At 41.1% G+C, this 1,153,433-nt stretch overlaps 2 protein-coding genes across 10 annotated transcripts; one reads left to right on the top strand and one right to left on the bottom strand.

Annotated features, from left to right (window-relative positions):
- Positions 1-189,693: 189,693 nt before the first annotated feature.
- SOX5 (SRY-box transcription factor 5) lies at positions 189,694-737,092 on the top strand. 6 transcript variants are annotated; one of them, XM_073318355.1, is made up of 15 exons: positions 189,694-189,755; positions 427,430-427,661; positions 466,361-466,571; positions 542,702-542,788; positions 558,430-558,602; positions 561,586-561,654; positions 621,828-621,951; positions 634,936-635,021; positions 670,555-670,701; positions 697,905-698,082; positions 703,379-703,551; positions 720,055-720,163; positions 721,039-721,212; positions 729,899-730,115; positions 734,410-737,092. In XM_073318355.1, the coding sequence occupies exons 2-15, from the start codon at positions 427,431-427,433 to the stop codon at positions 734,711-734,713; spliced, it is 2,283 nt and encodes a 760-aa protein (XP_073174456.1). In that variant the 5' UTR covers positions 189,694-189,755; position 427,430; the 3' UTR covers positions 734,714-737,092. The 6 variants fall into 6 exon arrangements, with proteins under 6 accessions (XP_073174456.1, XP_073174470.1, XP_073174463.1 ...); XM_073318369.1 differs by lacking the exon at positions 189,694-189,755 and adding an exon at positions 385,341-385,841 and having other exon boundaries at positions 427,430-427,556; positions 621,831-621,951; XM_073318362.1 differs by lacking the exon at positions 189,694-189,755 and adding an exon at positions 385,341-385,841 and having other exon boundaries at positions 427,430-427,556.
- Positions 737,093-1,077,938: 340,846 nt separating this feature from the next.
- ETNK1 (ethanolamine kinase 1) lies at positions 1,077,939-1,138,250 on the bottom strand. 4 transcript variants are annotated; one of them, XM_073318298.1, is made up of 10 exons: positions 1,137,918-1,138,006; positions 1,136,650-1,136,769; positions 1,135,636-1,135,738; positions 1,106,451-1,106,710; positions 1,105,038-1,105,178; positions 1,104,326-1,104,468; positions 1,096,347-1,096,430; positions 1,091,705-1,091,865; positions 1,086,801-1,086,874; positions 1,077,939-1,085,741 (listed from the first exon to the last, which is right to left on the bottom strand). In XM_073318298.1, exons 4-10 carry the CDS (start codon positions 1,106,654-1,106,656, stop codon positions 1,085,669-1,085,671), a joined length of 882 nt encoding a protein of 293 aa, XP_073174399.1. In that variant the 5' UTR covers positions 1,106,657-1,106,710; positions 1,135,636-1,135,738; positions 1,136,650-1,136,769; positions 1,137,918-1,138,006; the 3' UTR covers positions 1,077,939-1,085,668. The 4 variants fall into 4 exon arrangements, with proteins under 4 accessions (XP_073174399.1, XP_073174408.1, XP_073174416.1 ...); XM_073318307.1 differs by lacking the exon at positions 1,135,636-1,135,738; XM_073318315.1 differs by lacking the exon at positions 1,136,650-1,136,769 and having other exon boundaries at positions 1,137,918-1,138,005.
- Between the last annotated feature and the right edge of the window lie 15,183 nt (positions 1,138,251-1,153,433).

Here is a 1,153,433-nt window from a genome sequence, read left to right as displayed (position 1 = left end):
ATAATAGAGTTCCTGTCAAATTAGAGGTTACAGACTTTTTAACCTATGTCACGGAAAAAACATTAGTTGTTATTACCATAAATATAATCCAAATAAAAATTTAGTTTTTAATACTGTTATGCTGAGGGTTGCATTCCAAGCATATAATTTTATTCATTATACATACTAAAAAAACTGTTGTCTGATGTTAGTCTACCGAAAAAAAAAAAAAAAAAAAAAGAAGAGAGAGATAGTAAAAAGGCTCAACTTTCTTTGGAACACGCATACAGCCTATAGCTCTGGTAACAGACATTCCAATTCAGCCCCATGCTGTCAGAGCAGAGTGAGAATTAGGACTGTGCTGATAAGTGGATTTTTCAGGTTTAATTGATCTGTAAGGAGGTTATTTTCAGATTTTAGTTATCCTGATGTAACCACCTTCCAGAACAGGAAAGGGGATCAGCTAAAAGGGTAACTTAAGAGGAATATATCTGCTCCCCTTTGAAGCTTTACTAGGAGAAGCGTGATGTGGCAAAACTGGATTTCTGCAGAATAATGGAGCCCACAGTGGCGCTAGTTCTTTTGCTGCCAAAGAACTGCTCTGTGAGGAAACTAAGGGTTTGTCTACACAGTGCTTTAGTTCACACCAGAGGGGTGTAAATTTTAGCCTGCACTCACATGTAGCACAAAAACTGGCCTGTGTGGACCTGCTGTCATGAGCAAAAAGTTCCCTAATGCACATTAATGTAGTCTTGCTTCAAACAATTACAGAGAGAAGCAAAAGGAGTAGAATTTATTTAGCATTTTAAAACTTGACTGAGCAGGTTGGCTGCAAAGCAGTCATCAAAGCTGTGTCAAGCGCAGTAGTTTACCAAGCTCCAAACAAATCTTTCCTTTGGTTGTGATTCACTTGGGTTTGTGCCACTTTGGATCAAATTCAGACCTTGTGTAAATGGGTGCACATCTGTTGAATTCAATGAAGGTTGAGCTTTGAATGAAAGCTCCAAGTTTTAGCTGCTTTTGCCTAAAAACCATATATAGGGTGTGTCTACACTTCAGTTTGAAACATGAGGCAGCTAGTCTCCGAGCCTAGGTCCACAGACTTGAGCTTGCGGGGCTCATGCTATAGCACTAAAAACAGCAGCATAGACACTGCAGTTCAGGCTGGAGCTCAGGCTCTGAAACCTGCCCCCTCTTCCTGGGCTTCAGAGCCCAACCTGGGTTCTGAACATCTACATAACTACTTTTAGGCTCTTAGCATGAGCCTGAGTCTGTAGACCTGGGCTTCAGACTTGCTGCTACAGGTTTTAAAACACAGTGTAGACATACCCAGAGTGGCTCATGTTCACAGATAAGAGTCTAGGCCAAGTCTTTTGAATTCATTCTGAGTTCTGAAGTCAGGTGAGTGTTACGTGGTTTAGGTTTTCTAATGAGAGTTTTTAACTCCCCTAGTTAATGTAGTGGGCCTGATGCTGACCATTGAAATGAGTGGAAGTTTTGGTACTAAATTAAATAGAAGCAGGATCAGAACCAATGTGAGCAGAGGTTTTCCCTTCCTTGGTGCCCAATCTTCTTTTCACTAGGAAGTGGGAGTTCTCAGCACTATGCATGAATGGGTCTCTTTAGTTATCTGTGTAGGCCCATTTAAAACGCTGGGACTACTCAGGTGAGTAAAAAGGCTTTAGGAGCAGGACTTTGACTAGCAGAACCAAACCAGATTTAACAATCTTTTATGTGTCACCAGTTGTGTCTGGTTGCGACTGCAGTAGTGCTATCTTCAAGCATTCAGAGATCAGGAATCATGCCACAAAAGAATATGAGATTGACTTGAAAATCATGAGATCTAAAAAAAAAAGTTTTTGTCTTCTGATTTTTGAGCCATTAGGCTTCATGTTTTTAGGCTTTTCTCTGTAATCATGAGGGCTAGAAACTTACTCTTTTTTTAAAATAAAGCTGAGATTCTCAAATACCAACGTAATTCCAGGAGCTGGGGCTTTAAGTAGTACACCAAATATCATGATACTCATGTTGAAATCATGAGAGTTGGCAAGACTAAGCCTGTGCAAGTATGCATCCATCTGTATAAGTGTTTGTCTCTGTTTTTGTTTTAAAGTGCCATATGTTTTTCTTGCACCCCATTCTTGTCTAGGCGCCACACGCTGCCTCATTGACTTATAGGATAACTGAGTGTGGGCCTATGAGAATGCACCTCAAGAGTGGAGGATTGAATATGTCTGATTTATCAGAAACTTGCTGACTCTGACTGTAACATTAATTTAATGTATATGGTACTAACCCTTACAGCACCTGCATTTCCAAGCTGCCAGCCAAATAGAAATTGCATAAATTGTGCAAAAAGCTTTTTTTTTGCAAATTGCATATGACATCTCATCACAGTCGTGATTTTATTCATTCATTTTTATTTTGAGGGAATTGCTTCCCCTTGAATATGTGGCATTAGATGTTCCCTTCTTGAAGCTTGACTGCTAACCAGAAGAATGAGCTAGCCACCCATGTACAGATGCTGTTTTGCCAACATAGGTAGGATTTCAAAGGATGCTTCAACTCCAGCACATCTGTGACTGCCACCAAGGTGCTGAAGTCCACACTGAGCTCAAAAGGACTCTTGTGTACAGAGGGGTAAACATTTTAGAAGTAAAAATATGGATTTTTTAATTTAAAATACATTTTATTTAAAATAAAATAAAAATCAGAATTTTTATACATTATTTGAAACAACTACAATTAGATTTTAAGTTTTTAAGGCTTTTCTGTTTTGTTAGGTTGCATCGAAGCCAGCTGGTTTTCTAACTTGAGTGACCTCACATTCCACAAGCGTACTCATGAATCAAACCAAGGCCATGTATTAAAAGCTCAACTCTGACACTAATTCAAAGGAGAGAAAGTTTTGTACATTGTGGGGGAAGTATATAGCTAAACACTTAGCCCAGATCGATAGCCCTTACTCACACTGAATACAACTTACTCATGCAAGTAGGCCCCTGGAGGACATGGAACCCAGTATACCATTGAAGTCAACAGAACTGCCCATGTGAATAAGTATTACTCAGTGTGGTAAAGGTTGTAGAATTTGGCTCTTAACTAGAAGTAGCAATTGAACAACTTTACACTATTTACATGAGGAGAAATAAAAAAACTTGACAGGAGGAAGCTATATATATTTTCACCACCTGATATTGCCATTACGAGTTTCTTCTGGCAATCATGATCCAGGGATACGGTCACAATGTAACAGGACGTTTTGGTGCAATTTAATAAAAAATACTTCAAAGCATCATCACCAGGTTTCACTAAAAGTTTTGTGTGTCACGATAATGTGGCAAGGCAATGACGTTCCTGGGCCACATCATAGATTTTTGGGATCTGAGAAAAACCTGTAATCAGGTGCTTGTGAAATGAGTGAAACTGGAATGATCACAGAAACATCAGGAGAGGTGATAAGCTTGAGATAGTAGTCTGAATCGCAGTCTGAATCTAAAGGTCTATGACTCTTGTTGCACCGTGGGCAGTATTTGATAGACTAGTATCTTACTACTCTCCAGTGCCTTGCTGCTCTTTATAAAAGAGCAGATTAAAAACAAGCAAACAAAACAACAAACATCTAAGTATTTCCAGGAGTTGAAGCTGTGGTATTGTTTAGATATCACCATGGTTTGGGTTGTTCAGTGAAGGAATTCTTACCTTTGCCAAAGCCATGTGTCTGTCATTTACTTGTCTTGAAATGTGACAGATGGATGTCTCTGGAGATTTGCTTTCCTCTGTTTATCCATGGAAGAATGTGCTTCAGCCCTGATCAGAGCTGAAGAAATAGCTCACTCTTCATGCTCGTTGAATCCTTGGTCTCTTTAACCCAGTGGTTTTAGTTATGTGTATGTGAATAGGACAGACTATCAAATAATTCCACCTAAGTGGCAGTGAAAACAGGTTTTAGTTACTTCTCATCATACTCAAATTTGAATGGGCACAAAGTGGCTCTTTATTGAACATCGATGCACCAAGCCACCATATAAAACAAAGCCCACTACAACTACGATCAGTAAGAATCCAGACTATGGCATCCTAAAGTAGAAAAATTGCCATTTTCAGTGGTTGCGATAGCATTTTTTAAGCGCATTCAGTCATCCAAATGAAATGTTAGAAGTTTGTAAGAGTCCACTGGAAATAAGTTAGCATAAGCTGGTTCAGTCATAGATGTAAAACAATGTTGTTTTGACTCTCTAGTCACACTCACAGTACGTATGGAGCTGCAATTTGCAGACACTGCTCCTTCTCTTTGCTGGTCCAAACCTGATTTTCCACCAAGAACAATACAAGACTTCACCTGTTACATTTCAAATACACAGTAAGAGCTAATGTGAATTTGTCTTAATTGTAATGTTATCTGGCCTGTTCCAAGATATTATCCTTTTCCTGCATCTGCCAACCACTCTCAATACTGCCGTATCAAATGTCTGTGATAAAGTGACCATTTTGGGTATCTGTTTCAGATACAACACTGAACATAACTAAACCAACTCTAGACAATTGTAAACATGTATCATTTATTCTTTCGCAATAACATGGTTTATGTCAACAAGTAAAAGTTCCTTTCAGGTGGATAATAAATTGATAGCAATAATTTATATAAACATTTTTCCCTAACAGTGCTACCTGTTAAAAAGTGCTGTATGGACATTCAGCCAAATCAATGCCTGGTGTAACTTAATTAGCATTTATTTACTTGTTTGCATATTGGTAGCATCCGGGGGCCTTAACTATGGACCAGGACCCCACTGGGCTAGGTGCTGTATATACACAGAACAAACAAATGGTACCTGTTCCAAAGCCAAGGGACAACAGATTGGTACGGTCAGATTGACAAGGGAGTACAAGGAAACTGAGACAATATTGGTCAACATATAGGCAGTGGTCATAGCACCCCAGCTGCCTAACAGTTGTCAGATATCTGGTAGGCATCATGGCAAAGAAGAGTTTGAGAGAAGATTTGAAGGAGGACAATTAGGTTACTTTTAAAATTTAAGTTAGCTAATTAATTAATCCTGACAGCCCCCTTGTGAGTTCAGTGTTATCACCCTCGTTTTACTGGAGGGTGAAGCTGAGACTAAGACGCAACTTGATTAAGGCATCATAGCAGACTGGGATTAGAACTCTGCATTCTGGATGTCCAAGTCTGTGCTCATTTCTCATTCTCTCATTGACTCTTCCAAACTGCTGGGCACAGCCTTTCTATTTTTATTTGTGATTCAGTACTCAAATGGTTTTGGAAATAGCTGTAGAAAGATTAGCCACATCCCTGTAAGACGTCACTTTACCCTCTTCTCTTGGCTGCTTTATATTGACTTTTTGTCTAGCCTGTTTTTCCCTAGACCCCAATTTTTCACACCTTGTTTAGACGTGTGTGTTTACTGGAACGCCACTGTTTTACGTTTCCTACCTCCTTAAGACACAAAGCACTTCAAGAAAGGATTTCCATGTATTATATTTTGTTCTAAAAGCCTTATCTAATACAGACATATTTGCTCATTTTATTTTTTTCTCTATATATAAAAAATTGTTTCAGAACCATTATACATGCAACATTCTGCATCCATAGCCAGGGTTAAGATCTCTGTGAAACTGCACACAATAAAACATTTTCCCTAAGAAAACTTAACAATGTGCTAAATGCTGATGCAGTGTTTCAACACACTTAATTATTTCTTTTTTTCATTGTTTATCATCATTTTGTCAACCTTCCATATCATTCCCCACAATGCTTTGTGCTGGATTTTCTTTGAAAATTCCTTTCCTCTGAACTTACTATGAACTTGTCTGTAACACAGAACCATAAAATGCCACCCCTCTCCCCAAAAAAACCAACAAAAACCAAAACGAGGAACAAAACACACACGCTCTACAAGCGAACTATGTACTTTTAAAGGAACGAAAAATTAAATGCTGTGAAATTATGCAACACCCACTCCTCCACCTCTCTCCCACTAAAAATGGTGATATCGTATAGAGAAATAACTTCTAGTTGCAGGTATAGACTGGAACCTGAGTCCTGATTTAAGTAGAAAGCTAGTGTTTAAACCACAATGACATAGTTTAAATAATGCATGGATAGCACACTTTGTTCTGTGTTCATGCTTTACTGATGGCTATTTTGCTGGTAATATCTAAGTATTGGGATTAAACTTTGTGTGATAGAGGGGGAGGAGGAGGAAGAGAGGGATTGTATTTCTTGAGATATTCTGTGGGAGGAGAAGGATTATGCATGCATCTAATGTAATGAGTGAGAGGATGAAGAATTAGATGCATGCAAACAAGAAGGAGGTGGGAGGATTACTTTTTTTGATGTAGAAGAGGAAGAATTACAATGACTTTAATAGTCAGACATATATTGCCCTGATATTTGTCACATTTTATGTGCTACATGAGGGTTTTGCTTTGGATGGAAGGAGGACATGGATTATTGAGCAGGTGAAGAAGAAAGGAAGTGGTTGGGGGTGCGTGTGATTGATTGCAGTCTGCATTTATATTAGCAGAAGGATTCCAACAAAGAAGTGGAAGAGGATCAGAACGAGGGGGTGGCTAACCAATGTTGCTGTGAAGATTGTCTGTGAGAATAAGAAGGTGTCCTTGCAGGGTCCCTGTAATGGAAATGAGATGGGTGAAGATCAAAGGTTGAGTTTGGAAAGCACCCCCAAGTCTGGATTCTTTATCTGGGGCTTTTTGATCAAGAAGGCTCAGCTGGAAATCTCATAACAGGTTTTCTTGAGAGACTTTGGGTACTTCCTGCCCTCTGTCAGACTAGACATGGCACTTAGCATTTTTTTCTTCTGTAGACCACAGATACTTTACAGAGTTGAGTGAATATCATTACCCCTATATTACAGATGGGGAATCTGGGCACGGAGAGAGGATGTGTTTTTGGCCAAGGTCAAAAAAGATATCTGAATCCGGTTTAGAACCCAAGTCTGTCTGTGCCTAATGCACTCAAGGCCACATCTTGCAGGTGTCAGAATAACAGCTGTGTTAGTCTGTATTGTGTGTGTGTTGGGGGGAGGGGGGTTTGAGAAAACCTGGATTTGTGCTGGAAATGGCCCACCTTGATTATCATACACATTGTAAGGAGAGTGATCACTTTAGATAAGCTATTACCAGCAGGAGAGTGGGATGGGAGAAGGTATTGTTTCATGGTCTCTGTGTATATAATGTCTTTTGCAGTTTCCACAGTATGCATCCGATGAAGTGAGCTGTAGCTCACGAAAGCTTATGCTCAAATAAATTGGTTAGTCTCTAAGGTGCCACAAGTACTCCTTTTCATCTTGTAGGTGGTGGCAGAGGGCCCTGGCTTGAGAAGGGCCCTCACAAAAAAGAAATTTATAGACTCAGACAGGGCTTTTTCAGTCTCTACACCCATTCAATATTCCTGGTACCACTGACTTTGGCTGGGGCCTTTCCAGGTCATGCTGACTGCTGCAGCAGCCTGCTTTAGTCTTACAGTGGCTCTGCTAGCCAGCCTGTCCATGTCTCTGAGCCTCTTCTCCCACCATCCCCAGAGAGCCTGGCCGTACATCTGGCCTTTGCTTTTTCTGTCGTCACCTTTATATTCATTAATAATTTTAACTAAAAGATTTTTCTGGGAAATGGGGGTAGTATTAAATACATTCCTAGTGGTCTCCAATAGTGCTTGAACTGGCCCATAATCCATAGCACTATAAACCCTCCTTATGGTAATGGTTATGTCTGGTTCTGGATGGCTTATGACAGCACAGAGTTCATGTGAAAATCAAAAACATGGGGAGAAGAAAGCATGTGGAAATAACTAAACTTTTTGGAACCTCAACCATGTCCAGATACCTGTCTTCTCCCCGGCCCCTCCTCCCTGAAAAAAGTTCACTTGGAGGAGTGGGTAAAAGTTTAAGTCCATCTGCCCCTGATAGAAATGGTATGATTCGAAAATAAATTAAAATTACAACTCTGCGGTTTCCATGAATGCAACAGGCTCAAACTTTGCTGCACTGAGCTTCTGCTTGATGCTGCTGAGTGGGGGAGGCCAGGGTGGCTCCAAGTCTCTCTTATGCCTCCTGCAATGGAGATACAGCCATGTAAAGTCAGACAGTGATTAATCGGACCTCAGATGCTTAGATCCTCTTTAATATGGAAATCTTGCAATATGTTGTTTATTATTATCAGAAGTTACTATAAACATAATACCCACCTCTCATATAGAACTTTTCATCCATAGATCTCAAAGTGCTTTATGAAGGAGTTCCTTCTCTGTATTTTATAGGCAGGGAAATTGAAACACAGGAAGGGAAGCGATATGCTCACAGTTACATAGCAGGCCAGTGATAGAACTGGGAATTGAACCTGCGTCTCTTGAGTCCTAGTCCAGTGCTCTATCCATTTTGCAGTGTAGAGGTCAAAGCTCAGGGCAAGGCATCTCCATGTTAGGTTCCATACAGGTAGCATAATACATGATTGTTCCTGCTCCCAAAGAGTTTACAGTCTGAATAGACAAGTCAGTCAAAGTGCTCAAGGGGGAAATAGACACAAGGTAGATTAAAAGTTGGCTAACTGATGGGTCTCAAAATGTAATAACAAACAGGGAATCATCAGCAAGTGGGTGTGTTTCCAGTGGGGTCCTGCAAGGATCAGTTCTTGGGCTTACGCTATTTAATGTTTTTTTTTCTTTTTTTTTATTCTTCTTCGAGTGCTTGCTCATGTCCATTCTGTTCTAGGTATGCGCACGCACAGTTGTCGGAGAGTTTTGCCTTAGTGGTATCCGTAGGGTTGACCATACCACCCTCTTGAGTGCCGTGCTCATGTGTTGGTATATTAGGTGCTGCTGACCCTACGCCCTCTCAGTTCCTTCTCACCGCCCATGACGGTTGGTCGGAGCGCCTTGTCTTGCATTGCGAGAGCGTTCATGGTTCTTACAGTCCATTGTTCTGTCTCCTTTGTTAGTTGATATGTACTTAGTTAGACCTTTCAGGTAAGTGTTTAGGAATTAGAGTCCTGGCTCGGACTTCACCTCGGAGCAGGGCATGCCCCATTCACCAGGTTTTAAGCCATGTTCATCGTGCAGCCAGCCAATGCCTGGGAGTGACCCCCACGATAGCTGTTTGAAGTGTTTGTGGGAGTCCCACAGAAAGAATAACTGCAGGATATGCAAAATCTTTCACGCTCGAACTCAGAAGGAGCAGGATATCTGCTTCAGGGCCCACCTCATGGAGGCTGCACTTCATCCTACCTCGGAGCCCTCTTGATGGGACTCCACACCTGGCATGTCGGCATCGGCACGCAGTGCACTACTGGCACCAGAACCCTCCCGGCACCAGTCCCCCTTCGTGGTGCCGAAGAAGCAGTCGAAGTCGCTGCGACCACCAGCACCACAGAAAAAGGGGACATCAGGCCACGTGCCCTCCTTGGAGTTGGTTGGGGGTACCGCTGCGGTCAGACCCCCCTAGTCCAGACAGGGACCCGCCTCTGACTCCTGGGAGAGGCAGGGGGTCCTGGCCTTTAGTCAGGTCATCTGTGCCTGAAGTGGGCCTGGCGGACAAAGAGCAAGCAGGCCGACCAACATCACAGATGCCAAGCCAGGCAACAGATCTAGCCAAGGCCCCGGCCTCTACAGGCAAGCCTGTTATGGGACTGCCCCCTAAAGCAGCAGACCATTCCCCGGTCCCCGGACCGCAGGTTTCAGTCCCCATCTCCGCAGCCCCAGTCTCCGGTTAGAAGACACAGGTTCCTGATGCCAAGGTCTCCGCCTGCAAGGCACAGGACACCTGAGTCACAACACCAATCCCCGTACTCATGGTACCGTCAGGACTCCCGCAAAAGTTTGCCACAGCGCAGGTCACCATCGCCTCAGCAGTCTCCCAGGCATCGATCCCCCTGGTGCAGGATCATTCCTGGTCATTGCACTGGTCTCTGGCTTTCCGGTACCATTCTGTGGGCAGGCACCAGTCCTCACCCTCTCCTTACCGGTCACTGACAAGGGTCAGTTGGCAGACTCAGGCATCTACAGCTCTGCCCTGGTCACCGGAAGGGGTTTGAGTACCTGTCACCCACCCTCCAGCGGGATCCCATGTCATGTCCACTTTCAATGAAAGTGACAGGCAGGGACAGGTGAGTGGCACACTGAAAAATAAAGACTTCCATGCTACCCTCTGTTCCTTGGATCTTCACACCCCTCAGCAGGCTAGAAAGCCTTTCTGTCCCCCGCCACCTCAGCCTCCTTTGAGGTCCTGGGGTGTCCCCCTGTCCAGCTCCTACAGAAAGAAGGACAAAGACAAAGGATTTAAACTGTGTCACCCTTCATCTTCCAGTTCCTTCACCCAGCCTGGTTCTTCCAAAGGTCAAGGAAGCCAGGAGCAGGTGTTTTGAGGATGTGCCTGAGGATGGCACCCCAGTCACTTCCCAGGATCCACTCCCCTGCTCTTTCCTCAACTTCCTGTATCCCTTCTGATCAACCTGGTCATGGCTGACCTCAGACCATTGGGTGCTTGACATAATATCTTTGGGCTACACCCTGAAGTTTGTGGCCCTCCCTCCCTCCCACCATCCCTCTTCAGGATGAGCAACTCCTCGTTCAGGAAGTTGAGAACCTCCTACACATGGGGCAGTAGAGGAGGTCCCTCCAGACTTGAGGGGGAAAGTCTGCTCCTGCTATTTCCTAATTTCCTAATCCCAAAAGCAAAGTGGAGCCTCAGACCCATTCTGGACCTGTGGCCACCTCAACAAGTCTCTCAAGAAGTTAGTTTCTCATAGTCTCTCTGGCCTTCATTACTCCCTCCTTGGATCTGGGAGACTGGTACGCTACCCTCGACTTGAAGGATGCACATTTCCATTTTCCTGGGGCACAGGATTTTCCTCCATTTTGTGTTGGACCACCACCATTTTTAATTCATGGCACTGCCCTTCGGTCTCTCGTCAGCCTCAAGAGTATTTACAAAGTGCATAGCACCAATGGCCACTTAGCTGAGGCGCTGAGGGATACAAATTTATCTGTACCTTGATGACTGGCTAATAAAGGCCTGTTCCTGGGATCAGGTGCAGTGGCATCTCGATCCGGTTTACTCCACATGTCGTAACTTGGGGCTGCTGATAAATGAAAATAAATTGACCTTAATGCCTGTACAATGCATAGAGTTCATTGCAGCAGTCCTCGACTCTGCTCAGGCCAGAGTCTTTCTTCCCGAACCTCAGTTCCAAGCCATGGCGGACCTGATCTCGTGCATGCAAGCCCACCACTCACACATTCCTACGACTGTTGGGCCATGTGGCAGCCTGCACTCACGTGGTCCGGCATGTGCGGCTCTGCCTCAGGCCCTTACAGGCATGGCGGGCATCAGTCTACGTCCCAAACAGGCACAGTATGGACCATGTAGTCAGGGTACCATTCACATGGTGGTGGAATCCTGCATCAGCATTGGAGGGGGTTTCCTTCGCGGTTCCATCCCTGTCAGTTACTCGAGTCTCCGATGCCTTGGACCTGGGGTGGGAAGCCCACCTGGGTGATCTCAGCACACAAGGTTGTTGATCAAACCACAATCACTCCCTATGCATCAACATCAGGGAACTCAGAGCGGTTCACTTGGCCTGCCAAGCCTTCCTACCTCACATAGAAAGCATGGTGTTCCAGGTCCTCACGGACAATATAGTGGCTTTGTTCTATATCAACAAGCAAGGCGAGGCCAGGTCGTCTGCTCTTTGCCAGGAAGCCCTCAGGCTCTGGAACTTCTGTGTACAACACAACATCCATCTCGTAGCTGCACACATACCGCCTTGGGGCCAGGAACGCTTTGGCAGATCGCCTCAGCAGGACCTTCTCGTCTTGCCATGAGTGGTCCCTTCATCCGGAAGTGGCCAGCTTCATCTTCCAGGAGTGAGGAACTCCCCGGAGGGACCTGTTCGCATCCAGGCAGAACAGAAAATGCCACGTTTTCTGCTTGATTCAGGGGATTGTTGGATGCTTTTCTGCTCCCTTGGTCAGGGGCTCTGTTGTATGCCTTTTCTCCAGTGCCACTAATTCAGAGTCCTCATGAAAATCAAGCAGAACAGGGTGAAGGCAATCCTCATAGCACTGGCTTTGGCTGCACTAGCACTGATATGGCATGCTGCTGGATCTCTCGGTGACTGCTCTGTTGTGGCTACCCCTCAGGCCGGACCTGCTGTCCCAAAACCATGGCAGTCTTCTGCATCCGAACCTGGCAGTGCTGCACCTGGCAGGTTGGCTGCTGCATGGTTAAATTCAGGGAAGCAGGAGTGCTCGGCTGTAGAAAGCCCTCCACCAGAGTGACCTTCCTGGCCAAATGGAAGCAGTTTGCTTGCTGGACCTTGGATAAAGGTATTCGGCCTGAGAGGGCCTCGCTGTAGTTGATCCTGGACTACCTTCTGCATCTTAAGCTCCAAGGCCTGTCCGTGTCATCTAATCAAGGTACAATCATCTAATCAAGGTTTTCACCCAGGACATGACTGCAAGCTTCCTCAAAGGCCTCGAGCGTCTCTACCCACATGTCAGGGACCCCATTCACCATGGGACCTGAATCTTGTACTGTCAGAGCTCCAGGGACCTCCCCCTCCTTCAAGCCTCTGCTCTCTGCTGTCCTGGAAGGTCGCATTCCTAGTTGCGATAACATCCGCCCGCTGGGGCTCTGAGATTAGGGCGCTATACGGTCTTCTACAAAGACAAGGTCTAGCTGTGGCCACACCTGGCTTTCCTGCCCAAAGTGGTCTTGCAGTTTCATTTGTGCCAGGACATTTACTTACCTGTCTTTTTTTCCAAAGCTGCATAAGTCGGAGGAGGAGTGTAGATTGCATTCACTAGAAATCAGTGGGACTCTAGTCTTCTTCATTAAAAGGACCAACCCATTCCACAAGTCAATGCAATTGTTCATTGCGGTGGCCGACAGGATGAAAAGTCGTCCAGTGTTCACTCAAAGGTTTCAGAGTTGCAGCCGTGTTAGTCTGTATTCGCAAAAAGAAAAGGAGTACTTGTGGCACCTTAGAGATGCTCCGTTGCATCCGATGAAGTGAGCTTTAGCTCACGAAAGCTTATGCTCAAATAAATTGGTTAGACTCTAAGGTGCCACAAGTACTCCTTTTCTTTTTGTTCACTCAAAGAATTTCTTCCTGCATTCATTCCTGCATTCGGTGCTGTTACAGTCAGGGAAAGGTACTACCTCCAGCGATTTAACCAGGGCGCAAGCCTCCTTGGCAGCTTTCCTAGCCCAAGTGCCTATCCAGGAGATCTGTAGGGCGGCCACCTGGTTGTCCATCCACACGTTCTGTTGACTTGAATTTATGGGCAAGAATATTATGGCTCACCAATGATCTGACCAGGAGATATTTAAGTTCTTGTCCCAATTCAGGCTACAGCGTTAGAGAACACAGATTGTTCAACGTTGTGAGAGGACTCTTGGGTTGTGTGGCAAGGATGCTTATACTGAGGATAATAGCAAATTGTTAAGATCTTTATTACCATGAATGAAAGAATAATAAATGCTATAAAACCCAGAGTCATAAAGAAGTAAAACAGTTCTATGACTCCCGATGGTAACATCTCTATTCTAAAAGGCTACTTAAACTAGCATACTCACATCCTTCCTTGAAGACCTGGTAGTGGGAGACAGAGGACCAGCGTCCTATCTGGCATGCCTAGTGAATTCGAAGGTCCAGGCTTCCCAAGTTGGTAGGGATTAGGTTTGAGTGTTGAGTAGCTAAACTGTATTGCAAAGCTGAGCTGATAGCTTGATAGAAGATAGGAAAGAGTGACCCCTCCAACATGGTTGTTTACCCTTTTATAGGGTCCTGGGACTGCCTTAATCAAGGCCCAACCTACCCAGCCCAAATATTTCCTCACCCAGATAACCTATAGAGTAAGTGTACTCAAAGATCTAACATATTATGACATATATTCATACCTATTAATGTAGATTATCTCATCCCCAAAACAGTTACCCTTGGTTTAATTTATGACTTCCATGTTTGGTAGTGTACGCTCCTGTTACCGGTCTGTTCCAGACCTATGGTAAACAGACCTGGTAAACAGTGGTAAACAGTCTGTTCCAGACCTATGGTAAACATATTCAGTTCTTTGTTCAGTTTCCCATTCAGTTCCCCTCTTGACCAGAAGATATTTAGGTTCTTGTCCCAAATTCACGCTACAATGTTAGAGAACACAGATTGTTCAAAGGTTACAAACAGTCATACTGACTTGCTCTGGCTAATCCTGCAGGATACAGGCCTGTAGGTTCCTTGTGTTATAGCCAACTGTTATGAAGAACCATGAATAACTGTTATGAATGACATATACTGGAATTTGACATAAACAAAACCCAAGAAAATAATATTATCAGTCAAACCAATGAAGAGAAAACATTGTGCAATATAGCAAGCTAGCAAACTGGCCTTATGGGCTACAAATCCCCCCTTTGATGGGGTGATTGCATAAAAACCCCATCACATAGATGAGGGGGTGGACAGTGGATGTATGGAGACAGGTTCCACGTTAATTTCCACCTCTCAGGGTGGAGGTAAGATGTCATAATGATCTGTCTCCTGATATAGCTCTGCCATAGGCATTATGGATACATATTTACCAGCATCTATATCTGTCGGCTGTACAGGCAATTGCTCTCTTTCTTTTAATTTGTTGATCTTACATTGCATATATCCTAAAGTGATGAAAATAATTCCTGTTGCAATACCTTGGACAATAATCCATCCCTTGAGCCCAACTTCTTCCCAGGGCACATCTACTGCCTGATCTCCCCCATCTAATAATTGGACAATAGCTTGTTTAGCCTCATCCGTGTCATTTGTAATTTGAATGAGGTGGGTTTCCTTTGAAATTAATAATTGTTTTAATTGTAGTCCCAGAGGGGGAATATATTCCAAAAATGTTGGAGTGTTTTGGACAGTCAAGTCCTGATAAAAGGGATCAGATAAAATAATGGTAGTGTTTTCAAAGGCGGGAATAGGGGAAATCACTTGGTTTCCAAATGAGGTAAACTGCTTTGGAGTAAAACAGAAATTCATATCTGTGATCTGACACTCCAAGGAACTATATAGGAAAGAAACTAATCTTTCCTGGTTAGTTACTATGCAAAATCGGCCATTTCCAGCATAGGTCACCCTCTCCATAGGAGTCTTCCATCTGGTCAGTTGGACCATGCATGCTGATGATGATTGATTCCGGAGCTCTCCATGCAGTTTACACAAGACAGTATCTGCCTCAAACACATTGTATCTACAGATATACTGAGGCCCCTTTACAGAGCAACAGGCCATTTGTGGAACTTTCCAGGTTTGGGTCAGCGTGTGATAGACTACCAAGGCAGGAACATTGACATGTTCCTTATAGATGCCATTTTCGATGGCATCTATAAGGATGTCCATTGCTTATGGACTGGACTGCAGCCAGTTGCTTATACACATCCTTGTCTGAGTCAAACATAGGCTACAGTTCACGTCCTGTTACTCATTTACCCAGCAGGCCCGGGATGATGCTGGCTTCGGTAGAGCAGTATTGCAGGCTGCTGGAGTGTGAACTCTAAGCTGACCTCCGAGGATACTGCTTGTGAGTCACCTAAAACGGAATCAATATGAGCTACTCGAAGAAGAAAAAATGGTTACCTACCTTTTCATAACTGTTGTTCTTTGAGATGTGTTGCTCATGTCCATGCCATTACCTGCCCTCCTACCCCTCTGTTGGAGTAGCTGGCAAGAAGGATCTGAGAGGGCATGGGGTCGGCAGCGCCTAATGTACCAATGCATGAGTGCAGCACTCAAGAGGGTGCCACAACCGACCCTCTGGATACTGCTAAGGCAAAAATCTGCAACAACTGTGCACGTGGGCATGCATACACCTCGAATGGAATGGACATGAGCAACGCATCTCGAAGAATAAGTTACAAAAAGGTAGGTAACCATTTTTTAATGACGTGGAAGAAAACATAAAATCATCACTGATAAAGTTTGCAGATGACGCACAAATTGGGGGAGTGGTAAATAATCCAGAGGACAAGTCACTGGTACAGACTGATCTGGATCACTTTGTTAGCTGGGTGCAAGCAAACAATATGTGTTTTTAATACAGCTAAATGTAAATATATACATCCAGGTACAAAAGATGTCGGCCATACTTACAGGATGGGGGATTCTATCCTGGGAAGCAGCAACTCTGAAAAAAGATTTGCGGGTCTTGCTGGATAATTTGCTGAACAGGAGCTCCCAGTGCAATGCTATGGTCAAAAGGGCTAATTCAATCCTTGGATGCTTAAACAGGGGAATCTCAACTAGGAGTAGAGGGTTTATTTTACTTCTGTATTTGGCACTGGTATGACCACGGCTGGAATCCTGTGTCCGGTTCTACTGCCCACAGTCCAATAAGGATGTTGATAAATTGGACAGGGTTCAGAGAAGAGCCCTAATGAGAGAGATTAAAAGATGAGAAGATATGCCTTGTAATGATAGATTCAAGGAACTCGATTTAGGTTAACAAAGACAAGGTTAAGAGATGGCTTGATTACAGTCTATAATTACCTACATGGGGAACAAATATTTAATAATGGGCTGTCTCAGTCCAGTAGAGAAAATATAACACAATTCAGACTGTAAATAAGGTAGACCTTTTTAGCAATGAGAGTAATTAACCACTGGAACAACTTAACAAAGTCTGAGGTGGATTCTTCCGACTGACCATCTTCAAATCAAGACTTTGATGTGTTTCTAAAAGATCTGCTCTAAGAATTTTGGGAAGGTTGTATGGTGTGTCTTGTACAGGAGATCAGACTAGATGATCACACTGGTCCTTTCTGGCCTTGGAATCTGTGCGATTCACACAGGGTCATACTGCAGGACAGTGGCAGATGTGGGAACTGAACCCATGTCTCCCAAGTCTCAGTCTAGCGCCCTGTTCGCTGGACCATGCTCCCTCTGTGAGACCGTGTCTTTTCATGTGAAATTTCTGAGCGCTCCTATTAGAGATTGAATTCAGGCTGTGAAGCTTGGAACTGGGTTCAAGTTTGAACCTGAATGTTCCCAAGATTCAGTGTTTGCTTGTGGAGGGATGATGGGTGGAAGGACTCTAGTTTGGGACCATTTCTAATTCCTGGTTTGGTCAGGTTTGTAAAAAATGAAATGAGAGTCGGCTTCCTTTCCTCCCATCAGCATTTGTGAAAGGCAAAAAGCTCTGACGGGCATGCAAATGATGAAAAGGAAACAGTTTACAATATTTTAAAATGTCTGTGAGTTTTGGACAGAGGTTTGGGATGGTTCTTCCTTTATCAGAACTGGCTCATGCCTCCTTAATTGTAACACTTCTGATATGAAGCCCCATTTTGCACCCATCAAGGTTAGTGGGAGCAAGGCTTTCTCTTAATGCAGGAGAGTAACTTTCAGAAAGTTATCAGCAAAAAACAGGGTTTTAATGAATAATTTTTGCAGTTCACAGAGAAGGCGTCTTGATGTTCAGGGCTGAGATGAGTTCATTGGTAGGACAAAAATTGGCATTCACATTTCTCCTGCCTGTGGATTTTGATTTCTGGTGCCATAAATTTTTCCAGCATGATGATTTCCCTCTTCCCCCCACCACTCAAAAAAAATCACAGATGATTTCAATATACTATAGTTAATTACTATATTACAAGCTCTAATTAAATGCTTGAAGTGCCTGCACAATATGATGCCCAAGCCAAGAGGGACACATCCTTGTCCTTAAGTGGATGCATGTTCTTGTCAAGTTAACTTACCCACGTTTTACTCACATGAAATATTCCTTATCTCCTGCTTCTTGACACACGTGACTGATAAATGTTTTAAAGGCACATTTAACATTGATATTTTTGTCATCTGAAATGACAGTGACTTCAGTAATCCCCAGATTTTATTTTACATAAAGCGACACGTTACATGATGGTGAACTCCCCCCGATTTTACTGGAAGCCACACACTGGTAAAAATATATGTTGCCTCAAACTCTTGTCTTTGTGTGGTTCAGACATATGCTTTTAATGTTTCAGCGACTAGGTTAAAACTAAAGAGTGTTAAATATTAAAACACATCTTAGAAATACCCTGGACATGCAGTAGTCAGAGCTAATGTTCCTCTATTAACTATTTAGTTTTCCTGAAACCTTTAATGCACAGGACTTTTTTGTTCTCTTCTATTTTTAAAAATCATGTCATATTAGCAAGAGGATGTAGTGGAAGATAATCAGGAATATTATCAAGACTTTTGCAATTAAAAACATGTTAAATGGGCGTTTATGAAATTTTCTACCCTTGTTATGGAGCTGATAATAGCTCCTCCATATTTTAAACCTTGCATTCAGTTTTTCAGTTTCAAGACCTTTTGTTGTTCATGCAGACAAATGTTGATCATAACCAAATCAGCTTCACTCTTGGTAGAAGCTGAGTATTCAGTGACTAGTAATGCTGTTTTCACATTTAATGAACTGGGAATTTTCATTCTACTTCACTTTAAATATAGTTTCATTATATCTGAGTTCTTCATAAGCTTTGTGTGTTTTCAAAATAGAGACAGTAAAATTCACTAGATTGGACTTTGATTTTGGCTTCATCACTCATGACTGATATGGCTGTCCCAAATGTGTGCAATTAATCCTCTGTATTATCCCACATCATTGTATTTTCTCTTTGACCCTGATTCAGCAAAGTACTTCAGTGCATGCCTGACTTTAAGCGCATGAGTAATGGAGGTCAGTGTCAATAGAAGCATGCTGCAAGTTAGGCACATTCTTAAGAATCTTGCTGAACCTGGGACTATTATGGACACAGTTAAAAAGCTGATGCAACAGTTACAGTATGTTGTATGGCAACAAACAGATGGATTTATGGGTGTACCTATTTGTACATTGTAATTTGAATCTTCATTTGGAAATGGTACAAGGAAGCAATGCAAAGCAGCAAGTATTAAAACTTGGGTATGCCCATGATTAGCAGGAGGAAATACTTTCCTAGTCTCAGAACAGAGCATCTCAGGTTTGGTTTTAAAAAAAAAAAAGTCATATACTTTGACTCTGACCTTTAACTTTTAGTACAAGTCATAAGTAAGCTTTTAAGCTCTCGACTTAAATTGCTGTTCAAAGCTGCCAGAAATTGATTTGTCCATTTCATGATGGTACAAAGTGCTGACCAAAGCAATGAGAAGTTTGTATACTGTAAGGGATTTTAGGCCCTTTTTTTAATTGACTAATTTTACTCGTACTGATATCTGTGCAAGTTTTAGCATTAATTGTAAGGTTTATTCCACACAGGTCAGTCTAAAATACAAGTGTAACCTATGAAGATAATGTTGACAAGAAGATCTTTTTATTATACAGTGCATTTCTTCACAAACTATGTTTCAGGCTATTAGCCAAACAGGCTTACTTTATTCAAATGAGTAGACCACTGAAGTTGATGGTACTTCTCATATGAGTAAGAGAGCAGGATTTGGGAAACCATTTGCAAATTAGGGAACACAGTCTTTTGCCCAAGGAATTTCAGGGTAAACCCCTTTTCTTATTTAAAAAAAGTGTCAGTGGCTCTGCAAAGACAAAATTTTAAAAAATCTGTTTTATAAATTTTAAAAATGTTGCTGTTTTCTTACTCTTTGCATTCTCCTCAGCTCGGAGAAGGAATTACACTCTTTTTCTAGTCAGTTTCTCATGCATGAAAGGAAATTAAAATAAAAGGTATATTATTTCTCTTTCTGTTGGGCCAGATCTTTAGTGGGTGTAAATCAGCATAACTCCATTGACTTCATCAGAGCAATTCCTCCCAGTCTCAACTTTTGCAAGGAATCCGTCACCTTTTACAGAAGGAGAGTTTCTCTTTCATGTTCGTTTGCCACCCAGGTTTATAAAATGATCCCAAATCCTTGTATAGACTGTGAGGGATTGCATCTTTGAACTGCTGAATTGGAAAATCTATTAATGGAAGAGTGAACTTTTCATGTTCTGTCAGATTGGGTCAGGGTGGTATAAACTCGACCCACCAAGTTTTGGTGTAAGAAGGAAGACTTTGTTTCTTTTCTGTTGATAATTTTCATAGTGAAAGCCACAAGGTTTTCTTTTTAAAAGCATGAAATGTGATGATAGAATATAAGAAAAAATTATTAGCATATTTGCTGCTTTATGTTTTTTAAATTAGATAATCTGCTTCCTGTGGAATGTGGTATAATTTGAATTTTTTCAAGCACACAACTATTAGGCAAATAGTTAAAATCATTGTGATCTTCAGAATACGATCTGCACGATCTACAATGGAGCTTGTACTCCCTGCAGGCATGTATGCAGGGCCAGAAGATTTGGATTTGTCTGTTGGCATGTGATACTTTGCTGTCCCATGATTTCTCGGGTAATCTAAAGGCAATCCTGCAAGCTTAATTTGTGTTTAGTCTCATTGAAGTCAAAAGCTGCAATGTCCAGCCTCAAAGAATAGCAAGTTGCATTTCTATGCCTAGCAGTAGTTCTAGATAATTTCTGCATGTTGTTTCTTTCCGATTTAGCATACTCTGTCTTGTGTTTTGTTACTGGAATCTGGTATGACCCAATGGCTAGAAGGGACTATAAAAGGGTATTAGAGAAACAAAGGCTATGTCTACACTGCAATGTAAGCCCAGGGTTCAAGCCTAACCTACTTTCCATCTATACACAAATTGCATTAAACCAGGGCTCAGACCCAGAGTTCCAGGACCCCACAGGAAATGGAGGGTCTGAGTCAAGCTGGGACACTGGGTTCAAGCCCTATTGCATTCCAGTATAGAGAGAGCCCCACTGGACTCATGTTCTGGGAGTCTGCCAAAAGTATTCCACAATCCCACAGTCTGACTTTCATTGTCCTCTGGACAGTCAAGTTTGGTGGACAGTGAAGTTTCCCACACTGCACCATGATGAAAGGATAGAGCTGCCACATTTTGGGAGAGTGCTCAGTTGGGACCCAGGGTTCAATAGTTCCTAAACTGGTGTTACAAATGAATGTAGATGCTCAAGCTCTAGGTTAGTAAACCCAAGGTCTGCTAAGTTGAGTTCTACTAACAGTGGGCTTACACTGCAGTGTAGATATACCCAAAGAGACTAAGGGCCAGAGATTGGGTCCTGCTACAAGTCCTTTGTACCACTCTAGTGACACAAAGCAGCTATAATGCTGTGTCAACCAGATGGTAGAGAACGTCCCCATCATGGAGCAATTCTCAGTGATATAGAGAGACTGTAATACAGGGGTGGCCAGCCTGAGCCTGAGAAGGAGCCAGAATTTACCAGTGACATTGCCAAAGAGCCACAGTAATACATCAGCAACCCCCCATCAGCTCCACCCCCCCGACTCGCTCCCAGCACCTCCCGCCTACTAGCAGCCCTGCCAATCAGTGCCTCCCCCTCCCTGCCCGCACCTCCTGATCAGCTGTTTCGTGGTGTGCTGGAGGCTCGGGGGGGGAGGGGGATGAGCGAGGGCATGGCAAGCTCGGGGAGGGGGTGGGAAGAGGTGGAGTGGGGGCAGGGCCCGTGGCAGAGCAGGGGTTGAGCAGTGAGCACCCCCCGGCACATTGGAAAGTTGGCGCCTGTAGCTCCAGCCCCGGAGTCGGTGCCTATGCAAGGAGCTGCATATTAACTTCTGAAGAGCCGCATGTGGCTCCGGAGCCACAGGTTGGCCACCCCTGCTGAAATGGCTGGTACAATGTGACCCTAAGAGCTCTTTTATGCCAGCTGCCAGCTCTTTTATGCCAATACACTGTTATCAGAATATTTAGCCAAACAGGCATCCCCTTTAAATGTCTTACCTAGGAGTGTGATTGGGGGAAAGGGAGCAAGGCCAAGGTATTCCTGTGCACACGTGGTCTCTCGCTGCTGAAGGAGCCTCTTGGAGGCCATAGGTACAGCAGCCAAGAGGCTACTCTAGTCTGTACCTGGGACCGAGATGGGGTCGAGATTGGGGGAGCACTAACAATATGGTGTAAAGTCACCCTGTCAAACTATAAAATACAGCTCTGAAGCAGTCCACAATTGGGGCTTGAGGACAGCGTTAGTATTGTGATTATATTTTTTAGTAGATGCTTAAGTAGAATGGCAGCTAATCACAAAGGCTTGGTGTAGCTATGTACTCAGAGTAGCACCAGGTCCACCGAAACTTTTTTTCACCATCTGTGGGTGATTAAGTGCAGTTGAGCAGCCTGGCCATACTAATGTTAGTACTCTCAAGGGTCTGACCATCATCACCTGCAATCCAAAGCAGCCCTCTGGTGAGAATTCTTGTTCATACCTTATGGGTGTGTGTGTGTGTGTGTGTGTGTGAGAGAGAGAGAGAGAGTGATTCATGCCCTATTAGGCCTTAGTCGTCATCTGCTCATCATGAAAACCTCAATTACTGTTATACAACTCTGCCCTGTATTTGTTGCCATTAACCATTCTATTGAGGTTAAAACCTGAACACAGCACTTCCCCGACTTTTGAAAGCTAAGCACCCCCTTCAAGAATATGAACCCAGACACACCTACTGTGTATTGTTCAAAGGGCTACACATCTTATTTTTATATATCTTCTACATATCTGTGGCTGGTATCTTCAGGGCATACAACATGCTTTGGGAAACACTGCCCTGAGAATAAATGGGGATGGTTCACTACTCCATTGTGAACTGGGGGTTCCGCTGCACCTTAGGAAAGTTGTCATGCAGTAATTAGTGTCTTTGCTACTGAGCGAACATAGCCAGGTGAAAGAGAAATGTCCTTGGCAGTGCATTGCTGCAGGGTTAAAAAGGGAACAAGTAATAGTGAAAGTGGGATAAGCAACATACGTACAAAGAAAGGACAGTGTAGTCCAAATGAAGGGCTGAGGTGTAGTGTTTATCTAAGATTGGATGGAGAAGTTGGAGGTTCCCAATCCAGATGGATCCTTGGCTACCCCATATCTCCTCCTGCTTGCTAATTATGATGAGTTCTCAGTTACACAGGGAAGTATAGTACCCCAAGGTTATGCTTCCTGCAGTGATGTTGCTGCGCCAGAAAACATGATTGGCCGGCACTGTGATGACAGCATTTCTGGGCGGAGCACAGTAGTGGTTAATTGGCATTTGAGTATTACTGGTGTGACAGTTGGTCCGGGTGGTGGCAGCTTATCAACTTCATTTCTAACATTTAAGTCCATTGATATAAATAAACAGGAGGGTTTCACAAAAATTTAAACAATAGCAACTGATGTGATTTTTCCATCTTGTCAAAACTGTTTCTGCATTTAGTGAGGTGGGTACTAAAATGACAGCCAGCAGACTGAATTTGTAGCTTGATACGCAGAGTAGCTTGAGTACCATCAGAGGCAATAGACACTTCCCCCACTGTGCCCAACCAAAGAACCTCAACCCAGACTTTGACACCACTTCCAGAAGTGAGTTCGCTCTGCCTACCACCTCAGTCCCTAGCCTCTCTACTGAGACTATGAAACAGACGAATGGTATTTGTGATCTGGACATTCAGAAGTGGGTTTAGACCGTCCACTTGTGTCGCATTGGCTGCCAAACGCTATGAGATGGTAACATCTTTCAAGTTGTTTTCAGCCTGGCTTGGATTTGAAACAGCGAAGCATCGAAGATACAGGTGAAAATCACTGTTGTCTTCACCTTGCATATGCTGAGCGAGATTGAAAATCATTGTCAAATAACAGCTGCTTTTCCCTCTCTCTCTCTCTCTCTCTCTCTCAACTATTTATGACATTCTTTTGAAGCGTAACACGTGCAGCCCTGTGGAGCCAATCCTGCCTCTTCTTCTATTTCCTTTCTACTGGTAATCTGGTAACTGACCACTTATCGTACTTATTATCTTTGTAATTGAAACTGTGAAAGTCTGTGGCAGGTAGCAGGCAGATGGTCTCTGTAGAGCTGTCTCTGATTCTCTATGCCTCAACCCATAAAGCACAACCCTCCCCCAACCCCAGGAACAACAACAACCCCAAACAAAAACTAACATCAAAATCCTGATGCTAGAAAGCATTATGACCAACACTCAGCATGAGGGTTGTTGCAACAGATTTTAACACATGTGCTTTAGGCCTCTTGGCACACTTCTTCTTGGGAAGAGGGGAGGGAGCATGCCCCCAAGCAGTTGGTTGGCTTTGCTTGTTTCTATAGCAGCCCAAAGGAGAAAAATCATGTTTAAACACTAATATATTAAAACAACAAAAAACAACAATTACAGGAAAAGGGGTTTTAGTATCATTAATAATAATAAAGAAATTGCATTAAAGATGAATGAGTGTATATTGGAATAATTATGTTTTAAGGTATGTAACATTAAAAGGTACTGAATGGAATATTCACGGTTTTGTAGGAATAGTAATAATGAGATTCCTGTCACCTAATCTTACAATAATTGGGTTATTACTATGCAAATTAAGGTATTACTTAAAAAAAAAATAAGGAGGTAAGACAGATTGTTGAGGCAGCCATTTATCTATCCTTAAAGCTAAGCTGTCAATTCTCTTTAGGCTGAAGATCTTTTTTAAACAATTTGGAGATGCTAATTTCATTATTTTTTCACCCACTTTCCCATTAGAATATATTTTAGTTTTCCCAGGTTGCAAATCAGTAGTGGCTGAGTTTGTACATTTTTAGTCTCTGGTGGAATCCTTTAGGAATAATTAGACCAAATAACTATGTTTATTATCTTTTTTTTCCTCATTCCTTTAAATAAAATAATGGTTTGTGTATCCTGCTAGAGATTTGTACTGGGGGACTGGGGAGGGAGGAGAGAATTAGATAAATCAGTGAATTTAATCCTGTTTTCTGTTCTTGAATTGTCCAACAGCTGCTTATAGATTTCTTGATTTTTATTAGTTATTAGAAAGTATTTGCTGATTAATTATTGGCCTTGGTGATCATTTGTGAGGAGTCCGTTGTGAGTGTTCAGTATGCAAAATTTGAAGTTTGAGTTCTGTTTGGTTAGTTTTGATTGGACACACAGGTTGCATAGAATTGTTTTTGTATCCCTGTTAAGGATAATACTTTGCATCAGATTTCCATGTAAATATTCAGGTTTGAGTTAAAAATTTCTCTGTAATGTCTAATATTTGCTTAAAACTTGCTGTAGATGTGAATATTCCCTAGTACTATCGTGTTAAAATATGTATGGAAAGCCAGAAGAAGGGCACAAACACAGCCATAGGTGAACTCAGTTTGCATGAATATTCACAGAGAGGTCGTGTCCAGATGTGCCTAGACCCTCATTACTTACTGACTCTGTTACTTCAATCCATCCCCATGTGCTGGTTTCCCAAATGATCCCTTATCCAAGCTCTAGACTATGTAGAACTTAAAGTCTGAGAGGTGCCTAGTGCTTACAAGTCCTATAGAACATAGAGTTAATCGACCACCACTGTCATGCCATTCCCCACGGAATACAAGGCAAGATCTGCCTTCTGGACTTTGATGTAATTGTACAAACTTATTCCATCCTGTGCCTCTCTTATCACCACATGATCCCTTGTCACAGGGTAACTGGCCCACTGGCAGAGTCCAGTGCACCTGGACTTATTCCTTGATGCCCAGTTAGGCTTCAGAGATGGCACCTTGGCCTTATAAAGGGAGTTGTTGACAGATGCCTGCAGACACTGCAGGGAGTAAGAAAGCTCCTGCAGGGCCCTGAGTCAGCAGGGGAAGACTCCATAGGTTTCCCCCTCTGGAGAAGGCCAAACTCCAGGCAAAAGGTGCTGGGAGACAGGAAGACAGACCCAAAGGGAGGAGAGGATGGGCCCAGCTCAAACTGGGATGAAGACTTCATAGGTTTGAGTTCTGTTTTACCGGGTTTTGTGCAGGACTTAATAACTTGGACTGCAGAAGGGGAATGCTTTGAATATCTGGCCTGTGTAGACTTTTTAAGGGGCCCTGAGTCAAAGAAACAGAGGCAGGCCTCAGCATAGCCACTCTGGTCAGCTGGGTGGGGAGGTCTACGGGGGGTGTGTGCCATTTGACAGTCCTCCCATCAGCTGGCTCTGAATCTTGGTTCCTTCATCCTTGGTTCACCTCTCCACTGCTGTGGCAGGGGCTGTCTCCAGTCTGACTCTTATCCCTGTTCCTGTACCTCATTTTGCTGTTGGTTTTAAACTTTTCAAATCCTTTCTAAAAATGCACCACATAAGCACCTAGAGGGAGGGGTTGGTTTTTGGGAATGAGCACAGGAGTTCTCATCCCATTCCTGACACTGACTTCCTCTGGCTTTGGGCAAGTGACTTAATCACTCCTTCCCATTTCCCTCCTGTACAACTGGAATATTAATATGTATAGTACGTACCTACCCCAGGCGCAGTGAGATATTAGAGGTAATATTTACATAGCTACCTTATGGGGTGTAATAAAGTTGAATTAACTGGTCAGATAAAGTACATTAAAGTTTTTAAAGTGCTTTGTTTTTATTAATTAAAATACTATATTAATAACAAGATAAATACTCAGCATTAAGGTACTTTTGTAACCCTCTGTATTTTGCAACAGACCGTGAAGCATTTTGTGTGACACTTGTCCTATGAAATCTGCTATGCAGAAATAAAAACAGCAATTGTGAATTGCCTGAGAGGAGAGGGAAAGAAGCCCCTTTATTTGTGTGAAGAAAGGTACTGCCAACCCATGCCTCCGTGTCTCTGGAGCTCCCTGGGACATGGTACTTTCAATAGTGCTCTCAAAAAGGAAAGCCAGGTGAAGGCTTTGAACTGCCATGGTGTCCCTGAACATAAAAACAATTAACCACAAGTATCACCAGCTTAAGTACTAACTGTAGATTTAAGATTAATGTATTAAAATATTCATACCCTATAGTTCTAGAAATGTGATTTTGTGCTTATTGTATTCATTCTCAGAACACTCCTGTGAGATAGGAAATTACTGTTATCCTCATTTTACAGATGGGGAACTGAGAGACTAAGTGACTTGCCCAGACAGGAAGTCTGTGGTGGAGCAGAGAATTGAATCTTGGGTCTCCAGAGTCCCAGGCTAGTCCCCTAACCACTGCACCATCTTTCCTCTCACAAATGAAAGCTGTGCACTTTTGAAGGTGCGTGAGAGTGAAATCTGTGCTAACAGTTAGCTGCTAAAATGTCAATCTTCCATATTAATTGTGCCAGGATACTCCCACTTGTTACAAAAGCCATTGGCTCTTATTAACAGTTTCTGTTGTTCTTGATGTACTGATTCTTCCTTAACTGCTCTGTATCTAACTGAGCCTCTGACCTCACAGTTCATATTCAACCTTGACTACTAGCAATCAAGAAGAATCTCTCTGTATAGCTGGGTGCACCTGAACTAAATAGTTGTGGTCTTGGCTCATTTCCAAACCACGAAAGCACCCTGTGTAACATACTCACCACAATGGAGATCAACAGGATGTCCTGAGGGAAGATGTGCCTGATCTCTTCCTAGCCGGAGTAATATAAAATGGGTAAAGAAGCCTGCATAAAGAAACCTGAACTGTCCTGTTTGCCTCAGTGAGGGGCATGAGTAGGGATGGGTGAACTGGTTCCAGTAAAATAAAATCTAAGTTGCACCTTTTCCCAGAATTCACACTGAAATTTTCTGAAGCTCAAACAAGTTCAATTATTTTTTCAGTGTTTCAGTTTTCTTCACGTGTGTTGTTGATGGGATAAAGCTCAAGTGATAGTGCTAGGAACTTGGGCAAGAAATCTGCAGGATTTCTAACCTGACTGAAAGTAAGGAGAACTGGAAATCTCATGGGAGAGTCTGTACTTTTGAGATTCCAGCCCACTTTTTCCAGGATGAAAAGTTTTAGACCATTTAGATAAGCTTCACATAAGCATCTTAATTTTTGTGTGCCCATCTGAACAAATCCTCTGAACCTTTTTGAGTTTGTCCTTCCCTAGTAGTGAGTGCAGGCTGAGAGGAGAATAGGCTCTTAAGAAAGCTATGAAATATAATATCTTTGATCCTTGAGCAAAATTTCCCTTAAAAAGGGATTATTTTAACCTGAAATGTCAGCAGCTGCCTACTGCATTTTTATAAGTGCTGCCAGTACACTCTATGCTGTGCTAAACATAGGAGAAGACATGGTTACAGTTTAAGTTAGACAGAAACAGCTCAGACATAAAATGTGTGCATGTGCCACGGCATGTACCAATAGCAGCTACGTCATGTTGTCCCATCTTTGCCGGCACTTCAAAAGGGACTCAAAGGCATCCCACTGCAGCCATTGATTGATGGGGTTGTAACATATAAAACAAAGATAATTTCCCTTCCTTATGAAATGGCCATCATTACTTCTGACCTGGGCCTAAGTTTCTCAGAGCCCTCTACAAAATAAGAAATGTGGGGGAAGAGGAACATCATTCAACTCCTGTCCTACCTATGACTGAGTTACTCTCAGTTTCCTGTATCTCAGCCTCCTGTGTTATCCTCTTTACCTGTGACTCCAAAGCTCCCCACCTCCCCAGATATTCCTCTCACCTCTTCATGGACCCTGGTGAACTGATATACATACATCAGGAAATCATCAAAGAGAAATTTTTCAAGGCAGAGAGGAAAGCAAGAGCAGTTAGGGAATATAATTGTTGCTGCTACTGACTGCTGGCACCAGAGTGATGAGTCCAGAGACAGGGAATCAGTACTCTGGCTAACAGGGAGGGGGTGGGATGTGAGAGAGAGAAAAAAAGGGAGATGAGGGGCCCTACATGGCCATCTAGGTTGCATACAAGTATGCTTCACTGCTTCTGCTTTCTGAAAATAGAATTTACTGTTGGCCTCTTAAACTTATTAGTTACCACTGCTGGCTGCAAGTTTTAACTTTTGGTTTTGATCCATTACTGTACTAAACAAACTTTGTCAAAAATCCTAACATCTGGATGGGAGGGGACACATTTTATTTTTAATGTTAAAAGCTGTGAAAGCTTTTCTAAAACAGCTGTAGAGGAGTTTACGCACTGAGCCTACAAAAGCACTTTGTGATCTTTTCTAATGCCTTTGGGTTTAGCTGAAGCTCTTTTTAAAAAAAAAAAAACAACAACTCTAATATTATGGTTTAAAGAAAGGGAAAAACAAAAAGAAAGGACACTGCCCCATCATCTAGAACTCTTACAGGACAGCATGTCCAAAGTTAGAAAAGAAAAGGTTTAAACAATTTTCAATTACGCGAGACAGTCTGAGATGTGATTTTGGCTCAGAAATGACTTGAGAGTGAGACTCGGGAGTCATCAGCACAGAAGTGGCAAATTGAAGCCATCATTCCACTATGCTGTGAAAATACAGAAAGTTTAAAGTGGGTATAATTGCTCAGATACCACTGGGATGGGGACATTAAATATATCTAGTGTTTTTAGATAACCCAGCAAGCGGTAAGAGCACAGTAACATCTGTGGTGGTAGTGTTAGGGGACCCTATAACTATTGGGATACATTTATAATTGACTCAATACCAAGATGAGATGCAGCACTAAAGAAGAGTTGATTTTTATCTTGGTTAATTTTGTTTTTCTTTGAATTCCTTTTCAAATGTTGCCATCTCCCTCTCTCTTTGTCTCTCACTCACTGGTGGCTGTTTGTGCCCTTCAGTCTGATGGCAAGCAGATGGCTCTCTCTACAAATAATGTTCAATGCTGTTCTGTCACTTGGCCACTAAGCAGTGTTGTAACGGAAGGGCAGTTGAACTCACTGTGTGCAAAACATTAACCTATTTGGCCTCTACTGGCATGGGGCTCAGGAATCTGGATTGGTTTATGAACCTGGTTTTCCCAGGGGATAGTGCAACAGACTTGCTGAGCCACCAGGTCAGCTGTTAAAAGCTAATTTTTAAGTGGGTTCAGATCTCTATCCATATGCGGATAACATTTAAGTGGAAGTAATTTTGACTTTTAATCAAACAAAAATCCATGCTACAAAAACAAATGAAGGTCTTATTATAGATTCGTGGTGCTGTGTTTGTGTCTATTCAAGGATAATAATAAGGGGATATATTTCAAATGAAAGAGATGTGTAAAGAGATGGAACAAATGTTAGTGAATTTAAGCCTGAATAAATGAAACTCTGTTATTTAATTATAGCGTCTGAATATAAATGGGTAGCATGGAACAATGTCCTTCCAGCTTCAGATGTGGGAAATTTCATAAAAGTGAAAGTGCACCTCTCTCAGTTTCACGTCACTACATTCTGGGAAATGACCCAGGGAGGACTTTGTCTCCAAGGACATAGGGAGAAGAAGTTGAGCTAGAGCTGTATGATGTGACATTGTAGTTTTGAGGCCAAATCCTTCACATTGGTGGGGGCCTTCAACAAGCTGCTGTGGGCCCTCAACTCCCCCACTTCACAAAATTTGGCATTTCACTTACAGGGGAGTCATGCAGACCTTGACTTCAGTTTCATGTTGTGTGGATTCAAATCCCTTGAGTTTCCTTTTGAGTTCAGGGTTTGAAAAGGCCTCAAAACACAAAACGAAACTCTGCTGAAATCACCACATTTTGCATAGTTTCCACCAAAAACCATATCTCGGCCCAGGGTTTGCTCTAAATTTGGCCTAAATACACCAAAACGTTAGCAAAGCCTTAGTGAAATTTTCTGTAAACTTGGCTGTGGATTCTTCAGATTTCCTTATTCCTAGGCATTCTGATTTCAGGACTGAGATGGTACAGAAACTGCTGGTAATGTTCACCAAAACCTTCAGTGTCTTCTGCATGGAGTTTAAGGTGTTGGTTTTGACCTACAAAATGCTAGCTTGGTCTCAAAACGTTTATCTGAGAGACGTCTTCTATCTCTGTGTGATACTGCCACCATTGGGATAAGCAGTGGAGCTTGAACTAAAACACACGCACACAGTGCAAGATGGAGGAGACTGGGTTCAGGCCGTTTCTAGTGAAGTGCTTGACTCTGAAACATCCCTCCTTTGCCTGACGGAGCCTAGATTTGTCACCCATTAGAACAGGTTGCAAAGTTTGTCTCTGTCATAAATATAAAGGGAAGGGTAACCACCTTTCTGTATACAGTGCTATAAAATCCCTCCTGGCCAGAGGCAAAGACCTTTTACCTGTAAAGGGTTAAGAAGCTCAGGTAACCTGGCTGGCACCTGACCCAAAATGACCAATGAGGGGACAAGATACTTTCAGATCTGGAGCAGGGGAAAAGGCTTTTGTCTGTCTGTGTGATACCTTTGCCGGGAACAGATCAAGGATGCAAACTCCTGTAAAGTTAGTAAGTAACCTAGCTAGAAAATGCATTCCATTTTCTTTGTTTTGGCTTGTGAAATTCGCTTTGCTGGAGGAAATGTGTATTCCTGTTTTTCTGTCTTTTTGTAACTTAAGGTTTTGCCTATAGGGATTCTCTGTGTTTTGAATCTGACTGCCTGTAATATTATCTTCCATTCTGATCTTACAGAGTTGTTCTCTTATCTTTTTTTGTTGTTCTAATAAAGTTCTGTTTTTTAAGAATCTGATTGGGTTTTTTGGGTCTTAAAAATCCAAGGCTGGTCTGTGCTCATCTTGTTTATTCTCAGGCCTCCCCAGGAAAGGGGGTGTAAGAGCTTGGGGGGATATTTTGGGGAAATAGGAACTCCAAGTAGTCCTTTCCCTGATTGTTTGTTTGTTAAATCACTTGGTGGTGGCAGCGTTTTACCTAATCCAAGGGCAAAGACTTTGTGCCTTGGGGAAGTTTTAACCTAAGCTGGTAGAAATAAGCTTAGGGGGTCTTTCATGTGGGTCCCCACATCTGTACCCTAGAGTTCAGAGTGGGGAAGGAACCCTGACAGTCTCTTTACTTGCATTTTTGGGAGGGAATGATTACCAATGGGGTTACTGTCTTTAATGTTGCCATAATCATCTTGGGCTTCAGTTATTGCAGTTTGATATGGGAAGATCATTGGCGTATTATATGCATTTGATGTTAGCATTGTCCTTTTTAATCACTGTAAGAATGCTGAGAGTTTGGGATAGCCACTCCAAGGATATGTCTATGTTCGGAGCTGGGGTGTGATTCCCAGCTTAAGGAGACATATCTGTTCTAATTGTCATCAAGCTAGCATGTTAAGAATAGAACTTAGCAGTGGCAGTGTGAGAAGTGGGAGGGGCTAGCTGCCCCACATACATGTCTACCACCTTGGCCAGGTACTTACTCAGAATGGCTAGCCTCTCCTGCCACTTGTGCCACTGTGGCTATGCTCTATTTCTAATGCACTAGCTAGATCATAGCTAGCATGGGTATGTCTCCTCGAGCTGGAAATTACACCTCTAGTTCAAAGCGTAGCCATTCCCTAAAAGAACTTGAAATAAACAAAGAGAGCTGTGTGTGTGAGTGTGTGTGTGTGTGTGTGTGTGCGCGCGCATGCACGTGCATGTGTCAGCAGTGGTGCTGATAGAGATGCTGTATTTCAGAAGTGATGTAAAACTCATTCCTTAAACACTTGTAGCCATTAAAGATCCTGCAGCACCATTTTCAAGTTGAGGATATTAGCTGTGGTGTGTTGGTAAATTCCAATTCTGGAATTTACATACTGTTTATGTTAATTTCTCCTTTAGTTGCAATTGAGGAAGTTATTCCACTTCCATTTCTTGTTCTAAACTTGAATGTTTTTTTAATTCCATTTATTAGATGTTGTGGTTCACCTTAGAGATGGCTGCATTTGAGGAATGGGGGATGTGCTGTATATGCACAGATGTAACCTATTCAGGGCTCGCCTTACCATGAGGCGAACTGAGGCGGCCGCCTCAGGTACAAAACTGTAGGGGGGTGCCACTAGGACCCAGAGTGTAGAAAATTGTGTCTGCTGCTGGTGCATATGTATTTTCTCTGCTCTAGATACCACAGAGATGGTGGAGTGCTGAGCTGGAGGAAGGAGGGCACAAGAGACATAACAAGCAGGCAGGAGAAAAGGTTAGAGGGAATAACGGAAAGCAGCAGGAGCTGCAGGGAGAGAGAGGAGGAGGAGCCTCTTATGTACCTCTCTAGCTCTCCCAGGAGCCTGGACTGATTAACACCAGGTTCCCAGGGAGCTTCCTGTTTCCTGCTGCCTCCCTGAACTCACTTGAGGAGAACAGGCAATCAACTGAAGTAGTAGGAACTAGTTAGGCCTTTAAGACGCTGATATCTTCCCTCACTCAGGCCCTGCTACCAGCCTGCATATTTGTCCCCTTCAGTTGAGTGTTGAGAGCAAAGAGTGAAAGAAGAAAACGCCCCTCTGGGGCAGCATTCAGAAAAAGAAAGAAAGCAAAGGAAGTTTTTCTATCTAAGCAAGCTCTCCTGAGATACATAGACACAAATGGTCACGGTGAGCCTTCCGGTCCCAGTGAGAATGTGAGTGGTGAGGAGATGCCTGATCTTCCAGTTAGTCAGAGTGCAGATGATCTGGCAGCTGCTGCAGCATCCACATCTCCATCTCAAATGGATGTAACCATGCACATTCCTGAAGAAAAGTGTAGATCAGAGAAGAGTGCGGTGGAGGCGCAAGAAACAGCTGCTGCTGAGTTTAGTTCCTTAAGTCTAGATGATCCAGGACTGTAGACCCACTTGAGCAGTATCCCGAGGGACTTCCTTGTACTGCATGGGCCACAGCAAGTGAAAAACTTCATGTTCCCCAAAGACAATGAAAATAGAAGTTTCCATCCAACACATCACTGGAGTGAAATCCCCAATGGTGACAAAGTGGAGAGGCCATGGCTTATGTACTCAAAACTACAGAATGCTGCATGCTGTTTTTGTTGCAAACTCTTCCAGTCTAATGTTCCAGCCACATTGGGTTCGACAGGAACAAAGGACTGGAAAAATCTGGCTAGAAATCTGGCATGCCGTGAGAAGGCAGCAAATCACCAGAGAGCATTCCAAAGGTGGAAAGAACTTGAGATGAGACTAAGGGTAAAGGCCACCATAGATGATCAGCATCAAGAGAAGATTGCATCAGAGTCTCTTTACTGGCAAAATGTTCTGAAAAGGCTCATTGCCATTGTGAGAATGCTTGCTACCCAAAACCTAGCACTGCATGGCACTTCAGATCAGCTGTATGTGCCAAACAATTGAAGTGTCCTTAAAATTGTGGAGCTGGTGGCTGAGTTTGATGCTGTACTGCAGGAGCATCTAAGCAGAGTCACCACCCAAGAAATGTACACACACCACTACCTAGAATAATCAATTCAAAATGAGATCATACAGTTACTGGCAACAAAAGTCAAACAGAAGATTGTGGCAGATCTGAAGTCAGCAAGATATTACTCTGTTATTCTGGACTGCACACTACCTAGTGAAAATGTCCCTGCAATGGTGACTGTCAAAGCATTTTCTAGAATTTATTGACATTAATTATACTACAGGAGCTGGTATGACAAATGTGCTTCTTAAAAAGCTGGAAGATATGGGAATTGCGATAGCTGACATGAGAGGTCAGGGCTACAATAATGGTGCCAACATGAGAGGAAAGAACAGAGGAGTGCAGACACAGATCTGAGAGTTAAACCCTCGAGCTTTTTTTGTCCCATACAGTTCTCATTCATTGAACTTGGTGGTCAGTGATGCAGCATCAGCTTCTAGTGAGGTTGCTGAATTTTTTAATGTAATTTAAAGCATCTGTGTATTTTTCTCTCTATCAACTCATCAATGGCAAATTTTGAAGCAACATCTGGGAACATCCTCTCTGACACTGAAACCACTGAGTGCCACACAATGGGAAAGTCGAGTGGAGGCAATAAAGCCTATCGAACACCAAATTGGGATGATAGATGATGCATAGTTGCCATTATGGAGACTAATGCTATGACAGAAACTGTTCGTGGGAGAACAGTGGCAGAAGGAAATGAAATCACCAGAAACATACATAACTTCAAATTTCTGTGTGGCTTAGTGTTGTTGTGTCATGACATACTGTTTGAAATAAATGTTGTAAGAGACTCCCAAGGTGTTGACCTTGATATATCTGGAGCAATGAAACAAATGGACAAAGCAAAGTCAAACCTACAGTCTTACCGGTCAGATGGGGGATTTCAAAAAGTTCTGAAGAGTGCACAGAAGTTGGCAGAGGAACTTCACACTGAAGCTATTTTCCCACCCATTCAAGAATACAAGAGTCACCGAAGAAGACATTTTGATTACGAGGCATGGGATAATCCTATAAAAGACCCCAAACAACAATTCAAAGTTGAATTCTTTAACCAGGTGCTAGATTGTGTAATACAGTCAGTTGAAGAAAGTTTAATGCAGCTCAAGGAACACAGCAGTATATTTGGGATGTTGTATGGTATTCCAAAACTCCTCACTATACCTGAAGAAGATCTACACCAGCGATGCAGGGCACTAGAGACAGTGTTGACACATGATGACATGCGCGATATTGATGTGAGTGATTTAGGTGATGAACTGAAATCTCTTTCAAGATACATTTCAGCAGGATCAACTCCAAAGGCTGTTCTGGAATATATGTGCACAAATAAGATGACCACCCTCTTTCCAAATGCTTTTGTTGCTCTGCGCATACTTCTACCATTTCCTGTTACAGGTGCCAGTGGAGAATGCAGCTTCTCCAAGCTGAAGTTAATAAAAACACATCTACGCTCCACGACGACACAGGAGAGGCTGGTCAGCCTTGCAAGCATCTCAATAGAGCATGAGCTGGCCCAGACTGTGGACCTTCAGGAAGCAGTTAAAATCTCTGCAAGTAAGAAGGCACAGAAAGCACCACTTTGATTATTCAAACAGATAAAAATGCCAGTGTTTACTACGCAGACAAGAAAAGTCACATTTGCTGTTCAGGTGTTTGCAAGTTAAGTGTTACTTAACGTTTTTGAACAAGGCATTTTAAGTTGTTAGTTCTCCTTTATTGGGGTAGGTAGCAGAGCAGTACCATGAGAGGAGTAGAAAAGGAAGGAAGAATTGAGATCTTTCAAAGTTTTGGCCCAAGTGAGGGGGCATGTAGGCATCATTTCAGCTCCCCGCGTCAGGTGCCAAAATGTTGTGGGCCGGCCCTGAACCTATTGGTGGGTGCTGCAGAATGAAATGAAGTATATAGCCATGTGTGTGTAATGTATTTATTGGATCTAACCAAGCAAAATTCTGAGGGAAGCTTTTGCTCCTAGGAATTGCCATACTGGAACAGATATGATCTTGGTTAAGGATTGGTGGATTTGGGAGTTGAGGTCCTTCTGCTTTTGCATTTCCTGTGTGACGGTGGAATTCTGTGTAGTGATGCAAGCTCTCCCTACATGCACACCTGAAGGAAAACTTGGAAGTTGCTAAGCAAACAATTTCTAAAGGGTTGTAACAAGACCTAAAGCATATTTCAAGTCTTTCATTATACCTGTCTCTACCCAATTTTTCTGTTTGAAAATGTTAGTATAATTTGTTTCCTACATATAAATCTCTCTAAGCAGTGGTAGTACCTGTGCTCATGCATTCCCAAGTGTGCTTTCTCTTTGTTTCAAGCAGTCTGGGTCAGTCTCCTCCAGGACTGCAATGTATGTTAGGGGCATACTGAAGTTTTCTTTGGCAGTAACTCAGCAGATGATAATATTAGATTCCAAATCAGTGGATTTGAGATTAGAGTTCTTCGATCTGAATCTGACGGGTTTTCTTCAGGGTTTGATGCAAAACCAGAGAAGCCTAAATTGGGCTTGTTGCCTAAAATGGTACAAATCCGATATGAACAGCTCACAAAATTTCTACATCCCAATCCTAAGCATGAGTTGGCCATGGACTGGTTCTGAACAATGCCTCTTGAACCCATCTGTCATTATTTTATTAATGATAACTTACGTTTATATAGCATCTTTCCTCAGAGAAAATACCCAGCTACTTTACAAAATGTGCCCTGACTCTGCAATTAGTCAAGTTTGAATTTGGCTCAGGACTTCTCTTTGGGATCTTGTCCTAAACATAGTACCTCCATCACCACCATGTTTTAGACCCTGATACTGCAAAAACTTTATGCATGTGCTTTACATTAGCATCTGAGTAGTTCCACTGAAGTCAGTGGGAAGAGTGCCACTTTACTGAGTTGCCAGCCACACTTCCTGCAGCACCTTTCTTAAAGATCATCCATCCAAGTATTGTCCCATCCTGACACTATTTTGCTTGTGAGATCTGACAGGATCATAATCCAGGGTGGTACAACTACAGGCATATTCGTGGATGGTCATGTTTTAAAGGTTATGGGTGGAGGAAATTTAATCTCTTTTAAGGAAATTACATTTTGGCCTGAGGTTCCCAAATGTTTATCTTTATAGTAGTAGCAGCACATAAAAGGGGTGAATTAAATTAAGAGTAAAAATGGAACCATTCATGAGTCATGGTGATTCTGAAACAGATATTTATGCAGCTGAGCATAATATGTGTATTCCACAATTTACCACTGCCTGACTCCAGATGCCAAGCACAGCATTGTTCTCATTGCAAGAGTCTGAAATATATGTCTGTGCATAACATTACTCTGGTTTTACAACCACTCACAATTTGACTGATTACAGGAGCTGAGCTGTAGGTATCTCTTACACCACTACCTGTGGTGGGATGTGTTCAAGAAGATGCAGTTTAAGGGAATAGTGCAGTGATTGCTTCTAATATCTTGGAGTGCAGTCTTGCAGAAATTGAGTGTAGTTCTTACTATGATGATTAGTCCCATTGGTTTCAGTATGATGAATGTGTAATAAATGAGCTCTTTGATAACTGGGCTCTTTGATAACTGAAACCCAATTCAGTAAGGTACTTAATCAATGCTTAACTTTAAGCACATGAATAAACTCATTGATTTCAGTGGAATTATTCACATGCTTAAAGTTGCACATAGACTCATAGCTTGCCAAGCCGGAGCTTAAATAAATATGTGATAATTAATGTACTAAGTGCAAAAATAATGAAATTAAAGTTACAATGCAACAGTTTAAAGTTTTCATTGTAATATTAGCTTTATTATTACCTGCATTCATGAGACACCCAGTTCTGGGAAGCTATATATTTAGCTGGATTACTTGTACCCTCAAATACATTATGGGTGAAATCCTTGCTCCCCCTGTAATCAATGGGAATTTGACGTCCGGGGGCCAGGATTTCCCAGAGGTAATGTGAGTGAGTTAAAGTTAGATAAATATTATAACCGAATCGTCTCATATAAAAGATATACAAAATTCTACGTTAATGATACAAAATATTGCAGTAAGGCTGTTGGAAACTAGTGATTTAAATTATTGGCTGCTGTACTATTGTATAGGGGTTAGGCCATTATTGTAGTATTTATCTGTACCTTCACTTCTAAAGCACCCTTTTCTGTAGTACATATTTGCGTACTTTAGAAGAAGAGAACTATAAGTACTGTAATAAGGGCTTGCATACATCTATATATAGTGTGTGTATAGAATACAGAGGTAAATGAATCAGTTACAACAAAGTCATTCAGGAAATAGGACCAAGAGTCACCAGAATCCTTTTAACTGCTGTCCGGATTGAGATTCTTTCGTTTGTCATCTTCAGTCAATATTAGTATATCTTTAGTAGTATAATTATGGTTATTTATAATGGATGTAGTTTTCCTTTAAGCAGTTTAGTTCTAAATGCAGTCCCAAGGAATAAACTTGTGAAATACTTGTCATTACGATAAACAATTTATTAGACTATGAAAAATGGTGATCTGTATTTGGTCATCCATCTCAGAGTAACACAGTATTTTGACCTTTGTAAAAATAAAATACTACTAATCTTATGAGTGCAAATGCTGCACTTTTATAATAGTGTTACTTTACTATAGCGTTCTAAGCTGATACTAGTATTTTTAACAGAACTGTTTTCCATTATGCATAAAAGGGGCCAATCCTGCAACATGCTGAATGCCCTAAATTCCCATTGGAAGTTGTGCAAGGTGGTAAGCACAATCAGTTGAGCCCTGAAGCTTCTGGGAAACAATTAGTGGATGACGCAGCACTTGGTGATGGCGAAAGTGGAGTTGGATTTGAAAGTGCATGCCCCGGAACTGTCATGTCTTTCTATAAATATGCCCTTTTGCAATAAGTCAACTACAGAGGTCAAACCTGTTAATTGCTATCCTCCTTCAGCTCTGTGACATCATGTGTTACAAGCTCAAGTGTTCACCATGTCTCCTGAAACAAGTGTTTTCCCAAGGAAACTATTTAAGATTGTTCCCTGGGAGGCAAACCAGTGCTGCGTGGCCAAGCACACTTGTAATACTGCAGCCAAAACATTAGCAAAATAGAGAGCCCTAAAGAGCAGTATTTATGCTACCCCACCGCAGCAAAATGTTTGAAGCCTTGGGCTACTGTACTGTAAGATGGTTACGCACTGCCTGTGTGCATCAATAACAGCCCAAAGCTTAAAACAATGTTAATAGTTTTATATTGCATACATTTTACATTCGTTTTCATATAGTCGTATCAGCAATTTACAAAAGGAAAATATACATAATCTTTCACTAGTATAAGTTACTATGATGCTCAAGATTAACTGGTTCATATCTGTACATAGCCTTGAAGATGTAGAGTTGACAGTGGGGTTTTCAAAACAGTCTACGGAAATTAGACCCCAAACTCCCATTGAAAGTCAATGGGAGTTGCGTTCCTAACTCATTTAGATGCTTTTGAAAATTTCAACCTATATGACTGTTAAGTGGTGGGGTGGGGGTGTTTTCCACTCTTCTTTACATTGGAAGAGTGATAGGAGTCCAAAGGGTTAAGCCTCAACTTTCCATATAGTCATTTTTCTTGGACTTGTTACCCGGGGTTGCTAGATCTTGCTCCTCTGTGAAAAATATCTGCCTGTTTGGTGACCACTTGATGACTAGGTTTTGTCTGAAAATGCAGGGGGGAGAGAGAAAGCGAGCAATTACTGTGCAGGCACCAGCAAGGGTTAAGCAGCCAAGCCAGCGTGAACAATGGAGATGGGGCAGCTTTAAATGAAATGAGCTGAATATTTCATTCGGCCACTCAGCTGCCTGCTCCAGTTGCCTTCTTTGCTAAAACGAGAGCTTAATCTAAAGTGACAACAACATCAGTTTCTATGTGCTCCAGTCACACAGAACATGACTTCCTTAACATAAACAGTATTTACATGGACCGTCTGAATATAGCAGGGAATCAGGAGCGTGCCCAGCTAAGACACAGGCTACAATGAAGGATGAGTAACAGGCATCTGAGAATTAACGTCAGAAAATGAAAGCCTGACCCTCAGAGGGCATGTCCCTGTTACATTTTAAAGCTGGAAAGCCTTGCACTGGTCACCTCTCTTCCAGTAAAGACTATGTAATTTAAAAGAAAATAGTACCTTTTCAGTTTAGATACTTAACCAAATGTATTACATCTGACCTATTTTTTTACTCTATATGACATAATAGGAAGGATCCCCAGCTGCAATTACCAGAGTCTTTTAAGCAACTGTAACTGATAAACCCCTTTCCCTCCCCCTCACTCCCTTCTCAGAGCAACGGCACTTTTTGTCATGAGGGAGGAGATTCCATTCAGAGGAGGGTGTGATCCTAGCAGAGTCCGGCTTTTGCACTGTCCCAAAGGGTAGGTGGATGATGATGATGGTGAGGTTCTGGGAGGGTGGAAACTGTTCGTACCAATAGATTGTCCATGCAGACTAGTTTAATATGCAACCTGTGGTGCGTAGTCACAGGATGCACTCTCTGGGATGCCACAACCTTAACGCAAAGGAGAGCCAAGGCTCGACAGCTGGAGGGTGCTGCATCTGCCCTGCAGTGTCTGCTAACTTGACTATGTGGCTCCTGCCGTTGTCCGAGGAGAATCCTCTGCCAGGTTCCTGGGGCTTGATGGCCGTCAATCCATATTAGGAGTCTTCTGCCTGTTTGAGCCCTAACCATCCACCCTGCTGCTGGCAAAAGGTGTACACCTAGATTCATCAGTGCCAGATTTGGATACTGGATGTTTAGCCCAGATGAGGACCAATAGGAAAGGTGGAGGTGTCCTCCAAGATGAGGCTCTAGGTTGGGGATTTCCCCTTCCCTTTTGGTCTATGAGTCTCTGTACAGTGCTGAAGAAGCAGATTTATTGAATCCCCTTTAGTTGGTGTGCTCCATGTAGAGAGAGCAAGAGAGAGAGAGCACTCAGCAAGAGTATTTCCAAGATAAGAGCAAGTGTTTATCTCTGTTTCAGAAGTTATGTCATGGCAGATATAATCTGGCTCCCTAATATAGGTGCCAGTAAACTAAAGCTACATAGGTATAAAGGCACATTTTCTCTCTCTCTCTCTTTTCATTGGCTATCCTTCTCAGGAAAAAGCACGCAAAGAACAAATCTTTGCCTGATTTTCCTCTCTTCCTCCTGCAACTTTTAGGCTGTGTTGTTTGGCCAGTAATATCCCAGAATTAGGATCTCTTTCTTAGGCCAGACTTCGCCAGGTTTGCTGCGCTATCCACTGGAGGACTTGTAGATATATATTCTTTTGTGTGCTGAGGGATAGAAAGTCAAGCATTGAAAGAGAAAGGTTCTGCTTTACTAAACAGGCTGTGGCTAACCTACAGGAGAGGAAAGCAAAGGAGCAGGGAGTTGGATGTCATATGATCCTGACAGGTAAAGCCAGGGATAGATTAAGGCAATCAGAGTATGACATGCTGTGGGGACCCTCCCCCAAATGGGATGGTGATGGCAGGCAGCCCCTTTCCATTCCCATGGATGCTGAGGTAGCACCACGGGACTTGCTTGTCCTTGGGAGCAGCATGGAGAGCAGTAGGCGATTTCCCCCCCCCTCCCCGTGCTTACTCCAATAGGGTGTATCTGCATGGATAGGTGGGGCGGGTCTGCTGCACTCCTCTCCAACCACACATGCAATTCTCTGTTTGGGATTGTGTTGGCAGGGCCCCTTGGAGCAGTGGGACGAGGTGGTAGCACCCCATTCAGCTGTGCGGGCAGTTCACTCCTCTCAGAGCTATTGTTTCAGGTTGTCTGCATACTCAGGCAGACATCGCTGCATTGAATACACTCACTCCATGTTTTCAAGGTGTGGGGTTGTTGTGTGTGTGTTGTGTTTTTTTTTTTTTTTTTTTTTTTTTGCAACCATGACAGCTAGAAATGTAACTTTTAAAAAAATAAAAGCTGAAATTCTGGTGTAATTACGTGACTCAGTGGGCTGGGGCCCTAGGCATGGGCCTAGCATACCTATGCCTTAGTCTGGTCCTGAGCTAAACTGGCTGGATAACAGGCTAGGATGCTATGCTATAAGCCCAATCTACAGTTCATATTCATTGTCCCTTGTGTGAGTAGACCTCTTCCTTCCTTCCTTCCATCCTGGTGAAGGAAGAGGATCTTCCTCCTCTAGGCAGACAGTCCTGGGTGTTACTGGGTATGGGTGTATGGGAGGGTTGTGGGTGGTGAGTGCAATCAAGTAGTTCTGCTGGGTTGTGCCACTAGAACTTAGATTAAAAAATATCTTCTTTCTAATCATTTGTCTAGGAGCAGAGCTTAGTTAAATGTACTAGTCCTGAAAGTACTTGTTATTATCTTGCCACGGTGTTTTTCTATTCTGACAAATTGTGATATGTTAGAACTTGACGCATCGCTTTATTTATTAGAGCATATATTTCTGGCTTTTTTGTTACTGAATGATAATTTTTAAGGCTCCAGTAATTCTGGAATTATTAATACTTCAGTAATTTTGGAAAACTTTTAGGACAATTTTTATATTTTTCACGGAGATCTTTTGAGTTCAGTACTACTCTTGCTGAAGACAGAAGTAAAGAGGAGTTACAATGTCTTGATTAAGTCAAATATTTTCTCCTATTAATTTCATTGGGTTGTCATAGCTCGACTGTAATGAGCAAATAGGAATCTCTTCTGATGTCAGCATGAGACTTAAACCTAATAAGAGAGCCTACATTTTCATATTAGGTCATTCTGATTACTGTCTCGCTTTTCCTTTCAACTTCAGTTCCAGCATGAGGTTAAGCAACCAGTATTCTCCTGAACTCCTACCGTTAGAGGTATATTCTTTTATACCATTTGAAATCATCTGTCAGATGCTGTGTAACATTGGTTCAAGCAGTAACAGCTCTTCAGAGAGCAGTCACTAAAATCGGGTCATAACTCAAGTGCAAGGGAAAAAGGCAAGAGAGTAATTAAGATACTTTGATTTTAAAAACAGTATCCCTCACACCACCAGGGCTAGCAAACAACGCTATCCATCAGATGGAATCAACAGACTTCCAGTGGTGCCACAGCATAAGTTTCTTTCCTTGCTGTTTCACGTAGTAGTCCTTAAAATGATCACTTGTCCCTCAGACGAGGCAATAACATACCCCATTTACTAGACAGGCTAGTCCAGTAGTTCACACTTGATCTGATGTTATATGTACTAAAGGAAAGCTTAGCATAGCTCCTGCTCTACTGATCTGGCTAGAAGCAAACTTCGCCTTGCTGGTGCCTATGGATCCCAAGTATCCCTTGCGGCTGGGTGGTGGGATATGAAGTACCTCCCATAGCTCAGATTTTCTTTGGAATACTTGAGTACAAGGTGACCGAACACTTGAGTAATACACTGGTAGCAACGTGAATCATGAATGTATGAAGCTGGGTACACATTTAGCATAATTTACATAGGAACTGGGAGTTTCGATAAGCAGAGTTCCTCATTCTTACCGAGATTCCTCCTCCTAAACCTTCCCCATGATCTGCGTAAGTATTAGGGGATCTACAGGCAGGATGGGTCATCTGTTTAGATTCCTCTTGCCCTCCATACATCTTTCCTGCTCCACTTCTCCCAGTGGCACCTTGATAAACAAGATCATACTTCCAAGAACTTCCTCAGCTGTCACTTGTCCAGAACGTTTAGGGACAAGTACACTGAGGGAGGAGGAGTTTATGTAATTGACTGCAATAACTTGAGCTGGTTTTGTCCTGTGGGCTTGAAGGAAGGGAGAGTCCATTGAGCACAACCTGCCTCATGCTCTCTCCACCCTCAGATCTGGATTCTGGCAGAGGTTTCATAGAGGGGTTACTATAGGGTTGAAGGAGGAAACATATTGTGGAACCGTCTCTACTATGCTTCCCTAGCCCAGATGCATAGGTTTTGGTGTCCTTCACTTGCAAAAGCAGGGCGGAGCACAGATCTGTTTGTAAGGGAGTGGCTCTTTTTATGTTAATAAAATAAGTGACTGTTTAAAAAGCTCCGTTTCCAAGGATAACCATTAGATGTGCATTTATTACATAGCTATTAAACCTTGATGAATATATTTATTTAACATGCACTAATTGTCATATTAAATATAAAGAATTAGATTAAGTAGGCAAGTGCTCATACTTAAATACTGTCTATTACAAGTAGATTTATTGAGGATTAACAACTACATAATAGAACTGTATCTATTTCATGATGGTTAATCCTCAATGAATGTTTTTAATAATTAATTGGCACTTAACTAAGGGATCATGTTCATTGTGGTGGAGTATATGAAGCAATAAAGGGTTTTGGTGGATGATTAAATGCCAAAGGGAATATTTCTATGATATGATTAAATAAAAGAAGATACAGGGGGGAAAAGAACAAATATAAATTGGTATGCAGCTGCTACTGAAATCGGTAGCAAAATTCCCATTACCTTTAGGAGCAGTGGAATTCACGCTATAATCTTTCCTGGGTGAGAGTTTGCAAGTTCAGTTCTGTTGCTTTGGTGTCATTTTCAGGGTGGGGATTAAGTGAATAGTTGCAGGGAGTTTAAATAATGAATAATGGTTAAAGGGGTGTGACCCACGTGAGGAAAGTGACATGATAGGACACAGTGTCAACAAATATTTCAATGTAGCCTAAAAAGCCAATCCATCTGAATTTTCTGGGCTGCAGTTGACTGAAATCCTTATCCGGTGGCATAAAAAGTAACCTAAGAAATGTAAATGAAACAACTATTTGAGAAGTTTTAATGTAAAATAATAGCTATATGAATTTCAGGAACATGTCTGTGCATCAGGAATTGCAGTACCCAGGAGTTACGAGTTTTCATTAAGCTCAATGAATTGCTGTGAATTTTTCATAAAGACAAATACGGAGACAAACAAGAAAAGACAAATACTGTATTTGTTGGCCCTGGAGAAGACAGCAGTCACAACATTCCAGTCTCGATTCCAACTACTAACAACTGGAAAGACTGAGTCAGAGTGGGATTAACCTGTAATCTGTTACTCTTCTCTTCTCCTTGAAATATTACATGGATGAGCAAATTCTGATGTAATTTAACACTAAAGCCTTTATACAAGAATACTCGTGCTCTCTCTCTCTCTCTCTCTCTCTCTCTGTGTGTGTGTGTGTGTGTGTGTGTGTGTGTGTGTGACATTAAAGCACTTGGTCCCTTTAAAAAGAAAGTTATCCATTATGCAATATATATTTTTAAAGTTAAAATAATTGAGTGGTTAGAATAAAGATGTCGAAAATTTTTTGCTAACAATGAAAGATACTGAAAAAGCACAAATACCATTTTGGTTTTTATCAAACTTTATACCATTGTATATTGTTTAAGATCTTTTAAGTTTTACCATCTGAATTCGAGGAACATTTCTTATCCCCCTGCAGAAGTATTAAAAATATGAGGTATATATTTTTTTCATGTGATCTCTATATAAGAACTGGGAGTGGAATATTGCATCTTTCTAGTTCAAGAGCAGCTCATATTTAGTTCCTGACATATTTGTTGTTAAAAAAGTGTTATACTTACCAATTAAAAAGGTGATAGAAAAATTCTTTCTGGTTAGTTGCTAAAGTGATTTGAAACACAGACTCGTGACTACAGTTAATTTGCCATGACTTTTTTGTTTAAGTGCGATTAAGATTTGGTCTTCCAGGTTTTGGACATGTTTGTGTCATTGTTTCACTTCCTGGTGGTTTTGGAGGTGGGAAAGCAAGACTGCTTGCCTTCTTGGTGCTAGCCCGTGGTAGTGCTGTAAGTGCTAACGCCATTAGATGCTGAACAACTAAAACAATGACAATCAGCCCCCTTTCAAATGCATCGAGCTGAACACCCAAAAATGGAGGCACACAAAATCACTCCTCACTTTTGAAAATCTTGGTCTGTGATTGTTTCTCAAAATACATAAATGAGTGTGTGGGAACATGGATGGAAGGGCCAGATCTGGCTGGAGATTATATAGAGGAAAAGGGCAAAGCCAGCCAAAAATCATATAGTGCTCGCTGCGAGCACGCAGAGGCCCTTGGCAGAGGCCCACAAGTTAATGAACACTAAACCCATACTTTTAAGCAAAGAGACCCTGATAGCTGGGATGTCCCCAAAAGTGTTAGGTCTGCGGTATCTTGTGGCATGTGGGTGACTGTCAGCTCTACATACATCCTTGCAGCCTTTTAAAAAACTTGATCGATAGTAGATTAACGTCCTGTGTTGCTCATTTCCAAAAGATGGCAACGCTGACTGCCCACAGGAGTTGACAAACCTCAAGGCAGAGCAGCCTGCCCCTGAAGCTTAGCAGCAGTCACATTGCTGCTGCTGTAGAAGGTGTATGTAGTGATGATATTGCTGATATTGCTGATTTGTTTAGTAGACACAATTAAGAATGGAGAATGAGGATTCATCTGTTGGTTGTCATCCATCAACCAGTATGTTGCCCAAGGCAGTGGGTATATGCCTGTTACTAATTTTACTTTGGATTTTCAACTGCTTAGTTCTTTTCTTTGATTCACTTCATTTGTTGTGAATGTAAACTAAACAAGAAATTTTAAAAAGCACCCTCCCTACCAAATAAAATCCTTTTTGATTTTTGGGAGCAAGTGCTTCACAGCTCCAGCCAATAGCCTGCAGTGTTGTTTGATTTATAGGAGGACTTAAAGGTTGGGGTGGGGGAGGACATGAGTTGGGAAGATCTCTTAGGACAAAGACATAATTTTTGTCTAGAAATCTTTGCTCCCATGATATTTAGTCCTTAAGGTAAGAATGTGAGAGCCACTATGTCATTGAACAGCATTACACAGACCCACCAGAAAATCAGTTGTGATGATCGTATTGAGATGACATGTCACTGCAAATATCATTGTTGTTTTTGCCACTACTGCTGCATTTGAATTTGTGAAGCATCCTAAACTGCACTTCTGCATCTGCCAGTCTTGGAAAGATGGGAAGGAATTTGTGTGGAGGTTTGGGGGAAAGCAGAGTTACAGGGACGGGTGGAGGAGCTTGGAGCTTATTTGAAGTCTTTCAGCAGGGATTTCATGGATTAAAGGCTCAAACCTGAGTTCTAAATTCCCAGGAGCTCAAATCTGAGGAGCCATGCACGTTTGTATCTTTGGGTTATTGACCTTGTATTAAGGTCCAAATCATGTATTCCAAATCATGGCAACCCTGTCATAAATGGTATTTTGCAGTGCAGCAGTTGTCAGTTCTTAGTATTCTCACAAATTTTGTGAGGTGATATTTTCCTGGTTCCCTCTCCCTGGCATGCCCTTTGGTATGGAGTTTTATGGACGCATTCAGGCTATTTGAGGAAGAGGCCTGATGTGCGAATGGCAGTAAGGCAGGCCTGTGTTTTCAAAAGTGTCCACTCGTTTGGAGCGCCTCAAATTTTGGGTGCTCAGCTGGATACACCTGAGTTTGAGGTATTGACCACAGCCCCAGTTAAAGGCAGTGGGAGCTGCTGATGTTCAGCACCTATGAAATACAGGTCCAAGGTATCCATTAAGTTGTGCAACCAGATCTCTGAGACATGTTGGAAAAAGTGAATGTGTGAGGGACTGGTTCAACAGAATTTACTAGCGGTGAGTGTGGATGTGGGAAGACCAAATGTTCTGCTGCTACATTGATTCTCCCTCCCCCCAGGTAACTGTAACTTATAAGCCAAATTCTGCAGTCCTTACTCCATTTTTACTGTGTCCTTGCTCTTTCAAAATTCCCATAAACTTCAGGATGGACTAAAGCATCTTGCCCATAGATTTGGGCTAGCCCAGATTTTGTGACACTGAGGACTACAGTGAAAATTGCCAAGAGATGTGTTTAACTTGCTTATAAATAAGCAATAATTTTAAAATTATAAATCAAATGCTATTTGAGTGTATTTGTACTGTCTTAACACAATTGCTTAACTCCAGTAGCCGTGAAAACCTGCAGCGTTCTGCTTTGTCCTTACCATGCACTTGAAAGGAAGAGGTGTGGGCCTCATTTTGGGTCTCTCTGAATGGCATGTAGCTGTTGTGCAGAACTTCAGGTTTCCTGGTCTTCAATGCAAAGCATGAAAGTACCAAACAGAGCCACTGAACTGGGGAAAAAATTCTTCCTCTGAATGGGTTGGTTAAAATACCCCAACAACCGCAACTTCAGAGGTTATTTACATTACAAATGTGATCCTTCACATCCATCAAGAGCTGAGAATTATGTTGTGACAGCAGCTCCTTTATGAAATTATAGGTTGTGCAAGTGGAGTAAAATTCAAGTCAGTCACCAGGGAGCAGACTCATGAATCTGGATGAGGTCACACCTCTTTAAAGATGCAGTTTGATAAACTGACATCAAAACAAAGGAAATCTTCTAATCCTCTCACAAAAGTGCAATTTGCTAATCCGACCCTGGTGTTAGGCTGGTGTCTTGGTACATAGTGAGTTTGGCAAAGGGGACCAGTCAGAGAGAGCTGGGAATCCTAAGATACCAACTTCGAAACTCCCGTAGCTCAACCAGTGCTCTGTTTAACTTGCTATCTGGGTGACTTTGTTTTTGTAGGTTTCAGAGGAACAGCCGTGTTAGTCTGTATTCGCAAAAAGAAAAGGAGTACTTGTGGCACCTTAGAGTCTCTAAGGTGCCACAAGTACTCCTTTTCTTTTTGTTTTTGTAAATACAATTGCTGATGCATATAGAACATTGTTATTTAACAATTCACCTTGCTTGCTTAAGAAATGCTTGATGCTATCTGTCTACTAAAGAGGGTGGGGTAGATATACCCCAGGTTACGCTAGTGGAAGGCAGAGTATACACCATTGGATGGGCCTCACAGGCAAAAAATGTGCCAAAGAAGAAAGGTGTGGTGGCACAAAGCAGCTACACCCTGTCTTGGAACGGGAGAGGCCAGCACAGCCCTAATAGTGGGCAGCACTGGCAATGGAGGGTGAGTGGTGAGGGCAGCTGGGGAATGCCATTCAAACACATCCCCTCAAACTACTGCTGTTGCTGGGGCTCCTAGATAGCCTCCAGTGGCAACTAAAACTGCCCACCCCTGCAGGAAACACCAATATGAGGTTAGAGAAGCATTGGAAATGCAACCTGACTTCCTTTAAGGTTAAGCCCTCCCCTAGTATCCAGGCTCTGTAGTTCTCAAAGAGAGATGCAATTTTCAGGCTGAGTGTAACTGGACTCAAATAGTGTCTGTTTTTAAAATGGGATGGTAGGATTATTTTATGACATTTATAGTTACTCATGCTAATGCTTACAGCACTGAGATTAGAGATGGAAAAATCCTGTTAGGCCAGGGGTGGCCAAATGTACTGCTTCTTCCAAGCAGCATATGATAATCTTCAGACATTGGAGAGCTGGGCGTTGCCAGGGCTCGGGGCTTCTGCCCTGTGACACAGTGGTGGGGCTAGGAGCTTCACCGGGAGGTGCCTGTTGGTTCTTGGGGCTTCAGCAAGAGCAGGGCTGAAGCCTCTAGAACCGCTCCCTGCTGGACAGAAGCCCCTAACCCCACCACCCCGCTGCAAGGCAGAAGCCCCGAGCTCCCTACTCCTAGTCTGTTAGGTGAAGAATGGGGGACCGTGGGGGGCTCCGTGAACTGCACTTTAACTTTAAAAGAGCCAGATGCAGCTCACGAGTATTAGGCCATCTTGTCGATCCCAGTTACCCATGTGGACTGATGGTCATCACAGAATGCATCTCTGAACTCTCTTGAACATACCATAAGGGTAAACAAAATTCTCATATTCCAGGGCATAAAATGATCCAAGGAAACAGTGCTCCTGCCCCCTGTGTACATCAATCGTCCATTTTCTTGCCTAAAGTCTTAAGTACCAGCCATTCCTGGAGGTAGATTACTAGCCTTTTCAAATCACTGATCTTATCCTGTGTCATGCCTCGTATGTTCCTAAAGTAGGAAGAGGTAATGTTCTAGAACATGATCATGGCTCTGATTGATTTGAAATAAGCAAGAATATTTTTTCTTTTTTTTCCACTGAGTTCTGTGCAGAAGTATCAAAAACTGGAGAGAGATGCCAGAGCCCTGTCTATACATGCCATAGTTAAGATATGGCAATATTTTGAGTACTTCCCGCTAGTTACATCTCTTAGCAAAGTGGTGTTTGTAAATTATTTCTGTGCTCTGTGTGTGTTTCCATTTAACGGGGAGCAAATTATAGTACCTGAGCCAGAGAGGCATATTTCAGTAGGTAAAAGCGCAGTGCTTTATGTAGATATACATTGAAGGTTGCAGGGTCAAATCCTGTTCGATTTGGGGGTAAGAGCGGAAAGGGAGGCAGACAGATAAATCAGTGAAAGGAGCATAAGTAAACCCACATACACACACATATAATACGGGTGGAGGAAAGCTGCTTCTGTTAGCTATGCAGTTGGCAGCAATGTACCCAAAATGAGAGCACTGTCTCTTTAAAAGCAGTAGGGGGTTGGAGTTGAGGGAATGCTCACAGCAGTAAGTATAACACAGCTGTGCTCTGTTTATGCTTAGGCTACAATAAAAAAGCTATAAAATGTGAGATGTCATAGCTCCACTTTGCTTTATTTATACTATTTCCTCTGAGCTCTGTCACACTGCACATTCATCTGCTAAGTTGCAGCAAGACTGGAGATTAAAATATCACAGCTCAAAATAGGAGTCAAGCGGAAGGAGATTCATCATAGCCCTATTAAAAAATATGTAAATACGGGAATGAAGTCATTTTAAAGCTGTATGGCTCTCCTCCTCAGTGGACTGGGGAGAGCAGCGAGAGATCTCTGGAGTGAGTGATGCTCTATGCAAATAACGGATTTATGGGACTCGTTCTATTTTTTCCCCCATCCCACCAAAATACTTTTAAGATTAAAAATATCAATTTGAATTGCAAATTATATCTTTGCTCTATGTATTGAAAAAGGGGGTTTCTTTCTCACCATTGCCTAAACTAATAATGGAAAGAAATACGAATCTCTATTAAAGGGGGCTGGATGAGCAGTGTGCTGATAAACTTGTTACAGTAACTAAGCTTTACCCTTGTGTGGCACTTTTTATCTGAGGATCTTGAGGCACTTTGGAAGCATCATCTCAAACTTCCCAATGCCCTCAAAGGCTTGGGTATCTTCTTACCCATTTTACTGAGTTACCAAGGCTGGGATTTTCAAAATTAGCTTAAGGAACTTGGAGAGGCAAAAGGGGTGAGGTAACATCTTTTATTGGACCAACTTCTGTTGGTGAGGGAGACAAAGGCCCAAGCAAAACAGAGCTGGCCCTCAGTTCTGGGAAAGGCATTTCCAGTGCCATAGGGAAATGCCAGGTGGAACAGATCGTTCAGCACAAGTAGTTAGCAACTGTTGTGAGTGGCCCATTAACACCTCTGCAGTCGCAGGAAAAAAAGAGGGGGTTAGTGGGATGCAGACTGTTGCAATAGTCTCTGTTCAGCGTACGATTCCCAGTGTTTAGCAGAGCATTGAACCCAAGCTCCCAGGCTCATCTCCCGGAAGTGTTCCCGGCCTCCCCTGTCTCCTCATGATATGTGCTAACTACTTGTGCTGAGCAGCCTGTTACTCCCTGAATTTTTCTATGGCGCTGGGAGTCCCTTTCCCGGAGCTGAGGGGGAGCTCTGTGTAGTTCAGGGGCTTGTCTCTTTCACCATGGAAGTTGGTCCAATAATAATATTACCTGACCAACCTTGTTTCTCTAATATCCTGGGACTGACACAGCTACAACTACACTGCATGCAACCTAAGAAAGTTAGGCACCTATCTCCTATTTAATCCATTGTGTTTTGGTTGCCTAATTCCTTGGGCTATTTTGAAAATCCCAGCCAGAGTGGTTACATCAGTTGCTTAAGTTGCTTTCCCCCCCCCACTCTGTTTTAGTTCTCTGGCAGGTGGCGGCAGGTACTTGAAACTCATGGATTTGTATATTTTTAGCCTTGTGTTAAAACCCTGGAACTGTTTATTTACTGAACCCAGTTTTGGAGAAAAGCAGAGGTTGAAGTGTATCTCAGCTCTATAAAGCTGTATTTGAGCTTCGTGTGAGTGGAGTGTGGGGAAATCAAATCCAAAGCAGAGCCAGGGTGTGGGGCTGCTGTACCAACTTCACCTCCTGTGACTGTACAAGGCATGAGAGCCACTGGTCTTGTGACATACTAGGGTACAATCCAGACTAATGAGTAGCTGTGTCACCCCCTGCCCAGCAACTTTGGGTGCCTTACAATGCTTTAGTTGAAGCAACTGCCACCTGGGCAGCTCACAAACAGCCGTCCAGCCACACTTGGGTTACACTCTGGCTATCACTAGCTGTGGTTATACTGCAGGGTGACCCCAACACACCTCCAGTCTTGGATTTTCCCCCAGAAAGGTATGTTCTGTACTGCCCATCCCTCTCCTGGACAATACCAATTATATAAAGTCCATTATTTCTTTAATAGAAATAATATGCACACAACTTGCCACCCCAAATGGAGTTTCCCAGCCACTTCAGTTTAAACACACTGGATTAGCTAAAACGATAATGCAAGTTTATTAACTACAAAGAGAGATTTTTATGTGAGTACAAGTAATGAGCCATAAAAGTGAGAAATGGTTACAAGAAAAATAGATAAAATGTTACTGGTGCCTTATTTAACAAACTATGCTAAATTCAAAGCAGAGTGTTCTCACCATGTGCCTTCAGTAGTTTTATTGACCAAACTTCTTAGGTCAGGACCCCTTCTCCCAGAACCCAAGGAATGCTTCCTTTGTGGCTTCAGGTACTGTCAATGTGATAGGCCGGGAGAGAGAAAGAGGTGTGATGGGGTGTTTGTCCCTCCTTTTCATAGTTTCAGTCCCCATCTTGGAAAACTTTTCCAGCTGGGTACCAGGAGACAAAAAGTCTGTGGGGAAGGATGTTCCTTGCTGCTTTTTTCTCATCTGTTTGAACTTCCTTTATTTCCCTTCTTGCTTGATGACTCTGTTTACTGCTTTCATGCAAATTAATCAGGGCACACATTCTTCTGTTTAAGAGAGACTTGTTTGCCAACCTCAGTTTGGAATATGTGTTAATAAAACCATACAGTGGACTCTTATAACTTCACATACAGTGTTGCCGCATATGGGACATAGTGACTAACAAATTATGAGTTTTCAAGTGATACTTCACAAGACATACTTTGTATAAAGATTATTACAATAGTGTGTAGGATATGGACACGGAGTAGTCTGTCACAGGTCTGCATAAACATCGTGGCTCCTCACCTGGCCTGCCTCCCAACTATAGCTCATTCTAAAGAGACCTTCTCTATGCCCATTCACCTAGCCTGATCTTCTTTCAGTCTCTATTCAGGAATTAAGCAGTGTGGAGAAATTTGCGCCAGTGTGAATTTCACCCAGAGTAAGGGATGGATATTCTATTATACTTTTATTACCAAAAGTGATGGAGAAATGTTCAATTCCTTTTCTTCCTCTCCCATCTCCACATTTTTGTTACTGATTTTCTCTCTTTTTTTTTTTTAATTACAATTGTTTGTTAGCTTTCTTATAGTGAAAGTTAAAAGATTTACAACCTAGAGACTGATTCTCTTTGGATAAACAAAGAAAACCAATACAGCATGAGCAAGAATAGAGCAAACTTTCCCCAATATCACCTGGTCAAAATGCCTCACTCCTGGCTCAGAGGGACCACCTCATTACTCCCGAGGGCATTCTGTGCCAAAAAAATAAAAATTCTGCACACAATATTTCAAAATTCTGCAAATGTTATTTGTCAAATAACTGTGGAGGCTCCAACATGGCATAGGGAAGCACAGGCTACTGGCTGCAAAGAGCTTGGAGATCATTCTGCAGCTCCTACCTGGGACACGGACTCAGTGGTGAGGCTGTACCCAACCCTGACATAGAGCAAGGACTGGGCCCGTCCCTCTCTTGCAGGTTCACCAGGTGTGGGCAGGCAGGCTCAGCAAGGCAGGATTCAAGTGTGGAGGGCCTTTGTGTGGTGGGATCCAGGTGAGGGTTGAGAGGGTTCTGTGTGGGGCAATCTGGGTTCAGGCGGCTCAGTGGAGGATCCGTGTATGGGGTGGATTTGGATGCACAGGGGCTTGTTGGGGGTGTTCTGGGTGCAACAGTAATGGGGCTCTGAACAGGGGTCCAGGTGAAGGAGGTTAGAGCTCAGCAGGGGGATCTGGTATAGGGGGAGTGGGGCTCAGGGGTGGAAATCCAGGTGAAGCTGGTTGGGGCTCGGAGGGGTGGGGATCCGGGTGTGGGTGGTTCGTCGAGGTGGTCCAGGTGCAGGGGAGTGGGGTTCATCGGGGGAGTTCTGAGTGCGGGGGAGTGAGGCTCGGCGGGAGGGTCTGAGTATGAGGGGGTTTGAATGTATGTGGGGTGGGGGAGCAGCTCCCTGTACAGGAATCCCTTCCCCTGCAGCTATGGAGCTTGATAACTCGCCAGCATAACTGGAGAAGCTGATAACATACCAGCATAACCATATCAATGTTGGCCTTACATCAATATGTCTTATCTTAGTATGTTACTTGATTAAACTGTACTCGTGTAAACCCTGTTTTGCCCTGGTGCAGTGGGCCTACACTGATGTGGTTACACTGGTGTGAATTTCCTTTGTGCAGACACAGCCATAATCCAAACAAAGAAGGCTTTTAGCAAGTGTAATCCTCAAAAGTGATCCATGCATTCCTCTCCCAAGCAACCTTATGTCATATTATATTCATCATTTTCCTCCTCCTCCCAAACGGCTTTTGTCATTTCCTCCCATTGTTTTTGTTTTAACCAAATGGCAAGTTCTTTGCAGCAGGGATTCAGAGTAAAATTTTCTCAAGTGCCTAAGTGATTTTTATAAATCTAAATCCCATTTTCGGAAGTGATGTAAGTAGTCAAGAGTCTGACTGGAAGACTCACTTTAGACTTCTAAATCACTTTTGAAAATGCGACTGAAGCTACGTCTACACTGCTCTGCAGTTTTGGCTACAGGGTTGTGAACAGCAGAGTGCACCAAAGTGCTACGCTGTAACTCCTCCCCCATGTGGACACTGTGGATGCAAATGAAAAGATTTCTAGTTTGCATTAATCTAGTCCTATTTGAAGAGGACTGCATTAACGCAAACTAGGAACGTTTTAATTTGTGCCCGCAGAGCCCACATGGGGGAGTTACAGTGCAGCGCATTGGTGCGCTCTGCTATTCAGATGCCGTAGTACAAAGTGCAGGGTAGTGTAGCTTAAGTCCCATTTTCAAAAGTGCTTTGGAGTCCAAAGTGAGTCTTCCACTGAGACTCTTAACTGCCTACATCACTTTTGAAAATGGGATTTAGGCAGTGTAGACAAGCCCATGACTCCTAAGGCACTTAAGTATTTTGAAAAGTTTACCCGCTATCTTTAGTTCTGTAAAGTATCATGTGCAGCTACGGTACTCTCTTTATCACATAAGTAATAATAATAGTGTCTTTTCAGGACGAATACTTGTTTCATTTGGTAATACTTGTTTCCAACCTGGCTGAAACCTGCAAGGTCGTCTTAAATTTCAGGATCCAAATAGATTGAGAAAAACATCCAAACTTCTTTCTTTGTACTTAGGGGAAAAAAAGAAAACCCCAAGAAATAAAACACAAACATCTGTTAAGGTTTAGAATTTAAAAGCACAAATATCAGGAAATTCAAAAAATTAAGTGTCTGACCCATTGCATATATTGGCTAATACCTTCAAAAGTGACCAGTGATTCTGAATGCCGCAACTTTTTTAGTGACCAACCTGGGACACTGGCCTCGTTTTCAGAGAATGGATGCTTAGCACTTTCTGAAAATCAGGATCTTTTACATTTGCTTGAGTTGAGCATCCAAAATCACTAGTCCCTTTTTAAACTCTTGGTTATTGTATTTATAAAGCTAAATGTCTGTCTACATACATAATCTGAAGAATTGCAAATATTCTCTATGCAGGAAACCAAATTTAATGTTGCTGTAGAAACCTGTATGTTTTATTTTCTTGATTAATACACTTAATATTTTAATGCGTTTGACAAAAAAATGTAGGCAGAAGATACTGTTTTACATTAATATAGATAACATATTTTATTACAAAACTCTGAGTCTCTTAATTTTAACAGATTTCAGTTGTCATTGGCTCATTTTAGATATTACCTGCAGCTGCTTCTCTGATTCTTTAGATCTAATTTTATATACTGGCCCTTTTCTCATTATTTTGATGTGTCAAAGAAAGATTCAAGACTCACTGAATTTGTCAGACCACTCTGTTTTATTAGCAAAGCGCTTTGCCAATGCACCCAGATATATGTGAGCCCCCTGTAAAAGCTCAAGCTAACTTATTTATACAGATAAGCCAAAGCCAATTTAACATAGGAGACAAAAGGAAGGAGAAACTGACAAATATACATACATATCTTATTTGCATACTAAGGTTTACCAATCTCCTAGCTCAGTAGGAGCTCTAAGTTAATTAGTTTGAGGACCCATTGTCTCACACTCCTTAATGTTTCTCTTCCTGACAACTATATTTCAACAAACCTTTCAAGCAGCATTTCTTTAATGAATTATAATTTCAATATAATTCATTCTACTTTCACAATCCCTCTTTTTGGTCAAGCTACGCAATGACCAACAATTACTGGGTTCCACATATCAATCGTTCTTTATCTCTTTGTTCATCAGTGATATTTAAAATCATCAAATTAGCACTCTGGTTTGGGGCAGCTATCTGTGTAGCATGTCTGACACAATTTTGGATACAACAAGAAAGTAACTGAAAACATACAAAAATTATTAGGATTCCAAACAGGAGAGTTAGGGCTCCCTGAAACAACCAGTTTCCTATGCCAGAGAAATTGAAAAGGTTATTTAGCCACTTCCATAAAGAACTTGGCTCTTTGTGGGGAAGATATGCAATTTGTTCTAAGTGGCTAGCACGATCTATTACCTCATTGGTGTTGTCTGGTATATACACACAGCAGTCTTTTCCAATGAGAGCACAAGTCCCTCCTTTTGCCGCCAGCACTATGTCCAATGCCTGACGGTTTTGGAGGGCCATCTGTCGGATTGCCCCGTTTCTTTGGCCAGGGCTCTTAAACTTTCTCCGGTTTCATTTGCCATTATTTCAACTACTGCTTGTAATCTTAGGAGCCTTTTTGCATGGTGTATTACTCCCCTTAATGGTATTAAGGAACCGCCAGTGGCCTCTTCCCAGGTTAAGGGGCTTATGTTATTTACATACCATTGGGCATCTGTTAAGTCCCTTCTTTTTCGCCTGAAATTGCGGAGGAGTTCTTGAGGGAAGGTTCCTAGCACTCGGAATTGTGGGAAGAGTCAGGGAGGATAACAGAGTCCTGACCAATTAGCTGGTAGTGTGGTATAAGCTCTGGTCCCACACACCCAGTGATGGCCTATTAAGGCTGGGAAGGGTCGGTTGCACCCATTTGTCGTACAGGTGTTTGCAAAAGAGGAGTAGTATCCCCCAAAGCGTACAGGGTAATTCTCCTTATGAGAAGTGGTGTTATTTGCATGACACTGAAAGATTGTATTGTTTTCACTAAGGTTACTGTAGGGGGAACAGGAGATTGATTTCTCTGTTTGATCCCAGGTTGAGAAAAAATTCATATCTCCATACCCGGCCCGCCACTTTTTAGTTTTGTTTGAATAATCCCATACACCATTGGCCACAACATGCTGAAGGCAATGGCTTTTCACCAGATCCAGCCCTGTCCCATTACACACCCAACACCAATGACCCTTTCCCTCCACCACACTTATCCATTTAGATGCATTTATTCCCACTGCTTCCCAAGTGTCATTGTTTTTCCATATTTTGTTGAACCGACGAGGCCCTCCAGTGAGGTCTGGGGACTTGAGTGGGATAGCCAAGACAGGAACACCAGTTTGAGAGTGGGCTGGGATGTGGCTGCAGACCCAGCAATTAGAAATATTAAGGGTCTGAGCTATCCACACCTGCTGCTGGATAAAAGAATTGTCATCATGGTCTCCCCAGACCGTAAGATACCAGCAGCCGAGGAACAGGCAGAGGTACATGTTGGAGGCAAGGCTCTTCTGGTTCTGACAGCCTTAACTGAGGGAACTGCAGTCATAGTTTTACGCCCACCAGGCAGTAGGCGCTAGGCTCGCTACTGCTTTTTTTTGTTTGTCGTCTGCTTCTGGCAACCCTTACGAGAGCATAGATTGTAAGGTATTGCAGACTGTTCCTCTATGTCTTCTTCTGGAGTCAAAATTGACTCTGCGTTGTCCTGAGGTGATGATTGGTTCTCGGGGGATGGTGCCTTCTTACATTTTGAAGCATGTATCCACGCTGCGATGCCAGATAGTTTAACAGCCATCTGTGTAGTAAGCAGTACCTGATGAGGACCCTTCCACCGGGGCTCCAAGGCATGCTTTCGATGATGGCGCCGTACGTAGACCCAATCTCCTGGCTCAAGGTTGTGGGAAGCGTCAGAGGTGGGTTCCGTGGGCCAGGCGGCTTGAACCTGTGAATGGAAGTGACTTACAGCTTGCATTAGTCCCTTGCAATACTGAAGGAGCGCACTGTGAGTCAAGTTCCAATCTGGAATGGGAGTAATGGTAGTCATAGCTCGCATAGGGTGTCCCATAACAATTTCAAAGGGACTTAATTTATGCCTTTGGGATGGAGTGGATCTCATGTCCATAGGGGCTAATGGTAAGGCTACTGGCCAGCTTAATCCTGTAGAGTCACAAATTTTAGCAAGCTTATTCTTAAGTACACCATTTTGTCTTTCAACTGCACCTGCACTCTGTGGGTGGTAGGGACAGTGCAACAGGTGTTTGATATGCAATATACTGTCCAGGTGTTGAACAAGTTGTCCAGTAAAATGTGTACCCTGATCACTGGACAGAGTAGCAGGAATTCCCTTGGCAGGCATAATATGATTTAACAAACATTTGGCAACAGACAGTGAGTCAGCCTTGCGACAAGGAAAGGCTTCAATCCAACCAGAGAACATACCATAACCAATATAAATTCATATTGTTGACATTTAGGCATTTGTACAAAATCAAGTTGCCAATGCAAGAACGGTGCTTGAGGTAGGCCCCGGAACCCCTGGGCCACTTTTACAGGTTTACCAATATTATGGCTTTGGCAAATGGTACAGGCTGCACAGTGGCGGGCTGCAAAAGAGCTAAAATGGGGGGCCCACCATCCTGCCTTAGTTACAGCAGAGACCATCCCCTCCTTTCCGACATGCGAAACACTGTGTAGCAGGGCGGCCAGAGATGGGTAGAGTGAAAAGGGGGCTACAAAGGTGCCAGCAGGCGAGCGCCAAAGAGAATCGGGATGTAGAGAGCAACCTTGGGCAACCCAGGATTCTTTCTCGGTTTCTGGGGCAGAGTCTTGGAGCAGGGTGAGGTCAGTGAGGGACGGCGGCGGTATAGAAACAGAAAGGGAACCTAGAAATGCTGCTGCCATAGAACCTTCCCCAGATGCATGTTTAGCAGAGGCGTCAGCAAATGCGTTACCCTTAGCAACATCAGTATCCGCCATTGAGGCCAGGGCACTTAACAATAGCTAGGGCAGACGGAAGTAAAACTACATACAGGAGGGCAGCGATGTAGGGCCCATTTTTAATAGGGGTACCGGCAGAGGTAAGGAAACCCTGAGTTTGCCAGAGGGTACCAAAGTCATGTACAACCCCAAAAGCATAGCAGGAGTCAGTGTAAATGGTGGCGGAGCATCCCTCCGCCAAAAAGCAGGCACGGGTGAGGGCAACTAATTCAGCGACTTGTGCTGAGGTTACAGAAGGTAAAGGCGCAGCTTCCAGGGTTTCAGAGAGTGAAACTACAGCGTATCCTGCAAGGAGATGACCTTGGTCGTCTCGAAAACAGGAACCATCAGTAAATAAAACAAGGTCAGAGTTAGGGAGAGGGACATCAGAAAGGTCAGAGCACGGGACAGTGACAGCAGAGACAGTTGCAAGGCAGTCGTGGGGATCACCGTCATTAGACAAAGGAAGGAGAGTGGCAGGGTTTAACTGAGAACAACGCTTTATGGTGATATATGAAGCTGATAGTAGTAAAAGTTCGTACCTGGTAAGGCGGGCAGAGGAGAGGTGGCCTGTGTTACGTTGTAGCAGGAGAGTTTCTACAGAGTGAGGGACCAGGAGGGTAAGAGGAGAGCGGAGAACAAGGGAATCAGACATTTCGACTAGGCACGCTGCAGCAGCCACAGCACGCAGGCAGGGGGGTAAGCCTTGGGCAACAGGGTCTAAAGTGGCAGAGAAATAAGCCACTGGGTGGTTCTTTTCTCCGTGCATCTGAGTGAGAACTCCAAGTGCACACCCAGATTGTTTGTGGCAGAAAACGGTAAAAGGCTTAGAATAGTCAGGCAGCCCTAAGGCGGGGGCAGAAGCCAAACCCTGTTCGAGGGAAACAAAGGCAGAATTGGCCTCGGGAGCCACGGCATGGGGTCAGGCACAGAGAATCGAGTGAGTTCCTGGAGAGGTTTTGCAAGGGAGGCATATTGGGGAATCCACTGTCTGCAAAATCCAGCCATGCCTAAAAACTTCCGGACTTGGCGTGGGGAGCGGGGTCGGGGAAAGCTAAGGATAGCTTGGACGCGGGTGGGAGAAAGTGCACGGGAACCCTGGGAGAGGAGAAAGCCAAGGTATGTGACAGAAGCTTGACAGAGTTGTAGTTTAGAGCGAGAAACTTTGTGACCCTTATTTGCTAGGGCAGTAAAGAGCACAAAAGAGTCAGTTTCAGAGGCAGACAGTGAAGGGGAACAGAGAAGTAGATCATCTACATATTGGACTAGTGTGGACCTGGACGGGAAAACAAGGTCAGCAAGGTCTCGGGCTAATGTTTGGGAAAAATATGATGGGCTTTCAGTATACCCCTGGGGCAGTGTGGTCCATATCTACTGTTGCCCCTTGTAAGAAAAGGCAAACAGGAACTGGGAATCAGGGTGAACCGGGACAGAAAAGAAAGCAGAGCACAAATCAACAAGTAAAATGAGTTGCATCTGGTGGGATAGAAGCCAGAATCGTCACTGGGTTAGGGACAACGGGAAAGGCAGGTATGAAAATGCGGTTAATGGCCTGAAGATCCTGAACAAGCCACCACGATTTACCATCAGCTTTTCAAACTGGGAGGATAGAGGTGTTACGGGGGCTGGAGCAGGGGATAATAATGCCTTGTTCCCTCAGGGTGGTCATGACTGGAGCAATTCCAGCCTCTGCTTCGGGGTTTAAAGGGTATTGAGACAGGCGAGGCAGAGGTTTGGAGGAATCAACAGTAATGCAGACGGGGTCAGTATGTAAACTTCAGACGGGTGGGTTGGCCACAGAGAGGATGGGACCTGTGAAATTAGGTGTTCAAGGGACTGGACCAATGGTCAGCAGGGGACAGGAGTGGAAGGGGGCATTTCAGACAGCAGGGAGGCTACAGAATCACTCAGAGGACTGGGGGATTTGTAAGTAGACACCATCCGGGGAACAGTAGATGGTACAGTCAAGTTTACCTAACAGGTCCCGACCCAAAAGGTTCACCGGAGTGGAATCCGAGAGGAGGAATGCATGGTCCGCGGAAAGGGGACCAACCTGGACTGGTATAGGTTTTGAAAGGGGATTAGGGGTTGGGACTCCCGTAATGCCCACAGCGGATATGTTTTTTTCGGAGCGGGGAACCTCAGGCAGGTCGGCAGTACGAACTGCAGAGAGCGAAGATCCCATATCAACAAGGAAAGGGAGAGAAAGATCATTAATAGTCAAAACACATTCACCCGTGGGAGTGAGAGGTAGTAAAGGAGCTAAAATTTCCTGAGGTTCCCTGTGTTCTGTCATTGCTGTGGGACAAAGTAAGTCTAGGGACTGTCGGGCTGTGCTGACAGGGGGTCTAGCTGGTTGTTTACAGAGCTATTAGGCCAGCGCGGACACTCGTTTTTCCAATGTCCGGGTTGTTTACAGTAATTACAAACACCCCCAAAACCCGAAAATCCAGTTCCACAGCCCCTCCTGTGACCACGTCCCCCTCCTCGGTACTGTTTACCTTGCCCTGAATAATGCTGTATTTGCAGGGCCATTAACTTTTGGGAAGATTGTTCCTCCTTTCCCTTTAGAGTGCAATGGCAATGTTCTGCCACTGATTGCAATTTATCCATGGTTTCAGTTTCCCACCCAACACTTACTTGCTTTAGCATACTGCCAATAGCAGGTAGGAGGCCATTAACAAACGCATGAGCCAGGGCGCCATTCCCATTTTCACCCGGTTGCTGTATACCAGAATGTTGCAGAAAAACATCAGTCAGTCGGGAGCGATAGTCACCCGGACTTTCTCTCTGTCGCTGTTTACAGCAATGTATGGCTGTCCAGTTTGTTTTTGGAGTCCATACTCGAGGGATGGCCTCATGTAGGTTTTTACCTCAGTCTTTACAAATTTTCTGGTATTCAGCGTCAGGACCGGTGTCTGGTAAAGTTGAATGGCACTCACTGATGGGCCAATTGGCTGCTGTGAGACATTTTTCATGCTCGCTAGGGGCTACAAGTAGCTTGCACAGCTGCAGGAGGGCTGCCTCAGAGGGTTCTTAGGTGTCGCACACTAACAAAAACTCCTCTGCAAATGTGGTAGGATTTTCCAGGGGCTTTGGAAAGCCTTTTACAATTGAAAGGAGCTCTGTACGAGTCCAGGGTTTATAGCTCCAAGTGGGACCCTCTTGTTGGCCCCCAGTATGCAGGATTCGGAGGGGAGCCTGGATAGGTTTAGAGCCAGAGCGTAAGCGTTGGGCCCAATCAGTGTCCAGGCTATCTTCGTATGTATGGGGAAAAACAGAGGAGTCATGCAGACTGCAGGGTTTCGGGGGAATGGGGGTTTTTTCTTTACGGGTCTGAGTGGTACCGGAGGAATGAGCCTGGGCGGTTTTGGACGATCCGGACTGGTCTGAACTGGAGACCCCTGGGAGTTGTTGTGACCGCCTATTGATCCGATACAAGGATGCCAGGCCAATTAATGCATCTTCCTCATCGTCATCCCCAGAATTTAACAAGGGGTTTTCTTCGTCCTTTCCCACAATGAGATGGGAGTATGAAGGGGGATGGGATCGATCCTGGTTTTCTCGGAGAACGGGATAAAGGGGAGCGCTCGGTCTGGCAGCAGGAGAGGAGACTTCTAATAAAGCTTTTAATTTATCATTTGAATCTTTGAGAGAGGCAAGTTTTGATTCTGTCCACCTATGATTTGCCTCTTCCCACCACTGCATGAAACAATCAACCTCTCCTTTTGCCAATTTAGTTTTAGGTTGGCCGAGTTTGTCTTTTAAGACGTCTACTTGGTCTTTGTCCCAAGATCCTAACAGTGGCCACTGAATTTTGGGATTCTCCTGAGTTAGCCTAGACCATTTTTCCAGAAATTTACAGGAGTCCGGACCCTTCCTAAAATACATAAAATGAGCCGGCATTCCTTTAGGGAACTGTCCCAACTTAGACGACTGGTTACCCATACAGGAGGACTTTACACAAAAATCACACAAGAAGGAAAGCCGGGTTCGTCAGAGCGATGCCCGGTGCAACACACAAAAGGAGCCCACAGGCTACTGCTTCAGTCGCCCTTACTTTCACACCCAGGGTTTTACCCAAGGCGCTGTGTGGCTGCAATTGTGCAGATTTCGCTAACTCAGACCATGGGGAGAGGAACCCTTTGGTCAGCTGATCCCTGGACGGAGACAGTGCCCAGACTCAAACACACCACAGAGAGGATGGATAGACACAGAGACAAGACAGTCCTCAGTCTGGACAAAACACAGAAATAATGACCTGACCAGATTCCTGATGTCAGATCCCGGGATCCCTACCAGAACAGAGTGGGAACCAACAGGTTCGATGGCGTAGACTTCACTGTGGTCATGCACCCTTCCGTTCTGGCGGAGGACCGCTCAGGCCAAATGCCCAGGTGCCGGCTTGCCACGGCCGTCCTAAGAATGGTCAGGAGTCACACAGCCCCAGTGAAGACGGTTGCCATCTCGGTGGAACCTCCAAATTGTCAGTCAGATTCAAGACTCACTGAATTTGTCAGACCACTCTGTTTATTAGGAAAGCGCTTTGCCAATGCACCCAGATATATGTGAGCCCCCTGCAAAAGCTCGAGCTAACTTATTTGTACAGATAAGCCAAAGCCAATTTAACATAGGAGACAAAAGGAAGCGGAAACTGACAAATATACATACATATCTTATTTGCATACTAACATTTACCAATCTCCTAGCTCAGTAGGAGCTCTAAGTTAATTAGTTTGAGGACCCATTGTCTCACACTCCTTAATGTTTCTCTTCCTGACAACTATATTTCAACAAACCTTTCAAGCAGCATTTCTTTAATGAATTATAATTTCAATATAATTCATTCTACTTTCACAGATGTTACGAGGTAAATCTCCCAAGTATTATGCAGGCTTTAGCAGTACAACTGTGATGACTTCTATGAGAGAGAGAGAGAGAGTGGAATTGTAATTTGAAATTAGCTCCTAAATTTGAAAATCTTAGCCCTGGCAAAAAGTTAATTTAATAATCAAAGATTTCTAACAAACACTTTAACATTATAAAAGTAGTTGATTATGAGAAGCTAATTTCAGATCAAATATATATTGACTGTGTTTATCATTTTAATTCAGTTCCTTACCGCCAATATTGACCATCCCAGTCAATATGACACACAGTAGGTTCTGTAGTTTTGTTTGAACCCAGACAGGAAAGTATTGGGTAGGAAGGCAGTATTGCTACATGTCCTTTTTTCTACACATCATAATTTTAAGCCAAATATTGTATGGATGGGCCACACTGAATAATAAAATACAGGTAATCCAGTAAATCCACTAAGGATTAATATTTACAAAAAATAAGGCTTTCCCAGGTCCAGTGTATCTATTTGGCTAAATATGGAGGATTATTAAGACTAGACAATAGAACAGAGCCAGTAATTTGCTATCAGTTACATTTTAATGGGAGAGTTTCCTCATGCCAATTGGTTGACATTGATGCTTCACAGCCCTAATAGCATTTATTCAGATATATTTAGTAACAGCCTTAATGTTGTCTAGACTGAACATCAGAAGTGCTACTAATGCTGCCCTGATCAATTTTTAAAAAGGGCAAACAAGAAAAAATATCTTTTTGTTTATATTTGCAATCAATTTTTCATTTTTTAAAGAACGCCTTCTTTTCATACAATGTCAATCATGTGAAGGTCCACAGGAAAATAGCTGTGTTTGTTGTTTTTTTACTCAGTTTAGCAATTTATTTTCTTAAAGGAATTAACTAGTTAAGCACGAATTACAGTAGAGCTTCAGAGTTACGAACACCAGAGTTACAAACTGACAAGTCAACCACACACCTCGTTTGGAACCAGAAGTACACAATGAGGTAGCAGCAGAGAGGAAAAAATAAAAGAGCAAATACAGTACAAAATTGTGTTAAATGTAAACTACTAAAAAAGAGAGAGAGAAAGCAAGATTTTTCTTCTGCATAGTAAAGTTTCAAAGCAGTATTAAGTCAATATTCAGTTGTAAACTTTTGAAGTGACCACCATCATGCTTTGTTCAGAGTTACGAACAACCTCCATTTCCAGGGTATTTGTAACTTTGAGATACTACTGTAAGTGCATAATTTTCAAAACGGGTCCTCTGATATAAAAGGATCGTAAGTTGAAAAATACAGAACTAATTTTCTTAAAACATTCTTTTCATTGCAGAGACCATTGAGACATTCTCTGATTATGTGATTGTGAGTTTTCTTACAAACACAATTGTATATAACACTGTGTAGAAAAACCTTATTTGCGAAATAGTATGTGATCATTTTAGTAACGACTGTAAACTCTTTAAGACAGGGATGGTTTGTTGACTACATTTTTTTTAAAGCGTCTAATATCGTGGGGCCCTGATCCTCGACTTGGACCTCAAGGTGTTACTTTAATATAATGCTTCTGTGCTACTATAATGCATACTTCCAGGGGGGCAGAGTTAAGGTTGTGTGTGTCCAAGTTCAGGCCAAATGCACCTGTATTTCCCTCTTGTGGTCCAGCAAGGACACCCACTCTTAGGTTCCCAGCTCCTCAATCATCAACTCTCTTGGGAGGAGACCTGCATGTCTCTCCGTCCTGACCAGGGATTTTCCAGAATGCATAGTTTCCTGCCTATACTGTGTTCCCAGTAAGCCAGACTGCCAACAGTAGGAATCAGTCCTTCAGGCTCAAGGGATTTTTCTGTGGTTACAGATTTGTAACAGGCTTATCTCAGAACAAGCACGCTGACTACACAGATCAGCCTGTTTCTTTATACAGCTTGGGCCTTCAATCTCCAAACTTCATGAACATGTAATCAGCAGACAGTGGTTTTCTCCTCGGGGCATAGCTTCAAAAGCCTGGGTTTTTGAATAACTGGGTGAAGGAATTCACCTCGTCCTACATATTTCCCAGGAAATCCACTTCAGACGTATTGTCCCAAAAGACCATTCTGGTCTGCCACATGGTTCAAAGTAGTCCTTTGATCATCCAGGCCCACAATCATACATAACCTTTGCATTTAATACAATGGACTCCAAAGGTACTGCAATAAGGTTTTCCAAGGATACTCCAGAAAACTGCCACATCTGTCACAGTGTGTTTAACCTTAATTTTCACATTACCTGATATGTAAGTACCTTTTAACTTTAAAATTGAGCAAATGTAGGGTTTTTTTAAAATATATTATATATTTGGATTCAAGTTTAAAACATTTTTTCTTTCCTCTATGGAAATAAAGTCAGGTGAGATGGATGTTTCCAATTATGATTTCTATATTTGCTGGATACAAATTACTGTTTCCCTCCCTGCCCCCCGCCATGAATATTAGGAGAAATTCTGGCTTCATTTAAATTGATGAAAGTTTAGTTTTCTAGGTATTTTCCCCCATTATGTTTTGTTACTTCCACTGAGAAATGGATTGTTGCCTTGTGTTGGTTTTTTATGCATGTAATGAATTTCTCTGATCTGAAATGGAATGCCAATACTTTAGGTAGGGTTTTGAAAGATAACTATGGCTTTTCTTCTTCACATCAACCAATACCAACTACTGTTAATGTGATATGGCCGCAAACCAAATGATGATCTAGATTGTTTTGGGTTGACAGCTTCACTGTGACTCAAACCTTGTATTACGGATTCAAAGTGCAAACCTTGTATTACGGATTCAAAGTGCAAACTCCACCCACTGTACCCATAGGCCCGCTGGGAGTTGATAGCAAATTTCCTACTAGAAAAATTTATTTCCTCTGTTTTTTGAAAGTGGCATGATTTTCTGTTCTGTGAATCCAGTTGCATAAAGTAAGGGCTGTTCTTACAATGGAGAAACTCATTGCCCTAAAGAATTAAAATACCTGTATTAACTTGCTGTCTGGACAGTGTTTTATTATCGGAGCAGAGTCTAGTGTGTACACCGCAAAACAGAAAAGTCTGTTGTCCTTGTAACCCTTAGAACTAGCGGCATTTTGTTACCACTTCTGTTTTTAACTCTAGGTGGATAGTTAACGTACATTGTTTCCTTTGGGCTAGATTGTGCCTTTAAGGCACAGCTCTGCACAGAGGGCTTCCATGTAACTGTACCAGTTCAGAAGGGGGCTAGGCAAGGAATTAATCCTGTGAGAGTCACAATTTCTTCACAGCTCCACCTTTGATTGTGGTGGTACGTAATCAGTAGTAATCTGCTACTGCCCCCTGCCAATTAGTAGATGACTTCCCTCCCACATCAGCTCGGCTGTACTAGGCAGTACGATGGAGGTGGAACCAAAGGCCTCTCCATTGCCAGCCTCGCTCTGCTCACCCTCATAGGAGTGGGGAGGTACCAAGTGCACTCCTGTGCCTGCAGCCAAGATGTGGGGAGGCCAAGCCGGGGAGTGAGTTTGCGGGTCTTATTCCCCGCTTGGTCCCTTACGTTACCATGTAAGAGCTAGACCCAGTGTAACCCTTTGTATTTGTGTCTTGTATTTCAACTTTCTAATTACTTTCATATTTTTATGTATTTTGTCTCTGTTTGCTACCCCACGAAAAAAACAAATTAAAAGAAAAATAAGATCAGAACTAGAAGCTGAGCTGGAAACTATGATCTCAAGGTGGAGTTTAGCATCTGAGTCCATAAGAGAGTCAGTTTTCCATTTTGATATGTTTGCAACTCCCATGATCAAGAGGAGAATGCCCCCCCTTAAGTTTTTGGGGGGTAAGCTTGCTTGCCATGATGAAGATGCTGCAGGCCGTGGTGGAGCAGCCAGCTATAAAACAGACACAATAGATTCTACTGCTGCCTGAAGCTGATCAGCTGCTGCTCCACTATTACCCAGGAGCACCTAAGTTTAAATTAGGAGAGTCTGTACTGAGACCGCACATCGTCTTTTTTTGGACCGTACAGACATGGTTCCATTGAATGTGCTGGCGTGAGCTCTCCAACCAAGCCAGAGGAGTTACAAACTTGGTTCAAGGATATAGCATTTAGTGTTAATGATTTATAAAAGTTAAATGTATTAGATTAATTCAAAATTTTTTTAAATACACAGTCCTGCACAAATTCAGTGGAGAAAATGGAGTAAATGAGGTTACCCACTACTCACCTACAACCCCTGCAGAGACAATGAGTTTACACTTAAATTTACAGCTTCTAAGGATAATGAGAAAGCAGTAGCTACATGACTGTGCCCTGGAGAAAGAAAGAAAATGAAGGATAATGTTCTACTTACTAGCTGGCCAAATGATGACTGTGAGTCAGTGCACTATTAGTCCTACCATGTGCAACAGTTTATTGAGACAGAGAAAGAGAGGCAGAGAATCACATTTACACATTCTCATTAACTAAAACAGGATAGATATGAACTGAGTTTTTCCTTTGGATTTTATTTTGGCCAACGAGCACTGTAGCTATAGGAGGGGGAATTAAGGGAGTGAGTGTAAATCTCAACTGGACTGATATAGCTGGAGAAGTTTTCACTAGCAGCATGGGAGCCTAATGTCACATTGTAAAAATAAATAAATAAAAATACAGCCTCTGTTCTAGTTCAGCAGTCATAAAAAAAAAAAAAAAAAAAGGAAGTAGGTGTTTAAACATTAAGTATTTTCCTGACTTAGTCTTGACTGCAATTCTTCTGTTTATAAAGATGAATAGGAAGGTATATGTAAATAGTAGGAACAGCTTTCCTTTGTGTTAAAAGTGCATTGACTTGATTTCAAGTTACAAGGGTAATATGATGGTTTATTATCTTTTGGGAGCGGGATTATTCAATGTTACTTTATTTTTAATTGTTTTCTTTAAAGAGTAACGACTAAAGTCATTTAAATTACTCTTATTTATTATTTGTATTGCAGTAATGCTTAGAAGCCCTAGTCATTTAATGTTAGCTAAACACTATGGCCCTGATCCAAGGACCAGTGAAGTCAATAGGAGTGTTTCCACTAACTTCAGTGGGGTTTGGATTAGGCCCTATCAGAGCATGGAGCTAGCATGCAGTCAATGATGCCACTCTTCACCCAAGTAGCCACCACAAGTATGTGCTAATCATTGTCACCTGTAATGAAACTTTGTTTTCAAATGTGGGATCATGTTCTGAAGTCCTCACTAATCAAGACTGCCACTGATTTTAGTGCAAGTATAAGCACAGTCTGCGTGAGCAAGTTTAAGCACTAGTGTGATCCTGCAAACACTAACCATTTATTACTTCATTAGGACTGTATTTAGTAGTAAACATGACACCTGCTGGTTCAGGCCTTTCCAGAATAAGGGTTGAGTGGAGCTGGGGAATTATTAAAAATTCAAAAAGCGGTGGGGAAAATTATGAACGTTTTGCAAATGTGTTTTTCCATTTTTTCAACCAGCTGAGAAAGAACTTCAGGATTTGGCCTATATTTTTCAGCATATTTAAAGTCAATAGTGTTGCTTCTTCTACAGATTGCTCATGTTACTTTACTTGTTACTTTAAAAATGATTTTAAAAAATCCTAAAGGCTAGATTGTTACTATTTCTGGCTTGGCTGTGCATTTTCGCTACACAGCTGTGCTAGAGGGACCGGTATCACAGTTCTAGGTCTTCTCCAAAATGCAGCCCCTGCTCACTCCATGAGGGAGTGGATGCAGCCACTGCTCCATTTTCCGAGTGTACTGACCAGCTGAGCTAGTTGGGCATGAAAAGGAAAGTAAATTGCACTCTTTTCAGGGCTGCAGTACCTTACTTCCTCCCGAATGAGTGGGGAGCACAGGAAGAACTGAAAATATCCAAGTCAGTATTCCTTCTGATGCTTTTCCTGGGATGGGATAGTATGTGCCACCCCAGACTCAGGGATGATCCGAAAGGCTCCATCTAAAGATGTTAGCAGGTGGAAAGGCACTCTCTCTATGAGATAGACTGAAAGAATAAAGCCACTGAATGAATTAATGTGCTTTACATGAATATACTTAAAGGAAAAAAGCATGCTGAAAATAATGCTGTATCTCCTAAATGAATACATTTTTAACTACAAATGAAGGCTCTGTCACTGGAGGGTAAAATACAGCTGTCACCTTTCCTGTCAAAGATAAATTCGTGTATTCATAATAAATGAAGAAATCAGTGTGCCTGGCACCAGTTTTATATCACTGTTATACTATGTACCCCAAGGCTGTACCAAATTTAAGATGTTACTACATTATCTAAACTATATTTGAGCATTTGGCACCTTTTTATTTTATAATAATACATAAAAACTCCTTCCCCTGCTTCTTTTTGACTTATGTGTGGATATAACACACTTTAATAGAAACAAGTTTCATTCAGATGAATACTATGTTAGCTGCAGGTAGCAGTAAAAAAAAATTAAACACACATTTATATCATGAGAATATTCACTGTTACATAAGAAGGATATACATTTATAAGAGGTACAAATCCTCATGTTTCAAGGCATGCTAATGGCTAACTGCCTGGGGTCAGGAAGAAATTTCCCGTATGTCAGGTTATTCCATAATTGTTGATTCCCAGATGTTTTATACTTTCTTCTGAAGCATCTGGTTCTGGCTACCGTCAGGATATTAGATTAGACAATCAATTGATTTCCTTTTAACATGGCAATTGTTTACCATTTTTTCTTCTCTTCCTCCATCCCCTCTTTTTTAGTGTAAGCTTATTCATAATACTGTTTCAGGAGATCACATGCAAATATGAGGATCCAGGCAGTGTTACCATCTCAGTGCCCCTCTTTTATGGCTTGTTTGGGGGTGGGAGGGATGTTGCTCTGATCACTCTCATGTTAAAATATATACAATAATGTGTCACAAGCAATAGTGCTTGTGTTATCTTTGCTTGTAATAGCAGGTGGCATCTGAGGAAACTAATTCTGGAATAGCATGAAATATTGTTTCAGTGTTCTGTTTATAATTATTTGACTTTTAAGGAGGGATAAGTATTGTGTATTAAAGAATCCCTGAATAAATTCCTATTTTTCCTGAACAAATAAATGCAGTGATTTTCAAATGAGCCTAAGGGAGTTAGGCACCCAAATTTTGTTGAAAGTAAATGGGAGCTGGGCACCTAACTTCCTTAGGCTCCTTTGAAAATATCAGTCCCAAGCCGTTCTCAGCATAGCCATCTCTAGATTAAGTAGAATGTTAGCTGTACACAGGTACAAGCTAGATATTAGTTTAGCTATCCCCTGGATGCTTCCAGACAATAGCATTTCATTAACAGTAATGATGTGATAGGCAGGCAGAGTTGTAGGAAAGAGATCATTAATAAACATGCGGAGGGGCCAGTGTTCTGTACTAACGTCCTATACCTGGACTAGTAGTAGCTTGACCCCTGATTCATTTCCTGAGCCCCTAGTGTCACACCAGCCTAGGTCCTACTTGACCCTCTTTCTCCAGTTCCCCACTTCACATTACAAAGAGCAATATAGTAGCTCACATAGGGTTCACCTTAGTAGATGGTGTGCACACAATTCAGATCTCCCTTTAATGCTTTAACTTGTTGCATTATAATACTGTGTAAAGCACATATCTCAGTGGGTGAACTTGTTTGGATAAAACAACTCAAACATTTATCCGGTGCTAAAACCTTTATTTGAGGATCAAAGAAGCATGTTTAAAACAAAAAGTCCTCCTTTGTTTTCATTGAAGTACACTCTGCACTTTCTGGATCTGTCCAGAAATGGAAGAAAGAGTGCCAACACAAGGCAAGAACAGCCTATCTTGCAGTGTTTCTGTGTGACCAGAAGCAGAAAGCGATGAAAGTCTCATGAGAGAGCCTGTTCTCACAAGCTTTCTGCCCCTGTTAAGAAGAGGAGCTGAGCATTTGGGAGTGCATCAAAAAGCATCTGGATGATGTTCTGAGCAAAGTCTCAGAAGCTTTGTGATCTTCCTCAGTTGTTACTTTAAAACACGTTTAAGCGAGATGATGCTCCCACACAGTTTGAGTAGCTCTGAAGAAAAGAACCAGACCTTTTTTAAAAAAGCTATATAAGGAGTATGTGATGACTGAAACTAAGCAAGTAACCCTAAAGAAGCTCTGCCTGCTGTTATGGTTCTTCTGAGTGTGCTGTTGCAGGCGACCATGACATGAGCACTAGGTTGGTAACAAGAGGCCAAACAACTTAGGGCAAAGACCAGGACTGGTATAAATTCCTGTGCCTTCATGCATGATCCTGTGGATGGGCCAGGTTTTCCAAACATTATGGTGCTGGGGGTTAGGTTCCTGCTAGTCTCTGCTATTATGGGTTAAATTCCAAGAATTAGTGTTTGCGCCCAATATCGTGTTTTGAAAAATTATTTTATTTTGGATACATTTGTTAATGCTATGGCTAGAGATGGGTGGAGACATTGTCCTGGCCAGTGGCTGGGGACAATTGAGGGGAGTGGACATTAGACTGGACCCAGGAGGCAAGCTTGTGTGTGTGTGGGTGGGTGTCAGGATTGTGCTGGCTGGTCATGATAGCAGTAACAGTAATTGTGGTATAGGTGCCAGCTAATTTGTGGGAGTACCATGACAGCAGGAGTCAATTCTGTTGACAGCTTCCAGTTACTGTACATGAGGCCAAGAAAGAACCTGCATGTTTGGGTGCAGCCAGATGTGCTTTGACTGGCCGTTTTCATTGCTTGGAATTTTATGCTAAACTGTTAATCCAAGGTGACAGGATGGAATGGTGTGTATTCTTTTCTACTGACAGGCCTTTACTGTCAATAGAGCAAAACATAGAGATGGCAAGAAATTATATACAGTAGGATTCTGTCATATTTTTTTCCTAAATCAGATCTTCAGTAAAGCGTAAATAAACGTAACATCAAAAATGGTGATGTTTTTGGGTTGTTGCCATGCTTCCAGGTCATTTCAAGGCCATACTTTAACTTTGAGGAAAGGTTATATTTTCCAGAGTCTCGCTACAGACACCTGTACCCATTTAAGGGTATGCTTTTTACCTAGGCAAATAGCTGAATTTGGAGGAGCCTATTCTTTTGCGCCAGCCATCCCTTTAAAAGCTCATTAATCTCAGTATGCCGAGTCCGGTGGGAAAGTTGTTTCGCCGGTTGACACTGTTTAATGTTAAAGATTTATGATTGTTCCTTGTGTATACACAATAGGCATTTTATACATTAGATTGTTCGTGAAGTAACATGATACATAAATGTTATTGCTATAAATTCTGCACTTGGGCATATATTTTATACCACATAGCCAGTAGGAACATAAGGCCTCTCAAACTATCCTGCTTTGTTGTATCCAGTAGGCTACAATTAGTGAAATTCCATTTATTTCAATGGATTAAATTTGGAAATGTACCAGTAAATGGTGGCCATGTACTGGAGCACCTAAACTTTGCAACACCAAAGACTGTAATGGTAACTTGCTGGGAACCTGAGGCCTGCACTTGATTTACATAAAATGCAATACATTTTCTTATCGCAGCTAAATGTATGCTAATAGTAAGTAGGGTCATATATGTGAACTAGAGAAATAGATGCTAGTATTAACTCATTCTCTATCTATAATCATTATGTGACTTGTGGGGTTGTTTTAATGTACCCATGTTTGTGGTTAATATTTAATGGTGAGAGCTTCAGAGTTCTCTTAGTTGTTGTGATATTTTTTCAGGCATTTTAGGAAATAAGGGAACAAATGCATATTTGTCTGAATAAGGAGAAGCTGATCTGCAGCATTCTGCTGTCCACGAGGCTCACTTTACTAAAGAGATGATGAAGACACAGCTGACACCAGTATGCATTCATGTATCTCTTTCCTTTAGCACAAACCAGGCATGGCATTATCTGATCTTTCCAATGGTTGTTTTAGCACTACATGTGTGTTTCGAACCCTGACTGAAGAACAGGTCAGTAAACTGCAATCAGCAAACACAGATTTCAGGAAATGGGCAATAGCATCTAATAACCAAACATAAAGCTTAGTGAAGGTGGGGATCAAGACAGGTGCGTAATTCCCAGAATGACCAGTTTAATTTTTTCAAAGCTATTTAATACCTTGCCCTTCTAATTATTGTAGCATCAGAGGGAAGTGCTATGTTCTCATTATTTCAGCAGATGCCTTAATTTAAAGACTTTATGACTATATAAAATAGGCTACTGGCTTTTATTAACCGCATGGATTTTTGTCTGCCTCCTGTTTGGCTAAAAAGAAAATCGTGTGACAGACATGATTTTGTGCTGGTCCCTTCAGTATATAGGATGAGAGTCTGCACAAGAGGTCTAGTGCATGGATAAGGCTGCCGTTAATATCTCTAGGCTTATGGGACCCAACTCCAGGTCACCGATATCGAGAGACAGCCAGCTTGCAAATAAACTCCAGCTTGCTGGTGCTCTGACCCCAGATTTCTGGCAAGGAGACAGAAGTGGCACCAACAGAGAGAAGGCTGCTTGTTTCACCTCTCACTTCCACAAGGTTCATCTCACCAAGGGAATGAGGCCCAATGGACTGGTCCCTGCTGATCAGGGTTGGAGAAGAGAGCAATCTAGAGAACCTTGGGATATAAAGAAATCAGGTGGAGGAAAAGGAGGCACTGAGGTGGCTGGAGTGGGTGAGAGGCAGAGGGAGAAAGAGCTGTTGAAAGAAATCGCAGAAGGTAATAAAACAAATATAGGCTGGCTGTGGGAGGAGGAGAGGTAGAAAATATGCCTTTGAGGAAAAAAAACATTCCTGAAGTTAAACAAATTTGAAGATTTCACAATCTGAGGATCATTTTATCCTTAGCCAATAATGTCCCAAACTGTATTGCTTCTGCCCTCCCAAGCCCTTTTAGTATTTGTACCATGAATTGGTAGTACCATCTCCCTAATTAGTGTTGGAATCAGCTTGTATTATAAATCCCTATAGTAGCATCCTTACCATTCTGGTTTGGAAAATTCATTTGGCCAAATTACCACATTTCCTCAGAAAACAGAGGAGAATATCTCAGCAGAGGCTGAAAAAATTGATTGAGTCTGTTTTTAAGTTACAGGTCAATAAAAATGATCCTGTCTCAAATTTTTATGTTTCTTTCTTTCCTCAGAAATGACCTGTCATCCTTCAGATTATCCATTATAGTTAGATCTACTTGAAATCTTAAAGAAAATTCTTTGTAAACAAAAGCAACGTCATTGATTTTGCTCCTGCTGATATCCAGCATTCAAATTGGAGGTGGTGGTGTTGGCGGTGGCAGCAGCAGGGAGAAAGGTAGCGGTACTCTTCCATGGTCTAGCCACAAAATAAGCTGCACTGATTCAAACACTAAAATAATGAGTTGCTCTCAATAGACTATGCAGAAGTAAAAAATATAATCATACTCATTGCCTGGGCTCCATGGGCTTGGCTTCTCCTCAGTGGTTGTTCAGAAGCTTTGCTATGCTCCTAATGCTGCTTTTTTGCCTGAGGGAAGAAATAAGTGGTGTTACTTTCCCCAAGCTGACCCAGTTATGGCACCAAAGTAAGCTGCCACTCAGAGTAAATTGCACAGATCTTCATAAATGTAATACTTCCTCTCCTTTCCTTAGACCTTATCTATGGGAGAAAATTATACTGATTTAACTAAGGCTTGGTCTACACACAAAGTTATATTGATATAACTCAGGCCACGTCTACATTACAAACTTTCACAAAAAGAAAAGGAGTACTTGTGGCACCTTAGAGACTAACCAATTTATTTGAGCATGAGCTTTCGTGAGCTACAGCTCACTTCATCGGATGCATACCGTGGAAACTGCAGCAGACTTTATATACACACAGAGATCATGAAACAATACCTCCTCCCACCCCACTGTCCTGCTGGTAATAGCTTATCTAAAGTGATCATCAAGTTGGGCCATTTCCAGCACAAATCCAGGTTTTCTCACCCTCCACCCCCCCCACACACAAACTCACTCTCCTGCTGGTAATAGCCCATCAAAGTAGAGAGTTGTCACTTTGGATGGACTATTATAATCATAATAAAATTATGATTATTACACTGTGTATCACTGATCCTGTGAGTAATATCACACTGTACAATAACAAGTAAGTGAGTATTTTCACTACTGCTAGACACTCTGCAGCACATGTTGGGAAATAATAAAAATGAATTATTTTCCAAACAATAGAATTTTATTGAGTCATGAAAACACTTAAAAATTCTGTGCAAGTTAAAAGCAAATACACTAAAAACTGCATCTCCCTTTCCTTTTCCTGCTGGGACTCCTGGGCCTTTCTCCTGTCTGCTCCTTCCTTCTCCATACAGACTGCAGTATTCATCCTTCAGACCCTCTCTCTGCTTATGGCCTGACGCAGCACTGATTTGCAGGATCTTACTACATGTGTCATCCCGAGTCCTCTTCTTTCTCCTCTGTATCTGGCTCTGGCGTTCCACAGAAGTGGAGGGAGAACTCCTGAAGGCAGCAGTGGCAGCAGCTACAGATAAAACACCTAGAGGTACCATTGTCAATATAGTCACAATGGAAAGCAATAGTTAAGACTTGGAACACAGAGAGCACATCTGCTGCGGGTGTCCCAAAGCCACCTAGGTCCATATGCTGCTAGCCTGTTTACCGCAATGCTGTCTGCCAAAGTTATTGCCAACTGGCATGGGAAAATGTCCTACTACAGAGGAAGATATAACGCTGCCCTCCCTAGAAACTTTTGCATGGATTGCAGACACCTCCATGAAAAATTCATCAACATCTCTTAGGAGAATTCAAGGGACATCCCTTTGTACATAAATGAACTGCTCTGCATGCCCCTCTGCCTGACTTTACAGGGGAATGAACAGCAGATACTGACTCGACCTCTCATTGTTGCACTGCTACCTCTTCTAGTGTGAGTAAATTAATAAAAAGTCAATAGCTCTGTCCTGCTAAATTGGGATTGCCATCACTGTAATGGGAAATACATTTACACACTTACTTGGGGTTCCTTTCCCTGCATTGTGCTCACCCATGCTTGATTTCTGGGACTGACTGGACGGTAATGGAGTCTTAAACAGGTCCTGACTCATGGCATAGCTGGACCCCACCTTCCCTGGTCATATGACCACCATCCTCCTCTTCCTTTTCCTACTTCTACTTACTGTTCTTGGCTGGGGCCTGTGATTGGGCTCCTCAGAGGCATCCACGGTGATGGTGGGGTCTCCACCAAGTATAGCATGCAGCTCTTTGAAAAAGTGGCAGGCCTGTGACTTGGCACCAGACTATCGACCTCCCTGGCCTTCTGATTTGCTTGTCACAATTCCTTTGCTTTCACGCAGCACTGCTGCTGATCTGCGTTATACTGTGTCTCCTGCATCCTCCATGCAATCTGCTCATTGATGTCCGCACGTCTACAGCTGGTCCATAGCTGTGCCTGCATGGCCTCTTGTCTCCGCAAGCCTAGGAGATCCTATGCCTCCCGTCTACTCCGGGCCAGAGTGCATTTGGAGATTGTAATGAGCATGGCCAACCAGGCAGTTGCACAAAACAATGGGGAGCTGCTAAGTGTGCTCTTCAAGCTGGACAATCAGGAAAAGGCATTTCAAAAATTCGTGGGGTTTTTGGGAGTAGGGGCTTCTGGTCTCCATGATCCCTGGGCAGTAGAGTTCACAATTGTGACCAGAGCAGTCAGTGTCAAGCATTGTGGAGTAGCTGCTGCGATTGGACATCAGTAATGCAGCATCTACACTTGCCCTGCATTGAGCTCAGTCATTGTCAGCTGTGATCTCTCAAAGTCAAGGATGATCTCTTTCACAGATTTTATTTTTCATGGGTCCTTTGGTGACTGAGGAGTCCAATCCTGGAGCCACGGGCTCGTTGGCAGACATTGCGGGTGGTGGACAGGGTTGGGCCGCAATTGCTGCGTGACAGTTGTCTGTCTTTTCTGGCTTTTTCCTGCGACCAGGGCAAGGTGATTTTCTCAAAAGTGGATGTTCCCTCTGTGACAAGTCTTTGCCAGTTATCTCTATCCTGGGCTGCTGTCTCCCAGTCTGTGGTGTCAATGATGTTTATCTTGAGGGTGTCTTTTTAAATCATTTTTTTGGCCTCCCCGTTTCCTTTCTTCTTTGGTGAGTTGGGCATACAGCAGTTGTTTTGGTAAGCATACATCAGGCATGCACACACAGTGCCTGATGGGAACCGCAGCCAATAGGAACTGCCTGGCCATGCCTCCAACTAGCAGCTGAGCGAGGGGGATGTTACCGCTTCCGGGGAGCCCCCAGGTAAGCACCGCCCAGAGCCTGCCTCATCCCATCCTGTGCACCAAGCCCCTGCCCCCTCCTACACCCAAACTCTGCTGCTGCGGGGCAGGGGGAGGTGCGGAGCCAGGTAGGGAGCCTGCCGGCCACGCCAACCCCTCCCCCCCAGCACCAGCAGGAGTCCCAGGCCATGCCCCCCCTTCAAAGACACAGGCCACCCTTCCCTAGCATCCACGGCGCTCCCGGGCAGTGCCCGCCCTCTCCCCCTGGCCAAGTTTTATTCACTGTTATTTTTAGTAAAAGTCATGGACACGTCATGGGCCATGAATTTTTGTTTACTGCCCATGACCTGTCCATGACTTTTACGAAAAATACCCATGACTAACATGTAGTCTTAACCATGATTCAGTGCCGCTTAAGAATAGTGTTGTTATGTCGGCATAACTAGGGGGTTTACATCAATGGGAGACAAATTTAAGTGTCGACATGCACATTTAAGTCACTGCAAGGCAGCTTCCATTGACCTAACTTTGTAATGTAGACAATGCCTCAAAGTGTGATTTTTATACCAATTTAGTTAAACCAGTACAACTTTGCGTGTGGACATTCTTGGGTCAGTTTAAACCTATATCAGTTTAGCGTGCATCTGTATGCTTACAGGAACAACCTCTACTGATACAAACACTTTATAGTAATATAACTTCATCCATATTAGAGGGTTACCCTGATTTAATTGGTGCAAAACTGTGTGTAGTCAAGCTCTAAAAGTGTTTAGAATCTAATTTATTTAAATTGATGCAATCCCCATATGTGGACATTCTTATTTTGGCTTATGAAGGCTTTATGTCACTTTAGAATGAAACAGAAGAGTCCAACTCAGTGATTTATACTGATTTAAGTAAATCTTTTTCTAAAAAGCGATTCAGTTAAATCAGTACTATTTTCTCATGTGGACAAGGTCTTACATGCTTTGATGAGCAGTGAAATACTTTACATTTCAGCATTGTTAACTATTGTGTTTTGGTATATGAGTCAATTCTCATAGTAATGAATGTGGGGATTCACATCTCTCAGAGCTATTGTTTCAATTTCCTGTAAACTCAGGCAGGCATATCTCCATCAATTACACTTCGTTCACATTCTCAAAGTTATCTTTGCAACATTACCAACGTATAGACTTATTTTTGTATGAAAGCTGAGGTTTTGGAACACAGAAGAATAGCTTGGAAAGATGCCAGTATGCCATACAGCTGTGTTCTGGTTAAGTTTGAGTCAGTATCAGATATCAGTAGAGTTTTGACAATGACTTCAGTGGGAGTGAAATCAGGCATTGTATGCAATATTGCCAGGCTCAAGCATTCAGGAGTCAGGCCTCAAAAACTTCTGAGATTGGCTTAAAAATCATGAGTTTTTAAAGTGAGAATACTTTGTGTGTGTGTGTGTGTGTGTGTGTGTTTGTTCTGTTTGCCTTCTGGCATTTGAGCCTGTAGGGAGCATTTCTTTCAAGCTTATAAACTTTTATCTTCAACCGTGAGGGCTAGAGATTTACTTTTAAAAAAATGAAAGCTGAGTTTCTCAACCAGTCACAGAAATCTAGCTAGGGCTTTCAGAAAAACACTACACATCACAAAAACTTGTAATAACATCATGTTGCCCTCTGTTGGCTGTTGCAGCTGAGAAATGATGTAAATAGGGTGGTGTGTAAAAAATAAATACATAAATTAATTGCATCAAAACTGTTTTTAACGGAAAATTGAGTTTTCAACTATGGGAAAAAAATCATGGAAAATTTTGACTTACCAAAAACTGAACACTCAAAAGCAAAAAAAGTTTTCATTTTTTTTATCTGAAAATTGAAAAGTTTAGAATTAGAGATGTTGTAGTCATAGTTCACGTGCCTCATGCCCCCATTCTCCTTCAGGGGTGGAGTTCCCCAGCTAGACTACAACTCCCAGAATGGATTCGGGCAAGAGACTCTCATGATGCACCATGACTCAGAAAGAGGGCAGACCATGGTGCATCTTGGGAGACTAATTCCAATCTGGGAGCCCAGCCCATAGAGAAGAATGGGGGCATAAGGAAATCAAACTACAATTCACTGAGGTGCTGCAGCAGCATTTACTAATTGAAATTTTAAGCTTGCTACTTAAGTTATTCGGTTTTTGACCAACAATTTTTGGTTTTCAATTTTTTTGCCAAATTTATTTGGTTTGGTTTGTCAACATTTTCTATGGGATGGAAAAACAATTTCTGACCAGCTCTAGGCAGAAGGATCCTTGCTATAAACAAACTTCCCTCAGCTCAAGTGCTAGGGGCTTGTATGTTTGGAGCTTATAGAGCCAATTTTCTATACCTACCTGAATGGGCTATGAAAGGTAGTAACCTCTTTGTCATTAAGGTTAAAACCAGGGACCTAATATCAGGCTGACTTTGATTCTGTTTTTAGGGGGGGAAAATAAAAGAAAATGCCATGCCCCATTGGATAACATATCATTTTTACAGACTGTGGTTCTCTTTTAAATGGATATTGAAGTCATTTTCCAGTGAGTATGGTCAGATGGAAACAATCAGTGATCAAGCTAAAAAAGTCAGATATGTCCTAATTATTCTAAATTTCCTTATTTGATGTTTTATGTTTACTAATACTAATGTAATGAGGAAATATTTTCTTATCTCATATAGTCAAAGGGTTCTGAAGTTTTTTTGGCTCTTTGTGGGTACGAGTCGCAATGCATTGTGCTCAAGGGAACAAGTGCCCAGTAGCTTTGTAAGTGCAAAGGCTTATTCACCTTCCTAGTTGAGCTTGAATCATGGCAATAGGTGACTTTGTGAAAGGTCACCTATTAAGGTCAACTGTAATCTGCTCACAAATCATGCTCTGTACTGAGTGGCAGAGCATATTATATAGATGGCAAATTGTTCTTTGAGGCTCTGTACCTTCAAACTGTCACCCATGTTTTATGCTCTTCCATTGCCTTTGGAACACCATAATAGCAACTGTTCTTTATTGAGGTCAGCTTAATTAACTTACAGATGGTTGAAGATTTGCTCTATCTGATTTGTTCGCCTCTGAATGCACCTGCATTACATGGGAATTTGAAAGCTGTGTTTTTCCTTTGTGATTTCCTAGTGACTGATTGTTTTCCCCAGCCTCCAATTTCTTTCTATCATTTGGAGATCAAAATTTACTTTAAATAAATTTGAATTTAAAAATAATAGGAAAACAATATATCTAGTATGTAAAGTGAATCGAGACCCTGATGCACTCAAGAAATGTCATCTTTGCAACCTGCAGAGACACCTTATTTCAATGTATCTGTGATCCAAGTGATTGCCCTATTTGCACAGTCAGATGCTCTAATAAGGAAAAAACAAGTGGCGCAGTGATCATATACCTATTAAGGTGCATGTCTTTTTTTTAATCTGTATTTATAAGTATTTTACTATTTTATAATTTTGGATTTAGTTTTTAAGTTGTATTGTAATACTTTTGTTTTCTGAGCGTTGGCCGGAGGCTAAGTCACTATAGATAAACTATTGGTGACTGGACACCTTATTCAAAGTCACTTTCAAAGTTTTGACACCTCTCAACATGGTACCTAGAAACCATTGCAAAGCTAAATATCAGGTTATATCTACACAGCAAATAAAAACTTGCTACACCAAGTCTCAGAGCTCAGGTCAATTGACTCAGGCTGCAGGGCTAAAAATATCAGTGTAAACATTCAGGCTCGGGTCTGAGACCCTCCCCACTCACTATGTTTCAGAGCCCGGGCTCCAGCCTGAGCCTGAATGTCTGTCTACACTGCTATTTTTAGCCCTGCAGCCTGAATCAATTGACCCAGGTTCTGAGACTCAGCGCTGCAGGATTTTCTCTGCAATATAGACATATACCCGCAAGCTGAAATCCTGAGGTTAGGCAGGAATGCTTGTGAACTTGGCAGATAGGGGGTGTAGGAATTTTTAATGACTATGGATGTTTCTTCCTACATTAGGAGGGAAGGAATCTTTGTAACTTTAACCGGAATACAATGCATATAACATTAGTAGTAATCTGCAATTCCGTAGCACTTTACCAATCAATTCAATCCCCAAGCACAGGTGAATGGATGGAGATGGAATAGCAATCAGGTGGAAAATCTGAATACAACACAACAGTAAAGAGAGGGGAAGATTTTGCTCAAAAACAAGGGTGGGGGAAATTCCCTATTGTTCTATCAAGTGCATTGAGAGGTTTAATGTCCATAGAAAGCAGTCAAGTCTCGTGTCTTGGGAAAGATCCCCACCCTATTTTCTCCCTTCTCATGCAGTAAGCTTCATGGAACTCAGTTGATCTGTGTTGAAAGGATGATATGTTGTGGTTCCAGGGAGTCTGAATGGTTGGTTGGTGTTCCCAGAAATATAAATGGCCTTTCATGGAATGGTATTTGTAACCTGATGCCCAGCAGTCACCATCAGATATTTGTCACTGCCATAAAGAGTCCATTTGTTTTCCAGTACCATGAAAGTAAGTAATGATCACTACTTAGAATCATAGAATATCAGGGTTGGAAGGGACCTCAGGAGGTCATCTAGTCCAACCCCCTGCTCAATGCAGGGCCAATCCCCAAATTTTTGCCCCAGCTCCCTAAATGGCCCCCTCAAGGATTGAACTCACAACCCTGGGTTTAGCAGGCCAATGCTCAAACCACTGAGCCATCCCACCCCTTGGTGGTGGTGGTGGATGTTAAGCTTTAGTCCAGTGTTTCCTTGATTGCTTGACAAGCCCACCTTGGGAGGAGGAGGTGACATCAGACTAGTCCAGGTGGAGAGGGCCATGGGGAAGAGCAGAGGAGCAGTGGTCTGAGTGAAGAAAGCTGCATGACTCTAGGCCCACACCAGCCCCAATACAAATGTTCCTGAAGTTGTGGGTAAAGCAGAGAGGAGCTCCTTGAAAATCACTTTTCTTCCTTTTCCACTTCCGTGGGAGGCACTGACTGTATAGTTGCTCACGTGAACAGCGCTTCAGGTGCTGGCGACAGTCCACCATTCCAAGCTCATCTTATCCCACAGGACACAACTTAGAGGTAGGAGTACTTGTGGCTGAGTCACCAATGGATTCCCACCCACGGCAGAACGTAGCCTTTTGATGAGTATAGAGCAGGGAGCAAATAAAGAGAGAATGATACAGTAAAATAAGAAGGGGAAAAGTCCACCAAAAAGATGAGAAAGAAATAGGACTGAGTGGGTTGAAAAAACAACAATTTATTTCTGTACAAATTTTCAAAGGTAATGATACCATTTTTTTTTTCATTTTAAACTTTGTCATGGAATTTTTTTTCTTTTCATGGATTGATTTTTCGGGGAGGGTTGTTTTTTGTTTTTGTTCAATTTACTTTGAAAGAAAATGAGAAACTTTTGGTTTTCAATTTTTTTGATCATGAACACTTATGTCATAATTGACACCCCACACAACTCACCAGAGGTGGAAGTGAGTAATGCGAGAAGTACTAAATCTTAATTTATAAAACTCCTCTCATCCTCACAAATCCCAGAATACTCTACAAATTTTGTGCATACACTACATAAATTGCTTGACACATTACAAAAACACAGTGACCTCTTGGGTGAAATACAGGAGCTATTTTATGGTGTGCATGGTCTCTGGTCAATAGCATAGGACAAGAAGTGAGGAAGAATAACAAATCCAATTGGAACTGCAGGGAAAACTTTAGGAAGGCAGAATGCAGGTACCTGAATTAAAATTTAGCCAGTGCTCCAGAACCAAGATCCTGACACTTGTGGAAAAATATGGAATTATTAATTATCGTAAGTGGGCAGAAGTTTGTTTCCACATATCATTTGAAAAATGTCACCTTCAGTAGCATGTAGTCCCCTAATAGTAGCATACCAGGAGCCCTTTATATTTTTCCACATCAGAAGAAATAAGGTTAAAATTCAGCACATTTAGGAAGTGGTGCACAAACCCTACCTAAAGAATTAACTATCTCTGTTTGACAGTCCTGTATTTGTATCGAGGAAGTAGTAAGGCACTTATGTTTCCTCTTTCTTTATGGATGTTTTCTTTCACTTTCATTCATGAATTCAAACCCTTCCAGTTAGATAGTGGCATATATTACACTACAACTGTCATGAATACCTTTCTTGGAATTGCTAAAGTAATATGTGCAACCAATAGCAGTGCTACTCCATAGACAGTCAATATTAGGTGGTAGAGAGGTTAGCAGAGCTCTTACCATCCCTGGATGATTCACTGGATTAATTTTCCTCTCATTCAGTCTCTCCTGGCTCTTGAGAGTGATTGAATCTGAAATCTCTATGCTCCTTAGTACAATCTCTCTCTCTAAAACATTTGTTTCTGTTAGTAAGAACAAAATCTCAACCACATCACAAATGCAGCCTTTTCCTGGTATCCATGTTTTTTTTTTTCCCATGATACCTCCGATTAAATCTACAGATCAGTGGAATTATCAAGATACTTCCAGGAGAGTTTCTTTGGGCCATGATTAGAGATTTCTGAAATAAAGAAAAAATGGAAAGAAATCAGTCATCTTGGAATGAAAGTATCAGGTGTTGGAATGGGTGAATTATTGGTACATTTCATGAGTCAAAGTTCCAAAGTTACCATCCATGACTGTAGTAGCTCAAGGTGGTGGGTAGGAACCTGATCCAACCTTCTGAACTGGGCAAACAAATGAGTGGCAAAAAAGGGCTGCTTTGGCAGTTCCCGCTTATGGAAAAAGTGTTTGATTCAGATATCACTTTTCAATGGGGTGAGGGTGTCACTGGCTTGCAGATTGTGTGGCCTGCTTTCTACGATTCAGTCCTTTTGGAAATAAGAAAATGGGGACAGAAAAGAAATCTCTGTTTGGGATTGTGACAGGTTTCAGTCGGTCCTCCAAGGCCCTAGGGGGCGATGGAGAGCTATGGTCCCACTGGCAGGCCTCAGTCACACCTTTCGGGCACTGGGGAATTAGCGGGGAAGGTGTGCCGGCCAGAGTCTGCAGCGCGCCCCTCAGGCAGGGGGGCGCCGGCCCGAGTCTCTAGCACACAGTTCTGCTACCCGAGGCGGGCTGGCCGGGGTAGAGGAACTCAGGCCCACCCAACTCCACTGCGTTCCCGCCCAGGGCCCTGACAGTGGTGGGAGGCGAAGGTCCTGCCGCTCGGTCAGTGGGGGCCATCCGCACCCACTGACCAAACACACCCACCCCACGGTGCAGTTCTGCCCCGGGCTACTTCCTACCCGGTCTCTCAAGCGGGCCTCTCCGGTCCCTCCAGCTCGTCCGGGTATGCCGCTGCTGGCAGCTCCAGCTCCCCCTCTGTGTCGGACTCACGCTGGCCCGTGCTACAGCCGGGCCCCTCCAGGCCCTCTGGGTACTCGGCGGTCGGCAGTCCTGGTCGCCTCAGTCCTTCCTCCCGGTCAGGTTCCTCCTGGCCCAGGGCCTCCCCTGGGTCGGCAGCAGGGTCTGGAGGGAGCAGCCTGTGTCTGTCTCCCTCTCTGGTGCTGCCCTCACTGGGCAAAGGGCCCTTTGTACTTCCTGTCCCACCCCCCCCTTCCGGGGATTGGCGTAAGCTTGGTCTGGCCCCGCCCACTCAGGCTGAGAGGGTGGCTCTTTACCCTCTGGTTCGGAGGGGAGCCACCCTGGCTCCCTACAGGGATGTTGCTGCCATGTGATGGTAATTGGCTGATGGGAGTGTGTGTGGGCGTTTCCTTGAGATTTCCAAGTTGGGGCCACTTCTGCATCAGTATTACTCAGTGGGATCTGTCAAAGTTAATTAGTGATCAGTTTTGTTCTTCATCCAGTCTTGTTGTGGGACAATGGAGAGAGAACAAAACACATGTGTTTGTCGTAATAATTTAGAACAGGCTAAGTGGAGAAACAAAGTGACACGATAAAATATAATGATTTGTTTTCCAACCAGACTATGGATTCATCCTAATTACATCTATAAAGCAAACTTTCAGGACATGAAACTTATTACAAGTTCTCCAGCATATTTCCTTACCCTTGCTCCCATAGGTTTGTTCACAGCAACACCCACTGGAGGTAATGAGCAGTGGCAGCAACATTACAGATTTCCCTGTACTAGAGCCCTAAAACATAGACTGCTATCAGCTAATGCTGTAAGCTCTGTTAGAGAGAGAGAGCGCACAGGACGCCTCTAGCCTTCAACAGTATGTTTTCTGTCAGCCGGCAGTTTGTAATAAAAACTGATGATTTCAAATGTTAAATTTTAAGAAACCTGGTCAAAGCTAGTTGATTTCTGGTTTAGCCAGATAATGCAGTCGGTTATCAGAACCACACAAGGTTTAATTCAATCAGTTTCATGATTTTAGTTCTGAAGTGTTGGTTGGTTGGTTTGTTTTTTAATTCAAGCAAGTAGTAGAGTTGTCACATTGATGAGAGTTCTGACTGTATTAAATAGAAGTGTGAGAGCCTGTTTTTAACAAAAGCCCAGTCCCAGGCATATGAAAATGTGGTATTAAAAGTATAAATATAGGAGGCTTCCAGTGAAGATGAGGAAATGGCACTTGTATGGTCTTCTAATAGGAAGACAGATCAAGAGAATGTGAAAGACCTGAGAGTTGTTGCTATGTGAGCTGGGGTATAATTTAGTGAGCTGACAGGAGGAGTGAAGTATCTCCTCAATATCTGTGTTTGGCAGAAGAGATGAATGCATACATCAGGAAACAATGTTTAAGTGTTTTATTTCCTTATTTCAGCCTGTCAAACTGTCAGCGTAGTTAATGGCCACCAAGAGAGAGTGAGGGAAAAGGAGCCGGGGGAGAGGGAGGAGGAGAAACAGAGAGAAACAAAGGTGCTGTGGAGTCTGAAAGAAAGAAAAACTGGGAAAGCATTTGCAGGATGCTGAGACATAATGGTCACTTGTACACAAATGTCCAAATTCACCCATCTATTGTGACTTCCTTCTTTCCAGTCTCCAGTAAAATTCATAGATAATGAATATCCTAGTGCATGAAAAATAATAACTTTATCTTCTTCTTTTATTTTATTATGGCAGTAGTAAGGCCCCAATTCAACTAAGCCCTGAAGCTTATGCTTCAGTTCCACTGAAGTCAAGTACTTTGCTGAATTGGGCTCTAAGCAGACTAAGGTTGAGTTTACTTTTCTAGGGTTTAATACCTGGTTCTTATACAGTGCTTTTCATCCAGAAATCTTAAAGTGCTTTACAAAGGTTTAAACTCTTGGCTTTTTGCCAGTGGCCTAAAATTTGGTTGACAAACTACCTGCTCATGGGCTTCCTTTTGTTTTGTTTTTTAAACAAACAAACAAATAAATGATTTAAATAAGTCCTCCTTTAAATATACAGCGGGATAAAAGTCTCAGGGCGGAGTTCTTCTTTGACACACCCATGCAACTTCCATTAAAGTTAGTAAGAGTTGCGTACTCATCTGTGAGGGAAATATTATTAATTTGTAGCCAGTTTTATTTTCATTGCCCTGGCATAGAACAAAAGTAATTTTTTTCCCAACATGTCAAAGGACATATGGCTCAATAACCACAGAGAGGGGATAATATGTACTATTTGTGTACTTGGCTGAGAGCTGACGTTTTGTTTTCACTACCTTATTAATCATCCAGATTGGCAGTAAATAGATTTAAGATTCTGTCGTGGAATGTGAAATTTACTTGCACACACTCCTATGAAATACTTTTCAAACAATGCTTCAAAGATAAGCGCAGATAGCATTCATCCAGGAGACACACCTGACTGAGCTAAAGCATTCCAAACTCAGTAGGGAAACGTGTGTGTCAATTATTCTATCCTTATCCTTGGTGAAGAAAAACCTCTGCTTTTATTTAAAAGCTGACACGTCAAGACAGAGGACAGAACATTTACTGCGTGGGGGAGGGGCTGTTTGCACTAAATATTATATTGCATAGTATCTGTTTAAAGGCAAAGTATTAGGCACTTCCTGATTCCGCAGATTGTGCTGTGTGTCCACCATGCTTTTCAGCTTAAGCTATTGTAATATTGCCCAGTTTTGTAAGAGTTGAGCTTCAGTGCCAAGTATGTACTCACTGGTTTCAGGCACGTATGTACTTGGCATAGCTAAGCCATGCCTCCGCTGCGATTACTGTGGCTACACTGTTATTTATACTCACACTAGTTCTCATTGTACATGAACAGGGGAATCACACCCTCTAGCTGATAGTTGAGACCAGGGGTTCCCAACCAGGAATATGTGTACCTCTGGGGTATGCAGAGGTCTTCCAGGGGGTACATCAACTCACGTAGATATTTGCCTAGTTTTACAACAGGCTACATAAAAAGCACTAACCAAGTCAGTATAAATTAAAATTTCATACAGACAATGACTTGTTTATACTGCTCTATATACTATACACTGAAATGTAAGTACAATATTTATATTCCAATTGATTTATTTTATAATTAGATGGTAAAAATGAGAAAGTAAGCAATTTTTAAGTAACAGTGCTGTGACACTTCTGCATTTTTATGTCTGAATTTCTAAGCAAGTAGTTTTTAAGTGGGGTGTAACTTGGGGGTACGCAAGACAAATCAGACTCCCGAAAGGGGTACAGTAGTCTGGAAAGGTTGAGAGCCACTGGCGTAGTTGTAGCATTAAGAAGGGTTTTGAAGGGGGATAATCAGGTAGCTTTGCTGTTGTTTATAAGGTATACCCCTTCAGTGAGAATGGCAGTATGGAAGAAAGCACAAAAATGTTTATTTGGAAATGTAACAAGAGAGTAAGGGAGGTTGGCATTGATAGACAATTGGAATCAGGAGGCGACGTCTTGATTGTGAATGAGAGATTATATGTACAGTATTGGGGACAGGCTGTGAAGGGCCTTGAGAATGAAGATGTTAAGCAGCTTATGCTTGAAGTGATAGAGAAGGGAGAGCGAGTGGAGGAATGCAAAGAGAGGGGTGACTTGGTCAAAGTGACAAGTGAGGAGAATAATCTTTGCAGTAGCATTTTGAATGGATATGAGTGGGGCAAGATTGCATTTGTGAAAGCCAGAGTAGTTGTATATCTTTCTCTGAGTGTTTCTAGTACAAATTTTCACTGGTTACATAACAGGACTGAAGCTTATCTGTCTGGCATTTGAGAAACTCTGGTTTAATACTATTAGAATAGGTTGTTATTTATTTATAGGGATGTATGTTACTGTACAGCTAAATAACACATAAGGCACAATTCTGCTTTCTGTAAATCAGAAGCAAATCCACTCAAGTCAGTGGAATACACTAGTGTAAAAGTAGTAAGAGATCAGAATCAGGCGCATAGACTTTACTTGAGAACTTTCTAATCACACAAAACTGAACACCCTTGCCCTGTTCCTTGCCCCCCCCCATTCCCCGAGGTCCCACCCCCCACTCATTCCATCCCCCCTCCCTCTGTCACTCTCTGTCCCCCACCCTCACTCATTTTCACTGGGCTAGGGTGCAGGAGGGGGTGAGGGTTCCAGCTGGGGGTGCAGGTGGGGCCAGAAATGAGTGGTTCAGGGTACGGGAGGGGACTCTGGACTGGGGCAGAGTGTGGGGTATGGAAGGGGGTGAGGGATCAAGCTGGGGGTGTGGGCTCTGGGGTGGGGCTAGGGTTGGGGTGCAGGAGGGAGTTTGGGGTGCAGGAAAGCGTTTCAGGCTAGAGTTGAGGGGTTCAGACTGCAGGAGCAGGCTCAGGGCTGGGCCAGGAGGTTGGGGTGCGGGCTCTGGGAGGGAGTTTGGGTGCAGGAGGGGGCTTGAGGCTGGGGATGGGGATGGGGTCGTGAGGGGGTGTGAGGTGCAAGCTTTGGGAGGAGGCTGAGGGCTGGGGCAGGGGGTTGGTTGCGTGCTCCGGGAGAGTGTTTGGGGTGCAGACCTGAGGGTGCTGAGGTCTGGGGTTGGGGTGTGGGATGGGGTGCAGGCTCCAGGAGGAAGTTTGGGTGCAGGAGGAGGCTCAGGGCTTCAGCAGTGGTTTGGGGTGCGGGAGGGGTTTTGGGGCACGGGCTTCAGCCAGATGGTGCTTACCTCAGGTGGCTCCCAGTCCATGGTGCAGTGGGACTAAGGCAGGCTCCCTACCTGCCCTTTTTCCACAAGGCTCCCGGAAGCAGCCAGGCAGAGGTGTGGCCAGGCAGATCTGCTTGGTTCGTGCTGCCTGTGCCTGCAGGTGCCGCCCGCCATTGACCAATGGGAGCTATGGAGCTGGCACTTGGAGCAGGGGCAGCGCGTGGAGCTTCCCTGATCGCCCCTGTGCATTGGGAGATGCCAGCCGCTTCCAGAACCCGTGCGGAGCCACTGCCTTACCCCCACAGTGCCGCTGACTGGACTTTGAACTGCCCGGTCAGCAGTGCTCACCAGAGCCGCTAGGGTCCCTTTTCAACAGGAGAAGTATATAGTCATCACCTAACACTTTGATCTAATCAGATATTGCAGGCTAAGTTATTTCAATGAGAGATTTCCAAGAACTCACTATGGAATTCATAATTCAGTAGTTTGTGAACTAAATGAATCACCCAGTACAGTTGGAGGGCACTGACCTCCTGGAGAATCTTTTTTTCAGACAACATGTAAAATCAAATACTGGTCATTTAAAGAGCTGGTCCCAAATACTGGTCATTTAAAGAGCTTATGCCACATCTCAAAAAAGTAGGTGCATTACCCCTGCTGCCTTGCAAATGTCCAGGTTGGCTTAATTATATTCTGAATACCCAAAACATTATCTGCAGTTTTAATAAGGATTTGTATTCTCTCTGTGCTAAACCGTCATAGCTGTGCTATGCAATGTTAGATAGATAGTGTTTCACCCCACAGATGAAATCCCTTTCTGGGATGGACTAAATGACCGGAGTGTATAAGTGGTATCTCCAACTGTTTGGGATGAAAGTTGATGAATAACTATACATTATCTGTGATATAAGATTTATGTAGTGAGAAGGAATACAGAGGTGACCTAGAATTAGAAAATGGAAGTGACATTAAGGTTATATGTTTTGTTCGGTGTTTTTAGAGGGGAAATACAATAGTTTATAGGTTTCAGAGTGGTAGCCGTGTCAGTCTGTATCAGCAAAAAGAACGAGTACTTGTGGCACCTTACAGACTAACAAATTTATTTGGGCATAAGCTTTTGTGGGCTAAAACCCACTTCATCGGATGCATGCAGTGGAAAACACCCATTTTTCATGTTCTCTGTGTGTGTGTGTATATATATATATATATATATATATATATATATATATACAATCTTCCTACTGTATTTTCCACTGAATGCATCTGATGAAGTGGGTTTTAGCCCACGAAAGCTTATGCCTAAATAAATTTGTTAGTCTCTAAAGTGCCACAAGTACAATAGTTTGTGCATCAATGGAGGCTACTTCGCAGTTCTCAAAAGACAGTGTTGCCAGTAAAAACACTAATTGGTAGGGAATAAGTGGTCCCCAACATTCTCATGTGAAAGCTCCGCCAGCGGAGCTCAGGTGACTCCACACGCAAAACTTTTTATGTTTATGACTAAGAATTACTTACATTTTTCATATTATTCATAAGTGAAGGTGTTGGTGTTAGTGCATATAATGATACTTCTACTTCATATAATGAATCTGTACAGTCTGCTACACCCTACCTGAAGTATACAATGGTTGCTATTATTTTCCATACTTCATGTACTCTGTATACCATTGTGTCTGGGGTAATAATTTTATATATATGACACAATGATATACAGGCACACGCACGCATACACATCTATCTATATCTATATATAAATACACCTCTACCCCAATATAATGCTGTCCTCGGGAGCCAAAAAATCTTATCGCATTATAGGTGAAACTGCGTTATATCAAACTTTCTTTGATCCACTGGAGCGCGCAGTCCCGTCCCCCCGGAGCACTGCTTTATCGCATTATACCCAAATTCATGTTATATTGGGTCGTGTTATATCGGGATAGAGGTGTATATAAATAAAAATGTAGCTCATGGAAAGCACCACTGAAGACAGTGGTGTGGAAATAGGAGTCCATTCATGCAGGTCAGCTTGTGGAATTTGGGCCTGTGTCACTAAAACTATGTGTACAAGGCTGATTATTATGACAATGAAATTAATGTAAGTACAAAAGAATTACAAAATGCTACACAGATAGAAGTTAATGGGGGGAAATGGATTATATTGTATTATTTTAGAAATGGAGTGTGATCATATATTTAAAGACTAAGTTGTAATACTTCAGAATTGGGCAGAGTTAAGGGTGTATGTACATACCTGATGTTGGCAATTCTTGATTTTCAAATGCCTAACCATGCAATGCTAATGTTCCATTACCTTATTTTCTTATATGGATTACAGAACAAACTTGTAATAAAAGGCAATTTTAATGATATTTTAATAAATTCCAATTTCTTTATATATTTGGCACTTTCATATTTTGTACCCTGATAATCTAGTTGTTCTCATTAAAAGCAAATGTTTGCTGTCAATGTAAGACTCAGGTACAACCATCTCATCACTTATTTTAATTGATTTTTTTTAAAGGATTTCTTACGGCATTTCTCACAGCAGTACTGTATTGCCAACCCCAAGGATTATAAAACCAAGTCAGCCCCATAACTTCATGATGTTGGCTTAAAATCATCATATTTTAAAATTAATAAATATGGGGTTCTTTTTATTTGCCTTCTGGGTCTTGAGCCTTTATAGTCATGGTTAAGCTTTTATGCACAACCATGAAGGCTGGAATCTTACTTTTTAAAAACAAAAGCTGAGATTCTTACGTAATTATCTGACTCCAAAACCACCATATATTGCAAGGCTTGTGATAAAACAGGAAGTGTTTACAACACTGCTTTTTAAATGGATTCACTAACATTAGTGAATATAGCCTCACAACATCTTTATGAGGCAATGAAATTAGCATCTTTTATTTTACTGCTAAGAACTGTGAGGACATATCTCCATGTTGTGAGGGCCAAGACTATAACAGGGTTCAAAAAAGAACTAGATAAGGTCATGGAGGCTAGGTCCATCAATGGCTATTAGCCAGGATGGGCAGGGATGGTGTCCCTTGCCAGAAGCTGGTGATGGGCGACAGGGGATAGATCACTTGATGATTGCCTGTTCTGTTCATTCCCTCTGAGGCATCTGGAATTGGCCACTGTCGGTAGACCCAGTATGGCTGTTCTTATGTTCATGATTACAGTGGAAAAACAGGATGAACTTTTGCTTTGTATTAAACAGAATTAACCTATGCACAGCTTGTATGGGTAGAAACACATCTGAGTAGGCAAGAAGTAATGAAACCTTCCATGAAGGAGTGGCCTTCCAGTGCCTAGAAGGATGTAAACATAAGATGTGTGTATGAATGGCCATCAAATCTAACTAACTACTGTGAGCACCCTTAAAAATGTCTGCCATTTTGAAAGACTTTACAATTTCGACATAATTCAATAGATGGTCCCTATCCAGAGATATTAAATGGTAGGATCTCAAAACGGTAGAAACATAAAAGCACCACTTTATCTAGGTTTTTATAGTGTGTCCATTACTGAGGCATCTGAACTGCTCACATTCTTCTCTTAATGAACTGAAAACTGTGAAGCAATTAAGCTGTAATAATTCTACACCTAGAAAGGGCTTCAAAGCCTCTGTGTAAGTTTTTTTGGATCCAAGACAGTTCATCAATCCTTGTTTCTGAATTCAGAGACTCTTGAGGCCCTGGCTATAACTCTGTTGGCAGCTGTCTAATATGGCACTTAACAATGTCAATTCGTGACAAATACTTTAATACTATGCCCACATCCCAAAGTTGTTTACATATAGGATTTACAGGTTTATCAGAAAGGCAACTCTTATCATAAGGATATATTCTCTTAAGGATTCAAGAAAAAGGTTGAGGTTGAAGCAGAATATATTTTGATTGCTGAAGTGGATAAACCCAAGATTAATCTTTTGCAATAGGAAAGTATTATTAAAGTATCAATCTCTTTGAAAAAAATCATACATTTAAGTTAGGATGCAAATTCCCTATGCTGTATATTCTGTGATTTCATTTTGGTGCTGAAGACTTGATATGTTTGCATGATAATAGCTTAAAAGTACCTTTGACGGTACTACTTATTGCTTGGATTCCAAGCAGAAGTACCGATGATTCGGCTAGGGCTGCTTTGCCAATGTACTTCAGTCCTTATTTGTATGGTCCCATATTCCACCTGGAAGGCTGTTATCACTCTCACTGCTGCCAGCACTAGGGCCTGACTGTCTTCTTCACCTTGCTGCTGCCCACAATGGTGCCAGAATGACTGTCCCCCATACCCCAAGTTCGCTGATGCCGCCGAAACTGAATCCTAAGCTTTACCAAAACTCCCTGAACTTCTTGCAGCTCCAAAATAAGCACGGCACTCTGATAAGCACTGGATTCTGGAAAGCTTCTAATCAGGCGAGAAATAAAACAGGCTTTCTTGCAGCATTTCAGAACTCCTGGACCTGGTCCCAACAGGAACCCAGTACAGAGACAAACCTAATTTTAAAAAATGATAATAGGTCATCCTTATGTTATTAGTCCACAAAAAGGGTTGGTCTGAGTTTTGCTGAAAGATTTAGGTCAAGTTAGTACTTCAAGTGAATCGGTTTGACCATTCCTATTCTTTAATTGTAACACAAGTATATAGGAGGAGGAAGAATCTGGTATTAGAACAGAAAATGTACTGCAGGATAATGCTAAAACATCAGGACTATTTCATAGTAATTTGGAAGTGCCCTGCCCCACTTTTCCAAATGTACTTTTAGCTGAATAGAAAGGGAGTAAGGAGTCTCACCATATGATGAATTAGGTATGGACTAAATATTCTCTGGGACCTCTTGTGTGACAGATGCCGTACGTTATACCAAATGAAAGCCTGATTCTTTTCCCTTTCAAGGCCAATGGGAGTTTTATCATGGATTTAGTGGAAGGAAGATATGGCCCTAAAGTTGTATTGCTACTATACACCACTAAAATTAGCCAATAATCAGGCTGCTAGGTGACATTATAGTGCCTTAGGGTGGGAAGTGGTCATCTGTAAAATATGCTAAAGATGCAGAATGCTGTCATCATGAATGTTTAAACACTTTCAAATAAATTTTAACCTTTTCCTTTCTCTTTCTCTTTCTGTTTCTCTTTTTCTTTTTACATGCAGCTAATTTTGGCAGTTGTACTTCAGCCACAGCGTTTCACACTCAAAAAGAGAGAGTATGTCACTATATAGGAAAATTAACACCCTCTTTTATTTTTATACTCACTAAAACATACCTTGTTTCTTGCGGTCTTTTGTGCTCTTTGCTCTTCAGGTTTGGGGTGGCTGGTTTTTTCAGATTGCCTGAGATGCCATTATAACATCTTTCTACTTCTTAATCCGCTCACAGTTTTGAGATTCACCAGATCATTTTATTTACTGGTCAGACTTTTGGATATGCTGTTTAAAGCTCTCTCTTAGGGAACAATTTGTGCTTGTAATTGTGGTGCAAGTATTAGCTTCTGATCCCGGATAAGATGTCAGTAATGCCATTTTTTACCTATTTCAAAATCTCTCTTTTCTCTCCAGTGTAACCTTGAACAAATTTAATTTCCTCAGGGCATATTGGGACTTTCTGTTTTTTTGATTGGCCAGCAATTATTGGTAAAGTACATCAGAAGGCAGGCAGTCAGGACTCCTGAGCTCTATTTTCAGCTTTGCTGCTACATCACTTAACGTCTTTGTCTCTCAGTTAACCCATCTAAAATGGTGATGTTAACAGTTACCTAACAAGGTAGCTGGATGGGCAGGGCAGATGTAAGGCTCTTTAAGTCTGTGGAAGTCTTTTCATTGACTTCCATAGGCTTTGGGTTAGGCCCATAATTCATAATATTTGTGGAGCACTTTGAGATCCCTAGATGAAAGGTACTATATACTACAAAATATTATTACTTATACAGAGCTATAGGTGTGCATGGTATTTAATAGATAAGTCCAAATGACAGGTCCCTGATTTGAAGAGTTATCAGTCTAAGGTAAATATAAAACAGCAAGGGAAAAAAAGTAACAATTACTAAACAAAAAGATGAGAAGAAATATGGGAGGACATGAAACAGGCATATTGTTTTATATGCCTACTGTAATTAAAGCAATAGGGGTCTCTTCTCAGGCCCTAAGTCCTATCCTCACTTATCCTTTGCAATGCTCTAAAACTGGGAGACAAAATATCTGATGATCTAACTTAAGTGTTAGACCTAGTGCTACCAATCCCTCAATGGATCAAATCTGCGCTGCTTGTTTGTTTAGCAGACCAGCAGCGTTTGAAAGAATTCCATAGCAAAGATCAGATAACGAGGTTACTCCCTTGGCACTGAGGTCCAGCATGTGACTTTGACTGAAGGATTTGGTGTAAATTAGAGAATTTTAAAAAAAAAAAATTCAAGCTGCTGGAATTTTTTTTAAAATGCCCAAACTTATCCTCTCATTTGGGAGATGCACTGAGAGCATTCTGATGCCATGATCTCCGCCACCCATTCCTAAAATGTAATTGTGTATGTCAGGGTCGGGGGAAATCTGGTCTGTTTTTTGTAATGAAATATATGTGCACACTTGTCAAATAAACTTTGATAGCTTTTTCAGCAAATGAGATGAACCTTTTTAGTGCTTCAGGTCATCCAGGAAATGAGCTTCTTGAGTACAGCCAAGACAACCAGTTGGATATTTGATTCCATTTGTTTAAAGGGGCCAAAACAAGTAGTTCAGGCCTGCAAATGAATAGAAGTGTTTAGAAGTCTTTATGTAATGTGTTCTTTGCTTTTGGACATGGTGAGGGTTTTGTTTTTGTGGTTTTTGCTTGTTTCATCTTTTTGTAAGGGAAACTCTACTGTTTGAAAGGAAGATCGTTAAATATAAGCCAGAAGTGAAAATGACTAGTCTGGTTTCATGGTGCAAGTTGAGTGAAAAAGTAAGAAGCCAACATAGGACCAGGTACTCAGTTGGACCTGATCAGCATAGCTCCATAAATATCAATGAGCTGAGGATCTGGCCTGTAAGGAGATATGGTAAATCAGCAGAAATAAGAAACAGCAGTAACGCTAGCAAGGTCTTTTCACCATGTGTAAATATTAATAACCATAAATTTAAAAAAACCCACATTATCATAAGCAAAACTAATGCATAAAAAATACCTCACCAGCCTGGGGGTCAGTTCGGTTCTCAGTAGAGAGGCCTGCTTTCTCAAAGGTATTTTCCCAAGCCGCCTTCCCCAGCAGCTGAGCAAGGAGAGGGGCAAGAGAAAACAGAGTTAACCCTTTGCTTACGGCGTGCCTGATATTGCCCTGCTCCCTGTCAGAGTTAGCAGCATAAATGATCAAAAGTAAATTATTAACAATTCTTTGCAATAATCTGAGGTGCTAGCCATAAGAGAAGTAAGCGCATCTTGTTAAATATTTATCTTGACAACGTCCCACTAGCTAGATGTTCGTTTTAAAACAGCTGCAGAGACTCAATAGATTCTGGCAGCGATAAAAGGGTTAAGTAATTGTTGGCAGACAGTAGTCATGTAAAACCATAAAGCAGTTCCAGTAGAAGGAGATGTATGTAGGTAGAAAATATCAGACCGAGTGCACACTCTCTGTGGATAATAAAAATTACCCACTTTCTCACAGATGTTGAATCTGGCAGTTTTCCACTGAAAATTTGGATTGCAGATCAACTATCCAAATTATTTTAGTGTCTGTTGAAGAGTGTGTTGGCAGAATTTCTAGGAGAAAAATAGGAAGTCAATTTGAAAACATTAATACTATTTGAATAAAACTCTTAAGCTGATTGTTCCTCAGTTGAACTGCAATAGACATACACCATCAAGTCCTTAGGAGAACTCCAGGTGGAGAAAATGGAGCTGCTGTAAAAAGAAATGCTCAGAACAGAGAGAGATATTTATCTGAGGAATGGTCTGTTCCTTTTTACCTAGATCCTCACCTCACCTTTCCCTCTTTCTAAATTATGAACCACATGGCTAAATGACAAGGGGGATGTGATAGTCTGTTGTGTATTTGAAGGGAGCCAGCACCAAGGAAAGGTGCATGCTCATTGGAGAGAAAAAACCTGAACTACTGATACATCTTATAGGTTTCTGTGTTAACAGTGTCAAATCAGAAAAGGGCATCGTTGCAAACCGTATCATTCCTGGTTTCAGAGTAGCAGCCGTCTTAGTCTGTATTCGCAAAAAGAAAAGGAGGACTTGTGGCACCTTAGAGACGAACCAATTTATTTGAGCATGAGCTTTCGTGAGCTACAGCTCACTTCATCGGATGCATACCGTGGAAAGTACAGAAGATCTTTTTATACACACAAACCATGAAAAAATGGGAGTTTACCACTACAAAAGGTTTTCTCTCCCCCCACCCCACTCTCCTGCTGGTAATAGCTTATCTAAAGTGATCACTCTCCTTACAATGTGTATGATAATCAAGTTGGGCCATTTCCAGCACAAATCCAGGTTTTCTCCCCACCCCCACAAACCCACTCTCCTGCTGGTAATAGCTTATCTAAAGTGATCACTCTCCTTACAATGTGTATGATAATCAAGGTGGGCCATCTCTAGCACAAATCCAGGGTTTAACAAAAACGTCTGGGGGGGGGGGTAGGAAAAAACAAGGGGAAATAGGTTACCTTGCATAATGACTTAGCCACTCCCAGTCTCTATTTAAGCCTAAGTTAATTGTATCCAATTTGCAAATGAATTCCAATTCAACAGTCTCTCGCTGGAGTCTGGTTTTGAAGTTTTTCTGTTGTAATATTGCAACTTTCATGTCTGTAATCGCGTGACCAGAGAGATTGAAGTGTTCTCCGACTGGTTTATGAATGTTATAATTCTTGATGTCTGATTTGTGTCCATTTATCCTTTTACGTAGAGACTGTCCAGTTTGACCAATGTACATGGCAGAGGGGCATTGCTGGCACATGATGGCATATATCACATTGGTGGATGTGCAGGTGAACGAGCCTCTGATAGTGTGGCTGATGTGATTAGGCCCTGTGATGGTGTCCCCTGAATAGATATGTGGGCACAGTTGGCAACGGGCTTTGTTGCAAGGATAGGTTCCTGGGTTTGTGGTTCTGTTGTGTGGTATGTGGTTGCTGGTGAGTATTTGCTTCAGGTTGGGAGGCTGTCTGTAGGCAAGGACTGGCCTGTCTCCCAAGATTTGTGAGAGTGTTGGGTCATCCTTCAGGATAGGTTGTAGATCCTTAATAATGCGTTGGAGGGGTTTTAGTTGGGGGCTGAAGGTGACGGCTAGTGGCGTTCTGTTATTTTCTTTGTTAGGCCTGTCCTGTAATAGGTGACTTCTGGGAACTCTTCTGGCCCTATCAATCTGTTTCTTCACTTCCGCAGGTGGGTATTGTAGTTGTAAGAATGCTTGACAGAGACCTTGTAGGTGTTTGTCTCTGTCTGAGGGGTTGGAGCAAATGCGGTTGTATCGCAGAGCTTGGCTGTAGACAATGGATCGTGTGGTATGGTCAGGGTGAAAGCTGGAGGCATGTAGGTAGGAATAGCGGTCAGTAGGTTTCCAGTATAGGGTGGTGTTTATGTGACCATCGTTTATTAGCACTGTAGTGTCCAGGAAGTGGATCTCTTGTGTGGACTGGACCAGGCTGAGGTTGATGGTGGGATGGAAATTGTTGAAATCATGGTGGAATTCCTCAAGGGCTTCTTTTCCATGGGTCTAGATGATGAAGATGTCATCAATATAGCGCAAGTAGAGTAGGGGCGTTAGGGGACGAGAGCTGAGGAAGCGTTGTTCTAAGTCAGGCATAAAAATGTTGGCATACTGTGGGGGTGTCACTGTGGACAGCTCAATGAAGATCTTTGCTTAATGTGCTGGTGTGGTCAAAGACGTAAACAAGCTGTTAGGTGCACAAAGAACATGAAAGAGAATAATACAAAAAATATTAAAATGCCATTCTATAAGTCTATGGTCACTGCATCTCAAAAAGGATAGTACAGGATTAGAGGGGTTCAGAGAAAGGCAATGAGAATGATAAGGGGCATGGAAAACCTCATATAAATGAAGATTGAATTTGTAGACCCCTAAAAAATTTCAAATGGAAGTATGGAAATCTTAGACATAGTCTGTGGACCCCTAGAGGTTAAAAAACCACTGCTCTAGATTCATAACAAAAGGACAAGGGGACAGTCAATGAAACTAAAGGGCAGCAAAATCAAAATTTATAAAAAAAAGAAATACTTTTTTCATTGAGGCCAATAACTTAATAAAATTTAAAGAGGGATAGGAGTTTGATATGAATAACAAGATTATCCAGAGTTAAATAGTTAATACCAAAAAAATTCTAGAAAGTGTATCAAACCTCAGAGCTTAAACCTATCTATTAAGGACTAGGTTGGGCCTTCCTGGAGAGACAGACTGTCCCACAGGTGCTTACTGTGTGGCTTCCTGTATCTTCCTCTGAAGCATCTGGACTGTCAGAGACTGGAGAGTAGATCATCCATGGACCTGATCCAGTATTGCAAGCCCTGTGTTCCTTTGGTATCATTTAGGAGCAATGGGATGAAGTTAGGAAAAAGATAATATAGGTAGAATATCAGGGAAAACTTCTTAATGGAAAGATCTGTTTGAGACTGCCTGATACCATGGTGATGGGTGTCATATAAGAACCTGAATAGGAAAGAACTGTGGAATTGTCTGCCAAAGGAATTGTGGAAGCTCAGTTGCTTGAGACACTTAAATCTAGAATGGACCAAGGTACTAGGAAAGTATCAGATTTAATTTTTAAATTCTGTGAACTCAATAAAATGGAGAGAGATCCTCCTGTGGACCTCCGTGTCCTATCAAAGTAGTGATCCCACACTGCTTAGTTTACAAAATGTTTCAGACTGCGAGACCATCATGAAGGATTCTTGGGCCTTAGGTTTTCCATATGTCAGGAATCATTAGAATAAGGGTCTGATTCTCTGCTACACCAGTTTTAAGTTGGCATGATTTCATTGATACGAATGAAGTTACATGGTCTAAAACTAGTGTAACAAAGTGGACATTCAGGGCCTAGATACACTAATAAGTAATTTCTGTTTGTAACTCCTATGAATCTCTGATTTTCCTCTCTCCTTTATCTATCTGTCCCTCTCACTAGATTCACAAACATTCAACTGCAAAGCTCAGTCCAGCCTTAGAAAGACATTGTCACAAAACACCATGTAGCTTCCATATACGTGTACTTGAATTCTGTGTGACCAATGGCAATAATGCCCTCCCACAGATGGTGGGACTCGGCATTTAAGATGTATTTTCCCCTAACCAACCTGTAGCTCTTACTTAGAAACTATTAATATTTATCAATTGTATAACAGTGAAGCCTGGAAGCCCCCATGAGGGATCAGAACCCTGTACTAGGCATTGGACCCCGATGCCATGGGTCTTTTATCCCTGTACCCATAGACGCAAAAGCCACTTGCCAAGTCCATGCAATCAGTGATTGTGAGTAAAGAGCTGGTAGCCCAATTCTCTGCTACTTCAGGACTGAGGATGGAAGAAATGAGGACACTGGCGGGGGGAGGGGGTAGGGAATCATGATGTGGCACAGCATTCAGTGGGAGACAGAGGAGGACAAGAAGTGACATATTATGAGGCAACAGAGACACTGCGGGTTTGGGAATACATTGCAGGAGTTGGGAATCACACAGAGGGGACACACACTGGAATACACAGAATAGACAGCAGAGGGGAGATGCAGTAGGAGCTTGCTGAACACACAGGAATTCTCATGGGCAAGGAGCTTGAAGGGGTGGGAGAAAATCTCATACAACTCCAGCTCTAACTGGGAAGAAACCTCCCTCTCAGTGAAGAGGCGGGGACGTAGATGCTCCATCCCATAACAAAGAGAAAATGTTGACGATGACCCCTAAAGATGCCAGAGGTTGGAACAGGCCTGTTGTCCTTCCCCGAAGACTCCAGAAAGGGATGGCATTTGGTAAGGAGCAGAAAGGGGAAATTGCTGATGGGACATTGATGAGAAAGGGAGATGTCATAGTGGCTGGAATTGGGGGTCCAGAAACAGTAAAGTAGCTTTGGGGCTGGGGCCAGAATGGCGGGAAGTTATGTGAAAGACACCTTTGGGGCAAAGAGGAGATGGGGAGACATAAGTGGGGAAAAGTGTAAAGCCCAGTGGACAAAGTGGGCTATGGGCAGTTCAGAGCCATTGTCAAGTGGTGCACACATGATCCGATGGCTGGGAGGTCAGTCAGTATTAGAGGTAGTCTGGGGCAAAGGTTAGAGTTCTTTCAGGGGTTGGTAGCTGGGAGATCCAATCCAAGGGGGATGAGTTGGAGAGATAGGGAGGTCAGGTCAGGTGAAGCAGCAAGGCAAGCGGTCTAGGAAGGACCTGGCAATGGCCTGTTACTTAGGGAGCTTCCTCTTGCTGTTGGGGACTTCATATAGGTATCCAGTGGGAATGCTGTCTGTTCAGCCAATCAGGGACCTGTGGTGTGCCTGGTGTGGAGCTGTAGATATTTAGTATTAAGGCTGCAGGTCAGAGGTGGTGGTCCAGTGTTACCACCATGGTTCAGAGGCTAGGGATGTCATCTAGGGATCCAGCAGGCCTGGGTTCAACAGCGGGTTCCTGACACCACCCCACTCCCTTGGAACAACCTCGTGGCACCACAGGACAGGGTTTATCTGGGTGGGCTCTGTGGAAGGCTCTGACCTTTTCAGGAGCGTGCACGCAATAGGCTGATTCCCAGGACTGCTCTTTCATCCTGTACCCTTCCCAATCAACAAGATACCACATCTTCCCCCTTCATGTCTGGGAATCTAGGGAGGCAAGGTTGGGCAAGGTGGCAAGGCAGGATCAGGCAAGGGAGCAGGGCAACAAGGCTAGTTTAGACTAAACAGCCGGATAGCAAGGCAAACCAGTCTAGGCAGCAACCAGCAGGAAATGCCCTGTTACTCAGACAGCTGCTTCTTCCTGTTGTGGTCTTTATGAAGTCCAGGTATCCAATGGGAATGCTGTCTGTTCAGCCATCAGAAGTTTGGGGTGTTGTGGAGCTGTAAACATTTAGCATTAAGACTGCTGGTCAGGGGCCCGAATTCAGTGTTACCAGCATGATGTGGAATGTAGGGATGCTGTTTAGGGATCTGAGAGCCTGGGTTCAATACTGGGGTCCTCATAAGAAGCAACAATTGCTAAAGGGGCAATTTTTCAAATAAGCTGTGGGGGGTGGGTTGAGGAGCTGCTGAAAGGGTTAATTTAGACTATTTTTCTGTGCCTTTTTCTTTCACTTTTCTAAGAAGAAAATAGCCTAAAACTCAACAGGACAGGCATATGGCCTTTTAGTGGTTGTGGGCCCAGCAATCCTGAGACCCGTGGTTTATTTGGAAGATTTCGTGGTAGAATTTTTATAATGTTTGGTAGCCAAGACTGTATGGCTAACACACACATACTGTAATTTATTTATCTAATTTATCATTTATCTAATATTGTATGTGTTTGTCTATACTCCCTGTTGCTGTGAGCATGCACTACACAGGAATTTGATAAGAGTATGTCTGTTTACACCAGTGGTAAATTTGACCCAGAGTCTGTAGAGTCCTTTCAAAATAACACAACTATTGTAGTTAAGTAAACTAGGCAAAAGGCAAATGAAGATTTTAATGATGACACATCGGGTTTTCTCAGACCTATTTCCTTTTTTGTCCTGACAACATAGGTTATTCTTCTTAAGGAATTCTTTGGGAAGTATCATTGGATATAAAAAGTTGACGGCAGTGTTCTTACATCCACAGTACTGATAGCAGGCATGAGTCTCTTGATACACTTAAGATCAAGCATAAGGTACAGAATGACACTAGCGGAGCTTTTGTGCTTGCAGTCAAGGTTTCTCTTTTTTTTTCTCTTGTTACCAAGGTATAACACAGAAAGAGTATGTGAGACAATTTGGTATGCACACTGTGAGAAATGTCACCTCACTGAAACACCAACTTAACAGTTTGAGACTTTACTAAGAGTACAAGAAATTTAGGTCAGACACACACAAAAAAAAACCTGTTCCTGATCATCCGTGCTCAGTGAGTTACGGGAAAAGGTTTATTTTTCCCCCAAGAGGGACATTTGATGAAATAGCCCTTGGGCCTCCTAACTCATGTCTTCTGTCTTGAAACTGAACAAATCCCAATTCTACCTTACTTGATAAAAGTGAGTTCACCCATAAATTTGAATTTGCACTTGCTGTGTTATCCTATTAATAGGGCCCTACCAAATTCATGGCCATGAAAAATGCATCACGGACGGTGAAATCTGGTAGCCTTGTGCTTTTACCCTATACTATACAGATTTCACGGGCGAGATCAGCGTTTCTCAAACTGGGGGTCCTGACCCAAAAGGGAGTTGCAGGGGGGTCACAAGGTTATTTTAAGGGGGGTCACAGCATTGCCACCCTTACTTCTCCACAGCTTTCAGAGCTGTTGGCCAGGTGCCCAGCTCTGAAGGCAGCACCCCACCAGCAGCAGTGCAGAAGTAAGGGTGGCAATACCATCCCATGCCACCTTACTTCTGTGCTGCTGCCTTCAGAGCTAGGTGGCCAATGAGTGGCGGCTGCTGATTAAGGGCCCAGCTCTGCAGGCAGCAGCGCAGAAGTAAGGGTGGCAATACCATACCATTCCATGCTTACTTCTGCACTGATGCTGGTGGTGGCTCTGCCTTCAGAACTGGGTTCCGGGCCAGCAGCTGCCGCTCTCCAGCTGCCCAGCTCTAAAGGAAGCACCGCCGCCAGCAGCAGTACAGAAGTAAGGGTAGCAGTACCACAAACCCCTCTACGGTAACTTTGCGACCTCCCCACAACTCCTTTTTGGGTCAGGACCCCTACAAATACAACACCGTGAAATTTCAGATTTAAATAGCTGAAATCATGAAATTTACAATTTTAAAAATCGTTTGACCGTGAAATTGACCAATATGGACTGTGAATTTGTTAGGGCCCTGCCTATTAATATAGATCTGCACACAATATGTGGGATGGCGGAGTCAGTTTGAATAAAATAATACTCTTTGCAGTCCCACCCAAGACTTTGCCCCAAGTCTGAACCAAACCAAGACTCATAGACATTAAGGTCAGAAGGGACCATTATGATCATCTAGTCTGACCTGCTGCATAATGCAGGCCACCGAATCTCATCCACCCACTCCTGCAATAAACCTCTCACCTATGTCTGAGCTATTGAAGTCCTCAAATCACGGTTTAAAGACTTCAAGGTGCAGAGAATCCTCCAGCAAATGACCCGTGCCCTGTGCTGCAGAGGAAGGCAAAAAACCCCCAGGGCCTCTTCCAATCTGCCCTGGAAGAAAATTCCTTCCCGACCCCAAATATGGCGATCAGCTGAACCCTGAGCATGTGGGCAAGATTCACCAGCCAGATACCCAGGAAAGAATTCTCTGTAGTAACTTGGATCCCACAATATCTAACATTCCATCACAGGCCGTTGGGCCTATTTACCATGAATAGTTAAAGATCAATTAATTGCCAAAATTATGTTATCCCATCATACCATCTCCTCCATAAACTTATTGAGTTTAATCTTGAAGCCAGATAGGTATTTTGCCCCCACTGCTTTCCTTGGAAGATTGTTCCAGAACTTCACTCTTCTGATGGTTAGAAACATTCATCTAATTTCAAGTCTAAACTTCCTGATGGCCAGTTTATATCCATTTGTTCTTTTGTCCACATTGGTACTGATCTTAAATAATTCCTCTCCCTCACTAACATTTATCCCTCTGATATATTTATAGAGAGCAATCATATCTCCCCTCAGCCTTCTTTTGGTTAGGCTAAACAAGCCAAGCTCCTTGAGTCTCCTTTCACAAGGCAGGTTTTCCATTCCTTGGATCATCCTAGTAGCCCTTCTCTGTACCTTTCCAGTTTGAATTCATCCTTCTTAAACATGGGAGACCAAAACTGCACACAGTGTTCCAGGTGAAGTCTCACCAATGCCTTCTATAATGGTACTAACACCTCCTTATCTCTACTGGAAATACCTCCCCTGAAGCATCCCAAGACTGCATTAGCTTTTTTCACGGCCATATCACATTCGTGCCTCATAGTCATCCTGTGGTCAACCAATACTCCGAGGTCCTTCTCCTCCTCCGTTATTTCTAATGGATGCGTCCCCAGCTTATAACTAAAATTCTTGTTATTAATCCCTAAATGCATGACCTTACACTTCTCACTATTAAATTTCATCCTATTACTATTACTCCAGTTTACAAGGTCATCCAGATTCTCCTGTATGCTATCCCGGTCCTTCTCTGTATTGGCAATACCTCCAAGCTTTGTATCATCTGCAAACTTTTTTAGCACACACCCACTTTTTGTGCTGAGGTCAGTAATAAAAAGATTAAATAAGATTGGTCCCAAAACCGATCCCTGAGGAACTCCACTGGTAACCTCCCTCAGCCCGACAGTTCACCTTTCAGTAGGACCCGCTGTAGTCTCCCCTTTAATTTTCATATTGATCCCCATCTTTTCCAATTTAACTAATAATTCCCCATGTGGAACCGTATCAAATGCCTTACTGAAATCGAGGTAAATTAGATCCACTGCGTTTCCTTTGTCTAAAAAATCTGTTACTTTCTCAAAGAAGGAGATCAGGTTGGTTTGGCACGATCTACCTTTTGTAAAACCATTTTGTATTTTGTCCCATTTACCATGGACCTCAATGTCCTTAACTATTTTCTCCTTCAAAAATTTTTCAAAGACCTTGCATACTACAGATGTCAAACTAACAGGCCTGTAGTTACCCGGATCACTTTTTTTTCCTTTCTTAAAAATAGGAACTATGTTAGCAATTCTCCAGTCATACGGTACAACCCCTGAGTTTACAGATTCATTAAAAATTCTTGCTAATGGGTTTGCAATTTCATGTGCCAATTCCTTTAATATTCTTGGGTGAAGATTATCTGGGCCCCCCGATTTAGTCCCATTAAGCTATTTGAGTTTCACTTCTACCTCAGATATGGTAATATCTACCTCCATATCCTCATTCCCATTTGTCATGCTACCATTATCCCTAAGATACTCATTAGCCTGATTAAAGACTGAGGCAAAGTATTTGTTTAGATATTGGGCCATGCCTAGATTATCCTTAACCTCCTCTCCATCCTCAGTGTTTAGCGGTCCCACTTCTTCTTTCTTTGTTTTCTTCTTATTTATATGGCTTTTATAGAACCTTTTACTATTGGTTTTAATTCCCTTTGCAAAGTCCAACTCTACTTGACTTTTAGCCTGTCTCACTTTATCCCTACATGTTCTGACCTCAATAAGATAGCTTTCCTTGCTGATCCCTCCCATCTTCCACTCCCTGTATGCTTTCTGCTTTTTCTTAATCACCTCTTTGAGATGCTTGCTCATCCAGCTTGGTCTACAACTCCTGCCTATGAATTATTTTCCCTTTCTTGGGATGCAGGCTTCGGATAGCTTCTGCAGCTTTGACTTGAAGTAATCCCAGGCCTCCTCTGCCTTTAGATCCATAAATTCTTCAGTCCAATCCACTTCCCTAGCTAATTTCCTTAATTTTTGAAAGTCAGCCCTTTTGAAATCAAAAACCCTAGTTGCAGATTTATTTTTGTTAATCCTTCCGTTCAGTTTGAACTGAATTAGCTCATGAACACTTGAACCAAGGTTGTCCTCTACAACTATTTCTTCTATGAGGTCCTCACTACTCACCAAAACCAAATCTAAAATGGCATCCCTTCTTGTCAGTTCAGCAACTACTTGATGAAGGAATCCATCAGCTATCGCATCTAGGAAAATCTGAGTCCTATTATTATTACTAGCACTCGTCCTCCAGTCTATATCTGGGAAGTTAAAGTCTCCCATGATCACGCAGTTTCCATTAGTATTTACTTCATTAAAAACATTAAAGAGGGCTCTATCCATATCCAAAGTAGATCCCGGCAGTCTATAGCACACCCCAAGCACTATCACAGGGGAGGCTCCAGTAGTTTTCTTCCCCAATGTAATTTTTACCCAGACAGACTCTATCTTATCCATTCCATCGCTTCTTATTTCTTTACATTCTACCTCATCATTGATATACAATGCTACTCCACCACCTTTACCTTTATTTCTGTCTTTCCTAAACAGCACATACCCTTCAATACCTGTAGCCCAGTCATGACGACTACTCCACCAGGTCTCTGTTACCCCTATAATATCTGGTTTCACTTCCTGCACCAGTAGCTCTAGTTCCTCCATTTTGTTACCTAGGCTCCTCACATTGGTGTACAAACATCTTAATTTTTGCTGTTTGGCCTCGCTCACATTCTGTACCCTATTAGGCACGGTCATTCTACAGCCAGTATAACCTATTAGACTGGTATCCACACTGCCCTTCCTCCTTATGTCCATTCTCCTACCCACGGCTGTATCCTTTCTTAGTTTGTTTTCTTCCCTCTCAATGCTACAATCCGGCGTGGAGATTAGCTGGACATCTCCCCACCATCTCCCCCAAATTCCTAGTTTAAAGCTCTCTTAATCAGTTGTGCCAGCCTCCATCCTAGAAGTCTATTTCCTTCCCTACTCAGATGAAGTCCATCCCGAGAGAATTGTCCTCTGCCCATGAGTGCCTCCCAGTGGCCATACATCCCAAAGCCCTCCTTATAGCACCACTGCCTGAGCCATCTGTTGATAGTCCTAATCTTGTCACACCTTTGTTGCCCTTCTCTAGGAACAGGCAGAATCCCACTGAAGGTCACCTGAGCCTCGATTTCCTTAAGCATCTTCCCCAGCCTGGCATAGTCTCTCTTGATATGTTCCAGTGAGAATATACCGATATCATTTGTTCCCACATGAAGGACAATCAGTGGATTTTTTCCTGCTCCCTTTAGGATCCTCTTCAATCTCAGGTCCACATCCCGTATCTTAGCACCTGGAAGACAGCACACCCTTCTGTTCTCTGGATCAGCTCTGGTTACAGGCCTGTCCATTCTTTTCAGTAAGGAGTCCCCGATCACGTAGACCTGCCTTTTCCTGGTGACAGTGCGATTCTCCAGTCTATCCCCTGTTTCCTCTGGCTGCAAGTTCTTTCCAGTCCTATTCTCCCTTGTAATCCTCTTCAACCCATCCTGTATCCTCCTGGGGCTCATATTTGGTGTAGTCTGCATTGACTCTTCCCCTTTTCCTATAGGACTAGTTGCTCTTCTCTTCTTTCTTGCCCTTCCACCTTCATTGACCACCTGCTGAGCCCCTTCTTCATTTTCCAACTCTGCAAACCTGTTCTTGAGCTCTATTTCTCCTTCACTAGCCCGTCTTTTCCTCTGCCTGGTTCTCTTAGTCACATGCTTCCACTGTCCATTTTCTTCACCCAGTAGTCTCCCCTCAGAGTTCTTTGGTCCTGCTTCCATCTGCAAGTCTGAGCTTTTCCCTTCAGCTGCCTCATGTTTTTGCTCCATAATCCACTCGAACCCCCTTCTAAACTCAACCAGACTTTCCACCTGCATCTCCAGTCCTTGGATCTTTTCTTCCATCAGCTCTATCAGACGGCACTTCATGCAGACAAAACTCTTTCCAGGTACCCCCTCCAGGATCATGTACATACGGCAGCTTCCACATCCAGTCATCTTCATTGTGTCTTCCGCTACATGGGTCACTCCCACTGCTGCCTCTGTATCTGTCATAGCCTTCCCACCTAAATCCTGTTAATCTGGGAAACACAAACTACACCAAAACACCAGCACCCACAGCAAAAACAAACCCCAAACAAGCACCGCAATACAAACACTCCTTACAAATTACCACTCAAACTCGCCTGTTTACAGCTCTGTTTGCTGGCTCCTGTGCCACTGGCTGGCTATCTTTATAGGACCCCTACTCAGAGAAGCCCTGCTCCCTAATCAGGGCTCCACTTCTCTCCCAGCACAAAGCCCCTACAAGCCTCTACACATACAAATAATACAAATTATAGAACATCAGGGTTGGAAGGGACCTCAGGAGGTCATCTAGTCCAACCCCCTGCTCAAAGCAGGACCAATCCCCAACTAAATAAATACAAAACCCTGATTCTGCAATGGGCCCTTGTGCCTGTGTGGACTCCATGGGTCTGCCTATGCGGATCTGATGATAGGATCAGGGCCTGCTTTGGTTTGTTTTGAGGTTCAGAAAAGGACTCAATTTTTTTCAGTGTTTTTCATTTTTCCATTATTACAATTCTGGGCTGTATCTGACACCAGAAGCAGAAGTGATAAGATGGGCCCAGAGTCAAACTCCTAGTTTCAGTGAAGTCTGGATCCAAATCCAAACTTTGTGGTTCCAGCCCACTTCTGGCTAAAGTATTACAGAACAGGGCTATTTCATGCCCAAATGAAAACAGGAAGTTCTGGGAATCTTGAAAGAACCAGTTTTTGTGAGATATTGAGCCTACTTTTGCAAACTGAGTTTTGGATAGTTTGCTTAAGGTTAAGATAAGGATCTGAACCTTTTTAGGTGCTTAACCAAACCAAATTTTGAGGTTCACGCATCTTTAATATAACCAACTCTCCTACTTTCAGACTACACAGTTTTAAAAGTTTGACATTAATTTGTATGTAAATTAGAATGGCTTGATTAGAGAGTTTTCCACAAAGCCAGAAGTAATTACATAGTCCGCCCCAAAACAGAAACTTATCATTTTAGTATAATATGGTTCTTCTGAGACATCTAGCAGGTGGGTTTTATAACAACTCCTAGCCTGCTGAAAGAAGTCTGTAAAACTAAAACTATTCTCCCATGTGAATATAAAATACTTCCCTGCTCCTTTATATACTTCCAATAACTGTTCAGTATTCCAGTTGTTGCTTTCCAGAGCTCTCTGAAATTCAAACATTAAATTGTGAGAGCGAAAGTGAATAAAGAGAGGGCTAAATTCTGCAGTCCATGATCAAATCAGGCTCCTATTGAAGTTAGTGAGAGTTTTGCTCAATTTGATGATCTCAGAATTTAGTGCGTATTCTTGAGGTATAGAGGAAATCTGATATGATAATGATCATATGACACTATTGGGGGCCATTCTTCCATAAATATTCTTTGGGTTTTCTTAACAAATGTTATTCCAGATTTACTTTTGTGGTTCTGTATTTTTGATTCCTGACCGTTCCATTTAAAAAAATATTCTTAAAGTGAAGTTCTTCCTTGAACGATGACTTTATAAAAATGTTATCTTGTGGTTCCATAGTTCAGTGGTAACAGGAATAAAAAGCAGAAAATCTTACATAGGTGCTGATTCTGTAAACAGATGGACAGACGTGAAACATCGCACCCACAGTCGACCCACAGAAGTCAGTGGAGCTCTACATAGATATAAGGTTCTGCACCAGTGCACTGTGTGCAGAAGTGATGTCTTATGCCCCAGTCCTGCAATCTGATTGGGGTGGGTGGATCCTTACATTTGTATGTAGTATCACTGAAGTCAATGGGATGCTGCATGGGCTCAAAGGTCCATCTGTGTGGATTAGAAAGCAAAACCATGGCCTTCAGCAACTACAATTCTAAATAATCTCAGGTTACACAGGTTTCTTTCTTAAGGGGGTACCACTTTTACACATTCACTCTTCAAAATAGGACCACACTTTATTTAAGTGAAAATGGAAAAATATTTATTATAGTTATCCACTCATCCTGGAAAGAAAGATTTTTTTGCCAGATTAGACAATCTGGAATTAGAAACTAAAACTAAGTTTGTACAATTTCTCCTTTTTGTTGTTACAGATTGCAGGGAATTTGAGCAGTTTGTTTAAATATTTATTGGAAAAGTAGCTATTTTGTCTGGAAAACCTCTCCTTAATGAGAGCAATTCCTACTAGTTTTGACAAAGTATATTAGATTTTTCTAAGAACTACAATAACACACTTTTAACAAACTGCATTTCAGAGGAAAGTGTTTTCATATATGTTAATGTACAGAATTAGTCCTAACCTGCCAAGGAGGATTAAAAATATAACACCTTTCAAAGATGCAAATTGACAATTAACAAAACAATAGAGTTCTACGCCTTCCTTTGCAGAGGTGCAAATTAATAATCAGACTGCAATGAAAAGCTGGTGGCTTCTATTTAAAATTTAGTTTCAGATGAAGGCTCCCAAAGGAAGAAGGTGGGGGGGAGATTAATGTGACCAGTTTTGCACTGCAAAAAAAAAAGAGGGGAGGGGGAAAACCAGCCCTACTGTACAGTAGAAACCAGTTTAGCATTCTCTATAATTTGTGTGGGATTAATTGCAACAAAAGTGGGGTAAAATAACTGAACTGATTTGTGGAAAGCAAAATGTAATGGCACCAGCTTTTTCCCGTACACCCAATATGCATTGAGGTGATGCTGATGTGATAAATTGCAAAGCTGCATGATAATTTTTCATGCAACTTTGACTATCGCTCCAGCACTCCGCCCACTAATCCACATCTGTGATGCTTATTCTAACATTCCAAAACCTTCTGAGTAGCTTCAGACAGCCACCATTTTATTTTAAATCTTCCTGTCACACAAACATTTAGCCTTCTTTCCAAATGTGGAATTTCCCTTCAAACCATTCCTGTCTAAGGCCTATGTCTGAGCAAGTTTGAGGGACACTAACAGGTTTTCTAGGCATAAAACTGTTGGGACTTTGGCATCATCTCCTTATCTTGCGGCTCTATATGGCTACAAATGGAAGCCTTATACCACTGGAGGGCCTGGTGATAAGTTATAGAGCCATGTGATGAAATGGAGAGCTGCCAGGATAGCTTTCCTTCAAATAATACTTCAATGAAAAATCAGAAGAAAAGTTCCTAAAAATGCTGTTCTGTTGTCCCACCAGACTTAAATTGTATTTATATTGCACTTGTGTCCATCTCTGATGAACTCCACTCCATAGCCTATGGTGCTCTGGGACTACTACTACTTTACCTCTGTGTAGCTTTAAACAGTTTCATGATGGGTTCTTCTAAAATCCCAAACAATTTGGCAGATAATTGTTTCCTACAAAACTATAGCGGGCCACTTACATTTTTCCGGTCCAGTGTTTCTTGACACATCAAGGCTACAAACTGGAACATTATACCTCTGGACCGCTCTCGCTGTGGGTAAACTAGGCAGCTGCCTAGGCTGGAAGATTTTTTTTTTTCCGCGCGAATGCTCAGTCTTCTCCTGCTGCCCCCAATGCTACCCTCATGGAGCAATCCCTGTCACAGACTTCCTTCCACCGCTGCATAGCCAGAGCCCAACCCTCTAACAGAGCTCCACCCACCACTAGACCATGTAGCCCTGCCCCTTGCACAGAACATTACCCACTTTACCACACAGTCCCTGTGCACTCTGCACAGAGCCCCACCTATTGGACTGTGCAGCCACGCACACTAGATCATAGAGTTCCACCCACTGTACGAGACAGTCCTACCCACTGTATATGGCTTCATCCATGGAGGAGTCGCACTAAAGTTTTGCCTAGGATAGAATATTGTCTTGAGCAGTCTCTGCCTCTGCAAAAGGGACTTTCCTAGCACTGGCTTTCAGCACTGAGACAGTCAGAATTTAAAATTACTACAGTTCTGATTCAGTAAAGCGTGTGCTTAAGCTGCCTTGATTTCAAGGGGTCCTAGGCATATGCTTCCTGAATAGGGATGCTTTCCTGTTTGGGAACTTACCCATTATGCATAGGAAAGCTCTTTTAGGGTACTTTTTAATGTTTTCTAAAATGTATTTGTCTTGATTTTTCCCCTCTTTTTCTGAGGTTTTTAAAATTGGACTCTTGTTACTATGGGAGCTGAATTTTAAAGGTGAAGAGAGAAACAAAAATGTTTAAAATTATAAATGTAAATCAGTAGTTACTCTGTATAACATGTAGCACATGAAGAATATATATAAAAATATGTAGGCTAAGATTTTCAAGGCCAATTAGAGGATTTAGTCACATGACTTCATTAATTTGAATGGGTGTTGTGTAACTAAATGTCCTTGTCAGCTTTGAAAATCTCAACCATAATTGCCTAATTTTAATGAATTTATCTCTTGAAAAGCGTTGAATTGACAGTTGTTGAGAATGAAATCCTATATAGTCGTACTGGGACAGTGGGTACCGTATAGAGGCAGCAGCAGAGTACGTTTGTTTCCTACTACTTTGCTGCGGCACTGAACGGGAGATCCCTCTGTGAGAATGGGGCTGGTTTACTCTCTCTAGTCCATTCAGTCCTTGCATTCTCTGATGAGGTTGAGAATGGACGTGTTGATTTTTGTGATCTGAGTGATTGTCACTTAAAATTGTCCTGCTGCCACCATTCATTTCACCAACACATTTAACTATACAATCCTTTATGTAATGTCTATGGCAATCCTCTATAGTAATGTCGAGGACTGCTTGTAATCACCTTGGCTCCACTCCTCAGACACTTATGCTGTTACGTACCTGCTTAACTTTACCTACATAAGTAGTCTCATTGAGTTCAGTGGATATGTCTATGCTGCAATTAGACACCATGCCAGCTGACTCTGGCTAAGGGGCTGTTTAATTGTGGTGTAGAGGTTCAGGCTCGGTTTGCAGTCTGAGCTTTAGGACCCTGCAAGATGGGTGGGTCCCAGACCTTGGGCTGCAGCCTGAGGTCAGATATCTACACTGCAGTTAAACACCCCCTTAGCTTGAATCAGCTGGCACAGGTCAGCTGCAGGTGTCTAATTGCAGTGTAGACACACCCAGTGTAACTATTCACATGAATAAAGCTAAGCACTGCCATAAGTGCCTGTGGGAATTGAGACAAAGATTTTGAAACAAACCCTGCATTGAAGTTTTTCATTGCAGTGAAATGTAGGTATAAAATAATGACCACAAAAATAGCTTATGTGAGGAGAAGATGGCAGTGGCAAGAGTAACTGATGTATGGTCTTTAGCCCTGAGAAATCTGCTAGACTGAGTGTGATTCCCTGACAGAAGAGCGGTGTGGAGCTTGGATTCTGCAACTATCGATGAAAGAACAGCTTGTGACGTCTTGAGCCTTTACTCTGTGATACACTAGCACCTCTTCTGGATGTCAAGATGTAACTCCTCTTATGTATTTTAAATAACAGGGTTGCATGTAGAACTCTGTTCACTGAAAACCGGTTTGGGCTCCATTTATTATGGGCCAGATCCTGATACGCTTACTCACGTTGAATTGTACCTTATTCCATGATCTGTCTGCTAGAAGTCAATGAGACCATATGAGAAGTAGGGTAAAATTAAGAGTAGGTATTGGCATCTGGTTCTATGTGAAGAATATGTTTTAACCTTTTTCGTTAAAACCTTCTCAAGAAGTTTGACATGTATTTAAAACATATATGGAATAATAGTTTGTAAGTGTATCTTATGGAAAGATTTATATTGATGTGACAGTATGCATCTTATTCTCCTGCCCTGATTGCAAAGGGAGATATACATTTCTGATGAAGAGAGAGGCAGTTTGTTTTTTATTTGATAGTGTCCTACTGTTAACTCACCAGGGCCAACAGCTTTGTTCCTTTTCAGATATTGTGTAGCCTGTAAAATTTCTAATAATTTCTTTCTTTTTCCAGTCTATTCATATTTGCTGTCGGGCAGGGCAAATCAATCTTTTCTAAGTACTCTAATCATAGATCTGGATGTGTTAAGCTTGCTTTTACATAGCCTTTGGTGGTTAGAAAAGGAAAAGGGAGCAAAAAACTAGTCAATATGTCTGAAATGTGATTGAGACCAGAAAGCTTTTTGCTCTCTGCACCTTTACCTTAGTGATGTTTTTTGATTTTGTTGGTAACTTTTATTTTAAGAGGCGATTTTGGCATTTTCTCTGTCTAATTACATTGCTTTGCAAAACCTGTCTTGTGTGCTGTGAATGTTCATTCCCGTAGCTCACATTTTCCCTCTGGTTTTCAATAAATCTCAGAGCACCTTCATAGTCAGACTTCTTTTCTGCTCTTTCTCCCTAGGGTGTTAATTCCCCTCATCCCCCATCTGAATATCTGTAAAATCAGCATTTTTATTCCCCGCCCCCTCGAGCAACTATTGCCATCAACTGTCATTTATATAATGGCTTTAGATATGTTCCATCATATCACATTGACCCCTGTATCTGGTTTGTCATTAATTTCCAGAGATTGGTTCCAGGCTTGAACTAATTCCTTCCCCCGGGGACCTGAGTTAAGTATCCCTTGGAATTCACCTCCTTATTCTTTTGTACATCAGATATTAATCATATCTCCAGCATCACAGGGACACTGAGGCATCCTGGCATGGTTAGAAATGTTCTAATTGTCCTTCGCTGGCTTTCTGCCTGTTACAACTTCAGATTCATGCTTCATGAACTCCAAAGCCCTAAGTAATCTTGCTCCCAACTGCATCTTTGATTCTTCTCCCCTTCTCTTTCGGTGACAGAATAGTATTTTGCCTTCCTTCACTTTTCTGCCTGTTTAACTTCTCCAAATCCCTCTTTGCAGAGTGCCCTGCAAAGTAACAAGTAGATGCTAATATGGCAGTGGAAAAAAATTGTGTGTGAATATGCAATTGAAGATTATGTCATCATGCAAGAGGGCTGTTAAGGTTGTCTAGATGACCTTAAATAAGCATTTTCTACCTACTGAGGGCTTGACTTTGCAATTATGTTCATTTAAGTGCATGTGTATGTCGCAAAAACAAAATTAATATTTCTACATATTTGGGAAACCACCAACTCTTCTCCTACCTTATAGCACATTTCCCAGCTCAATAATAATCTATACATGGGAAGGGGAATCAGCAGTTAAAAGGTTCTTTTACCTTTTATCTCTAAATACAGGAAACATTTGTTGACACCTGTAATTTCTTACCTACTGGTAAAAATATTTTAAGCTGCATCCTTTTTATAGAAGAGCCATTGCTGGAACAAGAAGCTTATGTGCAAAAATATATGGACTACTCCCCTTAAGGCCTGACCTGCATTACCTTTCCAGGACTTCTGTCACAGAGAGACTAGTGAGGTGGCCTCTCTGCAGGTTTTCACAAAGCTACAGTTGGAGTGGAAGTTAGTGTTGTCACTGTTAGTCATGTAGGTTTTTCTGCTAGGTGTATATGCATGACAAGAGTTTGGCCCTACAGACTAGAGAGAAAAATATTGTCCATATACTGTATAAGACTTTCCACTGCCACCAACTATTTTCCCCCAAAAAAGTGTTTTATTTTTAGAGATATATGGAATGCCTGATCTTGCGTCTATTAAAGTGAATAGCCAACACTCATTGATTTCATGAGCAATAGAATCAGATTCTTCTTTTTTCATACATAATTTAAGTTGTTTTTGACTCACTGCCATTTATGTTATCTTTGCAGTATGAAAATATAAATCTCTCTGTCTTTACTGTTATCTGTTTGCTGAACAGAATTTTCATCCCAGTTTCTAGCAGAGCTAAATTTAATAAGACTCTTCAGTGTACTTTCTTGCTTCTGCACCAGCTGTTTTGTCTGCCAGCTGATGGTCAGACACTAAAGTGTACTAACCAATTGTGGGATTTCCCCATCCTTCAGTTGACCTTTGCTGTGTGTGCATTCTGCGTGTTATCACAGTATTAATTCTAATCAGGATCCTGTTGGTCCGTATGCAGTTGCTCTACCAGGTAAGCCAAAGGGAAAAGTCCTTCACTCTCAGCTGGGAGTATGTCTGTGACAACTATGTGCACACATTGCACATACTCCCCAAACAAACACAAACAGTTGGTTTGCAGAATAACCGTTCATTGGGTTCCTTAAATACAGTTCGCTTAAAGGCTCTACATTCAGGTGTGATACACACACCAGGTCTAGACATTCTTAGTGGGCTCTTATCTCTCTTGGAGTCTTTAGTTGTGGTTGAAGATTTTGAGTAAGGAGACAGTTTGATCCAGCAAAAAGGCACTGGACTAGGAGATAGGAAACCTGTGTTCTATTTATGGCTCTATCATTGTCCTTGGGCAAGTCACTTCATTTCTCTGTGCCTCTTACTATGTGTTCATCCGTGCTAGCACAAAGGGCACCTGATTTTAGATGGGGCCTCTGAAATAATCATAATAATAATATAATAAAAAAAGAAGCCACATTATTTGCGGTGGTCTGCTAGGCCAGGCAGCCATCTTCAGAGTCACTCTACTCTTTTATGTCCTCTCTTTTTCCACTTTTTAAAGACTGAATGAGTCCCATCTCCCCACAGCTTCCTTGCATCCCCATCCAGATTTTCAGACCTGGCAAAAAATTATAAAGGTGGAACTGATTCTGAGCATAGGTTTCATGAGGCAAGGGGGTTTATTTTGAACCTTCTTCTGAAGCAGCTAGTGCTTGTCACTGTCAGAGACAGGCTCCTGCACTAGATGAACAATGTGTCTGTATGATAAACCCTATATTCCTGTCTAAAACAATCCCCCATTTTGTTGACATGCACACACAAATAAACAAGATGTCACTAATACGTGTGATAGATACAAGCTCAGATAATATTTTACACCCATTCCATGATTAAGACTAAGCATCCCAGAATCATTATCAGTCTTCTGGGAGAGACTTCTCTCCATGCTGTGCTCTCACTGAGGGAAAAGCCTATCCATTTGTATTGATGATGACCACAGTGAACTCAGGGATTTAATAAGATAAATAATGGGAGGCTTCTCTCATACATATCTGGAAAACAAAAATGAACATTTATGAATGTTAAAATTACTTCGGTTCTAAGCTCTCCCTCAGAAGCATTTTGTAGTCTCATGCAATTAATAGTCTAGATCACTCCTTCGTCATCAATCAGCTTTGTCTCCCTAACTCACAGAATCCAACCTATAGTTGCCCCAGAATTCCAGAATGTGATATTTCTGCAGATGTGACTTAAACATTTGGGCTGATAGCTCAAAAGAACACTTGTGGCTTCTAATCATCCTCTCCACTGGTCCACCATAAGCAAGGTTGATCTTCAATTTGTACAACCTACATGAGCCTGAAAAGTGCCTTTTCCTTTCTGGAAGGACAAACTTTTCATTTCCTTCCCCCATTTATTGCAAATTCCTCACACTGCAGTACATACTGAGAATCAGAACATATTAATCCACTCTCCCTGATCCCAAAGGGGGGAACCAATTAACCCAAATAGAATTTCCAGCTTTCTAAATTATTCTCAGTTATTTTGTAAAGGAATAGCTCCCTTACGTCAAGTATATACTTCAGTAAGCTATGAATATAGTATGGTGTGCCTAACACACCCACCCTGTTACCAGCAACTTTGAAGCTGGATAGAAGAGGGGCTAACTGAATAACTGCTGACTTTGCAGTAACATAGTTAACATCATTTCTTGATCTGTATAACACCCAGGCTATATATTTTGGTGCTCCACTGTGGGAAGGAGAAATAGCTAGATGATTATGTACATTTGACTCTATGGCTGGCAATATTGTGCACCATAAGCACAATGAAAATATCACTGTTAATCAACTATGCCTTCCTTCTGCACAAGATTGGCAGTTTGGAACCCACCATGCTAAATCAGAGTCAGCAGCAGCAACACCCAAAAGGGTCTCAGTGACAACTGCCAGTGTAAAAATAAACAAACACGAGACATCTTACTGCAACACACCGCTAAGTAAACAAACCCAGTACAGAGATTCTATGCCAGGGGTGGGCAAACTTCTTGGCCCGAGGGCCACATCTGGGTATGGAAATTGTATGGCGGGCCATGAATGCTCACAAAATTGGGGTCGGGGTGCAGGAGGGGGTGAGGGCTCTGGCTGGGGGTGCAGGCTCTGGGGTGGGGCCAGAAATGAGGAGTACAGGGTGCAGGAGGGGGCTCCAGGCTAGGGCAGGGGGTTGGGGTGCGGGTGGGGGTGAGGGCTCCAGCTGGAGGTGCAGGCTCTGGGGTGGGGCTGGGAATGAGGGATTTGGGGTCTAGGAGGGTGCTCCAGGCTTGGACTGAGGGGTTTGAAGAGAGGGCGGGGGGGAGGGGTTGGGGTTGGGGTGCGGGAGGGGTCTGGGGTGCAGGCTCCAGGCAGCGCTTACCTCAAGCAGCTCCCGGAAGCAGCGGCTTGTCCCACCTCCGGCTTCTACAGAAAGGCGCGGCCAGGCGGCTCTGCGCACTGCCCTGTCTGCAGGCACCACCCCTGCAGCTCCTATTGGCAGCAGTTCCCAGCAAATGGTAACTGCAGGGGTGGCGCTTTGGGTGGGAGCAGCTGGAGGGGGGACATGCCGCTGTTTCCGGAAGCTGCGCGGAGCAGCCCCCAACCCCGCTCCCCGGCTGGAGCGCAGGAGCCGGGCTAGCCCCAGACCCTGCTCCCCAGCAGGAGGTGGAGGGCTGGATTAAATTGGCTGGTGGGCCAGATGTGGCCCATAGGCTGTAGTTTGCCCACCCCTGCTCTATGCTCGTCACAGCTGTCTTGATGAAATCAATATTACAATAGATCCACAAACTCAAGCATGTAGAGTTATCATAGGGAGACAACCACTGTTGGGAAAAGGGGAGAGACCAGAAAGAGAAAATTCTGCCTACCGTGATAGGCAGCTTCCTTCTAGAAAAGGCTTCTGCTTATTTCCTTTTCTGCCTCCTAGCAAGGAGACTTGGCTTTTATGGTTTCCCAGCAGCAGCAGCCCAGCCATGTGTTTTCTGATCCCCACGGTCCACATTCCAGAATATTGCCCAATACATCCTTAGGGTGGCAAAGACACTAATTTTCACTGCTTCTCCTGTGCCTTAAGCTCCAACCTTGACAGCAGAAGTACAGTGATTTATCTGTATGGGGTGGAGGGGAAGATTGTCAAAGAAAATGTCCACCTGTTAGTTCCTCTTATTATCTGTTCCGCAGTGCTAGACATTCAGTAACTTCCCAGCCAGCAAACACAAATTCCCTTCTTTTTTGTGGACTGCCCTATATGGCTTTGTCTCAAGGCTTGTGCAGCATGTTGGAGCACCACAGAGACGGCATGTACCTGCTGATGGAGGGCAGTGGATTCAGCAAGATATTACTGAGCATGCTCAGTCCATGAGAGAGTGCTCAGTACAAGCCAAGCAGCAACTCTGGGGGGGCATGTGACCCTGTGTGACCCCCCACCCCCCATGCATTGCCTCTGGAGCACCACGCCAGGAGCAGTGTGTGAAAGAATTGTGAGGAATGACTCCTCTGCTGCTCCCTTACTCCAAAAGGGGAATAATCGGTGACTGCTCCATACCAGCGGCTAATTGCTATTGGGCCCCTCCTCCAGCTGCATGCATGTGAGCACCACTCGGATGACCAGTACGTTGAGGTGAATGAGGAGGGCAGTAAAGCCAAAGCCAGTTTTGCCAACTGAAGAGTCTCGGGATATTTTGTGTTTTTCTTAAAGCCTCTGCTCCTGGAGTCCTGTGAATACATGCGAATCTCAGCTTTCATCTTAAAAAATTGTCTGTCTAGCTCTCACAGTTGTGAAGAAAAGTTTGAAACACTGAACCCTAAAGGCTTCTGAAGAAGAAGAAGAAGAATTCATGATTTTGGGGTGTGACTCTTGATTTCCTTTTTTTTTAATGCTCGAGTTGGCAATCCTGCAAGTCTCTGCACAGTCCCTTCCCACCTGATTCGGGGTAGCGGGCACGCAGGTCTGGGGAGGCCATGAAGGAGTGCAAGGTTGTATGTATGTGTGTCTTACTCCCGTGTACATCCACGAGCAGGCATGTCAACCTACAACCTTAGCTGCATGGTTTTCTCTGGTTTGCATTATCATTCAGTAAACACATTACAACACAGGAGCCTTGGATTGCAGCTGTGAGACCTCTGTGTTGCTTCTCCCACCACATCATAAGAACTCCGTACATAAATCACTGCAAGAAGCAAACCCACTGAGGTGACCTTTGATTTACTTACAGCTGGTCTACAGTACTGCAGTAAATCGATCTCACTTACGCAACTTCAGTTGCGTGAATAACGTAACTGAAGTCGATGTAGTTAGATCCACTTACCGGGGTGGCTACACTGTGCTGTATCGATGGGAGAGCATCTCCCATCAACTTCCCTTATGCTTCTCAGGGAAGTGGAGTACACAGATCAATGGTAGATCGACATGGCTGGAATCAATGCAGCGAGTGTCAATTTAGTGGGTCTGGTGAAGACATGCTAAATCAATGGGAGAGCACTCTCCCATCCATTTGTGTACTCCACCTCCCCGAGAAGCTGTTCCATTGACACAGCGCAGTGTAGCCACCGCGGTAAGTGGATCTAACTACGTCAACTTCAATTACCTGGTGCATGTTACTGAAGTTGTGTAAATTAGAGCGATTTACCGCAGTAGTGTAAACCAGCCCTAACACTGGGCAAGGGGAGGGGACCATGTTGTACTAAACTGTACAGTACACTATAGGGAAAGTGTTTGAGGTCTGTTACTTGAAAAATTTTGGATGGCATAAAGATTTGATTTTCTCCTTTCAATATGTTTGCTTATTTGCTTGTGTTGTTATTGCTCTTATATATCACCTTAGCTGGCTAATATGCCTCTTGGATTACAGCTGATGATTGTGAACATCCTGAATTGTAAATGGGCATCCTGGATTGTAAATGAGAACTCAGGTAGAAAATATGTTTTAGTATTCTTTGCCTCATGTATGGCTGTGTTATGTTCATCTTCTTTATTTATGTGAACAAAGCCTAAATCCCCTCTCCATTAAATGTACAAAGCCATTCTGAAGGCATTAAATCAATATCAAGGTTTTATGTTGCTAAAGGAATGTCTATTTTAACAGTCCTGGTATGGTTCAATTGACAGCACTCTGAGCTCTAGAACTGAATTGTGGATTCAGTTCTCAAATACAAGGCCCCTGATTTTCAGAGGCACCCACAGCAGCTGTTGCCTGTAGACGGGGATGTCGGTACGCAGCACTGGTGAAAATCAGGCCCAAAGACTAGAGCTTGAATCTACTGCTGAGCTACATTGCAGCAAGGAGGAAGATTGGAGGAAAAGAGGGACTTGGACATTCTTAGATAGAAGCAAACATCCTTTTCCATCAGCTTTGGATGGTGAGATGGGGTGGACTAGGTCCGGACGCCCCCAGGTGGAGACTTTGCATCCCTACCATACCGTGCCCCAGAAAAGGACAGCAGAGAAGTCTTCCAAGCTGCCTAGAGTGGCTGTGGGAACCAGCCAATTGGGGCCCAGCAGGCTAGTATAAGAAGATCTACAGGACCAGAGTGAGATCAGTTCCTTGCTAGAGCTGGAGGAGTATAGATGGTGTGCCTGAGTGGTCCCCAACCTTTCTGTGGGAATAGCATATTCCTATTCCCAGAAGACTGTGGCGGGTGCCAGACACCCCTGCGCCGAAATGCCGCCGAGAAACGGCAGTGCTTCTCGACAGCATTTCGGCAGGAGGTTCTCCGGCGGTGGCATTTCAGCGGCGCAGTGTCCTGTGGGCACCCACAACTGCCCCGGTGGGTGCCATTGCACCCGCGGGCACCATGCTGGGGATCCCTGTTGTACCTGGATGGCTGATGGAGCTACAGGACTTCAGACACAGCAGTGCTGGCGGGGACATGAAGGAGTTCCAGACTGGCTGCTGGGACTCAACCAGGACAAAGCCCTGAAGTAAGGGCGAAGAAGGTGCTGGAGCCACAGGGAAGTGGCCAGGGGAACTGTAGCAGCAACACAGGTTATTTAAAGGGACGTGCCATATGGCTGCTATCTATAGGGTCCCTGGGCTGGGACCTGGAGTAGAGGGCGGGCCCTCTGAGAAAGTGGCCTGGACTTTGATTCACCCCAGAAGGGGAACTTAACTCTTTTAGTGGCCCTGCTGAAGAGCTGGGGCCAGAAAGGCCGAGAGAGGTGAAGAGTCTCCAGGGAGAGAGCGCTGCAGGATGTGGCCCCCCACCAGGGCCAGGACAGCTTGAAGAGCTGGGACAATTTTTGAGAGAGCCCAGGAGGGGCTGAGAGACCTTTCAAACCAGGGTACTGTGATAGGGCGTGCTGGACTGATTGAGGAGTGAGCCCAGAGATAAGGCTGCAGATAAAGGGACCTTACAGAGGGTGCTGCGATAGACCTGCTGTTGGACTTATAAAACAACCCCCTTTGGGGATATATCGCATACAGACTGTGTGACTTGGCTGGAGGGCTGAGTCACCAAAGACCCACAACAAACAGAGAGAGAGTGCAGGCACACACACTCGGCCAGGGGGCGCTGACAGGAGGTGAGTGCACCTCATTAGAGACCATTTTTCAAATGAAAGTTGATGGCACTTTTCAGAAAGAGCAGGAGACAACGTTCTGTGCCTCAAAAGGGCTAGTTCGTCTGTTGCAGACTGAGTTGAATTCTCAGTGCTGGGAGGCAGCATGCGTAGTGATTAAAGTGCGGGACTGGCAGTCAGGAGAGCTGACCACTGACTCACTGTGTGACTTTGGCCAATTTAACAGCTCTCAGCCTCAGTTACCCCCATCTATATAACAAGCACAATAATATTTACACATCTCTATAGAGTACTTTGTGTTCCATAGGTGCAAGAGTGGCAGTGCAGTGTATCACAGTTACCAAGCTAACTTGACCCTTTAAGTGCTTAGGCCTTGAGCTGTCACTTCTTGAGGTAGAGTCACAGGATTCTCCCACTCTCAGACAGGGACTGCAGCCAGTGCCCATTTAATCAACCATAATTTACCTCAGCAGATCTGACTCATGTCCAGACTTGGCAATTCTGTACCCTCCAAGAGCAATGACAGTGGTGCCCAGTGACCAGGTATTTTTCCTGTTTGTTCTTCCCCAGTCCCCCTAGTAAGCTATATCAGTGCATTCATATAGGAAAATCTTATATCCTAATATACAATAACTTCCTCCAACTGACCAGGTCACAATGTTCATAGAAGTGTCACATCTCAGTATTCTTAGATTGTTACACAGCAACTCCCACAGTATTCATAAAATTATCACGTCTCCGTACTCTTCAATTATTACATAGCTGCTCCATTGCCTACTAGCTCCACTCTGCACTGCTACTGTAACAATTTTTTAAACATAGCTTTTTGTATGTAACTTCCTAACTTTTTCAGGAAAGCAAACTGAGAAACAGAAATTGTCATGTGGAAGCTTGGGTCATCCACATCCAACTTGGGTCATCCATTGGGTTGGGGCCAGTAAATCCACAGCACACACTCCTGCTACTTGAGCTAATAGACAAACAGGTAGAATAGGCTGTTATCCTCTACCTGGACCAGCTACTAGAGGAGTGAGACACAAACACACACACACACATTTTGCTGGTGGGTTCCACAGCTATTTCCTGACAGTAGAAGAATGTGGTGTGGGAATTTGGGATTCAATTCCAGATTCTGGAGGGTAGTGTGCTCAAGCAGTTATAAATCTTTGTCTCTGTGCCCCCAGCCTGTCCCTGTCTCCCTTTGTTCCAGCCATCATCTGGGCTCCTATCCACTGCTGTGCTCTTCTCTCCTCCCACCCTACCTTGCCCCTTGTGTTATGGCTCACATAGAATCATAGAACTGGAAAGGACCTTGAGAGGTCATCTAGTCTAGTCCCCTGCACTCATGGCAGGACTAATTATCTGGACCATTCCTGACAGATGTTTGTCTAACCTGCTTTTAAAAATCTCCAATGATGGAGATTTCACAATCTCCCTAGGCAATTTAGTACAGTGCGTAACCACCCTGACAGTTAGGAAGCTTTTCCTAATGTCTAACCTAAGCCTACCTTGCTGCAATTTAAGCCCATTGCTTCTTGTCCTATCCTCAGAGGTTAAGAAAAAAAAAATTTCTTCCACCTCCTTGTAACAACCTTTCATATACTTGAAAACTGTTATCTTGTCCCCTCTCAGTCTTCTCTTTTCCAGACTAAACAAACCCATCTTTCTCAATCTTCCCTCAGAGGTCATGTTTTCTAGATCTTGAATAATTTTTGTTGCTCTTCTCTGGGCTCTCTCCAGTTTGTCCACATCCTTTCTGAAATGTGGTACCCAGAACTGGACACAATACTCCAGTTGAGGCCTAATCAGAGTGGAGTAGAGCAGAAGAATTACTACTTGTGTCTTCCTTACAACACTCCTGCTAATACATCCCAGAATGTTGTTTGCTTTTTTTGCAACAGCATTACACTGTGGACTCATATTTAGCTTGTGATCCACTATGCCCCCCAGATCCCTTTCCGCAGTACTCCTTCCTAGGCAGTCATTTCCCATTTTGTGTGTGTGCAACTGATTGTTCCTTCCTAAATGGAGTACTTTGCATTTGTCCTTATTGAATTTCATCCTATTTACTTTAGACCACTTCTCCAGTTTGTCCAGATCATTTTGAATTTTAATCCTATCCTCCAAAGCACTTGCAACACCTCCCAGCTTGGTATCATCCGCAAACTTTATAAGTGTACTCTGTATGCCGTTATCTAAATGATTGATGAAGATATTGAACAGAACCAGACCCAGAACTGATCCCTGCGGGACCCCACTCATTATGCCCTTCCAGCATGACTGTGAACCACTGATAACTACTCTCTGGGAACAGTTTTCTAACCAGTTTTGCACCCACCTTATAGTAGCTCCATCTAGGTTGCATTTCCCTAGTTTGTTTATGAGAAGGTCATGCGGGACAGTATCAAAAACTTTACTAAAATCAAGATATACCACGTCTACTGCTTCCCCCCCATATCCACAAGGCTTGTTACCCTGTCAAAGAAAGCAATCAGGTTGGTTTGACAGGATTTGTTTTTGACAAATCCATGCTGACGGTTACTTAACACCTTTATTATCTTCTAGATGTTTGCAAATTGATTGCTTAATTATTTGCTCCATTATCTTGGTGCGTTTGGGTCAGTATGCCTCCTCCTGCTCTGTGCTGTCTGGGAGTAAATGAGGGGCATTGAGAGCACAGGAGAAAGTCTCCTATCTCTCAGTTCTAGTACCTGGTGCCACAGTGGCCGTTGGCAGCTGAGAAGAGCAATTACAAGGAAAGTCCTGCTCATACCCTGCATTCCTGGGATGGAGAAATCTCACTCACTTTGTGTGGATGCACATGGGCTGTATGGTTGGCATGTAGCAGCCATGTGGGGATGGAGCTTGGTCAGTGCAGATGGAATTTACTTGCCACAAACTTCTACTGAGTATGTTTGAGCAGAGATTTTCAACTTGGCCAGATGGGGACTGATTTTCACTGGGGTGGCAAAAGGCATGTCCCTGACACAAGGGTGTCCCCCTGCTAAATTTCAAGTCCTCCTTTCCAAAGGATGGCAGCACTAGAGTTCTTAAGTGAAACAGTTGCAAGAATTTTTGAACACAGGCAAAACATGTTTTCCTCTAAATTTGTTGCAAGAAATGGCCTCACCATTTTAACTTAAACATTCCAATTTTATTCAGCCTGAGGCAGATACCCCTCTGAAAAATTTCAGCCTTGATGGTTAAAGTTTGGCAAAGTTATAAGGTACTGTCAACAGAGTCTTATAATGGAAAGTGTAAGGGCTTGTCCTCATGGATCAGCAGAGCACACTAGAGGGGTGTGATTTTTAAAGTGTGCCACACATTGGTGTGAATTTGCCTGTGTAGACTCTGCCAGCACGAACTATGTTAATGCACATGAGGGAACTTTCGGTTCATGCCAGCAGGGTATACACAGGCCAGTTAATGTGTGGTATGTTGGTGTGCTTTAGATATCACATTCCTCTAATGTAAACAATCCCACAGGTAACCTTAACTATAGGAGTTGCTACCAGCTCGCTCTTGCACTGTGTGTGTGTGTGTGTGTGTGTGTGTATATCTATATCTATATATAATCTTGAGAGAGAGAGAGGGAGAAAATGAGAATGTGCCCATATCAGGGAGGTATTTCTACGGTTTGGCCAATAGTGTTTATCCATATTGTGAAACTCCTATTGTCCTAGAAGGGAGCTATGTGGGGAAAGAATGCAGGCTATTTAACAGAGATCCACTGTGTGGATTGGAGAAAATTCTGCCCTTAATAGAAGGCTCTTGTGGGGATTTAGTGAATTTCCCTGTATTTAACTCTGCCTTTTGCCATGGAGCTAACTACTGTGTCAAATGGTCATCCACAGTTTGCTAGAGAAAGAAATGCCACTTTACATTCAAGGAAGCAGATTTTTATGGTTGCATATGATACAATAGTCACAACAACTGAACAAGCAGGAGAGGTTAAACTACTGCAATAATGTTCACGCCATTGTCGTTCAAAAGGAATTCAAATTAGCAAGCCAATATAAAAGAAAATCAGTCAAGTTTCGGATATGTAAGATACAACCATATTTAGAGGTTCTGATAAGCCTGTTGTATTGCTGATTATATGCTGAATATGTGGAGGGGATTAGCTTCTTTGCCAGTTTTAATGGAGGTGGGGTAGCTAAATTCGATGCCAGGCACTTTCATCACAAGTTGCTTGGAGGTATTCACATTTGCTTATGAAATAGCCCCTCCTGAACTAAGGAGATGGAAATGAAACACTGAAAGGCTTTCTTGAAGTGCTTCCATGTTTCCCAGCTCAGAACATCACATTTGATATTAATATTAGGTACTGAGGCAAAAGTCATCAGGTATAGAAGGGAGGAAATGTGGAAATATTCATTTTCTTGTGTTGTTTCCTCAGGATGCTATTTTGAATCTTTTAAAAAAAATCATGCTTTGCTGATGAGGCTGCTGTAAATCGGGGAAGTGGCAGATTGTAATTGAAGTCCCTGGGCCCTGCCCTAGAAAAGGTTCAATACTGGCAGCATGCATATTGTTTATATGAAAGCAAACAGATGGATATATTTGGTCAAATTCTGTTGGGTTCCTATGTGAACCTTCAGAGTTTTCCTTAATATTTTGAGTGGAATGCTTAAATCTGCATGTAGTTGCACATGATAGATACTTTTGCACCTTTGAGAAGGGAACATTTTCTTACCCTGGGTGTTTTCAAATCATATCTGCTTTCTTTACTGATGAATACAGTACCACAGAGTCAATACAGCTACTGATGAGTGAGCTGGATTTTATTCTGCCTCTCATGACATCAACAGAATTGTCAACTAAGTTCTAATAGCAGAATTGTAGGAGACAGAAAGAACCCAGCTTGACTTTCCTAGACTGATGACCGGTTAGGAGGGGGAAAAGCCCAAATATTTCATTGTAAAAGTGAATAAATATACATAGAATAAATTGAGGAGGAGTTAATTTGGAACCGCCATGTTGTCATTTTTGAGTCACATTTCTAACATTAAATTCACATTAATCATATCAGAGATGAAAGGGAAGCAATAGAGATTCAAAAAATGAGGATGCAGTTGGATCAGAAGGACACAGCTAAAGCCATTTTCTGGAGTATTAAAAATTTTGAGAAAATGTTGGGCTGTTTCCATCAGTAATGTTAGAAAAGTCTGTGTGTTTTGGGAATACTCACGGGGTATGGTGTGTAACATATCTCTAATAATATAGCTCATCTGTCACGTCATGGAAGAAAGCCGGGCGAGACTGAATCATCCTAGCAGTCCATCGTGCAGATGTGCCAGCATCTGCATTATAAACCAGTGGTCATTATTATGTATTGTATATAAAAATATCTAATGTGTCAATGATAGCTTTGTCATTGTTGCATAATATTACTGTTACAAAGATAATACCTCCAGAAGTTGGAACCATGAAGGAAAAAGGGTACTTTTATCAGAAAATTTTAGCTTTTATGCATTTCAGGGGAGTTGTAAAAACAACAGAACAAAACAAAAAATCTGATATTAAATGCATGCAGCTGTGAAGTTTGCAGTTGTGTGAATGATGATTTCTAAAAATATGTTTCTTTGAACCATTAACTGCAGAAATGTTACTGCACTGAGGTTGGGTGTTAGAAGAGCAGGCCTGAAGTTCAGAGGAGAGGGGGAGAGAAGGAAGACCTAATTGTGACAATGTTAACTTTTGTGTTCCCATCACATCCTCTTGGTTTACATTTACACTTTACTCCCCTGGCCAAAAAAAGGCTGTCATGTAGTTTTACAAAAATTAATTCCTTTTTTCACAAGATTTTGATTTGTTGGTACTGATGGGACAGTCTTGAACTCTAACACCAGTGACACAACCTCAGTCAGTTAAACTATGGAAGTCAAATAGTGAATATCTTGCTGTATGCTGGTTAGAATCTACTTGCTAATGTATTTTTAACACTCCTTTCTTCTTCCACCATCCATACCTTGTGTTTGTAAGATGAACGTTCCATGCAGTGTTGTTGTAGCCATATTGGTCCCAAGGTAACGGAGAGAACAGGTGTTTGAGACAAGCTTACACAGAAAAGCTCAAAAGCTTGTCTCTCTGACCAACGGAAGTTAGTCCAATAAAAGATATTACCTCACCCACCTTGTTTCTCTAAGATGAATATTAGCAGAGTGATCTGCATGTCTTCATTTCAATTCTGCAGCAACATCTCATTGCAGTAATATTTGATGTAATAATTTTCCTTTTATTATGGACTTTCTAACTACGTTAATGGAGGTTAGACTGGCCACAGAGACATTCGTGAGAACTACCTATGCAGTGACATTTAAACAATTTATTTGATCTCACTTTAGCTTACCTGCTCATGCCTTTTTTACTCTAGTGTTGACCTTAGGAGAACTTGGTATATAATCACAAGTCTTTCAGTCAAATGCAACTTAACAAAATAGTATTAATATTTGAGTGATGTATTAACCCTTTTGAACACTTTTGCACAGCATATGCTAACAGATGTTTCTATGTGTATGCTTGGGTAACTGCTGTTCAGCAGCTCATGGCTCAGTCTTCAAAAGGTTTGTGCAAGGGCGTGGGAGGAGTGTTCGGGAGGACAAAATGTTGGCTTTGTGATTAACTCAGAGTAGTGTCCCTAAAGGACATCAACGTTGGAGATAAACTCTGATCTTTCACTCTCTTGAGTAGAGTGAAACAGAGCATTACACAGCTGATGCTCTCATCCTTCAGTGTTGGTTTATAGGTGTGGTGAAGCAGGAAGAAGTGGAAGAGAATGATGGGACAGCAGTATGTGTTGTGTTTCAATGCACTCTAGCAATCATTCAAGGAAAAATTGTTGGACACACTGAAGACACCAGCTTTGTGGCTACTGTATTACAGTCAAAATGTGATGGAATAGTTGTGTTGGAGAGGGAGTGCCATTGTCTAAAAAGCTAGAATTATGGCCTTTTTTGTGAAAATAGCATATTTTTACTATGGTTGACAAAGCTTTTTCCATTGTTGACCATGGTTAGGAGTACTGTTACCCATTTGCAAAGTTGTATGGCTAAGAATGATTTTTTTTAAAATTACCACTGGTAGCCATGGTCACTAATCTCCATACAAAGCCATTTGTCAATAATCGAGACTGGCCAGCAGGAAGGAGCATGCTGGGCTAATAATAGGCTGATCACAGCTGACTCTTTGTAACAGTGACCCTTCTACTCAATTTAATCAAATAGACAGCAAAGTCAGCATTACAAATCAAAGTCTCAAGTGGTACTGTGGGTGAGGTAAACTTTGTTATATACCTGGTTTGTTATAGCATAACCAGAATTATTGCCAGCGCTTTCTCACATACCTAAAGAGAACCTTAAGCTTTTGGATTTCTCATACAAAAGTGTAATTCCTGTGTAGATATATATATATTTTAGTTGCAGCCCTAAATTTCACTTATTTCATATGCACACCAGTTACTAATGATTTTAATGGCCAAGAATGACTATTTACTCTGTCCGTATTTACTCAGATTTACTTCCTTGGGCAATGCGTTCTAAGAATTAAACAATAATTATGAAGGTACAAGGTATTTCCTGGGTATCAGTACTGGGAGAGGGCAGTGACTTCAGGTGCAGCCTTTAACATCAGTTGTCCATTAATTCATGAGAAATGCTTGGTGACAGAGTCTTTCCTGTTTTTATGAACTGAAAACTGGGGAGAAAGCTTAGTCTGTCCTTGGCATATTTTTAGAGAATGAAAGGGAATGACTAGCCTGAATGTTAGATTTTCTTCATAATCTTTCAGCATTCCTTCTCAGCTCATATGTATCAGTCATTGGGCCCATGAAACCATGGTAATCATTTGACTGAGTTAAAATACATCTCTTTATGTCCTGTTCCAATTGTCTAAACGTGTGAAAACTTGAGATAGACCAACAAGGCCACTGGTTTTCAAAACATTTTTTCTTTTGCATGGGAGTAATGGAGAAGGTTGGGAATAAACTCTACCAATATTTTTTGAAGGGCACAAATAATGACTAATCATATTGCCCTGACGAAGTGAGGGCCCTTTTGCACAGAACAGTCATACCTTTAATGGTGTTGCTGTAAAACCATTTGAGCTGCAAAAAAATTAAAATAAAAATAGATAAGGAAAGAGCAAGAAATAACTTGAGTTGGCTGAGAAATATTTGCATCTACTACGTGGTCCTGTTTGAAGAGGACTCTATTAACGCAAACTAGGTACCTTTTAGTTTGCAGCGGCACTGTCCACATGGGGCAGTTAGAGTAAAACATTTTGGTGTAATTTGCAATTCACACTCATAGTCTGCACTGCGGAGACAAGACCTAAGACCTGGCCATTACCTCCAAAAAGCCTACAGATCCAGATTACAGCCAGCTCAGTAATTAACCTGTTCAGATGGGACACTGAGCAGATAGTAACTGGTAAATACTTGGGTAGCATCATAGATGGTGCTGGAGGATGCTTGATAGATGTAGACACTCATATAGCAGTTGCTGCATGTTTTGGGCCCTTCAGTGGCCTCTGTGGGAATGCTGTGACAGCAAACTTACCACAAAAGTGCAGAGCTATAGGACCACACTTATACAAACACTGTTGTATGGAAGTGCAACATGGGTGCTGAGGAAGGCTGAAGAACAACAGATTTAAGTTTTCGATTCTCATTGTGTTCCTCAGTTGAGCCATATTAAGAGGAAGGAGAAGATCAGAAATGAGGATATTCTAAGCCAAGCCCAGCCACTGACTCTATCAGCACTGGCTGGATATTGGTGGATTTCTTGGCATGCACGTATTACTAGAATGGAAGACCAATGAATTCTGAAGTGTGTCCCCCAAGGAATGCCACTACATGACTGGTGGTCCAGAAGCTTTGGTGGCATGACAAAATTGCTAGTGAGGGACCTAAACTGAACATCTAGCTAGACCATCTTCTGTAACTAGCCAGAGATTGATCTGGGTAGTGCTTTATCTGCAAGGAGGCCAGGTCCCTTTGGAATTTGCCAGGATGATGATGATAATGACATGACTGTGGAAAGTCTTTGTATGACTGTGGAATGTCTACAATGAAATTACAATATCCCATCCAGTGAAAAGAGAAAACATTGGGCCATTGATGGCACAGAAGCAAAATTACTCTTATTTGCCTACATAACCTACTTGGTTCACTAAGTAACCTACATACACTTGAAGCATGGGATTGGTCCCATTGACTTCACTTGAATTATTTATGTGTTTGTTTGTTTCACGTGTTCACAAATATTTGAAGATTGAGGCCCAAATGTCTGTGCTGGAAAAGTTTCAGGTCTCTTTTCCCTTCCTTGCACTGCCCAATAAAAACCAGAGATACTGACTTAAAAGCTTTATACAGGAAAGCTGTGAGTCCTGATAGAATAAAACAACAAAATAAAAACTGGCCTTCCGTGCTTGTTTGTCCACATCACTCATTAGAACTGAGCAGTGTCTTCATTCATTGTCCATGCACAACATATCTGTGCTTACTATGAGTACTGTACTTCTCTTTCATAGGGACTTAAGTTTTCCATCCAGACTTTCTGCACCGGCGGAGAGCATTCTAGGCTACGATCAGTTTTCCAAAGTCTTTTGGTTTCCTTTTTCCCTGTAACATCAGATCCCCAGACTGAAGACCACCAGAAGACTCTGGGCCTGCTTTACCATTGCCCTGTATAATCCTTTATGCCTCTGCAGACTGAGTGTAAAATGCTACTATTCAAACACAAGAGCATTGTACACCGATGTTGCACAGGTGTGAATGACTACACAAGGTGCAAGGTAACAGGGAGTTGGGTCTTGTATCCTTTGACTAACAAAAATGATACGTAGCGCCTATTTCACTAACATTTCCACAATTAATAGGCTGTGAATATAGATGATTTCACATGGACAAAAATCAGTTAATAATTTCTTTGCATTTACATTTAGAAAAACTCCTAACCTAATGTTTATTTGAAAGTATTTTGTCCTTGCCTTGTTTTGACATGTTTAGCTTCCCTTCAAACTAAAAATTAAAAGAAAATCTTCAGTGGAAATGTGAAATTACAGAAAGCCAAGAGCAGGTGATCGATTATGAAATTCACTATGAATAATCTCAAAGACTGAGCATTCCCCTCTTCCCACTTTTCTTTTGTGTGTGTATGTATGTGTCCTGCTCAGTGTTTACCTACCCTGTGTGTATTTTCTATTTGTCCCGCATCTGGTGTCTGCTCCAGCACCAGCCTGGCTGTTTCAGAGTCAAGAGTACTTTAGCTTTTTCACTATCAAAAGGAAGAGAAAATAAAATATAGATTAAAAACGTGAAAAGGAGGGGGAGAAGGGGAACACTTCCATAGATTTTTCTTAACATGATTTTTTATGTTGATTTTTTGTTGTTTTGTTTGGGCAAGTTTCTTGCCATGTACCTTTGCATTTGCATTTCCTGTTGATTGGCAATTTTTAAACTGTTTATTGTGCTCTTTTGTTTAGCTGTTCAAGAGCTAAAACAAAAGCCACCAGGCCCTGTGAGGGACACATTTGCATGCGGCGAGCGTTGCCCGAGGAAAAAGTAATTGCTAATGCATATTTATGTGGCACAAATTTGCCATTTGTTTATGCATAAAATTATCAATAGTGCAGGGCGGCCCAGCAGTAGAAAATGGTGACCTTTTTAGCTTAATAAATAGAAATCAGCTGTTGTTGTGAAGAGATCAGCCATTTATTCTGTGTTGAGGGACACTGCCGGGAAAATGTAGATTGGTGCTGGCAATATCATTAAATGGAAGGCCAATGACCCTTTCGGTATAGTCTATTATACTTTATCTAATAGGGGATAAATGACTCTGGTTGGCAAATAGATTAAAAAAAAACCCTTCAGACCTCTCTTATATACCTCAACCACATAGATTATGAGCAGGTAGACACTGAGGAGGTAATCTTAGACAAACTTGTTACTGTCATTCTAGAGTGACTCCGTTTTAAAGCAGTATCTTTATGCTAGTCCTTGACCATTTTGATAAGATGGATTTGGATTAAAAAAACCCCACCAACTGTGATTATTCTTTTCATACTGACAGACCTGAATCTGCTGTATTTTGTAGGGCTTTGTGTTGGAGATTGCACCTGCTGCGGTAACTAACAGTTCATCTGTCCAGAAAGCACCATTCTACAAGGTTCCATCGCAATCATATTTTGTGGTCATGAAACTGGAACAGTCAGTTTCAAGGGAGAAGGAAATGAGGTCCCTTCTGAAGACACCAGTGAGTTTTAGGAAGTAGCTGTGACAAGTTTCTCCATTTCCTCCTCCCCCCCCTTCCCCCCCCCCACTTCAATTTTTCATGTGAACTTAGTGCAGGTAAAGGTTTGCCAGATTGCAGATCTAGTGAGTGAAGTCCTTTATCTGCAGCATAGGTACACATGGGAAGTGGCAATGAATGCTTCTTCATGCAGCCCCACTAGTGTGCCTCAACCCTGATAGGCAGCCTTAAGACCCAAGGAGGCAAGAGTGAACAACTATGAGTTCCACAAGTACCTGTAAAAATGTGCAAGTGGAAGAATACCAGAGTTTTCCACATCTCTCTTGTTTTGGTCCATATAGTATATTGTGGGCTTGTTTACATTTGAGATGCTACAGCGGCACACCTGTAGCGCTTTAGTGTAGACACAACCTATGACGATGAGAGGGGATTCTCCTATTGGTGTAGGTAATCCACCTCCCCAAGAGGTAGTAGCTAGGTCCATGGAAGAATTCTTCCATTGACCTAATGCTGTCTACACGAGGATTTAGGGTAGTTTTACTACACTGCTCAGGGGTATGGATTTTTCCTCTTCCATACTTGCAAAGGGTTGCCCTGTTGTTTCATGGTGGGGAAGGGTTGAGTCACTTGGGAACCATGAGCTGTTTGCTTTCTAAACATCAATCAGAACATCACAAAACAGCCACCATCACATTCTGTACTGACACCTTGTTAGTGGTCTCAATAGAGAGGCAAAAGAGTGAACCAAAGGATAGCTTAAATCAGCATTTCACACCTGTAGCAGGGTCCCTTCAGGGAAGGTCAGTGTGGGGAAGCTTGTCCTTTCATTGCCTGTGCCTATTCAATAGAGAGACTAGGGCTGTCAGTTTGGCCTTTTCCCCAACAGCACTACATTCATGTAAAATCTTTTTTTTTTTTTTTAAGTATTTTTAAGCCACAGTATAAGTCTTTGGAGAAATGTCTGGCACTGTTTAAGGTCATTAGCTTTCTTCATGCCCACAACGGTCCTCACCTTATTATGGCACTATTTGGGAAGGAAGCCTCCAGTCTTGTCTGTACCCATGACCAGGGGCGCTGGAACAGAGGGAGCCGGGGGTCATGGCCCCATCACTTTTAAAGGTAAAATTATAAAACAACTCTTTTGAGGCATGCTGAGTAAGTCCAGGCAGCCGAGACTGGGAGGTGACCTACTAGTAAGATTTATTTAGATAAACATTAATAGAAACTATTAAACTTATTGGGCAGAAATAGAAATTGAGGGCCAGATTCTCAATTAATATAAACCAGCATAACTCCATCTGAGGATCTGGTCCTGGATTTATTTGTTTGTTAGTAGTAGTATTTTAATTATTATTGTGATAGTGCATAGAGGTTCCAGTCAGAAATCAGGGCCCCTTTGTGGTAGGCACCGTTCAAACAAATAGACCAAAGACAGTGCCAGAGAGCTCCCAATCTAGATTTATGATGGACCTCGGTAGGTGGACAAACAGACAAATGGAGATTGGGGGATAAGTGACAGAAAAGATGCAGTTGTTTGCATAACTAGTAGTTTTGGTGATCAAAGTATTCATGGGTGGCTTCCAGTCTAACTGGGTAATTTGGACCTACTTGCCACAGTCCTTCTTGTATCCTGAGGCAAGATTTAAAGGCCAGAAGGGACCATCGTGATCATCTAATCTGACCTCTTGCACATTGCAGGCCACAGAACCTCACCCACTCCTCTAATAGACCCATAACCTCTTGCTTGTTACTGTCGTCCTCAAATCATGGTGCAAAGACTTCAAGTTACAGAGAATCCACTCCCTTCTGGAATGCTATTCTGATAGTCAAATTGTAATGCCCTTACTCAGGTTTGGTAAAACCTTACTCTTCAAATAGTCCCACTGACTTCAACAGGCCTTCATGTTGAGTAGAGCTATCACAGTCTTGCCCCAGACCTTCAGGGTTAGAGTGCCTTCTGCAGTGTGGGAGCAGAGTGACTGAGGCCTTGACTACACACAAGTTGCACTGGTTTAACTTAATTGGTATTTAAACTGATATAGCTACAATGGTTCAGACCCTTTTGTGGACACGCTTAATTGGGTTTAGAAGTGGTTTTTTTTTGGTTTTGCTAAACTGGTTCCCAGTTGACTTGTGAAATACGCCTGCTTTAAAATGAAATAAGAGCATACTCATGGCCTTGTGCATTAACTGAATTGTTTAAAATTATGAAGAAAAGTCCTGATTAACCTTGCTTATTATGATGATTGGCAGTTCATGATAGAAATTAATTGAATGAATTAGATGAATATCTTTTTCCTTTTAATTCTGTTTTTAAGGAATGGGCAGGAGATAGTAGTGTACCTTTGCTTTGGGTGTTAGATAAATCTGTTGGTATATTTGATTACCATGCAATGGCATTACAGGCCAGATCCTCATCTGGTATATAGTGGCATAGGTCTATTGACTTCAGTTTCCACCACCTGGAGCATGTGACCCTATGTTAGAATGAATGGAAGGGTCTAATCCTGTCCGCAACCCATTCTCAGCTCTTGTTGCATTCCTGTTGTAGCAGAAAAACATTGGCGGTTCGGCTCAGAGAAGTTAAGGCCCATTGAGGATAAAGGAAGATAATGTGACAAATTCTGTGCTGTCCTGGTTAGCTGGTGGATGTTTCATATGGGTTCTATATGGAGAGAAAAAAATCTGCAGCTTGGCTAGTATTCCTGAATGTGATGACCAGTCCACTACGTGAGCTAAGGAATTTATGCTTTCTAAATTCTTTAAGATATATTACAATTAATTAGTATACAACCCTGAACTTGATGAGAGATTGTCTTCACCATAGGAAGCAGAGCTTGATTTCAGTGAACCTATACTGCTTAACCTCTACTGAGGATATAGCCATTTATTTGTTTGTTTATTTCCTCTTTCAGTATGGACCAGATTTTTATTTGGAAAATCCATACAGATTTTCTTAATAGGAGTCCCTTTCTGTGGTGAAATTTACAAACAAAATATAGGGAGTTCATTCCTGTTTTGCTTACATTACTGCATATTACAGAAAATCAAGGTTGATTTTTCAAGAACTTGTGTGTACATGCATATCTTGGTATGAACTATGGATAGCTCCCATTTTTTGAACTTTATACCCTCTATATTTATATTCCAACTTCTTTTCCTCAGTCTTACTATGTGTCTGCTATATTCATGGAGTATTATGGGAACCATACAGTTGCCAAAATAATCCCATAATGTTAATTTAGTGGAGAAAGTGTCTGCCTTATATTTTAAAGGTATTTCAGATTCTATCAGGGTTTATTTTTTTTATTTAATATCCCTATTGATTTTTCTCCATCAGTATGATTATTAACCTATCCTGGCACTTTTCTAAACCACAAAAACCTGATGCAAAACATGAAGCCAAGTTAGAAAATAATATTGAACCCTTTATATTTATCCACTCTCTTTTCCACTACAAACTAATGAGGTGGAAATATAGTGTCCCCATTTTACAGACAGACAGACGGAGGCACAGAGAAGTTAATTGAATTGCTTATACATAGACACAGGACATCAGTGAGTGATGGAGCTTGAGACAGAACAGAGAACTTCTTGACTGTCAGTCTTTTACTCTTCTCACCTCTGGACCATCCTGAATAGTCCGCTCATAAGAATGTTACAGGCATAAAAATGGAACCACTGAACATCGGTTAGCTGTTCAAAGGGTCAAGAGAAACAGGACAAAATTAGAGCTGTATTGGTTATGATGATGAGAGGGAGTCTCTTTAGTTCTAATAGAGTCTAACTTTCTCTCTCTCTCTCTCTCTCTCAGCTTTTACATGTGAAATATTTTGGGTCACCCATTAATTTACACCAGCGTCTGTTTTGCAAGAAAGAGTTCATGAGCCAAATAGAAAGGAATATGGTGGTGTTAGAGGAACCCACGCTTTTATTTTATGTTTTGGATGCATTTTCCTTTTTAAATCTTACTGTTGATATGCATTTGGTTTTATTTTCTAGCCTTTCTCTTGCTGATGACCGGGTTCCTGCTTGATCCTGTTTACAAGATTCCAAAGGTTGAAAATAATCCCAGCTCCTCAGCATTGGGTAGGAAAACAAAACCATATAAAGACACAGTGCAGTTACTCAGGAGGGTTAGCAGTATGGAAATGTGTGATGCGAGGGAAAACATGGAGGAAATAGTCCGTTATAAGGTTGGCACAATACACATCAGTATAGACATTTTTTCTCACTTAGATATATACACGGTACATATTTTATTAATTAGAGTTTTGATATTGACTCTAGAATTCTTTCTTGGGACAAACTTTTCAAAATAACTTAAAAGTGCCAGTGAAGAGTGTTCATCTGGTAGTCCTGGATGTTATGGTCTTCATTATTTATCCTAACTATAAAACAGGGCAGCTGTAGTCCAGGCTTTTTTGTGCTGCCTGAGCAATGTGCCTCAACTTTCCCTTGAACTGACCACATTTTGGTGTGAGTGGGTTGCACGCTTTTCCTTTCCATTAAATTTATGGCCTCTCCTACCAACACTTACTAGCATGGGTAGTGGACTACCCTTGCATTTGTTGAATTTGGAACAGTAATTATGAATTCTGCAGTATCAGGTGTGCTAAGATAGGTGAAAACTGATTTTCAGGAATCTTGTTTTACCCATATATGATCCTGGTTCAGCAAAGCATTTCTAGTATGGGAGAGGAAGAGCCAGATTAATGTAGGGGCTTTAGGGGCTGCAGCCCAGGGCCTGGGGCTAAGGGGGCCCCCGCTGTGACCCGCTGCTTCTTTTCATCTGATCCGCAGCAAGTCTCCATGCCACGGGCTGGACGCTGGTTCCTGAGCCTCGGCACCCCACACCCGCTCTGGGGCTGGAGCCATGAGCGCTGGCTTGCCGATGTGCCCCTGCGGCCCGTAGGTGAGGGGCATTCAGGAAATCTCTGCACACTGCCTCTGCCCCCAGTGCTGGCTCTGCAGCTCCCATTGGCCAGGTAACATGGCCAATGGGAGCTGCAGGGATGGTGCCTGCGGGCACGGGCAGCATGCACCGCCCAGAGGAGCCTGGCCCCTCTGCCTAGGGGCCGGACATGCCAGCCACTTCGGAGAGCAGAGCAGCGCAGAGCCAGGGCAGGCAGGGATCCAGCCTTAGCCCTTCTGCGCCGCTAATCAGGAGCTGCCCAAGGTAAACGCCTCCTGGCCAGAGCCCGCACCCCCTTCTGCATCCAAACTCCCTCCCAGACCCCGCACCCCCACTTTTACCCCAACCCCCTGTCCCAGCCCTGAGCCCCCTCCTTCACCCAAACTCCCTCCCAGAGCCCGCACCCCAAACTTCCTGCAGCACCCCAACCCCCTGTCCCATCCCTGGCCCCACCCCAGAGCCCACCCCCCCCAGCTGGAGCTGCACCCCCTCCCATACCCCAGCCCTGAGCCCACTCCCCTGCTCCAAACCCCTAGGGGCCCAATAAAATCTAATAGCCCTGGGCCCACAGGAGAGTTAATCTGGTCCTGGGGAAAGGTCACTTCAGTCAGTGGGTTTGCTCACATCCTTAAAGTTAAACATTTGCTGATGTGCTTTGCTGAATTGGAGCTTGAACGCAGAGCATTTTCCAGAACTCTCTGCACTGCTTTAGGATCTTATGAGCTAGTTGTCATTGCTTTTATAGTAGGGGGGCGGAGAGGATATTTAAAATCGCCAGTCTCAGCAAGTAGATAGAAATGTTTCCCAATATATTGCTCTAAAATACAATTATTTTAAGTCTATCCATCTACTCTCTTATTAATTTGGCATGTTGAACAGCTTTTTAATTTTACTTATTTTGTTTCAATTTATAAAATAAAACATAAAGATCATTTTAAAAGATTTTGTGTTAAACTCTGTAAAGTTTTCCATTAACATAGTACTACTAAGAAATTCTGGGCATGTGTGGTAATTTTAGTAAGAACTGATTTGTAAATGTGTTTTAGTTTAAAAAGTCATGAGGGTTTTATTAAAGCCTCAATATTTACAAATAAATAGAAAATGAGAAAACCTTTTTATTTTTGGTCAGTGCAATTCAGTTCCTGTGGTGTTGGCCTGGCAAGTTACACTAGTACAGGTGTTCCCAAAATTAACATGTGAAGAACTTAAGTATATCGTTAACTTTACTACTTTGAATGGAAAGTGTTTGCGGATTGGAGCCTCAGAGTCTGATCCTAAGAAGTGCTGAGCACCTTTTAGAGATGGATGAGTGTCTTCATCTCCCTTTGACTTCAGGAGGAGTTGAAAATGCTGTATACCTCATAGAGTACCGAATTCCTCTAAGGATTGGGCTCCAAGTAACTTGATCTGTTTATCTTCTGCTTTGCACCTTGTAATGTCATTTACGCCTTTGCAAGGTAAGTGTGAAATGCTACCAAATCAGATTTCTTTACTGACCCACAATGGTAGGTATTTTGCACTGGCTTTTCATGTGTTTTTCTCAAGTATAAATGAGCATACAAGATGCAAGGCAGTGAAGAATCAGGCCCACTGTAACTAAGGATTTGGGGCTAGATCCTCAGCTGGTGAAATCAGCATAGTTCCATTGACTGAAATGAGTTGAGGATCTGACACGCAGATCTGGGGGCATGTTTAGAATGTTCCCCTGCAGCATTTGTAACTCAAACAGCAGCATTTGGTGGTGCATGAAAAAGAGAGAGAAACTGACTAAACAGACTAGTTGAGTGAATTGGGGGAATACAAAAACAAATAACATAAATGGTGAAAAGTAAATTAGCTGATGAAATGTCTCTCCATGTCCATGACTGAAGGTGTTACTGGGAACACAGACAAAGAATTTTTTAAATGTGTAGCTTTGATGTTGAAACACACGCCTTTAGAATGTGGATGTGTGTGTTTGTGCTTTTAGTCTGCATGGGGGAAGGAGGGCCTAGTATTCAATCCTTGTCTTGGACAAATCTATAGAAATCAGTGAATGGAAGACTCTAGGATTGAGCCCACTTTCTGGACCGCTCTTCATGTGGTGTAAATCAGCATTATTCCATTGAAGTCAACAGAGCTTTGCCATTTGATACCAGATGAGGATCTGGCCAATGGTGTCTTAAATGGTTGATTTTATTTACAAACGCTTTGTGACTCACTTTTGTCTTTTAACTGCAGATAATGGGTTGTGACCTTTTTTGTTCTGCTTCCTCTTCTTAGTGACTTTATCAAACAAGAAATCACTGTTTTACCAACTAGGGACCATTAATCTAGGCAGCAAAACTTGTTCTTTATAGAAAAAATAAATTCTTCTACATGTTGTTGGAGAATTTCTGAACAATAAAAGATCATCATATAATGGGTGACTGTTTTTTTTGTTGTTTTTTTTTATTAAAGTCCTTCATTCAAACAGCAGTCTCCAGCCTTTGAGAATGAGCCACTTTGTTGACAAATCTGTCATCTAAATTGAACAACAGAAATTAGAACTTTGTGCTGCAGATTTTCACTTTTTATGGTGGGTGGTAGTATCAACAAAAATGTATAATGAATTTCATTGAAGATGATTTTAAAAGGTCTGCCACCTGTAGATAAAAATGTGCATTACTACGCATACATAATTATCAAGACTGAAAGGCCATGGCACGAACCCCTGACCTTTTGAAATCAAAACACTCACTGTAAAGAAAGGAGGCACTGATTTCTCCAGCTATGCAAATATAGGACACTCGTATCTACTCAACTATATCAACACTCTATTCTATATCTAGTTAAAGAGACACTTCAGAATGCTTTGTAGGTCTATGTTTGGCCTTCATTTTTTTCCTTGTTTGGAAAGTTCACATTTTTTAATGTGTAGGGATTTCTTTTTTTAAACTAAACAAGTGCATTATTAAAAATATTCAGTAGCACAACTCTTATGAAACACCCTACAATAATAAACCAGTGTGTGTGTATGAAGAGGAGGGAATAATGTTGTGTATGCACACACATTTCAGCTTCAGGCTTTCCACAAGGTTATTTACAAGCAGGGAGAAAAACAAACAAACCTATCGTAAAAATTATGAAAAATACTTTGATGGTCCTTTTAAAGTCAGTTCACCAAACATTGGTCACACCAAAAGGCTGACAGGCAACTCATAGTTCCCCTATGAACAATCTAAGACCAACGTTGCTGTTTGTAGCTGGGAATGAGAGCTTTTGCTTACAGTACTGGGGAGAAAGACTGAAGGGAAATAAAGGATGTGAACGAAAGACTTTTTGTTTTCATACGAGTGTTTGGAACACCAAGCAAGCAAAGAAGCAGCTATCTTAGCTAAGCTAATGCAATAGAAGACCATTGCACCCAAACTGTCTCAGCAGAACTTCCTGTATAATTAGATTGTAAATCTTCTCAGCTGAGGAAATTTTGCCCAGGGTCAGATTGTCTAAGTAATAATCCATTCGCCTTAAATTAGAAAATTTGAACTGCTGGGATAAGTTATTGCATTTGTTTTGTTTTTTAATTCCTAATATAACTCAGGGAACTAAGTGCAATGTTTCTTTTTTTAATTATGTTTACATCTCTGAACGTTTAATTACCTAGGAAGGCCTTTTTTGTGTATGTTTATTGCCATTTTCCTGGGTAATGATGGCAGAGTTCCTTTCTGGGCAAATTAACACAGTTCTTAATATACTTTAGGAAGTGATACCACAAAATCCTCTGGCCACCACATTCCGTGATATCACTTCCTCTACAAAGCATATGTTAGGAGATTCTGCTGCTCTTTAATCCTGCTGCAGTTTTGTGATGCTGAAGTTTTACTTCAAGCTATGACTCTCTTGTTCTGCAAAGATTAGAAGTGCCACCTTCAGGGTAAGAATTAATGTGCACAGTTTTGCTAATAACTAGTTATACAACATGAAGGCTTCTCTGGTTAAAATTTAATTATTTTATTTGAAAAAGGAAAAGATTAGAAAGTGGATATGTTTATTGAGTTATATAAAAATGATTGTGGGCTAAATTCTTAAGCCAATACTTAGGCAAAATTCCCATTGGGACTTCAGGATTTGGCCGTATGTGAGCAAATAGGGTTAGGATTGCTTCCTTGATTAGGATCCATTAAGGTATGAGCTGATTCTGAGTGGTGGATCTTTATCTATTCCTACCTATAAGCCTAGTTTTATAAAATGATATGTGGCCCTGATTTTCAGAAGGATCTCTCAACTCATTCTCCAGTTTTTAATGGAATGGATATTTGTGGGTACATTTTATAGTTCTTATACATGTGTTAACCTGACTTGAGACAGATGCTGAAGATGCTGTGCATACCCAAGAGTTGCTGAGAATCAGTGAATGATGCCTTGTGGTAGCCCATAGCACCCTGCAGCATCAGGCTATTTTCAAGTGCAAAGTCAAAGGTCACTTCTAGTCATACATCTTTGATGATCTAGAAATAAACAGGTATGTTGAGTAATAGCATTATTGTAACATCCATGATGAATTTTTAACATATGTGTAGGATAAAGAGGAGGATGGGAAGGGCCAAGTAAACCTTAGTATGAAGAAAAACATCAATTATTTTTTAACATTGTGAATGAAATTGTGCTTATCGTGATTTTTTTTATTACTTTTTTATTTAAGCTTTCTCTTCCAATACTGGAAATTCAAATACAACAACATTTTGTTAATGTTCTAGAATAAAAACAAAGAAACTGACTAGGAACAAAAGTTGATGTGTCCCATGTCAGATCTAATATATGAGTGTTCCAGATGAGAAAAATGTGCATTCTAAACAAGCAACCATGGATCTTGAGATGCAGGAGGACTTTTGCTAGCTTACTGCCAATTTCCCATGTTCCGCTCCCCAATAGTTCCTTCAGATGGACAGTCTACAGCGGGTTACAAAATACCAAGGCAAATCACTTGTTTGGTAAAAACAAGAGGGAGCATTAGAACAAGCCCTGAAAATAGGAATATTCTCAATTTTCACAGCCATCGGGTCATCCTTTTACTATCTACAACAGGAACAAATGTATTCTTTATTATTTTTCTCTGTTGCTCTGAAATGCCAGTCAATTTTAAAAAAGGATAATGCTCTAGAAGACGTGAAAAATTCAAGATGTTTGAAAGCCCCTTGAAACTGGTAGTTTGGGAAAACACCAAAGCATTCAGGTGCCCTTGGAAACACACAAGAGCAGGGCAAGTCAGAAGATAAGTGGAGGTCGAAAAATAGTTCAAACAGCCTGCTCTCATTACTGCCATCATAATCCTTATAACAATTCCATTTTTATGTTTTTAAACTGTTCAGTATTATTATTTAACAGCAAGGAATATTGCCTTTGTGTAGGAACTCCAGAAATAAAAGAAATCAGAAATCAGACCTCAAGACTATTTGTGAGGCAGAAATAATCCAGCCATTATTTCTGGTGTAAAAGGTTTGTGAATAGCATGATTTGCCTAGAAGCTGTTTTCCAACCTAATAACTCCCAGAATAATGACCTAAAACTGTTTCCAAGAGGATTAGGGCCCACATAACTATTAGAAACTACAATTTTTTAAAAAATTTAATTTCTGATTCATTGAGAGGTGAGTTTTAATTTAGGTTATAGCTTCTTATTTAGTGGAATAATTTTAAATCTCTCTGAACTCAAAAAGTATTGTAGTAATCCTTTAGAGAAGGACTGTCTGCATTGTATGAGAGAGAGGGAGAGAGAGAGTTAAATATATATATTGCTTATTGTTATAATGATCTCCAAGATGGTCATTAACTAGATTTTTAATCCATTTGGGAGGGTTTTTCTGTTTGTCTGTTGTTTTTTCTTAATCTTCTGTTTCAGCTTGCCTTGGGCAAAAGCCATTCAAAATGGGCTAAATCACAGCTGAATACTTAGCTTGTTGGTTAACCATCACTTGAACAGTCTTCACTGGAGAGGCTATGGAATAGAGAATTTATTATCTTTAATGATGATATTGGTGTGTTTCTAAGGTGTGCATAGGTTTTATGTGTTTTGCTGCTCATTAATTTCCTTCTTTAGTTGGCATGAGTTGTTTTAAATGGAAGGGAGTGAAAGATGCAGGTTCAGAGTGACTAAGGAATGCCTGGTATAAAGGGGCCAGGCATCGATAGTTAGAAGGAGAATACACAGATATACCACTGAAGCCATTTGATAACAACCTGTTCAGTGAATTAATGTTAAATTGGCAAAACCTACCAATCTGTGCATCAAAATGTTAATTTTGAAAGCTCATTGGAAAATCATGTGTATGCATGTTGAAATGTCTATCAAACACCAATTGTTTTTGATCTAGATGAGGCAAACGCATTTAACTCATTGGCTGCTGACAGCTGTTCCAAGAGCGTCTCAGCAGATCTCAGGAAAGGCCTGATTGACCGGGAAGGTACATCAGTTTTCTACTCCATTGGGTGAACTGGGCATCTAACGTGCACTAAAATGTTCTAAGTCTGTCTTAAGATCATATTCATTCTAGGAGGTGTGGTTCAGGACCTACCTCCAGAAAATAACAATAAATAGTTAATAAAAATAATATACCTGAGGAACAAACTTCAGCAAAGGAGGTTGCAATAATTTTCCTATCGTTCAGGTTAGCCTGGCATCTTGGGGGAGGGATAGCTCAGTGGTTTGACCATTGACCTGCTAAACCCAGGGTTGTGAGTTCAGTCCTTGAGGGGACCATCTTGAGGGGGCCATTTAGGGATCTGGGGCAAAAATTGGGGATTGGTCCTGCCTTGAGCAGGAGATTAGACTAGATGACCTCCTGAGGTCACTTCCAACCCTGATATTCTATGATTCTATGAATTTATAGGTAGCTTGCCCAATGCTTTCTGACTGCTGAAGTAATTGGCTGCAAACAATTAATTGTTAAGTATAGGCCCAATTCTGTGTAGTGCGAGATCTATCCTGAAAGATTCTAGTGGGAATTAATGAGTGAAAGGCATTTGGCTTGTTGCAGAACCAGGTCCAGTAGTGGGAAAATCACTTGCGTTGTTGCATCAATTGACAATTCAACGATAGCTAAAAGTCAAGTGGTGTTCGGTGATCAGATTTAGGGCCAAATTCTTATTTCTGATGCATGGTGTACAGAACCCCAAATCTGATGCAGATCCACCTGTAAGGTTTACTGCTGCTATGTGTACTTTAATATGTTTCACATGGCTCCATGAAAAGCTCCCTGTTACTTTACTGAATCACACACTACTAAGCCACATCCAAAGAAGGTAAAGCTGTGAATTAAACTCTTAAATTTCCTGACTCTGAAGGAGTTTTTCAGAGTTTATCTTCTTCACTAGTTAGTAGCTTTGGTGGTTTGAGTATGCATCCGATGAAGTGAGCTGTAGCTCACGAAAGCTTATGCTTAAATAAATTGGTTAGTCTCTAAGGTGCCACAAGTCCTCCTTTTCTTTTTGCAAAAAGAAATGGGAAATTTTTCATGGAAAAAAGCTTCTTCACAACATTCCCTTCACTCTTTGACCCAGGCAGGATGGTCATAATGGGAGAACAGGTTTTCTTTTGATATTTCAGTACTTTAGAATCCAGCTGAAACCAGGAAAATTCATTTTTTTAAAAAGTGGTTTGAGGATCTTTTTAATGTAAATTTTAAATATTAATTTTATCTGATCCGGTTCCAGACTTGAAAAATTCACTCACCCAGGGTGAATACAAATCTTTCTTGGGCACAGGCTATCAATTTCTACAGAACTTGAGGTTTGGGGGTTTTTTTATTTAAAAAATAAAAAGTTTCTAGTCCCTTTGGTTCCAAACGTAACCTTTCAAATGCAAACTGAGTGTGACTGATGCATAGCACCGGTCATTCTCCTGCTGCTCAGGGCTTTGCCAAGCTGCAGGAGAGTGAAAACTGATAAGAGTCTAGTAAGTTTTCTTTCCGGCTGTTCAGAACCCTGTGTGGCTCTCCCTTCTCTGGTGCATCAAACGTAAGCTGTTTTTTTCACTTTTAAAGCGCTTCACAATCAATCCCCACCCTACTTTTCATCTCTCATTCACTATTGAGCTCTTGATGGTTGCTTCTGATGGGCCCATGATGCCAGCTTCCATTGCCAACTTATTAAATTTTCTAATAAGCACTTTTGTGCTTTCTCCCATACTGCACCTTGTGGCTTGGGAGATGTTCCCCATATACATCTGCAAAGCTACCTTATTGTCCTCCTCCAGAGTCCTCCCCAAAACTCTCCTTTGCCATGGCGCCTACAGAAAACATGACAACAGTTAGGCTGTTGGTGCGCGGAGGCCACTGCCTATCATACTGACCGGTATTGTCTCATTGTTTCCTTGTACTCCTCCATCTGTTGTCTCTTGACTTTTACTTAGACTATAAGGTTTTTTGAGGCAAGGGTATAGTTTTTGTTCTCTGTTTATACAGTGCCTAGCATAGTGGGGTACTACTCCATGACTAGAGTTCCTAGGTGCTCCCAGGATACAAATAATTCATCATAAGAAGAAACAAAATACTAGAACAGATACTGGACCTCTTCACTGGGAAGAAATGGAAGCCAGAAAACTAAGGGAGAAACAGAATAGAATCCTAGAGATATACCTTGTTGCAGCAACCAGAATGCAAGGGGAAGGGTATTTTCTATTTCCAACCCCTTCTACAACCCCCAACCACCTTCACTGTAGCCAGGAGGCCCTTGACTGGAAGGGAAGGAACAGAGAAAGGGAATGCTCCTTCTTTCCAGCAGCAACTGGATATTTCCAACTTAAAGGGCAGTTCTGCTCTGAACAATGATAATATGCTTCCTTAACAAATATTACTCAACAAATATGCTCCCTGTGTATCTATTCAGACTCATGTTTTTCACTGTACCTTATTCTCATATACAAGGTTTTGCTCCTTTTAACCCTGCGAAGCCAGTACAACTCTAGAAGAGTAAACTGGACTCTGTTCTCACTTATGCATTGCCAACACAATTTCTAACTAACTGCCAGCTGCAAGCCAAATTTTGTCCTCTGTTATATCCGTGTAATCCCCTGAAAACAACTGTCTTTAGACAGGGAAGAAATTGAAGACAATGAGGAGTGAGTGTAAGTGAGGAAACCGTATGGCCGTCAGAATCTTCATTATTGGTGATTGTGCGGGAACCAGTGAAAACAAAGTTTGGCTTTCAGATCCCAGGTTGAATTTTCAGTGCTGGTAGTTCAGTGCAGAGTCAGAAAAGACTCTTCCCTCCAGCCCCCCGCCAAATCTGCAAACTGAGCACATTTGATCTGGAAGTCAGAAACAGTGAAGGTTGCCAGCCCTTGATGCTGTTTATATACTAGATTTCCCACAGCAACACTCTGTAAGGTCCCTTTGCTCAAGCAGAAAAGAAAATGTTTAGGCCAATATTTTTTAAAATATCTAGTGGGGTTTTTTTTAATGCCTTAATTTTTGAGATCCCAACCTGAGACACCTTGAATAGTCAGAAAGTGCTGAGCAGCGATTGTCAGGAGACAGGCCTGCAGCAGAGCCAGTCTGGGCTTCCTAGTGAGTGCAGCTGTCCTGTAGTAGGTTGCCTGGTTGGCTATGCTGCCTGGTTGGTTAGTTGAGTCAGCAGACTAGCTCTTAAGCCAAGGAGTAGCAGAAGTTCAGTGGCTGTTCAAAGCATTTGCCCATGGCTCTGATAGTTCCTGCTCCTGCTTTTCCCCAGCCTTGTTCCTGCCTTGCCTCACTCCAGATAACTTAGTTGTGACCCTGGGCTCCAACTCCCAGCTGCCTGACACCTGCTCCCGCCACTAGGCCTGATACCTGCTCCAGCCACTAAACATCACTGCCTACATCCCAGTTACTGATGCCCACCCTCTGAAAGGCCAAAGCTCAGGCACCCAACTTCACCAGTCACTTTGGAAAATACTGGTGCAGAAATCTGAAAAATCAACTGAAAACAGAAGTCTGTCAACCCAAACTTCTGTATCAGAATTTCTGCTTCTTTTCACATCATGGAAAGGGTTAATTCTGAGGTACTCTATTGTATTAATGATGGTTGTCTCTTCTCAAAGCCCATTGGGCTCTTTCAGGGGCCTCTCAAAACAATGAGTGCAGTGAGGCTGTTCTGTCTAATTACTCCAAGACAGGGAAGCTAAAGAGGAATTAATGACAGTTGACAAGTGCAATTAATAATTATAGCAAAGCCGGGAGTCATGCAGCAGGCAGATGACAATAACAGGGTAACTGTACATGACAGCTTTCATCCGTTCCCTTCCCCCCCACCCTCTTAATGTGAGCTGCTGTATGCAGCAGGGCCCGCACAACACACTGACAAGAAAAGAGAAGAAACTGCAGTCTGGGCATTAAGTTTAGGCTATTTCTAACCTTCCCATCCTCTCCCCACCCACACTTCTCTCCTAAGGAAAAACATCACAACAGCACAAACTTAGTCACACAAGCTTCTGTTCCCTTTCACTATCAGGTGTTGACAAGGCTACTTAAAATTCATGTTGGTGGATTGGAAGGAGAGGGGGACAGGGAAAGGCAGCAGCAAGCTGGAGTTGAAGTGGGATTTCCATATCAAAGGCCAGGCCTTTGGCTCTGAATGGTAATTAAACTACCCAGATTTCATCTCCTTGGTCAGCTCATGAAAAGGGGGAAAAAAAAATTAGAGAGAAGATTTTTTCATTCCCTTTAGACTACAGTACAGCAAGCAGTAAATTAAATGAAAGTTGAGCTAAAAGGTGCCTAACGCGTCAATCTTTTGCATCTAATAGAATCTATGATGTTTTTGAAGCATTTATGCAGTTCACATCTTCATCTCACTGTGATTACAAAGGATATCATGTCTGCTTACACTTACTGGGCACACAGCTTGGCCTTCTCAGCATTGTAGAAAGACTTCACTTGGCATTACCTTGCTGTTGTGTTATGGCCTTTTGATTAATAATAAAAAAATTAAAAAAAACACCAAAAACATCTCTGTCATTTCTAGCTGACCATCACAGGAACTACAAACTCTGAGAATCAAATAAGTGCAATTTTAATGAGTCTTAGGGAACTTAGGTAATGAAATTCAACAGGCTTTCACCGCTAGTTCACTGGCTCAAACCTCGCCCAGGTGCTGATTGAAAGTTGTTCCCATGTGATAGGTGCTTGGTGGCCTATGTGAAATGTTTTGTCATTTCGGTCTAGTTCCCAATGGACATGTATCCACACCCCATAAAGCACAAATGACACCTCAGTACAAAGGTGGAGGATTGAATGGCTGTGGATTCTGAACTACCTACCCGTCTCTAGAGCTGGTCCCATCCAGGTGACAGCTGAGGTACAGTGAAGTGTGGGGAAGCCTGTGCTGCTCTTATCCATGCTTGTGCAGCTCCACACTCTGGATAAGTAGAGGCTTCTGTGGCTGACTATGGATAAATAAATGGCTTCTGTCTCCTGAGCCACAGTCTGGCCTTTCACAAGCAATAAAATCGCACCCAATGCCAAATAGTTTCACTTCTGTTATTGGTGTCCTCATTTACACTTTGGTTTGTCCTTTTGTCTGTAGCTATCAAACACTTTCCTGAGGCTTTAGAACCTCTACTGTGAATTCCCACCTGTGCAAAGCCAGGGTCCAGCCCTTCCTGTCCACACTGGAGTGGGGTGAGCCCGCTGAATTTCTTACATTCAGGGATCAGACCCATGTAGGTATGCAAGGGAGAGGGGAAAGGCCCTTCTTTCCTCTGCACACCTACCAGGGGCTGGGGTCATTTTAAGCCACAATTTTCCACAAATGCACATTTCTAGTTAAAGGCCACTAGAATGTCCCTTACTCGGCTACCTCAGGTCGTGGGGTTGCTTCACAGTCCATTAAAAACCAATAGGAAGGTTTCTATTGACTTCAGTGGGTATTGGATCAAGTCCCTGGGCTCTAACTCTGTAGACCCGAAGTTCGAACATGTTTTCCTGCTGGTTCAGAAATGAGTGTTGAGCTGTTTCTTTAATATGGCAAAGATATGCCCCCTGACATAACCATTCAGGCTGCTTTGAGAGTCCATATTATTGATGTGGACCTGAGTTGCTGGTTACATTCCTGTTTGTAGTGGCACAACTTTCATGATGGGAGGGTGCAGCACTATTTTCATCGTCCTGTCCCTTCAAATGAAATGAGAAATAACCACAGCAGGATCAAAAAAAATTTAAGAGGGGGGGGAGGGGCAGGGAAATGAAATTATTTTTCCTGGGGTGTATTTTGTTTCTGATATAACACATTTAAAGAACTTAAGAAGAGATGAGCCTGAACTAAAACCCTGAACCCCAAAACACTCTGAACTTCAAGGGATTTCAAATCTGGATTCAGATCTAAATTCTGAAATTGCCTTCTCCTTCCCTTTTCTTTCTTTCTTCTTGCTTTCCCTCCCTCTGTCTCTCTCTCTCTCTCTCTCTAAATCTCTTCCCCTTCTGCCCCTGCACAGCTCAAGTGCATCATTTTCTGCTATTGTGTTTAAAAAAGCTGTGCTGCAGGGGCTCTGAAATGAATAAAAATGGAATCCTCAGTGTGCCCATTGTGCGCTTTCATTTGTTTTTGCTGTATCGATTTATCAGCGGAGGGAAATCACTCGCTGGAAGAGAGGATGCCAGTCAGAATGACATTTATTTCATAGTACAAGGAGGCTCTCCAGCGTGTTTCCATGTAACCCAGATATTGGCGCTGTAAAAGGGCTTGTAACAAGGTTTAGTGCTATGATTAGATCGTGTGGAGCACCTCGCTTTCATAACAACAGGCACTCGGCTGGAGCTAAGGCCTCAGGTTATGGTCAACTTTTTTTTTTTTTTACGATTTCTTTTTTTACATAGACATGCTATTCAGCTCACCACCCCCAAAATATTTCTGTTTCAAAAGCAAAACTCAGTAAACCTATGAAATCCCATTCGGCTTTTATAGGAGGGCTTGAGTTTTCATGTCATCAGCTTTTTTTTTTTTTTTAAGATAAAATACTCACTCGTTAACCTTTGTAGCTTCTTTGTGCTTACTTGCATTTCTAGTGAAATAACCCCTTGATTTTAATTCACCAAAGCAAATCTTCTTTTCTAGCGATTGTGCCTTGCATTTGCTCAAGGCTAACAATTACCCGTAAAACGAAACGTATGCTTCACCCAAAAACTGTAATAGTTTTATACGTGTTGCAAATAAAAATGTGACTCTGCAGACTGACGGTCAGGCATGGAGTCCCTGGTTGGCTGCTGTTCATAAACGCCTGGTGCTGAGGAACACAGGAATTGCCACACTGCCTGAAATCTGAACTCCATCCAAATTCAGTATCCTGTCTCTAACAGATGTTTCATATGAAGGTGCAAGAAATCCTACAGTAGGCATCTGTGGGACATTGATCTGCCCAGGGGAGTCTTCTAACATCTAGTAGTTAGAGAGTGGCATAAGCCCCGCATCATGAGGTTTTATATACTTTTTAAAACTTTTTTTTAGTATTTACTGTTATAACTCTGGGTATTCTTTCCATGGTTGTATTCATTCCTACATCTATATAAATATCTAATCTCTTTTTGGCTCTGGCTAAATTATTGGCTTCAGTGCGTGGCAATGAATTCCATTCATAAGTTGCATGAAAAAGGACTTGTTTAGGAAATGAATCCAATGATCTCTTTGTCTCCCCAATCATAGCTTTATATGAATCCATTCTGCATGGAATTACAGGAAGAACACTTAGGGTTGCCAGGCGTCTGGTTTTCGCTGAAAGTGCGGTTGGCAGCACAGTGGGGCTAAGGCAGGCTCCATGCAGCTCACGGCATGGCTGGCTCCTAGGTGCAGGGACGGCCACAGGGGCTCCATGAGCTGCCCACACCCCGAGCGCTGGCTCCACAGTTCCCATTGGCTGGGAACTGCAGCCAATAGGAGCTGCGGGGGTGGTGCCTGCAGGCATGGGCAGGGCATAGAGCCCCCTGCCCCCTCCACCTAGGAGCCGGACATGTCGGCCTCTTCCAGGAACCGTGCGGAGCCAGGGGAGGCAGGGAGCCTGCGTTAGCCCCTCTGCGCTGCTGACTGGGAGCCGCCTAAGGTAATCGCCACCCAGCTGGAGCCCACACCCCGAACCTTCTCCCGGACCCCAACCCTTGGCCCAGGTCGGAACCCCTCCCAAACCCCCTCCCGCACCCTAACTCCCTCCCCAGAGCCCATACCCCTCACCTCCTCCCTCACTCCAACCCCCCAGTCCCAGCCGTGAGCCCCCCTCCTGCACCCCAAACCCCTCATCCCCAGCCCACACCCCCTGACCCAGCCCTGCGCCTATTCCCACACCCCGAACTCCTCATTTTTGGCCCCACCCTGGAGACCGCACCCCCAGCCAAGAGCCTTCACCGCCTCCCGCAACCCAACTCCCTGCCCAGCCCGGTGAAATTTAGTGAGGGTGGAGTGAGTGGGGAGTGGGTCCTCAGAGAAGGGATAGGGCCGGGGTGAGGCAAGGGTGTTCGGTTTTGTTTGATTAGAAAGTTGGCAACCCTGTCGGAAGAATGGGAAATGGCTTATAAATGGTGCAGGTAGTGAAGCCTTCAGTTAAAAGATTGCCTGATACTGGCCATGATAAAACCCTGTTTTCATTTGTTTATTTCTTTGCCAAACTGTAATACTTTGAGCTGAAATTTTCCATGCTGTGTGTTTGCCTGAGAATTAATTTTTTTTTTTTGAAAATTTCAGCCAGAATGGTTCAGCTGTTTCCAAGCAAGATGAAAGAGGAAAATAAGTTGTTTTGCCTATGTTTAAAAAATTCTTACAACTGCTTTGTTAAGATTAGCTCCTCCATGCTTTGGAACAGGGATTTGAAATTAGGCAGGGAGAGCGGGGGGGAGGTGGGGCATTCTGGTGTCAGGGATATGTCTTTGTTGTCCCTGTGAAAATTCACGCAGATTTGGTCAAGTTAAAAGCCTCTGAAACTCTGCACATGGTCAGAAGAGACGTTTTAGATATTGGCAGCTAAATTTTCTGAAGATTCCGTCTGTGCTGAAAATGCTTCAGCCCAGAGCTGTAGGGGCTGAGTAAGACTTCCTTGCATTTGCTTTTCTTGGGAGCCAGAGGCTGCTGTGGTGTTGGGCAAAGGAATTGAGAGCAAATCCTGTGTACTTAGTGTCTTCCTGCTGTTGCTCAGGCAGCAAGGACAAGAAGGATGAAACAGCCTGACTGGAATGCATAGGGTTAAGGAGTTGTGCCTGGGGAGGGGGGTGGAGTGGGGCCAGTCCTGAGAGAGAGGGAGACTGGTACAAGCAGGGCTGGGAGAATGAGATGAGACTGGGACCAAGTGTTGGGGTGGAGAGCTGGGTCAAAGAGGTTGTGTGGGGGGGGAGGGGGCGGGGGGGGATTGGACATACAGCAAGAGGGAAGGGCAGACTGAGACTGGGATGAGGCACTGCAGGGGTAGGGGAAAGAGTGGGACTGGGGACAGGCTGAAGGGGTTGTGGGCAGAGGGGAGTCATGCTTGTGTGGGACAGGGACATTACAGTCTCTAACCTCTAGAATACACTCTCCTCAGAACCTGGAATAGAACCCATCTTTCCTGAAAAAAAGAAAACGAGTACTTGTGGCACCTTAGAGACTAATACATTTATTTGAGCATAAGCTTTCGTGAGCTACACTTTGAGCTGTAGCTCACGAAAGCTTATGCTCAAATAAATGTATTAGTCTCTAAGGTGCCACAAGTACTCCTTTTCTTTTTGCGGATACAGACTAATGCAGCTGCTACTCTGAAACCTGTCATGTGTCCTGAGTTACATGATTCTTTTCCTGTAAGAAAATACATGTGATCCCCTAGCAAAGTGTCCCATCCCTTTCTAGTGCTGGTCTGTATATTGGATAACAACCTACTATTGCTATCCATTGCTATCAGAGGTCTGTGTGGTAGAACTAAAGATTATAAATCTGCTAATGAACCATGTGGAAGTCAATATGGAATTGATGTTTTTTCAATTTGCTTTTTAAAAAAAAAAACCTAGGCTATTATATTTTTTTTAAAATACCTTTATAAAAGTATGTTAAGGTTGCAAATCCAAACACTCAAAAGTTAGGAAATGCCAGAATTAAGGTTGCCTGTGCAACCTTAACTCGCCCCCTTTGTACATATACATTATGAGACAGTCTTTAATTACATGGACACATACTAGTTTTTTCAGCAGTGCACCTCCTGCATTCAGTGCACAGGCTATATGGTGCTCAAGGAATGAATCAAGATTGTGTAGGGAAGAGGACTGTAGTCTGTAGGACCTCCTGCCTTATTTGTTCCAGAAATTGAAAGGCATAAAGCAAATGAGGCAAGGGACTGCAGAAAGAAAATAGTCTTATGGCTAAAGCAATTGAATGCTGCCCTGGAGAATTGGATTCTACCCTGCCCAGGTTCCCTCTACTTCTATCCCAGAGTTCCTATTTGATGCTGGGCAAGTCACTTACACCAAACTTTTCACAGGTGGTCACTAATTGTGTGTTCCTCCTTTTCTGGGTGGCCAACTTGAGATACCTAGGTTCTGATTTGCTGAAGTGCAGAGCTCTTCTCCGAATAAGTAAACTGCTAAGCTCTCGGAATAATCAGTCCATAGGCATCTTAAATTGGGCACTCAAAATTAGTGTACATTTTGGACACTAATGTCCTTGTGCCTCAGTTCCCCATCTGTAATATGGGAATAATTTTACTTTACCTCATAGTCAAGTTGTGAAGATAAGTTTATTATTGTTTGATGCACTCTCTTACAGTAATGAGCGCCATGGAAAAGCTATGAGGAAATTTAATAATTCTGTCTTCATAGCATGGTGTAACTAGTGTGCAGTCAATAAGACCTGGGGCCATACAGTAAATGCTGAGGACCATGCAAGATATTAAATACCTGTTTATTAAATTAACCCCATCCATTCTATGTTCTGAAGGAGGCAGAGGTCCTGTGGAAAAAATAGTATGCGATCATGTAATTAAAGAATATATCATAATGCCTACTCAGAAGGGGGTTGAATTAAGTTTGCACAAGCAACCTTAATTGTGACATTTCCTAATTTTTGAGTGTTTGATTTTGAGTTAATGTTCTTTTAATCTAGGTGGGTTTTTTGTTTTGTTTTGTTTTCTGTAATATGCAAACAAAATATTTTCCAAGGTATTTACTCTGACTTGTTTATGGTTACATGGTGCACCTGTGGCAGAGCAGAGAATAGAAGCTCTGAATCCTTACTTCCAAGCCTATGCTCCAACTACTGCATTACACTCCTCTCAGCAGAAAATAAGAAGAAAACAAGACCCACAGTGGCAGATCTCTTAACAGAGATAATCAAATATGTGTTCTAATGAGAAAAGGGAAATTTAAAACAGGATTTAAAGACTAACTCTTGTGACTTGGAGTGGGAAGAGGGAGTTTTCAGTACATGTTGCATCCTTAATTAATAGGAGCTCCTTACATTGAGGCATTCATACTTGGTAGCGAAGTACATAACTGTGAGCTCGATTGTTCATCAGCAGGATTTTCAAAAGTGCCTAAATGAGTTAGGCAGCTGCCTTCCAGTGGGAGTTAGACATCTGATTAATTTAGGTGCTTTTAAAAATCATACCCAATATCTCCACTGTGTGAAGATCCACAAAGTACTGACTAAATTCCCGAGGTCAGATTTTCAAACATTCACCTCTCTTTTTGCTGAAAAAACATGCAGATGTAAAATAATTGTAAGTGTAATTTTGAACATGCAGTTAGTAGTGGCCATGACAGAATAATAACATCTAGCTCTTTTACAGTACATTTCATCCGTAGATCTCAAAGTATTTACAAAGAAGGTCAAGATCATTATTGTGATATTACAGATGGGGAAACTGAGGCACAGAGCAGATAGTAGATACTAAGATGTCTAAATTACATAAAATGAACCTGCAAATTGTTGTGGGTGCCAAACTTTTACAATATTTGTGCCTGTACAATTGTGTTGTTTTTTTTTAAAACCCAGAAGTCTAGTAAAACTGGGCTGAAAATTTGGTCCCCCACGTTCTGTCCCAGCATGCACTGAGCTCCATATAAAACCGCTGATGGTCTGTCCTTGACTATGAAAAGCCATGTTTAGGTTGGACTCAGCTAATACAATCTAGCTAAGACCAACCTAACTTGAGGACTTTTCTGAGTCTAACAAACACCTTAGTTCATTTTTAGCTAGTTGAGGGATAGTCCAGGCTAGAGTAAAGTTACAACTGTGGTAGACTAGGTTGTGTTAGTTAAGTTAGTTAAGCTTGACCACTTTTTCTAATCTAGACAAACCTTATTGGTTGTTCTAAAGTCCTGGTCAGGAAGACAGAGACAGCACAAGGGAGAGAGTAATTCTTAACTCTGGAAATTAAATGGGACACAGAATGTGTGGGAATTCTGATTGGATAGCTTGGAGAAGGAGGAGGTAACAGTACTGCTTAATTAACCTAAATAGGCAACTTATGTACTACTACATATAATGTAACAAAGTGCAGGAAAAAGAGCATTGCTGTTACTCACTGTAACAGGCTGGCATTGTTTGCCTGAAATACCCTTCCCTCTGGTCAGGTATTAATTCTGCCAAGAAAGCATGAAGTGGTTTTTTCTGATTCATAGGTGTAGATGAATGTTGGGGGTAGGAGGAGTAGGAATAGGTCTCAGGGTGAGGGGAATAGAATTTTTTGAAATGACAGGCCCTGAGGGAAGGAACTCCTGGAGCAACTAAGTCTATGGGGAGGCTTAGGTTGGGCTAAAGTACTGTAACTGTGTGGGCAGCCAGGCATGAAGAGAAGGCTTATGCTGGGTTTTTCTATGATAATGTTAGGGAATTACCATTTTTGTTAATACAGTATGCTGTAGGAAGGGTGATGCTTTTTAGACTCTGGGCATGAGCAGTTCTACTTGGAGTGGGGTGTGTAGACTCCACCCACATGTAAGAAAAACTATGTTGTTTAAAAAGTGTAGTCATGCAAAAAAATGCTGCAATACCATAAGTTCTAAGACTAGTTAGGTATCTAGAAATATGTGTGTAGTGCATTGGTTTTACATACTTGGTAATGTTATGAAAACTTTTGCAAGTCTCATGACACAAACACACAATTGGATGGTATAATGTGAATAGAGGAACACTCTAGCAAAACCTTATTTAAAATGAAATTATTTTAATCCTGCTTAGGCAAGAAATTACTTTAATCAAGAAAATTGATTTTAATTTAAAAGTGCAGTAGCATTTACAGCCGTATCCAAGTAATCATTTCTCCCCACCGGTGTATCAGAAAATAGCTTCCAAAATGGCTAATATCTAGAATCAATTAGTTCAGTTTAAAATTTTCAAATGTCATTGTTGTAATTTTTTTTAAAGTAAATCTTTCAGGTTGTCTGTCTGAAAAATTTGCATGAAGATTGGTCTAGTTAGAACTTACATTAGAGTTTTCCCACTCACGTTTTCTAGCCCAGAACAGAATGACAAAAGAGCTAAAGAGCAATCATCATTACCATTAAAAATGATACCAGTGATCTCCACACAGTGTCTGAGGTGTTGCAGTTTTCTACCTATATTTTGAATAGGAAATACTACGGTTTCCCAGAGATCACTGGGTTTGTAAACAATGGCATGCCCTCAGCGTATACATGGCATGCATTGCATGCCCCAGGATCAGCTGTGGCCACGGGACAATTTGGAGGGAACATGGGGACAAAATAGGGTTGCCAGTTTCGGTTAGAAGTATTCCTGAAGATTTCATCACGTGACATAATTGTTAGTTAAAGATTAATCTTTGATTCCTGAGGACTCCAAGCCAATTCTGGAGGGTTGGCAACCCTAGGACAAAATGGTATCCTCCACACAGTGTGACCTTGCACGCACCCTGTGTGTGGTGAGGTCATGCCTCATGGAGGATGTCATTTTGTATGCACGTGTACAATTGCATGCCTGATTAAAAATGTCATGGCATGCCACTGTAACTATTAGTAAATTTTGACATTATACTTGTATATTTTGGTAGAGGAATCAAGAACTTTACATGCCACCTTTTAGTGCTTGACTTAGGGTCAGTTTTCAATGCACATGGGTTTATTGATGACCTTACAATTATATAATACTCTTTTCCAAGGAAGGCATTTTGGAAAAGATTTAAAAACTATTTACTACATAATTAGCTATAGACTGGAAATGGCTTTCCTGTTCTACAAAAATTTTCAGAAGTTCCAAAATTTTTCCTATTGCGCTTCAGAACAAAATGGAGACCTTTCAAAAATTTAGAGAGAATTTCTGTAAAAAATTTTGATTTCAACAAATCAGCATTTTCTGGTGAAAAACCATTTTGAAAAATTCCCGAGCAGCACTCTCACATTCTCTCTCTTGCTCATAAACTATTTGTGCATCCTGGAAAGACAGCCAGTTCTGGGGAGGAACTTGGCAGAATCTTAATAGTGCGCAGTAACCACTGCACAAGTTAAGACTGGATGAGTTACAGAATTGAGTATAATAGCCATCCTCTCCAGATGGAACTGTTTGTAATATCCCTCCACCACAGTGAAGGATTGGGAGAAAATGATGGAAAGTATGAAGGTGCAAGTGGTAACTCTTTAATACTTGTAAAATGTTTTGAGAACCTCAGAATCATAGACTAAATCTGAGACTTTAAGGCCAGAAGAGATCACTGCAGTCAGGTGGGTTGCCCCTTTCCATAAAAGGAGGCCTCAGTATTGCCTAGTAATTCCTGCACCAAACCCAAAGAGGTGGAAAGTACTATAGGTTTCACAGTAGAAGCCATCTTAGTCTGTATTCGCAAAAAGAAAAGGAGTACTTGTGGCACCTTAGAGACTAACAAATTTATTTGAGCATGAGCTTTCGTGAACTACAGCTCACTTCATCGGATACATTCAGTAGAAAATACAGTGCGGAGATTTATATACATAGAGAACATGAAACAATGGGTGTTACCATACACACTGTAATGAGAGTGATCACTTAAGGTGAGCTATTACCAGCAAGAGAGCAGGGGGGGAGGGGAGGACTTTTTGTAGTGATAATCAAGGTGGGCCAATTGAAGCAGTTGACAAGAACATCTGAGGAACAGTGGGGGATGGAGGAGGGGAATAAACATGAAGAAATAGTTTTACTTTGTGTAATGACCCATCCACTCCCAGTCTCTATTCAAGCCTAAGTTAATTGTATCCAGTTTGCAAATTAATTCCAATTCAGCAGTCTCTCCTTGGAGTCTGTTTTTCAAGTTTTTTTGTGGAAGAATTGCAACTTTTAGGTCTGTAATCGAGTGACCAAAGAGATTGAAGTGTTCTCCGACTGGTTTTTGAATGTTATAATTCTTGACGTCTGATTTGTGTCCATTTATTCTTTTACCTAGAGACTGTCCAGTTTGACCAATGTACATGGCAGAGGGGCATTGCTGGCACAGGATGGCATATATCACACTGGTAGATGTGCAGGTGAACAAGCCTCTGGTAGTGTGGCTGATGTGATTAGGCCCTATGATGGTGTCCCCTGAATAGACATATGGACACAGTTGGCAACGGGCTTTGTTGGATGGATAGGTTCCTGGGTTAGTGGTTCTGTTGTGTGGTGTGTGGTTGCTGGTGAGTATTTGCTTCAGGTTGGGGGGCTGTCTGTAAGCAAGGACTGGCCTGTCTCCCAAGATCTGTGAGAGTCATGGGTCGTCCTTCAGGATAGGTTGTAGATCCTTGATGATGCCACGGAGAGGTTTCAGTTGGGGGCTGAAGGTGATGGCTAGTGATATTCTGTTATTTTCTTTGTTTGGCCTGTCCTGTAATAAGTGACTTCTGGGTACTCTTCTGGCTCTGTCAATCTGTTTCTCTGTCAAGCTGGAGGCATGTACGTAGGAATAGCGGTCAGTAGGTTTCCGGTATAGGGTGATGTTTATGTGACCATTGCTTATTAGCACCACAGTGTCCAGGAAGTAGATCTCTTGTGTGGACTGGTCCAGGCTGAAGTTGATGGTGGGATGGAAATTGTTGAAATCATGGTGGAATTCCTCAAGGGCTTCTTTTTCATGGGTCCAGATGATTAAGATGTCATCAATGTAGCACAAGTAGAATAGGGGCATTAAGGGACGAGAGCTAAGGAAGTGTTGTTCTAAGTTAGCCATAAAAATGTTGGCATACTGTGGGGCCATGCGGGTACCCATAGCAGTGCCGGAAACCTACTGACCGCTATTCCTACCTACATGCCTCCAGCTTTCATCCAGACCACACCACATGATCCATTGTCTATAGCCAAGCTCTACGATACAACCACATTTGCTCCAACCCCTCAGACAGAGACAAACACCTACAAGATCTCTATCAAGCATTCTTACAACTACAATACCCACCTGCGGAAGTGAAGAAACAGACTGACAGAGCCAGAAGAGTACCCGGAAGTCACCTATTACAGGATAGACCCAACATAGAAAATAACAGAATGTCACTAGCCATCACCTTCAGCCCCCAACTGAAACCTCTCCGTGGCATCATCAAGGATCTACAACCTATCCTGAAGGACGACCCATGACTCTCACAGATCTTGGGAGACAGGCCAGTCCTTGCTTACAGACAGCCCCCCAACCTGAAGCAAATACTCACCAGCAACCACACACCACACAACAGAACCACTAACCCAGGAACCTATCCATCCAACAAAGCCCGTTGCCAACTGTGTCCACATGTCTATTCAGGGGACACCATCATAGGGCCTAATCACATCAGCCACACTACCAGAGGCTTGTTCACCTGCACATCTACCAGTGTGATATATGCCATCATGTGCCAGCAATGCCCCTCTGTCATGTACATTGGTCAAACTGGACAGTCTCTACGTAAAAGAATAAATGGACACAAATCAGACGTCAAGAATTATAACATTCAAAAACCAGTCAGAGAACACTTCAATCTCTTTGGTCACTCGATTACAGACCTAAAAGTTGCAATTCTTCCACAAAAAAACTTGAAAAACAGACTCCAAGGAGAGACTGCTGAATTGGAATTAATTTGCAAACTGGATACAATTAACTTAGGCTTGAATAGAGACTGGGAGTGGATGGGTCATTACACAGAGTAAAACTATTTCCCCATGTTTATTCCCCTCCTCCATCCCCCACTGTTCCTCAGATATTCTTGTCAACTGCTGGAAATGGCTCACCTTGATTATCCCTACAAAAAGTCCTTCCCCCTCTTTGCCCCCCCCACTCTCCTGCTGGTAATAGCTCACCTTAAGTGATCACTCTCGTTACAGTGTGTATGGTAACACGCATTGTTTCATGTTCTCTATGTATATAAATCTTCGCACTGTATTTTCTACTGAATGCATCCAATGAAGTGAGCTGTAGCTCATGAAAGCTTATGCTCAAATAAATTGGTTAGTCTCTAAGGTGCCAAAAGTACTCCTTTTCTTTTTGAAAGTACTATAGGGTAGAAATTATTAATTAGAAATAATAATAGTCACACAAATAATTATTAATTTTAATTGTAATATATTGGGAAGACATGGGAGTGAGAGCCAAATACAACAGAGACACTTTCGGAAGCAAAATTAAACCCATTAGTTGGGAAATCTCGCACTGCTATGTTTGTTCATCACTGAATTTTGCTTTCACTTACAAGTGTGAACTGGCAGATTAGAGACTTCCAAGGGCTCATTCACTGTGAGGTTTTGCAGGTGATTTCAGTTTAATGCAACCAGATAATTGTAGCCCTGGGGCTTGGCTAGGTTGTAAAGCTGCTAATCCAGACAATATTATCCGATCACATGTTGTGCTTATATGAGAGACCTCTGCCTTTAATAGCTCTCCCCATGCTGGTAAGTGTTTTCTAGTTTCAGTAACCCTATAAAAATGAAACACAGGCCAAGATTAAGCTCAGGAACAAGTCACTAGAGTTGTGCAATACTGGGACCCTAATATATGGCACATACATTATATATGGGCTCACCATAGTGCCGTGCATATGTACTTTTCCCTCCTTCTTAATGCTAGGCAAAACCTTTGTACTAGGCACTGACAGGCCTGAAAGGTGAAGTCTTTATTTAGCTATAGGCCAGATGTAGTGAAAGCAGCCATGCTGCTAGCTTTTATAAACAGACTTGTCAATTACCATAACCATTATTTGGCAGAACAACCCTTTATAGTAGAGAGTGGTAATTCACGCTGGGTTGACTCTATTCTGGGCCTCTTTGAGCAACAATTGACATAGGTATTGAATAATGTGTTGGCAATTTTGTGGTATACTGTTCCTTTTACTTAGTGGCCTCCGACTCCGACCAGAATCCCAGAGATGAAAGGCCAGAGCACTAGCTTTGATATGACTCTCAATCCCTCTGGACTTTGTCATATGATGCAATGATAGAAGAAAAGAAGATACTTTCTTTTTAACTCTGTTTTTTGCTGTTGTGGATCTCCTAGGTATCAGTGTTGGGGCAAAACAAATTCCAATTTGAGCTCATACATTTTTCTAACTTAAAGTGTATGTGTGTATTTCCCTTACTTGAGAAAATTAGGAAATCTGGGTAAAGCATCCGGCTGGTGAAATGATCATGAGTTTGGAATGCAGGAACACCTGCGTTGTAGTTACTGTTCTGCCACTGTCTAGTTGGGTGGTCTTTGGTAAGTCACATGTGCTCTTAACTCCATTTTCCAGATAGGGAAATAATAATACTTACCTACAATCATATTGCATTGTGAAGCTTCACTAGCTAATGTTTATACAGTGCTTTGAAGAAATAAGTGTTACATAAATTCAAAACATTACTATTATTCTTTTACACAAACATACAATAGTAGGGCCTGGTGAACTGCTGAATATAAAATGAGAACTAGAACCTGCAGAATTTGGATATGGATCCAAAGTTTGGAGGTGTTTAGATCTGCTTTTGGTCTGGCCATACATCTAAAAAGAACTGACCCTCATCTCTGTGCAAAAGTTGAACATTATTATTAATTTATTTATATGTATGATCATACAGCCTATTGTCTGGGCAGAAGAATTTATGAATCCAAAATGTGCTCATCTGACATGCCTGTAACAGGGAAGCAACAGAGCGTGATCTGCACAGAACACATGATGTTTGAGTTCAATGGTGTTGGAGCCAAGCAAGATTTGTTGTCTCCTTCAACACTAGCTGACAAATGAGATCCTCATTGAATGAGGGCTGGGAGCCTATTTATGAAGATACTTAGAGTCTTAGGCTCCCAAGAGGAGACAGTCTGGGGTTGAGATATCATATGAGTGGGGAATGCAAAGTGAAGGGATGCTCTGAAAGGGTGGATGTTTCGGTGGCATCCACGTTTCATAAACTGCACATGCAACTCATGGCTTTGTCACTATCCCAAGCTCACGCCAATTAACCATGCCATCATGTGTTCTGTGTGTAGGGTAGTCAGTAACGCACCATTGGGCATGTATAGCTGTGTTCTGACGCAGGAGAAGCACCCAAATGTCTCAACACACCTGAAGTGTGTGTGTTGGCTGACTTACCCTGAAGAGAGAGGGTTGCTGGGTATGTCTCAACAAGGGTTTTATTTGTCAACATTATCTGTCCTATTATTTTATTAATATACTTGAAATCAATGAGGACTTCGTCAGTAAATGCTCAAATAAATGCTTCAATAAAAAAACATCACTCAACACTTAAGCTGCTGGAGAAAATGGCTGCACTGGAGCTAATAAATGGCTACCTTGGGGCAGAGCAGAAAAAGCAGTAGCCTGCTTCTGTATCATTCTCCCTTCTTGCTACAAATCACAGGGAGGAAGTAGAAACTCAGGGAGGAAGTAGAAATTCAGAGGTGGTTGCACAGTGGACAGGGCAACTCAGGAGTAGAGGGCAAAAGTGGCTTTAAACCAGTTTTGTGCTTCCTCAATCCTAGGCTATCTGTGCACCGGACAGTCATGCCCCAGTATGAATAGAGTAGATTTATGGCCCCTCTGATTTACACCACCTGCCATTGGTTCCAATAGGCTGGTATGAGTGCTTGCATTTCCAAGGTGTAGTGAAGCCCTGGCCACTCCCCATTTTCTCAGCCCCTGTGCTAGCTGCAAGAAAGGAGTCATTACATCACTGAAGGATCCCCCACATTTTGGTAACAGTTTAGATAATAGTTTTGACAAAAACTGTAAAAAAATTAAAATGTAAAAGGTTCTGTGTGAGACAGAGGCTCGTTAGTTGTTTACTACTGTGTGTCAGCAACTCTTGTCAGGCTTGACCAATTCACTAACTCCTAAATCATTGAGGTCATGGTATTTATCTACGCAGCATGTCATTTAGGGTATCGAACGGACGCTTACATCATTCTGGTCGTCAGAAGCACTGCAAGATGCGTGTACGCGTGTTATCCAAGAAATGGTATAAACGTACAAAAATATGTTTTAACTATGTAACCAGGCAGGGTTGCTAAACAAGTATTTTCCCAGACAAAGGAATGTTGATGTATCTCAGATGTAAATTAAGCAGGATAAACCAGATATGATGGGAAGTCATTTGCATCTGAGGGAGAACAAGTTAAGAGGAGGGTGAGACAGCAGCATGGTGTCAGCACTCTGGGGCACAAGCAATGGGGGAGAAAGATCTTATCTGGGGGTATATTTCTGAAGGATATATCTCAAAGGTTTTCTGGACTATAAGAGAGAGAGGGTAAAGAGGCCCTTTGATTGTCCATCACTGAGGGAGAAAAACGGACAGCACTTTTTGCATCCATGAAAGCTAGTTCCTGGCCTTGGGGGCTAGTGATGCTGAGACATTGCTTTAGGTGAGACAAAGATTTTAGCCTGTTAAAAGTTGTGATTAGTTTCTTGGAAGCATCTTATGTTTTTTGTTTTATTTGTAAGCATCACTGTTTCCCTAATTCTGCTCAATACTCAACTTGAATCTGTAACTCTCTGTTCAGTGAGCTGTAGCTCACGAAAGCTTATGCTCAAATAAATTGGTTAGTCTCTAAGGTGCCGCAAGTACTCCTTTTCTTTTTGCGGATACAGACTAACACGGCCGCTACTTTGAAACCTGATCTCTGTTCTTGGTTAATAGACTTATTTTCTTTTTACTATAAAGTCATCTTCATGCTGTAATGATAAGCGTGTGCCTTCTCAGTGGAATGAAGTAAACTGGTGTGTGAGCTGTCTCTTTGCAGGTAGCAGACTCAACAACTGCTGTGAGTGGGGCTGTGGGGAGTGACAGGGGCTGGACTTTACAGGCCAATGCTTCTGGGAAGTTCAGGAACTGGGGTACTCTGAGGGTATGTCTACACTTTAAAAGTTGTTGCAGTGCTGCTGTAGTGCTTCCGTGTAGATGCCGACTACGATGATAGGAACGTTTCTCCCATCGGCATAGTTATCCACCTCCCCAGGAAGTGGTAGCTAGTTTGGGGGAAGAATGCTTCTGTTGACCTAGTGCTGGCTACACTGAGCGGTTAGGTCGGCTTAACTATGCCGCTCAGGGGTGAGGATTTTCACACCCCTGAGTGACATAATTAAGCCAACTTAATTTTCTAGCATAGTCCAGGCCTCAGTGTAAAACTGCAGGGTAAAGTAATGACGGGCAGAGTCCTGCAAAGTGTGTCTGGGATGTCTAACAGAGTGGGGTGACAGAGAGCTTTAGCACCCAGTTTAGCACTAGCAAATCTCTCTTGCTGAGGTAGGGGGATTGCATTGTGACCTACAGATTTGGATGCTGTGAGAAAGTGGCACATTCTGTTTTTTTGTGAAATTCTTTTTAGAAAAAATGTCACATTTGAATGGAAAAAAATTAATTCAGTATTTTTAACCAGCTCTACTTTATTGTGTATGTTGTGAGTGCAACCTAAGACTCTGATCCTGCCAAGACTTAAGCACATGTATAACTTTCATTGACTTCAGTGAAATTACTGATGTGCGTAAAGTTATACGCATGCTTAAGTCTTTGCCAGATCTGGGCTTGACAAATCATACAAATTTTATGTTGTGGATCAATGTCAAATGTGTAGTTAAAAACCTTCAGGAAAGGCACATTTCTAAACATATGCTGGATTCTTCTTGTGCGTCTCAGGATCTCAGCTGTTTTTGGTGGAAAACACAGAAAGCAATTAGCCTACATCTTGGAGGCTAATAATAACTGAACCTTTGGATAGATTTTGAGATGGGATGATCTTCTGTTTGTGACATCAGCTAAATTAATAAAATAGATTAATTTTAACCCCCTCCCCCACATTTTCTTAATGTAACCATTGTATAGTCAGAGGGTCACAAAAGAATTTAAAACCTGTAAGCTACTGTTTTGTACCCTTGATATCTTCTTCTCTCTCCCCATTTTCACAAAGGTCAGGCTAATTTATTTCCCAATGTTAACAAAATAAAATGTTCTCCCAGGATGAGATCTTGTATGGTCTGTTTTAGCCCAGAATGAATCTCAAGGGCTAAGTTCCTTACTTTACTACCTTGAAAAAAAATTCCAAGTGATTTTCCCCCATGTTATAAATGAAGGTCTAAATAGGACTGCTTGGGTGAATAAGCTGGTCCAAATGCACTCCTGAGGGGCCAGATCTTGAAGTAGATGTTGTCTGTTTTACCACAAGACAGAGTAGCCACACCCACCACTCTGCTAATACACCTGCCTCAACCCTGCCCTGAAGTGACCACCTTTCTAGTTCAGAGCGTAGTTCCATCTTTAGACTTACTTAGCCCTTGTCCTCTTTGCTGAAATCACCCGCAAGGGTGTCACTCTTGTTTGGCTGCTTTTATGATGTGAATGTAGAAAACTGGCCACGTACATAAAAACTCCATAATCATCTGAAGGGACAGTTCACTTGCCGTTTAGCAGTAAAAATACAAGTTCCTAAAACTTAAGCTAAAAGATTACCCTTTGTGCATAAGAGGAAGGAAGGTCCAGTGGTTAGGATGCTGATCTGGATTCAGTTCCCTACTCTGCCACACACTTCCTCGGTGACCTTAGACAAGTCACTTAGCCCCTCAGTCTCTATTCCCCATCTGTAAAACAGGGATAATACCCTCATAGGCGTGTTGCAGCGATCCACAAATTAAAAGGTTCTGAGATGCTGTGATTAACTTAGATACATATTGTAGTCACTAGGGTGATAGATAAATATTTGGGACCAGCCAATAAAGGAAGACATAGCCACACATTTAACTAACATAGTGCATGAATACAAGGCATTGAAATGAGACTACTGGAATTTTAGACACCACATTGGCCTCTGAATGTACATCCAACTTCATAACTATTCAGAGTTTGATCTAAAGTAAACACCAGGTAAAAATTCTCCTTATGATTATATTGCTTTTCTCTAAAACTGGCAAATCTGCTGTTAAATCAGGATTTCTGTGATGTGATCAAAAGCCATCCCTTTCACTGTGATTGGGGGTTGCTTACTGTATGGTGATAGTAATGATTTTTATTGCCTGCTTCCCTGTGACAGAATACACCACTGTATTTACACCCTACACACTAGCGTAATAATCTTTGTACAAGATATGCCTTGTATCACTTTAAAACTCATAATTTTCTCATTAGAATTGTCCTGATAAAATAAGTGTGGCAAAATTGTATATAAAGCTAAAAGATTCTCCTGTATGATGTTATTAACACATGCTCCAAACCCCACAGACCTGCCCAAGCAGAAGTCACGTCTGTCCTAAACAAAGGAAGGAATGTGTGCTTGCCTTAATTTGCATTTAAGCAGTAAATTGAGTAATCAACCAGGAAGGGAAAACAAAAAAAGCTCAAATAGGTGAAAAAAACCAGCAGGAAATGTCTTTCCACACAGACTCTTTGTCTCCTACTTCTCATCTGAAAATGTTTTTTAAGAGGGGGACTGAAACTGTAAAAAGCAAGGGCAAACACCCCAAGACACCCCTCTTTCCCTGCCCATCGTGTTCTCTGCTCCCAAGAAGACAAAAGGAAAATAGCCATTGAACTTAGGGAGATCTGACCTGAAAAGGTTGGTCAGTTAACTTGCTGGAAGCATGTGGTGAGAAATTTCGCTTGACTTTAATATAGTTTGTTAGGCACTAGTAAGCGTTTTGTCTTTATTTTTCTTGTAACTATTTCTGACTTTTATTCCTCATTACTTGTACTCACTTAAAATCTATTTCTTTGTAGTTAATAAACTTGTTTTACTATTTTCTCTAATCCAGCATGTTTAAATTAAAGTGTTTGGGTAACTGTATTTTAAATAACAACATGGTACATTATTCCCCTAAAGAAATAACAGACTTAAAATATTTGTACTGTCCAGGAGAGGGGTGGGCAGTACATTGCATATATTTCTGGGGGAAATCCAGGATTGGAGGTGTGTTGGGGTCACCCTGCAGTATAACCAAGGCTGGTGAGAACCAGGGTGTAATTTACAGCATGCAGTTACACATGCTCAGGGTGTGGCTTGCATGCTGAAAGGAAGTTTGCGAGCAGCCCACGTGGGAGCTACTTCAGTAAGGCTTTGTAAGGAACTGAGGTTATAGGGCAGGGGTGACAGCCCCACACTGGTCTGAATTGTACCCCGGGATGTCACACTCCCCAAAATGGAAATGTTCCTGATTTGGAATGGATTTTAAAACATTTGAGTTCAGTGTTGCATTTTGGGGGAGGGGGGAAATACCACTGGCTCTTGTTAACTATAAGCCTAGAAGGATTTGTCTGTTTCACTGAACTGTAAAACACATGTTGATTCTTCTGAACAGGTGACCCAGAAAAAGAATTCTTTGTCTCTTAGTTTTAAAACAAATAACCATTTTTTACCTTAAATTTTAAAAGAAAAAAACAGACATCAGTTCTCCTGGGTTATATGTAAATAAATCATGCTAATCCAAGGGGCTGTGTCCATCCCAAGGGTTGCTGTCTGGCCTCTCTCCCCTTGAAAGAGGGGTATCTAAATTATGGATTGAGGACTAAATGCAGCGTATGGATACTTTATCCTTGTGAAATGGGGATAAAACTGATCCAACTACAGGTGTCCATTTCTGGTAAATGGAGACAAGGAGCCATTTTTATTCATCTTTCAAGGGAGACAGCTAAAGTTGACTCTGTGTATCTCTTTTTGTTGAAAGATGTAACATGTTCCTACCAGAGGGAATATTCTGTTCACATCAGGTTCCTATACTTTGTGTCATCACCATCATGTTTGTGTATCTGTTGTCTTGTGGGTAGAGCCAGGGACTGGTAGTCTAGTGCTAGGTTCTGTTGCTGAGTTGCTGTATGACCTTAGTCAAGTCACTTAGACTTTCTGTGCCTCGTTCTCCTCCAGGTATAAAATGGGGATAACAGTATTTCTGTGTACAGCGATTTGAGATTCTTGGATGAAAGGTGCAATAGAAGAGCAAGTGGGCCTTGATCTAGATGTGAGGACTGGGACATGGGAAGTCCCACCTACTGGTCAGAGTTAGGAACTGGGGTTGGAGCCAGAGTCAGGAATCAAGCCAAGGGTCAGAGTCAGGGGTAAGGCAAAGTAGCAGGGACCAGGAGCAAGGCAGGAAAGCAGGAACTGGGAGTGGAGGAAGATCTAGAATAAGGAGGGCAGGAACCAGGGTCATGTTGGAAGACAGGTTTCAGGAGTCAATCAGGGTCCAAAATGGCAGCCAGCCAGGAATCCACAGAATAGCTCAGACATCTTCCTATGGCTCCTTCTGACCTAAATGTAGTGTGTCTGAGCCAACTGGTGGGGCTGGATGTCAATCAGGAGCTTTGTGGGGGGAACCTTTGGTGAGCTTGAGCTCTGCTGATCCCCCTCTCCACTGGTTCCAGTGAGCTGTCGCAGTCTGAGCGCTGCCTGGGGACCTTGGGTTCAGTATCTGTGATCCCGCACACCAGAGCCTGTTGAAGTCAGTGGGAGTCTTTCCAGTGACTTCTTTGAGCTTTGCATCAGGCCAATTAAAAGTGGCTTCTGATAAGTTGCCGGTGGTAGTCCCCACAGCCACCTAATTTGGATATCCCTCTTCTATGTTACCCCCACAATTTCTTTGTGTTTTAATATGCAGCTGTGGTGACTGGAGCCTTATCTGTGAGTTATTACACCTGGGAGTCTTAAAAAATAATAATCTATGTGGAGTTGGATTCTTAGAAGTTAAAGATCAGTCTAACCTTTTGGCCTCCTCCGTCCATTTCTTTCAAATCACTTTAAGGAGGAAACATCTCTTCTCCTCCTTCCCCACTGCCCTCCTTGCCCCAGCTACTTTTCCATTCTGCTTGGGAGTAAAACAGTAAAAGTTACATATATTAACACTGCACTCCAACACAATGCTTTTGGGAGTACTCTGTGTGCAAGTCCCTGGCAGCCATAAATTAATTAAAAGTAGACAGGAACCATAGAAAAAGCAAGTTCTCTTCCCCGCCCCCCCCGCTCACCCCTCTCTTCCTTTCTTTCTCTGTGGGTAAATAGCTAATTCCTTTGTTCCTCGCTGCACTATTTCATTTCTGCCATCATTGTCCTCATTGTTCTCTGAAACAGGAGGGGTCTGGGCCAGGAACAGCCAAGGTCTTGGCTAATGACGGGAAGTCTTTAAAGTTTGCACTGCATTTCATCTTCTCTGTGGGAGTTTTAGGACGCATCCAGTGTTTGATCCCCACCGTGCAACTTTGCTTCTAGTTAATTAACAGATCCCCATTACACTCTCTCATCTGCAAGCGCATGGGAGGCCTATCAGGAGGTAATTCAAGGCCAATCTGAGTGATGGCAGGAATTAGAGAAATCAGTTGTTTTAGGGGGCTAATGTTCGGGAATAAAGCTGTCCTTTTGCAGTGGTCTCATTTCAATTTTTGATTTCATTGTATTTTATTTTTCTCATTCCAATCAGGTCCCTTTTTTAATTTTACTTTTGGGGATTTATTTTATTTATTTCTTCATTGAGCTGCCTCTTTGCCCAGCCGGTAGCCTGCATGGAGTGCAGTTTGAGGGCTGCTTAAGACGGAACTGCAGTCTGTTAACAAGATGTTTTCACCTTCCTTTCATTCCCGCCTTTCCCATTCCCACCCAGCCTATTATACAGGTTACAAGTGTCTTAAGGCAACTTTTTAATGCTGAGTAAAACCACCATGGGCCGCCCAGCTGCGGAGCTTTGTCAGGCTTTTGGCTAAATACAACATCTCTCAGGAGTGCAACCTTCTGTTGACTTTGAATGTTTGGAGTTGTCTTATTTTTCTTTCCTCTTCCCCACCCTATGAGCAATGACCCCCTTTAACTAATGAATAAGGAACTGCTCCTGCAGTTGCAATTCTCAGTTCAGCACTTGGCAATGAGAATCAAACTGGGGCTATTTAGTGCAGCGTTAAATGGCCCACCACATTAGCCCCCTGGCATGCTAAGCTATTAGGTTGTTTTACTGTTGTTAAAGTTACATTTGTTAGGTGGAGTTGCTGCCCTTACAGAAACTTGGTAATGTGGAAGAGCAGTAGACCGCCTGCGTATTGTGAATGCAGTGTGTAGATACAGGCCACATAGAGGTTGCCTTTCTGAGCAGGCGTGCATGTCGCTATTACAGTGGCAAACTTTTAGCTTTGTTTTCAGTAACTGAATTAAGTGGGGTCGATTGACCATTACTTTGTAACAGGCTCTAATTGAATCATTAATTGTCATTGTGCCATAGGGAGATGGGTGTATGGGGGCGGGAGTAGGGGCGAAGACGAAGGAGAGAAAAGCTTCCAATCTGGGTAATGGAGGAAGTGGTTTAGTGGTTTGAATTCTGGCTGGGTCAGGACAGCCTTTCACCTTTCTGAGTTCCATTTAGTTCATTGCAAGTGGGTCTTCCAGGCAAGACCTTAGGAGATGAGCTGCCGTCTACTCTGCACAGACATTAAAGCTCCCATAGCTCCTTTTGGAAACGTGTAGGATTGCCCTGGTGTCCGTGGCCAATATTTCTCTTATCTGTCACTTGTTTTGCGGTGATTTCCACCTTCTACTCCAGCAATGGCAATATTTCAGTGGTGCTGAATGTTAATAGTTTGTAAAGCCTTCAGGGGAGAAAAAAGTGATGTATAAATGCAAGGTACTGTTATTTTATTGGTTATCTGATTTAATTCCCTTGAAATGGGTGGTGCAGCCACTTTTGAGGCTTATCGCTGGGAACAGACTGATAGAGTATGGATGTCCTAAGATGCCAGACAGTGATGCTGCTTGGATGAGCCACTGGTTTTAGCGAGAATCCCTCTGCAAGAAGAGCATGCCAGTATTGTATGGTGCTTGTGCTAACCAGCTTGCAGAGTATATTTGGTATTTGGTGCATTGGTAGTGGCTGACTGTGTGTGTGGTGGGAGAGAAGGAAATAGACAAGAAAAACACAGAGTTTTAAAATAAAAATATGGAATGATTTGCTTCAGGCCACATGGACTAAGATGTTGTGACAAAAATAAGGCCAAAACTAATCATGCCTGGTTAGAGTTTTAGTTCAAAAACATATGTATAATCATTCTCATGAGCATTAATTTCACTTACTATTTTCATAGAGAGAAACAAGGTATGTTTCTTAACCAGTTCAGACTCTGATTCTTTAGTCTCCTACTAGCTGAGTTCCCACTGATCTTTCCTAATGTGTGTGTAAAATACTGTGTTCCTTGTGTTGATGTTACAGAACAAGCTGCTTGGCAATTTTTGGCCTAAATATTTTTTTGCCAAAACTGAAACTCTTCATGGAAACATGTGGGTTTCAATGAACAGTCTTTCAGGTCCGGGATGGAATTTCTGCTCAAAATGAGACAGAAACACCCTTCCACATCCCGGAACAGTCAATACCCCAGTAGTTTAGGGCACTCACCATGGATGTGGAGGTCCGGATTCCTGCTCTGCCGTAGTCAGTTTCCCAGGTCCCAGATGAGTGCCCTCACCAAGAAATTATTGGCTATTCTGAGTGGGGTCAGGAGCACATGCTCTCACATTTTTTTTTTTAAATTGATAAGTCTCGATTTTGTTCCACTGCAGAACAAAAACAATCTCAAAACCTCAAACTTTTCACAAAATGGATTTCTTATTTTCCAGCCAGCCCTATTAGAGATGATTTCAGCCTCATATTTTAGAAGCAAATCCAGCCTTTCCCAAAGTCTGAGGATTTTTAAAAATGGGGTTTTGGCTTTTCCCATTATAGGGATATGGGACAGCTATAAATACATAAAAAGAAAAGGAGTACTTGTGGCACCTTAGAGACTAACCAATTTATTTGAGCATAAGCTTTCGTGAGCTACAGCTCATTTCATTGGATGCATACTGTGGAAAATACAGAAGATGTTTTTATACACACAAACCATGAAAAAATGGGTGTTTATCACTACAAAAGGTCTTCTCTCCCCCCACCCCACTCTTCTGCTGGTAATAGCTGGTCTAAAGTGATCACTCTCCTTACAATGTGTATGATAATCAAGGTGGGCCATTTCCAGCACAAATCCAGGGTTTAACAAGAATGTCTGAGGAACGGGGGGGGGGGGGGGGGGAATAGGTTACCTTGCATAATGACTTAGCCACTCCCAGTCTCTATTCAAGCCTAAGTTAATTGTATCCAATTTGCAAATGAATTCCAATTCAGCAGTCTCTCGCTGGAGTCTGGTTTTTAAGTTTTTCTGTTGTAATATCGCAACTTTCATGTCTGTAATCGCGTGACCAGAGAGATTGAAGTGTTCTCCGACTGGTTTATGACTGTTATAATTCTTGACATCTGATTTGTGTCCATTTATTCTTTTACGTAGAGACTGTCCAGTTTGACTAATGTACATGGCAGAGGGGCATTGCTGGCACATGATGGCATATATCACATTGGTAGATGTGCAGGTGAACGAGCCTCTGATAGCGTGGCAGATGTTATTAGGCCCTGTGATGGTGTCCCCTGAATAGATATGTGGGCACAGTTGGCAACGGGCTTTGTTGCAAGGATAGGTTCCTGGGTTAGTGGTTCTGTTGTGTGGTAAGTGGTTGCTGGTGAGTATTCGCTTCAGGTTGGGGGGCTCTCTCTGGTCACGCGATTACAGACATGAAAGTTGCGATATTACAACAGAAGCCTGGAGACAGCAGGAGAGTGGGGTGGGGGGAGAGAAAACCTTTTGTAGTGATAAACACCCATTTTTTCACGGTTTGTGTGTATAAAAACATCTTCTGTATTTTCCACAGTATGCATCCGATGAAGTGAGCTGTAGCTCACGAAAGCTTATGCTCAAATAAATTGGTTAGTCTCTAAGGTGCCACAAGTACTCCTTTTCTTTTTGCGAATACAGACTAACATGGCTGTTACTCTGAAACCTATAAATACATATATTTTTAAGTCCTAAAGGGACCGTTATGATCATCTAGGTTTAACCTAGAGGCAACCCCATGCTCTGGGTGTCCCTAAACCTCTGACTGCTAGAAGCTGAGACTGGATGACAGGGTAGATCACTCGATAAATTGCCCTTTTCCATTCTCTCCCTCTGAAGCATCTGGCACCAACCACTGTCAGAAGACAGGATACTGGGCTAGATGGACCATTGGTCTGACCCAGTATGGCGGTTCTTATGTTCTTAACCTTCTGCATAACACAGCCCATAGAATTCCACCCAATAATTCCTAGATCCAGCCCATCACTTATCTTTTAGAAAGACATCCTATTGTGAAAGATCCAAATGACTTAAAGTTAAGGTGTGGGTGGATCAGTACTTTTGTTAATTCTTTTGCAAAGATAGAAGCCAGTTATGAAATGTATACATTTTCAAAGTTTGGAAGTGTACAAATGCCTGGTTTTGGATTGGGCCCATTTTTAATTCATGTGAATGTAAACTATGACTGTCTAGAGACTAAAAAGTATGTATTCCCAACTGACCTCAAGATTGACTAATCTGTTATCTGAAAGCAACCCCCTGGGAATGGAAAAAAATGAGAAGAAATTTAAACAATTGGTTTCCATTTACTTTTAAAATCAAATAGTGAGGGAGGCAAAAAGAGAATCCCAGCTTGGGTAATAGCGAAACCTTGCTTTGAAGTTCTAACTAAATTGCATTTCTTGTTCTCTGCTGTCGCCTGTAAAACACAGCATAATTGGGCAAGGGATGATTAGTCTATAATTCTGTATGTTCAAATAGCTTTTGGTATTATGAAAACAAAAATCCAAAAGGCCAATATACTGACAGTTAAACAGGCTATGGGGGTAGTAGTGCGGACCTTCACAAGAATAAGATGTGTATTTTATTCAGCTACCCTGCTGAGCCAAATTTTAAATAAATTATACATACAGAGCTGTACTGGAGCTGAGAGATGAAGCTGTTTAAATTTTCCCTGTTATGTGTTTATGGACATCCAGTGGAAACACAGTCTTTGCCAAAGCAGATCAGACAATTGGTCTATTGAATCTGGTACTCTGCCCCTGTAATAGCTAGTACCTGATGCTTCAAAGGATGGTGGAAAAAAACCCTTCTTACATCAGACTGGTTATGCAGTCATATGTATGTGGGAAACAATAAGTTTCTGAACTAATGAAATGATCAAAAATGTCTCCTGCCTTTGCCTTCTCCCTCCCCGCAAAAAAGTGAATCTGTTGCAAGCTTGCAAACTGAAGGCCTGTATTAACTCCAATGGTCCAGTCAATTTACACCAATGGGCTTTGGATCAGATCCTCAGAGCCTGCTCCATCAAAACCAGATCAGGCTCTGTATGTTTCTATTCAAAAACTGCATGATAAAGAGAAATTGAGAAAGAAAAGTGTTGAAAGTATAAATATTGGACAGTTGATAATTCAACCCTTGTCATCGTCAGCCAATAAAATTACTCACTAATTGTAAATCCCCTCACACAAAACACACTGGGCCAAACTCTTATCTCATTTACACCACTACAAACCTGTAGTGATTTCCCAAAAATCAACTGGTTTTCTCTGGAATTACACCAGTGTAAAGAGAAGCAGAATTTGGCCCCACATTCTGCATACCTTTGATTACTTGCTGTCTTATTTATATTTTATTTGGTAGAATAAATACTATCATTTGAACTTATTTTAAAAAAATATATTTCAACATGCCTTAGACAGAAATAGAGGCTAATGTGACTGGCTTTCAAATAGCTTATTACCATTCAAATACTCTGCAGATAAATTATATTAAAAGGAGCGGGGGGGACTGTTTCTGCTTCCGAATCATTCTAAATGGAGACTTAGCTCTAAGTAATCAAAATTGCTTTGGTTGTGCATAGCGGCATTAAAAGCCTTGTCCACTAATTGAGTGAAGCGGCTCCAGTGAAGCAGCCTTGCCCCCTCATTATGCGATCTTGCAAGTGCTGTTTGTCATCGTCGCTTGCCGGTCTCAATCTAACTGTACTGCTGGTGCAAATTAACGGTAATTCGTTATGACACGCTGTGTCCTTCCAGTGAAACAACAATATGAAACTAGTACCACTCCCCACTCCTCCCCTTTCCTCCTCCTCCTCCCCTCACTCCTGGATCTCATTCCCAGTTTTACCAGCAGGAGAGTGAGTTTGTGTGTGTATGGGGGTGGGGGGATGTGAGAAAACCTGGATTTGTGCTGGAAATGGCCCACCTTAATTATGCACATTGTAGGGAGAATGGTCACTTTGGATGAGCTATTACCAGCAGGATAGTGAGTTTGTGTGTGTGGTTTTTGGGAGGGGGGTGAGGGGGTGAGAGAACCTGGATTTGTGCAGGAAATGGCCCAACTTTATTATCATGCACATTGTGTAAAGAGTTGTCACTTTGGATGGGCTATCACCAGCAGGAGAGTGAATCTGTGGGGGGGGGGTGGAGGGTGAGAAAACCTGGATTTGTGCTGGAAATGGCCCACCTGGTGATCACTTTAGATAAGCTATTACCAGCTGGACAATGGGGTGGGAGGAGGTATTTTTTCATATTCTCTGTGTATATATAAAGTCTGCTACAGTTTCCACGGCATGCATCCGATGAAGTGAGCTGTAGCTCACGAAAGCTCATGCTCAAATAAATTGGTTAGTCTCTAAGGTGCCACAAGTCCTCCTTTTCTTATTCCCAGTTCAAGATACCACCCCTGACTTAGCCTTCTAACTGCTCTCTTCTAACTAGTGTGTCAGGGTGTATTGTGGCTTGACTGATGGATAGAACCCAGTGCCCTTTCACTGACACATAAAAAGATGTATCAAACAATAGGCCATTGCTTTCTAGTGGCTCATGCAGGTTCAGTCCTGATGGAGTATGTGGTCTTCAGAGGGAAGCTATGCATGTGTGTATATACATGTGTCACGTGTGTTTATATATATGTGTCCCATGTGTACACTCAGCTCCCATCTTTGACAATCCAAGCACCTGACCTACATACAGTATGTTTGCAGAAATAAAAAAGTTCAGTAGGTAATATTTTAAATGGAAGTGAACAAATATGTTTTGAATTTAAATTTAATAGGACAGATATTGCAAATAAACACAATTGATTAATAAATGTTTTGTACTTATATCCAGAGGAAAAAATGATCTGGTGGTGAAAACAATGGAAAGGGACTTCAGATGTCTGAGTTCAGACTTCTTTAGTGACCTTTTTAGTGACCATGAGCAAATCATTTAATCTCTTTATAATAATAATTAATAACAGTAATAATAATCTCTACCTCCCTTCTTTTGTCTCTGCTATCTTTTTACATTTTAAGCTGTTTAGTGCAGAGATTTACTATGAGTATGTATAGCAGCTAGTACAAGGAAGCCCCAATCTTATGTTGGGTTTCTGGGATCTTCAGCTGGTGTGAGTTGACAGAGCTCCATTTAAGTCATTAATAGAACTGGGTGAAAAGTTTCAGATGAATAGTTTATTTGCTGAAAAAAATGCAGTTTTGGGTCTCCTGAAATGATTTGTGAATTCACCAAATAGTTTCTATCACCCCACCCCTCAAAAAATGAGGTCAGATTCCCAAGGGGACTTACATGTGATTCACATGTGACTTACATGTGATGTAAGGAGGAAGAGCAGGATGTGGTGGTGGTCCCTCTTTATACTAGATAGCCCTACTGAGCTCACCTAGGGTGTGGGAGACCCCAGTTCAAGTCCTTACTTTGCCTGAGTCAGAGCAGGGTTGTGAATTTGCCTTCACATGCTACCGCAATGTAGAAACTTTTTTTCTGAAATGTCAACTTGAAACAGAAGTTTTAATTTTGATGTAGCCTGTGGGGGGACGTGCAGATGTCCAAATACAATCACGTGTGTTCTCTGAGTTCCACTGAGCTTCCTTAGCTTGGCTGCTTCTCAGTGGGGCTTTTTGAACTCTTGTTAGTCTCTTTTGGATTGGTTCCTTCTTGATTGCGGGGGGAAATAAATTGTGGTATCTTCCAAATGTCAACCATCTGTATTACTATATGAGCCCTCATTTTGCTACATTGTACAGAGCTGTGATCCTACCTCTCTTTTCTTACATGAAGAATGAAATAATTTATATGTCAACATTAACTGTCAGCATTGGGCATATGAGTTAATGCTGAGATGAATAAGGCAATTCACAGACCTCTTACAGATATTGTTTGAGGCTCTCTGCAAACTCAAGTGAACATCTCTGCATTGGTTTTCTTTGTAACAATAATATTGTGATGCACTGGACCTCAAAATAGCACCCTGTAACCCCCATATTCATAATTTGTGTATGGTTGTGATATTTCATACAAAGCATGCCATGTAAGATACCATATGAAAGTTCATGATCTGCTGAAACTCAATGTTCTCTCAATATATATATATTGTTCATGTCTATGAAGTTATGAGATTTTACTATAGGATTATTACTGAAACACATGAGTTTGAGAGGTGCTCACTGCTAGCTCTCCAGTGACAACAAAGTGGTGACCCACAGTGACCATCCCAAGCCATTGACCAACAGAGGAATTGTGAACAAGAGATTTAGAATTGTGTAAGAGACAGTTGGTCAAACACCAAACAATGAGGATTCCTCAACTCTGTGACTCAGCAAGGCCCACCAGGACATGCCTGGGCCAGTATTTTCCTTGGGACATCAACTGAGAGTATAAAATAAGAGGCAGTGCCACCAGGAGATCACCTCTCTCCTCCCCCACCTACGCTGAAAGCAACAAGAACACGGGGAAGACAAAGACTTTGAACTGAGGAGACTGGTCCCAGGCTGAGAAGGAAATTCATCCTCTGTATTAAGAACCGTAACCTGGTTTCTCACCAGTGGGGGTGAGAAAAGTTGTTTGATTCGACTCTTGCTTAGTCTGAAAGTTTAGGATTAGAATGCGTGTTTATTTTTTATTTTCTTAGGTAACTATCTCTGACCTTTATGTCTACCACTTATAATCACTTAAAATCTGTTTTTCTGTAGTTAATGAACTTCTTATAATGTTTTATCCTTACCAGTGAGTTTATCTAAAGTGATTGGGGAATCTGCTCAGACTACATGTCCACTATCCTTTGACAAAGTGGTGAACTTAGTTAATGAGCTTGCATTGTTCAAGACAAAGTCTTGCACAATGTAAGATGGTATATTTCTGGGGTGCAAGGCTGGGGGGATTTGCTGATGTTTCCATGTGGCTTGAAAGAGCATTCATTCCACTTAGCTGGGTGTGTCTCTGTATGGTGGTGGCTGAGTGATAACAGCACCTGGAGGGCTTTGCTGCTTGTCACTAGCAAAGCATTGTGAGAGACAGCCCAGGCTGGAGAGGAAAGGGGGCACAGCAGTCCCACAGTTCCAGGTCATATCCCGGGGATTCCACCACAAATATGAAAGCTAAAATTCTGGAGAACAAGAAGTGCTGGCACGTTTTACTGCTGCGTACCAACTGAATCCAAACCCTTTTTCTATTGCAGTGTCTAAAGACTCCAAACAAGCATTAGCATCTCTGCACAAACAACATGACAGTCCGTGCCCCAGAGACCTCATAATGTAAGATTTAGGCAATATGTGAAAGGTGAAAAGAGATAAGCATCCGAGGGAAAGCCTGTGAGTAATGGGACTACATGATCCAGGGACCCTTTGCTGTCAACTGGTAGTGGGCACAGGGGTGCATAAGGTTGTACAGGGATCCCCTGGGTCAGATATCTGCAAACTAGTTCATCAAAGGGTGGCATGTGATGTCTCTGCTGAGAGCTAGTAGCCCACTGGTCATTGCAAAATATATGAACAGTTCATATTTAAAAAGTTATGTATCTACATGGAAAATTATGTTCTAACAGTCTTGGCAAGTCACGTACCTCAGAAATATGAACAGTTCATATTTTAAAAGTTATGTATCTACATGGAAAATTATGTTCTAACAGTCTTGGCAAGTCACATACCTCAGAAATGTTCCTTTCAGGCAGGAGGTCTGGCCTATTGTGTATTGTATTCCTCACACTCTATGCCAATTTCCATAGTTAGCCAGGTGCAAAATTAAGACATGGTGAAATCTACAAGAAAGGAAATCTACAGGAAAAATCAAACAGCAGGAGGTGTCCTGTTCATGAATAAAGACAAAGGATTGTTTTGGTATAGCTTGAAGTGCGAAGCTACACACTAAATCCTTCACCTAGGATGCAACTGACAGCCTGCTTGTCTCATGGAAGGAGGGTCATAGCCAACCTGGCTGTGAAGAGCTGCAAGGATCTGAGGACGACAGTACCCTACAAGACATGAAAGTATCTGGATAATTAAGTTTAGGATCTAGAATGTGTGTTGCAATTTAATTTTACATGTAACCGTTTCTTGACAGTACTTCTACTTGCTATTGCTTGAATCTCTGTGCTTTGTTAAATAAACGTAATGCTTGGTTTTACTATAAACTAGGGCTGTCAAGCGATTAAAAAAATTAATTGCGATTAATTGGTTACAGGTACAATTAAATTGCAACATGAAATATATGCCGAATGCAGGTAGAAAAGAGCATAAGACAGACAATTCCCCCTCCCCCCAGGAGTACAGTCACAAATTTAATTGATGCATTATTTTTTTAATGAGCATCATCAGCATGGAAGCATGTCCTCTGGAATGGTGGCCAAAGCATGAAGGGGCATATGAATGTGTAGCATATCTGGCATGTAAATACCTTGCAGTGCTGGCTACAAAAGTGTCATGCAAATGCCTGTTCTCACTTTCAGGTGACATTGTAAATAAGAAGCAGGCAGCAATATCTCCGGTAAATGTAAACAAAGTTGTTTGTCTTAGCGATTGGCAGAATAAGAAGTAGGACTGAGTGGACTAGTACGCTCTAAAGTTTTACACTGTTTTGTTTTTGAGTGCAGTTATGTAACCAAAAAAAATCTGCATTTGTAAGTTATGCTTTCACAATAAAGAGATTGCACTTCTATACTTGTATAAGGTGAATTGAAAAATACTATTTCTTTTATCATTTTTACAGTGCAAATTTTTGTAATCAGAAATAATAATATAAAGTGAGCACTGTGTAACTTTGTATTCTGTGTTATAATTGAAATCAATATTGAAAATGTAGAAAAATATCCAAAAATATTTAATAAATTTCAATTGGTATTCTATTGTTATAAGTGATTAATCGTGATTAATTTTTTTAATTGCGATTAATTTTTTTTCAGTTTTGCCCTACTATAAACATATCTCTGTGTTAAGCAGAGCAGTGATCTGAGTTGGAACTGGTAAGCTGGAGTGGACTGCTTCTTTGGAAGCAGCGAATCTGTGAATACTGTGAGCATCTAGTGGAACTGGACACTCCAGGGAGATGCTTGGAGGGCTCGAGGATTGGGACGTGCCAATTGCTAACCTATACAGTGACAATGGGACTTGCAAGGCCTAGAGAGGAAAGCTTGTGTTGTCCTTGGCCAGTGGAGTTCGGAGCTGACCCCTGGCAGGTACCTGATCCCTCATGCTCAGGGCAGGTGATGGTGAGGTGCCTCCCAACCCTGGGTACTCCTGGGGAGCATCGCATATTACAGGGTAAAATACTATTGAGCATGAATAGGAGGAGAAAAATCTGGCCCCATGTGAGTAAAAGACTGTCACATACAATTTTTTTCTTTAACAATAATTAAGGTAACTATTGTGTAATAAATTCTGGTGTAATCCTGAAAAATTCTGAGCACTCAGTGAGGTCAACAAGAGTTGTGTGTTCTCTGCAACTCTCCAGCTTGTATTCAACTCTCCCTTTGTATTCAAAAATGTAAATAGAGCACTGCGAAACACAAGTTTCAATTCTCTCTGTGTGTGTGTAAGTAAGTAAGTAAACTGTACTTTTTAAATTGGTTTGCAAGGGGTCTCTCCTACTGAGATTGTTTTGAGTCTCGGAAACCACACAGTTTTCCCTGGCTTTGAACCAAAACCATAGGAAAACACCCCATTTCAAATGGTTTCTTACTGAAACCGTAATTCCTCCCAGGCCTCCAAAGCTTGCTTTGTATCCCCTCATAATCTTCCCACTGCTGTAGCTCATTGGGTGAAACTCTGGTTCACAGTCTGAATGTAATACTTGCTGCTTGCTTCTATAATGTGGTGAACCAGAAGCCAGTACCAAAATTCCCTTCAGCATTGTGGGATTTAGGTCTGATCCACAATGTTAGGATCCAATCTCTAACTAATGTTACTACGTATGAGTGTTCATATTCTCAGTCAAAGATGGGTGAAGAATCTTGCACCCTGCCTTGTTTAGCATTATCTGTTTTCTATGTCTGGTCTATACCAGAAAGTTGCATGGATTAACCTGAGGGGTAAATTTGAACTAATTTAGTTAAACTGCTGCAAACTCCTGTGTGGACACGGTCATATTTTGGTTTGTGTGGCTTTTTCCTCCCAGGTTAACTTAAGTTGGTTGTTAACAGGTTTAATCTAAACTGAAGTAAGAGTGTTTGTATTGGTGTTGCCTGAAGTTGGAAAGACAGTGTAACTTTCCCATATAGACAAGGTCCTACTTGCATGATCACATTTTGTGCTCTCACCAACACCACAAATTTATACAGTTCCTTTGTAGGCACTTCTAAAAACTGACAGTGGTGTTATTTTTCTTGTTGTTGATGAAAGTCTGTAATCAGTGGCTCAGTTTTTTAAAAAATGCCTATTCTTTGAATCATACAAAAAGATCATTAAAATATGAGAGAGTAAAAGCTGAGCTGCATAAACATCAAAGTTAGATCTAAGCCCCCAAATTTGGATCTGGATTTCAGGCATGTTCAGATTTGGAGTTTTGTATCAGCGTACTGCAGAGCTAAGACCCAGCAGAGCATTTCAGATCAAGAATTGTGTTGGGATTTCCAACATTGTTTGATGTGGGTTTATATTTTGACTTGTTCTATTAAGGGTAGCTGAACTTCCTCCAAATTTGGGGCTATTCATATCTGGGGTTTTGATTCAGGCCTCTCTCTAGAGGACAGGCAGTTCAGAGGTATGCACGTGATAGAAACTTTTTGCTTTCAAAGAAGACTTAGTTGCATTATATTTATGTCATGTTTTCTTTTTCATTTCCTCCATGAAACAGCTGATAAGTTGCAAGCACATGTGTCATTATCCAGTGGGTGACTTTGGTCTGGAAACAATTAGATATTTGAAAGACTTGGGCAGAAAGTCAGAAGAACAAGGGATGGGCAATTTGATCCTGATAAAATAAAGACTAAACACCCCTCCATCTTCATTCAATCTCCATCCAAAACTTAAACTGAATCTTTCTCAGTGTTTAAAATATAAATCATTTTCATTTTCAACTATTTGTTTCATCTTCTCTCATTTTTCTTCTTCTTGGTTCCAGACTGGATCAGAAGCAGAAGTACCAAAATACCACAAAAGAGCCTGTGCTTATGAAATTTCCTTAGTTTGGCAGACACCGGTTCACATAATTAGGATCTTGCATTATGATTTAAAATCAGCTAGTCACAGATTTATGAACAAAGAAAAAAGAAACAGTGCTTTAATGTAGCTCCTTCATTGAAGTTTCTGACATATTGTATTGCTTTAAAAAAACTTCAGAAACGATCCTTGGTATCACCTCTTCTACGACGGCATAGTGAGGCTTAATTCATTACTGTATGTAAGGCACTTTGAGATCCATGGATGGCACATCCTACATACAGAATCTTTAACCTTCAATGGAGACAGGTGATATACGCTTGTTCTCATAGGATTTTCCAGACTGGTTTCTCAACAAGTATTGTCCAGGTACATGCTGATAAACATCCAAATGGAACCTTCTGAGGTTCCATCTTTCACTGCTATTCTCAGGATCACAGAACTCAACCCATTAGGTCACATTGTTCCTCCTTTGGCATCCACCCCTCTTGCTATGAAAATGTGCATAATCTACATGCTAATGGTATGTAAGTGGAATTTTTTTCATATACTTTAAAAATGATATAGTAACATTTCAGTGACGTGAGTTAATAGATGAATGTTACATTACAGACATTTATAATATAGTATTTAATGTGTTATACCATTTAACACAGTTCTATAACTAGCAAATAGAAATACAAAACACACATGTACCTTCAATGTGGGAATGTGCCACTTCCCGTTGCAGACTTCCAGAGTCTAATAGAGTACAGTGTTTGGAAATGTTCCCTGATATTCACGTTAAATTTTCCTTACATTTGAAATGGTTTGGGTGGAACCTGTTGCTTTTCAAAACATCTAAATAATGCCCGTTTCTTCTCTAAAAGAAAACCAGTATTTTCTTTTAATCTTTGTTAAAACTATTCCATTTTTGTAATCTTCCTCTTATTTTTTTTTAATACTCTCTTTTTTTCATTCACTGCTTTTAACGAGTTTAGTAGAAGGGATAAGGAACCTATGAGCTGCCCTCAGACACCATTACTAGATCAATCACATGCATCCCTTGGGAACTGGGCCTAGAACCCTGGTCTGTCATTTAAATGAATACAGATCACTATTATGTGAGCTAAAGTAGATCGCTGCTGAGGTGGGTAGTAGTAATTGCCTTATACTTTATCTCTATTGGCTAGCTACAAAAGGGGGACACAGCATATGCATATATGTACATGGCTAGTATGTTCTAGAGGGCCAGATGATTGGCATTGGTGAGGGCAGGATTGGAAATGATAGAATTCTATGGTCGAAATACAGTGCAGGGGGAGATAGGATGGAGCCATTCTTTAATAAAAACAAATGCTTTATGAATAATCCAAAATTCTAGAGTTTAGGACTTTAGAGCAGTGTGAAAGCTGCAGGGAAAAAAAGGTAACAAAGATTAGCCAAATACAGATCTTTAATTTTTACTCCATTTTTTAATTTAAAACTTGGGCAATGTCCCATTAATAGTGACCGTGCCTTAGTGAAAGTACTTCTGAAAAAATTTAGTTTCTGTTTATGAAAGATTGAAACTCTGTTGAAAAGAAACTGGTACTTTCACACTGTCATATACAAAACTCATGATGTGCCTACCAGTGAAGTGTAAAGAAAGCCTCAAGTGTTCATCCAAGAAAAACAGCACATGGATTTTGGTATAAATGTCTCTGGGTTTACCCCTTTTATGGTTTCATATAATCTGTAAGTCTCAAAAAGGAACAGAGAAAAAAATAAGACTGTGAAAGAATATGAAAGTCATGACATCTGTGGTGTTTCTAGATCTTTCAAGAAATATTATTTGAACTAATTTGAGCATACTTTGGAGGGAATTCTTATTACTGATAACTCAGTAAAACATATATTTTATAAATAATTGTGTTCAGAAAATATAAACAGTAGTAAATTAATAGTCTTGATTTAAGGCTCCCTGCTATCTCGCACTAGCTATTACCTCCTACTAATTGACCAATCATTCAATCAGTCTACTTACACAGCATTGTAGTATCTGACTGCCTCCCAGTGTTGGAACACTCAGTACTGCTTGGTTTCTCTTTGGAGTTACTTTGTGCTCTTTGATTCTATTCCGAGTTGCACTGGTGTAGATCCAGAGTTACTCCATTGACTTCAATAGAGTAATTCTGGATTTACATCAGTGCAACTTGGCATGGTTTCTCTCTGGAGTTACTCAGCTCTTTGATTCTATTCTGAGTTGCATTGATGTAGACCCAGAGTTACTCCATTGACTTTAATAGAGGAATTCTGGATTTGTATCAGTCTAAGAGCAGAATCTGGACCTTTGCTTCTAGTTCACCCATCTCTTTTTGTACTTCTTGGATTTTTTTGTTCTTTCTTGCTCTTTTTCTGTGTCCTGCTTTACCTCTCTCCCGTACCTCTTTGGGTGTAATCCAAAGTCCATTAAAATCACTGAGTCTTTCAACTGATTTCAGTTGATTTTGTATCAGGTAAGTTTTTTCCATTTAGACCCTGATTCAGCAAGGTTCCCATGTACATCTCTAACTATGCCCAGTGAGGACTATCTATGTGCTTTAATTTCCACACATGCTGAAGCACCTTGATGAATTGAGGTCCTACTCACTATATTTTCCTTTGTACCTCCTACTCAGAACTAGTTCTTTCTCAGTTTTTTCTTAGTGCAATATTCTCCCCTTCTGTTTGCACTGAAGATCTCTTGCATATTGTGTGCTTCATCCTTAGATATAACTTACTTAATGGCCTGATCCAACTTCTATTGAAGTGAGTGGAAAGAACCCCATTCATTTCCTTGGGATTTGGATCAGGCTCCAGATACACAGAGATCCGCATAATTGATGGGAGATTTGTGGTATGAAAAGTGTGATGTTATGCAGGGTCTGTGTGTTTTTCTCTGTTTCTGCTTGTCTCTCAGATCATGGCATTCTCTCCCCATCTTCCAGAACCCCCGGCTCTGACATCTTGTGTACGCTTGGCTTTTGCAAAAATAAATTCTCTGTGTTGTTACTGCTAGTACATTTCCTCTTTGTAGTAATGGTGGGAGCGCTTGTGTAGGCAAGGAGCTTTTTCATACTATTTTGCATAGGCCTTTTCTCCTTAGGTAGTTTTTTTTAAAACATGGGGCACTACGAGCATGCAAGGAATTTTGCCTTGTTTTCATGGCACAATTGTACATTGATACATTTTCCTTTGTTTTTCTGTTTTTTCCAGTTTTGCAAACAGACGAGAATATAAAGGACAGAAGGAGTGGTGGCGTTTAACGTGGGAGACCCAGCAGGTAAGACTTGTATAACAACAAAGCATTTCCTGCTTTCTGAGTAACCATTTCTGGAATGCTGACTCTTGAATGAGAGGAAGGATGGTCCAATGGTTAGGGCACTAGCCTGGAAGGCCTGAGATTGAAGTTTAATTCCCTATTCCACCTTAGAATTCTGTTTGATCTTGGGCAAGTTACTTAGGCCTGATCTTAACCTAAAACTTAGATTGATCTAGCTATGTGTCTCACTGGTTTGAAAAATTAACCCCCCGAGACACACAGTTAAGCCAACCTACACCCAGGAGTAGCAACTGCTAGGTTGAGGGAAGAATTCTTCTATCAACCTAGCTAACAATCTTCGAGCGGTGGATTTACTGCAGTGTCGGAAAAATCCTTTCAGTCACTATAGCAAGTGTCTACGCTGCAACAGTGTAACTGCAGTGCTTGTAGTGTAGACATACTCTTACTCTGTGGCTCAGTTTCTCATCTGTTAAAAAAAGGGGAGGGGGTAATAGTATTTCTTTACCTCACAGGGTGTGTGTGATTGTATTACACATTAAAAATTGTGAGGTGCTCAAGTACTGTGGTAATAAGGGACATTTAAGTTAACTAAGGTAGATAGACTGGTAATTCCTAGACTGAGGCATAATTCAAATATCTTATCTATGTTGTGTGGGTAATTGGCTTGCTGTTTACATTTTAACAAGTTCCTTGTATCATTTCTATAGTTCACTGCAATAGACTCTTGTCCTGTTCTACATGTTTTTTTAACTAATGTGGAGGAGACAAACCATACAGTCATGATACAGCACTTATCTTTATATTGCACACAAAAAACTATGTTAAAAAAACATTAATAAGATTGTGAAGTCAAGCTCTCAAAAGTTAGGAAATGCCAGAATTAGGGTTGCCTGTGCAGGTACGAACTGTGATATTTTTTTTCAGAGGCTTATAACTCCTCAGATTTGGGTGGATTTTCACACAGATTACAAAAGACACATCCCTGATTTTCAAAAAAAGCCCGCTCCCTTTGCCAAATTTCAGGTTTCTGCTCCAAAGAATAGGGGCACTAGAGCTTCTCAAAGAAAGGGTCTCAAGAATTTTTTAACATAGACAAAACAATTTTTTCCACTAGTCTAGCTTTCAAAAATGACTGAACCGTTTTGGCTGAAATTTTGAAAAAAAATTTCAGGAAGAGGCAGACACACACCATGGAAAATCCTCCCCTCCTGGTTAAAGTTTGACAAAATTATAAGCAACTGAAAGTAGGGTCTTATAAATGATTGTGGTGGGCAATCTTAATAAATAAGTGGTGTTACCACTCCTGCCTATTATACATTTCCTGTGTTTTTTTCTTACTCAGACAAAGGAGGCTTAGGTTTTATCTGTGTAAAGTCTGCAGGATTTGGCCCCGATTTAAAAGACAGTACTTTATATATAAACAGGGTGCAAAGTTAGGAATAGCTGATATGGGCTATGATAGGATATAGAATAAGATGCTGAAATGCTTTCTTCATAGCATATTGTGACAACAGGAATTCCTGATTGCTTTCCCACCTACACCCTTGTAAACATATGTTTGATGTACAGACATCCATGATAAGCAGGCTAGCACTAAAAGTTAATGTTATCACATTTGGAAGCCCTTGTAGTGTCCACCTGTTGTGTCCTGTCAGAAATATAGATTGTAAGCTCTTTTGGTGCTGGGGCTGAATTTTTGTTTCTTGTCCATGCTGGGCCTAACACAATGGTGCTCTGATCCTTTTTTGGGGTTCATAGGCACTATTATTATACAAATAATAAATAACTCCCATGACTGAGATTTCAAAGGCACATAAAGCCAACTTGGTTCCATCCCAAAGTTCAAGGGAAGTTCTTTGTTGACAGAGGAATAAATAATTTCCTAAAGAGAAATAGTTTTGGTCAACAACTATAACAATAAAACTGAACAGTACAAACAAAATAAAATACTAAGCTGTCCAAAGTCAAGTAGCTACAGAACTGTAGAAATAGTTTTCCAACTGCAAAATGTTCAGTGCTGGAACTTTTTGTATTTCAGTGTTTAAAGATTGTTTGTACCCTTATACAAGTTATACATGTAGGTGATGCATTTGTATTTACTTATTTAAGTTTGGAAATGATTCCGAGGAAGCTTGAAATTTCAAAATCACCTACTGTCATCTGGCATCATTTCATACCAGGTTAACATTATCTAACAACGTATGTTGGGTCATACATTTGGTATTGGCGCATAATTTCTGTGTAATTTCAGTTTAGATGTCTGCTAAGAACTGTCAAGCTGCAGAAAAATCTTGAGCTGTCTGTTTCTACAGCTGTTGATCAGACTACCTTCCACACTCAAAAATATTTATAAAATAGCTTTTCAGATTTTCCTTTAAGTGACCATAAACTTGCCCCCCCATACAATTGTTTTTACAATGAGGGATTTATTATCTATCTTGAATTTTGTTATCATTTAATATTTATATTACAATAATGCTCAAGGGCCATAGTCAGAATTGGGTCTCATGTGCACTGTACAAACATACGAAGAGACAATCCCTGCTCCAAAATGCTTACAATCTAAGCCAAGATAAGTGACGTGTGAAGAGCGGAGAAGAGATACTGTCAAATATATACCATTTATATTTATGCACCTGCAGTTCAATTTCACATTCTTTTCTTTGTAGTGTTAAGAAGAGATGGTGGTTTTATTTTTAATGACAGAAGAAAGGAGATGACACTACAGGGAATTTGAACCCTGTGGCTGAAATTGGCTGTATTTCTTTTTCATCAGCCAGACAAAGACTGAAAGGTTTTTTGTTTTTTCTGGGTAGGTCAGGAGGTTCCTCTTAAAGTCATTAAACAAACACGTTTTCTAACCTTTCCCAAATAAGGCATGCATTTTTATGGCCTTTTCCCCGTTATAATTTTGTTATTGAACTAATGGAAACAAGGGACTAATAGCAACAGCATTAGCTGGGTATGGTTGTGCAAGCTTTGCTCGTGTAGCTGGGTTGAGGCGCCTCAGTCCTGGCCTGCAGAATACATTGCTATTCCAGCCTCAGCTCTCTTTTGAGCTGAGTGGCTGATCAACCACATGCATTGGTTTTGTGATGTGAACATAAGATAATTAGAATGTGAGTGCGTGTTGGCTGAGGTTTGACTTTTAGTTTGGTAAATATTAACATTCTCAGATAAATTCTCCTCTGAGGCCAGTGTGATCCCATTGTCTATTACAGATGTATTTTCTGTCATCCTGAAAATTTGGGTCTATGTTGTGTGTGATGGTAGTGGGAGGTGGGTTGGGGGGAATATTACTTCCCCCTCCATCAAGTTCTCAAAGTGAAATCAACTGCTAGACTGGTAATGTGCAAGCTCGCAACATTTCAATGTATTTTGGTGTGCAGGTGTGAGAGAAAGGAAGCCTCCATTCTTGCACATCATTTATTTTTTGTGTCATCCTGAATATTTAGAGTTATGTCTTTAATTTGCATACAGGGCTTTAGAGTCTCTTGTGTTAGTCTCTGTAAAAATCCATGACTGAGCAAGACTTGCCTGCAGCAAATGGTGGAAGGAGTATAGCAATGGGCACCTTTTGTGAGTGTTTGATCCATAGAAAAGGTGGATCTTATTTGTGGCTAGTGTAATGACCCCACATTGATGATGCTGCAGTATTGTAGGTTTTTCCCCCAGAGTGATCCTATATTAGGGCGATTGCTATTGTACCTTTGTGGACTCTTGCTGCAAGAACCTTTCTGTCACCTAAGAGGAGTCCCAGAATCATGTTGTGTCACCAGAAAGATTCAGAGGCAAATTCTCTACCCCATTCCCTTCAGTTTGAACTACCCCAGCTATCAGCCAGTTGGCAAATAGTCTCTTGTATACAACTGCCAGATGATGCATATTAGAGCAGCCCTGAGGCTGCTTTGATATGTGCTTGAGCCTGGGACCAAGCAGAAAATTAGGGAACAATAACAGCAAGAGCTGGACACAGCAGAGAATCTGGACCACATATTCTGTTAAACTTCTTGTTCTGGGAAGCACAGGTTTTGTTCTTAGTTTCTCACCCTGAGATTTCAATACAACAAATACACTGCCGTCCATTACCATGTTGGAAGACTTAAGGCTTGTCTACATGGCAAGCTAGGTGTGAATCTATAGTGCACCTGCTTGCTGTGCAGGAAAGCACATTCTAGGACTTTCACTGTGCTGTAGCAGGGTCCACACAGGATGTTACTGCTTGACAAGCTGGTGTGAGATTCACATTTAGATTTGCTGCCCAGTAACTTTCTGTGTAGAAAGAAAAGGAGTACTAGTGGCACCTTAGAGACTAACCAATTTATTTGAGCATAAGCTTTCATCAGCTACAGCTCACTTAGACAAGCCTTAGCTTTTGGGAATGCCCCTGTTTGTGAGGCAACCTATTGTCTAAAAACTGTCAATCAGTGTAAAGTTTGTGATGGTCAGCCAGCTGTACGAAATATAAGAGCAGAACAGACAACCAGTCAAATGTGAAATCTTCCTGAAAAAAAAATCTTCGGGAAGGGTGAGAGATGACGGCAGTATAAAGGTGGCAGGGAGAGTATTGTATGATAGGTGAGAAATGGTACAACATTAAAAATGATGCAGAACAACAATTCCTTATCTTTGAAATTGGATTTCAATTGCTGACAAGCTCATTCCCCATCAGGGTTGTCAGTGAGCTAATTGTATACAAGCATAGCTGGGTTTTTTTTCTTTTGAAGTTAAGGTCAGACTGTTCCTGACCATTTCCCCACTAGCAAATCTTTGCTTGCTTTCTGGATGATCCTTCACACTTGTTAATAGTCCTTCCGATTTCTTTTTAAAAGCATCTGACAAATCCATGCTGAAGATCAGTCTATCCCTGTACTGCCCCAACCACAGACAAGTGATGTCTAAAAACCTTCTTGTATTTCTTAATCTACTTCTTGCACACAGCTATGCTCTTTGGTAGGAGCATGATTTTCTGTCTGAAAACCAGATAATGGAGAAAATTGATTCAGCAGTCAGTAGCTCAAGCATTTCATTCATACCTTCCTGTGGGAATTCTAGTCACTTCTTCCAGTCCTTGTCTGTTGTATCAAGAATTCTAACCAACCTTTGTAGAGCTGGTCAAATTGAACTCTGTGTAATCTTTCCCTTTGGGAAAACAGAGCAAAATTTACCTGAATTTCTGAAAAGGTTTGCCCTTTTTTTTTTTGGCTTTCCAGCTTAAATGTCTGTTGACTTCTTGTATGTCTTTTCCCATTATTTGGGTCAAAGAATAAAGGAATTCTTCTCCTGGAAGGGGAAAACCTGATGTTTAGAAAAAGACAAGTCAAGAACTATACTTTGTCTTCTGCCTAAATACCACACACATTTTAAAAATGCTGGTTATATACCAAATCTGACAATGTTCCATTTCTATCCTTTATAGTCAACAGAAGGATTGAGGAGCAAATGCATACCTTTAAGCACCTTTGGGCTGATTTTCAGAGGAACACACCAAACTCCCACGAAAGCTGAGGGAGTGTTGTGGGTGTCCTAGCACCTATGAAAATCAGGCTGGTCAAAAATGGTTTAAAAAAAAAAGTTCATTTTTTTTAAACTTTTTTCATGGAAAAAAAGATAAATCATATTTTAAAAATCTCCAGCAACCTCTCTGAAGCTGAGGTACTGGACGGAACATTCCTACTTCGTCTCCTGGGCCTCATACAGTGACCTGTGACCCTGCTTTGGCACCTTCATCACTGCATCCCCCTCTCTGAAGGGCATAAATTGGCTTTTTAAGGGGGGGAGGAGGAACCACCTTATGGATGAAATCAAACAGCTTCTCTTCAGTTCTGAAACATAGAAAACATTCATAGCACTTGCCTCATATTGGTGCTCATGTGAAAAAACTTTTTTTTATTCTTGAATATTGTAAATGCTTTTTAATGAGACATTAAACATATATTGATATAGCTGAGGAGGAGAGAACACATATTTGACAAGAATGATGGGATGATTATACACATTAGTGGCCAAAAATAATCTGATGCCCTTATTCCTGCATACTGAATATGGATTATGCTGAGGGTCTTTTGGAGCCAGGTGTCTGGCACAGTTGTTGTACAACTTCCCCTGAAGGAGGACTTTTACTACTTAGCACTGTTAGCTCACAGTGCATTTTTAGTGTGGTTTCCTCTAAGGGACACAAGATCCACCAGAAAGTTATCTGGATGATTCATAGAATCATAGGGTTAGAAGGGAAGGCCAGTGTAATCTGTTTTAACCCCCTGCCAAGATATTGTATATAAACCATCCAAGACAAATGGCTATCCAGCCTCTTTTTGAAAATCCCCAGTGGATGAGCTTCCACAGCCTCCCTAAGCAGTCTGTTCCATTGCCCCACTATTCTTACAGTTAGGAAGTTTCTTCCGAGATTTAATCTAAATCTGCCATGCTGTAGTTTAAACCTATTGCCTCTTGTCCTGCCTTCTGTGGCAAGAGAGGACAACTTTTCTCCATCTTTTTTATGGCAACCTTCCAAGTATTTGAAGACCGCTATCTGCTGGTTGTTTGCCACACAAACTCACCATAGAGTAGCTAAGACCATTTCCTCATATGGTATATGGAATATCAGTTACTACCATAGGCCCATTTATTCAGGGTTGAGAGAGAGAAAAAGGAGAATATTGTGCAAGGGCTTGCAAAATAATTCTTGGTCATAAGGCTTAGCACAAAGTGAAGCTCCAAAAAAAGGGATTTCAAGTATTTTTTTTTATTGTAAGCACAATTATAAGCTTTCCAGTTTAAATCTGACCCATCATACTGAAATGCTGTCACCAGTATCATTAGCAAGTAAAGTGTTGATAACGTAGTCAAATGCACAGCAGAGTTCTGGCTCTTAAGTGTCTGGACTGACTCCCAATATTAGGAATAGGAGTCAAACTGCCATCACTTCTCCTGTGCTAACAGACACCCCACCATTAGCAGTCTGAAGGCAATTTTAATAAAATACATAGCCCTGCTGAGTTGGTCTTGAAAGATAAATAAGCAATGTGGAAAAGAAGCTTTTGTTTAAAAGTAATTATTTAAACTATGCATTACAGGTAATTTTCCTTTACCAGCAAAGCAAATGCTATCAGAATTTCAATAATGGTTTAGGTTACTTACCTAGATAGCATGATGATGTCATTTTCAGGAGCCTAAAATGCTGTTTTCTTTTCATATCTGTCAAAAATAAGGGTAAATTAGACCAAAATAAACATGTAGACATGGTTTGTATGCAACATATATTTGTGAACCAGTGTTTTGTTTCCCAGTATTTTTATGGTAATATAACAATCTAATAGATAGTTTCATAAACTGCAGGCTTGATTTATGAGCCAAGCTTAAAAAGGTGGGGTGAAGAGCATCTTTTTATTTTTCATTTTGTGTAAACATGCCACATTTCAGCTTTAATAAAAAAGCCGTTCTTTAAAAATGTTTGTTGGTAGTAAACCACAGCAGTGTGGGAACTTTAAAGAGAAAGTGTAAATAGAGCCAAACAGTCCGTGTCTCCACCACGATGTAACTGAGGAAAAAGCTGAGGTGTCTTATTTTATCAAAAGCTTTTATTTTCCAAAAAAAACCCTGCCAACCCTAAATAAAAAGTCAGCTTCTATTCCCCTTTTGTGGTTTCAGCACTGCTCATACAATGCAAAACTTCCAAATGACCACATAATGGTTTATTTTAAGGAATTTAAACAATGCCAGAGAGGAAAAGGAAAGCAAATGCTAAGCTTTTTTTTTTCTTCAGAAAGTAAGTTCTCTGACCTTGAACTAAAAGGATGGGCATTTTGTTACATGTATTATGCTCTGAGCAAAGAAAGATTACAAAGTCCCAGATGTTTAGTTCTGGATTTCAATGTTGTATCAAAGGGCATAATTATCTATTATGAAACTTTAATAGGAGTGGAAGTAAAGCCTAGTAGTTACAGCAGGGGACTGAGAGCTGTGGTCCCTGTGTTCTGTCACTGCCTCTTCCACAGACTCTCACTGTGGGACACTGGTAAAATCACTTCAACAATCACTTCAACTGGGAATTTCAAAGGACCCTAAGAGGATTAGGTGTCCAACTGCCATTTAATGTCATAGGGTTGGATGCCTCATTTTCTTAGGCTTCTTTGAAAATCCTCACCTTAATTCATTCATTATAAAATATGTGTATTAATAATAATTATTAATAACCTTATACTAGTGATAGCAGTGAGGTGTGAGTAGTGGACATGGAGATTCACAAAATACATATAAAACAAGGTCCTTACAGTGATCATAGAACAAGCTCAGGGATTCACCGGTATGTATTCAGTTGCAGGGTCCGCACTTACTTCAGATAGCTACAGAACACTGGATAATATTTGGAATGCAAGAAAACATCAAAAGGAAGAGTGGTTGAATGGTTATGGTGCTAGCCTGTGGTTTGGAAGATCCAAGTACAATTCTCTGCTCTACCACAAACTTCCTTTGTGACCTTGGGCAAGTCACTTAGTCTCTCTGTGACTCAGGTCCCCATTTGTAAAATAGGGATAATAGCACTTGCCTACTTCACAGGCATGTTGGGAGGATAACTACATTAGAGATTATGAGGCACTAAGTATGGCAATGGGGGCCATATAGATACCTTGGATAGATAAGAGATCAGAATAAATAGGTTTTACAAAACAAGGGCATAATAACTCATACCTATCTCTCAGGAGTATTGTGAGGCTTAAATAAGATGTATAAGACTACTGTGAGATCCTCTGTTTGAAGGGGTGATATATACTCTTGGGGGAATTCTGCGCCACTGTGTACGCACAGAATTAATGTGTCCCACAGAATTTTATTTTGTTCTGCAGCAAACACATTCTGCCCCATAAGTGCTGCAGTTCCACCTTTCGCCCACCAGAGACCACTGTGCTGCCAGAACAGCCAACAGCATGAATGAAGCAGGCTGTACTTGTGCCACAGCAGCCTCTGGTGGGCAAAAGGTGGAACTGCAGCACTTATGGGGCAGTGTATTTTTTGGGTGGGGGAGGGGAGAATTCTGTGTATGCACAGTGGCACAGAATTCCTCCAGAAGTAGAAGTTCATCACAACACCTGGCCTGTGGAGCTGGTTGAGGACAGAGTGGAGCACAAAAAACCTGTTCCATACTTCTTCCCCCAACAACCCTCCAGGTTCACTCCAGGGTCCTTCCTTCTCCCTCACCTCCTCCATTACCTGTGACACTCCTAAGCATCTGCACTGCTTCTGATGGGTGCAGGAAATACAATTCCATATTGTAATTTAAATGAATTACTAAAAGTTCTGTATTAATATGCCTAGTAAGGAACCTATTTGTCAAAAAAAATTACCAGAATTTTTTTGGTTTTTTTTTGGTCTGTATTGTTAGACATAATTCCTGACAGATATTTTGAAATAAATTACCAAAATAATTGAAACTGGCATGATTATATCGTGTTAATTTGACAAATGAAGTATGCAGAATTTTGCAGAATTTTTATTTTTTTGGTGCAGATTTCCCCCAGGAGTAGAATTATATGCATTATTAATGTGTCGCCTTTCACACTGAATTTTACTGGTTCACATAATCAACATAGTAATTTAAACTGTGAAAGGTTAAGTTTTGTCAAGTCTTCTGAAGGTTTGACCCATTTTCAAGAAATATTGGTCCTAGATCTATTTTTGTTTTTCTCTCCATTTTGAAAGTAGGTCATTTTTTTGCCCTAAAACCATACCCTACGAATTTCAGCTGCTGTCACTTAAGCCAGCGTTTCTCAAACTGGGGGAATCCCAGGGGGTCATGGTATTGCCACTCTTACTTCTGCGCTGCCTTCAGAGCTGGGTGGCCAGAGAGTGGTGGCTGCTGGCCGGGCGCCCAGCTCTGAAGGCAGTGCCCCCACCAGCGGCAGTACAGAAGTAAGGGTGGCAGGATATGGGGGCAGGTTGTCACAGTTAGGAAGGGGGGTCATCACAGCCTGAAGTATTTTCAAAGGAGAGCCCAGCAAAAGAAGTTTGAGGACCCCTGACTTAATCTGTTGTATCAAAGTGTGACCCTTACTGCCTGATGAGCCAAAGCACTTTGTTGAAACTAGGGTAGCATAGTGATGATTTGGAATGGGCAGGAAGAAATCAAACTGCTATCACTTGACTGCAGTGAGAGCTGAAGTTTTGTCTCCAGCAAGAGACAGGAGCCAAGATCCTGTCTCCCATTTTCTAATTTTAGTAGAACCCTTGGCACCGATCTCACCTAGACAGACTATTGTTGTTTCTGCCCAGCACAATCTGCTGCAACAGTTTCTGTCCAAGTTACTCAACTCACTTTCTCTCCTGCTTTCAGGAAATGGTGTGTCTGGAGAGAGTGAGGGCAGAAGGGACAGACTCCTAATATATTTCACAAGCTAAGTTGTAAAATTTCAAAACATATTTTAATTGGTAAAACAATGCTGCGGTAACCATCTAAATGTTAAGACTTGTTTGGTAGGGATTTTACTGGTGAACACAGTGATTGATTTAGAAAGTCTATTTGGAGTAGATTGTAACAAAGACCCTGTGACAAGGTTTAATGTGCTCTAGAATCTAGCACATAAAAGGGTTCCTGCCTATCACATGGCTGATCTGCGGGCTGGTACAGAGAAGGCCTCCATATGGAAAGGAGGTGTCTTCACTCCTCCCAACTGTCTGAAACTGGAAAGCCTTTGCGTGATTATTACCCAGCAGTTTGAGTGAAATTGTTCTCGTTTTGAATGTTGTTTCTGGAAATAAAGCAAGCTCTGAGGAAAGGGATGTAAAGATACCGTAACTGTGACTTTTATTTTTTTCCTTCCTCATCTGGTGAGCCTGCATGCTGCTTTACAGGCCTGGATTCTGTAGTGTGTTCCATCTGGGCATTATTTGTGTCTATGTAGAGCCCTTTGAACTCATAGTTGGAAAGATTTCAGAGTAACAGCCGTGTTAGTCTGTATTCGCAAAAAGAAAAGGAGTACTCTAAGGTGCCACAAGTACTCCTTTTCTTTTTAGTTGGAAAGATTCACCCGTGTGGCACTCATTGAAGGATAAAGGCCAAAATTATGTAGGGGTTACTTAGTACTTCGTATAGGACTTTCATCCATAGATCTCAAAGGTGAGTAAGTGCTAGAATATTCCTTTTACAGATAGGGAAACTGGGGTATAGATGAGAGTTGTTGAAGGCTGCACAAATTATCACTAGCAGAGCCAGTAAGAGAACTTCTGATTCTTAGTCCTGCACATCATCAACGAGAACCATGCCATAGCTCCTTGATCTGTTTGTGTGTGTGCTTGGGTGGAGCTTTCAAGTACTTTGAATGACATCCCTGAGATTTCACAGCCACCGAGAGCACTACAGCAAGTTAAAAATTATACCCTAACCGAATTGCTATTTTTTAAGTGCTTGGGTCTTGCTTGTCCGAAACACACAACGAGCAACTTATTTTTATTAATGTAAACAATTTATACTTGTTTTATTATAATACATTTTTACACTGAATAAAGTTTGGTACATCCTTTCTATAACTTCAACGTATAGCGTAGAATAATCTGAATTACATATCCTGTATATGTGTAAGTAGTCTCTTTGCAGCTAATAATGTAACTGCTGTTGTGATATTTTTGTCTATATAGTAAAGTGTGTATGTGGGTATGTGTGTGTGTATATATATAGTAAATTTAACAAATCCTACAACATACATTACTACTATTACATTTAATTCTTATTACAGTGCTTCATCATCATAACAATGCAATATAAAATACAAACGGCAAGCTTAATGAAAGTCACTTGTGGGTATTACATAAAGAGCAATCAGGAATATCTTTCTGTCAAATGCCTTTGGCATAATCAGAGAAAAGACAATGGAACAGACAATATGGAAGAGGTGGTGCTTATCATACATTTCAAAAGTCATTTTTTTCCGTTTCCGCTACAAGCCACACTTGCTTCAAGCACGTCCTGTTTGATGGAGGATAAGCTCTGTCTTTTTGGGAGGGTGTTATAGCTTTTATTTATAATTGTGTATGTGTTTAACTGCATGAGGCCATCGGTCAGTAAGAGCTAAGGCCCAGTAGCATTATTTCTATAAGTGGCCAATTTCTGCCCCCCTCATCCTTCCCATCAAGGAAGATGAAACGTCATAATTAAAATAGTGATTTCGCTTAAATAGTATCTTGGGAAGAAAGGAGGGAAAAAAGAAAATAAGTTCTTTAAAATACTGGCAATTTTCCAAATGGCTGTGTTGAAATTTGTACTTGTCAGTTCCTAGCAGAGGTAAAAAGGGGAAAAAATAATTCAGTACAATATTATGTAGCTATGGATTAAATAATTAACGGTGAGCCAGTGTATCCTATTAGCATATTTGAATTCATTATTTCAACTGTTTGGTTTATGAGCCAGTGACTAGTGGTTTTAAGCATTTATTTTGTAGTCAAAACAGAAAAGAAGAGTGATAAGCTTGCCACGCTAGTTTTATATTGTAATAAAAGCCTGGGTCTTTCTGAGTCTACACCAGGGTGTCAACTTGAGATGATCAAATAACACAGAAAGTAATCGGCAAGCATTTTTGTAATTAAAGTTCATGAGTTTAGTTTGCTGTTATTTGTGACATCAAGTTAATCATTTATGAGGATTTGAGGAGCTTCCAGGTATTCATAAAAAAAGACCATGAACCTTAAAAGTTTAATGACTTTTAGCACTCTGTCATTTACCTGAAAAAACTGTCACAACCATCATTACTATTTTCCTTTTGAATGTGTGTTCTATCAAATCATGGATCAGAAACAATATCATGTGACTTTGGTGACCAATCATACCACCCGAATAGTAAACCAGAATGAACAGTTTTTCAACAGCACATATGCTGAAATTTGTTTGTAGGAACTATTCATCAGATATTCATCAATAACACAATACTCAGAGAAAACAAATTAAATCCTTAGACAGGAAAAGGCTAACTTCTGAACATATATTATTTGCAATTAGGACAGGACGGAGACTGTCTCTTACTTTACGTACAGACTGAGCACAGACTGATGAGGTCCTGAACTCAGCTGAGGGCTTGAGATGCTACTGTAGTGCAAATTGATTATTATTATTCTTATTCATTTTTCAGTCAACTCCAATATTAGCTGTCTTTCCTGGTGCGTTCCAGGAGTTCTGTAGATTTGTTTTATTCTTTGTTTTCTTTTTCTGCTTGGGAGGGCTGCAAGTAACGTTGCTGTAGGAAGGGTTGTTGATTCCATAAAGTACTGACTCAAGGTTTTTACCAATGATTGTTGAAGTTCATTAGCTTCAAGAACATTGAGTCATACATGGCCTTTGGCCCTTACTCGGCAAGATACTTGAGCACATACCTAACTTTAAGCACATAAGGAAGAATCCCATTGACTTCAATGGGATTACTCTTGTACTTAGCATTAGAAATGCACTTAAGTGCCTCACTGAATTCTAACATGTCCTAACGTGGTGCTAAGATGCACTCTAATGGTGAGGGTCTTTTGTATGAGACATAAAAATGAGCTTCTTTCACTAAATACCTTTTCTGTCAAAAATGTTGAGGGTTATCCTGGTAAAATTCCAACCTGAGTAGTTCTTCTTTTGCTATCTAAGTTTCTTCTGCAGTTTCAGTTGGATATGGTATTATTTACTTCTTGCCCTAAAAAATAAAATCATGCTGGTGCAGCATTCTGTTAACCATGTGCTGGACTTCACCTCAGAAGGGGCTGCATTTCAGTAGGGGAAAGTGAAGTGATGTGGAGGTGTGTGTGGAGGCAGGGTATGTAGTATATTGTAAAACTGTCAACAGTCCCTCAAAATGACAGGTCCTGTCTCTTGCATAAATGACTGTTTCTCACCATTTTCTCTTTCTCATGTGTTGAGCTGGTATTGGTTTTGAACTGCAGAGTGTGGCTTCCCATTTTTTGTGCAACCAAATGGATGGTCCCAACCCCCGAGAAATAAAATATGGTTATTTTCAATTTCTCCTAGAAAACTGTAGCTGAGGCTCATTTTTATTTTTGAAAATATACAAACCCTTTCCTGATGATCCGTGTATATAAGGGTGATCAAATGGCAGAAAATGGGCAGTTTGTTGATGATATCAGCCCAAAGAATGGCAATTTTCTCCCAGTCATTGGCACTGTGGCAGTCTACACCAGTGGAGGATCAGCCCCAGAGTTTTTATTAATTTATCTTCTGCAGGGTGAGCAGCATAAATGTCTCATCTCAAGGGTTTGGCCTGAGAATGAGGCTTGAGAGGATTGTTCTGAGGACTTCAAGTATTCGTCCAAAATCTCTGGGCTTTTGATGGTGCAGGGGTCATGGGTGCGGCAAGCGCTTCATCAATAACCACATCGTGAATAGAGAAAGGATAAAGAGATGGGGACTGCAAAGAAGTCCTCGTCACCACTTCCCCTCCTGACACCCTGCATTTTGCTGCCTGGATTCACATTAAAGTAGGGCATTTATTATGTTCCTACTTACTCTCTCTCTCTCTCTCTCCTTTGTAGTTGATTTGTCAATTTCTTTTCAAATGGCAGACAGAAACTAGGGGTGTACAGAAAGGTGAAAGAAGTGGGGGAGCAGCTGCAAAGAGAATCTCAGGTGTTTCAATTTTCCATTGTACATAGATAGTGTGATCAGTTGGCTAGAAAGACAATGGATATAAAGAAAAACATGCATGCATGTGCATTTTGGAAAGTGTGTGTGTGTAAAACTATAAACACTACTTCATTTAAAGAAATGAAAAGAAGTGGGCAGTCATAGACTTTATTCACACAACCCTTTCCTTCCCTCTTGCTTCGGGGGCGGAGGGGAGAGGAGGATAATCTGTTTCAAAAACATTTCTCTTACTCTGTGAAATGATTTATAGAATGGGTGTGCTGTACACAAGAACTTTTATTGGCCGCCTTTCCAGTGAATTAGGGCCCTATTCGACAAAAAATTATGTCAACACTGTTTTTGCAGCCATGCCAGTCTTCCGTGGTGCGGAAGTCAAATGTAAATTCTGTCTGAATTGGGCCCTTATAGAAGCAGTGTTCAAACAACCTGTGAAGAGAAGAGAAACCATTCAGACTGTGGGCCTGTGTGTGTGCTTCAAAGTCCTTCGATCATTGCTATAGTTCTCTGAAAGCAAGGTAATAAAACTTCCCATTGACTTGCATTTGTGTGTGTTTTGAGCATATATTTACAGTCTACCATCAGCAGATTAAAAATCAATTAAAATCCATAGAAACAACCAAAATTGTATATTTCTTTTTTGCTGGTAAAGATTTTTCTGAAAGATTTTACATTAATACTCGCTGCTGAGTATTATAGAAGATAATAAACAAGACTCAGTGAAAGTCTGTATGTCTTTAACTTCATGGAATCTCTGCTCAGAATTTGCATGCCCTCACCTGTGAATTTGTGAAATCCACCTGACTGAACCCAAGATATTAAAAACTCTCAGATATTATAGTAATAATGCTGTTATAAGAACCTGGGAAATCAGCACTTAATCTAAATGATGAAATAATAAGTTTAATATCAGTAATTACAATTTAAAACAAACTTTAGTGCCACAAATATACAAAGAAGTTTTGATTTGTACTGAGGCTTTTTCTTAACAAACCTAAAAGATAAACTTAGTATTGTGTTCCATATGACTCTTGTAGAACTCAGAGAGAGGCTGCATGGTCCAGTGGATAGGGTACTGGACTAGGAATCAGGAGACCTGGTGCTGTCACTCACCCATCATGTGACCTTTCTTCGTGTCTGTTTCACCTCTCATCCTCTGTGAGTCTTGTGTATTTAGACTATCAAGTCTTCAGGGCAGGGACTGTCTTACTTATTTGAAGAGTACGTAACACCATGGGATCCCAATCGCTATGGAGGCATCTAGGCAGTACTGTAATACAAATAACTACTAATTATAATCATTATCATTAAAATATTAGTGTTCTATAAGAAGGCTATAAACTCAATTTTTTCACTGTTTTTATCCCTTGTTTATATTTTATATCTCATGAAATTAATAGGTTAACTCTAATAACTAGAGGAGCCATGGCTTTTGTGTGTTACACAAGTGCAATTCTACAATTAACTTGAATGGAACAAAAAACTAGGCTGTTGCATCCCTTTATTAAGCTACTCTTTCAAACAAGGAATTCCCCGCCCCCCAATCTTATTGCAAACTTTTAACATTTCTTAAACAAACACTCTTTTCACAGTGACAAGTGAACAAAGACTCAGACATTGCTGGCAAATAACACATCAGATGTACTTCTGAGTAGGTATTGCTAACCCTAACACAGGAGGTTCCTCAAGCAATAATTATATTGAAATGCCAGTATAACCCTTGTGACAGCGTCGGGCCAGATGGCTACAGGAGAGTGATAGAAGGCAGATATATTAGCCCCAGGCTGAGTAGGTCCCTTTTCCCTGGGTAACGTAACAGGGAAGGTTCCAGAACAATCCGGAACCTTCTGGAGACAATTAAGACAGGCTGATTAGAACACTTGCAGCCAATCAAGAAGCTGCTAGAATCAATTAAGATAGGCTAATCAGGGCACCTGGGTTTAAAAAGGAGCTCACTTCAGTTTGTGGTGTGCGTGTGAGGAGCTGGGAGCAAGAGGCACTAGGAGCTGAGAGTGAGAATGCGGACTGTTGGAGGACTGAGGTGTACAAGCATTAGACACCAGGAGGAAGGTCCTATGGTGAGGATAAAGAAGGTGTTGGGAGGAGACCATGGGGAAGTAGCCCAGGGAGTTGTAGCTGTCGCACAGCTGTTCCAGGAGGCACTCTAGACATCTGCAGTCCACAGGGCCCTGGGCTGGAACCCGGAGTAGAGGGCGGGCCCGGGTTCCCCCCAAATCCTCCCAACTCCTGGTCAGACACAGGAGGAGTTGACCTGGACTGTGGGTTCAAAAAAACGGCCAAGCTGAGGGCTTCCGTGAAGCTCCAAGGGGAGCAAATCCGCCAATAAGCACAAGACCCACCAAGGTAGAGCAGGAACTTTGTTGCACCCTACTTTCCCTTTTATTCCTATATACAGAATCACAGAAATGTAGAGCTGGACAGACTCCCAGAGTTAATCTACTGCATCCCCCCACACTAAGTCGGGTCCAAGTATACCTAGACCATTCCTGACAGATGTTTCTCTAGCCTGTTCTAAAAAAAACCTCTAGTGAGGGGGGTTCCACAACATTTTTGGTAACCCATTCCAGTACTTAACTATCCTGTATAGTTACAAATTTTTCCCCCTTCATATCTGATTTCTTGCCCTACCTGCAGTGGACATAGAGAACAACTGATCACTGTCCTCTTTATAAATAGCCATATTTGAAGACTGTTGTAAGGTTCCCCCTTCAGTCTTCTTTTCTCAAGGCTAAACATGCTCTATTTTTTTCTTTTTTTACCCTTTCTTCACAGGTCAGGTTGTGTCAGCCTTTTATCATTTTTGACAGGTTTCAGAGTAACAGCCGTGTTAGTCTGTATTCGCAAAAAGATCCGATGTATCCGATGAAGTGAGCTGTAACTCACGAAAGCTCATGCTCAAATAAATTGGTTAGTCTCTAAGGTGCCACAAGTACTCCTTTTCTTTTTATCATTTTTGTTGCTCTCCCCTGGACTCTCGCCAATTTGTCCACACCACATCTTTTCTAAAGCGTGGCAACCAGAACTGGACACAGTACTCCAGTGAAGGCCTCACCATTGCCAGTTAGAGTGGAGTTATTATGTCTTGTGTTTTACCTATGACACTGCTGTTAATACATTCCACAATTATATTTGCCTTTTCCCATCCCATATATTCTCAAATGGTCTTGGAGCAAAATTCTGGACCCACTGAAACTGGTGGCAGTAGTCCCATTGATGTCAATAGGACCAGGATTTCAACCTTGGAATGTGAAAGGAAATTTTATGGTGCTTGGCCAGATTCTGATACCCTTCTGTAAGCCAACTAGTACCTTTGGACTCTGATTCAGAAAAGCACTTCTGCACATGCTTAACTTGAGGCATGTGCTTAAATCCTATTGATTTAGTAAACAGGGATGTTTTCCTGATTTGGGTCTTTATTCCATGAATGGTCCCATTGAATAAGACTACTCGTTGAGTGAAATACTACTTAGCATGAGTAAGGATGGCAGAATCTACCCCCATAGTAATTTCTTTCAGAAAAAAAGAAACTAAACTAAACTAATTATGTTTTCAATATTATTTTCTTGAATTTGAGCAGTTGTATTTCAAAGTAAAGTTTTGGTTCCTGAATTTCTGAGTTAGTGTAACATAAAATATTAATGACCTCTTATAGCCATGCTCTCCTGTTTCAGCACTTTCATAGAATATCATTCCTCCTTTTAGATATCTGACATTTCCATTTGTGATAAGTGAGAGGGGGGATACTCCCTTTTGTGGACACCCAGCCAGCCAGTTGGCTATGGAATCCCTCTTGGTGGTGGTTCTCTAATTGCTTTACCTGTAAAGGGTTAACAAGCCCACAGGTAAACGGGGCTTAAAAGGAGTGGGCACCTGATCAAAAGAGCCAATGGGAGGGCTAGAACTTTTTAAAATTGGGAAAAACTTACCCTTGTCTGTGGTGGTGGTGTTCTCTGGGAAAGTGGGGAACAGGGAGCAGTTATGCTGTGAGAAGCTTTAAGCGAGGTATGAAAAACCATCAGATCATAGCTAGAGATTGCTTATCTGAAACCCCAGAAATGTAAGTAAATTAGGGAATGTCTAGGAACCGCAGCCACTGGGAGCTGCGGGGGGCGTGTCTACGAATGGTTAATGTAAACAAAATGTCTCATGGCCCACCAGCGGATTACCCTGATGGGCTGCGTGCCAAAGGTTGCTGACCCCTGTCCTAGTGTATAGTTAGGCGTGGCAGAATTCAGTTTTTATAATTTTGTAGGATAATATCAATGTTTATATTCAAGCATTGTTTTAAGTTTTGTATCCATTTAAATTTTCACAGTTGTGCAAAATTATGGGTTTTAAGCATTTACTTTTATTTTTATCGATTTAAATTTTAACAGTTGCCGAAAATTGTCAGGAGAGGGGGGTGAGGTGCCAGACAATAATTATTTAATGACTGTTGACATTGTGGAAGTCTTTGCCAGAGGATATTGTGAAGGCCAAGACTATAACAGAGTTTAAAAAAAAAAAAAAAAAAAAAACCTAGATAAGTTCATGCAGGATAGGTCCATCCCTGGCTGTTAGACAGGATGTGCAGGGATGCAAAACCATGCTCTGAAGTGTCCATAGCCTCTGTTTGCCAGAAGCTGGGAATGGGCGACAGGGGATGGATCACTTGATGATTACCTGTTCTGTTCATTCCCTCTGGGGCACCTGGCATTGGCTGCTGTTGGAAGATAGGATACTGGACTAAATGGACCATTGGTCTGACCCAGTATGGCCGTTTTTCTGTTTTTATGTTGTTCAAAGAATTAAAGGTTTATAACAGTTAAAACACAAATTGTCATTGTCGTATGTCAAAATATACAAAGTAAATATCCTTAAATCAAACTCTAAGGAGTTCTCAAGCAGCATTTTTCTTACTTTGCCTATCTGTAAATTTTTGTTATAATCAGTAGAAATATTTTATCAGTTTGTGTATATATGGTGAAACTGACAATCACCAGCATTTACCAATAAAAATCTAAACCTTCTAAACCCACAGATAATGCAGTCTCACATCTTCTGTCAAGTCCATAGTCCAGATTCTAAACTTGTATGGGTGTTCCCCCCCACCCCATAACACCAGTTACACCTGTGAGCTCTATGAGGGCCTGATCAATGCCCATGAAATTTAGTGGAAGTCTTCCCATAGATTTCAGTGGCCATTGGATTAGACACTAAAGGAATAAATAATATTATTAAAGATGTGGTCCCTGCCTGGAAGAATTTATTGTCTAAGCATGAACAAAATATAGCAGGTGATGAGAAACAACACAAGAGTAAGTGGAGTGGGAGGACAAGAGTCAGATAAATATGAATATATGGAGGGTTTGATTAGTTCTACATGTGTTCTGGTGAAGTTTGCTGTAGTTTAGAATTAATGATGTTCTTCCTGAGAGTATTCACTTCTTTTGCAGGCATAGTTGGTTGTTTAAGTTAACGTTAGTGTATACTAGTGTACTGCCCTTATGGGGACCACAACATTCATGGGTAGTGGATGTGGATAGGCAGGGGGCACGGAATTGGGGTCTGCCATTTAATATCAGAAGATTGTGTTTTGTGTGATAATCATCTCTCGGGCACAATAAGTCTGACCACTTCTTAGCTAACATGCCCAGTCTTCCTACTAAGCATTGAGAATAATGGTTCCCATATTTTACAGAAATTGAATTCTCTTGCCTCTTTCCCATTTCTTTTTTTACTGCATCATGTAATCAGCCATCTCCCCACAAATCATAGTTTGGGAAGTTCTGAAACTACACTGATGTCACCTTCCACAGTATTGAGTGGCCCCTCTGTGTGACCAGAGGTAATACTAACTGCCCACCAGAGGAGTTAGCCCAGAGTGAGACAGACAGCTAGTAAGGAGTTTGTAGCTGTCCTAGTGTCCTCAGTGATCACCATGAGGGCAGTGCTCCCTATAGCTGTGAACTGGGTTCTCCCCAGAAATCAAAGAACCTATGGCTATGTCTTTTTTTTTTCCTAGACCTCTCTGGATGTCTGGATAATCGTTGATCTCTAGGAAGAATTACAAACAAACTTTCAGTCCCAGAATTTATTATTTTATTTAGTTTACATTTTCAAGGTTATCCACCTAATGAAAAGGAATGGATTTTTTAAAAGTAATTTGAGATTCTACTTGACATTTCTAGGGCAGGAGAGGGAGAATGGCTTGGATTTTACAGACCGGTAAAGTCTCAGATCATAGCTGGAACCAGGGTGAGATATGACTGCAGTCTTATTTGCCAGTGGATTTTAGCAGCTACAGATGGGGCTGAACCAAAATCCCAGATCCAAAGCACTATAAGCTTTGGGGAAAGTTCAGATCCATAGCCAAGCATTACCACTGGCCCTTATCTTTTTAACGAGCCAAACAAAACTACAGATCATTCCCCATCGCAAACTTTGCAGGCTGAGCCCATGTCTACTATTAACCTGCATCGACCACTGACCATACGATTGCTGTGCTGACCCACTCAGCTAGCTGTGATCATTTGAAAGAAATCCATTCACTCTTCTGGTTTTAATTTTCATAATTCAAATTCACAGTGCTGTATATCTATTTGGTTTGGTGTTATACATAAATCAAGGTTATGGGCAAAGGCAGTTCATGAATGAAAAGTTTCAATTTTCTTTTCTTTTTTGGCTGCAACTACTCAAAGAAATCATCATTTGGTCAACTAATATGCCTAAGTATCCTTCAAAAGGGACTATGATATATTAAAGCTGTTCAGACGTCTTCACAAATCATTTTGTTCTACAGCTTTGATCCTGAAATATGTGAAATGATGTCTGATTTATGCGACTGATCCTTCTTTTAGATAGTTAAGTGTTCTTGCTTAATGTTATTAAATAAGTTCAAAGCAGCAAATGGCCATCTTGGGCTGAGGACATTTGAAAAATGGTCTTCTCAGCAAGCTATTTTTACAGTCTGTATGCTTTAGTCATTCTTGCTACTTTGCCTTGTACAATCAGGTTCTGAGACTTCCTTCTTCCACTCATTCCCTTTCTTACAATGCCTTTCTCATCATCTTGATATGCCTTCTCTTGGGCGTTATTCTTTTTGGCATAAAATCCTATTTAGCCCCCAAGATTTTGGAGCTGAATGGGGAAATGGGAAAGCGATCAAGTGGCCTGCCCAAAATGGGAGAAAGTTGAACGTGTGAAAGGGAAAAAGATGGAGCATAAATTGTGTGGCATGACTATGTCTCAGCACAAGTTAGTGGTAGGAGAAGGCTTTCCAAGTGGGTGGCTAAATAAATAAATAAATAAAAAGCAACCTAAAAGCATGAGGAGGCTGCCAGCTTTTGAAGGAAAACCTATCAATATATTATGACTTATTTCTGTTATAGGAGAGGAGAGAGATGGTGGAATCTGGGTCTGGTCGTATAATACTTGTGTGACCCTGGGAGCCCCTCAATGTCAACTGGCAGGGGAACCACCAGACTGTAACTCCTATCCGGCCTGATGCACTCATTACCCCTAAACACTGTTGTCATAATATATATCTAAAATGTGTCATGTAAGGTATTGTATGTAAACTGGTGACATGTTGGTCCCAAGAATCCTTGAATGATGTATGTATGGGTGGTGTACAAAGAATTTTAGATGTATGCTGGAAAAACATGTTCTTAAAATGTGTTTGGGAGGCAAAGCCTACACCCAGCCAGCCCAAGACAAAGGAATGTGTATTTACCTTTCTGACTGCCTTGATTACTGGCAAAACACAATGAAAAAACATTTTACATATACAGTAAACAAAGCCATCAAGCTAAACCATTAGCAGCTTAGAGAGCACACCAGGGAAGAGAGTCTGCACCTCAGGAATCCGTCCTGGCTCTTGAGGCAGAGACAATGGAGAGGGTAAGGTAAGGGGAACAAAGGTAAGGGGAACAAAGGAATCAATACCTTTTGATTCTGTGAATGTTAGGTCCCCTGGCCTGGAGGACTGGAGATGTTGGTAACTTGATGTCAGTAAGAATGCTGCTTAGGCAAAGATTGTAACCTACAAAAATTGTCACTAGAAAGTGTGTTTTGTTTCTGTTTTGTTTGTAACCATACCTCTCTCTTTTTCTCTTGTTTAGTATTGCATTTCCTCTCTGTTCTTTGTTAATAAACATTCTTATTTTATTTAAAAAAAATCTCAGTGCTGTGTATTAAAGTGAAGTGAGAGTCTTCAGCTAACCTTTCAGGCAGATGTGTGCTCTGTCTCTTTGGAGGCAGCAATCCTAATAATTCCTGTGAGTGTCTGGTGAGAGGGACTGGACACTGCAGGGAGACATCTCTGGGGAACTCAGGAGGTGGGGGTTCACTGATTGTTACCTGCAAGGCAAGGTTTAGAGTGGCAGAGTCCTGAAAAGCTTGCTGGGAAGGCAGACAAGCTGATGTGTCAAGGAGATGACACAGCTTAGGAGAAGCAAAGCTCTCACACTTGCTAAAGCAGAGGGGTAACACAGTGTCTCACAGTTCTGGGTGTTCTCAGCAGGACATAACTTGTTCATGTAAGTAGTCTTTATTTGCACAAGTACTCCCAAGTGGGGCTTCTTGTATGAATAAGGGTTTCAGGATCAGGTCCATAGCTAGGGGCAAATTGAGAAAACTACAAATGAAAAATTATTCTAAATTAAGCAGGTCATTTAAAGGGACAGAGTCAAATAGTTTAGACACCAGATTTAGGATTTACCAAACCTAGTATGAACTGTGGAGTCTGATATTTTTGTCAAGTTTCAATGGAGAAATTTGTAATCAAAACATTCCAATGCTAGTTACCTCATTAGCCATCTTTGTGAGCTATGAAATCAGCAGTGAGGCCTTCTCCCTTCCCACAGGATTTTGGGGACTTAAAGTCAGAGTTTTGTTCTTTAAGAATGGTGGTAGTCCTTATCCGTGTAACAAAAAATGTAATAAAAGTAAAGTGATCGCTAGGAAAGAGTTTTCCTAAAGAGCATGTTTTATTCGTGGGCTGGCCCATTCCTATAGATTTCTCTGTTTTGAGGAGGACCTCAGATAGTTTTCAGGGGTGTGTGTGTGTGCCACTTCCACTCATGCTGCTGCTGCTGGCCGAGGCCATTGTTTCTAAAATAAGACTACTCTTTTGCTACCCAAAGGAATAACATTGTACTAGCGAAGGAGAACCAAAGTGAAATTAATTACAGCCTATAAACTACATCCCAACCCTAACCCTGGCCTTGCTTTGTTTCGGTGTTTTGTCTTGCTTGAGGGCGGTATGTCCACTGGTATCACTCTTGAAAGCATTTTAAGGAAAAAGATTAGATGGTAGCAATAAAGGGTAGTAATAATAATAATAATACATTATTTTATTAATAGAGGAAATCAATTAAAAGTATCTCCATTTCCCAACCATTCTTCCCATATCTGCAGATGGATCCCTGAAGAAATCTGGATTAAGATGTATTTTCACTTGTGTTTTATGGAAGACAAGCAGGGAATCTCCAATTACTGTAGTTGCTTTGGTGGCCTTATATGCTTATTGTCTTCTACTCAATGAATTTTTGCTACCTGGTAAGAGGAAGTGTGGCAGGATACTAGCCTAGGATTTGAGAGATCAGGCTTCAAGTCCCTGCTCTGCCAAAGGCTTCCTGTGTGACGTAGGGCAAATAATTTAGCCACTCTGTGCCTGTTTCCATCTGAAAAAGAGTGTAATACTTCCCTACTTCACAGGCTAAAGATTATGAGGCACACACTGTTGTAATGGTGGCCACATAAGAGACCTAAAATAGATAGACTGAGCAAAAGCACCACAAGGGGATGTGGCTAATGTACTTCAAAGAAATAAAACATACCTTCCCCCTCACCAGCCCTTATGCAAAATACTACAGTATTCTATAGTAAAGTTCTTAAACTCTGCAATTTACAGTAGTGTTGTCACAAAGTTTTGGACTGTTTATGTAGAATGTAATGTAGAACTGTCAAAGTAGAATGTACTGGCTTTTTGATGGTGGTGGTGGTTTTTTGCTTAATAAGAAAGGAATTCTTAAATGACAAACTAAAAACACTAGAGACATCTAGAAGTTTTCTTTGTTAGGAAGTTGCAGTTTTGACACCCCCAAGTGAATCTAAACACTGGACTTTTCTCCATATACGGGCAGACCAATATAATTATTAGAGAAGGCTAGAAAGAGAGAGAGCGCGCACACATAGTTTATTTCTCCAGTGTCACATCAATCTGCCCAGTTAAGTGATTGAAGGGGAGAATTGTAGGCTGCAAAAGAAACTGGGCCCTGATTTGTTCAGGGTCACCAGCAGTGGTTTGAAACCATCTTGTTTGCAGATACCTCTTTCATGTTATGAGGCTGTCAGTTGACTGACTTTGTAAGATTTATGGCTTGAAGCTCAAGTGTATGCGTGTGTGTTGGTGGTGGGATGGGCTGTAGGGGGAGAGGTGGGACAGAGATGTTATTGAGCGGACAGTGATCCAAGCCTATTTAAATTGAACTTTTGCAACTTTTTCTCTAGGCCTAGTTAACCTCTTTTTAATTTTTTTTCCACACTGACTAACTCAAGCAGAAGGTGAATCAACAAGTGGTAAAAAGGTTACTCTTATGGAAATAGCTCAGAAACAGAATCATTGAAGTCTTATTGAACACCTAATGATGGTGGGGAAGCCCTTTTCTTTGGTTACTTGTAAGGTCCTGGGTTTAATTTCATAGATTCTTTCAAATTATCTTATTTACTATGATACTGTTGAAGCCATTAGCTGGGTATTTGTGGTGACTATCAGTTTCTTAAAACTTAGGACTCAATATGGAAATATTGTATCATTAAGAAATAGCTTAAAGACATAGCCTATGCTTTACTTAAATTGTATGGTACAAAGCTAACAAAAATAGTTGACTAAAAGAGCATTTAACCTGATTTTGAGTTCCTTTTAATTAGGGACAGGAGATTTTATTTTGCTGAATTTAGAAAGATTTTTTTTAACAAATTCTAGATTTTGTGCAGAAATTAAAAATTTTGAAGTTTAGGTTCTGTTAGACTGGCAAACCATGATTTCACGCAGCTGTTTTGTTTATATAATTCATTTCCCTGGCTATTTTAGAAACAGGGCAAGATTTATTTTCAAACAAGGATCTTGCAGCATCCATATAATTAGAAATACATGGATTTAAAAATATTAAATTTCCCTTGAAAAACAATGGTTTACATTAAAAAACAAGCCCCAAAATATGGGGGTAAAAATAGGATAGCTTTTATGAAATATTAAAAAAAAATGAAACAACACTGGCTTCTGCCACTTGAATGTTAAAAACAGAGGATTGATTTTTAATGAGTTAGCTGCACATTAGAAATATAAATAGACTTCACTATCCTATAGTTATCAGTTTGAAAAGTAAACAATTGCACCTGCCTAATACAGTGTGTGTGCAGGGGTTAGGATCACAACAAGGGCAGTCAGGGCCAAGGGTCAGAGCAGGGACAAAGCTGAGGCTTGGAGTAGCAGAGGAATTTGTAGTCAGGTTCCATGACAGGATGAATACCAAGGGTCAGAGTCCAAGTCAGATGGTGAAGTCTAGATCAAGCCAAGGTGAAAGCTAGGAATTCAGGAGTGGGAATGGTTATGGCAGCTACAGGAGATCGACACTGTTGACTGGATGCTTCCTGGAACACCACTTGGATTTATATAGGGCAAGGAGCCATGAGGCTGCTGTCTGTTAAACACTTGAGGCGGAACTTCCCCAGTCTGTGTTCACTGTGGGCATGGGATGTGGAGTGCAAGCTGGTTACAGCTGCTGCTGGGTGGCGGCCTGGAGATGTCAGCTTTCTGGTAGCTCTTCGGATCTGGATTTTGGCCACGGGCCCTTGCAACAACATATGTGCAATCTACTCCAATTAATTAAGATCTGGAAAATAGAACAGGGTTAAAAACATGCATTTTCTGATCAGTGGGCTAGGAGCAGTGCTTAGAGAAGTTTACTGGTCCTGTAATGGTCTGCCAGAGTCTTTCTATCCAGTTTCATGTACTGGACCTTAAAACATGAGTGTCAGTCAGTTTATTATTTCCCCCCATATTTTAATTGTTGCTGAATGTTACTTGTGTCAAAGTTTTCAGTAGTTCCAGAAAACTAAAAATGAAAGTTAATATTTGTCCATCAGCTCGTTCCCTTCCCTAGCAAAGTTTGAAAAGTGGTTTAGTGCTGTACAGCTGTTCGCTTCAAAAGCAGTTGCCAGTTCCACATTCGAAAGGAGCAACATAGGTGAAATGGTTAAAATATCAGATTTAGGGGAAAGAAAACTAACTCTACTTAGCTTTGAACATGGCAGCAGAAATAGCTTACTATATTAGCCATTGCATGGCATTCAAATGACCTCTCAAGAATTCATCCATGCTACATCTAGGGCTGTGTAAAAGGAAGTCTAATCTATGAAACATTCCGTCCAAACCCAGAAATTCAGCCAATGTGGTTATAAAAAAGAGAAGGAAATGAATCTACCATTCTTTTGGGCAACCATCAAGAAAACACCTGTTCTTTACATTTGTGACACAACTGTATGTACCCGCATCAATTCTTAGCAGATGAATCATTTTTAGTCCTAGCACAATCTGACACATAGCAATACAAATGCAATGCATCATTTCACACAGCACATAGAAGGGTCTTCTTTTCTGTTTGCAGGCAGCTATCCATGAGAATCTGACGACCTCAAACAGATTAGATGAAATAGGCATTTGGGGTATATAAGAGAAATCTAAATGTATTAGCGATTTGCATATTATATTTCCTAATATTCTGCTACAATCTCAGGAAATAGGATAAACTTGTGACCAAGGCACAGGATAGAGACTATGGGGAACTGTCTTCTAGTTCTGCCACAGACATTCTAGGTGGTCTTTGCCAAGTTATTTAATCTTATTTCACTTCAATTTTCCCAGCTGCAAAATCTGAGGCAAATTCTAGTCTCTATACGTTCTTATAGCACACATATTGCTGCAGTATCTCAGCACTTTCCAGTAGTGCATTTAGCATCTGTCACATGTTTGTTTTCTCACCATCTCTGCAGGTGGAGAAATTTTGTGCAGTGGCATCAAAACTTTTGACAACATAAATATTTTTTGTTTTCATCAAAAATATTCAGGTTTTTGTCAAAAAAGTACTTTTTTTGTTTGGGAAGACTTGGGGTTGTTTTGGACAAAAAGCTGACATTTTTTGATTAAAACAGAATTAATTTCATGAAAATTTCAATTTTACCAAAAACCCACATGGGGGTTAAGTAATTTTTTTTTAAATGGGGAAAAAATGCTGATAAATTCTAATTAATAATAACTAAAGAAGCTATTTGGGGATGAGCGAGCGAGAGAGAGAGAGAGAGAGATCCTTGTTCTCGTTTCTGTCTTGCAACTGCAGTATTTGTGGGGAACTTTTCAAATAAACTTACCAAGACAGTTGTGCTTGGCTGTAAGTATGGAGCCATAACTAAATAAATATGATTCTGTGACTCTGGCAAACTTATGTATCTGTTGTCAAGAAGCCTAAAACATAGAGGCTGCCAGATGGGATGGGAAAGATCATTATGTGCCTTAAACATAATATTTTAAGGACAAAGTGCTCAAAAATGACAAAGCCCCTTAACACTATGTGATTATTTTGGGGAATACTTTTTCACTTGATTTAGGCCATTTTTGAAAGCTCCACTGTTCTCTTAAATGGATAATGGCAGGTGGGGTTTTGCTTCTTGCCTTATTTTAAATGCTTTCCGCTGTTCTTTCTCCATCTCACACTTTGGTGAAATTAAAAAGTCTGACTGTTGGGTATTGCCTTTTAGACCTGCTGAAATAGCTCTTCCCACTTGCATCCTTATAGTCTCATTAAGAGGATGCTCACAGCATGCCTGACACCAGTGAATATTTGCAGAGCTCATTTGCCTACATTAGAAACAAAAACCTTAAAAATCCTTCTTGAGTGATAGAAGGCTGAGGGCATTAGGGCCCGTTATCTGGGTCATGTGGTCCTCACAGAAGTTAGGGACCCACAAGGCAAGGTCCAGTGTTCCCCTTGCCATTCAACATGTCCTGTTGAAAAGCCTCTTCAGTATTGCAGGTTTCGTGAGAGTATGCCTATCTCATGACTTTGAGTGAGTGGTTTTAAAGCTAGGGGCTAGTGAAACCATTAAGGAGTAGAAGTGCACAGTGATGGTATTATACCTTACAGTTCAAAGACATGTGTAAAATGATAATGTAATCCTCATTCCAATCTTTTCTAGGGTTACTGGTGTGGGTTAGTATAGCATATTCTCTTACTTGAGTGACATTCTCTTGGCAGGTCCTGTTGAAATATCTAGAATCCCTGGACCAAAACACAAATCCCAGCAGGGATGAATCAACCATTCATCGCTGATGTAGATACTTTGAATTCTATGTGTTTTACTGTGTGGGAGTCTAGGATGAGATTGTCTAAATTGATGAGAGGCCTTCTGCTCTGTGTAGACATTAGTCCATGACTCTTTCTGTAAAAACAGGGTTGTGCCCTGATGACGTCCAAAATTTCCACTACCTCACCCTCCCTATTTGTGATTGTGTTGTATGCTAGTTGTTCACTTGGCTGCCATGCAGTTCAGTGTTGAATTGATTGCTTTGTATAATGGATATAATTTGTAAAGCACATTAGAATTCTTTGAGATTAAATGTGCTGTATAAATCTAAGCTGATACTGATATTCCAGAGTTTTTATTAAGAGAAAAAGGAATTGTAATTAGTTGTATAATGGCATCAAAGGAGATGTCTGTGTTATGTTAATAGAAAAAGTCCTGAATGTTCAGATCAGTTTAAATAAAAACACAAAAATCTGGATGATCAGGCAAACCCATCTAACTCTCTGACCCTATAATTCTGAAAAATTGGGCTGGAAATCTTGAAAGAAAAGTATTTCCCACGAGACTTGTGCAGAGATCCAGTATTCATCTATTCCTTCTTGTCTGAATAGACATACCACGAAAACAGCCTTTCTCAGTACATTTAAGTACTGCTGCTTTTGGTTCTGTCCAGGAAGGCAGAAGTGCACAAGCATTAAAAATGATTTTTTGGAAAAAAACAAACAAACCCTCCAAACAGAAAAGGAGTACTTGTGGCACCTTAGAGACTAACCAATTTATTTGAGCATGAGCTTTCGTGAGCTACAGCTCACTTCATCAGATGTTTACCGTGGAAACTGCAGCAGACTTTATATACACACAGAAATCATGAAACAATACCTCCTCCCACCCCACTGTCCTGCTGGCAATAGCTCATCCAAAGCGATCAACAGGTGGGCTGTTGCTGGAGGTGGCCCACCTGTTGATCGCTTTGGATGAGCTATTGCCAGCAGGACAGTGGGGTGGGAGGAGGTATTGTTTCATGATTTCTGTGTGTATATAAAGTCTGCTGCAGTTTCCACGGTAAACATCTGATGAAGTGAGCTGTAGCTCACGAAAGCTCATGCTCAAATAAATTGGTTAGTCTCTAAGGTGCCACAAGTACTCCTTTTCTTTTTGCGAATACAGACTAACACGGCTGTTCCTCTGAAACCTCCAAACAGAATGATTTCAAGTCTTGAGAGAAAGTTTGGATCAGTGTTTATTTTTCTAAATCGGCTCACCTATCCTAATTGCAGCATACCAGCTTTGGGTTTTCTTTATTATAGGTGGGGCTGCTAGCATCGCCGATTATTAAGCCTGCCTTTTACATCCCATTATTTGCATAAATTCCCTTGTTTTCAGTTACTTATACCTTTACCAAACTTTAACCCTTTGGATTGAAATATTATGTGCTGGCTGCCTGGAAAATTCCAGCCAAAACAGTTAATCTGTTTCCAAGAATGAGGCTAGAGAAAAATATTTTGTTTTGAACATTAGAAAATTCTGGTGACCTTCTCTTTGAACATCTGTGTAGCTCCCCCATGTTTTGGAGCAGAGACTTGACATTTGGCAGGAGAGTGGCTTTCTATACTTTTTGCCATCCTTGTGAAAATCTTTCCAAATTTGGCCAAGATTCATAGATTCCAAGGCCAGAAGGAGCCATTGTGATAATCTAGTCTGACCTCCTGTATAACACAGGCCATAGAACTTCCCCAGAATAAATCCCAGAGCACATCTTTTAGAAAAAATATCCAATCTTGATTTTAAAATTGTCAGTGATGGAGACTCTACCACCACCCTCGGTAAATTGATCCAATAATGTATTACTATATTAAAAATATATTTCTTATTTCCAGTCTGAATTTATCTAGCTTCAGCTGCCAGGCATTGGATCATGTTATACCTTTCTCTGCTAGATTGAAGAGTCCATTATCAAATATTTGATCCCCATGTAGGTATTTACAGGGTGTAATAATAATAAAATCACTCTTTAACTTTCTCTTTGTTAAACTAAATAGATTGAGCTCCTTGAGTCTGCCACTATAAGGCATGTTGTCTAAGCCTTTAATCATTCTCGTGGCTCTTCTCTGAACTCTCTCAAATCTTTTTCAGAGTCCCTGCTTCCCAGGTTACAGTCCCCTATCCTGCAAGTATGGCCTACATTCTTTGTTCCTAAATGTATACATTTACATTTAGCCATATTGAAAAACATATTGTTTTGTTGCACTCAGCTTACAGCGTGATCCAGATCAGTCTGTGTCAGGGACCTGTCCTCTTGATTATTTACCACTTCCTCCAGTTTTTGTGTTCTGCACAAACTTTATCACTGATGATTTTATGTTTTCCTTCAGGTCATTAATAAGAATGTTAAATAGTGTAGGGCCAACAATACTGTGGAACCCTGCTAGAAACAGTCATCCAGTGATGATTCCCTGTTCACAATTATGTTTTGAGCCTGCTTTTAATCCATTTAATGTGTACCATGTTAATTTTATATTATTTTAGTTTTTAATCAAAATGTCATGCAGTACTAAATTAATGCCTTACAGAAGTCTATTATGTCAACACTATTACCTTTATCAATCATACTTGTAATCTTATCAAAAAAAGATATCAAGTTAGTTAGACAAGGATCTATTTTCCACAAACCTATGTTGATTTGCATTAATTACATAACCCTTCTTTTATTCTTTATCAATTAAACCCTATAAGAGCCACTCCATTACTTTGCCTGGGATCAACGTCAGACTGACAGGCCTATAATTACGTCAGTCTCCCATTTACCCTTTTTTAAAATTGGCACAAACATTAGCTTTTTTACAGTCTTGTGGAACTTCCTGAGTGTTCCAAGACTTATTGAAAATCACCATTTACAGTCCAGCGAGGTCCTCATCCAGCTCTTTTAAAACCCTTAGATGCAAGTTATTTGGACCTGCTGATTTAAAAATAGAACTTTACTAACTGCTGTATGCTGAGATAGAATCATAGAACCACAGCACTGAAAGGGACCTCGAGAGGTCTTCTAATCCAGTCCCCTGCACTTACAGCAGGACTAAGTATTATCTAGACCATCCCTGACAGGTGTTTGTCTAACCTACTCTTAAAAATCTCCAATGATGCAGATTCCACAACCTCTAGGCAATTTATTCCAGTGTTTAACCACCCTGAAAGTTAGGAAGTTTTTCCTAATGTCCAACCTAAACCGCTCTTGCTGCAGTTTAAGCCCATTGTTTCTTGTTCTATCCTCAGAGATTAACAAGAACAATTTTTCTGCCTCCTGCTTGTAACAACCTTTTACGTACTTAAAAACTATTATCATGTCCCCTCTCAGTCTTCTCTTCTCCAGACTAAACAAACCCAATTTTTTCATTCTTCCCTCATAGGTGATGTTTTCTAGACCTTTAATCATTTTTGCCGCTCTTCTGTGGACTCTCTCCAATTTGTCCACATCTTTCCTGAAATGTGGCACTCAGAACTGGACTCTAGTTGGGGCCTAATCAGCACGGAATAGAGTGGAAGAATTACTTCTTGTGTCTTGCTTACAACACTCCCGCTAATACACCCCAGAATGATATTTCCTTTCCTTTTTTTTTTTTTTGCAACAGTTTTAGTGTTGACTCATATTTAGCTTATGATCCACTATGACCCCCAGATCCCTTTCTGCAGTGCTCCTTCCTAGGCAGTCATTTCTCATTTTGTATGTGTGCAACAGATTTTTCCTTCCTAAGTGGAGTACTTTGCATTTGTCCTTACTGAAGTTCATCCTGTTTACTTCAGATCATTTCTCCAGTTTGTCCAGATCATTGTGAATTTTAATCCTATCCTCCAAAGCATTTGCAACTCCTCCCATCTTGGTATTGTTAGCAAACTTTATTAGTGTACTCTCAATACCATTATCGAAATTACGGATGAAGATATTGAACAGAAACGGACCCAGAACTGATCCCTGCAGGACCCCACTCCACATGCCACTCTAGCTTGCCTGTGAACCACTGATGATAACTCTCTGGGAACAGGTTTCCAACCAGTTATGAACTGACCTTATCACATGTTTTTGATTAAATTCTCCACCCAGCTGTTTTGGCTCATTTTTTTTTCATCTTTGTGAAACTGGCACTTTTAAAGCACCAAGTATTTATATTACTGGTCTGGACTTTATTCTGCTTCCACATTGTAAGTCTAATCAAGACATAATTAAGCTACCATTAACTTTTAGTTCTATGATCAGTTCCTCTTTATCTGTCAAGACAAAGGTCTAATGTAGATTTTCCTCATGTTGGATGCAACACTTTTTGTGTTAGGAAATGGTCATCCATAATGTTTAGAAACTCCAAGGACTTTTTAGTCTGGCAGCATGAAATCCCCAGCAAGTGTTACTCAAATTGAAGTCCTCCATGATCACGCAGCTTTTTCTCCTACATATTATAGATAGGTGAGTAAGGATCTAGTCATTCTGTTCCCTAGTGTGATTTGGTGGACTGTACCAGACACCAGCTAATACCCCCCTGTGACGGGGCAGAGTGGCCCCGCACTGGTACTGCAGGGGTTAACCCTTCCTTCCTGGCAGAGAAAGCCCCGCCCCGGAAGCCCTGCTGGGCATGCTCCAACTGGAGACTAGGTATAAAAGCCTGCAGAGCTGTTCAGTCTGGGCTGACCACCAGAGGAGGAGGCGGCACACTGACAGCTCCTGAGGAGGGACAGCCAACGCTCCAGGATCCAGCGGCCAGCCAAGCCGTGACGCACCTGGCGTCCCAGACAGACGTCTCAACAGGAGGGGACAGACCGGAGGTCACTCCCCCCCACCCCTCCTGGAGTGGAGAACACGATGTTGAGAGTAGGAAGTGACCCAGGGGAACTTTAGAGACAAGCAGCGTTAAAGCTGCAGTGATGATCAGTGTGTTGCAGGCGGATCCCCACCGAGCCAATAGGCGGGCCTGGGTCCCCCTACCACTCCAGCCATTGGGATTCACTTCCCTGCCTGAGAGGGGGAAGGCTATGGACTTGGGCCACTGGGCCACACTGCCCTGTTACTCGAGGCGAGTTGCATGGACTCTGGCCGTTGGACCACGCTGCCCTGACACTCGGGGCGAGTTGTATGGACTCTGGCCATTAGGGCCTGCTACCCCGACCAAGGGGCAAGCATGGGAAAACCGGCCATTAGGCCACATTGGGATGCCCTTAAAGGGACGGGCGTGGGAACTTAAGTGGGCGAGGCCCTGACACCCCATCCACCTTGCTACAAAGGGGCGCTGTGCTGCTAGACTTGTCACACCCCCTCTTGTGCTTTTTGTGTTAGGACATTAATCTGTAAGCATTCAAGATCATTTTATTCTGAGTTATCAGTGATTTGGAAAGAGGTAATGCCATTTTTGCTCTTGAGGGCTACTTCCCCTCCCCTTTTGCCCACTGCATCCATCCTGAATAGTTTATAGTCATTGATTTTAACATTCCAATCATGGGAATCATGCCATCAGGTTTCAGCAGTACCAGCTAGATGGAATTAATGCTCATCAATTAACATTTCCAATTTCTGTGGTTTGTTCCCTTTGAAAAATTGCAGCTCATACATGCTCTATAGACTTTTTTGATATTAGCAGCTAAAATCTCTGAGGATTCTGGCTTCAGTGAGCATGCTCAAGCCTCTCACACTTCCTAGTTCTGACCTCTGGTAGATGCGCCATCCCCACAGAGCAACTGAGCATGCTCTCTACAGCCTAGGACTACTGGGGCTCACTAGGTTTTTCCCTGTAGTGGCTACTCCATGCACCAGAACTATGAGCAGGGAGTCTCCCCAAAGTCAGACACATTCAGAAATTTTATAAATCCATCTTAAAATATTTTTTGATCTGATCTTAGCCTGTTTATAACACTGTCTTGACTTTATTCTTGACTCATGGTACAGAATCCAAAAGCACTTTACAGACTTAACACACAGGCACATAAAATACACACAGGGCTTGTTTTGCCCTCCAGAAAAAAAGCCACAACCTCTAGGGTGAAACATGAAAACCTTTCAACAGCATATAGCAACACTGCAGTTCAGGACAAGAATTTACATTGATAGAATGCCATTTCTGGAGCTAACATTTGGTCAGAATACCAGGATTACCTCCCCTTTGTGAAAAATGCCAGGAGACTGTAACTGATACAGGAAGGTGGGACTTCAGTTTTCAGTCTCCTCTTGAAAAGACCTTATTAATCCATTGGCCCTGAACCCTTAGCACCCATGAACACCATGCTAAGGAATTAGTTCAGTGTGGACTGATGGCCCTATGCTGCCTGGAAGGGAGTAAAGGAGAGGGAAATAGGGCACAAAGAGTGTCATGGAGGAAGCAGAGCTAATGCAGCATTTTCCCCATCCCCTCAAGCTTCTAGACACCCTCCTGTGCCCACTCCATTCATTTAAGGCTTTGTGGGTTTGGGGGACATCAGAGAGAGAGCCAGGAGACAGCCACTTTGCCAAATGCTCTTCTGAAAACCTACAGATTTACAAATAGGAGTTAGTGCTTCTAAAAGCACCATACACTCCCTTGGTGTCGAAGTGCTGTTAGGAAAGAGAGAGTCTGAGATTTTCAAAAGGTATTGTGGAGCTGCCACCATTTAGGAATAGACTCTAAAATGATTATTTTAAAAGGAACATTACAAGCACAACAATATACAATGTACACACACACACACACATATATATATATAAAACCAATGTAATCCCACAATATATGAAATATAGGCTACATTTAAAAATAAACAGAGAAGAAGATTATTTTGCCCTTAATAGAACTAGAAATACATGCTAAGTGAATCATTTCAAAGTCAGAACTGTTAGCGGCAAAAAACAATCCAAGTATTAAGCAAGTATCTCGTACGGCCTCTAAACAATAAGTGGCCAACCTGATTCATACTGCTGAACGAGTTCCTGGGATTATATGTAGAAAGTTTTTTAAAACACATCACTAATGGTGTGCAGATTCCCAAAGGATCAAGGACTTTTGTTCTGTTTAAATAATTTAATATTTTGATTGATTGTATTAGTTGTAGAGTGAAGCACTAAAATGATGCACAACCTCCACGCATGACAATGTTAGAATGACCTACACATTAATTAAATTTAACAAAACCATTTGAAAGGTTTGGTTATCTAAATGTTGTGGGGAGCTTTTTGTTGTGTGTGAAGCTTTTTTATGGGGGGAAATTGATCTTGGTGGAAACAGCCTTCAATTCTTTTCTTGATGGTCCCTCTGAAACAAGTTTTCAGACCTCCAGATTACTATACATGAAGGTAAAATAATAAATAAGAGTTTAATAGCAGCAAACAACTGCTCTTTTTAAAAAAGCTGTGCAAGCGGTCCTATTGTATTTCAAGGTCAAACATTCATGCTTGTTGTATACACACATGTAGGTGGAAGTGGAAGATGCATCCATTCTCATAGGACTCCTTACCATTTTGATTTGCAACAAAAAGCTGTTCAATAGCTAAATCTTTAGACCTCCCATTAGCTATAGAATTGTTGCAAATTCTTTTCTGTGCTTTACTGAGTCTCTTGAAAGTGTTCGATAGGAGATATTGTGTTGGTCTGCCACCTTGTCTGTGTAGGGTATACGTTGAAAGTGGTGAGGTTTCAGATCACAGGATATATTGTACCACTGTCTGTTTTGTCTATCTGTCTAATCTGTCTTGCCTCCATCACCCATCCACATGATATTTCTGTGTTAACAGAGTTACATAGGCAAAAATCATTTTGTTACATTTTCTCTTTTATTGTGAATTGTGAGAGGAATTTTCAATATGGTCAATGAGATATTAATATTGTTTTGTTAATATCTCCCCACCCCAATAACTGAGTGTGGAATTATGTGAAAATTCAGTATATGAGGTTTCGCATGGTTAGTCTGTGAAAAAGGACAAGGATCTTCTTCTTAATAATGGTACTACTCTTCTAGACTTAAAATAGAGTAAGCAAGAATTTCCGCCCCACCAAGGAATTGTAGCTGAAAGTGGACACATTTAAAGGAACTGAATGGAGCTGAGTGAGCATTTTACAATTCAGAATTCTGGTACTGTTCAAGTAAGCATCCAAGAGATCAGATTAATCTAGATCTTGGCAGTATGGTGGTGGAAATTGCACCAAAAGAAGGCATTTTAGGAAATTTCTGATTCCAGCTGAAAACTGTAAGTGAAAAATATCCTACTGAAAATGTTTCAGAACCACAGCAAGGTTCTGAAATGATAATGACTTAGAGTTTCTTAATTTGTTTTTATTTTATTGTAATCTGAATTAGTTTACCCATCCTCACTACTGATGACCTTGACCAATATATTGCATTTTAATTTACTCAGAGTTCAATCCTGAAGTCCTTACACAGGCAAAACTCTATGGAAGTCAATGGATCACATTCACTGATAGTGTATTGGGCAAAAATCCACTTTAGTCACTGGAGCTGCTCTCGTTTACATCAGCAGTGATTTTGATCCACTGTGTTTTCAGGGGTTAAACAAGCATCAACTTTGTCCATAGTCCAGCCATTCTTGCTCTTGCAGAGCTGTAAATTATGTTGTGAAGTAAGGGATCCACTATTGGCATGAAAAGAAAAGGAGTACTTGTGGCACCTTAGAGACTAACAAATTGTCTCTAAGGTGCCACAAGTACTCCTTTTCTTTTTGCGAATACAGACTAACACGGCTGCTACTCTGAAACCTGTTATTGGCATGAAGTAAGAGAACAATACTGCACATGAGACAAAATATTGGTATATCAGAGTGTTTGAACAGGAACTTGGAAAAACTCAGTGAAGTTTTAGATATTCTGACACTCTAACCTTTTTCAGAAAATGAACATAGTCTCCAAAGCGCAGAATATGTTGAATCAGCAGCCAGCGACGTGACCAGATTGTGATGTAATCTTCAAGAAAACCATATTTGTAATAAGGTTAATTAAATTTGCTGCAAGCTTGTGACAAGCAGGCTGTAAGTTTGCCAGTAAATCTAGTCCTGCATTATAAAACTGAAGGGCGGCACCGGGGGAGGCGGGGGGAGAAGCTTCCCTCCTCCAGAACAAGTAGTGTGCGTTGCCAGAGGACATGCAGACTGGCAACAATAACGAATAGGGTATGAGAGGTTGATCAAGTTTAAATGGGATTTGTCTCTGAACAGAAAGCACATTGTAAGAAATTTCTTTGTCTCCTTGTGATGCTGTTAAATTGAAAGCACGATGGGAGGCTTCAGTAGAAGCAACAAAGGTTGAAATGATAGCCTGCTGTTTGCAGCAAGCATCGTGGTTCCACTGATAGTCCAGACATCTGGTAACAACAGCCACTCCTTGTCAGGTTTTGCCCCACACTGGGCGCCTGAGCATTTTGCACTGTTTAACTCATCAGAGTCTTCTTGCTCAGTGTGCTCTGCATCAAGAATGTTTATGTAATAAAACAGACCTAATTAAACATTTCAAAGGGAAACATTATTTTAACTCTAAATAGATATGATTACAGCTTCCTTTTCTTACGCTTATGCTGAATTTGCACAGGAGTTCTCTTGTTTGATTTCCTTACTGAATGCCGTAGCAAAATTGTTTCAAAGAATTTTCTTTTTTGTTTGAACAGTTTTTACCCCACAACCTCAGTCTGGAAACAAACTAAAAATTCTCAGTCAAATATCTATATATTAAAAACAAACAAGCAAAAAAAAAACCACCCCGATTGTTCAGATATATAGTAATCTTTTCAGGGGAAGTAGGAGAAGCCCTGTCACTTGAAATGTTAAAAAATATTGTGGATTACGCACAAGAAAAAATGCTACTGGGGCAGAGCACTCCTGCACTTGATAAGTGGAGTGGGACTGAGGTATGAGACTCCTTTCTAGCTCTATCTTCTGTGAATCAATTTGTAAGATTATTGGACCTGGAACAAGTTCAGACACTCTGTTATCTCAGCGATGACTGTGATATAAACGCCTAGACAGAGAGAAATTCTATGAACTTCCAGGAAGTCTATTATTAAGCAAGGCCTTTTCCCCCCTCCCTTAAATATATAATCCTTATGTATGTATTTAGTGTAGAACAACAGCATCTGACAAAGATTTGGAACCTCATCTTGCCAGAACAGCAAACACCCAAACGGAGAGAAACAAATAAATGGGAGGATCAGAGAGAACCAGCTAAAGGCAGCAATAATCAGTGAATATTTTGTCAGCTAAGCAAATGCTGTATAACTTTTAGTGTTGTCTGGCTTTTATGACAGAGACAGTCTGCAGATCATATGGGTGAAACAGACTGATGTGATGTAAGAAAACCATCCATTTTGTGTCACCCTTTAGTACATGTTTTTGGATGGAATTTAAATGTTTCTTCAGCTAAAACGCCTTAAAATGCAAGTTTATTTCAGCTTTTCACTTGCTTTCAACCCTCACCCCAGAATTCTATAAATTCTAGTTTAGGTTTAAAGAAAAAAGAAAAAAAAAAAAGACTGGTTCTCATTCAGACTGATTCTCTGCAGGCCTAATTAAAATAGACTTCAATGAGAAGTTTTCTTTTCCTCTTCCACCCCAAGCTTAAGGGCATACTTCTAGATGGAGAGTATATTGTGTTCATTTTGCTATATGAGTGTTTTGGTAGAAGAAGCTGTCTTTCAAACACAGAGTGACTACTACGATGCCTCAGGACTTTGCTGTCACATCAAGGCTGTTTTTCTCCATCCCTCTATGTCTATCTATATCTATATATCATCATCATCAGGTAGCTGATGTTTCTACATCTTACATGGAGACAACTTTTTACTCACCCTAAGAAGTTTCCTCTAAAGTAGGATAGAGCCACAGATGTAAATGAGTCAAATGTATCTTTTATTTTGAAAAAAAGTAACAAGATGAGATAACAACATGGATGGTTCCCCCCCCCCCAAGAACCATGCAGATTAGAAGACATAAATACATCTATATAGATATAAATTGAACTGCAGGAATGGCTGAATAGTTTCCCTTATCATAGGAAAATTGGGGGAAAGAAGGGGAATTATTTTTAAAAATGTTTTAGTCAACTTTAATACTTGTCAAAGTTCCTAGATTAAGAGCACTAGAAAATGCAATCCATTTAGCCAGTTAGTTAGAGGAAGTGGCAGTGCATGGTAAGGTTCACTGCTCCACCAGAGTGTCAATCCTTATGGAGAAGGCCAACTTTTAAAGGTCAGAGGCTTGTTCATTTTCCGTGACCACAGCCCGTTTCCTGAGACCATTAGCACGAGTGCCAGTTAATGCCAAATGTATTGGTGCTTTTTGTGATGTGTACACTTGCCCACTAGGATCAAGACAGAGGTTACAACCTCATTTCATATAGGCCACTGAACAGCCATCGAGGAGGTAGAGTCTTTCAGTCACTGCCAATCTGGGTTAGATTAGAGCTAGCCATCTAGAGGTAAAAGTTTTGTATCACAATCCCCTTAGCTATCCAGTTGCTCACCAAAAGAAGCCCTTTGTCAAGGGTCTCTGCAAAGTTCTCTGAGTAGATGCACACATGTATCCCAGACAGGTGTGTGCAGGCCGTGTGTGCTGGAGCCAGAGACTTGCCTAGCAGTACCCGCAGATGGGCGGCACTTGTGCCTTATATCAGTTGTCTCTCTGCTAGCTATAGGAGGTGGCACTGCCCCAACCATCTTCAGTGCCTTCTCACTGCCCGTCAGCTGGAGTTAGAGCTCTCTGTGGTTGTAGTCTCATAACCTCACATTCATCTTTGTCTTAGGACTTGTATCAATATATAGCGCTACAGGGGCGCAGCTGCACTGCTGTAGCACTTCAGTGAAGATGCTGATAGGCCAACAGGAGAGCTTCTCCCATTGGTGTAGTTAGTCCATGTCCCTGAGAGGAAGGAGCTATATCTCCCATCAACATAGAGCTGTCCACATGGGGGGTTAGGTTGGTATAACTATGTTGCTCAGGATTTTTCACACCCACTGAGCGATGCAGTTGTATCAATATAGGTCTGTAGTGTAGACATGGCCATAGCCTCGTTCATTGTAGATAGCTAGTTAGTTAGTGTATGATGATAAAACAAATTATAGAATATAGTCTTAGCAGTAGTGCTTCCTGGTGCCGCCCTCACTGGGGCTCAAGCATTGTCCTTCATGTGGAATGGCGATTCCCAACAGTGACCTTTGCACATGGTACTTGCTCTGCCTTGGCAAAGCCCTCCTTAAAGAGCGCTGTTCAATATATAAATCGTTCAAAAAAGAGGACTCAGGTGGCACGGGGCCTTCCCTACAAACAGCACCTGCTTGAACAGGCCATGTGGCCTGACCTGATACCAAAGTCTTCCTCAGGCCACAGATTGCCCTCAGGCTCAGCAAGTGCTGCTGCCCCTCATTATGGGGCAGGGACCTCTCCAAAGGGGCACAGGAATCCTTCTCTGTCAGCACCAAAGAAGAGGTCTCCTGAGCACTCCAGGGGTGACTCTTCTGCCTCCCATAAGAAGAGCATGGACCGGCACAGGTCCAACTTCAGTGCATGGGATGGTATGGGTACCTCTGACCCTCACTTGGTACAGAGTAGGGAGGGTAGAAACCCTGTACTTTTGATTCTAGTTCTGGCTCTGGGCATCAGTTGAGTCTGGTACTGCAGGAGCGATGCCAATACCAACTATGTCTGTGATGTTGGCATACGAGGCTGCGGCAGACCTACTCTGCCTTTTGGTGCCATCCTTGCCACTGGTCTGAGACTTTGCAAGGCTGGTACCTGTGATGCCCCCCCCCCCCAGATAGAGCGTGCCACTGAACCCTCAGGCCCCTCAGCACCACACCCAGAAGCTTCCCCCTGGTGGTTGGGATGGACATGGCATCGGAGCTGGTATGGGGGTCTTCGGTCCCAGGGCTTCCTCAGCATCAACACTCCAAATGCTTCTGTGGTAGTTGTCACCACCCTGGACGTCAAGGCATTTAGGCACTCTGGTACTGCTGCTTGTGCCAGGACAGACCTTGCCTGTGGCACCAACTTATCCGGCACCAATGGTACCAGCTCCATCGGAAGGACCGATTCTGACCTCGTTCTGGGCCACGGATGGGCTGGATTGCCTGTTGGCTCCCTCTGGAGTTGCTCGTCCTATATCTCTGAGATCCCAGTGCTCCTCAGCTTCAGATTCGGAGTCCTCCTCCTCTAGCTCCATTTCACCGGCAGAGGTCTGAAGGCCACCGGTGGACCAGTATGGCTACCAGGTTTGGCATGCACCCTAAGGCCAGGATGGAGTTCACTGGCCTGATGCCTATGGCTACTAATGGCCATTCCATGCCAGTGGCCCCTGTAGGCTCAGTGGGAAACTCCTTGCTCCCAAAGGTCCCATTTGTCATCCCGGTCAAAGGCAAGGTCACGTGCCTGTGCAACATTGGTGGCTGCGGATCAGCTACAAGCCCAGGCACCATTGGTTCCCCTTCCTGTGTAGCCACCGGAGATGCTATCCCAGGAGCAGGACTCGACTGTGGCTCAGTCAAGGGCCTTGTCCCCAGATAATGTGGTGCTGCCTGGTTCATCCTCCCCTTCCATCCCAGAGGACTTTAAGGAGTGTAAGGATCTTTTACGCTGAGTTGCCTCATCCTTTGGTATTCAAGCAGAGTTTCTCCAGGAGAATACCCATAAACTCATGGACATTCTCCCCCAGCCCTCTGTTCCTGGGAGATTGGTCCTCCCAATTGATAAGGCTCTCCTTGAACCATTGAGAGCCCTTTGGGGTACATTAACCTCAGGGCCTCCAGTGGCTGAACACTTGGAGAAGTGCCATTTTGTGCCTGTACAGGGAAGTGAAGGGTTCTATTCCCATCTGGCCCCAAACTCCTTGGTGATCATGGTGGTGAATGACAGAGCCCGGCAGGGTAGGTTCAAATCCATCCCCAAAACAGAGGCTTTAAGTAGCTGGACCTTTTGGGCATAAAGATATACACCTCATTGTCATTACAAATGAGGATCGCAAACCAACAGGCTTTGCTGTCCAAATATGACTTTCTCAATTGGTTGGCTATGTCCAAGTTTGAGGACCAGTTGCCTGAGGCCTCTCATGATGCGTTTTGGGGGTTTGTCGCTGAGGGCTGCTTGGTGGCCATGACATCGCCCTCCCTTGATGTGGCAGACACCTTGGCCAGGATGATGGCCTCTGCGATCACTATGAGAGAGACTTCCTGGCTCCAAAACTATGGGATCGCTTTGGATGTCCCGCAAGCAATTGAGAACTTGCCTTTTGATGGCTGGATGTTGTTTTCGGACAAGACTTATGAAACCCTGCATTCCTTTAAGTATTCCAGGGCTACGTTAAGGTCTTTAAGGGTATACATGCCGCCCATGCAGAGACACCATTACAGTGCACAGCAACAATAGCAGTCTAGATGCAGCATACTTTCACCCAGCCCTCCCTTCCTAAGACAGCAAGACTATCCGAGGAAGAGAGACAGGTCTCACAAAAGGAAACACTTGAACTCAGGGCTTGGCTGGTCTGTTCGCCCTCCTTTGGCACCTGTTAATCCATTTTGACTCTTTAGTTCAGAGCACCATTCCAGTTGTTGTTCTTATTGTCCCTCCATGTGTTTGGGGACAGGTTGGCCACTTTTTACAATGTCTGGGTCTTAATTACCTCCAACAGCTGGGTCCTAGACACTGTCAGATCAGGTTACACCGTTCAGTTCCTCTGCACACACGCCTCCCTCCCCACCCTTCTTCAGGGACCCCTCTCGTGCTTTTTAAGCAAGTTAGCTCTCTGCTAACATTGGGTGTGGTGGAGGAAGAACACTGGGGTCACTCTTTCTACTCATATTATTTCCTGATACCAAAATGGAAGGGTGGCATGAGGCCCATCTTCAACCTCTGAGGATTCTTTCATCCTCAATTCATCAAATATGTGAGGTTCCGCATGGTCACTCTCTCAGCTATCATCCCTGCTTTGTCTCAGAACGACTGGTTCATTGCTCTGGACCTTCAGGACTCTTATTTTCATCTGGCCATTCTACCAAGTCTCAGGAAGTTTCTTCATTTCATAGTAGGAGAACATCATTTTCAGTATACCGTTCTCCTGTTGGGCCTCTCTTCTGCCCCCTTAGTCTTCAGCAAATGCATGGGCAATGGTTGTGGTGTACCTCAGGAGGAAGGGAATAATCCATATCTTCCTCTACTCAACAATTGGTTACTGAAGGCACGCTCCAGAGAGGAGGTTCTCACCCACATTAATACCACACAACGTTTACTCAGCCGTTTGGCATTCATTCCAAACACCACAAAGTCAACTTTGGCTGCCACTCCACAAATAGAGGGCTCTGGGACCCTGTTAGACTCCATGAAGTTGAGGGCGTTCTTATTGACCAACCACATCCAGGCGATTCGACAGCTGTGTCTCAGTTGCAAGCACAACTGTCCATGACAGTCCATGGCCTGTTGGGCTATCTTTGGGCATCTTTGTCATCTTCAGATGTGGCTCAGGACAGTTTACTGCCCTGCCTTGCTTTCTCTAGTTTGCCTTCCTCCACCAAGCCTAGAAGCCTAGCTCCCGCAATGTGTGCCCTGTCCGACCAAGCCAGTGGTTACTGACACATCACTTCTGGGTTGGGGAGTGCATCTGGACTCATTGAGGGTGTAGGGGCTGTGGTCAGAGCAAAGAGCCTCACTCCATAACAATGTGTTGGAGCATTGGGTCTTCTGGGTATCAGGCATTCAGTGGTTCACATACTCACAGATGCATTATGTGAACAAACAAGGAGAAGCCCACTCCAGATCACTCTGCCTAGAGGTGATCAACCTTTGGCAGTTCTGCATCAAAGAGAAGATCATCTGATAGCTGTCCACTTACCAGGGGTCCATAATTGTCTCGCGGATCATCTCAGCAGGATTTTTGTCTCCTGCACTCCCTCTCCAACACCTTCCACTATAGCTGGAAGTCAACTCTGCTGAACACCTTCCCTCCTCATTCAATCATTCCCCAGGATCATCCTGATTATATATCCTGTATGGTTGAGACAGTGCTGATTCTTGAACCTCCTTGTTTTGTCAGTTCAGCCTCCCATGCCACTTCCTCTCCTTCCCAATCTCCTCACACAGGACCACGGCCAAACCCTGAATCCGGCAATCAGCTCCCTGCACCTTACGGCATGGCTTCTGCCTGGCTGAATGAGGAGGAAGAATGTTGCATGGAGACTGTCCAACAGATGCTACTTAACAGTAGGAAGGCTTCCTATAGGATGGCCTACTTAGCAAAGTAGAGAGGTTTCTGGTGTGGTTTTTGGCCTACGGAGCCCACTCGCCAGGGACTTCCATCCAGGACATCTTGGAGTACTTGCTACACCTCCAGAAATCAGGCTTGGCTCTCAGTTCTCTGCAAGTGCACTTGGCAGAAATATCCAAGGAAATCTCCTATCCAAGGAAATCTGTTTTCTCTAAAGCCATGGTGATGAGATTTCTGAGGACTTTTCTGCCTGCATCCTGTGTCTGAGAACCAATCCCTCTGTGGGACCTGAATACAGTTTTAGCAGCTCTAATGAGGCTTCCATTTGAGCCTCTTGTATCCTGTCCACTGTTCCACCTGTTTCAGAAAACTATGTTCCTGATAGCCAGGAAGGTGAGTGAATTGCAGGGTCTGATGGCACGGCCTCCTTAGAAGCAGTTATCCAAGGACAAGGCAATGCTGTGGCCATTCCCAAAGTTCTTATCCAAAGTGGTGTCCGTTTCATTTGAACAAGGCGGTGTATTTGCCTATATTTTTCCCTAAGATGCATTCCTCCCTGGAGGAGCAATGCCTCCATACGTTAGACATTGTCTAGCCTCTTATCTGAGCAGGAATGAACAGTTTTGTGCATCGCTTCGCCTCACCTGTTCGAATCATATGCGGACTGCATGAAGGGACAAGCAGTCTCCATGCAAACCATCTCTAGATAGATAATGTCTTCTATCAAGACTGCATATGAGATAATGTCAGCTATGCCTCCTCAGCACCTACTGTTCATTTGACGAGAGCACTGGCAACATCAGTAGCATTCCTCAATGGCATTTCCTTATTGAACATTTGCAGGGCAGCCACATGGTCCTCCATACATACATTTATGGGCCATTATGCGATCACTGCATCTTCCAGAGCAGATGCTAATGTCAGAAGAGTGGTCCTGCAATCCCTGCTCAGCTAGACTCAGAGCCCCACCTTCTACATGGGGTACTGCTTTTGAGTCACCTACCTGGAATACACATCTGCGTCTACTCGAAGAAGAAGAAATGGTTACTGACTGTAACTGTGGTTCTTCAATATGTGATGCAGACACGTATTCCACGACCCACCCTCCATCCCATCTGCAATGGAGTCTTCCCCTGGATGTCCAGTGTGATGGAACTGAGAGGGGCGCCACCTCATATAGCCAGGGGAGGGGCTGCAGACACAAGGCACAAGCACCACCCCTCTATTGATACTGTTAGGCAAAAGTCTCTGGCTCCAGCGTGCAGGGCATGCATACACCTACCTGGAATACACATCTGCATCACATCTTCAAGAATGACAGTTACAGTATGTAACTGTTTCTCTTCGTTTCGGATTTGTCTGTTGTAAAACTCACTAAACAAACATGAAAAGGTCAATACACTTCAAAGAACTGTTTTATTCTTCTCATTTTGTCTGTGGATTGTCTGACTCAAAATGATGAGTGCTTAAAGAGCTACTGCCACGCTCTGTCAAACTTTACGAACTTCAGCAAAACTCTATTTAACCCTCCTGTTCTTTCCATTGTATTTCCTTTCCCAGCATTGCTGAATATTGAGATGCTGTAGTTCCGTATAAACAATCAGCACTCTCTCCCCTCAGTATCTTACTTTTGTAAACTGATTTAAGTGCTAGTGAAAGATACTGATTAGACAAACCTTGGGACCAAAGTTCTCCTCACGGAACGGGCACAGGATGAGCAGTGGCAGAGCAAGCTTCTCCACTGTAGTTCACCGCACCCCAACCTTGACTTGAAGGGTGAGATGGTATTTCAGTTTCCACAATTCTTCATCCCATGACTGAGATTTCCACCCCAGGTGCTATTTTTTATGATGTCTACTTGGAACTAGATTCAGAACACCAATTTATTTCATATTGTAGGTCACCCAGCCAACTTCAGGAGGTAGCAGTTTTGCCTACTGTCAATCTAGGCTGAATTCAAACTCTAAACTGAGAAGTGAAAGGATTAGTATCCCTGTATTGATACTGTCAGCTGCCAACACCTTAATCTCCTCTGCTGTCAGCCTCCTCTTGCCTGACTCAGTCATTGGTGTCACACCATCCATAGTTAGTGGCATCACAGTTGTTACAATGGTGATGAAATTTGATGTCATGAACTCTGGATTGAGTCATTGACTCATTACTCATTAAGGGACAATTACTAATTATGAACTGATGTCCTGGAAATCAACAGCGATGGGACTGATAAACTGAAAATTTAGGACTATGACATTCCAATGTGCAGTCCAAACCAGTGAGGGGCGGTGTCAACACTGCCCTGTAACTTTGGATGCCTCACAATGCTTTGTTGCTGTAGCTGCAACCTGGGCCACTCACAAATAGCCTGCCAGAATGCAGGTCACATTCTGAGTGTCTGTTTATAGCCACAGTGCTGGTCCAGCAACTCTGACTGCAGCAGCCAGTCAGCAACACAGCCGCCACACTCTGACTTCCAGCAGCCTAGGGTACTACTTGCAGAGTGACCACAACACACACACTCCCGAATTTTCTCCCAGAATATGTGTTCTGCACTGTCCAGCCCTCTCCTGGACAGTCCAGATATATTAGGTCCATTCTCCCTTTAAGGGGATCAATACAGTCTGCTACCCTAAATGGAGTTACCCAAACAATTCACAATACTGGATTAGTTTAAATTAAATAATTTTTTTAACTACAGGGGCATAGGTTTTAAGTGAGTACAAATATAAGGCATTAAGGTCAGGACTGGTTACAAGAGAAATAAAGATAAAATGCTTTCAAAACTTCAACTAGACCTAGTTCAAGGTGAAATTCTTACCACAGGTTCTTAGTATCATTGCTGACAAAGTTTCAAGGTAATGATTTGCTCCCAAAGAACATAGGCTCTTTCTTTTGCCTTCTTAGGTAAAAGAGTGAGAGATGGGTAGGGAGAGATAACATGGGGTGTTTTTACCTCTGAGTTTTATAGTTCAGTCACCCGTTGAAATGCATTTTCCTGAGGGTTACCCCTAGATAAAGTTCATTCTGGCTGTGAGGACAGAGACAAAGAGTCTGGTAGTGAAAGAAGTTCCATGCTGTTTGCTAAGATGCAGCTCTGTTTGTTCCTGCCCCCTTCCTTGCCAAAACAATGGCCACTTGATAGGTGATTGCCCATCAACTTTGATGACACCTGCCTAGGTACATGAGCTTGTCCTTTGTCTTTGAGAAACAGGTTTACCCAGTCCCAAGACTTGTCTTGTAAACACGCTTCAGTCATGATTTCAGCTTATGTTTATAACTTTACATGTAATTTTGCTATGTACATTTCACCATGATACGATTGATCAGCAAGTTAATAGTTTTCAAATGATACCTCATAGGATATATTCTGTACAAAGATTATTACAGTGGTGTGTAGGGTGTGAATATAGGAGTGCATTTGGTCACAAGAACCCAATCCAACTCCCACTGAAGTCTATGAGAACCTTTTCATTGACTTCAGTGGGAGCTGGATCTGGGTTTTAATGAGTTTTTGTAAGGTATTATACAGTTTTAGGTTTGTTTTATATCTATCCAGGGGTAAATCTCTTTAACTTCGGGGTAGAACTTGTACAGTGTTTACCTGTTCTTTTTGATACAAAATTATTATTTCAATTACAGTAATGACTCTTTATGTATATTATCTATCCCAAAGCAATTTTAACGTTTGCAAGATGTAGGGATTTTAGTTTTTCAGGGTCAGGATTGCCTTCTATCTCTTGGTGTGCTTTGATGTGTCTGAGTGTATATATTATGTAGACTTCAGGTTTGTTGGTTGTGAATTGAATGTTTGGCGATAACTAGCTTTATTTTTTAGTAATTGAAGTTTTAGATGTGTGGTTGCTTTGTGTGTGCATGCATGCGTGAGCATATGAGAGAGAGAGAGAGAGAGAGAGAGAGAGAGAGAGAGAGACTGTGTGTGGTAGTTTAATTTGAGCAGAGTGTGAGGTCCAGGCAACTGTTGATGAAGTGATCAGGATAAGTAAAGGTATATCCTGTTGGATGGGCACAGTTTACATAACACTTTCGTATACTGAACAACTTAACTTGTGGTCTTATCTAAATGATAAATCATTAGAAATACAAATAAGATGGAATATCAAGGAGAGGCAATAACATATGTAATACAAAAATAACAAAAAGAAAGCATGCGTGCATATAATATGTATTGGCCCAAATTCTGATCATAACCACCCTGGCATGGATTGAGCGTAAAGTTACACTGGAGTTACACTAGATTACCTGGTGTAAGTGAGAGGAGAAGCTGGACCATTTTGTGCAAGTCAGTAAACGAGGGAGCAATTCTTTAGTCTCTGTTCAACCTCCCCAAAACACTACACTATTCTTTAACAATGATCCAAAGCACTACAGCTGACGCTGTCTTAGGCCATTACTCTGTAATGCAGTCATATTGCATATAGTGATAGCAGTCAGTGTCTAGGCTTGCCATCAACACAGCTATGCCAATAATTTACCTCATTGCTGACCAGCCGCACACCCAGCTCTCCCAGCCCTGGGGCCGGCACACAGCTGTGCCAGTGCACTTCACTCTGACTTGCAACTCCCCCACAGCTATAGCAATCCTGAGTCTCCATCCTTAAGTAGAGAGATTGCCAGTTGGGCTGAGTTACAGCATGGCCTGTGGCAGTATTGTGACGAGGGCCAACAAATGTGGGGTGAGGAGGTGCTAGGGCAAGCTTTTCTCTTCTCTCTGTGTTTATAAAACAAAAATCCAGAGCAATTAATCTGAAGATATATATATATATATATGTACATACACATATATAGATATATATATACACACATACACATATACAGAGAGAGAGAGAGAAAACTCTCTTAACTATAGAAGCAGGTTTTAAATACATTAAAATATTTTATCCCACTATTTGTTTTGACCAATTGACCACAATATTAAAAATTCAATCATGGAGCAGCTGACAAGTGCAGTTGCCTAATTTTATTTAAGAGGTTTTTTTTCCTTTTTCCATTTTTCCATCCTGTTAACGCTGCTGCCTGTGCCCAGACAGTAATGGGCTTCTTGTATGCCCACGACTGTTATGATCATGTAAATTTATTGGTGCTTAGAAGAAGCGAGCTATTAAAACATTACAACAACCATTACAGCCAGGCTCGTGTTGGCTTTCGCTCCCAATGAACATATGCTTCCGAGTGAATGCCTAAACTCTTATTTATGGATTTAATTTAATATGCGGAAAGAATTCAAAATTAAATTTTGTGTCTGCCTCCAGAGAGTGTCAGTGTATAATAACATGGTAATTTTTACACATCTTTATGAGAAATGGGAAAATTAATTCTTTCTGACAAGTTGTAATTATTCGACTTGGAACAGTTGCAGCTGAGCAGTTTGCATGCCTGTTGTCTGTTGTTGCGCAGTGTAAGGGGAAAACGTGGAGATGTAGATATATTGTGTGTCTGAGAGTTTCTAATAGCTTATGACATTAGCCCTGTATATTATCAGGGTGCCATTTAAAGGAGTGGGGGTATAATCTGTTACACTGCCTGGAACACACACATTGTTACAGTAGACAGAGCATTAGAAGGTAGGAGGATTATTTCCATCTATCTGAGGCTGGGGAAGGAATTCTGTGGATCTCTTTGCAATTAATAAATTGAAAGCAGCATGATACCTTTTCATAGGCTTTGGACTTAACCTATTAGTATCCCCTTAAATTGCACATAGAGACTTAGGCAAATCTTGTATTTTATCTTCTCTGCTAGGACTGATTCTGTAAGATGTTTTATTGCTCTCAACTCCCGTCAAAGTCAAGGAGATTTGAGGGTGCTCAGCACCTCTCGCAGAAGTGGACTCTCTAAATGTTGTTAGTCTTTCAAAATGAGACAAATAGTTTAATGAGGATGACTTTGTAATAGAACTTAAGTGCTGTTTCAGAGTTTCTTCCAAAAGGTAGAACATGTTCATCAAGCACAAGCCTCAAGCTTCACTGAATGTATTAGATAAAAAGGAAGTTTAGTCAGGTGAGTGAAGTTGTGTTAATGGATCTGAAGGCAAACCTGGGGGTGGTGCTGCATTTTCTGTCCTCCTGGTATGTTACCTTTGGGATAAACAGATACAGAAGGCAATGTTTTGAAAAACATTTGAGCAGACACGCATTATAGGAAATGAAGCTCTGCAATTAAGACAATTTTGTGCTTGTTTTTATACCTCTGTGACTTAAAGTAGCGATGCAGCCGGAAGTGGTTCCGAAGGTGGCACTCACTTCTATAAGACAGTAATGTGTTAGATATTAGGGGACATTCTCCTAATGCCAGCTTTTGATATTTTAAAGACATAGGGTTCCCTCCACCCTCCCAAAAAACCCACTAAATGTGCCACTGTGTCCTGTTATAGTTTGGGTTGTTTCTAAAGCTATGCAAATGATGTAAAACTTTGGCCTGGTCTACACTACAAGGTTAGGTCGATGTAAACTGCCTTGCGTCGACCTAGCTATGGAAGTGCCTTCACTTAAATTTGGCTCCCACCAATGTAAGTGTCTCTCTAGGCTGATTTAGTAAGACCACCTCCCCAAGCAGCGTAAAGTCCCGGTCAATGTACAGTACAGACCTGTTTATGTGCGAATCCACTTAACGTGTGGTAGTGCCATGCCTCCCAGTGCTACCTATTTAACACTCGAGACTCATTAACTTGCGGTACAGGAACTTGCTATGTAGCACTACAGATTTGCTCACTAACTCACTGACATAGAAATTGACAGGAAGTGCGGAGCAGAAATGTGTTGTACGTTTTTACCGATATTGGTAAAGACGTATCACACACACTTAGTCATTGTCATGCTAGAGAGAGATATAATACTGTATATAGTAGTTATATATATATATATATATATATATATATATATATATATATATATATACTACATTAGAAAATTTTAATCATAGACCTAATAAAATGGCAGAGGACAAGTGTCAGCATTCCTACACTGTAGAAGAAAAGCTAGCTGCAATAGATCGAGTAAATAGTGGAGAAATCCAGGCCAAAGTTTCAAAACATATTGGGATTGCCGAATCTACTCTCTGAGGATGGCTAAAAAACTAATCTAAACTGAATGGCTTTGTACAAAACATCGATTCTGCCGCAGGGCTTATGTGAAAACGTGCACAATTCAGCAAAACCCACAATAGACAAAGCCATGCGCACGTGGTTTGCTCAGGAAAGGCTGAAAGGAATGCCGCTAAATGGGCCAATTCTTCAACCCCAAGCGACAAAATTTGGAAATTTAACGGGGGATGAATCATTCCAAGCCAGAAAGGGGTTTATAAGTCATTTTAAAAAGCGTCATGGCATAGTGCAGGTATTGATTTCTGGAGAAAGCCGATCAGCCGATGAATCGGCTGCGAACACGTTTCATCTGTGGTGAATGACAGACTTCATAAGAAAGAAAAAAAATGCAAGCCAGAAAGAGCAGAAAATAACGGTGTGTTTTTTCGAAGTGAATCATAGACACTTTTTCAGCATGGCCCTCTTAACCTGTGGTCCATTAACATGCGGTCATGACAGCTTGACTCCCGATATCCACGCGTAAACAGGTCTGTACTGTAATTAGGTCAATGCAGTGTCTGTGTAGGATGAACTCTGGGAGACCAAAGAAGGGAAGTGAGGTTGAATCTAAGATTCCTCACTGAAGATGTTTCCTCTTATTTAAACCAATTAAGCTCTTGGCTCTGGGGCCTTGGTTGGTTGCAACTGCTGAGGTATCACATGAGGAGAGAAACTGTCTCTATCATCCTGCCTAACTAAATTTCCTCTGATGTTTCACCTGTATGTGGGAATGGTTCTTCACAGGGAGACCCAGCTGTTGTGCATTCTTGCTCTGCACTTCTGTGGCTCCTATCACATACACAAAACCAGCCAGAAACTGGCTCGACGCACTGTTCAAACTTTGTGAATGCACTTTGCTCTAACTATAGAATCTGGTCTACTCTATTTCTGTTATTTGTGTTTTATAAGGAGGTATAATAGGGAGGCTGGCTTCTTCTGCTGTGACCCATCCTTTCTGCAGGTGCTGGAACCCAGCAGTGTATTGCTCATAGATTCCCACTGTCTCACTGTAGCAGGTGAGACCTATTAACTGCCCCCTAGATATAATGGAAGTGAGAGTAATTCTCAAGGAAGAAATTATATGGGCTGAACAGTCCTCAAGCCCTTCCAAGAATGGGGGACAAACCCTGTGCCAGTTTTGGCCCTGTGCAGCAAGTGCAGACTGTGCTTTGAGGTGGGAAGGTGGGAAATGCACCTCATCACAGGGTCTTCAGAAATTTTGTAAAACAGCTGTCCCTATTAAAATCACTATCAGCTCAGATTGCATCTCACTGCCTCTAAAACACAGGTTTTGCAGGACAACTGATCCCCCCAGTGCTCTGAAAGCTTTCAGTAAAAGTGAAATATCTCGCATCACTGAGATCCTGTGAACTGTTGTGGTGTTCCAGTTTGAATGGTGGCTTTATTTAAGTAAGCCAAGCAGAAATTGCTGAGGTGTTCCTGCGTTGGACATTGTTATGACGTTGCTCCAAGGGCTCTGCCTTTAGGGGTACTGTCTCCTCAGTTGACCTCACTCAAGATATATGATATCAGGATTACAATACCCAACCACTTCCAGAGATTTAATCTTGTTTGTGGTGAACAGTTGGTTTCCTTGTGTTATTTAAACACTAATACAGAGGAAACACACAAAAATTCAGTGCAGCTAGTTGCGCATCCTCTCAGCTTGCAGAATGCAGGATCATTGTTAGTCACATTTGTTCTGAAAGGGCTATCCCATAATAACGATCAGTGAAGTCCATTTGACCCTCATCCATACAATTCCTTTAGAAAAAAAGAAAAGTTGTCCATAACTCTGTGACACCTTACACACTATTGTAATTATCTTTCTACAAAGTATGCCTTGTAAGGTATTAACTGAAAACTCATAATTTGGTGGTCATTATCATCCTGATAAAATATGTGTAGCAACATTGTATGTGAACTTATAAGATTCAAATGTATGGTGTTATTAACACATGTTCGAAACTGAGGTTGGCAAACAGGTCTGTCTCAAACAAAGGAATGTGTGCTCTGATTAATTTGCATTTATGCAGCAAACAGAGTCATCAAGCAGGAAGGGAAACAAAGGAAGATCAAACAGGTGAGAAAAAATCAGCAGGGAACATCCTTCCCTGTAAACTTTTTGTCTCCTGGTACCCAGCTGGAAATGTGTTTTCAAGAGGGGGACTGAAATTATAAAAAGGAAGGCCATGGCACCTCTCCCCACCCCCACACACTCTCTCTCTCTCTCTCTCTGCCCATCAATTCACTGCACATGAAGCAACAAAGTAAGCAGACATTGTGGAGAAGGGGTCCTGACTTAAGAGTTTGATCAGTAAAACTGCTGAAAACATGTGGTGAGAATACTTTGCTTTGAATTTAACATAATTTGTTAAATTAGTCAGTTGCATTTTATCTTAATTTTTTTTGTAACCATTTCTGAATTTTATACCTTATTGTTTGTACTCACTTAAAATCTTTGTGATTAATAAACTTGTACTTTTGTTTTATCTAATCTAGTATATTTAAATTGAAGTATTTGGGAAACTCCATTTGGGGTGGCAAGTTGTGTGCATATTTTTTTATTAAAGAAATAGCGGACTTTATATAAACTTGTATTGTCTAGGAGAGGGCTGGGCACTACAAGACATAAATTTCTGTGGGGGAAATCTAAGGCTGGGAGTGTGATGGGGTCACCCTTCAGAATAACTCAGGCTGGTGAGAACCAGAGTGTAACCCAAAGAGAAAAGGAGTACTTGTGGCACTTTAGCGACTAACAATGCTCAAATAAATCTGTTAGTCTCTAAGGTGCCACAAGTACTCCTTTTTTTTTTTTTGCGAATACAGACTAACACGGCTGCTACTCTGAAACCAGTCATAGTGTAACCAAGTTTCACATGCTTGCATGCTGGAAGCAGCCCAGGTGGGGCCCAGGGTCCTTCAGTAAGGCATCATGAGGCACCCAAGGTTACAGGGCAAGAGTGATACAGCTGTTCATTAGTCTAGATTGTACCATGATATGTCAGATCCTCCTTTCCTGCTAGGGAAGGGAGGACGGAAACCTAGAAGTTTCCAAGTTGTTCTGCGAAGTAAACCCTAGACAATCCCACCACAGCCCTAACAGCAAGCATAGTTAAGAGAAGTTTGTTTCTTCCCTGGATATGTGTGAGCAAGAAATAGACAAGGGCTGAGTTGTCAAACATATCAACTAATCCATGGCTGTTGTCTTATTTAAAATTCTCCGTTGGCACCTAATCCATTTTGGAGGGCATTTTGGCACACCTTTCAGCCAACATATTGATTTTGATGATATATTTTCCTTATAGCCAGGGTGTGTGGGTGGACTTCTCCATCTGATTCCTATATGTGCCTTCCTTCTTCTTCCATATCCTCCCAGCCCACATGCTAATCCATCAATCCCACAGTTCTTGAGCCATTCCTATATACACATGATGCTATACAGCAAATTTGTCAAGAATGTTTTCAGATGTTAATCACTTTCTTGCCCAAAATCTTAGCTTACAAATACAAGTCGGCCAACTGGACCCTCTTGGTTGGAATTTTTGTTTTTATTTAAATTATTTGGGGAGAAACAAATCAGTGTTGAATTAAATACGGAGGCCTCATAACAGCTCCATTGAGGTTGCTACTTAAATTTCACAATGATATTTCTTCAGTAGCATCTTTCATCTGATGATCTCGAAGCATCTGCCAAACATTAATGAAGTAAGTCTCCCAACATTCATGTCCTATTTTACAGATGGCAAATTGAAGCCCTTAGTGGTTAAGTGATTTACCCTAGATCACATAGAAAGTTAGTAGCAGAACTAGAAATAGAGCTCTGGTCTCTTAACTTCAATCCCAGGTTTAACAACAAGAGCATCCTCCATCTCCATGATAGAGGAACCTCAGAATTAGTAATTGGTGAATAAAATATTCAGTGGTTTGGGTCAAATAAGCACTTAAACATTTGGATTTTTATTTGAAAGTTATCTGAATTATCCAACTTTTTGAGATAGAAAAACGGGCCTGAAATGTTGTGAGAACGATCTCCTTTATGTGAGATGTGCAGTACTACTGGCTTCCAGTCAGAGAGTCTCTCTACTTCAAAGCACTCCTTTGTGCTATTTTGCCACTCGAGAGGCAGCATGGTTTAGAGAGTTGACCACAGGACTGGGAAGGTTTCTAAACCTGCTTCTACCACTGCTTCATGTTATGTCTTTTGAAAATCACTTTATCTCCATATCAGTTTCCCCTTCTTTGTAAAATAAGTGCTAATACTGCCTCACACACCAGTAAATGGGTCTTAATTAGTTAATTATTATTACAGTGGTTCTGCTTCCAGTTCCAATGGGAGTCAGGAAGTGCAACGAGACATAATATTGTAAGACAACAGCTCAAGGCTATCAAGAATTTCATGGAGCTGCCATTAATATTCAGTCCAGGTTTGTGGAAGCATCCTTTTGGTGTGAACTTATTTAAAGGTGGGACCAAACCAAAATCCTGGATCTTTTCTAGCTCAAACTGGATCTTGATCCTGACCAAAAACCTTAACGAACGTCCCATCTATAGTTTGATTATATTCAAACCTATTCCACCCATCTCTGAGCAAAAGACAGCATTTTTGAGAGCCCTGAAGCATTGCTCAGATAGCATTTCCTTTTTCTGTCTTTTGGTGCTACATATCAGAACGTGATTATAATCATTATATCCCTATCTATATCTTGCTCTCTCTTTTCCTTTTAATTAGGTTGTAAAACAATTAGTTACCACCATGCCTTTTTTTCAAACTCCCCCAGTGAGCCCTGAGCTGTTTGTTCTCTGGGGTTGGGAGGAGGGGACCCTATCTTCTCCCTTTATTTACAACAGGGTGAAGGTCAGATATAAACAGTTTTTGTTCTTGTGCTGTTGCTTTCTTTTGTGACCTATCCTGCATTGTTTGGCTTTTTTCCTCCCCCGTGCTTTGAAGTGCTGCACACCAGGTGTTCCTGTTCTGAATTGCACATGAAAGGACCACATCCCTGGACTAATTAACTAGTAAACTGCACCCGCCTCCCCTGGGTTTAATTGATGCTGCTATTAAAAGGGGAAGCCAGTTCCTCATTCCCCCTGATTTCACACCATAGTCATCTCCTCTTTATCTTCCTAAAAGTGGGGGATAGTCTTGAATTTCTCACTTCTGGGCCACACACCACTTAATGTGTCCCCTCATTCCACAATTAATAAAACAATTATCCTGTATTCAAACAGAATTTTGAAAAATCCTTCACATTCATTTCTTCACTCTTCCTTATTTGTTTCTAATAGTTACAAACTCTCTCTCAGGAATGAAACGTACAGAATGAACCACTTTCTTAAAGGAAGAAGACCCAGTATCTAACTACTAATTACTTCACTTGATTGTCTTGACCCAACAAAAGCACTGGTGTATACCGACATGTTCCATGGTGCACAGTTTCTTTCCTGGGGCAATGTTTCTTATGGTGCAATGAGTAGAAGCTTCATTTTTCTTCATTTATGTCTTATACTAACAGGCTGGTACAAATCTAACTCACTCACTATGCCCGCATGAAAAAATTGCACTGGCTGAGCTAAGTTGGCTTAGAAGTTGATTTAATAAAATTGATGCAACTTCCTTTTGCAGATATTTTTAATTGACTTAAAGGTGCCCACTATTGATTTATCTGAGATTGAAAATAGACATAAGCTAAATTGAAAGAGGGAACTCTTAAATAAAAAAAAGAGCATTCACACAGGGGGGGATTGCACTGATTTAACTAAATTAGTTAAATTAGTACAAGTTTCTCAGGGAGACAAGGCCTTAGTGATCATATAGGACCTGCATTTTTTTGTGTACTCAGGGGTTGACTGGCCAAGTATGCTTGGGATCTTGGCCTGTTGGATAAGACACTCATGTTGTCCTGTTCCTTGCCCTTTTTGAGTAATCAGTGACCATGTGATAGCTTTTGAAATTTAGAGCTAAAATCTCTCATGATTTACCACTAAAAAGCTGGAAATCCCAGTTATTCAGTGGTGTGCAGCCATTTTCTTTTAGCTTGTTGGTTCATGAGATATCAGACTTTAAAATCAATTACTGAGTTTAAACTCGAGCATTCCTGCTGAGGTCTGTGCTTGTAGGATGGCATCTTGACCTCTGACTTAGCAAGTGTTCCTCTCTGTATACCCAGAACTTCCATTCACTTACTCATCAAACAGAAGATCAGTGGGAGTTCAGGTGCGTAAGGAGTGCTGGATCAAGCCACTTGTGTAAGATGGCTTATTAGGCTGAGAGACTATTGGTACAAGCTGGGCAGGAAGACAATTGGTTGGCCAGTGTGTACACACTGAAAATTACAAGACAGAATTGCACTTTGGAATGAAAACAATAATAATTAATACTTAGCTCTTATCTAGCGCTTTTAATTAGTAGATCTCCAAGTGATTTACATCATTAGCCCCATTTTATAGATAGGGAAACTGTGGCACAGAGAGTGGAAATGACTTGCCCAGTGGTCACCTAGCAGACCAGTGTCAGAGCCAAAAAATAGAACCCTGTTCTCCTGAGTTCTATCCACGGGGCCACATTGGAAATCAGACTTCTACTCTGTTCAGACAATATTCTTGCTCATACATTAAACATTCTTGACTGGGTTTATACATCCTGATGATGCCAGAAAGCAGAACTGTCACAGACAGAGAGGAGCAACAGTAGGTTCAGCAAAACTCTGATATTAGGTTGTCTCTACAGTGTGTAGAGACAATATATAATTTATATATAGAATATATAATATTCTACTTTTATATAGAGATTGGCTTCAATTGCAAGATTGATTTCTTGGGGTTTCCCAGAATTAGGAGAAATTTGGGTTGGAGGATTGTTGGGGTTTTTTTGTTTGTTGGGCGGGGAGAGTTGGTTTGTGGAAAATATAAGGCCAGATTCTGAGCTAGTGTAAGGTATGAAACTCCACTGAAGTCACTGAGTAGCTATGCTGATTTATAAAAGCTCAGGATCCGGCCCACATTTTGTGTTACAACATATATAACATTTTATTTTTTTAATATTTCCTGAACTTTTTAAAAACAATCTTTGCTTAATTCCCTTTTAAGAAATTCCCCTTTAAAATACCTTCACCTGGTTTTGCTTATTTTCTAGCAAAGATGTTTTCAGCTCAGGGCAGATATAAATGAAAGCCCTAAAAAGACATTTTATTGCCAAAAAGCACTGGTATAATTCAAAAGCACCTCTTGCAAATCATTTGTGAGTGTCTCATCAAAAGTATAGAATATGATTGTGTTACTACAGATCAGTTCTTTTAAGACCAGTTGTCATAAACTTCCTTAATCCTAGCCATGTTAACCCTTTAATAATGCTTTCTACCCTTCCCTCTGGTGTTCTATAGATTTCCCTGCCCCTCTTCAAAGCTCAGCTTTCTCATTGGTTTTGTGATGAAACTTTATATTTTTGCCTTTTAGAAATACTCAGTCATGTTGAAATACATAATTTAAAAAACAAATGTACTTGGTTACAAACATTACTTTTGGGTTATCAAAACTGAAAGATTTGTAATATCTTATTTACATTTGACTACTAGTACTTTTCTTTCATTCTTCAGAAGAAGGATGAAAAATATTGAGGCCAGAATCTAGTCACAAAATTCTCCTGAGATCTTTCAAAGAACATTTTGGAAGATATGCAAAGGCACATACAAAGCAATGAGCTTGTTTGGTTATCCTTTTGATTTCACCCATCTTGGTCCATGAAATTAGACTGGTCAGTTACTTCATGTCCGTTCAGTTTCAGTTTCCAGCTGTTACAACGATAGAGTCTAGGGTCCCAATACTTGAGGGGAATTTTTAATTTTTTTAAAATAACTTTATACTGACCTAAAAAATAACAATGGAAATGTTTCTACTCATGGACACAAATCAGGCCCTTCCCAGCTCCCATAAATTTACAATTTGGTTGGCAAAGCTAGTTGGCATTGGCTCATTAAAGAGAATTTCCAGGACCATCATTATAGAAAACTTAAGCCTGCTGATGCTAATATTCTAGACATATATATTAAGTTAACATTTTAATTGTATAAAAATAAATAATTTGAATGTATCCTTTCCTCTGCTCCCCTACCAAGCTAGTCTTTAAATGTGTCCTGCATCCTACACTCCTTCCCCCCCATGAAGCTTCTCCTTTGGAATCCTGATGCTGTGACATCACAAGTGGAGCACATGCAGCTCTCAGCTTGCTTTGGCATGAAAGCATTTAACTGATCATTTGAAGTCTTTTTAAAACAAGACCTAAATTAAATATTATCTTAATCAACGATAAAATATATTCTTTCAATTACTTGTTGCTGTGTCTTATTAAAAGAAGTAAATAGTTTCAGTGAGCATGGTTGTAATTGTTTCCTCCTTTGATTTTCATTTCCTTAGTTGTCATCATCTCCCAGCAGCAGCAGCAGCTGTAAAACAGATCTTTCAACAGCCTTGTTAATTGTGTGGAAATTAATCTGATTTTAAAAACCTTATTGATATACCGGTTCGTGTGCCTTCATGTGTACAGGCATATGCTTGTTCACTGCCTACACCCAATACACTTGTCTGCACCTCATTCAATCTATTGTACGGATAGGGTCACTCTCTCTGCTTATCATGAGTACCTACATACTCTCTACAGGGTCAAATCTCATTTCAGCATTCATGTTAAATGCATTTGAGATCTAGATGGAGATATAAAAATGTATCTTAAATATTACACGGTGTGTAGAGACTTCAATCACATTTCACGGGCTGCTACTGACTGGCAGTATAGCCATAAAAAGTAGTGGTCTTCAACCAGTAGGTCTTGCTGCTCTTTACGTACTTCAATTTTGAAACACAGAAGAAAGTAAAGGTCATACATATTACTGTGCTGCCATGGCTGGCAAAATGCTGAGAAGGAGCTGGTAGAACCTTGTGGCTTAGTTGCCCATGCCCTTTGAAGCATTTAGATTGGATTGTTTTGTCTCCAGCTAATGGTCAAATGACTTTAGCAGAACTGACATGAGATTTCACTCTGGATAAGCAAGAAAGGTGTGCCTGATATTGCTCTGTGGCAGGCGTTGGAGGGGTACAAAGAGTGTAAGGTAAGGACCCTTTGTGGTATTAAAAATCTAAAATATGCTTAATGCACTAAATAACTTGCACTTAAAAAAAAGATTACTTTCCACATAATCACAGAGGACACTGAGAATAGCTCTTGTATAACTCATATTTCTGGCAGATGCTACCAATAGAGCAAATGAAAATTTTAGGATTAAATAACAGAAATAAGATGTAGTTTAAACTATATGCAGAGAGATGTCCCTGTCTACTTATGATCATTAAAGATTTTGTAGCACTTTTAGCAAGTGGCAGGATGCTAGTTTTGATGGTTCTTTTTTAAATGTATATTCTATATTAATTTCAAAGTTTATGTTCTGTATACCTTCATTCTGCTACCCACAATGAGACAGTGTTCTTCTCTTCCTGTCATCATGGAGTGGCACACTGGTAAAAACCTGTCTCATTTCAGTGTGTAGTTGAAATGACCCTTGTGCACCATTATGTAAAGTTTGCAAAATGCTTTGGGATTCTTTGGGTTTAATGATATAGACATATAAAATATTGCTACTTTTAAGACAGAAATAACATGTATAATATAGGGTCTAATTTAATGCCCATTATGCTTACTGGAGTTTTTTCAATGACTTAGCAGTTTTTGGGTCAGGTCTTTAAAAAATTTCCTTCTCAAGTAGTCTTTTCAATGCATGTAACTGTCACTGAAATCAAAGGGAACTCGATGTTGCAGAACTTCAGACTTAAACCCTATGCACTTGCATTTTATGGCTGATAATCAGAACCTGTTTAAATGTTGGTTTTTTTTAAAACCAGACATTCAAAAATTGCCTACCATTTTCATTCCAATGGAAGAAAAGGGCTGAATACTTTCTCCTCCTCTTGTGCTGTTAGACAACGTCTGGGTTCTGTGGAAAGAATTTCACATGTTGAATAGGGCCTTGGAGGTCTTGTGCATCCAACTTGGGAATACCGAATAATTAATAATTTATTTATAAACCACCCCTTTATGTAAGTGCTTGGGGTGCTGAACAACAGCACAATATAAACATAATTATGAAGCCACCCACTTCCTGAAATCACATGTTCAAACCCTGGCAGTGTTGACTCAACCTTTTATCCGTCGGAGGCAGATGAATTGAATACCATGCAGTTTACTGTGTTCTCTCTCTTTTGGATCAGATTTATAAACCAAGGTCCTGCCTTTTCTGCATGGCTATCAGGCTGCATGACACTTTTCTTAAAGAAGTTATTTTCCTTAGGGTTTTTTGGGCTAAAATTTCCTCTCCCTTGTGATGATTGGTTTCTGTATCTCAGTGGTGCTAAATTTATTCTTTATATTTGCAAAGTGGAATATTTCAAATGGAGAAGGTTCTGTATTATATATAAAGCATGGTCATCAATTTCAAATTCATTCTTCTTGTAAAAAAATATTCATTCTTATATGACCGCTCATTAAAAATCTGTTCATCTAACTTCCCATAAAAGAACCACAAAAAGCAATAACAGCCCTTTAAGAAGTAGTGGAAGAATTTAGGGCAATTTCAGAGTATTAAACAAACTTGCAGCTGCATTTCAGTGATTGGGGAGAGGATTCCTATATACACAGAAGGCTGGATCTTGTTAAATAGGAATAAATGGTGCGCACTGGTTTGCAGGATTGGGTCTGTGACAGACAGAGCAATTTCCTGCTGTGGCCTTGGGTGACCTTATTGAATTAAGTTTAAGTAGCTTTGTGGTCTATTGTATTGAAAGAATGTTTATGTATTATTGTAGGCCGGCATTGTATGTAACCTCTTAAGGGGGAGGTGAATGCAAATTTCCACCTCCGGCTAAGGAAAAACCCAGCCCATAGAAGCTAGTCTCTGAGGAGGGGACCATAGTCTGTTGATTACCTGTTCCCAGCATCTGAAGATCAAAGGCCCAAGCTGTATAAAGGAAAGATTGAACTATTCATGGTTCTTCTGAGCTGACAAGTTCATAACCCTCTTACCATAAGGAAAACCCTTTTGTGGGATCTGAAAGACTGACTCCTACCACAGGCATTGTTGGAATGGGGTGGGGGGGTGATCTCTAGTAAAGCTTATTAGCATGTGTGTGGGTTCTTCTATTATTTTGAATATGCTTTCACCTTGAGAGAGAATGTGCTTGCTTAGAAAGAGCTGTGTGGTAACTTATAACTGCTGGCAGTTATACTATTCATAAGCCTTTGGAGAGAAAGCAAAGTGCAGATGTTGGCCTGTTTAGGCAGTCTGGCTTGCTGGGAATGTCACATTGTATGCAGGGAACCGTGCAGCCAGGTAAAACCCCAGTCAGGAGGGAGAGAGAGGCAGGTCTCTGGCCAAGAAAGTTGACAGCAGGGAGCTGGGAACCTAGGTAGGTGCGTTTGATAGACCACAGAGGAGAAATATATGTGCAGTTTCCCTACACTGCAACAGGGTCCATCGTCTGTAAAGTGCTTTGGAGGACATTTGGATGAAGGACATTACAGACCTGAAAGCCCACTGAAATCAATGGTAGACTTTCCACTGACTTCAGTGAGCTTTGGACAGTGCTCTACATGAACAGACAATACTATTGTTACTGTATTTTTGAAAGTCTTGGGTGGTAGGGACTACCAAAATACTAAATAGTATTGTTTTCATTTAGATTTGGCACTCATTATTACTAAGCATAGCTCCTTCACTTTCTTTCATAATAATTATTATATTATTCCTTTAGTTACAGTTCCCTCTTCCCCCCACTGTCTCTACGAGTATCCTACATCGTCTTAAAATACTTCTTGCATTATCAGCGCTACTGTGGCATAGTGGATAGCGCACTGGACTGGGATGCAGGAGGTCGGGTTTCTCTTCCCAGGTCGGCTGCTCAGCTGCTGGGTGGTCATGGGCAAGTCACTTCTCTTCTCTGTTTCCCCCTCTAAAGTGAGGATAATGATACTTCCTTTGACAAGCTTTTAGAGATCTGCTGATGACAAGTGACTAAATAAAGAGCTAAGCATTATAATTATACTAATGCTCTTATTCTCTCATAACCGCCTGGTCTCTGTTGTGCTGCAGGCTATCTTAGAGAAAACATTTTTTTAAGTTAAAAAAGAAAAAGTTCCTTTTGGCAACTTTTGCATCCAAATTACCTGAAAACCTGGATTACTCAGGGCACCCAATAAATCTGCTCAGACAACAGCCCTATGAGACAACTAATAGCTTTCAGAGACTAAGCCATTTAGTAGAGGTTGGAAAAGGGTGGAAGTCAAACTCCTTGGACACTTCAAGCTCCTACAGCAAAATAACAGCATGAAACATTTTTCTGTGCAGGAGAAAAACAATGCAAGTGAGTATCAGCTTCTCCCTTGCAAAAGTCTACTTAGTGCCTGTTTGGAACTCCTGGAAATACAAACTGGCCATGAGGGATTTCATCATGAAAGCTGCCGAATGATATCAGCTGAATCGGAGGTCTGATAGTTAAAAGAAATGCTGGGGAACTGTTGTTCCATTGGTCTCCATTCTCCACCGGTCTCCATTGGAGACTAATGGACTAATTGGGCTAAAATACTGTTCAAATGTAGCTGCTGCCCTCTGTGAAACTAAAAGGGGTTACTGAGCCTCTGTTGTAATTTAGTCATTCAACACAGGAAAAATGAAGAATACATTAGTTAAAAATATGCATGGGACGGCTTTGTGACATGTCATCTGCTCAATATTATTTCCCACTAGTTAATGGAGGAACATCATGATCTGGAGGCAGTCCAAACTGCAGAATTGGGATGTGGGTTACAAGATCTCCAGCTGGTCCCATTTTAAAGACCTGAGCCATTTTCAAAAGTTGGATCCAGCTTTAGGTTTGGATTTTGAATATCCCATATCTGGGGGGTGAGGGGCCGGGGGTTGAGGTGTACCTCTACCACAAACTCTTGCTCAAATGTAGAACGTACCAGATGAGGCTGTACAGGATAACCATATAAACACAAACCTCCTGCTGCTTAAAAAAGAAAAATATATTGTGTGCATTCATATGTTTTAGAAGTCCTGAGTGGCCATGTGTTGTCAAAGCCTTTTAGTCCATGGATTACAGGAAGCAAAGTATTCTAGACCATGCAGATTCCTGGTCTCTACAAGAAGGGAAATCCAAGAACAAAAGAGGTAGAGCAGTCTGTAGGGGAAGGCTCTTTTTTGCTGCATTCCTATACCTGCTCCCTCCTGACAGCAGAACTCTTCCAGAGGTTGTGCTATAATTGACTGCACAGTATCTTCAAGCCATGTTTACAGGGATGGACGTGCTTGAGGTGATGTGGGGGGGACAAGGCTTCCCAGAGCAGCTGGTTTCCTTTTGCTGTTTCCTCTCCCCTTAAACTCCACAAGAGTCAGCTCCCCGTGAAGCTTCAATAGAGGGATTCCAATACAATGATTGGGAGCAGGGTCTATGCCACAGAGAGGAGGCTTCTCTTCTTCATCACACACCCCGAAGCTCTTAGAAATTCACTGCATTTCCTTCTGCTGCACTTGTAGAAACAGAGGGGATGATCTTACCCTTAGGGTGAAATTCTGGCCCTACTGAAGTCAACGAATGTTTCACAATTTTTACTTCAGTGTAGCTAGAATTTCTCTCTTGGTTTTGTAGCCCAAGTGTCTCTTAATACACAACTTTACTTTTACTTTAAGAATTTTTTTTTCTACTGGGTATCGCTATACACAATGGCTGGCATTTTCAAAGGAGCCTAGGGGAATAAGGGATCCAACTATTTCAATGGGAACTGGGTACCTAACTCCCATAGGCTCCTTTGGCAAATCCGTGCCAATGTGGGGCAATTGTTATTGCATTACTAACATTGGGTGATGTATCTGAATGTGAATTACCAAGACTGCAGAAAGCAATGGTTTATGGTTAGTGCAGCTTTTTGTGGAAAAAATGAATATGTTAGACTAAATGATGTTGTTTCCAGTTCTGATGAATGAGACTTTTATTTTGAAGGTCAGACACACTATGACACATGCAGCCTTAAAGATAAACGATTTATTCTGATGATTGCGCGTGTTACAATAGCCACAGCTAAGAAAGGTGAATTAATCACGGATTAGATCTGAGAGGTCACTAGAGGAGCAGAGATAAATGGCTAGGAGAGCTAAGAACGATCTAAGATGAGAGAGGCCGGGTACAAGTTCATAGATTCATAGATTTTTAGACCAGAAAAGACCATTGTGAACATCTAGTCCAGCGGCTCTCAACCTTTCCAAACTACTGTACCCCTTTCAGGAGTCTGATTTGTCTTGTGACCCACAATTTTCACCTCACTTAAAAACTACTTGCTTACAAAATCAGACAAATACAAAAGTGTCACAGTGCGCTCTTACTGAAAAATTGCTGACTTTCTCATTTTTACCATATGAATTATAAAATAAATCAATTGGAATATAAATATTGTACTTACATTTCAGTGTATGGTATATAAAATAGTATAAACAGGTCATGGTCTGTATGAAATTTTAGTTTGTACTGATTTTGCTAGTGCTTTTTATGTAGCCTGTTATAAAACTAGGTAAATATCTAGATGAGTTGATACCCCCTGGAAGACCTCAGCGTACTCCCAGGGGGTACATGTGCTCCTGGTTGAGAATCACTGATCTAGTCTGACCTCCTGTATAACACAGGACATAGAACTTCCCCCAAAACAATTCCTTTTAGAAAAACATCCAAAGTTAAAACAGATCATTAAAAACATTTATATTAATAGGACATTTTATGTTCTGCCTATTCAATTTTTACTTCCCAGACATTACCTCAATGGTTCATGGTTCTGCTCTGATGTAATAGAACCTTATAGGTAATCTTTAAGAGAACAGTGTTGCTCTGAGTGGAGGATATAATTTGTGTGTATTCATAAAATAGAATAGAGTAACGTATGCCCTGATAATATTACTAATGTAATGACATACTTCAAAGACAGAGCGTTGAAACTGTATGTATGAAAATATAAGCACAAATGAGGGTGTGTATTAGGTTTGCATATAATGGGCCTGATTCTGTATTCCTTGTTTATCAAAACTCCTATTATTGAAGACAGTTGGAGTTTTGGGTGTATAAACACTGTATGATTGGATCTAATACCTACAAATCTCAGACTGAGAGCAGGGGAAAAGCTTGTAACATTCAGAAGTTGTTTTCAGGGACTAAAGTGTCCACAACTTTTTAATAGTAATGCATAATAGCTGACATGGACTCATTTGTAGGACTATATCCTGTCCTTGCATGATGAGAGAAGGCTTAAAGATAGACCTTTTCCATCTCTAACTGCTCTGTTCCTGTATTATTTGGGTCTGCTATCATGTGCATATTTTAAAGTTTTATTTCTGCAGTTGGAAAAACAAAAACATACAATCTAATAAATACTTACTTAAAGCGAAAGAAAAGAATACTGTACCTACATCGCTCTTTATGTACCATTCTCTTGGCGGTGTTGACAGTGCAAAAAAGTATTTCGAGAGGAAATAGAAAATTCATGGAGGATAGGGGAGGGAAAAACTATAATTAAATAAGGGGATAATATAATAACTATTATTAGTACAAGCGGGAAATGATTTTGAAAAATATTTTTCATAGCAGTGTAAGTCAGCGATAAAGATTATAAGCAATCAGTGCAGGTGCAGCTCAGAGAGTACTAATGAACAAAGGCAACAGACAGCTGAGGACAACTGGTATATAAGCACAATGAAAATCTGTTGGAAACATTTTTGAATCTCTTCTTCTCCTCCTGATTCACCCTTCTCCTGCACGACATTTGTTGTTTTCATTCTTGGCATGTTTCTGTCATTATTTCTGGTTTACTTCATACACAGTACACAACACACACACACACTCGCTCTCTGTCGATTTTGATTTGGTTTAAAACTCCCTCTGTGGCTTGTTCAATAGAGAATATGTTTGTTACACATTACTGTACTCTTGACAAGTTTCGTCAACCTTCTCTTGAACTTTTACCTGTTCTTCAGCTCAGCTAATCTCACTCAGCAGCAAGTGGGTAGCCAGACCAAGTTGTATGATATTTAAATGTTACCATAGTGATGAGTAGTGGACACTGCCATCTTTCTCTTTTTAATTAAAGAACAGATGCAGGGAAGGCTGATCTTGTAGTGACCCTCTTTAAGCTGACATCAACACACTAATTGTTTTCAATTCTTTTCTTTCCTCAGCAGTCTTAGCTTTGTCCTTCCTTCCTATCAAGGTCTTGGCTCCTCTGAAGTTAAAGAAGCAGTAACTCCTTTCAGAGCCTTCCTTCCTTCCAAGCTGATGTTATTTCAGAGAAGTGACTGAGCTCTGTCTCTTGATTGTACAAAGCAGTGAATGCTCCTGCCTGTTATAAGAAGCTCCTGCTTTGCTTATGTTAAAAAGTACCTTAGTGTGAATGTTGTATAGATTTGTTCAAACAATATACAAAAGTAGTATACTTTTAAAACCATCAACATAATTCTGTCTTCCTGTTTGTGGCATGTCAACCAGACCCTTCATATTTAAGAAACTTAATAACTGCTTACCAAAAGAGGCAGCTGTGGATAACAGAACATGAGTTTGGCAGGAAAGCATCTCCTGAGTTCTAATCCTGGCTCAGCCACTGACTTGCAGTCTGTCTTTGGGCAAGTCACTTTAACTTGCAACCTCAGTTTCCCCATCTCTAAAATGGGGGTTAGAATACTTACCTACCCTACCAAGGTGCAGAGAAATAATTACTGTTTCATTATTCTGAATCTGTAAAACATTCTGTAAATAACAGCTATTATCACTACAAAAGGTCGTCCCCGTCCCCGTCCCCCCCCCGTGCTGGTAATAGCTCACCTTTCCTGATCACTCTTGTTACAGTGTGTATGGTAACACCCATTCTTTCATGTTCTCTAAGTATATAAAATCTCCCCACTGTATTTTCCACTACATGCATCCGATGAAGTGAGCTGTAGCTCACGAAAGCTTATGCTCAAATAAATGTGTTAGTCTCTAAGGTGCCACAAGTCCTCCTGTTCTTTTTATGCATACAGACTAACACGGCTGCTACTCTGAAACCTAATAGCTATTATGACAGTGATCAACATTTGTCAGCACTACCACGTGTTGGTATTCTGAGACTGCCATGGTTTTCCTTTGCACTTAGAGTAGAAGGTATCTATGGTAGCCATGTTAATGGCTGGCAAGTACCAGACTTTTTAATAGCTTCTCCTGTACTATCTGCCATTTACAGATCCTTTTAACCCAACTTCAGGGTAGAATGAATAGTCAGCAGTACAATTTAGGCAGGAAAAATACTCATCAACAAGAAACCAGAGATTATTCATCCAATGCAGGTGCAAATAAAAAACAGCTTCAGATATTAGTCTGTATGTATCTGATGCAGACACTTTCACAACATCAGTGAACTGGTGTTTGCCACTGAAAGTGCCTCATTTCTGAAACATAGAGCAATTATCCAGCTACAAAATCCTAAAGATGATCAATGACCAAACCCTTTGTAATGCAGTAAGTTATCCGAGCTGTTTGTACAAAGAGATGAAAGAGGTTGCTTTTCTTGTTTTCTTCTTCTTCTTTTCTCCTTTATCTCTAGGCTTGCTTGAGGTGGTACAAGATCTGTTTCATGCAGGCTTGTGGGGGGTAAGAAAGAATTTATATCCATGAAATACATCATGCTAACATTCACAACACTCAAAAAATCATTATATGACTCTAGGTGCCAAACTATCTGATGAACTGATACTAGCAATTGAGGCCATTGGGCTGTTTTGTATAGATTGCACATTGTTTATTTCTCTGGCATTTTTCTGCAATCATATAAAATATAGAGACATAAGATTTGCCATTCCGGATCAGATCATTTGGTCCATCAAGTCTGGATCATTTGACCCTTCCAGTAAGTATCCTGTCTGTGGGAGTGATCAATTCCTGAAGTTTAAGAGGAAGCCAAAAATTCCTCAAAATGCTACTGGATAATTTTGCAGTGCTGTACATGGAGGGGGAGGAGAAAATCTTTACCATTGCAGTAATCAATTTATACTGAAATGTATGAGATTTCATAATCCTAATCACATATCTACAACTCCTATTGTTTATAAACAGATGAATCACTTTATAAAATACAGTTACAATATGGACTTAGTGATGCACACACACATTTAAATGATTCAGCCCCACTCTGTTTTCCTGCAGTATGAAGTATGCAAAAATTAGATTCTATTAAGAGAAACAATTAAGGCAAGGCAGAGATATTTCACACCTAAGCATAACCAGATTCTGAATAATATTATGTAAAGAGGTACTTAATTATCAGCTTTATCATTATATTAATTCCTTTATCAGTTCAAGCAAGATTGTCCAGCAGAGGTGTTGCAGAGGGAGAGAAAGATGTGTGTTTTTTCTGTGTTTTTTCTAGTAGAGATGGACCTGAGGTATAAAGTATAAATCCTGGTGAACTTTTCCAAAGTATGGAGTGCTTAGAAACCATAGTTATAGTTTGCTGTATTGTAGGATAAGGGCAAACTGCAATGTTCAGCAATCCATCAAAGGGTGTTTGGATTCTCGAATTGTAATTAATTGTTGGGGTTTTGAAATTTTCAGCCTCCAGGGGAAGAGGAGAAGTGCAGTGATTGGCACAACTGAAAAAAAATTGTTGGCCTTCAGCTCATATGCAACCAGTGTGGGCTTTCCTCTCTATCAGATAGACTCCCAATTTATCTGACACTGGCTAGAGAATTACAGATGCTTATGGATTGTTTTTTTTTTTAAAAAACCCACAATCATCATGCAGTCAAATCTAATCGGATTAGATTTATCAAATGATAGCAGTCTGGGACTTCATCTTTTGCATGAACAAGACCACAGCAAAAACTGCTGTGTGTTGTAATGAGGTGAAGAACATAAAACCAACTGTTGTGTGGGGACAAAATACTCAAGATAGGCCAGTGTGCTCTGTCTTAATCTGAGCTCATCCACATTAAGCCTCTTTGGAGAGTGCATATCTACAAGGGCATGGCTCTCTGCACCATTGCCAGAAATGGCTCCCACAGCTGTTCATGGGTTTTGGCTGGCAAGTTACTTGATGCTGGTTGTTTACATCATTATGCACTGTGGTTTAATGATCTTTTTGGGGAGGCTATACGCTGAGGGTAATTCCAGTAAATCAGTAAACTGCCCATGTATTGCCTCTGTACTGGAAGGCTATGTCCACTTGTAAGAAACATGTTAACTGCCAGTGTCAAACTTTCTAACATTGTGGCTTGAGTTGCACATGCAATATTTGGCCCTATCAAACCCTACACTGATATTTCCTCTAGGTTTGAGAATATAAGTGCATAGGAAATTGTGGCACACTCGGTTATTGGAGTTCCAGTTTCTCCCTTTCATTTCCTTTATTATAAGAAGATCACCTCAAAAAGATACAGCAGATGGAGTCTGCATGTCTTGTGTATCATGAAACATTACAGAGTAGTCGTTTTTTTCCACTGCTGTATGGATGCAGATATTACATAGATCCACTGGATAATGTGTGGGGGTGGGCCTGGGGGGGGAAGGACATAGTGACGAATCAGAGTGACTGTGCTGGTGGAAGTCTCCTGCATAAGCACTCAGTTTTTGTCAGTACTTTGAGAGGTCCCTTAAGACAGGATCTCTAAGGTAAAATCATAGCTGTATCGTGGAGTTCCAAGATCACAGAATGACTGTTCAGCGCCATTGGCTAATCACGTTCCCTAGTACTGAAATGGAGTACTTTCCTTTCTCTTAATCTTTGGAAAGAGTGAAAGAAGGGGGAGTGTTGGTTAACCTCAGAAATCATTTTCAGCTCATCGTTCACTGAAAATGTTGCTGTGTATTTATCTGATTAGGAAGAGGAGAAAGATCTTGTGACCAGTCTATAGTATATAGATATACAGGTATAGCAGATGGAGTCTGCATATCTTGTGTATCATGGAGCACTACAGAGTGGTCATTCTTTCCCAGCGCTGTGTGGATGCAAGTACTACTTAGATCAGGAGTGGCCAACCTGTGGCTCCGGAGCCACGTGCGGCTCTTCAGAAGTTAATATGCGGCTCCTTGTGTAGGCACCGACTCCGGGGCAGGAGCTACAGGTGCCAACTTTCCAATGTGCCAGGGGGTGCTCACTACTCAACCCCTGACTCTGCCACAGGCCCTGCCCCCACTCCACCTCTTCCCACCCCTCACCTGAGCATGTTGTGCCCTCGCTCCTTCACCCCCATCCCCCCCAAGCCTCCTGCATGCCAGGAAACAGCTGATCGGGGAGGTTGCCGGTGGGTGGGAGGCGCTGGGAGCAGGGTTGGGGAGCTGTTGGGGGGCTGCTGATGTATTACTGTGGCTCTTTTTGGCAATGTACATTAGTAAATTCTGGCTCCTTCTCAGGCTCACGTTGGCCACCCCTGACTTAGATCCACTGCTTAAAATGTGGGGGTGGCCTGGGGGAAGGACATAGCAACATCAGAGTGTCTGTGGGCAGATCTACTGCAAAAGGCCTGTTTGCTTTGGCTTTATCATCATTTGTATTACAGTACTGCTTAGGCACTCCAATCAGGAACCAGAATCCCATTGTACTGGGCACTGCACAAAAGCGTGATGTCAAGACAGTGTCTCAAAGCTGTAAGGGGGGTGGTTTGGGGTTTTTTGTGTGTCAAACATGATTACTGATTAGCCATGTGGGACAGTAGTAACATTGCTAATTCATTTAATCAATATGTAGTGTATAGGAATACTATCCATTCTAGTCCATCTTTCTTCAGAAAAATCTGTCTTCTGCTATGGCAGAGCTGTGCTTCATTTCCATTTTTCTTTCTTCTTTCATTTTCACGGTCTCTCTGTTAATTGTCAGGGTCTGTTTGATAATCACAGCAGCTAGTAAATGCATTGCATTATTATGTTTCCAAACAAAAACTTTTAAAAAAAAAACAACCCAGACTCTCAAATTTAAATTTTTCTTCTTTTTAAGATTTTTTTTTATTGGGATTGACCCACACAAAAGATTCTGTTCCAAACTCTTGCAAAAGCAAACAATGTAGTATTATATTCTGTTTGCACTGCAGCTGGTTGGTTTTTGTTTGTTTGTTTGTTTTGTCTTTCCACTTCCTACCATGTTCCCATGATGGTGCAGTAATTCCACAACGTTACATAAATTTATCCTATAGTAACATGCAATGATATATTGGAACTCAGTAGATGTGACAGGGTGTACTGTTGTTTTGGTGCCCCCTAGAGGGAATCCCAAAGCTGTGATGCATCCCACCACCCATGGCATCCCTAGCAGGAGGTCCCACTGAGGTAGACAAAGGCCTAGGGCTTCAGGGGTTAATTCCCAGCCAAGGTTCAGAGGCACTACCAACTGGGTGATAATTAGAAACATCTGAGCCTATGTAGGCTCAGCATAAGGAAGGAAGGAAGAATAAATGGATGGATGGATAGATGGAGCTGCGCTGACCAGAAGCTAGGGCAGGGAGGTTTTAGGAGAACTTGGGCACTGCCCTGTGTGGTTTTCTGTGAGGATTTTTAAGTTAAACTATATAGAAAGAAATGCAGCTAGACACTTTTGCCAAGTTAGTGTCAACTTTGAGTACACCACAGCCCCTGCAATAAAACTCTACCCACAGAAGGTGATATTTGTGTACAAACCTGAGCTTCCACTGAATTTTTGCTTTTGGTGTTGTCCCAGCCCTACCAACAGTAGATACAAAAACCATCCCCAAAATAGAAAAGGAGTACTTGTGGCACCTTAGAGACTAACCAATGTATTTGAGCATGAGCTTTCGTGAGCTACAGCTCACTTCATCAGATGCATACTGTGGAAACTGCAGAAGACATTATATGCACAGAGACCATAAAACAATACCTCCTCCCGCCCCACTCTCCTGCTGGTAATAGCTTATCTAAAGTGATCATCAAGTTGGGCCATTTCCAGCACAAATCCAGGTTTTCTCACCCTTCGCCCCCCCCCCCCCCCCCACACACACACACAAACTCACTCTCCTGCTGGTAATAGCCCATCCAAAGTGACCACTCTCTTTAAAATGTGTATGATAATCAAGGTGGGCCATTTCCAGCACAAATCCAGGTTCTCACCCCCCCACCCCCTTTTTTTTTTCAAAAAAACACACACACACAAACTCACTCTCCTGCTGGTAATAGCTCATCCAAAGCGACCACTCTCCCTACAATGTGCATGATAATCAAGGTGGGCCATTTCCAGCTCAAATCCAGGTTCTCACCCCCCCCACAAACTCACTCTTCTGCTGGCAATAGCTCATCCAAACTGACCACTCTCCTTACAATGTGATATATGCCATCATGTGCCAGCAATGCCCCTCTGCCATGTACATTGGTCAAACTGGACAGTCTCTACGTAAAAGAATAAATGGACACAAATCAGATGTCAAGAATTATAACATTCATAAACCAGTCGGAGAACACTTCAATCTCTCTGGTCACGCAATCACAGACATGAAGGTCGCTATCTTACAACAAAAAAACTTCAAATCCAGACTCTAGCGAGAAACTGCTGAATTGGAATTCATTTGCAAATAGAATACTATTAATTTAGGCTTAAATAGAGACTGGGAGTGGCTAAGTCATTATGCAAGGTAACCTATTTCCCCTTGTTTTTCTCTACCCCCCCTCCCCCCGACGTTCTGGTTAAACTTGGATTTATGCTGGAAATGGCCCACCTTGATTATCATGCACATTGTAGGGAGAGTGGTCGCTTTGGATGAGCTATTACCAGCAGGAGAGTGAGTTTGTGTGTGTGTGTTTTTTTGAAAAAAAAGGGGGTGTGGGGGTGAGAAAACCTGGATTTGTGCTGGAAATGGCCCACCTTGATTATCATACACATTTTAAAGAGAGTGGTCACTTTGGATGGGCTATTACCAGCAGGAGAGTGAGTTTGTGTGTGTGTGGGGGTGGGTGGGGCGGAGGGTGAGAGAACCTGGATTTGTGCTGGAAATGGCCCAACTTGATGATCACTTTAGATAAGCTATTACCAGCAGGAGAGTGGGGCGGGAGAAGGTATTGTTTTATGGTCTCTGTGCGTATAATGTCTTCTGCAGTTTCCACAGTATGCATCCGATGAAGTGAGCTGTAGCTCACGAAAGCTCACGCTCAAATAAATTGGTTAGTCTCTAAGGTGCCACAAGTACTCCTTTTCTTTTTGCGAATACAGACTAACACGGCTGTTACTCTGAAACCTGTCATCCCCAAAATCTAATTTCAATCCTCCTCCTCATTTCGTGAAAGTTGTAGAGTGATGAGATTTGAACTGCTTTCACTATGGACTGTAAAATGATTTTAGTACTTTACCTGAGCTGTGGGATGATTGTGGAACACAATTAAAACATGGTTTGATCCTGTCTAACATACAAGATCAGATTGTCTTTAAATGTCGCATAACTAGTTCTGGTTATTTGTATAGTAGATAAAATCTGAGCAAGTGCCACTGTGGCTTAATATTTATTTTGCCTGTTTTAGAGAGGTAGTAGTCTAGGAATATAGCTCTTTGTGGCAGAGCTCATATTGTTTGTCTGCAAAGCACCATGCACACCTGTGTTACTGTATAAACAGTAGATAGTACTGTTAGACAGTTGCGCCCTAAATAAGGCCTCTTGAGCGTCTCTTAAATCCTGTTTTGATGGGCTCAACCAAAGTGGCTTGCTCATAGCCCCTACCTGTGTTATCCAGACATATTTTTCAGATATTTTATTTCATTTCATATATCGCAAACTACCAAGGCAACCTTGTCATTGCAATTTTCACACCCTTTCTTTTCTTTTGTTCTCTGTATCAGCAAAATCTTAACTCTGCAGTCTTTTCTCATAGGTTAATAGTCTGGAACAAACCTAATTTAAGACTCTTACATAATAAAAGAAGGGGAGATTACAGAAAAAGTGGTGGATACGAGCACTGTTATGTGAATCATATCCCACAGGCTCTGCTAGTTCTGAAACATCAACCACAGGCATGTGAGTGGGATAGGGGAACTGACCTCAAAACGACTCACTTAGTCAGTTCAAATGCCTAGCCAAACTTACAAGAGATGGGCCCAAGCCACAAAGTTCAAGTTTGGTTCGTACCACCACCAGAGTATGAAGCACTTCAGATCTGATGTATTGGTTTGGCTTATTTTAAAGATGGGCCAAACCTACAAAATGAAGGCCTGGATTTGAACTTGTTCAGCATTTGGGAGTGTTTGGATCGGAGGTTTGGGTTCGTCCCCTTTTGTAGTTTACTGTAAATGTCAGATGTTGGATCAAAACTCCTCCAAAGTTTGTATTTCAAAGCTTTTGGTTTGGAAATCTTGCACAGGCAGATTGTCTGACAAAATTTCCATTGCTATCTTGTTTCTGAGAGTTGAAATACAGGAAAAGTCTGTTTCATCATAATCAAATACTTTCTACTTGCATTGAAACTTGGAAGTGCTGAGGTGCATAAACATTATATAAACAAAAAGTTAACTCACATTTTTGGACTTCAAGAGTTTCATTCCTATTTTATCTAGTCTAGTTCACTGATCCCTTACTTTAGCTTAGTCACAATTTATGAGATGAGATGCACTGTAGACTCCTGTTAGTCCCACTTGAGTGCACCTTTCAAGAGACAAGCTTTTCTTGCTTCACCTCTTTCAAGTGCAAACATGTGGTCCAACTACTCTTGGACTGGATCTGTGGGTGGCAGCCCGTTTCCCAACCAGGTTAACACAACAGGTGTTTAGCACCTGTAAACTCTTCCTAAAGGGGCTGTGACCAGCAGCCATTTAAAGTGACTCAAAAGCAGCTTCTTCAAAACAATGCATTAGTTATTCATTCAGAGGTACATAGCAAGCAGACTAAAGGGTTAAAATAACAATAGGCCTATAAACCTGATTCTTGCCTAACTTTATTCTTCCCTTGCAAGTTTTGGTTAAGGTCTATTCAGCCCAGAACCCTTGCTCCTGGCCTAGGAGAGACAAACTCCTGGACTGGGAGTAACAGCTAGATAGAGACTGTTGCAGGGGCTGTCTGTCTGTCAGATACTCATTTCCACCCGTTGCTGCTCAACCCCACTTCCTGCCTAGGCCAAGGACTATGAGGTTTTAGTTCCCTTCATTCTAGGTTTGGGCCTTGGAAGAATAAATCTTGCTAGCCTAGCTGGATCCAGGCAGGTGGGCATTCCTCAATTAATAGTGTTCCTGTTTCTTCAAGCAACCCTGATATTTTCTTTGAGGGTACCCTATGTTTGCCTTTGTTTCTCCCAAACAGCCTCCTTTGATTTAATTCCTTGCAGTCAGGCAGGATAATATCAAACAGGTAAACTGTGGTGCATATGGTATTAATTAAAAATACTGCAGATATTGCCCTCATTTCCCACAAAATGTCCCATATTGCTAAGCATCAGTTTTGACACACTTAGAGTCCATGGAACCATAGGTTCAGATCATTGTAAAATGCCCTCACTCCTTCATTTCCTAAGGCAAATAGAGTTTAATACAGTTTATTATTTCATCATCTTCTGGATTAAACCTTAAAAACATACATCTTATCTGGTCTTCATAAGGAAGGCTAGATTTAGGTACACACTTTTATAAGGAAGTGGGTAGTGTTCTGCTGGTGACAGTAGTGGTTTCCTGTGATATGGGCCAGCATTGTGTAATGTATAACGAAGAGAAGTTCAGAAACTTCTTGTAGAATTGTAGCCTTGATTTTCACACTGACTTTAACTTGCCACTGCCTGTAGTCATCTTGTTTGGACACCACATTCAATTTCACTGCAGCAAATTGGTATCACAAATGGAGGACTCTGACCTCATTCAGATTGAGTTTACAGTGAAACTGCCGCTGAGGAATTCCCTTGTCTTTTATCTGTGCACTCACTCATCTCTACCCCCAGTCTCTCCCTCTCTAAATATTCCTAACTCGTTTTTCCTTTCAGCATGCAAAACTGTGTGGCTGCTGATGGCCATGACAAAAGCAAACACTTGTGTGCTGCTGCTGTAATTGCAAAACATGTTGTATAAGACAGGTGTTTAACTGAAGATGGCTATTGGGGAAAATGCATTGGGGAAAAGAATCCTCAGTACTGTTGCAACTACATGAATTTTATTTTACTTCCGACTGGTCATGTTTTATTTCCTTTACTATTCCTCTCTGTTTTACTCTATTGGCCTGTTTTTCCTACTTCTTATTTCTCTATTGACATTAAAGAGCTTTCACAGCTTGTTGTAAATGTTGGAAAACGTTCCATTTCGAGAAACAGTTTCTCTCTTCTCGATTATTTATCTTCTCTTTTCCTCTTTCCTGCATTTTTTCTAGCAATATTTGGATTAAAACAGGTTATTTGCTACTTAAAGACAAACTGTATTTTTAAAATCTTATTTAAAAAAAATCTGTTACTAATGGCACTTTAAGTTATTAAGAATTTTTAAAATCTAATTTTGTTTTTGCCTTTATGCTTCGGTTTATTTTTCACATTTTCTTCCATTTTGAAAGTGTGAAAAAGATTATTTGAACATACCTGAATCTCAAAGTTGCCAAGTTTTGCCTACTTAAGGGTTAATCAGAACTCAACATTGGCTCACTAAGAAGTCATATGCCTTGGTGAACCTTTTGTTAAACTGAATTCAAGTCTTGCATTGTAATAATTTCCAGTATAGGCAAATGTAACAATGCCAACTCACCACCGCAGCACCTCCTGCTGGTCACACTGGGAATTAGCTCTCTTGGACAACCAGGGCAGTTGTCAGTTTTTACTAGCAGTGTCTCACTTGCCATTACTTCCACTTCCTCCACCATCTGGATCCACGTTGCTCCCAGACCACAGCATCCTCTTCTAGACACAGATCTCCAGCTGTGCCCCAGCCTGCTGTCTCCCCCTGCAGTCCTCAGTCCTTCCACTTGCCTCAGTGGCAAACTGCAGTCTCTAGTCTAGCTCCCGGCTTCAGGGACAAACTGCAGCCTGGATTTAGGCCACTCTCCTCATTGACAAGTAGGGGAAAAGTTGGGAGGATCCAGGCCTGCCCACTCCTCTGGGTCCCAACCCAGGAACCCTATAGCTGGCAGCCCCTTACTGCCCCTCCTCCTATTCCTGCTGCCTACTTTCCCTGGGCCACTTCTTCCATAGCCCTAGCACCTTCCCTGCCCTTGCTTCAGGGCCTCAGTCTGGCCATGGTCAGCCAAGAGCTCCCCTGCACTGCAGTATTTCCAGTGCTCCTCAGCAGACAGGCCTTGCCCTCCAGGGAGAGACTACCTTTGCTCTGCTGAGCAGCCCTTTATATATGGGCTGCTCCAGCAAGCCTTCTGTTGATTGACTCTCCCAAGGAGCCCTTTTCTGATTGGCTGGGTTCTGCACAGCCTCTCCAAGGCTGCCTTAACTCTTCCCCTGCCTGTTCTTAACTTTTGTTATGCAAGTTTTTTACATAACTCCGTATGACTTCTGTTGTGTGTGTATGGGATATAGGGAATATAAGCTAGGATACTAACGGACCATTACAGCAGCGGGTAATTAGGTTTTTATGCAAATATATGTACAAAGTATGAGGATAGAAAGACAATTTGTAAAGATATATTTCAATAGAATAAGTTAAATGCTTTTCTTAAATTGTAACCAGGAACCCCGATTCTATCTAAGGCTTTATAATTATAGTAACTTCAGTGGAGTGCCATAGATGTAACTAAAACTTATAGGCGGGGCTTGTGGTGCCATCTATTCGGAAGGTTGCCTGACACTTGCCATTTTAAGACCTGTTTTTAGTTATTTATAACTTTCCAAAATTGTAACCGTTCAGGCTGAAATTTTCCATGCCAGGTGTCTGTCTCAGCCAAAACAGTTCAGGCATTTCCAAGAACAAGGCTAGAGAAAAGTAAATTGTTTTGCCTGTGTTAAAAAGATTCATTTTCTTTGGAGCAGGGACTTCAAATTCGGCAGGGCTGTGTTCTTTGTGTCAGGGATGTGCCTTTTGCTATCCCCCTGAAGATCCACCCAAATTTTGCCAAGTTATACTTCTTCGAAGAAATCTCAATTTTCACATGCTCAGTGGAGACTTTGATTTTGAACAGTTAAAATCTCTAAAGATTCTGCCCTCACTGAGCATGCGCGAGCCTCTCATAGCTCCTGGTGCTGATCAGACCATGCTTTCACCATCCCCTCAGAATAACTGATTATGCTTCATAGGGCTGACTGGAAAAGAAGAATTCTGTTTTGCAAAAGTAGTTGAGGTTTCAGAATATGCCTTTTATTTTCCACATAAGGGCAAAATTTGAGACTTTTCAGAATTATGTGGGGGGAAAAAGAGAGATTTGTACCAGAATAGTCAGTAGTCCAGTGGTTAGGGTAGTGAGCTGGGCTGTGGTAGATTTAGGTTCAGTTCCCTATTCTGCCTGATTAGAAACAGAGGCTTGAAGCTGAGCTAAGGTCTCTCCTGTTGCAGCTGTTCTACTTTGCATAAGTAATTAAATATCCCTTGGGCCAGAAAGCCTGACTCTTTAGCCTGGGGGTTCCACCGCTCACCTGGAATGTGGAAAACCTGGGTTCGACTTCCTGCTCTAAACCAGGTGGAGCAAAGACTTGAATTTGGGTCTCCCATATCCCAGCGGAGTTCCTTAACCACAGGGTGGGGGTGTATCTCATTTTGACCAAAAATTCCATCCTACACCTAAGAAACTTTCCCAACAGGACTTTTGTTGGGAAGCCATGCATTTCTTTGAAAAGTTTCAGTTTCAACAAATTTGCATTTTCCGATAGAAAGTTCCTTACTGGGTCTAATGCTTCATCGCCTCACAGCTCTTACATCTGACCAGATTGCACATGTGCCATTCCCACAAAGCAATTGAGCATGGTCCAGTCCAGGGTGACAGGGATGAAATAGACTTTCCCCATAACCCGTGCTCCAGCTGCTGTGGGCCAGGGTGGAGCAGAGCACCAGAACTAATTGCAGGGAGCCTGGCCTCTCTTTCCTTATGCTCTTAATCACCTCTCTGCTGCTGCCCAGGAAGCATGGAGGAGGAAACCTCCTGAGCTGAAGGCATCAAGGACAAAAGGGTGGCTGAATTAAGGTTGCAAAGGCAAACTTAACTCAGGCATTTCCTAACTTTTGAGTGCTAGACTTTGCAACCTTAATCATTTTCGTTTATTTTTGTGGATGTAATATTTGCTCTTTCATGAAATGCCAATAGCTCTTTTTAGACTTGCTAACGGTTTATAAAACAAAACAGATCTTCAGCAATCTTATTTGTCAAGTGATTTTATTTTGTTGCCAGCTCTTACAACTCTAGTTCAGATATTTCAATGTCATGTAATTTTTTTCTCTCTCTAAATGTCAATTTCCTTGCTTCTGATGATTTGCTTTCAAATATGATGCCTAAAGCACACTCTCAGCCCTTCTGAAAGCATATGACACTTTTCTCTCAATATCACTTGACCATTTGTGGCTGGAAGGACAGTGAAAAACTAAACTGTTCTCATAAAAAATAAAGCATTGCATTTAATATAGTATCTTTATATTTATGTTAAGGTATCCCCTTTGTGTTATTAAAAGGACTCATGGTCTCGTGTTTTCTCTGCAGGGGATCACATTAATTTATATTTATAAGGACTCCCATGATGGATGTGATTCCAAAAGTTATCTAGATTATTGCAAACTAGATAGCAACATTATTCTATATTGCCTAAGCAAGCAGGAAATAAAAGTCCTTCATGATTCCAAAAAGAGACTGACAAACATGTCCTTGAAAGTAATATCTTACTAAGGCAAAAGCATCCGTGTCGGAGGACCCGTACACCTGCATGGAGCCCAACTGACTTCAGCCCAGCTTCATGTGGGTGCAGTGGTCCCCGACTTTAATGAGCCTCTGGGAGCAGGCCTTTAGTACTGAAACACAGACAAATGTATAGGTCTTTTGAAAGTCAAAGGGTTTTTGCAAATTGGCAAGAAAACAAGAAATATTCCCTCAAGGTGTCTCTCACTTCCAAACACAGTGTAGGCGGCATTACAATGATACGTCCCAAGTTCTCTCTCTCATGCACCTCTTGTCAGTGCCATTTTTTGCTGCTAATTTGCATGTGAAGATGCCATAACCTGAGGTACAAAGAAGGAAAGGTTCTACGGCCTGGTTTGCATACACAGTTGTACCAATATAACTGAAAGTGTGGTTTTATACTCATTTAGTTAAACCGGAGCAAATCTTGTGTATGGACACTCTTGTGTTGATTTAGGCCTGGCTTATATTGGTTTAGCTTGTGCCTCTACTATCTAAACAGAAGTAATCAGTTTTAAACTTGTATGAGTCCACACACAAAAGTTGTACTGTTTTAGCTAAACATACGTTACTATATGCTACTTCTGTGCATAGACAAAGGTGTTAGAATGTTTCCATGTTCTTTGGTCTGATGGGTGGGGTAGTGCCTCAGGGTTGTTTTAAACTAAATAATGTTTTCATTTCAGAATGATATTTTTAAGACTCAATAATTTAGGAAGGTCTCTTTTTATCTTTCACTCTGCTTTGCGTTTGTGTAACTTGAAGGCACCTCAGTGACTGTCATGGATGCAAACTGTTGTTGTTGTTGTTTTTCCTACCTTGTTTGAGCTTGGCATCTTCCTAGTCCCTCTCTGACTGTAGTTAGTCACGGCGGGAAGTCACTGAAGCAGCTTTTTAAGCAAAATAGTGTGTTAAGATTTTATTATATTTTTCATAGCCAAGGGGCCAGGTAGCTGACTCCCGAAACAAAGGACAAGTAGAGACTCTCCATGTTGAGTTCAAACCAAGTTTGAAAGGGTGATGAACTTCTAGACTAAATTTCAGTGACTTCACTGGTGACTGTTCTTAGGAACAAATTAAAGGAGATGCAGTTCAATCACTGTCATCTTCCAGTATTTAATCCTTGCTCTGGAACAGGCAGCACTTGTCAGTTAAAATCCCACTTCTCTTGCCACATTCTTTATTTACTGATTGTTCTCCCACTGGGGCTTCTGGAACCTTGCCCCATGGAAAAAGAAGAGAAAAAACAAAACAAAAAAATAAAATTTGCCTTCACTTTAGTTCCATGCATCACCTACATCTGCAACTTTTGGCATTCACAGGAATAATCCTTAAATGGGGCATTTGCTTCTGTGTACCAGAGTGCTTTACATAGGGCCTGACCTAAAGTCCATTGAAGTCAATGGGAAAGACTCTTTTGCACTCCAGCAGTTGCTAGCTCAAGTCTATAGTGCACACTCCCAAAGTAGCAGAATCTGAGGCCTGGTCTACACGACGAGTTTATGTTGGATTTAGCAGTATTAAATCAATTAACCCTGCACCTGTCCACACAACAAAGCCTTTTTTTCGACATAAAGGGCTCTTAAAACTGATTTCTGTACTCCTCCCCAACGAGGGGATTAGTGCTGAAATCGACATTGCTGTTTTGAATTAGCGTTAGTGTGGATGCAATTCAAAGGTATTGGCCTCTGGGAGCTATCCCACAGTGCACCATTGTGACCGCTCTGGACAGCACTCTGAACTTGGATGCTCCGGCCAGGTGTACAGGAAAACTTTTGGGAACTTGGGAATTTTTGAATCCCATTTCCTGTTTGGCCAGGTGAGCTCATCAGCACAGGTAACCATGCAGTCCCAGAATCGAAAAAGAGCTCCAGCATGGACCGAACGGGAGGTACTGGATCTGATTGCTGTATGGGGAGAGGAACCCATGCTATCAGAACTATGTTCCAAAAGGCGAAATGCCAAAACATTTCAAAAAATCTCTGAGGCCATGAGGGACAGAGGCTACAGCAGGGACACAACACAATGCCGCGAGAAACTTAAGGAGGTCTGACAAGCATACCAGAAAACCAAAGAATCAAACAGATGCTGTGGGACAGAGCCCCAGACATGCCGCTTCTACGCTGAGCTGCATGCAATTCTAGGGGGGGCCACCACCACTACCCCATCCCTGTCCGTGGACTCCAATGATGGGGTACTCTCCGCCATGCCTGAGGATTTTGTGGATGGGAAAGATGAGGAGGAGGAGGAGCTTGAGAAGAGCACACAACACACCATTCTCCCCAACAGCCAGGATCTTTTTATCACCCTGACTGAAATACCCTCCCAACCCAACCAAGCTGGAGAAGGGACCTCTGGTGAGTGTACCTTTTTAAATATAATACATGTTATAAACGCAAGCATTTTTTAATGATTAATTAGCCCTGAGGACTTGGGATGCATTTGTGGCCAGTACAGCTATGGGAAAAGTCTGTTAACGTGTCTGGGGATGGAGCGGAAATCCTCCAGGGACATCTTCATGAAGCTCTCCTGGAGGTACTCTAAAAGCCTTTGCAGAAGGTTTCTGGGGAGAGCAGCCTTATTCCGTCCTCTGTGGTACGACACTTTACCACGCCATGCTAGTTGCAAGTAATCTGGTATCATTGCATGACAAAGCCTGGCAGCATATGGTCCCGTTGTTTGCTGACATTCAAGCAACATCCATTCTTTATCTCTGTGTTATCCTCAGGAGAGTGATATCATTCATGGTAACCTGATTGAAATAGGGGAATTTAATTAAGGGGACATTCAGAGGTGGCCATTCCTACTGGGCTGTTTGCCTCTGGTTGAAAAGAAATCTTCCCTGCAGTTAGCCACATGGTGGGAGGGGTGGGGACATTGGCGCTGAGCTGTTCACGTTTGGGTAGCAGGAATCTTCCCTGATACCAGCCACGCGGTGGGGTGAGGGGTAAAGTGATCATCCCAGAGAATTGGATGTGTGGGGGGGTTAGTTTGGTTTCTGCTGCTGCACATTATCAGGAAAACCACAGCACTAAATGGCCAACTCAATGTGCTTTGCTTGGTATGGGAGAGGAGGGCAATGCTTTAATGAAGGTTGCAGAAGCCGAAAGACTATGGCTTACCATGGCCGCCTGCAAGCCGAATTCTGTTGCCCGGCCCTGCGTGTGTGATCTCTAACACCAAAGCCGCAGGCACTCAATATAAGATGCAAAATGCGACCTTGTATGTGAGGTCACAATAGCAGAGTACAGGAAAGCGGCCGATGAACATGAGGAGAGGTGGTGGCAGGAAGATCAGAGGAGGCAGGATGCAACGTTGGGGCTACTGCGGGATCAAACGGACATGCTCTGGCATCTGGTGGAGGTTCATGAACAGCAGCAGGATCACGGACTGCTGCTGCAGCCCCTGTTTAACCACCCTCCTTCCTCCCCAAGTTCCATAGCCTCCTCACCCAGATGCCCAAGAACGGCGGGGGGAGGCTCCCGGCACCCAACCACTCCACCCCAGTGGACAGCCCAAGCAACAGAAGGCTGTCATTCAACAAGTTTTGAAGTGGTCTTTTCCTTCCCTTCTACCCTCCTCCCTCATCCCACCTGGGCTACCTTGTGAGTTATCTCCCTATTTTTATAATCAATTAATAAAGAATATTTTTTTAACGATAGTGACTTTATTTCCTTTACAAGCAAGCTGTGATCGAAGGGGGGAGGGCGGGTGGCTTACAGGGAATTTAGAGGCAACCAAGGGGGAGGGTTTTCATCAAGGAGAAACAAACAGAAGTGTCACACAGTACCCTGGTCAGTCATGAAACTGGTTTTCAAAGCTTCTCTGATGTGCAGCGCTTCCTGCTGTGCTCTTCTAACTGCCCTGGTGTCTGGCTGCGCGTATGCAGCGGCCAGGCGATTTCCCTCAACCTTCCACCCCACCATAAATGTCTTCCCCTTACTCTCACAGAGACTGTGGAGCACACAGCAAGCAGCAATAACAATGGGAATATTCATTTAACTGAGGTCTGAGTGAGTCAGTAAACTGCGCCAGCAACCCTTTAAGCATCCAAATGCACATTCTACCACCATTCTGCACTTGCTCAGCCTATAGTTGAACAGCTCCTTACTACTGTCCAAGGTGCCTGTGTACAGCTTCATGAGCCAGGGCATTAAGAGGTAGGCTGGGTCCCCAAGGATAACTGTAGGCATTTCAACATCCCCAACAGTTATTTTCTGGTCTGGGAAGTAAATCCCTTCCTGCACCCGTTTAAACAGACCAGAGTTCCTGAAGACGCGAGCGTCATGAACCTTTCCCGGCCATCCCACGTTGATGTTGGTGAAACATCCCTTGTGATCCACCAGTGCTTGTAGCACCATTGAAAAGTACCCCTTGCGGTTTATGTACTGGCTGCCCTGGTGGTCCGGTCCCAAGATAGGGATATGCGTTCTGTCTTAGCCCCACCACAGTTAGGGAATCCCATTGCAGCAAAGCCATCTACTATGACCTGCACATTTCCCAGAGTCACTACCTTTGATAGCAGCAGCTCAATGATTACGTTGGCTACTTGCATCACAGCAACTCCAACAGTAGATTTGCCCACTCCAAATTGATTACCGACTGACCGGTAGCTGGCTGGCGTTGCAAGCTTCCACAGAGCTATTGCCACTCGCTTGTGAACTCTGAGGGTTGCTCTCATCTTGGTATTCTTGCGCTTCAGGGCAGGGGAAAGTAAGTAACAAAGTTCCATGAAAGTGCCCTTAAGCATGCAAAAGTTTCGGAGCCACTGGGAATCATCTCAAACCTGCAACACTATGTAGTCGTACCACTCTGTGCTTGTTTCCCGGGCACAGAATTGGCGTTCCATGGCATGAGCCTGCTCCAGTAACACCATGATCTCCAAATTGCCGGGGACTGCGGTTTTAGAGAAATCCATGTTCATGTCCTCATCACCGCACTGCTGTCATCTCCTTGCCTGGTTTTTCAGGTGCTGGTTCTGCATAAACGTCACGATAATACACGAGGTGTTTACAATGGTCATAACTGCTGTGGTGAGCTGAATGGGCTCCATGCTTGTCTGCTCGAGCAGTCCAGGGAAAAGGGCGCAAAATGATTATCTGCCATTGTTTTCACGGAGGGAGGTAGGGTTGACTGATGACATTTACCCATAACCATCTGTGACAATTTTTTGGCCCCATCAGGCAATGGGAGCTCAGCCCAGAATTCCAATGGGCAGCGGGGACTGCGGGAACTGTGGGATAGCTACCCACAGTGCACCGCTCAGAATGTCGATGCTTGCCACGGTACTGTGGATGCACACCGCTGAATTAATGTGCTTAGTGTGGATGCATGCACTCAACTTTATACAATCTGTTCCCAAAAATCGACTTCTGTAAAATCGGAGTACTTTCATAGTGTAGACATGGCCTGAGAGGATGCCAAGTATCTGTACTTGATTCAAAGGCATAGCAGTCCTAGCAAAGGACTGAGAGGCATGTGCAGAAATAGCTTAATTAACCAACATATGTGCAGCTACAGAAGACCACCTAAAATTTTGGCCCAGAGATCACCACTGACTGTACATTTGCATCATAAGTTCAAGCAGCTGGTTTTGTTGCTACATTAACGATGTGTACAATAGATGGCAAAGAATTTGAGGGCAGAGGGGAGATTCTTTAAGGGAAGTCCATGTTTAACCTCTCTCACCTGTCTCCTCCTATTCCCCAACGCCATTTTAAATGAAAAGCACCTTTCCTTGTGTAACAGGAGTTAATATTAGTTTCAACCAAATTAAAGTTTGGGTATCGTAAAAACAGTAGTCTTGCTTAGGGCTGCCCATTTTGGCTTAGTTTGGGCCACATGTAACTGGCTCTGATTTGGGGCATTTTTTACGAATATGTGTGAAATTGAATACAAATCTGGTTCACATTAACTCTTGACTGTGAAAATACTCTGAATATTATCAGATTCAGCAGGAATACATTGAGAATGCTGTTCTCTCAGTCCAGCACTGAACTGTGCTAGGATAGAATGCCTTTCAGCCTGTCAAAACACAACTGGGAGGTCAGGGCTTGGTAGGTGTCAATAATCTATGAGGTTGAGATTATGTATTACAGTGAATGCAGATAGTAAAAAGCAGCTCTTGTTTGTGATGCTCAGATTGTCTGGCTCTGACCATTCCCATTAACATATAGTGCTAGATTGAGCCATCTGGCTTAACCCTATGTAAGGGGTTGACATAGGTTGTGCAGCTCTGGTAGACTTTTTTTCAGATTCCTCCTGCACTTCCTTCTTGTTCTCTGGGAGCGGAAAGAAGGATTAACTTCAGCCTTTGAAAGGAACTTCTCCCATGTGCCCAGCCAGCACTGCTAGCTGGAGCACAGGGGGCCATAGTCGGAACTTCACCCATTCCTGCACTTTCCTTCTCATTGTTTGCACTAGGATTTGGGGGTTGGGGCAAGTCTGCAAAGCATCTGAGCTGCTCCCAAGTTTCTGACCCAAAATGCAGTAACTCTGACACTGATGCATGGGTTAGTGTGGGGTGAGTGAGGCTTCCATTCGTGTACCGCCTCATTACAACAATGTAGATCATGAAACGTGGTGGCAAGCAAGACTGTTAATGCAAGCAGTTGTGTTTTTGTGAATGAGCTTTTTTTGGGAGTCCCGGGAGATGTAAAAATATATTTATGTCACCTGCCCAGTAGGTGTGGCCAAAGGCTTCCTAATGTGGTTTAAGATTAGACACAATTTGTGAGTCCCCTACGTAGAACCTCAGAACAGGATAGCAAATATAGTCTGACTCTTTGAAAACATTGCCTCACTGTTAATTGTGAATAAACAGTATGTCTCTGAAGTAAAACACTTTTTTAAAATTGTCTAAATACGTAATGGTATTTACCGAGCAGAGTGCAGCAGTTCCAAAAGAGCCATTGCGGTCAATGAAGTAAATATGCATTTTAAATATTGTGTAAACATGTATTTGCATGATAGTCTCTCTTATATCAGGTTCTTTTATTCATCACTTACTTAATTTTCTTGAATGATTTCTTTATTTTTTTAAAAGGAAATAAACTCGAAAGTAACATACAGAGACAAGCTTTCAAGGGATTTGCAGTCCTGCCTTTGAATTTGTACCTGTAGTTTGGTGTGGGCTATCAGTTGTATGCAGAAAGCCCCAAATGATATTTGTACATACAAGTCAGGTAGTTGAATGTTCCACTACCCAAGTGGAATGCACTAATACTGTTTGCTCATTCATTTCCTTGTTTTTGTACAGGCGAACTGTAGGGAGCAAGTTTAAACATAATTGACTGGCTTTCAAATTTGGTAGAATTTAGCTAATTCTCACAATTTATGATTCAAGTTAAAATTGTCTCTCTGGATCAGGGCCTATGTCTGAAGGTAGAATTTGGTCCCAAGAGTGAGATGGCTCTTTGTAAAGTTATCTCAAGAGGCCCATTGCAATATTAAATTCTAGTGTTCCTGGACAAAACTGGCTTCTAATCCAAGATCTTGCTCTTTAAGGGCTTGTCTACACTTACCGGGGGTTCGATGAGTGGCGATCGATGCATTGGCGGTAGATTTAGCGGGTCTAGTGAAGACTTGCTAAATCAACCATAGATCGCTCTCCCGACGACTCCTGTACCCCACCGGATCGAGAAGAGTAGGGGGAGTCAACAGGAGAGTGTCTCCCATCAACATTGCGTAGTGTGGACCCCGTGGTAAGTAGATCTAAGCTACGTCGACTTGAGTTACACTACTAATGTGACTCAAATTGCATAGCTTAGATCGCATTTCCTCTGTAGTGTAGACAAGGCCTAATTCTCCACTGGCCTGGAATACCCATGTATTGTGGCTTGGGTGGTGGCCTACGGCGTAGCATCTTTTGGACATGGCTGGAAGTGACATCTGGTTATATATTTTCCATATTGCTTAGGTCTGCGAGCATCAATCAGCATTTCAGTCTCCATTCTAGAGGTGTGAACAGAAGAGAGGAGGAAGTGAAGTGTGTTCCTGTGTAGGAGCACCTCCTATCTGCCAAATCTGTGCCATGAGATTGAGTTTCATTAATGTATGGGGAGAGGAGGTAGAAAGTCTGCAGGAATTTAATGCCATGAAAACACTGAGGCCCAAAACTCAGAAAGGGAGAGGAAAAAGGAACTTAGAGTCTCATGCCTGGTATCCCACTCACAGCAGAAATATTTTGCTAATAAAGAGTTAAAAAAAAAAAGTACTTTAACTATCTGCAGGTCAGGTTTCCCTGCTCCCCTTATTGGGCTATGCTAATTCTGATTAACTGAAAAAAAGATGTGCGTGAGTGTGTTGGGGGGAAATATCAGTGCATTTCCTGTTTATATACAAACCATTTCAGACAGCAGCATATCTCCATTCAGAACACTTTTCATTGTGAAGAATATTACATCTCTATAATTGACCTGAAAATCCCATTCTTAATTAAAATGAAAATCGTTCTGGCACCAACCTCTCCATAGTTTGCAAAATGTGCTCGCTCTCTCTTGCTCTCATTTATTTGAGGGCGAAAAACTTCGGAGAATGTCTTGTCTGAAAGAGCAACATTAACTAACACAAATGTGCAGTATTTGATTTCTGTTTTGTTCGTGGTGGAAGCTGTTAAACTCTTCCAGCCAAAACTAAATTGTGCATGCGAGGTTCATGCATTGTTGTTCAGACAAATGGTAAATTTTATAACATTGTTAATGCCGGACAATAAGATGAGGAATAATAGCTCCTGTTTTATCATTTGTTTCTACTTTGCACTAAATGGTATACACAGTTGTGCATATACTCAGTCATAGCATATTTAATCTTGCAATTTAACCTCTACTTTTATTTAATACCAAACTTGCAAGGACACAAGGAGCTGCCCTCTCAAACAGCACTTACCATTCATAGGGCTTTTTCTTCTTTTTAAAATCTGAACTAAGTTTGAACAACTGTAATGGTGGGAAAATCTATCCAGAGTTCATTCTTTTTTTTTAACAGGGAATTGGCAAACCAGGAAGAATAGACTTTGTCATGTGCAAATATGGTGACCATAAATGGTCCTGGAGGCTTTTTCCATTGTCCTCTGACTTTGCCACGAGAGAAAGCGAGAGAGAGAAAGAAAGACACGTTTGATAGAGTTGTGAAGAATGTTTGAATGGCTATTGGGTGTTGGGCATTGTCTTGCAGTGACCTCAATTCGGTACAGTAGAGACCCTTGAAAGCACTGTCTGAAGTCACAATACCACTATTCTCCTCCATTTAGCAAAAGGGATTAGTTAAAAGGGTGACGTTCCGTGCAGAGAGTTCCAAGTATTTCATGAAACAAAAGGCCCTGAAATGTTTTTGAAGTTATTTTTAATTGAGTTGAACTAATTTAATAAAAGTCTTAAGGAGGAAAAAAAATAAAGGAATGTGATTGTTTTATGATTCCTCACAGATGGAATGGACATTTATAGCATACTTCTTCTTTAGTCTTCAAGAGAACAGTAGTCCCATTTACAGCTACTGTTAGCAATTTAAAACTGCTCCAAAATGAAGTCTTTCAAGAAGTTGACAGCTTATAAATAAATCTGTCTGATAAAATTGAACATAAACTGCATCTGTGGTTAGTTTGCCAAAATTAATTCTACATTTAATTAGAGATAGCAGTCAAACATATTTAATAAAAAACAGCCTTGGAGAGTAAATCAAATGCAGTCAGATTTTACAGATTTTAGCTTGGCATTTTTTCCCCCCAAAGAGTGATGAAATGACCTCACCTCTACGATCCTCAGATATATAGTGGAGAAGGCTAAAAGAGGCCTGGGCAAGCCAATGAAATTACTTGGAAGAAACCCTTAATTACTTGGCTGAGACCACAAGGAGACAACTATTATGCTGTAATTTTTGTTGATTCTATAATTAGGATTTTCAGCAGTGCCAGTGTATTTGCTGCAAACTTTAAAATGAATTAATATGCTAATTATTACCAGAGTTGCAAAATTCAGATCCAGACCTGGATTCTCAATACCACCAAAATTCAGTGGTGTTTGGATTGATCGTTTTAAAGTTAGGTCCCACTGTCACAATTAATTATGAGCATTGTGAGTAACGTTTCAGGGTTACACTTTCAAATCATTGAACCAGAACCATACATGCAAAATTTACATCCACTAATCCATGTTCTTCATATGCAATTCAGACTTTTCTCAAAAAAATATTATTTGAAAAGATCTTCAGCTGTCATGAACTGGTAAAGCTCAACTGACTCAAATGGAACTACATCCATAGTAACAGACTTTTAGAAATAATACAGTTAAATAAGACAGTGGCCCAAATTCATCCCTGCTGTAACTCCAGGGAAGTTAGTGGTGATTTATCATTGAAGAATTTGGTCTATTATGTTTTTTAAAAATAAAAAGTGCTTTTTAAAAACAAACACAAACCTAACTACACCTCAGGCCTCATCTATGAGGGTATTACATCTATGAGGCCTAGATTCAAATAGTTCAAGACAGTTCAACTTACTAAAGAAATCCTGTTTGTTGTTGTTGTGCTTTTTAAAAAATTCCTCAAGCTGGGATCTGGATGGGTTTTTAGATATGATCCATAGGTGCACTATCTGACAATACACAGTGCTCCTTCTAGTGGCTTAAGTTTTTATTTGCATATCCAGTGTCTAAACATGAAGAGTGCAGAACTCCTTTCCTCTCATCCATAGAAATGATTAGTTTACTAAACTTAACTGCAGTTTTCTTTCTTCCTTTTCATCTGTTCAGTATTTTCTGAATAATTAAGTTTTTAGAAAAAATGAACACATAGAGGAAACCATAATAAGTTACATGGGTCAGACATTGCTGGAGGTCAGGATTAAAACCTTATTTAGTTAACCCTGCTAAGGTTCTTGGCAAAAAATACACATGAAAAAGGTTTCATATTTTTCAATTAGAGATCCTAAGGGTTTTTTTGGGGGGGGGGGATGTTGGGAGAGACATAATGTTTGGTAACAAATGCAGGTCTTTTTAAAAACTAGACTGAATCTCCATGTTCCAATATATTTCTATGAATTTGGTCTGGCGATAATATATATCACCGTTCTCTTTAGCCTTCATAATTACTTATTCAAATATTTCCTACTTAAGGCTTATCTTTTTAATGTAATGTTCAAAAGTCCTATGTGAAGGTCATTAAGACTTAAAATTGCCATTTTGAAGCCAAGCTAGAGATTTCATTCTTCACTTAACACAGAGTTGGGAGTTTGGTCTATTATGGGAGGGGGGAGCAGGAGTGTAATATCACTTACTTTAAAATGTCTTTATAAGTATATCACTTCCATGTAGAAATTAGCTATTGGTTTTAATTCCATCAGATGCTTGGATCTGATGTGGAATTTTGAAGAAATGGGAGGCTTTGATGTTTTATTTAATATTTTTTTAAAAGGTGGGACTTTCTTGAGAACTAAGCATACATATTGATTTTGTGTACCACAAGGATTATTATTTCTTTCTTGTCACCAAAGTCCATGCAATCCAATCTGGGAATGATTTGATTTTCTTTTTAAAATCTCACCTACAGTAACTGGGGTTTTTTTTTTGGTTTTTTTTTTTTAAGGGTTCATTTCAGATAAATGAAGGATCAGGAAATCCTTGTGTGAAAAACTCAAAACGGAAAAACTCCATCGTAGAGTGGGGAATATATAGATTATGTGGATTCCTGCAGGAAAATATGAATTTGCAATGAGAATGAATGAGTCTTCAAAGGTTTGAAGGCTCATTTCAGATGAACATCCAAAAGTTTGGATGATTATCAAATCACATCTAGATTTAACTGAACTTCTTGTTTAGGAGTGTGGCTGGAAATCTCACAGAACAGGAGTTTTCCCAAGATTTCTGTAACTTGCTAATTGTACCTAGGCTGGAAATACCACCAAAAAATCCTTTATTTTATTTTTGATACTTCCACTTCCAGCAAAGAAAGGTATGATGTGAGCCAGGAACAACTGAGTTGTAATTCCAGTGCTGATTTAGTGATTCTCTCTGTGCCCCTCTGAGCTATGCCAAATTACTTAATGTCTCTACTTCATTTTTCTCATCTGTAAAATAGGGATAATCCTTACCCATGTCACAGTGGGTGTTGTGAGGGTTATTTTGTAAGGTTTATAAAGCACTATGGTGTTACTTCTTATTATAGTCATGGTCAGAAAACCAAAAACACAAATGCTCTTTAAAATGAAGTTTGTGATGGGTGGGAATGAGAATGGAAATAGAGAAAGCCCTTTTGAAGCTTTTACATGAGTTGGGAAATGAAGCTGAATGGAACACATAAGAGACTATCCCTTAAATCATTCCCCATGCAGCGATTACTGTGACGAAGACAAAACAAGATGTTGGTTTGTACTGCAAGAAGCAAACAGTGTGAATGAAAGCAGCTGGTATTATCACTCTATCTATTCCTGAGCTGTTTGGATTTTGTGGCAATAATCTGACAGAAGTTTCTGAAATTGTTAAGGGACAGATAATGCTCAGTTTGAAAATGAGAGCACTTGGGATATGCCAAGATTTGTAATACCCTGCTCAAACACAAAAACCTCCTGCAGGTACTACAAAGCTCAAGCCTGCTTGCTGTGGTTTAGTTATACTCCCCAGAAAACTTGATTGTGGGTGGGGTTTGCCATATTTTCCCCCCTTCCTGAATGACCTAATCTGTAAAAATTGCCAGGATAGGAGCGAAGTCTTAGAAAAGTGGAGGAAAAAATCTGTTTTCAAACTGTTATACCCACTGTGCCAACAGCTGTACCTCTGCACACAGGTTTATCATACTGGATCAGACCATTGGTCTATCAAATCCAGAGGCAGAAGAATGAACTCCAAATCCATAGAACAGGGAAAACTACCCTGTTCTTTACCTACCAGTTGTGCAGCACTGTTTATGAAGAAAAGGCAAGAAGAAATTCCTTCTTAATCCATGTAAACCATAATCTAATGCCTTGAAGTATGGCATTGGATATCTTAGTCTTCACAACTACAGATGTGTAGCATTTCTCACAAAATTATCATGCCCTTTATAAATCCAGACACACTATTTGACTTGATGCCCTCCCGTAGGTGTGAATTCCTCAGATTGCCTATCATGATTTGCAAAGAGGGGTTGGTTTGTTTTGTCTTTTAATTTGTCTTCAATTGAGGATAAATAGCCACAGCAAGAAAAATTTGGGAGTGAGGAGGGAGATATACTTCAGTTATTAAACTGACTTGGCCAAGTTCAGCCCTATTCATTTCAGTGGAGTTGTACAGCTATATTTAAGGACAGACGTCATTCAATGGGAATGGAGGAATAAGGATGCTAGACTTTTTCCTAATTTTTGATTTAACTACATTAGTTTATCTTTATGAAATACTCCACTGTCTAACAGCCCCCAAACACTATTGTATCATCATAAGCTATAGTTGTTTGGACGTGTGTGTATGTGTGTGTGATATATATATATATATATATATATGTGTGTGTGTAATATAGAGGTATATAATATTAATGACATACAAACACTATATATTACAAAACATCATTTTAATATTCAACGGCATGTCTAGTGTTAAGGTTTTTATCTGAGAGATCTTTTGGATAGATCTAGTTGAAAAAAATTTCATTAAAAACTTTCAAAATGTTTTGTGGAAAATATTAATTCAAATTTAGAATTTTGGAAACATTTCAACCACTCTACAAGCTGGTCAAAACATTTTGAAAAAATTAATAATTGTCACAATTTAAAAAAATAATTTCAACCTTCTCAAATAATTATTATCCTACTCATGATGAAAGAAGGGAAGGAAGCATAGGAGATAGAGTTCCACATATTCTCTTTTATTATTTACACAGACATGTTTCCAGTGACAAGTACGTAAGGGAGAACATTAGTGTAGAACACTTCCAAATGGCAAGTGAGTAATCAAACAAAACTATGTAAAGTAGAGAAGAACTAAAGAGGCAATGTTACAGTCTGAGTCTGGATCCAGGTTAGGTTTAGACAAGGGTTCAAGGCCAAATCAAGGCTACAGTTTGGGTTTGAATTGGACAGAGCAGAAATTTCACAAGCTGCTAACAAAATTTTGACCCAAAATGGCAGGAATTTTTCAAGATCAACAGTTCAATTGCATTGTGATTGCCATTTACGTTACCTTGTTTTCCAACTAAGAATGGACAAAATTAGGCATTAGGATAGAATAAATATCAGCCCCAATCTGGCAACCCAAACTCAAACTGAACATTATTATTCATTTACCCAAAGTTGCTGCTTCTGGCTAATACCAGAAGAATAAGGGCCAAAGTATTATGGAAAAAGCCTTTTCCCATGGTACTGCCAACTTGTCCAGAAACAGGAAACATTTCACAGTAGACCTCTTCCTGGGAAGATTCAAAAGGTTTAAATGGTTTGGATAAAGATCCTATAGGAATCCACATTTTGGGCTTCCTTTTCTGAATTAATCAAATCCTTTTGATGTTTGCCCATCACTCCAGAACACCAGACAAGTTTTCCCACTGTAAGTGGGAAAACAGCTATATTTTTAGCTTCTCTGCTTTTCAGTATTTATTTAGAGTTTAACTTGCTGCTTACCTGCAAAGATTTCTCATAGTTTTGCTCTTCTAACAGTCTGTTATGCTTTCTGGCCTATTGTGATCTGCAAGTAAGCAGCAGCACTGTAACAGGAAACAAGAAGGTTTGTTAAATTAAGATCCTCTTGGTCCCAAAGGAAAGGGTTGCTCACTCTTCCGTAGATGAAAAATGACCTCTTCTTTTCCCCTTGCCCCAGAGGAAGATTTTCTTGATATAACGACATGAAAACTTGGCAGGATTCATGTGTTAGATGACACTGTATGTTGATGAAGAACATTTCTTGATATCTCAGTGGGGCAGACAAGAAGGGACTCGGAGAGCATCAAGAAAAGAAATCAGATAGGTGTAGAAGCCGGTTGCCCAGGTCATACAGTCTGATGGTTATAATTCATAACCTGCCAAGACCCAAATATGTGACATGGGCCTTGAAAACTGTGGGACAAATACCTCAGATGAGGGACAGGACCCCAAAGAGAGCTGGGAGGGAAGGAACTTGGAATGAATTTGGGATTTGTTCCTTAATATGTATAAACTGTCAACTTGGATTTAAAGAGTCATGATTTCTGGTGTCATTAATTTACAGAAATAAAAAGGCAGAACAGCGGGTTTATACAAATGGAGATAAATAATTGTTATTACTTGTGGTGTGGGGATTTTTTGTATAGCAGTAGCACCTGGAGGCATTAATCAAGAATCAGGGCCCCATTGTGCTATGCCCCGTACTGGCCCACGGTTAGAAAACAAAACACAGAAACAGTCCCTGCTCCAAAATGTGACTAAACTTAATTAGATCTAAAATTACTGGCATACTTTCTAATGAGGAACAGGTAAGGGGGATTGGTGTAGTGCCCAAAGGTAGTGCAAATAGAGAAGGAAACTGCTGACAGCAAATACCATTGAGGCAGTGGAATTTTTTGCTTCCCTTTTGTAAAGGGATGAATGAGAGGCTGAAACTGGAGTGTTCAAGTTTCGACATATTCTTAGCCAGTTGTGTTCATTCCTAGTGTGAGCCCATTTACCTCAGATTTTACCAACTGATTCTATATCTTTACCTATGTATCCCTACTACTCTGTTTGCCAGCCAGGTCCAATCTGTTGCACCACTTTGTCTGCCAGTGAAATTCAACCATGTGTGTGGTGAGATACGCTAAGTATCGAACAGCTGAAATAAGGGGAGATGGAATTACCCAGATTGGAATTTGGCCTCGACACCAGGACTAACACTCTTCTCTTGCAAGAAGTATCATCGGGTTTTTAGTAGACAAAAAATGTTAATAACTCTCCTTTTACCTCATCTGAAAACTGGCACCTTGAGTGACAGTTTCCTTTTGCCAGAACCTTGGCTCAGTGCTGGCTAAGAAGGAAGAGTGCTGCCCGCTGAATCATGGCCATCGCTTCCTGCAGCATTTTGGATGTGTCCTGGATGTGTCTTGTCCAAGTATTCATTGTGGCTGACACTGCTTGACATATAGGATAGGAGAGACTGGCAGCAGGAAGTGGCATAGCTACAGGCATTCTAGATACAGAAACATAATTGTCTGGATTCTGTAAAGTGATCTCCATCATAGAAATGCCAACAGGAGGCCGGATTCTGCTACCCATCTGACATTGAACAGAACTTTACTCCAAACAAAGTCAATGGGAGTTTTACCATTATTTTCAATGAGGCCATTGACTTCAAGGGGACTCCTCAGGGAGCAAGAGCCTGCTCAACACAATGAAGAGCTCTAGAGTGGCATGTAGAGGGCTTCTGTGAAGCTGTGTTTCAGCTCCAGGGGGCAGAGGTGTTTTCGTGGAATCCAGTGACATAGCTAAGAGTAGAAAATTGTGTGGGCTCCAGCTTATGGAGGATGGACAATGACCTAAGGTTTGATATCATTGCAAATCATTTATGTTGCATATTATTACATTATATTATTGCATAAGGCAGTGGAGAGGGGCAATCCCTGCAGTCCCAGGGACAGTCAGAGGTTAAGCTGGGGTTGGGAGGGAATAGTCAGTGCTTGCGTGGTTCCCGGCTCTTGAGAGAGTTGTCCCAGACCAGGAGAAGTTTGAGGTGTTGTGGCCAGGCTGCTCCACTCTGCTCCCTGGCAGCCGTGACATTCTGCAGATGGGCCAAGAGCCACCTGCTCTTCATCCAGGAGTTCCTGATCCACAACCACCCGGGCATTGGCTTTTGCATTCACACAGGCTGAGATTCGGCTACACCCTTGGTGGAATCACATGACAGGGGTAGGCAATGTAATATGCCACATGACTATAAATCAAAGGGAAAAGCCACAAATGCAGTTGATGTCAAGCTGCTACAGAAACTGTCTCACCTCAGGTTTTTTTTTAAATAGTTGCTTTCACAGGTGGTGATAAGGGAAGTTGTCCTGATGAGGCACTTTCTAAGTATGGGTGGGGAAGGAGTGGCCATGGGAAACTGAGGTTCATATATTAGGATTATCCAGAATGCCTCAAATGTGTGAGATGTTTTTTGTTTTTACATAATACAGTAATGGCAAATTTAATTTTATTTCGTGTGCTGAAGAGAACCAGATGAACTCTTGCCATCCAACTGCATCTGTTGTTTGCTCCTTCCAGAATAAATATTGCAGTTCTTCCTGATGCTGAAGCAGCTGGATATCTTGCATTCATTTGTTTTCCCTGAGATGAAGAGTGTCCTGTGAACTTACCTGATGATACTGTTTATGTACTATTTATTTAAGATGGCTAGTTCATAGAATCATAGGACTGGAAGGGACCTTGAGAGGTCATCTAGTCCACTCCCCTGCACTCATGGAAGGATTAAGTATTATCTAGTTATGAAAAAGGTGTTGTATACAAGTTGGCTATGGCCCGTGTTTCAAACCTGGATGCCTATAGGCTTCTAGGCCACTTTTATTTACCTGTCTATTGCGAGTTTGGTTTTCGGAGGTGCTGAGTACTGTAGCTCCAACTGATGTATCTGAGAGTCAAAAGGCTTTACAATCAAACTAGTTCTCTGTGCCATTGGTATCTATTATATTAATACAATAAGGCCTTGCTCCCTGGTTGAGGCCTCTAGGCGATACCGCAGTACAAATAAACACTAATAATCATTAATAATAATTAATTACTAATATAGCTGAGAGAAGGCATAGGGGGCTGTGCGTTTCAGAGCTGAAATGGGATTGGGATTCCTAGTCTTGTTTTGGGAATATTTTTGATCGTACAAGGCAATCTGGATTTTTCCTCTGTAATAACTGGCACCAGTATTTGCGCTTGTGCGTGCTGAAATGGCTTAGACACCATTAAAGCTTTCATTATGCTTGCTTGCATGAAGAATATAATGGGATTGTGCTATGATTCTTACCAGTCATGCTGTGCTGTGGGTGGAGACGTGGGGTGGAGGTAGGGGACAGAAGTGGAGCAGCGTAAACATATTGACAGTATGTTGAAATAGAGAAAGGCACCTTTTGTTATGTCTGGTTCCAGTGGAAGTTCCTCCTGCTGCTGCTGAAGATAGTCTGGGAAGATTAGAAGAGATTCAGTTGAGACAGGACAAAGAAAGACTCTGTAAGAAGCGGGGATCAAGTCTATTTGCTCAGTGGAGCTCTCTATCTAGTTGTTGACAGATGTGGCTGGTGCACTATTAGGCATTGCTGACTCCTCCTCCTGATTGTCAAGCGACAATGGTTGTGGTAGTAAATGGTTGTGTAGAGTACATCATGAATCCCTTATTTATTTGGTGGTTGTTGCCTGGAACAGAGATTTAATACTGAATGGACTCCAGATTGTCTAAATTGTAATGACAGTGTTTATTTAAGTGGCCTCTGGGGACCATTAAAGCATTTCAACTTTTGCTCCTGTGTTTTACATGTTATGAAGTCTAGAGGCTTGTTGGGGAGAGGGGGAAAAAAGAAAGAGTTAGCCCTTTTAGGATGCTTATAGGTCTCAACTGCCAAGGAATCATCAAGAGTGTCAATTCACTGCATTAACATGTAATATGATGGACATGACCCTGCTGTGTCATCTAAATAGAAGCTTTTTCTTTTGTAGAAGCACTATTCTGCCTCAGAACACTTGCTGCTATCTCAGCTCGGTGACGTTCCTTTCAATGCCAAGTCGCAGCTTGTAATGTTAACAAATAGCTTGTACAATAATTTGCACTTTGATATTATTATACCACTTAAAAAAAATAAAAAGGTCAGTAAACCAGCACAAGTGATGAGGTACCAAAGAGGGGGGAGCACCAAAAACAGTCAAAAGCCATTGGATTTTAACCCCAAATTTGCAAAAAAAAATAGAAACTTGCATCCCTTTAGCTATCAGCGATGCCCTGAATACAGTTTATAGCAGAGTGAAGGAGTTCAGGTTAGAAGAAGCCTGCCAGATGTAATGAATCTTAACTCTAGAACAAAAGAGTTATTACAAAATTCCAGGACAAAAAGCAGTTTTCTTTACCAAAAAGGGCTCTTCATTTCATTCCATGGCTCAAGACACACAGTCTCATTGGAAGTGCTAACAAACACATTCACCAATATGTCCCCTCTTGTTCAGGCACTAATCCATTCTTTCTCCTTATTTTGAAGGATGCTAGCCTCAGGTATTTTGACAGAGCTGTAAAGAATAATTTGTGTGTGTGTGTATTGGAACTATCTGAAAAAGAGAACTTTAATAACTGTGGTGCTACACCTGGAACAGAATCCCTCTTTGCTTTACTGGACCCTCTGCATCTACTCGTTAGTCTGTTTCATATGCTTCACAACAAAGGTATTGTGATTTGGGGCTTCCACGCCAAAAAGTAGTTCATGATATTGGGCAAAGTTTCTTCTTGTACCCCTATAGGACAAGAGAGAGTTTTCTTAGCTCCTTTATTCTGGATTATATGTTATCTTCTTTTAGACTGTGCTTTATTTATGGCTAAGAGAGCATACGTGCAACTTCTTCCCAAGATATTTATACAAATCCATTCCTAGCCAGCAGGGGGTTCTGTAGGAGCATCCTCTCAGTTCCAGAGAAGTGTACACACATAACACTGCTGCACATCTACCACCGGGTAATGGGCCAAAGTGCTGTAACTTCCAGAAAGTCTTTTTCTTGGCATACCACTTTTTTTTTTCTTAAAGTGAGCCTCTCTTACAAAGGTGGTGGAGTTTTACAGTAGAAGAAGGGTTTAACAATAATGATTTCATGTATTATGTGGAGCAAATTGTTGGCATTAATACTTTCCAAGAAAATGGTAGCTAGACTAATTTAGCTAAGCCTGTGCAGATTTGTGGACAATCTAAATGCATCCAGGAACGCTGTTCTTCTTTGTTAAAATTCTTTTTCATATAAGGATACAAAATGTTCTGGATCTGTAGCTTTAACACATATTACCTATTACTTTTTTCATTATTTATAATTTCAGTGCACCCATCAACATACTTCTCTATGTATACCTATGTAAATGTATAATCTCTAAAACTGGCAAGGTGACAATTCTGTACATTTTAGCATTAGTGAATCAACTTTCATATAAGCTAGATGTCATTTGTAATTGAAACATTGCAGTTTGGAGCTTCAGGCTATGATGACATTAGATCTTACGAGTTAAAGCACCAATGTAGAGAAGCATCCCTTTCCAGGACAGCACTTACATATGTGCTTATGGCTCATTAATGGGACTTAAGTGTGCTAAATCTTATGCATGTGCTCAAGTACTTTCCTGAATAAAGATCAAGTTAGGTACATGCCTAAGTGGTCTTCTAAATCCAGGCCTAAGATGACCTTCCTCCATAACATAACATGAAAAATTAAGATTGTTGTAGCTCAATATTCTAAATATTTTAAAAGATTTTAAACGATACATTAAAAAAATTTAGTTATTGAACATGTTTTGGCCCATATTTTGTATTTTGATTCAATTAATACCGGAATCTCTAGAGATCAGTGGAATCATAGATTCATAGATTTTTAAGGACCATTATGATTCTGCTAACACAAGTTATAAAACTCAATGCTGTAATTTATTCATCAAGCCCATAACTTCTCTTTGAGCTATAGTATAATTTTAAGAAAGATACTCTTTGGAAAAGAATATATGTGCTAATCATAGAGTTCTAAAAGTCACCACTTTGTAGTTCAGGAATCGCATCTTGCATGTTATTCTGCCAGAAGGAAACATTTAAAAGTTTGTGAGCTAACCCCGGTGTAGAGCTGACCTTTGGACCCAGCAAAGCCCACTGTCCAATTTGGAAACTTCAGTTTTCAGCCTTTTCCTTCTAATGTAAGCTCTGAAAATGTTAAATTAATGTGAACCCATCACTAGGGTTGAAAGAAAGACTAAACACTTTTGCTACACTTCAGCAGCTAGAGGATTGGATGGGGTAATGGATGTGAGTCTAAAGATCACCCACCGCCACTACCATTCTCTTTTTCCATTTTATTTTATTTTATTTTATTTTATGTGTATAATAAAAGGGAGGAATGCACCTTTAACAATATTTTAACAGGAACAGGACATGCATGTAAGTCAGTGAAGTTTGGGGTGTGTAAAAAAGACTTATTTCTGTCTCTCTCCATAGTCCTTGGGTTGGCCTTGTGCATAGTTCTGTGATTGTGGTTGACGGTAATTAGAAAAAAAGGAATCTGAACAGTTTCAACAACTCTAACGGTGGTCATGTATGTTTTGCAGTGGAGGAGGGTGACAGAACACTGTTTCAGAGGCTTACCCAAAAAATGCTGTGGGCCTAATTGTCAATCACTTACACTGATGAGACTGACTTGGAGCTGCATGGGAATTGTAGATCAGATGTCTTGCACCCACATCCTCCTCTACAGACTTAGTTCCCTGGCTAGGTTTTTTCTCACATGATGCACCACTGTCATAGAATTCCCGTGAGGTACCACAGTGCTTCACAAAACATTTTGATTCGGCTTGACAAACTAAAATGTTTCCATTCAGATTGACCCAGTTTGTTTTGATTTTCCCAATGGCAAATAGAACATTTTTGGCAAAATCAAAATTTTCCTGTGGAACATTTTAATTTTGTGGAAACTGATTTTCCATTAAAAAAAAATCAGTGGAAAATTCCCAACCAGCTCTGCTATTCAGCCCCTAATGAGTCCTGTCTCTGGAGAAGGAATCGTTTAGACTTACAAGAGTTTTTCTTGATGTTAATGTGAATGTTAAAATCTCCTGGTAAAATGTATTTTCTAAAATAAATCTTGGACTGATGAGACTATTCATTGCTCAGTGTCAGCTTAATTGTCTTTATTACCTTTATCTAAATTATGCTCTCTCTAAGGTGCCATTTCAGTAGCTGTGTCACAACCCTGACTTGGTTGTCTATTGTGTCTCCGCTGAGAAAAAGTTAGGGCCAATTAATATTGATTGTGGTGATGATTTTTGTGGTGTTTAACACAATACCACTAGAAACTGGACTGAGACCATCAGTCCATGTCACATAGACCACCAAAGAGCCATTGGCTTGAGAAAGAGGTTTTAGTCAGTATGGACTTCCAATGCATTCAAATTGCTGGCGAAATTAAGTCCTTCACATCTTATTATCAATCGTTGGAGACAGTCAGCCCCCCAATCTCAGAGTGATGGAAACAAATTCTAGATAAATGTTTAAAAATAGGTAAATAAAAGAATATCTTCCTATATAACTTTTAGGAATTTGTTGTTTGTTTTCTCCAGCTGGTGAATTCCCAGTAAAGAACACTGCACTTGTCCAAAGAGTTTAGTATTTATCATTTTGGAACGGGGACTTCAAATAGGCTGAAGTGTCAATCTGGTTGGCTGTCTGCAAGGAAACATTACTGATTTCTATTAGTAGCATTCAGTTCTGCCTACAGATGTGCACTATGTTCAGGGGTTCAGAACACCAGAAGACAAGAGCTTTTAATTCTCTGTAAACAGTAGCATTGTGCTAGAAGCCTTTTTTTCTCTTTTCTTTTTTAAAATGTAATGAGAAATAATATTGTGCGCATCAGTTTAAAATGAATTGACCTTTTTTTTTGAGTGGGGGTTGTGTGTTACTTGTTATGGAGTGCCTCCATTTGCCCATGCAAATAAGAACAAAGCAAGGATATTATCAGGCTGCTGCAAAATTAAGAGGTAGGTCAGTTTTAATGGAAACATCTGTCATTAACCCTTTTACAGAGGCTGCCTGGGGGAACCCTTGTGGGTAAAAGCTGCACTGTGTTATCTTGCCTAGCTGTGCTGAGTTGCAAAGGGATGGCAAGCATAATGCACATTCTCTGTTGAACAAGGTTTATTCTAGCATTCTGCAGGCCTTGAACAAGGAGAAAAACACATGAATTTTTTGTAAGTGTGTTTTTCTTGGTTAAAAAAAAATGGAGAGAACGTGAACCAATTAAGTCTGCTAACTTCCAGGTTTTACACTCAGCCGCAGCCCAGCTGTTTAGTGGTATTATTGTGCCATGACATTGGGAAGGGGGGCGCAGGAGAGCAAGAGAGAGGTATAATTGGTGGAAATCCCAAAGTTATGGCATGTAGCCTTTTCTGAATGTAAAAAGGAAGATTATCTTGAACTTCCAAATCTAACAGAAAGAGGTCTACATTTTCACAGAAGGGGGTGTACCTTTTCACCTTTTCATACTGCAACAGCAGTAATGCATTTTGGTAGTCAAAAGAGCACAGATAAGTAGAGTTAAAAACAAAAAAATATTCAGCTTTTAACTTTTAAACACAGACAAACCGCTAGCTCCAACTCGCAGTAATAATAATATTTATTTGTTATGTGTTGACAGCATGTTCATAACACAGCAGAAGATGTGATCCCTGCCCCAAGGGGCTTACAGCCTACATATGTTTTATGTAATACCTACCTACTAAAAATTCTTAGTTGCTTATGACTTAAGACACTTAAATATCGCTCAAAGGCTTTAAATAGGATTAATAGGTAGACACTTCTGATGCATCTTACTAGGACCTAATTGCTGTCACAGGACCAGCATCACGTTAGCTACAATCATGTTTAAACTTTGCTCTTCCTAACACCTTTCTTGCATCATTTTCCAGACCAATCTTGCCAGAAAAACTGTACTGTAGATTAAATTATTCTAGGAAATCTATACAACAGCTTTGCCATGTGGTTCTCAGAGAGAAAGCCCTGTCTACACTTACCACCTTGCTAACGCAAAACTTATTTAAATAGTGTGAGGATTTTTTTTAACTAGCTGGCATGGTTCTGTTCCCAATGTTGATAGGATTCTCATGAGTGAAGAGCGAGAGCTATGGGGAGGTGCTTGTTCAGGTAAGATGAAGGGAAGTCACAAAGTGACTTGTATGCTTTAAAGGTGCCACATACCAGCCCGCTAAAGTGAATAATGATTTCAGTAATTTCACTTGGTTAAACACAATAGTCAAAAATGGAGCCTGTTTGGAAGGCATTTTACTTACATTAAACTAAGATTTTAAGCTCTTCAAGGCAGGTATCTTCTTCTACATATCTGTACTCTTCCTAGTTCAATGGGAACCCAGCCTTCTTGGGGCTTCTAGGCACCTCAGTAGCAGTGACACAAATAATAAAGCATATTTTGTAATAGGCCAAGATATTGTAATAGGCCAAGATATTCTTTGCAGGGTGGAGCCCTTACCGAGAACATGGTAAGAGGAGATCCTGGTATTCCAGATCTGTAAAATCCAGAGGCCTGATTTTGACCTCACTTACACCAGTGTAAATCAGGAGTAACTTGACTGAAGTCAGGGCAGGACTACACTTAAAATTCTGCATTGGCGCAGCTGCACTGCTGTAGCACTTAAGCGAAGATGCTTCTATGCCAACAGGAGAGCTTCTCCCATCAGCCTAGTTAATCCACCACCAGGAGAGGTGTTAGGTCAGTATAACTACGTTGCTTGGGGTGTGGATTTTTCATACCCTTGAGCGATGTAGTTATACCTATATAAGTCTGTAGTGTAGACCTGACCTTAGTGTTGTTAAATCATTGTAAAACTGGTATAAATGGGAGTAGGATTGAGCACTGTTGTTTTAACAAAAATCAGTAAGATAGTTAAAACATAGACAAGACTAAACTGTGGTCTAATATGTTGGAGAATTATGTTACAATACAATCTCCAGATAGTGCAGTTTTGCTGATGTAAGCAATCTCTGAAGAACCCTACCTCATTTTGCTATCTAAAAAAAGATTTGTGGACTGACTTCAGATTGTAAATTGGGAATCATCATTGAAAGGAGTTGTTTTTTTTAGTGGGGTTCAATTCTGGTGACCACAGTACAAGAAGAATGTTGATAAATTGGAGAGGATTCAGAGAAGAGCCACAAGAATGATTAATGTTGCCTGATATAGTGATTATATATTAATTATGCTGATTACTTAAGAATTCCTAATTAACACTCTGAGGTTTGGTACATTCTTGTCCCAAGATCAGGCCCAGTATTATTAAAATTATTGTTCATCTGGGAACCCCCACATGCATGGTTAGGACACTTAGGACAATCCTTCTGTATTTGTAATCATTTTATTCACACAGTTAGCAAAGTTACAAACACTACAACGCAGGGAAGTAGAGAGAGAACACAGAATGAGCATCTGATCATCCACATGCTCACACCATCCCTTACAGAACAACCTGAAGTGTGGTCATCTTCCTCCTCATGTTCCTCGTCACCATCACCAGTGGTCGTCATCCTGGCATCTCCCAGGAGTTACATCACCCAAGGCATGCAGGCTGGGATACAACTTTTATAAGGTGTTATACTGACACCGCTATGCCTACTGCACACTCAGGAAGGGTTTCATTCCCATTTCCTTATTTGTATTTCCTTACCTTACTAATGTTGGGGTGTCCTTCTCATGTATGTTACTAGTCTGTTTACCTCAAGGTCTTTAGCATATAAATCCATCAGTTACCATGGCATTCTTGTGGTCAGACACCTGCTGATGTTTCTAACTTAAAAATATTTAAGCCCTTTCGTTTTCAGTTTAAACTGATTTTTACTGAAAAAATCCTGGGTTTTACAAAAAGTATTATTTTTATTTTTATTTATTTTTCTTATTTTCACCCTACTTTTATATCATTCAAATATATATAAACAATAACTTGTTTTATTATGAAAATACAATATATTGCATGAGATATATGTATTACGATAACACGTTAGTCTGTGTATATGCAAAGCTGCCTGTTGAAGTAGGGCTATGTACTAGTCTAGAAGATGCACACAATAAACAAACAGGCACGCACACAAGCTCTGAAGTACATGCACATCTGAACATACTGATGAATTTCACGCCCACCACATACACATGTCAAGCTGCTAGCAGATAACAGTTTAAACATCCAACACACTAAAATGAGAAGAAAACAAAAATTAGTAACCGAATACATTTCAGAACACAAGGAAGTATTCAAAAGTTTAAAAAAAAACCAGGAGAAAAGGATGAAGTTGAGTGTATGCGCTGCAAATGGTGTGGCCCAATTATGAAATGTAAATATTTATAAGCTAATAGTTCTAAATCTACAACAGTAAACTGTTTATTCAAATGAAAAGTTTTATTTGGGGATTAGAGACGTATTGTTTTCTTAAACTCAGAGGTGGCATTGTGTTTTGAGTTCTGTTTTAGGTCTGCAGCAAACCACATTGAATTTCATTCATCAAAGCATTAATCTACTGACTACTTTTCCCCCCTGTCCTTCTGTCCACCAAAATAAACCCTGATATTTACTCAGAAAAAATAATAGTTTTTTCCACCAATTTTCACCTGTTTTTGTTGTAGTAGTAATAAACACCGATAAAGTCCTGGGAAAAATTAAATAAAATAAAAATTTTAAATGAAGGGCCCTAAAAATATCTAAAGCTGGTATAGACTAGCATCTTGTGGTTTGTCTGTCAACAGTTTAGTCACTACAGCATTCTATCTTGAGATATTTTATGTTCTATGGTTATTCCTGATTAATTGCTTATGCTAAGGCTTTTTGGGTCATATGCCTAGTTTAGCTAAACTATTGTTTTAGAGGCCTGAAGCCTGTAAGCGCATTGCTTTACTACCTTAATTTATGCCTATGCTTTGCCTAGCAAATACCTATAACTGTAGGCTACATTAAAAGACTGAAAAACATGTCTTGTAGTGATAGACTCCAGGAGCTCAAAGAGAAAGTTAAAGGATGACTTGACCACAATCTATTAATACCTACCTAGGAAGGAAAATTTGATAGCAGGTTCTTCAGTCTAGCAGGCAAAGATATAACAAGATCCAGTGCCTGGAATTTGAAGCTAGAGAAATTTAAACTGGAAATAAGGTGGATATTTTTAACAGTGAAGGTAATTAACCATTGGAACAATTTACCAAGGGTTGTGGTGCAGTCTCATCACTGGCAACTTTTAAATCAAGATTGGAATTTTTTTTTAAAGACATGCTCAAGTTCAAACAGGAATTAATTCAGGGAAATCCTATGGTCTGTGTTATACAGGAGCTCTGACTAGATGATTATAATGTCCCCTTCTGGCCTTATAATCTATGAAAAGGTACAGTTTGGGTAACCATCCAACACTCCAGGACAAATAATCAGCTGATAAAAATTGACATGGCTCCATCAACTTCACTGGAGCAATTACATTTTGTACCAGCTGAGAACCTGGCTCTCTATCCTCATTCATGCCTCTAAGGTCTGCGGATCAAAATAGGAATCTTGTTTTGGCAGGACTGGAAATTACTGCAACAAAAGCTTTGCCATTAGTTTTTTGCTGTTCCCAGTCCTGGCTCAAATGTACAATTACAGACGTACAAAAAATTTAAACAAGAATAAAAAAGTGACCAAACTTCATCTAACTTCTAAGATAGTTTGGGTTAGTTCAAAGAGGATTAGAACAAGTTTTCCTACTCTGATAATGCTTTTCCAATAATACAGATGACTATGAAATAACTGTTTTAATTCACAGGTTGGTTGGCCCTTGGCACAAGGCTATTGGGTGCAAAGTAGCATTGGGAAAACCTTGGCTGACACAGCTAGAGTAGCCAACTCTACATTACCTGACATGGCATGTGTGCTGAGGTAGGAAGGGGTTTGACAAATCATTCTGGTGATATATGGACAGCATGACAAACATTTGCGCACTGTAGCAAGCCAGGAGAGCAGCCCAAAAGCCTACGCAAGTCTCTGACTTATGCCCACAGGGACCTGTGAAGCACAATGGTGGAACCTTTGCCTCCTCCCCTTGCATCGCATGCTGAGCAGACCTTGGTCAGAACTCAGGCTTGGAGCCAGGAAATCCATAAAACACCTAGACTCTTAGAAATTATCTAACATAGACATTTGTACTCTGTGTTGAATTTAAGTTTATGTTATGTCTAGTCCCCAACTTTTGTAGCAAAGCCAGCTTACACTTTTATCTCTGCTATGTCTGCGATGACCGGTGGCAGCGTCACAAGAAATGGAAGCAGAGCTACAAATGTTGATTGTATGTTGTACCAGAAAACTCTTTTCTGCTACCATTCTCAGCCATCTAGAACTTGCTGCCCCCCTGGTGATCAGCCACAAGTTGTTAAATAAAGTAGAGTATTGTCATCCTGAACTCCTGGTTTATTCCACTGCAGCTGTTCCAAAGCAAGTCCTGGATCCTTATTTAGAATAGAATAAACAGATTGGCTTGCATTACCTGCTAACCTGTTGGGTTCTGTATTCACTTTTCTCTTCCTCCTTGCAACTCCCATATATTTGGTGAGGGATTTTGACAGCCAGCTTCCATTTAGGGCGCTGATGATCTTGGTTGCCCTGCTGCTGTTTTTATTTGTAATTTGTGTAATGCTGCTTTACATATTTTATTATCTGGCGTGCAAATGGTCTACCTTATCTTCCTACAGTGCCCTCATCCTTGTGTGGATGAACCTGTTTGTTTGACTTGCTGTACGAGTGACATATTTCAGAGTGACATTTAGCAGTGTGGGATCTCACATTTGGATACTTCTAGCTTGGCTCTGTGCTCATCCCTCCACTTGTATTTTGAAGAGTAATTTCATATTTTCTTCTCTATGATTTTCTTTGCCAATATGGACAAGAGCCATCCCTGGAAGGGGGTGTGCATTGGAGCTGGCACTGAGTGAACCTCTGGCATAGGGAAGAGAAGCCATTCCTGTGTCAAGAAGGCTTTGGTACATCTAGGTCCTCCAGCCTATTCTACTGTTAGCTGGTTGCCAAAATTCTGTGTGCTGCCTTATGCCAAGACTTACTGAGAGAGCGAGACAGTGTGTGTCATCTCTATAGATGTTTAATTAATAAACTAGCAGATAATTTCCATAGTAATTACCTTACCTAAGGTGGTGGGGGGAAAAGGGGGAATCCCTGTGCATCTTTTTAGATTACATAAATCACATCACTGTTTCCTTAATAACAACCACATGCTGATTTGCAACCTGCATTAGTAAGTTGGGCACAAGGTGAATGTGGTTTTGGGGGGGGTTATTTTGTATAATTAACAACAGTAACACACATTTCTTCCAGACCTGCTCTTTCATAAGTGGACTGGAATACTAATGTCATCTAGTTATCTTATAGGTTTTGTACGTATTTATAATCCAAAGGAATGATTCTCCATTCCATCACAACAGTTTTACACTAGTGTAACTTCACTGAAGGCAATAGAAGAGTTACACTGGTGTAAACCTGTGAAGCAGAATAGAGAATCGGCTCCCAGAGTCTAAGCGCCCTCCTACAATAAGCTTCTGGAACTTGATTATTCTACTAGAAGGCTCCCTGTTCATAAACCTAATCCCAGCACACTACACTGCGCACACACTTACAGAGTAGACGATAGTCCCGAGTTTTATCCTTCTAGAAGGAAGTAGAATCTCCAAGGTTTGGATACGGGGAGGCCCACAGAGTACCTTAATAAAAGGCCTTTCTTAATTGCTGTAACTCTCTCTCTCTCTCTCTCTACCCAGCCAACAGGCGTTGCGTTACTGTGACTTCCCTGCTGGAGATGGGCACAGTAATGTCACTAAATTAGCTACCTGCAATGACTGCTGGCAGGGACACATGACTCTTCTTCCCTCACCCTGGACCTGTGTGGAATGTGAACAAAGAGGGGAATGTGGATCTTAAGCTCAACAGTGCAGACGTGTTCCAAACCAAAGTCAAGCTTTCAGAGAATGTGCCATTGAGTAAGAACATGGAAAAGAATAATCCAGTTAAAACCTTTAAACCTTGGTGGAACAAGAACAACAAATGAGGGGTGAACTGTCACATAGCCACATTTTGAGAAACTTGAAAGTGGTTTTGAGCAGTTGTAGTCTAGTCACTGATTCATTTACTTCCCCCCTTTCACTTTTTCTGCCTCTACATGAACAGCATGTGCAAGCACTGAAAGAAAATAAGAATCTTAAACTCATAAATATACCTGTCTATCATCTGGCACTCATCCCAGCAGCCTGATGATCTTCTTAGTTGTCCAGCAGATAGTAGAAAAACAAGAGTCCTGTGAAGATTTGCATGTCACCATATCCCTGCCAGATGGTGGTTAGTAAAACATGGGCAAATTGCACTGGCTCTGCTTCCATCATGACAATCACAACAGAAACACTGGAATATTACAGTGTAGTTTTTTTTTTTAAGCCACGAATAAGAAGGGACTGTAAAGCACTGTAATTGTGGAATGATTAACAGGGACAAAACTTAATTGCAGTGCAAAAAAAAATCCAAGAGGGTAATGAACAGAACGGAGAATGCCCCACTGGTGGTAGGCAGCCCCTCTGGCACTTCAAGGATTTTTCAGTATTCATAAACATTTCAAGGCAGAAGCATGCCTTGCTGAAATTTTGTAAGACTCTTGCCAACTTAAGGTCCTTTTTATTGACTATTCTCTATTCTCCATTTGATGCCCTTTTTCAGCTCCCAGCCCTGGGCATTAAGGGTCAGATTTTTAAAAGTATTTAGGTACCTAATGGGATTTTCAAAAGCCTCTAGATGCCTGAAACCCACTGAAATCACTGGGTACTTCTGAAAATCCCACAAGGCACCTAAATATCTTTAAAAATCTGTCCCTAAGTACTTGGAGCTAGATTGTGAGGCTTGCTTCTGCATTTGTAAATGGGTGTGTATTATACTCCAAGTCAACTCTGCGCTAGGCTGAGCAATTCTGAGGAAGGATAGTATAGAAAAGGAAGGAGACTGCATCTCCTCAGGGTCATGAGTGGTTCCACTATTACTGCTTTATTAATAGGTACGACCTAATCAAGGGTCTGTGCTAAGCACTGTGCGAACATACACACGCACATACAGTGAAAGACAGGCTCTATCCCAGAGAGTATACAATCTACATGTTGAATCCACCTGCTGTCTCTCTTCTTACAAGTGACTGGGGGGGGGGGGGAGGGACATAAAGTAACAGGGAAGCAGTTGTGAGTAATACTATCATCCCTTACACACACACACACTCTCTCTCTCTCTCTCTGCCGTTCACAGACTAACCTCCGGGGGAAGATAGGAGGTTGTCACTAAAGATACAACCTCATATAAATGAGAAACCCAGCCCCTGTATGTGTTCCCCACCCCAAGTTCCCAGTCTCCTCTATGTTCACACTAGGTCCACATTAATTGTACTCTCCATGGCATTTTCTGCAGTGGAAAGAAGAAAATTGGGACAGAGGCTCTCCAATATTTGTGTGTCTTTTACAAGGGCTACCTTTGGGCACTCGATGAAAGGATCTATCTGTTTCTTCTCCCTCATAGTCTATTATTGAGGAGAAGCCCCTCTTCTGAGATGTGGAAGAAGAGCCACCTTCCCATCATCATCCCCCAGCTGCCATGTAAGGATTATGTTCCTTGGGAGGGACAGGAGTTGGCCACCCATAAAAGGATTGAGTGCTGCTCCAGAAAGGAGAAAGTTGGGATTTTCACTTCTCAGGAGCTACGTAGGACTGTTCAGATCCTAACAAACAGCATAACTTTGGCCACCTCTGCACCACAGAGCCAGGCAGAATCTGTTCCAGGGACAGAATGTGATCTGGTGTTTCAAGTAGAAGAAGACTTCTGTAAAGAGTCTGGAACAATATTTTTCTAGTGACCTACAGTCTCATTGATTCAAATTCAGATTTTTGGACTGTTTTTCTTCTCAAAGCCCTTTTGATTAGTGTTGATTGCAAATCCCAAAGGCTCATAGATTTGGCTTCCAAGAAATCCTTGGGACCCGTACCATGTTCTTGTTCTGTGTTTGTACAGCGCCTAACACAATGGAGTTCTGGTCCATGCCTACGGTCCTAGACATTATTATAATAGAAATAAGTAATAATAATAATTATTATTATCCAAAGATTTCAGACCCTCTTTAGGCTCATAATTTTATAGAATATCTAGTAAGAACAGGCTTTCTCATGGGATTTTGAATTATTTTCGGCCCCATCCTTCTCAAAAATACTATAGCAACTGGCTTTCTCACAGGTGTTTTACTGCTCCTGATTCTGAATCAGTCCAGACTGAAGGGTACAAAAATAGTTAACCAGATCATGTACCTCACACAGTATTTGGGGTCTGCATAATTTAAGGGGAAAGTACTGATCTGATCCCCTTCCTGTTTTAATCCTATGTTTAGGATGAAAGCAGGAAATGAATGGACCTAAAGTTATGTTCCACTTTCAGCATGAACGCATTACAGGCTGGGAAGCTGGCAATACAAGTGGGACGCTGGCAACCCCTGTGCTGGGTTGTGGACAGCATTATAGATTGGCATTCTAAATTTGTTCTAGGTCATGTGCATGGGGAGGCTTTTGTTCAGCTCATTGGCGATGCTAAAAAAAATAAAAAGTTAGCCTACCAATTATGCTGTAATGTTTTACTGTAAGCTTTTAAAGGGACATAATACATAGAACTGGAAGGAACTTGTTGGGTCATTGAGTCCAGTACTTTGCTATTGCAAGTAACCCAGTCAGGTAATCTTGTTCACAAGTAAAGCTACGATTTAGTCACGGGTATTTTTAGTAAAAGTCATGGACAGGTCACGGACAATAAACAAAAAGTCACCGCCTGGGACCTGTCCATGACTTTTACTAAAAATACCAGTAACTAAATCTTAGGTACGGGGGTGAGGAGGGCGCTCCGGAGCCCCGCCACTGCTCTGGGCCAGAGGCAGCCTTGGGGCCCCGCCACCACTGCTACTCCGGGCAGGGGGACAGCACCCTCGGGCCCTGCTGCCACTGCTGCTCCAGGCAGAGGAGGGACACCCTGGGACCCTGCCACCAGTGCTCCGGTACAGCCTAGACCAGCTACCTGGGGCCACCAGAGCAGCAGCCGGTGCCCAGATGCTCGTGCGGCCCTGGCGTCGGCTGCACTGGCCGCTGCAGAAGCCACGGAGGTCCCAGAATGTCCTGGAATCCATGACTTCTATGATCTCTGTGAAAGACTCACCGCCTTATTTATACGTTTATCAAGCTCCAACTTAATAAATAATTGAAGATTCAAATGAAGGGCCAGATTCTCAGATGGTGTAAATTATCAAAGCTTCAGTAACCTCAGTGGAGCTATGCATTTTACATTAGTTGAGAATCTGGCCCCAAGTTTTTAAAAGTTAGTTTCCCATGTGACTGATGACACCGCTGTGACAGGACCCCCAGGGTGCAGCCTGGGAATGTGGGACTGCTCTGCCCCGTTAACTCTCCAGCCTGAGCTGTCTCTCACAATGCCTTGCTAGTGACAAGCAGCAAGCCCCTCAGGGCGCTGTTAGCACTCAGCACAAACGCATGTGGAGCCCCACACCCAGCTAGATTGCATGAATGCTCCAAGAGCCTGGGCCAGTCTCCTCTGTTGGAGTCTTAAATCTTCTCAGTGTCCTTGTTGCTTGCAGCATAGGTGGGGGCAGATTATACTGAGTACAATCATAAGTTTATCATCAAAAGCATGGGCCCCCTGTGTTCTGTTTTATACCCTCAGTCCCATGTGCCTGGAGAACACATGTCCATGCATGTCTGGTGAGCATTGCTGGGTCACCAGGCAAGGCTGAGCAATTCCCCTGGTGTGGCCTTATGCAGGTGAATCATTGAATTGTAGCTCCCTTGCTGGACAATGGCTGTTGATGGGCTGTTTGACACCCCGCCCGGGCGTTGGTTAGTTTCCTTGCTGTTGTCTCTGGGTAGCTAATATCTGGCTGATTCCTCAACTTACAGCATGTTTTAGTGACAGCTATACAACAGAATTCTCATAACTTCATCCGCATTCATAATATACATATTTAGGTAGAACAGTGACTTTCAGCTGATCATAACCTTTCCTCTGATATCTCACATGGCATGCTTCATATGCAATATCACAATTGTATACAGATGAGGAATATGGGGGTTACAAGATGCTCCCGCAAGGTATAGTATGTCACAACCATATGCACGTTTTCAGTCTTTTATAGACTTCAAATTAATAAAAATAAAAAGCATTTAAAAACTCAAATTTAGTTTTTACCTTTGAAGTTCATTTGTTTCCTTTCATCTTACAGAGAAGTCAGTTTCATTCTTTTATATAGTGAATTGCTCGTTCTCATACATAAACTCAGTGCTTTTGTATTTGGGTTTCCAGCACTGTTTGAAAAATTAAAAATGTTTTCACAGAAATTTCAGAAAATCACTAGAAATATTATATCAAGTTTATATATCAAGTTTATATCAGGTTTTGTAAAAGCCACTTCCCTCCCCCACCTGAAATCTAAATTACTTGCTAGCATCTTGTTTAAAGTTACAACATCTGGAATACTAACTCTTCATTATATCAGGATCCAGAAGAGTTCTGTACACAGCTCAGTTTCATTCCTGGCTGAAAGAGAACTGTAAATCATCTCCAAACCAAATTTTTTATATCACAACTTAATTTCTTGACATTTCCCTCCATCTCACCCCCATTTCTCTTTCTCTCACCCCCCATTGCTCTTAAATGTGTCTATTACCCTTAGGCTTTGACCTTGGGCAGGCAGTAAGCACAAAGTCATGTTATTTAGAGTGAAGTAACACCAGTAGTCAGGAAGGAACAATGTAGTTCAGGCCAGATAAAATAAATCTCACATTTCCTGTCAAGAAACTGGGCCAAAAGCAATGATGAGAGACAGAGGGGGCAAACCGCGTAGCTCAAAACCAGAGACACATGGGATAGACACAACCACAACCTTCTCCTGAAAACGGAAAACAAAAACAAAGCCACTGGAGTGACAGGGAATACACACAGGCTGCAGCACAAACAAAAAGTATGCACAACATGTGGGAGGTGTGGGGAAAGCCAGCCTCTAGAACCATGACATGCGGTATAGTGGGTCTGTGAATCCACTGCTTACCACAGTGAGCAATAACTCCCATAGGGCTACATGTGGGAGTAGGTGCTAACCAATGCAACTAATGTATTCACAATGTGGCCCTAAAAGGCAAAGTATATATAACAAGATCAGTAATCCTTAGCAGTCTAAATGACAGGTTTTTTGTGGGAAGAGCTAGTGGAGTATCTGGCATATAGCATGACTGAAAATCTCCTGAAAAACATGAGATTGCAGGGGGATGAGGGAGATTCCCTGTGATGCTCCCATGTGGGTTGGTATTGGATTGTGTTCAACTTTGGAGAGTGAATTGGAGGTGAATCACCAGGTATTATAATAATAATACTTAAACATACATAGCACTTTTCATCTTCAAAGCACTGTACAAATATTAACTAATTAGGTTGTTTTTCCTTCTTCTTAGGAAGAGTTAGGAAAATAGTATTTAAAGAACAACTGTGGATATGATTTATTTAGACATTCAGAACGCTTTGTATGAAGTCCTTCACATTAGGCTGTTAACAAAATTCAGTTGGCCTGGGTACAAGGTAAAGTCCTGCTGTGGATTGAAAACCGATTAAGGGACAAGAAACAAACAAAGAAACAAAAATAGAACTAAATGGCCAATTTTCATAACTGGGTACCTCATGGATCAGTACCAGGAATGGTATAGTTCAAATTAGTTCTGGATAACCTGTTAGAGAGGCAACATTTTCTAACATCGAACATATATTGTGTTAGTTTAGTGAAGAGAATTGAGATTTGTTAGGAGCTCCTGAAAAAATTGCTACTCACCCCCATTTTCAGGAGTGGAAGTGCAATGTTTCCTCTGAGTCAGGGTCCTTTGTGGCTATGAAGGATGTGACCCTTTCTCTGACTGAGAGTCACTTTGTTATCTCCTGCTTCCAGTGAGAGGAAGACTTGCTTGTGCTTAACTAGATGTCGGCTCCTTGACACCATAAAACAATCTCCTCAGTGCTCTTCCAGTCCTTATTTTGCCTTTCAGGTTAACAAGAGGTGCATCCCAACCCCTAAACCCCCTTGAAACATTCCCTTGTGGCATCCAGCCTGACACTGGACACTCACAGAATTTACTGGGTTCACTATCCCCAAGGGGACAGCATACATGCACGTTTGCTTGATTCACCTGAGAGTCAGCTCCTATATATCATCACCGCACCCTGATATAATTATACTGAGTACTATCATAGGTTTATTATCAAAAGCTAAGATTTAAGTGATAGTGAGTAAGTATAATGGAAACAGAAATGGTTACATATAAAACAAAATCATAAAATGCAAACCACGCTTATCAATTGTTACCTTTCCTGTACAATAAAGTAGATGTGCTCCCAAAGGTTCAGTCTTTTGCCAGCTAGCTGGTTTCAGACAAACCAGGAGCCAAGCGTTCATGAAGCATCCGTCTCTGCCAGGGGGTTTTCATAGGGATCCCAGCCATGTTGGTTGGAGACACTGGGAGATTGCTTTAGATGAGATTAACTACTTTAGACAAGTGTTTAGCCTGTTAAAGTTAAGTTTGGACTCTAGGAAGCATGTTATACTTGTTGTTTTATATGTAACCATTTCTGTTTCCATTATTATCCGTAGTTGGTATCTCTAAAATCTGAATCTTTGTTAATAAACCTATGATTGTTTTCACTATAAATATATCTCAGGTTGTGATATTATATAAGTGTTGATCCTCAGTTGACTCAAACAAGCTGGTGTATACACAGTCCCCATGGGAATAGCAACCCTCTTTTTGATCTGCCTGTCCAGTGGTGAAAGGCTGGACACTGCTGAGAATTCGGGGGTTGAGGTGTGCCTCTCACTAGCCTACTCAGAGGTCTACGGAGGCCTGGCAGATAGTGCTTGTGTGGCCGCAGGTTGTTGGTTTCAGGGAGCTGAGCTACAGCAGGCACAGACAACACTGTTTCATGCTAAGGGCAGGGGGTGGTGAGATACCCGACATCCCTGGGTACCTTTGGGGAGTGTCCCAGAGGGAGAGGGCAGGATTTGGCCTTAGTTCTCCCCTCCCAGGAGATAGTGCTAGGTATCAACTAAGGCAAGAGTTCTGAAAGTAGGGGTCATGACCCCTCAGGGGGTTGCAAGGTGGTTACAAGAGGGTCCCAAGCTGTCTGCTCTGTGGGGCTGACATTCCCGAGCCACCAGTAAATTAAATTAAATTAACCCCCCTCATTTTTAATTTATTTCATTTTAATTTCATTTTAATTAACAGTCAGAGGCTTGCTGTGTGAAAGGGGTCACCAATACAAAAAGTTTGAAAACCACTGAAGTTACTAAGTGAAGACATCTATTCGGTGTACAGCTCTGTGTATGTGTGGGAGGGAGGTTTAAGGAAAATGAAAACTCCACAAAGATTATGTGAGGTGATATAAAGAAAGTGATGTGTTTGGAGAGAGAGTAATTTCATCCAGAAATGAGTTTGGATCAATAACATCTGAGTTTGATAATCACTCAACTGAATATTCTGAAAAGAAGCTTCCCTGAGTTTACACAATACTCCAGCCCTAGAATTCTCCAGCAGGATATCTCAAGTCACAAAGTACTCGACCAATGAACCACTGAGTTAGAAACATCACAATTCCAGAACAAACTCTGATCACACCATCCAGGCATAACCATTTCTTGCTTCCTCTGAAAGCTGTCTTTGCCATATTAACCCTTTCATGGATCTTATATACACCACAGGTAGAATAGTTTAATCTAGGATTAATGCCCTGGTCAAATTCAGCATAATTATTACATTGCATCTGCCTAATTTTCTGTATGGCTTTACTTATATATAATATAACACGTCACCTCCCATCTCAAACTGTTGCAGGTATGGGACTGCTTGTGCTACAATGGCTGCCTTTTTCACTCCATAGGCACTGTATTTCATGGTGGGTGAAATGCTTCTTGTATAGTATGTATGGATTTTGTAATTCTGTAAAGGTCTTTGTGAAATGTGATTATATAAATAACAATATTGGTACTTTGCACTGTGAATATTGTAAGATACTTTTTGAACATCATGCTTGAGGATCCTTTAGATAAGGGATTAAAAAACTAAGTTTAGAAAAAAATGAGGAGAATTAACAATAACTAGAGAGAGGCCTAAGCAGAGATGTTTGCATCTAGCCTGGGGTCTGTTTCCCAAAGTTTGTTTCCCAACCGCTTGGATCCTTTGTTTTTATTTGGGCCCATTCTAGCCAAAACTTGAACTGAACCCAAACCATAACTCTTCTGAAGCAGCAAATATTATGCTAACTTGGCATGTGTGAATGTGTGCCCTTGTACATAGGCATGTCTGATGAGTGAATTATGTTTTCTGAACTTTATAGTTTTCAAAGTACTAGAATAATGTGAGAAAAACTAGCTTTGTGCTATGTCCAAGCTGCATGAACCAGGAAGTATGCTGAAGATCTCACAACTGTATTTGTTCTCAGAACCAGTTTTTCTTTCCAGTTTAGAGGTTAGAGAAGACTAGAAAGACTTTGGATAAGCTTCCTAAACTGGGATGCCTAACTGAACCTCCACACCTTTTCAGAGTAGCAGCCGTGTTAGTCTGCATTCGCAAAAAGAAAAGGAGTACTTGTGGCTTTTGTGAGCTACAGCTCACTTCATCGGATGCATTTCCTAATTTTCAAATGCTTGCAACCTAAATAACTTTCTTTTAACATATTTTGTATGTATATTGTAATCATAACTGATTTCAGAGTGGACCTACTGAGCCAAATTGATCTCTTGTGCAACTTCTATGAAGTCAAAGGCATTTTACTGGAAGTGAATTTGGCCCATTTGATCTAGTGAAATATATATTCCAAAATCAATACTAAGCATCCTGGATGCTCTCTGAAATAGATTGTAGGCATTAAGAATGTGTAAACCTCATACTAAACAACAGTGTTCTATTCTTTATTATTCATTGTGGTTAATAAATAAACCTCTAGCTTCCCCATAGTTGGTTCCTGGGATCCTGGTGGACATCGTATTGATTAGGAGGCTATCACCAGTAAATCTTTTTCTCTTTACATATTTGCCAAAAAATGCAGGGTTTTTGAATAAATGACTACTGTTCAATTAGTTCTTTTTAAATTGCCTTTTGTATTGGTGAGCTTTAATTTATCAGTTGTGAAATTCTTGAGCAAAACACAAAAAGTTACAAGACATAGACAAAGATTCCTCTTGCTGACTCTCTGCATTTGCTGGGAGGCACCATTTCATCCGGATAGATGAGTGACTCATGAAGGTTGCGGAAACTCAGAATTTCCATATAACAGTGCTGTTTGGTAGGATTTTCTGACTTTTGTATTTATCATTAAGGGCAACGTGACACAATGCCAAAGAAAATATATAATCTTCCTAATGTACTTTCCTGATCATAAATGGGGTTTGATATCCTGTACTGAAATATCAGATTAGATCCTTTGTAGACTATGAAGACTACTCAGAATAGAACACTTCTGGAGTGCATTAAATCAGTGTTAATTGAGAAACACATATGCCAATGACATTTTAAGCTATGCTAAATAAAACCAAACCTTTAGCAGGTCCCTATCACACAGAGATTCTGAGACTTCACTGAACCTGCTGCTGTCATCGTTTTTTTTTCAACTGTGCATATGTTGCTTGCAATGATATATGGTAACTCCTGATGCAAATACCACTCATGCTGTTACAGCTAAAAGGCCCAGAAATAGCATACAAACATAATGCCTTTTTTTCCTGTTTCATCTTATAAAAAACTATGACCAACAGCATGCATTTGGTTCACTTTCCCTGCTATTTTTACATGGTCTGACTTTACCCACTGCAGCAAATTATGTTTTAATGAAGAAAATCACAGTTTCTGGAATTTATAAGAGACCGATCCTGCAAGATTCTAAGGACCAGTGAAGCTGCTCAGTACAGTATCTCACACAAGGGACTTGGACTTTGCAGAATTAGGGCCAAAGGACCTGATCCAGTGCCCATTACTCTAAACAAAAAGGCTTCCATGACATCAGTGGACATTGGATCAGGCTCAAATGCATTGTGCATGTATGTGCTTTATCTTGTTCTTTAGTTACATAAAGCCATTTGAAAAACGCAAAGCAAAATTGGGGTTGAAGTCCCAGTTGTGTCAATATACTCAAGCAATGTGGCAATGTTTAGTTGCATAATTTGATTTGTTACAGAAAATAAAAGGGCAACCTGGGGTTACCAAGGCCTGAGCTCAGCAAGACGGGTCACATATTGTAGATCTGTGGTGAAATCCTCTGGTGTGTGTCACCAGGAATTGCTGTAGGAGACCAGACATCCTGATAATATCGGGACCAGCCCAATATTAGGGGCTTTTTCTGATAACATGCAACTATACAGCTCCTCCCCCAAAAAAGTGTCCCAATATTTCACACTTCCTACTTGGTGACCGTAAATTGCTGTGATACACCACTCGTCAAATTAGTTTGCAGGATTGTTTGTTACAGCAATTGTCTCCTGCAAAGAGCTGTGGCAAGACCGCAAGGAGGACTTATGAAGAGCCTAGAACTATTAAGCTTGCATGCCACAGTCACTGGGAAATCCCCACTGGCTATTGAAGTGATGATGAATCCTATGGGGGCTTTGCTATTCAATATTTGAATGGAACTGGACTGAAAGGGAGGTTTATTTGGTGTTTCTTTAATGTTACAGTTCATGCAACCTTTTTTCTTAAGGACCTTTAAAAAAAATATAACAAAACAAGTACATTTAAAGCTAAACAGATGCTCTTTTGTACACTTGGGCACGACATTCGGGAGGAGGAAGAAGGAGTTTGTGATTAAGTCACTGTCCTGGGACTCAGGACACCTGGGTTCATTCCTGGCTCTGCCACAGACTTCCTATGTGACCCTGGACAAGTCATTTGATCTCTTTCTGCCTCTTGTTTCCTCTCAGATCCTTTGTCTATTTCAAGTGTAAGCTCTTTGGAACAGGAACTGTGTTTTATTCTGTATCTGTACCATTGTTGCCAACCCCAAGCTTTTAAAAATCATGATTCAGGCCCCACCCAAAATAATGAGTTTTGCTTAGGTCATGAGATTTTTATTAAAAGAAATATATTTGGGGGGTTGGGTTATTTTCATTTTTGGTTTTAATTTGCATTTGAATTTTTGAGGCTTTGGCATTTGCCATTTCAATTTTATCTCTGCAGCCATGATGACTAGAAGCTCTCTCTTTTTTTTTTAAACGGAAAGCTGGAATTCTCATGTAACCACATAACACCAGGTGACTGGCGGGGTTAAGAAAAAGACTAAATATCATGAGACTTGTGATAAAATCATGAGAGTTTGCAAAACTGATGTGCAATGCCTCACTCAACAGGACCCTGATTTTGGTTGAGGCCACTAGAGGTTTAATAATAATTCTGTGGCTCAGTGTTACAAAGATCTCCCCAAGTCTCCATTGTCACTGCAGGGGAACTCAAATTGCTGGAACAGGCATAATGGTAGCTGGCTGTGAATTTAAAAAGGAGGAGAGAAGCTGGAAACTTTTTTTAAAAAAAATCTCTAATGAATTTAGATTTTTAAGGGATTTTTCAGCCTTATTTCTTGAAAACACAATGATCTCTATTTGTGTATATTGTATGCGCGCCCATACATTATAATATATGTTTAGCCTGGTCTTGAAAGAAGCTTCATGTTGCCAGAACCCCTGGGGTAAAATCCTGGCCCCACTGAAGTCAATGGAAATATCACCACTGGTTATAGTGGGATCAGAATTTCACCCTGGTCCATTTGGAACTCCATTGAAGTCAACTGAGCTGCATGTGGGCACAGGAGGCCTGCCGGTGCAGAGTCAGTTGCAGGATTGGGGCCTCTGTCTCTACATTCTTAATGAATGAAAACAAACATTTTGATAGAAACTGCCCCTTTCTAAATGCTCTGATCCTTGATTCTAAATGATCGGTAGCTTCTCATTCTGGGAGTATATTTTTCAGCTCTTCCGCATTTTCCCATCAGAATTTGTTAACTCTAGTACAGCACTTTGTTTATCTGGGTTCACTGATTCAGGACATTAAAAACATTTATGTATCCATGTATTGGCTTTTGTATGGCAGGAGTCATGGTAGCGTCTGAACACCTCTCCAATATTAGTGAATGTATCTTCAAAGAAACTGTATTAAGAGGGAAGCATCACCCCACATTTGCAGCTAGGGAGTTAAATGGCTTATTCAGGAAGCCTGTGGCCAAGCTGGGAACAGATCCCAGGCTCCCAACTACCATTGCATTGCCTTAGCTGTTAACCATGCTTCTTTTTTCTTATGTGGCTTCTCCCCAAATTCTAACAAAAAAGGCTCTTTACATCATGTGCTTCTGCACCTTCTAGAGTGGCTATAAACCACTTGAACTTGGCAGGTTTAGGTATTAGCCAGTTTTAGTCATACAGTGTGTTTCACTGAAAATCTGCACAGTGGATTTAGTTGTATTTTACTTAATTGTAATTTCCCTTGCCCTCACTTTAATGATGCTCCTATATTTGAAGAATCCAAAGTCCTGTACCAACAGAGGGGGTTGGTTCTTTATTTCCATGTAGACAGCACCACTCACTGTCTGGTGATGGCTGACTGATAATTAGCATACAACCTGGAGTGTGAACTCATTGGTTAAAATCCTAGTGTGATTATTACCCACAAGTGGGGGATTCCTTTCTGGTTAACGTTGAAAGTACGATGTCTAAGTTTTAACAGTACTAAAATAAAATATTAGCATCTATCTATCATTTATTTTAATTGTCCTAAGCGGATGCTGGAATAGCTTGAGGAGGAAGGTCAGGGGGAGTTCAAAATGATAGAAAGAAGGTCTAGTTTTGTGTGTGTGTGCGTTTCTCAAGCTAACTGATGAGGCGTCCTGGCACAGCCCTTGGATTTAAAGAGACAACCTCGTCTGTTTGGAGGATGTGAATGCCATTCTTGTGAAACAGTGTAGAGTTATTTAAAAGAGGTGACTTTTTATGGCTTTTCCAATGGTAATGTGCCTTGCAAATATCTACAGGGGTTCTGTTGAACTTATCAGAGATAAGTATGGAATGTGGGGAGGGGGCTCGAGGCTATGTGTTTAACTGGAACATCCATATGTATTGTTTAAAAAAAAATCTTTCTTTTACCAGGGAGGGATGGATTGTGTGTGTTTGTCTTTTATGTATACAACATAATGGAACAAAATAGTTTGACTAATTTGTACTGTTTATTTCAAATATATTTTCATACAGTGGTTAGAGACTGAATTCCCCCCTCTGGAAGTGTAATATTAAGGATTAGATTCTGAGTGTAATGTTAGATTACTTATTTCTGCATTTTAGAAATGCCAATGCAACCAGAAAGGATTAGCCTGATTTACAGCTGTACCACCCGCTCATAAAGGGACCATTAGGCAGCCGGAAGTCCCTGGCGGGGTTACGAACCAGACAGTCTATATGAAGGAAGGTCAATGGGTGAGCTTACTGTTTACTGAATCTGTAAATAGCTAATTATTCAGCTCACCAAAGGAGTAAAACATTGCATAGGATGTAAATCCCCAGCAATTCAATGCTATCTAATATTGTACCAATTGTAGACCCAAGTAACACATCTGCCCGATGCAATAACATACAGAGAAGCTCTCTGCACTTTAAAACCTTTTAAGGTCATCATACAATACAGTAGAACCATTAAGTAGCCCTCACGTGCCAAAAACAGTTTAACAGGCGCCGCGTTGGGCGCTTAATTGCATCAATAATTATTCACGCATTAGCACCAGCTCCTCCTTAAAGTGCGTACAGCGGTGACTCGTTAAGTTATTACCAGCACTCATTACTAATAAAAAAAATAGCTTAGTGCAAAGTTCATATATAGACACACACACACACACACATAGAGAGAGAGAGACAGACACACACACAGTGTCATCAGTTTTGCAATGTTTTCGGCATACTTACTAATTTTGAAGCTGAAAAAATTGTAGCTGAAATGTGTGTGTGTGGAGATAGATTTGTCCATAATATAGGCAGTTAGGTAGGAGGCCAGCAAATCTGCACGGGCAGAGGGCAATTTTTTAAAGATCAGTTTATGTATGTTTATGGGGAGGAGGGGATCAAATAGCTGGTTGTCTTTCCGCGTGTGTGTGTATGTATGCCTCATCCCTTTCTGTATCCCAAGCAATAAAGACGCTTGTTGTACTTTCGTTAATAAAGCATTAGCTTATATGCCGCCGTCCCTATGTTAAATGCCTCATGGTGCACTTTGTTTCTTTAACCGCCGATCACTTACAGGGAGCGTGTACAGTATATGTGCCTGGAGGGAGAGCAAATGTTATACAACTCCTTAATCCGAGCCATGATTAAAACCCCTTTTGTTCCTCCCCCCCTGCATTGCCCCAGCCTATCATCTGCTCAGAGAAATCGTCTGGCAAGTAGATGCGTATATGTTTTAAAATAATAAACCCTTTAAAAATCAGTCGTGCCATTGTTCTGTTTTTGGAACGTAAAGATTTTCGTTTCGTGCACTTCAATGTACGGTACTGTGCAAAAGTGGTAGGAGGGTCATGCCTTTCGTGCGCGCGCGTGTGAGAGAATAAGGGAGAACTGTGTGAAATAGGATGTATGCAGATATTATCACTTCTGGAGTAATTGTCGAGAGTATTTGTTTAGTGGGACCATACTTTCCAGTGGGGGGGCTGGGCCGGTGGCAACCCTGTTGTGCCAGGCAGCTGAGAGAAATGGCAAAGAATAGGTGAAGTCTCACGCTGTGAAATTTGATGTTAGGCTGAGACTGTCTGGGAGGGGGAATCATTGGGGGATTTTGAAGGTGAGGGCCGCGGCGATTTGTGAGACATGTAAAACAGGGTCGCGCTTAGATCTTCAGCAGGCGCTGGGGTTTCTCCTTCTGTTTCATGCGGAGACCGACAGTTCATGTGGTCCTTGCTGAAACTTAAAACAGCTCCATTAGTCGTTTGATTGAGGAGGGGAGAAGAGACCAAGAGTAAACAAAAATGTACCGTCTAGGGATGGCTTAATTGTATGCAATACATCTTGCTTCTGTGCAGCTTATTCTGATCTCCCCAAATGGCAACACACACACACACACACACACACACACACACACACACACACACAATTAGATCTGCTCAAGCAGATAAAACGGTTATGTGTATAATATTGCCTGGCAAGAGGGGAGAAATGGACATCTGTTTAACAATTCTCTATTGTAGTGAGGCGCGTAGAAGCACTGTTGCCTGCCTGTCGTGTTCAATCAAAATGAATAAACTGCTGAATTTTTTTTTTTTAAAGGGCAGGCGGAAGAGAGAGCCTTAAAGTATTTGCTTACACGTTGGGTTTTGATTTCGGTAGCGTGATGATGAGGGAGAATCCCAGGGGCAGGAGGTTTCCGTAACAGTGAAGGGAAGATTTGGGGTTTTTTTTTGTTTTGTTTTGTTTTTCTCTTTCCTTGGGACTGCCCGGGAGAGCTGAAGAGCAGTCGGAACTAATTGTAGCTCGCTCAGGAAAGTCTTCATTAGCACTTGCCAGTCATCTGGTTGCCAGATGTGCCGAAGAGGAGGGGGAGAAGAGGGTACGTGGAGAGTGGGCTTACATACATCCTTAAACCTAATAATCTGCCTTTTGTCTTCGGGGCTATTGTGTTGGGGAAGGGAGGGATGGAGGGGGAAATCCTGGCTCCTCTTTGATGCAGCCAGTTCCTATTGCGTGAATGGCATTCCTTGTCTCCAACCCGCACCAGGAGGGGAGGGGAGGGGAGGGGAGGGGGAGCATAGTCACCTAGCAAGGGATTATTATTTATTATTATGAGCGCTATATCAGTGACTGAACGCATCTGAAAGTATCTGCGTTATCGAGCTCGTGGAGCTCTGCCTTTCTCGTGACTTGACATTGACGTTCTGTGAGCTTCTGGGCTCGCAAAGTATCCGTTGGGCAGATCAAGCAGAAAAACGGTCTCCTTCTTTCACATTCACTTTGCCAGCGACACGTGGCTGTGAAGAGACGAGCTGGGTTTGCTAGGAGGAGGAGAGGGACTCGGGAGGGTAGTTTGTGTCCAACTCTGCCTCCCGGCCGGGCTTGCAGCCCCAGCGCTTGGCTGTTGCGCCACGTTTCTGCATCCTGGGCTTGCTGCTCACGCAGGAGACTTTCATGGAAACCAGAATTGATTTTCCATGCAGACAGGTATTACCAGCTGCTCTTAGAAAGAATCAGACTACCTTTCCCCTCCTGAACTTGCAGTAGCATACCGAACTGGAGGGTTAGTAAGAACCAAATTCAGTGCTGGTCTCCAAGAAACCCTCAGCACTACAATTTCTCCTCCCTCCAACCCCCTGAAGGAGTATAATCCTGAAGTGGGCTTTTCTTGCTAAAAGTAGTCTGTGAGTGGACACCCTGCCTGCTTCGTTCTGGTGGGAGTATGCTGGCCAGATATCTAAGGATGGGGGAACCTCAAACCGTTCAGAACTTAATGATTTAGATAATTCTCCAAACTCTTTCTGAATAATCAGAACCTATTGACTCTGGACTAAAAATATAAGGGCATGTATACACACCTGATTTCCACAAGATTTACTACTAGCTTCAGGTCATGCCAGAATAAGATAATCTTTTCTCCCAGCATTTCAACACCCCATTTCCCTTCATATAAATTACAGGGGAACCGAAACATGACATGATTTATTTAAAAAAAAATTTTTTTTAAAGGGTGATCAAACTTTTTTGAACCTAAACAAAAATCTTGGTTGAACTTTGTGGTTTTGGATTGATTCTTGTTTTACAGGAGTGTTGCCCATCTATAATCCCACCCTCCTTTGAAGCCTGGAATGGAAGTAGTCTTGCTCCCCACCTCAAAGCAGAGCAAATGTTGCATGCATAGAAAGTAGATTGAGGCTGAGCACCGGGCATAGCTCTCAAAGGAAAAGGCTAACAGAGAATTAAGACTAACCAGGGCACAGGTCTGATGGACTCTGGGAGGCTGCAGCCACATGCTTTCTTCAAATTCACCTAAGAACAAACTCTTCTTCCAGCTCACAGATGGGACATTGACTTTCTTTCCCTCTGCATCCTTGACCTCATTTCTTGGGAATAAGGCAATCCCAGCCAGCCCAAGCCCACCCAAGCAGGTGACTGGTTGGAAGCAATCAGCTGTGTGCTTTACCACCACCTATTGAGCTGCCTCTTAGTCACTGCTGCGTGTGGGCTTCTTTGGACTGCAAGTCCCTGGAAAATCTAGGGCCAAGATTTCTCTGTTACAGGCCCCTCAGAAAGAGCTAACATAGCCAGAATACTGATTTAGTCGCCTCGGCCTTACTTTTTGTAGGACAGCAGTGTCTCCTTCCATCCTATTGAACTTGATTGGACCAGCAAACTTAATCCATTTGTATACAGATTCTCTGAGGACATAGTTTTCTTAAAACATGCTTATGTCCTGCTGTATGGGTCCATGAAAAAGCAAATATAATAAAAGTAAATTCATTATTTGCCATCCTAATTTTGGTGTAGCTACTGTTTCATTAGTTGTGCTTTTTAATAATATTAAGTAGCACATTTGCAATTTGTATAACGCTATCACACATTATTTACACACTGAACTGTGGCTGTTGCCAACATACAATATATAGACAGCATTTTACTTACAATAATTCATTGTTAGAAAACCAACACTTTGTTTGACATTTTGGTCAAATTGATTTCTTTCTAAAGATGTATGTGTATATTCCCTGTTGCTATCCACAGAACTCACTTCATACATATTTTACCATGAAGGCAATGGGACATGACATACACAAACATGCAACATATGATCCAATGATTATTTTTTATTTTGACATAAAAATAGAGATATTGGGTACAATTTTCAAAAGCACCTAAATCCCATTTTCAAAAGTGACTTAAGTGCTTAGGAGCTGAAGTATCATTGAAAGTTAGGCTTTGGCTCCTAAATCACACAGGCCCTTTAGAAAATTTGACCCATTGTCAGGATAAATTTCCTGTGTGGTTTTTTAAAGAGACTTTGCTCATGTTACTAACAACATTTTGATTACTAAAAGTGAATTATTTAAGAATCTTATTTATTGCAATTTTATATGGTTTTGATTTCTTTTTTGCCCTTCAGTCATCTTGGCAAGTGAAACTAGATGGGTCAGCTTCACTTGCTGTTTATTGTCAGTTTCACTTCTGTGTTTTCATGGACTACCACAACACTGAAGTCTCTTCTAGGTTATCAGCAATGTGGGAAATAATGTCATCCAAATGAAAAACTAACCATTTTCAAACATGAAAATATTTCTGTCCATACTAGGTTTTCTATAATCTTAACTTTGAGCCCAAGCGAGCACCAGTTGCTCTTTGAATGAAGGTATATGTCTTTTTATAATGAATAAGAGGTTCTATGCTAGGTGGATTGAAAAGGAGTCAGGCCTGTTCACAACCTGCGGTTAATTTGGGGAAGTTCTGATTAAACGAGTGGTTATCAGTTGTTGTGTTTTTGGAGGGGGGGGGGGGGAGGAAGGGATTCCATTACAACAGTGATGTTTTCTCCCTACTAAAAATGAACATAAGTCCCTGCATTAAACTCATAAGCGATTGTAGGTTCTTTGGGACAAGAGACTGTCTTTTTTGTTCTGTTTTTGTACAGCGCTTAGCACAGTGGTATCCTGGTCCGTGACTAGGGCTTCTAGGCATTTTGGGTTGAATGCTCAAAAGGAGTTAGGCTCCTAACTTCCAGTGAAATGTATGGAAGTTAGGAGCCTAAACTGAAGTTAGGAATCTACCTCATTTTGAGCATTCAGCCTTACTGCAATACAAATAATTAATAACGTGAACTCTGTAGGACTGCGAGGTGGGGACTCAGAGCAGTGGACAGTACCTAGTATTACATCTTATTAATATGGGTGTCAGAACTGCACAGTTTTCCTTCCTGGTCCTGTCATCATTCCCATTCCCAAGGCAGCGTTCTTATACAATCTACGTCCATTCCACTTAAGTCCATATTTCCTAACAGCTAAGCTATTTATGCTTAGAAAAATTATGCAGTTCTGCTTTGGCTGCATACAGTGCTTCTCTGGTGAAATGACTCAGCTAACTTCATATTGAATTGAGTTCCAAACACAGCTCTTTCCAGTATAATTTTTCTGTGTAAGTGAATAATCTGAATTCTCTCAGATAAGCATGCTAGTGGCAGGGTATACAAACATTAAATAATACAAGATTTCTGCTGTTCATACGTGCAATAAATTATCCCACTGAAATAGTCACCGGGATATATTTAAAAGACTTGGTTGTTTGTGTATTTTCACTGTAATGGTGAGAAGATCCAAAATATGAAGTTTACTGGAGAGGCCACAAAAATGTTCAGTTTTCTAAATTGCTAATTTGAGGATAACTTGAATATGCCACCTACATGCAGAAACACAGGGTAGTCCATGCCTTTTTCGCCTTGAGATCAGATTGCTGTACTGTGTTGTATGGGAGCCAGTGCTCCCAATTCGAATAATTACAAGTAACATCTAAACACCACATTGCCTCCTCTCTGAAGAAACTCTCCCAATTAAAATAAACATCATTGTTCTAACCACAGGAACAAATATGAAACAAGAAACTATACTGTTGGCAGAAATATTACACTGAAAACACTGTAGATAGTACATAACATAGTCTCTAGTCCAGACAGGTGGTCGTGTGGGTCTGATAGGCTGTCTCTCAAACTCCGGTTCCAGTGCAATGTCTTGTTTGTTGGTACTACGGTGAAGTCATCCAATGCAGACTGGGTGTTGGCATAGTCTTCTCTTGGCGCATAGGCAGGTGCAAGATAAGAAGCATTCCATACCCGCCCATCAGAAAGTTGATAGGTGTAAGCTCCCTTCTTCTCTATGATTTTAAGAGGAGCTGTGAATTTATGGTCCCCTTTGTGTAAAATTCCAGGTTTTCGTATTCTAACGAAGGAACCACATTCAAACTTTGGTTCCTTAGCATCCTGCCACTTGTCTGTGAAAGCCTTAGACTTTGCTTGGTTCTGTTCAACTGTTTTTCTCACATCATCCTCGTTTGGGGCATCACATTATTCCGCATTTTAAGTTTGTGCAGAAACCCATAAGCACAGCTGAGTTTCTCCTCAACCTGGTGTTGGGTCCCAGCTGAAACTGGTGTGTGTATGGCAAGAGTGCTTTGCTGAGGAAGATCAATTCGTCCATTAACTACCCTGAGATTTAAAGCAGCCAGTAAATCTCTGCCAAGGACAGGAGTGCCTTTGTGGACAATATAGAACTCTGCAGTTACACAGCAATCACCAAAAGTAACTATTACTGGCAAGCAGCCACGTACTGGAATATGTTTTTTCAAATAGCACACCAAGTGAAGTTTGGGTTCAGTAAGAGGCATATCTTTAAAGTAATGCAGATAGATGGAATCAGGTAGAATAGACTCTGCTGAGCCAGTGTCCAACATTAGCTGAATAGAGTGTGGTTTGCCTGAGGATATGGTGGAAACATTTACAGTGCACTTTATCTGTTCTGGAATATGTGCAGTAGTGATTTTGTCCATGCTCAGCACAGTAACATCTGGTATTGTAACTGCATGCACATGTTGATTGAACTGGCTACTGTGACATACTTTAGCAAAATGTCCAATCTTTTTGTAGTGATTACACTGAGCTACTTTTGCCAGCCATCCAGTGCAGCTTGCAAGGTGTTGTGGGGATCCACAGTGAAAGCATGCTTTTACTGTATTTTGAATTTGCTGATTCGGTGGTTTTTCATAAGTTTTCCTCTTGAAACTGTGTGTCTGCAGTGGTAGTGAACTTTTCTGCAAAGGAGTCACAGCCTGGACTGAGCCTCCTGTATCCATACTCATTATTTTGGCTTCAGCTGTAGCTGACTCAATCTGGGTAGCAATGGTTATTGCTTTTTCTAGTGTAAGTTGTGGTTCTAGAAGTAAGCGTTCTCTTACATGAAGCATGGTTGTTTTCTCAATGAGCTGGTCTCTAATCATCTCATCTGCCATATTCCCAAAGTCACAAATTACAATCAGACTCCTCAGTGAAGCAATATACTGCATTATAGTTTCCCCTGGTTTCTGGCGAAATCTGTAGCGATTAGCTCCTACATTGACTTCTGGCACAAAAAAATTCTTTAATGCAGTGAGTGCAGTCTCATATTTATCATCTGCAAGGGGAAAATAGCAGAGCACGCTTTCTTACTTCAGAAATCTCTGTAGCACTGATTGCAAGCAGATAAGTCTCAGACATATGGATCCAGGTAGTAAAAGCAATTGGAGGCTCACCTGGGGTTTGCAGAAAGGGTGCAGGTTGGTTCAGAGGCAGAAGATCCATCCTCGTCGCCAAAATGTTGTATCAACCAGGCAAGGTACTAACAAGCTTCGATAGGACTTTATCTTCAAAGTGGAAACCTCTTTACCAAGCTGCTGCTGCACCCTCTGTAGCTCTCTCCCAGCCCCTCAACTTCTCCCCCCTCCTTCCTGTTTCCTGTCCTTTCAGACTCCCAACAGCCTGTACTCCCTATTCTGATCATTACAAGCAACATCTAAACACCACACCCCCCATAAGGGAGTGCTGACCGGCCCATGAGGGAACCTGTTGACTTTTTGCCAGGACAGGTTTATTCCGTGACTGGCATTTTTGCCATTACCTTTCATAATTTCACATTTCAACTATACATATAATAAACAATTGGCCATCATGCCAGCGTACAGCCTTCAAAAATCCACAGTCATTCGACAATCATTCTGTTTAGTTTCTGTCTTCAGAATCTGAGGGGATGAGCTTTGACATGGCTCTTCTTACCCTTGTTACCCCAAAACCTTCGGATGTAAGCTAGAGACATGGTCTACCCACTCCCATCTCCCATCTGGTTTCTAGGGAGTGTGGGTGGTGTCCCTTTATTCCTCAAGAGCCTGGCTGCCCCATAGATGTATTGAGCCCTCTTCCACCTCCCACTCCCCACGAGTGTTACAGGCAGCAATTCTTTGGATTAAAGTAAGAAATAAGGCAGGCCCACCTCTCTGTGAAGTGGCTGTCAATCAGGCACTCATTTTAATAGCAAAGGGGGCAGGCAAGGGAGATTATTCAACCCTCCCCAAGAGCCAAATTCCTTTCTTTGCCCCACCCCCTCAGAGATTGGGGCCCAGAGGTTCTGCTGGCCTAACCTCAGCTTGTCTAAGGTGATATGGAGTATTGATCTCCCAAGCCCACTGGGATGGACTTTTGCTCCCTACAAACTGAGCCGTGGTTTACACTACAAACTTATGTCGGTATAACAATGTCACTCAGGGGTGTGGAAAATCTACACCCCTGAGTGACATAGTTGCACAACCTAACCCCTGGTGTAAACAGTGCTAGGTCGATGGGAGGGCTTTTCCTGTGGACATAGCTACAGACTCTTGGGGAGGTGGAGTACCTACGTTGCCGGGAAAGCTTCTGCTGTCCTTTACATTTTCACAGGCAGTCAGGGACTGTGGAAAGAAGTCCTCCCCGAACCCCATACAACAGGTCTGAAGCTTCTGGTTGACAGTTTAACTCCTTAAGAAGCACACAGTAGTTGTGAAGCAGTTAAATGCACGCACACATTGTTCAGTCTATTAACGTCATGCTCTTTTATATTTAATCCTGTAAAGCACAGGAGAGTACAGATCACACAAAACATCCTAAACACAATGTCCCTCACTAGCTCACCCTTCCCTTAGGAATCCTTGCGAAGGGGTGAGGGTACCATCTGTGTTCTGTCAGGCAGGCATGGTCCTCCTTCCCCTTGCCTCGCCTGCCCATGCTGCATCCTCCCTCATCTTAATCTGGTTCATGATGGCTCTTTCCCCCAGTTCTCCCCCTGTCAGTCCCTTTATAGACTCCTGCCGGGATCCTCTCCTTCTTTTGTTGTGCCTTTTGGTAATTTTCCATTACCAGTGCTGCACAATCTGCACAAGCCTTCAGCAAGTTTCTGGGTGGAATTCAAGGTGTTGGTTTTAACCTATGAGAAACCCTAAAAGGTTTTCAACCTAGTTGCCGTAGAGATGGCCTCTCTCCCTGTGACATACTGCTGCAGTTGCGATCGGCAGAGGGGCTTGAGCTGGAGTTCCCTCAACGTAAATGAGAGGGAGTTGCTGGAAGGGTGTTTTCTGTGGGGTTCTCCATTTTGGAACTCGTTCCTTGCCACTTTGGTCAATCAGAGCCTAGATTAGATAACTTCCAACCATACCACAAAGCCCATCTTTGTTCTCCCTACTCTAAGGCTGTTGAAAAGGGGGTGGACTCAAATGGATATATTCATGGGCAGTACCTTGTTTATTTTTGTGGTTTTGATTAATAGGATAGGCACCCAGAGCACGGCACGTGTGCCTGAAGTTGCATCTTAGAAATCTGAAGACATACATCAGTATCAAGAGGCATCCCTGACAGCACACACTAATTTATGGCAACTCATATTTTATAGTTCCTGATTCTGTTTCAATAGCAAGAAGACAAGTTTTCTAAAACAGTTCTGCCAACCCATTTTATCCCAAGTCTTGCAGTGTTTGGTGTTTCTTGTAAAGCCCTAGCTCATGTGAATTCATGAAAATCTCAACTTTCATTTAAAAAAAAAAAGTTTCTAGCCTTTATGGATAAAGAGAAAAGATTGAAAATGTGATCTGACTGCACCCTCAAGGTTTAAATATCAAAGTTAATGAAAAAGGATCCAAAGTTTGTGTGTGTATATAAATATCATGATTGTTAAGCTAATCTTATAGTTTGGGGTGGGAGGACTCCTGATTTTTTAACACTTTTTCGGTTGGCAATACTCAACACATTTATTTAGTTATTTATGCAGGCTCTTGGTCCGGATTTTAGGATTTTTTTCAGTTCACATTCTTTCTCCATCTTTCCCAGATTTCTAAGGATCACCCAGTGTTTCCTCCTCTTTTACTTTCACCACTCTGTGGTTGAAGAGGTCTGTTTTCTGTTCACAGTGTTCTGACTCAGTCAGAGAAGTATCTAGGCTGTGGGGCAGAATGGTACTCGGGGCAGCCTGGCCTGCTACCACACAACTGCAGCTGCACTGCACCATGTACATCTACTCGAGCTGGAAATTAAACCTCCATCTTGAAGTGTTAGATCTACCCTTAGTCCTTGATCCTGCAGTGTTGTGCTCCCACAGAGCCCAGTTAGCTTCAGTAACTAATCTCTTCATGGGTGTAGCAATCTGCATGCAACAAGTTACAGGTTCAGGGTCTTAGATTTTAGAACTGAAATTCACATGAATGGGCTTTCTCACTACATTTCTGGTTATTACAGCTTTCTGGTGGACCAGAAATACTGCAAGGTCACTGGTATAGACTTTCTCATGGGAGTTTCCTGTCATAATCTAAACCAGAGAGACAAGATGGGTGAGGGTAATATCTTTTATTGGACCAACTTCTGTAAAAGATATTATCTCATTCACCTTGTCTCTCTAATATCCTGGGACCAACATAGCTAAAACTATGCTGCATAGTCTAAACCAGTAATTCAGATATACTTTGAAATAACAAATATAATATAATAATTATATTTAATTTAACTATAATTAATAAAATGTTGTCCCAATGTGATTTGTATTCAGTTCAACTTTGGCACAAACCTTGTTTTGTGCATGGGTTGTTGGACAGGGCCTTACTTTATCCCAGGCAGTTCAATTGTGTACAATTGAAGTAAATTTTAGACAGAAACAAATGTCCTGATGTGAAATTAAACTAGGCACACAAAAGACACTTTTGACTAAAAGGGCACTAATTTACAGGTCATTTGTTGACTTAGTTAAGAAAATTTCTTGTGGTTTCAGAAAATCAGGATTATTTCCTTTTTAATAAGGAAGGAACATCCGCTTGACAGACAATAAAGCTGTTTTAAACCTGCTAAATACTATGCAATAGATGCGTACTGCTAATTAAGGTACATGTTGAATTGTAATTATGTCATCCTGAGGGATTTACATATAGAGTCTAGTTAAAATTTGATTCAATCTTCTATCACTCACAGAAGGCGCAAATTATTATTCATTTAGTTCTCTCTGATTTAAGTTCTAAAGGTAATCCAGAAAGAAGAGAGGGATTTTAGTTTTATCAGCATTGTTTAAGAACTAAGATCCTTTAATTATCACACTGTACCAACAGTCTGCTACCAACTTACCGACAAAGTGGTTCAGGTCTTAAACTGACGATTTACCCTACTGACAGAGAAAGATAGATGGATGAAATGTCTAGCCAACAAGCAAATACACCAAATTTGATTTTGAGGCTACTTGTTGTAACCACCAGATAAAGTTTCTTGGCTGCCCAAGTAAAAGCATGTGGAACTTATATAAAACCTTTCAATCAAACCTATCAAAGCATAGAACACAGATCTCAAAAAGAAAAGGGCGCAAAGATGAATTAAGCAGCATTAAACTGGACCCATATCCGGTAAACTTTCGGGACTTTTGGACAGACTGTTTCTTCCAGATGAACCCTAGAAGACTCTATCTCTGGCCCCCAATAGACACTTGCCTTACAGAAACTAACAATTAATTAAGTCTCCCAACAGCCCAGTGAAAGTAGCATCATATCCGTTTTATAGGGAAATTACAGTGGGTGACCTTAAAAGGGTTTTTTTTTTTTTGCAGTACTGAACTTATAACTGTAAATTGGTGTGCCTTCCTATACAGTAATTACCATTAAAAACCAGCATTTATTCATATTAGTCCAAAAGTGGTAACTGAGATTACACTAATTTTTCAATATAGTTGGCGTAGGAGCTATCTCTGATAATCATTGGCAATTGTTCATTTTCTTTTTTAATGATTTCTGCTATACTTAGAATATAATATCCTGGTGATGTGTTTTTATTGCAGCAAGATAAATGGTCTCCTACTCTTTCTTACCTTAAACTTTTTCCCACTGAAGTCAATGGGATTAATTGTCTGAATAAAGATTACTTACCAGAGTAAAGGTTGCAGTATCTGGCCCTATATAAACCACCCACTTCTGAAAGGCAGTCACCTCTGAGGTAGAATGCAGCAGCTGCTTAGCAGTTCGCTGTAATGCTTTGCAAGAGTTTAGTGTCAGAACGGTAAACAAGGACAGTGGATAAAACGTGGTTCTAAAGTAAAAGCTAACTTTGACTTGCTGCACTGTGGAAGGTAGAACCTCAGAAATATGATTGTGTCTGACAAAAATTAGTGGCATTTTGATAAGGCCAGTTGGCAGGAGGATGAAAAAGAACCCAAGTGAGTGAAGTTTCTGTTTGTGGGATACAAGTGAGCCTATAGCAAACATTCTGCTCTGGGTGTCTCTTCCAACTTATTGCCTCCACACAGCTGCTTGTTTTCAGTATTGGCCATGGGTTGGAGTGGGTTAGCTAACCACTGAAAAAGACGATTGCTGATTGTCTTTGGAAAAAAAGACATACATCAGATTTGGCACACCAGCTTTTTGGCACACACCACCATACTACTGTGTTTTGTAAAGGATTTTTTATACAGGCTATTTTAAAACACTTTTCAGAGTTAAATAATATTGTAATAGCAGAGGGAGGGATTGAAAGTTCAGGGCAAGAGAAGGAAAGATAGTTTTCAGCTGAGATTTGGAAAGAGACAAATTGGTGAGGTAGAGAGATTCAAGAAGGTGATAGCACATATGGCAGAAGCTGCAAGAAGGAGGCTTCTTCTCTCTGGTTAGATAAGATTGAGTGAAGAGACAGACTAAGAGGCAAGAGCTAAATGAGGAGAGGGGAGATCTTTGAGGTGAGGTGACATAAATCCAGGGAGGGTTTGTGGAGTGACGTTTTGAATGGATACTGAAAACTGGGGAGCTGATGGATTTGTCTGAGTGGTTGCATGCCACCTTTGCTTCTGGATATATACTATAGACCAGATTCTCTGGCCTGTTCTACTCTCTTTGAGCCACTTGAATGATGGAAAGAGTGTGGGGACGGACTGTATCTCCCCTGCTTGGGGGTACCGCACAATATGAGGGAATCCCCAAAGTTGGTATAAAGCTGGTATAGCTGGCACCTATGCTTTCCTCCCTGCAACCTCCAGTGTAGGGGTATGTTAGGAGTGACTGATAAAAATTAGAGCAGCCCCCAGGCTAATCTAATCTGTGCTGGGGCAGAAAATCAGGTGGTCACGTCTTTGTGCTCTATTTTTTGGAAGCTGGACATGGCAGAGAATCCTGGGGACATGTTTTCAAGTTTTTCTTTGCAACTCCTATTTAAAATCAGAGCTGAGGCTCTCACATAATCACATGACTCCAGGAGCTGGGGTTTAAGTGAAACAAATATAGCAAGACTCGTGATGAAATAATGAGAGCTGGCCATATGTAATGAGTGAAAGTGAGAGCATTTGTATTTCATGTGGAACAGAGGTTTTCAATCTGTGGTCTGCAGACCCCGGGGGTCTGCAGACTATATCTAAGATTTCCAAAGGGGTCTGCACCACCATAAAAATTTTTTTACGGTCCACAAATGAAAAAAGGTTGAAAACCACTGATTTAGAAAATGGTTTTAATGGATTGCCAACATTGTTTAGTGATTTTTCAAAAGGTGCTTCAATGTACTTCCAAAAAATAAGTCTTTACCAGTCAGCTGACTAAGAATTATGAAGTCTTTTATGGCATTCTGAGGCTACTGTCATTGATTTAACAACAACAAAAAGCAGCAAAATGGAATTGTTTCATGCCATAGACTAGTAATGATTTCAAGAAGGTTGGAGATTCCAAAAGATATAGGGGTTGTCTGGTAGGGACAGTCCCCAACAATTTCGTATCTTTCTGCAATGACAGTGAGGTAAGATAATTGCTCAGTATTACCCCATAATCTTGTAGTAGAACAATGGTACAAAAGTACAGTGCTGGCCTGTCTCTCATTCGTTCTGATTGGGAATACACCTGGGTTCCCCTCTATTGCACACAAATAAGTAGGCAAAAACCTGGGACTCTGCATTTAAAAGCTAAGATCTTGTTGTAGCATGGAGGTAAGAAAGCATCTACAGTAGCTGGTATGTGCGTTAAATCACTTTCTTCCTGAGCATCTGACATCAACAACTTTCAAGCATTGTGCTCACATTTTGTATCTGGTGCTATGTTTAAAAGGCTTTAGTCTAACTGAATTTACATCCCATGTAATTTTGATTTAATGTATCAATGTAAAATAGACAGAAATGTTTCTGAGCGTGTGACTCTCCATTTCGTTGGCACAAGCAGGTTTTTCTCCCTGATTTTTGTTATGCATTATGGGAGCAGAGAATGAAGGAAAAGGGAGCAGTGCTGAGAACCATATTCGTAATTTATGGATGCATCATTTTAAACGTGACATTGAGCAAGAGAGACTAGGACAATTCAGTAACCACACCTTCCTCCCAAAGTAGCCAATTTAATTACAGCAACTGGGTGAGCAGCAGCTGGGGAAGAGTGCAAGGTACCTTAGTGCTAGTATTGAGCAGAGATGGGCCCAAACTGCAAAGTCAAACCTGGCTCTGAACTTCCCTTAAGTTCATGAGTGTTTGGGTCTGGGAATTTGGTTGAGTCCATTATACAGATAAGAGGCAGCTACAAAGTCTGGATCTAAATTTCTCAATGTATCTGTGTGTTTGAAGCTTGGTTTTTGTTCATACATTTCTCTGCTGTTTAAGTTGAATGCTATGCAATTATTCACCATGGAGAAGTGTCATGGCATTCATCAGCATCCCCAGAATAGCAAACACATGTGCGATGAAATTTTATTTGGGGCCAGAACCTGAGGTCTTCTGGCTTGACTTCTCTTCAGCCAGAAATCCTTAAACATGTCCAAGGGAAGAACCAGAACCAGTTCCTAAATCACTAACATATTAAACATCCTAATTTAGGGACCGATTCTCATCTCACACCAAATCAGGAGTAACTACACTGCAGTCAGTGGAGGAACTAACCTCACACCACTGTGACAGTGGAATTTGGCTCGGGGCCCTTACTCAGAACCATTTCAAGGGGGAATACAAGGTTAAACTTAGAGCCAAATTTGGCCCTAAAACCATATCCCTATCACATAGGAATGAAAATGTTTTTGAGGTAATCAAAACAGGAGTTCCTTTAAGACAGAACTTTTTGGTGATACTTTTAGACATTTTCCATAGAAGGGGAAATCAGGAAATTACAGCCCAATCGAAATGTTGATGACTCACTTTAGAAAATGCCTCCATTAATAAAAAAGTCCATTTTCTGCAAAAGATCTTTAATGCTTCTGATCTGCTGCTACTAGGTATTAACACCACCTGTTGGAGTCTGGTCTAGGGGACAATATCTGCACCTTCCAGGCTGTGCATGATTCCAAAGGCTGTGGTTGCCAGCTGTATGGCAAACTGACCTCCCAGGGATGAGGCCCACAGCAGGGAGTAGCAGAGACATTCAGGAGTCCAGTGAGAGCTGTAAATGAGCTCAATGCTCCCACTGCCTCTGCTCCTTAAGCTGTAGCCACTTTTGAGTCTCTATAACCTACTGAAGTCACTCCCGTCCTAGTACATGTAGTCCTTCTACATGGCTGCAGGAATGGAGGTGGCTGGATTGGAGGCCTAGCTTTCTTTCTTTGTTCTCTAAATAAGAAAAACCTTTTGTTGCTGGCATGAGCAGGGCCATCCCACCCGAACTGCTTTAAAGAGAGTGTTTGTGGGGGCCTCTACCTCTGTTCACTGGAGTGACAATAGGGACTTCCACTTTCTTCATTATGAAAGTTGAGGGCTCCTTTGCTCCATCGTCGCTTTGTCTAGGGTGAACAGCAAGACAATCTTTGACGCGATGGTCCTCTACTCTTCCCTGTGGCTCAGCGTCAGCCAAGGATACATCTTCAGGCAGAATGACCTTTTAAAATTCTTCCCTAGCTGAATGAACATCAAGGACTCTGTATTTGGATGCAGGCGATGCATTGAGTGTGCTAAATCTGTTCCCATCCCTCGTCCCAGTGTTATTTCCCTGGGGCAGTCATAAGCGGCTGCGTAATACCTAGGCCTAGCAATACATAGCCTCAGCTGAGGGAGAAGTCCCTCCTCAAAATGAGGAGCAGCCTCTGCAGCTGCATGTGTAGGGAGACCTAAGGTGCTTCCTTGGGGCAGCAGCCACAAAGGCTGCTTTCTGCTGGATAGGATCCTTATTCCTTAATCATTAGCAATAATGAGGTTTTTGTCATATGAAAAAAAAAAAGACAGAAAAGAGAAAAATAAAAAAAAATAGAAAGAAAAGATTGGGAATAGTTGGGATTATCTCTGTGCCGTCTCTCAGGTCCAGTGACAACATGACTACAATGGGCAGCTTTCAGAACTGCATATGGTCTTCCTTCCGAGGGAGTTGATTAAGCGACTCCGGATGAAATTGAAATCCTGTGATTTGACCTTTGTCTGGCCTGGGAGGGCTGCAATTCGCATAACAATTTCCTTTTGTTCTTTGTTTGGAGTTATTAATCCAACATGAGCCTCGAATTAATCAGGGGTAGTGCGTTGTTACATTTCTAATTCACAGCTCCACTGCTTGTGTCTTTTTTAATTAAGGCCGAATGATAGCAGGCCCTAGCCCCTGATTGCAACACTTACTAACCACACATTGAGGGATGAAGAGGCTAAATAGGCAGAATGAGATTACTTCAAGGTTTCACTTAATTGTTTTCTTCCTTTAAGTAAAGAGCATTGAATGAACACTGTTAATTCCAGGCTGGGAGTATTTCTTGTGTGTGTGTGTGGTGTGTGTGTTAGGGTGGGGGAGGTTAGGACGGTTGCAATGAGGACTCTGAGCTTTAATGGCTTAAGGGTTTGTAAAATTGAAGCCCTTGGTTATTGATTTAAACCATTCCTCCTATATCCCCTGGGAGCTAAGGGTAGAGGGAGAAGGAAAAGAGTTGAAGAACATTCAACTTCAGTTAGTGATGTGGATTTGCTTTTATCAGGTTTGACCCCTTTTGTTTATGTAGATTTTTGTTGTTGTATGTTTGCTGAAGGTTCAAAGGTGGGAAATACAAGAAGGCTGACTAGTAAGGCAATGTGCTGAGAGATACTAATCTCCTCAAAGCTTCACAATAGTAATAATGGTAATTAATAAAATCAAGGCAAGCCAGTAGTATCACACAACAGGTTTTGTTCGTGCTGAAGAATGTGTGAGTAATATTTCAAAAGCTGTTTGTAAATTTTTATTGTTGGAACTGCTCAGGGCTGCAAAGACCCAGGTGTAGATGATCTCAATTAGATTTGTTCTGTGGAAATGAATCTGTGCCAGGCACTCACTGAACTAGAAAATATAGGCACTACGAGCCTGATCCTGCCATCTTTACTCTCACGAGTAGTTTCACTGAGTTTGAATAAGGATTATTCCATATGAATAAAGGTTGCAGGATCAGGCCCTTGTCTGCAGGATGTGTGGATTTTGGAATGGATATGAATTTATGGGGAAGGGTTAATGCTTATAGTCCATAGGTCCTGGAACTAGGAGTGCTGGGGGTGCTGCTGCACTCCTTGGTTTGAAGTGGTTTCCATCGCATACAGGATTTACGCTTTGGTTCAGTGGTTCTCAGCACCCTCATTCTACAAATTATTCCAGTGCCCATACAGTCCAATCCTGCAGTTGTTGCATGTGCATAATTCCCATTGATTTCAGCATGCGTTGTCTGCTTGTAAACACTAAGATATCTAGCCCTGTAGTTGCCAGGAACTAACTCTTCCAGGGTTATTTAATTTCTGCAAAGAGGTGGGGTGGAGGGGGAAAGTACTTGTATGAAATAGTTATGATGTATGTCACTGTTGATCATACAAGCTCATACAGATGCAGAACTAGCATTCTAGCCCTGTTATGTGACTATAGTATTGCCTTTCTAAATTCTGCATATGCTGTGGCTGTTTCATGCTGGATTAGCTAAAAACGCGACGGTAAAACCTCTAGATGGGTTCAGTGAAAGAAGTGTACAAACTCCAAAGGAGAAAGTGCTCCAGGTGAAAGCTTATTTCTGTCTTTAGAAGTCTATATTGTACATGGAGTTGGCTTTGTTAAATGAGCATGAAAAGGACAGACTATGTCCAGGCTTGCATAGAAATTTACTTGTTTGAAAGCAACAAATAAACAAACCACTGTTCTTCTCCCCTCAAAGACTTTGGATCAGATCTTGGTGTAAATCAGCATAGCTCTATTTCACTCAGTGGGGCTATGCTGATTTACACCAACTCAGGGCCGGGCACTTCACTGTTCATTATATACAGTGTATATATAATATATACAATGGCATATTCTGGAGATAAATATGTGAGCAGAAGGCTCCCATAGCCTTTGCGCTCGTATATCCAAAGCCTGAGTATGGTCTATATTGTCTTCTCAGGTTATGTATTGTCCGATCCTGTGAGGTGCTCCATTAGGAGTTGATGGTATTGTCATTAAAGTCAATGCAATTTGCGGGTTGTCGGAACTCTTGTAATGAGGGCATTCTTACTTGTAATTCTGATTCGTACACCTCAGTCAGTCTCTCAGTGTCAGAGTCTGATGCCCTAGTACTGAGCACTACCCGACTCCACAGGTAGTCCCATTGAATCATACTGTGCGTGCACTAAGTACTACTCACTATGCGTAACTATGTCAGAATCTGGCCTTCAATTATTTATTTTGAAATTCCTCTGCCATTTGGGTGCTCTAAATATTTCACATATGTCCATCTTGGTCTCTCTTTTTTTTTTTTTTTATTTGGAAGATTGTGCAAAATAAGGAACATTTGTTCAGCATATTCAGTTTCAGGATTGAAATCTACATTGAGCTCATCTCTTTACCTTTTAAATCTGTGTGTTTCTTTTTAATTATTATTTTAAAGGCTATTTTGTTGATGGACATTCTTATCTAAGGAGCCACATTATGTGGCGAGTAGGCAGTAGGTTGAATGAATAACAGTAGTCCCATTTTGTTTGTTGTGTGGGCTGTTTAGGATAAGATCTTTAAAAACCAATGTTCAGTGTGTTGTTTTTAAGATCGTATGGCACTCTTCATAAGAATAGAGTCTGGGTGTTTTTGTCCAAAATTCCCTATCCTGATTCTTGTGTAGCAAGCTGTTCATCATTTGTATTTTCAGCTCCTGTCCTTTACCAAAGAAGTGGACTTTTTCTTTGTGTGCTGTGCATATATTTTCAGCGCTTTGAGATCCTTCAGAATGGAAGGTGCTATATAAATATATGACGTTGTTATAATAATTTGTTGGATGGTTATGCCCCATAATAGAGCATGGTATTTTTGAAGCATTTTGTTAAACAAATAGAACTAGATATCCTTTCTACAGTGTCAGTGGTTGGTTTGCTCTCTCTGTCATGTCATTGCAGATTCCTCTTAATTACTCTATCAAGGATGTTAGGCTTCTCGCCATACTCAGGAGCCAAAGGGCTGAGGGGCTAATGTTTTTTCTGTCTGTGCCCAATGTGTTTTTAGTCTGCAGTTATTTATGGGGCAGCCCATTGGTCAATAGTTCTCGAGTACACACAGCTGTAATGTACACAATTACTAGCCTACAAATAAACAAGGGGCTACTTTTGTTATTGCTGCCTCTGTCATTCCTGGCAGCTTTAGACAATCTGTTGCCATTTATGAAACGTTCCTACTGACATGAAACATGTCACTAGACTTTTGTTCATTTGGGTTGTTTTTTTTTTGTTTTGTTTTTAAATTTACACTTTGCCATAATCCAAATCCATACAGAGCACGGGGATACGCTCTTCATGTCACTGGTGACAGATTGCCCCTGTGCGGCATAATGGCGGATCTCAGCCACAGAATATCAACCATTGGTCCAAAATGTGGGGTAGGTGCTGATGTTACTTGTCATGAAATGGGTGACAAGTTGGCCCTGGCCTATTATTTCTTGTGTTCTCTCTCCTTTTGGACATAAAGTAGAGATCACTATTAATGATTCTTTTAGTTTCTAGGAGCTCCTCCCACTGTGCTGTCTCACTGTTTTTCCCCTTCTCCCGCCCCCCCTCTGACCCCTTCCTGGTTGAATGGTAGTCTTTGATGTCACACAAGAGAATACTGTTGGCTAACAGTCTAGAGGCTGCTTCATTTGAGCTAACCACCACATGAAAACAAATGTGATCCATCATATTTCATTAACTAGCTGCCCCCTGTTCGGGTGCCCTTTTTTGATGTCAGAGCGCATCCTGACAGAAATCAGAAAGATATGTGTGATTAAGACCAGTAATAATACTTATTGCATTGTATTGTAAATTACCTTTCGGGGCCCTGCTACTTTATCAGGCCCAGTGGCTTTGGCTCGGGTACATTTTTGACTACTCTGTATATACAGTGTATTAGCGCAATGGAGATCATTATGTGGCCTGTATTTGAGTCATTTTTATTTAAGATGCCAAACAATAAGCTGTTGATTGGGGGAACAAGAGGCGAACAATAATGTTCTGTGTCACATAATATACCACCATTTTCCAGCTTTGCTTTAGAAGGGCCCTCTTTATTGTTTTTGTATAAAAATGGTTCTTAGGAGGAGGAATATTTTGCTGAGGTATGTCATTATTTTGCAAATTTCTATTATCTCATCATGTTGTCTTCATTGTAAATTGCAGCTAATTAGGAACCTAGTTAGAGCCCCAGCTTTGAGGCTGGCTTTTTTGTGAAAAGAGCCCACCGATTACTGCACTACAAGAGAGGAAGGGAGAGAAAAAGGAGATTAATCTGGTTACCTAGGCGACACTCGCTTCCATCTGCGAGGAACAATACATTTTTGTTTCCTTGGCTCAGTTCAGATCTGTTTTGTTTAGGGGGAAAAAAAAAAGAGAGAGAGAGAGAACGTAGCCCCACAACAATGCTGAATTCTGTCTAGCCCCGGCTTACCGGCTTCGATTCCTCTGCAAGTTAGGGGTCCCAGGGGAGTGGGAAGATGAAAGAGATAAGCTCCAAAGTTGTCAAAGGTCATGACCTTGCCACACAAAGCCAGCAGTTTTACTTCTAAATCCCCTTCTCCCAAAAAGCACTTAATGAAATAATATACTGTGCTTCTCAACACCCCGTAGTCTTTATTAAGCAGCAAGGCCTCCAAGATTGTGAATTTAAGGAGTCATTTAAAACTTCTGACTAAACAGTCAGTGACAGTTTCTACGGTAGATGGGCTATTTTTCTGTGTGCGCGGGACAACTTTTTTTCAGTGTCTCTCGTAAGTGGCAACGTAGTTTCCCTGACACACATTTTGTGACTGCGTTCTCACAAAAGGTGGAGGTCTGTGAGTGCAGGACGGTCTGCTTTATTTTAAAAATTTTTCTCCTTCAGTTACCTTCACAAGGTCGTGGTTTAAAAGAAGAAACTAACCTGTGTCTTCTGTTGTACTTCAAATTATTAAGCCTTTCCATGGCTGTTGCGCACAATAGACAATGCAATCATGTTATTGGCTTCTTTTTATGTAGCTTGCCAGAGAAAGGGCTGAGGTAATAACCAGAGCTGATAGAGCCTGGCTAAAATGCTCAGAAAGGCTCAGAAGCCCTTGAACTGAATTGGCTAAATCCACAGTCTTTTGATAAGCATAATGCTTTCTCCAGGTGTTATGCCATCATGTATAATGTTTTGCTATCTGGTGGTGGTATGGATTATGACATAAAGTCACAAAAATATTGAAGTTACTGGTTTTAGCTTATCTGAGCTTTCAAACCTGGACGACTGATCAAATCAGAACAAGTATCAGGCTAACAACCCTACAATCCCCACTTTGTGTTGTACTAAAGTACTGTTCGGTATTTCCTTCTCTGGAACAAGCTCTTAAAGGCTGTCTCACTGATGATGCTTGTCTCTCTTTGACTGGGAATGACAGTCATCAAATTTAAAAATACAAATGTGCATTTGGGATGAAGGAAGCTACCGGACTTATTTAGTGTATATGCAGAGAAGCAATAATGATCTTGGAGTTAAAGTCTGAGACTAGGAGTCAGGAAATCAGAGTTCTATTTCTGGCCTGTCACAGACTTTCCGTGAGACCTTGGGCAATTCACTCAACCTATTTATGCCTTGGTTTTTCTTTTTCTAAAATGAGGATATGTGTTGGGGTTTTGACTCTACATGGAGACAAGTGGAATGAAGGAACAGTACTGGGCCAAGAGGGCCCCACCCCTCAGCAACTGTAGAGCATAGTCCACATGGAAGATCTGCTCAAAAGGGGTCTCTGACCGTCAGGCAGTGAAGGAGAGTGAAGAATTGGGTGTCCGAAGGGAGAAAGACAGTTTGCAGCTTCTGGGGACAAAGCAATTCACAGGAGAGTGTCTGGACCATGGGTAAGACTCAGAGAGGATGATAGGGGCCTGCCCCTTTTCTCTCCCCTACTCCCTGCTGAAGGAGAATAACTGAACAGTAGAGAGTGTCAGCTGAGGAATGCCTAGGTTGACTAACTGAGCTGCTGGGACTGATTGGGAACTCCCGCTGGGGGAAAACGGGCTGTGTCCATACCTCAAACTGAAGAGAGAGCAATGGAGGTAGAAAACAGCCCTGGGGAGGCTGGGCGGGTGCATCAGGAAGGGGTAACCAAGACATTCCACTCCTCTCCACCTTGAGCATTGGGATGGGACCCTCTTTTCCCCACAACTGGAGAGGACCCAAAAGTTTGACAATCCTTGATAATGCTGTGTACTGAATTAGAGCAGGAAGCGAAGAGTTCCATATCCACTTTGAACTAAGTTGCAGTTTGGTAGGACTTTAACATCCCTGCTCCTATGGAAGGTCCCTGGGAGTTTTAATAGCCACGAGTGGTCAAGGCCACAGTTTTACGTTTTGTTCAAAATATGACAGGTGACGGGGTATGTACAGACCCCACAACCAGATAAGCAAAGCCCCTGCAATGAGAAAAGGAAGGCAGATTTACTACTACTGGGAGACATTGTCTAGGCTACCAATCATTGAAGGGGGGACCCTCCAGCAAAAATTGACAAGGAGTAGGAAATAAAGAAGAGGCAGAGTTAGGTTTATGGTAGCAGGAGGAGGAGGATTTTCTAGCCTGACCAGGTAGTTCTTGGTTTAAGGGTTTAGGAAGCCCTGGAATAAAAAAAAACAAACAGAAGGCTTTGAGGAAAGATTCAGAGCCAATCCCCAAGGTAACCTAGAGAATGAGGCTGTGGTTAGGTTCTGAAGCGGTTGAGGGGGAGAAACAGTTTAGAGAGATTTTGGAAGTACCAATAAGAAAAGGCCACTACCTACCTCAATCCTGCTAAAATGGTTGGACCGTTCAGTGGGAATTTTGTTCTGTCATTCTAATAACAAGGAATTCTAATTCTGCCTAAAGTACAGGCCCAGCTCTATTTAATTTCTCTGAAATTAAGGGCTATATATGTTATTCCTAGGCCGGAGACTGAAAAAGTCCCTGGACTGTCTTATGTCCTGACACCTGAATGCACAGTTGCTGTAACCCTGCCTGGAAGGCGTTTTTTTTTTTTTTAAATATATATATATATATATATACTTATAGATCCGGTTGATGTTTGAGACTACTTAGTGTCCCAGCAGGTGTTTTGAGCAGTGCAAAAAACTGCACTACAGCCTGTCTGCTGTCATGCAGGAGTGCCAACAGAACAGCGCCACCCAAAATAACACTGAGGCTTTGGGTCAGGAGTGTCTCACAGAGAATAGTGCCACAAATGCTACTTCTTGCAGTGCATGGTGTTTCTCTGGGAGGTCTCTCATCTCAGTACTAATCAGGACCAACCCAGTTCAGCTTGTGAAATTGACAAGACCACACCGAGGGGTAGACTTATTGCATCATCCTCATCCTATGCTATATGTTAGCATGAATAACTCATGCTGCTGTAATTTTATGTTGTATTTTGACAGCTGTACAGGAAGTTGGATGCAGTAAGAGAGAGCTGTCTCAGTCCTAATGAGTTTATATTGACATGAATCACTTGGTAGGCTCCACAAAGGGTTCCTGGCCAGCACAGTATCTTAGCACATCCTGCCATAGCACTTCAGCCCAAACTAGTTTACTACCATTTATTCTCAGATTTTTTGTTGTTGTTGTTCTGTAGTGCAGTTTCCCCTCACTCCCAGCCCATTACCATAAGTTCTGTATGGGAATGTGTGAACTGGGTTAGGTAACGTAAGAACTGATGCAGACATTCAGCCAAAGTCTGAACCAAAGCCTGACCTTTTCTGAGGTTTGAAAAGGTTTTGTTAACTTCATTGTGCATGTGCTTCTTGCCATCATGTTAGTCCTGTAATAATGATAGTGGCTTCTTTTTAAAGTGTTTTGAGATCTATGGATGTAAAGTGTTATACAAGAGTTAGATATTATCATTATTATTTATTTATTTATTACTACTATGGGAGAAACTCAGGTATTTCCAACTTGTCTGAAACCAGTAAGTACCATTCATTTTGTGAGTCCAATCTCATGAGTTTTCAAACCTGATTTCCAGACAACAAGATTCAAATAACCGTTCATCCTTTGGGAGAGAACCTAGCTGATGTAAATTGGCATAGACCCATTGAAGTCAATGGTGCTATGCTGATTTACACCATATGAGGATCTGCCTTTAATCTCTCTCTTTTAGTTACTATATGGCCACTCCCAATATAGTATATATGCATCCAGTGAACTTTTTGATGCTCTTCCAAAGAACGCTGCCAAGCTTTTTGATTAGCAATGGGTTTTGACCAAAACCCTGAGGCTGAACATCATCAAATTTGGGGAAGTTTGAATTCAGGTCCAATCTTTTCATGTGGCCTCTAACTTTCTATGAAGAGCCAAGCCAAAATCCTAGATCAAGATGCCTAAACTTGGTATCAAGATCTGAAATCTACAGTTTTAGGCCTAACTCTACTTTAGAGGTGATCCCATCACTAGTTGTTGTTCACCAAGAATAAAGCTCTGTCTTAGCCCCAAATGGCAGGTAAAATGATAACTGACAAAAGGGAGCGAGATAATGAGCCCTGACACTATTATAATAGCTACGTTCATAAGCTTTGGATGTTCTGGAATGTCAGAATAAGCTCAGTTAGAGAAGTCATGCTGTTCTGCGCAATATCTTTAGGAAACTGTCCATCATAGGGACATACCCAAGAGATTTGCCTGGTGTGAAGTACTACTGAATACCACTCTGAGGAAAAAACAGTGATGCTGTTCTATGAGGCCAAGATGGCTTTTCCTCACCAAATCCTCTTCTGAATAAACATTGAAAGGACTAAGGCCTGTGTTAGATATATTACAAACTAAGGAACTCGCAGTATGTCTTTCTCAGAGAGGCATTGAGCGGGTGGGAGGGCAGGGGGGTTTGTGATCCTGGTTCCAGCATTTGCTGGGACCACTCTTACAGTCCCTTTGAAGTCAGTGTGAATTTTGCCTGAGTAAGAGAACTCATGAGTTTTCAAACCTGATTTCCAGACTGCAGACTGGATGCTGGTCTGCTTTAGACCCCATTGGCACTACAACTGCAATGCTGTCACTTAACAGTAATAGTTCTCTATTGACCCATTTAAAATGTGGTTCCATTTATTATTATGGACTAGACCTAATGATGTTTTAGCCATGTTTGGGAATCCTGCTAAAACATTGGTCACTGTTTGGAGACATGGTTAATATCTTATCTATTTATACTACAAAATGGAATCACATTGTAACCATTTTGGTGGTGGAAGAGGAATAATGTTGTAACAGAGTCCTGGATACGACTGACGTTTTAGCGCAGATGGGCCCTTAGGAAGTGGTCCATTAGCACTACATTTACCTCTCTCTCTCTTTCACACTCTCTCTTTAACACCCCTCTAAATGATTTCCCCCCCTTACACTCTCACACGCAAAATCCATCTGCTATTAGCTAGCCAGCAATGACAGCATAAAACACCTGTGCACCAAATACGCTCCACCTGTATGTATGCCTTTAGCTGATGGCTTTCTAGAATACAACATGTGTCAGTGGCTCACCTGAGAGGGGGTTGATGAAAGGGCATCAGGAAAATCATTCACAGTGTAATTGGCAAACAAAGTGCTTTTACTTCTTCCTTCCTGTATTTCTGTCCATGGTGTTGTGGTGTCAAAATGAGAGGAGTCTTCCTGTTCTATTTCACCTTTTTCTCTGGGATCATAAAACTATCCTTCATTTCTCAAGGTGTAATAAGCTTCTTGAAGATCAGAGAGCATACTTGTCAGTTGAGTTTTCTCAGGACTGGTCCTAGAAAGTGGATTAGTCTCAGCTTGATTTTTCCATTCTGCCTCAACATCTTTATGATGCTCCAGAGGTGTAAAAGGGGTGCAGAAACAGCTGTAAGGGAAATATCCTTAAGGGGGAGTACCTAGGGGTTGAAGAGCCTGTGGAACTAACTCTATGCTGTCTATGCAAATGAAATCCTTCTCTATCAGATCTTGAAACAGTTGACAGATGTGTTCTCTATTGCATTCATGAAACACACTGTAATGGGGTGGGACTCACCACCACAGCACCTCCTGCTGGCCATCCTAGGAATTAGCTCTCATTTCACCAGAGCACCCTCATCTAGTGATGTCTTGCCCATCGTCACTCTCGCCTCCACCTCTAGGACTCACATCGCTCCCTGGACCATGGCATCCTGGGATTTAACTGGGAATTGGTCCTGCTTCAAGCAGGGGGTTGGACTAGATGACCTTCTGGGGTCCCTTCCAACCCTGATATTCTATGATCCTCTTCTGGACACAGCCCTTCAGCTGTGCCCCACTTGGTTCTCTTCCCCTTCTGCAGTATCCAACAGTCCTCAGTCCAGCCACTTGCCTCAGTGGCAAACTGCAGTATCTGGTCTAGCCACTCCCCTTGGTGGCAAGTGGATGGGGGCAACAGTGAGACCCAAGCCCACCCGCTACTCCAGTACCGGCCCCACCCACTACTCTGAGTCCCAGCCCAGGGACCCTATAGCCAGCAGCCACATACTGCTCCTCCTCCTACTCTGCCATCTGTTTCCCTGGGTCACTTCCCCACAGCCCTAGCACCTTCTCCACCCTTGTATCAGGGCCTCAGTCTGGCACTCATCAGGTCAGAGCTCCTTCTTGCTCCCCTGACCCTGCCCAGCACGATTTTGTCCATGGTGTTGTCTCTCTCAACCCTCCTACAGGGCAGCCAGTCCTCCTCCCATAGTCTCCAGGGAGAGACTACCCTGTTCTGCTCAGCAGCCTTTCTTATATGGGCCAGCCTGGCCCTGATTGGCTGCTCCCCAAAGACTTCTCTCTATTGGCTGGCTCAATAAGTCCTCTTCTAATTGGCTGGGTTCTGCACAGGCTCCCCAAGGCTGCTTTAACCCTTCTTCTGCTTGTGTGGGACAGCCGCTGCACCACACATACATTTAAAGATCCTTTAAAGGGACCTCAGTACAATAGAAAAAGACTGTACTGGCTACTTAGTTTATATGATTCACTTTATCAATCTGTGGAATTAAATCACAGTATTGCAGCCCCAAACATTCAAAAATCTTAGAGTGGGCCCCAAAAAATCATGAGCTTGGCTTAAAAATAATGGAATTAAAAAAAATACATTTTTCATACTTTTTCTCATTGTCTTCTGGTTTCTGAGTCTTGGGGAGGAGGGGCACTCAAGTCCCTACACTTTTTCAGCTTTTTTCTGTGACCCCAAGTGCTACAAACTCAGTTGTTGTGTCTTGTTTTTTTTTAATGAAAGCCAAGATCCCTTAATTCCACGAGCTGCAGCTTTGAGAAAAACTCCAAATATTGCACTACTTGTGGCAAAATGATAGGTGAACTTCAAAAGGCTCAAAAATTCAATTTGGTTTGGATAAAGACCCTAAAGTTTGGATTCTTGCCAGCACCAGTCAGTCAGGTTGAGTTTGTAAAATTGGTCTGGAAACATCGCAGGTTTTCCCATGAGCTAGCCAGTATTGTACCTCCTGCTTGGGCAGAAATAGCCTACTGTTTACAAACACACACATGCTTTTTCAGGTAGAGGAGGTGGGGAGGCTTCATTTGCAAGGAAGCACAACACATTATTTTTTAAAGTAGTAGTAAATGGACTGTTTCCCAATGAATATTTCACAGTGCTCTATTTCTATCCCTTCCTAAAGTGATTCCTACAGAGCAGGTGTAAAGGGCCAGTAGAAAATGACTACTGCATCTGCTCTAGGTCACATAGGCTGAATATAACTGATAGGCCTTAGCAGAATTTTTTTGTTCAAGTTGTTTACTTGGAGTGTATGTCAGCTCTTTCTGCAGAAAGAGTGTCATGTCAGCCTTCCCCTATAAGCCTTGTTCCTGCAAACACTTAGGTACCTACTTAATTTGTAAGCCAAAACAGAGGAGCAGAAAAATCCTCATAAAGTATTTTAAGGGAATTTAAAGTAAATACATTCAAGACATGTATAATATTGAAAAGAAACTCCATCTCAAAGAGGATTTTTCTTTTAAATAAGGCTCTTTCAATGATGTCAGACTGACAGTATCCTTTTAAGTAGGTAATTTGATGTATTCTCTATCAGTGCCTCTGCTGGACCTGTACTGTGGCTAGACTGAGCTTTTCATTCTTCAGGCTGTCAGTGTGGAACTTTTCATTGCACTGAAGTCACTAATAATTGGGAACAAATAAATAAAAAGGAAATGGGGGGACTAAAGATCTTCAAAGCCTTGAGGAGTAATGTTACAAGTCAGATTTAACCAGAAAAAGGCATGGACACAAAGAGTTAACAAGATTGGTTTTATCTTTACTTTTCTCAAGAGTGCCTACATGTAATATCACAGAGTTCCATAAACTATGGTGATCTTACACACCATGTGCTCTAAGCTTTTGCTGTATTAGTTTTATACAATATATGCCATCTTACATTTTTTCTGAACAACTTTCTGCCACCTCAGGTACATTGCAGCTTTTAAGGAGACTCTTGTTATAGAGTTCTTTGCACTATATAACTCTTTCAGCAGCTAGATGTGGCCAGCAAGTCTATAAAACTTACTGTGAATCTTCACATCTTCTGTTGCATTCAACTTTTATGCATCCAGACTGAGGATGATTAAGTTTTAAAAAGTTTGGAGGACTTGACTCTAAGCATTGTTGACAGTTTAGGAATTGTTGGGCAGCCTGACATAATGTTATTCATGATGAAAGAGCTGTCACTCTAGATCACGAATGGTACCAGAGAGAAACGTAAGGCTATGTTTTCAGCATGGAATGTGGGGATTTAGCCGCACAACTTCTATTAATAATGGAAGTTTTGCAGTTAAATTTTTGTGTACCATACTGAAAAAATGCTGAAAACATGCCCCAGAGTGTGGCTTGAATTGCACCTATATCAGCTGCTGTTTGGACATTTGAAGATCATCGACTCTGAGCAGCAGCCCTGGTCCCAGTATCCTTCAGGTGCTGCTACGGAGTTGGAGAGCATGTGATAGTAGATTGATGGAGCCAAAGTACGTTACCAGTGTGTTTTTTCTCTTTCCTCATTTAAGGAGCTGCAAACACATCTCTCTTCAAACCGAAACTCCATATCTGCACAGAGCTATCAAATGTCTCTATGTACAATAAGAATCATCAGGCTGGATTTGGTTTTGTGCATTACACTCACACAGTCACATTAATCAGAATGTTGGGATTAATAGGATATTTGAAAATGCCTGCTCATGCTACTCCATCCAGTTATTGTGCTTTCCTTTTTCTGGTCCCAATTCTGATCCTCTGACCTATGTTGAATAGTACCTTCCTCTGAATGACACCAGTGGAGTTAGTACTTGCTGAGAAATGAACTACTCAACCTGAGTAGGGGATGAGAATCTACCCCTCGATGATCACTACTTTCTGTCTATCCCTCTATCTTAAACGAAGCTTAAATAAATGTAAAGAGCACCATGCACAGGGGAACTTGTTCCCTGTCTACCTTTCTGAAACTAGTCTTCATGATGGAGACTCTGAAGCTTTAAGTGACTTGTCCTGTTGCATGAATACAGTCCCACCTCCACTCTTCAGAGTGAGGCATGTGGTAAGCAAATAGCGAGCAGAAAGGGAATGGCAGCAACTGAAGAGCCTCAGTCCACTTATACAGAGGGAAGAAGGTGGTGAGGGAATCCTTAGTCTAAAATGCAGGAAGATGCTTGTAAGCTACTTTAGTTATTTCCACCATACCCCTCCAACATGTATGGACCTTGAGAGTTCTTCCTATGGGAGCCCATTCTACCTCACAGTGGCATGGAACAAAGAAGGAACCCAGACATACAGCACAAAAACATTTGGGAACTGGAATTTAACATCTGAGTTGGAATATGTGGGTTTTTTTTCCATGATGGACACAGCTGAATGTAAACGGTGGCTAGGTTAAACTAATTTGTTCAGTTGTGCAACTCCAGTGGTGAACAGAGCCATAGATGCTAAGTACCCAGTCTTGCAAGGCATTGAGTGCTTCCTGTGAGCTGTTGAATGCCCTCAACTCCCGTTGTGGTTTTGAATGCACATTTTTAGGACAGGGACCTATCTCTTCCTCTGTGTTTGGAAACTATGTAGCATGTCTTGAGCACTACCATAGCACAAATAATAATATTATAATCATGACAAATTGAACTGAGAAAAGTTGATCGCTATTATACAAATAGTTGTATGGCTTTTCCTTTAAGTTTTCTTGTTCATTAATTTTTATTGTAACTCTATAGGAGAAAAGAAGAGAAAACATAATGTACTATGCATAAAAAGCAATGTCAGAAAGGTTTGTGTGCTTCCACAGAAAAGTCTCCCACCTCTCTTCTAAGCTATAGCCTCAATCCACACTTGTCTCTGTTTACCTTTGAAGTACTGTCAGCCATTGTAGAGCTACAAAAGAATTATCATACTTTGAAATACATTGTTTTTGTAAAGCCAAGGTTTCTAGGGTAAGAAGTCTTCCCAGCTATGACAGAATACCCTTGAAGCTAACAGTGGCTTGTCGAGAGTCGTATGGGACTCTGGAAATAATGGCAACACCACCATAGCTGAGGCTGTGTTAACGCTTCCCATTATAAACCCTATTTTCACGGGGTTGTCTTGACTGTAAACACTTCCTCTGAGATGACACTTACCATACAAACTTTCAGTCTGTGAGCATGCATTTTCTTTCACGGATTAAAAAAAAAATCAATTTTCCTGGGTTTTTTTCTTCATACTCAAAGGGTCTCTTCTCTGTTTTATAATTTAAAAATGTTTTCGTTTTAGAGAAATTCCTTAGGCTCTTTGGCCATTCTACATGTCAATAATGTTTTCTTTATGCACGTGTCCCCAGTAGATATATGCAATAGGGGGGTCTATCTTGCAAAGTGCTGAGCACTCACATGCTTAATGCTAAGCATATGCTTAAGTGCTTTGTTGGATCAGGGGTCAGAGTGCTCAGCACTTTGCAGAAGCAAAAAAATGCAAAGACAGTGTGTGGTCTTGTGGTTAGAGGAAGGAGGTGTCCATTACTATTCCTGGTAATAGCACCAGTACGCTGAGTGACTTAGGACAAGCCACTCATCCTGTTGGTGTGCCTCAATTTACTCCATAGTAAAATAGGTGTGCAAATACCTCTGTACCTGATAGGGATTTCCTTTTACTAATTAATGAATGTTTCCAAAGCTCTTTGAGATCTTCAAATGACAGCCACCATATCAATGTAAAACATCACTCTGTGTGTGCACGCATGCACAAAATGTGTATATCTAATTTGATCTACCTTAAAAAGCTATATTTGATAACTGTTTACTGCAGAAAGACAGTAGAGTTTATTTAAAAACTTTAAAAATGTATCAAAAATTTGAATGTGACAGAGCTATGCTCTATATCATTGCTATGATTCTAAAGCCAGCAGTGGCTACTAAATACCTAACAAAATCTTTCCAGTTAACAACATAGGTTTTAACAATAATATATACATATACTGACTTGGAGCAGTTCTGGTCTCTAAGGCAAACGTGTAAGGAACTCCTGCAGCCTGTGCAGGGCTTGTAACTGAATTAGTATTGCTTATCCCCTATTGGGCAGCCTCTGGTGGGCAACGACCATGCTGGTTATATAAGAACTCAGTGAGTGCCAGTTAGTGCCCCTCTTGAAGTCAGTTTGAAGTCAGGATCACTTCTGGATCACCATGAAATCCTCCAATTCAGCTTGATCAAATCACCACATTTTCCAATTATCATTGGTATTATTTGGCTTACATTGCATAAGCCACATATTTTGTGTGGGGGTGTAAGTGATGCATTTCAGTTCAAGTTACTGTTGACAGTCATGCCTCATGGACTGAGTACCGAAATCCTGGAAGGTGACATAGATAGTTTTATTGTGCATAGTTCCCAGCATTTGTTAGATAACACTGAATCTGGCACTTCATACACCTCCAACGTCCATGATTGCATAACTACTAAGATACTTCCAGCCAACACTTATCCGGACCATGTCTCTGGAATAGTTAAGCCAAGATCCCAACCAAGTCCCAGTACTCCCAGCAAAATACTGAGATCTAGCAATATATTCAATAAAAGGAACATGGGGACACTACTCCCTCATCAGTCTTAGGATTGTCCCATTGATCTCCAACCAGAAACCAAGATCCTGTTTGGGAGAATCTATGGCCTCTTGGAACCAAAGCTCAAGGCTCTTTGGAAATACCTCCAAGAAAATCACACAAAAAATTTAATCCATCCATTGACCTCACCAGACGATGCCCCAATCCTATTTGTCAGGAAGAAAGATGGCTCACTATGTTTATGCATCAATTATCATGCTTTGAATAGAATCACCATTAAGTACAGATAACCCTTGATCAACAACTTATTTGACAGAATGTGCTCCATGAGGTTGTTCACCAAGCCTGACCTTCACGGGGCTTATAATTCATGAGGGTGATGAATAGAAGATATTGTTCTGGACTTGCTATGGCCATTTTGAATACTGGTGATGCCTTTTGGTCTTTCAGATGACCCAGCCACTTTTTAGCATTTTATTAATGACATTTTTAGGGACAATTTAGATCAATTTGTGGTGATCTACCTGGACGTTATTCCATGGGAGTAGTTTGGGGGCAAAGGGTGAATTGTCATGTTGCCCCCCCGCAAACTGCAAGCCTTGGGCAGATGCTGAATTCCCCCTTCCCCATGCGTGGCCCCATTGGCCCGACTGGAGCTGATCCCCCAAATATAGAAGTCAAATTACGCCTATGCATTATTCTTATCTGAATGGAAAACCAGTTCCTCTATGACCAACACATTTGCCTAGTGCTGGAATATCTCAGGGATCATAGGTTATACACAAAACTAGTAAAATGCAAATTTGTCCAGTCCACCATGGAATTTCTAGGTTTTGTAGTCTTCCCCACTGGGATCAGTATGGAACCTAGAAAAAATATTTGCAGTCATTAAATGGGCAACCCCAAGAAATGTGCATGAAGTTCAACATTTCCTTGGATTTGCAAATATTTACTGATGTTTCTTTAAGGATTTTGCAGGACTGGTGTTCCATATGACTGCACTGCTCTGGGAGAATGCTCAATTTGCCTACACTTGGGAAATTCAGTCTGTCTTCAACCACATAAAGGAGGAATTTATGTCAGTGCCTTTCTGGGGCACTCAGATCCGGCAATAGTCTTTTTATAGTTGAGGCAAATGAGTCCAGTGTGGCAATCGGAGCTGTACCATCACATCAACATGGGCCCTGAAATCTACTTCATCCACATGCATTCTACTTCCAAAAACTCACACATATGGAGCAGATTTATGAAATCTGCAATAAAGTACTACTCACCATTAGAGCTGCCTTCGAAGAATGGTCCCACCACATCATGGGTGCCTGATTTCTGGTCCAGATATTAACAGCTCACAAAACCTTGGAATATCTATGTGCTACAAAAACCCTGAACCAATGTCAAATCCAATGGTCTTTATTCTTCTCCAGATTTAACTTTGTTTTGACATACCTTCTGAGCAAACAGAAGCCCCCCTAAGGGGGAATACCTAGGTGAAAGAGCTAGAGATCAAGAATGTTTTACATAATCCTCAAACCTTGTAATTTTCCCAGTGCTCTAGTACATAGGGATTTTCTGCCTCTCATGCAGTCCTCATTATCTAACAGCATTGGCAGCAGAAGCCATGCTGATTCAGAATGCCACTGATGACCAACCTCCTCACCCGGCTTCCTGATCAAAGATGGTATCCTTTATTTTTAGGGCTATATCTAAGTCCCACAGCACCATGTGTGGCCTAAAGTAGATAAGCTTTGTCATGATTCTCCTCTGGCAGGCCACTTTGACCATTTTTTAAAACACGTAAACTAGTTTCTTGAAATTTTGGTGGCTGAAGATGCAGCTCTTGATCAAGACATATATTAACCCCTTTGATGTTTGCTCTGGAAGAAAGATTCTCCTGTACAAAACCTCTCAGTGCCCTCTTGCCTCTACCAACCCCATTTCAACTGTGGTCATCCATCTCTATGGACTTTATCATTGACCTTCCCAGTTTGGAGGGCAATAGAATCATCTTAGTCAAAATCAACCACCTTACTAAAATGTCCTGGTTTATCCCATGTCCCATAGTCCTCACTGCTGAGGAGACAGCCTCGCTCTTTTTTACTCATATCTTCAAACTCCACAGGCTAATGTATAGGATCATCACCAACCAGCATCCACCATTAAATACCCATTTGTGGCAAGAGCTTTTTAAGTAGATGACCGGTACGCTACATATTTCTTCTGCCTATCATGCTCAGGCCAACAGGCAGACCAAATGGGTTAACCAGATCTTTTAACAATACCTTCATTGTTTCATCAGTTATCACCAGGACAACTGGGTCTCACTTCTTCCTTTCACCAAATTTGCCTACAACAACTCTGACCAAGTCTTAACTCACTGAAGCCCCTTCTATGACAACTATGGATTCTATCTGCAATTCCATCCATCCTTACTGAAGGTGTCTAACATTCTGCAGCCACAATCTAGTCCAGAATTTGTCCTATGTCCAAGCAGCACTGAGAAAATGTCTCTACTCAGCCAAAAGTGCCCACATATATTATGCCAACTGACACCATCAGGTAATCTCTCATTTTGTCATCGTCAACTAGGTATGGTTATCATCATGGAATCTTGCGTCCACTTGACCCTCATGAAACTAGCTAATCAGTACCTGGGTCCATTTAAAATTATCCAGGAAATCGACCCCATCACTGTGAAACTGCTCCTGCCTAGCTCCATTAGAGTGTACCTGGTCTTCCACGTTTAATTGTTAAAGCTATATATGACAATCCATTTCCTGGATGAGTCAAATATCTGTCTTTGACAGTCATTATCCAGGGATATGAAAAATTTCTTGCCCAATGGATCCTTGACTCTAAACTAGTTCAAAGTGAACTGAGGTACATTGTGGATTGGGAGGATTATAGACCAGCTGATTGGTCATGGGAATCTGTCAGTCTCATCCACGCACCTGATAATATTAGGGAATAATTAGGGAAAATATTAGGACTTCCAGATACCTGGAAGCTGTCCTTAAGGGAAGGGTAAATATAAGGAACTCATGCAGCCTGTTCAGGGCTTGTAATCAAATTAGTATCACTTATCCCCTATGGGTTGTTGCCCACCAGAGGCCACCCCCACCAGCTATATAAGAACTCAGTTGTCTGTTCAACACAACAGCTGCCTGGCTCCTTACCTGCAAGGTGTTGTGTTCTCAGAATAAAGCCTGGTGCTGCTTCAGCTGAGCCTGTCTGTTGTGAGTGTTATCTTGTTCCACGACAAATGTGTATTTAAAACCTTGTGTGAAAGATATAAACCAAGGTGATTTTTTTTAAAAAAAAGGGAAGGAAACTCTGTCCTGCAGTGTAAATGCTATACCACTTGTTTTAAGAGTGCATGTTAATGAGAGAGTAGTTCACTTTGAACTGTCTTTTTTCAATTAGTGTTGCACTTTTAATTCTGTAAAGCTTTGAGCAGCATGCCTACTTGTGGACATTTTGTTGTGCGATGTTTGGTTAGCATCAGCTCATCTTGTTCCATGCATCTTAAAAAGCAATGTATCAACAGAGACATTTCATACCCTATGATACATCTTACAGGGGCCTTGTGGTATGTTTTTAATTTTATACACTGCATGTAATAAAGGGAGACTAAATGCCAACGATGAACAGAGCTGCAAACACATCCTGATTTTTTCACAAGGCATTTCAAATTTTTGTGTATCTGACTTATGATCCTGTTAGTCATTGGTATGCTAAATCCTGGTTTTACTTGCATTGGGTGGAGCTGGGGGGAGGAGGGGAGACCTTCTGTCTGCATCATGTTGGGTTGTCAGTACAAGGATAATTTTCTGTAGGTTTCCCTTCCTTCTGGCAGACTCTTGCTTTTGTAAATAAATGAATTCTTTGTGTTTTGGGCAGGTTATTTGGGGCTGGGTGTGATGCTATTCAAAGGGCATTCTGTGTGGTCATAACATATGCAATAATTACAGCTGGACTACAGACTTTATGAGATGAGATGTAATGACCCATTTCCCTTCTTAAGACCAGATGACTTCCTATATTACTTGCAACTGAATCCTAAGTGGTGTGGAGAAAGTGAATAAGGAAAAGTTATTTACTTGTTCCCATAATATAAGAACTAGGGTAATGAAATGAAATTAATGGGTAGCAGGTTTAAAACAAATAAAAGGAAGTTCTTCTTCACACAGTGCACAGTCAACCTGTGGAACTCCTTGCCTGAGGACATTGTGAAGGCTAGGACTATAACAGGGTTTAAAAGAAAACTGGATAAATTCATAGAGGTTAAATCCATCAATGGCTATTAGCCAGGATGGGTAAGGAATGGTGTCCCTAGCCTCTTTTTATCACAGGGTGGAGATGGAGGGCAGGAGAGAGATCACTTGATCATTACCTGTTAGGTTCACTCCCTCTGGGGCAACTGGTATTGGCCACTGTCAGTAGACAGGATACGGGGCTGGATGGACCTTTGGTCTGACCCATTCTTACATTCTTATGGCCATTCTTATGTTCTGATGTTCTTAACTGACCATTAGGATCTATGAAAAGGGCCATTTTCTGGTAGCTGTAAGTTATATTAAACAAAAAGAGTTTTTTCTACTTCAGCTTTTAGTTTCCTTACCAATTACCATCCAGTGTAGTGTACTTATTCAGATGTCAGGTTGAGTCCAAGGGTTTGTCCATGGTTGCCTGAGCACTGACTGAAAAGTTTATATCTTTGCAAAGTACTGGGCTTTATAGATCTTCTGCACTGTATATATCCAGTTGCCTCATGCCTCTCCCCACCACTGGCTGTATCCAACTAATAACTTAATAGACATTAATTGTTATAACACAGACAAGAGAAAATACACACATAAGGCTAGTTTTTACTATTCAGTTCACACTGGTGCACATGAACTCCTACCCACCCGACCCCCGAGGAGCTGTGTCTACAAGCACTACTGACTTCTCAGAGTGGAAAATGTACTGACAGATCTCAGGTCACTACCATAATCATCCCTCACAAAGATTGATTCTGGACATACCGTAGGTAACAGATATATTTTTGTTCTGTTGGGATTTATGTCACTTTGTGGTCCAGTTGTTCTAGTCATTTTGTCCATCAAACTAGGCGCATCTGTACAGAGCAGTAAAGCAGTACAGAGCCAAGTAAAACAGCTTGTCTCCTTGGATCAAACAAACAAACCAAAATGCTTTCTGATTATTCAGTCTTTTCCATATCCATAATACTTCTGAAAATTTGTTGCTTTAGCTTTTATTGGGTGTTCTTGGCTAGAAATGAGGTTAAGAGCCTTTTTAAAGGTGCCTCTGGAAAAAGGGTAGCAGTTTTAGATGAGTTCCTTGACACCCCCACACCTCCCTGCTGTGGTTGGTGAGGTCATAACAAATTTCTGCAGGAACCTAAAGTTTTGACAAAAGGACAAACCCTGAAAGGCACAGTTTAAAACAGACCTGCTTGGAAAGAGGAGGCCCTACAGCAAATTATGATCACGTATGGCCTCAGACTTTCTAGACTTTGTGCAAAGGATCTACAAGGGGAGTCTTAATCATATCAGACAATTGAGTGACAGCATGTGTGCGTGTATGTTTGTACGTATATATAAATAAATATAACCTAAAATAAAGAATTTGCAGAATAAAGAATATGATCCATGAAACCTCCTAAAATTTTGGGGCTCTGTATATAAACGCAATCATTCAAACCGAAACTTCTCTTCCTCTTCCTCCCTACGACTGCACTCTGTGTCTTCCCCTTGACTGTTTCTTTCTATCTACCTTTCTCTTTAATCTCCTTCTTCCTGCATCCTTCTCTTCTTACTGTCTTTCTCTTTCCTCATTTCTTTTCATCTTCCTTCTTTTCTTCGAGGAACAACTTTTTGTTATCTAGCTAGCAGAAAGAGCTGCTTCTAGTGATGAAACCTACCCTGGCTCTGGGGGTCACTGAATCTGGCCCTTAGAGGTGTCTCGGAGAAACACTTGGTATGTTGACATACTAAGATGAAGTTGTCATGATGGCAATTTGGAGTCCTGTCTGATTTGACAGTATTTACTTTCCTTGCAGTTTCGGTTGAAAAGAAAAACACTGCATCTAGGGAGTAAATTCACTGCTTGTAGCTTGGACCTGGTGCACTTAAACAAATGCATTATTTTTAAAATGAATATTGAAATGGTTACTGCCGTCATAAAAGAAATCATGTAATTGAGCTGAGCTCATTTCCCTGAGGTGTTGCATCTCTGGACAATGTGTAGATAATGTGCCCTTGCTAAGCCTGAAAACTGTTGGAAGAAGTATAATTTTTAATCCTAGATTTTTCTTTGTTGATAGACTGACGCAACAGTTGAAATATCTATGTCTATATATTCTATTCTATTTAAAGTTAGTAATACTTGTGAAATCTCCTAGTTGTTGTTGTTTTGTTTAAAAGGAATTTATTTTAGTGGTTGTGCAAAGTGATGAATTGATAGCCCTGGGGACTGAAATTCTCTGTTTATTCACAGAACTGCTGCACCATGCTTTGCCACATTGTCACACCAATGAGCCCCAAGTGTATTCGGGAGGGACGAGCTCTAGGAGCAAGTGGGTAGTCTTCAAGTCCATTCAAGCCTTGACCTGAAGCAAAGGTCCCAGTCAGTTCCAGTTCTGACTGTAGTTTTGCCTTGTAGACGTCTGTCTATGAAGTAATGGTACTACTGAAACAATAATCAACACTGTCAACCTGAAAGAGATCTGATCCCTTGAGCTATGCAGTTCTCTGGTCCGTGAATGTTGTTGGTTGATTTTGGCTCCCCATCTGTAAAAGCTGGTGACTCAAGTAGAGCAGATTACATGCAACTGAAGGCGTATTCACTTTTGATTTTGTACTTAAAGTCCAATGTTTTTCCTCACTTATATAAAAACAAACAAAATAAAACTAATTAGAATAATTTGATTGGAGCAATTCTTTTCAAAAGCACCTGTCAACTGACAGTGCCAATATGGGTTTAAAATTTTAATGTATGGTGGTGGTATATTGAAGCCACTTGCTTGAGGCCTTAAAAGATGTGAGCTGCAAATAACGTATTTTGATCCATTAATCTAAGTAGGGGGAAAAGTAAGAGCCAAATTCTGCCCTCAGGTACATGCATGCAATTTCCACTGAAGACTATTTGAGTTATGCATATACAACTAAGGGTGGAATTAGGTCATTAGCGATAGACATTATGGTGTTTCTCTTGTACTATTGCTGTAAATTTCTCATAGGCAAATCACAGATTAGGGTGATCTGACCACTCCTTTGTTTGGAAATCAAAGGCCAGATTCTGATACCCTTTTGCTGCCAGGTCAAAGCTTAGCACACAATATTAGTTAGTCCATCAGAATGGGGAGAGAAGTCAATGGGATCATTTGTGGTGTAAGGTACTATTCAGGATGAGAAAGGGTATATGAATCTGGCAGTGAGTAATTCACCTTTTGTGCCTTGACAGTTCTCCCCTTATACTAGAATCATCTCAATATGCACTTCCTAGAGTGTAGTACATCATACCATTCCTGCCTTCCCATCCCTCCTCTCCCCTAGCTGATCTACTAACTAATATTGTGTGCTAAGCTTTGACCTGGCAAAGCACTCCTACCGGGTTAAGAAGGTATCCCACTTCTTAGCAGTTTTAGTCTCTCTGGTTAGGGTCAGAGTCATGTAATGTCTTCAGAATGTGATGCTCTTAATTTGTTGGGTTTGATATCTAAACTATCATGCATCAACCACTGACCCCCCATCAATCAACTCAAATGCCTCAGTGCCCTTTCCATCCACTTGTGTTTTCTCTCTGTGTGCTGAGAATTGGATTTAAAGCAATGTGCCAGTGATTAAACAATTACTCTGTCCTGTCTTTTACATCCCAATAATTTGAAAGAGGAAAAAGCCAGCTATTCTTCTTTTTTGTGTGTGTTCAGCTGTGACCTCTAGTTTTGCATCTAGTATATGATGACAAAAGTGGTATCTGCTTTAAAAAAACTGTAATAAGTATGGCCTTTTCACTTCCATTTTGGGACTTGTAACCGTCATAAAACAAAGAGAGCAATTTAATGCCGCCTTTGATAATGTCATTTTTAGTCACCTTTTAATTAATAAACATTGAAAGTCTGAATTTGGGCAGCCGATCTTCTGAACTAACAATGGCAGCAATGTGAACTGTTTTTCAAAGATGATTTTAAGGCTATTTGAATGTGGGCATTCACTGTGTAGGGAAAAGGCTAGTGTGACAAGCTACCAATTAACAGCAGCTGAGAAATAGTTTTTGGATTGCGAATACCAGGGCACTGATATAACACCGCTTTTCACTCAAGTGACTATTTGCACTCTACTATTTTAACTTTTATCTGACAGGAGGTGAACTTCACTACCCCATCCACACAGAAAGCTTGAGTTAGCTGGGATGTCTATCAGGTTGGGAGAGGGTATGGAACCTTCCAACGTAGGATTTGGCTGTGGGCCTGAAACATGGCCCATTTGTCTCTCTTCTTCATTTCTATAGACCCTAATGATGGCCACTACTGCTCCATACCCTCACTGAGGAGTCTCTGGCATAATCTTTGCTCACATGACCTATATCAATATATGCCCTAGTCTTTTGGATACTGTTGAAATAATAATTCCAAAAACTAACAATCCACAAAGACTGAGAGTTGTCGAGATGGATCCTAGTACTTCAACTTTGTTTCCTGGAACTCTTAGGTCCCATAGTACCAGTTTCTTCAGGAGCCCTGCTCCTCTACTTTCCTGGCCTGTCAGTATCCCCAGAGCTCCTCTGCTACACAGAAAGTTTTCATTCAACTGCGGGAGCACCAAGAAACTGCTGAGAAGGTATTCATAATCCTTCCACCCCTGACTTGTGCAGCATGATTACTGCCATACACTCCTCTCAGGGGTTTCTGTGAGGCTGGCAGAACAGGGGCATGATGATTCCAGATGTGACCCTACCTCCTTCCTCCCCAAGCTCTAAACATACATACATGTCTTCTATGATCCCCAACCAGACCTGAGCTCCTGCTACTTCTGCAAAGGGAGGATCGCGCTCTCCCCTGATCTGTGTGTTAATATACACAAAATGAGTAAAAACACAGTGTAAAAAACATAAGTACTTTGTCTCAGTTTACATACTCATGAAGAGGAGATGATCAACAATGTTAATTGCAACATCAAGTGCTGATTACAATTATCAAGCGGCCTTGTCTGTCAATAATGGCAATTTTGTGAGAAAAAGGCTTTCTTTTTTTCCCTGAAGGGCCAATTTATTTTTGATAATCAATGTCTTGCTCTGTTTCTACAGCTTGCATTATTTTAACTTATGCATATCTTAGAAATGATGGGGGGGGAAGGACATCAGAAGAAGTGCTTCAACATTTTGATTTTATTCTATTGTTTAGATTTGTTGAAAGCAAGTTTTGCTGCACTAACAATATAATTTAAAAAACTCTATCAAATTACACAAAAGGCCCTCCAAAGCAATTTAGCTGGATTAATAGTCACCCAAAATGATAATTCCCACAGCCCTTAACATAGGTACTGGACCTAGAGGTGGTGGGGGTGCTACCGCGCCCCTTGGTTTGAAGTGGTATCCATCATATCAAGGTTTAAAGTTTGGTTCAATGGCTCTCAGCATCCCCACTGTACAAATTGTTCCAGCACCACTGGCCCTTAAGCAACCCCTTATCCAAAGGAGCCTGAGGAAGAAGAGGTGAGCTTTGCATTAAGCCTTGAAGGGTAACAAATCTGGACTCCCAGCAGACCAATCAAGGAATCAGAAGAGGTGTTCCAGGACTGAGGACCCCTCATGGAAAATGCACTGCCACTGACTCCCCACACCCTTTAAACCAAGACACTCTGAAGTTCAGTCATCTCAGGGCATGTCTACACGTACAACGCTGCAGTGCGTCTGGTGAAGACACTCTATGCAGACAGGAGAGAGCTCTCCCATCGGCGTAATAACACTTCCTCCGTGAACAGCAGAAACTATGTTGGTGGGAGAAGCTCTTCTGCCAACAGAGCGCTGTGCACCGAAGCACTTATGTTGGTGTAATTTGTGTTGCTCGGGGGGTAGTTTATTCATGCCCTGAGTGACATCAGTTATGCCAACATAGGCTCTGTAGTGTAGACTCTATGGGTCATAAACTGAAACCTGAAACTCGTCTTGGAAATTAGTAGGCACCATCCAGACAATGGGTCACTAACATAATGTGCTCTTTGCACGAAACACTGTTTCTATAATGGCCAGTCACATTTTGTGGTAACTTTTTAGCTGCCCAATGGTTCCCAGGTGTAACTCCATTTAGAGTTCATTATATCAGACTAAGTCTCAAGGTGACAAAGGCCTGGATAACTGTAGCATAGCCATCATATGAAAGTTAAGGTCTCTCTTTTCGCTGACCAGGAAAAAATGGAAAATATGATATCCTGTCATCCTGGGGGATCCCAGAGGTCTTGAATCCATCAGGTACTGAGCATCCTCAAGTCCCATTGCAAAAAGGAAGCCCAGCATCTCACAGGATCAGGCCTAAAGTGCTTTACAAATATTCCAGAAACAGGAATTCATTTACCCACTGATGAAATACAGCAGTGAAGATATCACTGCAAAACCTAGGGAGCTGAAGAGAAATACTATGTCAAGGTGCAGGAGCAATTAAAAAACTTCACCCAACCTGGATTTTCTTTAGCAGTCTCCCATCCTAGAATTACCTAGGCCCCTTTGTTTTGCTCATGAGATCTGCCAAGAACCCATCCCAAAATAATACAGCAGCAAGCATCTTTCTTGAACTGTAAAAGAATGAGAAGTTAATATATATGCAGAAAGGAAAATATTCGTATCTAATTAACATACTTTCTTCAAGCTTACTAAGATTAGAAAATTTAGTTATTTCAAATTGCTAAAACATGCTTTCATTATAAACATGATTATAGTGTTAACTTTGTAGATAATAATCAATTATTTAAATATTAATTATTTCCCTACATTAGAGTCATGTTTTCAGCTATAATCACCTAGTGGGTTGTATTCATCCCTCCTTTACTGTGCCTCTAGCAATATGCAGGGCCTTAACCATTTTCTGTCAGAAAGAGAGAGCAGAAAGTCAAGAAATATAATTTCCTGAATCTCTCTGGCTGGAAAGTTCAATGTGTGTTTGCTTAAGTTTTCTGTAGGATATAGGGAAGGGTGGGGAAAGTCAGTCAATTGACAACTTTACCCTCATTTTTTTCCTTTCATTTTTATAAAAAGCTTGCAAAAATGCATTAGGAGCCGCACTTGTATGCTGAGTAAATCAATAAGTGATGCCTTGGCTGTTTGCAAGCACATGTAATCATCCATTTTTAATAAGAATTCTAAGAAGATTAGCACCCTGCAACAAGAGCTTCATTTACACTGTTGCAAGGTTTAGCCTCACAATAAACTCTCCTAGCCTGCATATGCTCCGTAATTCTAGATGACAATTTAACTAAGTTCCTTGCTACTCTTAGTGGTGTGGAGAAAATCCACCTTGAAATATTAGCTCTCTTGAGCATGTGCAACGCACTAAACATTTGCAGGGTAGACTGTTCACAATGTTTATGTGCAGTGAGTGGAATTTAATCCCTTTTATTCCCCACTCTGAGTCTTGTCAGTTTCTTGCCCCAGTCTTCTGTAGTCTCTTTAAAATGCTTTGCACATATATAGCTCCTTCCAGCTGAGGATCTCAAAGCACTTTCAAGCATTATTTTAGCCCCGCAGTGTATCTTGTATTTAGTGATATTCTATACTTTCATATTCATTTTTGAGATAGGTGAACTGAAGTATGGAGAAGTTAAGTGACTTGCTGGTGGTTACATGTAGGATCGATAATACAGATCAGGAAAAGAATTCATGAATCTGGACTATCAACCCCCTTCTCTAACCTCTAGATGTTCTGTCTCCTTTCCACAAGTTTTAATTTTTAATGCTGAGGGGCTCTCTATCAAGGTTTCAAAAAGTGTAATTTGACACTGAGGTTAATTAAATACTTAACTGAAGAAGTTTGCTGCTGCCTGATTTAACTTGGCAAGAAAGGAGTAAAAATTCCGACTGTTTTGTCAGAATGTGCTGTACTTTCTAAAGGATGAGGGAGAATTTTTATATGAGTATCGCCTGCTTAGAATAATGGGGCCAGATTTTCAAAGGTTTTTAGGTGCCTAAAGATGCAGCTAGGAGCCCAGTGGGATTTCCAAAAAGGCCTAAGCAGCTTAGGTGCTTATGGCTAGATTTAGGCCCCCACCCTGTTTAGGCAATTTTGAAACTTTCACTAGGTGCATATGTGCATCTTTAGGTGCCTAAATACCTTTGAAATCTGGTCCAATATGCTTTCAGAAATGTCTAATGACATCATGAGGGAGGCTGAATAGTCAAATCTGTAATGCAGAGTGGAAGTGAAATGTAGTAAAGAAATTGAACTGCAGTGGTGGAGTGGCCAAATATGGTTTATCTGCTTTCAGGGAATTAAAAGCTTCTTTACCTCATAATTGCTTTAGATAGGATATCAGCATCTTTCATTCTATAATCTGAACTCTTAAAGTAATATAGCCACTATGGATAGAAATACATTAATGTAGTCTATGTTATAGAAAGCAAAATGGTATAGTGCCTTCAGTAGCCTCTTCTTAGGATTATATTTGTGATTTCTTGGCTTTATTAGGACAAGTTTTGTCCCAGTCCTAGTATTTTTTGTTTGTTTGTTTTTAATTGTGAGAGGGAAAGTCCTCTTAACATGTAATTTATCACTCAGAATATCGTATTTACCAACTTGTTAGAATTTTAACAATCTTCTGACAAAGTGCTATAAATAAGGTGGCACGAATGGTTATACCTGAGAATAAGGAGGTGGTATGAAGTGTAGGAGAAATTTAGGTTGATTATCAGGAAAAGTTTCGAATAATAAGGGATAAAAATTTCAAAAGCACCTACGTCTGTCTCATTTTCAAAAGGATTTAGACACTTAGGAGCCCCCCAAGCTGCTTTTGAAAATGAGATTTAGGCTCCTAAATCACTTAGTTTATGGGTAAAATATCTAAAAGCATGTATTTGTAGAATAGGTTCCCAGAGAAAATGGAAGAAGCCCTCTCATATGGGTAATTGAAAAGTGGATAAAGCAGTAGGAGATAATTCTAAGCAACAATCCTTCACTGACCGCATGGTAGACTTAATTACCTAATCCTCTCTTCCGTCTCTAATTTCCAAAAATAAACCAAATGGAAAAATAGTTATGACATGTAGTTGGCAATGGCAGAGTAAAAACATATAGGCAGTGATGCAGTACAGTGGGACTTCAGTACATCCTTAAAGGTAAGCACATGCTTAAATGCTTTGCTGAATGGGAGCCAAATAGGCAAACTGGGAAGGAAAAAGCTGATGTTCTTGTGCAATGTGCCTTGTTTTTCAACAACAGATATCTCATAGAACTGTATACCCCTTTTACAAGGTGTGTGGGCTTGTAGAAAGCATGAAAATACTTTATGTTGACCTCTGCAACTGTTTCTAATTGAACGTGACTTCAAGAGAATACGATAGGTGTGTGTTGTGGTGGGGTAGGAAAGGAAGGTAAAAATTCATTATGAATATCTTTGTAAATAGGTTATTAATCAACATGAAGGATATAAAGGTTGAAGCACGGCATGCTTGGCAAGCACATTCCTTAAGTGAACCTAACCTGAACTTAATGAAGAAAGCCTAAACTAACTGCAGACAGTTTTCTATCAAGATTCAGATCATAGTCAATCATCCTGCCAGGCTACAGTATGGTTAATACTGAGACAATATATCACCAACAACCTCAGCTGCTATCAGCTCAAGAAAATTAGACTGTTTATTGAACAAAACCCAGTGAGGAGTAAGTAGGCCACTACTGTTCTTAGAGCAAGCCTGTGGCTTACACTGCACCCCAGGCAAGAATGGGGGGTACTGAGAAGTTGCATTACAGCCAGAGCTTCCATAAGGGGTTCTGTCTGAGCTAGTGAGGACTCCCCAAATGAACATGCTGCAGTAGCACCTCCAACATCTTGGGAGCTGTACCCATCCAGCTTCGATATCCTCCATGCTGCCCCCATCCAGCTTGGTCGGCAAGTGCAGAAGCTGGGAGGATGGCCCCACTGCTTTCTGCCCCTTTTGTGGTGGCTAGTGGCCGTGTCACTTGCCATGCAAAAAACACTGTGTTCCCTAGCCACATGATGGCTACCCTTCGCATGGGAGGGTAGGCTCTTTGTCCCCTCTCCTTCCCTTTGTGAAACAGTCGGTTACAATCAGACCCACAGGAATTAAAGATCTTAAGGCACTTTTTGCAAAAATAGAGGTGCTACCCCGATGTCTTTTACTTAAATTCGAACTCGAGTAATTATTTCTGCCTTACAAAAACATCTGCAATTTATTTTTCTCACTTACTCCCCTTAAAAGTTATGTAGCATCACTACAGATTGAACCCCTCTAGTCCGGCACTCTCTGGTCCGGCAACATCCGTGGTCCAGCATGATTTTATGTTATATCTTTTATACTTATTTCCTTGTGCCAGTACAGTACAATTGTGTAACAACATTAACACTTTGTTATGAAGAGAGCTGGTAAGCCTTGGCTAGGTGGCGTTGCAAGCGTTGTTCCGTTTATTTGCCTCGGCAAGATAATGAAAAGAGACCCGCTTGCTACAATATTGACCTCCCGTGGTTTGGCAAATTCTCTGGTTTGGCACCGGGCAGGTCCCAAGGGTGCCAGACTAGAGAGGTTCAACCTGTAGCAGATAATGTCTATTCCATTCCACACCCGTGGTAACTTCATTTGTGTGTGTGTTCTAAAGTGTTTGGGGGTCCTTGATAATGAAATGTGACAGATGATTTTAGTATTTTAGTTATTAATTTTAGTTAAATTAGTCAAAGGTGCTAGATTGGAGTTTGGAATCTTTCTATTTGCCCATAGAATAGACGCTTGCACAGTTATTAGTAGTGCATGCTTTTCCACATCTCTCTCTGCAAACGTACCTCCTCATTACCTTGGGGAGATACATTTATAGGCTTTACTTCTGTGGGGAGAGGATAGCTCATTTTCCATTCCCATTTGGCCCTTGGCCTTGCTGTTGAGACTGCCAGAATTGGTGCCCTTTGGGTGGTGTAGTTTTATAACATGGATTTGAGTTCATGATGAATGGGACAGAGATCACCAACTTCAGGGCATCATATGAGGCCATTTTTGCTTTCTGCATCATGAACAGACTTGTTAATGTAGTTCCATTCGCAAGACCATATTCTGTCCTCCAACCCCGTATTCTGCTCTTTACCTATCCAATCCCACAGAAGAAAAAGGAGTTACACAGATGTAACAGAAGAAAAATGTTTATTCCTAGTGTTAATGTATGAGCCCCAAAGTACCCATGCAGGACTGTTCATTTTAAAAGATATCGTTTGTCTGTCAACCACGTCACTGAAACTCAATGATCCTGAAATCTCTCAATGCCATTTTTATGGAGACACTTTTTAGAATTGAAACTACCTTTAACACAGAATTGTTTGCATGTAAAATGAATTCCAGGAGCCTTTACTAGGGTTGAGTAAATCAGTTCAGATTAAATAAGAGTCAGTCCAAACTTTCAACCTAAAACAGAGCCCTTCACCTTTCCCCCCACCTTCTTTCTCGATCACTGTGGACAGTACCACCATCCTGCTTGTCACTCCAGCGTATAACCTTTGAATCAGATTGCTCTCTAGGTCCTCTCATCCAGGCTAAATCCTCCCAATTCTTTCTATATAACATTTCTAAGTTATGACCTTTCTTTTTCCAAATCCACACAGCTAAAACACTTGTCCAGACTCTCAGCGTATCACGTCTTGATTACTGCAACGTTATTCTCAGGGGTTTTGATGTCTGTAATCTTGCTCCACTCATATCCTTCAGAACGGTGCTGCAAGATCATATTCATAGCCAATCACTTAGACCATGTCACCCCTCTCTTTGAATCCCTCCATTGGCTCCCTCTTCTCTATCCCATCAAACATAAAGCTCTTATCGTCATTCTCAAGGCCCTTATCTCCACCCTACCTATCATCTATTCACTATCAAAATATCAGTTTATGCCTCCAATCAGACTGTGATGTCAGCCTCCATTGCCCACTTATTACATTTTCAGTTAAGCAGCTTTGTGCTTTCCCTCATGCCTGGGAGGAGCTCCCATAAATATCTACAAAGCTACCTCATTATGCTCCTTCAACTCCTTCCTTAAAACTCTGTTTTGCCATGATGTCAAGTGTTTTGCAGACAACACTGAGGCTGCTGGTGTACTGAGACTACAGCCTATTGTGCTGACCACTATTGCCTCATTGTTTCCTTGTGCTCCTCATTGGCCTGTCTGAATCCATTTCTTGTTTCATACTTAATTTTTAAGCTGTTTGGGGCAGGTGCTGCAACTAAACCTGCTGGGGGTGCTGTTGAACCCCTTGGCTTGAAGTAGTAACAACCACCCAAATACATAGTTTCAGCCTTTAGCATTCCACTGTAAAAAATTGTTTGACCACCACTGGGCAGGACTGCCATTTTTGTTTTGCATTTGTGCAGCACCTAGCACAATGCAGTCCTGGTCCCTGACTGGGCACTCTGGAAATACAAAAAATAAATAATAATAACCACCCTTTGAACAGAAACTTTTCTTAGAATTGAAAATGTTCCATCTGTTTTTGTTTGTCTTTTTCATTGTGCCTTTGCTTTTTCTGATTCCAGTTACTGTTGCAAATAGAAGACACTAGATACTTTAAAAACAGCCTATCTTGTGGTATTTCTGCTCTGGCTTGTAAAAGCCAGGTTTTGTAATATTTTCAGCCCACTTTGTAGATCCTTTCAGAAAAGGTTCAGATAAACACTCAAATGTCAGGATGTGCATCCAAAATTAACCTTTTCTAGTTTGTTCGTATAAGTCACAATATTAGATATTTCACGTTCACAAAAAATAAAATCTCCAATTGACCTAAATCCAAATACCACACCAACGAGCGTATCCGATACAATGGCCCATAGTGTTAGCCTGATCTTTAGGTCAGTCATAAATTCAAAAGAACAGAAAGAAAGATTGAGAAAACACTGAATTTTCCTCAAGTGAAAGTTCACAGCAATTTCAGGTCATCCAGTAAGTACTGTTCCGTCCCTTTCACCATTGCAGCCTTGTGAGTAGCAACAGATTTATGAGAGGACTCCAGGGAAAGTCACAGAATATAGCCCCAGTGAGATCCACCCCGTCTCCTGAATATGTCTCTTGGTTTCCACAAATCCTTGTAATCTTTTTGATGACGTTAATAATGTATTAGCAATGATTTTAAAGAAAATAACGCCTTTACATGAGAAAAAGCTTGGAAGTCCAGACCACCATTTCACCAAGCAAGATTCCACAGCCTTTGAGTCACCTTTCTCAGTAATTCTGACCACTGATAGTGATACGTACTGCAGCACTTATATAGTACTTTACATTGTGCAAATGTTTTTTAAAACATTAACCAACTAATTTTCTCAACTATCTCACAAGATAGGTGGTATCCTTGTTTAGTAATTGGGGAAGCTGAGGCACAGGATGTTAAATACCTTGCCTACAGGCCTCATGGCAGCTAGGCCAGAGCTGGAATTAGAAGTCAGGGGTTCAAAGCCCAAACTACTAGACCATACTTCCTTTCCTAAATGAGAATCTCTAATTCCCGTCTTAATCTTTTTTTCCATGATGGGTTTGAAACCACAAAAGGGTTAAAGTCATAGCCAACATCTCTCAGAAATTGTTATGTAAGTGTTGTGCTTTAAGAGTATGTTCAGCCAATGAGCGTGTTATGATATAATAACATTTAGCTCTTATTCAGTGTTTCTGTCTTGTGTTGGGTGTGCTGTTTTATTCCACAGAGAGAGCTGTGAGGAGAGCTTTGAATAACCCAGGAATATTCTTATCCATCTATCTCATATCATTTGACTTAGTCCTTGTTTAAGAGTTAATTTTGTTAAGCACTATCTGACTGGCTTGGAGGAGATATCCACATTTTTGAAAATTGGAATTTAAAAAAAAAGCAAAAGTCCAATTTCAAGGGACGTTTCTAAATATCAGGTAACCTGGATGTCAGATAATCAGGGTTCAGATAATTGCGTTTACCCTGTATTTCTAATTCATCTCCAGCCTTGTGAATATTTTTACTCCCAACTCCAAAATTTTCGATTTAGTAGGAATATCTCATTTTCTTTAATCAGAACAGTAATTAGGTCATTATTGCCATCTGAAGAATTTTCAAAACACACAGCATTAAATTCCATAAGGTGGACATTATTTAATGTAGCACAATTTATTTATTTAATTTTGTAAGACTGAGATAAAATTCAGCTATTTATAAATGAGATGTATGCAGTCAAGTTCTGAAAACTATATTCTTATCCTTCGGTGTTGGAAGACAGAGTAGTGAATGAAAATTAACTATAATCTGTAATGCTTAAGACATATGGTTTTAAAAAAGGGATGACCTCAAGCAGGGTCCAATCCAACAGATTCTTACTGCTGGGTGTCTTGCTTGCCGTGCGTTCTCTTACTGAGGACAGTGTAACCCATGTAGCAAATGGTAATCTACTGTTGTCCCATTGAAAACAGTTGCATATGCCTGGTTATAAGCACTACATCTGGTATTAAGTTATAATGGGATCAGGCCCACAATTAGATTTTGCTATAATAATATTGCAGTCATGTTTTCTGTTATCAATATGTTTTTATTTCTGTAAAGCTAATCAATAGGCTCCTAGTTTACTAAAGTTGGGTTCTCTTGAGTGGCACAAGGTGGACTAAAACTGTCCAGAAATGGCCAGTGTAGAATTCCCTGCATGTAGGGAAGCTTAGACAGATAGCTGGCAGAGCTGGCTCCTGCATTACCTACCCTCTCCCACCACCAGCAGGTAGCAATTTTGGGAAGTGGGATGGGGCAAGGAGGGACATTTCAGAGTTCAGTTCCCCAATGCCCAATCCTCCAATGGTGTAAGGTCACTGAAGTGCCTCATTCCAGGGATGTAATTTAGAGTTGGTCCTCAGTAGCTCCGTCCATACAAAAACAGTGAATCTCTTCCTGCCTTACATTTTCTGAATAGTCAAAAATAGTTTTTGCACCATTATTATGATTAATTATCTTTATTTACTTTGATTATTGCAAACAATGGGCTCAGCACTATAGGAGCCACAAAAATAGATAGTCCTCACCTTGAAGAGCATAATAATAAAAACAATTAATATTTTCACCCAAATACTGTTGGTGCAAAGTGGAAGTTTTGCTCTAGCCTTTAAGTTGATTTTTGCTAGTATAAAAATGGGTGAGATCCTGGCACTGCTTTTGCTCTGTGGTGCAAAACCAACTGGAGCTTCACAGTTTTGTATTCTGAATGGGAGCTCCTACTTGGGAGTGGTAGCTCCTTTTGTTGTTCCTCACATGGCAGTGTAGTTGGAAGACTGGGGCAAATTCCTTCTCATCTAAGTTACAGCCACAGAGAAATGAATGTGCTGCCCAAAGCCAGGAAGCCAAGATAAATTCTTTGGGGCCAAGATTCTACCCAGCCCTACCCTCATGGCAGTTAAGGAGAGGGACAGCCAAACAAGTTATGTCCCTTTAAAAATAACCAGATATTTTTAAAAAACACGCTAGGGATCTTGGAATGACCCTCCTTGCCTCAGACAGACAAGGTGGGAGAGGAAATATCTTTTATTGGACCAGCTTCTGTTGGTGAGAGAGACAAACTTTCGAGCCACAGAGAGCTCTTCTTCAGCTTTGTGTGGCTCAAAAGTTTGTCTCTTACACCAACAGAAGTTGGTCCAATAAAGATATTGCCTTACCCACCTGGCTCTCCAGTATCCTGAGACTGACATGGCTACAACTACACTGCATACCTCCTTTTCTCGTGCAGATGAAATGTATGAGGGAGAGGGGACTGGGGTCTGTAGAGGTCCCTTCTCCCATCCTCAAGGCAAGTTTCTGGAGAAGGGACAATAGCCCTTTTATGCTGCTCCCAGCTTCTCTCACTTGCACACCAAGATCCTGATTTTCCTGCCACAGGATGCAAGTAACTCCCCCTGATTTCCGTTGCAGGCTCCCTCGTCTGATCAGATTGATTAGCCAGTGCAGAGTTTAGTTCTGCAGCCTCATGAGCCATGTGGATCTCTCCCACTTTGCATATTGCTTCTGTTCTCTATACTGACATTTTTCCAGTAACCTGTCTGATGGTTAAAACTTGTCTGATTTGGCTTGTATTGCATCTGTTTAATCACCAGTATTTTGCATGTAACATCTCTCTATGCCTAATTCATTGTTATGGACCCACCTAGTGCTGGCTTTATAGATTCTTTTCTTTATACTTAACACTTATCTCCTCATGATTTCTGATTCTTTTTTATTTGTGGTATTTGAAATGGATCACAGTACTCAAATCTGAATTCCTCTTATGAATAATATGGTTGTTAAAATGTATGTAGTTTAAGCCCAGAGAACAAAATGAATCTTAAACATTACACATGAGCGAAAGGGTAAATGTGTAGAGTACAGCCACATTGTAGGGAGATGCATCCCTTTATAAGTTATGTACAGAGAAATCTAAAGTGATGAGCAAAAAGTAACAAAAAACAAAAAGAAAACAGAATGTAATTCTCTTTGAAGATGTCCTATTTTTTACCTATATTGTGTATCTTACAGTATACATGTTCTAAACCACCTCAAAATGATTGGCTGCATGTTAAATACAAACAAGTTATGATTAGCTGATATGATCAGTGTATTAGAGCAGTATTTGCTTCCCATTCAGACTGTGGTAATCCAGATCCTTATTTAAACTATTAGTACTATTTATGGATCTTCTTCTGTATCAGGATTGACATGATAAATACACTTGAAAGCTTTTCCTGTCTATTAAATTTCATATTTTTGGATTACACCTGAATTCTGAAGTCTGATGGTTTAGAATTACGTATGCTCATTGTAACACTGGGCCTTAGCTTATCTGCCTGAACTTTTTTGTATTAGTAACTAAAATGTTCAAATCTGAATCCCTATTATTGTGCACATTTGGTGCATTACTATACTATAGCCATTAAAAATACAGTACTCTAAGCTTTGTGATAGATGCCCTGTGTATTCGAGATAGGTGAGCTAGTTTGGATTGATAACCAGTCCAGTTTTTCACCTAAAATTCAAACTGAACCAGAAATTTTTTTAAGGCTTAAAAAGGTTTGGGTAACGTTTTAAAAAGAAAAAAGTCCTTTCATTTTTTGGGTACTACAGCATTTTCTGGTTCTGTTTTGAATTGGATGTGAAAGGGCCAGATTCCAGCAGCAAAGGTTACTTGTGTGCATTTTCCCCCCTTATAAAAATAGAGCAGCATTTTCAGTAATCACCAAAAATCTGCAGTATCGCTCGTGTTAACTGTAGTCATTTGGACCAATGAATAATATTGTTTGGTTCCTTTAACAAGTTAGCCCAACCAACGACACAGACTATCAAAACTCTTGCAAAACTGCTTAATCGCATAAGGTCTCTATCCCAAGTGCCTGATACTGACAGTTTCCTTGTGGACAGCTGGATGAAAATGGCTGCAGTGGTCAAAAAGCAAACAGAATGTTGGGATGTATAAAGAATGGCATAGAAAATAATACTGAAAATATTACACTACCATTACATAAATCAATGTAAGCCTTCCTGAAATACTGAGTTCTGTTCTGGTCATCCTATCTCGGAATATATAGCAGAAATAGAAGGAGCTTAAAGACAAGCAATGAACATGATCAGAGGCATAGAGATACTTCCATATGAGAAGAGCGCAAACTGGCTGAGACTGTTTGTTTTTTAGAGAGATGAAGAATAGACGATAGAGGTATACAAAATAATCAATAGTGTAGAAATGGTAAAAAGGAATCCTTGATTTACTTTTTCTCATAGTACAAGATCAAAAGATCATTCAATGAAATCGAAAGGCAACAAATTTTAAACAGAAAAAAAGTAAATACTTTTTTATGCAACTCATAATTAATTTGTAGAACTGACTGACACAAGATGCCACTGAAGCCCAGATCTTAGGATTCAAAAAGGGACTATGCATTTATACAGATGAGATCAAACCATAGTTACATTAAAAGAAATATTTATATTATTAAGGAATACAAGCTGTTTTGCTTCAGAACATAAGCCAACTATTTAACTGACAAGGGTTAGGAAGACCATGGACTGTTCACTGAAAAATTTTGCATTATGGGGTTCCCTGCCCCTTTTTCTGAATCATCCACTACTGGTACTGTCAGAGACAGGGTACTGGATTAGATGAATCACTGATCTGCCAATTCCTATATTCCTAGATCAAATAATAATGAGTACATTGATTCAAGATGCACAGTTTATCACCATCAATCATTAACCCCAAATAACCCCAGAAGATTATGCTACTCTTATGAAAAACTGTGAATTTTAGAAGGGATTAAACCTATAGAAATTACTCTAAAATTCTATAGAATGTAATAGTGAATGATCTACCATATAAAGGTATTTTGAAGCATGCTGTAGTTTCTATAGCTGTGGTATAATTCTCTATTAAATTCTATTGGTTTTTTGTACAATGCAATATAATTTTTTTTACAATATAATTTAATTATATAAGTCTTTTTCGTATGGGCAAACACAAACCCATAGTAGTAGTAATGCTATGGTCATTTTTTTTTTGCCTTGCCTAATACACCAGACCCCAAGAGACACCCCACTATTGAGGTGACACCCGTTTAACAGTTTTGAAGCCACAATGCTCTTCCTTGTAGATGCTGTGATGCTAAAGTATGTTCAACAGTCTGCACCAAGTCAACATTGGCTGGATGATGTTACCATATTGAAACTCCATCAAGAAGTGTAGCGGTGGGGGTACAAAAGGCCAGCTCAACTTTATCCCCTTTTAAGTGAATTACTGACTACCTCATAATTCATTGTATAAGTTTCTTCTATGACATTCTTACATGTGAAATCCCTGCCTGGACTTTGAGCCACATTATTCTCAGGAAAGGGTGGTGGCTATGTGCAAACACGTGGGAGATGGACTGGCCAAACAGGACCAGATGATCAAACGCACTTAAGGTGTGAAAGGAACAGCTTTGATATGTGCTTCCCCAGCCCCTACATGCTCCTGTATACTGCCTGTAATGGTTAACATGCTCTTCTTTCATCTCAAAGCATCTTTACAGACACTGGAAGCAGTGCAGCATTGCCATTCATTCATTGCCTGCCCATGGCTTGTTTGTCCATTAAACCCAGTCTGGTCATGTCCCTAGTCCGTGGTCAGCCTCTAGATAGGATTGACCTTGGTTGTGTTTTTGTTAACCTGTATAGGATGTATGATGTTTTATGATGTTTTTATTTATTAGAGTAATTAAAATGCTCTTAGTAGATTATGGACTGTATTTTCAGCAAATCAAAATCCTCAGGTTGCTAATGAGGATTCAGCCTGTGGCTTCACGGCACTAATTACTATAACAACACAAGGAAAACACATCAACAAAGAGAGACAAATCAAAATATTTTTTTAAACATCAGAAATAGAAAGTGCTGCTTCTTAAGAGGAGAAGTGGGGACAAAGTGCTCAGTTTGCATGACGTATGGACCTATATGACAAAACAATAGTCCTGTAGCTTTGGCTGGGGTCCAATCAGAGGTAAGCAATGGAGGAGGTAATTGTTCTTTGACAGGTATTCCTTAGAAATTAGGGTGTGCTTTAATCTCAATGGGCTGTGAGTATACTTCTCAATCCAGGCAATGGTTTTTGTCAGCCAGGCTTTGATACATCCTTTTTGATTCACCTATATTTTTACTTGCTTTAATCCCACCCTTAAAGCTTTACAGTGGAACCATGATCCTTCTGAACAAGTGGTTCCCAAACTTTAACAACCTGTGAACCCCTTTCACTAAAATGTCAAGTCTTGCAAACCCCCTCCTAAAAATGAATATTTCCCAGGATTTTCTCCTTTACATGAGTATAAATTATAAAAACAGTGATCTTTTGTTTTTATGACATGCTTATTATACTTTTATTCATTATTATTTATCATTACAGTATTTTTATTACATTATGAAAACGGCAACACTCTTCCAAGATCTCACTTTGGTAGCTTGTATCACTTTGAATAAGCCTGTTATAAGACAAGGCTCCTATGTTTCATCAACGAGTATCAGATGTGAAACAGAATGAAGGTATTTTAAAAGCCAACTCAAAGAGTTCCTCTTGCACAAGCAATCAGGTCTTGAGCAGTCCAGGCAAACAACGCATGTTACAACACAGCTTAAACTTGTTCTTCATAATAATTTTAAAAACACTACTGGCTCCGGGCTGCTGCCCCCCTGCTGCCCTGGGATCCTAGGGACAGCTTTGTCCGCCATTAGGGATTTTTTTTCCCAAGAACCCCCTGTAACATTTCGCGAACGCCCAGGGGTTCACAAATCCCCGTTTGGGAACCACTGTTCTAAAATAACAGGTGACAGGATTAAACTGTCACTGGAGGTAGCCCTGCTTCTGTATTGGCCAGAGGAGATGCTGCAGAGTAGCCCCAGGTATCCTATGTCTCCATTTCCCTGCATCTTACATAGCATGATAGCATTTTACATCCACTTTGCACAAGATATAGTGCTACTCCCTCAGGGGCCCTCAGCACACTACCTCAGTAATGTTCCCAACCTCTGGCTGTCCCCTGAAATGAGAGGCCAGGATCAAGAGATGAACTTGCATGGAACAAGCAATAAACACAAGCGACCAGTCCTCCATTTATTCTAGATGCTGAATTTTCTGGTTTGGGTCTGTAAAAAGAATTGCTAAAGGTCCCTCTTCAAAACAAGCTGTAGATTTCTAACAAATATATCCCTTCTTCCCTCCCATATTTGGGCATGGCTGAGACCACACCATACCAAATCTCAATCCCATCATTGCCAATGGAAGTATTGTTGTTAACTTCAGCAGAACCAGAATCTGGCCCCTAATGGCTTTCCACACTCCAGTAAAAGGACTCCACCAGAGCACCATTCAAAAATTAGTTCTTTACTCAGACCATGCTTTTGTAAATGAAACATTATTTTACTTACCCACTGATTGCTGTTTCTACTGCAGCAAGGTATAAAATAGCAAACTGTGTAGTGACCCCATTTAATATGTCCTTAATTCACTTTAGAATTATTGCTTAATTGACATTTTGTTCTTCCCAGTGAAATATATAACAAAATGTCTACACAATGCTTTTATGAAGAACACAAAGCAGTGGATGTAGTTTAGTGGACACTGAATTGTTTGTGGTATGTATGTGGGGGGGGGAATACATTCACTAAACAGTTTTTTCCTTTACTCACATCTATATTACTAAGGGTACCAATAGATGAACTAGGATGCTAATCTATACAAATTACAGAAGCATAATCTTCAAAATCTTTATTTTGTTGAAACAATAATTTATTCAGTGACTGGAAATAGTGAGTTCTTATATTTATACATAGTAGATAGGATGAAAACCAGTGGATCATTTTTACAAAATATAACACACAGGAAGGATGGTCTTGCAGTGAAGTCACTGCATTTGGGAGTTCTGCTTTCAATTTCCACTGCTGCCACAGACTTTCTGTATGACCTTGGGCAAGTCACCTGATTGCTCTGTGTCTTAGTTTCCAAGTGTAAAATAGGGGTAATAATACTTACTTTATTTTCCTCTGTCAGTCTTGTCCATCTAGATTATACACTCTTCTGGGCCTAAGCAATCTTTTACTACTTAAGGTGCAATACTTCATTGCCCTGAACCTTTTGTAGTTATTTACACCAGTGCAAAGTGAGAGTAAATGATACTATTCTGATTTGGAAGTGTTTTGCATCCTCTTTTTACTGACTTTTCAGTAATGTAAATGACTATACAAGGTGCAGGGCAATAAGGTTTGTATGCTGCCTGACACAATGGGGCTCCAGTTGTGGTTAGTTGCAGAGATCTCTGGCACTATTGTAATACAATAATAAATAAATAGTCACATCAGCACTTAAGTGCAATCACTACTCTGGTGGAAATTGTGCAGCTGCTAATTGCCCATCGTGGGGATTGGGAATTTTGATCAAAGACACAAGAATGAACTTCACCATTATGAATCTTCAATAGATGCACAAAGCAGACAGAATTTAGGTTTTATGGTCTTGTCCAAAACACACCTGCACTGTAAACAGTATGGACCTCAATCTACCTCAGAGGGTCAAGAAATTGAGTTAACCGTGAAGGCTTCTTAGCTTGTGGTCCTTGGGGGCTTGCTGCAGGGGTTAGTAATAAGAGAATATAGTGGAAAAGACAATCAGATTGGAAATGTAAATGCCAGAACATGGTGGGATTTACCACATGACACTGCCAAGCCCCCTGCTTAGCTAATAGCTGCAGTAGAACATAGTGAAGTTAAAAGAGAAGTGACAAGAATGTGGTGGTGAAACCTAGAAGGATTCTAATGAGAAATATTCATAAAAGGCCTGATGCAAAGCCTTTTGATGGCAGTGGAAAGACTCCTATTAATCTGGAGGGTCTTTGGATCAGGCCCTAAATCTATTTTTTACTTTTATAGATATTAAAACTTACATTGTTGGAGACTGCATGGGTTTGGTGACTGGATACAAAGCCTTCTCTCTCCTTCGATCACAAATCGAAATACAGCCCAAACCCAAGATGAATCAGAAGTCATTTTCTTCAGATGGGAGTTTGGTTGCCTATCTGAAATGAATTTAATGGCCATTGTCCAGTACATTAAGGATAGGTGCATATATCACATAACAGTGATCGGCATTGGCACTAAGTAGCATCCCTGTTGGCATTCTCATCAGAGAGGCCAAGTATTGAATGGGCATGGTGGCTAAACAACTTTGTCCCTCAAGAAGCAATCATTTCACATCAACACTGAGACTCTTTGGAACAGTTTAGGGAAGCTTGGATAAGTTTAACCGTTAGATAAAGATAAGTTTAACCCTTAAGTCTGTGGATAAGCTTAACCTTCTGTATAGAATAGAATAGAATCATAGAATATCAGGGTTGGAAGGGACCCCTGAAGGTCATCTAGTCCAACCCCCTGCTCGAAGCAGGACCAATTCCCAGTTAAATCATCCCAGCCAGGGCTTTGTCAAGCCTGACCTTAAAAACCTCTAAGGAAGGAGATTCTACCACCTCCCTAGGTAACGCATTCCAGTGTTTCACCACCCTCTTAATGAAAAAGTTTTTCCTAATATCCAATCTAAACCTCTCCCACTGCAACTTGAGACCATTACTCCTCGTTCTGTCATCTGCTACCATTGAGAACAGTCTAGAGCCATCCTCTTTGGAACCCCCTTTCAGGTAGTTGAAAGCAGCTATCAAATCCCCCCTCATTCTTCTTTTCTGCAGGCTAAACAATCCTAGCTCCCTCAGCCTCTCCTCATAAGTCATGTGTTCTAGACCCCTAATCATTTTTGTTGCCCTTCGCTGGACTCTCTCCAATTTATCCACATCCTTCTTGTAGTGTGGGGCCCAAAACTGGACACAGTACTCCAGATGAGGCCTCACCAATGTCGAATAGAGGGGAACGATCACGTCTCTCGATCTGCTCGCTATGCCCCTACTTATACATCCCAAAATGCCATTGGCCTTCTTGGCAACAAGGGCACACTGCTGACTCATATCCAGCTTCTCGTCCACTGTCACCCCTAGGTCCTTTTCCGCAGAACTGCTGCCTAGCCATTCGGTCCCTAGTCTGTAGCGGTGCATTGGATTCTTCCATCCTAAGTGCAGGACCCTGCACTTATCCTTATTGAACCTCATCAGATTTCTTTTGGCCCAATCCTCCAATTTGTCTAGGTCCTTCTGTATCCTATCCCTCCCCTCCAGCGTATCTACCACTCCTCCCAGTTTAGTATCATCCGCAAAAGTGTATAATAACCCTTTTAGTCTTCTGCCAATATGGTACCTTTTACAAGAACAAACTTCACTCAGAAAAGAAGAAAACAAATAAACACAAAATGCTGAAATCCAACTGGTTTTTACTTCAGCTTGAAATTTAGTCAGTTTTTAAGTAGTTTCAGATACTACACGTATCCAGGAGTTCACCTGCCAATTTTTTGTTGGTTTTAGAATAACTTTCTTATTTTTTAAATGTTTTTCTCTCAAACTTTTTCTGTCTGAAAGACTAACACAGACAACCCCACTAACTGACTATATAGAGGACCCACTGAAACAGATTGTACACAGTGATCTCATTATACAAGGTAAAGAAATGAAAACATCCCCTCCCCACATTTCCATCACTTACAATATATGGGGTTACTTTTAACAGTAGTTGATTTAGAAAAACAAATGCCGGGAGAAGTGTAATTTCCAAGGTGATTAGGTCCCTGTAAGGAGCTGGTGGCTGAGGTATGTTGTATATTTTCAAATGGCTTTGGCACATTTAATTTATGCTAGTTACTTTTAAGGGGCAAATTACTCAAGCAGATGGAATTGCTGGAGAAACTCACTTGTTTGGATGAGGTCCTTGTATTTTTCTCCACCCTCTCTACCCTCTTTTTCTGTTTGATTTGCTTTCACCCCCGCTTTCTGGGGCACAACTGGGAACATTTATTCCCATGTCTGTATGTCCTCTAGAGGAGAATACCTAGATCATTCACAGCTAAGCAAAAAAGATGATGTATGGAAGTATCCCACATTATATATACGAAATGCTCCCTTGCTTGCTTTTCCAACGAGGGCAGAATGGACAAGTGATGGATGAACCACAAAAGGATCTGAGGTTTGTTTTGGATAAGTATTGAAAAGTTTAGATTGGGCTGGAGGTTTCTTGAGAGCAGATTCTGTCATGAAAAAGAAGATAAAAAACAAGAGTCATGTTATGATAGGGGTCTACTACAGACCACCTAACCAGGAAGAAGAGGTGGATAAGGCTTTTTTTTTTAAAACAACTAATAAAATCATCCAAAGCATGGGATTTGGTGGTGATGGGGGACTTCAACTAACTAGACATCTGTTGGGAAAATAACACAACAGGGTGCAGATTATCCAGCAAGTTCTTGGAATGTATTGGAGACAATTTTCTTTATTTCAGAAGGTGGAGACAGCTACTAGGGAAGAGGCTGTTCTAGATTTGATTTTGACAAATAGGGAAGAACTGATTGAGAATTTGGAAGTGGAAGGCAGCTTGAATTAAGGTGATCATGAAATGATAGATTCTAAGGAATCGTAGGAGAGAAAACAGCACTATAAAGATAATGGATTTCAAGAAAGCAGACTTTAGCAAACTCAAGGAGATGGTAGGTAAGATCCACTGGGAATCAAGTCTAAGGGGAAAAATAGTTCAAGAATGTTGGCAGTTTTTCAAGGAAACATTATTAAGGGCACAAGAACAAACTATCCCACTGCACAGGAAAGATAGGACGTATGCAAGAGACCACCCTGGCTTAACCAGGAGATCTTCAGTGATCTCAAACTCAAATAAAAAAAAAGTCCTACAAAAAGTGAAATTAGGTCAAATTGCAAAGGATGAATATAAACAAATAACACAAGCATGTAGGGATAAAATTAGAAAGGCCAAGGCACAAAATGAGATTAAACTAGCTAGAGACATAAAAGGTAACAAGAAAACATTCTACAAATATATTAGAAGGAAGAGGAAGACCAAGGTCAAGGTAGGCACATTACTCAATGAGGGGGAAAAGCAATAACAGAAAATGTGGAAATGACAGAAGTGCTAAAAAAACATTTTTGTCTCAATTTTCACCAAAAAGTTTAGTAGCGATTGGATGTCTAACATAGTGAACGCCAGTGAAAATGAGGTTGGATCTAAAGCCAAAACAGGGAAAAAACAAATTAAAAATTATTTTGACAAGTTAAATGTCTTCAAGTTGCCAGTGCCTGATGAAATACATCCTGGGATACTCAAGAAGCTGATTGAAGACATATCTGAGCCATTAGCAATTATCTTCGAAAAGTCATGGAAAGCAAAAGAGATTCCAAAGGACTGGAAAAGGGGCAAATATAGTGCCCATCTATAAAAAGGGGAGTAAGGACAACCTGGGGAATTATAGACCAGTCAGCTAATTTTCAGTACCTGGAAAGATAACGAAGCAAATAATTAAGCAATCAATTTGCAAACACCTAGAAAATGATAAGGTGATAAGTAACGGTCAGCATGCATTTGTTAAGAACAAATCATGGCAAACCAACCTAATAGCTGTCTTCCCCACATCCCCATAGGGTAACAAACCTTGTGGATGTGGGGAAGTGGTAGATGTGGTATATCTTGATTTTGACAAGGCTTTTCATACTGTCTCGTATGACCTTCTCATAAATAAACTAGGGAAATACAACCTACATGGAGCTACTATAAGGTGGGCACATAACTGGTTGGAAAACCATTCACTGCTAACAACTCTCTGGAGTTCTCAGTCAAGCTAGAAGAGCATACCAAGTGGGGGGACGGTACTGCGTTGAGTTCTGTTCAATATCTTCATCAATTATTTAGATAATGGTATTGAGAGTACACTTATACAGTCTGTCGATTATACCAAGCTGGGAGGAGTTGCAAGTGCTTTGGAGGATAGGATTAAAATTCAAAATGATCTGCACAAACTGGAGAAATGGTCTGAAGTAAATAAGATGAAATTCAATAAGGACGAATGTAAAGTACTCCACTTAGCAAGAAACAATCAATTGCACACACATGCAATGGGAAATGACTGCCTAGGAAGGAGTACTGCAAAAAGGGATCTGGGATTCATAGTGGATCACAAGCTAAATATGAGTCAACAGTGTAATATTGTTACAAAAAGAGCAAACATCATTCTGGGATATATTAGTGGTAGTGTTGTATGCAAGACACGAGAAGTAATTCTTCCGCTCTACTCTGCTCTGATTAGGCCTCAGCTGGAGTATTGTGTTCAGTTCTGGGCACCACATTTCAGGAAAAAATGTGAACAAATTGGAGAAAGTCCAAAGAAGAGCAACAAAAATAATTACAGGTCTAGAAAACATGACCTATGAGGGAAGACTGAAAAAATTGGGTTTGTTTAGTCTGGAGAAGAAAAGGTGGAGGGGGGACATGATAACAGTTTACAAGTACATAAACTGTTGTTGTTACAGGGAGGAGGGAGAAAAATTGTTCTCATTAACCTCTGAGGATAAGACAAGAAGCAATCAGCTTACATTGCAGCAGGGTCGGTTTAGGTTGGATATTAGGAAAAACTTCCTGTCAGGGTAGTTAAGCTCTGGAATAAATTGCTTAGGGAGGCTGTGGAATCTCCGCAATGGGAGGTTTTTAAGAACAGATTAGACAAACACCTCTCAGAGATGGTATAGATAATACTTAGTCCTGCTTTGAGTGCAGGGGACTGGACTAGATGACCTCTTGAGGTCCCTTCCAGTCCTATGATTCTATGAAATTTCCATTATTTCTTGATTCCAGTTGGGCTAGGCAGCCTTTCTAATTGATGTTTTCCCTCTGGGCTTGGACAGAAACTGGGTGTACAGAACTGGGTTAAAATGAAAAATAATGACTAGAAAGTTCAAAAAAATGTTTTGAGACCCTCAATGAAGTTTACATTTCAGTTTTGGATGAAGATTCAGATTTAGTGAAAACTCACTGGTTTGTTCTTTCTCCATAAGTGTGGTGCCCCTTCTTTCTTGTACAGTTTTTCACGGGCGATAGATGACCCTGCTGAAATGCTGGGTAAATGGCTCACAAATGATGGCTTCATTTGTTACCAATTGCAACTGAGATGGTTTTCTTTTTCTTAAAGAAATTACATTAAATTTGAAAAACTGTAAACATGAAAATAATTTCAATACTCCTCCCACCCATTCACATGTTTTGCTGTATTCCATTCAGCACGTGGTTTCTCAAACGCTACACAGACCTGATTCAGCATTTATGTATTTTCAAACAGCATAAATCCATTATATTAGTAAGAGTTAACTTCCACCCTTACATAGGTACTTAATTCCCATTCATGGAAATGGCAGTTAGGCAGGCACTTTGGAGGGAAAAATCTAAGTATAGGATCCAAACTATATTGTAGCTAAATATTTCCATCCTCTAAATTAAGTATTCACTGTTTGCAAAATATTCCCAGTAGAAAAATATGTCAACTTCACCCCATTCTCATACCGCCGTCCCCCTGCAAAAAAAATCTGGATAGAAATGTGAAAGGTCCAGATTTAAAACTGTAGCTCTGTAGGGTTTAAGCCTGGCAAAGAAAACCTGTTTATAATCTATAGGGTTTCTTACAGATAAAAAGAAACCCTATAGATTATATGCTTTGCTTTGAGAATTTTCCAGTAGATCATTCTATGGAACATCTTACATTTCCTTGGACTTTGTAGATTTCTACTACAACTTTCAGTGGAAAAAAAAATAAAACTGAAAAGCTCACTTTTTTCCAGCACTTTGCTTCACCTACTATATTATAGTATCTGCTAAAGACACAGATCTGAAGTGTTATCATTTGACAATTTTAGGAACATTTTTGTTAAATTCAAGGATTTTCTTTTCTTCAGAATGCTTGTGTACAAATATATGGAGCGCACATAGCTCACATTCCCCAAGTCTACAAGTGTTGTGGTATTTGTAACCTGTATAATACATGATTTTCTTATATGGATGTTTACATTTTATATCTCTTCCTTTTTTCCTCAGTCATTTATCCATATTATCTCCTATTACTCTCCAATTTCCCGTATGTGTTTGTGTGGGGGGGATAGTGAATGAGGCAACAGCCACTGGAAGAGGAAGGATAGCTTTGTGGTTAAGGCACTGGTTTGGGTCTTGGGTGTCTCCTGTGTGATTTTTTTGAAAAGTCACTTAGGGTCAGATTCTCAGTTTGTGTAAACTGGTGAAGCTCTCTTGACAATAGCTATGCCAGTTTGCAGCAGCTGAGGATCTGACCCTTAATCACTCTGTACTATAGTTCCCCATCTGTAAGATGGTTATAAATAAAATTGTTCTGCCTCTCAGGGATGTGTTGAGTATAAATTCATTAGTTTATAAGGTGACCATGTCCTGTGGTGATGTGGGCCATATAATTACCTAAGGGTTTCAAATGTGGTTGACTTAACTCCCATTGATATCAACAGGAACATTGCAATTGACTTTAATGAAAGCAGAGTTAGGCCACTTTTGCCTGTTTTTGAAAATCCTGCTCTTGTTGCAGTTCTACTTGTGAGTTACTTCCTAATGAACACCGCATTATTTTTCAGTTCTATGTCATCATTTTATATATTTTGTCCTTGAAATCTTCCATATTTTAGTCTGTCTGTCTAAATCTATGTTGTCCATCCATCCTTCCAATATGTTTGGTGATAGCCTAGTGATAAATTTCAGAACCATACAAATGTAAATGTATCATTCACCTTTGACTGCCTCTGTTATACTCTGCCTGTAGATCCATTTTTGCTGAGACTACTTGTTACGTTTCAAACCTATGGGTACCTTCCAATAGCCACCCAGTTTAAAAACAAAACGAAGAAACCAACAAAGCAGTTGGCCCACAAATGTTTGTTTCTTTCCTCCATATATATGCTGGTCTGAGGGATTAGATGGGCAACATTCAGGTCTGCACCAGTGACAGATGTAAGGTCCAATATCATGTGAAACAGCATAGCTGGGAATGAGAATGTTCTATTGTTGGAGACGAGGAGGAAATTCCCCAGCTCCTCTGGTTTCCAATGGGATGTACAACACTTGTTACGGGTTGTGGCAGCTACTGAGATATGAGATCTTAAAACTGTGACAGTATGATTTGTGGAAAAGATTATTCAGTTAATTTTTCAGAGGTTTCTTAAATTAATTATTTAGAATTTTTTCTTTCCTTCTTGTGTTTGCAGTTGGGCACATTATTAAGACAAACCTGGCTTGACAGGTGGAGGGACATAAAGATAGAAATGGTAACATTTCTGCTCCTTTCCAGACCCTGCTTCTCTTCCTCTGGGTGAGCCAGGAGAGGGAGCTCAATGGATCTGGAGAAACTGAGGAGGAAGGAATCAGGATCTGAATGAGGCTAGGAAGAGAGACTGCACTTATCAGGGAAACTTAATTGGGAATAAAATGGAGCTAGGCAATAGGCAGTGAGGACCTGGTAAGGCAGAGGCATTCAAGTAAATGGTCTCCCTCTCTACGTTCTCCCTACTTCCCAGTCTCTGCCCTGGTCAGTTGTCTCTCAGGCTTCCCCACGGAGTATATTCCTGCTGCCGACCTCTTCTTCTGGCTCTTGCACTTTTCCTGGTCTGTCCAAGGTCCTGCTCCATGCTCAGTGAGAAGGAAGGAGCAGAGCAGCACTGAGAAATGGGAGAGCAGAGCTCGGGAAGCAGCACAGTGGGGTCAAGGAACATGAAAAGGACCAATTTCAAAGGAGCCACCCAAATTTGACAAATACCTGTAGGGGCTGTCAAGCTGTCTAGAGTGGCTCACGACCATGAGTGTCAGCCTCAGGACAGACTGTTAAGAAGCGGGGTACACACTGGTTGTGTGTTTATATACTGTACCTAGATTTCACCAACCCAATATCAAGTGTAAACTCCTCAAGCACTACAACAGCCTTAACATGGAGTCACAGACAGTCCCCTGGGGTATTCTGGTCTATCTTGCCACTTAGACAAGCTTGCCTTTGTGATCCCTTACACCAAAAATTACAGCAGTATTCATGTTATTTGCAGTCCCCAAGGGCCAGGCACTTACCCCATGTCAGTTTTACCATAAATCTCTCACCAAAGACAATGTTTGTAGCCAAACCTATAATAAACTAACTAAAGATTTTCTAACTAAGAAAAAGAAATGAGGTATCTGCAAGATTAAAGCAGGTAAACATACAGACACAAATGAGTTAGTCTTAGGTTTCAAAAGGCAATAAAAGCTGCTGTGATATGCAAGCTTTCTGTGTCCTTTAGGGCTAACCTAAGCTAAGCAGCTTAGGGATCCCTTGCTTATGCTTAGAAATATTGCTCTCTCCAAATTCCAAGCTGCACAGTGATACAGTTCCTTCTGGTCAGACATTTTTATTCCCTTCTGCTAGAGTTCAAATTGATGGAACAAGTGTTGGTACCTGTTTTCACTTCATGGGTGTGTGTGGAAGGGGGCAATCAACAAAGTCTTTATCCTTTGATGGCTTGTTTGGTTTCAGTGGGCCTTCTTGTGTGCAGGACTAGCACTTTATGCTAATTAATGCTTCTTTCCTGTTTGGTGAGTTATACAATTACAGAGGTTTACAGTGCAAACACTCAGTATGACTTCATACCTTGGACAACAGATGTTATGTGTGAGATCAATACATGCAGCCTCCGAGGATTATTTCATCAAGTCTAAACACATTCTTGTCAATTTAACATCTATTTTAACAATGCTAACACACAGGTGAGCCAGACTGGTTTCCAGCTTTGCATTTGTCAGTGTTCAGTGAGGTCTAGGGGCCTTGGCATGAGGTGGCACCTTCTCTGCCAGCATCGCAGGGGGGGTAAACTATCTTCTAATCATTTTAACAAAGCAGTTTACTTTAGTGCCATTGTAGGTGAAACACTATTGAAATTTGCAGATGTGCAAGATGGGAAACATGAATTTCTAAAACAAAACAGTTGGTATGAAGCTGTTTCCCCATCAGTTGAGGCACTATTATTGCTTGATTAAAGCAGGGGACAAGGAGTCAGGATCCTGAGATCTCATCCTAATGCAGCCACTGACTAGTTGTGTGAGCTTGGCCTAGTTACTTAACCTTTCTGTACTTCTGTTTCCTCTTTTAAAGCCAAATTCTGATCCCTATATTCATACTGAGTAGCACCTTACTCCACACAGAGCCCTGCTGATTTTGGTGGGTCTCCCTGTGGAGTATGGTACTGTTTAACACAACTAAGAGTATCAGAACGAGGCATAATTATATTTATTTACTACAAAGGAGTAATGTGAGACTTAATTAAAATGGCTTGAGATCCTCAGGTGAAATGCAGAGTGTGGGGGGTTATTTTTTCCCATCGGCTGCTGCCCCTCTATTAAAGTCTGTTTCATAGTTATCCTAGAAGGGTTAGCTACTAAAAAAACAAACAAAAAATCTTGTACATATTAACTAGATTTGTCAGTTTATTGTGAATGAACCTCTGTGGAAAATATTATCTGCCAGGGGCTACTAAAGGAAACCAGTTTACCCTGCCCCATAGTGAGGAGCCATTAGATCTACCTCATGCCAGGAGTTGACAAATTCTATGTGACTGCTCTGAATGCTGCAGTATGTATGACGCAGATTTGAGACAGTCTTGGTTGAAACTCTTTTCTGTACTACACTGAAAGTGCCTTTGCAAATTTAGCACCAGTGTTTTGCTCCCACAAGTCGCATGCTCATTTGGGAAGATGTGCGTAACTCACAAGTGTTTGTTACACTACTTGTGACTAAAGCTGCATTCCAGACTCATGCTGATAAAGCCTTGATACTACACCATAGTATATATCCTCTGTGTGTGTGCGCATGTGTGTACAGTTTTACAGTATACACAGAAAGTTTAAAAGACTGCATTATTTTAAAGGGACATATTGCTGGATTTTAATTGATATGTTTTTTGTTTTTTTTTACTTTTTTAAAACCAATCAACATGAAAAGGTTGAACATCTCTTGTGAGTGTGTGTTTCTACACTTGTGTATGTCTACAAAAGTAAACTTACTGTCTGCCTATCGCTGGGGATGGTGGGAGGTGAGGGAGGGAATGGACCTAATCAAACTGCTGTGGGGTTAAAACCTTGTGGTTTTTAAAGGCCCTTAATGTTGTCCAGCTGCAAAATTAAAAACAAAACAAAACAAAAAAAACCTCAGCCAACCCTAACTGGGAAGGGAAGCTGGAAGGAAAGGAATAGAGGTTTGAGTGTGACCATGCTGTGTGTGTAAAAGAACAGAGACTCTGGCTTTTTTTATTTATTTATTTTTAAAGTGAGTTCAGTGCCAGCCTGGACATTGGCCGTGCAGACTATTGAACCATTGTCTGCTCCATTTCCAGAATAGCCCCCAGTTAATCACTTCGGCTTTGAAGGGAATTTCCTCGTGGAATTCTCCACAGAAAATCTAATCAACTGACCTGCCCTCTCGACAATAGAAGGCTTCCCCCCTCCCCCCCCCCTTCCTTATTGGGGCGGGCTCTGTAATGTAGCCTTTTGTGCAGAATGAACCCTCCCAGTAGGAGTGGATTGCTGGTCTCTCTCTTTCTCTCCCTCTCTCTGTCTCTGTGTGTGTATGATGTGGAGCATTCACACTGTCTTATATGTGTGTGAATGTGTGCGTGTGCATTACTGTTTGACCAGATGCTGCAGTGCACTGGCCAGTCTCTGTCTCTGCATGTGTGTATGTGTAAGTGTGTGCGCGCGCGCGCCTCTGTCATTTCATGTCAAAGGTCCATTACCTGATTACCTTTCTCGTCTGCCAGATTTTTATCTAGATAATTGGAACTGCTATGAAGGCTGTGGTCTGCCAGGCAGCTTAGATTCTCTAAAACCATAGTTTGTCCACCTTGTTATCTGTGGCTGTCTGGGCAGAGGAAATTAAAGAGATCCACAGCTAAGGGATTCCTTTGACTTGCTCAGAGAGAAGGGTTTAAAAAAAAAAAAATAATCCAGAGGACAGACTGAAAGTTTATTGTTGTTTTTGTGCCTTGTGTGTGCGTGTTGTTTTGGCATGTGGATACCTTTCCCCCTTCACACACCAGGGCTGTTTGATGGAGTTTGGAGCTGAGGAAACTTTGGTTTTGTTGCCAGGACCGTTCGCAGCACTTTGTGGCAAGCAAGAGCTAACAGTGAGACCGACAGAGTGAGTGACAAGTTGTTTACAGGTTTCCTTGAAGGGGCCTCTGCTATATTTCAATCTGTCAAAGTTGCTTTTCTTCCCTCAGAACAATGCCTGATTGTTTTGTTGTTGTTTTTTTTCCCCCAAAGAGGGAGAGGGAGAGACTTAAGAAAAAAAAAAGGGGGGGGGGAAGGAATGGAAATTCTTTGAGTACAAATGCCTTTGGTTACATTTTTATGTGTCTAATCTTTTCTTCCCTATTTCAACTCCGAGGGAGTTGATAACGGCTTCAGTTTAATCAGGCTGCTCATGTTTTATCTTCTTTCTCCACTGATCTGCCTCAGTACTGGGAGATTTACAGGTTTTGGGTTTTCTTCTTTTGTTTTTATGGACGTTAGATGAGTTGACTTTTCCCATTTTGTGGTGACTGGAGGATAGAATTAAAAGGAAAGGACAGGCACCCTGAGGTTGTCTAGTGCCTTGCAGCCGCAGCATGCTGCTCCGCTGTGGGGGGAGTTTTATAAACAGTGTCTACTGCTAAGTGTGCTACCCCTTTAAGAGACTGGTCAAGGAGTCCTAGCTCAGAGAGGGGGGTGGGAGAGAGAGAGAGAGAGAGAGCTAGACAGAGAAAAAGAGAAAATCAATCGGTTTAGAAGGTTTGGACTCACTTGACAGGTTCAGTTGGAGGCGATTATAGGTGACTGGTGTGACAAAGGGAAATTGTGCTTTTCCAGCATGCTAACTGACCCTGATTTACCTCAGGAGTTTGAAAGGTGAGTTGTGTGTGTGTGTGTGTGTGTGTGTGTGTGTGTGTATGTGAAAAAAGTATAACTCTCCCTTTTAGCAGCAGTCTCTGTGTCAGTGGTGAGATGCTCCCCAAAAGAATGCTTGGTGGAGAAGCTTTACCTTTGCAATTCAGCTTACATGTCAGTTTGCTGATCATTTGGTGGTGGTTGTTGTTGTTGCCGTTGTTGCCTGAACCAGATTGAGGGGATCTGCAAGTCCTTTACAACTGCTTCAGTTGTGATGCTTTTCTGGTGGTGTTTAGATCGTAATGGGGATCTTAATGAACATTATCATGATCTCTCTCTCTCTCTCTCTCTCTCTCTTTAGTTCTCTCCCACACTCCTTCTCTGAGCCACTCTACTAAAATATGGGAGGTAATATTTGCTGCAGAATGCCCTCATTTTTAGCATCTCTCTCTCTTCAAGGAGTGATTTCTGGGATGATAGAGAAGGTGTCTGGTTATGGGTGAAGCCAAGGATTTAACTTCCAATCTGATCATTCCCTAAAACTTTGGAAGGCGCTCTGTAAAGCACATGATCTTTTGTTGATCTAACAGAAGTTATTATTTTAGTCAAGTTAGCATCACAACATTCTGTCAATAGATCAGCTTTTAAGTGTCCAAAACAAAAATAGGAAACTTGAATCTAAGTTTTAGCCAGCACCTCTTTCACTGAGTGTCAAAAGCAGAATTTTGATTTATGGCTTATTTATTTCCCTCCGCCCTCTTACTAAAGTAGGAGCCTCATACATTTGGAATTAAGTTTTTTCTTTCACTGGCAGTGGCTTGTAAACTCCCGAGCTTAATACTTATTTCACTTAAATCTGCCTTTTCTAAACTGTGTTTTGAAGCTTCCTCTCATACATTTGTACACACTTCTATTGAAGATCTAATATCCTTCCCCTCCAGCTTAATTTTTAAATATTATAAATAGGCCCTTGTTTTCCTTTAACAAAGAATTCAAACTTTTCATTTAGTAAACAAAAGAATGCCAGGATGCATGTTACTTAGGCTTTTTTTTTTCTTTCATTTTCATGAAAGCTACCTTCTGTATAAACATTTGGTTGTATCTGACTATGCAGTGCAGGCTAGGTGCTAGACCAGCTGGTTAAAAATATGCTAAGTCAAGCTGTTCATCGCTCAAACTACTGAATATGATAGTAAAAGGCACAGAAAAGAAAGGAAGATGGAAACATTTTAAGTAGGCAGAAAAACATGCATGCAGTGAAAGGACAGGAAAGAATGCTGGGATTAAAATGAAGAAGAAAAATAAAAATAGAAGAATATGGAATTAAGTAGGAAATTCAAAAAAGCAAGAACTATTTTAATACTTTCTGTCTCTTTTTGTAACTAAAACACTTCCTTACCATAAAACGGCACTAGAATTGTTGAACTGCTTAAAAGATTTTATTGAATACAATTCATTTGTCAGCTCTATTTAAAATACCTGACATTTTTCTTTAGTTTCTTCTTATTGTGATAGAAGAGTAAAGATTGCTTTTGCTCATATGTACTATATTAAGTTAGCTAGAGTACCTGGGACACTATTACTGTTTATAGTGATGAACCCTGAGCTAATATAACAATAAACAGATTTCTCTTGTACATGCAGTCAGTGGTTAAAAGTATTCCATTTACTTCACCAAGATAGAAATTTGTAAGGAGGCTATTAGATTGTTCTTTGAACTTTGTGATGAATAGAATACGTGTAAGTCTATTAAACAGATACAGTCTTTTCATTTTTTTATTGATGGACTTTGTTTTTCCCTCTGACCTCTCATTAAACGAGTCTTTTTTTCTTCATTTTGAACCCAACTTTTTCGATAGTAGTAAAACTAATTTCTCCCTAATCTTTCTCAAGGCATACATTTCATTTTTAGAGCTCAGAGATTTTGCTCTTTTAAAAATTCTAGTTAAATAATCAATAAACTGCTATTCTTTTGGCTTTGCAGATGATTTCAAGGAATAAAGATAAAAAGCGATATAAAAGAAACCTCGCAACATATGATTTTTTTTTTTACCATTTTCCCTCTGTAGTTAGAATTAGTAATACAAACCAATATCTCTGTTAATCATTACCATTTGTTTACATTGTATATGTGTGTTTGGCTATAGTTACACACACACACACACACAGAGCAGATACTGTCCATGTAGTATATTTATATTTACCAAAAGACAGACATAAGAACATACACATACGTGCGCGTGCACACACACACACAGAGTTCACATGCATATCCAAGTTACACGTGTACCATATATAGGAGACTGCTTCTTGAGCTGTTATATTCTCAACAAGTACAATACTTAGAGTGTTTTTCTCCACACTCTGGGGTCCCACCTGTCACATCCACATGGTCAGCTTCAGTTTTGTTACTAACATGCACAAGCCCCTATAAAGCTGACTTTGTAATAGATTACAAGGAGGTAAAGATTCAGCATGTAGAGCTGTTTGCCGTTTAGTTCTCTGACTGTATATGTACTGCAGAAGAGTTATTTTTCTTTTGCTATCATCATTGCCCTAAGGAGAATTGTTAATGTTTCATTGTACCCTAGTAACTATAAGCAGTTTAGAAACTTTAAAGAGTCACCCCAACTTTCTAATGAATCGAGGGGTTAGAACGAAGGAGACTTCTCTTGTTTGTCTGTAGTCATTAGCATGGACATTTGTGATACACACTTGGAATGAAAATGGTCCTCAGTGTCAGGCGAATAAACAAGCATTAAATAATTCAGCAGCAATAGTAACATGCACTAGGTTTTGTAAATTAGCACGTACAATTTATAAATCGTTCCTTAAGTGTTAGGGGTTTGGGTTTCTACTGAGAAGTTCCTTGCACCTCTTTATTTTTATTTCTGGAGGTTCCACTATATAATCAAAGGATCATCAGAAAGCGCAAACTGAGGCAGGGAATGCTTGCAGAAAAAATGTATGGAGAAATTTATAACTGGAATCTGTCTGCTTATTAGGGAGTAAATGACTGCGGGGATGTACTTTTTGGTGCACCTGTGGCACTTAGAATCCACATCAAATTATTCAGAAGAATAATCTTGATTTTTTTAAACACAGGGATGATTACATAAAGTTTGCTGAAAACAGAAGGTAAACCCACAATAGAAAGTTTGAGTTTCCTGAGAAATAGAGCAAGTGTAGCTAGAACCATCACGAACAGTACTGAAATTTGCAGAATGATTAAGAGCTCAAAAATGCCGAGCATAAAGTTTTAATGTTGTAATAAAATCTAGTAAATGAAAAATAAAGTAACCTCTTAACAATGTCCCTAGTGTGTGATATTCTTAAATCAACATTAAATACTACATATTTACATTTTTCTGTAGACTTTGAGAGTGGCTAAACTAGGCATCATGACAGAGTGATGTCTTTTTGTAGATTCAAGGTAAAGAAGTGTGTGGTGTTTGTTGAAGAAGGAAGGGTAAGTTAATGTTTCCTAAAGAAGAAAGGAAGACAAAAGGTAGAGAGAGGATAAAAGGGTGCTTGCTCTAGAAATTACATGAGTAGCTAGACAGTTTGTAGAAAGGGAAGGGCTCAAGGGTGTAAAGTAAGTCTCTGCTGCGGGAAAAAAATACTTAGTTGCTATGCTGCAAGAGTCATTTCAGACTCCTACTCAATTTATTCTGGGGTCATACCAACACTGTCAAATGGAGAAATCATTTTCCTAAATGGAAACTTTGTATATTTCATAAGTGCTTTTCTGAACAAAAGTTACCCCAAAAGTCTTCGCTTTAAACTATTTGTGCTGAGAATTTTTGTAAAACCAAAACCAAAACAGAACGATGTCTCATTCTCGTAAAATCTAACTGTAGAAATAAAAAGATTGTTATGCTTTGATTAAAAAAAAAAGTTTGAGATTTTACCAATATTGAACTGGATGTCACTTATGTTCCACTGATTTGTTTTTAAAAAATGATTTTCCTGTGTATTTATTTAGGTGTAAGGGTCTGGGAGTAGAGGAAGAATTGAACTCAAGTGGAAAGTTTCAGTTAACAATTTTTGCCCAAATAAAATTTGGTGGTTTTTGTATTTCTCTGTGATAAGACTAAGGAATAATACATTTCCAGAATGTTCATTAATGTTCTTTACTGATTTCATTTGTTGTGTTTATGTTTTATGGGGAAGAAGTTGACTATGACTGATTATAGATTTTAATGAACATCTCAATAATTTACAAGTTGTTGGAATAACCAACTACTCTTAGAATGCAGATCTACATATGAGGGGACTGAAAAGAGACACATCAAAGTGAACAATTCATACTGTTGTATTTTTTGGTTCAAGAGTTTGGCATTACTGGATTCTGGGTGGCTGGCTCTTCATCTGTATTCAAAGAGTTACTTAATGCACATGCACACACCCACAGCCCACCGCCACCAAACACGTTGCGATGCTTATGTGCATAGTGTGTTTTATGGGTACCTTTATATGTGATAAGAACTGTTTTTCTTCCTCTTGTTATCCAGAGACCTTAAACACAATAAGCATATGAAGTATTTACTATTTCTTAGGGAGCCTTTAACTAGCATCCATAGCTATATCGCACAAGAGGCATATTAAAAAAATATAATAGTATTACTTAGCCACAATGCTGTTTGGTAGGGTAGACATAAATTTCTTGAGATAGATATAATTATATTTATATAAATGATACATACACAAATATATATGTAAGAAAAAGAATATCATCCACAGGTAAACCCTCAATTTCTTTGCATGCTTTTCTTACTATATATATATTTTAAGCAATCTGTTTACAATGTTGTGTAGGGCACTTACCTATGTGCATGTCAAATATCTCTGCTTTCAGAACTAAGTTGCAAAAATGAGACTGAGGTTCTCTTGGATTTTTTTTTTTTTTACTCATTTGTTGTTCAGTCATAATTTAAACATAATTAATCAATAAGTGAAAGGAGAAAGAAACTATGTTGCCATATTTTACCTGTACACAATACAACTATGCAGTGCCTGTGAATACCTGACACTGTAGTCAAGTGAAAAGAAGAGTTCATAGCAATTAGTCAATAATGGTAGTACTTCTCTGGTGATTATAAGGATTTTGTTTAACAAGCAGCATATTTAGAAGCAGGGATTTTTAAAAAAATGTTTTTAGATATTTTATCTGGTGTCACTGAAACACCGTATAAACTGTTAATTTCTTAAATATAGAAAAGTTAAAATTGCATTAGAAAGAAAACAAACCCCATTCGGATGCTTAGATTAAAGAATATGAAAACCTCTTCCCCTCTACAACATTGAAAAAAAAAAAGAAGAAGATATGTTTGTTACTTTAAAACTTTCTGGTTTGGGTGATGAACTGTTGCTAGGTATCTCGAGCACCATACCTGACATGAGCTTATATCAGTGAGTCTTTGTCACCTTTTCATAGATATACCTGACAAAGTTACTGATTGAAGTGGGAGATTATGGATTTTTCACCCACCCTTTCATTCAATGCTATCATATTCCTACATGTTTTATCTCCTCCTCGTATTCTACAGAGTAGCCTGTCATAGTATAAGTTTAATACAGCTCACATTTCCTCTGGAGATCATGCAATACCTACTTTCAGCCAGCCACTAGGGGGGTACTTCAGAATAGTGTGCACTGCACCCTCCATTGAAGAGACTGAGTTTGTCACCTCTGCAATGATCCCAGCCTCTGTCAGCCCAAGAAGCAAGAGTCACTAAAAGTTGCTCCCCAGCCCATATGTCCTGTTGACAGTGTGAAGTTCTACACATACTAGTTGTTGAGAGAGACCAAATTTAGACAAGATTTTGAAGAATTTTGGTGAGAGCTGCTTGCAGGGACCTTTGTGTTTTAAAATAATGTAAGGTGTGAATGGAATTGTGATGTAGAAAGTGGTAATTAATATAAAAAGTATACATTTCTGAAGGTTGGTGGATTTTAAAAAAGGACCTGAATTGAGTTCTGACTGTTAGAATCATGTTAATATGTACTTCAGTGGAGTTGCCCAGGTGTGTTGTGGTTTTTTGTTTTGTTTTGGTGATGGGTTTTTTTTTGGTTGTATTTTTTGAGAAACTTGTCAACATTTTCCTCTTTGCTTTGGTTTTTGGCATATGTGACATTTTTGGACATCATGACCTTTTGTCACTTTGCTTGAGAGCTATTAATTTTCTACAAGGTGGTGTCATCATTTTATATTTGTAAAACATGACAGAATTATAATTTATATAGAGAGTTTCATGGCTCAGTTTAGAAGTTTGAAATCGGCATTGGACTGGCCTCTCTTAAAAGTATATTGTGAGGATTAATTAGGTAATATTTATAAATCAGTTTGTGCATAAAAATCTTTATATGCTATATTTAAATAAAAACATTTTAAAAAATTGACCTGGAGGATTCCAGATTCTCTGTGTTAATTTTTTTTAAAAAAAGAACAAATGCTCATTGATAGCTCTAATAATTACACTTTTAGTTTGTAATGCACTTCTGCTTTTGTATTTCCTGAAAGTTCATACTGATTTGCTTGGTTTTCTAGGAAGTGGGTGTCAGTGCGGTTTAAGTGATGCTATTTATTCTAAAGATATCATAAAATGTTACCCTGGTGCTAATTATTTTGTGTGTTTATATTTAAGATTTATTAAATATTTTTTCCATTCTTTATGTCTTGAACTGAAATGAGCAAAAAATAAGCATAGTGAATAGACGTTTGGTTTCCTTGTCAGAAGAATCAGAGTTCCTTATTAGAGGTGATAAAGTTTGCGTGTGCATGTATGTATGTATTTGCATAGTTAAGATTGTTGTCTGTATCTAATGTACTTTCTAACTAGGAAATGTAAAGGAGAACCTGTAGGATTTTTCATCCTCATTGTCTCTTTGGTGCTGAGTGCATTCATGCATCAGTTTCTTGGAGTTAAGAAGATGAGAGTAAACTACTGTACCATAGTTCATTCATTAACTGCACAGGATTTTTCGTACTGCATGAATAAAAATAATCTGGCTAATAGCAACTAGGGCTACTTGCCAGTGCCTGCACAATAGATAGAGTAAGAGCAACAGTATAAAGAGAAGTTGCTGGCTGTAAACCAATGACACTTTTCTACAAGATCTCTTATTTCATTGTTTGAAGGTCTTTGGGAGATAACTATGTTTTTAAAAGTAACTGTGGTGAAAATATGAAGGCAAGATTAAAAACTTTGTGTGTATTATATATTATTTCGATAGGTCATGTTACTTGGTTGCATTCGGTTTATGTTCCATTTACCCTAGAGTAACCTAAAAAGACACGGCTGTGGCTGGATGTGATGTGGCAAAATGCATCACAGTGTGAAAGGCCAAAATTTGAAATAAATAAATAAAATCCATAGTGTGTTAGATTAATGTCAGTTTTAGGGTATTCACTGTCTCAACAGAGAGGCCATGTAATGAATGGGCACGGAGCTTAAAGTGCCCTCTCACCCTTAGAGGTGGTCTGACTATGTCAGGCTTGAAGCACTTCGGCGGAGTTGTATCGGGGAAGTTTGGCTTGCATTAGCACTGCCCATGCTTTATTTGTCCTGCAGCTATAGAGAAGACTTCTGTTTTTCAGAGCTAACAACCTAGCAGTCTCATTAAATTAACTTTTTAAAAAAAAAAAACAACCTTGAAATATTTTTTTCTAAAAACTTTTGTAAAGTTTGCACTTGTGGTATTTTCTCCCCTAAATTTTAATTACACACTCAGGGGCTCTGTGGGGGACAAGTACTCTTAGTGGATTCGATTGAGCTGGGGCGCCTTCCAGGGTTGGCACTTCTGTTACAAACTGGTGTAATTTTGCCGGATTGTCTTTACATGGTACATTGCCATTCCTTTACTGGTGTGAAACATTAAAACTCAAACACGATAAACTAAATAAAACATGTTAAAATATTAAACATTATTCATCTGGTAAATTCTCCTTTTGCAACACTTGCATGCAGCCAAATAGATTCCTTTAGCACTTCTTTTAAAAATACCTGAGCTTCTGGCCTTGAAATTCAGAGGGAGCTTTTCTTTCAGGTTCAGTGTTTGGTTTGTCTTTTGTTCTCAGGTTTTGGAGATTTACCTGGATATTTCTGGACAATAACTTGCAAAGAACACCGGCCAGAACTGATATCAGCTACACTCATGTGAATCTGGAGTTAATTCTTTTTTTTTAACTCAGATCAGAATCTGGCTCAATGTGGTTTGGTGGAAGACTCCTCTCCCTTGCCTCTGCCTCTTAATTTCTCTCCTTTTATGCTATTGTTTTTCTAACTTTGTAATTATATTACGTAGCTCTATAAAGCCTTTTGGAATAAAGTGTTTTGCATAAGATGCCATACAAACGAAAGGGCAAAACACTGCTCTTAGATATGCCCTATAAATCTCTCATGCATACTCTGCACTTGTATTATTGTTGTCATTTATTATTTGTTTGTGTTGCAATAGCACTCATGGATCAGAGTCCTCCTAGGGATTGTACCCTGAAGAACGTACTGAGTGCTCAGAAATTTTACTGATGTCAATGTCTTTGCATGAAACAAATGCAGAATCAAAGTGTAGATAAGGGATCCATGATATGGATCATGAATGAGAATTCAGCCTTAAAGTCATATTGTGGAATTCACATAGAGAATCTACACAATGGTTATATGTTCACCTGTGTACTTGGAAAAAACGGAGATTTCTGTCTGTGAATGACTGTTTGGCAGGCACAAATGCATGTTTGTGCAGGTACAATGATGCATGCATATACATTTGTAGGTCTATTTACTCAACCCACAGTTCCATAGGGGGTTGATTAAACTGTGTCTTTCCAGCCTTTAAAAAAAGATAGTACAGTTATAGAAACTGATTTTATTGTGGATAATAGATCTTGTATAATGCCTTTCATTTTAGGAACTCAAAACATTTTAGAAACGTTAATGAATTAATTCTCAAGACTTCCATGATGTCTAGCAATAAAATGTCACTGTTATCCCCAGCCTACCTTTGGGGAAACTGAGGAACGAAGTTGCAAAGTCAATGGCACATCTGGGGATAGAGGCCAGCGATACTGCCTACTTGTCCTGTGCTTTAACCTCAAAACCATTCTTCCCCTTCTTAAGATCCTGAGAACTGCAAATTACAAATTTCTAGCAGTCCAATTACTGTTTCTAAAGGTCTCGTTCTAGCAAGATGAAATATAATACTTAAATTACTTAAATATGTAAAACAGGAGCTTTGGAATATAATTAATAGCATTAAGTCTCCAAGAATATTTACAGCTTTAGATATTGTTTCAGCTACTTTGATAGAGGGGAAAAATACCATCTCTAACATCTCTAATTTTTTGAGCATGTGTCAAAAATAATTCCCTACCTGCAGGCAAGTTTTGAGAACTGAATATAGGTAGCAGAACATGCAGTGTTTAAGCCGTAAATTAAGAGTGTATATGTAACTTACAGCCAAGTAAAGTACTCATCTTGGAGAACAATTAGGATCTCCAGCCATACGTACAAGAGCTGTCATATGTTTTATAACCTAAGAACCAGACACTAGGGGATTACAGGAAAAATATTCTTTACACAGATTGTAATTAATGTGAGGAATAGACTTTCCAAAGGCAGCAATATAAGCAGCCACTGTGAGTAAACTAAGTAACTTAAAAGCAGAAATCACGTTACAGGGTACAAAATATATTGTGGTTCTCACCCATCCAAATATTTGACATCTGCTTTTTAAAATGTATGACAAAGGCCCAAAGTGAAGGATATGACAGAAGCTTATTAAAAGGGAGGAGTTGTTTTCTTACCATGTAAGACATTTTCATTAACCTCTCTTTCAATATTTTGCATTTACAGTGGCAATAATTTGCAGAAATATACTGCAATATAGGACTGGATCAATGAACGATGGTGGTAGATTTGGCTTTAATCTATGTGCTGTATCATTCTCTCACTAAATATAGCTGAAAACTGTGGGTACAAACTCCAGAGTCTTTGGATTGGAGCTGTATAGCTTCTAAATGTTGTTCTTTATTTATTGGTTTATTATTCTTGGATATTCCAGAATCTTGTTTAAAAAGGTCTGTAAAAGGGTCTCACTGCAAGATAACTAACTGATTATAATAATAACAACAGGTTCTGTGGTGTTCCAGTGGTGTGATTGCAAGGGTCCACCCATGCAAAGCTCATTGTAGGATAGGGCCAGTAACGACAACATTTTCCAAAGTGGTCATTAATTTTGAGTGTTTTGGCCCCTTGGGCACCCATAATCACTGGTCACTTCTGAAAATATAGCCCGTAGTTAACTAAGCCTCTTATCTCCCCTCCAAGCCAGGCCAGTGTTACTGCACCCATTTTAGAGATGGGTAAAACAAGGTGGAATGATAAAGTGACTTATCAAAGATCACACCGTGAAATCTTGGCCCCGCTGAAGTCAGTGGCGAAACTCCCATTAATTTCAATGAAGCCAGGCTTTCTCCAACATGGTGAGACATTTCTATAGGAACTATCATTTGCCAATCTCAAAAGCTTTAGAAATATTAGCTTGTTAAGCTTCACAAAGAGCTGTGTGCCTCAGATAGAAGGTGATGATGATGATAATAGTGATAACAAGAGTGTTAATAATAATATTATATTTGTATTCTAGTATTGCCTAAATGCCCCATTGTACTAGGCACTGTACAAGGATTATTATTTATTTGTATTGTGGTGGAACTTGGAGCCTCTGTCAAGCCATTTTATTAATGAGTTAACTGAGACACCTGTAGGACAAATGACTTGTCCAAAGTTACAGAGTATATGAGTGGCAGACTCAGGAACCGATTCTCGAAGTGGTCCGCTGCTCTAGTAACGAAACCAAACTTCTCCAGACCCACAGAATTGATCTAAGCATCTATATATACCCGGGGAAGTTAAATAAAATATATTATTTTATAATGAGTTTATAAAACAAGAAAGACAAAGTTTTGTTATTAATGTAGGTTACCCAAACTCCCTGTTGACACTGTAACTGCAATGACTGACTGTGGAGATAAATTATGTTGCTATCAATATGTTGTGATGGAGGCTGATATGGAAACTGATAAAAGGGCAGCTGGCTTTTTTGTTTTTTGTTTTTTTAAAGAAAGAAAAAAGAAAAGAAAAATAGAAAAGAATAAAACTAAGAGTATTATTTAAAAAAAAAAATAAAATTGTGTTTTGCATATACAGTCTATTGAAAGACCATCCAAAGCACTGATACTGTACCAATTTAAGAAGATGATCTTTTGCCTTAATTATACAACTGGGAGATATTAGCTTAACATTTTGTGGAGAACAGTGAATACCTTAGTTGCCAGTTGTCTAAAATGCTGCTAATGATTGCCTCAGTGCCAGTATTTTGATGGCTAAAACCTAGGCCTGAATATGAATACAAAGAATGCAGTTTAAAATATATACACACACACACACACACACACACACACACACACACTTTTTATGCAAAACAGATTTCAGCCATCTGCTTGGCACTTAACTTTGCAACTATAGAGTCTATCTGAAAGGGAGCACTGTCTGGGTTATGAATGGTATCACTTTTATTGCTACCTTTGAAAAACCATAGAGCTTTTTGAAAGTTTGTATATCCAATGGTTTTCTTCAGCTGAATAATGAAAACAACTATCTCAGCCAAAATTTTGTTCCTTCCATCATTCCTTTGGTGGTGATCTCCTTAGCCTAGCAAAAGGGGTTTTGTAATGAAGAAAAGTTTCTTAGTTCTGCACCTCAAAATTTCCAAGTATATCAGGTGACTGTAGACGAGTAACCCTTATAACTGGCACCCCAGATGGTTTATGACACAAAACACTGTTTGCTTAGGAATAGATTGTATAGCAGAGTCTGTTGTCCAAGTACTACAGAGCGTGTCAAATCAACATGGAAGTTAATGGACCAAAGGCACTTCTGGATTTAACACTTTCCCATTTGAAATGAATTTACAGCTTTAAATCAGGACAGCCCTTTTTCTTTACTGGTGCAATGAGAGAAAACAAAACTGATGGCATAAATTATAGAGACAAGGTGGATGAGGTAACATCTTTTATTGGACCAAATTCTATCGGTGAGAGAGACAAGCTTTCGAATTTACACAGAGCTCTTCTTCAGGCATAAATTATAGACATGCAGTACAATCATTTTGACCCAGTTCATCTGTCTAAAGGTTCGGAAGGAGAGAGGGAGAGTCTAAAATGTTCAGTAGCAGGCTGCTATTGAAACATACAGAAAACTTGCAGCTTCCAGTGTACCCCAGACGTGTCAATTTGATCCTCAGGCAAAGGTGACTAGTCCATGTTTAACTCTTACCAGATAATCTAGAGCAAAAGGACATGCTATAAACACAGTGAAAATCTTTAAAGTTTTCAATCTTTTGCTAGCAGTTTGTCTATTATCTGCTTTGGCTTGACTGGTTTTATCCCAAAACATGTTTTACAAAGTGTGTTTCTTTTCTGCTTCTAATAGTTTTAATATAAGGGTTCCATAATGTTTTCCTTAGGAGTATATTTTAAAAGGGGGTGGTCGTGCTGAGCAAAAGAGGGAAAAAAGCAGGTTTCTATGCATAGGGTGGTCTCTGTTTGTATTCGGCCATCCATTTAGTGTTGTGTCACATTAGTACTGCATTGTTAACACCTTTGGACAAGACTAAAGGTTCTTGCTGCTGAATCTAGAGAGTTGCTGATTACCATAGTTTTGAGGTTGTGTCAGATCATAATGTTGCAAAATGCTCTTCTCAGTAAATGTACCTTTCCATAACAAGCAGGGCTGGATTGTTTGCTCCAAAGCTTTCAGGAGAGTGAGCAAAATGACTAATTGTTGTTTACTTTGTTGTGATTTTATAAAGATTTCCTCTGTGGTACTATAGGCAGTTTTGAGAGAGTGATGCTATTGACAATTACGTTTTATTTGCCTGTGCCTTTATTTTGTGCAGACCTTTCGGGATGATGCAAGGAAGATAAAGTTGGATTTCTAAGGATAAAAGGCAGGTAGTACAGGAAACCTGAAGTCGTCTTATATTCTTAGGGCAAGCATAATGCACAGACAGCAGGCATCTAAATAATTTTCTATTAGCGTTGGTGAGAAAATAAGCCCCAACAGTAGTAAAGTTATAGTGATACGAAAATAATAGGGTCCTAACCCTGTGCTTGCAGAGTTTTCTCTCTCTCCACTCCCAACACACACAATCGGATGAAAGAGCACATTTCCATGTCTTTGTGGGAAATACTGTTGTCCTCTCCAGGTGGAGCTCAGAACATCACACCTATGGACTTAACGAAATTCTGATGCCAGTTAAATTATAATTCTATTGGAGAGAGAAAAAAGCTAGTTCTTCGGCCACCACATCTTCCCACAATAACTGTGCTGAAATTATTTAACGCTCTTATTGGCAGAACAATTCTTCAATAAAATGTGTTTATTCAGGAGCAGGAAATAACAGCTTATCTGCTTTCCAGTAAAGTGACTGAGAAAAGAATGAGATGCTATGCTATATTCAGGGATGGGGGGTAGGGTAGAAAGCCTATTTAAAAAAAAAAAAACTACTATGAATGAGTGAAGCTTCCAATTCAACCCCAGTGTTCTTGGAAATTTTACAGGGGAAAGTCTGTTTGACCAATATCAACAATGTGGTCGTTTTTCTTTACTTCCCCCTTACCTCCATTGCCCTTAGGTAATATAGTTACATTTATTGTCCATTTGCTTTCAGTAAAGTCCTCCAGTCCATTGTGGCTTGAATGGAGTTCCAAAGTGAGTGCAGGACAAGTTACATTTGAGAAGGCAAGTTGGTAGTGGTGGTAGTGAGAGGGGGTGGGGGTAGGGGGTTAGGATGAGAACGAGAGAGAGAGAGAGAGAGAGAGAGAGAGAGAGAGAGAATGTCTGTAGTCTGAACAACCTGGCAGTTGTCTCCCTTTTATTAAAATGGCAACTTTCAAACCAGATCCCTGGGCTATTTAATTTGATTTATGCTGTTAAACCTGAGTTGCCTTATGCCATTAATGAAGGAGGAATGAATACCCAGCTCTCTCTCTCTCCTTTTTTCTTTCTTTTTTTTCTTTCCACCACTAAATTTCTAAGTGCGTCACTTGCTACATTTGGTTGAAACAAACTGCCACATTGTGTCACCCATACCATTAACTGTAAAAGGCTAGCTTAAGAGGCGCATTAGAGGGAGATGGGAGGATTGGTAAAGCAGGATTCACTTGCCTATCTGGTGTTGCACCCCTGCCCTCTCCCACCCTCCAGCCCCCTGGTTTGACTAGTTTTTTATTTGTGGTAAAGACAGGAACAGATGACTCTGAAATAAGGGTTCAGAAGCTAATTTTCACAGTCTCTCTACTGCATGCATATTATCAAATTCTTAGAGAAGGACTAGCCTTATGAATTGTAGGGTGCCAGAGGAGGAGATTCATCCATCAGTTTCTCGACCATCTGGTCATATTGCCTGAGGGGGGAATCAGGTCAGTCACCAAGTTAGTATAGGATTTTGGGAACCCCTGGAAGCAGGGGGCCCAAAGCAGTCACTCGTGTTGCTTGTGCCTAAAAGAAGCACTCTTTGGTTTCAGTTTTGAAAGTCTCCAGAATTTAGTTGACTGCTGGATGCCAAAGTACATGTAGCATCTGTATTTTCAAATAGTTTGACCTAATATTCAACACTGTAAAGAGGAAGAAAGGATAAATGTGTATGTGCATAGAGGGGATGGGCCACACAAGCCTGTGAGGAAAAAAAGTTCTCAATCAAAAGCTATTCAGTGCTCTTTGATGCACATCTTCCTATGATCAGATTATTGCAAAAGTTCAATGTTCATAGGAATTTGGAGCTATAAAACGTGAATGGTTTATCTCAGTTATCAGTCCCTACAGACGGGTATCAGAGAAGGAAAAAATCGGAATCTATCCCCATCCCCAACCCTTTGATCTGCCATAGTAGTATGAAATACTGAAGTAGGTGCCTGAAATAGCCTTAATCTGTAGTTGTAGGCCCATTTATCAGGTTAAATTGAAGGAAGACATGCTGATACGTTGCTTGGGACGTTGTGCAGGTGACCATAGCTGCTTTGTTTTAAGATGGAAATAACCCAGATAGGAGGTTGTGGTAGGTGTGGGTCTGGATGGTAGCAGGCGAACTGAGCCTTTTACTCTGATTTGGCTGGTTTAAACACCACCCAGGACAGTAGAATCCAAAAATTGTTACTACTTGGTGGCTGTCCCACAGCTTATATGCAATGAGAGGCTGTGTGGGTCTGATTCCCAGTGAACAAGCATTTGTTTGATCACATTTGGCAGTATATGGTACCCTGGTTGGCAGTCATAGCAAAGAGGCCAAGAACCAAAGGGACCCGGAGAATGGACTTTCCTCTTATTTCTAGAATTGGTCCCTTTAATTAAGGGATAGGGCTGCCTGGGGAAGCATGTTGCCTTGCAGTACCTATGCTGTGGATAAACAGAGGATATGCTTGTAATTTTCTGCCTCCTTTCATGAGCACTAAATAAATGTACACTCACAGGGCCCTATCCAGCGCCCATTGAAGCCAGTAGAAAGATTCCTGTTGACTTCAGGATGGGGGTTGGAGTGGGCCCACAAAAAAGGAAGAAAATAAAATGGAAGTGTTGTCATAACTGGCACTTTTTGGTGCTTTTGTTGGCACCAAGAACTTCAGATAGTTGTTTTTAGATAGAATATGATTACATTAAAATACTGCATTGGTAAGCTTTTTAAAAGGAGAAATAACCAAACTGGGCATATGGAGCATTTTGAAGTGTGATCTTGTGAGACTAAAATTATTCCAGGAGCATAGCTTCAGTCACAGTATGTGTGTAATGCCCTTTGTGTACTCTGTATCATGAAACACTATGTAACCAGCTGAGTCGGGGTAGAGACCAGACTCTAACTCAGCTGTGAGCTAGCAACTACTGGACAAAGGGACATGGGCTGGGGATCTGGGCTTGAATTATTTGTTTTAATGTTTGTATTTAAATGTTTTAAAAATAGGAAACATGCATCATGATCAGTGGAACTGGAGTCAGAGCATCCATGTTTCCTGTAGGGATGGGACATCAGGGGAACTGAGGAACATGTGGAGTGAGGCTGGAAGTAACTCAGCCACATGGACGGAGCAGTCCACAGGGTTTAGTAAAGTTCTGTTTGTTTAGCTTACCCTGCATTCAGCTTCACTCTGTTCTGATGAGACATATACAATGTGGGACTAAAAAAAAGCAATTTGCATATACTGGATCTGACTGGGGATAAAATGACTATGGGGATATATAGTCATAAGTAACTGGACAGAAATAAGGTAAAATTGCTCTCGTATATCCCCATTGAGTTAACCCCATTGATTTGATTCTATGGTGTTGGATTCTCTTGAAATATCTTAGACAACTAGGTTAATAAGAATTAATTTCTTGAGACCATTTAGGCTAGAATCTGCAAATCAACATTCGCAGGCTACATGCAGAAATAGGGACCAATCCTGAGAGGTGTTGAATGGCTTCAACTCCTATTGGCTTCTATAGGAATTGGGAGAATTCAGCTTGTTGCAAGGGCAGGCTCCTAAAATGAGGGTTTCAGGGCTGTCATTTTCTGTATGACCCCTCCCCTGTAAATATAAATTTTAATTTGTATATTAAAGTGGGCCACAATGCATATTTTTGGCATGATGAGCTCAGGCTTCTGTGACCAAGTTAGAACATGGAGTACAAGCTGTGTGGAAGCAGATATTAAACATTCAATCTGACATTTTATCAGCTGATGTTTTCAAGTGAAATTGTATACTACTTCCCTCTCCATTTTTTGGAATGTCCCCCAGTGGCCTCAGTACCAGTTGGATGCATGATCCTGTTCTAGATCCTGGTAGGGCTTTTGGGGCCAGAATTATTACAAGGCAATGGTGCTGGAACTAGGGATCCTGGGGGCTGCCGCACCTCCTGGCTTGAAGCAGTAATAACAAACACCAAATACATGGTTTCCATCATCAGCACCCCCACTACAAAAGTTGTTCCAGTACCCCTGTTGCAAGGTAGAAGAGGGCAGCAAGTATTAAAAATTCAGTATCCTGCTCAGTATTCACCTACAAAGCAAGTTTTATGAGGCGTGGAGGAATTGCAGGCACCACACATTTTAAAACATGATGTTTCTGCTATTCACACTGCGTTACCAAAACATTGTACTTTTGAGTGAGGTAATAACTGTGGTTTGTGGTGGTAGTTTGTTAGGATGATTGAGGGGAAAAGATGAGGATAATGATGAAGATACATGATAATGTGTTTGTAACATTTTATTGGAGTGAAACATGGAAAATTCAGTATAATTTTGCATGATTTCATGTGTCCAGAATGAAACGAAGCATTTGCAAAACTTGCAGCATGAGTTAAATTGCAGATTTTGGCCCATCACAACAAAAATGACTTTGTATGAATGTTTTTAAAAATGATCACATTGCTCTATGGTAAGTTTTATTGGTAATAGGATGCATTTTATCATGTTAATTTTGGGAACGTGAATGCATGCTTTCACTATGTTCTCTGAAGTGGAGATTGCATGATCTAAAAGAAAACAATACTGCAGAATGCCAACCTAAGATGAGGAGAGGGTGTTATGCCATATGCAAGCCGTAAGATAAATACAGTGATTGAGGTGATACAAGTATCTAAATAGCTAGGAAGATCACGATCTCTTTTCTCTCTACGTTACATAATTATGAGTTATGACACTTAACATAGTAGCATAATGGATAGGAAAGTGCATGCCCAATCATGTATCTAACCAGTCTGTGTTCCCATATTTCCCAGTATACTTGTTGTGGTATACAATACTAATTTTGGACCCAAGTTTACATTAATTTCACAGAAACCTTTTGTTTGTTTGTTTTAGTTTTGAATTCCTTTTTGGTTATTGAGCATCAGAAATTTTGAAATCTTGAGACTTTTTTTTAATGCGATATGTTAATTAAGGCAATTGGGTTAAAGCAATACAGCATGACTTTAATTTTTCCAAACCTTAGCTATCTGAAACTCCTTGTTATTCAAAATGAAATCATGTATCCTTTCATGTAAATTAGTCTCTATTAATTATATTGAAAGGTCCCTCAATTATAAAACCCTCTGCTTATCCACATTTACTTAGTGTCTTTTATCACATTCAGATAATCAAGCTTGTAGTGTAAATGTTTAGTAGGAGTTATTTTCAAGAGAGCACCAGCAATATGTGTTATCAGACGTATGAGAAAAAGACCCAAATTCAGATGTATTTAACCAATATATTACTATACTTATGAACCAACACTATTCCATGGTTCCTCCTCCGTTTTGCTCTTGTTGTTGAATATTTTACTTTGGAGCTTTAGTACACATTAAAAAATAGGACAGTGTCAGACATACAAATCTTACAGAGTTGAAAACCATGCATGGTCTTTGCAGTGCCTAACCTTATATTATGGTTCATATGAAACTAAAAAGGATCTGTACCATAGATGTAGCAAATGACCTCAGTCAATTACTATGAGTGGTGATTGATTTCTGTGTTTAAAAAGCATACCCTTATTCATTAATGTTATTCATTTAACAGACCTAGTCTATCTCTCTTGTCTTTTACCAAGAGAAAGGCATGGTATGTATTAATTCAGTACTGAAATACACATGAAGATATGGCAAACTGTTGGAAAGAAATAGTTGCAAAAATAGACATATTTGTCTATACATGATAAGAGTGGGTTGGGGGGGAACAACACCCCAAAATATATAAAAAGTCAGGCATTAGTAAATACTGTCTATGGATAATTATATTAAATAGAACTAAATGCGGGTCTGGTCAAATGAGCAAGAACCATTTCCCCAGTTGTCTCTTTTTTCCTTGAAATGTTGAATCACACAGACTATGCCACATTAAATACTGTTGTTAAAACACACAACACCATCCCTAAGACTAAGAGTAATGTGTCAGATTTTATTTATCCATGTGTAACATTTTGTGCTGTGATAGGTAGTACCAGACTAACAAAGCCAAACTCTAACTGGACACACACACACACACGTGCACACGCACACAATTTAGGCCTGATGTGCTGGATTCATTCCTGTTGAAATTGATGGAAGTTGAAGATGTTTGGAACCTCACAGGTTCAAGTTCTATGGATACTCTGATAATGTGCACTCTTCTCACACTCTTAGGGAGGTGCTAACACAGGCAAGGGCTTTTCATTCTTAGAAATGACATATTCTTAGGAATTTCACAACCCAAGGAGTATCTGCAAGGAATCTGTAGTGTGGGGGATGAGTGGTGGGAAAAAGAAACTGCCCCTAGAGGACAGGCACTGGTGATGCTCTCTTCTCCTGAATGTTGAATTGATAATTGATGGCAGCATGACATTAGACACTTTGTTCTTGCTTGCTTTCTTTTTTCCCCCAGCCAAGCTGAACAGGAAGCTCTGCTGGCAACCTCTAGATTGGAGGTGGGGGGAGTGGAAAAAACAGGGAAGGGGGAAATACAAAGATTGCTTTGGATTTTTTTAAGGAGGATCAGGGCTAGATGGGTTGTGGGATTCATCATCCATTGGAAAAAGGAGAGAGGCATCCCAGGGGAAGTTGTCCTGTTTATTTGACTAGGCCCTGCCTTAACTCAGTGTACTATAATCGTCTTTATGCCGCTCGCCTTTCATAGCATAATTAGCCTTCTCTGGAAGTGAATGTGGGTGGTGGTGGGTAGTGCAGAGGAGTTTTTCTTCAGAAAAAAATAAGTAATGGGCCGGCAGGAAAGAAAAAGCTTTCCGGTTTGGATGCTGCATCATGTGGCTTTGTTGACTCGCCTGCAGAGATGGTCACTGCCATATTTATTTGGGGGGGTGGGTAAACAATGATAGAATAATCCATGGGACTGCTGTGGGAAACAAACTTGAGAACAGGAGTCTTTAATCTGTGCTCTGGTCCTCAGACACTGGTTTTCTTTAGCTCTTTAAATTATTTTTCATTCCTTCTTGATTATTTTGCTGAGAGTCAGTGTGTTAATTTATTTTCCTTTTGGCTTTTGAAACCCAGTATCTTCACTGTTATGTTGAATTCTAAAGTTATTTTCCCCAAAACAGATACTTAGTGCCTTTGGTTCCAAGGAAAATGCCTCCACTTTGCATATTGCTACACTGGCCCCAACCGTAGTGGACTAAATCCAGCACTACTTACACAAGCAAAACACTCATTGACTTGACTTGTATAAGGACTTTTGGGCACGGCGTGCTGAGTGCACGGGGTAATAAGGAAACTGGTGGGATAGACGCAGTGAAGCATTTTCTCCATTTCTTCTTCCCTCTTTTGCTTCATCTCTCTTCATTTGTTTGTTCTCTGTCTCTCCCTTTCTTCTATATTTCCATTTTATCAAACCAAGAATGAGATAAAATAATTAGACCTCTTAGGGTATGTCTATACTGCACATTAAGCCCAGGATCTGACTCAGATTGGAGCTTAAGCCCTGTTTCCGTCCAGACACAAATCTGTCTGACTTGGGTCAGCAAGTGCTCAGGACCAAGATCCTAGGACCTTGCTGTGGGGAAGGGTCAAAGCCCAAGTCCTGCTGTGACTTAGGTTCAAGCCCTGTCATTTTGCAATGTGGACACAGGTCAAGATGAGGCCTGTGTCAGGAAGGTCTGTGTAGTGTAGTATGGATGCATTAGTACAGTTGTCAGATCCAGGTCCAACAATTTGTAAACCCACATTTACAATGCTGTGTGGTTGGTCCAGCACAGGCTTGGAAATACTAAATCCACAAGCCTGGGTGCTGAGTCTTTTCCCTCCCCCCACCCTTGATAAAAAGTTCTTTCTAGATCCTGAACATTCTTCCTCTCCTTTCAACTTGGCTTCCTTATGCAGCCTTGTAATAGGTGAGCAGGAACTCAAGACATATTGACTTTGGTTCTGCAGTTTTTCTGAAATACACTTGATATTCCTGTAATACAGTAATTCTTTGCAGGTTTTTGGATTGTTCCCACAAGTCAGATTTCTAGCTCCAAATTTGCCATTAAACCATGAAATCCAAGTCACATAGAGAGGACATAATAGTGTTATAGCTCAGTCTCCTATTTAGGGGACTGTACTTCAAGAAGCAAAAGACACCCTCAATGGAAATCTAGAGAGAATTCACCAGAAACTGTAATTGGAATATACCTCAGTTTATTGTAATGATGATAATACTCTCTATTTGTGTAATGCCTTCTATGCATCCCAGGGTGCTTTATAAACACTAAGGAATTAACTTGCACAATACCCCTGACAAATAGGTGTTGTTATTGTACATATGAGGAAATTGAAGTACAGAGAGGTTAAAGACTTGATTGTGCAACCTTTACTTCCATTGTTGAGCATTTACTCTCACGAGGAGTAGTCCCACTGAAGTCCAAGGTTCAAATATAGAAGAAAGTGCTACTCAGTTGGTAAAGAACATAATTCATGAATCTGTCTTTACATTTGCAGCTGTCTACTTGACTAAATTCAGTTTTATTTTGGTGGACAAATTTATATCTTTAGAGGGACAGGAGGCAAAGTTACAATTAATCCCTCCTTAATTGGTGTGGCTCTAAGTAATGTTCTGCTTAATCCACTCCTTACTGTGAGGGTGAAGTAAGGCTAACCATTTGGATTCTGGACTAGGCAGAGAGAGAAAAAGAGAGGGGGTATGTGTACTTTTGCACTTCATGCTGCTGTTGTAGGTCCATGTCAAGAAATATCTGTGTTTAAATAAAATACCTTTTGTTGGTTTCCCTCAAACTGTCTCTTGACTTAATTAAGTGGAATTCAATTAAATAAACAATCCACTTTGGAGCAGTTCTTAAAAAAAAATCTCTTTTTCTTTCCTCTTCCCCTTTCCCCCCTATCTTTCTTTCATTTAACCCATAAAAGTCTCTGGAGTGTGAAATGTGAAGGCACCAAATTGAAATTACTTTTGCTTTTTCATTTAACAGTTTGCATTACATTAACCCCATCCCATTCCACACAGCAAACCTTTCCTTTACTTAGATGTTAGATATTACTAGAGAGTATTGTTGAAAGACTGGACATGCTGAAATGTTTTATGTAAGTTTCTATCCTCCCCTTGTGTAGGACCTGATTCTACAAAGACTGGATGCATGTAAGAAATCCCATTTTATTTCTTTCTGGCAAGTGAGTAGGGTTCTCTTCCACAGCAAACATCAATAAAAATGTTAACTAAGTTAGAACTGCAGGACCAAATTCTGACCTCAAAGAGAGCCATGCAAGCCCTTTTTCTCCAATGTCTGCACAGGTGGTGCTGAGGGCACAAATTGAATTAATCAGGACTACTCATGTACCTAAAATCAAGCAAGTGTATAAGTCCCTAAGGAATCACAGCCTTAATATCATACTGTGAATTACAGATCAGGGAGTTGTTATCATGTATGATATATTGCTGAATTGTTTGCTTATTATAAATCTTACTTCAGATGCTAAGTGTGCATTGGAGATATTAGTTTGGTTCTACTCTGAAAAGAGACAATTAAAATGACAGAATGGGATTAAAGGTTTATTGTCTCTAATTTCAAAATAAAATGTGCTTAGTATTTACACTTAAAATATGCTTAACTTTTTAAAAATTTGCCTTCTTTACATGCTAGCCTGGGAAACTTAACTTGGGATCTGACAATCAAGCTGAGTTCTTTCCTCTTCCTGGTTTGTGGCCAGTAATAAAGATTCTGCAGGTTAAATTCTGCCCTCAGTGACAACTGTGTAACTCCATTGCCTTCAGTTTGTTCCCTCAGATACCTTTGCAGATGGTGAGACAATGGGAGTTGCATAAGCCCAAATGTGGACAGACTTTGACCCTGCAATTAGAACTTAGTTAATAAATTTTGTGCCATGTGATATGTAATAAAATATAATTTTGTTACCTAGAGTCATTGGTTCTGCAAGATTTACAAAAGTAAAAATAATAATAACCTGCAACCCTCCTCCCAACTTTAAAAGAAGCATATAGTGCTCTCAATGTATACAGGGCGCAGCTCTGTTGAGTAAGATGGCATCATTTTACATAGTTGCTATTCAGAGCATAATTGCATCTTAAAGCAAAATAGAGTAGCTTCCCTTGGTTTCTCTGCACAAGATGGCAGTGTTTATTTTTGCCTCTCTCTCGATTAACAGGCCATTTGCTATCACTCTCTCTCTCTCACAGGGGAAGATATTAGTCCAATCCAGGTATTTTCCAACAGAGTTGTTTAACAGGTCATTGCAGCTCAGGTTTTTCTGCACTTTGAATCAGCATTTGTGTGAACACTCTTTTAAATTTTGCTGAACTACTACTTTAGGCCTAAAGTATTTGAATTTGAAAGAATACAGCTATCCTAGTTTTTCTCTCTCCCCACCCTCCGATAGTCTTATTCGATGAAAGATCTATCAGAGAGCAAAAATGGGACTCTCTTGTAGTCATCACTAATGGGGCATAGGCCATATGAAGAGAGAGTCTGTTTTTATACTGACAAGTGTGTTGCCTTGGTACTCTTGTGCTTTTGGTTTTGGAGTTTTGTGATTTTTTTTCTGTGCATATGTCAGCGTACTGTGCTTTTTCATCTGTAAAAATAAATAAAAATATAAAAGGATTCCACAAAAGATTCAGCTTTGATGAGAAATCCCCTGCCCTTCCATTTAAACGTTTATTTCAGATGCCAATGAAACTTTGACCACAAAAGTGTACCTTTTCAATAATTTTTATTGATTGTATCATTGCTGATGTATCTTGAATTTCTGCCAGTGAAACTGCCAGTGGTGGGTTCAGCCATGGGACACTGGGATAGCCTTCAGTATGTGGGCGATGAATCTAACTTTGGCCCATCCAATATATGAATATATTTGCAAATGCCAAAAGTGTAGTGTTTCACTACTCCTATGTGGATCTGATTCCCCACTCCATTACATAATTGGCTTCAGTGGAGTTACGCTGTTGTAAAACTGATGTAACAGAAGGGAGAATCATGAACTGCATTATTTCTTTCCTTCCTTCCTTAAATGTTATATTTGTTTCCTTGGAGATCTTACATCCTATATGTACTGTGATGAAACTTTTTGCAGTAGTGAGAAGGCCAAATGAATGACTGAATTTGGAAATGGCACATGCAATCTCTCCAGCATAGTGAGGCATCTACCTTTTATATGGGGAGTGAGGGGGGCTTAATAAAGTGGGTAGAGAGATGAAAATCTGTCCAAATATTTTTCCAGCCATGTACTAAGCCTTTAGAAATCTGGGTTTATACTGGAGATAATGAGGATCGTTGTGGTGTACCACCACTAGTGTATATGCTGTATTATGACTACGTCCTTTAAGACTGTGTTGAACATGAACTTCACCCACAGATCATAAAGGTTTCATATACCTACAGTGAGGACTCTCATAACTTCCAGCTTTCCTTAACTGTCTATAACCTGTCATTTTACTATACCAGCCGCTAAGCAGGGTCAAACCTGGTCACTCTTTGGAAGTGAGACCTTGGTGCTGCTGATTCAGTATTACTCTTCCCTTAGAGACAGAGCTGAAGCAGTGGCCTGCTGCAGCATTAGAGGGCTATTACTTGTGCTATCTTAGGCATTTAAAACTCAGCCTCTCACTCCTTGTGGTGTGTCACCTACATACAGTGATGCTGGGTCCATTAGATATATAGATTCTATTCATTATGGAGCTTTTTCCAAGAGTAGTATAATCATATACTTTGCACTTTTTATAGCATCTTCCATTTGAGCGTCTCAGATTTCTTTGTTGTTTTTGTCTCTGCTAAAATCCATTTAGGGTGTTTACATATTGCCCATGTGAATTTTGTTGTCAGTTTCAATTGGATACAGTATTCTTAATTTCCATACTAAATCTGTGCAGAGTTGCTATGCGCAGGTAAACAGCTGACATGTTTGTGTTTCATGAGTACCATGGCTGAATTTCATGGTGGGTGAAATGGTTCCTTGAGATACAAAGTACTGTGAACTCAGTCCTACTCCATTAAAGCGAATGGGAGAATCTCCATTAACTCTAATGGAACTGAATCAAGCTCTGTAAGAATGTAAGGTATCCCTTTTATCACTGGATAGTACAGAGATCTGCTTACAGTTACACACTTTGGACTGTGTCTGAGTAATAAGAAAAAAGTTGGTCAGGGAATTATATAACATTTCTGTCCTTAACTATATTTTTTGTTAAAACAGTGTCTTGTGTGGAATGTGCCATGCTAGTTGAGCCATGTGAATTTGAGGAGGGAACACTAATCAATTCTACTTCTAGTGACCTCTTCCTGAATCTCTGTTCCCCTTGTGTCCCCTTCCAAATCTGTAATATTCTGATTCAACAATTCTGTATTACTTTAAAATTGTATGCATTTAGTTCTGGAGGAACAAACAAAACTCCCAAACAAACCAAAAAAGAAAAATGAAGTTTCTCCAAATCAGTTCAAAGTTACTTGTCTTTGCAAATCGATGTATATTTAATTAAGCAGAGTTGATTTGGTCTAAATCAATTGTAACTACTACCTCAAGTGGAAGATACTACAGAATGTAAAATGTAACAATAATAGAGGATTATTATTCTGTTTTCATATTGGTGGGTAAATTGTTTCTAACTAGTTGGGAAAACAAAATAGATGAACAGAAACCACTTAGTAGTGCTGCTGCCCACTTTAGTAACTTTTGTTGTTTTGAAAAATGGTTGATTATACAGCTTGCAGTATCAACAATTGTGGATTTCACGTGAAATAAATTAATTTCACAGTGCTATTGATGGAAGAAATGCTCACTAACAGCTGATAATTAATGATCAGTTTGGAGATTATCACAAACAATTACAAAGGTTGCCTTTTCCTTTAGAAGTCCTTTTGGATAAACTGGATGTTAAATCACCTGCCCAAGGCTTTTACTTTACTTGTGCTAACAAGACAAAAATGACTGTGTTTGAAGAGCTCTGGACTCAACTTTTCAGACTGTCTGATAATCCATACAACTCTTCTTTAAACATCTTAAGTGAGTGAGCAAATAGAGACTATAATAAAATTGAAAACCATCATATAGGCACATGTTACCACCAGGTTTAAGTAATAGAGCATGACCAATAAGAGGCACTGCTGCAGAGTTTATATTTTCATTTTATGGCATGCATTAAATATTTGATCACTAAGCAGCAGACAGAGGCAATTGGGCTAAAGAGTATAGTTTGCAAGGATAAGATTCAGAGACTGTCATGTCTGAGCACTGGATGGGGATCTCCTATATCTTAATCCCTGCTTTGACTCAGTGGAGCTGGACAAGCCACTTAACATCTCTTGCTTAGTTTCTCCATGTGTAAAATGGGATTGTGTGATAATTCATTAATATTGGTAAACTGTTTTGAAGATGAAAATAACTATGCAGGAGTAAAAGCTCTGTAATACATAGTGTAAAGGGAGAAGAGAAGTAGATCTATTTTTGTAAAGGTATTTAGGTGCCTGTGCCTAAAGATGCAGATAGGGTCCTAGTGGGTTTTTCAGAGGTGTGTAGGTGTCTGACTTGCATTGAAATCAATAGGAGTTAGGTGCATGGGCACTTCTGAAAAATGCACTCAGCTCCTATCTGCATCTTTAGACACCTAAATACCTTTAAAAACGTGGCCTTTATTCTACATCCACACGAAACTGGGGTGGGAGGATGGGTAATAGGAGGGCTATACACAGTCTGCATTTTTTGTTGTTGTTTCTGTCCTTCTGAGAGGAGGCAGGGAAGGAACAGAAGCATCAAAAAACCCTAGATTTGATGAGTTCGTTAATCGGTAGAATTTTATAATCTTGAGGCTGCCTTCCTAAAATTCTCTGTGGGGAAACCCAGCTGTAGATCTCTGTATTTCATCCACCTTGCAAACAGATTTGCAGAACTAGAAGCATGCTGCACAGCTGAAAATGTCCCCAAAGGAATGCTCCTAAATCTTGCAGACTTCAGAATATGGTTTACATTTTTTTAAAGGTTAAAATCCAGTGTAGTTGTATTGATACATTTAAACAAAAGATAAGAGCTGAACAAGCTCAAGGTTATGCTCATCGGCTACCTCCAGCTTGTGAAAGAGTGATTGCTAGCTACAGGAGGCAACATAATGACAAACTACCCTTTCCATGGAAGTCAATGTTTTAAAAATCTACCAAAATCATTGAGAACTGGAATGGACTTGAGATCTGGCCGTAATAGCCTTCTTTCATTACATCCTTCATATTAATTTCCCAGAGAAGGGTTTGGAGGGAGGCTATTTTCCTTTCCAACTTTACATCATCTCTGCAATATTTTATTTCATTGACTTCTGCATTTCTTGTGCTGGTAGGGAAGCAGCATGGTTAGTGGTTAAAAGAGGCAACTGGGAATCAGGAGTCCTGGGTTCGAGTCCCAGTTTTGCCCTGATTTGCGCTGTGGTTTTTTTTAAATGTCATTTACACTCATTTAAACCCATGGGGAGTTACTTCTGTAGAAGAGCAGAATTGGGCCTCTATACTTCTGTTTATAATGTCAATTTTGAGTTGGATAATGTTTATTTCATGGCAAGGCTTATTTAATAGGTAGAATGAGCACTTTAAGTAAAAGGAACTCAGTGATTGTAAGTTGCTGTTATTGATATGGGTTGAAGTTTAGTCTACTATGAGGGACAGTTCTACTAGAGGATATTATGAAAGGTGTACTCTGAAGTGGTACTCTAGTTAAGTCTTCTGTCAGAAAAATGCAGCTTTTATATTGTTGGAATCTTGCTCGGGTCAGAAATGGTGGGAAGTGGTTACTGATCAGTGGACTAGTGATACTCAGTGCCTGTTCAGTGACCTGTATGAAATGAGTGCATGGTCTTTCTCAAGTTCCTAATTTAAACTTATTCACATCACAGAATTGACAGTGATTAGTTACCTCGTTTGCTACAGTGCAGTAGAGAGGCCAGGGATTGACAGGGTATGGAGAGTGGACTATCCTCCTTCCCCCGCCCCCAGAAGCAGTCCTTCCAGGGTGTGGCTGGGGCAAATTGGTGAGCTTTGTGGGAGAACTTTCCTTGTTTGCTGCCTCTGCTGCACCTCTTCTATGGATAAGTAAAGGACTTCAGTCCCTAGGACTGTTGTTCTGGAACTCTGGCTAACACCAAATTTGCACACTTCTTTTTTTTAAATAGATGTACAGGTTTTCAGAGGTGCTTAGCACCTACAGCTCTCATGTCAGTGGAACCTGCAGTTCCGTGGCATAAAGTAAAGTACCCTTTAAAGTCTTCTTCCCAGGGGAGTGATCACTTTCTCATAACAGCTATAATGCCCAATTCACCTATATTATAATTGGTGCCCCCTCCCCCCGCCCCCAGTGAAGACACTGAAATGTTATTTATGAAAATGACTTTAAGAAAACTGGCATACCACTTGATATGGCCATACCAGCCAGGTTTTGTTTACCATACCGTGTTGTGCGTGTGTGTGTTTTCAGAAAACTGTAGCTCTGTAGCTTCTAAGTTGGACTTCCACAGCAGTGTGTGTCTTGAAATGCAAAGCTGTTTTAGTAAGTCTTGGTAAAAATAACCTAGTCCAACTGTATTTCTTACACTGATTTTAAAAAGTGTTTTGAAAGGCAGTGTGTGGACAGTTCGATACAGTGGAAGGAGCCAAATGTTTATTTTAAGATGCGTTTGAACAAATCTGCCTACATAAACTTGCCAGTGTTAAGAAAGAGGGGCTCTGCCCCTTTTAGATCACAAAGGCCTCTCAGTGGGGGGATGGTTTTGGTAATGGAAAAAACAAAAAAGCTTCCAGTATGTGGTGGAGGAGGTAAAATAAACAAACAGCAATGGATGATTACTTCGCTCCATCAAGGCTCCTTTATCCTCATAAGCTCAGCCAGTGGTCAACATGTTAGACACCCCTCCCTGTTTCATCCATCCCTTAACTGTGCTCTTTGACAGCATTGGTTTATACAGCTGGGGCTTTGGGGAGCTTTATGGGAATTGCTATTGAACAACAGACATGGAGGTAGACAAAGTACCTATGGAAGGGTGAATGGCAGACTTCCTTTGAGTTTTCCTGGAGTGAGAGATGCTGGCCTCAATTTTTTTTCTTTTACTGCCAAAGATTTTAAAGTGAACACGTTTTTACAACTGTGTTTTAGTTCTTTGTACCACACGTTGTATAAAGAAATAGAAGTAGAGACTCCTCACAGTGTTCAAGTGGATTGTTACACTGTCTCTAGACATATGTCTCGCATTTTGATACTTTGTGTGTGTGTGTGTTTTTTATCTATGGGTGGGTGTGTATATCTAGGTATTATAAGCACTGCAACACCTATAGTTCAGGTACACGCTAAGGGGCCATTTTCAGCTGTTTAACTTTTACAAATGTTTGTCTTTGTGGCTGAAACTTGGCTTGGCAGGTACTTTTATAGTCGTGTGTGCGTGTTTCTATATATATGTGTGTGTTTGTGTGTATTATATATATACACACATACATACATATGTTTATATACATACATAACATTTATTTTATTTATTTATAGAGATAGCGAGAAGGGGGGGGGAACACCCCAAAACAACTACCCACAGATGCATGCAGGGTTCCCACTGAAGTCAATGGGAGCCCATGCGCATATGTGGAGTACGTTTGCACATGTGTGTGGGAGTATGAATATTCATGATGTTACAATGTTAGAGACTCAGAAGTCAGAAGATGACAAAATTAAGGCTCTTGTGCAAGTAAAACCCAGACCCAAAGGGGCATATGCATTGCAACACAGTCTTTCATTGGATGATCACATTGTATTTTTTGTTACTGCCTAGGTCTTTTAAAAAGAAAAATGGAGAATCTAATATAAGCATGTTCAACTCTTAGCAAGACAGCAATAGAACATTCTGCACTTGACAATATGTGCAGTCAATGAAACAGGAGTCTTACCTTAGTCCGTGTACCTTGCTATTTTATTCCATATGCAGTCCCCCTATTGGAGGAAAGGAGGCATGAGTCTCTGTGAATAATCTTAAGAGACACGTGTTCACACAGAACCAGTGGAATGTGTGGAGAATGCTAAACTTCTGCTTTACAAAATTCAGTGTGTCTGAGCAAAATCTTCTTTTTTATTTAGACACATAACTTTCACAAATTGCAATATTTTTACCAACTTCTGAAAGGCACATCTAGGACTTAAGACCTGTCTCCTTGCCAGATTTCAAGATTTTACTTCAAAATCCTGAGATGCTATATTCAAAAAAGATTGCATTTTTAACTTAATGGGAGGAAATGACATTTTTCCCACTTATTTTATTTTCAAAATTGGCTTGATTGATTTTTCCCCACTCAATCTTTCCAAAAATATTTGCTCCTCGGCTACGGAAGTATTTGCCAAATATCAATCCAAAAGGTTTAACAAAATTGTAAATGTTAAAGAGCTGAAAATAACATCTTAGAATGAAAACACTTTAGGCACTTTAACTGAAGTGGTGTTCTGCCTATAATATATAATTCTAATAAATGCATACACAAGATCTCATTGAGGCCCCAATCCAGTTCCCATTTAAGTCAATAGTAAACTTCTCATTAATTTTAATGGTGAAGGATCAGGACATGAATGTCACGTGCACACACACACACACATATATATAACCCTTGTTTAAATATAAGTTTCACTTACATATATAGGTGTCACTCTGTAATTATATACGTTTCTTCTGTAAATGTCATAGATACGAGTGGCACTTATAGGTGGGATGTATATAATTACAGTCTGAGTGAAACCTATAGTTAAGGTGCAAAAGTGTTAAAGTGTTTGTGTATTCAGGGAAAACTTGTATATGTAGTTTATATCTGTATGTTTATTAGAATTACACATAAATACAGCAGAAACTATTCATACTGAACTTGGATGTGAAACTACGTTAAAGCAAAGTAGAATAAAACTCCAGAATTGTTTCTGTGTATTTTGATGTTCCAAATTCATTTCTGATTATAGAGGACCTCTGATTAGGGAAGGTTATTATTTTAAAAATAAAGAAGAATACCTTCAAAATAAGAGCGTTTCAGTGTGTATTTAGATGGTGGCGGTTTGTATCTGTTGCTTGGTGATCAAATATTTAATGCATGAACCTGGGCAGCTGTTTGTTTGGAAATCACAGTATTAAGCAATGGCTTCATGGGTCTGAGAGCATGGAATAGTGGGGGAAGCTGGCAGTTTCTCACTAGATTTCCGAGTCAAAGAAGTGGCTCATCATACTGAAATCAAGGCTTCTGGTGGTAGGGAGTTGTTGCTGTTAATGTTGATTCTAACTAACATTATTCGTCGTTTAACATTATGCTGGTAAAGAATTTGGTTTCAGTTTGATTAAGCAATTACTATGGAGGGGCAAGGGTAAGCCCCCAAACTTGTGCAGAGTCAAAGGTTTTAACAATAACTAGTCTTTCAAAGTGAATCTGTGCTTGCTCACATTTCTCTGTCATACGTAAGCTATTCGTAATGGTCAAACTCTTAGAGGACTTAACAGCTCAGTGTTTTGCTGTATTTGACACTAATGTCAATGGAAATTATTTGTATGTCCGTGTATGTGGAGAAAGATGAATAGACTCCTTCCAGCATGCAGCACAATTTCCCCACCCTGACACTGGAGGTTGACTGAGAAATATTGTTTTTCATTGTTTTCAAAAAAGCAGTTTCTACAATAAAGCTCCAAAGGTTTCAGTGTTTTGATTGTCTTATTTGATCTGATCCCAATTTGTAGTTCAGCTGGCAAAAGAATGACGCTTACCTAATGTTGTAGGGATTGTGACATTCAATAGCCTAATGCTGACTAGTTCATAAACCTTTACAAGAAAAACAAATACAAACACCAAAATCTGCAATTTCCACTGTGGTAGGAGGATGAATGTTGAAAAGGAAAGAGAAGAAAATAAGATTGCTTATTAAGTGGAAAGATTAACAGGGAAATGCCTGTAGAGGTATAAACAGGAAAGAAATAAAATGAGGCAAGGGCTAATTTAGAGGACATACTAGAAAATAAGTGAGCTTGTGGATTTAATTCAAGATCATCCAAGCAGAGGCTCTTTGCATGCAAGAAGCCAATGATCAGGCTCAGTTTACTTGAAACATCAACAATGACTGCATCCTGCTGTTTCAGAGTTTGTGCTGATGGATGCTCATTGTGTTTGACACGGCCCCATTACGTTAGTGTGTTTACTGTGATTGTAGCTGTGTTTTGGATTTTGGGCTCTTCTCTTGCTCAGAGCACTGCAAAAGTCCAAGTTCTGAAGCTTCATCCTTTAAAGTGCACACATCTGCAGAGGCAAGGTCCAATCCTACAGAAACTATATTGTTTCTGTACTCTGGGTAGGGTATTAGATTTTTAGTTCTTTTAACTGATATACAGTACAAGACATTGCAGTCTAGTAAATTTGGCAGATCTCAAGCTGATGTTTATTTGCTGTGTGATGTTGCACAAGTCACTTAGCATTGCCGTGCTTCAGCTAGGCAAAGTGTAAAATAATACGTACCTTTCTTTGAGATCCACAAATGAATAAAGAACTATATAAGGTCTACAATAGGCGAGTGGCGCTTGTCCTCTTGTTAAGAGCTCCTTCATCACCTTACAAAGGATGTAGTGGTTGAGGCAAGGGCTCTTAGCCTCAGCAAAGCTGCAGGAACCATTTTACTTCATAACTAGGTGAGCCATATCTACAGCACAGCCTTTTATTAGCTGGATGCTTCACAAGGTTAGCAGAATACACTGTGAATAGGGTGACCAGATGTCCAGCTTTTATAGGGACAGTCCTGATTTTTGGGTCTTTTTCTTGTATGGGCTCTTATTACCCCCTCAGCCCCATCCCGATTTTTCACATTTGCTGTCTGGTCACCCTAATTGTGAATAACATACTGTGCATATGCAGCATGCAGCTTTTCCCAAAGGGTTACACTAGAGCTAGTCAGACGATGGATGTTTTTTTCCTGTGGAAAATTTCAACAACAAAAAAATATATAATGTTATTGTCAATGGAAAATTTCAATTCTTCATTGATCCCGCCTCTTATTCCCCACCAAAAAAAAAAATCAGTTTTTCAGTTTTCCGATTAAAAATAGAAAAATGTCAAGTAAAGCAGACATTTATGTGAAAATTTTTGCAGTTACAAAAAAGTTTTGATGGAAAGTTTTTGACTATTTCTAGTTATACATGCAGTCAAATTGAAACCATGTTCCCTTAGGAGTCTCAGACACAAGTCTCCTCAAAAAGAACAAATATGATAAATGTCCAGCTGTTCTGGCAGGTAGGGCTGTTATACATTAAAACTGTGCTTTTTTTTTTTTTAAATGGAGAAAGGGTCTTCCCCCACCATTCTCCACCTTGTTCTGAGGCAGAAACAACTGAACTATTTTTGCTCAAACTTTAAAACAAAAAACAAGAAAACCCACCGTCAGTCAAAAGTCAAACCTGAAAAGTGGAAGTTTTGGAAAAGAGAAGAGCGAGGGAACATATTATGTTTAAATTTGAAATTATTTCAAAATTATTTATTATTATTATACATTAAATTATTAGGGAAAATTAATGATAGTAGTGGTAACTACTTTACGTGCTGTAATAATTTTCTATGCAAGACTGTTATACAGTTTCCACCTCGGTGAGTTTAGTTTTCATTAACAGTCATCTTAATCACTGCAAAGGCAAAACCATTCAGAACTTCTTTTTTCAATAAAGTTTTTGTAACATGCATGCATTTGAAGAAGGTGGCTGATTGATATGTTCTAAGAAAGTATAATTAATAGATTATTTGTCCCAGTATGAGTGACAGCTGAGACATATTTTTCCTCTTTATTCTTGTGCACACATTTTAATTGATTAACAAAATTTTTTTAACTGCAGAACTGTTGCAGTGAAAAGTTGCACGCCAGACTGCAAGTGATTCAAAATAGTTACCATCTGAAGTCTGTCAGAAGTGCAGGGCACTTTGCTCCTTGAAGGGCTTGCAGAGTCAGGGAACAGCAAGCCCTGGCTTAAGGAGAAGCCCAGCAGTTTGGGAATCAGCAGATGCAGCTAATGAGTGGCTCTCATTCCCAGCTGGAAGATATAAGAGGAGGACCTGGCTCTGTAAGAGAGAAAGAAAGACAGACACACAAACACTTCCCCTCAACAGCCATGATGGCTGCAAAAGGCAGTTAGTCTCAGGGGGACCATAGGACCTAAGAGAGGGCTGTGAATCTTGAGCTACTGGCAGTGGGCAGAGGCCCCTGCAGTATCAGTCCAGGTCAGGACTATCACTTTTGTTACACAGAGGCTCTCTTACCTTTTTACATTTTTTGCATATCTTGAAGACTAAAACAGAGCTGGGTATAGCTGACTGTTTTGTCTCCAAGCTGGGAGACAGACTCAGCAGACTACACTGACCCGTGTAGAAGGAGCTGGGGTCACAGCACAGTTCCTGGTGGGACAAAATGCTGGATTCTGCCACCCTTACTTGTATTGAGTAATAGCTTTATTATCTAGGTAATCTTGAAGAAATGAATAGGGCTATTTGGTGAGGAAGGTACTACTTACTTAGTGTAAGTAAACAGAGAGGAATTTGGTGCCCAAATGACCATCATAATTAACATGAGTTTTCAGCCTTCGTTGGGAGCCTCTACAGAGAGGGGACAGCTTGAATGAGCCTGGGAACAGAACTGTTCTCTCATATCTAAATGTGATCAGAGGTGAGATATGTTGGTGAGCATGTGGGGAATTCTGATAACTCTAATAATCTGTTCTTGTTTTGTGGAAAAGCAGAGTCTCCAGGGCTCCCAGTTGAACACCTTCTATAAGTACTACGTTTACTACAGGAAAATGCCCCTGTAGATTCCACTGCAGTCTCTGCTCCTCTCCTTTTGGTCTCATACTATCATTAGAAGATTGAACAAAGAGTCTGATCCAAAGCCTGCAGAAATCAGTGGAAGTCTTTTCACTGATATCAATTAGCTGAGGATCAGGCCCTTAGAGTAAATTCATGTCACGGTCTCCTTATTAGTTTGTTACCCCTAAATTCTTGCAGAAGGTGAGAACTTTGATAGCCTTTTGTGTGTGTCCATTCTTGCCCCACAATGCAGCTTTTTGTCTACTATCTGTGGAAGGGGTTTGAATGTTTTAACTCTGCTCATGAGAAGGACTTTGCCTTTTTTTGAAGCAGAAAAGAAACTCAGGAGGTGAGCATTTTCATGCTGATTTGGAAACTAGTTATAAGACTGCAGTCAGGCGCTGTCATGCCTGGTTATGGCGAGAAAACAACAATGCCTTTCTTGATAAGGGAAAAAGGAAAAAGTCTTGCACAGTCAAAATTTTGACGTACAATTTAAATCATCTCTACGTCCTGTGGACTTGGAGCTGTCAAAAAGGCAAAGCCTGCATTTGAATGGAAAAGCTTTTTATTTCTTTAAAAAGTGTACCAGCTATAATTATCCATAACTATGCAGGCCTGTTTTAATGCTGTTTTATAATTACAGGTCTTAAAGCTAGATTATACAAAGTCATTTATACATAGTCAGAACAGAAGGACTTTGGGAGTTTTTAACCTGTAGATTGCTGTAGGTTGTGGCAGCTGATGGGATTTTGGCTGTATATATATGGTGTTAGCTGTGTAATGATTGATGAATCCCTTAATTAATTCCCCAACAAGTTAAGATTTACAGTCTCATATCTTTTTCTCTTGACACATCTGTGTTTGTCACTTTTAAAGACATGGATAAGCCATTTCTTCAAAAGCCTTTGTGGATATCTGAAACATTTCTGGGGTATTTTGCTGAATGTAACAAGATTAGAGTTTCATAATTTTATGGAATAAGCGATTGAATTGGGATTGATGTTGGTTATATACCAGAGGGCACCATCTCCTTGAATACTGGCTGCCTCTGTGGATTTATTTAGGGTATGCAATTACTTATCAAATGATCCAAAGCCAAATGAACAAATTGAAATATAGTGGGGGACTTTTAAATGGGCCTCTGTTTACAGTCTTTCAACAGGCTACACCTTTATTTTCCATGCACTAAACTCAAATGTGTCTAGAAGAAATTGACTCCTACTCTTTGGTACACTGAAGTGGTTGGGCTGGAACCAGCACTCCTTGCAGTGGAGGAGAAGGTGTTGCATTTGGATGTAACATAGCATTTATTCTCTTAGGGGGAAATCCTGGCCCTATTGAGGTCAGTGGCAAAACTCCCTTTGACTTTAAGACTGAAATCCTGATGCTATTAATCTACAAAGAATAAGTGATAAATTGAATGAGAGTGAATGGACAGGTGGAGCTGAAGGCCAGCAGAACCTACTGCTGTCAGATAGCTCACATGCCTAGTATAGTATAGATCATACTTTAGCCAACTATGAGTTAAAAGAATAAGATTTTACTGAACTAATAATGTAACTATTGACAGCAAACTTGATGAAAAGATAGATCTGCTAATTGTCTTCTGCATTCCAAACCAAGATACATTTCCTAACAGAACGGGTCCTCTTAAGTGAATTAGTAATGGGTCTGGACTGGAACATCAGATCTAAATCCTCAGTTGCAATTCAGTCTTTGGTCAAATTGAGATCAAACATGAATCCAGCTCAAGCCTATCTCTACAACTAGCTGAAAACTGAATCCAAATGCACATGAGCATTGGGGTGTGAGTGTAGTTCTGAACTTTGGGGACTCAGGTCTGTCTCAGAAAATTAATACCATATTGCTTTGTCTTGTGCTTATATTGGGTAGAATGAATTGGTGATAGGCAAATTCAGTTCTGATTCAACTCTTAACTACCTGTGGTTATACTATTATTTTGACCAAATTTTGTCTTTGATACGATGCACAGAAACATATTGATTTCAATGAGAGGTGTACATCAAAGCTCAGAATTTGGTCCATTATTTAGCTGACTTTACCAACTATGCCTATTTCTTGCTCTCTGTATGAACACACAATTTACACTAGTGTAACTGAGAACCAAAGCTCGGAGAAGCAAGGACTAGATATTCAGCTGGTGTTAGCTGATATAACTCTCCATAGGCTGAGGGTTTGGCCCAAGATGGTTGCATTTTTGTGTTCTATCAGTATATTCTTTGCCACACCTAATTTTAAAAAAAAATGGTAAGGAAAAGAATAGACCTGCTAACCTTGTTACTCAACAACTGAGCTCTTTTAGCTAATTAACCATTTTCCTTTGTATATTATTTATAACTGGAGCTCAGGGTTACTTGTATGCAGGATAGGTGACTCTCACTTAATACCTAGCATTAGCCCAGTAGGAAAATGAAGCTGTTCAAAATGTGAGGGGGGGGGGAAGAGAATTCAAAGATATAAAGTGTTGGAGTCTTTAAAATGTCATTAGAGGGACCAATAAAGCTGAGGAAATAATGAAAAAACTAGCAGTGAATGAATTCATTTTGTCATGTTTTCTGCCCATGAACCTATCAGAACAATTTGATGCTTTCTGCTGTTACAGCCTCTAACATTTTATGCCCTTTATGATGGGGTTTCAGGTTGGAATAGTTTTCACGTCTTGCCTTTACTTGTGTGAGTTTCCTAGATATATGTAGTGAAAAATTAAATACTATTCTATTGTACAGGATTGCTATTGAATACTAACGGTGGTAATGAAATTACAGGGCCAAATTGTATCAGATTTACATTGGCTCAAGTAGAGGGCAGGGCAGAGCTCTGCAGCCAGTAAGACAATCCCACCCTGAACTCCCTGGTACATATGATAGGTGTGTAGAGAGTATACCTCGGAACGGTGCTGCTAGTTTCCTCTGTGTGTCTTCTCAGTCTCCAAGCCAGTGAAAACTGGAAGCAGGACTGTGGACCCACCTGCTTACCTGTCGCTCTTGCATTAGGGTGGGTAGGGCATGAAGGGAGCAGTCCTTGCTCTCTGTCAAACACTTATCACAGTTGCTACTGCAACTGTGATTGGACCTTATAGGGGCTGGGCAAAATAGGAGAGAGTTTCTTGTGCCCTCTCCCTTTGCACTATGGTTCAAAGTCTGGCCCATGGTGTTATGGACTAAAAATATAGTATTCTGTATTAAAAATAAATAAGAATGTGTCACCTATCTCTTCCCCACTCCCTTCCTTTCTTTATATTTTCCTGTAAGAACTTAAATTGTTCCCTTTGGAAGCAGTGGCCAGCAGGAAGTGGCGATGAATCCTGGCAAGCTAATTGAGCACTGTAGAGGGATCTATATATTCAGGGGTGGGGCTAGTAGAAGAACTTTGAAATGCTCTTCAGATTCTCCTCTTCCTACTACACAATGGAACTCTGTGACATCATTTGCACTTATTCTATGTTTAACGCCGGTGAAAGTTCTTCACACCAAGTTGGGTGAAGAGTATATGGAAGAGACCCTCATTTCAGATAAGGGATCCTAACTATGGATAAAAGGGTACAATGTGTATCGCTGTGGAGGATTTTGACAGTAGCTTACAGTATTTTTTTCATGGCATTAGCTACATTTTAAAAGCTAGAGCCTACACTTTCAAAAGTGACTAATGTTTTTGAGTGCCTCAATTTTCAGATGCCCAACTTGAAACACTATAAACAACCCCGATATTCAGACAGTAAGGGTACGTGTTCACTACGTGCCAGATCGGCAGGTAGCGATCGATCTGTCAGGGATCGATTTGTCACATCTCGTCGAGACGCAATAAATTGATCCCCGAATCAATGCCTGTACTCCACCTGGGCTTGAGGAGTAAGCGGCGTCGACGGGGGAGCTGCCGCGGTCGACTCGCCACCGTGAGGGTGGCCAGGTAAGTCGAACTAAGATACTTCCACTTCAGCTACGCAAATAGCGTAGCTGAAGTTGCGTATCTTAGTTCTAACCCTGCCCCCTCACCCCCCCGCCCCAGTGTAACCCAGGCCTAAGACTTCCTAAAAAACAAGTCTTTTTAAGGCATCTCAAAGTGAGTAACCAAAATCAGGCACTCAAAATCACTTTTGAAAATTTAAACATAGGTTTCTGTCTCTTCTACTGCAGAATATGAATAACTCTCATGGATTCTGTAGCAGGGGAATTAGGGTCTTGGGACTTCAGACATGGCTGTAAGAACTTGAAGTATCTCAGCTAAGTATACAATACTGTTAGCAAGAGTCTATCTGATTAACTCTGTCCATATGCATACGTTTGAGCAGGCATACAGATGTGAGAGTCTAGAAAACAGAATTTAGGTGATATGTATAAAAGATGCTAGTCCATTGGAATAAGACAGAAAATACAAGCTGGTTCTCTACATATAAATAGTTGCATATCTCCAGTCTAAGTGTAGGTTCTGTGGGTTTTTTGTGGGGGTCTGAGTTTTCTTAATATAATCTAATGTGGCTTAGGGGGCAGAACTAAAAATGAAATCATTAAAAGCAAAATAAGTCACAACAAAGGACTGTTTTAAAGTCACTGTTTGTTTTCAGACCCAGTTGACTGCTGCTAAGAACCATTTCGTGCTCAATATGCCAAATCGTTTGGACATGCTTCACATCACAGCAGCCCCACATGTGGTTCAAGAGGCTGCTGGACTTTTGAAACACAGGTTTTAACTGGAAAGTGTAAAAATAGGTGTAATTAGAATCATAATTGCTGCACTTTGGAGGAGCAGCAGTCTTTTACTATTCCATTCAGCTTCTCTCTATAACTTTTTTATTTACAGTCTTCACTTTTCAATCTCATGAATATCCATTTTTCATTAAGTAGTAGTATTGTTTTTAGTAATATAACTGGTTTATTTGTCCCTTCCCCTATGATTATATCCTGGCTGAATGGGTTCCTGCTTTAAAATCAGTACTTTCTTGCTTTTGATTCCATTCCTTACAACAGATGCCTCTTGTTAGAACACAGGTCCGTTATGCCACACACAAGCCTTCATTTTCAAGAACAGTGGTAAATTAATTAGTGATGGCAAACCTCAGAAGGTCTGGGTAAGTCCACAATGTTTGGATACTTATCTGGAACTCTCTGTTCTGGAAACCAGGTTAGAAGTTTAATGGGATTGGGCTATCTTGTGAGCTTTTTATTACTGCTTGGTTTGGATGGAAATACCATGATGAATATAGCTTTTCTCATGATATTTTGATTTTTCTGATCTCTGAAAACAGGAGATGCAAAAGGATGTAAGAAGTTTATTGTACTACTTTGTGAATTTTTTTTTTTAGGGGGTCCAAGTTTTGACTGAAAGTTTGGGTGTGGTTTTTCTATGTATGTTTTATGTGTGTTCTTATGATATTTCTGATCCAACTGTAAATTGCAAGTATAGGATATCTTGACAGGTAATCTTTATTCAATCCTTAGAATCCAATTTTCATCCAAATGTTTAGATACTTATTAACACTAGACTTGTGAACCTTACAAGTTTCTTCCAACAATACTGTATTTTACCCTTCACTTTGATAGGTGGCTTTAGAAACACAAAAATTTTAGCTTGAAAGCAAGATATTTTTTTTACTTTACTTTCTTGGATATCATTAGAACAAAACAGATTATTGTCCTTTAAAAGCGAAGTTGATGCTAGTTTGTCCTGGGAGACGATCCATTTTCTATAGGCTCTTGCAAAATGTAAAACTAGATGGGTATTTTTAAAAAGGAATTGCATTTAATTATACAGTGTTCTTAGGTGAATTTTCATGTTTAAGAAGCTGGAATACAAGAGAGTGCTGTATTAGTGTATTATTCTCACAACAAACAAGCACTGTTCTGTTGCTACCTGCTTGGCCATTGTTCCTGATTGTATATGCTTTGCAGTGGTATTTGGATGGTTTCCTGCTCTCTGCCAGCACAAAAAAGGCATTTCTGTTACAATGGCCCCTAACCACACAATGACGGCATTAAGGATTTATTTGGAGGTTTTATTATTTTCTCCTCTTTTGTTCCTTCCAGGATGTCTTCCAAGCGACCAGCCTCTCCGTATGGGGAAGCAGATGGAGAGGTAGCCATGGTGACAAGCAGACAGAAAGTGGAAGAAGAGGAGAGTGACGGGCTCCCAGCCTTTCACCTTCCCTTGCATGTGAGTTTTCCCAACAAGCCTCGCTCTGAGGAATTTCAGCCAGTTTCTCTGCTGACGCAAGAGAGTTGTGGCCATAGAACTCCCACTTCTCAGCACAATACAATGGTAGGTTGGCTCATGGTCTGTTGTGCTTACATCCATTCTTTGATTGTGCATCTACAATAGCTTGGCATCCAGATATGCCCTTTATACAGTATACAGTTCAGAGTCACACGTACCGCACCATACTACAATAATGTGAAAGTTTTGACCTAGCTGGACTGCCTGCCACCCCCATTGCCAATGCTAAATCATTCTGTTAAGTATCAAACTCCACTTTCGCTCACCTCAGTTTGTTCATTTATTTTAGCTCAGAGGGCACTAAATTTTGCTCTTAATTACACTGGATTTCTGTATCTGTTCATTTACTAGTAGATACTCTGGTTTTAGACCATCATTAGTGAAAGCAATATTTGGCCTAGCATGTGGAGTGTAATGCATACATTGAGGTCTATGGAACATCTAGGCACAAGAGCGTGAATGAAGGATAAAATAGAGCAACAGAGACTTGACTTTGGATTTTGTTTTTAAAAGTTGAAGTTGGATCTGCTGATGTCTGTCTTGCACATGGTGGTTAATTATACACGAATTTGCTAATTTTCTTATTTCCAGCCTTTCACATCAGGAGACCTTGGTTCAAATCCTCACTTAGAAAGAAGCCAACATACCTGTAAACTAACAGTCATACGTACGCTTCGCCAAACCAACTTATGGACTTTGAGCCAATTGACCAAAATTAGAAGTCCATTGGAAGCCCAGGACTGTCCTTATTTAAAAACAAACCAAAAAGCTCATTCCCATGTTCCACTCTGATATTGCAGTCCCATTAATTGTAAGTTGACATGTTTAGAATATTGTAATTTTTTTTTATAGAGGTAGAAAATCAGGGAGGTATTTAAATCCAGGTCTGAGGTGTACTGGCAGATATCTATGCTGGGAAGACATTTGCACAACACTTGCCTGTGAAAATGTGACCAACTTTGCTTTAGTCCCCAGCTTTCAGGAGGACTACATTCACTCTCAATTTTACTTTAAATAAAGATAACCTTTGGTCCAGTATATCTGAAAACTTTAAAAAATGAATGATACAATAAGTGTCAGTTTATTATCACAAAAGACTATGACAACTCCATAGTTCTATTTAAGCTATTACAGCTCATTACAGATGTGCAACAAGCTCTACATTAAAAATCCCCCCACTCCACCCCTTTTTTTGAAAGTGAGTGTGTTTCCACTGGAGCTGCTTTTCTAGATGAAAAAACTTGCTGCTTTTTTTTTTCCCATTCAATTTTATATTGTTCTTCAATTTTAAGTTGAGAGAGCAACCTTGTGGGAGAGATTGCTCAGGGGTGCTATTATGCTTTTTTTTTTTTTTTAACTTGCTTGCTTCTGATCCTCTACCACACGTGCTGTGCAGATGTTATTCATTAATGTGCCATTAAAGTCAAAGGAACACTGGGCTTTACTGTCATATGGGCTATGTTGTATTTTGGCCTGGTGTGAGATCCCTTGTCTTTTAAAATTTTCTTTGGCATTATGGTTTGGATTTTCAATCTTGTACAGCACCTAAACCCAGGATAGATGCTTTCTCAAATATAAAGGCCTTTTCCTGCTGCCACTGAATTCAGAGGCATACCTTCCACCAACTTCAATAGTAGAGGACTAAGCCCTAAATGAGTAAATATAACTTGTCCTCTAAGGAGCCCCGCAGTGTGTTCTCCCTGGACATTGCTGAAACATTCAACTATAGTTTGACTGACTTGTATACTTATTCATGCATAGATTTATTTATTTTAAAGGCTAGAAAGGTCCAGAGTAGTCATCTATTGTGACTTCCTGCAAGACATTGGCCTTAATTGAACACCAAAATAACATACTGTATCATCTAATAATACTTTTATACTGCACATTTCAGACAGTTTTGTTGTATGGAATGTATTGATAGCATGTGCATTTGAAGCAGTTTCTTCTTGTGTGTGCACAGGGGAGAGGGGTTGTTTTTTTGCCCTGACATGTGAAAGAAGTGCTAGCTCATGCACAATGAGTGAAGTGATCAGTGCAAATAAGCAATATACATGTAATATGATCCCTGTTCTTTCCCTCTGTCCCCCTCTCCCCCCACCTTTGATATCTCACAGAGAAAAAACATGAGCACAGAGCCGTGACAACTTGTAAGTGGCTTTAACCTGTGTGATCAGCACTTACTGTATCTATCCCCATAGAGCCTATTCACCTTGGCAGCACTACAAGGGTCATTATTCCACTACTTGAACTGTTCCTATCCGATTTGGTACTGTAAATCCAGGTGTGTGCACACATGCAGTGTAGGCCAATGGTATTTTATCAGGAGAGTGCTAGCAGTCTCACGCTCCTTAACAACTTGTGTACTACACTGACTGACTCTGCTAGTAATCCTGGCGTTCTCATTTCACAGCTGTATGATGGCCTTCACAGGATATACCTTTTACAGATCTCTCCAGTATATTATAGGTAGGCTTGGAAGGATTCATTTTTTAATCAGTAAATGTTGCTTTCATCAAACATACACACATCAACAAGAAAATATTTCCATCAATTATCAAAATTTACAGAGAGGCAAAGTAAGAAAAGTACTGCTTGGGAATTTGTTGGAGTTTGAGTTCAGGATGTTTACGTGATATATTTTGACATGTGATGTTGACAATTTGTGTTTTAACAGTTTATAAAGGTTTAACATTTTGAATCTCAACATCCACTGTCACTAAAAAAAACATTATTTATTGATTTAAATTTCCCATGGGTGCACAAAATTATGGGAGGGGGGTTCAGACAATTATTTAATCTGTCAAAATTAAATAAAAAGCAAATTCTGCCAAGCCTTCTTAAAAGGCACAACCAGACCAACACTGCCCAGGCATCTAGCCAGTCTTAAGCCCAAGTTGTAAGGCACTCCCACCTCATTGCATCCCTCATGAACAAATTGTATGCTGTCTGCTTCATCTCTCAGTGGGTGCCTCATGGGAGACATTCGTGGCTTGGCTCTGGAAAAAACAGATATTTCAGTATCAAAAGGTCCCCAGGTCTTTTTATGCTTGGCCTACAGCCTGCTTGCAGCTGTGGGGATAAAACCAGCAGAAGTAAATCCAGAGCTAAGCTATCCAGAACAGGCATGAAATTGTCTAGGGTTGTATTATCGAGCAGTGCTGTGAACAGCAATGGCTCTTTCCACCATCACCATCTCCTTATGCTCCATTGCCCAGCACCTGGTTATGGAAGAAGAATAGCAAAGAAACTCAGACTTGGAGAACAACCTAGGGAGTAAGGAGCCTCTTGGCATGCCTCATCTTTCTACTCATCACTCACCATTGCATCTTCAGCAGGGGCTGAATTTTTCCCTTTATTTGATAGGTCACTGTCACCTGGGCTTCCCTTTATAATTCCCACCAGCTGGGACAGGGACACAGAGGAATAGGAGGGGTATGAGGGGAGGAAGGGCAGGCACTCAGCTCCAGGCTAGGAAGGATGGTCCTGTGTTCTTCCAGGCCCATTCAAGCTTCTCTGGGTCCCACTTTTGCCTCTGTCCCTAACCCCCAGCATGTAGGAGTCATATGCAGGCAGAGCCTGCAGAATATTTCCAATGTAAGGGTGCTAGGCCCCCCAATTCCACTGCCCCTGAGCTGGGATCACTGTTCCCTCTAAGCTGTGTGCGCGCATGGCGAAACACTGCTTGCACAACAATTTGCACAGAAGAAATTTTTTGCACAAACAGCCTTTCAAAAATTAGAGGGAACAATGGCTGGGATATCCTAAGACCTATGAGATGATGATCCATTCCAACAGAAGGGCCATTAGAGAATCTGCCTGACCTCAGAGTTCCCTAGGATTTGCCTTTCTGAGCAAGAGCAAGCCCTGTTACTCTAGGCCATGTCCTGGAAACTTCTGTCTCTGAACTTCAGTGTAGAGACATAGGTCCAAAGGACAGGAAGGCAGAACCCCAGAGAAGGAGGGAGTTTTCTAGACTCAGCCAAATCTTCAGAGGAGTTGGAGAGCTCCATCTCCATATCTTCCTTGGAATTTAACAATACATCTGAGAGGCAGGGACGTAAACCAAAGAAAGCCTTTTTCTGAGGAGGCAAAACTATCTCAAATTTCCTCCTGCTTGAGGAAGAAACTAGCCATATATTTATCCATCTTCCAGACATTTTTATCCAGATCCGGATGATCCCAGAGAAAAATGACACAAATCCTGGTGACTTGGAAAAGAAAATGCAAACACATTTTTCCCCCAATTAAAGTAACTGCAACCAAGAACTGTGAAAGACGAATGCTCAGGGAAAAAATCAAGCAAGAAATAATTCTAAATATGAAAAGTCTAGTCCATGCTCTTGAAAAAGGGTAAACTGTCAGAATCTGAGCCAAAGGCTCAAGAAAAAGTACAAGACCAACTCTTTGCCTTAAAATATATAGAGGCTCTCCTTTAAAGTTAATAGCAGGCCCCCAACTAGCCTTAGCTGAAATGCACTGCATGACTAAACTATGCATTTCTATTTCTTTTGAAGACTTCCCCCCCCCCCCCCGCCAACCCCCATTCAAAGATGCAGTACCCTAATATAACTGGTAGCATTTGACCCTTCTCTGACAAAAGTTCTGGGATTTTTTTTATTTAATTACGATTGATCTGCCTCATGTTGGCATATGCATACATACAAAGCGCCCTTGTGTCATCTTCAAAGTGTAGTAATGGGAACCAGCAGTGACCACAGCAGTGTTTTAGACATAAGAAGTGGCAGGATTCAAAATATAGTAATTGATAAACTATACTGTGAACATTTTGATGATCCTTCTCCAGAAGGGTAGAGACTATTTCTTCTTGAATATTGTTCAAAGAGTAGGTGAGATGTAAAATCAGAGTTTTAACCTCTTGACGTTAAAAGATCCTTTGGCAAGATCAGGGTGTTTGTGCCATGGCCCTTGTTGTATTCCACTCTGGGTAACTACATTTGCCAATCTACATTGCCTCTTCAGTTTCAGTTGGATCCAGTATGCACCTTAAGTTTTTGACTTAAATTGGCCTGAAATGTTGCTGTACATTGTTAAATACTTTCAGTGTTTGACCCTAGAAGTGACTGCTTTCAGTTAATTAATTGATTCTTGCATAAGTGGAAAGCATTTTGAGACATTTGGATGATATTAAGAATCAGAATAATGAAGAAGCTTAAGCTGCACATTGTTTTGTGCTATTCTTCCATTTGCTCAAAAATAAGACACTCTCCAATACTCTTTTTGAGTTTTGCCTTTATGCATGCATACATCTTGGCCTACGCTTTGCCAGTAGATCAGTGGTTATACACACATTTTTTGAATGTTCTTGGGTCAAAATAATGTGCAGCCAGAGCACTTAAGCCGCTACTCAGAAGTTGCGGGGAGAACGTGTATAGCTTTTTAAAATGTCAGAATAGGATCCTAATTATACTATGGAAAATAGTGGGGGGGGTTTTAAAGAGCTTTTAGAGAAATTCAGATTTCCAATGTACCTTTCCAAGTATAGGATAAGTTATTGTGATGATACAATGCACAGTGTTGTGAACACCAGTGCAGTTATTGTGCTTGCTCTAATAATGAGAATTTCATTGTTTGGGGAGAGCAGTCTCCTACACGCTAGACAAAAGTGTAATTACTTTTGAACAACGAGGAATGTGCTCAATTTAATAGCACGGAGAATAGATTCACAAAGATTCAGATAAAGCTAGCTTAAAAGTCATATGTTCAATGTGGCAGTATGAAATTGTTAGTAGTTACCATAATTACACACACACATACACTCCCACTTTCATAGTTTAAGGTATAAACTGTTGTTTCTATAAGAACTGGACAAGTTTGTGAACAAGGCCTAGTTCAATTAAAACAAAGCAAAAATGGCGATAAATTTGCATCTTTGTGGGGTTTTGTGGTGGTCTTTTCTTTTCTCCTTTCTCTTTTTCTGAGAAATTGATACTTATCATAGGATGAAAATGCACTATTACAAACATTGCAATATAAATGTCATCACAAAGTAGCACATGAAAGCTGTTTCCATACATATAATTCTAGGTTTGTATCTTAGTTTGATCTTTTCAATCTTTACACTTGTATTGTTTTAGAAAACTACCCCTAGGCTTTCAGGAATGAGGAAACGTGCAGAAGAATCAGTTAGGACTGATCACATAGCTCGTGAAGTTACGCAGTACGGTCCTTGTCCTTGACAATTCCATTTAATCCATAGGGTCCAGTAGTGAGGGGGCTAGGGAAAGCTTTTGGGCACTTCACATGTACAGCACACAAAGTATCACCACTGTATTTAAGTTACTAGCCTCTGTCTGTCCTGTGTTATAAGCTGTATTCCTCTGTTTGTCTTCATTCCTACCCTCATTTATTTCTGTACATACTGTCTATTCACAGTTATATAGTACTTTACAAACAGCAGTGAATTAATTGTCACAACACCTTTGTGAGGAGGAAAGTAAACCAGATACAATATCTCCGTTTTTCAGATGAGGAAACTAAGGCAGAAATTAAGGCCACTGAGGGATTGAAGGTCAGTGTTGTCACATAGGAGTCCCTTGCTTCCAGCCTTGTGCTTTGTCCACCAGGCCATATTGCCTCTTTGTGTACAGTGGTCACCTAAACTTCATAGCAGATGTACTATCCTAGCAAAAATAATTGGCTGAGAGGCAGTCAGGTTGAAATCTGAGGTGGCCCATTGGCAGCAGTCTGTGAAGGAAGCAGCTCCTCCCCAACAGCTGTGAATTGGTCTGGGGTCCCATCTCCAAAGCAAGGGACCTGTGGCTAGGGTTTGATTAGGAGCCAAAAGGCCTGTTTTGGTCTCTAAGGACAATAAGTGACTCCTGATTACAGAGGAAAATCACTATAAGAAAAAATTCCAATGATAACTTTCAAACAAAAAGGGCTAGAAATGTAGTTAAAGCGATAAATATAAGTAGCTGAAGCCAACCTTTCTATTTATAGATTCTTTGAAATTTATGCAGAGGGGTGACTTCAGTTTTCATGGCCACAAAATCAGAGGGGCATGTGTGATGTGTGGGGGGAGAGATGGTAGGTTGATGTTGAGTATCTGAGGCTGTCTACGCTCGCACTTTCGTTGGCAAAACTTTTGTTGGTTGGGTGTGGAAAAAAACACACACACATCCCCCCGGCCAACAAAAGTTTCACTGGCAGACCTGCTGGTGTGGACAGAACTATGTCAGATGGAGAAGCTCTCCCATTGACATAGCTACCGCTGCTCATTGGGGGTGGTTTAATGATGGTGGTGGGAGAGCTCTCTCCTGCCGGCATAGAGCGGCTGCACAGGAGACCTGTATCTGCAGTGGTACAGCTGTACCACTGCAAAGGTCAGTAGTGTAGACATAGCCTTAGTGTAAAGCACTCATTTTTAATAGGTCCATTTGAAATCAGTTAAGCAGAAAATAATCCCCTGAAAAGTAAACACCTTTGTTTTATAGAAGCAGCGGGAACTCATGTGTATCCATTGTTTGCAATTGTAGGCACACCTAACCTTCAATTCAATGACTTAATATTAGACAAAGCCATCATTTAAACTTCTCACATAAATACTAGCAGACACCTGATTCATTTAGGTAGCTGAAAAATTATACAGAAACGAACTGGGTACAAACAACTTGAAATCCTTAGGAGTAGTTGACCCACCATCTGTGAAACAGATCTGTCCCTTTCCTGAATGGTGACAGCCAATGAAGAATAATTAGGCACACTACTAACAGCAATTATCAACACCTTCCAAGAAATAAACCTTCCAACCTTCCTAGAAAAAGAAGCAGCAGCCCTTCCAGTTGTCAAAAACCCAACCCTGGAAGTGGACATCTTAAATTAATGTCCGATGTCTAACTTCCCATCCCTTGGCAAACCCATTGAGACTGTAGTGACAGCCACGCTCCAGCAACACAAGACATCTATTGGTAACCTAGACGCTTCATACCAGGGCATGGAGAAAGCCCTTGTGGCACTAAGGATAATCTTTTCATGGCAATGGAGAAAGTGTTGCGATCTACGTGCGTGACAAGCTGAAGTAGCGGGTACAGCGCTACAATGGCTCCAATCATTCCTTTCCTCCAAAGCCCAGAGAGTGGTTATGAACCACAGCTCCTCTTACCCAAATCCATCACCTGTGTGGTCCTGCAAGGATCTATTCTGTTCTTCCTTCTCTTCAACAGCTATCTGAGCTCACTTAGCGAGAGAGTGAGACAGAGCCTTCAGTGCCAACACTACTCCTGGCACCTGGCTGTATATCTTACTTTCCACAGACACAGCCAATGCCATCTCATGGATGTCACCATGTTTAGAGGAGATTAGCATCTGGATGAGGATTAGCTGCCTCAGACTAAAATTGAGGAGAAGTCTGAGGAGATGCTGATGAAAAAAGGGTAATGCTTTTAAGAACTAACCAGGAACACTGAAGTTCTCTGTCCCAGCACATCTAAACCTTGGGGTCCTGTTTAACTCATCATTACAGCTAGATGACCAGACAGCTTCCATTGTAAAAAATGTGGAACTCCACCTTTAACATGAACAAAATTTCTTCCCATTTTCCCAGATGATGAACTGGCCATAGTAATCGATGCATTCATCACCTCCAATGCATTTACTGCTACCATTACACAAAACTTTTCTTTGCATTAAGCCCATTTCTGCTCAACCCCTTCTTTGAACACCTTACTTGATAGACTGTCTCAGTAAAGACCATTATCTAACAGTGATTGTTCCGTAGCACCTTCCTTTTAGGAATTTCCCTGCGATCTAATCCAAACATGTGACTCTCTATTAAGAAGATGTTACTTCTCTACTTAATATTTATATCTATTGTGAGTACTCCTTTCTCTTCCACCCTCTCTCCTCTTCCCCCCCCACCCGCATTGCTATATCTTGATTTTTCTCATCCTATTCCCTTTAATTTTCTCATCCTATTCCCATCCTATTCCCTTTTCCCAGGTCCTACGAATTAACCTTCCTTAGACTCTGTCTACCCTAAATTTACCTCGCTTTGTTAACACTTGCAGCTCCAGCAGTGGTAATAATGGTGAGAGCACTGATACAGATATGGCTCCAGGCAGCTGCTGGCACTTTAACCATCATGTCATCCAACCATGCTCCCCCCCCGCCCCCTTTGAACTAACTACTCCCTTTTGTCTTGAGTGTATCAATGAAATGTCAACTTCCTCTCCATCATATTCTTAGATTAAATGGTTTATTCAATTTTATAGGAGTTTCATGGCAGAAGAAAGGCCTCTGGCAAAACACAGACTCAAAATTTCAATATGGGCATGCCTAAGTGTGCATGCCTGACTTAGGCAGGTTAATTCCAAAAACGTGCACAATCTCCCAATGGAAAAAAGATTGCCATGCTGCAGTGCCAGTGGACCAGCACTAAAAAGCACTTTTAGTTAAAAGTGAAAGGACACCAAACTTCCTCTGTCAAGCAAGAAGGATCCTGCAAAATTTTGGATTGGTGGCAAGCTCAGCCCTTACCTAAACTGTTTGGCCTGTATTTGTTGTCCTGCTTTATTATAAAGAGGTTAAGTGTGTTGTTCCTAATTACTGTTTAAATACAGTACAGGTGAGCAGATGAGGCATCTCCTCTGTTATGTAAGCACAGCAACCTCAATGAATCTTGTGAAGTTAACATCACAAAATAAAGCAGTTGGACATAACTGACTGGAGTTTGTGCCTAATTTAACCAAGGATGACTTTGCCATAGTACCATAAACAATGCTATCATTATCTGTGAAAGTAGTGTTTACTTCAACATCATTCTTCATGCTTTTAGAACTCAAGCCAGCCTCAGGGAAAGATGGCTTTAAAACAAAATTAACTGTTTGTAGACCAAAGACAATAGGAGAAGCAACAAAATAATTATGCAGATTATTTGAAACAAGTGCCATTAAAAGCTTTACATAACACCATTACCATTGTTTATATCATGTCCTAAGTGTGTTGCGGTGCTACACAAACAAACACTCCTCCTCCTGAAATGTTAAGGTCCTGATGTTGCAAAAAGATGTGCCTTCATGGGCCCTTATGCTGGTATGGGGGCTTATTTAATTTGATTCCTCATGGAGTAACTCTTCTAGAGCCCTTTGTAGAATTGGGGCTTTGATGACATGAAATAATAAGGGATATTACAGAAAGGACAAAATCCTCTGACACTTCAGGAGTGGATTACTGCAACGTACTCTACATACCACCTCAACACAGCAATTTAAGCTGTTCCACAATGTAGTGGCCAGCCTATTAAACATTGCTTCACAGTGGCAGCACACAAAAGCTGTGCTCCATGACCTGCCCTGGCTGCCTGTTGGGTTCCAGATTGACTTTAAGTCTTTGTTTTTTCACCTATGAAACCCTAGGTGACTTGGGACCTTCTTATTTGAGAGACCACCACTCTCCGCATTCCTAACTTCCACAATAGCGATCTGCATAGATGTTAATTTCTATTTAGAAGGTAAAACATTCTTTGCAGTGAGCTTTCACTCAGAAACAAGCACCCCTGCTCTGATGACCATCATGCCATGCTGTAAAGCATATCCATTTGTGTGGGCTGCGGCAGAGGGTAAAGCTTGATAATGTTTAGATAGGTGCGGAGGAGGGGAGTTTTACGTTTGGTGTGGGGTTCAGTTTTGATAGCTTTGGATGTATAAACTGACGTTTAATTGGTTTTTGTTTTTGTAATATGTTTGAGGGGTGCCAAAAGCCTCTCTTTTAATTATTGTAGAAATCCGAATACATACTCTCAATCTAAGGCTATGTATATAATTTGGAAAAGGGAATGGCCTCCTTGGCCTCGTCTTGACTAGGAAAGAGATTGTGGCTAACATCATGGTAGCTAACATTAACCAACATGACGCCAGCCATGACCTTTCTTCCTAGTCAAGGCGATCCCTTGAGTGTTTGGAAGTTACTTAGCGCATAGTGGGTTCTACTGTAAATAAATATGATAATTTTTGAAAAATTATCTCCATTATACTAGAAATATCAACCGTTCTGCACTTCCGAGTGAAAAATCCTAAACTTGCCTGAGTTCCTAAGTGTTAGGGTTGGACTTGTCACCTGTTAGATAAGGTTTCATATATACAGAGTTTGTGGTGAATTTTTTACCTTTTTAGATAGTGTCTGTGATTTCCCTCTTCTTCGCATCATTCATTCATAAACTGTGAATTTATACTGAATTCATTCTGCCTTTGACAGTTTTCCAAGTAGAAGGCTGTTTTTTGGTCCCACTTTGTAGTCTGTTCGTACAGGAATGAAATTTTAAGTTTATGAATTTTTAAATTATTGAAATGAAGTTGCTAAACTTTATCCTCCAAGATTTTCAGGATTGTTGTATATGTCAGCATGTACAGTTAAAAATGGAACCCAGTGAATACTGCAGAAAACACGTTATTTGTGAACGACGTGCAATGTGTCTTACTGTGGTCAGCTGACACGATCAGCTTTTTGGGGTAAAGACTATAGCTCTGATCCCGCAGCTGATAGCTTGCGGTGAATTCACTGGGGCATCATGTGGGTGTAGCTTTCTGACTTTACATTCTCTATGGTGGGTTCAGGACCTATGTCTTTATCTGCTATATGAAGCACCATGAGCAGCTATAGTGCTGCATACAAATGCTGTTTTATAATAAAAAAGTGGCAGTTTTTCTAGGAGTCCATTGTAATCTAGTACGTGAAGCCGGGAGCTGGGATTTAGGACTTTGTTTGTGGCTCAGTTGTTGAATTATCATTGGCAAATCACTTCACTTTTCAGGACCTCAGTTTACTCATCTGTAAAATGGCAATTGTGCACAGTGTTGTGAGCTTTAAGTAATGTTTCCAAAGCAATTAGAGACTTGTGGAGATTCTTGAATAACAGGTGTTATATAGTAAGGGCAAAGTAGAGCCGGACTAATACCACAAAAACTAGTATGTTTTTATGCAAATATTCCTTCAAATGTTGTAGATGGATTCACTTGACTGTGTCTGAGCTCATCTTGAATTTGCTCTTCATGAATATTCTAGCAAACTAGATGTACTAGGTCTAGTGATGCCCACGGAAAGAGAATTTTAACATTGGATATTCAGTTAAAGCAAATTTTAAATTGTTTACCTAGCTAACAACAATATAAAGTTCAAATTACAGATTTTACCTGCAAATATGCAATTTGCAGTTCATATTGTTATTGGTTAGCAGCATAAACCAGAGATCAGTAATAATGGCTCATGGCTTATAGAGGTCACACTTTGAAAAGTTTTTCTTTTCCCATTTTGAGAGATTAGACTGATTCCAGTCATCTTCCACATTTTAAATATAGGAAAAGTCTCTCAAACCTGTAGAATCTGAAGCTATTCATGTGCTTAGTTAGTCATGTGACTTGCTTAAACAGAGGCCTTAGTGAATGTCAGGCTTTCTTTTAAAATTGAATCCTGTAATGACAACACACTGTATGTACATCATGCTGACTTCAGAAATTGATCTCATTTTACCGGTTATCTTTGTAGTGTGTTACTTTGAAAATCTAATGCCATAGGTAGCTAAATATATTGAATAGCGTCCTAGTCATGAAACCGTGATAACTGTCAGCCTTATCCACAACTACTTGTCAGCTGTGCTGCAGTCTAGTTTACTTCCTGATCTGTGTTTAATCCAGAGTGCTCTGTGTGTGCACATATGTGTACACAGCTTTATCTTTTGGCTCTATAAACTTTTACAATAGCTCACCTTTTTGGCACATCTTGCTGTAAATTGTGTCATGCCCACAGGCTGCAGAGAAGCAACACAAATAAGATGTGAAGGAGAGAAGAGACATACTCTAAAATGTACATGATCTAGAAATGCAAAATGGCACATGAGAGTTGCAATTTATTCCAATATAAGTCAACTCACCAGACCAGAATACCTATTTTTAATTCTTAGCTATTCACACTCCTGGAGAAGTGGGTAATTTTCTTATCTAGTTTACTTTAAATATCTGTTACTATATTTTGTGTGAGTTTATTGCTTCCTGACGACCACCACATGTTCTCTATTCTTTTGATTTCATTCTAACTACAGTGTTCATTGTTCTCTTATGCCCTCTTCAGTGATTCTATAATTATATTTATTTTACATAGAAACATTAGGATTTTTCCCCTTTTTACATATGGTGTTTTTGCTTCATGCAGAGAAAACTACACAGCTGACAGGGTTTAAAAAAAAAAAACCTCCAAATTCTATCCAGCATTAAACTCTTATGTTTATAACCCTGAATATCTCTAAAATGTCTTTACCTAAAACACTTTATGGTTTTATTACCAGGTTTATGCCAGTAATAATATTCACATCAGCTTTCTTAGGGATAATCTTTAAACAGAACCTAGCAAGAAAGGCTTTGAAAACTATCATTCCCAGGAACGCAAATCTCGGAACATGAAACATCGGTTTAATCGCCCCCTCTGACAACTTAACATGACAGATTGAAAAATACAAGCCGATATGGAAGTGGGATCAATGGATTATCAAAGTCCTAAACATCTTCTCTTGGGGGGAGGGGGCTTTTGGGTCCATTGGCATGCGTAAGACATTAAGTTTGCATAGCTTACCACAGATCCGATGCTGTCTGACTGGCAGTGAAGTTGAGAGAGGGAGAGAGAGAGATTTACATGAGAGAACTCAGGGGGCTTTGTCACGGCAATTGTACAAAGTGATATACAGTGCAAATCGACTCGAGCATGTCCCTGGATAGCAGGCGGTTTACAGCCTCTTCGAGCAGAGATTACTGCTTTATCTTGTCATACTAAATTAACGTGGCAGCACACTGTTAAACAGTGGTGACCTCTTCATCTGTGGAAATTGCTGCCTAGAGGAGAGATGGTATTTAAGACTCTCTCTCTCTCTCTTTCTCAATCTCCCCAGTCCCGTCCTCCCCACTCCCCATAGAGCCCTGAGGCACATTTGGGTTAGGATGTAGCATAAAAGAAAGAGAGAAAGAGAAAGAAGGGGTAAAAAAAAAGGCTTTTAACATCCAGGTGACAACAGCTATGTGTTAATTGAGCCTTTGTTGTTTGATTAATAGCCACTTTGGTGTAGAATATTAAACTGTTGTGTGGACAACTTTCTAAAAAATGACAGGTCCTCTCAGTAAACTGGGATTAGGCAATATTCTCTGGTCTGTTCATTTTAACCCCTTATTGTTCTCCTATTTTTCCTAAACTTGCATTTATTTAGGAGTGAGAAAGTCTTACTTTTCCATCACCACCTCCACTGATAAATTGGCATAGCTCTCTCTGGAAAAGCTTCGATGATTTACAGAAAATGAAGGTCTGGCCCATTGTTTTTATTGAAGGGTGAGGGGATGAGGATTGTTCTGAAGCTTATTTGGACTACTGTGTTAGACTGTTGTATATGAGGGGATTTAGAACAAAACATTTCTCTGAGAAAGGGTGTGGAGAGATGGGGAATGACCATTCCATAGGTCTGACATTTTTCTAGAGCAGGGGTGGGCAAAATTTGTGGCCCAAGGGCCACATCTGGGTATAGAAATTGTATGGCGGGCCATGAATGCTCATGAAATTGGGGGTTGGGGTGTGTGAGGGCTCTGGCTGGGGGTGTGGGCTCTGCAGTGGGGCTGGGGATGAGGAGTTGGGGGTGTAGGAGGGTGCTCCAGGCTGGGATCGAGGGGTTTGGAGGGCAGGAGGGGGATCAAGGCTGGGCAGCGGGTTGGGGCATGGGAGGGGATTGGGATCCGGCTGGCGCTTACCTCAAGCAGCTCCCAGAAACAGCAGCATGTCCCCGCACCATCTCCTACGCGGAGGCACGGCCAGATGGATCTGTGCGCTGCCCTGTCTGCAGGTGCCGCCCCTGCAACTCCCATTGGCTGTGGTTCCCAGCCAATGGGAGCTGCAGGGGCGGTGCTTGGAATGGGCGTAGCGTGTGGAGCCCCCTGGCTGCCCCACGTGTAGAAGCTGGAGGGGGAATGTGCCGCTGCTTCCTGGAGCCTTGTGGAGTGGGGCAAGCCCCCGACCCTGCTCCCCGGCTTGAGCGGGGCCAAGCCCCAAACCCCACTTCTCGGCGGGATATTGAGGACTCGATTAAAACGATTGAAGGGACAGATATGACCTCCAGGCTGTAGTTTGCCCACCTCTGTTCTAAAGGAAAATGGGACAAGGGGGTGGGCAGGGGACGACCTCCCATCTTCCTGTCTTCTTCAGTGGACTGTCATGATGAGAGAGAGAATGTCAGCTCATGTTTAGACCAGGTTTTCTGGTTCTGTTTCTCACTCATTACTTGCTCTGTTCATTGACTCCTTTATGCGACTGATGCAAAGCCCACTGAAGAATGCTTTTGTCTTTCATATACTTTGTATCAGGGTCTATGTGGCCTTGGGCACATTACTGAGATACAATGTTATAAAGTGCTTGGTATTCTCAGATTGTAGGTGCCTTACAAGTGCAAGCTACTAATTTTTATCATACTTTATAATGAGCAAGAGAGGATGCTTTGGTCAGGGTGGTTTTGGTTACATTAGGGACCATTATGCTGAAAATCATGACTTTATGGCTGCATTTTCTATTGGATGATACATTTGCTAATTAGCATTCAAGAGGGTTTGTGCATCCATTGCCAAGTACACTTGTTGGAAAGAAAAAAAAAAAAACCTTTATTTTTAAAATTTAGTACTGATTGTGGGGTGCCAGAGTTTTCACTCCATAGATCATATGAACAAGGTCATGGAATTGTAGAAATCTGAGATGGAAAAAGAACTCTTAAGTCATCTAGTCTCGTTCACTTCTGGCCATGCACAATTGTTCCTTACTGTTGATTCATTTATTTATTTATTTGAGCTGCCACCTATGCAGATTTATGCAAAACTGTGCATATTGTACGGTATGTTTTCTTCATAACACTTTTTGAAGCAGGTTTTTCCTTGCTTCCATACGATGCCAGTAAAGCTAGATTGCAGGCAGAGTATTTGCCTTTTGAGAAATGGCATATCTGCAAACATAGCTCTGTTTTCATTGGAGGAATTCTGAAGGCCATTTGGCTAGACTTGTATGCTGGGAAGATGGTAATAACTGACTTCCTAATTTATTCCTTTTAGAAATCAATATATTTGATAATTCATGTACTGCTTACAGAGCCTGCACAAGTGGCTCATGAATCGATCAGCAGCAAGCAAAAATGAAAGCTAATGAACTCATTTTAGTAGCAAGTTTCTCATTAGCAGGTAGGCTACTGATCTTTCCAGTTCTAAGTCACATGGTCTTTATGCGCACTTGCAAGGAATAGTTTCCATCTTTTATAAATAAATAAATACACACATAAATAAACATTAGAAAATGAAGAGTTGGCCAAGTTTTGAATGCTTCATCACTGCTTCAACATATATATTTACAATATATGTTTGATAATGGGCTGTGGAGGCTGTCACCTCATGGTCACAAGTTTTAAATCTGTCTGTCTTAGGTACTTACATGGTCTCCATTAACATAGTATCTGAGTGATTTCTGCGGGCCAAAAGGTATTGTCATATAATAGTTGTTTGATGGCCCTTGTGAAAAAAGTTGGTTATTTCAATTTAATTCAGGTAGGAAATGTGTCCATGTACCCAAGAACTAGCTCAATTGCCACTAATTGGTACCTTTGCTAGAAGAGTGGCCAAGGACTAATAAGTAAGAAATCCCCTCTTATCCCTGGAAGTGCTATAGTACCTGCATGTCAGGATTGAGACACAGGGTTGAGTGTGAGGTATTCTGGGAACGGTTACCCTTCAGCTGTCCTTCTGTGGATAAATAGAGGACTTCAGTTTCCAATGCTGTCAAGTACTATATTCTTTTTTGCTTTTTAGAGAGAAAAAATAATTTAAAAAAAAACCAGAAAAACATTATTTTAATTGCCAAACCTTTGGCAAAAAATTCCAGATGGCTTTTGAGTTTTTGAAAGCTAACCAAAGTCGCTCTTTTAAAATAAAAAAAAAGGGGTTGAGAGGGAGGGAAGAAATACATTTTTCTAAACACCTCCTACAGTGATGAGAAATATACTGCTTGAAATCAAGCAGGGGAAAAAAAAGATTTTTTGAAAGCTGAGTTCCACAAAGCACAGTATGAAAGAAGGGACTTTTGAAACATTTCAGAAAATAAAAAAATTCAGATTTCCCAAATCTCAAAAACAGATTCCCAACTGCCTGATTTGATTTTTAATGTGTTGGCTGAATCAGATTTTTTTTCTTTTAAGTAAATCTATAAAGCTTTCAGGAATCTGGTGCATTGTTTAGCACTTATCTCATGAGTAAAGCTTGAGAGGTTTGGCTTGAAACTTACCTAATCACATCTTTGGAAGATGGCCCAAGCCTACTGATTTATTTTTTTAAAAAAAACAAACAAAACAAAGCAAAACAAAACATAACCAAGAAATCCTGAGCAAGTTTAGTGAATGAGTCCCTTACAAATCTATTTTGACAGGTTTCAGAGTAGCAGCCGTGTTAGTCTGTATTCGCAAAAAGAAAAGGAGGACTTGTGGCACCTCAGAGACTAACAAATTTATTAGAGCATAAGCTTTCATGAGCTACAGCTCACTTCATCGGATGCATACAGTGGAACAGATCTATACAGCCCTTACGGAATGAGTCCGACCTTTGTATATAGGAGTCTTATATGAATAGTTCTTGTCTCCACATTTTTCTTACAGTTTCCTACTGTTGTGCACTTTAGTGGTGGGTGCATTAGACTGCTGACAGCCACCCACATTGTGATTGCTTTGTCATCTAAATCTGCTCTGACCAGAGCTAAACAGCATAGGGACTACAATGCCAGTCACCTACGTATATTAGTACTACCAATGTGGATGCCACTAATGGTAGTGCAATAGTGGGAAATTTTAAGAAAAACAGCCTTATAATTGGGTGAATGGGGAGTAGTGTGTGGCAGCATGTGTATACACGAGAAACACTTTGCAGATATAGCTATACCAGTGTCCTATACCAGCAATGCGCTCCTAGTGTGCATGCAGCTTGTACTGGCAAAATTGTGATTTTTGTGAATTGTGCATATTCCAGCCTGTCCAAGCAAAATAAGCTTATAACAGTAAAAGCTCAGTTGTGCCAACATCATTGCATCTACACTAGGGGCTTTTGCCAGCACAGTTTTGTCACGCAGGGGTCACACTTCTTCACCTCCCGACTGATGTCTACGATGGCAAAAATTTGTAGTGTAGCTTGGCCTTAGTAAAATCTGTAAGTAACAGTATGGTTGTGCAATGACAATGGGCCTTAAAAAGGCAAAGAAAAAGTATTGCAAAATGTTACTTCTTTACTCCACAGATTTATTCCCTCTAGCTTTTCAGGGCAGGGACCTACTAGAAATCTGTACAGTGCCTAGCACAATGGGGTCCCAATCCTGTTTGGAGCCTCTGCTGCTACTGTAATACAATGATAAATTAGCCTTGTCTTCACTAGGAACTTTACCCATTGCTTACGATGGGTGTCTGCAGCAGGTGCAGCTGAAATGGTGCTGAAAAAGGGTTTAATTGCAGCTGTAGAGAGGGGCAAGAAGGGTCAGCCATGGTTTCTAGAATGGTGCTGAACACAGTTTGGTCCTGTCTGCATGTATGGTCAAACCCTTTAGGGACTGGTTTCAGCACAACCATTTTCAGCAGTGGTAAGTTTTTCAGAGGAAGAGAGGCTTGTATATTGTCTTTTGCTTACTTCACTGGCAAAAGCGAGTTTTTACTCCTGTTAGCATTACAGAGCTCTGAGTGCATATCTGTGGAACAATAAGCTAGATTCTATTCTGCCTTGCACATTTAAAGAATTGTCAGTCAAGTCTGACTGCAGGCTCTCTCTTAATGGCAATGATATAAAAGGCAGAGGAACACAGTTTGAGTCAGATCCCAGAGCTAGTATTTGGGGGTGGAAATGTCTTTTACCTTTACACTGAAGAAATTTGATCTGGAAGTCATTAAGAGGGAATAAATAATTGACCACATGATATCATTTTCACAGTCACTTTTCTGATTATCATCACCCTTTGGAACTTATTCAGACTTCTAAACAGAATCATTTTTATATGTGAGAAACGATGTGAACACAAGATCTAAAACCCAAACACCAGATCTCCTGCCCATATTGACTTTGAATAGTCTAAAGTAAACCAAATGAGAAGGTATTTATTGTAGTTAGAATAGTGGTTTCCTACATCTTAAGGATTTAAAAAAACCCTCCAAGTAGATATATATCAAGGAATTATCAAATCAACCTGCTGCTTTATTGGTAGCCACTAAATTTGGCAGTCATAGAATTTGATTGTTATATTGAATTGCGGCTTTCACACTTTGTCATGCTTTGGCTCACTTGGTAAGAGAAGACCCTCCCCTGGACTACTATCTCTTTCAGAATTCTCAAGTCCTCCGCATTCTCATGTATTCATCTGAGACGGGCTGGAGATGAATTCAGCCCACAACAGAAATAAAGGTGTGTTATTTAAGGCAAAAGGGAGATAAGGATGAGAACTAGAGTACGAGGGGCAAGAGTTAAGTTGATATGGATCAACTCCTCAGCCAGCTGTTACTGGTAAAGTATGTCTACACTACAGTAAAACTCCCACAGCTGGCCCATGTCAGCTGACACGGGCTTGTGGGGCTTGGGCTGTAGGACCATAAAATTGCAGTGTAGCTGTTCAGGCTAGGTCCCAGAGCTTGGACACCAGCTTGAGCCCAAACATCTCCGGTGCAATATCATAGCCGCGCAAGCCTAGCTCCATGTTTGAGTCAGCTGACACAGGCCAGCCACAGGTGTTTTACTGCAGTGTAGACATACCATTAGAGAAACAGCCCTTAGACAGTTGAAACTTAAAATCCTTGCGCAGAAAATAATCCAACTCAAGGTGGTTCACCAGCCACCTCTCTTCCATTCTACAGTCCAATTCCTGAAGATCATCACTAAGCCACAAAGGTCTCTGGGCACAGGAAACAACCACAATGAGAATCAAGATTGTTAAAAGCTGATGACAGATGTGGATGAACAGATCAACATCCTGTCTCGAAGGGGAAGTCAGATAAAACTCAGGGCCATGAGGAGAATACAGAAATCTGCTGGAATCATAGAACAGGTAGATATAGACCAATGTGGATGCTGATATGGAGCAAGAGCAGTCTCTATACTGAAGTGATTGTCAAGGTCAGGCCATGCCACAGTCATGTGCTGAGCAGGTGAGGGATTCGCGTGGGAACCAAAGACAAAGTAGAACATAAGGCTGGCCCTGTCAGAGCGCTCCTGAATAGAAGGTCTCTAACCTTCAGAGGAGTGAGGTTCTGGAATAGCCATCCAATAACAGTAGTAGATCAGACAACCTAGATAGTTTTAAAATGGAGCTTGATCAATTTGTGAAAGGGATTAAATGATGGGATTGCCTGTGATTTCAGGAGACTGGACTCGATGACCCAGGAGGTGCCTTCCAGTCTTAAGATGCTAGGAATTTTTTGTTTATGACTCTTAATGAAGTGATGAAATATCTTATAAATATAGGATATAATTTATTACAAAAAGTACATTAAACTTCAGAAAAGAATTTGCCTTGTAGCATTAACTGGCAGAATGGTGGAGGAGGAAAAGAAACAATACAAAAGAAATATGAAATTTTAATAAAAAAAAGGTAGATCTTTTAAAATGAGCTTGTGGAATTGCTGTGCTATAAAACTGGCTGGAGAACTTGCCCCAGGGAGCAGTGTGTGTGAAGAGGGATAGCTCTTCAGCACCAGTTAAGAGTTTTTTAATAGGATGATTGCAGTTGAAGACTTTAGGACAGTAAGAACAGCTTCCAACCAGCAAAGTATCAGTTTGTTGTGTAACAGTTTTGTTGCTTGTTTCCTTATTTTATCCATTTTCTGTTGGGAATTCTTTGTATCTGTTTTGATAAATAATTGTACTTGTGAAGGTTAATGGAGTGTCAGTCCCTTATTTACTCTCAAGTCAAATGTGGTACATGCTAGTCAGAACTGTGTAGCTCATGCTTCATGACCAGTTGACCTCAACACTTACAGTGTGGTTATAGTCAGATAAATGACTGTAAACATGACATTATACGGTCCCATATTTTCTCTCTTGCAATGGCTTTCCAGATGAAATTTGTCCACATCAAAATTATGTGTATATACACACACACACACATCTCCATGCATATTTTTAATTGCCTCTAGCAAACTTAACCTGGGATTTGAAAATTAAGCTGTCTTTTTTCCCTCATATCATTATAAGTAATAAAGATTTTGAAAATGGTACTTAACTGATTGTTCTGTTTGTGATATGTGTGGCAAAATAGAGTGCAGCTCCCTCTTTTATATCTATACTGACTTTGTAATGGTAATGATAGCTTTATTGGCAAAAACTTTTTTTTTTTTTACTATCAGATAGACATGATTCAGAAGACACATGGGGAGCAAATATGTTGAATGAGATGATGCCATTTTAAATAGTCCCCTTTCTGCCTATAATTGCGCTTTAAATAAGGGTACACCCATTCTTGGAGGCCCAGGTAAATGTTTCCATGCTAAACTCATCCCAGTATGTGCCAATTGGGCTCTAAAATTGTTGTAACCTTTGTGATCACAGATGTGGTTATCAATTTCCAAAGACGCTAGGTCCTATTTATTTTCCACTTTTTTCTCCCCAATATTTTCCAAGTAGTATTGCTGGGTTATGGAAATACAGTGGTTGTTTTCTTCATGACCATTAACACTCTGCCAGGGTTTCATATAAAGAGCAAAATGCAATGCAAGCTGTGTGTGTTGCTTATTTTCACTGCAAATTGTGGCGCTATGTTACTCAGTTCACATAGCGCAAGTGCTGATGTGGCTGATACTAGTGATATGTTGCATAGTTCTGCAGGGAGAAAGTTCTTACTTATCATATATATTATTCATTTGGATGATAGGTTAATAGATTCCATGATATAGACTCTCAGGCCAAGATTAAATAAATAAATAAATAGGTGCCCAAAGTGAGGCTCCTAAGACCTTTACTTTGGCACCGAACAGGTGACCTGATTTTCAAAAGTGCTGAACACCCAGCCTCTCCCATTGAAGTTAAATGGGGGAGTTGCTGGGTGCTGAGGTATTTTGAAACTCTGGCCACTTCATTTGCAACTCTAAGCTGCTTCATTTAAGGGCCTAACTGGGAGTTGAGCTCTTGGAAATCTCTCCAATAATGCTTTAATATTTTAGTTGATTTAAACAAAAATGCTTGTGACAGCTCTCAAGACCGATGTTCTGTGCTTAGTTACAGAACTGATACAGCAACATCACCAAGGTTCTCCCTCTCTGTCCCACATCTGTCCCACGTCAACCTAGTGGTACTACTTGTCTCCGAGTGTGTGTGAGGGAGGATGTGAGAGCATTGCTCATTTTTCAAGACTAGTTAGTCCACAGTTTCTCTTCTGTAGTAGTGGTGGGTGTTTTGGGATTTGGGGACTTGACTAAGACCACCGGTGGCCAAATCAGAGCCACCATCCAGTCACGTGATAACTTTTTGATCTCTGTGAACGTAGGCTTAATTGAAACTTGCAGCTTACAGACTCAAATAATAATTTCATTAATCTGTTGTCTATCTAGATCTGTGTTGTTTGTGGGATGTGAAGTTGATACAGTGGTGTTGATGTGGATGTTGCAAAACAAAGTTGTTGTTTATTATTTGTATTGTGATAGCGCCTAGGAGCCCCAGTCATGGACCAAGATCCCATTGTGCTAGGCATTGTACAAACCCAGAACAAAGAGACGGTTCCTGCCCCAGAGAGCTTTCAGTCTAATTTCAAACCTCTTCTCCAAAATTCAGTGTTGTAATATAGGATCAAGCCCCCGACCCTCCAGCCTCTTACTTTGAGAATATGTAACTAATCACACAAAGGCCCTGGTTCTGCAGAGTGCTCTGTTCAGGCGCAGGAATACACCAGTGCAGACCTCAATGAAGAATCAAGGCCTAAAACCTCATCTAAAATTTGGAAGGAAGAAAACAAAAACAAATGTGCCTACGTTGCTGTGTGTACATCTACACAGCAGATGTGATTCCCAGCATCCCAACTCGGGTAGGTGTACACACGCTAGCTCTGCTTGAGCAAGGACCTAAGAATAGTAGTACGGTTGCAGAGATGGATGGCAGCTCAGGCTAGCCGCCCTGAGTACGTGCCCAGGGGTTGGGTGGAATTGCACTCAGGAGCTAGCACGAGCCACTGCACATGCTGCCACACTGCTTTTCTTTTAGGCACTGGGGCATGTATGTTTACCCAAGTTGGGAATTACACCTTCCAATTGCTGTATAGACCTACACTTCAGAGTACTCACATGATTATTGCTGGTAAAGGTTTCCTGTGGGCTTCTTCATGTAAAATAACATGGTGCTCAGAGGGAAGGAATAAAGCAACATTACACATCCATGAATTGTGTTATAAACATATATGCTGCGTAGTACATGATGCTAAAGTGACTTTAGAAAACATTAGAGGAGAGAGAACAATCATGTTATAGCCATGAGTGATGTTAATAGACACAAACATTATAAGCGCTATTAACATCAACTGAATGGAAATGCAGTCGGAACTCAGTTATGTCTAATGCAGACAATCAGGTGGTATTGGAACAAAGTTTCCCTGCATTGTATTCTACAAGCTTTTTATGAGCTTCAAGTTAAGAAATGCTAAGGAATTCAATATTTAAATCATGTAAATACAAAATAATACCCGAAGTACAATAACTTAATGTGTATTTATGATATTCTTCTCTAACTGATGTGTGTGACTCCTGTTAATATTATACTTACACATTGTGGAGAAGACTGAACACCTTTCAAATGGACTGATCTTATGTTTCTGACAATGGCTGCTTGTATCTTGCCTACTTGTATCCTGGACAATAAAAATAAACACAAAGCTGTTGGCATGGTTCCTGCTTATAATGTCATTTGTATGTGATTTTCACTGCTCCTTCAGATAATTGAATGTATTCAGGCAGTTTATTTTTAAAATGTGTAGTCTCCATGCATGAACATATCTTAGATTTTTAAAAAATTATAAAAAATAACCAAACTTTATCCACTTCTGTTCCATGCATGCATAGACATATGCACACGTGCATTAGAAGGATAGAAGGTGAACAACCAACAAACCAAAAATCTACAGTAAAAAAAATAATTAAAAAGATGAAGTGTGACTCTTGTAACCAAATACTCTGTCTTTGTGTTCACCCCCTACCTGTGTTCAAGGTCTCTAGGTGCTCAATAGGAGCTTTTTAATTATTTTTCCCTGTTTGATGTTGCTAAGTATAATGAATGGATTGCAGTATAATGAATGGACTTTTTTCTAGAAACCCTCTTTGTGCGTCAGCTCATCGCTGGTAGGCACCGTGATACCTGGCTGGATCATGTCCTGAGCCTCACTCTTGATAAATTTAAGATAAAAAAAGACAGATTGTTTAAAACCAAGCTCTATTAGTCAAGTGATGGTTCCTCATCACAAATTAGGCTAGCATTCTTTCCAGTCAAAGTGGAGAAAATTTTGTGCCTTGGGGGTTGGGCAATTTTGTGGGTTTTTTTTCAACATCAAGGCAGCGTCACTCCATGATGACTGAGAACTACAGGGAATACTGAGAAAACAATGATTCAAGGAGAAGCTAATTCCAGCAAAAGTTATTCATTCCCTTCCTACGCTAGATAGCTTGGTATGACTTCAGTAAAATAACTGTTTGCTATAGCTTTTGTTACTTGCATGAAATACTAAATTGGCAGCAAGTAATTTAGAAGCAACATGTTTCACTGACATAATCAGTTGCAAAGACCTGAAAAGCTTTTTATCTGCAAAAATGAATTAGATTTGTCTGCCTCAAAAGTAGCAAGGATAAGAAAGCATTTGTGGTGCTCAGTGTAATTTTTTGGAAGATGATTGGAGGAGGGGGTGTAGAATTATCATCCCCATACAATTTTGGAAAATGAAATCCTTAATTAAGGATGCTAAAGCATGACTCTGTATAATCTTATCTCACTGTTCAGAGGTCCCTTGGTAGAAGACCATACATACTATAGTATGTGACTTAAAGGTGTCAAGGAAGGATCAACTGTGAATGAAACTTGGTGAGGTGGGCTGAGTCAATTTTAAATCAGAATTGATTTGCTTTCATGGCTTTGTATAACATAAGTTGATGCATGTAGAGTTAAGCTAACTCCTGTGTGTAAGGCCTTCGTACTTTTAAGTCCTTATACACTTAGAAGAATGAGCAAGGGGTAAGTATTCAGGAACTCTCTAATGTTAAACCTACTCTGCCATTGACTTACTGAGTGGCTTTGGCAAGTCATTTCACTTCTTTTCCTTGTTTGTTCCATCTGTAATATGTCATAGGATTAATTAATGATTGGTGGTGCAACACGTTTGATATATGCCACGCAAGTGCTAAATGTGTTTTTTATTTCTTTTTGTGTTTTTTAACATTTTATTTTTTGTTAAACATTCAGACAAGACCATAACACCAAATACCATTAAATCCTATCATATATATTTATTCTATCTTACTATCTGTCTATGAATGTATGCATTTATCCCATGTGCATTACGATTGTCTCTGAACATCTCATAACATTTCTCTTATTGGTCCCAAATTGCCATCACTGAAGGTTTCACATAAACCTTAAATTCTTCTTCCGATTTCAGTTTCTCTAGGACGGAGGAACAGTGTTTGATAAAATGAGAGTCCAGTTAGAAAAAATATGTTGGGAGTTAGGCAGGAGAGGGAGGGAGAAGAAATCCTGGAGAGAAAGTAGATCTATTAATAAATATGGGAAAGGATGAAAACAGTGATTCACTGAAAAAGGCTAAATTTCCGAATTGTCCTTATAATCATTCTTTTACCAGAAGTATGATAAATAAGTAATAGGCAGTTAGAGAGTATTGGAGACCTTGATAAAAAGAAGCAGGTAAGAAAACACTTGGAAAACTTAGATACATTAAAATCCATGAGTCCAGAGGCCTGGATGAGTTCATCTCAAGGGTTAAGTGAATGAGGTAACAAATTTCTGAACCTCTAGAAATTACTTTTGACAAGTCATGGATTCTGATCTTATTCACACTGAGCAGTACCTTACTCCACATTGTCCACTGAAGTCAGAGGGGTGTCTCATGAAGTAAGATGTGAATAACGTAATCCGATTCGACCCACATAGCACTTAGGAGCTTCCAGAAGATTGTCCAAAAAAGGGGTTCTAATATTCCAAACAGGGCTGGGAATGAAGGGTGAGGGAGTGATTCTGGCAATTATCACATAAATTTACCTGTAATTCTTAATAAAACAATGGAACAAATATGTAAACAATGGAACCATGAACAATATGCAACATGGCTGAAATTTTCAAACCACTGCAGGGGATTTAGCCACATCTCTTCCATTAATTTTATAAGCATAACGTGTAGCTTAATAGAAGATGTGTGGCTAAATCCTTGGCATTACTTTGAAAATTTCTACCAATGGGTTTATAAAGAGAAAGTCATATAAGAACAACTTGATTTTTTTAAATAAGTAGGTGAAGGGTATGCAGTAAATAAATACATCTCATGTAAATAAAGCATTTAAATAGACTGTTTCACAAACTTTCACTTGAACATTCTAATTGTCTTGGATATGAGCACTGTCACATTGGTTGAGAACAGGTGGAAGAACTGAAAAAGGGTAGTGTTTATGCACTGAGTTTTTGGGAGGTGTGTATTGTGGTGATGTATGACCTGGTTTTATTTAACATTGGTAATAAAGAGGTGGTGCTAACAGCATATTAATTAGAGAAAATGGATCTTTCCCTTTGATATACTGCAACAATTGAGATCAGCAGAGGGGTTCATGCAGGAGCTCCCTCAATGTAAATGCGTGGGAGCTGCTGGCAAGGCGTTCCCTGTGCGGGGTCCCCTATTTTGGAACCAGTTTCCTCCTCATTTTGGTCTGCCAGGGGCCAGATTTGTTCATCTTCCAGGCATGCAGTAAAATCCCATAATTTTTCTTTACCCTAAGGCTGTTGGGGAAAGACTGGGTTGAGGTGAATATATTTGTGTACTCCTATTTTACTTTTTCATTTTTAATTTATGGGATAGGCACCCAGTACACTGGATAGTTGCCTATAGTTGTATTGTAGAAATTTGAAGATGCAGAAGTATTGTATTCTAGAAGTTTTAAGAAGTAAATTAATTATAATACATCAATTAAAAAATTCAACTGAACATCAGTGAGGAGAGACAAATAACCTAAAGGGAGGTTAAAACACTGTGTGTGTAGGAAGTAATAAAACGTGTTTCATCCTATAAAATTACAAGCTAATGCAGCGGGAGAAAAATAATCCATAACACAGATAATCAATGGGAGGAAGGCACTTGGAAATGCTGAAAGAGATTTAGGTGTGATAGAGCAAATTAGATACGAGCTTGCAATGCGGCATGGCAGCAAAAAATGGAGGTAACAAGGAGGTAATTGTCCTTCTCTTCGTAGCTCTGGTAAGATTACATCTAAAATATTGTGTTCAGTTCTGGGCAATTCAAAGATGTCAACAAATTGGAAGGATTTCAGATACAAGCAACAGAAATGATTAAAGGGCTGTAAGAGCTGATTTGTGAGGAAAGATTGAATGAGCTAAATATGTACATAAGAGCTAACTATGGCCCAGCAGTAACTAAGGGAGGTTGTGCTATCTAAAAGGACGAGATGGGTACAAATGCCACGGAGGAAGAGGGATTGTCCACGTGTGGTGAAAGGGGATATAAGTGGAGTAATAGGTTGAAATGAAGCAAAGAAAAGTTTAGGCTGAATATTAGGAAACATTTCCTAGCAATGAGGTTCTTTGATCTGTGGAATACTCACAAGAGATCCATTGTTAGAGACATTTTAACTAACCTGACCAAAACAATTAGCAACATAGTGGTGGACTATGTTGTGCCATTAAGGCACAGCCGGGCATTGTTGGAGGGGCAGAACCACACTGCCTCAAGGAGGAGCATTGGAGGCATTTTATGTCTGCGGCTACATTTTACACTATGAGCTAGGTGTGTGATTCCCTTGCTCATGCATACATACTCAGGCTAGCTCTCATCAAGCCAGTGTGAGTTGCAATAGCCACAGTAGCATGGGTAATGGCAGTGGAGGCATGGTTGAGCTGTGCGGAGTACATACCCACTGATTCCGGGCAAGTTTGTACTCCACACGGCTCAGCAGTACCTCTGCTTCTGCTGCCATGGCTACACTGCTATTTATAGTCATGCTAGCTCAGTCAGAGCTAGCACAAGTCTGTGTACATGAGCCGCGGAATAACACCCCTAGCTTGTACAGTAAGCAGAGCCCATGTAGGGGAGCACAAACTACTACAGCCCATTTAGGGTGCAGCATTCCCCCTTTCAAACACTGATCCTCCCCTTAAGGAGTATTCTGGTAGCAGCTCCGAAAGGGAGGCTGTAATTCTGGCCAGCCTGTGCATGATATCGACAAAGGAGTGGAGCTCTTTATTCTATTCCCCGCACCACACACCCACATAAAGGACTAGCTGGAATCTAGCCCTTAGGGAACAATCTTCCATTGGTCACTAAGCAATGGACTAGGTGATCTCATAGCACTTTCCCATCTGTGAGTGTTATAAATTTATAGTATATTGAAAATATCAAAAGTAGAAAACCCGAGAACAGCCTGCCTGCCAGTCATTGGAAGCCTACGGCATTCCATAACAAGGTTGTGGGAAAGTATTGTAGTACTTGATCAGTAAGTAATTTCATATTTTAAAACGATGGTCATTTTATACCATGTTTTTTCCAAACTAGCAAAAGGGTTTAATACAAATTAAAGACTAAACCAAACAGTTTTGATAAGTGGACTTGTTTTTGTTTAGCAAGGTCTTAAGGATGATCTTTAATCCCTCAGGGAAGAGATCATAAATGTCTTAAAGTGCTTTTGCAGGATTTTATTTATTGTTTTTAGCCATACAGATCACTAGCAAGAAGATAACGAGGCTGTCATAGTACAAAATGTTCTTTGTTTTTACAGGTTGTGGTTAATATATTAGCAATTCTCAAAATGTCACTCTTGCTTATTAAGTGTTTTTGAGAACAAATGAAAACCTACATTTCATTCTTGAGATCAGTGTTTTTGAAGAAAAGGGGAGCATTTTAGGGAAACTGAGAGATATGTGTAACTATGTGTGGCATCGCTACCTAAACAGGATCTGTGTCACTGCAAGTCCCTTGCCAAATTTATGCAACACAGTACTATCGGCATGATTATTTTTATTATCCCTCATGCAAAGCAAGGATTTGCAGTTTCTTTATACAGGGAACATTTTAAGATAGCCTATATGAAAAACTATGCAAAGAGTTTGGGTAAAAACAAGATAAAATTTAAATGACCCAGAAAACTGAAGGGGGGGGGATTTTCAAAAGTGGCTCCAAAGTTTATCAACATTTGCTTTATGCACCCTTCACCACTGCAGATGCATAGTTGTACTCATAATTTTTTGATCTGCAATGCCCCCAAATACAGAAATCTGAATAAGCCCAGACCAATAAGAAATACTGGATGTGAGCTGTTTGTGTGGGAAGATCAGTGAGAGGCCAAGAAAGGTTTGTATTAAGGCAGTGGTTATCAAACTATAATCTGGGGACCACTGATGGTCGCTGGAGGCTGGCTCCTCCTACTTATAAATTCATAGATACTAAGGTCAGAAGGGACCATTGTGATCATCTAGTCTGACCTCCTGCACAACGCAGGCCACAGAATCTCACCCATGCACTCCTGTAAAAAACCTCTCACCTATGTCTGAGCTATTGAAGTCCTCAAATCATGGTTTAAAGACTTCAAGGAGCAAAGAATCCTCCAGCAAGTGGCCTTTGCCCCATGCTACAGAGGAAGGCGAAAAACCTCCAGGGCCTCTTCCAATTTGCCCTGGAGCAAAATTCCTTCCCAACCCCAAATATGGCGATCAGCTAAACCCTGAGCATATGGGCAAGATTCACCAGCCAGATACTACGGAAAATTCTTTCCTGGGTAACTCAGATCCCACCCCATCTCACACCCCATCACAGGCCATTAGGCCTATTTACCATGAATATTTAATTACCAAAATCATGTTATCCCATCATACCATCTCCTCCATAAACTTATCGAGTTTAATCTTAAAGCCAGATAGATCTTTTGCCCCCACTGCTTCCCTTGGAAGGCTATTCCAGAACTTTACTCCTCTGATGGTTAGAAACCTTCGTCTAATTTCAAGTCTAAACTTCCTGGTGGCCAGTTTATATCCATTTGTTCTTGTGTCCACATTGGTAATGAGCTTAAATAATTCCTCTCCCTCTCCGGTATTTATCCCTCTGATATATTTATAGAGAGCAATCATATCTCCCCTCAACCTTCTTTTTATTAGGCTAAACAAGCCAAGCTCCATGAGTCTCCATTCATAAGACAGGTTTTCCATTCCTTGGATCATCCTAGTAGCCCTTCTCTGTACCTGTTCCAGTTTGAATTCCTCCTTCTTAAACATGAGAGACCAGAACTGCACATAGTATTCCAGGTGAGGTCTCTTAGTTACTTTCAGCTGCCTCTGTTGGACCAAGAGAAGAGCTTGCATGATTGTAAATGTAGCTGGAAATAAGGGGGATGCAGTCTCCTATATGGGCCATTGCTATGGGGAATGGAGGGAAGATCAGAAAAGAGAGTTGTCCTCACAGACTGCTGCCACAGACAGGACTGGAGCAGACATCCCCCAATGTATGGAAACTTACAACCAGAGAGGACTGAAGAGCTACTGATGGGAAAAGTAGTAGAGAAGAGAACTGGCAGCATATCCAGGGGAGTTGAGAGAAAGGAGGATTAGGCGGCGTGGCAGCATTCCATGAAAGAAAGGAATCAAACACCTGGGCAGCATGTGCAGTGATTGTCTAATGATTGTGTGACATTGATTAGAGCCCAGAGTAATACACAGAGTTGCCATGTAGGTTACATACACGCAGCTCAGGCTGTGCTGATAGATCTCAATCTTTGTTTGCAATGCAGTCCTAGGGTGCTTCTGAGCATGGATTCTTCTAGTCATGCAGCACTAAGGAAGCCAAATGTGAAAATGCCGATTTGCACATCTGAACACCACAGTGGATATGGCTCTGGACAGGTTCAGTGACATACCCGAACTTTCAGTGTGGGATTTTCAGAAGTGCTCAGTATTGCCCTAACTCTGCTCTCCTTGAAGTCGAAGGTAAATTGATTTCAAGGGAAGCCCAGTTGGGCCAGCCCTGAGCACTTGTTAATATCCCATTCCTAGTGCCTTACAGGAGCCATATTAATTGTGCTGAAAATTGTCAGAGTTTGTAAGTCTTTCATGGTGTCCTTTTCAACTAGAACAATCTTCCTAGTCCAGGTCATCAGGCTCCTAAGTTCTCCTAATTTACATCCTTCATCAAACTGTACTACTTCAGCTAGACTCATTAGTGTTAAAGCCTATCTCAAGGTCCTGTGATTTGAATACTAATCTCACAACATGCTCTCCTCCCAGTGCTTTGTCACTGTGTCTCTCTCTGTCATATGGTTGGCAGCTTGCTTTTGTGCTTAGTTTTGGCCTATGTAGATGTTAAGATCTATGGGCAAGGACTATGGGCTAGATTTTCGAAGATATGTAGGTGTCTAAAGATTCATATAGGTGCCTAGTGGGATTTTCCAAAGTGCCCAAGTATCTTAGGCACCTAACTCCCTTTTATTAATATAAATAACACTTCTCTAGAGCCTTTCAAGCAGCACTCTTCAAGCTCTTTAGGAACAATAATGTACCATCTCCAAAAAACCTTAAGTATTTATTTAGTATTTATTCTTATCTCCACTTTTAATATGGGAAAACTAAAGCACAGGGAAGATAACTGGCATGCTGGATATCATTGACCAGATTCCTTGCTTCCCAATTCTGTGCTTTAATTATTAGACCATGTTCCTTGAGAATCATAGAAGTTACAGATGGAAAAGACCAGTTAGATCATCACACCCAAACTCCTGTCAATGGAGTTTCCAGTCTTATGGTAGAAGTCATTAAAGAGGCACAACGCTGGATTTCAGCCCAAAGGACAAGAAGCAGCAATGATTGCCAAAAAGGAATCCAATACCAAGTAATATGTCAATGCTTTAAATAAGGAACTAAATATAATCATCTAAAAGTTGGATAATTTAAGACCATTCCAAAAGATGTGTTCATAGAATCCCAAATGCATTATCCATTTTGCAGAGTCAAAAGAATATTTTTCTTAAATCAATTTAATTTCAGTTGAGTGTAGTATAGTCTATATAATCAGTGAAAATGTGAACCTCTGCATTTAGAAACATCTCTCACTAAAGAGAGTCCCTCTCCAAAATGATGCAGTTAAAATTCTTCTTCTTCCACCACCATGACCTCATCACTCCACTTCTCAGATCCATTCACCGACTGCTTCTCCATTTCAGCTCCTCCCCCTCACTTTGAGGCCCTGTGATGCTGCAATGAAACTCTGTGTGGGTGGAGGGCTCTGCTTTCATAGATCTGGTTACAGAACCAGAACCTGAGGCTCATCAGTGCTATGACTTCCAGCATCTCAGCTCTTATTTCCTCCTACACCCCTACCTGAACCCTATGTTCTGCCCAATCCTTAATTTATAATGGTATTTCCTATTTCACACACACACCTCCTTTTTTCCCTCCTCCATGCCTTTTTGCACACTCATGTCTTTTTGCATACTCTCTTGTACTCCAAGTATCCTCCATTGCCTTTTTCAGATCTCTTTAGAGATCACGTCTCCCCCCATAATTGACTGACAATTCTGCTGCGAGAGAGAGAATTCATAGACAAAAGACCTATTTAAATATAAGATAGAAGCTAGTTAGTTCTACGTTTTTAAGTTGTTCACTAGGCTAGACTCATGAAATATTCGTTTAATCTTCTTGAAGGTGCCATGAGTACAGCCACCACCATGCAGTTTTCAAACAACATCCTCAGTACAACACAAACATAACACAGGATTCTTGTGGGGTGGAGGGATGTCAAAAATTCCTTAGTGATTCAGTAGCACAATTCTTACTGAAAATCAATGGGACTTCTGCTTGGGTCAGTTAGGATCCTTTGAATATCCCACTTATAATCCTGTGAAATACCAGTCAATACTGAACTGTCTGAATTTTAAGTTTTTCTACAGTAACAGAGCTGAAAGATGTTCTGCATTTAAAAAAAATAAAGTTTGATTCTTTTGTTTTTACTACTTTATAATGCACAAAATAGGCCAGAAAGGTTTTTGTCTGGGGAAAAGAATTTCCTGCTTTGTGTTTTTTTTTGTGGGTTGGTTGGTTTTCAACCTTAGAAATATCACAAATGTCAAGTTTGGTCTTTCTTGGTACTGTGAGTTCTCATTCTTTAGTTGAAGAAGTAGGGAGGTAACAAAAGGATTTACCAAAGATGTCCTTTCTCCAAAATATATATTAGGCATTGAAATTGAATAGCTGTTAACAAAATGCAAGCACTTCTAAGCAGTCTGACTAAAAATCCCTTACCTTCACAATTGCTCTGTTTTCAATCTCTTGACCTTGTAGACATAACTTCACTAGTTTTCCAGTCGCTGTAGAGTATTCTAGGGTAGACAGGGCCTAAATATCTAATTTAAAAGACAGGAAAAAAATCTTTTTTTTCTTGCCGTCGTCTTCACATATTATAAAGAAGCAAAAAATGGGCAGAAGTCCAGCTTTTAAAAACCCTGTTGTTAGGTTATTCTTAACATAAAGGATCAAATGTGTCTTTAAACCAGACAATATTAGTGCTTGTTTTAAAGACAGGCATCTTATTCCAGGTATTTTTGGCTGCAGCCCCAAAAGTCAGCTTCCCTTTATCATTTTAATACTTCAGATACAGCAGAACAACAGTGGTAACTAACAGTTTTAGCTTAGCTCTGAATTTCCATTTGGTTATTGGTCAGCTTAGGTAACAACTTTAATGTTACAGAAGCACAGGTTTCTATCTGTCTGAGTTTAATTTTGGATTAGGAGCTGAGAAGTCATATCTGATAATGTGCATCCAAAGGCTAAGAAGCAGAGGCTGAAACATACTTAGAATGCTAAAAGATACTATAGAAATCTGCATAATGTACAACTTGTTCCTTTTGAATAAATATTTTACCATCACTTTAAAATTGGCAGAGGGTCTTACTCAGACTGTGGAAATGGAAACAGGCCATTTTAAAGATATAAATAAAGTTCGTTTAACGGCAAAATATTTGTACTTTTTATGAGAGCAAGGGTAACACTGAGTAATCTTTAAAAATCTATCGCTCAGTGAGGATAAGTCCATTGTCCAGTGACATGACTTTTCCTGTCAATCACAAAGGTGACAAGGGGGCTAGATTAAGTAAAGCTTGCCCAAGATTAACAAAGGAAGATTATTGACCTCATCCTGAAAGGGCAGAAGCCTGTTTTATCATTAAACCTTGGAAGAGAGATTCGTCCACAGGTAGCAACTTTCATATAAACGAACAAGTGTTTGTGAGGGATTCTCGATCTGAATAGAACCAGAAGGCTTGAATCTTGGGTCAATCTATTTTTCATTGTTGGTGGGGGTGAAGAGAGAAAAGGGCCCAGCCCGAACGACCTTGTCAGCAGGATCTTTGTAGGTTCCTGACTGCCATCTAAAGTGGAGAAAACAAGAAACGACTACATCAGGTGTTGGTGAGTACAGTCCTAGTTCGGAGTTTGATTGAGTGTTGTGTCAGCACACATTAGCAAGCAATTCACAATGTAAATGAACAATGGACCCCCATACACAAAACAGCTGCTCACTGCATAAAACTGTTACAGGGATTAGCAGAGCCAGAGGCTGAAATGTAATCAAATTTGAACAGGTGAAACGATTACATAGCGGACAGAGAATATTCCTGGGTGAATTAGCAACAGCATCTAGTTTTCCACTGTTGTGGTGACAGGGGTTTGTAACACATGTGTGGTCTGCTAAATTTCTGTAAATTTTCCTACCTTAACAAGTATTTAGAGAAGCTGGTGCATGCTGCTGCTTTTTTTTTTTTTTTTATGATACATGCTAGAAAATTGTAATGTGCTTTTCTTTCAGTAAACTGAGTAAAATTGTGTGTCTTTTTTTTTTTTCAAAAGACAGACCTGCTAAGTCTCACTCAGTTGAAGGGAGACTTTCCACCACTGGGATTAATTTTAGGCAGTTTCTGAAGTGCTGTCCTCTTGCCATTAAGGATTCTTCAAGGTGTTGGCAGTGGGATGTTTAAAGTCTCATGCATAATTTCTCAAGAATTCCCTGACTGAAAGTTCCTTAGATTTATACAGCTCTTAACATATGTCCATAACCATGAGTAAGTTTCTTCTTTTTTCAAACAATGAAAGACTTAATAGGTCTGAAAGGCTTTGTCTTTTGTTTTTTTTTCTCCTAATAAAGATGTGAAATAGAATGTGAAATTAAATAGAAGTGAGTAAAGTGAAACAAAGACAACAGTTAAGCATTTCAGGCTGTTGTGCAGAATGATCACAGGATAAAATCATGGCTAGTCTGGTGGAGGGTATAGGCTTACCTTGATATGCTGAGGTTTACACGTGAAACTCTAATTAACGTTAATGGATGCAGTGTGCACCCATTCCTGTGCACTGGGAGGAGAAGATTCTTTTTAGATTGTAAATCACACAACGAATGTATGATTGCTGCAGATCCTTTTGGATGAATAATTCACTGTACCTTAACTTAGCTCACAAAGATTTGAATGCAGCTGTGAGCCTACTGTATGTGTGTTTTAATTAAGTGTAGTGTACATTAAGAACCACCTGGGCATGAATAGCCCATAAAAATGATATTCAAACACTATGTATGCACACACACAGATGGTGTGGTTCCAACAAAGGGTGAAAACAATTTACTCTTGGAGCAGGAATTTTAAAATGTAATTTAATGCACAGATATGTTCTTTGAAGTCTGTACAGGGCTTAGGTCTGAATGATTCCTCCCCTCCCCCCCCCGCACTGTGTATTGGTATGTATGTGGCCCTCCCCCATCAGAGCACCTCACAATCATTAATCAATTTATCCTTATAATACCCTAGCAAAGTAAGGAAGTATTACTCTCATCCCTATTTTAGCAATGAGAAACTGAGACCCAGAGAAATTTGCCCAAGGTCACACAGGAAGTATGGAAGAACCAGGAATTGAACGCAGATCACCTGAGCCTTAGTCCAGTGTATTAATCACAACACCACTCTTCTATCTTGATGCAATTTCCCCCTCCTGAACAAATAGCCCATATAACTTTTAGTAATGGAAAGTATTCTGGGATACGGTTCGCATGCCAAGTAGTTTGTAAAATATGTTTTTTAAAAGTTGCCTTGCATTTTATTCTATCTTCCTTCAATAGCTGCAGTCCTGAATATACAACCCAAAGCTATCATTAACCACCACCACACACACACCCAACAAACAAAAGAAAACAGAAACAAGATCATTTTTGTTTTCAGTTGGTCATCACATCATCAAAAACCATCACAAAATGTATAAGGGACCAGTAAAGCTATTTAGGCTCCCAATGCAAATACCTTTTCCCAATCTGTCTGTTATATGAAGCATGCAAAAATATGTTTAGTATCTTTGGAGCCCGGTTTGGAGGGGGGAAAAAAGAAAGCAAGGAGCTTGTTGCCCTTCAAAAATTGTTAGCAACATTTGTTCCTGGAACCTCTTAATGGTGTAGACTCAGTCAAGAACTGTAACTAAGGAAGACAGTTGGCTTTTTTGTCTTGATAGGGCAAACAAGCGAGAAGTTTTTCAGAACATTATTAATATTGCTATTGCTTGACAATATGTATGAGTGACGGGTAAAGCTTGTACTAGTGCAGAAGATGATTAAAACCATTATATCAATGGTTGAACATATTTTATTCTGCTTGCAGTAAAACTATATTCATGTCCAAGTTAGCTCTACCTGTTGTTGAAACCCATTGGTAGCAACAGATAACTTTCCACTTGTAGATCAAACTTGGAGGGAACCTCAAGCAAAATGGAATGTTTTTGTCAGCTGGAGTCAGAATATTCTTTTATGGCCTGGTCCAAAGCCCACTGAGGTCATTAGAAAGGCTTTGAATCCAGTGGGCTTTGGATCAGGCTTTTGGAGTAGATAATAGGCCAACTTCTGATCTCAGTTAAAGAATGTATTGAAGTGACTCCATAGATTCACCAATGTAAGTGTGTAGGGCCAGTTTTCACAGGAAGTTTTTTCATTTAAAAAGAAAAAGGGGGGAGGGCATTTTTCTAAAAATGAAATGTTCAATGAAAAATTGTCAACATTATTGAAACTTCATGAAATATTCCACTATGTATTTTAATAAAATTGTTTACCAAAAGGGTTATGGAAAAATTTTGGTTACATGAAAACCAATAGAAAATGTGGTTTTAATAAATGAAAACTACCAAAAATGATTTGGAAATTTTTTTTTTTGGTGGAAACCAGTTTAACAAAAAATGGAAAATGGATCCATTTTCAAGCCCTGCAAAATGGAAACAGTTTTTAAAAGTGCAATGATTTTTTTCTACCAGCTTTATAACTGAGATCAGAATCTGGTTCACTGACTTTATTAATAATGGAAATAATTATCCAACATTTTATACAAACATATAAGGAAATACTTTATAGTGTTATTAAGAGCTAAAGAATAAGAGAAGAATCTGAACAGAAGAAAATGTTTAAGACAGATAATAGAAATATATAATTTTGCAACATTATGTAATATAGATATGATATGTAACAAATTAAGGACCTGAATGAAGACATTAAAATCAAAGGAACTAATCAAGTACATAGTTAACTTTAAGCACATAAGTGTTTGCAGGATTGGTTTCTAAAGCAATAGCAGAGGAAGAAAGGATTTAAGAGGCATATGCAAGAGTGTCAAAAAAGATTTAAAAAGAGAAGGGAGAGTCCTTCAGTCAAAAAAAGATCCTGCATGTGCCAGGCACTGCAGAGACGAAGGCCCCCGCATTAATGGAGGCAAGTTTGTACATATAGGACCTAGATCTGTCATCTGTTAAAGTCAATGAGATTGCGCCTGTTGACTTTAATGCAAGGCCGATTATGTCTGTATCTGAGGAAATTGTGCAGTTGTGTCACTATGCCACCTATGAGTGTGATGAGGACCACCCTTGTGAAAAATATTATCTTTAAAAGGAAAGAGGGTATGAAATGGAAGAGGAGGAAAGAAAATGAATAAGAAGCAGTAAAATGATTGCTTCTTTCCTTAGAGATCGGAGAGCTACTTGAACTGTGAGTTGAAAAAAAAAATCATATAGTGCAGGGATTTAATAGCTGATTATTATTTCATTTCCAACAGCAACTAGCCATCATGGCATTAAGTGCTTTAAAAAGGCAGGAAATTAATTATCCTAGGGAAAAAATCTGAAGATTGCGCATAGAAAGCTGTAAAAGAGCAAACAATTAAAGGTAATCAATACCATTGTTATTAGAAAACCTATGAGTACAGCACTTCTCCTCAATTAGAGAAAAACTGTATTTTGTGTTTCTCTCCTGCAACCTGATCTTTGCTCACTTCAGCCTGTAATCTTAGTTTATCCTTTATCGAGAGGCTTTGTTCTGGGTGTTTTTGAAGCACTGCATTTCTTTTTAAAGGTTTCACCAGAAGAACAAACAGCAATGAACTCAAAGAACAAAGGGTTGTTATTTCTTTCTTCCTTTTCTTCTTTTTCAAGTTTCATCTCATGTCTCTCCTCTTTCAGGAAGTTGATGGCAATAAAGTGATGTCTTCATTTGCCCCGCACAACTCATCTACCTCACCCTTGAAGGCAGAAGAAGGTGGGCGTCAGAGTGGAGAGTCATTGTCCAGCACAGCCCTGGGAACCCCTGAAAGGCGTAAAGGCAGCTTAGCAGATGTTGTAGACACTTTAAAGCAGAGAAAAATGGAAGAGCTCATCAAAAACGAGCCAGAAGGTAAGGCCTGGGAAATGAGCCAAAATTTTGTTTTCTTTCCTCCAGGTTCTGTCAACTTTGGATATCCATCCATCCATCTCCTGCACTTGTTGCTGGCAAAATGGAAGTGTGTGTCCTCTCTATACTAGGGATAATTTTCACAAGTGTTCCACCATTTCACCAGCACTGTTTAAACTTTTTTCCCAGCTTTGCCCTACTCTGCTTTATATGAGCTAGCTGCTGCCACCACCGTAAGCACAATGTCTTCTAACCCAGCTCAGAATCCGGTCTAATGGACATGCTGGTTGCTACAGTGGTGACAAGCTAGGGCCTGTCTACATTAAGGCTACTGACATTGCTAACACCAGTGAGCTGAAAACAGTGTTATCAACGATGGTAAACTTTTGAAAAAAATCCACTTGTATAGACAGCGCCAATATTTGAAGGACAGAAGGTGGAATTTGGTAATCATGAAAGGTCCTGGATTAAGTGTGCCCTAAAATATAATCCTTTTATTTATCTATGGAACAGATACTGTGCAAACGTAAATGTAATACACATTTCCCCTGTGCTGCTGTGGAAATTTTTCACCCCAACATTCAGGGACCACCTCTAGGAGGTAGCAGTAGAGTCTCTGTGCCCTTTCCGCCCTTGGCTTCGCTGCCAGAGATACGAGCTACCTGTCCATGGGGAGCTGTGCCTCCCCAAACAGCTCTGTGTGGTCCCACCCATGCTCCGCCCCAGGCCTCCTCCTGCTTCCTGCTGGCACTTTGTGGGGCCGTGGGCTGGCTCTTTCCCCTGCGGCCCTGGCCCGGACTCTGGGCAGCTGGAGCTGTGTTTGCACTGCCTGGTGTTTGGGGGAAGGGGGGGCCACGCTGCCCACCCTCCCTGCAGTCCAGGGCTGGCGGGGCAGGGATGCGCTGCCTGCCCAGCACTTCGGGGTGGGGGTCATGCCACCCATCCACCTGGTGCTCTGGGGCTTGGAGGGGGGACACCGCGCTGCACATCCAGCGCTCCAGGGCTTTAGCTGGGGAGCCTCACTGCCCACCTGGTGCTCCAGGGCCAGGGGTGCTCAGGTGGCCTTGGGGGGGAAGCTGGTGGCCGTGGTGGGTGGGGGAGGTGTCTGCGCTCTGGTGGGGGAAGGCAGAGGGGTCTCGGGCAGAAGGGTTGGGCTGGGCTGGGAGTAGCCTCCCCCACCCCACAGTTCACCCTCCGCCCATGCACCTGTTCTGTAGCAGGCCAACTCATTTCATAGAGGCCACTGAACAGCCTTTAGATGGGAAATATTTTCAATCGCTATCAGTCTGGGCTGAATTTAAACCAGTGATCTAAAGATGGAAGTCTCCATGTCCCATTGCACTCCCCTGAGCCATCCAGAAAATATTATTATAACTGTTTTGGTAGACCTTGTGGATTTCCAAGGCTACAGGGATTTGGTGCCCTTATATGAACCCACTGCTACTGATTCCCTAGTTACCTTGCAGTATTACTCACCATCTGACTTTGTGTGAGCCTATCCCTTTTCAATAGTTTATAAAAGTGGAAAAAACCCAACCTCGGAGCTCCCCAAAAGCTATACTATGCTTGGGTGTGCATTGATGATACCTGTGGGAAATTTTTAGGACTACATTTGAAGGAAACTGGCTGACAAAAAAGCAAAGAGAAGTATATTCACACTCTCTCGTATGCATGACATAACTGTAAATTAGTCTTCTCTTTAGTGGGACCCCTGGTAAGAGTCTGCTAAAAAAACAAATGCTTTGTTTAATAACCATTTTTTTAAAAAGGTATTAAACATATTGAACCATTCTGGTTTGCTTTTACCACTGACATTATGGCCAATGTCATGACCTTCTTTGTGCCTTGGAGTGGGAAAGACTTCTACACTGTGGCTGTGTGTGGGGCAGTGAGGAAAAGAGGCAAAGTTGTTTAGGGGATGGGAAAGAAGAGGGATTTCTGGGCAACATGTAAATAAATTGTGGAGTAGGAAGTTATGCATGCTCCAAAGACTCCATTAAGGAAAGGCCACAGTTAGAGATGAGAATGGTTACAGCACGTATGCATTTCCTCATCTCCACTAAAATGAAAATATACGGTACAAACAAAAGGTATGCAGCTTTGTAAAGAGATTGGGAGGGAGGGGGGAGCAACTGAATGTTGGGCTTTACAAATGTATGCAACAGAAAATCTTTTCTTCCCTCTAGCCATTGTTCTATTGTCTTTCAAAGGCCATTAAAATGAACAACAGGTTGTGATGAAAATTTCATTAAGCCCTAGTTAAATCATTATGAGGGTGCCATATTCACGTCTCTGATTCCTCCCCATCCAGAAATAAAAAGAGAAAAGAAGGTGGTTTTGTTTTGTTTTGTTCTACTCTTCTTTTCCCTAAAAGCAAACTAACAAAAGTTCAGAAGTTAGAAGAGAATGGGAAATGGGGCGTCAAACAAAAGGAGGCCACTGAGGTGAGCTGACTAGGAAAAAAATTAGACTTGCATAAGAGCATTAAAAGGTGGTGAGGAGGGAATATGTCATCTCAGCAAGCCCTCCCACCACCACCCCTTGTTCCAGTCAGCATGAATTTTTTTAAGTAGCTAATTAAATTTTTATCTTTATGGGGTATGGAAGGCAAACCACTCTCAATTGTTTTTTAAAACCCTCCACAAAACAATATTGTCTTTCTCAAAAGTTAGCTTCCCACTGCAACCACTGCCTCTTTGCGTGTTAACTCTTTCAGAAAGTCTTTTTGTTACTGTTATGTTTTATTGATATATGCAGTGTTGTTGTAGCTGTGTTGGTCCCAGGATATTAGAGACACGAAGTGACAAGGTAATATCTTTTATTGGACCAACTTCTGGTGGTGATAGAGATGAGCTCTTGACCTGAAGAAGATCTCCATCTAGCTCAAAAGTTTCTCTCTCCCCAACAGAATTAGTTCAATAAAATATATTACCTCACCCACCTTGTGTCTCTAATGTTTTGTTGACACAGTTCAAGTGTGGCGATCTCAGCCATTGCTTGTTGCTAGTCAAGTAATAAAAAAATCATGTTTTCTCTCTGGATAAGATGTGCTACAATTGGCAATCTCTAATAATACATGCAGGTAACTCAACAGCAGGTGATGCTGTATGTCTCAGTACAAAATTTTAATACGGAAAGTACAGGACCTTGCACAATAAGGCTGTGATCTTAGCTGGGCACAGTTGTAATATAAATAATAATAATACCTAGTTTATTTCTCTGGGAAGAGAAACAATTTCAGTAGTGATAGTTTAAATCAAAGAGTTTCCTTTAATCTTCTTGACTCCAGGCATGAACTAGATTTCTGTTTCTTTATATATCCATTCTACCATTTGACAATGCATTTTGAAACTAAAGAAAAAGTACACTTGAAACATTCAAAGCACAGCATATGAGCAGATTCAGCTTTGCTAACTTACACCAGGGTAACTGAAACCTCCAAAAGAATTCTGATGAAGACTTTTGGCCAGGTGTAGTGCATCTGGTGATTAGCATAAAAATGACACTTAATGGTACATAACACTGAAGTTTGAGATGGGGTTTCCACTTTAAGCTGTTTGCCACAAATCTGCAGGTCACGTCTTTGTAACATTTACAGTGGCACATCACAAAGCCATTTCATGTTGTCCTGAAATTAACATTGCAATGTTGGGACATAATGGTATATGATACTTAGGGCCCTATCAAATTCATGGTCCACTTTGGTCAATTTCACAGTCATAGGATTTAAAAAATAATAAATTTCATGATTTCAGATATTTAAATCTGAAATTTCACAGTGTTATAACTGTAGGGGTCCTGACCCCAAAAGGCGGGGTGTGTGTGTGGGGATTCGCAAGGTTATTGTAGGAGGTGGGGTTGCGGCACTGCTGCCCTTACTTCTGCACTGCTGCTGGTGGCCTTCAGAGCTGGGCAGCTGGAGAACGGTGGCTGCTGGCTGGGAGCCCACCTCTGAAGGCAGAGACCCTGCCAGCAGCAGCGCAGCAGTAAGGGTGGCCTGATATGGTATTGCCGCCCTTACTTCTGGGCCCTCAGCAGCCACCACTCTTTAGCTACCCAGCTCTGAAGGTAGTAGCGCAGAAGTAAGGGTGGCATGGCATGGTATTACCACCCTCAATTCTGGTGGGGTGCTGTCTTCAGAGCTGGGCACCTGGCCAACAGCTGCCATTCTCCAGCCACTTGGCTCTGAAGGCAGTGCAGAAGTAAGGGTGGCAATACCACAACCCCCCTAAAATAACCTTGTGACCCTCCTGCAACTCCCTTTGGGTCAGGACCCCCAATTTGAGAAATGCTGGTCTCCCCCTCGAAATCTTGTGTGCTTTTACCCTATACTATACAAAGACCAGATTTCTCAAGGGGACACCAGATTTCACGGTCCATGAAACATTTTTCAGGGCTTTGTTAGGGCCCTAGTGATACTGTATTCATTGTGACACTATGATATGATGTGATGCAACAGCATTGCATTGTGAAAGCCCCAAAATATCTGTTGAGTTCCTAGAAGAGCTAGCATGTTAAGATTACAGGTTGTGGATTGCTCCTTCAAAATTGGGACAATATACAAATATTGGATGGGTGGGATATTTGGGGCCTGATCCAAAACCCATTTAAGACGTGGAAAAGAAAAGTATTTGCTGGTGCAAGTGCTAATCACCCTCAAAAATATATGGATTTTAATGATTTTACCAAACATATTACAGTGTGTGTGTGTGGTTCGGAGCAGGTAGCATCATTCCTTTTAAGAAAGTATTTTGTGGCTAGAGATCAATGTGTATATTTTAGGGTGCAATATTGTTTTGTTGTATATATGTACTTGTAAAAGCCCCATTGAGGGAAGCCAGTCTATCTAGTGTTTCCTCAGAAATTTACAAAGGATGCTTGGCTTGCTTTTTCTTTCTTCCACAGGTATAGTGATTGCTTTTTTGTGATTTCTACTTAGTCCTAAACCTCACGCCCATTATTTTTAATCTTCTGAACCTGCCATTTTGCTTTTGACTTTCGCAAGTATCCAGTGGAGAATGAGGCATTGTGGCACATAGGCATGGAACGTTTTAGCAAATATAAAATCTGTGGAATTTTACTCATCATTGATGCATTGTGCACTTTTTTTCCTTCTCAAATTCTGCTGAAAATCCTCATAGACTGCTTTAGCATTCAGGTCCCCAAAGGCATAAACCTATTACCGAAGTCACACGATGTTATTTTACATGAAACATTCCATCCTTTTCTAACTTAGACTTCAGAAGAGGAGTCAGTCCCTTTTTATTTCTGGTGTACAATAATGAAGATAATGGAGTAGGTTTGGAGAAGCCTTATATACTGAGACAGACCTCAAGCCCTTGCCCTGAGGGTCATCTATCGACCCTGGGATTCCTTTTGCAGCTAAAATCATTAGGGGAATGAGATACAGGCATGGTTTTTTTCTATTTTCTTAAGGCATCAGAGAATGGCAGAGAGACTCTGTCGGTTCTCTTCAGTCGTAGAAATGAAATAGAAATCCCTTTGAAGTCACTGAGCTTGACACAAGTTCATGAAAAGCAAAGACCGAAGCAACCACTTAGGTTTTTCTTGCACTATTAATGGGATTGGATTGCAGTATTTTAATTTATGGCCCTGCATTTGTGGAAAATTAAATGCTTTAAATCTGTCGTAGCCTTTTCTCTAAATTCATGGTTGGGCTTTTGCAAAAATCAAAGAACAAACAAACAAACCCACCAAAGACATTTTTAGCAATAGGCTAAAGCTCTTTCTTGACGTTTACAGCTCAGAAACTTGTTAAGAATTATTCTTCTCTTTGAGTTAATCAGTTTTGGTTTGTGGCAGTTTCTGCATTTCCCTCTCTGAGGACTGCTCCTGAGCTACGTGTAAAAAGGTATTTCCATTACTGTAGTGTTCCAGTGGATGCCTGGATATAAAGCACCATAGGGCCACCTAAGCAATCAGATGGTGTGTGTTTGTGCACGTGTGCTCACTCATCTGCATGGCCCCTGCTCTGACCATACTGAAGTCCCTCTTGTGTTTTCTTCTGCTGTGCTGCTTACAGTGAATTGGTTTGATTTATATAGAAATAGATTGCCTGTTGTTGTTTCCGTTAGCTCCTTATGTCCATCTACCTGTCTGTTGGTCCATAGCTCCTCAGAGGAGAGATCATTCTTTTGAGTGTTTAGAAAACATCTAGCATGTTGTGGATGCTATTGTAAATAAATAAAACAAATAAATATATAGTATGTATATGGTTAAAGGGTTACTAGGACATGTTTGTAGGGCTTTAATAGGCATTGTGAACATAATAGTCTTATCTATTAATGTGTGTTACAATGCTATAAGTAATTTTTTTGTGGGAAAGAAAGGCCCAAGAGACCTTTTTTTGTCCATAATTTTTGTCTTCTGAACATCCCCTAAAGACTATTCGTGTTTGATGTTTAAATTTACATTATAAATCACAATACCTGCTCTTGTCGTAATTGAAATGGCAGTTGTTTAAGCAGTTCTCTCGTCTGTAAAAGTGAACCATGTTGGATTCAGGCTCTCTAGCTGAAATATGAACTCGGAATATCCCCTAATATTATCAAACTTTTAATCACATCTCTTGTAAAGAAATCAAGAGGTCTCCCTCTTCTTAAGCCATAAATTCCAAAGCAGGCCAGTAATGGGCACAAGAAGGGAGGCCTTTGAAATGCAGAGTTCTGTTTTTAAATCACATCTGATAAAGTAGGGAAAAAATAAAGAGAACAGATCCTGGGGAAAAGCCTAAGGATACTCTAATTGGCTGAGGTTTGAGTCTCTTTTGTTTGGTTCCTCACTGTCCTTTTGACAAAGTACATGTTGAAGAGGCTTTGTAATGCTGTTCTACTGAAGGACAAACAAGGGTACCTTTCAACTGAGTACTTTTAAGTTTTGTTCCTCACGCTCCTGCTGCTGTAGAAGGATGCTCTAAGCGCATTGTGGTTTACATGTTCATCTATGCAGTCTGTCACCAGAAAAAGTGTCTCTTCTTGTAGAGCAAGCCAGCATCTAACCTCCATGCACCTTTTACAAAGACACCACCATATAGAAATGTGCACTCACATAACTGATGAGGGGGGGAAAAGTTTGTGAAACAAGCCTGTGTGAAAAGAAGCCCTTAAATGCTGTGGTGTCTGATTAATCTTCATTAAAAAGTGCTTTAACTTTAGAACACAGGTAGCCTAGTTTGAAGCCCTGCCAGCTCCTTTCACTCAAAGTGAAGTTTGCTCATTTGTCATCTTCAGTTTAAGTGTATTCCTTCCTAATAGCGTAGCTCGATAGTTATGGTTGGTTTCAATGGATGTTTTCAAAAGTTGCTTAGATTCTCTTCCAAATCTCTCTTGCTTAGATCCTCAAAGGTTCAGAATTTTGGGATTTCTTTTTTCTTTCTTGATAAATGCATCTGAGATGCAGATGTAGCATCTTAAATATCCAAGAAACCACTATGGTTGAGTGATATCCTAGTTTGTGCTTTTGTAGGGAGGAGATAGGAAAGGGGAAGGGGAGAGGGACTATTTTAGGATGAAAGTCTATTCTTATGGGTCACATAATTAAGATTGCTTTCCAAAACATACTCATCCCACAAAAAGGAACCACCAGCAGCAACAGAGCCCTTCGTTCCCATCTTGAACAATGTAGCATAACCAAGTTTAACCAAAACCAAGTTAATGGTTCTGTCTCCTAGCTCCAGCAGCTCCCTGGATTATCCACCCTGCTCTCCATTTTTTTCATAGATTCCAAGGCCAGAAGGGACCATTGTGATCATCTAATCTGACTTCCTGTATAACACAGGCCATAGAACTTGCCCTAAATAATTCTCAGAGCACATCTTTTAGAAAAACGTCAAGTCTTGATTTAAAAATTGTCAGTGATGAAGACTCCACCATGACCCTTGGTAAATTGTTCCAATGGTTAATTACTCTCACCATTAAAAATTTACACCCTATTTCCAATCTGAATTAGTCTAGCTTCAACTTCCAGCCATTGGATTGTGTTATATTATACCTTTCTCTGCTAAATAGAAGAGCCCACTACTAAATATTTATTTGAATGCCTCCGATGCCCCAAAATGTTTCAGCTAAATGGGTTGCAGTCTGTTTTCCTTGTATGTTTTTGGCAAAGCCATCAGCTTCCTGAGCTTCAATTGCAATACATGGATCACTGTCGGAAAAGCCTCTGACCCAGCCTGTTAATATACAAAAATACATGAGGGAGTATGCCAGCTCTTTTTGTGTGTTTATATGCCACAGCTTTTGGGGGATATCATTTATTCAAGAGTGGAGAGCTAGCCACCTGTTTCTCAGGCCTCTTGTCCCTCATTTTAAAGGTTCAAGCCCTTGCTGAATAGTAACGCTCTAATCTGGGCAACATGGAAAACATGTATCTGAAACCTATTTGTCAAGCTAGCAGGGTTTGTGGGTTTTCGTCCCTTCTTCCTTACCCCGGAGGCGTTTGTCATGACCGTGCATATTAAAATTAATCCGACCTCCCAGGCCTGTGTGGTTTAATGTGAAGAAGTGGATATCAAGCATTTGCCCTAATTAAATAGGCCTGCTTGGTTTTGTTCTAGTGGGTGCTTGGTCTTTTTTTTAATAAGAGCTGCTTACGGAGGAGGCACGGCCAGTACTAGAGTTAGTGGAGAGCTCACTTCAAAGTTTTCTTTTCCACCTGCGCCCAGAATACCAAGACCTGAAGAGCTCCCAGTGTTCTTTCTTAACTGCACTATTTGTGGAAAATAAGTGAGGGGAAATATGGCCAAATGAGTGAGAGAGCGATCAGGGAAGGAGAGGCTAGAAGCTGGGTTAAGCATGTAGATTGGCTTTTTGAAGTTGATTAAGATGGCCTATCATACTGTTTGATTAGCTTTAGATAGCAATCTGTGCTATGAGCTATTCACAAGGCTGTCTTCTAGAAGCATGTGAAGGCCTCTAGTATGGCAAAGGCTGAGATTCATAGCAACTCCCACTTGTTTTCTTTGTTAATGAAGTGGCCTGGTAAAAACACTCTAAATTTGAAGCTGTTGGTTATATTTATTATTAGTTAGTTTTTAACTTTGACCTCACTTCAGTGTTGTTTGTATGTTGTCATTTTGGACAGGGTGCTTTACATGATATATCCATCTCCTATGTTATAAACAAGCTATGGTTGGAGGTTTTTCTCTTTTCTATGATGTCTTCTTATTGTTTTACCTTATTTCTGTCGCTCCAGGGAAGATCATGCCATATGCGTGTGCGTGTCATATAATGTGCATACAGGCAACTTGAGGAGCTCAAATGAGACTCAAAATAAAGTAAATCTCAAAGTACCTGTAAAAGTTTTTTTTTAATTTGTTTCTACATTTGATGACCTGATGTGAGGAGAAGCACAAGTCACCATTTGCGCTAAAGAATGCTTACAGACACCCGGGAGCTCCTCTAAAATCAATGGGAAACAGACACATGGTTCTGAAGGCAGGATTTGTTCCATAGTATTTTAGCCAGAGTGAAAACCTTTCAAAGTTCATTCTCACCTAAAAGTGGGAATTTCTACATTTCAAACCCTCAACAGAAAAATTTAGAGACACTGACCGCTTTTATTTTAAAATGGAGTCCTCCAAAGTTTATCACTGTTTGTGTGTCAGACAGGCCTACAATTTCTTTACAGCAGTGGCCAGTGAGCTAATACTCTAAGGGAACTGGAACTGACATTCATTACTCCCCCAGAATTTGTTTTTGCTTCCTTATACAAATTGTTGCAATCCACTACACAGGCAGAAAGCAACACTTTTCTTATCTATGTTTCCCTGATAGCAAAGCTTGTTGAAATAAAACCCAGCAGGTAACAAGATACACGATTGATTTCAGAAGGTACCGGACATCTGTGCACTAACTCATATTGCCATCTTTTTCTTTTTTTTAATTATTATTATTACTATTTTATTTTTATTGAGAACTTTGGCAAAACCCAAACGTAAAGAACCATATTGACACTGCCAAGCATCTGTCTGGTGCTTGACAGCATCATAGAAACCCTTCTACTGTTTCATCTAGGTTGCTATTGGTTATTTAACAACACAATGCAAACTGTGCAGTGTGGGTGTATATGAAATGGAAAGAAAGGTTGGGGAAGGAGCCTTGCACAAGTAAATACATCTTTCATCATACCTTTTGTTTGGTCTGTTTACCGTGTGCTATTCAATATTCAGTTGAAGTTGTTTGACAGTTCTGCAAAAGGGTGAGGAACCTTTTCTTGAACCTTTATCCTTCTGCCTTTGTCTTGGTACAAAAAGTTTTCTGTTCGCTGTTTTTCTTTTGTTGTCACCTGACTGTTGTTGAGGTTTTTTGTTGTTTTTGCTCATGTGACAGATGCACATATTTATGAAACACAACTTATAAATACATAACTCATTCAGATAAAATGGGCATCTATGCAAGATGCATATGTAAGGTTAACTGTGACATGCATCTGAGGCAGCACAGTTCTTTGATACTTGATTTTTTTTTTAGTTTGTTTATTTAATCAAGGAAGGAAAGTGGAGAATGACAGAACAGAAAATCACTCTTTACTTCCTGCTAAATAATGTGCTGTTAGCACTTGTGCAACTCTGCAAGGCTTTCTGAAATGTTTAGCCTTGATTTAATTTGTATTTAAGATCTCTCTTCCCAGCACATTAATATAATGTCAATGAAGAATGCATTGCATGGTGTAATTACTGAAGAGAGCAGTAGTTGGGAAAACAGACGGTAATTGAACACATGGCTGTTTATTACAACAGGACAGTGCTCCTACGCTGGTATTTAGGGCATTAATAGGGAAGAATTGATTTGTTGTTTTAAGATGAATTCAATCACTGTTGCTTAGGCCTTTGTTTGTTCAGGCCGAGTTATGCTCTGTTTGTATAATGTGCCCAAGAGGTTTACACACCACAGCCTAGCATTAGTCATGCAGAGGGCTTGGGAGCACAAAGCCATTTAAATGAACAAAGGACATTTTTCTTTTTGGTTCTGTTTATCTTCCTTTCTAGTTTTGTTACCCTCTAATCTCATGCCTCTCTCTCTCTTGCCCTCTCCACCCCCCCTTTCCTTCCCTAGCATTTTTGATCAGTGCAAAGATCTCTTTTCTTTTCTAACTGAGGAATGGAACTTTGACTGACAGGTGGCAATGTTGGGAGCAGCACAATGTAAATAGGAGTGGCTACTCTTAAGTCTGTACAAGAAAGAAGCGAGGGAGGGGAAAAACTTTTCAACTTTGGGGAAAATGATTAATTTCAAAGCAAACAGAGCTGGTATTAGATGTGCCAATGCATGTCTCAACGGTGATGTTTTTTAAAGGGGGAACCCACACCTTTTGTCATTCTTACTGGATTCCACTCTAGTTAGGCCTCTTGTCGGCCAAATCCTGTGCATTAATTAGCCTCCTGCTCTTTTCTCCCTGTTACTGCTGTGAGTTAGAGAAAGAGAGGACCATATGACTGAAGTTGAATTCCTAGCCTCCCTGTTGTGAACAGTATGGCTTACATTTAGGTTCATTTTGCTTGAGAGAAATCTCATCTTGATTTATTTCAAAGTTGGGGAGAGGTAAACACACAGTTAAAAACAATATCATGGGCGAAATTCTGCCCTTGGTTGCATGATCACAACTTCCATTGACTTCAGTGAAAGCCTTGTGCAGACAGCATTTGACCCAGTGCAGGATCTGGGGAAGATGTGTGTTGTTGTGGGAGGTTTTGTGCCTCTATGGTCAGTGAGTATATTTGTTCCTAAAGGTATCACTATGGAGAGAATTACAAGGTAGTATTTTTCCATAGATGCTGAAACTAGGGATGCGGGGGGTGCTGCACAACCCCCTGGCTTGAAGTAGTTTCCATTATATACAGGGTTTACAGTTTCGTTCAATGGCTCTCAGCATCCCTGCTATACAAATTGTTCCAGCACCCTTGTATGTGTAGGTTTCAGGGTAGAGCCGTGTTAGTCTGTATTCGCAAAAAGAAAAGTACTTGTGGCACCTTAGAGACTAACACATTTATTTGAGCATAAGCTTTCGTAAGCTACAGCTCACTTCATGTGTAGTTGCTAGGAAGTAGGACGTTTTCTGGATGGTGTGACATCTCCTGTACAACTATTGTAATGCAGGATATTTGGGTAGGATCTGATAGATCCCATAGATTGACCCTTTTAAGTTACCTCTTCTACCAGCTGTTAGCATTAAGAGAGAGAACTAAAGATCTGTGACAGAGAGAGAGATCTCATGCAGAAACAGCAATTTAATGTATGATTATTGTGAAACAGAGCAGGATGTGAAGTTTACTAGTCACCTCATTCTTTTTAGCCAGAGCTAATTGAATTGCTAAAGTTCTGAATAATTTGAAGCACACTAGACAACAACTGAACTTGTTCTGGGTTTGTACCACACCTAGCTAATTGGGGTCCTGGACTAGGACTGTTAGGCACTAAGAGAATACAAATAGTAGTAGTGTTACTACTACTAAATAATAAAAAGCGCCAAAGTCTGAGAGTGCTCTCTCTCTGCTTGCTGTCACAGGCAATTGGTTGTGTGTGAGACTTACCACTTGACCATAACCGATAAATCTTCTTTAAATAGTCAGAAGAAGATGCAGTTCCTGAGGCCCAGTCTGTTTGACTCTTGTGATATTTCTTTCCCATTCCTCAGAGGCAATCAGTATATCCCTCTCCACATGAGAGAGAATCACCATAGCTTAAGCATCTAAACACGTTGTGTAATTTCCAAATTACTACTGGTGCCTAAGTACTTATCACAACTTGGAAGAGGTTACCTAAGACTGACCTGTTTTTCTAGTCTGTTTTGAATTCTAGATTAATCATGTATTTTAGAGTGATGATCAGTTTTCAAGGAGAATATTTTGAGGATGAATGAAAGATTCTTTGGGGAGGAATTTTTTGTATATACATTTGTATATATTTATATTTTGGTCTTTCTTTCTGAAGCTCCCCCGCCCCTGCACTCATAACATGCCTCCCACCCCAACAACTAATTCTTGCGTCTCCCACAGTACAGAGTCAGGAACCACAAAAATAAAAAAGTAAAAATATTTTTAAAGTATGTTTCTGCTGTAGTAATAACCGTCATTCACCCAGAGCTTATGATGTCACTCATGCTCTTTTTCTCCCTCTCTTCCTTATTTAACATTCCCCAAAGTATAAAGAGGGGCCATATGCTTTTGCTTTTGTCTATGATCTAAGCTTGAATAAAGCTAGGTTTTCTATCTAATCTATCTAGAAAGTAGGGGACATCAGGTTCTGGCTAATAGTTTTCAGCTGCTACAATTCTGGATTCCACGCGGAGCTCATATTCGCTTTACTCAGCAAAGCAATTTAACTAAATATGGAGACATTTCACTCAAGATTAGTTGATTTTAGTTGTCTTTTCTTATGCATCTCTCCTTGCTATGTCATCAAGTGATTCATAGCTTCTGTGAAGCTTTTGGGATACAGGATGGGCATCCAGGTACAATGCATGCTCTCCTTACAAGTTGAACCAAGCCAATCCTGTCTGAGGTTCACAGGAGTTAAAATCCTATTGTTGGACATAATTTGGTAACAAACTGAAGTATTATTAGATAAATCATACGCAGGGAGCTAGGACTGGAACCTCTTATTTCTGCTCCAAAAAATACTCTCGAGAGACCAAGGGCTTGTCTTCACGTACAGTGCTACAGTGGTGCAGCTGCACTGCTGTAGCACTTTAGTGAAGATGCTGCTATGCCGACAGGAGAGCTTCTCTTATCAGTGTAGTTAATCCACCTCCCAGAGAGGTGGTAGCTATGTCGATGGGAGAAGCTCTCCTGTCAACATAGCACAGTCTACACGGGGGGTTAGGTCGGTATAACTTCATCCCTCCAGGGTGTAGATTTCTCAAAACCTTGAGCTACATAGTTATACGCATATAGGTTTGTTATATCGACCTGGCCTAATTCTATTAGCTGGTAATAATACTAGGATCTTATTCTGTTTGGCAACCAACTACTAGCCATTTCTTTTCTCCCCACTTTTCCATGATTTTCCTTAATTCTACAATATTGAAATATGGTGGCACACGTAAGACCATTGCAAAAAGATAGCAAAATTGTAGATGGTGTCTCGTTACTGAAGTCTGCACAGCAAATTAGCCCCTTAGTCCACAGGACAACTCCCTGTTTATTGTTAAGATAATTTGTGTTCTGGAAATGATGGCCTTGGATGGTGAAGTTTTATCAGTAGGAAAGGTGGTATGGACTGTGGCACTGCAAGCTGCCACCATGCTGTCCTGGCCATGTCCCTCAAGCAGGGCATGAACTGGACTGCCAGGCCGTGAGAGGGTAGACCTAATTCATCCTTTCCTTCTCAGATGATATTTCTGACAGTGCTGCCAGTTCTAATGGTGGCTTTTGTGATGCAGACATTTCTCCACTTGGAACTAAACTGAGTCCACCAACTACACTTCCCTATGTTTTCTTTCTTTCTTTCTTTTTTCTTTTTTAAGGACAACAAATGAAACGTAGTGCAAGGCTTACTTTTTTTTTAAAAAATCTTCCTATTCACCCTTTTTTTTCCACGGAGAAGGGTGTGGGAAGAAAAACAAAGATCCTCTGTTCTTGAAGGAGCAGACCCCCATCCTAGGAAAAGCAGAAGGGAGAAACATTTATTAAAGAACTTTAATAAAATACATGCTATAATATTCTTGAAATGTCCCCCTCTGACATAATCTTGGTACTTGTGATCCTGATTGAGTCTTGGAACCCCCAGGTTTTTCACAAACCTGGTGTGTGCCGGGACAGGATGCTGGGAGTGTTTAGACAATTCCAAGTAGATCTCCTGCCAGGTTGAATGCATTCAGTAAAGCTGCCAGTTATTTAGCTTAATACTGAGTCTTAGTGTATTAATTCAAGGCTCCCAGTGATCTGGGACACAACATGTGCCAGGAGTAGGAACTAAAATTAGAGGCAGACTTTTGGCTGTGAATGCTGCGTGAGGCTATGCAGGATGACAAAGGAGGAGGGAGGACAGATGTCAGTCACAGCCCAAAGATGGCAGAGTACCCCCTCACGTGGAGTATTTTTGATTTGTAATATGTATTTTAGTCAATGACCCTTCTTTTTTTGTTGCATCCCTCTTGCTGATACAGCAATTGTTGATTCATTTCAGACACCAACTCTTTGTTAAAAGCAGTTTTAATCATTGTTCATTTGTTAAACAAAGTCCATTTCTTTGTATGGTGGGGTGGGTGAGTCCCATAATGGGAGGGGGAGCTTAAAATGAAGTGTCCAGCTATTCTTTGATAGCATAGGCCTTAAAAAGACACTGACATTTCATCTCCACGCCTGACTTTAAGTATGTGCCAGTTCTTGGTGATAGTCTTGTGAAGGAGGAAAGATGAGGAGAAGCAGGAGATATCAGTTCAGGGCAAATTGCTTTTTCTCCTTCACATTAGTGAATATGTTTTGCTTGTTTATTTGGAAGGATCATTCCTATTTGATTTTAAAATGTAATTTATAATATTTTTGAAGACTATGAATGGATAATAGCTAGACATTATTGTTTGGGTTACGTAGAATATCTTGTGACCTCTTTGCTTGTTTCCTGTATGACATCTAGAGCCATACAAAATACCATGTCACTGTTATTGAATAAATATTAGATTACAGCAACATTTAGAGTCTTATGCTATCCTAACTGTTGTTCCTTCTTTGTGATTACTTCAGACCAAAATGAAACCATGTACCTGTATAGATATATAATATGCACATGCAAACACACTGTCATTACTAAACTCACCCTCATCTTTTCTGTCTCTATTTAATAAAGTCAATACAGAGCTTTCCTTTAACATCAATGGGGTATTTGCATGCACACAGCAGAATATTGGTCTGAATATGCCACATGGATCCAAGAGGGGAATTTTGCCTTGCGTTTGAACATAAAAGGGTTTTAAAATTTTTGGTATTAGGGCAAAATTCTTCTCTGAAATGTATACGGTGGATCTAAACTCTGATATTTTGCTCCTCTACGTGTGCAGCACTCTCTTTGATGACGGTGGGAGTTCTAGGCTCATAGGGAGAGAAGAATATTGGAGTTGAGATTTTCTGTATGGTGCTTAGGGGAGAATTTTCCCTTTAGTTTGTTTCACTAGATGCAAGCTAATCAGAGAGTAATTAACAGTCAAAACGCCTGAGTTCCGATTCATATAAAGGAATCAGAACTGAGAGATGTCTAACTTACTATTAGAATACTCAAAGAACATCTGACTGCAAGCTTTCTGAGAGACAGTATTTTAAGGATGTTGTACAGGGTATCAAACAGTATTGTCTAGAAATTGCCAGAGGGAAGAATTAAAATTGATAGCAGTATATCTGAATCTATCTTAAGATCTTGAGATAGAAATAGATTTAGATATGTGTAGGTTTTATAATTATTACGTAGGTTTTATAATTATTAATCAATAAAAAAAACCCTAGTGCTCAGATCAGCTGTACAGAGCCTGGTGTTTGAATAACATGATTTTATGTCAGAAGAAGGGGCTACTGCTTCCGGATCTATCTTTTCCCTTGTCTTCCTCAGTTGTCACAGAGAGCTCCCAAGCTGAGACAGATGGCTGCTGGTTTAGTTGTGTGCGTGGGAGAGAGGAACTTCCACATGTGATTTCTTTTTTTTTTTTTACCATTTGGTAGTAATTAGTTTGTTGTATAAATTAACATTAACTGAACCATTCTTCAGGCATTGTTTGTAATTATCTTCTTTGAGCCTCTGAGTTGTGTAAAGAAATAAAAAGCGGGGAATAAACTGCTCCTTATTTTAATACAAGGAGAGGAATCTATCATTAGCAGAACAGAACAACAATTATTGCCCTATGCTTGGTAGACTGAAAACTTCGAAACAACAGTTAAAAACAACCAAAACAAAACAACAAAAACAAAAAATTCAAAAGAGAAATGTTCATGGAAATGAATTGTTAGGAATGCAATTAGATTTTGAGAGGCTTGTAAAAACAAAATTTGATTGGGGGAAATAGAGAGAATGCCATCCTGAGCTTTTTAATTGTTTGTTTCAGTTGATAGCAACAAGGGGTTTATTTCTTTAAATACAGATTTTGCCAACCGTGTTTCAATATTTCCTTTCTGTCTGGGAGATAGTTCTTCATTGTTTGTAGTAGAGGTTTGAGATGGGCTTATCCAAACAAACTGCACCTCTAGGGCCTGCAAAGTCAGCACTGAACTATCGTTGGTACAGATTTTCTTAGGAGATTTCCAGCACTTCTTTCTTGAACCAGTTTGGAAGTGTCAGGTGAGCAGCCTGGCTTGGCATTTCTGATTCCAGTCTGGACCAGAACCTGGAAATGCAGAGGTGTATGGAAATGAAAAATAATGGGGAAAATGCCCTTTGCTGGTGACCAAACATTTCAGAAACATAGACGATCCCTTCATGTTCATTTGTTGAAATTAGCTGCCAGTGATTCTCCCCTGTCTGAATAAATAGAAATTTGCTGATTCATTAAAATTAGGTGCTAATAGTTCCTCAGGTGCAACTTAGTAGAGGCTGGGAAGTGGTATACTTATTTTTTCCCCAAAGTAATTGATCCTTCCCAAGCAGGCAGATCTGTGTAGCAGAATGACTGTTAAAGAACAGGCCTGATTTTAATCTCCTTTATAGTAGTGTATCTCCATTTACTTCCTTAGAATTACCCCTGATTTGCTCCTATGTAAGTGAGGTCAAAGTCAGGCACTGGATACTTCTTTTCTAAATCCATCCTACGGACATTTTTCCACTGGAACTTACACTGAAGAGATTCAAAAGTAGAAGGGAGAGCAGTTATTGCAGGCCACAGTTTGACCTAAACTCTTTAAGAAGTGCCATAAATTTTTTAATGTACACAAGGTAGGTAAAACTTAGATATTCAACAGTAGCCGCAACTAAGAGTTTGTTTATTGCAGCCAGCTATTGACAGTGGCATTAAAAATTACACACACACACACACACACACACCCCCACCCACCCACCCCTACCTCACAGAAACCATCTCACAGCCCCATCAATTAATTTGATATCTAAAGCAGGTATTTAGAGAAATCGCCAAATAACTTCAGATGCAGACTTCATGTTGGCATTTCCTCGGGAAACAGACAGATAGTTTGGGTTTCTGGGCCCAAACATTTCTAGATCTATCATTGCTTTCGAGTTCTGTCAAATTCTGGGTCTAGGCCTCAAAGCTGAGCCAGTGTTCTTTCATATAGCATCATAAATTACCATTTCCTTCTGCCTCATAGACAGCTTATATGGGCAATAAATGCTAAGAGACTTCACATTTTAAAGCCAGAAAGTAATCAGACTACAGATGCAACTACCTGTATTCTTCTGTTTGTGCCTGATGCTAAGATCGTAAATGAGCTTGCTATGTGATACAAGACAGTGGAATCAATGGAGTTGAACGAAGGTAACTGTTAGAATTTGACCCGTTATGTTTAATCAGTGGCAGCAGGAGTTTTTCTTTTATAAGGAATTTACAAGCTTTGTCTTGGATAGATAGATGGTTTTCATTCTTTGGCATACATTAATATTATAACTGAGAATACTGTACAGTGAGTCCTCCCTGGTATTGATATCAGTGGATCAGAGATTTCAACTGAATCATTTTTTAGTGAAGAGCAGATTTTAATCAACCAAGAAAACTGAAGGTGCCAACCATGCCTCAAGGATGATATGACAGAAATAGGCAGCAACAGAGATAACCTTATGATTTGCTGAACTAAGGAGAAATTGAACTCAGAATAACTGAGGGTTTTTTTTAGTTCATCTCTTTCCATCTGAAGAGATGTGAAAGGGGCAGGAAGAGTTGAATGAAATCTATTGTTCTCTTAAGTGTCATTAATGCTTCTGGTTCATCTTAACAGAAACCATCTGGCTGGATTTTCATTTTAGGCAGGGTTTTACAAATCCCTAACGGTATCCTAGGAAGGGAGGAAAGGATGGTCTTGTAGTTAAAAGCACAGGGCCAAGAGTTGGGAGATCTAAGTTCTATTCTTGGTTCTGCGAGACTTCCTGTGTGACCTTAGGCAGGTCACTTATTCTCTCTATCCCTTAATTTGCCATTTATAAAATAGGGGTAATAATAATTAGGTACTTTGCAAGAGTATATTGAGACTTCAATTAATTAATATTTGGAAGGCACAGTGCAGCTACTATCCCTTTCACAGAAGAGAGCTAGACATAGGGCTGGAGAAACCGTTTAGTTGGAAATCTGAGCTTGTCTTGACTCAGCCGAACCAAACATGAAGATTGCAAGTTCAGTTTGGTAGCCCCGGCTGGACTTCTGTAGCTGCCTGAGGGACAGAACTCTCATTGGCTTTGTGGGATTTCTACAAGTGGAACAGCTGCAGATTTGGGGCCATAGAGATGCTATGTGATGTGAGGTTGGCATTATGGCTTTATATGGTGACACAAATATCATCGTTGTACCATTAGGACAGAGGTGGTTTCAGTTCTTCCATCTCTTTGTGGTTAACACCCTAATCCTATCCAGATTCCCTCATTCCTAGACTGGACAACTCCTTTGAGGGTCCATCACTTTCCAGTGCTGCAAGATATGTTTGTGTTTTTGGCCAGGACCAGGGGTTGCTGCGTATACATCACATGTTCATCTGCCCTTTCAGAGTGTGTGACACTGCAAACCACACACATGCACACAGTGTGGGTTAGAAGAGTATAATTCAGATGCTAAAATGAAAACTCTCTTCCCCCCAGTAGAAAATTCTTGATATTTTGCATTTACATAGGTTTGTAGGATCAGTATGTAACAATAAACAACCGAAAAAACTGACCTGACAGCTACCCTCACTCTCAATTCTAGAATTTATTTATTTATTTAGTGAGGCTCTGAGTTACAAGCTTTGTAATGACAAGAGAGTTTTTGTTTTGTTTTAGTTCAGGGGAAAGGGAGGGTGTGGGAGGAGAAATGTGGGGGAGTTTTAGTGATTAGAAGCTCAAAGAGAATATATTAATTAACCCAGGAGGATTGCTGAGATGCTAGAGTGAGAAACTGTAACTTTGAACTCCAGTGATCTTTATCCATTGTTGGGTTTGGGTCAAAGACCTTGGACAAGAGAAGAGAGGAAAAAGGGGGTGGGAAGGTGGGTGCAATGGAAACCAGATGTTAAAAGCTGAGGGGGGTTGTCTACTCTGTGATTGTATAGCAAGCCTTTGCTTCCCCTCTGCTCCCCCAAAAGTGTGGCATTTTTTCTGAAGACCTTCTGTCCTTCACACAGAGAGAAAGAGAGAGACACAAGCACAATTCTGGCTCTGCTTTTTTCCTTTGGCCTACCTTGTCAAATGGCCCTGGAAGACTAAACAGGTGTTATCTACTTTTGATTTCAGTGCATTTAAATTAATCCTGTCAGCTCAGCTGTTAAAACAACTGTCATCTCCAGCTGTTAGTAATTTTCGACTGGGCACTTTTACAGGTTGCCAAGTTCTGAGCCTGCATTGTGAATCTCTCTCTCTCTCAAAGCGCTATAGTAACAATTTGTATTTTTTTTTTAAGGGGGACTTGCACTGCAGTGTTTTTATATCAATTTGTGTTTATTATATATTTGAAATAATAATATCTCAAAAGCCAGCATCATCATGCCAGGCTTTAGCATAGAGAACTAAACCATGTGTGGAGTGCAAAGCATATCAATCTTCTGTAGGTTTGTTGCAGCCTCTCTATGCATTTTAAATTTGAATGAGAGAGGAGTCAACCTGAAGGGTTAGGGAGGAGTGAAAGGAGGCTCAAATTTTTATTGCCAAAAATAATACTTGCTTCTTGGAGGCACTTGTTTCTTTCTGTTGCAGCTAAATATGCAAGTTATTTTAATGTCTTATGTTAGCAGGAGGAATCAAGTGGTAAAAATAAGATGTACCTTTAAAATATTAGATTGATGATGCACATTGTGGTATTAGGAACTGTATGAAAATAAATACATAATTTTGGTGCTTATTATTGATTTCAATAGCTATCACCTGATATGACATTTTCCTAATGAGTCAGAAGCTGCTATACACCTCCTGCTAATGTACATCAGGCAGCACTCTTGATTTGCAGAGATCCAAATTCTCACAGCGTAGAGCTTCTGTGACTTGAAGCCTATGGATTTTCAGCTGGTGTAAATTGACATAGCTCCGTTAACTTGAAAATTTACAGGTCCTACCCAAGCAATTTGAGATCATTCTTTTGGGGTTGCTTTATGGGTTATTGTAAAAGGGTATATTTTAAATAAAAAACATCAAGTAACATTGGGTAATTTTTTTTTTGTGGGCAAACTGGAAATTACTTTTTCAGCTTCCCAATAAAAGGGATCCCTTATAAAGTCTTGTTTTATACAGTCTGCCTAGTAGACAAACACAATCACTGCTCCTGTATTATCCTGCGACAAATTAGAGACTTCAAGGTGGACACTTTGTTTCTTTAGGTTTCTGTTATCCTTTAGTTTTGTATTTGTAAAGGAAGCAGCAACTAAAGCAGGAAATCCGTCAAAGGAATTCTAATGTTTTTCTCTTTCCTTCTCTAGAAAGCTGTCTCACACACGTAGAAACACTCAATTTTAGATGCAGATTGGTGGGGTTTTTTTTTTTTAAAAAACATCTATAGTAATTTCATTGACGATAAAAATCAGAGTAATAACAAATATCTGACAGGGCAATACCATCTTCAAACACAGCAGGCCAGATTCTGATCTTGTTTCCACCCACATACATCTTTAATATTTCTGCTGAATGAAATCATCAGTGTAAATAAAATCGGTTTATTTTATGTTTGTATAGGTCGAAAGTTTACATTCAGTAAAGTTAGGTACCAATGATTCTCCCCTGCCACTGAGAGGAAACACCCATCTAAGCAAGATGTGGTCCCTCCCCCGTCCCTTCCGCTCCATGCATTGGTATAGGGAACCCTGCACTCTCAGATATTTATTCCTCTTTTAGGGTTAAAATGTTAGTTTGTGATCTGCCCACAGTAAGGGGAAAGATGATGTGGTGCTGCCACTTCTGCACTCTAGGAGAGAGATTGTGACTCAGGGACTCTCCTGGTCTTCCCATTGCCCTGGGTAGGAAGTAAGTTGTCCCAGGTTTATACCTGGTATAGCGTACGCTCCATGACACGCTAGTGTAGCTACTCTGCCGACATGCCCGCTGGATCAAAATTCTGAGTACATACATCTCTACTTTTTTTTTTTTTTTTTGGTGGCAAATACCTTTACAATATAACACTGTAGCTCTACTAGCAGTAGTTTAATTTACAGGCACCTATACAGGCGAGATAAAGTAATGTCACAAGTAGTGACGATTTGTATTCTTCATTAAATTCCTATATGTTCACATACTTGAATCTTTGAATGAGTCACTGATAACACTTTTCTTTCTACATCTTTAGTTGAGCTATGATTTGAATGAGTGCATGAAGCAAGTTCCTGATCCCTTACTAAACAAACATGTCTGAGGAAAGGACACACTTAGTATCAGCAAGGACACACAAACAAACCTGGAAACGTTCTTCACAAAGTATGTGTGTATTTTTCCGGGGAATTTGGATTCTTTCTGAATATTTAGGACTAAATTATTTCCTTAGAAAAGATACATAACTCCTACTGGCATTAGTGGGAGCTGTGCTTGCATATTTTAGGCCATCATATGTGCCATCATATACATGATCCAGGGACGCTTACTTGTACTGCATGCATGGTCTGATGAATATGGGAGTTACAGAAGCATGCCAGACATATATTAGTAGATAGCCTAACATAAGTTGTATTAAAAGGAAATTAGAATCAGAATTTAATCAATAAAATATTAATTTAAATTTCTGATTCAGTAGGAGCTTCTATCAAGCACAAATGTCATCAGATCAAAGCAAGTCCATCTGGTAAAAATATTGCTTTTTAAAGAATAAACTCAAGTGATCAGAACTTCAAAGGAATAAAAAGAAAAGAAAAGACATTATGTGAACTTACTTTCTACCCATATGCAAACATTCAGCTTTAAGAGGATTAAAAATAAAATTGTTTCTGATCCAGTTTTATTTGGTCATTATAGTACACACTTTATGGCTAAATTGCTTAAATCTTCATTGGACCCTGGGGTGAAGGTGTCTTGTTGTCAGATCCTACTGTTTGCAGCTTAAGGATTTATCAGGAAAGGTTTATGTTCTGTAGTTCTGGTGCACAGGATCCCCCACTTAATTGCTTGTAAAACAGCTAAACTTTGAAGCCATCCTTGATTACAGTCCCTGAAGTGGAATGCTGCTTCTTCACTCCCTCCACACCCTCAGCCCGCCCCCACCACCATTCACACCAGAATTGCCCTTTGACTCTTGGTTCCTACAACAAACTGTCACCATCTCTTTACTCTAGAATACTGTTAAGGGCACAGCATTTCTTAAATCAAATTTAGATGGTTGTCTGCTTAACACTGCAAAGACTGATTTGTATTTTTCTGCTTGTAATTTCTGTACTGCAAGCCCCCTTTTCTTGCAAATGTAGGATTTTATTCTCCTCTCACTTTAATCAGAAGTATCTTCAGTGCACCTGACAGGTTACAGAGTAGCAGCCGTGTTAGTCTGTATTCACAAAAAGAAAAGGAGGACTTGTGGCACCTTAGAAACTAACAAATTTATTTGAGCATAAGCTTGAAGTGACTGCAACTGAATCAGGACTATTGTCTTCAACACACAGATGTATGTCCACGCAGTTTGTTCCAAATTCAAATGAAACTCCAAATCTTTTGACGTTTTTGTATGACTTTAAAAAGCTCCCATTAATCTTCTTTACCTATGTGCAGTAAAACTCTATTAATTCACGTTAAGGATCCATTATAAATTGCTAGATTATGAGAATTTACAGGTAAGCAAATAAATCCAATTTTTTTCAGCTGCCCCCTATTCATTTCATGGGCTGAAATAAAACCTTTGACCCAAACACACCCAAATTTGGGGGTATTCAAAATCTAGATCTGAATTTTGCAACTCAGGTCAATCTTTACATTTCATTGACTTTGCATTTTAGAAGGACAGTAGTTTCAGCCAGCTGAATTATGTTTGACAATCCAAAGGTGTAAGATATCTATCTATGTATTCTATTATCTCTCAGTAGATAGACAGAACACACACACAAAGGGTCAGGTATATTTAGGGGCTCTGGAATGCTACAGCCTTACCAGCAGAATCTGTGAGCGTACCCCCCCCCCAGGCTGCTGAATTTTTAAAATCCGCCACAGGACTTACTCCTACCCTGCTGCAGAAGGTGGCACAAGAGTGCCCTAGAATTCTAGGGGTCTTGGGGGGGGTATCCACTTACTGAGTATCCCTTCATGGCCAGGGGTCACTTTGCAGGCACCCAGCCTCTGTTAGCCCCCTCTAGTAGGCCGGTAAAGAACTCCTCACAGTCTCTCTTGTGGGTAACAGTGCCCCCACCCCGGGGCTGGTTTAATGATAGAAATGGTTCAAACAATCCTCAGAGAGCTCCCAGAATAAAGTCCATAACCATAACACAGAAGTTCATACTCATCCCTAGTTCTTCTGCTACACATAGAGCTCTTTCTCTGTCCAAATCTGCTTAACCTGAAGCCATTGGTCCCAACCCTTTCTGGCTAGCGCTCTAGCACTGGCTTCCTTTTCCTCTCAGGCCACATGCTGCAGCTTCCTGCTGCTCTTTATAAGGAAGCCCCTGACTTACCCAGGTGTGCCTACTTAGTAATCAGGGTTGGCTAGCCTCAGCCCTTAAGGGGCAAGCCACCCTGTAACAGGACTGCACTGCTCAGAATGGTGTTTATCTTTGTCTTTCCCCTCCTCCACCTTCTTTTTCCCTTCTTCCATTTGTCCTGTTGAAGGCACTTATTAGCATTTATTAACTAATGTTGACGAGTATGACCAAGCCTCTCCAAAGTGAACAACAGAAAAATAATGAAGAGCCCAATAATAGTGAAAATCAAAATTTGTTATCAACAGGACAGGATTACAATAAAGGATACTATAGTGTGGATAGAGTTTAGAATAGTGCTAAGCTTTTAATTAAAGGTTTCAGTCAGATGAGATGTTAAATCCAGTTTCCTGTCTGCTCTGCTTGGGTTTCCTAATCTAACTCTAATCTAATCTATTTGCATTTCTAAATCTCATATCACTGTTGTATTTTAGGGCTTGTCTACACAGGAAAGCTATACTGGTATAAACCCAGGTGTGGATTTAAACTGATACAGTTATACTGGTATAATCCGTATGTGGAAACTCATATTTCTGGTGTTAAGAGTGCCTTTTTTCAGTGTAATTTGTTGCTTGGGAAGAGGTTTAAACTAAACTGAAGAAAGCCACTCTTCTGCCCAGAATAACCACATCTACATGAGGGTTATACTGGTATAACTGTTTTGATTTAACTATACCAGTATTATTATCCCAATATAACTGGTGAAATTTTCCTGTTAGTGAGAGATGAATTTTTAGGGGGCTTGTCTAATGTCTACAGTACTATCTTTTGACCCATGTGTCCCAAAAGTTATTTTAATAACTGTAATGGTTGTTGAATGGTACCACTGTGGTTTATTTCCATGAAGAGAGGGGAAAATAGGTGCCATTGTACTTTTCATAAAAATGAGTGTTTGCCTTGGTATCCTTGGCTAAAACTTCCCTGCTTTCACTGGTGTGCAATATGATTCATGCCAGTTGGATGCTTTCCTGCTCCCTAGAGGGGCTTCATGTCGATGTTATGTGTGTATATATATTTTCTGAGACCCTTTCAGAGGAGTGCTCCTTTGTGAATGGAAAATAATGTCATTTTTCACTGTTTTTAAAAAAGGATCTTAAATAAGAGATTTGAGGGCTGCACAGGATGGATGGGGTGTGTTTCAAACAAAATAGCCTGTGATAAATATTGTGTGTGTGTGATGGAGCTAAAATAAATTGAACTCTATTTCTACTTTTCTATGTGTATACGTGAAAACTAAGATGAAGTGCTGCATTACAGAGGTTTCTTTAACATGATGTATTTAATTGTAAATTCATTGAGGCAGGGTCCATGTTTACTTTGTGTTTTCTACAGCATCATCCATAATGTTGACACTTAACAAGTAACAATTATAATTATAAAATGAATTCAGCTTAGGTATTGTAGATTTTGCTCCATCTTGAGTCCCTTCAAAATTCTAGCTTCTTCAGTTCTAATTGGAACTTAAGTTCCCTGTGCAGTTGACCAGATAAAAAAGGTTCCACGTTCAATGCTAGTTGTCTATTAAATCACATTTTATTCGCAAACAATTAAAATAGAAAAGATCATTAGAAATAAACACATATAGTTAATTGCTATAAAAAGTGTGACTAGGTGGGTAGGAAGCTTATATCTCCAAGTATGGAAATATTACCTACTTCTTGGTAAACAAATTCTCAGATCCTAAAGGTTGACTTTTTTTTTTTCTTTCAGTCTGTCTGCTCAGAGTTTAAAAATCTGAGCTTGTTTACAGGAGATATATCTATCTATATAAGAAATATCTATATTTCAGTTTAGTTTAAGTCAGTTAGAATCAGGTTTAAACTGTAATAAGAGCGTCTACACCGCCTTTTGCACTCGTTTAACTAAATTGTTTTTAAAAGTGATTTAAGTTAAACTGATGGAGCTTTTGTCTTTAGACAAGGCCTCAGTATGGGGTTGTGTATCAGAGAAAATCCTATAGAAAGAGTCCCCTTTCCTTTGATGCAAGGCTTTACCCAACTTCATAAGCCATTTTGGAGTGATGACATTGTTCTTTATACACAATAATTCAATTCGTTTCTTGCTTTTACAGAGCCAATGTGATTAGGTTAGCTCTCTCATGTGAAACTGATTTGCTTTCCCTATGTTGGCTTTTGTTAACTTCTCATCTCTTCCCATTTAAATGCTTATGTGGATATGGGTGTGCATTTCGAGAGCGTTTTCCCTCCGCTCTACCCAAAATTGTAACTGTGGGGGGTGTGACCAGAGTGTTCCCGTAAACTTTCTAGCCTATTGATTCCCTTCAGTGCTTTTCTGGAATGCAAATAGAGGGAAGCCTCTTGTGAACAGGAGGCTTCACTTGTAAAGCACATTGTGGATGTGTGGACAAAATATAGGAACTCAGCTAAGAGTGTTCCCCAAACGCTCAAAAAAAAAAAAAGACCACAGACTCTACTCAGAAACTCACAACTTTCTTTGGGTTTGACTGGAAACAGAGATTAACAGTAGACAACAATTTTCACCACAAGCCCTCTTCACAAACTTGGTTGGTTCTTTACTTCAGAACTTCTGTGTCTTCACTCTAGATTCTCTCTCTGTCCTCCCCACCTCCATTATATTGAAGTGAAGTAAAGTAGTGAGTCACCTGCTTAAGTGATTCAACATAACTCACTTAACCCTTTCCCAGCATGATCAGTATCTGTTTAACAGATGCGGTTGTTTCAGGCAAAAACTGCCAGCCTTATGCCTCTCTCTTATAGCTGATAGCTTGACTGTTATATATGGTAACTAGAGAGACAGGGTGGGCGAGGTAATATCTTTTATTGGACAACCTTCTGCTGGTGACAGAGACAAACTTTCTAGTTTACGCACAGCTCTTCTGAAGAGCTCTGTGTGAGCTCAAAAGCGTGTCTGTCTCACTAACAGAAATTGGTCCGATAAAAGAGATTACCTCACCCACCTTGTATCTCTCATATTCTCGGACCAACATGGTTGCAACAACGCTGCATATATCAGCACTAGAACTCTAAACAGCTAACTCCCCCTAGATTTACGTGGCAGGTACAAATTGTACCAGGCAGACTAGGCAGTATCAGCCATGAGGAAACGAAAGATCCTGAAACAGTTTAAAAACTGGTGTACTGTGCTGTGCCATGACACTTCATTGTGATGTGATGAAACAGTGCTGTGATGCAAACATTTTGACTTACGAGTTTAGCCTGCGGGGCAAACGCTGAACAAGTGCACCAAACTCCCCTACCTCTGAAATGGTACTCTCGTGAAACGAGAAATCACACTTCTCAAAGCTAAGGTAACTTGCTGGGAACTAGGGTACTGCTCACCAGTAATAAAAATAACAAGTAGATCAGCTTTGTTCTCATCTGGGAGATACAGGAAGACAGCGTGGGGTGTAGGTTGCATTGTATAGTCAATATAGTACTTGTCTACACTTAAACATTAATTTGGATTAAGGTACTGTGTGAATTTAAAAAGCTGAATAAGAGTGTCCACACATGGAGTTATTCGAGAATAGTTACTCCAGATAATTACATGTGTAGACAAGCACTATGGGTTAAACTTTGATTGCCCTTGTTTAAGGGGGACTGCTGCTGCTGCTTCTTTTTTTTTTTCTGAGCCGTATAGTGACCCAAAAGCAGGTGACCATGAATGTTGACAGATAAAATCTCACTGAGTTGGTGGCTTCATGAAGTGGTATTCACCTTAATTAAAAACAAAACAATTCCATGTACTTGGCACTAAATGAAAGCCTTGTTGGCAAACTCAGCACAGAAGCCAAGGACTGAATGAGTCAAGAAAGCTGTGCTACTCTCCCTCACCTTGAAGTGCTCTCTTCAGGTCAGGGCTGATGCTTGTGGCCACATTGTTGTTTCCTGGACTGTACCCATTTTGTTGATCAATAGAGGACTTTAGTCCTTGGTGCTTTCAATTTGACATCCTTTGGCACCAAATTCTTTAAATAGTAATAATAAACGTAAGTAAGTAAATACATCTCTCTATGGGACTGATCCGAAGCTTGTTAAAAACAATGGGTAGACTCCCATTGACTTCAATGAGCTTTGGATCAGAACCTATGAACATTTCCTATTGTAACTTGCTTATGTTTTGTGAGCTGCCCCATTAGCATTTGAGCCTTTTATATTCCTTCTTTCCTTTGACTTGAGCTTTGTCTATATTAGAGTTATAATTGCTGCTAGTGTAGCTGCACCAGTGCAAACCCCTAGTGTAGAAGAGCTACACTAACATAAACTGTGGTTTAAAAACCCATTATAGGCAAAGTCTTGTATTTGCCCTGTTGCTGAGCTTGGAAGACTTCTTGATGATTATAAGAAGTAATAATAATAATATTGCTCATAGTTTTCTTTAGTTTGACCAGTTCCAGTTTTGAGCAATTTCTGGGTTGCTTAGAAAAATACGTAAATACAAATAATTTGCCAGGCAAGACCTTGAGCAAGAAAGCGTTGAATGGAGTGTCAGTGCATAGTTTAAGTTGTAAACAACATAGATTAATTGTGGCTTAAACGGATTCAGCCAAAGTGAGTTGTAGTTGAAAGGATTTGGTGGACCACTGGGTACAGATAGGTAACAGTTTGGAGGTTGCAAGGTTTCCTTTAATGTGGCTGTGCACAGGCTGTATATCAGACAGCTGCAGACTATTTAATTACACCCTCCTTCCTAGTGCTCTTGTCTCAGACTCCAGACATTTTTTGTTTGTTTGTTTATTAGTTAAACACCACCTCTGCAGTTTAAATGCTGAAGAAATCCTTTCTCCAAAAATACTTTCAGTTGGGGAAAACTTTAATCCAGTGACATGTCACAAATAGTTAGATTCCCCTCTCCCCCCAAGCTGTTTTACTCAAGTGTGGCCTCTGTAGGTCCATTGTGTAGCACTGGAAAGTCATAACTCTGTGTACCTTGAGGGTCATAGTCTCATCTGTGTGATGCCTGGCTGTAGGAAATTTCCTTAACCTAATTAGCTTTATCCTACTTGTCTGGACAATTTAAATAACTCACACTACTGCTCACATCACAAAAAACACAATAATAAATGGTTCTGATTGGCATCCTTATTGGCAGTCTCAACAGTTAGTCCAAGGATTAAATGGGCAACTTCTTGTCTTTGGAGGCAATCCCTTCATTCAAGTTAAAATAGAAGCATACTAGTTAGGCAGAGTGAGGAAGCCTCAGTGCATTTGCTGTACCTGGTGTGTGGGTTGAAAACCTCAGTTCCAGAAGTGTCACCTTTTACCGGCACTAAATTTACCTAACTATAGAAAGTTAGAGAACACCACCAACAGCAGGAACAAAAATGCTTATGCAGCTGCTTTCCCTGCCACTAAGGGTATGTCTACACTACGAAATTAGGTCGAATTTATACAAGTCGGTTTTTTAGAAATCAGTTTTATATATTCGAGTGTGTGTGTCCCCACAGAAAATGCTCTGAGTGCATTAAGTGGATTAACTCGGCGGAGTGTTTCCACAGTACCGAGGCTAGAGTCAACTTCCGGAGTGTTGCACTGTGGGTAGCTATCCCACAGTTTGCGCCTTTTTTCTTGAGTTACCTGTGCAGACGCCATACCATGGCAAGCATGGAGTCCGCTCAGGTAACCGTCACCGTATGTCTCCTGGGTGCTGGCAGACGCGGTACTGCATTGCTACACAGTAGCAGCAACCCATTGGCTTGTGGCAGCAGACGGTACAATAGGACTGGTAGCCATCATCGTCATGTCCAAGGTGCTCCTGGCCACATTGGCCAGGAGCGCCTGGGCAGACATGAGTGCAGGGACTACATTAGAAGTGACTTGACCAGGTCACTCTCTTTAGTCCTGCAGTCAGTCCTATTGAACCATCTTATGGTGAGCAGGCAGGTGATATGGATTGCTAGCAGTCCTATTATACCATCTTCTGCCGAGCAGCCATGAGATGTGGATGGCTTGCAGTCCTTCTGCACCGTCTGCTGCCAGACAAAGATGTAAAAGATAGATGGAGTGGATCAAAACAAGAAATAGACCAGCTTTGTTTTGTACTCATTTGCTTCCCCCCCCCACAGCCCCCCTCTAGGGGACTCCTTCCTCTAGGTCACATTGCAGTCACTCACAGAGAAGGTGCAGTGAGGTAAATCTAGCCATGTATCAATCAGAGGCCAGACCAACCTGCTTGTTCCAGTAAGAACAATTACTTAGGTGTACCATTTCTTATTGGAACCCTCCGTGAAGTCCTGCCTGAAATACTCCTTGATGTAAAGCCACCCCCTTTGTTGATTTTAACTCCCTGTAAACCAACCCTGTAAGCCATGTTGTCAGTCACCCCTCCCTCCGTCAGAGCAATGGCAGACAATCGTTCCGCGCCTTTTTTCTGTGCGGACGCCATACCAAGGCAAGCATGGAGGCCGCTCAGCTCACTGTGGCAATTATGAGCACATTAAACACCACACGCATTATCCAGCAGTATATGCAGCACCACAACCTGGCAGGGCGATACCGGGCGAGGAGGCGACGTCAGCGCGGTCCCGTGAGTGATCAGGACATGGACACAGATTTCTCTGAAAGCATGGGCCCTGCCAATGCCTGCATCATGATGCTAATGGGGCAGGTTCATGCTGTGGAATGCCAATTCTGGGCTCGGGAAACAAGCACAGACTGGTGGGACCGCATAGTGTTGCAGGACTGGGACATTTCCCAGTGGTTGTGAAACTTTCGCATGCGTAAGGGCACTTTCATGGAACTTTGTGACTTGCTTTCCCCTGCCCTGAAGCGCATGAATACCAAGATGAGAGCAGCCCTCACAGCTGAGAAGCGAGTGGCGATAGCCCTGTGGAAGCTTGCAACGCCAGACAGCTACCGGTCAGTTGGGAATCAATTTGGAGTGGGCAAATCTACTGTGGGGGCTGCTGTGATGCAAGTAGCCCACGCAATCAAAGATCTGCTGATATCAAAGGTAGTGACCCTGGGAAATGTGCAGGTCATAGTGGATGGCTTTGCTGCAATTGGATTCCCTAACTGTGGTGGGGCCATAGACGGAACCCATGTCCCTATCTTGGCACCGGAGCACCAAGCTGGCGAGTACATAAACTGCAAGGGGTACTTTTCAATAGTGCTGCAAGCTCTGGTGGATCACAAGGGACGTTTCACCAACATCAACGTGGGATGGCCGGGAAAGGTACATGATGCTCGCATCTTCAGGAACTCTGGTCTGTTTCAAAAGCTGCAGGAAGGGACTTTATTCCCAGACCAGAAAATAACTGTTGGGGATGTTGAAATGCCTGTAGTTATCCTTGGGGACCCAGCCTACCCCTTAATGCCATGGCTCATAAAGCCGTACACAGGCAGCCTGGACAGTAGTCAGGAGCTCTTCAACTACAGGCTGAGCAAGTGCAGAATGGTGGTAGAATGTGCATTTGGACGTTTAAAGGCGCGTTGGTGCAGTTTACTGACTCGCTTAGACCTCAGCGAAACCAATATTCCCACTGTTATTAATGCTTGCTGTGAGCTCCACAATATCTGTGAGAGTAAGGGGAAGCCATTTATGGTGGGGTGGGAGGTTGAGGCAAATCGCCTGGCTGCTGGTTATGTGCAGCCAGACACCAGGGCGGTTAGAAGAGCACAGGAGGGCGCGGTACGCATCAGAGAAGCTTTGAAAACCAGTTTCATGACTGGCCAGGCTACGGGGTGAAAGTTCTGTTTGTTTCTGCTTGATGAAACCCCCTCCCCTTGGTTCAATCTACTTCCCTGTAAGCTAACCACCCTCCCCTCCTCCCTTCGATCACCGCTTGCAGAGGCAATAAAGTCATTGTTGCTTCACATTCATGCATTCTTTATTCATTCATCAGACAAATAGGGGGATGACTACCAAGGTAGCCCAGGAGGGGTGGTGGAGGAGGGAAGGAAAATGCCACACAGCACTTTAAAAGTTTACAACTTTAAGCTTTATTGAATGCCAGCCTTCTGTTTTTTGGGCAATCCTCTGTGGTGGAGTGGCTGGTTGGCTGGAGGCCCCCCCCACCATGTTCTTGAGCGTCTGGGTGAGGAGGCTATGGAACTTGGGGAGGAGGGCGGTTGGTTACACAGGGTCTGTAGTGGCAGTCTGTGCTCCAGCTGCCTTTGCTGCAGCTCAACCATACACTGGAGCATACTGGTTTGATCCTGCAGCAGCCTCAGCATTGAATCCTGCCTCCTCTCATCACGCTGCCACCACATTTGAGCTTCAGCCCTGTCTTCAGCCCGCCACTTACTCTCTTCAGCCCGCCACCTCTCCTCCCGGTCATTTTGTGCTTTCCTGCACTCGGACATTATTTGCCTCCACGCATTCGTCTGTGCTCTGTCAGTGTGGGAGGACAGCATGAGCTCAGAGAACATTTCATCGCGAGTGCGGTTTTTTTTTCTTTCTAATCTTCACTAGCGTCTGGGAAGGAGACGATCCTGTGATCATTGAAACACATGCAGCTGGTGGAGGAAAAAAAAAGGGACAGCGGTATTTAAAAAGACACGTTTTATAAAACAGTGGCTACACTCTTTCAGGGTAAACCTAGCTGTTAACATTACATACATAGCACATGTGCTTTCATTACAAGGTCGCATTTTTCCTCCCCCCACCGCATGGCTACCCCCTCAACCCTCCCCCCTCCCCGTGGCTAACAGTGGGGAACATTTTTGTTCAGCCACAGGCAACCAGCCCAGCAGGAATGGGCACCTCTGAGTGTCCCCTGAAGAAAAGCACCCTATTTCAACCAGGTGACCATGAATGATATCTCATTCTCCTGAGGATAACACAGAGAGATAAAGAACGGATGTTGTTTGAACGCCAGCAAACATACACTGCAATGCTTTGTTGTACAATGATTCCCAAGTACGTGTTACTGGCCCGGAGTGGTAAAGTGTCCTATCATGGAGGACACAATAAGGCTGCCCTCCCCAGAAACCTTTTGCAAAGGCTTTGGGAATACATCCAGGAGAGCCGCGAATGCCAGGGCAAATTAATCCTTTCACATGCTTGCTTTTAAACCATGTATAGTATTTTAAAAGGTACACTCACTGGAGGTCCCTTCTCCGCCTGCCAGGTCCAGGAGGCAGCCTTGGGTGGGTTCGGGGGGTACTGGCTCCAGGTCCAAGGTGAGAAACAGTCCCTGGCTGTCGGGAAAACCGGTTTCTCCGCTTGCTTGCTGTGAGCTATCTACAACTTCATCATCATCATCATCATCTTCTTCATCCCCAAAACCTGCTTCCGTGTTGCCTCCATCTCTGTTGAAGGAGTCAAACAACACGGCTGGGGTAGTGGTGGCTGAACCCCTTAAAATGGCGTGCAGCTCATCATATAAGCGGCATGTTTGGAGCTCTGACCCGGAGTGGCCGTTCGCCTCTCTGATTTTTTGGTAGGCTTGCCTCAGCTCCTTAAGTTTCACGTGGCACTGCTTCGGGTCCCTGTTATGGCCTCTGTCCTTCATACCCTGGGAGATTTTGACAAAGGTTTTGGCATTTCGAAAACTGAAACAGAGTTCTGATAGCACGGATTCCTCTCCCCGTACAGCGATCAGATCCCGTACCTCCTGTTCAGTCCATGCTGGAGCTCTTTTGCAATTCTGGGACTCCATCATGGTCACCTCTGCTGATGAGCTCTGCATGGTCACCTGCAGCTTGCCACACTGGCCAAACAGGAAATGAGATTCAAAAGTTCGCGGTTCTTTTCCTGTCTACCTGGCCAGTGCATCTGAGTTTGAGAGTGCTGTCCAGAGCGGTCACAATGGCTCCCGGAGGCCAATACCATCGAATTGTGTCCACAGTACCCCAAATTTGACCCGGCAAGGCCATTTAAGCGCTAATCCCCTTCTCAGGGGTGGAGTAAGGAAATCGATTTTAAGAGCTCTTTAAGTCGAAATAAAGGGCTTCATCATGTGGACGGGTGCAGATTTACATCGATTTAATGCTGCTAAATTCAACCTAAAGTCCTAGTGTAGACCAGGGCATAGATAATCAGTACCTTGATGAGCGTTTTCATATACCCAGAAATTCTCTGGAGAGACCTGATTTGCCACAGGTCTGCTCCATGACTTGAAAGCCTAAACTGCAAGACAGTTAAAGAGCACTGAATTCTCCTGGTGCTGTTATATCTCCAAACTGTGATGTTATGTCAATATATGATGACGTTGCATTCTAATGCAAGGCAGACACAATGTCATTTTGCATACCCATAGCATTTCCACATGAAGGCACAAACAGCACAATGAAGCGTTTCTCCTCTTCCCTTCCCCTCAACGGAAAATTGTCCAATCTCAAATAAAGTTTTTCGGATAACCTGATGGTTAAAATTTTCAAAGCCATCTAGAAGTTGATGACTTATTTTAAAAAATGGTTTAGGGACATAGGAGCCTATGTCTCATTGACATTCAGTGAGACTTAGGTTCCAAAGTGTCTACGTCACTTTTGAAAAAGGACTGAATCGCCTATATCACAGGTGGTATTGAAATTTTCCTAATTTTAATATTTCTTATTTTAAAAAAATGTTTAAGCTGCATGACCCTATTTCATTTAAATTGTGCCAAGGTGAGAGAAGCATGCGGGGAAGCTAACATGAGAATAATCTTTATTTTAAAAAAAAAACCAGCAGTATTCCAGAACAATGATTCAAAACACTATAATAAGCAAGCTGTAATATTTGTGACTATTCTGGTATAATGTGGTATTTTGCATTGGATTCCCATCCCTCCAAGCTATTGCAAAAGTTTATACTGAGACACAAATCTCTCACCTGGCCTCTATATTAGTATTGTTTTTTAACATGTCTTGCAGAAGTGCCTAGAGGCCCCAGCTGAGATGAGGGCCCTCCTGTGGTAGGTATGAACACATAGTAAGAGCAGTCTCTGCCCCCAAAGAGCTTACAGTTTAAATAGATAAGAGATGGGAAGGGAAACAGAGCACTGAAGAGACTTGTCTAAAGTCACATGGCAGAATAGGGAGCTGAACCCAGGTCTCCTGACACTCACTCCAGTGCTCTCCCCAATGGAACATGCTGGATTTTTGGATCTGGATTTGAACTTGGCAGCTCAGACCCATTTCTAATTAAGATCTAATGTGGCAGAGTGTGTTATTGTGTGGGTGTACATTGTCACATGTATACTAGGGGCATAACTCAATGCTACACTAATTAACCAACTTTTCCTGAGAGGTGACAAAACAAAGCTCTGGTATTTTTATCTATGCTCAAGTTGTATGATAAATGCGAAGAGTGAGAAATCTTGACATATTAATTATTTAAAAAGGAAACTGTCTTCTAACGGTGGGCCACATTGTACCCCATAAACTCCCATTAATGTCCACGGGAGTCAGCTCATGTAACAGGAATTGAATAGTGATCTCATAGGTTTAAATAGCCTGTGTCCAATTCAGTCCTTATGTATACTAGTGCAACCCCATTTGAGTCAGTGGGATTGAATAGGTGTACCTGAGGGCAGAATTTGCCCCAGTTACTAATATTTAATGACAAGCTGGTTACCCTTTGTATGTAATTTCTCTCTCACTTTTATTTTTTGGTTTGTTTCTTTTATTTCAGTAAATGAGGGTGTGCCTCTGTGAAAACCATGGGTTGCTTTAAATTCTAAAAACTCATACTTTATAAATATTCAACATTTTTACAAGGGTGGCTTCTTAAAATATCATAGTGTGGCGTTTCACACCACCCAGAGTAATTCAAGCTGGTTCAGTAGTTTCCATTATAAATCCTGTTCTCGTGGTTTAATGTTAACTTGGCCATAAAAAATCACTTCAAGCTGGAGGTTGGCATATGAGTTTTTATCCCTTAAAGTAGTTTGCTAATTCTTTTCTTTGGTTTTCATCCATAAACAATGGTGTTGATGGTTATTTTTGGTTGGTTTGTTTTAATTTTTACTATTATTATTTTATAATATAGGTTAGCTGGTTTGCAAATAGAAGTCCTGGCCCTGCAAATGCTCAGATCTCAATTTTGGAAAATATAACAATGCAGGACAGCACTGGGCATGACCCATGTAGTTTTAGACTTCCTGGAGCATGCCTGGCCAGAAGAATCTGGTCACAACCCACTCAGAGATCATCTATCTCCTGCCCCAAGTGTCTGTGCACTGTATTGAATGAGCAAGTTGTACGGCTTCCCTTCAGTATCTTTTTGGCATGAATCTCTGTACCTTACCTCTTCGGTTTGGAGGTCCCATTACAGGTAATATACCTGTTCTACTCTAAGTTCAAAGTAGGGTCATTGTTTTAGCAGCTGAGGGTCAATCACTTCACCATTGGCCACTGCCTGCTGGTTGTAGGCCCAGTTTAGTGTTCGGTCATTTCTTTCTTCTCTTACAAAATGTACATCTCTTGCTAGGAGCTCTATGTCTAGAAGATGTGTGGTCTCATTGCCCTTCAGGAAAAGGAGAGAGTCTCTCAACTTACTCATAGACTCACAGACTTTAAGGTCAGAAGGACCATCATGATCATTTAGTCTGACCTCCTGCACGTGACAGGCCACAGAACCACACTCACTCACTTCTGTAATAGACCCCTAACCTCTGGCTGAGTTACTGAAGTGCTCAAATCATGGTTTAAAAACATCAAGTTACAGAGAATCACCATTTATGCTAGTTTAAACCTGCAAATGACCCGTGCCTCATGCTGCAGAAGAAGGTGAAAAACCCCCAGGGTCTCTGCCAGTCTTCTCTAGGGTCCTCTGGTTCACCTAACACCACCAGTTCTTTGTTCCCAAGGATTCTTGGGCCTCTGAAGTCAGGGTAGTCTCCCCGGGTAGGTGATTGCCCCCCCTCTTTTGACTTCCCCAAAGTATCTACAGTAGGGTTGGGCAAACTTTTCGGCCCAAGGGCCACATCGGGGTTGTGAAACTGTATGGAGGGCCGGGTAGGGAAGGCTGTGCCTCCTTAAACAGCCTGGCCCTGCCCCGTATCCGCCCCCTTCCACTTCCTGCCCCTGACTGCCCCCCTCAGAACTCTCGACCCATCCAACCCCCCCTGCTTCTTGTTCCCTTAACCACCCCCCCCGCTCCCTGTCCACTGACTGCCTTGACCCCTATCCACACCCCCGCACCCTGAAAGGCCCCCCCGGGACTCCCACGCCTATCCAACCCCCTCTGTTCCCCATCCCCTGACTGCCCCTCAGGACTCCCACGCCTAGCAAACTGCCCCCTGCTCCCTGTCCCCTGACTGCCCACCAGGACCCCCTGCCTCTTATCCAACCCCTGCTCCCCTGCTGGCTAGCCTCCCCAGCCGGGAGCTCAAGGGCTGGGCAGGATGGTCCCATGGGCTGGATGTGGCCTGTAGTTTGCCAACCTCAGATCTACAATCTCTAACCAGAATGACTGAGTACGTGAGGGTAGATGCTAATGCCACAAAGAGGTTTTCTGTATGTTTCCCCACTGGCAGTTGTATTTCCCTGGTGGGGTACATGCAGTGTTGTTGTAGCTGTTTTGGGCCCAGGACACTAGAGAAACAAGGTGGGTGAGGTAATCTCTTTTAATGGACACATTGGTGAGAGAGACAATCTTTTGAGCTACAGAGTTCTTCAGGTCTGGGAAAGGTACATCTGAGCATCACAGCTAAATGCAAGGTGGAACAGATTGTTTATTATGGGTAGTTATTATATGTTCTATGGACCATTCAAGGTGGACTGGCCTGTTAACATCTCGGCAGACAAAAAATGGGGAATTTGTTGTAATAAGGCCAGTGTTTCTGTTCAGTTCATGATTTTTAGTGTCTAGCAGAGTTATGAATTTAACCTTTGTGGAAAGTATTCACCCACAGGTGATAGCATGTTTTTGTCTTCTATCAGTTTCCTCTGTGAGTTCATTCGAGAGCATGATGACTGTCTGGTTTCACCCACGTAGTTGTTACTGAAGCATTAGTGCACTGGATGCCTGTTGTGATAGGCATGTGTAGGATCCATGGATCTTGAAAGGTGCATTGTGGGTGGAGTTGATTATTGTAGCAGTGGAGATATGCCTACAGGTTTTGCATATGTTGTTCTGATAGGGTCTGGTGCTATTTTGAGTAGATGTGTCCTCATTTGTGAGGAATTTGCCTCTGATGATGAGATTGGAGGGTTGCTTAAACACCAGAAGTGGGGGCTCAGGAAAGATTTCAGACAGGATCCCCATTGACTATGGGTAGTCGTTTGATGATAGTCCATATGAGTTTCATATAGGGTGTTAGGTGACAACTAGGGGTGTACAGTCAGAGGGGGTTTTATTTCTGTATTGAAGGTTTTTTGGCGGTATTTGAGTGGCCCATTCCCGGCCAATAGGAGCTGCAGGAAAAAGGTGTTATATATATAATTTATAAAACTAATGTTTGGAACCATGGATTTGCCATATTAGTTCAGATAAGTGGCCTTTTAAATCTTGTCATTTGTCTCTGGCAGTGGCTAATACCTTATGAGGAGGAGGCAGATCTTGCAACAAAGAAGAATGTGAAAAAAGAAAACAAACCTAGTTAACTAGTGTACCTAGTTAAATGTATACCATACATCACATCAATGGGAAGAATTCCTTCCCATCATTGCAGGCAGTCAGCTTATGCGTGAAGAATAAGTCTTGATCACTTTTATTCTAGCACCCATAACTTCAAACATTATTATTGGTCATTAAAATTACCCAACGTCTATGGAAATCCAACCGGCCATAATATTTGATTCTATAACTTTTTTTAAAAAAAATTTAAAAAATAAGGTTGCCGTGCAAAACAACCCAACGAAAATCTAAAGATTAAATCCATATTTAAACTTAGGAATTGCACCTATAAATGCACATATACTGCATTTGAGTGATTTTGCTGTTTGTGTTTATAGGACAGCTTAATATCTGCATGTCAAGTTTGACTTTGAATTTGCTCACTTTTGGTGGTTTATGTGTAATCACCAGCATAACATTAACATTGCTTTAAACATGTTGTTTTGTGCTTTAATATCATATAAATTTTGCTCTGACAATAAATGTGAGGTTTAGTGTGATGAGTCTAGAGGGTAATATCTCATTCAAGCGCATTTTTTGTTATTGAAAACTATGGTAATGTATTTGATGATTCTTATCTGTACTTCTATGTATGTGGTTATCTTTTTTATTTTCATTCTCATACATATCTATAGTGCTGTCTAGATCTGGAAGATTTGATTTGTTGGATGCGTTGAAGGAATAGAAAAACTGATTTTGTGTTCTATTATATTTTTCTGCAATCTTCTTGTAGACCTTGAAATTGAAGCTGACATATTTGTAAATATGATTTTCTTCCTTAGATCTTTTGAAAGTTGATTTTCTCTGTAGGTAAATTAACCTGCTATTCTAACAGTGACTTTGGCAAAATCAACACAGTAGGCTATCGATACAAGACTCCTTCAGAGCCCTGGGTTAATAATAATTCCAGTGTAGTCTTTTGTGTGGATCTATCAAGTGGCTAATTGTATTTAATGTAATTAGCCAAAAATGAGCTTTGCATAGGAATATGGAGCAGCCCTCAAAGAGGGCTAAGTATTTTGGTGGAGTGAAGTGAGTGAAGAGATACTCATCTTATTCCTGATCTTTGAGTTAAAATCTCAGCTGTTTGTTTTTCTGTAGCAGTGTTCAGTCAGTTGTAAAACTGGACAGAATAATTCCAGTGTGCAGAGCCCCAGATGAATTTTCAGTAATAATGACTTTTCTTCCTGAAAGCTAAAGCTTTGTTTGCTCTGTGTGTATATTAAAAACCCAATTGTAGTTGTTGTGATTGTGGAAATTTGACACAGTGTCCTCCTTGGGCAGAATTTCCCCATACCTATTGCTGTTCAGCATGCTGCATGTCAGCTGGCTTCAGATTTCTTCCCCAGAGGGGGTGTGCGTGTGTGTGTGTACACTTAGAGAAAGTTTGTGAAGCAGTTTTGGATCCTACAGTATGAAAAGCAGATATACTTGTAAATGTGCTTTAGTTTCCCTCTCCGTAAGATGAGGATAACAATTCCTACCTTCCAGGAATGTTGTCCAGATTGATTTGTTCATATTCATTACACACTCTGAGTTGGAATAAAAGAGAAAAATATTATTATTAATGGTATGTATATTTAATTATTTTATGGGAATAATAATTAATAAATATTATTATATGGGTGTATGTAGATGTTGACCAGATGAGCAGTGTGATTTTTTTCTGGAAATGGAATAGCACATGCTTAAGACACTCCATTTATTTTCAAGAGACTTAATAATACATGATGGTGTGCCTCCACAATGCCGTAGACTAGGCCATACATGACTTGTTGCTCCTTGAGTCATAACGGAGCGGACAGGCAGTAGGTTAATGGCTATCTTAATTGTAGGGTAGGGGAATATATATTTGAAAACTTTAACTCCACCCAGGCCACATTTTTACAAGCACGCTGGTACTAGTGAGTTATGTTATAGAATCTTGAGTCATTGGGGGCTAGTCTTTGGAACGCAGTCTCATTACATTAGACGCTTAGATACCATACCGGTAATTTACAGTCAGATTCTATAGAAAATGCTATTCCAGTCAAATCCATTTAGGAGAGCTGCTATTTCAGTTTTATACTCTGAATACCGTGATACAAATCTGGAAATGTTTTCATGAAAATTATTGCAAAATGGAAAATTTTCACTTATCTTCATCAAAAAATTTAAAACTCTGAAATTTTTGACCAGCTGTACTCATCATCCATGCCCAATAGCCACCATTTAAGTCTTAGAACACAAATATGTAATGATAAATATACTGACTATGGCGAGATTGTGCTAAGAGAATACCTGCCTGTGCAGTCTCCCAAAAAGTCTTCAAAAAGTGCTTTGTGTAACCCCCATGTGCCATACATGCACACCACCAGATAATTAACCCTCCTGAAGCCTCCAATGTTCCCTCATCCCCTTTCGGTTTCCAAATACATTGACAATCTAACCAGCCCCCTCACATACACCAGATACTATACCCTCCTCAGTCCACCTCTCCTCTGGAAAGTACTTCCAGCTGCTGATTCCTACCATGTGGGAAGCCCTCTCTTAGTCCCCTTGTAAACTTCCTTCCCAGCTGCTGTATCCTCTTAGTACCCCCTCCTCCCCATCTATCAAATCTTATCCTATTCCTCCCCGTGACAAATTCGCTGTTCCTACCTATTCCCCAATACAAGTGTCTGGTCCCAGCCTCTCTCCCTCCCTCCCGCTAACCCTTTCTACCATTAATCCTCTCTGTATCACCACCTCTACCAAACAAGCATCCAGAACACTCCAGACTTCTTGTGTACCTTGCATACTCTTTAGGAGGCAAGGAAAGTGTCTTCATCTTTGCTTGGAAAAGCACCTAGCTAGCACTTGGTTGGTGCTACCCAATCAACATAATAGAAGATAATGATAACAGCCATTCCACCCTGGTACCAAGTACAACTCAGAACCAGTGTTCTCCAGGTTACTCCACTTTGAATAAGGATTTCTTTTGCAAATGCAACTAATCCTTTTACTAAAATCTCATAAATATCTTGCTATAATTTAAAATCCAAATGTAATATTTGTATCATTTTTCTATTTTTATTGGCATAAAAAAGTGCTAATGTATGGAAGTGTCTGTGGTTGATCAGTAGATAGAAGGCAGTGGCTTATTTCTTAAATAGATAAATATTGCATTTTATCACACAGTAATGTGTTCCCTCTGTTAATTGCTTTAAATTGCTACGTTAGCTTTAGGTGTTCCCAGTGAGGGGGATAATGATGAGTGTGATGATCTTAGTTTCAGGTAGTGATGTTTATCAGCTGCAGAAAATGTGCACTGAAGCAAATATAGGGCACATTCTGCCTTTGCATTCACACATGTAGCTCCCAGTGGACCAAATTCATCCTGGTGTAACTTGAATGAAGTTACACCACTGATTAATTTGTCCTTAAACATCAGTGCATGCATCTGAGAGAAATTTTGTCCACAGATGTCAGTTCTTAATGCCAATTCTGGGGCTTACATTGATGCATGTCCTCAAAAGTCCATTTGAACTTGTGTTTAGATAAGGGTAAGATGTGCAGCAACATATCTGAGGTTGTGGTGGGGAAGCCAAAGTCTCCTTATTAAGTAAATAAATACAGTAATGTTTGGGACTGTTGTTTAAGCAGTGGTGGTTTAGGGACTGTCCTCAGCAATGGTAATCCTAGCAATTTTAGTCAACCAACTAGTATTTGTACACAACCTGGAAGAGAAAAAAAATCAGCAAGGTATCAAATATAGTTTTGAGCCCCCAGAGGGTTATTATAAACAGCAATGATTAAAGTGTGTATTTTAAAAGTAACAAATATCTTATCACTGTGTATGTTCTCATAACTTGTAAATTATAGTCGAAGAACACTGCACTCATCTACTCTGCCCCTGACAAAACTTTTTATTGTCATGCAGTAAAGCTGTGATTTTTTTCATAGGGGCCATCAAGAGTTGGACACCTAAGTCCAATGAAAATTCCTGTGAAAATGGAAGTTTAAACTACCAAGTAACCCTACTGTTCTACTAAGAGCAGTGTTTTCCTTGTTGTTCCTGTATTTTCATTGCTTGTCCTACCTGGGAGACTAAGCATTTCAGTCTGGGCTGTTAAAGGTTGGCAAAGTTAAAAGCAATGGAAGACAGGGAGGTGTAGTGGGATGGATTAGGCAACTTCAGCAACATGAATCATACCAGCACCCTGTATAACATAATACTTTTGATTGTTTAGTGCTTGTAATAATAAAGTAACAGTTACCAATCAGGTTTGACAAGCCCCGGTGGTCTGACAAGGTTTCCTCACTGGTGTGATGTGGGGAAAAATTAGAAGCTGTGCTTAAACAGTAAGATCCTCTACACTGATCTCATCTAATGTATTATTGTTGGTTGGTTTGTTTGTTTGTTTGTTTAAGGTGTCCTGTATACAGTGGAACCCCACTTTCCTCATCCCCTGGATACTATCCTCACTGGGCTTCTTCTGAGAAGTCGTCAAACCATTTTTGAATAGAGCAATGTATTGGTTTCAGTGTGGGGCAGCTTGTGGAAACTAGTGTTACAATGTTGATGAATACTCCTGATTCCTTAATTTGGTGGGAGTGGGCACCGAGTGGTTGTGTGTTCCTGATTTGTTTGACGAAAACTCTAGTGTTAGTTTCTTGAGATGTTGAAGGATGAAATTTAAGTATAGAAGAGATGTACATTTATATGCATGGTGGAAGGATTGGGGGTGGATGACCCATAATTGAGTGTAGATGTGAAAGTATGATACAAAGGATCTGTCTACACTGCAATCTGGAGGCGATTACTACCTCTGTAGGTCTACCTGCACTAGCTTTAATCTTGCTAATGCCACTAAAAATATCAATGAAGATGTATCGGTTTGGGCTTCAGAATGGGCTGTACAGGCCCACCCGGAATCCTGGGCATGTACTCACATTCCGAGCCCATCCCAGGATCTGTGCTGCCACATTTTCACTGCAATTTTTAGCGGCGCTATCTAGTGTAAAGCTGGCACGGGTATGTCTGCACAAGCTTCAGTCACACCTCTGACTGCAGTGCAGACATATCCTAAAAGGAGGATGCAGGGGGGAAGAGTCTAGCGCCAACAGGTCACTATATCGGTTTGCCATAGTCATAGCCACTGATTTATCTCCTCTTTGTAGCTTGATGGTCCTATTGTGTAGCATTGCTAGTATGGACACCTATGTGTTCTTTAGAAGAATAGTATCCATGATGCCTTTCAGTATTCTACAATAATGATCTAAAACATTACAACCTGCTACAGCCTTTGCTATAGAAAAATGTTTGGTGGGGTGGGGAGCTTGCTTTAAAATATGGATGCGGGGAGGAATACCGGTATTATTTAGAAATCTGTTTTATTTTGAGGCTGAATCCATACACTGGTAGGATGATGATGGCTAGACTTACAGAATTCACGTATTCATTACCCTCACAGGTCACCTTGGTATATAGTGAAGGTGGTGTCAAGACACATTTCTGAGCTGTCTGGAATCCTCAGATTTCCTTTATCACTTTCTGTCTGGCTTCAGACCTGGGTAGTCTTGTTGGTTGGTGATCTCTTTCCTAGTGTGGACAGTATCCAGATTGACAGCAGCCTTTGAACCTGTTGCCAGGAGGCTTTGCTCAATTGCCAGTGGTGTCTTTTTGAGCTAGATGGTCATGACTGAGTACTTCCACTCTTTCCTCCCCCGGAGGTCCCAGAACAATTTTGGGCAGTTATTCACCCACCATGAGGGATGCTGCACAAAGTTCTGCTTCTTCACCCCTCCTGTTCAAAGTGCATAAGAAGTCACTTGGGAGATGGACAAATCAAGCTGTGGTGTGGGTCATCAAAAAAACAAAACAAAAAACTCAACAATGTGACTAGATGTATCTCTAGGCCTTATTCTCTTTAGTTCTGAAGATGTCATCTCTTTGCTTTCTTGTCTGTGGTCAAGTGTGAAATGTGGTTGAGAGAAAAAAAATACCTGAAACTTAATTCCGGTGAGACAGAAGTGATACCAGTGGATTTGGAAAGGATCTTAGGGAGTGGGAAGGGTGATTTCAGACCCTTATTGTGAGGGAATTTTCTGTTCTTTCTCCAAGTAGTTCATAATTTGGGGAATGCTTCTGATTCATTTCCTGCTCCAGGAGTTTCAGAGGGCATCAGTGGGCAAAACTGATTTTTTTCATCTGCGTCTGGTTGGATGACTGAAGCATTTCCTCTCAGATCTGGACCTTACCAGTAATCCTTGTCACAGTGATTTGTAGATGAGATTACTACTATAAATTCTACATGGGGCTACACTTGGAAACCACTAAGAAGATAATCACTGTTTCAGAATGCATCTGCTTTCCTGTTTGATAGAATTAGCCACAGGGAACATACCGGACTTATTCTTTGACACTTGCCCTGATTTCTTATTTACCTCCAGGTGCAACTCAAGATATTGACTTTGATCCATACAGCACTAAATGTTTTAGCACCTGGTATCGCAGAGACCACAGAGCACTGAACCAGGACTCAGGAGACCTGGATTCTATTCCCAGCTCTGTCATGGCCTTCTGGGTGACCTTGGGCAAATCACTTCTTCTCTCTGTGCCACAAGTTCCCCATTTGTAAGATGGGATAATAATGCTGACCTCCCTTGTAAAATGCTTTGAGTTGTACTGATGAAAAACACCATATAAGATCTAGGCATTATTATTTCTCCTCCATAAACTGTTTCATCATTTCTAAGCAACTAGGGCCCTCACAGTAACAGCTCTAGATTTAATTGTCTAGGAGTGGCTAACAGGGCATTCTCATGTGTGGATTTCACTTCCCCGAACTGCTCCAACTGAGTCTGAGTTTGTTGATATTTAAGGTAGGGTACAAGGTTTTTCTCACAGGCTTTTTCATGTGAGACTGGTGATGGGCGGGTTGATGTTAGCTTGCTTTGGGGCTTTTTAGGAGTGTGTTTAAATACTGAGCCAGTGTTTAAATACTTAGTTGGTGTAAAGCATCAAAGCTCTGTTGACATTAGTGGAAAGCCACTGATTTACACCGGCTGAGGATGTGGCCCTTGTAACTTTTTAATTATGTACAATCATTTTTAGAAGTATAACTGGGCACATTTTAAATATCAAATACTAAATAAACTCTTGTTACATAGTGTAGTAGAAAATTATGTGTGTCACTAATTATGTTAATTGAAATGTGACAAATAAATCCCACCTTAGGTGTTGGTGTCCTTTCTGTTTATACAAACACTTGCTTAATATACTCTATCCATGGTCATCTGCTTAAGATTTCTTGATATTCCAGTTTTTTCCTTCTCCCTATCAAGGACAGATAATATTGAAAGCAAAAGGCCTGCCACAGGCTTTAATAAGCTTTGAATAAAGTCTTAAAGGAATGCCCCCAAAACACTGCAGAGACATCACTTGGGGCTGTCATCTCACTCTCATCCCAACAAAACCCGTGTTGTATAAACAGTATTTCCCTAGGTACTTTAACTGGCCCTAATTAAGTGTTCTTTTGTTTTTGTTTCAGCCTGTAGAATAGCCTTGCTTTACAAAACACTCTATGGTGCCGTGTTGGTTTTTTAGTTGTCAATATTAGAACACACAGTTCAATAAAGCAAAGCTAAATATACCACACTTAATGGGTTATCATTTTTTAAATGTATTAAAAATAAAAAGCTGTGACTGTACAGCCTCAAAACTGTCTCTTTTCCATGGGATTTCTATTTTCCCTCTGTTTTGATCTTCTGAAGTACTTTTTTTTTAAATGATGGCTAGAGAGGAATGGCTCAAAGGCCTAGAAACTGGGAGAAACAAGTTACAAAAGCACAGCAGATACACCGATTAATAAGAATGGATCCCCAAAATTCAGAAGGACTTTGAGTGGGACTGGAACAGAGGAAAAATAGACCATAATAGAAAACATACTGTGGAAGTCCTGCATCATCTTTTTTCTCTTCTTTCTCCCAGGTAGAAGCTGGTGCGGTAGTTTTTTAACAATCAGCCCTTCTGTGTATGTGTGTTTTCCTTCCTTCCATGTTGTTTCATAGTTATCTGTTAGTAACAGCAGTATTATTACACACAGATTAGAAGACAGGCGGATTTTAGGCTCCCTGACAGTTGGCCAGAGCAGAGATTAGAGATAAAACTTAATCCCGTGAGGTAATAGCAAAAAAAGAGTACAAAGACATGAGATGAGCCGATAATGGTTTGTTTAGGTAAGAAGACTTCGCTTCGCATGGTGATTGGCTCTCGCTCTGTAGTGCACTGAATGATAGTTTCCCAAATCCTTTCTGAGGTTTCTAATGTTTCGCAGTGGTCTGGAGAGAGGACTGGGGGAAAAATGGCAACCAGCAGTGGTAAAAATAATAAAAGCTTTATAACCATAAATGGAAGCTGCTGGACCATGGGGGAGATGAGGGATGTTTTCTTCCATAACTGCAGGGCTGCTAGTCAGTTAACATTTGAATTGAGTGAGATTAAAACAATTCCCAGTGAAGGCTGGTAATATCTCTCTCTCTCTCTCTGTGTATACACATTTCTTGTAAAAGAACAATAGCTTAAAAAGGGAATCTAGAATGTAAAATTAATGTGACAGAGCTGTCTGGTTAAATATGCAACATTAAAGAAAAATTAAAGGCAAGATAATCTAAAGGATGACGTTATATCTGTGTGAGTGTATGCATGTTTGTTCTATCATGCTTTTTTGAGTCTGAATTGATTTGCATTGAAAGGAAGAGTGGTTGCAAAAACTTCCTTGAAATTCCCATATTTAGGAATGCTCTTCAATCAGCAAAATGTGACAGATAAAATTCAGATAAACCATCCTTTTACAATCAAGTTATTGGGGAATATTCAACAGAAAGTTAGGAGCATGATTACTTCAATACAGTCCTCTCATTTTACAACTAACACAGATAATGTCTGTTTTAAACACAAACTTGTCCTACTGACACTTCTCTGCAGTGTCAGAATTGCAAAGAGGTGGAAACTCACATCTTTCAGTCTGGCTTTTAAGCAGTGACTAATGAAACCTGTTCAACACAGCCCCTGGCATACAATAAGGATATAGTCTTGGAATGACTGATTAAAAAACTAACATTGTTGCACCTGCCTTAGAGCTGGCTGCTGGTAAAGTCAGAATAAAACAGACCTGTAATAGGAATGTAGACTGGGTGTATTAAAGTACATGTCCTTCACAAATGGGAAGAAAACAGTTTTTACTATCAGACTTTGTTTGTTTTTAAGCTCTTACCCTTTTTTGGGAAACTTTTGAAAACTGCAGAAATAGTATGAAAGCCAAAATGTACAGCTATAAATGGTACGTCTCCAGAATGGCTAGAAAGATTTGTTCCATTCAGGCACATCTTTCTTTAATCCCTTTAGTTCCAGAGATATGGCAAGAATCCATTTCAGGTAGTCACAAAAATCCAGCTCTGTTTTTGTCTGTAAGGGACTGAATAACTAACAATTAGCTACACATTCACTTGGAACATTCCTGAAATTAATTTGTTTCTTTACCTCAAGTAGATTCTGGGTATAACACAGGAAGGAGCTAAACTGCTTAAGAATATGAACCAACCCAAAATTTCACCCTAAACTTAGACTACCTTTTAATTCAGTGCCAGTGTTGCTGCACAAATTGGTATCATGACTGCTCTGATAGCGATGCACCCATACTATTCAGGAAACATCAGTTACCTCCAAATGTAGAAGTATAGAGGTGTTTTATGTACTAGATAGCAACATGCCATGATCTTCTGATATTGTCGTGTCAGGCAATGCTGACTGAGAAACATGAGGTGAAATCCTGACCCTGTTGAAGTCAATGCGAGGTTGACTTAATGGTGCGAGGATTTTATCCATGGAAGTGAGCTGTAGCTCACGAAAGCTTATGCTCTAATAAATTGGTTAGTCTCTAAGGTGCCACAAGTCCTCCTTTTCTCTATCCATGGAAGTGTCACTTTAAGGGGCAGGACATTAGAGAGTGCCATATTGTAAGATGGATTCAGCTTCAGGCATTTCTGAGATAATTTCTAATCTGGAAGGCTGATGACTAGAGATGGTTGAAAATTTTAAAAGTTAAAATTAAAAGAGTTAAAAGATGGCTTTTTTGTTAAAACCTTTGCATAACATGTTCCCATTTTCCAATCAGCTCTGTTGATGATGCCATTCCTAATCCCCTCTTCATTTCAACTCCTGTAAGCCTGCCAAGGTATCTGCGACTCAGGAACCACTTGGTACCAACTGGGAGAGGACACAAGGAGTGCATAGGATTGTACGGTGATCCCAGGGGTCAGATACAGGCATAATAGTTCAGCAGAAGGTGGCATGTAAGGTCTCTACTGATAGCCAGTATCCCACTGGTCATCATCATCATTATGAAATGTATGTACAGATAATATTTAAGGAGCTGTGTGTCTATATTGAAAATTAGGTTCTTAAGGTCTTGGAGTTAAGGCAAGTCACCAGATGGTGACATATCTCAGAAAGGTTCTTTTCAGGCAGGAGATAACAGACACTTATCTCCTTGTCTGGCTATTTGTGTATTTTATGCCTCACACTGTATGCATATTTGTATAGTTAGCCAGAGACTAAATAAGAGATTGCAAAATCTGCAAGGTAAGAAATCTACAGATGAAACAAACAACAGGGTGTAGCCTGTTTATGAATAAAGACAATTGATTGTGCTGGTATATTTTGGGGTGCACAGTAACATGCGGAATACTTCACCTTAGAGGCAACTGACAGTGTGCTTGTCTCATGAAAGGCGGGTCACAGCCAACCTGGCTGTAAAGCGCTGCAAGGTTTTTGGGTGAGCAGTACTGTACGAGACATGAGTGTATCTTGATAATTAAGTCTAGGCTCTAGAATGCGTGTTATGATTTAATTGATGTGCAACCATTTGTTGCCAGTACTTCTACTTGTTAAATAAACTTGGTTTCACTATAAACATACCTAAGTGCTGTGTGTGTGAAGGAGAGCAGTGATCTGAGGTGGAACTGGTAAGCTTTGTCTTTGCACTGTGTCTTTGGAAGCAGTGGACCTGGGGCTGGACATTCCAGGGAGTTACTCTTGGAGTTCAAGGATTGGGATGAGCCAGTAACTAAGCTGTAAAGTAACAGCAAAGCCTGCAAGGCCTAGAAAGGAGTGCTTGTGTTGCCTGTGGAGTTGGGAAGCTGACCCACAGCAGACGTAGACAAGGCTTCCTCATGCTAGGGGCTGATGGTAGCAAGGTGCCTCAAAACCCTGGGTATCCCCGGGGAGCATCATGGTACCCTGTTTTTGTTGTTTACCCTGTAGATCCCATCCCCATTCTCCTCCCTCTCTGAATGAGTGAGATGTAAAAGGCAAGGTCCACTGAAGGGTGCTCTCTCTGCCAAGGAGCTCATTTGCATGAGCTCCTCAAGTCTCTAGCCTTGAATAACTCTGCAGCTCCTGACTATGGAGCAGGACCCAGTCATCTTCAGATTCAGTCAGCCCAGTGTAAAGCCAGATTATACGGCAGTAAGGGCAGTTGATACACTTACAGCTTTATACCATAGGCCCATGCCAAAAAAATTGGCCCAAAGTTTATTTGGGATTTTTGTTCATTTGGGTTTTTGTTTGTTTGTTTTGTTTTTGTCATTAGAACATTTAGAAAAGAGAAACAGAGAGAAAAATTCCAGCCCCTCCACATGCAAGTGGAAATGTCATGCTCCTGTCTCCTGTTCAAAGATAATTCACATTTTGGGTAACAACTCACCATATAATTTGTTTCTAATGGAATTTCATGGTATACATAGCAGGCAGATAATTGGCTTAGAAGTGAATTGATGGGAGGGTTTCTCTCTGGTCTCTCTCTTTATCATTCGCTGCTGCTATATGTCATTCAGAGTCCAACTCAATCAAGAGTCTATTACTGATAACAGAATAATGTGGCTGCTATAAAGATCTTTTATGATGCAACAGTGGGCAGTTGAATTGTGCACATTTCAAAAGGGAATGACATAAAAAAGAACAAAAGAAAGAACTTTCTCTAACTATGAGCTTTTGGACAAGAAGGTACAGATAATTCCTGGAAAGACGATTGTAAATAGTTCTCTTGCTGTGATAACTTTCTTCTTTAGAATCCTAAATTGAAATGGTGGAGTGTCTTGTACGTTTTTATTTTTTCCCAGGAAAACATATTCAAATAAAAGGCTGAGTTGGGCTGCCTTTCCAGTTAGTATGGTAGGGCTTCTTTTTGCATCTTGGAGTTAGAATCCCAGATATTTCTCATGTTCTCTACACTTTCACCTCTCATTCTTCATCTGCCTTTCTCATTTAGCCTGTTTAAGGCATGACAGAAGGTAAATGTTATTACCCTGTTTCCTAAATTGTGGTTGAAAATTTTGACTTTTCCACATTTTCAATATACTTCTTTAATCACCACCTGTATTACAAGAAATGGCTGTGTGGTTTATTCATGTGTGGTTTGTTTGTATGGAAAGGAAGAGGGGAACTAAAATATCTAAGAAGGATCAGAAATAACACTGGAATGTGGGATTTTATGTCTCTATCACTGAAACTCTCCATTTTTCATCTGGGAAAAATGGAAATATTGAACTCTGTAGACCAACATTTCAGTTAAATTCCTCCACCAGTTGTTGAAGAATGATGTGTTGTTGCCATTTTAATGTGGCTTTGTCAGAGTGCATGTCTGGATGCTCCCATGATTTCTCCTTCCCTTTTGCACCCTATTTACTTAAACTCATCAGCCACCAATCATGCTCACCTTCAGATTCTGTGGTGAAAGCGACTCTCCTTTCTCCTGAACTAGAGATTTAGATCTTAATAATGCTGTTCTAAGTGCTAGCAGGGAAGACATGCATACACATACTTGGGCTATGAATACTCCCAGCACCTACCAGTGTGGGAAATAAGAATGAAGAGCAGAACGTCAATTTTGATGTCCACGCTGCAGCACAATCTGGTGCCATGAGTCTGCCAGTTGAAACTGACCGATTGAGTTGTATTGCCACTGTTAAAGAAGAAATGTAGATCACTCAAAACGTGCTGGGCGGGTTTTTTTGTTTCTTTTTTTTAAAAGCAAATGAAACCCAATTTGGCAAATCCTTACTCACTTAAATGGCCTGTTCTCATAGGAGGCATCCTACTGATTTTACCGGCCCTGTTCCTGCTAATATGGAGTGCACGGCTCGTGTGAATAGAGCTGGGTGAAATTTTATGAATGTTTGAAATTTTGACATATTTTTTCCCCTAACCATTCTTTTTCACAGACAATTTTTGCCACCCGCTCTACATGTGAATAAGAATCTACAAGCTTGGATCCAACTAGGAAAAATATGTGACCAGCATTCACAAATGCCACCCGTCAGATTTCATATAACAATGGACCAATCTCAAAAAAACCCTCAGAGGTTTGGATAAGCATTCAAACATTTGGATGCTTTATCCTAATCATGTTGGTCTAAAAATGAGGTTAGAAATGCCACAAGAACAGGCTTACCTCTATGTCGATACCTCTATGTCCTGTGTCTGACATGATCAGAAGTGCCACAGGAATTGCCCTTTTTAAATACTTTCCAGTCCTGCCCAAAATTATGAAGTTCCAAGCCACTGGAAAATTGGTGACAATAAAAAGTTAACTGAGTGCTTTTGTATTTCAAAAAAAGGGTTTCTTTCTTATTTTACTTGATCTCCTTTTTTATCTCTTAACTACAAAATAAATAAAATTAAAGCAGCGTTTGTGAGCAGGGAGCAAATCTGTAGCCTGTATGCTTCTTGAACTAGTGATAGCTTCCTCATGTCACATAGAACATTTCCATATTGTATAGCTGTAAGAGTCAGACCATCTTTCTGATGGCAAAGTTGTATAGGTAGCCAGCAGTGACTTCATTTTGATATGGTACAATGCCCTTCAGAGCACTATGCGTTTTGAGCCACAGTCATCACTGCTTCTCGCATTGAAGCTAAGTAGCTTTTTCAGGTTGCGTAGCATTGAAATAAAAGAGAAAATGTTGAATAGGTTTCTGGAAGCAATTTTGCATTAATAGTTTGAAAAAGAGCATTATAGGAGATAAAAATTCAGGGGAACAGCTGAGTACCCGAGGATGGCTATCAAGTCCTTTTCTTATCTTTTATAATTGTACTGCTTTCTAAAAAATAACAGATAGGGATGCGCAAAAGAAAATAATCCCCTGCAAAAAGCCTTAGTTTAAAAGGGGTGGGTGTACTTTTTTTTCAATGTTTGTCATGCTAATTTGTCTATGAGTTACAGTCAGGATCAGAAGTAGAAGTGTTAAAATAGTTCTCCCTGTCTTAAAAGCTCATCCAGAAGCAAGAAGGATCCTTTGAATGTCTGTACTAATGCGCTTTCATGATCAGTTTGAGACCCAAGTGATTCAGTGAGTTGGAATAAGGATCCATAATTCTAGTTAATAATCTGAACCTTCAGAGTTTTAAAGGTTTCCCTTTTCTAACAATATAATGTGTTCACCGTGCCTGTTAGCTTTAGGGAGCACACAGTTTTGACACTGTTGACTCTTGGCTACTTTTTTTCATACACTGTTGTGTATTCTTGACAGAAACTTGGTTTAGCTTGCAATGGGAAAGAGAGAGAGGGTGTGGGTGTGTGTGAGTGAGAGAGAGAGGTGCCTACATGAAATGCCCGAGAGAGAGAGAGGCAAGAATACTGAATGGCAACATTTAGGCATTGACTGTGACATTGTATTTACCTTTTTAATGGATGTATGTAATAAAGTGACATGTAAATGGAGCACAAGGGGAGATATGACACTATATCTGGAAAAGGATAAAACAGTCAGTTGAATACTGGGCTATTATAGCAGTTTGCAAACCTTGGATAAACTCAGTCAGCGGTTGTATAATTGGTTATTCAATCCCGACCCTTGTTCACAGCTCAAAGCCAGGAACACTGAGACCTGTTGCCAATTTGAGTGAATGCAGTGACTGTACTCGGCCGGGGCCTAACACTGGAGCCAGGCCTTTTCCTGTGGGCTGGTTTCCACCATGTCTGGGACTGGCGCAGTGACAGTAGCCCTTTTGTTGTGAAAGGCTGGCTGGTACTCCCCTCCTTTGCAAAATGTCTAACAGCTACACAAATATAAGAAAATAGGAAAAGGGACTTACTGTAGCTTTTCTCTTACTGAGTTAAAACATGGAGGTTTTGAAAGGGAGGTGAGGTCCCAGTAATAAGGGAAGCTAGAGCATGATGTGAAAAGTTATGGCTAGATAAGGAAAGCGCCATGCTGTCCCAGTGCATGACATAAGCTGCATGGTGAGATCTAGACTGTCTTGGATCATATGAAACACAAATTGTATTTTCAGGACAAGACATTGTTTTAGTATGTTCTCCTTCCCTTTTTGAAAATTCTCATAACACTGTGTGAAAAGGAATCTAAATAAATGTTTAAAGAGCTCTAATGAGCACTCTAGAGGTTGTGTCTCAGCCTAAGGAGATGGCATTTTATAAGCAAGATGTGGATGTATTTCATGTCACAGGTCCCCCAGGTCTCTTTCCCTCCCACCCCCCGTTATGGACATAGCTTCTCATCCTGACTCAGAGACCAGCTGTTTTTCTTCTAGTAAACTGTTTGATAGAAGTAAATGAGAAAGAGTTTTTAATTCTGGTTGATAATCAGTGATATACAAGAGATCAGACTTGATGATCTAATGGTCCCTTCTGACCTTAAGCTGCATCAATGAATCTACAGTGTGCTATTCTTTTATTTTAAAAATAGCTCTTAGCATGTTTCCAGTGTTCAATAGTTAGATCTTGCTCTGTCATAGGATGATGGTTTCCAACTTTAATTTAGCACACCTCCGTTTTTTTTACCATTTCATCATACCTAGAGAACATCACTTCAGAGAAAAAGCAGTTATTGGCACAGATTATGTACAATCTTTGTAAATTATCAAAGAAGATAAAGGCAACAGTTGAAAAATCACAAAGGCAGGAGCTTTGGGGAAAGGGGGTAATCTCTTTGGCATCCTGATTTACCCTAGTGCACAGAAAATAATACAGAGTGGCTTGATTTAATGAAAGGCTGCAATTCAATCAAGAGGTTCTGCTGAGGTCATATAATATAAATGGTTACAGCACCTCTTGACTGAGTTACAGCCTTGATAACTCAGTACTTTGTTGTTATTTATGAGGGTAACTTTTCAAAGCAATCTGCATATCTCCCACTAAAACCTGCTTTGAAAATGTTATGCCATGATGTCACTGAAAAGGATTTTTTCCCCTTTGGTGACGGGGGGGACGGGTGGGGGGAAATAAACAGTGAAATGCAGGGTGTGTGGGGGGGAAGGAATGCATTGTTTTAGAATAGAAAATTAATCACTTGGAACGGGATTGCTTATTGTGAACCAAATGCAGAGTATTGAACTTGTGATACATGAGAAGATCTACAGAAACTCCAGCAGAGGCCTTTAATGGAAAATCCACCCTGACATCTCATTATGAGTAGAACCCTGGGAGCCAAGTGTTCCAAGCAGTAGAGAGAAGGTAGCATTATGAGAAAAAAATTATAATAATCAGTGTTAATGTAGCTGAGCATTAATCAGAGTACTGATTTATATTTATAATATAAGTAAGTATGTTATCATAGAGACTTAAAATTTGGGTGTGGATTATAAACTGTTTGAACGTTTATCTGAGCAGGGCATGACATAACTTCTTCTTGGTGAAACTAGAAATGCTTAGTGGTCAGCACTGCTTGGAGTCCATGGAAGCCTGCTCTCGTTAACTTTAGAAATTACCACTCAATATATATCTCATAATCTTAATCCCCCAAATATTCTGTTTCGGATTACAATACAATATTGTATGCAGGGATAATGCACTGATGACTCCCTTAGGTTAATGATTCCAGTTTAGTGAATTGTAGGTATCCAACAGGAGAGCCTACAGCAGATGTAGAAGAATGAATGCTTCTACATCTTCTAGCTCATTAATTTAATGTAACTAAGAGACTAGTGGATTTTGTAGTAGCTTCATCATGAACTACCCAAACGTAATTCATATAGGATACAGGAAATTTTTTTATTCCTCTTTTTTTTCCTTTCTCCAAGCTATGAAAGCTCAGTGAGTTCCCAGATCATTGGTTGTGGGCGCCTTTCTGTGTCACAGCAAACAAAACATCTGAAATACTTGGCACTGCATATAACTGGCACTCTTGTGACTTCTCTCCCTTTCCCTAAGGGAAAGATGGATGGGAGAGGAGAATAAAGGGGGGGGAAACGGTAACACACTTTATGTCTGAGCATAAACCACAAATGACACCCCTGATATACAGTCTCTCCAATCCCCAAAATCTTGGTAAACCAAGTGCTCTACTTCTGTCTAGTGCTTTAACACCAAACCTTTCAGAAGATGTTGCTTCCAATCCTGACCCGGGTGATTTTAGCAGTAGGAGACCTCATATTGCCAGATACTGTGTTCTAGATTTTAGTACAGAACTTGAAAGTGTTGGGGCTCAGTTTCAGTTAAAATCTGGGAAAACTTGAGTTCTGGACCTGCTGCATCATCCTTCTTTATTTCATTCCCTTGGCTGACCCTGAAGCATGCCAAGAATTTCTTTCAGAGAAGAAACTTTTATGATTTGCACAGTACAAGTTTCCAGGTGGTTTGAAAACACACATTTGTTACTTTTCCCCGAGAAACAATAGTGAAGGAGATTTAAGTGAAGGAGATTCCCCAGTGAAAAAATTAAATTCTAACAGTTTGGTGAGACACAAGGTAGTTCTTCCATCTCTAGCAATTTTCCATTTGTTCTCTAGCCCCCTCCGATCATAGTAGGGGTAGTCATCTTGGGGAAATATTTTTTCCCCCTTCCTTATCTCCTAATATGGTCTGATTTTTACTTATCTTTTTTGGATTGGATAGTGGCTTTTGAAAATTGTACAGACTTTTAGTATCTCACAAATGCTTTATTCCACTGGGACTTAGCAGATTTGGGTTCAGTTCGCAGCTCTACCACAGCCTTCTTGTCTGACCTGAGGTCATGCAATCCCTCTGTGCCTCAATTTCCCCATCTATAAAAAAGGAAAACTAATACTTTCCCACTTCACAGGAGTATTGTGAGGACAAATACATTAATGTTTGTGAGGCATCCACATGCAGTGATGAGTGCCATAGAAAAGTAAATACAATAATTAATAAATGAAAGATGCTTCACTGTGGCGGGGAGCAAAGGGTGAACACGGAGGAGCCTATGTGATTGTGGCAAAGAGGAGATGCCTTGTTATTCTCCCTGTGCCTATGAGGGAAGAATAGATTAAGTTTGGAGTTTACAAAGATATTGCTAATGTTCTGCTATTCCCCTGAAGCTGAAGGAGGGAATACTGTACTGTCAGTGATAACACTGTTGTATTTTAGACTGTTGGCTGTGGGGTATAAACTGGGGCCTACCAGTGATCCCAGAAAACTGTAAGCAATGGAAAGACATGTTTTTTGTTAGCATTGTTCAATTTCCAGTGTTGACAAGGTCTTATTCTATCTCTCAATCGCCCCTTCCATGACTTTTACTTTTTTCAGTGATCTGGGCCTTGGATAAGACTAAGTCACATAGAAATGTTCTGCCTGACTTTAATGGGAATTGGATGAGACCCTCTGATTCCAAAATCCTACTCTGTAAACATTTTGGACTCAAGAAACAATAAGAAAGGGAAGCTGGATGAAAGTTTTCCAAATACATGCAGTGCTCTGTGAAAGCTGGGAAGGAAATCCTGCACTTTACACCAGGCTTATTTTAAAGCACTCACGTGTCTCTAGCAGGGGCGAAGGAGGGAGTGTTTTTTGGTATTGTATTATTTAATGCCTCTGTAAATACAACCAAGGGGCTCCAGGTTTAGTTCAGCGGTTAGAACATAAGAGAAAAAAGAAACCAACATACAATAATTCTTTCTTTCTCTTTTCTTCACCTCTGTAATCATTACATTTGACGTGGATTTTAACCATCTCTTTTTGTCATTTATATGGCTTGTTTTCCTCCTGAGTACATTGGAAAATGGTGGGAGGAACGGGGGGACAGGCAGGGCATGCTTGTGTGGTTTTTCCAGTTGCAACTCCTAAGACTTTGCTGAGAGCTGTGGTAATCAAAGTGGTTACATGATCTAGAAATGTATGCCATTGGCTTTCAAGGTATAGATTGCTTTCATTTATGCCATAGCATCCCTTCCAGGATTAAGTCATTTGTTGTCTTGGCATTCCCTTAAAGCTTGTTCACAAAGGAGAACTTTCTGAATAATGGGCCTGTTATCCCATTCAGTCTTTTCTGATCTCTTAAATTCCTCGTAACACCATTCCACAATTACTCCATACCGCCACCTCCCCCAGACCTCCTGTTCTCAGGCAATCTGGGAATTTGTCCTTGTCATTTGCCAAACATCTCAGGCGTCTTGCATCCTTTCCCCCTCCCCTCATTTGATATTGACTCGGTCCCTTTCTGTGCATGGTGTTTGTATATATAGTACATCTCTCTCTTTCACACATGCATACTGTACAAACATTTAATATGTGTGTGTATACACAGCTTTCCATCTATTTTCCCTTTATATAGAGAAACTGGTTAAAATGTTCTATCTATAGAACTTGAACACCAGTTTCCTCATAAAATTCACAAATACTTGGGAATCTTCGGATGATCTTCTTTCAAAAGTAGATACTACTAGGATCTCCTACTATATATAGAGAGAAATCTGTGTATAAACACTCAAATTATCTGCACAGTATGCATGTGAAAGGGATGTACTGTATATGAAGGGGGGAAAGTAAATAACAAAATGTTATGAGGTGTGATTTCAACATTAGAGCATCCATTGGCTGTTTACTAAAGCTGTATGAAATATGAAAAGTCCCAGAAACTGGTCTGGTTTGAGGTTTCACTACAGACACAAACTCAGACCAAGATCATCGAAAAATTTACTTTTGTTTGAGAACCTTAAAAGCAAATCTGGGCTCAGTTTCCAGTGCCTGAGTAGATTTATCTCATATCAAATCTCTGAGAGATTCCTTGTTCTGGGAGGTTTCAGTATTAAAACAGATTAAATATGCTGGCATTGATCAAGTTTCACTTAGAAATTCGGAGTTATTTTGAACCCAAAAATCAGGAAGCAAATCCCACCTAGATAGAGACTGAAGAAAATATTCACATGATAATAAAATTGCAGAGTTTTGCATTCATCTACTGTTTGGTCCAACATTTTCTTCAGCAGCATAGTTGGCCATTACTGGAAGTAGTTGCCCTACTGAACCAGAGCTGCTGCTGAAACAAATTTCTCATTATTGACTTATATCTTACAGGATCTGTTTCCTCAATCTAGGTCTAGTTCCTCTGAAGATTCTGTCTCCTGCATTCACAGGCCTCCCACTATTGGCCACTAGCTTCGTTGTTCTAGTGGAATCTAGCTGGTGTGGGAGGTTATAGCCACAGAGGGAAGGGTGCTCTTTTAGGCAGATAGATCCAATCCCATCAAGGGCTTTGAGTATGGGGGCAGAGACCTTGAACTACATTCTGTGCTCAGTGGGGAGACAGTGCAGAGACCGGAGACCAGCGCAGAGACCCTGTTCTCTCACCTGCCCTCCCAACCACTTCACAGAGATGTTGAACAACACAGGATGAAGGGGAGGGATGATTAATCCTGTGGGACTCTACGGGGAGGGCTGTGGAAGTGGAGGATCAGTTGGTTTCGTCTGTGAGGAAGGACCTGAGCCATTTCAGGGTGTTTCCATTCAGCCTGGAGCTTCTTGTAGTCAGGTCAGGGGTATTTAATGACAAATGGTATCAAATGCCCCAGCAAGATCCTTCAAGATGAGTATACTGCACCTTCCTTGTCTATGGACAGGAGCTGATAAGCCACCAGCATAGGTGCTGGAAATAGGGGTGCTGCTGAACCCCCAGGCTTGAAGTGGTTTCCATCTTGTAGAGGGTTTACAGTTTGGTTCAATGGCTTTCAGCAACCCCCACTGTGCAAATTGTTCCAGCACCTCTGGCCACCAGAGCAGCTTGTACTTTCTCTGTACCATGCCCTAGCCTGTGGATTCACAGAAGGGAGCAGTGTCCAAGATACTGGCAGCTGACAGAGTTGGCATTGGAGGGTTGTTAGCTTTTTTTTTTTTTTTTTTTGCTAGTTTCTTAATTACCTTACTTAAATACTGGATGCTAGTGACAAGATTGGTAATATTGAGTGGTGGTGGTTTCTTCTTTTGAAGTGGGTAGTAGCTTCACTTCATCAAAAGAGGTGTTGACAGTCTTTGTGTCCCAGGTATTCTCTGTTCTCTTTTACCATCTGGGCAGGGCTGGGAGAGAGCCACAGGGTGTAGCCCTTTGATTGCCATCAGTGCTCCCATGCCTGCTTTTTAAGTCAATGGACCTAATTTTTGGAAGAACCTGTCCTGTGCTTGGTTTATTCTTCTTGGTAGCCCACACAGCCATCCCAGATGCAGGTAAATTAATTCCCTGTAGAATTAGGTAATTCCTTGTAGTGGGACGTGTCCTGTTCTGGGGTTGAGTGGAGGTACTATGAGTTTACAAAACCTTTAATGCACCAGAAAAATTTTAAGGCCATGATTATACTGCCTCTTTGGCTGAGGAGAAATAAGACTTCTGCCTCTTTCATAGCAGTGGCACCACTTTGTAGAAATCCCTGGTGCCTGCGTTTGTATCCTATTTTATTTTCCACCAACACAACTTGAGTGTTGCTCTTTCCTTTTTCTCTTGCATGTTTACCTAGACTGGTTGGGTGATCTGTATGTGCAGCAATGTGGGAGGGGGTGTAATTCAGTGGTACAGTGTCTATAATAGTAGTCAGGGAGTAACTGTAGTGCTTCTACTCCTTGGCCTCTTTATTGGGTAGTGTTTGCATCCCTCTTTTTCTGTTTTTTCCATCTTCCCTCTTCCTCTTGTTCTTGGTCTCCCTTTTCTTTAGCTCTGTCTTTCCCCTTCCCTCTCTCTTTCTCTCTTGGTCTCTCCTTTTCCCTTGTGCAGGACTGTTACATTAAAGAACCACAGATAATAGACTTCTGTTGGTTTCTCTTCACGTGTTTGGGGATGACTTGTCATAACTGCTATGTGGCTGCACCACTCGTGCATCCTGATGTCATTTCCAAACTCACGAAGATAAATGTTATATCAAAAGGAAACCCAGTGTATTTCCTCTCCCTGTTTAAACTGAAAATAAAACAGTCCAAAAAAATCTATGAGTGGCGACAAGTGAGAACAAACAGAACAAGGCAGATGGAATGCTGTACTTTGGTGGAGAAGCCGGTGTGAAAATCTTGGAAGATTATTCTAAGCAAATCCAAAGATGACATTTGCTTTAATAATTTTCTATTTAATTTGACATAATGATTTCATGCAAATATCATTTTTCATTACAACTACCGTCCTGGTTTACTGTGAAACTACCTGCACTTGAGAAGTTCTGATTTATAGTATAAATCTTGTCTTTTTTTTTATTGTTCATATCTTTTCTGGCATCTGACAAACAGATATTGAGATTTTCTTTTCACATATGTTGCGCAAGAGCAGTTCAGGATGTGTAGTTGTTTAGCATCAGGCGTACGTGCTTTAATTCTCACTTCCAGTGGTAAAACAGTCTGTTATATTTTTAAAGAGACTAGAAATCTTAGTCTAGTGTGTATTTTCTTGATTTTTTTGTTTTCTGTTCTTTATTTTTTTCATCCTTCTTATTGTTTGTATTATTTTGTTAACATCTCCAAAAGTATATTTTTCGAGTATTTCAGTAATATAGTAGGCTCTGCTTCCAACACAGTGGTATATAATCCACTCTTCTTTTGAGCATACAGCCCCTTTCACAACATTATTATGACAACTAAAAATGTAAATGTATAGGGCCATATCCTCAGCTGGTATAAATTGGCATATCTCAGTTTGGCCAGAACATTCTATATCAGTCATTTCTAGAATATTAAGTTAAATTTTTGATACCATATACTTTGAGTGAGCTCTACAAAGACCATATTTGCATGTGCAGGTGACTTTACTTTATTTATACATGGAATTACCTGGTTTTCACATTCAATTACCTGTTTTGCCCATGTAAATATATGGTTTTGCCCATATGATGAATGGTTTGCATGTGATGGAGCATACTGGCTGTGCAGAGTTTTGATATTTAGGCCCTTAATTAGCAAGTATATATGTTTGGCATAAGAGGATCCCAAAGCATTTATCCCCTGGTGGATACCATGTTTTGATGCATTATTTGCCATAAACAATACAATATTTAAATGACAGGTTTCAGAGTAGCAGCCGTGTTAGTCTGTATTCGCAAAAAGAAAAGGAGTGAAATGAACACATTTAAATACTGTAAAAAGAAAAGGAGTACTAGTGGCACCTTAGAGACTAACCAATTTATTTGAGCATAAGCTTTCTTGAGCTATAGCTCACTTCATCAGATGCATCAAATATGCTCAAATAAATTGGTTAGTTTCTAAGGTGCCACTAGTACTCCTTTTCTTTTTACAGTATTTAAATGTGTTCATTTCACGTTCACTTTAGGGAACCAGAGTTTGTACTTCCGGTTTTGTGTCTGCCGTTGTTCTCTGAAGAAGCACACATGGGTGAAATGTTAAGATTGATAAAGAAAAATAGTGTTAACCTTAAGAGAGAGTCTGTCTTATTTATTGTCTAACCTTGCAACTATCTTTCAAAAACAAATACCCTTAAAAATCTTTCTCTCTCCCCCGTTTCCGCATACTCTCTCTTTCACTCCTCATAATGCATCTAACAGCTAGATCTTGATTTAGCCCTCCCCACCCACACTTGCTGACATCATAAATTATCCAGATCTAAATGGACAACCTTCATTAACTGTGCACTTTACAGAAAGCGCTAGCTCAGGAGCTATGCGCTCTCCCACTTTTATTAAAAGTTAAAACGCTCCTGGCTGCCACGGAAAGGGGAGGATGGGGGAGGCACAATGGAAGACAGTGCTGCAGAGCTAATAAATAAAAATAATAACTATTACCATTGGCTGAGTGACCCAGGGAGAAGAGCACTGCTGAGCCATTTGTTGTTCCCTTTCACTTGTCAACAGCAGTGGCTTAAAAGCCTTAGCCATTGTTCAGGGCCTAATAGCACCTGTTGGGATGATAGGAAGACAGCTGTCCAAAAAAAAAAAAAGTGTGTGGGGGAAGGAACCAGTGATTAGTCAAGTAACATGTACTTTGGTGCAGCTGCAGTGGGACATTTTGTGTCTTAAAGTAGGTGAAGCCTCCTTATCCCTACCCGCTTTTTCCCAGTGCAATAGACTCCTCTTTCCTGAGCTTGCTGACAAGAGTACATTGTGAACCAGAGCCAAAAACCTACAGGAATATCAGATGAGGAACTGATCTTTGTGTGTCATTCTCTGAGAACAGAGCTAGTTAAAACAAAACAACTCTCAACAAGCGGAAGTTGTGCCTCTTTGACAAGAGTAGAGATTTCTTGTTTTACTCTTTTTTTTTTTTAATTGCTCTCTTTCTTTGACAGCTAAGACTTTTCTCTTCTCTTGTTCCCTGGTGTAGTGTTCATGTTAGAAAGATGTAGGAATTCTGGACACTAATAATCAATTGTCTCTTTTCCAGACCTGAAATTTAAGTGCTAATATTCGCAAAAAGAAAAGGAGTACTTGTGGCACCTAAGAGACTAACCAATTTATTGTAGATTAAACGCACACAATGTACATTGTAAGGAGAGTGATACTTTAGATAAGCTATTACCAGCAGGAGAGTGGGGTGGGGGGAGAGAAAACCTTTTGTAGTGATAAACACCCATTTTTTCATGGTCTGTGTGTATAAAAACATCTTCTGTACTTTCCACGGCATGCATCCGATGAAGTGAGCTGTAGCTCACGAAAGCTCATGCTCAAATAAATTGGTTAGTCTCTAAGGTGCCACAAGTACTCCTTTTCTTTTTGCGAATACAGACTAACACGGCTGTTACTCTGAAACCTGTGCTAATATTGTAACAGTCTTCTAGGCAATGTGGTTTAATGGCTAGAGCAGGGACTGGAAGTTAGGATATCCAGATTCTTGTCTCTGTTCTACATGGATGCTTCTAGCTATGTGCCTCTGGGCAAGTCACTTATAATCTCTGTGCCTCATTTTTTCCTATCTTTAAAAAAGGAGATTACAGTATGTATCTTTTTTAAGTGCTTTGAGATCTTCAGGGGAATGGTGCTATAGTGCATATGTGCAAAGTGTTATGATGTCATTGATTATTATTTTAGCGGAATGGCTTCTATTTGAAAATGTAATGGAAATAAATGTTGAATATTGACTTTTTTTTAAATTCTAGCAATAGTGCTAGATATATGCTTTATTATTATTATTATTTACACCATGTACTCATTTTTTAAAAGATTGTTCAGATTTTAACTTACTGGTACCCTAAAAAGTAGGGGGGAAAGTAGTAATTTCCAGCAAGTGAATAAACAGCAGTAATAGAACCCTCAATAATTTTTTTTAATATTCAGTGTTAATATGCACACATATGTCCAAATATATATTTTGTGTTCTGTACCAATCATTTTCTAAAGGTGTCAAAAATTAGCAGAGCAAAAGCATAGCTGTCTGTTAGTATTAACTAGTTATTATGAGCCCTTAATTAGAAAATAAGTATATTGTTGGTACTAATATGAAAATATTACAGGGGAACTTATTTGCTTTGATCTAACTGAGATAGAAAAATAAAGCTGATGCAAGGTTTAATGGTTTAAATTCCAGATGTTTCTGTTTTTATGTTGTTACTCTTTAAATAGTTTCTGGAAATATTAAAAATATCTCAGTGGCTGCTGAGTTATGATTCTGCCTAGTGGCTGCCGCTGAGTTTGGTATACGGGCTTATTCTATCCGCTGCGTGGTATACGGGCAAATCACTCCTGAGAAATAAATTCCTTCTTTCACTTATCGCTGACTGGAATTAGAAAGGCATTAGAATGTTGCATGGGGCAGAATTTCTCTCCTTCAGTCCATAGGGAAGACATTTTCCCAACATTCCACTCTTTTTCTCACACATGCTCCTATTTATGTCATTGTAGTATTGATCAGAAAGGAAAACGTTGGTCTTAAACTTAATATAGATGTATAATACTGAAAATTAGTTGTTTTGTGTTATTTATTTATATTGTTTTGTAGACCGAAATGGAGATTCATTTTATTAATTTAATTTTTTAAAATAAATATCTCTGAACAGTTAGACAGCTTGTAGGGGTTAATAGGCAGGTAACATGCTTCCTCTTTATCTTTTAATGTCATTTAATATATTTTGGGGAGCACTTTAGTCTTTGTCTGCAGTAGAGAGGTGTACCAGTAGAAGTTTTGTTGACACAGAGCCAACCACAAAACGATATCAGTGGAGTGCATTCACACTCAGATGCTTACGTTGGTGCATTCTGCCCACATGGCATGAAGATATATTGGCAAAAATTGTGTTGCACGGGAGGTAGGCATGCTAGTGTCTTTCATGCTGTCTTCAGGCATGCTGTTTTGTGGAAAATTGTCCCATTTGAGAACTCGCTGCTTCTAACATGGATGTGGCAGAGAGAAACACAGCTCCTTCCTACATTGTAAGCGCAGACTATATGATGTTGCCGTGCATGCAAGGACACAGCACTCAAAGAGATTCAACTGAGGATGACTGAACAGTGACAGCAGAGGCTACACTGTTACAGCTGTTCTTCACAGAATAACCGCACTCAGTGGAGGGGTGGCTTTGGGGCCATCTACTGAGCAATGGGACTTGATCGTCCTGCAAACATGGACTAGCCAATAGTGACTCCAGAATTTTCGCTTGCAGAAGGCTACGCTCCTAGAGCTGTGTATTGAATGCACTACTGTCCTGCAGCACAGGAACACCAAGATGGAACCTGCCCTTGCGGTGGAGAAACAAGTGGCAGTGGTCATGTGGAGGTTTGAAACCACAGAGATCTGTCAGTGAGTAGTCAATTTGGTGTTGGAAAACTTGGTGGGGGTCTGCAAGGAGATAAAAGAAGTTCTGTCAGGCTAGGTCAAGTGCAGGAAATAATAGATGGAGCAGGGCTTCCCTAACTGTGCTGGAATGATAATTAGGACCCTTGTCTCCTAGCCTGTGGTTATTTAAACCAAAAGGGAGGGGTGGTCTTGGTGATTAGGCAGGCCATCGTGGATCATTGTGGGTGCTTTACTAACAAAAATGTTGGCCGGTCTGGAAAAGTCCATGACACGCAGATTTTTAGAAACACTCAACTTTTTGACAGTCTGAAAGGAGGGCCTTTTGTGAAGCCATATACTAGAAAACTGCACAGATGCAAGGAAAGGTTATTGCTGCACACTTAACATTGCAGAAGGTGAGAGCCCTATTGCCAGTGGGGATGAGTGAGTGGTCAGGCTGTCTGCTGATCTAAAACAACCTGAAAGTAAGCCGTTAACAGTACCACTGCCAGAACGCTTCAGGTGAGGTACTTTGACAGTGGTGATAGCCACAAAATGTGATCATTTCTACAGTAACTGGTAGCGTATTGTATTTGTACACTGCTTTCACCATTTTTTGGAATGAATTAACAAGATAATTTTAAGGAATATTTGATTGAATTGTGGGAGACTTGTATATGCATGTATGTGAACAATAGTAAAATGACTGCTGGAGTATTTCTAGGTTGAACAGAAGCAATTGCTTCTATAGTATGCTGGATAGCTGACTTTTAAATACTTGTTCAGTGTTTTTAGTGATCTATGGGACCATTTTTGGCTATGTGAATTACTTTCTAGCACTGTGGGCAGCACTACAATGCCAGAAATCACAAAAAAGGTACCTCAATGTTCAGACAATATGTGCTTTATCAACATGCCAGCCATCACAAAAAAAAAAAAAAACTAGCAACTTACAGATGATTTTGCCTTTGCTAACTACAACCCATAACTATGTATGAAAAAGTGAAACAAGAAGCTGGATGTCAATGCATCACAGACGATGAGACTTACAATCAAAGCAGTTCTCTTTGTTCCCTGAGCTTTTGTCTGCTGGAGTAGAGTGCAGTGGGAACTGACTTAAAAGGATTGTGAGGAGGTTGGTGGCTCAAGGAGCAGGGGTAGGGAGGTATGATCCTGCCAGAGAAGGGAGCTGTTTAAGAAGTCTGAAAGCCACCTGGGAACGTATGTAGCCAAGCAGTTTTCTGTGATAATCCTCCCAGTGGACCTGGTGTGGAGTAGGGTCATGCATACCATGGTGGGCTGATCAAAGTATCTCTGCTTGTAGTTTCTGGGAAAATCTTAAATACTCTGTGTTAACAATATTTTGTGAAATTGTGCCCACAGACTGAAAGCTGTGTGTAAAAATTAACAGACTGTTCCATCCATAGTACTGTACATGCTACTGTGTGCAACTGGGTGGCTGCTGGCCTGGTCGTGTGTGTGTGTGTGCTCCAGCCTGAAATTTTTTTTATGTTCAGTCTCTTGCCCTGTGCCAGTTGTTCCCCATGTGTGTGCTATGTATATCTTTGTGGATCCATTTCATGATGCCTACATATCAGGGGACAGTGCTACCTTGACTGTAAGAGGAAATATACATTGTGTGGTCTTGAATCTCCAAAGCTTGGTGCACTATATGTGTGTCTGTTTGTGGTCTATGGTGTCTTGCAAAGCTGTATGTAATGCCTTAAAAACACTGCTCGGTTGTTAGAGAACCGTGCGTGTGTGTGCAAATGCTGTATGTTCATGTAACCCCATGATGTCAATTGCACAAAACTATTTATAGTTAATATTGCCTTGTTCACTTGTTATGAACGTTGTCTGGTGCTGCTGTTGATACCAATAAGATCTGTGTGATTAAAATGCTCTTTAAAAAGAGATTTTTCTGCATGCATACCTTTGTCTATCATTTTGATGGAGGAAGGGAAGAAGATTCATTTATAATGTGGACTTAAGGTCTGAGTTTGTTTGCTTTCCAGTGTAAACTGGGAGAGCAGTGGGTTAATTTTGGTCTATTGAGAATGCTTATGCAAGACTACTTGCTGGAGAGTGTTGGTATAATGGTATGCGGATGGACATGTGGTGGAGAAATGGTGGCTGGATGGCAGAGAGTGTTTACAGCTAGATTAGAAGGAAAGGATATATGGGTTCACACTGTGTTCTCCATCAGCTCTTTCCAGGCAATGCAAACATACAGGCACACCTTGCCAAGTGTTAGGGTATATCAGCTTACACTATAGTTTCTTTAATGGGACATAAACAATCACTTGCCTTCCCAGATTCTCCCTCTTCCAGGGATGACCTGTGTCGGCATGAGGCATTCAGACTGTCTGCAGTCCAGCCGGGTGTTGGATACCGTTCTTTACTCCACCTTGTTGTCCACTTGCTGGCCAGTGCCAGACACCTCTCCCTCATCCACTGCTCCACAGGGGCTTCCTCCTCCTCTCCTGGACATGAATTGTCCACAGTGGTTACAGGGGAAATGATAGTGTCCCTCGTGAATATAGCAGCCAGCTGGTTATAAAAGACACAGGTCATGTGGATAGCTCCGGAACTCATTGTTCTCCTTCACCTTCTGATGGTCCTGCCTCAGCTCCTTTTCCTTTGCACAGCCCTGGAACTTCTCTTTGGGGTATCTGAGTGTTGCCATTTCCTTTGCCTAGTCACTGTAAATAGTCTTGTTCCTATGGGAGTGCTGCAGCTGAGCCTGCACACACTTCTCTCCATACAGTGCAAGGAAATTGAGCATCTTCTCCTTGACCCAAGCAGCAGCACAGGACTGAGAAGCGAGGAGCCATGCTGTCCGCAAATTATCAGCAGGGAACCGCAACAGATATGGCTGTGAAGACCTTGCTGGGCATTTAAAAGTGAGGTGGAGTTCTACTCATTGTGACCCCTGGACAGTGGAGTTCAAAAGTGCTTCCAGACAGGTCACTCCTGAAGGGAATGTTGCATTGTGGGATTGCAGTTGGAGGGCTGCTTATGGGTACAGGTACCCGGGCATTCACATTGCCACTATGCTGATAGAACTATAATAGCTGGAGGTTTAGGTCACTCCAAAAAGAGGAATAAGTAAGCTGGAAAATGTGGAGAGTTTAGTCAGTAGGAGACACAATTAAACGTGGATGCTGTACTCCAGGCTGTGCTGAAAATGAGTGTTAGTACAACTTTCTAGCGTAAACTAGGCCTTAGAACACAGTGAAACCATTTTTGTGAAAGAGAGATTTGGAACAAATATGTCAATGAAGCACAGTTAAAGCTCAAGTAAACCAATAACAGGTATTATGTTATGCACACTTAGCCCACAAAATATTGGTTTACAAAGGTCATTTTCTATTCATTTACTTAGATCCTTTTTTTTTTAATACTTTCAGAGAAGCTTACCATATACACATGCTCACATACACAAATGTGTGTGTGTGTATAGATACATACACAAATTGGGCTGGTTTATAGAGCCTACTGCACTGGAGAGAATGTGGTTTTATTCCTGGCACTGCAGCTCCATTTGAGGATTACTGGATGCTGGCATGAGTCTCCAGGTCTCATTGTTCCATCTGAGGGAGTCAGTCTTGAGAGTGTTTGGCACCAAAGGGGGGAAAGGAGGGAGAGTTCTTGGGAATGAACATGAACTGAAGAGCCAGTATGCTGCTGTAACAATGGCTGGCACAGTTGGAGGGCCATTCACCATTGGGTATTGCCATAGGCATTGATGCGAAGCAGCATATGCGAGCAAAAGAGGCAAGGGTGGAAAAAAGGAAAACAAAATGCTGTGTAAATATATTTTGAAGGACATAATGACTGATAAACATACAATCAGGAAAAAAAAACAAATAATTGTTGTGAATTAATCCGTATTTCAGGTCAAAGGACTCTGTTCATCCACATTCTTCTCTTTTGCCACTATTGATTTTCCAATTGCTGTTATTCTTTCCATATTTTGTTCTCTTTCTCTTCTCCTGCCCTAGCCATAATTCTCCATAACACTTAGCATTAATGGAGTGCTTTAAATCATTGAGAACCTTTGCAAGTTTTAACTTCACAACACCCCTGTGAGTAAGTACTGTAATATCCTGGCTATTCTGTATGTGTATCACTGCTGTCTACTAGATAGAACCAGAACTAGTGTTCTAAAAGCTAGATTCACAATGGAACTTAGATGTCTAGAAAATAATTGGGATTCATAAAGCCTGAGTTAGGCTCCCTATACAATGAATGGGGAAAGATAGGCACTTTAGAACAAAGGTCACAAAAGCCAGGATGCCAGATGGCTCTTCACCTAAGCTAGCCAGTGGGAGATGCTGAGCCCCACCCCTCTCACTTAAGGTACTTAAGTGTGAGCTGCAGGGAGGCATGTCCCTCTGCTTTGGGATTCTCTGCTGCAGCCCTTCTCTTGCTGTTAGGTGCCTATGCTGGTTTCCCCAGAAGCCAGGTGGAGAGGGTGCTTCCTTATAATTTAAATAACATAAATAATGAAAGAATTGGTAGGCCAAAGAGAGATTTCAGAGTAGCAGCCGTGTTAGTCTGTATTCGCAAAAAGAAAAGGAGTACTTGTGGCACCTTAGAGACTAACAATCTGATGAAGTGAGCTGTAGCTCATGAAAGCTTATGCTCAAATAAATTGGTTAGTCTCTAAGGTGCCACAAGTACTCCTTTTCTTTTTGCAAAGAGAAAGAGTGTGCAATTAGTCTGTAGCCTTATGGGTTGAGTGCTCACCTATAAAGTGGGAGACCTCTCCAGCAGGGGTGCTGGAACAGGCGGGGCAAAGGGCTATGACCCTCCCACTTTTTGCCACAGGCCCAGCCCCGTGCTTCTCCTCTTCCTCCCGGAAGCTGGAGCCCAGCCTGGGTAAGAGCGGCCCAGGGAGCCCAGGCAGCCCGTGGGAAGCCACAGACGCCTCCACCTACCTAGGGTGGGAGGGCCCAAGAGCAGTCCCTAGTCCGTGTGTCACCCTCCCCACCCCGGCTCCTGGCCTAGGGCAGATGGAGGGTCCTCAGCTCCCCACAGCTTCCTGAGCGGCTCTTACCATGGATTGGCTGCGGCTTTTCAGCCCCCAAGGCTCTACCACCAGGCTGGAAGCTGGAGCCAGATCGGGGTAAGAGCCACGCACCCTCCACCTGCCCTAGGCTCCCCAACCTGGCTCCGGCTTGGCCGGAGGGTGGGGTCTTAGGGAGAAGAGGAAGGGCAGGGGTGGGGCCAATGAGGGGGAGGGGCCTTGCTCCCCGCCCCCCCCATACTTTTAGGCACAATCCTCCTGCCTCCAGTCCCCCTGCTCCAATGATTCGTATTAAATTATTTATTCACAGTGAAACAGCTTCAACAAGAGAGACTGAGGGAACCCTACATCAGATTATCCCTTAGCCCTGTGCTTAGGGCATGCTCAAGAGGTGGCAGATCCCTGTTCAAATCCGTTCTCCCCCTCAGGTGGAGGAGGGATTTGAACTAGGTGAGTATCTTAATCGCTGGGCTAAAAGTTATGAGGGAGGTGGTCCTCCTTCCATCCATTTTGTGTAAGATCACCTACGGGGGCCTGATCCAATAGTTGAGCTCTGAACATGTTGACCGGATGTGGCCCCACAGACAAGTTAGATGGAGGAATGCCTGTCTTTGTGAATTGCTCTGGGGCTCCGGGGTCTGGACACCTGGGACTGCTGTGTGCATATGAGAGGTACAAAAATATAGGTGCCTAGTGTAGGTGTAGTATGACTTTTATATTTGCAGGGGCAGCTCCAGTCAGGCAATGGGGCCACAGGTGGTGGGCCAAATTCCACGCCTGCCAGAGGCTTGCAGTTTGGGGAGGCAGTGCCCCTTGCCTTCACCCCCTCCCCCCAACTATGCCTCTGGTGCCTAGGTAACTTTTATGGCAGAAAGTTTGGTGCCAAGTGAATTTAGGCACCTGTGGGGTTTGATGGCTGCAGAATACAATTTCTATTAATTCCAGTGGGGCCTGATTCTGGGGTTTAGGCATCTAAAGAAGTAGTTTGGCGCCTAAGTCTTTTGTGAATTTAGCTCAGTGATTCTCAAACTTTTGTACTGGGGATCCCTTTCACATAGCAAACCTCTGAGTGCGGCCCTCCCCGTTTAAATTAAAAACACTTTTTTTTGTATATTTAACACTATTATAAATGCTGGAGGCAAAGCGGGGTTTGGGGGCTCGCAAACTGCCATGTAATAACCTCACAACCCCTTGTGGGGTCCCGACTCCCAGTTTGAGAGCCCCTGCTTGCTCTGTGTGTCTAGGTTCTATGTTGCTAATAGTTAACAGAGATTTTCCTTTAACTCAAGTAGATGAGTCCTGTGTTTCTGAAGAAGGAAGAGTTAAGCACTATCACCTCCGTTACTGAGAAGTTCTGAATGAGTATGGCATAAAAGCGTAGCATATCCAGCATCTGTGTTTGTATAGCACTTAGCATAATAAGGTCCTGCGTCCATGACTGGCAATTGTACTAGATGGCTAGAAGTTGTTACAGTATCATCCCCATTTTACAGATGGTGAAAATGAGGTAAAGCTGTTAAGTGATTTCCCAACTTCTTGAAGAGAGTCCATGTCAGAATAGTGATTAGAAGTAGCAGTTGCCAGTTCTCAGTCATGTGCTCAGATCACTAGACTGAGTCTAGCTTTATGGTTGTACACATTGCACGAGTACCCACATGTAAATATGTAAACTTTCTAAATTGCACAACGTATGTCTATTTTCTAAACAATTTACTGTGTTATTTCTTTTCCCAGTATATGTCTGCCTCCCAACAAAATGTTCTAGGCTTTTATTTAGTTTGTGAAAGTTTCTATGGTTGTAGCTTTTAGGACAATTATGTTTTTTAATATTTATCTATTTCAAAGCTGTTTATATAGAGTGGATATAATACATACATTCTAATCGTTTTAAAGATACAGTATGTAAACCTTTCACAAACAATACTCAGAATACATGAACAAGACATATGACATTACTATATAACAAAATATAATCAAACTATAATTTGATATAGACTTTCAGTTCTTCCTTTTGAATGGGGAATGGCCATCTATTGTCTCTAAAATCATAGTATTCTTTTTTTAAATAAAAATATTTGAAGTCTGTAAAAATAGCAAAATTCTGTCAAAGTCCCTCCCATGACAATTGCAGTTCAAGTCAAAAGAGATGTCAAACTACTTTAGTACATCAATTAAGCATGATTACATGTATCTTAAACAAAAAATCCATATAGTGTTTTTTAAATAGTTAACATACAGTATTTCAGCAGGGGAAACACTTATTAGATCACAAGAATCTATTTTGCACCATCAGCATTGCAGAGGGGATTATAATTGTGTTAAATTTTCATATTACTCATATTCACACATTAATGAACAGATGCATTGTTACTATTGGGATTTTGCCATTTGGCCTTTCACATCCCTAATCATGAATTTCCTACTGAGATCTTTACCATTCTAGCAGAAATTCAGTCATTGATACATGGCTGTCCATTGAATTCATTATTGTTAGCTTGTTTGTTGCAGCTCTTCCTGAATTACCAGTAGAGTCAGGTTGCAAGAACAGTAATTTGTAACATGAGTTGTTTCATTACAGTCAATAGGTTTTTATTGACAAAACCAAAAAAAAAAAAAATCCTTAAAAAATAGCATTGAACTTAATCACAGCCACTTCTATCCCGGTTTATGCATAGAAAGTTAACTATGATTTCTGATCAAGCACCTTCCAATAACATGGTCATGAAGGAGCCATTCATTTGGAGGGACTATTTGTTACAAGGAGGGTAATTGTACTAAGCTGCTGTGTAGCTGAGCTGTGTCTCTGCTTGGTAGTTAATACAGCGGCCTGCAGTGAACCTGGAGTGTTCTGTAGGCTTCAGAAACGAGGCTACTGTTGCTTTAACTCTCCAAGTTAGACAGAAGACTTCTGTTTCTTTACTAGCACACTACAGCGCATATTTTGTCTAGCTGCAGGGGAAAAGCTTTGTCATGGACTTTGCTGACAATAGACTTAAAAGTAAAACGTTCTACTTTTGGTGCCTGGAGGTTCTGTAGCCTATTGTTAGTTCACAATGGATTTCTATTGCTGCATTCCTGCTTTGCAAAGGTTTGTTAGCTTTTAATGACTGACAGTCCTCTATTGCAAATACCGCATTGGCGCTGGCCTGTTTATATGCTACTCAAGAATTTTTGAAAAACACAGGAAAAAAGAAAACAGCAATGTTTATTTGACCTATTCAAGATATGTTTTAAAAAATGGTTTCCTTCATGAAGTGTTTACTGGGAAAGTACAAACTTTGGAAATATTTGTAAAAGTGTCTAAAGCACAGTGGAATCTTCTTATCATGAACTCAGGAATGGAAATAGTAATGTTATAACGTTAACATGCAGCTTCTCATAGCTATTTCATTGTGATCTAATTGTAATTTTTGAGCTTATAATTAAATCTTTTATTAATGTAGTTCTTGTTATTACAAAAAAAGTTAGAATAAAACTTCATTCACCCTGCTATTTAAAGAGTAGAATTCCTATAATTATATATTTTTTTAATATTAAACTGGAGATTGAACATTTAGGAATGGTATGTGTGAGAGAGTATAATGCTAGTTTATGAAATAAAGATTTTGGGTTGTTCACTTTCATTTTCCACAAATCCTTTATAAAGAGAGAATAAAATACTATATTATTGGCATTTTGAGAGAGAAAGAAACGTCTGATATGGTTTTATTGAAAACTGCACACATATTTTTGTGACACTGATTCCTGAGAGCTTTAAGATAGGGGCTCAAGAAGGTTGGCAAAATTAGCCAAACAAGATAATGAAGGCTCCTCATAAAGCTTTTTACTATAGGGAAAATTAACCAGTTGCTAATAATTGTATGGTCCCTAGGCCAGACGGTCCCTTTGATAAGTTAACATGTACTCCTTTTATGCTCCTGGTAGGGGGTAAACAAATGCCTGAACAAATACAAATACACATAAACACAAATGTGGAGAATAGCAGTATATGTCTTAGATCCAGATAATAAGTGTGGGTATTGTTATTTAGATGGCACATACTGGGACACTTATCTTTTAGTACACTCCATTTTCTAACTGAATGCAGTACTAATCGTGGGATTGAAAGCTATTGTAATTGTGTACCCATCTAAATGCTGACAAGAATATACAATTACATTTGTTTGGAACGGAGTTTAATGTTCTCTGAATTTTATTAGCATTTATATTTACTTATGCATTAAAATTCCACATAAAAAAGAGCTCAAAATGCAAGAGTTAGCGGCATAAATATCGGCCACATCCACACCCTCAGTGTATTTTCCCCTGAAAATATTGAACAAATATATTTTATTATAAAAAGGAAATGATAGAAATCTGAAATGAGAAAATAATGGGTTTCCATTCTAGGCATTGCTTCCCCTCACTTCCCCATTTCTGGATTTTACAGTCTTTGTAAAGCTTTTTATCACACCAAACTTTTTATTATTATTATTATTATTTACAATGTCTGAGTTTGTGTGTGTTACTGGAAAATCTTTCCACGGTGTACTTACCACCACACGATGTTTAAACACACATTATAAAGTGGATGTAATTGTAAACACACAGAGGGACATAATTACATGTAGCAGATTTAGGAGCTAATTCTTTGCCCCTTTTTTTACTCTGCATTTTATCAACATAATTATTTTTTGACTGCGGACTAACACCCTGAAATTGACAAGCATCCATTATAAGCAGGAACTTGTTCACTAAATTGAAAAACAATGAATTGCAGGTTTATATGTACCCATTGTCATACAGAATTACTATGGCTTTGTTCTGCAAGAGGAAAAAGCTAATGATTTTGAAACAGCAGGTGACAAAACACATTCTCCCCCCCCCCTTATCAGTTTGTTGATGAAGTCATTATGAATTGGGGCCCAGAATAGGGTTGGCCTTATTTTTAGCAGATAGACTTTTAATGAGTTCTATTGTGGAGCCAGTCATGTTGATTTTCTTACGTTTTTTTTCTCCCTTCACTCAGAAACTCCCAGTATTGAAAAGCTACTATCAAAGGACTGGAAAGACAAGCTTCTTGCCATGGGATCAGGGAACTTTGGAGAAATAAAAGGTAACATTGTCACTGTGATCCTACAGAGTTAAAGTGAAACAAAAATAAAATGTGTGTATATAATTAGCTTTATGGAACTTCTTCATGTTTTTTGTTTTATTTCTCATTTCTTTGTTTGTTGGCAGTGTACAATCTCCCTGTGTGATTTTTAATAAACCATGGTATGTCCTAAATGAACAAGCCACTTTCATTTATGTAAGGCTTTTGTTCCATCTTTAATTCTATTTTTATCAATATAAGGGGAGTCTTTTATAGGATTCATATAAAACCCAGTAGAGATTTTCACAGTTGCATATTAACATAGTGTTTAGCATCCATATACAGTAGGAACTACACATCTGAAATCGGAAGGCGATCAGAAATGTTTGCTATTGTTGGTGCAGATTGTGATAATATTGTGCAATAGATGAAAGGGCAAAGTTTTTGTGGTGATGCCTCTAGGTACTGAAATTAACTTGTACAGATATTAAGAGACAGCACACAACATATGTGTGTTAAAGCATGTTCTTTTAAAGTCCTGCTGTAGAAGGAAAATGCAAAATGTGACCATTATTCAGCAGTAGTACCTTCTGTTTTGCCAAGATATTTACCCATTTTATATATGGGAGGTCATTTTAGGAAACCGGTACTTGTTTGTTTTTATACAGTATTTCTGCTCAAAATAATTGTGTCAAACTTGATGTAAATTCCAAAGATGCTGATGTTCCCCTAAAAGAAATCAGTGTGAGACTCCCACTTCCTACATGATAAAGTCAGATGGGGCTACCGTGTCATCTAATCTGACCTCCTGTATAACATAGAACTTCCCCAAATTGGTTTAGATGAGTTCATGAAGAATAGGTCCATCAATGTCTATTAGCCAGGATGGGCAGGGATGGTGTCCCTAGCCTCTGTTTGCCAAAAGCTGGGAATGGGCGACAGGAGATCGATCACTTGGTGATTACCTGTTCTGTTCATTTCCTCTGGGGCATCTGGCATTGGCCGCTGTCAGAAGACACGATGCTGGGCTAGATGGACCCAGTATGGCCGTTCTTATGTTCTTAACCCTGTTTGAACTAGAACATGTCTTGCACCACTTACATCAATGCAAATCCAGAGCAGCTCCATTAAAGTCAGTGGAATACACCAGTGTAAAAGTGGTGTGACATCAGAATTAAGCCCTACTTATTTTTAATAGACCTAGTTTTCTGCTTTTGTTTTACTTGTATTGGGACAAACCCTGAAGTCCTTATTCAGACAAGGTCCCAAAAACTTACTCCAGACAGTTTTAAGGACCTGTTTCTCAGTGCACAGTAACACTCAGTAAAATGTTGAAACAAACGCTGTCACTTTAATCCTAAAAGGCAGTCTCTTAGGGAATAATTCATAGGTTTACACTAAAACTTAGTATTTTATTCATATGTTCCTTTCAGCTTGTCACAAGTAAGCCACCGGCACTAGCTTGCTCTAGTCCACTGACTTACACAAGAGGGAAAGTATGCCATTTGCTCCCCCCAACTTCCCTAGCTAGGGACTGTAACTCATATGAGTCCAGAATAAATTACGCATCTGGTACACTTATTTGATAACTTGATGGCCAAACACAGCACTTCAGCACCAAGTAGCCTGGTGTATTACTCTTATAAGTGGGCCAAATTCTGAATTCTTTACTCAGTCTTTGCACACGCAAATGCACTTGAGCACACTTTCCTCACATATGAGTCAATTGGCCAGAGAGAGCTATTGCTAATATCTTGGCCTATGTGTGGTTAGTACATATTCAAAAAGTATATGATTTAAGTAACCCTACGATGTGGTGTGTAAACTGATTCATTAATCTTTAAGATGTTTTAGGGTGAGGGTCTGTAGGTGGCTTTCATTTCAGATTTCGATGTTTTCTTGCTGCAGCAGCCATCACAAGCGCTCTGGAACTTCTTTAACCCTTGAGATGCTGGAGTTTTAAAAAAATTTACTCCCTGTGATCCTCCACTCTCTTTGGACTGAGTAAAGACTCTGAAGCTTGCTCTGTACTAAGAAGGCAATCTCTTCCAAATGCCTATGATCTTGTTCTGTTGGAGGGCAGTCTTTTTTCTCCCTTCCTCTCTTTCCCCTTCACAAGTTAAACATGAAAGCAGCAGCGACTATAAGATAACATGAAAGAAATTCAACAGCTCTTTCAGTCTTGCCGGAGGTGGGGGGACAGGGGGAGGATGGGGAGAAAGAGTTTTCTTTACTTTAACTTCTGTTTTTAAATTTCATGTTTTGAACACAAGTTGAGTTATTGTTTCATAGCTTTGTTCAAAGCCTCACACCCAATGCATTTTACTGGAACTGCGGTTCTATGGCTGGGGGCATGGTTATTAGGTGTTTGGATCAGGTTTGGCAGTAAGCTGTGAAAACAGGCGCTGGTTTATTTTTCCTACTGACTGCCGTGACAGTTGCAATTATTGTGCATTGTTTGTAGGTGGCTAGAAAGAAAGGAGGATACAATAGAGCATTGCCCTCTGGAGGTAAATGAATTTGGCTGACAGGTTCTTGGGGGGTCATGCAGGCTGATTATTTAGTGCCCAGGAATGTGGTTTTCATGCCACCACCAGCCATGAGCGACTAGCAAACAATAGGTCAGTGGTATTGCAACTGTATTTAGTGAGACAACATGAAAGGTGTGCAAGTTGAGCTGTTTTATACATACACACACAGAGGCATTGTACTGGAAAGAAGTAATGTTTTTTTCCTGCTATGTGAACATGAGGTTATTAACAGTTTTTCAATTGTAATTTTTAAATTAATTTCTCTCTCTCTCTCTGTGTATATATATATACATACACACACACACACACACACATTTAAAAAAAATTTCTCTTTTAGTGATATTTGGAAACGCATTCTCAAATAGTGTTTTTTTATTAGGACATTCTGGAAAGTGTACAGGACTTGAAGATGTTTTGCCCAACTATTTTGTATAGCAAATAGTTTTTTCCATTTAAATGTTCAAAATTTCATTATGTTTTTCATTAGATCCAGGGGAGTTTTACAGGGTTGTGTGCTGCAGATTCAGCATGAGGTTGCTTATTGTTATTGCCTGGGTTTATGTTATTAACATTGAATTATATTCTCTGATAGAGGCAAAAATCAAAGGAAGATAAAGATTCTTCTAAATTCTAATTTTCTGTTACTGTTATTTCTTTTAAATAAACAAATGGTAATATTTTACCAAAGGTAGGGAAGTATGTTTATTAGCTAGAGCAAGCACCAGCTACAACAGGATCCCTAGTTCTAATCCCAACTCTGCCACTTACTTGTTCTGTGACTTTCAGCAAGTCTTTTAAGATCTTTCTCAATTTACCCATCTTTATAATGGGAGAAGCAATGCTTACTCATCTTTCAGGGGGTGCTCAGAGACTTAATTATTAGTTTTATTTCACTTTGAGATCATCAGGTGGAAGGATCCGTATATGTCCAATTAAAGAAAAGGGAAAAATAGTGTTTTATTCTTGTGGTGTGAATGTATGTTGTATTCTTGAAAAGTTCATTCCAGTTTCATACACATTTCAAGGATATCACCTACATTTAAAATTGCGGGAAACTTCCAGAACCAATAGTAGCTATAAAAATTGACATAAACAAGTGTATCCGTTGTATATTATGTGTGTGTTTGTATAGATATATAGTAATGGTGGGTGGAAGAAAAGTACAAGCCTGAGGATGGAGACTTCCGAGGAGATCTTATTTTGAAAGTCACACAATTTTGAATCTGCTCAAAGCAAGTCAATCCATAGTACACTAGATGAAATTCTAATACAAGATGCCCTTTAATTCTTTTCAAAGCACCAAGCAATTAAGTTGTTTAAAACTTTTAAAATATGTATTGAATTAATTAGATATGTTTAAATAGAAATTATTTCTACATCCACTGGTTTTGGAAATGGGTTCAGAAAAGCCCGTTGGATTAGTCATGGGTAATACACTTTATTGGATTCAGTGAAGCAGGATGAGTTTCAGAGCTCAAACGGATAACCCACAGGAGTCTGATTTCGTCCCAGTCCAGCACAGCACGTTAGCTTCCATGCAGTGTAAGGTGAGAGTGGTTGTCTTCCTCCATAACATCAATATTGGCTACAGCAGAGGCAATATGTGGGATGGACCAATGGCCTGGTACAATATGGCAAATCCTGAATTGCTGTGTTCCTCTGTCTCCACACCCAGAACACGCTCTGCTGCTGTTAATGCTATTTCAGTTCCACCAGTGTTACCATTGTTGGAAGTCCTATTGTAGATGGGGGATGTCAGCGGGCGCGACCCGTTCAGCAAGTACAGTGGTAGGTTTCAGTGGGCCTTCTGCACTAGGTTTTCCAGTGTTGCTAACACTAGTGGGGTTGAACTGGCATTAGCAATGGTGAGAAAATTTTGAAAAACTTTCCTAGCATGCATAGGGCTTTTGTGTTAGTCTAGTTTATTTCCCATTTGCCAGGAGTTAATACATTTTGATATGTCCCCCACTTAACTAATTTTGAATCAGTTTAGGGAATTACAAGACAAAAGTTTGAACTGACTTTTGTTTAAAATCTTCCTGACTTTGCTTACTTCCAGAATTAAAGTACCGGTAAGTTAATTGTTTAAGAACTGATGTTCCTGAATCTCTGAAAGTCTGGGCAAATCTGAATCTGCATTTATTTTTTAAAAGTCCTCTCTATTGCATGGGATAGTTCCCAAACAACTCTGGTGAACTCTTCTTTTTACCTCTTGTAAAAATGAAGAGTCATTGGGGCAGATCTGGCTCTCAACTGCACCCGTTTGAAAGCAGGGCAACTCCAGTGGAGTAACTCCAGATTTAAATGAGTGTAGCTGAGAGCAGGATTAACCCACCATGCCTAATCTTAATGCACTAAACCCATATATATGTGACATAGACATTTATTTTTAAGCAGAGAGCTCTGTTACATGTTGTATGAAATATCAGTACAGGTATTTATATTAAACTGTGTTTGATATATGACAAAACTGTGTTTGATAAAGACTTTAATCTTGCTTGTGTGTAGTGAAGTCAGGGCATGAATGTATATTCAGTGAACAGTCTTATGACTGCCAATAATGGATTAAGAGAAATAATCCATTCAGTGATACTATAGCTCATCAGAGCTGTGAATTAAAGACATATGTTATGTAGATTCAATGTATGGATTAAAATGGATAATCTGTGAGGTGACACACAGAATCTTGAGATAAGTGGGCTATGCAGATTCAGTATATGGATTGTGACCGATAATTCCATTTAAGTAACACTGGACAAGTTGAAGACAAGTAAGCTTGGGGTAGTGCTCAGGTTATGAGCAGTAATCCAGTGAGTGACATGTTGGATCTCATAATCTGTAAACTGAAGACAAGAGAGCAAAGGATTCCACATTTAGATGTGGGAAAGGAGGAGGGGGTGATTATTCATTGGGCAAAAACTGCGTTTAAACCTTTAACTAATAAAGCACAACTCCCCAGGAGATGTGTGAAAGATGAGCATTCCCTTCATAGCTGTGTGAATTTGCATTTGCAAATTATCGTTTGAAAAATGTTTGCATGTTTCTGTCAGATGTGGACCTGTGGTATTCTTTTTTATGGAGAGTGTTGTATTTGGAATAGGAGAGAGAAGGAGAGTGAGAGAGAGAATCATAAGTAGAGGAGATAAGATATATGTGGTGGTTGGCTTCTTAAGTATGATAAATTCAATATTTATTGAAACCTACTTGGTATCATCTTCTCTCTGTTTATTTACTTTGTTTTTTTTAATAGTAGCAATTTGCTGACAGTGAGCTTTAGGCCTTTGCTGATGTACCAAAAGTGCTGGAGGGGGGAACTTGCCCAGTGGCACACTGGGGAACCTAAATTTTAAAGGCAAACTTGGCAGCTGCTGAAATAGTGGTTGATCAGAATACAATGTGATACTCTCAGCCGGCAAAGAAACAGAGTGTGCCAATCGAGCCACACCACCGCAGTGCCGCTTTCAGGTGAACTTGAAAGACTGAAATGGACACTGTGGCTGGAGGGAGCTATTCTCATTTGTCCCTGCAGGTGGAGGTTAGTCCAAGAAATGGAAATGGCAACAAAGCCTTGGGAGAAGGCCACCAAATAGGATTGGAGGAAATTCCGTTAAAATGCCTAAAAATATTAAAATCGAGAGCTTTGTGACAAAATAGTTAAAATGCTGCTTTCAAGCTGCACTGGACTATTTCAGCATTTTCTCTGAATAAGCATTATGACTCATAATAAATAAAAAATGAAATCCTACTTAACCAAATACCTCTCTTATTTTTTAAAAAGTGGTTATCAATAGAGGGGGAAAAGTCTAAAATTGAATTAATTTAAATAGCAAATGGCAATGGCTTTATTTTGTTTGACCATGTGGAGGCCAAACTCCTCCATTTAAACATCATTGAGAGCATTGGCTTTAAAAACAAATAAACAAACAAACAAAAAGGCTAAAACCAATGTCCTCTTTGAGTTAAAAGTACCTCATGGATGGAGCTGATAAAGATTAATGTCCTGAGCTACAATTACCAGTCTGTCAAAAGGAAGAGCATATATATATATACACACACATGCATACACACACACCTATATTATGCTGAGTTTGTCTTTTGTTGCTGTATACAATTCAAAACATGAACCAGCTAGCATAGTTACAGCTTGTTGCCTGGATGGGGGCACAATGAATAGCTGTTTTGAAGTAGTCCTAATACAATGTTGTCTATTCTTTTTGTAACCTTGACAGTAAGTAACTAACCTGGTTAAATACCAAGCTTTGTTTGCAGCCTACTGTACCAAAACTTTTATGACAGCCAATATTGAATATTCACTGAGGACTTATTTCTAGCATTGCAGAATAGGTAATGGACTGGTCTGTTTCAGAATGTACTACTGAGCAGAAGGCTGTGTCTTTGTCCCTACAGAATATTCATTCTTGAGGGTAACAATAGCTAAATATTATTGTTCATCAAATGTTTTAGTTCATTCCAAGCCATCTTCCTTGAAGGCTAAACGTTTCAGACAGTACACATGCTCAAATCAAGATGAATATCCACCTTCTAGGCTGTTATTCCAAAAAGAACATATTTATTTCAGTGGCTCTCAAACTTTTTTACTGGTGACCCCTTTCACACAGCAAGCCTCTGAGTGTGACCCTCCCCCCTTATAAATTAAAAACACTTTTTAATATAGTTAACACCATTATAAATGCTGGAGGCAAAGCGGGGTTTGGAGTGGAGGTTGACAGCTCGTGACCCCCCATGTAATAACCTCGCAACCCGAGGGGTTCCGACCCCCAGTTTGAGAACCCCTGCTTTATTTGTTAAAATACAGAAGAAAATATATTACAGAAAACCGTAGACAGATAACTTTTTTTTTTCGTATTGTAAGCTATGGCTCAGCTAGTACAAATCAATCAGAAAGTTTCCTTCTATTAAGCTGATTTCACATATCCGTATGGAGTCAATTAATTTAACAAGCTAGGTAGCTGTATATTTCAGACATGCATTGTAAAGTAATGGTGGCCACTGTGTACTGAAGTTGGCTTAAATACTTAGTTGAAAATGCCAATTTTCAGATTTTTATGTCCTGGCAATCCCAAAGAGTTACTGGCTTGAAAATCATCATGCCAGCTCACAATAAATACTCATTGTAGTTATTTCCATAGCATTGAGTTGAAAGCATACAGGGGGTTTGTGTGCATGTACAAACGCACACTCACAAAACACACAACAGTGATATAGCATTAATAATTTGGTTAATCACTGACTGGTAATAAATGTAAAAATTTCTGGTCAAAGACAGAAAAAAGGTGTTTAAATTCCATACTTACCCCAGCCAGTTATGTCTGTTTATCAGGGTACATTTCCTGAAAGAGCATAACATAAACTCCCCATTGCCCCACATACAGAACTGCTGTTGACGTCAATGGCAGTTCCATGTGTGGCTCAAGGGGAGAATATTCCCATTTAAAATGAATACTACCAGGCTTTAACACTATGATTTTAGAGGAAACCTAACCAAGATAAAATTAATGCAACAAATCTGAAGATGACTTATATCAAGTGCAATCCTATTGGCTCCAATGGATTTGCATAGGGAGTAAATTAGTACAGAATTGGACCCATATGTTTAAAATAAATCCCTGTGTGTTTCTAGCGACACCTAAAATTACTAAAATGGATAGAACAAAAAATCAAATATACACTTCACAGTGTATGCTGTTAGTTTGTTTTGCATTTCACTCAGTTTGGAGAATGAAATTCGGCATCTGATCCATTTCACTTTCCAGTTCCCTTTGCTTAGCACAATAACATTGTGTTTGGGTTTCCAACACTGCAGGGGAAAGTTAAAACTGAAGAAAAAAAAATACAGTGGTCTGCGATGTGGGTGGAGGGTGGAGTAAAAATGTCAAGGAGAAAAAAAAGGTCTGTTCAAATGAAGTCTAATCCTGAAGTTATATCCAGTCTTGGAAGTAACTCCTATTGATGCTGGTGGGAGCTGGGGCCATGCAAGGACTGTGGGATTTGATAAACTTCCCCCTCATATCTTTTTTTTTTTATTTTAAAGTTTGTAAAACATTGTGCCTAAATTAAAGGCCCATCTTCACTTAAAAAAAAATTCACATAACTAAGCAAAAAACACTTGGACATCACCAAGGTTTTAACTAGTTATGGAGTATAAGTATGTTCCCATCCATGCTATTTTACCGCTGTTTTGCCAGGGTTAAGGGTAAGGGACAACTGTTTTGTAACTTGGTTCCCTGACTTGGTTGGTTTTATAGTGTAGGTATGGTCTGTGTTCACAGTTCCCTTTAGACCGTGTCCAAATTATTAGGCCCTGACCTAACAAAGGTTTACATAAGTGCATAACAAAACAAACTGGGAGTACGCCCATTAAATTCAATGGGTGAATGGGTGGACATAGAGACTGTCCAGTTTGACCAATGTACATGGCAGAGGGGCATTGCTGTCACATGATGGCATATATCACATTGGTGATATATCTCACAAATCTTGGGAGACAGGCCAGTCCTTGCCTACAGACAGCCCCACAACCTGAAGCAAATACTCACCAACAACCACATACCACACAACAGAACCACTAACCCAGGAACTTATCCTTGCAACAAAGCCCGTTGCCAACTATGTCCACATATCTATTCAGGGGACACCATCACAGGGCCTAATAACATCAGCCACACTATCAGAGGCTCGTTCACTTGCACATCCACCAATGTGATATATGCCATCATGTGCCAGCAATGCCCCTCTGCCATGTACATTGGTCAAACTGGACAGTCTCTACGTAAAAGAATAAATGGACACAAATCAGATGTCAAGAATTATAACATTCATAAACCAGTCGGAGAACACTTCAATCTCTCTGGTCACGCAATCACAGACATGAAGGTCGCTATCTTACAACAAAAAAACTTCAAATCCAGACTCCAGCGAGAAACTGCTGAATTGGAATTCATTTGCAAATTGGATACTATTAATTTAGGCTTAAATAGAAACTGGGAGTGGCTAAGTCATTATGCAAGGTAGCCTGTGTCCTCTTGTTTTTTCCTACCTCCCCCCCCATATGTTCTGGTTTAACTTGGATTTAAATTTGGAGAGTGGTCAGTTTGGATGAGCTATTACCAGCAGGAGAGTGAGTTTGTGTGTGTATGGGGGTGGGGGGGCATGTGAGAAAACCTGGATTTGTGCAGGAAATAGCCCAACTTGATTGTCATGCACATTGTGTAAAGAGTTGTCACTTTGGATGGGCTATCACCAGCAGGAGAGTGAATTTGTGTGGGGGGGTGGAGGGTGAGAAAACCTGGATTTGTGCTGGAAATGGCCCACCTGATGATCACTTTAGATAAGCTATTACCAGCAGGACAGTGGGGTGGGAGGAGGTATTGTTTCATATTCTCTGTGTATATATAAAGTCTGCTGCAGTTTCCACGGTATGCATCCGATGAAGTGAGCTGTAGCTCACGAAAGCTTATGCTCAAATAAATTGGTTAGTCTCTAAGGTGCCACAAGTACTCCTTTTCTTTTTGCGAATACAGACTAACACGGCTGTTACTCTGAAACCTATTATTACATTGTATCACAGCAAACCAAACATGTTGCACTGGTTGAGATATGTAGAACATCTTGAAAAAATGGCTATTCCCATTTAATGGATTTTCCCCCCATTTTTTCCCCCATGTACACAGGATTTGATTTTTTTAAACAATAACTGTTTTATGATATGAACATAATACAATGTAATTATGTTTGCCAGGCTTTATACTAGCACATTGTTTTCTTTGATTTTCTTTGAAAAACAGATACTGACAATTCAAAAGCTATTTAGGTAATTACTTTGTAGTAAACTGACTCGGGGGATGAGTTTAACTGTCTACTATTTTTTCCCCTGTACCTCTGATTGATAATGTTCCTAGTTATTTAACAGTGTCACAAAGATTATACAAAACCATACTGCAATGTTTTGCCACTATCCTTTTTGTCTTAGAGTGTATCTGGTGGAGTGGGGGGTGGGGGGGATTCTGATCGCATGTCCATCAGCATCTAAGGCTTATCTGACAAAATAAAAATGTCTTGGTTATCCCAGTTTCTGAGTTGTGCTCTCCAGGAAATAAAAATGAAATATTTTTGCTGCTGTGAGTGTCTAAAACCATTTGTCAAACTTCTGCTTGTTCTGTTTTGCATGAATATGATGGGGTTCTCCTCTTACTTGGTCTTATATGTGTCCTCACTTTAATGTACATTAAAATGTCACTGCCACCACCAGACTCAGACTGAGAGTCGGAGCTGAGAATGTGTAATCATTTTAGTCCTAAACAATATTGTGGATAGTGTCAATTTGGGGTAAAATATAGATTTAACCTTACAGAATAGCATTAACTTGGTCCTCCATTAGTGCTGCCGGCTGTGGCTGTCAAGTGCTCATTGTGACTGTGTCCACAAATACGTTTTGTTCCCAGTCCCTTCATGCCAGTAGAGAATAAACAGAGGGGTCTGGAAAGTGTCTTCACTCGTAACTACAACTAGTCCTGGGGTTTGCTTTGATGCTTATATGTGCGTATGTGTGGGCTTGTTTGATAAAGTTCATGGTGGAAAATCCACGTTGTGGCTCTGCAGTGCTACGGAACAATGAGAACAGTGTGTCCACCTAGAGCAATATATCCTGAACGGCAGGTGGCCTGGTGGTTAAAAAGCTTTGTTAAACGTGAAATGCACATTTGTTGCGGATTTGATGGTAATTCAGTGTAATTTTAAGGGCAGTCGTTGTTAGGCCACTTTCCTTTTCCTTTTCAATACTTGTATGAAATAGTCTAACTCATTGTCAGTTTGTACATTGCCACAATGGGCTGTTCCATTTTTTAATCACTCTACCATGGTGTAGACTTAAAGCACTGAAATCATGTGAAGACTATATGAATAGTATAGACTAGTCTCCAACAGCCAGAGCCTTTTTAAACTCAATTATCAACAGGACTAGCTTTGAGCAAGTTTAACAGGCAAGCTGCTGGAAGTGGCTGCTGGGGGCAACAACCTGCCCACAGTAGGGTTCCCAACATTGCTACCAGCTTCACTGATGTTAGCTATAGTGAGAGCTTTTTGTAAAAATTCAACTTTGCAGCTGTCTCTACAGTGTCTTTCATTGCATAGTTGGTAACATAGTAATATATATTTTTGAGGTAAATTTAAAAAATCTCTACAAACTACTACTACTCTACAATCGTATTTAGTGAAATGTCAGCAGTTGTGTGCATGGTGGTTAATATCTGAACCTCATGTTGCATTTTAAAGAGTAGATAGTAGCAGATAGGACAGTGTCACTTTTTCTGCTTACATGCGTTTTGCATGATCAGCAGAACAGGCATGTACATGAAGGGAATATGCATTCGAGTTGTTACATCCACTTACATAAGCACTTTCAGTTGGTACTGAGATTGGTTTAATAGCAGCAGTTCAGGCCATCTGGAGTCTGGTTTACACTACAACTCCAGCTAAATTTAAAATGAGGTAGTAGAATCGATTTTAAAACCAGTTAGAATTTTAAGGGCTATTTCTCCAATGTAAATCAGGCCTTATTCTTGACCAGATAGCATTTCTACTTGTTCTTTCATTCTGAGCAATAATTATGATGTGCATGAGGTTGGTTTTCAAAGGCAACATTATATTCAACTCTTATTTGTTTTAAAAGTAGATGAACAGCTGTTATAACTCTGTGCAGTACCTAGAGATGAATACATAGTGCACAGAAAAAGTTGATTTTGTTGAATATATATTGGTAGTGACCAAAATGTGTTGCTCTTTGACAATGGTTAGATGGCCAGTGTGAAATATGTAAAATCTAAGCTCTGAGCCCATCTCTAATTTAATTGTGCTTCTATAACTTGAATAAAGCTGTCCATTTCTCTTTGGGAGAGATTTCTTGCTCGTGAATGGATTAATAAGATTAAGAGACCGTTCAGAAAAGTTTAGATGTGTCTGAAATTAGGTAACTGTCTCTTATTAGTGCCAGTGTGATGAGTGTTTAGTCTCTCTTAGGCAACGCGGTCTGGGCTTAGAATACCAGGTGTCAGAACTCCTGGGTTCTCTTCCCAGTTCTGCCATTGACTAACCATATGACTTCTATCAATTTACACACGTGAAATACTTCTCTACTTCTAAGAGTTGTTGTGGGATATATTAATGTTTTCTGGGTTCTTAGAGATCCTCAAATGAAAGGCACAGTATAAATTTGTATTACTTGATAAAGTCATATTAGTTGACTGTCTGACAAATATCACTATATTTTTTAAATAAGTTATTTGACAAACATTTATTCTTGCCTGTCCCTAGCTTAGAACTAGCCAAATCCACACACACCCCCACGCAGCCACCCCCTCAGTAAATATTTAGAATAAAATATTTGCAAACACTTTTTCAGTGTTAACCAGCACCATGTAAATCAAACAGTAATTATAACATTAATTTTCTCAGTGATACAAAATATTAAATGTTTCTTTGTAGCTAAGATTGCTGGGCAAGAATAGTCCTTTAGGGTAATTTCATTTGTATCACTTAGAAAAGCTGCACATTCTCCCCCCTGAAAAACAGCCAGGGAATGGGGGGAGTCATAATAGACACTTCTAACTAATTGCATGACTTAAACTAGTGCTTTGTCTCTGATGTTTGAAGTGAAAATTGTAACTTAAAAGTGTTTTCTCCCCCACTCTTAGTATATTACCATAAGCTCCCATTCTTTCTCACAAGTTTTAACAGAACTCTAAAAAAGTTCTATAGTTTCTGTTTCATTGCATCTCTCAAGTCTGCAGCCTACCCCCATGGGTCTTTTGATAGTGTTAGCAAATATGCTCCCATCAATAGTGAGAGTATTTCCCCATAGAGCTCTCTCTTTTATTATGGACTTTTAATAGGAAGTTCAATCAAGTGACATTACTTTTGTACCAAAAGCCTGACCCTATGTATTTTCCCAGATACACGTAACTGTCTGCAAGTACTTAAAAGATTTGGAATTGGTTAAAGTGTAATGAAGGAGTGTTGCTGGGAGCACTGGATGAAAATAAGTGAATTTAAATTAAGCTAAATATCACAAAAATATCCCTAATAGTGGTGACATGTATTCAGTTGTGAAATCATCTTTCAAAGGAAACAGTAGATGGCCCACCATTTAAGAGGAGAATACTATGTCCAGTTCTGGTGCCCACAATTCAAAAAGGATGCTGATAAAGTTGAGAGAGTTCAAAGAAGAGCCACGAGAATGATTAAAGGATTAGAAAACATGCCTTGTAGTGACAGATTAAAGGAGCTCAATCTATTTAGTTTAATAAAGAGAAGGTTAAGGGGTGACCTGATTACAGTTTGTTAGTACCTACATGGGGAACAAGTTTTTAATAACAGGCTCTTCAATCCAGCAGAGACAGGTATAACACGATCCAATGGCTGGAAGTTGAAGCTAGACAAATCCAGACTGGAAGTAATGTGTACATTTTTAATAGTGAGAGTAATTAACCATTGGAACAATTTACCAAGGGGGTCATGGTGGATTCTCCATCACTGAAATATTTTTTAAATCAAGATTGGATGTTTTTCCTCTGCGACTTATTCTGGGGAAATTCTGTGGCCTGTGCTATACTGGAGGTCAGGCTAAACGATCACAAGGTCCCTTCTGACCTTAAAATCTATGAATCTGTGAAATCCAATCCAGAAAGCAGTTGTAAATATATTGCAGGAAGATTCCTGCACTGGCAGGGGGGTGGACTAAATGAGCTATTACCAGTAGCTCTTTTCATGTCTGATTGATAGTTGGCTATGAGCACGGTTAGTGTAGTCGCCAGTTTTTCTTTTGTTGAATTGGAGAGCGTTGGTGACATTGGCAACAGAACACTTCTCGGATTTGAGAGGGGTTTGTGTGGCAGGGTTGTCCCAAAAGCAGACTGTTTTAGACATCTAGACAGAAGGCTTATCCATTTCCTCAAGCTTTTGGGGAAAGAACTTCATGGGTTCTGATTTCTGTAAGGGAGGGGAGTTTTGCCAGGGTTGTGTGGTGTTGGTGGGTGCTGGTAGATTACCTGCGAGTATATTTTATGATTTAATTGATTGTCTTTTCAATTCATGGCAAAGGTGCCATCATTGTACATAGTTTTTGATTAATTATATTTTGATTACTCTCTGATCTGTGGGGCTCTTACTACACCATCCGCAGGTCCCCTCTCATTCCTTTCTGGGTGAAAGGAAACCTGCTGCAGTGAAAAAATTGGATGGTGGTAATTGGTACCTATTTCTGGGAAAGCATGAGCAGAACATATTTCTAGTGCACTTGTACATAACACAAATTTGGTGTTTGTAAAATAACATAGCGAGCAAGTTGGGTTAATGATGGCAAGTGGCACAACCTCTTAGCTATTTCTACTCTACACTAGACTTCAAAAAATTCTCACCAGTGATCGCAATCGTGGTAGCAGCTATTGGCATTTTAACCACTGTATCATCTAACCCTGAGCAGAGCAGAGCTGGGTGACATGGCAGCTAGAATGCTGGCAGCTGCCCTGCCCTAAAGAAAAAAAAGAATAAAAAATCTAATGTGCATAAGATTTCTATTCTTCAGAATGCCCACTTGTACAGTGGGGATGATAATACCTACCTCACAGGCGAGCGGCTTTTCTGGAGACAGAAAAATGTGGATATCCAGTTTTGACAGAAACATTTTCAGAACAGTTTGTTGTGAACCCTGTGAAATGTAAACAACTTTGAAAGTTTTCACAGAACTGTTTTTTCCATGTTTCTATCCGCTCTACTGAATAGGTTACTGGAAGAAAAGCGGGGGGAGCAGGGAAAGGAAATATTATTAACCCCAGTTTTACAGATGGGTAACTGAGGCACAGAGAGAATAAATAAGTGACTTCCTCAGTTACACAGCAAAATAGTGGTAGTGCAGGGAATTGAATGGTGCCTTAATCATCCTCCCTGTCTCATTTTTCTGTGAAGTGTATGTCCCTAGTTGTTCCACAACTGCAATATGCGTTGTGATTTTGCATATACTGTACTGAAATTCTGTTTATACTGAGACTGCCATTTAAAAATTACCCAGCTCTCATTTCTCTCTCTTCCCTTTACCTTTTGTCACTCTATGATGCCCAGGGACTCCAGAAAGCCTAGCTGAGAAAGAAAGGCAGCTTATGGGTATGATCAATCAACTGACCAGTTTGCGTGAGCAGCTGCTGGCAGCTCATGATGAACAGAAGAAACTGGCTGCATCACAAATCGAGAAACAACGCCAGCAAATGGAGCTGGCTAAGCAGCAACAAGAACAGGTGAGTGATTATTACAACGAATCTCATTCTAGGCTCCTATTCATTGATGTTTAACTTTCCAATAGTTTATCTTTGAGGGCTAAAATTTCTCAAGATTGTTCTTAGCCCAGAATTAAGTTTTCCTTTTGTTTTGGGTTGTGGAAAGTCAGGTAAAAATATATTGAAGCATTATTTTATTTTCCGTAGGGTTAAAAAATGGTGGTTTTTCTACTTTTCAAATAATTGTCCCACTGTTTTGGGAGACAAAAACTCAAAAATTCTTTTGTTTTAGGAGTGCAAATAAAAACACAATGTGCCTGTGCCAATGGCCACTTGAAGTCAGTGAGATTGGTTGTGCATAACAGAGCAAAATGTGGCCCTTAGATAGTGCAATGCCACCAGAAAGTGCAGTTTGTGAAGTTTGAAAAGAACTGAATGAGAAATACATAAAATGTGAACCCCTGTAATACTTCTCTTCGCCATTTAAGAGATTGATTTTCAGCCCTCACAAATACATGCATCTACACTTTGCAGGCACAAATATGTGTTCACACTTATCAGTAGATGCATATGTTAGAATTTGCATGCAAAATCACCCCTTTTCCCAATACTTTTTTCTAGGCACAAATTTTCACAAAAGTGAAGGCACATGTATGTGTCTGCCCAGCTTTGTGTAGACAAAAATTGAGGACAAACAGAAACCTGGCTTAAAATTGCGCCCTAAGTGTGTGCTGAGTGCTGTTATCCAGATACACTATGTCTTGGGTGTGTGTCTGGCTCTAGAATTCTGCATCTTGAAATAAACAGATTTGAATTTATTTGATGGTTTAGACATTCCATATGTTATTTCTTGAATGTATTTCCTGTAAACATGGGGAAACAGTGCATTTATTTGAATGTCTGATCAATTATAGCTCTTTCTTATTTTTTTAAAATAGAGCAAATTAAAGAAAGCACCTGTATGACTTGTTTGAAACTCACAAAAGTCTGGAAATTCATTCATTATTGCCAAAACTACGGTAACTCCCCCACATTGCATGTATATAATAAAGCACACCAGTTGACAACATACAATGGAAAACACTGCATTATGCACAAGAGGAATTATGGTTGCTGTGGGAGCTATGTCTTTGTTTTTACTGGTGCTTGGATAGTTAAAATTTCATCCTTACTGCTGCATATCGTGGCTGAGCTGTTCTGTGGAATTCCCATCTCTTGAACATAAAACCCTCACAGAAGAAGAAATTCTTTAAGGGACAGCAGGAGAAATGAATAATCCATTAAATTAGAGTAGCCCTTTCACATTGTTGCTGGTATACAGACAAAGATGGAGAGGCATCACTAGCAAGATCTTTGTGGGGAGAAATACATCAGGACCTGTACCCTTACCTGTAGAGGTCACTATTGTTTTAATACCACTGAATAGTTCAAAGAGAAAAAGGAGAATAGAGTGAAAATGCAAAAAAAGAGCAATAAAACAATCCCGCAGGATAGAAATCCTTGTGGTCATGCATTATATACAAACTGATTTTTATAAAAAATATAAACTAAAGTATTTATTTAATCATTAACAGTGAGCCTCCCTAAACACACAGAGCTTTTTTCTTTCCCCAGGCTATCAAGTCAGGTACTGATAGGAGTTTCGTATGCGACTAGTTTAATAAAGGAAATTAACATTTTATTTGTGGGGAGAAGCTCATCAGTTCTCCCCTCGATAAGTGGATGTTATTCCCATAAATGTTGAGACTTACATCAGGGGAAGAATACTCCTCCAACAATGCTTGCAATGCTCTGTTAGCAATTCACAGGAATGGAGCTGTTCTGGTGCCTGAAATAAAACTCTTGTGGAATTCAAAAAAGAAGATGCGTTTTAAATGTAACGGCTTATTTCCCCTCAGCTCTGTAGGTCTTCTCTACGCTGCAGCCAAGGGTGTGATTTGCAGCTTGTATAGCTCCAATTGCTGGTATCTAGCTAGCCTGATAAATATAGAAGTGAGGATGCGGCAGCACAAGTTCACTGTGGGCTGCACAAGCCCATCTGGCCTCCCTTGGTACATGCTTGTTTGTGCAGCTGGCGTTGAAGCTTGCACTGCAGTGTCCTCATTTCTAATTTTAGCAAGCTAGGTAGAACAGAGCTAGCATGGGTAACACCTGCATATGCTGCAGATCACACCTGTGGCTGCAGTGTAGACATAGTCTGTGAGTCAGAACACGTTTTGTACCTTCTCATCAATTGTAAATGGGATCTGTCCAGAGTCACACAATCACCCTACTCAGTTGAGAGGGAAGGATGGTCTTGTGATAAATACGCAGGACTTTGAATCAGGCGACTTGGGGTCAGATCTTCAACTGGTGTAAATTGGCACACTTACACTGAAGATACAGTGGAGCTATGCTGACTTACACCAACTGAGGGTCTGGCCCCTTGTTTCTAGTCTGTGGCTTTTTAGAGGTTAAGTGGATTTCCCAAAATCAAGTACCAATCTCTTTTTGCCTCTGTTTCCCTATCAATAAAATGTAGATAATAATGCCGTCCTACTGCGTTTCGTATATGTAAAGCTCTTGGAAATCCTTGAACAGTAGGTGCTATAGATGTACCGTGTATTCTCTTCTTTGCTCCTTTTTCCTCTTCCTCCTATTTGATGTCTTTTCCCAAGTGCTCTTCCACCAACAGAGAGGGGCAGGCAAGCAGTATTCTTTAAGACCAGTGGCAATATGATTCTATAAATTGGCTAACGAGAAGGGACTCATGTATCAGTCTACCCCCGCCCTCCCATCAGTACTGACTGTGTTGTCCCCGAGGTTCACTTTTTCATGAACTGGCTCTACCATGATGCACAAATGTGAGCCTCCTGCCTCTGTAGCACATCCGGCTGCTGCCACCCACACCCCACAATGTCACTAGCTTAATAGAGTGGTGTCAAGAACTAAGAAAGGTGGGAAATTCCTTTGTAACAATTCCAGGAGTGATGGTACAAATTTTACATTTGCAATTTCTCCACAGATTGCAAGACAACAGCAGCAGCTTCTGCAGCAGCAACACAAAATTAACCTTCTTCAGCAACAGATCCAGGTCAGAGATTGTCACCCTACCTATAATTCCTAATTTTCATTTTTCCCTTCTTTCTTCCAACTCCCTTCAGTACAGCCAGAGTCTTTGTAAGAATCTATACAGACAGATGTTGATATTGTATTTTAAGAAAATGGATAAGGATGTTACTTGCCATTAAGCACTAAGAGCAGGATTTTGCAAGCCCTTACACTTGTGATTAACTTGACTCATATTGGAAGCACCATTGATTTCAGAGTGCCATTCACATGAATAAGGGTTTGCAGGATCAGACCTTGGAACAGTGGCTCTCAGCCTGTGGCGCATGCCCCACAAAAGTGTCTTTAGTGTCTCTTTCAGTTGTTGGGTGTGGAGTTACAGATCTCTTCCAATTCTATCTTGAGTCTTCTGCTGAAACAGTTTTGCCCCGTCTTTTGCCACCAAGTTCCCCTTAGGTATCAGGAGAACAGTCTAAATCATTTAATAATTCTAGAAGGGACTCATTTGAAGCAGGAGCAAGCGAAAGGATTCTGGAGAGCAGCTGAGGAGGTGAGGTCTAAGTGGCTATGTGCGTGCTCCGTCAGTGAAAAAGGTTGCTAACTCTTGTACCACAATGTTATGGATGTGATTATATTTCCTTTTCACCTGTTATTCCTTATTATTTAATCTTGTTTCTTCATCTTCCTTCCTATGGTAGTATACATTTTATGCTCTGAGAGTCAATAGCATGTTATATTTAAAAAGCTAAAAGTTTGTTCCTGCTCTCTGATGTTCCAGTGCACATCACCTAGTGCCCCAAATCACTGATTGTACATGCTGGTAGAGATGGATCCAAACACCCCAACATGTGAAGAAACTTTGGGACTGGACATTTGTGGCTGGGTCTGATTTCTATAATTAGATGATTCAGCCTCCTAGATTCAAAAAGCCTTGAACTTTGAGGGAAGGTTAGATCCAGATCCAATCTTCGTGCCTCAGGTCCATCTTTAATATTTAATATTCAGCATTGCATAGCAACTGGTTTTATGTGGCATGAGCTGATTTGCACTGGTTAAAAATGTGTGTAAGATACAGGGCTGTGTGCAGTTGTTAGATGAGCCATTGCCAGCCCCACTAAAATCAATAAGGTAGTATGGTGTGTAAGTCAGAGGATAGCTTGGCCCCTAATAAATGCATTGCTATGCTCCATCACACGATCATTTTAAGATGTTGCATGTCAACCTGAACCCAGAAAAAATCATTGAACACTATGGTGGGTGTTCTTGTGAATTAAAGTTTAAATTGTGCTCTTGGTGACTACAGTGGAGTTGAACAGAGAAGAAAATTAATGGAGAAGAAAATTTAGACTGGAATAGTTAGGTATTGCGATCTGGTAGTGAAGTACAATAGAAAGAAACTGAGTTTACCTTCCTTTTGAAAGGTTGGGAGGCAAATATGAGAGGGCAGACTACCACTGTCATTGGCCATCTTGATCTAAAACTGAAATCAATCCTGCACTATTTTGGAGGATTGAACATTTTGGTAAAGTTTGTTTCTTAATTTCAACAGTTCTTTGTTTCTCCTTCTCACCTTTATTTTTGGGGAAATATGGACAGAGAGAGTTGGGCGCCTGACTGCTTTTTTTGAGGAGGCATTCTGAGGAGGTCTGTTGCTTTCCTACTTCTGAATGCTCGTTGACCATATAAAATACAGCACAATATCCTATAGCTCTAAATTCTGTATTTACATGAAGCCAAAATGTTTGGGACTGTTGTTGTATTATAAATTTTATGAGGGAGGTGGGATGGTGTTTTTTGCTGGTATTGGAGGGTATCTTTCCATTTTAAGTATGTCTGGTGAGAAATGTGGACAGCTGGGAAAAGCTGTGGTTGGATATGGTAATAAAAGAGCAGAGGTGGAATTTGTAATTCCTTCTCTTATGGCATGCTATTGTGGCTGTGGGTATCAGAGGGTTTTCTGGTCTTGACTAAAGGTGTGGTGTTAGATTGTGTTTGCTAGACTCTACCTGTTTACACTTCAACTCAATCCACTGGCATGTGTTAAAGTCTACATTGCCTTGTCTGTTCTAGAATATTAGAACATGTTAGTTAGAATGTGGTAGCTAACACGTTCTCACAAGACATGATCTCTCCTATACCGTGACAAACCCTTCGACTGGTTTTAACCTGAATTTGATGCAAATTTAAACTGGGAATGGAATATATATTTTTAAATACTTCCTGTCAGAAGACTGGCATTTCCACTTGGCAGTGAAAAGGAGTTTTAAATAAGGGTTTGCATGAGGAGGAGCTTAGGGCCTGGGGTCTTATAAGCCATTCAATCTCCCAGGCTGTTTGAGTTGAGTAGCGAAGGCAGTACTCATAGGGGTGATGCCACTGCAACCTGACACTATGCTCAGTAATACAGTTCCCTCAATGGGGTTTGGATCAGGACCCAGCTCAGCTGCCTTTTCTTTTTGTTGTACTATTGAAAACCTATCTCTTTACACTACTTACTGTATTTCTTTTTTTAAAATTTTTCTTGCGTGTTGTGCATGTGCATGTGCACATACTCCTGTTTTTTTAATAATACAAAATCATCTTGAGCCCAGACTTTCGCTTGAGTTTTTAGTGTCTTGTTTGTAAAGAAGTATCTGAAGTTTTACATGGGTTTACAACCATGGCACAATCTCTGAGTAGCTAGATATGTAATAATTTATAAAGCATCCCAAATCACTATGGTAAGTAGATGCTATAGTGTGCTGTTTGTTCAACAGCATCAGGATTTCTCTGCCCAGATCTTTCTGTAATCCCGCAGTCTCAATTGCAGAAAATTATGGGCCAGATCCTCAGCTGGTTTACAACAGCATAACTTCACTACAATCAGTGGAGCTACACTGATTTACGTTAGCTGAATAACTGGCCCTTTATGCCTTCTCTTTGTAAAGTGCATGCAATTCTTTGTGTTGGTGGAGAGATTTAAAAAAAAACTTTATTGCTGCATCTTTAACAAAAGTCTGAAAAACAATACAAGAAACCCTACTATGACAAGTGATGAGAGGGAGAGAGAGAGGAACCAGATTTTAGTTCTAAGTTTCTATTTATGAGCCAAGAGTAAGAAGGGAAGTTGTTTTATAAACAATGAGTAAATTGCAAATCATAATAATAAAAATGTGACCCTGTTTCTTTTAAGTGTAGAGTGTAAAAATGAAATATGTCTTCACCAGGGTACTGGAAAACACAGATTGATGATGAGATATAGAGCCTTTCATTTCTTGAACCCTGACCTAAGTCAGTAGTACATGAAATTCAACTCACTACTTATCTGATACGTGCTGCTGGCTTAGGAAATGAGTTGGTGGCCTGTCTCAACCCATTGTCTAGGGACCTCGGATGAAATCCTGACCCTATTGAAGTCAGTGAGGGCACAAATTTACCCTGTGTGCCTACTTCACATAAAACACTATCCAAGCTGGCACCCTTTTTTAGGCAGCTACATCACAGAGATCAAGGTTTGAAGAGAGATGGAGACATTTCATTCCTCTAGAGATGGTTCCTTGGCTTCTGCCTGTCTAAAGAACTGTCACTCTAATCCTGAGTGACACAGGGCCCAATCCAACTCCCAGGGAAGTCCGTGGAAACAGCCGGGTCAGGTATAAAGTTTTTTAAAAATATGAATACTACTACGAATAAAAATAAATATTTTCTTTCCATGGAATAAATTAACAGTTAGTGGCAGAGAGAAATAACAGTTCCAGAGGGAAAAAATAGCTTATTCATTATAAGGAAGTGGAGACAGTGGCCTGGTCACTCTACTACATGGATTACTCAAAATGGTCAGTGATTTTTACAACAGGTTAAGGCTGGTGGAACTAAGTTGTGACATGAAAGTCAAATGTGCACAGAGGCTGTGGGTTCAGGCTTTTTGATCCTGCCGTAACTAGTCTATCAGGCTTCTATCTCACAGGTTCCAGAGTTTTTAAACAAACTGCCTTAGATTTATTGACATGGAAATGTTCCTACGAAGTTGGGACTGCTGTTTGACTTACGAACAATTGATTGATTAGGCTGCAGCAATGAACCCAAACTATTTATGACAAAGGATTCATTTTATTTGAGCCAAATTTCTCTAAACTTGTTAGAGTTGTAGTAATTCTGGATAAATTATTACACGCACAAAAAATCTATTGAAATATTGTATTGAAAACATAATACCTTAAGGTTAAAAAAAAAAAAAAAAAAAAAAACCCTGACTGACCTGCTGATTTATGAATCCTTTCTCCGAGTGCGCTAAGTTGGAAACATTTCCTTCTCCCATTACCCCTACCAAACAAACACCAAGACTTGCAGACACAAGCAGGGATAGATTACAAGGTATATCGCCTCTTTGGAGGACGGGAAATGCTGAATGTAACTACAATTCAGTTAAAGTATCCACTTCTGTGACACGGAAGAAAGACATGATAACTACTTGCACACAGAAGAATGTATCAGTCACATGGGTATCCTACTGAAAATACACATCCCCTCTTGTTACATGAAGAGGGAATGTTCATTAGAGCAGGACTATGGGTTTGTCTGCATATATGAGTTGGCAGGGTTTACATAAAAGTTTAATGTTAAACAAGTGCAAGTTTGTGTGTAGACTAAGGCCAGGACTCTGTCTATGACCTCAAGGAAGGCCACTGGACTGCAATTTATGCTTTGGAAAAATGGATATCATCATTTTTATCTGCTCTGCAGGGTGCTCTAGAACTAATTTGTAAGGGGCTTTATATTTATTCTCCATGTGTTTTAATGCCATTTTAGAGATGTGAAAATGAAAAGGTATTTTTCTTACTGATTTCCATTTGCCAAAGTATTCAGTTCATCCTGCCCTGCTCTCCCTGGACCTGCTCTTCCAATGGAGCTGCTACTATTTTTTTTTTTGTAATGCTTTCATTTTGCTTGAGCAGCCCTGATAATGCCAGCTTGTTTTTCAGAACAGTTCCTTAGCTGACTGCTTCCGTAAGAGCAAGCAGAGGAGAGCGCACATGAGCTCAAAGTACTGCTTTGTTGGACCTTCAAATATTGGGCTAAATTCTGCCCTTGTCCTTCATAGCCCTGCTGGGGAGAAACCCTCATCCTCACCCCCGCCAGCTTCTCCGTGCAGCCACAGAACACCTACTGGCACCAGCTGGCGGGCTGTCATGGAGCCAGGGCTCCCAAGGTTTCTGGGATCCTGGTCCTTGGTAGCTTGCCTAGCAGTGAGCTTGGGAGCTGAGGTTTCTCATACTCCTCCCTCTCCCCCCCAGAAGACAGCCTGAGGAGTTGTCCAGGATTCCTGAGGATCCACAGACACCCAGCTTCCTGGGCTGCCCTCCCATCATCGGTCCAGCGGTTCCTCCCCTCCTGTCATTAGTCCAGGGATTTCCAACCTCCCCACCCCACCCCACATTCCCCTCAGGAGCAGCACTGGCAGACAGGGAGACCTGGGACAGGCGGCAGCAACACTGGTATGTTCCCGAATCAAAATATCCCCATTCATGGGGAAATTCTGAGGTTTGAGGTTTCAAAATCTTGAACACTGGGAATTTCCGGCTGGATGGATATCTGATTTCTGGCCAGCCCTATTAAAAAAAATCTAGCTATAATTTTTTTGAAGGGAGAGTGGAGGGATTTTAGGGGTGTTTTAGCTTTCTCTGCCACACAGCATTTTGAAAAGATTTTAAAAGTTTAACACACAGGTTAGAAATGTCACAGAGTTTTCCTCATTAAAACAATGTACTGATTTTAGCTTTACATAAGTATATAGAAGCAAGCTGATTTCAGAATGCTTTGTGTATCGTGATTTGCCACACAGATGTTAATTTGGGTGAGTAATTTTTGTTTGTTGGCATTTGGGTTTTTTGTTTAACTGCTCAGGTGAGCAAGCATCTGTTATCCAGAATTTACAGAATGATTTTTAGCCCTAATATTTCATATTGTTTGTATGTAACAATTCTCTTTGTATTTCTTTAAAGTAAAACAATGAGATTTTCATTAGTTTGCTATAATGTTTCAAATGAAATAGAGGCAGTTTGGAGGCAGTTGTTGCTTGTATATAGCACTGTAAATTTACGTGGCAACATAAAGAAATGTCCCCTGCCCCAACAAACTTGCAGTCTAAATTTTACTGCCGGCACAGCTCATCCTTCCTCAGATTCTGTGCTCGGTTGGAAGGCAAATATCAGCCATGTACCACAAAGGATAAATCCTGTGAGCAAAAGGCTTTGTGCCATAGGTGCAGCCACTGCTGGGGATGATGGTGTTGTCTCCTCTCAGCTCTTTATTGTCCTGTAGATATCTGCTTCAGGGCAGCCTCAGGACTGGTGAAGTTTCACTCTTAGTCCACTCTCAACTTTTTTTTTTTTAATGTGGTTGCATCTCTGCTTTGCACAGTGAGGAGAGAGTGGCCGCAGAGCAGTGCTCCACAGACCCATGACTCTTTGCAGCTTGCCACCCCCTGCAAAGTGGAATGGTGCTAATTCCTCTGTATTTAGGGGACCCCCACACATATTAGGAAGAGGTAGGGACAGAACGTTGCCCTCATCAACCAAGACATCAAACTAAGGGCCTGACCCAGCTCCCATTGAAGACAATGGAAAGATTGTCATTGATAATAGTGGGAGGTTTGTTCTCACCCTTCTTCCTCCCTATTCTGCAAAATGCTTTCAGAGCTGGTTCAGTCCATTGAGCCAATTTGTTTTTGTTTTGTTTTTCTCCATTGCGGATATGCCTTCAAGAGTCCAGGTCTCTCTGCAAGCTGAAATTGAAGTCAAACCCAATGGGCTCATAGACTGGGGATGTTGTGTCCAGATTCATCATGTGTCACGAGCAGCTGTTTTTCTGCATCTTGTAAACATGGGCCTACTGGATTCACTGAGACCGGCCCATGAAGAAGTCGCATTGCAGCCTTTCCCATGACTTTGCAACCTTTTCCCAAACAACTGAGGTTGCTGGCAAAGCAGCTATTCAATTGTTTCTCACAGAGGCTCTGCAGCTGATGTCCTCTCAGTTATCATAATAGGACTTGCAGAAAAACCCTTGGGAACCTCAATTATATAAAAAGAGAAAGAGAGAGAGAGGAGGAAAGGGTCAAGATGCGGAAAGGGAGAAGTGAAAAAAATCTAAGCTAGAAATCAGAGTCTAGGCTCTGAGTAAATTAATCTTTCCCTTATGTCATCATATGTACAGCAAGTAAAGTGTGTGCTTTGCTGAAGAGAATGATGCATTTACCATAGAAAATCTCTGGGTCTGCAGCTCCTCCATTATTGTAAAAGTTAATTCAGTGCTAGTGAAAGATGCCAAATGGGCAATCCTCTGTTTATTCACAGAGCAACCTTCCATCGGTCAAAGCCACAGAGATCACTTCTAGAAGCAATAGAGTAGTTCACTGTCAGGCTTGTCTACACTCAGGATATAGCCAAAATTCAGCAATCAGTCTAGCTGTACTGGTGCTGACTCTAAGCATATTCAAGGGAAAGCCAGGGTTCAGTTGAACTATTTGAGGTTTTAGGGATAAATCATGATTAGGTCAGTCAGTACAAACTCTGGCTTGTCTTTGTCTACACATAGTGTAGCTGCCCCACTGCCCCAAATATTCCCAACCTAAGCATTCAAGAATCATGATGCAGGTCCCCAGAACTCCTGGGATTGGCTTTAAAGTCATGGCATTTTAAAAATTTAACTTCCTTTTATTTGCCTTCTGATGTTGGAGCCTTTAGGCATCACAATTTTCAGCTTTTCCCCACAGCCATGAGGGTTAGAAACTTAATTAAAAAGAAAAATCATGGTTCCAGAACCTATGGCTTTGAGAAAAACACTAAATACCATGAGACTCACAGTACAGTCACCAGAGCTGCCAAAACTGTGAAACAAGGCCTCAGTCCTGGGTCTTTCAACTGAGGTTGCCAACAGGATTGCCAACCGGGTCTTCTGTTTTCAGTGCCCTGTCTTTCAAGCTTCTCTTCCAGATTCTGTCTCCAATTTCATAGTTTGTCTGGATCATGCCACATCCTCTTCTGCTGCCATCCCCAGTACTCCTGCTTCCAGCACCCCTGCCTTCCACATTACTAAGTTATCTCCCTTGGCTGCCAGGCCTCTTTCCCCAGCTGCTATTGTCTGCCAGGCCTCCCTTTCCTTCTCCCATTCCTAGTCAGTGTTCCATTGGCTTTTGTAACTGGTTTCATCATTGACTATAGAGAGTGTGACAAATTTCTAATGTTTTTGGTTACAATCTCTGTGTCTGTGTATGTGAATGCACTTCAAGTAGCAGAGGTACAAGAGGGAGAAAGAAAAGGAGTACTTGTGGCACCTTAGAGACTAACCAATTTATTTGAGCATGAGCTTTCGTGAGCTACAGCTCACTTCATCGGATGCATACCGTGGAAACTGCAGCAGACTTTATATACACACAGAGATCATGAAACAATACCTCCTCCCACCCCACTGTCCTGCTGGTAATAGCTTATCTAAAGTGATCATCAGGTTGGGCCATTTCCAGCACAAATCCAGGTTTTCTCACCCTCCGCCCCCCCCCCACCCCCCCCCCCCACACACAAACTCACTCTCCTGCTGGTAATAGCCCATCCAAAGTGACAACTCTCTACACAATGTGCATGATAATCAAGGTGGGCCATTTCCTGCACAAATCCAGGTTCTCTCACCCCCGCACCCCCCTCCAAAAACCACACACACAAACTCACTATCCTGCTGGTAATAGCTCATCCAAAGTGATCACTCTCCCTACAATGTGCATGATAATCAAGGTGGGCCATTTCCAGCACAAAATCCAGGTTTTCTCACCCCCCCTCCCCCATACACACACAAACTCATTCTCCTGCTGGTAATAGCTCATCCAAAGTGACCACTCTCCCTACAATGTGCATGGTAATCAAGGTGGGCCTTGTCCAGCACAAATCCAGGCTATCTCACCCCCCCCCTTTTTTTTTCTTTCCCGGGGACACACACACACACACAAACTCACTCTCCTGCTGGCAATAGCTCGGCCACTAGCCGTCACCTTCAGCCCCCAACTAAAACCCCTCCAATGCATTATTAAGGATCTACAACCTATCCTAAAGGATGACACAACACTCTCACAAATCTTGGGAGACAGGCCAGTCCTTGCCTACAGACAGCCCCACAACCTGAAGCAAATACTCACCAACAACCACATACCACACAACAGAACCACTAACCCAGGAACTTATCCTTGCAACAAAGCCCGTTGCCAACTGTGCCCACATATCTATTCAGGGTACACCATCACAGGGCCTAATAACATCAGCCACACTATCAGAGGCTCGTTCACCTGCACATCCACCAATGTGATATATGCCATCATGTGCCAGCAATGCCCCTCTGCCATGTACATTGGTCAAACTGGACAGTCTCTACGTAAAAGAATAAATGGACACAAATCAGATGTCAAGAATTATAACATTCATAAACCAGTCGGAGAACACTTCAATCTCTCTGGTCACGCAATCACAGACATGAAGGTCGCTATCTTACAACAAAAAAACTTCAAATCCAGACTCCAGCGAGAAACTGCTGAATTGGAATTCATTTGCAAATTGGATACTATTAATTTAGGCTTAAATAGAAACTGGGAGTGGCTAAGTCATTATGCAAGGTAGCCTATTTCCTCTTGTTTCTTCCTTCCCCCCTTCCCCCCAGACGTTCTGGTTAAACTTGGATTTAAACTTGGAGAGTGGTCAGTTTGGATGAGCTATTGCCAGCAGGAGAATGAGTGTGTGTGTGTGTGTGTCCCCAGGAAAGAAAAAAAAGGGGGGGGTGAGAAAGCCTGGATTTGTGCTGGACATGGCCCACCTTGGTTACCATGCACATTGTAGGGAGAGTGGTCACTTTGGATGAGCTATTACCAGCAGGAGAGTGAGTTTTTGTGTGTGTATGGGGGTGGGGGAGGGTGAGAGAACCTGGATTTGGAAATGGAAACCTGGAAATGGCCCAACTTGATGATCACTTTAGATAAGCTATTACCAGCAGGACAGTGGGGTGGGAGGAGGTATTGTTTCATGATCTCTGTGTGTATATAAAGTCTGCTGCAGTTTCCACAGTATGCATCTGATGAAGTGAGCTGTAGCTCACAAAAGCTCATGCTCAAATAAATTGGTTAGTCTCTAAGGTGCCACAAGTACTCCTTTTCTTTTTGCGAATACAGACTAACACGGCTATTACTCTGAAACCTGTCAAAAGAGGGAGAAAGAAAGTGGTGTTGCCCATTGAACTCTTATAGGAACGAGAACTTTAGTACACTGCAGGATCCCAATCTCACCCTTATGGTGAATGTGTAGTCATGAGCATTTTTGCTATGCAGCCAAAAAAGGCGGTGGCGACGGCTGCAGTAAGGTAAGTCGGGAGATAATAAAAATTTTACTGTTGGCTGGCGGAGGTGTTTAGGATGTGTTTTCTTTATATCTTCTTCCGCCCCTAATTGAAGATGCTTTAAAATTGAATGACTACCAGTCAAAATGTGTTTGCTTCAAGCTGAGAAGAAAAATACTGGTGTCTCTGCTTCCAAACTGATTGCGCTTTGTACACAACTGACAGCCACAGTCACTTTGAGTGACTGATGAGTGGGAAGCTTTGCCACTTATCAAGGAATGCACACTGAAAAGAAAAGACTGGAGCTGTTCAGATGCTTTGGCATGTTCAAAATAACATCTCGCATCAGTCAGACTCAGAGGCACTAGAAGACAATTCAAAATAAACTTTATATCTATCTTTCTATCTAGAGGCAAAGATTCAATTTAACAGACAAATCACGGTGTGGCATCGCATAGATTCTGAAAAAGAGAACATCATTATAAGGGTCACGAGTTGTAAGATGACTCAGCTAGCTACATAATTTGAGAGCATTTGTTGTTGGGTCTTACCTCTCTAAGCAGCGTAAATTTGAAAATTCATAACCACGGATCTCTGTAGCGATTTCTTCAAATTGAGGAATTTCACCCTTGTAGGCCAAGCAATGCTTGATGATATTTACAGTTTATATAGCACCTTTCATCCCAAATAATCCCAAAGAGTGTCGCAAAACTATGAGCCAAATCGTGTCGTGATTTACACCCTATGCAATAGTATTGAATGACTAAATGCAATGTGCTGGGACAGCACGGCATTATTATTATTGTTGTTATTTACCAATTTGTATTTCTTGTAGCACCCAGGAGTCCACATTGGGGACTGGAATCCCACTGTGCTAGACTTTGTACAAACACAGAACAAAAAGACCGTCCCTGCCCTAGAGAATGTACAGCGAATAAGACAAGAGACAATAGATAGAGCCAGAGAAAGGGAGAACAATGAGACAATACTGTCAGCCTGATAGGCAGTGATCTCAGCACACCAACAGCTTACCCGTTTTCAAGGTTTTCGTAGGCTTCACAGCAAAAGGGGAGCATTTTATGGAGGGTTTTGAAGGAGGATAATGCATTAATTTAGAAGATAATTTGGTCCTTCATGTTCACTTAGAAACCACTGTGTCAGTCAATGAATTGAAGCCATTTCTGGGATACAGCATGGCAGCTATTGATTGGCACATGACAACAATGATTTACAAGGGAGAATGGTGAAAAAGATTGTGGATGGGAGTTTCAAATCCCTCCGCTTTGGTCTGGCTTCTCACTGATGGCAATGGGTGGTGGTTCCTGCTTGACTTCAGCGGGAGCAAGCCACCAAAGCTGAGATTTTTTTTTGCAAACTCCACCAGGTATCTAATTTTAAATATTTATTCCATTTTTAAAATGGGGCTACTTAACAAATGTTTTACAATCCAACACAGTAAAAGTGGTAAAAACCCATTCTCCCCTTCCCTGCCAACAAAATTACACACGTTCATACCATGTCAAGAGCTTGAGGGGAAATACTGGGAACACTGGTAGACAGTCACCACCATTGTAACCTCTGTGTCGTCTAACCCTCTGCAGGGCTGGTGACTCATGGGCTTTTCAACAATGTTAAATGGTCATGACTTCATTTTGACAACTCATCCAAAAGAGCACTTTACCCTAAACACTCTGATGGAGCTGTGGATCAGTAATGACTCATAGGGAAGAGTATGGTGGCACCTACTAATTCATCAGTATCACAGTCTGTGTCACTCTAACATCTCCTTAGACATCTCTCATTCAAAGATTGACTGTGCCCAATCCCGCGTAATTTGAGACATGATGAGATCACCACTAAGGTGGTAGGGATATAGGCTGCGGGGAGGCTGATGGGCACTACTTTATCTCTGGTGTTCTCTTGCTAGTGGTGCATCAGCTTATTGTTGCTGGACTGCCCAGTGTATCTTAAAGAAATATAGGAATTCCTTCAACATGGTATTTATAACAACAACAACAAGTACAGTGGTTTAATGGCTTGGCTGATAGCGACCAGACAGGACAGTTTGTGTTAGTTCTGACTTTGAAACAGAAGAGATGGATGGAAGCTGTGATCTCTGTCCAGAAATCAAGGGATGAGCTGGAGAACAAATTATAGAATAAAATATCTTGCTAGTCTGCTTCTAGTTTATTTTATTTTTACATTGTTTGTTTAGTACAGATTCATGCCACAAAGGGAGAATTCAACTTCCGTGTGAGATACACATGTGCACGCACACCTCAATGGGTAAATAATTGTAATTTACCATTCCAGATGTTTTTCTAAGGCTTTGTCTACACTGGACTTTCATCAGTAAAACTTTTGTCATTCAGGAGTGTGAAACCGCCGCCCCCCACCCCCAAACAACAAAAGTTTTACAGATGAAAAGCGCCGGTGTGAACAGCTCTTTGTCGGCGGGAGAGCTCTCCTGCCAACAAAGAGCGTCTACACTACACACCTTTTAGCGGCACAGCTGTAGGAGCACAGTTGAGTTGCTGAAAGGTGCATAGTGTAGGCATAACCTCAGATTAGTTAGAAATCTGTATTGTATATACTAAATAAGTAGACTGATATTCCTGTGTTTACAAGTTTAATTTAATTAAAAATAAAATTAAACAATAAACATAATAAAGTAACAGAAAATAAAATAAAGATTGTTATGATATGTAATAAGAATTGATTGGGGTAAATTTAACTTGTAATTTTCAAAGTTTATCAAAAAAATCTAATTCAATATATGTAATACATAGTAATCAAAGTATTATTACAAAGTGTACTTAACTCTATTCTGGCAAGACAGCTTTTGTCTGGACCTGGATGCTTTGTAGGTCAATAAACTTATGTCAATAGTAGTAATAATTTTGATCGCTGTTATTGGAGGTTATCTCTGAAGATGGAAATTCAATCATTTCAAAAATTGCTTTCTTACAAAATGTCAATTCAAAGTCAACTTGAACAAAAAATTCCATTTTTAATCAAGCAGTGATACATAAATGACATTAAAATAATTTTAAGTTGCATGTCAAGTACTTAAAAGTTAGGAAATGCTAGACTATAGCTTGACTGGGCAACCTTAATTTGGCCCCCTTTTATGTCCATCCTGTGTGGTAATGAGGCCTAGGGTTCTCCAGAAAGAATAGTGTATAGTCATGTAATTAAAAACTGTATCATAATGCATACATGCAGTGGGGCCAAATTAAGATTACACAGGCAACTCTCAGTGTGACATTTCCTAAATTAAAAGTGCTTGATTTTGCAACCTAAATAATGTTATTTTAATATCTTTTTAATATTGTAATTATTTTTGGGGGGCTGGGTGGACAAATCTAAAATCCAGTTATGTTGTGAACAGCTGTAACAAACCTGAACTCTCAGCACAGTACTGTCACTTGAGCTATTGGACTAATTGCGTTAACTGCTAGAAGGAGAAGGCTTTTATCTCAGAGCGGGAAATGGGATGCTGGCACTGTGTGGTAGGTCCAAGAAGTGGTTAGAGAGAACCTAGTCCCACCCCTTTCTTCGTTCCCACCAAGATGTGGGGAGCTCCTGGCCCATGTGGAGCCCCTTGGAAGGAGAGGACATTGAGGTAGGGTTATGTATGTGTGCAGAGGGGGAGACTAGATTCCCTTCCCCACATCTGCTACAGCTGTTCTGGCAGCTCCCAAGCATTCCCAGAACAGCATTTGCTGTTGCCAGCATTTTCCCTTGGAGAACAAGCAAGAAAAGGGAAATGATAACTTTTAACATTTTATAATTCAGTTGAACCTGAAAAAGACAAAGAAAAGGCATTTCTCTAGCCTAGGGATTTTCTCTCTGCTGAATTTCAAAGGGCTGTTGCAAACAATGGAGGTATTGGAGTTCCTCAAAAAATGAACCCAAGCATCTTTATAATCGAGAGTGTTAGACAACCTAAATTTAAGGGTCTGTACCAACTCTCCCTGGAATAATATTCACTCTGAATGGGTTTACTACTCCTTTTCTAATTTCTTCTGAAATTCACCTATTAGGTATAACCACAGGTAATTTATTGATCAAGCCTTTCCTTCTAGTTAATGATACCTCTCTGTTTTGACCAATGTCAGAAATAAAGGTAGAATCTCTAGGATTCTAATCCACAAATCGTTAAGTCAAGTAGTAATTTTCTGTAAACTTTTGACAGCTTCAGATAGCATCAGACATTTAAATCTTTAAACCGTGTGTTGCCTGGCATACTACTTTATCTTTTACTCTGCATATAGACTCCAATTTCCTTTTTATGCAGTAGTGAGTTGTACTCAATTCCCCTCCACATTGCATGTGCTGAGTTTCAGGGTCTAGGTGCAATTAACAATCACTTATGTACTAAGGATTGTTTCTAGTTGCCTTAAGTGAAACTTGTCTTTTGGACACAAATAAACATACGGTTAAGTGGCTGCAGTAATTAAACACACATATACCTTATGCATCTGAGTATACATATTTGCCTTACCTTAAAATAATAAAGTCATTATCTTGATAATAGTACGTATACATTTATAAGACCCCAATTTGGAAAAGCACGTAAAAACTACATGCTTAATTGTAGGTACGTCCTTCCGTGGGACTTAAGTATATGCTTGGAATATGGATGCTTTCCTAAATTGGGGCCTAAAAGTCATTGATACCAAGTTACAGCTGAGGTTAATTGTGAATTCTTCAGCTCTTTATGAGTTCTCCAGCTAAACTGAGCATTACTGTTCAGCTGAAATTTTGGCAAATAGATAGACTCCTTAGTGCACTCCAAGATGTTGTGCTAGCCATAGTGTTTACTAGTGATGGAAGCAGGTTTCTTTGTTCATGGACCGAAAGAAAGAGATGGTTAAATAGTATAGATTCAATTTTTGTCAAATTTGTCTTTTTTATTAACATTTCAAATTTTGATGGGGAAAATTTCTGATTCTCTCTTCCTCCCCTCTCCCTAATTTTTGATGGCTCTGCATTTTGCAATAGAACTTAGTGTTACTAACAGGAAGGTTCTTTGGCTCTCTGGGGTAACTTATCGATTATTTGATCGGTCCATGTGTTCTTTGACTTCAGAGTAGAATGCAAAGGTACGGATGCCAAATAGGCCCTCATGTGTACAATTGAGAAGTGCAACCTATTCGTTTCATTCTCCTCTGATCAAAGGTCTTTGATGAATTGGCATTGAATACATGTTTCTTGGATCATTTTTCAAGAGTCCAGTTTCCTGTGTCATAAGTTTTCTTTTTAGATGAGACCTCCTGTCAAGGTGCACGACCTTATTTAAACCTGCTTACCTTTATCTTTTTTGTTTTGGTAGCTCTGATTTATATCTGTTCAGTAGAATCAGAATGTCAGAGAGATTCATGCTATAGCTACTCTACTGACATAAAATAAAATGCTGTATCCTACAGTAATAATGCTGAAACCTATATCCAAAGAGAAGAATGAGGAAAAGCCATCACACTACATATAATGCATGAGCCACGCGTGTAGACATCATGATTTGTTGGAATCACAAGCTTGTCTTCTGCATGTCTTTTGTGACGGTCATTTGGACACAGTATGCGTTCAGCACAAAGTCTTGCAAAGGTTCCCGTGGGAGGAAAAATTGTCCATTGTATTCTTTGTAAAACAAGTGATCTTTTCCCCTGAAGCTAGACTCCAGCGAGTTTGTTCTGCCACTTAGGGATATCTTAGGAGGTTCCTGTCCTTTCTGGTGCCTAGGCAATTCATAACAAGCACAGATATTTATATTGTATTTATTGCCATCATATAATCTCTGATGTTCCCCCTTAAGTATAACGAATTGTGGTTTTCCTCAGCTGTTGATTTGATAGGATTCTAGCCCCTCATTTAGAGAGAGCTTTGCCTCTCCAGTTCCTATTGTTTGAACCATGGCCTCTTTTCTATACCTATTGTTTGTTTCTCTTTTGTTGTTGTTGTGCATAACAGGTGTTTCTTTCACACAGCGAAGGCAGCAAGGCAAGGGCTTCCTCTGTGGTTGATCCCTTGAGACTTCAGTCGAACTCTTCTTTGTGATAAAAATGCCATTGCCTTTATATGAATTGCACATGTAATCTGTATGTGCCCAACTGCCCTCAATCTCTTCGCCTTTACTGCTGTAGTCCCTGTCTCTCTTTTTCTGTGTGTGTGTTTTGTCTCTTTCTCTCCCTTTCCCTCCATACTTGATTCTCGCTAACATTTCTGGTACTGCACTCCTTCAGAACCCAGGTAGAGCTCTGAGAGCAGATTGAAAAAGGGCAAACCACTCCTACAGAAATAATTCACTTTATCAATATTGTTGGTTGCGGTCTCCACAAATACCATTGTCAGATTGCTGAGAGAACTGTCTCAGGAGGATGTGGCCAATCTTTGTGGCAACTGTATACTTACTAGAGGGGAAATGAAGTAGAAACCTCTCTACAAATTAGGAAAACAGTCCAGAAAGCAGGTGACAGTCCGCTACTTTCTAAGCAAGGCAGGTATTTTGCTATCCACTTCATGATGTATTCCAGATAGTCCTGTTGATAATACCCATCACTGACTTACTGTTGCTGGGAGTGGCTCAGTGCCAGCAAACTAGGTTTTCTGGTACTGAAATGTCACCTTTGGAAGAACAGATGTTACTTTAGGGGATTGTGATTCAGCATGACAGTCATCTTTGGACCCACTAGACAGTGGACATGAGTAGGTTAGAATCTGCACATCTTGTCACTAAATTGCATAGTTTTTAGACTTCTTGGTTCAGTTTTTGTTTAAAGTGGGGTCTTCACAGTCACCAGTGTCATCTGATTGTCCCTTTTGATTTTAAGAAAGCTAGAGGAGAAAGGTGGAGGAAAAAGGCAGAAAGGTGGCATCACTTCAGTAGAGCGTGGGAAGCCTGGCCCAGAGCTGATCTAGCAGTGTCTTGTGGTAAGGTTGGTGACTTGTGGAACAGTCTATACATCTCATGCACTACTTCTCATGCAAAGCATCCATTGGCAAAACCCCAGACTATGAACAGGTGCAAATATACAATAGACACCATAGATATGATGCATATCCAGGGAACTCTGATAGAGGTGCATCAATCCACAGACTCTGCAACACTTGCAGATAGTGCTGCATGTGGACATGCGGCACTGTGAACACGTTGCACTGGTGCAGCTTGCACCGGTTGTGTCACAACCAGGGCCGGCTCCAGGCACCAGCGTTCCAAGCCGGTGCTTGGGGCGGCAGTTAGAAAGGGGTGGCAGTTCCTCCGGCCGCGGCAGTGGCAGTTCGGCGGCAGCTTCTCCCTTTTGCCGTCCGCGGCGGCAGTTTTTTTCACTGCTTGGGGCGGCAAAAACTGAAGAGCTGGGCCTGGTCACAACCAGGGCATGTAGGTATCCAGTGAACTAAGGTAGGGAAGAGTTTTCAGTCTGCAAGTCATGTCTTTTCAGCGATGGCCACTCCATTTCTGCTTACAGCTCTCCAACTGATTTGGTCACCTGCCAGATTTTCCTAAGTGCCAGCTGAAATGTCAGCGTCTTAAGGCTGTGCCTGTGCTATGCATTTTTTCCTTCAAAACAACCCCCTAGTTCAAGTTGGGTGGGAGTAGCAGCGATGGGAGAGCTAATAGAGACTGGTCACTGACATTTTAACCACCATGTCACCACCATGTAGCCTTGCAACAGTGACAGTATTTGTGGGAAATTTTAAGAAAAAACGTCTAGTGTAGGCAAAGCTATAGACAGACACTATATGGTACAAATAATCAGATTTTTTTTACTGGATGTTTTGTGCCAAATACGTGTGGTTTTTAAGATGCCTAGGGTCCGATTCTCCATTTCCTCAAACTAGTGAGCAGTGTTACCAGATCAGAATGGTATCATTTTACATCCACTTTGCACTGGGGTCAATGACTAAACAAGGAGCAGGACAAGGAATAATCAGGCCAGAAGAATTCAGCAATTGAATATGCTCCCCACAACTCCTCCTTCATGTGAAATCCATATACTTTTTAAGGAACCTAATGCACGCACCAATAAATACAAAAAAAAAAAAAACCCTTAAAAAAAGAAAGTTGTTTTAAATGCAGCCATATTGTAACATTATGCAAACTCAGTTCGCGAGCAGGTTTTTAAAGAGAAGATTAGAAGAATTCTCTGAGATGCCTCTAACCCATTTTACTTCCTTACATCATGTCCCTGTTCCCTCAGGAATGCCCCATATCACCTTGCAATAAGCCTTTTTTCCGCCAAAGTGGGGGGCGGTGAGGGAAGCTCTGTTGGAAGTTTGTCATCACTACTCTTGGATTTGGCAACCTAAGGATGCTTCATGAAAGACGTATGAAACTCACCTGCCCAGAAATGAGCTTCTCAACTGTGGGCTTTAAGAAGGCTTTGCATTTGAAAGACTGATTTTCTTCTTTTTGGGACTATCACTCAGGGGAAATGTCAAAAACGTGGATGGATAAATACCTAGTTATATTAAAAAGAAAAAAAAAGCACTCTGAAATTATCTGTAGGCTCCATGTTTTACGAGGTTTTGCATTGGGGTGGCAAAGTTACAGTGTGTTGACACAGTCTAATGTGCAGTGACATAATACCTGGAAAATGGAGACAGCAAGAGGCGCAAAATCAAATTTATCTGAGTTTTCGCAGGAAAAGAAGGGATTAAACTTTGCTGGTTAAAATATGGATTTTTAAAACAACTATCCTAGTTTGATTGAGATAAACCTACTCAGATCTAATTCTATCCTGTCCCTGGGAAAAGTGGGCCTTAAGATGTTGAGCCTATTTGCACAATCCCTTCTTCTAGAAATAAAGATTAGAGTAGGAAGTTTGGTCCTTATCTCTAAGGTTCTTATTGCTTCAGAAGGAAACTGAAATGCCTACATGAAGGAAACTTTCTTGAACTCTTGATTTGTCTTCATTCAGATTATTTCAGAAAGCTTCAGCAATATAGATTTCCCACAATGCTCAGTTCTTTGTGTTTTACATATCTCAGAGGCGCTACATGAGTTTCCTTTCTTTCCATAAAGCAGTGGGAAAGAGATGCCAAAACCCTAGAGTGACTTACAATTCAAATGTCATCCCATGTACACACACAAACTTGGCTTTTCACCGTTCCCCAACCCAAAGTTACTGGATCTGATTCTCAGCTGCCTTACATCTGGTGTGATCATTTATGTCTATGTAAAATGATTGTGAAATTCTACTCCTCTGATTTAGTAGCACTTTGAATAACCTTTCACAGGTATAAATGATGATACGAGATGCAAAGAGGTGGAGAATCAGGCCTTCTGTGATTTTATATATTTTGATTATTACACATTAACTTAAATGTCCCCCTTCACCATGTTAGAAACCAAACCACAAAATAATTGTGCTAGGGTAGGAAAACTAAGAAAAGAAGCAACCAATAAATTGATAGTGAAACTGACCTCGTCTAGTTTAAGGACAAAATCTCTGCTGGCATAACTCCATTGAAGTAAATAGGGTCAAATTTTCTTCAGATGTAGCTCTATCTGCCCAAGCTGAATAAAAAGTAAACAATCACCGTAAGTGATGCAAAACAGATAAGTGGCCAAATTCTGTTCTTGATTCACACCAGTTTAAGTGAAAATAGGAATTGGCCCTATAGTCACATATTCTTGGTCTTTTAATAATCTGTGTTTTATTATTATCATAAAACAGGTTAGGAACTTTTTAATGTATGCATTTGTTTCATCTTGAGTGTCCCTTTCACTTCAGGAAAAAAGTCTGAAATAATCTCATGGCCAGCCACGTTTAATTCATTATCCCCCTACCATCTCCTCACCTTGACCAATGTTAACCTTTTATTCAGTTCTGGCTGTGTGAAGCTGTACTGAATGTCAGTGGGAAGCTTGGCCATGTTGTTCATCTAGATTGATGTGCTCCAACTCAGAGGGGCTCATTCATTGAGGCTGTTTCTATTCAATTCTGGATACTTACCTGCTTTCATGAAAAACTTAATTCTCTGGTTATGTAACCTTGGTGCTTGTTCTTCTTAAAAACACAAGCGGCTGTGCCTCAGGCCTGCTTCTCCCCCTGCCCCCTTTCTTCTTCTGTTTTTCATTTAGTAGTTTGTTAGTAATGAAACTGCACAGGCAACAGTAGGGGTGGCACAAACACATGGTTAGCTGCTGATGTTTTAGGATAGAAAATAAAGTAGGCTTATTGTGTGATAATAAAAGCCAGGACAGGTACTGGGCACTTTGTTTATTTGCTGATTAAAACAGTCACAGTGTGATATCTTTTTATGTAATAAAATAAAAAGGGAGGTGGGTTGTTATATTACCAGGGCTTTGAGTAAAAGCTTACAAAAATAATTTTTGCACTTACCAAGAAGCACCATCCAGTGTTAAGGATAACTGTGTATCCCTGCTTTCCATGAGTGTCCCTGTTTTGAGGAGGTACACAGGCTGATTGTATCCTAGATTCAATATAATTGACTAGTTAGCAAACCACTCGCTCTCCTTCTAGTCCGCTACCCCATCATAGACCCCCAAGAACCAAAGTGAACTGCTGGAGGCCCAGCTATGGTGGCAGGTACTAGAGTTTGGATGTTCCAAATTTTCACATGTTGTTGCCCCCTCCATTGTGATTGGTTCCCAAGCTTCCCTTCACCAGCTGTCAAACCCTTCTTCCCTCTAATGACAATATTAAGATGTCTTGATTTACTGTTTAAAATTTGATAATCCTACTAATCCTAAATTAAATACAAAGATGTCTGAATTTTCAAAAAGAGAGAGTTTTCTAGCGTTGGCTTCCTTATCTCCCTCTCCGCACCTCTTTTTTATTCTTCTTTAAGAAAGTCACTTATTTTTGTCAAGCTCTGTGGTTCACGGGAAGTTCTTCCATATCAGCTGGAATTCTATTTAGTGGAAACACCTTCCCCACCCTCATTTTCTGTCCCTTGAGCTATTTACACATGCACGAAGTTTTCTGTGCAAGAGAAACTTCACTGTGTTGGGAGTTCCATCTTTGTGTGTGTGTGTGTGAGAGAGAGAGAGAGAGAAGAATTCTCTCCATTGTGCAATTAACAGTTCCTTCTCATGCCTGATGCTCTAAATCTGCAAATGCAATATGTAGATATTTTTTTTTGTCAGTCTGCTTCAGGCTAAACATTGAGACTGCCACTCTGAGTTAATTAAGCACCTATTTGAAGTTAAGCTGTTGAAAGGCAATAAATAAATAAAATAATAAAATAAAAAAACAAATAACCCTATTCCAGCTGTATGGAATGGTTTTTGAGGCTGACACAGTATTTGACAGTGGTGCCATACTTTTTACTCTTCAGTCTTTTGTGTGCTTCTTGAACAGGTAGAACACAATATTTGCCATATGGGATCAGATGACTGCTTCAGCAGGGCTGATATTCTGCCTTCAATGGTGACCAGTACCTGATGCTTTAGTAGGTGTGTGTGTGTGTGTGGGAAAAATAATGTAGATGAGCATTTATTCAGTTCTGTACTTTGCAGGCGAAAGGGGAGATTCTCCCCAACTTCTGTAATGATCCCGTCACTCCATGAATTATGAGATTTTATTATTCTCATTTTACCTAACCACAAATGTTGTTGGTCATAAAATTATTGCACACTTAATCTTGTCATAGTGTTTGATCTATAGGGTAGTGTAGAGGGCTCCATCTCCCCCCCCTCCTACCCCCACTCAGTGTTTGCTACAGTTATCCCAGTCTCCTATGAAAATGTGAAGAAGTCTGCCCATTGAGGTAGGGCAAGTCTATCTCCATGCACAAGCTTTGCCAGTCTAGCTAAAATACTTCTAGGAGTATCTCAGGCAAAGTACATAGCACAAAGTTTATGCAGCATATGTTCCCTACTTGATGACCTTATATTTTCATTAATTTAGGGGAATGAACTTCCTAAAATATCAAAATAGTACCATTTAAAATACATTAAATTAAATCTACCTGGTTCAGAAAGGGAACAATGATTGAGGCACCAACCCCTTTGAGCATCACAATTGTGGAATCCTAGATACCAGGATCCTGAGGCAGTGACTGCTGAAGAAAACATTAAAAAAAAAATCAATCCATTGACTTCAGTAGCTGTCAACTTGGGCTTTAGGGATGGGAGAATGAATTCAAATAAAAAAAAGTGATCTGACTTTTACCCCAAATTTTTTGTAGGGTTGTTTAAAGTTTGTTGAGTTTTTTTCATCACGCACCTCTGCATTTCTGCAGTCCAGTTATGCTATCTCAGTGCATGAGTTGACTTCAGTTGGCATTCCTTATATCCTGTTGCAGGAGAATAGGTCTTTTGGGGTTCAGTAGAAATACTGGTTAAGAGTCTGTTTCTTTTTCAGTTGGGCCCAAGAAACTCTTATACCAACAAAGCTCCCAGCCCGGTTTACAAAACAATAAGTTATGGCTAAGGCTTAGATGCTTACTCAAGCCTAACCTTTCACACTTCTTTGGAGATGTGTCCACACTACTGGGATTTCCACTGCAACCAAGATAGTGTGCCATCAGCATAATACAATTTGTTTATACTGCGCTACAGTCTGGGTACTAAACATTTGTTCCAGTGCATCATTTGTGATGCAGCTTACCCCTAGAATATTGAGGTATTTTCTCTATTTTACTTGCATAGATCTCATGGCTAGGGCAGAATTTTCAAGCCTCATCCATTTCACTTTCTCTTCTGGTACTGTTTTTGTAATGGTAGAACAAAACCATTTTATTAGTTCACATCTTTCTTAACCATAATACCAGTCTGTCACCTTGTAGAGTTTTCTTCCATTCACAATAGGGTTGAAGGGTATGAGGGCTGCAGAAGGGGCAAGGGGCTATAACTTCATAATCCAGTGATTCCTCTATTGATCCCTGGAGTATTGGAGTATTAATCAATTGGAGTGTTGATCCCTACCTTGGCAGGACTGCTCCTGTAGAATCCAGTTGGCCTTCTATTCCATACCTCTGCAAACAAAATCCTCCTTGTGAAGGCGTGCTGGTGGGCAAATTTAGATGAATGAATGTTGCTTTTGTTCCATTTCATAGTAATCCAGATTTGAACTATTTTACATTACTTCTCTTTCTTTCTTGAGATATATAGGAAGATTAAGATTTTTTAAAATGTAATTAAATTAATGTTTAATCCTATCTGTGTCCCAAGATATTGTTTACAGAATATTACATCCTCTGCAGAGTCTCAGACCCTCTGGATCCTTAATTACTCAATGAGATTTAGGTTTAAACCAAATGGGATTGTGTACCGGATAAGATACCAGTTTAATCCTGTCCTCACTGTGTGATCAAAGCAGTATTTGACCTTATAAAGTTTATCTGGCTATTGACATACGGTCTTCCTTATGAAATTTAGATGCACCATAAGACACTTTGTCGACAAGTCTCATGTTGTAGGGTGGCAATGTGTTGCTCTGTGATCGTCAAGTAAGAAAGATGATCAATTAGTGTGATTTGTCTGTCTTAATCTTTGGCTAAGATTGAAGTAGCCTCGATCTTAGCCAGAGACACCAACCTCAGCTGAACTCGTAATTTTTCTCCCCAAAGCCTCTCCCCTCCCTCCAGTCTTTATCACTGTTGACAACACCATCTTCCTCCCTGTTATTCAGGCTCCATATCCTGCAGAATCATCACTGGCTCCTCCCTTGCTCTTACACTGCCACATCCAGGCTGTGTCCAAACCCTTATACTATTTATACATTTTTAAATTCCTTTTTTCCCCTTTCTATCCACACAGCTAAAACCCTCGACCTGTTCCTTATCATCTCATGTCTTGTCTAATGAAACCTCTTCTTTGCTGCTGTCTGACACTACAGTGCTCCTTTCCAGAACTTACCAAACACTGTTCAGATCATTCCATCACCTGTCCCTGTATCCATATCATCCCCCTCATTCACTCCGTAAATTGGCTTCTGGTTTTCTACCACATAGAATTTTTGTCCTTTCCTTCATGGGCCTTCAGACCTGTCCCTCAATTCTCAGCACATCATTTCCTATCCTTCTGTTCTGCAAGCCTAGACTCTTCATTTGTTCACTTCTCCCATAACCATTTATGTGCATTTTTCCATGCTAACCAGCCATGCAAAAAGTGCCATGCTGGAGCTAGTCTGGGTTGTTGTCGTCTTCATATCTTCCCTTTAGACCCACCTCTGGTGTGACACCTGCAAGGAATCAGCAAACCAATAAAGTCTAGTTGGAGCCAGAAAGAATCGTAGCAAAGCTATATATTGGCATGAATTTATTATTTTTACTCTCACCCTCCTTACTGATCCTACTGTTTGTCACACTCACTTGGGACATGTTGCCTCAAATGGTTTTGTAAGTTCTTGTGGGCTGCAGCTGCCTTTGATCCTGACTGGGGCCCGTCGGCTTTACCACAATACAGAAACAAGAAATGATGATAGTACTGGAGAGAGTGATTTAGCAGTCTGAACACCAAGTTTGGATTTAAATGGACTCCCCTAATTCCTTAGAGCAGCTATAAAATCCAACTTTGCATCCTTCCAGTGCAGGTAAACTGAGAACCATGCAATTTACCAGGTGAGGGTCTTTTGCATGAAAAACTTAAGTTTCCTGTCCTCTGTGTAGGTATTAAAGATTCTACTGAACATTTTTTTTAAAAGCTCCCCACGGTCTTAAAAATATGTGTTGCCTTTTCCTCTCTTCTGTTAAGCAACATGGTTCACACCCTCACCAAGGAGCTTTCTGTCTTAGCGAGATGACAGAAGATTCCTGTGCATGTGACATTTTTAAAGCTTTTTGGCATTCTTCATAGTGAGAGTTAACATATCAGTGTAAGATGACGAGTCTGAACTATGTTCACAGTGCTATATGCTCTTTCTGTATTTACTGTCCCCCGGTTGTCTTTGAATTGTTACCAGTGCATTGGGTCAGTAGCTAGGGAGCAAGAGGGATTGTATTCTGAGAAGGGCCATTAAATTTAAAATATTGGTCCCATTCTGCACTGTGGGCCTGATCCAAGGCCCACTGAAGTCCATGGAAAGACTTCTATTGACTCTAGTGGGCTTTGGATCAGGCCCTTTGGATCATTGCAGGCATTAATTTCTTTTAAGACATAGAAAGCAAAGCAAACAGTGGTTGCAATAAAATGTTACTTTAAACAGTTAAAAAACAAAAAAACACCTGATGTTATCTATTCCCTCTAGGGAGCCCGTGCAGTTTTCAGTATGGTTGTATGCAACTGAGCAAAAGAAAGGTAGCAGTGGGATGATTAGTGAAGACAGAAGCTTATAAGGGACATGAAAAGTGGACTGGTTCTCATTCTGGTACCTTTCTCCCCCCCAGGCAGTTAGAGAGAATCATTTAAATGAGTTTCTAAAGAATCCTTTTCATTGGTCTCTTTTCTTAAACAGAGTTACCAGTGGTTTCATTCAGAGGATGATATTGAAGGTTGTTTCACTGTCACTGGGATATAGGGAAGGTGTTTTGTAAAGGGCACCACTTTGGTGTAAAGATACCTGGTAGGGGAAATGAGGCCCTTACAAAAATAGAGCAGCAGCCCATCAGATCTTGCTTTTTCAAACCAGGCAGGTTCTCCCCATGTAAAGATTAATTACAGTCAGGTTCGGAAGACAGCCTTGCTGGGTTTTTTTTTTCCTTCTCTCTCTCAACATTAGAAAAGATAAAGGGGGTGATTAGTGTGCACAAAGCCTCTGATCAAACCAGCACTGAAGTTTGTGACAGGAGGTTCAAACACTTTATGGATCACTAGTGCTGACAGGTAGATCATACAAGCCTTAAACAGATGTTTAGTAAGAAGATGAATGTGTGAGATCTCGAACATGCAGCGTTCCTTTGCTTGGCCATTGTAGCCTGTGAAGCATTAAAAACCTTCCCTTTTTTTTTTTAACTGCTCCACTAAAAAGAAAAAAAGGATAGTACTAACAAGCTTCCATTAAATTGGGGATTTTTTTAATCAAGTTTAAATATAGCTAGGATCTTAGAGTTGTCAAACTTTTTCTTTAGAAAAGAGGGGTATTCTTTTAAAATGTGTGACCACAATTTACCCTCTCTTTAAAACTGTTGTCATGAGCTAATGAGCATGCATGTTCTAATGAGGTGCATATGAGACATTCAGTTGGACTGGGGATTCAGTCAAATTAAATTAGAGAGGACTTCATAACAAAGAGCTTCAGGAAGAGGGTGCTTTGTATTACAGCATATTCTTTAGGGTTATTCCATGCATAATGATGTTAAAACACTGTAATCATCTATGTCTAGGTTTGTTGTGAAAACTACATTTACCAAAACTCTCTGAAACCTTTGTTCAGCTGTTAAAATGAAGGGCGGGGGGAGAATATTGCCATTTATTATGAAAATGTAAAACTTCTGAGCACAATTTTAGTGCCTTCTCCTTCAGAAGCTCTCCCTATCTTTCCATTTCAGAATCATCAAATTGTATCAGAGGTGAAAATGACCTATGTGTAGGGACAAATAGAGACCCCCTCTATCTAATAACGTATTAAGACACTGGCAGAATGTCTGATGAATGTCAGACACCTGGAGGGATTTATTCAATTTAGAGATGAAATCGAGCCAAAAAATTCCAAACCTGATCTCAATTTTGAACACTGTAAAATTCAAGGGTGTTTGGATCCAGGTTTACGCCATTATACAGACATAGTCAAATTACAACATTTGGGTCTGGGTATGGCTTCCAAACACCCCTAAATTTAGAGGAATTCAGATTGGGGCTCTGGTTTTTGTCAGTTCACTTGCACCTGACCCGGGATATAGCATCTTTGTTATCAACCATAAAAGCAGTTTGCTCAAACCTCATGAATGTCCGATTTTTCCCCAGTTACTGATTTTTGCTACTTTTTAAAAAGAAATGCTGAAGAAAGGGTGTTTTTAGCAACTTTCTGAATTATTTTTTTGCCATCCATGTAGGGCTGCCTGTTTGAATGTTTCCAAGAAAGTATTGTTCTTATGTGACAACAGGTCAGAAAGACTCTGCATTAATTACACTAACATATGGTTATTAACAGATTCTAGCTCAGGGAGCAATACTTTACAATGTTATCTTCCACATAGTCAGATGTTAGCCATATTGTCAGTGCTGGCAGCTATTGTTTCACTCATTTACTTCACAGAGCTAATTACTCCCTAATAATAACTTTACCTTGGAGTTTTTCACTTGCTTGTGCCAGCAAACCTGTTCACACTACATATGCTAATTATTGGCACTTATTCATTATGTTAAGATAGCTTTAAGTTCAAGCTGTGCAGCCTGGCTTTCGGTATGGAGCCAGCTGGCTGTAAAGTTCCACCTTTTTTTTTCTCCCTAAACTAAAGTCATTAAAAGTTTTAATATGGGCCCATCTTGTTCTCTTTAAAAGATTCAGTCTTTCAGGAATTCAAATGAATATTTGGTTATCCACGGACAATTGCAAGTTTATAATAAGAAGTTCCCGGTTTTCGTAAGAAATTTGATAAAGCTTGCACAGTGGTCTTTTCTGTTATGTAGAAGAAAGATGTAAATGAATTCTTTGTGATTTGAAGTACAAGATCATTTCATCCAGTTGCATATATATTGTCTTGCACACACACATACGTACGCACGCTAGTGATTCCAAATTCCTCCTCTGTTGCTTGATGGGGATTCACTGTCCTGCGTTTGTTTCTCTTTCCTTTTTGTGTCCAAGGCCCTGACTTTCACTGAGCTTCACATGACTTCCTTTGGACTCTGCATGCGTTCAGGGAATCAGATCATTCAGGAATGGTGCCTAAAACAGATAACTTCATAGAACTCAACCTGCAAGAATTTTCCAGAAGTATTGCAAATAGCAGATCCTCAGTAATCTCTCTCTCACCCCCAAAATATTGCATGTATATTTCTCATAAATCCCAGAAAAGTATGGCTTATCCTTGGGACAAAGTACTGCCCTGGAGCTACCCATGAGATTTCTTTTGATACCAGTGGAAGATTTACCCATGAATTGAGGGCAATTGATGGCCTTTCATATGCATCTGTAGTTTTGAATCAATTCAACATCTTGTTTATCTTGTTCCAGTGGAGATACAGCCACAATTGATTTGGATCTAACTGTATGTAGAAACAACAAAATCAATTCAAATAAATAGACTATTGCTTGTGATGGCCAAACTTCAAAAGATGTGAAGTTTTGGATCAGTTCAATAGTTACCCAAAAGTTCAGGAATTTAGCAAAATCACCTGGGTTTATAAAATTGGTCTGGAAAACTCAGGAGTATTATCATAGCCGAGCCAGAAACAGGGTGGGAAATGCGCCCCAGAATGCAAAGTAATTATTTTTATTGTAGTGGGGTGATTTTTAAGTTAACTGAACATTTTCATTCTACAACCTAGCCCCAGTTTTCGAAAGGAGCCACTAATTTGGGGTGCCCAATATTTTAGGTGTGTAACTCAAGACACATTAGACCTGATCTCCAGAGGTGGTGAGCACTTGCAGCTCCCATTGAGTTTTGTTGGAGTTGTGGATGCTCAGTACTTCTGGATGTCAGGAACAAGGTGCCTCACGTTGGACACCTAAAATCAGTGGCTGTTACTAAAAATGTTTGGCTTGGGTGAATTTTATGTGAATGGTTGAGTCAGGTCCTTGCTGAATTTGAACAGTTCCATGTCATCTGTGGCTACTGTAGTACATGCAGTATTGTGTTATATCAGGGTCTGTTTTAGATACAAACAGGAAGAGCGTATGGGCCAGATCCTCCGTAAAAGTAAATCAGTGTATTTGCATTTACACCACCCTGTGGATGTGGCCTCATATTTTCTGAAGTCCTTCAAGTCAGTAATTTGTACCGTGGATGAGGTGAAGCCATGTTAAATCCCATCCTGAATTTTTAGTATCAGAGAGGGACATACTAATCTTCAATATGTCATGAAAAACATATTACATTATTTTATATACCAATTTAGCATATAGCTAGAAAAGGATTTTTTTTTCACCTATAAACCTCCCCATAGGCCAAAAGCTTTTGAGTTCCATACCACTCTTGGCATTACAAATAAAAGGTTTAATGTGAGATGTGGTCTAGTGAAGTTTATGCAAGACATGTAAACAGAAGATTATCATGTGGTAGCCTTATTTTGTATTGGCATACCCAGTGCATACAGTAGGATTTCTCTCCTTGTGAGTTACAGTGTTAGCACAGAGATGAACTAAGAAGATAATTTCCTCACATAACCACTAAAGGCTAGATTCTGCCCTGAGATACACACATGCATGACCCAAAGAAGTCAAGATGAGTTCCATGCGTATATTTGAGGGCAGAATTTGGCCATAAAACAGCAGAGTGAAAACCAGCTATCTGAAACTGAGCTATGAAAGGAAGATTTATTGAAAATAAAAATATGAGTTTTCTATGATGTATGTAGTCCTGTGTATTAAATCACATAAATCACAGATCGTGGGCTTGATTCAGTACTGCATTCGTCCAGTACTACTTCAGTGTAACTTCACTGATTACAAATAGCTTACATCAGCATAAAACTGGAGTAAACTAGTGGTGAATCAGGCCCCAAATAAGTGAACAAGTCTTTAAGGATTGACTCCAGTGTTTCTCAGAGTATCAAATAGTATTAAATATAAATATTATAGTAGTATCCAGAGATCCCAGATAAGAACAGGTCTCCTTTGTGCGAGGTGCTGTATAAATTGTGTGTGTGTGTGTGTGTGTGAAAGAAAAGACACAATCCCTGCTCTGAAGAGGCTACAGTCTAAGAAGACAAGTGATATATAAAGAGTTGGATTCATACTCTGTTTGTGGGTGTGTAGACTCTGTATTTACGAGATGTGTCCTGTCTCTTTCTTATATCAGAAAATCCTCTCGTGAGCTGTTTGGGAGTTCTGCACTATGTACTTTATAATAGGAGAGTAATGAATGCAGAGGAAATGTGATAATGATACGTAATAAAACACCAATGCGTTTTTTTATTGAAAAATATTAATTGATTAGAAATAACTTCAAAAAGTTTGTTCTCAGCGCTGACCATGGATTAGTGACTATTTGATGTTCCATCTCATGAGACTACATCTTATTTCAAACAAAGAAAGGTCAGAATATTCAGCCCATTTTGGGGCTCAAATTGAATTAAGCAGTTAAATCTAGAGAGAGGGGCCTGAACCAAATTGTTGGAACTTAACTCCTCTAAACGCTGGTGAAATCTGTATCCTGAGCCAAACTATATCTTCCTCCCCTTAAAAAAAAAAGGGGGGGGAGAGTGGAGGAAGAAAAGAAAATGGGCAGATCCAAACCACTAGACCTAAACTCTTTGTGGAGAGTTGGAAAAGGATCTGCTGAACTTTGCATCTCAGGCCCTTCTCAGGTGTTATCATGGCACTTCTTGCTAGAATAGCAAACCAACTATACCAAGTCTGAGGAGCATTCTATGTCTTCCCTGCTTTCCTTCTAGATTTCAGCCAGAGGCTAAACAGAGGTGCCATCTACTCAGAGGGAGGGCTCGAGAAGCCCTGTCAAAAGAAAGTGAATGATCACAAGTTCATCCTTTGCATGGGCAGCTGGAGACAGCCTGACTGGTTGCTGTCTGAGGGAGCTGCACTGAGAAATCTGTTTGACATTAGCTGAACCTATGGTGGCTGGGAACCTATGCTAACAGGGGCAGGATTGGGGGACAAGGCCAGCCTCGAGACACTGGTACCTGAACAGTCTGTGTGTTACATACGGGCCTACCTTGGTATGTGGGCAGCTGAAGTGAAGGTGCAAGAGAGAGAAAAATGAGGAAGAAAGAGGAAAATTATGGAAACGGAGGGATGAGCCAGAAGTCAGAGGAGGGAGAGAACAATTATAGAGAGTAGGCACAAGGGGGAGAAAGAAATTATGATGCAGGCAGAAGAGAGCATTTGAAGACTTCAGTAGTCCCCAAAACAAGGGGAAGTTGGAGTCTAGCTACTTGTGTTGCGTTCAATTGCTGCACTGCTGCCAGAGGCTGTCACCTTCCCACTATTTATTTATACACATGGAAGTAGATAGTAAATCCTAAAGCACTCTAGGCTTGCATGGACACTAAGAAGAAAATAAATTTGGAAAGGTGCTCTCAAAAGCAATTAATCCTGTGAGACTTCAGTTTATTTCTTGAGCCTTGTGACTTCTCTTTCGGCACTCAGCCCCACTGGGATCAAAGAAAGACTATTGAAAATTCTGCCCCTGGAGAAGTACAACAGTATTCATTCACTGCTGCCTTTGAGGGGACCTGCTTGAGACAAGGCTGCTGCTGGATTAATCTTATATTAATCTTCCTAGACTAGGCCTGGTTCATCAGATCCAGGGGAATGGAAGTGGAGGAAAGCTACCTCCAATCTCTGTTCTTCATCCTCCAATCATCTTCTTCTCCCCCACCCCTCTCCAAGTGTGGCACGAGAAGAGTACATTTTCTGGAGTCTTTTCAGCACCTGAAAATGTCGTCCTGCCCATAGTGGGACTTCATTTCTCCAAGCTGGATCATTGAGAGGTGGGTAGCCGGTGGAGCCCTAGTAGCTGTCATACTGTGGGAGGAGTATTGAAGATTGTCTTGGGAGCATTGCTGTCACAACCACGAAAGCTAAGAACAGATATCTGATGGGAGTCATTGGGAATAAAGATTCCATTGGTGTCTTTGTGGTTAATGGAGTATGGGAAGAAGAGAAATATCTGAGGAGCAGGTAATTGAGTTAGGTGCCGTGTCTGCTGGTGGCTTGGAGGGTCTCAGTTTGCAGTGCAAGTGATAAGGGTGGATGAGAGACTGGTTGCAGTTTTTTATTTTTATTTTTTTCCCAAAAGTTACAGCAACAAAAGTCTCTAGCAATCGGTTTATAATCTCTACAGTGAAATGCTCTAGAGACTGATTTTTAAAAAAATGTAAACTTAGTTCTTCATCAGTCATTTGGCACTCTCTGTCGTCCACTGGAACCCAGTGGGCCATTCCTACATTCCCAATACACCTTTGAATAAATTTCCAAATATGCCTTTCCCTGCCTTAGAGCTTGCCAAGATCTTTCAGATAAATCTCATTTGAAGTTTCTAGGACAAGCCACGTTTGAGATAAGATGTGGCAGAAAAGAGCATTAGAAGAATTTTTAAATTATGATTACATCTATTTATTTCTAAGTCCCATATTGCAAAAACAGCTTGGCCAAATCACCTCCAATTCAGACAACAATTTGTCCTCTGGCTACAGTTGAAGTATTTGAGTGACCCCCTTTTTGGAGGCATTTATCAGGGCTCACCACCATGATATTTGATACTTCGGTTTATAAGGGAAAGTAAATCTCAACCTTAAATATGGACAGGCTAGGTATATGTTTTATGATAGGCTTAATGTGTAAAAGAATAGAAAATACTGGTGTGAGTAGGGTAGCCAACTTTCTAATTGCACAAAACCGAACTTGCTTGCCCCTGCAACAAGACCCGCCTCTGCTCACTCCATCCCCCTTCTTCTGTCACTCACTTTTCCCCACCCTGACTCACTTTCACCAGGCTGAGTCAGGGGGTTGGGGTGCAGGAGGGGGTGGGGCTCCGGCTGGGAGTGTGGGCTCTGCGGGGGGCCAGGCCAGAAATGAGATTCAGGGTGTGGGAGGAGGTTCCAGAGTGTGGCAGAGAATTGGGGTGTGGGAGGGGGTGAGGGCTGTGACTGGGGGTGTGGGCTCTGGGGTGAGGCCAGGGATGAGGGGTTTGGGGAGCAGGAGGGGGCTCCGGGTGGGGTGAGGGGGCACTAGGATGGGCCAAGGAGTTCAAAGTGCAGGAGGGAGCTCAGTGCTGGGGCAGGTGGTTGGGTTGCAGGAGTGGGTGTGGGCTCTTGGATGGGGTTGGGGAGGAGGGCTTGGGGTACAGAAGGGGGCTCAGGAATGGGGCATAGAGAGGGTGTGGATTCTGAGAAGGAGTTCGGGTGTGGGAGGGGGCTCAGGGCTAGGGCAGGGGGTGGGAGTGCAGGCTCTGGGAGAGAGTTAGGGTGCAGGAGGGGTGCGGGCTCCAGCCGGGCGATGCTCAGGCGGCTCCCAGAAGTGACCGGCATGTCCGGCTCCTAGGTGGAGGCGCAACCAGCGGGCTCTATGCACTGCCCGCCACTGCAGGCGCCACCCCACAGTTCCCCTTCTCTGCAGTTCCTGGCCAATGGGAGCTGCAGAGACAGTACTTGGGGTGGGGGCAGTGCATGGAGCCCCTGTGGTCACCCCTGCACTTAGGAGTGAGACATACCAGCTGATTCCAGGAGCCATGCGGAGCCAGGGAAGGCAGGGAGCCTGTTTTAGCCTCACTGCATCGTCTACCAGACTTTTAACAGCCCAGTCAGTGGTGATGACCAGAGCCGCCAGGGTCCATTTTTGACTGGGCGTTCCAGTTGAAAACTGGACGCCTGGCAACCCTAGGTGTGCAGAGATATAAAGGTTTTATTGACGTGTGTTTGGGACAGCCCCATTATTTCACTTGTGTGTTAATCAAGGCATCACAAACTAATTCCAATAAAACCTTTATACTGTGATGTATTGGGTTTAAACCACATAGAGAAAATCTGCTTTAGAAAGAGTTTGGAGAGGTTTTTTTAAAAAAAAAGTTGTGTATTTTTTGTGTCCCTCTGCTTGTAAAACCAGGCTACCTTTATACCACGAGTCCAGTAAACTTGTGAAAATTACTTAGAATAGCTTTTCCATAATTGTTATGATTGAAGTTCAATGTCTTGGGATGGTTCAGGGCTATAAGCAGGTGTTGTGTGTCACACTGGGAGTTATGAATCTTCCATTTCTATTGATTAAAAAGCCTCTTATTTCTAGTGCTCATGAGTCTCAGAATAGCAAACCTTATAACTGTCACTGGTCCAGGACTGAATACTGCCTGCCCTGCAGCTTGAATCACTGTAGTTTGGGGGGCAAAAGATGGGAAGAAAAAGGCATATCAAATTCTGTTTAAAAAAAATATTGGCTGTTTGAAGCTGCTCAGAGATTTGGAATAGTAGAGGTGGTTTAATATGCAGAGTGCAAGTGAAATTGTCAACAGTGCATGATAAATGCAGTTTGTATGCTGTTTTACATTTTGTTACATATTTGTAAGTATGCAGACGTGTGTATCTGTTTGGGTACTCTGTGTGTGTCTGTACTCTGTGTTTATATATGTATATACACACACTAAAACATTAGATGCCCTTTGAACTCTATAAGCTATCTGTAGTGGTCATTAATTCTTCTTTTTAAACTATCATCATGAATTCCTAACAGAAATCGTTTAAATTGGGTGTATTATTTTTGCTATATACTTGTCTGGGGAGCAGGGGAAATGTTCTGGGGGACCACCCCAGAGGTTGAGCAAAGAAGGAAATGAGCTGTTCCCCTGGGAACAGTCAGGTATGCAGACAGGCCAATCTGTCCATTTGAATTAATGAGCCTTCTCTCACACTTTGCTACTTCCTACTTTGATAAACATTGTCAGATCATTCCCTTGAATTTATTCTGGTCCATGAGAGTGACAAACTCCTAGTGCACAGCTCTTTTAAAAAAGCTTTTAAGCAAAGTGTAAGGGTTGCAGTGTTTCCAATGTAACAAAATATATTGAAACTATTTGATTAACTGTAGATGCTCCTTCATGATTATTTAATGACATGGTGGTAGTTTGAAACTTGTCATTAATGTTGTCATTTGTCTAAAAAAAAATCTTCTCAGTGCTGCTTGGCATTGGAGGTGACTAACTGTTGCATTATAATCTGAGACTGGATCTCTCTCAATGTATTGTTAAATTTGTTATGTCAGGACATTCTACTTTGCAGCCCTAGAGGACCCTACAAAAGACATTTGCAGGCAAGAACTGGAAATAAGTGCAGCCTCAGCGTAATTGTAGCTCAACGGTTCCACAGAAAGAGTTTCTCTGTGTGGAATCTGAATGTCCAGCTGTTCTTAGAAGGATTACCAGGGTTTAATGGAGAGCACAGATGGAACCAATACTATTGTCCAGAGTATTCTAGGGCAGAGGCTAAAATGTGAAGGATGATCAGTGGAGGGCTGATTTGGGGAGGGGAGAGAAGAAGAAGAAGAAAGGGGGGGGGAAATCCCCTTGTTTTGTAAAAAGCAAGGGGATTGATGCTGTCCAATGATTAGGGTGCAGAGGAAATAGTTCCCAAAGCTTCCTTTCATGGTTAATAGGCATTGTAGAGATGGCACAGGTCATGTGTGGTATGCAGCTGTTTAAAGGTTCTTACTGAACTGTTAGAGACTTAGCAAGGCCCATTATTCTAGGCACTAAGGCAGTTTTACTGGATATGGACTACTGCAATTGTATAAGCTCTCCATTGTGTAAGTACTAATTTGGAGTGCTACCATAAGCCAGCCATACAACCCATGCGTCCCATGAATGAATGAGTCATCTTGATAAACAGGCTCAGGGCATGCAGCACTGACTTTTAGACTTAAAGGGACCTGATGTGTTTAAAATGGATCCCACTCTAATGAATAAACTTCTGAAAAAATATTTTGATTTTCAGTAGCTAATAAATCCTTTTTTATTTGAGGGAAAGCTGTCATACATAAAGGTTTTAGATGGTCTTTCATTTACCTTCCACATGTTAGACATACTTGTGATTACTAATTTGTTACTGATTATTAAAACGTTACTAATATGCTCACATATGCATTACAGGTTTCCAGGCCACTCAGTAAGTCAGCAATTTATGTCACAAATCATACCATTTAAGGTGTCAAAGAGCCCCTTGATTGTTTGTTTTATTCCAAATTATTTGGCTGAAGTAATATAGCTGTTGTTCATTAATAATAGCCATAAAGACACACACAAAACTTTGTGGTTATGTAATATTACTATTATTTCATTTCCATGAATGCCAAGAATATAAAAACAATATTAAGAGTCTATAATGTAGCTGCAAGATTGTTTAATGCATCCTTTGCAGAACTCCTAGCTAGTGCTACTTAGCTCCTGAAGCCAAATTGTGTGTCCTGTGGACTTGTGTAACACAACCCTTCTTATGTTATAAAGACTACCTGTCCACAGGGACTGCATTTACCTAGATCCCAAACACTCATTTCTAATATAAAAACATCTGGAGATAAAGACTTTGGGCCAGATCCTCAGCTGGTGTAAACTGGCATAGCTTCACTGAAGTCAATGAAGCTATGTTCGATTTATACCAGCTGAGGATCTGGCTCTATTTGTCTACTTTCTACTTCCTTTTTTCTGTTTTATATAGGCAGATTTTTTTTCCTTTTTGAGGTTATTACTGTGTAAAAAAAAAATAAAATAAGGCAGTTGAATAGATGAGAAAACTTATTGGCTTTTAGCGGAATGTTATGATTTGTCTAGTGATTATGTACAGCTAGAGATCATGAACCCTGAAGTCAGTGGAAGTTGCAGGTGCTCAGCACCTGTCACGGTCAGATCATACATATTTGTGTATGCATTTAAGTATATAATATAATATATGATGTGATTATTTAGAAGATTGTAAATATATGTTATCACTCACCTTTGAGCTCATCACCTGCCCTCTGCTTATTAAGTCATCGCCTTAGGACTTATTCTAACATCCTAAATCCCTCATCAGCTTCAGATAGCCACAGCCAGAATGTAAAGGTACCTTTAAATAGGTGGAAACTATGTGAAGTTCTATAGCAAGTCAGTGGTGTAAAGGGATCCAAAGTGTATATGAGAACTGGGTCTATTTAAAAACCATTGATTTGTTATAGAACTTCATGTAATTTAGACACAATTTAAGACGCACTTTACACAAATTAGAATTGGGCCCTTGGTAAGTACAATCCTAGCTTTACAGGCAGGGAGACCCAAGAAAATAGTCCCAAAATATGTTTTAAAATTCTTGAAAAGATTCCTAAAGTGGTTTTATGTTTATGGCACATAAAATACATGATATTGTGATATGTATAAAGGTTTTATTGGCATTACTTTGGGGTGACTTGAATAACTCACTTATAACTTTGCCACTCATGAATATTGTGACCATCCCAAGCTCATGCTGATAAAATCTTTATATCAAACAGTTATGTCATATGCTTCCTTTAGATTGGGTGTGTGTATTAACCTTAATTAAATATACCATTTGCTATAAGTACAAATGCTTCTGGTTGCAGATGCAGTTCTGAACTGGTAGGGTTTTTTTATTAAACTAAATGTGTAAAAGGTAAAGACAACCTTCTATAAATCAAGGAAAAGCTCCCCTACAAAAGTAAACCAAAAACCCCAAACTAACCCCAAAGGACAAACAACAGCAACAACTCCCATAACTCAGGTGGCAGTTATTGCTCAGCCTAGGGATGAATATCTTTTTGGAGCCGGCTAGTAGCACAGTCACTGTGACACATGCCTTCTTCTCTGCTAAAGGCACATTTCAATACGGGATTCATGTACAGAAGACTTTGATGCTAACTAACAGTAAATTTCTTGCATTTGCATCATACTGTTGTTTATGGAGGACAATTTCAAAGTGCATTGCAAATTTTTACAAATACAGGAATCGCTTCTCCAACTGCTGAAGTTCAGCCCATCTCTGGGTTTGGATTGTGGCAGAGCAACAGTTTTTAACAGGACACAACAACACTAACCAAAAGTTTGAGACAAAAAAAGAACTAGAATTCCATAGCCAGATCCTTCCTAAGGTATTGTAATTCACATTCAGAACTGTTACTTTCTGGATAACCCAGACTTTGATGTACTGATCTATGCTGATAATATAAGGCTGAGTTATGATCTCAGTCCACATACAAACCAATGGAGTCTCAAGGCTTGATCTTGCCACCCAATGTACAGCATGCATGGATGGTATCTGATTTTCAAAAGAGATGCACCAGATAAATAAATAAATAATACAAAATAATGAGAAGAATTGCTGTACACCACTGAAATCAAGCACCTTAGAAAATGTAAAACAGTCCTTTTGTGCACAGTGTAAATTTTGCAAACCTATATTATCTGGTTTTCCCCAGGGCAAATTCCATTTTGGGGGTTTATCATCAATTTGAATGGTGACATCAAATATACACATGCATCATGCAAATGATTACAGATTCATTAAGTGGTCTAAATGTAAGCTGTTAGGAGTATGTAATAAGACAGTTTCCTCATTGAGTTCTTTTGCAGTAGTAGCAGCAAAAAGTTACTTCCATTTTACTTTTGTAACCCCGCTCCCACCCTGCCCTCCCATATTACAATGTTAACATTGGGTTGATGAGGTCATTTCAGTTCCCATGCATTTTCATTCATTTTTCCTTTTGTCTTTCTTTTTTTTTTTTTCTGAAGTGGCACTGTTGGTATTAAATAGGTATTAAATAATATTAAATAAATAATAGGTATTAAATAATATTAAATTATGCAGCTATATTTTTAAATGATCTATGTTTATCTTTATGCCTTAGATTTATGAATGTGTGGGTCATCTCTGAAAACTGACACGGTGAATATGACATCACAGAGCTCTATGTTATTGTTTCTTAAGTGACACAGTTTACAAATAAGATGTTTCCTTTAAACTGCCAGTCCTGCAAACTCAACTTGAGATCCTAGAATTAAAGTGGATTGTTTCTGTCATGCACTGGTAAAAAGAAATAAAAACAAAGTGTATGAAATCCTAGTACCACTGGTATAAACTCCTATTGACTTCAGTGGAGCCAGGCTTTTACACAAAGGTTGTAAAGGCCAAATTCTGTCCTCGGTGCAATCTCATTATTGTTAGTGATGGCTGTGCAGTGTTATGGGTTCATGCAGATGAAACTAAATGGAACTTCATTCCAACTGACCAATTCTTCTTCTACGCAAGAAGTTGTAAAATCTACCTAGTACACTCTCAGCTGTGTTGGTTTTGCAGAGCAAATAGGAGTAATCAGTAAATCTTTGTCCCTAAATCAGTCGATCTGACTCTCAATACAGGGAGCAGATCTGTGAAGTAATAGAGAACCATTACTTAGAAGTCTCTCTTCTAAGTTGAATATTACTTAAAAACTGACACAGGTTTGCAAATGGAATTATTATTTTTAATGATTTATTTTTTCACTATTTTTACTGTTTGTTTTCTTCTTGTGTTTCCTTGGATGATGAAACTAAACTGAGGCAGCTTCACTTACTGTTTATAATCAATTTCACTTTCTAGTTCACCATTATTGCCAAAGTAGTGGTGTTTGCATTCACAGTTCTGTACAGGAATATTTCATTATAAATACATTGTTTTCACTGGACAAAAATGCAATTTCATTAATGTAAAATACTTTTAAAACTTAAATTTGGAGCAGGAGACCCCTAAGGGTCCTAAAATTTAGTAAAAACAAACAAATAATGGGCCTATACCTGTTGCAATTGAAGTGAAATTATAGTACTGCCGTTAACGTCAATAGGATGAAGATGAAAACCGAAAAATGTTATTGCCTACATTACCCCAAAAAATTAAGCCCAATCTTGTTAACACTCCCACACATCGGAAGTCCTACAGACATCACTGGGGTTCCTTACATGAGTGAAATCACTCATTTGCATAAGTGACCATAAACACCAGAGCCTAACAGTGTCAGTTACACCAGACACCTGTCCCTGAGAACCTTCTGATTTTAGGCTAAAGGTTTGTCTTAAGTCCGAAGATGTTCCTTATGTCCAAAGATACTTCAGTATATTCAGTAGTATGGATAAAGTCAGCTGTTTAGAGAGCCCCTTTTGTTACCTAAGGGAAACAGAGCTGCTTAAGACCCATACTTAAGTATAAATTCTGAATGTCCTTGGTTTATGCTTAGAATATATGTATAACATTATTTAATATTTTCAGGAGAGTTTTTACAGTGCTCAAATACCTACCTCTTTCAGATACACATACACAACCACCTTTCTCCTTAGTATGCAAATGCATAATTAAAAGCATTCAACAGATACAAGTGAATAAACCAATAAAGTAAGCTGCTAATAATACATTTTCATTATCTGGGAGTACGTGGAAGTACCCCAAACAGCTTAGTGATGCTGGAAAGTTGTAACAGATAAGAATCTAGTGGCTGACTTTATGTAAGACATTAGATCTTGTGAATATTCTGCTTCCTCTCCAGGCAGCGAGCTAGTATGGTTAACCAAAATTGTTGAGTAATTGTTCTGTGGTTGAGAACAAAATGCTGAATTAAACTGTTCCCTGCACAATAATTGTGTGATTACAGCATTTATGTTGCTGGCCAAAGGAACAGTCATTAGGTTTGGAAAGACTTACCAAAACCACAGGCACAAAAAAAAAAAATGCAAATCACATGTAAATTGTTCTCTAATACCTATAGTGGCTTAGAAATTGAACTAAAAGTAGAGCATGTGTGTATTTAAAGGCAGGCAAACTGGAAAAATCATTGTACATTCAAGAACTACTTCAGTTCAGGAAGAAAACACCCAAAGATTATTCATTTTCATTATGTCTTTTCCCTCTTGTGTGATCCTGTATCATATATATTATAAGCATATTTTATATTATTTTGTGTATGCACTTGTGTTTTTCCCCCACTGCATACCAATCAGATATTGTCTGGGAGTAAGGTGGGATGTACTCCCACACTTAACTAGATCCTGGACTGAGCCAATTCGGAGTGAAGTATGTGAGGGAGGCAGGCAGGCAGCAAATGTTTATTTGATTGCCGTAATCCACCAGTAAAATTAAAAATTGATTTATGATGATAGGCCCTCTTGTTAGGTAGATAATTTCCTTCTCCAATGTGCTGGCCAGACTTATAAGTGCCAAGGAAACAAACACTTTTAGTCTTTTGCTTTGTGCTTTTGTTCTACTGTCGTTTGTCCTCATGCTGCCAATATTAAAAGAGGAGGAGGAGGAGGTGGTCAAAAATAATGGGAAAAATGTTTAAGGACAGTTGCTAATTTTGTGCCTGCAATTAAACGCAGCTACAGATTATAGGATTTGGGCGGCTAACTACCTAACTGAGCTCAGAAGTCAGGTAGTTAGATATCTAAACCCTATCACTTGCATCTGCTATTAATTGTGCCTCCAATTTATGTGCTATCAGAAATTGCAGGCACAAAATTAGCGGCTGGGTAGAGAGAGGCCATTTAAAAATGTGGCACCAAATAGAACGTCTCACAAGCACCGTCATTTGAAAGGATTTATGATATCAGAGAAAACATCAGCATGGCTAGAAGAGTTGACATATATTTTAAGTCTTTCTTCTGCAACTTGATTCTATTTTACTTTTCAAATTGAATTGTCAATGGTGAAACTAAACTCTGTTAAGGAACAGTCCCACTGGCAGAGGGGACAGTCAGACTCAAGCCTCAGCAGCTGAAAGATTGAAAAGAGGTTTCAATCTGTGCATTTCCCGGGCGGTAATTAGAGGCTATCCAGCACTAGAAATGTGTTTTCCACAGAGATTTCCACTAAGATCTGGTCATTTGTCCATCATATATAAGGGCAAGGTTTTTAAGATCTTGCAGAAGCACTAAAACTCAGTGTAAAATAATAATAATAAATTCATCTTCAGAAAGCAGTACATTAAGCAGTTATAACAACTAAAGCTCTGAAACTGATGTCATTGCAAACTAACCATACATTGGAACATGTATATGATTTAATAATAAAGGAGTGGGGAGCATTCAGAGCAGGGTTTAGTCAGTAGATTTAAGATTTTCTTAGCAGACCCAGTTCTCATTAGCTCATAAAGAATGTTTATTTACAGCTATGTTAGATTGGCTGTACACCATTTTATCAACTATTCCCCATAAACTTTCCATTTAAACACCAAGAAACAATACAGACTTTTAGTGTAAGATAAACTTTTATTCTGTGTCCTTAACCAAAATATTGTCTCTGGATAGGTAGATTTTAATTTCAAGTGAGTGAGTTTGATTAGACATTTATGTTTGTTTATGCCATTACAGCATTCAGATACTGTACAGGTTTTGAATTGCTGCCCACTACATGATATTAAATAACCTCTAATTCTTGCCCACCGCCTACTCATTAATTAAAACAAACATGCCTATCTTAACGATACCCCACTTGTCAAAGAGACATGGAAAGAAAAACACATTTTGAAATCTTAGAATTTTATTTGAAAGATCAAATTTCAATATTACTGTTCAAAAATGCAGAAAGAATGACTCCTCCACTACAATAACAATATTTGAAATTATATTAAAGGTATTGGCATACAAAAAAGAAATAATAGTTTGTAAGACAAAGTTTTAATGGTCTGCTTCTGTGAACCAGACTTTGTAGACAGGTTTTTTAATATCAAGTGCTATGGGAAAAGAAATATTTCAAATTATGTGATTAAATTAAAAATATATCTATCAGAATTACTTATAGAATCTTTTCACTTGAATTGATTGATGATCAGCATGTCAGCTGTGATACATGTTAAGAAGGGTTGGGATTTCAACTACAAGGCCAAACTGTGGCCTGAATACAACTGCGAGATGGAGGCATAAAGGGGAGAAAGGGGCATAGAGGTGTAAATTAGGTAGCAGCACTGAAGTGGAAAAAATCTCTGCTGCTCCTACCAGCAACCCAGGTGAGCAGGAGGCGGCAGAATTATATGGGGAATGGACAGAACCTTGGTTCCACCCCCTCAGCTCCCATGCACTGCTTTGCATTTAATTCCCATTTGCATTCCAATTTTCTCCTTTCTGAGAGCAGTGGGTGAACCAGAAGGGAGAGTATAACTGTCTGAGCCACAGTCTTCCTCCTGAGTTGCCTCATGAATATCTCAACAGCACGCTGCTGAGTACTCAAGGCAGATAATTGTCTCATGATCTAACCACAGACATTGGTATGTTCGTGAATTTTGGATTCAACTCTGGATTTTACCACTGCATCAACCCCTGAGACCCTGGCACTCTTCTTCCTCTATAGAAATTCTAAAATCCAATGTCTTCCCGATTGGCACAGCTCCTCCTGTTTGCGGGGGAGGGGCGCAGGGAGAAGACAGACATATTTCTAACAGCTGACCAGGTGCATTTTATGCAATAACTACATCAAAATTATTATTTACTGAGTGGTTTAATAAATTCAGCTTAATATGTAAATGTGGAAAAAATAGCATTGGGGAAAAAACATAATCTTTTACTTTTAATATAGAAGTCTTGATTGACTTCACAGAAATAACCAAAATATATATTTTGTGTTTTTTCCACCACTCTTCGTTGTCCTGGTTAATGATAGTGACCCTTTCTACAGCTTTCTCTCTCATGTAAAATGCTATGATTTTTGATTAGTTGATCACTGTAAATATATTAAGGAAAGCAGTAGAATTCTATGACACTAAATACAGTTTTATTCCCCAATCCTGCAAATACCTAAGCACATGCTTAGCTTTAAGTCCACGAGTAGACTCACTGAAGTTAATAGATCTGTTTTATGTGCTGAAAATTGCATATGTATAAATTTTTATGGGACTGAGCCCTTAATTAGTACGGACTCAATATATTACTGAGCATACACTGACAAAGTGAAAATGTCATCTAGGTCATGTTTATAGCCAGCCCTTGTATGCATCTACAAGGAACGAGCTGTCCCTTTTTTGCATCTTTTTCATAAGCACCAGTCACAGCTGCAGTCCTTGTGCTAACCTGAATCCAAACCCACTTCAAAAAGGCTGAAGAGAAAGCAGGGCCGAGTCACCTCTCTTGGCTAGCTACTCCTAGTAGAATTCTGCTCCACTGCGCAATGCAGAATTTGTGGAGAATTAATGTTCTGTGCAGAATTTCATCCCTCCCTGCAGAATTGTTGCTGCAGAGCTGCTGGCCACCACTAGGGGCCACTGGACCCAGCAGAGCCCAACTTTCCAGTTGGCAATACAGGACACTGCTGGGGGGAGGGATAAGGGAGGGGAGGGGAGCTGGAGGGTTCTGGGCAGCTGTGGTTCCCAGCATGTTCTGATGGAAGCAGGCAGCATGCGGGAAACTCCGTATAAACCCAGGACCTAGCATCAGGCTGTTTCTCTTTCTGGATGCCTGGGACCTGGAGGGTTCAGGTGTCTGGGCTGGGGAGCACCCTGCATCTGGGCTCTGGAGGTAAGGGGTGCAGGTGTCTGGGCTAGGGATTGCCCCGTGGCTGGGCTCTGGTGGGGTGGGTGTCAGGGCTGAAGGGTGCCCCACAGCTGGGTTCTGAGGGTTTAGGGGTTGCAGGTGTCTGGGCTGGGGAGCACCCCATGGTTGTGTTCTGGGGGTAGGGGAGTCCGTTGTCTGGACAGGTGGCACTCCACGGCTGGGCTCTGGGGGTATGCGGTGTGGGTGTCTGGGCTGGGGGGGTGCCCTGCAGCTGAGCTCTGAGGGTAGGGGCTGTGGGTGTCTGAGCCAGGGGGGTATCCCATGGCTGGGCTCTGTGGGTGTAGAGGGTGTTGGGGCATAACAGAGAAACAGGAACTGGGTGGTTGTAGGGGTTTCTTTAACTCTCTACTCCTCAGGGAAACATTTTTGTTGTCTGTATTGTTACAGACGTACTTGCTAACAGGTATTTTGAAATAAATTACCAAAATAGTAGAAACTGGTGTGATTATATTGCGTTATTTTGACAAATAAAATATGCAGAATTCTGAAATGTGCACAGAATTTTCAATTTTTTGGCACAGAATTCCCCCAGGAGTATCTAGCAAAGCTTGTCAGCCACATGCCAATAACACACTGCACAATTTTTTCAGGAGCTCCTGTTGGCCTCCACACTGCTGGGCCAGCCATGATTGATCCCATACTTGATTTGCATGTACCCATAAATCACTAATGTGAAGGATGTCAGGCTGTAACCCTGAACATATTAAAGTGGTTATATTGTGATAAGAAAAATCCCAGAAAGTCTAAATAGCTCTGTTTTTATACCTATCGCTCTATCACTGAGAAATTAAAAAAAAACTACTTAGCATTTATCAGAGATTCCACAAAAGCAATCATATATGCTTCTCCCGCTGCTTCTGTGGCAGCAGTTACCTTAACAAACCCTGTTCCCAGAGCTGTTCTGACATCAAACCATAACACTTTTGTGCAAATAGATATGATCTGGTAAAATGTAAGTGTTATATAGGCTGAAGACATTATTTTAAAATCAAAGAGGCCGTGTTGGTTTCAGCTTTATTTAAAACACAGGGGGCTTTCAGTGTTTGTAGATGCAAAGTGACAAAAATGGGGAAAAAAGAATACATATACAACTTCTAAGAGACTAGTATGAACAAGAGAGAGGAAAATGTACTTTATGTTGCCAATGATTCTGTAAGGCATTTACAATACCCACCCCCCACCCTTCTTTATCATTGTAATAATTGAAACAGTATTTAATAGATCAGCCAATCACAGAAAATAGTCCACATTTGCAGCTTAAGAATTATCCTACATGATGTCCTTTCTAACACATCAGGAAATCTCACACCTGTTTTCTTTTCACTGACAAATGGTTCATTGAGTGGCTTACTGCTAGAGCGCTCAACATAGGTCCAGAACTTATCGAGCAGAACATTAAACAAGCATCTGGAAACTGTGTAAAGCTCCATCCTATGCTGTGAGACATCATCAGTTATTTATGAAAGATCATATAGTTTCCAATTCTGAGGGAGTGGCATTACACTTTAAATCTTGTTGTATTACGACTACATTTGGGAGCAAGTTGCTGTTATCATTGTGTACACAAAGAGAGGGTGTCATAAATATAAAGGGCAGGGTAAACCCCTTTAAAATCCCTCCTGGCCAGAGGAAAAATCCTCTCACCTGTAAAGGGTTAAGAAGCTAAAGGTAACCTTGCTGGCACCTGACCAAAATGACCAATGAGGAGACAAGATACTTTCATAAGCTGGGAGGAGGGAGAGAAACAAAGGGTCTGTGTCTGTCAGTATGCTGCTTTTGCCGGGGATAGACCAGGAATGGAGTCTTAGAACTTTAGTAAGTAATCTAAAGTAAGAAGTCTTAGAACTTTAGTAAGTAATCTAGGTATGTGTTAGATTATGATTTCTTTAAATGGCTGAGAAAAGAACTGTGCTGAATAGAATGACTATTCCTGTCTCTGTGTCTTTTTTGTAACTTAAGGTTTTGCCTAGAGGGATTCTCTGTTTTGAATCTAATTACCCTGTAAGGTATCTACCATCCTGATTTTACAGAGGTGATTTCTTTACTTCTATTAAGAGTCTTCTTGTAGGAAAACTGAATGCTTTTTCATTGTTCTCAGATCCCAGGGTTTGGGTCTGTGGTCACCTATGCAAATTGGTGAGGATTTTTACCAAACCTTCCCCAGGAAGTGGGGTGCAAGGGTTGGGAGGATTTTGGGGGGAAAGATGTGTCCAAACTACGTTTCCCAGTAAACCCAGTTAGAGTTTGGTGGTGGCAGTGCAGATCCAGGGACAAAGGATAAAATTAATTTGTACCTTGGGGAAGTTTTAACCTAAGCTGATGTAAGTAAGCTTAGGAGGTTTTCTTGCAGGTCCCCACATCTGTACCCTACAGTTCAGAGAGGGGGAGGAACCTTGACATGGTGGCAGAGTGGTGGGATTAACCTGAAATCATTTTGAGATCAATTTGAGATTTTTTGAACCAGAAAACCACCCCGTTCTCCAGCAACCCACCTCGCCCCAGTGACCCGTCAGCTGGACGATGTTTTAAATGTAACGAGCTGGGGCATGTAAAGGCCAACTGCCCCAAGAACCCCAACAGATTACAGTTCATTGCACCGGAATCACACCAGAGGTCCGCAGGCCCAGATACCTTCCAGATACCCTTGGAGAGGAGGGAAACTGTGAGTGTGAGTGGGAAGGAGGGACACCAGAGCACAAGTGTCAGCTATCCATGCTTCCTTAGTGGATCCCAATTTAATCAACCCAGAGATCCCAGTGACAATTCAACCCTTCAAGTCCAACTCTTTTGATTTGCCTACAGCCAAGTTGCCTGTCCAGTACCAGAGCTGGTCAGGAACATGGACTTTTGCAGTCTATGATGATTATCCCATCCCCATGCTGTTGGGGGAAGACTTGGCCAATCATGTGAAGCAGGCCAAGAGGGTGGGAATGGTCACCCGCAGCCAGGCTAAACAAGCCGTGAGGCCTGGCTCTGTTCCGGAAACTTCTGTCAGGACCCGGTCAGAGGTGATGGACCCAGACCCCATGCCAATGTCTGCAACAGCAGTAGTGGATGCAGTCCCAGAGACCCAGACGGAACGAGTCCCAGAACCGGAACCAGCGGAACAACCAACACCAGACCCATTGCCAGCACCGAATCCAGTACTTGCAACCTCAACACCAGAGGGCCCCACCGAACTTGAACCAGCAGCAGCCCATAACCCTACACAAGAGGCTCAGCCAGAGCCTGAAACCCAACATAGTGTCCCAGCGGAGAGTGGTTCACAGTCAATGGAAACAGCCCCATCCCCTACATCGCTTCCAGAGGAACCAAGCATAGGTCCACAATCCAATGAGGAACTGATGTCTCCAGCATCAAGGGAACAGTTCCAGACCGAACAGGAAGCAGATGAAAGCCTCCAGAGAGCTTGGACGGCGGCACGGAGCAACCCACCGTCTCTTAGCTCTTCTAATCAATCCAGGTTTGTTGTAGAAAGAGGACTTTTATACAAGGAAACTCTTTCTGGTGGATACCAGGAAGACTGGCATCCTCAGAGACAGTTGGTAGTTCCAACTAAATACCGGGCCAAGCTCTTGAACTTAGCCCATGATCACCCTAGTGGCCATGCTGGGGTGAACAGGACCAAAGACCGTTTGGAGGGGTCATTCCACTGGGATGGAATGGGCAAGGATGTTTCTACCTATGTCCGGTCTAGTGAAGTATGCCAAAGAGTGGGAAAACCCCAAGACCAGGTCAAAGCCCCTCTCCAGCCACTCCCCATCATTGAAATTCCATTTCAGCGAATAGCTGTGGATATTCTGGGTCCTTTTCCGAAAAAGACACCCAGAGGAAAGCAATACATACTGATTTTCATGGATTTTGCCACCCGATGGCCGGAAGCAGTAGCTCTAAGGAACACCAGGGCTAAAAGTGTGTGCCAGGCACTAGCAGACATTTTTGCCAGGGTAGGTTGGCCCTCTGACATCCTCACAGATGCAGGGACTAATTTCCTGGCAGGAACTATGGAAAACCTTTGGGAAGCTCATGGGGTAAATCGCTTGGTTGCCACTCCTTATTACCATCAAACAAATGGCATGGTGGAGAAGTTTAATGGAACTTTGGGGGCCATGATACGTAAATTCGTAAATGAGCACTCCAACGATTGGGAACTAGTCTTGCAGCAGTTGCTCTATGCCTACAGAGCTGTACCACATCCCAGTTTAGGGTTTTCCCCATTTGAACTTGTATATGGCCGTGAGGTTAAGGGGCCATTACAGTTGGTGAAGCAGCAATGGGAGGGATTTACACCTTCTCCAGGAACTAACATTCTGGACTTTGTAACCAACCTACAAAACACCCTCCAAACCTCTTTAGCCCTTGCTAAAGAAAACTTACAAGATGCTCAAAAAGAGCAAAAAGCCTGGTATGATAAACATGCCAGAGAGCGTTCCTTCAAAGTAGGAGACCAGGTCATGGTCTTAAAGGCGCTCCAGGCCCATAAAATGGAAGCATCATGGGAAGGGCCATTCACGGTCCAGGAGCACCTGGGAGCTGTTAATTATCTCATAGCATTCCCCACCTCCAACCAAAAGCCTACAGTGTACCATATTAATTCTCTAAAGCCCTTTTATTCCAGAGAATTAAAGGTTTGTCAGTTTACAGCCCAGGGAGGAGAGGACGCTGAGTGGCCTGAAGGTGTCTACTACGAAGGGAAAAGTGCTGGTGGTGTGGAAGAGGTGAACCTCTCCATGACCCTTCGGCGTATGCAGCGACAGCAGATCCAGGAGCTGTGCACTAGCTATGCGCCAACGTTCTCAGCCACCCCAGGACTGACTGAACGGGCATACCACTCCATTGACACAGGTAATGCTCGCCCAATTAAAGTCCAACCTTACCGGGTGTCTCCTCAAGCTAAAACTGCTATAGAACGGGAGATCCAGGATATGTTACAGATGGGTGTAATCCGCCCCTCTGAAAGTGCATGGGCATCTCCAGTGGTTCTAGTTCCCAAACCAGATGGGGAAATACGTTTTTGCGTGGACTACCGTAAGCTAAATGCTGTGACTCGCCCAGACAACTATCCAATGCCACACACAGATGAATTATTGGAGAAACTGGGACGGGCCCAGTTCATCTCTACCTTGGACTTAACCAAGGGGTACTGGCAGGTAACACTAGATGAATCTGCCAAGGAAAGGTCAGCCTTCACCACACATGTCAGGCTGTATGAATTTAATGTGCTCCCTTTTGGGCTGGAGAATTCACCAGCCACCTTCCAAAGACTTGTAGATGGTCTTCTAGTGGGATTAGAAGAATATGCAGTTGCCTACCTTGACGATGTGGCCATATTTTCGGATTCCTGGGCAGAACACCTGGAACATCTACAAAAAGTCTTTGAGCGCATAAGGGAGGCAGGACTAACTGTTAAGGCTAAGAAGTGTCAAATAGGCCTAAACAGAGTGACTTACCTTGGACACCAGGGGGGTCAAGGAACTATCAGCCCTCTACAGGCCAAAGTGGATGCTATCCAAAAGTGGCCTGTCCCAAAGTCAAAGAAACAGGTTCAATCCTTCTTAGGCTTGGCCGGTTATTACAGACGATTTGTACCGCAATACAGCCAAATCGCCGCCCCACTGACAGACCTAACCAAAAAGAAACAGCCAAATGCAGTTCAGTGGACCGAAAAGTGTCAGAAGGCCTTTAACAAGCTTAAAGCGACACTCATGTCTGACCCTGTACTAAGGGCCCCAGACTTTGACAAACCGTTCCTAGTGACCACAGATGTGTCCGAGTGTGGTGTGAGAGCAGTTTTAATGCACAAAGGACCTGATCAAGAATTCCACCCGGTAGTGTTTCTCAGCAAAAAACTGTCTGAGAGGGAAAGCAACTGGTCAGTCACTGAAAAAGAATGTTACGCCATTGTCTACGCCCTGGAAAAGCTACGCCCATATGTTTGTGGACGGCGTTTCCACCTGCAAACCGACCATGCTGCACTACAGTGGCTTCATACCACCATGGGAAATAACAAAAAACTTATTCGGTGGAGTTTAGCTCTCCAAGATTTTGATTTCGACATCCAACACATCTCAGGAGCTTCTAACAAAGTGGCTGATGCACTCTCCCGTGAAAGTTTCCCAGAATCAACTGGTTAAAATCGTCCTTGAGATGTGGAAAATATTGTTAGTCTTTATGTACTTGGTAGTATATTTAGAGGTGCATGTGTCTTATTAACTCTGTTTTTCCTAGAGCTACAGGAAGAAATCCCAGCCAGCGTTTCACCCTAGCTGAGATTTGGGGGGCGAGTCATAAATATAAAGGGAAGGGTAAACCCCTTTAAAATCCCTCCTGGCCAGAGGAAAAATCCTCTCACCTGTAAAGGGTTAAGAAGCTAAAGGTAACCTCGCTGGCACCTGACCAAAATGACCAATGAGGAGACAAGATACTTTCAAAAGCTGGGAGGAGGGAGAGAAACAAAAGGTCTGTGTCTGTCGCTATGCTGCTTTTGCCGGGGATAGACCAGGAATGGAGTCTTAGAACTTTAGTAAGTAATCTAGCTAGGTATGTGTTAGATTATGATTTCTTTAAATGGCTGAGAAAAGAACTGTGCTGAATAGAATGACTATTCCTGTCTGTGTGTCTTTTTTGTAACTTAAGGTTTTGCCTAGAGGGATTCTCTATGTTTTGAATCTAATTACCCTGTACGGTATTTACAGAGGTGATTTCTTTACTTCTATTAAGAGTCTTCTTGTAGGAAAACTGAATGCTTTTTCATTGTTCTCAGATCCCAGGGTTTGGGTCTGTGGTCACCTGTGCAAATTGGTGAGGATTTTTACCAAACCTTCCCCAGGAAGTGGGGTGCAAGGGTTGGGAGGATTTTGGGGGGAAAGACATGTCCAAACTACGTTTCCCAGTAAACCCAGTTAGAGTTTGGTGGTGGCAGTGCAGATCCAGGGACAAAGGATAAAATTAATTTGTACCTTGGGGAAATTTTAACCTAAGCTGGTGAAAGTAAGCTTAGGAGGTTTTCATGCAGGTCCTCACATCTGTACCCTACAGTTCAGAGTGGGGGAGGAACCTTGACAGAGGGATACACAGTGTTAAATAATGGAATAATAGCTTTGACATTCACAAGTCTGTGGCCACCCTACAACAAATGATGACCCTCAGTTGTACTTCTGAGACAGATATTGTAAAATAAGCACAGCTGTAGGGGGCTCTGGCGCATGCTACCACTTGGAAACATTAAACTATAGCTTTGGAAAAGCAGTATTCGTATGAATTTTAAGCTCAGTGAAATGAGTCATTTTGGACCAAACACTGGACATCGTGTTGCAAAGAGCCTATCTTGTCCCCGCCCAATCCCCCATTCAGCAAACGGTTCAGTCAACCAAATGATGGATCCCTTTCCCCTACATGAAAGAAAGAGCCTTACTCCTGAGCTGTGTGTCCTTTAACTAGCAAGGGCTCTTTTGAAGGTGCACTTTAGTCCTCTGCCATAGCTACCAGGCTATCATCTGACTATAGAAGGCTTCTTGAAAGTTCTATTGCTCATTGGGAATCTCACCCACTAGGATGGGACCCAGACAATCTGCAGCAACTAATCCTGCATGAACGCCTCAGGTGAAAGATCTAAACCATTGATTCAAAACAGACGCATATTGGAATATAGGCCAATTTATTTTTCTTTGCTTTGGGACATTTTTTTCCTGGGGGGGAAGTGCTAAGATGCTCCTGTGGTAGAATTGTCTCTGTAGATAACTGTCATGTTATCTGAATGGCTTGCTATAGAACATCCCAAGTGAGATAAAATTGTGTTACTGTTTTCCCTGCTTCTGTATATTTTCCATTTACCACATCAAATGTGAGAGAAGAGGCTCCGTGCTTTTTTTTATGTTCTATAAACCAGGAGTTCTCAACCTTTTTCTTTCTGAGGACCCCCCAACATGCTATAAAAACTCCACAGCCCACCTGTGTCTCAACAACTGTTTTTCTTCATATAAAAGTCAGGGTCGGCATTAGGGGGTAGCAAACAGGGCAGTTGCTTGGGGCCCACGCCACAGGAAGCCCCATGAAGCTAAGCGGCTCGGGCTTCAGCTTCAGCCGTAGGTGGCGGGGCTCAGGGCCTCAGGCTTCAGCCCCATGCAGTGGGGCTTCGGCTTTCTGCCCTGGGTCCCAGTGAGTCTGATGTTGGCCCTGCTTGACGGACGCCCTGAAATCTGCTTGCGGACCCCCAGGGGGGCCCCGGACCTGTGGCTGAGAACCACTGATATAAACGAACATAAATAAATTCACTCCTTTCTTAGTTGTTCCTTTGGAACTAGACAAAAAAAGTTCCTTGTATGCTAAATTTCCTTTCATCTTGCATCCTTCGAGGAAAGAATGAACTGTCCGTGGTGGTCCTGTGTGTCCCTGTCATATTCCATTCTTCCCAGCCTCACCCCACCTGCTTATACCACTCCATCTTATCCTTCCAAATGGGTAATGGATCAGCGACTCCTTTTGGAGCATATTCACTGCTACGTAGCTGGCTAGAGGGGCTGCCATTTTGCAATGCAAGTCACGTCCTCTGCCCCACCTCTCAGTTAAGGAGCTGAGCGTGTGCTCACTTTTATAGTGCTCAAAATCTATCTGAAATGGACACGAGGAACGAAACAAGGATCTCCCTCAGGACTGTGCAGAGCTCTAGGGCTTCTGGAGTTGATCCAGTTCACTTTTTTTAACTGGTCAGCGTTTATGTAAATCTTTGAGACATTACCCTTTTGCACTGCCTTTCTGTTTGCTATGTTTTCTATGTGCCAGGACACACACATTCAAGCTATTGCCTGTTGGGGATAGTTCCCATTTTTCAGCAAGCTAATAATTTTTCCACATTATCTCTCCAAAAAGCCCTCGTATTCTGGAGGAGTTACAGAGGTGTCTCTTTTTTTATCTCCCTAAATGGCCTTATTTATTTGTCTTCATAGGCTGGCAACATAAGAACATATTTTCCTATGAATGGTAGCATTACTAGGAAGCAATTGTGAACAGTGAGGTTATAGTATTGAATGACTCTAGTGATATTTGGGGAGGGTGAATTTTAATAAGTGCTGGCATGTATTTAACTAAGTCTCTAATGCCACAAGGGAAAGAATACTACTTATGGCCCACATCATTCCCTGCAGAAGAATTCTAAGTAGATCTGGAAGAAGATGTCTCGCCACAAGATCCTCTCACAGAAATCCACCACATCATCCTGCCTAGGGGCTGGGGAATTTGCCTCTATGTGTGGCAAAGGCAGGGGATGCTCATTCACAAAGTTTGCAGAACTCAAGAGATCTGTGCAGGGGGGCACGAAATCCATGTGTTGCCCATCCCAGCAAGGTACATGTCCTCACAGCCTCTGTCTCTTCTCCATAGTTTGTATTCTCCACACCTGCACAGAACCCAGACCCCATGAAGAGGCCTCCTTGGGATCCATAAGAGGGTGAGGGTGATGCTGCAGAGGTAGCAGAGTCCCCTTTTCATAAATGGAGATTCTCTTCCAAGTGTGGTTTTGAGGGCGGGGGACAATGATGTAGGGTCAGGTCAGGAGAACTACATTTCACTCTCTTACTTTAGAGGTATTGCCAAACCATAATGGAAGATTACAGATTGTAGTTGTAAGAAGAAATGCATTTTTATTTCTGCTTAAGATAGATATGGTTGGGGAGGGGGGAATGGCCAATATATTTCCTGTTTAAAGGACCAGTCATTCAAATGCCAGGTGGAGTGCTTTCCACCATGAATACTCCCATAAGCCAACGGAACTATTCCCAGTAGTAAATAGTTCACCTGCAGTAAGTGGTTTGAGAGCACTGTGTCCTAATACAATTAAATACTTAGCTTCAGAAAACAAACCTGCATATTTATGTCATCTTCATGATAATGTTCAGTTTTCATATCAAGTTAGAAATACGTTTAACTCTTGAAATGTTTCTGTACACAATCTAAAGTTAAAGGGCAATCCAAGTGTATCCAGTACTCTGAGAAAGTAATATTTGAATTTCATTGAGACAGTTTGTTGGCTACCTCACATGAAAAAAGCAAGTTAGCCACACTTCTGTATAAAAAAGGATGTAATAAAATAAGAAATAATTTAAAGAAAGATGTTTATAGACCTCTAGAATGGTATTTCACTGAGTAACAGCTTGTGAGAGACTAAAGTAATGAACTACTGTTCCAAGTCTTATCTGTCTGGAAAGGGTGAAGTCCTGCTTCAAGACCCAAATCTCCCATCCTTACTCATATTGAGTAATACTATCTCCACAGGTAATACTAATGAAATCATTGGGACCATTTGCCAAGTAAGGTAGTACTTAATGAGAGTTGGACTAGCAATCAAACCCAAAATATAAAGTATATAAGTGCCAGAAATGTAATAAAATGTAAACCCTGGAAATACAAAAGGTCTATGTCAGTAAAGACTTAACGGACAATTGTGAGAATAAAATTAGTGTAAGTATATAAGAATGAAAAAAATAATAATAATACCAGATGCTACATATGTATATCTAGATTTGTAGAAAAGAAAGATGGTCATATATTACTTGAGAAATATGAGCTGGCTAAATGAGGCAAGTGTCCTGCGGGAAAAAATAGCATGTGGCCGTGTAATTAAAGACTGTGTCATAATACATATCCACAAGGGGGCCAAATTAAGGTTGCACAGGCAACCTTAATTCTGATATTTCCTAACTTCTGAGTGCTTAAATTTTCTACCTTAATGTTTTTTTAATGTAGCTTTTGTGTGTAATTATTTATATAGTGACCCAAAGAGTGCAAGGCATTTCATAGAACATAAAAAAGAGACATGCTCCCTGCCTTGAAGAGCTTGCAGTCTAAATGTACATAAGGCACAACAGTAGCTAGTAACTATTTATTGTTCCAGGTAACTGCGATAATCAAGGTATTTTCCTCAATTTAGGTAGGAGAGATCAAAGTATCACAAGTACTATAAAAAAGAATAAATACTGAGTTTTAATTGTGCCCAGTGTGTTCACATACACATCTATAGATGAATTTGTATCTTATATATGTGTGAGACAGGAAGTATATGGTTTTGTGATTAAGATACTGGACTAAACCTTGAGATCTGGATTCAGTTCCCAGCTCTGCAACAGACTTCTGGTGCAAACTTGGGCAAATCACTAAGGCCCAGATTTTTAAAAGTATTTAGGTGCTTAAAGGTGCATATAGGAACATAGTAGGATTTTGAAAATTCCATTAGGCATGTAAATACCTTTAAAAATCTGGCCCTAAGTCTCTTTGTGCCTCAGTTCCCCACCTGTAAACTAGGAATAATATTTTCTTTCACCCACTCCTAATGTATCTTGTGTATTTAAATTATAAACTCTTCGGGGCAGGAACTCTCTCTTACCTTGTGTATTTACAGTTCCTAATACAATTGGGTCCTGATCTTGGTTTGGGCACTAGGAGCAATTTTAATAGAATTAATAATAATACATAGATGGTGGTGTAGTGTCTGTGTCATAAATTGCATAACCATGTGATAACCCTTCCTGCCTCTTCTACACTCTGTCTACAATCCATCTCCTCAGGGGCTACTTCTAAGAATCCAAACTTTTGAGCAGCATGTGTTCTCCTTTCATCATAACATGGACCTTCCTTCCAAAATTACCAGTCTGATGTGCATGAATGAAAATATCTACATTCTTGTATAGTGACTTGCTTATATTATAGTTCAGTATTTCCATATTTTCTCATCCTCTGCTCAATAAGATTCCAAGTATTTCATATCCGTTGATAACCACATTAAGTTCCATTGAGGGAAGACGGGTACTGGGACAAAGAAAAATAATTATTTGTTGTATTTTACTCTATTTTATTTTGGGATGTAGGGGGACTTTGAAAATAAATAATAAGTTATATTACATGAGGTGGTTTTTCCCTCTTAGGTTATATAATTTATTTATTTTGACTTTTTTTTTCTCATTGTGTGTCCCTTCTGTGATAGGAATTGCAAATACTGAAACACTGCATAAAAATACAAACTTTTTCCTAATGAAACAAACCTTGAAAAGAAGACTGTTTAGAGGTCAGGGGGCGGAGAAGGGGCTGCTTCAGATATTCTGAACAGCATAACTGATCTTAAAATGACCGATATTCTCTTCACTCTAATAACTGTGTTATAATACACACTGAATCTAAAAGCACTGAATCTAAGGGTAAATTAAGTAGTTCATGCTAAATGAGCGCTAAGAAAACCTTCATACCATACATACACCAACAAATGCTCTATATATTCCAGATATATTATAATAAAGGTATTTTAGGTATGTTTTAGAGTGTTTAAAAATTGTATTGGGACTATTCGTTGTTTCATAGGGTCTTTCTTTATCATCAGTCTAATGGGACATGGCTCAGAAGGAGAGAAGAAATAAAACTCATATACATTAAGCACCTCTAAAATGGCAAAAAATACAGCTTTTCTCTGCATTATAATGGCATGACTTCAATATCCAATAACTCGGGACTTTCCAGGGGTAGAAAGCAAGTACCATGACTCATATTGAAAAGCTAGGAATCTTCTTTCCAAAAGTTTTAAAATACCCATTTCTAGTTGTGTGACATTACATGTATCAGGTTTGTTTTGATGGAGCAATTCTACATTGGCAGGAGGTGCGGGGAGGAGGGCAGAGGAAAGAACCTCTCTGGCAGGTTGCTGAGGTTTTTTTTATTGGTGTCTAGTTGCAGTTATTTAATGGTTTGGAATGTTAGAACGAGTCTTGGGGCAAACAAATAAGTGAGCAGGGTGAAGATGAGTCAGTGAAAGATGCATCCATAAATGGCTTTTCAGTTTATCACATGCCTGTACAATCTGTCATATAATGGAATAGTAGTTGTGGATACCTGAAAAGTGGTATACTGTTATAAGGTAGATTGCAGAGCCATGTGGTAAATTGAGAAGTCATGTGACAATGATATTTATATGGCGGCAACATCCAGAGGTCCCACTTAGGACTGCATTGTGTTAGGCGCTGTAAAAAATACATATGAAGAATCAGGATGAAATTCTGGCTCAGTGAAATCAACTGGAGCTTTGCCATTGACTTCAGTGCATCAGGATTTAACCTATAGTCCCTACCCTGAGGAACTTACACCTAAGAAGTCACCTATGAATGGTGGAGAGAGAGGGATACTATCAAGTGTATAGACTTGTATAAAATTGTTATGTACATATAAACGTGTGTATTTACTTTCATTATCTTTATACATTAGTAGAACAAAAGGCAAGGTCTGAAACTAGCCCTGATTTGGGGTCAGTTGCATTCAGACTGTAAATCAAGTATCAAGAAGGGGTTGGTTTGTTTTTTTTTTAAAGAAAAGTAACTATCTGATAAGCTATTAGACAAATGTGAATAACAAGACATTAGCTTGAAAAATATAAAGAAAACCTTCAAGAGTAAAAACTGAAAAGGGAGGGTCTGAATTATCTATCACTTTAAAAAGTTGTATCCTAGCAACAGTAGGTAACAATGAACATACGTTGCATAAAAGTTAACATACAGTAGTTAAATGAGACATAGAAAGGGTCAGTCATAATATATGCATTTTATATTGTATCAAGTAATCTGATTAAAATGAAATAATGTTTGCCCTTATTTCTGGGAGGAAATAATTGCAGATATTAAAGTGGTGCTACATATATTCCAGCTTGGAATGGAAATTACATTGTTTTGACTGGGTTATTTCTGTATCCAAGCAAACCATCCTCACCTCTTCGCAGTTCTTACCTCCTTTATACAACTGTGTTTGTGTCATTTAAAGTCAGAGGGTCGTAAGGCTCCCTTACAGGATGTAATTTGGAGAGAGAATTTGAAAAAGAAAATGTGACAGCCAGTTGTGAGAAAAAAGGGCATTTTCCTGGTAGACTTCCTAAATGGGAGGATTTTTTAGTGCAATGTTTTGCTAGCGTATCAGGCAGTCACTTGGAATCAAGTGCAGACTTGTGCTACATTGTGGGCTTGGCAATGACAATTTTGTGTGTGTGTGTGGTGCTTTGGTTATATTAGCCCTGGAGGCAGAGTTAACACTTGCAATGGGACAAGAGTATTTGCAGTCATCAGAGAACTTTGCAGTCAGCTTCAATAACATCACTCAATTTTTTCGCCTTTTTTTTACTTTTTTTTTTTTTGGCAGCAAAGCTCTTAGTGGAACCATCTGTCTTTCTATTAGTGTTTTTGAGTCCTGTTTTGAAGCTTCTTTGCTTGGCAAAGTCACTTTCATCCTTGGAAACCATTTAAAAAAAAGTTCCATGGCTTCTTGCCGAAGAAGAGTACTATGCAAAAATTCCACACGGCTGTTCATTTTTGTTCTAAAAGAATACAGTTACTTTGTCTTAAAAAAAAAAATCAAGGCAGAAATGGGATGACTCCAGACTGGATGAATGTAAGGAGGAAGAAATAGCATTTTATATTTTATGTCTCACAAAATCCAAATATGCCTTTTTAACTAACTAGATCAGAATAGCAACAAGAAGAATAAAGTAACAGTCAAAGTGAATCCAGTTAACAGAGTAATTGGCACTACATCTAGCATAGCTTCAGTCTTGCATTCAGTCTCCAACTGCAACAATTTCTAACCAATATGTCTTATGAGCTTCGTCTTACAGGATGTCCCAGACTATAATGGTGCAATAACCACGCACACAGTTACCACCATTCTTAATGCTGCATACAGAGAGGACCCGTACCTGCCAACAGTGGGGAGGAGAGAAGGGGGGCAGAGTGAAGGCAGCGACTTCAGCAGATATTACTGAGCATGCTCAGTCTATGTGAGCATGCTCAGTACAAGCCAAGCAGGAAATGTGGGGGGGGGAGCACATGACCCTGCGTGCCCCACCCGATGCATCGCCTCTGGCTGCATACATCATATCATGAACCAAATGTTAATCTATGACAGCCTATCTACATCTCTTATGCCTCTGCTCCACAATTCTGTGGTCTATCTTGATGACCTCTCTTGTAAGGGTTTCCTTCCCTTTACTGATTGATCTCCTGAAAGGCAAAGTTTCATTTGTTAGTATAGTTTTTTTATTAAAACCAGTTATGCTGCTGATGTCTTAAGTTACCAAATAATTTGCTCCTCTTCTGTGTGAGATGGAAAAGCAATGTCCTGACCATTTGTATTAATCAAAAACACTCATAAAACTTTGCAAAAGTAGTAGTGTTAGCTGTTGTGTTATGGCCAATTTCCAATTTGGATGACCACTTTCTGCCTGCCTAAAGTCCCCTTCAGTTTCACTTGCAATGTAAGAGTCTTCATTTCCTGCCCTATGCTTTTGTGTAGTGTTGCTGTGCAACATGAAACAGTTGACACTCCAGACGTGGCTGCATTTCACTTGTGAGCAAAGTGTTTCAACTGTGTTTGTGGCCATCTCTGAGAATGTGTCTGTGCATGCATATACATGTGTCTATGTGTGTATATATACACACACATATCCCAACACATACATACGTGTCTAACATTTGTAAAGTGTTTAGAATCATTTGGGATGAAAGGTGCTATGTATATGATTGTGATTTGGCAGCATTGTGAAGTGGAATATCTTAGTGTCATATGGAGAAGATCTATAAAACTGCAGTCATGGTTGTTAAGGTGAAATGAAATATAAGTATGCCTTAATTTATGTAATTAATATTAAGTGCTGGGGTGTATGGTAATTAACACACGGCTGAACTGTTGATGCTGTTGGAACCCCTCGCAACACAGGAGTAGATTCTAGTCTGACCTGGCTAAAAAAAATAAATAAGCAACTGCTTAGGCATGTTCTCCAGAAGATTTTCCAGGTTTGATTTTCCTCCTTCTGTTCAGCAGGTTCAAGGTCAGCTTCCTCCATTGATGATTCCAGTGTTCCCTCCAGATCAACGAACCCTAGCAGCAGCCGCTCAGCAAGGATTCCTCATTCCTCCTGGTTTCAGCTACAAGGCAGGATGCAGTAAGTCCTGTAGATTTTCCAGCTGGAAGTGGGCAGAGGGCAGAGTTTTAAAACAGGTTGTCCAGTATTTATGCTGAACTAAGTCACCAGATCAGAAATATCACGTCTACTGCATTGAGGTGACAGACCCACTAAGCTGAATTTAGGATTTACAGAATAGTGTGAGAACGGATTTGCCAAGAGATCACTAATATGTTCATTGATATAATGGCCAAGAATTTCAGAACTGGCTAGTGAATGTGAGTGCCCAACCTGAAGGGCCTGATTTTCAGATAGCATGTGCTCTGCCCTTTCTGAAAATCTCTTTACAGTGTGTCAGGTTGGGCACTGACAAACACTATTTACTTTTGAAATTCTTGACTATGCTGTACAACAAAACAAAACACAAACAAGGAAACATGCTCATCAGCACACGCAGATACTCCTCTCTTAATCTAAAAGGGAAGTTGTTTGAAATGGCCCAATACATTTCAACGCTATTGTAGGGAAATATGTTTTTTCTCTAACAGCCTGCTTGCTTTTTATTAACTAAGGGCCTATTCTACCCTCTTTCTACACACACAACTCGCATTCATCTCAATGGGAGTTCTGTACAAAGATCAAGGATATCATATGCCTCTCAATTTGATGGACTAACACAAAGCATAAATATATTTTACAAGAGCCTAAGACTAAAAACTGTGTAACATCTATTTTTTTAATTTTTGAAAGTTTTATGGTCACTACAGGATCCTGAATTTTTTGGCAGTTTTATTTAAGCCTTCCATAGGATCTCTTGTTCCTGTCAACAAGATAAGAATAAATATAGGTTCAAAATAAATCAAAAATCTTCCTTTCATCAAATAGATTTAGCTACAGCATAGGTTCTATAAACCTGGTTTTATGCATTTGTGCTTATCTAACTCTACTGACATCAGTTTCCTATCTTGTTATCTAAGACTCGCTTGTTTTACCATTCTCTCTCTTTAGTGCATCTGTTTAGCTTTATTATGTCCGCATCAGTGTATCCATCTGTATCATTGACTAACTCATGAATTCGTCAATTGTTTAGCATTATGCACTGCTCACCAGTGGAGCAGTTTATTAAATTTTGAATGCAAAGGGACTATCTGGTGATACTTTTCATCCCGCGGTTTTAGATTCTTTTGTTTTTCTAACTTTATAGATCCAGTATTGGGTTTCTGTAAGCAAAGTTCCCTTTCGCTTTGGCCATCAGCCCTCATCTTGGTGTACTATATAGGCTGTTACCACTACTGAGAAGTCACTGTTCAAAACACTTCACCTCACTCAGCAGCTGCAGTGCAATGCATAGGCTCATTCACTTCTTCCAGTGATTTCACACCCATTTGTTCTCAAATGGGAGAAGTAGTGATTCACATTGCAGAATGTGTAACCGAAAGCCACATTGAATATGAATGCTACCATAACTGTAGGCCTGGAAAAGGTCAAGAAAACACCCCATTAGACATATCTGGCAGATTAAATTAGTTCCGTGTTAATGCAGTCTGACTTGGAGAGAGGGTTGATTTTTTTTTAACTGTTAGTAAATTAACAGGAGGATAGTCACATAGTACCTCACATCCATGAAGTTCATATGACATCACATATTTTTGTAACCTTGGAAATGAAAAAAAACTGAAGAATGTTGCTGCTGCTCCTGGCAATAGGGCTTAAAATTAACAGCATGTCAAGATCTAAGATTGAGCAGAAGCCAGTGGGAAAGACAGCTCTCTGTTTGCTGATTCCCTGGCATGTTTGACTGAGTTTGAATGAGAAGCTGAGGGGAAGTGATCAGTAGTCCAAAGGGTTTTTTTTCTTTTTGCTCACAATTTAATGTAAACAATAACATATATTGGCCTAGCTATACTTAGAACGGTTGTAGCAGTGAAAAATGTAGCAGCCTTGAAAACGGTAATATGGTCCCCTCAAGTAATGTTTTTTGACAGGCAATTAAAACAACTCCCCTCTTCTACCCTTCTCTCCCCCATTTCTGTTAGTCGTCATGGTAAAGGCATGGTAGATGGCAGACAAGATTTTGAGTAAAATTTTCAAAAGTGCTTAAGTGACTTAGGAACCTACATTCCATTTTCAAAAGTGACCTAGGCACTTAGAAGCCTATGTCCCATTGACTTTCACATAGACTTAGGATCCCACTGATCAGATTTTCAAAGTTATTTTTGGGCACCTAAAGATGCAGACAGTGCCAAATGGGATTTTCAAAAGGGCTTAAGCAGGTTATCTTAACTTCCACTAATTTCCATGTTTAGGCGTCTAACCTGCTTAGGCACTTTTGAAAATCCCACTACGTTCCTATCTGCATTTTTAGGCATCTAAAATGCCTTTGAAAATCTAGACCCATTTGCCTAAGTAACTTTAGAAAATGGGATTTAAGTTCCTAAGTCATTCAGGTGCTTTTGAAAATTTTATTCTTTAAGCCTGGGCTGAAAAATTGTAATGAAAATGTTACAAGACTGACTTATAGACTTCCCAAATGACAATTCTATTATTTGCTAGCTTTCGTAACTTGCATTTAGAAACAAAAAACTGCATGAGACCCTTAGTTCTATTGATAAACAGGTAAGAACCACAAATTAGCAAGTTTCGTATTTAGCATTTACCCACAAATGGGGAATTTATAGATTTTTGGGGGGGGGCGGAAATGAGTTTTATCAAGATATAAACCATGGCCTACATTTTCAAAAAGGGATTAGTGATTTTGGGTGCCTTGATTATTGGTTGCCAAGTTTGAGACACCTGAAAAGTGCTCAATTTTCAGAAGGTGCTGTGCCCTGCTCTCTGAAAGTCAGGCCTCCATAAAGACTCTCAAGTTGGGACATCCAATAATCAAAGTATACCCCAAATCACCACTCACTTCTTGAAAGTTAAAGCCCACATATTGCAAAGAAGATCCTTTGTGCTACAAGTAACACCTTAGATTACTGAAACAGGAAGACGTATGAATATCTTATTGAATACTACTCTTGTTTCATTCAGCTTGGATGGTGAGACTAGTCTAGTTAAACACTCTGTAGTTGGTTTCCGTTTATGGTTCTCCTGGCCAGTAATAGTGGCTGGTTTCCTGGAGATTTATTTATATGTCTCCCATTAGCTTCAGTGAGAATTATGTGGTCAAATTCCTCAGCCAACCCTTCAAATGGCATACCCCAGAAGACCAAAAGGACACTTTTTTTGGAGGGAAGGTGGGGAGTCATTTTGGTGAGAAAAATACTATTTTCTAATTGCCATTAACTTCTTGAAATTCACTAAAGAGCTGCTCTGACATGCTGTTGTAAGAGGAGCTTGTCCACTGTAGATTCACTGTCTGATTAGTACTATGTTCTGGTGCGCTGAGATATTAATAACAATATGATGATAATTCATTAATAACTAGTATTTTAATGGATCGTTTTTATCCACGGTTCTCACCGTGCTTTGCAAAGGTATGTAAGTATGATCATTCCTATTTTACAGATGGGTAAACTGAGGCAGCAAGATTAAGTGATTTGCCCAAGGTGAGATGGCAGAGCAGATTATAGAACCCATGTTTCCTGACTTCTAGTTCAATGCACTACCTGTAACTTTTTCCTTTTTCTTCCTAACAAATTCTAGTTGGGAATGGCTTGTTTTGTTATGTTTTTTTAAACAGATGGTTTACATTTCATAATGGACCATTTAAACAAGTTGACACTTCCTCTCCTCTCTCTACAGCATATTGTGTAGTGTTAAAGTTGGCAGAAAGAAGCATAAAGCTCTTGGGCTTGGATTAGAAGGTTCTATTAGTATTGGATTTCTATTAAGAAAATGAAGCAGAGTTCTTGATCCCTGGTTCTGGTTGCTATCTGGCCTCCCTACTTAGATGTAGTGTAATTGCTTAAAATGTTTATTATTATTATTTATAACCAACGCAGTTGTTTCTCAGTAGAAAAAGAAGTGCCAGTGTGCCATGATGGAAATACACTGTTCATTAATTTCTCCATGAATAGCAGAGGAAATAATGGCTATTCATTGGTCATCTCTTTGCTAAACATTCAGAGTTTATTATTAAAAATTGAAATCCTAAAATGTTTTGTGCATGACATCTGCTTTTGATGAATAATGAAATGCCATGTACATTTAGGATGAGAAATAAAATGAAGATTGGGACTAGTTCTGGTCCTCCAAAATTGTGATGTGATAATCCCAACATCTTCACCAAATTACTCTAATACATCCTCCCTATAGTTTCAATCAGGTATGTTGTCCTACTGGACTGAGCACAGGCATAAAAGCCAGACTACTGCTTTTCCAGAATAGTGGCAGAACTCCTAATCTCTGCCACTGATGTGCTATGTGATTTTAAGCAAATATTTAAACGCTCTGACTTTCCCTACACTGTGCTCTTTAACCCTAAAATATCCCACTGTTGCTTTCAGTTTCACTGGTGTTAGCAAAAATGGGAGCTCCCATGTGGGTGAAGCACTCATGGTTCCAGCATTTCAACCACTGTGGGGGAAATCCTGACCCTATTGAAGTCAAGGGACTTTTACTGTTGACTTCATTAGGCCTGGGATTTGCCCCCTATTGTGTAGACCTGGGCAAAGTTAGATATCATGGTTGTTAAAACACTGGCAGCCATGGGATGTTTATTTAGAGAATCATTTAATTTGTGTTTGTAAAGTGCTCTGAAAATGTAAAACATTATGTAAATCCAAAGTGTTAAGATGTGAAATGTTGTTGAGTGCTGTTTAAAAGCTGCTGCATTACACTTCAGAGGTGGCTTCCTTTCCATGGTGAACAAAATGGCTCTTCCTTGTATGTGCGCATTCATAGATCTGTAGAGAGAGAGCTAATTTGTTACTACACATTAAGTAACTGATAGTGAGGGAAAGGGAGTAAGGAATTCCCTCCCCATCCCCTTTTGTATGGTGCATGTAAGGTCCACACAGAAACCCAACCCTTGTGCTTGTGAGAGTGGAGGGGCTGTTGCTAGGCGAGCCAAAAAGGCAGCAAAGAGTAAGCAGATATAACAGCAAATTATAATCCCCCAGCAAACCTGAGGAGCCGAATGCTCTCAAACAGATTGCCTCCTAGTGCCCCCTTTGAGGCAGTGTAGTTCTGCACCACCCCTTAGTGTGGGCTTCCCTTACAGGCATAATATATAGCCCATACTTTGATAAGAATGTTGAGATCCTTCAAAATTAAAGCACTGAATAAATACAAATTGTTATTTCGGAGAGTTTTCCCCCATTGTTTCTTTGTCTTTTTTGTTTGTTTAAATGTTTGGTGATGCTTTTACAAAAGAAAATAAAAATGTTGACAAACCTATGACACTGTTGCATTTTACACTGGACTCCTCCCCACCTCTCCCCCCTTGTGATTGATGCAATCCAGTGCGAGAAATGCTGCTTGCCTAGTGGATCAACAACACATTTAGTGTTCTAAGCTGAAATTCATGTGACCATTTGAGTGGCATGGCTTTTTCAGTTTTGTTTTGTTTCTAGAAATGATGATTACTGGTACTACACTTCAAAAAATTATGTAGTACCATATTTGCTACCAAATATGTTTTCCAGATCATTCACTAGTTCTCAGGATGGCTCCTAGGTGGTGTTTTATTTGCTTGTACCTATGTTATTTTTATGGCCACATGCCAAATTTTGGAAACAAAACCTGTTTTTCTTTTTCTTTGCCCTTTCCTCCCTCCCCCTATGGAAAATTTGTTGTAACAAATCATATTGTGTTTCCAGTCAGATGTCATCCACTTGGGTTTTTTGGAAAGCACTTTAATCACAGCTTCAACCATATCCAATTGGGGAAAAAATGTGAATATACAATAGGTATATTGTATGTTTGCTATATATCAGCTCACTACAGCTGGAAATTTCCTAAATAAAATAAGCACACAACATTATTGATGAAATAGCTAATTACCCCTTAAAATACGCATAAATGTGTGAGAAAGTGGACAAGCCACGCCTAATAAAATTAAAATAAGTTGAATTTACTGTTCCTCCATTTTCTGAACAATATTCCGTACATCCAATAACAAATGAAACTCTCTGTTAATAGTTCCTCGTACAGTACAATAAAATTAATGTTTTGGAGTTAAATACCATAAACTTCCTTGGGCATATTTGCTGATGTATCTCTGTTTTTTAGTTAGTCACATGTTTCATTGTTTAATGGGTTATCATGTGGGCTGTGTCATAATCTCTTGTACGCAGGGTCCATAAGTCTGGCTTCTAAAGAGACTGCATGCTAATTTCTGATTTAACTGTGTCAGCTGTATCAGCTGACATACAGGTCAATGACAACCACCAAATCACAAGAAGAGAAAATTGACATGGTACGCTTTTATCAGAATGACAAAAATAGGAACCATGTGTTATCAGGACCACATACTGTAGTTTCTTTGTAAGGATGTTAATCATCTTTTAGAGCTACTGTTTGCGCCTTGGAAAAGAATGATCATATGACTAAACCCTCATCTTCCCATCCCCCAGAATAAGAAACAAAAATAAAAACTGTGGATTGGCACAGCAAGAATTAGATGCTTTCTGGTAAGGAGTGTGCCTAGTATGCTCTGTGAGAGTGTGTCACTGCTATAGAGTTGGACACCGAACTAAAAGTATCTTGATGGGGAACAAGAGAAACCAGTGATTTGTTTTTCAGTTCCAAGAAAAATTGCCGAATTAGTGGTGCGGGGGGAGGCTTGCATGGTAGCTTGAATAAATCTGAACTAGACAGAGAAAATAGTGGCTTCTATAATAATAAGTGGGTGGTTTCAATTCAATTCCTAGGCCAAAATGGGTGCCTAAAATTGAATCTCTGGGAGAAGGTCTACGAGCCCGTGGCAGCAAGCGTTCCAGCCTGGTTTGACAGACTCAGGCTAGTAGGGCTGCGCTGGCAGTCTAAAAATAGCTGTCTAGACAATGCTTTGAAGTTGTGGCTCAGGATGGAGCTTGGGCTTTGAAGCCTGCCCCCACTCCCTGAGCTTCAGAGCCAGGGCCCCAGCCTGAGCCACAGCTTCAAAGTGCTGTCTACACAGCTGATTTTAGAGCACTAGCATGAGCCCCCCTGCCCTGAGTCTGTTGATCTGGGCTGAGAGGCTTGCTGCCACGGGCTATGTGGACATACCCTAGATCTATATTTGGGCACCTAAAGTACATCTACACTGCAAAAACAAACAAAACAACAACAAAACCCTGTGACAGCAAGTCTCGGGAGACCAGGTCTACAAATTCAGGCTCCTGCTATGGCACACAAAATAGCAGTGTAGATGTACCCTCTCGAGCTGGAGCTCGGGCTCTAAAACCTGGGGATGGGGGGAAGGGTCTCAGAGCCCAGGTTCCAACCTGAGCAAGAACGTCTACACCAGGGTGAGTGACCTCCAGCCCGCGGGCTGCATGCAGCCCATCATGGTAATCCGTTGGCAGGCCGCCAGACAGTTTGTTTACATTTGCACAGCTGCCCACAGCTTCCAGAGGCCGTGGGTAAAAAAAAAAAATGTTCAACTGGAGCTGTACATAGATCTCCTGAAAGGAAGTCAGGCTGTATACTGTCATGTGGTCCCTCCATGGCACCTGCTCGCTCTCTCTTTCTCTCTCCCCCACCTTCCCTGGTCAGGCCTGAGCCCCTCACTGTCTCATGGGACAGAAGCTGTGAATTGTGCCCAAGTGCCCATCTATTTCCAGTCCTCCCATAGTATTTCGAACATCCCTACTTCCACATCAGAACCATCAAAGTAAAGTGTGGAAATGGACAAGTATGAATGAGTGGTGAGAAGTGTTCCTGTGGGATACCTGTCTGTACCCACTTCCCTTGAGTGCTCATCATAAAGATATTTAAGTAATAAAAACATATTTTTAAACTGAGCTATTTCTAAAGCTGATCAAAATTGGGGGAAATGTGCATTTTTGTTTGGCAGTTTTAAAAAGGATCAATGCTTCAGTTAATTAATTTTTTTGTAAAGTTTTTACTTGTGAATTTTTTCCTTTTTTTTTCTGTTTTCATTCCTTCCTCCAATCTTTCTCATGTTTCCATTTTTGCCAGTGAAAATGGGGAGGGGGTGGAAAAACAATAAACTTAAAAAACAAAAAGCTTAAATTTTCCATTTTCTAATTTAATTGGGGAAAAAAATCATAGGAAAAAAATCATGACATTGATAAAAGGCCAATTTTAATGAAAATATTTCATCAGAAATTTTCAACTAGTTCTGGTTGTTTCTGCAAGCAGGTGCAACCTAAGAATCCTGTCAAAACATTATTATAATTTAACATTAGTGTGTAGCAGGATTTATATAGCGAATAAGTAAGACTGTGTGTCTGTCACAGAGGTCGTGGAAGTCACAGATTCCATGACCTTCCGCGACCTCTGTGACTTCTGCAGCGGCCAGTGTGACTGGTGGAGCAGCCCTACAGCCAGCCACAACTGGCTGTAGCTGGAGTGGCCCTGGGGCCAACTGCTCCTCAGGGCAGCCCCGGGCAGCTGGCCTCGGGGACCAACCAAGCAGCGGCCGGCGCAGCTGGCTCCAGGGACCGCTTGAGCAGCAGTCCAGGGACGGCTGGAACAGCAGCCAGAACCATGGCCCTGGGGGCGGCCGGAGCAGCGGCCGGTGGGGCTAGCCCTGGGACCCCCCCAGAGCAGAGGCCCCCTGGGGACCTCCCAGAGCAGCACAGTGTTTTGATATTATGTGCTGCCAAGAGCCGCATAAGACATATTAAAGAGCCACTTGCAGCTCACGAGTCTTTCAGAGTATCGCTGTTGTAGGGCATATAGGACCAGGGAAAAGATTGCAGGAGAAGAGGCAAAGAGAGAGAGCTGCTTGTGGGACAAGGTAACGAAGCGGAAGTGAAGGGAATACCAAAGATCCGGTCTGCACAGCAGAGAAGCAGGAGACCAGTGATAATGTATAGGTAGGCAGGAAAGGAGCGGAGAGGTGCATCCTTGAAACAAAGGATGAAAAGGCCTAGTCTATGCAGGTAAAATTTTCAGAAGCGCCTATGTGACTTGGGTGTTTGTCTTATTTTCAAAAGTCACTTAGGCATGCAGGGGCCTATGTCTCATTGAAAGTGAATGGGGACTTAGGTTCCTTGGTCACTTTGGTGCTTTTGAAAATTTTACCCTACATGTTTTCATAGAAAGCGTTGGATTCACATCAGGAGATCCCAGTTTCTTCAGTTGCCTTTTTTCCTGTCTGCCTTTATGGGTCTCCATGCTCTCGCAGTTCTCACCTCTGCCATCTTCTTCATATTTTGAAAAATAATTATACTCTATAACACTGGAACCAATCTCAGCACTTTGGCCACTGAGAAGTCTCCCAAGGCTGCTTCTGCAGCAGTTAACAAATCAGGCAATCTGTTACAGTGTCTGAGCATCAGCCAGAGGCAACTTCCCCCCACACGCTCTTCTGCTCCACACAAACCACCCGAGTCCCACCTCACCCTCATTCTCCCACAAACCAGGTCCATCCTTGCCTTGCATGCTCCTCTGCAACCACATTACTTCCTCTTCCAGGTCACTCTGTGGTCCTGTATTTCCCCCCTGTAAATTTCTTTTCCCTCTTCACCCCCTTTTCCACAAACCTTGAAGTCACCCTCTGAGGGATGGTCCTACAATCTGCACTCCCAGACTCCCAATTCTCTGTTTCATCCTGTGCCCTCCACAATCTCCAAAACATACCATCCCACCTAGAGCTCTACATGTCATACACCTCTCTCTCATGCCCGGCTATCACCACTACGTACAAGCTCTTTCTTGCTCTGTCCTGCCCCCTGTCATTTTTGAGTTATGTTATTTGTCTAAAGTGGTGGAGGTGGGAAATAAGTGTATTTGTAATTAAGAGGAATTTAGGAGGTAATCAAATCATTTCTACCTTTTCTCTTAAGATGCAAATTCCACCCCTTGCTCCATTCCAGACCCTTCCCTCTGGTTCGTAAAAAAACTAAAAAACAGCAAATACCTGCCTTTAAAAATTGTTTTGTCCAGGAATTGTAGCTGATAGTTTGGAACTTAAAGGATCCTCCCAAAATTCTGTATTTTTGGCTGTTGCCTAGAAGATAAAGGGAGACTGGTAGCCACTAATTCCTTCCCGGTTGTAATACGGCAGTATGTCATGATTGCGTTTGTAGATTGGTTTCAGTATAATACTACTGTTTGAAAGTGGATTGTTTGAGTAATACAAGCGTATGACTGGTCGGGAAATAGCTGTTTCTAATAGCTGACTATCTTGTTTCACATTCCTAAAAAGTTCCCAGTACTTGGAAAAGGACCGTTTAGATCTAAAAATGAGACATTTACTGAAGCATTAATAAAATGCTTAAGAAATGCATTTCCCTAAGAAGTGTTAAGCATTAAATACAACTGCTCAGACAAATCTAAATGCCAGTTCTGGAGAAATGTTAAGGACTGCTCAGAGAGGCAGTGGGCTCCAGTGGAGCGAGTATTGGGATAGGAGTCAGGAGATCTGGGTTTTAGTCTCTTCTCTGGCCTGCTGTGTGACATTCACTGGGCAAGTCAGTTCTCCTCTCTTATTTTCCCCTCCCACTCTTTATTTGTTTTGTCTTTTTAAGGGACAGCGCCAGTCTCTTGCTATGTGTGTGTACAGTACTTAGAAGAATGAAGTCTGATATTGCCTCTACTCATTACTGTACCTGGTCTAAACTTTCCCACTATTGTTACATTGGGTCAGTTGCAACAGTGGGAGTATTTAGTATAGACTAGCCACAGGAGTTGCGATGGTGGGAAATGTTTTAAGAAACAAAAACCTACAGTAGGCAAGGGCTACTTCACTTAATAAAAGGAATTTTAAAATCCTAGCACATAGTAATATTGAAGTAACAGAAGTATTAGCGATTCCAAAAGATTCATGGTAGGGTCACAAAAGCTTTTAAGCTTTTGTTGTATATGTATTGTTCTTAAAAATATTTTGGGAGCACTGGAAATGTGTCGACAACCAAATAATATTAATTATTACTAATTAATGACAATGGCAACAATAATAATAATGACTATCGAAAACAGGGAGCACACAAGATCCTGGCTCCACACAACTTAGTGTTTTAAAAACTACACTTCAGCGCACATCAGCATTAATTGCTCTTCTCTTTAGAATTGAGGGAAACAATCGTTTTGGTTTCTTGTGTGGCTGGCACTTGCGCAATCTGCCCATTTCTAGAAAGAAGTCATTCAAAATGAAACTGGGATTTTCCTTTGAGGTTCTTGTGGCATTGGGAGTAGCACAAAGCTATGAATGTTGAGTCTGTTACTTTTTTGGGATTTTTTTTCTCGGCTGTCTTTAAGACTAGCTGCTGCTTCCGTCACTGGGTAACGTTCTAGATTAGAAAATTTAAAGAATCACTTCATTCAATCAATGATATTAAACAGGAAGTGGAATCCTAAATGAAATCAAGGGGATATTGAAAAATGTGGAACAGTAACAGAGTGAGATTAAAAATCAAAACTAAGTTAGAAAAGGAAATGTGGACTGGTGGCTGGTGCAGAAGTCTAGGAGTCAGGATTCCTGGGTTATGTTGTTGGTTCTTACACTGCTTGACTATGTGTCCTAAAAAAGTCAACATAAACATTAGTGGTTTTCCTGAAAGAACGTACACCAAATTTTACAACACAGCCTATTTACAGTATTTTAAAAATATGACTGCTTTTCTCCCATTTCATGTTTCCGGGCACTTACGCTTGATGTCGTCACAAATATATCATTTATTAATAATAATAATAATAATAAATTGATCATCATGACATGTAGCATTCTGCATGGCCTTTTAAATTGCTCTTTTATCAATTTGCCCAAGAAAGTATAATCCTGGAGGGAAACTTTTATTGTGTCCGCTTAATCAAATGTACTGCAACCTTGTAGAGTGCCTACCTAATAAAATGTTCTGTGTCTGTCATGGTCTTATTTCAAATGGCTCATTCTATGCCATGCTAATCGTATCTATTAGCAGATCATTGCACCATGCACGAATGGTCTGATGATCCTTATTAATTGAGTGGAAAGCTTTTAAACATTTTGTCATTTGGGCAAGGAATATAATGCATGTAACATTTCTATTAAGCTTGCAGCTCCAGCTTTCCCATTGGTTTCATTAGTAGGTGGACAAGAATTGAATTCATTTAAGAGTAAGACATTTAAAGGCAAACCAAAAGTGACTATTTTTTACAGTGAAACATGTCTCCTTGTTTTTGTTTGTTTGGCGGGAGGGGGCTACCTTTTTTTCCTTCAGATAATGAACATTTCTCATTAAAAGTATTTGCCACTTTTTTTTAAAAATTTTATTTTATTCCTACACCGTGTCTAGCACAGGAGGATGCTGAGCCTAAGCTATCTTCATTTTTGGTAAGACGCTAAATTAAGGCACCAATCATGTAAAGGGATCTGTGAGGGGACTCCTGACACTTGTGCGGAGTCCCTTTGACTTCATACTATTATGCCTTTTGCAGAATTGGGATCTCAATCTGTAAAGCAAGATTGCTTCCACCAAAAAGAAAATATAGAATTCAAGAATGTGCCGTTTTTGTTCACATAGATACTAAAGTTTGATCTGTGTGCTATTCAGTTTACAAACAATGATCTCAGTTTGATTAACTTCATATTCTGGACCAGTCTATAAATTTGTTCCCTCCTAATACTGTGATCATATCAAGGTTATACTTCTCCTTTTCTTTCTCTCTGTCTTTTTTTTTTAATTTTTTTTTTTTTTTTGAAGTGCAGCCCTCTGATCAGTGTGCACTTTTTTTTCCATTTCCCTAAATACATCATAAAAAAGGATGAGGTTTCCGCCTTAATTGCTTGTGCCTTTTATTCACATTCCTCTCTCAGCCAGAATTGTGAAAAGAGTGTTAGTAAAAGGCTTCACAATAGAGCTTTTCATTAGGCCTCAGCAAGGCACACAAAAGAAGGCTTTTGGAAAGAGTGAATGCAGGAGTTTAATTTGCAGGTGGAGAGTAGATAAAAGGTGCTGACGCCTCTATTATTCTCTTACTTAGGTGACCCTTACCCTGTTCAGCTGATCCCAACTACCATGGCAGCTGCTGCCGCAGCAACACCAGGCTTAGGCCCACTCCAACTGCAGGTAAGTCTGGAAACAATGCAGAAGAGGCAAAGGTTAAGTAATTATGGAAAACAGTTTTCTTTTCCATTAGAACACAACAAAACTAACAATGTTTTTGGCACACCCTTTTCATTTAAAATGTACATTGAAGCTTAAATAAACATAAACCATCTTGGGGTTTTGTTGTTGTTTTTTTAACCTGTGGGGAAGATTTGTTTTACACCAATATTAATTTTGATTTTTAGATTTGAACGTTCACTCTTAACAGGCAAAACCATTTGTTTTCCTTTTTTGTTACAACATTCTGATGCAAGTCATAAAGGCTGGTTACATGTGAACCAGCAAAAAGAAACACACGGTTAGACAGAAGAGCCCTGTCCTGACAACGACTTTTAAACTGCTTAAAAGTCACTTAATGTGATTACGTCTTTTTAGACTATAAGCTCTTCAGGGTGGTGACTATGCCTTCCTACGTAGTGTTAAGGTACCCAGCATATTTTAGGTGCTGCTAGAACACAGGTAATTAATAATTATATTAATTTAACACACTATGCAATTATAAAATTGTATTACAAACACACTACAGAATCTTGTTTGAGCCATGCAACAGAGTTAGTCTGGGTCCCAGATTTGTTTAGATTGTGCCTGATTCAAAACCCTGGACACAAATAATCCTAAATTTGAGGGTGTTTGAAATCTGACCATGGATCAGAATGAGAATTTTCCAGATTTTCCTGTCTGTTCCAAATCAAACCCACCAGATCTAAACCCACTGTATATTAGGAAGTTTGATAGTCAGATCCACAATTTGAACTTTATGTTCTGACATATGTGGTTGTTTCACATAAATGGGATCCAGATCCAAACTAACTTTAGTTTTGCAAGAATTTAACTGACATTTTTTTGTAAGACTAAACTCACCACTGAGGCTTTGTTCTTCCATTTACTATCTTTAGGCAAACCACATGGGATGCACAGCATATATATCTGCTTGGAAATGCTCAAACATTATAAACTACAGGTGTGAAACCACAGTCTCGAATTAAGTTAAATCAGAACTAGGGCAAACTGGACTTCATACAGTTAGTTTGGACAGCACAAGAGAGGATGAGGGACAATTTTGATAGGCTTTCCTACAAAGTTAGTCAGCTGAGTTTCACAGAAATGGCTGCCAGTGTGTAAGCTGACCCATTCAATGCACCACCACGAACCTTTGTATGAAAAGATACACAGTATGTTAATTTCTGATCCTGTGAGCTACGAATACCAAGGGCAGTTTAGGAGTCATGGGAACCATAAAAGTAATGCAAAATATGTCATCCTCCAGAAATGACTTCTGGGAAATAACTTAAGCTCTGATAAAATGCCTGTAATACTCACCTCTCTCACTCACACTCACACACACACACACACACACAGGAATGAGAACATACATTGAATGTAAGAATGGCCATACTGGGTCAGACCAATGGTCCATCTAGTCCAGTATTCTCTCTTCTGATAATGACTAGTGTCAGATGCTTCAGAGGGAGTGAACTGAACAGGGCACTTTATCGAGTGATCCATTCCCCTGTCATTCAGTTTCAGCTTCTAGAAGTCAGAGATTTAGGGATACCCAGAACAAGGAGTTGTGTCCCTGACCATTTGGCTAATAGCGATTGATGGATCTGTCCTCCGTGTACTTATCTAATTCTTTTTTAAGCCAGTTCAAAGGCATCCCTGGCAATGAGTTCCACAGGTTGACTGTGGGATGTGTGACAAAGTATTTCCTTACATTTGTTTTAAACCCGCTGCCTATTAATTTCATTGGGTGACCCCCTAGGTCTTGTGTTATGTGAAGGGGTAAATAACACTTCTCTATTCACTTTCTCCTCACCAGTCACGGTTTTCTAGACCTCTATCACATCCCCCCCCCCCCCCCATATAGTCGTCTCTTTTCCAAGCTGCAAAGTCCCAGTCTTTTTAATCTCGCCTCACATAGCTGTTCCGCACCCTTAATCATTTCTGTTGCCCTTCTCTGTACTTTTTCCAGTTCAAATATATCTTTTTAGAGATAGGGTGACCAGAACTGCACGCAGTATTCAAGGTGTGGTTGTACCACAGATTTATATAGTGGCGTTATGATATTTTCTGTTTTATCAATCCCTTACCTTATGGTTCCTAACATTCTGTTCGCTTTTTTGACTGACACTGCTCATTGAGCAGATGTTTTCAGAGAACTATCAGCGATGACTCCCAAGATCTCTTTCTTGAATGGTAATAGCTAATTTGTATCCCTTCATGTTATATGTTAGGGATTACCTTTTCCAATGTGCATTACTTTGCATTTGAGGAAGCAGAAGTTTGTATATCTACAGATCTTTAGTTAGCAGTCATTCAGAATTGCTCTGAAATAAAGAGTCCGTGATAAAGGGGGTTGTCAGAGTCTGACTATTTCATTTCAGGACCAGGATTGGACAGTAACTCAGTAAGCACTGAGTTAAAGTATTCTGAATAGAAGGAAGACTATAACAATGACCATTCTATCATAGAAAATGTGACGGTGTGTGGATACTATTGGTTTAATTAAAATTTTCTGATGATTTTAGGGGCTGAAGGATTGTAAAGCTCCAAAGGCCTCTTGTTCCTATGCCAATGAGCATGAAAGAAGGGAAAGCACTGAGCAGGCTCCCCTACTGATTGGCTTGCTCACCTGTGATTTGGGCTGGGAACGGAGCCAAGTTTGGGAGTCCATCAGTGGGAAGAAGCTTTTCAGATAAGATTATGGGTACACTAGGAAACCATTTTTGAGAAATATCCCTGCATTCCTAAACCTGATTCATTTCCATGAGTCAGCTATATAGGGAGCCCTAGTGTAGACAGACTTCTGACTTCTGCTACCATTTTAAGCACTGTGTAAATTAGACCTATTTTGAGAAGGATTTTATAATACAGCATTTAGAATGTACTCCCAAGCTTGCTAACGCCAGTGGAGCTGAGCCAGCATAAGCAAGAATGGGAAATATTTGAAAAGTTATCTTGACCTTATTTGGTGGGAATCAGTGGCACAGAATGTAGATAATGGAATTAAAAAGCATTTTGTCCTCCAGGAAACAGTTCAAATCCCATTTAATTTGGGTTGTAATGATTGTCTCCTCAGTGGTCTGTGTGAAATGAACTACTGGTCTTAGACCAGTTTCAAATGGCATACGTCAGTGTGCAGTGAGTACAGTCTGGGGGCCCATTGGGCGGAGAGGGTTATCTCACTTCAGAGATTCATCTGCATAATATGTAACCTTGGTGTCTCACTGAAAACACCTGGGATTAAACCCCCTGTCTGCCAGCCTCGAGAGGTCAAAATGACACATTATAACCTCCCGTTCTCTCCCTTTTTCATATTCTCCCCACGCTGCTTCTTATGCTGCTCTTCCAGGCTTTGTGTACTAAGACTAGTCAAGTGGTGTTCTAGGGAGATCAAAGAAAGAGATGCAATCTCAAGACAAGGAACAGGAAGAGAGTTTGTGACTCTCAGGCGCACTCTGGCTTTTTCTTCTCCAACGCAAAGGGTTTTGTTTTGTTTTTTTAATGGCAGGATAACAAATGTGATAGCTATCTCATTGTAAAATCCTAATTGGAGACAAAGTACTAGCAGTGTTTACCACAAGGTAGCTAGGTGAGCTCAGCACTCTACCTCCCGCTCCTGGTTCACCTGGCCTTGTCTATCTCACAGCAAAACTAAAGTGCCTTGTCTCCACTGTGTTCTTACAGTGGGATATATAACATATTAATTCTCCCCCAGGCAAGCACACCTTTTTGATGAGTGATGGCATAGCCCCCTGCTAACTCCAGCCTGAGAGGGTAAATAATTTGAAGCCCTACCTTTCCCTCTTCTCCCCAAGTCCCCACTGTTGGACCCAGATACCACAACTGACACAGTTAGGACTAATTGGTGGCAGTTTCAGCTGAGAGGCTCGTGCTGAATAAGCATGGAGACTGTACTACACATTCATAGAAGTGGTTCCTCCAGGTCACGTTAGACGTATTTTGATAGGTTCATGTTGGAGAAACTGGAATTAACACTATCTGTGCTTGAACCTGGATTTGAGAATAAAAGTATTTAGGCACCAAACTCCCAATGATTTCACCCACTAACCTAGACATGCTTTAAAGGAAAATGTGCTCTCTGATGGACATTTCACAGGGGAAGTGAAAGATGATGGGTTGACAGTTTTTCTGGCCCAGCTCCCCAGAAGTATTTAAGCACCTACTGCCATTAGGAGGTATGGCCCAAATCGTTGAAATTAATTGGAGTTAGGTGCCTAAATAACTTAGAAGATCTGGGCTAAAGAGACTCCAGTCTTCAGGACTGTCAACCCAGCATGTTTCAGTCCCACTGACTTCACTTTATAAAAAGTAGTTGTCAGCTTCACTTTGTTACTGATATGATGCATCAAAGGGATTCAGCCCCAACTGTGTAAAATGTTCCATCAGGAAGCACAGGTTCTGTTAAAGCATGTCTAGGGGAGTGGGTGAGTTTTCCCCTATTGAGGACTTGGGTTAAAAAAGTATAGTCCCTAAAGTACTTTTGCCAAAGCGTAGTGTAGAGGAGAAGAGGGCTTGCATTCCTAGAGGATGATGGTGAGTGGTGGTTCGATTTCAAATGAGCAAGAATGAGACTTCAGGACATCTGGGGCTTTGGATTATTCCCTTCAGCAATATTTGATTTAATAAAGCTGGTGAGTTCAAAGACCTGCTATAGCGTATAGCTCATTTGAAGATGGCCTTTTCACAGATGGACCAGTAATTTGGGGATTTAAGTTCCCCCACTTTGGAGATGGGCATTCAAACCTGTAAGCATACATATCATGTTAGAGTCATGTCATGGGACTATGGGTATGCCTACACTTTGAGCTGGAGGTGTAATTTCCATTTCTGGGAGACATACGCATGCTAGCTCTGATCAAGCTAGTGTGCTAAAAATAGAGTGTAGCTGTGGTGGCATGAGTGGTGCGAGGGGTTAGCCACACCAAGTCCGATCCTTCCTGAGAGGCTAGGTACATACTTTGTGCAGTTAGCTCCTCCCATCAATTATGGCTATATCCTATTTTTAGCTGACTAGTTTGATCAAAGCTAGCGCACATATATGTCCCTGAGCTGGAAATTACTCCTTCCAGCTCAAAGTGTAGATACATCCTAAGTGAATATAAAATTATGATAGGAGTGATTAATACCAATTTTAAGTATCTGGGTGTGCCTAGTATGAACTAGGTGTTTCTAGACAGCCTGAGTCACTTCAGTCTGAGATGAGTTCTCTTGTGCTCTCTTCTGACAAACCTGACTCCTGAGTGCATGACAAAACCCATGACTTAATATCAGGGTCTCTAGGAACTGTGAGGAGATTCTGTATTATTGGGAATTTGAATAGTTCAGATTTCCCATCTAGGTTGTCTGATAATCAAATAGTCATAGAATCAAAGAAATATAGGGCTGGAAGGGACTTCAAGAGGTCATTATGTCCAGCTCCCTGTGCTGAGGCAGGACCAAGTAAAACTAGATCATCCCTGACAGATATTTTTGTCTAACCTATTCTTAAACCTCCAGTGATGGGGATTCCACAGCCTCCCTTGTAAGCTTATTCCAGAGCTTAACTACCTTTATAGTCAGAAAGCTTTTCATAATATCTTACCTAAATCTCCCTTGCTGCAGATTAAGCCCGTTAGTTCTTGTGCTACCTTCAGTGGACATGGAGAACAATTGATTACGCTCCTCTTTGCAACAGCCCTAAACATATTAGAAGACCATTTTTTCAGGTTCCCCCTTCAGTCTTCTTTTCTGAAGACTAAATAGACCTAGTTTTTTAAACTTAATAATGACAATGATTCATTGGCTGTAATACAAACACAATATATTCATATAGCTGTATTTGCAAGATGATGATGAATGCATAATGAAAGCTGCTTATGTATTGAGCATTTTGCATTTGTTCAAAACAACTTGACAGTATGATGTAATATACACTCCCCACAATCATCTGCTCTTGAGAAAAACACACCCAAAAGCTTCATGCACCAACATTCAAATGTTGTTTCCTCATCATCCTAGAATGGAACAGGACATTGCGCTTTCTTGGTGGTGGTATGCAACTGTGTGACCAAACCTGTTATTACACAGATAAGAGAAAACTTGTGTCAAAAAATACACAGATGTTAAAGTAGTTTGACTGGTTTTCTCAACCCTAAAGGGTGAAACCTGCTCACTTTACTTACTTGAGTAATCCCACTGAAATCAATTGGACTACTCATGTGAGTACAGTGAACAGGGCTTGGCCCTACCTGTGTTTGAAAAAATTATTCTGCAAAGTCTTTATTCCTCCACTTTGCCCCTTTAGTAATCAGTTCCAGTTTCCATTCTTAGCACAACCTCTTCTTCAAATGGTATTGGAAAATGCATACTGACACCTGAATTTCATGAGAACTCAGAATCTGTAGTCTGGACCAGATTTTCAAAAGAGTTCAGCTTTCACTTAGGCACCAAAATAAGTGGTCAGATTTTTAGAAGAGTTGAGCCTATTGAGTGTTGAGTACTTCTGAAAATCTGTTTTTTATTTAAGTGCCTAAATTGATACTAAGATGTGTTCGGGTTTTCCTTTCGAAAATATGGCCTAGGGTATCTAAATCTCATAGAAGTGCCATTTAGCTGGGTGTTTGTTGTATTTCCAGGAACAGACAAAGGATTAAAAACCTATTTACCCGGTGTGTCTTCATAATGATTGTAATCAAAAGATAGACTGTTCCAACTGCCAGTGATTTATTATATAAATACGTGATGCACATAAAATTGAAATAAATGGCAAGGACTGCACATCTGTTTTGGAGAACACATTTTCAGCTGTCCTTCTTAACTCACCTCATTTTAGCATTCACAACATCACATAAATGAGAGAAATGGTGAAAACCTGTTATCGGTTATTTACTCCATCTCTCACATTCTCCCCTTGCCAATATGGAATGTCTCTCTTGCATATAGTTTTTGTCCAGTTTAGTTTGAAATATCTCAGGTGATGGGACTTCCACCATTAGCCTTGGCAAACTGTTCCGTGGTTTCATATATCTCACTGTCAGGAATTTTTCATGATTTCAAAGGTTTTTCTCTTTTCCTAGCTTCTTCCCTTTACCTGTAGTTACATCCCCTTTTTTGATCACCCTAAACAATTACCTCCCTGTCTGATGGTAGCCACCTAGAAGCCAGCAAGAAGCACATGAGAAACTGTCTAACCATTGTAATTGACTCATCTGAACACAAATATAGTCAAACTCTCAGTATTAAGAGCACATCTAACAGGGTTACAAATCTCTTTGATTAATTTGTGATGGGCAGGAATACAATCCTTGTGGCCTATTATTGTTTCTGCAGAATATAGCCAAGAGGTGGCAGTATTTTATCCATTATTCATTTGCTCTACAATCTATATCCATTACCTCCTTGGGATATTAATGTCCTCAACACTTTGCCTACACGAAGTTTAGCCATTTCTTAGCATTACAGGGTCACTCTTTACATTTGGTGGGCAGTGTGTAGCTTCAAATACTATCTAAGCCTTGTCTTTTCAGTACTTAGTGCCAACAATTCCTTCAGCATTTGCTCTTTTGCTTTACCTGGCCTCACTAATAGGACTAGGAATTAATTTATGGGGCAGTAAATCACTGAGGCCCAGTTTCATTACAATATTATAAAAATGGTGCAGTCAATTTAAACATAAAAAGCAAAATTAGGTTTCCATCATGAGCAAGTACATCTGCAAAAAAAAAACAAAACAAAAAACTAAGTACATTTACTACAGCATTTCTCCTTAGCATAAACAAAAGATGGCAGCCATCTAATGGGAGCAATCCACCCATTAGTTGACAATATTCATTTATACTAAGATATATGTTCTTGGTAGCTATCACAAATTATGATAATAGTAAGAGTAATAATACATATTAATATGTATACACTTTTATTGGATGTCCCATTAGAGAGGTTTTAAAGATATATTAGTGTAGATTCTATACTTCCCAATCTTGCCCTTCAGTTATTTCTGATTTTATAAGTAAGTGTTTTGGCCACAAGATACTCATCACCTCTTCTACATTAAATGTCCATTTTAAAGGAGATTAGTAGAGCTCAAGGCCCAGTCCTTCAGTTGGAGTACAGAAGTGTAACTCCATCAGCATGAGTATTGTGAGTACTGCACCCTTTTAAACCAAATGAGGATCTGGCCCCATGTGTGCCAGACATGTCCCCAGAATTTGTTACATGTGGATATTTTATTTTTAATAATAAACTATTAATAGCAATTTTAAAACAATCCATTAAAACACATAAACAAGGTTTCAGTAAATTTATGCATAGGATTATCTGACATGGTTGCCGCAATAACAGGGGACTGGACTTAGTGACCCATGAGGTCCTATGTCCCTATGGGACATGTAATCAGTTGCCAACTTCAGTTTTTATCCAGCCATATGTTTCTGAAAGAAAAATATCTCCAAATTATCTTAATAATAATACTAATTCTAATAAATCTTGTTCATGGTGGATAAACATACTTTGTAGTTGGTGTCTTAAGTAGCCCATGCTTGCCTTTGATATCCAGTTTTACAATTTTACAGGTAAACGAATATATTTTTCAAAGCAGACATGAATGAACCACTCCACCATGTTGTTTTATCAGCATCCTGCCATTCTCGATAATTTTGACAGTACATAGCTAAATGCTTTGTATTTCCCAGAGCACCATGTGTGTCTGAATATATCTCTGGTGAACAGATATATACACAGGTAGTAAATATACATGGTAAGGGATATTTTGTGCAATGTCAGGTTTTCACTTTTTTTTTTCAGGGGAAAACATTAGCTATGACAGCATATTCATTTTATCTAGATTAACAGTCCTTTCTGCATAACTTTCAGATTCCATCCGTATCTATACAGAGTGAAAAACGACCAGCCTATCTTCATTTCAGTTTTAACCTGGGCCTGCTGTTTGCTAGCAGACCTCTGTCTGCATGAGTGAGTTTTCTTGTAGGTTAAAGAGCCTGAATTCCCTCTTCCCCCTCCCTCCGACCCTGAGCCTGCAGGGCAGACAGACAGAAGCACACATATGATTAATACAGCACAGCTGCAGTAGTGACTCATTTGCATATGTATTAATAGAGGAAAAAACAACAATTCAATTACATACAGAGACATCCTGCATACTAAAGAACATATGCAAATAGGCCTGGAAAAGTGCAACCAGCATTTTTTCTGACTTTTCCAAGTCCATATGAGCTAGGGTCAGAGCCCAGTCGTTTTCAAGAAATCCCCTTTAGGAAGAACTTAAGAGATGGTTACATGACTATTACCACCCCTAGGGTTCCCAGAAGGTGTTTGACATTTGGACAATGGAAATAGCACAACCAATGTCTTTTTCATGCTATTTTCATATTTGCCAGCCTTCAGCTTCATCATGTGGTCTCATTACCTACTAGCAGAAGCCTCAGTATACACAAGCCCATTTGGTCTCTTATCTTGCACATGCACATATCCTTTATTTTCTTTTTCTTCCCCTCTCTCTGTTTTGTCTGACATCTCCCTTTGCTTTTTTCCCCTTTTCTTCCCTTTCCATCCTCTGCTTTGGTCTGTCTCTTTTTTTTTCTCCTTGACACTCACAAGCTAAAAAAAGTGAACTTAAACATTTCTGCAACTTTACGTCCCACTGACCCTAAACATCCTGTAATAGGATAGTTCAGACCACAGGTGATTTGATTGCCGTCTGGTGTAACTAGTACACAAGCCTGTTTGTAGCAGTGAGAGAATTATGTTCTCTAAGGCCAAATGAAAGTCACTGGGAGCTGTAAGTGTCCAGCATCTTTGAAAACCTGTTCCTACGTGTCCCAGCATGGGAACTCAAAATTTATGAACATTTTTAAAACACTGGCCTTAAGTAATTACTCAGTCACAGCTTGTGTTTCAATTAATACACACACACTCACATGCACATATGTATACACACTGTATACGCACACACACATTCTTACACTTTAAAATTGTAGGTCAGTATATACAGTGCATATGTTTAAGGCACATCATAGAACATGACCCTATCTAACATAGTCCTCTGTGGACTGACACATGAAATGAGTTGTATTACCTGTATAACTTTAAAGAGATACCACTTCAGTTAAAATGTACTGATACCCTATGATGGTGCCAAAATGCCTGGCATGCTTTGGATGGCACTCTCTATCTTCCAACCAATTTATATCACCTGCCATTTGTTTGGAACTTCTCTGTGCGATGAGCAGGGGAAAATAGGTCATGCAAGCAGGAGTGCGTAACTGCCTGGCAAGCATACTTGAGAGGTCAGGTCATCCATAATTTCTTTTCTCTTGTAAAAATTTACACTTTTTCTTTTTGGGGTTAGTCTGACAGACTGAAGCAGATTACTCCTTGATTATTTATAAGGCATTAATTTTAGATGAATATTGCTCAAGTGGCTGACATCATAAGTAGTTCTAGTAGCCAGCAGAAGACTCTGTTTACAGATTGAAATGTGACAGTCTTCACTTATGTCATGTCTTGCCTAGGAGAGTGTCAGCAGCAAATTGAACTGAGAGGAGAAGGCGTCTATATTGAATGAAACTTTTTTTTGTTGTTTTATGTGGCACACATCACTGGAATTTCTATAATTAGGAATGATTATAGTGTTTTATGATCAACCACACCCAATGTGGAACCCTGTTTTTAATACCACAAACATGGAAGGCTCCAGATTTTCAGAACAGTCCAACAGAATCTTACATCAGTAAATTTCTTCCAGCCATTTTCCATCGTTGCATCAGCAGTTTTGTCATTATTAGAAACAGAGAGACTTCCTTTCACACTCTAAATTGGCCGTTGATTGTAGTATCCCTTTGGGAGCTCTCCAACACCATCTGTACCTTGATAGTAGAAGAGGTCAGAAAACCACATTTGTGGAGCTTGAAGAACTTAATGTTAGTATATTCTTTAATCCAAAAACCAGAGAAATGACCTGAGAATTGCCTTGCAGATCTACAGAGTAGTTCTCGTGGAGTAAAGGGAAAATAGGTGTCCTTAAGTATAGGACATCAGATGAAGGTGAACGAAACAACCAATTTGCATATTGGCAACAGTGCCAAACTTCTGAATTGCTTTGGATTTTCTGTAGCTGGTTTCTTGCACTCTCTTTGAATTAATTCTTTCTTTACAAATCTGCATAAAAGAATCTGGACACACAAACAAAAAAGTATTTGCCCTTTACATATTTTGGACAATGGGTTTCGGAGTTAGTTAACTTACACCACTGGTTTTCCTAGTATGTTGTTTGTTCTTTACAGAGATGCGGCTGCAAAGAAGGTTATATAATCATGCAAAGAAGGTTATGTAATCATGAGCAAACTGTTGGTGAGGATGGAGGCCTGGGGGAGAAATGTGAAACCACACTGAGTGGAGTTTGGCTAGCTGGGAGTGGGGGATTCATTGTGAAGCTAGAATCTGGAGGTTTGTAGGCTTCCCACAAAACATGAAAGTTTGAGTCAGACTAGGGCATTTTTGGGGACATCCATCAGATTCATTTTCTTCACACTGAGCATTGTCAATAGTGTATATTTACAATGCATCCCCAAAACCACATGAGAAAATAAACAGGAAAACTGAAAGTTGCTGACAGGTACACTGTTCAAGGCTTGTCTGACAAAATAAGAACAGCTGACCCACCTTAGGTCCACAAATTCAGTCAGAACATTTTATGCATCCCAAAGATTATGATAGAAGAAAATTCTCATCTGAAGTCTTGCTATACTTATGGTGCCCAGATAATAATATATATCATTTACAGTATTGTATAATATATTCAACAAATATTTATAATGACATCTATCTAGAAAGATGCTGAATTACTTCCTCTTACTGCTCTCTCACTGAAATTATTTTGTCTCTGATGTTTTAAATCTATAAGGAAGTATGGGTACATATTGTGACAAAGTTCCTCCTCTACCTTGGTGGGTCTTGCGCTTATTGGCGGATTTGCTCGCCTTGGAGTTTCACGGCAGCCCACAGTTTGGTCGTTTCAATGAACCCACAGTCCAGGTCAACTCCTCCTGTGTCTGACCAGGAGTTGGGATGTTTGGGGGGAACCCAGGCCCACCCTCTACTCCGGGTTCCAGCCCAGGGCCCTGTGGAATGCAGCTGTCTAGAGTGCCTCCTGGAACAGCTGTGCGACAGCAACAACTCCCTGGGCTACTTCCCCATGACCTCCTCCCAACACCTTCTTTATCCTCACCATAGGACCTTCCTCCTGGTGTCTGATAATGCTTGTACTCCTCAGTCCTCCAACACTATGCGTTCTCACTCTCAGCTCCTAGCGCCTCTTGTTCCCAGCTCCGTACACGCCCACCACAAACTGAAGTGAGCTCCTTTTTAAACTCAGGTGCCCTGATTAGCCTGCCTTAATTGATTCTAGCAGCTTCTTGATTGGCTGCAGGTGTTCTAATCAGCCTGTCTGTCTTAATTGTCTCCAGAAGGTCCCTGATTGTTCTGGAACCTTCCCTGTTACCTTACCCAGGGAAAAGGGACCTGCTTAACCTGGGGCTAATATATCTGCCTTCTATTACTCTCCTGTAATGAGGAGGTTGGCCGATGGAGTCTCCTGTGCCTGTGGGTCCTATTTCCGATCCTCCGTCCATTCACGTACCTGGGCAGAGTTCCTCTGGGCGGCGTCCACTGACTCCCTCAACGCCTTTGAGGAGCAGTGGGCGCTGTCTGGGGTTCTCTTCTGAGTGTCCCTGTCCGGTTCCCTTCGTTTGACCCTTTGACCACACTCCTGTCCCTGTTATTTCATTAGTTGTCCCCTGTATTCATTTGGTTTCCAGGTCCTGTGAATCCCTCTCTTAGGCTGGGGGGGAGGATCCTTTAGCTGTGGCCAGGCTTTGCCCGCCCACTTCCCAGATCCCAGTAGGATTACTCTCCTGTAGCCATCTGGCCTGACCCTCTCACATATCCCCCCCGTCTGCTCAACCCTACGGGTTTGGGCAACATGGGACGTCAGGCAGTGTACTCATTACAAGCCATCTGCATTGCCATGGTGGCTTCCAGCCAGGTGTTGTATGGTGAATTGGAAAGGTTGTAGGGACAGGAACCATCTGGTCACCCTTGCATTCTTCTCTTTATTTCGCTGCATCCACTGGAGTGGTGCATGGTCGGTCACAAGGGTAAACCATCATCCCAGAAGGTAATAACGTAGTGTTTCTATGGCCCATTTCACAGCTAGGCACTCTTTCAACCATGGCATACTTCTGCTCTCTCAGGAGGAGTTTCCTGCTGAGGTAGAGGATTTGGTGTTCTTCATCTCTGACCATCTGTGACAGGACAGCTCCCAATCCTACTTCAGATGCATCTGTTTGTAAAATGAATTGTTTGTTGAAGTCTGGGGCTATAAGCACGGGGTTACTGCAGAGGGCTGTCCATAGATCCATGAATGCTTTCTCTGCGGCGTCTGTCCACTTCACCATGTCTGGACCCCAGGCTTATATCAGGTCTGTCAGGGGACTCGCTCTGGTAGCAAAATGAGGAATAAATAGTCGGTAGTACCCCACCACTCCCAGGAATGCCTGGACTTGCTTTTTCCGATTCGGCTGGGGCCAATTTGGATAGCCTCTAGTTTGTTTAGTTGGGGCTTAACCATGCCCCTTCCTACAATGTAGCCAAGCTATTTAGCCTTGGCTAGCCCTATAGCACACTTGGCTGAGTTGGCTATGAGGCCAGCCCGTCTTAGCATGTCCAGAACCGCGTCCACCTTTTCTAAGTGGGCTTCCCAGTCGGGGGTGTGAATAATCACGTCATCCAGGTATGCCGCTGCATAACTGGTATCGGGCCGTAGGAGCTTGTCCATAAGATGCTGGAAGGTGGCAGGTGCCCCATGCAGTCCAAAAGGAAGAAAAGTATATTGAAACAGACACTCTGGGGTAGAGAATGCTGTCTTTTCTTTCGCATCTTCGGCAAGGGGAATCTGCCAGTATCCCTTTGTTAAATCAAGGGTGGTCAAAAATCGGGCATTGCCCAGGTGGTCAACTAACTCATCGATACGGGGTCTGGGGTATGCATCAAATTTGGATATCTCATTCACCCGGCGAAAGTCATTACAAAACCTAGTGGTGCCATCGGGTTTGGGCACCAACACAATCTGGCTTGACCACTGACTGTGAGAGTCTTCGATGATTCCCAGCTCCAACATCCTTTTTACCTCTGCTTTGCTCTCCTCCCTTTTTGCCGCTGGGAGCAGATAGGGCCTTAAAGTTTCCTTTGCCCCAGGGTCTATGATAATGTGGTGATATTCTTCGGTGGTCCGACCTGGTTTGGTTGAAAACACGTCCTGGTATCGGTTGATCATCTCAGTTACCTCCTTCTTCTGGTTTGGTGTCAGATCAGTGGATATCCTGATTTGCTCCTGCATGTTGTTTCCCTGGCTCGGGGGTCTCTTGGGCCACTACACATGCCTCTCATTGGTGGCAAGGCTTTAAGAGGTTAATGTGATAAATTTGTTCTTGTTTCCGGCGTCCTGGCTGCTGCACCTTGTAGGTTACTTCCCCCACGGGTTCAACCACCTCATAGGGCCCCTGCCATTGGGCCAAAAGCTTGCCTTCTGCCAGGGGTACCAACATCATCACCCAATCCCCTGGTTGGAACTGTCGGACTTTTGCCCGGCGATTGTAATGGGTTCACTGGGCCTCCTGCACCTTTTCCAAATGTTCCCGTACAATAGGGGTGACCCGGGCTATCCATTCTCGCATCTGCAACACATGGTCAATTATATTTCTCCCCTCATTGGGTTCCTCTTCTCAGATTTCTTTTGTGATATCTAGTATGCCACCGGGGTGGCGTCCATATAATAATTCAAAGGGGGAAAACCCAGTTGAGACCTGAGGTACCTCCCGGATTGCAAACATAAGGTAGGGTAGTAGAGTGTCCCAATCCTTCCCGTCCCAACTTACCACTTTCCTTATCATTGCCTTGAGGGTTCGGTTAAACCTTTCTACCAGCCCATCGGTCTGCGGATGACAGACTGAATTTCTTAGGGTATGTATATGGAGCAGCATACAGAGGTCCTTCATTAGCTTCGACATAAATGGGGTACGTTGGTCTGTTAATATCTCCTTTGGTAGCCCCACTCGGGCAAAGATCCCCACCAACTCTTTAGCTATCGTTTTAGAAGCCATGTTCCGCAGGGAGACGGCTTCTAGGTAGCGAGTAGCATAATCCAGAATGACAAGTATATATTGGTGTCCCCGGGCTGTCTTCTCCAGAGGTCCCACCAGGTCCATGGCTATTCGCTTAAAGGGGACCTCTATGATGGGAAGGGGTACTAAAGGTGCCCTCAAGTGGAGACAGGGACTGTGCAGCTGACACTCTGGGCAGGACGCACAGTACCTCCACACTTCTTCATGTACTCTGGGCCAGAAGAATCGTCGCAGGACCCGTGCCAGGGTCTTCTCTACCCCCAAATGCCCCCCAAAAAGATGACTATGGGCCAGACTTAATACAGCATTCTAGTGTTTTTGAGGTACTAGGATCTGCTGTACCTTCTGCCCCTGTACTGGTGCAACCCAGTATAAGAGAGTCTTCTTCATTATGAAGTAGGGTCCTGGTCCTTGGGTTTTCCCTTTCCCTTCCCTTTCATCTATTTCGGTCACTTCCTTCCTAATGTTGTCATACCTTAGGTCTTCAGCCTGGTCCCATCCAAAATTTCCTCTCCCGGGGCTAATCTGCCCGAGATCTAGGGGGCCAGTCTCTGTTGCCTCTCTTGGTTCAGAGGCATTACAGTGTGGGTCAGACTTGGGTGCTTCTCCCTCCTGGGTGGCCTCCTTTTCGGCTGCTCAGGACCGCCTACCTACAAGAGCGACCCTCTGGCTTTGGGCCAGTATTCAGGTTCCCAAGGCCTTAGCTGCCCTTCTTTCCCTTCTTTCTACGCTGTCTGGGAGTGGAGAACAAATCTGGGGATATTTCAGAGAAGGTTGGGGGTTAACAGTCTTCTGTGGATGCCTCACTACTTTCAGGGCTTTCCCCTTTCTCCAATTCCCCTACAGGGAGTAAGTCTTCAAACCCTGGGAAGTCCCTCCCTATGAGCCCTGGGTATGGGAGTTTAGGGACTACACCTGCTGCTACCTCAGTAGTGTTCCCCTGAATCTTGATTTTTACTGGGATGGTGGGGTAATAACCAACTGTCCCATGGACGCATGTTATCCCCGTATGCTTAGCCCGCAGCAGTTGGCTACGCTTCACAAGCTTCCCCGAGACAAGCGTGACAGCACTCCCTGAATCAACCAGTGCTATGGTCTCTACCCCATTTAGCTTCACTGGTCTGGTGTACATATGTGGGTTTAGTGAGACCCCCACAAGGTGGATTAGAGAGCATGGGTCTGTCCAGTTCCCCAGGTTACACTGCATAGGCTCCTCAGCATTGGGACACTGTGCAGCTACGTGTCCCCACTCCCCGCAGGCGTAACATCTGTATGGAGCCCTAGGCGTTCCCCGGTCTCTTGGTTTGGGCAGTCTAACATCACAATCCTCTTCCCCCTCAGTGCTCTGACTCTTTGAGGCTTCTGGTGGGCCTTCAGCCCCTCTCTTTTTCCACCTGGGCTCTCCTGGTGGCCCAGTCATCCGAGCTCTAGGTCTTGGTGCTGCTAGTTTAACCCGGAGTGCTTCTTCCTTAACTGGTCGGGTCAGCTCACTCGCCGTCCTTTGCCTTTTTACCAACGTGACAACCTCGTCATAGGTGGAGGGTTTGTTCTGGCTTACCCAGGCGCGAAGGTCTGACGGTAGTCTTCTCATGTACTGGTCGATGACAAGAAACTCTAGTATCTCCTCCGGACTCCGGGACTCAGTTCGTAACCACTTTCGTGCGAGATGGATGAGGTCATATAATTGGGACCGTGGGGTTTTGTTTTCCTGGTACCTCCACTCATGATACCACTGGGCTCGCACTGCAGTCATTACCCCAGATCTGGCCAGGATCTCTGCTTTCAGCTGGGGGTAGTCTGCCGCAGCCTCTTCAGGCAAATCATAGTAGGCCTTCTGGGCCTCCCCACACAGGAATGGAGCGAGGATGCCAGACCACTTTTCTTGGGGCCAAGCCTCCCACGGGGCTGTCCTCTCAAAAGCCAGGAGGTATGCCTCTACATCATCCTCCCGCGTCATTGTCTGCAGCCAATTGCTGGCCCGCATGATCTGCGTCCCATCATGGCCTTGGTTCAGCTCTGTAAGGGCCTTTACCTGGTTTACCAGTTCCCGCAACATAGCCCAGTCTTGAGCAGCCTATTCCATCAGCAGGAGATTAGTCTCTTGCTGCAGCCGCACTGCCTCCTGTTGGGCAGCTGCCTGGACATGAGTAGCCTCCTGCTGGGCAGCTGTGGCTTGTATCAGTGCTCACACTACCTCCTCCATTGTGGTGAAAAAAAAAATAAACCCTCTCCCTCTTTTTTTTTCTCCCCCAAACACCCTCCTTCTTCCGCCATGCTGTGCACACCAGATCCCACCCCTGACACCAGCTGTGACAAAGTTCCTCCTCTACCTTGGTGGGTCTTGCGCTTATTGGCGGATTTGCTCACCTTGGAGCTTCATGGCAGCCCTCAGTTTGGCCGTTTCAATGAATCCACAGTCCAGGTCAACTCCTCCTACGTCTGACCAGGAGTTGGGATGTTTGGGGGGAACCCAGGCCCGCCCTCTACTCCGGGTTCCAGCCCAGGGCCCTGTGGAATGCAGCTGTCTAGAGTGCCTCCTGGAACAGCTGTGTGACGGCAACAACTCCCTGGGCTACTTCCCCATGGCCTCCTCCCAACACCTTCTTTATCCTCACCATAGGACCTTCCTCCTGGTGTTTGATAATGCTTGTACTCCTCAGTCCTCCAACACTATGCGTTCTCACTCTCAGCTCCTAGCGCCTCTTGCTTCCAGCTCCTTACACGCGCACCACAAACTGAAGTGAGCTCCTTTTTAAACTCAGGTGCCCTGATTAGCCTGCCTTAATTGATTCTAGCAGCTTCTTGATTGGCTGCAGGTGTTCTAATCAGCCTGTCTGTCTTAATTGTCTCCAGAAGGTTCCTGATTGTTCTGGAACCTTCACTGTTACCTTACCCAGGGAAAAGGGACCTGCTTAACCTGGGGCTAATATATCTGCCTTCTATTACTCTCCTGTAGCCATCTGGCCTGACCCTGTCACAATATGTATAATCAAGGCGATAAGCCAATGATACAGAGTGCGTCCAACAATAAGAACAGCTAATGCCAATAAAGTTCTTCAACTCCTAATCTCATCCTGTATTAGTCTTTACTGTATCTAGTTTCCTTCCAGCCTAACTATTTCCAGTCAGAATATTTTAGCATCAGCTACAGACTGGGGCTAACCTTAAGCACAGTTCGATTTTGCTTGTAGAATATGCTCCATGCACAAATCTAGAATCTAAAGAAATTAGGTATTTCACAGTTTCAGTCACAGAAGCCAGCATGATAGCTTCAGTTTGTTTTCTTGTTAAAGTCTGCACTCAACTGTTTTATGCAAATAGAAGATACAAAAATACTTGGAGAAGTAACTTTAAGTATGTTAAACTTACTCAGCAAATTGTGCTAAATAGTAGTGTCTGATATAAACATGTGGTACTACTAACTTCGTATGCTGCAATACCTTGGCACAGTGGCCTCAGTCCTGCAAGTTGCTTAGTTCCTTTTAGAAAGTCCTTCATGTCCTCATCTCCTGTTTGAAGTCACTGGAATTTGAGGGTGCTCAACGTTTTGCAGTCTGTCTCATCAAGAGCAAGCAAACCTTTAGCTCTCAATGCCTTTTGACTATCTTTTAAGCCAGACCAGTAAACTTTTTATATGGGCTTTTGGTTACTATGTTTGAGCTCCAAATCTACATCTGAAACCTACAGATGAATTCCTAAGCATCCCTTCCACTTTGGGTGATATTACTTTTTTTGCCTCTTCTGGTTCAATTCCTTTATAGACAGTCCACAATGAATACAGATGATCAGAATTTCTTAACACGATAACCACATGATCCCAGACACACCACATATAACTTGCCTGGCCCAAGATGCACCAGAAAACTTGAAGGGTCATCTCAGAGTCATGCAAGCTCTTGTGTCACAGAGAATGAGGCTGTCAGCAAGCTGCCACTCAAGTGCTCCTTCTCTTTTGAGCAAGATTTTTTTTTTTACAATGATTTTAAGATAAAAAAATTCCAAAATAGAAAAAATGGAAAACACTTGAAAAAAAAGTCTTTGGAGTATTTCATAGTTAATGCCAGAAAACCTTTAAAGCTTTTAGCCTATCATGCCAATTATTACATCTGCTCATAATCTTCAGGTTATTCAAACTAGGAAAGCAATGTTACACTCTTTCATATGAATGGAAGTGGACATTATAAAAAGAAGTAACTACGTGTATCAATTACTCCAAATATCAGAAAGCTTGATTCAGAGATGTTGAGCATCCTATGACTCAGCTCTCATTGACTTTATTGGATGTTGTGAGTGATCAGTACCACTCAGGATCAAGGCAGAAGCTGGCTCTACTTGAATGTGAACAGTAGCTCATGGTTTCACTGTATACTGTTTTCTTTGACTCACCAGTGACAAAGGAAAGAATGAAGATTCATTTTTTAGGATGCTGCATTCCCTCACTGTCTTGGCATTCAAAGATTTGTTACTGCTCAGGCATTGGGATCTGGGGGTACTGAGTTGACCCCCCCCCCCAGGAGCTGCTTTGGATGCCCAGGTTTTTAACACCCTGTCTGGGCACTGGTAAGTGAATTTGTCCTGCATGTGAGAGAAGATGTCAAATTGGAAATAGAAATGCCAGAAAAGAGAGCATTTCAAAACAAAGCAGATTGAGACCCCAATTTCAGAAAGCATTTAGGCAGATGCGTAAATTTAAGCAACTATCTAAGTCCCATTGGCTTCAAGTTAGGGCTTAAGTGCTGTCCTGAGTTGAGTAGGGACACATTCCTAAATCAGGGCCTGTATTGATATTGCATCACTGTCTGCTTACAAACCAAAGGGCATCTCAATGTGGTGGTTTGTGTTATAGGTCTGATTTTAGTGGAACATGCTGTTGCTCATGATCAAGTGAAAGAAGGAGGGATGTAGACAAATTAAAAAAAAAAAGAGAGAGAAATGTTGGATTTTTTTAAAAAGCAAATTTGCCACCTTACTCATGGAGTATGAACTGAATAGACCTCTAACCCTTAAAATACTTTCTCTCCCCCCCACCCGCTTCCCTTTTTATTGCCTGGAATCTTAAGAGCTTTATCATTTGCAGTCATAAAATGAAAATATACACCAAACCCTCAAAGGGCAAGTATGAAATTAAATTATATTTGGGCAGCTGTAACCTTTTAAAACGATCAGATTCCAGTTAATGTATTTCTTCCTGTTCCGAGTGCTGCCATGGTGTTTGATGGTGGGAAGCAGTCCAAAGGGCATTGGGAGATAATAAATTCACTGGAAATTTCACCCTGAGGCGAGCCTCGATACACCAAGGCTTCTATTTAGCAGGACTGACCTAAAAATCTTGTCACATCCAAAGGTCACTTAGGTTGGGGTTGGTGTGTCCCATCTATCTTTCCCTGGTGCAAAGAATGACAGCTGAGCTCATAAACAGTCATCAGAATATGGAAGAGAAGCAGGCAGGGGAAGTGGAAAGGATAGTATAGCTGGCAACTTCTTAGATTTCCTGCAGGTCAATGAGAATCTGTATTTGGGGCTGCTGGCTTCTGCTGTAGGGCATTGCATTTAAAGTCGAGTGGGCTAAGCAGCGTGACTGTTTTTATTTCTCGCTCATATTTGTGTGCAAAGGCTGCATAGTCCTTTTAATACATCTTTTGCTACAGCTAAACACTCCAAACTCCTTTTTTCCTGTCACTGTTGTGAATGAGAACACTTTGCAGTTTATGTAATGCTTTTCATCTGAAGCTGGTCAAACATTTTGTAGAGAAAACAGTGCCAACAGCTTACCAACCAGAAGCAACCCTATAATAACTTACCAGCTTGTTTGATGGAACAGCAGGAAGAAACAGATTTCAAGTTCAAATTATAGTGGGGTAATTATAAACCACAGAGAAAGTTAAAACATTTTGAACATGATGAGAGAGACCCTGCCAGTGTTCTTTCAGGATCTAACCCAAAGCTCACTGAAGCCAATGAGAGTCTGTCATATAGGCAAAAAGTCCCATTGGTTTCTGTATGGGTTTTGCTTGATTAAGGACTGCAGAACAGGCCTTTAAAGATGGCTGCATAATGGCTTCCAATCGTAGGCCCTGATTCTGCAAAGGGATGCACTCATTCAGACCCTTATTCTAATCCTAACTGTAACAGAATAAGAGAATAAGAGTCCAGTCTTGTGGAGCCTGTTGTAGCATGGGACAATGGATGCATTAAAAATAACCTCAGTATTTAAGGGCAGTGTTAACAACCAAAGTCCACCAGCCTTAAAATAACAGGTAATTGTGGGATATGCCTCCTTATCCTAATGGATGATGGTCCCTTTCTCAAAGCTCCAGAGAAAAGTGTAAAGCAGAATATGTGCTGCTCACCACTGGGATAAGGAATTTCTCCATGTACATGTCCTGATTGGCATGATGTCCTGTAAGTGGTGTTCTTCCTTCTGAAGCATCAGTAACTGTCCACTGCTAGAGGAAGGATACCAGGCATGATGGACCAATGGTGTGACCCAATATGGAAACTCTATTGTTAAAAATGAGGAAAAAAAATTAAAGTAAAATCTTGCTATGGGCCTATGAGCAAAAATCACCATACTTAATCAACTAATTGCATTTATATTCCAAGGGCCAGGTATTTAGGTGCCTAAAAATGCAGGTAGGTGTCTAGTGGGATTTTCAGAAGTGCCTAAACCAGTTAGGGGCCTAACTCCCATTCACTCCCTAAGTCACTTAGATACTTTCGAAAATCCCACTAGGCATCTTTCTGGATTTTTAGGTGTCCAGATACACTTCTACCCGGATACAACGTGACCCGATATAACACAAATTCAGATATAATGCGGTAAAGCAGCGCTCTGGGGGGGGGGCGGGGGCTGCGCGCTCCAGTGGATCAAAGCAAGTTCGATATAATGCGGTTTCACCTATAACGTGGTAAGATTTTTTGGCTCCCGAGAACAGCGTTATATTGGGTTAGAGGTGTACCTCTGAAAATCTGACCTCAAAGTGTCTGTGTCCAGATAATTGTTCTGTTTACTTTTCCTAAGTCCAAGCACAAATTTTAGTGAAGCAGAGTATTCCAAAAGAAGATGATTCCAAATAAGATTTACCCTCTGAGGAAAAAATGTCCCTCTGTCTATTAAATCAAAACTTAATTTTTATGTATTTATGTTATTTCTGGAAGTGTTTCACAGACCGCTACAGATAAAATACAGTGTAAACGCAGGGCCCAAATTTCTCCCTCACTTCCACTTCTGCAGTTTCATAGATAGGTAGATTTGAGTCAATTGTGATTGCTCCCCCTCTTTTTATTTGGGCTCAGAGTCTACTTTGTAATGTGGATGTTAACATATACATTTCCTGTGCCAAAGTGATATGGCATGCAACCCACATTCCAGTTGTTAGGAGTTATGTACTTCTTTTTCTTGCTTACTGCATTGAATATGTAGCTTTACGCATCATTATTCATCATAATGGGTTTGGAAAAAGAAAAAGTTCTCTTCCATGTCATTTGTTCAACCTGAAAAAAAAGTTACGTTTTTCTCTTGAGTTTGGACAAGGGTACCTTCAACTGAAAAGATTATTCAGTTGTTAGCATGAAATGTAGAGAAATGAAAAGATTTGTTCAATGTAAAGTAGACAATCCTTTCTGTTGGTGTGTACTCTGTAAGTTAGTGTTTTATTTCTACTGTAGTCTAATTTCTGTTTTCATCTGGATAACCCAGACAATTCCAGCTAGTTAGATACTGGTCACATATAAATAATAAAAAGAAAAGGAGTACTTGTGGCACCTAAGAGACTAACCAATTTATTTGAGCATAAGCTTTCGTGAGCTACAGCTCACTTCATCGGATATAAATTGGTTAGTCTCTAAGGTGCCACAAGTACTCCTTTTCTTTTTGCGAATACAGACTAACATGGCTGTTACTCTGAAACATATAAATAATAATGAAGGACAATATATAAATGGTAGGTGGAAAAGAGTTCTTTGATGTATTGTAGGACATGAGCCTGAAGGTTAACTGGCTTGAAGTTTCTGAAGGTTTTATTAATAGTGATTTAGAATTTATGAAAGATTCTGGATTGAGATGTCAGTGGACTGAAGTCTTCTAACCATAGAACAGGTTTAATGCAAGTTTCCCCAGGCCAGTGTGCCTCAGGACTGGGACTACCCTAGTGATGAGATAGTAGTTCATTCCCTGTGTTTTCAAACATATTCCATCCAACAACAGTGCCATTTCTTGCCAAGTAGCTTCAAGCGCACATCTAACACTGATTCTTGAACTATCTTAGTGTTGTTAAAAAATGGTAGTTTATGGTGAGAGTGAGGAGTATACCAAGTTGCCCACATGGTTAGGAAGCCTTCTTATGACTACCTAAGGTGCTCCTCTTATTATAGTGAATACTTCCATGGTCCCTCGAAAGCACCCACTCTAGTCCCCAGGCTTCTCAGACATCACCGCTCTAGAGTAGAGACCTCTCTCCTGACCAGGGTTTTTCCAGGCTGCACAGTTCTTTGCCTGCACTGTGATATCCCCAGAAAGCCAGACTGCCTAAATGGCCAGTAACTGCACTTCGCTCGCTCTCTCTCCAGAGGCTATGAACAGTATAATTGCCCACAGTTATAAGTTACCACACAGCCCTTTCTAAGCAAGCACATTTATTCTGAATGTAAAAGCATTACAGAAAGAACATATTAAAAACAAAAGAAGAACCTATATGCATGCTAATAAGCTTATCAGAGATCACCCTCAACTCCAACAAGGGCTCTGGTAGGAGTTAGTCTGTCAAACCTCACAAAGAGGTTTTTCTGTGGTTACAAGTTCATTACAGCCTTAGCTGAGAACGCTTGGCAGATCAGCCTGTTTCTTTACACAGCTTGGGTATTTGATCTCCAACCTTTGGGAACAGGTAATTGGCACACAATCACCCTCTCCTCAGGGTATAGGTTCAAAAGGCTGGGTTTTTGCATAATCAGACATGAAAAATTTGCATTCATCTCCTACGTATTTCCCAGGCATTCCTCTCCACTCATCTTGTCCCAGAAGAGCTTTCTTGTCTGCCACATTGTTCAGTATATTCCTTTGATCATCCAGGCCCATAATAATACATAACAATTGCATATTAATGCAGTGGACTACAAAGATACTTAAACTTATCTCAGAAAGGTCTCCCAAGGATATTGCAGGAAATTGCCATATCTTTCACAGTCACCTTGGCCAAAAAGCTGTGTGTGGTGCTAAGATATCAGCTGGAAAAGTTAAGAGAAGTTTCACAGTTGCTGACTTTGGCAGAGAAGAGTGTCTTTCTATGTGGTAGAGAACTGTGGTGTTTCTCGCATTATTCATGCTTCCCACAGTGGAATCACAAATATTGGGTAATGTTGCTTGTGTCATGGAAAAATTAATTGGCAGAAATACTTACATATATAATTGGTAGATGGGAGGGTCCTCAAGAGACTTTCCATGCTCTGGACTGAAATACTACGTGTATTTAGAGATAAAGGTACAGAGTCAGTCATGGCTATGTAAAGGGGGACAATCCCAGCATCCTTGATCTTTCATGAAATGGAGGTATATGTACTAGTTGTTGACCTGAGGAAGCAGTGAGTAGTGTTCATCATCTCACTGTAATAAACAGCCAGTCTTGGAGCAGTATAAAAAGGGTCAATCAAATAGGTTGTACATCATATGGGGAGGCAGATGCTGGAACACATTGAAATGGATTGCTCTGCAATACATGAAGATGGCTTGTGATGTTCAGGAAAGGGGGAGGGTGAGAAACGATCAATGGGGTTTTATCCACATTTTTGAGGAAACCTTTCAAGCACAAGAAGCCAAAGCACTAGTATTCCTGATGTGTTAGGCTCTAATATATAGTACCAGGTGGGGAAAAAAACACTGGTTCCTTGAGGATGCACTGTAGAGTAGCAATATGCCTAGATGTTATCTGTGTTGTATCAAAGGCATTGTCGTTCTCAGAATGTGTGCATATGTTACCTGCAAAAAAAATTATATGGCCTCAGATGATATTAAACACAAAACTGTTTAAGTAGCTCCTATTTTAGCAACATTCCTCATTCGCACCCACTCGAACACCACCTCTCTTGTTAACCCCCTCATCAAACCAAAGTACTAAAGTGAAATGAGAATGCATGAGGAATAACATAATGAGCAAAGGTTTCTACATAATATTATTATTACTTCATGATAGTTGCTCATGTTAGTGCGACTCTAGTTAAGAGTTTCTCAGTGTTTCCATTGCAAACCCTTCTGTTCACCTACCCCTTCTTCTTTACAAACAAGTTTTTGTCCTGGAGCAATTTTAAATTTGCTTTTAAATCAATTTTTGCTACCTTTAAGTTAAAGAAGTAGAATTATTTATTTATTTATTTATTTATTTATTTTACTCTTTCTGGGTCATAAACATCTACTCCCTAGTATCTACTCCCTAGTCAGGCGACGGACAGGGAAGCCAGAAGCCTGAGAGTGGGTACCTTTGCTGAAGCACCGAGGGAGAATACAGGTGACTTAAGGGTGTATCTAGAGTTGGGCTGTTGGAAATATTATTAATTTGCAAAATTACAGAGTGAAATTCCTGCAAACTACATTTTAATGTTATCTGTTTCCACCCAATTTTTGTATTGTCCATTGTATTTCCATGATATGGCCTTCTCTGTAGAGAATTTTTGCAGTGGCTGAAGTCAGAAGATCAACAGCTCTGTACTGACTGACTGTTGGAGTGATCTCTTAGCTGATAAGGAGGGCTTCTTGTAGTTTCGTGGACTCTGTTCTCCACTGCTGAAAAACGTGGTCCATATGAGGCCCCAATAACTTCACTGGGGCTCTGAACATCTGCATAGGTCTGCCAGCACAGATGCAATTGAAAGACGGAGACCATAATCTGTTTTATTTCTTAACACAGAAGTGAAAGAAGTGTTCAGACTGGCAGTCATTGATTCAGCATCCATTCTAAAACAACCACAGCATATTCCTGTTTTAATTCCCTGTTGTATATTGCAACTTAAAACACAAACAGAAAATCTATAAATAAAAACTGGGAAAAGAGTCGCTTAAAGAGGTGTGTAAAGTAGTGGAATGTCTTAATTATAGTTCAGCTGTCTGAAACCTGTGGAATCTTATATACAGTAAACCTGCCGGCAGTGTTTGCTTATTAACTACTCTATCCACTTAATGGATAAAAATGAATGATTGTGTACAATACCAGTCAAGTAAAGCAGGATACTATGAGATTAGATTAGTCAAATGGCCACTCAGAGAATTTTCCTCTTGCAAGTGGGGAATTGCAATTAATACAGTCAAGTGCTCCAAGCTAGTTGCCAGAGATCTGGATATATCCTAAATAAGCTCTTAGGAAACATCCTTATAGTAAACAAATAGATAGCGTAAGTTTTTCCTGGAAGAACACGATGCCCATGCCACTTTACTGACTTCAAACTTGTAAAAGAAGAACTACATTGACACAACTGTATGACTCGAGTCTCCATATGGAACCCAGCCACACACACACCCTTGATCTGCATTACAGAATAGCTGGTGAAAAAAATATTATAGATTACACTGAAAATTCTGGCCCTTTTAAATTCCCCATCCCTGTTGTTTATTGGTCTTCCACATAAACCCTCGCCTCCTTTGCTTTACACACATTCATGCATATATCATCAAGAGGGTAACATTTTAATGCTTTACTTTCAAAAAGTCTATCTTATGAGATTATCTTTTTTTTTAAAAAAAAAGCCCCTTTGATTTAATAATGAAGAATGGGAATGGCAGCATGAATAAACTATGTTGTTGTTTCATGCAACAAACTAAGATGGGCATAAACTGATGGTAGATTTCTTTGCATGTTTACAGTATTTATTTATTAGATTTTTCGACGATTCATATGCAACATTTTGTCTAACAACCTTTCTCCAGAAGACTCTGTCAAATTTCCTTTTCAATACGTGTTCCATATAGCCACTCCATTTCAGTTACTGCCATATAATGTGTACATTGTATGTACAAATATGTATGCTACTTGGGCAGTTTTTCAGTTAAACACTAATTTGAAAGGGGCAGCCAATCTTAATCACAAAGTTTACAATGATGTACTATCACAAAGACTAACAAGTCTTGTTAGCCTTTGATAGGAAGTGTGTATTGATAAGTTCCTACAGTTGTGATTAAGGCACAGTATTAGGGAGATGTGAAGTCTGGGTCCTATTGAAGGCTCTCGCACTGATTTCCTGGGTGACCATGAGCAAGTCATTGTCAATAGCCTCTGTGCCTATTCTCACATTTTAGTTTTTTTAATCTATTAACGTCTGGAAAGGGCTTTGAGATTCGCCAATGGAAACTGCTATCAAATTGTAAAGTATTATTATAAATGTAGGGATGGGAAATTAGATTTAGCAAAATTTAGAAACCACTCAACAGTTGTTGATCTAGAGAAGAACTGAAAACACTGGAAGTCCAAATTCTGTTTCATGGTAGCAAAACTCAAATTCTGGGCTGCTTCATGTTCTTAATTTTCTTTCTGTCTCCAACCAGTTTTGTACCTCTTGTCTGAGAAGCAAGGCAAGAGTTGCTTTCAAAGTTATTTATTAACTATATTGCACTGTTTTCCACTTAGTTGTACATACAAGTAATTAAATTTCCCTGGGAGAACAATAGTTTAAATCATAAAACATAAAAACATAAAACATATATTCAAAAGTTTGATGAAACCACAAACTTAAAAAAAAACCCAAACAAAATAAACTCTGTAGGTGTGATGCCGAAAATGTTACTGGATTTGCCCAGCTCCTGATCCCGAAAAGTTTACTCATGTGAGTAATCACATAGACTTAAATGAAAATTATTCTCATGACTAAGGGCTATATGCTTGAGACTATGGAGATTTCATTACCATAATTACCAGACCCTATTGTACTAATGAAGAATCTGATTTCTGTTTCAAAAAGATTTTTAACACAGTAGAAGCATTTTGGTTGCTCTACTTTGAACTTTGTGCACAAAACATGTACTAGTGAATCATAGAATCATAGAATATCAGGGTTGGAAGGGACCCCAGAAGGTCATCTAGTCCAACACCCTGCTCGAAGCAGGACCAATTCCCAGTTAAATCATCCCAGCCAGGGCTTTGTCAAGCCTGACCTTAAAAACCTCTAAGGAAGGAGATTCTACCACCTCCCTAGGTAACGCATTCCAGTGTTTCACCACCCTCATAGTGAAAAAGTTTTTCCTAATATCCAATCTAAACCTCCCCCACTGCAACTTGAGACCATTACTCCTCGTTCTGTCATCTGCTACCATTGAGAACAGTCTAGAGCCATCCTCTTTGGAACCCCCTTTCAGGTAGTTGAAACCAGCTATCAAATCCCCCCTCATTCTTCTCTTCTGCAGACTAAACAATCCCAGCTCCCTCAGCCTCTCCTCATAAGTCATGTGTTCTAGACCCCTAATCATTTTTGTTGCCCTTCGCTGGACTCTCTCCAATTTATCCACATCCTTCTTGTAGTGTGGGGCCCAAAACTGGACACATCTTGCTTTGTTTGTGAATACTTATTGTATTTACTGGTGAAGCCTTGTTTCCTTTTCAGATCTCTTCCTTCGTTAGAGTCATAGATTTTTAAAGCCAGAAGGGACTGTTAAATAAATAGTCTTGATCTGAAGACTTCAAAAAAGAGAGAATCCACCACTTCCCCTGGAAGTTTGTTCCAGTGGTTAAGGACCCTCACTGTTGAAAAAAATTGTGCCTTAATTTTAATCTGATTTGAATTTGTCTGGCTTTAAATTCCAGCCATTGATTCTTGTTATGCCTTTCTCCTCTAGACTAAAGTAGTATAGTACAAACCTATAGTTGGAATTTAAATGGAAATTAGTTGATCATTACAGCCATAAAAAGGAACAATATGGCTTGTTAACATGCACTGTAGTCTCTGTAGTCTACATAATATTCTTCTGTCACCAAAAGGCAATGTCTGTATGCATGTGATGTGCACAGCAGCTTTTGAGAATCATGGAAATAAGATTAAACTGTCTGAACATGGTTCATCCAAGTAGATGCTGTCAACGATATCACTTCTGATGCCTTGAAAAACTTCTATCTCTTATACATTGTCTGCTGCTAATATTGTACTAACGCGCTCTGGATGGGGGCACACTAAAGATAAAGCAATGATCATTGGCTGATACCTTGGGCCACTGAAGTCTTTTTATGTATTTTTTAAGGTATAAGTGCTGACCAAGATCCTGTGCTATATTGTCATTATCTTGAGGTTCCCTAAACTGAAAACTGGCAAACTCAGCCATTATAGTTGAACAAAATTGGCTTTGTAATGGACTCTGAGGGCTGGATTTTTAAAAAAAATTTCTTAAATCTGTGCACATGCACCCTTTTGTATTCAAAATCCTATGTTTGTGCAGGCAAATAGCCACCTAGGCACACAAATGCTAAAGTCTATGCCCATGCAGATGCACTCTGTGCAGATACAAATTAGAATGGTCCTTTGTAAATTTGATGTAGCAATCTTTGAAGGAAAAAGAGATGGAAAGTGACAAAAGGAATGTCTGATATTTATACCTTTCATAGGCCTTGTCTACTATATGGGAGTAAGTCGACCTAAGTTACACAACTCCAGCTACGTGAATAATGTAGCTGGAGTTGACGTAGCTTAGGTCGACATACTGCGGTGTCTACACTGTGCTGTAGATTCTCTTTTTCGACTTCCCTTACTCTGCTTTCGGTGGAGTACCGGAGTCGACGGGAGAGCGATCTGTGGTTCATTTAGCGGGTCTTCACTAGACCTGCTAAATCGACCCCTGGTGCATCGATCGCTGCAGCGTCGATCCCTGGTAAGTGTAGACATGCCCATAGATTGGACTTTGGTGAAGAACTCTGTGCATGTGAAATCTAGGCAGATTTACCACATGTTGCTGATAAGAGCAGCTTTCTACATATCACTGGTGATTTAAAAAGAATATTCACAAGGAGGTTGCATGTAATTTGTTGATTTGGGTGAATTCTTCCTTTTTTTTCTAATTTCTTCACCCACTTTTTGGAAATGAGCAATGAATTCATCCAAACCAACTCCGTTTTCCACACACACTTCCCTTGGTACACCTGATATGTTTCCTGAGATAAGCATCAAATTCATAGTGAAGAAGATTAAATTCATGTATTTTGATTAAGAGAATCTCATTTTATACCATTTTTTCATTCAAATCATGCAAAAAATCAAAGCCATCACGGCTATGAAGTCTAAGAACAGGGCCCATTCATGTGTATATTTGTAATGGTGGGATTCAGAATGACACAGATTTTGAAGTGTTGGATCAATCCACAGTTCCAAACATTTATATACAGGGGCCAAATTCATATCTGTCATAACTCCATTGAAATCACAGGTTACACCAGGGACAAATTTAGCCCAGTATTCAGTATACAATGCCGCTTGCTTTTATTCTTCCTTTTTTTGAGAGAAGATATTAATCTCAACACCTCACAAATAAAAATTATTTTAATACTAGCATGGTATTATAAAAACACATATAATTTCTAAGGTATATTTTTTCAAATCTTTTTAAAATTTCTGTTAAATCCCATTCTCATTTTCCTTATTAATAGAACAAGATCTCATTTTTGGTTTATCCTCAACGCAGTAATGAGCATTCTTAACATATAATAACAATGCCCAAGGGGGAAGTTTTCAAAGCCAGTCTAACCTTAAAGCTATGCTATTGATGTACTACACAGTCATCAAGCCAAGTGCCGCTAGCAGTGGAGAGTTCAGCAGAATATTCCTGGTTAATATATAGGATGAATTATAAATGTTTTTAGTTGATGACCTGTGGGAAAGGCAGGAGGCTGCTTAATGACTTAAGAACAGAGACAGGTTCAATAATCTAAAAATAATTGGTTTTCATTTTCAAGTTTAGCCAATTGTTCTTTTGTTCTGATTCTGCATGTATGCAGATTTTCATAATAGGTTAATGAGAAGACAGTAAACCGGTATACAATATGCATATGGGCAGGGTATCTGAAAGGTGATTATTTGGTTATAAATAAATCATAGAAGTTAAGATTTAATTGCTTTCTAAAGACCCAATTCTTCCCTTTTTGAAGAAGCAAAAAGTTCATAACAATATTGTCTGTTCTATTTCAAGGGGAATATTATCCCTTTTTGTCATAAATAGCAAAAATAAACTGTTGCATAAATTGACATAACTCCATTGTAATTAATGGAGCTTTGCCAGTTGGCGAAGGTAAACCACTCACTGGCCTATGGACTCAGAGTCCTCCAAAGGTTCTTACACAGCTCTTGACATCCCCTAAATGCCGGAGATTACATTTGTGTCTATAATTAGCTGGAAGTCATGTACAAATCTCCAATAGTGGGGATGTTCCCTATTGGGCATACATTTAAGGATGCTCAGGAATGGTTTATTCCAGCAATTATGTGGTGTAAATTACACCCATTTCATTTCTGAGGTGCTACCTTCATCACTGTGAAAGATCTGAGGATGCACAGAATAGGCACATTTTGGCTGACGGCAGGATACAGACTGTGTTGACTCGACAATTCAACATAAAGACTGCTGGCAGCCTTTCCGATGCATACATTTTATTCCAGATTTTGAGGTTCTCTGTTGTGGACCTCAGGATAGAACTGTCCCTTTGTTTGAGTTTGATTGCTTTATTTACCATACCCATAAACTCTCTTATTTGTTTTCCATTAGCCATCTCAATTCACGGGATGTGTCCATATAATTTCCTTTTGTTTGTCATAAGCCATCATCCCCTGAAATGATTAAATTTGAATAGACACACTCAATAATGTCAAAGCTCAAACTTATGCAACAATATTAACAAGCTGAGATGTGTCCTGCATATTGCATGTTTCATTCCATTTTTCAATATGGGCAGGGCTTTGGGAACAATCTCACTGGCTAATTAAGAATCCAACCCATTTTCACAGCACAGCTTGGCGCCATTTAGATTGACTAGTTTTTTATTTACTCAAAGTCAGTTCCACCATTTTTAAATGGAGCAAGAGTCTATAGCAGCACAAGCTGGAATAGTTATTTGCAGTGACTGCTCTTACCCAGCTTGCCCTTTGGTTTTGGTGCCTGACCTTGCAACCCTGTATGACAATTCGTCATTAAAAATACTCCATACATTGGTAGTTTGGGACAGAAAACCTGTTTTCTGCTGGGATAAGATTGGAACTTTTCATTTAGATTCATTTACTTTTTAAAATTTGTATTCTTAAATTATGAAAAGGGTTGCGTAGAGGTGAAAAATGTCAGCTTAACAGCCCAGGAGACTGAAGGCATCTATTTACTCACAGAATAGATTAAACATGGGTGGTGGCATTTCAAGTTTCCCTCCACCCTGTCTCCCATACTGTTCCATGCTCCACCAGTAACACCAGCAACACTTCTCAAGATACCACCTCTCTGAGGACAAAATTTATCCCTGAACAGAGGGCCAGTACAAGCCCTATGCAACACTTAAGTTCCACTTGCCCTCTCAAACTATAGCCTTCTGCTGCCCTCTGCATAGGGGTGATGAGGGAAGTTCAGCCTCTGATGCCCATTTAATCCTGGGCCTTTCTTTTTAGGCTGTCAGAAAAGCTGGGTGTCAATACTACAAGCAGCTCTCACCTAGGATTGACTGCTTCCAAGCCATTGCGCATAGACCACTCACAACTGTAAAGTGGTACAAACTCTCGGTCACTATGACATACACACACCCCATACAGATCTGGTACTTGGAGTAGGGATAGGAGGTGCAGAAGTTGGAAATTCTGCCTAATGTCATGGACCTACTTGAGTTAGGTGCTCCCCTTTCCTTTCAGGGTGAATGTCCGATTTGATTGTTCACTCTTAAAGAATAATAGAATATGAGCATTTCCAGGGGCCTCTGAAAGAGAATATTGTTTCTCTGTCATGACTGTCAGTTGATTAGCAGAACTTTATAATCCTCCTGTGTCCTGGAGCATCAGTAGTGCCTACTAAATGCCCCCTTCCAGATCAAATTAAAACACCCTCATCATTACCTTGAAGGTCCTATATAGTTAAGCCTTGCCTTGACCACCTCTCTGGTATGTAATCTATGTTTTTATATCTTACCCATCACTCTAATATTTGTGGAGCCTACTGTCTTCCAGTTCAATGGGCCATTTTGCCACCTTCTCTCCTCCCACAAACAGCTCCCTACCTTTTTGTCAAACTACTTTTACTGCCTGATTCAGACTGGCATTTACCTAGTGGTTTGGTCCCTGTCTCAACTGGCACTGGTCTGCTTCCACCCAGGTATATGTCTGTTTGGACAGCTCCCTTGATCCAGGGTGCTACTCTATTGTGCTGTTGCACAGAAGTGTCCCCTTTGGTCTCTTGAAGAACTACTACCCTCCCCACCCAGTTCTACATTGGTGAAAGAAGCCTGGTTCTCTTTGCACTACTGCCACAGCAGCTCCTGTTTGTTGTGTCAAAGCCCCCATCCTTTTCTCCTTGTATGGCTACAAGAGTGGCTTCTTTTTTAAGGACCCATTAAAGAGTGAGGGAGCGTGGCCATCTGTCTGTTTAGGCATTTATTTTGCATCCATCACCGTGGTTTGAGGCTGGGTGGCTGTGTCTGAGGTTGACTGGGATTGGGTGAGGATGATAGGGCAAATGAATGAATAAGTGGGTGTGTGAGGAAGAGGAGGGAGAGAATTAAAGAATGGATGAATGGATGAACGGGAAGGAGAGAGTGTGGAGGAAGAAGGGGAGAGATGAATGTCAAGAAAGAAAGAGATGACGAATAAGCGGAGGTAAAAATGAAGAAATAAAAAATAAAATTAAACAAAAGTGAGAATATTAAACCAAAGAAGAAAAGGAGAGAAGAGGAAATAAGGAAGGACTTGGAGCAGTATTAATTAAATGTAAAGGAGCAGAAGCAGCTTAGATTTAAAAAAAAAAAAATAAAAGGATCAGGACTGGACACAAGTACAGGCGGAAAAGCTATACAGAAAAAACATGATAGTGGTGAGGTATCCAGGTTTGGGATGGCTTGCATAGATCACTTGTGTCTTCACTATGAATGAGCCATATAAGTTATCCTAAACTCATGGCAAAGAAACCTGCACATTTGACCACACCATCATATATTCTTTACAGAGAATATATACTCGGTGTGATATTTGTGCACATACCCAGAGGCAGTATTTTTGTACCTTGAGGGTTGTTAAACATTGTTTTGCTGAGCCCTGCTTGGAACATCCTCCCCAAGCCGGGTCACCGTGGATTTGGTCTGGCCTGATGAAACTGACTCTGTTATCCTGTAAACAGTTCCCTGAGCCATCCAGACTTCTATCCAGCTTCATTTTTGTTCTCTTCTATACGTGAATCAGTCTGTGTCGTATCACACACTGCTTTTCTTGCTCATGGTGTTTGTTTTCACCTCTTGTTTGTGAGTTAAGGTTGCTTGCATGCACAGATTACCTATTTCCTCTCAGTTCTTGGCTCCAATACAGCAAGGCAGTTAAGTTGGTGCTTAACTTTAAACACATGATTTTGATGTCACTATTCAGTGCTTAAAGTTAAAACGTCATTAAGTCCCTTGATGGCACAGGGCCTTTAATATTTAGAACATTTTTTTCTTACCATATGTTTCTGCTGCACCTAACACAAAGAGGTCTCAGTCTTGATTGGAGCCTCTAGTTGCTACTGTAATATAAAGCAAAATAATAATTTATTCTTATTAATGTTTATTACAGTAGTGCCCGAGGACCACCTGAGAACAGGGCCTCATTGTGGCATGTGCTGTGCAAACACAAAGCAGCAAAGAGTCCCTGCCCCAAAGAGCTTACAGTCAAAATTGGCAGGCCACACACAGAGTAAGGGAGAGGCATGTAACATAATAGCAGAGTGAACAATATGATGACTGTAAATGTCACAGGCTGAGTGTTAATATAATATTGATGGGATGGGATGCTCTTATGGTCAGGTCCTTTCAGGAAGCAAAATGATTGATCAAATGGCTCAGGCAAAGCATGAAGTTGGGCTATTGCTATTTGTTTTGAATCTCTAGATGCACGCTGAAGCTAGGCCATTTCACTTGTGATGTCTGTCATTCCTCCCCTGAGAAATGACTCACAAAAGTTGAGGTGACAGCTCCTGTCTTGAAATATGCCAGTGTGCTAGCTTTAAAAAAAAAAAGCCTGAAAAAAATACAGTAGTAGGAGAAATTTTTGAAAGATGTTTTTATTTGTTTATTGGCAATGTTTCATTTTTTTTCTCTCTCTCTCTCTCTTCTGTCTTTTCTTTACAGCAGTTGTATGCTGCTCAGCTTGCTGCAATGCAAGTGTCTCCAGGAGGCAAGATACCTGGCATACCCCAAGGCAATCTTGGTGCTGCTGTTTCCCCTACCAGTATCCACACAGACAAGAGCACAAACAGTCCTCCACCCAAAAGCAAGGTACTGTGTCGTTTTAAAGGAGCAGGTGTTTGCTTCTCTCTCAGTGTTTACATGGTGTCAATATGATACCTCCCAGGTGGTTACAGATTCATTTTCACAATACCCCTATGAAATAGGGGAAATACTCTCATCCCCATTTAACTGATGGGGAATTCAGGCATGGTGACAGTCAGTGACTTGCCCAAGGTCACAGAGGAAGCCAGTAACAGAGCTGGGAACTGAATACAGCTTTCCTGAGTCCCATCTAATGCCTGAGCCACAAGATTATTATTTCTTCCATCCTTTGGTAATGTGCAAAAGACTAAGACTGCATGCCTACCATTCTAGCACACAACTACAATTTCCCCCCTAACATTTAACCCATAGCCATATAAGTGGTACTGCAACAAAAGATGATAGCAGCATGGCATCTCATCCAGAGCCAAATTCTGCCCTGGGGTTCATGCACTGAAATCAGTGGGGACCCTAAGTGCATGTCCAATGGCAGGACTGACTCTCAATTGGTGGCCATTGTATCACAGAACATATTTTAATCTTGTTTATATAATGAAGGGGGTCTACCCAGAGTAATTTGGAGGTGGTTGAGGAATGAGATTTATGCTCTCTTCGAAAGTCAGGTTAGCAATTGTCGTCAAATCCTCAAAACATCGCCTGTGTTTGGCAAGTTGACCACAGCTAAGACAAAGGCACAGAATGCATCGTATCCACATAACATGTTGAAACTTCATTGGACTATTGGCCAAGTGATGTTAATTTGAGATTCTGTCATTTCTCAGCAGTTGTTTGTTGAGGATTTGGTTGCTGAAGTCAAAATCAGATTTTCTCAAAGTAAATTGAGTATACTTGTCCTTACCTTCAAGCTCCTATATCGCTCTGTCCCTCCATATTCTTTGCCTGGACAAAGTGAGCTAGGTTAAATGAACATAGCAAATACATTAGAGACACCTTTTTTCTGTTGCTAAATCAACATCTGTGACTTTGATCAATTTAAATCAGATATGCATACAATACAGTGGACCATAAGACCATGAAGAAAATGGCTTCCTTATCTTTTTATTTCTTTCCTCTTTGGGTTAGCATTAATGTATTGTAGAGCCTGTTTCAGCAACCCCTATCCACCCTAAGTTGAATGGTAAGAAACCTGAACCAATCATGTTAATGAATCAAGATTAAGTTCTGTGTTCAATGGAACTGCTCCAGTGATGTTGAGTGAGACTACTTGCATACGTACAACTCAGAGGTTGCAGAATAAGGGCTGCCATTTGTGTTTATATCTACATATAGATAGATATAAATAATAGATATGTAATAAAATATAGTAGCTGGGATTTTCAGAAGGGCCTAGGTGATTTAGGAGCACAAGTCCCATTGACTTTTAAATGGGATTTGTGCTCCTAAATCACTTAAATGCTTTTGAAAATTCCATTCATTATTACTTGTATCTCTAAATTATCTAATCTTTGAGCTGCTCTATCTCACCAAGGATCAACTCATTAAATCCACTGCCCAGAATAAGATGTGCTCAATTTATTTCTCAAGTGGCCTAAGGAAACTGGTCACATTTTGGAGTGGCACTTGCTACCTTAGTTATTGTAAAACAACTAGCAAGGATTTAGCCAAGAAAAACAAGTAAAAAGCATCCCCATTTAAGTGACAGGAAAAACTTGATGAAATGTGTCCTTCCTTTCCTTGGGTGTCCTCTGGCATGCTGTCCGCTGCCTTTATCATGTCAGAGGAGATTCCTTGAATTGACAGTAGCATCTTAGTTTTTAGCCTAACAGTAAAGCTGTATGGATTAAAAATAGCCTGCCAAATAAATAATAGCATTGTCAGCTCAATGAGATACACGGTCAAAAAATGAAAGGAATGTTAGGACCCAGAATCAACCTGGAGGTCTACATTTTCTTTCTCCACTTCTCAATGCAGACTTTTTGACTTCCCAAAGTTTTTCCTTCTTAGAGGCATCTCTTTTATGTAGTGGAAGCTGCCAATCATAAAACCATTTCCCTCCTACCCGCCCCCCGGCAATGTGCTTTTTTTCAAACAGTTGTTTGTATGGTTAACAAGAGGGTTTTGGGTTTTTTTACAAGGGTTTTCTGGATGATGTGTCCAACAGCTTGTTAAAGAGATTACACTGCACTTAAGATCCCAGTGTTGTTTTTGGATCTATCTGGCACAAACAGAATGTCTGATGAGATCTGATGGGGGACAGTATTTATGTTGTGGCACTCATGAAATTATAAGGCCTACCAGACTGGTAATGTCGGCAGAACCATCCTCCTGACAGCTGTCAAAATCAGCTCTCTTCTTCCTTGCCTTTTATTGCTTTTCCTTATTCATAGGTGTTCCAGTGCCTTTGGCTCACAGCTCTGAGGAAGCACACAGAACTTATAAGCAAACAGAACTTATTTTCAAATTGGAAAAAAAAAAAAAAAAAGAGTGGGCCGCTAGGAAAGGGAGGGGGGTCTCCAAAAGGCTGTAAAATTGTGCAGCATGAGCCTTCTGATGCATGCTGTTTTCAATCTGCTGTGTGCCAGTTGGAGGCTCAGAGAGAGAGAGAAAGGATAATGCTGAGAAATGATAGAGTGGCTGTGACCTCCAAGCTCAGCCTGGAAACCCAAGACATTGATTTCACTTAGCATTCCTGCTGAGAAATCCGGCGGAGTTCAGTTGTAATAAAAGAACAAGATTCTGTTCTAATGGTAATGGCGTATGACAGACATATCACTTTGTCTGTCCTCAGCACCAGGGAGAGGAGAATTGGAGAAAGGTCACCTGACCTGCCTGTGGTGTTGTGCAAGTGCTATACTGAGCTTTGAACTCAGCATAGGACCACAATTATATCTATCTTTATCTTTATCACTTAGTATTTTTTTTATATATATATATATATATATAATACTAAGTGATAAAGAAATCTTTATAGTGCCTACGCTAATTAGAATGAACCTTTTAAAGCTGGGTAAAGGCTTAGCTAGGAAGACTGTGATGAGTGTGTGATGGCACCAGAAACCGAATCATTCATGTTTAAACTGTGTATAATATACATGCTAATACGCCTTAGTTTGTATCTGCATGGATCTTCCTTTGGTTTTACAAAGCTTGTTTGCACCAACATTTACAACACTATTCGCTTTGTGTTACCTCATTATTTCAGCTACTACCAATGAAGACCTATCTGAGTTTCACAGCCCAGTTTTTCCAGAGGAAACATGGTTCATAAAGTTGAACCATGGTGGTCTTTCTAGGGGAAAAGCCTCGTTAAGATGCAGTACATAAAGTCTCCATACATGAATAGTTAGTGCCTCGGATGAGCTTTCAGGAGATTTTGTTTGCTGAATCTCCATTTGCAGCCCACAGTTTACACTGGCACAATTTTGGAAATATGCTCAAGGATCCACAGACAAGGAGGCAGCCCCACTATTTGAGCGTGTTTCAAGGTGGTGGCAAACATCTGGGTCACTTTTGAAAAGACATGAGTTTTTTCCTTTGACTAGAAATTTACAGTTACGCTACTGCTCTTTGCAAGGATTCTTCAAAGTCGGCCTCAGCACCCGATGGAACAACTGCTGGCTCTCGATATGCTGAGAAACATCAAGGGGAGTTTGCCAAGGTTCATCCTTTAAATCTAGTAAGACATGAAGATATCACTGAAACCCCTCTAAGACCTTGGCAACCCCTGTGTTGGCAAGCCTTTTATCATTGGCCCTCACCAGTATTTGAGCACTGGACTGTGCAGACTAACCTGCCATCTTCTGTGTCGCACTTGCCTTTCAACAGTTGTGTCCCCAAATGTTCAAATTCACTTCTCAGATTCTTGTGGTGTGAATTTTAGGAAACCATGGAGGACATACACCATTATATCCTGCTGTGCATTCTGTTGAGTTTTCAAGCAGGAAACTGAGCTGGTGTCATGCATTTTTCCAGAATGGAATCTGTCTGCCAGAAAAACTGATTTAAGAAACAGAGCTGGTGGAATACATCCAAAAGAAAATGTGTGTATCTTGCGGAAATGGATTTTAACACAGCTTCTCCTTTAGCAGTTTTTGTGACAGCCGGCATGCTAATCACACTGTTCAAATTTACCAAGGCCTCCTCCACAGCCCCTGTGAAAGGCAACTATCTCTTAAATCTGCCAAATTGTGCTGGATTTGCAGAGTCTGTTTTAAGCACATTTTGGCCCTGATTCTGCAAGTGCTTTCATGCTGTTCCGTCGGATATTCAAGGTGGTTATGGCATAAGTGGGAGGGTGAGGGTAGGCACAAGTAAGGTTCAGTGCTGGGCGGCCTAGGGGGGAGAGGGCGGAGCTGATCGGCAGGGCCCACTGGCAGGTGCTGAGCACCCACTATTTTTTTCCCATGGGTGATCCAGCACTGGAGCACCCACAGAGTCAGCGCCTATGCTCAGTGTAGCTTGTAAATGCAGCTAAATGGCTCTTGATACTCGACAAAGCATTGTCTTCAGCATCTGCAAAAAACAAGAGCAATTCAGTGTGAAACGTGACAGGAGAGAATTCCTAGGTGCATTTCTTTTAACCTTGTTATGACCCCAGCCCTAACCTGAGTCACAGTTGTGTCTCCATCAATGACAACAGAATACAGTGTCCAAATCATGGTTTTTGTTCTTTTCAAATACTTCTGGAACGGAAGTTACTATTTGCTCAGTAGTAGCACCTGGGAGTTGTGACAAGGAAAGGAAATGTTTTTCAGACAAGCCAGAGACAGCACTAACCAGTTAGATACACACAATCAGATTCTCTTCAACTGAAAATATCCACACAAATGTCAGTGTGAATCCTTAAGTGAGGATGGTACTTTATTTTCTCATTGTCTGGGTCTCTGATCACCAAAGTAAAGAATGGATTAAAAATCTGCCTTGGTGCCTGTAACCAGAATCAACTTCAAAGACCTAGGGCCAGATTCTCTTATGCAGTGCAAATTGGCCTTAAATTGTTTGGAGAGTCCTCTTCGGCAGTTCTCTAATGTAGGGAGAATATCTGTTGAGACTGAGCTGGTGTCACAGTCACCTGCACAGCCACGTCCTCGCCTCCTGCTTAATGAGAAGGAGGAAGTGGGATGAAGGAGATGAGACCTTGTGCCAGCAGTGTAAATTAGATTAGGACCACTCCTGCTCTATTTTACACAAGGCCTGGGTGGGTCTGAATCAGAAAGCCGCAACTAGCTAGCTTTAGTATCTCCTGACCACTACATCTGACTCCAGCTCAGACATAGCAGAGAATCAGAATCTTAATGTCTACTGTTCTGTACATGGGATTTTTAACTCAGACACCTATCTTGGCATTAGATTGCTTCTCCCATCAGACCACCAACTACTACAGTAGCTTAGCTGTTGAGTGGCAAGATAGGTTTTTTGCACCTAAGATAGGGCTTTCCTGTTATGTGATGGTGTTGGCTTTCATGATTGAACATGCTACAGGTAAGGAATTTATTTCACTCTATAGATGCTGAATACACGGCTCATTCAAATGAAGAATATCAACAGTCTCCCGTCTATCACATCTTTTTACCTCATTATTTCAAAGCATTTTGGAAATAACAATGAATTGTCCTTCACAACAACCCTGTGAGGTAGATCAAAGACATGAAGGGGCTGTCTGCATTAGGAAGATGACCCATTGTGGCCTTCAACTGGAGTAGATAGTGTTTGGTTGCTAATGTAGATGGGGCCAAACTGTTTTCAACTTAGCTGCATGGTGCTAGAAGAGAGAGACTGGAACTGAGTTAAACACCTTAGTGCACGTATACTAAGGACAACCATATGCCTCTTTATTGATGTAAGTGTTCAGCAGCTGCTGAGTTATGCCTCAAAGGTGACTAATCAGTAAATGAAGTTATTCTTCTTTAGAATATATACAGTATTAGGGATCTTTTGGAATGAAAGGCTCTGTATAAACGTGAGTTACTCCATTACTATTAGAATTTTGGATCTCTGTTTGCAGCACGGTTATCTGGAAGGTTTGCAAGATTTATTTATTTGTATGTATTTCTGGACTGGACACAGCCTTTTCCATTCCACTGGTTTGGAAATCCCTGTAAATGAATCCAGTGGAATTTTTGGCACTGGAGTAGAATAATGTTATGCTGAGAGGTACTGGTGACTGCATGGTCACAGACCTCTTTGAGATTGGGTGTGACCTCCCACTTCAGTTAACATAACGGTCAGGATAAATTAATCACAACCCTCCCACCTAAGTCAAAAGGGTTAAATGAACCTGCCTAGGAGTTTTACACTGGGTAGGGAGAGTGATTTTTGCTCAGGGATAGGGGTGTGTGTGTTAGAGAGATAGAGAATAGAAAATAGAAAGAATAGAGAATAGAAAGTGAGAGAGACAGTGGCAAAAAGAAGCAGGTCAAATAGCAGACCTATGAGAGCAGTGTATAAATCTGGAAAATGCTAGAGAAAGAATGTTTTGGGTATGGTGTTGGCTAAAGAGGTTTGTGACCCTAAGCTAGGAAACTATTCCTTTGTTTGTAGTTCCTCCTGCATTTGGAGAAGCAGGACCTTGTACATTCCTTATAAATAAACAAGATTACATTAAAGAAAATACAAGATTCCATCACCAGTTTCCACCCTCAACTGGAGCATCCCCAGGTCCCAAACGTTGACTAAACATTTGGGTCAAAAACGAGCAACAGCATTTACCCCTATCCACGCTGCAGTTAAACCAGAGTGAACTTAAGCCATGTTCAAAAGGATAATTGTTCAAGGCTCACATTCCCTACTGCCCTTCCCAAACCACCCAACAGGGCTAGAACACAGCTGTAAAACAGTTAATACATGACAGTAGTTCATGTTCTAGATTAAGTGATATATACAGAGCAAGTGACTGGCACTTGCTTTCCAACTTTGACACTTACTGTACTACTTAGGTGGTGTTTATGTCCATTCCTTGATGGATAAAATGTAGCCAACCTGTCCATTTAACTGGAAATCTTTTCCTTTACTGTCTCATGTTGCTTAGATGAAATACGTGGAAAGAACTGTGGGTGACTGATAGTATTTTCCTCTCCATTCCTTTTCTCATTATACTCAATAAACACAAACAGCTAGGCACAGAAACTGACCTTTTTAACCACAGTTTTTTAAGCACAGTGAAATTATATAGTTGGATAGAACTTGTGATACTCTTATAAAATAAAACATCTTTCTGCACAATAAAAAAAAGTTTAAAAAACAATAACAAAAATGCAGTTACACAATGCCTTCTCCCCTGCCCTCCTCCTAAAAATAAATTAAATAGATGGAAGGACTCATAGGATTCCCTTTCAGGTTAACTCTTCCCAGCTCTGTTTCCCAATATCATGATGTCTCTTTGGCAGAAGTCTGACTCTCAAGCACAGCCACTAGTGAGCCAGCTCTGTCAGGCTCAGTCAGCGCTTTTAATAATGCAAGCTCAGAAGAATACAAAACAGAGAGAGAGAGAGACCCTTTGAAATCTGCTACTGCAGAAAAAAAAAGGGACAAAAATTAAAGTGAGGCCCTGCTTTTCTAAAACATATGGCTTCAGAATTAGGCATCTGATTGCTTCACATCTGTGCAAAGTGGGGATGACATGGGTAGTTCCATGTGCACGACTCTGTTAAGGTCCCCACCATATCAATCAGTGCCTTACTTAGCTTGTGCAAACTAGGAAAGCCCCACCACATTTTGCCTTTTTTCCTACAAGGGAATAGTTCCTTCTGGGTTTCAGTCCTTGTGGAAAAAGGCCCCACAGCATTAACCAGACAGCATTGCTTGAAACCATCACATCGTTCCTAGTACTACTGCTTTCAGGAGCTGGTAAAGAGGTCAAACAGCTCCCCAAAACTCTCCTTTACTGCAAAGCATTAAGAGGTCAGGAAATTATTCCAAGCAGCTGTACGTGCATTAGGCTAAAGAATGTAACCAGTCTCCAAATGGGTTAATAGCACATTGTTGCACCAAAGACACTGACCTGTAAAAATACCAGGCCTGACTCACCACTGTGTTACAGCAGTTTAAGCTGATTTCCACTAAAATGAGTAAGGCTACACTAGCGTTAAACTGGAGTACAGCAGAAATGAATCAGACATATTATGTTTTTACTAGCAGTTGGCCTAAGCCACAGATTCAGATCCAAATATGTCCAAAGTTCACTAGAATGTTTGGATCTGAAGTTTCTGTTTGGCCCATTTTAGAAATATAGGCCGGCCACAAAGTTCAGATCTGGATTCAGACTTCCCCAGAGTTCAGGGGCATTGGGATCCAGTGTTTTTGTTTCAGATCAATCTCTCTGGGCTTTTTTGTTTTTTTTTGTAGAAGTGGTATAACAAAGAACTGACCCCCCCCCCCCCCCGCCCCTAAATACCATTTGGTGCATAAAACTGATAGAGGAAGAGCAGCATTTTACAGAAACAAAATAAAAATGAATGAAAAAGGAACCTCACAATTGTTTACAGCTGCTAGGATGGCTATTGAGCTGACATGGCCAGCTTGCCATCCAGCCTAGCAGTTTCATTAAAGCATAACAGGAGGGACAGCATGGAATCTGAGGCAACATGATGAAATGGGGAAAAGATTGGCTTTCTGGGTTGTGTTATTCTTTTCATCAATCCTTTGCCAGTATTTTATCCCTTAGGTAATTCTCTAAGAAGTCACCTGGGGATCATCTAATTTCAAGGTTGACTGAGCCATGAAGGGCAGGAGAAAGGGTGCTGGAAAGTGTGGCTGGGTGAGGAGTGAGTGTGTAGCTTGGCTGGTCTTGGTCCTGGTTTGCCCTGCTGTCCGCTCCTGGGAACACCTTTCCTCTCTCTCACCCTGCCTTCTTGGTTAGCTACATTCCCTTGCTACCAATTCCAGGCTCTCCAACCTTCCAACTAGAAACTAACAGAAGGAGTGGAGGAGTTAGAGGGCAGGTGAGGGGCAGAGAGCAACTGACACAGAGAACAAGGTGTGGGAGGCAATGTCTTTTACTGAACCAACTTCCATTGGTGAGAAAGACAAGCTTTTGAGCTTACACAAAGCTTCTCTTCAGGACCTGAAAGCTTGTCTCTCTGTCACCAGCAGGAGTTGGTCCAATAAAAGATATTACCTAACCCACCTTGTGTCTCTAATATCCTGGGGCTAACATAGCTACAATGACACTGCATACAACAATAAAGCAAAAAGAGACTCCATGCAGGGAGGAGAGGCTAGCAACATGGGAGAAGTGGGCAAGCAGCATAAGGAGACAATGGAGGGTGGTGTCTTCCAGAGCTCATAAAGCAGAGCGTCAGAGTGTTGCTCACTCTCAAGATTTTATCAAGAATTTTGCAATATTTGGTGTTTTTCCTGAAGTGCCAACTCCTGGGGTCATATGACTATTTGAGAATTTTAACTTTCAATTTGTTTAAAGTGAGTTTTAGTCCTCATGGTTCCAGAGAAAAGCTGGAAAATGTGACCCAAGTGTATCCAAAAAAACTTTGAAACCAGAAGGCAAATAAAAATAATCCCAAATGTATGATATATTGGGGACTGACTCATGATTTTTGAACTCTTGGGTTTGGTGATATAGGTGTTAGGGGAAAGCTAAGGAGGTAGTGGGTTGTTTTGATTGAGTGGGAGGGCTTTTTTTGGTTGGTGAGGAGGAACCAGGAGTGAGGCGAGAGGGATGAAGTTCATGTTGAGGGTAGGGAGAGCATAAAAGGTACTCAGGGTGGGCATGATCACTCTCCTTTCCACTGCAAATTGTTGAGAGTGACTGTATACATCCTAAGGGCCACATACTAAATCAGAGCTTCAATGTAGATAGTAAAAATACCATGCACCAGTATAATACTGGGATATCTGCATTAACATTTGGCTTGTTTCTTTGTATTAAAATCCTATCAAGCAAAGGTCATTGGTCATAGAGATTTACTTTGTGTAGACACTGAGCTAATAGATGTCCTACAGCAAAGAATATGTTTCATTTCAGCAGCACATACTGTCCCACTCATAAAGCAACAGTATTCCAGCCATTTAACCCCTTCACGATCCAGGAGACAAGCTGAGAAGGAGCACAGGAGGCTGAATCTAAGAGTTTCTTCAGGAAAGAAACTAGATGCCCCTCTGTGTCAGGCAGTAAACCTTCCACTCCACAAGTGCAAGTTCTGTCGGACCATATATTTCATTTCTTCGTTCACTTATAACAACAGACTCTCCAGTGATATAAAAAAAACACAGAGCAGCCACGTGGATTTTCTATTAACCAAATGTATAACTTTTGTTAAACACAGAAAGAGAATTTCCAAGGGGTTTAGAGATCCATTGCCCGTTCCAGTCAATAAGAGCCTTTGCATTAACTAAAATAGGCATTAGATTAGACACCAGTATTGTTAGAGCAAGCAGCTTCTAGAAGCTGGTTAAATTGTCTGCTGAGAAGTAGTTTGCATGCACTCACTCTGTACCAGGTTTGCATTTGGCCTTCTGACCCCATGTTCAGGCAGAAGAGTTTTAAACTAAGTCTGATAGAAGCCTATTTAGCAGTACCCATGTCTTACTTTTAAGGAAATATTGCAATGTTTCAATCAGGGATTTTTTTTTTATTAACAGTGTAAAGCATTCCTCTCCAGGGCACAGCTCTCAGATCATCCCACTGTTACACTGCTCATATCTTAACAAGGGGCTTCACAGATATTCCCCCCCTTAACCTGTGAAGAATCTCAGGTAACTGGGGGTCGCTGCAGAGACAAGGCATCTGAGATGGGGAAAATCTATTTTGTTTTCCCATTTAAAGAGAGACTTTTCCACAACCCAGGATGGAGGCAACACGAAATTATATTATGTGCCTTTTCCTGCAAATATTTATATTTTGTTTCATAAAGAAAAAATGTGAAGTACTTTGCTTGTAATATACTACAGTATTCAGTTTGTGTAACGTGAAGTATGTTTGTGAGAGAGACTTAAAAAGAGACTGGGTGTAGACCTTGTTAAAATGGAGAATAATACCCTCCTCAGAAGCTTAGGTGTATACCAAAGCTCAAAAACCAGAAGACAAATAAAAAAAACCCAAAGTGTATTGTTTTAATAAAATCTCATGATTTGATTTTTAAGCCAATCTCATGATTTTGGGGGGCCTGACTCATGATTTTTGAACATTTGGTACTGGCAATACTGCAAATGCATAAACTTTGCTCTCCAGAAGTATATTTCTGACCCTCATTACTCCATGGCAAGAACGATTTAGCAGTATCCAGACTAGGAGTAACTCCAATCAGAAGCCAAGAGTGACACACCCTTCCATTCAGTTTTGTAATAAGATTTTAACAAGGGGCTCTGAGGATCCTCCTCCACATATAAAACCAGGTATAGATTTTTGTTCACAGTTGTGTGTATTTATGTGCTAGTTGTGTGATACACAAGTGTTTAATACATTTGGTTCTCAAGGGCTGTTTTAGTTTCTAGTCTTTTCATTTCCTGCTGCATTTTAAGTGCAAAATAGACTAGCATTGTGACTGATGATCTTAGATGATCTATTAAAGATGGGCAGATATCTCCCAACAACTGGGAATGTGTGGAGAGAAAACCTTGTCTATGTTTAGGAATGCTGGGGATTGGGATATTCTGTGTACTGGGATCATATAGAAAAGCTCTTTGAGTAACAAACCTTAAGTGGTTTGTAATTTTTTCGTATTTTTCAACTTTTTGAATGGATGTGTCAGCACCTGCTAGGCAAAAAGAGCTAAAAAACCCAAAACACTTTTAAGAGCTGTGTGTGTATATACATATGTAAGTCATGGATTTGCACAGCTTTTCAGCTGACATGCCAGAGAGTGACATGCCACGTCATGAATCAGTCATATTGTGTTACATGACTTCAAGCTAACATGACATAACAGGAGTTACACAGGGACGGACAGAACCCAACATGACATATCCATAGGAAAATTGGCACAAAAAGCTTCTTAAAGTTCTGTTTGAAGAGTGCTTTCTCCACCCTCCCCTGAATGCTTCAGAGAAAAATATGTAGTAATATAAAAGAAAATAGTGTGGTGATACTACCACGAAAGCAGTTTTAATTCAGTGTACAAGAGGGAGAAAATGTGTTTATATCATGAGACTGCTGAGTATTTTAGTTATTTCAGGTTCTAATAAATATCTCCCCTTCTACAAGTAATGTTCTCAGAGCTCTAGTCATCCCAAGTTAGTGTTTACCTCATCTTTAGTCAGGATAAGAGCTACATAAACAGTAGTTTATGGCTGCACGTTAATACATTTTGAACTTTGGCATGGGCTGTCTTAGTGAAAACATAAAACTTTCTGGTCCAATACAGGCTGCATTAACTCTCTGACAAGTCTGGGAGTGGGGAATAATCCCTTTGGCCCTTCCTCTGGTCCTCTCCTTACCTTCCTGCCCCAAGTCAACTCCTCAAAAGTTCTGTGTCCTCGTACCTACTGGCGACACACATACCCATCCACCCGCCCACAAGAAAATGGAGGCCCAAGTGTGGCGAGATCTCACCCAAGAGTCTAGTGTTGGCTATATCATCCTGTCCATGAAGCTGTTTTATGATATTATATTAGGACCAGCTGCCATTGCTACCAGAGTGATCTGGTCTTGCAAACTCTTCCTCATGTGAGTAGTCTTATTTCTGGGATTAGTCACATGAATAAGGGTTACATGATTTGGCTATTGATGGCTGTTTAAAATAAAAATCCAGCAACTTAAACTCAGTGGTGATTTAACTAATCTCCATTTTGTTATTTAACATCAAGGTGCGGTTGGACTGTGCTTGCAATGTACTACTCGTAAAAGGCACAAATCTAATTTGGGTAAGGGAAATTTGACATACATTCACATTTGGCTGGACAATGGGTCTGCCTCATCTCGTCAGGTGCCATTACATTTGTGATACCCAAGGTCAAAATGTTGTCACATGACCTTTTGCCCATCTTACTACTGTGCTGAAGCCTGGATTTACAGTTTTAAACTCAGCAGCCCCACATACATTATTGTTGTTGTTGTGTTGTTATTTATTTGTATTACCATAGCCCCTAGGAGCCCCAGTTACAGACCGGGACGCCATTTGTGCTAGGTGCTGTACAAACACAGAACAAAAAGACAGTCCCTGCCCTGAAGAGCTTGCAATCTAAACAGATAAGACTGACAGGGTGGAGGGAGGAGTGGAAAAACACAAGCAGAGTGAATGATGTGATGATAGCAAACATCACGTTCGTTCTAGAATATTGTATGTATGTACGTATTTATGATGAGTTTAGTTAGGAGGGGATAAGCTAAAGGGAAGGGAGAGGGGACATTGAAGGGAAGGGATTGAGGGGGACAGAGATGTGGAGAAGACAGTGAGAAGAGTGATGCTGAAGTGAAGAGACTGTCAGAGAAGGGGGATGCTTGGCGCAAACAGCCAATTCAGCACAGGGTAGAGAAAGTCCGGTCAAAACTGTAGCAAGCTCTCCAAAGGACCGATAGTCTCTGCTTTGGCTTCTGCCCCTGCTGACTTGAGTCTCTGGCAGGCTCCCTTGTTGCAGCTTTCTCCCAAGCCCACATGGGGAGGGGAATGGGAGATACCATCTGCATCCTAGTGCCTGTAGAGTGTGCGGCGTCTCCTCTCCACGGTTCTGGATCCAAGAGGATACTGGGGGGAGTAGGCGGTGGCCCCAGCTGGGCGATGAGGATGAAATGTTCTATACAAGATGAGTCCTGTGTGAGAAATAAGCACAAACATTTAGGGGACGATAGAGGCAAAATGCCAAATAGATGTCTAGAGTTCTGGGTTCATTTTAAAAATATAAATGGGTCTCAAACACATTGATAATTTCAAAATTGCGCTTAGAAGAGCAGGTGTTTTATTAAAATTAGCCCTTTACTTTCAATCGAGTGCAGTATGCATCACTTCCTCATCCTGTGCTCTCGTTAAACTATGTTGTGATTCATCTTCAGATGACTGCATGCCAGCGTTGGGTGAAATGATTCCTATTGTAGTCACAGTACGTAGTTTGTGAAATCCATCTGTAAACTGTTGTGGGCTTATACAGGAACACAGCTGCTGTATAAACCCAAGTCATTATAATTGAAATGATTAAATCACCTGATGCTTACAATATATCCAAGTCTCTTATTTTGATCATAATTAATTGGTGGCATACATCTTTTGAGTCAACACTCAAGCATTTGTGCCCAGAGTAAGTCACAAAACATTGCATCTTAAATATAGTGAGTGGGGGAAAATATGTTTTTTCTTCAGGGTGTTATATAAAAGTAGCCCATATAAGGCCCTGTACATAAATAGTAAGTCAACCCCCTGGAACTTTTTTAAAGGCATCATCTTTCCCTCCTGGATACTGCTTGTGAAGACAAAGAATCATTAGACATCGGTAGACATCAGCTATAAACCATCAAGAAATAGCTTGTGGGTAACCTTTGACACAATTGAACTTACTTCAAATGAGCTAGGGCTGGATTCATTGCCTTTGGTCAAGCCAGTAGGTGGACTAAAGGTCTCTCTTATCCTTCTTTCCATATCTTACATTATTAGCTTCTGGGAGGTGAATGTGTTCTGGATGAGTGATGGGAATGTGTTTCGATGTGTTCTTAAATAGACATTTGTTGTAGGCCTGAAAAGAATAGGCCAGCTTAACAGTGTGGTGTTGGGGCTGTTTGAAGTATATATTTTTTTAAAGCAGTTGCCTTCTTTCAGCCTTTCAAAAACCCATTTTTAACTGATGGTTTCAGCTCAAGGAATAGTATGGGATGTATTTTGTGTATGGCTGCATGCATATTTGATGTAATTAATAGAGAGATGGAATACAAAAATCTCCATAATTTGACCTAGGAAGATCTTGTAGTTCTCATGATTTGATTTCAAATTCATCTCTATAATTCACTCAACTCCTGGAGTGAATTGTAGTGAGTTCCTACAATGTAACACATATTCTGATATATAGTTGTTCGTTTCAGTTTCAAAGGGCCTGATCCTGAGAGGTTCTGAGCATCAGCATCAATGTGAACTGCAAGTGCTCAGCATCTCAAGTGTCGGACCATACGTGTTGTTAAAGAATCCAGCAGTTGGTGATTTAATTTTCACTGGTGGAAAATCAAGAGTGAGATGTGAGTGTAATCTGTTGCATCTCACACAGTGAGGGATAAATTTGACACAACACAATATTGTCTGTTCTGTTTGTATCCTGTCACTGGCAGTTCTGAATAAAAATGGAACTACAATTTATTTCAGTTTTTTAAAAGGTCTGTATTGTTAGGCTTGTTTGATATTAATGTGTTTGTTTATTAATTAGCATATACTTTAAACTTAAAACTCTGTAAACTGGTGGAATCCCCACTCAACTAAATAGGTGTATATATGATTTATACCACTTTAGACCTCTTTACACTTGCAGAGTGTTGTAAAGTCACCTTAGTGTAAGTGAGAATCAAATCCTTAGGTTAAAAGCAAGAAAGTAGTATTATCCCCATTTTACAACTCGAGAACTAAGGCACAGGGAGATTAAAGGCCTGATTTTTCCTTTGCTCTGCATCTTGTGTAGTCATTTACAGAAATAAAAAGTCCTACCTTTTGGATTTGGTAACATTTTATACTCACCATGCACTGATGTAAATGACTTCACAATGTGCAAGATAATGAAGAATCAGGCCCTAAGTGACTGATCCAGGATCACATGAGAAGTCTGTGGATAAATCCGGAAATGAACCCAGATCTTCTGAGTCCCCAGCCAGTGCCTTTACCACAATACCTTTCTTTCTCGTTCCTCAAATTTGTCTTTCTGAAGCCCTAGGTCCCTCTGCCAGAGGGCTGTTTTCTTTAATAGAGTAGGTTCTAAGAAGCAGCCTATGCCTCAGTGAGTCACCAGAAATTTATGTCTCCTGTATGGTTCCAACACCTGATAACAGAGTAGGAAGATAGAGAAACCTGCTCCCTGTTATAGGGATATTGCAAATTAGTTATGCCCAAAATGTAGGAAAAGGGGTGAGGGCATAAAAACAGAAATCAAAGTGATTTCATTTTGTTAAATGTAATTGAAAATAGAATTTGAGTTGGTTTGAAACATTCCCCTGACGTATTGCAGATCTCTTCCATGCCCCAAAAAATTGTGGAAACACATGTGATACAGAAAGTGGCGTGAAACTGATTAGATCTAGTTCAGTATCCAAATGGAATGAAATGCAAAAACTAAATAAGCAGTATAAATGGTGAGAAATTAAATCACTTCAATTTTAGTGATCATAGAGGGTGATAGTAACACAGGTGAGCATATTTTAAATATCTGAGTTTTGTGTTCACAATTTATCTTTTAAAAACAATTTAAGAGTTTGACAATTAAATTGTCAACCAGTTCATTCCTACAATAGGAAAACATATTTAGACAGTCTTTCATACAGTTGTGTATATCTATAAATAAAAACACCCTATCTGTATCTATGCACAGCATACTTGGTGTACTGTATACGTAGCTGCCTGTATGTTGATGTAAAATCTATCTAGCATATATAGAGATATACAAAGTCAGAGGGAATACAGGTGGTTTTTTTAAAAGGAATTTTTTAGTCCACTGTGGGTTGTACAGACTGTTTAAATTTTTTACTTTAAAGCTCTTTTTGACTTGTTTCTTCTAAAGTTTTCAACAACTGATTTTCTGAATTCTGGGTTCCATGCAGCACTTTTGTCTCTCTCTCTTGTATGACCACAGCAGGATGAAGGGTTTGTTGCTAATTTGTTTTGATATGTGTGCTTTGGTCTGTCGTCTTTTTGAAATTAATTCTTTTTGTAGGTGTGGGGTTGAGGTGGTGGTGTGCTCCCAGCGTACATGTCATCTACAGTGAGGAGAGGAGGTGGTAGACTTTGATCAGTGTGGCTTCTGTTTTCTTGTTGTTCATTTAAAATGTACCAGTTTGTAATGCAGTTTGGTTTTGTGGGTTCTTGTTTTGTTTCATTCCAGGTCCTTCCCTTCCTTTAGAGGTTTCTTCTTTTTTAGTTCATCGCTATTGATTTTTGCCTAGCAGTTCCTGAACATTATTAGCCAGAGGGAGGTAGTAGCCACTGAGTTCAATTTAAGCAGGAAACCAAATCCAGTATAAAGTCTACCTCCTTTTTATAAACATGCTTTATACAGATAGAGAATATATGTTAGTAAGAATAGGACACTGAAAGTCAGGACTCCCGGGTTCTGTGTCCGTAATTGTTATGGTAAAGATAAAAAAAAAACCTAAGTGTTTTGGAAGAGATATAAACACTCATGTTTCAGGGCATAAACCAATCTCTAGTTAATGGGAGGTATATTCCCTAGAGACAGGTTTTCACATAACTACTTACTGTTTTTTGCACCTTCCTCTGAAGCAGCTGGTACTGGTCACTTTTGGGGACAGGATACTGAACTAAATGAACAGCTGGTCCAATCCAGTCCAGCAGGCCCTGTGTTCTCATTCCCAACTCTGCTACTTACTTGCTGTATGAGATTAGGCAAGTCACTTAACCATACTGTACGTTGGTCACTCCCATTATAAAATGAGGATAATGATGTTGAGGTGTTGTGAACTTTAAATTCACAAATACTTGTGAAGAAATTTGTTGAAAAATATTTTTCTTGTCCTCTCTGCCACATATTTCAGCGGGGCTGTTTGGAAGAAATATTCCTTTTAGGAGAATTCCCCCCTCTAATTTTGTGATCTTCTCTCATGATTTTTATCTTGTGTGAAATATTTTATATTGTTAAAAGCCTGAAAAATTGGTTCTTGGCTTCTCCTGTTGATCCTGATCTGTGCCTAAGACACTCTTTTCTTGTTTAGCAGCTAACCTGAGCCTGTTGAGAGAGGAACTTCATTAATGGCATTACACAAAGTAGGAGCAGTGTTGGAATGGGAAATACAGTTGAACAATGCTTTAATTATTAGGAATTAAAAGTTATCGAGAGGACCCAATTGTGGCACAAAGTTTAGATGAGCCCCCACCAGGAACTAAATCTCACTTCCTTGGCTCATGTTGCATCTGTACCCCATATTAGCTGTTTCTCAATATGGGCCAAACCCACAGAACTTACTTAGGGAAAAACTTTCATTGAAATGTGTGGAAGATTTTCCCAAGTAGTGAGACTGCAGGATTGGGCTCATTTTAATTTATCAAATTAAATTTTCACTTATGAAGTGTTGAAGGATCGGGACTTACATGTTCATAGTCAGGCACAAGCAAATGTAAAAGGACATTGTGCTTGTAATTCTGCCCACTGCTGTACTGAACACTTACCTACAATATTCTCAGAAGTGTGGCTGCTAGCAGCCATCGCTCCTGCTATTTCAATCAAAACAGGAAAACAGTTGCCTAAACAGCAGTGTATTGACAATAAAAATACAATATTTATCTTGAGGATGGTTATTAAATTCAAGGTTTGTAGTTTGGGTTGGTTAGAATAAGCATCCACAAATCCAGATGTTTATCTGAAGATTATCCTGTGTAAAACTCTTGAGTGAGCAAAAATGACCTAAAACTCTCACAAGAACAGGCTTCTTTGCACACTTCCTGGTACTTGTGCTTGCAACTCACCTGGAGATGTCACAAGAGCAGCCATTTTGGTGTTCTGAGGGTACTTCCAGACCCAGACAGAAGCTGAAGTGTGTTTCAGGGATGTGTCTCTGAGCATTTCAGAACCTTATAAAACCTTCGATTTTGTTTTTAAGCATTAACAAGAAGTTTTTATTTCACACATACCAGCTTACACATTACTAACTTCTATGCTCATGTGTGTGGTGTTAGCACAACAGGTAGCCTCCAGCCTTGGGAACTTCCACAGGGCAGATCCTAGCACAGGACTCGCATTGCTGATAAGATTTTTAGAGACCATTTCCAAATCCCTTTGAGAGTCTTGACCAATTTATATAATGTGATTAATGGGGTCAAAACCAGATCGTGTTTTGGGGATCTTCTTGGGCATGAACAGGAGAAGAATTCATCTAAGTCCTCCACCACCACTACCTTCAGGCTGTGTTAGGTCTGGAATAACCCTCATTGTCATGGGTCCGTCCCTCATTCCTTGAAGGGACTGATTGGTGGACCTGAGTAGTTGTGGACTCACCCTAACTTCTCCCCCAGCCTGCCCTTCCCCTGTACCTGTGTGCTGTGGTTCAAAGGGCCTCCATGGAGCACAGCTTTGAGGAATCCTACACTCCCCTCGACACCCAAGCACACTGATGATACTACAGTCTGGTCCCTCCATGTTTATGGATGGTAGAGAGCAGGGTTTGCCTACAAGCCAATAGACAAGCCCCACTCATTCTCCCTGTCGGTTTAGGAATTATATATAAAACATGTGGACATCAGGATATCAGATACAAAGGGAAAACAACAGAGCCGCTCTTTGTCACAGCAAAACAGCATATGGAATAGACAAGAGAAAAGCTGAGGGTTTCCAGGTAGTCAAACAAAGAATTCCAAGAGCTGGTTAATAAATTGGCCAGGAATCTGCAGGCTTAAAATCATCATCCCATCGCAGAGTGGAAGAGAGGACAAAGGGCCTGATTTAGCTCCCAATTAAATCCCTGACCAAACGCTCAGGGAGTTCAAAAAGACCACGATCTGGGTCAAAGAAGGGAAAAGTCTGCATATAAAGAGCAGGACTGGCTTTTGGACACCCAATAAACCCACAGCTCTCCAAACCCCAACTGTAGGAATGGCCATAAAATTAGGCCTCAGTTATGCCATTTAGGCAGTCAGACATTGAGGGTGGTGGAGAGCAGCACTGCCCCAGGGAAGCTCCAAGAGGAGTATGCCTTGGGTTGGCAGAATTCAACCGGAGCCTCCCTGGCATACAGGGGAGACACGCTCATTGCTCCACCCATGAAAGGGCGCCCCATGCTAACCCTGCCATGCAGCCAGCGCTTTCCCCAATGCATGGAGATGGTCTTGGCTCCCTCTCCTCCGTGCACGCTTTGTGATGTCATGCTCCCTGGGCAATGCAGGAAGATGGGTGAGTCTTCTTGTGCCCTCACCTCCTCCCTACACAGCTACAGAGCACAGTTTGTCGCTTCATGCGAGACAGTGCATTCCTCGGTGGGTGTCTGAGCGCGCTGATCCGCACTGTGCTTGTTCTGCCTTATCTTAGGCAGGGAACAGAGCATCAGCGTGTTCTGTCCTGACCCAGCCTGGGAAAGGTGCAGCCAATAGTACTTTTCCCCAGACACCGCATGTGAAAGTCTGTTGTGCCCAAGAGAGAGGATTAGCACTGAAAGGGAAAACATTAGATGAGGGGATGAGTGCCCAAAGAATAAACCTCCCTGGGAGCCCCCAAAATCCCAAAGCTAGTCTTGGAAAACAGGAGCCAAAACTTACCAGTCAACATAGAATTCAGTAGAATGTGTCATTCCAGTGTCCCGTTCACTCAGGCTTTGTTATGTGATTTCAGCTAGTTCTGTATATAGAACCTCCACAGGGCTTTGTGACTGAGTTCCCACCAAGGCTACTCCTGATGCTAGGACAAAATCTTGCGTAAGCTTGTGCCCTCCTTACTGAAGGTCCCCCATCAACAGAAATGGAAACTGCATGAGCATGTCAGGAAAAGAGCATACTCCCCTATGTGTACCTCACCATCTTGGATGACTGCTGATCATGGAACTGCTGTCCTAAAAGCAGTAGTCATGGGAATAACAACACAGGTAAGATGAAGCATAAGTAAGAAGAGCATTTGGGGAATACCCTCAGTGACTGAAACCACCAGTGTCTAGCTCTAGGAGCTACGCCCTAGGCAGTTGAGAATACAATACAATAAACAAAACAGGCTTTTACACTAGATTTAAGGGTCAGCTAAAGCCACAACCAGAAACTGTTTGAGGTGAAAATGAGAATCCAGGCTGAGATTTACCTGTAGCTGCCATACATTAACTAACACAAGTCTGCACTATGCAGCACCAGAGATGTAGACAGCCTTATTCCAATATTTCCCTTAGATCTGCTTTTCAGTGCCTTTCCCTCTGCATCCTGATCAACTCTGGTCAATGCCCAGTCTTCAGACTTTCTGTTCTGCAAATATTACTCAGATTTACAATAAGTTTTAGTAATTTTAGTGCATCCAAAGAATAATTCTCCACATCTAAGATTTTTAAAAATCTGCTCTGCTTTTATCGTCATATTATGACCCAGAGGTCGGTCTCTCTGTCTTCCTCCCTGTCTTGTGTCTCTGTGTAGATACATAAATTTCCACTTCTAGAGGAAGGGATGCATTATTCTTAATCAAAACTTAGAAATGTGGCAGGAGGAGGTGCAGCTGCAGATGAACATTATCTAATTCAGCCATCCTGTCGTTTGAACATCCTTGCTTAATTTAATACAATTATTTAATCAGTGAGGATAATATCAGCAGTGTGATTCATTTATACAACATGTTTAACAACTGCCTTTACCTCTCGTCGTCTTATTATCACCACTGATAATTTCATGAGTGACTATGGCAAAAGAAAAAGAACTGCCGGTATCGTTCTGTGTGGGGACAGCTGTACTCTTCAGAGGACAATAATGTTGAAGGATTTTATTTGTGTGTGTGCAAATGCACCCCTGTTTTTGATATATATTTACTGGTTAAACATTTCTGGATAAGCGCATGACTGGATTGCTAGGCCAGTGACTGGGTGTATTGTTCAACGTGCAACAATAGCAACATTGTCTTCTGCCCAGACGCACCAGTAAATGCTCCATATTTTGCATTTTTGTTGAAATGAAGATCTCCATGAAAGAGAGAGAGGGTGGGGGAAGTGGGGCCATGGCTTTGTTTCCGGAGAGATGGGGGATGCATTCTTTGAGAAACCCCCTTTCTGGCTCCTTGTTTCTAACTCGTTTGGCTGTAATTTGTACCGTCAAGGTCATTTAGATAGGCAGCAATATGTGGTGAATGTGTTCCCAGAGGTCATGAAAAGCCTCTTTAGTAGAACACACTAGGCTGTACTTATGCCAGGTCATTTAAGCACATTTGTATTGCCAGTCAGATGGTGCACAGTGTAGTTCATGATTTTGTAATAAACTCTGCAACCTGGACCTTCAGTTTGTACTGTTGAGGGATGAAGTGCTTGGGCTTATACTACAACACGGTGTTTAAATAACTGTATTTTAATAGTAAACTAATATATAATATATGTGAAAAGAAACTAGATTATTAAAATCTAAATGGATCTATCTGATCTCCCCTCCCCCACTCTGCCCCCGAGACTGGTGCACTCATCCGAGTCAGCACTCTTTCATTCAGTTCCCACCATATGAAGTGGCATGGTTTTTTATTAACTGAGAAAGAGGGACTCAGAAGAGGGTACTGCAGTCCCTGCTAAAATTCCTACTCAAATAAAAATCCCATTGGCTTCATGGGGTTTTTGTCTGAGTAAGGACTGAGTAGAGATCTCAGGATCTGTCCCATAGAGACCTTAAAGAAAACATAATTTCAGTCAGTTATTTGGTGGGACAATATTAGTGACGTGGGAGTCAGGATTCTAGGGTTTACTCCAGTAAACTGATTTACAACATGACCTTGGGCAAATCACTTAGCCTCTGTCTGCCTCATTTTTCCTATCTGTATTAATAACACTTAGAATTTATTTAGCACTTTACATTTACAAAGAACAATACAAACATCTATAAAATGGGTGTGGTACATACCTAACCCATCAGGAGTGTTTTGGCTTGTTTATATTTATGTTTATAAGACACTTAAATCCTCAGTTAGAAGGCTTTGTTTTACATGATACATGATGCTTTAGTGAGAAAGCTTAAAGCACTCCGAATCCAGGTGATTCCAAGATACAAAATTCAGATCTTGAATTTTCTGATCTCCCCACATCTCCTCTACCCCTTCCTCCTCCTTTCCTCCTCCCCCCCCCGCCAAAAAAAATCGTTCAGGAGGATTCAGATCTGGAGTTTTGTTTTTGTCCATTATAGGACTAGGAACCAGCTGTAAAAGCTTATCAGATCTTGGATCTGACCTCCCCATAGTCCCAAAGTTAATGAGGTATTGGGTCCATCTCTAGTATAGTTTATGATGATCTTTCAACAAAGGAAAGCAAACCACTAAGGCTGTTGGAAAGAATGCTGTGCTGATATTACCATGGCATAAGGGACTGAAATCTCCATTACAGTGCATTGGTTCTGCTGCATATACTTCCTTTTAGCAGCCTTAGTGGTATGTTTTTGCTTCTGCTTTGCTCCCCACGTTTATTTCTTAATTTTTTGTTTTGTTTTGTTAGCCAAATATGCCACTTTTCAAAGGAAACATTTCATAACCTTTAATCGAGATCATATTTCACTTTCATCACATCTGTGTTTATATTATTACAAGACTTTTAGGTCTTAATGTCTTCTGCTTTAAGCATTAATAGTTTGGGCTGATTATATAAATAAATGATTGACATTATTAACTCTTCAGGAAAAAAAAATTGTCCTGTTCTTTTTACTGGTATCTTACAATAATTCTGCGTGTGTGTGTGTTGGGGGAAAGGGGGAGTGAGGCAGGGACCAATCAATGTTGGGTTTCCTCTAATAAAAGTAAGTATGGAAAGTAATGTTAGACTCTGTGATCCACCTAAAAAAATCTCTGTCCCCTTCCCCCCACCCCTTAAAGGCACTGTCTACTGGACTGATCATGTTGGGTCTGATTTTTATTTACACAAGGGCCTTTTACACTGCCAGAGTGGTATAAAGGGCTCTCAGTATAAATGAAAATCAGGCCTGCTAGACTTTTAAGCTGGCAACATACTAGCTGCAACTGTATTGGTAAAAATAATGGTAAGAAGGCAAAATGCCAAATTCTTCTCTAAGTTACACAGGTGTAAATCAATAATGAAGTAAATGCAGCTCTTCCCAATTTGAATTGGGAAAGTTGAGAGTAGAATCTCTGGTCCAGAGAATTTAAACATATATGTGCAAGTAAGGAAGGGAGAAAGTGTTCCATCACATATTGAATGAAGGTTCTATTGTTGATCTTCATGTTCAAAACAATTGTACATTATAACCAAATCCTCAAACTTTTTTTTATACCAGATCCTAAGGATCTGACTCAGAATTTTTAAACTCTCAGACCAGATTTTAAATGGCATTTCAGTCCAAATTTGGGTTTGATAGGGCCTTTTGAAATAAGAGAGGTAAAATATTATGAACTCTGAGCGGTAAAGTAACATCATGTTGTAAATACGTGTAATAGCTCAAAATAGTCCACTCATTCTCCTGTATAAGAACCAAACTTGTGTGACCTCCAATTAATTTACCATTAGCCTGAACACACAATGAAAGTGAATGAAGGGGCAATTTGGAATGACATTTATCAGCTCTGGAACTGTCGACTTCTATTATTTCCACAAGGCCTTACACTTCTTGGCTCCAGAGAAAGCTGTGCTGACTTGAATGAAGAAGAGCATTCTTAGCACCACGAATAGTTACAGCACAGACATCTCTATGGCAGGGTAACTCAGACAGAAAGACCGCCACCTCCATTTCCAACTTGCATTAAATGAGACATAAAAAATAAAACTGCTTAGTGAGCTAACGGAAAGCCTTGCACTTCACACCAGAATAAAAAGGGGGGGAGGGGAGGATGGGAGTGAGGGAGGCAGGGAAAAGAGAGAGAGAAGGAAAGGAAGTGAAGCTCAGTGGGACTGGATAGCCCAAAGATTCGTTCTAAAGGGAGAGGGCATGGAGCCCTCACCTCTAAAATGAAAATTTGAATCTAGTCTAAGTCTTTATGGTCAGTGAAAGCCATTCGCATCTGATGACTGTTCGATGGCCTATATGAAATGAGGTGGTGGTCTCAGTCAGGTTTTCAGTGGACAGACATTTGTTCGCAGAGCTCATCACCATATCTGGAACTAATCAACCCTTTTTTTGGCACTTATAATAGAGGTCAAGAATTGAATGTACATGGAAACTGACCTCTCTGGAAGGGAGCTGATAAAAGTTGGTGGGGAACTTTTGCTTCTGGTGATCTATTCTGTGCTAAATAGAGGACTTTGGTCTCCAGGGATATTAGTCTGGCACATTTCATCAACACAGGTGGTTGGGTTTGTTGGGGTTTGGGTTTGGTTTGTTTTTTTTTAAACTGCACTTTTTAATTTAACCGCTTCACTGCTGATCTACCACGGATGTGCTGTTGTTTTCTATTGAAAATAGTGGAACAACAGGACAAACCCCATCCCATTTAGCAACACAGTGGCTGTGTTTTTTTCAGATGTGAATGTGCATCAACAGTCAAGCAAGCACCAGGACTGGATTTGTATTTCTTAGTCTTAAGTGGAATGGATTCTAAACATTGTAAATTTACACATATCAAATAATTTCAGTTAAACTGGGTAAATTTCCAGAAGCCTCTAAGGAGCTAAGTGTTATGGGGAAACAATGAGTGCTTCTAAGTGAACTAAGTCACTGTTGAAAATGGGATTTAGGCTCCTAAATCGCTTGGGCACTTTTGAACATTGTGCCCACTGATTTTTTTCTGTATTATTCTTCACAGGAAATATCTAGGAGAACTTTACTATCGCTTTAAAGATGACATTTTTGTCCTTTATTTCCCTGATCATTTTGTTTATTCTGCTTTAATTCATTTTTAACTATGAAGTATAAAGTAATCAAATACATTCAAATATAATAAAGACAACTCAGAAGCTTGCCTGTTTGAGATAATTGAAAGGTGGCATAACAGTGCTTTGCAGAATTATAAGTAGGTTGTATGATGGTGAAGACATTCATATTTATATAACATGTTTCCATATGCAATATAGACCACTGGACAATTCCTTGCTTTCTGCAGCATACTGCATTCTTTGGACCAGAATTAGTATTACAGTAGTTTCAGATACTCCAACAGTAACAGGGAAAAATTCCAGTGGAGTTTGCTCCACATTTACCAGTCCTACATTATGGGCCTGATTCTGATTTCTCACTGGTGTCAGTCGGAAATAATTTCATAGGAGCAAATGGACTTTCTTAAAAGTAAAACTTACAAAGGGAGACCAGAATCAACCCTATTATATCTGTAATAGAACCCATGCAAAAATATTACTTCCATTAGTTAAAGGATGGGCTTCTTAATTCACAAGTTGCAGAGTAAAGTTTAGCTCTGCAAGGACATCTTTAACATATCCTGCTTTGGCATGATAGGATAATAGCAGGCACACAAGTTGCAGATAAGTATGTGGCAGAATGGTCCGAAAACATAGATACCATTTCTGGATATTAAAAAGTAATTTTTTAAAAAGTGTTTGCTATTGTATCTCCTCTATAGGGACAGAAAGGGGCTTCTCTGATCCTTCTTTTGCTTTTCGTTAGAGTCAAACCAAAAAAGTGACTTTTGATTTTTAATATATTATTCAGAATTGTTTATTGCTCTCTCTCTCTCTCTCTCTCTCTCTCTCTCTCTCTCTCTCTCTCTCTCTCTCTCTCTCTCTCTCTCTCTCTCTCTCTCTATATATATATATATATATATATATATATATATATATATATATAGAGCTATATAGCAAGATTCAGTCCTGAACAAAGCAAATATAATTCCTGTTGATCTCACTCGTAGTTGAACTCTCTTTATGAACTTGGCCCATGTTGTCAATGTACACAACCATGGTAATTATTAGCGAACCTCTAAAGTTTCCTATAAAAATCCAAAAGTTTAGATGCTTATTCTAAATTATGCAATGCAAATCTCTGATGGAGATTTGGAATTTGGAACTAGCACAAAAACTGACTTTCTGGTTCTGGCTGGGTAAAAATACCCATAAAAGAGATTGCTTATGATACTTGTGAAAACCAGGGAGTTCAGAGGAAAATAAAAATAGAAATACAAAATCAACACATTTACTCACACAAGTTTACCCAAGTTTTAGAACTACAAGTAAGTTTGGGTTGAGGTTGAATTTTAGACGGAAGTTGTGATTAATTTTTATTTCTTCCACCTATCTCAAGTTTTTAAAAGTTACACAAAATATTATTGTAACTGTACTCCTGTTTGGATTGTATAACTATGTATCATGTAGATGCAAATTTGGAGAAAATTCTTATGTACATTGTGTAAATAAAGAATGTTCTCTAATTCTCCAGTTCATGGGTCATTTTGATTCCCAGCTGACCTAACACGATGGCGTCATAGGAAATGTTGCATGATGTGTTTTTAGGATCACTCCTTTGCAACTTCACATGAATGGAACGTGACCATATGTGTTTGGGTACAACTATGGCAGCGGCAGCAGCATCTTTATGACATGCTTTATCTTGTGCTCGTTGTAGGATGAAGTGGCCCAGCCGCTGAACCTCTCAGCTAAACCCAAGACGTCTGAGGGAAAATCTCCAACATCGCCCACTTCTCCTCATATGCCAGCTCTGAGAATAAACAGTGGGGCCGGTTCACTCAAATCCTCAGTGCCAGCAACATTAGCCAGTCCTTCGGCCAGAGTTAACACAATAGGTACGTTTGTTTTCTTTTGGTTTTGTTGATGTAGCTCAGAGATCAGCATTAAAAAAAAATCAGCATTTGCCAACCAATGCCACACAATGGCATATGATAAATAGAAGGTGGGGCCTAATATTGCATTCATGTGGAAAAGTGCTCAGTGATCTCAGTAGTGCATTAACTCTTCACATTCCGCATGGGAAAAACTTGTGTTATTTCAGATACTTCTGTATGATAACAATTCATAAATGATTGTTTTGTGGCTACTACTGTATTACAGTGATTTCAGACATTCACCATTTAAAAGTATAAACAACTGATGAATAAGCTTTTAAACAAATCCCTAGGAGTTACATGTCTACATGTGCATACAGTTCCTTAGAAAATTACAGGTTTGATGCATAGTCCACTGAAAAGCTTTGTGCATTTAGCTTAATCTACCAGGAGTAATATTAATGGCTAACTAAAAAGTCACCAGGTACATTTCAAAACATACTTTACATTGTATCTTGAAAATAGTCAGGCTAGCTGCTTTTAGTATTGTTCTGTAATATATTATTATTCCTCCCTCCCTCCAAAACTGCCTCTCTTGCGACCATTTAAACAATAAATGGTTCTGCTGTTACTGACACTTTATATTTCACAAGTGCTTTATATTAAAAGGGGGGGAGGGATGTGTGCCCCAACGTGCGTGCCATGTCCTTATGTGTAATGTATATGTATAAGTAACATGCAGACACACCCCATTGTAATGATAATCTTTTCCAATCTATTGTACAAAGTGATTGAAAATACAGTAGCACCTCAGAGTTACAAACACCAGAGTTACGAACTGACCAGTCAACTACACGCCTCATTTGGTACACAATCAAGCAGCAGCAGAGACCAAAAAAAAAAAGCAAATATAGTACAGTACTGTATTAAATGTAAACGACTAAAAAATAAAGGGAAAGCAGCATTTTTCTTCTGCATAGTAACATTTCAAAGCTGTAATAAGTCAATGTTCAATTGTAAGCTTTTGAAAGAACCGACCATAATGTTTTGTCCAGAGTATGAACATGTCAGAGTTACGAACAACCTCTATTCGTAACTCTGAGGTTCTACTGTAACTTGAATTGTGATTGCAGGATGGTGTAAATTAATCACTAAACTTTTTGGGATTAGGTTGAGAGCTTCCAGGGGGTCGGGGGAGGGGGCAGATTATCCTACAGTTGCTTATTGTGGGGTTTCTTGCACCTTCCTCTGAAGCAGCTAGTACTGGCCACTTTTGGAGACAGGATACTGGACTGAACGGACCATAGGTCTGCTCCAGTTTGGCTGTTCCTGTGATTTTTCCATTGCAATGCACTGAAACTATTTGAGACATCCATTCTGTCTCCCTATAAATGAACATGTACTCCACCCAAGTGCACTGTGCAGCATATTCCAGTTGCACATACACCACTAAGACCCATACTTCTGCCCCAACTTTAAAATCCCTATATGTGGGTCCCACAGTCTTCACTCAGTGTGCATACTGATGGGAGTTATGATTACATGCACCAAATAGAGAACATACTTCTATGGCCAGGGTGAAAAGGGAAATTACTTTATCTGGCATGACATTCTATAGAACTCCATAAATGTTTCATAAATATCCTATTGTTAATTCATGACTTATTATGTATTATTCTTATTAGAACTACACTATTTAACTTGCTAGGTTAGTAATGTATTTGCATCTTTAATCTGTTTGGCCCTGCTGCTCTCTGTGTACAGTGGGCTGAGTTTTCATTTTTTTTCTCTTTAAAACCTTTGTCCTGAGGAGAGTGAACAGCAGCTCTAAGCATAGAGTTAAGAATCTGACCTGCCTCTGAGTGGCAGACGGTCTCTTGTTCTCCTCCTCCTCCACCCATGGTATTTTCCATGGATTTGAGATCCCTACAATTTACTTTACTCCTTTTAACAAAATGCAGATTTTGAAACACTGTACCTGTAATGAGTGATAATGTAATTGGATAACAGCTGTGAGGATGAATGGAGCTTTAAAGGTCACTCTTGTAAGAAGAATTAATGTGTTATACTATTAATAAACCATGGAAAACTGTGGAGCAAAAGATAACATACTTAAGTTATTGTTAATGACGTAGAGTTCACTGCTTTATATCTCCTAGCTACCAATACAGAAAGTGACTTTTTGAGGTTGCTAGCTGAACAGAATCATTGTGTGTACTGTACAAGATAAGCTGTCTTTAAATGCAGCACAAGAACTGGACAGACACAGGCTGCTCCTATCAAAAATCTGTCCTTTATGGAGGACTGGATGATTCAGAGGCTTGGTAATGGTATGTAGAGCCTTTTACTGCTAGGTAACTAGTTCACAGCCAGCCAAGGTTGTAGTAAGCAAAAGCCATTACCATGTATAAACTCTTTGTTGACCTTAACAAAATGAGTTGTTGAGCTCAGTCAAGCCCCTAGCAGAAGTTTGCACATGACATAAAACCACCATAATTGACAGCCTCGTTGTCACTTTAAGCAAAAAGACCAAGTATTGAATGGGCTAGGTAGACTGAACTATCTTCTTACTGTGAGAGGTAGGTTGCTCCAGCACAGGGCTGAAGCACACCAGTTGGGAACCTTGCAAGGCCTTAACCATGCTGTCTTTGATCTCTGGATAAAAAGAGGACTTTGGTCTCTAGGGCTGCCCATGAGAGGGAGGGCCTTCTGATCTAGGTGGGCTTAGGCCCACTGTCCTGGAATTCAGATAGGCTGGCACCTTTCCCCACCACTAAATTCACTTTAAAACCCCCTTTTAAAATCCATCCTTCAGACTGTTTGTTGTCACTGTGCTCACAATATTGTTCAGCTGTATCTGGTCAAGGGGAGCATGCACCTTTATATCAAAAATAATGTAGGGCACATAGCTGGTGAAATGGCACACATGGCATGTAGTCCTTTGGTTAGACCCATCCTCACTGCCTGTAAATCATGCTAAAACTTGAGGAGTCACACATGTCATGGCTTCACATACAACTTTAAATCCAGGCATTTCTTTTCAAAAGCAGGCATATGCCTACCTATTAAAAACAAAAACAAGTCCCACCTTCCCCTCTCCCCGTTGTCTCCAACATCTAAATACTGGTTTGGCAATCCCTGTAACTAAGTGCATTTAGTATCTCTCTGTCAATAATTCACCATGTACCCTAAACAAAAATAATTTACATTCAACTTGCATTTATATTAATCTTTTCTCTGCATAACAGCATATTGGCAGCTATTGAAAAACATAAAGAGTGCTTGCTTTTATTCACTGACGTATGCCAAATCTTCTCAAAGAGAGTGGTAGTCAGGAAAAAAAAAATGGTCTGGAGAAGGGCATGAATTCCAATTCTTAGGCAAATTCAGCTATAATACAAATTATAACTATTATAATATCTAATCAAGAGCACTGCTATTTTTAAATGTCACTGGGTTTTTGTTTGCTTTTATACAATTTATTCTGACCAAATGCAAACTTGATCAATAACAGATGCAAGGTGGGGAAAGAACCAAGCAACTTGTTAAGATGGGGACCCCCCCCTCCCAAAAACCCCTATGATACCATTTAGGAGCTGTGGATTACATCCTTCCTAGCACTAGAAAAGCTGTCATTACCCTGAAATCATTGAGCCAGGTCATTTGGTAAAAATAAGTTATGTGGATCAAATTAATTTTATGTAAAACTGCCAGTGTTTTCAGATACTTAACTGAAAGGTATTTGTTGATCTGCTCCCCCTACACTCAGACTATACAGAAACTTTTGCTTTCAATTCTCCAAAGGAGACCAGAATGCCAGGATCATTCTGTTATTATTTTGGGGTGGGGGGAGGGAAATGAGGGCACAGCAGTGCAGCACTGAACTAATCTGACATCAGCTTCTTCCACTGAAATGTTTTAAGCAACAAGACAATGTTCTATGTTTTTTGGCAATCAGTGGATCAGATAGAAGAGTCTAGCAATACAACAAGGATGTGTAATCTGACATGATTAGACAAGGCTCTTTAGGAACAGAACATTCATAATTGAGACAAAGAAAGAGTATTAATAACACTTTCCTAACACGGCAGTTAGCCATTTTATATTTCCTTTCTTTAATCTTAGTGTTTTTCAACAAATCATGGGATTTAATAGCGTGTTTTGGCAGATTAGAGGATTTATGGCCCAGATGTTTTTTGTTCTAAAAATGGATTAGGGTGTAAAGTTTGCTGGAATCCATGGAACATGTTGAGGCAAGCCGGTCATTTTGTGTGTGATTAGTGCTTGCCTTCTGTCTCACAGTCCCTCCATCTGTCACAATTCACCAATGGATCTGGTTAGATTTAGCCTCATGTCACAAACAGAAGTCCCTTTTCTGGGCAATTTCATATTGCAGATTCATTTTATGCCATTTTTATGCCCTAGTTAAAAGACAGAAAGAAGAGTGTGTGTGGAGGGGGGTGGGTGGGGAGGAATGATAGATACTAGCTTCTCCTATAATGTTTGAAAAATAGACTGGGGCTTGGAGTCTTCCATCAGTATTCCATCCTACAAATCATATGCAGATCATAATAAGTATAATCTACAGTACGCTAAAGGGAAAAAATGACAAAGTATCACGTTTAAAATTAAATAGCATTAGCTGTGCTGGTGATGATTGTAACATTTTAAAATGAAATATTTCAGCCACTACTAGTGCTAAACCCTAGGAGGTGAATTCACAGCCAAATAGTGTAGACATCTGACCTAATATCAGCAACATGAATAGAGTGGGAACACAGGTCCATGTAGCTGTGGTTTCTTATACATTTCTGAATGACAGGTGGTGGTGGGGAGCATTCGGCAGCGGGAAGTTTCTTTTCCCAGCCGTTATGCGCTTTGTATCTATAGCAAACCACCGCCACCTGTGGTTTACTTTAATGTATTCACAAGTTTTAAGAAAGGGAAGGGAAAAAATGGTCTATTTTTAATAGTTTTGGATTGCTTGCATGATCAAGGCCTCCCACGTCCCCTATCAAGTTACATCCTGCTGTATACAAACCACAAGGCCAATCTCTGTAATGTTGGGTAAACATTGAAACTAATGGAATCAAGTATCAGTGATGCTATCGGTATTAATGTTTCTCATGGTTTATACCCAGGTGGCTCTATCATAACAACAGCTAATTTCCAAGCACAGACAGGTTTATGGGTCTGCTCATTGTCTCTGTCTCTTTCTCATTTAATTAAGCGCCCAAGGAAAGCACTGATGAGTTTCATTGACAAAAGTGAAAATGTTTTCTTGTAACTTTCCTTTCTTTTTTCCTTTCTTTTTAAGATATTCTTTCTTCTATCACGTCGTCAGGTTATTTAAATGACCACGATGCTGTCACCAAGGCAATCCAGGAGGCCCGACAGATGAAGGAGCAACTTCGGAGGGAGCAACAGGTGCTTGATGGGAAGGTGGCTGTTGTGAATAGTCTGGGTCTCAATAACTGCAGGACAGAAAAGGTCAGTTCCTGAGACTCCCTTTTCTGATAGTCACTTGGGTGATCATATTCTCCTCATGTTCAGGCATTACAGAGACACACACACATCTCCTTCTCCCTCTCTTTTCTTTTCCTCTCTTCCCTGCTCTGTCTCTCTCCTTCCTTTTAGAATATTTGCTTCTGTCAAAAAACAAATAAAAACAGCCCCACACAGTCATGGAGACAGTAGAGCCTAAAACATAGTTAAAGTACTTATGAAAACTTTGGAGACCACTAACGCTCTGTTCCAGGCTGTCAATATGTATTATGACTAGGTGATCTTTGAAATATCTGGGTGTGAGTGAAAATCTTGCTTTATGGAAATGCTTACATGTTTTTGTGAGATGAGCTGGATTTGCAAATATGCAAGCTTCTTTAGGATCATAAGCTTTGCTGATACTCGGGCTCAGCTTCTGGATATTTAGCTTTATGAGGCTGTCATATATGATGTTTTGTGACCATTGCAACATAGCACTGTCAAGTCATGTTAGATGACTTAGCAAAACTGAAAAAACAGAGAATTGACAATACGAACTGTACCAAATACTTTCTAGAAGCACTAGAATTGAGGGGCCCTGCATTATTCTAATTTTGAACTGGCCTGCTAAGCTGTAATAAGCAAAATCATCAACTAAGGTAATATTTTCCTCTCAGGGAACACTTGTATATATTGTATCTAGCACTGTCCTTTTGTCATGGGGGTTACAAGAGTCACAGGTTCCATGATTTCCTGCTTTTTTCAGGAAATGCCTGTGACTACTTTCTGGTGCCCTACCCCTTGCTGAAGGTGTGTGTAAGCCCATTGCTCCCTTCCTGGCCACGTTTACATTGACAGAATATCAATTATGACAGTTACGCTATCCAAGACAGAAATGTGCAAAAGTTGTTGGGTGCGTCACAAAACCATGTTTTTACAATATATTTTCCATGATTTTTTCCCAAATATTTCTCCAGACAAAACTGCTTTAATGCTACAAAATAATCAAGGTGAAATATTATTGCATTCGGTAAAAATGAAATTTTATTGGCTCTCCCAGTTCTGGTGGCTCTTTCATTCCAAGATCCCCATGTGACTCATTCAGATAGGCAGACAGATAGAATAAAAATGATCAGCTACTTAGCAATAACTTGAAAGTCAGTCATCCTGGGAAGCTTGTGAGTCAAACAATATTGTCCAGAACGAGCAGATTGCTAATTTGGATAGCTTTCCAGTTTCCCTGGTTTTTAGATGGAATTTGATCAATAAGCTGTGAGAAGCCAGCAGACCGGATAATGAATGTTAAATGTACATGCGAGTCTGTTCCTACTGTACTTTTTCACCAGCCTAGCATGGGTGTAAATGATGTAGAAATGGCTCCAATTTCATGCACTCTCCTGAGAGGAAGGGGGAGAAAAAAGAGGTCAGTGTAATAGGTGTCTGGCAGTACATAAAACCTCTTTTAGAAGAATAAGGGCATTAGGTATTGAAAGAGAGGGACAGAGCATGTTTATGGCATTTCATATAGAAGAGTAGTAGAAGGGAAGGGGGGAAAGTAGAGTGTCAGCTATAAGGCGAAGTGATCACAAGCACAAAGGAATTTATATTCAAATATTTAAGCATTCTTGAAAGGATGCTTGGAGCAGAAATTCCTTTTCTGTGCTCCCCATGTAGAAATGACTTTAACACTCAGCCAGATGCTAATGCAAAGTGACTCAAGCTATTCCTCGCAAGCATAGCTAAATTGCCATTATTTGTTAAGCGCATTGAATTCAGCTGTGGATACAGCAGTTGGTTGCATTCAGAAAGCATCTGTACCCTTTTTTTTTTTTAATCCTCCAAAGCAGAGACAACTCTACCTATCTCCCCCCCCTTTCCTCCCCTGTGCTGGCTGGGAATTGTCAAGTGACAACCGACCAAATCCTTTTGGACAGGAAGCCTTCATCCTGAGTCCTATATACTTGCAAAGCAGGCCTTGTGGTTGGATCAGGGAGCCCATTAAAAGCACTTTGATGGTATGGAAATTCATCTTCATGAAGCACCCAGGCCCCTAAGCAGCATGCTGTTTAGCTGTGGTTACAGATCAGTCATTCACATCGGAGGGCAGTAATTGTGCTGACGGCTTGTACAGCAATGGAAGTACATAAAATAATCCCAGGCCCTCCACCATGGCACTGCAAGTTAATCTTCTTTAATACACAGATCAGCTGTTGTTCTAACACATGACTTTATGCCGGCTCTAGTGACTTTGCACAGCCTTTTGATTAAGTAACAGGAGTGGAGCCATCTGCATTCGCTTTATTCTGTTACTTTCCTATTGTTAGGCTCCTCCTTGCCCTTCTGTTTTCACTTCTCACCCTCACCACAAGCTTTGGGGTTTATTTTGCTCTCTAGTTCATGTTCCCTGTTTGCTTGGGTGTGCATGAGGGGAAGGTATTGCATTTGCGGGGTTGGGAGTTCAGGTTTTCTTTTCTAAAGTGGCAATAGCTTTTTTGATACAATAGCTGCCAAACTTTATCAGGATTTCATTCTGAAGAAGACACAAAGGTTCGAGCCAAATCTGAACTCTAGAAAAGTGCAGTGGTGTTTGGATCTGGATTGCTGGTTTGACCCATTATACTGATGGGGGGGCTAGTTGTGAAATTCCCTTCGGAGCTGCAGGATCTCAGAGTTGACAGAGATTTATTTGTGTGTGTGTGGGGGGGGGGTTTGGATTGACCCAGCAGAGAGAAAGGGAGGTGGCTGTGAAGTTTGGAAACCTAGCTGAATTTTCCATATATTCTGGGTCTTCTCATCTAATTATAGCCAGACAGGAAGTTCTGATCCAATTCAGGATCTGAACTTCTCCAAAGTTTGAGGGTGTTTGGATATAGGTTTTTGCTTAAAGCTTTTATCAAGACATCTCCCTGGCATTTGGGGGGGAAAAAAAAAAAAGGAAAGTATTGCCAGTTTCAGTTAAATTATATTCCTGAAATTTTTCTTTCCTTTTTCTTGGAAGAGAAAGAGAGAAACATAGTGGGGAGGGAGAAACTGAGAATATCATAGATCGGTCTCTAAGGGTTTACATCAACAAGCTTAAGGGCAGGCCCAGTGATTTAAGAGGCAAACACACCAAACTGCCAGGCCTTTGGGTTTCCTGCTTTTGTCCCTTGCTCCCTGCAGAACAGGTGGGAACGGGATAGCTACAGAGGCATTGCAATGAACGCATTAATGATTGGTTAAGGTGCTTGCACACAAATGTACTGATACATAGCTGTGTATGCCATGTGCTAGAGAGCAAGATGATCCTGAATCACTTCATTCTCGCTGGAATGTTGCTAATCTTTATGGGCCAGGCACACCGTGCCATGGTGGGGTCCAGAGATTGAGTCCCTTCTTCCCCAGTGTTGGTGGTATAAGTATGGAGCTAAAAAAGGGCTGGTTGAGCCTTTTTATTGCACGAATAGTAATCCCACCCACCAATGCCTGGGTCTGCATTTCTGAACAGCCCAAAGTCATGAGTACTGTTAAGGATCTGTCTGCTGGGTGTGGCTGGAAAGGAACAGGGGCAGGCAATCCCCTTTTATGAATGCTCATCTTAAAGCCTCAGAGGCTGTTTTCCATACATTCACATGACCCAGTGGCTAGGTTTCATGTTCCCAGCTGGGATGGGTCTTTGTAGATGGGCAGTGCTCTGAACTGTAAGGCAGGAGTCAGACAGAGAGAAATTGTGTGGGATTGGAGAGGCATTATGCTAGAGGAGGCATAAGCAGAAAAAGAGATTGAAAAGTGACTAGGATTTTTGGATGCCTTGATTTGTGGCACCCAACACTTTATGGGTACTTTAATTTCAGAGGGTTTTAGTAAAATCTACATCATGAATGTAGATTTTACTGAAACGTATTTTAATTGGGAATGCAATAAAATATATTTTTAAAATTCTTTTCTTGGAAATGCTTCAAGATAAATCAGAAGTGTGTATGTGTGTGTTTTTCTGGTTTCTTGGAAACCCAGGAACATAGTTTTATTTATAATTGTGATCTACAGTTAATTATAGCTTGTTACTTACTCTACATAAACAATATTACCTTTTATACATGTAGCTCAAACAGTGCAGATTTTCATCCAGACCAAACACTGCAGTGGGCAGCATCAGAAAGTGGACTATGATCTACTTATTCAGCCCAAAACCTCACATTCTTCTACACATTGAGGGTACACAACCACAGGTACTGGCATGTGTGTGCATGCATACAAACGCACAATGCACTCATATACAAATACACAACACGTGTGTGCATACAACAGATGTGTATGCTCCACCAGAAAAAGCTAGCCAGAAATTTGTATATACACCCAGAACCTATAAACAAGTAAACACACATTACATACTCGCATATCTGTAAACACACACAGGTGTGCATGGAAACAGCTCCACAAATACACATTCATATGTGTTCAGGTATGCTCCATTAAATAGACATACTAATGCTGTGCACACCTATAAATACGCAAGCAGCACTCGTGCGCACACCCACACTAACCAACTGTAAGTGTTTCTTAACCTATGATACCAGTTCCCTCACTTATTGCTGAGAGTACATCTTCTAAAAGGCTTTGACATGTACTTGTCTGCTGGGTTGTAACTAAAGAGCTATTTGTAACAATATTTATTCCAGCATTGTAAGCAGAAGCCTGTTTTATTGCTCATGCTTTTGGAACAGTAGGTCCAGGATGCCTTTCCTCTCATTTCCACCCACCCCATCTCCCATCCTCCTCCTCACTCCCTTCCTCCACCCCCATCCCCCCCTTCCCTTTAACAGAGTGCCAAACATGAAATGACAGTGACCAATGTTGACTTAATGTGGATGTTTAATAATGAAAAACGTGTGTCAGTTCCAGTGTTAGTTACAAATGGCACTAAGTGTATCGGGTGGCAGCCCTGTAATAATTTTACATCCATCATTCTTTCCTGATGCCTCACTGCTTGCCTGATGGATGGGGCCAGCAGAGTTAACTCTTAAGGAACTGCAGTGGTCTGCTGAGCTGAAGTGAATCCAGCCTACCCTTTCCCCTAAGGGGAGGGGACGAAGTGCATTATTGTGAATCCTGAGCTACCAGATGCTGCTCTTTGAGAAACAGAAAACTGGAGCTCACTTCACTGAAGGCATGGGGAAAAGCTGCTATAAAATGGGATTTTAATTTTTTTTCAGTTGAGTTTTTGATTTAAATAATGTATTGTTCTTCCTAAAGGCTAAATTGGAGCTGGAGTTCCCAAAGGGGGGGCAGATCCAAAGCACACGGAAGCCAGTGAGAGTTTTTCCATTGACCTGAAAGGGCTTTGGATAGGGCCCATAGTGAGCAGGCTGTGGATATAGAAAAGCAAGGGAAGGCAGGAATTGGGGGCAGTTAAATTGTTCTTGTTTTCTAAGCTGAAGGAAACCACTGGAAATTAATCAGAGGTACAGCGCTTCCATTCTGTACCAAAGTGCTCTGCAAAAGTTAAACCCTGCTCATTTTAATGGCCCATGTAGTATTTTGCTGGAAAAATAGCGTAGCATTTCTTCTGGCTAGCAAAGGCTTTACTGCGCAGACACGTTATGTACATTTATACATCAAACTCAGTGTACGTGTAATATATGTGTCCTGTAATTTGTAGTCCTCTCTATTTCTCATTGCTTGGAAAACACTAGAAAAGATTAATAGTATAATATTTTTGTTCTGTTCTCAGAGTGCAGAGAGAGATGTCTATTTATAATTTTTATACTATGTGGGGACGAAGGGCTTTTTTGTGACAACGGACTGTTAGAGACTCCAAATCACCCTCCAACACAGAAGCTAACATGTGATCCCTGGTTTTTCCTATCCATCCTGCACACCCAGAAAAACCTTCTTAATTCTGTTTTGCTGAGATTCTTTGCCAGTGGAAATTTCTTGAATGCAGGGTAAGGTGGAAGGGATTACAATCCTCTTTGTTAATGCTATCAACGGAGAGCAACCAGTTTTCAAAGAGCACGACAACAAGGCAAGCAGGTATTATGTCATCGCCCATCCATCACTCTGTATGTCAGCCTTTCAATAAGTCCAATCAACAATCTCAACAGGATCATTCACAGTAAAGGGGCAATTTATTCAGAAAGCTTCTGAATCTAGTGTCTTAAGACCCCTGAAGCATCTTTATTATTTTTTTAATTGAATTAAAATACATTTTAATATATTTAAAATACATTGCACAAACTGCAAAGATCAGGTTGTTTTTGCCCAGCATTGCTAACTAAGCATTAAACATTTTGATTTGTTTGAGCTTAAAGTTTAGTCCATTTTTTCCCATTTGCTTCTTGGGGTTTGCGTATATTTACAGCCTCTGCAGTTAATAGCCACATGCCTTATTTTCACAGATGGCCAGTGGAAGACTTTTTTCCTTCTTCTTCTCTCTCTCTTTTTAATAGAGTCTGCTTTTGGTTTTGCTACATTTGTCACAGTGCCACTACTTTCAGCTAGTGAGTGCCCACGCATGATTATGGGATGAGGTTTTTGTCAAACTTTACGTGGATTCCTCCTTTTCATTTTAAAGCAAACTTTTTGTTGGTTTGGTTTTTTTCATCCCTGCTCAAAGCTCATATATGTATATAAAGGGGAAATAGTGTGTTTTTCGGATACGTCATTATGGTGGGGAGGCATGGGCAGGGTTAGCTAATAAAAATGAGCGACGCACCAGGGAGGGACGAATTTTGCCCACAGATGTGCGTGTGCAATTCCCATTGAGATCAGTAGGAACAGCACACAAACATGTGAGGGAAGAACCCTGGGTCCTATAGTGATGCCAAAGTCTGAATGGGCATGTAGCCTGGATTCTCTGTTCACTCCTTGGAGTAATCACCCTTCCTAATCGAGTTCAAGAGAACATTTGCAGCGTAGCATGGGGAAGCTGCACCTGAAGCTACCTGTACCATACTCAGCATTACTAACCCCAGACTTTCAAAACACATGAGTCAGTCCCTCTCCCCATCTCAAAATCAAGGCTTAAAAAAAGCATGAGTTTTGTTTTGTTTTTTAATTTGCCTTGCAGTTTCTGAGCCTCTCAGGGTCACGATTTTAAACTCTTCTCTACCACCATGAAGGCTGGAAACCTTTTTTATTTATTTTTTTAATTAAAACTTAGATTCTCACAAAATGATAGCACCAGGAGCTGGAGCTTTAAGTAAAACATCAGCTATGGTCACAATAAAATCATGGCCAGAGTAAGCAGAACCTGGGCTTCGTTCTCCTCTAACTCTCAATTGTGTAAATTGGGAGTACACCCACTAAAATCAAAGAAGTTAAACTGGTGTTAGTGAGAGGATGACCAGGCCCTTTAGTCTGGACTGCCAGGCTTTTGCCAGTGCTAAAATGCATGTATTCATTTATTTGAATTACAAACAGCCTCTGGCATCTTGGTGTGTGTAGAACTCCGCTCTTTGTTGGAATGAGCACGATGTTGATCCTGGTGAGTAAACAAGTCAGGCATAAGTACAGTTTGGAAAATCTGGCAGTTTTCTACTCAGGAGATAGTCTAGATGGAAAATGTGTGAATTTCTTTATTAGGGCAGAGAACATTGCTGAAATGTTAGGCAGCGGCTTAGCAGCTTTCACAGCTAGGAAAAAAATTGGAAGAAAATAGTATATACATATGTAATGCTTTTAAGTAATTGAGTCACTCATTGTTTAGTAAACAATTACCAGCAAAGTGGAGTCCGCTTTCTTAACTTTCTGTTTATGTGATGCAGGCCCTCCCTCTCCGGATATCCTATATGGGCTGTGATTTCCACCTCACTTCATTTTTGGTGTTCCACACCTTTTCTCTGATTAACCCTTCATTGTCGTCATAGACCAAATGCTATGGCACTTTCTCTTCTGCTGGGAGGAATGCTAATACTTTGTGTTTATATTCCATTTTTCACCCATAGATCTCAAAGCATTTTACAAAGGTGGGTATCTTTATCTCCATTTTACAGATGGAGAAATTGAGGCACAGAGAGGTTGTGTGACTTTCCCAAGCATGTCAGCTGTGAAGTCAGGAATAGAAACCAGGTTCCCTGACTTCCAACCTAGTCTCAGTTCAGTAGATCACTGCTGTGTTCGGTTGAGAATCAGTCTGGAATCAACATGGCAAAACCTTTTGTAGAAAGGAAACAGCTGCCTACACTCCTTTTCCTACCTCTCCTCCACCCCTTCTCCGAGAAAAGGGGCTTCCACTTTTTTTTTGAAGTCTTGACTGTTAACTTACAGAGGTCACCACCAAAATACATACCGGACCGCTAAGCCCCCTTGAACTTTGCAAAGATAATTCCCTGTTCCTTTAGATTTTCTGCTTTCGACCGTCTTTAAAACAGTGTGCTTTAGGCAAAATATTTTCTAAACAGCACCTTATTTGTTGAGGAAGTTTAAGTTTGTGGAATGAAACAGTAATAAATACACTGGGGGCCTGATCCAGAGGCCATTGAAATCAATGGGAGTCTTTCCATTCACTTCAAAGGTCTCTAAGTCAGGCACGGTGTGAATTCAGTGCTTGTGAAAGGTGCTGTATGGCAGCTCTGGAAATTGAAGGCTTATATCCACAAACAAGTGCAGCACAGGAAGTAAACATGCATACTCCATTCCACTAATGCCCATTAGTTCAATCTGGAGTCCACCTCTGAGGATGAGAGACTAGTTAAGACTTTGCACAGTCAATTCAGAGCGTCTCTGTTTTATAATCAGGACAACTTTTTCCTAGAACAGCTGCTAGGACACCTGTTTACCGAGACCACCAAGGCATTTCATATATGTCACTAAACAACTTTCAGTCACTTTTGAACCAAGAGTTCAAACGATTGGGTTTGAACAGCGAACCAGCAGTCGAAGGGTTTGTACCCACTTCCCAAATCATCCAGTCCCAGTTGAGACTGGAATTGAAGAGTTTTAAAACAAGTACCATAAAATCAGAAAGGCCCCTCAAATGAGGAGTGTTGTTTTATTTCTTTTAATTCTACTTTTAGATTTGGTGAATGGATTATTATTCCATAGACAAGAAAGAGATCTCAAATAAGTAAGAGTGAAAGAGCTGAGGGGGTGGTGAATGCGTTGTTTCTTCATATTTAACTTCGATGCAGCAACAACAACAAAATCCCCAACTGATAAATTGTTGTGACATTATAAATAATCTTTCATCTTCTTTGGTGGTCCATAGAGTTTATATAATTGGAAGGTTAAAACCCTTCTTTGTTGTTTCTTCCCTTTTCATTAGTACAGTAGAAGACTATAAAATAGTGCAGCCAGAAGGGGTTTAACAATTATTAAGTCAACATTTGAAAGTCTCACTCTATTTTATCATTTTATGCATGTGCTTTTAATGAGTTTTATAGCCCTACATGCAGGGTCCATTGTAATAGTTGATCTGTAGCTGATCTTATTATATTTTATTTTGCTTTTCCTGATAACACATGTCACCAGCACGAATCTCAGTTTCACAATCACAGAGGAAGTATGGTCTTGTGGTCATGGCACTGGATTGGGATTCAGGAGATCTGAGTCCAAATCCTGGTACCGCCACACACTTCCTGTGTGACCTTGGGCAAGTCACTTAACTTCTCTGTCTTGGGTTCCTATCTGTAAAACAGGGATATAAATACTTCCCTACTCCACAAGGGTGTTGTGAGGATGAACTCATTAATGTGTGAGAGATATTATGATAAGCAACTTAGAAAAACTCCTTCCCAAAAACACAGAATCAAATTCACTCTTGGAGTAAGAATGCAAAAGTCATTCCCTTATGTCACCAGTGGGCTTACCCCATAGTATTTAAAATGGGAAATCTTCTGCCTGCATCTGGATATAAATAAAAACAACATCTACATGTATTTGGCGTGTTCTAGGAGGTAAAATACAGAACTAAGGGCCTGACCCTTCAGTTCAGTGCATACAAGCTCCCAGGTTCTATTCCCATCTCTGCTTCTGTATTCCGTGAGAGCTAGTCTACACCAGAAGCGCTACATCAGCACAGCTGCACTGATGCAGCTGTGCCGCTGTAGCACGTCTGGTGAAGATACTCTATTCCGACGGGAGAGAGCTCTCCTGTCAGCATGATAAATCCGTTATACTCCCCTAGCTCACTGGGGAGGGGTAAGATTCCATTAAGAACTTTGGATGAAAGGCAATGTAGAAATGCAAATTATTACGAAGCTTATTACTTCAGTGGACTCAGGACCTCCACTTGGGATTTTGTGACTGAGAAAAGGTTAGTTTAAAAATCTCTCACTTATGTCTGATAATGGGATAGGACTCATTCTTTATATGGGCTAGAAAAAATATTTTAAGGTGGCTTCTCAGAGGACAACTAAGATCTCCAGTGTGGTTATCCAGCCAGAGAATGTTTTTCTGTAGCCAAGCTGAAAGGAACTTATATTGCAAGGCCCTCTTGCATGGACTAGTGCCTAATCTGATCTGATCGGCACTTAAAAACTCCTATGTGCGCTGATGGAGTGGTATATGTGAAGCTATTAATAACTGTGGTATACTGAGTGGAGTCTTTGTGCTCACCACTATACAACAGGGTGCCTTGGGCTCTACCTTGGAGCCTTACAATCAAAGGCTGGTTTGAAAACTAGCCTCTCACCTCAGTTTTTTCTGGTAAATGTTGCCATCCAGCAGATTTGTTCCATATTGGCCTTTAGGAATTAGCCACGTGTTTTCGTCCCTTAGTGCAGTATGTGGCACAACTGGGTGACCAGAATCAGAGGGGCACCTAACAAAGTATCAGGGCATGCAACCTGTCCATTTCTTCTGCTCAATACTGTATATAGGGAACTTAAGACAGAGGGCCATTTGCTCAGTCAATGCACTCGGGATTTTAAAGTGCAAGATCTGACAAGCAAGATATCAAAATTTCATTGATAAAGACCAAGTTTGTGGTTCATCCAGGCTGCTGGACAAAAGGATTTTGCTTAGTCTGGTCCTGTCAGTTCACTTGGAATAAGAAGAACATGAACTTGATAGCTGTGTCTGACACTCTAGAGTGGCTGCATCCCTATGAGCACAAAAAATGTATGCATATCAAACCTGAATGAAAATATTCATATCAAGGAAAATGGGTATAGGTGGAGGGGGAATTGAATACAGAAGAGTGGACAGCTTCAGTAAAACGTTTAACCTTGAATTACACAATTTGAGAAAGGCTTTTGGCAAAAGACAACCTTAACAGAGGTCAGCATACTCTAAGTGTTTGCCAAGTACCCTGGCCAAATGAATGTCTCAATGGGGAGATCTGTCACCATGGGCCCAGCATTCACATTGCCCTACTGAATTATGGAGTAATTCAAGAATGGAAGCATGCACATAATCTCAGATGCATGTTCAGCATTCTTACCGGAGCCAAAATGAGGTGGGGGAAGGGAAAAGGGTGATTAGGGGAATATATCAGAGCGTCTTCATTTTCCAAATCTTCCAAGGTTTTGATTCACAACTGTGAAGTAGTAGGAGGAATTCTGGCAAAGGTCATCTGTCTGTTCAACAGATGTTTTGACTCCTCATGCTTTGTTTCTTATATAAGACAGAGAGAGAGAGAGATGGCAATCAAGTTCTTGTCATTTTTAGATCAGTGTTTTGTTAAGTTATGACAGCTATCCATGACAGAGAGCCAAGTAACTTTTGCAGCTGACCATGTAACTGAGTCTGACTTGTGATGCTTAGTCATTTTATTTGGTTCGGGACACTGTGTGTGTACATATTCTTTTCTTTCTTTCTTTTAAAAAATATAATTAGAACATTGCTTGGAGGCCTGCCACTGACTCTCCAACAGATTACTTTCTTTGGTTATAATGCCTTAAAAAACTTCTCATCTGTTTGTGGCTATTAACTCTTCCTGATTAGCTGTACTCTGTAGGACCAGTTAAGCCAATGTGGAAGTATTTTCTCATGTGTATTTTTCTGATTTTGTCTGTCACTTTTATAATTCTCTGGCCCTCTTGAGTGGGGCTATTTGCAGGATTGCTCCTTACAATGTATTTTCTACTGCTTTGTCTATTATGCTTTTAAATGACCCAAGCAGTGGGGCTTTATTGCTCCCACAGTGACACTATGTTACAATCTAATTGAACTGACCATTAGGATAGTTTCCCTCAATCTCTGACTAATTTTGTCACAGAATCACAGATGTTACAAATGGAAAAAAATCTATGAGCTCCTCTAGGGCTTGATCCAAATTCCACTGAAGTCAAAAGAAAGATTCAGAGGGGGCTGGCTCAAGCCCCTAATCCAACATTGGGCCAGGGCAGGGTTTTTCCCTACTGTATATTTTCATGTGACTTGGACGCTCATTTTAAATGACTCTTTTTCAAGTATCCCTTGTATCACGTCTGTGGGTCTGGGCGAGTTCTACGAATCCCAACAACAGATCTGGTATTACCTGATCCAGGTTGTAACAGATGACATTCACTCACTGCTTATATCAGTGGTTTTCAACCTTTTTTCATTTGCAGACACCCTAAAAAAAATTTCAAATGGAGGTGTGGACCCCTTTGGAAATCTTAGACGTAATCTGTGGACCCCCAGGGGTCTGTGGGCCACAGGTTGAAAACCACTGGCTTATCGTGGATGGTATTTGCTACTTGAAGTATTTTAGGGAATATCAATCTATTTCCTTCAAAAATCTTTCAGGGCATCATGAGAATGAAACTCCCCTCCTCCCCCCAAAAAGCTATGATATAATTGCTAAAATGAGTTCAGGGCCTAGCTCAATGCAAAGTGCGCTGATGTATCATTTCTTTCTGACCTTCAGTGGCAAGTAACAACTGCGCTCATCCCTGTGCTACTGAGCCCATCATTTGTAGCACCTGGCAGCCTTCGTATCATTTATTATGTACTTACACAACTACTGCGGTGATAGGGAGCAGTGGGAGTTTTAAGTACTCGTAACTGGCTACTAAATTACAATAACTATGATTAATGGATCCTTTTTATGTGTGAACTTGAAACCATTGTGTATCCCTATTTGGAGTCACTAAATAGATTTTATGAGATGAGGGTGGATTGGCATTATCAGCATGTTGCAGTTAATTTGTGGGAGGAGGAGAGCCCTTGTTCCATTGTTGCTTGTATGTGGCCATTAGTATTTTCAACTTGCACTGAAATATCATCTGAGAAAGGTAAGAGAGAGGGTTCCAGCTAATGAGATACTGCTACCCACCTAGTGTAACCCCCTTCGGTAAAACAATAAGGGATCATTGTGTTTAGCTGTGCTTTTCACGTCTGGAGCTCCTTTCTAGTGATCATCATTTTGTGTTGCACGTGTTTGTTTTATGCTTTTTGTTTTTGTTTTTATGTCAGGTTTGGAGGAAAACTGCTGCAGCTCGTTTAGTGGTTAGACTGCATGACTGGAAGTCAGAACATGACCCCTGTGCCTAGGATTTTATAAAAGTGCCTATCACTACAGTATCTTTGTACTTGTGTTCTGTCCTCAAGTCTACCACTTTTCCTCGTTTACTGCATGACCTTAGGAGGGAGAGTTTCTGTGCCCAATTTACACATCTGTTGCATGAGTAAAATAGTGCCCACTTCACACAGAGCACTGAGTTTTAATGAGACTTTCAAAAGTGCTTTGAGAGCATCTAGGTGAAATGTGCTATTCAGGTACCACATCTTATTATGAATCCTACATCGTGACTTTCATTCCCCACCTTCTGTCGTGCCCCAGTAGGTGTTTTGCCTGTGTAAGGACTGCAGGATTTAGCCTCTCCCTCCAGTTCGCCAAGATATTAATTGATTATTTTCCTCTTTATTTGGATAATCATTGTTCCCACACTGGGTGGCTTTTGGATTTTTCTTTGAAATAACTGTGTTTCCTTGCTTCGGTAGCTGCTAGTTGTTACTGAAGTGTAACAGCTGTACCCTTTTTGACTTACAGGCTGCTCTGATATATTGTAATTAAAGATAAATAACACATTCCCTCTCTCCCCCTCCTCAGCCCCCATATGCCATCCTCTCCCTTTCCCTGCTCTTGGACTGACTGATGGCTAACGTAAGCCATGGCACAAAGGGACATGACAAAAACGCAGCGTACTTTTTGACATCATCTGTTTCAGAGTGACATCCTGTGAGAATTAGCTCGACTTCCACTTTATAGTTACTAATTGAATTATTTTATTATACTGTATGTTTTAGTAGCGGCAGGTTAGGGATTGTCTTGATGCTGAAATGTAGTCTGGACTTCCCTCTGATCACTTGTACCTTTGAGCCTTCTGGTGAGTCAGCTCAAAGCCACGTGGCTGAACAGTACAGCTCAAGAACTCGGCATTCTTCTGTTGTTCCTTTCTGTCCTCCGATGACCATTTTTCCTCTCTCACACTTCATCTAATGTGACTGAACCTCAAAATGCCAGACTCTTTGCAAGATGGACAGATGGACTTGTTAAGTCAAACCGTGATAACAACCTATACCCAGTGTGTGCTTTGTAAATTGCACAGCAGAATATTCCATGACTGTAAGACTGAATCAGATCATGTTGGTAGAATGTGGTTCTGAATGTAACTGCCCCCAACTTTAAGAGCTGCATTTACTACATAAAGAAGAGCTGTTAAGTCAGTGGTCTTTGCGCTCTCAGCTCTGTTTCTCTAAGAGGTTAAAATATGATTCAGGAAAAAACATGTTTTAGTCTAAAAAAGAATTTTAAATATCCCATCATATACCCAAATATCAGAAGACAGTGGAGGTTTTTGATACTTTAGGCTGACAGCGATTTTTTTTTTAAATGGCCTCTGCCTTAAATAGGTTTGGACTATATCATTATGGTCTCAGGAAGTTGAGGGTAAATTGTTTCTTGAGAAAACCATTGACTTGCATTATAGATATGAGATCCATTGCAGGGGGAAACAAAGTAAACTTATTACTGATTTTCTTTCTGAATACTCTCACATTGTGTTGGAAATGAGTGATGGGCTAACTTAAGTAGTGTAAGTAGTTTGGTTCAGTTATACACCTGAAAGGCTTGGGTGATTATTTGAAGCTTCTCCAAACTAACTGAATCGGATGTGGCTGGAAATGTCACAAACACTTTCTCGCTTGTGCTAGGCTGGCCCTGCTGTTTCTAGTTGGATTGAAAATACCACAAGAACAGTTTGTCTTGCATTGTTTTGGCAGTAATGCATCCAGGTGCAGCCAGAACCCAGAAGTGCAGAGGTAGGCCAAGATAGAAGACACTGGGGTGGGATAGGGAGTTAACACAATATTACAGAAAACTTTGGGGTGTTCAAAGCAGAAGTGTGGTCTAAGGTTCATCTCTAAATTTTAAGAAAAGCCTTGTCAAATACAAGCTACATTAGTTTAAATCTTTGGTTGAACCCCAGATCAAATTTATGGATCACCTCTCCATTTGTTTTTTTTTTCTTTCCTGCTTTCTTCTACAATATGACGAATTATCAGGCTACATATAATCATTCTAGGGTCCCAGATTGCCAGGTGATCTGATGTTGTTTTTTAGTTTTGTTGAAATCTGACAGTCATCAAGAAAGGAACATATATCAACAGAGTGGTAAATTTTCCTTCAGGAAAAAGCTCAAAAGGATTTTTTCAACCAGAGTCACTTATAATTTGACACCATAACATTTTGTTAGCTTTGCAAATGGAAAACTGTCTACATTTTGAAAATATGGTATTGTTTTCCAGAAAGATTTATTCGTACACAAATTAATGCCAGAAAAATAGCATATTTATGCAGAACATACCTTAGTACAAACAACAGATAGATGGAAAATGGAACTCCTTTGCATTGGTAGATTTAAGCAATTCAAAAAGAGGAAGGGATGTATTGAATAGGATGTTGGAATTATCTGCCTTGGGATATAGTGCTGGCAGGATCTTTAGATATTGTAGCCTGATCGATTTTTTTAATTGGCAGCATATACTGTCTTGCTGCAATCCAGGGATCCCGTTTCTTCCATGTCATAGATAGTTGTGACAGGGATGGGGCAGAGCATTCTAGATGAGAACACCAACCACTGCCCAAAACTCAGATTGAGTCGAAACTGAACCTTTCCTGGGACATGAAAAAGTTTAGTATTTGCTTCCATAGATTGCTTCCAAAAATACTAATAAAAACAATTAAGAGAAATGTTGTATGTCTCTGCATTTTGAATTTAGGCTGGGAGGAGAAATGGAGCTTCAGATATACTGCAAGAAAGCCTGCACCTTCTCGATTTCCAAACCAGTTTTGACGACTCAGGGGTGTAGCAAGGTCAAATATGCACCGTGCATCCAAAGTTTTGGGTGCTTAACTGAACCAAATTTTACAGCCTTACAAGGTTTACTCATCACTACCCCTAATCAGCCAAATTTTAAAATGGAATAGTAGACTCTTAAATCATATCCATCCCAGAAAAAAATGTGTGTGTGTGTTTTTAAAGACTTTGCCCAATAAACTTCTCAGGTTTATTATTCCCTTTCCCTCCCAATTCTTCTAAATTACCTATGAACTTTGCAATTGGATTTCCTGATCCAAGTCCAGTCATCTTCTCCATACAGGACAAAACAACACTGGATAGCCTGACTCAACAGCTGGCAGTAAAACAGAATGAAGACGGGAAGTTTAGCCATGCTATGATGGATTTCAACATGAGCGGGGATTCTGACGGTCAGTAGGAATTGCTTATCCTTATTTCTAGTTATGTATGTGCAGAAGAACACAAACTCCGTTTTGGGGGATGGAAGAGAAGGGCTGGGATAAAGCGGGGAGTGGCCACTAACCAAGGCAGGAGAAATTATTCATACTGTGGTGTTTTAGGTCCATGGGCAATTTTATCGTTCTGTGTCATGCATTCCATTTGTCAAGGCTGGACCAAGAACACATTTATGATTGTCAAAATAAAGAAAAGGAAATAATTAGATGTTGGATAACTGAGATCACACAGATTACAGAGCTGATCATCTGTAGATGATGCATACGCTAGGTCTGTGGGAGCTTGTTTGGATTTGATGAAGCAAGCTTAATGCTGTTTTCTATCTCTGCTATTGCTTTTTTATTGTGGAGATGTAAGCACAAGCAGAGGCAGCTGTGCAAATGTTCATTTGCTAGTTAGAGACTTGCTTAAAAAAGGCCCACCTGATGTTGCCATATATTAACACCCTTCTCATCACAAAGGAGGTTGGAAACAAGTAATGCAATACATTCAACATATTGTAAATGAGAGAAAAAACAAATAAACCTGCATTCATAAAAGTTGTTTTTTAGGTTATTAAGCAGTAAAAGAACGCTAAGAGCTTTACATTTTTTGACTGCAAAAGTGAATGTGGCTCTTCATCAGATCAGATTTATACCATATCCTACTGTACTTTACCAATATAATTATAAACTAGACACAAGAAAAAAGAATATGATACACCTGAATGAGCCAAGGAGAAGAAAAAGCATGGTGAATGCAGTTTAAACATATGTTTATTGAATGTGCCCTATGTGATGAAGGTTACGCAAAGCACAAATTGGGTATGATTTTTTTCCCCTCTTTTTAGGAAGTGCAGGTGTCTCAGAATCTAGAATTTATCGGGAATCCAGAGGGCGTGGAAGTAATGAACCTCATATCAAGCGTCCAATGAATGCCTTCATGGTGTGGGCTAAAGATGAGCGAAGGAAGATCCTTCAAGCCTTCCCTGACATGCACAACTCCAACATTAGCAAGATACTGGGTAAGGCAATTAACAGAGCACTGTATTTTCTGTAGCACAACTCCTTGGTTTTGACTGAATATTTTAAAGAGATTTTAGGGCCTGACTGATAGTTCCTAGACCCTCTGCGTACCCACATTGTAGTTATGGCAAGGACAACAGCAATACAAGGTTCACCATGCTGCCTGACAGTATGCATCAGCCATGAACTGGAGAGCCCATTCAGCTTGCCAGTTGTGGTGGTGTTTTTGGTGTGAAGACACTGGCCTTCCGGGAACTAGACAGAACACCAGCTCATTCCCACGAGCCACTGAAATAATCATGAGATGACTTTTTGTTAAATTTTTTGATGTCAGCTTTTGTTTACTGACTCTTATTTATCTATTTTTTTTTATGAGGCTGCTCACCATAGTATCTGATTCATAACCTAGTGTGCTGTGTTCAAATGAATGATCTAAAGATGAAAGATCCTGTATCCTAAAATATGTCTCTTTTTAAAAAAACTGGTAGGTAGTATGATATTTCGGTCATATTACCCATCTCTCTAATGCATGATCCATACACCAAGGATATTCTGAGAAGATTCACTTAATCAGAGAAGAAACATCAGAACGTATGTGTATATCCCCATCCACTCTCTGTATCCCACACAATACATATTTGCCACAGATATCAGCTAGTAAATCCCATGCACCAGTCTTCCGACCCTTCTATACTTACTTAAACACTTAGGGCAAATTCTGCCCTACATTAGACCCCTGGGACACTTTGAAGAGTCGAAAGGGAATAACTGAAGACTGAATTTGGCTCATAGGGCTAGAGTCACAAAGGAACATAGGCACGGGGAGGCTGAGTGTTGCCATGCCTAACTTTTGGGTGCCTAGAAAATCACTGGGATCCTCAAAGCCTGAGTAGGCACCCAGGCTCTCTATTCAGTGAATGACCTTAGAATGACATTCACAGAAGTCAGCAGGCTAGGCTGCTATTTGCATAAACTAGCCAATGGCAGATGCAAAGCCGAGGCTAAAACCTGCTCCTTTTTCAGAGAGGTGCCTAAGTCCAGGCTCCAGGGAGTTGCCTCCCTCTGCTTGGGATTCTCGGCTGCAGCCCCTCTCTTAGCCACTGTGGTGGTGGCAGAGGTAGATGAGCTTCCTCATAACTTTTAGCCCAATGGCTAGGGTACTCACCTGCAATGTGGGAGATGCCCAGTTCAAGTCCCAGCTCTGCCTGAAGTGGAGAAAGGATTTGAACTAGTATCTGACACCTTTTAGGTGCATGTTCTAACCACTAGGCTATGGGATAGCCTGAGGTTGGGTTTCCTCAATCTCTCCTCTTGATGCTGTTCCATTGTGGCTACATAACGAAAGAATCATTGTGCTAGAGAGAGAGAACAAACATGAGCAAGCAGGAGACTAACTCTGTCGCCTTGTGCTTAAAGTACTTACCTGGCAGGTGGGAGACCCAGGATCCAGTGAGTCTTTAAAATTACTTATCCACAGTGCAACAGCTGAACCTGAGGGAGCCTCGCATTGGAATACCCCACAGCCCAGTGGTTAGGGCATTCACCTCAGAGGTAGCAAACGCCACCTCAAATCCTTTCTACCTCTCAGGTGGAAGGCAGACTTGAACTGGACGTCTCCCATGTGAGTACCTAAAAACTAGGCTATAAGCTAGGTCCTCCTTCTCTTGCCATTTTATGTAAGCTTGCCTATAGGTGCTCAATCTGACAAGCAAGGTCTGAGGCCACTTATCAAATCAGGCCTGCAAGTGAGTTAGGCAGAGGAATGCCTATCTTCCCCCAGTTTGTGAATCGCTCAGGGGCATAGGCATCCAGTTGCCTGTCACGGCTGCAGTACGCATGCTCAGAGGCAGAAACACAGGCACCTAGGCAACTTATACAGGAAAAAATCACTCAACGATTTTAGGCTCCTACAGGTTTGGTGACAGCTGAGCAGGGGTTTTGTGAATTCAAGTGGGGCTTGATTCTGGGATTTAGGTGCCTAAGTCCTGTTGTGGATCAAGCTCACAGAGGCCAATGAATTACCCTCATATGTTTCTAAAAGAAATTATCAGTGAGTAAATCTAAGATGTTACACTTTTCTACTGATACAGCATTGCACTATTATACATTTTATATAGGAGGCAAGGGGGGGGGGCGCTAAAAGTGTGAGCATGAAAATATTTGCCCGAGTAAGGTCAGGTTGGTTTTTGGAATGGCATGAGAAATTTAATTGGATATAATGGCAATGTTAAAAAGGCTTGACTAGTTATACGGCTAGTGACTATGCTGAGGTTAGATTGGTCAGATGTATTAGAAGATAAGGTTAGCTTGGTTAGAGTGATATTATGATAGGGTAGCAGCCGGGTGGAATTAAAGATGAGATTAAATTGATTTGAGAGGCAGCACATATTGGTTCTGATACAACTTTATCCCTTGATTAAAAGGGTGGCATAAGCTGATTAGATTAGTTAGAGGAACAGGACAAGAAGGCTAAATTGGTGGTAAGATAAATGTATACTGGTTAAAAGGAATTAGACTAGTTACAGGTGTGTGATGTGATTAGACTAGGGTCCAGAGGCAGTAACAGTTTTGGTCTGTCTATAAATTTAGAGTAGGCCTGATTAAACCTGCCTTTTAATCAGCTTCAAAAATCTACAAAGATCATTCTGAATGGCCTTTTTCATATCGAAAGTACAAAGAGAGCTTGATGTTTTCCCTCTTAACTGATTGTTTTGGATAACAACTTCCGACAGCAGGCTGCTAATTCATTCCGCTTAAAACAGGCACTTCAGCTAGGCTGACATTTTACACAGTCTCTGGGGATTCTGGTTGACATTTTAAAGGGCTTCTAAGCATTTTATAATACCCTAAAATCTGGTTTTAATAAGCCATTCCGCTGAAATTGTTAACATAAGGAATCACCTTTTACTGTTTGGCGCTAGATCAGGGGGGATATGGGGACATCTTTTTCTGATTAGATATACAGTAGTTGGAGTAAAATGTGCAAATTCATTACAGATCTTGTCGAGGTGACAGACAACATAGCTGACTCCAAACTCTATACTGTTTTGCTGCCAGATAGAGGAAGAAACTATGTTTGAAGGCAGTAAGAGATGTGGTTTCTTTTCCTTTCCATCATCACATTTAATTTTTTTTTAACCTTCCTCCTCTGCAATAGAGAGGGAAGCCCTGATATCCTTTTTCTTGACAGAAACGTTACAAAGGTCTTTCCTCAATTGCAAAAGGCCAGTCTTTTGAAGTCAGCAGGGAGCTCTCTGGTGAAGGGTGAGCAACTAGAAACCTACAGATCAACCAGGTGTTTGGGTCTCTTTGTGAAAAGCCACAACTACTGTATATGTTTTAAATAGTGCGCCTACACATTGGGGTCACAGAGCAGCACTGTCACTGAGAGCGGCTTAGATGGGGATGCCACTGAGCCGGAGTGATTTTTATAGTGAAATGAGAGGAGTGCACTTCACTGCACTAGAATTCTCTAGGAATTATGTTTGACACTATGGTATTATGTTTTAAGCATAAAAATTAGATACACGGATTTGTCACTAAATTCATCTGTGCATACGTTTGGCATCCATCTGTTCATTACAACTTGAAGTTGTGGAGATTAGGTTTTTTATTAAATTGTTAAGAAATCTGTTTAAAAAATAACTGGTCTGCTGGATCCCCTTAAATTTTAATAATTTATTCCTTAGATATGTTTTTAAATATATATAAATTAATTTTAGAAATAGATCTACAATATACATACGGAGATTTATAAAAGGTAAAACAGGAAGTTACCTCCCAAATCTCCAGTCCACTAATGCAGGTGTGTATATCAGTGGTTTTCAACCTGGTGTCTGCAGACTATTTCTAAGTTTCCAAAGGGGTCGTCGGCACCTTCATTTGAAATTTTTAAGGGTCTGCAAGTGAAAAAAGGTTGAAAACCACAGGTCTATCAATCAATCAAAAAATCAGCCTGAGGCAGACACCCAGCATCTAAAATTTCAGCCTGGATGTTTAAAGTTTTGCAGAGTTATAAGCAACTGAAAACAGCATCTTAACTCTATGTGGTACTTCCAGTTCTGCCTTTACTCTCTATATATGTGTTTGTATGGATGTAGACTCTGAGCCTGTATGGTGATCTGTGCATGCAGACTGCTACACCTCTGCAGATGACCACTGCTGTCATCAGGGCTCCATGTGGGTGCAGCAATGTGCCTGCACAGATCCCAAAGCAGGATTGGAGTGTTGACAATTCTTGCAGTTTTGTCATGAGTCTCATGATATCTCGTGTTGTGTGGGTATTTATATACACACACACAATAAAATCAGCCTTGCAAAACTTATCATGAAACTATTCTATTTGAGCAAAAAATGTACTTACCTAACTTTATTGTGTTGATTGATGACAGTAGTTTGATCGTGCTATGTGACCTGTGCAGGCAGACCCCTAAATCTGCATATACTCCCGTTGACTTCATCAGGTCTCACACGGGCGTAAAGATCTGTTCTCATTCTTTATCTATGTATATTAGACAGACACATTTTAGAACATGAACACTTCATACTGAGACCCGCGGCAGCGTGCCAAATTTTGCATATTAGTAAGTAAGCAAATGAAAACGATAAACAGAAAATCAAGGATACTTCATCACAAAATCTGCTTTTTATTTATTTTGACAAGCATAGTTTAGTTTTAATTATTTATGATACTTCAAAACACTCTAGTAAATGATCTTTAGTATATTTTGTAAAAACAATAAAGTCACAGTAATAGGAGATATCACTGCAGGAGGCAGCTATTAAATATTTGCTAGGAAGAGAGGTGAGGCTGCCAGGATTTTTGTGCTATTGAGATTGCAGCTTGCAAGGGGGGAAATAATGAATGACATTTATGTATAAATATTACAAATTGAGATATGGATGAAAATGTCAGTACCTATGGCCCTAGGCCTACAAAAATTTATGCATGTGCTTAACTTTATGCACGAAGGTCTGCCCTCCCAGATCCAACTGGAGACTTGGAGCTACTGGCATCAGTCAACACAGTAAAAGATGGTTTAAGTAACTTTGGTGTGTTGACATAACATTTGTACCAGAATTTTACAAGGCTGATTTTATTTGATATATTCATTTAAATACAAACACACCACTATAGCTCCAAACCTGCATTGTCAGAGAATTCAGTGTATACAGCTCAGCATGTGCATAAATCTTTGCAGGATGAAGGCTTATGTTCATTATTCTGTTATGTTTTTCTATGATCCATTTATTCCGAAAACTAACAGTGGTAACTATGGGGTATTCAGACTATTAATTTAGTTTGTGATATATACTGCATATATTACGTATCTGCTGCGATATTTACGTATTTATTGGTTTTGTAAATACAAGATACTTAATGGGGGGGGGGGAGAACTTCTATATAACCATAAGGTATTTCATACGTAGAGCATTAGGAGTCGTATATAAGTGCAGATGATCACCAATAATTGCATGTGGCAATGCCAAGCTATTGGTGAGATTTGTACGTATCCTTCCTAACAAACGTTTTTTGATCTTTGACCCCTTCAATTCTCTGTCCATATGCACCTTTACCACTAAACTCACATACACATGCTTTCACATCACTTATCAGAGAGTCTGAAATAGCCTGTGGTGCCTTCTCTTCTCTGATATTTAACATACTTGAAGCAAAAAGTCTTTTAGGTTTTCAGCTTTATTATTTATAAATGAAAACTCTTTGTCAGCATAAACTATTATTTTTAAACCAGTAGGTGCTCAAATGGTGTTTATGGCCTGCGGGTTCTAGATTCACTTAGCCTTAGTTTGTGACTTCTTCAGACTTTAGAGAAGCCAGTATACTGAAGAAGGGATAGATCCTGAAAATGGATCCACATCTTGGCACCCTAGAACTCTATTTGCAGGATCTGGCCCTAATTCTCAAATGTGTAACACCAACAATTTCAGGCCCCATCTATATTCCCACACAGGCTTCCCTTGGGTCAGCTGCATGGGTGGATCAGGTTCTGGCAGTTCCCAGCTGTTTATCACTGTGTCAGCTAACCTGGTCAGGATCTGGCAGTCAGTGGGAAAGAGGTAGCTATTGAATGACACTTTCCTGGCTATAACCACTAGGAAATGACTCTTCTCTTCAGGAGACCACCAAGCTGCTTTCCATGCTCCTTTATATATTGCAGTAAAAGGGTACATGATTGACTCCACACTAATTGTACTAAGGGATGATTTTTCATTGCTCCCTTCAGAGTAGACATTTCCCCTTAGGTCAGTTACCACTAGATGTGACGTAGGATCAGTATTCTGTACCCAGCCTATTAGTCTTTCATTACAGAAACCCATACTGGAGTTCGAAATGAAGCTTCAACAAAGCAGAGCACTGAGAAAACTGATGTCAGCCAGTGGGCTCTGTCTTCCCAAGGGAACTTTCCTGAAGGAATCAGACTGTTTCCTTCTTAAGGAAGAGAGAACTGTGCTTTTTTTATATTGAAAAGACAGTTTTGGGAGCAGAGTGAGCTAAGAACACTATGAGTAATAGCATGAGCTAAGTAGAGAATGAGTAACAAAGAAGGAAAGTACTGTAAGTCAAATATAACATTCTAAACCTGTTATGTTGAGAAATTATGCGGACTTATTTCCAGTAGGAAAATGGACTATTTTCCAACCAGTTTTTCCTTCTGGGTCATATATTTCACAGTTTGGTCCATAATGTTGCGTGGAATGGATCTTGTCCTGAAGCAATCCTAGAGTTCATTGAATAATTCCCAAAGAATATTTTATTCAGGGTATCTTGCTGCATTTTTTCAGGCATTATCTGTTAGGGTTTTTTTGTTTGTTTTGTTTTTAATTTTTCACTTTATAAATGTCATGGGACATTTTTAAATAAAAATACTCATTTTTTCCACTATTCACCCAGTATATACACAGCAGCACAGAGCAAAAGTTAAGGATCATCCCAATGCAGCGGGAATATTTTAATTTAAACAGTAGTTATCAAAATATTGTATATTAATGCTCTGTCTCCAACTGCTAATTTGTCACATGGGAACAACTCTTTTGCGCCTCTGGATTCTTTTTAATAATACCTTGTACCAGTGGTTCTCAATCAGGGGTATGTGTTTCCCGGGGGGTATGTAGAGGTCTTCAAGGGGATACATCAACTCATCTAGATATTTGCCTAGTTTTACAACAGACTACATAAAAAGCACTAGCGAAGTCAGTGCAAACTAAAATTTCATACAATGACTTGTTTATACTGCTCTATGTACTATACACTGAACGGTAAGTAAAATATTTATATTCCAATTGATTTATTTTATAATTATATGGTGAAAATGAGAAAGTAACCCATTTTTTAATAAGTGTGCTGTGATACTGTTGTATTTTTGTGTCTGATTTTGTAAGCAAGTAGTTTTTAAGCAGGTGTAACTTAGTGGAACGCAAGACAAATCAGACTACTGAAAGAGGTACAGTCATCTGGAAAGGTTGAGAGCTCCTCCCTTACACTTAAATAGGATCTTTCATCCCAAAGAACCAGACTCTAGCTTGGTACTTTATGGGAATATATGGGAACTACTGCTCTCTTCACTGGAATTCTACCTCAGAAGCAGTTGTACCAGGCTTGAATGGGAGCAATGTAGGGCCCTAGTCACACCACAATATGAGGGTCCCTGTGCCACAGCCCCACACCATAACCCTGACCCCAAATGATGTGGTGATGGCAGGGGACTTCCTTCCCAGATAAGGAAAGGCAAAGGATGGCCCTTTCTTTTCCCGCATCCCACCTCACCCCAGGAGTAGCAGCAGGTGTCTGTTCTGGCCCCAGAGAGGCAGGGGTAGAAGCAGGGGAGCCCTCTCAAAGCTACTTGTATTTCTGTAACAGGTGAGCCAGGCCCACTTCATTCTTCACCTCCTGCTACATAGAGTCCTCTGTTGGGCTGGAGTTGGCACGACTTCCCACTGTAGAGGGTTTTCGAGTTAACACTTCACTGGGATGCACTACACAATTCCTATCTCTCAAAGCTATTGTTTCAGGCTCTCTGAAGACTCGGGCAGAATTCAGCACATTGGCTATGCTCAGTTCATGTTTTCAAGCTTTTTATTACAACCGTGAAAGCTAGAAAGATACTTGTTTAAAACAATGAAAGCTTAGACTTTGATGTAAGCCTGACGTTAGGAATCAAGGCCCTAGCATCCCTATATTTTAATCCAGCCCAGGGTGGAATGCAGCAGCTAGTTCACAGCACACAGGAACTTTAGAACAGGAAGTGGAGACGAGTACCATGCTTAAATGAAACCACAGAGCAACACAGGCAGACTAGAATCCAAACAGCTGAATGGGACTTTGCCCAAGCCATTGGGATTCGCAACCTACTTTTACAAAGTGTCAGGGATGTTTAATAATGACTGTGGTCAGGACGTTGGGGTTATGTCTCATCTAAAAGACAGTGTGGCAGCAGTGTCCATAAAAGAATGCCACATACAAAGCTACCTGCACCACATGGGCATACCTGGGAGGTTTACAGGCCAAATAAAAACTAGCTGTGACCCTCCCCATCTGAAAGCGCTAACTGTTTCACAGCCCAAAGCCATAGGAACGGGGGGATCTTGTTCTTAATGACCTGCTTATTTGTCCTTCTCTGAATGGGAAAGGGGCAGGGTTCTCATTTCTCATTCTTCTTGTGACAGGATCTCGCTGGAAAGCTATGACAAACCTAGAGAAGCAGCCATACTATGAGGAGCAGGCCCGACTCAGCAAGCAACACCTGGAGAAATACCCAGACTATAAATACAAGCCCAGGCCGAAGCGCACCTGTCTTGTGGATGGCAAAAAATTGCGGATCGGCGAGTACAAGGCAATCATGCGCAACAGGCGACAAGAGATGAGGCAGTATTTTAATGTTGGGTATGGGCCTGTCATCTCTTTTATTTCAGTAGAAATTGTCCTTGTTTCAGAGCTGTAAACTTCAGATTTTATTATGAGGTAAATAATGTGTTGCTAACTATGACGGAGGAGTGCCTCTTGTCGGCTGGGTGTGAACCTGCACTCCCTCTCTCTTGGCTTCCGATGCCCCGACAGCTGTTAACCTCGTCAGGTGGGTTTTCTGTGGCCCAGCCCTCCAGCCAGGTCACACACAGTCAATATGTGAACGAACAAACAAACCCCTTCCAGGGTAACAAAACTCCAGCAGGGCCTTTCACTTGCTCTGGTTGATATCTGCAGCCCTGCCTTTGGGGCTCAATTCTCGGCCTTTCTGGGCTAGCTTTAAATCTGTTCCTAGCCTGGTATAGATCAGTGCCCCCAGCGCTTTCTCCCTGGAGACTCTTTGTTCTCAGTGGTTCTGTGGTATCCCAGCTGTCCAGCCAGCTTACTCCTTAATTCCAGTCCCCTTCCCGGGGTAATAAAGTTTAACATATGGTTGTCCACTTCAGGGTCTTCAGCCCATCACGGGGCCTATTTAAATTCCCAGCCCCTTTCTTAAGCTTTTAATGCAGAGTCTTATCCTCTCCATGGGGCTTAGGCCACTTTTCCAGTGGCCGGTGGGGGGAACCTAGGCCCGCTGACTGCTCCGGGTCCCAATCCAGGGACCCTACAAATAGCAGCCATGTGCTGCTTCCTTTAACTCTGGTGCTGCTGCTATTCCCTGGGCCAATTCCCATGTAACCCCTTCCTCTTCACCCTGATCTCAGGGTTCTCTGTCTTTTCCCTGCTTGAGTACAGTCCTTCCCAGGCCTCTTTACCTGTGGAGTTTTGCAACCTTCCTGTCCTCCTTCTGGTCCCAGGCAGCCACTGACCTGCTCAGCCCCTGCAGCTCTTTTTATCTGAGCCTGCTGTGCTCTGATTGGCTGCTGCTCTGCAGCATTTCTAGGCAGGCCTGGAGAACCACATTCACTGTTCCTTTTCCAAAGGCGGGGTGTGGCAGGACTGTAAGACCTCCAGCAGAGGGCCGATACACCCCATCACACTAACTAATATGAAGCTCATATTTAAAGGCCATGTGGTCCATATAGCTGTGACCTGGAAGTCAGGAGATCTGTTCATGGCTTTGCTATTTAATTTTGGCCAACTGGGCTTCAGTTTCCCCATCTGTAATATAGAGATAATGATACTTGCCCGTTTTGACCACATCTTTGGATGAAATGCACCACAGATGTGCTAAGTATTAATCATTATGGGGTTTTACAGAATCTATATGAATTAATCTGTTGATAGTGCCTATAGCTCCCAAGGCCAGAAACACTAGCTCACATTCAAGGGGTTCGGCAACAGGTCGGCTAAAAGATTACTCAGCAATGCTACTGAAGACCACAGCCCATGGCAGGTTGAGCCTTGCTAGTAAGGTCAGTGAGGATAGAGGCATAAAACATCCTCAGCCAGCTCACATTGGTCAGATGATGAGATTACTTCAGTCCAAGGGCATTAGCGGTGCCAGAGACACTTTTGCTCGGTGGTAAGCTGAAAGCTAGTGAGGGGGTTCAAATCTCAAGAGGATTGGTTCAGCAAAATATCCAAAGGTTTGCATGTTTGTCCAGACTTACTTCTCTGCTTTTTGATATAGAAACCCACCTGGAAGGTTCTTTCTGCAACTACTGTTTGGTTTTGGCTACAGATAGGTGAGAAGTATTGCAAGGACAGATGTTCTTGTGATATTTCCCCATGTGGTCCAGGAAACACAGAGCTACACAAAAAAAGATTGTTTTTGTTTAAAAAAAAAGTCAACTAGCCTTAAAAAAATTGGAATCTGGGCTCTGTTTCCCTTTTGGGGTGAAAAAGGAATGTTTTTTTTATTGTACCAGAACCGGGTCTAGTTAATGGGTATGAATAGCAGTAAAGGGGAAAATAGTGTCCCAGTTACTGGTAAGTGTCCTTAGACAGTGTTTTGAACAGTTACCGTGTACACTGTTATAATAAGCAGCTCAACAGAGAAATTTGAGCTGCTTAACCCTGTGGTGCTGGCAGGTTCAGTGATCCGACTAGTAAGCACTGAAACAAACATAGGGAAGTCAGCCAACATTCGGCATCAAGAGATTAGAAAAAAGAGGGGGGAGGGTCTTTCTGAGAAAGAATAGGTGGCAAGAGAGCCCCCCAAATACTGCTTATCTCGCTGACATGCAGGGCTTTACAATTTTTTTAAACTAATCTTGCAATGTTTTTAGTATTATTATTTAACTTTCCAGATGAATCTGAATCTGAACCCTATCTGAAAACAAGACATTCTGGAGATAGTTTGTCTAGAATTTAGAGCAGGGACTGGGGAGGGGGGCTGTGTTTGAAATCTAGGTTCCACTGAAGTCAGTGGTAAAACTCCCATTGACTTCAATCAGTATTTGATCCTGGGAGTCAGATTCTGTTCCTGGCTTTGCTCCTGATTCACTGCAGGACCTGGTGCAAGTCATTTAGGGCCAGATTTTTAAACGATTTAGGCACCAAAATAAATGGCCAGGTTTTCAAGAGTTTTGAAAGTCTGTCCGTAAGTGTCATAATAGTTGGGACTTGGCTCTCTTGAAAAATCAGACCCTTAATCTCTGTCAGCCTCCTCATCTTTAAAAGGGGGCTAAAAATGCTTACTTTATAGGGCCATCACGAACCTTAACACATCAGTGGCTATAAAGAGCTTTGAGATCCTCTGATGGAAGGCGCTATAGGAGTGGCAGATATTATTCTTCAATTATGGAATGCAAGTGACATTACAGAAAAACTGTGAAACTCAACAAACGTTTGGCCTATGAGAGGCACCATCTGAGTGCAAAGTGTTCCTATTATTAAAAGCCATTTAAAAACACTGAATAATTCTAGTTGCAGAAATGCTAGGTCTTTCTGTTGAATTAAGAGTAAAAGCAAAATATATGTTCTCCCTATTTACAGGCTAAGCCCTTAGTTGAGGCAACTATTTTGTTCTTGAAATAAGGAAGTGAGCAGGCTTCCCTAGGACAGCAACAAGCAAGTACGTTAAAAATGTGGCAAATAATTCCAAATAAATGTTCAGATGCTTGGGACTGCTTAGTCTTTCGGGATTGCTGTGCAAAGCTTACTGGGCAGTCAGTGAACAGTCAGGCTCAGGAACAGGGGATGGTTTCACTCTTAATTAAAAATGTTCATCTCAAGAGATTCCACCCTGTCTCCTGTGGCTAGGCTTTTCAGTACAGATGGACACACCACTGATGACATTACAATATGCAGCATGTACTGAAGGGTATTACTGCAATGGAATTACTTCATGCAGCAAGGAAACAAAAGGAGCATGAATTTTAAACCTCTAGGCTTGCTGGGACCCTGGAGCTTCTCAGGGAAATAAACTCTGGTGCAACACAGCTAGTGTTCTACATGGAAAGGAATTTTGATGGCCTGAAATAATTCTGCTTTCACTACCTTGTACATGTTTCCAAGGCTTAAATGTCCTATAGAAGATTTTTATCAAACACTGCTGTTGCTCTATTTATTTTAAAACAATGTATGTCTAAGTCTGGCTTTTTCTAGTTTTATCTGCCATCCCTGAGAGGATCTACTTTTCACCAATATTTCTCACTGTTCCAGGGAGTTGTCCATCCCGATCACTAAATGATCCCTCTTCTCCTCACCCACCTCCCTGTGGACATTGGAGGTCCTGGGGATCACCCACAGTCCCACATGGGTCCCAGAAGGCCTTGTGCCCCTCCCTACAAGCCATCAGGTTTCTAAATAAACTCCATGTTCCTAGCCTATGTCAGGCTTTCAGATGGAAGCCTGTTCCTTTTCCCCATGCTACCAATAGACTTCCTCAGGAACTCCCACCACCACCTGTCTCCTGCCAGCAAAACCTTGCTGTTTCTTTCTGGCCCTCGTTGCACTCCGTAATTTTTTTATTTTGCGGGGGTGGGGGGAGGGGAAGTCTTTTTTAATCGTTGGACCATGGGTGGCAGGATGTTTGTCATTGGCTGTGAGCTCATAGACATCTCATTCACCCAGTAAGGAACCTTGCACCTTAGGCAAGCTCCAGAGTTCAGATACAGATCAAACATCTCTGAAGTTTGGTGGTGCTTGAATCAGTGATTTGGTTCAGGCCTAACATTAGTCATAAGATCAAGTGTCAAAGCTTGGAAGATTAGGGGTGGCCCACCAAGCCCAATAATGATAGTCCTTGTGACTTTATAGGCTATCCTGCTAAGCTCTCTCTTTGCTCCTGCTTGTATTTAAATGTCCTGTTATTTTTCAATGACAGGCAACAAGCACAGATTCCTATCGCCACCACTGGTGTAGTCTACCCAGGAGCCATCGCCATGGCAGGAATGCCCTCCCCCCATCTGCCATCAGAGCACTCAAGTGTGTCCAGCAGCCCAGAGCCCGGGATGCCTGTCATCCAGAGCACTTATGGCATCAAAGGCGAGGAGCCGCACATCAAAGAGGAGATGCAGGCCAGTGACATCAATGGAGAAATCTACGATGAGTACGACGAAGAAGAGGACGACCCTGATGTGGACTACGGCAGTGACAGTGAAAATCACATTGCAGGACAAGCCAACTGATAAGGGTCCAAATATTGCGTGACCTTACAGGACTTCAAGGAGGAAAAAAAAAAAAAGCCCCACCTGGTTTATCCTTACCAGTGGCCAAGCACATTAACTTTCTCATACACTGACTGTTACTTTAACTGTTAGTCTTAACTAGTTGGGACATCAGCTGACTAATAGACATCAGCCTGCATTTTAAAAAAAAAGGCCCAGAAGAAAGGAAACAATGATGGTAACAACAACAAAAGAATGAAATAAGCTATGGGTAAAATAATGCCAGTAATTCAGCTGCTATACCCAAGCACTGAAGTCTTACCCGTCGACCTTTGATTATTTTTTTTTTCAAATAAACTCTATGGCTGTTTGTTCTACAATGTTCTAGAAATTCTCACTCAGGTACACAGTGCCAACAAGTGGCTTGTGAATGTGTTTTGTTGTTTTGTGCTACAGTTTAAAGAGAAGTAAATTTTTTTTTTTTGGTAATGCACCTGACAGGAAAAAAAAAAAAAGACAATTCCTTTTACCCCTCTGCCTCCTCCTCCTCCTCCTCCTTTTCCCTTCTCCTTTGAATATTTAGGGTTGGCGGCACGCATGTGTGTGTATGGTGGGGAAGGGAGTGGGGAGTCTGTTTCTGTAAACCCCAACAAGCAATTTCCTTTCTCGAGAGGACTTCTCTTCATCAGTTGCACACCACACCGAGTCTTTGAGCAAGTGCCAAATTTGTACTAAAGCGCTGAACTAGTTCAATTTTATTTTTCCGGTTGGTCGCTTTTGTTTCTTGTTCTGTCTTAAGTTAGGACAGTGTTATTATGTCTTAGACAATCCCTCGAAGAACCTGATATACCAGCAGCTGGTGAGATTAGACTTTGTTTTCTTTTCTTTTCTTTTTTAAAGGAAACTGTAGGTGCCGTTCTCAGGTGAAAGTGAGAGAGACATAAGAAAATTTAGAGAAAAATATTTTATGATCTTGGATTTTTGTGTGTGTGTGTTTATGGTACTAATAAGAATAATATTGGACCATTGTGAGCAAAAATCATATTCAGGATGAAATCCCACATCCTCCAAACAACTTGGTCTGTAAGGAGCCTTTGCTTTTAATTTATACTTCAAATGGCAACATAAAAAATGACCGTTGTTAGAACAGGGTAGGCAAATTGGAAGTACTAACCTCTAGAATGAGCCAAAATGGATGAATCTGGGGCTGATCTCTGATCCATAAGGCAGATCTTGGCTGAGACTCTGCTCTCTCTACCTACTTGGAACACCCACGGGCATCAGTGGGATGTCTGTGCAAGGAGAAAGAACAAAAATAACAATGAAGCAATTCCCCCATCCACTATGGGCAGCAAAATCCTGAGTCTTTGAGGTTCCAAAAGGGTTGGAGACCAGGAAAATAAATAAATTCCCTCAAGCTCTAACCGATATTTGTAATGTTGTTCTAGACCTCCTTGCCTCAGTCATCTCACCTGTAAATTCTGTGCTGTTTACACATGGGCATGCACGTTTGAGACAGTGGCTTTGCACACATATAACCCTGGGCAGAATTTAGCCCACGGTATTTTCAGCAACCTAACTGAAAATTCTGCTTTGTTTCAAAGTGACACAAAGCATCCTTTGGTGCCTGACTCTGATCCTCCTCTAAGAAGAGTGCGCCCAGTTTCATGTGGTGAGATAGCAGGCAGCAGCATTACCTAACCCTAGCACGAGAATGATACCTATGATTTCCAACAGCAGCTCTATCCTAGGAAGTGCAGTCTCATGTTACAGAAAAAAGCTTTCCATTGAGGCACAGTTTGTGAACATAGGGCACCATCCTACAGATCCTTACTCACAGGAAGACGCTCATCATCAGCATCACGGGAACGTCTCATGTGAGTAAGGACTACGTGCATTTGCAGGATCCAGCCCACAATACTCACCAGTAGATTCAGGGCCCTGACCCTGTCAGTCCTCACAGATCCAATTGCAGGATCATGGCCTTACTTTGCCCTGAAGACATACCACTTGAAGTGTAAAATAAAGCTCCTTCTCAAGACCTTGTGCAAAGCAAATGACAAACAAACAAATGCCATTTAAGAGTTAGGACAATACTCCAATGAGCGGTTTGGATGTGTGATAGCTTCACCCCATGCCATCTTTTTTTCTCCCTCCCTTTTCTTTATTTCCCCTTTTCGATTTCCACCTCTGCATCAAAAATTCTTTTCACTTTTTCTCGCTTTCAGAAGACTTGCTCTGGGGTTACGCTTGGAGTAGCTGATCACATCCTCCACGTCAGAGGGTTTTATTGGTTTTGTTTGTATTTGATGACTGTATTTTTTTTTTCATTTGAACTGCCTCCTCTTGCTAGTGTTGTAATGGTAATTATAATAATAATAATAATAATAATAATGGTCAGCTGTTCCCAGATTAGTAAATTATGTATAATTTATTTCCCTTTTTTCTACCTTATTTTATTCTGTTCTGATTTGGCAGTGCAGCAAATGAAGCTGTTGAGATATTTAAAATTGCTGCCCAACCCCGCTTTTTTATATAGACATATAAAAACTCACTTCTTCCCATGCTCACCCCCATTCTTATTTCTTCATTTTAATTTTGGCCCCAGTCATGTCAACTTCTGATGTTTATTATGATGGAGTGAATTAATGGAAGTGTTGTTTTCAATCTTAATTAACTTCTGCTCTCTCATCACTCATTTTAGTTATTTAATTACACCAGTCATCAAGAGCCAATTTTTTTAAGCACTCTGTTTGGATAAGAAGAAAAAAAATAGACAATTGTTTTTATATCATTCTTATGTACAATGTGAAAACAGATATTTGCTTCTTTTTTTTTTAATTTGTTCCCTGTCTTTGTGAACAAATTATTTCTGACTCTTGTGGATTCACCTCACATTTGCTGGTTGCTTGATTTCCACCATGTTATAGAGATGCTCTGGTTTAATTATGTGACTTCGGGCTACGAGAATACTTTGTTTTAGCTCCAGGTAGGTGCCACCAAGGCAGGCATGGTGAAATTCTGGCCTCATTGAAGTCAATGGGAGTTTTGCCTTAGACTTCAATTGGACTAGCATTTCACCCAAAAAAGCTATGAGCTTGATACTCAAGGCCTCACTCATGGGAGTAGCCCTGTTTAAGCCAATGGGCCTAGTCGCGTGAATTAGGAGCACTTGTAAGGGCTGGAGGACTAAGCGCTATTCCTCATAATGAGTGATGTGACAGAATTCCTTTTTGGGGAGGAGTGGGAGATGGGGCTGTGCTTTACATTCTGTGTTGTCTTTGACTGAGTCTCAGAACGAATGCTAAAAAAAGAAAAAAAAAATGCTGACTTTATTGCAACCCAACCTATACCTGAGAGACTATGCTAGGACCTAGGGCTTGGGTCAAATTTTCAAACCTGGGTAGCTTGCTAAAGACCCTGGATTTCGATGTTGAAACTGATACAGCCCCACAAAGCATGTGCTTAAGTATTTTGCTGGATCAGAGCGCCCATATGTCCTATAGTATTAAAACACCCATGTTTGAAATAGAGGCCCTTTTTAAAAAAACTATAAAAGAAGTTCTTGTCTTGTTTCTTTCTTTTCCTGGGTTTTGTGTCCTTATGGCTCCGAGAACGACCAGGTTAGAACAGATTAGGATAGTATTAACCTAAAATTGCACAAAAAGCCTAGCATATATGTGGGCCAAGCTCGCCCCTTTCCTGGGAATCTATATAATGATGATCTTCTTGTTAGAACTTTTGTGTTGGTCACACATTTCATTTCCTCAGAAATCAGGGCAGCTTCTTACTCCAGTGTGTCTCAAACTTCTCAGAGAGTAATACCAGCAGTGGGGAAAAGAGGGTCAAAAGAAAAAAAAATGGAGGGACTGACTGGTAAGCTCAATGAAATAACACATAATTCTTTCTGAATTTATTCATGCCTTATATTAGTAAAATAGGATTTTTAAGTGCATTTAACATCTTTATTTAACCGTTCCGCTATATTAATCAGGCCCCCAGAAAAGAACACTAGCTACTATTATAGAATTTAATTAGTTTTGTAACGAAATCCTCGTATTACAAATGCATATGGAAGAAATTCTTTCTGCATAGACATTATTTCAAAGATTTGGTTTCTGCAGTAGACTTTTTCTTTAATTAAATCATTTTTTTAAAAAGTAAATTGTCTTTAACCTTTTTACAGCACATTTTCAAAGCTTTTTCTTTTTTAATCCAAAGAGATGAGCTGTTATTGTCGCTGAAGAAGACTCTGACATTACGTTTGTAACATCAAAAATAATTACACACAGTGGCAACATAGACCTCACTTAGCAAGAATTTAGCCGCTAAAATTAATCGCAACTGCATAATATATCATATGTTTAAGGGCATGGTTTATCAAATATGAAATATTTTGTCTGCCCACTTCTTGATAGAATCCCATCTTCAATTTTGCAAGGAAATGTATGTAATTCATTAGATGTGGATCCAAGTGTATCCTCAACTCACAGGGCATGGGATGGATGTTTAGCTTGGTTTATATTTACATTTTCTTCAACTTTATCTTAACTTGTCAGTTTCCCAGATTGAAGAACATGTCAAGTTTGTTTTTTCTACTGACTGATTTCTCTACTCCCCAGTGTTTTTTGTCACTGGTTTGCTGAAACAGTATTTATATAGCTCCATTGGCTCTAAAGCTCTTCTTCCTCCTTCTAACATTTTGGATTTTACAAGTGAAAAGAAAAATAGAAAAGAAAATAGAGACAATCAAATGCCTGGAGCTTAAAACAAAGTATGTGCAACCTACCATCTCACTTGAAATTTAATAAAAGAAATAATTATGTAAATATAACATAGAGTTATAGATTTATATTTTGTTCATAACACATAGTGTAATATAAGTTGTATATTTTCATGTTTTGGTTTTATGTTATCATTCATGCCACAATAAATTAAAAAACCAGGAGTTGATGTACTCTTTAAGATGTGGGTTACCACCATGCTGGGTTTTTTTGCATTCCCCTTTTTTCAGTATTATTGCCCTACAAGGCACCAATAAAAACAGCAAATGTGTTCTTTACTTATACTGTGTTTCTGTTTCCCACTTCTTACAGCCATTGGGTGCTGTTTAGTTTTGTTATCAGACGAATAAAACAAGATACAAAACATTTAAATCCCATTACTCAAGGTTGTACAAATGCCAGGGGCCAAAATCGTTCCTGGTGTAATGCCACTGAAATGTCAGGAGAAAAATTTGGACCCAGAGATCTTATTCAGGCCACATGCAGACAGGAACGACTTCCAAAGTACTGATAGGGATCCAGATACTGGCCGCTGTATATGTGGGGCTGCTTGGATCAGAGTTTTGGTTCAAGCCCAACTCTAAACCATACATTGATTTAGTTTTGCTAATTTATAAGTATAGCTATTAGGTTCAGAAATTCAAAGCTCATTCAGGGAAATGCTTGATTATACACAATAAATAACCCTATTAACTTGGATTTGGGGGCATACTGACTAACCGCTCCTTCAGTTTCCACAGCAATATGTGGCAGAAAGTGAGGCAAAATCAGTGCAAACTTCTCACCATCTCCATCTTCCCCAAAAAAGAAAAGTACAAATTCAGGTGGCTGCGCCCCCATATGATTCAAAAACTACTCAAACAGTGAGACAGGGTACTTGGGAGTAGCATATAGATAGCCATTAAAGGATGTGATCCTGCAAATCCTTACGCCTGTGAGGTGCTCCATCAATTTTGAAACTCTCCTTGTGTGAGTAAGCATTTGTAGGGTTGAGCCTGAACTTGCTGAATCAATATCCCAGCCACAATGTGAAGCTCAGATTTCTGCAAGCTGGTAGGCTCTGGGTAACTAAGCACCCTCAACTCTCACTAACTTCATTAGGAGGTGAGGGCCATCAGCATGAGGGACTGGGAACAGCTTTAACAAAGCAGGGCTGCCTGACACTAGTCTCCACACCATAGCTTGTGAGCAGTAAACAACAGAAACGCACATCTTGCGACATGACACCGTCAACAACAAAAAAAAGAGGCAGTGGCTATGCATCAAGACGTATCCAGGAAAGGACTGGACTTTACAGGACCACAACATACACAGAGCCTGCTACAAACAGCAGCCCAGTCACCCAATGTATGTCACAGAAGAGGCCCTACGTGCCACTGAAGTGTCCAGTACACACAAGTCACACCAAGAGCAGTCTCAAGTAGTCCCCCAAGACTCCCCTCTAACACATGGCACCACGGACGGTTAATATGGCAGCTTAGTTGTGCTCTGACTTTACCATCTTTTGCGTGTCATGGCGCCAAAGTTACTGCATGGCCAGACTCCAGGCCCTACTAGCCTGTCCAGCCTTTTACATAGGTGATTCTATTGGCCTCTTGGCAAGCGATACAATTACTAACCCCACCACCCTTCCCCTCATGCACACGTCTCGCTCCCACCTCCTCACGGAGCAGCAGGTTGGCATTTGGCAGTCACAGCCCAACGATGGGGGCGCATGACCTTTTTTTTTTTTTTTTAATGAAGAGGCCGGCATACAGCAAATCCAAGATTTGACCTGTAATGGCTGGAAAAGGGGAGTGTGTGAGAGAGAGAGACAAACTAAGAATGAGAACTATCCAATTTGGAGTCAACCTCTAAGGTTTTCAAAAAAGGAACCTAGCGTTTAAATCCCCAGAATAAACACTTCAAAAGCATCTAAGTGACTTTTGGAAATGACGTCCCCAGGCACCTGCCTGATTTTTCAAACTGCTGCCCGTCCACCAGCTCCCAATGGCAGCCAGGGGAGCTGGTGGCTGCTCAGTAATTCTGAAAGTCAAGCAGGTGCCTCAGGATGGATTTAAGAACCTAATTTTAGCTTGGCCTAAATTGAACCCACAACACAATTTAGCTGAATTGTGCTGTGGATGGAGTGGAATCGAGCTTACTTGTCCAGCGTTGTGATGGCTCTGTCAGGCAAACAGAAGTAAAAGCTTGTTTAGGTCACTTACGTAAACAGATTTGACTGGTTTTATATACACAAAATGCCACTTTTCAGAATAGGCCCACACTTCACGTACTGCAGCAGAGCGACTTGTGACTCTGGCAAAGTCATTCCTTTTCCCATTGAACAGACGTGGCTAGTGGAGCTTTGTGTGTGAGGGCACGTGTAGTGTTTTTAAAATCTGTTGCAGGAACCCAGGGAAGGGGCTGAGAAAGGTTCTGGGGAAACGCTCTGTACAAAGCGAGCAAGGAAAGGAGATGTTTTTTTTTTTAACGAAGTAAGTTCCCTTGTTCAGTTTTAGAAGAAAACAACCTTTTTTTTAGGATTTACCAGTGTCGCATGAATAAAGGGGGGAGGGGGGAGGGTGACATGACAATGCTCAATCCTCTCCAAACATGATATTTGATATGTCCATGGAACAGCCTCCGTGGAATGGACACTTCTCCAGATTCCAAAAGGCAATGAACATTAACCCAGCAAGCAAGGAATATAGGTCAACTCATTAATCTACACACTGGGGAGCGATGCTGAAAATATTTATAAAGCCTTTTTGCTTAGGAAGGAGATAAGAATAACTATGACATTGTGCTAAAAACAAGTGTGATGAACAGATAATTCCTAAGAGCAATCTAACACACAAATGTATGCATTTACCAAAAGGTGCAAAGATCCACAGAAAACGTGGGCGACTATAAAGCACCCTGGATGAACATGCGGAGTATTGTGACTTTGATGGCAACACTTGAGCGATCATTTAGGATTTTGAACAAGGAGCATTCAGAAATGTAGCGAGGGAAACCACAGGCCAACTGATGTCTGCTCAGTCACTGAAAGCATAGGTCAGAAACGTAAGAATATGAAGTGTATTTGCAAAATCAAAGGAATCAGAGACAAAGGCATCATTCACCTTTGATTGGACTAGCTTCCGGGGATTTGGAGCCAGAGTGTTCATGAACAGGCTCAGATAGCTGATCTCCAGAGTTGCACTGCTTACTATTGTTATGACAGTACCGCTGCCAGGGCTCCATTGTGCTAGACACACTGTGTACCTAGAGACAGCACCAAAGAGCTTACAATCTAAACAGGTAAGGCGCAAAAGGGACAGGAGAACGTATTAATATCCCCAATTTACCGACCCGGAGTCCAGTCTGGTTCATGTATCATTAATGAAATCATTGGCTAATTTCTGACTGCAGAATATGGCTGTTGAGGAGTCATGGGGCAGAAAGCTTGACTTTCAGGTTCCATGCTGACTTTTCAGGGCTGGCAGCTAGAAAACGCTCGTGTGACTATGAGCGAGAGAGCGAAAAACGTGTATCTAAATAAATTATCTTAAAAACTTTGATCTGGAAGTCACTGCAAGAGAAAAACCATGGAATCCTTGCATTTTTTCCAGTCACTTTCCAGACATGATTGTGCTCTTTCCCTGTAAATGAGTCCAGTCAGATTACCCTCTGCCTAAATTGTAGTTTATTGCCCACTACAAACTCATTGGGTCTAGTCCACTCTTTGTATGATTGTTTAAAATCTCCAGAGTGCTGAGGCTTGTCCCTGTAGGTTCTTCACAGTGAGGAAATAGCCCTTTTTGAGTTTTCATATTGGTGGAGCTGTATAATCTCCTCTCAGAATATAAACCTAAATTTATTCCCATTCATCAAGATGTTCCCTTTCAACTGAATTCAGGGATCCACTTTACAATGGATAGGCTATAGGCACAGCACAGTACTCATCTCTCTCTTCCTAATCTATGTGTTTTCCACAATGCTCATAATTACAGTAAGAACGGCCAGACTGGGTCAGACCAATGGTCCATCTAGCCCAGTATCCTGTCTTCCGACAGTGGCCAGCACCAGATGCTTCCAAGGGAATGACCAGAACAGGGCAATCATCAAGTGATCCATCCCCTGTCGTCCACTCCCAGCAACTGGCAGTCAGAGGCTTAGGGACACCAAGAGTGTGGGCTTACATCTCTGACCATTTGACTAATCAGTGTCATAGTGAACTCAGTTTTCACTACTCACAAGCACTGTGTGGCCTTGAGGTAGTCAAAAACTGACATCAACACTGTTCGTTTCTGAACCATTAATTGAATCAAAGCAAACAGTTTGGGGTGTGATTAAGAATGTATTGATTAAGGGCTTGTCTTCATGCAGGGCTGCACCAATTTAATTTAAGGTGTGATTTTAAACTAGTGAAAGAGACAGTGTGGATATTTATTTTGATTTCAATCATGCTTATTTTCCTTTAGCTTAAGCCAATTAGGAACAGGCTTAAGATATACCAAACTAAGGCACTCTTAAACCAAAATAAGCGCTTCAAAACAGAGGAATTTGCACCAGTTCAACTAATTCGGTTTAGTTAAAATAGTGCATGGTTTTGTGCCTACAAGGCCTAAATTGGTTTAATCCCTAATGTGTACACAGTTATATTGGTATAAAGGTGTCTTACAGCAGTATAGCTGTTTCCCCTTCCTATACAGGAATAGCTATACTGGTATAAAGCACTTTCATATCAATATAATCCACATTCGGGGCAAACAGCTTTTGTGTAGCGGCAAGGACTTAAACTAAACCCCCAAAAGCCACTATTATACTGAAATATAAGGGTCTACTCTACACAGAGGTTTGCACCAGTTTAATTTCACAATTCAGGTTATACCACTGCAATTTTCTCATGTAGACGAAGCCTAAACTTACAAGGATGTATGACTTACTCAAACTCCTCTCTCAGACTGCTATAATAATACGCACTTCAAAGGGGTGTTATGAGGCTTAATTCATTAATGGCTGCACACTACTTTGAGATCCTTGGATTAAAGGCACTACAGCAGTGCAAAGTATTATTAGCTAGCGGAAAAAGCTCTGAGACAAGCATGGCATTAAATGTCCAGGTTTTTAAAAAACAAGCAAAAACCCAAAATGAGCAAATTGCGAGTGGTTTTGATTTTTCCATCGCCAGCCTTTTCATCAGGTTTTTGGCTTCAAAAATCAGAATCGGGGTCGGTTAGCTCAATTTTATTAATCCCATTTTATTTTCACTCCCAAGACTCAAAATACTTTATGCCCTTTTTTGTATTTTTCTGATGTAAGAATAAAGTACGAAATGGTTTTGGTTTGGTTATTAAAATTTTTTTGAATTATTTAAACCTCAGGACTTGTCTTCACACAAACGTGGTACAAACCGCTAGTGTATTTAAGCATTCCACAATTACACTGGTGTAGCTTATTGCCATAAGGGAAGGGGAATAAGCTTTCCCAGTACAAATGCATACTTCCAGGGGCTGCAGAACTGTTGTACCTCGTGGTGTAAATGTTTTGTTAACGTCACAAGCCTAACCGAAACAGTTATCCTGGGATAAAATCTGCATGAAGAAATGAAGCTGGAAGTGAGATAAAGGTGTTGAGTCTTCAACAACGGTGTCCTTTATCCAAAATATTAATTAACCATTGCAGTTAAATAAGCATTAACAAAAACAAGCAACTATAAAACCCTTCTCATATCTGTTACTCAAATTTCACTTCGGTCTTGTGATGTCATCGCTGCACTAATTCTCCAGTCAAAGAGTCTTCCAGACTAGAGAAGACCTGAATTTTCAACGTGAAAAACAAAGCAATAAAAATTCAGGTCTCTTGCATACATCATGAAAAACCCCAAATGGGCACAAACTGATCTCTTTTGAAAGCATAAATGAAAGAGCAGTCTGAAAATTGTTACATTTACCTTGCTAAACAACCATTTTCTTAACTCTTCCCAAATCAAGTTTACTGACTTTCCCTCCTTACAAAAAAACCTTCAAAAGAAAACAAATTCAACAGCTGAACGTAGGAATTTAATTTCTTTTTGTAAAGTTTCCAACTTTTGAGCTGAAACCTTATAACTTTCCCTCGTTTCCAGAACCCATTGAAAAGGAACGCTGAGGAAATGAAGTATAAATGATTTTGATTCTCAAAGATGCTTTTGTTTCTCTTCTAATCGAATGTGAAGCTCTATGTAGGAGGTGGGTAGGGCCATCATAACCTGCTTTCTTTTCACTGAATAAAGAAGGTCAATATATTATCATATCAGGGAGGAGGAAATTACATAGGCGACTCTCCAGCAGACAATAAAGACAATTCTGACAGCAGGATCACAACAGCTGTAAAACTTTTCTTTTCTTTTCCGACAGACATATCGGTGTTTAAATGACAGCTGAAGTAGGATGATGGACTAAATACATTATTCTCGGTGTTCTTTCTACTTTTTTTTTATAGAAATATAACTTGAAGACTGTATTCAAGTTGATCAAATAATAAGTCAATTTGTCAATAAAACAGATTAGGCCACCTGCCTGTAGATACGATTTCTTTCAAACAGTTTATTTTGTTAACATTGTCTTGGAGTAACTGCCTCCACGAAAAAAAGATTACAAAAATATATTACCATTTTAAGCTTACTGAAACAGAGCTCAGCCTTTGACTTCATTCAGTAATCACAGAATCATAGAAATGTAGGGCTGGAAGGGACCTCAAAAGGTCATCAGATCCATCCCCAATGCTGAGACAGGACCAAATAAGCCTCAACCATCCCTGACAGGTGTTTGTTCAACCTGTTCTGAAAAACACCCAATGCTGAGGGGTCCACAACCTCCCTGGGAAACCTATTCCAGAGTTTAACTACCCTTTACTGAAAGGTTTTCCTAATTGACCCCATTGCTTCTTTTCATAATTTCAGTGGACATGAAGAACAATTGATCAGAGTCCTCTTTATAACTGCCCTTAACAATATTTGAAGACTTAATAGTTCTTCTCAGTTTTCGTTGCTCAAGACTAAACATGCCCAGGTTTTTTTAACCTTTCCTCATAGGTCAGGTTTTTCTAAAACATTTTATCATTTTTGTTTCTCTCCTCCGGATTCGCTCCAATTTATCCACATCTTTCCTAAAGTGTGGTGCCCAGAACTGGACACAGAACTTCAGCTGATGCCTCACCAGTGGTGAGCAGAGAGGGACAATTACCTCCCATGTCTTACATACAACACTCTTGTTAATAAACCCCAGAATCATATTAGCATTTTTCACAGCTGCATCACATTGTTGTCTCATATTCAAGTTGTGATGTACTATAACTTCCAAGTTCTTTTCAGCGTACTACCACTAGCTAATTATTCCCAATTTTGTAGTTGTGCATTTGATTTTTCCTTCCTAAACAAAGTATTTTGCACTTGTCTTTACTGAATTTTGGCTTTTTGATTTCAGACCAATCCTCCAATTTGCCAAGGTTGAGCTGAATTCTAATCCTGCCCTCCAAAGTGTTTGCAACCCCTCCCCGCTTGTTGTCATCCACAAATTTTATAAGTATGCTCTCTACTCCATTAGCCAAATCATTAATGAAAATATTGAATAGTACCAGAACCAAGACTGACCCCTGTGGGAACCTCCTAAATACAGTCTCCCAGTTTGACAGTGAACCATGAAAACTACTTTTTGAGTATGGTCTTTCAACCAGGTGTGCACCTGTGTTAGAGTAATTTCATCTAGACCCCATTTCCCTAGTTTACTTATAAGAATGTCATGAGGGACTGTATCAAAAGCCCTACTAAAATCAAGATATATTGCGTCTACTGCTTTCCCCTATCCATTTGCCAGTGACCCGATCAAAGAGGGAAATTAGGTTAGTTTGGCATGATTTGTTCTTGACAAATCCACAGTGGTTATTCCTTATAACTTTAGTATCCGCTAGATACTTGCAAATTGATTGCTAAATAAATTTGTTCCAGTATCTTTCCAGGTATCTTAGTTAGGCCGACTGGTCTATAATTCCCTGGGTTCTCTTTGTTCCCCTCTTTAAAAGATTGATGCTATGTTTGCCCTTCTCCAGCCTCTGGGACCTCACCCATCCTCCATGAGTTCTCAAAGATAGTTGCAAATGGTTCTGAGATTGCTTCAACTAGTTCCTTATGCATCCTAGCATGCATTTCATCAGGCCCTGCTGACCTGAGTGCCTCTAACTTATCTAAATATTCTTTAACCCTTTCCTTTCCCTATTTTGGCTTCCATTCCTTCCCCCTTGTTGCTAATATTAATTGTTTTGAGTATCTGGTCACCATTAACCTTTTTACTGAAGACTAAAGCAAAACACCTCAGCCTTAAGGCATTAAACACCTCAGCCTTCTTGATTACATCAGTTATTAACTCTCCTTTCCTTTTAAGTAGAGGACCTGCACTTTCCTTTGTCTTTCTCTTGCTCTTAATATATTAACATAACCTCTTCTTTTTGCCTCTTATGGCCCTTGCTAGATGTAAGTCATTTGGTGCCCTAGTCTTTCTGATTTTGTCTGATACACTTGTGCTAGCCTTTTGTCTTCCTCCTTAGCAATTAATTCATCTATTATTTCATTTTGTAGGATGCCTACAAAAATATGTTTATATCTTTTTTTTAAAAAAATGTTAGTAGCTATTCTTTGGACTGTGGGTTTAGAGGACTTAGTACTGTGTACTAGAAACAAATACTAACATTGTTGTTTGGCTCAACAGAGGCTGCATAAATTTAAGAAGTTATACATTTGGTGAGCGTCCGAGGGGAAATCATACCACCCCCTACTGGAGAATAATTGAGAATAATTTATATATATATTGTGGGCACGAGTAAGCAATAATATGGAGAAAGAACCTGAACTGTATTTCTGTGTTTTTGATTTCATGCCTGTCAACCATTCTGTGACCCCCCATAATTACTTCCTATGCCATTATACAGTATCAACAAGACATTTATAATATCAAATGGTCTGTGCTCTCATATCATGAGCCATTCACTGTACTTGCCGCATTAAGCTGTGATGCACTGACATGTCGCACCCAGGAGCAAATAACTCCTTAGAGACAATGGGCCATATTCAGCTCTCAGGTACTCCTGAAATATACTAACATGACTGAAAACAGAAAAAGGGATCCTAGGTTTGCACTGACTGACCAAATACAAATGAGACATACAAACATTATTAAAAGGCAAAGTTAAAATTTGAATTGCACATGCAGTTAAAATACAGTAGCATGACAATGGAAAAACCACTGTTGAAAAGATGGCTTCATACTATACCATGAATACTGTTTGGGGTAAAGGATATAATCATATACATAGTATATAATGGGCCTGAACTTGCAGTCCTAACTCAGGTTAAATACTCTTGTCAATGAAAGTTTTTTCCAAGTAAAATAGGATTGAGCCTGCTATTTTTATTTCTTTCTATCTCTCTTTTTTTCCAATTGTCTTGTGATCCTGGTGAAGGTGGGTGCTCTGTATATGCATTTTTTCTCCCTAGCTTGCAAAGAGACAGGTGATGGGTAGCAGAGTGTAAGGGATTCTGGTGGGATTTTTATGTGTGGGAGGCTGGGATCTACCTTAAATACTGTTACATCTATGTTGTATCTGGTGTATTTAATTTGAGGGCAGCTGACTGGCTTGTTTATCCAAATATTGTAAAGAAAATCTAGGCTGTCCAAAGCTTTGGATGAGTGCCCTTGTAGTGGAGAAACGAGTAAATAAATAGTGAAATTAGACAATGAGAAGGATTCAGGAAGTTTTCCCACTGCCCAAAATTGATTTTTTGGCTGTTGTCCTCACAAAACCATCAACAAATTTGGAGAACCACTGCTCTAGGAGCTCCAGAGTGATAAATATCAGTATATCTTGCTGGCACGACACCTGTCTGGGTTTTAAGGCTATTTTTGAACAAAAAAAAAAAAAACTTTTCTATGGAAAATGTCCATTTGCAACTGAAATTTCAAACATTTTGAGATTTTCAACCAGTTCTACTAATAAATTTGTGAAACACCTTGCTTTGTAAATTCCAATTTCATCAAAACCTTGTGAGAAACAGGATCAGAACCAGAGCATTTGTAATTTCTCCAACCCGTGAGTTTATGGCACCATGTGAAAGTGTCAGGAATGTTTAATTATCCACCAAGTCTACAAACCTTGAAGCATAAGATAGCTATCCAATCTAATTTTCAACAGTTTGGCATATCTCCACATTGTAACTAACTAGAGTTACCCGTAGCAATTGCTCTTTAAAGTAAAAATATATGCAAAATGTCTTCATTCAGCCTAGTAGTATTTTATGTCAGTCAGATTTAGGATACAGAACGGGCCAGCGATGTCCTAAAAAAATCATCTCTCGTTTGAATCACTTTGAATTAGCTTGACTCTGTGTCATGTTACTGGCAAGTCTTCTTTCTTAAGCATCGTATTTGTAGGTTTGTAGTCTTTGGATTTGCTGGCAAATTCCAAGGGTTTGGTGTAAGGTTTTGAAAACTGATTTAGCCAGTGGCTCTGGCAAGGACTTTGGCATTGTTTACTTCATGCTAAAATTTAGTAATACCTCTACAAAGCTGCATGGTTTTTAAAATCAAGCAGTGATTCATTCTCTAAAAACTATAACGGCCTGGATTTCATTTATCCACATACATACAGACTATGGGAAATATCATAGGTAGGTGCCATGGTGATGTGGGACTTGACAAAGCCAAGATACAGAGACATTTCTATGAGATCTCTAAAGGCAATCTGAAAAGTGTTTTGGTTCAAAACACCCAAGTTTAGGTTCTGAGTTTAATATTAGCACTAGACAATCCCAAATATCATGGCATAGAGTTAATCTTATTTTCAGCAGAACAAGAGCTGCAAAAATACAAGTGCCAGGCCTCACTAGGAATTAATTACTTTCCTCTCCAAATACTAATTGGTTTGGTTATGTTCTGTGTGACATTTGTCATGTTGTGATGATCCTGGTTGCATAAATACAGTCCTGCAGGGAAATGACATTGATTTACATTCATTTCCTATAAAGAAACACTGTGACCCAGATGTAGAAAGGTGTACTTATTTACCTAAATCTGTGTGATCTAGCCACAACTGTGATCCACAAAATCATCCCTTGATTGCCACCTAACCCTGTAGGCACCTAAAAACACACTCAGCATTTTTTACTCTACAAGTTTCCTACGTGCCTAAATTTCTTCCTCTGGCACATTCACTGCTGCCTCAGCCATCTAATACCCAGTGTGATCCTCAAACCAGGTGGAAATAGGCACCTAACTTGCCAGTGGAGACCAATCTGGTAAGAGTACTCAGAGCATGCCTAACTCATGGACTCTCCTTCAATAAAGGTTTTCAAAAAAGAGGCTGGATAGCCATCTGTCTTGGATGGTTTAGACACAACAAATCCTGAACCTTGGCTGGGGGTTAGACTAGATCAGTGGTTCTCAAACCGGTCTGCCACTTGTTCAGGGAAAGCCCCTGGCGGGCTGGGCCGGTTTGTCTACCTGTCGCATCCTCAGGTTCGGCCGATCGCGGCTCCCACTGGCCGTGGTTCGCCACTGCAGGCCAATGGGGGCTGCGGGAAGTGGCATGGGCCAAAGGACGTGCTGGCCGCCCTTCCCGCAGCCCCCATTGGCCTGGAGCGGCAAACCGCGGCCAGTGGGAGCCGCAATCGGCTGAACCTACGGACGCGGCAGGTAAACAAACCGGTCCGGCGTGCCAGGGGATTTCCCTGAACAAGCAGCGGTTTTTAATTTATAAGGGGGGGAGTCGCACTCAGAGACTTTCTGTGTCAAAGGGGTCACCCGTACAATAGTTTGAGAAACACGGCTTTAGCCCGGTGATAAGGGTAGTCACCCAGGATGTGTGAGACCCAAATTCAATTCCCCTCTCTACCTGATAAGGAGAAAAGATTTGAACAGGGGGCTCCCATCCCTTATGTGAGTGCCTTAATTACTAGACTCTGGGATATTCCAATGTGGGGTCTCTCCATCTCGCCCACTGAAGTTGTTCCACTTTGTATTAAATAAATATTAATTGGGCCAGGGAAAGTGATACTCACCTGAAAGCTGGAGAAACCCTGTTCAAATCCCTTCTCATCAGGCTGAGGTGGGGACTGAACCAGGGTGGCTCACACCCCAGTGCGTATCCTAACCACAGGGCAAAAGACTATAAGGGAATCCCCCTTCCCCTCTTTGTGTGATGCGGAAGCAGATGTCTAATTCCTTGCAAGACATGGCTGCCTGAATCCAGGAGAGAGTTTCCCATTGGTAGATCAGCAGCAGAGATAAGTGCCTTCCTGCAATCCAGTCTTAGATGCCTATCTCTGACAGAGGGTGCGGGGCTTAGGACACAGAACCTCTTGTCAGCCTTACCCATTGGCTAGCTTAGGCAACTCCCTACCTAGCATGCCAGTTTTTGAGGATCACATTCTCAGGCACATGTGTTTTATATTATGACTATAATGTTGTGGTTCTCAACCCACAGCCCAATCAGCAGACAGCTGCGGCTATGTGACAGCCTCAGGGCCATACAGATAATATATATATTGTGTGGAAGCGGTCCACATAACACATAGAGAGCTGCATATGTGGCCGACAATGGTAAATAGGTTGAGAACCACTGCTATAACGCCTATTCTACAACAGACTTCTAAAGCACATTTCAGTTCAGTTTTGTTTTTCACTTTTAACGTCTACAACATTCTCTCCATTGTCGCTATAAGTGGCAGATATTTATTCCACAAAAAAGGATTATGGGCCCAATTCACCACCCACTTAAGTCAGTGGGAATCTTTCCATTGACCTAAATGGGCCATTAGCTCAGGCCATATTTCTTGCTACAATTTTGAGATCGGATTTTTTTAAAAAGACCAGAGCCATTGAACTGCCATACCTGGGTGCTGCACATACACTGTACAATTTCCTGTAATCATTACCAACAGATGATGTCACTACAAATTATTTTATGTCATTATCCTTATCCATTGTAAATATGGAATGCTGTTATGTCATTACATGCTCTAAATATGTCATCATAATTTGCCTTCCACATCATAAATATTTTATCATATGACATTATTACACCTCCAGATACCTTTTTCCGTATGACTGATAATTACTCAAAGTATTTACGTAATTATGTCACTTGATGCAATTATATCGAAAAATGATAGCCCATGAATAAAGATAGCATGGAAATTCACATAAAGTGACACAAAAAAAATCAAGGATCTGGGGCAAACTCACAATAGCAAGGAAATTCATAATTAAGAATTTAATCTCCAACAGCATTGTAGGGAGCCATGTTTTTTAGATCTAAATCACATAAGGAAAAGTGTAGGGAGGTAGGACTCTAACAAAAATAAGGGGCAAAACAAAAGAGAAAGTGGCACAAAGCACAACCTTGCATGCTGTAAGTCTGTGCACAACAGTATATCCAGGTGCAGTACAGCAATATGCAATGACCTTGCATCATGAATAAAGGCAAGGATCCAAAGTCAGAGCTGGTGTAAGCAGCTGTCAGTTCCATGGGAACCTCATTCTATTCCTAACTCAGTGGGGACATAAGTGATGCTGTAGATTATTCATTGGGAGCCAGATTTAGAAAGGTACTTAAATGCCTAGTGGGATTTACAAACAGCTCCTAAGCAGTTTAGGCCCCAAACACCCATTGATCTTCAAGAGGAGCTAGGCACTTTCTCAATCCCAGTAGGTGCCTATCTGCATCTTTAAGTACCAAAATACCTTTGTAGATCTGGCCATGGGTGGAAGCAGCAAAATAGTGTAACTTGCACTAATTTAGCATTCAGGGCCTAGCTCCTGCTGAAATCAATGGAAGTTTTGGCTGATGATCTGAAAGGGAGCAGAAGACAGCCTTCCACAGAGGAAGAATGCTATGTACAAAGTAAATACAATATATTCATTAGTTAATTGCATCATTTTTTCCTGTAAAGAAAAATATCATCTACCTCTTCAGTAGCTATTGCAAAATGCCTAGGTACTGGTACCTGAGATCCATAAGAGAAAACCTTGTTAGAAAAGTACACCTCATCACTATCTGACTGTTGGCTGGCTTTTCAGGAGACAGTGAATTATGAAAGTTGCTAGAGCTGCCTCACACTTTATAAGCATCTTCACAAAGTGTCTATAGGGAGGGGATCACAGCCCCCAACACACAAAGCCTAGGATCCACAAGGTTTGGGGGGGTCAAGCTGCATGGCCTATTCCGTGCGTATGTAAGAGTAAACCATGCCCATGCACACTCCCCTTTGTGGAATCTCCACAAGAACTTTCCAGAACCTTCAATTTGCAGGATCAAGACCCATGTGGTTAACCATCCTCAAACTGACAGATATCCAGCTCTGTTCTGGGACCTGACGCACTTCTGTACTGCCGTCTCTGACCATTTCATGAAGTTCCCCCTGCTACTGTTAATTTGAGATGCCCAAATTACATGGTGCTACAGCACAGTAAACTGTACTACACTGAGCCAGCTTCCTGCTGTACATCATGTGAAGGCTGGGTTTCTGTCCAAGTCAAAAAAAGAAATTCTGCTTCTAGTTAGAATATCCAATAATAATTCAATATATGGTGCCATTTTAGAAAATGTGCTATTCATATTTATGAAAGGCTTAATAGATGCAGCTGCATCCTTTAACAAATTATTATAAGGCATGGTATGAAATGCATTAGTAAGAAATGCTTAACAGATGATGCTGTGACAAGCTGTTACAACGCATATTAGAAGACGTCAATATTATTAAATCTATGTGCTTGGTTAGCACATGAATATAAATAATTTTTATGCATCCTACAAATTGCCATGCTTTATTAATGATGACGTATTTATAAATGGTACCTTACTGTAAAGCATTATTTAATACAGCTAGCCAGAAGGCCTTATAGTAATACTTAGTTGCACTATTATGCTGTGAAACAGACTGGAAGTGCTGTCTTATTCTACTACATAAATGAACTTGGCAGGTTTCCATTTAAATCTAGACCTCAATAAACGTCAATTTCAGCTGATGCTGAAATTGATGAAAAAAATCTTCTTTGGTAGCAACCCGCAGAGTGCAGCCTCCCCACACACCTCATGCCTGCAGGGATCAGGTGTCACTAGCCCTGCAGCCAGTGCAGAGCCCTCTGCAGCCCTGCCAGCATAGGAGTGAGGGAACAGTTCCTGCCTGGGGCTGGCTCCCATATTCCGGGCTGGTGAGTGAACAGGGCCAAGACAGCAGAGCTGCAGAGGTTTTCCCACACGGCCATGGGGCCGGTGACACGGGATACCTGCAGGCCCAAGGTGCGGGGAAGGCTGAGGTCCTGGCAAGGCAGAGCAGAGACCTCAGGCCAGGGCTGTGAGGACAATAAGCCCCTGGTCGCGGGGGAAGGCAACTCCACTGCTAAACTTCCCCTGCACAGGGACAGAACCATTCAGCAGCAGGGTGACCTCCCCCGCAGCCGGGGTCTCGACCTCTTCCTCCTCCTCCTCCTTGCAGTCCTGTCCAGGGGTCTCTGCTCTGCCCTGCCAGTACTGCAGCCTTCCCTGCACCTTGGGCCTGCAGGAATCAGGTGTCACCAGCCCCATTCACTCACACACCAGCCAAGAGCGTGAGGGCAGGACCTGTTCAGCAGCTACGTGGTCCCCTCTGTGACTGAGGGCTCATCCTCCTCCTTGCAGCCCTGGCTATCGGTCTCTGCTCCACCAGGCCAGGACCACAGCCTCCTCCTCCTCACCTAGCACCGTGGTGCCTTGGGCCCCTCAGCCACACAAGGAGCTCCCCCTCCCGGAACCCCACTGCCAGCACTGCCCTAACCCTAGCCCAATCCAATCTTCCCTTAATTTCCTGCAACTGCAAAAATGAAAAAAAAATAAAAATCAATATAAATGATCAAAATTACAAAAAAATAAAAAGCAAATTCTGCCACACCTATGTATAAATGGAGTCAGTGCCGCTTCAAACAAACCTGGGCTCTGAGCCCTGAAAAGTCAGTCTGTAGGGGCCTCCTATATACCTTAACTGAACATTGCTATTGTTATATTCTCTGTTACTTTGATCTGAATTACAGAGATGATAAAATGCATTGGTCTGATTTTTACTTCACTTACATACATTTTACACCAGTGCAGCACAACTGACATCAAGGCCGTTACTTCCAGTTTACTCCACTGAAAATCATATCAGAATCAGGCTACATCATTTTGGTCTCAAACTAGAGCTGAGTGAAATGCAAAATTTTGTTGCACAGAATTCCTTGTGAAAATCTGTGCAACTCTGTATTGTGCAATTTCACATATCTCAGACTTTGCTTTTCTAAGATATTTCTTTCAAATGGCTGGTTTTTCCAAAGAAAAGAAGTGAATTTCTACATGTTTTCAGTGCAAACCCTTTTTCACTCTAGAAATTCTAATACCTCAGACATTCCCAGAAATGGGCTCATTTTAATGTTCACAGCACTATGTGAAATTGCATGATTTTTTAGCCGTTTTATGCCTTTAATATTTTGCATACTTATATTGCCTAAAGTTGCAATCAGAATTATAGCCCCTTTATGGTAGTCCCTGAAAACTCATATCTATAGGTGTTATAAAACACAATCTCTGGCATGAAAAGCTTACAATCGAATTAACAAAGAGACACAAATAGTCACAGAAGGTATAAATGTACACAATTTGATGGTTTCAAATTCGTAGATTCATAGATACTAAGGTCAGAAGGGACCATTATGATCATCTAGTCTGACCTCCTGCACAATGCAGGCCACAGAATCTCACCCACCCACTCCTGCGAAAAACCTCACCTATGTCTGAGCTATTGAAGTCCTCAAATCGTGGTTTAAAGACTTCAAGAAGCAGAGAATCCTCCAGCAAGTGACCCGTGCCCCATGCTACAGAGGAAGGCAAAAAACCTCCAGGGCCTCTTCCAATCTGCCCTGGAGGAAAATTCCTTCCCGACCCCAAATATGGCGATCAGCTAAACCCTGAGCATATGGGCAAGATTCACCAGCCAGATACTACAGAAAATTCTTTCCTGGATAACTCAAATCCCACCCCATCTAACATCCCATCACAGGCCATTAGGCCTATTTACCATGAATATTTAAAGATCAATTAATTACCAAAATCATGTTATCCCATCATACCATCTCCTCCATAAATTTATCGAGTTTAATCTTAAAGCCAGATGGATCTTTTGCCCCCACTGCTTCCCTTGGAAGGCTATTCCAAAACTTCACTCCTCTGATGGTTAGAAACCTTCGTCTAATTTCAAGTCTAAACTTCCTGGTGGCAGTTTATATCCATTTGTTCTTGTGTCCACATGGGTACTGAGCTTAAATAATTCCTCTCCCTCTCCAGTATTTATCCCTCTGATATATTTATAGAGAGCAATCATATCTCCCCTCAACCTTCTTTTTGTTAGGCTAAACAAGCCAAGCTCCTTGAGTCTCCTTTCATAAGACAAGTTTTCCATTCCTCGGATCATCCTAGTAGCCCTTCTCTGTACCTGTTCCAGGTTGAATTCATCCTTGGTTATTGTTAAAAAAAAAATCTCTTCATACATCTGTATTTTTAAAACTCTGCACATTTCTCTCTTTTTTTCAACTCTCTTCCCAATTCTGTCTTTTTTACTATTGTTGAAGTTTTTCCTTATTTCCAGGTTTATTTATCTTTTCCAAACCCTAGGATTTTATGTTTGCTAAATTAACTCCTAAGGGCTAGATCCTGCCACTGGATCTGTGCAGATGCAGGGCAAATGTGCTTCAGAATCTACCCCATTCCTATGAACCTCACTCTCCTCTCCCGCCACACGGTGAGCACAAGCTCTCATCCTGATGCATCCCACACCAGCTGCAGTGCATATTGTTCAGACTTATATCTCATTTTTTATCGCGTGGTATTTGCAGTCATTAGAAAGCACCAAAATCAGGACGTATAGAGCAGATAAAACTTCCCAATCTTTTGGCTAAGATTAAGCAGTATTATCAATTTAATAATCTGATCTGACCTTCTTTGGGGAACTACGTCCTGATGTGGCCGAGGATTTCTGTGTGTATTAGTTGGCATAGGATTCTCTGTCTGTCTAGATAAGGGACTTAGATGGCTCCCATCATAGCAGTATCAGAGTGCTTCACAATCTTTGGTGTATTTATTTTCACAACATCCCTGTAAAGTAGGGAAATGCTACTATCCCATTTTACAGATGGGCATAGAGAGGCTATGTGACTTGCCTGAGATCACACAAGAAGCCTATGGTGGACCAGGGATGAGAACCCAAAGTCCTAGGCTAGTGCCTTAACCAATGGAACTTTCTTCCTCTCTTTTGGATCTCTCTCCTATGATGGGCAAGAGTCATCCCTTGCACGATGGATGAATATAGTCCATTTGCTTTTCCATCCCTATTATGACCCTAGAAATAAAAACTATACCTAATTTTTGTGAAGCTCATAAATGTTGCATGTGTGTTCAGTCTAAGTTCTGGGCTAGGTTTCAAATAGATTTATTTTCCATATAACACTCATCCACCTTTATTTTCATGCTTCATATTTCAAGGCACACATTGACTTATGTAATACAGACATGCTGAAGGACTCATACGGTGTTTATCTGTGCAGCACTGTCTTTGACATCTATTAGCCTTGATATGATCTTAATCTTTTGTATCTTGCTGCATTAGTTTCTAGTGATATTCACAATTCTTCCTGTTATAGTATAATCCATCTAGTATCACTCTTTTCTTTGTTTTCCTGTTCTTCATCTTTAATTCCTGAGCCAACTTTCTACTTATTCCATGACTCCTGCACCCAAAACATTATTTACAACCTTGAATGTGGAACGTTGTCAAAAAGCCTTTCTGAAGCGTAAACAGCTTTGTCATTTCATCACAAAGTTTGCCATTGTGTTCCAAAACTCTCCTTCCCTTAATCTTCAAGGTTGTGTGTCATTTTCCTTCTGTAACTATTTAAATTCCAGGTGGAATTCTGTCACACTGAAGCTCATAAACTGAGATGTTAAAATAATAGGAGCCAACATTTCAGAAACTATACCTGACTTGTACTTTGACAACATTGTTGCATCTTAAAAAAACCTTAACCCAAAACTCTCCCTCCACCCCCAGGTGGAAAGAAGGTGAAATGTTACCTCTGTGGCATCTCTCCTTCTTTGGGGATCTGCATAGGGATGAGGGACAGGCTGAAACAGAAGGCATCAGGGTTTAAGGGTCAGGGGAAGGTTCCAGTAGAGTAGTCCATTGGAGCTAGGCTGCAATGGAGCCATTTGGAAGCAAAACCCTTCTCCATGGACATCCTTGGCTTCAGGTAGATTCCCTAGGATCTGCAAATTTTGTGGGCCAACGCTCCAATTATTTCCAGAGTTGTGGCAAGCCAGTCTCTTCTTCCTCCCTCCACTACTCCATTCCTCCCACACACATACCAGGATGATCCACAAGAAACTCTGGCCCCTTTCTGTCCTCTAAGTGTTTTTCCTAGGTAAGGGATGAGCCATGTCCTCCTTATTAAATATCTCTAAGTTTTCAGTAACTGTACCAACCAGTGAAACAGCAGAGGATATTATTTATTTTCTCTAGTCATTTGAAATAGTTAAAATAATACCTGGAACAGAGTACATTTCACAGAGGATCTCAAAGTGCTCTACTAAGATTAATGAAGCCCCATTGCACCAGAGCAAAGCTGGAAAGTGTCGTCACACCCATTTTACAGATAGCCAGACTGATAAACTGAGAGATATAAATGACACACTGCCGACAGAACTTTTGAAGTGCCCCTCATTCCAGTGCTGTGGTGGCCAGGCTGTTCAGACAGGCCTACATGCCCATCTTTAAAGCCCTGCTTTATATCCACGGACCATGTTTGCAGATCGGATAGAGATACAAATTTTGTATCTGCACATGGGCTCTACCCATCTTGCTGATTTGGATCCCTCTGCTGGCAAGTTTGCTATACTGCCCGTTGCACAAGAGCAGGCAGATGTCCCTACAGAGAAAGAACTATACACGTAACTTCCATTTTTTCACTTTGATTTTATTTTCTCCTTTTTTATGGTATGGGGCAGTTCTCCAGCTACCTCAGTGGCAGAACCACCACCGAATGCCAGGAAGAAAAAAAATAATAGGACCATAAACAGAGATTCCGTTTTTCCCTTTATTTATATTCTTTATACGTTCAAAGTTGCTATTTTATATGTTTCTCTATTTAGATGATGTGTGAATTCTATGTACACTTTTTCCTCAGAGGCACGCATTGAGTGTTTGTTTGTACATCTGTATTATGCTCTACTTTTCCTCATATTCACAGATTTTTATTAAAATATTTCCATAAAACAGGTTGTTACCAAAAATAAATGAACAGATACAAATTAATACATAAAAACAGACGAGTTGTATAGAATATTTACAAACAATGGAATGGAATGCAAAGTTTCACATAAATATTCACATACATACCACTATCTAGTGTGAATTTAAGAATTACTTAGTAGTTCTAAGGTATGCTAGTGCTAACTTAGAGACTTTTTCTCCATGCCTACACGTTAGCTAAATTGCTACACTAGTCAGAGTGGTAGCATTCTGCACCCACTTTACCCAGATGTAAATAACTACACATAGTAGAAGTGCAGTCTGCACACATAGTAGAAGGTAGTGAAGAATTAGGCTCAAAGTGATCAGAACAGTACTGGTAGGACCACAGTTCCATTTTCAAGATGAAAAAAAATGAAGCACAGAGGATTTAAGTGATTTAACCAAGGTTACACAGCAATTAAGTATCAGCACCAGGATTAGAATTCTGGTATTTTGTTTGTTAGACTTTTGGCTAAGACACTAGACCACATGGAAATTTTTTTTAAAAAAAGGAATTATTTATTGACAAAAATACCTATTACTTTAGCAACTAAGTGTTAATTTACAGAATTAAAGAAAGTACATTCCATAAAACCACACAAAGGGTCAAAAATAAAAAATCAAATTTCCCCCCAAACTCGGTCCAAAATATGACAATATATACAAAAATGACCCCAAAATAAATGGGGACCCAAGATGGCAAATCTCTATTTATGAGATTAGTTCCGTGAAGATAATGGGACTACATGCATAAATAAAATTTACAAGATCAAGCACGAGATCTTACATTCTTCCCTATAGCTCACTAAGCTCTAGTTCAATTAAGCCGTCTCAGAAAGTCAAATTCAAAGGCTGGGGAACCTATAACTGAGAAAGTTCTTCACAAGCCAAAGAAGTTTAACAAAAGCAACTAACAGTCCCTAAGGTGATTCTAACTGCTGCAATGGGGTACCCAGTGAAAGGCCAATCCTCTAGCTAACTGTATCCCAGACATCTTAACTTTTAAAGATTATCATCATCATCATGAATTTCAACAAAAAATTAAAAGGAAGCCAAGTCAGAGTTAAGCACAGGAGTTGTGTGTTCACAGAAACTCACATCACACAGGAGGGTGTAAAAAAAGGATTTGGCCCTGTTACATGATGTTCGTGCACAACAGGGAAAGTTAGGGCTGTACGGTCAATCTTAACTTTGGCATTTCCTGACATTTCAGTGCTCAGCCATGCAATTATATCATTGCATTAACATTATATATGTATTTGCCTTTAACGTGATCAAGTTGCAAAGGCGAAACTGTATGGACTACTGCATAATATGAAAGTGTCTTTCAAAATGCAAGATTCCTTTCTCGGTTCTGTGAACTAGGTGGCTTACAGAAGGATGTAATGCACAGGGAAATAATTTTTCCAAGGGAAGGCTGTTTTGTCAACCTTTTGCCGGATTCTAGGAGTGATTGGCTGTTCATGTGCAGTCTGCACAAGTACTGTAGTTTGGAAGTGAAGGCAATTAATTTTAGTTGTTGACTTAACCTGCTGTTGAGAGGTACTTCATTTCCCGATTCCTCCTCCTATAAATAGATTAAGGGTTACATGAAAGTCAAGTTGTGCTCATTTGTCCTCCCTCTAGATAGATTTCTCATGACTGCTTATCTATCAGCTCCCCTCTTAACGCAATTTGTTACTCAAATTAATTTAGCTCACTTTCTCTTATTGGTCAACAGCCAAAAAAAAAAAATCTTCTCCAGTTTCCATTTTTTAAAACACTTTAGAATGAATATTTCTGGGCAGGAGGTTGAACAAAGTGTGTCTTGAACTAAGGATTGAAACAGTTACAGAAAATTTGACAGGTTTCAGAGTAGCAGCCGTGTTAGTCTGTATTCGCAAAAAGAAAAGGAGTACTAGTGGCACCTTAGAGACTAACCAATTTATCTGAGCATGAGCTTTCGTGAGTGAGCTGTAGCTCACGAAAGCTCATGCTCAAATAAATTGGTTAGTCTCTAAGGTGCCACGAGTACTCCTTTTCTAGTTACAGAAAATGTGTCTTTTGGAGGGAAGAATGCTTGCATTCGCAATCTGGAAGGGACTAGTAATAATGGAGATTGAAGTCTCTGGACCCAATCCTGCAGTTGTCACACATGTGTGGCTTCCATTGATATTAATGGGAGTTGCGCATGCAGAACAGCTGCAGCATAAATCCCTCTGTCTACTAACTAGATATTACTTGATGTTACCTCATTATAACTTTTTAATGTATTGTCTGCAGTCAGTGGAGTCCATGTTTCCTTGTAGTAACTGATCTAGGACCTCAACACTCATATTTCTAAAAATGAAGGACAATTTAGTTTCCTACCTTATTTACCCATATGGCCTTTTCTAATGTTGAGAATATTTAATGTGCGAAAGTTTTCCAAATCTGAACAGCATATTAAAAATAACCAAAGCGGAAAGTTGTTCCCATCTGATGATCAGGGATTTACACGACAGGAGTTTGGTGATCTCAGGTTAGTTCCCAAAGGGCTGACATCCACATCACAAAATCTACATTGTCACTTTATGGTGACCACACTAGCAATCTCAGCAGAGACCCAGGACTGGATGGTCAAGGAGACAGGGTTATCTCCCCAACCACAACCCTAGAGATGACTTAGAAGTCCTCTGCTTATTCAGAACAGGTACAACACAAACCTACTAAGATTCCACATGTTTAGGTCTCAGATTTTAGTTCAGGGCCATCCCAATTGATTTAATGATTATCAGCCAGTGTGCTTGGTCCCGTAGCAACATAAAAATAAGAAAGTCTCTGTTCCAACCTACTTATAATGAAAGGGCCCAATCCTCAAAACATACATGCAGGCAAGCAAAGTTACTCCTATATGGGTTTGGAGGATTAGACCCTTAATTCTGATATAGACAATGTAGTTCAGAAAAATCTGAGCCGTTGGTTTGAAGGTACAGTGCATATTTTCCTCTCTCTCTCTGGTGAATTATCATTGAAAAATTTTCATCATGGACATGTGTTTTAAGAAGAGACTTCCTTCATCTAACATTCTGGTCATTCTCTTACTGCTTCTCATCTAACGACTAAGTTGGAGCTGCAAAATTCATTTGCTCTAAATCATGTAATGTAAAATGAATTGCACTAGAAGAGCTATATTTTGTCATTGGAGATGCCAAATAATTAATTGGAACCACTGCACTTAGTAATTCTTGCCAAAAGAAACAAAAGAGAATGAATTTTAGGAAAACTTACACTTGTACAGTGGATATTTTGGGGTAGGGATTTGTGCAGGTGTGTGCACGTTTACCTTGTGTACTTGATAGCCTATATGTTTATTAGAGTTTAACCCTGAAAATGCCCCCTCTCCCACATCAATGGGAAGGGATATTGACCAGACAGCAGTGGATGAAAAGGAAGCCATGGGATGTGACACAGTGCTGAGGGGAGGGAACACATGCTTGGAAAGACGGGGACTGGACACACCTCACCTGAGATCCTTTGTCTTCTCATTAGTTCGGTTTGGCTCTCACGTACCTTCCTTTACCCCCCTTTCTTTAAACTCTTCCAGGCTTTTCAAAAGCCTCTTGCCCGTATCAGCTGCCCTGCCCTCCCTCCCCTTAGTCGTACCACAGAAACTATGCTTTTCAGGATGCTGCAGATCTGACTGATTGCCTGTTTGGGGATCGGGGAGGAAATTTTCCTACTGGGCCAAATTGGTCAAGGTCCTCTGGGTTTTTCCACCTTCCTCACAGCATCATTGAGGCATAGTAGGGTTGAAAGTAACAGGACTTGAAAACTGAATATCAGGAAAGGTAAGACTGCTTAGCTCATCACAACTTGCAGCCGGTGTTCAGTGCAGGTAAAGAGTAAAAGGGCCAGCTCCCAAAAGTAAATGAGACCTGCGTTTTCACTGGTGGACAGTGTGCTGAGAGGAGGAGAGACCTGAAGTTTTTGTAGACAGCTTTGCAGAGGTCCACCCTTGGTGCCCTGTGCCCTCCCATGCAGAGGGCGTGAGAGAGGATTCAGAAGTGATTTGAGTCCTAGGAGTAGGCCAAGGAGCGTCTACCCTGAGTTACTGGTTATATGGTGGAAGCCTGTAATTCCCTAGTAGAGTCAGTTAAATGCCTGATATGTGAGAGTGGGGTTGGGGGGAGACATATTGCCCATCCCTAGGGTTAGATTAATAAAGTTGCAGCCTACTGCTTAAATCCAGCCCTGTGCCTATCATTCATTCACTGAACATCCTGATCAATGCGTACACGTATTTGTAACGTTAAGCACACAGCTAGTCTCATCGAGTTACGTACATGCTTAAGTGTTTGCAGGTCTGGGCCTCACACTGTAAGTTCTTTAGGGCAGAAACCTGTGTGTTTTTACAGTGTTTGGCACTATGAGGTCCTGACCCTGACTGGAGCCCATGGGTGCTATTACAGTACAGTACAACTAAATAATAAAAGACTGGTGGAGTTTGGTTATAAACTGAAAAAACAAAATATAAGTACTGATTTAAATAATCTGTTACAAAAACATCCCCAGGGGTAGCTGTTCCTTTTATTTATTTAGGTAGAATCGTCTAGGATGCTAAGCAGCTGAAAAGTTAATCAATGAAGGATTTTTTTTTAGCAATCTCATGTTCCAAATTAAAATTACGTGTGTTATGTTGGTTTTTTTAAAACCCACCAGTACCATCTGTGAATTGAATGGTGTCATTACACCAAAGTACTGCAATTAGAACAAGAGGGTAAAATAAATGCCAATGTTAAATACAGATGTGCCAAATATGATGGGTGATTCATATACAGTTTAAAATAAATTGACAGGCACGTGCAACGTGGAAACTGTCCAGGCTAAAGCACGGCTACAACTGGCTGGTGGATGCCATGCGTGTTCCATATAGAAAACTTTGGAAAGAGCATTTTTAGCTGTAAAGAAACTTTCATCTTAAAAACGACAAGTTATTCATCTGAACCAACACTCATGTTGTTCCTGTGTGTGGTGCTAGATTTGAGTCCATAACAGAGCACACAGAATTATTAAAATAATAGGTTGAGCTACATCACTTTCATCAGAAGTTTTTGGGAGGGTTCAGGCCCTGATTCAGCAAAAGCATCCACTGAATCTGAATTTAAGCACACCGTTAAATGCTCTGCTGAACTGCAACCTAAGTGTCCCAGATCCTCTCTGCAGGAAGATGCACACAGCACAACTCAGGAGAGGTCTCAAAAGCAGGTTTAATTCACTCTTGTTCTCCCTTGAGCTTGAGCCACCTAGGTGCTCGACTGCTTCCTCCCCGCGCCACACACATTCATATATACGTTGGATCTTTAATCTATTCTGGGATGCCAATAACTATATTTTATATTGGGAAACGATATTTTTTTTAAAAAATCCCGTTTTATTTCAGCAAGCTCCACTGACATTTTTAAACTGATCCTTTCCGCTTTTCCTCAGAATGATAAACTAGTATCCCCATAGTGAACGTCATTTTGGAAGCAACTCACAGGCCCATTCCACCTTTCCTGTCTGGCAAATGAAATAAATCTGAATTTGCACCCTACTTTTGCCTCCACCTGATCATTTCTGTTTCTGAAACACCTGAATGTATATTAATGGTGATGTTATTTTTCCCTTTAACTCTGATGCAAAATTTGACACCTGCCATAAGGTTTACAGGTACATTCTGTCCTGGCTGAGGTTCAACACTGACATAATTGTTGCAGTGTTATAATTTTCTCTGATAGGTGGAAGTCTACGCTGATAGCTGCTCGAAATAATTCCATATCAAGCCAAGTTCTTTCATCTTTCAGGTTGTTTTTTTCTGAATGCAGAGTAATAGTCACTGCTCTGCAGTCCAGTTTCAGAGAACTTTACTGGCAGAGAACTTCACTTGCTCTCCCCATTCCCCACTTTCTTCAAGGAAAGAATACATCTTCTTGCTGGGACATTAGGGGAGCATTGTGATGCATCAGCACCTCTCTTGGCAGTATTAACATCTATGGCAGTCATACTTGGGGCAGTAAAGTGGGATGGAGTCACTAGGCAGACGCACTATTTGACCATATTAGCTGTGAACAGTTGTCTCAGAGTGGAGCTACCCCACAAATTTCAGAATGTGTCATAGCTATGGCAGGCAGAGTTGCTCTTGCTGGCTTTGCTTCACGTAGCTAAGGTAAGGCCCTCTGTTTGTTGCTGTGGTACAAAAATTATAAACATACTGACATTTTAAAAGAGATCTTATATCTGTAACTATCCAGACAGAGAGAGAGAGAGAGAGAGACAGACAGACCCTGACCCTTGCTCTAGCTATGTATATCTCTCTGGTGGTGGAAAGCTAACTGCTCAAGAACCCTGCACTGAGGAATCTCTGGGTGGCATACGGGTGCCGCAGTGACTCCTGTGCTCTCCCAGCCTCCTGGGCAAAGACATGTGTGGGAGAGAAAGGGTTGGTGGCTAGATCATATGCCCCAGCCGTCCCTGGCTAGCACAATGGCCTTTTGGGATCCTGAGCAATTGAGTATAAGTCAGAGCGCCCCAAAGCTGCTCTAATTTTTGCCAAGTACAAGACCACTCCTTGGCCAGCCTTAGTATCAGAGAAACATAAAAGTCATCTTTGTTCCCTGCTTCCAGTCCCACATGAAACACAATTTCGCTGGACCAGAGGATCAAACCCATAAAAGCCATATTAACATTTATTCATTCATTTTCTGAGTGCACCAAACAGCATCTCTTTCACACTGCATTCTAAACCTGAATGAATGTAAAACTGGATTAAATTAAACACAGCAAACCAGTTTATTAGATATTCCTTTTGCTTTTTTATCATCATCTTGCTTTTATGGCTTTTCTAAATCTAATACAGTCGCAAGGTCTAATACTGATCTTTCTGCGTGTAGCACAGAAAATGCTGTAATAATATATAGTACCGTTAATATAGTATAATGTAATACCCATTAGTACAATACAAAGTAATATTATGTGATTTTATTAGCTCACATTAGTAAACATAGATTGCATTCAAAGCTGTTCCAGTTTTATTTTAAATATGCTTAGATAAGAAAGAATAGCCCAAACTACAAACGTCTATGCTTTTCTGACACTGAAAAAGTTAGCTGCTTGCATATCAGCTTATTTTAAAGGCTTTCCTCTCTCTGTCTTCTTTGAAAAGGTTAATAAAACTGGCTAACGATGACCCTGTACACATGCTTTATTAGGATTTTCAAAAGCCTTTGACAAGGTCTCATAACATAGGAGCATGAAATAAAATGATGGATAATGAGATGATAGCAAAATATCATGAAGAATTTACAACCTCGTTGAACTGAGAATTTTACTTCGTGTTTAGTCATTTTCTGGTTCTCATACACTCCTGCAGTGGCTGTATAGTGCTCCTGTATTTGGGGTTCTAATGTCGTTAAGAAACATTTACATTTTTAAATGTTTTCGCTAACATTAAAAAAAGAATTCATATTAACTTGAAAAAAAAAACATAATTTTAACTGTATACTACCTTGCAGTGTTCCATCAAACTTTGTATCCTGCAAATCAGAAATAATGGGCCAGATTCTCAGCAGGAGTAAGATGGTGTAACTCCACTGACTTCAATAGAGCGATGACACTTGACACCAGCTGAGAAACTGACCCAATAGACCAAATAATGTGGCAAATATATGGTTAGATATCTAAAGACACAGAGAGAACCATAGAGAAAGAGAGAGTCGACATAAAAGGTATTATGTGATTCTTATCAATATGGTGGGTGAACGTGTTTGCCCTTTAGACTATATATATTTCAATAAATAATAGTCTTTTCCAAGCGTGTTCATTTTGCTGACAGTATTGTACATGACAAGTTTTCATTTTGCCACAAACAATCACAGTGCTTCAGATGGTGTTTTATTTTATAGGAATGCACTGTCTCTGGTCTAATGAGCGACATTCTGCTTCAGTAACTGATGGCAAGGCATAGCTATCACATGGCCTTGTAATTTATTAAAACAAGAAGTGGGCCCTAATGCTGCAATCTTATATTTACCAGATCTTAAAAGTAGACAAGGCACATTCTGTTTTCTTTGCTGTGAGTTTTTTCACCAGTTTTATCCGAGGTGTAAAAAAAGGCATGTACACACAAATCATACAATTTCTGCTTAGATGGGCTATAGCTTCAGTGTGGAATTCAAGAGGACGACCACAATAAAAATACAGAACCCACAGTTAAATGGCACTTCAACTCTGGAAGAATTCACCTGCCTAAAAAACAAGAGCTTTACACGCTACAGGATAATATGTTTTCTATTATTTTACAGTGCACACATCAGAATAAAACCATTAAGAGTTCTTTTTTTGCCTATGGACACAGAAGGACGCGCAAAGAACAAGCATCTCCTAGTAGCAATAATAATTCACATTTACAGTATAATAGCAAATTTAATTCTATGCTCTTAAAGCTTTTTATAAACATTCATTATATCCTGCAGCACTCCTTGAGGTAGGCAGTAACGTATTATTATGCCCATTTAAGAGATGGCAAAATGGGAAGACAGAAAGGTTAAGTGACCAAACCAAGCTCATTCAATAAGTCAGATGTAAAAGACAAGAATAGAACCCAGGACGCTGAATATCCTACTCAAAATTCAAGATCAGAGTGACAAATTCTGATTTCACTAACACCAACGTACGAGTAACTCAGCCGAAGTCAACTACATTATATTAGTAGAAAACGAAGTGAGAACAGTATCAGTCCCATTCCCTTCCCTAGACTAGACATTTTGTAGTAGTAGTATACAGAGGCCAGATCTACACTACACATTTTTGCCAAGACAGCTAGGTCAGTCAGGGAGAGATATAATCCCTGACCAATACAGCTGCACTAGCATAGACAGTTATACCAGCAAAACTGCTCTTTTGTCAGTATAAACTGCATCCCCACTAGAAGCGCTTTACTGGTATGCTATATCAGCAAAAAGCACTCTAGTGCAGATCTGGACAAACATTTTCTTCCGAGGCAGCAGGTAGCGTTAAGAATCTTATATATTTATTTCTTTCAGTTTTCTAAGGATTTAAAACAAATATTTAGCTTAGAGGTTTTGATCTGGCTGATGGGGAAAATGCATTGTTAGATAAATGCTGCACCATATTATCTTAGTGCAATTTCTAAGGGGTTTTCAGTATGCAAGCATATGTGGGCTAAGCTGGAGCCCAGGACCTTGAACATACAAAAAGCTCTACGAGCATGGACTCTTACTCTCACATGGAATCACAGTGAAACCAAAGGGACTCTTCACTTGCAGATGCCTTGGCGGGACAGGGGCTCACTGAGCTACTATTTCCCTGTTGGCTAGAGGAGCCAGGCACATTTACAGCACTGTTGCAATTAATATCAAAGCACGCAACTGTGCCTAGGTAATTCACCTGATGACAGAGATATGTAGAAGAGCAGTCGGTGAGCTACTAGACACAATTGTCTGGAACTGGGACTGTCGTACTGATCTCTAAACTCATTGGAATCTGTGTATGTGGTTACTTATAATTTAAGTATGTGTTAAGGAAACCCAACAGGCTGAAGTTAAACGATTCTTCAAGACAGAACACACATCAGTGTATGCTGATAATACACTTAGGAAACTGAATAAAACTTTTTTAAAATAATTTAAAATCCCATAGAACTCTACAGAGATAAAACATAATAAAATGACAGACAACGTCACTGCAAGTCCATAGAGCAAACAGAGGCAAAACAATGTCAACGGATGTCTGTGTAGACAATGTTATGATTTGAGGAAAGGCAAAATGCTGTCAATGGAAGTCTATATGCAGTAGATGGCATTACTACAGTATGTGAATAAAGGCAAAATGATGTCAATGCAATACACAATATGCTCTAGATAGAATATATTTAGTCTGAATAGAAAATCTGTCATGTAAAATAGTTGCATTGATTCTCATCTTGCACAGTGATGTGTTGTCATTTGTTATGTTGTCTGTCTTTTTTGTTTAGATTTATCGCACATTCTACTATTTCTTCACATTAACACTTCCTTTACTTGCCATAGGTGAACCCACTAACATTGACCTTGCATGGAAATTTCTTGTGTTTTGAAGCAGTCAACTTTTACTGCCTTTGGGAAGTTTTTGTTGTTTTTTTTTTAAACAAAAACAAAAACATTCTTGGCCAAGCCTGACCCTGTTGAAAAGCCAAAAGGCAAAACTCCTATTACCTTTATTTGGACCTCTTTCTTACTGCAATTTTCACAAATAAAAATATTATACATTAACACACACAAACATGTGCCTTGCAAAATATCAATCACCCCATCTCTGGACAAGTAATTTTTTTGACAGGCGAGTAGAATATCATTAGTTTTTTCATTATCGTCAATCATCACAGCAGAGGTGGATGACTAGATTTTGTGCTTAGGCTTGTAAATATTTCATGACAATTTTGCAAGCCTGTAATACATAGTTATGCATTCACACCCACCCACCCATGGATGCAGACTAGCTGACAATAGCCTGCCCTTTCAATGGACATGAGTATCAATGACAATGACTGTGATGCACTCATTTGCCTTTGGCAGGTACCAGCTTTTAAATGCTATGACATTATTTGGTTTCATTCTTTCAGCTGAAGAGACTGGCCAGTGATCAGTCAATAGAGAGATGCTTGAATCCGAATAATCAATTATCAAGGTACTCATATACCATGGTGACGGGCAAAGTATAAGAACATACACAGCATAAAACCCCTTATTCATAGAGGTGCAGATTTTCATGCTTTTACATGAATCATTGATTCCTTATTCAGATATTCAGCCTCTTAGTAAAACCGTTTATATTTCAAAGTGGTTAAAAAATGGAATGCAGTAATTTAACTAAACTTAAAACACTGTAAAGATAATAGACAGACCATATTAATAGATCACAAGAACCTATATATGTCCTGTGCCTCTGTAAAACTGGTGGCAATGCTAGACTGGCAGCATAGGGGCTGCGACTACTTTCTTCATAACATTTCATCGCTAAATTCTAGTGTCAGCCTATGATCCAACAAGCCCCAATAAAATTTTGCTGCTCATGAAGAGATCCATGGGGTCAGATCCTCAGCTAGTATAAATAGACCTCATTGACTTCCATTAGGCAATGCCAATTTACATCAGCTGAGAATTTGGTCTATTGCCTATTACAGATGTCAGCACTAAACAATGACATTTTTAAAATCACCCACCTGATAAACATACTAACAGAAGCATTTGTGGCTGAAGTCCAACAAACAGCACTAGTGACCTCAAATAACTTCATTTCTTTAAACAGGAGGCCTCATGCCCTACTTGACCAGCTCTTAGAAGATATTATTTTTATTTGTATAACTACTGTTACCCCTGCTGCACCTAAAAGGGCACTTGAAACATCCAATATCAGAAAAAAATGACATATGATTGAAAGTTCACCACTGAAATTTGGAATCTTACTTGTAGTTGGGGGCCCTTAATGTACCAAATGTCAGGAGTCTAGCTCCAGGGTTCTCAACAGGGCAATGCAACCCACAGAGGATAACAAGCAAGTATCAGGAAGTTGCTCCCCCATGCCCTTCCCATATTGCAAAATGATGGAAATAAACGATATGGGACAAGTACAGGTATGTAACACCATTGATTTCATTTGAGTTATTCTGATTTACGTAGGTCCTGATTCTGATCTCAGTCCAATTGGCTTTATTTTTGTGAACCTCTGCATTTCCTGGTTCTCGCTGGAAGGGAAAACAACAGAACTGTCACAAGAAAGCTGACCCCAGCTACACTCAAAGATTCCAGTAAGGCTCGGTAAGCACCGAGCTGAACATTCTGAGGCCAGATCTATATTACATACTTACAGTGGTATAATTACGTCATTCAAGGGGACCTAACCCCCGGTGTAGACAGCACTATGTCGCTGGGAAGGCTTTTCCCATCGACGTAGTCCACCTCTGCGAGAGGCAGTAGCTAACCATGCAGATGGGAGAAGCTCTCCCATCGGTGTAGTAGCATCTGATGCAGGGTTGTACATGTACACAAGCCCTATGTCACATCCATCACTAATACATACTATCAGTAAGCAAGTAAAAATGCAAAATTTAAACTGCTTCACAATTGACGCTGTAGTGTAAGATACTATTTTTATATCATTCATGTATTACATAAATTTAAATATTTCACTTTCTAAACATGTACAATTTTTCTATGTCCAGCATTATCTTTCACTATTACTGTTAAAAAACAAAGCAAATGAAATTTACAAAATTGTATTAAAATAACATCAAAGTTAAGATATAAACCATTCCTTTGTCTGCAGGTGCCATCTTTTGGATGCAAATTAAAATCAAGATCTTGCAGCCGTGGCATCATTAAAAATCTCACAACACTTTAATTTTTTACAGGTAGGAGTGTTAAACTCTGTGTCCTAACTAACTGTAAATTAAATATTTACATTCCGCCCGAATTCCCTGTGAAGTTTCAGTTGAATACAGTATTCTCCTTAACTTTCTGTCCCAAACTGTCTGGTAGTTTGGTTGTGTCTTGTCTGCCATGTAAGAGTCCTAAGGTGCTTCCATTTCAAGGGTAAATGAAGTGTTTCATATATTTTGGTCCCCATTCTGAAGACTATACTCAGCCAAAATTCACCTCGCCTTCAAGCTAAGGGTACTTTTTGGTCCTCTTTGGTGAGGATTAAGGATAAAATTAATCCCTACGCACAGGGTGCACACAAGGCCTATGCAACATTTAAGTCTCACTGAAACCCTATTTTTAGGATATAAATAAGACATAGTCTTACTACCTTTGAACAGGGTTAAATTTCCCCTTAAGCTTGTAAAGTGTAAAGCATGCTTGCATTCTTATGGATGAAAGGCCCTAAGATTTAAGATACAATCATTTAAATGATCAGCCAAGGAAAGCATGGAACTCCTTATCTTAACCCATTTAATTCAGCCTGATTGTGCCTGGACACTGTAGCATCGTCGTTTTCTGTCAGATTTCATGAGTACTCTGATGTAATGTAAAAAAGGATATGCTTTGAGACCTAGGCACAAAATTTGAATGTCAGCTCAAATTTCTCTTGCTTTTGCTGCTTTGCATTTCAACCTTTACATTACTTTAACACAGCATTTCCATGCTTAATTTGCTTCTCATCTGGATAATGGTAATGGGCTGTTACTGACTAGCATTTCCAGTTCAGTGCTGGGCACATTGGGCAGTATTCAAAAACATTCCTCTTCTGCCAGCTGACACTGGTAGAGATTTTGAGGCATGAGGCCAGATTCATCAAAACAATAATGGGCAGATATATTTTTGTTTGTTTTTTGAATTTTAATAACCCAACTGCATTTCTACTCATTGTTTACCTATTTTTGAATTTTATCAAATAGCTTTAGTGACAACTACCCAATTTCTGGCACAAAACAAGAAAACAGAACAATTCATTTTTATGAAGCACGAGCAAAGGAAATGTCAATACAGAGAACTAATATGTGGAATTCTATAGTAAAACATATATATAAATATATTTCCAGCCTATATCCTTTGATATACAACAACACACTAAGTTGCTTTGTAATTGCTCCTGCCAGTGCTGACATACATTTTACATTTAATCTCAGTACAGTATATCTCCTCTTGGTGAATGCTTGAAAACATTATAGGACCTGCTCCTGCTGAAGCCAGATGGGATACAGGCATTCAGCACATCCCAGGTTAGGCAACAACAGGAATATGTATGTATAACAGTAACAGAGGGGACCCTCTGCCAGGTTCATAGCTGTCCAGAAGGAATCAATCCCCTGTACTCACAGAGCCAGAGGGTGGCACAAGGAAAGATGATAGTCTAAAAGAGACAGACACTCCACCGGTACACACAGATAGTCTTTCCCTACAAACTCCCTAGCAAAAAAGCCACACTGACTTCAATGAGACTAGGACAAGGTCCATTAAGAAGGCAGAGATAAATCGTTCTCAATAATAAGGTCACAGCAGGAAGCAGTATGTAATATCATGGTTGTGTAGAAATGTACTCAGACCAAAGCTCTGACCCCCAAGCCCTTTGAGTCTGGAAATAGCTTGTTCTTGTCTGAGCCCAGAAGCTCAGTTTGGGCTGAACCAAAAGCTAAGGTCTGAACTTCCCTGGCATTGGGAGTTTTGAACCAGACTGGAATTTGCACTTAGCCTCTACCTCTGCAAAAGGTCTCACACTGAGACCCAGAGAAGCAATTTTATCTACAAAGGTGTGGGGGGTGGGGCAAACAAACATCTCCCTCACACCCAGTGCCATGAAACATCCAGGAGGCTCCCATCAATACAAGTTCCATCCTCCAAATTCCACCCCCCTCATTTCTGCCTCATGCCTCACCACCACCAGCAATATTCCTCCTCATCTCCCCCAAGCCCCACCTTCTCCTCAAAATGCCCCCCTTTGCAGCTGTCTCCTCCCCCCACACACACACACATATATCCCACCCCCACGTCCTTCTGGTCCTCTCCCAGCTTCCCCACACCCCAGATCTCTCCCTCCCAAATGTCCCACCTTCCTTTGTAAGAACCCCCCAAAACAATCACTCCATCCCTGGCCCCCAAGTGCTCCTCGGTACCCCTGCCCCCCGCACAGTAACTGTACCCATCCCCACAATCTCCCTGCAGTTGCCTCTCACCCCATCCCCACATGTAACCAACCCCTGGCCAAGGTTCCCCCCTGTTCTTCCCAGGGCTCCTTCCCTTCCCACCTCACCTTATCCCCTGGCTTGCTCAGTCACCCAGTGTGTACCCCTGTACCTGTCTCCCAAAGCGGTGGAGGAAGCAGCTGCTGCTGCTGCTGGGTCGGAGATCAGTGGCTGCCTATGACCGGCTCAGGGCCTTGCTTGCCCGGCCAGGTTCCTGCCTCCCTCAAACTCAGACGTTCTGGGCCAGCGGGTCAGGCTGGGGGCTGGGGCGGCAGAAGGGAGACCCAGAGGCAGCCGGCTGCCTGCCCAGCAACCGCACAGAGCAGGCCCTGCTGGCAGGAGGCTGCCGTGGGAGGCTTGCAGAGGGAGGAGGATTGGCTGAGTGCTCCTCACCAATCACCATTCCGGCCAGGCCAACGCTGAGGGGTGAAGGAGGGGGACATTGCTGGCTCCCCCAAGGTAAAAATTGAGGGCCGCTGTCCTCTCCCTTCTGTCCCGTTCTAGAACAGACCCTGTGCTGCTGGGACACTGTGCAGCAATGTCCATGTGCCAGCAATGCCCCTCTGCCATGTACATTGGTCAAACTGGACAGTCTCTACGTAAAAGAATAAATGGACACAAATCAGATGTCAAGAATTATAACATTCATAAACCAGTCGGAGAACACTTCAATCTCTCTGGTCACGCGATCACAGACATGAAGGTCGCTATCTTAAAACAAAAAAACTTCAAATCCAGACTCCAGCGAGAAACTGCTGAATTGGAATTCATTTGCAAATTGGATACTATTAATTTAGGCTTAAATAGAGACTTGGAGTGGCTAAGTCATTATGCAAGGTAGCCTGTTTCCTCTTGTTTTTTCCTACCCCCCCCCCCCCCAGATGTTCTGGTTTAACTTGGATTTTAACTTGAAGAGTGGTCAGTTTGGATGAGCTATTACCAGCAGGAGAGTGAGTTTGTGTGTGTATGGGGGTGGGGGGGATGTGAGAACCTGGATTTATGCAGGAAATAGCCCAGCTTAATTGTCATGCACATTGTGTAAAGAGTTATCACTTTGGATGGGCTATCACCAGCAGGAGAGTGAATTTGTGTGGGGGGGTGGAGGGTGAGAAAACCTGGATTTGTGCTGGAAATCACTTTAGATAAGCTATTACCAGCAGGACAGTGGGGTGGGAATAGGTATTGTTTCATATTCTCTGTGTATATATAAAGCCTGCTGCAGTTTCCACGATATGCATCTGAAGAAGTGAGCTGTAGCTCACGAAAGCTTATGCTCTAATAAATTGGTTAGTCTCTAAGGTGCCACAAGTCCTCCTTTTCTTTGTGCAGCTGCTGCTCAATCTACTTCTCAGCCAGACACCAGCTCCTGCTGTTCATTCCCACTTCAGACGCCACCTCACCAGCCAAGTAGAAGGGGCAACAACACTCTCCCAGTCCTGCTGAGAGGTACCAGAGCACTGTTACTTTAATCCCCTGTTTTTCCATGCTAGTAGCTAGGGTGCTGTGTAAACTCTGTCTGTTTAGAAAAGGGAATTGCGGTATATCAGATAATGCACAACTGTACTGTAGGCAAAGGTTGACTTTTATGGGAGACACTTTAGTAGTGCACAGCAGCTCTGCACAATAATTTAGGGCAGGGAGTAATGAGTTTGGGATCTGGCCAAATTGCTGGGGAAATTTAGGTAGGGCGAACACAATAACCCAAAGTGGAATTGGCTAGGGCTTTGGGGCTAACTCTGCCTCTACCTTGGCAAATAAAACAAAAAAACGTGCCATAGGATCTTTAATGACCCCAGGTAGTCAAGGACCTGGTTTTATGTCTCGGCAGAATGATATCAATTCCAACAGCTCAGTGTCCCCTACCTCCATTTTGTGATACTTATTCAGAACACTTACAGGGAATAATGGCACTATTAAATCACCATGACCAATTTCTGCAACATTTGGATTTTATCTGCAGGGGTTACAAATCCATTCACCCTTATTTGATTATAGGATCTTTACAGGGAGACTCTTCACAGATGGGGAGGAAGGAGAGTCTTGTACTTTAGACTCTGGTGAGAAACCTGGGTTCAATGCCTGGCTCTGTCTCACACTCTCTATGTCACTGATCCCTGTCTGCCTCTGAAACTGTGGAGGTGGGGCAATATAGGTATCTAGATAGTTGTACAGCTAGATTGTAAGCTCTTTAGGGTAGGAGGAACTGTCTTTTTGTTAGGTGTTTGTACAATGCCTATACATAGCCCCTTTATCCATGACTGGGATGCTTACGTGCTACTGCAATACAAAAATAATTAATAATAATAGAGAGTGGGTCATCCAGTGACTTAGCACCTGAGCTCCTATACTCTGCCCTGATTCCCTAAAGGCAAAATCAGAGGTAAGCATGGAAATGTAGCTTCCCCAGATTCTTCCATGTTCCAAATAAGGATACAGAAATTATGTCCTACATGGACGGATCTCCAAAAGACTGCTCGGCCTGGTGAAAACCCAGAATTTTTAGCTCACAGCACTGCAAACGTGGTTTCTACTGTCTTGAAATTTGTTGAAATGAAGGCCCTGTCAGGCAGAAAAGATATTCCGCCCCTTAGGTGGAGTATGTGATGTGCACAAGCCACCTCAGCTGAAAAGACATCAGTTGTGTCATATTCTTTTCTCTTCACTGACATGCATGCAACATGCCACAAAGTGCTCCAGTCCCTTTTGGAAGCCAACTTACTGGTGACAATAAACATGACTGGACAGCTAAAGGGTCCATCAATGGAGTTACATGAACTTTAACTTATGTGTGATATAGAACATTTTTTTGGAAACAGTGTCTGAAATAATCCACTGTGAAACAACCTTTTGGATTTACTATTCTGATTTATGCCCAAATAAATCCATTAGTCTTTAAGGTGCCACTGGACTCCTTGTTATTCTGACTTTGGTATTCTAGCACAAACAGATGATTGTCCCAGTTAGAAATAGATTGCTGTTCTATGTATTCTCATTGGGAGGGAGACCATAGGAGCAAAATCTGTGTTTGCCAGTAAGTAGCAAAATACCTTGAACTAAGAATAGACTGCAGAATAATCATGTGATGGTAGAAGAACAGCCCTAGGAGTCAGGAAACCCAGGAACAAATACAGCTGCTGACTATGATTTGCTGTGTGACCTCGGGCAAGTTACATAACCCCTCTGTGTCTCAGTCTTGCCATCTGTAAAATGGGGTTAATGCTTTTGCTTACCATACTGTCTCAGAGATTTAATCAATACATTTGAAAGCACTTTGAGATCCTCGGGTCAAATGTGTTAAACAAGTACAAAATTATTAATTATTCTGAAAATAACCTAGCCCTAGATATGGGATTAGCTGTTTGATAGATGAACATGAAGAGTTGGAAGCTAATTTCACATGCCATCCCACAGCCAGAGCCACAACACCCAGTTGCCAGGGGAAGGCATACGACCATTTATGCAGGGTTGGGTGAACTTGTTTTGTGTAATTTGGAACTCACTTGAACACTGTGGATTCAAAGGTATGAATCAAACTTACATAGAATATGAACCTCATAATGTTTAGGATAGATTGAGGGGGAAAAAAGGACAGAGGAGACAGAAAAATTCCAACAAAGCAGTTGGCAAATTATGCAGAATGCTGCAATAATTTCTTGTGTGTTTTTTTGTTTGTTGGTTGGGTTTTTTTGTTGGTGTTGTTTTGTAATTGACTCACACTTAAAAAAAAAAAGTTGCAGTGTTTATGAACTTGAAGTAGGTTTGTGGAAGTCAAATAGTTCCAGAGGTTCACAAAACCTCTGTCTCCATGAGGCTTACTTATCCCTAATTCAAACTGAGCTGTTTGGCCCCACTTGTGTCCAGAGATGCAAGCACAGAGAATATATCCCTCCACAGAGCTCTCTAAAATGAGGAGCTGACCTCAGTGGAATGAGAAGCTGACCCACATTGAAGCTTTTTGCGTTGTTTTTTAAGAAAAGAAATGACTTCATAATAAAAGGCTTTGATTGTGCTTTAAGAAACATAAATCCTTTAATAACCCCTTTGAAAAATAATTGTGGAAGCATTTTAGTTGGTTTAGTTAATTATCCTTTTTTGCTCTCAGATCCTAATGTGGTGATGTCTGTTTCACTTTTAGGGTAATGCTAAATGGATAGAACATGACTAATAAATCAGGTTATAAAAGGGAGAGCAGCCTCAGAAGCAAAGCCTTCCAAGCTATTTTAACCTCTGCCATGTATACACAGTAGTTTTTGGCAACTAATTTGTCTCTCTTCAGATATGGCTGTTTCTCTGACCAAACATTACTAGCTGTTGTTTTCTTTTACTGTACATACAGCATATCCAGTGCCTCATGGAAAACTTTGAAAAAATTTCTAGTTAGAGAAAACTCTGTCTCTGTGCAAATAAAGAAATCTTCTTTATTTCTTTCCGGGTTTTTTAATTGGCAAAAGGCTTTTATTTTTCCAAATGTGCTGTAGGACTGATTCTCACATTACGGCCTCTTTCACCACTGGCAGTGTCAGTTACATCCACCTCTACTCTGTCAGAGCAATGTAAAGGGCCATTTGCAAAAGTGGGAATCAGATTCTCACCTTTCAAATCTCAGTGGAATCCTGATCCCCCACCTGATCCTAAAATCCTGTTTGGGACATCTTTAATTTTAGGCAGCCCACGTAACCATACGTTCCCTTCACTGTTATCCTTGCCCCTCCCTGCCTGCCTCCATTTGTTTGTTACACCCACTTGTTGCAACTTGTCTTAATTTAGGCCCAAATCCTGCAGACAGTTTTGCACATGCATAACTCATGTGAGTTGTTCCATTAACTGGGACTTGCCCACAACTGTAAGTGTTTGCAGGACTGGGGTCTTTGACTATAATCTTTGGGGCAAGTCTCTTACTAGGTGTCTGCTCAACACCTACCACAATGGTTGCATGTTAATGCCAGAATTATGGTTTCTTCTGTCACAAAGCAGGCTGGACACCAGTCTGTTGATTGGACCCAGCTGTTGAGTCAGATGTGCTTCTAATCCGCTTGAATCTGGGTACTGACTGATCATTGTTCCTAGCTCTGGGTCTCAAAGGCTCACTCCCACATACAAACCCCATGTTTAGCACCCTTCTTGAATAATGAGACCCCACAGTTTGGCCATGTAGATGCCAGAACCACTGTCAGTCTGCCTGAGCCCCCAGTTGCTTAGGCACTTTCACCTCCGAGTCCACTTTGTTGCGGAAACTCTGGTTTCTCAGATAACCCCTTGATGGACAACACGGCAGTAAAACAAAGGACCACATGTTTAGCAAAGGAATATTTATCCACACTTTTACTCTTAAACAGCACTAGGGATACAGATCTTAGGAAACAAACTCCTAAACGCAATTCCCTCAGTCTGATCTCACTATGTATGTGAGTCCTGAGTTTGGTCCAAGTTCTTAGGCCGCCAGACAGCTCTTCCTGCCTGCTTGTCCTGATCTTCTGCATGTGATGATGAAATGGGCCCCTGCTTAGAAAAGCAGTTTCTCTTTCCTGCCCATACTGCCGAATTGCAGCCCTTTCTCCCAGCCAGTTTTCTGTGTGGAGAGTTCATTGTTCTTGTGGATGGGAGGGGTAGTCGAGAGACAAGCAAAATGGGTGGCCCTGTTCTAGTGGTAGCCCACCCTACCATGAGGATACACTGTCCAGAATACACTATCCTTCTCAGGATCATCTTTAAAAATATATATATACCTGGGGTGCCTCAAATCAATATAGAATCATAGAATCATAGAATATCAGGGTTGGAAGGGACCCCAGAAGGTCATCTAGTCCAACCCCCTGCTCAAAGCAGGACCAATTCCCAGTTAAATCATCCCAGCCAGGGCTTTGTCAAGCCTGACCTTAAAAACCTCTAAGGAAGGAGATTCTACCACCTCCCTAGGTAACGCATTCCAGTGTTTCACCACCCTCCTAGTGAAAAAGTTTTTCCTAATATCCAATCTAAACCTCCCCCACTGCAACTTGAAATAAAATAAAATAAATAAAAAATTTATTTTTAAAATAAAAAATATGGCGGGTACAATACAAAAGTGAAGGTTACATGAAGGTTACAATTAAAATGGTGTTCACAAAACAAAATGAAGTTTACAATTTGACCCCAACATACCCGTCAATCTGTCACATCCCATGCAATCTTAATTTCTCTCCTTCATCTTCTAGCACCTGCAACCTCCTCTCTCCTTATCTCCCACAACTCATTTCTCACCCTTCCACATTACAGTCAGGTCACTTACTACTGCTCCTTCTTGATGCCTGGACAGTGGTAGGGGGATATTGAGAGCACAGGAGAGACAGTCTACTTGCTTTCCATTCCAGTGTCCTGCACCACAGTGACCCTGGCTGCTAGGAGGAGCAATCTGTCTTAAGCATGTTCGGTATAGATGAAATCTTTAGAAAATTTAACTGCCCAAACTCTAATAAGTCTGTATTGAGCATCTAAAAACTGAGATTTTTCAGAGGTTTATACCTAGGCCTGAAGTGGGCAAATTTTTACCATGGGTGGCAGACAGCACATCCCAGGCAGCACCAGTGGACTCCATACCAGATTGTAAGCATGGAGAGGGTAGAGCTTTTCAACAAAATGGGCAAAACCAGGTATTTTTCTGTAATCTTATTCTCAAAAATGTCTGAACCCTTCTAGTAAAATCTTTCCAGAAAAATTCAGCTTCAGACACCTGCCATGGAAATTTTAGCCCAAATGGTTTAAGTTTGGCAAAGTTGTAAGTTATAAACAACTGAAAACAAGATCTTATGAAGGAAAATGTTAAGCAATTTTAACTATAGGTAGCACTGCTTGGTTTGCTTATAATAAACCAACCCACTCCCCACCCCACTCCCCGCACTCCCAGATATTGGACAATGCTTCAAGAGAAGCAGAGGGATAGGGTTATAAATGATGAAAAGAAGGGAGGGTAGGTTACTGGAAGAGGTGTGTTTTAAGGAGATTTTTTTGGAGAGGACACAGTGAGAAGGACACAGGATGGCCAAATTCCTGGAGACTGTTTAATGTATCAGGGGGCCACACGACTAAAGGAATGTAAATGAGAGTGGGAAAAGGAGAGGTAGGGAGTACTGGAGAGCATTGTGGGAAAGAAGGTATTAGGAAGAAATAAGAACAAAGATGTATACTAGGTAAGGATAAAAGAGTATCACAGTTAGGTGTTTGGCAGTTAGGATAAGAAAAATAGAAGATCATTTGACATCAGCTGAGCATTCAGTAGATGAGATGCTCAGATATTGTGGTGATGGGGACCATATAAGAACCCATATAAGAACTTTTAATGCAAGAGAAAAATGAGGGAGGGGAGGAGAGAGGAAATCCTCCACTCCTCCAAAAACATAACTACAGTTCACAGATTTCTACATAAAATCTTTCCCAAAGTTTCACAGGGGGACATCAGTAGAAGTAGTGAGTAGTCCTTACTCCTGTAGATAGTTCCACCAACTTCAGTTGGACTCTGGGGAGTAGAATACATCTCAGTGTGAGCAAGGCTGGTCTGGCTGCAAGTTAGTTGATTCCCTACCAAGGTGCCCAGAGCCTACATTCCTTGACTTTGCTTGGGAAGTTGGGTGCACAAATTATCTGCAACCAGGGCCAATGAAAACTTGCAAGCTGCCATTCCCTCTTCAGAAGAGTCCAATCCTGCAAACCTTACATGAGTAGTGCCATTGATTTAGAGGAGCTAGGTTTAGTCATTTAAGTAAAGGATGCAAGATCCAGTCCTAGCTTTTAATTGTTTTGGGACTATAAGGGCCCTGCCCCTGATCCTAATACTATTGGAGTCAATGGAAACTACTACTGACTTCAGTGCAGGATCAATTCTTAACTCTTCCATGCGTGCCCTACCTCAGTGTAGAAAGAACAGAGCAAAGGTGTTCAGAATTAAATGTCACTTTTGAGAAGCATTTATTTTTATTTCATTTCCCTATTAGAATCATATTTGTTTGGGAACTGCTCAGAAATCTGTCATTACGGTGATTGGGACAGCTTGACAAGGCCTGTTGCCATGGAAAAGCTTTGTGATGTTATATAAATATATTCCGAGGTCAGAAATTCCCATGTGTTTTCTGGACACAGATGCTAAGGGGAAAAAGGTGATTAAACATTAAAAAAGAATAGCACAATAATAAAAACAACAATGGCTAGCAATATGTCAATCCAGTAAACAAAGTATTTCCCAAAGCATTTCATTTATGCTGTAACCATCCTTTTATTTATTGTCAAGATCCCCTCTCACCCTTAAAAATATTCTTATTACCGGTCATCTTGCAATATTAATGGTTCCACTATTAATAGACTAAAAGACAAGGGAGCTGTTATTCCTGCTCTCTATCTGTTATTCCATTAGGTAAGGCTGGCAGTCTCTGACTGCTAGCAGCAATATAATGAACCATGTGCTTAAGCCACAAGGTATATACTAAGTAAAACTCATCCTCACATGTTGTTTTTGGTGAAAATTATGACTAGACAGGAAGAGCGACAACAACATCATGCAAAAAAAAAAAGTGTGAGAGGAAGCCAAATATAAGTTAGTATCCAGAATAGCAATATTTTTTTTGACTCAGTTGGACATGGAGAAGTGTCAGTGAAATGATGTGGAAAGTCATCTGAGAATGTCTTTGTAATCTGCCTCCCTTCATGACTGATGACCTTTATTTTATTTCCAACTGTACCTTCTATTTCACACACACACACACACACGCATGCACACACACACAAAGGCAGTCTTGTTATCCACCTCTGGCTATAAAACAGCATCACACATTCACTGTGTAATGAGAACAGCCAGTTTCTTAAGCATGGGCAAACTCGTGCTACCCTTAAAAGCCAACATCGATACAGGCATCCGCTGCTTCATGCCAGCAGTGGGTATGAGAAAAGCCTGCTCACTCTTATGCTCTTTCTCTGTTGCCTGCATTTGATGGAGGTTTCACAAGCATCTCTTTAAAGAAAACCTTCTTCTCAGTGTATACATACAGAAAGCGTAAAACAACTAGCTCTCCTCACCCACAGCTCTTAGCTACTGCTTTCACCACTGATTCTCCAGTTGAGAAAACAGTCAGTACAGGATGCTCTTCTGCAGAAGCACTAGCCAGAAACTGTATCTCCCAAGAGTTTCTTGGCTTCCTTCATCATCTCCCAAGGGGGAAATGGTTTGCAAAAAAGAACAAAAGAGCGTAAAAAAAGAATCATCTGAAACTCCTCCAATTCCCAAAACTTTTATTTGCGTGGATTCCCAAACCTTTATTGGTTGGATAATAACCCCTTTTTCCCATACTCATTTTTCGTCTTCCTAATTCTTACAGTGGCTGTAGCTCCCATGTGTCTTTCTGTCCATCTAGTTATCTTGAATTCAATTATTGTTGTATCCCTCTTGTAATCCTCAAATAGTAAAACGCACATCTGTGCACATACATATGCCCTCCAACTCCCTTACACGTGACCCTTGTTTTCTTAATCTAAGTATTAACCAAATGAGGGAGGTCAAGAGGCAGGAGAAGCCAAAAATCAAAATCAAACACATGCTCACACACTCACAAAAAAAACCCCATATACACACACATGCATACAGTCCTACACCCCAAAACAGACACTTTTTATACAGTATTGTATATTCAAAAATATTTCTGGACCTCATAGAAATAAAATTAAAACTAAATATTCCTGAACGGCTGAAGCTATAAGGAATGACTGCAAGAAATTCTAATCATGGACCAAACACTGCAATTCTTACTCAGACAAACTCTCAAGGAAATTAATAAGCCAAATCCTGAATTCTTTTAAGGGGGATTTTAGCTGAGTAAAGACTGAGAGTAAAGCTGTCAACATTTTATCCTTTATACCTTAAAATACTTTTTCATAAAAGTTAAATATACCCTAAATATTACATAAATCTGGTCGGTATAATACTTAACCTGATGGAAATGTCATTTACAGCATCACATCTATTAATAAGCAAGTAAAATCGGGACAAACTACAATTTTCTAGGTATGAAAAACCCTGAATAAGTTTGGGTTCAGTTTCTGGTTACAGCAACAAAGTTCTGTGAATCCAGATTTGACCTCAATCTTCACCCCAACATAATGATGGTTTCATCATGGCACCACTGCAGAAGAGCCTGCCCTCAGTGTGGGATCCTGTCTCTGAAGTCTGGGTGGCAGCAGAATGCCAGCTGCTTAGAGAAACAATCAGTCAGCCCCAATTTAATATAAGCTTGAATTGCTACTTAGAACTTAATTAGATCTACAAAACAAGCTAAGTTTGAACAAAGTCCATTCAACTGTTGTTGCCTTATGCACCCAAACCATTTATGATTGGAACATATGGGCCCATGTATTAATTTTGATATTATAAAAAACCTGCAAGACTCAAAACTGAACACATTCAGCTGTAACATTTAAAAAAAGTCACCTTTGAGAGAAAAGCCAGCATGGAAAATGTCAGCTCCTTTGAAAAAGTTATTAGCAAATGAAAAGGGGAGGGTGGATTATAATAGCAGCAGCCTTTCAACCTTACCTATTGCAATCACTTTCCTTTCCTGCTATGACAAATAGAAAAAAAGATTGGGGCCTATAACCAGGAGCCCACCAAGTGAACTATAGACACCAGTACATTGTGAAGAGGGATGAGATCACCATTTCATTTCACACAAGTCATGGATCAGATGGTACCAATCTGGTCCCTGACTCAGATAGTCATCCTTAAGTGCTGTCTGGATTTAGGCTAGTGCTTTCGTGAATGGGGGCCCTGGGCTAAGCCAGTGACTTACAGAAATGAAAGCTCTGTATCCCATTACCAATCTCTATAGCCTTCCACTTTTTTCCCAGCATTCAGAATAGTAATAATTCTAATGCGAACTAATGTAGCATGTTCCATCCATAGATACCAAAGACCGTATATAAAGGTACGCAAATTTAATCATCCCTATTTTATAAATGATGAAACTGAGGCACAGAGAAGTGAAGCTCCCTGGCCAATACATTAAGTCACTAGTAGGGCCGGAACGAAGGTCTCCTGGCTCTAAGTCCTGTAACCTATCTACTGGACCATGTTTCTTGGTCCACATTGCCAAAGTATTGTTATGGAACACATTCTGCAAAGGAACTAAAAAAAAAGCAATAATTTATCTTTTAGCTGGGGACCCTGAAAGCTTTCAAGGGAAAGATTCTAAATAAGGAACCAAAAAGTGTCCCTGTTTCTGGCCATAACTGTAAACTGAAAATAAGCACTTATGTAACCTAGCCCAAATATTTAGTTAAAGAATGGGTTTATAACTAAGAATATCTTAAAATGTGTTTGAATTATTATATACACTACTTAAATAGTTAAACTGTCAGCTTAGACTTTTGTATATCTACCTCATTAGATTGGCTCAAGGGCCCTGCGGTAGGTGAATCTGCATTTTAAAATTTTGTATTTTTCCATGCTTTATGCACCCCGTAAAATACCTTGAGAACTTTATGAGGGATGTTGCATTAAAATGTGTTATTATAAATATGATTTAAATATCTGAAACATTACAGAGTGATTATTGTTCAATAAGGCAGCATACATAAAAGGGTTATCTGCATGCTGTGCTTAGGTTTCCACAATATAATGTAATGAATTGTTCAATATAGTTTGTATGCTATTTGTCTCTGTTTCTTCTCAGACTCCAGAGATGCCTCATATGCAGTCCTCTAACAAGGCTATCATAAATTGCTGAACAACAAACAGCCCTTGAGATTTTTAGATAGTATGTGGTTAGCACGTAATCCATCTTGAGGAACTTGATTTAGTGCCACAAAGGAACATCCTTGACAATGCTCAACATTGTTTTAAACTGCTGCTAAATCAATTACTGTATTTGGGAAATGGAATGCTTCTTCCGCTCTCTGTTCCATTCTGGTGGCCTGGTTTGCTGTTCTGTTGGAGTAGAGATTTAGAGAGCCACTCTGTGGAGGCACTGGGGCGCCTTGGAAATAATTCAAGATAACCCAGCATGAAAGAATGGATAAGCAAAGCCTCCCCAAATCTGTATTCATCTGCAAAACTGAAACAGCTTTTGTTTGCTGGGATAGTCTCAGTGGTGCCTAGTGAAGAAGGAATCAGACAAAAGAAAATCATTGTGTCTTTGAAATATATGCTATTTGAGGGAACAACAATAATAAATGATTAATAACTCTTAGAACTTAGGGAGCTTTTCATCTTCAAAGCACGTTACATACATTCATTAATGAATCCTCACAGCATCTCTGTGAGTGAGTCAGCACTATTATCCCCATTTTATAGATGAGGCACAGAGGTTATATGAGTTGCCTAAGGCCATGGAGGAAGTCAGTGGACCAAGGATGAAAGGTCCTTAGAATACAATGATGACACAAAAATTGCAAGAAACCCAGCTCATTTATATTCCTTGAAGACACTGCTGGGGACAACTCTGGGAAGGATTGTGCCTCAGTGAGGCAAACTTCCTGCTGGAGCTCCAAGCTGTACACATGCCGCTCAAACTATTAGGATGGTGTAGTAGAGTTCTCCCCTCTTCACAGCTGGCCAACTCTTGAGGTTGCAATGAGGCAGCAGGGAAGAGGAAGGGAAGAATTCATCCCCTTTGTGGTGGCTAGCAGAGAGGACAGGCACTGTGATTCTGACTGGCCCTTGTGGGTAGGGAACTGGTTGGAATATGAAGCTCTTTGCATCTTGGGTTCCCATCTTGTACCCATGTGAGGGCTAGTCACAATCTAGCCTTTCAAGTTTATAGACATGAAGGAGTTTCCTTATGCAGTACTTTTCTGTACCCTAGGAGACCTTAGTATTACTCAGAGAGTAATTCTGAGGGGTCCTGACAATTAGAACAATTTGTGTTTCAGGTACTGCAACATCCTCAGCAGTTTCATCCTCTATAGGTGCGTCTAATTAATTCTTATTTGAAAAGAAGTGTAAAAGGTTCACAGCCACTGGCAGCTCACACAGTACTGCAAAAGCCTCCTCCTCCATCATGAACATGCACCCACGCATTTTGCACTTACTCAGGCACTCAGTGGCTGCCCTTAAAATAGAGTCTATTGAGCCCTCATCGACCGCCTCTGGTATCCCTGTCACCAGAAGACAGTTCTTAGGGTCAATATTCATCCCCTTGCACCAATCCTCGAACATGTAGAGTGATTATACAAACTGCAGTTTCCCCCAAAATATAACAAAATGGTTTTCCTGATTTAATGGATCACTCAAGATGTGCTTGTGAGGGGTACTGACCCAGGTATCCTGGATGAGCCCCCAAAAATGTAACCCTTCTGCCAGGCAGAGCCAGCAACAACAAGGGCCGTGTTCAGTATCTAGGGGTTCCTCTTCAATACAACAGAAAACCATCTCAAGCCTCCAGCCAGTGACCTTGGACAATTACACGCCATCCCCGGGTGCCTCTAAGAGACAATACTTCCCCTCTCACAAACACAGAGTCTGAGTGTAGCAAAAACTTTTAATAAAAGGAGGGAAGTAACTCAGCATTAATTTGGGAAAACACTGCAACGAGAGTTCATAAACACAAACCATGAGCAAAAGACCCACCGCCAAGTAAGTTGGGCAGTGTCCTTTTCCCCTCAGGGTCTTAAGTCCAGCAACCCAAAAGTCCCTTTAATGTGCCCGTCCCTTTTTTGTACCCCACTCACAGTTGCTGTCCTTGGCCAGTGCAGCCCCCAGAGTTCAGAGGTTCATCCGCAGAGTTCACCACCCATTCTGTGTGGAAGGCAAGGAGGGTAAGGTGGCGCCTTACATGCTGCACTGCTCGGGCACTCGGGGAGAGGTGCAGCAAGCGGCTAGCAGGGCGGCTGACTGAGAGGCATAACCAGCAGAGAAGCTGATGGAGAGGGCCAGAGCAGAGCTCTGCAGAGGTGAGGCAATCAGCCGTTAGGGTGACGAGCGAGTGCCCAAGCACTGCAGTGTGTAAAGTGCCTCCTTCCCCTTCCCCTCCCCCCCCCGCCCCCCGGCCTTCTACTTGGCATCACCAAAGTGGACCAAACCCAGCAGGGTTCAATTAGTAAGGATTACATGAACCACACTCTGCTGGGTTCATTTGTAGAGGCTGACATTTTATCAGTCATGCCAATTCATTTGGAAGTTCAGAATCCATAAAAATGAGTTCTGTAGAATTTGAGTGTCCAGCTGAGGTGAAACCCTGGAACACTGTCTTTCCCAAGTCACTCCCTCACCCCCAAGTGCTCCCTCAACTGTCACCTCCTCTTTAGGTCCTGGAGTTTCCCTCGAAGCATTCTTCTTCTGTCTTTAGATAGTGGCTGACTAGTAGTTTCAGCCACCTATCCCACTGACCTAGGACCAGATGCTTTACGCACCTCTGAGTCTGTATCTCTCATAATAAGAATCTGATCAGATATTGATCCTTAATTTGTAATTGCTGTTGCTGTAGCTTTGAAGAACAACTGGCAGTCACTCTCGTTAGAGCTGGCGTTGGTTCTCTCCGATGAGATCCAAATTCCAGAGAACCAAATGTTCTTGTGATTCAGGCTTTCTGCTGCCAATAAAGCTTAGGATACAAAGCTAATTGGCTTCTTGCAACTTTGCTTAGATATCTGTAAGAGAAACAGAAAGATTACTTTTATTTTTATACCCATATGCATAAATGGTGTAGAATCTACAGGAAATAATGGGGGAAAATACATATAGTGGTAGGCTTTAACAAGCCAACATTTACCCATGATTATTGTGCAATGGTTTCTGAGACAGCAAAATTGTTTCATATAAATTGAACACAGATGTAGGAGTTCTTTGACTCTGTTATATTTTTGAAAGAAGGAATATGGACTTCTTTTCACAAAGTGCACACAGGGATTGAGGATTTTTTGTGCCCATTGTGCACCTAGACTAGAGCTAGGCACAAGCCACAATAGCTGGATTGATCTTAAAATTTGTTGTAAGCATAAGTTATGAAAGTTCCTGCTTGCTCAGCAGCTTAGGTGCATCCACAAAGAATGATCCCCATTGAAGTACAGGAAAAGGATGGAGTCCCTGACTATGGAATACCAGATTTGATTACCTTCACCTACGACACACAGCCTTCTGGAATTATGGAAGAGGAATTCTATTGAACATAATGAAGGAGTCTCTTGTCTCATCACAGGATTACCATGATATGTTAGCTGCTACTAAAAAACATGACACTTTTTTAACTCCTGGTGCTTTAAAAACATTTTTAAGAAGAAGTTCAATCATGGAAATATGATAACAGCTCCTTTCCACCTACCTGACCTGTTTCACCAAACCAAACCATTTCAGTGCCCATTCTGCTGAAAAGATCCATGCGAGTTTTTCCTGAAAGAGAATTACAAGGTCAGGCGCTGTGTGATTTGCAAAAGGCCAAAGAAGGAGACTGTAGCACAGCTGGGATCAGAAATTCCTGGCTCATAGATCAGTGCTCAAACCACTAGTCTACTCATACTGTTGAGCATCTCTCTCTTCTTTTAAAAGCAAAAGAGAGAAATGGAAACATTTCTTTAACATACATGTCTGCCTGAGGGGTTAAAGGCACAAAGTTCTATCATCCTTGAGGGGTCCTTTTATTTTCTTCAGGTTCCTCCTCTTTGCCTCATAAACACACATACACAAAATTTTTATCTTAGTTGTATCTGCTTCAGTTGATTTCCTCTAGACAATTACCTGGCTGTAAGCCAGCACTGCAAAATCAAATCCTGCCATTCTTTTTAGGATTTTTTTAAAAAATTCTTGCCTTATATTTTATCATTTTTCATTTCTTATTTCTTCGTGTCATGCAATTTTTCCTTCTCGTCTTCATTAGCTTTGTTTTCTTCCAGTCACTCACAGTTTGGCAGTCCAACTATAAGAGCAGAATGAAAAAGCTACGTGCCAACCCAGGTTATATATATATATTACTGTCACTTTCTTACCACTGAAAAATGCAAGCAGCAACCAGAAAGCAAGCAGATCTGAGGTAGGTCAGTAACTTAGTCTAGAGTTCTTTGAATTATGCCAAGTCACAGGGAATCTTGAATTGCAGATACAAGAAGATGTTTTATTAAAAATATTCTGTTTATTGAAGATGAAAGCAATACAATAACAATGAGAATAAGCATGAACATGATTAAAAGCAAAGCAAACCAAGTCTCAGGCCGAGTGTAATATACACAGATTCTTTTTATTTCTAAAAAAAGCAAAAATGTATTTGTAATGGTCGTTCTTGACCCAAAAGGTTGTTTGGAGCTTTGAATCATGCTCTTGTAATGTTTAGAGCTATACATATCACTGAGATGATTTTGGAACAATCTTTTTTTCTTGTTGCTAAAGACATAAGGGAAAAGTATGGAAAAGTATGCACCCATCCCAACATAGAAATATATGCCTAGATTTTAAAAACATAGGTGCCTAAAGTTAGAGTTCTAAGTCCCCCATAATTAGCCTGATTTACAAGATGGCTGTACTCAATGGGAAATGTTGGGTGCTCAGCACTTTGGAAAATTATATAGATGCCTACATATTGATTTTTAGAGCCTTACTTTAGGCTCCTGTTTTTGAAAATATTGGTATAGGGGCCAATTAGGAGCCTAAATTTAAGCACCCACTTTTGAAAATCTTGGCTATAGGCTTTGTTGTGTGTCCAGTGGTCCACCAAATCTACTATTCTTCCTCCTGCAATGGCCTATACCTGATGCTTGAAACTCACCCTCCTCCCCCAATAAAGTACCTGTACTAGATAAATGTACGTCATACAACTTTACCAAGAAAATGAGTGCGCTCTTCCTGACCTGATATCCTTGGATCCCTGTCAGTAACTGATAGTTGGTTAACTATCGCTAAAGATCCTTTTGTCTTATCCCAGAGCTGGCATTCATTTTTGAACCTTAGGCTTCCAGAGCAGAGCATCTAACTCAACAAATGTACATGAAATGGCGTGTGCCACGTTTCTCTACTCTAGAGCATGTTCACATGGGGACTCCCTGAAGTGAAACACTCATTCACTTCCCCTCCCTTCATCCCTCTGTGAGGCATCTAATCCCTCTGTGGGCTACCTTACCCTGTGATACACCTAGATCATCAAAGGTGTGTTCCCTAAAGAGTAATATGTTCTGATTTTTCATACAAGAACTTCTTTCAGGACAATCAAAATGTCCAAGTTTTCCAATTAATCAAAACATATTTTTTGTAACTAGTAAATGTTTGTGTCTCTGCTGTAGCGATATGAAATATTTTGTACTCCCTTTTCACACTCACCATGTAGTCAGCATATATTTTGCTCCAAGCATACCTGCTCTGGTCCTTTGTAGGGTTTGGGAAAGGAGGGGGGTGGTTGCCTAGAAGTGCCTGTCTCTTGCTTCCCTCATCTCTAAAATCACCAAAACTACAGGGAGGAACGAGGTGAGGAAAAGAGACAGAGTTCAGCCTTCTTTCATCTTTTCTGTTGCTCCACCTGGAGCTTGTCTGACATAGAACAATCAGAATGTAGAGCTCCCAAGTATTTAACAACCCTAAAAAATGTTGCCAGAAAACAGTGCTGGATTTTGATTTTGAAAATAGTCACCTTAATGTCACCCACATCCACTAAGACAAGTAGCCCTCCATCCATGGGGTAGCCCTGTGGAGCACCTTCTGACTATGTCTGCTCTCCTCACCATAAGAGAATGTAGAGTCCCCCACAGTAAGAGAAAAGCTGAATGGATTCCAATGACCCAGTCTCCCTGAGTCAAAGTTTAAGAGAAGTGAGTTTCTTACAGCCTCTTAGTTCTGCTGCTTCTCTAGACCCAATCTGAGCCTTATACATGTTCCCTAAATGAGGAGAAGCAAGAAGGTACAGACTTTTTTATCTTAAGAGAAGTAGGGAAACATTAAATTAGGTTAGCTACAGTTAAGAAGAATCTTTCTTAATTATTATTCTTACCTTATTTAGATCCCTGGGGCATGATTCTCAGCAGAGCTGAGTACCTGCAGCTTCCATTGACGTCAGTTGGAGTTGTGAGTGCTCAGCACCTCTTTAGACCAAGCCCATGTAGACTAACTGACTTCAGTAGAATTGCACTAGTGTAACAGAGAACAGGATTTGGTATCACATAACTATATCTTTACATCTTGTGTCGGTCATAGCCTCTCATAAGCTTCTATTCCCCAATCTATACAATCCTAGTTTTTCCACTTTTAACATATATTTTAGGACTCCCACCACTAGCTCTTTTTATCCTTCTTGGTCCCTTTTCATTGCCTAATTGCCATTTCTAGTGCACAGTGACAAAAAAATTAGTCATATTCTAAATGTAGTTCATTGCAAGTTCCTTAAAGAGTTCTTGAACAATGTTTATTATAATTTCTTTGTTTGTCTTGGTTTTAGGTATGTATCCTCACTGTTTTTGCCTTTTGGACTGCAGCCACACCTTGTGCTGATGGTTTAATGCCACTGTTTGGAATTCTTGAGTCAAGCCCTAAAGTTCTTACTCTGTTTTACATAGGCCCTGATCCTCAAGGTATTTAATGCCTGATTCCCATTGATTTCAGTGGGTGTTGGGTGCTCAAGTACCTTCAAGGATCTAGACCTTACCTCTTACACAGGGCAAAACTCTGATAGGTCCAGTTTCTGAGAAACTGTCCAGTATCTGTAACACCAATGAGGCAAAATCGTGAGGCCCTTAAATCAGTCTCTGCCCACTCAAACTGAGTCAAGCCTGACTAAATACCTTAGACTCACTGGCTGTGATGACAGTTTTGCCTGAGTAAGAATTGGACAAAGACTTAAAGATGTGGCCAAGAGAAATTAAAAATAGAGAGGATCCTATTATTATTTGTATTGCGGTAGCACCTAGGAGTGCGTCATGGACCCTGACCCCATTGTGTCAGACACCATACAAACCCAGAACAAATATATGGTTCGTGTCCCAAAGAGCTATGAGGTCATCTTGTCTATCTCTTGGGCCCAGTGCTGGATTATTCTCTGTAGTGTCTTTTCAAGAAGGGCCAGTCAAATAATTGGGCTTTCAAGCGTTCCCGTTGGAAGAGTGTTCCACAGACTAATATATTTAATCACCAGGATATTTTTCCTGATATTCAAACTACATTTTCTTTTTCTTAATTTTATCTCATTATTTCTTCTGTCATTTCCAGGTGTTTTCCCTGCTCTCTTTACTGTAAATATGTTTGTATGTGTATAATATGTATTGTTTCTATATTTCAAACTCCTTTTTCATACCACATGACCTTCTATTTGCCTAAACTGAATGAAACTCATAAGACATTTGACTTACTCCATTACCTCTAATTCCTTTCTTCGGGGTAATTTGTTGTTCTTTTAGTTTTAGTTTAGTTTTAGTTGCAGGGGCTGGGGAGGTCATTCACAAATTTACATACTATGTCCATGGTACCTTCCTTTAAACTATGTGTAGAATGAAAAGTGTCAACCCAATACTAATTCCTGCAATACTCTAGTCCTTGCCTTTCTTTGTTTTATTAACTCATAACTTCCAACCAGTGAAGTCTGCCTTTGGTCACCTAACCCAGTTTTGCATCCACTCAAGGGCAGCACTTTCTGTCCTGTTTCTGACCTTATGTAGTATGCAGAACTCTGTCAAATGCCTTTTAATCTTCATAATCCAAACAGATTATATCCATGATTTCACCGTCTGCTCACTGCATTATCTCCTTTTCAAAAAATGCCACCAGCTTTGTCAGACAAGATTCACCCTTTACAAGATGGATTTGTTTTTACTACTCCTCCCTTCTGATTTCATCTATTACCTGCTTCAGTGCTGTCCAACATACCATATGGGACATACCCCATGATCCTGATATGTCACTATTGAAATGCCAACCTGGAAATGAAACTCTGGCATTTAAAAGAATACCACTTCTGAAATCTGCTGCAGCGCACAAGCAGTTAATAATATTTCAGGGTAAAATCCTGGAAAGCAGAATGAACCCTTCCTCTTTGACATTGACTTCAATTTGGGCAGGAACTCGCCCCTCCCTCTTCCCTTTGTTCTTCTCACCCATTCAGTCCATTCTGTGCACTGAATGAAGCAGGGGGTCTGTGAAAAAAAAATGTATGTAATTAAAGACTATATCATAATGCATATGCACAAGGGGGCCAAAATAAGGTTGCACAGGCAACCTTAATTCTGGTATTTCCTAACTTTAGAACACTTGCCTATACACTGTTAATGATGTTCTTTTAATGTAGGGTTGTGTGTGTGTAATAAATACAGTATAATACAGATGTAATTATTAAAATCTTTAGCTTTCTGCTCGACTCCTCTATAGACTTTCCATTGTGGCATATTATTTCTCTTCAGAAATTACGAAAGAAACTTTGTTCGGCTCTCTCTTATGTCTGAGTCGCCACATTCCTTTCAATATGCCTGGGAGGAATTAAGCTTGGTTTTAGATGTAATAAAAACCTACAGGTACCATTGACTCCAACTGGAATGTTGGGTGCTCAGCACTTCTGAAAACCAGGCCCCTGATGGCCAAAATTTACAAAGTTGGTTGCCTACAGTTTGTCTTCAGTGGGCAAGTCAGGTGCTCCGGCCCTTTGAAAAAAAATCAGAACATTTATTTAGGTGCCTTAATTTATGTACCGAGGTTTCAGCATTTTGGCCCAATTGTCTTCCCTGTTCTGAATAATTTATCATAATTTCCGTTACCAATTTTGGCAGTCCTAATCCTGGCATCCTTTAAACTTTGTTTCCATCTTTTTTTATCCTCTTATATTTGTGTTTTTATAGGGATCATATCACACACCCTTAGTTTTTCCCTTGATGCTTTTAGTACTTCTAGAAGCCCCCACATCAGTCTTATTCTGTTTGTGTGTGTGTGTGTGTGTGTGAGATTATTTCCATAAAATAGCATAGTGCTTCATCCGGCACTACTGAAGTAAATGGGAGTTTTGCAGCTCACTGCAATGGGGAGAAGATCTGACTCTTAATGAACTGAAACTTTTTTTAAGAGTCATACATATGTCAACTGTGTCTTTACTATCCCTTTCACTATGCCAGTCAACCTTATTCAATAATTCTGTGCAAAAAACTAACATTGATACCACATTAGGGTTGTGGAATTGAGCACTGAAAACGGAGAAAATGCAGATCTGATGTTGAAACATCTCAAAACTGCCCTATTAATTATTGATATTATAAGAACACCTCAGCCAAGACAGGGGCCCCATTGTACTAGGTAATATACACTCCACCTATGAGAATGTCCTGTCCTGACGAGTTAACAACATAAATAAACAAGACAGACAAAAGGTGGCATGAAGTGACTTGCCCAGGATCATACAGTGTGTCAGTGGCAGGAGCTGGAAGTAGAATTTAGTTGTCCTGAGTCACAGTCTGGTGACCTGTCCACTAGACCTTGCTGCCTCTGTTATGTTTATGCCTTAAAATACGGTCTTTATTACCTTAATCGTCGCGTACATTTTGGCTGCTTTTTACCACTATAGCAATAGAAAGCAGCCAGAAAGCCTTCTTAACTGCCTCACTTGTTATTCACATTGCGTACAAGAAATCCTGGGATGGTGTGAAGTTGATGTATTAACTCTACAACATTTCTCTTCCCAATCCATGAGGAAGGGAGCATGACTTGGGGAAACTCAGCAAGAAAAACAAAATTGCAACAAGTAAAATAAATAGAGACAATTTAACTTTCCTTTCCATATTTCTTTATGAAGTTATCTTTCTCTGAAACACTCCACAAACACTAGGACTCCAACCAGCAACAGCCTAAGCAGCAACTTGTTCAAAGCAAATCTGTGTTTAAAAATTAACAGTACCACCAGGTGACTTGAAGCACATTGGGTATGGCTCTTAATGAACTGAAAGCTTTAATTTAGCTTGCTCAAGTATCCGAGCAGCAAAGCCACAGCAGCAGGGGGTTCAGCATGGGCTAGCTGCCCAAGCAGTTACCTGGAGTTCCAGGCAGGCTTGTTGAAGCCTATGCTGCCACAGCTTCCCTGCTCCAGTATCCACTGCTAGATTAAAGCTAATTTGGGTATATATGCAATCACATGCCATGATTACAGAGTAGGCATACTTAAACACACAACTACAGTACTGGTTGCATTGTTCATCTGGCAGTAGAAAGGCTGAGCTGCAGCAACACCTGAGTGGTATCAGGTCAATTGGTGACTTTTGTGCTGATCCTGCAGGCATAGAATCACAGAATCATAGAATATCAGGGTTGGAAGGGACATCAGGAGGTCTTCTAGTCCAACCCCCTGCTCAAAGCAGGACCAATCCCCAACTAAATCATCCCAGCCAGGTCTTTGTCAAGCCTGACCTTAAAAATATCTAAGGAAGGAGATTCCACCACCTCCCTATGTAACGCATTCCAGTGTTTCACCACCCTCCTAGTGAAAAAGTTTTTCCTAATATCCAACCTAAACCTCCCCCACTGCAACTTGAGACCATTATTCCTTGTTCTGTCATCAGCTACCACTGAGAACAGTCTAGATCCACATGGACTCTGATTCAGCAAGTTACTTAACCATGTGCCATGTAAGAAGTCCCACTGACTTTAAGTCATTCATGTGCTAAATATCTTGTGGTTTGGGCCATGAATAATTTTATTAATGGGAGTATTCCTATTGAACTTAATGGAATTCCATGTGGAAGAAAAGATACTCACGTCAAAAATGTTTGCAGGATAGGGGCCTTAATTTGTGATCACATCACACCCTATTCAATTTATTATACTGAAGTAATAGGGCATAATAAGCTGTGTTATTGTATAATAATTTACACTTGGGGTGCATGGAGCAAAGTGCAATGCATTCACTTATTGTAGCTGGGTAGTTATTATACCCAACAGCATACTCCCAAGTGTCTCTCTTGCCCTCTTCCCCCAGTTATAACACAAGCTGTTAAAAGAAAGAAAAAGAGTAGAAAGGATTGTAAAGTAAATGTCATCAGAGGTTACAATTTTGCTATTTTTAACCATACAAATTAATTTTACCATAGAAAATCTCCCTTCCTGCTGGAGACAAAAATTAGGGGAAAACAGTATTTTAAACATTGATTTTTCCACCAACTAATATTTTAATTAGTGAGGTATTAGATTGTGGGGCAGTCAGTTTACTTTAACAAATAAACTAGAAACCAAAAAGTTAAAACTGCCATTGTTTCAGGTATAGTGAAATTTAAAGAAGGTACTGGGCAGAAATATGGTATAGTAGATCAAAGGATTGTCAGAGCCTTGAATTACACTAAATATGACTTAAAAGCTTTGTATCTACATTTAACTCTACATAGGTGGTCCAGAGGAGGAATAAGTCTATTAGTATTAGACTAATAGAATAATTTTGCTCTCAGGCCATTCCCAATGAATATTTATACTAGCTTTGGTGCCACAGATTTCCAATATTAAGTTCAAGCCAAATCTTCAGTGGTTTTAGAATTCATTCATAGCACTTTTACTGTAAGTTGGAACTTCCTATGTAAGGGCCCTATCCTGCAGTCGTATCTCAGACAAATGTGTCATTAAGGTAATGGGAATTTTGCCTGGTTAAAGCATATGTAAACAGGGAACTGAGGCCATAAAGTAGCAGGAATCTTTTTGCTTCATTTTTAATTAACTTTTATAAAATGTATTGGTGGGACAGGTGAGCTCAGTAAATTGGTGATGGGAACCAAAGTTTGGGAAAGTTCAAAAATAGATCCAGATTGGGTGCTGAAATTTGCAGCTGGCTCTTAGCTGTGAAATTCAATATCCCCAAATGTTTGCAGTCTTAATGCCTACTTCTGGTAGTGAATATCTGATGGTTGTCTGATGTCCTATATTGGGGGCCTGGAGATGTTCAATAGGAGGGTACTGGCTAATGCTGGCTTAGGCACTCATGGTCCCTATATGAGAAATGTTTGAGGCCAAGGCCAACTTTCTGCCCCCATGCAAGTGTTGGCTACAACTTCTTACAAACTACCTGTAAGCATAGCAAGTCCAGCTGTCCAGTGTGTTTAACATTTTCCCTCTGCAGGTGATACAAAGGTTTAATGTCAGCTGAGACTAGTGCTTGTGCAGTGAGCTTACCTAGCTCTGCTTTTTAAAAGGGCATCAATTAGCCCTAAAAGCAATAGGCTTACTAAATTTTATTGGCACTCTATACAGAGACCTTAGGCAACTCTCTCTTAAAATGGCAACCAACCAGTCTCAATCTTTCTTCAGAAACTGGCTCTGAATAAGGAAAGAGAAAGAACTCATGTCCAGTTTCAGTTGCAACTGATGCACCTATTATTCACAGGTAATAGGATAAATTTCATGTTCATCCCTATGTCTGAGCAAATTTCATTCCACTCTTCTTCAGAGGTTATATTTTTCAAAGAACACCTAAATCTCATTAGTTCTTTTTCTTTATAAATAGCAAGCTGTGGTGTCATCTTTTGTCTTTTCCATTATTCCTGTGAAATACAGGAATTCTTGCAGATCTGGGAGTTCAGTGAATCACGAAGATAATTAAAAGGGGTCACAGTGTTGACGTTTCATAGCATGACACAAAACTAACACCCACTTCTTGTTTTTTAAGTACTAAAAAAATTATGCTGTCTAATTAATTTCTTTAATCTGGCTACCAGAGATACCTCCTCTTGACTCTATCATTCTCTTGCAAATGCAACACCTTGAAGATCAGAAATGTTCACTGAGGGATTGTACTATGGCAACTAATTGAAATAAGCCAGGAGAGCCTAGAATCAGGCTGTTTCTCTGCTGCAACCATTATAGTTAAGCCTTTTGGACTGGCATAGGAGCAATGCAGGTGAAAATTTCACTGTGCACTCCTCACTCACACTTAAAATGAAAATTAATTGTACAGTGGAATCAATTCATAATGAATTTGGATAAACCGAAACTCCATTTATATAATTCAGTAAATGAAAGTCCCCAATTAGCTAAATAAAAGGGAGGAAAGACCAGCCTGCACTGGGCCATCGAAAAGCCTGAGGGAAAATTTGCATGAAGTTTATATATAATTACGTAAAATTAGCATCAATTGTTGCAAACTCACAGGAAATGAAGTTTTGTTTTAATTTTAAATCTCCATACTTCAGGAGGGTTATGAAAAGCCTGTTTTCCTGCTGAGGTGACTACAGGGGCATCTTCAGATTTACCCAGGAGGGCCAAAGACCTCTCTCTTCCCCTGAGGTTTCCCATCCCTCTCCTCAGAGAGCTCTTCCTAAATGTGTGTGTCTCTCTCTCCCCTCATGTTGTCCATTCCTTCTTCTCCTGAGCCCCAATTAGGTTTCTGTCTTTCATTATAGCTTCTGTCCCCTCTTTTTTCTCTCTCCTCTTCACAGACTTGATTTTGTTATGGGAGAAGTGAGCTCAGTGCTGACTTTGAGTCTTAATTTCTCTATGGCTCTTCCCCTCAAGACTGACTTTTCAGAGCAGGAGCCATCTGAAGAGCAAAGGGGAGTGAGTGTGATAAAGTAGTTGGCCAGGTAAAGCAGAGAGGGAGTCTCAGCCTTTGCTTCTCAGTTAGGTGTTGCCTGAGGAAAGAGCAGAGAAGGTTACAGGTTAGGCCAGTCTGGGGATTAGGAGAATCAGTTCATAAAAGATAACCCTTTCTCCAGCTAAAAGTTTACCTCTTTCTGTAACCAAACTCAAACAAACCCTTTGGAAGAATCTCAAATATTTGGATAAGCATTTATCACCTCCAGATGTTGGCTGTGACTAGAAGAGGGATGGTTGATAAACTGTTCTCATAAAATTTCCAGACTAATTTTGCAGATTTAGGGAGACAAGCACTTCATCTAAACTCCTGGAATAAGCACCTGAATATTCAGAACTCAAAAGTTCCACAATTAATATCCAAATGTTGAGTTTCCAGTGTAAAATTTCACTTTCTCCTTTTATTGGATGAAGTTCACTCCTTTCCTTCCCCACACAGTGTATGGTTGCCAGGCATTCGTTTTTTGACTGGTGCTGACTGGGCTGCTCAAAGTCCTGTCGGCGGCACAGCGGGGCCAAGGCAAGCTCCTTGCCTGCTCTGCATGGCGCCCAGAAGCAGCTGGCATGTCCGGCTCCTAGGTGCAGGGGCAGCCACGCGCTGCTCCCCGGCCCAAGCGCCAACTCCACAGCTCCCAGTGGCCAGGAACCACGGCCAATGGAAGCTGTGGGGATGGTGCATGCGGGTGTGGGCAGCACGCAGAGCCCTCTGGCCCCTCTGCCTAGGAGCCAGACATGCCGGCTGCTTCTGGGAGCCACCTGAGGTAAGCATCACCCCAGCCAGGGCCAGCACCCCTCACCCCCTCCTGCACCCCAATGCCCTGCCCCAGTCCTGCGCCCCCTCCTGTACCCAAATTCCCTCCTGGAGCCCATACCCCATGCCCCCTCCTGCACCCCAACCCCCTGACCTGAGCCCCCTCCCTCACCCAAACTCTCTCCCGGAGTCCACACCCCCACCCCTCGCCCCAGCCTTAAGCCCCCTCCTGCACCCCAAACCCCTCATCCCCGGCCTCACCCCAGAGCCCTCACCCCCTCCCAAAACTCTGCCACCGCCCAGAGCCCCCTCCAGCACCCTGAACCCCTCATTTATGGCCCCACTCTGGAGCCCGCACCCCTAGCTGGAGCCCTCACTCCCTCCCGCACTCCAACCCCTGCCCCAACTGGGTGAAAGTGAGTGAAGGTAGGGGAGAGCAAGTGACGGAGAGAGGGGGGATAGAGTAAGCAGGGGCAGGGCCTCGGAGAAGAGGCAGAGCAAGGGTGGGGCTTCAGGGAAGAGGCAGGGCAGAGCAGGGATGTTCAGTTTTGGGCGATTAGAAAGCTGGCAACCCTGACACACTTCCCAAATTCTTTACAGAGGCCTTGTTCAGGGGAAGTATAATAAGGTTAGGAGGATAGAATCCACTCTATAACCTCTAATTTCAGAGTAGCAGCTGTGTTAGTCTGTATTCGCAAAAAGAAAAGGAGTACTAGTGACACCTTAGAGACTAACAAATTTATTAGAGCATAAGCTTTCGTGAGCTACAGCTCACTTCATCGGATGCATTCAGTGGAAAATACAGTGGGGAGATTTATATACATAGAGAACATGAATCCAGCACTATTTTAGGCTGGAATGAGGACCATCACCACTGCACACCTTCTACACAGGAACTTCTGGTCACTCGATCTGCATAGTCACAGACTCACTGCTCACATTGCTTCCAGCCCACATCCAGTCCCTCCTCTGAACTGACCTGTGTAGAGGTAGCAAGGAGCCCAGCTCCACTGTGCAGGGGCTGTGAAGTCTCCTAATTCATCCTCTCCATAGCAGCCTTACCCAGGAGAATTTACATGAAACTAAACTTTTCGTGCATTCAGCCTTCCACAGTCCTTACTATAATGGGAGACTTTCATTCATAATGAAGATGTTCTGTGATAAAAGTGACCAATATAATGGGGTATGACAGCATGTCATGTAACAGACCCAAATTCTCACTGTAAACTGCCAGAGGAAGGTATCCGGATGGACTTAAGAACTGAAATTTTCTATTTCACCTGCTAACCTCACTCTCTGGAAGTTTCAAATTTACTGCAAAGTGAATGGTCTGGGCTGAAACAGCATTTTCCTACACCTAATCTGGGGTGGCTGGCATATCTCATACCATTGCTACTCTGTTTCTTTCAGTTGCAGAGTAATGAATTAAAAACTAGTGCTAAATATGAATGGAGCTGCATGCTGATGCGAAAAAAAGTTCTCACATCTCTTTATATAAAAAAAAAGCATGAATAGGATTTCTTCAGGTGCAGTGGAGATTATTTCATGGTGACTCTGTTCCCCTCATCAACCTGACAAACTAAAGAGCTACTTTTTAAAAGTGTTTTTTATTTGATTTTTTTAGCGTCTAACTACCTAAGGGTCTGCTGCTACAAACACTAATTTCCAGATGTAGTATTTACTACAGTGATTAGTCCCACGAAATGACAAAACATTATAGTTCAGGTGAATCAAGTGGGACTATGCCGGGTAGCAAGTACTCTTGCTAGAAAGTACTTGCAGGATCAGGCCTTCACATATGAAAAGACCATATGAGCATAATGCTGCACCCACTTGAGATGGTCCAAAGTAGAGAGTGATGCTCCATCTTTGAATTTCAACTCCCTTCCTCCACCACTAAAGTTTGGAGGCATTTAATCAGAAGGACCCCTGGGGGCTGGAACTACAACTTCCATAAGGCAATTCACTGATACAGAAATGCAGTTTAATATTATGCTGAACTGATTCAAAAACAAAATATTCAGCGTCGGTTAAAGGAATGAAATATTTCTATTTAACTCAAACCAACCCAAAATGAAATATTTCATTTTGATTTTCTCATCTCCCCCCCCTTAAAAAAATCAGCAAGTCAGCATTTTCCAGTGAAGAATTTCATTATGTGGAAACTGCATTTTTTGTTGGAAAGACATTCTGATGGAAAATTCCCAACCAATCCTACTTAAAAAATAAAGAGATTTATCCTTGGTGTATCTTCGGGGAAGTCAGTGGAATTAAACTAGAGATGAACATTTCCTATGCAGTGTATTTGCTAGAACAGTGACCCTTTTTGGCTTTGGTTAATTATCACTGGAAAATAACCTGTGCCCCTGTTGCACCTATGTAACTGAGAACAGTTTTGTTTAAAAACTAGGGCAGCTAACTGTCAATAAAGAAGCAGGAAATCACTGATGGAAATTAATGAGTTGTTCAAATTTCAGTGAGATTGCTCTTGATGCAGAAAGACTTAGTTATGGCTAATAAGCCTTTGAAATGGAAATTGAGTTGTCTCGTATTTTCATTTTGTGTGATTTTAGAAAAAACATATGCATGTGTCAGGGCATCTCATTGTTCTTCTGATGATTTATCATGTCTGTGTGGGATGGTTTTGTTTCCTGCTATGAAATGCAAATTTAGCTCGCAGTGCTCCTGCTGTCTGTATAAAGGTTAAAAAGATAGAGAGATATATTTAATACTTTTCTTGTCACTTTTAGAATTGGCTTTGAATTATGATTCTAGCAAAAAAGGATTTTTGCTTGTTTATAACTGGTCTACATTTACTGATTTTATTTAATTTTAATTGTCTTTTTTTAAGCTTTTCATTTCTAATCTGTGATCATTTGTCCAGAAATTAATGAAACATGATTGATGGTATGACAAAGTGCAGTTTATTATGTCAGGAAAATCCAAATTTAGTTTTACTGAAATGAACAGAAGGTTGAAGTATCCAAACACCCAGAAAAATCAGGACATTCCTGTACAAATTAGGAGTTTGAAGTACCCGTCACAACAAAAGAGATTTTTAATCTTCGCATGAGAGTAATTGACTAAAAAGTTCAAGGTGGATTCAGACTTTCTAGTCTCTCAAGCTGGGGACCCAAAATCTGAGACCGCTTTTGAAAATGTTGGCCACTCATTGTTTTTAGGAGTGGTTCTAATGTCTTTAGATAGGTTGAATTGGGAGGGAAAAGGTGGTTACTCTTCCAAGCTCCTCCCATAATCCTTGCCCATGCAAGTCACCGAAATGAGATGCCACTCACAGAAGACTGTACAGATGTTCAAAATATGATTGTATGCTCTCTGGGCTCCTTCAGCTTGGCTCCACTAAGCTTAAATATGCCTATGGGCTCTTCAGACTTGGGGTCCTTCTTGATTGGAGGAAGAAAAAGTTGTATCTCCTACTACGGTGTGACACCCGAATGAGGCCTCACTCATAGTAAGGTGTGCAGATCTGTTACGCTCCTTCACCTTTCCTCCATGAGGAGTGAAATACTCAACTATTGTTGACATTTAAATAGTTACTGGGCATCTGAATTAACAGTCCCTGAGATGAAGGGGGTAGTCAGGGCCATCCCTACCCATACGCAAAGTACGCAGCTGAGTAGGGCACCAGGGAATTTGGGGCATCAAATTTCCTCGTGCCCTGCACAGCTGCGTGCTGCTCCAGCCCCCGCCCCTGCTCTGCCCCAGCCCCAAAGCCCCTGCCCTGCTCTGCCCCCGCCCCTGCTCTGCCCCACCCCCACCCCCCTGAGGACTGCTGCAGGGCCAGGCCTGCACACCCCAGCAGCAGGAAGTGCAGCAACCCAGCCCCAGCCGTGCCCTCGGTGAGTGCTGGGGGGCAGTTCCCCCCCCCGCTTCCCCTCAAGCCAGCCCCGCAACCCCTGCCCCCACCATGAACCCCTCCCCGTAAAGGCCTGGGCCCCCACCCCTGCTGGGGGGCTGTGTAGGGCCCCAGAATAGCTAGGGACGGCCCTGGGGGTAGTTCACACCTCTCAGAGCTATGGTTCAAGTTCCCTGTAAATTCATGCATTGCTTACTCTTGCTTCACATTTATATTTTCTTCACAATCTTAACTAAAAGCTTGTTTCGGGGCAGCTGAGATTCTGGAGAAAGAAAGAGAAGCTTAAGAGAGGGTCAAACCACTATGCCAGACCACCTCATAGCAGCCTACCCTGAGCTCTGATTTCAGAGAGGGAGCACTTTTCCATACACATCTGTTCTATTTCTACTCCTTTTTTAACAGATCCCCTGCAGATTACTTGCTAGTTCATCATTGGTTGATTCCTGCCACTCTTGGTTGGGTCTCACACCTTTACTGCCCTTTGCTCCCCTTTGACAGCTGAATGGAAAACTCCATTCCATTCTCTTCTTTACAGGATGATTAGTGTTAGCTGGCACAAATTACTCATCCCTCCTTTTTAGTCACATTAAACCTTTTATTATCTTCCCACTTTATAACTTGGTATAAAATAATACTAAAAACAATGTCAACTATGAACCAAAATGCACCTCTGATAATGACTAGCGGATGGAGGACAAGGCTGGGAGCCCAGGGTTCCTGAGTTCAAAATCCTAAACCTTCCCCTAGCAGTGCTGCCTTGGCTAGTCACTTTAACCAAAATATTCAAACTCAAGTGCCTCAAGTTAAGCCTAAATTATGGCTAAATCCATAATTAGACAAAAATATGTGATTTTTACTTATTGGCTTCAGTGGGTTGCTCTACCCATTAAAAGACTGCAGCAGCGGACCTCGTACTAGACGCACAATTCCCATTGAATCAGTGTGAGTTGAGAGAGTATCTGAGCACAGGTTTTATATTTTTGCACTATTAGGGTGCATAAGTGAGACCATTATTTGGCTTGTTCAGCTAAGTGTGGTAAAAGCAAACTGCAGAAACAAAACTTGATCCCATTTGAACAACAAAACTGTGAACCCTGTCCCTTAAAATAATCATTTAGTTATTAAAAAACAAACAAACAAACAAACTTCAAGATCAATAGAGCCAAATGTAGCAATTAAATTTACATACCAATTGAATTTTGCCTCCAATGAGAACAGGCAGCAGAGAATGGCTCAAACTGAGGGGAGCTTTGGATTTCTGATGTAAACAACCATATTTGCTGCTCTCTCTCTCGGCATAATAAATTTTGAGAATAAGGTTGTCTATTCGTTAGCCTCAGATGTGGTTAGTGTTATCCGGAAAAGTACAAAGTGAGCACAACTATTAATTCAGATCAATATGTGACTCTGGTAGAAAATGTGAAACATACCTAACCCAGCTAACTATACCCCTGATAAATGTAGTGAGAGCACTGTGTCACCCGTGCCTTTCTTTTCTTTATTTCCATTATCCATCAGGACAACCCAGGAGGGAATGCCTGGGAACTGTATAGTTCTATGTAATAAGCCACAATGCTAATGAGGCATAACAAATTGAGGAAGTATCATGTATAATCCTGATCCCTCATTGACACTATTACCAGTATAGATTTCAATACACCATTTGTTATGTCCTTAACACAGATGAAGTGGGAGGGTGTAGCATCATTGCATTTTTCAAACAGTTGTCATACTCCAAGACAGAATTCTATGGTAATACCCTATGTTTTTTGCTACTGCTGTTTCTCAGCAGGATTTGCTGCTTGTTCTTGTAGGAGGTCAGCCAGACTTTGTCTTTCTCACAGTTTCAGTTTCCTACTGGGATTAAGGGTCTAACATATTTCTGTAGCACATCAGCTGAACCCAAGATAAACAAGCATTCTGAACAACATGGCCCTGATACATTACTGCACTCTAGAAATCAGGGTGTTGCAAAGTTTCTCCACTGCAAGATTTTACTGACATAAACCAGGGTGTTTGGATGATTTGGTGTTTGGAGGACATATCAGAATGCACTGAATATTTTAGATTATATGATTTTCAGGGCAGAGACCGTAACTTCATATATGTTTGTACATAGCACACTGCAGCCCCACTCTGGATGCTATCATAACACAGATATTAAACGTAACCCCCCTTTCCTCCCTGGGTTACTCGGGAGCAGGAAACACTCACCTGTGTGCCTGGGTGCCTGATGTTGTTGACATTAAAGAAGATCCTGAGTATCCCCATGGTGCTGTTGGAAAGGTGGGAATCTTCTATTCACCCCTCTGCCGCAGTCACTTTACTTCTAAAGGAATTTAAAATTGGCAGTGCCTCCACCTGGTTGGCCCCTGTACACACTCAATTGTGTACCTTGGGAACCTCCAGGTATAAAGTTTTTCTAATAATAATATAATCTGTGGTACGGGTGTAACTCAGAAATAGCAATTATAAATAATATACATCCAATATACTTAAATTAGAGTTAATGCACCTTTACTTAACTTTAAAAAATCAGGGTATAACAGTCTAAGATTAAATGTCACTACTAATTGAAATGCACTGGGGGCAGCTGAATAAGATCAATTAACAAATATAATATACAGTAATCAATGAAACTTACGTAACTGGCATTTACACTGCTGCCATTTACCTCACCCTAGAGTGTACACTCCTCTGGATTTCAGAGCCCTAGACACTTGCTTGCGTGGGCGCACTTGAAGATCTGCAGCTGGAGACAGCACTCTGTTGGTCCTGTGTATCAGTACAGCCAAGGCAACGAGTGCACAACCCCTCTGGCAATTGGAGCTGGCTCCACCAAATGTCAGCAGGTTTCCCCTTCAAAGCGCCGCTTCTCTCCGGCCAGCTACACGGCTGCCCTGTGCTCGTCCTGAGTTCTCCGGCCCGCATTCGCAGCGCTCCCACCACCCGCACCTCCTGCCTGCTCCCCTGAGGCTGCGGTGAGCCTCCCTCCCTGCTCTCCTGCTCCCCACAGCTTCTACCTCCACAGCCCCGCTCCCGTGGAGCAGCCCCCCCCCGCAGGGGGCGCACCAGCGCTGAGATGCCTGGCCCTGGGGCCCCCTGTTGTTGGGGCACTGTGTGTGTTTTATGATAAATCCACCCTGCCTGGTATGGACAGAGCACCACAGCAGCAATCTCACACCTTTTCCCAAAATGGAGTCCACTGCCTGCTCTCCCTGCACGAGGAAGTCTCTCCCTCTTTCCCCAAGGCATCATGGGAGTTGTAGTCTCTAAGGCGAGATTGCAGCACAGAGGCTTTTCCCCTGGAACACTCCCAATAAAGTTCAGAGGCCCCTCTAGTAAAGGGTGCCTACATAAAGAATAACAAGCAAGTAGTATTTTAAGGGACACTTTACAAACAATTTATAATGCTATGCTGTACGCTGTTCAAGGAGGCATTACAATACATATTTAACAGATTGAAAAACTGATGCATTGGGCCAGATTCTGCTCTCCTCTCCAGCTACTCATGAGGCACAAGGGGACTAAATTCTGGCCATAGCTGGCTAGTGATGAATTTTCTGGCATAGGTAGAAAAATTCTCTGGCACCTGCTGATGTAAAGCCTGTTTAAGGGGCATGTTGGGAGAGGAGGGAACATAGTGAAGCTGCAGTCTGCCATTCTCTTTCTACAAAGGTTCAAAGTCCCCTAGATTGCTGTAACTGTAATCAACTCCTTTTTTCCTGTGCCAAGCAAGGGGGCAGGGGAAATCAAGACCATGATCACTATGTAGACTATCATTTTGTTTGTACTTAGTAAGTAAGGAACTACTCAAAGTGAGGAAAGGTGGCAGAATCTGGTCCATAGTGAATAAGGTATTTCAAATAGGGAATAAAAAGAGATTTAACAAAATAAGACAAATAGGTAGCATAAACAAGGTACTTGATGATGCAGTGTAAAGTTATTATTGCCATTTGCTTGGGAAGACCTTTATAACCACTTTTTACGCATGAGTAATGTGGTCATCTTACATTTGTACATAGCATGTATGTATACATACGTATGGACAGTATGCATGAAAATCATGTTTCAGAGGAACAGCCGTGTTAGTCTGTATTCGCAAAAAGAAAAGGAGTACTTGTGGCACCTTAGAGACTAACCAATTTATTTGAGCATGAGCTTTCGTGAGCTACAGCTCACTTCATCAGATGTTTACCGTGGAAACTGCAGCAGACTTTATATACACACAGAAATCATGAAACAATACCTCCTCCCACCCCACTGTCCTGCTGGTAATAGCTTATCTAAAGTGATCAACAGGTGGGCCATTTCCAGCACAAATCCAGGTTTTCTCACCCTCCACCCCCCCACACAAATTCACTCTCCTGCTGGTGCTAGCCCATCCAAAGTGACAGCTCTTTACATAATCAAGTCGGGCTATTTCCTGCATAGATCAAGGTTTTCTCACATCCCCCCCACCCCCATACACACACAAAGTGTATATGTACTTTGTGTGTGTATGGGGGTGGGGGGGATGTGAGAAAACCTTGATCTATGCAGGAAATAGCCCGACTTGATTATGTAAAGAGCTGTCACTTTGGATGGGCTAGCACCAGCAGGAGAGTGAATTTGTGTGGGGGGGGTGGAGGGTGAGAAAACCTGGATTTGTGCTGGAAATGGCCCACCTGTTGATCACTTTAGATAAGCTATTACCAGCAGGACAGTGGGGTGGGAGGAGGTATTGTTTCATGATTTCTGTGTGTATATAAAGTCTGCTGCAGTTTCCACGGTAAACATCTGATGAAGTGAGCTGTAGCTCACGAAAGCTCATGCTCAAATAAATTGGTTAGTCTCTAAGGTGCCACAAGTACTCCTTTTCTTTTTATGAAAATCATGGTAACTCTATGCTACATTATACAAAGAGCACTGCTGTACCTTTATGAGACTGAACTTGATTAGGAATCAGACTCTATAAGAGCTTGTGTTGAATACAGCATATGGGTTTTGGATCAAGTATATTTTTCACTAAATACTTATTGCTTTGGCATAATACACTGATTCCTGTTTAGTATTTTCTTTTCTGGATAAGTGTATTAGTTTGAGGGTATATGCTTTCGTTCAAATATAACTATTTCCTTAAACATGTACTGTACCTGAAAGATTTTTGATTTAACATCTTGACATGCTTTCAAATGATCAAGTGTCACAAAGAGAGATAACTTTTGATGTAATTAACGAGCAAACTGAACATACTGAGCAAACTGTAGCATATCATTTTAGTGATTTAGAATTTCACCAGGCTGTTAAATGCAAGGGTTGATTAATTTTAATAAGATTTCTATCATAAATAGGCATAGCTCTTTCCAAGTTTTGCCATCACTGAGACAGACACCTCCATGTGGCTTTTTGCGCTGAAGTAACTATAGCTAGTATGGGACAGGTGTATATTGTGGCATGTTGTTTTACTTAGACCCACTTGTCAATGTGCAATTTACACCTCGTTACCCAGGCATAGCCTAACAACTCTCTCAAAACATTAAGAAATTTTGTCTCTCTCACCAACAAAGTTGCTCCCATAAAAGATATTACATCTTTCCTATAGTGAGTTCATTCCCATTAAGGCCCTGTCTCAACACCAAAGTTGTATGGTACTACTTTAACTATACAGCATTGTTAAAGTGGTATGACCTCCTAGTGTGGACGCAGTTATGTTGGTATAAAGTGCTTATGTTGGTATAGCATATTCCTGTAGAAGGGGAATAAGCTATATACCACTGTACACACTTTTATATTAGTATAGCTGTGTCCACACAAGGGATCCGTTATTCTGTTATAACTATTTCTCTTAAAAACACATCCCTAACTGAGATAGTTATAGCCAGTATAAGGTCTGTAGAGCAGGACTTAGTGAGTTAGTCACCCATCCCCCTCTTTGAGTTGGCCTAAATCATGTCTAAAATCTTCTAAAGTGCAGGAAACTACACTTGCTGTTCTGCAATTTGTGGGAAAAGACTTCAGGATTTTCCACTTTTTATTTGTATTGCTTTCTCCCTTGCATTTTCATATTCACAGGCCTGGTTATCCTATTCTTCCTGAAAATTTTACCAAACTGACTTTTAAAAAAAGAAAAGATAAAAGAAAAAATGCTGTTCTTAGTTAATTTTTGAAGTGTAATATTTTGCTTTTTCATAAGGGACAAATAAATGCTTCTGATCTAATGCACCAAAGATGCATAGTCATAACTTTTTTGTAGTTGTAATAAAAAGGGGAGTGAGGAAGGTCAGACTGCTGAAGACAGCTTTCCTTGTTATTTTCAAGCAAACTTTCCCAATTTTCAGCAACTCTTTGTGTTATTTAATAACAGATTTAGCAAAGCCACAGCTACAATTGATAACACTTGGTTCTTTGAGAGTCCTCCAAGAGTATCAAAATACTTCACAAAAGGAGGGAGGCTGTTACTTTTGATATACAGATGGGGAAGCTGAAGCACAGAGTTGAAGTGTTTGGTCATGAATATACACAGCAAGTCCATGGCAGAGCCACGAATAGAAGAAACACAGTCTTCTGCTATCAGCACAGTATCTACATGATGTATATGATGCTATGTTTATATGCTGACTTTATTATTCAGAACTAGGGAATACTAAATGTCTAACTGTAGTGTATAACTGAATATGAAATGTCTGGAAACTATTTAGCCACAACTGAATCATGGAGACAGCAATAAATGATATAGTTAGTCATGTGTAATAGATTTGATCATTTATTGCTACAGGGCATTCGTAATAAAAACCATTACCAAAAGTTAGGCAACCTTATAATCCCACAAAGCAAAACATATTAGTTAACTATTAGTTTTTCTTTTATATTAATAATTTTCAATTATCATAATACATAGAACAAGGGTTTTTTTCCAATTAAAAATTTTCTTGGGTTTCAGGTAGGTATACAAACCAGAAAGAAAGAAAACATTGACAGTGAGAAGAGGAGAAAAGAAGCAAAGAAAGGGTGAATAAAAAGAAGTGTGTAGCAGTGTGATACCTAGGACTACAATGGATCATTGACCTTTATGTTTCAAGAAATAAATACAGTGGGCCAGATTCTAATTTATACTAAGACCCCTTTAGACCTTTCTGATGTAAAATTACATTTATACCCACTTTACATCCCCTTTACCAGAATGGAATAAAGCAATCTTGGTGTAAATGAAACTCAGGATCAAAATGTTTTCAAAGTGTTCAAGTCTATTAAGTCTCTAGTAAGCTATTCTTTCCAAAGCTGCAAGTTTAGTCACAAATTTGATTCATGAGTCCAATCCTCTCTGCAAAGCGATTTCTTCCATCACTGTAGCACTAGATTTTTGATCTAGATACTGGCTTCATCTCTAACAAGGGCCCTGTCTTTTTGTCAGTCTTCGTGGAAGGAGTTTTCAGAAACAGGCCCCATAAACTGTAATCTACAACGAATATGGCTAATCAATTGGAAATGAATTGACCCATACAGCTGCCATTTAATTTTGAACTTCCTTGGATGACCAGCAGCACTTGTTAAAGACTGTAAGCAAAGCCTATTCATAAAACACATTTGGTGCTTCAGAGAAAGGAGGAATCCCACAAAGCAACAGGCCAAACATGCAATGTTATGAGGAAAAATCTCTTCTCCAAGCCCCGCGGTGATTAGCTTATGCTCTGAAGCAAGAGGTTTGATTACCCTTGTTCAGCTTCAGTGCTCTGGATTTGGCAGGGGTCCTGTACAAGTGAGGCATCCGCCTCCTGAGAGAATTAGTGGCAGATTTTCAGGGCGTTGTGTGAGGAGTTAGTTTGTACAACTCCCATTAACATTAATGAGTGATGTGGGTGTAACTTTCATACATCAGGCAGAAGATGTTTCCCTAAATGAGTTCTTCCTGTCTTTTATTTTAAATGTATTTCTATATTCTTCTGCATAAAGAAAATATGCACCATGAGTCATCTTTAACTATTTAAAAGACACCACAGAAAGCTACAAGTTTAGTCACAAATTTGATTCACGGGTCCAATCCCCTCTGCAAAGGGATTTCTTCCATCACTGTAGCACTAGATTTTTGATCTAGATATCGGCTTCATCTCTAACAAAAGGCCCTCTCTTTCTGTCAGCCTTTGTGAAATGGAGTTTTCAGAAACAGGGCCCATAAACTAACCTAAGACAAGCTAAGTAAATTATGGTGAGCCTGATTTTCATTTACACTAAGGCACTTTACACCATTCTGGCTACATAAAGGGACCTTAAAGTGCGTGTGTGTAAATGTAATTTAAACTTAATACTTATACATGCATTCAATAAACTTTAAAATATGAACGTAGCAATACTGTAGATCTTAACACTCTGAAGCTCTTTTTGCTTCATTTCATAAAGTATTGGTGGTTGTGTCTCCCAACCATAATTCTTTTTTTCAGACATCTTCCCAACCTCTGCCCACTTTCCTTAAAAAAGACAAAAAAACAAACTTTGGTACTTACAAGTGAGAACTGTTTGAAGCGGAAGTGCTTTCGAGCCCCAGGCTCTTCTACATTAATCTAGAATTGAGTTGAGCTATGAAAATACATGAAAATCTTTAAAAACTTTAAACTTTCAGGCCATTAATTAAACATTAAACTTCAAACTTGGCTTGTTTTGTAAAGTTCCTTCAGACTTAAATCAAGCCAAGTCTGAAGACTGTTCTGTAATATTGTAAGAAAATCTATGTTTGCAAAAAAATCGCCTATTTCCTCTGTATTTGAAATCTTGATCAATATGTCAAGATTTAACATTTCAAAATTTCTGACTCCAGAGATTGTTTTTTAAGGGATAAACTCAAAGGTGAAGAATTTAGGTTGAGCTTTTGACTTTTCACTACTTGCTTTGCGAACCATAACTCTGTATTTCCAGACTTCTGAGTAATATTAACATTGCAATATCACTAATCACTTTTCATAGAATCTCCCTTTCTTTGGAAGCTATGTCTTTTAAATTTACTTACTTTCCCCATGAACTATAGAGATAACTTGAAATTCAGGATCCTGATGTATCCACAGTGAAGAGGTAGTTACTAAACAGGGATGGCTACCAACTAAAACATACAGAAGCTTCCAAACTAAAATTTATGATGGTTTAGAATGAGAGCTCATTCTATTAAAGCACAACCTTAGGATGCCTTGAATTTATACTGTGCTCTTAAATGTATAAAAGGAAATGATCTCTGGGATATACTTCTTATGCATAGTAGAATAATTGGTAGGTGATGAAAAGGTGAGAGATGACTGGCAAAATCACCATTTCGAGATAAACACCTGGCACATCTGTGGCATCACCAAGCAGTCTATGCTTTAGCATCATAAAGATATTCAGTATCATAACAATAACACTTTATTTAACCTTTCTGTAACAACTTTAGGAGCATTAATCTGTTACAGTAGGCTGTGTGCTTGGCACATGTGAGTAGATAAGAATGTGTAATTAAATCTTAAATGTGTATTTGTAGCAATATGGTTTTTTAAAAGCATGTGGTGGCAATTAATAGAAAGACTGGGATAACTGAAAAGAATATCATCCTTAGTTAGAAGTTGTATTCAACAAATAGAGTCTCACAGTACATCAACATCTTTTTATTTACTGCTTTGTGTAGCTTTATGAGGATCCCACAGTGTTTTCTGTACTACCAGCGGGAGAGATAAATGATATGTCTGAGCAAAGAAAAACATTTTAAGCCTGTTCCTGGAGTATTTTAATTTTCTTACTATATGGCTCCAATTATGGATCTCTCAGTCCAATGTTCAAAATAATTTGTGTCTGAGAACAGTACTAAAGAGAATGCACATTGTACATCTTTATGCTTTAAAAGGGCAGGCTGTGGCATCAGGTCTTGGGATTTTCACTGAATGCCATTCCCACCCAAATTGTCTCAGAAAGAAAGGAGACATTTCAGAAGCTTTGCCAGGCTTGATTGGGACATGTGCCATATCCCTCCCTGTTTTAGACAAGCTCATCTGGAGAGGTTCAAGCTAATGGTGAAGAAATTGAAAATGCACAATTTGCATTAAAATTTAGATGTGTGGTTTTTAGTCTTTCATTTGTATTCAAAAGACATTCTGTGCCTGTTTTCTAATGTCTTTTATATATGGGACTCCTACCCCAGCCACAATGAGGTCTTTACACCACTGCAGTCCCTTTACCTTGCATAAAGGGGCTGAAGTGGGGTGAGGATCTCAACCCCTATCATTAAGCAGTTAGTCAAAAGCAGTAAATGTTGATAGTTAATGTTCCTGCTGCACAATTAACTTGGTCCCCTTGCAAGTTCTGTATATTTTGCAGTATTGACTAAAACCAACACAATACATTATGGACTGTGTGTAATATGGCTATGTACTGTGGGAGAAATGTGACCAGTGGAATCATGTCTTTTGTTTTTGTTGCATTAATAGTATTATTGTTGTGTTTCTCTTTTATTTGTAAATAAATAAAAACAAAACCAAGAAGTCCAGTCCTCAGTTTGATATTGACAGGCACTTTGGTCAAATGTGCCTCTTAAATAATTATCAAAAGTTATGCACTTAGACAAATAGCTGTGCATACCTTCTGGATAGAGATATGTACTTGCATGAGATTTTTCCACTGTGGGTGCTTCCAAACTGTCATAACTTTGTTTATACAAAGCTAACATTTTCAAAGCAAGCAAAGGCACCACACCCTAATGCCATGCTCATATGATTCAGATACACACTAGTTTATGCTTTGCACAACTCCCCCTGTTATGGAGCTACAAGTATCCATCTGTGCTTAAAATAATAAATCATTGTGTCATTCAGGCAGAGGGTGAAATTCAGGAGACAAGATAGCCAGCCCATATCCCCATTTTCATCAACTGCAGATCTTCTTCTGTTCTTTCCACTTTGAAGCAATTGTTAAACATGCCACATCACAGGTAAGTAATTGTGTGCCACACCTACATACACGCCATTCTCCTCTCACATCCACGTTTCCAAATCCTTACCCTCGATTACAGTATATAAACATAAACTGACCAGCAGATATTCTGATGTCTCATTTTCTGCTGGTCGACACTGGATAATGCCTACCAGCATCAGTCCTGGCATAGTCTCGAATTAGGCTGGCATTAGGCAAATAGGTAAAGCAGTTTGTTGTTGATTATAATCCTCTCAGTGCAACAGCTGGCAATTCCCACGAAAACCTACCTTTGCTTGTACAGCAAGTCAACAAATTGGGGTTGACACGCACGTGAGGGTGTGACAGACTCTGCTCCTTTAAAACCTTTTTGTACCTAATACTTTGAGAGCTTTGGATTAAAAGTGCTAAGTAAACAAAAAGTGCATTACAGATGGTAACTACATATGCCTCACAACCTCTCTGTGAGGTGGATAAAAGATAGATAAGTTCACTTCATATTTTCATAGATTTTAAGGCCAAAAGGCACAATTAGATCTTCTAGTCTGACTTCCTGTCTAACGGGATTTCATTCAGTTACTTCTGCATTGAGTCTGATAACCTGTGTTAGGCTCTAGCCAGTCTTCCAGAAAGGCATTCAGATTTGATCTGAAGACATCAAGAAATAGACACTCCACCATTTCCCTTGGTAGATTAACCATCAGAACAATCACCCTCACTGTTAAAAAATTATGCTAATTTTGAATTTACATTTGTTTATCTTTAACTTCCAGCCATTGGTTCTTGTTATACCTTTCTCTGCTAGAATAAAAAGTCCTTTAGTGACCTTTAATTTCAGCTATCACTGAAATGCATGGGAGCTCTTTGAGAAAGTCATACAGTGGGCACCTGATTTTCAAAGGCTCTGACCATCTGCAGCCTCCATTGAAATCAAAAGGATCTGTGTGCGCTCAGCACCTCTGAATAAAAATCAAGCTAAAACCACCACTGGTTAGGTCTTTGCTGATAAGCTGCTTTGCTCCTGCCCACAGTGATGGGCAGAAGTGCATAGATCTGGTCCTTGTCGATGCAACCCAAAGCAGAAGAGATATACAGATGTCTAGAAAATAACAAAACCCTGCACACAAAACCTTCCCTGCAGTGTCCTTATGATTCCAAGGACCCTCTAGGTTTTGGGTCAGTGAGTTCATGGTCCCAAGACACACATCTCCTCGTGCACAGCATTGCCTTCTGATCTACTCTCTACCTAAAATAGCCTGTCAGAGAGCCTTCCTTTTTTAAGGTTTCAGTCCCCCAGTCACGTGACTTACCTCAGTGGCTTTAAGTCCCTCAGAAGGTTAGTTACATTCCTGAGTTACAAACTCACCTGGGAGAAATAGTTCCTTGAGCAGCCATTAACTCATTGTCCTAGGGTGCTTCTCCGAGAACCTCTAAGTTAATGATGGTTGACTGCTCTACACCGTTAGCCCTCTGCCAACACACCCTGGAATCCCAGAGCAGGATGGAGGTAAAGACAGTAGTGAAGATGTAGCATAGTTTACATTCAAAATGGCATTCACAGAACAGAATGGAGTTTTGTAGTCTGAAATAGATATACACAGACCGGCACAAATGCATCACACATATAATCTACTAATCAAAAACGTACTTCAACCACAAGTATCTACCTAACATAGCCTCAAGTCATTCCTTCTGATGAATGAGAAGTATTTTGTGCTCAGAAATCCAACATATTCATATGCATAAAAGTCAAGAGAAAAAAAACAGTTTCTCAAAAACAGTAGCTCAAGAACGCACCACAATTAGCCATCCTGCCCATGTGAGCTGTACCATTGTAGTTGTTTGAGTTTCTGTGCCTTTGTTATTGTCACCAATGTAATACGCACAAAGATACTTACTGATTCAAGTGTAATTATCAGTCAGCTCCAAGGACAGCTTCACCCCTTTACATGACTCTCTTCATAGCCCATTCTTGAGAAATCTTGTGGAACAAGGGCTAAGATTTTTGACACAGTAAACCTCTCACATCTTCTTGGCCACTCTCCCCACAACAGTTACCCTTTTCTGCTCATAAAGACATTTAAGTTAAGAAGCTGGTTTATTGTTGGGGGCAGGGCTGGTGGCAGCAAAAGAGCACCTGAGGATGAGTAAAGAGGTCTGGGTTGCAAGGGTTCTTTCCAAACCATCCTGCTGCATTTGACTTCCTGCCAAGATCTGCATTTTATGGCTCTGTTTGCACAGTGTTTCCTCCGGGATTCACACAGCCCTAAAGTTATGCATCAGTTATTACCATCTTTTTTTTAAATTCTCTTGAGTGAAAAAATAATTTCACAGCGATGAAAATGGCCATACCTACTGCTATTTTTGTTATAGAGGCATCCATAACTGTGCCATGTTTGGTTCTACCCAGACAGTGAGAAAGCAGACTGTGGGGACACAGGAATTTGGTGAGATTTTTGAATATGTCAGATATGAATAAGACATTCTCTTGATGATGCATATGAGGGTCTGCAAGAGTAAGAATATTGTTTATAGCATGCACTGGAAATGCTGAATGATCAGCTGCAGTTGTGCCAGGTTTATTGGCAGACCCTGAGTAGACATGTGAAGAGTACCACCTCCTATTGCCTGACCATGTAATCAGTGGAAGGCAAGATCCCATCACCCATTCATGATCACATCCCTCCAGGTTATACATTGTACATATCACCCAGACTAGTGTGCTGCAGAGTGTGGAAAAAGAGGTGATACTGTTGTTCCATGACTCCTACCCAGACTGTCCATGTGAAGGAACTAATTCCAGATATGAAAGGAAATTCTCACCAGGTGTGGAAGAGGGAGACAGGGTCTGCTCAACCAAAGTCTCAGTTCACAGCAACTGGTATGAGGTTATTCTCTTTTTGTCTGCATTATACTTCCAGTGACAGTGCATATGGGAAGGGCTGGTTCCAGCCTCTAGCTCAGAGAAAGATTTCTCCATATAAACATTGACTGATTTGCTACACTCTCCACAGTGAAATAGTGACTAGCTTTCACTAGGACATGAAAGAGAAAGTATGTGAAACCTAGGAATCTGCATTAATTACACTGCTAGAAATAATTGCAGAATGGTTGGGTCTGTGGCCATACAGGATGGTGTATGCACTTTCTTCCACTCAGGAACTAGGGGTCCAGGGATGAATGGAGCATGTAACCTGGTTAGAGAATGATAGCTGGTATGAAATCCTCCACACACACTCCCAAAATCTATGGCCAATTTTGCCATTGACTTCAGTGGGGCCAGGATTTCACTACTGCAGTCCAAATACCTGGCTTCTCTTCCAGGTTCTACCACTGACTCAGTGTCTCTCCTTCATAAGTAGTGTTACTCTCTCTGTGCACTCATTTTCCCATCTATACAATGGATATAACACTTCCCTACCACACAGTTCTGTTGACAGGCTTAATTGCTTAAAACAGTGCAAAGTAATATAACTTATATGAAAAATATGCATATACGCTAAGAGCACAGAGAGCCAGATTCTGATGTTAATTACACACAGGAAATCCAATTGAGCACCACTAAAGTCAAGGCACTTACCTGGGATTTAGCCCAGCATAACTATTATCAGGATCTGTCCCAGTCTCAGACAACTGAATATTAACTAGCAACTCTACCACTAAGCTATTAATGAACTGTGTTTACTGGCTGCAAGGCCCTCATGACAATCCTTTGGCTTTTCTTGACATAAAGCCCAAGTAGTCTCACCCATAGGCAGTCTGTTGCCTTTCTTCAGCTATTCTATCACCTTTGATCAGAGCCTCCAGTCCATCTCCCCCTAACCTCATGGTGGCGTGACATGCAGTAAGGATACATTTTCCACAGCACTGAAGGATAGCTGGAGCCAGATCTCAGGCTGGCCAGCAGTTCAAAGGTACATGAATCCCCTTTTGGTGCATGATTTATCCAAAAGTTAATTACTTAGCTTACAGCTTTACTCACAATGTACTTAGAATCACAATTGTTATAGTACTTAAACCCTTTTAGTTATTTTGTATACTCGTTTTTTTCCCTTCAACATTAATCTTCTTTCATGAGAACAGACGTGAACAGAACAAAACCAATTATTTGCCAATTTAAATGGGGGGAGGGAAATAGTGGCTAAACAATAATGAAACTAATGATGAATGTCATTCAATTAATATTTATAATGTGCAACAATATTAACAGCAAAATTACCTTACTTGTGCATTTGACAGCTCTGTGGTTGCTTAAGAACTGACTGAGGATATTTTGCATATTTCTTTGCAAATAGTGTATTATTTTCAGAATTATTTTTATCCTTAATTGAGGTGTTGTTTTGAATTACTATTTTTTGCATACTAAAGCTCTGCAAGTGATCTGGCTAGGGATCTGATTTTGCCTGTCACCTTATCATACAATTCCACCAAAGGTAGCCAAACAGCATTTCAGATGCAATTTATTCATAGGCTCCTCTCTGAAGTATCATGTTCATAGGCTGTCCAGGGCTGGAGCCCACACAGAAAAAGATTAGCAGGTGCTTAGCACCACCAGCAGCCTGCTCTACCCCTCTCCCCGCCCAGCACCTCCTGTCCACTGGCAGCCCCAACTCTCAACTCCTCCCCCTCCCTCCCGCCCAATGCAATCAGCTGTTTTGCAGCATGCAGGAAGCACTAGTTGAGGGGAGGGAGAAGACCCGTGATAGGACACACTCGGAGGATGAATGGGGTGGGAAGAGGTGGGGTGGGCGTAGAGTGGGGCAGGGATGGGGACTTGGGAGAAGGGGCGGGGTGGGGGCAGTGCCTGGGGCAGAGCTGGGGTTTGAGCACCCCTGGTGCCCAGAGGAAGCCAGTGCCTGTGATCATGGCCCCCCTAACATGAGAAATCTGTCCCACAGACTGGTGGGGAAGATACCTTCTTAATTATGAATATTGCAGTTGTGTCTAGTGTAGGGGTGGGCAAACTACGGGCCGTGTCCACACCATTGGAACTTTTAATCCGACCCTCGAGCTCCTGCCGGGGAGCAGGGTTGGGGGCTTGCCCCGCTCTGGCGCTCCAGCCAGGGAGCAGGGTCAGGGGCTTTAGGTGTGGCTCCTGGAAGCAGCAGGATGTTCCCCCTCAGGGTCCTAGGGGAAGGGACAGCCAGGGGGCTCGCATGCTGCCCACACCCCAAGCGCCGCCCCCTGCAGCTCCCATTGGCTGGAACAGAGCCACCTGCCTGGCCCTGCGCCTCCGTGTAGGAGCTGGAGAGGGGCATGCTGCTGCTTCTAGGAGCTGCAGGGGCGGCACCTGTGGATGGGGCAACGTGCATTGCTGCCTGGCCTCGCCTCCACATAGGAGCCAGAGAGGGGACATGCCATTGCTTCCAGGAGCTGCTTGAGGTAAGTGCTGCCCGGAGCCTGCACCCCTGAGCCCCTACCCATGCCCCAACCCCCTTCCCCAGCCCTAATCCCTCTCCTGCCCTCAACCCCTCAGTCCCAGCCCAGAGCAGCCTCCTGTACCCCAAACCCCTCATAGCCAACCCCACCCCAGAGCCTGCACCTCCAACCAGAACTCTCAACCCCCCGCTGCGCCCCAGCCTGATCCCCCTCCCACCCTCTGAACCCCTAGGTGCCAGCCCAGAGCACCCTCCTGCATCCCAAATCTCTCATCCCCTTCACTCACCTGAGAGATAGGTGACTTGGGTTCAAATCTCTCCTCTCTAAAGACTTCTTGTGTGATTGTGGGCAAGTCACATTTAATCTGTTTATGTTAGTCAGTTCCCCATCTATAAAATGGAGATAATAGTACTTCCCTTCTTCACAGGGGTGCTGTGAGGATAAATATGTTAAAAGATTGTGAGGCACTCATCCTATGATAATGGCAGCCATATAAGTACCTAAGGCAGATCGTCAATAGTCAGTCTTAACTGCAATGGCTATTGACCTGGAAAATTATGTAAAATATGATATACACATTCTTCTCTTGGACTTAGTACAGTGAGTTTGGTTAGGTTAGTTCTCATGCAGTTGCTTGGACAGCATAGAGACTACCAAACATATTATGTACCTCATGGATGTTCCGTCCTGAGACAAATCTGGCATGTTATGGTGTAGAATGCCTGTGAGGGATAGGTATCTGTTGACATTCTCCGGTCATCATATTTTAGGTCTTCTGTGGTGGAGGGAGAGAGTGTTCTTTTCTATGCTGGTTTCATTGACTCAGAATCGAAGATGATTCTCACAGGGAAGTTGGTAGGCATTTGGAGCAGATGACCCTACCACCTTAGAGAGCATTTAGTGACCATTTGAGAAAGCAGGACCTGTTTAGTTAGAAAATGGATCACTTCATTGTACAGTACAGTGCTAACTTATAATACAATATATGCAATGTACTTTCTTTGGTGGACTGGTTTGCATGCAAACAAATATCCTAAATGGGGATTTAACTGTAATATTTTGGCTCAAATTTGCTTTGTTTAAAATTTTTTAAAAAAAGATGTTCTTATTAGCAGCCCTGTAAACACACCCTGCTATCTAAATGTTACACTGAGCTTTTTCTAGCTTGTACATCATTATCAGTAATGAAGGTTCTGCAGGCCTAATTCTTCTCTTGGGATATGTCTACACTACAGACATTATACTAGCATAGCCCTGAAGCATAAACCCAGCCTACACCAAGGGGTTTTTCTGTCAAGGCAGGAACAAAACCTCCCCAAATGAGGCTAGCTCCATTGATGGAAGCACTGTTCTGTTGACATGGTTGTGTCTACAATGAGGGTTATGTTGGCATAGCTGCATCCGTCTGGGGTGTGATTTTTCTCAGCAACACCTACAAAACTTCAAGTTGAATTTTCATAGGAGCCTAAAGGCTGGTCTACACACAAACATGCACCAAAATAACTACATTGGTTTTAATTCACATAATGTATTATTTTAGTGTACACCGGAATTTTTCTGAATAAAAGTGCCTACACAAAGACTTGCTCTGAAATAGCAAAGGGTATGAATTAAAAAATTAGGCCTGTCTACACTAGGAATTTACATTGGTCTAGCTATGTCTCTCAGGGGTGTGAAAAATCCACATCCCTGAGAGACATAGCTATACTGGCGTAACCCCCAGTGTAGACTGATGGTCAACGGAAGAATTCTTCCGTTGACCTAGCTAGCACATCTTGCAGAGCTGGATTATATATACTGACAAGAGAATCCCTCCTGTCAGCATAGGTAGTATCTACACTGAAGCAAGACAGCAGTGCACGGTACGTTAGTTATTATGGTGCACGTTTGTATGTAGATCAGATGTCAGGGAGTTATGCCTTGTCTATACTAGAAAGTTGTATCATTTTAACTATGCTACTATAGTTAAGCAGTTTTAGCCCCTCTAGTGTGGACAGATGGAAGCATTTGTCTGTTGACATAGCTGTATCCTTACTGGGGGTTAGGTCTGCGTAGCTTTGTTGGTCGGGGTGTGGACTTCTGACATCTTTTGACCTATTTAGCTATGGTGACCTAAATTGTACATGTAGACCAGACTGAAGAGTTGTACCAACTATAGTGGTTAAAAAAAACCCCACACTTCTAACCAAAATAGTTATAGTGGTACAATTTTCAAGTGTAGACGAGGCCTTATACACCCAAATCAAATTGAAATTAAGAGACATCTAACTCTCTTAGTCACCCGCAGTTTTTGTACGAGTTGTATAACTATTTCAGTCAGGGGTATATGTTATAATATAATTATACTGGTACCACCCTTAGTGTACACAAAGTTATACTGGTATAAAAATGCCTTATTAGTATAGATTATTCCCCTTCTTGTATGGAAATAATCTTTACCATCATGAGTATCTGTCTACTTGTATAATTGCATTCACACTACTGGGGATTGTACCACTTTAACTATACTGATATAGTTTTTGTAAAAGCCCTCCAGATCCTTCTATATCACTAAGCCCAAACACTCAGAAATCATGAGTCAGGTCCTGAAAATCATTAAAATTGTTTAAAAATCATAATATTTTAAAAAATAAATAAAAACTTCCCTTCTGGATTTTGACCCCTTAGGGTGCAGTCAGCCTATTTTTCAAGCTTTTGGATGCACCCACAAATCATCTTTTTTTTTAATTGGGTTTTAGGGACCAGGATGTGGGTGGTCATGGCTGGTGGTCAGAGCAGGCATTGAAGTCAAGGGTCACAGCCAGAGTCAGGAACCCAGAGCCAGAACCACAGTCAGAGGCCAGAGGCCAGAGCCAAAGGTCAGAACAGAAGTCAGAAGATCCCTGAGCCAGGGATCAGAACTGGATTATCTGGAGTGAGGCAAGGCTGACTCCGTGGCTGGAATCAGACAGGAGCAGGACCAGAACAAGCCGGTGCAGGAGCTATTGAACCATGGGCAAATGCTTTGAACAGCTAGTGCCCTGCTGTTGCTGCCGATCTTAAAAGCAGATCTGCTAATCCCATCAGGCGGCTTGGCCAACCAGGCAGCTCAAATGGGGCCCAGCTGTGCTTGTGTGACTGCCTGGGGTTAATACTCCTGGGACATTCTGGGACATTGCACCTGCACATAATTCATGTCCCCTGCAGATTTCTTTGCTTCCCTAGAGAAAAATGACGTCTGAGCCCCCCGCATTCAGACCCTGCCCCCCCGTCACCAAGCTCCACCCCTCCTGCATCTGGACCCAACCAAGCCCATCTTCTCTGCATCTGGATCCCCACCCCTGAAGCCAGACCACCCTCCACTGAGCCCCCCACACTCGAACCCCCATCTCGATGAGTCCCCACCTCCCCTGCACCTGGACAACCCTGATGAGCCCCCTGCACTCCCACCTCACTGAGCCCCAACCAGCTGCACCTGGAATTTTGAAGAATATTGCAGAATTTTAAAATATTGTGCACAGAATTTTTAATTTTTTGATGCACAATTCCCTCAGGAGTAGGTTAAATTAGCAGGTAAGCTAGGAGCTGGGGCTTTACGAAGACAAAATATCACAAGACTCACTATAAAACTGCGAGAGTTGACAACACTGCTACTTTGAAAATCTCAGCCACCATTGCTTTCAAATTATGCCCTTAGTTTGTCCTGTGCAAACCCATTGGCATCAGCTTATCTGCAGAGTTATAACTGAGAATTTAACACTGCAGTTAGAACTTAGTTAATAAATGTATTGTCTCAAAATGTCCCTTATTTAAAGGGACATCACTCATTTTAGTCCCAAAATTACCTACGTTCCACACAAATTTAGTATCCTTTCCACTTTTCTAATTGAAGATTATTGAGAATTGGAATTAACAGTCATGGAAATGAGATTACAGAAAGAGCTATCAACACTAGGAGAATCAGTACTACAGAACCTTAAGTTTTCTGCTTGAAGAATTTTTGTTTGCTTGTTTACCTCATTTTGAGTCTCTGTCTCACATTTGAGCCTTGCAGGCTGAGAGGTATGGATGCACATAAGCAGACTCAGTATTTTTCTCCCACAGCTACACTGACTCGCCAATGCTAACAGCAGGAAAAAGTGGTCACAATTTAATACGACTGACTACGCATCAGAGCAGATAATTTGAAAGACTCCCATTGATTTCAAAGGGAACTGGATAGGGATCTTTAATTTCTGGCCCCAGTTCCAGAAAGCATTTAAACACATGCTTAACTTTAAGCATGTGATTAAGTCCCACTGATATCAATAGGGTTTAGTCGCTTTACAGAAACCTCAGAGCCAGTTGGAGAAAACAGAATAACCTCCCTGACCCTTTTGCCCCAAAAATGTACTTCTTAATTTATTTATTTATTTTTCAAATTCTGCACAATTTGGTTAAATGCTGTTCTCCATTATTGTTAATTCTGTCATATGCCTGATTTCTGGCCAGAAGTGGAAGTTCCAAAATATGCAAAAAAGGCTGCTGCTTTTGGGGATATTTCAACCATGACTCTTAGCAGGAAGTACTGGACATTTGAAGAGAAACCTCACTCCTCGAGATTTCCAGCCCAGTTTTGCAGACCTGAATAATACGGAAAAGCATCCAAACTTTAGGCAGTTTATTTGAACTGCCCCAAAGTCCAAACTTTTTGAGGTTCCCCCCATCACAACTCAAGGACAGCATAGACTTCTCTTTTCTTTTTAAGAGAAGACATGTGGAATGGAATGTGATGACCAGAGAGCAATAACAAAAGAAAGAGAAATGCTAGTTTCAACTAATTGACTAAAGCAGTTAGATCCCTTTTTGGTCATGTTTTTAAAGCCAAATGGAAGGGGCAACTTTCTGATTTAAATTGTTTAAGAAAAAAAGAAAAAATAATAAGAAGAAAAGCACACAGTGTATTAAAAAAAAGATCTAAAATTTGCCTGAGTGTAAGTATGCTAACTAGTGCAGAGTTCTCCAAATATGGACTAAATGTGATTCCGAGGGGCATGAGCCAGGTCTCATGAGTAAACAAAATAAAAATACCAGAGGGAATGTTTTAATAGCTTCTTTTTGTTCCCAGCTCAAATAGTTTCTTTGCTTAATTTCTTAAAGTCTGAAGCACCATTAGGCTATTAGTTATTTTGAATCTGTGTTATTGTACACACCAGGCCTGATTCCTCACTCTCATACACTATCTTTCCATTATGAAATTCCCCAGAAATCAGTGGAGTCTAAAACACTAATGTTGGGAATTAGACCCATTATTTCCAACAAGCTGTTTTGCAAATAAACCTTTTAACAAATGGAAAATCACTATTTGTCCAACTCCTGTAACATGTACAGAGGGTGACATTTAAAGCTCTGATGAGCCTATACAAATCCCAGTATGCTGAACTTTCCCCCCGCCCCAAAAAAAGCATATTAATCTCTCAGATAAAAGAGTATCTTATATTTAGAGAAGCAGCATGGAGACAGCACAGGACTGGAACTCAGGAGACGTGTGTTCAATTCCCAGCTGTGCCTCTGCCCTCAGCCAAGTCACTGTCTCTCTGACTCAGTTTCTCCGTCTGTAAAATGGGGATAATGATACTGACCTCCTTTGTAAAGCACTTTGAGATCTACTGATGAAAACAGCTAGGTATTATCATTATTACTAAGACTTATGCTGGTAGCCAGGAATTCCAGAATTTGTCTCATCCCTCTGGCTCATTTATTGTCTGTAAACGAGACACTTCACTTCACTGTGCCTCAGTTTGCCCATCTCTAAATTGGGGTTACTAATATTTACCTACCTGAAAAAGGTGTCATGATAATCAACCCTGTTTGCAAAGTACTTTGAAAGGGTTAAGTGCTAAGCATGATTATTACAACTAGTAATGTGCAAACTGTACAACAATTCAGAGGTTTGGCATGGTTTAGATAAGTTTCCCAGAGTATGGACTCTCATCTGAATTAACCAAACTTTATTTTTACCTAAGTGTATTTCAAGGGCCAAAGTCTGACTTAAAATTAACTGCTGTAACTGTGAAATTGCCAGCATTTTTGGAAGACTGATATTAATTAATTTTAAGTTGTTATTTTTTTCTACTTTACATACCTAATTCTTGGGGGCAGGGGCAGGGGGCAAGTTGTCAATCACTGACCACATCCTCTAAAAGGAACTAAAAGGCCCTTCAGAATAGATACTAGAAGGAAGGCAGCCAAGCTTCATAGCCACAAGCACTGGAATATAGCAAAGAAAGGGCTTTCTTTCACGTCAAGGTAAGGCAATAAGCTCGATCCCACAAGGTTCTGGGCGTCCTCATCTCCCACTGGCTTTTGTGGGAAGGGGCTCAGCACCAGAGAGGAACACTAACTGCTGCATGGGATGGGACCCTCCGTATGTTTTTATCCACTGTGATACCTGAGGAGCCGCAATGTTTCAGTTAAATGACCCCCCAAAATTTCAGAATTATTATTCATTTGCTGGCATTCTGTCTGCTAAGCTCTCTGAAGGAATGGCCAGAAAACACTTTAGTTAGCAGATTTCCTGCCATTTCTTTGGTATCTCTGAGGTAGTATAAGTAGACAAGGAGAAACTTGGCCCCCTGGCAGAAACATTGCTTCAAACTCATCAGCAACCTCCTCTTCTGAGACTGCACTTTAAACAGGGAGAAGTCTGCTCTGGCCATGAGAGAGTAGATATTGTAACATGCATTGTTTGTTTTCAAACCTCTCCCATAATAAGCAGCTTCCGTGAAGTGGTCAATACAGACAAGCAGGTTTTAATGGCATCTGGCGTTGGCCACTGTTGGAAGCCAGAACACTGGTGAACCATTGGTCTAATCCAAATTGGCTGTTCTTATGTAAAGAGAGGTAACCCCTAAGATCTGAAGCAACTACTTTCACTCAGCGTCACCGTTTCTCTCTTTGTCTCTGTTTTCTCTCATCATCTTTATCTAATGTTTCGTCAGCCTGGTTCTTTTTCAAGCCACCCAATGATGCAACCACTTGGAACACTATGCAAGTAACCTGTCCTTCCCAGATATAAGAAACTGCTGAACTAGCACAAAAGAAACCTGGGGTGGAAGAGTCATAAGAACAAGAGTCGTGAATTTATTTCAGTCCTAATTTCAATTACTTTCTGCTTCTTAGCAGGAAAACAGTTACAACAGAATAAGTTCAGGCACATCCATGGAGAGAAAGCTTTCAACTCCAAGAGCTATTTCTTGAATAAAATCTGTCATTTAATAACTTATATTGTCTCTCTTATTTATTTGCGTATAAACTGTTGTAAAAGAAAACTCTATGTCACTGTCACCCAGCATTAAATCTATGCAAATGGTGAGATCTACACAGTATCCTGGTTGATTCTGTATGACCTCCTTTATCCAGACCGACTCCAAAGGGGTTGCATGGGACGCTAATGTGAGACACATTTGGCCCCAGGTTCTTTGCTACATGTACCACTGAGGAATACATCACAAAGCCAAAGATTAAATGCAGCCATTTTAAACAGACTGTCTTTTCTTTAAACTGATGTTAGCTAAACAAAGTTATAATTGCCTATCACAATATTTACGTTTGCTACTAACTCTTCTGTCTGCAAACTACTTGCTTGTGTGAGATGGTGACGGGGAAGAGAGGAAAGTCTACATTTTAGGTCTTTTTTGTAATTTATGGAACTTTGGATGAAAGATTAGGTAGCATTAATTCAGCTTATGTTTTCACAGGGAAAAAATACTTGGCAAAAGAGCATATTATGCGAACTCAGTCAGCCAGCTCCCAGGGTTGCTGTGCTATTTGCCCCAGGCCAATTATATTTTACATGATCAACACACCCAATAATTAAATAATGAACTGGTTTCTTTTGGAAACTCCATAAAATGTCATAGACCTAAGAATATTTATCTTGCCTCTGATTCCTGCTGAAGAAACCACTGGTTCTTTTTTCTTCAATCAACATGAAGCCTGAAGGGGCCCAAATTCAAGAGTGATTATATTTTATGTCATTTATGTGCATTACAAGTTGACAAATTCAACTTCTGATTCCCCCCTGTCAAAGTTATGTTGATCTTATTTCAGACATCCAAAGAAAGATAGCTCTTGTGCATTGATAAAAGTTGTTGACTGATCTATAGATTCCCAGACCTTCATCTCCCAGGGGAAGCTTTAGCTTTATAAAGTTCATGTCCATAAGGTTCTTGTTCTGACATAAAAGCTGCCGCTGCATTGTGTTTCCCTTCTACAGTGTTGAGCAACAGGGACACAAAAAAAAACAGAAAATGTTTCTTTAGTACACACCTTGCAGGTGGTCCTTTGACAGAATTCAACCTACATCTAGGATGCAGCTTTTTCCAAAGATACGAGCATTTTCCCCATTATAAATAACTTAATTTGAGGAGGATAAAAACACTTTATTGGAAGTAAACCTGCACTGCTGTAAGCACTGTGCTGCATAACTTTTCATGTTTACATATAAATACCTGTCTGGACATGATATTTTTCAAGTTTCACTGCTAAAGCGCTGCAGTGGGGACTGTGTCGGAATAAGAAGCTCAGACAAACCAGTGAGGACTCTAACTTAGGGTCACAAGGAATAGGGCAGGTGTAATGCATCTGAACACACCACCTCATGCTGCCATCGTATCAGATCTCACAACCTAAGATGGATCATTAGCTGGATACGAGATTCCAAGATACCCAGTGGTGCCACACGAGGGAGTGGCAATAATTTGGTAAACAGCACCATTCCTTCTGTGTCATGTTTGAATCAAAATATCCTGCACGGTGCTAGGAAGATTAGATAACACCATGACTGAACCCTTAGGCATACCTGAGCTGGATTAGATTCCATGGTAATATTTTTGGCTGAATGGTGAAACAAAAGGACGAATATTCTGTTGTCATAAAAGCAGTATTGACAACCCTAAGCATTAAAAAATCATGAGTTCAAAAAAAATGTGGGTTTTTTTTATTTGCCTTCTAGGATTTGAGCTTTTGGGGTGCACTTGGACCACATTTTCTAGCTTTTTTTCTGCAATCATGAGAGCTAGAAACTTACAAAAAAATGAAAACTGAAATAGTCACCAAATTCCTCTAGGAGCTGGGACTTTAAGAAAAACACTAAATATCCTGAGACTTGAAATAACACCACAAGACTTGACATCACTAAGATCTCATGGCTGTCTTTGAAAGAATTAGGGGGTTATCCTAGCTCTTCTGACCAAATTCTAGCAAGGGTATTGCATTCTACCTACTTAACCCCCTTTTCTGTTTCAATTCGGTTTGGAACTCTTCACTTCCTGACTTATACTGTCTTTATGCACTGTTAAATGGCTTCTATATTCCACCCATAGTGAGTTGTATTGAAGTTATCACTGAAAGGATATCCAGATACTTTTTTTTTACTCTGGGAAGTGTTTTAGGAATCCTTTTCTACCTATCTGCTCCATGCAGTTTGCGGATCACCTCTGATTATTGATAAAAAACAGAGATTTTACTATTGCTAGCCCTGCAGAGCCAAATTACCTAGGGAGGAGTAAACTGGATTCTATTCTGCTTTGTTCATTAATAAAATCAGCAACTAAGTTCTCTTGGAAGAATATTTATTCCTGATGATTTAGAGGACTTACTCCAATCTGTGTCACAGGACTTTTCTCTTTCTACTCCACTTTTCACTTCCTCCACTTGTCTGTCACCAGCCTCTGCTTTCTCTTGACAAAATCTTCAAGCTTTTTGTGCAAGAGCCTTCTCCTTTGCAGCTCCTACCACCTGGGCCAGACCTTCTTGGATGCCTCCGCCTCACTGACTCTTTATCTGTTAGAAAATGGCTGGAGATGTTGATGGTCTAAAGTCACTTCCTGATTAGCCCTTTCAGTCTTTTTGCCGATGCATGCCTGTACATCAGCTCTCAATAGCACACAGCTACAGCCACATTACTCCTTGTTTCCAACTACTACGTAGTATTAAAGGGCAGCTAAAAATACACTAAATACTTTCCTAATATCACTTTTCCATGTAAGCAATGTCTGTAGTTTCCACAGGGATGTTACTCCACCTCCAGTGGGAGGAAGTGGCCTACGTGTGTTTGTATGTTAGGGGTGGTCCATGCTGTGAAAAAGTTTAAGAACCCTTACACTAGACCATATTATCTTGTGGACTAAACAATTGCCAAATTCTTTCTTTAAAATATGTCTTTATATAATTGCATAAGTGTAAAAGCAAGCTGAACTGTGTAAGTAAAGTTCTGAACTCTCCTATAATTTGAAAGCTGCTGAACCGATGTGTTCATAAAAATTCCATCTCAAGAATACATTTCAGGGAGTGTTGACAAGCAAACACCTCTGCTTGAGCTTATGTTTTGGCAAAACGTTTCTGAAGCTAGATCACCAGCATCTTTCTAGCCCTGAGAGAATGGGCAAAACTTTCACTGATCTTACCTACCATCCCCAACATATTTTTAGTGTCACGACAAAGTCAAGAATTCACCATTCAGCACATGCAAGCAATTTACATGGGGAGGTATATGATATATAACCACCATTTCTTACTGCGTGGTCTGTGCTGGCACCATTGCCTGATAAAGGCAGGGCTCCAAGTCTTGCGTTTAAGTCACATTCCCAATTGCTGTTGTGATTTTCTGCAAAACCTTTTCAAGCAGAGTGACGCATATTTCTTGTTGACACTTAGTTTGGAGCAGGAAAGGGCAGCTCTCCCAGATTGAAACATACAGCTGACTGACACAGTAGCGCTTGAATCAGTACTGAACTACTGCCCCCTAGTATGGTGTTAGTGAGCTACAGATGTGATGGTTTGGATGAGACATAAAACCATGTTTCCCTCCACTAACAGTCCTTACAAATCCTAGGGTACTTTCAGGTAATTTCTTTCTGTTTTTCTAGATTCCCCATGCAATTTTATCCTTTACTTCCTCTCCTGCACTGCAAAGTACTCCAGCCAAATGGAGACTGCACTGCAATGGTTAATGAAGTGATTTCCTTTTCATAACTGGGACCAAAACGGGTTCATCTTTCTCTGATGAGAAAAACCAGTAGGACTATTTTGATGAGTAAGGCAAGCAGGATTTGGCCCCAATTTCCTGAATATGAAAGACACCATCAGCCAAATTTTCAGAAGTTACCACTGATTCTGGATGCCTCCAATTTTTGAGTGTTAAAACTGAGACATTTTAGGCCTGATTTTCTGAGAAGCTGAGCTCATACAACTCGTACTGATTTGAGGGTGCCTCAGTGTGACGCCTTGAGGTTCTACCCAGACCATTGAGGGGTTGTATTACCACCTGCCTTGCTACTGAGGGTGCCTTAAATGCTACATTGCTCTGGATCACAGACCTGACACCAACAGCCAGCATATAAGCTTGCAGGTCGCTCCCTGGCTTCTACGGCCCAGCTACTTTTTTACAGAGAGACCCCAACATCCTCCCAGTTCTGAATTTCCCCCAAATCATCCTCCAGTAGGGCAATTTGCTGAGGTTCCCAGAATTGTAAATTTCTGTGTTTCTCTTCTCAGCCTCAGCAAGTGAGAGTTTTCTACTGCTAAACTGTGAGACAACTCCTTTACACACCAGCTTGTCTGCCTCACCAGCAAACTCTTCAGTTCTCTGTCAATTAAAACCATACCTTGCAAGTAACAAACAGTGAACCCCAACTCCCAGAGACATCTCCTTGCAGTGTCCAGCCCTCTCACTGAACACTAACAGAAGTTAAGTTTTTTGCTCCTTTAAAGAGACAATGAACTGCAGCTCATTAATTTAACTAGGGTTTGACTAACACTCTTATTTCAATCACAGCACTAATTGGTTTATAGTAAAATGTATTTATTAAACAAAAAATTATAGGTTAAGTGATACCTGTAAAAATTTGCTTGTAGTGGCCTGTGGTCATCCCTCTCCATCAAGCTCAGAGGGAGGCCACTCTGCCTCACTACGTCACACAGCCAATTTAGGCAACGCTCTGGCCCACTGGGCCAAAGACTATAGCCCAAGCCTTCTGGCAGGGCAGACAGTAATTTACATAATCTGGGGCTTTGACTCCCTGTGCGGGGCAGAGCACAGGCCAGTCTTTAGTCCAGCCTCTTTGCAAGTAATACAGGCTGGGGCTCTGACCCTCTAGCAGGTCAGAGCAATGAGAAGTCTTTAGCCCAGCCTTCTGGCTAAGGCAGGCAGCTAACACACAAGCCTTCAGGTGAGGTCAACAGAGCGCGAAGTAGGGGGACCTGGGCCCACCCTACTCCACCAGGTCCCAGCCCAGGGCCCTAATAATGGTGGGTGGTCCTGCCACTGGATCAGCAGGGATCCTGCCAAAACACACTGACTCGTATTGCGACAGTACAACCGGACTAATGTCTGATTTCCCTGAGCTACTTTCTACCACAGTCCATTGGCAGGGCTCTGTTGTCTGAGAGTCCTCACTCTCCTTAGAGTGAGTAGCGGATGGCAGTCCCAACAGCTCCTCTCCACAGTTCATCTCCTAGGGGTTAGGTGCTACACAGCTTGGTAGTGGGGCTGGAGTCCTGTAGTGGACTAGAGATGTCTGCCTCCTTCGCTGGTTCCTTCCCAACTGAGTTGAAGGGCCAGCCTCCTATACTTCCTGTCCTGACCCTATGCTTCTGGCACAGGGCAGAGCTGGCCTGGCTCCACCCACCAGGGGGAGTGTAGTCGTCCCTCCCCATCAAGCTCAGAGGGAGGCCTCTCTGCCTCACTACAATGTTTCTAAGACTAAATCTTAATTTCAGCAGGTTACAATCTTTGCCTAAGCATGTTTCCCACGCACATTCAGTTCCCAGAGACTTCAAACCCCCCTGAGTGAAGGTCACAATGTTCTGTGATTTCAAGAGCTCTGGCCCCTTGAATCCCACAAGTGATGGATACAAAAAATGGCTTTGTGTTTCTGTGTATATCTCCTAAAGTTAATTGACCCTGCTACAAGAGGCAAGAAGGCTTCCTTCTGTTCTTCCTTTCCTGTTGACTTCCTATCCCCTTGATAATTTGTATGTAAATGGAGCTTCTATTGTTTTGATCCATAATTTACACTGGAGACAGGTAGATGGCTACCTTCCCTCCTGCCTGGGAGAAAACCTGTTTCTCCCTGTGTTTGGTCACAGACTTTAAAATATTAATGAGTATCCATAATCCCTCATATAATGTTAATGCATACATTTCACAATGATATTAATCACTAGTGTGTCACAGGCTTTCATAAAAGACCTCACTCCACACACTTTTATAATACATTAAAATTGCATACAATCAGTTGATTAGATTGCTTACCATTTGAGGTTCAGACCCTGGTCTTTATAGTAAACCACTGAAATGTATTCTCCAATAAAGTTCCTTTTGTCCTTCTAGGAAGAGATGATGTGCAGTCTGATGAAGACTTCATACTAGTTCCTTCCCATCTGGTGATAGTTGAATTGTTACCACCTCCCCTTGTTAGCTTGATGGCTTTGTTTACCTTTTATGTAAATACATTTCCAATGTCTCTCAATTTACCTTGGAGTCACATTCAAGCAGGTGGAACTATAGTCCTTTGTTTAGGATGTGGTACCTTATGTCCTGCCTAGCACACATTTTAAGAATATAATTTCAGCATGTTTGTAATTTTGCATGTGTTACCCATATATCCGCCAGACAACAATATTAATGATCAGTGAGTTATGAGTTTTCCAGTGATACATTACATGCTGCCCTTTGGGTAAATATCAAGATAACAGTATGTTAGGTGTAGTGAGTACATCAGGCCTGACAAGAGTTGCTGACACAGAGTAGTGAACCAGCAGTGGGATTCTGTATCACACTCAGAACCTCTGAAAATCACGCCCAAGATGTCTCAGGTTGGACACCCAAAATCAGAACCCACCTTTGAAAATGTTGGCCTATACAAATACAAGTTATTACTGTTTCCCCACAGGTCAGTCTGTGAAGTGTGAACGAGATACTCTTCGATTTCCTTTAGCTCACAGATCTGAGCATTGCAAGGTTTAGGCTAGCCCTTTGCAGAGGGAACATGTAGTGTCAGCCATAACACTGAAGGAAAGTTTTCTAGACATCACATTAGCCCACATATCACCTTTGGATAATTTCTTATTCCATCTCTGTGCACCATACAGTCCAATTGCATGGGTGCAAGGCTACACAAAGAATGAGAGATACATACAAATAGTAGTAATGAATGCTTAAAACAGCTCAGGTTTCGTTGCTTTAGAATAAATAATATTTGTTGTAACCACATCTACATGACACAGAGTTTCTGATATTGGTAATTTATAATTATATAAGGGAGATATCAAGTCCAAATTAAAGCCAATGGCTAACTCCAATTGAGTTTAATGGGACCTGATTCAGCCCAGAAACAGGCTATAGGTCAATTTGGAGACAGGAAGGTTCAATCTTTACTGAACATAAAGCCTTTCACATGTAGGTCATTTGTTCAAAGCAGTGACTGAAAGCCATTAGCATCTGACAACTCTTGGGTGACTATCTGAAATGAGCTGCTGGATTCCAAGTGGAATCTGCATCTCAACTTGTCTGCATCTTAGTTGGCACCAAATGGCACTTTAGCAGAGAGTACAAAGAATAATGGAGACCGAACTACTTTTAGTACCTTATAAAGTGCCCCTAAAAATGAAGTTTGAATCACATTGGCAGGGGGGCCCTACTGCTGCCCATGTTGTACTTGTTCTGTAGATAGAGAACATAAGACTCTGGGGCTGTTGATTGATACCTTATGATGTCCTCAGTTTTAAACAACGCCTCTTGCCATAACTCCTTCAACTAGGTTATTTATTTATTTTTCTGTGTATTTTAGGTACCGACTGGCCCCCATTACCATAGTATCTGAGCATCTCTAAATCTTTGAGGTATTTGTCCTCACCAACACCTCTGTGAAGTAGGGAAGAGCTATTATCCTCGTTTTACAGATGAGGAACTGAGGCCCAGAGAGGCTAAGTGACTTGCCCAAGACAAAATCTGTTGGGGAGCACCAACTTTAATGTAGGTCTCCCAGGTCCTAGGCAAATGCCTTAATCACTGGACTATCCTTACCCCATCTGATTTCTCATGTTAAGCAGATCAATGGCTCTAGTAAGTAGATGGCTGATCTCAAAGGAAAACCAAAGTGGTATTGTTGCTAAGTTGTTAGGGGTCATCTTGCAGTTAGAGGTGTCACTTAGTTAAGATGTAAAATGGAGTGTCTCAGTTTCAGGGCTAGCTGCACCCCTGACCCCTCCCCGGCATCTCTCAGAGCACCTTCCTGAGATCTCAGGCCTTATGCCTTCACCTCCCAGAGTAGAATCTCATGATTCTCCCACTCTTAGACCAAGTCCTAGGCTACAATACACTATGTATCAACCATGCTTACCCAATGGTTCCAGCTGGGTTTGGTACCTGTGAGTCTTTTCTGTGGGAGTCTGGGACCAGTGGTGACCTCCAAACAGCCTTCTAAAACCCAAGCATAAATTATTAGGGTACATAAATTATTACAGAGCAGCTTCATGTCCTTCACAATAAAGTCCTAATCAGATTCCAGTTTGGGTAATGATATTCTGCTTACCCACATTTCCTTTAGTTTTAATTGCATGCATTTTTCTATTCCACTTCTGAAAGTGTTGTATGCTGTTGCTCAGTGCTGTTGTTAATGTATTCCAACCCAGAGGTGGCTGCATTTCATTGATGGGAAAATTTATTCCAACGTGTATGTATATCTGCATCTACTGTATCCATTTCCCTCCTATGTGGTCAATATTAGCACCGCTGCAGGCCAATGGGGGCTGTGGGAAGTGGCGGCCAGCACATCCCTTGGCCCGCGCCGCTTCCCGCAGCCCCCATTGGCCTGCAGCGGCGAACCGCAGCCAGTGGGAGCCACGATCAGCCGAAACTGCGGATGCAGTGGTAAAAAACCCTGGCGGGCTGCGTACCAAACATTACCGATCCCTGATATATACTATAGTTACTGTGGAATCCTGTGGGATGAAGCATGAATGCATAAACCTACTTTTAAACGATGTGGTCCAAAAGATCTCTAGCCATTATTTAAATACAATACTGTGCCTACATCTGACTCACTTCAAAATACAAAATTTATTTTAAAATACACAATAATATTTTGATTTTTTCTATCCAGTGAATCTTGACATCAGGAATGTTTCCCATTAGACACATGCTGATGATTCTGCCTCTATCATCTGTAAATCAAAGGAAGAATGTGAAGGGTTGTGATGCGACTGACACGTCATCACTCCCCTGGCCATCACATTTTCACCTGCTCATTGTGTGAACACCTGTGGCTTGCTGGCAACACACTAGAGGTAGCAGTGTGTGAGACATCCAGGCTCAGTGCTAATCTTATCCAGCACAATATTTGTGTTCCTCCAAGGGAAGTTTTTCTCATGATCCCCAGACCCGATCCTGCAGTCTTTACCCACAAGTCCCATTCTTTTGCTGAAGGATTGGAACTGGTATGTCCTTGTAACTATGTCAGATTCATCTATGAGACATACTGTGTTCTGCCTACTTTTAAATGTGAGTAAAATATAAATCCTAGGGATATATTAAACATTTTTTAAATCTCTACTGTGTATTCCTTTTGGAATAAACTGTTTTTTTCAAAACTTTTCATAACATTACTTTCCCTTGTCTCTTTATAGGCCCACCTCACCCCCTCCTTCCGCCTTATACCCTTCCACCCCCTAGCACTGCCTCCCCCGCATGGGGACTCACCGTTGTACAGAAAACAGGATGGTGGCCAAATGGTGCCCACCACATATAGAAGGGGAAGACGACTGGCACTAGGATCCAGGAGGCAGCATCCAGTTGCAGAGGCAGTGAGCATCTGGCAGGAGAAGCAGGTCCGTACCACCCTGCTCTGCTCCTGGGGACCTCTGTCTGGGGAGGCAATACCCCTCTGCCTCCCTCCCAAACTATGCCCATGGTTCCTCTGTCTATGCAAAGACTTTGGTATTTTTGGTGCGCAACACAGAAAACAGCTAGTCTCAAATGTATTGGTGTTTTCTATGTTAGAAACATCTGTTCACTGGGAATTGAACCAAGGGCACAACATATTTCTCATATGTTTTTACATACACAACAAGCAAATGTATACTTTTGTCCTATTAGGCTGACCTTTATTTGAGAGTAAGAGAACAACAAAACAAGAAAAGAACAAAAGTAAAGTCTCCATGAGAGAGCACAATATAGTGTGTCCCATCTTTTACAGATTGCAGCAACTGTGATAGTACAATGGATATTTTCTGTGGACATAAGCAGAATACTTAGAAGTACAGTCCAAAGAAAGGCATCACAGAGGCAATTGTCAGGGACAGGAGAGACAGAAGTGCTGAAGGACAAAATGTAGCTGTTTAAACTATCCTTTCCTCCTGAAGCATCAACTTGCTATTTCAGCAGCAGTTTGGACCTTCAGCATCTTTTAACCCAGTCTGCGGTAAACGTTAAACTGGGAACAGTGCAAAATTGCAAAGATTTTTTTTACAATAGATGGGGAATAGAGATTGGCTGGGGAATACATGCTCTACTGAAACAGCAGCCCAGCTTCTGAGGGATAGGAGAAAGGACCAGTGATGTAGATGATCTAAGGACATTTTAAAATAAAGCCAGAAAGAAGATGATAGAAAAAATATCGAAAAAGAAAAAAGTGGTTATTAACCTCTTCACTATTTCTCTTATCCTCTATTAGTAATTTTTTTTCTGCTGGAAAGTTACATTGTATAATGACCCACCCAAAATATTTTAATGAAATTTTAAAATCAGTGAGCCATATTCCAACAGCAATAATAGATTTTCTCCCTCTATATCCTAAAGCACTTAAGACAAGACTTTCATAAACAGGGGCCTAAAGTTAGGCTCCTAAATCCACACTCAAGCACCTACGTCCAAAAGCCCTGAGAGCTCCTATTTGGTGCACAGTGCTTTTGAAAATCGGGCAACATATTTGGTACTTAATTAAGAATTTAAGAGCTTAATTTTGTGGCCCCGTTTTTTAAAAATCTTGGCCTTAAAGTGCAGAGACTAAAAGTTAAATTTTGCTTTCAATTAGCCCATTATAGCCTCATTGATTTGGGGGAGATGTAACTGAGCTGTGTGTGTAAGTCAGTCTTAAAAAATATGAACTGAAAGCATTTCATATTCTCTCCAGTTAGCAGTTATAACAGAGCCATTCTGTCTAAGAACTTAGCCACTACCGGTCCCTGTAGAAAACCTGAAAGGAATAGCTTTGCATTCAGCTGCAGAAAAAACCCCTGTGCACTTTGATAGCCGTTACTTTATACCGACTCAATGTCAGCACCCATTTAGATGTAGATTTTCAAAATGCAATGAATTATTTTAACAGTGCTACAAAACCACTTTGTTTCCCTATATAATAATGCATTCTACTTTTATCCCATAAAACCCAATGAGAGCTATTTCTACTACGCGTGCATGTGAGGGGAAAATCTGTAGTGAACATGTACTAGTTGAGTTCTAGAAAGACAGATAATTTCTTTCGCTTAATAATAGTTTTCTTTTCTCTTGGCTGCAGACTCTCATAACTAGCACCATGCCAAACATTCGAAGATTGGATTATGGCCTGTCGTACTTGATTATTTTTGTCAGCATGCTGACCCAGGGTGCCCTTTTCTTGTGTTGTTCCTTCTGTTTCCATTTTTCATGTCATCCAGCTTTTCATCTTGTCAATCAGCTTTTGACTTCCTGATTAAAGTGTCTGTCACAGGAGCAGCCTAGTCTCCAGTCAGTTGTTTAATTTGTTCCTCATGGCATCCAATTGAGTTATTCATCTGGCCCAGCTGTTCCCAAGTGCTTCCAGCATCACTTTTTCATGTGTTTGGGTTTAACCTCTATATCTGTGTACAACAGTGTGAATTGTTCCATTCATTCTGTTGACTGTGGATTGCTCTGCCTTTGTTTAATGCCTTGACACTGCTAGGCTGGCTGCTACCGTATACTGTGGTTTAACCAACTAGGCAGAAGCAATATTTTAGCCTGGTGTTATGGTAACAAGTACAACTAAACAGACTAGTTTTCAAGCAGTATAACAGGCCCAGTTTAACAATTAAGAACATGTAATGGAAACTCAGCTCTTTGAGATTTGAATCCACACAACAAATAACATTGATGGTGCATGGCAGAGGGAGAGAAATACCAGTTTGCCAGTGGTTGTGGAACTTTTGGCCTTCGCTCAAAATCAGGTTGCTTCATTATCATGTGAGATATTCTCTCTGGGCCAAATCCAGCCTTGGTGTAACCTGGCCATAACTCCCATGGTCTTAAGCAGGAGTTTACAAGCTTACCGAAGGGCTAAATTTGCTGCTCTGTCTAAAGTGGTGCAGATGGCCAATCAGACCAATGGAATTTAAGTCAACTCAGAGATGTGGCAGTTTGAAACCTGTAATATCTTGTTGTGTTACTTTATACAGTGCTATAGTAGAGAGATAATTAGGTGTGGGGGAGATCAGTATTAAATTCTAATGCTAACATTTGTTCTGTCTGTGAGCTCCGTGCCTCAGTTTCCCACACCGGAAATAGTGACACCCACATCAGAGCAGCGCATGAGTTGATCAAGTGATTTGAAATAGAAAGCACTATATAAGTGCTTAGCATGATCATTTATAATTATTGGAAGCCAATATAATGCAACAGACCCTTGAAAGAATTAACTGAAATAATTTTAAGAAGGAAAGTAATTTTATGATAATCAACAATCATAGTTATGTGAGCTAAAATAAAGGTAATCAGCTCTCATGTTTCAGAGTGATTGTCATAGGGTCAGGAAGGATTTTATTTTTAATCCCACACACAGTTTTGCATCACTGATACAGTGTATTACATTTTTTTTCATCTGCATCATCCAGTATTGGTATTTGCTGAAGGCAGATTACCTAGTAATCTGATCTGATATAGAAAATTCTATGTTTTGGTGTAAAAGAATATTACATTTATATATGCTGCATAATCTATTTGGCAAATTAAAAGAATTCAGTCCAAAACTGAGTAGATTTTCTGCAAATTGTAGCGTTTTCCCTCCTATTCCTGTAATACCCATTTCTTCACAGACACATCGAAACTTGAAGTGGTTATTCTGAAGCACAGAGTTTTTAGTGGAGTTTTATATACACCAGAAAAATTTTATTAAAATAATATTTACTCAGTCAAGTCCCTGTTGGATATGTATCTACATCATAAAACTGCCAACTCAACTGGCACTCATTGGCATCCATATTGGAATTCTCAGCTGAGAGACCAAGGATTCAATGGACATGGAGACTGAACTGCCCTTTCATCCCTACAGGTGGTCCTTCCAACTCAAAAGTGAGGTATATTGTTGGAGTAGTGTCACACCTGTTCCATGGATAAACAAATGACTTCAGTTTCCATCACCTTCATGCCAAAGGCTTTCAGGACTATTAAATTTTTTAATAAAGAATCTCAACTTTTTATTTGGTTTTTGAGCAAGGATGTCTCTGTACGCCTCTGTTTCCTCCTGCTCTCTCGCTGGATTTATAAGCGCAGTCATGAGACTGTTTTGAACATAATCTGGTTCTAACCACTGCTAAATATTTTTCATCCGGTTGTGGATTTGTTTGGGAAGGGTTATTACTGAAAAGTACTGCTGTGAAAACCATGCTCTTTTGGAGTGTGTGTGCAATACCTTTTAAGATTAATTTTTTTAATGGGAGTGTGCATAAAATTTAGTGGGAGTGTGCAAAAAAATGTTCACTGGGCAGGAAACTTCACACAAGTATATGAGTATCTGCAGGGGACAGTGTAGAAAAACAGGTTGGTGGTACTGGTCCAATCACCACCCACAAAATAAGTTCTGCCACTCAAACTAAATTGTGCAGATATTCAAAACAGGATCATGTGTGTCGCTTGGCTCAACTGAGCTCCTTGAGCTCGGCTTTCTAAGTTTGGTTTCCCCATAGGCGCTGCTAGGCTCCTTTGTTTTAGCACCACTTATGTTTACTGAGTTCATGTTTTTGAGGTTTTCTTTGCAAACAGAATCAGCTAGAGATGTACTTTAAAAAAAATCTGAGGTTTCGGAGAACCTCATGGATAGTGGAACTAGGCTCTATAGAGGAAAAGGATTGACGGTAAGACATAGCTTGAAAGAGGTGATCAGTAGATGGGCGCGTGTCAGATGTTTCTGAGCCATGAGAAATGAATCTGGTGCCCAGGCATGCAGTTACTAGGGCTGTACAAATAATTTGCACAGAACTCAGCTGAAATCATGATGGAATGTGGGTTCTGTGGCATTTGTGAAAATTAGCTCATGTTTATGAACCTGAGCTGATGGTGTTTGTGCATAGAGTATGGCGTATTTAGCTGTGTCTGGCTGTGATGCCTTTTGGTGTGTATGCTGCAACTTTACATTTCTTGCACTTGATCTGTGCACAGGTAAGCAGCCATTTCATTCTTAAAGCTCAGTGCGGACTGTGAAAATAGACATATGTAGAGTGGTTCCCACTGAGGTTTTACTTTTGCTTTTTCTTATTTTGTTGTTTTCAATCTACAATAAAGGTCATTCCAGCTGATGGTACACATTCTGCTCTTTATTCAAATAATAGTACACTTCCTGTTGTCTAAAAAGGGACTAACTTTGATACACCTCATCCCCTTTACTTTTTGACATCTTCAGGGAAAGTCTGAAATATCAAGATGTTTCCTGAACATAGGGAATAAGCTGCCTTCCCCAGGGTGAGGTAACTGGGCTCATGAGATACCAGTCCTATACAAGAGGAGATGAGCTTCAGGGCACATATAAATATGCATTATATACACACAGTTACCATCCCCACCAGAAGAAATAAATATGTTTAACAAGCATGTTTAGAATGCAACTTGGTTAGCTTCTGCTGCACTAATAACTCCTGCAATTAAGCAATGTTGGTAGCCAGAATAAAACTTGCATTCCTCTCAATGCCTAAAGAGTAGATATGGGCAGGTATTTAACCCCTTGAATGCCCTTGGGCAATCAGCATGTCTTAAATCAGGGAGGCTGTAACCGTAAACCCCTTGGAGGTAGTTTTGCTTCTTCTGTTACATCAGGAGGTGATAAAATAAAACAGTATGGCTGAATATTAAAAAGTCTGGAAAACTTTATGACTATACTAATAATAACCACCTTATGTTTAAATAACTTCTTTCATGCAATCTCTAACTTCACCTACCACTGAACTACAGCCACTTCTGGGGTGAAATGTGGCAGCTGTTTAACCACACATAGAAACACTAAGCAAGAAATTAAAACAGGACGTATAGAAGAATATCATATACCACTGAAACTGCCGGGGCACTTTACGTAGCAAGAAAGTAAAGACCTGAGTTGGAATTTAGTCAGTGTGCTTTATGCTCTGACTTTTAATTTATTTTACCCTAAAATAAGGATAATTGTTATTTATTATTTGTATTACAATAGTGGCTAGAGGCCACAATAGCACCATGTGCTAGGCGCTGTAGAAACATATTGAAAGACACAATAACTCTCTCTGCCCTGAGAGCTTCCACTCTATGGCCATGATCCTGCCATCTATTTATCCTTAGGCCAAATTCTGGAGTCCTTACTGAGGTGACTCTTTCCTCACCCACAACAGCAGTTTTATCCTGAGTAGGTAAGGGAGGGCAGGACACTAATACAGACAGAACACAAATTTCACTGGTGGACTTGGATATGCCTAGCTCTGTTTGGGTGAAGAGGATGGAGGACAGGCACAAAGATTCAGGCACAGAACTAACATGCTTAGTGGAAGTAGGATCTACAAAGGAAAAGGGTTGAGGGTAAGACCTAGCCCTGACCCACTCAGCACCAGCCACAGGACCTGGGCCCGTGGAGGGAGAACACATTCTGCACCCTCAAAAAGGGTGCACAACAGGCTTCTCAAGGTGATAACTGCCCCAGAGCTCATGGCAATGCTGTCCCTCCTATAGACACATGCCTTGGGGAGCAGTCACAATGCACAGCTTTGTGGTCCCCCAGGCTCCTGCAAATGCAGGCACTGGCTTAAGACCACAATCTTGCCCTTATGCATTCACTTCATATTGCAAAATACTGGTACTGTTCTATGCCCACAATGATTTTTCATACAAATGTTTGCTCACCGAAACCTCTTGTATCCCATGGCTATGAGAGGCAATGCTGGACTGGATGATGTTTTAATGCACTCAATTCCATTTAAAATTCTACAGGAGAAGGTTTTTTTCCCTGTGAATAGAGCCTTTAATGAATGCTCAAGTTTAAATGAATGGTGTATTTCTTGGCTGGGTGTCAAAGGCTTAACAGAACTTGCACTATAGTCTTCTCACAGGAAAAAACAAATAGTTTCACACTGAGGTATTTGGAAACAGGTGTGCTGAACAATTACAGAACATTATGGCATTTGGGGGCACCCTTCCAAGAAATTGAGATCTAAAAATGTTTAGTAACACTGTCACATTGATAAAATATCTGCTCCTGAATCCCACTAGTAAGGGAGAAGCTGACTGGAGCATGGAGAGAAGATGTGATTACTATTATGTCAGGGTGTGAGGCAGCTAAAATTGCTGCCAATAGCCATGGAGAGAAAACAATAGAAAAACTTCAGTCAGAACTTAGTTTGGAAGGACAGGAAGACATCATCTGCTTAGTACTTCACTACCACAGTGAGCCTTTCTGACATACACACACACTACTCACCAGTCTATATTTAACTTCAGCAAAGCTTTTGACAGAGTGATCTCTCCTTCTTTAGCATCAATATCCGCTTCACAGCTCCACAGAATTGAGCAAGAGCCTTCTTTCCTGCAGCTCTTCTTACCTAGAAAAGCCTTTTCAGAGCTCTGTCTGACCAGCCCTTCACCTCGTTTCAAATCTCAAGAAAAATTTATCTTTTCTCCCTTGACTATGCACATGAATCCTAACTTGACAGACTCCTCTGTTATGCAATTCTTATTAATTCAACATTTTACTTTCCCCCATTTCTAACAAAGCAGCCAGACACAGTTCTAATAACTTTCAAAAATTATTTAAAATGCACAAAAAGACCCCCAGCCATAGTGTTCATCAGCCTGGCACATTCCCCCCGGCTTTTGCAAAATTTGTTTGTATCCCCTGCAGTGTTTGGATAGACAATGTTTACCAGTACCTCTTAATTTCTCTGATACCCTGCGTCTTTGAAACCAATATCCTTGGAAATGTGCTACTGCGATATTCGTTCAAACCACAGCACAGGTCCATCAAGTCAGATATATTGTAGTAGTCAATTACCAATACCTCAATGCAAGGTGGCCCCGCCTCCTCACTCTCCATAATCCACCAGGCTAATTATGTAAAGCTATACATGGGAAATTCCTTCCTGGACCTTTCCTGCAATCAGGTTATTTTAGCATATATGGCTACAAATTTTATTACTGGTCATTAAATTATTCATCTCTCAGTATTTAACTCTATGATATCACATGGTAATGGATTCCTGAGACAATTCTAATGTTGAAGGATGAAAATACCTTATCCCATTTTTGAAGTTTTAGGGGAGGGGAGAGACCTCAAGACTTTTCTATGTATTCTACAGTGCAACACATTTGTATATCTCTGTAGAGCCTGTGCGTCTTATTCAAGATCAGTTCTGCTCAACACTCTGGTCCAGCAACGTCCCTCCTTAAGATTTCCTATTTCAGCTGCACCCTTGTTTCTGTAACTGTGAAACCAATGCTAAACAAACCAGGAATTAAATACCAGATGTAATCAATCATAACACTTCACACTTCTGTAGCGCCTTGGCTAGTGATATTCATCCAAGGAGCTCAAAAGGCTCTCTAAAGCAGGTGAATACTATTCACTTCTACAAATAGCAGGCCAAACTGTGCACTCATTTACAGCAGAGTAAATCTGCAGTAACTCTACTGATGACAATGTGGCTACACTGGTGTAAGTGGTGGAAGAATCAGGCAGAAGGAATCTGAGCCAGAGAGATTAATTGGCTTGAACAACAGTCATGCAGGAAGTCAGTGGCAGGCTAAAGGAATGGAATACAGGTATCCTGACTTTTAGTCCTTCCGTCTTTAGCTGTTAGGCAATTCTGCCCCTGTGTTCATAATAAGCGTACTGTGGGGTGAATAAATGGTGTGAATGCTAACAAAATACAAGCTAGCCTGAGGCTGCTCTTTGGGGTCCAGCCAGTCCTTCCTCACCTCCTGCAAGCCTCAAACAAGCCAAAACTGGATCATCAGCCACATGAAATGCCTAAGTAGCATAATAATAATTAACACCAAGTCAGTCTCCTGTTCTCTCTATGACCCAATATAGACTCGTCAGGGGTCTGATGATCAGACATAAATTTGTTGTGATTTACTGATCCTACTAAGTTGTCCAGTGGGTGTGAGACTCAGTAATGATTACTTTACATTTTGACAGGTTTCAGAGTAACAGCCGTGTTAGTCTGTATTCGCAAAAAGAAAAGGAGTACTTGTGGCACCTTAGAGACTAACCAATTTATTTGAGCGTAAGCTTTCATGAGCTACAGCTCACTTCATCGGATGCATACTGTGGAAAATACAGAAGATGTTTGTTTTTATACATACAAATCATGAAAAAATGGGTGTTTATCACTACAGAAGGTTTTCGCTCCTCCCACCCCACTCTCCTGCTGGTAATAGCTTATGTAAAGTGATCACTCTCCTTACAATGTGTATGATAATCAAGGTGGGCCATTTCCAGCACAAATCCAGGTTTTCTCCCCAGCCCCCTCTCCCCCCCACAAACCCACTTTCCCATTGGTAATAGCTTATTTAAAGTGATCACTCTCCTTACTTTCCTTTTCTTTTTGCATTTTGAGTTCTAACAAGAGCTGGCCAGAAAAAGAGGACACAGTTTTTGTGAGAAATTTCTCAAAAGCCGTATTTTTTTCTCCACTGAAAAAAATAAAAAAATTCTTCAATCAGCTCTAGTTCGATCTAAAAACAAGACATTTTCACTAAGCAGAACAGCTGGAGACATTTTTCTTTAAAACTTTTGTCTACATCAGGCATCCAGCTCCTTCCCCTGATCTCATCAGTGCCAAAGGGCTATTCCGTTATTGCTATCAGAAAATCTTAACTTTTAAAATTAGAGTTTAACCAACTGAACTTTGATCATGTGCATGAGGTTTCAATTAGCAGAGTCCAGTAAATCTAAGTTTTAACTCTCTCTCCCACTTTGTTTTGCTACGTAAAAAACAAAAAATAAATCAAAACTAAAAGCACAGAACCGTTAGACTTTTTTAAACCTTTGGCGAACACTTCTTCTAGGAGGCAGAGTGGCCTAGTGGATCGCACACTAGACTAGGACTCAAGACCTGTGTTCTATTCCTTGCTTGCCACTGCTTCAGTTTCCTCATCTGTAGAATGAGGGTGATACTTCATCTGCATTGTGAAGTGCTTTGAGATCTCCTGATAATAGCACTATATAAATACTGGATAGTAATTTTGGGGTGTAATAATTCAGGAAACCCTAGCCCAATGGAATTCAAATGTGGTTGGAAAAGTCTACCTCCGCCCCAGACCTACTCTACCAATTTTGACACCAATAATCTGTTGCTTGTGGATATCAGAGGGTGGACAAAGGCTCGCATACGTGAAAGTTGCAACCTTAACTATGGAATGGATATTGCCACTCTATAATATTACCTTATCCATACATACACATAAATATACACTCTTTCTCTCTCACACATACCGCACATGTGCTTTAGGATTCTTTGTGTGGAAAGAGGCTGTATAAATGCAAGTCATTATCTTTGTATACAAAATTAATTACAATCAGAAATTCCCATCCGCACATTTTCAGAGGGTTACCAGATATTCTGTTAATTTGGCTCTTCCTGCCTTGTCAAAATAAAAGCTCTTTCCCTAACTTTTATTAGGGCCCTACGCTTAATTGTATTCATTATGAGCAAGTCTAGAAACTGGCTGATATATTTAAATGAGCTAAAATAAAAAGGTTTGAGGCAACTGAAGTCTCTTCGATAAACTGAAGGAAAAAATCTCCAAAAGAATAAGAAAGCAATAGTGACCAAAGCAGTAAAGAAGAAAGATTTTAAAACTAATAAACTAGATCTTTCTCTTAATTAGTCTTCCTTTCAAAGAATTAGTGCATAAAAGACTTCAAGAAGATAAAGTGAAATTTAAATATGTTTGAATATTGTCATGTTCTTGTCTTGCCTCCCCTTATATCTTCGCCATCGGGAGATTTGACTTTGAATATTGGAGGAGTCTTTGAATATTGTTCAATGTTTTTAAGTACAGTCCTGGTACAGTGATGCACTGTCCTATTTGTTTGTGAAATTCACCAATCCCCTCCTAAAGATGTTAATTCCTCAAGGGAACATGCATTAAAAAAAAAAAGAGGAAGGATGATCTTTTGGTTAATACTCTGGGCTGGGATTCAGGAGATCTGGGATTCAGTTCCCAGATCTGCCACAGGCTGCCTGAGAAATCTTAAGTCTCCATCAGGCATCCACTTGGGCCCAGATATTCAAAGGTATTTAGGCACCTAATGCCCATTGATTTCAATGGGTGTTAGGTGCCTACATAGATTTGAGGATCTGGGCCTTAGTTTTTTTGTGCCTCAGCTCCCAATCCTTTCTTCTACCACGTCTGTCTGTCGTGCTGGTTAGATTATGAACTTGTCAGGGCAGGGACCTTCTGTTACTGTGTGTTTCTAGAGTGACTAGAACAATGGGGCCCTGATTATCATTTTCTATTTCTTATTTCAATGAGTAGTTTCCTCTCCCAATACTCCTTGCTTCCTCATACAGTTCCACACACAGCCTGGTATTTTGAGGTGGGAGTGGAGAGCCAGTCCTTCTTGCACCTTGGCGCTCTGGTCTTGGGCCTTGCCAAGATACAGCTGTCTAGGATTGCTTCACAAATTCTCAACTGTTTCCCACAGATCACTTTCTCTCCCTCAGAGACTGTCTTCTTTTGTCTCCTTGGAACTTTCCCTCTAGTGAATCCTAGAAGGGGGTAAGGCTGGTCCTGGGGACATCCCTAACCAGCTCTAATTCATTTATCTATTGGCACACAACAAGCAACATGTCCATGTCTTAATTTATTATAATGTCACTGTCTATTACACAGACCGTCCTGTATTCATGCCTGAGAAAACAATTTGATGCAACTTAAAATTGAGATGCCACAGAAACAGGTGATGTCAAAAAGAACTACCACTTTTGCACATGACAAATTTAGTAAGGAACGTAAATGATTCGCTGGCGGATGGATCAATAGACTGGATGTCATGATGACCCTAGCTGGGTTTTTATTCTGACGGAGGCACCGCATACTGTGTGACCATAGACATTGGGTCAACAAAGCTGTAAAATTATTCAGTAGACAAAAAGCAAAAAGCCAACGCACAGCTCTGTTTTTCTGGGTGAACTAACCATGGGTGTACACACACTATGCTGATATGGAGAAAGTAGAGAAGAAGCAAAGAAAGAACAAAATGAGATCAGTGAGAATATTGGTAAGCCAAAAAATACACTAAGTCATACTAAAAGAAGCAATTCCAGCCAGAACAAAGGAAAGTCAAGATGCCCCAATGATGGTGAGCAGAAGGGAGTATTCAAAAAGAAAAACAAAGTGATCTAATGCTCTTTTCTTCCCAAAGTGCTTTAAAAGCTATACAGATATTACCTCACCCTCTGATAGGGTGCAATGTTGCAATTCTTAAGAGTGCACAGCAACACTATAGAACAAATTTTAGTAGAGTAAGTGAAGAATGGCTTAGCCAAGATAAACTGTATGGGAATATAGGGAGGCTGACTTGGTTCTTTACAACAGACTTAACACCTCCTGTTCTTCCAAAAAGTATTGTGTGTGACCAGTTGTGGTTTATATCTCATCTGAAAAACAATACCTGCAGCTGTACAGTCCCTCTGACCCTTTGATAGGGCATTATTTCACCGTGACTAATGGTATCTCTACACAGGGATAAAAAACCTACGGCTGGCCCAGCTCAGCTGACTTGGGCTCTTAGAACTCATGCTCTGAGTCTGAAAAAATCGCTGTGTAGATGTTTGGGTTTGGGCTGGAACCTAAGCTCTGGGATCGTCAAGCTCCAGCATGAGCCCGAACATCTACACAGCTATTGTTCAGCCCTGGAGCCTGAGTTCCAAGAGCCCGAGTTAGCTGATCTAGATTAGCTGTGGATTTTTTATCCCTGTATAGACATATCCTAAGAGAGGAGAATATTTGTTGAGTCATCAGATCATTTTCTACTGCTCTCTCTGTTTCTTATCTATATTAACTACCCCATGCCTGGCTTAGCTTGTTAGAGAGAATAAGATTGCAGCCCAAGATGGCATTGTTTGGAATATTCTTCTGGAAGAGAAAGGGATGACACTGCAACAGTGGCAAGGAGGAGCAGACAAGTGGCTATCGTGGGGATGAAAACATAAAATGCAAGGGAAAACAATGAACAGCAGAAAAGTCAAAGTTAGGCCTGAAGCAGGAGAGAGGCTACAAAGTTAGCTTCAAAGTGCTTCCAGAACAAAAAAGAAAAAAATTGAAGCATTCAACATACATATTAATGAACTAGAAACAATATTGAAAAACAACCCATTATCATTACCCAGATCAAAAGAACTTTACCCTTTGCTTTTGTGACTAGGACGGGGAAAAGAGAGAAGCTAAAGGAAATTAACTCTGAGAAAACTATAATTGTGGTTCTAAAAAAATCCAGCAATTGTACCAAAGGGGTAGGAAAAGATAGCAAAGAACAAGAAAAAAAATCACGTGTTGTGCAAAGAGAGGACTGTATTTACTGCTCTGCTTTCCTTTAGGGGCACACTGAAGTGCTCAAGGAAAGATGGGACATTATTTGCATATTCTTATTGAATTGCCAGGAGGCTTCCTGATGACTGTCCATCTTTCTTGGCTATACAACCCTCCTTTCCTGGAAGCCTCTGAGGCTTTGTGTCCTTTTGAAAGAAAGAAAGAAAGAAAGAAAGAAAGAAAGAAAGAAAGAAAGAAAGAAAGAAAGAAAGAAAGAAAGAAAGAAAGAAAGAAAGAAAGAAAGAAAGAAGCTCGTTACTGTAAATGCAATATCAATTTAAAATTGGATGCATTCTCCATTGGATATTGTACTCTATCTTTGCATGGGGGTGGCTTGTTGACCAGACAAATCTTTCCCATCTTTAACTACGATGATCAACAAAATAGCAATCCAACAAATTACATTTTTCTTTTAATAAATTTCCGGAATATAAACTGCTATTTAGGAACTCCTGCCTGGCATACGAAACCATTTATGCATGAAGAGGGTATTTATAGTAATAAAGTGGTCCCAGAAATGGTTACAGTCAAAAAAATGCCTGTAAAAACGACAATATGGGGGTGCTCCATTAATTCTTGCTCAGTGACTCCATATCAAATTTACTCATTTTACAGGTGAAAGGATGTTTTTATTTTCTAACTGTCAGCACTACAGATTCACCTTGGGATTTGAACATCAAAGCTGGGTTTCCTTTCATAATCACCAGTAAAATATATATATATTATACAGCTGGAATTTGACAATTAATTTTGATGATGATGTAAGGGTCAAAATAGGATAATAATCCTTTTGGCTCTGCAAGGATTACAGGAGTAAAAACCTTTGTCAGGAAAGTGAATGGGTGAAATTCTGGCCCTGTTGAAGTCAATGGGAGATTTGATTCCAATGGAGCCAGGATTTCACCCAATATATCCATAAGACTTGCTAGGGAGCAGCTAGTCTGATTTTGACAGTCACTTTCCTGACTCTAACCACATGTTAAAAAAGAAAAAGTATATGCATGAAAAGTACAGTAATTTATATGTGTTTATACAGTATTTAATGGGGCCCTGGCCTGCTTGGCCTCTAAGCACTAAAACAAAACAAATCTTAAATAATAACAAAGCCAAAGTCAGATTTGTTGTAGTTTTGCAACTCAAGGAAATTGTGCCCACTTATACCAAGTCTGAATTTGGCCCTACATGCTGTTTTAGTCAGACAAATAATATGCTGTTACTAATAATGCTTAACATACCTATTTAGCAATCCCAAATACACATTACTAAAAGACTACATGTGTGTTTTGGAAGCACTCTGGTCTTTTATTTAAACATTAGTGATAGGCTCATGGAAAGTTTAGCTAAGTTTGGTTAAGCATCAGAAGTTTTGGGACCGAATTCTGTGTTGATGTACACTGACTGCAACTCCAAAAGGCAATGGGATTGTGCAAATAGTAAGCCAGGACAGAATTTGTCTTGTACATTTATCCAAATTCATAAAGCTTCTTGGTTGAGAGATTGGGCTGGAATTCATGCAAGAACATGCTGACCCTTGAGGTTTCCAATATTTCCTGTTTATGGCTTAATCTGAAATACCATGATCATTTTTGTGATATTTTTGTATTTCATTTTCCAATTCAGGGAGTGGGGGTTGGGAGGGGGAGCAGCAGAGGCATACAAAATGCAGGGGGGAGAAGGGAGGGGAAGGGGGATTAATAATTGAACTTTCAAGGGTTTGCCCTTCACAAATTACAATTCATTCAATTGTGAATAATTCCAAGCAAAAATATAATAACTGAATGATATCAAATGATTACAGAGTAACTAGGCAGATGAGTCATTATACATCAGTGTTTCACAAAGTGTGGGGCATACCCTGTAAGGGGGCCTGAAGACCTAACCAAGAGTCATTACGGAGGACAAACACATTAAGACAGGTATTATTTAACAACATATGGTGGGTTTGCAGGGGAAGCATGACTGTTTTAAATTTTCCTGAAGGGCAACTCAGTTTTCAAAAGTATGGGAGATATCGTCATACATCATGATCTAATGCAGAAGAATGCTACTACCTGGCCATGACACAGGTCTGTAGTATTTAATCTACATATCATCAGTTATCCCTGTCATGCATGACATTGCAAGACCTACAAGCACTTCCTAATTTGTTATGCTATTAAAGGGCAAGACACTAGCTTTCTGTGAGGTAGCTGTGTAAGAGGAGGGGAGCAGACCAATGCTGGGAATGCCTTTAGATCCAGAGCCACCCTGCCAGGATACTCTGGGAGGCCTATAGGATTGCAAGGAACGCATTCCCATTCCTCTGAAAAGGTACAATGGATGCTTCCAGCTAGTGCCTGCTGCACAGATACTAGCTGGGTGACTGCCTGACCATGACTCCATGCTTCAGCCAGTAACAAAGCCAGGGTCCCGTTCTAACCTTCTCCAGAATACTAGGTAAAGACCCTGCTCATGTGGGAAGAAGAAATCTCTCTACACCGTTTTCTTTCTACACTACTTGTGCATGCGCAAAGCATAGGGCAGAATCTGAACCCTAGTCCCCTATGGATAGATAAACCTGGTTTCTGATTAGGGATGAATTACAGAACAGTCCCTGAAGTAACTTCTTTTTATCACTAGAACAGAACTTGATCCCTTCGTGGAGGCTCTGAAATGTTGAGTGTTACATTGGTATTACTTTTTTTGCACCTCTGCTCTTCCTAGTTTTGACCTGAACTGATTGTAATCTGCTCCACTAGATTTAACAAGGAGGCCTGTTCTTGTAAAAGCTCCAGGCAAACTTTGCAAATTCCAGAGGTTCAAGAACTTCCCAGGAGCTTGGGATAGCGCTGCAAATATCTGGATGCTCTCATTTGACCCAACTTGAAGCTAAGCTCTGAACTACTTGAGATTCAACCTTCTCTAGCTTGACATTTGGTTTTGCTGGTGGTTTTTGTTTTGGAAGAATTCTTTTATTCCAAAGTTAGGAACGAACACTTGAGAAGTTTGAGGCTTACATTCTGAAAGCAGGACATGGAGATGTACATTACATCAGAGGCAACATAATATAAAAGAGGAACAATGTAAAAAATGAGAAAACAGTTAATTGGAAAATTGAATATAATGAAAATAATAACACGGGGGTAGGAAGGACAGGAGAAGAATAACTATACTAAGCAATTTGATACATATATTGTAGGGGTGAAGACCTGGCCCCACTGACGTCAAAAGGAGTTTTGCTTTGACTTCAGTGGGATCAGGATTTCACCCTAGATGTAAATTTTAATACATAAATCAGGGGAAAAGTTCACAATTGTGCCCTAGGGCCAGATTTTCAAAAGAGCTCAGACCCCATTACAAATACTCAGATTTTCAACAGAGCTGAGTCTCTCACAGAACCATCAGCCATAAGTGTCACAATGGGAGCAGCTTGGTGCTCAGGATTTTTGCAAATCTGCTCCTTATTCAGGCGCCTAAATGGGAGCTGGAAAATACAGCAGCAATTGTGGGCTCTTAGCATATAAAAATCTGATCCTGAGGTCTTCTGAAAATACGGCCTATCTTGCCTTAGAACCATTAGCCTCATGGTTTCTTGGAAAATGAACCATGTCCTCCATATTCTGTGTGATGAAAAGTAAAATTTGCATTTGATTTCAGAGCTTATTTATTTATTTCCCTCCCTTACATTTATAAATGCATGCACATGACCCACTCTTAATCTTATCCCTGACCAGCAGAAGGGACAGCCTCCTGCTCTTATTGTTATCTGTGTAAGCATGGCAGATGCAATTTCATAAGCTTCCAAATCATCTATGGTTTAGGAAACACATGAGGCTAAGTTCTGCCCTTAGGTACACATGCTCATGTCCTATTTACTTCAATGGGAGTTCCACATGTACATCAAAGGGCTGAATTGTCCTAGAGCACAGTTCTCAAAATGTGGTCTATGGACCACCGGTAGTCTGCAGACAGCTGTCTGGCCACATGATATTGCTGTTCTTCCTTCTCTCCAGCTATTAAGTCCCATTAAAAGACTGCTAAAAATACATGAAATATTTTCCTAAACGTTACTTTTCCATTTAAGCAATTGGGGTCAGAGCAGCAGCATGGTCCAGTGAGTAGGACACCTGGGTTCTATTCCTGACTCTGCCACAGATCTTCTGTGTGGTCTTGGACAAGTCATTTTAACCACTCTCTGCCTCAGTTTCCCCTTCTATGTTTTGGCTATATAGGGAAAGACTCCTACTGACTTCAGTGGGCACTGAATCAGGCCCTTAGTTAGGGACTGTCTTTTACTATGTGTTTGCACATTGCTTTGGCAACTGGTCATAACCCGTAGGTATTGCTGCAATACAAATAAATAATATTGTATCTTATATGCAAATTAATGATTGGTTTTTCACACAATCACCAATGGGTGTAGAGATTATATTAACATACGGTCCACACTATGAAAATTCCTGGTCTAGAATATGTTTCAGATGATTTATTTATGCAGCAAGGGACATTGGCATTAATTGTTAGGTTTGTTGCATACGTTCTTCAGTCTATCAGCATCAAGGCTTGGTGGTCACAAAATGAGGTGTAGCACTTCTTAATTGGCAAAAAATTCCTTGCTCCCCATTTTCTTCAGAAGATCAAAGACTGTGTATTTTTAGGTCAGGCATTTTATAAGCTTCCCTGTATTCTGCACAAAAAAGGCCAACATCCAAATCAGGGCAAATAGTATCACATGTTCTCACATCAGTGTCAGAAATGTTTCCTTTCAATTCTTGCAAGCATTGTCATTTAGTTTCAACTCCAATAAATTAACAGACTCCAATTCTTCCAAGTGATCTGCTTCTATGACTCTCTTGACTGATGTGAGTGTTTTACTTCTTGGATCCCCTCCCTTTAAATGTCCAATACTAACCATAAAAGTTGACTTGGTTACTGTTGTTCTCTATAACTGGTATTTCACCTCAGAATTATCCTATCATCCATCAACTAGCGTCTTCTGTTTCATCAAATTAATTTTTGATATCTTTGTATGCCTTGTCTTCTCCCTCCACAACTCAGGGCCACACTAATCAATTTTCTGAAACTACAATCAGTGATCTGAAACAGTGTTCTGACATTGTGCTGCACCCTGGAAGCAGCAGGTCTGGCTCCTAGGCGGTGGGGCCATGGGGCTCTGTGTGCCCCCGTCCCAAGCACCGGCTCCACACTCCCATTGGCCGGAAACCGGCCAATGGGAACTGAGAGGTGGTGGTGCCTGCACCCCAACCCTCTGCCCCAGCCCTGAGCCCCTCCCATGCCCCAAACCCCTCATCCCCAGCTCCGTTAGGTCATGAGCATCAACAATTTTCTTCAACTGGGTTGCCAGAAAAAAAGTTTGAAAACCACTGCTCTAAAACACTCTAAGTCATACTGGCAGAGAGGCCAAGAATTGAATGAACACAGAGACTGAAATATCTTCTTATCTTTAGAGTTGATCCTTTAGGTGAAATTGAAGTATATTGGTAGAATAGCACGGGGAAGTGTGCATTCCAGCTACTTGTGCCTGTTCTGTTGATAGAGGGCTTTAGTATCCAGCATAGAAGTTAGAATTATTTATTCGTGTTGATATTCTCAGTCCTACATCAGACACAGACATTGACACAGTCCCTGCTTCAAGGAGCTTACCATCTAAATAGACAGACAACACAACATGCATGAGGAGACCCAGAAGAAGATGCAAACCTAGGTCCCAATTTTGCGATCAGATTCATACAAGCAGACCCCTACACCTTTTAAAGTCCCACTAAAGACAATAGATGTATGCAACTGCCCACATGCATCCAAATGCAGAATCGAGTCCTTAGAACAAATACACATGTAGGCAAGAGGTAAGCGAACGCAATTCAGTCACAGTAAATTTCACTGATGGCGTTGGCATTTATGGGTTTCATAGGAGGAGGTAGGTAGGCCAGTGTATCATAAATCTACGGTTTATTTTTTTAAAAAATTGTTCTTATTCATATTCCACCTACTATAAATGAAAAGAAGAATTAAATTGCTCTTTCGGAGGCTGGGGGATAGAGGACTGAATACTCATCTACCTGGGATAATAGTCATCACCCAACTACAAAGAGATTTCTGACCTTCAGACACCCACATAATATATACATACATATAATATAGCTGTTCTAGTTGGGGCAGAGTTAAATATTTAAATAATACCAAACTAAAATAAAAATAGCATTTGTTTTTTATAGCTATATTTTTAAAAAACTGAAAAATGGACAGCCGATGCTGAAATGTTCATTAATATCTACGCTATTTCCACTATACGCTCAAAGATTTGGATCTGATTTTAAAGTTCCTCCACTCAAGGAGATGTAGATTTTCTTGGCAACAGCTGCTGTGTAAAATATTCTGAGATAGAATTTTTATCATAATTAATAATAGATGAAAATTTCTGTGGTTTTGATGTTCTAAACTCTATGCTGTTTGATTTACGATGTCTTTATAGTTGTTTTTCTGGTAATTCTATGCCTCTTTCTGTTGGTATAAGGCTGGTTGTCTCTTTTATTTCCCTAGTGGAGTTGATACAGTACTCTTTTCTTCCCTCTTTTGCTCTTTGTTTCTGTAAATATATTTCATAAAGTTCCCCATTCCTCCTTAATGAGACTGATCCCTATGTTCTGTAAGTTTATTACAGTGGATTTTTTTTTAAACTCTGCACAGTGATAGTAAAAATTATCCTTGGAGCTACTATTGCAGCTAGGAGAATGTTCAGTGTCCACTCTGGCAGCTGTCTCTTTTCTCTGTAATGAATGTTTTAAACTGGATGGTGACTGAAAATGTACATTACACTTTGGAAAAAAAACAGGTTGGTGTCACTTACAAAAAAGTTATTGGCTCACACTTGATAATTGTTAGCTTAAAAGCAAGTTCAGTATAGGTGCTTGTAGGGTATTATTATTGCGTCAGCACTTCCAGCTCCTGTGATAACAGAGGAGCATGTAGGATAGGTGGATCACTAGCAACTACTATAGTTAAAAGAACAGGAGTACTTGTGGCACCTTAGAGACTAAAAAATTTAACTGTAGTTAGGGTTGCCAAAGTGTTTTCAGAATAACCCCCTTGTTTTCTATCTTTCATAACTTTTGCGAAGTTTCACCTACCTGGTTCAAATTTTCCAGGCTTCATCTCTGCCTGAAAGTGAATTTTCCTGGAAAATTTGAATAAATACATCCCAGCCATTTTGGAGTATGTGGAAAGTAAAACAAACACACCAAAAAACAATTAAAAACAAAAATATTGCAACTTGTCTCCCTTTTTACCTGCTCTACATCTGGAAGGAGAAAGCTGGCAGGACATTGTCCTCATTGAGGGAAAGCACACTTGAGTGCTTCAATGAAAACTTCTTGAAATTTGACTGAGTTAGGAAGCACTAATTGTTGCAATTTGCATAGGACAGGCAACGGTACCAAAGATAGTTGTACAACAACCTGCCCATCTTAGGAAGGTGGGCTGTGCTGTGTCTGTGTGCACAGCTTCTTTCTCTAGTGGTGAACGTGCGCATCTCTAGAGGTGATCAGACCAAATAAGCAGGGTTCATAACAGCTTTGCTCTGTTTAACACAATTAGGGGAAGGCGCTCTCTGCTAGGTGGTTTCCAACTCTTACAGTCTTTGGGGAAGCAGGAATTAACCTGGGCATCATTCCAATGCACAGATCTATCCCATGCCTTCATTGGCATGTACAGAACCCCAGTGCAATTGCAAAGAACAGTAAAAGGGAATAGGGCAGGAATGCCAGATGCCTAGAAGGAACTCCACCTCCAGCAGTCACCATCTTGACTGTCCCTCCAGCCTCAGCAATTTAGCCCCAGATTAAGCTCTTCCTTCAATTTTGGCAGTGGCCCATTGTTACATGTGGGACATGCTCATAAGGACCTGTCCCACGCCCCAAGTTCATGCTGTCAGCCTGCTGTGGCTCTGCAGCACAACAGCACATGCCCTCTCCTTCAGCCCTTCTCCAATGGCCGTCCCATCCTCCAATCACAGGAGAACTGAAAGAGGAGCCGGATTTCCTGCCAACTCTCTCGCGGACCAAGGTTCTGTGCGTGTGGTGGTGGAGGTGGGGAAGTGTGATGAGTCCCCCTTCTGCGCTCTGCCCATCCTCCCAGCCAGTCAGGGCTTCGGGGTCAGGGCAAGCCTTCACAGCATAGCTGCTGATTTGTGGACCTGGGGCATTACACGATCTTTAAAGATATAGTAAAGTGCCCATTCAGGGTCTGATTCTGGCACCCTTCCTCACAGTGGTAAAATATCCCCTTGGGAAGAGGGTCAGCAAAGGCTATCCACCTTTTAAGTCACACTTAAGTCCTGTTTTGAGGACTTCAGTGGTGCCTCAGGCTCTCTGCACAGGAGTGTTTCACCCCCAGAGCACAGGTCATGAGCACAGATCGTGAGGTTCAATGACACAGGTTTGTACTCACAGTTAGGGTGTGTATATTTCACATAGCTGTAGGAAGTGGCCTGCTGAGAGGCACAGACCCAGAGGGAATACCTCAAGTCTTTAGCATTCTCCCCTCGGTGCAGCTCTGTTTCCTTTGAGACCCCGTGCACCTCCCCCTCCCCCTTCTCCAGGAGTGGAGTTCTGCTCAAACCTTATATGAGCCATATAAGAAGAGAGCCAGTTCTGTCTCCATCCCATATCAGAGCTAGGAAGACAATGGCCCGCAATAAGGGAAAGCCCTTGTCTCACTGTGTGTGAACTTCACGTGTGATAGTGCCTTTAAGTGCAGTCCAACCAAATAGTTCCAGATTATGGAATTCTATTTATTTTCAATTTAAAAATAAAAAAGAAATTCCAATTACAAAACCTATCACCTGCAATTCCTCTCAGTGGTTCTCAACGAGGAGTTCGGGGCCCACTGCAGGGCCATGAGCAGATTTCAGGGGGGTCCACCAGGCAGGGCCAGCATTAGACTTGCTGGGGCCCATTGCAGAAAGCCGAAGCCCCACCGCCTGGGGCTGAAGCCCAGGGCTCCAAGCCCCGCCACCTGGGGCTGAAGCCGAAGCCTGAGCAACTTAGCTTCACAGGGCCCCCTGTGGCGTGGAGCCCCAGGCAATTGCCCTGCTTGCGACCCACTAATGCAGGCCCTGGTTTTTATACGCAGTTGTTGTGGCACAGACAGGCCATGGAATTTTTATAGCATGTTGGGGGGGCCTCAGAAAGAACAAGGTTGAGAACCCCTGCTCTAGATTATAGCCAGTACAGTTCCATCACAGAAGCCACTGATGCAAGTAAAACATCACAGTTAGTAAGAATTTCTTTTTTCTCTTACACTGTACGCTTTTCCTCTTTTCAGGACTTTGCACTTTTTAAATAGCTGCTTCTGTCCTTGCTCTATTATCACTGCAGTATGACTGCTTGCGTAAGACTGCAATAAGATTGTCATTTTACACCTCTGCGATTGGATGATTGACTTCATGGTTTAGATGTCCGGTTATCAATTTATAACTATAAAGATGTATGAGTTTTGTCACTTAGATTGTCCTGCTTCTGTGTTTTTCAGCAAAATCTCGATATTTGCCTATACTGCAACACACCGTATGGGCATAATCATGGCAATGTGGGTTTTTCTAATGTCTGCATTTTTATTTTTAACACTGCACTTTCCATAAAATACTTTAGCAAAAGGAATGGAGAATTGTAGCTTAAATATTAAAATGATTTACCATGACCATCTTTTTTTTTTTTTGGAGTTATAATTTAATCAACAGCCTCTAGTGCACAGACACTAATTTCTTCCTTGATAACCCCAGGGTTCTGGCATTCTTTAGTAAACTGGACCTTGTAAAAGCTATGCTTTGGTGGTCCAGGATTATCTCTATAGAACCAGGCTGTTCCCAGTCAATAATTTTTTTTAAAACAATTAAGAGAATGCTTACTGAGAAATATGCCTCTTGCAAACTGATGCAATTTTGAAAGCTTGCTGGGAAACAATCACTAGACTTACTGTAAATGGTGGCATTTTCATCCTCAGACTATGATTATCATTGTCTTGGAAGCCTGAAACCTTCGAGTAAAACTCAATATTATTTTATGATGTTGTATTTATATATGCACTTTCAGCCCCCAAAAGGGTCTCCTAATGCTGCCCAGAGTTCTGGTCAGAGCCATGAAATTAAGACTATTTGGTGGTCCTCCCGTCTATAACCTTCCCAACTAGGTCCACACACATATATCAACGCCCAATTAATAGTTCACAACAATGGTCGTGGTGAATGGAGAAAAGGGGACACAAAATGTGTTTGGTTATGAAGCACTGCTGACTATGGGACAACACAGACTACTTAACAATACAGCCACAAGTGGACTGCATTGCAAGAACTCAGACCATAACGCTGGCATTAACAGTAAATGGTGCTGAACTTGGGTATCTGACTGCACCCTTCATAGTCAGGACCACACAAAAACCCATTTAACAGAGGCAATTAAATATGCCAAAGATTTGGCCTCACCTTCCAAGCTGGGAAAATGCACCCATGCATTTGTGTGAATGTGGCGAGAGAAACTTCATTTTACATCTGAACACAATAGTCTAATATTCCTAGCAATGATGTGTTCAGCAAAGCCTGACTAAAGTAGCCTGCATAAGTAGAGTTTTAAAATGAATTAAGCAATCCCTAAACTCGCTGACCTAGCTGATTAACTCAACAAACACCCTGGGTTGATCAGAATTATTAGGAATGTAGGCCATCATCATTAAGGAGAATTCTCTAGATTCACAGCACAGTAGCAAAGGATTATAAAATATTCCTCCATAAAAGATAATTACTAATAAACAAAAATGCACTGATGTTTCATTTGCCCTATTCTCATGTTACTCTGAGTAGAATGCATTTTTATAAGAAATATATATTTCTTATATATTTTATTGCTTTTCCTTGAAAATTTGAAAAATTTTCTGTGATTCACTGGGCTGATTAACAGTTGTAAATGACGAAACAGTCCCCAGGGATGTTAAGGTTGGAAAAGACCTATTAGGCCATCTATTCTGTCTCCTAGTAGTATTTCTCAGCAAGTTACATAGGTGGTTTACTTGGCGTTTGCGCTGATATAAATGGGCCATCCTATGGCATTATCCTTGGAAGCCAGGAGCAGACATAATACTTCTAGGGGTGCTAGGTGACAGCACCCTTATCTGTGACTCTTGTTACTAGATATGGCACATGCTTCTCGCAGCACATTGGGGGACAGAGGATGATATGACTTTCCTTCTCTCTGCAAATTATAGCTGCCTCCCACAAGGGTGCACTGCAAAGAGTCTCACATTCTTGGTCTTTCCCAAGTATAAAAACAAGCTATAATTGGAAATGAGATATTTAATCTCAAGGGGACGCTCCTTGTTAAATATTTTGATGCTATAAATATGAAGATAACTTTGTTGGCAGCTGTGCTGCACAACAAAGCTTTGCAATCCCAATGAAGTATGTAAAGCCATTCACTCCCATTCCTTCAAAACACTAGTGAAGAGAAGAACATAGCAGGGAGGAGTACATCCAATCAATTAGTTCAATCAGTTTGTGTCGCTTCTATGGTACCCTTCATGAAGAATGATCACAAGGAACTTCACTTAAACTAACCTCAAACACTTACCAAACTACAACAGAGGAGGCAGAATAAAACAAACTAGTCTTCAAAACTAAAGCTTAAAAATGCCAAGGGCCCTATTAACTATAAAAAGCTTACAGCATCTCTGTGTGTGTGCACACACTTGCAAACATGAGAAAGAAAATATATATGTACATGAAAAAAAAACAGAAATTAGCAATCCATGCTGCCTCAGAGAGATTGTGCACTTCACTCTTGAAAAAATGTGACTTGCAAGGACCCCCATATGAGGATTTGAGCCCCCCTAAGGCCAACATTCAGATTAACTTAGATAACAGGGATGGCCAGGGAAAACAAAAACCCATCTAGACCATAAAATCATCACACAGTGCACAGTCCCGTATCTTAGTTCAGGACCTTACACATAACAATAGAAAGGCACAGCATTCCATGTGCTTATAAATACTGTAAAGATGCGAAATACAAATTAGCTGAAATTGGCAGGGATCATATTATCTATTTCAATATCGAATTAAAAGTCTGGAACTACTGGCAATTTTATGTGTCATACTGTGTTAACAGTTTCTTAATGTGTTGATAGTGTTCGTTTACACAGAAGGGGAAAGTAATTATAAGACTTTCCTGCATGTCTGTATTGTTCTAGTCTTAAAAAGGGGCTGTGGGCAAAAAAAAGCAGGGAAGCAACACCAACACAACAGATAAATAGCCTCCTAACAAATACTGAGGAGGCAATCACAAGACAATGGCCTACTCCCAGGGCCCTGGCCCGAGTGACTGTTCTGCCAATGCTGGGACCTAATAGATCAATGGGCTATACACTGTTAAAAAAAACTTCATGGAGAAGAAAGGGGTGGGGGGGTCAATAGTCAGTTGTGGTCAGTGGGCAGATTGACACACAGAGAGGCTCTGCAGAGGAGTCTTTCCCCAGATCCAGGGAATGGTAAGCCATGAGGAAAAGCAGGCATGAGTGTAAACTGGTTTATCGTTTTTAAGATCTGTTTTCTCTGAAATGCTTTTGTTCTAAATAAATAATAGGTGCTTTAAGAAGGATGTTGGATTGAGGGAGCAGAACTGCAGATGCTGAAGATAAGTCATACCTGCTGAGGTAAATCGTGGTTGCTCATAGGGAACTGCAGCAAGAGCCCAGTCTGAGAATAGGAGAATCATGTGATTCCAACCCAAGAGAGGTGACGGCTGTGTGGCTGTAGCATGTCTGGTGAAGACGCTCTATGCCAACAGGAGAGCGCTCTCCCGCTGGCATAATTACTCCATCTCTGCACGTGGCGGAAACTATGTCAGCAGGAGAGAGTTTCCCATCGACATAGCGCGGTACAGACACCGCGCTAAGTCGATGTAACTTATGTCGCTCCGGTGAGGGGGTGTGTGTGGCTTTTTCACACCCCTGAGCAATGTAACTTTGTAGGGAGCCAGGGTGGCTCCCCTCCGAACCAGAGGGTAAAGAGCCACCCTCTCGGCCTGAGTGGGCGGGGCCAGACCAAGCTTACGCCAATCCCCGGAAGGGGAGGGTGGGACAGGAAGTACAAAGGGCCCTTTGCCCAGTGAGGGCAGCACCAGAGAGGGAGACAGACACAGGCTGCTCCCTCCAGACCCTGCTGCCGACCCAGGGGAGGCCCTGGGCCAGGAGGAACCTGACCGGGAGGAAGGACTGAGGCGACCAGGACTGCCGACCGCCGAGTACCCAGAGGGCCTGGAGGGGCCCGGCTGTAGCACGGGCCAGCTTGAGCCCGACACAGAGGGGGAGCTGGAGCTGGAGCTGCCAGCAGCGGCATACCCGGACGAGCTGGAGGGACCGGAGAGGCCCGCTTGAGAGACCGGGTAGGAAGTAGCCCGAGGCAGAACTGCACCGTGGGGTGGGTGTGTTTGGTCAGTGGGTGCGGATGGCCCCCGCTGACCGAGCGGCAGGACCTTCGCCTCCCACCACTGTCAGGGCCCTGGGCTGGAACGCAGTGGAGTTGGGTGGGCCTGAGTTCCCCTACCCCGGCCAGCCCGCCTCGGGTAGCAGAACTGTGTGCTACAGACCCGTACCGGCGCCCCCCTGCCTGAGGAGTGTGCTACTGACTCATGCCGGCGCCCCCCTGCCTGAGGGGCACGCTACAGACTCGTGCCGGCCGCCCCCGCCCTCCGCCTGAGGGGTGCACTACAGACCCCGGCCAGCACACCTTTTCCACTAATTCCCCAGCGCCCAAAAGGTGTGACCAAGGCCTGCCCATGGGACCATCGCTCTCCATCACCCCCTAGGGGCTCGGTGTCACAAACTTACATCAACTTAAGCCCGAACAAAGATATCCTTTATACAAAATGTTAATCAGTTAAATAACAACTGAGAGTTTTAAGGCCAGAAGAAACTGTTTATATCATCTAGACTATCCTTCTGCATAACATGGCCCATAGAATTTCACTCAGTAATTTCTGCATCAAATCATGTGATGGAGAAGCCACCACATCCCCTTGGTAAGCTGTTTCAATGGTCAGTCACCCTCACTGTTAAAATCGGCACCTGAATTAACAACAACAACAAGCGTTAGTTATTTTAAAGCCCTGCTCGGGAATCTGGAGGGAAAATCGTCAGGACATTACACAACAGAGTTCAAGTGTGAGAGAAATAGATGTTTCATAGAATCATAGAAATGTAAGGCTGGAAGGGATCTCGAGAGGTCATCAAGTCCAATCCGCACACTGAGGCAGGACCAAATAAACTATGACCATCTCTGAGAGATGTTCATCCAAGCTGTTCTTAAAAACCTCCAGTAATGGGGAGTCCACAACCTCCTTTGGGAGCTTGTTCCAGAGCTCAACTACCCTTATAGTTAGAAAGTTTTTCCTAATATCTAACCTAAATCTCCCATGCTGCAGATTAAGCCCATTACTTCTTATCTCACCTTCAGTGCACCATCCTCTTTTGGACTCTTGAAAACAGAAAAACAGGAGCACTGTATGAAAGGGTCTACAGTAGGAAATCCAGAGCAAAGATGCCTTGGGGTATCTTGAAAGTGATATGTTTGTTGCTTTGAATTCCCATAATGGGAAGAGAATTAAAACATGTTTTGAACATAAGATCTCTTTGTTCCCATCACATCATATGAACAAAATTTGGAAAATTATTGCTTCATGGTTATTAAAAACCATGATAAAAATGAAATATTTTCTCACACTGCAAATATACACGTGACAATTGTTTGCTCACTCCTGAAGCCAAATAGGCAGGCTCGGTGACATAATTCTTTAACAGGGTGTCTACTGGTTCTTAGGCAGAAGACATAGTGTACTTTATTTTGACTGAAGTTAAATTTCACAAGATATGTCCAACTATTTTAAACTAATGTACAGTCTGGGGACATGTGTCATCCCCTGGGGGAAACACTGTCTGTCAATGAAAGCAAGAGGCAACTACTGAGGTATATGTGAATGTCTGGATGGAAGGTTGAAAAGGAGCATATTTCCCCAAAGATTTCCCAAATAAATTAGGTCTCCCCTGCCCCACAATGAAACCTGGTTGCAAATCAGCAATGCTAACTTTTCTCAACTTTTATTTTTTTAACATAAGGTTACATCCAAGACCAAATCCAGAACTGAAATTACTAACGAGGGGGAAGGGGGTACAGAACCCATTCTTCCAACATCCAGGGAGTTACAGAATATGTGTGCCATGTGTAGTCGCTATTCAATTTATGTCATAGTTTCAGTATCAGAGCTGCTTTTGCTCTTTTAATCTATTTGGGAATGGATTTAAGTCACCGACATTAAAGATAGAAAAGAAGACTTATTAGACTGTCAAGACAGGGAAGGATATAGTCCTCAAGACGAAAGGCACATCAGATAATAAACGTGTACTATGTTTGATAAACAAACAAACAAACAAAGCCTTAGAAAAGTTGGTAAAAGTTACTCTGTGGCCACTCTAATATGAGAAACCCACAGTTTGCCTAATGCTTTGTATACTCATTTATTCATCGTGACTTTTATCGAGCTTAGTAGGTATTTTTTGATGAAATGGGGTTTTTTTTATTGGAAATGCCAGTTTGTCAAAACTAAAACTGTTCATGTGAAAGGGTCGGTTTCAATGCATTTTCTGCTTACATTTTAAAAAAAAACAATTGAAATTGTCAAAACATCCCATTTGACATTTCCAAAATGAAAAGTTCCATTTTCCAGTTCAAAACAACCTTTTGTTTTGAAATTTAAGTTAATTATAGTAAAAACAAAAAGTAAAAAATGGTCAACATATTCAGAAATTATGAGACTGAAATGTCTCAACTGATCTGAACTGAATCTGTTTTATTTTTTTTTTCAGATTTTTTGTTTGTGAAAACTTCTGAGATTTTGACTTTTTTGTCTTGATTTGGGACAGGAATTTTTTTCTATAATCTTAAAAATTCTCATAGTTTGGGAAAGTTCTAGACTTTTAGTGTTTACAGCTAAGCAGTAGTCTGGCTGGTTTGCAGTGTAAGTATTTCTGGATAAGGTATTCATCATTTATACATTAACAAAATGTTTCTGTTGTTTAGTATTCCTTTATGCAGAACAATTGCAATTTCTACCAAAAAGGTTTCAAAATTTGAAAGTGAGGCATCCTAACAGGAGCTAGATGAAGTATTAATCCTAGAAAATCTCTGCAGTGAAATTTGCTTGTTTTTTAATATTTCCCTCACAGCAAATCCATCCGCTTGCCTCTGGGTAAGAGTGGCATGTTCCAGTCCTCAAGCTTTAAGTGGGAGACTTTGGTTTCCTGGAGGCTTTTCTTCATAAAGATGAGTCTGGCATCAGTTTTTGGAATGTGTGGGAAAACAGTCTCTGCCCCTTTGCCTGTAGGCTTTATTTCCCCCTCGAAATTTTACTGGGAAGCCAATAATAACGCATTAACGCGATTTGGAAGCAATGCTATAATCCTAATGAACACACAAAACTGGAAAGTGATGTTAGGAAGTAGGAAAACCAAAAATGGAAAGCTGTAGAAAAAGTCTGGGTGTACAAACAGAATACTGTAAAAATCACTGGATAGATCCCCATTCCAGTCAGGTTCATTCACAAACCACAGAGGTTACCTAAAAATGCTAAGTGTTTTTGAGGTAAACACCTCAAATGTCCAAGTGCTCAAATGCTGGCCAGCTTATAGATGCTGGAGGCATTGCCACAGATAAAGGGATTCTAGGGATGGGATAGGAGATAAGGCACGCAAAGCAGTAATAGCAGGGAGAAAGCTGAGGAACTGCTAAGTCTCTATGTACAGGTGAGGCTGTGAAGCCTGATTTAAAAAAAACCTGTTGCTTACTGCTACCAATATCACTAACTGTTTCTCTGATTCTGTCTGGGTTACATGCCCAGATGTTTCTGAGTAAATCAGTTATGCTGACCAGGTAAGAGTCTCTCTTCTCCTCTTCTCTTAAGTAGCACAAAGCTACTTAAATCACATCAGACTCTGTTTTGAGAACTTAAGACATGCATAGGCCATTGGTTCATAGTTGTTTTTACTTATGCTATTTTTCAGAGCACTTTCCAGGTAGGGAGATGTGATATTAAATTGAAAGTGAAAACAAAAATGTTTAAGTATTCAAAGAATTGTAGGAAACAAAATAAACAAATTCTGGAAAGGCTGTGTGTGTGGGTTACATGAAAAGTTCACGGTAATAAAAAGATTAGCTTGACAGATAATGATGTGAAATACCAGAAACCCATCATATCTTTGAGAAAGAGAAGAGAATCTTACACAGCACACTTGACCCAAAATACAGAGGCAAAGAGGCAGCTCCCTACTGCCACACAAACACTCACACAGAGCCTTTCCTTGCCCTTTTCTTGCCTACTCTGATCACACACACACACACACACACACACACACACACACACACAGTGCCTTTCCTTGCCTACTCTGATCTAATGTGCAATATTACACTTAAAAAAGTAATAGCCTTCAAAGAGGTGCAATGTATTTTTAATTAACAAAAGGTTCAGAAGCTGTGGAGAAAAATGAGAGCTGGCACCAAATATGATGCAAAATAGAGTTGGTTGAAATGTTTTGGTCAAAATAATAATTTTTTCAAAATTTTCCAGTTTTTTATTGAAATACCAAAACTCATTAACTCTTTTCAAATAACTAACAAGTGAAAAATGTTTGATTTTCAGTTCTTTTATCAAAAAAGAAAAAAACTCCAATAAAAGAAAACAAACAACCCCTCCTCTCCCATCAAAACCCAAAACACTTCCCTAAAAAGTGTTGAAAAAATTAACAAGGTTTATTTCTTCCAGAAATATTTGCAGAAAATAAATTACCACTTTCTGATCATTTCTAATTCTAAAGTGTCTGGGTTTCCAGTTAATAATTTGTATTCTGAAGCTCAAAATAGCTTACTGGTATAACTGACAGCAAATAACATTGGACTTTAATACCTCACCCTACTGCTGTGTGGTGGTAAGTTATAAATATTTATGTTTTTTATTTCAGATTCTTATGTTTTGCCCATTCAGACATCCTCAGAGCAGAGATAATAGTGTTTCCACAAAACTTATGAATGATGGGGAGGGGAGGCAGGCAGGAAGCTGGAAGGAATGAGAGGAGAGGACTACCACGTTTAATCACCCGAAGGTCTACTCACTGGATCTTGTAATCAGACCTTGAATCAGACCTTTGTCTACTAAAGGGCTGTCTACTATCAGATATCTTGTTCACATTGCGTATTTATATACCATGATCAAGTTACATCTTAACCTTCTTTTTGATAAGCTTCTTGTATGCTACCTGTAATCATGTTGTGAATAAAACCATCTTGCTACTGGAAAAAATTTTGCTAGTACAATTTTAATAAAGCAAAATATTAGTGATATTCACGTAATGACAAGAGGTGGTGGTTTGTTTTCACAGATAGTTCTGGCTAGAAGCAGCCACAGTGAGAGAAGAGGTGTTGGTTGTGCCAATGCATCTCAATCTTATAACCTGCAAAAGATCTGTTATTCTTCAAGCCTTATGCTGTCAATCATGATGAACTGTGACAAAGTGCAGTGGTTAGTGATGTGGACAAAACCCCACCAGAGACTAACTCCTTTGCACTTGTGACCTAATACAAATTTGAAATTCTAGTCTCCAGAGGTAAAAGGTTAATGGAATAACCCAGTTTTCCACCTAGATCTCTGCTGCGTAAGACTATTTTAATTATTGCTATTATTTATTGATTTATAAGTTACCTTTCACATGTAGCAAAGGGTGCTATGCATTCAAATTATGTAACTTGTAGAACTGAATTAAAGTACTCAGTCAAAAGGAAGAGTTTAAATTTGATCTTAAAAGAGCTGTAATGAAATATGGAAAGGCATTCCTCCAGCTTGGAGACAAATGCAAGACAGTCCTATACCTGGATATTTCACTCAATGTCGATAACACAGAAAGCAACAGAATGGAGCAGGGAGTGTAAAGCAAAAACCAGGAAACTTAAAAACACGCACTAAGTTGCACAGATGTGCAGAGGCCATAGTATGAAGACTCTGAAATACAAGGAATAAACCTCTTAATTCTCACCCTTATATGAAATGAGGAAGCACAAGTGAGCCCAAGCTGTGAAGTTCAGATCTGGATCCAATCTTCTTTGTGGTTTGAAAGGGATTCAGATCCAGTGTTTTAATTCAGATCCATTTTACTGAGATTGACCTTAAGCGTGGAGTACAGATCCAGAACCATCCCAAACTGTACAGAACCGTCCCAAAGTTTGATTGGGTTTGGATCTGCTGTTCCAATTCTAGGACCCATTTCAAGGGTACATGTGTGACTGCCTAAATAAGGGTGTAATGGGAACTTCAAGGAGTGAACAATATTGTGCACACTGATGCATTCTGAATAAATTACCAGTGGGAGATCGAGGGTAGTGTTCCCAAAAAGAAGTGAATCGTCCATGATGTGGGACTTGCTATTATGGTCGCTGGCATTTGCTGTCTTGTAAACATTAGGTGCCCAGGCCGCTCAGTATGTGACCACTTCATGCTACCAGCTTCCACACTCACTGCTAAGGCTCCATTTGATGCTTCTCTAATGCAGCCTCAAGCCAGTAACTTCAAAAGAGCACATCAAAGCTTCTAGTCAAAGCAGAAAGAGTCGTGAGCTGGGTGGCACTTTTTTTTCCTCCCTAGTGAATATGAAACTTTAGGGGGCTTCCCAAAGGACATGTGAGTGATTTAAAAGAAAAATTCTCCTGTGTATCCTGGGGAAAGGAGGATAAGGCACCATGGAGCCAGATGGAAGGAGAAATGAAAATTCCTCTCTATTAATACATCTCCTTGATAGCCTGCTATGTTGCAAAGGGGGTGAGGTTGAAAAGGGGGTGGGGGAGAATAAAAGAGTTTCATCTTTGTTTCATTGGTCTTTTTTAAATCCGAGTCACAAAAGCTTAAAATGATGAAATGAGCATGTGTAGTCTGACTGAGGTAGGAGACAGGCAATTAATGAAACTCAGGGCCATAATATCAGCTGCCTGCTGACTTCTGTGATTGAATTAAAACTATCATAAGAATAATGCAAGGACTTGCCCTTGTCCTGCTTGTCTGTGTGTTTATTTAATTTTCTGTTCAACTGACTCTCAAATAAATTGGAAACAGCTGCCATTTTTTTTTTGATTCAGTAGCTCCATTACCCCCCAATGACATCATTCTGGGCACGCTCACTAACAATAGGTCATTATGCAGCAATTACTTTATTGATTTATGGAAGTTTTTAAGCTACACCAGGAACATGCACATTCAAGGGGAGAAAAAGGGAATTCTTCTGTGCTCTTGTTAAGAAGCAAGTTGCTGTACCAGGGCTAGGATAATATTACTAGCACAAAACTGGAACTTAAATTACAAAAGAAGGAGGAGGAAACCTATTTACTATTACATTTTGAAGCAAAAAAAAATTTTTTTCAGAGAAATATCCTGTTGTGAACAACTGTCTAAGAACCATAATTTCATGTAGTAATTAGATAGATGATGCAAGTAAAACTGCTACGTAATAAGATGGCTCTAATAGTATATAGCATTTGCTAAAATCCATCATAATGAAAGCTCTGATGCATGAGCTCTTTCAGCTAGCACATAACAGGTTTAAGAATTATTATCACATGGAAGCATTTTCCTTCTTCTGTTTCTATCAATATAATAGATTTGCCATCATTTATACATTATACACAATGTTCAAATGATAAATGTAAACATAGTATGGAGCTGATTCGATTAATAAGGGCCTTTCAGGTTTTAATCACCCTTTCTGTTTGAAAACATGGGATTTTACACAAGATTGATCTGCACTGCAAATTAAGATAAATTATCACTTTGTGTTCTAGCAAACTTCCATTCAGTCAACAATACTGCTACACTAAATAAAGCAGCATTGTTCAATTAGGTACATTAAGGGAGTTCTGCACCTCAATGAACGGGAATGTATGTCAGATTATATTGATCATTGGCTTGTTTTGGAATAGAAATCCCTATGATTTTATGCAAAGACTAGAATTGGTTGAATACCTGCAGAAATCAGGTTTGTGAACTTTGTCTGGCCACTCCAGAAGAAAGTCAGGAAGCAATGGATGTGGTTCAATTAGGCTGTAACTTTATTCGCTTTAAATATCTGGGAGTACCAGGCAATAAATTGTACAGTGTAGATCATCATCATTTCCTTAATTGTTTCCAAATAATCCCCAACCTGGTCCAAATCAGCCTGTTGCTGGGACTCTACTGCCTTCCCTCATAGAAGGGCTGAGGGGGGCTAGAAAAGGAGGAGGGCATCCTCGCAGTACCAGACTTAGGAGCCTCCCCGCCCCTGCCCAACAGCTATCTTAAGGGGTGCTTTCCTTCAAATCCTTTTCCTGCCTATTTTATCCAATAACCATATCCCTTCATACAGAGTATCTGCCTCAGACATCCGCTGCAAATTGTGCTTACTACGTTGTGATATTATAACCTAGCCTCCAAACTTTCTGTGGGGAAGGTGAAAAACCCCACCCTGCCTCAGTCAAGCTGGCGATGAGGGAAAAATTCCTTCCCAGCCCCTGAGTAAAAAAGGTGACTAACAATGCCCACAGTGGATCATTAAGGGACATGGTGCTTTTTTAGATACTAATGGGGAGATGGTGGGTGTTGCCAGCCCATTCACAGTGAAAGAGGGCTTCTCCAGTACTGCCTGGGGTATAAATAATCCCAACCCCCTTCCGGTCAGCTGGAAGGGCACTGTTCTCTTCCCCCACCCTGACATGGACCATTTCCTGCTCCTTCCCCACTCTGTACAGGTAAGCTTTCCACCTTCCTCCCCTCTGCTACCAGTTGGGTTTGTGGAAAATAGATCCTGTCACGCTAACTCGATAACTTTTTTTTATGAGATTACAACTTTGGTTGATAAAGGTAATAGTGTTGATGTCATATATTTAGACTTCTGTAAGGCATTAACTTAGTACTGCATGACATTTTGATTAAAAAAAAACTAGAAAGATATAAAATTAACATGGCATACACTAAATGGGTTAAAATATAGCTGACTGATAGGTCTCAAAATGTAATTGTAAATGGGGAGTCAACATCAAGCTGGTCTTTCCTCTTCCTGCAGGGATCAGTCCTTGGCTCTATGCTATTTAACATGTTTATTAATTATGTGGGATAAAACATAAAATCAGCACGGATAAAGTTTGTAGATCACGCAAAAATTGGAGGGAGTAGTAAATAATGAAGAGGACAGGTCACTATTTCAGAGCAATCTGGATTGCTTGGTGCAAACTAACAATACGCATTTTAATATTGCTAAATGTATGTGTATATATCTAGGAACAAAGAATGCAGGTCATACTTACATGATGGGGGACTTTATCCTGGGGAGCAGTGACTCTGAAAAAGATTTGAGAGTTGTGGCAGATAATCAGCTAAACATGAACCCCCAGCGTGACACTGTGGCCAAAAGGGCTAATGTGATCCTTGAATACATAAACAGGGGAATCTTGAGTAGGAGTAGAGAGGTTATTTTACCTCTGCATTTGGACTGATGTGACCACTACTGTATCCAGTTCAGGAAGGATGTTGATAAATTGGAGCAGCTACAGAGAAGAACCACGAGAATAAGATTAGAAAACATGCCTTAGGATTGAGCTCCTTGAGTCTATTTGGCTTCATAAAGAGACTTGATGACAAGCTATAAGTATCTACATGAGGAACAAATATTTAATAATGGGATCTTCAATCTAGCAGACAAAGGTATAGCAGGATCCAATGGCTGAGAGTTGAAGCTAGACAAATTCAGACTGGAAATAATTTTTAGTAGTGAGAGTAATTAACTACTGGAACAACATACCAAGAGTTGTGATGGATTCTCCATCACTGACAATTTTTAAATCAACATTGGATGTTTTTTAAAAAAAATCTGCTCTAGGAATTATTTTGGGGAAGTTCTGTGTCCTGTGTTATACAGGAGGTCAGACTAGATGATCACAATGGTCCCTTTGTGGCCTTGGAATCTGTACATTTATAAAAGGGACAACAGCCCGTTTTCTTCCAGCCAACCGGACAAGGATCCATCACATTAAGCTGCGGTGAGCACATTTGTTTGAATACTGAATAGCTGATGTCTGTACCCCTTAAAATCATTATTTCTGAACAGTCATGTATATTATCCCCCCATTTAAACGTTTGGGGGGAAATGGCTTTTTGTCATATTAACTATGGCTGGGATTTTCAGAGGCCTAAGGTTATTAGTGCCCAACAATCATTGTATTTCAATGTATAAGGATCAGAGGCACTTGAACGTGAGCCTGCAGGACTATCTAGCAACCAACATGCTACACTGCTTCCTGGCAGCAACTGGAACATGGCCGTTCCCTGCGACCCACAATTCACAGACACTGCATGACACAGGAAGTTCTGCCTAGAGTGATCCAACTAACAATCATCTCAGAGATCCCTGATTGGTTCCTTGATCCTATATAAGCCCATGGGGTGTACCAGGAAATGTCCAGGCAACATTATGGATCCCCAGCTAGCTGTCATGATTGCCCTTCTTCTCTGCCTTTGAACTCCTGGTATTGACCTTGGTTCCAACTTGGATCCTTACCCCAGATTGACCCCCAAAACCCCAACACTGACCTTGATATCTTGTGTTGACCCTATGCCTGATTCCTGACTCTGGCTCTGACCCTCAGCTTGACTCCTAACTTAGACTCCAGCTTTGACCCTCAGACTGACTCCGACACTGGCTCTGACCCCTGGCTTCAGTTCCTGGCTCCTAAGCTCCTGCCACTAGCCCTACTTACCTTCATCCAGGATCCTGACACAATGGGAGTTGGGCACCTAATTTTCTTAGGTCCCTTTGAAAATCCTAACCTGTATTAATAATTGCATGAGGGTATTCACTATTCATTGTTCACTCTTGATTTTTGTTGCTATTCTTAATTCTCCTGCTTAAACAATTTCAGTCTTCCACTAATGGAGCAGAAACTATGTCATGTTATTTAGCTGAGCAATCACATTCCGTGAATAACATACACAGTGAATAGCTAAAGTGCACCGTTTATAAACACCATGTAGTCTGAAATTTGTTCACATTAACTATTTGTAGAATATTTGCAAACCACAGGTACAGTCACAGAAATTAGGCTCAGTTTAGAAATGATTCACAAGCAGGGAAAAAAACAAAACTAAATTAACTGGATAATTTAATTGGCAATGAATAATTTTGACCAATTCCAGAAAATTCTCCAATTCTGCAATCAATTCCATGTGGGACGATTACTTCACCCCGCAGAGTCCCAGTGAAGTCAATGTTAGGAATTGCTGGGTTGGGACCTAGCTATGGATCCCCAACGTTAGAGCTGTAAGAAAGCATCAAACCAATTTTTGTTTATTTTTACCTAATTTTATTTCTTTCTTTTGGCAACCTAGATGTTTCATTTGCCATGACATTCTGGTGCAATGTCCATTTCCATTTCAAATATATGTTAAATTTGAAATGGTGCGTTTTTGATGCAAAATGATTTCTGGATCAAAAAAATCATAATTTTTAATAAGTCATGCTTTGAACTAAAATAAACCCTAAAAAGCCCATGAGATCTATTGGTATCACATTATCGAGAATGGTAAAAAAAAAGTAGTAAGCTATTTTGATTAAGATATAACATATTTAGTATTTGATCATATTTTTGTGTTTCCCACATTAAAATAAACATGATTAGGAAATTCTAGTAGATTGTGTTTCATTCTTTTATTCTCTTCAGTGTATGGTACCATTTTCATTTTGCTTTGAGACTATAGAAGGGTATGAGATGTGTTCTTTCTGATACAATCTTCAATTTGAATTTCTCTAATGTGATTTCCTATATCTTGCTTGTATCTGTATTAATAGGATCTGATGATTCCCAATAATACACTCTTAATATGTGTTTGTAAAGCAATTTGATTATATAATAGCACAATAAGTCTTAAATATTGTTAATAATGTTGTGAGATTAGGTTATATGTTTATACCTTTTTTATTACATTCAGCACAAAAGTGAGGCATCTGAGTGCCTCAGCAGTTGTGTGAAAGAAACTGCATCAATAAACAGCACTGCTGTGACCTTTTCAATTTTTCTTAACTTTGTTGGGCTCCCTTGTTTATAGAAATAACCTAGGAGGAAAGGCCTATCAAAACTGACAAGCCAGTTATTACATTTACATTTAATTCACTGAAGTACCACTTTCAATAACACAGCAATACAGATAAGTGAAAAAGATGAAACTGGTACATTGAGTCTCTTTCACACAGACAACCAGGGACCCAAATCCTGCACTCCTATTTCTTACTCAAGCACAACTCCTATTGATTTTGTGGGAGTTCTGTCTGAATATGAAGGTCGTGGTTAGGCCACATATATTGGAATTTAAATTGCTCATTCTAGTCACAAAGTTAGTCAGGAGAACAGAAAATGGTGCAGCAGGAACTTCACTCTCTTTCTGATGAATAAAATTCTACCCTGCAGTTCTCCTTTGAATGTCATTCCCTGCCCCCTAAAGCTTAACTCTTTCTAACCAACTTAGGTGAAACTCAGCACCCCTGCAGGTGCTGGATGTGCAGAGTCACAGCTCCATGCCAAACCATTACAGAACCAACAAGAAGTCAGTGAGGCTTGAAGGGAGATGGGAGGAGAAAATCTAGGAGAAAATCTGCTAAATCTTTAGCAGAATAGGGCCCTAAAAAATTCCTTGGCTGCTGGAAACCCTTCAAAGCTAATAAATCAGCATAATTCCAAAACCGATCTCGAGTGCCAAAATATATTTCTATGGAAAACTGGTTGACAGATTCTGCATGATCATATACAATGAGCCACATCATCAGCTGGTATCAATTGCTGCAGCTAAAGTCAATGGAGCTACGCTAATTTACAGTAGCTGGGAAAATGGCCCAGTGTGTTGATTTCCCCATGGCTAGCTTTCATATCTATATATGACCCCTCTTCCATTCCACTTTTTCCTTAGTTTTAAAATTCCAGTCTCAGTTATGCCGATACAATTCCACTGAAACTGATGTTATTGTGTAGGTTAAATAAGTTCAGAATTTGTCTGTATCATAAACATTGCTCCTCGTGAAGTGGACAGCATTCTCTGTATAGCAAAGTGACCAACATGAGAGCTACCTTTGAAATCCTACATTTAGCCAATGACATAACTATCCTCAAGAAAGTGACACAAAGTAATAATATTTTGCACAGACATAGCACTTTTTCCTCTTCCAAAGTTAGCTAAACAATCTTCATAATATTCCTGTATAATAAGTAGTTATATCTAGTGTACAGATTTGGAAACCAAGGCAAAGAGGTTAAGTGTAGTGACCAATGCCACAGAAAGTCAGTGTCAGAGCCAAGATCACAACTCAGGAATACCTAGTGCTCAGAACAAGCCTCTCTCTCAGTGTAACTACATTTACCATTTACAGAAATTAAAGTCACATTGTAATTGAAAACTGCCAGGGAAAAAAAATAGCCATTTCACGTCCTAATTTGTCCTTGATTTGTATTAAGTATTTCCAATGAAAATATAGTCAAGGAACATGTTTGCAAGAATAATAATTCGTTACCTACAACAAATGAAGGGTAAAATTTTGCTCTTGGATCCACATTACAAACATCAGTCCTAATGTTTTATTTTATTTTCATGCACAGATCTCCCATTCTGTCCAGTTATTTATATGGCCCTCATCATGAGAGTACCTTCCTAACATTAATGGATTTTTATCTTCACAAGAGCTCTGTTAGGAAAGGAAGTACAATTCCCACTCAGGGAGTCAGTGGCTAAAGTGGGAATTGAGCCCATGTTTATTGCATACCAGTGCAGTGTCCTGTCCACTACTAGACCATCTTTCATACCCCAGGCACTGCCCTGGGCATTCTATAAATGTAGGCAGAGCAGTATCAGCATCTCAGTTGAGATCTGTCCTGCAGGTGTAAGAGTGGAATCTTGCCTTAGCATTCCCCATTATTCTTTAGATGTAAGGCAATACAAAGGAGCCATACTAGAGCTATATTTTATTGGCTGGAAAAGTAAAATTGACACTCAAAGCATGGCCAGTGAATTCAAACTATGCTATTCTGAACTGGAAATACCAGATTATTCACCAACATTTAGAAAGGCTACTACATAATTTTTTAAAAAGACTATTTTCACTACTGTGTCTAGTCAATTCCCTTATTGGACCCATGGTCAGAAGCCATTCTGAACAGAACTGCCAGAACTACTACAACTATGCATCCATTTTAGGGGTTGATATATCTTGGATGTCACAATAAAACCTGATATATGCAAACTGGCTACCTTCAGAGTATTTGCTTTTTATCTTAAATATAGTTTTGCAGATGAACTCTGCATTCTATGGAGGCACATTTTTGAAAGCCAGAACTGAGCATAAAAATCCATTATTTAAGTGGCATATACTAGGTAGGTAAGGTCTAAGAAACCTGGCAGTAACTTACTCTGTTTGTGGTTTCGACTTTGTTAGACTCTGTGGAGCCATGAATCTATCTTGTCCTTAAAAAACTGAAAAAGGGGGCCTTAAAATGAATATAATGCTAAATTTATGTGCCACAGGAGCAGCATATCAAGGCCTCTGTGCTGATTAGATCCAGATGTTGGTAACAATGTTAGTGTTATGGACCAACTGCAGGTGTGGGAATAAATCCCTTTCCCTGGGACCCTCAGCAATCAGACCAGTGGTTTCTTCTGGCTCTCAGCTCAGAGTTTTCAATTAGCACTACAATGGTATTGTTGTTCTCCAGCATTAGATCATGTGTCATGTAAATGAAGTTGAAAATACAGTTTAACTCGACAAGGTGATTAAGGCCAAGGGTACATATGTTCAGTATTATAACTCAATCAAGGTTAAAAAATAATAATAATAAATAGCTCTGACATGCTATAAAGTTTTTCCCCCCCACCACTATTTTGGCTTATCAGTAGATTTTCACATTTTACTTTCATAAAACAGAACACAATGTAAAGCAGGGCTAACTAGACTTATAATAAAAGGCAGACATATTCTTTATATATAAAATAATTCTAGACTGGATGTTTTTATGTCTGACAATCTGGATTGCATTTTCTTGTTTCATTTCCCAATTTTATGTCCATCCTCTTTACCTTTTCCTCTTTAGTGTAAATGATCAGTACACATATAACCGCTTCCACTGGAGAAAGAGAAGCTGGGATATTCCTGAAAAGCCATCCACCTCAACGCAATGAATCCAGCTCATCAGTGCCATGGGCTGTTTCCCCATCTCCTCTGGGTTTCATGATATTTAGAACACCACCACGGCTCACTAAAACATATTAAGGGCTCTATTAAGTAAAGGGTCCACACTCTTCTTCCACACATACATAATTCCCATTAGTGTCAATGGGCATTATGTCTGCATATGAAGAGACAGGCCTCTAATATTTTTCTTATATGTTCACTTTCATCAGGTTTCTCTGTGCCAGAGCTGTGGGGCTGCATATTATTCAGTAGTAGAAAATAAAAAAGGAATGCCATGAAAAAGTTAAAGAGAATCTCACACACTGGCATCCAGGGAGTGTTCTCAGAGTAACCTGCTTTCTAATATATTAGCCACTGATATATTACTGTTTACAAGAAGGCAGGATAATTCCTCCATTTCTGACAATAGTAGAGAATTACAAACGTAAACATTTTACACAACACTAGCAAAGAAGTGGCCTCTGTGAGAGAATGGGGCAGAAGAACTGATAGTTTTCATATTGCAGATTAGAGGAAGTATTTACGGTTGATTGTGCAACTCCTTCCTATGCTGTCTCTTCTGATATCTCAGAACCATATGTGCCTGGTGCCCTTGACAATGGAATAAAATGAATAGTGGTGATAAAAAGTGCCTCAGGAAAGTACATCTAATTGTTAGAGCAGGGAATGGAGAGCCATGACCACAGGTTCTATTCTCATCTTGTCACTGACAGCCTTTGTGACCTTGGACAAGCCATGTAGCCTCTCTCTGCCTCATTTACCCACCTATGAAATGGGTACAAGACTTACTTCCCAGGCATGTTGGGATTGTGACACAATTAGTTGTGCCAGTTAGGCATTTTCACACACAGGTAGGTGGTGCAGAACTGCGGGGGGTGGGGGTGGGAGGAGGTCAGGAAGGGATTCTGCCTCAGAAAGGGATAATCCCTTCCCAAGCTCCCACATGCATGCTGCGGGCAGGAGGAAAAGTTACACAGGCCACATACACACACACACACATACTTATTCTGACCCTTCTCTCAGTAAAAGTCATCCAGTCAGTGAATGGAGACAATACCATGTGACTTATGTAACTACTCAGAAGTATAAATGCTCAAATTGTGAATACTGTATTGAATACTCATGGTGAACAGTTGCAATGATATCAGAGTAAAAAACATTCACAAAAATACTCAATGAGAAATTTTTTATAATGAATACAGTTGAGGAAACGGTGATCTACTTGCAGATATTTGATTAACAGATTAGAGCATAACATGAACAACTATTTGCTACACACTATTTGCTCAGCTCTAATTCTTAAATATTTTCTTTATCCATCTGTCTTCTCTAGTCTTAGACTGCAAACTCTCAGGAGCAAGGACTGTCTTTTCCTTATGTGCGTGTACAGTGCCTAGCACGACAGGGCCCTGATCCTGGAGTTGTGCCTCTAGGTGCTCCTGCTAGATAACTAAATAAATAATAGGGTGATAATTTTGTTTCCATAGACATTGTACTTCTGTTTCAACAGTATTAATGGCAGGAAAACACACTGTACATATGGAGCAGGGTAACATATAGAGCTGAAGAAATATGATTTGGAACATTTCAGTATTTCAGATTTGGTTTCATTCTGATTTGGAACAAAACCAAAACATTTGAAATTCTTCATGAAAGAGGATGAACCCCTGGGAAATAGTTGGGGGAAATGATAGTTGGGACCCTGTCTGTCCAGCAGGCTGCTCTGGGCCATGGACCCTGGAAACCCTGTGGTCTCTGACTGAGAGGCAGTCTGGCAGGCAGGCTGCAGAGGAACCTGGTCGGGGAGCTGGCAGGAAATCAAGCAGGTTTCTGATGGAAACATGCCTGGGTTTGACTGGAATGTCATTGAAATTGAACTGTCTCCGTGAAATGTTTCTATTTCGATGAATCTGCACATTTGGATGTTTTTCAGACCAGCTTTATAAATAATTCCCCAAAAGTTATTCTGTGCCCATGGAGTGAGTTGGAACCTGACCTAGAACAATTCTGTCAATGTGGGACAAGTCTTGGGATCCATCAATATACTGGATAAGACAGAGTGAAGGGAACTCCAGCATGAATGGAGAGGGAGTGGGGATATTCCTTCCATCAAACACCCTGAGAAAGTTCATCCATGGATGTGAAACACAAAACAAGGTGCACGCAAAATTTTGAAGAAAATCTTGTTTGTTGTTAGCGCATAAGAGACACAGTACAAGAACGATTCATTCTTGTAAACAGTACCCTTGTAACGATGTCAATGTCATTACTGTCTGCATACATTAATTTCAGCAGAAAAATGGGTCATATAAGTTAGAGATGATAGGTGGAGCTTTAACTTATGAAAGGGAGTTTTTCAAAAATGTCAGAAGTTTTGTATCCATAAAACATTTGTGAGAGGAAGGCAGATCTTTCCCCCTGACCTCAGTTTGTTAATGTTCCATAAAGTGTTGTGCCCTGTATGAAGTTCTGATTAACTATTCCCCAATGCATCAATTAATCCCTACTGACAAATTTGTTTCAGGTACACAAGAAATATTCTATAAGAGTTTTCTGATCTTGTTCTTGTCTTAATACAGTCCTTTGTGTAGAACTAGGTAAGTCATAATAATAAAAATACTTATACTAACACATATAACTACTACTACTTAGCTCTTGTATATTGCTTTTTATATAGTCCAAAAAGCTTTAGAGGAAAAAAGTAGGAATTCCTTTCTTTTTTTCTTAAAAAAAAAAAGTATCACAAAACCGATTAATATTCTCATTTCAATATGTAAGACAACCCTACCAACAGACACATGTCGAACAAGTAATAGTCCCAGTTATCAAAGGGCCATAAGAAAATATTCTGTTGGGATATGTAACAAATAATGATACTTTGCATGTATAAAGCACCTTTCATCCAAGGATCTTGGAGTGCTTTACAAATATTATTTGAGCCTCACACCAGCCCTGTGAGCTAGGTACTGCAGGAGCTACCTTTTCTATTTTACCAATTAGGAGAACCAGATATACAGAGATTAAGAGCCACCGTTTGCTCTGATTCACACATCAACAATAATGTGGAACTCAATGACCAAGGGTTCTGAATGCAGTTGAGCTGGGATTGGTGCAATCCTATAGGATGGGGAGTAGGAGGCATCCTCAGGGGGCTGGCTCTTCCTGCTATAAGATGCTTGATCAGGGTCAATGAGGTTGAGGTTGCACAGAGTGTATGTCAGCACAAAATTTCACCGCCAGCGACTTGACGACAGTCACACTGAATCAATGGCAGAGATTGGAATAAAACCCACATTTCCTGACTTCTAGTCACCTGCTGTAACCATACCACACTCCCCTCACTTTCATTTCAAGAACTTCTTTACAAAATAAGCATTGAACTAAAAACTGTATCTGTTTTTTAAACTTATAATGAAAAGTAAGAATAACTCACTCAGCGGCTACAACGGAGTGGGATAGTAGTATGAAGCAGAAAGGGGGCCACGCCAAGGAAGTGTATTGTAGCAAACATCAGCACCTTGTTGTTTCCCACTGTGACTAAAACACAGGCCACAGGTGTGCCACTTAAAACTGACTAGGTGTGCCACATACCCATTGGTTAAAGTCAATTAAATCCATGGCGCTGGATCTGTTCCTTGGCAATCAGGCCAAAGATAGTAGAGGGTGGTTCAACAAGATTCCAATTAAATGCATTCTTCTGTTGTCAAAGCAACAGCCTGATCTGAGCAGTTTTGATGATAAAACAATGCTATAGTAACAGGTTAATCCATTAAAAAATTTTTTTTTGGCTGCACTTTAATTTAGATCATTTGGATTCAGGTGTTTGGCATCAAGGTGACTATGAACATGAGGGTAGGATAAAAAGGAGTCTGGTCTGTATAACTATCATTTACAGATACGTTACTCTTTTAGAAAATAGGAGCACTGAGAACACTTTCATTTTGGAGAACTAAGGAGGTTGGAGGAATTGGGAAGGGAGAACTGTCCTACAGTTTGTTTTCTGTGGACAGAAGCTGGGTTAGCTCAAAGCAATGTCTATAAAGACTAACAGTCACTAATCTTCATATAATAAATGCACAGCTTCAAAAGGTGGTTTCAAATGAAAAATGTATGAGTGATTTGGGCACTTAAAGTAGACAAAATACCTTTCAGGTTGAGTACAAGTATTCAGACACAAGCCACCAACACAGCAAGCAGTGTAAACAGTACTCACACAGATTGGGTTTAATGACTCATATACCATAGAAATAGAAATACACACGTCAAACAGACCCCTTATAGTAATCACTAAGCTCAGTATCTGAGTTGTTTACACTAAGGGCCATTCGTTATGCATGCCCTAGCATGTGCACAATAGGAATATTATGATGAAGAGTTGAGTAAATCTACCCCACCTTTCATCAATACCTTTATGAATCAAAGATTCCAGGGGGATGAATTGCGTTATTCTGCAAAGTATTTGAAAACAAGGGCCATTGTTAGTTCCACAATGCATTACTGATCACCAAATAAAGACAAAAGCATAAGGGAACAGTTCATTATTGAAGATGAAGAAAAGAAAAGTGTTCGGCAAACAAGCTAAAATGAAACAACATGCTTTTTGTTCTCCTATTTCATAGTTAAAGTATAACTAACTTTTACATTTAAGAAACAGCTTGCTAAATATAACCATGACGAATATCTGCTGCTACTTTCCTGTCCCTCTGATTGCCCTTTGGAGCTAATTCATACTTATATAAAATGAAAAACTAAACATATGATGCTTTAAAAAAATCACATGTTTCTGAAGATCCATGTTAGTAATACGGCAGGATGGGAGAAGTAGGCTGCAGGCCAGTAGAATGTGAGTCTGTGATTGGGTGTGGGAAAAGGGGATACTCTAGGCCCTCAAGTGAAAGTCTTTCAGTACAAGAGCATCCCTCACTGGCCAAGATGAGGCACTGACCTAGATGAGGTTTTTCCTCATTCTTCTGGATGAAATACTGATGCTGAAGCAACCAAGAACAGAACCATGGGGATGCAGTGCTGGAAGTATATCATAAAAGCAGGGCTGATGCCTGAGTGAATTCAGATAAAACTACGCCAGCGATCTAGGATTTCTTTCTCTTTCTCTCATATACACATGAAAAACAGAGAGAGATATGAATATGGTATTTCCATATATATGTGTATGATATATTTATATTCCATAGATACATATGCAGCTATACCTAATTAATTCAAATTATGATGGAAACCACTATTAAAATAATAACTTTGACTTCAAGTTATTAAATGGATGAAGATAGATTATGGTCCAGGTTCTGGCATTTCCCGGGAACAAGGATTAGAGCAGGGAGAACAGCTGTAAGTGAGACTCCAGTGTAATATTCTACCAGTGTAGCTGCTTTAGATATGAACTGTGTGTGCCCTCCCACAGTGTGTGTTTCTGGGCTCTAGAAGGCACAGAAGTAGGGAAATGTAGGTAATGCAGGACTCCGCAGCTCAGTTGTGCTAGGCACTATGCAAACACATGGTAGGACATGGCCCCCCTGTCCTAAGAGTTTCAATTTAATTTAGGACTAGCCATAACTTCCAGTAGACTTCTACACAGTTGCTTATCATTTACCTCTATTGGACACATTTGGTTAAAGTGAACATAAAGTAACCACATCTGACTCAAATGTCATACACCCCTTAAGTGAAAATTAACTAGGCCCTGTGTTTATTATAGTGGAGCTTGCTAGACCTCCTCAGGTTCAGGGTAAGTTAATGTTTCCTTTATGAACCCCCTTTATGAAAATTGTGAGTGCTTTATAGCTCAGCCATTAAATTTAGCTCGAGGGCAAGGCTTCCCACAAAAGGTTTAATTCTGGGACTGATTTTTTTTTGTAATACATTTTCAAAGAAATCTCTTTGGTCATTTATAAAATATAAAGAGTGTAAAAACAGCTAATTGGTTTAAGCTCTTTTTAGAGCTCACTATAACTCAGGAACAACTTTGGATTGAGCCCTTTTGGTGTTTGAAGCCTAGCTACTGAGTTCGTGCTGGGAGTTTTTTATTGTGTTTTAAATATGTATATCCATGCATAAGCAACTATGAACCTTTTTATAGTTATTATAGTTTGTTTTTCACCCTTGGGGGTCAAAATCTTTTAGCCTTACTCATGTGAACACAGTGGAATTATATGAAGTTAATGATACTACTCACACGAGTATAACAAGCAGGTCCAGGTCCCCTTTGTTATCGACAATATCATTCTAGAAGGCTGAAACTACATTTCATTGAGTTTTATTTATTTACTTATTTCTGTTTAATCTCCTTTTTGCACAGGTTTTCAACAAGGTTAAGAGTTCCATGGCTCTAGGGTGTTTTGATTACTTCATTGTACATCTTTGTTGATATTAACAATGGTTTTATTCATAATTTTAGGAAGATGGTCTTATTAGCAGAGCTATGCAAACTTGTTCAAATTTAAATTAAAAACTTGTGCATTTTTACAGCAAACCATTTCTGCAGGTTCACAAGCCCTGAAGTATGAGAAGGTTAAGGTTTGAGTGAACACACTTTTCCTTATTGATGAATAGTATGACAAACCTAGAGACACAGTTTGCTCATCTGAGTTCATAGAGCCATGCTGGGTTACCAGAAAGGGAAGTGGAACTAGTAGCCAGGTTACAAAACACCATATGACTTGCCCCACATAACCTATCCTGTGAATCGAGGTTGAATTCAAATTGCATTTTTTTAAAATAGCAGGCTCAAATTGAATGTGAAGATCCAGACAGCAACCTAGCATGAAAAAAGAGTTGGAGATGGATGAAAATATAAGCACAAGTAGGGATCTGGAGTGCTGTGAAGGTTCATCTATGGACTGCCCTGGCTATTGGTGCTGCACCCACTCGCCCCCGCAACTCATCCAAGCAAAAGTAAACTTTCCAGTGGGGGCAGATAATATCAGCCCTAGGGCTGGATGAAAGTATTCAATTTTCAGGATTTTCACTGGAAAAAGAAAAAGACAAATTTGCATCAAACTTTTCCTGAAAACATTTCCATTTTTCAATGAGTTTTATTCTGTCCTTTCCTGCCACACTCTGAGCAATGCCAGCCCTACTTGCTGCTTTATTCTTGTCACGCTGAACGCTCCATAGCAGCAGGGTGAGAAGGAAGCAGCAGAATTTAGCAGCCTCTGAAACCTTGTTCCAGCAGCACCCCTTTTACTTTCAAGTACAGAAACTGCTGGAGGATCAGGGAAAGTGGAGTGAAGGCATCACAGAAAGAAACTGGAGGGTTCCTTCCTGTTCAACTTCTCCAGCATTCTCGTTATTCTCAGTTAAGGTGGGTCCAATTTGGCTCATGACTAACACTCAATATTTTTTTTTAAAGAGGAATGAGAATATAATAGTCCTCTGCAGATCTCCCAACATCTGCACTTTTCTGGGTCCTAAATTCCAGCTATTTCCTCAGAAGGGGGAAGGGGGAAGGGGGAACAAACCCAACCCTCTGATGAAAGAGTGGTAAGAACATGTGTACATTGTTCAGTGCTATTTGTAAGACTTACCCACACAGGAGAAAATTTTGCTCAGTTTGTTTTTGGTTTAGTTAAACTTTCATTTAAAGCAGTGGTTTTTGAGCATCAAGAGGCTTGATCCATTGAAGTCAGTGGAAGCATCTCCATGGTCTTCAATGAGCATTTCATCAGGCCTTATAAAAGTCATTCGTACTTGTGTGTGACAAAGGCAATAGTTGCTGTTCTATATATATGGTTGAATTGAGTTTTGCACTTAAAGCAGTGATTCAGCCTCTTTGTTATGTATGAAACATACAGTGGATCTACCCCCAAAACTTTGGCTTTTACTCTGAGTACAGAATAAATTTTCAGTTTAAATTTATTCATGAGTTTATGAATTAAAATTAATTTCAAAATAGGCCCTTTCAGAAATTTAGCACTTTTATTGGGCCTTTCTTGGTCCTAAATTAGCTTAATTAAATAATTCAGACTCTTAAAACTTCTCTTATAGTTCAAACTCATTGAACTGTCATGCATAGAGTACGTGTGAAGAAACAGGTTGTAATTAAGCTAAGTTACTAATGATCATTGTATCTAAATGTTTTGATTATAACACTATAGATAGGGTCGACTCAGCACCTTAGATCATTTTACAATGGGATCATTGTGACATCAGAGATAACAACCAATTATCACCCTCTCTCAGCAGGTAATTTGCATGATATAATTCAGTTGGTTGAAATGAATCAGTTACAAAAGAGAGACGAGACTTATGTCAATAATTCTTCTTTGGAGGTTACTTGGCCCCAAATGTCCTAGTTTCTTAAAGGTGCACAGTCACATGCTAGCTTGTACTTGAAAGGATTCCCATTATAGGCTGTAATGGCGCCTCTGCCCACCGAGGCAGCACTGCCAGGGGTGCAGAAACAAGGGTGTGGGGGAATCACTTAAAGTCCAGGCATTGGGAGTCATGGACTAAGCTTCCCCACCATATCCACCTGCTTCCTAATGAAGCTCTCTTCCCCAAGCATTGGCTTTCTCCCCCCAGACCCACATAATTCAGTCCCACTGAAAGTCCCATTGAAGGACTTGTGCTCCTAAGTCACTTAGGCGATTTTCAAAATCTCACGCAATGAGAGCTTGCAAGTTGCAAAGCAAAAAAATACTTAGCACTTAACATTCCCCAAGCTTTGTCCAACATTCAATAACTAATTCTCGCAACAACCCAGTGAGGCAAATATTATGCCCATTGAAAAGCTGAGTGGAACTGACACAAAGAGGTTGTGATTTGCTCACAATGAGTCAGTGGCAAGGCAAGGAGGAGCATTCAAAAGGTCTCAACTTCCAGGGTGGTGCACTAAATCATGCTACTTCCCAAAGGGCTGGCCATTCTCTGCCAAATCTGCCAAATAATAAAGATCTAAATTTTAAGCACCAATACAGTGCAGATGTCCTTGATGTGATTTCTAAATTGGTCAACCAGCCTTGTACCAGATACTCACAGATCAGGCAAAGTTTACACGCGGATCTTGCACATTTATTTATTAAACATGGTAATGGTGCCAACATTTCTAGAGTGAAAGCAAAATTACCAGCAATGGTGCAAACAGAACAGTCTAATGCTGATAAAGACACCGATTGTTATGATTATTAAAGTCAGAAAACTGACTGCAGATGATAAAATGTACCCATTTTATGATAGAACATTGCCAGAGCTCTGTGTGTGTATGTGTGTGAAATGCTCTAATTATCTGGGTTAGGCAGAAAAGCGTACTATGCTATTCAACCCTGAATAAACAAGTGCTCTGAGACGCAGGCCCTTATACATATGAATAATTCTGAACAACATTTGGTCAAATTCAGCCGTGACTTATAGGTGGTGGAAGTGGCAAAGTTGTACAGCATTCACTGGTATGTGGCCAATAGTGAATGTGCAAGCTAACTGACAAGGTGGGGGACGCAAGGAAGATGGTGCAGCTAGAAAAGCAGCAAAGGTGTAAGATAAAGCAAACCTTACCAAGACCTCTTTAGTTTACACACACTGATTAGTCACTTTTGCTGCTATGCTTCTTCATGTCTCTCAGCATATAAATTACACACATTGGGTTAAATCCTCATTCCTTAAAGCCTGTGGCAAAATTCCCACTAACTTCAAAATGGGCCAAATTCTGAATGCTGTAGGACAAAGTCTGATCTCCGGTATACATATGGAAAGCCTGTCACACTACTGATACAGCTGAGTTATTCCAGGTTTACACCAAGATAGTTGAGAACAGAATTTGGCCCTGTGATGGAGTGTCGCCATGCTCCTCTCTCATTTCTAGCCACAAACTGCTTGGAGACCTTCTTCTGGTCAAATTTATTTATGGTGTTCCCCCCACCACCCTTGCAAACTTGTGCAGTTTTGTATTTACAATAGCATGGACCCTTAGCTCACTTAGCCAAAGGAGCGGGGAGACAGATGGTACCTTCCCCAACAGATGTCTTCTGGCTTGGACTCTGAAAAGCCTGCCAGAGTCAGGGGTGCTGGAACAATTTGTATAGTGGGGGTGCTGAGAGCCATTGAACCAAACTGTAAACCCTGTATATAGTGGAAACCACTTCAAACCAGGGGGTGCGGAGGCACCCCCAGATCCCCTAGTTCCAGCACCTATCGCCAGAGTGTGTGTGTGAGTTACCGTAACCATCACCACTTCCCCTTCCACTCCCCCTCCAAATGCTTTCTCCCTGTGCCTTTTCTACTTTCTCAGCTAATGGGTTAATTAGCCTTGTAGCTCTCTCCGTCCCGTCCCCAATCTATCAATTAGGAACAGCTTTGCCCCTCAGGTTTACTCTTGGGTGATTTAATTGGTGATCCAGTGATCAGAGTGCTGGTACTCTGCTGTTGCCCAGCACTCTATCACAGGCTCCACATTGGGAATTTACATTATTTTACCCTTCATCATATTGTCTGTCACCACTTTATTGGCCTAAAAGACTTCTACTTACAAACACCTATTTACACCAAGTCTGAATTTGGCCCATAGTGTTAAAAACTTACTGCACTGTACACGTTCTACGCAGCACTTTGTGATTGACCTAATGGGCATGCTTCTGTTCTGGTCATCTGACGTGTGTTCTGTACCATTGGTGAGGTCGCTTCACAAGGTTCTGAGACTCACTTCAGTAACCAACCAAGTTCAGATGGTTCTCTGACTCTCCCTGAAAGTCTTGAGTTTGCAAAAAATAGCACAAACGGGCTCTCATTCAAGATCTCTGATACACTCTTTTTGTGTTGGGCCAGAAGTAGTACCATGAGAGCAATTTTTCTTGAGCTGTTGCAGTCTTACGATTCCTGTTCCAGATGGAACCTGAACATGAAAAGAAATTATCTGAACATTTCACAACCTGAGAAATAAATAGAGAGGGTCCGGAACCCAGCACCCCGGGGCTTTGGGCAAGTTTGCATCCAGCTCTGAATTGCAGAGCTGACTCCTATCCATGAAACAGACTGAACCAAAATCTTGGATGCAAATAGACCCAAACTTTGGGGACATTCAGGTCTAGATTTTTGCAGCCTCGTTAAATTGCTCCTTTAAAAAAACCTTTATCTGCCCCAATGGCTGAAGTTCTTTTGAGGCAAGGAAACCTTATTATTTTCTATACCAGTTCACATAGTCCTGTTTACAGGACAACAGACCTCCCTGTAATTACATGTCTTATATTTTATCAAGATTCTAAGCCAATTTATTTCTGCAAAAAATGTGTCTTTAAATTGTGAAAATCACTCCATAAATCCCTAGTTAGAACAGTCAAGGTCTGATACCTTATCTGCGCTCTTACTGTGTACGAGGTCACATCATCAGCATGTAGATGTACAGAATATTTCATGAACTATACAGCGTCGACAGGTCATTAATAAAAACTGAAAAAGTAAAAGCCCTCTAATTAGCTCCTGAGGTAACTTTGCATGTAACATTTTCACCTCAGATTCAACACCATTAAACAAAATGAGTGGGTTTGCTCACTAATGTAGCCAGAGAACCATTCTACTGTAGTTAAACTCAGCCAAATTGAGGGAAACTTAGATAGCAATATGTTGTGATTTATTGGATCAAAGGCCACAGTCAAATCAATATAGATAGTTCCTGCATAAAAAATTATAATGAATGGCTATAACAATATCATCAAGGTTACCTTGAAAAGAGCAACCACGCAGACCAAAAAACCATGACTAAAAATAGGGTCAATACATTATCTTTGAAAGGAAAGCTCATTAATTTTTGAGTAATTTGGACAAAACAGAGAAAACACAAATAGGTTACAATTAGGGCAACGTAATGGGCTTACTGTAGCATCATTTCAAATGGCTGGTCATCTCAAATTAGAAAGGAAACATTATAATAAACATAGCAACAGGTTTGAAAATAGATTAATGAAGCTATTTAAGGAAGCATGGGGTAATATTTCTAATGTTTAGCACACTGACTGGGATGTGGGACTCCCAGCTTCTATTTCCAGCTGTCAACTAACTCACTGGATGCCAGTTTTGTGATTCAAGATTTGTAGAGTACTTTGAGATCTTCAGATGAAATGTGCTACAGGCATATAAAGAGCATAGTCTGAAGAGACTCTGCTGTTCTTTTCTTCTTGTTCAAACAAAGTACATTTGAGACAAAAGTCAATGGAATGATCAGGCCACTATATTAGTTACGTAGGTTGGACTGAAATGAAAAAAATCCCACTATTCTATTGGTTTCAGCCTATTAAGAACCACTTGCTAATCAAAAGTGTACTGATCTACTGTGATCCATAGTGAGTCAGGTAGCTCTCAGTGGACAGGGCCACTGTCTCAAGACTTACCCTGGAGCAAAGCAGAGTGAACTATTTATTGCAAATCACGTATTCCACAAGTTTAGCCTCTGTTTTGTTTGTGAATTATTCACAGACAGATTGTTCACTCATTCATTTGTTATTTGAAATTGTTTGATGAATGGTTTGTGAAAACATATTTCAGCCTATGGGTTGTTCACAAGCAAAAACTACTTTGCTATTCAGTATTTATGGTGTATGATTGGTCACCTAAAACACACTGTATTACTTCTGCTCAATGGCCGGATCACTGAAACTTTTGTAAACAAGAGACAAAGAGAGAGTTCAAAGAGAATTTGAGATGGACATGTGAACACTTCTAGTGCTAACAGATTAACATGAACAGTTATGAGATACTTTTTATACATATACCTGTAAACAAAAAATCTTTGATACAAAAGATGCACAATGCCTTTTACATCAGCAAATCAATCTGAATGACCTGTTCAAACAATTCTAAAATTTGGGATTTATTTAAAAATGATTTTAAAGGACTACTAGCCTATATCGCTGCAGCCATAACTGAAGGTAATTCAATTGAAATCAATGGATTTGGGGTTTTTACATCAGAAGTTAATTGTTCCTGCTTCCATTAGTTAAATTGAGATTTGTTGGCTTTTGTGTTGTTTTTTAAGATCTTATTAATAATTCTGAATGTTACCTGAAAATAGCTCAGGCCTGGCATTTTGATGTTCTATTCAAAGAAGTATCAAGCTATAAGTATTTAAACAACTCCATCTCTATATTGATGCTTATCCACCAACCAAGTGCTCTGATCCTTCTCATCATTCTGCCTGTTCAATTGGTATATGGCACTGTTATGGGGAAGTTAGTGAAGAAGTAGGCGTGGTAGTGTCTTCAATATGCTGATGACACCTAGCTGTACATTTGCACTTCTTCTGCCCCTGTAGGTGCAGTGGAGTACATCTTATTGAGTGAGGGGGATGCAAAAGGACAGAGCGCCTGGCTCTGAAACATCCCCACCCTGCTCTGCTTCAGGGTAAACTTGAGGATGGTGCTGGGGTGCACACATTATCCAGCAAATCACACTGCAGGAATCGGCACAACATTTAATACTGCTTCATGCAAGCATCAAGACAAATTATAATGGAATCTTTTTGAATTAAACAGATAGAACCATAGAACATTAGAGTTGGAAGAGACCTCAGGAGGTCATCCAGTCCAACCCCCTGCTCAAAGCAGGACCAATCCCCAATTAAATCATCCCAGCCAGGGCTTTGTCAAGCCTGACCTTAAAAACCTCTAAGGAAGGAGATTCCACCACCTCCCTAGGTAACGCATTCCAGTGTTTCACCACCCTCCTAGTGAAAAAGTTTTTCCTAATATCCAACCTAAACCTCCCCCACTGCAACTTGAGACCATTACTCCTCGTTCTGTCATCTGCTATCACTGAGAACAGTCTAGATCCATCCTCTTTGGAACCCCCTTTCAGGTAGTTGAAAGCAGCTATCAAATCCTCCCTCATTCTTCTCTTCCACAGACTAAACAATCCCAGTTCCCTCAGCCTCTCCTCATAAGTCATGTGCTCCAGCCCCCTAATCATTTTTGTTGCCCTCCGCTGGACACTTTCCAATTTTTCCACATCCTTCTTGTAGTGTGGGGCCCAAAGCTGGACACAGTACTCCAGATGAGGCTTCACCAATGCCGAGTAGAGGGGAATGGCGATGCTGGCGATGCTCCTACTTATACAGCCCAAAATGCAATTAGCCTTCTTGGCAACAAGGGTACACTGTTTGCTCATATCCAGCTTCTCGTCCACTGTAACCCCTATGTCCTTTTCTGCAGAATTGCTGCCTAGCCACTCGGTCCCTAGTCTGTAGCAGTGCAGATAAATGACAGAGTACCAATAGGAAAATTCAGTAGGAGTTTTACACTATAAAAGAATCAACGCCCTCACTCTTAAAACTCGCATCTCCATTTGATGGGAAGCAGGACTTTGAAGAATCTTACTGGAGATCTAAAATCACCACAGCTGACTTGGATTATTTCATTTTTGGAGTGATTGCCCACGGTCACATTTATAACTTTTTAAACTCTGTTGTGTATTTGAACAGTAGATCTGAACATAGCTGATATTTTTATATGATTTTTTGTTAGTTATAGACAGATTTCCAGAGGGTATGTGTTCAAATTTGATCTGGAGATACATACAAAAATCTGGGTGATATCAGCTTCCCTGGACTCTCCAAACTAAGTATTTCAACCAGTGGCAAAACTGGGCTGCAAATTTAGTGAGATTTCCAGTACTCCCTGATTCAGGTCAGACCAGATATATCATAAGAGCAGCCTCTTTTGTGATGTATCAATTCTCCTGTTTTCAGTCCTGCAGGAAATTTGAAATTGTGCAGATTTGGTTGGAGTTTTAACCAAAGTTTTTGGGATAGAAAGGGACAACAGTGAAGTCTTATTTTATCCCCAGGGCTAATGCAACTGAAGATTTTTAAAAGCTATTTGATTGGCCACAGTGGTTTTCTTCTTAGACTGAATAGATGACGGCCAACAGTAATGTGATTGGATTGCTTGGCCTCTGCAGTACAGGGTCCTATGCAAACAGCAGGCCTGCCATGCTTTAAACTGATAGTATGTTAAAAACACATTTCCAGTGAACCTAAGATACTTCATATCCTCCCCTGAAGTTGCCCAATAATTTCTTCTTTGTCAAGAATCATGATAATATGATATTCTTGACTGAATTAAATAGAATACTTGACTCAAATCTTCATACCTTGCCTATTCCACTCTGAGACAATGGTATGCCCAGTTCAGTGTGGGATGGGCAAACACACTGCAATTGTTGAGTCTGACTGAAGAATCTACTTTAGGGAATAATTCTACATTGGTGGCTGTTGGATACACTATATACAGGGCTGGCTCAAGGCACCAGGGTTCCAAGCAGGTGCCTGGGGCGGCAATCTTAAAGGGGCAGCAGTCCGTGCGTCATTAGGGGGGCATGGGTTTTTTCGCTGCGGCGGCAATTCGGTGTCAGCACAGTCCCACGGCGGCAATTTGGCGGCGGCTCCCTTCTTCAGGTGGCAATTCAGCACGCTGCTTGGGGTGGCAAAAAGTGTAGAGCCGGCCTTGGCTATATGACCTAATAGCCCTTTTTCCAACTCTTTAATAATGTCTCCCTGCTCAGGCCTAATAACTTGCTTAACTAGTTTCCTTGTACAACTATATCTGAAGTTGGTTTTTCCCAAACGGTAGCTGCCCCAGACATCCTTAGAGAAGAACTGTTATTGATATTAGCACACCTGGTGCAGTAGTACCTAAGCAGAAAACTGCTAATAATAATCTAAGAGTTTGTCTAGACAGTGAGTTAATCCAGAGTAGATGGGTATAAATTCTCATGTGCATTAGTTCATTGTTAACTAACTGGCCTGTGATGATCCTACTGGTGTGCATTGAAAGTTTCCTAGGGCATATTAATGTAGTCCCATTTTAAACTGAACTACACTGATGTGTACTAGGAACCTTTAGTGTGCACCAGCAGGGTCCACACAGATTGGTAAGTGTGCAACATGTTAGCATGCACTAGCATTTACACACCTCTAATGTGGACTAATACACTGAATAGATGAGCCCTAAAACAGCAGTGGTCTAGGGTACTAGGGTACCAGGCATGTGCCTGGGAGTCAACAGATGTTGGTTCTATTTTTGACCCTGCCAATGACAAATAATTTAACAGTACTTTGCCTTAGTTTCCAAGTCTGCAAAATGGGAATAATAATATTAACCCAACTATGTCAAATGGTTTAAGTTCTGTCATGAAAATTGATGCATTTAATTAGCAGCAGGGCTTCATATGGATCACTCTGTCTTGGCAAAAGCAAAACAAAATCCATATTTATTGATAATGATACAGGCATAATATGAAGCACTGAAATACAACACTAAATTAGAAATGTGAGATTTTGATGGTATTTGAAATAGTGAACTTTGTCCTTTTACTGTATAAAATCTATCCAACCCTCACACAGAGATGAAGGTGGAAAATATGTATAAGTAAAGAGAAATCCATAAAAGACTTACCACAGATATTATATTGGATGATCAAAGCACTCTCAAACATAGAATATGTAAAATTAAACTACAATGGTCAGAAAATTATTCCTGTATTTTCTGCAGGTTGATTTTTTTAGTACTATGTTCTCCATGAAAATCAGATGAAATATTAACACTTTAAAATAATAATAAGAGATACTAAGTAACTATTATTTAAAATTGCAAATATGATACGATGGAACAGTCAACATTTGATATAGAGTAGCCTTCTTTTACTTTTATTGGCAACCTTGATGAGTCTCTCACCTACATACTTAAGGAGCAGGATATCATTGGAAGTGTACTTTCCATGGAGAGCCAGCTGCTGGCACTTTTTTAGATGTTCACTAGAGAAACTTGAAAATACCTACTAGGACTGTAAATCATAGAATCATAGACTATCAGGGTTGGAAGGGACCTCAGGAGGTCATCCAGTCCAATCCCCTGCTCAAAGCAGGACCAATCCCCAATTAAATCATCCCAGCCAGGGCTTTGTCAAGCCTGACCTTAAAAACCTCTAAGGAAGGAGATTCCACCCCCTCCCTAGGTAACCCATTCCAGTGCTTCACCACCCTCCTAGTGAAAAAGTTTTTCCTAATATCCAACCTAAACCTCCCCCACTGCAACTTGAGACCATTACTCCTTGTTCTGTCATCTGCTACCACTGAGAACAGTCTAGATCCATCCTCTTTGGAACCTCCTTTCAGGTAAAAAAGAAAAGGAGTACTTGTGGCACCTTAGAGACTAACAAATATATTTGAGCATAAGCTTTCGTGAGCTACAGCTCACTTCATCGGATGCATTCAGTGGAAAATACAGTGGGGAGATTTATATACCCAGATTAGTTGAAAGCAGCTATCAAATCCTCCCTCATTCTTCTCTTCTGCAGACTAAATAATCCCAGTTCCCTCAGCCTCTCCTCATAAGTCCTGTGTTCCAGTCCCCGAATCATTTTTGTTGCCCTCCACTGGTACGCTTTCCAATTTTTTCACATCCTTCTTGTAGTGTGGGGCCCAAAACTGGACACAGTACTCCAGATGAGGCCTCACCAATGTTGAATAGAGGGGAACGATCACGTTCCTCGATCTGCGGGCAATGCCCCTACTTATACAGCCCAAAATGCCATTGGCCTTCTTGGCAACAAGGGCACACTGTTGACTCATATCCAACTTCTCATCCACTGTAATCCCTAGGTCCTTTTCTGCAGAACTGCTGCCTAGCCATTTGGTCTCTACTTTGTAGAGGTGCCTGGGATTCTTCTGTCCTAAGTGCAGGACTCTGCACTTGTCCTTGTTGAACCTCATCAGATTTCTTTTGGCCCAATCCTCTAATTTGTCTAGGTCCCTCTGTATCCTATCCCTACCCTCCAGCGTATCTACCTCTCCTCCCAGTTTCGTGTCATCTGCAGAATTGCTGAGGGTGCAATCCACACCATCCTCCAGATCAATAATGAAGATATTGAACAAAACCGGCCCCAGGACCGACCCTTGGGGCACTCCGCTTGATACCGGCTGCCAACTAGACATGGAGCCATTGATTACTACCAGTTGAGCCCAACGATCTAGCCAGCTTTCTATCCACCTTACAGTCCATTCATCCAGCCAAAACTTCTTTAACTAAACTCAGCCTTTTGTGAGAAAGGAATCTAAACCAGGTCAATCCTAAGACTTTTGTGAGAAATGACTCTTGCAATAAAAAATTGACCTGTCTTAGGTGCCTAACTCCAGGAGAGGGTTCATGGCTGAAAATCACAAGTGGAGGGAGGTGCCTTCTCTCAGGCACCTCACTCCCTTTGAAGGGTGAGGCTTAGGCCCCATCCTTCTCCTTGGCATTTCCTATTGACTAGCTTAGGTGGCTCCTCACTCCGTTTGCTGACTTCTGTGAATCTTATTCTTAGATGCCTAACTCTACCCACCATGATTTGGCACAGTGAATTCTAGTAAGTGGCAGAGAGTGCCTAAAATTTAGGCTTGTTGCAATTCTGAGTCTAAGGGCTAGTCTATACTACCATACTACATTGGCACAGCTGCGCCAATGCAGCTACGCTGCTATAGATCATCTGGTGAAGATGCGCCATGCCGATGGGAGAGCACTCTCCAATCACATAATTATTCTACCTCGAGGAGAGGAAGAAGCTACATCGGTGGGAGAACATCTCCTGCGGGCTTAGCGCTGGTGTGGATGGCACTTAGGTTGCTGTAACTTGCGGTGCTCAGGGGATGGCTTTTTCAAACTTTGGAATGACATAAATTACATCGACTGAAGCAGTAGTGTAGACAAGATAAATTCCTTTCTGGATCTAGCCCTGTGTGACCTGCAGACAACTGCAGCGGTGACTTAACCAGAGTTAGCAGGCAATAGTGCTAACTCATCTTAACTGGTATTTGCTCTTTGTATAGTTTATAGCTGAAGGCAAGGTCCAGCAACTACTGAACACAATGGGCCAAATCTCTTTGTTAACAGGAGCTATGCCTGAATAGAGACCAAATAATTGGATCCAATAGAAGCACGCAACTCAACAATTACATCATATATAGAAGAATATATTGTGCTGCTTTTTGCATTCAATTCTAAGTCTTTTTAGAAATCTGATGATTTTATTTAGTCCATAGATTAAGATCTCAGCATAAATGTAATAAAATTACAATAAAGGTTATGTATCAAGAAAGTGTTGGTTGCTCATAAGGATAACGTATTCTAGTCATAATTAAATTTCAAATCTAATTATAATTTGAGGAGTCCTTTTAATTACATTGCAATATTTTGCTTTCGTAGAAAGATGATTGCTATAGCATCTTTTATCTGTAATTTTCTTTTAATTAAAAAATGTAAATAAATCAAAACCACCTACTTAAAAATATTTACTTTATAAATGAAAAACAGCAACAAAAACACAGGGATTTCTCTAACCTGGCTTTATCTGCTAAATCACATTTACATCTATATTTTGTTTATAAAACAAAGCAGTGACAGGAATAATATAATTGATTTTTACATTTTTAGTTATTTTGCAGCTGCTGATTTCATCACCATTTTAATGTCAGAACAAATTCTTTGCTCAATTTCCAAGTTGTGGCTTAACTTTCAAAAATAAACTTTCACATTAAAGAAGAACGATGACGATGATGATATTGACTAAAGCGGAAAGAAGTTTTTTCACAATAAAGGCAGAAGGGCAAGGAGGAAATAAGGCCCTTCTCAAAAGGTTGGTGTAGTACAAAGCTGTTGGCTGTGTCTCCAGACTGAACTGCTGCAGCTGGGCCATGATTTGCCACAGTGATAGGTGTGTCTATTTTTGAATGTCCTACCTGAGGTACCTTAAAGGGACATGATTTTCATAAAGTGCTGAGGGCTCTCACCCTTTAGAAATCAGGTATCTTTAGGGTGTCTCAAAGTGGGCTTGCAAAAATGGAGACATCTAAAAATCACAAGTCACTTTGGAAGATCTTATCCACTGAACTCTTTGATATTCTTCAATCACTATTAAAAAGAAAACAAATACAAGCATTGCTTCTGGAAAGATTTATGCACAGAATTTTAAGTAGTCCCACTGAGTTCAGTTGGATTACTCACATTTGTAAATTGTTGCAGGATCGGGGCAATATTGTTGAACTAAGCAAGCCAATTAGTTAAACTATTCTTGAATCTGCTAAAAGTGTTTAAAAAAGTGAGAAAAGTTTTACATAGAAATTTGCTAGTACATTCAGGAGAACAGTGGTTTCTCAGGTTCTCCAGGACTAATAAAATGTAATCTGAGTCTTTATAATGTTTTTGGTTGCTCACACTAATAATGGTGTAGCAGATCGTTTTTTTTCTCTTGAACACAGCCTGTAGTCACCGTGCTTTATGGGGACAGAATTCTGGTTTGTGATGAGCATATATTCTGATCACTTAACTTGTAAGATTAACAAGAAGGAAGTGGGACACCCTGATTCTGATGCCTTTCAATCATCCTGAAGATACTGTTCAACAAGACCTCTGAGATGGGAGTCATGGAAAGGTACAAAGTGGTATACACAAGAAACAGAGGGTATATTCCACATGTTAATCTGTGTGCACTCTGGGAATCACTACTATCAACAGTACAGGCTCTAACACTGATAGTTCTTATTCTCTGTAGGAACAAACTGTGCACTGTGGCTGCATGTGGCTTACCCTTTAGTGGCTTATATCCTCAGATCAGAATCCACTCCACTCCATGCAGGATGTGAGAGCAGGCAAAAATGATTGTATGTCAGCTTTATGCCTCACAAAATCTTTGGGACAGTAGGGAGGGATTCACTTCCAAGTTGAACTTAAACTATCTTTATGTGGCTGTTCCAAAAGCCAGAGACCAGTGGAGAACGGCAGCACTTTAGCCTTGCCTTCTTTCCCACAGACCCTCACTTGCGGCTCAAAAAAACCAGTACTCTACACTAGAGAATTCCACTGCTCTGCTCAGGTTTATGGAGCTAAATGGCACAGAGTCTTAATATTCCCAAAAGAAAACCTTTATTAGGATAAGGTTGCAAATAGAGTCAAAGTTCACGCTAGCACCTTAAATGTTTATTTCCAGACTTTCTGGCAGGTAGGTATCTTAAACTAAAATGCTCTAAATTACTTACTTTCTGATTTAAAGCTTTTTTTAACGTTGATGATTTTCTATCATTTCCTAACTTTCAGACATATTTTAGTAACTACATGAAGCATGTTCAGATAACATCATTGTAAATTAATGGTTTATATAGAACCCTAACTTTATCTTAATAAAGTTTGTGTTTGGGATTTTGTTAAAATGGCTTTTATATCAATATGGGAAAACTTGACATAGGTAAAGTTGCTACAGTTTGCAGCAGAGAGAGATCAGGGGCTAGTATTCATGAAAAGTATCCACTTTGAATTTCTCTAGTATCTATAAACTACTGGCCCACTTGTGGACTTTAAGGAGCCTGCATATACACTACCAGTTTTTATGCAGACTAAGGGCTTGACTACAATCATTCACATTCAGCAGCAGCAAACACCTAAAAAACTGTAAGATGTATGGAGAGCTGAGTTCCCAAAAGTTGGAGGAAAAAGCTGAATAACTGAAAAATTAGACCACTGCACTTTATAAACGTGTCCAAGGTCCCTGACCTTGTGACAGGACAACAGAACAAACCAAACTTGGACTTTCTGAGTCAATTTATTTTTTAAATACGACATGGCAAAAACATGATACTTTTCAAAAAGTGCAAACATCTGACTTTTCATACTGTCCTATCCTATGAACATCTTTCTGATTTTCCTCAAACTTTTAAAGACAACAAAGCTTCCTTTGGTACAAACCCACACAAAAATACTGTGGTGCAATCTGAGACAGAGGGAATCAAAATAGGACTTTTAACAGAAACAAAGGCACTATTATCTGCATGTGGAGAGATTCACCATAAACACTTTTATTCGTGTTTTATTGTCCAAATAATTTCAAATGGGATTTTCAAAAGCACTCAAGCATTGGTCTAACTCTGCCGTCAAAGTCAGCAGACAAACTCGCCTGTTAACTTCAATGGAAGCAGAGTCAGGCCAAAGCTGAATGCTTTTGAAATACTCACCTTTCATGTACACTGAACTGGGGAAACTGGAGAGTTTCTCATTTAACATGATCATTTACATTCCTGTTTCCTAACGTGGCTGTTTTCTAGCTATCACGTCTTTATATGGTGAACTGTTCTTTTTGTGACTTGGCTTAATCGGTTTTTTTTTTTTTATGTGACTTTTTTTGGATCAGACAGTTACCGTAGTGCTCTTTTTCAGCTTGGCTTCAGTCACTATGTGTCTCTCAATGATCACAAAAGCTCACATTATTTTGTAATACTTCCCCACTCAATGCACGGTACTATAGCACAGAAGTGCTCTGGAGTTTCCTACACTAATTGTATTCCAGCCAGTTGCTGCTTTCCCTGCGGTAGCACAAGCCAGAATTTCTTACAGGCTGTTAATATTTTCCAATACTCTAGTATCTGGTTCCAAAATTATCCCACAACTTGCTCCAAGTTACCTGACAAGATACATTTTTTAGCAAGGTGTACAGTAGATTTATATATGCATCTTAGGGCAGATTCTCTCAGCCTGATGCTGCTTTCTGTACTGCTTCCACATCACTGACACCAGACATGTTTGTTTTTCCCCTACGGGAGGGCCAACCAGGCTGCCAGCATATAGTGAGGTGAATTCTGATCTCAGTTATACTGGTGTAATCTGCATTCAATCTGATGACTTCACTGGATTTACATCAGTGTAACTGAGATCAGGATCTTACCCACTGGGACTTGCAGTATCGTAGCCAGCTATCCCATTTGCTACGGCTGCTTTCTCTTGGCAGTGTAGAAATACAGGCCATACTCTCACTTAGACTCTGTTTCTTATTGGGGAAAATATGTATCAACTCAGACACATAATATAATTAGTCTGTACAGCATGGGAAGAGGTATGTACTGAGCAAGAGATAAAACCATAGCTGATATTACCAAATGAAAAATAAGTCGGTGCAACTTGCAAGAAGATAGGATAATTAACATAGGGAAGGTCACTAAAAACCAGAGAGCTAGACTGCCCTTAATCACAACCTGGCAGTGAATAAACTGTGCCAACCCAGGAGCAGCTCTGGGAGGCATTGTGCTTCAGAGGACACCTTTGGGTCACAAACTTTCCCCTGCTTTGTTTTGCTCTGGGGTGGGTATTGTCCAGCAGTAAATTATGACATGCCCCAACGTTGCCCCCTCTGTATATGTAGAGGCAGGATGGAGCCAAGGCTCTAGGCATTCTTCACCCTTCTGCTCCCAGGGTTCTTGGGAGAATTTAAGTGGATTCTGTTGTCTAAGGCTATGTCTACATTATAGACCTTACAGAGGCACATTGTACAGCTGCAGCTGGGCCGCTGTAAGATCTCCTGTGTAGCCGCTCTATGCCGACAGGAGAGAGCTCTCCCGCTGGTATAATTAAACCACCCCCAACGAGCAGCAGTAGCTATGTCAGTGAGAGAGTGTCCACACTATCCACACTGACGCTTTTGTCAGTGAAACTTTTGTTGGTCAGAGGAATGTTTTTTTCACACCCCTGACTGACAAAAGTTTTGCTGATAGAAGTGCTAGTGTAGACAAAGCCTAATCTAGTACCTGAATTTCAAGCAGTTTTCCTTTTGCTTTGCAAATCAGCCAGAGACAAAGGGTAACCAGGCCAGGAGGAGATAACTTCCCTGCAATCCACCAATTCATGTGGCTGCATAGAACAAAGGATGCCTAGTGATTACAGGACAGGGAGTTCAGATCTTTTATAATGGAGAGAAGGAATCACTTAAAAACATACTAAACAGTTTGAACAAAACTGCAACAGAAACTGTGTCTGTGGTAGATGAAAAACAAAGACAAGGAGAAACTTGTGTCGCAGTTTGGGAGGAAGAGGACCTACATTGTGCTGATTTTGCCATTTACTATTAATCTCTGTATACAGTACCTACAATTCCTGCAGAATCTAATTCTGAATAGAGTAAATTAGGAGTAAGTATGTCATAAATATAAAGGGAAGGGTAAACCCCTTTGAAATCCCTCCTGGCCAGGGGAAAGCTCCTCTCACCTGTAAAGGGTTAAGAAGCTAAAGGTAACCTCGCTGGCACCTGACCAAAATGACCAATGAGGAGACAAGATACTTTCAAAAGCTGGGAGGAGGGAGAGAAACAAAGGGTCTGTGTGTCTGTCTGTATGCGGTTTCTGCCAGGGATAGACCAGGAATGGAGTCTTAGAACTTTTAGTAAGTAATCTAGCTAGGTATGTGTTAGATTATGATTTCTTTAAATGGCTGAGAAAAGAATTGTGCTGAATAGAATAACTATTTCTGTCTGTGTATCTTTTTTGTAACTTAAGGTTTTGCCTAGAGGGGTTCTCTATGTTTTTGAATCTAATTACCCTGTAAGATATCTACCATCCTGATTTTACAGGGGGGATTTCTTTATTTCTATTTATTTCTATTTTTATTAAAAGTCTTCTTGTAAGAAACTGAATGCTTTTTCATTGTTCTCAGATCCAAGGGTTTGGGTCTGTGGTCACCTATGCAAATTGGTGAGGCTTTTTATCCAACATTTCCCAGGAAAGGGGGGGTGCAAGTGTTGGGAGGATTGTTCATTGTTCTTAAGATCCAAGGGTCTGGGTCTGTAGTCACCTAGGCAAATTGGTGAGGCTTTTTACCAAACCTTGTCCAGGAAGTGGGGTGCAAGGTTTTGGGAAGTATTGTGGGGTGAAGGATGCGTCCAAACAGCTCTTCCCCAGTAACCAGTATTAGTTTGGTGGTGGTAGCGGCCAGTCCAAGGACAACGGGTGGAATATTTTGTACCTTGGGGAAGTTTTGACCTAAGCTGGTAAAGATAAGCTTAGGAGGTTTTTCATGCAGGTCCCCACATCTGTACCCTAGAGTTCAGAGTGGGGGAGGAACCTTGACAAAGTATTACTCCTGTGTCCTCTCGTTCCTACTTTAGCATACAAAAACCAGACTCCCTGAGTCCAGAAGTTGTGGCATTATTATCCCCTATTAGAGCAAGGCTGTGGGCTGTCAAGCCACTGTTGTGTGAGACTGGGGATACAGAAGCATGTTTTATCAGTAGCAAGATCTGGGGCAGGCTGCCCGGGAAGGATAGTGGCAAGGAAGAATGCCTTGGGGCAATGCATACACCATGTCACCAATTGTGATTTTTATCATGAGTGTCATGATAGTTGGTGTTTTATTTAAAGCCTCCATTCCTGGAGTCATGGGAATACAAGAGAATCTCAGCTTTCATTTTTTTTAAATAGTACGTTTCTAGCCCTCATCATTGCAGAGAAAAGCCTGAAACTGTGACCTGAGTGTACCCTGAAGGCATAGAAGTTAAATAAAGAATCCAAAACTTCTTATTTTTTTAAAAAACTCATAATTTATCAGCGGTCATAGAATCATAGAATATCAGGGTTGGAAGGGACCCCTGAAGGTCATCTAGTCCAACCCCCTGCTCGAAGCAGGACCAATTCCCAGTTAAATCATCCCAGCCAGGGCTTTGTCAAGCCTGACCTTAAAAACCTCTAAGGAAGGAGATTCCACCACCTCCCTAGGTAACGCATTCCAGTGTTTCACCACCCTCTTAGTGAAAAAGTTTTTCCTAATATCCAATCTAAACCTCCCCCACTGCAACTTGAGACCATTACTCCTCGTTCTGTCATCTGCTACCATTGAGAACAGTCTAGAGCCATCCTCTTTGGAACCCCCTTTCAGGTAGTTGAAAGCAGCTATCAAATGCCCCCTCATTCTTCTCTTCTGCAGGCTAAACAATCCCAGCTCCCTCAGCCTCTCCTCATAAGTCATGTGTTCTAGACCCCTAATCATTTTTGTTGCCCTTCGCTGGACTCTCTCCAATTTATCCACATCCTTCTTGTAGTGTGGGGCCCAAAACTGGACACAGTACTCCAGATGAGGCCTCACCAATGTCGAATAGAGGGGAACGATCACGTCCCTCGATCTGCTCGCTATGCCCCTACTTATACATCCCAAAATGCCATTGGCCTTCTTGGCAACAAGGGCACACTGCTGACTCATATCCAGCTTCTCGTCCACTGTCACCCCTAGGTCCTTTTCCGCAGAACTGCTGCCTAGCCATTCGGTCCCTACTCTGTAGCGGTGCAGTGGATTCTTCCATCCTAAGTGCAGGACCCTGCACTTATCCTTATTGAACCTCATCAGATTTCTTTTGGCCCAATCCTCCAATTTGTCTAGGTCCTTCTGTATCCTATCCCTCCCCTCCAGCGTATCTACCACTCCTCCCAGTTTAGTATCATCCGCAAATTTGCTGAGAGTGCAATCCACACCATCCTCCAGATCATTTATGAAGATATTGAACAAAACCGGCCCCAGGACCGACCCTTGGGGCACTCCACTTGATACCGGCTGCCAACTAGACATGGAGCCATTGATCACTACCCGTTGAGCCCGACAATCTAGCCAGCTTTCTACCCACCTTATAGTGCATTCATCCAGCCCATACTTCCTTAACTTGCTGACAAGAATACTGTGGGAGACCGTGTCAAAAGCTTTGCTAAAGTCAAGATACAATACATCCACTGCTTTCCCTTCATCCACAGAACCAGTAATCTCATCATAAAAGGCAATTACATTAGTCAGGCATGACCTTCCCTTGGTGAATCCATGCTGGCTGTTCCTGATCACTTTCCTCTCATGCAAGTGCTTCAGGATTGATTCTTTGAGGACCTGCTCCATGATTTTTCCAGGGACTGAGGTGAGGCTGACTGGCCTGTAGTTCTCTGGATCCTCCTTCTTCCCTTTTTTAAAGATTGGCACTACATTAGCCTTTTTCCAGTCATCCGGGACTTCCCCCGTTCGCCACGAGTTTTCAAAGATAATGGCCAATGGCTCTGCAATCACAGCCGCCAATTCCTTCAGCACTCTCGGATGCAACTCGTCCGGCCCCATGGACTTGTGCACGTCCAGCTTTTCTAAATAGTCCCTAACCACCTCTATCTCCACAGAGGGCTGGCCATCTCTTCCCCATTTTGTGATGCCCAGCGCAGCAGTCTGGGAGCTGACCTTGTTCGTGAAGACAGAGGCAAAAAAAGCATTGAGTACATTAACTTTTTCCACATCCTCTGTCACTGGGTTGCCTCCCTCATTCAGTAAGGGGCCCACACTTTCCTTGGCTTTCTTCTTGTTGCCAACATACCTGAAGAAACCCTTCTTGTTACTCTTGACATCTCTTGCTAGCTGCAGCTCCAGGTGCGATTTGGCCCTCCTGATATCATTCCTACATGCCCGAGCAATATTTTTATACTCTTCCCTGGTCATATGTCCAACCTTCCACTTCTTGTAAGCTTCTTTTTTATGTTTAAAATCCGCTAGGATTTCACCATTAAGCCAAGCTGGTCGCCTGCCATATTTACTATTCTTTCGACTCATCGGGATGGTTTGTCCCTGTAACTTCAACAGGGATTCCTTGAAATACAGCCAGCTCTCCTGGACTCCTTTCCCCTTCAAGTTAGTCCCCCAGGGGATCCTGGCCATCCGTTCCCTGAGGGAGTCGAAGTCTGCTTTCCTGAAGTCCAGGGTCCGTATCCTGCTGCTTACCTTTCTTCCCTGCGTCAGAATCCTGAACTCAACCAACTCATGGTCACTGCCTCCCAGATTCCCATCCACTTTTGCTTTCCCCACTAATTCTACCCGGTTTGTGAGCAGCAGGTCAAGAAAAGCGCCCCCCCCTAGTTGGCTCCTCTAGCACTTGCGCCAGGAAATTGTCCCCTACGCTTTCCAAAAACTTCCTGGATTGTCTATGCACCGCTGTATTGCTCTCCCAGCAGATATCAGGAAAATTAAAGTCACCCATGAGAATCAGGGCATGCGATCTAGTAGCTTCTGTGAGCTGCCAGAAGAAAGCCTCATCTACCTCATCCCCCTGGTCCGGTGGTCTATAGCAGACTCCCACCACTACATCACTCTTGTTGCACACACTTCTAAACTTAATCCAGAGACACTTAGGTTTTTCTACAGTTTCGTACCAGAGCTCTGAGCAGTCATACTGCTCCCTTACATACAGTGCTACTCCCCCACCTTTTCTGCCCTGCCTGTCCTTCCTGAACAGTTTATAACCATCCATGACAGTACTCCAGTCATGTGAGTTATCCCACCAAGTCTCTGTTATTCCAATCACGTCATAGTTCTTTGACATCACCAGGACCTCCAGTTCTCCCTGCTTGTTTCCAAGGCTTTGTGCATTCGTATATAAGCACTTGAGATAACCTGTTGATCGCCCCTCATTCCCAGTATGAGGCAGGAGCCCTCCCCTCACAGACATTCCTGCCTGTGCTTCCTCCCGGTATCCCGCTTTCCCACTTACCTCAGGGCTTTGGTCTCCTTCCCCCGGTGAACCTAGTTTAAAGCCCTCCTCACTAGGTTAGCCAGCCTGCTGGCAAAGATGCTCTTCCCTCTCTTCGTAAGATGGAGCCCGTCTCTGCCCAGCACTCCTCCTTCATGGAACACCATCCCATGGTCAAAGAATCCAAGGCCTTCTCTCCGACACCACCTGCGTAGCCATTCGTTGACTTCCACGATTCGACGGTCCCTACCCAGGCCTTTTCCTTCCACGGGGAGGATGGACGAGAACACCACTTGCGCCTCCAACTCCTTTATCCTTCTTCCCAGAGCCACGTAGTCCGCAGTGATCCGCTCAAGGTCATTCTTGGCAGTATCATTGGTGCCCACGTGGAGAAGTAGGAAGGGGTAGCGATCCGAGGGCTTGATGAGTCTCGGCAGTCTCTCCGTCACATCGCGAATCTTAGCCCCTGGCAAGCAGCAGACTTCTCGGTTTTCCCGGTCAGGGCGGCAGATAGATGACTCAGTCCCCCGGAGGAGAGAGTCCCCGACCGCCACCACCCGCCTTCTCCTCTTGGGAGTGGTAGTCGTGGAACCCCCAACCTCAGGGCATCGCTCAGGTCCTGATTCACTCATTCATATTTTCGAATGTTTGGGGTCAGCAGTTCTGCATGCAGCAGAAGCCTCTTACAATAGGATGCAGCATACATTCCCATGAGCACCTGCCATAGTTTGCCAGCTAGCAAAGAGCAAGGGGTAGTCCTCGCCATACCATACCCATCATGCCTCCAGCAGGGTACTAAACACAGCTAGCGCTGCCCTGACTCCCAAGCACTTGTGCACATATGGCTCAAGTTACTGTGTTATGCTGTGCACTGCCCTGGTGTGTGAATGGGAAGTAAAAGCTCCCTGAACCTCTCCTCACCCCAGTTTCCTCAAGAACAGCCAAAATCTAGCTCTTAAATTGCAGCTCATTCAGTTTTGTGAAGCTTTCCCCTATATTTCTTTCATTCTGTATCCTAGGAAGGAGCCCCGTTCAGCCGGCCAATTTCTCCTCCTCTCACGCAGCCGGCTTGGTTCAACATTTTCAGCAATACCAGAGGTATCAGTTTATCTTTGCTGGCTACTTCTCTACAAGCCTGAACTCACAGCTTTCTTTCCCAGACAGCTACTGTTTTCCATACATGGTGACAGGCCATAGCCTCTCAGCTATAACTATAATTTTTCCTACACCACTGTCTCTCTCAGTTTGCTGCTGCTTTTGGACTATGGCCTTGGTCTCACTAGTACAGTTTCTCCCGGTGTGCAGGTTTTCCCTCCACTTTCACAGGCATCATTTCATGTAAATTTGCCACGTTTTTTGCTTCCCTGCCACTTGCCAGGCAACTTACTAGTAGGTTTTTCTGGGATTCCCTACCGAAGTTGTCCACTTAGTGCTTTATGTTTTTCAGTGTCAACTTTTTTCCTTCCAAATATTATCATATACAGCAATGTAAACCACACTATTGGAAAGCCTCTTTGAAGTAGTTTTCCTTGTTATTTTAGCTTTAGGCTTCTGTCCTGGGTTACTATACTGTCTCTTAAAGATTTTGTTTCCAAGATCATACCCAAAAATATCTGATCTGAGGAATGCTTGTAGAATACTGCAAAACGACTTCCCCCCAAAGCTCTGGGGTGTTTGGATGATATAGGGCTTTTGTTCCCCATTTAGTTCAAAATTTGGGAATGTCACATAAGCCTTTTAATTCCAGCTGTTATGTCTAGTTTACACTGTAAGCTCTTCATGGAAGGGACCAGCCAACCTTTCATTGTCTGTCATAGGAACACAGAAGATGCTGTAGGTGACACTAATGATTTGAGTTCATCTCTAAACCGAGCCCTGAAAACTACTGTTAAAATGCCAGCGTGTGAGCAGCGCTGCTGCAGTAATGGGGAAACGTTGCCTTCTGAAGTATATTATCATTTTCTGGCTCTTGTGCTACCTGATTCATGAGCTCAGCTCAGGCTTCAGGGGAGACCCTAGAGGGGGAATAAAGGATAGTGGCCTGAGAGGCAGACCCAGTTTAAAGAACTTCCTAGGAGCATGACCTGGTTTCTGCATGATAGCGGAAAGTGGAGCCACCATGTAATTTGATAGAGAGGTGGGGCTGCAAGCAAAGGAAACCTATCCATTCTGCAGCTATTAAAGCACCCATCTGGGATGGTAAGAATCATCTAACAAGGCCAATAATATGCTTCAATCTCCTGCAATGAAAATCATTCTGCTCCATTAGTGAGAGAGAAATGGTGGCCTTCTGTAGGCTATCAGGCAATAGCCAAGGATCCCACTTGCTGATATCCTTTAACTAGGGCTGCAGGGTGGGACCCCTTGTATCACATTTTAAAAAACTTAGATCGTCAGTGTAGAACCTTTTCATTTTTGTGTGTGTACAGTCTGTGACTCTGAATAGCCAGAATGGAATGGTTTACATGTGACAGGATCAATTATTGTATGACGAATGGTTACATTTATGCCTTCAAAACCTGACTGACTTGCGCTGAACTGTTTTTCATTTAAAACCTCAGGCTTACATGGTATGCCTAAACCAGTGGCCCAGTCTTAAAAGGTAATGATTGCAGAAAATAATATAGAATAGCAACATTAATATCACTTATTTTGTTTCCAAGAAAAAACCCTGCATAGGCTACAAGTTGATTGAGAAGAATGGGGGAGCTGCCTGTAATAATGCATTCTCATAATTCTGTCTCATTGTTATTGTGTTGTTTGCCTTATGATTACAAGAGGTTAATTCAAGCAGCGGTTAGTTTCAGGTGAGCAGGAAAGGGGAAAGAGCTTAGGACAGCCCCATTTGCTAATACGTAAAGGACAATGTAGGTATCGTTCACTGTGAAGTTTTACCACCAACCATGCTGAACTCAATAGTCTGGCTTGCCATTGGGGTCGGGGGAGAGGGGCTTCCAGCTTATAAGCAAAGGAGGGATGCAAGTGGAGGAAACTGGAATGAAAATCTTTGGGCTTGCCTACACTTAAAACATGACAGCGTCATAACTGAACCACTGCAGCTACGCGTCTGTAGCACTTCGGTGTAGTCACTATCTATGCTGATGGGGGGGATTCTCCCATCGATGTAGGTAATCCACCTCCCCACGAGGCAGTAGCTAGGCTGATGGAAGAATTCTTCTGTTGACCTAGCACTGTCTACTCTGAGAGTTAAGTTGGTACAGCTAAATGTTTCAGGGGTGTGAATTTTACCCATACCCATATGAAATCCTAGTGTAGACCAGGCCTTTGGGTGGATAAAAGGGACAATCCCTGAAGAACAGGAGAAATGAGGCAGAGACTGATGGAGAGTAGACTGAATCCCCATTCCCTGGAAATGGGGTTGTCTGGGTAAGATAGGCCTACCTATGACGATATGTAAAATAGAACTGCTTGTAGACATTTTACTGTGCTAAAATCCTTTTTTTTGGTCATACTTTGCTTCTGATTTTAAGAGTAAACAATCCTTTGTTTTGAAAAGGCTGTTTTGGCTCACTGTATTCACACACTGGTTACAGCTCCTGAAGGGAAGAATCAAACCCCAGCTGGGCCTTGTGGATAAGCCTGGTTGAGCCCGAGGGTGCTGTAGCTCTACTCCCAGCCTAAGAGGGGGAGAATTTGGGGTTACAGCCCAGGACAGGTGAAGGCATGAGGCCTAATACCTGAGAAGACACTTGAGAGACCAGAAACGGGCCAAAGGTGCAGATGGCCTGAAACACGACATTGATTATGGATTTCACATTTTCTGCAGTTTTCTGTAGATTGCTTAGTTCTTACAGTTGCAAAGAAAAGCTGGAAATTTGTGAATTAAGCATAACCAATGTTGTAATATGTCTGAGTCTGCAAAGAGCCTGAAACAATAGCTCTGAGAGGTGCAAACTGCCTCATGCATCTCAATGGGGTGCTAACTCCAAGTTCCACTCCTCTGGTGGACTTCACCAACATTATCTCAGCAGAGGACTCCATGGATGGAAGAGTGAAGAGGGCCTGGCCCACCCACCTAAGAAGATACACTCCACAGCTGGGGTAAATACTAGGACCCCCTGCTATTGCCTCCGCTTCCCTGTTGTGGGAGAGAGAACCCTGCTGCTCCCAAAGGGGAGATAGGACCATTCTGTTGCTCCTGGAAAAGAGAGTAAAGGGTCCCCAGGCTGCTGCTTCTGCCTCTCAAGGAGCTTCTCTAACACAACAGGACAGAGCCATGTCCAAAGGGTGATGACAGGGCTGCAGGTACAGGTCTCCACGTTGAACTGTAACTAGGGCCTCGGATTGCCTTAATCCAGCCCTGCATGAATGTAAATTACCACAAGCCAAACCCTGCTTCCTTTGACACGAAGGACTGCAGTGTTCCTGGACCCACTGACACTAATGGAAGTTATGCAAGTGCTGTGAGAGGAGAACTTGGCTTATTTTGATCATATCAATTGCTAACTTGGCAAACATGTTCCCAAACCTAAACAGCGAGCTTTTGTAATGGAAAACTACAGCCAAGAACCAATTTGGCTTAAGTAGGAATGAGTTAGTTCAGATAAAATAAGAACTGACCTGAACTTGATCATGAACTTTTCTGAGGTTTATTTAAAAAAATAAGTGTGTATGTCTCTGCATGTCAGCTGTAGATATCATTAGGATAAGTTCTTTGGAAATACCAGTGTGACAGACAGTGCCTTGCTATGGCTGGGACAAGAAAGCAAAATGGTAACATATTCTGAGATGGGCTTGAGCAAAAAAAGCCTGGATCCAAACCCTGGCCCCTAATGACTTGAAGACTATCCATAGTTTCAGGTTTGGATCTATGTCTTAAAGAAACGCTATTCGCACAGTTTTGCTGTCCCTGCCAAATCCAGCCTGTACTGGAAACCTCCTGAAACCTGATCTTCTCTCAAGATTTTCTACCTTCCACTTTCCTTCTAGAATGCACTGATATACTACCTCAGCATGGCTGGTTCAGTAAATTTGTACACGATAAATGAACCCAAGCAACAAAGTCTGGATAGCCACCTGAACTTTTTGAAAATTTTGGGGGTTGGGGAGGAGGGGCCCATCTCTTCTGAATCACTCTAGCAAGGCTTAGACTTGGAAAATGAAACAGGTACGTCTACTGGTTCTGGGACAAATTCTGTTCCCAGTTACACCCATTTGTAATGGAGAGAAGAGCTGGCCCATTTCTTCTCCTTCCGGCCCCACCCAATAGATCTGGGCTCCCCCCCATTACTGAATTTGTGCAAATGAATGACCATCCTGTTCTGGGCCCCTTTGTCAAGTGTTGCTGTGTCACTTTTAGGTCAGCCTACATATTTTTACTCAGGGGATCATTGCTGTTATTTTAAAACAGCTGGTGTCAACATAATCCACATAAATAGTAGATTGGCACTGCCACTCCATGATGGCATGTGTAGAAAAGAACGGGCTGATGCAACAGTATTTATGGATTAGCAATTTGGAACACTTTAAATGGCAGTGCTTCTTGTGCTGGCATTCAGATAGAGGCAGGGTGGCCATCAACTGCTACCCAAGACTGCAGGTGCCTATAGAATGCAGCAGAGGAAGGCGAAAATCCCTCTGTGGTGAGGAAGTGTGAAAGCCACCTTGTCATCCTTGCACTGGGGCCAATGGATGTACTGTCATGACTCTCTGGGTCCCCCTTCCCAGTGTACTCCTGCCAGGCCTGGCTTGAGAGTTCTCTGAGAGAAGCCAGGAATCCCCATATAATACAATGATGTAATCAATGACCAGTGGAACGAGTGAACGCTTTGCATATTTTATAAGCATTTTCAGAGGATATGTGCTGTGTAACAGAAGGCTCTGCAGCTGTGAATGTTATGAGCTGCAGCTGACTGGTGGGAAGGAAACATCACTCCAAACTATCAGTTATGTCACCCAGCTTTGTCAAAATGTCCTCTTAGTTGCTCCAGCCCCTGTGCTCAGGCCAGCACATTCCCCCTGACCGGGGCAGGATGCTGACTCATCTACTATTGTCTGTCCTGCTCTTCTGCATACTACGGCTAGCTCATGAACTTAGACAGCTCTCTACCTGGAGTCACCCTGCTGGAAGGCCAACTGGAAGGCCAATACCATTCTAGCTACAGGGTCATCCAGGCCCTGGATGGGTTCACCATGGGGCAGCGGAAGCTTGTGCTGCTTAACATTTAGGCACACAGGTCCTAATGTAGGCACCTAATGCAAAACTCCCGTTGACTTCAGTGGGAGCAGGACTAGATCCATGCAGCACCCCATAAATACTAAATAATAATAACAAGGAGGCTGTCAGTGCGGCTGCCATTGCTGCTTTATGGGAACGGATAGTGTGCTGGTTCAAATAACGGGGTTAATAAAGGACATGTTTTGAATTTCAGGAGCTAGCTGAAAGGCTTAGAGCTTCAAGGGTATGAACAACCCTTTGAGGATTTACAGGTGATGCACATTCACAAGTCATGAAGTCTGCTCACAATGCCTGTCTGACCACATGACCCATCAGAACAACAGCCACATGTTTAAAGCACTAGTGCTGACTTCCTGGCTGTGCACTGAAATGCCCCAAGGGTACTGAAGTGGTTTATCCAGGACCAAGAAAGAAAAGAAATCAGTTAAAGTCCTAGCATCTGAACCCCTAAGGCCAATTCAGCTCACGTGGAAATGTAAAGAATTTCTTGAGCAAGCTGTTACACACCAAAAGAAAAGCCACTTAAAACATCTTCAAACTATCAAAGTCAGAGATGATTTGATAGAACCTTACAAATCCCATAATCTACTGTAAGTAGCAGCTAAACCTTGGCTTCACCGACGTGTCTGCAAGTGGGAAGGAATCAAGAGGATAATTTATCCAAGTCCAGGGTAATGAAGTGTTAACAAAAACCATATGAAGTTATTACTACAACCACAGGCCACAAAATGCAAAGGGGGAATAATGATCTCGGGAGACCTACCTATTTTCAGTCATCTTCTACTTCATGGTTCACCTAAAGGCATTCACCAAAACAGGAGGCACATCAATTGAAATAAAGTGATTAATTACCCCTAATGAACAATGCTGATCATATTGTCTCTAAAATATAGTCAGCTGACATTGATATATACATACTTCAACTCATTCTTCCCAACTTTATTAGGTACATATGTCTACAGCAGACACAAATGAAACATTCTACAACTAGGCTCCAAGCCAAAAACTAATTTATTCTTTAATGTGGTAGTGATTACTTGGTGGTTCCTTGAGCAGAGATGACAGGTCTGAGCTAATGGAGTTGTACTGTAAGTTAATATAAATCATGACAGAACAATTAATTACAGAAACCACTGCAAATCCCTTTGTTAGTTTTCGCCATCACCAGAAGGATTTAATAATGTTCACTTTGCTAAGTTCCTGTGACATTTACAAGTCTTAAACCATTTTTAATCAAATCAATATCACTGGCTGCTAAATTTAGTTGTGCTTCGCTAGCAAGTCCTGGAATGCATCAATACTAATGTTTCCTACCTTCTGTTCAAATGAATCAGATGGAAACCACACACTTCCTTTTTATTTGTTTATATTGAGTAACTGGGATTTTAAAAAAACTAACACCATAAGAAATAAGTATGTCAGAAGGAGTTAGGCGATAGAAAAGCCAGTCTATAGATAGATAGATGCAATTTAGTGACTACATGGACATCGCTTAGTCTAAAAAAACCTTGAAACTGACAAATTTTCCTTAATTCACTGAGCAAGAGTGTCTCACAACATAGGAGCAGGGTCAATTTGGAAACTGGGACAGCTAAAATGGAGATGGGAGCAAATCTACGTGGTTAGTGCAAAGTATTGGGGGCATGATCATTGACTTCTAATCCCAGCTTTGTCACCCTGATTAGTTGTGTGTTCTTAGACAAGTCACCTAGGATCCTCAAAGGTATTTAGGCCCCTAATTTCCATAAGTTAGGGGCCTAAATACATCTGAGGACAGGGAATTAGGCCTTATCTGTACTTAGGATTCAGCAAATGTAGACGAGGAAAGGCAGGATTTTCACCCCCACTTGAAATCAGTGCAAACAATGGGTATTGCAGCAGTGCGCAGAGGCCCCAACTGCTAGGCACTACACAAGCACCTTGGCTTTCAATGAGAGTTGGGCTCTTTACACTCTTAGGGCTTGTCTACACTGCCCTGCAGTTTGAACAATTGGTGTGTGAATAGCAGTGCCTACCGAAGTGCAGTGCTGCAACTCTCCAGTGTGGAGGCTGCAGGCGCGAACTAAACAGTTCCAAGTTTGCATTAACATAGTCCTCATCAAACAGAATTGCATTAATGCGAATTAGGAACCTTTCGGTTCACGTCCAGAGAACCCACATGGGAGTGATACAGCATAGCACTTTGGTGTGCATTGCTAAACAACCCTATAGTGTGAACTGCAGGGCAGTGTAGACATAGCCTTAGATGCTTTTGAAAATGCCACCCATAATAAATATATTCATACATTGATTCCTGCCCTCTAAACATTTTGGCAGGATTATGCCCTAGCACTTGCTATAGCCCCTGCAGTGTGGAAAGGCTGGAAAAGTCCCAGACCTGGCCAGGTGAGAATTCCCTTGGAGGAGGCCCTGCACTGAGCTGCCATAGATGGCTGTACACTGTTCCCCATCCACAAGCCATGGCACATGGGGGGCACCAATGACAGAAAGGTCACACACATTCTCAACCAGCCTAGTATCCAGAGGTCACAAACTTTGTTTCTCCTCCCCCTAGATTGTGTCTGTGTGTGTGTGTGTGCAGCACACTCTCTTACCCTTTGTCCATTCAACCCCCAACCACCCACTTCAAGCAAAAGCCTGAGGCAAGAGATAGGCATTACACCATGCCTGAAATGCCAATAAATTTCATCTTTGTCATACCTTTCAAGCTGAGTTCCAGAGCTGAGGGTCCTATTTTAGAATGCACTGTTCACTGACCTGGAGAAAGGAAAGATAATCTTGTGATTAAAGCACTTGTCTGAGACTCAGGAGATCTGGATTCAGTTCCCAGCTCTGCCACAGACTTCCTGTGTGATCTTGGGCAAGTCATTTAGGCTCCTACAACATGGACTTAGGCACCTAACTTTTTTTGTGCATCCAGAGCTAAGTCTCAGTTTTGGGACCACTGAGATGTGCAAAAACTCCCACCAAGTACTGTGGGTACCTGGACTCATTTGTTGCCTACATTTTCAGGGTAAAAGTTTTCTGGGCAGCTATGCACACCATGCGCATGGCCCTCTCACTCTAGGTGCCCAGACACACAGCTCCTGGCTGAATACTGCCTCATTCAAGTCTTCTGGATGTCTATTTCCCACCCGACACCCAGCACAATTCACAGACCAGAGGAAGACAGGCATTTGGCTGCCAAAGTCACATGTGAGGTCCAATCTGGTAGGCATGCAGAGAGGCTGCCTGTCAGATTGGGTCCCATTCAAAATTCAGCAAGAGGAGGAGGAGGAAGAGGAAGTGTGGGTGGGGATCCCCACCTTATAACTTTTACCCCAGTGGTGAGAGTACTCACCTAGGATGCCAGAGGAGGAGAAAGTATTGTAACAGGGGTCTCCCACCTCCCAGGACTGTTCCACTGCAGATAAATACTTAAATAGTCATTGGGCCTGGGGGAGAAAGAGGAGGTAAAGAGAGAATTAATCTGCAATCCAGTTGTTAGGGACTTGAACCTGTGTCTCCCGCATCCCAGGTGAGTGCTCTAGTCACTGGGTTAAAAGTTATAAGTTGGGCATTACCACCACCACCTCTTCCTCTTCCTTGGTTTCTTACTAAAACAGCATAGGCACATAGCTCCAGGAGAGGGTTCACCTCTGAGGACAGCTAGCAGAGATAGGGGCCTCCCTACCACCTGGATTTACGAGCCGCTCTCCTTGAGGGGGTGGGGCTTACCACACACACACCCTTTGGCTGGCATCTCCTGTTGGCTAGTTTAGGCAGGAAGCTGCTTGGCGTGCTGGCTCTTGTGCACTGCAGTCTAAGGTGCCTGTCTCTCCCCATTCATTTCATAGGGATCCTATGCTCCAACTAGGCTTTGTGACTCTCAGTGATTTTCTAAGTGCCTAAAAGTTAGGTACTGTGACTCTCATTGTCACAACGCCTAACTTCTTTTGTGCATCCACCCCTTAAACCGGAATTTTGTAGGACCCTCTACATGGGTGGATCTCAATTTCCTGGATCTCATCTTCCCAGCTGTAAAATGAGGATAATAATACTCCCTGTGTTGTCTTGTCTATGTAAGGCCTCTGGGACACAGTCTGTCTCTATGTGTGCATACAGTGCCTAGCACAATGGGTAGGGGTTTCTTGGCCCTACTGTACTACAGTAATAAGCAGGAACAACAGCAACAACTTTGCATGTTCATATCTAGAGACTCTTTTCAGATAAGGAGTTGTGTAACATTTAATAACTGTAAAGCAGTCTGAAATGACAACTATAACTGGGGCCAATCCATCTCTAATCGTAATCAATGGGAGTTTGGAAACTGATTTAAATGAAAGCAGGATTGGGCCAATTATCTTGTAGGGTGAAAAGATTCCTTTCAATATTATTGCCATCCAATCCAAAACAAAACAGCTGGTTTCTGAATTCTTCAGCAGAGTAATTCAACAGAGACATTTAATTTCACTGTGTAAAAAACAGTGTGGGAATTTATCAGTTCTTGGTTGTTATTTTACTCTGTCCTTAACAATAACAGCAACAACAGCAGCAGAATCTGAAGAAGTTTGACATTTTGTTTCATTTAGATCAGTCTCTTTTTCTTCATACCTAATGATCACACTCACAACAATGCCTCTCTGGTGTCTCCCATCCTCTAGGGACTGCACATAGGTCATGGACTCAGAACTCTATTGCATCAGCACTGAATAATAATAATAAAACCTAAAACTTCAAAGACATAGCTAGCTGCAAGGCCTGTGCTTAGAAACCTCATGGCAAGTTTCTCCCTATTTATTTTATTTCATTTCATTTCATTAATTACTTTTGGTGCTATTCAGTGATCAAGTGGCATGTAGCTCCTCTGTCTGTGACCTATGTGCAATTCCCTGTACTACAGATGGGAAAACATTGTTGAAGCTTTTTTCCTTCTCCCTGCAAGCATAAAAACAAAACATCTAGATCTAAAGAAAGAATGGGGGGGGGAGGGGGGAGAAAAATTCAACTTTAAAAAATAAAATTACTCCCACTGAGGTTCAAAGGCTGGACTCAGCCAGAATCCCTTATCTGCACTTTCCATTAATGTTGGCTCTTTGTGTAACTAGTTTTAATTGATAACTAGAGTTTCATTTCTTTTGTCCTTCCCCTGGACAATTACTTTCCATTTTACCTTAGATGACACCAAGTCATTGTGGCAGAGGCCCCCAAGACCTTGCTGTGATTCTGTAATGACTTAAATTCCCCACTTTCCCAGAGTGCCCTAAGACGTCAGGCTTTTATGTCTTGCGCTGTTGCATTATGTCCTAATGGAAAATTTCTCTCCTAACTTAAGAGCTACCCTACCCCCCATAAATAAACAATGACAATATATGGATCAAGAATGACCCCGATACATCTGTCTTTAATGGAGGAATCACCGTAAAAATTGATTTCCTTTCACCCTTTCGCAAAAAGATCTTCTCTGTGCAGAATTAAACACACACAAAGCATAAGTCATATTCAAATGTGGAACAGCAAGTAAAGACACTTCATTTAACATGCAGCTATGCTGGAGGCTCAGACCAATTTGGAATTCAATTTGCATGATAATGCTAAAAATAAGAATGCTCTAATTAGGGTGTATGTGTGTTTGTATGTTTACAGTCATAAAATTCACTAAAAAAAATCACCAAACAATTTTCTGTGTTTAATAGGAATTTAGTAGCTTCCTCTCAAAGGAAATCACAAACTGACCCCTAGTAAAATTTGTTTAACTAATTGTATGTTTTTCGAAGTAAACACCAAGGGACATCTGATCATGAATTATGTTCCTTCTCTTTCGTGGAAGGCCATCATCAGTCTCGCTCTTCAACTGAGACACATAACATATAGCGTTTTGATGCTCTGTAGTTACTGTAGACCCAGAAAAAAATTGCTCAGCTTCTTGTCTGTTAACCATGATCAAACCTCAGGATTTAATCATGATTAGCTGACAACATGGCGAACGTTTCTCCTGGTGCATTCTGAGAGCAAGGCCATTATCAGCATCGTGTCAGCTAACTTCTTCCCAACTGTGTTCAGACACAACACATCTGTTCAGTGTGAAGCAGCCCATGATCTGGTTCAACACTGTCTTTCTTAATGCACATTTGTTTCCTTTGATCAATTCTTGGTTATTATGTATTGCGGAGAAGCCAATGGCTTCAGATTAGTTTCTAGCACTATAAATCAATTTATTATCATTATTTATTACTTATTATTAATGTTTCTTTTAGTTAGAAAAGGTACATTTTATTGTGGAAAAAGCTAGTAATCCAAATCTTAGACCATTCATCAACTATTCATCATGATGATCACTTTAGATAAGCTATTACCAGCAGGACAGTGGGGTGGGAGGAGGTATTGTTTCATATTCTCTGTGTATATATAAAGTCTGCTGCAGTTTCCACGGTATGCATCCGATGAAGTGAGCTGTAGCTCATGAAAGCTCATGCTCAAATAAATTGGTTAGTCTCTAAGGTGCCACAAGTACTCCTTTTTCTTTATTCATCATCTGCAATTCTCTGTGAATGGGAAAAAGTACCATGAGGCAAAAATTATCTTTAAGTCTTTCAGCTATAGCCAACAAAGGAAAATAAATTAGAATCACTTTGTTTTATTGGATAACTACTTTATTCTAGTGTTGCTTGTTCACGTGGTGTCACTGTCACCATATTCAAAAAATCAGAGTAGCGTACTAAACAGTGAACTCTTGAGCATTGCTGCTTTCTACACACTTTGCCAGGCCCTTCAAAGAATTCCAGAATGAGGGGATTGACAATATTATGAGTTCTTTCATATCATAGTAGGTTTATAGGCTTATCTAACCTTGAACTAACTTGAAATTGAAGCTTCTACACACACACTACAAGGAAAACATTATGTATATGCTAAACAATTAGATTAAAAGACAAGCTAAGACTGAAGAATATCCCCAAACACAGTGTTGCTATTCTGGTTATTACTTAGATTCTTTCAGCATTTCAGTTTTTAAAGCTAGATATAGATAACTTGCTAATCCAAGTGTGTGTGTGTGTGTGTGTGTGTGTGTGTGTGTGTGTGTGTGTGTGTGTGTGTGTGTGAAGAAGTGGGGGGGCACTGCTTTTTTAACTTTCCAAATCACAATCTAATTTTCCACATACACTTTTAAAATGAAAAATTAAGCCCATGTATACTGCACCATGAACAAGAAACTGAAAATCAAAGTTGATTTCCATAGATAGATTTTTTTTTTTAAATATGATCTCGCCACCCTCCTGAGGAAAGAGGAGAGGACCAGGAAAACATCAGCTTTTCTCCAAAAGCTGAACTTACGTTCTGTTAGGCACTCAGATACTATTGGGATGGGAGCAGTATAAAAAATGACTGTAAATTATTTGAGGCAGGATCTGTCATTTTACTATATGCTTGTACAGCATGTAGCACAGTGGGGTCCTAACCTTGTTGAGGCCTTTAGGTACTATCACAATATAGATGACAACATACTACTGTTGAAAAACACCTATTGTTAGATGCTAGCTCAATATCAATACATTGAATTTCATTGTGGAACCCTCAGGGATTAAACCTGCTGTCAGCTCCCACTGACTTCAGTGGGAGTTAAGGACATGCAACAATGGCACTCAGCACCTTGCAGGAGTGAGCCCTAAGTTACCGTTGGCCTGTTCCAAAGCCCATTGCCATCAAGGGAAAGACTCCCATCAGTTTCAATGGGCTTTGGATCAGCTCCCATATGCAATTTCCAGCAATGTGAATGGTAGGAAAGATATTAGTTAAAAACTCAAAGGAGAAAATAAACAGGCTAAGGAGGAAGCATGGATTTGTTATGTGTGACCAGGTCCAACAGACTCACTGTTTCACAACACAGTCTCTTTCCTAGTGTTGAAAAGTACCATCTATAAATCTGAAACTGTTTTAACACTGATAAATTTTCCTCCCAATAATAATATGTTTCATGTTTGAATAAGTTGCTTAAAAAAAGCTTTACATCTTAACCTGACAATACCTTTTTTAATTCAAATTGCACCAGCCATTAGAGGAAGTTAAAGAATTCATCTAACCCAGAAAATGGTTTGATTAAAATTGCTTGTTAAAATTTTAAGATCAGAGTGATTCCTCTGCTCCTTGCTCACTCCCTGCTTGTATGCATTCTAGCTTTATAGTGGGCTCGTTAATAGAGCAGCTTGCCAAGTTTGTCATCTGTTTCATTATGCAAAATATATACGTTTCATTTACCTCTCCTGTGGAAAAAATCAGTTATCTTCAACCAGATGTAATGATTTCTTTGGTTTCTTCTCAACTCTTGAACGGCTCAGAATCCCTAAAATCTCTATTGGTGGTAGACTATTGGGGAACCCTGCTGTGTGCCAGTTTTAATGTAATGATCTTTATGTTCTCATGTAACAACTTAGAATGCTGACCACTAAGCAAACTTAAACATTGAGCTGAAAGGAAAATGAAATAGTTTAAAAACTCTGAACATCATTAAAAGATCTATTTGACATGAAAATTAAAGAAGGAATTCCTAAAACAGAGCTTTAGTTCGCATGTCTTCGGTTTTATTATAGCTACCTAATGAAGTGAAAATAGTGAAATAAGTTCTCTTATCTCCTGACTTTTCTAACTGGAGTAGTTAACGTCAATAAATGAACTAGGGAGAGCTGAGCTGAAAAGTATGGATCTACATCTGTTTCTGAATTTCCCCAAAGTAATGGGGGTTTGCGTCAAGCCTATCTATAATACATTATGTAAAACACTTGCACTGAAACTGATCAAAATCTTACATTTGCTATTATTTTTACATATATATTAGGGAATTGTAAACATGCATAGTGCTGTAAAATACAGATGCTAGTGTGATAGATATGGCAATTTCCTGCAATAGCTGCGAAAAACCTTATTGAATTCAATTTAAGTATTTTTGGAGTCCATTGTATTAAATGGAAAGGTTATGTATTATTGTGTGCCTGGATTGCATCTAACCTCACTGGGTGGCGAGATGAACCCTGTGAAGTGTTATGAACTTCAAAGGACTGTATTGAACAATGTGCCAGACAAGAATGGACTATTGGGACAATAGCGTCAAGTGGTTTGCTTGGGGAACGCAAGTTCTTCACCTTTTGGTTATCCAGAAACCCAGCCTTTTGAGGAGACGACCATTATTTGCAGATTGTCTGTTCCTGGGGTCTCAGTCAAAGAGCCCTGCTGTATAAAGGAAAGACTAACGTATTCATGGGTGTGCTAGTTCTGAGCTAAGGCTGTTACGAACTCGTAACCACAGAAAAGCCCCTTTGTGGGGCTGAAGCTGGAGCCCTTGTTGGAGTTACGGGCGTGGGGGGGGGGAGGGAGAGTCCTCTAGTAAGGTTATTAGCATGCCTGTTGGTTCTTTGGTTGTTTTTAATATGTGTTCTCTGTAACCACTTTACTTTAAACAGGCCTTAAATTCAGCCAGAGCTGTCTGGAGCGGAATTCCGGTAAATATTTTCAAGCCCGTGGGAGCTCCAGCACCTCCCGCAGTGCTGAATCCCCGAGCCTGGCACGCCCCAGGGGGCTGAAGCCCCAAGCCCAGCACCTCCCAGGGGGTTGAGGCCCTGAGCCTGGCACGCCCCAGGGGGCTGAAGCCCAAAGCCCAGCACCTCCTAGGGGGTTGAGGCCCTGAGCCTGGATATGCCCCAGGGGGCTGAAGCCCCAAGCCCAGCACCTCCCAGGGGGTTGAGGCCCTGAGCCTGGCACGCCCCAGGGGGCTGAAGCCCCAAGCCCAGCACCTCCCAGGGGGTTGAGGCCCTGAGCCTGGATATGCCCCAGGGGGCTGAAGCCCCAAGCCCAGCACCTCCCAGGGGGTTGAGGCCCTGAGCCTGGATATGCCCCAGGGGGCTGAAGTCCCAAGCCCAGCACCTCCCAGGGGGTTGAGGCCCTGAGCCTGGATATGCCCCAGGGGGCTGAAGCCCCAAGCCCAGCACCTCCCAGGGGGTTGAGGCCCTGAGCCTGGATATGCCCCATGGGGCTGAAGTCCCAAGCCCTGGGGCTCTGGGAAATAATGAGAATTTAAGCCCCGACTTTAAGAATAAATGTGGTTGGTTATAAAGAGCGGTGTGATAATTTGTAACTGCTGACAATTCCAGCTGTTCATAGTCTTTGGAGAGAAAGCAAAGTGCAGATGCTGCCCTGTTTACACAGTCTGGCTTGCTGAGAATATCACAATGTAGGCAGGGAACTGAGCAGCATGGAAAAACCCCAGAGAGGAGGGGGAGAGAGGCAGGTCTGTATCCAGGAGAAGGGATGGCTGGGGAGGCAAGAGCCTAAAGTGGGTGCTGCTGGTGGACCATGAAGGGGGAATACAGGTGCAGGTGCCCTGAATTGTGACAGACAGATTTCTTGCCCCAGATTGGTTACAATTTAGGTCCTTGATTCTGTAAAAAACTTAAGCACATACTTACTTTCAAACATGTGCCTGTGCCCTACTGACTTCATTGGGATTTAAGCATGTGCCGAACTGCTTTGATGAGTAGAGCTGCACTTAAGTATGTGCTTGAAGTTCAACACATAGAACTGCTTTATTGAATTGAGGCCTAAAGCCTCCATCCTGCAAATAATTATGCATGTTAGTAACTTTCTCCTCATGAGTAGTCCCACTGAACTCAGCATGAGTTCCTCCATTTGCAAGATTGGGGCCTAAATTAATATGCCAATAAACACAAGGGTATGGCAACAAGGGGAAAGGTAGAAGAGAGGAAGGACAAGGAGAGGACAATGTGATTATATGCTCACTTGGGAGATTAGTGCATGTATCTCTAAGATAATACATATTTTTCTGCTACGAGCTCAGGCAAGAGTGGCAGTTGAATAAAGCCCCTCTTGGCTTCAAATCCTGGTCTTATTGCCCCAGTGAGAATGGGGGAACCATGGATTTCAAGGGATTCCCTGCTGACAGCTGCACAGTGAAATATTTCCAAGGAAATTCAAGTAGAAAAGAGAATAAGAATCTAGTGGAAGGGGGACAGCTCCTGAAATATGCTGCCCCAGCCAAACAAAATTCTGTGCACTGGGAAAATATTACCATAATCTCCCACCTCCTCTGTTCCTCCTTTGCCAACCTTCTTTCCCTCAACTTTATGTATTATTCACCACACTGGAAATACTCTTATTTATGCTTTGTAGAGTGATGTATTGCAAAAAAACAACTTCCCTGTTCTGAGAAGCTTACAGTACAATTCAGATACACACAACAATAGCAACTCGGACGTGAATCTATCTATCTATGTATCATCTTATATAGTCTTCATCACTACAATATCTGACCGCCTCCCAGATTAATAGGAACAACAACAACACTTCCCCCTCCCCTTTTCTATTTTCAGGAAATACCTTGAAAGAAAGATTTCCCCCTCTCTCTTCCCCCTTCCGCACCCATCTCCTATATGGTGACCAAATTAAAGAATAGATCCCAATGCAATGACCAAATCGAGGAAAGCACTTAAACACATGCCTAACTACATGCACAGGCATAATCACATTCAGGGGCCCAGGACAGCATTTAAAGACATGCTTAAATTTAAGACAGTGCTTAAATCCCATTCAAGTCAATGGGATTTAAGCATAAGCTTAAGTGCTTTCCTGAATGGGGGTCTGTCAAGGCTGATTCCCAACTCTGGCACTTCGAGTGCAGGATTCTAAAAATTAATACTGGCCACTCCAGGTGTGTATTAAACTCCCAAGGTTACAGCTTTTTTCTGACCTTGGCTTGGTAAATGCTGCCACCACCCAAATGGAAAACCCCTTTTTGGAACCCAGGAAAGTGCACTTGGGAATTCCTTCCTGTGGGGTACCCTCAAGCCCTTTCACCCCCCCCCCAGAAGAGCTGAGAAAGAAAACAAAGGAAATTAGCTGTTGCCACCAGCTAATAAACAACATATGCACAACCCTCTTAGGACACCAAAAATCCAATCCTGTTCTTAAAAAAGGTACATTTTATTAAAAACAAAAAGAAAGAAAATACACCTGGAACTTAGGCTTTTGCTAGATTTTAAAAGAGCAATTCCAAAAATTAAGCACCCAAAATAGCTTTCTTGGGGGTTCAGCTTAAAGGTTACAAGCAAACAAAAGCATCTGGGGTTAGCACAGAAGAGTCCACAAGCCAATGAGAAATAAAAGAAATAACCCTAATCGCATCTTACTAGACATTCCCTGATTACTTACATATTTGGGGTTTCAGATAAGTAGGGTTGAGGTATGATTTGATGCTTTTTCATATCTGGTTTTAAAGCTGCTTACAGCATTGGTGCTCTGTGTCTCCGCTCTTTCCCGGAGAACCACAACACACCAACAAAGGGAAGTTTTTTCCCAATTTTAAAAAGTTCTAGCCCTCCCTTTGGCTCTTTTGGTCTTTTTGGCTCGTCCCTTTCCTTTACCTGGGGGACTTTGTTAACCCTTTACAGGTAAAGCAAGCAGAGAACAGCCACCAAGACAAACTTTATAGCTAACTGGCTGGCTGGGTGTTCATAAAAGGGAACTATCGCCATCCCCTTAATTTATCACAGGGTCTGTGTGAACAGACTATTTGAAGAATAGTCTGTGTGAACAGACTATTATGGGAAACCTAAGTCAAAGAAAATGTTAACCTCATTTAGCTCTGCAAGGGTGAAGCCAATGCTCATGCTTATTATTTGCAGGAAAGAGTTCTAAGTCTAGGTCCAGTGCTTGAGTTAGCTCTTTCTCCTGCACTCACAAATTTCCTACTACTGGTTGACAGCTTCACTGTTCTGGTGGAACACAACTGTCCATGGAGGCCATGATTGTTATGGGAGATACATATATATGGTTATAAGTCTTTTATATATATGAGTATATGTCAGTAATTAATAGAAAGAGCATCATTTACTGTCACATGAAAATATGTATCATTGTTTCTAAGGTGGTTGTTCACTGTAAATAGCTACCTGATTGCACAGTTATTAACAATGATTAGGGAAGGAGAAGCAAACTCAGTAGATTTGCATCATTTTAATTATAGATGGGTTGAGGAACACTTGTAAGGACTGGGTCAGTTTTAGGCAGGGATTTGTAGTTGGAGTCAAATTAGCGCTAGGTTTCAGATTAGGATTTGAGGATGGAAAAATCTCACATATTTTCTCTGGCCTTCTCATCAGACTTGGGAACACAATATCAAAAGTCGTGTGAGGTGAGTTATTCATCAATTCCTGGATTTTAAGACCAGAAGTGACCATTGCGGTATTCTAGTCTGACCTCCTGCATAACACAGGCTATAGAAACCAGTAAATTCTATATCAAGACCATAACCTCTGTTTTAGTTATAGGGTATTATTTTTAAAAGATACCCAGTCTTGATGTAAAGACTTTAAGTGATGGAGACTCCACTGTATCTGAAGGTAAGTTGTTCCAATGGTTAGTTACCTTCAGTGTTAAAAAAGTTCTTATTTCTAGTCTTAATTTGTTTGTCTTCATCTTCCAACCATTGGATCTCTTTGTGCCTATTTTGCTAGATTAAAGATCTGTCTACTATAAGAAAACTTTCCCCCATGCAGCTACTTAGAGTCATTGATCAAGTCACATCTTAACTTTCTCTTGGATATACTAAATAGATTAAGCTTCTTAAGCTTTCACTATAGGTATGCTTCCCAGACCTTGAATCGTTCTCGTAGCTCTTTTCTGAACCCTTTCCAATTTTTCAACATCTCTTTTTGACTTGTGGACACCAGAACTGGAAACTGTATTATAATGATGATTTCACTAATGCTGTATACAAAGGTAAAATTCCACCCCTCTACTCCTACCAGTATATGATATTGCCCTGCTTATACATCCAAGGATTGTGTCTGCCCTTTTAGCTACAATGTCGCACTGGGAGCTCATGGTCAGTTGTTACCCCTAAATCCTTTTCAGTGTCACAGCATTCCAGGATAGAATCCCCATCTCATAAGTGTGGCCTACATTCTTTGTTCCTAGATGTACGACTTTGCAGTTAGCTGTATTAAAATATGTTGTGCAAATGAACCCACTGTACCAAGAGATCCAGATCAATCTGCATAACTAACCCGTCCTTATCATTATTTACCACTCCACCAATGATTTTTAAATTTTCTTCCAGAGTAGAGACAAAGGTAAAGAATAGCATTGGGCCACGGACAGATCCCTGTTGGACCGCACCAGAAATGCTTTCTTTGACATCTCATTTACACTTGCATTTTGAGATCAGTTAGCCAGTTTTTAATCCATTGAGTATGGGTTAGTTTGATTTTGAATAGTGCTAATTTTTAAAAATCTGAATATCATGTGAGACTAAGTCAAACGGCTTATAGAAGTCTATTACTTTTATCAGTCAAACTTGGGATCTTATAAAAATTACATTGTTTGTTTGACAGACCTATTTTCCATAAAACCATGTTGACTGGCATTAATTTTGTTACTATCCTTCAGTTCTTTACTGATTGTATCCCATATCAGCTTATTTGTGATTTTGCTCAGGGCTGATGCCAAGCTAACTGGTCTATAGTTGCCCAGGTTACTGCCATTTACCCTTCTTAAATATTGGAATAATAATAGCTTTTTCCCCAGTCCTCTGGAACTCCTCCCAGTGTTACAAGATTTGTTAAAAGTCAGCATTAATGGTTCAGAGAGCTCCTTGACCAATTTTTTTAATGTGGTTGGTGCAAGTTTTCCAGCCCTTCTTATTTAAAAATGTTTTACTTTAATAGTTGCTGTTTAACCTCCTCCCTAGTTAATGGTGAAATAGAAAGTATTTCATTATCATGGTATATGAATGCATGATCATGTTTCCTTCCAAATACAGAACAGAGATAAATATTGAATACATCTTCCTTTTCTACATCCTGATTGACAATTTTATTATCCTTATCTAAAACTAGACCAATACCACTAATAGGATTCCATTTGTGCTTAATATATTTACAGAATTCTTTCTTATTGTCCTTACCGTTATTGGCAATAGATTTTTCATTGACATCTTTAGCTTTCCTTATCAATTCTCTCAATTTCTAACTGCTAATTTGTACTCATTGCTATTAGTGTCTCTTTTTTCTATTTTTTAGTTTTTGATTTCACCTTCCCTCTTAAATATGATTTTTTTTTACCCACAGAAAACTTCTTTCATGATTGCAAAGTTAATTCCCAATTATTACTCACATGCTTTTGTTTACATTTTTTCTTCTACTCAGTTTTGTTCATGATTGTTTTCAGCTTTGGAATATTGGCCTTTTAAAAGCCTCAGGAATATATAACACTCGTCAGGGCTGTATTCTATTTACACATTAATAAGATTAGACCATGATCCTTGCACCTCGGCAATTATCAATTTGGTCTTATATAGGAACATAGGACATATGAAGTCTAATATAGGAACATAGGACATATGACTGGAAAGGACCTCCCGGGTCATCAAGTTCAATCTCCTGCTATTAGGCAAACCCATCATATAATTCTGTTCGCAAACTTAACGAGCACCATCTTAAAACTAGTTAGGTTGTTTCTCCCTGTGATAGATATGGCAATTTCCTGCAATATCCTTGGAAGACCTTATTGTACTAAGTTTATGTATTATTGTGGCCTGGGATTGTATGTAACCTCTTGAGGGGGCAGATGTGACAGATGTGAGACCTGGGAGTTCAAAAGACTACACTGAAAATGTGCCAGATAAGTATGAGCTTTGGTGACAATAAGTGTTAAGTGGATTTCCTGGAGAATCACTAAGGAGAGGTTAATGCAAAAAAACAGCCTTTTGAAACTACACCTTGAGGGCAATTGTCTGCTGATTACCTGTAAGAGAAGGCCAAGATCAAAGGACCAAAGTGCATAAAGAAATGGCTGATCTGCACACCCCTTGTTCGGTTCTGAATCTAAGACTGATGGACTTGTAACCATGGTGAAAACTCAATTGTGGGTTTTGAAGAACTAAAACCTACCAGAGCCCTAGGTTGGAGTGGGGAGGCCTCTGGTAGGCTTTTCAGTATGTGTTTAGGTTCTTTTATTGTTCAAATATGTTTTCTCTGCAATGCTTTTACCTTATGAATAAATGTGCTTTCTTAGAAGGAACTGTGCGGTAACTTATAACTGGGGACACTACACTGGCCATAGCCTTCAGAGAGAAAGCAATGCACAGGCTCTGGCCTTTTTAGGCATTCTGGCTTGCTGAGGATATCACAGTGTAAATCAGGGAGTTGTGATGCCCTAAAATCACTGGCCAGGAGGGAGAAAGATGTGAGTCTCTGCCCAGGAGAGTTGGTGGTTGGGAGCCAGAAGCCTAAAGTAGATGTCCTTGGTGGACCACAGAGGAGAAATATTGGTGCAGTTACCCTAAAAGTGTGACAGCCCCTACCACTCCTATTAGAAGGCTGTTCCAAGACCGCCCTCCTCTGGTTAGAAACCTTCTTCTAATTTACACCTAAATTTATTCATGGCCAGTTTATACCTATTTGTTCTTGTGCCAAATTTGTCCTTTAGCCTAAACAGCTCTTCTCCCTCCCTGATGTTTACCCTCCTGTTGTGTTTATAGAGAGCAATCATATCTGCTCTCAGCCTTTGCTTTGCTAGGCTAAACAAACCAAACTCTTACAATATCCACTCATAAGACAGGCACTGTATTCCTAGTAGTCCTTCTCTGTAGCACTTCCAGTTTTAATTAATCTTTCTGATTTCAGCTCATTAAGTTCCTGAGTTCCTTGGATGTGGTAATTTCTATTTCTATACACTCATTCCCATTAGCCATCCTACAGTTTCCTCCATGTTCTACATTATCATTTTTACTGAAAAATGAGGCAAAATATTCATTTAGTTTGGGGGCCATACAAACATTATCTTTAATCTCTACCCCCAACTTCCCAGCAACCAGCTTCCTGCCTTAAGAGATTCCCCCCCAAAATATCTACAAATGTACTTAAGATTTTTATTGATTTATTTTCAAAACAGGAAACTGGAGTTTTAATTAAAAATGTCACAGAAAGTGTCTGCTTTCCTCTAATTTTTTTTTACTTTTCATCATTGAACCAAAAATTTGTGGCTAAAAACGAAAATTTATAAGTTTTGGTTTTTCAAAGAAAAGTCAAAATTTTCCACAGAAAATTAAAAATTCCAACTAGCTCTAACAATGAATATAATTCTGCTTCTCATTTAGCAGAAGACCACTTCCATTTTCCAAACAATTTTAGCAAGTCCACTGAGAGCGGTCTTAAGTCAGGTTTCACTGTATGCTGGGTAATTTACAATCAGTAAAAGAAATATATTATAACAAGGTGTGGTTATTTAAAAAAATTCATTAGGAGTGCACAATTTTAGGTGCTAAAAAAGGATGTTATGTGAGGCAATATTTTAGCTGATGTTGCATTCAGTTCTTGATCTTTTTCTAAATTTATTCCCCACAATGGCTGATTAATTAATAAGGAAAATGTAGAGCTGCCCAGAAAACTGAATATTTCTTCTGTGGAAAAAAAAAGTTTTCAGAATTTTTTTCATGCTGAAGCAGTTCTAAAAGCCAAAAAATTGCAAGTTTTCACAGAACTGAAATTCTGCAATAGCTCATTTTAGGAACACTGAAACATTCCTGCAGCAGGACATTTTTTGACCTCCAGTATTCTAGTAAACTGGTTTTACCAACAGGGGTGAGAGGTTATTTATTTAAAATGTCTGGAGAGTAAAACTTCCATCAATTTGGACATCACAGGATCTTCTGAAACTCCAGTACAGTTTACTTGACCAGAATTTTATACAGTCTTATATAATGTAGTGCCAACATCACCAGTGGAAGAAGCCATAAACCTAGTACATGTGATCTATCTTATGCATTGGTTCTTTACTAGAGCTGGATGAAAACTGCAAACATTTGTTCAAATATAAACTATGAATTATCTTTGACAGTATTTGCAACCTCTCTTACTCATTTTCTGCAAACACTTGCTCAACACAAGTAGATTTTTGTTAGGTATGATGTTCAAGGAATGAGAACGTTTTGAAATATTTGTACTGGAGGAGATGTTTGGTAGCCATCCTGAAAGCTCTTTGTGTCGTCCACTCAGAGACCAGAAACAATACTATGTAGTTTACCTAACCAAGCACAAATACTCAAAAAATATAATCACGGTTTATAGTCCCAAACCAAACTTCAGGCTGATATGTTGTACTCATATACTTCATGAGTGAATAATAAATTCATGAACATTTAGATCTGTCTGTGAATAAATCACAAGTAGAAGAGGAGCTATGTTCACCAGATAAATTGTTCTCTGTGAATAGCTCACTGAGCGTCATTTTTAAGACCGCTTTTCTTCCAACATACTGGTATGCAGATTAGCTCCACATCATGCAGTGCTGCAGCATCTGACATTTCCCTGTGATATATTTGTTATTTATACATAGGTGTGCCCAGAGCTTGTGCTAACGACAATATGTCTTTATGTCTGCCATCCTCTAGAATGAATTTTTGTCCTAGAAATTCCTTGGAGTTCATTATGGGGGGGGGGTCCTGTTCATTGAAACTCATTATTGTTCTAATCAATTACACACAAGAGTGAAAGTGATCACATTATAATAGTCAGACCCAGCCATTCAATGAAAATTTAATTACAGAGTACAGAGACATGACAAAAAATTCATGTCTGTGTTCAGGAATGCAACTGCTCAGTAGCAGTTGGTTCCTGAATGTTTTCATGCTACTGTACCTTCTCTTAATCACACCTATTTTTTTGTTGTAATGAAACTGCAACTGATATATACAGCAGTTATAATGGCTCCCTAGCCTCATCTTATTTCTGGAATTTTAAAGTTCTTTTCTTAGCTCTTTGGGTGATACCAGGTACCACAAATTATGTGGCCGTTTCCAAAAACCACTCAACGGCTCGAAACTATAGGCTGATACCGTGGCTGATGTAAAATCAGTGTAGCCCAATTGACTTCAATGGAGCTGTGCCAATTTGAACCCAGCTGAGGATCTGGCCCTATTATGTAATTAATTTACTTTACACCAGAAAGAGAGATACAGGCAACCCCTACTGAACACATTATAAAACATTGGAGGAAATACATTGCCTTAGGTTTATTGTACTGCTGTAAAACACCCTGTACATCAAGAACTCAATACAAATAATTAATAGGTTACTTCTGTTACCACAGTGGGGACCAAAATACTAGCCCAGGACAGCACAGCCCCTATTGAGAATTACTCCCCAATCTAGATGAGCACATGGAGGTGAGTGTGTGACCCTTAGGCTCCCCCCAACTGGCTCCATTACTTGTTGCCCCAACTCCATTTTTGAACCACTGAACCAGTAGTATCTGAGCACCTGCTTCCATGGCTCATCCTCTCAATAGCTGGTACTACTCCAGGGGAGCTAACCACCCGTACCACGCAGAGACACTTGTAAAGTTTTTCCTCTCGGGACAGTACCATGCGGAAGTTGCTAGATCAGAGAATTGGAATGTCTCACCATCGTCATGATCCTACCACTGAAAGCCAGGATCACAGTAGGACCAATGCAGTAACAAGTTACTGCTTACATAGTAACAAAAATAAATAATAAAATAAAAATAATTAAAAAGTAAATCATCTTTGTTAACAGTCAAGACAATAATTAACCTCCACCCTGTATAGAGTCACTTCCAAGATCATGGTCTACCTTTTTCTCTGTGTGCCTCTTTTTATCGCCTTGGCTACAGAATAAAGGTTTTTAAGGAGATTTCTTGAGCTTTTCTAGCTATTTTAGAAGGTCCCTTATGAAAATATGTTGAAGATATAGATGTGGATGTTTAAAGACAATTATTGAATAGTTACTGGCTCTTCTTGAACATTTGTACTGTATCTTTTCTTTAATTGCCTTTGTCCAATATGGAACAACTTCATTTTGCACACAAAAAGCTTATGGCATAAGAGAAAACTATCGTGGGGGTGGGGTTGGCAACATTGCTGTGGCCAAAGTGGTTCTTATTCCCTTCAGTGAATCATCACATAAACCAAAATTCACCCATTTCACTTTCTTTTTTTAAAGACCTTTCACGGAGCTTGAATTGTTGCTAAAGTTATATACTGATGCTAATCTAATGTAATGAGATAATGTATTGCTAGCACATGCCTGCTTTTCCAATCTAATTAAATATGGTGATTAAAACAGTATACATTGCATGAGGTGCACTGTGGAGTGTGTGTTTGATATTAGTAGGGAGGCATTATTAAAATAAAATAGGTAACGCTGCCAGTATGTTATCTTCAAAAGTACTTTTGAAGCGTATTCTCTTTATATATAGATATACATGCTTTATATATAAAAGCTTTTGAAGCATATTCTCTTCATTTATACACACACACACACACCCCAGCTCTTTTTGTGAGCACTTTGCATTTGACAAAATATAAGAGTATTCATAATAGAAACATTTCCCATTAACGTAGTAATAATGTTCAGAATTGAATCACATACATTTAATGCTACATTTGTCATAGTAGACTGATCTGCAAAGACAAATTTACTGACTTAAAGTCACTGCCATCTACACAAAGAAACGAGCATGTCAAAAAGCATCTATAATTGTGAGTGACAAAATAGGCAGCATCTGGAAATGGGAAAGGTGTTACCGAAGTGCCTCATCATCAGATCCCCATGGAAAGGATTTCTATGAGTTGCATTAGAGCAGTTGAAAGGCTCTGTCTGACTCTCAATTTTACCTGATGTATAATTATAAATAGTGTGTTGTGTTACTCTAAATAGCATGGTTAAATAAAGACCTGGTTTTACAAATTAGCTTCCTGCACTTGCTGGCTGTCAGTGCTGTGAAAAGAACCTCTTTAGCCTGTAAATATCAAAACCGGCAGTGGCTCTAACTCAGATAAGAGCTACTTGATAACAAGGGCTGGGGAAACCAAGGAAGTTTGCTTTGCTGTTGCCATTTACTAAACCTGAATCTGAATGAGTCCAGAAGGAAGGTGACTTTTTCTCCCTTCCAGGAAAAAGTCAAAATATTGATACTAAATTTTTCAGCAGCACACCTTCCCCTTCAGGGACAGATCTGCTTACCTGTGGGTAAGCCATAAGCAGAGATTAGGGACAGAGATGTAAACACTGTGGGCTCCAGAGAGCTGGAGGAAATTAATCAACAGTGGTGGACACTCCACAATGAGGTAAAGGAGAAGGAAACTGAATGTACAGAGGCTGGAGAGAGGAGCTCCAGCTAGGGGGCTGAAGGGAAGAGGAAAGCCAAAAGGCTGTTTTCCAAGGAGAGACATCGGTGCTCCAGTCAGCCCAGCAGACAGCTCATCATGGAACAGGGGGACAGGACTGGTAAACCGTCACCCCACAGCTGAGTATACAGAGCATGAGTAGACAGTGTGTGTGTGTGTTCACGCACATGTGCGTGCCTTAGGGTATGTCTACCCTTCAAGCTGGCAGTATAATTTCCAGCTGGGGTAGTAGTACACATCTTTGCAATCCCCATCCTTACCCCTCTTTACACCTTTATTAGATAAAAAATCATTTTAATACCTCTATCTGTGTTTCTTGGACTGTCCATCTTTCTACTCTCAGAGGGTGGGATTACTCTACAAGCAGCCTCTGCAGCACAGCCTCGACACCAGCATCTAAAATCTTAGATAGCCTGTTATGCACCTTAATTCTTGTTAGGTTCCTTCCGACACCATTAGAAAAATCCCTGTACAGCACCTAACCCCATAGCTATCCCCACAATGCCCAAATAGGTTTGCAATATCTTCCCAAGGTGCACAGCCACCTAGCACCTTTTTGAAAGCCCCGTGAGCACATAAATGCCCCTGATCAGGTTAGTTAGGCATGAAACTTCATGTTTGGACAACTTAACCAGCTTTGATGCTTTGCCAGTATCAATGGTGTACAGCAGAGGTTCTCAAACTGTGGTCTGCGGACCCCACTCCATTCGGGTGGTCCGCGGATAGTTCCCTCTAAGGTGCATGCCTGGGCAGCCGCACACAAAAGAATGAAGGGCCACCCACCTCATTAGTGGAGCCGTGCAGGCATGGCTCCGCTAATTAGGTGCCCGGACCCTGGAGAAGATGCACATGTAAGGTGAGGTAGTGGCCTTGGCGGTAGGTTGGAGGGGGCAGTGGGGTGAGAAGAGGGGGTGGAGGGAATTTGGGATGTGCAGGGCTGCGGCGGCCAAAGAAAGAGGTGGCTTTCCCCAGCTCCAAGATGGTGACTGCGAGGGAGAGACGGCCCTCCTTCCCAGCCTCATCTCTGTGGCTGCTGTGGTGGGGGAGAGACCCCACTCCCTCCTTCCCAGCCCTAGTTCAGGGGCTGCTGCAGTGGGGGAGAGAGGGAGAGACCCCCCCTCCTTCCCATCCCCAGTTTGGGGGCTGCCACAGGAGGGGAGAGAGGACACATCCATCATATTATAAAGGTAAGACTACTGATATTAAAATACGAGTTGTGTGCTTTTATTTGTAGAACAAAAAAAGTTTATTATTATTTTTTTTATATAGCACTTTTATCCAAAGCACTTTACAATAGTTAGCTAATGGTACAAACAACATTTGGAAAGATCATTAAGTGGTCCGCCGAGACCCTTAGCAATTTTCAATGGTCCACGGAAAAAAAGTTTGAGAACCACTGGTGTACAGAAAAAAGGTCCAATCCTGTGAGGTGCTGGGTGTGTTTAACACACAGTGAAGTCATGAAACTGCACCCTGTGCCATATTGACATATATTATAAGACAGTACCATACAATGAAGAATTATAAGGGATGTGTCATTTTTTGCATTTCAAAAGAAACTTCTCATATCAATCTACATAGCAAACTATCCAATCCCTACCCATGTCATTCATTCTATTCATGTTTCTTGAAGGAAAGCAAAAGGGAACTGCACACCAAACATGTTATTTGCCACGTATATGAGGGAATCTGAAGTTTGGGTGATTTAAACATAATAGGATATTGTAAGCTGGTTAGGCTCCAGAATAGAGTATTTTAGTAAGTGAACCACTTCACTTTATATATTACAGCAATTAATTATCCTTTTAACAAAATTGATGGTAGCAAGAGCACATTTTTCCCCCCAAGGGAAAAAGAAACTACAAAATTTTAACCAATTAAAATCAAGTAGCTAATAAAACCCAGTAGCCATTAACATGCAAAATGTTTTGCTCCTTTAATATGATTTGCTCTAACTCTACTGGAAAAGCAACACGAAGAAAATAAGCTTTTCAGCAGATCTGGCAGCTGAAGGGGGGGGAAGAGAAATAAAAAAATAAAGAAAGGGATGAATAAAACACGTTTTTTTACAGTAGTGATCATTTAACTTAGTTCTAAGTACACTGGGCTATAAATGGCCTCATAAATGTGCAAGGTAAACTCTGAGGATACAGAAAGGAGTCATTTATTGCCTTGTAACGTCAAATGCAAACTAAAATTATCTCCTAAATAACAGATTTTCTAGTTGGGCTGAATTATTGTGTAACAGAGGGACAGTAACTTCCACTGAATCTCTCCCTTGGTTAACAGTAAAATGAACAACATGAATTAGATCCAGGTAACGTTAGATGTCACCGATTTTAGCAAATTCAACCTTGGAAACTTTTCCCAGGAAAAGTAAGTCAAAGCTGAGATCGGATCTTGGGTTCATGCTTCTAATCAGCTGTTCAGCTTGTACAGGAAAAAATTAAAACACATGGGGGGAAACTGTAATCTTTGCTTGAAGCTCTGCATAACATCTTATCTGTGTATTTCCTTTTCTTACTGTCATGTTAGCCATTTGTGAAATAACAGAATAGTAAGATACTAGGTGATGGAGACGAGTGATATCCAAATCGCCAAAAGGCTCAGTGGTTCTGTTCAGATGACTACTACCCAGATATAGGTTAGTTAAAGTTGAGATAAATATCTCTTATGACACCTTGTGTCTACCAAATTGGGTTGAAAATTTCATGAGAATATAGGTTTTCTCAAAAGATTTCTACTACTTCATGCTTGGATCCGATTAGAAATGCAGCATGAACAGTCTCTAGGGTGATATACATTATGTGTGTGAATATATTAGGTAGACTTGGCACCAATGCCTATGCGTGAGGTTGTCCACACACATATATAAAACTTTATGAACCTCCAACAAAATTCAGTTCAAGTTTTGGGAGAAGGTTTGGGTCAGTTTTTATCTTATTTAAATTACCTTGCCCATCGCCACTGATGCTGGACTACTAGCCATTAAAAATTGTTAGATACCTGTATCTGCAAGTATTGTCACTATTTGTTGGTAAAGGTTTTCTCTCTCTGCTTTTGTATACTGGGCTATTTCTCTTCTCCTAGCCTTGGTCCCATCTATATGGGATTGGTTCTTTGAGTCCTTTTTTTCCATTCCAGTGTGTCTTGAAGCAGTTCCTCATTAGCTGTGGAGTTTCTCACATCCTTTTATATAGATCTATCCATCCATTTAGTTTTAGGTCTTCCAATCCTTCTCTTATCCTCCACTTTTAAGTTTATCATCCTGTTTCCTATATAGTCTACCAATATTCTTTTCTCATGCCCAAGCCATCTGGATTCCCTCCATTTTTCTATCATGGGTATCATCTTCACACTTCCCCTAATTTGTTCTTTCCAAACATAGTCCATCCTTGTAACTCCAAGCACTCATCGGAATATTTTCATTTCCACTGTATTCAAGATCTGCTCCTGTTTCTTCTTCAGTGCCCAGCATTTGGAGCCATAACAAAGCGCAGGACTAATTAGCATCTTGTAGATATTACTTTTCAATTGGATAGGCATTCTCCTATTGCAGATCATTATGCTCACTTCTCTCCATGTAGTTCATGCCTTTCCAGTTCTGCTTATGAGTTTGTCATTGAGTTCACCATTTTCCTGTGCTATTGAAAGTAGGTACTTGTATAGTGGCCTATTTCATCTTATAATTAACATTTTATTGGTTCTGCAAATTTTTGGCACATAAAAAATGGCAACAAATAGTATAAAGCAGTAGGACAAAATCCTCTTTGTTGAATGCATGTTCAAGCTTGTATCAGAAGAATACAAGAATACGTAACAGTGATATATACTTATCACTTATCTAGTATCTTAGACACTTTATAATTAAAGAAATACAGATAAATGACTTCAAAGATACAAGATTAAAACAATCAAAATCAGTATAAAACCATACTTAAAATGAAGGTGAAATACTAAAACCCTTCTGAAACAGAAAGGTTTTTTAAATGTTGTTTGAAAAAAAAAAGTTTATTCTGTGGTGATCCTCAGATCAAAAGGGAAGTCTCTCCACAGCCACAGAAACAAAGATTAAGGCCTGGTCTACACTACGTGTTTAGGTCGAATTTAGCAGTGTTATCTTGATTTAACCCTGCACCTGTTCACACGACGAAACCCTTTTTTTTTTTTTGACTTAAAGGGCTCTTAAAATCGATTTCTTTACTCCACCCCCGACGAGGGGATTAGCGCTGAAATCAGCCTTACCGGGTCGAATTTGGGGTACTGTGGACGCAATTTGATGGTGTTGGCCTCCGGGAGCTATCCCAGAGTGCTCAGTTGTGACCGCTCTGGACAGCACTCTCCACTCAGATGCACTGGCCAGGTATACAGGAAAAGGCCCATGAACTTTTGAATCTCATTTCCTGTTTGGCTAGTGTGGTGAGCTCACCTGCACAGGTCACCATGCAGAGCTCATCATCACAGGAGACCACGCAGTCCCAGAATCGCCGAAGAGCTCCAGCATGGACCGAGCGGGAGGTACGGGATCTGATTGCTGTATGGGGAGATGAATCCGTGCTGGCAGAACTCTGTTTGAAAAGATGAAATGCCAAAATATTTTTAAAAATCTCCAATGGCAAGAAGGACAGAAGCTATACCAGGGACCCGCAGCAGTGCCACGTGAAAATTAAGGAGCTCAGGCAAGCCTACCAAAAAAACAGAGAGGCAAACGGCCGCTCTGGTTCAGAGCCCCAGACATGCCACTGCTATGATGAGCTGCATGCCATTCTAGGGGATGCAGCCACCACTACCCCAATCCTGTGCTTTGACTCCATCCAAGGAGTGGGAGGCAGCATGGAAGCAGGTTTTGGGCATGAGGAAGATGATGATGAGGTGTCTGTAGATAGCTCACAGCAAGGAAGCAGAGAAACTGGTCAATAGCGAAGATCTGTTTATCACCCTGGACCTGGAGCCAGTACCCCCCGAACCCACCCAAGGCGGGTTCCCGGACCCTGAAGGCGGAGAAGGGACCTTTGGTGAGTGTACCTTTGTAAATATTATACATGGTTTAAAAGCAAGCGTGTTTAATGATTAATTTGCCCTGGCATTTGCGGCCAGTACAGCTACTGGAAAAGTCTGTCAATGTGTCTGGGGATGGAGCAGAAATCCTCCAGGGACATCTCCATAAAGCACTCCTGGATGTACTCCCAAAGCCTTTGCAAAAGGTTTCTGGGGAGGGCAGCCTTATTCTGTCCTCCATGGTAGGACACTTTACCTCGCCAGGCCAGTAGCACGTAGTTGGGAATCATTGCAGAACAAAGCATTGCAGCATATGGTCCCGGTGTTTGCTGGCATTCAAACAACATCCGTTCTTTATCTCTCTGTGTTACCCTGAGGAGACTGATATCATTCATGGTCACCTGGTTGAAATTGGGTGGTTTTAGTAAGTGGACATTCGGAGGTGCCCGTTCCTGCTGGGCTCTTTGCCTGTGACTGAACAGAAATCTTCCCTGCTGTTAGCCACATGGTGTGGGGAGGGGTGAAGCCAGCATCCCAGAGACTTGTGTGTGTGTGTGTGTGTGTGTGTGTGTGTGTGTTGGGGGGTTAGTTGGGTTTCTGCTGCACGTGAACCCGGAAACCGCAGCCCCTCCTTTTAAATTGCCAACCCATTTTTAATGGCCAACCCAACAGGTACTTCGTATGGGAAATGAGGGTGCTGCTGTTTGAAACCATTCCCACATGTTACGAAGGCTAAAGAAGCCAAAAGACTGTGGCTTACCATGGCTGCCTGCAAGCTGAATTCTGCTGCCCGGCCCTGCGTGAGTGATCTCTCACACCAAACTGACATACCCTCAATAAGAGGCAAAATGCGACCTTATAATGAAAGTACATGTGCTATGTAATGTTAACAGCAAGGTTTACCATGAAAGAGTGTATCCATTGTTCTATAAAATGTGTCTTTTTAACTACCACTCTCCCTTTTTTCCCCTCCACCAGCTGCATATGTTTCTCCTTCCCACAGGCTAGTGAAGATTAGAAGGCAAAAAAAATGCACTCGTGATGAAATGTTCTCTGACCTCATGCTGTCCTCCCACACTGACAGAGCACAGCAAAATACGTGGAGGCAGACAATCTCAGAGTGCAGGAAAACACAATATGACCACGAGGAGAGGTGGCGGACTGAAGATGGTAGGTGGCGTCAGCTTGCTGAAAGAAGGCAGGAGTCAATGCTCAGGCTGCTGGAGGATCAAACTCATATGCTCCAGTGTATGGTTGAGTGCAGGAAAGGCAGCAGAAACACAGACCGCTGCTACAGCCCCCGTGTAACCAATTGCCCTCCTCCCCAAGTTCCATAGCCCCCTCACCCAGACACCCAAGAATGAGGTGTGGGGGCTTCCAGCCACCCAGCCACTCCACCTCAGAGGATTGTCCAAGCAACAGAAGGCTGGCATTCAATAAGTGCTGTGTGGCCTCGTCCTTCCCTCCTCCATCACCTCACCCGGTGCTTCCCTCCTCCACCACCCCTCCCAGGCTACCTTGGCAGTTATCCCCCTATTTGTGTGATGAATAAATAAAGAATGCATGAATGTGAAACAACAATGACTTTATTGCCTCTGCAAGCAGTGATCGAAGGGGGGAGGGGGAAGGTGCTTAGCTTACAGGAAAGTAGAGTGAAACTGGGAGTTGAGGGGGGGGAATCCATTAAGGAGAAACAAACACAACTTTCATACCATAGCCTGGCCATTTCTGAAACTGGTTTTCAAAGCTTCTCTGATGCGCACCGCACCCTCTTGTACTCTTCTAACAGCCCTGGTGTCTGGCTGTGCGTAATCAGCAGTCTGGCGATTTGCCTCAATCTTACACCCTGCCATAAATGTCTCCTCCTTACTCTCCCAGATATTGTGGAGCGCACAGCAAGCAGTAATAACAAAGGGAATATTGATTTCGCTGAGGTCTAACCGAGTCAGTAAACTGCTCCAGCGTGCTTTTAAGCGCCCAAATGCACATTCTACCACCATTCTGCACTTGCTCAGCCTGTAGTTGAACAGCTCCTGACTACTGTCCAGGGTGCCCGTGTATGGCTTCATGAACCATGGCATTAAGGGGTAGGCTCGGTCTCCAAGGATAACTATAGGCATTTCAACATCCCCAATGGTTATTTTCTGGTCTGGAAAGTAAGTCCTTTGCTGCAGCTGTTGAAACAGACCAGAGTTCCTGAAGATCCAAGCGTCATGTACCTTTCCCGGCCATCCCATGTTGATGTTGTGAAACATCCCTTGTGATCCACCAGTGCTTGCAGCACAATTGAAAAGTACCCCTTTCGGTTTATGTACTTGCTGCCTTGGTGCTCCGGTGCCAAGATAGGGAAATGGGTTCTGTCTATCGCCCCACCACAGTTAGGGAATCTCATTGGAGCAAAACCATCCACTGTGACCTGCACATTTCCCAGAGTCACTACCCTTGATATCAGCAGCTCAGTGATAGCATTGGCTACTTGCATCACAGCAGCCCCCACAGTAGATTTGCCCACTCCAGATTGATTCCTGACTGACCGGTAGCTGTCTGGAGTTGCAAGCTTCCACAGGGCTATCACCACTTGCTTCTCAACTGTGAGGGCTGCTCTCATCTTGGTATTCTTGCACTTCAGGGCAGGGGAAAGCAAGTCACAAAGTTCCATGAAGTGCCCTTACTCATGCGAAAGTTTTGCAGTCACTGGGAATCGTCCCAGACCTGCAACACTATACGGTCCTACCAGTCTGTGCTTGTTTCCCGGGCCCAGAATTGGCGTTCCAGGCCATGAACCAGCCCAATTGACACCACGATGTGCACATTGCAGGGGTCCGTACTTTGTGAGAAGTCTGTGTCCATGTCCTCATCACTCTCATCACCGCGCTGCAGTCACCTCCTCCTCACCTGCTTTCTTTTTTCTTGCAGGTTATGGTTCTGTATATCTTGCTGGATAACACGCATGGTGTTTATAGTGCTCATAATTGCTGTGGTGATCTGAGCGGGCTCCATGTTCCCAGTGCTATGGAGTCTGCGCTGAAAAAAGGTGCAAAACGATTGTCTGCCGTTGCTCTGATGGAGGGAGACAACATGGCTTACAGGGTTGGCTTACAGGGAATTAAAACCAACAAAGGTGGTGGCTTTGCATCAAGAAGAAACAGAATGGTCCCCTCAAGGATAGAACTCAAAACCCTGGGTTTAGCAGGCCGTTGATTTCACGGAGGGAGGGAGTAGAAAATGAATACAAAACAAATCTGGTCTATTTCTTGTTTTGATCCACTTCATCTATCTTTATACATCTTGCTGGCAGCAGACGGTAGTATAACTACTGGCCATCGTCATCTCCTGGGTGCTCATTAGAAGATGGTGCAGTAGGACTGCTGGCAGGACTGAATCGCCATGAGACGAAACTTAAAAGGGAAATGACCTGGCTGAGTCACTCCCATGTTTGCCCAGGCACCCCTGAGCGACCTCACCGAGGTCGGCTAAAAGAGCACCCAGGAGTACGATGAGGATGGCTACCAGTCATACCGCACTGTCTGCTGCCAAAAGGCAATGAGCTGCTGCTGTGTAGCAATGCAGTACCGCATCTGCCAGCACCCAGGAGACATATGGTGACGGTGAGCTGAGCGGGCTCCATGCTTGCCATGGTATGGCATCTGCACTGGTAACCCAGAAAAAAAGTCTGCCGTTGCTTTCATGGAGGGAGAGAAGGGGGGCCTGAAGATATGTACCCAGAACCACCCACAACAAAGTTTTTGCCCCATCAGGCATTGGGATTTCTACCCAGAATTCAAATGGGCAGCGGAGACTGCGGGAACTGTGGGATAGCTACCCACAGTGCAACGCTCTGGAAGTCGAAGGTTGCCTCGGTTCTGTGGACGCACTCCACCGACTAAATGCCAACTAAATGCACTTAGAACATTTGTGTGGGGACACACACAATCGACTGTATAAAAACGCTTTCTACAAAACTGACTTCTATAAATTCGACCTAATTTCGTTGTGTAGACATAGCCACAGGCAATGTCTCATGCCCGTGCAAGCTCAAGTAGCCTCAACCACTCATACCAATGAGCATGGGACAGTATTGTTATGAAAGGTGTTAATGACCCACCATTAAGGGTATGTCTACACACAGCCAGCAGCAGTGAGCCTCCCAGCTTGTGCTGAGAGATTTGAGCTAGCTGGGCTTGTGCTAGCATTCTAAAAACAGCTGTGTAGACAGCACTTTGAAGCTGGAGCTCAGGCTGGAGCTTAGGCTCTGAAACCCATCCTCCTCCCTAGGCTTGAGAGCCCAACCTCCAGTCTGAGCTGCAACATCTACACAGCTATTTGTGGTGCAGTAGCATGCGCCCTGTGATCCTGAGCCTGTTGACCCAGGCTGGCTGCCACGGGCTGCGTAGACATAGCCGAAGGGTCTTGGCAGAGAAGTGGACACAGGCCTCCTTAAAGTGAATTAAGCACTCAGCTGAAGGTCCTTTGTGTAGTAAAAAAACAGCTGCAGACAAGGAGGGAAGTGTGGCGCGATTGGGGTTTTCCCATGTTTCAAATTCGGAGGTGGGGACTAGGACAAAAGTGTTGTGTAGACAATCAGCAGAGAGTCTATGCAGGGCCATGGAGGCAAACAGAACTGTTTTATGGGATTGGGCCATGGTGCCTGGCCTGAGGATTCTGCAGCTAGAGAGTGGTCCGTATGCTGCCAATCAGGGAACAGGAACCTTAGAGACATTTTGTAAATAAACTAATGACACTATGTAAATACTCTGACTCTGTCTCACTGATTTCTCACCCAAAGGAAAACTAACCTGCAAGGCCCAAATTCTGTCTACCGCTTGGTCAAAGGGGCAACAGTATAAAGGGAGCCAGAAGCTCTGATAGGTAATGGAGAACCAGTCCCTTAGAGGCCTTCAAGTTAAAGCCAAAATCTCATAATCCACATGTGGAGTTAAGTTTTCAGCTCATAAAACTGAACTCCAGTTTTACTAGAACTTCATGACATTTCCGTTGGCATATAGGAGCGTCTTTCAGAGCTGGCAATTAAAGATGTACCTTGTTCCCATTCAAAAACAGTAAAAAGGCTCCTTAGATATTCAATGACATACAGTTTTTTTTCCCTCTTGGCAGTGGGACTTGCCAGGGGAATCCACAGAGGCAGTGTAGAAGTAAGAACTTCCAAAAGATGAGAAGTCTGATGAAAGTAAAAGTGTAGGCTCGAAGCAAATGGTATTATTAATTATGCTGGACATGTTATGCCAGAAAAACATTTGATCTAGGGAGAAAGTCACAGAACGTAAAGAGAGAGAGAACACCATCCTGGAGATACCCTGCCAACATCCACCAGAGGGAATCATGCTATAGCCAGTTTGGCTAGTGTCCAGAACCTTCTGTGTAATATTATATACAGTATAAAATGGAGAGCCAAACAGAGATACTTTTCTTCAGTTAGTGCTGGAGCTCTCCACTTCACCTCTGAAATTCTGAAACAGCTCCATTTCCAAAGCAGCCCTAAAAAGGCTCAAACCGTCAAAATAATGGAAAATGGGTAGAAGGCTCTTTTGTCAATATGAGGACTTTGAAGTCAATAACTTTAGGAATCCTTTGGTGTTCAAAAAAGTGGCTGTAAAAATGCTTTCATCTGATTAAAATGCTTCTGTTTTGTTGGATTGTTGAAGCCACTGAAATTAAGGGCATCCTCTGACTGGCTAGCACGTTCTTAAGTGGGTGATTTCAATATTTTCAAAAGCCTTTTTTTTTCCCCTGTAAGGAACAGCAGGGAGACTTGGAGTCAATGAAGCTATACCGAGGATGGATTTGGGTCCTTGAGTTGAATGTAGCAAGTTTTTCTCCATACAGTCATTGCAAAATCTGAATGAACACAGAGTTGCTGGAACTAGGGGTGCTGGGGGTGCTACCGCACCCCCTGGCTTGAAGTGATTTCCATCATATACAGGCTTTACAGTTTGGTTCAATAGTTCTCAGCATCCCCACTATACAAATTGTTCCAGCACATCCGAATGAATGCAAAGTTCAAGGATGACCAAAGACTGTCTTTTCAAAGGAAGGAGAGATAAAGAATAAACAATGGACTCTGCTCTTTACTGGGGGGGATGGCACAATTACCTAGTAGGAGTTGGGACTGCAGACAGCATGCATCTGGATTAGATTTTCTTCTGCACAGTTTGGTAAAGCATGGATGGTTTCCTTTATGCCTTATAAAATTGTTTAAATGTTATACAATATTTGGCATACATCCTATCCTCAGGATTTTGGCGTGAGCCTCAAGCTTCTGGAGGTTTCCTCAGAAGTTTCCCAAAGTATCAGGCCATTTGGTGGTTCTGCAGCTACACCCATGAAAATAATATTAAACTGAAAGTTTGTGTATGCATTTTGGACACATTGTTGGAAAATGTGGCCTAATATATTTTTCATTTAAAATTTTTTGTGGCACCTGGTGCTGCAAGGTACTGAGCAAACTCATCTCTTAAGTGCCATGTAGTATTTTTGGTTATACACTTACTGACGTCAGTGAGAGCCACATGGCATGCTTCTGGTGGCATATTTTGCCATAATGTGCAGATCCAATAAAATAAGAGTTCACAGGAGAACTGAGAGTCTGAAACCATGATAGAAGATACAGTACTTCAAGCTTCTCCATGTTGCACTCCTCCACTTCTTTACTCCATTTATCAGGATCTATCTAGCTCTTCTGGAGAAGGCTTCTCAACTGTCTTATAGGAAGAGAAGCAATCAAATACATGTGTCACTCCTTTGTGAAAGATTGTAACCTTTTCTTTTTCACCTGCTGTGTTCTGGTATTTTCCCACTGAAATCAATGACCTGTTAGGATGGGTGCATTCTGTATTACAGCAGGTACGTTGTATCTGGGTGCACCTAAAATGCTTGACATCAGTTATGCAGTTAGTATTGTACTGAGCTCTTTCTTCAGTGGTGCGAGCGGTATAAATACAGAACGTCAACTGATAGTTTTAAATAGTACTAAAACAATGGAATCATTTGATCAGCCTATATTATTAGGCCTCTATTCAAATCTGTTTCAAACCAAATTATTTCCCTTGAGAATGTAGAAAATTTAATACATTTTGGCATGGGCATCCAAGTGCTGTAAATACTTTCAATGTTCATCTTGTAATTTGTATTCACGGAGGTTTAATTAAGATTTCCTGAATGCAGGTGTCCATGTTAGCTAGAGTCTTAGTCCTCCTCTGAAGCCAAGAATCTAAGCAGCATTTCTTCTACCTTGGCTGGAGGTGTACATAGATCACTGCAGCTGAAGTCTGCCAATTTTTCAATTAATTCTGTGCAATTCTGCACTACCAATTCAACGAGTGACTTGAATAATCCCTACTTAGAATGAAAATCAGCTCCTTGGTGACAGCTATACAAGGGAGCCTGTATGGTATCCTCCATAAAGAGGGTGAGTATCATCCTTCTATGATGCTCTAAGTACACAGATATTTCTCAGCCTTCGGACTATCACATTATCATCATGTGTACTCAGAACCCGATCCAAAGTCTATTGAAGTCAATGGAAAGTCTCCAGAGTGAGCCCAATTCAGATCTGCTGCAATCGAGTGCAATAATTCCATTGATTTGAGATGCATCTGCCTACAATTGAATGTTGACCCCCTATGTTGAATTTTGAGGCACCATTTCATAGCAATTAATAGTCATCTATATTGGGAAAAGGCCCAGGATCATGAATGGATGGTGCAAGGGTAACTACTCATGCTTTTATGCAAGGATCTTTCCTAGATACTCTTACAGAACCCATGCATAGTACAACGATCATGTTGGATAACCTTTACAATTTTGCTATGTATTTGGAGCCACTGACGACTGAAGGAAAACCATGTGTGGCCATTGCTATTTTTAATTATCAATCAAAATGAAGCAGCTGAGCAATCCCAAAATACTGGTGGGTCTCTCAGCCAATATGAATCTGATGATACTGTGCCAATTTCAAAATTCATATTAGTCTCAATGTTTTTCTTTGACAGTGACATTTCATCCATATTTATTTATCTCCCCTTACAACCTTATCTGAAGATTCAAATCTCATGCCATTTCCTGTTCTTATTATAATCTTTTTCACAAGAATAAGGTTTTTAAATCCTTCATATATTCTGTGAAAATCAGTACTGTACCCGATTCACTCTGACCTTTTCCATGTTCCTCATTGGCTTGGCTGGCCAATTTCCTTTCCTACTTCTCTATCCCCCAAGCAACCTGTGACCAAGAATTGAAAATAGTCAGCCTATCAAAAATGTCAGCATTTAAAAGGTTAATGTATTGCCTGCATACTTCTGTCTGGACATGATGGCCAAGATCAGTATCATCATCATCATCAAGACACCAAAATTGTACAATTTTGATTACTTCTTGACAAAGGTTAAAGGAAAAATCCAACAATGGGGTTATACCTAAAGAAAAAACTTGTGCCAGCTGTATGGGCATAAAAAAAGATATCCTAATAACTACATTGAACTACAGGAGGAGTAAATTATTGACATAAATCAAAACATGCCTTAAATATTCTAAACAAGAATGATGAATAGAAAGTCTGATGTTGTGGTTTAGGACACAGGAAATGCAAATTGCCATTGAAAATCATGGGAAAAATCAAAGATTTTTAACATTTAAAAGGTAAATATTATTTTAAAATAAAATAAAACATGCTAACACACACTGTTAAAGGCACTGTTTAAATAAGCAATTTTTAAAAATGAATGATTAGAAATTAAATTGCATCTCTGAACATCTTCTTTCCCCTGCATTACAAAGGTGATCTGAATTGGATGTGTGTGTTCTTTAATCTAATACCTAACACGAGATCCAGTCTGATGAAATAGCAAAATTTCAGCATGTGACAGAATGCACTCCTGTATTTGCAACCTATACATCATTGTAATACTCTTTGTACAGAATATGCCCTGTGAGGTGTCATTTGAAAATGCATAACTCACTGGTCAATAATATCATGGTGAAATGAATGTAGCAACATTATATGTAAAGTTATGAACATAAGATGAAGTTATGACTAAAATGTTTTTATCGGACTAGCTTGGGAATGGGTAAACAAGTTTCTCAAAGACAAAGGACAAGCTGATGCCTCCAGCCAGGTGTCATCAAAGTTGATAGGCAATAATTGGTCAAATGACCATTCTTTGGCAGCTAAGAGGGGCAGGAACAGATTGATTTGTATTTTAACAAACAGCAGCATGGAACCTCTTTCACCATGAGACTCCATGTCTCTGTCTTCACAGCGATAAGGAAGTTTATCTAGGGGTAATCCTCAGGAAAATGCATTTCAAAGGTGACGGGACTATAAGAGGCCACCGCAAAACCACCCCAGATATTAATTCTCTCTCTTTTTCTCTCTCTCACCTGAGAAAACAATGGAACCAGCCCTTTGAAATTTGGGGGTAGATCCTGACTTAAGAATATGGTCAGCCCTATTGCTGGGACCATGTGGTAAGGATTTCACCTTGAACTAAGTCTAGTTTGTTACGCTTTAGTTACTTTAAACATGTTTCATCTTTATTTCTCTTGTAACCATTTCTGCATTTAAAGCCTTATACTTGTACTCACTTAAAATCTCTTTCTTTGTGGTTAAATAAACTTGTTTTATTCTTTAATCAAAATTAATCCAGTGTTGTCTTTAAGCTGAACTGTGTGGGTAACTCCATTTGAACTAGCAAACTGTTGTCCATTGATTCCTTACAGGGGCAATGGAACACCAATATTTGGACTGTCCAGGAGAGGGACAGAACTTACATTTTTGGGGAAAGTTTGGGACTGGAAGTGTGTTGGAGTCATCCTGCAAGTGATAACCAAGGCCGGTGAAAGCCAGAGTGGAAGTGGAGTGTACTGGCAGGATGCAGCTATACAGACACAGCGGGTGTGACCTGCGTGCTGTTTGGCTGTTTGTGAGCAGCCCAGGTTGGGATTTACCACAGCATAGTGTCGTAAGGTACCAAAGTTACAGGCAAGTGGTGACACAGCCCCTGGATTGCACCCTGGAATATCATGCATAACATATCATAAGTAGATTGTAGAATTAGAAGTATTCTGGACTCATAAATCTGCAAATTAGGGGCAAACTCTGTCTCTAGATACAGGCAAATAACTCCTGCTGAAAGACGTATTGTTTGCATATGGAACTTCATGAAAATTTGATGACTATACAAGGCACAAACAAAATGTATTTTAAAGTAAGGATGATCATTATTTATTTATGGGCCTGATCAATACCTAGTGAAGTCCTTCTGTTGATTTCAATGGGCACTGGATATGAAAAAAATGGGTATTGGATTTGAAAACAATTGAATAAGAAACAGTCGTAAGGATTTCTAATAACTGGTTTTATACATTTTAATATAGATTTCTGTTACTTAGCATACATATAACACTTTGAAATAAAGCCCTCATCCTTTGCCTGCCTAAAACAGCAAAACTAGTCACTGCCTTTTCCCAGCTATTCCTTTCCAGTTACATTTTAGGTTCTTCCTCTTGGAATGCTCTGGAGATGATGTTTCCAAACTGCCATGGGTGATGCTTAGAAGATTGCTCAGCAAGGCATATACAGTAGCGTAGCATGTGAGCATTGCAGCTGTCACCTTCCTTCCTGAGGCCGATTATCTCTGTAACAGCCTAGGGCTTACAATCAGAAGTTTACAAAGTGTGGAAGTCCCACCTGACAACAAGCACCCTCCGTCCTCTGTGCTGCTTCAGAAAGCGCCTACTTATTTTGTATGACATATTGCTTTCAAATGCATAACAGAATTCAGATTTCTAAATAGAGTGCTTCCTTTGTGGCCAGAAGTATACATTTCTCCTGATGTTCAGTGGGGTAAGCGCCAAACTCCAATACATTTTTGTATGAAAAAAACAGACACTTTTGACAAGGCTCTATAGTAAGCAAGTTTCCAGATGAAAAAGTTCCACCATAAATAAAGTTTGCAACTACAATGCTTCAAAGCTGTATTCAGGAATTCAAACTATAATACATATATTTCAGTGACCCCTTTATCCTGTGTAAAAAAAAAGTCATGATAACTCTAATTGTGTTCCTTACATCATTTATTTTTTAAATCATCCATCCCCAAAGAACAACAAACAGGAACAGTAATTTTAACACAAAACTTGATCAAATCCAGTTTTACTCCCCTCAAACTCCCCTCCCGTGTTAGGAATGAATTGAACCACAATATTGTCCCAATCTACATAAGTAACTGGTCCTTCAGACCATGTGTTCATTAGCACAAAAAGTGAAGTTAAATTATGTGGCCAACATTTTCTACTATTTTTGTTCCTTAATTTTTGTGGTGCCCAACATGAGACACCGAAAAGGGATCTGACTTTCACAGGGAGGCGCTCAGCATTTTCTGAAATTCAGACCTCATTAGGGTGTCCCATGTTGGGCAAGTAAAAATTGTCACTTTAGCCTGTATTAATAAAAGGAAGACCAAAAAAAACCCTTACTGCTCTCACATTAAGAAAAATTACCTGCAGGAATTTAAGAATTCTGTGCCATGGCATATATGGTCTATGCCTGCCTATACTTGAGCTACTTTGATTATTATGATATTGTAGACAAGGGTCAGATTAAGCCCATATTCAGGGAATGTTTTAGTAATACCTATCTGATGCCTCTCCAGCATCTATCCTGGAAAAAAATTAAGATTTCATTTGACAAAGTTAAGTTTCCGTCCCTTAAAGCTGAAAATAAAACTTTCCAAACATAACCCAATGTAGTGCTGTCCTCCTGAGGCTGTGGCAAGAGAACTGACTCATTAGCTGAGAGAAGTGTGAGCTGCCCAGTTTATCTTGATTGGATGTGGATTAGGGTTGCCAACTTTCTATTTGCAGAAAACCGACCCTTGCCCCACCCCCATCCTTCCCCTTTTACGAGGCCACGCCCCCACTCACTCCAGCCCCCTCCCGCTGTTGCTCGCTCTCCCCCACCCTTGTTCACTCACTGGTGAGGGCTCCAGCTGGGAGTCCAGGCTCTTGCGTGGGGCTGGAGATGAGGAGTTTCAGGTGCAGGAGAGGGCTCCAGGCTGGGGCATGGGGTAGGGGTGTGGGAGTGGGTATGGGCTCTGGATTCTGGCTCCAGGGTGGGGCCAGAAATGAGAGGTTCAGGGTGTGGGAAGGACAGGGGGATCTTGGATGGGGGAGGAGATTGGGGTGCTGGGGGTGAGGGCTCTGACTACAGGTACGGGCTCTGGGGTGGGACAGGAGATGAGGGGTTTGGGGTGCAGGGAGGGCTCCAGGATGAGATAGGGGGATGGGGTGTGGGAGGGGGTATGGGCTCTGGGCTTGGGGGAGTAGGCTCTGGGGTGGGGCCAGAAATTAGGGGTTCAGGGTGCAGGAGAGGGATCCGGGCTGGGGCGGGGGGGGCCCTCCGGGCAGCACTTACCTTACGTGGCTCCCAGGAAGCTGTCAGCATCTCCTTCCATCTCCTAAAGCAGAGGCTTGACCATGTGGCTCTCCATGCTGCCTGCATCTGCAGGCACCACTCCCTCAGCTTCCACTGGACATGGTTCATGGCCAATGGGAGCAGCTGAGCTGGTGCTGGGGCAGCACACAGAGCCCCCATGGCCGTTCCTCCACCTAGCAGCTAGAGGGAAATACTAGCAGCTTCCCGGGAGTCACGTAGAGCCATGTAGGGAGACTGCCTGCGTCACCTACCGGACTTTTAAAGGCCGCTGACCGGAGCCGCCAGGGTCCCTTTTCGGCCAGGCATTCCAGCTGAAAACTGGACACCAGGCAATCCTAGTGTGGATTCTGAAACTTAATCATAGTTGACAATATTGGCATTTAAATTATTTCATCTTTGATCATTTTAGCAGAAACACACACACACATAAGTACTCTTGGACTGGGAATGGTGACTGAGTTGAATAACGTTACCCCTTTTGGCCTAAATAGCTAGCCAAAAATTGATGGGGGGGAGGGCCTTGCAGGTTGTTCCAGCTGGGAAAATAAATTGATGATGGAGTCAGGTATCCTGGATGCAGTCTTGTTTATTTACAAGCAATGTACAAAGTCCTGTTTCCCAAAACACAGGAGGAGCCAAACAATAGGGAAAAGTTTCTTTGCTTACAGTCCCAAACTACTTTTAGCCAGCATAACACCGTGCTTGCCCAGACTGTGTCTGTAGCTTCCTTCCCAGTTTGTTCCTGTCTCTTTCCTTCCCCACCCACAAACCTTTTCCCAAACCAAAGTCCTCGATCCATGTAGTTCTAATTCTGAGTGGACTTGCGTATGTCTTTGTGGGGGGGGGGAGGGGCAGAAAGAGGAGCTGCTATAAACAACTGTAACTGTTTCTTACAGTTATTATAGGTGAAGGGTGATAGTTATATCCACCAGCGTCAAATGATGTTTTCCACAACCCACAACAATAACAAAACTCTCCACTCCAACCAATCTGATCCAAGATTATTTTTTTTAACTAACTAAACATGCATTCAGGCAGACCTAACAAATAAGAGTACTAAACATCTATACAAAAGTAAAACTGTAGGATCTCTCATGACATAGACAGAGGTAAAAAATTAAGCCTGTAACTACCTTACTCTACATTGTGGACAGATTGTGGCTGGCACTGCATGTGCAAAAGTGCACAGGTAGGGAAATACAGAAGGAGTCTTCTTTCTTCTTACAGCTCTGTACTGGACGCAGGCACCATCCAATAGGCAGTGCAAATCTAGCATTGCTGGTGTATCTGAATACACCAAAGAGAGCAGAGCACGGAGAGGCTGCGGCTAACAAAGCAGAGCTGATCAGGCACACGAAGGGGTACATGGTGCACCTGGAAAAGATGCCAGAGTGCCCTCACTGGCATGTAATCATTCATGTTCCTCTGGTGATTCCCACCCTTCTCCTCTTGACCCTGCATCCCTCCAAATGAGACGGATTTACACCACACGGCAGCCCGACATTTATATAGTGACTGTTCTACCAAGACACAAGTAACAGTAATACTTAGGTTTCAGAGTAACAGCCGTGTTAGTCTGTATTCGCAAAAAGAAAAGGAGTACTTGTGGCACCTTAGAGACTAACCAATTTATTTGAGCATGAGCTTTCGTGAGCTACAGCTCAGCTCACGAAAGCTCATGCTCAAATAAATTGGTTAGTCTCTAAGGTGCCACAAGTACTCCTTTTCTTTTTAGTAATACTTAGCAGTTGCTAGCACCTGGTTAAAGGGAACTTATATTGGAATCTAACAGAAATTAAACAGCTAGGGATGGACCTAAAGACAAAGCTCTGGAGCCAGGAACCCACCAACACTGCGGTGTTCGAAACACAGATCCAAATCCAAATTTAGCAGCTTTTGCTCATCTCTAGGAAAGAAAGAAAGAATATTGGTGTTGGTAGAAAGCATATAGGAGGGGGTATAAAGATGCAATTTAAACGGAGAGTCTTTCGTGGTATATTTCTCCTGTCAATATCTCTAAAATACAAATTTACTGTTTAAGGGTGGTAATTAGTTTTCAGATATTGGGATGATGGGAGATCTGAAAACACACACAGGACAGAGCCCTGTGACTGCAACACTCTCCCTAATTAAAGTCTATTATTCCAAATCAGCATTGCTCTTTTCTGCCCCTTGAAAGTTACATTAATTTGATAAAACAACCAGCAGAATTTCTAACATTAATCAAAGAGATAACAGTTTCACAGGACAGATCTTCTTTGCATTCTCCCTCTTGTACTTTCACAGAAAAGATGACTGTAGCTGAAAGAAACCCTGAAGGAATGTTTTCCCATTATTGCTTAACAAGAAATAGTCAGCTAATCAAAAGGAGATATAGAAAAAACAAAAGAGACACACACACACAAAAACCCAAAACACCCCGCAGTCTGCTATCTATATAAACTATCAGAGGAATCCTCTTCACTTCTGCGTAATGAGGCAGCATAGTTTAAAAAGCTAAGAGGTAAATTTTCACAGGGACACAGTGATCTAACTACATGACTCCTATTGACTCTAACATGGGCTGTGCAGCTAATCCCTACTGAAGCTTTGACAATGTGTTCCTAAAGAAGATTAAAGGTGCCAGATGATCTTGGTGTTAAAGATTAGGCCTTCCTTCTGGAAACCCAGTTGGAAGTAAAAATTCATTTTCATCCAAATGATACCCCAAACACTGTGGTGTATGAATCAAACTGGATTTTGAAGCTAATAATTTTGGAGTTATATGTTAAATATTTTATACCAAGGAGATTTGTATGCACTGCCATAGCCTATTAGCTGATGCTGGAATATTGCCAGGAGAGACTACTCTGTTGTTTCATTTGTGGTAGGTGCAGTTTGTTAATCACACTTGGATGCAAAGGAGATGAGAGATTGGCCTTTTGAGTGAAGGAATATAGGGTCCAGGGTTGAGCAGTCCTCTGGGAGGAACCTTAGAAAGGGCCAAGCCTTGGGACTACCTTTGGGCTGGAGTTGTTGTATATGTGGTGTTAAATTAATAATTAAGCCAAATCCCAGGAAGGGAATGAGTTCACAACATATTTTAGCAAAATTGAGATGAACAGCTTGGAACAAACCAAACTTTGACGAAATCTGCACACTATGAAGTTGGCTACCATTTTGTAATTTTTTTCCTTACATTTTCCTCATTATTTATTTATTTAGCACCCAAAGTGTTCCTCACAGACATATGAGAAAGACACAGTCCCTGCCCTTTCCAGTTGAAAAGAGCAAGAAATAACGAAAGTGATATAGAGTGATGACTGACTGGTACAAAAATATATGTTAAACTCAAGAGACAAAACTTATGAAACAAAAGACAAGAGAGTGCTGCTCTTTTTTTTTTTTTTTTTTGTTAGAGGTATGGGAAGGCAAGTGGTAGATTTTAATCATCTTACCCTTGGCTGTTCACAAATAGAGTCCTGCAAAAGTCAGATTTCAGATAAGAGGGAGAGCTCTGTAAATATTTTCATCAGTTCCAGTTTGTGAGACGACTTCTTGCTCCGCCTGAATTTTAGCTTGAGTTTGGGGTTTGACAAGCAACGTAAAATTCAGTTGCTGCCACCACGTGACTTGATTCCACATGAAGCCACGAAGGTTGACATAAAACCAAAGTTGGCCCTTAGCTCATAGTGTGTGTGTTAACATTTCAAAGAGTCTGGTTGCGTTTTGATTTTGTACTTGAACAGGCAGGTTGTGTATGATTTCTGGTTTGGCTGTGAATGTTTTACATGGTTCTATTTAAATAGGAAGGGAGAGGTGCTCCCAAAGCAAAAACAAACAACAACAACGAAACCCAAAACACAAAAATTAAAAAAGATCATAGAGGGGAAGCAAGCCATGTGGTTCAGATAAAATAAAACATACCAAACTTTCACCCACCTGTCAAACTAAACCTCTGTCAGAACTGAACTATATGGAGGATTGAGAAAATTTGGTTACCTTAATTGGTATGTTATAAATTATTGCAGAACCTTTTCTCTTATTGGTTTCACCTTAGACTGGAAGCAGAGATACCCAACTACCACAAGAAAAGTTATTCTTGAAATGTTTCTTACTTAGCCAAACCCATGGAACTACTGAACCTCTCTCAAGAAAGACTGCTGTCGGGCATATATTTCCAGCCCAATTTCCAGACCAGAGTTTCAGATAATCCAAACTCAAAACAGCAGGTGACAGTTTTTGCAATATAAATGGCATTAATCAATCCTTGATTGTTCTTTCTCAGCTTAAAAACAAATGCACGGGAATTTGGAAAAATGACAACAAACGGAATGCTTCAATGTTGGCCTGCCACCAAATTCAAGTTACAGAAGAAAAACTTTCATGATGGTTTAGAAACTGCAGCAAGGATTTGTTTTAGCCAAGGAAAGCACTGTCTTCGCTGTCAAACTTTGCTAGTTACAGCAAATCTTGAAAAGTGACAAATTGAGCTGGTGAAAATGTTTCAAACTAAAACTTTTGGTCAAAAACAGACTTTTCAGAAACTAAACTGATCCTAAAATACAAAAGGTGTTTTCAAACTTTTTCAACAGTAACAAAAAGCATTAGCCTATTGATTTTTCATTTTTGGTGTTTTTCCTTATGTTCTGCTATTGATCACTATTGAGATGATCTCTCTCTTTGTATATATAGTCTTTCTTCTTTTCACCTTTTTTTTTTGTGCATGTTCAACAACCTCACTCCTCCTTTTCTTGTGCAGTCATCATACTCTTCTCCTTTTGCTTTCCTTTTTCAAATATTCCATTATAGTACCTCTCTTTTCGCCTTCATTCTCAGTTATTGAACTTCTCTATTCGCATTTGTCTGATTGTCCATCATTGTACCGTTAATCCTTTTCTGTGGTTGGTCGGTCATCATCTTGTGGGGTTTGGAGGAGGCATAAGGAGTTTGCACTGCCACTGGCCAGCGTTGTCACAGGGTAGGAATTTTTTTTTTCAAAACTGAAATATTCCATTTTCAAAATATGACTTATTTTGGAAACAAACATGAAAAATGAATATGAGTAAAATTTTGATAAACGTATAATAGAAAATTTTGAAAAATGAAAGCATCTACTTGAAAGACTAATGGAATGAAAGAGATTTTTGGGGGGGGGAGAGGAAGATGGTGCTTCAGCCAGCTTTGTTGACAATCATGGTTCTGATTAGTATTGTTTGTTGCATGTACTTCACAGATCACGTTACTAGAATCTCCACAATGGATACGAAAATCTCACATTTCTAATTAGGGTTAGTTATTAGTTTTAAAGGAATTCTTTTGCTGGTCGTTGTTTCAGCAGATAAACAGATATACAATAGATTTGTCTAGGGTTAGGGTACACAAAGGAAAGGTTTTACTGAGTTTTAACACCCACAGAGGGGAAGGTTCATGGCTGCCCAGAGGAACCGTATATTCCAACAGTATATGCAAAATTCCACTACAGTCAGCTATATCCATATTTTAATTTTCTTGTTCAGTAAATTCTTGCCCCTCTAACCCCAAGGCTCCCTTTTGCTGAACTGAGTACCTGGAACATAAAGTGACAAATTCACTACTGCTTTATATGGGACTGCACAAAGTGTAAATCAGTGATGAATCTGGCCCAGGGAGCCCTTCCCTATTATTTTTATTACCCTGCTCAGTGGCTCTCAGATTGTTCTATGAGATGATCTTCTCATCTCAGAGCAGCTGTTGGTGACAAGTCTGGTCTGCATCTAAATAAACAAGTAACCTTTCTCTTCAGCACACACTTCTTGCAGCTACTTTGTCTTCCTCCTGAGCACAAATAATTCCCCCTACCATGCACACATAACACTCGTCTATCCATTCAAAATGCAGCTGCTAGGGTTATCTTCCTTGCCCAACATTCTGACAACATTACTCTCATCTTTAAGCCCTTGAATCAGCAGAGCACTTAAACATGGGCTTAACTTTAGCATGTGCTTAAGTCTATTGCTGATGAAATCCACTGAGGTCAATGGCTTCATTAAATGCCTGCTTTGCTGAAGCCGGGTCTGAATCTCTCCACAGGCTTCCCCTGTATCACTGCATCAAGTTCAAACATCTTTAAGGTTTAGAATGAAATTCTGGCCCCCATTGAATTCAGTGGGAAAAATTGCCCTTGACTTCAATACAGCCAGCATTTCAATCTTTGCTTATACATTGCATTATCCAAAGAGGAAACCATTCCCCCCCCACCCCCCGCATCGGGTCCTTTAAAAAACAAACTAAAGTCTGTAATGAAGGAGGAATGTCAATGTTTTCTTATTCTTTAATGCCTGCAGCTGTACCACATAAGGCTATGAGAGATTTAACTTTCACAAGCTAAAAAACAGCTAGGTCTTGGTAAATATAATTGGATGGGAGATCACCAAGTTCAAAATAAAGTTTTGCAATAAGTGGCACTCTTGCCTCTAAGGAAGGAGCGGGAGGTGACCTCATTGCTTTAAGTGCCATCTTTTGGTGAACATGTAAATGAGAGGAGAATCAGGCCCTATGTGTTGCACTGGTCAGAGATCTTCTAGTAGTCTTGGGTGCTGAATTTATTTGCCCTTTCCCCAAAAAAACACATAAACCCCCAAATATCAATCAAGGACCTCTTTTTTATCTAGGATTCCAGAACTTCTATTACAAGTGAAATAGATGCTCGACCATAACTCCTCTCGTTATTAAAATCTGTAAATTTACGAAAATCTTGATTTCCATCTGTAAATCTTAGCTTGTAGAGGATGCTGGTTGGTAATATTGCATGCCAGCAACTTCTGGTTCAAGCTTCTCAGTGTTTTAAAGAAGAATTTAGAGCATGAACAAAGTGGGGCATCCAAGTAATATGTGGTGGAATGAAAAAGAAGAAAAAATATAACCCTCTGAAGAGAAAACATTTTTAAAAGGGCTCACACACCATCATTTGGGAATGCTGAGCCTTGAAAGTAATGCAAAGAGACAGAGTTTGTTTTCCTTTTCTTCTGCAAAACTACATGAAGTGATAATGACCTCAGAAGTATATATGTGTGTGTTTATTCCATCTTTGGCCCATTTGATGTGGTTTTGGCCTAAGGAAAAGCTAAAGGCTAGATGTATTTTAAGTGAGCTAAAACCAAGATAAACACATGTCCCTGAGGTCCTTATTTCCATTAGAAGGCAGCTTGCACAAAATATCAAAAGTATTGTAAAAACAGTGTAAACTTTTTCAAAATTATTCTTTTGTAGGTCAGCACTTCTTTTGAGAAGGTACACTGTTTCTGAGCAATTGTTTCTCCCATTGTGAAAGCTGCTTCTTCAGGAACAGAGAAGCCAGCATTTATTTGGATAGCACAGTCTTTGTAAATCCCATTCACAGCAACACAGAATGCAAACAAACTATTTGAACAGTAATCACATACACTGAATGCATGCCAGTCATGTATGCAGAAATATCAGCTAGCTACACTGCAAAGACAAAGAATTTATCCCCTCTACAAGGCTTATAGCTGAAACCTTTTTCAAATATGATTAAGGATGCATACATTAAGTACAAAGGTTTATTTTCACATTCAGCATGGATACAAATTCAGCATTTATGCTAGAACCATGCTAGGAGAGTAATATATAGCATAGTTTTTGCTAGGACAGTTTGGGGATGGGGAGAACCACATTGGACATGGAAACCATGATAACTACAACTGTAATCTAGAACAGCTGTCAAACACACTTCTTCCTCCTACTGGTGGGCCAGTGGCTCAGACAACTTTTGCCTTACGTTAGCAGAACTTCAGAACAGTAGCTCAGCTTTGCTGTAGCTCTCACTGTCCTTTTTAAAACTCTGGGCTCTATTTTGTCTGTGCTTCCCCAGCTCCTTTTCCCCCTCATTCTTCTGCACTGGGCATAACATACTAGAGAGGAAAGAGAATTTATCTTTGTTTTGCCAAAATGCATCAGTTCAGTTCAATGCTCAATTAAAACATTATAAGCTTTGTCAAACATTCACAGTTCACCACAGCTGAACCATCTGGGAGGTTATTATAGAACTTCTGTTTCATGACACTCAGAGGGGAAAGAATGAAATGCCCGAGTTATAGACCAGCAAGAGAATCTGAATGGTGGAAAATTCATGAGATCTACATGAGCATCTCACAAGATTTCAGTACGGCCAAGTTCACACCCAAACCCTGATTTAAATCTGAGACAGATTTGGATCTGACCACTTCCTCCTCAGCCCAGTTAGAACTGCTGTAGAACTCGCTAAGCACATGCACCCCACAATGTTTCTTTACATACTAGTATCATTGAATTCTTGGTTCAGGCAAACCAGAAACATTGTTCTTTGCCTCAGTAACTTTTTTATAGTAGATCAGTGGTTTATGGAAAGACATTCCACCACAGAGCAGGAAAACATGTATAAAAGTGAGTGCTATGTCAGTAATGGCAAGCAATTTTCAAAAGCATGGATTTTTTTTAAAGTGCCCGGACAATACAATGGTTTTAAAACATTGGAAAGTAGTTCAGCTATTATGGGTAAGACAACTCAGTGGAGCCTCCTCCTCCTTTGTATCACCAGCCCTTCTCCAGTTCAGGATAATTAAAGAGAAGAAATTTCAAAGATTTGTTGAAGGCCTTGTATCTCCTTTCAAATATAACCCAACTGCACCACTCTAAACCTTGCAATAATTTCTCTCTTCTCTACCTTGTATTAGATGGGTGCCTTGCATAAGACATCAGGATTCATCTGTGTAATTTCTGCAGCTCTATGCTTCTTCATACTGTTATTCAATTAGAGAACATGAGAAAATTGATATGGGTGAAATACTGGTTTTGACCCTTGCAGAAATGTTGGAAAGAAGATGGCTTTTGATAGAAAAAAAACATTGCCAGGATGATACAAAAACATGCATAGAAAATGTCATCTTTATCTTTTCAGGAGAGATTTTTTTCAGTCATTCTGTGGTACAATTTGCTGAACTCATTAGCGTTTGTAAATAAACCTTCACACTGAACTGGAATGATTTTGCACATAAATCTGCTAATTTTTCTTGATTTGTATTAGTACAACTGAAACCCTTTAAAAATAGGTAGGATTGGGTAATACTCAAAATGCCCTCTTCCACACAGTGCTAGTCATTGCAAGCACAACACAGCCTCCCCCTCCCCCATGAAGTTACAGACGGTCAGTGAAAGTATCGACACATAGCAAAGAAAATACAATGAAAGGCGCATGAAGCTACAGTGAAGTGGTGATGCATGGCTCAGTAAATATCTCCCCTCCAAATTCTTGAAGAAGATGCCTCTCCAGGACAGCTGCTATATTATAAATCATGCCCTCATTGTTACAGCTGGACCAAAAATATTGGCAAATAGTAAATTGCCAAAAATGCATTTTCGGGGTACTGAAACTATTCACAAATTTGGGTTGAATTCTGTGAATAGTGTTGCCAACCACTACCTCTTCCCTCCCAAAACAACCAACTTGAACACAAAACCTTCAGAAATGTCAGAACAATTTGTTTTGACATTTCATTTCAAATCAACATTTCTGAACTGGCATTTCGTTTTCAATCGACAATCAAAACCTTTGGTTTGACCAAAACAAAATTTTGTTGTTTTCTCATTTTAGTGAGAAAACCCAAAATATTCGTTTCCGTTAGAAACAAACTGATTTCTTTTTCTTCCCAGTTTGGCCACTGACTCAAAAAAATCAATTATTCATGCATCTCTGCTCATTGTCACCGCTACAGACTAGTTTTCTTTTCTGTGGATCTTTTGGGCTCTGTTAGAAAGTTTTACTTCTGTTAGTAAATGGCAGATACTTGCCAGTAGTAATGGCAATGAGTGATACAGGTACTATACGTATTAACTGGAAAATAAGGAGAGGGTGAAAAAGAATGGGAAAGGCAGGAGACTGAGGAAGAAAAGGGGAAGAGACTACAGAACTTGGGACATAGAGAAGGGGTAGATAACAGAGAATAGGGCAAATAGGAAAGAGACAAAGAATGTGAAATAAATTAGATTTGGTCTCTCAGTTATACTATTGTGATATCATTGACTTCAGTGGAGTGACTGCTGATTTACATCAGACCTACTGTTTTCAAGACAACAAAGAGGAGAGATACAGAGAAAGGAGAGAATAATAGAAAGCAAAGAGCAGTCTGAATGGAAAAGCCAAAAGAAAACTGCCTGGAAATGGTTTCTAAAGTGGCCAAATGCCACCACCAGCACAAGCTGTTGGGTTCCTCTTCTTGTGCTCTGCTCCAGTGGTTTATTTAAACAGAAGCAGTTATATTCAGCAGAATCCCCCTAAAAAAAAAACCTCGTCGGCTTTCGCAAAAAGCACATGGGCACCTCTGCATGCAAAAATATTGCAAATTGCAGGTTTATCCAATGTAGCAAGACACGATTCATAATATTGTGTGGACACACTGTGCTATTCAGTAAGAAAATGCAGTAATAAATCTAGCTTTTATTAATAGTTTTACATTTGTAATCTTTTCACTTCTGCAGTGTTTTGGTTGCTAGGTTTCCTGACTCCTCCCCACTATATTTTGAAATTATACTGAAAAGAAAAGAAGGAAGGAGTGATAGCCTTATAACTTCTCTCACATCTTCCATTCTCTTCTTTCCATATCTAGACCTCTAAGTTTAGCAATAACAAAGACAGGCATTTACTCCTCAGCAAATCATTCTCATGTTGTGTATTTTCAGTGGGAACAGTATCTTTATTTTTATTAGTACTTGTCTAATTTCTCAGTTTCCTTTTACAACCTAATCTTTATGGTATTTTCCTCAGACTTTTTGCAGAGAAAGTATACAATTGTATTGATTTAAATTTCAGGAAAAAGAAAAAGAAAAAAAGAAAGAAAACTCCTTTGAATAAGAGGTCCATTACACTTATCTAACATTACATTTCCTGTATTGAATTTGCATACTGCATCAATAGTTTTCAGAAGACTTCCAAGAAATAACAAAGAAAAGAACAAGAACACTCTATGCCATGAACATCCCTAAAGAAAAAACCTGCCATTCTTCTCAAGCACTAAGAAAACAGTGTTTTACCACTCAGCGCTAACGATATCCTCCCTCATTAGAGAAATATCTGCAAGCTGTAAAGTATCTGCCCTGGAAAAGGATTCATGAATCACAACAATTACCTGCTTCTTTTGGATATTGAATCTGCTAATTACCCACCAAAGTTTGGATTGGACATCTGCTACCTGACTTATTTTAGTATCCACCACAGAATGCTTTTTGGCAAAGGTTTTCTGTTTTTCTCCTCATACACACTCCCCCACCCGCCCATAGGAAAATGGGAAATGAGTTGGTAGCCATCAGTAAACATTATGTAAAACTTGAAAACCATTGGCCTAAGGTGTCTGATCCCTGGATGAACTATCAAATTTCTCCATCCTTCAGGCCAAAGTGAGTATGAATGCAGGGGGGAAGAAAAGCAGTTGAGACAAAGAGAGAGTAATAGGGGAGGTGGGGAAATAGGCCATTAGGGATTCTACTGGGCTGAAAAATAAATAACCAGTAGCCCCTGATGTAATATGCAGTATAGTTTGGTAAGTATTAGGGATGAATCACAACATCTGGCATCCTAGGCGTTACTATTTATCTAAACTACCAATAGCATCTGTGTAAGCAAGTCTTGCCAGTATCATCGTCTAATGTAATCTTTTATGTTAGAAAATAAACATATGTTAGACAAGATTTTGGTACGACATCCCATTTTTGACACAACAGTTCAGTCCATGCTTCTTCCACAGAGAGAAAACTCAGCCCTGGTGTAAGCAAGAAGCACTCCCATTGAAATTATAAGGAGTTCTGCCCACTTCCACCAAGGCTGAATTTGCCCCAGATAGCTAGGATATCTGCAATGTATAAATGAGAGAGACAGCTGCATAATTTAAATTCACACAGAATCAGCGAGTCAGTGGTCGATCTGGGAATAGAACCCAAGAGTCCTAATACCTAGTCTCCTGCTCTACACCCTAGACAATACTCCCTTTCTGGCATTCTGATTGGATGTGCCATATTTAAATTCCATTTATATTCATTCCTTAAATTTTAGCTCTAAAGTAGAAAAAGAGTAAGGGAAAAATATGAAGAAAAGAAAACATTTGTTTCTTTAAAACAAAGACCATGGATATTGTAAAGGTATTTTTCACATTTAAGAGGATGGACTGCATGACCTAATCCGTTTTTTATATCTGAAGCTTCTATGATATTATGAAATGTAGAACAACAAACCTTAACATAACATGGCCCATGATGCCATTTGTCTAACATTATACAAGGTCAAGACAAAACACAGAAAGTATCACCATGATTGACATGTTCTGTTTTTGTGTTTCATGTTTACACTGAAGGAGGATTCAAAACTATGCTTTCAGCCTCAGAGATCTCAAATTGAAATTTTGTGAATTCAACCATTCATGGATTTTCCAGAAAGAAAATGATAGGCCATTGTGAAGTCCCAGAAAGGTTGTATTAATTTGATGGCCACCCATGAGGCTAACAAAATAGTGAATAGCCATTCAGTTATGAAATATTCAGAACATACCTTCAATAGCCATAATTGTTAGCCATATGTAAGCCCCATTTATTTTGCTATTTCATAGCTGCAAAATTTGCTCCAGAATCCATCCCTTACTGAAGAATTGTAGAGAAGAATTTAACTTTTCTTTTTTAAAAATATTTAGTTTCTACCTCTCATGATTGTGAAGAAAATCTTCCAGAAGCAGATGTGCCACTCAACTGGGAGTCAGACAACTTGGTTCTAATTCTGGCGCTGCTACTGTCCTGCTATGTGACCTAGGAACATCATTTTCTCTCTCTGTGCCTCTGTTACCCCTCCCACCCTTTCTCTGACCTGTGTAAATTCATAGATATTAACGTCAGAAGGGACCATTATGATCATCTAGTCTGACCTCCTGCACAACGCAGGCCACAGAATCTCACCCACCCACTCCTGCGAAAAACCTCTCACCTAGGTCTGAGCTACTGAAGTCCTCAAATTGTGGTTTAAAGACTTCAAGGAGCAGAGAATCCTCCAGCAAGTGACACGTGCCCCATGCTACAGAGGAAGGCAAAAAACCTCCAGGACCTCTTCCAATCTGCCTTGGAGGAAAATTCCTTCCCGACCCCAAATATGGCGATCAGTTAAACCCTGAGCATATGGGCAAGATTCACCAGCCAGATACCCAGGAAAGAATTCTCTGTAGTAACTCAGATCCTACCCTATCTGACATCCCATCACAGGTCATTGGGCCTATTTACCATGAATATTTAAAGATTAATTAATTGCCAAAATCATGATATCCCATCATACCATCTCCTCCATAAACTTATCGAGTTTAATCTTAAAGCCAGATAGGTCTTTTGCCCCCACTGCTTCTCTTGGAAGGCTATTCCAAAACTTCACTCCTCTGATGGTTAGAAACCTTCGTCTAATTTCAAGGCTAAACTTCCCAATGACCAGTTTATATCCATTTGTTCTTGTGTCCACATTGTACTTAGATTGTAAGCTTTTTTGGGCAGGGGTTGCTTCTTACTCTGTGTTTGTACAGCACCAAGCACAATAAGGCTCCGACCTCAGTTGAGTGCTCTGGGTGCTACCAATGACAAATAACAAAAATTATCTGAATATAATTGTCCCACTCTACTCAGCACTGGTGACGCCCCAGCTGGAGTACTGTGTCCAATTCTGGGCACCACAGTTTCGGAAAGATGCAGACCAATTGAAAAAAAGTCTAAAGGACAGCAACAAAAATGATAAAAGGTTTAGAAAACCTGACCTATAAAGAAAGTTTAACAAAACTGGGCATGTTTAGTCTTGAGAACAGAAGACGGGGGGAGACAGTCTCCCAGTATGTTAAGGGCTGTTATGAAGAAGACCGTGATCAACTGTTCTCCATGTCCACTGAAGGTACGACAAAAACTAATGGACTTAATCTGCAGCAAAGGAGATTTAGGTTCGATATTAGGAAAACTTTCCAACTCCAAAGGTAGTTTAGCTCTGAAATAGGCTTCCAAGGGAGGTTATGAAGTCCCCATCTCTGGAAACTCTTAAAAACAAATTGGACAAACACCTGTCAAGGATGGTCTAAGTTTATGTGGTCCTGCCACAGTGCAGGGGGCTGGACTTGATGACTTCTCAAGATCCCCCTAGCCCTATGTTTCTATGATACTATAAACCAATGAAGAATCATCTTCCTGAGAATCTCTCTGAGACTTGTAAGAAGTCCCATTCATCCCAGTGGGAGGCTAAATCTGAAACCTAATTATGAACATTCAAATGCCAATATTGTTAACTATTTCCAGCTGTGACTGGCATTGCAGAAATGGTTAGCTGATGTGTTGATCCAAGATGCAGAGCTGAATACTGTGGCAGGGACAGTGGGACAGCCAGATCCAGCTGGGGAAGAGAACTAGGGACCAGATCCTCAATGGGAGTGAGATGCCTAATACCTAAGCACCTTCATTTTCAGTTTAAACCAATTTTTACCAAAAAAAAAAGTACCAGGTTCTACAAAAAGTATTATTCTTTTTTTTCCTGATTTTCACCCTACTTTTGTATCATTCAAATATATAAAAAGTAACTTGTTTTATTAGGAAAATACAATACATTACACGAGATATATGTATTATGATAATAAATTAGTATGTGTGTATATGCAAAGCTGCCTGTTGAAATAAGGATATGTATTAGTCTAGAAGATACACACAATAAACAAACTCTGAAGTGTGTACACATCTGAACATACTGATGAATCTCACGCCCACCATGTACACATGTCAAGCTGTTAGCAGAAAACGGTTTAAAGATCTGACACACTAAAATGGGAAGAAAATGAAAATCAGTATCAGAATACATTTCAGAACACAAAGAAGTATTTGAAAGTAAAAAACAAAATCAGGAGAAAAGGATGAAGTTGAGTGTATGCTCTGCAAATGGTATGGCCCAATTATTAAATGTAAATATTTGTAGGCTAACAGTTCTAAGTCTACAACAGTAAACTGTATATTCAAATGAAAAGTTTTATTTGGGGATTACAGATATATTATATTCTTAAACTCAGAAGTGGAATTGTGTTTTGAGTTCTGTTTTAGTTCTGCAGCAAACCACATTGAACTCCCTCCTGAATACTTTTTTCCTGTCCTTCCGTCCATCAAAATAAACCCCGATATTTACCCAGAAAAATTATTAATAGTTTTTTCCACCTGTTTTTGTTGTTTTGTAGTAATAAACAGCAAGAAATTCCCAGGAAAAAATAAATAAAATAAAAATTGAAAACGAAGGGCCCTACTCATACCTTTGAGGAGCTGAGCCAAAGAGTTTAAACCCCCTCAAATAACGTCAAGTAACCTTTGAGCTAAAACAAAAGGGGGAGGAAGAGAGCAGATACATCCCCTCCCCATTGCTTATAGCATCTGCTGGATGCCCCAAACCCAAATTGCTTCCTTTCCTGGGTAACATAAATCTCATACGTCTCCTACACAGTCTTAAGCATTCCCCATGACAATTTCTAAAATGTAACTATACATTAACAGTACAGAATTCTCTGACATATTGAAAATGTAGGGGAAGCATAAAATGAATTGCATTTGATAGTAGCCTAAACTACGAGGATTACTGTACTGATTGTATAGCTCATTTACACATTTTTAATTCAATAAAAGTGACTGAACTAGAATTTACTTGAAGCTGTCACAGAATTTCCCGCTTTACTCAGAATTCAACAGAACGTCACAGACACTCGAGGGCCTTGATGCAAAAATTAGATTCAGCTTCCACACAGTACATAAGACCTTCACCCTGGGTATTGTACAAATAAATAAAATAAATGGATTCCTCTCTGTTTACACACACACATAAATAAGGAGTAATTCCATTGAAGTCAATGGAGATGAACTGGTGTAGAACTGGTCTGAGAGGGCAATCAGGCCCAGGGAATGTAAATTAAATCTCTATTAGCTTTGAAATGTAACAGCCAGTGATAGGCAAACATGTAAAGGATGAAGGTATATTTTTGTCAAGGATGTAAGCCACAAATTTAGATGTTTATCTGATGTTCACCCAAATTATACTGGTTTCTTCTGCTTCTTGGTGGACCTCATTTTTTAGGTAAAGACACTGTAACTGGTAGGTATGAAAAGGAGGATGATCTTCAAACTAACCATTTCCTATTCCCAACTTTGACGTAATATTGGACTCAATTTCTCTCTACAGTTACCCCATCTATAAAAGGCTGTTTTCCTTAGGACTTTTCAGAGGAATGGGGAGTCATAATGCAAAGAGATCAGTTACCACCAGTCCCTGTCCCACCAAATCAGCTCCAAGCATCCAACCCTAATGCCTGACCCCCATTTTATACACACACACAAACTTTGCCCACAGTGGGCCCAAGCATCTTCAGGGTTCTGTTAGGGAATAAAAAGCTAAAATACTCTTTAATCGTGCACAAGTGGGGCACAGGATTTGACACACCCCATGCCCCCAAAGCTCTCATTATAAGAGAGTTAAAAAATGAGCCAACCTCAGAAATCTTAACTCGGGGACCAAATTTGCCACCCTTACTCCCGTGGAGCTTTGCCTCAGTGGCCAACCCTGATCAGAGTCTTCGCACTTACTTGAGAACTAATAGGACAGGGTGGCATTAGGGCTACGGTTCCACCATCTTTTCCACCCTGCCAGAAGAGGGGGGCACCTGCTGCATCCTCTTAAAAGCAGCACAGCAGCCATGTTTCCCCGTCAGCTGAGGGCCTCTCGCAAGAATTGTGTCTCTCTTAGGCATGGTGCTTTCTGGAGCTCCTACTAGGACAATGCAGCATTGCACCACCACCAAAATAGGAGGAAGACCCTAAAGGCACCATCCAGTCCTTAATATTTGTGAGACACCTTGAGATCCTCATCAGAAAAGCTCTATATAGGGGCTAAATATTAATTATTATTAATTATTATTATTATTAAAGATAATGGATTAAATTCCCTGCTGTTGTACATGGGCACAGATCCATTGACTTCAACAGAGTTTCATCCACTTACACCCACAAAAATTACAGCCTAATCAATCTACCAGCATTTACCCACTCTTAGTTTAGAAGGACAATAAGATATCTATCATACCCAGCCTGCAGAATACTAGACGGTTATCACACATGAGCACCTCTTGACTTACACTATATATAACCTTTAAAAAATAAAATGAACCATTTGTTGCTATGAGAAAGTCTAGCAACAACTTTTCTCTGAACCTTTTTTTTATCCTGAACTTTAAAAAAAAGAAAAAGAAAAGACAATTGTCTGAGAACTAATCTCCTCAGAGTGATCAGATGAATTAAATAACTCGACTCAAACATTTATCCTTCATTAACAAAAGCATAAAAGAAAAGATTATGAAAAATTAGCCCTAACCTGCTGCTAAGCTTTAACTGTCACCTCAGAAGCCTACCACATTCCCTTTAATCTACCTAATGAATGGTTCGGAATTCCAGTCCTGAATTTGGAGGTTAGTTGTATTTTATACGATTAATAGGAGAGAATTAATAGAGTGCATTACAAACCAGTGACTAAAAGGAATGGGAGAGTTTAATAAAACCTTGCAAAATAAAGCAGTCAGGTGAATGCATAACCACATTTCTCTGAAGAAAGTGTTAGGTAGTGCTCAGAACTGGGGATCAGGGCTCAAGGCTTTTGTTTGTAGATCTACCAGAGACTCACTATGGGGTGTTAAACAAGCAGTATGCAGACAAATTTTCAACTTTTCAAAAGCAGCCACTGATCTTGGATGTCCAACTTGAGACATCCTACTCAAATTGGGCACCCAAACACTGTGGTGTTCAAAATCAGTGGTCACTTTGAACATGTTGTCCTTCGCCTTAATGTAATCAACATATCTATCTGTCAATGGGTACAATACTACATACCTCCCCTGCAGGATTGCTGGGAGGTTTAACTAATTAACATACTTTTAAGTGCTCGGAGATCCTTCAGTGAAAGGTACTGTAGAGATACAAAAAGTGTTTTTATATTTATGGCTTTCATTAGTCCTGAAGGTTCCCCGCTTCCAGTGAGATGAAATCCTAAAACCATATGAAGCACATTGTTCCACCAGACCTCCTCAGCTACTCAGTCTAGCACGTTTCCATGCAAAGCACTTGACTGATTGGAAAGAGTAATATTTTCCCATAATAATAAGGTATGGTACTTATAATGTAATCACAAAATGAAATGGGGTTAGATGGCAAGCCCAGGACAATATATTTCTCCCACTGCCACAAAGATCCTGCAGAGTCTCTCACCTCCACTAAAGGCTCCATTTTTCCTCTCATATATGTGGCCCCACTTCAACAAGGTACTTATACACATGCCTAACTCTAAGCGCATGAACTTGTGGAATCAGAACTCCTGCTGAAATAAGACAGCAAGAGAAGCTAATGTGTTTTGGAGTACCCAAACAGAAGCATCATGTCATGGATCAGAACAATACTAGTTTATCTCTACATGACACTGGTGAGGCCACTCCTAAAATAATGAACTCAGTTGTGGGTGCCCCAATACCAGAAAGACGTCACAAAACTGGAGAGATTCAATTAAGGAGGAGAAATTAAGGAGATGGGGAGGAAAGGCATGAGGACTAAGGGTAGGGAGGGATACAATAATCATGTACATGTATTTGAAGGTTGTAAACACCAGTAAGGAAGAGGAACAGTTTAGTGTTCCCAGGGGATGAAGTAGAACTAACGGAATAAAAATAAGCAGAGGAAAATTTAGGATGAACAGAAGGAAACATTTCTTAATGGCGAGGTATGCCAGACTGTGGGAAAGACTCCCTAGAGAAGCCTCAATTGTTTGAGTAAGTTAAAACTAGACAAGACAAAACACTTGAGTATATACTGTAAGGAACAGTCCTACACTGCTGTAACCCAATAGGTGTTTTACACTCTAACCTGTATGATTCTGCTGACATCAATTGCCATTAGGGTGTGAATCAAAAATACAACCCCTAAATATTTTCAAAGGCATCATTACATCCAGTTTTCTACTTACTGCTTTCTAACAAGTCATTTTGGGGAAGAGTAACAATAACTTGAGACACCTCAATATAGTGATCAGTTCCTGCCAATTGGTGTCAAATTAATGAATATTCTTGGAGTAATTTAATTCTGGTGTTGTTATATGTTAACAGCAATAATACTTAGGCATTTGTAGAAGCAGTTTCTTCCGAGATGCTCAACGTGCTCTACAAACCTTAACTAAATTCTAGATGGAGAAATCTGGGGCTGGAATAAGGATGGTCCTCTAGGGAAAACCCTGGGATGTGATTGGATGGGGGTTGTCCTATGACTAAAGGGGCGTTAACAGGCCACTTCACCTTGAATGTTCCCTTAGAACAGTGGTCTCCAAACTTTTTTGATTGCACACCCCATCAGTAAAAAAATTTTGAGCATGCACCCCCAATATATGTATATTTATTTATGTATAAATTATATACATGTACTACTGTACTAATATATTATGTACATTATAAAACATACACAAAAAATAGAAATTAAAAAAGGATGAGATAAAGATGAAAAACAATATTTTTAAAATAATTTTTAAAATTTTATTTATTAACGGTACAAAAAAACTTTTTGCTCTCACTAAAAATATTATTATTAATATTTTAGTGAGAGCAATGTGATTGAATATACTTCATTATTTTTGAAAATCTTGGTTTAACACTTTGTGATACAGCGATTCGAAGGTCTGGTTCTAAGTTCAGTTTATTTTTCACCTTGGTTTTAATGGCTGTCATAGCTTTAAAAGATGCCTCACAAAGATATGTAGATCCAAAAGGAAGAAGTGCATTGTTGGCTGTGCTTACTACATCATGATACTCATTTTTCAATCCCATTCACCAATTATGCAAAAGTTTTTGTTGAAATTCGGCTAGTAAATTTCCTTCTTCCCTGATGTCAATCAGTTGTTCTTGCAAACTAATCAGAAGGTGTTGCGTTTTTATATTTTTAACAAATGGGTTCAAAATCCATTGAAACTCTTCATTTGGAAGATTTTTAAACAGGTTAGAAAATTCTGTTTCCAAGGTTTTTTAAGTGTGCAGATATGAGAGTTTTTACAGGTGACACACTTACATCGTTTTCGGCAACAAAATTACATAACGATGGAAACATTTCCAAACATCTGTTTTCAAAATGCTCTCTCCATAGCACGAGTTTCTTTCGAAAAGCAATTATTTTCTCACTCATTGTTAAATCGTCACCTTTGCCTTGAAGGGACAGATTAAATGTGTTTATTTTTTCGAAAATATCTGTTAGGTAGCATACTACTGACAGCCACTTGTCATCATAGAAAAGGTCAGCAAATTTGGAACACTTGTCTTTTTGTAAAAGAAAAATGTGTAACTCATCTTTAAGTTCGACAACTCTTTTAAGCACTTTGCCATAAAATAACCAGCGAACCTCTGTGTGGTATAAAAGATTTTTGTGGTCACTCCCCATCTCATTACAAAGTATTGCAAAGATTCTACTATTTAAAGGTCTTGTTTTTATAAAATTAACCACATCAATGACATCCTGTAGCACTTTGTGCACTTCCGGCTCCAACTTCTTTGCTGCAATAGCTTGCCTATGAATGATGCAGTGAATGAATTTCACGTGTGGTGCTATCTCGGTAACCTTATCCCGGAATCCTTTCTTTATTCCAGTCAAAGCAGCCGCTCCATCAGTGGTTACACTTACATAGTTTTTCCCATAAAACACTGTTTTTATTAAAGAAGTCATTTTCTGTTGAGAATATATCTTCTCCAGTACATCTTTCCTTTAGTGGCTCACAAAAAAGTAGTTCTTCGTGTATTTCATTATTGAAACAGAATCTAGCAAATACCATAAGTTGAGACGTGTTAGAAACATCTGTACTTTCATCCAACTGTATAGCAAACCTCCCACACTGCGTAATGTGTTCTAATACTTGTTTCTTCAAATCTTCAGCAATGTTTTCTATGCGTCTTCCAACAGTATTTGCTGACAAAGGAATGCATTTTAGTTTGTCGCCATATTGTTTTCCATGTATTATTTCATCTATTTTTACCGCGGCAGGAAGAACGAGTGTTTCCCCAATGGTATGTGGCTTTTTGTCTTTCACTATTAAGTAAGAAACCTCAAAAGAGGCTTCTAAACATTTATCATTAAGTTTGGTGAAATTTTGTAAAGTACTGGATTGAGTATTGCATGACTTTAAACATCGCTGAAAAAATTGTAGAGGTATGTCTTCATTTTCTGGATGCTTAGTTTTCAAATGTCTTGCGAATTGTGATGGCTTCATACTATCATTAGCTAATATCTCAAGGCACAATATACACTTAGGATGAGGTTCATCGTTAACGATAGTGGATGTAAATCCATATTTCAAATAGTCTTCTTGATAATTTCGAATTTTATTGGCCGACTTCTTGTCAGATCTGATTAGATCATCATTGTTTTTACCTCGTAATGTGGCTGATGAAGAGCTCGTACTAGGAGTAGGAGAACTGTCGGCTCTGCCATTTTCTTGTTGTTCGCTTGTGCTCGCATTATTAGTATTATCTTCAATCTGCGGTTTCTTTGCAGGAATCTTTTTAAGCCACTTGTCCATTTTATGAGAGTTAGTTTAGTTAAAACTAGATAATATAATCCGTAAATCCATTTCACCGGACACACGTAAACTGCAATACGCTGAAAGCGAACGAACGAGTGAGGGAGCCCCATCAACCCCTCTGCGCTGTGGAACTCCCACCCTTCCCTCAGGATACCGCGCAGGGCTGGCTCCAGGCACCAGCGTAGGAAACCCGTGCCTAGGGCGGCACGCTGTAAGGGGCGGCATTCCAGCCAATCTTAGGGCGGCGCTCCTCCAGCCGCCCCCTTCCCCCCACTCCCTGCGGTGCTCCTCCTGCGGCACCACCCTTTTGCTCCAGTGGCCCCCAATGGATCGTCTTGCGCACCCCCTGGGGTGTGTGCACCCCGCTTTGGAGACCACTGCCTTAAAATGTAAGCTAACTACTTATGCTAAAGTATCTGTTTGATCTTATATTCGGCTGTGACACTCTTAGGCTATGTCAGCAAACTTATGTCACACAGGGGTGTGAATATTCCATGCCCTGAGAGACATAAATTATGCCGGCATAAGGGGTAGTGTGCACAGCGCTACGTCGTCAGGAGAGTTTCTCCTGCTGACATAGGTACCATTGCTCATTGGGGATGGTTTAATTATGTGGACAGGAGAGCTCTCTCCTGTCAGCATAGAGCAGCTACACAAGAGATCTTACAGCAGCACAGCTGCATCGATATTGCTGTGCCCCTGAAAGCTCTCTCGTGTAGACATGGCTTTGGTACCTTTCCCAGACCTGAAGAGGAGCTCTATGTAGCTTGAAAGCATGTCTCTCTCACCAACAGAAGTTGGTCCAATAAAAGATATTACCTCACCCACCTTGTCACTCTAAGATCCAGGCAGCGACATGGCTACAAAATAAAACGTTATCAATATAATTTTAATAACTTTTATTTCTAGGGCAATATCCTGCCAATATGCTCAGGGGACTGTAGTTTATTAAAAATTTAATAAAATACTATAAAACACTGTGATAAAAGTAGATGACTCCCATTTTACAGATGCAGAAACAGAGAGACTAAGTGACTTGCATGTGACCACTCTGCCAGGGGAAGAACCAGGATACCCTGACTCCATATCCTGTGATTTGGAAAAGTTTAGTTTTCAGACTCAATGTTAGCTATTTATATGGCCCTGATCCCTGCAGTATTGGACCTCAAATCCTTTAATGTATGTATTCTACCCAACACCCTGGGTGGTAGGGCAGTATTATCCCTATTTTACAGACAGGGAACTGAGGCACAGAGAGACTAAGGTACAATTTCCAGCTTGAGTAGACTACCTCTCATTGAGTTGATGTGCTAAAAACAGAAGTGTATCAGCAGGGGTGTGACAAATTAACTGCCCCCAAGTACAATCCCATCTGAAACCTAAAGCATGTACTCAGGTGACCAGTCAGTCCTGCCACTCACACTGCTGCAGCTACTTTTCTATGTTTAGTGCTCTCACTCAATCAGCGCTAGCGTGGGCATGTCTATCTGAGCTGGAAACTACATCTCCAGCTCAAAGTGTAGACGTAGTCTAAGTGCCTTGCCCAAGGTCACAGAGGAAGTTGGTAGAAGAGCAGGCAATTGAACACAGGTCTCCCATAACCCAGGCTAGCATTGGACCATCATTTCTCTCCCTCACCAGCAATATATATAAAATTTATCTACTGACTTTTTCAATCCCTGGCATCATTATAAAAGTCTTTACATTCTTTTAAGTCTACGGATAGGCAAAACAGTGTGGATCAGACCCTCCTTGTCCACCAAAAAAACTAAACCTTCCACCCATATTTAGAGATAAACTCAAAGTACATCCTTTTTTAGGTTCGGAAATGTACAGATAACTCTATTTACAGTGTCACTGGTGAATGAAGTTTTTTAATCCACATAACAGAGGAAGAACACAATTTCCGACAACTGCCACTCCATGGTTTCTCTGGTGTGTTCTACTTACCTGGCCCATTTAGCTCTTGACACTTCATCTGTCACTCTCAAGAAGGTTGCCCAATTGAACTAGAAAATCTGTAATGTGGACAACTGTCCACTCAGAACTGCACTGAGACCACTAAATTCATTTCATATTGGCTAGGTACAAGTTCTCATATGGTTACATTTTCTACTTATTTTCTCACTTGGGCTAGATTTGAACCAGCAACATAAAATTAAAAGGTTCTGCAGTCCAGTACCAAGCCCTGAGCCTCCCATTCCCTTGCCTTTAAGTATATTTGTAAAAGCTTTTCCTCATTTTTTCTTTAAGGAATCCTTCAATGCTCTGTCTAAGCCAGCCATACCATAGGATTCAGAGTAGCAGCCATGTTAGTCTGTATCCATAAAAAGAAAAGGAGTACCTGTGGCACCTTAGAGACTAACAAATTTATTAGAGCATAAGCTTTAGTGAGCTACAGCTCACTTCATCGGATGCGTATAGTGGAAAATATAGTGGGGAGATTTTATATACACAGAGAACATGAAACAATGGGTGTCACCATACACACTGTAACAAGAGTGATCAGGAAAGGTGAGCTATTACCAGCAGGAGAGCGGGGTGGGGGAGGCAGGGAAAAAACCTTTTGTAGCGATAATCAAGGTGGGCCATTTCCAGCAGTTTACAAAAACAGTAGGAGGGGAAATAAACAAGGGGAAATAGTTTTACTTTGTGTAATGACACATCCACTCCCAGTCTTTATTCAAGCCTAAGTTAATTGTATCCAGTTTGCAAATTAATTCCAATTCAGCAGTCTCTCGTTGGAATCTGTTTTTGAAGTTTTTTTGTTGAAGAATTGCCACTTTTAGGTCTGTAATCGAGTGACCAAAGAGATTGAAGTGTTCTCTGACTGGTTTTTGAATGGTATAATTCTTGACTTCTGATTTATGTCCATTTAGTCTTTTACGTAGAGACTGTCCAGTTTGGCCCATGTACATGGCAGAGGGGCATTGCTGGCACATGATGGCATATATCACATTGGTAGATGTCATAGAGCCTAATAACATCAGCCACACTATTAGAGGCTCGTTCATCTGCACATCCACCAATATGATATATGCCATCATGTGCCAGCAATGCCCCTCTGCCATGTACATTGGTCAAACTGGACAGTCTCTACGTAAAAGAGTAAATGGACACAAATCAGATGTCAAGAATTATAACATTCATAAACCAGTCGGAGAACACTTCAATCTCTCTGGTCACGCGATTACAGACATGAAAGTCGCTATTTTCAACAAAAAAACTTCAAATCCAGACTCCAGCGAGAAACTGCTGAATTGGAATTAATTTGCAAATTGGATACAATTAACTTAGGCTTGAATAGAGACTGGGAGTGGCTTAGTCATTATGCAAGGTAGCCTATTTCCCCTTGTTTTTTCCTCCCCCCCCCCCCCAGACGTTCTTGTTAAACTCTGGATTTGTGCTGGAAATGGCCCACCTTGATTATCATACACATTGTAAGGAGAGTGGTCACTTTAGATAAGCTATTACCAGCAGGAGAGTGAGTTTGTGTGTGTGTGGGGGGGGTGAGAAAACCTGGATTTGTGCTGGAAATGGCCCATCTTGATTATCATACACATTGTAAGGAGAGTGATCACTTTAGATAAACTATTACCAGCACGAGAGTGGGGTGGGAGGAGGTATTTTTTTCATGCTTTGTGTGTATATAATAAGATCTTCTAAACTTTCCACAGTATGCATCCGATGAAGTGAGCTGTAGCTCACGAAAGCTTATGCTCAAATAAATTGGTTAGTCTCTAAGGTGCCACAAGTACTCCTTTTCTTTTTGCGAATACAGACTAACACGGCTGTTACTCTGAAACTCTGAAAGAGGTCATCAATGTAGCACAAGTAGAGTAGGGGCATTAGGGGACGAGAGCTGAGGAAGCGTGTTTATTTCCCCTCCTACTGTTCTTGTAAAGTGCTGGAAATGGCCCACTTTGATTATCACTACAAAAGGTTCCTCCCCCACCCCCCCGCTGGTAATAGCTCACCTTTCCTGATCACTCTTGTTACAGTGTGTATGGTAACACCCATTGTTTCATGTTATCTGTGTATATAAAATCTCCCCACTATATTTTCCACTGTATGCATCCGATGAAGTGAGCTGTAGCTCATGAAAGCTTATGCTCTAATAAATTTGTTAGTCTCTAAGGTGCCACAAGTACTCCTTTCCTCCATACCATAGGAGCCCCTGAATTGAAAATAGACTCTTTGACCTTTTATTCTCAGGCCAGGGAATGAGGCATGCCATGCAGCAATACACTCTGCCCCTGGGCAGTACTCTAAGTAAGTTACTTGGACAGCATCCCTTGCCAGCTGATTCACAGAGTGGAATCTGCATAAGCTCTTGAAAGGAGATGCTCATTAGTATTCCTAGCCAGAGGCAACATGCTACAACTCAGCAAGACGAAGGGTCAGAGGAAGGGGAGAAAGAAAAGGCAAAGAATTGAAGGCCTCATAGAACAAGTCAGTACCCCAGGACAAGTGGACCCTTTGTTAATGGAAGAAGAACAGACCATTCTCCACTTGGAAGAACTGTTAAGATAGAATGAAAACAAGGAGATATTCTCTGTTCTATTTTTATCAATAACCCAAGAGTATCAGACTAGGGTGGCCCCTTTCCCTAGGAAACTTGCACAATTTAATGGTGCCAAACAAAGAGTACCGGGAATTCCAAGGAAGATCACCCCTCCTGCTGCAGATGATGTAATGGTGAAAAACTCTCCATTCAGTTTTAAACATTGCAGGGATATATTCTCTTTCTAATCCATCCTCTTTTCCCCTGCCCTTCCCCCTTCTCCAAACCCCTGTACCATCCTCCCCTTTTGCGATGGAAATTTCCATCCTCTTTACAAGTGAAGGCTTTTTTTGCTAACACTAGGAGCTGTCTGAAGACTACAGTGATGCATATGCTTTTGTTTGAGAGCAAGCATCACCTGCCATTCCCCTCCCCAACTTCTTGTAAAAGAAAAAAAAGATGGTGAGGGAGGTGGTTATGTTATAGTTATTCATTTTCTTTTGATCTAAATGATATATCACTTTTCCTATTAGGATTTAATTTGCTTTAGCATGAAGGGATCAGCAAGTGAGTTCTGTTTTAATTAGACAGGTACTAAACAGTTTGATAGTAATTTGAATACTGACAAGCTGGAGTGTTCACTGGTCCATGAACAAAAATGATATTACAGTGTTCAACCTCCTTGAAGGAAAAAAAAGCCTTTAAATATTTTACATACAGAAAAGAAACAGAAAGGAGAGATGTGCTGAATGGTCTGATGAAATGTGGGTGCCATTACACAGAGGTTAAACCTTGTAACTACCAGTTTGTATTGACATCTGTCCACTAGCTGACATGCAGTATCTGCTGAATTTAGAGGGGTGAAGTTAAAATTAAAGAAGAGGCTGCTGTTTTAGTAATGTCCAGAGAGTATCCCCTCCATGTTCATTACCAGGATTTTGGAGCAACTAATACAGACACCAACTCCCAAGAGGAATCTACTCCAAGTGCCATACAACCCTGTGTGTGCTGAAACTGGAAACTATGAGAGTGTTTAGTTAAGTTTAATGGCACTAATCCAGCCATGCTATTGGTTCCTTAGCCTAGTACTCAGTCTTAATGTGTTCATTCAAGACTTCCATATTAGTTTTCTCTTCCTTGTTCTTTCTAATTTTCAGTCCTGACCTCAAGTATCAGAAAGTGGGTTCCCTCTCAGACTTCTTTGCCCTCACTAGGGTTTCTACCAACTGAGCATTTTTCAATTCCTTCAAGATTGCTACTTATGAATTTTTGCTGGGTTGTGTGGAAGTCATTATCATCTTCCACTGCCTCCTTGACTCTCATTTTCATACCCCCCATATGTCCTCATTCTCCTCCCTGCCATCCTATAGGCAAATCATGCTTCAGGCTATGTCATTTGGCCCAGCAGGAAAAGGAATGTCTCCTTTGCAGTTTCTCTGCTGTTGTAAGCCAGCCAAGAGAATGATCATGAGCAATGCATTACAATCCTCTCTCTCACACACATCCCTAACCTCTCTTAAAGGCAAAAAATGTCATATCCAGCTTCTGAATACCCAGACCATAATGGTCCACACAGAGGTGAACCCGGGTGTGTTCACCATACAATGTCCCCACCACCGAGCCATTGGGTTGATCCAAGAGAAAGACTGCATAATTCAGTCTATTCCTTTCATCAGAAGTTATCTTTGCTTCTATCATTTGCATCTGGGTAGACATTTTGTCATGTCTCTCTGGTACTGAGACAGGTAATGTGGCATCTGTAACAACAGGAGATGAGGGAATAAACAAAGCAAAACAAAAATACAAATGTAATGTTAGAAGTGCCTCACCAGTGGCAGTGGACTTGGTGAGTTGTCCCTCTCAATATGTGCCCATCAAAGACATCTGGCTAATAGCCTGTATCATAGCAAAGCATTGTCTAATCTCTAAGTGCAGAGATTTCATTTTACATCAGCCTGAACAAATGGTACATATGCTAGTTTTAAGGGTAAGAACAGCCATTTCAAAGAAGCCTAAGGGACTTGAATTTCAATGGAATATGAGTGTCTAACTCCCTTAAACTCCTTTGAAAATCCCACGCTAAATATTTAAGTAGGAACTTGATTGAAGAAAGCAGTTGTGTTCATTGAGAGGCCGTATGGTCTAGTGATTATAGCAAGGAACAGAAGTTAATACTGGATTCTGTTCCTGGCTCTATGCCTTAATCACAGTGTGACCCTGGTCATTTAGCCTCTATGCTTCAGGTTACCCATATATAAACCAGATGAATACTCCTTAGTTCACAGAGATAATAGTGAAGCTTATTTTAACTTCAATTTGTAAAGTGTTGGGAAGCCCCTAGATGAAAAGTACTATAAACACAAATTACTGGTGACTGTGGGTCTCTCTCTCTCTCTCCCCCCGACTCCAAAATATGCACAAGATTTTCATTTCCTCACCTCCCTCCTCCCGCACCAGCTTCCCATTAAAAATGCCCTTTCTTTTGTAATTTGTAATTCCTCCACTTGTTTGAGCTCTTGGATATTTCACTGAAACTTCATTCAATCACCTCACCCTTCTGGCCTAAGCAGAACTATAATGTAATCTTGAATCCAATGGGAGAAGATATAGTCACATAAGAAAAAAATAAATAAATAGGCAACTACAGATTCAATTCCCCATTGCTTCACGCAGTTTGGTAACTTCATCCAAATAGAAATTACAGGGGGGCATGCTGTTGCTGCTACAACTCCTTCTGCTGTTATGACTAGAGACACTGGAGTTCTGTACAGAAAACACAATTCCTAAAAAACAACAGGGTTTCATGCTGGTTGTTATAAGAGTATGACACACAGACACACTGGTAAGAGAGACTGCTATTTATTTCCTGGCCTCAGTCATCTGACATGGATCAGGGTTACAATACACATGGCAGGGTCAGTTTCCATCAACACTACTGGCCCTGAGTAGGAAAACATTCTTACCCAGGAAGGGCACTTAAGTACATGCTTAAGTTTAAGCACATGCTTAAATCCTGCTGAAGTTAAAGAAATATAGTATAGCCAGAATCATGGGGCAGCACCTAGTTTGCATTTTGCCCATTATAGAGTATACATTTCATATTGCATTCTTCTTCACCCCCAACTCCATCCTCCTGGACCTTCCCTTCAAACCTTCTCCAATCTCCCACTTCTCACCTCCTGATCTCTCAGGAATGTTCATGCAATCTCAGAAAGATCACAGCCATCCATGACCTCAATTTCCTGCCCCTTCCATCCTGTTCTCACAGAAACCAAGGTCTCCCCTTCTGACACTGCCTCTGCACTCTTTCTCTCCTACAGCAGCCTCCCATTTATCTTACATTCCTTCCCTCCGAATTACACTAAAAAGACCATGATGGGGGTATTACGGATCTTGTTTCCTGATCCCGATTCTTTCAATCCCATGTGACTACTCTCTCCTCCCCCTCCATATAGGTATCATCCATCATCCTCTTGATTTCTTGCCATCCCGTCCCTTCCAGCTCACCAATATTGCCAGCTTCACCACCCGTCCTTCCCACCATGATCAACCTTTTGTATCAAACACCCTCTCCAAACTAATCCATAAGGCCACTTCCATCTCCTCCTTCAAATCCCTCAACAAGAGTTACTTCTACCATGATGGCTGGTAGGAAATTGCCAAATGACAATGGCTAGGTGGATGGTCAGTGAGGATTGCAGATACCTCTATTTTACAACACAATGGTTTTAGATGACTTAGAACCATCAAGCTGGATATGTTGCTGTTACCCTAATGTTCCTGCTACACTAAACATTGTTTATTCCACCCACCAGTAAAATCCTTTCTTAAACTGGATGGTAGGTAAAATTTTCTAAAGCACTTAAGTAACTTAAAAGTCTAAGTCTCATTTTCAAAACTGACTTGAAAGTCAATGGAACTTAAGCACCTAAGTGCCTATGTCACTCTTGAAAAGGGATTTAGATGTTTTTGAAAATTTGATCTGTTAAGCTCTTCAGGACAGGGACTATCTATTTCTTTGTGCTTGTACAGCACCAAGTGCAACGGGCCACTGATTCTGACTGGCACTACTGCACTACATATAACAACACGAGCACTCAACATAACTTTCTATCACTGTGCAAAATCTAGAAGTGCAAAGCTCAAACACCTGCATGTTATGTGCTGCCCTAAACTGTGCTCTCAGCAATGCCACTGCAAACCCGTTGATGGCCAAGGGTCTCCAGGGGTGTAGCAGAGTGCAGTTTGGTTCACTGCATATGCATCTCTTACATACCACTGCTCAGCAGATTCATCTGTTGAATATGGGGAATACCTGTTACTTTATTTAAAGTGGACTAGGAGGGGATTAAAAAGTTGACTTTATCCAAACTCACTCAGTCATTTTCTGGTAACTAACGTGGGCTCAGGGGGTGCTCAAGTGCTCTGCATCTATCAGGATCAGGCCCTAATGCAGGTTCAAAACAGCCATCTTGATTATTTTTGGTAAATTGATGAGAATAGGGCTTTCTGCCTAGCGTGTGTACGTATACAGTCTGACGGAGAGAAAACAACTAAAGAGCTGGAGGGATGAGACCTCTGGGTGTGACTGCAACAAAAAACTCAGCTTTACTGATCGGGTAAGGTTCAAAAAGCAAAATGAATCTATTGAAGTCAATGAAGTTACAGTACAAATCATTTGAGCTGATTGAAATTAGTACAAATCATTTGAGCTGATCCAGATTTCTGGCTTGCGAGAAATATTGATATTTCAGAATTTGGGCTAATTCTCAATCTGACCAAAACCAAACTTTTCAAAATTTCTTCTGAGCCAGAAATCCACCTCAAATTTCATTTTGAAAATTCTGCTGCAGGGGAATGACATGGACTCCAGGGGTTTCAGACCTCTGGGCCAACTGGTTCCCTGGGCTGCGTGACTCCTGAGCAGACAGCCTGGGGACCCAGTTGGCTTAGGAGTCTGGAGGCCCAGGGATCCACAGCCTGGGGCAGTCCACATGGTAGGGCTGCCCTAGAGCTACGGACCCTGGAACCCTCGGGTCCCCAGCACTAGGGCAATCCACATGGCAGGGCTGCACTGGATCTGCGGACCTTGGAAACCCAGGATTCCTGGTTTCAAAGCAGTCCATATGGCAGGGCTGTCCTGGACCCTTGAAGCTTGGGGTGTGCAGCAGCCCACCAGGCAAGTTGGCAGGGAACCAACCAAGTAGGTTTCCATTGGAAATCTACCCTGGCAGGCAGAGCTCTGCTGGAACCCTGCTCACGAGTCAACAAAAGTTTGCTGAACAGGACTGTTTTATAAATTCAGAAATTTCAGGTTTGCCAGACTAGTTTTTGCAGATGGAACTCTTATGTCAGCAAATGAAGACCAGCTCTAAAAAGGGGCTCAGCTGGCTAAACACCAAGTAGCGGAATGAGTGCCTATGAGTATGTGAAGGGTATAAGTACTAGGAGAGACAAATTAGTTAGGCTCCAAATAAACTTAAAAGGAGGGATGATGCCATGCAGTAACTGTACAGTTATGATAAATGCATAATATTGTTTGTACTCCTGGATTTTTAAAGACCATTGGGTGAAATCCTGGCTCCACTCAAGTTAGTGGCAAAATTTCAGCTGACATGAATGGAGCCAGGATTTCACACACTAAGAACGGCCATACTGGGTCAAACCAAAGGCCCATCTAGTCCAGTATCCTGTCTTCCAACGGTGGCCAATGCCAGGTGCCCCAGAGGGAATGAACAGAACAGGTAATCATCAAGTGATCCATTCCCTATTGCTCATTCCCAGCTTCTGGCAAACAGAGGCTAGGGACATCATCCCTGACCATTACACTTCTCTCTCCTGCCCAAGATGTCACTTCAGACTTAAGGCTGTTATGGATGACTTAAGTGTGCATTTCTGTAGCTTTATATGTTTAGATTTCTTCAATGTTTAACCTTAATTATGCTGCTTAATTTCCTGGGTTTATAATACTTGTTTGCAGGATAATTACAACAATGCTATAACGTTTCTTTACCCTAAATTACTCATACATACTCTCAATCCCAACTCCTTCAGAACATAGTTTTTCATATGCAAATAGTCATAAAACCAACAAAAACTAGGAGCCAAAATCCAGCTCGAAGACTTGAACCCATAGCTTTCCATAAATCTTGCCCCTGTAGGAAGACAAGCACCCATGAGTCCCACTGGAATTAAGCCTGTTTAATTGACCATGTTATGACTCACTCTCTTGTGACTTGCAATGTTATTTTCTCATTTAATGTCTCTGAGAAACATGTGAGGGGTATTTGTGGTGATAGGTCAGCTCACACCACAAAGAATCGTACACAACAGCCTAGTGTACTTGTGTTGAGTGAGTTATTTACTGCCCATGAAAATTTTTTTTAAAAAATACAAACAAATAGACAACAACTCCTTTTGTTACTGTTCTTCTTTTCAAGTCTCAGATGCATCACAAGACACTTCAAGTTAAAAACATGAACAATAAAAGCAGACCAATGCCAGCAATCCAGTCATATGCTTCTTGCATTTACATAAACTGATCATGTGTTGTCTCCTACAGTTAGGCAGGATAGAGATTTGTAGGTTCTTCAGAGCTTTCTGGGATACTCCGTTTGTGGCTGGTACAACTTTTGCGCCTCAGGAGTTGGGACCATTATCAGGACACGTGTTGGTACTGTTGCTAGCTCTGCTCAAATGGGAAAATTCCCAGGCATTTTTCTACGACCATGTTGATTTTCAGTTCTACTTTCACTTTGAATGCAGATTAATCTGGATGAAGATCAATCAAGGGGGTAAATTCTACTCTCTTATTTACACCAATTTAACTCTATTGACTTCAGGAAAGCAGAAGGAAGTAGATTGTGATTCAGTCAGTTTCTCCAATACATACAGTATCAAAAGTGTTGTTTTCAGAAAGTGGGCTCACTAAAATTAAGCTTTATAAGAAAGCGACCTAGTTGCACATTCTGATGTAGATTGGCAGGTCTGCCTGGATTTCTACAATCAAGACACAGTTTTGAACTGACGCACTTTAGCGCATTTCCTAAATTAAGGGCCTGATCCTGAAAACACCTATTACTAGATGAAAGGGTTACTTCCATGAATAGCTCCACCAAGTCTATGAGCCTATGTCTACACTGCTATTGAAGGTGTGATTTGCAGTGTGTATAGGCCCCACTGTGTTAGCTCTAATCTAGTCATCTTGATAAAAACATCCATGAAGATGTAGCAGCCCTGGTTTCAGGGCAGGCTAGGAACACTAGCTAGTACATACTCAGGGGGACCAGGTGAGCTTGTACAGCCAGTGCTGAAGACTGAATGCTGCCATATTTTCACTGCTATTTTTAGTGAGCTAGCTAGATTAAAACTAGTACATGTCTGCCTTCCTGAGCTACAAATCACACCTTCAACTGTAGTTTAGATGTATCCTGAAACTACTCAGGGTGGTAAGCAGTTCACTAACCCGGTAGTAAGTGCTTACAGGATTAAGGCTCAAAAGGAGAAACACCAACATATTATACATAAAATCAGTCTTGATCCATTACTACATTAGACTGGAATGCATTGGATTTCTTCTCTTCCCACCAAAAATATTTCTGTGTGTCAACACATTTTTCTTCCATGGATACAACCTCCCTTGACTAAAGGCTTGGCTACACTTGCAAGTTAGAGCACATTAAATCAGCCCCGGGCGCCCTAACTCCTGAAGTGTCCACACTGGCAAGGCACTTAGAGCGCCTGGCCTCTGCAGCTGGAGCGCTCCTGGTAATCCATCTCCATGAGAAGCATAAAGCTTGCTGTGCCCTGGCTGAAATGCACGGGTGTCAGTGTGGACAACGTGTTGCATTACAGCGCTGTGATTGGCCTCCGGAAACATCCCATAATCCCCTGAGGTCAAGTGGCCACTCTTGTCATTGTTTTGAACTCAGCTGTAGGAATGCAGATATCCCCTTTCAAAGCTCCGTTTCTGACAGCCGGCTGCTTATCTGCTCCGGGACAAAGCAACCCATTACTGTGGAATGCTGCTGCTGTGAGAGTGTGTGTGTGTGTGTGGGGGGGGAAGTCTGCTGCTGTCTGAACTTATAAGACAGCATGCTGAAATACTCTCTGCCCCTCAAAACACACTGTTCCTCCCCCCACCTACACACACACAACACACTCCCTGTCACACTCCACCCCCCCCTTTGAAAAGCATGCTGCAGCCACTTGCCCACTGGGATAGCTACCACAATGCACTGCTTTTTGTGGTGCTGCAAGAGCTGCTAATGTGGCCACACCAGTGCGCTTGCAGCTGACAGCGTAAACACACTGTGGTGTTTTCCTTGCTGCGGTCTCCGGGGGCTGGTTTAACTCCCAGCGCTCTACACCTGCAAGTGTAGCCAAGCCCTTAATGTCCTCGAAATTCCTGACTTAGTCTTATTTTATCCAAGCTCCTCAAACTAAGGGAGCTTCAGATAAATGGGTCTGGTTTTGCAACCTCTCTTTCAAACAGAGAGGCAGCAAAACCCAAGATGGTTTTTGTGTGCCAAAATATCATTTTGTCTGTGTGTGTCGTAGGGAGGAAGGCATTTTGGAATAATCCCACCAGTGATGGCTCAAATCAAAGCCCTAATTTATTCCAACCTCCAAAGATATCTCAGCTGAATCATTCAGGTGGGGCTCCTAATTTTACTTACTTACTTACACACACACTCATCCACGTGATAGGGGGAAGCCACACTGTTGCAGTCAGCTACAGCATCCCACTTGCTTTCTACCTCCCACAAACCCAGATAATTTTTTTCTTTAAAAACACATTGAAGTTGCCTTTCGAGATGGGCAGCAGTGCCGCCTGTCCCCCACCTTTGTGTACATACCACAAGAGCAGTCGCCACTGCTGCTGCTGTAGAGACCTCCTCCCTGTCTCAGTGTTGAAAAACAGTTCAAGGTAGCACTCGAGACCAAACGTGCCATTTTCCTTGTCAAAATGAAAGCTGTAAATTTGAAGCCTAATGCTTAATGTATCCAGATATTGAACACAGGGACTTTTATCCTCAGCTTAATGGTCTGTCTAAAATCATCAAAAAAGATTACTTAAAAATTCTAGGTCCTCAAAGGTCCTATAAAAATTGTGTGAAGCATTAGTTTTGGGTTGTTTGGGGTATTTGGGGGTGGGGGAGAGCAAAAAAAATGAACTGGAAAATATTTGTGGAGAAAGAATATAATCTCCTTTGTCTTGAACCCATGGGACCTGCAGATAAATCTCTCTAAATTCAGGAGGCCAGATCCTCAGGCAATGTAAATCATCACAGCTGCATTCACTTTAATGGCAATTTGATGTTTTGCACAAGGAGGGTATCTTTCCTGGGGGTTTCTTTTAAAAAGCTGCGTGGTGATGCGAGATCTTGAATATTGCCTTGTCGTCCTTCAAAGCACCACTGGTTTTCTTTAGGATTTTTGTCTATTTTGCTAACTTGGGTTAGGTGTCTGTCTAAGGATTTGGAGGATCTGTTAGTTTAGCTTTCCGATGTTTCATTGGGAAAAACGGCTGTACTTTCTGCATCTGATTGTCAAAAATGCTTAAAAAAATCCCATCCTGTTTTTCTCGCCCCCCCCATGTTGAATTCCTGAGATACAGAAGAACCGACTGGCAGAGCTTTCACTGTGGATTTTACAAACTTTCTCTTGTCTCTCAGAAAAACAACCCCCTCCCCCAGTAATATACATCTTCCAAGTACATTATTTCAATGGGCTAGATGCAATAGTACTGGAGCAGGGATTGCATCTTATGCCAATGAGCCCCCTTGTGCTCAAGGTAAGATTCATCTCAAGGAAGGGCAAGCAGCATTACCATTACCTGCCCTCAGAAAATGTAGGCTTTAATACATAGTTACTATTCCTCACATACACTGAAAATCTGCATAAGTTTAAACTGACAAATATAGCTCATTGCTCACTTATTTCCACTCTTTCCCTGCCCACCCCCACCCCACCCCCACACCATTCTCCCATCTAATTTAGTTTAGCATAGCTTAAATACTTGTGATTTTGGACTTGTATGTCTAAAAGCTTTTGAAGTGTGCTGGCATTCACTTATACCTGTGAACTACATTGTGTTGCATGCATTCAAATGTCTGTCTATAGCTTGCAATAAAAAGAACTATTACAAAAATAAGCGTGCGTGGATTATAGACTTCATTTTGAACTGTTGGTAAATACAGTGTTTATATCTAAGGCCATAAGCTGCCATTTGGAATCATCTTTAGGAAAATTTCCTACTTGATTGATTGTTTCTCCATTGTTATTTCCCCCCCTTTTGTTTAAGTTTCTCTTTTAAAACGACAAAAAAACCCACAAAAACCACACAGAAAAGAATCTTTTTTCATTAGTCAAACTGAGATAAATTATCAGCCAAAATAAATTCAAATTTAAACCTGTTTTGTGTCCATAAGTGGCCCTTCTGGGAAGCAGTCAATCCAGGACAAGAGTGTGATATTCTGGAACCTCATGGGCTGCCAATATCGAGATGCCAATAAAATAAGGTAAGAATGGAGTTGCAATCTTGTTTCTCCAGTCTTTTGACACCTGTATTGAAATCTTAACATTATTTAAAAAATAGCACTAAGCAAGTCTTAAAAACTTCCAGGTCTCACGTGATAGAAGCATCCCAAGATGTGGATGCTTATCTGAAGCTTAGCTAATGGAACATTCTCAGGGTCTTGACCTCAGCTGCCGTAAATCAGAAAAATGTCTTCAAAGTCTGAGCTACACCAGTTTATACCAGCTGTGGATCTATCCCTGAACCTGCAAAACCTTACCAAGTTTTCTTGCAAGATTTCTGGCACCCCCACTTTCAAACCTGGCTAAGAATATCACAGGAGCAACTTTTTTTTTTTTTAATTAGTAGTGTTTCAACCCTTCCATTCCCTGCAGGAACTCAGAACCATGGTGATGTGCCAAAATGGACAAACTTACCTAACTTTTTTAGAACCTTAAAAAGGGTTTGGTCATAGCTCAAGTCTAGACATGGGCAAAGGTTTGGGGGCTGTTATTTTTTCCAAAACCCAGTCTAGTCATTCCTACATAAAGGTAGTTCTGTTTGGTTTAAAGTTGGATGTTACTTGTAACCGACTAAAGCATTTCTTCCATAGTCTTATCTCCACAAGTAACACTGCCCAAACATATAAATCCTAGCTTAAAATCAGCTGCAAACAGACATCCATTATGTCAGCTTTCATTTAAAGCAGGTAGTTTGTAGCTGATATTTAAAAAGGACAATAAGCTTATCTTCACAATAACTGTCTTTTTAAAGACAAATTTTGTACACCGGGAAACAAAACAAGTGCAAGGTTTGATGTACCCCAGCAAATCCTATAATAATTCTAATCAGTTGTCAGTTAAGAAGTGTCTTGTAAAGAACTGTGTGGAATTGCTACTGTCTATTACCTGTGTATATTCCTCTCGTTTCAGTTGAGCATTTAAAAAAAAAACTATAATAAATGCATTCAATAATTGTTTGAATTGATGCTGTGCATTCTGTCATAAATGGTTTATGGATAACCATCAATTCGTTCTGCTCATCACTCTAACAAGTTCAATGTACTACTCAGAGCAAAGGATGACTATTTATTTAACAGCTCTTGGCAGGAAAATTTGTTGCGTGCCACAACTTTACAAAGAACATTAAAATCAATGACAATTTATAAACCAAAGGCTGGGAATTATGCTTTGGATTCCCATAATTCATCAGAATAAAGCTGTCAGATACCTTTTATTATAAATTAATAGCATGTTGTGTAAAAGCTTGTTGGTGGCAGTGTTTTGTCAGTTTAGTAGTGACATCTAGTGGGCATATGTACTTACAACTAGCAGTTTTATTTTATTTCCTAGAGAGAGACCCACTGCTGCATCGGCTCTCAGTGGTATGGAAAATGTGTGAAGAAAAATGTGTTTGATCATGCAATCATTAACACCACTTAATGTTATTTAGGCATTTTAATTATAAACAAATCATACTGAGCCTAAATAGTACATTTCTATTAGTTTATAGTTTATATCTGGATTACTGGCAATGGGATCATCTTTACCTACTTTGCTTGCCTTTCACATGCGATTTTTGTTTTTGTTATTTTTACTCTTGTACTCATACTTAATTGTGGATTTACTGGATTTCAGAATAACCACTTAAACGATCTTTATGATTCCCAGTTAAGTGGTGGGAATATATGGAATTTGATCACATATGCTTTTAAAAACCCCAGTTTTTAAATCATCTAAGAATCAAGCATTTCAGATTCTGTTTTGTATTTGGTCAGAATTCTTTAATCTTTCACAAATCTTAAAAAAAATGGACCTCTTGAATTTTGTCTTCCAATGTTAATTTAAATTAGATACAGAGAAATAAAAGACTATTCGGTGAAGCAATGGGGTGGGAAGAGTCCAATTTCTCTCACATCCTGCAGAGCAGTTACTTTTGTTTTAATGTTAATAAAGTAAAAGAGCAGCCTTCAATACTGTACTGTTTTCCACATTTAGTTTTGTCTCCATTTCCTGTGACTGCAGAATAATACATAAAAGTTGTAAAGAAACTGTGTCTGTTTTCAACAGCTTTGTTGGTTTACAAAGGTCCTGATGATAAAAAGAGAAGATGAAAAGATAATTTGTGAAAATGTTCTTTCTACTGTATAATGTCAGCGGATATGGAGCTGATAAGCTCCTAAAATAAGGGTGAATAGATGCAGCTGCATTTATAGTAATAATCTTTACACACACACACACTTATTTTTCAATATACTTGGATTATATAATATACATGATGCCTGGCTTCCTCCCTAGTCCTGCCTACCCTCCAGAGGTCTAGCTTCTCTCTCTTATTGAGGAAAAGGCAGCTCTGCATTTATATCCCTGCTCCTTTCCCAGCGCATTGCTGCTAAGTCGACAACTCCCACTGGTCCCTCCACCAGAATGCCCTTATTTGGGGCTGGGACTTGCTGCCCAGTAGCCTCCCTTAGGGTATCTCTTCACTGCAAAATTACTGCAGGTGATGGGCCCCCTGGCTCTGATCACCCAGTTTGGCCTAGCCTGGCTCTGAACCGACATACTGCAAAGCCATACTTGATTTACTGTATCTTCCACGGTAAACATCTGATGAAGTGAGCTGTAGCTCACGAAAGCTCATGCTCAAATAAATTGGTTAGTCTCTAAGGTGCCACAAGTCCTCCTTTTCTTTTTGTATCTTTACTGGTGGTGCACTCACTTGTGTGTTGTCACTAGGACTTCCAGGGGCATATCCCCCCGGTTCTTTATGCTGCAGTAACTGAGCCATTCTGTGATTCTCTTCCAGTGGGTTATGGGACAATTTGTCTGTCGTGAGAGCATGGGAGGTCTTGTGACAAGGCACTGGAGGACTATCAGCACTTGAGTGATTTAGCCTGTGGTCTCACTGCAAAGAGGGCAGGCAACTTCTTGCCAGCCCAAATGAAAGTTGTACCTAGATTTTAGCCCACAGCCCCAGATTGAAAGCACCACTTAAGTCAGGTGACAAGGTTTTGTGTTTGGACTGGAGTGGGGTTAGAAGCAGCAACACTTAACTGCAGTGAAAACATACCCCTAAAGGGACACTCCTGTTAAACAGCGTCACAGGAATCACATAATATATGATATACATGGAAGCTGTGATATAAGATTTACCCTAAATTGCTGAATAACCAAAAATCCCCCCCAAAATCTTGAGACTATAGCGTAGCATAATCACAGAGGGGATAAATGGGCTGCTGTCTAACATATGAACATTCTCTCTCTTTACAGATACTGTGGGCCTGATTGTCTTCACCTCCACACCAGTGTAAATCTGAAGTAACTCCATTTAAGTAATTCATGTAAGATTGATGTCAGCAAGAGGAGAATCGAGGCCCGTATGTTTGAGAATACCTGTTTCACGTTTTCTCAGTTTCAGAAAGTCTTTTTTTTTAAATCCATGGAAAACTTCAAACCATGTATACTAGCCGTGAGAAGAAATAAACAGCAGCAAACGAGAGTTAGCAAAGGGGATGGAGTTCATGCCTATTAGTCTCTTGAAACATTTTTCAAACAAATACTTTTAGAAATTAAAATTGTAATTTTTTAAAAAGGCCTGAATATTATATAACAGAAAAAGCTCAAAAATAAACATTAGATGATAAAAGCATAGATGATATGCAAGATACACATAAATGAAGTGCCCAGATATTACAATGCTTTGAACCGTATATATATGTGATTAATACACTTTAAAAGTTATGTTGAAAAATATTTATATCATATTCCCAACCATCTCTGGTAACTGAATCTCAAGATTTCCTTCCTTCCCTGCTATCATCCAGAAAAGCTAAACAAACATGTACATACCAAAAGGGAAAGATTCCTGCAGCAAGAAATAGCAGCTCACATATGCTGAGGACTGTCTGTCCAGAAGGCCTCACCAGAATGAGACCATACATATCAAATTACATTGTTGGTTGTGATAACTCTCACGAAGTATGGCAAGGATTAAACTCGATCTGTGTCCTTTCGGATGTCCAATCTGGCCCTCGCCTCTACCAGAACAATTTATCTATCTCTCTGGCCAAGCATTCACTCTGTCAGCAGAACAACTCAGCAGTTAATGCTGTTTTCCCCCTATACCACCTAGTTATGAACTGAAGGCAGATGAAGAACACATTTTTCAAGGACAGTACAGCTTTCATTTCCAGTCAGATTCAACCCAGATTAGATAAAACCAAAGAGGAACAGTATTTATTTTAAACTATAGTAAAGAAAATAAAATAGGTTGAACCTTTAAATATGTCACTTATTCCTGCAAAAATTCTGTGAACTAGTTCTTTCTTAAATTACAGAAAGGAAATATAATTTAAGACATTCATAAATCTTAAACCTATAATAAAGATTATAATAACTTCTGACCTATTACCCGTCTCATCATTGTCATTCTGCTCTCAAGATGGAGTCTGTCCCCTGTAACTTCCAAGAGCTGTTTACATCCCATGCTTGTGAAACTCACTCCTAGAAAGAGTAACCCATTTTCTTTCAAGCGCACTTATGATTAATTTGTGGAATGATATTCAACCAAGATGTTAGCCAATGCCTTTCCTGAGAAGTTTTAGGAAATTTCTTGACTGGTGTTAACTGTCCTCAGCATAACTTTTAATGGTTATATTTAGCCTGCAGTCCAAGTCATTAGGACATCCCATATGTTTCCCTAGAAATCCTTCTGACTAGTCAAGCAGAGATGTCATTAATATTCAAATAGCCTTGTGGCACTTACAGTTCTAGAGGTGCTTGGGTCTTCCCAAAAGAAGGCATGAGTTGAATCTGGGCATCCTCAGTTTTATGCATGGCATGTTCACAGTCCTAATATTATAAAATTAAAAATCATAAGCACCAGTACTGAAAAGATTAAAATTGGATAGAATGGCTATAATCTGTCACAGAGAGCAAAGCCACTCATGAGACTAACATACATTTTCTTCAGTCTGCATACATTTCTGAGCAGAGCTGTGACAGCATGTCACAGCAAGAGGGTTTAGAAGATGTGGTGAAAAGCACTTAAAAATAGCACCCACAAGTTATTACTCCAATGTGCTATGTGTCATGTGGTGGGTGGTTTCCACAATGAGAGAATTAGCCTCTGAGTAGCAATCATTCCTCTTGCAAATCAAAGCTCCTCAGAAGGATTCAGAGGGCCAAATTCAGAGATGATGTGTAAGTTGGTGTAAGTTAGATTCCTTTTGAACTACTTACATCCACTTACTGAAATATAAGTTACTGTAATAGAGTCTGCAGAAGTGTAATAGCTATATGGGGGAGCTGGAAGAAGGTAGTAAGGACAACCTACTTCAATTAACACATTCCTATACTCTCTCTGTTAATTTCTTTTTTGCTCTATTTCTCTCTTCTGGCCCCCTTGCCATATTAACTACATCAACTGAGATTTTCTTACCATCAGAATCAGTATGCCCAATTCATCTGGTCAATCAGGCTCAGTAGGCCAAATTTATAATTAAGCTGTAAAATAGCAGGAAATGGCTAACCTCAAATCAATTAGAGAATAGCTGTAGAAATTGGTGTGGGTTTGGTTCGGTGTGGTTCATGCAAACCATTTTTCTCCTTCCAGTTTTAATCCACAGGGATCTGCATCCCTTGAATTTTCATTTCAGTCTGGGGTTCATGCTAATCCTAAAATCCTCATCCTAAAATGCCAGAACATCTGAGTTGCATCTAGTTTTCACAGACTGGCTCAGGTGTCCTTGAAACTTAACTCAGGTTAGCCAAGCTTTAGGAACCTTTCAGCAAATCTGGCTAGTGATTCAGATCTCTGGTGAAAAAGTTTCACACAACTTTATACTGAATGTTAAGTTCAGTTTGGCTAAACATCCAAATATCCAAACTAATAAAAGGAAATAATTTATTTACTGAATTATTCTGTGAAACTCATTGCCACAAGGTACTGCTGAGGACAAAAAGAACAGGAGTTCTTGTGGCACCTTAGAGACTAACAAATTTATTTGAGCATAAGCTTTTGTGGGCTACAAAAGCTTATGCTCAAATAAATGTGTTAGTCTCTAAGGTGCCACAAGTACTCCTGTTCTTTTAGCAGATACAGACTAACACGGCTGCTACTCTGAAACCTGTGATTTCTGAGGACAAGATTCAAAAAAAGGATTACAGTATGTATTTCTATAGGTAATGAGAACATTCCTAGTTATATTAGTTATGTTAAAAAACATATTTATATGGGATATAAACCCTCATACTTTAGGCTATGTCATAACCATACAGCTAAGGGTAGCCTAGAATTCCTCCTTACCTCTAAGGAGTTAAGAAGCTCAAACAACCTGGTTGGCACCTGACCAAAAGGACTAATGGGGAAAGAAGATACTTTCAAATCTGTGGGGGGAGATAAGCGGGGGCGCGAGGCTTTGTTTTTTGCTTTTTTTTGTTTTTCCTCAGGGTGTTCCTGAGGAAACAGAAAGGTATATCAATAGATGGCTTAGGCAGTGGTGCTATAAGGAGGGCTTTGGGATGTATGGCCATTGGGAGGCATTCATGGATAGAGGACAGTTCTCTCGGGATGGACTTCATCTGAGTAGGGAAGGAAATAGACTTCTAGGATGGAGGCTGGCACAACTGATTAAGAGAGCTTTAAACTAGGAATTTGGGGGAGATGGTTGGGAGATGTCCAGGTAATCTCCACGCCAGAATTTAGCATAGAGTGGAAAGAAAATGAAGTAAGAGTGGATACAGCTGTAGGTAGGAGGAAGGGCAGTGTAGATACAAGTCTAATAGGTTATACTGGTAGTAAAATAACCGTGCCTAATAGGGTACAGAATGTGAGTGAGGCCAAACAGCAAAAATTAAGATGTTTGTACACTAATGCAAGGAGCCTAGGTAACAAAATGGAGGAACTAGAGTTACTGGTGCAGGAAGTGAAACCAGATATTATAGGTATAACAGAGACCTGGTGGAATAGTAGTCATGACTGGGCTACAGGTATTGAAGGGTATGTGCTGTTTAGGAAAGACCGAAATAAAGGTAAAGGTGGTGGAGTAGCACTGTATATCAATGATGAGATAGAATGTAAAGAAATAAGAAGCGATGAAATGGATATGACTGAGTCTGTCTGGGCAACAATTAAATTGGGGAAGAAAACTATTAGAGCCTCCCCTGGGATAGTGCTTGGGGTGTGCTATAGACCGCCGGGATCTAATTTGGATATGGATAGAGCCCTTTTTAATGTTTTTAATAAAGTAAATACTAATGGAAACTGTGTGATCATGGGAGACTTTAACTTCCCAGATATAGACTGGAGGACGAGTGCTAGTAATAATAATAGGGCTCAGATTTTCCTAGATGCGATAGCTGATGGATTCCTTCAGCAAGTAGTTGCTGAACCGACTAGAGGGGATGCCATTTTAGATTTGGTCTTGGTGAGTAATGAGGACCTCATAGAGGAAATGGTTGTAGGGGATAATCTTGGCTCAAGTGATCATGAGCTAATTCAGTTCAAATTGAATGGAAGGATTAACAAAAATAAATCTGCAACTAGGGTTTTTGATTTCAAAAGGGCTGACTTTCAAAAATTAAGGAAATTAGTTAGGGAAGTGGATTGGACTGAAGAATTTATGGGTTTAAAGGTAGAGGAGGCCTGGGATTATTTTAAATTAAAGCTGCAGAAGCTATCGGAAGCCTGCATCCCAAGAAAGGGGAAAAAATTCATAGGCAGGAGTTGTAGACCAAGCTGGATGAGCAAGCATCTTAGAGAGGTAATTAAGAAAAAGCAGAAAGCATATAGGGAGTGGAAGAAGGGAGGGATCAGTAAGGAAAGCTACCTTATTGAGGTCAGAATATGTAGGGATAAAGTGAGACAGGCTAAAAGTCAAGTAGAGTTGGACCTTGCAAAGGGAATTAAAACCAATAGTAAAAGGTTCTATAGTCATATAAATAGGAAGAAAACAAAGAAAGAAGAAGTGGGACCGCTAAAAACTGAGGATGGGGTGGAGGTCAAGGATAATCTAGGCATGGCCCAATATCTAAACAAATACTTTGCCTCAGTCTTTAATAAGACTAAAGAGGATCTTAGGGATAATGGTAGCATGATAAATGGGAATGAGGATATGGAGGTAGACATCACCATATCTGAGGTAGAAGCGAAACTCAAACAGCTTAATGGGACTAAATCGGGGGGCCCAGATAATCTTCATCCAAGAATATTAAAAGAATTGGCACAAGAAATTGCAAGCCCATTAGCAAGAATTTTTAATGAATCTGTAAACTCAGGGGTTGTACCGTATGATTGGAGAATTGCTAACATAGTTCCTATTTTTAAGAAAGGGAAAAAAAGTGATCCAAGTAATTATAGGCCTGTTAGTTTGACATCTGTAGTATGCAAGGTCTTGGAAAAAATTTTGAAGGAGAAGGTAGTTAAGGACATTGAAGTCAATGGTAAATGGGACAAAATACAACATGGTTTTACAAAAGGTAGATCGTGCCAAACCAACCTGATCTCCTTCTTTGAGAGAGTAACAGATTTTTTAGATAAAGGAAACGCAGTGGATCTAATTTACTTAGATTTTAGTAAGGCGTTTGATACTGTGCCACATGGGGAATTATTAGTTAAATTGGATAAGATGGGCATCAATAGGAAAATTGAAAGGTGGATAGGGAATTGGTTAAAGGGGAGACTACAACGGGTCCTACTGAAAGGTGAACTGTCAAGTTGGAGGGAGGTTACCAGTGGAGTTCCTCAAGGATCAGTTTTGGGACCAATCTTATTTAATCTTTTTATTACTGACCTGGGAGTCAAAAAGTGGGAGTGTGCTAATAAAGTTTGCAGATGATACAAAGCTGGGAGGTATTGCTAATTTAGAGAAGGACAGGGATACCCTACAGGAGGATCTGGATGACCTTGTAAACTGGAGTAATAGGAAAAGGATGAAATTTAATGGTGAGAAGTGTAAGGTCATGCATTTAGGGATTAATAACAAGAATTTTAGTTATAAGCTAGGGACGCATCAACTAGAAGTAACGGAGGAGGAAAAGGACCTTGGAGTATTGGTTGATCATAGGATGACTATGAGCTGCCAATGTGATATGGCTGTGAAAAAAGCTAATGTCGTCTTGGGATGCATCAGGAGAGGTATTTCCAGTAGGGATAAGGAGGTTTTAGTACCGTTATATAAGGCACTGGTGAGACCTCACCTGGAATACTGTGTGCAGTTCTGGTCTCCCATGTTTAAGAAGGATGAATTCAAACTGGAACAGGTACAGAGAAGGGCTACTAGGATGATCCGAGAAATGGAAAACTTGTCTTATGAAAGGAGACTCAGGGAGCTTGGCTTGTTTAGCCTAACTAAAAGAAGGTTGAGGGGAGATATGATTGCTCTCTATAAATATATCAGAGGGATAAATACCAGAGAGGGAGAGGAATTATTTAAACTCAGTACCAATGTGGACACAAGAACAAATGGATATAAACTGGCCACTAGGAAATTTAGATTAGAAATTAGACGAAGGTTTCTAACCATCAGAGGAGTGAAGTTTTGGAATAGCCTTCTGAGGGAAGTAGTGGGGGCAAAAGATCTATCTTGCTTTAAGATTAAACTCGATAAGTTTATGGAGGAGATGGTATGATGGGATAACATGGTTTTGGTAATTAAATATTCATGGTAAATAGGCCCAATGGCCTGTGATGGGTTTTTAGATGGGGTAAGATCCAAGTTACCCGGGAAAGAATTTTCTGTAGTATCTGGCTGATGAATCTTGCCCATATGCTCAGGGTTTAGCTGATCGCCATATTTGGGGTCGGGAAGGAATTTTCCTCCAGGGCAGATTGGAAGGCCCTGGAGGTTTTTCGCCTTCCTCTGTAGCATGGGGCACGGGTCACTTGCTGGAGGATTCTCTGCTCCTTGAGGTCTTCAAACTACAATTTGAGGACTTCAATAGCACAGATATAGGTGTGAGGTTTTTTTTAGGAGTGGTGGGTGAAATTCTGTGGCCTGCATTGTGCAGGAGGTCAGACTAGATGATCATAATGGTCCCTTCTGACCTAAATATCTATGAATCTATGTATATCCTAGAGAGGAAGCCCAAAACTGTAACTGAGGCGGAGGAGATTGGAACCAAAGTGGTGGAGATGGTGGAAAAGAAAAAAAACTAGTAGCAGTTGGAGCGGCTATCAGAAGGCGCAACCTGAGACAACACCCCATCACCGGGGGCAGCTCAAGGCCCCACCTACATCCCAAGGAAAAACCCAAACACCTTATCGTCACCCCACACCAGTCAGCTGGGCGATGTTTTAAAAGTAATGAGCTGGGGCATGTGAAAGCCAACTGCCCCAAGAACCCCAACAGACTGCAGTTCATTACACCAGAGTCACACCAAAGATCCTCAGACCCAGATGCCTCCCAGGTACCCTCAGAGCGAAGGGAAACTGTGAGTGTGGGCGGGAAGAAGGTTACAGTGTGGAGGGACACTGGAGTACAGGTGTTAGCTATCCACCAATTCTTAGTGGACCCCAAATTCATCAATCTAGAGGCCCAAGTGATGATTCAACCCTTCATGTCAAAATCTTTAAACTTACCTACAGCCGAGTTGCCTGTCCAGTACAAGGGCTGGTCAGGAATGTGGACTTTTGCAGTCTACGATGATTATCCCACTCCCCTGCTGCTGGGGAAAGACTTGGCCAACCATGTAAAGCTAGCCAAGAAGGTGGGAATGGTCACCCGCAGCCAGGCTAAGCGAGCTGTCACACCTAGCTCTGTTCCTGAGCCTTCAACAAGGGCCCAGTCTGTGTTACCAGAGACCCAGACTGAGGTGGTGGAACCGGACCCAATGCCAACGTCTGCGACAGCAGTAGTGGATCCAGTCACAGAGACTCAGCCAGAGCCAGTCCCAAAACCGGAACTGGCGGAGCAACCAGCACCAGAACCATTGCCAGCACTGAGTCCAGCGCTTGCAACCCCGTCTACCACTCCAACACCAGAGGGCACCACCGAGCCTGCACTGGCAGCAGCAGCAGATAACCCTACACAAGAGGCTCAGCCAGAGCCTGAAATACCACATAGTGCACCAGCAGAGAGTGGTTCACAGTCAGCGGAAACAGCCCCATCACCTGCATCGCTTCCAGAGGGACCAATTCACAATCCAGTGAGGAACTGATGTCTCCAGCATCAAGGGAACAGTTCCAGGCCAAACAGGAAGCAGATGAAAGCCTCCAGGGAGCTTGGACGGTGGCACGGAGCAACCCACCACCTCTCAGCTCTTCTAATCGATCCCCGTTTGTTGTAGAAAAAGGACTTTTATACAAGGAAACTCTTTCTGGTGGGCACCAGGAAAACTGGGATCCTCAGAGACAGTTGGTAGTTCCAATGAAGTACCGGGAAAAGCTCTTGAGTTTAGCCCATGATCATCCTAGTGGCCATGCTGGGGTGAACAGGACCAAAGACCATTTGGGGAAGTCCTTCCACTGGGAGGGATTGGGCAAGGACGTTTCTACCTATGTCCGGTCTTGTGAGGTGTGCCAAAGAGTGGGAAAACCCCAAGACCAGGTCAAAGCCCCTCTCCATCCACCCCCCATAATTGAGGTCCCATTTCAGTGAGTAGCTGTGGATATTCTGGATCCTTTCCCGAAAGAGACACCCAGAGGAAAGCAGTACATACTGACTTTCATGGATTTTGCCACCCAATGGCCAGAAGCAGTAGCTCTAAGCAACACCCAGGGCTAAAAGTATGTGCCAGGCATTAACAGACATTTTTGCCAGGGTAGGTTGGCCCTCCAACATCCTTACAGATTCGGGAACTAATTTCCTGGCAGGAACCATGAAAAGCCTTTGGGAAGCTCATGGGGTGAACCACTTGGTTGCCACCCCTTACCACCATCAAACAAATGGCCTGGTGGAGAAGTTTAATGGAACTTTGGGGGCCATGATACGTAAATTCGTAAATGAGCACTCCAACGATTGGGACCTAGTGTTGCAGCAGTTGCTCTTTGCCTACAGAGCTGTACCACATCCCAGTTTAGGATTTTCACCATTTGAACTTGTGTATGGCCGCGAGGTTAAGGGGCCATTACAGTTGGTGAAGCAGCAATGGGAAGGGTTTACGCATTCTACAGGAACTAACATTCTGGACTTTGTAACCAACCTACAAACCTCTTTAGCCCATGCTAGAGAAAACCTAAAAGATGCTCAGGAAGAGCAAAAGGCCTGGTATGATAAACATGGTGGAGAACGTTCCTTTAAAGTAGGGGACCAGGTCTTGTCTTGAAGGTGCTCCAGGCCCATAAAATGGAAGCATCATGGGAAGGGCCATTCACGGTCCAGGAGTGCCTGGGAGCTGTTAACTATCTCATAGCATCCACCACCTCAAACCTAAAGCCTAATGTGTACCATGTTAATTCTCTAAAGCCCTTTTATTCCAGAGAATTAAGGGTTTGTCAGTTTAGAGCTCAGGGAGGAGATGACGCTGAGTGGCCTGAAGGTGTCTACTATGAAGGAAAAAGTGACAGTGGCATGGAAGAGGTGAACGTCTCAATGACCCTCTGGCATATGCAGCATCAGCAGATCGAGGAACTGTGCACTAGCTTCGCGCTGATGTTCTCAGCCACCCCAGGACAGATCAAATGGGCATACCACTCCATTGACACAGGTAATGCTCACCCAATTAGAGCCCAACCTTATTGGGTGTCTCCTCAAGCCAAAACTACTATAGAACAGGAGGTCCAGGACATACTACAGATGGGTGTAATCCGCCCCTCTAACAGTGCATGGGCATTTCCAGTGGTTCTAGTTCCCAAACCAGATGGGAAGATATGCTTTTGCATGGACTACCGTAAGCTAAATGCTGTAACTCGCCCAGACAACTATCCAATGCCACGCACAGATGAGCTATTGGAGAAACTGGGACGTGCTCAGTTCATCTCTACCTTAGAGTTAACCAAGGGGTACTGGCAAGTACCTCTGGATGAATCTGCCAAGGAAAGGTCAGCTTTCATCACCCATGTAGGGCTGTATGAATTTAACGTGCTCCCTTTCGGGCTGCGAAATGCACCCACCACTTTCCAAAAATTTGTAGATAGTCTCCTAGCAGGATCTGGAGAATTTGCAGTCGCCTACCTTGATGATGTGGCCATCTTTTCTGATTCATGGGCAAAACATCTGGAGCATCTGCAAAAAAGTCTTCGAGCACATAAGGGAGGCAGGGCTAACTGATAAGGCTAAAAAGTGCCAAATAGGCCTAAACAGAGTGACTTACCTTGGACACCAGGTGAGTCAAGGAACTATCAACCCCCTACAGGCCAAAGAGGAAGCTATCCAAAAGTGGCCTGTCCCAAAGTCAAAGAAACAGGTCCAATCCTTCTTAGGCTTGGCCGGATATTACAGGCTATTTGTACCACAATACAGCCAAATCGCCGCCCCACTGTCAGACCTAACCAAAAAGAAACAGCCAAATGCAGTTCAGTGGACTGAAGAGTGTCAGAAGGCCTTTAACCAGCTTAAAGCAACACTCATGTCTGACCCTGTGCTAAGGGCCCCAGACTTTGACAAACCTTTCCTAGTAACCACAGATGTGTCCGAGTGTGGTATGGGAGCAGTTTTAATGCAGGAAGGACCAGATCAAGAATTCCATCCTGTCGTGTTTCTCAGCAAGAAACTGTCTGAGAGGCAAAGTCACTGGTCAATCAGCGAAAAGGAATGTTACGCCATTGTATACACTCTGGAAAAGCTACGCCCATATGTTTGGGGACGGCATTTCCACTTGCAAACAGACCATGCTGCGCTGAAGTGGCTTCATACCATCAAGGACAATAACAAAAAACTTCTTCGGTGGAGTTTAGCTCTCCAAGATTTTGATTTCGACATACAACACATTTCAGGAGCTTCTAACAAAGTGGCTGATACACTCTCCCGTGAAAGTTTCCCAGAATCAACTTGTTAAAATCGTCCTTGAAATGCGGAAAATATTGTTAGTTTTTATAGAATCAGTGGTATATCTAGAGGTGCATGTTTCTTATTAACTCTGTTTTCTCCTAGAGCTCCAGGAAGAAATCACAGCCAGTGTGGTACAGGCTGTCCAGCACCGTCTGTGATTTGGGGGGAGAGGGGGTTGTCATAATCATACAGCTAAGGGTAGCCTAGAAATCGTCCTTACCTGTAAGGGGTTAAGAAGCTCAAATAACCTGGTTGGCACCTGACCAAAAGGACCAATGGGGAAAGAAGATACTTTGAAATCTTGGGGTGGGGGGGAAGGCTTTGTTTTATGTGTGTTCTCTTGGGAAGTAGAAAAGCATCAGGTCAGACAACTCCTTCTCCTATAAACCATCCTAAAAGTCTCTCATATTACAAAAATTGTAAGTAAAAGCCAGGCAAGGGGTGTTAGATTATCTTTTGTTCTGCTGGTGAATTTTTCCTTTACTGGAGGGAGGTTTATTCCTGTTTTTTGTAACTTTGAAACTAAGCCTAGAGGAAGTTCTGCTGTGTTTTTGAATCTTTTGTTACCCTGTAAAGTTATTTTCCATCCTGATTTTACAGAGGTGATTTTTACCTTTTTTTTTTTTTAAACATAAAATCCTTCTTTTAAGAACCTGACTGATTTCTCTATTGTCCTAAGACCCAGGGGTTTGGGTCTGTGATCACTTTGTAACCAATTGGTTAGGATATTATTCTCAAGCCTGCCCAGGAAAGGGGGTGTAAGGGCTTGGGGGGATATTTTGGGGGAATAGGAACTCCAAGTGGTTCTTTCCCTGATTCTTTGTTAAATCACTTGGTGGTGGCAGCATACTGTCCAAGGGCAAAGAATTTGTGCCTTGGGGAAGTTTTAACCTACGCTGGTAGAAATAAGCTTAGGGGGTCTTTCATGCGGGTCCCCATGTCTGTACCCTAGAGTTCAGAGTGGGGAGGGAACCCTGACAGGCTATAAGCCAATCACTAACAAAATAAGTGTTTAGAGGAAATTTCCCCTATGGGCAGGTTATTCAACAGTTTTCTCTTATGGGTTTCTGGCAATATTAATCTGAAACATCGGGCTCTCATGATTGTTAGATGACACTGTACTAGGTGGATTACTGATCAGATAAGGTGTAGAAATTCCTATGTTCCTAAATGTGTATCTAACAGCTTTAAAAAATATATACCAACCCCCATGCTCTAATAATCAAGATGGAAATGTTTCATGATCAGGCTTTCTTATGACATTGAGATTTTCAGTATTTTCTGGTGCTAATCAGGTTGGAAATATAGTACTGCAAAAAATGGTCTTACAGGGAAATAGCAGACAGGACACTGGACTGAAGACTGTTGCCAGATCTGCCAATGATTTAGGACTACCTTTTCAACTCTGAGCACTCCAGTTTTTGAGTGCCCAATTTCAGACACCTGAACGAGATCACCAGAGTTCCTGACCACCCAGAACTTCAGCTCCAGTCAATTGGAGCCGTGAGTGCTCAGCAACACTGAGAATTAGGTTATTTAGTTGCTTAATTTTAGGCAACTGTGATTTTTGGCCTTTGTGTTTAAAGTGAGGCACACACAGCTACAGGCTGCTTTTGCAAATCTGGCCCGAGAAACCTGACATATACTTCTTGTCTACTCAGGTCTCAATTGGTCAATCTATAAAGCAGGTCATGAACATGTATGATTTTCACAAAATATTTTGAGATCTGCATATAAAAAGGAGTAAAATACCATACTAGATCAGTACTAGCACTGGTCAGAAAATGGGAATTATTTTCTGTGAAAATTACTTCTATGAATTTTTTTCTGTGAATATTTTCTGAAAAAAATATCCTTTTTTCATTAAAATAATTTTGAATTTTGAAACATTTAAACTAGCTCCAGTGTGTACCTGTCCTGGCCTCAACCAGGAAATGCTGTAGTGCATGTAAATATAAGAAAATTAAGACAAATTATTATTAACTTATTATAAATAACCTCAAAATACCTTTTGGTTTAAGCCTGGTTTGAGTTTTGGGTAATGTTCTGCTGCCTGGTTTGTTCAGTGCCTTCACCTCTGCTCCTTATAGTGGTTTTTCCCCTCAGTTCTTAGTGGTCTTGGAAATGCAATTGTAGATGAGAATAAAACTAACCAACTTGGCTCTCACTATTAAGTTAAATAGCTTGCCAGCAGAATTAAATCATCTTCTCTGCCACACAACAATAGCTATGAAATCCCCTTGGAGTCAGAGAGAGCTGAGGGTTCACAGCACCTTGCAGCATTGAGCCCTCCTTGAACAGTAACTTGAAGTAATTAAGGTCAAATCCTAAGCTCCAAAACTCCAAATGAAGTGAATGGTCTTGTCTATGCTGACCTTCTTCCCCCAGCCCTTCAATAAAAAAGAAATTTTCCACCATTATCACTAATGGTGAGACTCTACTGATGGTTGAAACAGCAGCAGCTGTTTGCAGACAAGGCACAGGAGCTCCGAGTACATAGTCATCTGCCCATGCCTGGGCAGGGCTGGATAATTCATTGATATGAATGCTGGTGACTGTGGGAGCCTTGTCTATACCTCAGGAATCAGAGCCCAGCAATACTTTGCACTTCCTAATATCTTTTAATTGAAGCTCTCAAAAGTGCTATACAACACGAAGAAAGCCTCAACAGAATACCCTAGTGAGGCAGTTAAAGATACTAAGGAATGCCTCACCCACAAATGGGTGGAACACTACAACTGTTTAATCTGGCCAAATATAGTATAAAATGTATGTTTTATGGAAAGATTTTATAAAACTCAAGGCTAAGAAAGGGGCCAAATTCTGCCATCTTTCCTCACACTGAGTAGCGCTGTCTGTTTAATCCACATGGAAAAAATATTCACTGGGTAATTTCAAATATTGAATACATTCAAGGAAGTCACAAACTGTTTGTGGACTTGAGAGCTTGATTTTCTAATCCATCTGAACACACTCACACAGAGTGAAGTTGCGGGTGCACGGCGAGCCTGCTTCAGTACCCTGATTCAGGTCTGCCTAGCCACGTTGTAAATTAGGGTTGCACAGGGAGAGCAAATTATTTCCTGCATATTATTCACTGAGCTCTATTCAGTACTAACTTGAGGCCAGTTCTGCCACTCTTTCTGAGTATGACTACACTGGAGCATGGTACTATTCCAGATGAGTAAGGATGACAGAATTGAGCCCATAGAAGGAATGGCGACATCACTAGCCATTAAAAAAGCTTCACTAACCAAGATCTAGTGCAACTCTTGCTCATTTGGTAAGCATTTATTCACATGACTAGCCTCACTGATGTCAATGAGAAGTTCTAGTCCTAAAGTCTATCTCACCTACAATTCACAGTACAAGAGAGCCTGAGAACTACTTTCCTACAGCAGAAGAAAATGTGGGGTTTGATCCTATAAACAGTTGCCACTAATAATAAAAATAATGCTTTAACTGCTCATCTAAACTAGAAAGAAGAGAAGACTTGATTTCACAATAGTGGGGATGAAAGTCAATATACCAGTTTTATCAGAGGGTAAAGAAAATATAAGAAATCGGGAGCCAGCCTAATTATCAAAGTTCAGAGGTTCAGTGAGGAAAGGCCAAAAAGTTCACATGCTTAGCATAAACTATCTTCAAATTTCAAATCTGCTCGTATAGGGCCAAATTCTAACCTATATTCATGTAAAAACCCAACTGAATTCAATAGGAACTTTGCCTGAGTAAGCAGAGTGAAATCTGAGTGAGAACTGCATGAAATCTGTTCAAGGAAAGAAAAGTCCAAAAATATATTTTTTTTCTTGGTATTTAGAACCTTTCCGTTACCAGCTGGAGACAGGAAGTACAGCATTATGCAAAAATAAAAATTAATTAAGAAAACTAAAAACAGCAGCTAAATTAAATATGAACCTCAAAAAGGGCTTGGTTTAAGTTTGTGTGTAAAGGTTCATGTTCAACTTGGTTCTTATTTTATCCAAACCAATTTGCTCCTCTCTAACTAAAATAATCTATATTTAAAAAAGATTTACCAGAGCATAAGGAAGAGGATTGAAATCACATCAACAATGGAATTTGGTAACAATTATACCATATGCAGCATACAGTTTTCAATGCTTCAGAATAGCACATCAGAAAAGAAAACTTTGATTTAGCACACACTTAATCCTTAGCATGTATATCAGAACCTATTGAACACACCATATGAACATTAATCAATCTTTAAAACAACCCTATGTGGTAAGTAAGTATTAATCCCATTTTAGAAATGGGTACATTGTGGCAGAGAATGGGGACATTAAGACAGAATGGGGACATTAAGTGACTTGCCTAAGGTCATACAGCAAGTCAGTTGCAGAACGGGGACTAGAACTCAGGAGTTCCTAACTTCCAGACTTGGGCTCACTCTTCTATACTACACTGCTTTCCTGAATATATAAAAGGATTTAAAAATTGCCAGTACAGAATGCATTTAAACATAGTTTGAGAGAAGAAAAATTAAGGGGGAAGGCTTTATCTTGTATAATAAAATATGAAAAGTCAGTAACTAGCACCTCCACATTACCACACTTACTCAAGAGAGATTTGTTGGAAAGAAACAAAAGAATTTGATCCCATAAATGGTAGCAACATGATAACAAAGAAGTCCAACAAATGCAACGACTAATGTGAATAGACACTGATGGTGAGAACAACAACTTAAACTAAGAGCAAGACATTATTTACCTAAGCCTTCCCATCAGATCATGGATCTGAACTGAGAATCGGAAACAATACCTTATTATCTCTGTCTCAAACACAGATGGTATGTAACCGCCTTGGGGGTTTCCAAAATCCCTCCAACCATCCCCTGTACTATGGAATAGCAAGAGCAAAACTGATCAGAAAAAGGTGGGTTTGATCCCTCAGAAAATTTCTAGCTCTTTGTCAAAAATTCAAAACCTGAAAACATTGGGTGTTCAGCCAAAAACTTCAGTTTGGGGTTTTCAGAGTAAAAACCCTTTTTTGTTTGTTTGTTTTGTTTTTGTTTTTCTGGAAAACAGACACTTTCTGTAAAAAAAAAATATCTAACTGAAAACCTAATTTTCAGTTGGAAAAAGTTTACCTATGCACCAATTTCACTGCACTCAGGGCTCTCCATATACATAGAGGACAAAGGAGGATTTGGGGCTTTTTGAAAGAATTGCTGCCTTCTGTCAGACACACATGGTGTATCATGTACAGGAGAGCAAAATCAGAGTCCAGTGATCTTTGTATTACTAAACAACAGGATAGCATCACATATAAAATGCACACATATCATTCAAGTCTAACTCCACTACGCTGCCTAGTGGTACTCATAAAAACCTGGCAACACCTTCTTGGGTTATAAAGTGTTCAGGTGTTACTGAGAGAGGCAATGAAGTTCTAATCCTCTTCAGGAAAATGTGGAAAAGATGTTTGACCATCTGTATAAATCTGGTACATCTTCCTTGAGCTATGAAAGAGAAAAAGCTTTCTTCAGCTTCATTCCTGAGCCTTATTTTCTTACAGGGGCACCCCAGAAGATTTTTGTAGGTCCCTTCCTCTCACTTTGTAAAAAGAATGAGTTGTCTGGGGCTATCAGACTGCTGCTGTTGGAAAACATGCACAATAAAGGCTCTAAGTTTTCAGCCAGTTGTTTTTCAAGTGCAATTCTCAAACCACAGGGTATCAGAACTTAAAAATGAGAGTGGATTTGATCCTTTGGGACATGATCCAGCCAAGCACTTAAGCATGTCCTTAACTTTAAGGGGATTACTCACATATTGAAAGCTGAGAGAACACTATCTCATTTACTTCATTTGTCTCAACTATATTGTTCACTTGCAAATTCTGCTACTTATATATGGCTAAATTTTACTTGATCAAATTGAAAGAAAGAGCTTCTATCCTGAAAAAGGATGATAAAAATGATCAGCTGTTCAGTTTAAATTTGCAGAAGAGAAGACTATCTGAGAACCATGGAGAGTTTTGAGTTCCTGTGGAGCAGCAGCAGTATCAGAAGCGCATATCCCACACAACTGAGTTCTTGAGATTGCAGAGATTAAGCATTGTGAACCTCAGTCCTTCCACATATCTATTTCTCCGAGTTGAGATTTGAACATTAGCACTTCAGTCCTAGCTTGTGAAGGAAAGTATCTGAAATGGACCTTCCAAAGGACTCCGCTGTAGATAGGAGGCCTGTCAAGGTTCCTCCCCCACTCTGAACTCTAGGGTACAGTTGTGGGCACCTGCATGAAAAACCTCCTAAGCTTATCTTTACCAGCTTAGGTCAAAACTTCCCCAAGTTACAAAATATTCCACCCGTTGTCCTTGGATTGGCCGCTACCACCACCAAACTAATACTGGTTACTGAGGAAGAGCTGTTTGGACGCGTCTTTTCCCCCCAAAATACTTCCCAAAACCTTGCACCCCACTTCCTGGACAAGGTTTGGTAAAAAGCCTCACCAATTTTCCTAGGTGACTACAGACCCAGACCCTTGGATCTTAAGAACAATGAACAATCCTCCCAACACTTGCACCCCCCCTTTCCTGGGAAATGTTGGATAAAAAGCCTCACCAATTTGCATAGGTGACCACAGAACCAAACCCTTGGATCTGAGAACAATGAAAAAGCATTCAGTTTCTTACAAGAAGACTTTTAATAAAAATAGAAGTAAATAGAAATAAAGAAATCCCCCCTGTAAAATCAGGATGGTAGATATCTTACAGGGTAATTAGGTTCAAAAACATAGAGAACCCCTCTAGGCAAAAACCTTAAGTTACAAAAAAGATACAGACAGAAATAGTTATTCTATTCAGCACAATTCTTTTCTCAGCCATTTAAAGAAATCATAATCTAACACATACCTAGCTAGATTACTTATTAAAAGTTCTAAGACTCCATTCCTGGTCTATCCCCGGCAGAAACCGCATACAGACAGACACACAGACCCTTTGTTTCTCTCCCTCCTCCCAGCTTTTGAAAGTATCTTGTCTCCTCATTGGTCATTTTGGTCAGGTGCCAGCGAGGTTACCTTTAGCTTCTTAACCCTTTACAGGTGAGAGGAGCTTTCCCCTGGCCAGGAGGGATTTCAAAGGGGTTTACCCTTCCCTTTTTATTTATGACAAGGCCACTTTTTATTATTTTATTCTTTTAATTCATTCCATAAATTCAAACTGACATTTGTTGATCTGTTATCATAGACAGACATAACCCCAGAAATCTTGAAAGCAACTTGGTGAACAATAACTTTGAGAACATGTCATGGGAGTGTCCTGGAGCGCAGGCTCTGAGAGTGCCGGCTGTTCTGTATGCATTTACATTTAGTCTTTTTGCTTGACTTGTGATCTCAAATTTTGGAAGCTGGTGCACAATAAACCAAAGCAGCTGGAGAAAGCTCTTCCTGGATTATACCCAAGTGGAGCAGTTGCACGTAGGATTTCAGCAGCTTCCAAGGAAGAAGTTCAAAGACATCAAGGCGTGTGACAACTCTGGCAAGCTGCTGAAGTCTCATTAATGGAAAATTATTCTGAATTATTATTATTATCATCATTATTCCGAACTGTAGGAAGAAGTAGGATACACACACACACAACACAGTTTACTCCAGTGGGATCTTCATATGATCCCGCCTTAAATAAATAAATAACTGATTTTAAAAAAAAATCCCCCTGCTTCTTAGCTTATTCTGTTCATAGTTATAAAACCTCATCACAAAGACTTTAAAAATAATTCCAAAAGTCAATAAGCCAGATCTTCAGCTGGTATAAACTGGCATAGCTTCATTGTCGTCAACATGGAGCTATGCCAACTGACACCAGCTGAGACTCTGGCCCAATAACTATTAAACAAGAGTGTTCTTCCCAGAAAATGACATTGGAAATTGTATAGACACAGGGCCAAATTCTGCTTTCAGTTATACCACTTAAAATCCAAATTAATTCCACTGAAGTCAATGGATTTGCTGTGATTTACACCAAGGTAATGGGCAGCATTTGTCCCATATTCTTTTTTCTTACAGATACTCATCATTAATAAAATGTACCTTATGGCTACATATGCCACAGGTTAGATAGCTAATAAATCATGCTAAAATAGGAACAATACAAGGGATTCCTGCAGCACTAATGAATTCAGGGGGCACAATCCCTAGATGGTGTAAATCAATGGAGCAGCATTGAAGTTGATGGAGCTTGTGCCAACTTACTTCCACTGAAAATCTGGCTCTCATTCAAAATAGGGTTAAAATGATAAGGCAAAAAGATCTAGTGATCTTTGTGGTGAAAATAACAATGCAGTTAGCAATTCTATAGCCCTCTTCACCTTCAATGAGTTTTATGAACATTAATTATTCTTCTCAGCATCCCTGAGGTAGCCAAACGCTCAGTCACACTTGTAGTGATATCTTAACTTTTATTGTAGGAGAAAGACTATATCAGGTCTAAACCTCAAAAGGTATTTGTTTGTTTTGTCCCTAAATGTCAATTACTCAATTGTTTTCTCTTTTAACTTACACCTCCATGCCTTGTGACTCAACCAAACTACCTGATCTGCCCTAGAGGTGTAACCTCTAGGGTCAGGGGGATTAATGCTTCTTTTGTGGGTCTGTGTGGGAAAGCTTGTGCTCTCACTGTGTGTACTCTGTCTGAGCGGAGGATAACAAGAGGACTATATCATTCCATGGGTCAGATTGTGTCTCGGGGACACAGACCATGGTTAGGGCAATACAGTGCTGAGCCATTATAGTAGCATCCCAGGGAAAGAATACCCTTCTCCTTCCTTGCTCCAGGTTTTGTAAAGGGACTGCTCAGTGCAACAAAAATAAGTGTACTTACAGGACAGCAGTCTAGGAACTTGCTGCTTTGTTTAACTTCATCATGATAGAGCGGTGGTGGTGGGGAACAGGAAGTAAAGGAGGAATAGAGCGTGGCTCCATCCCATAATGCTTGCCATAATTCCATGATGACCACTTTACTATCATAGAGGTTGGAAATAATTTGTGAATGGCCTCTTTCAGTAAATTACTACGCCCTCCATGCCATCTCAGCTCCACTGTCCCGCGCACTGTGAAGGACAGTAAGGTTGTTAACCTATCACCTTTCCTGAGCACTAAATTTACAAGAGAAAGAAAAATTCAGCTCTTACTGTTATTCTTTTTGGATGTGATTCACCAGTGCAGAGGGTCTGCACGAGGCCTGTGCAAATCTTAAGTCCCCCTTAAGTTCCCAAAATGGTGCTCACGTGATACTTAACTGTTGTACAGGCCTACTCTATGGGGTGAATTTCACTCGTTAGAAATCTCTGTCCCATTTATTTCTGTAATGTTACGAATATTTTCTTACTCTTTTTATAACAGCTAAGCTGTAATAACCAGAGTTAAGGAAGATCTTTAAATTAAACATTTAAACATTTCTTTAAATGAAATGTCATATGCTCGCAAGACATCATATTCATATGGAAAACAGTATGTAGGACAGGAAGACCACTGGAATAAAACAACATGAATAAGCTGTTAAAATGCAAATCCAGAGTTTGCTTTTGTACAACTTCCATAGGAAACAAAATAGTAATTATAATTTCAATTGGCCATAACCAAAAAACACATGTACTGTACAATTTTATTGTGCACTACTAGATTAATGAGTAAATCATTAGAGAATGCATTGATGGAACTGAATATATTCATAAAGAGCAGTTAGCAGATTCATCATTTAATAAAAATAATTAACCTTATATTTTCCAGTTTTTATTCACTTAGGAAAATGTTTTACTGGCTCAGGATTAAAAATATGAATATTCAGCCTGTATGGTCATGTTGCCATTCTACAAAAAATAAGCATTATTAATAATAATTTTCATTCCTAAGGTTCACTGTATCATTCTAGGAGCCTCAGAATAAAAACACTAGCATCATTGAAATGTACCAGTAACAAACTACAGCACAAAATAACTAAAGCTAAAATCAGAAAGTGCCATGCCAAATATTATTTCCCATCAAAAATATTTAGACCTCTTAAATAATAATTATAGTACCTAGCTCTTTTATTGTGCTTTTCATCCATAGATATCAAAATATTTTAGACGAGAGTAAATATCAATTTACTGATGAGGAAACTAAGACACAGGTAGGTCCAAGGTCACCCAGAAATCCAGTGGTAGAGCCAGGAACAGAACCTGGTCCAGTTCTCTATGCACTAGGCACCGCTGCTTCCTCAATCCCAAAATATTCCAAATCTATCGTCTCTTCTCCATTTCCAGGGCTGGAGAACCAAAGCTACAAGACTGTATCTGTCCCAACCTCAGAAGCTCTGGTGATCGAAAGCCCTAGTCTATGTGACCTCACCTGGTGAGATGGAACTAAGGGTGTGTGATGGGGTGTACAAACTCCACACTAGGCAACAAGGGGTTAAGGGATAATTTTGGGCTCAGCCCTGCCCCATCCTCCTACACCCGCCGCAAATGCTCCATCTGCTGGAGAAATTAAAAGGCAGGGATTTAGCTTACATGGATGGCAGAGCTAGAGGTGAGCGGATGTGCAGCCTACAGCTCCAGTAGTGCAATGGGAAGCCCCAAGACTCTGATACAGTTGCCCAAAGGGGGTCTTCCCTGAGGGAAGGGAGGACCTACTCTAGAGAGGGAAGTATCCTGTGGGCCTTGGACATTGGTAACATCCTCACCACCCTCCTAGTGAAATAGTTTTTCCTAATATCCAACCTGGACCTCCCCCACTGCAACTTGAGACTTGCTCATTGTTCCGTCATCTGCGATCACTGAGAACAGCCGAGCTCCATCCTCTTTGGAACCCCACTTCAGGCAGTTGAAGGCTGCTATCAAATCCCCCCTCACTCTTCTGCAGACTAAATAAGCCCAGTTCCCTCAGCCTCTCCTCATAAGTCATGTGCCCCAGCCCCCTAATCATTTTTGTTGCCCTCCGTTGGACTCTCTCCAGTTTGCCCACATCCTTTCTGTAGTGGGGACCCCAAAACTGGATGCAACACTCCAGATGTGGACTCACCAGTGCCAAATAGAGGGGAATAATCACTTCCCTCGATCTGCTGGCAATGCTCAGACTAATGCACCCAATATGCCGTTAGCCTTCTTGGCAACAAGGGCACACTGTTGACTCATATCCAGTTTCTCATCCACTGTCACCCCCAGGTCCTTTTCTGCAGAACTGTTGCTTAGCTAGTTGGTCCCCAGCCTGTAGCAGTGCATGGGATTCTTCCGTCCTAAGTGCAGGACTCTGCACTTGTCCTTGTTGAACCTCATCAGATTTCTTTTGGCCCAATCCTCCAATTTGTTTAGGTCACTCTGGACCTTATCTCTACCCTCCAGCATATCTACCACTCCCCCCAGCTTAGTGTTATCCACAAACTTGCTGAGGGTGCAATCCAGTCATCCAGATCATTAATGAAAATGTTGCACAAAACCAGCCCCAGGACTGACCTCTGGGGCACTCTGCTTGATACTGGCTGCCGATTGACATCAAGCCATTGATCACTACCATTAAGCCCTACAATCTAGCCAGCTTTCTATCCCCCTTATCGTCCATTCATCCATTCCATACTTTATAAACTTGCTGGCAAGAATACTGTGGGAGACCATATCAAACGCTTTGCTAAAGTCCAGATATATCACATCCACCACTTCCCCATATCCAAAGAACTGGTTATCTTTTCATAGAAGGCAATCAGGTTGGTCAGGCATGACTTGCCTTTGGTGAATCCATGTTGACTGTTCCTGATCACCTTCCTCTCCTCTAAGTGCTTCAAAATGGATTCCCTGAGGACCTGCTCCATGATTTTTCTGGGAACTAAGGTGAGGCTGACCAGTCTGTAGTTCCCTGGGTTCTCTTTCTTCCTTTTTTTTAAAGATGGGCACTGTATTTGCCTTTTTCCGATCATCCAGGCCCTCCCTTGATCACCACAAAGATAATTTCAAAGATAATGGCCAAAGGCTGTTCAGTCACATCAGTCAACTCCCTCAGCACCCTCAGATGCATTAGATCCGGACCCCTGGACTTGTGTATGTCCAGCTTTTCTAAATAGTCCTTCACTTGCTCTTTCACCACTGAGGGCTGTACACCTCCTCCCCATGCTGTGCTGCCCAATGCAGCAGTCTAAGAGTTGACCTTGTATGTGAAGACGAAGGCAAAAAAATGATTGAGTACTTCAGCTTTTTCCACGTCATCTGTCACTAGGTTGCCTCCCCCATTCAGTAAGGGTCCCACGCTTTCCCTGACCACCTTCTTGTTGCTAACATACCTGTAGAAATCCTTCTTGTTACCCTTCACATCCCTTGCAAGCTGCAACTCCAATTGTGCTTTGGCCTTCCTGATTACACCGCTGCATGCTGGAGCAATATTTTTATACTCCTCCCTAGTCATCTGTCCTGGTTTCCACTTCATCCACATAATCATTCAACATCTGTCTTTGAGCAATGAAACTTCCCAACAGGAATTAAACTAAGCCAAACATGCTCTGATTGACCCTTCTTGTCAAGTGTATACCTGCCACATCCCATAGATTTATTATTAATACTCCTGGGGGAATTCTGCACCACTGCACAATACAGAATTTTGCAGAAATTAATGGTGTGCATGCAGAATTTCCTCCCCCCCCCCAATGGGCTGCAATGCTGCTGGCTGCCACTAGGGGCACCTGGACTCTACAGAGCCCAGCTCACACACAGATACTGCCAGGGGGCGGGAGAGGGAGCTGGAGGGTTCCTGACAGATGCAGTTCCCAGGACGCCTGAGGGAAGGACATGGTGGCACACAGGAAACTCCATACAAACCTGGACCCAGCATCAGGCTTTCTCCCTCTGGATCCCTGGGCTCTGAAGGGTGGGGGGCCCACAGCTGGGCTCTTGGGGAAAGAGAGGGGCAGGTGTCTAGGCTAGGGGGGACCTAGGTGGCTAGGCTCTGGGGAGGGGAGGGGAGGGGGCTGAGAAACAGAAGCTGGGTTGTCATAGGGGTTTCTTTAACTCTCTACTCCTGGGTGAAATTTTGTGTGTATATTGTTACAGACCTACTTGCTAAAAGGTATTTTGAAATAAATTGCCAAAATAATTGAAACTGGCATTATTATGTAGTGTTATTTTGCCAAATAAAATTTGCAGAATTTTAAAATTGTACATAGAATTTTAAATTTTTTGGCACCGAATTCCCCCAGGAGTATATTATGCACCAAACAGATTTTCTGTATGCAAAGTTTTGGTAAGCAATGCTTAAAGCCCTGGGAATGCCCTGCACTAGTTTTTCTTTTAGCCATCCTGCTTATGCTGTATTGGGGCTGGAGCAGGAGCTATAGAGCACTTGACAAAGACAATTAAAACCTGTGATGTGCTATGACCACAGCTTGCTACACTAATCATAATCATCTCACGGTTACCCTGTTTCCCCTGTCTGGTTCTTTTATGCACCTGTTGTCTCTAATACTTTGATTGTAAGATCTAAGTGTGACCAGCATTTCATTACATACGTGTACAGTGCCTATCACAATGGGGCCTGGGCCCTGGCCGTGGCTGGGGCATCCAGGCACTACTGTAACACAGATATCCTACAATGTGGAATAGTAATTAAACAGCAGAATCCTATAGTGCTTATAGAAGTAGCAGGCAAAAAAAATTAAGACACCTCACATTCTTACTGATGCAAAGAACCCTAGAAGAAGTGCAAAACTTCAGGTCCATCAATGGTGGCACCATCAGGTTCACCTATCTTGTATCTCCTGCGAGAAGAGCTCTGCCACCCACAGCATTCTAGTGGTATAAGAAATATCCAAGGGTAGACATACTGTTGTGGAAAAAATATAGCTCAGGGGGACAATCTTTCAAACTTCACCATCCTGCAGCTTAAGACGCTTCAGCTACAGAAAGCCCGTATTCTGGCCCCTGGGCTTATGATAATGGATTTCCCTTCCACAGCTGCACACCACATACCACCCTAATACTCCATCTTTGCCTGGGTGGAATGGATTTCACCTAGTCTGTGTGGAAAAGGGCCTTTTGCTTTCGTAAGAAACAAAAGGAGTCAAAAGTGAAAAATGTTTTTTCTTTTGTTCCTAAATACCCAAATACCCCATCTGAAAATCTCTCCCTATTCCCAACTATAGTCGATATTGCAGACGTAGAGATAGATAATGAGCATCAGAAACCTTGGAACTTTAAAAGACATTGAAGGTCACTGGGATCTGATTGCCCTCCTGTTTTTTTAACAGTTCAGACTAAACTTGGCAAATATTGTGACTAGCTTCTGTTTGGTTTGTTTCAAAAGAAGATAGAAATGAAACAAGAATAAAAGGATCAAGTAGTTCAGTCTTTGTGTGGTAAGTGCATTGGACTCAGTTGTGAAGGAAAGAAATATCACTGAAGCAATGAAGTTTAATTATCAAAATGCAGTATGGGTTCTGACAAGTTGCTTCTTCTCCCTTTAAAATAGACTCAACTATTTAAACGTACAGCTATGTTGATATGACATGACAACGTTACCAATATTTTTACATAACAATCATTTGAAAATAAGAACAAAAGCAAGAAAAACTTTGATGTAGGGGGGAAAGGAGCTGTGGTATGGGAAGAATACTGGATATGAGTTACTGAGCACTACATTGAGCCTTTAGGCTCAGCCCCATGTAGAGAGGAGCCCAGGGAAGGAATTGTTGAATCAGAAAGGGGCCAGTTTTCCCTGATCCTCTATTCTCCTGGGAGGAAGTAAATTACAGCACCTATTTACATCCTGCAGCTCTGTTCTGTCACTGGTCTAGCACTGCTAGCCAGTGTATTTTCAGACAGAGCTTCTACTGACTCTTCAACTTTTCCTCCCACCTATGCAATGAGAAGAGGTGAAGAGTACCAAGCACATTAGACCCTGTTCTCTTCCCCTCACCCAAGCCATGATGTAAGGAGAGCTAATGCTGCTGCAGCAGCACAAGGTGCTGGGGGGATGTCTCTTATTCCCTTACATGGCTGCATTAGGCTGGGCCATATTGTGGCCACATCTTCATAGAACATGAATACAGTGAGGTAGTGGGGCCCATTGAGTTTTGTCAGAGTAATAACAGAAAGCTATGGCTCATTGCCAGAACTCCTTGGCATTCCATTTCTGCCATTGATTGTATGCCCTGTGTCTCAGTTTACTCATCTATACAATGGGTATAGTAAAATAAAACTGAGCAATTGTCAATCAATATCGCTCCATGGACTTTAGTACTTATCTTCTATACTTTTCTACTGCTTGATGGCATTATGAGAACTAATGTCTACAGAGCAATATGAGATCTCAGAAAAGAGCTACAATAGAAGTGGGCATTTTTCTTGTTATAAATACCTTAATGCTTGATTAAAGAACTGAGATGTGTAAATTTTCTGATAGCACAAGGAATAAAAGTAGGATTCAGAATGACTTCCACTATACGCAAACGGAAAGCTTGTTTGGGAGGAAAATTTAATAGCATACGTCTTGTCATCTTCAGGAATTATACTGCCACAAGTGGTTTTTTGTGATGGTTCATCCACTAAGGTAAAAATTTATGGCAGTTTATTTCCCCAAGTTAAAGGGGGAAAAATGTAAATGCTGCTGCAAAGGTAACAGGGCTACCAAGAAGCAGATGGTTTTAATTACCTACCTATGAGATTGTTTATATTGGGAATTTGAAAAAGAAACGGAGCTTATAAACAATATTCATTGTGAAAACACTGTACATTTCAATTAAGTCAGACCTTGAACAGGAATAAGAAGTGATTATTGAATATTATCTGAAGTCAAATTGATACTAAAGGCTAGATATGCAAAATGTGTGTGCCTAAGAAACAAAGACTTAGACATGCAAGGTGTATGGAAAGAAGTTACAAATGTATACTTATGGGGCCTGATTCTCATTTACAGTCAGGCTGCTTCACATCACTTTGGCAGTGTAAAGGGGCCTTAAAGTGAATGTAGAGTGATGTGAAGCAGCCTTAGCTTATATGAGAATCAAACTTATTAGGTTAAATTCATGTCTGGTGTCAACCCTATTGATTTCAGTAAAGTTACATCAGACTGTCAGAGGTGGATTTGATCCATGGTATTCTGATTTAGCAGTCTGGGCCTGATTCTCATTTATATTAAGGACCCAGAGTGGTATAAAGGGGCCTCAGTGTAAATAAGCATCAGGCCCTCTGTGTCCAAATAAATACAGAGAATTAGTGAAACACTACAACCTGCCTCCAGCTGAGACAGTTGAACTCATCCCTGCAGACCTCAGCATCAAATCCACTATACACAGGAATTTAACCTTTAATCAATTTCAACTACATAGTCGGAAGTCACTTTGTTACATTGGGCAAACATTTGCACTCAGTTACATCCCTGTAACTCTGGTTTGAGTCAACTAAATTTTGCCCAGGGTGTTTGAGGGCAGAACGAGGCCAAGACTTGCGTGCTTGAGTTGCTGCCTAACTCTGTAGGCACCTAAGTTTCTGCCCCTGAGCGTGCGCACTGGTGCCCCGTGCTAGGTGCCTGGGTATCTATCTCCCGATGAGGCCTCAGAGCAACCCATGAACTGGGGAACATATTTATTTGTCTGCCTAACTCACATGTGGGGCCCAGTCCAATAGGCATGCTCAAAGGCAGCCTAGCAGCTAGGACTCCATTCAAAAACTGGCTGGAGGAGGCAGTGGTGATAGTGCTGGTGCACACCTTATCGCTGTTATCCCAGAGCGATCGCTCAAGATGTGGGATACCCAGGTTCAGTTCCCCCATCTGCCTGATGCGGGGGGGGGGGGGAGATTTGACGTGTGGTCTTTCACCTGTCAGGGGAACGTGTCTATATCTGTTCACCTGACAGGGGAAAGACCACACTTCAAATCTTTCCCTGAGATATAGGGTATTCTGATGTGGGCTTCCCTATTGAAGTTGTTCCACTTTGACTAAACAATTAGTCATTGGAGCAAGGGATTCACTCCCAGGTCTGCCACCTCTCAGGTATGTGCCTAACCACTGGGTGAGAGCCATAGATGTGTAAGGCTGGAAGGGATGTGGAGAAGTCATCTAGTCCAGCCCCCTGAGCTGAGGTAGGACCACGTAAACCTAGACAATCTCTGACAGGTGTTTGTCCAACTTCTTCCTAAAACTGTCAGTGATGGGCATTCCACAGCTTCCCTTGAAGGTCTGTTCCAGAACTTAACTACCCTTATCATTATGTGAGAGATTTTTCCTAAGCGCTAATGTAAATCTCCTTTGCTGCAGGTTAAGCCCATTACTTCTTGTCCTACCTTCAGTGGACAAGAAGAACAACTGAGCACAATCCTCTCTATAATAGTCCTTAACAGATCTGAAGAGTTAACAGATCCCTGGTCAGTATTCTTTTCTCAAGACTAAACAAACCCAGCTTTTTTAAACCTTTCCTCATAGGTCAGATTTTCTAAACCTTTCATCATTTGTTGCGCTTCTCTGGACTCTCTTCAATTTATCCACATATTTCCTAAAGTTTGGCTCCCAGAACTGGACACAGTACTCCAGTTGAAGCCTCACCAGAGCCAAGTCGAATGGGACAGTTACCTCCTGTGTCTTATATATGGCACTCCTGTTAATACACCCCAGAATGACATTAGCCTTTTCACAACAGCATCACATTGTTGACTCACATTCAATTTATGATCCACTTTAACCCTCAGATCCTTTTTAGCAGCACTACCATCTAGCCAGTTATTCCCCTTTTGTAGCTGTATATTCTTCCTACCTTTCCTTTGCATTGGGATAGTTGGCTGTAGTGCATTTAATACTGTCTCCTGGAGGAGCTGTCAGCTCTCCTGAACTCCTTTATATTTTCTTCCCACGGGCCTCACTTCTATTTCTGAGTTTGTTAAAGTTTGCTTTTTTTAAAGTTGCCCTTATTCTGCTGCTCACTCCTTTCTTTCCTCAGAATCATGAAATCTGTTACTTCATGATCACTTTCACCCAAATTGCCTTTCCCAGTCAGATTCACAACCAGTTCCTCCTTGTTGGTCAGAATCCAGTCTAAAATGGCTGTCCCTCTGGTTACATGCCAGTGTCATAGCTAGGAGTGGAAATTTGGGTGGGCCCCAACTTTCGGGTGGATGGGCAATGACAGACTGTGCTAGCTCAGCTTCTCCCCTGATGTCATGTCCTCTTCCTAGCCCCAGTGCCCCCATACACAGAGCTGGGCACGTTCATGCCTCACTTTGGGCAATCACCGCCAGCAGCTTCTTCTCTGCCGGACTCAGCTCACCTCTCCTGGGGGAGCCATGGCACCTCCTCTTCGCCGCAGGGGCTAGACACGGCGCTGCACATTGCTGAACTTGACAGGGACCCCAGGGAGGACTCCCACGTTCTCCCTACGGGTGGGCACCCAACCATTCCCCCTCCGGGGGAAGACCACCCCTCTCCATGCACGGGGTTGCTTTCCCAGCACAAACAGCCCACGCTGCATTCTGGGGGGGGGGGAGGGCCCATGCTCTGTGTGTGGGGTGGTTGTTCCCCTTGCCTCCTTTCTCTTCTCTCCCCCACCCTCCCCCATTAGAGGCCTGATGGTACAGTCAGGCAGAGATGGGGGCAGGGCAACAGAACAGCTGGGGCTAATGTGTCTCTGCAGCGCTGTCCTTTGCCCCTTCATTGGATGTGGCTGCTGCATGCCAGCATGTGCTCCTGCGGCTGGGCAGCCCGAGAGGTAAGGGCAGTGGGGACCCTTGAGCCTGCAGGTCAGAAATGGCAAGGCAGGGAGTGCAGCTTCCTGAAGGGCAGGCGTATAGCTCCGCCCTGGATTGCATGTGCCCAAGTGACGCTCTGGGCCCCTGCGGCAGCACTATAGCCCTGCTCAGATTTGGGTGGGCCTGGAGGCTAAGTGGGTGGGCTGCAGGCCCACCTGTGGCTACGCCCCTGTTACTTACTCCGCTTTCTGAAACAAAGTTGCCCCTAGTTCTTTCCAAGAACTTACTGGAAATGTTGTGTTTTCCCCTATTAAAATCCTCCATTACTACCAGGCCTTGTGTGTTGGATATTTCTGTTATTTGTTCTAGAAAGGACTCATCTACTTCCTTCTCCAGATTTGTTGGTCTATTATAGATCCTTCACATGATGTCATCCCTATTTTACCCAGAGCCTTTCAATCAGTCTGCCTCTCACCTCCTTCTGCATCTCAGAACAAGTATCTATATTCTCTCTGTATAATGCAATACCTCCTCTCTTTTTTTCTCGCCTGTCCTTCCGGAATAAACTACAGTCTACCTCTCCATACCAATATTGCAGTCATGAGATTTATCCCACCAAGTCTCTGATGCCAATTAGGTCATAATGTAGCTCATGTACTAAAAATTCCAGTTCATCCTGTATTTCTGACTCTGACTTTCTCTCTGGCCCAGTGACTCTTTAAGATTGCTCTAAACACTGAATTAAAATTTATAAGGCTGTCACTCACACCACTGGCCTTCTAGGCACTTGCCTCACTCCACACAAACTCATTCTCACAAGAAAAAACATGGGAGCCTAAGCTACCTGACTCCAGGAGAGGGGTTCCTGGCAGGGCCAGCCCTAAACCACATGGCACCCTAGGCAAGGAGGATCTTTGTGCTCCCTCCCTCCCCCATTTGTTAAACTTTTTAATACCTTATTTTTATTGCATTTGTAGCCCATTTCACAACTTTGATGCACGATTTGCATACATGATTTTTCCGTCATATAAAATGATAAATTTGCATGCAACGATCTTTAAATCTGTATTCATGCCATATATAAGCAAATGGTTTTGATATCTCTGGCATCTCATTTAAATATGCTGTGGGCTTTTAATTGCAGTGTAGATGTAGCCTGTGACTCCCCATTATTGTACAGGGAGCCCAGGTGCTTAACTCGGGCTCTGTGGATCGCATTGTTGTCCCTGTGATTTTTATAGGGCACCTAAAAGTTAAGTGTTGCGAAGCTGAGCATTGTAACACCTAAGTCCTTTTGTGGATCTGAGTCATAGTGACTAGGTCAGAACCTTCCAAAGGCTTCTGTAACCCTTCTGCCCATCAGAGTTGGCAGCAACAAGGGCCGGGTTCAATATCTAGGGGATCCATTCCAATAACACAATGCAAACCGGCTTGAGCCCCCACCCAGTGACCTGGGACAAATATATACCACCCCCGCTGGGTGCCTCCAAGAGGCAATACTTCCCCTCTCGCAAGCACATAGTCTGAGTGTAGCAAAAGTCTTTTAATAACAGAGAGAAACAATGTGGCATTATGTTGGGGAAACACCACCAACAGGATTCATAACACAACCCATGAGCAAAAAAACCCACCCCAAGCAAATTGGGGCATGCCCCTTTCCCTTTGGTTCTTGAGTCCAGCAACCCCAAATCACCCAAAGTCCCAAAAGTCCAATGACACAAAAGTCTCTGTCCCTGGTCAGGGCAGCCCCAGAGTTTGAAAGTTTATCTGCGGAGCTTTACCTCCCAACCTGGGTGGAGACGGGACGGGGGTAAGAGGCACCTTACGTGATCTGAAGCTGACCACCCCACAGCTCCATAGGCCTTCGCTTTGCTCCGCTCCGCCAGCCGCCCCACAAACTCCTTCGCTCAGCTCTGCTCTGCGGCCCACAAGCAGCTCCCACCGTCCCACGAACTGCTCCACCAGCCAGTCCACAAGGCACTCCAGCCGTCCCGCAAACTGCTCCACAATATATCTTCAGGCTCCCCCACTACTTAACACAACACTCAGTGATTTCAGCTCTTAGTCAGTTCAGCTTGTAGTAGGGGAGCCTCAGTGCTGGTGCACCATTAGCCCAAAGTGAACTCAGCAGCCTGTAACTAGACTTCTAATGAAATCAAAATTAGCTCTGATATTCCACAGTGGAGACAGGAGGAAGTCCAATTAGCATGTAAGGCCCTCACCAAGGGACCCATACCACCAAGTATTAATATTTGTCCCCAGCCTCTCTCCATTCACAGAGTTTTAAAACCCATGACCCTTGCCTAGCAAGTGCTACTTAGTTGATGGTGAGTCCCTCCATCATAACAAAAGGCCAAGTACAGTTCCAAGCACAGTTCCCATAATCAGGGTAATAACAATTTATTCTTCCTGCCCCAATAACAGAGACACTGGGGATCCCACAGCAGCCAAAGTGACCATTTGGGCAGCTATGGCCTCATTCTAGGCGGGGTGGGTGTGCCTATGCAAATGAGATCAGCCCCTGAAGCTCTTTTCCACAACTTGCCACACCTCACCACCAGATGTCAGGGTGGAGCTCATCCTGACACTGCTTACACTTCAATCCTGCAAAATGCCGAATAATCCTGTGAGATGCAGAGTTGAGGCCTTGTCTAGACACAAGCTTGCACGTGTTGAGTTAAACATGTGCAAACCCCTGTGTAGGCACTCTGATTTCAGTTTATCTTAAACTTGTTCCTAACTGACTTATACTAAACCTAAATAAGGCTGGTTTAAACTGACATGATCATGTCCCCATAGCCTCTTGCAATAGTTTAACATAAATCCATTTCAAATTACAACTTAAATTATACAAGTGAAGTCAGTAAGGGGTAGGGAGTGATCTACATCTCATGGCAGTGCTCAGCACTTCATATAATCAAGCCCCAATATGAACAGAGCAGAGGTACAACGGATCAAACTCCATCTTCAAAGAAATCATGTGTAGGGAAGGGTTATTCTGCATTGCTACATCCAAACAGATTAACCCCAGTGGCTAAGAATAATTAATTACTACCTACACATTAATAAAATAGCCAAGTGAAGTCAATTCAGCTATATGTTGGTGGCCATAAGGTGCTTAGAGAGAATGGATATATAGAAACCAGTCAAACAGAAGCTTTTTTTTTTTTTAACCTTTCCTGGGAAAAACTGAAAACTTACTTCAAACTTTTTGTGAAAGTTTCTCTTAAGAGTGCTTCTCAGTGAAAGAGAACCAGGTACCACGAGATGCCCTGGCAATGGGCATCATAGCATGTCCTCTAGGAATAGTGTGAGAGATGAAAATATTCTCCTGGTTCGAGATTCTGTAGTGTAGCTCCAGCTACTGCAGGTAACTGGTTCAGCTTCACACTCTTACGTGTTTGGAGAGAATCACTATTTCTTTTCTTGATGCTCTGTCTGCTCTGAAAAGTGGCTGTGTAAAAGTAGCCCCTTTTTACTCTGCAGATGCACGCCCTGTGTCCTGAAATCACTGGCTATTGATGTGGACACAGCGGCAAAATGAGGATGGACACATGCATTGAATTAAGTGGTAAGCTGCAACTTTTATGACACTTTAACACAGGGGAGGGGTGCTACCGGCCCATCACCCATACTCTCCCATGCCAGACATTTAAGTGGTTTCAGTGTAGGGGGTTACAGGGCTCCTTACCATAAAACCCACAATGCAGGGTGGGTCTCTTCATCTTGCCCTGCAGGACTCAGCTCTCTCTCTGAGTCCTAGCAGCCTCCCCCACATAAGGGGGATAGTGGGTACAGCGGGGCGGGGCGGGGAGGGGACCTCAGCCCACAAAGGCCACAAGGTCTCACCCTATCATGAGTTCAAGACCCGTCACCAAATCCCAGGTCTTTAACCTCTGGAAACTGTTCATTTTATTCTCTTCACTGCACTGGAAACCAGCCACAGGAGGCACCTGCGACTAGCTTGGTCACTCCTCGCCGCCTGGTATCACAAGACCTACCCAATTCATGCCTGCATGTGCTATAGCCGTAAGTCAGCACCTCCATCTGACAGATGTGTGTCATCATCCCTGAAAACTTCTGGCTAATTGTGATGGTTGTCCCTATGCTCAGCAGATCTGCTCCTTGTGTGATGAAACCACTGCCCATTATGCTGATCATTACTATCTCATTTTTTCCTTTTGCTTCTTCATCTATCTGTCCATATCTACCTTTTGTCTTATACTTAGATTTTACCTGTCTTGTCTCTGTACTATCCTTTAATAGACCAACTTTGGTTGGTGAAAAAGAAATTTTAAAGCTTACACAGAGCTCTTCTGCAGGTCTGGGAAAGGTATTTAGCTGTTCTACTCTGAGTAAAAGGTGGACGTGAGCAGCAGGCAATGGAGGCTGGGGGAGGCTAAGCCTCGCCGAACCACTGCTAATGGCTCAGGCCCGGCCAGCCAGAAGGGGCTCAGGATTCCTCTGGGTGCCGGCAGGTTGGCTGGTGTTCAAGGCTGCTCCGGGCACTAGCAGGCTGGCCAGGGTTCAGGGCTGCACTCCTGGCCGGCGAGAGTTGGGGCAGGATCTCAGGTGGAAGAGGCATGGTGGGGCCTCTGCAGAAGAGGTGGGGTAGGGAGTTACCCTCCCCGAATGGGGGGTGCACACGCTAACCATGAAGGTGGAACAGATTGTTTAGTTTTGCATAAATAGTTTACACATTTATATTGTAAGACAGTGGTTTTCAAACTTTTTTTCTAGCGACCCATTTGAAAAACAATTGTTGATGCCTGTGACCCAACAGAGGGGGGATGAGGGGTTTGGGATGTGGGAGGGGGGTCTGGGCTGGGGCAGGGAGGCTGGAGTGGATCAGGGCTCTGGGGTGGTGCCAGGGATGAGGTATTTGGGGGGCAGGAGGGGGCTCAGAGCTGGGGCAGGGGATTGGGGTGCAGGAGGGGGTGTGGGCTCTGGGATGGGGCTGAGGATGGGGGGTTGGAGTGCAGGAAGGGGCTCTGGGTTTGGTGGGAGCTCAGGCCTGGGGCAGCAGGTTGGGGCACAGGCTTACCTCCAGCAGCTCCTGGTCACTGGCACAGCCAGGGTACAGAAGCAGGCTTCCCACCTCTCCTGGCACCGTGGACCACACTGCACCCCGGAAGCTGCCAGCAGCAGGTCCAGCTCCTAGGTGGAGGCATGCAAGTGGCTCCCCGTGGCTCTTGCCCGTAGGCATCACCCCCTCCCCCCATCTCTCATTGGCTGGGAAATGGAGCTGGTGCTCGGGGTGGGGCAGCACATGGAGCCCTGCCTACGAGCCAGACCTGCTGCTGCCCTCTTCTGGGGCGCAGTACAGTGTCAGAACAGGTAGGGACTACTCATTTTTACTGGCCAGCCGCCAGGGTCCCTGGGTGCTGAGCAAGGCAACCCAGTACTGGGTCGTGGCCCGAACTTTGAAAACCATTGTAGTAAGAGACCATTTAAGATGAAGTGGCCAGTCAACACCTCTTGGGTCATGGGACAAAAAAGGGGGGGTTAGTAGGTTAGATTGTTGTAAAAAGCCATAATCCAGTTTCTTTATTCAGACCATGATTTTTAGGGTCTAGCAAAGTTATGAATTTAAGCTCCCATGGTTTTGCAGGCGTTGTGCAGGTTTCCTTTAGATCATAAGTATTGAAGGACAGGGACCATCTTTTTGATCTGTGTTTACACAGCGCCAATCACAACGGGGTCCTGGTCCATGACTGGGGCTTCACTATTACACTATTCACTATTCACTTCACTATTCACTATTCCCTGCACTATTACAATGAAAACAATAAATAATAAAAATATTCAATCATGTCCTCCTACTTTAGAGACAAATATAATTTTATTCCTATTAACTTTGCAGAATTAGCATGACTAGAGGGAAGAGAGGTGGGGTCTATTCTGGCAGAATTGTTAAATAAGTTCCAACTGTAGCATCAAATTCTGCTCTGAGTTACAACTATGCAAGCCCAGTTGAAGACAGTGAGTGCCATGTATGCAGTTATTGGAAAGCTCTGTTTTAGCCTCTGCTGTTTCCAGCTAGAATTTCAGAGTAGGGGGAAGAGGTTGGGTGGAAGATGTTGACTGGGTTCTCTTTGAATCTGTGACTGTGGCCTAACACACATAAATGTTTGGTCGACAATCACACTCCCTTTGCGTTGGTGTAAAGGACTATTCAAGGTCCATGGCCAGGAATTGAGGCCATTCTCTATTGGTATAAAATATGGTAGCTCCACTGAAATCTATAAAGCTATGATAACTTGTGCTAGCTGAGGACCTGCCCTTTTATGGCAAACCACAGGCACTGGCTTTCCAAAGTGCTGGGGGTGCTCGACCCCTGGCTCTGCCTCAGGCCCCGCCCCCATTACACCCCTTCCCCCAGGGCCCCACCCCCATCCCACCTCTTCCTACCCAGTTCTGCCCCTTCCTCCGAGTGTGCCGTGTCGTCGCTCCTCCCCCTCCCCCAGAGCCTCCTGGATGCCACCAAACAGCTGATTGCGGTGGGCAGGAGGAGTGGGGAGGGAGGGAGGGGGAGGCGCTGATCTGCGGGGCCTGCCGGAGGGTGGGAGGCAGTGGGGGAGCTAATGGGGGATCTGCTGGTGGGTGCTCAGCAGCTATTTTCCCCATTCGTGCTCCAGAGCACACATGGAGTTGGCGCCTATGTGGCAAACTCCTGGCTCCATTGAAGTCAATGGCAAAATTCCTGTTGAATTCAGTGGGGCCAGGATTGCACCCTTAGTGCTTAAGGAAGTTTCTGTTATATTTAGTTTTTGGAATTTGGAATGGGATTTTTGGTTTTTTGTGTGTGGCCTTTCTATAAGCCTGATCTTGCCTTTGCATTCCAGGTACACTTATACATAGGTTGGGATCACTTTCTTAATTTATTTATAAACATTGGCTTTCTGTTTAATATTTATTTCCTAAACAGATATATTTTACCATCACTGCGGCTGTAATTTTTTGACATGCCAGCTGCAGCCTTCTGGACTGTGCTAATCTTTGGCAAGACTGGGGATCAAGCCTGCCTGAAATTGTCTAGTACAGCCAACACACTGCTTAAAATAGCATCATCTCTTTTTTTAATCTATTTTTATTGGCTAAGACTGGATTTAATCTTTCAGTCATAAGGTCATACCTTACATTTCATTTAAAATGTATGGGGAAAGTTTTTTAAAAATCTGGTTTTATTATGTGCAATTTTGAGCTGGATTAGAATGCTTCAGACCAACCAGTAAATTAGGAGATTAGATTGACTAATTGGTCTGCAGTACTAAAATATGACAGATAACTAACTTTTTCCAGAAGAATTTCTCACATTGAACATCTTTTGTTCTACTCATGCTAACACTCATGATACCTGACATACAGTTTGTATTTTTCCATGCACAGTCACACTGCCTGTGTTCTTGTCATAGGAGAGACTTTTCACTTCTGCTTTATTCTAAGCCGCCACATGCCAATTGTCCAATTTCCTTTCCATATTTTGACCTCGGATACTGAGAGCTCACAGATTCGAGAAAAATGAAGAGAGCTATTAGAAGTACTAGCTGAAAAAAATTAACCAAAAACAAAAATTCAACAAAACATGGACATTTTCAAAAATTTGCTTTTGTTGGTTTCAGAGCAGCTCTAATACTTAGTTTAGCGTAACAAAGAATAAAATTTCCAGGACTCTTTCATCTGCAGTTTAATGCATCTTTGCTTGGGAGATAGTGCTATCTAGTGTTTAGAGAAGGGGACTAGGAATCATGACACCCAAATCTTACTCTCCCTTTCTATCACTAACTTTTTGACTGTGTGTTGCCAGTGACACTATAAAATTGGCATGAAACTACTAATCTACCATGCAGTGGTATGGTTGGACATAATTAATTAATGTTGTAAGCTCTTTGGGGCAGTGTCAAGGTTCCTCCCCCACTCTGAACTCTAGGGTACAGATGTGGGGACCTGCATGAAAAACCTCCTAAGCTTATCTTTACCAGCTTAGGTCAAAACTTCCCCAAGGTACAAAATATTCTACCCGTTGTCCTTGGATTGGCCGCTACCACCACCAAACTAATACTGGTTACTGGGGAAGAGCTGTTTGGACGCGTCTTTCCCCCCAAAATACTTCCCAAAACCTTGCACCCCACTTCCTGGACAAGGTTTGGTAAAAAGCCTCACCAATTTTCCTAGGTGACTACAGACCCAGACCCTTGGATCTTAAGAACAATGAACAATCCTCCCAACACTTGCACCCCCCCTTTCCTGGGAAATGTTGGATAAAAAGCCTCACCAATTTGCATAGGTGACCACAGAACCAAACCCTTGGATCTGAGAACAATGAAAAAGCATTCAGTTTTCTTACAAGAAGACTTTTAATAAAAATAGAAGTAAATAGAAATAAAGAAATCCCCCCTGTAAAATCAGGATGGTAGATATCTTACAGGGTAATTAGATTCAACAACATAGAGAACCCCTCTAGGCAAAACCTTAAGTTACAAAAAAGATACACAGACAGAAATAGGTATTCTATTCAGCACAATTCTTTTCTCAGCCATTTAAAGAAATCATAATCTAACACATACCTAGCTAGATTACTTACTAAAAGTTCTAAGACTCCATTCCTGGTCTATCCCCGGCAGAAAACCAGCATATAGACAGACACACAGACCCTTTTTTTCTCTCCCTCCTCCCAGCTTTTGAAAGTATCTTGTCTCCTCATTGGTCATTTTGGTCAGGTGCCAACGAGGTTACCTTTAGCTTCTTAACCCTTTACAAGTGAGAGGAGCTTTCCCCTGGCCAGGAGGAATTTCAAAGGGGTTTACCCTTCCCTTTATATTTATGACAGGCAGGGACTGTCTTTTTGTCCTGTGTTTGAACAACACATAGCAAATGGGGTCCTGGTCCATGACCACAGCTCTTAGACACTACAGTAATAAAAATAAAGGAAGAAATGTCTGTAGGTGCTTTAAGATATTTAGATTAAAGATGCCATCAAATTGCAAATTACTTTTATTTATCTATTTATTTATTAGTTATATGTTTATGGTGACTAGATACACAACACAATTAATATTAACAAGGGGGAAGGAGCACAAGCCAAAATAGGGAAAGAACAGGTTAAAGAATATATAGATAAATCAGATGTATTCAAGTCAGCAGGGCCTGATGAAATTCATCCTAGAGTATTTAAGGAACTAGCTGAAGAAATCTCAGAACCGTTAGCAACGATCTTCGAGAAGTCATGGAGGACAGATGAGATCCAGAGAACTGGAGAAGGGCAAACAAGAGTATCTAACCTTAAAAAGTGGAATGAAGAGAAGCTGGGGAATTATAGATCAGTCAGCCTAACTTCAATACCTGGAAAGATGCTGAAACAAGTTATTTTATCAGCACCTAGAGGATAATAGGTTTATAAGGAATAGCCAGCATGGATTTCTCAAGAAAAATCATGCCAAACAAACCTAATTTCCTTCTTTGACAACATTACTGATCTAGTGGATAGGGCGAAAACAGTAAATGTGATATATCCAGTGATGAGCTGCCAAAATCTTAACTGGTTCCCTATAAAAAGTTCTGATGTAAGGGATGTGCCCCAGTATGTATTTTTTGTACCAACAGGGTTACCATACTTCAGTATTTTACCGGGAGAAATTTTTAAAATTTAAAAATGCCTCCTGGATGGCGATTTAGGAACCAAAAAGCCTGACCTGTCCGGGAAAATACGGGTGTGTGTTAACCCTGCCTAAAGTTCTTTTTTAAAAAGATGGGCCTGAACTAGAAATGAGCTCCGTTTCACGTGTGTGGGTCCCCGCCGCTCCCTGGGGATGTGCTAGGGTGACCAGATGTCCCGATTTTGTAGGGACAGTCCCGATTTTGGGGTCTTTTTCTTATATAGGCTCCTATTACCCCCCAACCCCTGTCCCGATTTTTCACACTTGCTGTCTGGTCACCCTAGGGTGTGCACATGTGTGGGTCCCAGCTGCTCCCTGCCCCCCTCATTGAAGCAGGTGTGCTGGGTTCCTGCCCTGGGAACTGCAAGGCACCAGTGGACATGGGGCCAGCTGCAGACAGGGGCATGGGGCAGGGCTAGCTGGAGGAAGGGGGTGTGGCAGGGGCTGGTGTGGCAGGGGGTGCGGGGGTGGCTGGAGACAGGGCAGGGGGTGCATGCAGCAGGGGCTGGCTGGATACAGGGCAGGGGGCGTGGCAGGGGCTGGCTGTGGGCAGGGCAAGGGGTGCAGCAGGGGCTGGCTGCAGGCAGGGCAGGGCAGGGGGTGCGTGTGGCAGGGGCTGGCTGCAGGCAGGGGGTGCAGGGCTGGCTGGAGGCAGGGCAGGGGGTGCATGCGGCAGGGGTTGGCTGGATACAGGGCAGGGGGTGTGGTAGGGGCTGGCTGCGGGCAGGGCAGGGGGTGCAGCAGGGGCTCGCTGCGGGGCAGGGAGTGCGGGGGTGGCTGGAGACAGGGGCTGGCTGCGGGCAGGGGCTGGCTGCAGGCAGGGCAGGGGGTGTGTGTGGCAGGGGCTGGCTGCAGACAGGGGGTGCAGGGCTGGCTGGAGACAGACCAGGGGGTGCGGCAGGGGCTGGCTGCAGGCAGGGGGTGCAGGGCTGGCTGGAGACAGGGGCTGGCTGCGGGCAGGGCAGGGGGTGCGGCAGGGGCTGGCTGCAGGCAGGGGGTGTGGGGGTGGCTGGAAACAGGGGCTGGCTGCGGGCAAGGCAGGGGGTGCGGCAGGGGCTGGCTGCGGGCAGGGGGTGCAGGGGTGGCTGGAGACAGGGGCTGGCTGCGGACAGGGCAGGGGGTGCGTGCGGCAGGGGCTGGCTGTGGGCAGCGGGTGCGGGGCTGGCTGGAGGCAGGGGCTGGCTTCAGGCAGGGGGTTTGGGGCTGGCTGGAGGCAGGGGCTGGCTGCAGGCTGAGTGGTGGGAACTCACGGGGAGAGCGGCTCGGAGAAGCCTGAGCAGCTGGACGCAGCCCAGGCCCAGCAGAGCAGCCGGGGATCCACCAGGCAGCCACGGGAGCCCCAGAGCCAGGGGTCTGGGGAGCAGCAGCAGCAACAGGGCTTGTGCCCAGGGCCAGGCGGCAGCCCACATGGCTCCTGCTGCGCAGCGCCCCCGGCGGCTGGAGGAGGAATTACATCACTTCCCGGCCGGAGCCCATCAAAGCCTCAGCACCCCCTGCAGGGAAGCGGGTTAACAACCGATTCTAAAACTGCTTCAAAATTTAACAACCGGTTCACGCAAACCGGTGTGAACCGGCTCCAGCTCACCACTGGATATATCTTGATTTGAGTAAGGCTTGTGACACACTTCCACCTGACATTCTTATAAGAAAATTAAGAAGTATAGTCTTGATGAAAGTACTATAACCTGAGTACACAATGGGTTGAAGGACCTTACTCAAAGAATAATTATCAGTGGTTCACTGTCAAACTAGGAGGGTGTATCTAATGGAATTCCACAGTGATCAGTCTTGGGTCTGCTATTATTCAGTAGTTTCATTAATGACATGGATAATGGAGTGGAAAGTATTCTTATAAATTTGCAGATGATAGCAAGCTTGGTGGGGTTGCAGGTATTTAGGGGGTCAGGATTAAAATGCAAAACAACCCTGACAAATTGGAGAATTGGTCTGAAATCAACAAGATGAAATTCAATAAAGACAAGTGCAAAGTACTTCACTTAAGAAGGAAAAAAACAAATGTGCAACTACTAAATGGGGAATAACCGGCTAGGTGGTGGTACCGCTGAAAAAGCTCTGTGGGTTTTAGTGGACCTCAAATTGAATGAGAGTCTACAATGTGATGCGGTTGTGGGGAAAAAAAGGCGAATATGATTCTGGAATGTATTAGCAGCAGTGTTGTAAGTAAGATACAAGAGAGAACTGTCCCACTCTACTCAGCACTGGTGAGGCCTCAGCTGAAGTACTGTGTCTAGTTCTGGACCCCACACAGTAGGAAAGATATGGATAAATTAGAGAGAGTTCAGAGGAGAGCTACAAAAATGATGAAAGGTTTAGAAAACCTGACCTTTGAGGAAAGGTTAAAAAAACTGGGCCTGTTTAGTCTTACGAAAAGAAGAATGAGGGGGGAATTGATAATGATCTTCAAGTATGTTAAGGCCTGTTATGAAGAGGACTGTGATCAATTGTTCTCCATATCTACTGAAGGTAGGAAGGCTTAACCTGTAGCAAGGCAGTTTTTGATTAAATATTAGGAAAAACTTTCTAACTATAAGGGTAGTTAAGCTGGTTGGACAAACACTTGTCAGGGATGGTCTAGGTTTCCTTTCAGCCCTACATTTCTATGACGACTGATAGAGAAAATTTGATTTATAATCAATGCCTAGTTTCAACTGTCTCAACCTCGAAATATCCTGTTTGTTTTAATCTCTTGGTGTTCGTGAAGTAGCTAATTTGGCTAATTTGGGAGTTTTTCACTAGAATTTAGTTATTAAAGTGGTTTTCACATACATTCTGAGTACTCTGGAGTCAATCCCTGGATGACCCAAGTGCGGAATTTGTATACCACTGCGCTGTAGATTTTGAATCTGGGGCTATGAGCTCTTAAATGTTTGACCACAAATGAGGTAAAATACTCTAATGGTGCCAGGTGACATAGGATCAGGCTTACTTACAGACACTTACAGTAAGTACAAAAATGAGAACTTCTATCCTAATTTGGCCCAGCAGACCAGGAGCATGAAGGTATGGTGATGGAGGAATAGCATCGTGGGGAATGCTGAGATGGGAATTGAAATGTTACCAAAATGAGAGCCCCTGCGATTGGCTTAACTGTCCCCTCTTGTGCTGCAAAGGTGGGCAGAAAGAGGAATGACAGAGATGGAAGGGAGTAGGCACTGGGTGAGCAGAGGTACTGGTGAATAGCTCCACCTCACGTGAGGCTCTAACGGCAGCATTCAGAAGAACATGGAAAAGTCTTCCCTGTACCCGTAAATCCATCATTACTGCCATAGTGGGCCCCTCTTACTTCATAACTTTCCCATCCTGCCAGACTGGTTCAGCTTCCATATCCACAATTATGAGTCTCCAAAAATAGATCTTGGCAATGTAGCAGGCATCACGTGATCCAGCCTCTCGCTCCACTGGTAGCCTCAGGTCAGGTTACCACTGTGTTTCTCCATATCTATGTCCCCCATGACTTTTGTAGTGGAAATGTGGGCTAGAACAAAGAGCAAGAGCCAAGGATTTGCTAGAGATCATCATAAAATGGGCAAGTTTTCACCCTCTGCTTGACTGACCATTGCTGGCTGAGATCTTGTTATATTGGGTTTCAGTCTCAAGTCACTGCTGGCTCCTCCTGGTGCTGTCCACCTTTGCCAGTCACTAGTGATCATACCCTATTGTACTGCATATGACAGAGTTCAACTGACTCTGGATTGCCTCCTCTCCCCGAAGGAAAACAGGGACTGCATGTTGGCCTCTCACATGTGTTAGATGGTGTTCTCTGAGAGAACCTTTTGGGTCACAGAAGTAGATGATGATGTCTGCTGTGAAAATAATGCCCAGCTGAGCTCTATGCTTAGCATAGCACGATTTGTAAAGGTAGGAAGCTTCAGGACAACTTGATTCTTGCGTAGTGTAGTGCAGAAAGCAGACCAAACAAGTGACCAAACCAATGACCAGTGCCTTAGAGTGGGAAGACTATATACACTCTTGAGGCTACTATACTAGTGACTTTTCCTCACACTGATGCTCAGTGGTGGAACCTAGTTGCTTGAACCAAGCCTTACACAAACATCTGTGTACAATTGGCAACACTTTGTTTGGACCCAAAGTGCGTCACGGGCATAACATGTCACAAACATGCTATGGGACCACATAGCAGTCAGCACACCGCATTTCTCCATGGTACATGTAAAAGAGCCAGTGCAGTGGAAATTTCAGTTCCCTTTGCCAGGGATACCAAGAAAAGAAACTCTAATGAGGCTTCGTAGGACATCAAATAATCAGGACATTCTGAATAAGTAAAGGAGACAGACTCCACTTGGCTTTAAACCAGGGTCAATTACAAGCACTTTCATTTAAGCAATGGCATTACACTTGTTTAAGCAATAGGAGAATTAGGCGCAAGACTTAATGGTTAGAAAACAGGACTGGCGATCATGACCTTCCTGTTCTATTCCCATGGCTGCAGCTGAGTCATTTCTAACTTTGGGCAAGTCACAAAGGCCAAAATATAGGACACTTCAAGTTTTTGATTCCCTGCTTTAAAACTAGGTATCTTCACTTGGGCATCCAAAAGATGGAAGATATGTCTATGCTCTGTGTGGACCGTAACAGCGCGGCTATGCCAGCATAGCCCCATAGCATAGTCGCAACAGAAGGAATTTTTCTGTTGGTGTAGGAACACCACCTCCCCACACGTTGTTGACAGAAACCCTCTTCCATCAACATAGCTGCGGCTAACACTGGGAGTTTTGTCAGCATAGCCACATTGGTCATAGTGTGTTTTTTTCACACCCCTAGCCGATGTAGCTACACTGATATAATTTTTCCAGTGTAGACCCGGCCTTAGGCCCCCAGCAGGAGACGCCAATTTTGAAAATTTGGCTTTAACTATCCTGCACCTCAGTTCGCCCTCTGTAATGTGGAGATAGTAACACCTGTTTCAGCCACATGAAGTGTGGGAGTGGCTTAACTAATTGGTTAATCTTAACTAATCAGACGTCAAGAATTATAACATTCAAAAACCAGTCAGAGAACACTTCAATCTCTTTGGTCACTCGATTACAGACCTAAAAGTGGCAATTCTTCAACAAAAAAACTTCAAAACAGACTCCAACGAGAGACTGCTGAATTGGAATTAATTTGCAAACTGGATACAATTAACTTAGGCTTGAATAAAGACTGGGAGTGGATGTGTCATTACACAAAGCAAAACTATTTCCCCATGTTTATTTTCCCCTCTCCCCCCCCCACCCGTTCCTCAGATGGTCTTAGAATCATAGAATCATAGAATATCAGGGTTGGAAGGGACCCCAGAAGGTCATCTAGTCCAACCCCCTGCTCGAAGCAGGACCAATTCCCAGTTAAATCATCCCAGCCAGGGCTTTGTCAAGCCTGACCTTAAAAACCTCTAAGGAAGGAGATTCTACCACCTCCCTAGGTAACGCATTCCAGTGTTTCACCACCCTCTTAGTGAAAAAGTTTTTCCTAATATCCAATCTAAACCTCCCCCACTGCAACTTGAGACCATTACTCCTCATTCTGTCATCTGCTACCATTGAGAACAGTCTAGAGCCATCCTCTTTGGAACCCCCTTTCAGGGTTCCAGCAGTCTTGTCAACTGCTGGAAATGGCCCACCTCGATTATCACTACAAAAGGTTTTTTCCCTGCCCCCGCACCCCCCCCCGACTGGTAATAGCTCAACTTACCTGATCACTCTTGTTACAGTGTGTATGGTAACACCCATTGTTTCATGTTCTCTATGTATATAAAATCTCCCCACTGTATTTTCCACTACATGCATCCGATGAAGTGAGCTGTAGCTCATGAAAGCTTATGCTCAAATAAATTTGTTAGTCTCTAAGGTGCCACAAGTACTCCTTTTCTTTTTGCGGATACAGACTAACACGGCTGCTACTCTGAAACCTGTCTGTAATTTCTAACATTTAACAGGTACTGCCATTAGAATAACATTACAGCTACAGCCAACAATCAAAAATATTGGCCTAAAGCAGTGGCTCTCAACCTTTCCAGACTACTGTACCCTGTAGAAGTGTCTGATTTGTCTTATGTACCCTAAGTTTCATTTCACTTAAACTACAACTACTGTATAAGTAGGGGCATAGCGAGCAGATCGAGGGACGTGATCGTTCCCCTCTATTCGACATTGGTGAGGCCTCATCTGGAGTACTGTGTCCAGTTTTGGGCCCCACACTTCAAGAAGGATGTGGATAAATTGGAGAGAGTCCAGCGAAGGGCAACAAAAATGATTAGGGGACTGGAACACATGAGTTATGAGGAGAGGCTGAGGGAGCTGGGATTGTTTAGCCTGCAGAAGAGAAGAATGAGGGGGGATTTGATAGCTGCTTTCAACTACCTGAAAGGGGGTTCCAAAGAGGATGGCTCTAGACTGTTCTCAATGGTAGCAGATGACAGAACGAGGAGTAATGGTCTCAAGTTGCAGTGGGGGAGGTTTAGATTGGATATTAGGAAAAACTTTTTCACTAAGAGGGTGGTGAAACACTGGAATGCGTTACCTAGGGAGGTGGTAGAATCTCCTTCCTTAGAGGTTTTTAAGGTCAGGCTTGACAAAGCCCTGGCTGGGATGATTTAACTGGGAATTGGTCCTGCTTTGAGCAGGGGGTTGGACTAGATGACCTTCTGGGGTCCCTTCCAACCCTGATATTCTATGATTCTATGATTCTATGATTCTATGATACAAGCTTACAAAATCAGGGTTTACAGCACACTATTACTGAAAAATTGCAGACTCTCTCATTTTTAACCATATAATTATAAAATAAATCAATTGAACATAAATATTGTTACTTATATTTCAGTGTATAGTATACAGAGCAGTATTAAACAAGCCATTCTCTCTATGCAATTTTAGTTTGTACTGATGTTGCTAGTGCTTTTTATGTAGCCAGTTGTAAAACTAGGCAAATATCTAGGTGAGTTGATGTACTCCCTGGAATGCCTCTGAGCACCTGCTGGGTTACGCGTACCCCTAATTGAGAGCCACTGGACTTGAGCATACTGAGACCCACTAAGATGAAAGGTAGAAACTAAGCTAATAACTTATATTCAAGGTGAAGTTATTAACTGGTATTTATTTTATTTTTGCTTCATTATCTGCTTTTCTCTGGCAAGCATCCCACATAGAGCTGAGTAGGAAATGGTTCTCCCATTTCTCCAAAATTTTTGAGATTTCAAAAATTTGCCCATTCCACATCAGGGCAAATCCAAGACCTTTCAAAGGGTGTGTGTGTGTGTGTGGTTTTTTGTTTGTTTGTTTTGTTTTGTTTTTTTAAATGAAAAAGCAGAAAGAGAGAGACCCCCACTCCAGAACAGCAAACAAGCAACTCAAACCTGGGTCTCTCATATTTCAGGCCAATCTGAATCTCTTACAGACTCTTCTGTTGGAGTTGTGCCACTTTGCTTCAGACTGTCTAGAGCTGGTCAAATAATTATTTTCATCCAAATATGACCTATAAAAAATAGAAAACTTTTGGGGAAATTTTTGTTTATTAAAAACAAATAATGAGGGGGGAAGCAGTTTGCACAAAGTTTCTTTCCTTTATATCTGTTCCCTCCCCTTTTTCAGTAGCAAAATAGAAAAGGAACAAGGGAGAAAGAGGATGGGAAAGGAAAACTGAATAAAACAAAAAATCTAAAACCCAAACTCTTTCAAATAAAATAAATTAAAACGTTACCCTTTTTTTGAAACCTACAGAATGAAAATATCTGAAATTCTCAAACATTTCCATGTTTTCCCCATTTTTTGACACCCTAGTAACTGAGTTCCATGCTTATCTATATTTAAAAATCACATGTCATGGCAGCAAGCAATTTTGGATGGAAAAAGATTTCCAGTTTTTGTTTCTCTTACTAAAATGGGAACTCCTTTCATTATTAGGTAAGGACACTGAAATTAGGAAAAAGGCCCACTTTTGCAAAAAGAGCAAGTTTCTCCTACTCCAGCACATGAAAAGTTGATTAGTTAATATTCATCCAGTTCTTTGAAAATGTAAAGCACTACATACAACTAGTGCCAAGTATAATTCTATACTCATTATTTATTATCTCCAGGCACAATTAAAATAGGCTGGTTGCTTTTTCTTTGTATGTTAACCTGATGTTCCTCTCCTTTTAAAACAAATTTAATGAATGTATTGCTTGTGAAAACTCGCAACTTGGCAGTAAGGAAGACCTTAACCCTGTAGCAAGCAATACAAAAAATATAACCTGGACATTTTGCAATGCCAGCTTCCTCACACTGCCCTTGCAATACAGCCAAAACATTTTAGCCAATATTTTTTCTTTGAACATTTTAAAATTTCAGTGAAAAATCTCATCAACATTTTAATTTTTTTATCTACTTAAACCAAATCTAGGAGGACTTGTGAGAGGATGGTTCAAGTTTGATGCCTAGTCAGTTCTTGGCCTTTGCTGATACTGTCATCAAGGATGCTGATTATGATGATGATTTCTGTGAAGTAGGGATCTGTCCACTAGTAAGTGAAATGAGACTTGACTCATTTAGCATAGGTCACCACGTTGATTTTTCTTGAGCAGAGCACAACACATCAGATTCGCTTCAAGTTCCAACTAAATACTAGTGAAGTTATAGTACAGAAATGGGAAGGCCAGCCTGAAGAGACTCCCTCAGGGCCAGATCCACAAAAGGAGCTGAAATGTTCAGCATTGCAATGCCTAACTTTTAGGCACCTAGGAAATCATTGGAACAACAATGGGATCCACCAAGCCTGGGTTAGGTGCCTAATATCCCAATACAATGCATGGGGAGAGATGGGTGCTTATGAATGGGATCCACAAAGGGCTACACGCTAGGCAGGGAGCTGCCTAAGATAGCCAATGGGAGATGCTGATGAGAAGGGTGTGTCCTAAACCCCACCTGTCTCACAGAGTAAAGTGCCCCAACTCTGGGCTGCATCTGTCTCTGCTTGCAATCCAACCAAGAACCCCTCTCCTGGAGTCAGGGGCATTAGATCCCCAAGCCCTTTCTTGTGCAGAGGAATTAGATACCCGTCTAATGCCACATAAAACGACTAGAGGAAGTGTTGGTGGTACCACCACCACCTCCTCCCTTATAAAACTTTTAGCCCAGTAGTTAGAGCACTCACCCAGGATGTGGGAGACCAAGGTTCAAGTCTCCCTTCGGCAGAGAAAGGATTTTGAACAGCCACCTCCCATGCCTGAGGTGAGTGAGCTAACCACTGAGTTATGGGATATTCGGGAGGGGAGGGGAGAGGAGAATTCCCTCAGTCTCTCCTGTTGAAACTGTTCCACTTTAGGTAAATAAATAAAGTGTCATTGGCATAGGGAGCCTGGACGCTGTGTCTCCCCCACTCTCGGTGGATGCCATTACCACCAAGCTGTAGAGTCTCTCTCTCTCTCTCTCTGTCCCGCTATTTAACATCAGAATATCCAATAGCCTAGCTCCTGACAAGGGGGAGACCCCCTGTTCAAATCCTTTCCCCCCCCGCCCCTCCCTGCAGAGGGGAGAATTGAACCCAAGTCTCCCACATCCTAGGTGAATGTTCTAACCACTGGGCTAAAGGTTATGCGAGAACACACCTCCCAGATTGAGCCCAGCAGACAAGGTAGGTGGAGGGAACATCTATCTCCCGTGCTTTGTGAAGAGCACTGTGGCTTAGGTGTGAGACAGGCACCTGGATCTAGAGTGAGGCAGCGGTGCACATGCTCAGAGGCAGAAATTTAGGCACCAAGGGAATTTTTACCATGAAAATCTAGGTGCCAAGTGAGTTCAAGTTCCTGCAGAATTAGGGGGCAGCCACACAGTGGCTTTGTTGGTTGCAGTAGTGGCTAAAACTGGGACTTATGTGCCTCTCTTCCTTTGTGGCTCTGGGCCTCATTGCATATAGCTAAGGCTCTAGCTTGAGGTCCTTAGTCTGATAAATCTCCCATTCAGGTCATTAGGGCCAATATTTTACAAAGTAGCCATTGAATAGTGTGTGATTCAGTGGGGAGCTGCCCAGCTTGAAACACATTGGGCCTGAGTTTCAGATGTACTTTGCACCTGAAGATCCTATTGATTTTCAACACCTTTGAAAATCTGGCCCATTCTGGTCAAAAGTGTATCCCATGCATTTTATGAATACAGTACATTCTGCCTAATGCTTGACAAGTTTCTATAATATTGCTTCATCAGCCCTGATTTTAACAACACATTTTAAGACTTCAAAAACAGACTTCAACGAGAGACTGCTAAATTGGAATTAATTTGCAAACTGGATACAATTAACTTAGGCTTGAATAGAGACTGGGAGTAGATGGGTCATTACACAAAGTAAAACTATTTCCTCATGTTTATTCCCCCCCGCCCCCCCGTTCCTCAGACGTTCCTCAACTGCTGGAAATGGCCCACCTTGATTATCTCTACAAAAGGTTCCCCCCCCAACTCCCTCTCCTGCTGGTATTAGCTCATCTTAGAAGTGAGCTGTAGCTCACGAAAGCTTATGCTCAAATAAATTGGTTAGTCTCTAACGTGTCACTAGTACTCCTTTTCTTTCTCCTTACAGTGTGTATGGTAACACCCATTGTTTCATGTTCTCTGTGTATATAAATCTCCCCACTGTATTTTCCACTGAATGCATCCGATGAAGTGAGCTGTAGCTCACGAAAGCTTATGCTCAAATAAATTGGTTAGTCTCTAAGGTGCCACAAGTACTCCTTTTCTTTTTGAAATGACATCGTAACCAAGGTTCTCAAAAGCGACTAGCACTTCCAGGTGTCTCTGTTTTTTGGTGCCCAAATTGTAACATCTTTAAAATACCTGATTTGCAGAAGGTGGATGCTCAGCACTTGCAGAAAATCAGGCTGCTTTAAGGTGTCTCCATTTGGGCACCCAAAAATCACTCGTCACTTTTGAAATTCTTGGTCCATTTTTCTATTTGGGGATGAAAAATACCAGAATATTTTTATTATGGTAGCTGTATTAAACTGGACACTTGTTTGAGAGGGTTCCTTTAATCTGTTACATATCTGGGGGGACGTCTCGTCGCATTCCTGCTAGGACATACCTTCTGTTCCTTCCCTCCATAACTACAGCTGACCTTTTTTACACAGGCGATTCACCTTCTATTCAAAATGAGAAGTCAGAGAAAAATGGCTGAGAAGTTCACAGGAAGGAAGAAGTTAAATGATAAAAATGTGAAATGTTATGCAGCAAGCTGTGTACAATTAACTAGAATTCAAATCTACACCTTGTTCCAATCCAAGCCATTTATCAGATAAAAATAGTCTGCTTCAAGAATGTCATGATTAATGAGGTGAGACTCCAGCTAATTACTGGTTCCTCCAAACGTAATTAGGTTGGCATTGCTAATCAAGATGAATGAACACTCTGACCCAATTTTTTAAATGTACAACTATGAGCTGCTGCAGCAATAACATCATTTAGTTCAGGCAATGTAGTCTTTATTAGGCTTGTAGTTTGATTAAATTCTTTTGTTACGCCAGGCTTTCCACACATGAACAGATGAATGCTGTGATGTTCAAAGAGTTTGTCACCCTTAATTAAAGGCTGAAAAGGCTTGCTCAATTCACAGGGCAATACACAGGACAGCTCTAAATTGATAGCTTTTAAGTGGGGGATTACTGAAGGAGTCATAGGGTTTGCCCATCTGCAAGAAGTTCTCTCCGCCTGCTGTAATTTTCAGTCATAGTGGCTGGAAAATTAATGTTGGATATTTTCATATTGATTCTCTTAAGCAATGCTGATTTAATCAAAGCACCTTTCCACGCACACAGCTATACAGCTTCACTAGTATAAAGCAGACTTATTATTAGTCAGCTGTGCAGAGGTGGTTCAGAATATAACCCAATATATCATGAAGATTCGGAACTCGGCCCTTCTGTTCATTTCAGTGCATCCCTTTTTTGCTCATTTCAGCAGCTCACATCATGACTAAAGATATTATTTCATATTACTTAGTCACAATTTCAGTGGAAAAAATTATTTTTATAATCAAAGCACTTAACTATCAGATATTCCCTTTGTGGTCCCACTGTATTAAATACACAGCATTTATTAGTCTTAAGATTTGTTTCTATAAAGCTTATAGTTCAAATCCTGGTCTAACAGCTGTAACTCAGGTCAGAATTTGGCTCAACAGCTATGGGCTTTATTCTGTGAATACTCATGTCAGCAAGTCTTTAAACATAAAAGTAACTCCACTGAAGTCTATGAGAGTACTCACACGAGCATGGGTTTTTCAGGTTTGGCCCTATGGCCCTGATTGGCCCTGAAAAACACTTACACATAGGCTTAACTTTACTACCCTGAAACTACCCATCAATGGGACTAATCGTGGTAATACAGTTAAGCGAGTGTTTGCAGAATCGGGGCCTATATGGAGAAACCCTGTTCAAATTAACCAACTGTGTGCTTGTTTCATGTGCTAGGCAATATCATGAGAGGACCCCATGGTTGTAAAACGGAACTGGTTCTTTATTAACAGAACGATTTGCAAAGATGCTGACCTTCAGCTAGCATTCTAGCCATGTGCACACAAAGACTAACTTCCCTCCTGAAACCTATGGTCCTCCCTTCATGTTCCATGCAGCTTTCCTTCTAACAATTTGTTGTTGTTGTGCCTTTTGTGCAAGTATTTGCTGACTTGCTGGGGTCAGAAGTTACTAGTATATGCCCCATTATAGGGACGTGGCCTTTACTGCCATCCCATTGCACCCTGTTAGGCCTCATGTTCCTTCAAGTGTGCTAGTCTTCCAACCATTCACTTGTTTAATGTTTGTTATTGCTGTTAGAGGGGGACTTGTTTCCACCCTGTTGCTGCTTTCCTTCTGTAGGGTAGCCTCATGTTGGTTGTCTGTATTGCTCAGATACCTCTTTTTTTTTCTCTGACTTTCCTACACTCCTGGCTTTGTCCCTGTGTGTCCAGGTGTGTCAACTATCTACTGAACTGCAGCAGGCAACCTCTCATAGGAGGCAGTCTTGGTTCTCTGTCTCATCAGTCTCTGTGCTGGGCTACTATCCAGTCCCTAGGATGGTGAATTTTGATAGTCTAACGCTGCCAGGTAGGAATCCCTTCCTCTGTTTTGCCTTTGCCATCAATCCCTGGGCTGTCTTTACTGCCAACTCTGCTTTGTTCCTCTTGCTTTGTGGGTACCCAGGGAAAGATATCTTGTGTTCAGATTCCCATTTGGTGCTGAGATATTTGAATTCTAACTCTGAATTTTGTTGTGGTGGATAATCAGCTGAACATAAGCTCCCAGTACAACACTGTGGCCAAAAGGGCTAATGTGATCACTGGATACATAAACAGGGAATCTTGAGTAGGAGTAGAGAGATTGTTTTACCTCTGCATTTGTCACTAGTGTGACTGCTGCTCGAATACTGTGTCCAGTTCTGATGTCCACAATTCAAGAAGAATGTTGAAAAATTGGAGGGGATTCAGAGAAGAGCCATAAGAATGATTAAAGGATTAGAAAACCTGCCTTATAGTGATTGACTCACTAGGAACTCAATCTATTTAGCTGGTTATGGGGGTGATTTGATTAATCTATAAATACCTACATGGGGAGCAAATATCTAATAATGTGCTCTTCAACCTATCAGAGAAAAGTATAACATGATCCAGTGGAAGTTGAAGCTAGATAAATTCAGACTGGAATTTTTAACAGTGCAAGTAATTAAACTATTGGAATAATTTTCTAATGGTAAGTTCTCCATCACTGACCATTTTTAAAACAAGATTGAATGTTTTTTTACAAGATCTGCTCGAGGAATTATTGTGGGGAAGTTCTATGGCTTGTGCTATACTGGAGATCAGACTAGATCATCACAATGGTCCCTTCTGGCCTTGGAATCTATGAAGTCTGTTGCAGTGTACTTTGGCCCATTATTTGAGCATAGCATTTCAGGTATACCAGACTTTGCAAAATGTGCCTTCAGTTTCTTGCTCACCCTTTTTGCCAGAGTGTCTTCCAAAGAGTCCATCCGCCACAAACTGGAGCAGTAATCCATTATGACCAGGACCTTTTCTCAGGGTCAGGTTGGGATTTCATGAGACTGTAGGGTCTCCATCTCTTGTCAACTACTATATGCTTGCACATCTCACATTGTTCCCTGTGAGATGGGTTCCCTCTCAACTGAGTATTCATGCCTGGCCAGTAGATATATTCCATAGCTTGCCTCAGGGATGCCTCTATACCTAGGTATGAAGTGTGGATCCATCTAGTGACATCAGCTCTTAAATCTGCTGGGTCCTCAGCTCAGTCCTCTTTTAAGCAAAATTCCATCTTGTACATACAACTCATTGCTTACCTGGTAGTAGGGGTAACCAACTGTGGCACTTGTTTGATCTGGCTATCCCTAAAGTATGCATTGTTTCTCTGCCTATCCCTGTCCTTCGTTGGATTGCTTGGAGCCTTCAGCAAATGTACTGTAGCATGTTGATAGACTTTCTCCTGTTTCACAGAACCATCTGTGAAGGTATGCCACACTCAGATTATCTGGCACCAGTAGTGACTTTCCTGGCCAGTACTCTATCCTCAACTCATAGCACTGGAGTCTCAATATCTGGCATGGTAGTCACTTTGATGCACTCCTCTGTGGCTTCTTCGAAAAAACTTTCCAGTGGCTTGTGATCAGAATGCACAACCACCTTGTGCCCAAAGGTGAAATGATGAAACTGTTCCATTTCAAAGAACACAGACAGGAGCTCCTTTTCTATATGAGCATATCCCCTCTCTGTGTCTGTCAAGGCCCTACTAACAAACAATATGGGCTGCTGGCTTTGCATCAGTGCTGCTCTTTGGCTTCCTTCTGAGGCATCACACTGTAGCTCTAACTGCTCTGCAGGGTTACAATACTTTAGGACTGGCGCCTCGCTTGTGACTTCCTTTACTCTTTCAAAAGCCTGTTCTTGGGTCTCTGACCATTCTCATTGCATCACTGTTGTATCATTCAAGGGTCCACAGGCTTCTGACAGGTGTGAACAGAATCTAGAAAGACAGTTGAACATCTCTATAAATTGTTGGACTCCAGTCACATCCTTTGGTCTGAGCATTTCCTACATGTCTCTCACTTGGTTAGGGTCTGGCTGGAGTCCCTCAAAAGTTAACATATAGGAATGTCCAATACAGGGGAACTCAGTTTGCCTCTGCTTCAGCTTGTCTGCATTCAGCCTAATATTCTGCTCACAGCTCTGGTTTAGGTGTTGTCACAGCTTGATATCATGGTCCTGGATGGCTTCTTTCTTGACATCTCCTTCTGAAATAAGAATGTCCTCAGCTTCAGTCTTGCTGCATGGGAGTCCCTCTAGTGCCTGGTTCAGTTTACAATGGAACACCTCTGAGGCTGAGCTGATGCCCATTGCCGTTCTTACCCAAAGATACCTGCAAAATGTTGTCAGGTGGCTGGATGGTTCATCTAGCTCAGTATGCCAGAACCCAATCTTGCCATCACAAATAGTGAATGCTTTTTGCCATGGTCTCTGGGCACACATTAATGTGAGTAACCTTGTTACCCCCTGCTGCCAGCAGGAGGGAATTTTTTGTGTGGTAACTAGGTACTAGCTTCCTGACACTGCCAGTCTTTCAACTACACATGCACTCTTCTCTGTGCCCTGAGAGCCATCATTTTGCTTTGCAAGTTAACAATAGGTGCACCCCAATCCCCAATGAATGGTTCCCCTCTGGTATCCAGCCACTGACACTGGTTACTCACTGAAATTCCAGATCCTCTGCACCCAAAAGTGCAGTGTACTCCAATTTGCCAGTTTTATCTGAAACTACTGCTCCCTGTACCATGCAGCACTTTTAATAAAACAAAATTAGGCTTATTTAAGAAAGAATAAAGATGTAGCTAGAAATGAGAGAAAGTGATGGAAACAACTGGTTAAAGCTCACAACAAAGTCATAAAACATGAACCTGGGTCTACACTTACTTTATTATATAGGAAAGGTAACTACTGTTAAGTCCCCCCCCCCCCCCCTTCAGTCTGTTACAGAGCTGGCTGGTTTCACAAGAACCAGGATCCAAACATTCGGGAGAGCCCCCTGCTCCATAAGCACTTTCCTCAGTGAATGGATACAGAGGGCCTTTCCCTACATTCTGTTAGACTGAAACAGTCTTTTGTCTTTATTCATAGCTGGGGGGATCTCCCGCAAGCTATAATGCTGCTTTTCACCTCCAAGTGGTTTTGAGCACTTGCAATTGTCTTTGGTGGTTTTCCATTGCGTATTCTGGGATGTGGCAAGAGTAGACAACATGTACTTGCACTATGTCACCAGCTGATATGGGAGGGGTGACAATTCCCTCTTTCTTGAATGGGTCATCACTGAGATACATTACCTCCTGGCAACTAATTTCTACTCCAAGCAAACTTTCAATATATATTCCTTAAATATTATCTGTACACACATCTGACAATGCTTATGAATGTAGACAAACTGTAAGCTTTTTGTATGCACCTTACATGTTACTATTTATGGATAACTATCCTGGAAAACCTGTGTTTGATGTAGTGAGTTTGTCAAATCTGAATTGAGAGTTATTTGCAAAGAACAAGGGAGTCTCTGTGTCACACTTTTGCCATAGATAAATCAGGCTTTCCCTGCTCCATGTCCACACTCTGATGGTAAGCCCAGAGAGGGAGGTAATTCAAAATTTAAACATCCCCATCCAATTTGTGACTCTATGTCCCCTTAGTGACCTAGGGTGCCATCAAATATTTTATGCCTTTGTCTTCTCACTTCTGCTTCTTTGGTTTTCTGATACTGAGATGGGGTGTGCACCTCACACCAACCATGACAGCATTAATGGGGGCGTGAGATTCCAATTAGGTCACCTGACATCACTTGAGAGAAGGAGGGCCAGGGTTACTGAAGAGTGAGGCCCTGCTGGGGAAGGATTTCAAGGAAAAAACCTGCACTCAGCCCCATCAGGAACAAGGAGGAAGCCCAGGGGGAGCATAACACTGAAATCTTGCCCTGGAGGAAGGAGTCTGACACTAGGCTAGGAGGGGTGAAATAGCCATGGGGAGTAGAGTAGGCTCTCGTGGCAAACACAGAACCTGGAAAGAGAAGATAGGGAGGCTTGGTTAGGAAGGAGCCCAGGGAAACAGCAACAGGGATGAGGAGTGAGGACCTGGATTGCTGGTTATAGGATCCCTGGGCTGGAACCCAGCATAGCAAGCAGGCCTGGATTCCCCTTCCAGACACTGGTTTAGTGGCGTACAGTCCCCAGCTGGGACTGAACACAATCTGGAGTTGGCATTGGGACAGGGATCCCACTGGATTTCAGAACCCCAGAACGGGTGGCCTAATGATGACCTGGCTGGAGAGTCAAGTTGCCAGAAAAAAGACTATTGCAGAGTGAGCAATGAACAGGAAGGGGGCCCCTGACTCAGCAAGAGCTACAGTCCCGGACTGAGATGCAAGGAGACGCATTAGTGGTCTCCCCCACTGCAGTTCCTCAGTGATTTTATAGAAAGTCTTACTGAGGCTGGGGGTAACATCGCTTTCTCCCCCTCCTCTCCCAGCTGGTTGATATTTCCGCTTGCTAGATTGCTAGAAACCCTATTTTTATCTCTTCCGCTTAATGATATTCTGACGTTGCTTGTTGCTTGACATATCTGAGCCTCCTGCTGCTTTCTCCCTTCTGCTTTAGTGTGCAGGCCGATGAAATGTAATCTCAAAGACCTGGCACTTTGCGTAGCTCCGGGATGTTCAGGGGCTTTTCACCTTCGAGACACAGGGCAATACCGGCACATTCACATTATTTACAGATCACACCAAGATGTCAGGATGGGGTATAAAACGCCTGGGGGAAGCGGCTGGGCAGCTCTCAGGTGGCAAGGATAAGAATTTGACTTTGACATTGTTTGCCATCCCCCATGGAACTGTGTGCATTCTTACCTGCAACAGAGCAGGGGCTGCTCCTAACCTAATCTCACACCGAAGCTCCGTTCTCAGTTACACTGTCCCCTTAACTGAATGGGAGGTGGGCAATGGCAGAACCCTTGGGCTTAGCAGAGAGCTTAATGAGAGCAGGGAACCTGGGCTGCGTTTACAGTGGCAACATTAGGGTTTCTAATTCACTACTGGTGCAGCTCCCAGTGCGATCTGGTTTTGTACAGAGGATCAGTGTTTACTGCTGTGTCACTTAACCCTGGGTCATACAATGGTAAACCTGTTTGATCTCTGCGTATACTGCAATCTCCATCATTGATACCCTGAGAAGAGTGACACTGGCAGTGAATTACATCTCCTCATGTTCATCACGTGGACAAGGTCCTAGAGCACTAGGTCACGAAAGCCTCCAATATTGGAGTGATAAATAAATGAGTAGTTAGGAGCCACTGTTATATAAGGTTGCCTCCAATTACTTTTAGTTGTGGCTTTACTGGTATTTTGGCTCTGGGTGGGCACTGTAGTCACTATATTAATGAAGGACACTGAGGATCTAATTCTCATTTACACTTTAAAGCTCCTTTACACCACTCTGGCAGGGTAAAAGGGCCTTAAAGTAGGAGTAAATTTACATTCATTTTGAGGCCTATCTACATTGCCAAAGTGGTGTAAAGGCGCCTTAATGTAAATAAGAATGAGCCTGCATGTCCCAGAGCTGTCCAACAGAGGCTGAGAATAACCATGCTAAAGTGTACTCTCCATGGACCTCTTGATTTCAAAGTGAGCAGATTTGGATCCTAATAAGGCATTCTTTGCCAGCATAAACTTTGGCAAATGAAGTGTAAAAATATAATTAGAAAGACCAAAAAGAATTTGAAGAACAGCTAGCCAAAGACTCCAAAAATAATAGCAAAAAAAAATTTAAATACATCAGAAGCAGAAAGCTGGCTAAACAACCAGTGGGGCCACTGGACAATCGAGATGCTAAAGGAGCACTCAGAAACAATAAGGTCATTGAGGAGAAACTAAATGAATTCTTTGCATCAGTCTTCACTGTTGAGGATGTGAGGGAGATTCCGAAACCTAAGCCATTCTTTTTGGGTGACAGATCTGAGGAACTGTCCCAAATTGAGGTGTCATTAGAGGAGGTTTTGGAACAAATTGATAAACTAAACAGTAATAAGTCTCCAGGACCTGATGGTATTCACCCAAGAGTTCTGAAGGAACTCAAATGTGAAATTGCAGGACTACTAACTGTCATCTGTAACCTATTATTTAAATCAGCTGCTGTACCAAATGACTGGAGGATAGCTAATGTGATGCCAATTTTTAAAAAGGGCTCCAGAGGTGATCCTGGCAACTACAGGTCAGTAAGCCTTACTTCATTATCAGGCAAATTGGTTGAAACTATCGTAAGAACAAAATTGTCAGACACATAGATGAACATAATTTGTTGGAAAATAGTCAACATGTTTTTTGTAAAGGGAAATCATGCCTCACCAATCTACTAGAATTCTTTGAGGGGGTCAACAAGCATGCGGACAAAGGAGATCCAGTGGATATAGTGTATTTAGATTTCCAGAAAGCCTTTGACAAGGTCCCTTACCAAAGGCTCTTAAACAAAATAAGCAGTCATGGGATAAGAGGGATGGTTCGCTCATAGATTGGTAACTGGTTAAAAGATAGGAAACAAAGCATAGGAATAAATGGTCAGTTTTCAGAATGGAGAGAGGTAAATAGCAGTGTTCCCCAGGGATCTGTACTGGACCCAGTCCTATTTAACATATTCATAAATGATCTGGAAAAAGGGGTAAACGGTGAGGTGGCAACATTTGCAGATGATACAAAACTACTCAAGATAGTTAAGTCCCAGGTGGACTGCCAAGAGCTACAAAAGGATCTCACAAAATTGGGTGATTGGGCAACAAAATGGCAGATGAAATTTAATGTTGATAAATGCAAAGTAATGCACATTGGAAAATATAATCCTAACTATACATATACAACGATGGGGTCTAAATTAGCTGTTACCACTCAAGAAAGAGATCTTGGAGTCATTGTGGATAGTTCTCTGGAATCATCCACTCAATGTGCAGCAGCAGTCAAAAAAGTGAACAAAATATTGGGAATCATCAAGAAAGGGATAGATAATAAGACAGAAAATATCATATTGCCTCTATATAAATCCATGTATGCCCTTGAATACTGTATGCAGATGTGGTCACCCCTTCTCAAAAAAGATATATTGGAACTGGAAAAGGTTCAAAAAAAGGCAACAAAAATGATTAGGGGTATAGAACGGCTTCCGTATGAGGAGAGATTAATAAGACTGTGTCAGTGTTCCTTCCCCACTCTGAACTCTAGAGTACAGATGTGTGGACCTCATGAAAAACCCCCTAAGCTTATTTTTACCAGCTTAGGTTAAAACTTCCCCAAGGTACAAACTATTTTACCTTTTGTCCCTGGACGTTATTGCTGCCACCACCAAGCGTCTAACAAATATAACAGGGAAAGAGCCCACTTGGAAACGTTTTCCCCCCCCACAAATCCCTCCAAGCTTTACACCCCCTTTCCTGGGGAAGGCTTGATAAAAATCCTCACCAATTTGCATAGGTGAACACACACCCAAACCCTTGGATCTTAGGAACAATGAAAAAGCAATCAGGTTCTCAAAAGAAGAATTTTAATAGAAGAAAAAGTAAAAGAATCACCTCTGTAAAATCAGGATGGTAAATACCTTACAGGGTAATCAGATTCAAAACAAAGAGAATCCGTCTAGGCAAAACCTTAAGTTACAAAAAGCCACAAAATTCCATTCAGCACAGCTTATTTTATCAGCCATTTAAACAAAACAGAATCTAATGCATATCTAACTAGATTGCTTATTAACCCTTTACAGGAGTTCTGACCTGCATTCCTGCTCTGGTCCCGGCAAAAAAAACACGCAGACAGAGAGAATCCTTTGTCCCCACCCTCCACCCCTCCAGCTTTGAAAGTATCTTGTCTCCTCATTGGTCATTTTGGTCAGGTGCCATCGAGGTTGTCTTAGCTTCTTAACCCTTTACAGGTGAAAGGGTTTTTCCTCTGGCCAGGAGGGATTTAAAGGTGTTTACCCTTCCCTTTATATTTATGACAGACTGGGACTTCTCAGCTTAGAAAAGAGGCAACTAAGGGGGGATATGATAGAGGTCTATAAAATCATGAGTGGTATAGAGAAAGTAAATAAGGAAGTGTTATTTACTCCTTCTCATAATACAAGAACAAGGGGCCACCAAATGAAATTAATAGGTAGCTGGTTTAAAACAAACACAAGAAAGTATTTTTTCATGCAACGCGCAGTCAAACGCTGGAACTCCTTGCCAGAGGATGTTGTGAAGGCCAATACTATAACTGAGTTCAAAAGGGAGCTAGATGGATTCATGGAAGATAGCCATTGATGGGCCTATTAGCCAGGATGGGCAGGAATGGTGTCCTAGCCTCTGTTTGCCAGAAGCTGGGATTGGGTGACAGGGCATGAATCACTTGATGATAACCTATCTGTTCATTCCCTTTGGCACACCTGCCATTGACCACTGTCAGAGGACAGGATACTGGGCTTGATGGACCTTTGGTCTGACCCACTATGGCCGTTCTTATGTTCTTATATTCTTAATTTACCATATTCCACTCAAGAACTCTTTAGACTTATCTCAGGCTCCTTTACCTGGTGCTTATATAGTATTATGACCTGACCACAAATGCAGGGTTGTGTCTTGTATTTTTTGTCATGTGTTAATTGATTAAGATATTGTCTGTAGCAGAGCAGGTCAAATTCTCTTCCTCAAATAATGGTCTTATCAAATATAGTACTTAACAATTTTTCTGGCATTATTCAACTAGCTCTACAGCTGCTCAAATAATACAGTAAACAGATCCCTGCACTCATGCAAAGGAGATAGTCTACTCGAGGCTCCTGAATGGCCTATGTCACTTCCTACCCCTGAACATGCCTCTTTGTCACGTTTGCCCAAGACACCATTCAATATCCTCAACGCAGCGTGAAAGCCACCGTACAGGAAAGACCAAACACATGCATATTTACACAGACAGAGACATGGCCACACGTTCGGGATAAATTTAAATCCATGTTTGTACCAGTAGCCAACAGTGGTGAGTGAAAATGTCAGCTTGACTACTGAAGCTGTAAGCAGGTTGCTTCAACCCAGAAAGTGTCTAAATAAATGTATTAACCATTACTTTACAACATGTTGGACTTGGTTCCACACGTTCATGTGTTGCAAATAGCTGCAGTTACTGTGTGACTCCATTTAATGACAATGTGGCTCCTTTAGGTTGTTAGAGATTGAGTGCCACTGGTGCAAAGATAATGGTCGGTTTATGAAGGGTAGATTTGATCTTAGGCTGGTTGAAGGTGTCTATTAGCTTTTGCTTACATGTAATCCTGATTCCTGTTGCACAGAATGCTATATTTACAGGTCGAATTAAAGCAATATGCAATGCAGGACCTATAGATATTAACAATTGCCTTCCCCATGGTCACATCTGTCCTAAAAAAATCCCTTGACTTGGTAATAGTTTTCAAGATCCTCATTTGAAAACTATTTTAGATCCTATATAGTTTTGTTAGCAAAGGGTAGGCTGCATACATATATTTGTTACAAACTAGCTGTTCTCAGCACCTATCTTTGATAGCTTTTGCCTCGGCTACAAAAGTCATTGCATAAAGGCAAAAAATCACAAAGGTTTTCAAGGGCAGATATTAAACCATTCCAGGAACAAGGGCTTTTTTGCTGTGTGGTCAGCACCTAACTGTCATACTTTGACATTGCTCTTTGGGCAAGGAGTGTCTTTTTGTACTGTTTGTGCAGCACCTAGCACAGTGGGGTCCTAGTTCATGACTGAAACTCCTTGGTGCAATCACAATTAAAATAATAAATATTAATTAAAATGTAATGCTTATTGTTTGATGGGACATTGTTATAGTAAAGATATTATGAAAGGCTGTATTACTATAGATGATAACGTTCATACTATACGCCCACCAACTCTGTGTGGTTATTGCAATTATTCTACTTTGGTGGTAGTTTGACCAGGATTACTTTTATTACAGGCTTTTGATTTACCAGAGAAGCTTATGCTGAGCCCTTTCAACAAAAGATTTATGATCAATAGATGAATACTATAAAACTGTCCCCAAATACAGTACAATGACATAATAAAACCAAACTCCACATATTTTCAAAATTCTAGAGTAAAAAAATTGTTTAAAAATCATTTTACAATCGAAATCAATAGAAGCAGCCATATCCCTGGGAAGAGGTCTGATGGCTGAGTCAGTGAGATGGAAACAATCTCTTTCCCAACATGAAAAGCAGCCTGCCTTCTTATCTGAGTCTTTATGAAGCTGATAAAGGTGCTATGCCTTAACTCCTGATTGTTTAATAAACAGTACAGGGTGTGCAACAGTTTAAAGCAGATTCTCCAGAGATGTTTTTAACCCCTGTTTGAGATCACCTTCATTTGCTCTCTTACAAAACCTAAGTTCATAAGGCACCTCTGATACATGGCTAGCAGATTCTGCAATGCTTTATACACCATTAAAACAACTCTAAAATCATTCAGTATTCATTGTGATTGAAATAGACATACCTGAGCTAGCTTTAGTCTAACTAGTTTGAGTACTGATGCAGTGAAACCATGGCAGCATGAGCTAGCCACTTGAGCAATCAGCCAGGATTCCAGGTGGGTTTGCACAGCTTATGCAGAAGTCCATACTGCTGCAAATTCACTTCTTCAGTACCCAAACTAGCTCGATTCAAACTAGCTCAGACAGGTTCATGCATGTTGCAGTCACACCCAGTGACTGCAGCAGAGACATACCCTTTGACAAGAAACCAATCCACTGCCCTCAAAACTATAGTGACATACTAAGTCATGTCTATTCTATATGATACTTATACAGCGCTCATCACTTTAACATTCTAGCAGCAGTGCCAAATCAGAGCCTAAGCAAGATTTTTTTCAGAAAGAACACAACATACAGCATGACACTAGTATATATTATGATCTAGGGCCCAGAGGCTTAAGGAGGCCATGGTTACAGTCACTGCATAAATTGAGGAAAGCATTTACTGAATTCTGGACATATTCCATAGGCAAGACAAGGAGGTGTTATCTATGGACTTAATGTGATGATCAAAAGAGAGAGAGAAGTCCATGGTAACACTGCAGCCTACTGCTGTAAATCTGATCTACAGCCTACTGCCCTTGATCCCATTGACATTAATGGGGATTCCACCAAGGATGAAGGGCAAGATAGTCCCTGAATGTTTAACTTAAGTCAAGGGAACAGTCAAATCAGCCTGAATAGATAATAAGCAAAGTAAAGAGATCTTCAAGGGTCTCAGCAATGGCAAGTCAGTTTTAGCGTAGCCTCATTTTTACAAAGATTCAGGTCATCCAGGACTGAACTTCACTTAAGCTGGACAAGAACATCCATAAAAGGCTGGCTCACGACAATTGGTGAAGAATGCAGGCATGAAGCCCTATGTCTGACACAAGGTCCTGAGACAGAAACAAATTCTGCTCCAGTCCATTGAGAAGGGACTTCCCCTGAGATAGCCCACGAGCACTGGCGTAAGTGGATGGCAGAGTGGTAATAGCAGCAGGCCAATCAGCAACAGCAATCCCAGCAGCAGATGTTGTAGCTGTGGACCTCCCAGCAGCAGTCCCGATTAGTGCAGTAGCAACATCTGCTAAAGGAGAGTATGTACCAGCAGCAAGAACTCTAAAGAGGCTTTCTGCAGCAGTTAAGACCTCTGGCCTCTGCCCAGGGAGATCCCATAGGGTCCCATATACCAGGAGGAACTTGCCATCCCTGCCAGTGAAATTAACTAAGATTGTGACATTCTGGAGGCATTCCTCACCACCTTTGAGAGTGTATCACTGGCCTCTCAATGGCCTCCGGAGCACTGGGCATTAGTTTTTAGCTCCGTACCTCATGGACCAGGCCCAGATGGTCTTCTATAATCTTGATCCAAGCAGGCTAGAGATTACATCTGAGTGAAGACCACTATTCTAGATTACCTGGATATCAGCAGCTAGACACACTGGCAGCACTTTATAACTGAGATGTACCCTAAGGGGAATGCCCCACGGAGGAAATACCATGTGCCAGCAGGATTGTGGGGTACCAGTAGATGAGTTCTTATTACACCCAACTGTGGGTTATGTCAACATGATACTGCTTCTCTTTCTCCAGCACGAAGTGGGGGTACCATCCCCGGCACTGGGGAGTCTGCTGCCTTCCCATTCATGAATGTCACTTGTTCATAGGCATGCTCAGACTTCCATGCTGCTTTTGTATGAAGTTCCCCTCCCTTCAGTAGGGCCTCGAGGTCCACCACAGTGACCAGCCATTCCTGCATCTCTCTGGCCAGCCCTGGTCACTGGAATGTCCCTCATGGAGTCCCTCTGGCCTGCTAGGTCTATGGTGTCCACAGGCGGGGCCTGTCACAGGGCTCAGCTGTCGTAGTGTTCAGTTTATTGATTTGCCAAAAGGAGGGCCAATCTTGGTTCATTATCATCAGGTACAGTACTTTGTCTACTAGTGCTACTGTAATTGAGTCAGTGTGAGTCCCAACTGTCAGTTCCAGTCATCTACGTGTATATGCTGCAAGCAAACATTTTCCTCCAGGGTGATTATCTTACCTGCTAGGGTGGCTTGTATCACCATTTGGCTACACACCGAATCTAAAAGCCCCAGTACTACTTTCCCTTGGGCTCAAACTGGGATTGTCAACCTTGGGGAGTCCTCCTAGGGGCCCTCTCCTTGGCTGAGCATCCCTCTGTGTATTTGCATTCTGCCATTGGCCACTCTTCCCTCATGTGCCCCTGTTGCCCACGGGAGTAGCAGGTTAGTGAACTCCTGCAGGCTCCTTCCTGGCAGGAGCACGTTTCAATTATGAGGGGGAACCTGTGTCTGAGCTCAAGGATGCCAGCCCAGTTGTTTACATCACTGGGTGTTTATCTGGGTGATATCTCACCTGAGCTCAGCCCCATGAGTTGGTGAGGTCTTTGCCTCTCCCTGTGGGTAGCTCAGGTTGCTGGAGTGGGATTTCTACAAGTTTTCCATCGCGCCCTGGGTCAGCGTGTGCTGAAAGGCAGATGGTGCCATCAGTGGCCCTAGTTGGTGAGTGGGCAGAGGCCACGCATGCCCCATTTCTAGTGACCTATCAGCTATGAGAACATTCTCCACCAGCTGCCCCATTTCCAACAATGACTTAGGAGGATGCCTTAGCACCCACTCCTGGCCCTTTGCTGGCAGTATGAGTACAGATAGCTCTGCTAGGACCAACTCTGGGACTTGGGCCCTAGAGCACTCTACTGGGTGAAACCACCTTCAGCAAAGCTCTTTTAATCATTGTACCACCACACCGGGGGCATGAGAAGACTGCAGAGCAGGTATCGGCTCACTTTTTTTGACTGAGTGTGCACCATGAGGTTAGGGGCTATTGCTCTTTCCGTCCTGAGTGTCAGTATGTGGCAGCTAAGAATGTCCTGAGGCCTTCATGGTCCCAATACAATTAGTGGAAACCCCATTTGAGATAATAAGGATACACTTGGTGGGGCCTTTAGAAAAGAGCTCCTTGGGAAATCACCATATATTTATAGTGGTGGACTACACTGCTCACTACCTGAAGCCAGCCCCTTGCATTCAGCTAAGATGGCAGAGAATGCTCCTGAGCTTATGAGACTCTTTGCCCTGGTAGAGTTCCTGCTGCAAATACTGACTGATCAAGTCTCCAACTTCATCTCGCAGACAATGTATGAGCTATGCTTGCTCCTTAATATCAAGGGCCTGATAACACTGGTTATCCGCAAATGTACAGCCTTGTAGAAACATTTAACAAGACATTGAAAGAAATGTTGACGTGGTTTGTCAGGACTGAACCTAGGCGCTAGGATCAACTCATCCCACTGCTGCTATTTGCCATGCAAAAGGTGAAACCCAAGCCTCTACTGCATTCTTTCCTTTAACTTTCTCTATGGATACCAGCCCCAGGGAATGTTGGATGCATTGTAAGAAGGTTGGGAGAAGCAAGATACAAACATGCTGGATTCAAGCCAATACATTATTGGACTATAGGAGCATCTTCAGAAGTTGAGCATTTTCTCAAAAAAGAACCGCATCTGGGGTCCTGGTCCCCATGGCGGACTGCACAGTCTGATTTTTGCCTCAACTTTCGTAAGGTCAATTCCATCCCGAAGTTTGATGCTTATACAATGCCAAGGATGGATGAGCTGTTAGGTCCCGTGCAATACCTCAGCATGACTGACCTTACAAAAGATCTCTCTGTCTCCATCCTCCCAGTAGAAAACCACGTTCTTGACCCCTTTGGCCATTTCCGTTGTAAAACCACGCCATGGTTCAGCCTGCAGCTAACAGCAGCAACTTTCTAGCACCTGATGAATTGACTCCTCAGACCCCACCAGCAATGTGCTGCAGCGTACCTTGATGATGTAATCTATAGCCACATGTGGAAAGACTGTCTGTGTCACCTAACAGTGGTACTGACATCCCTACAGGAGGCCAGCCTAACAGCTAACCCGGCCAAGTCTAAGTTGGCCATGACAGAAGTGACTTATTTAGGGTATTGGGTAGGATGCTTCATGAAACTGATGTTAAAGTCCATGTATTAAACTCCTGCCCTACATGCTGAACCAGAAGACCGATATGCCACTTCCTGGGCCTGGCAGGATATTATCACTGGTTCATCCCCAACTTCACATTGGTCAGGGAAGCCATGATCAATCTACTAAAAGGCAAAGATACAAAAAATGATTGGTGGGACCACCAGCACAATGAAGAGTTTAATACCCCAAAGATGGGGCTGGGCCAGGCACCAGTCCTTGCCAACCTGGACTTCTCCCAGGAGTTCATTCTTTATATGGAAGCCTCGCACATTGGCCAAGCAGCGATCTCACAGGACTTTGAGTGCAAAGAGCAGCCTATCCTCTATTTAATCAGAAAGTTGCTCCCCAAGGGGACAGCATATTCTATTATTGAGAAGGAAGCTTTGGCTATCAAGTGGGCAGTGGACTCTCTCCGGTATTTCCTGTTGCATAGTCCCATTTCCCTCGTCACAAACTACATGCCCTTGTGGTGGCTACATTCTATGAAGGACTCAAATCTCCAGATTATGTACTGGTATCTAGCACCCTAGCCCACTAGAGTCTGGGTGCAGCAACGAGCATGGAAAGAACATACAAATGCAGTCCTCTCCCCCACCCCCCAAGGAGATTGGGATTGCAGAGATGCTCAAGCAAGAAACATGCTCTGTCTTGAGGTGGATGGTCTTTAGGTGGATGGTACGTGAGGGGACTCACCCCTACCCCATGGATAGAAAGGCTGACAAGCATTCCTGTGCTCAGACAGCACCAGTTAGGAATATCTGGAGAAAGGGAGCTTAAAAAGGTGAAACTTGCCACACGGGGGGGGGGGGATCTCCCAGGAGGAGCAGCAAGAGGAGCCCAGCCTGAGGCAATAGCTAGCCTTTCCTTTTCTGCTCCCTTGTATGGGGATAGAGTGACACTACCACCCTGATATGGATGAGGGGCTCTGGAGGGCTGCTCCCACCCAGCTTGTGGCAGGACTTGGGGACCACAGCCAGGGACTAGAAGTGATTGGACCCAGGAGTGAGCTGAACTCCTGCTGGGAACAGAAAGATGGCCCAGGAGTAAGGGGCTCCTGAGGGGACACAGGGGCAAGAAAATCAGAGAGACTATAGCTGAGCCCAGGCTGAGGGTTGGCCCACAACACAGTGAAGCTGAAGATATTTGTAAAACATTTGCCATTGCTTAGGGAGGACAACAGAATAACTATGCTGTAACATTCTTCTAGCAGAATTATGAACAGTTCATTTCTAGTATGAATCATGCTTTTCCTAAAGGGACAAAGCATGGAAGCCTTTATAAGAGTCCTACCTGAACAGAAGTAGCATTGGGAGCTTGATATCAGTGAGGCAGAATACATAGGAGTTTGTCTAACTGTTTGGATTTTTAAACAAGAAACATTCAAAGGAATTACAGTTAATGTCTATGTTCAGAAAATAGTGAAAGCATGTTATAGGGACGAGCAAAGAAAACATTTCGACACTATAGATTGAAGCAAAAGATTCTCAATTTTCAGTCTCTGCAGTGTTAGACCTTGTTTTCTTCTTTGCTGGCCTCACTGCCTTGCAGGTCTGGATTTGGATTTTTCTTTCTCGTGGCTGCTTGGGCACATTCAAGCCCCTGTCTTTCTCGGCTGTCAGCCATGTCTCCGCTGTGAGCAGCGTCCTTGGGCTGGGGCCAGCGTCTTATCTTCGCCCTGAGCTAGCTCCAGAGTTGAGTTAACTCATTCTCAGCTCTTTTCTTCTTCTTCCCCCCTTCTCGGCCTCTTGTAACCTACAAAGGAAACTTTTACTCCTCACTCACACCTTTTACCCTTCCCAACATACTTTGCAATGCTTGCAACCATATTAGCCACATACAATGTTGATTTTTCCTCCCCGGGAACTCGCTGAGGGAGGGGGCCCTTGGGATGTGACAGTCCCCCCCTTGACCCCGAATCAACATTTTATTGGGAGGGGTCACCACTTAGGTTTTTATCCTCCCTCTGGTACGGTAGCAAGGGTTACTGTTGGCCTTTTACATAAACAGCAATATAGCAGGGCAGGAATAATTGCATATACGATAATGACTTTAGGTTTTATTAGTTGCATAGCATAACATGTCCCCCCATTGGCATAGATGCCCCACCCGAGGGGCGGTGGCAAATACAGCTTGTTTTTGGTTAAAGGTGTGCTGTAACACCGTGAAGGAGGAAGCATTAGTTTGGAACACAGAAAGCCACTTTTAGGTGTGCGCCAGTGGGAGAAACACATTGTGTGTTATTCATGAAAAATGAAACACAACATAGTTAGAAACATTAACAGTTTGTTGCAGAACGGCAGGGCAATGCACTGAAAAATTTTGCGTTTCTGATTTTAACAGCAAATTAAAAGGCACCCTGGGGTTGGTGGTTTTTTAAACACACACCGAGGTATTGGTAAACAGACGTGTTGCGGTGGGGGCATATTTCGATGCCTCCCCTTCCCAACAGATGTGTTGACCCACCTTATAAAAGCAGCCTGGCATTGCCTTTTTTGTACACACCATTTCGGGGGGCTCCATAGGCCGGAGCTGCCAGGTGTTGCCTTTTGCAATTTATATGTGCTGATAGCTTGGGAGTGCAGTTAGCACATACCATTTAGCCATGTTATTTGGGGGAGCCACCTCCCACACATCGCGATGGACCACCCAGTTTTAAAGGCAGCCCTTTCAGAGACCTGGTTGAATTTTTATGGCTGGGGCCCACACTTTTTTTACGGGACTGAAGGCCGAGAAGGAGCAGGCTAGGCCTGTGCACTTTTAATTAGTAAGCCTTTAGAAATGGCAAAAAGGCCATTGTTTTGGGGGGATTTTAGAGTGGGGATGAATTTTTGGGGGCCAGATTTTATGGAGCACATTTTTTTGTATGCTACGGACTTGTTGGGTTAAGTATCGTTGGAGTTGGGAGCACACAGAATTTTATGCTAGTTGATTTTCGGCCTTAATTATGGTTTTAATTAGCACACACTGCAGTCTCCTTAGGCAGGGGCCGTATTCACAGAGCCGAATGCACCAGGACAGTGCATTCTGCATGAGGGAGAGGGTCCGGGGGTCTCTGCGGGGAACTGTGACTGTCCTCCATCGTGAGGCAGGCCGGGCAGCTCGGTATCCTTTGCTGCCTCGTCCCGTCCCCCACTCCCGTCCCCCCGGCTGCGAGCCTAGGCTACCGCAGCATCTGCTGCATACAAAGCTTGGAGTGTGTCAGCAAGGGGGTGTGGGTGTTCTTCTGGGGTTCCGTGGGTGGGTGTTGTGGCTGGGCCCCAAGTCAGGCATAGGGGCACCAGTTTAATAATATTGCGTAGGGCCCCATAAATCCCAAAGACAAAACTCTGACATTCCTGAAATCAAAATGTTTTGGTTTCGTTTGTTGAACTGATCCAAAACACTTCATTTCAAGCCTGAGCAACATTAAATTTCATTTCCCTATTGTGGGTGCATAGCCTCATGGGTGTGGAAATTCATGAGTCTGATGACCCCATTCTCCCCTTTGGGGTAAACTCCCTGGCCCGATTGCATTTCATGATGAACCCAGAGTCATGTGACACCCATGATGCACCAGTTTGGTCAGAAGGGATTCTGTGTTGCGTTTCAGAAGATGTATTCTCCAGGGAGTCTGTCCCACAAGAGAGACTTGGGCCCTGAACTGTAACACCTATGAGTCAATGTGCTGATAGGGAAATGCACTTTGATGCTTTGCTGAATTGATTTGAAACAAAACACTTCAGGTCAGCTACACAAAACAAAATATTTAGATTTGGACTGAAATGACTTGAAAACAATATATTTTGTTTCCATTTTCTAAATAGAAAATCAAATTTTCAGCAAAATTGAAACATACATTTTGTGGAAACTGCACTTTCCATTAGGAAAAAAAAAATTATGGTAGAAAATTTCCAACCAGCTTTAATGAACAGGCTTGGATAATTAATTTCAAGAGTCACATTAATGTGATCAAATTTAAATTAGATTTAGGGTCAGAAATAACTGATTTGCAAAGTGAATTCTAAGGAGATAATCCCTAACTCTAAACTGGAGCAGTCCAGGGTAGTGCTCCATAGCCCACGGGGAAGAATAAATTCAATTCAAAGTCCATATTAACAGAACAGGCAATGAGTGTGTTTGACATCTTTATAGTGAATGAGGCCACTACAAGTAACCTCCTAGACTGAACCAAAGCCATTGAGATGGGGCTTACATAACTGATAATGGGACTGTATTCTTCTGCTGTCATGCGAGCTAAAGGAGAATTCCTGTACCTGTGAGACTATAGTTGTTTGTATAGCCACTGGGCCGAGCCCCTAGAGGGATACATAATCTCACACACTAGGCCACTGTATTACAATGCCACACACATAAAATCTTCATTCTCACTGATGTTGGGACACGGAAGTAGTAACAGTGATAACAAATATTTATATTATGGTAGCACCAAAGGCCCCAATCAGGATGGTCCTCCCATGGTGCTGGATGTTGCACAAACTTAAGAAAGACAGTCCTTGCTGTGAACGTTTACAATCTAAAGACACAAACAGATGAAGGGTATGGAATGGGGATACAACATACAAACAAGTAAATAAGGTGAGAATTGATATATCATAGCCTTACTATTCACTGCTCAAGCATTTACAGAATGCAGATAAAAAGGGATCTCTGGATAATAGAAAGCAAAGTAAAAAGTACATTTTAAAAATAAATTCAAAGTAAACTAAGCCCAAAGACGGAGATTCAGAACTACACTTTACTGAAACAAGAGGAAGAGCAGCCTTCCATAGGCTTCTGTTTGCTTAGAACACCCTCCTTTTTGTAGATTAATCAAAGTAGAAGCCTCACCTAAACAAGCAAGAGGATGAAGTACAAACACAAGCAATGAGGGAAGATGAATAATTTACCTCCAGAAAAATTTGCTCAGAGGTGAGGGGAAATTTTGTTGTTCCTTTCAAATGAACAGAATTATCCATTCTTTCAGTAATGTTTTCTTTCTGTATCAAATAACAACTCATTTTTCTTTGGAGAGTTTTAAAAAGCAATCATCTTTGGGCACAGATCAAGCATGGAAAAAATATAGCCCAACAGGTGAATATGTCAGAAAGTTATGGGCATCAAAAAAGGTGTATGTTTATATATTGGAAACTGGTTTTCAACCTTAAGTAAAGCAGATCCAACCAGCTCTCTCTAAAATACCGCACAAAGCTATCACGACCCACAGGTTTCGAACTGCACTTTTACTCTACATTTTTTAAAAAGAAATATTTTTCTTCTTTTGAAGTTTCTTGATTATAGCTCCCAGTCCTGTGATCCTATCTTAGACAACTGCAGAGCCAACAACATTCCTAGATTAATTAAAGAGAAAATGTCCTCCTATTTGGTAGCTTCCATCTGTCATGGACATTTAAAAATACTGTTTTTTACATTAAGCCTCCTGGCACCCACAGCAAGTGTTTGGCAGTACTTCTGTTTAACTTCATACTATTCATCCCCAGTTTTTGTTTCCTGGGGCAGGACTTCGAGCCTAAAGGGCAGCAGGAGAAATTGTGCTAAAAATACTACACATAGGCCCCAGGTCTGCAACTGACTCTGCACCCACTGAAACTTAAAAAAATAGAGGAGGTTTTATGGAAAATATCAATGAAAATACAAAACACCAACAACAAAATCCACATTTTTATCTAAATTTTCCAGATAATTTAAATTCAGCCCTCAAACCAAAGTGTTTCTGGTTTTGGCCCAAATATTTCAGATGTTTTTCAAAAACAAAAAACAGAAAACTTTTTTTCACAGAAAGCACTTTTCAGAAAACCAATTTCCACAGAATGACAGTTTTGATGGAAAAATTTTGACCCAGCCCTACTGGCTAAAAATCCAAACAGCCTCCAACTTTCTCTCTCTCCTATCCCCCAATAGCAATCATTGTTTTCTCAAATAGTCCTACACAGTATCTAGACCAAAGCGCCAAACCTGTCTGTCTCCCCTTCATACCCTTCCCAAGTCATAAAGAGTATGAGAATAATAGAATCATAGAACATTAGGATTGGAAGAGACCTCAGAAGATCATCTAGTCCAATCCCCTGCTCAAAGCAGGACCAACACCAACTAAATCATCCCAGCCAAGGCTTTGTCAAGCGAGGCCTTAAAAACCTCTAAGGATAGAGATTCCACCACCTCCCTAGGTAACCCATTCCAGTGCTTCACCACCCTCCTAGGGAAATAGTGTTTCCTAATATCCAACCTAGACCTGCCCCACTGCAACTTGAGACCATTGCTTCTTGTTCTATCATCTGCCATCACTGAGAACAGCCTAGCTCCATCCTCTTTGGAACCCCCCTTCAGGTAATTGAAGGCTGCTATCAAATTCCCCCTCACTCTTCTCTTCTGCAGACTAAATAACCCCAGTTCCCTGAGCCTCTCCTCTTAAGCCATGTGCCCCAGCCCCCTAATCATTTTCATTGCCCTCCGCTGGACTCTCTCCAATTTGTCCACATCCCTTCTGTAGTGCGGGGACCAAAACTGGACGCAATACTCCAGGTGTGGCCTCACCGGTGCCGCTTAGAGGGGAATGATCACTTCCCTTGATCTGCTGGCAATGCTCCTATTAATATAGCCCAATATGCCATTGGCCTTCTTGGCAACAAGGGCACACTGCTGACTTATATCCAGCTTCTCGTCCACTGTAATCCCCAGGTCCTTTTCTGCAGAACTGCTGTTTAGCTGGTCCCCAGCCTGTAGCGGTGCATGGGATTCTTCCCTCCTAAGCGTAGAACTCTGCACTTGTCCTTGTTGAACCTCATCAGATTGCTTTTGGCTCAATCCTCCAATTTGTCTAGGTCATTGTGGACCCTATCCCTACCCTCTGTCATATCTACCTCTCCCCCCAGTTTAGTGTCATCTGCAAACTTGCTGAGGGTGCAATTAATCCCATCATCCAGATCATTAATAAAGATGTTGAACAAAACCGGCCCCTAGCCTGACTCCTGGAGCACTCCGCTTGATATCGGCTGCCAACTAGACATGGAGCCCTTGATCACTACCCGTGGAGCCCGACAATCTAGCCAGCTTTCTATCCACCTTATAGTCCGTTCATCCAATCCATACTTTTTTAACTTGCTGGCATTATTTTATATGAGTTTATCCACATTATATAACTAATAACAAAGCATTGAATGGTGAAGACACACACATTCTGTACTGGCCTTTCAAATTTGTCCTGTTGGTTACACTTTCCGTGTTTATTTTATATTTGCCTGAAGTTTTATTCTCTATCATTTCTTCTTTTCCTGTGTTGGGTTGTGGCTCAATGGAGACAATTCAAACAGGAAGTATTCTGGGGGGCAGGAAGTGCCCCTTTAGCTTCCTGAGAAATTCTCCTCTTAAGGAGGAGTTTGCAGTTAAGCTAAGTGAGGGCTGGATAAGTTTGGACAGGGGCTATTTCTGACAGGCCACAGGAGCCAGGAACTATCACCCCAAAACTTAAAGACCCTGATTGACTAGAAACCAGATAAACACTGCACTTTCTGTACAGGACGATAGCCAGACACCAAAGAGTCAGGAAATAGCCAATCAGAAGAGGATTTGGGGGGTTATGAAAGCTAATCCTTCTCATCTGTATAATATAGCTATTACATTGTATTCACATGTCATACTATATCTGATGTGGACATTTTAACACATATAGGTGTAACCCGTCAGCAGCAAGACGGTCTGGGTTCAATTCTCTAAGGGTTCTTCTGAAAACTTAAGCAACAGCAGCCTGCATCCAGAAACTGGGCAAACTATATATAAACCACCCTGAGTGCCCTTGAGAGGCAATACTTCCCCACTTGCAAGCGTTAAGTCCAGAGGGTTTAAAAGAAAGAGAACTTTATTAGGGAGGTGGGCGAAGTGGGGAAAGTAGAATAAACTTGGGAAAGCCAGCAATTAGTAAATTAACAATACCTAATAAATAAGACTCCCACCCCACAGGGTGTCTTAATGATAGTCTCCATCCTCCTCTTACAGCTGTAACTGGTTAATACATTCTAGACACTTTCCTCCTCCCCAGGTTCCCCACTCACAGTTTGTTGTCCAGGGTGGGTGGAGTTCAAGAACTCTGGCAGATCAGTCTCCAGCCCCTAAGGGAAGACTTGCTTGGGCTGCTCCAGGACCTAACCCAGCTGATGTGATTTCAGCTTTGATTGATTGTTAGGGAAGCCTACACTAGCGTTCCTCGACTAGGCTGCTGATCTCTGCAATTTCAGCCCAGGCCACCTTAGTACCACTCACTGTTTGGAAACTGCCTCTGTACTGCATCTTTGAACAGAGTACAGTGGGGTTTATAACCCTTAACAAAGTCCTTACTACCACAAAGTCACTCCTAGTAAAACACAGAAGTCTCTCTTTAGCACTGTCCAGGCTCCTTTACCCAACAAAGCCTGAACTATGGTCTCAGTCAGGGTGAACCCAGGTACAATTGGTGTAGTTCTGTCTTTTCATTTTCCAGTAGAGATAATAGCATTTCCTTGCCTCCAAACTCAAAACTTTGCTGAATTTTAACCAAATGCACCCAAACTGTGACAGAACTGAAATGCAAATGAGGCTTGATCCATTCAGTCATTTCCCCTTGCTCACCAACAGATGCCAGAAGAGAGCTCCCTCCCTATGGAGCACCTGTCCGCCTGAAGTCTTAAAGCAGCTCTGGGCTGCTCTTCTCCCTTTTCACCAACAGGTGTCAATAGTTAGCTCCCTACAAAGGGCTTATATAGTTTTTTCACTTTGGAACTCAAAGTCTACTCTGAAAAGCAACTAGTTACATGTAGGTTTCAGCGTAGCAGCCGTGTTAGTCTGAAGGATGACCCATCACTCTCACAGATCTTGGGAGACAGGCAAGTCCTTGCTTAAGGACAGCTCCCCAACCTGAAGCAAATACTCACCAGCAACCACACACCACACAACAAAAACACTAACCCAGGAACCTATCCTTGCAACAAAGCTCATTGCCAACTGTGTCCACATATCCATTCAGGGGACACCATCATAGGGCCTAATCACATCAGCCACACTATCAGAGGCTTGTTCACCTGCACGTCTACCAATGTGATATATGCCATCAACTGCCAGCAATGCCCATCTGCCATGTACATTGGCCAAACTGGACAGTCTCTACATAAAAGAATAAATGGACACAAATCAGACGTCAAGAATTATACCATTCAAAAACCAGTCAGAGAACACTTTAATCTCTTTGGTCACTCGATTACAGACCTAAAAGTGGCAATTCTTCAACAAAAAAACTTCAAAAACAGATTCCGACGAGAGACTGCTGAATTGGAATTAATTTGCAAACTGGATACAATTAACTTAGGCTTAAATAGAGACTGGGAGTGGATGGGTCATTACACAAAGTAAAACTATTTCCCCTTGTTTATTTTCCCCCCTACTGTTCTTGTCAACTGCTGGAAATGGCCCACCTTGATTATAACTACAAAAGGTTCCCCCGCCCCCGCTCTCCTGCTGGTAATAGCTCACTTTACCTGATCACTCTGGTTACAGTTTGTATGGAAACACCCATTGTTTCATGTTCTCTGTGTATATAAAATCTCCCCACTGTATTTTCCACTGCATGCATCTGATGAAGTGAGCTGTAGCTCACGAAAGCTTATGCTCAAATAAATTTGTTAGTCTCTAAGGTGCCACAAGTCCTCCTTTTCTTTTTGTAGTTACATGTAGTATTATGGGGCTGCACTTTTATTGTGTTTTACTGATTTTCATATCAAACATGCTGAGTTCACAAGTATACAAAGATTTATTTTTCAAACTTCTATCCTGGCAAACTCAGCCTGAGCACTAAGGTGCAGATCCACAAAGTATTTCGTTTCTTAACGTTCACTGGTTTTAGGAGATCTGGGCCTATGTGTTTTGTCAGACAGCGTGATGATTTAAAAACAAAGCATCCTTTTCATGCATCAGTAATTAAAGTTTTGTAGGAAAAAAATTAGGTCCTCCATCATGAAAAACTTGCTTCAGTGGGTTTTCACAGGTGTAGTAGAGTGGAGCTCAGTCAAAATTCTGTTGCTGATACGGAAGAACAATTAAAATTCAACTAGCTCTCTCTTAGCTATTGTAAAACAGCTGGCTGTTTTACAATAAGAATTTGAGCTCCAGTTTTGCATTTCGTCTACCTTAGCTGCACCGAGTTGAATTTGGCCGCTTGTGTATAGGTGGCTGCTTGACTCATATACCGCCTCTGGCTTGTAATGCACATAGCTCTGCCAGACCTTTAACAAGATGCCATTATTGTTAAGACTGCCTGGAGAGCTGGGACAGATTAAACCAAGCTATTACATCTCTGCTTGACCGCTACCCCATTGTCAGACAGGAAACAACAGGCAGCAACAAGTTGAAGGACCGCTCAGGGTCCAGGGAGGAATCCCACTCGATGTGACACCACAGATGATCTCCTGATACATCTTTGCTACTGCTGTTCACTCAGTCATGGAGAAGAGTACTACTGGCCCTTTATTGTGAACGGATGATCGATGCTTCCAGGGAACTGAAAACTACTTTCTTATAGAGTAGAAGCATTAGTGGGAAATAGCCTAACACACTAAATAAATTCAGGAGTCTACCGCAACACCTGACTCCATGTCCACTTGATCATAGATCCTGGGCCAGGCTCCACAGGCTACTCTCTGGCTTGTCCAGAGTTGCTGTAACTATGCACCGGATTGGCCTGTTTTCCTTCCCACTCTTTGGCTGTGGAGCAGCATGGAAAATGTTGACCAAAAACCAAGCAAAATGTTCTTCTATGTTCTTTTCTTTTGGAAGGATGGGGGGAGGGTGTCAAAAATCAAAAAGATTTTGGCATCTGCAGATCAAAACATTTCAGCCAAAAAGCACAACGTTTTTGGTGTTCAGTTTTTGGTTGATAAAAACCACAACATTTTCCTTTTTGTGAGGAGTTGTGCTTTTAAAAAAAAATTAAAAATGGAGTTGAAAAAAGACATTTCCCACAGGAATTTCCATGTTGACAAAAAAGCTATTGACTGCCTCTGTTGGTGTGGCTCGAACTGTGGTACACAAACACTAACTGTTGGTAGGAGCAAAATGACTTTCCCCTAAGCAGATTTGGGACACTAAGCCAGCAAAGCAAACCGGCATCAGCTACAGCACTATACAGCGATGCTTTCTTTAATGCAGGGGTGGGCAAACTTTTTGGGCCGAGGGCCACATCTGGGTGGGGAAATTGTATGCAGGGCCGGGGCAGGGGGTTGGGGTGCAGGAGGAAGTGCAGGGTGTGGGAGGGGGTGCAGTGTGCAGGAACAGGCTCAGGGCAAGGGATTGGGGCAGAGGAGGAGTGCAGGGTATATGAGGGGGCTCAGGGAAGGGGGCTCAGGGCAGGAGTGCAGAAGGGGTGCGGACTGCGGGAGGGAGCTCAGAGCAGGAGGGTGGGGTGCGACAGGGGTCTCAGGGCAGGTAGTTGGGGTGCAGGGTGCAGCAGGAGGCTCAGGTGCGGGAGAGGCACGGGGTGTGGCAGGGGGCTCAGGGCAGGGCGTTGAGGTGCAGGAGGGGTGTGTGTGCAGGCAGGGGGCTTAGGGCAGAGATTTGGGGGGCAGGGTGCAGGAGGGGTTCGGGCTCCAGCCCAGCACCGCTTACCTAAAGCGGCTCCGGGGTGGCAGCAGCGTGCACCAGGGCCAGGGCAGCCTCCCTGCCAGCCTGCTCTGGCCCCACGCCGTGCTGCTCCGGGAAGCGGCTGGCACCACATCCCTGCACAGCCCTAGGGGAAGGTGGGGGGGCACAGGGCTCCGTGCGCTGCCCTTGCCATGCCTCCAGGTACCTGCCCCAAAGCTCCCATTGGCCGCGGTTCCTGGTTTCTGGCCAATGGAAGCTGCAGGGGGCGGTGCCTGGAGGCAAGGGCAAGGCACGGAGCCCTCTGCCCCCCTGCGTGGGGCCCCAGGGATGTGGTGCCAGCCACTTCTGAGAGTGGCACGGGGCTTGCGGCACCACGGAGGGCAATCCTGTGGGCCGCCTCCAAAGCCCACCCCTGCTCTAATGCATATCTTTGGTCATTAGACAGATGCTTCCAACTGCTCCATGCAGCTGAAAACTCTAGTTTATTCCTAACTCTACCCAGTCATGTTAAAACAGGAGTTATTTCTTTTGTAGGTAGGTATTGAATTCCATCTCCTACTGCACCCTTATTTCACTACAGCAGTGGGGCCTTAATGTGGAAAATCAATAATTCTAGGTGGTCGGTTTAGCCTGATTTGCTAGTGGTTACTGGAACTGTTCTACACGAGTAGGAAAAGAGAAGGCTGTGGGGCCTTTAATGCTGACCACATGTAGGAAGACTGCCAGCACCAGCTGCGCAGTGATGGATTTGGAATGACACCCTCTTATGCTGACTGAACAATGGCATTATTTGCTTGTGCATGTGCAGATATTAAACCACCCTGCACAAGGGCGGGGAGAAGAGAGATTGATTGAAATAAAGAAACTAGACTTCAGCCAGAAAATGCAAGAAAATAGAGCATTATGGCTGAAGCCCTGTTTTTAAATCACTGACACGGTTCGGATGTGCTGCTTGGAACAGAGCATTATATGGTCTTATCTATACAGCCAACCTGCCGTCTGACCAATGCAGATCCATATCTTTGCTTCTTCTATCCAATTCCATTCAGATTCTTAGGCACTAACCCTGGTACCTGAGTGCCTCAATAAAGGCCAAAATGGTGGCAGCAAAGTTTTGGAGTCAGATTCTCAGGTGGTGTAAATCAGCATATCTCCATCCATTTCACTGGGGCGCTGCTGATTAACATCAGCTGAAGATGAGGCCCTTAATTTTAATTTCTTTATGATAATGATTTTATTATCATTATAACAATCAACACATCCTTGCAAAACATTTCAAAGTTAGCTAAGCTGCATTTTTCAACAGAAAAGGGTTCAGTCAACATTTTTTTGGCTGGCTCTCCTTCAGAACTGGCTACATAACAAATCTCAGAAGTACTTGTGGACAGGGAATCATCATCAAATGGAGGTGATTATAGAGTTATCGGTTCAAGGCCTGATGCCGTACAGAATTTTTACCAGTGAGCTGGATGTAAATATAAAATCACTGCTAATAAAATTTGAAAGATGACACCAACATTGGCAGAGTGGTAAGTAATTATGAGGGCAAGCCAGTCATACAAAATTATCTGGATTGCTTGGCAAGTGAGCCCACTCAAACAAAATGTGTTGTAACACACTCACATGCTGGGACGTACATGTAGGAACAAAGAATGCAGGCAATATCGACAGAATGAGGGACTGTATCCTGGACAGCAGTGACTCTAAAAGGGATTAAAGGGTCATAGCGGTCCAACAACTGAACATGAGCAACCAGCGTGATGCTGTTGCAAAATGGGCTAGGAGGACAATCAGCAAATATTCATCTAACTGTCCATGAATCCTGAAAGCTTCACGACTTTCAGCAGAAATTATTATTAGTATAAATGCTTGTGGTTAGGACACTGGAGTGGGACTCAGAACATCTGGGTAGGGCTGGCCAGATAAAAACAGCTCTATTTGCAAAAAAAAAAAAAAAAAAAAGTCAAGGTTTCAAAATTGGTTTCATTCTGATGCAGAACAAAACTGAGAACCTGAAAAACAAAAAGAGAAACATTCCAGAGAACCTCAATAGTCTGGTAGGATAGGGCATTCCTCTGGAAGTGGAGGCCACGTTCATGTCCCTGCTCTGCCTGTCTGAGCAAACAAATGTGTATGCCAGCTATTAATGCAGGCAACCTGGCATACATATCTGTTAACAGTGCAAAGGTGTGTGTGAGTCAACAAAAATATCCCCATTCAGTCTGGCAACGTCAAGAAAAAATGTATGAATATTTCCCTACTGAGAGCTGAAATGAAATCACTCAAGTAAAATTTAACATATTGCATATTTCTGGCACTTAAACTACTTTTCAATTTGCAACCTCCTAACACAGGCATATGATTTTTAAAGTGAAGTAGCCATAAATCAGGCTGCTGTAAGACACTCCTTACAGAAAACCTGACATGACAAACGATCACACTGGCCTTGATCTCATCAATTTAGTGATGCATTTCATTTATTTTTCTTTTAATCTGAATTACTCAGCCTCCTCCCCCAGCTCCCTTCTCCCTCTTCAAGGACTCAGTGACATGGAATAGGCAGTGACAGGGAATATTTACTGTCCCACTAAAACCGAATGTGCATTAACCAGCACCTCATTGAAGTCTCTAGACTATTCTCATCCATAATCCACTGAAGTCAGTGGTATGCCTCCTACTGATTTTGGTGGGCCTTGCCCCAAGTACTCTTGGTTTGCCTTCAAAATTTTAAGGTGGCTCTTGCAGTTGTGTGTTTGTTGCCTTTCCCCATCTCCTCCAAACATAACTGACTCATTTTAAATAAGTAATGCCCAGTTGACAAGGTTGAATGGAAATCTTCAGGCTCACACTCCCCTTTTATTGCAGAGCATAAATACCAGTGTTTGGTTTTTATTTAATGGGCAGTTCTATCACTAAACCTGGGGTTATCCTGCAGAAGTTTTGAGGCATGTTCCAGTGAGAATTTTAAGAATGTGAAGGAAAAATGACAAAATAACCTAAACTACAGAATCCTGGGTAGCCAGAACTGTGAGTGTAACAAGTGCCAAAATCAAGAGGATTCTCTGTCCCCAAAATTTAGAAATAAAGGGACCACATCTTCCCAAGTGGCTACTGTTTTTGGGTGCCCAATTTGAGACACATTAATATTCCGTGGGTTCTCAGCACTTCCTGAACATCAAAGCATCTTGAGTTGAGCACCCAAACAGCAGGGTACCCAAAATCATTAGTCATCTTTGAGAATGTAAGCCAGGGAACCATGAAATTAAGTAATGTTAAATAAATAAAATAGTTCATTTATTAATTTTCCCCTACCCTTTTTTTCTCTGACTCATTCTTTTAATCTTTGTGCAATTTTCTCTTCTCTTTCATTTCCATCTACTCTTTTCTCACTACGCTCTCCTTAGGTCTTCTTTCCTCGTTAGAGAGCAGCATCTCCATGCCTCACCAAAGATTTATCCTTCCTTTTCTTCACCCCATTCCTGTGGGGATGTTGCTGCCCAGGATCGGAAGGCAAGCTCTCATCTTCTACATCTGCCTTCCATAAGCCAGCAGCTAAACCAGTTGACCAACATTTGTAGTTACAAAGGCAAAAATGAAGGGAATAAAATCTCTTGATTCAGCATTGAAACTGCAGAAAGTAATGATGGAAGGATTTTTTTCCCTCGCTGTGCAGCACTGTAGTTAGATAGGTTAATTATGGTTAGTTTTGTTTGTTTTAACTTTCTGAAATCGTGGGTACCAGCCACTATTTGAGAGGATATCACTGATTTGATGTATCATGCCAAATCCCATGTACATCATGGGAGAGCAAGGCTTTTGTTCTAGAAGTTCCTCAAGTAGCACTGACAGTCAAACCCACATCACAAAGTTAACACATTCAAATCCACACACTAACTTTTAGTAGGTTACAGGGTAGTTAGGGGTGAACCTCAGATGATCTGTTACCGATAATCATTTATGGGCAGGGAGGCTTTTCTGAATGGACTAGGGTGTGGTCTGGAGAACAGCCCTTCTGTGTTTTGACACCCCCAGCTTCAGAACCCAGAAATGCAAAGATGATTTACAAAAATAAAGTTATTCAACCATTTGAGAACCTGAAAAAGGTGCAGTTCTAAAAACGCATGAAGGCTCGTGTTGGAGGTCAGGCGAGCGGAATGGCTCCTCTCTGATTGGCTGAACCAAAACCCTGCCTTGCAGCAACCCTAAACAGTGTGTTATTAGGCCCAGCTTTATTGCAGACCAGCTCACTCAACTGTACTATAGATACAGCCCAAAGGGAAAGCAGGGCAGCAGCTGCTAGAAAGCTGAGGCATCAGGCCAACTTTCAGAAGAGAATCTCAAGTATTTAAAAGGTCAAGTAACTGGTTTGTTTCCCTCTCTACATAGCCTTTTTTGTTGTTTTATTGAGAGAATATTTGGGCGGGGGGGAGGGGGAATATGCTGCTGTTTTTATAGTGTAGCACAATTGGCAAACCCTCACTTTAGAAAAGTGTAGGTTGCAGCATGCATGACTAACGATTAATGATGCTCATTAAAAATGAAGTTCTGGTGAAATTCATTAATGCTTGGCTTGAGTCTTGCTAACAGTTACGCAACATTAAGAGCAAGGCAATTACAGATCTTGGCAGCAACTTGTTGAGAGATAAAAGAATACCTTTTCCTGTTAACTCAATGTAGAACATGCTGTATTGCAAAAATACGCTGGGTTGGAAAGCAACTGGACCAACGAGACACACTAACTGCAGCTCCATTGCCACCTGTGGGTTAGTGCTGGAGTTTGCTCTCTGAAATGCCATCAGCTTCCATGGCAAGGAGAAATAAGGCTTTTACAAAAAATAGCTGGTTTAAAATAAGGGCTTGTTAGAAACCAAACTATTTAGAGTGGGAGATAACTATGTCCTTCTCCAGCCCTGTTTCAAGTGCTTAAATATTATGGGGGGATGGCCTAACATTTGAGCGCTTTGTGAAAAAATAAGTGTGTAGCAATTTTCATCCCAAAGGATTCAAAAACAGACAAGAATTTTTATTTGCATAGCACCAGAGAAAGCTTCTGCTGGGACAAAGGGCAGGCAGATGGAGAATGCAACAGACTCAGGAGCCAAGGAGGAGAAATCCCAGTAAAAAACTTAGGTGTAATCCCTTTCTTTTATTAAGAGTTCCATTGTTCATACACAGCAGGAAGGATATAGATGATTATGGTCTCATCCAAAAGATCTATAAAAGAGCTGCATGGAAAATGGGGTCCATGCTTACTGCCTCAGTGCCAGTTTACAACTAAAAGATTTCTCTCCCTAAATGCCAGTGCTACAAAGCCAAGCCGTGGGAATGTTTTAAGAGTCCCTACTTCATCCACAGTAATAGATATTGATTCTGAAATGAAATCTTAGTTAATAAGTCTGCCGATGCACAAACCAAACAGATTCCAACTCACTCTGCCGTAGCTGCACTGATCCTGCTGTGCTAACAGGAGTTAAACAGTACGTCAGCTTATTTGTCACTCAAATAGATGGCTCTGAATACAATTAGGGAGCAGTTCTGCCAAATAGCAAATTAGGGTTTTTTTATTTTTATTTTTTGCCATAGCTGCACAAACGTTTTGTCAATATACTAGATTTTATATTCAAAATTTAAATAGACTATGTCCCTCTGCTTTCTCCCTCAAAAACAGAACAAAAAACCAAGCATCATCCTCTCAAGGAAAATCTTTAGTTGCAGAAATCTTTTGACATTATGCCCTATTCAGAACCCTTTATCACGCAGGTCACAGCAGCTGAACTGCCCTCACACTGTACCTTTCTCAAGGTACCACCCACAACTTTTGGCTCATTAAGAGCTCCTGCATTTTCTGTGCACTTAAGGCAAGACTAGTTTGGGGAAAGCCTGCTCTGCAGAAGTGGGCCCTCATTCTAGCAGATTTTCAAAGCTTCCTCTGATCCACAGCAATAACTCCCTTTTAGTAAAATCATGAAAGTCAATAGAAGACAAGGCACAACTGAAGGTCAGGGGGGAGGGATAGCTCAGTGGTTTGAGCATTGGCCTGCTAAACCCAGGGATGTGAGTTCAGTCCTTGAGGGGGGGCCATTTGGGGATCTGGGGCAAAAATTGGAGATTGGTCCTGCTTTGAGCAGGGGGTTGGACTAGATGACCTCCTGAGGTCCCTTCCAACCATGATATTCTATGATTACAGAAAACCATGAGGATTTCAGAAGAGAGAAAAAATATCAGCCCTTTCATGTGTAGATTTAACTCAAGCACTTAAGTTTATTCAACACAATAAACTAAACTAAATAGTTTATACTATTTCCAATAAAATGTTCAGAGTTTATTAAAAGTTACCCACTAGCTACATAGTGCAACTGCAATATCGTAACTGCAATATCAAACTCGGTAACTGCAATATCACTACATCTGCAGCAAAGAACTGGAGGTAGCAAATGGTTTGTTCAGGTCAATAAAGGCCCAAGTGAAGCCAACAGACTTAAATGGTTTTAGATGATCAGCTGTGAGTATTTATTACCAAGAGCGTTGTTAATTATTGTAAAAGAGGAGGGAAAATTCATTGTCAGAGGAGAACAGTTAGGCAGCACTCCTTTATTGTATTTCTGTCACTGATTTGCAAAGTGAGTTTCAGTATGTGGAAAAATTCTCTCTGCATGTTAAGCCCATTGTTCAACGGGTACAATTGAAACTGTAGCATTCGCTAGTGTGAACATACTAGCGCTACTCTCCTAGTTCAAAGAAATATTCTGGCAGTTCATGTTCTCTTTGAGAGCAGATGAAGGGCAAAAAGAATACAACAAAATATACATTTAAATTAAGTTTAGTGTCCATTGTAAGGTCACTGCACAAGGCTCAAATACTGGACTTTGTATTTGCATTCATGTTTTTTCTATCTCCCCCTATATATAGGAAGGGTCAGACATTATTTCAAATGTATATGCATGTAATCGGGGGGGGGGGGGATGTTGCCCTCTTCAATCTTATTCTAAATATATCTCCCATTGACAGCAGTTGGCATTGCATGCACAACACAGAGCAGAATTTGGCTCAAGGAATATTCCCCCCCAACCCCATATGCTCATTGCAGACAGTTTGATATAACTAATTTGGCCACAACTAACAAAATCATGCCCCCTTTTTAGGATGGAACAATGGCAGGGTGTTATTTGGTGTGGGAGGGGATACCTCTCGAGTAAGATGCTGTCAAGCTGCATTTTAACACGTCAACTGCTATTAGAGCCTCGGAACACAAAGGGCCAAGATTGTGTCATCCGTTTGGGCAATAATCCCTACAGATATCAAAGGGGATCCCTCCTTAATGTCACACTGGTCTGATTTCTTTTGTGATAATCCAGCCCTAAATATGCATAGTAAAATCCACAGCATGTTTCTTGGAAGGTAGTTAACTATTGTATGTGCACTAGTCATTTGCTTGACTGCTATTAGCACAGTGGGAGTCATACCTTCTCTACTCCCTCCCCCTTTTAAAACATGTACTGGTTAATGGCCCTAGCAATGTTTAATTTGTAAAATAGAAATGTTAATAGGCTTATAATTTTTGTAAGCCAAGTACCAGCCCCAGGGAATTTTTATTTCCAGATGAGTCATGAACACCTGGAAATGGGTGTTTATAATAGAAATATGTAGCCTCGACAATAGTTAAAGACAGCAGCATGCGATAGCTCAAATGAGAAACAAAATCAAAATATATGCTAATAATGCAGTTAGAAACCAGCTTTATTGTTACAACCAATTTTAAATTATTTACACAATATAAATCTTTGAAAGATACATTCCTTCATTTAATCAATGGTAGAAGGCCTTTATTATAACATAGCTCCAATGTTTCGTTCAAAAGAAACACTGTTCATTCCAGTGAAAGCTGATGAATAAACAGAACATATGTTAACTCTATGACATAGAAATGATTTTTTAAAGATTGGGACCATTTTATTCACAGGACATATGACTTAACATAAAAATGAGAAAACAATGAAAAAATGTTGTGGAACAATGGTATGACATTGGAAAGTATTCCTATTATCCCATAGTCCTATCTTTACAAGTGTTACAGGGCTTTGGATAGCTGGCTAATACAAATTTGTGAACCAACAAATCTACTTCAAGTTATATTTGTTTAAGATACTGATACATTCTCAATGCTGAGACTAATCAAAGCTCTTATATACAACACTGCGTTACACTACCACAGACTGTATCTGAGATACACAAATGAAAGAAGGGTCACTGCAACAACAACAAATAAAAAAACCTCCACACACTTCTGACTGAAGATTTCATAGCTACGATCAGGAGAAGTAAACAGCTAAAATTATAACAAAGATTAGAATTTTTGTTTTCCAGTTTATTTTGTGCATTTGATAACATTGTGTTTGGCAATTTACACTGTTTCCCCCTATAAGTCACTTTCACATTGTGGTTTGTGTGCATTTCTCCCCAGTTATGTGAAAAAATATATATACATATAAGGATAAGTGATTTTAAAACAAAAATGGTCAGGGGCATTACATGAAGCTACAACTCCTATCACTTTGCAAACATTAAGTTAATGCTCACAACATCCATGGGAGACATGTAAATTATTCTCCACTTCTACAAGTTGAGGACACTGAGGCAGAAAAGCTAAACAGCTTTCAAAGGCCACAGAGGGAATCAGTATCAATTCCTGAATTAGCTGGTATTCATGGCTCTCAGTCCTGTGCTCAGACCATTCCTCTGACACTACAGGACCGTTTCAATCAACTTTTCTCGACAGTGAATGAAGCAGCGATCATTAAAGCATCTGAAGGAAGAGTATCTTCCAGACTATGCAAACTAGCCAATTGTGCACAGACAAATACAGTACAATACAGTTTTAGAAGATTCCCTCTGCTACGGTAATTAGGAAACTGACAAACTACACAAACAGCTCATTTGGTAAAGCCACTTGAAGTCAGACAATGAAATTTCCAGGGTCTCATCACATCACTAGAGCAGCACCACACAACTGGCACGTGAAAGCAATTTACGCATTTTCTTTTCCATTCCAGAGGTCTGTAGGCCACAAAGTTAGTCATGTACCCTCCGGACTTGTGCGGTTCTACCACCTCGGAGAGCCCCCCTCACTCGAGCGGTTCAGTTAGCAAAAGGCACACCTACATGGCACAAGAACATGGTCAGCCTTTTGTCATCTCCCTCATAACCAACAAATAGCAAAGAGCCTTCAATCCACAGTAGCAAATGTATAAAAAAAAATCAGCTATGATCATGCACATCAGCACTAGAATCTCTGGAAATAGGATCCAACTCTTACTGTTCAGCAACTGTAATTACATCCTGCACGGTGTGACAAATGGCGTAGGACTAGGTGCTACCTTTACCAGTTTAGTACTTGAACATTTTTTCAGAGGAGCCTTTTCAAAGGGCCTCTAAGAACATAGTAATCAAAATACAAAACATTAAAACCCACTGAAGAACCAGCCAACTCAAATTCACAGCCAGTTAGGATGCAGCCAACCCTCCCGATAGCCTTCAAAACAAGCCCTCCCCCCGCAACAAAAGGAATTGCATTCCAACTGGTACAAAGAACGAAGGTTTTATCAGGAAATTGCTGTTGTATTTCGTGACTATGTCTATTTAACAAAACAAAACAAACAAACAAAAAACCTTTTGGTGGGAAGGAAATAAGGGTATACTTTAACTTTTCTTAACCACCAACTAACTGCCTTTTTAAAGAAATCCAGGCTTCATCATGCTGGAATGAGCTCCCTTTTCTTTATAATCTGATCCAGTCAGTAAACTGCCTAAGTATAAGGAGGTCAAAAACCATAAATCTAAACATGTGCTTTAATTGGATTTATTCCCTTCCCCTCCAATATTGATCTTTTGACACTTAGGCCTTTGGGATCTAATTACCATCAAACAGTGCCATTGGAGATCCTAGGCAATATTAACATATATACCTTTTCAGAGCGTGTGTGTCTTTTGTCTGGTATATTTCCATTAGATAGACTTGCACCAAGAGCTGTTTGTGAACTTGACAACCAAAATATTTGAATACTCCTACCCTCCATATTTTGTGTACCAACGTTTTCCAGCAAATCTATTACAAACAGCAGTGGCAAGAGGCTCAAAGCTCTTCTGTTTTCACTGTAGATAGCTAAAGAACTTCCTTTAAAAATAAGGTAGACGGAAGTTACTGTATGTAACAAGATGTTCAGCTGGTGTACAAAACTTAACGCTTCACTTCTGAGGTTAATTCCCTAATCTCCAGGGGACTTCCTAAACCAGGAACTGATTATGATACGAAGTCTTTATTTCTTGTATGGTGGATACAGTGGCCATTAACTATTTGAATAGGCTAAGTTTGATGGGAATAGTTCTGGCTTCCAAACAGCGAAAGTATACTGCATCAAGAAAAAAGGAATTAATGTCCAAGGGAATTCAGTTAATATATTACAGTAAGCACTCAAAGGGCACGAAGATACCTGTAGGTTGCCATAACTTCCCTTCAAAGTTGAAATACTGGCATCAACAGTTGATTATTTTATTAAAAGCGATACCAAGTCTGCTTCAAACTATTGCTTTTGTTCAACTCACATGCAAGACATCAATAAACGGTTTAAATTTTACTACAAGTCCAGGGAAGGCAGCTTTTACACTGAGAGAGGAAGTGGTGTACTAGTCCTCTACTTTACCTATCCAGGCTTGGAAAGGATTTGGTGGAAGAATGTACCCAGTGGACACCAGTTTCCATAAATATGAGTGGGCTACTAGTTAGTTGGTACCTTAGCTACTGTAGCATTCTGGAAACTGATAACCAGAAGTATATTAATTATTTGGCCTTTTATTATACCATACACAGCTGCACAACAGTAATTAATCCTCCTGTCATTACACAGCTCATGTACACGGGAAACTTCTAACTTAGGAATTTGTCTATGTGTTCCCTTAACAAACTTCTGTCACCACAGGAACAACAATACGACTTAAAGAAGTGTACTTAAAACTTCCACGTGTGTTCAGCAGATATTACTAGCTGCCAATGACACGTGATGTATGACAACATTTGAGATGTGAGTATCAGATTTAAGTTTCCCTATGTTGAAAGACAATAAATTTACCACTAATTAGCATTTTTAATTTGCCCTGTTACTAGAATAGCTCTTCCCCCCACCTAAGCGTATTACTATTCATTTATCCCCAAAAGCAAAGGAACATAAAAACACATGGAAAGCAGACAACGGCAGCAGTAGACTATAATGGATACCTTATTAACATGAAACATAAATATGCTCAATTAAAGGTAATGTATGTGATTATCTCACAACACAGATTCCTTGAATATGGTCAATTTAACAAAAAAGTCAGCGCACACAAAGTTGGATTTTTTCTTTACATCAAAATTTCTACAAAATAGGAGAGAGTACAATGCAATACACAAGTCCATAAATGCAAGATACGGTACAATTCACATTAATTTACAAATGGTTATTTACACTGTTGTATATACATATCCAGTCAGACCGGGTTAATGTGAGTCAGTTTGACAATTCCTTTTTCAAATGCAGAAGAACGCTACATGAATGAGTTTAAAATTACATGACACTGGTTATTATTTAAAAAGCTTTGATGCTTAAGTGTCTTATTAAATCAGGCATGGATTAACCTGGTCTGATTGTAGAAATGTGTCAGAAGAAAAAAATTCACACAATTCTGCTTTACAAAAGCAACCAGGCCACTATGGTCTATTGACTGATGCTGCACATGCATGAATGCCATTGCTAACAACCTTCTTTATATTTACAATATAGGTTTAACTATACAGTAAAAGTTATTAAGTTTGGCATTCAAGCCTTTAGCTAAACAGAAAGGCAACAGAGTATCTTCTTGGCAACACAAAGCCAGGATGGATGTTTCTAGAGCTCTGAGACATTTTCCTTCTTTTTAAGTAGCCTCAAATTACTAAGAATGAGGAAATGAATTTTAACGAAATGGGAGTTCCTTATTTTGAGGCATCACTAGTTCACCCATGTTCAGGTGGTACGGTATCTGCAGTGACAAACCCAAGTTTGAACCCTGCAGTGCCATCCCAAGTTCCCACGTGAACATGTTTGCAGAATACCCTCTATAGGAGAGGAAATTCTGAGCAGTTCTGGATAAAACTGTTGAGGTATGAGACTCCAGGTGACTGGCATTTCATTTTGGAAAAAGTAACTACTTCCTAATAACATCTTTCACGAACAACCTGATCTAAGAATTTGAAGTTTGTTGCATATGCTGGTCTTAAATGGAAGCCACTGCACAGCCATGTTTTCTAAAATGGATTTTAATACGCAACATGAAAATGCAGGTCTCTACTATACTGCAAAGTCTCCTGTTATAACTCTGTGATAAGTCTCGTGCTTCCTAAAAATGGCTCAGGCAAAGATTATTGTATTTATAATATCTTTGCCTCAAAGTGTTTTTGAGGTCTGTGAAAGGAGTTCCGTAGAATTTGGCAGCTCAGCATGACTGAGGCTGACATCCAGTCACAAAAAGCTTATGTTCTAAAGGAGTAACCTATTCCCCTGCAGAGATTGTTACCTGCACTGTATAAACAAACACCTCCTTTAAAAAATTACAGTACAATTCCAAACTGAAACAGTACCAGCATAGGAAGAGCTACTAGGGCAGGGAGACAATGGGATTTATAAACTGCAAAGGAGACATCCTAGCTCTGCCCTCTCCCCCTTGCAGAAAGAGTGATCTGCAGTGTGACCCTCTTTTGGCCTGAATGGTTAGCCAATTTTCAAGTTCTAGCAGGCTGTTTCCATTAGGAGGCGAGAGTGATGATGTAATCAGGTATTTCTTTGATGCCATCCTGTTTGTACATTCTTTGTAAAGTCCAGCTTCCCACAGTAGGAATCAAACAACAGCTGTTTCTTTGCTCATGGAGTTAACAAGCCTCTTTCAGCCAGCACTTTACTCCGGAAGCTTTCACTCAGCTGTTTTCTCTGGGTCAAATTACCAGGGCTTCTTTGGACCTTGTGGTTCTCTCATCAGAGAGTATGGGACACTACCCTTGAGTAGCCAAAGAGTTTGAAAAGAATTAGGACTAATTCTAGACTAATTAGACTAATTCTAATTCAAGAGCTGGACTGTACTTCAGAATAAACAGACACTGCTGTATATATTTTAAAACAGTTCTCTTTGGGATAGTTAGAAAGGGGGATCTGGTCAGTGTTCCAATTTACCAGGTTAAAAGTGAAAGCTAACTCCCACATTCTCACTCTCAAATATGTATGTGTTACCAACGCCAGAAATGAAGTTGTCACTTTATCAGGAAAGGGGTTGTTGTTGTTTTTAATCTTGAAATAGGTTTTTTCAGGATCCAACACTGGTACTCACACTAAGTAGCACCTTACTCCAAGAGATGTCTTGCCGAAATTAAAGGGACAACTTATGGACCAAGGTACTACTTAATGTGGGTAAGTGTGGAAGAATATTCCTCTTAGCAAGGAGAGAACTTTTCAGGTACAAAGATTAAAAAGTTGTTCACTGTCTGTCACTTTCATGAGCTCTAGCAAAATCCTTGATAATGCTACAGAAGGACATGCAATTTCAGTTGGTCAGTTTTATTTAGACTATGAAGAGAATCTGTCCAATTTAATAAACTACTTTAGTAAGGTGCTAAATAAGACTTACCCACTTTCAAAGTTTTTTTTATGAAAAGTTTATCCATTTATATTAAAATTTTAAGAATCTGATTGTAAGAAATCCACATTTGGAACCACCAGGGGATAAATACAAACTAGTTTTAAGAAATAAAGCTTGCTTTTGTAAAATAACAGACCACCATTTAAAATGGTGTATAAGGTGAAAGATTTTCATCCATGTCATTGCTTTAAGCATCCTGAAACAAGCTATGCTTTTGTAAAGCCCATCTGCATTTGACAATATGCTATAGAGCAACTGTGAATAGATATCCTTGCCGAGTCTGCAGCAGGCTCCCCATAAAATCTACTCCTAAGGTGAGTGTGTCTTTGCACATACTGTATGTGCATACATGCAGACTTTGTACATGTGGGCACTTCAGTGACCAAAGTGCAAAGTTTTTTCAGAGTAATCATCAGAATTGATTGACTGCTCAACGACAGCAATTTTCAAGATTTAAAGCATCATCCCCAACCTCTCTCAACATACAGTCACAAAGTAAACATTTTCTTTTCAATTCACATTTTGTACTTCAAACCATTCTTGGTATAATAGCTTTTTTAAAAAACACTGAGGATGATCAAAGCGCCACTGTTCAAATCTCACACATTTCAAGAACATTCTTTGAACCTGAGACTTTGGGCTACTAATATTTTTGCTATCAGTACAGGAAGAAAGCCAGAAAATGTAACAGAATCTATAACTACTGGACCTAAGTATTTAAAGACAAGAATCCAAGCTGGAAAGATGAGGAAAGAAGGAAAAAAGGTTTAAAAATCTATGTATCCTTTAACTGAAGTGGTATTGTTTTGCTTCCAAGAGCAACAGGATTTTTCATGTTCACTGTTTTAAACTCAATACTCTACCCTGTTGCAGTAATATATATATAGTTCAGAACATAGAAGAGTTAAAAAAAAATTGAAGATTTACTCCCTTCCATAAGGAATTTCTTGAGATTTTGGAATAGTGGTCTTTAAAATAAATGGAAAAATTTAACAAACAAGAAACTCTCCCATACAAGTTAAGGTTGGTACATTTCCTGTCATATACTATACACATTCCTAAATAATCTGGTGGCCATAAAGCCGTCAGATTTCTTTTATGTAATAGTAGCAGAAGGAAAGTCAAAATGCTGATATTTAACCCTAATAAGTAGATAGGCCTTGTTATAAAATGCAAAGTACTGTGATGTAGAAAATTGCTTTTATCCTCATTTTCCTTCCCTCAATTACTCAGTACCAGTGATTGGCATTTCAAGAGTAAAATTACCACTATTCACGGTTTGGGTTTTTTTGTATACAGTTAAAGATTAAGATTCTCTACTGACCATGTACAGTCTTTATATAAGTTAATGTCACTTTAATAAAATAAGTTGTGAAAAAACAAATCCTTTGGAACAGTTTCATTGCCTGCACTCAACCTTTACAGAAATTGATGAAAGCAGCAATGGAATCATGTTAAACTCATAATAAATAAATCACATACAACATATGTTAAATTACTTAAGTAAGGATTAAATTGCCATCTCTACAGCCTTAAAGATTTAGCAAGTTTCTAATCCATTCTCTATCAACAGTAGGTATGCTCTTCTTATTAGATTTAACATTAAGACTTGTTTAGAGGCATCATTTGTAAAGCAAAACAACCAAGTGAACATTACAGAAATTAAACAAAATGTTTAGCTTTTTCAGTATCTGTTCTCAAAAAGGATTCTAAGGATCGCTTATCCACTTGAGGATCACTGAAGTTCTTCGTTACTCGGGAAGCTTTAATGCTGTGACCTCTGGCTTCATTTTGAAATACTGGTTAAAACGAACAATTGCGTACCTATTAAAAGGATAGAATTGAAACAAAAGTTACAAAGAGCTGAGAATTCCTTAGGAGTCTGATCATGTTTATGGCAAGAATCTTGAAATCTTATTGTAAAATTTCACAACAGCAACATGCTTTTGTGCAGTATCATGATGCTTTTGTTTGGTTTATTGTGCCATCTACTGGTTACTATCCAGTGTCTTTTACATTTGAGAATCTTATGACTGATTCACGAGTCCAGTGAGTTTCAATATCAAATTCAAGTGAACAAAGTATGATCTCAACATAGTATTTCATCAGCTTAGTCACAAGCTGACTCAGATTAGTAACTTAAGTATGAACTAAACTAGCATCTTAACTGCTACAGCAAAATTTCCAAAAAGATGCACAATCTTGTCATAATAAACTTAATAGGATTTTTTCTTCATACTGCCAGGGGCATTCATTTGACAATTTTAAACATTTTTCTTTTGATGAAACCCCACAATAACATCAGCTAGTATCTCAAAAAAGGACACTAAAAAGCAAAAATATTTAGAATTTATTAGACTAAATGTCCCTTGCTATTTGGAAGGAAGAAATTTTTATTTTATTTTTTAATAGGAACAGATCTCCTGGTTCTTAAATCCGAGCTCTTCCATAAACACAGCGTATGACCAAGAGCAAGCCATTTACCTCTGTGCCTCTACTTCTCCCATGCAAATGCCACCTACCAAACACATGTTTGTGTGGCTTAATAATTGTCAAGTGCTTGGATAATACCTGCATGGAAGACACTATTTACTGGAGCACAATAATTTTTTTTTTTAAATATAAAATACAGAGTTGAATTTCCCCCCACAAAAAGCAAAATCAAATCAATCGATCCAGACTTTTATGGATGAACTGACATTACCCGTCGTCTTGATAGAATCTCACTATAAAAATAATTGTGTACGGTCATCTCTGGAGCATCCTGCTTGAGCATGTTAACAACAAAACAGGATCAGTTCACTCAGACCTAGTGTAGTTCTGAAAGTCAGGATTTCAATGGAGGAAATAGATTAGTTATTTATAGATAGCACAATCACTTACCCTAGAAAATCAAAGTCAATGGTGGAATATTTGGCTTGAATCAGAGCCCACAATCCCCAAAAGAAATGAGAGGCCTAAAGAGAAAATAATTGGTGAAAGATTATTAGCTTAATGTTCTGTAAAGCAAGTATATGTTCAAAGGAATGAGCAAAATGGCTTGTCTGAAGGACTATTCTATAAGTACACCCAAAAAAAAAAAAAAAAAAAAAGCCAAAAATGTTATTTTAGAATTAAAGATTTTGTTCTAAAATGTAAGTTTTCTGACACCAGATACCAGCAAGTGTTATAAACCCGAATGCTGTCAATTAAATGTGTAGAAAATACACCATGACATGGGAATCACTTTCTAGAAAGGGTCTTGTTCAATAGCGTTAATAAATGACCTATGCTTCGGTTTGATAAAGAGAATTGCAGCAATGTATAACCACTACAAATCTACATACTTGTTTGATTGTGTTTCAGATATTAGATACTACTTGGCACCAGTACGCCTCACTTTCCAGTGCTGCTAATGGGACTAACCACTTAAAACTCAGCATTTCCATAAGTTTCAAATCTGTTCTGACCCCACTTCCTGTTAAAGTTTAGATAAGCAGTTTGTAAGCATATGTTCAATGTCAGACTGAAGCTATGGATTACATGAATTATACAGTTGCTAATGTGTTTTAATAAACTTTGAAACTTGTGCGTTGTGGCCATCAGCTTCACAATCCCCTTGTGAAAGATGCATATGATTTCTGGGCCACCCATGTTGCAAGAGATACTTCATACCTCTATTTATGTTCTGTAAATAAAAGCTTACAATAATGACCTAAATTGTTTCCTGAAGCATCCACATAATCCAAGTATTGTACTTAAGTTCCTTCACTAAAGCTGTACAGTGTGAGTGCACATCTGAAAATCTCAAAGCACAGGCATGTTAACATCTCACTAATGCAGTTCTGATCTATTTGTCTAATGGTAGCAGTTTGGCGTTTTACACTAATACTCATTAATTCTAGTTCCTGTTTTTTCTACGTGACCCCACACATTAATGACGTCTAGTCAACATTAAAGGAACCCTTTTTTTTAAATTTTACAGTATTTGTACAACATGTGTGGTCTACAGATCGGTCTTAAGCTGTTCAATAACCAAAAACTCCCCCCGCATTAATATGAAAAAAAGTTTAGAGCTCTTGAAAAAGACGGTTACTCACCTTTGTAACTGTTGTTCTTCGAGATGTGTTGCTCATATCCATTCCAAATAGGTGTGTGCGTGCCGCGTGCACGATCGTCGCAAGATTTTTACCCCAGCAACACTCGGTGGGTTGGCTGAGGCGCCTCCTGGAGTGGTGCCTTCATGGCACCGGATATATGCCCCAGCCGACCCAGCACCCCCTCAGTTCCTTCTTGCCGGCTACTCCGACAGAGGGGAAGGAGGGCGGGTTTGGAATGGATAGGAGCAAAACATCTTGAAGAACAGTTACAAAGGTGAGTAACCATCTTTTCTTCTTCGAGTGCTTGCTCATATCGATTCCAGTTAGGTGACTCCCAAGCCTTACCTAGGCGGTGGGGTCGGAATGAGAGGTGGCGGAGTGAAGGACCGGTGAACCAAATGCAGCATCACCCCTGGACTGCTGAATTATCGCATAGTGGGTGGTGAAGGTATGCACCGATGACCAAGTCGCTGCCCTACATATCTTCTGTATGGATACGTGTGCCAGGAAAGCAGACGAAGCCTGAGCCCGCATGGCGTGGCCGGTAAGGTGCGTAGTTGGGACACCAGCCAAGTCATAGCACGCACAGATGCATGATGTGATCCAGGACGAAATGCGCTGGGAGGAGATCAGAAGGCCCTTCATCCGGTCTGCAACAGCAACTAAGAGCTGCAATGTTTTCCTGAAAGGTTTTGTTCGCTCGACATAGAAGGCAAGGGCCCTGCGAATGTCCAGGGAGTGCAGCTGTTGTTCCCGTCAAGAGGTGTGCAGCTTTGGGTAGAAGATGGGGAGGAAGACGTCCTGATTGAGATGGAAGGCAGACACCACCTTAGGGAGGAAGGCCGGGTGGGGTCGCAGCTGTACCTTGTCCTTATGGAACACCGTATACGGCGATTCCGATGTGAGTGCCCTGAGCTCAGACACACGCCTCGCCGAAGTAATAGCTACGAGGAAGGCTGTCTTCCAGGAAAGGTACAGGAGTGAGCAGGTGGCCATCGGCTCGAACGGGGCAGCCATGAGTTTGGGGAGGACCAGGTTAAGATCCCGCATAGGGACCGGTTGTCGAATTTGTGGCAACAGGCGCTCCAACCCCTTGAGAAATCTGCTGACCATGGGATTGGAGAAGACTGAACGCCCGTTTTCGCCCAGGTGGAAAGCCAAAATAGCTGCCAGGTGCACTCTGATGGATGATATTGCCTAGCTCTTGATAGGTACTGACACCTGTAGAGGGGCTGTCAGACTCTGAGCACACGAGCAGGAAAAACACTTCCACTTGGCTAAGTACGTGGACGTGGTAGAGGGCCTCCTGCTACCCAAAAGGACCTGCTGTACCAAGCGAGAGCAGGACAGCTCAGATTGAGTTAGCTATGCAACATCCACGCTGTGAGGTGGAGAGATTGCAGCTCGGGATGACAGAGTCGTCCGTGGTCCTGAGTGATCAGGTCTGGCCACAGTGGGAGTGGAATGGGAGTGTCCACCGATAGCTCTAAGAGAGTGGTATACCAGTGCTGCCTGGGCCACGCTGGGGCGACCAAAATCAGACGGGTTCTGTCCCTGTGCAGCTTGAGCAGGACCCTGTGGACGAGCAGGAATGGAGGGAAGGCGTAGCACAGGTGATCCTTCCACTGTATGAGGAACGTGTCTGACAGGGAACCCGGAGAGCGTCCTTGTAGAGAGCAGAACACTTGGCATTTCGGATTCTCACGAGAGGCGGATAGGTCTACCAGGGGAAAGCCCCACTTCAGGAAGACAGAGTGGTACTAAGAGGGAAAGCTAGGGAGAGTGGAGATCAGCTATGCTGCACTCCACAGTTCCAACGACTGTCACAGAAGAAACTGAGGGGGCACTGGGTCGGCTGAGGCAGCTATCCGGTGCCATGAAGGCGCCACTCCAGGGGGTACCTCAGCCAACCCACCGAGTGTTGCTGGGTAAAAATCTTCCGACAATTGTGCACGTGGTGTGCACCTAATTGGAATTAATATGAGCAAGCACTCAAAGAACAATGCTATATAGTCTGGAAAAGACTTATATAGCTGCAAATCTAGCTTTACTCATTTAAGTAGATGGGACAGCTGAATATAATTACCAGAGCTGGTACTAACAGCGCTAACAACAAATGAGCAGTATTTTCTAATAAAGACTCTTCTAGTGGATTATCCTCTTGGAAAGCCAACCAAAATTCCTCACTGTAACTACCAGCCTTTGCCAGAAAATTGGAGAAGCCATGGATAGATTAGTCAGATGTATATGGGCCAAAAAGTCAGAGAGAGTACTGGAATCATAAGGCCATACTAGCTGCCCAGAGTTGCACATCCCCTGGCATACCAGGCATTACAGCTACACTCGTAAAGACTTTATTTTAGCCTAAGTAAACGCAGGCTAAGAGGCACTGCTGCCATGACACCTCATGCTGTGATCTCCTATACAGAGCATGAACAAGCCTGGACAATTCTTACATTAGCCCAGAGATAATTTAGAACTTTAAGAAGTGGAGTTGGGAAGTCAGTTCTAAGCAATGTTCCAGCACTGTGATAGCAGAGACAGCTTTTCAGAGGCAAATCAGTGAAAGGAGAGGAAGGAGGGACGAGCATCTAGGACCAGAGAGCCCAACATTCAGCTTCTTGCTGTACATCAGGACATGAGTGTCCTACCTACAGTCTTCAAAGTATGTTTGATGCAAAGAACTTTAGTGTTACTTTTATTTTTCAAACACAGAATTTTGGTCTTTGATAAATTTTATTTACTGTCAAGTCCTATATACATACACTTATGCTACCAAACAAACAAAAATATCAACATCAAACTCTTAAGGCAAAGCCACATTAACTTTCCTCAACTCAACATTTACAAATCAGAGTGCTAAACTTATAGAAAATCCAAAACTGATGTTGACTGAAGTCAGTCACCTTGTGTTGATCCACAAAACTATCAAGCTAAACCATAGTGCTATTTAGAAAATTTCTACGGAAGGGACACACTTACTGCTCCAGATACATGTTACAGGGTTCAATATTCTATTACTCAGATTCTTTGGTTCTCCAATTAAAAATAATCTAGGATAAGGCTCATTTCACTACATATTGGGTCAGTTCAAATCCTGACATCTATTCCTTACTACCAAAGCCAGGAGGACTAGGTGCCAGCCCACCTTTATTGGCCAATATGAAAGATCCCTCCATGACTTAGGTTCTTCTTTCAGACTGAGAAATCTTTCAGTCAAATTGACTTTACTTACACTATTGCTTGAGGGAAGCTATATCCTATGAACAACAGTTGCTCCTCCACAGAAGAGGGTTAAACAGAGGAGTGGAAGGAAAATCTGCAGTGAACTTAAACGTGTTGCTTCTAGATGATGGATTCTAGTTGGCTTTACTTTGTCAGAAAGGCCCTGCCCTATGGAATAAAGCCACTAAAGGTATCCAGATAGTAAAGGCCTAGCAGTGAGTCCATTCACTTTCCAAAGATCTACACTGAGTTAGACTAACACATAAACAAACAGAAATTGAACAATATTCATTGCATAATGGTTTCCATCAGAATATTAAGAAAAGCTGACACTTCAAAAAATATCATATTAAAGATTTCTGGCTGGTATTGCATAATTTAAGACTGCAAGTTCCTTGGAACAGGGAACTCAGTTTTATTTGGCTGGAAAGCAGTAAGCATACCGGGGTGCTGTATATATATTAATAATCTTGAGAAACTTACCAATGCAAATTGATTGACTTGCACATACAGTACTTCTACCTCTTTCTCAGTAACATCTGTACCAAAACCTTTATATTCCTTGTAGGCCTCAAGGTAAGATCTCAGCCACTGCTCTTGTAATTCTCTATCCGGATAAAGGCTGTAGTCTACCTCACTCACGCCTTCAAAAACAAAAAACAAACAAAAAGAATTAACATTTATTTGTAAGTCAGATGTTTGACTTCACATTTATAAATGACCTATACTTTTAAGAAACTTTGCAAATGTGTACCATATGCAAATTAAATATGAACAGATTCAGATACTCATATCAATGCATACCCCTCAAACCCAAATAAAAAAAAAACAAAAGAGGACACTAACATTATGAAAGATTCTGTGCTTAAATATTTGACCATTGCTAGCATACATGTATATCTGTGGTCTGGTAAAATCTGAACATCAGCAAGGTACAATTTTATGGGGAAAGTCCCGTGAAAAGAAAGCATCTGTATTATGAATTTTTTTCCCAGGGAAATTCAAAGACGGCTGTACGTTCTAGTGAAAGAAGAAAATAGATTTGCATGCAATCTGAATCCTTGTTACAAAACATGAGACATTCAGGTATACTTATATTTCATCACAAACTAAGCTAATGTTTCAGAAAGAAGTGTATTCCTTACACAAAAGGAACCCACTCAACCACAACCCTATTCCCTTTCCTTCCCACTCTTTAGAACTGTGAAGTTTCGTTTGACTCCATTGTCTAACCCTTGTCATCATCCTTGATCCAAGTTTTCCTCTCTGCATATCATAAATCTGCCTCTATCAAAGCCTACAATTTTGCCTTGTATACCACAACTTCCTCTGTCCCCTTGATTAAGTCCCCTTATCAAGTCCAATCTCTGGAATTTGCATTCTGCATGTGGTAAAAATATAATCTTCTGTATATAGGAATGACAACACAACCCTCTTCCATTTCAGGATTCAGTTCAAACCTTTTTAAAGCCCTCCTTGGATTTGTTCCTGTAAAGTTCCTGACCTTTGTCAATCTCTGCTCACCCAGCATTAGCCCTTTGCAATATTTACTCACTGGTGGTAGAAAATGGTTCTCTTCATTTTCTACCATGTGTTAAAAATGTCTCCTTACAGCACCTCATCACTTGAAATCTTGTCTATACCACTTCAAAAACAACAGAGGGCAAGATTAACTCTAAAGTGTTTGGGGGACAATTTGTATAAAATGTGCAACAAAACAAATTGTACAAACAGGTTCCAAAGAGTAAGCTACATTGTCATCAAGGAATTAAGAATTTTGAAAGTTAATTACCATGACCACTTTAGAAGCACGCAACGTGGAAAACACTATGACAAATAGATCAAGCAAGGTGGATAAAAAATCAATGATTTAAATAAATAAATAAATAAATAAATATTTAAAAAATCTGATTTTCTTTTATAAAATGCTTTTGGAACAAATACCTATTTAAAGGTGGTTTTAATTAAGATACATTATAGCTCAAAGATATCTCATCATGGAATAGGGATTATAAATTCTAATTCTATATTATGAGACAATATATTCATGTAATGTTTAAGAAAAGTTTTGTAAATGAGTTCCAATAGTTCATGGATTAGAGACCCATTTTATGGGGTTCCACAGACTTCTGTATAGAAAGACTAACCTAAATAATCTATCTACCCAATGGGGCTCAGTGCTCAGTCTAGAAGATACTATCAGAGATGCTTAGTTTTGCAGTTCTCAAGCTGTGGATTTGTGTCTTCAGAGGTAACATGCTTGTTAACAGCAAAAATGTTTTAAATAAATAAATAATATACAGAGATGAGAAATAAAAGACCTCAACTCTATTGTCCCTCTGCAAATTTGTGTACACAGAGTCAATACCTTACCGCTCTCTAAAAGTGCAAAGTTTCAAAAAGTCCAGTGAATAGAAGATTGTTGGGGGAGGAATAGATCTGGACAAGGAGAAGAAGTCTGGAGATAAATGTGAGATGCAAGGGACAATTGTTTTGTTAAAATATGATATGTTTGCTGTTGAAGAAAAAAATCCAGAATACTTAAAGTTGTTATTTTAATTAAATAAAACAATTTAAATGTCTGTCTGGTGATGTTCTCCTCCTAATACAGCCTGGCAAGAAAATCCTCCAAATATTAATGATTAACCTGTTGAATTTGAGATAGTTCACCTCCCAATGACTTAATAAATATCTGCTTCAATTACCATTGGTAAACGAAATAACCAAACAATCATTCATTTTCTGATATCACTGTAAAACTCACCTGAAAAGTTTTCAAAATAAATCACTGTTTAAAAATGTATAGTGTGTACCTTCTAAAAATGAAACCTACATCCATCTTTGAGCTGTGAAGAATATGTATTAAGGTTATAACAACCAAAAACAATGCACTTTTCTGTAGAAAACCATGATTAAATCGAGTTCTTCTGACTAGTGATTTAAATCATGATTTAAATCAATTTGATTTAAATCAAATCCACCCTGAGATCAAGATTATTTAAACTTGTACTGTATTTACATTGCTGTACTGTAATCATCATGATGGTGGAATTTCCACTGTAACCCCATTCCCAAAGTAAATAGCATGCAGGTAAGGTATGTCAGGCACTCCTATTTAAACTCTCCAAGAGAAGAGTAGAGGGACATTCAAGACTTGACTAGATAAGCCACTTTTTGAGCAAGTATAGTCTTTCCTATGTTCCTAAACCTTAACTTCTCCCTATCAAACACAAATCTGCACATCAGCCTTGATTCTTGTTCTGCTCTTTTCAGTTTGTCAAAAATCAAGTCAAAGCCAAGTCTCAACTGCAAGTTGTGCAAGGAATCACAAGACTGCATTTGGTGGTAGAGGTTATTATATATGAATGCCACTGTGAATTTTCCACACCTTATCTGCACTGGGAGGGAAGGAGCATCAGTGCCCCTATGATATTGTTTTTAATACCACAGAGAAAGGATGATCTCTCAGTTAAGGCAGAGGTCAGGAAGTTGGAAGTTGTAGGTCTATTTTTGACTCTGCCACACTCCTTGCATGACCCTGGCAAAGTCACAGCCTTCCCACATCTTAGGCTCTGTCTATACTACACAACTATTAGCAACATGGCTTTGTCGCCACAGCCATGACGCTAAAAGTCATTGCATTGTAGCCACTGTTTGTCGGCTCTCCTGACGACAAAAAACTTCTATCCCCAACGAGAGGCGTTTGCGTTGTAGGCAGGAAAGCGCTCCTGCCAACAATGCGCTGTTCACACTGGCACTTGTCGCGGCAAAACTTTTGTCTTGGGGGGGGAGGGGGGAATCACCTCTGAAAGACAAAAGTTTTTGCTGTTCAATTGCCAGCATAGACATAGCCTAAGTTCCCACAACTGCAAAGTAGGGACATAACTAGCCCACCCCAAAGAGATTTTAAATTGAATTCATTAGTGACTGTAATACATTTTTGTGACACTTTCCTAGGGTGCCCAGGACTGAGAGTCACCTTATCTCCTTGCCACCAGTGAGAACAAGATTTGCTTGTGCTCCCTGACCTCACCACTCTGTTAGGAACCCAAAATATTTCCTCAGGCTATGCCAGCCCTTACTTTGCCTTGCAGGTTACCAAAGGTGTACCCCAGCTCCCAAGCTCCACTGAAAGAGTCCCTCTGTAGTATCCAGCCCTTATCACAGAACACTCACAGAAATTACCAACTAAGATATCCCCAAAGGATCAGTGTACACACAGGTTGACTGGTACAACTCAGGATCAGATTCTTTATAAAATCACAGAACTGAGATATAGGCATAGTGAAACCATCATAAATATATTATCAAAGACTAAAATTTAAGAGATAAGGATAACAAGTGGAAACAGAAATGGTTACACATAAAACAAAGTATAACACGCTTCTTACTAGACTAAACTTAACTTTAATAGGCTAACCATCTGTCTAAAAGCAATCTTATCTCACCCAAAAGCTATCTTGCAGCATTTCCAATCAGGACAAGTTGGGATCCTGTTTTCACTAACATAACTGCTCTGCCTGATTAATTCCTCAAGTACAGGATAACAGGGTTCTGTCCCTGACCCCCGTTATACTCCAATAAACCTTTAAAGTGTGCCCCTAGACAAAGCTCTTTTCCCCATGCTGTTCCTCTATTTTTCTTAAATCTCACAAGCCTCCATATGCATTTAGCTCAGACTGGTGATTGTGAATAAGACAATACTCAATTTACATTTCAAAGGACAGATGGATAAACATCTAAGGTCTGGTAAGAAATCAGTTTCTCATGTCTCCTGGGGAGTAACACCTTGGTATAAACTATAAGAGCATATTTTCAGTATACAGACGTATCAGTACATACATTTCACACAATATGTGACCAGCAAGATCCTGACTTTCATTTGAGATCTTTATGTGACAATACTTAGGGATAAATGCTATAAAAACAATGTGTTGCGTGTAGTGAGTTTGACAGGCCTATGGGAGTTGCTATTACAGAACAGTGAAGCCTTTGCCAGTTGGCACTGAGGGGTTTATTAGGGTCACAGTTTTGCGATCCTCTGATGAAAGGCACTATATAAAAGAACAAAAAGATTCATTGTTTTATTACCAATTAACTTTTAAATGGGCAATTCATTTCTTACCTGCAAACTCATTGAAATGATTTCCAATATCATAAGCCAGGTAGTTGTATCCCGAGTACTCATAATCAATGAATTGTACATCACCTATATGAGACACAAACATGAAAACGTAAGAATCCATAACAAACAAACCAATGCCCTAATTCAATGCTGTCCCTAGACATCTGCCAACATTTCAGTCTCACTGTTTGTGCCCATTTGCATGCACTCTTGAGACACTCCAGGGTAAGGCTGTGAATTTTATGGCATGAGCTTCATTTGACAGAAGATATACAATCTGATCAACAGCTTGCTTCAGTATTTTACTATGTAATTTAGAATCAAAATAGCTATTGCAGGTTTCCATTTCTACCACAAGAGGGCATCAGTTACCTGAGAAACTCAGATTCCGTTCTAATGAGAAATACTATATAAAAAGACTCCTTTCATTCTAACAGTAGCTACAAATACAGATTACTTGTCCATTACTTTTTAGCGAGCAGAGTTATAGGGGTCTAAGTAATCCCAACTACTTTCTTGACAAACAAGTAGTGCAACCTGACTACAGAATACATGTAGCGCACACACAGTCATCTTTCGCAAGACAGCGTTTCCCCAATTATTCAGCAATCTTCTGGTTTTGATGATGGCGTTATGAATTCAGTGTTATTTCAAGCAATGGCATGCCATGTTTGAATACCCGTCTCAAAACCAAAGTGCCTGCAGATATTAAGTAACAGACGCCTTACGGCATAAAGTACGCGTGGACAAAAGCAGCAGTGCTACCCCAAATGCTCCCTTTCTGCTTAATGGCTTTTTACAACAAGTTTAGCTGGCCAACGGGGAGGGCAGTTATGGGAAGTGCATCACGTCCAGACAGTACAGCCTTTGAGTCTCCTCTAGAAAATCCACCCCACGGCAATAGTCACACGGACACCTGGAAGTCAGGTTTTAATATAAGCTAGACAGGATTGCTACTGCTCTTGCAGTCTCAGAAAAAAACACACTATCAACTACTATAATTGTCTGAGTGCAGGTGGTATATATTTCTGACTACTCAATAGTACCCACCTCAAACGTGTTCAGATTTCAATTTTGTATTTCTCCATATTGAGCTTTAATAACTACTAACGGTCATTCAATTAAACTATACTCTTGAAATATGTTGTAACTATTAAACTCCTTCCAAGCTGCCTGATTGTTCCTCCGTATCTATCTAGTTGTGTTGTCTTTCTACAAGTTTACCCTTGCTAAATGGTTGTACTACAAATTTCAGAGACCTTTCTGAAGTAATGATTTTAATCCATATTAAGCCATAATAATGAAGCAAATAATCTTACAATTACTAATGTTGACTATTCTCTCTTGAAGCCAAAACTAAAAGTTGAATCCTTGAGCAAATTTAACACTAATCTTAAATCAGAAAAATATTTTAAGTTTGATCTGAATTATAACCTTTTAGGAGATATGGGGAAATATTTTAACCCAACTACATTGCAGCTGATACTTTCTTAAAAGACTGAAGGAGTTTAAAACTGGACAAGTTAAAATGTGTTATAAGAAGTGTCCATGAGCATGCATTCCTCCAGTTACCTTCTGCACAGAGTACTTTGGTAGTCTTTTTTTAGAAACAGCATGCAGCAGCAAGTATTTAAGATTTCAGTCAGTGCCATTACACATGTTGCCACCCATGCCACATATTTATTTATTCAATTGTGTAAAATGTGTCAATAAGCACCCATCCTATAGCCTAGGCATCTATCCCATAAAATTAACAGACAATAAATATAAGAAGACTACTTAAATATTTACCAGCCCCCCAACCCTCACCTCATGCTTCCCTCCACCGGGGGTGGGGGGGAAGGGAGAAGGAGAAGTGGGCTTTGCAACCTGCCTGGAAGGTTAACAAGTATGTTCTCAGTCAGACCAACCCAGGGAAGTGACTAAAGCAGAGCACCCTTCACAGAGAACACCCAGCCAGCAGTGCATGATAAGAAGTTCTCATGACTTAAAAGCTGTTAAAACTATTGAAAGCACTGGAAATTGATTTTACAAGGGCTGCAGTCCAAGATCTCATAGCAAAGTCACAGCTTAATTGGAGTTTTCAGGGTGACAAGTCCATGAAATAAATAACATGTTTCTTGCTGGTTCCTTAATAGTGCTGTAGATTTAAGCACATATAACCTCTAAAGCTCATCTGTTAAATATAAACCAATAAAAATGCACAGCCCAACCCTGGTTAATATTTGTTTTGTCATATGATTGAACTAGCCCGTACAAATTCCAATCATTTAAACTCTCTTGTATTCAGGATTTTGCATATAAAGCAGAAAAAAATGGCAGGTAAAAAGCCTGCTTGCGAAATATCAACTTAAGACATACTTTAAAAAGTGTTTTTAATTCAAATTTTAATCTCAGACTGCAGTGCCATTATTTTGATTATAGCTAGCCTTTATTTAAAACTGTTATTGCCAGTTATAGTTAACGGTTTATAAAATAAGAATATGAAGCTAACAAGATACAGATGAGGCTGTTACCAGGCTCTGTGCTCTCCTTTGGGGGAGGTGCACGTGAACAATTGATGCGATAAACCTCCAGTCAGTGCGTTTAAGTAGCACGGTGCACGCCGCCACATGGCAGCAACAATGGCATACCTAATCTGTAGCAGATGAAGAAAATTTGGCACACTCACATTTGAAATGACACAAAACTTTAAAAAGAAAAGTTCTGCATTTTACTGCTCTCCTTTTTCAGACCCATTCTACAGTGGAACTCAACCTTAAATTTAATTTTTTCAACAAATATTAAGGTTAAAGATGCACAGTTCCCTTCAATTCTGTGTCAAGAAAGTATGGACAGACAGAATCACTTCATTAATTTTTATTATAACATTTTGCTCTAAAATAAGGCAGGTGATAAAGAGAAAGTGAACTGACTTGTATTATGTTATCATTGTACTCTTTAGATTAATTTATGTTTAAAATTATAGGAATATACTCTAAGAATTAGTAAAGATGAATTCATCCAGAGGAGCAACTAGTTTCCAGTATGATGAACTCTGAGCTACTAGCAGTGTATAAGTCTTTTAGATTGGGATTTGTAAAATGTCTAAGTCTACTCCCGTTGACTTCAGTAGGAACAGCTAGGGCAATGCTGACTATTACTAAAAACTTCTCCCTAAAACAGAAATCCAATACATGAAGTACACTTGTGGATTGTACAACCTATTAAAGTGTTATACCCTAATTGTGTACTATTGTCCACTGTGGAGTTCATCCAGATAGAAGATATTTCAAATTGAAGCATACAGTAGTTAAACTCTCAAAATCTCTAACACTCTATATCCGAAAGGCAATTAGATGTATTGTATCAGGCTACACACTATTTCACTGTTCATATAAAAATGAATGTATGATCTGCAATGTGCATGTCATTTTCTGTTTCATGCATATAAAATTGTTTTTATTAACTGAAATCAGAGGTTGGGTGATTCACAGGGGATTTGCTGACAGTCTTCAAAGAGCTGACAGTCAAGAAATGATGACGCTCCTTTTTCTAGCAGCTCTTTATTGCACTATAGATAGTTCAACAAACTTTTCTACTCCCCTGTTATAAGCCACTGCTGTATGAATATTGTGTAATCATGAACAGGAGAAGAGATGACTTGTGATAGTAAATGTGAACGGAAGTGGCCTGCGAGATAATCTCTTTTACTAAGAGCGAGCGGTACAACGAAAAGGTTTGAGAAAGCCTGAACTAAACAAAGCTGAATGTAGCAGGGTGTATCACCTTGTTGTGATGAGAGCGTCACTACAAAACCAGCACCACAGAACAGATACCATCTCCGGGACACACACTAAAATATGTTCACCCAAAGTGGTTTTGGTTTTTTTTAAGTAGAACACTTAATTCGGGCACCTAGTTACAGTGACCTGATTTCTAGAAGTGCTGAATAACAACCATCAATGGAATCTGTTAAGTGGTCAGCACTTTTCAAAAGTCAAGCCGCTTATGTAGGTGCCTAATGTTAAGGTATTTTAAAAAAATATTTGCCACGATTAAGAAAAGTGAGGAGTAACTGAAGATATTCTAGAAGTGTTGGAAAGAAATCTGATGCAGACAAGCATTAGTAATAAGGTATCTGAGCATACTGGGAGAGTCCAGAAGAGACTTTGGAAACTCCTGCTCAAATTTTATTACAAAAAAAAAAAAAAAGGCAAGAGCATCAGGACAAAAGGGCTATAAATAAATGCCTTCCAACTGTCAGTTACTTAAATTTAAAACCATAGATCACACATCAAGATCTATTCAAGGGCAAGAAATGAAGTGAAACTGTGAGCTATTTCTTTCAGAAAACAAGTCTTCTAGGCAATTATAAATCTGTTATGTAAGGTATCACTATTGAAAATTTTCATATCCGGAGCGATTAAAGCAGACGTTAACAAAGCAGCAAGAGGCAAATTTCTCTGAGCCACAGTGTGAACAAATTCAATCCATCAAATGAGTGATGCACTCCATTTAACCATGCTAGAGTTCCACATTTATTTCAGTCTCTCTTTGGAAAGAGGGTTAGATGTTCAGGTTTAAGAATTCTTAAAGCCATCGGTGACAAAGTATGTTTTTTCTGTATGTATATATGTCAATCTTTTTTTAATGTCTACCAAGTTTTAAAACTCTGTGTAAACTGGAAATTAAGTATAGTCTTTGACAGAGTGGAGTTAAAAAGTTGGGATAAACCAGAGGTGGGCAAACTATGGCCTGTGGACCACATTCGGCCCACGGGGCCCTCCTGCCCGGCCCCGGAGGTCCTGGCCTGGGAAGCTAGCCCCCAGCCCCTCCCCTGCTGTTGAATGAGGGCAGGGTTCCCAGGGGGGCAGTCAGGAAGGAGAGTGGGGTTGGATGCGGTGGTGGTGGGGCAACCAGAGGACAGGGAGCACAGGAGGGTGGATGGGGAAGGAATCCTGGGGGGGTCGTCAGGGAACAGGGGGGGTTGGATGGGGCAGGAGTCCCTGGGGGACCATCACGTGGGTGAGAAGCAGGAGGGGTTTGGATATGGGGTGGGGGCCGGGCCACGCTTGGCTGTTTGGGGAGGCACAGCCTCCCCTAACCAGGCCTCCATAAAATTTCGGAAAGCCGATGCAGTTCTCAGTCCAAAAAGTTTACCTGTCTCTGGGATAAACAATGGTGGGCCAGTCTACTCTGAGAGCACTAGTGTAAACTGACTACCTGTGGTTTTTTAAACCGTATGTTGATTACACTTGGCCTAAGCATGACTAGACAACATGCTGATGAAAGTGCTACAAACACCAATGGTGAATTATGGATTCTGTTTGTGCTGGTTAAGACCCAGCCTCTTTAGAGAGCAGATCAAGGCAAGATTGAAAGAACAGATACGAACACTGCTGCATAATCAGAACTTTTAGCTAGCTTCCTATATTTAGGCCAGTAACAACTCCAGAAAGTGAACTGCATCTTTAAGATTGTTCTTTGTGCTCTTATTAAAGCAGCTTCAAAGAAGAATTAATTGGAAGCTGATACTTAATTTTTTAAGAGTATTTTTTTTAAAGGATCTTGAATTGGCTGAACATACTTGATATGATTCATGTTTATTTGCAGTTAAAGTTAAAGCTGAGTTTCCACTTCAAAAATAAAGATGAAGTTCCTCCTTCTAAGACTGTACTATGTAACATGGGTTTATAAAGTTTTGCACTGTAAAAAAGTGTACAGTACAAAATACACAGCTTTCACAATATACAAAAACTCATTTTTCAGATGGCATTGAGGTTTGGTTACTATAAGAATAGTACCTGTTGTATCTCGGTATTGCAGAGTTCTTACAACAACGTACATGATGTGCTGCAATATTCAAGCATGTAAGCTTTAATGGACACAGTCTTGCTATGGCATATACTTTCAAATCGTTTCCCATTCAATTATTTACAACCAGCTCTAAGCCTAAGTGCTTTACATTCAGATTCCTCCCTCCGCCCCACCTTGTCCCCAAACACTAAACACTCACACACTGGTTATTGTAGGTTTGCTCATAAGTGATGCACTGCTGGCATTGTTTTTTTCCTCCACTCTGTTTATAAAAAAGAGAAGCATATAGCATTTGTTTTCAAAGTGGGAATGTCAAGCTTATCAACCGTGATAGTGAACATTTAACTGAATTATTGTTTTTGTTTAAGAACTTTACGCTAAAACATGGTTCTATTATGAAAAGTGACTAAAAATAGCATCCTTTCTCAGTAGGTCTGATCTGTGTATTCAGAACAAGATCTGTTGACTTTAGTGACAAAAATAATTTTTTATCCCCTTTTTAATTCCTAGTAGTACTGCAGAGTCAACAACTGAAGTTTTTTCCCCTTTCAAAAACATCAACAGAATTGCTTACTAACTCCTACTCAATAGTTAGAACTGTGCAAACCCATTAAAATTAATAGAACTGCATGGGCATGCAAGAGCATAAACTGGAAAGCGATGGTGCTGCAAAGGTGTCATTGATGGCTACTCTGGCCTGCAGAACATATAGCACAAGTATTTATGTGCAAGAAGGAAAGACTTAACTCAGAAGAGAGGTTGCATATCTATGGATTGCAGCTAAAAGAGCTCTTTTTATTTGTACATGTCGAAGGAGCACAGTTGATGTAGAAATGATGTACACAGCCACTTTTCAAATCAGAAGCAACTTCAATATTTGTTTTGTATCAAATTGTATGCAAGTTGTAAGGCACATAAACTAAGACGTGAGGCCTCAATTACTGCTGAATGTCTGATAGAGAACACCTTAAATGCTGTTCACATTCATTTTAATGACTTCAAACAAATATGTTGGCTTTAGTGGTAAGCTAATTGTCATTCAAGTGATAAATTACAAGATAATATTAAATTACTCAGACAAATCTGAAATTAAATACTTCTCAATAAAGAGAAAGTCTTCACTATCTCAATTGTAAGCTTCCCTACAACCACCAACATGCTTCTACAAAATTAACTTGTTACTTTCAGTTCAGTTCACAGACATCTGGGGATTTGGGAGGGGGATGTGGAAAATTGAGGTACTAGTCTCGATAAAGCATTTTTCTGCACCATAATATCCCTGTTTTCAATGTCCCAAATTTACTGTTGGTTCACCATGTTTGCCTGTTGAATGTATCATTTAGTAACCGAACCTCAAACCACTAAACAACCAAACCTTAAAAGGAATTAAGATTTTCTATGAGAACTTTTGATAGTCCTAGCTTTTTGGTTTTGTTTTGTTTTTAAATACAAGGATTCCTTTCAAGAGTTCAAATATTTACAACATCTGAAAATAATGAACAAAGATTTGATTTGCCATTTCCAAGATAAGCCTACTGCCTACCTCTGAATTAAAAAATAAAATTTACAAAAATATCTTCAACATTAAGATGCCTATGTACCTCATATTCAGGATATAAACTGAGCCACTGAAAGTAGCATAAGTATCATTATGATACTACACCCTGGGAACTCCTCCTTGGCACCAATGTATCTGACAAATCAGAATAATATATCGATAATACAACGTAACCTGGAGACATTATCTCCTAAGGTTGTTGAATGACTGACAACCTTTTCTAAATGTATATGAGATTTCTATTAAATTACAAAGACAAAAAGACAATTTGATCTTTGAAATCTACTTTTACAGACTAAATCATTACAGTGAAAATAAGAATATAAAGATTTTTCTCCACATGCTAAAAACATTTCAGAATTAAAATTAAACATTTCAGAATTAAAATTATGGTTATAGCTGCTAAGACAGTTCATATATTTATAAAAATACTGCTACCATTACATTGAACTTTGATTTCAAGCAGCAAATTTACTTTACTTACTACCATTAGTAAAAAGTCATCAGTGATTAAATGAATTTGAATTATAATTCTACACCCACCCTAAGACAACTGCCACAGAATAGAAATACAACACAGGTATGGAATGAAACACTACTTACTGCTGTGTTCAATACCTACCTTGTTTCTCGTTGTAGATAATATTCTTACACAACAGGTCATTGTGGCAAAGCACCACTGGGGATCCTAGATTTGACAGTCTCTCCTTCATCCAGGCCATCTCTTCCTGAAGGATTTGAGGACTTGGAACATCACTTAAGAACCTTTTGGGGTTCAAAAAAATTTAAAAGTTTCTTTTCTGAGCATAGTGTTAATAATAAAGGCATTATATATAGAAATTTATACATTAGTGCACTTGATCGGTTATTTGCTGTATTCCCATTATTTCAACAGATAATTGAGTGAGCCATCTTAGTGCAGATTTCACTGCTCACTCTTGTAGTGAAGTCACGGCAACAAAAGATCGAAGGAAGGCAAGAATTCCTATTACTTTTCCAAAGGTGACTGCTTTAAGAACAACCTGACTCTCTGACAATACGATACTATAGTCCTAGTTGTGGGAGGAGAACACAAGACTAGTAATGCATACACTTTTCAAGTGGAAAAGAAAGAGCAGATTTGGAGGAAGAATGTGGCCAAAAAATTAGAAAGGATGGGCAAACCCATCACTTTATTCTGCTTCTTCGTAGCATTTACAAGGAAATTGATATGGAGTTGGGGGAATGGGGTGTCTAAAAAAACGCCGGTTATGTTTTCCCCCCAGCTGGTTAATATAAGGTATGTGACGAAAACTGAGACAATTAAATAAGTTATTAAAGAAGTAAACACTTACCGTTTATTTACTTCCTCATCTGTAAATTCTGTAGGTATGAGTGAGAAATATTTCCCCATCTTCAGCCACAAGTTAGATTTGGGGATCCATCCATTGTGTGCATGAATAGCATGGATTTTAGCAAGCTGCCTGGCTATGAGTCTGTAAGATATAAAGGTTACTGTACTACTACATTCTTTCTTTTGAACTGGTTACAAGCAGATTGCCAAAAAGCATTTGGTAGTTAATTATTGCTTTTTGACATTTAAATCCCATTTTTTATATTTGTCTTATTGGTGACCTTTTACTTGAAATTTAAAATTTCATCAGGGAGTATACAAGTCACACAATTTCCTTCAAAAAGTTTGTTTCCCAAAAACATATATGCTTTATAACTGAGAGGAGCAAGGGCATGTGGGAGACAAGGGAGATGGCTAGAAAGAGTTAAGCACTGGCAGAAAAAGCTCATCTGCACTTCCTTACTCCTAAAACGGTGCCCTGTGGCCTGCTGGGGGAGGAGGGAGCAGACTACCTACAAGACCCAAGTCTGATCCTTCCAAACTGGAGGGGAAACAGTGAGCTATCATGGCTACATGGAGGGAGAACACTAGCTTGTTGCACAGAAGAGAATTTGGATAATAAAATGTGTACACAGTAAGTCACCTCCGTAAGTTCTTCTGTGTATGGTTACCAACAGCATGCTCCACATTGACAACTTTCCTATGCATAGGTAGGGCCCGACCAAATTCACGGTCACAGGATTTTAAAAATCATAAATGTAATGGATTTCAGCTATTTAAATCTGAAATTGCATGGTGTTGTAATTGTAGGGATCCTGACCCAAAAAGGAATTGTGGGGGGGTCACAAGGTTATTGTAAGGGGGTGAGGGGGGTTGCGGTACTGCTACCCTTACTTCTGTGCTACTGTTGGTGGCGGTTCGGCTTTCAGAGCTGAGCAGCTGGAAAGCGGCAACTGCTGGCCAGGAGCCCAGCTCTGAAGGCAGAGCCGCCATCACCAGTGCAATGCAGAAGTAAGGGTGGCATGGTATGGTATTGCCATCCTTATTTCTGCACTGCTGTTGGCAGGGCGCTATCTTCAGAGCTGGGTGCCCAGACCAACAGCCACCGCTCTCCGGGCACCCAGCTCTGAAGGCAGTGCAGAAGTAAGGGTGGCAATACCGTGACCTCTCTAAAATAACCTTGTGGCCCCCCTACAACTCCCTTTTGGGTCAGGACCCCCAATTTGAGAAATGCTGGTCTCCCCCGTGAAATCTGTATAGCATAGGGTAAAAGCACACAAGACCAGATTTCATGGTGGGAGACCAGATTTCACCGTTCGTGACACGTTTTTCATGGCCATGAATGTGGTACGGCGCTAGACATTCGTTTCCCAAAATGCACTCTAGAGTTTTAAATAGTTTTGAAGATGTTTACCTGAATATATCTGGGTTGCAGACGTGCTCTGGATCCAGTGCTTCTCCCTGCATGAACTCGTAGCACAGACCATTACTGAAAGTACAGTAGAGTTGTGGCGCACAGCCATGGGCCTGCAACACCCGGAAACTTTTCACTTCCTCATCTCGATCTACTAACAACTCGGTCTTGTTTCCATAGATTCTAACTAAAACCACATCATCCATTGCATCACCCACATAGCAACCAATAAGCTTGTTGGTGATTCCATCTGTGAACAGCTGTAATATAAAAATAATACGTAACCAATCAATGATTCTATATTTGCCCATTTGTATGTGCTTCAGAAAAATGGGAAAGACGGGTGGAAGTTTTTCTACTTAATGGATCACCCTTAATCCCTGTGGATTTTTTAAATGAATTATTGACTCAGGTTGAACAGAAACAACTGTTATAACAAAGATATTTGCTAGTCTGTACATTTTAAACAATCTTTAAAAAACACAGATGTGGAAAACTAAGTACTCTGGAAAGATGCATATTTCGTTTTAAAAGGGCATTTCAAGATATTTTCTGACTAACAAGCCATAAGGAGAGAGAGAGGAGAAAGACACTAGAACTAAGAAATGCTACATACATCAAAGTAGGTCTGTAATATGAGTTTTCAGATAAGCAACTGCTTTGAGATCTGTTCAGCAACACGATCCTCCCCCTCAACAAAACAGGATTTCAGACATTTTATTGGAGTTTTTCAAACAAACAAACAAACAGAGCTAGGCAGAGAACAGTAATTCCATTTTGAGGAGGATTTTAAGATTTCAAAATTTGGTTTTGTTCTATGTCAGGACAAAAAAGCCCTGTTACGTACATCTAAAAGGTTTCAGAGTAACAGCCGTGTTAGTCTGTATTCGCAAAAAGAAAAGGAGTACTTGTGGCACCTTAGAGACTAACCAATTTATCTGAGCATGATAAATTGGTTAGTCTCTAAGGTGCCACAAGTACTCCTTTTCTTTTTACATCTAAAAGGACCGCAGTTACTGTAAGGGGTTGTCCGTATACATTCCACATTTGGTGTGCATGTACCCCAGTTCAGATTGTTTTGGTCAGCAATGTCTCTGTTGGGTCCGACCTGTACCTTCAGTGTCCTTAAGCCTCCTACCTGAGGGATGGCCCCAACCAATGCAGAATGCTTGTGTTTTAGGATTTGATTAGCAGGGAAGGAGGGCAGGTCACAAAATACATAGGGACAACCATTCATTCAAGTGCTTGTCCACATTATATTCCGCTGCTGTTAACTCAAGCAGCAACCTAGATCACAAGTGGTGGGTGATAGGAGTCGACCTGAACAATGACCGAGAGACAGCCATGCAGGAGTGAGCATCAGAGCTCAATGCTGCTATTATGCAGTGATGTTCGGTGAACATACATACTGAATCGCAAGTACCTGTCCTACATCTCCAGTACTGGAACACCCATCAAAGAGCTTCAGAAGCTGCTTGAACTCTTGTTGAATGCGCAGTAACACTCAACGGAGGGTCTTTGTTGGTTAAATCATCGCCATATTTAATGTAGGTAGAAATCTAATAAAGTCTTTGTGCCTGATTTTTTATCCTATCTAGAGGAAATCAAAAATGGCTCAGGTCCTGTCAAAGTAGAAGGCAGGTGCCCAAAGTACATAGAAAATGTGATGCTTAGCTCCCTTTTGCTGGAATGTGGCTTGGGAAAGAAAACAGGCATAAGTATTACCTGACTGTGACAGAGGTCAGGGGCTACATCTAGCAAGAACTTTGGGTGAGATATCAAGGTCATCCTGTCTTTATGAAATTCTGTGCGTGGAGGTCCTACCGAGAGTGCTTGTATCTTCCTCACCCTCTGTCATAAATATAAAGGGAAGGGTAAACCCCTTTAAAATCCCTCCTGGCCAGGGGAAAAATCCTCTCACCTGTAAAGGGTTAAGAAGCTAAAGGTAACCTCGCTGGCACCTGACCAAAATGACCAATGAGGAGACAAGATACTTTCAAAAGCTGGGAGAAGGGAGAGAAACAAAGGGTCTGTGTCTGTCAGTATGCTGCTTTTGCCGGGGATAGACCAGGAATGGAGTCTTAGAACTTTTAGTAAGTAATCTAGCTAGGTATGTGTTAGATTATGATTTCTTTAAATGGCTGAGAAAAGAACTGTGTGGAATAGAATGACTATTTCTGTCTGTGTGTCTTTTTTGTAACTTAAGGTTTTGCCTAGAGGGATTCTCTATGTTTTGAATCGAATTACCCTGTAAGGTATCTACCATCCTGATTTTACAGAGGTGATTCCTTTACTTCTATTTACTTCTATTTCTATTAAAAGTCTTCTTGTAAGAAAACTGAATGTTTTTTCATTGTTCTCAGATCCAAGGGTTTGGGTCTGTGGTCACCTATGCAAATTGGTGAGGATTTTTACCAAACCTTTCCCAGGAAGTGGGGTGCAAGGGTTGGGAGGATTTTGGGGGGAAAGACATGTCCAAACTACTTTTCCCAGTAAACCCAGTTAGAGTTTGGTGGTGGCAGTGGAGATCCAGGGACAAAGGATAAAATTAATTTGTACCTTGGAGAAGTTTTAACCTAAGCTAGTGAAAGTAAGCTTAGGAGGTTTTCATGCAGGTCCCCACATCTGTACCCTAGAGTTCAGAGTGGGGGAGGAACTTGACACCCTCCTAGCAGATATTATTGCTACTAAAGGCTGTTTTGATCAATAGACAGAATAGAGAATATGCAACTAGAGGGTCAAAATGGGATGCATGAGGACACTCAAGACATAGGTGCGACCTCAACTGACATGGATGACAAACAATAAACAAGTGCTTGGGGTAAATGTGTACCAACAGTGGAATATACATTGATAAGCACTTTAAGAACCACCAAAAATTTTCAGAATTCTCCATGAAAAAAGAATTACAGTTTTCTGTTCAGGTCTATTGGGAGCCCCATTGCCAGGGTAGTCTGCTCAGCAAGCTGCCCTGGCTCTGAAGTAGTGCACCCGGTGGAAGTTGGGTGGGCGAGCTGGCTGAAAACCAGGCAGACAGATTTCCAGTGGACTTTCACCAAAATCAACAGGGTTACATGGAATGCTTTGTCTGACAAATCAGCAAATTCTGGCAAGATGTTTTGTTGAAATTTGTAACGACTAACTTTATAAGTAAGGTTCAATTCATTAGATCCAACTTCTCAGGGAAATGTAAGAACTGTGTTTGAAAAGTAAAACTTAAATTCTCAGGTGACAGGCCTAGTTTTAGGAAAAAATCTGCACAACAAATGGAGAAGCGATTGGAAACAAGATGTTATCAAGAATACAGAACAACTTAGTGCAAGGTCACTGCAATTTTAAATGAAAAAGAGAGGCAAGAAATTTGAAGTCATGGGCCCACAGAAGCCATAATATGTATGTATAGAGAATTTTGTATTGCTGTTTATGCCATTACATTTATGTCTTCAGTTACCCCCACCCCCTAAAAAAGTCCATTTTACCTTAGTTAAACTTGCTACAATAAGCATTGATAGAAAGGTTTTCATGAATTTTTAAACTGAAAACACATTTGTCTGAATTCCCCTGTAGTTTTTGCAAGCCACCTTTTACACCATTGTGCAAATGCGTAAGTTACGAGGAAACCGACTACTAAGCTATTTCATTTTCTAAGATGAGCAAAGTGCAAAGAAGAATAAAGAGCCAGCACAAGTGACGTACGCTAATCAAAACTAAGAGTTTAGGTGTTACCAGTAACAGCTGACATTAATTTTAAAACAGTAATTGACAGTCTTCTTACAATTTTCCACTAAAAAAAGCCGATGAAGTGAGCTGTAGCTCACGAAAGCTTATGCTCAAATAAATTGGTTAGTCTCTAAGGTGCCACAAGTACTCCTTTTCGTTTTAGTGGTGAGACTCATATTGGCTCCCACATTCACACAGAGGAATGCAGCTGCATTCCTCTGTCTTCATACTGCTTTCTTGCATACCTGTGGTGCGCCACATGTGCATGTTGGTATGTACACTTGGAGCCCTGCCAAGCACGAAAGTTTCAGCCCAATGAGTAATTTTCTCAAGATGTTCCAAGTGCTTGGAGAAATAACACTTTATAATGCAAGGGTCCTCTCAAACGTTGATACAGTATCTCCAGAACACTACAATAAAGTGTTAGTTGAAGACTTTACAGCTTTCAAAATGAACAGCTTTACTTAATTCTGAGCATCGTTTCAGAATAACTAAAGGCAGACCCACCCCTTGTATGCTATAGCAATATGCCTTAGAGGCTGGATTCTCGTACAATTTTTTAAGTGGAAAAAATTAGAGCAGTCAATTAATCGCAGTTAACTCATGCGATTAACTCAAAAAAATAAATTGTGATTAATCCACTGTTAAACAATAGAATACCAATTGAAATTTATTAAATATTTTTGATGTATTTCTACATTTTCATATAGATTGTATTCTGTGTTGTAACTGAAATCAAAGTGTACATTATTTTTATTATAAATATTTGCACAGTAAAAATGATAAACAAAAGAAATAGTATTTTTCAATTCACCTCATACAAGTACTGTATTGCAATCTCTTTGTCGTGAAAGTGCAACTTACAAATGTAGATTTTTTTTGGTCACATAACTTCACTCAAAAACAAAACCATGTAAACCTTCAGAGTCTACAAGTCCACTCAGTCCTACTTCTTGTTCAGCCAATCGCTAAGACAAACAAGTTTGTTTACATTTGCAGGAGATAATGCAGCCCACTTCTTGTTTACAATGTCACCTGAAAGTGAGAACAGGCGTTCTCATGGCACTGTTGTAGCCAGCGTCACAAGACATTTATGTGCCAGATGTGCGAAACATCCGTATGCCCCTTCACGCTTTGGCCACCATTCCAGAGGACATGCTTCCATGCTGATGATGCTTGTTAAAAAAATAATGCGTTAATTAAATTTGTGACTGAACTCCTTGGGGGTACGTTCCCTGCTCAGTTTTACCCGCATTCTGCATATATTTCATGTTATAGCAGTCTTGGATGATGACCCAGCACATGATGTTCATTTTAAGAACACTTTCACTGCAGTTCTGACCAAACGAAAAGGTATCAATGTGAGATTTCTAAAGATACCTACAGCACTCAACCCAAAGTTTAAGAATCTGAAGTGTCTTCTATAATCTGAGAGGGACGTGGTGCGGAGTATGTTTTCAAAAGTCGTAAAAGAGCAACACTTCAATGCAGAAACTACAGAACCTAAACCACGCAAAAAGAAAATCAACCTTCTGTTGGTGGCATCTGAATCAGATAATGAAAATGAACATGTGTCAGTCTGCACTGGTTTGGATTGTTATCAAGAAGAACCCATCATCAGCATGGATGCATGTCCACTTGAATGGTGCTTGAAGCATGAAGGGACATATGAATCTTTAGCACATCTGGCACATAAATGTCTTGTGACGCTGGCTACAACAGTGCCATGAGAACGCCTCTTCTCACTTTCAGGTGACATTGTAAACAAGAAGAGGGCTGCATTATCTCCTGCAAATGTAAACAAACTTGTTTGTCTTAGCGATTGGCTGAACAAGAAGTAGAACTGAGTGGACTTGTAGACTCTGAAGTTTTACATTGTTTTGTTTTTGAGTGCAGTTATGTGACCAAAAAAAAAAATCTACATTTGTAAGTTGTAATTTCACGACAAAGAGACTGCACTACAGTGCTTGTACGAGGTGAACTGAAAAATACTATTTCTTTTGTTTTTTTAACAGTGCAAATACTTGTAATAAAAATAAATATAACGCGAGCACTGTACATGTTGTATTCTGTGTTGTAACTGAAATCAATATTTGAAAATATAGAAAACATCCAAAATATTTTTAATCGCAGGATTAATTTTTTTAATCGCTTTACAGCCCTAGAAACAAAAATCAATAGGAAGGGCAAATCTAAATTTTCCAATTACAAAGGCCTTTGTGCAACCACAGATCTAGCAGAGTTGGGAATTCTGACCCAGATTTTTAAAGGTACTTAGAAGTTGCTCTGTTCAGCATTGCAATGCCCAACAGATGTAGGAGACAAAGTTTTATTTTCAAAAGTGACTTAGGCACCTAAGTCAGTCAGGCATTGCAATGCTCAGTGTTGCAACATCTAGATTCCTTTAAAGTCTGGACCTCTGTACCTTTTAAAAGATAAATTAAAAAAAGCAGAGAAACATATGTTGTCTCTAAAGTTAAGAGACTGTTGTGTTTTCCAGGTCAGGGACTATCTAAATTCAGAACACAACAAAAGGGTTATAAACGGACAAAAATGGAGGAAGGGGAGAGGAAGGAGAACAGTTACAATAATGAGATCACATGATTACTCTAATGTACATCTTGATGGTTAATTAAATTTGTCTTTTTTTAATTCCCTCTCTTATAAGTGATATTACATAAACCACTTCAGATTAGTTTGCTGTTTCACAACAAAAATTTTAAAAATGCAGCCTGTTTAGTTCCGTATACTGAAGATGAACTCCCACCCTACAATAAAAGGTATAATTAAGGGTGAGATACAATGTTTGCTGGAACAGGGAAAGAGGAGCCATAGCCTAGATTGTTCTCTTTTAACTCATTTTCTTATTACTACAGACATACTGTAACTACCAAATTACATGGCAGCACTTTCGAATAATGAGAGCAGTATCGCAGACAGTACTGGAAGATGCTCTAAAGATGTGGTTGTCTGTATAACAGCAGCCACAGTCATGTTTCAGTAGCATCTGTGGGGATGCTGTGACAGCAAGTTTATCACAAAGCTGCAGATCTATAGATGCACATGTATACAAGTGCTGTTGTACAAAAGTGAAATATGAGCGCTGAGGAAGGCTGAAGAATACTGGATTGATGTTTTTGACTCTCACCATCTTCATAAGCTGCTCCATGTTATGGGGCAGGACAAGATCAGAAATAAGGATACTGAAAGCCAAACCTAGCAATTGCGTCTATCAGTATTAGTTTGGTTTGACGGCTTTCTTAGTAAGGACATATTAGAATGGAAGATAAATACTTCAGAATTTGTTGACACCAAGGAATGGCACTACACTACTGGCAATAATGTGGGCACCAAAGGATGCGGTGGCACAGTAAGATTGCCAGTGATGGACAAACTGAAAATATCCAGACTGTCCACCTTAAGGACGTAGCCAGAGATTGACCCAGGTGGCACTTGATCTGCAAGGAGGCCACGTCCCTTTGGGATTTGCCATTTTCAACTTCTAAATAGTCTTTCTTCCTCCAATCCCTCTTCTTCTTCCTGCCCCTGGCAAATCCAATAGCATAAGTCAGAGTTGTAGTTAAGAGTCACAGGTAGGACTGATGATTTAGTGGCAGTCTCTTCAGGTAGAGCAGATATGCATTATTTTCATCTTGGGCTTCCAATCTCAACAGACAAGACTGAAAAAGGAAGTATTATCCAATTTTACAGATGACGAGTAGGTATAAAAATATCTAAAACATCTACTAAAGAAGAAGTGGAAAACCTTTTTGGCCTGAGGGCCACATCTGGGTGGGAAAATTGTATGCAGGGCCATGAATGTAGGTGTGGGGTAGGGGGTCAGGGTGTGGGAGGCAGTGTGGTGTGCAGGAAGGGGCTCAGGGCAAGGGGTTGGGGTGCAGGAGGTGGTGCAGGGTACAGAAGGGGGCTCAGGGCAGGGGGTTGGGATGCAGGAGGGATGTGGGGTGTGGCAGGGAGTTCAGGGCACTGGGTTGGTGTGCAGGAGGGGGCTCAGAGCAGGTGGCTGGGGTGCAGGAGGGGTGCGACAGGGGTCTCAGGGCAGGGAGTTTGGGTGCGGGGTGCAGGAGGGGTGCGGGCTCTGGCCCTGCGCCACATACCTGGAGTGTTTCCAGGGTAGCAGAGGCACGCAGCAGGGCTAAGGCAGGCTCCCTGCCTGCCCTGGCCCTGCGCCGTGCCGGGAAGCGGCCCACACCATGTCCCCGCAGTCCGTGCACTGCCCTCACCTGTGGGTACCTCCCCCGAAGCGCCCAATGGCCGCAGTTCCCCATTCCAGGCCATTGGGCGCTGTGGGGGGGGCAGTGCCTGCACGCGAGGGCAGTGCACGGAGCCCTCTGTCCCCTCGCAAGGGCCGCAGTGCCAGCCGCTTCCAGGAGCGGCGTGGGGCTGGGAATCCCACAGGCCAGATCCAAAGCCCTGACAGGCCAGATGCAGCCCGCAGGCTGCAGTCTGCCCACCCCTGTACTAAAGGCTATACCAGGGAGCTCTGAATACTACCCAGATCTCCAAATCCCAGTCTAATACTTTGCCACAAAACCATTATTCCACTCCATCAATTGGCTTGCTTCCACCACATTTAATATTCAAAACTTTTTTTTAAATCCAGTGTGACATAAGGCTGGGGGATTCTAAAGACACTCCTGTTAAGAAAGAGAACACAATTCCTCTGGAAGGACACGTAGAACAACAGGCAGCCAACATGCCTTCCTTCACAATGGACTTTCTCAAAGATCTTCAACTTAAAAAAAGAACAAAAACCAAACCCCACAAACCCCTGAATGTAATTTAACAACTGTTTTTTGAAGAGCTGCAGAATATTCCTAATTTTCAATAAGAAAGCAAAAACAGAGGACCATTCTTTAAAAAAAAAGAAAAAAGAAAAAAAAAAGAGACTAATCCTGCGAATTTCTGACTGACTAGTAAAATATCCCTAGTAAAGAAACGGAGCAAATATTAAAAAGAAAATCTTAATCTTTAAAGCATAATAGAACCTTGAGAATAAGCATGAATTTAGAGAGAATACTTCTTCCGACAAGTTGTTTCCCCCCAAAACAAATCAGAAATAAAAGAGGAAAGTTATAGATGTGATATTTGGCTTCAAGCAAGGCAATAGTGTGTTGTGACCACATCTGAAATACAGGATTCAATTCTGAACACTTCATTATTATGAGGCTAGACAAATTAAAAGGAGTTCTGAAAGGCTTACTGAAGCTGAAGTAGGAAGATACAAATTCATATATAGTGAGGCTAAGTAATGTCCAAGTCTGGACACAACAAACTACAATTATTTGAAGGGTATAAACACAGAAGAGGAGGAATTACTTAAGGTGGTTTAAATAATACTCCAGGGGAACTTCTGTGACTATGCGCTCACAGAAAACGGCCCCCCTCTGCAGAATCCCTGTACTTCCTTGCAGAAAATGGCAGGGAAGCCGCACTGGGAGAAGAGGGGGGAAGAAACGTGGGACAGGGATGAGCATGGGTGCAGTTTTTTGGGGGGATCGCTCCCCCCCAAACAGAGGTGAGGCACGTGCAGAGCGGCCTAGCTGAAGGAGGCTGCGTCAGGACTCCGCTGACTCTGCAGCTGAACACCACCTCCTGGTTCCTCGTGCCAGTTGTACTTCCCTTCTGTGTGCCAGGAGCCTTCCTGTTTTCTGTGCAACAGTGAATGCCTGTGGTGGGACTGGGTAAGGGGGGGTGGGGGAAATGCGAGAGTGAGGGGAAGAAGGAGGCGTGGAATAGGGCAGGGGGAGGCGAATGTGGAAATGGGGGGAAGGGGATGGGAAAGAAAAGAGGATAGGCGAATTGTGGGAGGGGAAGCGGGAGCCTGGCATCCGGCATCCCCTTAGTAGCAGCTGGGGCCCCCCTTTTAAGCAGGCCCATCGAACCCTCACCCTGAGAAGCCCTACCCGCCTACACCTGGACTTCTCTGCTGAGTCCCCCAACCCACTGATCCCCAACCAGCTCCACCTGGACCCCCACCTCATCAAGCTGCACTCCTCCAGCACCCAGACCCCCCCGGCCAAGCCCCATCTCTCCACACCCAACCCCCCTCCGTCCCAATCACCTTCACCTGGATCCCCTGCAGAGTCCCATTGCTCTGTGCATTCAGATCCAGATCTAGAACCCCCACAACGTGCCCCTGTGCATCCCGATCTCCTACTAAGCTACCTGCACCCAGATTGCCACACACAGAAACCTCTCACCCCAAACCTGGATCTTTCCACACTAAGCCCCTTCATACTTGGATCCTGCTGGGCTGAGCCTGTCAACCCACACCTGGTGAAGAGGGGCGGGGTCCTGGGGTATTTCTGGCTAAGGTCCAGCCCTTGCACTGTGTCAGGGTCGGGTGCAGCCTCACTACCAAGTCCCTGTGCTGGGGGAGGTGCAGGCTTCAGGGTGATCTCCCACATCAATGCAGCCAGTGGCCTGTGCTCCCCACTGCCATGCTGGAGCCATATTTATGAATTGACAAATAAAATCTGAAGAATTTTAAAATATTCTGCGCATAATTTTTAATTTTTTGGCGTAAATTAAGAACAGGATGGAAACAAGAGTGACATTTGGGCTGAATATCAGGGAAACTGTGGCAGTGAGATATGCTAGATCATTGACAAGATTCTCACCTAGATGGCATGTGTGACAGTGCCCCCCATAAGACTTTATGGAAATATACTTATGTATAACTAGAATGTGTTTTATGCTACATTGCCATGTAACAAATATCTCTGTAAAGGTTATGATCTACTGAATCTATTAATCCTATTTGTATGCATGTATCATTTTTGTATTCAAAGTTATGAATACTGGCTGCATACATGTTTGATTCTGAATAGCTTTTAGTGAAGCAGTTGGTCAGCTTCCTGAGAAAAGACTATCTATCCTCAAACATGCTCAAATAAATTGCAAAAAGAAAAGGAGTACTTGTGGCACCTTAGAGACTAACCAATTTATTTGAGCATGAGCTTTCGTGAGCTACAGCTCACTTCATCGGATGCATGCCGTGGAAACTGCAGCAGACTTTATATATACACAGAGAATATGAAACAATACCTCCTCCAACCCCACTGTCCTGCTGGTAATAGCTTATCTAAAGTGATCATCAGGTGGGCCATTTCCAGCACAAATCCAGGTTCTCTCACCCTCCACCCCCCCACACAAATTCACTCTCCTGCTGGTGCTAGCCCATCCAAAGTGACAACTCTTTACACAATGTGCATGATAATAAAGTTGGGCCATTTCCTGCACAAATCCAGGTTCTCTCACCCCCTCACCCCCCTCCCAAAAACCACACACACAAACTCACTATCCTGCTGGTAATAGCTCATCCAAAGTGACCATTCTCCCTACAATGTGCATAATTAAGGTGGGCCATTTCCAGCACAAATCCAGGTTCTCTCACATCCCCCCCACCCCCATACACACACAAACTCACTCTCCTGCTGGTAATAGCTCATCCAAACTGACCACCCTCCAAGTTTAAATCCAAGTTAAACCAGAACATCTGGGGGGGGGGGTACTCCTTTTCTTTATCCTCAGTAAGTGCCCAATCAAGAAGCCCTTAAGCCAACAATGAACTTGGAGAGGTCAATCCACATCTGGGCTTTCCCAGGAATGTGGCTTGGCTGGTAAGGAACTCAGTCGTGCATGGACATGTGACTTGGCCAGGTAACTCCAAAACTCCATTTTGTAGATGGACTTTGCATAGGAGAGAAGAGGGGGTGTCTCCACCCACAAGAGAAAGTCTATTTAAACCCCTGGGAGAGCCCTCAATTGTGTCTTCAATTGGGTAAAGAGGGAGCCTCTCCACCCACAAGGATACCTGAAAAAAGGACATTGGAGCTGTGCTCCGGCTCTGCTCCAGCTCCAGGCAAAAACCTGCAGCTCCACTGCTCTGGAGCTGCTCCGCAGGCTCTGCTCCAAAGCCCTGCCTGAAAGAAACTGGAACAAAGGACAATAACTACAGGGGGTCTGAGTGATTGTTGGACCCAGACTAGAAGATTAGTCTATAAAAAGATGCTTATGGGGTGAGGATTTTATCTGTATTCAGTTTTATTACCGTACTAGACACAGACTTGCATGTTTTATTTTATTTTGCTTGGTAATTCACTTTGTTCTGTCTGGTTTCAGCGTAGCAGCCGTATTAGTCTGTATCCGCAAAAAGAAAAGGAGTACTTGTGGCACCTTAGAGAGTAACAAATTTATTTGAGCATAAGCTTTCGTGAGCTACAGCTCACTTCATCCGATCCGATTCATCAGGCTCACTTTAGCCTCTCAGGTGCCACAAGTACTCTTTTTCTTTTTGTTCTGTCTGTTACTACTTGGAACCACTTAAATCCTACTTTCTGTATTTAATAAAATCGCTTATAAAGCGTATACAGGGTAAAACGGATTTAGACCCCATTGGGAGTGGGGCATCTGAGTGCTAAAGGCAGGACACTTCCTAAGCTGCTTTCAATTAAGCCTGCAGCTGTTAGGGGATGTGGTTCAGACCCAGGTCTGGATTTGCAGCAGGCTAGCGGGTCTGGCTCAAACCAGGCAGGGCACTGAAGTCCTAAGCTGACAGGGCAGGAAAGCAGGAGCAGAAGTATTCTCGGCACATCAGGTGGCAACCCCCCAGGGGGTTTCTGTGATCCAACCCATCACAGCATGAGATGTTTACAACCAGACTGGAAAACCACCGAACACTGAAAGTCTACTGTAATCCTGCACTGGCAGGGTAATGGACATCAGAGAAAGAATAGACAGAGAAACACTGTTCTGGTGCACTGAGATGGATAAGACCCTACTGAAGCCTCTCTCTCCCCGTACCAGAAAGTGTGTGGAAGAAAAAGAGATCAGGGTTGATAAAAAATAAAATAAATGAAAAAAAATTTCTTTTAAAAAATAAACCTGTTTAAAATTATATCTGAATTTAAATACAAACTATGGTAAGGCCTAAACTTATTATAATCTCTTAAAACATATATATAAAAAATAAATATGCTGAATCCACAAGCCTCTATCCAAAACTTTGTGTGTTCTATATAAAGAAAGAATCAGAAGGAAAACATTTAACTTTTGAGGTCAAGCTATATTAATATGGCACAACTGGTCATATATCACATTAAGGGCTTGTTTTGTTTAATAAAATTAAGTTGTATATGCTGTTGCTAATTATCCAGTAAATGAGCAATAGATAATTCACAATTTTCTAACATACTAAAAGGTATAATTAATAATAATCTGAAAATATTAATCTATACAATTGTTTAAATATATATAGATAATAAGGTTGTACCTCCCCATGTAACAAAAAGATGTACAAATCCAGTGTAAAGGCTCTATTTAGTTGTAAATCAACATATTTTAATGGTTTTATCAACCAATGAGAATGCACCTTTCTTTACATCCTAACTGAAGTATAAATGGAAAAGTTGATGAAAACTGATTATTTAAATCAATGCACCGTAAAAGGAACCCCATTATATTTTTGCACAGAACACAGCTAGATCATCCTCCAAATCAGGGGTGGTCAAACTGAGCTTGAGAAGGAGCCAGAATTTACCAATGTACATTGCCAAAGAGCCACAGTAATATGTCAGCAGCCCCCTTCAGGTTCCCCAGTGCCTCCCACCTGCCGCAAACTGCTGTTTCGCATGCGCAGGAGGCTCTGTGGGGGAGGAGTGAGGGCATGGCAGGCTCGGGGAAGGGGAAGGGGCAGGTGCCTTGGCGGAAGGGATGGAGCGGGGGCAGGGCCTGGGGCAGAGCAGGGAGTTGAGCAGTGAGCGCCCCCCGGCACATTGGAAAGTTGGAATCTCTATCTCCAGCCCCGGAGTCCGCGCCTATGCAAGGAGCCTCATATTAACCTCTGAAGAGCCGCATGTGGCTCCGGAGCCATAGGTTGGCCACCCTTTCTCCAAATCACTGGAACTTCTGCTACCTCTACATTTTATAAAAAGTGATCTTTAAATGCTTTTCTCATTTCACACAGTATGCATTAAGTACACGGGTCAAGCTCATGAGGACATCAGAAGAGATAACAAAACACTGTAGTAGTCAGATATCAACTGTGACACACAACAGCATACATTCTGTTTATGTTACCGGTAAAAGCAAATTAAGGATAAATTAGAATGAAAACATGGCAGCAGATTTTAAGTATGCATTAGCAGAAACACTACTAAGTCTATTGATTTATTCCAAAAATTACATTACATAATGCTATTTTAACTATATTAAAAAAGGCATGTTTAGTCACATGAATGTCCTAAAGGTTCCACAATACATGAGGAAACAGTCTGTGTTAACATTAAGACAGACAGACCAACCACAAAGGTGGCTGAAGAGCTGCAGTGTCTTCATATTGCTCTCCTTAATCTTCTGAACTGCTATATAGTTTTCTCATGGATTATTTCATACCTACTGTGTATTCCCGCCCCGCAGTGCAAGTCTCATTAATGTTAATGGAAACTATGTTCATCAAGGAAATTAGATCTTACGACCTGATAATTTAGATATTCCACTCAAGGTCCTTATTAGCATCTATTTGTAACATGCTGCTGTAAGTAATTATTTGCAACCAGGAATCTTTTAGATTTAAAAAGCATTCCTCAAGAGCTCATTTGACAGTTTTAGAGGTCATTTTCTTGTCCATCTGAATAATACTTTCTATTTTGTATCATAAAATGAAAGTCAAAATTTAAAGGCTGCAAAACTAGTACACACAAAAATTAAGTGCATGTAGACAAAATGCATTTTATATACAAGTTTCTTTCTGTAATCATGGTGTCCCTAATATAGTATAAGGAAAACTGTCATTTGTAAGCAAACGAGACATTTTAAAAATGAGGTGCAATGAGGAAAAAGAATTCCATGGCAAAGAAAAGCATGATATGGGCATCAAAAATGAAGAGACCAGACTCTGACTAAGGAGAGACATGTAAGGAACAGAGGCCTACATAGCAATGCAGAGTGATCAAGACAACACATGGCCTAGTGTGGGATGAGGTTGAAAGACTTCACAGAACGTCCTGAATACCAGGAAGGAAGTTCCAGAAGTATATTCTGAAATAGGAAAGCTGATGTAGATGACAAAGTTGATGAAATGCAGTTCTGATGCCTGTAGCAGATAGTTTGGCAGGAAGATTCTGGATCCCTGAAAGTATTTTAATCAATATGAGAAATAATTAAAAATTTCAGCTGAAGGCCAAGCCAAGATAAATTTTGACTGTTTTTGGAAATAGTAACAAGCAGGCTCAAGATACCACACAAGAAATGTGGTGGGAAAAAGCGTTCGAAGTAGAGCTGCTGATTTAATTGCAGTTAACTCATGTGATTAACTCAAAAAAAGTAATCGTGATTAATTGCACTTTGGATTTTTTTCCCTACATTTTCAAATATATTCATTTCAATTACAACACAGAATACAAAGTGTACAGTGCTCACTTTATATTATTATTTTTATTACAAATATTTGCATTGTAAAAATGATAAAAAACAGTATTTTTCAATTCACCTCATACAAGTACTGTAGCACAATCTCTTTATCATGAAAGTGCAACCTACAAATGTAGATTTTTTTTGTTACATAACTGGTCAATTAATTCAATCTATGTCCTACTTGTTCTAGAACTGGTCCCTCCAGATCACGACTGCAGCATATGGGCAGAGTAATGCAGGGAAGCTCGCATTACTGCTGTCCATGCTAAACATATTTTTAGAAAATTTAAATCTCCAGACTTTTGTTGACAGAGCAGCTTTCAGAAGGAATTAATTCACAATACGTTTTTTAAATATAGTACTGTGTTTCAGTCCACACCTATTCCCGTGGTCCATCAACGATTACATTCACAACTCAGCTGCTAGCAGAACATAATCAATTGCAAATGCTGCTGTTGACTAAACATGAAGGGGTCAGACAGATGGATGAGCAGGTTCTTTTGTTTATGCCAGAAGCAATCTTACTACATAATCATGATATCTGTAAATAAGATGGTGTCTGATTTTGATTCTTAAGAATCTTCTCCTAAATAAGAGAGAAAGGATGGTCCAGGTTACAGTGCGACTCTGGTGACCTGGCTCATTTCCCTGCTTCTGGGTGAGTCAGTTTCTCTAAGCCTCAGCTCCCTATCTGTAAAATGGGGATAACTTCCCTAATTCAGAAAGGTGGTTTGTGAATAAATATACAAAAGATTTGAGGCTCTTAGATATTATGGTAATGGGGACCAAACAAGGAGTTAAATCAGATGAAAATGATGACTTTAAATTTGGATCATCCCCCTCCAGAGGATATTATACACAACAGTTATAAGCAACCCAAAAAATTATGTTTTAGAAGTGTCACCTCAGCCTTACCTGTAGCATTAATATAGCACTAAACTTAATGAACCAAGCAGAACCAAAAAAAAAAAAAAAAAAAGTGTCAAGTTCAAATATTTCTACAAGCTGACAGGTCATAACTGATATCAAATCTGCCAGGCACTTACACTACACTCCAAGGTGCTAAATGTGGAAACCCTATTACTGAACTATTAAAGTTGAGATTTTACAAGCACAAAATCAAGGAATTTCAGTACAAGCCATAGAAACAAACTCTACTCCACTGACCGCAGTATTTTATTTAACTGAAAACAATCTTAACTTTCAATATACAGTGAAGTCTGTTTTTAGCGGTCACTGAAAGGACTAGTTTTTGCATGCTTCTGGGTTGTAAACCCCAAAACACAGAAAATGAATTTAGAAGCACTAGGGAGATCCCCAGTGGAAAAATTGTCAGCCCTTCTGGGCCATATTCTGATGCCAACTTTAGAGGACTGTAGGTGACATAGGAGGAAATAATTGGCTGGCTGCAGACTCCAAAAGATGAAAATATGTGTGAACAAATGTCCAGGCCTATACACGATTGCACAAGATTACATAAAATTAATGGCAAACAACATAGCGCCTACACCCTGCTCCCAATGATAACATTCATATTGACTTCAGGAGGGAGCAGAATCATGCGCTCAGCATACTAAAAGTATACAGTGTATCATTTTCATTCAATTGATTTTTAGCTTATATTTCCAATATTGCATATTTCAAAGCAACATAAATAAATTAAAATTTGAGACATTTAGAGGAATCCTAATTTCTTCTTGATTATACAGAAAATTGAACCAGTTCCTATTAATCCCTGCATCCTTTATCTATATTGCACATTCTGTGGTGCTTGAAGAAAAACTCTTAGATTAAGGTTCTTCTCTAGCTTTTGTTTTCATGTTTCTATTCAGACACTAATTTGACTTTAACTCCCTTCTTATTATTTTACTCTTGGGTAAATCCAGATCACATAACCCTTCTAGACCTACTCTTCAAGTTGACTATGGGTAAAGTTGGGATTTATGAGCTTAAACCACTTAGGGTTAGAACCACAAAGGTGCTTAGGTGCAATGCTAAGCATCGTAACGCCTAATTTTCAGATGCCTTGCCACCCAGTGGAATTTTCAGCCCTGGGGTAGGTGCTCAGGTTCCCTATACAATGCATGGGGAGAGTATGGTGCCTAAGAACGGGATTCATGGAAGCCGGCATGCTGAATGAGGACCCACGTAAGCTAGTGACTAGGAAATTCTGAGAAGGGTGGGGCCTACGCCCCACCCCTGAAAAAGCCATAAAGCACCTAATTCCAGGCTGGAGTAAGGCACTTATCTCTGCTCGGGTGCCTATCTCAGAAAAAGAACAGACCTCCACCCGAGTATAGCCACTAACCTAATGGTCAAGACACTCACTCGGAATGCAGGAGACCTGTTTTCAAATCCCCACTATGCCAGATTTGGAGCGAGAATATAAACTTGAGTCTCCTACAACCTGGGTGACTACCTAACAACCAGGATATAGAGTCACACATGCTCCCTCTCTTTGGTCCAATGAATAGCGGAAGAAGAAGAGCCAGAGAGACGAACATCAGAATACCCAATAACCTGGAGGTTAGAGCACTCATCTGGGATATGGGAGACACAAACTCAAGTCCATGCTCCAAACCAAAGCAGAGTGGGAATCTGAAAACAGGTCTCCCACATCCCAAGTAAGTGCCCTAACCACTGGGATGATGAGTATGCTGAGACGAGACCCCTCCTTCCCAGCCGCACCCACACAGAAAATTCTAATCTCGTCACCCCTAGCTGTCCTTTGTGTGAAGGCCCCACAAGTGAGATATGCAGAGGAATGCTTTGTTTGACGATCTTGCCCATCTTAGACCTGAGCTAGGATGCTAAGCAGTTCAGCAGTGTCAAGACTTAAATGGTTTTGTGCATGCCCACCAATGGAAGCTTTGTCACCTGGAGAATTTAGGCACCTCCAGGGTAAGGCAGCAGTTGAGCATGGGTTTGTGGACCTCACTGGCATCTAAATGTTGGACTTAGAGGCCTAAAGTGGCAGTTAGGTACTTAAGTCTATTTTTGGATCCAACCCTTAGGCCATTTTGAAAATATTCCCCTCTATCTTTAACTTTTAACATTTAAACAATTTTTAGGTTTAACAGCTGCACTGCTGAGCAATTGAACAGAAACATTGGGATTATGGGTAGAGATTGACTGAAGTACCACTTCCTCCTCTCCCCCTCACATCCAATGTAATTCATTAAGAATAAAGCACCAAACAACAAATGGAATGCTTAATTTGTAAATCAATATTGTCTTCAGTTAAAATTTAACCTTTTTAATCAGGGGAACCATATTAATGATACTAACCATACATTATATTAACTATTATTCTGTATTGAGATAAAACATAACAGTTTTACATACAAAGTCTATAACCATGTTTTCACATTCTTTCCATTTTCGGAACATCAATTGGAAACATTTTTACTATTCTGAAATTATTACAAGATCCTCCCGTACTGAAGTATAGCAAAATGAAGAAGGCAGAATTCCAGCATTCAAGTGTACAAGCTTTAACATATGGGTCAAAAATCATTCAAGTTGTACACAGAACAGAAGGTATGTTTGAGACCATGTGTAGTGGATATATTGACTGACTTGTCCCAAAGTCCTCCTGTTAGTATTTTTGCTTTCAATTTTTTAAATTTTTTTATTAAAGATCTCTCTCCAGTTACTATATGAAAAGACTTGTACAAACAGAAAAGAAAATGACTACACAAAGTTATCAAAACCACAATTTAAACAAGCATTTCTCATTCATACATAATAGTACGTAGAACATTTCCGATAATGTATTTTCCACTGAATGCATCCGATGAAGTGAGTTGTAGCTCACGAAAGCTTATGCTCAAATAAATTTGTTAGTCTCTAAGGTGCCACAAGTCCTCCTTTTCTTTTTTCAGATAAAAGTGTAATTTTAAAGTTAGTGCCCTATTGATTTTGAAATACCTACTTCATGTCCTTCACTCCCTCTGGCAAAACCACCACTCATCCTCCAGAAAGGGTAAAGAGAGAAGCAGCTAGGAGAGGGTAAATGGAGTAGTCCGTTTAAGTGTAAGTATGGGATCCTGTCAAACAACCTCCAATGTTCAACGTTAGTTATCTGAAAACAGTTCTTGCAGCACTCCCAAATTCTAGGCCTACTAAATTTCCTGCACTAACATGTCACTGCAACTACCACCACTCATTTGGGTCAGGACCTTTGATAATGCAGCAATCAATACTTTGTCTACAATGGAAAGTTGCACCAGTGTAATTCTCTTTTTTTCTGGCAGAAACTGATACGAGTTCATATACAAATTGTCTTGTATATAGGTTTATCCCACTGCTTAAACTGAAATACTTAACCCTCTTCCAAACTGACTTACATCTGCATGTTTTTGTGGGTTTTTTTTAAAGCACAGACCTGCAAACCACCACTATTGCCTTGTGACAACGTGCAGTGAGTGAACAGGTGAGCCTACACTCAGATCACTTGGACACCAATTAGTTCTCCCACAAATAAGATGACTGAAGTAATTAGATAATCAGGATGGCAGGCTGGGTGAAATAAAGAGTCAATTAGCCCATCAGCCCAGAAGGATAGAGACACAAGAAGGAAATGCAAGGGGAGAGAGGAACAGGGCTAGCTAAGCCCAGTCTCAGAGAATTCAGGGAAGAGAGACTTCTGCTCCTCTCTGGTACTGAAAAGATGACTAAATGCACAAAAAGATATGAGAAACAGTCTGATGTATGGAGACTGTTTGTAGTGGTGTTGGTGGAGGGAACTCAACTAAATGGCACTGTGAATGTACAACAAGTGGAGTCTGTGAAGTTTCTGCATTGCAAGAAGCCAGGAGTGGAGGTGCACCCTGTTACATTCCTCTATTGAATTTAGACAGTTTTCTGCTTGTAGCAAAAACTAGCTCAGTTGTCTAAGGTTTCTATAAGGTGGATTTGCCAAAATAGGGTGGAGGGGGGATTTATTTAATTAAAAAAAAAAAAAAAGCTATCATAGACATCAACAGTGACTGAACCAGGATTAGGAACCATATCTAGTGTGTTCCTAGGGCATGTTATTTGTTCTTTTCCCCAATCTCACCCCACAAGAATTGCTCAGTCTTTGTCTAGAAGGACCACACTCCTAAGGATGAAAGGGTAGTTATTTCAATCTTTGTCCCTCTTCAGGCTGCCAAACAAAGGTCCAATAACAACTGGAAGTTTTTGCCATGTGGATGCTTACATAATAGAAATTTGATTAAGACCACCAATTTACTTCATATTAGAATATAACATTTGACCAGTATCACCCAAAACCACACTTCAAAAGGCTCTTCAGGCCTTTTTGCTGTCAGAACAGTGAATGTATGGCTGGAACCTAATCAACAGGGAAAATTTCTTCAATTTTAAGACTGGTTTCAGAGTAGCAGCCATGTTAGTCTGTATTCGCAAAAAGAAAAGGAGTACTTGTGGCACCTGAGAGACTAACCAATTTATTTGAGCATAAGCTTTCGTGAGCTATAGCTCACTTCATCGGATGCATGAAGCTCTCCACTTCATGCATCCGATGAAGTGAGCTGTAGCTCACGAAAGCTTAATTTTAAGACTGTTTTCTTTTAATTTGTTTAAAAGTTAGTTTAGCCCTTTATAACATTTATTTTTATTTCTGTGGTAGGAATGGGCTAGAGTCCTTTGATGCAGACTATACCACCTTGCTCAAAGCCCAAACCTAAAACGTTCAAACCCAACAATGAAATGAAAGAACTCTGATCCTTTTAAACAACCTTCTTCTTTTAGAAGAATCAGTTTCCTAAACCAGATTAGTGAAAAATCATTTTTAGCTACTCTTCATGCTCCTCAATTCCATGTGGTTATTTCCTTTTCTTTCCTTTATCCCTGGCAACAGTTCTCGCCAGGGAGTGGGATCTGGGACTTGCCCTGCTTCATGTGTGCCATGGCTCTGTGCGGCTCCCAGAAGCAGAGGCATGTTCCCCCCCCGGGTAGGGGCTGGAGACGGGACATGCTGCTGCTTCTGGGAACTGCTTGAGGTAAGCGCTGCCAGGAGCCTGCATCCAACCCCCTCCCGTGCCAGAACCCCCTGCCTCAGCCCTGATCCCCCTCCTGCCCTCTGAACCCGTTGGTCCAGCCCAGAGCATCCCCAACCCCTCATCCCCAGCCCCACCCCACACCTAACCCTGAACTCGTTTCTGGCCCCACTCCACAGCCTGTACCCCCAGCCGGAGCCCTCACCCGCACCCCCACCCCCAATTTCATGAGTATTCATGGCCAGCCATACAATTTCCATACCAAGATCTGGCCCTTGAGCAAAAAAGTTTGCCCACCCCTATTCTAGATCCTCTCCTTATATAAGGCATAGATTAACATTAAAGCACAGCTCAAAAAAAAAAAAAAAAAAAAACTAAAAATATGAAGGTGTCAATGTTTCTAGAACTTATTTTTCCTGATACAGTAATGTAAAAAAAAACAAAAAACTTGTGAATTTAAGCTACAGTGCAACAAACCATGTTTTGTAATTTTTATAATACTAAGCCATGTGTGAGTGAACCATCAGTGCACAGGGCCAAAGTCCTTGTAAAATATAATACACCCAAGGTACACAGTAATGGTCTAGGAATGTACATCCTGATATGGCTGTTTACTTCACTGAGACTACAGGGCATGTGTACAGTTGCTGCTCCATCTGGTCATATTATGCAGTTTTTTTAATTAAGGTATTCAAGCATTGTCAGCTGATCAGAACGTATATGCCAACTCAGCCTGAAAGAGATCATTTGTTGCATAAACAAGATGCTACCATGGGTGTGTCATTTAGAGCACACCTTCTGTCACCAGTGCTTCATGAAAAAACATTCTATTTAGAGATGATTGACATGTTTTCTATTTTCTTCTCCATTTTTCTTCAGTCATCTTTATCAAAAGTATTTGAAGGCAGCCATCACTGTGATATTTAAGTTCCTGAAGCAAGTCACAGTCCTTCTGTAAGCAATATCAAATTCCTCCACAGCAACTAACTGTGCTGCCAAGAAGAGGATTCTGACTAGGGATTCTAGAAATAAGTCTGCCGTGGAAAAAACATGGCATTTGTGTTTTTACAGAAAATCTTTGGTTTTTATTTTTTGTGAAAAAATAAAAACATTAGGGCTGCCAATAATCTCAGTTAATGCATGCGAGCAACGCAAAACAAATTAACTAGATTAAAAAATAGTCACAATTAATTGCACTATTAAACAGAATAATTTAAATTTATATAAATATTTTGATGTTTTTCTAAGTTTTCATATATATTGATTTCAATTACAACACAGAATACGTGTACAGTGCTCACTTTATATTATTTTTATTACAAACATTTGCACTGTAAAAAAGATAAAAGGAATAATATTTTTTAAAATCACCCCTAAAGACCATGTCACTGAGTTTGGTGCGGTCAAATTTCATGTTGATGGTAATATGCTGTTCTGTAGACTATGTTTGAAGGCAGACAACTGTAGAACACATGGAAAGCACTAAACTGAATGAAAACTAACGAAAACAAGGAGGCTACAACAGCATGGCCATCGACAACAACAAAAAACAATGTACTGGGTCTGGATCATTCTATTAATTTTATTATAATGATTGATGGCACTGGCAGACTTTGAACTTGCTTAAAATTGTAAATATATCAATAAAACATTGTGTTCAACTGATATCAGTATATATATTGTGACTAAGGAAACCGAAACTCAGCGTTTCATTTTAAGTGTGGAAAAACATGGATTTTTATGCTTTATAAGACAAATTGGTGTGTGGGTGTGTGTGTGTGTGTTAAATCACAAAAAAATAGGATCCCTGATTATGACTTCAGGTGATGGACACACTGATGAACACTTAGCCTACAATAATTTGTTCTCATAAAAATGTTCTTAATAGTAATAAAATGGGAAATATGATGCATTAGTAGAAATGTTGCTATTTAGAGTTTAGATTTCCCAGGAGACATCAGCAGATCTTCAAATGCACTGCAAGGGACAAGACCAAAAATATTACCAACAATCAAGACAAAACATACTTAATATCATATTGCAAGCTGTTTAAAACGTTTTAGTATTTCATTGATACACACTCATGAAAAATTAAAATTAAAAAGCCTTTAATTTTTTTTTACTCTATATACGGGCTGCCAAACAATTAAAAAAATTAATCGTGATTAATCACACTGTTAAACAATCACAGAATTCCATTTATTTAAATATTTTTAGATGTTTTCTACATTTTCAGATATATTGATTTCAATTACAACAGAATACAAAGTGTACAGTGCTCACTTTATTTTTTAATTAATTACAAGTATTTGCACTGTAAAAAACAAAATAGTATTTTTCAATTCACCTAATACAAGTACTGTAGTGCAATCTCTTTATTATGAAAGTTGAACTTACAAATGCAGAATTATGTACAAAAAACTGCACTCAAAAACAAAACAAGGTAAAACTTCAGTGCCGACAAGTCCATTAAGTCCTACTTCTTGTTCAGCCAATTGCTAAGACAAACAAGTTTGTTTACCTTTGCAGGAGATAATGCAGCCCGCTTCTTGTTTAGAACATCACCTGAAAGTGAGAACAGGCGTTCTCATGGCACGGTTGGAGCTGGTATCGCAAGATATTTATGTGCCAGATGCTATTTATTCATATGTCCCTTCATGCTTCAACCACCATTCTAGAGGACATGCATCCATGTGATGATGGGTTCTGCTCAATAACAATCAAAAGCAGTGCGGAACGACATGTTCATTTTCATTATCTGAGTAAGATGCCACCAGCGGAAGGTTGATTTTCTTTTTGGTGGTTTGGGTTCTGTAGTTTCCACATTGGAGTGTTGCTCTTTCAAGACTTCTGAAAGCATGCTCCACACCTCATCCCTCAGATTTTGGAAGGCATTTCAGATTGTTAAATCTTGGCTTGAGTGCTGTAGCTATCTTTAGAAATCTCACATTGATATATTCTTTCTGTTTTGTCAAAACTTCAGCGAAAGTGTTCTTAAAATGAACATGTGCTGGGTCATCATCCGAGACTGCTAGAACATGGAATATATGGCAGAAATGGGTAAAACAAAGCAGGGGATATACAATTCTCCCCCAAGGTGTTCAGTCACAAATTTAATTAGCACATTTTTTTTAACAGGCGTCATCAGCATGGAAGCATGTCCTCTGGAATGGTGACCGAAGCATGAATGGGCATAAGAATGTTTAGCATATCTGGCACGTAAATACCTTACAATGCCAGCTACAAACGCACAATATAAATGCGTGTTGTCACTTTCTGGCGACACTGTAAATAAGAAGAGGGCAGCATTATCTCCTGTAAATGTAAACAAACTTATCTGTCTTTGTGACTGGCTGAACAAGAAGTAGGACTCAGTGGACTTGTAGGCGCTGAAGTTTTACATTAATTTGTTTTTTGGAATGCAGTTATGTAACAAAACAAAAATCTACGGTTGTAAATTGCACTTTCACAACAAATATTGCACTACAGTACTTGTATGAGGTGAATTGAAAAATACTATTTCTTTTGTTCATCATTTTTACAGTGCAAATATTTGTAATAAAAATATACACTTCGATTTCAATTACAACACAGAATAAAATATATATGAAAATGTAGAAAAACATCAAAAATATTTAATAAATTTCAATTGGTATTCTATTGTTTAACAGTGTGATTAAAAAAATCCCAATTTTTGAGTTAATTGTGAGTTAACTGATTAATCAACAGCCCTAATATACACACACACACACTATGCTGTCCCCATTCTACGTTTTAAACTTCAGAATAAGCCTCTTTAATAGAAGAAAGTTCAAAATAGTTTAGCCACAAGCAAAACACTTAAAATCTGAAGCCAGACAATAACCATAACATGCACCAGGAAAGCTCCAGAACAGAAAAGGAACACAGATGAAGACAATCAAGGAAAGGAAGTAGTGGCCCAAATCAAGAAAGACAATCAAGCCCATGGGCGAGGGAAGAGAACAAGGAGGAATAGGAGTCCAGGTGGTATGGGGTATAAAATAGAAATTAAAAAGTTATTTCAACAACAAAATAGGAATCTTACTAGCACAGTCCTGGCTTAGGTGGTTGTACTTGGTACCTTCAATACAAGAATTATATTCTTGTGCATACTGTCAAGCTTAAAAAAGCAAGATACTGATGAATACAAGTAATCAAACATAGGGTAGGGGGGGAAAGGGTAGCTCTACGAAGTAAGTGGCAGATCCCTAAAATCTGGAAGAGATCTAAGACAGGTGCTTTCAAGAAGATCTAGAGGAAAGTGCTGATGACTTCATGATACAAGTGCTTAGGGCCTTAGATAAGTGTATCAGGTATCATGTAAATCTAAACAAAAAAAATGTGTAAATAAATCCATCATTTTGGTTTACATTAATTAATGCTTGCTGTTAGAGGATACAGAAGAGGCTTTCATTGACATCCTCTCCACCCTATGCTGGAGACATGGGGGACACTGCACTGAAAAAGAGAAATGGTGGACAGATACAGGGGGAGCTACCCTCTGCCCCAGAATGTTAAACTGAGTGGTGGTAACAAAGGTAAAATAATCAATTAAATCATCTAAGGCATCCCTGTTATGAAACAATCCAATACTTATGGCACAGGTCTTTGACAAGGTGCATTATGGGGATTTTGAGTTGGCATTTGTCAGAAGAGCAAGTGGAATTTCCATATTGGAATAGACCCATGATCCATCCTGAGCTAAGGAGGTCGATCAGTCTCCTGTACCTATTCTATCCTTGGTCTCTTGTCAAGATTGGTAACAAGGATTCCACTTGTGGTGGGACACCTGGAAAGCAGATGAGATTACCATCATTACATAGGCCACCAAAACCAGTGACAAAGGTTTTCTCATTACTAATAAGGGAGTGACCAAACAGCTGAAGACGTTCAAGAACTTAAAGGAAAGTGGCAAGATTCACTCACTCACACATGACCACAATGCACAAAGTCTAGGAGGTGAAAAGTTAATACCAGACAAGTGAAACTTCAAAGTTTCCTTATGAAGTCATTATCAAATTATCAGCTTTTAGAAAACAGTCTATAGTTTCATTCTTAATACTGATTGCAGCCAACTTCTGAATGAAACAAGGAAGACCAAAATCTGCTGTTAGACCAGTAGAACAGAAGAGAATTTGGCTCAAGCAGCATACATTTTAATGACATTGCTTTGGATTATTGTAACCAAGGCCAATGAAGGAAGACGAACAGCATTCTTAAGCATTTGGAGGTAAAAACAGAAACAGTTCTATACTGCTCCTAGCTTTTTCCCTGGTGCCACTCTTCTTGTCAGATTTAAACAACAACTACACGAAGAAAAATCTTTAGGTAGAAGAGGATTTTGTCTTTCCACACAACTGCTGGCAGAAAGAGGCAGTTTGATCATTTACTTTGGAATTCTTCCCTGTGTGTGGATAGGGACACGAAATAATCATTCTGTATTGCTTATTTCTTATTTCGGAACCAATTCTGTATTATGCAATACTGATCACTAGGCTTTCTGATAAAATTAAGCAATCATTCTGAAGCATTACAGTAAAAGCATACAAATGGTTAAGCAGTGGTTTTCAAATTGGGGGTCATGAGGTTATTACAGGGGGGAAGGGTGATTTGTGTGCTGTCAGCCTCCACACCAAACCCCACTTCACCTCCAGCATTTATAACAGTGTTAAATATTTTTTTGAAGTGTTTTTAATTTATAAGGGGGGATTGCACTCAGAGGCTAGCTGTGTGAAAGGGGTCACTAGTACAAAAGTTTGAGAACTACTGGGTTAAAGAATTTTCCTCCTTTGCCCAAATGTTAAGCTAACAATTCTATTTAGAAAAAATAATTTTAAATGGACACACTTAAATATACTATTTAAAAATACAACTTATTACAAATCTTAAATGATGGAATGTTTAAGCAGCAGACTATTCTAAAACGCAAGGCAACTGGAAGACACACTAAGTAACTTGGAATGGTTTTGCCCACTTCACATTATGTTCTTGCAAGTAAAATTTAGTAAATTTACTAAGTTAAACTTTGGACTTTTTAACCTTCCAACACACTATGCTGACTGTATGAATATAAAGAGCAAAGGTGGCTAGATGTAGAGTTCAATTATGAGGAAACTCACACTACTGACTAGTTCGGTCCACACCTCAGCAAGTTCCTAGGCTCCTCTGTCACAGCCCTACTACATTTCAGACTAGTCAAATCTCTATTCCACTGAATATATATCTCCAGCTTTTATTTCTTTGCTAGATGTGGGTCCTTCTCTCTCTTGTGTCCCAGGAAAGCTACTGCAGACTTTTCTCTCAAAATCTGTTTTGCTCTAGCACCCCACTGCACTGATCTTTGAAGCGGAAGTTTGTATGCGCATTCTCGCTTCTACTGTTACTTGTGTGCAACATTTTAAAAATATACTAGACAGCAAAAGAAAATGGTGACTGAAGGAATCTCAGTATGAATAAAGTTCTTCAGTTGCTCAAAGGCACTGAAGAACAAAATGACAAAATCTGCATACCTATTTTTAAGACCAAGACTTTTCTACTTGGTTGAAAAATAATTTCCATTAGTTTCCTAGAGCAATTTTTCTAGTTGTCTAAATATATATTTATTATTTTAGTTATAGTATGTCCATGCTCAAAAGAACCAAGCATCAGTCTTCAGGGGGTTTCATTTTGTGAACTCACATCTTGGAACAGAGCCAGAATTATGACTGTGATGTTCCACTGCTATAAACAGCACTAAAATGTTACCAAGAAAAAGGGTCAGCCCTTAAGCAATAAGGTTTCAGTTTCATATACTTGTTCTCCTGTGCAAGAAAACAAATACATGAAACTGAAATGTGGAAAAGCAACTGGACTTGATGGTGTGTCTAATTATTATTACTTTGGCACAGGAATATAGAAGTGGCTGCTTGTCTTCTTTAATTCTTGCATGGAGACAATGCAGATACCCAGGCTGTGGAGCAGACAAGTGGCTGCACTACTTAAATCACATAAAAACCTTAACTCTGCAAAGAGCTACCACCCGACATCCATATATTGCTCAACCTACAAGCCATATGAGAGAATTATAATGGGTAGAATAGCACCAATAGTGGAAAGGTAGCTGACTGATGCCCAAGCTGGCTTTTCCCTAGGATATTCATGCTATGGCAAAGTTGCAAACCTAGCTCAAAAAGAAAAGGAGTACTTGTGGCACCTTAGAGACTAACCAATTTATAAATTTATATATTTCTTTTTGTGAATACAGACTGACACGGCTGTTACTCTGAAACCTGTCAAACCTAGCTCAATACATCTAAAATGGTTTAGATTCTTGTTTATCTGTCAGCTGCTGATGAAACTGTGAACCATGGTGCATAACTACTGAAATTGGCAAGAACTCTGAGAAACAGCAAGATGGTCCAGGTCATCTCCTCCCTGCTTGAGGATGGACTTTTTTGGTTGAGGTGGGTGGTCAAAAAAGTCAACAGCCTGCTCACCGGAATGGATTGCCCCATGGTTCTATCAGCCTTGCTGTTTAATGTTTACACAGAATTCTCTCAACATGCGAAGATTCATTTATGCAGATCTCTGTATCATCAAGCAATCAGAAAGATTTGAGGACACTGAGCGCATTCTAATTGGCTCTCTGAGCGTACTTGGAAAATATTATCACACATGGTTCCTGAATGCCAATCTTAGCAAGCCCCAAGTGTGCACCTTTCACATGAAAAACCCTCAGGCCATGCAAAAACTTCAGATATCATGGGATGGAACAATCCTTGAGCACTATGAGTATCTGGTGTACCTTGGGGTCACATCAGACTGAATGCTGACACTCAAAGAGCATCAAGAAGCTAAAGGAGAAAGTGAGTTGTGTACTGCAAAAAACTAGCTAATAAAAAAAAGAGGAGCTGACCCCCAAAAAGTCTGAGCAACCAGTCTCACCCTGTGTTACTCAACTGCAGAGTACTGTGCCCCAGTATGCTCATGCTCCAGCCATACATACAAAATTGATACTGAACTCAATGGATCCTGTAGGATCATCACAGGGACTTTGAAACTGACTCCCACACAGTTGCTATGCTGCCTCGAGGGGACTGCAGCACCATCAGTGAGGTGGGATGCCTTCAGTAAAAAGGAGAGACAAAAACAAGTGCATGATCTAAGACATCCACTGTATGGACACATTCTACCACCCAAGAGGCTGAAATCCAGAAAGATCTTTGCCTCTGAAAACCTCTTACCCCAAAATACCACTGTGGAAAGTTACAGCGTAACAAACTGAAGGGGAATATTGATTATCTTGGAGAACTTGGTTCCTTTAGAACTCCCCCACCTTCCCCCAGGCACTGACATTGTACGAACATACTGGTGTACTCTAAACTGAGAGAGAGCTGGGGTGGCAAAGACTGGTCACAATATGACCAACTGGAAGCTGAGGAATGGCCCCAAATGTGAACGTGGACAGCCTTGGCAAACACTTGAACATTGCCTGACGCACTGCCCCGTCAACATCCTGTACTCCTGAAGATAAGTGTTTGAAATAAGTGATACCATCATGTCTTGGCTGAAGTTTTGGAGCAACAAGCTACGATGACGATCGTTGGCAAGAACAAAAATATCCTCAACAGAATATTTTTCTTAAAATTCAACCCAAAAATAACGAAAGCAAAATAAGGAACTGTAACAATTTTCTCTTCCATTCTTAAAAACCTGAGAGTTGTTTCTTGCACAACTGACCAAAACATGTTGCACTGCACAAGGATTTAATGAAACGGAAAGGGTTTTTTAAATCTTTTAAAATTGCCCATGCGGATCTCCACTCCTGGAATAAGCATGCCATGTTGTTGTGAGTGCATTTATCCCAGGAAGCAATAACCTAGAAGAACCACTGTAACTATTAACTAACTGTTCTTTAAGCAAAAACTAACTTTGATATTGCCTGCACCTCCACTATAGTTATTTTCAACAAGTATATCTGTTATACATTGATCTTAAATTTACCATTGATACTATCTGATATAATGCATGTTTACCAAATTTATTCCCTTCTTGAGTAATTTACAATTATTTCAGTTGAATTAAGATCCATTGCTACAGAGCAGTCAGCTTTTACTGAGATTTATTCTTGCATCTGGTTTTCTTGGAGAGTGTCACTAAAATGGAGACAATTTCCACACATTAACAACATTTGGAAACTACGATTTGAAAATGTGTATTATAAATGCTGTAATATATTCAGGCTGCAATTAGCAACCACAGAGGCAGAGAGAGTTAAAACAAATTTCCAGTAAACTCCTGAGGCTAGATTAAGTATATTCTAGAAGCGTAAGCTTCAGTAAGATTAGCTGGCCGCAGACAAATGATGTGTCATACCTACGAGCAAAGGCCATCTAACTAACAACAGGCAAAAAATGAATTTTTTGAATCCAGAATTAGGAAAGAGGCTAGTAGGCTCAATTAGTAACCGAGTTTTAATTACATCAAATAGGGACCATACCCATCCACTTATCAAAAGGGTGAGATAACCAGTATTGAGGCAACACACAGAAACCTTTCAGTATCAGTCCAACCTGCAGTTTATTCTGAAGTGTACTGAAACTGAAAGCCTGTGAAGGGAGACGGAGTTGGCAAATGGTGGCGTTCGCTACATCCTGCCTGCGGCTCAGCGACGGAGGAGGGGGTCTTGGGCCCTGGCTGATAAGCAGCCAGGCCGCAGATAAGCGGCCTCCTCCTTGCCCACGCTGCGGGGCCCCGCGGAGCCGGCACTCGCTCACCCACGCCCCCACGATACGAGGCTTTGCACAGAACAAGCGTTGCAGGCCGGGGCCTTTCCCCGCAGGGCCCCTCCTTTATTAAAGCCCCGCACGCACCAGGGACCGAGCCACGCACACCGGATGGGCCTTTTAAACGCGACGCCTGGAAGACGGTCTAAGGGGGAGAAAGCAGGAAAAAAAAAAAAACCCCTCTGCCAGGAAATGGTCCTATGGGGGCGGCGATCGGGGGGGCTGGGGAGGATCGGAGCTGGTCGGGCGGACTGTTTGTGGGGGGAGGAGCTGGGGGCTAATTTAAGGGGAGGATCGGGGGGGGCTGGGGCTGATTCTGAGGGGGAGAAGCTGGGGGCTAATGGGGAGGGAGAAGCTGGGGCGCCAGGAACGGGTGGGGAGGGGCCGGGAAGGGGTCAGCGCTGCACCCACACGGCCGGGCTCCCTGGCAAACGGGACTCAGCCCCAGGCCCGGTGGGGGGGATTCCCCGCGCCCCCCAATGGCCGCCCAGCCTGGGACCGGGCCCCCCGGCCGCTACCTGCAGCGTCACATCCTCGGGGCTCCAGTGGGGCCGCAGGCGACGCAGCAGCTGCAGGGCTCCGTCGCGGCAGCCGGGCCCATCCACGTCGCTCAGGGCGATGTCCAGCTTGGGCACCTCGGGGGAGCCGGGCGGCACGTGGATGTAGTTGGCCATGGCGGGCGGGCGGGCGGCGCTGGGTCCGGCGGCGGCGGCGTCTCGTGACTCTCTGGGCGGCGAAACCTGCCCCTGGGGCGGCTGCTGCTGCTGGTGGGGGAAATTTCCACTTTGGTCCCGCTACAGCGGCTGCGGCTCCACCTCCCCCAGCTCCGTCTACGGCGCGGGGCAGCCTGGGAAAGTGGTGGGCGGGGTCGGCTCCCTGGGCTGCAGCGGCCCCCTCCTGCCCCGCCCGGGCCGCACGCAGCGCTCCCCGCCTGACACTGCCGCCCAGAGCCATCGCCCGGCTGCTGCTGCTGCGTCCGGCGGCTCCCCCATCTCCCTGGCTGCCTCTTCCCTCCCCCACTCCCTCCCCCCATCTCCCTGGCTGCCTCTTCCCTTCCCCACTCCCTCCCCCTCCCCCCATCTCCCTGGCTGCCTCTTCCCTCCCCCACTCCCTCCCCCCATCTCCCTGGCTGCCTCTTCCCTTCCCCACTCCCTCCCCCTCCCCCCATCTCCCTGGCTGCCTCTTCCCTTCCCCATCTCCCTCCCCGCATCTCCCTGGCTGCCTCTTCCCTTCCCCACTCCCTCCCCCTCCCCCAATCTCCCTGGCTGCATCTTCCCTCCCCCACTCCCTCCCCCCATCTCCCTGGCTGCCTCTTCCCTTCCCCACTCCCTCCCCCTCCCCCCATCTCCCTGGCTGCCTCTTCCCTCCCCCACTCCCTCCCCCCATCTCCCTGGCTGCCTCTTCCCTCCCCCACTCCCTCCCCCTCCCCCAATCTCCCTGGCTGCATCTTCCCTCCCCCACTCCCTCCCCCCATCTCCCTGGCTGCCTCTTCCCTTCCCCACTCCCTCCCCCTCCCCCCATCTCCCTGGCTGCCTCTTCCCTTCCCCATCTCCCTCCCCGCATCTCCCTGGCTGCCTCTTCCCTTCCCCACTCCCTCCCCCTCCCCCAATCTCCCTGGCTGCATCTTCTCCCTCCCCTTCTCCCCCTCCCTCCCCCAAATCTCCCTGACTGCATCTTTCCTTCCCCACTCCTCCCTGACTGCATCTTCCCCCCCCATTCTCGCTCCCCACTCCCCCATTCTTCTCCTCTACCCATCTCCCTGGCTGCATCTTTTCTTCCCCACTCCTCCCTGACTGCATCTCCCCCCCCCCCATTCTCACTCCCCACTCCCCCATTCTTCTCCTCTACCCATCTCCTGGCTGCATCTTTTCTTCCCCACTCCCTCCTCACCCCCCAACCCCCCTGGCTGCATCTCTTTCTCTGTACCCTCCCTCCCCAGCTGCATTTCTCTTTTCCCTCTCCCTTAACTTTCTGGCTGGGTTTACTCTCTGCTGCCCCCAGGGAAAAATTTTGTGTTGTTCTTTAATGAATAAACCACCTAGGTAACATCCCTCTTTTTACCTGCCTATATCCATATGAAGCATCCAAGGAAATGATTAATGAAAGCAGTTCATTATCTTATGGAAAAATCTAATGCAAAAGATTAACCCTAAGGTATAAGTCACCTTGCCTTTCACCTCCTAGTTCAGCTATGCTTAATGTGAGGTAATTTACAACAGAAATGAGACCACCATATCTGTGTGGAGCAAAGGTAAACTTGTGGTTAAAGGAAGGACGTCTGACACCTTAGTTTACTTAGCTGTTGTCCTTTTGCATTGTGTTCATTTTTGCCTCTAACGTGTGTGCCATTTTTCAAACTTTATTTTTCCCTGAACATTTGTTATTTTCCTAACCAACTTTTCTCCCCTCACTCTTTCCTCTTTCTGTAGTTTCAACTGTAACTATGTGCAATAGCATTTACAGACTGAGGTCTAGATCCTCATCAGTTTGTAGGCTCCTAGCTTCCATTGGTTTCAGTGGAAGTTAGGAGCATAAATACTTTTGAGGATCTGGGCCTTAGCCAACCCTAAAAGCCTCTTCCAGAGAATCTACCCAGATTTAAACATCCGCCTAATAATCACCCTACCTTTCCTTAAGTAACATGGAGGAGTTATGCAATGTGAACCTTGGTTTACAAGTCAATTTGAGTTCATTCCATGCCTTTAGGGGTTGGAGTGCACATTTTCAAAGCCAGACTCTCTACCACAACTTGAGTCTTTCCCAAGTTAGAAAAAATATGCTTTTGGAACCGGTAATCCTGTTTTCCAGCTGACTCTGATATTATCCCGTAAGGTTCACCATAAACAGCAGTCCGCATAAACATTATCAAAATTAATGATATAGAGAAACATACATAAAAATTGATCAGTTTTCCAGTTCTTGTTACTATTGTAAAGGCATGGACTATCGCAATGCACCATCTTGCAGCCCAAGGCAATTTTCCCTAATTGAGGTAGCAGTAGGTTCACTTTAACAGGCCAGGGCAAAGAGAAGCCAACATATACTAACAACATAGCATGTCCTATTTTAATAAAATTTCAGGACAGGAACAATTACAACACACAGTTCAGAAGGTCCTCACCTCTGGACCCTCCCATTACCTAAAATTCACAAAACAATGTCTCTGAGTCTAGTTAGGCTACTCTGAAGCCAAAGAGAAACCACCACCCACTGCAGCCTACATAAGTTCTACTCCCTTCTGTCTTGCTCAGCTTCCTGATCCTGTATAAATACCCAGCCCTAGGGTGAGGCATGGCCTCCTTGATTACACCCTAGGCTGTCCTTGCTGTAGGCTGGCTGAAGCTACTTGAAAAAGTTCACAATTTCATTATAAAGCATGTTTATTACAGCAGTGACTAAGGGTCAACAAAGAATAGGGCCCTGTTGTGCTAGGCAGTATACAAACACAGGCTAGTACAGCCCCCATTGACAGACTCAAGGTACATGCTTTTAATTATGCTGGACCCTAAACCTGGAACAGCCTCCTTGTCAACCAATACGTGATTTCTCCGTCCTCTTTTAAATCCTCTTCTTAAATCTTGCCTCTTTTCTTCTCATCAATAAACTTTGTAATCTCCCTTCACCTGAAGTTTTGTTCTTACTTTTCTCTAGAGTTTTGTATTGTGTTTATATTGTAAGCACTCTAGGGCAAGGAATATATATTTGTCTCTATAAAACATCATATAAACTAAATGGGCATCTGCTGTGTTTTAACGGAAAACTCAGTGTGTGTGATTTAATGTTATTTGTGTAAACGTCTTATTCCGCATAATTGCCTATTTTCCATAATGACAGGTTTCAGAGTAACAGCCGTGTTAGTCTGTATTCGCAAAAAGAAAAGGAGTACTTGTGGCACCTTAGAGACTAACCAATTTATTTGAGCATAAGCTTTCATGAGCTACAGCTCACTTCATCGGATGCATACTGTGGAAAGTATAGAAGATCTTTTTATACACACAAAGCATGAAAAAATGGGTGTTTACCACTACAAAAGGTTTTCTCTTCCCCACCCCACTCTCCTGCTGGTAATAGCTCATCTAACCAGCAGGAGAGTGGGGTGGGGGAGAGAAAACCTTTTGTAGTGGTAAACACCCATTTTTTCATGCTTTGTGTGTATAAAAAGATCTTGTGTACTTTCCACAGTATGCATCCGATGAAGTGAGCTGTAGCTCACGAAAGCTTATGCTCAAATAAATTGGTTAGTCTCTAAGGTGCCACAAGTACTCCTTTTATTTTCCATAAAGTCTTGATCATACATTGAGATCTTTTCAGGGTTGCAGTGGTAGTAACTAGATAGACATGGGCCTGAATCAAAATCCTAAATCCTAACACTTCCGAAGTTTGAGTAACTGATAATCCATATCAAAATGTCATAGTTTGATTACTGTTAGAAATGCGGTCAATTTCTGGCCTGCCCTTTTGGTTACTTCTAAATACATCCACTCATGCCTTGATTTTTTTGAAAAATGTTTCCTGCTCTTCTTCTGTTTTTTTCATTTCCCCATTTTCTCCATTATTCCTCCCCATCATTTCTCTTCAGTTTCTCCTCTTTTTCTTTATATCTATTTTCTAAACTCAAAACTGGCTTTAAATTTATGCTCTAAGAAAAACTTTTTCTTCTAAATGACATCAGAACAGCTTTAAATATGTTTGAAAAATCTCATCATTCACACACACGAAGTCTCATCTGGAAAAGATGGTTGCATGAAGTCCTAGCACTTGTTCACATGCATGCAGTACATTACCCTCTTCCTCTGCTCAAGCAGATTGGTAAGGTGACAAAATAAAAGTTGTTGCGGGGCTCAAGAGCAGCATGACATTCCCATATAGAGAGCAAATGTCAAAGGCTGAACGCGCCAGCTTGCTTATACAAGTTGTTAATTTCAACAAGAGGGTTCATTCTAAATCAGGGGTCTGGTCCTGCAAACTCTGGGCCTGGTGCTTGCTATCATAAATAGCCCCAAATTCAGTTGTTGATTATGAGTAGTCTCATTGACTTTGCAAAGTCTCACTGACTTCTCCAAAGCTGATTGTGAGGATATTTTAAACTGAAGGGATACTGTGGAAGACAGCATGAGGGCTCAATTTGTTTGGGAGGTAGGGGAATTGAGCTTCCTCTTGTTAAATATTTACTAGCTGATCCCTTGTTTTCTAGGTTGTATATAGATGAAAGAACTAAGAAGTTTATATATAAGCATAAAGCCATGTCCTCCTACACTACCTGATTTTTGCTTGGGAGTGTTTGGGGTACTCCTCAGTGTTAAATCCGTGAAACAAAAGTTGTGGCTTGGCCCTTAAAAACCCATCTTTTGTGTGCTGTGTGTATATATTCTCTGCATGTCCACATCAATTTACAGGAAACATTTCCCACAAAACTGGGGCATCTGTCTTAAAGCTTCCAAGGGCAATTTCTTTTGGTTTTTAGCCTAATCCCAATGGCCACTACTATACTCTCCAACCTGTGAAATCTATAAATAAAGACATCTGAGGAAAAAAGTAATGGCATCCACTGAACTTCACTAGCTTAGAGGAGTTTTTCTTGGAGGGGCAGAGGGAGAAGAAGATTAATATTTTTTCTAAAATATAAAGTCTGTCCCATCTAAGCAGCGACACTGGCATGTATGGTACCACGTGACTGGCTTCTGGTCATCACTTTGTCACTCTCCTTCCCTCCCTCTCCAACTATTCAGAAAGAACCTATGTAAGCACTTATGCATTCTGCTCCCTCCCACTGCTCTTTACCTTTCCTGCGTTTAGGTTACATGACCCCCAGCAATAAACATCTGGGTGGTTTTTTTTTAATTTATTTTGTTTTTTTGTTTTTAAAGCAGGCCCAGAACTGGTTTTAGCCTCCCAGACTCAGTTCTCCTGGCTGTTTTCCAGCATCCGATAAGGAAGAAATTGCTTTAAAGATGGCCCAATACACAAGATTCGATTGTAGATGGTAAGTGAGTTTAACCTTTCTAGCCCCAATTAATTATAATAATAGTTTGCACATCAGAGGAACTCAAAATTCTTCACATACACTAACTAATTAAGCCCCACAACATTTCTGTCGGTTATGGGTAGAGAAGTATTGTCCTAATTTTACAGTTGTGGAAACTGAGTCACACAAAGGTGACCCTGACCCTAACTTGTCAGTAGGTTACACAGCAAGTCAGTGGTACAACTGGAATAGAACTGTGGTCTTTGACTCCCAGTGCAGTACTTTAGCCACAAGGCAACCTCTCTTTTAAGAACATATAATCTTTATTGATTATTCAGCATCTGTTGACTGTGTCAAGCCAACTCACATCTCTGTACTAACATTTAATTCTCTTACTCAACTCCTACACTTATTATATTGATTTCTAAAGGGCCTAATATCCTAGCATCCATATTGATTTACCAGCTGGGATTCTAGATGCACAGGGATATTATAGCTTTATGATCACTTTGATTGTTCTTTTTGATCAAATTTTGATCTTGTTAAATACTAACTTAAAATATGTTGTTTTATAAATATTACATCTTGTCTGGCTATACATGTCTCCAAGATGGATGCTGCAGGATCACATTTCTTTAATGGCAGAGTCCCTTTTCTTGTGTAAATTGCCCAAAGGTTGTGGATTACAACTCATGCAGGTACATTTTACAAAAGATACATATGACAGCAGAGTAAGACCTTGAACTCTTTGCACTTTTATGATTTAGTTTTGTAGTAGCCTAGTAAGTGCCAATAGGATTTGAGACCAATTAAATGGTTCAGTTTTGGATCCCCTATTTCCCAACCTTTTTAGCATAGTTGATCCAATAACTGTTACATTGAGCCAGTCTCAATTTCCCCTAAGCATTTCACAGATCCTATTACACACTCAATATCCAAACTCCCATTTTTGTTGCTCAGCTGCCCAGATCTAACAAAACCTATGGGGCTGATACTTGTAACTCTAAGCTTTGCCCCGTTAGCTTTGTGCCCACCAATTTCCTGAGCAGGGTGAGGAACTTTTGCTAGACATTTGTGATGCTCTGTCCTGGCCAGCCTTATATTCCTCTTTTTATGTCAAGTTTTTGTACCGTACCGGTATTCAGCTGAACTGCTTCCGCAGTAGAATAAACTTTCCTACCAAACAAGTTTAATTTCTTTTGAGTCTTTTGATTTTGGGGTTGCACCTGATGTCCTGCCTTTCTCTCTCATTGGCAGCAGTTACCACTGGGGGTAGGGGATGGGAGTAAAGAAACTCATAACCTGGGAGGGTACATAAATCTTGCACTCAGTCCTCTTTGAAGTTGGGAAAAGAGATGCAGGTGTCTGACACAGTCCCTTAACTGGGTCCATAATGGCCTCATTTAGAGTCTGAGCCACTCGGGAAGGACCTGCACTGGCTAAAATATTGATCAAGCGGTAAGAGGATCCTTTTACTTCCTCCACCTGTATGCTGAGACTTAAAGCAACCCTCTTTAACAATTCCTGGTGCACCGTATAGTCATCTGGGGGAGGCAATATGCCCCCCACCCCAAGGAGGCAATATGCCCCCCGCCCCAAGACTGCATCATCAGGGGAGGAGGAAGAGAAGGCTAGCACTGCCTGCGGATGCTGTTCCTTTCTGCAGAGTCCTGTTGAGCAGGCTCTTGGAGTACAGTACCAGGCGCGGTACTGGATTCAGGAAAGGGTGCTGCCTGGTGGGTAGGTGCTTGCATGCCTTTCTGAGGTGACCGAATAGGAGTACCAGGAATATGACCTAGAAATTGTGGGAAAGCCCCACGGATTCCAAAAAGGCCACTGGACAGGCATGCTCTTCTCCCCTGAACCTCATGACCACTTGGCTAACCACTCAATGGTACTCCTGTGATAGGATCCATGGAAGGCTGGAAACATTTGGAGGAGGGGTAGCAAGAGCAGCTCTGAGGATGGAAAATGTAGGACCCGACCTTGGATTTGGAAGACAACATCTCTCAATAAGCTGACCAGAGTTGCAGTTCCAGATGATACCAGTGACTGGTGTGGAGGTAGAGAAGCCCACAGAGAAGCGAACATTGCAGGTTTCCCCTCTGAGGGTACTGAATGGCGAGCTGTCAGAGGTACATGAGGCTGGCCTGGTACCAAGCATTGTAGTGATCTTGCAGGTTCTCCAATGTCTGCCAGTACCAATAGTGTCAACTCTTGCATTGCCGGGGATACCAGCACCAACAGGGTCAGGAAGTCCCTGGCACCTGAAAACATCTCCAGTGTGACCGGTACCAAGGTGGTGTTGGTATGGTGTGGTGCTTCCAATGTGGAGGGAGCTCCTTCTGGCTCTGGACTTGATGGCATCTGGGCAATGGTGCCATCTTCTGCAGCACCAAAGCAGAGGCGTACTTGGGCTTAGGCCACACTCTACTCTTATCCCTATGCCTAGCAAAGTTCAGTGCTGGGCATCTCCCCATTTTGGCAGTCTGCTTCTTATGCCTCTTTTTAGGCACTGGAGATGGTGAGCTGTGTCGGAACTCAGGTACAATAGGAGGTGTGCTCCTGATCCATGCTGAGTCACTCTGTGATGATTTTGACCGACCTGGCTCAGATGGAAGTCTCAAGCCTGCCTCCATGAGTAGAAACTTTAGTCTGGCTTCACGGTCTCTCTATGCAAGGCTTAAAAGTCCTTAGAAATTTGGTAAAACTCTCCAATATGAGCTTCCCTGATGCACATCAAGCAACTTGAGTATGGATTGCTCACGGTCATCATGACTTCACTGAAGGAAATGCAGGGCTTGAAGCCCGGTGACCAAGGACTGGGAGTCAGCCAAAACCATGAGTTGGCTTCAAAAAAAAATCTAACTAAATACTAATTATATACAATAAAAAAGAACACACTCCACTGAGAGAACTTGCAAATGCAAGAAGAGCAGTTCCAGCGACTGTCACAGGTGGGCTGCTCTCTTCTCACTTCTCCTGCTTTTCAGAGAAGGGGCAGGGGGTTCAGGGTCAGCTGGGCCTTTTATATTGATGCTAGCGGCGTGCAGCAGCGGAGGGTACTTGAGCCATCCTGACGGATACCGTTGACAGAAAAAAATTCTGGCAACTGTGCATAGGCGTGTGCACACCAAGAGTGGAATACACATGTGCAATCACTCAAAGAAGAACTTTTACTTTCTTCTTTCATTTTGGTAAATAAAACCTACTTTAGTAGCAATGATCTATCTCCTCTTCATCAAGGTACTAAGCTTTTTTTTATTTAAAAAAAAAAGTGCTCTAAAAGGCTATTTAATACAATCTGTATAAATTAGCCATAGGATAGATAGGAGGGAAAATAGAGGCACAGAGAGGTGAAGTGACTGGCTTAAGGTTACATAGCAGGCTAGTGGCAGAGCCAAATATAGAACCCACGTTTCCTGACTCCTGTGCTAGTGCCCTATTCACTGAACTATGTTGCCTCTCCAGTTGTTGTTATGTTATGGTAAAAATGTATATTCTACAACTGGGGCTCCTTTGTGCTGGGTACTGTACATACTATACAACTCCTGCCCCTGTTTAATTACGATGATTTTCAGTCAGACTTGCAGAGAGCCCACAGGATGGAGACTTGTTGAAAGTACAGAACTACAAGCTAATGGCTAATGATTCCATTTAATTATGACTCGTGCTGTCTCTGGACCACTCAGCATTTAACAGAAAGGACCTTTTGATCGTTACAAAAAATGACTTAGAGTTTTGTGCATGACCTTGAGCAGGCATTAGCCAAATTTATTTGGCTAATTGCTTGGCAATAGTTTCACTAGGCTTGCATGATTTAGAACCTGCTGCTTTCCATAGTGGGGTTCCTCAGGGATCTGTATTATGTTGTCTGCTATGCATTTACATGATCCCTCCTTGTTTCATTATATGGAAACCTGAAGTACACTTCCATTATGGACAGGTGAAGCTGGTTGAGCTGCAAAATCCAGTTGTTTATGCTGAGTCTTGAACCATTTAGCATATGGGTGGGGAATAACATTTGTTCCTGCCTCGTCTCCAGAAAGCAGGAGAATTGAGAAGAGAGCAGTGCCATTTATTCCCTCTCACATACTGGCTTTTTGCACTTCTTTAAATGTTTGCCCGTCTATAGTCTGTCTAGACTGCTATTCATCCAGAGCACAGCAGCAAGTCTGTTAACAGGCACATTACAGTTCCAACATATTCAAATCTGCAATCCTTACACTCATTCCCTTCTAAGTTTTGATTTGATTTTGAAATTCTGATTTTAACTTCTAAGGCCTTTAAGGGAGTAGCTCCATCCTGTTTGGGAGATCTTATTTTCCCCTATATTCACAACCATCCACTAAGTTCTGAATCTGATGGGAACTCAGTGATTAGTACAACCCTGAGACTGTGAGAGGTTTGTGCCCCCTCTCCCCGCATTTAATCCCCTCATCTGTGGAACAAGCTTTCTGCTACTCTCCCCATTTATATCCCATTTCTAGTTGACATCCATCTTTCACATACTTGTAAAGAACAACCTCTTTGCTACTAAATTTAATTGTTTATTTGCTCATTTTGTATATTGTTTTGCTGCACTGGACCCAATGATATTTTCCTGAGGGATGCTTTATAAAAACAACTTTGTCCAGTCTTGACTCCCAATTGTCTGTTCTAACTGCTAAACACACTATTTATTTGGGTTTTGATAAGGAAAAGCTGAAAAGACAGCTAGAGAAAACAAAGTATCCAGGTTCATAATGTAGATATTTAGAATGCCAGTTATAAGTAAATATTGTGATGCAGTAAATAGTCTGTGTGAGTGGTTCCCAGAACTTCTTAGTGTGGTCCACACTTGAATAGAATGTCTTGAGGATCACTTCTCCTCCCATTCTTCTTCATAAATAATCCCTGTGGTAACTACAGCAATGGCTTACATGAAAAAGTAATGATAAATAAATAAATATTAAATTTTTTTCTATTAGTCCCTTTAATTAAGTCTAGCAGTTGTGTAACCCTTCTGCTAGCCATCAGCAGCAGCTGTAAAAGCCAGGTTCCATGCTGTCTAGAGGTCCTTTTTAAGATACACAAAATGGTAAGCTTGTGCCTCCATCTCAAACCTTATCTACTGCCAGGTTTTAGGAACTTACAATTTTAACCGCCCCAGTCACCTTTACACCTATTTCTTCCTCACTTGCAAGCATTCAGGAGTCCCTGGGCAGTGTAGATACACCCTAAGGGCTTGGCTACGCTTGCAGATGTAGAGTGTTGGGAGTTAAACCAGCCTTTGGAGACGGCAGCAGGGAAAACACCACAGTGTGTTTACACTGTCAGCTGCACAAGCGCACTGGCATGGCCACATTAACAGCTCTTGCAATGTCACAAAGAGCAGTGCATTGTGGTAGCTTACCAGTGTGCAAGCGGCTGGAGTGTGACAGGGAGTGTGTTGTGTGTATGTGGGAATAGAGACACTGTGTTTTGGGTGGCAGAGAGTGCGTCAGCATGCTGTCTTGTAAGTTCAGACAGCAGCAGGCCCCCCTCGTCCCCTTCTCTCTCTCTTACACACACACTCACAGCAGCAGCATTCAACAGTAATGGTTTGCTTTGTCCCGGAGCAGATAAGCAACCAGCTGTCAGAAACGGAGCTTTGAAAGGGGATATCTGCAGCTGAGTTCAAAACAATGACAAGAGTGGCCACTTGACTTCAGGGGATTATGGGACATTTCCGGAGGTCAATCACAGCGCTGTAATGCAACACGTCGTCCACACTGACACCCAGGCATTTCAGCCGGGGCGCAGCAAGCTTTATGCTTCTCTTGGAGGTGGATTACCAGGAGCACTCCAGCTGCAGAGTCCAGGCGCTCTAAATACCTTGCCAGGGTGGACACCTCAGGAGTTAGGGCGCCCGGGGCTGATTTAATGCACTCTAACTTGCAAGTGTAGCCAAGCCCTAAGTCTCTGCATTCATGGTTGGGGAACACTAGGCCGTATCATAAGTGGGTGAAACATACACACCATTGCAACCTTTTCTGTTATAAAACAAGGAGCTCCAAAACCAGATCTACAGAAAAAAGGATTAAATGTAGCCAACACCTTTTCATTTAAACTATCATTTTGAAGCTACAAAATAATATGCATCCTTCTTTTTAAAGCACTGTAAAAATGCAGAAATTGATTACTATATTAATGAGCTAGCATTATATGTGTCAAGATATTCTGCATCATAAAGGGTAGCGGTGTGTACTTTTTGTAGGGCATATTGCTCTCTGAATTTTCTACAGTAAGCATTTAGGTCCCCAGTTCAAGAAAGCATCCCTACTGAGCAAAGCACTTTAGTCCATCTTTAAAGTTAAACATGGGCTTCTGAACAGGGATGGACTTAAGCATATTTTTAAATGCTTTCCTGAACTGAAGCCCTAGACCTGGTCTACACCTAAAACTTGAGTTGACCTAACTGCATCGCTCAGGGCTCAGAAAAATTTCAGGCACTGTACAACACAGTTAGGGTGTCTTAACCCCCACTGTAGATGTAGCTGGGTTGACATAAGAATTAGTCTGTTGACCTAACTGCCGCCTCTTCAAGAGGTGGATTTATTATGGTGATGGAAAAACCACTTCAATCACCGTAGTAAATGTCTATGCTACAGCGCTGCAGCTGAGCAACGATAGCATTTGTAATGTAGGCATACCCACAGAAAGTCATATAGCACATCTCATCCTTCAGTCCTCTCTAAGGCAAAACTCTCCATGAAGTCAATGGGAATTTGGCCTGAGTAAGGTCAGCAGGATTTGGAGCACAGTGGGTTAAATTCTGCTCCCAAATACATAAATATACCCCCAAAATGAGTTGCATCTGTGCAAATGAGAGCAGAATTTGACCTTGTGGATTTTAAAAGCTGCAGTACACTGATTTCAATGGGACTACCTACCTGCTTACAATGATGTTTCTACCTAAGTGCTTTGCTGGATTAGGTTTTAAGAGCCTAATTCATTTCTCTTTGTAGCTAAATTAACCCCTTTAATAGGAATTAATGTTGATTGTTTTACTGAAGTAGCCTCCCTGTCTCTCAATGGGTTCACAAACTGCATCTTGCTGCTTCTTTGGCTGAAATGCTGTCACTTTTCCAAGCTTTTGATATTTATTGCACTAGTTTTTTGGAGGAGAGAATGCAAAAACTGTACCTTGTTTCTGTCTGACGGGCATGAAGGCTAGTTTGACAAGACATCACTGCTTTTGGATCTTTTAATGGGAGAAAAAAGAATTCACTCTAGTAAAACTAATGTCCAGTAAACTTAGAATAAATGAAAGGAAAACATTTTTCACCTCTCATAGGCCTGGGGAACACACTGCCCCAGGTGGTTAGTTAAATTCTGTGGCTGGATAGTTTTATGGCTAATAATAACATCTGCAGTTACTGTACACAGCACCTGCCAAGATAAGGATAATTAAATCTCATTCTTTCAGGACATAAACTAATCTCCACAGAAATCAGGTGGGAATTTTTTCTCGCAATTATGTATTAGGTGCAACAGTGCACATCTGCTTAGGTTCATTATAGGTTTTTCACTTTCTTTTGAAGCATCTGGTCATGAACATTGCTGGTAACAAGTGAATAAATGTGATGGATCTTGTATTTTAGTCTCCTTAGTGGAAACCTTAGAAGACCCCCAAAACTTTTGTTAATTTCACAGCAACCAATCCATCTTTGTATATTGTCAGTCATGGAATGTTACTTTATTCTGGCTTCCTGAAGTAAGCTCCTTGCTCAAAAAAGGCTTACCCCCCAGCCTGGCTACAGGCAAATGCAGACCTATTCTGAAGGTGTAGGGAACTAAGACAGATCCTGTACAACTAAGACAGATCCTGTATTTAAATACAAAATAAAAAAAATCCAGGGAAACTAGTGTAACTCTAATGGTATTACCCCTGATTTACACTGGTATACATGAGAGATGAACTAGGTCCATGGTTTTTAGCTCAAAGCATGTTTGTGTCAACACATCAGTGCACAGTGCCAGCTGGTTGTGTACCTCACAGAGTCTTCACCATCATGGCCGAGGCCACCTTACCAGCCACCTGTGGGCTGCGCAGGGCCATGTGCCGCCATGAGCTGCACAAGCAGCCTGGCCCCAGAGGTGGTGGTGGCAGCTGCTGCTGTGCTGCCTCCTTCCCTTCACTTAGGATTGCCACCTTTTCCACAGATCAAAAACCCCAGACATCAGCGCTTGTCAATGGCACCTGGACTGTCCAGATGAAAACTGGATGGGTGGCAACCCTTCATCGGCCATAACCAGGGTGGATAAAAAATCAATATTTTTTTTAAATTAGATTTTTGGTAGGTTTTTTCCTCAGAAAGCATTTTATCTAAAGATAGTTTTAATTAATATACATTATAGCTCAAAGATATTTCATCATGGAATAGGGATTATAAATTCTAATTCTCTAGCATGAGACAATATATTCATGTAATGTTTAAGAAAAGTTTTATAAATGAGTCCCAAGAGTTCATGGATTAGGGACCCTATTTTATGAGGTTCCAGGGGTTTCTGTATAGATTATTTAGGTTAATCTTTCTATCTACCCAATGGGGCTCAGTCTAGAACAGTGGTTCTCAAACTCGGGGCCAGACCTGCGGACACGGAAGGTAAACAAACCGGCTCAACCCGCCAGGGGCTTTCCCTGAACAAGCAGCGCCCCTAGTTTGAGAACCACTAGTCTAGAAGATACCATCAGAGATCCTTAGTTTTGCAGTTCTCAAACTGTGGATTTGTGTCTCCAGATATAACATGCTTATTAACAGCGAAAATCTTTTAAAATAAATAAATAATACATAGAGGTGAGAAATAACAGACCTTAACCCTATTGTCCCTCTGCAAATTTGTGTACACAGAGTCAATCCCTTACCTCTCTCTAAAAGTGCAACGTTTCAAAAAGTTCAATGAATAGAAGATTGTTGGGGGTGGAATAGATCAGGACAAGGAGAAGAAGTCTGGTGATAAATGTGAGAAGGGAGAGACAGGCAGTAGAAACAAAATTGAAACTGTTTGGGCAGCATATTCGAGAAGTCTTGAGGTCTTTTTGAGTCTAGCCTTCATTGATTTGAGATCTACCACACCATTCTCTCACTAGAAGGGAAAACCTATCATGGCAGCAGGCCGTAAAAGAGACCCAGTTTGGGAATATTTTAATAAAGTTTCTCTACCTCTGGGTAAGACAGGCATGTGTGCAAAATGCAAACAGTGCAACAGAGAAATGCAAGGCCTCGTTGCACGAATGAAACAACATCATGAGAAGTGTTCCTTCTCAGGAGGAAGCTGCGTTGAAGATGATGAAAGGAACATGTCTGAACATGCAAGATCTCCAGGTTTTTTATTTCATACTTCTTTCTTACAAACTTCCTGTCTTCCTTCTAAACTATTCTTGAATTCTTATGTTTGAGCAAAAAATATAGTTGTTACTCTATGGTAATATCATTTTAGATGCAGTTGTGATAAAAAAATAAATAGCTGAAATAGGCAGATCTTCCTTTTACAATTTTACCTTTAAAGCAGTACAGCGTGTCAGTGAATGCAATGAGTAATACTAAATGAGCAGTGTGGTAATAATAATTAAATAACTGCATTGACTTATTTTGTTTAGGAGAACCCATCCTCAACATACAGGATTCTGAAGACTATCCACCTTCAAGATCACCATCATTTTCTATAGTTTCAGAGTTATCTGCCAATGATAGTGTTTCAGTCACATCATGTATGTCACATAGCCACAGTTTATTACCTGTAGCAAAAAGAAAAAAAAATCTCCATCATCCAAGAACAACCATAGATAAGTTTGTAATAAGAACCAGCAGATTACAAAAAGAGGTAATTGATAAAAAAAAATGCCCGGTTTGTTTATGCAACAAACTCTCCTTTCTGGATGATTGAGAACCCACACTTAATTAACATGGTTCGGTCATTAAAAACAGGATACAGTTCACCCAACAGAGCAGATGTCACCGGCAAATTGCTGGATAAAGTGTATGAAAGAGAAATTGAGCTGTGTGCAAAAGGTCTAGAGGGTGAAATTGTTAACTTGAGTCTT

The sequence above is a fragment of the Lepidochelys kempii genome, chromosome 1 (genome assembly GCF_965140265.1).
Source record: "Lepidochelys kempii isolate rLepKem1 chromosome 1, rLepKem1.hap2, whole genome shotgun sequence".
NCBI classification, from domain to species: domain Eukaryota; kingdom Metazoa; phylum Chordata; order Testudines; family Cheloniidae; genus Lepidochelys; species Lepidochelys kempii.
Note: the sequence above shows the minus strand (reverse complement) of the source record. Positions and strands in the feature narration are given on the sequence as shown.

Excerpts from the sequence above, each read along its gene's own strand:
- SOX5 (XM_073318328.1), top strand. The coding sequence starts at position 385,750 with ATGGAGTTTGGAGCTGAGGAAACTTTGGTTTTGTTGCCAGGACCGTTC. Across the intron at positions 635,022-670,554 it reads TAGGCCCACTCCAACTGCAG|CAGTTGTATGCTGCTCAGCT; the intron begins GTAAGTCTGGAA and ends TTTTCTTTACAG. Across the intron at positions 698,083-703,378 it reads GGCCAGAGTTAACACAATAG|ATATTCTTTCTTCTATCACG; the intron begins GTACGTTTGTTT and ends TTTCTTTTTAAG.
- ETNK1 (XM_073318290.1), bottom strand. The coding sequence starts at position 1,138,073 with ATGGCCAACTACATCCACGTGCCGCCCGGCTCCCCCGAGGTGCCCAAG. Across the intron at positions 1,105,179-1,106,450 it reads TGCAACCCAGATATATTCAG|ACTCATAGCCAGGCAGCTTG; the intron begins GTAAACATCTTC and ends TATATCTTACAG. Across the intron at positions 1,104,469-1,105,037 it reads GATGAGGAAGTAAATAAACG|GTTCTTAAGTGATGTTCCAA; the intron begins GTAAGTGTTTAC and ends GAACCCCAAAAG.